The sequence below is a fragment of the Hyperoodon ampullatus genome, assembly GCF_949752795.1.
Source record: "Hyperoodon ampullatus genome assembly, chromosome: 11".
NCBI lineage: Eukaryota > Metazoa > Chordata > Mammalia > Artiodactyla > Ziphiidae > Hyperoodon > Hyperoodon ampullatus.
The window spans coordinates 50359496-51512928 of NC_136924.1; the positions used below are offsets into that span (position 1 = coordinate 50359496).

At 37.6% G+C, this 1153433-nt stretch overlaps 3 protein-coding genes and 1 long non-coding RNA gene across 7 annotated transcripts; 1 reads left to right on the forward strand and 3 right to left on the reverse strand.

The window, feature by feature from the left end:
* Positions 1 to 14603: 14603 nt before the first annotated feature.
* On the reverse strand, positions 14604 to 17576 carry LOC307060901. Its single transcript, XR_013811164.1, has 3 exons — positions 16844 to 17576; positions 14978 to 15080; positions 14604 to 14827 (listed from the first exon to the last, which is right to left on the reverse strand). It is a non-coding gene; the product is annotated as an uncharacterized lncRNA (long non-coding RNA).
* Positions 17577 to 18717: 1141 nt separating this feature from the next.
* TWF1 (twinfilin actin binding protein 1) lies at positions 18718 to 29375 on the reverse strand (the record flags this gene model as incomplete). 3 transcript variants are annotated; one of them, XM_079715173.1, is made up of 10 exons in its annotated part: positions 18718 to 18888; positions 20251 to 20372; positions 20545 to 20695; positions 20961 to 21086; positions 21882 to 21902; positions 22767 to 22871; positions 24023 to 24118; positions 25289 to 25467; positions 27510 to 27587; positions 29249 to 29375. In XM_079715173.1, the coding sequence occupies 10 exons, from the start codon at positions 29373 to 29375 to the stop codon at positions 18718 to 18720; spliced, it is 1176 nt and encodes a 391-aa protein (XP_079571299.1). The 3 variants fall into 3 exon arrangements, with proteins under 3 accessions (XP_079571299.1, XP_079571300.1, XP_079571301.1); XM_079715174.1 differs by lacking the exon at positions 21882 to 21902; XM_079715175.1 differs by lacking the exons at positions 21882 to 21902; positions 27510 to 27587 and having other exon boundaries at positions 29249 to 29273.
* Positions 29376 to 67983: 38608 nt separating this feature from the next.
* TMEM117 (transmembrane protein 117) lies at positions 67984 to 596615 on the forward strand (the record flags this gene model as incomplete). 2 transcript variants are annotated; one of them, XM_079715373.1, is made up of 8 exons in its annotated part: positions 67984 to 68077; positions 77292 to 77596; positions 162731 to 162863; positions 357426 to 357525; positions 411872 to 411969; positions 500988 to 501147; positions 584203 to 584332; positions 595969 to 596615. In XM_079715373.1, the coding sequence occupies 7 exons, from the start codon at positions 77320 to 77322 to the stop codon at positions 596613 to 596615; spliced, it is 1545 nt and encodes a 514-aa protein (XP_079571499.1). The 2 variants fall into 2 exon arrangements, with proteins under 2 accessions (XP_079571499.1, XP_079571500.1); XM_079715374.1 differs by lacking the exons at positions 67984 to 68077; positions 357426 to 357525 and having other exon boundaries at positions 77532 to 77596.
* Positions 596616 to 709033: 112418 nt separating this feature from the next.
* On the reverse strand, positions 709034 to 1081616 carry NELL2 (neural EGFL like 2; the record flags this gene model as incomplete). Its single annotated transcript, XM_079715910.1, has 21 exons — positions 1081512 to 1081616; positions 1080727 to 1080812; positions 1080160 to 1080288; positions 1030584 to 1030734; positions 992570 to 992743; positions 992387 to 992483; positions 989934 to 990006; positions 989681 to 989763; positions 988319 to 988447; positions 986727 to 986829; positions 937567 to 937658; positions 934323 to 934425; positions 927373 to 927501; positions 882175 to 882300; positions 825513 to 825635; positions 822650 to 822745; positions 745190 to 745330; positions 729291 to 729484; positions 727668 to 727844; positions 725926 to 726150; positions 709034 to 709084 (listed from the first exon to the last, which is right to left on the reverse strand). The coding sequence occupies exons 2-21, from the start codon at positions 1080779 to 1080781 to the stop codon at positions 709034 to 709036; spliced, it is 2451 nt and encodes an 816-aa protein (XP_079572036.1). The 5' UTR covers positions 1080782 to 1080812; positions 1081512 to 1081616.
* Positions 1081617 to 1153433: the final 71817 nt, after the last annotated feature.

Below are 1153433 nucleotides of genomic sequence, written 5' to 3' on the forward strand. Positions count from 1 at the left end.
AAGATCTATGGGTGGCCTTTAGGAGATGAGAGCTACCTTCCAGCTATCAGCCAGCAAGAAAAATTTGGAAACTTCATTGTACAGCCTCAAGAAACTGAATTCTTCCAACAACCTAAATTAGCTTAAAAGAGTGCTCCCAAACTTCAGATGATACCATAACCCCCGCTGACACCTAAATTTCGGCCTTTTGAGACCCTCAGTAGCAAACATGGACTTCTGTGCCTGGACTTGCAGAATTGTGAGGTAATAAATAAGTTGCTATAAGCCACCAAGTTTGTGGTAATTTTTTATGCAGCAATAGAAAATGAATACAGATATTCTCATGATGATTCTCCCACAGGGATACCCCATCATGTTCACAGGTTCTGTCCACAATACCAAGTATCTGCAATTATTCATTCATTCAATAATCTTGGTATCATTAGTTTTTTCATTAACACACTCAAAACAAGAGTATGTAGAGTGAGCTATAGTAGAAGATGATCATCCTCTATATTGTACTGTTTAGACCTTCCTAAATGCTTTCTTGGGAAACAGATAGTTCTGTTTTCAAATCACCTTTATAAACTAAGCATTTAAGCAAAAAACATTTGCTAGTTGAAAAGCAAAATAAATAAAATGACTTGGTCACATTAATCTCAACAGGAACTCATATAATTTGAGGTTCAGTATGGCTTATAACCCTGAAAATAATAATGTTATTTTAAAATATAATGAGGGACTTCCCTGGTGTTCCAGTGGTTAAGGCTCCATGCTCCCAATGCAGGGGACACAGGTTCGATCCCTGGTTGGGGAACTAAGATCCCTCATGCCCCGTGGCATGGCCAAATAAAATAAAATTATATAAAAAAATTTTTTTAATAAAATATAATGAGTTAACTATTACTTGAAATAAAAACATATATGTAAAATGCCATGGATGTAGCTGTGGTTATGGGCTGTGACCAAACCATATTAAAAATTTTTTAATGAGTAACCTGTTTCATTGATTTTAAAAATTTCACAGTATAATTTGGTAGATGTTTCCATTCCATCAAATGGAATTGATATCAGACTTTCCAAAATTAGGCATGGCTTTTCTCTCAGGATAAGACTGTACCTTAACTCTTTTGAGAGCCACAATACAGTCAATCCAAGATTCCAAAGCAAGATTCCACACGGTTTCATGCCTGATGGTGTGTGATGCATCGTGGACCCTTGAACTTGTGTGACTCACTTAACTCTAGGAATGAACAGCAGGGGGGTTGCCCTCAGCTTGCAGCTGAGCAGGACTTGACTAAAGTTCTGAGGAGAATAATGTACAGGCTCTTTTCACTGTTTCCTCAAGGCAGAATTTAATGGCCTGTGGTGACATCTAGTTGAAGCATTTTCTTAACTGTATTTGGAATATACTTCCCCCTAATCTTTTATAGAAACAGAAAAAAAATAGATTTTTGAAAAAAATGTTTGACAGAGGTTTTGATGTGAACTTTTAACGTTGCCTCCAACCAATAAGTAATGAGACCACAATAGAGAACCACTGGCCTATCCCATTTCCAGAAAGAACAACTGCCTTTTCCCCCATATTTCTGACCCATTGATTTGCGAGCTAGCCAACTATAAGTTTTTAATTCTGAATTTCTCTCAATATGTCCTATGAGGAACAAGCAGATAATAGGAACAATTAGTCAATGTTTTGCTTTACTTTTCTGACATATAATTAAGACAAATTTAAGACATTCTAAAGCATTTATTGCACTGGTCACTTTTTCTTCTATAGCTATATAAAATGGCTATAGATCCCAGCTATCTATGATCCCATTTTTCACTTTCAAAACAAGCATATATTTTATTTTTTCCAACTTTATGGCAGTATAATTGACAAATAAAAATTGTATATACTTAAGGTGTTCAAAGTGATAGTTTGATATATATCCCTCAGTATCCCCAGGGCATTGGTTCCGGAACCCCTGTGGATACAAAAGTCTATAGATTCTCAAGTCCCTAATATAAAATGATATAGTATTTGCATATAACCTACGCACATCCTCCTGTATACTTTAAATCGTCTTTAGATTACTAATAACATCCAGTACAATGTAAATAGTTGTAAATAAAATGTAAATATTTAAATAGTTGCCAATGTGGCAAATTCATTTTGCTTTTTTGAACTTACTGGAATGTTTTTCAAATATTTTCAATCCACAGTTGGCTGAATCCACAGACACAGAACCCATGGATACAGGGGGCCGACTGTACATTGTGAAATGATTACCACAATCAAGCTAACTAACACATCCACCACCTACCATAGTTACCTTTTTAGTTATTTTGATGTGGTGAGGCTACTTAACATCTACTGTCTTAGCAAATTTCAAGTATACAATGCAGTGTTACTAACTATAGTCACCATGCTCTACTTTAGATCCCCAAAACTTACTTATTTTGTAACCAAAAGTTTAACCCTTTGACCAACCTCTCCCCATACTCCTTTAAAGTTTGTACTATTCAACTATATGAATGGACACAGATAGGACTGGCTTTTTTTTTTTTTTTTTTTTTTTTTTTTTTTTTTTTGCTGTACGTGGGCCTCTCACTGTTGTGGCCTCTCCCATTGCGGAGCACAGGCTCCGGACGCCAGGCTCAACGGCCATGGCTCACGGGCCCAACCGCTCCGCGGCATGTGGGATCTTCCCAGACCGGGGCATGAACCCGTGTCCCCTGCATCGGCAGGCGGACTCTCAACCACTGCGCCACCAGGGAAGCCCAGGACTGGCTTTTTAATCATTCAAATTGTAGTCTCAAAAATAGTATGGAGGCAACAACAGTGAATCTCCAAAATTAATGCTAAGATTTCATTTCTCGGATGAAATTAGGAAAAATCATTTTATGAAATATTCTCACCTAAAACAAAAATCAGCAAATTAATTCATCAAATATTTATTGATTGTTTTCTGTGGTCCAGACACTTGTAAAAGTAATGTTCATATCCAAAGTCCCTGTTCTCCAGGAGCTTGTTCTCAAGAGAAAGTCTCTGTTCAGATGGAGATGATAATATACAAGTAAATAAGTAAGACAACATCAGGTAGTGAGAAGTGTTAAGGAAACGTTAGAACTATGTATTGTGATAGATTCCCTTGGCTAAGAAGGTTTAACAACACCCAAGCTAAAAAAAAAAAAAAAAAAAGGAAAGAAAAGAAAAGAAGGAAGGGAAGGGAAGGAGGGAAGGGAGGAAGAAGGAGAGAAGAAAGAAAGAAAGAAAGAAAGAAAGGAAAGAGAAAAGGAAAGAAAGAAAAGAAAGAAAAAGAAATTTAGGGCCCACCCAGATAATCTCCTCATCTCAAAATCTTTAATTTAGTCATATTTCCAAAGATCCATTTTTCAAATAAGCCAACATTTACAGGTTCCAGAAAATAGAACAAATCTCAGTGAATTTCAAAATATTTAAATCGTACAAAGCATGTATTCCAACCACAGGAGAATGAAATTAGAAATTAATAACAAGGAAATTTGGGGAATTCACCAATATGTGTAAATTAAACAAAACACTCTTTAATAGCCAATGAGTAAAGAAGAAATCATGAGGCAAATTATAAAATACTTTGAGAGGAATGAAAAACACACAACAAAACTCATGCAGCAAAAGTAGTGCCCAAAGTAGACACAAAAATTTCCCCCCAAAATTGTAGCAAGCTGAATCCAGCAACATATAAATAGGATTACATACAAAAACCACGTAGAATTTATCCCAGAAATGCAAAGTTGGTTCAGCATACAAAAATCAGGGACTATAAAACACCATTTAAATAGAATAAAAGACAAAACCCACATGATTATATCAATAGAGAAAGCATTTGACAAAATCCAACACTCACCGATTAAGAATAGAAGGTAACTTCCTCAATCTGATAAAGGCCATCTAAAACAAAATAAAACAAACACCCCCTCCCCCCCAGTTAATATCATATAGAATAGCCAAGAATAGCCAAAATATTATTTAAAAAAGAAGTACAAAGTTGAGGACTCACATTTCCCAGTTATGAAAATACAGTAATCAAAACAGTGTGATGCTGGCATAAGGACAAACATATAGATCAATGACATAGAATTGAAAGTCCAGAGCTAAACTCTTACATATATGGTCAATCGTTTGCCAAGACCATTCCATGGAGGAAAGAATGGTTTTTTCAATAGATGGTGCTGGGACAATTGGATATCTACCTGGAAAAGAATGAGTAGGACCCTTACCTCACATCATATACAAAAATTAACTCAAAATGGATGGAATACCTAAAGGTAAGAGCTAAAATTACACAACTCTTAAAAGAAAACAGGTGTAAATATTTGTGACCCTGGATTAGGCAACTATTTCTTAAATCTGACACCAAGAGTACAGAAAAAACAGAAAAAAAAAGGATAAATTGGACTTCACCAAAATTCTAAACTTTTGTGTATCAAAGGACATCACCCAAGAAAGTGAAAAGACAATAGAATGGCATATGTGAAAATAATATGTGATTAGAATCTACGATCCAGAATATACAAAACACTCTTACAAGGCAATAATAAAAATAAAAATAATTTCAAAATAGGCGAAGGATCTGAATAGAAATTTCTCCAAGGAAGATATACAAATGGCCAATAAGCACATGAAAAGGTGCTCAGCAGCATTAGTCATTAGGGAAATGCAAATCAAAACCACAAAGAGATACCCCTATAGCTTTTACAAATATTGGTGAGGATGTGGGGAAATTGGGAACTTTGTACATTGCTGATGGGAATGTAAATGGTGCAGCCATTGTGGAAAACAGATTGGTAGCTCTTCACAAAGTTAAACATAGAATTACCAATGACACAGCAATTTCACTGCTGGGTGTGTATCCAAAAGAACTGAACACAGGTACTAAAAAAATACATGTACACATCTGTTCATAGCTTCTCCCAGAACTGGCAAATGGCCCCAAGGAAGTAGTAGCCCTACATACTGGGTTCATCTCTTTGGATTTATGTTTTCTCCCATGTCTTGGCTCTATATTTCATCACTACCTTAGTAGCACACTGATGCCTTTGAGCAGAATTTTTCCCCTAGTTTTCCTCAGGGAAAGGTTTGATCTGAGTTACCCGATATTTTCCTAGTTTAAGTAGAATAATATTGATTCTATCCTGGATACTCTTCTTTCTAGACCTTTGTATCTTATCTACTTATGGAGTTTCAAATATCATCCATATGCATTTGGATAGATTCTTGTAGTTCTCATCTTTAGCCAACCAGTCTGAAATATATTATACTTTTCTCCCAAACAACTGCACTTCCTGGAATTTCTTGAACATGACATATGTGTATTTGGGCATATGGTCGTCCATCTTTCTATTCTGCTTCGAATGCTCTTCCCTCTGCTGTCCACCTGGCAAACTCATAACAGTTTTTTAAAATTCAATGCTGGTATCCACTCCACAGTCTTTTCTGATTCCCCGTGCAGAAGTAGGTGCCTCTCCTCTGTGTTCCCATAGTATCCCAAGAATAATTAATAATGATAATGTTATGTACATTAATTTATAAACTTATAATTAAAAAAAATTATATGTTGCACTGTTTTTATTAAATAATTATAAGGACTATTCAAAATGCTTCCCCTATATTAACTTATCTCTCATAATAATCCTATGAATCTGATAATATTATTATTCACATTTTATAAATGAGGAAATTGAAGTGAAGTAACTTGTCCAAGATTATGCAGCTATTAAACTGCAGAGCTGGAATTTTAACTCAGGCATCTGACATCAGTCTGTAACCTTTACTATGCCCTCTGTCATCATATTGATCATAATCATCTTCTCTGTCATTTGCTGAGCTAACTGTTAATGCCAAGCATTATGTTAAGGGCATGATCACATTTTAGAGCTCTATAATGTAGGTCCCATTTTTTTCTTATTGAGGAAATTGATGCCCCCAAATTTAAGTAACTTCTCCCTTATGTTCATTGTGTTAGATTGCAATTCTCCACTCTTCCCTAGATCCATGCCCTTTGCAATATGGTTTTGTAATTCTTCCCATCAAGAGGTAAATTTCATTTCCCTAGTCCTTATATCCAGAATGGCCTTGTAACTTGCTGTGGTCAATAGACTGCAGGAAAAGTGACGTTTCAGTTCCAAGCCTGGGCCTCCAGAGCCCCTGTGCACCACCTTTCTCTTTCTCTGTCATGGAACGCTGCCACTGCCATGAGAACAAGCCAGGGCTAACATGCTGCTGCTGAAACCATGCTCAGCAGAGACAAGTCATCTCACATGAGGTCATCCCAGACCAGCCAACCTGTCAGCAGACCACAGATGTGAGAGAGGTCAGCCAACAGGAGACTTATAGAAAATAATTGCTATTTTTTTTTTTTAATTTTTATTTATTTATTTATGGCTGTGTTGGGTCTTCGTTTCTGTGCGAGGGCTTTCTCCAGTTATGGCAAGTGGGGGCCACTCCTCATCGCGGTGCGCGGGCCTCTCGCTATCGCGGCCTCCCTTGTTGTGGAGCACAGGCTCCAGACGCACAGGCTCAGTAATTGTGGCTCACGGGGCCAGCTGCTCCCTGGCATGTGGGATCTTCCCAGACCAGGGCTCGAACCCGTGTATCCTGCATTGGCAGGCGGATTCTCAACCACTGCGCCACCAGGGAAGCCCCTAATCAGTATACTTTTTTTTTTTTTTTTTTTTTTTTTGCGGTACGCAGGCCTCTCACCATTGTGGCCTCTCCCGTTGTGGAGCACAGGCTCCGGATGCGCAGGCTCAGCAGCCATGGCTCACGGGCCCAGCCACTCCACGGCATGTGGGATCTTCCCGGACCGGGGCACGAACCCGCATTCCCTGCATCGGCAGGCGGACTCCCAACCACTGCGCCACCAGGGAAGCCCTAATTGCTATTTTAAACCCCTACATCTGGGGGTAATTGGTCATGCATTAGTATGGTAGCAATACACAACTGATTCAGTCATATAGCCAGGAAGTGACAGCGTCTCTCTCTCTCTCACACCCACACACACACACACACACACACGTGTGCAAAAATATGACCCGTGTGCTTTTATCCATACAGCTTGATAATAGGAGACTAAGAAATTAACTTAACCCCCATTCACGAAGGCATGAATGTGGAGGGGGCACAGGGAAACCAGCACAGGAGGTAACGTAGGAAGGAAGAGGAGGGGAGGGGCCTCGGAGAACTTTCCAACCCCTTCTAACTGACTTGCCCCCTCTCTGTCCCTTTCTTTTTTTTTTTTTTTTTAATGGACACAATTTTTATTTAAAATCATGCAAATACATTTTTTTTATATTTTAGTAAAGTTTTTTTTATTAGTTTCTGCTTTATAACAAAGTGAATCAGTCATACATATACATCTGTTCCCACATCCCCTCCCTCATGCATCTCCCTCCCTCCCACCCTCCCCATCCCACCCCTCCAGGCGGTCACAAAGCACCGAGCTGATCTCCCTGTGCTCTGCGGCTGCTTCCCACTATCTATCTACCTTATGTTTGGTAGTGTATATATGTCCATGCCTCTATTTCGCTTTGTCACAGCTTACCCTTCCCCCTCCCCATATTCTCAAGTCCATTCTCAAGTAGGTCTGTGTCTTTATTCCCGTTTTACCCCTAGGTTCTTCATGACTTTTTTTTTTTTTTAATTCCATATATATGTGTTAGCATACGGTATTTGTCTTTCTCTTTCTGACTTACTTCACTCTGTATGACAGACTCTAGGTCTATCCACCTCATTACAAATAGCTCAGTTTCGTTTCTTTTTATGGCTGAGTAATATTCCATTGTATATATGTGCCACATCTTCTTTATCCATTCATCCGATGATGGACACTTAGGTTGTTTCCAGCTCCGGGCTATTGTGAATAGAGCTGCAATGAACATTTTGGTACATGTCTCTTTTTGAATTATGGCTTTCTCAGGGTATATGCCTAGTAGTGGGATTGCTGGGTCATATGGTAGTTCTATTTTTAGTTTTTTAAGGAACCTCCATACTGTTCTCCATAGTGGCTGTACCAATTCACATTCCCACCAGAAGTGCAAGAGTGTTCCCTTTTCTCCACACCCTCTCCAGCATTTATTGTTTCTAGATTTCTTGATGATGGCCATTCTGACTGGTGTGAGATGATATCTCATTGTGGTTTTGATTTGCATTTCTCTAATGATTAATGATGTTGAGCATTCTTTCATGTGTTTGTTGTCAGTCTGTTTATCTTCTGTGGAGAAATGCCTATTTAAGTCTTCTGCCCATTTTTGGATTGGGTTGTTTGTTTTTTTGCTATTGAGCTGCATGAGCTGTTTATAAATTTTGGAGATTAATCCTTTGTCAGTTGCTTCATTTGCAAATATTTTCTCCCATTCTGAGGGTTGTCTTTTGGTCTTGTTTATGGTTTCCTTTGCTGTGCAAAAGCTTTGAAGTTTCATTAGGTCCCATTTGTTTATCTTTGTTTTTAGTTCCATTTCTCTAGGAGGTGGGTCCAAAAGGATCTTGCTGTGATTTATGTCATAGAGTGTTCTACCTATGTTTTCCTCTAAGAGTTTGATAGTTTCTGGCCTTACATTTAGGTCTTTAATCCATTTTGAGCTTATTTTTGTGTATGGTGTTAGGGAATGATCTAATCTCATACTTTTACATGTCCCTGTCCAGTTTTCCCAGCACCACTTATTGAAAAGGCTGTCCTTTCTCCACTGTACATTCCTGCCTCCTTTATCAAAGATAAGTTGGCCATATGTGCGTGGGTTTATCTCTGGGCTTTCTATCCTGATCCACTGATCTATCTTTCTGTTTTTATGCCAGTACCACACTGTCTTAATTACTGTAGCTTTGTAGTATAGTCTGAAGTCAGGGAGCCTGATTCCTCCAGCTCCGTTTTTCGTTCTCAAGATTGCTTTGGCTATTCGGGGTCTTTTGTTTTTCCAAACAAATTTTGAAATTTTTTGTTCTACTTCTGTGAAAAATGCCAGTGGTAGTTTGATAGGGATTGCATTGAATCTGTAGATTGCTTTGGGTAGTAGAGTCATTTTCACAATATTGATTCTTCCAATCCAGGAGCATGGTATATCTCTCCATCTATTTATATCATCTTTAATTTCTTTCATCAGTGTCTTATAATTTTCTGCATACAGGTCTTTTGTCTCCTTAGGTAGGTTTATTCCTAGATATTTTATTCTTTTTGTTGCAATGGTAAATGGGAGGGTTTTCTTGATTTCATTTTCAGATTTTTCATCATTACTGTACAGGAATGCCAGAGATTTCTGTGCGTTAATTTTGTATCCTGCTACTTTACCAAATTCATTGATTAGCTCTAGTAGTTTTTCGGTAGCATCTTTAGGATTCTCTATGTATAGTATCATGTCATCTGCAAACAGTGACAGCTTTACTTCTTCTTTTCCGATTTGGATTCCTTTTATTTCCTTTTCTTCTCTGATTGCTGTGGCTAAAACTTCCAAAACTATGTTGAATAAGAGTGGTGAGAGTGGGCAGCCTTGTCTTGTTCCTGATCTTAGTGGAAATGGTTTCAGTTTTTCACCATTGAGGACAATGTTGGCTGTGGGTTTGTCATATATGGCCTTTATTATGTTGAGGAAAGTTCCCTCTATGCCTACTTTCTGCAGGGTTTTTATCATAAATGGGTGTTGAATTTTGTCGAAAGCTTTCTCTGCATCTATCGAGATGATCATGTGGTTTTTCTCCTTCAACTTGTTAATATGGTGTATCACATTGATTGATTTGCGTATACTGAAGAATCCTTGCATTCCTGGAATAAACCCCACTTGATCATGGTGTATGATCCTTTTAATGTGCTGTTGGATTCTGTTTGCTAGTATTTTGTTGAGGATTTTTGCATCTATGTTCATCAGTGATATTGGCCTGTAGTTTTCTTTCTTTGTGACATCCTTGCCTGGTTTTGGTATCAAGGTGATGGTGGCCTCGTAGAATGAGTTTGGGAGTGTTCCTTCCTCTGATATTGTTTGGAAGAGTTTGAGAAGGATGGGTGTTAGCTCTTCTCTAAATGTTTGATAGAATTCGCCTGTGAAGCCATCTGGTCCTGGGCTTTTGTTTGTTGGAAGATTTTTAATCACAGTTTCAATTTCAGTGCTTGTGGTTGGTCTATTCATATTTTCTATTTCTTCCTGAGTCAGTCTTGGCAGGTTGTGCATTTCTAAGAATTTGTCCATTTCTTCCAGGTTGTCCATTTTATTGGCATAGAGTTGCTTGTAGTAATCTCTCATGATCTTTTGTATTTCTGCAGTGTCAGTTGTTACTTCTCCTTTTTCATTTCTAATTCTATTGATTTGAGTCTTCTCCCTTCTTTTCTTGATGAGTCTGGCTAATGGTTTGTCAATTTTGTTTATCTTCTCAAAGAACCAGCTTTTAGTTTGGTTGATCTTTGCTATCGTTTCCTTCATTTCTTTTTCATTTATTTCTGATCTGATCTTTATGATTTGTTTCCTTCTGCTAACTTTGGGGGTTTTTTGTTCTTCTTTCTCTAATTGCTTTAGGTGCAGGGTCAGGTTGTTTACTCGAGATGTTTCCTGTTTCTTAAGGTGGGATTGTATTGCTATAAACTTCCCCCTTAGAACTGCTTTTGCTGCATCCCATAGGTTTTGGGGCGTCGTGTCTCCATTGTCATTTGTTTCTAGGTATTTTTTAATTTCCTCTTTGATTTCTTCAGTGATCACTTCGTTACTGAGTAGTGTATTGTTTAGCCTCCATGTGTTTGTATTTTTTACAGATCTTTTCCTGTAATTGATGTCTAGTCTCATAGCATTGTGGTCAGAAAAGATACTTGATACAATTTCAATTTTCTTAAATTTACCAAGGCTTGACTTGTGACCCAAGATATGATCTATCCTGGAGAATGTTCCATGAGCACTTGAGAAAAATGTGTATTCTGTTGTTTTTGGATGGAATGTCCTATAAATATCAACTAAGTCCATCTTGTTTAATGTATCATTTAAAGCTTGTGTTTCCTTATTTATTTTCATTTTGGATGATCTGTCCATTGGTGAAAGTGGGGTGTTAAAGTCTCCTACTATGATTGTGTTACTGTCGATTTCCCCTTTTATGGCTGTTAGTATTTGCCTTATGTATTGAGGTGCTCCTATGTTGGGTGCATAAATATTTACAATTGTTATATCTTCTTCTTGGATCGATCCCTTTATCGTTATGTAGTGTCCTTCTTTGTCTCTTCTAATAGTCTTTATTTTAAAGTCTATTTTGTCTGATATGAGAATTGCTACTCCAGCTTTCTTTTGATTTCCATTTGCATGGAATATCTTTTTCCATCCCCTTACTTTCAGTCTGTATGTGTCTCTAGGTCTGAAGTGGGTCTCTTGTAGACAGCATATATATGGGTCTTGTTTTCGTATCCATTCAGCCACTCTGTGTCTTTTCGTGGGAGCATTTAGTCCATTTACATTTAAGGTAATTATTGATATGTATGTTCCTATTCCCATTTCCTTAATTGCTTTGGGTTCGTTATTGTAGGTATATTCCTCCTGCTGTGTTTCTTGCCTAGAGAAGTTCCTTTAGCATTTGTTGTAAAGCTGGTTTGTTGGTGCTGAACTCTCTCGGCTTTTGCTTATCTGTAAAGGTTTTAATTTCTCCATCAAATCTGAATGAGATCCTTGCTGGGTAGAGTAATCTTGGTTGCAGGTTTCTCTCCTTCATCACTTTAATTATGTCCTGCCACTCCCTTCTGGCTTGTAGAGTTTCTGCTGAGAGATCAGCTGTTAACCTAATGGGGATTCCCTTGTGTGTTATTTGTTGTTTTTCCCTTGCTGCTTTTAATATGATTTCTTTGTGTTTAATTTTTGACAGTTTGATTAATATGTGTCTTGGCGTATTTCTCCTTGGATTTATTCTGTATGGGACTCTCTGTGCCTCCTGGACTTGATTAACTATTTCCTTTCCTATATTAGGGAAGTTTTCAACTATAATCTCTTCAAATATTTTCTCAGTCCCTTTCTTTTTCTCTTCTTCTTCTGGAAACCCTATAATTCAAATGTTGGTGCGTTTAATGTTGTCCCAGAGGTCTCTGAGACTGTCCTCTGTTCTTTTCATTCTTTTTTCTTTATTTTGCTCTGCATCAGTTATTTCCACTATTTTATCTTCCACCTCACTTATCCGTTCTTCTGCCTCAGTTATTCTGCTATTGATCCCATCTAGAGTATTTTTCATTTCATTTATTGTGTTTTTAATTGATGCTTGATTCATCTTTAGTTCTTCTAGGTCATTGTTAACTGTTTCTTGCATATTGTCTATTCTATTTCCAAGATTTTGGATCTGGGAAATAGAATCTTGGATCAGCTTTACTATCATTATTCTGAATTCTTTTTCAGGTAGACTGCCTATTACCTCTTCATTTGTTAGGTCTGGTAGGTTTTTATCTTGCTCCTTCACCTGCTGTGTGTTTTTCTGCCTTCTCATTTTTCTTATGTTACTGTGTTTGGGGTCTCCTTTTTGCAGGCTGCAGATTCGTAGTTCCCGTTGTTTTTGGTGTCTGTCCCCAGTGGCTAAGGTTGTTTCAGTAGGTTGTGTAGGCTTCCTGGTGGGGGGGACTAATGCCTGTGTTCTGGTGGTTGAGGCTCGATCTTGTCTTTCTGGTGGACAGGTCCACGTCTGGTGGTGTGTTTTGGGGTGCCTATGGCCTTATTATGTTTTTAGGTAGCCTCTCTGCTAATGGGTGGGGTTGTGTTCCTGCCTTGCTAGTTGCTTGGCATAGGGTGACCAGCACTGTAGCTTGCTGGTCGTTGACTGAAGCTGGTGCTGGTGTTGAGATGGAGATCTCTGGGAGATTTTCGCTGCTTGATATTATGTGGAGCTGGGAGGTCTCTTGTGGACCCGTGTCCTGAAGTTGGCTCTCCCACTTCAGAGGCACAGCACTGACTCCTGGCTGTAGCACCAAGAGCCTTTCATCCACCCGGCTAAGATTAACAGGGAGAAAAAGTAGAAAGAAAGAATTAGTAGAAGAAAGAAAGAGAGAGGGAAAGAAAGGAAGAAGGGAAGGAAGGAAGGAAGGAAGAAAGAAAGAAAGGAGGGAGGGAGGGAGGAAGGATGGAAAGAAAGAAGGAGAGAAAGGAGGGAGGGAGGGAGGAATGAAGGCAAAAGGAAGAGTGAATGGAAGAAGGGAGGGAGGGAGGAAGGAAAGATAGAAAGAAAGACAGGAGGGAGGGAGGGAGGAAGGAAAGAAAAAGAAAGTGGAAAGAAGAAGGGTAGGAGGGAGGGAGGGAGGAAAGAAAAAGAAAGAAGGAAAGGAGGAGCGGAGGGAGGGAGGGAGGAAGGGAAGGTAGGAAAAAAAGAAAGAGCAGGTAAAGTAAAATAGAATAAAGTGTGAAATATAGTAGCATTATTAAAATTAAAAAGTAATTATTGAAAAAAACACGGACCGATAGAACCCTGGGACATATGGTGGAAGCAAAGCTATACAGAGAGAATCTTACACAGAAGATTACACATACACATTCACAAAAAGAGAGCAGGGGGAAAAATAAAAAATCTTGCTCTCCAAGTCCACCTCCTCAATTTGGGATAATTCGTTGTAAAAAGAGGAAAAGGGCGAGAAGTCTGAAATCTTGCTAAGTCCACCTCCTTAATTTGGGATAATTCGTTGTAAAAAGAGGAAAAAGGGGGGAAAGTCTTAAATCTTGTCCTCAAAGTCCACTTCCTCAATTTGGGATGATTCGCTGTCCATTCATGCACTCCACAGACGCAGGGCACATCAAATGGACCGTGGAGCTTTAATCCGCTGCCTCCGAGGCTGCACAGAGAGATTTCCCTGTCTCTGCTCTCACAACTCCCGGGTCTCAGCCTTGGACCTGGCCCCGCCTCTGCGCGTAGGTCGCCGGAGGGCGTCCGTTCTTCGCTCAGACAGGACGGGTTTAAAGGAGCCGCTGATTGGGGGGCTCTGGCTCACTCAGGCAGAGGGGAGGGAGGGGCGCGCAGTGTGGGGCGGGCCTGCGGCGGCAGAGGCCGGCGTGACGTTGCAGCAGCCCGTGGCGCTCCGTGCGCTTTCCCGGGAAAGCCGTCCCTGGGTCCCGGGACTCCGGCAGTGGCGGGGTGCACAGGCCCCCCGGAAGGCGGGGCGGACAGTGACCCGCGCTCGCACACAGGCCCCGCGGCGGCGGCGGCGGCAGTCCCAGCGTCCCACGCCCGTCTCCGAGGTCCGCGCCTTACCCGCGGCTCGCGCCTGTCTCCGGCGCTTCCCCAAGCAGCCCTCTTAATGCCCTCTCCTCGCGCACCAGGAAACAAAAGGGAAAAAAGTCTCTTGCCTCTTCGGTTGCTCCAGACCCTTTCCCCGGACTCCCTCCGGGCTAGCCGTGGTGCACTAACCCCTTCAGGCTCTCTTCCTGCCGCCAGCCCCAGTCCTCTCCCTGCGCTCCGACTGAAAGCCGATACCCGAGCCTCAGCTCCCAGCCCCGCCCGCCCCGGCGGCCGAGCAGACAAGCCTCTCGGGCTGGTGTGTGCCTGAGGGCACCGATCCTCTGTGCCGGAATCTCTCCGCTTTGCCCTCCGCACCCCTCCTCCGCACAGAGAGTTGCTGTGCTCTCCTCCGCTACTCCGAAGCTTTCCCCCTCCGCCACCTGCAGTCTCCGCCCTCGAAGGGGCTTGTAGTGTGTAGAAACCTTCCCTCCTTCACGGCTCCCTCCCACTGGTGCAGGTCCCGTCCCTATCCTATTGTCTCTGTTTATTCTTTTTTTCTTTTGCCCTACCCAGGTATGTGGGGAGTTTCTTGCCTTTTGGGGGGTCTGAGGTCTTCTGTCAGCGTTCAGTAGGTGTTCTGTAGGAGTTGTTCCACGTGTAGATGAATTTCTGATGTATCTGTGGAGAGGAAGGTGATCTCTGCGTCTTACTCTTCCGCCATCTTCCTCCGGGGTCCCTATCCCTTTCTTAAGAGACCCATCCCTCGACCCCTCCCTCTTCCCTCCCCCTCCCCCAGACCTGGAGGATCCTTCAGAGGGAGGTTCAGACCTCTTTCTCTTCCTTTGCTGGTGTAAGCCATGGTGGGTGCGTGCTTCTATGTGCGAAGTAGGTCTTTGAAGTTCCTGTTCTTTCCGTTCCCAAGTCTCTGGGGCTGAAAAAGAGGAAGAGATATTAGTTATCAGATTTTTTAAATGTAAATAAAAAATACTCCCCCCCACCTCAGAAAAACACCTCTTCCTGTTAAGCATCCGGAGGTTTATAAGGCACTACTGCCTGACTGAATTCTAGCAAATGCAGATGGTGGTGGATCAGCAGTAGCCATTGAGTAGAACTTAGTCTTTGGTCTTTCCAGAACAGTCAGCTGAATGAGGATCCCCACGGGAAGACACTTGCTGCTCAGGAATGAGTCAGTACTGGAGTCTCCTGGGGTAGAAACTATAATCTTCCGAGGGCAAGAAGTTGTGTCAGTGCTAGTGATGTTTGCTCTGCCCAGAAATACAGCAGCGGAGGCCAGAGCCTCTGTGCTGAACCTAGCACTGCTTCAATGTGCTCCCTTCCCCACTGTCCAAGGAAAGGTAAAATCTCATTCTTTTATTTATTCAACAAATAAAATATCCACTATGTCCTAGACACTGTTCCAGGTGCTGAGGATGCATCAGTGAATAAAACCAAGTCTCTTTCCTCCATCAAACTTGTATTTTAGTGGAGGAGACAACCAATATATACATAGATATATAATTCCTAAGTGCTTTGAGGAAAAATAAAGCAGGATTAAGGTGAGAGGACAGGGAGTACAATCAGACTGGGAGGTCAGGGGCCTTTCTGGGGAGATGACACTTGAGCAGAGACCTGCATTAAGTGAGGGAGGAAGACATGTAGATATTGGGATAGAGTAAGCCAGTGTGAGGAACAGCACACTTAGCATTCCTGAGGCAGCAATGTGCCTGGTCCTTCAGAGGTCCAGCCAGCAGCTGAGCTGAAGCAGACTCATCAAGGGAGGTGGAGATACCCATGGGCCAAGTCATGCAGAAGTTAGTGGGCAAGAGTGAGGGCTACATTTTATTCTATATGAGATGTTACCTTTCATCGTAACCACTATAGGCCAATATACAGGAATACTTAGAAAGTTTGTTGACTGAATGGGGGGAAACCCTCACTTTATATCATTTAAGACAAACTGTGCCCAGTCATGGCTACACATGAATCATCTGTGTAACTTATGTGACTCCTGGGCCCACTTACTCATCAAAATCTCTGGAGATGAAGCCCCAGAATCAGTACTTAAAGTAAAACTCCAATCCTCATAACATATGGTTGTATATGCAAAGAAAACGTGTGAAAGGATATATACCAAACTATAATATGGACCTCAGGCACATGATTTTAGTTCTGAGTAGAAATGCCATAAAGAATTTTTTTTAAAATAGTTCTCAAAATCAGCCCTTTTAAGGACAGTTCTGTCTTCGTGAAACTGCTACCAAAGACATCCATCTTGTAATATAGCCCTAATAAAAAGGATCAATTTGATACTGAATTGCAAACTGGAATGCACTCAGTATTTGCTGGGTGAATGTCTTTTAACAGCTTACTGTCAAGTATGTTGGTCACCCTATTGTACTGGGTTGCTGCTATCACAGTAGGAACTAACTCATGACGTTTCCATTATTGCTGCAGTAGTGGAAAAGTTCTAATCTACTAAAGCACTCTATTGACACAACTTGCTTAGGTTTCAAACTATTTAAAATCCTTTTTGATTTAGATAGGTTAATTAACAAATAGATGAATGGGATTTCTAATCTGTCACCAGGTATTGCATTATGCAGACTTATCCAAACAAACAAAAAAAGGTTACACTAGAAAACCAACTTAGTACACAATTTAGAGAAAAAAATTTTATTGCAATATAAAACGCACTTATAAAATGTCCACAGAAGGCATGTAATTCTTCACTGCTATATAAACTCACTGGGAATACTTTATTCACCTTCTATTGTTATGATGACATCACCTAAAACATAAACGATGAGTTATACTCTACAACAAATGCATCATTGATTTTCAACAATCATTGGTTTAATAATAATTAAAGATAATATAATCACATCTATATTCTGGAATGTCCACTTATTTTCATGTAGTGTAATAGAGTTTAAGAGCATAATTGCACATGGATGGTAGAGAAAAACATTCACTACTAAATTATTTTATACCTTCATGACAGGTTAACTTTCTTCCTGACCGAAAATAACAGCTTCAGCAGCTTGGCCTATGGTCGACAACACAGCTCCAGAATTCTCAATGCAGTAGTTTGTGTGTATGTGTGTCTATGTGTGCACCCACGGAAAAACTTAAAGTATATCTTTCATAAACAAGTGCAACATTACTGTCAATTATTTTGCATTATAGTCTGATTATTTGTAAACAAACAAAACCCCACACAAATACTCTTAATTCTAGAAAAAAAAATCTGTCAACTCATAATTATTCTAACATGCTTTTAGTTGAACACACATTGAACTTCTGAAAGGTGCATATATTACCTTAGATAATAAAGTGTAAAAATGAGTGTTTCATATTTTGTACTATGAAATGTACATTTCTGGTATTTGTTTTATGCAGCACAAAGTTTAGATCAAGAAATTCTAAATCCCGGATCCCCACAGTTCGTTTAGAAAAGTCCTCTAAAGTATGGCTCTTGCAGCAGGTTTATCAGATTAAACACGATGAAGTTTTCTAGCTCCCTCTATTTCAAGTATCAAAGAAAACGAGGCTCAAAATCTTTGTAGGTTGTAATTGAAAATGCAAAGCTTTAGAAAACAGTTAACTGTGTTTTGAAATAAGATATAAATTGAAACAAGATTCGTTTATCTGTGTTAGGCTGATGAGTACTAGGACTTTAAAATAATTTTGTTAAATCTGAATATTTGCCTATAAATATATGGCTTTAGAGAGAAATCAATCGATGTTTAAAACTTTTTCAATATTGTTGACTTTAGTTTTGCTTTTGAATGATATTAATTTAATATTCAATTGGACATAAATATTTGGCCTCACACTACATATAATGAAATGACTTACTTTTGAAATGGAAAATTTTTAAAGCACTAGAAAGAGCATTTACTAAAGCAGTTTCAACATGTCTTTCAACATCATCAGAAATCCTGCAGTATATATCTGGTACCCTTAATGTTTCAGAGTGAGTTGATTTTCTGAAATTTTAATGCCATTTAAAAAACGAAAAAGTCAAATAGAAAAGACTGCTGCAATAAAGCACTGTTTCTAAAAGTTGTAGACATGATCTCACAGTCTGAGTGAGCACTGCTCTTCAGAGCACCTCTTCCTAGGCACATGAAGTTTTCAGCTTAGAAAATAATCTAATCTGGTCCTTAACATATTCATTAAGTGGAATGAATATTTTAAGGTCTTTCTCTCTCCCTTAAAGAAAAAAAAGTGATGTATCACCGAAGAGTAATAAGAATTGTATCTTACTTTAGATTTTCTGGAATTGGCCCAACTCTATAAAATTTTAAGAACTATGTGAAAGTGTGGAATCATCACTCTATGAAAACTGTGATGAAATTAAACATTATGTCGAACCCTTTTCTAGCTTTAACTCAAAAATAGAAATCATGAGTCTTCTATGACATTAAGTTTAAAAACACACAGAAGTGAAAAGTGCTGATTTTCAAAAAGTACAATTTTTTCCCCTACTATACATCAATGTGGAATGATTTCAGTTCTCCTGTACTAAAAGCTGGACTTTAAAAAAAACTAGTATTGTAATAATTTTAATCAGTAGTGGCTTCAGTTTCAGCTGGACCCCTAATTAGTCTTCGAATTCCTCTCTTTCCTGAAGGACCTTTTGGTTTTGCAAAACTTTGTTTATGTGCATGCTGCTTGGGGTGTACTTCTTCATAAAGGAAGTCTGCAGTCAACTCATCCCCATCGTCTATCTCGATCTGTAAGAGAATAAAATTAGCAAAGTGTGATGCAATGTGAGAAAACACAACCATGAAAACCTAATACAAGTAATGAGCCAGTTTTCAGGTGTGAACGCTCACCAATAAGTGCATAATACTCATTCCAGCAAGAGAGAACCAAGGACCATATGAAAATTGTCCACCTTCATCTTATTTGGGGGGAGGAGGAGGGAGCTAAATGGGTTGCTTGAATATATAATTAGCTATACTCATTTTCTATTTGGTTCTCTCTTTCTACTCCAATTTAACTAATGTTTAAAAGTAGTATAGTAGGAATCACCACTATATTCTTAAGTTGTTCTGCTTTGGTACACTACATATTTTCAAGAAACATTACTCATGGCCCTTTCATCACTTGGGTCACTTGAAATCACGCTATAACACGGGTTGACGAACTATGGCCTGCAGGCCAAATCTGCTCAAGTTAAGAGCGTGTTTTACATTTTTAAAGGGTTGTAAAAACAAACAAAATAATAAAACGAAGAATATGTGACAAAGACCATATGTGGCCTGGCAAAGCCTAAAATATTTACTATCTGGTCTTCTGGTAGAAAAAGTCAGCCAGCCCCTGCTATAGAAAGTGATTCTTAAGAACTTAAAAAGCTCTTAAAGGGCTCAGTACCTACAACACTGGTAACTTGTAAGGACCTGTGTTTTAAGAGTTGAAGGGCTCAAGAATAAACATATCTTTTCCCATGCCTCACCTGCATTTAAGAAAATAAATTTAAGAAAACTTGTAACTTAGCTCCCGAAATGCATGTTTATGCCCATTCTCTCCTTTCCCAACAACTGGAAAGATTTTCAACCATCCCATGGTTCAGTTATAAATAGAGACTGTAGTTCCTTATTAATAAAGTCTTGAGACAATCACAAGTATGCAGCTTTAGTAGCACCGTCCAGCAAAACTTTCTGCAATATGGAAATGTTCTCTAAATTCTGCACCATCCAATACAGTGCCATTGGCCACATGTGGCTAAAATGAGCACTTGAAATGTGGCTGGTGCTTTTAAGGAACTGAATTTTTAATTTCGTTTAATTTTTATGTATATTTAAATTTAAATAGCCACATGTAGCTTGTGGCTACATATTGGAGAATACAGATCTACAGGGAGACTGGGGTCATGATAGGCCATCCTCAAGCACTTAGAGGAGTTCCTAAGGATTTATGATGAGAATAAGAAAAAAAAAACGTTCATTTATAAACCATAACACATCACGAACTACACAAAAGACAATAAAAATGTGACAAAAACTAAAAAATTTAAAATAAATAGGTATTAAATATATTAATAACATAAATTAGATAAAATAAATTAGATAAATAAATAGATAGGTAATTACCTTTCTAATGACATCCATTTGTAGTTGTCTTTCTACAATCTCTAGCAGAGGGCTCTTGCAGCTAGAATACAGCATCCGTTCTCTTATACTGCATGTGTATCCAGGCATTGAATAAATAAAAACTGTAAATTAAAATAATAATAAATCCAATTAGCAGCATATCAATTAAAGCACATACTAAACCTCATAGAGCTACAACTAAGCCCTCTGGCCAAGAAATAAGAAAGAATACAGTGATGAAATATCAATCAGCAAACTTAAAGTATTATGTTAAAAAAAAAAAGTATCATATACCTATAGACTCCAAATAGTCTCCTTCATGGGAATGTTTATACAGAAAGAAATGATAACGTGCTGAATCTCTGGGAATCCTCTTTGGCAAATCTTTTAGTTCTGTATTTATTGTGTTGGCCAAAATTATAATTTCATTTTTTATATCTATTTCCTGTCAATAAGAAACAAAATACATTTATTAAGACAGATACACAGAAATTTAAAATTTATAAATTAAAAAACAAGGAGACAAGGGGAAACTTACACAATTTCACTTTTTCCACACTGAATATATATTGCTTTTGTAGTTTAAAAAAAAATGAATAAAAAATAAAAAGGAAGCAAATAAAGATTTAAAATCCATTAAAAACAAACGTTATGTAAGCCATAGATACCAAAAAGTGAAGCCATTTCATAATAATCATTATATCTCTTACCAATTGCACATAGTTGAGCTGTCTGTTATTCAATTTTTCCAAAGCCTGAAAAGCTTCTCGAGAGATAGGAAATGCTACTCCTTGTAGTGTTTGATGCTTAGTGTCCACACTCACGTCAGTTTGTACCTAGTATGACAGATTCAATTTACTGATGAAGTTTAGCATTTAGCAGTGTCAGATGGCAAAGTGAAGAAAACCCAACCTCTACAGAGTGAGGGTCATTCTACCCTTGCCCATTTTAATATAATTAAAATTAACACTTAAAACACTATGAACTTAAAAAGCAAATAATTTTCACATTTGTTTCAGGTTCTGCTAGCACTTCGTCAACATGCAGAGTGTATGCCACATTTTGATGAAAATGCCGGAAGTGAACATCTGAGTTGAGTGTGCAATGTTAGTGGGGCTTTGCTTATATGTTTGGTTTGGCACAATTGCCACGAGCTACGTAAGCTCTCTGAAGTGTCTTCAGATTACACTTTTAATTACAAAATTTTACTTGATAAAATTTATGAGCAGTGTGATATAAATACAATATGCATAGAACTTTACTTTGTTCTGCTAGATATAAAATGCAACACAAACACCATGCACTGAGTTGAAAGGAATACAAACAATATACAAAGACACAACACAGCTCAACAAATTATACTACTGCAGAAGTTCCAGACTTAGAGCTTTCATTACTAAGAACATGGGTGTGCATGTATCAGAAGAAGAGAAGAGTACGTCAAGAAAGCTTTCAATGCACATATTTAAGACTTTTATACTCAGTAAATGACAGCATAGTATAGGGTCTCATTTGCAGTGTTGCAACAAAGTCAAATAGAAATTTTAGTTAAAAAAAAAAATGAATGGAGATTCTACAGCATAAATGGTACTGGATAATGAAAACATCATAGAACATATGCAAATGCATACCCCAATAAGATCCTCTGGGTTCTGATTGCAAGGAATAAAACAAACTATCAAACTTGTAAAAAAAAAAAAAAAAAACCATGTAAAAATCCATACTCAAATAACTTGAGTTAAAATAATATAAAGATAGATCCTTGCTATCAGGTCAATATTAAATAATATTCAATCACTTTTCAGACTGATTCTTATTAGTCTGTTACTCAGACAAGTGAATAGTAGTTTCTGCTACTTGTTCTTTTCTATAAAATTCCGGTAGAAATACAGTAGCTATTCTAACTTAGAATTGCTGCAGTAAACACATTAGAAATATGATAAACTATAATATGGATGAAATTTATTGACTCTAATATGCTAAACAAGTACTCAAATAACCATCTCCCATATATATATATATATATGCACACATCCATCCAAGTAATGTCCATAGAAGTTAATTTATAGAGCCTCTAGAAATCCTAAACACACTACAGCATTTACGTTTTACTCTCTTTAGTCGTCAGTACTCTCTGAAATAACAAAACAAACCTTCTTCAGGCAACCTCATTAGATATAATATCCCTCACACTAAATGGGTAACATACTTTTCCCATTTATCAATATTTAGTATTCAAAGTACAAAGTTAAAAACAGTTGTACTTATCACAGGAAGATTACTAATCTATAACCTACATTATAGACAGGAGAAAGCTATTTATGAAACTGACATGAAGTTTAATATTCACTTTTAACTTTTTCCTGAAGACACATTGAGCACAGTCTTGTCTCTAAACTGAACAGAATGTAAGCTATCTAACTTATTTATTCTCTAGTTACCTCTCATCAATTAATTAAAAATGCAATATTTTTAAGCACTTAGAGTCTTGCAAGGTTTCAAAATGGTAATAATACCTCATTAATTTTAATCTGTCGTAATTCTTCTTCAGCTGCAGTCAGTGGGGCAGGAGAAGACTGTGACAGCAAATATTTCTTATATCCATGTAATGACACATCTTCCTGTGAGCACAGAAACTGACTGTTACTAGTTGTGAGGCTACTTTAGGAAAACAAAGTCATTAATTTAACAGAAAATATTTTAACTAAAAATAAATAGTAACAATAATTTTATTACTTCTTTTTTTTTTTAATATTCTATTCTACAGGTTTCAAAGTGTTTTAAGGGGATTAGCTACACTTCATTTCCTAAAGCTTTATAATTACTAGATCTTTTGTGTGAGTGTGATGGTGGTAACGCCAGCCACATGACGAACCTGATCATGCTTCAAGTCTATAGGACAATTATAATTAACCTGTGGAAGCCTGCCCCATAGTTATTCAATAATCAACATATTCAGATTCTGAATTCTGTACTGTAATGAATTATATATTTTCTCTATAATTATTCATAGAAAATAATTACAGTTCTTATTTAAAATAAAAAGTATTCCAAAGAAGTTTACTTCTCATCAAAATTTTGTGGTTTGGAAGACTGAGAATAGAATTAAGAAACCAGGCCACTTCACAACTGATGTGAATAAGCAAAGGATACCCATCTAGTCTCGTGCTCTATCCACCAGAATATATTACTCCCTGAATCACAATAAAAGCTCTAAAAAACAAAAAACGGGTTGAAAAAATATACTGTAATTTTCTTAATTTTGGGGTATATCTACATACATGTATTTACCTATAAATTTTATAATAAATTCTTAATCATAACTTAACTAAATTTATTAATTAATCAACAATTACCCCAATTAATTATGAATCAATTTACCTGCCTCAATGTCCTAGTTCAATTAATACAGCTATTGCTTCCACAGCATAAGTGTAAACGTCCAAAATATCTAAAACCTACTATCTCTTTTAAGTAGTCTCTCATTTTTCTGAGCCTATCTCCCCATCCTTAAAATGAAAAGGTTGAACTAAATGAGGGGTTGAACTAAATGATCTCCAAGGGATATTCTAGTGTTTGAAGACTAACAGACGAGATTCCAACGTATTTTTAAAAGTGTAAGTATGAGGTCTCAGTTAACTTGCATATCATCTGAAACATAATATTTTCTCTTATTCTTTATGTTTACCGATTCACCAGTCATAATTCACATTAACTATCCCACTACCTCGGTGCGACATGCAGAATCTACATAAAAGTATAAGTTTTGTACCTTTACTGTTCCAAACACTTCATCTTTAATGTGGCCACCTCCAAACTCCTTTTTCAGAGTTGCTCTTGTTGCTGCATACAACATTTTTTGACGAACCTAGTAATTGTGAAAGTTTACTTATAAGTTTATAGGTGAAAACTATCATTACAAAAGAAAGCACTTTATAAATGTATGAAAATCTTCAAGCACATTAAAAAGAAAATAAACTGTGACAAAGCTGAAGTCCGTTGACTGTAACATGCTAAAATATGTGTATACAAATAACCATCATAACATCAGCATCTAAAATATCAACAGCTACTTAGGAGGACTTCAATTTATAAGTCATATTTTTTGAAAAGTAGAAAAAAACTAAATTTTAGAAAATCATTCATTTTTTTCAAAGTATAAAATGAATTCAGGATTTAAAAAAACTACTTAAAACACTATTTTAAAATCACTGAAATGAAGTAAACTTGATAATGACATTTTACTCAAAGCAAGTCTAGGTCAGACACTACTTATTAAGTTGTTTAAGAATCAAATATTCATGGCATAACTATGGCATAAACCATTCTGTGAGGGACAAAGTAGAAAAGAACTACAATATATACTATTATTAAAGAGTCTGATAGCATCTATGGAAAACTACTAAAGATAACTGCCAACCAATAGAAATCATTTCATAATTTTGCAGTCAAATCCAGTATTTCTTTCAGACAGCATATACAGAATTAAATAGGAAGTGATGACTTTTGAGAACGATATCTACATAACTTTTAAAATTATTATTTTTCTACAATAAACAAGAGAATTAATTTTTAAAATATTGGGCAGTATCCATATACTAGTTTTTTATTTTATTCTATTAATCAGTGTACTAACTCTCCTAAGAGAAATACGTGTTTGTGTGTATGCCCATCACTTGAATGGTAGCTATTGAGAATATTTAATAAAATGTTCAGTTAGTTCTATAAAAATTATTTCAATTATTACTCTCAAAGTAGTAACCTTCATTCTTCAGAGGTCCACAGAGTCATTTATAATTGCCACAAATTTTTACATTTAAAATCAATAATAATTCTACTGATTTCAATCAAGGTCAAGATTTCTGAATCTAAGTACATTACCCCTGATTCTACATTACCAATCACAAGGATTTTTTCCATGATCATTCCCATCTATGAGATATGACTGTTGCTTCTTAACTTTCTCTTGGCCTAGGAATATTTCAGAAAAAATTTTTCTAGCTTTTAATGTTAAATAAGTAACCAAAAAATTACTTACATGAGAATGGTCTGGAGACCACGCAATGAATATCCATTCATATCCCTGGGCATTCTGAGAATCTAACCTGAATAATACGTAGCACGGTTGTTTGTCCTCCAACAGGGGTAAAACAAAGGAATCATAATCCTTATCCCAGGAATCTAAAGGCTGCCTACACGCTCCAACCACAAGTTTCTCTATGAAGAACAATTTTTAAAAGATATATAAATGGTTTAAAATGCCAAATGGTAGAATAATGAAGAATAGAAGAATAAATTAATAGTTAGTTCTTACTTGCTATTATTCACATCAAAATATAGAAAGGGCAAAGGTTGTAACACAGAAAATAAATATAATATAAAGCAATATTAAAAACAGATATAAAAATTATAACCAGCATAGTTAAAATAATGTTATAAACACAAGAAAGGAACATACAAAAATGATTATAAATAGTTGAGTTGCATGGTTGAAGAGAGGGTGATTATATTCTATTGTCCAAATATTTATGCTATAAATTATCAACAAAATATATTTAACTAAGTGTCCTACCGCTCAAAGGTATAATTTCTGAAATTAAACACTGAATTGTACAGTTAAGAAATACTAAATAAAGACAGGTTTAGCTCCTATTTGGCCATAATGCTACAAATTTTAATATTTGTCCAGAAACATAAATTGGTACAGCCACTTTGAGGCATCATTGGGCGAATCAAGTGAAACTGCTAATGTACTCTGCATAGAGAATCTCTTGCACATATATACCAAGGTGTTCAATGCAGCACTATAAAATAACAGTGGAAACTGAAAATAGCCTAAATATTCATCAATAAGAGAATGGACATATAATATGTGGCATGGTCATATTTATACAATTCTATTCATATTTTAAAAGAATTAGTGAGCCTCTATCAAAACTAATTATAAAAGCAATGTTTACAGGAAAAGGAATGATGCAGAAAAAGATGTCAGTTTATGTGAACTTAAAAACTCAAAACAGCACTATATATTATTTAGGGATACATATAAAAAACAGATTGAATAAAAATAAGGTTCCTAATATAGTTGCCTCAGGAGAAGGTCAGGAAGTAAAACTGTTTAAAGCGAATGTTCTTATATCACAACAACATTAAATTACAAAAGGCTTGAAGCAAATATGATAAAAATGTTAGCAGTTATTAATTTAAGAAGAGATGGAAGTATTTGTTATATTATTTATTATTCATAATTTCCTTATTTAAAAAATTTTCTCAAAACAAAAATAAAACCAGAAAATAGTGATAGAGGAAATATTGTCATTTTCCTGCTGTAGAGATGTTATATAAACTTTTCCATTTTACTTACTTAACTAGTCAGTTAGGAAGTGATGACATTTAAAATTTTAGTTCAATAGTTCTAAAATATGCTGCTTTCCAGTATATGTTTATTCTTGTTGAGTGTGTTAATATATGTAGAACTGCCTATTTTTCAAACTATTTTGGTATTTTTAATATATAAGAGAAAATGGAAAGCAAATTAGATTTACTTCCAGTTTATAAAAGAACAAGATATTTTCCCAAAGCAAAATATTTAAGTTATTTAAGAAATTAGGCCAATGGACTATTTTAACATATTCATTTGAAATTAAGTAGTTACAATATTAATTATTCACACTCAAACCAGCTGAATTAAAAGACTCTCCCACCCAGTGAATTTCCTTACGTACAGCTTTATTTTGAAAGGATCAATTTATAGTTTGTTACACTCAGAACTTTTTCCCATAACAAGAAAGGGGAATCATTTCTGCAGCACACACTGCAATCAAGTTGAGAAAATGGGAGAGTTTAAAATCCTTCCTTTCTACCTCAAAACTAACTTTACTGAATAACAATTCACAAGTAACTTTTCTTTTGTGTGGGATAATCACCTGTTACTGATTTTCATTCCAGAGATGCAAGCACTGATATTAGATACAAATTGTGGTACAGAAACTGAGACACAAAAAGTGTAAGAGGAAGATGTCACACCAAAAACAACATCTTTTTGTTTCCGTGAGAGTCAACTACAGAATGCACAAAGTAAGGTAAGCAGGGGCCCGTAGGACATGTCCAAAATGTAGAGGAGCCAAGTTAACTAAAGGCGAGCTCTGAACCTGCTTCACATTTATTAATAGTCCAAATCACTGACAATGATTTAGAAGTTTAAAAATACAACAGCCAATAATCCAAGGACAAACAACATTTTAAAATGCTTAACTAACCATTTTCAATCGATATCTTCAGAAGTCTATATTTTCCATTTCTTGCTCTGGCAAAAATATCTTTAACATCCTCACTTGCTGTGGAAAAAGATACAGAAAAGTAAACCTATTTTTAATACTTATGTATTAATACTTTCTGATGCTACTTGAATACGGAAAAAATGAAATGTAATACAAAGAAAACATCTTGAAGATGCAGTATTCTCTTATCAGTAATTTAAATTACAAAAATTAAAAGGTGTAACAGTAGACATTGTATACAGCTAAGAAACATAAATATTAACATATTTTAAAAGTATATTAATTCTAACCTGTTTTACCTAGATAATTCCATAGCAGAAATTTACACTTGGAATGAATATATTAAAGTTTCTCAAACTCAATAATCACAAATCACAATTTTGAAAAACACCTTTATTGCTTGTTTGAAAAATGCTGAAAACCTGCTTTCACTCTCTTCTGGCCCAATTTCAAGCTTATAATAAACAAACACACCTCCTTCATCAATTCATTTTTTACATTTTCACCTTTAAAAACAATTAATGTCAAATACCCTATCCTGATTAAAGAAAAAGACAACACAATTCATTCAAGCTCGTACTTCTGGTCATACTTCTCTAATTCATATTTCTTAAAAACCTGGAGTAATCTCACTGAGCAAATATATATTTAATAACCTAGCCCTTGGGCTCCTATTAAAGCTTCAATTTCGTTCTAATTTTATTCTTGAGTTGTATATTGAGAGCAAGAACCACTGTTTAGTAGTGCTTGCTATAACGCTCAAGCATGAAAGTCAATAATTATATATATCAAAACTAACGCAGACAAAACAATGCTTTTAGATTTGCGACTGTTTTGCTTGTGTTTGTGCGTGCAGGAGGAGGTGTGGGGTGGTGTCAAAGACCCTTAAGAACAAAACACAATTAGACGTTCATCTGGGGGAAAGATTCGTTGCCCATTAACAGGAGCTTGTGTTTACATTACATTTCGTTAAGTGATCGCGAGTAACCCGGGACGTATTATTTGATTCTGATGAGGTGAGCGCTTTCAGACCGCCCATTTTCAAACCAGGAAACAACACAGGTCAATTATAATTGCACATTCAACTGTCTGCCCGGGACGATTAAACGCAACCACACAGATCAAACTTTTCAGTTCCCTGGGTAGTATCTAAGAACAACCAAGACGCCTCATACTCAGGATACAGACAACGGTGTTGATGTTCCAATTTTGGAAGAAAATGCGGAAGAGTTTGGGAAGCACCCTTACTGGAAATGAAAAAGATTCCCGCATCTTTCTTTTGATAATCCAAATCTTGTAACAACTCTAAAGTTGGACCGTGAAAAAGAAAATTCGCCCGTCTCGCGACAGCAAAAGAGCCCCATTCGCCTCCACGGTTCCAGGTCTTCCCAGTCCGATAAAAAAGGGGAAAGTTGGGCTAACGGCGGCGGCGGCAGGCACGCCCCCTTCACCCCGGCCGCCGCGGAAAGCCATTTCCTTCGCTCCGGCGAATTTTGGGTCCATCGGCAACGTGGCGGCGGCCGGCCCGGGCTGGGAGGGTGGCAGGCCGGGAGCGCCCGAGACACGAGAGCGCGGAGAGGCGCAGAGGCCCGGTTCGTCCCCGAGACCGACTCCCTGTGTTCCGGGACCGACTCCGGCCCTGCCCATCCCACCGCCCGCCCGCCTCGCCGGGGGCCTCCCAGGAGTCCCTTCCCCGCAGGCAGCACCAGCGCCGTTACCTTGGATGCCGGTCTGATGGGACATGGCGGCGGCCGCGGGCTCCCGGCTCCGGCGCTGAGTGCAGCGAGCGGCCCCGGCCGGCGGCTCCAGGAAGTGGCGGCTACTCCACCAGCCCTGTCGCGTCATCAGCCTGCGACCCGCCCCGCCCCCGCCCCCGCCCCGCGAAGCCCGCTGCGTCCTCGCGCGCCCCCGTCGCTCTCGCCACCTGCCTTCTGACACCCGCGCAGTCTCCGCGCAGCCGGACTGCTGGTCCAGGCCCCCGGCCCTCAACTTCAGCTCACTGAGGGGGGTCACAGTCCACGGTATTTGCCGCCGTTTCTCCCCCTCCACCCCGGTGAAACACTGCTGGCCCAGCAGGATGAGTTTGCCCTCTGGGGTCTGCCCTCCAGTGACCCTGCCGACACCGCCTTTCACTGGTTCAGCAAAAACGTTGCTCAAAAGCAGAAATGAACGTTTTACTGAACACACGTTTTCAGCTTTAAAAAGATGTGCATGATATCCTTCTTGGTTTACTCTTCCTGCAGTCTATACAATTTGATGTAAGTGGTCACTCCCCGCCCCTTTTTTATAGAAAGAATTAATAGATAGGCAGTCTCCCATGAAAATCCCCCACGCTTTTAAATTAAGTTAATCTCAGACTGTTAACTATCCTTTCTTTAGTTGGGCACATTTAGACACCAGGTTTTCCTTTCTCTTCATTCCAAAAAGAGACAGCCACTGAGAGTGAGATTAGCTGACTTGAGTACTCCTCTGTGGTCAGTTCTATCCTTGCAAACTATAGTACTGCTCTGCTTCAGGTTGGCGGTTTATTCTTTAATCAGGTAATTACTCAAGTTTCATTCGTAAGGATGAATTTGTAAGGTAACAGCAGATATTATTAAAAATTATTTTTAATTTTCTGCTTTTATGAGCATGTATTTCCCTTTCTAAGGATAATTTTAGTAGTTATTTTTGTTCTACTTTTCTAGGACTCCTAGATTATAGTTTCCTAGGTAGCAAGCTGGGTCTTTTGTTTTTAGGGCCTTGAACTGACAAGTATACAAAAGTACAATCTGATTATCAACAAATGCTCTGAACAGGCCAATAATATAAATGCATGTTAACAAAATCACTCTTCAAATGCAATGTATTTTTAATTAGTTAACTAGCCGCTGGGTAATTGATTTCTTTACGAGGGTCACAGCAAACAACGTTGCTATGCCCTGTTTCTTGTTACTTAAGCCTTATTTCTCAAACACTTCCTCATATTCTGGAATAAGCAAAATGTAATCTGAGTTTTATAACTTGTTTGAATTTAAGAAATGTAGGGAGGTGTTTCATGCTAACCAAATTCTTCCTGACACAACAGTTCACCCTGATTTACCAGTTTTGATAGCATTGTTGAGCACAGAGGGTTCATCTACAATTTTTTGACTGATTGATGTTATGGTGACTACGGAAAATTGCTTAAGGAGGTTGGCACTACTCAAAAGTACTGATGAGAAAAAAATAATTCTCCCATATTTATGCTTAGAAAAGACCCCGGTATGTTCATCCCTGGAGACGAGGAAAGTCCAGGTGGGTTGGATAAGACCACCTCGGCATCCACCAGAAAATGCTTATTTTCTGCCACTACAGTAGTTTGACTTAAAACTGCAAGGGGCTTGGGTGCATTGTTTATGCAGCAGCAAAGTTCCTCTAGCAAAACAGGAAATCTGAGAAGGGAAAATGTTTGCTAAGAGGTGAACAGCATGGCCAAAATGATCTTTTTTACTGTCCGTCAACATTTCTACATATAGTTAGATAATTTCCTCTATTTTACTGTATTTTCGTATGTGCAACAAATGGGTTCTTGATGCTTTCATAGGATATCGTTTTATGAAATGTTTCTGGTTGATATTGACCATACACTTAAATCTCACTAATTTATTATGCCTGATGTTCATTTCAGATTAGATCATTGTACTAACTTTAGAGAAATGGTTTATTGAGTATAAATAGTGCTAGTGGTGCATATATTTTACCTATCTAAGAGAACAGATTGTGATAGAAATCCTGTTTATTTGGTTAATCTCTTATGCTTACATCTTTAATTTGATCCCAGTCATATGACTGCTCACCTTATCTTTTTAAAACATTGTGTTAAAATACACATAACAAAAAATTTACCATCTTAACCATTTTTAAGTGTTCAATTCAGTAGCGTTAAATACATTCACCTGTTGTGAAACCACTCTCCAAAACTCTTTGCCTCTTGCAAAATTAAAACTTTATATTAACATTAAATAACTTTCCATTCCAACCCAACCTCCAGGTCCTGGCAAACAACATTCTATATCTGTTTCTATGAATCTGACTACTCTTAGTACCTCATGTAAGTGGAATCATACAGTATTTGTCTTTTTCTGACTGGCTCATTTCACTTAGCATAATGTTCTCAAGTTTCATCCATCTGTAGCATGTAGAATTTCCTTCCTTTTAAAGGCTAGATAATATTCCAGTGTATGTATGTACCACATTTTATTTATCCGTTCATCCATCATGGGCACTCAGGTTGCTTCCACTTTTTTGGCTATTCTGAATAATACTGCTATGAACATGGGTGTACAATTATCTGAGTCACTGCTTTCAGTTCTTTTGGGCATATGCCTGGAAGTGGAATTGCTAGATCGTATGGTAATTCTGTTTTAATGTTTTTGAGGAAACTCCATACTGTTTTCCATAGTAGCTGCACCATTTTACAATCCCACCAACAGTGCACAAGGTTCCAGTTTCTCCACATCCTTGCCAACGCTTGTTATTTTCTTTTTGGTTTGTTTTTATAATGGTCATCCTAATGGATGTGAGGTGGTATCTCATTGTGGGTTTTATTTACATTTCCCTAATGATAAGTGATGTTGACCATCTTTTTATATATTTGTTGGCCTTTTGTATATCTTCTTTGGAGAAATGTCTATTCAATTCATTTTTAAATTGGGTTGTTTGTTTTTTTTGACGTTAAGTTGTAGGAGTACTTTATATATTCTGGATATTGACCAGATATATGACTTGCAAGTATTTTCTCTCATTTTGTAGGTTTCCCTTTCATTCTGTTGATTGTGTCTTTTGATGCACAGAAATATTTAATTTTGTCCAATATATTTTATTTTTGTTGTTTCTCTCCTTAACTTTAGAATATCTTTCCTAATCTTTTGAATATCTTCTAGCTTTCCTTCCCTAAGTTTCTACTAAATGTCTTGTAAATATCATCTACACTTTCTCACCTCTTACTCCTTCAATCCATGGTTTCCAAACTGTGTGCAGAGATGCCCCAGGCACAGTGAACTCATGGGAGCACCTGGGGGATATTACACAATTCTGAGGGAGACACAGTAGTACTTGATGTCTTTCTGATAGCACACAAAATATTAGCTTGAGATATTTTACAGTTTCAACATTAGATCACTCTATGTTCCTTTTCATAATGTCATATCTTTTTTTTTTTGCGGTACGCGGGCCTCTCACTGTTGTGGCCTCTCCCGTTGCGGAGCACAGGCTCCGGACGCGCAGGCTCAGCAGCCATGGCTCGCGGGCCCAGCTGCTCCACGGCATGTGGGATCTTCCCAGCCCGGGGCACGAACCCGTGTCCCCTGCATCGGCAGGCGGACTCTCAACCACTGCGCCACCAGGGAAGCCCTATAATGTCATATCTTTGAAAAGCTGGATATTCAGTGGTTGCTGTGATAAAAGCAATTACAGGGCAAAAATCAGTGTTGAACAGGAAATGACAGTGGCTAGCATCTTATAATTCCAAAATTTAGGAAGTTCTGTAGTGTGTAACAGGTGCATGCATCCCATTAGTAAGTAACTGTGATTATTTTAAAATAAAATCAAATATTTTTTCTTTCCATTTTTATGTATTACTTTTCAAACAGCATCTAAGTTGCTAGTACATAAATACTGATTAAGTTGTTTGGAACTGACTACTTAATAAACTGAACTATTAAGTATTTCTTTTGACTTAGGAATACTATGAAAAAATCACTGAGTTATGAAAGACCCCATGAACTGAGAAAGTTTGTGAACCTCTGTCTTAGAACCTTTGCATATGGCTTTCTCCATACCACTCTGTTGAAAGCATTTTCTTGAATATGACCAATGTCTTCCTTCTTGATAGCAAAATCGATTATATTATTCTCAGATGTTTTTATTAGTTTCCTGTAGCTGCTAATTAACAAATTAGCACAAAGTGGGTGGCCTAAGACAACAGAAATTTATTCTCTCACAATTCTAAAGGCCAGAAGTCCAAAATCATAGCTGCCATCCCTCTGAAGGCTCTAGGGGAGAATCTTTCCTTACTTCTTCCAGCTTCTAGGGGCTGTTGGCATTTCTTGATTTGTGGCCATACCACTACAATCTCTGCCTCTACAGTCCCATTGCTTCTTCCTCGTCTGGGGATCTCAAATCTTCCCCTGCCTTACTTTCATAAGGGCGCTTGTCATTGGATTTAAGACCCACTCAGATAATCCAGGATGATCTCTTCATTTCAGTATCCTTAACTTAATTGCATCCGCAAAGATCCTTTTTCCAAATAAAGTAACATTCACAGGTTCCAAAATTAGGATGTGGACATATCTTCTGGAGTGTCACCATTCAACCATCAACCTGCTACAGATGTTTGAGGCTTTTGATACTGTTGATCGTTGCTTCTTTTTGACATACTCCTTTTTCTCTTCTTTGACACTGCACTAAACTGATCCCCCTCTTAACTTGGCTGGGCCACAGTGTCCAGAGTATTATTGTTGTACATTACTCTGGATGTTACTGTGAGGGTGTTTTGGGGATGAGATTAAAGTTTAAGATGGTAGACTTTGAGTAAAACTGATTGTCCTCCACAATGTGGATGGGCCTCTTCCAATTAGCTGAAGACCTTATTAGAACAAAGACTGAACTCTCTAGAGCAAGAACGAATTCTGCCAGCAGACTGCCTTTTGAATTGAATTGAAACTCTTCCCTGAGTCTCCAGTCTGCAGAATTACCCCATCAGATTTTGGACTCATCAAGTCTCCACAATTGCCTAAGCCATTTGCTTAAAATACATCTCTCTTTCTGAATATACACACATCTCGTTGATTCTGTTTCTCTGGAGAACCCTGACTAATACCCTTTAACTCCTTCTCTGTCTTCTTTACCTCATTCGTCGACATATGTGAAAAATGAATTCATTATATCTTCATCCAACTAGCCCTACTCTAGACTTCAGTGTTTCTCAATGTGATATCATCACTTAAAAACAGGTCCTTCTAACCTGCTACACAGCTGACTCCAGACCTAGGAGGCCTTGCTTATATTAACCACATTGCATGTATCAGATACAAAATTAACATAGATCGTAATTAAATTGCTCAAATTTGGAACTGTGAGGCTGAACTCTTCCATATCCAATCTATATTCAGTGAATCACTCTTGTCAATTACCTAGCAAAGTTCAATGAAGTAGGCAATTAATGTTAAAAAAAAAAAAGAAAAAGAAGACAGAGTAGGCAATTAATGTTAAAAAAAATAAAGTATCCCATTTACCCAGTCCCTCACTTATACCTCTTTCAAATCCTCACATCTGATTATTTTCCAAATCTTATAGATTCAACCATTTTACTTTCAGAAGCAAAACATCTTTGGGTTCCCTTTTTTGTGTCTTGTTGCTCTACTCTTCTTACCTTACCTTATATTATTTTCTATATTGGCCCCATATGAACAAATCCATACTCAGGTGTCAAGTTCATTTCCTGAAATGCTCTTTGACTGGTCAATCCCCCACATGCTGACTCTCAATGCCTCCCACTACCTACAGAATATGGTCCAAGCTTGTCAGCCTGGCACCCAAGGCCCTCTGCCATGTCTTTTCTAACTGTGCCCTATGCCCCAGTCAAACTACACTGCACTGTCTTATGCTGTTTTACTGATCTGGCAGACAACTCCTCACTCCCTAGTTACACACCCAGCACTTTTCTGCTGTCTCTGCCTTTTAATAGTTAACCCATCCTTTGGAGCCATATCAACTTCCATGAAACCTTTTTTCAGTGTCAAATATGTAAGAAGTCTTGTTTCTTTAAATGCCTTTAGCATTTTGTGTGTCTGTTCTAGCACCTCTCTTAATCTTTTCTGTAGTCATAGATGTACTTGAACTTACTGCAGTCTTCCTATTAGACTGTGTAATCCTTGATATCAAGGACTTCATCTTGCTCCTTTTTGCATCTCACATGTATTTATTACTTATTTATTCATTTGTTCTTCCGTTCAATACACTCTTTCTCAAATTGGGGATATAATCATGAGCACAGTGCTCTGTAAACATTTCTGGAATTTAAAAGATCTTGATGACTTTTATTATACATGTGGAAATGAATGTTGATAAGTCACTTATCCTCAGTGGAACTGCAAAATAAGGATGCTGAACAGTTTTCCAAGAATGCTTTTTTAAGCTATCAAACTGTATGATTCTTTGGTAATTTAAATGATTGTATATCCACTCAGTAAAACAACTGTTTGGAAATAGTTCCAATTAGTTTATGCAAGTCAACCAAATTTCTTTTGAAAAATCTGTATTGCAAGATTTTTCTTTAAAAAACCTTTATTTTTATGGTAACTATTTTTACGTTTTTAGCAGTGACTACTCAGACAGTTATAAAAATTGCCTCCTCTCACCCTACCTCTTTCTTTAAAAACTGATGTAAAACAGTGGCACTTTATTGTCGGCCCTATCAAATTATGTATTCTTATTCCTATAATTTATATATATGAATCCTCTGCTCTAAGCATGAATATTTTCCCACTTTTCCTCATCTATTATGTCTCCAGATGTTAAACATTTGTCAGAACTGTCATAATAATACTACCTTCGATTTGTATAACGGTTTAAAATTTTGAAAGAACACAGGTAGACTTACTTGAGCACCAATATAATCCCATCTGACAGGCTGAATGATGTATTATCAGGTTTTATTTTTTAACTTTCAGATATTTGAAAATCTGAGGGATAGAGAGAGGAAGTCAGCAGCTTTTAAGGCTAGGGCAAGTGTTTACAAGAGACAGAAACCATTTAAGCCAATGTATGCAAATAACAGGATTTATTATAAGGATACAGGAGAATCTCATGTATCCCAAGAGCCTGGCTTCATTTCTGCTTCTCTCTTTTTCTCTCTCTCTCCTAACAGGATCTCTCTACTTGTGCACTCAAAATGACAGAATATGGCCACCTTACCCTTCCCAATTGACAGTCACAGTTCTAGCCATATGCAGAGATTGAATAGTTGTTTCTAAGTTCCACATTCCTAGGAGAGCATATGATTGATCCTGCTTGGCTCAGGTATCAAATCATCCTTGGCCAAGTTGGCTGGTTTACCCAGTGCACACTGCTCCATGAATGAAAGGCAATTACTGTAGGAGGGGAGATGGATCTTGGATCTGAAAAATAGTCTTAGAATTTATACTTTTTACAATTTGGTGGAGCTGGTGCTTAGAACCTCAGAAGCCACAAATCAAATGCATCCCAAGGGCAGTTAAATAACATAAATGAATAAAGGTGACAGATGGAGGCTGCAGTACCCGGATGGACCACAGGCTCAATCTAAAGGGAGCTGCTACTACTCAACTCCAACTCCATGGGAGTCTGGGCCTGGGCAACCAATCCTCTGATTTTCAAATAAACTCAGAAATTGGGATTTTATGTAAAATCTCTGTTTAAATTTTTTAAAATCCCAATGAGTGAGAAAAGAAAAAAAAAGCCATGACTGCAGGTCATATCTGAACTATCAACTTGTAGTTTAGTACTTCTGACCTAGATCTGTCTGGTCAATTGTCAAATAATGACATTTAAAAACTCACATCCAAGGCAGCTTCAAGATGGTGGAGGAGTGAGATGTGGATATCGCCTTCCTCCCAACAAATACATCAGAAATACGTCTACCTGTGGAACAACTCCTACAAAACACCTACTGAACGCTGGTAGAAGACCTCAGACTTCCCAAAAGGTAAGAAACTCCCCACGTACCCGGGTAGTGCAAAAGAAAAAAGAAAAAACAGAGACAAAAGAATAGGGACGGGACCTGCACCAGTGGGAGGGAGCTGTGAAGGAGGAAAAGTTTCCACACACTAGGAAGCCCCTTCACTGATGGAGACGGGGGCGTGGCGGGGAAGAAGCTTCAGAGCCACGGAAGAGAGTGCAGCAACAGGGGTGCAGAGGGCAAAGCAGAGATTCCTGCACAGAGAATCACTGCCGACCAGCACTCACCAGCCCGACAGGCTTGTCTGCTCACCCGCCGGGGCGGGCGGGGGCTGGGAGCTGAGGCTCGGGCTTCAGAGGTCAGATCCCAGGGAGAGGACTGGGGTTGGCGGCGTGAATACAACCTGAAGGGGGCTAGTGCGCCACAGCTAGCTGGCAGGGAGTCTGGGAAAGAGTCTGGACCTGCCGAAGAGGCAAGAGACCATTGTTTCGGGGTGCGCGAGGAGAGGGGATTCAGAGCACCGCCTAAACGAGCTCCAGAGACGGGCGCGAGCCACGGCTATCAGCGCAGACCCCAGAGACGGGCATGAGACGCTAAGGCTGCTGCTGCAGCCGCCAAGAAGCCTGTGAGCAAGCACAGGTCACCATCCACACCTCCCCTCCCGGGAACCTGTGCAGCCGGCCACTGCCAGGGTCCTGTGATCCAGGGACAACTTCCACAGGAGAACACATGGTGCACCTCAGGCTGCTGCAACGTCATGCCGGCCTCTGCCGGCGCAGGCTCGCCCCTCATCCGTACCCCTCCCTGCCCCTGGCCTGAGCGAGCCAGAGCCCCCTAATCAGCTGCTCCTTTAACCCCATACTGTCTGGGCCAGAAATGATGCCCTCAGGTGACCTACACGCAGAGGCAGGGCCAAATCCAAAGCTGAACCCAGGAGCTGTGCGAACAAAGAAGAGAAAGGGAAATTTCTCCCAGCAGCTTCAGGAGCAGCAGATTAAATCTTCACAATCAACTTAATGTACTACCCTGCATCTGTGGAATATGTGAATAGACAACGAATTATCCCAAAATTGAGGTGGGGGACTTTGGGAGCAATGAAACACATATTTTTTTGCCTTTTGCCCTTTTTGTGAGTGTGAATGTGTATGTTTCTTTGTGTGATTTTGTCTGTATAGCTTTGCTTTTACCATTTTCCTAGGGTTCTCTCTGGGTTTTTTTTTTTTTTTTTTAGTACACTTTTTAGCACTTGTTATCATTGATGGATTTAGTTTTTGGTTTGGTTGTTCTTTCTCTTCTTTATTAATTTTTAATTTTTTAAATTTTAAATAATTACTTTTTATTTTTTATATTAATAACTTTATTTTATTTGTTTATTTATTTTCTTTCTGATTTTCTCCCTCTGCTTCTGAGCTGTGTGGCTGACAGGGTCTTGGTCTTCCAGCCGGATATCAGGCCTGTGCCTCTGAGGTAGGAGAGTCGAGTTCAGCACATTGGTCGACTAGAGACCTCCTGGCTCAACGTAACATCAAATGACAAAAGCTCTCCCAGAGGTCTCCATCTGAACGCTAAGACCTAGCTCCACTCAACGACCAGCAAGCTACAGTGCTGGACACCCTATGCCAAACAACAAGCAAGACAGGAACACAGCCCCACCCATTAGCTGAGAGTCTGCCTAAAATCATAATAAGGTCACAGAAACCCCAAAACACACAACCAGACATGGTCCTGCCCAACAGAAAGATAAGATCCAGCCTCATCCACCAGAATACAGGCACCAGTCCCCTCCACCAGGAAGCCTACACAACCCACTGAACCGACGTTAGCCACTGGGGGCAGACACCAAAAATAACGGGAACTACGAACCTGCAGTCTGCGAAAAGGAGACCCCCAAATACAATAAGTAAAGTGAGAACATAGAGAAATACACAGCAGATGAAGGAGCAAGGTAAAAACCCACCAGACCGAAAAAATGAAGAGGAAATAGTCTACCTGAAAAAGAATTCAGAGTAATGATAGTAAAGATGATCCAAAATCTTGATAATAGAATGCAGAAAGTACAAAAAACGTTTAACAAAGACCTAGAAAAACTAAAGAGCAAACAAACAATGATGAACAACACAATAAATGAAATTAAAAATTCTCTAGAAGTAATCAATAGCAGAATAACTGAGGCAGAAGAATGGATAAGTGACCTGGAAGATAAAATAGTGGAAATAACTACCGCAGAGTAGAATAAAGAAAAAAGAATGAAAAGAATTGAGGACAGTCTCAGAGACCTCTGGGACAACATTAAACACACCAACATTCGAATTATAGGGGTCCCAGAAGAAGAGAAAAAGAAAGGGACTGAGAAAATATTTGAAGAGATTATAGTTGAAAACCTCCCTAATATGGGAAAGGAAATAGTTAACAAGTCTAGGAAGTGCAGAGGGTCCCATACAGGATAAATCCAAGGAGAAACACACCAAGACACATATTAATCAAACTATCAAAAATTAAATACAAAGAAAAAATATTAAAAGCGGAAAAGGAAAGACAACAAATAACACATAAGGTTAACAGCTGATCTTTCAGCAGAAACTCTGCAAGCCAGAAGGGACTGGCAGGACATATTTAAAGTGATGAAAGGGAAAAACCTACAACCAAGATTATTCTACCCAGCAAGGATCTCATTCAGATTCAATGGAGAAATTAAAACCTTTACAGACAAGCAAGAGCTAAGAGAATTCAGCACCATCCAACCAGCTCTACAGGAAATGCTAAGGGAACTTCTCTAGGCAGAAAACACAAGGAAGGAAAAGACCTACAATAACAAACCCTAAACAATTAAGAAAATGGTAATAGGAACATACATATCGATAACTACCTTAAATGTAAATGGATTAAATGCTCCAACCAAAAGGCATAGACTGGCTGAATGGATACAAAAGCAAGACCCGTATATATGCTGTCTACAAGAGACCCACTTCAGACCTAGGGACACATATAGACTGAAAGTGAGGGGATGGAAAAAGATATTGCATGCAAATGGAAATCAAAAGAAAGCTGGAGTAGCAATTCTCCTATCAGACAAAGTAGACTTTAAAATAAAGACCATTACAAGAGACAAAGAAGGACACTGCATAATGATCAAGGGATCAATCCAAGAAGTGGATATAACAATTGTAAATATTTATGCACGCAACATAGGAGCACCTCAATATATAAGGCAATTGCTAACAGCCATAAAAGGGGAAATCGACAGTAACACAATCATAGTGGGGACTTTAACACCCCACTTTCACCAATGGACAGATCATCCAAAATGAAAATAAAAAAGGAAACACAAGCTTTAAATGAAACATTAAACAAGATGGACTTAATTGATATTTATAGGACATTCCATCCAAAAACAACAGAATACACTTTGTTCTCAAGTGCTCATGGAACCTTCTCCAGGATAGATCATATCTTGGGTCACAAATCAAGACTTGGTAAATTTAAGAAAATTGAAATCATATCAAGTATCTTTTCTGACCACAACGCTATAGGACTAAATATCAATTAAAGGAAAAAATTTGTAAGAAATACAATACATGGAGGCTAAACAATACACTACTTAATAACAAGAGATCACTGGAGAACTCAAAGAGGAAGTCAAAAATACCTAGAAACAAATGACAATCAAAACACGATGACCCAAAACCTATGGGATGCAGCAAAAGCAGTTCTAAGAGGGAAGTTTATAGCAATACAATCCTACCTTAAGAAAGAAGAAACATCTCAAATAAGCAACCTAACCTTATACCTAGGGCAATTAGAGAACAAAGAACAACAACAACAAAAAAAAACCCAGTAATACCAGAAGGAAAGAAATCATAAAGATCAGATCAGAAATAAATGAAAAAGAAATGAAAGAAACAGTAGTCGATAAAACTAAAGATCAATATTGATCAAAGATCAATAAAACTAAAAGATGGTCCTTTAAGAAGATAAACAAAATTGATAAACCATTAGCCAGACTCATCAAGAAAAAAAGGGACAAGACTCAAGTCAATAGAATTAGAAATGAAAAAGGAGAAGTAACAACTGACATTGCAGAAATACAAAGGCTCATGAGAGATTACTACAAACAACTATATGCCAATAAAATGGACAACCTGGAAGACGTGGACAAATTCTTAGAAAAGCACAACCTTCCAAGACTGAACCAGGAAGAAATAGAAAATATAAATAGACCAATCATAAGCACTGAAATTGAAACTGTGATTAAAAATTTTCCAACAAACAAAAGCCTAGGGCCAGATAGCTTCACAGGCGAATTCTATCAAACATTTAGAGAAGAGCTAACACTTCTCCTTCTCAAACTCTTTCAAAAGACAGCAGAAGGAGGAACACTCCCAAACTCATTCTACGAGGTTACCATTGCCCTGATACTAAAACCAGAAAAGGATGTCACAAAGAAAGAAATCTACAGGCCAATATCACTGATGAGCATAGATGCAAAAGTCCTCAACAAAATACTAGCAAACAGAATCCAACAGCACGTTAAAAGGATCATACACCATGATCAAAGTGGTTTATCCCAGGAATGCAAGGATTCTTCCATATACACAAATCAATCAATGTGATACACCATATTAACAAATTGAAAGAGAAAAACCATATGATCATCTCAGTAGATGCAGAGAAGGCTTTCAACAAAATTTAACACCGATTTATGAAGAAAACCCTCCAGAAAGTAGGCAGAGAGGAAACATACCTCAACTTAATAAAGACCATATATGACAAACCCACAGCCAACATCGTTCTCAATGGTGAAAAACTGAAACCATTTCCACTAAGATCAGGAACAAGACAAGGCTGCCCACACTCACCACTATTATTCAACATAGTTTTGGAAGTTTTAGCCACAGCAATCAGAGAAGAAAAAGAAATAAAAGGAATCCAAATTGGAAAAGAAGAATTAAAGTTGTCACTGTTTGCAGATGACATGATATTATACATAGAGAATCTTATGGATGCTACCAGAAAACTACTAGAGCTAATCAATGAATTTGGTAAAGTAACAGGGTACAAAATTAATGCACAGAAATCTCTTGGATTCTTATACACTAATGATGAAAAATCTGAAAGGAAACACTCCCATTTACCATTGCAACAAAAAGAATAAAATACCTAGGAATAAAACTACCTAAAGAGACAAAAGACAAAAGTATGCAGAAAACTATAAAACACCAATGAAAGAAATTAAAGATGATACAAACAGATGGAGAGATATACCATGTTCTTGGTTTGGAAGACTCAACATTGTGAAAATGACTCTACTACCCAAAGCAATCTACAGATTCAATGCAATCCCTATCAAACTACCACTGGCATTTTTCACAGAACTAGAACAAAAAATTTCACAATTTGTATGGAAACACAAAAGACCCTGAATAGCCAAAGCAATCTTGAGAAAGAAAAACGGAGCTGGAGGAATCAGGCTCCCTGAGTTCAGACTATACTACAAAGCTACAGTAATCAAGACAGTATGGTACTGGCACAAAAACAGAAATATAGATCAATGGAATAGGATAGAAAGCCCAGAGATAAACCCACTCTCATATGGTCACATTTTTGATAAAGGAGGCAAGAATATACAATGGAGAAAAGACAGCCTCTTCAATAAGTGGTGCTTGGAAAACTGGACAGCTACATGTAAAAAAAATGAAATTAGAGCACTCCCTAACACCATACACAAAAATAAACTCAAAATGGATTAAAGACCTAAATGTAAAGCCAGACACTATCAAACTCTTAGAGGAAAACGTAGGCAGAACACTCTATGACATAAATCACAGCAAGATCCTTTTTGACCGACCTCCTAGAGCAATGGAAATAAAAACAAAATAAGCAAATAGGACCTAATGAAACTTAAAAGCTTTTACAAAGCAAAGGAAAACATAAACAAGATGAAAGGACAACCCTCAGAATGGGAGAAAATATTGTCAAATGAAGCAACTGACAAAGGCTTAATCTCCAAAATTTACAAGTAGCTCAATATCAAAAAAACAACCCAATCCAAAAATGGCAGAAGACCTAAATAGACATTTCTCCAAAGAAGATATACAGATCACCAACAAACACATGAAAGAATGCTCAACATCACTAATCATTAGAGAAATGCAAATCAAAACTACAGTGAGGTATCACCTCACACCAGTAGAATGGCCATCATCAAAAAATCTACAAACAATAAATGCTGGAGAGCATGTGGAGAAAAGGGAACCCTCTTGCACTGTTAGTGGGAATGTAAGTTGATACAGCCTCTATGGAGAACAGTAAGGAGGGTCCTCAAAAAATTAAAAATAGAACTATGAGTAATCCTGCTACTGGGCATATACCCTGAGATAACCATAATTCAAGAAGAGTCATGTACCACAATGTTCATTGCAGTTCTATTTACAATAGCCAGGCCATGAATGCAACGTTAAGTGTCCATTGACAGATGAATGGGTAAAGAAGATGTGGCACATATATATAGTGGAATATTACTCAGCTATAAAAAGAAACGAAATTGAGTTATTTGTAGTGAGGTGGATGGACCTAGAGTCTGTCATACAGAGTGAAGTAAGTCAGAAAGAGATAAACAAATACCATATGCTAACACATATATATGGAATCTAAAAAAAGAAAAAAAAATGGTTCTGAAGAATCTAGGGACAGGACAGGAATAAAGACGCAGATGTAGAGAATGGACTTGAGGACACGGGGAAGGGGAAGGGTAAGCTGGGACGAAGTGAGAGTGGCATGGACATATATATACTACCAAATGTAAAATAGATAGCTAGTGGGAAGCAGCTGCATAGCACAGGGAGATCAGCTTGGTGCTTTGTGACCACCTAGAGGGGTGGCATAGGGAGGGTGGGAGGGAGACGCAAAAGGGAGGAGATATAGGGATATATGTATACGTATAGCTGATTCACTTTGTTATAAAGCAGAAACTAACACACAATTGTGGAGCAATTATACTCCAATAAAGATGTTAAAAAATAATGAAAAATAAAAACTCACATCCTCCATAAAGTTTTTATACAGTGGAAGAGAATACAGTGTGTACAGCATTAACATAAGTAGTACACGTTTGTATATAATGGGTATACACATAAAACATAAAGAATCATTCATCCACCTTGTCTCTGAATGAGAAACTTGATGGAAGCAATAATTTCTTCTTTACTTTGTGAGATAATTTATTGTAAAGAGCTGAACTGTTTGCTTTAGGCTTTCCTAAAGAACAAACCGTGTTACAGGATAAAAAGCCATGTAGAAGCTATATGTCCCTGAACAAAAATTTTTAACCTGAGTCTCAGTTTTCTCTTATGTCAATACTGATGTCTCATGATTGTCATGGACATCAAGTAAGATACGATTTTATAAAGCTTTTGACATGTATTAGGTGCTCAGTGTGTGTTAGGCTTCATATCTGCTAGTTGGAATTAAGTTCAACACAATACTGTACTTTTGAAGCATACAGTATGAAACATACAGTATGTTTCAAAATAATGTCATTAAAAACAGAGCAAGTAAAGTTAGATTGAATTTCCAAACATCAAAAGCAATGATCCAATGTTGGTTTCTTATATAGGTTCATAAAACTACAATATCACTGTTAACTGCTTTGTCTCATTTACATTTCCTTAGAGTTATAAAGCATCAAATAAGAAAAATAACCCTTGGTCATAAAAAAAAAAAAGATCAAGCATTAAGCAACTTTTTATATGCATGTAATTATAACCCCCAACAACCTGTAATAAACACCTGGCAATATTGCTGAAACTTTTAACACAATAGAGTATACCACAGAAGATTCTTCCATTTCAGTGGGGCTCTGTGTGTTTGAATGAATCACCAAGGAAACAGAGCAGTTTGGGTTAAAGATCAGTTCAAGCAAATAATATTGCTTTGTTACTCTACCTGAGTGAAATCTGGGCTGAAGTAATCTTAAGTGATATGTACTTTCTAATGAAACAGTGAATGCTTTGGTTCAAAAGAGCTGTTTATAATGACAAGGATGCATATTGGAATCAAAGTGCAGGAAAGCACAAAGCAACCAGCTTTTTAATGCATTATTTAAAGTGGGATTTTTTCACCCTGCTTTGGAGAAGTGCCTTGGCAACAGGATCTTGAACCTCAATCTCATTATCTCTAATGTCTTCATGTGAGTAGGATGGTTTAAATGGCTAATGGGGGTATTTGCAAACTACTTGGAAAATACAGTGCTCTTTCCTTCCCTGTTTCTTTGTCTTTTCTAGGGATTCTAACTCACACCTAAAAGCTCACCTAACATTTTAAGAGCACGCATGAGAAAGCCTCTCTAATACTAAGTCCAAAATGGGGGACAACCTTCTATGTCCTTTAAGTATTTTCATAGTCACAACAGAGGCAACTTCAGCATTTCCATATTAGAGGAATTTGGGGCTGGAATCTGCAGTCTAATTTGAAAGCAGTACAAGGGATTGTGAAGCTCAGCTAACCTAGCAGGGGGGTTTGTGCTTGTGTATGTGTATCTGTGTGTGAGATAAACTTGAGAAAACCATTCATATCAAATAATTGAGGGGGGGTGTGGAGTTAGAGCTGAGCAAGATTATGGGAGGGTTAAGGCCCCTTCACTCTCATCCTAAACTACCCTTTGGAGATGTCTGAAAACCATAATTTCATTGTTGGAATCCAAAACGGATTAACATTTTACTAAGTACAGCTCCTTAACAAAGACTATACTAAAGCTTCAGTGTATCTTATTCTGTTTTTTAGGGGTAGACTAGATTCATGTGGTGACTTTTATTTAGGGATGTGCCAGTAAAGGAGTTAACTTACATTTTATATGTTAATGATGGGCACAGTAGTACAATGAATTCCAGGAAAGGGAATGTTTAAAAGTCATTGAATAATATATTGGATCATATGTATTTTTAATAACTTTCGGTGAGACTGGTGGGTACTACACAATATTCTTCTTTCTTAACAAGAAAGCTCAGATTTTATTTGGTATGCAAGGTACCCAGATAAAAGTTTGCATTTCTACCTCACTTGCAGCTTGATGTGACCTTGTGATTAAATTCTGGCCAATGAGATGGAAAAGCTGTTGGGTGAGTCTTGAAGGCTTCTTAAAACAAGGCTAAATAGCTGGTGAGAACCCTTTTTAATTTCCCACTTCCTCCTGTTTCTTACTAGAATGAGGATGTGAGGGCTGAAGTTTTAGCTGCTGTCTTGGACCTGAGGCAACCTTGATGAGAAAAGCCACAAATCTGGAGAGTGGAAAAGAAAGACAGAGGGGAATCTCTCTCTCGTATCAGACCTGGCACGCCTACCTTCAGACTTCCTTTACATGTAAGAAAAACATCTTCTGGGACTTCCGTGGTAGCGCAGTGGATAAGATTCCACGCTCCCAATGCAGGGTGCCTGGGTTCGCTCCCTGGTCAGGGAACTAGATCCCACATTCATGTCACAACTAAGAGTTCGCATGCCACACTAAGGAGCCCGTGTGCTGCAACAAAGGAGGCCGTGAGCCACAACTAAGGAATCCTGGGGCCGCAACTAAGATCCGGTGCAACCAAATAAATAAATAAATATTTAAATATTAAAAAAAAAAAGAAAAACATCTTCCATGCTATTTAAGCCACTATTATTTCCAGTCTCCGTTATTAGCAGCCACGTATATTTCAAAAGTGAGAGATTTTGTTTCACCAAAACTGTTCCGTTTAGTTCATAGAGACCCAGGATAGCAGGTTTGTAAAATGAGAGATGTTATTATCCAAATCCCTTTGGTTTCTGAATTTTGGATAACAATGAGCAAGAATTTGGTTAGCAAGGGATACATGTAGTTTTAAAGGTGAATCACAGCTAGTTGGTATTCTACATTCCCTGTAATCACAAGATAGAAAGTGTCAAAGTTTTCCTTTAACTTTGCTAAATAAGAGAAGCAAATCCTCCTAGACCTAAAAATATTCCTTTGTACAAAAGCAGATAAATATGCATTCTTTATCAGATTTAGAAATACTGTAGACCTTACAAAATATATAAATGTTTCTCTATTCTTTAAAAGACATTTTTAAACTTTAGCAAGGCTCACTTCTATAATAACTGAAACATTTGGCATATAGTTTTTGAATTTCAACATTTTCCTAAATATTGACTCAGTGTTATTTAGGAATTCAAAGAGTCTTCACTGTCTTGAAAAAATATTTAGGAGCCTGTTTGTTGCCTCGCTTTGCCAAATAACATTGTAAACAGGTATCAATATTCCCTCTCTGAATTTATGATGTCATCTTACAATCCTGGTTTGTACCTCCTTCTTTGTTACCTACCGCCTTAGATTGGACATTATTTTATCTGTTCTCTCTTAAATGAGTTCTCAGAGACTGCTCCTAAAAGAGAAAACTCTTAGGAACAATTTCTCTCTGGTGTTTCATGTCAGTTATGTCTGACCTGTTGTCAGTAGAGAGTCAAGCTTGTTGGAGAATTGAGTGGAATGTGACCAAGGACTCCTCAGGAGCATGGAGACTCATCTCACCTTTTCTTTCTCTTTACTCACTGCAGTGCAGCACATTTTAATACAAGTCATGTGCACCTTGGATTTACTACAGTAAAAGGAAAGTGAAGGATATATTGATATACCAGAGAAAGAAATGGCAAATTCTTACTTTTGTGCTTGCTATTCAGTTATCAGGTTGGCAAAGTTTTCACTAGGTAACGGATTCTTCCATGTACTTCTCATTTCTACCTCCCAGTTCATTCATCACTAGCCTTTTCACCTGGCAATTCTGATCAATCCTTTTTTTTTTCTGGCCACACCACACGGCTTGTGGGATCTTAGTTCCCCAACCAGGGATTGAACCCGGGCCCTCAGCAGTGAGAGTGCCATGTCCTAACCACTGGACTGCCAGGGAATTCCCTGATCAATCTTATTAAACCAGTTTACTTCGATCCTAGGACTAGGCTGGTCTCTCTCATTAAGAGCAAGCTGAATCTGCCACTCAGCTCCCAGGTCAAGTTCCATTTGGCCTCACTATTAGAACTGTGCTGCTTGGAGTCACGTGACTCACTGGCTCAGTGGGTCCATCCCACCTACACTCATAATAATACCTTTACCAGTCTTCCCGATGATGCTGGGTGCTGGGTTTCATTCAAGTTTTCTGAACTGTTTTTCCTTTTCACTTTTCACGTCCTGAAATCTTCTTTTTTTTCCTTCCTCAGAAATAAAGCACAGCTTATTTCTTTATGCAGTAGCCCTCTGCTGTGGCAGCCCACATCAGCCCACATCAGTCCATTTCTCTTGCCAGGGTTCATTAGGCTCCCTCTCAAAGAAACTCATTTCACAGCCCTTACTCATTGGCTGTTGTTTCTTCCTGAACCGTTCTTTCACAGGACAACAGCACCAGTTAAACAGGTCCAGTTAAATCACAGTTCACTTTCCCTGGCTCTGGACACGATAACCTCCAATCCACTTTAACTTTGATCCTGTTTGTTTTTAAAGATTGTTTTTCTTCCCTCCCTCCCTCTATCCCTTCCATCCCATCTTTCCTCCCTCCTTCCTTCCTTCGCCCCACAGCCATTGTCAGTGCCCTGGTGTTTTCCATGTCACTATCCTAGCTCGTTAACAGTGAAGTGGAGCAGAGGGAGAGACTCCCCAGGGGATCCTCAGGTATATTCTCATTGTTGCGGCACATCTTAGATGTCTATAATGGGGCTAGAATAAGTGTTGTGGGCTGCACCCCACAGCACTGCAAGCCCTGTACTTGCCCAGCCTCAAGACTGCAGAGCCTAGAGTCAACGACTGAGCCATCTATGGTTTAACGGATGGTGGGGAGGGGGGCTTACGTGTCTGAGGCGAGGTCCTGTAGCAACACCGCACCACCGATGGCAGGCAGGACATGGCAGCCGTCTTCGCTACTGGGGAGGGGGCGAAGTTATAGGGAGAACTGACGTCAAGTTGGCTCTTCGGTTACCAGGGAAACCAGCAGAGGAGCAGGCCCCTCACCTCCCCTTTGATAAGCTATCACAGAGGAGTTGTTCTGATCTAAAGATTAGAACAATCACTAGCTGGAGCCAGGGCAAGTATGTAGGCATTTACTGATTAGGCTCTATGATTAAGAGAGAAGGTCAGTCATGTGAGTAGGGTGTAGGTGAGGCAGGGACTGGTGGAGCAGGGATGTACAGAGAGCAAGAGAACAGCCATCTTGGGTGGCCTGATCATACAGTGTTCAAAAGGATGTAGATCTTTCTGTTCTACAGTTCAAGTCTGGATAGAAATACATTTGAGAGAATGGGTAATGTGCCTGAGAAAAATACAGCTCAAAGTGAGGTAAATTGCACCTCCAAGAATTTAAAGTCTGAATGTGCAGATGGGAGGCTGTATTTCCCAGTGGGAGAAGCTCTGGGTTCTACTCTCACATCCATGACTGCCTAGCTGGGTGATGTTGTATGTGAGATGTTAAAGCGGGTAAAGAAGGGATGAGAGCAGCATAGTCATCTTTGAGCAACAATAGATCCCCGAGTTGTTTTGGTACTTTCTTATCTTGCTGGGTTTTTTCTTTCCATTCTCCTCACTGCTGTCCTTCTAACATTACAGTAATTTTGTGATTCTTCCCTGGTTTCTCTGGGTGGTGTCTCACCCCAGCCTGCTGGTGCTGGGCCCTCTGCTCTAGACTGTTCCTTTCCTTCCTCCTACCACAGCGAACTTGTCCAGGCTCTCACTTGCTCAGAATACCTGCCAGGTAACCGGAAGCCAGTCTGGTAAACTAATTCACAGCAAGGTGCTCATTCACAGATTCATCAAACATTTACGGAGCATCCCAGCTCCTGTGCTCAGTGTGAATGATTGACCAAGGCCATTCCTCTGCATTATCAACATACACTGTGGCAGCCTTGAGCTTTGGGGTCAGACAGTCCTGGATTTGAATCTCACCCTGTCACTTGCTAGAAAATCTTCCATCCTGAAAAAGTTACGTAGTCCTTCTGGAATCTCACTTTCTTCATTTGTATAATGGATACAAGACAGTAATAACTCCTTGCAGGAGTTTTTGGGTTTTAAGGACAATTACATACAGTGGCTAGCTCAGAGTAGATGTTAAAGATATAGTGACTATTATGGTATTATTGGTTATTGTTTCCGTATATCATTTATGGGGACCTTTCACATTTTAACTGTGGATGTAAATTGACAGTGCCTTAACAATAATAAGAATTACAAGTCATATGACAGGTTGTGAGAGACATTTAGTGAGTCAGAAGTCTTTCCCCGCCTCTCACCCACACCAGTTGTCTCAGTTCTGACACTAGAATACGCAAGTATCAGCTGTCTGAGGAACTGAAGCAGAGCGAATTGCTGAAGACACAGGAGAGGTGTTAAAAGGATACACAGAGGTATGTTTTCAAATGAGGCAGCCTGGCTCTAAAATGCCAGGAAACAGCAACAGCAGATCATGAAGTGAAAAGTAGGTCACTTGTTTGGAGTCAAGGTGTCAGGTAGCATGCAAGGTGAAGAGCCCAAAGCCATAAACAGTAACACGCTGTGGAGATTGCTGCAACAGCCGTAAACCAAATGGCTGCCTTCCTGCATATGCCTTATGGATAGAACTGCTGGTCACTGCAGCCATCTTTTTGCCACACTTTCACACATGTAAAACAACACCATCAGCCATCAGCAATATCATTTTGAACATAGAGGACAGTGATAAATCAAGAGACCAGATAGCTGGTTATGCACATGGGCAGGAGGGCAACACAAGAGAAAGTGGAAATAAAGCTCTCCATTTATTTAGTTTGCCACCTAAATGTGTGTTGTACTTTTCAACTGTTTATGGCTTCAGATTTTAGGGTGTCAAATTTCAGAGTGCCTAAATGAAACACCTGCTTGTTTGCGTATTCTTGTATGTTGAGTAGGCCTCCTACTATTGTAGGATGTTTCTGTGTTGTGAAATTTTTTAAAAAAATACTGGTTTTGTGTGCAGGTTATAAAGGATTTTAAACTCAAAGCCTGGGGCTACCACTTCAAATGGCATTTGAGCAGTCATATGGGACTGTCAGCTTGGGGGGAAGGGAGGAGGGAGACAAAGTGCTGTTTGGATGGTGAGGGACACTAGTGGGCCGTACATTCTGCTCCATTACACGCATTGTCATCCCACAGTTCTCTCTTCTTACATTTGTCTCCTGCGCACGACAGTCTAAAACTCTGGAGAGATGATTGAGATAAAAGAGTAGCTGAGGGAACAGGGATTTTGGTGAACCCCGGATTTAGGAACTCGATGCAAAGAAAGAAAGGACTTAGCTATCATATGCCAGTGAGTCATTTTGGCCATTTGATTCAAGCAGAATCCTCCACATTTCTTAGGCTCCTGATATTAACTGCATTATGATTATTACTTTCTAAAAATGACTTATCTATCATGAACTAAAGAGTTCTTTACAGTGATATATTAATATTGTTGAAGTTACTGAAAATAAACTGCTTGAGACCCAAACTATGATGCTAGCATTATTTTCTCTGACATCTGATACATATTAATTTTATTGCAAAAGGGTGTAACTAAAATTTCACACAACCTGAAGTCCATGAAGAGTTTAAAATAAATTGAAGTTACTTGGACACTAGCAGCTGTGAAAGAATACAGAAATATCCTAGCTTCCCTAACCCTTTCAGTTGTCAAGGAGCACACAGGATTCTGGAGCATTCGAGCAGATAAAGGGCCTTCGAAAAGTCAACAAGTAAATGAATACAAATATTGGTTCAAGTATGCTCTTTAAAAATAAGAATAAATGATGGAATTGAATAAAACTTCATATAATTTAAATTGCTAAGAAAAGCAATTTGTGTAGAAAGTGTGACTGTTAATCTACTCTCAGAAAGTAATTTTTATGGATCTCTGTCAAAGGCATTGGCCTCACCTGAAAGGATAACAGGCTGATAAGGGAAATATATTCCTGTTAGTAAGAGTTATGTTTAAAACTTAGTTATTGAATAAAAATTCCTCTTGGGGGAAGAATTGAGGGTGATTTAGGAGATATTCCCTTTGTTGTATAATTGAGAAGAATACGTACATTTGTTTATTTTTTATTTTTTTTTTGGAGTCCTGACTTGACAAGAGCAAAATTTGAATTTATGGCCTTAAATGACTGGAATGGGTTTAGGATTTTCATAAATCTAGACAGCAACTAAGGAATGCTTCCACTCTTCCTAAAGGCTGTGGAAACTATTTAAATATTTTAGAGTCAACTGACGAGGACCTACACCATTCTTTGGAGTTTTTTAAAAAAACGAACTTTTATTTTTCAGATTATAAATTATGTTAGTATATGAACATCATTGTCCTGGAGTATTTTGGATGGAACACTCATTAAATTGGTTGATTCCACTTAGCATCGATGCAGAATATATAAAAGCACAGTTTTTTATAAGCTCAGGCTTACCCTGAATTATTTCTTTATTTCCCACTAGCATAAAATTTACTTATATCAGCTATATTAATGCAAACATAAGAGCTTTATTCTTTTTTTTTTTTTTTTTTTTTTTTTTTTTTTTTTTTTTTTTTTTTTTTTTTTGGCATTACGTGGGCTTCTCACTGCTGTGGCCTCTCCCGTTGTGGAGCACAGGCTCTGGACGCGCAGGCCCAGCAGCCATGGCTCACGGGCCTAGCCGCTCCGCGGCATGTGGGATCTTCCCGGACCGGGGCACGAACCCGTGTCCCCTGCATCGGCAGGCGGACTCTCAACCACTGCGCCACCAGGGAAGCCCGAGCTTTATTCTTCAGAGAGGTTCGTTTCATGATCTAAATTTAGAGCTGCTTCTCAGTTTATCTCATGAGTGATTATGCTATTTAAAAAAAATAATAGAAGCAAAGAAACTTTATGGCCACTTTTGACTTATCTTCTTGAAAATGTGTTCTTAGTGGTAGAGCAGGTATATGCTTGCACTTACTTAGCAGCTCAAAAAAATGGGGGAAGAAGGTCTCGCTTTTCAAAGATGCCTCTCTCGTGAGTTTGTAGAATCTTAAGCACACCTTCAGAGTGTTATTTTTAAAAAGGACTTTGGTTCTTTTCCTATGTGCACTTTAAAACTTGCAAATAAGTTTATACAAATAGATTCTCACTTCTACCCATTTATGTATGATTAGTTCTAGGTGTCTGAGTGAATCAAGTTTCTTGTGGAGAATAGAAAGTACATAAAAGTAACTGCTGACATTTTTTTAACATTCCGTTTACTGGAAAATAAAATGAACTTTTCAACAAATGTTTTTCTAATTTATAAGGAATCTGCACTCCCCCCTCCCCATCTTAGCCTTCTCTTACTTTTTAATTTTGTATCAGTTCTCTTAATCTTAACATTTTAATATCACCCTTATGGGCTCAGTTCAGATTTTGATATATTTTTTGACGGAGTGAGAAAAAGCGATTAGAGGGATGTATATGTCCATAATATGTTAAAGAACTAAATATCTTCATAATACCTCTCCACTCTTGATTTCTTTTCATCACTTTCCTTTTCCTTCCTTGTTCTTTCAACTTGAGATACCTCTCAGTATCACATCACTCTAGTGAAACTGATGGGGTTTCCATAATTCTCCACGACGGACTGCATAAATTGAGAACACGGGGTTAACATGAAGCCAAAGATTCTGAATTGTAGAGGAAGAGGCAGCATTAGTTCACAGCTACTGATTAAGTCACTAAATAAGTGGGGGGGAGGAGGCCTTGTTGAACCAGTTGTTTGTTGACCTAATCATTCACTTCCTATGACGTGGTATAGATACAGTCTATGCCAAGCTTTTACTTGTTTCCTTGCTTCTTAACTATGGTCAAGGAAGAAAAGAATAGGGGCCTCTACCTGTCTCGGAGTCTTTCTATTTATTGCAGGTTTTTCTGATTTTCAATTCTAAAGCTTGATTGGTGGCAGACTCCACTGTAAGATGAACTTCCCTATCTTGTTTCTCGGAATAGTATTGCATTTCCCCTTATGATATTTCAGAAGGGATGTTTGACCCAACAGCATTGATTTTCTCTATCATCCTAGTTGTGATGGGGTGGTTAAATTGCAATATGCATAATTACAGCACAAAACTCTGTAGGCTGATGCTGAATTCTAGAAAGAGTTGTATCGCCATTCTAATCATTTTGTGGTCCTTTTCTGTATGGAAAAGATCTAAGCTTATATTACCCAGATAAAGGCAGTTGCATAAATATGGTAAGATAAAATTAGAAAAAGAAAAAAAAAAGCCTGTGTTTTTCAGATATTCCAGCTCTCTAGTCCTTACCAGTATGTAATTAAAGGAATCAATGCAGAGGCAATGCATTGCTATAGAAAAATAAGCAACAAGCATTCTTTATTCTGCAGATGTGCAGAATCTGCATCTTGCCCATGTTATTGTCCTCATAATCAAAAGACATCGGGAGGAAGAGCACAGTTCTCTCATAAGTATAAGACAATTACTCTCAAACATACAGAGACAAATAAGTGATTTAAATCTTTACCAAACCTGTCAATCTATCTATGTGCAGTTTTAAGATGCAAAATGAATAAAATTTGCATTTATTACCATTCGGTATAAATTATTTATAACTAGAATCTTAGGGATTAAATAGCTTTAATTATCTGTGTCCAGTACCCTTATTGTTCACATGAAGAAATCTTGTGTATGTGTATTGGTAAAAATACACGTAAGTACATGGAGTATAAACCTTGGGTGCATTAGGCCTTGAAGGCACAGAGATTAATGAATTATCCAAGGTGGTACAGATTGGCAGTGGCAGAGCTGACTAAAACCCACCTTTCCTGACTCCCCTTTTAATTCTCCTTTTGTTATATTTCAAATGTGATTATTTGCAAGAGTACTGAATTATTAAATCATTGTGTTTCTTTAGTGGGGAAGGGCAGGGATTTGGACCTCCTCAAGGAAGATACATTTTTATAGTAATTTATTTTATTTTGTGTATTTCTTGAGTGTCAGCCATGAGAGTATAGAAGAAGACCACTCAGGGTGAACAAGCCAGAGGTGTGCCCATGTGAGTGTGGGCCTACCATGATCCTGTTTGTGTTTTTCATGGAGACAACTACAAAGAAGTAAAAGATGATGGGTCTCAAAGTCTTTCCATAAACTTTAGGAGATCTGGGCATTTGTGGATATGGAACTGATATTCAAGATTTCAAGACTTTTCTATGGGCACCCAAGGTTCAACCTACATGCGTATGTGTATCTTTACTAAGGCACAAGTGTGAGTTGACTTCTGTGAGACCAGTTTCAGAAAGATAGTCACTGAGCTATTGTGTGAACCCTGATAACCACCCCCACATTAAAACAAGATGTTTATTTTCTTGCTGTTAAATCCTGCAGAGGAACTCATATGAAGTATTAGAAACTTTGGTTTTGCAGATTCAAGGAAATTCATGATTACTGCTTGTTCAGTAATGATAATATTGTAACATAGGTCAGTTACATGACAAAACTAACTTTAATAATTTTAAAAATGGCTATAACTTAGTATTTATAACATCATTAAAGGTCTAAAGAGCTCTTTAACATTTTTATTATGTTTTACAAATATTTTATGAAAAAGTTATATGATATAATGATATTTTGGAAATGAGGGAATCTTTTTTATAAGTCCCCTGGATTTCTCTCTCTTAAATGCAGGAGATCGGTCTGCCCTAGTGGCGCAGTGGTTGAGAGTCCGCCTGCCGATGCAGGGGACACGGGTTCGTGCCCCAGTCTGGGAAGATCCCACATGCCACGGAGCGGCTGGGCCCGTGAGCCATGGCCGCTGAGCCTGCGCGTCCGGAGCCTGTGCTCAGCAACGGGAGAGGCCACAACAGTGAGAGGCCCGCGTACTGCAAAAAAAAAAAAAAAATGCAGTAAATCTATTTGGGGACAAGGCATTCATACACAAAGCAACCTATGCATTCACAGAGAAGAACGCAAATTAACATAAAAGAATGTACAAGTAAAATGCCATTAAAACATGCTCTATTTGTAATGATAAAATTATTTTCATAGTAATCTTATACTATCGCCTGTTACTACTTCTGTGGATCCTACTATGTCTCTAGGCAAAGCTGGTGGTTCATAGGATACTAGTTCCTCAGTTTCCATGTTGTAATAGAATGATATGTATACTGGTCTTTTTCTCTATAAGGTAAGCAGGATAATGCTATCTTAGTTGTTCCTACAGTACACAGTAAATACTTGCTAAAAGAATGAATTAAATATTGTTTGAAGTGACGATCCATTGAAATTTGAAAATCTTTTTCTCTACAGAGAATTCTATTGTACAAATTGAACATATAACATGCATAAGAGGTACTGAGTAAAAGTCATGGACCCAAAGGGGTTCATGAGTTTCTCCATTAAAAGTTTGGTGAAACATTCATATAGGAATTTTTTGGTAAAAATGTGAGGCCTTTCACTAAAGCTATTACCCATGGAAATGAAACTTAAAAAGAAGGAATAGAAAATGTACACGGATATACCAGATGTTTTACTATTTTGTTTAATCCTTCCTGTGTTCCATAACTTACATATTATTAGCCAGATATTTTAGACAAGGATATCTGTTGTAGATAGAGTATGTAGCAAAATACTATTTGAACCCAGGCCTGTCTATCCAACTCCAAAAAATCTACTATGTTTTCCTTATACTACACGTTTACTCAAGGTAAGAGATGAGATGGTCAAGAATATTCTTTTGAGTGAGGCTGAAAACTATCTCAGACAAAATTGTATGAGTGAGTTTTATTTTTAATTTTTGTGTGCTAACAATAAGTTAACTGAAACACTTTCTGCATCAGTTCAAATGCTGATTTTCAAGTTTTCCCCTGTTACTGTAGAGAGAAAACACTTTGTGCCAGCTTAGCAGTTTTAAGTGACAAATTGCTTACATTAATATATATATTCTCCCAGCACTAAAACACTAAAAATTACACGCAAAGGTCTAACATTGCTATTTTCAAAAATAACGACCAACCCATTAGCTAATATCTGTGGATATAAGGGAAACAAGAGGTTTGAGAAAGTTCATTATTACAGGGAGGAACATGCTTCTCAAATTCCTCTCACCAAACCCAGCCCTCCACAGACCTAAGGAAGCTCTCTGGTTAAACAAACCAGCGCTGCTCCCTCCCAAAGAAGAGTGATTTCACTGCGGTAAGGGACTTGCCAGGGTTCATTCCGGGGAGCCCAGGTGTCCAGCTGATTTGTGGTAGCAGGGAGCCTAGCCCTGCTGGTAGAATGCAATAGTATCCATATCGGTGTCGGGCTTCACCTTGGCCTGAGGTGAGTGCTGCTTCCAGGGCAACTGCCCCAGTTCTCGCCATGTGACCTGAGATGCTGGCAAATACGTCTCCAAGAAGTGCGCTTTGAATCAGAGGATAAAACCAGCAGATGAGGTAGGGCCTGTTTCACATGATTTCCCCATCTATGTGCCATGCTCAGGGGGACTTTGAAATCTGTGACAAGAGGCTAGGGAGATTGGGATGCAGGGGGTGGGGGAAGCTGAGAGGATAGAGCCCCTTGATAGAGTGCATTATAGGCCTCAAATGTCTTCAGAGGTCAGGGGTCCAGGCATGTAACTCAAATGACTGCAGAGGGCCATTTTGGGGCAGCTGTTTTGCCAATCAAGAATGTAGGTCCAGCAAAGCCAGTTCTTCAAGTTTTCATGAGAAGCTAGAAATTCTTTTTTTTTTTAAATGTGAAATCTGTTGGTTTTTAAATATTGCAACTAAGTTAGAGTTTTTTGTTTGTTTGTTTTGTTTTGCTTTTTTGGTTTTGCCGCGCGGCATGTGAGATTTTAGTTCCCCAACCAGGGATGAACCTGCACTCCCTACAGTGGAAGCTCAGAGTCCTAACCACTGGACCTCCAGGGAAGTCCCCAAGTTAGAGCTTTAAAGTAGTGTGAGGTCAAAGAAAATAATTCCACAGGCCAAATTGCCACCAGTTTGTAAGCTTTGGTATAGGGCATCTATCTGGGACTCTGGAGGGAAAGGACCTGCCTCATTCCCTCTAAGAGAGATGGATTTCATTGGTCTGGGATGCGTCCCAAGCATCAGATTACCCTAATGTGAAGTTGATGTTGAGCCCTACTCACTTAATAGGTGGCATGAAGTGATGGAATTCCAAGAGCTGCAGGGCCGTATCAACAAGGCTTCCCTGGCTGCCTTTTCTCCTACATTCTCCTATGCAACTTTATCAACAGAGCCATAACTTCAATAATTCCTCTACCTGTGTTTCTCCAACTTAAATGTGCATAAGAATAACTCAGGAGCTTATTAAAATAGAAATTACTAAACACACTGCAGGAGATTCTGATTCAGTAGATGGGTTCTAGAATTTGCTCTTAACATCCACCTTAGTTTACTGTAACACAGATGGTCTGGAGACCACACTTTAGAAACACTGACTCATGATGGATACTGATGGCTGGCACATCTGTTATTTCAGCCCTAGTTTCTTGCCTAAGTTATAGATCTGTATACACAACTGCCTGCTGGAAATCTCCACCATCTTTACCTGGATATCTCAAACTTACTGTCTGAGTCCAAGTGTATTATTTTCTTCCAAAGCCTGCATACAGACATATTTTTTATTTTATTGAAATACATCATCATCAACTTAGTTTCCCAAGCCAGAAATCTGCATTTGCACCTTTGATGGGTGGGGACTAGCATTCAGGGTGTAAGGGGTATACGGTGGGCACCAGCATGCCCACCAAGCAGCTGCTTTCCTATCCAAGCTTTGCCGCGTCTGCTCAGTTACTCTACCTTGGCTTTCTAAGTGTAATCCAGTTCTTCTGGGACAAGACAATAATAGTAACAGCTTTATTTATTGAGGTTTACTCTGTACCAGGCACCCTTCTAAGTGTTTCACATGTATTAATTCAATATTTTCTTGAAGCCACTGAATTCTCTGTCTAGTTTTTGCCAGCTCCATACCCCCTGAAGCTAAATCTGCTCCCCATCTTTCAATTTGCTGGCTGCGACCTCTGCTTCAAAATAGATAATGTCATCTTTTCCCCACAATCATACCACCCACTTAACTACAGACCCTGGGATCTAGGATCCCTGCTATTATTTTCTACTCATGGTTCCAGGGATATTGATGCCTTCCTGAATTGAAATCATATTTAACCATGGTATGATAAATCAGGTTGCCGCTTACTCTAAAACAATGGAGTGCTAGAGTCAGAAGGGCATTCAGACATTGTCTAGTCCAATTTCTTTACATTACACACTTGGAAACTGAGGCTTCGAACCACAAAGTGATTTTCTAAGAGTAAGAGAGAAGTAAGAGAGCTGGGGATCAAACCTCAGTTTTCTGTTTTCAAGTCTAATGCTGGAATGCAAACCCTATTCTAGGGGAGCTACCTGATACTGGGGATTTTTGTTGTGTATTTTCTGTATCTGCCTGCATATAGAATAGTGCCTGGAATAGTGCAGTGATTGTGAATATATACACCACAGATGCATCGATCTATGCTTGGTTGGCAATACAATGACAAGAAAACCCCTCTGACATGAAGAACTGTGATTATATTGCAGGAATTTTATTATGTTTAATGTAGTATGTGGACTATTTAGCATCTCTAGTAAAAATGCAATGAAGGAAATAGATATAAGATTGTGGCAGCAAGGAGCTAGCTTAATTATTCTGCACAAGTGTCCCTCAAGAGAACCTGCCCTGGCCACCCTTTCTAAAATTTCCATATCTTTCTCCATGCTCTGATTCTACCTACTTTTATTTATTTATTTATTTATCCTTTTTTTTTTATTGAAGTATAGTGGACTTACAATATTATATTAGTTTCAGGTATACAGCATAGTGATTCAGTGTTTTTCTTATTATACTCCATTAAAAGTTATTACAAGATAATTGTTATAATTCCCTGTGCTATACAATATATTCTTGTTGCTTATCTATTTTATACATAGTAGTTTGTATCTCTTAATCCCATACCCCTAATTTGCCCCTCCCACCTCTACCTACTTTTCTTAATGGCATGTCTCACTACCAGAAATTGTATCATTATGCATTTTGTGTTTACTATCTATGCAGTCACTAAAATAAACTATATGAGAGCATGGGCTTTGTTTTTTTCAACACCACATCGTTGGAAGTGTCTGACACAGTACAGCTTCCTGAAAATGATGGTTTTAAGTTTTGGAATGGAAGCTTAAATAACATGCAACACTTCTGCATTCAGAGGGCTAATATACCTCTGCAAATAGAAGCAAAATAAAGACCCAGGGCTGTACAGTGCTGGAGTCATAATGTGAGAGATTTGGATAACATTATTCAGAGGGATATTTACAAAAAAACACTTTATCATTAAGTAAATGACTTCTCCCATGTGTTTTTTACCCAGTATTGGAGGAGTAACCCAGCACTGTAAGTAAAATCATGACATTTGGACGGGGGATACTTGCTTATTGGTGAATGCAAATGTAATAAGTTGAAGTAGTGTCCCCCCAAGATTCAAGTTCCCTTGGTAACTCAGAACATGATTGTATTTGAAAATAAGTTCTTTATAGATGTAATTTGTTAAGTAAGGATCTTGAGATGAAATCATGCTGGATTTGTGGTGGTTCCTAAATCCAATGACTGTATCTTTATAAGAAAAAGGAGAGGGAGATTTGGACACAGAGACAGAAGAGAAGGTGACGTGAAGACTGGGGTGATGCACATATCTAGCTGAGGGACACCAGGAGCCTCCAGAAGCTGGAAGGGGCAGGAGAGGGCTCTCTCCTATACTCTTTGCAGGGAGAAGGCCCTGATGTCACCTTGATTTCAGAATTCTGGCCCCCAGAACTGTGAGCAAATCAGTGTCTGTTTTAAGCCACCATTTGTGGTGATTTGTCATAGCAGCCTAGGAAACGAACACAGTGAAGACAGGAGATATTTGCTTACTTGTGGATAGGAGGATGTGGATTGTGCCATAGATAAATTAGTCTACAATATTTTGAAGTTAAGTATTATAATACCTAACTCACTATAAGAAGATAATGCTCTCTGTGAGACTCATCCTTTTTTTAAAATTAATTAATTTTTATTGAAGTATAGTTGATTTACAGTATTATATTAGTTTCACATGCACTACATAGTGATTCAGCACTTTTGCAGATTATACTCCATTATAGGTTATTACAAGATAATGATTGTAATTCCCTGTGCTATAAAGACTATCCTTGTTGCTTATCTATTTTATGTATAGTAGTTTTTATGTTAATCCCATACCCCTAATTTCTCCTTTCCCCTCCCCTCTCCCCTTTGGTAGCCACAAGTTTGTTTTCTATGTCTGTGAGTCTGTTTCTGTTTTGCATATATATTCATTTGTATTTTTTTTGATTCCACATGTAAGTGATATCATACAGTATTTGTCTTTCTCTGTCTGACTTATTTCACTACGTATAATATCTTCTAGTTCCATCCACGTTGCTGCAAATGGTAGAATGAAATTCTTTTTTTATGGCTAATATTCCACTGTGTACGTATACCACATCTTCTTAGTCCAATCATCTGATGGTGAACACTAAGTTTGTATCCAAGTCTTGGCTACTATAAATAATGCTGCTATGAACATTGGGGTGCATGTATCTTTTTGAGTTAATGTTTTCATTTTCTTCAGATGTATAACCAGGAGTGGAATTACTGGATCATGTGGTAGTAGTTCTATTTTCAGTTTTTTGAGGAACCTCCATACTGTTTTCCATAGTGGCTGCACCAACGGTGTACAAGGGTTACTTTTTCTTTGCATCCTCTCCAACAGGTGTTATTTGTAGACTTTTTGATAATAGCCATTCTTACAGGCGTGAGGTGATGTCTCTTTGTGGTTTTGATTTGCATTTCTCTAACAGTTAGCGATACTGAACATCTTTTCACGTGCCTGTTAGCAATCTGTATGTCTTCTTTAGAAAATGTCTATTCAGCTCTTCTGCTCATTTTTTGCTTGGGTGGTTTATTTTTTGGATATTGAATTGTGTGAGCTGTCTATATATTTTAGATATTAACCCCTTGTCAGCCACATCATTTGCAAACATTTTCTCCCATTCTGTAGGTTGTCTTTTCATTTTGTCAATGGTTTCCTTTGCTGTGCGAAAGCTTTTAAGTTTAATTAGGTCCCATTTGTTTATTTTTGCTTTTGTTTCCCTTGCCTTAGGAGACTGATTCAAAAAATGTTGCTACAATCTATGACAAAGAATGTTCTGTCTATGTTCTCTCCTAGGAGTTTTATGGTTTTCATTCTTACATTTAGGTCTTTAAACCATTTTGAGTTTATTTTTGTACATGGTGTGAGGGAGTGTTCTAATCTCATTGTTTTATGTGTCTCTCCAGTTTTTCCAGCACCACTTGAAGAGACTGTCTTTTTTCCATTGTATATTCTCACCTCCTTTGTCATAGATAAATTGACATAGGTGTGTGGGTTTATTTCTGGGCTCTCTATTCTGTTTCCTTGATCTACATGCTGTGTTTGTTTGTCTTTGAAACCTCAGCACCTTGCAGTGCTTTGATGGACTAGCTGCTTTGGATATGTTTATAGATTGGGTGGTATATTTGGTACTTTATATGAAATCAAGAGTTTTGAAGGCTCTCAAATCAAGCTTTTCGCCCTTGGGCTAGGTCTCTGAAACCTGTCAAAATGGTTCTGTTGGAAGCAGTCTGAAGAATTTTTAAAAAGACCATTTGTTTTAGGAGAAATCAAGCAGGAAGAAAGCTAAGGTCAGCTCAAAACTGCCCAAAGGCAAATTTGCCATTTAAAACCAGCAGTTGCATTCCTGTGGATGAAGTCATCCCCTATCTCAGTCACCTGCTGCTTCTTGGGAGTGAGGCACTGGTCAGTTCTTAGGGTCTCTTGTATTTGCAAGAGTGGGTGAGAGGCAGAGGAGAGAGCAACAAGAGGCAGTAAAAAGAACTGAAGGGAGTGGCCAGTGAAACAATTGCCCCTCTGTGTTATCATAACTGAAATGGTTTTTTTGAAGGAACTGTTGCATTTATGCAGATTCTTCAGGACATGTGTGAGTCAGGGCTGATGCTGGCCACCAAGTAGGTGGCGGATCTACTTTTGCTATGACTGCTAGTCCACCCTTTGTTTGCATGACTCCTTTGTTTAAAAACTGTACAGAAAAATCCCTTTGCCCGGCCATTTATAGGCTGAAATGGAGGCTAGGTGAATCAGTCATTTGGTAGAAGAAACTCTGTGGGAATATAAGCAGGGCAGGGATGAGATAAATAATTATGATAATAAAAAGAACATTTATGGAGAACTTAATATGAACGAGGCCAAATGTTAAAAGTAAAACATTATTTAATCCCTCTAACAACCTGTGAGGCAAATTTTGAAATGTATATTGAGCTTGTCTTTTCCTTTTTTTAAAATACAGAGGATAACTGTATTATTAATCTACTGGGATAGATGAGGCCAACAGAAGAACATCATCTCATGTGGTTACTTCTAATTTCTGCCCTCTTGGGTCAGACTGTACAAAGGAATTATATGTAAACAAGACATATTTTAATTCTGTCTGTCTGCAGGGTTGACTCTGTATGTGGAAGTAGAGTAGGCAGAAGACTAGATAGTGGCATTTGAGAGTTTCCTACTTAAACTATTTATATCATTGCCCTGACATTGTCTGAAACTGTGGCCAGTTTACTGCCTATAAAGAAAAGAAACAGAGCTGTCTGGGTTAAAATATGGATGGGATGAGTGCGAGATATGCAGCTCTGCCATCTTGGTTTCTTCTTCGGGCTTCTATCTATAATACCATTTTCAAACACTGCTGGCCAACCCTAGAGAAATGGTTAATTTCTGTGAGTAAACAGTCACCATCTGTGCACTGGATCAAAAGATTTTGGTCTGGAGGAAAGTTTTCATAGAACATTAAGGTTTGATGGGAAGGAAGAATGGCCTTTATTGAGAGCCTCTCATGTACCTGGCATTCTATAGGTGTCTTACACATATTAAGGCATTTGAAACTCCCAGTAGGTCTGTGTGGTAGGTGGCAACTGGGATGAAAAGAGACTGGAGAATAGCGAGAACAGTAGCCTAAATCCTGAATAGGATCTGTCCTTGAACAGGCCAAAAGACTTACCTTGAGCCCATAAGTCCATGTCCAGATGTAACATATCACCACTTTAATGGTGAAGAAAAGAAGACCTAGGGATTCTTACGGTAATCTTATAGCAGCAGTTTGCTCAGGATTGCAGCTAGGGTTGTGATGGAACCAGAATTCACACCCATATTCCTTATTCCAGGCCTCCTAACTGTAATACCCACATCCCTTTTGAGGTACACAGGGAGGAAGTATAAGATGAGAGGCTAAAATGTGGGCTGGCAAGACACACTGCCTGGTTTCTGATCCTTACTCCACCACTCTGGCTAGTCGTGAGATCCTGCTTGAACTGCTCAGTCTCTGCTTGTATCTTTCCTCAAAGGCAAACATAGAAGTGAAACTAACTGCAGTATCTCACAGGTCTGTTGCAGAGATTAAACATTTTAATACATGAAATGGGCCTGGTGCACAATAAGTCTTCAGTAAATCAAGCTTTTATCACTACATGTTATTGTGACAAAGATCAAGTGTAAAGGCTATTCTCCTGTCTAGTTCTTAGATAGGGGTGAACTGGAGATCGTGGATGGCTATCAAAGCAAAGGGCACAAGCTTCTTGGTCAGTGGTAAAAAGGGAGCATTGATATTGAAGAGAATCCTGCTCATTTCAATATTTTGCCTTGAAGTGGTCCTGGAGAACTGTAATCTTTAAAACTTGAGATCTCTCAATTAAGAACAAATAGTAAGCATTGGTTAAGTTTATTCTTAAAATTATTATTAAAGGAAGCCAGACCATAAGTTAAGAAGGCAGGGATCTAAAGGTAAGGTAATGAGCACCATGTAACCGAGGCCAGACATTTCAGTTCTGATTAACTGAAATTCACTCTAGTAGATACCAGAGTAATTCAACCAATCATGGAGTGGAGTGAGTTCTATCTTTCAAGCAGACAGAAGAGAAGCTGCTCAATGATTTTTACCCCAATATCCTTTGAAATACAACGTGTTGTACACACTGTCTTTCAGGGACAGGAAAAGTGTCTTTTGTTTTGCTTTGTTTTGTTTTTTTGGGGGAGGGGGTGATAGTTAAGAACCCACAGGCCTCAGTATTATGCTGCACAATTTTTGAAGCTTTAATATTTTCCAGTTTCAACTGATTGAAGATTCTTTGCTTTAAATGCAGATATAAGGAAAATATAGCACGTGGTGAAGAGGTGGAGAAAAGGAAACCCTAGTACACTGTCAATGGGAATGTAAATTGGTGCAGCCACTATGGTAAACATTATGGAGGTTCCTCAGAAAACAAAAAATAAAACTACCATATGATCCAGTAATCCCACTCCTGGGTGTATATCTGAAGAAAACAAAAACACAAATTTGAAAAGATACATGCACCTCAATGTTCATTGCAGTATTATTTACAATAGCCAAGATATGGAAGCAACCTAAGTGTCCATCCAGGTAAAGAAGATGTAGTATGTGTGTGTGTGTGTGTGTGTGTGTGTGTGTGTGTGTGTGTGTGTGTATATAATGGAATACTACTCAGCTATAAAAAAGAATAAAATTCTGCCATTTGCAACAACATGGGTGGACCTGGAAGGGTATTATGTTTAGTGAAATAAGTCAGACAAAGACAAATATTGTATGTTATCACTTATACATGGAATTTAAAAAATAAAGCAAATGGATGAATATAACAAAGACTCACAGATATAGAGAAAAAACTACTGGTTACCAGTGGGGAGAGGGGTGGGGGGAGGGGCAACATTAGGTAGGGAATTAAGAGCTACAAACTACTATGTATAAAATAAATAAGCTACAAATATATACTGTACAGCACAGGGAAATATAGCCATTATCTTATAATAACTTTGACTGGAATATAATCTATAAAAATACTGAGACACTATGCTGCACATCTGAAAATAATATAATATTGTAAATCTACAGTTAAAAAAAATACATAGATAGCATATGGAGCTCATGTTAATTAGTTACATGGTTTAATAATTTTTTGTAAAATAATCCTGATTATAGTCACAAAAGCACAGTAGACTCTAATAGTTAAACTGTGGAATTAATCTGCTATTTATTGAGCCATTACTATAACTCATTATGTTAGGTATTGAGGATGCAATGGTGAGTAAGATTTAGTCTCTGCCCTCAAAGAGTTTATTGTTCAGTGGGGGAGAAAAAGACGTTGTAAAAAAGTACAGCAAATGTAAGAAATGTCACAGTAAAATGTACAAAGTCCTAGCATAGGAAACAACTTTCTGGGAAAACTTGTGAAAGCGTCACTATGCTGAGAGTTCCATAAGATGATCACAAACTGTGACTACAATGTAGATATATGTGGTCATTCTTAGAAGTAGAACAAATGTCAAACTAGTGAGAAGTATGGCAGTGGACTCCCAACGATCCCTGTGTACACTAGCTACACTGCAGGACTTGGGAATGGCTCTCTCTATACCATCTCAAAATCTGCTGACATCTCAGCTCTCCCCGTTGCTACCCAGTTTATTCCTGAATCATGCTGCCAGTCCAGGAGAGAGGCTATTCTCCTCCTAAGTTTGCTACTGTTAAGTAGATATGAATTATCCCATTTTCCATTTGACTATACAAACTAGTGGTCACTTCTGTTTGCATGGAATATCAGGATGCTGGATAGCAGTTTTTAATACATTACAAGCAACCTGTAAATTGAGGTAGCAGTTGTTATTGGGTGTGGATGGAAACAAGGCCACACACATATATGATGGAAAAGACGCTACAACAGGAAGAAAGGAACCTGTTAAATGTGGTCAGAGGGTCTTCCTCCTGCATGCTTCAAAGGAATCACTTAAGCACTACAGAATGATAGTTTATTGAGAGCTTCAGGCTGCAAAAAGGTTAAAAATTGTGCTCCTGTGTGCTTCCGTATATATGTGTGCATAAATGCATGTATGCATTTATATATGTGTGTATACATATGCAGCTCACTTCTAAGTGTGTATGAATGTGTTTGTGCTTATAAAAGTGTGTACATGTGTGAATATATTAGCATATGTTTTGTGTAAGCTAGACAGGCTGGAAAGTAAGTTTCAGACTTCTCAGATCGTCGCGGGCTCTGTCTCTTCCCACCCCCAGCCCTCCACGGCACCAATAGACAAAAGCAGGAAGGATGCCCTGTGACCCGACCGCGTTAGAAAGTTTGCAGCTCTTAGAGGACATTCCACCTGGGAACCTCATTGGTTGCCCGCAGGATGGTGGGTTTTATAAGAAGTCGGCCGATTCCCCCCGGCAAGAAGGGGCTGCTGTTGACAAGCTAGGCTGAAGCCCTGCCGCCCCCGGCCGCTACCCGCTACCCCTCCGGGTACCGAAGTCGGCCCCCGCCCGCCGCCGCCGCCACCGGCTTTGCAGAGGAGGGCCCGGCCCGGGCACCTCCGCTGCGGCGCACGACCCGCGGGCTGGAGTCGGGCCGCGGCGCGGGCCCGAGGGCAGGGGCGGGGGCGGGGGCGGCGGGAGGCCATGCCTCCAGCTGCGGAAGCTGCCGCACAGCTGGAGCCGGCGCAGTCTGCGCGGTGCTGCCGCCCTCGCGCTCCCGCTGCCCGGCCCGCGGCCGGCGGACTTTGCGGAGGGCCCCCGGCGTAGGCGGCGACGGGTGTGGGCCGAGCCGGTATTTATAGCTCGGTGACAGCTGCGGTGGCAGCGACGCCGCCAGCCCGTCTCGCCGCGCTTCCCAGCGAGGCCGCGGGCGCGGCGGAGGGCTGCGCTCCACCGGGTCTCCCGAGCGCGGACGCCCCGAGCCCGCGCGGCCCCCTTGGTGAGTGCGCGGCCCCCTTGGTGAGTACGCGGCCCGGGAGCCCGGCGCGCCTCCCGCGCCGCTCGGTCCCGCTGCGGCGGAACCCTCCCGGTCCGGCCGCCCGCAGCCGCGCCGCCTCCTCGTCCTGCCCGCGACTGCGGCCCCGGCCGCGTCCCCCGGCCCGCTGCCCAGCGACTCCTCTCCTCCCTTACGGGGGTCGGCGCGCCGAGGGGCTGTGCAGTGCCCGTGAGGGGGGCGCGCACCTGCCCTCCAGCAAAAGGAGGAGGAGGAGGGCTAGGGGAGGGCTCGGGGCTCGGGGCGGCGGGGGGGCGGGGGGGCCCTCAAACTACCGGGATCCGAGGGTGAGGGTCGTCGCCAGGACGGATGGTGAACTTTCCTCCCTTCAGGGTTTCCTAGGATGCGAACAGAGTAAAAGCCCCAGTATTGTTCGTTAATTAAATTAACAGGTTGTAGTTCAGGAGTGTTCGCCTTAAAAAACAACCCCCTCCAAACCCCACAAAACTTCAGTGTTTGGGTGTTTACTGTCTTCATCGTGATTAATAAAGCTATTTGTCGAGTCCTATTTTTGAAAATGCCAGAGGCCCACAAGTGTGTTTGACTCATGTGGGTCCACTTTGGCTGCCCTTATCCATTCTACTCGCTGTGGAACAATAAACGAGTGTGTGTGTGTATGAGAGAGAGATGCTAGTAAACATCACATGCTTATTTTAGTATTTATGTGTCGCTAAAAGTCTCATGATTAACATTTTTTTTCGAGTAAAAGTATGTTGAATAAATGTATTTGAATAAATGTATTTTCCCCCTAGTTATAAATGATATGTTGTTTGAAATCCAGAGAAAGACTTCCAGGAAGATTTCAGGGTTTTGTTTTGTCTTCAGAAAAAAAGTTCTTCCAATTTATTGAATGTAAAGTGTAGTAGAATCCCTGTAAAAGCAATTTTTGTTGTAAAGTATTGAATTTTTGCCATGCTTATACTTTCTAAGTCTATTCCTTCTCCCCCAATCTTTGTACTTTAAAGGTAATTATGGATTTTGACATTTTGACTCAGATGTTTATTCCCAACCCATCCCACCTTCACCTGATCCTTGTGATCAGAAACCAGTACTTGTTTGTTGTATTTAATTTGCTTCTTAAAACTGTCAGTCAATTAAAAGCAATTTCAGATATGAATGAATTTTATTTTATTCATTAACTGTTACTTTATTTGGTGTTGTGTTTAGAATATGATCATGGCAATTAATTTTTTATCATCAACACATGTAATGAAAAGGAAGTCTAAATATTTTTAAAGAATTCATTGGTGATTATTTTTCAACTTTAGGACATGAAAAGGACATTTTGATCAAAATTTTGCCATTTTGATGGAAAGTTGGCTAATGTGTTAGTACAGAGAGACCCCCAGAGCTGCTTTGCTTTCATGTTTTCTATTTTAAACACTTGCATTGGTTGAGTGCTTTGTTATCCCAAAGACTGAAGGACAATAACAAGGGAAGAACATAATTTAAAGGTTGAAACTATGTGAAGAGAAAGTCTAGGAAGTGATTTATGGATGCGATCCTCTAAATTAGCTAGGGTACCACAAATACAATCCTGGTATTTGTACAGAGCCACTTATGGTGGTTTCATTGATTGACTTAAAAGGTTGACTTTTATTTAAAAGGCTGTGTGGTCTCTTGCATTGGACTAAAAGTAAGAAGTTCCAATTTTACTTCTGTTATTACCGCTGTTTGTATTTTTAAAACCTGTATTAAGCACTTGCATTACATAAAAATACTGTGTGTCATCCCCTCATGCCTGCCTGCCTTTTCATCTAACAATTCAAGATAGTAAACTAAGACCTATCCTTACCTCAGGACTGGTCCAGGCAAATATATATTTGGTTTTCTCACCTTCTGACATTTCTCATTTTACAGACTTGGATATTCCATTATCCAGAGTCTGTTCTGTCTGGAATGGAATATTCAGTGCTTTTTTCTCACTCAGGGCTGATCTGTTATCCAACCGTCATCATACAGTTTTTCATTTACTCATCCATCAGCAAAGATTTATTGGGTGCCTACTAGGTGCACATCATCACCTAATCCTTACCCTTGCTCCCTCCCCATTGGAAGTTTATTAGGTGTTATACTTTTCAGGGTAGGGAATACACAGTAATTAAGAGTATTGACTTTGGGGTAATAAAGAGGTAGTTCTCTCTGCTTCTGCCAGTTGGTAGCTGTATGACCTTGGGCAAATTATAACCTTTTAAAATCTCTATTTCTTCGCTGGTGAATCCGAAGGTTTGGTCTAAATGTTAATTGAAGTAATGTGTGAAAAATGCTTGCCAAGAGCCCAACACATAAAAAGCATTACAAAATGTTAGTTGTTATCATGTTGCCTGTCTGCTCCAACAGTGTTCATCTCAAGAAATGCATTCCCATCTCAGGAAATGGCAAATCCATTCTGGGGTTTGCCAGGCAATGTCCACATCCAGTCTATCAGTACATCTTGTCATCGCTTCTTTTTAAATGTATCTAGAATCTGATAAATTTCCAAGCATCAGGCAGAGTGGTCAGATTGCATCACTCTCTGCTTCCCGTCTCCCACAGGGTGAAGCCCACATGGTAGGATGGCCTCAAGGCCTGATGGTGATGCTGCCTCCCAGACCTCTAGTCCTTTCATACTCCTCTGTACCCACACCCTGTCCAGTCACACTAGGCTCCTGGCTGTTCCTTAAATGCACTAATCATGCACCCAGCACAGGCCTTTACAATTGGGAGTTCCCTCTGTCTGGGTCATTCTTTCCCCAGATATCTGCTTGCCTCGCTTCCTTCTTTCACGCCTGGGCAATTATCACCTTATAGTGAGGGCTTCTTCAACTTCCCTCACTCCTGACACCCCCTATTAACTTTCTCCTGTTTTAATTTTCTCCAGCAACTTATAACTTTCTAAAATACTGTGTGTTTCATTTTTCTCTGTTTAATGTCTGTTTCCCTCAAGTGAGACTCTAAGATGCAAGGCAACAGGGGTGTTGTCTGTTAGTAACCTCCCCACATAGGCCAGTGCCTGGCACAAATAGGCAATTGGTAAATAGTGAACAAATGAATGAAGAAATTATGGAATTAGTATGGAATTAACAAAAAGTGGACTTCACCACTTTCTGTATATGATTTTAGACAAGTAGCTTGACCTCTCTGAGCCTCATTTTCAATATTTGTAAAATAAGGATGATATTCATCCTTTATGTTGTTATATTAAAATCCTTTGAAACTGAGAATAGCATGTGAAAAAGCACTCAGTAAATGTAATATAGAGTTGATATTATTTTCATGCTCATGTTTAATGGGAATGACCAAGAGACACTTGTATTTTAATAGTGGTCCTCCTCAGGGGAGGAAGATCCTGAAAGTGACCAGGCACTTAACAAATGAAATCTCCTTTAGTCTTCACTACAACCCTACGAGGAAAGTACTTGCATTAGGATTCTGCTGGTGAAGAAATGGAATCTCAGGGCGGTTAGGGATTCCCTCAAGGTCGCGGAGCTAGTGAGTAACAGGGTCAGGTAGAACTGGACCATATTCCTCTCACCGCTCTTTGTTTTGCCTTCCTGATTCCTTTGATCATTTCTATAAAGTCATTCTAAAGGTGTGATTTCACCCATTAAGAACACTAAGAGGTAAAATGTGATATAAACATAGGCTATCACTATTTATCTGTTAAGGAAACAGTATTAAATAATTTAAAGTTCTGTCTGCCCTTTTGATAGGCAATTTTAAAAGCGATGATTTCCTAGGGATTAAGTGAAATGATTGTAAAAAGTGTTCTGTTAACTGCAAAGAACTTTACATACATTAGCATAATACTGTAGCTAGGTAACTGAAGAAAATAGCCTTTAACTTTGTCTTGTACTAATACAGCCAAGAAGTGTCCAAAACACAGCTGTCTGCTGCACAAAGTGCATACTGCAAAAAATAAAGCACAATAAGTCTTTTAAAACATTATGTTTTAGGAAATTAGACTCAAGGTGCTGGAATAAATTTCACACTCTTGGGAGAGTACAGGCGCAGTCATCTTTAATAAGCCCTTTGACAAGAGCTAAGAAGGGTTACAGGTGAATTTTCAGACATAAATACCAAGGAACTTCAAAAAATTTGGAGAAATACTTTTTTTTATCCTAGAATAGTGCTCCACAATGAAAATCATGTTATTACCTGGTTAGGTATCACTAGATGCTAAGACCTACGTTAGCAGAGCTGGGCTTTGAGGGAATTTTACTTGGCTAGTAACAATGTATTTTGTATAGCATATTTTATTAGTTCTTCAAGGACTTTGCCATATGCATTCATAAATTTTTTAAAATAGAAGTGATATGCTCTATCTTGATGATACTTGTCATTATGCAAAAAGTATCACCTGAGCCAGGGTTCCTTCTGAGGAAACTTGAAATTCATACTCCTGAAGTCCTTGAGTATTTTCACTTATTTGTAAAAATCCTAATAAGTAAGGAAGGCAGGGTACTCTTGGTGTAATCAAACAAATTATTACAACAATTATTAGGGCATCGATGTTGCCCAGGTCCAGGACCTGCTTATCTTTCACATAAACTGTTGGAGGTGCCTCCAAACTAGTCTCACCATTTTCATCATGCCTCATACCAGCGGATCATTTTCCAAGCTGGCAGAGAAATCTTTTTAAAACCTTGCTCCAAACAACTGTACTGCTCTTTGGATCTGAAAACTTTGAATCCGTAGTGTCTACTCAGTAAAATACAGAACAGTACTTCTGTATAATCTTCCTTGAACTGGCCCCAAATTATCCTTAACTCTCCCAGGATACTCCCGAGTGCTCTATGTTCCAGCCACACAGAACTACTGATACATCTCTGTGCCTGCCCCAGATAGCCTTTCCTGTGCCTTTGCTCAGCTGATCTTCCCAACTTGAGGGTAATTACCCTACCTTCCATTTTTCCATTCTTAACCTTTAGTACCAGGTGAAATACTGGCTTGTAGTAAAATGCATGACGTTTCTAATATCTACTCTAAATATTAGTCCCTCTAGAGTTGGAAACCATGACTGAAGGCCTGTGGATTATCAGACAGTATATAAAGTTTCAGCCTGTAGTTAACCGTCATCTTTGTCATTGCTATTATGTGAAAAAGCAGAGGCTTCCAAGGTATTGATGGTGGCATCTACCTAACGATGATATCATCAGGAGAGAGAATTGAATGGTGTGAATTAGTCTAGTTCTCAAAGGTTCAGTGTTCTCCCTAAGCAGAGTTGGAAAATCACAGAATGAATATCAGTGATGCATTGCAAAAGGACAATCAGATCGACTCAACTACGTATACTGATGCTCAGAGGAGAAGGAAAAAATTCGAGGAATCCCAGTTCTTTCTGATCATGCTACCAAATCAGTTTGAATAGTAATAGTAGACTCATTTATGCTACAAGTACTTTGAATCTTTTATATCAGTGGGCTTTATTATTAGGAACTTTCTGAACAACATGAAAAGGGCAAGATTTTGGAATTTATGTCTTCGCGTGGGGAAGTTGTAGCATAGAATGTTGAAGCCACGTAGCTTGGATTTGAATGCTGGCTGTGGCATAGGCTTGTTTTGTTCTGTTATGCAAGTTACTAAACTCAGTTTCAACATTGCTTACAATAGATTATCTCTTCATTGGACTGCTATGAAATTTAAATGAGATGTCTGTAAAGCTCATTAGCATAGTGTCGGCTATTTGGTAAGTCCTGAATAAATGTTAGCCTTAGTAATAATGAAAACAGTGCAGAACCTGGGCTGAAATGAGATAGTAACTGTAGGGGTGGGCATGGGGTGTGTCAGTGCTTGTTCCTGGCTGAGTCATCCTTGCAGTCTTTGGACTCAGCTGTTCTTCTCTTCCCTTAGTGGAAGGAATGGCAGATTGCTCTGCCTTCTCATCTCACCTAAATGAGGGGACTGATCTCCGCTCAGCTTATCCACGAGGTGCTTACTGATTACCCACTATGAGCTCAGCACTTTGCTTGCTCTGCAAGTAAACAGCCCCTTCTCTGGGGACTTTGTGTTCTAGTGAGAGAGACAAACACATAAAAAAGAGATCATTTCACTATGATCTGCTAAGAGCTATGATAAAAGCACATTTATTTACGATAAAAGCTCAACTGTGGTAGCAGAATTGAATTTTAAAAAATTAAAAAAAAATTTTTAGCCTATGTACACAGTGGAGCGTTGTCAATTTGAACAACCTCAATCCTGGATTATGAACATTAGAGTCACCAAATGGTTGTACTGATCATCAGGATGCTTTATGGGAGCTACAGAGAGGAAAGCAGTTTTGGTGCTCTGGGTAACAGGCCGAGATCACTTGGCAAACTTTTGGCAACCTTGTGTATGAAGTCAGGAAGTGGAGATAAGCACAGGTGTTGTTTAAGTTACGATGTAGGTTTGGAAATGTGGGACCCTCCAGAAGACATCGCTTCCCCTTTAGAGTATGAGGCAAGGATAAATAACCACGTTTAGCATAAAATAAAAAGACCAAATGATCCTGTTCACTAAGCTAGTGTCTAAGTCACTGATCTAGTTAGGGGAGATGAAGACTAAGCTGTAAACACGATGGGAACTATTTATTGGAACAAACACTTCCGGCTTTGTTGTGGTATATTAGATCAAGGGCTAGGAATGGATTGTGATTGAAGTGCTGGCTCTTCCACTCGCTAGATATGCAAATTAAGTAAGCAGCACCTGCTCTGCTCCTTTGTTTTCTTACCTGTAACATGGGAATGATAGTAGCATTCATAGCATGCTGTGGGCATTAGGATCTCGAATAGGGCAGGACTCTTGTTCAGTACCATAGTTCTCTCTCTTGAAACAATATAAATATTGGAGAGGAACAGCCGTCTCCAAATGTTTTGAATGTTGTAATTCAGTTTGGACATGTGGACATTACATAGCCCACAAAGCAAGGCTCTGAAGTTAACAACAACAACAATAAAATAAGTATATGCCAACTCTCCACAAAGCATTTATTTAAAAAACTATCAAGGTTATATGTAGTCAGTGTTCTAAATCCTGCTGCCTTGCTTGTGTGTGGGTGGGGAAGGGAGGTGGTGAGACAATTACACCAGAATTCCTCACTGGTAGGAGAAGCAATGTAGAAACCTGTTAACTTGTTGACTGACACCCCTGTCCAGTTCTGATGGGCATGTAGGAACTATTCCTGCTTCAAGACTCATTGGCCTTGAGGTGTTTCTATGTATTCTCTTCTAATAGTGGTCTTTCGACATTTCCAAAGATGTTGCATAAAATCAAATTGACAGCTGACCCATTCTGGCCTTCTAGCATATTGAATACTGTGAAAATGCATGATGTGTTTTTTCTTCATCACTTTCTCTGCTCTCTTTGGTGTGAGAACCACACAGGTCTTTGGGTGATGAACCTCACATAAAAAAAAAAAAATCATTCCTTAGTGATCTGGGCTACAGATGCTGGGAACAGATATTTTGGAGTATTCATGAAGATCACAAAGGACTTGAAATTGCTTAGAAGGTTTATGAATCCAAGGCACAGTAACTATTTGTTGTGCTAACTTTTACTGCCAGTTGTTTTGTGTGTTTACATAGCTTTTCTAAAATAGCTAAGCCAAGTCTTCATTAGCTTAGATTGTGGGTTTACTTGACATTCATCAGCCCAGAATGCTGGACCGGAACTTGGGAGCCAGCCTTGGAGCCTATTCTCAGATCTTCCATTGACTTCAAGTTACTTCAGGTTTGTGACTTGCTCTTTGTGTTTTTAGCCACGTGTAAAATGAGAATTTTATTATTATTATTATTACCCCAGATTTAATCCGCTTTCTTGCTGGGAGAAAAAGAGCTATAGCTTAGTCTGAGCACCAAATGGGCTCACCACAACTGAACCCCAGAATTAGATAGACTTAATCACCCAGTCCCAGACCTGATGGACCTACACAGGCTTGTGTTCCTGTGGGCAGGCTGGCTCCCAAAGAGGAAAGAGAGAGGAGCTGAACAAGACTTAGAAGGTGGGGCCTGGACATCAGCATTTTAAGAAAGCTTCCGTACTCGAAGTGTACCTCCACGTTAGGGCCTAGCCCTTTAGGCCTATCACATATTTTGCAATGCCTCCGTGCCTTTGCACATGGCCTAGATTGAGCATCCTTGCCTTCTTCACTGGGGAAAAAATCCTACTGATCTCCCAACCTCCGATTTGGGTATGTCCTCCTCTGTGAAATCTTCCCCCTCTTCTTCACTTCCCACAAGCAGAGTTGCCCAAGCTCTCCTACATGCAACTACTCTGCCATAGACTTAGCTATTTCATGAACCTTATTCTGTGTTGAAATTATTTGGCAAGTAGACTGTGAACATTTTTGTAAAAGCCCACACATACACACATTTTTGTCAATGTGAAAAAAAAAAAGAAAAGATCTGAAAGTATATCCATCAAATTATTAAGGGACCTTAACTCTGAGGAGAGGGGTTTGGTCAGAGGAGGATTTTTTGTTTTTAATAAATAAATCAATACATTTATTTATTTTTGGCTGCGTTGGATCTTCATTGCTGCCCACGGGCTTTATTCTTGTTGTGGGCACGGTGCGCAGGCTTCTCACTGCGGTGGCTTCTCTTGTTGCAGAGCACGGGCTCTAGGGCTCACGGGCTTAGTTGCTCCACGGCACATGGGTTCTTCCCAGACCAGGGCTCAAACCCATGTCTCCAGAATTGGCAGGTGGATTCTTAACCATTGCGCCACCAGGGAAGCCCAGGAGGATGCTTATATTTTGTTAATATGTCCTCAGTTTACCTCTACATTGCTTTAATTTTTAAATGATACGTATTATGATTGTAACATAAAATGATAATCTAAAAGAGGAAGAGTGTTGCATTTTTTTTTTTTTTGGCTGTATATTGCCTCCTGAGATGATTTTTACATATCATTTCAGTCATCATCCCAATTTTGGACCATGATCTGCCCTCTCATGTCCCTCCCTCGCCCCCTACTCTTTCCAATACTCTCCGTCTTTCCTAAATCCCCGTAGATTAGAGGTATGATGAGATTATGGGGAAGGGACAATCCTCAATCTCACTATTTTACTATCCTCAATCTCAGGCTTGTCTTGGTGCCGTAAATAGGAATAAGTCTTTTCCAAATACCTCTCTATTGAGCTGTTATAAATCTGAACAGGTAACAGGAAGAGAGAGACTACTTGTTTTTCTGCTCTAACCCTGTGTATCTTTTCTTATGCAGGTAAACTACGGAATTGAAGTTTTGAAGGATGGGTAAAGACTTTCGTTATTATTTCCAGCATCCCTGGTCTCGGTTGATTGTGGCCTACTTGGTGATCTTCTTTAACTTCTTAATATTTGCGGAGGACCCAGTTTCTCATAGCCAAACAGAAGCCAACGTTATTGTTGTTGGAAACTGTTTTTCATTTGTAACAAATAAATACCCTAGAGAAGTTGGCTGGAGGCTTTTGAAGGTGCTTCTATGGCTACTTGCCATTCTCATAGGACTAATAGCTGGCAAATTTCTGTTCCATCAGCGTTTGTTTGGTAAGTACCCATGAAATGTAATGTAGATAATTATTTAATTCTATACTCCAAGATAGAGCTTTGTTATTTCTAAATGCCAGTTTAGAATGCATTTCAGTTTGCCTTCCAGCCTTAATTAGTTATGTGCTGTTGTAGCTCTGGTTCTTCAACTGTTCTGTGTTTAATGGTTTACATTTCTATGGCCTAAGGAATATTAACATGAGGTAAAATTAGTTCTAAACTTAATTTTAAAAAATGGTGTTATATCTAAAGTGATTGTGTGTGTAATCTTATTTAAAGAAGACATGTAAATAGCTCTTTTCCTATAAGTAGTACCTAAGTATGATATCATAAAGGGTTTGTAAATCATAAAGAGAATGCTTCCATATCACACCACATTCTCATTAAGGTAAGTTAACCATTGCCCATATATTTACACATATTGTTCATTCGGGGAATTAGGACAGGAACTCTTAACTTTTTCCCCTCATTTCTTTCTTTCCTTTTGTTTTTTTTTTTGTTTGTTTGTTTTTGAACATTGGCTTTAGAATGTTTATTTTGAGCCTGATCAACCACAGAACAGTATTATAGTAAGGAATCTCTTGGTAGTAAGCAACAGAAAAAGAGACTAAATTTGTTTAAGTTTCAAAGGTAACTTACTATATGGGTATTGGGATATTTCACAGAGACTAAGAGTAGAATTTGTTTTGATAATTGGGATAATGGAAACAGGGGCTTGAATTCTACCAGGATGTTTTTTGTCTCGACTTCTCTCTCATATCTGCTTTATTCTCCTTTCACACTGAAGATCAGTTTACATCCACTTAGAGAGACTGGTTTGACTCTTGGTGCCAAGTTTAAACTCTTAGATTTAAACGAAGTTGACCCAGGTTGGGTGTGGTTCCTACCTCTGGCCCAGTCGATTTTGGCCAGGAGGTGGGTGCAATTTATTCAACAAATTCATTGGTTACTTATTATGCCAGGCACTATTCTAGACATCGAATCAAAAAAGCAGGGTATCTGCCCTCATAAACACATCCTACAGGAGGGAGAAAATTCTAAACAAATAAATGTATAAAATGAAAAGAGGTGATAAATGCTATGGGGAAAAAGAAAGTTTTAAATGCTACTGGGTCAATTAGGGAGAGAACTTAGCAATGAAACTTTGAATTTAGCAATTATAAGATCATAGGTGACCTAGTGTGGGTATTTTCAGTGTAGAAGTTTGGTTAGAAACAGATGGCAATAGTTTAGGGAATAAACAACAAATATATATGCATACATACACATAATATTATATATATATATTCTTCTCAATCTCTACTCCTCAAACTGTTGCCATCTGTTTCTATTGCATAAACATATAAAATGTACATATTTTATATTATAAAATATGTAGTTTCAAGAAATTTGATGAGGAAATGGAAGAAGGAAATGGGAAGTAGCTATACATGGAAAAAAGGCTAAGGGGAGATTTTGTTTTTCTTGTTATTTTTGATGATGGTGATTTTATTGTAGGAGTGAGATTAATTGATCCACTTGTCATGGGGGAAGAAGCTAGACTGAAGTGCAGGTAAAGGTATAGAAGGAAGACAGCATCTCTGAAGGTTGCTTTGGTCTGTGACTTAGGACACAGGCCACAAACATTGGCCTTAGAGGGGACAGGAGGAGAGACCCCGGTTCCTCAGAAATAGTCATGAGTGAGATCAAGGTTGGTACTCTATAGGTGCATTTGAGGTGGAGGAGTAGAGAGGTGAGTGTGCTCCCATCTGGTGATTTCTATTTCACTACGAGGAAGGAAGAGCTAAAGATAAAGATGGAGGGATTGATGAGCAAGGGGCTTAAGAAAGTGGTCCAACTTCGGAAGAGCTACTCTAGGGAATATAGATGTGAACTGACTAGGACAAATGAAAGGGTTACTGATGATCACCCAGGGCTGAGGTGGTTAGTCAAGATAAATTTGAATGATACCAATCTGAATAGTTGAGCAGCTTTCTCTGTGAGAGCTCAGTCACCTGGAACAGAATTTGAGTGATTCACCTGGTCGGGGAATACTCAGGCTTGCTGTACCGGAAACAAAGGATGGAAAATCAATGGAGAGTTCTAGTAAAAGAGGTATTGATTTGATTAGCAGGGGGCTCTGGCTGGGTGTGGAAAGGAGGTGAGGAAAACAGTGGTTTCGGAGGAGTGGGCAAGGGCCTGAAGATTCGGATGAAACGGAACAGGTGAAACGGGAGTAAGAGAAGGGAACGAACCGATAGGTGTGGTTAGATGGCATGTTGGAACAGAAGTATAGCCATTCTTTAGTGGTGATTCCCAACTAAGGTGTGTTCTTTAGAGAGTGGGTGCTAAAGTTAAATGGAGAGATGGGGGTCATTGACACAGAGGATAACTGGGAACTGGGTGTGAGCTGGGCCATCCACCGAACATTGAACAAGCATGGTGTTGTTTATAGTAATCATATGAATAGAAGAGGTCAAGGGGAGGGGGTAAGCAAGAGACGGTCAGTTTTCAAAAGTGGTTGAAGGGTGCTGAGCAGGCAAAACAATAGATGTCCATTAAAAGCAATGGCTGGATGCATCTGTAATCCATTCCATAAACTTGCTCAGGGTAGAAAGCTAAGGCAAGCTTAGACCAAAATATACAGTTTGGAGAAAAGTTATCAGCCTATGTTATAAAAGACTGAATGAAAATCATATGGTGGAGGTAATGATATTAATAATAAGGACAGATCATTTGGTTTTGTAATTACTACATTTCATTAAGTTATTCTATTGCCGTCCTATCTCTTATACTAAAATCACATTTAGTCATGGCTTACTTTTTTTTTCTTTTTTTTGCGGTACGCGGGCCTCTCACTGTTGTGGCCTCTCCCGTTGTGGAGCACAGGCTCCGGACGCGCAGGCTCAGCGGCCATGGCTCACGGGCCCAGCCGCTCCGCGGCATGTGGGATCTTCCTGGACCGGGGCACGAACCCGTGTCCCCTTCATCGGCAGGCGGACTCTCAACCACTGCGCCACCAGGGAAGCCCATGGCTTACTTTTTAGTTCTCTTATTGGTATAAATAATTCAGCCCTGAAAAAAAATCATTCTAGATTTCAAGTAGTTTATTGACTACAAATTATTTGAAAGCAATGCAAAAGTGTGTCCTTTCTTTTTTTTTGCTTACGATAGGTAAGATTTTATAATATAGTCAGCTTTATCACTTCTATTTGGTAAGTTACTTTTTTCTTTTTTTCCTGTTATTGAAAGTCTATGAAATTATATGGGGTATTAGAGAAGGGATGATAATCTGCAAATCTTGGTGATAACTGGCTAAGATAACTGGACTCCCGATGGAATTTTCTAATGAACTCCAAACTGGTCTTCTCCTTCTTTCTTCCTTCATGGCCATTGTTTCTTCCTTCACTCGCAAACTGTTATTAGTCGTTGGCTCCTAATAATTCTCTCCTTCTTCAATTCATTCTAGATTTTGCTACTGGAATAATTTTTTTACATGGCTAAATGGCTCCTATCACCTACAGAATAAAATCTAAACTCCAAAGCACGTTATGATCTGCTCCTGCTAGCCTTTTAACCTGATCTCTTAACATTCCATACTCTACAGAATTAGTTGCTGGCTCAAACCTGCTGTCTTCTCTTATGCCTCTGTGCCTTTGCATAAGTGCCTTTCTAGGCCCATCATGCTTGTCCTCTTCTTAACTTGGCCAATTTCTCTTTTTCCTTCATATCCAAGTTCAAGTATTATCTCCTCTGTGGTATTTTCTCTGTCTCCCTCCTGTCAGACTGAAGTTGACTTTTCTTCAGTTCCCACTTGTGTCCACTTGCACCAAAGCATGTACAGCAGGGTGCTCTGGAACTGACAGCCAAGCAACCTTAGGGAAAAGAACCCCAAATTTAATGCAAGCACACACATTGTCCTCACTGGCTTGGGATGTGATAAATGATTCCACCCTTGTCCCCCACAAGGTAGTATTTGTACATAATTCACTTTTTTAAAAGGCCTTATTTAAACCTTTAACAATTTGTAGATGCAAGCTTGTGGTAGGTGGTGGTAATGGTAATGATGGTGTATGTGTGTTGAGAGGAGTGGGATTGTTCACTACAAGCACAAAAATTTTTGTTACAGAAATTGGAATGGTTTACAAAATAATCAGAATCATTTTGTGTGATCAAGTAAACAGTTTCTTTTTTTTTTGTACTTCTCCAATGAAATGCCAAATAAAAATATTAAATAGAGTGCCACTACCGCTTTCATTTCATTAACTTGAGTCTTCCCTCACTTATTTTATTATGGAAAGTCTCTTCTTTGTAGATTCCAAAAAGACGACACAATATTGACATTTTAAAGCATGCGTGAGGAAGAGTGAATGATTCTGTGATCACTTGATTTAATCCAGTTCATTGGTTATACATTTTATTTTTTATGAGACATGAATAGTACAATGCTGTGGCTATTTAGTTAACAACGTGATACCCTCTCATGATTTATAATTTGTAGTGGGATTTGTCACAAATAAAAATGCTGACTCTTGCAAATTGGAAATTGCTTTTTATCAGAGACAGAAACGATTAAATGCATTTAAAACTATTCCCCTCTCACCTGTGTGGTATGATTGGAATAAAATGGGAGAGTTGGTTTTCCTACATAGTAGCACTAAACTTGTAAGACTTCAGGCTGGTCACAAATCCCAAATTTCCCAAATGCAGAATATAATTTAAGAGCATGTGTGAAGTGAGAATTAATACATTTCAAAAAAATTTCTTTAGGTTTAACACTGAATCTTGTTGAGGTAAGTATTATATCAGGATTTATGAAATTTAGATTCCATTGGAATATCAGTTTATACTTTTCCAGTGCCTCTCTTTTCAATATTTTTGGATGATTCCATTGTTTAAAAAAATAAGCATGTGTTCAAATAATGCATCCTACCCTTTTGGAGGATTATACATTTGGAATATCCATGAATAGAGAAATCTAAAATTATTATGCTGATAAGGCTTACATAGAAAGGGGAACTTAATTTTTTGAGCTTATTGAAGAAATCATTTTTATTCCAAAAAAAGAGTTGAAATGACTTACAAAAACATTTATGTTTAATACAACAGGAATAGTAAATGAGTACCACAGAATCAAATATGTTTTAACTTCATGAGTTTTGCTACCTTGTTGGTTTTGAGCTTCCTTGGAGGCTGGGCAAAAGGGGAAATTTGATACATTACATAGCTTTGGATATCAGAAATGATGAAAATTGCAAGTTTCACAGGGGAATTTTTCTTTGCACTAAATTCTGGAATTTTTTGCCCTAAACTCTGGTAAGGAAATTTTTTTTTTTTTTTTTTTTTTTGGTATAAGACACACTGCATGGTGAGGTGGCAAGTGCAGAAATGGATTTCGTATTCTTGTGTTTTAAAGCAAACTTTCATAAAAGTTTAGAGTATAACTTTTAAGCATAAAAGAAATTTGTGATATTGTATTCACTGAAAGTAACTCTATGAAGGGCAAAGTGATCAGGGTCTAAATAATGCCTTCTGATTGAATAGCTTTATCTAGGGATGGATATTAGAACATCAAGATTATGACAAATGTATTTCTCAAACAAACTGCTCTTGCTATTTGTATTCCTTCATTTCTTTTTGTTTTCTAACATGTGCAGAAAGCCTCTATTAGTTGCACTTTTCTTTTTAACATGGATGAAGGGCAGGCCGACTCAGAATGCTCTGACAGGTATAGTGTATAGAAATGATGCTGGACCTGTTAATATTGCATAGTTCCTTTTTTGAAACGTATATATTCATGTATATAGTTATTTGCCTAATTATTTCATTAATGTTTCATGTCTCAGCCATACCATAGCCTCACAAGGGCAGGGATTGTGCTGTGTTGCTTATCATTTAATCCTCAGTGCCTAAAACAATGCCTGGAATGTAGTATTATTTGACAAATTTGAATGAATAAATAAATTAATATTCCTTTGTCTTTTACATGTTATCTTTGCCAGTGTTGCCTTTTTATTGTAAGCTATAGAAGAGTATTCGTTTGTTCATTTATAAAATATCAGACATGGTCTCTGTTCTCAAGGAATTTAAAATCTGGTTAAAGAGATAAGATGCATATGCATGAAAAATTAATTACTCTGACAATACAAGGAAATGCACATCAAGTATCAAATGTACAGACTGTGAGAGTTGTGGGAATTCAAGAAGGGAGGTCACGGTGGTCCAGGAAGGGGAAAGCAAACTTTGCTGCCAACGTGGGATGTAAGGGAGTCTGAAGCATGAGTGGGATTAAAATAGTCAAATATGATGCAAAGAATTCATTACAAATTTTAGGTCATGAGGTAGATGGTGTGAGCAAAAGAGATGAGAAGAGTTTAGATTTTTTTTAGAGTGCGGGAAAACTGAGGAGGTCATGCTCATTTTGACTGGAGTGAAAGGTTTGTGTTAGGAAAGAGCAGGAGATGCAATAGCAAGGTAGGCTGAGTCTGAATTCTTTGTCTTTTTATGCCAGTCTTGTACTTTGGTCTTTCTCCCTTCTACTGCAATATTTGGATCAAGGAAAGTATTTGAACAAGATGGGAGATGATGGCAGGATTAATCTTGAAGCAGGATCTACAGGGAATTGGAGAGGGAGAGGTTAAGGGAGTAGAAAAGAGTAGGAAAGTATTTTTGGAGCCTTGTGCAGTCATGCAGGCCTGAGATAGTTCAGGCCAATCGGGAATAGGGGTGGTACAGTGGGCATCAGGGTGGGGATTCTCGGAACCTTGTGAAGCTTCAACAGCTGATGAGATGTGAGGAGGTGAGAGTAAAGGTGAAATTATGGGTGACTAGGAATATTGGGATGAGTGACTAAGGGAGTGATTATCTTATTAAAAAAGAAAGACTCATTAGGAGAATCCAGTTAGAGAAGATAATGAGTTCAGTAAATGATGGGCTGAGGTAATAAGAACATAGGCAATGGCCCATTTACCTTGAATAGTGCTCAGTACAGCACAGTATGGATTTATTTACCTTAATCCAAGCCCACCATTTTTTATCCAAACCTTGAGACCAAACATGTTTCAGACGTCAGTGCATGTGCTTACATTTAGTAGCTTGCCCTATGGGACTGAGGAAATACTCCATCATCAAACACATCGATATATCTGTAGCTGAATGTATATGTATATGTATGTGTATATGTATATGTATATGTATATGTATATGTATATGTATATGTATATGTATATGTATTCACATGAAGTGGTGTAAAGGCTATAAACAGCCTCAAATCAGTTCAGGTTAGGTCTTGCTGCTAAATGAATTCAGGTTTGGTCAGGTCTTACCAACACATCAGTTACAAATATAGAGTCTTTTGGATTTCAGAATTATAATAATTGGATAGTGGACCTGTACTTGACTATAAGCAACATTTCATATAAATCTTTGGTCCCCCCAAGATATCCACCTGCATAGAAATCACAATTCTTTTTTAGAAGGCTGTGATTTTTTAAAAATTATGGTTTGACTGATAACTAGACATCTACAAAAGAAAAATACATGTTGAAGGTTTTTTTCTTGTGTTTATATTATGCAAAATATTAAAGAGTTTGCTATTTTCTGTGTACCTATGTCTGTTTTAGTTTTAAACAGGAAATTCTAAATAAAGCCTTCTCAATACATCTAGAAATCTGAGGAAACAAATTCTAGGGGTTTTTTCTTTCATTTTATTTAAACAAAAAGCTGTTGCCCATAAAATACCAAGTAACTCAACAATGTTTTCTCATTTAATGGATCTAATAAAGGTAAATGCTTGTTTGTTTTCTATTGTCTTAGCTTTAAGTCTAGTTTGAATTTTTTTCTTTGTGTTTGAGCTACACGTGATTTTATCATTTCAGAATAGAAAAGTTTCAGACATTCTGGAAAGTGTGGGTAAGATAGTCTTGGGCATACAGGAAGATCAACACATGAAGAAACAGATTTCATCAGATATTTAGGAAGGAAAAACTATTATTTTAATGCAATGATGTGGGTATGATCTGACCTCTTTTGTGTTAATTTAAGATTTGAATACCTGAGTAGTGTAAATGACTCTGATAGTTGATAGTAACTATCCTGATAGTTTATAGTACATTAAAAATAGTATATTTATTATTACCCAGTGTGATTGTCAACAACTGATTATTTTAAGTATTGCATTCTCAAGATGATAAGTACTTCCTTTTGGAGGAATTACTTGAACAAATGCTATATATGTGGTCAAATGATACTTAGATAGAATATCTACAGTTTTAAGCTTTGTCTTCTCAAGATACAGTGTTTGATACTCATGATAGATATGATTTAAATGTTTATTACCATCTTCATTCTCAACCAATGTATACACAGTGCTAGAATCTTAATTTTTCTGCACGCTTGAATTGTCAACACATAATTCCTTTTTGTGGAGTAAAATAATTTTGAGCTCAGAGTGACCACAGAATTCATGTTAGAGAAAATGTTATACCATTGCTTGGAGTGGCCTTTATCATGGGAGAAAAAAAGCAAGGTTTTTGATATGAGAGGTTAGGAAAGGTAAGCTGGGAAAATGATATTTAGCATTAAAATAATCCCCAAGGAACACCCCTCTTCAAAGGGGAATTTGATGTCTGTCTAATAGTTACTGAACTTGGTAGCCCTTTACAAAAAACTTATCCTGTTACTTTAATGTTCTGTCTCATTGAGCAGGAAAGGAAGGTGAAGCTGGAAACTCCAACTGTACAGCCGCTTCCTCCCATACCTATTTATTAGGTGCCTTCATTAGTTTGCAGTGCAGTCAGCTGCATATCCATTAACACTAAAGGGCCACCAGCTGCAGCTTCCAGTGTGCTGGGATTGTCTGGCTGCTCTAGTTCCCATAGGACAGAGGATACAAACGCTGTAAAAAGATACCTCGAGGACTTAATAAAACTAACTCAGGTTAGAGCATTGTAATTAAGCAATTATTAGCCAAGTACCTTTCTCGGTACGTTTTACTGTACTTGGTAGAGATGAGTAATTCAGGGGCCAAGGGACTCTTTCCTTTCCAGGTCCAATCCTGGCCTCTACTTCCTCTTCTCATTTCCCACCTATGGGGGGTAACGGCAGAAATTTCTTACGAAAGCAGCTATCAAATGGAATTGCCGCAACTAGACCCTCACACATGGTGCTAAGAGAAACCGCTTCACTGATGAGTGAAATATAACTTGCCAGGGTGGAACTAGCCAGCTGGTTAAACAATACATAGTAAAATTGGAAGCGAAGAGTGCTTGATCACTTGTTCATTTAAAACCACATGGATAGAAGTTTTGTTTGTTTTTCAAATAATAGGGTAAATAGTCCTGGGTGGGAGAGGAGTGTGATTTGAAAGGACACTGACAAATAAAAGTTTTCCTTGGTTTGTTTTCTTTTCTCTTTTATTAATGCTCATACCTAGAATCATTTCTTGAAGGTATTTTCACTGGCTTGAAGTCTGCGCTACTTGGGAGGGTGATGAACTAACAAGGATGTTAGCAGTTGGCATCATCAGGAGATCTATTTTGAAGGGTGAGTGTTGGGATACGGGAGAACACAGGAGAACATTCTGATGTGGTAGCTGTGTTGCTGTGCAGGATTCCAGATAGAAGGGGGAAAAAAGGCCATTAGAAGACCTGGGGGTGCACAGGGAGTCAGGCTGGAATACGGGGTGCACAGCCTTGCCAAAGACAAAGTCTAGTTGCTTTCTGGGGGTGGACCTGAAGCTGCATATTTGATTTTGAGTATCAGTGGTAGTCGAAGCAGTTCTCTTGTTTTTGATTTGTACTTTTATTGTGGCTGTGACTCAGACTTATTATTGATGGGTAACTAGAAATGTACAGGGTTGATTTGCCTGGCTGCAAGGTCACAACAATAGCCAGCAGTAAAATTGGAACATAAACTGAAGCCTCCTGGTTCCCAGACAGGTGCCTTTTCAGGCATCCCAGATGGGGAACAGGCAGCCGGCGAGCCTCAGGACTGGGTTGTGCAAGGCCACTCCCCACGGCTTCGCCCCACTTTGCCTGCGTGCAGGGATCTTTTCTGGCACCACCTCCTGCCTGACCAGCCCTCTGTTTTGGACAGAGAAAGTCATTTAGTTGACCCCGCAAGAAGTTGTACAGTTCCCGGACAGAGCCTGTCATTGGTGCTGACCCAGAAGATCTCAGCACGGTGCTCTCTGCCCTGGCAGCCATCAGTAATCTCACAGCCTGTGCTGGACTTTACTTCTTCCCTGGATTCCAGAGGAATGTGATTACGCATTTCCCTAGGCTTGTCCGTGCTTGTGATGATTCTTTCTGTGTCCTTGAGGACACGCCCATCGAAACGGATAGACCCGCTAAGAGTTAGGTGAGTGTGTACACACGGAAACCTGGGAGAGCGAGTTTGAACTTACCTTCCAGCAGCCCGGGGAAGTTAACATTTGTACTGCAAATTTTAAACTCCATATTTTCCTGCTGCTTCCACATCTCTATGAACAGGCTGTGAGCACCTGACCCAGGTGACCAGGTGCACCAGTGTGAGGAGACTGGCCTTTGCCACAAGTTCCCCTTCTTGCCCTCCCCTGACTGTGACCTAGTGACATTCAAACACACCAGTCAAATCCGTCACACCTTTTGCTTATGTGGCCCTGACACCCTGTAAAGGCACTTGCCTGCAGGTCCTTAATTTCTTGCACCCCGCCTGGCTGATGGAGCTTGCTCCCTTGGCCTTCCAAGCCTCTGACCCTGTGTGGCCTCCCTGTGGCATGTCTCTCTAGGACCTGTGAGTATAATAAATATTTTCCTTTGTCTCTCTTTGTGTTTCCTCTTGTGACTGTACCTGACTGACCATCTCATGAGAGAATATAAAACAGTTCCTTGCTGCTTCATGACCTATCTCCCTCTTTCTTTTATGTCCTTCCCAACTGATTCCTGTTTGAACTGTACCATTTTTCAGCATCATCACTGACAAACATCAAGTACCTCTCATTTGCAAGGGACAGTGCTAGGTGCCATGAGACACTGCCTTTCAGGAGGTTGCAGTGAGCTAAGAGATCAGACACATACATGAAAATACAGCTGTACTATAACTGCAATGCCAGCATATGATAATTGCCATGTAAGCAGGATGGGCCATCTGTTCTGAAGGGGCAAGAGGTCATTCCCAATAGAAATGGTTAAATGTCTTCTTAATAGGAGTAGGAATTCATGGGAACCATGTCATCTCAGTGTGAATGGAGTTGGTGAGAGCATCCTTGTTATATTTTCAGCCAGTATTTGAGCACCTCTAATAATGGTGAACTCACCATCTCCCAAGTACTGTGTATCTGACCACTGTTTCTACAACAGTTCTGGAGTCTGAATCTGAGCCTTGCCTTGCACTTCCAGTAGAATTCTGTTGGATAGAGAAGGAGAGCATTCCAAGCTGGAGAAATGGCAAGCACAAAGTTGTGGGGAGGAAAAGGACAAATGGTTCTGGGGTATAGTGTGAATCTGCATCAGCAGATTTGAGGCAGGAAAGGGAAGCTGCAAGGCAAATTGTGGAGAGTATTGAATTTCAGGTTCAGGAGCTTAAAATTTATTTTGGAAACAATAGCAAGCCATGGAGCATGTCTGTCCCTTTCAAATTTTAAATTTCAAAAGTAGTACAAGCTTGTTGTGGGAAAAAACCCAAACCCTAAAATATGTGAAATCAAAGAAGAAAATCAAAAGCTTCGACCACAGGATGACAAGATCAAGGTACTGTTGTAGGAAGATGAACGCAGGATGAGCTGACCTTGAGGCAGGAGGTGTGCTTCCGTGGCTGGGGTGCACCTGCCCTCAGGTGATCAAGGCTCGATTTAGCAGAGGCAATGAGGGTGGGGTAGCAGGGAAGGAAGGAAGAGAGGGTGTGAAGGAAGTTCAGGCACACCCACTATTCTTCTCCTTTTATTGATAAAAATAAGATCTTGATTTCAAGTACTGCAGTTTCCTGAGTCCATGCCCATCATTTACCAAACATAAGATATATCAATCCATTTCTAAGATTGGAACTTAAATTATCATTAGATCATCCTACCTTCTTTTCATTTACCAAACATAAGATATATCAATCCATTTCTAAGATTGGAACTTAAATTATCATTAGATCATCCTACCTTCTTTTCTAAGTTTGCTGAAAGAAATGAATGTATTATTCTGGTTACTTGTAACACTAGAAGACACTTTAGGAAAAAGCAGATTTATGCTCACAGATATAAATAAAGCTGTGAAGACACTGATGGCACTGAATTTCTGTTTTGAAGCTTAGTGTCTGCTTGCCCTTGCCCGCTCTTTTGAATCATGCTCTTTGATTTGTCTCAATTCACTTGCAAAGTATAGGGACCTTGATTATATAAGGCTTTATTTTGTTCATTCAGTAAATATTTACTGAGCATTTTCTAGGCCCTGGGGATCCAGCATTGAACAATACAAAGCCCCTACCCTGATGGAGCTTATGTTTTAGTGGGAAAAGATGGACAATAAACAAATAAGTCATTACATGTTATGTCAGAGGGCAATAAATTCTGTCATGACAATAAAGCAGGAAAACTCTAGGGAGGGGTCTGGGAAGTTGCTGGAATTCCCTCTCTGAAAAGATGACATTTGAGCAAAGGCCTGAAGGAGATGAAGGAGCAATCCAAGTAGCTTTTTGGGGAGGAAAACTACAGAAGAGAGCAGGGCAAGCCCCAAGGCACTCGTGTATTTTGAGTGTTTGATGAACAGCAAAGAGGCCAGTGGCTGAGCAGAGTGAGCGGAAAAGAAAATGGAAGCGGGGTTGAGATGTCTGGCAAGATCACAGGCATTTCATTGTAAACAGTCCTTTTACCTTAAGTGCAAAAAGGGGAACACCAATGAACAAATACATCAGCGTGACTTTAAGAATGTAGTTTCTAATATAGATATACTGTATTTAAAATTGGTGTTTTAGTGAAGCCCTTGAGCCCTGCTTCTTGGTTTACTCTGAAATAGTGCACAATCAATGATTTTTATTCTGGCAATTTCTTTACTCTTCTGAACTCCCCATTATGGCTCTTTTATGGGGGTTCTCACCTCACCTCCCTCCCTCTAGTGGGATATAGAAGGGAAGAAAGCTGCGTTTTTAATGGTGGGTGAGTTTTTAAGTGATTTTAAATAATTTTAAAGGCACTCAACTCTGTGCCTGTTCCCATCCCTGCCGCTAGCCGTATTAACTCTGTAGTGGTATTTTCAGCAGTGGAGGTGGGGAAGACGTTCCTGGGGGCAGCCCCAATTGTCTGTCCTGACTCTCACATTTCCCCCATAGAGTTTTAAGCATCTTTTCTTTCTCTAGGGATGAATAGATGTTCTGTCCATATAAGGGGGTGGGGTGTTGTAGAGATGGAAGTTCACAGCCCTTCCCAGCTTTTCCCCCCATTATAACCCCAGCCATGAATCTGTTAGTTTAGCCTCAGGAAAAATGACCCTATTCATTTATTTCTAGGTTGCTTTCCTGCTTCTATTTAGAGCCTAAATAGATTACTAGACTGTCCCCTTCATTAAATTTTGTAAACACAAGCACTTGACAATCCTTGTTTAAACCAGGACAGAGAATTTGTTTAACAGCTGAATTTTAGATGGCAGATCAAATTGAAAATGAAAGAAGAGTATTCTTACTCTTTCTCAGAAAACTATCAGCAGTGGGTGGAGGAAGATTTTCAGACAAAATACTTTGAGCAAGTCTAGATTTTCTAGCCCTAGATTTACAAGAAAGATTAATGAAAGAGATTCATTCAAGAGGTATTTCTAGAGTGCCTGTTTTATGGGAGACCCAATTCCAGGCACTGGGTATACAACAGTGAATAATAATAAAAACAAGACACTCAGGATTCTTTTTCTCATATGTTGTATGCTCTGGTGGGGATATATAAGCAATAGTGGTCATTCATGCAGTTCATCAAATATTTCTGTCTCACACATCTCTGGAACATGGTGGGATTGTACTTTGTGGTCTTGTAATTAATTCTGACTGGTTAGTTGTGAGCAGGAGTGGTGTGTAGCACTTCTGAGCTAGAGCATTTGATTGCACATGCAAGACCCTCTGGTCTTGTTTCCTCGTTTCCTCAGCAACCAGCAATGCTCCAAATGGTTGTTTCTCTATTGACCTGAGACCCAGAGTGAAGGCAGTGTGGAGTAGAGCTCTTAGCTGACCCTTAATGGACGTGTAGTAGGAGAAAGGAATAAACTTCTGTGCTTTAAAGTCATTGAGATTTTGGAGTTGTTTGTTGTCGTGGCATAACCTGGCTTATCCTGACTGATATAGTAAGTTAAAAATAAACACAATTAAAAAAAGATAACTTCAAATAATGCTATATTCTATAAAGAAAACAAGACAGGGAACTGTGATAGAAAGTGCCTGGAGTACGGTATACAGGCTCCTCTAAATAGGGTGAGGAGGTTAGATTGGAGCTAAGACTTGAATGATGAGAGAGAGCTAGCTGAGGGAAAATCTGGAAGAAGTGCACTGCAAATTGAAGGAAGAGCAAATCAAATATCAAAAAGAAAACCCTTTTGGTATGATTGAGAAACATCAAGGATGTTCATGGAGACTAGAGAGGGATGAGGAAGAAGAAGTAGGTAAGAGCTAGTGTTGTAGGATTTGGCAGGTCATGGTCAAGAAATTTTGTTTCATTTTAAGACTAAGCTATCATAGAGCTTTGAGCAGAGAAATGACATGATCTTATTTTTATAGTAGTTATTTGGGTTTCTCTGAAAAAAATGGCTGTATGGGGGAAATAATGAAAACAGGGAGACTAACTTCTAACTGGTAGTTAGGAGATTGCTGTATTGGTCCTTATCAAAGAGTATGACGGTTTGATTCAGGATGGTAGTATGGAGATGGGGAGAAGTGGATGGAATTAGGATGCATTTTGGAGGTTGATCCTATAGGATTTGATGATGGATTGGATGTGGGTGATACACATAAGATTTAAGGATGGATCGTGTGTGTGTGTGTGTGTGTGTGTGTGTGTGTGTGTGTGTTTGAGCAACTGGGTGGATTGTGTTGCTATTCAATAGAGAGATTGGGGGAATAAAAGATTTAGGTATGAAAAATCAAGTTTCTGTTTTGGACACATTGAGTTTGAAATGCCTATCTACACTCATACTTATTCAATACATGTTGGGTATGTTTGAGATTCCAGTTCTAATAATATGAAGTAGCTTATATCAGAGTAACCTTCCTACAGATAGAAATTCTAACTTTTTATCCTTCCTCTTCCCCCAGTACTACTATTTTAAGGCATTGGAGAATGACCAAAATAAGGCAGAAACAGGAGGGGATTCAATCTTGTTAAAAGGGTGCCACACTTGTGAGATCCATATAGCTTTAACCCTGAAGGTACTTCCCAGCCCATTAAGCATAGTAACGGCTAGAACTCCAGTAGAAAGCCACAGTTCTTTTGATTTGAGGACTCAGAATATGCAGTTCAGGGCTGATGGAGCAGTTGGAAAGTAATGAGGGAAATCCTGGAAAAGTCATATCCACAGAGTGGAGTGCTCCAAATTTTATGTATAAACTCTGCTTGAATTCTTGACTGGCCCTGGGCTGTACATTCTTGGTGGAATCTTCAAGAATCCCAACAAAAGCACTAACTAGAAGGTTGAAGGAGCTGAACAGAGATTTCACTGGCTGTCTACCACAGGAGAGACAGTTTGGAGTTTGACTCAAACTAAGTTAGAAGGATTGGTAAACACCTTGGGCTTTCCATTGAAACTCCAGAAGGGCTGTCCCTTAGAAATAAAGGTTATATCCTAGGGCTATGGGATTTGCCCCAGGCCTGAGGAGGAAACCAGCACAGACCCAGCCTAACCAAGTATAAAATCAAGCCTACACAAGTTCCAGGTGATTAGCCAATAATTTAAGTGCACGGTAGAACAAGAAATCAACACTCTTTAGGGGAAGATAACAGAATGCAGAGTCTCTACAATGTGTCATTCATAATGTCCAGCATAAAATAAAAATTGATAGTATTTGCAAAAACAAAACAAAAACAAAACCCCAGGACCATTTGACCCATAGTCCAAAGAAAAAGTAGTTAATAGAAACAGACACCTAGATTACACAGAAGTCAATTAGCAGACAAAGACTTTAAAGTAGTGTTTATACATTGTTCTTAGGCAAGTAGGATAATGCAAAGAAGACCACTAACAATTTCATAATCAAACTGCTGAAAATCAAAGATAAAATGATAATGTTGAAAGCAACTAGAGAATAAAGTCACATTTTATATGGGGGAATAATGGTATGAATGATGGCTAACTTCTTGTTGCAAATAGAAATCATAAATATGGGGATAAGTTAGAAGACTATTTTTTCCTTAATTTCTTTAAAAGACAACTGGATGTATAAAGGAAAATTTATAATATTGTATTGTGGAGCTTTATAAAACATGATGATATAAAATATATGACAATAATAACACAAAGGATGGAGGTAAATGGAATTATACTGTGGCAAGATTCTCGTATTTACGTGAAGTGGCACAATGTTAATCTTAAACTATGATAAGTTAAGGAGTAATGTTGCAATCTTTAGAACAATCACTGAAAAATAATACAAAGAGGATAGATCAGAAATCTAATAGGAAGGAAATTAAAATTAACTAAAAAAATATTTGATTATGCCAAGAGAAGACAGGAAAGAAATAGCAGAGTAGCAGTATACAGATGGGATAAGGATAAATCAAACAACAGAGTGGTAGACCTAAACCCAAACATATCTATAATTAGATTGTATGCACAAAACCTAGACATTACAATTAAGAGGCAGAGATTGTCAGACAACTTAAAAAGCTTAATCCAAGCATATGCTTACTGTTTGTAAGACATAAACTTTATGAAGACAGAGCAATTGAAGTTGACAGGATGGAAAATGAATATATCACATAAACAGTTAGTATAAGAAAACTGGTGTGAATATGTTAACGTCAGACAAAGTAACCAAGGTAGACATATCAAAATGATGAATGGCTCAATTCATCCAGAATATATAGCAGTCATAAATATATATGTACCTGATTACAGAGGTTCAAAACATCTGAAAGTAAAACGGATAGAATTAAAGAGAGGAAAATCAAATCCATAAACATAGTTGTATAATTTAACTGTTTTCCTTTTAGTAATTGATAGAATTAAATTAGACAGAAAAATTAATAAAAATATAGGTTATTTTAAAACTAATATCAAACAAAAAACATCATAATACACATTCTTTTCAAGTAAAATGGAATATTCCCCAAGGTTTATTCTTCTCTAAGCAAAAGGGAGAATCAAGGATTTATATATTTATTTAATTTACTTACTATGGAACATACAACAAGTCTAAATGAATTTCAGAAGATACTCATACAGAGTATGTTTTCTGATCACAGCGGAATTAAATTAGAAATAATAAACAAATACACACAACACAGAACACATATACACAGAGAGAGGAAATCCCCAAATATTTGGAAATTTAAAAACACAATTCTAAATACCTATGGTTAAGGAAGAATTTACAAGAGAAATTAGCAAATATTTCTAACTGAATGATGATGAAGATATAACATCAAAATTTATGGGATGTAACAAAAGCAATGCTTAGAGGTAAATTTATATTTTAAATGCTTGTATTAGAAAAGAAGAAAGGTTTTAAATCATTGCTCTAAGTTTCCATCTTCAGAGGTTAGGAAAAGAAAAGCAAATTGAACCAAAAGTAAGTAGAAAGGAGAAAAAATAATGAAGATAAGAGGAGAAAGGAAAGAGAAAAAGGAAAAACAATGGAGAAAATTCACAAAACCAAAGGTTGATTATTTTGAAAAAATTAATAAGACTAGAAATTATACTAAGATTGACCAAGAAGCAAAGATAGAAAAATAATTACCAGTACCAAGAATTAAAGAGGGGGTGTCATTGCAGATTCTAAACAGATCAAAAGTGTAGGGAATGCCAATTTATTTATGCCAATAAATTCCCTCAAACCCCACAAGAGAAATAGATAAATTTCTTGATAGACATAGTTTAATAAAACCAACATAAGAAATAATCTGGATAGCTTTATATGTATATAATAAATTGAATTCATTATCAAAAATCTATCCACAAAGAAATTTCCTGGCTTAAATGATTCCATTTCTTGTGGCCTTGAGGACTTATAGGTGTTATTTTCTAAGCAAAAGAGAGAATCAAGGATTCATTCATTTAATTTATTTAATACTTGTATAGTAGTTATGTGCCTGACATTGTTCTAAGCACTTTAGAAATGATAACGTATTTGTCGGATGTTTACGGTGGTAAGGACATGGAGAGATGAAGAAAAATTTCAGGAATGATTACCTCCTACAATATATGCTATATACTTAACAGAACTGAACACTTCTGGCTGTTTTCTGCCCACAGATGACAGAAATTTGTGGGAAAACTGGAACATGCTTTCAAATGTGTACTCTGATGTTGTGATCAATCAATCGATGTCATATTCTCATTTTCTTTCTGCATGCAGAGTAGAATGCAATTGTTAACATCCGGAATATGAGGCCTAATTGTGTTGCCTTCTGTTCCCTGTTCTTGCCTCATCATTTTCCGCCTTTCACATTCATGCCGTCTGTTCCCTTGCATCTCTACATGTCAAATCTTATCTATTCATCACAATTTATTCCAAATATTGCCCCCTGATTTGTCTTTGTATAAACCCTTTTCATATTGCATATTGTAGGGGTTTAATAAGCATTTTTTGAATTGCATGAATAGATGAATGAATGAAGGCAGGTGTCTATTATGTTAGATGATGCAAAGAAGTAACCTCCTCTTTGCAGCTTCATCCTCACTGGTATCGTGCTTTTATGACTAGAAATTAACTCTGATTAAAATGTCTAGTTTAGCTGCACAACAATGACTAGCATTTAATACAATTGCTATTACAGAGCAATTTTGCAGCACTTGAGAATGGATTGCCTTATTGATTTGATTTTGTAATTGATGTATGCCAACAAGAAGTTAATGTTTCTTAAAAGATTAATTGGAGGTATTTTTCTAAGCCTTTATGAGAGATCTTTTTTTCTTGTGTTTGGAACACAGTACTAGGCCTTACTGGGTCTTCAACAATTCATCCAGGTATTGTTCTGATAGAAAAAAAAAAAAGCATGCTATCAGTTGATAAGCTTTCTGGGTCTTATCTTAATTCCTTCATCCCTTAGACAACATATTTGTTAATTATTAAATATGTAATTGTGCTAAATCATAAATGGTATTGCTCAAAGGCTACTGATGTAAATGAGTGTAGTAGTCTCTGCTGTTTCATGGGGTGAGCTGTGACTAAGGCTTTTCAAAGTCCCCTATCTTCAGAACCACCTGCTACCTATACAAACCGCAGGCTCATCATTTTCCATTTTTGACTTATATCCTGTAGTAATCAAGGATTGGCTTGGAAACAGTACAGGCACAGACCATCATCATGAGCACAGATACTATTCTAAAAATAAATGAAAAACTTGTAGAAAACCTATGACTAAGGCATTGTATCTATTTGGCCAATGTAGAATGCAGTGACACAGCAGGTATTAAGAAGCAGGAAAATTTTTTTTTTGCAAGATACTTTCTTTTAGGCATCTAATTTGTTAACTTTTAGTTGAGAATTTCTGATTATCTACCTTGAGTGTGTGTTTTCAATGTCTTTTTTGACAATGATCCTGACTTTTTTAATATTTATATTTATTCATTCATTTATTCATTTATTTATTTATTTATTTTGGCTGTGTTGGGTCTTCGCTGTGGCATGCAGGATCTTTGTTGTGGCATGCGGGAACTTTTTGTTGAGGTACGTGGGCTTCTCTCTAGTTGTGGCGTGTGGTTTTTCTCTCTCTAGTTGTGGCGCGCAGGCTCCAGAGCATGTGGGCTCTGTAGTTCGCAGCACGTGGGCTCTCTAGTTGAGGCCCGTGGGCTCAGTAGTTGTGGCTCATGGGCTTAGTTGCCCTGTGGCATGTGGGATCTTAGTTCCAGGGATCTACAAACAGGGATCGAAACCATGTCCCCTGCATTGGAAGGAGGATTCTTTACCACTGGACCAGCAGGGAAGTCCCTGTGTGTGTGTTTAAGTGTTACCAGAGAACTAGCTTACTCAAGAATGAAAAATTACAAATCATTATATGACCTACTTGAAGAGGTTAAGCACGATTTGTTGACAATCCCCCGATTGCAAAGGTAATTTTGAATCTTTCCATCTTTAAATAATGGCATATTACTACAGTCAAGTAGTATATGACTTGCTCCATCGTGCAAAGAAATAATGTCATGAAGTAGAATTTAGCCATCTTTGAATTCTTAATACCCTTACAAGCATTATGCAATTTCTATAATATCCATAGATTATAGCCTACTTTTCTTCTTGCGATTCTTTTCTGGCAAAGAGAGAAAGAAAAATGATGATACAAATGAGGCATTTTACTGCAATGGAAAATATATTGAAATAGAATATTATAAAGTCAGAGTCTGAAATGTAGGGGCAGTAGTCAAAGAGGATGGAGGAAGACCAGAAGGGAATTCTTCAAAGATGCCGTGGGAAACAAAATTTTAAGAAGTGGGTGCTCAGTAGAGATGAATGCTTTAAGAAAGAAAGAAAGATGCTGCAAATAGAGAAAGAGTCATTAAATGTTGTGATAGTTAAAATAGCAACAACAGTTTATGATAGAAAACTGCTTCCATTTTATCCTTTTTTATGGAATGATAATGCTTTATAGATTTAAATTCTTAGAGTGTTATCCCTCAATTTGAAAAGGAATGAAAATCTTACTTTTCTTTCTTTTAAAAAAGCTTAGTACAGTATAAGATGGCACATTTAACAAGTGCTGTGCAGCATAGGAATTATTTACAAAGTTAATTATCTGTTTAAGAATCTACTTTAATCAAAACCTTTAGTATATGAGAGTATATTTACATATATCTGAAACCTTTTAACTCTAATGTATGATATAAAGGAATCAAGCTCATCCAGCACATTCACATGTTCACAGCTCTGATGAAGCTCTAATTTATCAGTTATTTTTTGTATCAAATGTAATAAAAAGATTGAATCTGCTATTGTTTTTGCTTGTCATGGATATTAATCAAAATCTGTGACATATACTGAAGCAGGAAAACATTTTTGTTAATTTTATCTCATTAAAAAAGAAATAAGCTGCTCACTTTCATTTTAATCTTTTAAAGTTTTTTTCTTTCCTTACTGTTTCTACCCATTTTTACTGTTTCTCTTTTTGTTAGCTTTTATTTCTTACCTTTTGTTGTCATTTCCTGTTTCATTCTGAGAGTTTGTCTCTTGCCTTTTCCCAACATCAGTACTTGAGTTTTTGCTATTTTGTTTCTTGCATTCTTTTTATTCTAGCTTAAAGTTATCTGCATATACTTGTTTCCTTTTTTATTTCTTTTTATTCTTTCAATCATCTTTTACTTATTTATTGTTACAGGCCCTGAGTTATAATTGTTATTTTGTAATAGCTTACTATTAATCTGAACTGAAAAATCCATATATATCTTCACTCACTTTCCTCTAATCTATTTTGACTTCCTTCTTTTCATTTCTTTATTTTACTCTTCTTTTCCTATCCTAGTTTCTCCCACTTTGTAATTGTTGGTGTTTTTTTCTTTGGACTAGTAGAAATAAACTTTCTTACTTTATAACTTTATAGGCGGCAATGAAAATAGTGAAGAGAAGAGAACATTCTGCTTTTTCATAACAATAAATAGGAAGGTATTATGGAACTTTAATTTGTCTCTTCTTTTCGGGGTGAGAGCTTCAAAAAGATGTATAAGCAGTATTAAATCCTAGAAGATAGCGTCATCTAGTCTGTCTGTTTTCCCCAATTCCTATTCCCTCTTTTTGTTTTAATCTAAACAGGTTCTTGGATAGTTGATCCCACATTCTTAGTGTTCTTTTTAATTTGACTTGTTCTTCAGTTAAAGTCCTTTGTTAGTACTTGGCACTCATATAACACGCCGTACATATCAGTTGAGTTAATTTGAGCTACTATCTAATGTACCAGCTTCATCACCATCTAAATACACACCCAAACCTCTAATTTCTGGAAGGGTAATGGTGATACCAAGTTGGATCTTGTGGGATGGAGTAAAGCCAGGGTAGCCTAAAACCCTCTGGGGGTGCAGGTGGGAATTATGTTTTCTCGCTTGTAAATAACATTTGATATTTAATAAGTTTTCTCTCCTAGTTTCTCAAGTAATAGGAGATCCCCAAGGGAACTGAACTGGTTAATACAGACTGTATTAATTCTCCTCTGTGAAATACAAGTTAGCCTCAATCATTTAATAGATACAAGTTACCCCAAAGTATTTTATAAATGATGCATTTTTAAAAAGTGAAATACAAATAGTTTCTTTGTATCATTAAGATTTGCTAAAACCCAGGACAAGGGGTTGAAAAGAACGGTGGGGAACAATGTGTATATGTGTGTGGGGGGGGGGTACATGTATGTGCGTGTATATATGTGTGTGTGTGTGGTGTGGTAATGAGGTGTGTATAAACAGAGTCAGAGTCTGGTAGGTCAAAAGGATAAGCAGAAAGGGCTAAGCCTAAGCTGAGTTTTACAGGAGGCCCAGTAGCTGCACGTCTCCTACTATCCATAGTCCTGGGTGCTCAGACCCCTGGACCAGATGTGACTGAGTTTTTTTTTTTTAATTGGATTAAAATTTCTTTACAATGTTGTGTTAGTTTCTGCTGTACAAGGAAGTGAATCAGCTATATGCATACCTATATCTCCTCCCTCTTAGACCTCCCTTCCACATCTGAGCTTCTGAGATATGTTACTGCTTTATGCTTCAGTAGTTCAAGCACTTCAATTTGGCTTCTATGTTTCTCATTTCCATTCTAAAAGTCGTGCACGATCATGTCTAACGGAGTTTCTTTCATAAATTCATTTCTCAATCTCTTTATTTCCTTTTTCCCCTGACTATGACTTTGGCTGGATTGAGCCTCTATCTGCTTAAAATTCAAAAAATCTAATTTGGGACAGAACCTAGAACAAAAACATGTTGGGCTGCTTTATTTATTGTTGAAAGGAAGAGTGACAAATTATCACACCGTTATTGAGTTTGACGACCAACGAGCAAGGGAAAAAAATGTGAGGCGATTTTGCCTTGTCTTTGTATCTCACCCTTTTCTCTTTCCTATTATGTATTACATTTTCAGAATGATGTGGGTCCACAGGCCCAATCCACTGTGTAGCTGGAGCCTCTGCCTTTAGTTCCATTTGGTAAATGTACTCATGTGGAATAATTTGAACAGCTTAAAATTTTAGTCTGTTCAAACACCAATACCTTGCTGGGGTAGTTTTGATTGACTTAGTCGCTTTGGGTAAATTACTCATTATTTCAGATTTCCTCTCCAAAATGTCATCTTGAGGTATGGTAGAAGAGTGTGCCTTTCATGATCTGCATGGTGCCCAATGGCTCATCCTGTCTCCATGGCTTTGTCCCTTTCATTCTGGCTCTTGTTTGTCTTACTGGCATTTATGGTAAAGATTGGCAGCTGATAAACCTCCTGATTTGGTTTCTCTTAGATTGTTCAGGTGTGGTGGTAATCCCTGGCTGACTGGGCTCTCTGGGTCTTGACTGGTTCATCTGTTGGCCCTGCCCTAGGTGTTCCACCTCTTCTTTGCCATGGCTGGCCTCAGCCAGGTGTGGGCTCTCCACTCAGTTTCCTTCGGTGGTGTTCTGTCATCTCTAGGGTCATTCAGGAACTTAGGCTGGTCTTCAAGATGTGGTTTTCAAGGGCACCCCTCTCATTAATATCCAGCTGCCAGACAGAGGACAAGAGGATGGAAAAGGCATACCTGCTTCTAACTACCTCTGCTTGGAAGTAGCACACATTATTTCTGGTTATATTCTATTGGTGAGAATGTTGGAATCTTAAGATCTGAGTCTTAATATTCTACCGCTTACTTGCTCAGTAACGCTCACTGGGCATGGTAATAGATTAAATTATACAATTTCAAGTGTTTTTTTGAACCTTTGACCTGCCCTCTCCACCTCCTAAAGACTCTCTCTTTACCCTTTCTGAGTGCGCCTTTTCTCTTTCTGCTTTCACAGACACACAGTAATTTTCATTAAGTTACTGCTTTTATCAACACTGTGCTTAGCATAATGCCTGATATATAGATACACAATAACTATTTTATGAATAGATGTTAGACAAACAAAAACATGAAGTGAAAAATTATACGTAATCTTACCCCAGAGAAATAACTATTTTTGGCATATCTTTTTCCTCAGTATCCCTCTCTTTGAAATTATTTTACAAAAGTGAAATTCAATTAAGTATTTTCTTTCTTATTGAGCAGTAATTTTATAAACATCTATCCTTGTCAAGAAATATGTATTTTCAAATTTTTTAATGCATAGTATACACTCAATTTTAGTGTATGCTTAGTGTTCCACTGGGTGTGTCCAACATAATTTAATAGTTTCCTTAAATTTTGGGATATTTCCCATTTTCCTCTTTCATAAAGTTTCGAATAATATTCATGTACATGCATTTTGAAAAAAATCTATGCTCCTTTGCTCAATTATTTCTTTCCTAGAATTGGAATTTGTGAGTTAAAAAATATGCACATTTTTTGGGCTTCCTTGGTGGCGCAGTGGTTGAGAGTCCGCCTGCTGATGTAGGGGACATGGGTTCGTGCCCCGGCCCGGGAAGATCCCACATGCTGCGGAGCGGCTGGGCCTGTGAGCCATGGCCGCTGAGCCTGTGCATCCGGAGCCTGTGCTCCGCAATGGGAGAGGCCACAACAGTGAGAGGCCTGCGTACCACAAAAAAAAAATATATATATATATATATATATATATATATATGCAAATTTTTGAGTTGTTATTTATTGCCAATTTGTCCTATGAACTTTGATTTTTCAACTTGAAGAAATACCTCTTTATTAAAAAGCAGCTATAATGTTTGACCCATTAATTGGGAGAATCTATCCTATAGAAATAAAAGTGGTTTTATGTAAACGTATGTGTAAATATTTATGGGACTTGTAGCAGCAAATAGCTGGAATCAATGTGAATGACCACAAATAAAAAAAGGCTGAATAAAATGTGGACCATCCATGCCACATAGTATTATGTAGCCATTAAAATTTTCTATGTCTATTGACCCATGGTGATGTCCATGATGCTAAGGGAGAAGTACATGTTCCAGAGTAATGTGCCTGGTATAATTTTGTATTTGTAAAGCCAAAAAGCAAAACACATGCACACATATATACATATAATCACACTTTATATGTGTATATACTTTTTAAGTTTGTTTGAACACAGAGAAAGTTGTGAAAATCCTTTCACTCAGATTTTTAAAACTATATCTTAGGCAGTGTGTGTGAATACATCTTTTTATTGTTTCACATGTTACAATAGGGAAGTTTTACTTTTGTAATAAAAAGTTAAAAACAAAAATCAAGAAAAACATCACAGCCCTAACAAACCACTCTAACTTTTCTGCAAACTGCTTTCTGGACTAGAGAGCTTCCTGCAGTCCCCGGAGGAATTTCAGAGCTTTGAAGCATGTGCCCTGAAGTTGGGATGACTTTTATAGTTAACTTAATTGGTATATTATTTTACACAAGGTAACAGCTAAACTATTAGGATTTCTCCAGTTATTGATGTTCTCAGAGGTGATCATCCTCAGAAAGACCGCTGGAAATAATGGTCTGCTTACATCCTGGCCTGGTTCATGTCAAACAACCAATTTTTCAGAAGAGGAAATAGTGAATGAAATAGCAAAAGTGTATCAATTTAGGAAATTATTTTTAGAACTAATCTATAACTTTCAGTAGATAAGAGGAAGGAACAAATTTTGCAGCAGCTAAAAATATAGAATCAAATAGGGTGAAACAATAAGTTGTACTAAATTTTGCTTTTGGCAAGTCATCAGATTTATGAAGATTTTGATTGAAATTTCATCTTTGTAAGGGAGAGCAGTAAGTGTTAAAAAGAAAAAACTTTTGTATGTTTTAGAAATTTTAAAGTGTGGTACTATAGAAAAATCATTTTAAAATGAGACATTTTAGTAATTTAAAGAACAAACGTAAAATGAGTACCTTATTTAGAAAGTAAAATTGGTTATTGCTCATGGATAAGAGTTTGATAATTGAAAGCCTCTGAACAGACAACACAGTTACTTAAATATAATTGTTGATCAGTTTATAAATGTGTACCAAGGATATTTTGAAAATATCTATTGAAGTGAGTTCCTGGAAAGCTGTACTTATACTTGATTAGCCAATAAACAAAATATATTTGAGTTAAATTATAAATGATAATCATAAATGCTAGTATACATGCTGATTTGTGAATAAGTTTGTTAAATATTACTAGATTAGGGGTCTGAACACTACAATGTTAATATTATTTTAATATGGTGATATTTCAGCTGCACATATAAATAGTTTTATCCACGGCATATGTTGAAATTATTCTACTCCTGTAAGAGTTTCAGAATTTAAACTCTGCTATAAATTCAACATAGGTCATAAATCAGTGGTAACATAAGTTAATGAATAAGGCAGATTTTATCTTATATTTTCTAAAACTTTAAAATCAATAAAATTTAAAGCATTTTTTATTCAAAAAATTTAAAGCATTTATACAACTTCATAAGCAAAGATCTTTAAAGTACTCAATGAAATTGGATGGCGAAATAGAAATGAAAAACTTCTATGGTGGTTATTGGTGACCACCATATATATCAGTATGTAATTCTTTCTATAATCCCATTGCTCCCCATTGGTAACGTCAGTGGGAGTACCACATCTCTCTGAAGCAAGCTTTTTTTTTTTTTTAACATCTTTATTGGAGTATATTGCTTTACAATGGTGTGTTAGTTTCTGCTTTATAACAAAGTGAATCAGCTATACATATACATATATCCCCATATCTCCTCCCTCTTGCATTTCCATCCCACCCTCCCTATCCCAACCCTCTAGGTGGTCACAAAGCACCGAGTTAATATCCCTGTGCTATGCGGCTGCTTCCCACTAGCTATCTATTTTACATTTGGTAGTGTATATATGTCCATGCCACTCTCTCACTTCATCCTAGCTTACCCTTCCCCCTCCCCGTGTCCTCAAGTCCATTTTCTATGTCTGTGTCTTTATTCCTATCCTGCCCCTAGGTTCTTCATAACTTTTTTTTTTTTTTTACATTCCATATATATGTGTTAGCATATGGTATTTGTTTTCGCTTTCTGACTTACTTCACTCTGTATGACAGACTCTATGTCCATCCACCTCACTACAAATAATTCAATTTCATTTCTTTTTATGGCTGAGTAATAGTCCATTGTATATATGTGACACATCTTCTTTATCCATTCATCATGTGATGGACACTTAGGTTGTTTCCATGTCCTGGCTATTGTAAATAGAGCTGCAGTGAACATTGTGGTACATGACTCTTTTTGAATTATGGTTTTCTCAGGGTATATGTCCAGTAGTGTAATTGCTGGGTCGTATGGTAGTTCTAATTTTCGTTTTTTAAGGAAACTCCATACTGTTCTCCATAGTGGCTGTTTCAATTTACATTCCCACCAACAGTGCAAGAGGGTTCCCTTTTCTCCACAGCCTCTCCAGCATTTATTGTTTGTAGATTTTTTGATGATGGCCATTCTGACTGGTGTGAGGTGATACCTCACTGTAGTTTTGATTTGCATTTCTCTAATGATTAGAGATGTTGAGCATTCTTTCATGTGTTTGTTGGCAATCTGTATATCTTCTTTGGTGAAATGTCTATTTAAGTCTTCTGTCCATTTCTGGATTGGGTTGTTTGTTTTTTTGATATTGAGCTGCATGAGCTGCTTTTAAATTTTGGAGATTAATCCTTTGTCAGTTGCTTCATTTGCAAATATTTTCTCCCATTCTAGGGTTGTTTTTTCGTCATGTTTATGGTTTCCTTTGCAGTGCAAAAGACTTTAAGTTTCATTACGTCCCATTTGTTTATTTTTGTTTGTATTTCCATTTCTCTAGGAGGTGGGTCAGAAAGGATCTTGTTGTGATTTATGTTATGGAGTGTTCTGCCTATGTTTTCCTCTAAGAGTTTTATAGTTTCCGGCCTTACATTTAGGTCTTTAATCCATTTTGAGTTTATTTTTGTGTATGGTGTTAGGGAGTGTTCTAATTCCATTCTTTTACATGTAGCTGCCCAGTTTTCCCAGCACCACTTATTGAAGAGGCTGTCTTTTCCCCATTGTACATTTTTGCCTCCTTTATCAAAAATAAGGTGACTATATGTGCGTGGGTTTATCTCTGGGCTTTCTATCCTGTTGCATTGATCTATATTTCTGTTTTTGTGCCAGTACCATACTGTCTTGATTACTGTAGATTGGTAGTATAGTCTGAAGTCAGGGAGCCTGATTCCCCCAGCTCCGTTTTTCTTTCTCAAGATTGCTTTGGCTATTTGGGGTCTTTTGTGTTTCCATACAAATTGTGAAATTTTTTGTTCTAGTTCTGTGAAAAATGCCAGTGGTAGTTTGATAAGGATTGCATTGAATCTGTAGATTGCTTTTGGTAGTATATATAGTAGGATTAATTTGCTATCAACTTCTTTCTTAGGACTGCTTTGGGTGCATCCCATAGGTTTTGGGTCATGTGTTCTCGTTGTCATTTTTTTCTATGTATTTCTTTATTTCATCTTAGATTTCTTTAGTGATCTCTTGGTTATTTAGTAGCATATTGTTTAGCCTCCATGTTTTTGTGTTTTTTACAGTATTTTTCCTGTAATTGCTTTCTAAAATCATAGCGTTGTGGCCAGAAAAGATGCTTGATACAATTTCAATTTTCTTAAATTTACCAAGGCGTGATTTGTGACCCAAGATATGATCTATCCTGGAGAATGTTCCATGAGCATTTGAGAAGAAAGTGCATTCTGTTGTTTTTGGATGGAATGTCCTACAAATATCAGTTAAGTCCATCTTGTTTAATGTATCATTTAAAGCTTGTGTTTCCTAATTTATTTTCATTTTGGATGATCTGTCCATTGGTGAAAGTGTGGTGTTAAAGCCCCCTACTATGATTGTGTTACTGTCGACTTCCCTTTTATGTCTGTTAGCATTTGCCTTATGTATTGAGGTGCGCCTCTGTTGGGTGCATAAATATTTACAATTATTATATCTTCTTCTTGGATTGATCCATTGATCACTATGTAGTGTCCTTCTTTGTCTCTTGTAATAGTCATTATTTTAAAGTTTATTTTGTCTGATATGAGAAGTGCTACTCCAGCTTTCTTTTGATTTCCAATTGCATGCAATATCTTTTTCCATCCCCTCACTTTCAGTCTGTGTATGTCCTTAAGTCTGAAGTGCGTCTCTTGTAGATAGCATATACATGGGTTTTGTTTTTATATCCATTCAGCCAGTCTGTGTCTTGTGGTTGGAGCATTTAATCCATTTACATTTAAGGTAGTTATTGATATGTATGTTCCCATTACTATTTTCTTAATTGTTTTGCGTTTGTTATTGTAGGTCTTTTCCTTCTTTTGTGTTCCCTGCCTAGAGAAGTTCTTTTAGCATATGTTGTAAAGCTGGTTTTGTGGTGCTGAATTCTGTTAGCTTTTGTTTGTCTGTAAAGGTTTTAATTTTTCTGTCGAATCTAAATGAGATCCTTGCTGAATAGAGTAATCTTGGTTGTAGGTTTTTCCCTTTCATCTCTTTAAATATGTCCTACCACTCCCTTCTGGCTTGCAGAGTTTCTGCTGAAAGATCAGCTGTTAACTTTATGGGGATTCCCTTGTATGTTATTTGTGTTTTTCCCTTGATGCTTTTAATATTTTTTCTTTGTATTTAATTTTTGATAGTTTGATTAATATGTGTCTTGGCAGTTTCTCCTTGGATTTATCCTGTATGGGACTCTCTGAAGTTCCTGGACTTGATTAACTATTTCCTTTCCCATATTAGGGAAGTTTTCAATTATAATCTCTTCAAATATTTTCTCAGTCCTTTTCTTTTTCTCTTCTTCTTCTGGGACCCCTATAATTCGAATGTTGGTTTGTTTATTGTTGTCCCAGAGGGCTCTGAAACTGTCCTCAGTTCTTTTCATTCTTTTTTCTTTAATCTGCTCTGTGGTAGTTATTTCCACTATTTTATCTTCCAGGTCACTTATCTGTTCTTCTGCCTCAGTTAATCTGCTATTGATTCCTTCTAGAGAATTTTTAATTTCATTTATTGTGTTGTTCATCATTGTTTGTTTGCTCTTTAGTTCTTCTAGGTCCTTGTTAAATGTTTCTTGGATTTTCTCCATTCTATTACCAAGATTTTGGATCATTTTTACTATCATTACTCTGAATTCTTTTTCAGGTAGGCTGTCTATTTCCTCTCCATTTGTTTGGTCTGGTGGGTTTTTGCCTTGCTCCTTCATCTGCTGTGTGTTTCTGTGTCTTCTCATTTTGCTTAACTTACTATGTTTGGGGTCTCCTTTTCACAGGCTGCAGGTTCATAGTTCCTTTTGTTTTTCGTGTCTGCCCCCAGTGGCTAAGGTTGGTTCAGTGGGTTGTGTAGGCTTCCTCGTGGAGGGGTCTGGTGCCTTTGTTCTGGTGGATGAGGCTGGATCTTGTCTTTCTGGTGGGCAGGACCGCGTCTGGTGGTGTGTTTTGGGGTGTCTGTGATCTTATGATTTTAGGCAGGCTCTCTGCTAATGGGTGGGGTTGTGTTCCTGTCTTGCTAGTTGTTTGGCGTAGGGTGTCCAGCAGTGTAGCTTGCTGCTCGTTGAGTGGAGCTGGGTCTTAGGGTTGAGATGGAGTTCTCTGGGAGAGCTTTCGCTGTTTGATATTATGTGGAGCCGGGAGGTTTCTGGTGGACCAATGTCCTGAACTTGGCTCTCCCACCTCAGAGGCACAGGCCTGACACCCGGCCGGAGCACCAAGACCCTGTCTGCAACATGGCTCAGAAGAAAAGGGAGAAAAAAAGAAAGAAAGAAAGAAAAAAATAAAGTTATTAAAATAAAAAAATAATTATTAAAAATAAAAAAATTAAAAAGTAATAAAAAAAGAAAAGAAAGAAGAGAGCAACCAAACCAAAAAACAAATCCAACAATGATAACAAGCGCTAACAACTATACTAAAAACAAGAAAAAAACCAACAAAAAAAAAACACAGAGAGAACCCTAAGATAAATGTAAAAGCAAAGCTATACAGAAAAAAATCACACAAAGAAGCATACACATACACACTCACAAAAAGAGAAAAAAGAAAATAATATATATATTGTTGCTCCCAAAGTCCACCTCCTCAATTTGGGATGGTTCGTTGCCTATTCAGGTATTCCACAGATGCAGGGAACATCAAGTTGATTGTGGAGATTTAATCCACTACTCCTGAGGCTGCTGGGAGAGATTTCCCTTTCTCTTCTTTGTTCGCACAGCTTTCCGGGTTCAGCTCTGGATTTGGCCCCACCTCTGCATGTAGGTGGCCCCACCTCTGCATGTAGGTCGCCTGAGGGCGTCTGTTCTTCGCTCAGACAGGACGGGCTTAAAGTAGCAGCTGATTAGGGGGCTCTGGCTCACTCAGGCCAGGGGGAGGGAGGGTTACAGAGTGTGGGTAGAGCCTGCGGCGGCAGAGGCCGGCATGACGTTGCAACAGCCTGAGGTGCGTCGTGTGTTCTCCCGTGGAAGTTGTCCCTGGATCACGGGACCCTGGCAGTGGCGGGCTACACAGGCTCCCGGGAGGGGAGGTGGGGATATGACCTGTGCTCGCACACAGGCTTCTTGGTGGCGGCAGCAGCAGCCTTAGCGTCTCATGCCCACCTCTGGGGTCCGCGCTGTTAGCCGTGGCTCGCGCCCGTCTCTGGAGCTCGTTTAGGCGGTGCTCTGAATCCCCTCTCCTCGCGCACCCCGAAACAGTGTTCTCTTGCCTTTTCGGCAGGTCCAGAGTTTTTCCTGGACTCCCTCCCGGCTAGCCATGGTGCACTAGCCCCCTTCAGGCTGTGTTCACGCCACCAACCCCAGTCCTCTCCCTGCGATCCGACCGAAGCCGGAGGCTCAGCTCCCAGCCCCGCCCACCCCGGCGGGTGAGCAGACAAGCCTCTCAGGCTGGTGAGTGCCGGTCGGCGCCGATCCTCTGTGCGGGAATCTCTCTGCCCTGCCCTCCGCACCCCTGTTGCTGCGCTCTCCTCCGCGGCTCCGAAGCTTCCCCCCTCTGCCACCCGCAGTCTCTGCGCGCGAAGGGGCTTCCTAGTGTGTGGAAACCTTTCCTCCTTCACAGCTCCCTCCCACTGGTGCAGGTCCGTCCCTATTCTTTTGTCTCTGTTTTTTCTTTTTTCTTTTGCCCTACCCAGGTACGTGGGGAGTTTCTTGACTTTTGGGAGGCCTGAGTTCTCCTGCCAGTGTTAAGTAGGTGTTTTGTAGGCATTGTTCCACATGTACATGTATTTCTGATGTATTTGTTGGAGGAAGGTGATCTCCACGTATTACTCTTCCGCCATCTTGAAAGTCTCTCTCCTGAAGCAAACTTTTACAAGCTGTCCTGATGCAGGACCCAAAGCTGTAAATAAATATAGTTCTGCTATTGGGTGAGGCAAGTGTATCAGTAGTTAACATGCAGAGAAGTGCAGTTCCTGCCTACTCATTATGGGTCTGATGTGGGCTATGGCTTTTCCATAGAGACTTTGGATTCTAAATGATCTTTTAGCTACTTGCTGTATTTTAAGGAGAGCCTGCCTCCTCTCTGCAGATTTCATCAATGTATACTTTATCAGAATGCACAGTTTAAAACATTCACTTATTCAAGTTTATCTAACACAGATAACTGCTAATTTGTTTCTGCTGCATTTGGGATAATCTATCCCCAGGCCTTTCTGTGTTATCTTGAATAATTGAGAGCCTGCTGGTACACAGAGCCACAGTGCTATAGAAGCTGCTGCTGAGCTTCCAGGAGGCTCCCTTTACTGGAGGAAGATTGAGAGTGATTCTGGCTGGCTAGAAAAAATGTCCATGAAGGCTGTAATAGACCTTGAGAAAGGAAATCTGTTTCACCAAGACAGAATAATGATTCATATGTAAGGAAGGTAAATATTTTTCAAGTATCATTTTATTTTTTAACGTTCCTTAGTTTATCAACTTTCAGTAGGAGACTTTCTGAGTCTTAGTTTTCTCATTTATAAAATGAAATAGTAATAACTGCCTTCAATTCTACAGTTTTGTGAAGATCAAGTAGTTAGGGGGATGCAAAAGCTCCTATAAATTATAAATTTGCACACCATTCTAAGGCATTATTTTCTTTCTCGGTGTTTTGGGTTTTTTTTTGCCTTTTTATTACTTTGATAACTTTCTGAACTAAATACTACTACTTGAATACAACATATACCTAACTATGTTACATAGTTAGAGGACTTTTTAAAAATTTAATTTCTCATTAACTTGAATTTTTATCTTTTTTTTTTCTGTGCAGAAAGGAAATCAGCCTTCAGTCACTCATGTCCAGTTTCAAAATTATCTTGTAGAATTAAGTAGTTGAGGCTTTGCAGAAGCTTGGGGAACATGAGGAATGGCAGGTGAGTGCCCATTCCTTCTAGATGTGCAATTCCTAAGGAAAAAGTTATATCACCCACTTCCAGTTAGTTGTGCTTTGGAACCAGGTGCAGGGGTCCCTGAAGACGCACCTGCAGTCCCAGAGGCAGTGCTTTCCTTTAGCCACTTTTCCATTGAGCCAGAGTGTGTGACCTCTTTCTGCTGCAGGTTCTCAAAGTGATTGTATTTCACTGCTCTCATGAACACATCTTGTAAAAGAAACAAGGTTGTCTTTTAAACTTGTGCTCCTGTTGACAAGAAAAATAAAACCCAGTCTACTTTCAGGACCTTAAGTCCTGAAAAGGATTCTTAACAAAAATGAAAACGATTGACTTCTCTTATGTCCTAATGAGAAGTCAATCCTTTTCATTTTTGTTAAGAATGCTTTTGTATCAACTTCCCATTTTTCATGTAGAAGTACAGCATATTATGAAGAAAGAGAATCGGTATTGATAAATAGGCCATTTATGCTTTTTCTATCTGGGACTAGAAAGTTCTAACTAGCAGGGCTGGTTAAATAGAGAATTCTAAAACGCATAATGAGAAGATGCTTGTTAAATCCACTTTTTAATGCTTGTTCTTTGTTTTCATTATTATTATTATCATGACATGCAATAACCATCTTATGTATGTGACAGCTTGCAACTTTTTGGTCTGCTATACCTTCCTATATATTTTATGCCTGGCTATGTCAGTAACACAGGTATTATTAAATAAGGCCAAGATTTATTTTACTTTCCATCTATAGGTTATGCTCCAGTTCAAAGCTTATAGAGATGAAGGGAATTTAGACCAATTATTTTCATATGATTTATAACAAAAAAGCACTTGTGAATTCTTTTGTGTCAGTAGTGAGGGTAAGAAATCTATTTGCATTTTTTGCTTATATATATATTATTTGACCAAATAAATATAGGCTGAATGTTTAGTTTTTTAATCAGAAATTAAGTGTGGTGCTAAATGAAGTAGGTTAGATTCTCTAGATTCTCTCTCTCTCTTTTGTTTTTGTTTTTGTTTTTGTTTTTGGAGCAGAGAAAGTTTTATTGCAGGGCCAAGCGAGGAGAATGGGCAGCTCATGGCTCATGTCAAAAAACTTCAACTCCCCGATGGTTTTCAAGGAGTAGTTTTTATAGAAAAGATTTGGGGTGAGGGCTACAAGGTATGTGACTTTCTTCTGATTGGTTGGTGGGACGGTAACAGGGCGGTGCTACACGAAACTTGTGCTCAGCCTGCAGTTACCATCCTTCACCTGGGTGAGAGCCTTAGTAGCCATTGGCCACATGTGACTATTGAGCACTTGATGTGAGGCTGGTACAAATTGACGTGTGTTGGACAAGTAAAATGCACACCAGGATGAGTACAAAAAAAGAAGTAAAATATTTTACTAATAATTTTTACATTGATTACATGTTGAAATGATATTTTGGATATATTGATTAAATAAGATATATTATTAAAATCAATTTCACTTTTTTTTCTTTGATTTTTGACTGTGGTTACTAGAATATTTAAAACTGCATATGAATCTCATTATATTTCCATTGCACAGTACTGCTCTAAACAGTCTTGGTATAGATGTATTGTTTAGATCCTCCTCTTCATCAAGTTCCCTCATTTAACCCCTGACTTTGAGGGCAATTTAGGGAGATGTGCACTTTCTGGAAGCATTAATTTTCATTGTTTCACATCAAAAATTTCATTAGAATTATTTCAAAAGTTTGCTCATTTCTTAGAGGTTTCATTTATAGAAAGTCGATTTTAAACTCACTTTGGGTCAGTGAGCATGAACATTGTGCAGTTTAGCTGTGTATATAAAGGAGGCTCTTCTTAGGGAGAGGGCACCGTCTTGTGGAATGTACTGACTATAGCAGTTTATTTCAACGATCAGTTGTAGTTTTTAAGATCCTGGAATAGGCAAGTAATTTATTTCAGACATTTGGAGAAAGAAACTAAGACTAATGATAAAGATATCCACTTTTCTGTAGCATCTTCTTTCACAACTAGGTCTCATTTCAGTTCTGGGACTTATTTTTCCTAGTTATGCAATGCTTAGTTTGAGACAGTGTAATAACATGCTGATTTGGTGTGCTTTTTAAAAATAATGAAGCTCCCATTCAAGTTCTTGACCTATTTTTTTCCCTCCCCAAATTTCGAACTGAGACTTTGGTATTTCATTATAAAAAGAGTTCTATATTTTTGTCTTTTTTCTTTGCAAGACATGGGGGTGTTTAAATTATTTGATCCAAACAAGTAAGCTTCATTGGATAAATGAGGGAGAAAAGATATACAAACAAGTCATTAAATTCTCAAGAATGGGCTTTCCTGGTGGCGCAGTGGTTGAGAGTCTGCCTGCTGATGCAGGGGACACGGGTCCGTGCCCCGGTCCGGGAAGATCCCACATGCCGCGGAGCGGCTGGGCCCATGAGCCATGGCCGCTGGGCCTGTGCGCCCAGAGCCTGTGCTCCTCAACGGGAGAGGCCACAACAGTGAGAGGCCCGCATACCACAAAAAAAAAAAAAAAAAAAAAAAAAAAAAAAATTCTCAAGAACTAATTTTAGTTATTTTGTAGACACAAATTTTAAAAAGGGAAACTGTTGAAAGAGTCTGGTTCATGTATGTCTTGTTTTTTTTTTTTTATGTTTCTTCTTGATGTATTATGTGTACATATAAAGACTAATTATTCAATTTATATCTTTTCATCATCACATTTCATATTCAAAGCCTGTCAAAAGTAACTGCCAAATCATTGAGATCTTAATACTGAGAACAGAATAGCTTTCTCATGATTTGGAATTACAAACAAGTCCAGCAAAACAATTAGGATATGAGGCAACATCCAGCCAATCAGTTAACCAAAATTCTCCAAAGCATTTGTTGCCTTTTTAAGCTGATGTAAAAGAGACGAAATATAAAGAATGGCTATGAGGGAATGGGTCAGTTGGATTTTCCTTTCATTTGGAGTCCCTGGCAGCCCATTTCTAAAATTGTGGTTCTTTTATACATATTACCTTCTTTGGAATCCAACAATAATATGAAAAACTATGAAAACATAACACAGATACCAGGACAAGACAAAACCAAGGAACTAGCCGAGCAAATCTGTCCTAAGAAGGAAACATGAGTTTGGCCTACTGCATTAGAGAAAGGAGCCAAAAGTTACCCATATTGACAGCAAGGAGCTGAAATAATTGTTCATTCTTAGGAAAATATTATTGCTTTCTATTGCTTTTTTAATTAAAAAGCTTTCATGCAGGGGGTTTCCCTGGTGGCGCAGTGGTTGAGAGTCTGCCTGCCGATGCAGGGGACGCGGGTTGGTGCCCCGGTCCGGGAAGATCCCACATGCCGCGGAGTGGCTGGGCCCGTGAGCTGTGACCGCTGGGCCTGCGCGTCAAAAAAGCTTTCATGAATTTCAATGTGGGAACAGGCTTTAAAATCACTATTTAATATTACATAGTATTTTATTTATTTATTAGATAAATAAATTCTCGATGAAATAAAAAATTCATTCAAACTCACTTTACCAAAAAGTCAGTTTTTAAATTTACAATATTAGTTTTAGTCATAACTGTTGTTCAGTTCTATTTCCAGAAATATATGCTTGTTTCACAGCCTCCAGTAAAGGCTTCTGTTGTTGAGAGACCTTGACCCATGTCCTTTCAAGAGGACACATTTTTTTTGCAGGGATTATCCATTTAAGTGGAGCCTTCCAAGCAACTGTCTCCACCGTCTCCCTTTGTTCTTGCTCCACTCCTACTGTTTTTCTGTCCCATCCCATTTGTGAAAGCGAGGCAGTGAGCCAAAAAACACCTCATGGATTAGTAGCAACCACAGTCACTTGAGAGCAGGGTGGCCACCTGGCCTCTTTTGGTGTGAACAATTCAGCTCTGTGTGTATTGGTCCTAGTCAGGGCGGGCTCTGTAAGGACACCGTTTGAGAACAAGGTACCCCATGCCCAGGTAGGCTTGTTGTCAACACGTGAGTGCTTCAAAGAGAACAGGATGCAGCTTTCCCCTTTGCTGTTCTCTTGCTCTTGATAGAGATGGAAGGGCCTCACCTATTTTCAATGAGGTGTTCAATAGTCGCACCAGCTGCCATTCTTTCCCAAAGTAGGAATCAGGACTACTGCTTGGAACAAAGCTAGAATCCAGTTCTCAGGAGGAGATTTCCTAGGAGAAAATGTTATTTGGTATCTTGTAAATAGCTGTTCTCTAGGGAGAGTAATGATTAATGCAGGCTAAGAATACAGAATGTACTTTTCTTCCTGCTATTTCCTGCAATGTACACAAAACTGATTGAAACAAGTCGTTGCAGGTTGTTGAAACAGCATCATGCAAAATTAAATAGTTGGAAGGCAACCTTTGGTGGCAAATATAGGGGCTTTTACAGGAAGCTAAACTAAATACGCTTTTTAAAAAGGTGCAGCTGGAGTCTGCTTAGGGTTCGGTCTGCTTTGTGACCAGGACTTTGAGCCAGTGTAGACATGAGAGCTCAGAACAGGGGCCCCAACTGCAGCAGAGACAAACACTCAGACTCCAGCAGATCTAATGTGCTGCTTCTCACTGCCAGGCCTGGAGGACGGGAAGGGCTAGCAGAAATTGTACTCATTTGGAATCAGAGTGAGGGCTGGTGTAGCCTCAATACCCAGGAAAAAGTCAGTCTACTCAAGGATGACAGGGGTGAGAAGACAGATTCCATGGACTAGGCGTGGAAGCAAAGGGAATGTGGTATTGAAGAGTAGATTGAAGATCAAATCAGGGATTACAGCTTCCTTCTTTCTGCTATGCTCTGCAGGCGGTGGTCTCTTACATGGCTCTGTGTGTCTTTGTATTGCTGGTATGCCAGAGGTAGCCTCTCTATGGGGCAAACCTGTAGAAGAGAGGTGAAGCAAAAGAGATCTTATAGAACAATACAAAATATCTATATGCAGAAAAACTAAGTTAAATATTGGTTCTACCACTTAACAGATGGGTAGCTTTGAACAAATTGCTTTCTCTGAGCATCACCAGTTTCCTATCTGCAAAAGGGCATAATACCTACCTCATAGTGTTTTTTTGAGGATTAAATGTAATATAGTATATAAAACACACCACATTGTACCTGGCATATTGTAATTGCTCAGTAAGTGCTAAGTTACTATTATTTATCAGATTCTATATGAGTACTGCTTTCTCATACCTTATTGATCAGATATATCATCCGTTTACCACACACATGTTTCATATTGCATGCTCTTCATTATTAGGAGTTTGCATCATCAGTGCAATTGCATGGCTGTTATGAGAAAGCAACTCTAAACTCCTGCCCCATTGCTAATGAGTGGAGAGAAGAGAAGGGATATTTGTTGGGCTGTTACTGTATGCTTTTGTGTACATCACCTTAGTTTACCTTTACAACAGCTTTATGAGATAGGTGCTATTATCTTTCTGTTAATAAGAAGAAACTGGGAATCAAAGAGCTTAAGTTGTCCAAGCTCACACGGATTAATGGTGGAACTGGAATAGTTTTTTTGAAAGCAGGATGTATGCTTTTTCACTTTTATCACATTTCACTTTTTTTAAATAAAATAAATTTTGCAGGGAATATACTGTAATAACCACTTTGCTGAAATTGTAAAAAAAACAAAACAAACAGTAACACATAGATTCTATTTACATTTCATTCTTAGAACAGCGGGTGAATCATTCACCTCCCAGGCAACCATTGGATGCCAGCTGGGAAGGGAGCATGACCCTGGTTATGGGTGAGGCAGCTCTCTTCAGCAAAGGGTCATTCTTGGAGAGGGCTGAAAGCTGAGAGCTGTCAGCTGACAGCATTCCCAGCTGACGAGAAAGCATTTTGCAGTACGCAGGCCTCTCACTGTTGTGGCCTCTCCCGTTGCCAGGCTCCGGACGCGCAGGCTCAGCAGCCATGGCTCACGGGCCCAGCCGCTCCGCGGCATGTGGGATCTTCCCGGACGGGAGCACGAACCCGTGTCCCTTGCATCGGCAGGCGGACTCTCAACCACTGCGCCACCAGGGAAGCCCGAGAAAGCAGTTTTGAAGGGGGACTTGGTAGGTGTAGCCCAGCGTCCATGACACCTTTGGTGATACGTAATTTAGAAAAAGGAGGAAAGTCACATTTAATATAGGAATACAGATTTATTTTCAGTGTTCTGTTTTCGAAGCAGTTATAAACAGTTTGAAGCTTAATTTTCTGTTTTTTCCTTTCAAATGTTAACAATTCCCTTTGCAACTTCTATACTAGGTTAACTGTTTCCACACGTTGGTTTTGCCTCTAAGACCGCTATTGAAAATCTGTCAATAAATCTCACTACAAGCAGTGTAAAATAGTGTAAAAATACTTTTTCTCTCCAGTTCACATGAAGATCATTTGTATGTACAGCCATTCTGGATGGGTTTAAGATAAAACTAGTGTCTTTTTCTTTTTTCATCAGGTTTTAGGCCTAGAGATAAGGACTTTATCTAAGGATTATTTTCATATGAGTATTATTAAAGAAGGCACTGATTCAGTTCAATTCAATTAGGTATCATGTTATATATATTCTAAAAGTATTTTAGAAATTCATATTACTTTTTTATCTAAAGAAGAAATCTGTGTAGAAAGACAGTGCTTTTTGTTACTCTTATTGTTTCCTTAATGACTTTTTTCCAGAGAGGTGATCATGGACCTTGCCTCTTTTCTTCCAGGACCTCCTCCTCTGCCCCTCGTAGCCTCTTACTTTACTGAGAGGTATGAGATAATGATATTTGACATCTCTCCATTTCCTTCTTCCATACTTCAAGCTCTGTGTGTTTTTTATATGACCTTTCTTCTTTCCTTACCATTTGTCTAGTACATACGATGTGTTAGGTTCTCTTCTAGGTGCTTAGAATATGCCAAAGAACAAAACACACTGAAGTCCCTGCCCTCACTGAGCTCACAGAATAACGTACATTTATATTAAATAGGTCCTTATTTCCATTCTTAAGTCCATCTCTGAAATGTTTCCTTTGGGAAATTCCTCTTGAATCTATAAACTTTCTAAAAGTATACTCATATTCACTTACTTTAATATATATATATTTTTATAATCAGGCTACCCTAAAACCACCACACTCTCTTATTTTTCTCCTCCATTATCTGAGTAGTCTGCATCTAGTGTCTCATCTTCTTTAGTTCTCCTTCATTCCTTGTAATCTTGTAATCCAATGTCTTACCTTGAAAGTTTGCAAAATTTTTTCTGGGAAACTATACTCACACATTTACCTCTTTTAGCTTCCACTGCTGCCATCCTGCCTCTCTCGGACCATTGCGACAGACTCTTTCCTTATGGGCCTCTTTAGCAATAACTACTTCAGTCTTCAAGTCTACCTTATAAGCTGCTGGCAGAATATGCTTTGTGATGGGAAATCCCCAACACCAACCCCAGTTTTGATGACTCACCAGGACTCACAGGCCACAGTATATATTAGTACTCAATGGCTGTGATTATGTCAAAAGGATACAAAGCAAAATCCATGAGGGGAAAAGCTACATGAGGCAGAACCCTGGGGAAGCCAGGCACAAGCTTCCAGAGTCCTTTCCCAGTGAAGGCACACAGAACACATGCAATTCTTCCAGAAAGGAGTTGTAACACCATGTGTGGAATGTTGCCAGCCAAGGAGACACATTAGAGACTGAGTGTGCAGAGTTTTTATTGAGGGCTGGTCACATAGGCACCCTCTGCCTCTGGCACATATCCAAATTCCAGACTCCCAAAAGGGAAGCATGTTTTAATTTTTAATTTTTAAAATTCACAATGAAAGCAAATTTTATTTACTATCTTTTGTATTTAGTTTCATTTACCATAGCACTAGAGTTTAAATTATATCAATTTGACTCATTTGGCTTAATTTCACACTTAAGAGACAGTGCAAATTTGGAAATCACACTTACACATAGCATAGAGTTTAAATGTTTTTAGCATGGTCATATTATTTATACAAACAGTTTAGGTACAATGAGACAGCCTTATTAGTTATAGAATGGTGAGAATTTCCAAATCCAAATTCCCGCATGCCAGCCAAGGACCAACTTTGCAAGCAGGCCTTTCTAAGGATGGCAGTTTAGGCCCTCTATGTTAACTCTGGTCTGCACACTCCTCTTAAAGAGTAGCTCTGATATTCATTCATTCACGAAATATTTATTAAATATCTGCAGTGTATTGAATACAGTGTTAGGTACTAGAGATGCAGTAGTGAGCAAAATAGATAAAATCCCTATCTTGGATAATACAATTTCAGGTAGTAATCAAGGTTATGAAATAAAATAAAGCAATTTAATGAGATAAAGCAGTTTAATGAGATGGGGTGGACACTGTTTTAGATGGAGTCACAAGTGAAGGCCTGTCTGAAGAGGTGAAATTTTAGTAGAGACTAAAAAGAGGATTTTTGCAGAGGGAATAGCAAGTGAAATGCCCAGAGATGAAAACAGCAAGAAGATTACTACAGCTAAAGTGGAATGTGGAAGATTACTACAGCTAAGAGAGTGGAAGGAGATAAGTTTGGAGAAATTGTCAGAAACTGCACTATTTCTCAAAGCTTTTGGAACAGTGAGTGACATAATCTAACATATTTTTAAATGTTCGTATTAGTTGCTGTCAAAAACTAGGGCAAGCATGGAAGAACACTCTGTTCTAGAAGTCTTAAGATGTCATGGAGGGTTGGACTAGAGTGGGAGCAGTGGAATAATGAGAAGGTATTATGACACTTTACTGCTTAAGAACTCCATTCACCCAATGGCTACAGTATGTAGTTCTTGATACCTTACTCTGACCTTCAGTGCATTTTTGATCTTGAACCAATCTCCTAACCACCCAAAATTTCTCAAAATTTCCTCTTATATACTCAATATTTAAATCAACCTAAGCTTCTAGCCTTTAATTAAATGTGATATATTTTCCTCACCTCCATAATTCATTTTATATTCAAGTCTTCTTGTGAAAAATTATGATCCCCTTTAGCTAGTCTGTTGCATCCAGATATTACTTATTCTTCAAAACTCCTTTTCTATGCATCCTTCCCGATTTTCCACTTTGGAATTAATTTCTCTTCCCATGCATTTCACTTCTCTACTGCCACCTAAAACTCTAACTTAAACTTTGTGGCTTAAAATACCAGTTTTACTTTGCTCATGATTTGTGGGTCAGAAATGCAGGAAGGGCTCAGCTACATCGTTCACCTGATGTGTCGTCAGCTAGAGTAGCTGAGACTGGAGGATCCATTTCCAAGATGGCTACTTCACTCACCTCAGTGCTTCTTGGCATTTCTCCATCTCCACCTGGTGCTTCACCCTTCAGGGCTTTGGTTTCTCACAGCATGGCAGCCTCTCACATGGAGGCTGAGTCCTCTAAGAGACCAAGATGGAAGCTGCCAGTTTTCCTAAAGGTTAGGTGTGGAACTGACATACCATCACTTTTATCATACTGTACTTCTCCCTGCAGTCACAGGCCAGCCCAGATTCAAGGGAACGGGGGAAAGGCTTTATTCCTTGTCAAGAGAATTACATGTATATACAGGGAGGAAAGGAATTAATAGCAGCCATTTTGGAGAACCTATCACACGATAGTACTTTACTCAAGTATCTATTTCATAGTGTTCCCTGGTATTATATGTATTTGTATAGATGTCTCATATCTCTTATTAGATTGAAAACTCTTTGAGGGAGGAAATAATGGCTGGTTCATCTTTGCATTGCTAGTGTCTAATCTGTTGTCTGATTTTCAGTGCTCATTTCTTGAACAGGACTTACATGGCAATATTCTTAGAAAATACATACTGAAATGAAAACATAATTCAGTTCAACAAATAACTATTGAATATCTACTAAATTCAGTAGGTAGATTAATTGTGGGGTTTGAACATTTCTTATATTTGAATAGTTTTACAGTTTACAGGTGAATTAAAGTCTTTAAACATTTACTGGGTAAACTTCTGTGATGAGTGCTATGGGGGATATGAAGATTAATAACACCTTATTTAACATCCATTTTTAAATTTGATTCTCACAACCATGTTTGAGGTGTGTGGAAAGAATTTGCCAGCCTCATATTACAGATGAGAAACAGTCAAGGGAACTTTTGGCAGATCTGGGCCTATAATTTAAGTTATTCTCTTTATTTCCAGGGCAATGATATTTCCTACACCATGTGGAGGTCTAAAGCTCAGGCATTAGAGGCCCTGCATAATATGGCCATAAACCTACCCTTCCATTTATACCGGTCACTACTCTTTAAGTACTGGGTATTCTTGTCCTGTGAACAGACCCAAAACATTCTCATAATTTTGCTGATGTTTCCATCTAGTTTCCCCTACTTATTTATACTTATTAACATTTAATATTAAAATATTAATAATGATTGAGATGCTACTTGGTGAGATACTGTACAGGGCACTAGAGATACAAAGGTGAGAGGAAAATGTTCCTTACCCTCAAGAGGTTCTCAGCCAGTGTTAGAGACAGTGTCTCCTAGATAGGGCCTTATCCCTCTTCTGCTTCCTTTTCCCATCTCTTGTTGAAATCCTACTCATTTTTCAGATGTCAGAAAAAAATGTCACCTCCTCCATGAAGTCACTTTTGTTTCTCTGGTCATCTTATCACTTTTATATAGTAGTTATTGTATTGTTCACAGTTTGTAATTGTATGGTTGTCTTCAATTTCTTTGAGTCTCCGACTCTGCTGACATTGAGGAAGAAGCAAAATTTGGGTTCAGTTTATAGGACCTAGTATGATATATGTACCCCCACAACTTGGAACACTGATTGAATTATAACAGCTACTCCCAGGTTGCCTTATGTACCCGTGAATTATAACAGCTACTCCCAGGTTGCCTCCCTCACCTGACATCTCCTTCTGTGCTTGCCTTTCTTTTTATACTACAAAATATAGGAATTCCCTGTGGTTTTTCTCTTGGCTTTTGATTCCTTTGCACATACTTCTCTCTTGTTCTTATCTATTCCCATGGTATTAGCTGTCATCTCTATGAAGGTGACTATTAAATATACTTCACACACACGCACACACACACTTCATAACCTTGACTTCTCTTCTAAATTCCACTGTTTGCTTATTGACATCTGAAACTCAACAAGTCAAAGCGGAATTCTTTATCTTTCCCTCCAGATGAGTTCATATAGCTACTGTATACTTTTAAAATTAATCCTATGAATCTGAGTCCTCATGACTTTTTTATTTTCTTTTAATGGTGTTATTTTTCTCTTAGTAATATAGCTAGAATTTTATTGATACCCTTCTGGGTACTTTCAGTGTCAATCTAGACTTTCAGGATATATTATGATTAATAATGATTGATAATAGACCCTACCTGAGTCATGATTAATAATAGTGAACCCTACTTGAAGTACACATTTCTAGACCTGGCCTAGATCTGTCTATGGGGTAGGAGGTTGTTTTCATCTCATCTGTAATTCATTTTAGATATCTAAGATGTAGGAAAATAGTGACTCCAGAGTCCAAGCAGTGTGTTGATCTTGACCTAATACGGTGTTCCCTAAACAGTTCTGCATGGGTGAGAGCACCTTGTGATGTTGGTATTGAATAACTTAGTTCACAATGGCCAGCACAGTAGTTATTTGTGCTCTAACAGACTGCTTCTCTTATACAACACTTCTCTTGAAATTCAACTCCTGAACTGATTTGTTAACATTTGCAATAGAACCAGAGAGTCTGAGACCTACAGAAGGTAGGATTGGCTTTAAGATGCAAGTGGCCTTACAGGTAGTGGGAAAAGCAACCTATCTGACTAATTCAAGAACTTTCAGACTCTTAGTCCAGCCAAAGAAGACAGTAATCATCTTCCACTTGGCGTGGAGCAGCTGCCAGTCAATGGGTATATATCAGGTATACGTGATAACCAAGCATTATGGCAAGATCAAAAAGATCTTGAGAATGAAGCCTCTGCCCCCATACAGGTACTTTTCAGACTAATGAGAATTCAATACAAGGCCTAATTCAACCATGTGAGAGCAGCTGATTATTATGCTGTTTTGTTTAAACTCATATTGCTTGAAGTCTGGTCCTGAACATGTTTAATAAAGAAACCTAAAATATTTCCTTTGGCTCTAATTGAAGGCATCGTAATAGCAAAGAATTTTGTAAGGCATGAAGTAAACATCGAATTATCTAGAGCACAGTTTCCTGAATATCTTTACTGATGGGTCCTCCGTCTAGACCACAGTGGCAATTTATATCCATGATTTGTGAAAGATTCCAAACTGTCTCCTGGACTGTCAAAAGACCAACTTATTTTCAGTATATGTTAGAGGATTTTATTGTGTAAAACACTGGTAATCCATATATGCATTTTGAAGTAGCAATGTTAAACAGCCTTATTTCTTTTTTAAAAAAATATTTATTTATTTATTTATTTATTTATGGCTGTGTTGGGTCTTCGTTTCTATACGTGGGCTTTTTCTAGTTGCGGCGAGCAGGGGCCACTCTTCATTGCGGTGTGTGGGCCTCTCACTGTCGCGGCCTCTCTTGTTGTGGAGCACAGGCTCCAGACGCGCAGGCTCAGTAGTTGTGGCTCACGGGCCTGGTTGCTCCACGGCATGTGGGATCTTCCCAGACAAGGGCTCGAACCCGTGTCCCCTGCATTGGCAGGCAGATTCTCAACCACTGAGCCACCAGGGAAGCCCCAGCCTTATTTCTTGATCATTCTGAATAAACAGAAATGTACTACATAGTAAATTCAGCGTATTGGACTCACGTAGGAAATTGTGCTTTGTTTTCTTAATGAGCAAATTCAATGAACGGAAAGCCTTTGAAATTCATTTTAGGTGCATTTTCCCCACATTTTAATTCTTTTTGAAGTGAGAATGTACAAAAATCACTAACTTTCAGCAATTGTAAAAATAACTGTCATTATTGAGCACTTGCTCAGTGCCTAGCAAGGTACTTTATATACATAATTCTCTTTAGTTGTCCTGTCTTGAATTAGCAGAATCATTAGCCCTAAGTAGTGTATTAGAAAGAAAATGAGCTTCGGAGGCCATCAGATCTGGATTTGCCACCACGTAGATTTGAGACCTGTACAAACTACTTTTCTTATCTCTGAAGAGGTTTGTCATAAGGATTCATGTGTACTTGTTTTATCCTCATATGTATATTAATATAAAGCTGGTCAAAATCAGTAGCACTCAGTAAGAGTTTACACTAATCCCTTGGATGAGAATTGAAAGTGAGTTTTTATTTTGAAACTTGGAGCCCGCCTACCGTTTTCTCAATCTTTCTCAAACTGTCTGTTTCTCCTAACAGCAGTAAAAATCTACTGGTGGGATTAGACAGCTGGAGCTTGCTACCTTGTATTGCATTTGAATAAGATATTTATGTACAGTGTTTTTGGTGTATTTGCTTGCATGCGTTTTTCTTAAGATCAGCCTTAGAGATCTGCTGGACCATGTTCTGAGGATAGGAGCAGCCACCACACAGAGGTAGATTAAGAAGTTGTAGCACTGAGTGCAACTCTTTTGGTAAACCATCCCTGTTAATTTATTAACTATTTAAAAAGGGAAACCAATTCGATCCTTTATTATACTTGAAGATACTCTCATGCTTTTAAAGTATTTTATATTCTTTATATTTTTTTCCAGGTTAAGAGCAATGCATACTTAGTATAGAGCATTTGAAAACTATAGAACCAAATGCTCATGCAAGAGAGAAAGAGGAAAGAAGATTAAAATCATCTGCCATTCCACCACTCTTGACTAACCAGATTACAGTTTTGATTCTGGATTTTGCCCATTTTATTAAGTATTATAAGGTAACATAATTTAAAAAGACTATATGGTTTCCCAACATGTATCTATCCTGTAATTTATTAAAACGAATCTCATTGATTACTTAGGTCATTTTTTTTTCTGTTAATATAAATGAAACATTTTTGTGTATAAATATTTGTCTCAATGTCTGAATTTTTTAAGGGAAGACCACTAGAAAGGGAATTATTGGGTCAAAATAAATTGAATTTTTAAAAAATTCTGGAAACAAATTGTGTAATAACTTTCTGAAAAGAATGGAACAAGTTACATTTCCACCAGTAGCATATAAGAGTTCCTTTTATTCCAGATGCCTTCTTTTTCAACAGTAGAGCATTCATTTGGCCTTCTTTAACTTATTTGCATTTACCATTTTCCTCACCAAGAAAATTAAAGTTAAATTTGTATTAGTGTACAAAATAAGAGAGCAAAGGAATTTCAGAACTACTAACTTTTTAGAAGGATTTATGAGGAATAAGTGAAGCATCTGAAGGCATACTTAAGATTTGTTTCAAAAAGAAAAAGGTGTACATATTCCATGAAATTATTATTAATCCTTTTGCCTAATCATTTTTTGGGGGGAGCCTAGGAGAGAGTGGGATTCAATTTTCAGCAAATATTGTACCATTTCTTATGTCATTGTCTAAAATTTGTACTTCTTTTTCTGTTATGTGGTTATAATGATGTCATATATAGAGAAAATGATAATGTTAACATTTCATGGCTTTGGTAAGACTATTGATTATTCAACCTACATAAGTTTAGAAATCTATCAAAAATCCTTTTTGATCAATTGTGCATTCCGTTGGTATTGGTGAATTTCCAGTTGGTTGTTGTATATCTTGAGACAGAGTCAGGAGAGACAGTGTTCACTCCATTGGAACAGAGGAAGTTTAGGGGATCTGGAAGTTGGAACTAGACGTGCCCTTGAGTGGAGGAGGTTGAGGATTGGATAGGATGTGGGACCAGGACATAACTACAGACACTGGGGAGGAATCCATTCAGGAAAGTACTTTGGGGTACACAGAGAACAGATGTAATGGTTTTATCAAAACAGAGAACCAGGCACAGAGAGAAGTGAGCAAGAGACCCAGTTACCACAGATAGAGGATCAATTGGGACTTGGTTTCAGGAACAAGCCAGAAGCCTAGTTGTTAAAACGTTGCCAAAGGATCAGTTATCAGAGTTGGACTAAGTAAGTTTGACCTGATATCTAGTGCCCTATATTGAGCCAAAGTTCCCGTCTCATGAGGATGCTATTGATCCAAAGCCTGAGATAAGACTGAACATCCAGGAGAGATTAAATGGCTCCCACTGTGGAGAAAGGAGACATGGGGGTAAGAGGGTATTGGAACCAGACAGAACACAATAGTTTCACTGAAAAGTGACTATCAGTGTTTTAGAAGAAGTTAGATGGATATATGGTGACCCAGAGGAGACAGGCCTCGAGTTAGTGCTATTTAACACTTACATTAAATTGATAAATTAGAGAAAAAAGCCATTAATTACTCAAATGACATTAAATAAAAATAGTAGCTTGTAATGTGGGAAATAAGATTTCAATATTATCTTGAAAAACTGGATAAATGATTAAAACCCAACAGTAGCTTAGCAAGGAAAAATACCCAACAGTAATTTAAATAGAAAAGTGCTACCAATAAATTATTTCTACTAAATTACAGACTAAAGGATTGAAGACCCTTATTTTATGGTTGACCTTTTCTGGAAAACTAATGAGCTATTAATAGAATTTTAAAATTATGACATTAGTAATTTTATTCTTACCAGTTTTAATGTCTCTTGAATTTACTTGATTTTGTAGTGTCCAGTTACATTTAGAACAAGAGTAAAATATATATCAGACCTCTCTTGGTGCTACTTGGCAAGTGCTTTTCAGAATAAGTATTGTGTTTTTTTGGCTCCAAGTTAAAGAAAGTGGATACCATGAAATTATGAAAAGGAAAATCTGATTTCTCTAGTGCTGGTTGGGAAAAGGTCACTAAGCACTACTGATTACTGCTTCTTCTGGTATTTTAATAAGAACTTTTATAAGATATTGAGTTTTGAGGACATGAGGCCAATTGAATACAAAAGGGAGCTGTTGGGGGCTTCCCTGGTGGCGCAGTGGTTGAGAATCCGCCTGCCGATGCAGGGGACACGGGTTCGTGCCCCGGTCTGGGAAGATCCCACATGCCGCGGAGCAGCTGGGCCCGTGAGCCATGGCCGCTGAGCCTGTGCGTCCGGAGCCTGTCCTCTGCAACGGGAGAGGCCACAGCAGTGAGAAGCCCGCGTTCCGCAAAAAAAAAAAAAAAAAAAAAAGGGAGCTGTTGAATATAGAACAGAGAAAAATACAAATTAGCTGAGAAGACATCGGAATGAGTCATCCCACTTTTCTTAAATGGAAATATCAGTGCAGCAGAAAAGTTTATTTGAATGATTTTCATGTGTTGCACTAATAATCTGCCTTCAATTTCATTTAATTGTTATAATACTTGAAAAAATATAACCCATTGAAGTGGATTTTTAGATGAAGCCAAGATGAAGAGGTTAGTGATAAGGGAACATTTATAGCCTAAGATGTGGGCTTTTCAGGAGCTCTGACATTACAGAAAATGTAAAAATGTCTGATACAACTGCACTTTTTAAGAAACGTTTCTGCCAGTGGTCTCTTTTTCTTGGAGATGATTCAACCCAAGCAACACTTTATCTGGCGGCTCAGCTCTGCCTGGGCCATTTATATGCCTAGCCATGGCTATCTGATTATCTGACCTTTTGGAACAGGAACCCTGTCCTTTATAATCTTCCTACCACCAAAAGTGGGTGAGTGAGTGTTTACTTCTGCCTCAATGTCTCCTTTATGTACTCAAGTACCATTCTTCTGATGTCTTAACTTTTTCTTCCACAAAATGAAACAAAGCTCAGCTCTTTAACTTTATCACTATCATATTTAAAGATCGTGCATCCACAGAGTATTGCGTTTTATCTAAGTCAAAGCACGATCATCTTGTCAGGTGGTATAATTTAAGAAAAGAAACATTTTGATTTTTCTAAAATTGGTTTGCCTGAGAAACCTTAGCACTGTCACAGATTAAAAAGGATGATTAAAAAAATCTTTTCAAAATCATAGGATAAACCAGATTCTTTAAATAATTCACTAAAAGAAATTTTATTTACTTAAAAAACAACTGTTTACTTTTAAAATCCTTTATGATATTAGTGTTTTAAATGATAGCTTCATCTTTTAAATGGGAATTTCTCAGTATACCTGGAATTGCTGGCAACCATTTTATAATGTAGACAGTTGGTTTTTAAAAGATTCAGAAACTATTCCTTTCATTTGTGAGTGAAACAAGCATTGAAATTGGTGGAAAAATTCATGGCTAGACAGATAAGGCATTTTCTGTTTCTAAATCCAAATAGCAGAATGTGTTTGAATCAGAGATCTGTTGACAATGATTTGATTTTTGAGTTGCCACTGAATCTCCGTGGCCTGGAGAAAAATCTTCACCCAGTCCAGGGAAATGTTTACATTTCAGTTCAACATGCATATATTAAAATACACTTAACTTCAGTCCTAAAATTACATGAGTGCATTAGTTGGCCTATAGCATAAATGTTAAAATTGATTTTGATACTACCAGCCCTAGAGTCCTCACCATGCCCTTTCACAGGGGAGTCTTCCTCCCGAGGTCTGGCCAGCTCTTTTGTACCAGTTGACCATTTATCACTCCCAGGTGAATGCCTTGGCTTCCATATCTCTGGTCCTCTACCCATCTGAAGAAGGAAAAACAATCATACAGCTAATACTCTCTGTATCCAAGAAACACAACTCCTCTATGTCATTATACCAAGCAATTTAGTCCCTTATTGTTCCAGTTTCTTCATTCCAAATAGCATTTGCTTCAATATTTGCATACCAAAAGGTCTGTTTTTTGAGCTCAAGGGTGTGTGTGTGTGTGTCCAGTCTCAAGATTTCTAGTTCCCTAAATTTTGCAGAGAAAGCTATGAAATGGTGGCTTCGGTTGAAAGGCATCAGATGAGTTTCTTAGTACTTAAGCTAGAACACTTGAAGATTTCTTGTTCTTTCTCTTATCCTCAACATGTACCCAAATGAGTTTTTGAGGCACACAATGGGAGGGTTGGTGGGCAATGCTGATGGGGAGTGGGGAGCAGAGGATAATTTTGCTTCTCTTCCTGACCGACCCCATGGATCCAGACTTTTCTCCCATTACATTTCTCTCATCAACTGTTATATCAATTCACATATACTTTTTAAACCATTTGTAATTTTTTATTCTATTTTATTTGTGTGTGTGTGAAAGAATAATGCCAGAAAAATATCATGTCTGGGCTTTTTATCTGTAGTTTAAGTGTGTTAGAAATAACCTGATGTGTTCAGATTAGAGAAGGATGAAGACTAACTTGTTCATTTAATTTAGGACAGTTATTTTGGCTTGGAGCAAGAACTTTCTTTTTCCATGAACTCCTGGATCTGGCTCTGACATCTCCTTATACTTTATAGAGAAGGGAGTAAACTCTGCCCCCAGCCTATTCTGTTGACAACCCTATTTTTCATTCCCTACATGTTATCTTATGATCCTGTACTCCCAAATCCCTAAAATTTTTCTGTTGCTTTTGTTTAGATCAGGTGACTGAATATAGTCAAGAAGATATATTTTCTTAGAATTATCAAGCATATAATATCCTTTATTTCTTTATTTCTATACAATATGTTGTGGTTACCATGATTCTGTTCATTTTTACTGAATATCTTTACCAGCATGTTAAGCATTACATTGTATTTTGCCACTAACAGTTTTCTACCCAAACATTATTTTCTCTATAACATATTTTCTTTTTATTTCTATTTTACTTTTTCTATTTTATTTCTATTCATACTTATTCATAGTTGACCAATGTATGTTAGATGAATTATTAAACAAAGATGGTAGAATGGAAGCTCCATGAAGGCAGGGATTTTTGTCTGTATTTTCAACACTTACAAGAATGCCCAGTATATGGTAGACACTCAATAAATATTTGTTCAATGAATGAAGAAAATGTGATTCCCCCCCCACCCTTGGTTAATATTGTCCTTAAGGTGCTGATGTTTTTATTGGTGCTTTTCCATGTGATTTTCAATTAACATGTAGCCTTTAATCCCTTTTATGTCCTTCAAGAAAATTAGTCTCATTACTTTATATTTTCATTTCAACCAGAAATAAACCTCACAGTTTAAGCATTTACCTATCATATTTTTACACTGTGATTTTGGATGACTTTAAAAACCAGAGCCCACTCAAAGGAAGACTTGGCATCATTGAGATTTTTCACAGAAGATGTCCTAGGCTTTGAAACATTCCAAAGGAAAAGTTCAAAAAATGTTTTGAGCAACTGGAAATATTTTGAGAGATGCAATACTTTTTATAAGCCCCAAGTCAGTGGTTCTTAACCTCATTGGGGCCACCAATCCTTTTGAAAATTTGGCATCTATCAAACATCTGACCCTGCCAAATGGACTTACCAATGTATAACACAGTGCATTTGCTTTAAGAGTTTTATAAGCTTCTGAAAGCTTATTCATGAACTGTCTATGTGTTCTTGGACTCCGGTTAGATAACCTGACTTTAAGGACATAAATACCAAACTTTAAATCCTTGAGCTGGATGTCTGATTCTGATTCATCCTCCACCACGGGAAAGTGCCTTATGCTTGATAAATATTAAATGAAACGATGTCTAGTAATAAAAAAGTCATAGTTTTATGATCATATTTTAAACTTTTTACTGCCCACATATTCACATAGGTTAATAAAATTTGTCTTAGGTATCTGTCCTGTCATGTTGCGATATAAAGGACCTAATTATATCCAAGGGGACAGGAGCTACCTGAGAAGGACTTTTCTTTATAGAAGGCTGGGACTATTTGAATGGCATTTGCACAGGAACTGGACACAGGGGAAGGAGCAGAAGCTATTAGAGGTATATTTGACTGTGTGCAACTGTCACTCTATTTAATCCTAACACCCAGTTCTCTTAAGTTTATGAGTCATTTCCATTTTTGCCACTGTGTGACAAGTTGCCATTACTGCTAGACTGTATTATCTCCAGAAAATCAATATAAATCGGATTTATGCAAGGCACAGTGTCACACAATATACTTTAATACAAGAATAAAGGATAACTTGATGTCTCCTTTTCATTAAGCACTTTGTTCACTTCCATCTTGGCAAAAAGAAAAATAATTTTTTATTTGTTTACAGAAATACAGTTGAGCAGCAATATTACAAGTGAGAGAATATTAAATATATCTTGTCAAATAGGATAAAAGGTATCATGGGGACTTCCATTTATATTGATGCATTTCAATAGACTTAATTCTCCCATATGTTTTTGGGACGTTAGGTATAAATATCCAGATGTGAAAGGTAGAAATGCTTTATCCTTTCCACTGTTTCTCTGGTGCATCCTGAGGTAAACAAAGGATCCCAGGAGAAGGCTTGTGATAAATTCAATTAAGTGCAAGCCCAGATCCTGCAGCCTGATGTATAATCGATGTGTGGATAGCGGGGGACAGGAAGCGGGGTAGGGAAAGGATACGTGTGGAGGGCTTGGTGCTAGCAACAGTTGTCTATGGAGAAAAAATGGAGTTAGTAAACTTGTTCTGATTCTGCTTTGGTTTTTACTCCTCTTCCTCTCTGTCAGTCCTATTCCCCTCCTCATACCTGAAGGTGTCTTAAGAATGAACACACTCCTCATTCTTCCTCGAGATTGTGATCACTTCTTATTCTTCCTTATCTTTGCTGCAAGTCTGATGTGGTGATTGAATGAACTAATTCATTCATTTCTCAAGTGATTGTGGAGCTCCTACTACGTTCCAAGCACTGTGCTAAGTATTCAGTAGAGAACAGAAGAGACACAGTTCCGGCCATTGGAGCTCTCAGCCTCTGGTTAAATGCATGATAGAGAAAGATATGGGGAACAGTGGGTTACTCTTACAGTCTCGGACTGATAAATCTCCATATGGAAGGGTGCCAGGATTGATGAAATTGGGCAATAGCAGTGGCTCATCTTTCTTCTTCTCTCTCTCATTGATGAAATCAATTCAATTTTAAATCGAGGCTCTGTCTAAAATGCATTTGAGTATATGGAAACTTTGGGATCAAAGGGAGAGGAAGCAGGAAGCTTCAGAGGGTAGAGATTTGATCATATTTGACTTTGTTCATAGTGTAACGGTTATGGATCACTTGATAATACTCAGTGGTGTAAATTCACCACCACCACCTCCCCAAGCCTGCAAATTTGAATTAAAACCAATTATAGATCTGCGTATCAGAAAGTATGCAGTATCTCCTTGGGGATTTCCTTCTCCTCTTGATTTGCCCAAGAACCCCAGCAGCTTATACTCTAAAGGGACACTCTGGGTGCCTTCATCCCCAAAGCAAAGCTCCGATGTTCGAACCGTATTATTGCCGTTTCTTTTTCTGCTTCTACACCCTGTCAGCATTAAGTGATGGTCCCTCTCAGGCCTACAGGTATCCCTGTTCTGCACTGCCCTCAAGGCACAGGTCCTACCCATTGTTCTATGAAGGAGGTTTGGCCCACCCTTCAGTGACATTTACCAAAGGAACTTCACACTTAGGTTTCCCCTTCAGTTAATATTCCTGTGACCAGCCATTGCCCCCTAGGGTCCAGGCACTGTGACAGGTGGCTGGAAATGGAGGACAGACCAAATTCACCCCTCTACTGTGGACCCTGGACATCTTGCTTTGAGTCTGGTTCATTAGCCATAGCTCTCAAGGTAATTTTACCTTGCCTCAAGGTAATTTTGTTTCTAGACCTTTATTACTCTTCTTTGCCCCGGACCAATAAATCTCCCTAACTTCAAATCTTAGTGGCTCCATATGCTAATTGATCTACATCCCCTTCAATGATAACTTTGCATAGCCAAACACTCTTGCTTGATCACAAAAGGCTTTATTGCACCTTAGTCCTGGGATAATGGCTGTCTACTAACCCTAGAATTGCCTAATTTAGATGACTGCTCAGGTAAAGGAGGATAGAGAATGTTTGCTTCCATTATTGAAAGAAAGAAAAAGAAAGAAAGGGGGAAGGAGGGAAAAATTCAGTAATGTTTATTGAGTATATATTATCCTCACGTAGAGGAGGAGGTGAGGGTAAGGCAAGACTTTTTTTTTTTTTTAATGGGAGGATATGACCACATTTCTCTGTTGCTACTATAGACATTGCCAGTTCCTGCCCCTAACACTAACAATTCTCCTATTTGATCTAGAAGAAGAACTGCCATGGCCATTATGGTGAATAGTGGCAGGGAAAGGGTGAGGACTGGGTAAGGAAAAAGGGGAGGATAGAGTCATAGCAACTACTAACTCATTCTCCTCTCCCCAGCTGTATTTTTGGGCCACCTGATTGTACTGGTCTCTTTGGCCAGCAGAAGAGGGAAAGCATGGAGGGAGACAGGTACAAGGGGAAATGGAATGGAGAGAGGGGAGGGATTCCCTGTCCCAGCTGTTTGCTCTTCACTGCCAAACATTTTCAGTGACTTAATGCAAACCATGTTAACCATTGTTTTTTCCTAAAAAACATCGCTTATGTTATTAAGCTAAAATAAGAATATTGTATAGAATTTAGAAAATGCAGGAAGATTCAAAGAAGAAAAATTCTCTTGTAATCCTTTCATCTAGAGACTACTACTATTAATATTTGACGTGTGTTCTTGGGAATATGTATTTATAAAATATGAACTTAGACCGTGTATTCAATATTTATTATAATTCCATCCCTTCCAGGTCATTAACTATCATTTATAAATGCATCTTAATGGCTGCATGATTTTATCACTTTATTGCACCCTGATATTTGGTTGGACATTTAGGATGTTCATAGGATGCTGCCTTTTTTACTAGTTACAACACTCCAATGTGAACATCTTAGTCCATAAATTTTTCTACATTGTCAGAAAGACGAACACAATGAAGTGCTGTTACATTACTGCTGCTGGAATATGTAACTGCTAGGTCCTGATGGGGCTCCCTCTGCAGCTCCTGGGACTGAAAAATCAAAGATTATCTATTGCAGCTTTCCTACTCCATCCCAGGACTCATCTATTTCCCAGGGTTGAAGGGGTTAAACCATAAGCCAGGTAGATATACTGGGCAGAGCCTCGCTTCCTTCTGATTTCTTGTTGTCCTGAAGTAGATGTAGGCTTCTTCTGGCTGATACAATTTCAGTATTACATTCAATGCCTACACTCCCCTCTGCTATTCCTCCGTGGTCAATCCTTCTTTCCTGCTACAGTTAGATCCAGGTTAGGGTTGCAACCTCCTAGAGCATATTCAGATTATCTGACACCACTTAGGTAAGACCCTTCTGTGCCCAGGTATAGATGTGATGAGTTGCATGCAGAGATCAAATGTGATTTACTGATGCAGAGATAAAACAATAATAACAACTCACCTTGAGGGCATGCTTTGTGTCAGGCTCTTGAGTAAGTGATGTATAAATTGCAATACAACCCTAAGAAAAATCCTAAGATGTGGTTAATATTAGTACCCTCACTTGGCATATGAAGAACCAGAGGTGGGGAGGGTAACATAGCTGGCTCTAGGTCATCCCAGTGGGCAATGGCTAAACCATGATTCGAGCCTTGGTGGTCTGTTTCCCAAGCCCTCACCCTTACTCATTATGTATAGCATAAACATAGGTGTATTGTTTAGCTTAATTTATTTTTTTTAAGTTCCTGGGCTAAAATAAAACCAGGAAGGTTCATAATTCTTATGTGAATTTTCAAACCAATTATTTTATTTATTTCTAACATTAGGTTTCTTTTAGACTTTTATCAGGCAAAAAGCAAGACATTTTATAAGGATTTATAAACTCACAGAATGTTGCAGCTGGAGTGAGGGATCTCAGCGATGCACTTTTCCTATGGTCTGGTTGTATAGACTTAGGCTGTGATTTTTAGACTTTGGCTGGTTGAGGTTGATTTAGATTTCTGTTCTGATTTCTATTCCAGTCTCTCGGTCTGTGACATTGAGTCATCCTTACTGGTTTGTTAGATTGATATCTTAGTGTTCTTCTCTAGTGGGTAGGGGAATCCTTCCGTTTCTATTTCCACTGCCTCAGAATACACTTATCATCAAGGACACAGCCTGTGATAGAACATAACTGCCAGACACACTCACAGTATTTGACAAAAATATCGCATACATGGTGCTGTAAGACTCCCGGCAGAGGGCTGTGATCACGGCTTTTACCAGAGGCCTCAGTCTCTCCTCGCCCAGACATTTCTTTTTTAGTTTTATAGTTAGTGACTGTGCACTTCTAGTGTATGCAGGCTCCATCTGGTGTAGTCCGATGAAAGTTGATGGTTATTTTTATGTCATCAGCAATCATATTTTTTGGTTCCATTTTTAGAACATGTCTTGCAGGAATTTTGAATACCTTTTTAAAAAAATTTCTCTTTTTTAACTTGTCACCAAATTCCAGCAAAGTTTTTCAGTGCCAACCTCACCCGAGAATTAATCACTGCCTAAACGAAAGGTTATTTCACCATACTATCCTTTTGGATGGCTTTGTATAACTGAGTAGTTAGTTAGAAGCTACTTCTGATTCTGTATTTCAAGATAAATGCTTTCTGGACTCTAGGCCTTTGAACTTTCCCCCCCGCCCTCTCCTTTTCTTTCTTTCTTTTTTTTTTTTTTTTTAAACTAATCTGATACTTGCTTGGTACAATGCTTGAAGTGGGTCTGGGTTGCTCTTGGCTCTATGCCTGCCTCCTGTACACAATTTTTTTTTTTTTTTTTTGGCTACACGTCATGGCTTGCGGGGTCTTAGTTCCCCAACCAGGGATTAAACCCATGCCCTTGGCAGTGAAAGCACGGAGTCCTAACCACTCGACCACCAGAGAATTCCCTCTATGATTGCCTCCTTAACACAGGGAATTACCCTGTGTGCTACTGAGTTCCACAGCTGTCTGCCTTAGCCACCACTCAAAGCCACTTTAACATTCTCACCATGCTTCTGGAAATGCTTTCTTCAGTCTCAAATGACCTGTCTTCATTCTTTTAATCTCTGTAAAATTTGATACTCTTAACTGTGCTCTCCTTGACGTTTTCTTATTTGATTTCCATAGTAAACATTATCTACTATATTACTCTGCTTTTTGTTGTTGTTGTTCTCCTTTTTTGGTTTCTTAACTTCCAGTTTCCTACAAGTACTAAGTGAACCACATGACATAGCTGCTTCTATGATTCAAAAGCTCAAACTTCTATGATTCAAACACTAGAGATAGTGTTGTATCTCTAGTCTTCCTCTCCATTCTTTTCTTCCTCAATGGATGCTGTCTCTTTTGGTGACTTTATTTACTCTAAAGAATTCACTGATTAGCTCTGGGTTCATGCAGTCCAAGTTCATATGTCTAGGTCCAACATCACTCATGATATTTCCATCTCTTTTAGGACCTCTCCATTTTGAGATTTTACTAGAACTCCAGATTCAGATTCGATCTCTGATTCCTTCCTTCCACAGCACCCCTACCCTGGCTGTCCTTCTCTGTATCTTTCCCTTCTCTGTTACCACCATTACTATTTCCCAGTTTCCTGAGTTTGAAACACTGAAGCCATTCTCTGACCTCTCTTTCCTTTATACTCAAGAGGGTATCAGTTACCAAATTTTATGGATTTTATCCCTTAAATGTCTTTGTACCTCTTCCTACCCCTCTCCTTTTTTCATTCTTTTTGCCATCATACCACTTCAAACCTGTACTATTTCAATAGCATTTTAAAGTCTATTCTTTACAATGTGGATAACTTTGTATAAATTTATCTTCTGAAGCATAACTCAGAGAATGCCTCTTCTCTGCTTGGAAACCTAATTATTCATTGTGTTCACAGTTAAACATAATACTTAGCCAGATATTTGAAGTCTTCCACAATCTGACCCCAATTTACCTTTTTGCTTTCCCTCCTGCAGTCTGCTTCCTGTATCTTATACTTCATTTACACTATTGCTTTTTGTTAGTCCTTGATCTATATTTGCTTTGTATATCTTTTACTCATGCCGTCCTCCATAACCGGAGTCTTTGGCTCCAGTTATAATAAACTTGCCCACCTTTCTATCTTTTATTATGCCTTTATTGATTCTCTTAAAATAATGTGATCTATCCTCATTTGAACCCTATAGCCTTTTCTGGCTTTTCTGTTGTGCTTTTCCTACTTAGCTCTGTATTATTTGCATTTGTTGATCTGCCATCTGTCTATCTATCTCTGCCTAACTACCTATCTCTAGCCTAGAAGCTTGAAAAATGTAGACACATGATTTTCTTTCTGATCATTTCCCTCCAGCACATGCATGTACTCAGAGAAGGTATTCAGTAAATATTTGGTGGATGCATAGATGAATCAATGTGTTTTGCTCCTTTTCCAGCACTTGGTTTCCCTTACATACAGTTTCTTAAAAAATTATTGTTTGGTGGAAAGAGAAAAAGATTTGGAATCTGATAGAGCTAGATTTAGATCCTAGACTTACTAGTTATGTGATCTTGGACAAATTATGTAATGTCACTGAGCCTTTACTTTCTCATCTGTAAATTGGGGGCAATCATACCTAGTGCTTACTGTGACATTTGAATGAGGTATTATGTGAAAGACCTTGGCAAAGAGGAAGAGTGATAAAAGTTTTATTTTTTCTACTCTCTCTTTCTTCCATTCTTTCTTCCTTTTTTCCCTATTATCATATATTAAATAACAATGCAAGTGTTATTTAATCATATTTTGTTATTTACATTTTGTTACTGTGTCTCTTCTCCCCAACTAAATGTCAAGCTCCTTGAGGGAAGTAACAGTTTTCACATGCACAACAGAAGTTAACATTAGGCTCTACACAGAGAGTCGCTCAACACATATTCATGGAATAAATGAGTTTCACCTCTTTACTCAGTTGACATTCTTTCCATTCAATGACTTTCTTATATTGGCTGCTTTTCCATCTTTTCCTGTTTGGTTGCTTTCCTCTTGTTCTTCACACATCTTCCAAATGCCCGCTCTTATGCTCTTAAGGTGACCTTTCTTCCTGAACTCTACTGTACATAGTCTTAAATCTTTCTTTCTCCAAATTACCTGCACTAGAGCACCTCTTGTCAGCAGGGCCAGAAAAAAGCACAATAGGGAGTCTTTTTGTTGGATTTAACACTGAGTCAAATATATCTCACAAACTGGTTTCTCTCAACACTAGCCTAGTCATTCCTTTTCTTTCATGTTAGAAGATAGCATGCTTACGATGGATTCTCTTAATAGGAAGGGCTGTACATTTAGGGATTGGAGCAGTAACTTCATTGTCTGTAAAGGTTGATTTTGAATCTAATTATTTCTAATTTTTTGTTTGCACTTAAGGACATTTTAGAAAATAAGACATCCTTGATGACATCCTGATAGTGATGGAAAATAGAGAATGCTACTGAAATTAACAACCAGGCAAATCTAGCCTTATTTGTGCTTCTGGTTTAATTATACTTAGTGATTTAAATGTCTGTGTGTGTGTGTTTTTTTTTAAAGCAAAGTCATTACACTAAGATGATGAATTTGGTGAATTTATGTTAGCATGACATCACCTTAATATTATGTTTCAGTTGGTCTGAAAATCATCTTTGCTTTGAGGTTTTCTTGGTTAATTTATTAACCTTACCTTTGCCTAAATTCTTTGAATCTCCTTATTGTGACTTCAAACAACTTAGGTAGTTTATATAAGTATAAAAGTTGGAATTCATGAAAATACTGGTTATTGTCTGGGTGGTTGCATTTTGTCTTTTTGTAGAGTATTTGGTTGTTCTAATCACTGATGTTTTTAAGTCCTTTAGGAGACCCGAGTAGAAGCACCCCTCTTCTCTGCCCAAGTTCTAATTAAATTAAGAAGTAAGACAGAAATAAATATTATGGTGACCAAGATATTACCTCTATTCTGACAATGTACTGGAGAATGTAGCTTGTATCTGCAGACAAGAGGACTTGTTAACACTCACCTCCAGAATTAAGTAGGCTTCCCAGTCCCCGGCAACACTGCATGGACACACCTCCCCTGGAGGAGCAGAGCAGAATTTGTCAGGCTCTCTTGGAGAAACTGGGTCTCTAGAGAAAAGATGCTAAGCTATACATGCCAGTTTTCTTCTTCCAGACTGATCAGTCAGATAAGTCACTTCCCCTCTGAAGTGGAGAGAGGTGAGAAGTAATGTACCTGGTAGAGTATTTTCTACCTAGAAAGAAACAACCTGGGGTAGGGAATAGACATTCCCCAATAGTGTTAATCATCCTGTGATAATTTGGTGGTTAGAAAAAATGGTATGAACAGTTATAATGGATTTATCTTGACATATTTAATAAAAGAAATAGCCGAGATTTCAGGTAATACTTTGCATTTAAAAGCTACCTAAAATTTTTTTTTCATGTATTTGATGTGCAAATTACGGTGACATCTGGTCACACATTGGCAGTTACACAAATGATTCCCAATGTGGTCCTACAATAAGTATCACTGTTTTATCTTATGTCTTAATGATAAACCACTGTAGCATCTAGCCTGTTACAATATCAATATTCATCACCACCAACACATCATAAGTTATTACTTCCCCCAGGCACTGACAAGTAACTATTTCTAAGACTGTACAAGAGACTAATTCAAATGAGATTATATTTGGAAAGATTTTCCTACTGATCTCTCTGAAGCTGCTGGTTTGCATACTTGATTGAATAAAAACAAAATTTTTCTGTCATAACTTCAAGTTGGTGTACTTCAGAAATAGTCAATTCCATTTTGTATAGTCATGGAACTGCACTGAGGACAAATAGTTCTTTGAATTGAAAGTATTGAAATATACCAATATTCTAACCACAGATTTTTCATGCTCTCTCATACAGAAAATAAACGTCAGTAATATTCAACAGTGATTAAGTCATAGAAGAGAAACAGTTGTGATGTTCAGGATGGGAAAGCAATTTACACTATACAAATATTAAATATTAAATTATAGCCATCAAAGCTTAGAATAAAGCTACATAAGTAACTCTTTAATAAAATACCTATAACACAGCCTAGAAGATCATAACACTACATAAGTGTCTATTATATAAGAACTAAATAAAATAATGGATTCTGTAGGAGTAGGATTTCAAGCAAAAGTGATACAGTAGATTCTAATGGGTTGTATACATTTATCTCTTTTATGTAAATACAATTTGTAAATGCAGAATATGGTGTGATTCTTTGTTTTGCTTGTTTATTCTTTTTATATCTGAGATACATTATAAATATTAGTAGATTAAAACTTGGAAGTACTGTTGCCTGCATGCTCAAAGACGAAAAAAAACCCCTAACATCTAAATTATAATGCACTGTTACTCATTCAATTTGCATAGACACTGATCATCTAAAGTAACTCCTATATTTTTTACTTTATTGGTAATATGTGCATCAAGACTCTAGCTAATAGTGTATAAAATATAGTAAGAAATATGACACATTATGTGTATTATAGAAGAGATCCAAAGAAAATATCATTAGTGACATTTTCTCCACAAAGGTTGCCCTTTGAAATTACTCAATTATTTCAAGGCTTTTATGTTATGATGGTTATTCCCACAGAGGTTCTGTCACCATAATGTCAAACACTTTATTAAGGTAAAGTAAGCATTTATACTATGAATATTGTACTTTTATTTTCTATTTTGTGATCTCAGGTCTTTCATCATAAAAATCGTATATCATATTAGGTTTTGGTATTTCCATGCTTCACATTCTGAAGTAGCTCCTATTAGCTTTCGGAATAATTACAGAGCCTAGAGTTATGTATTGCTGTGTAACAAATTATCGCAAAATTTAGAGGCTTAAGCAACAATAAATATTTGTGATCTCACACAGTTTCTCTGGGTGAGGAATTTGGGAACAGTTTGGTTGGTTCTGCCTTGAGAATCTCTCATGAAGTTGCTGTGAATATATCAGCCAGGGCTACAGGCATGTGAAGACTTGACTGGAGAGTTCTCTACCAAGATGGCTCTCTCAAGTAGATGGCGAGTTGGTGCTAGCTGTTGGCTGGACCCCTCAGTTCCTTACCACGTGGATTGTTTTTCATAGGGTGACTTGATTGTCCCCAAGACATGACAGCTGATTCCCCCCGAGTGAGAAATTCAAGAGAGAAACCAAGGTGGAAACTGCAGTGTCTTTCAAACTTTGTCTTGGAAGTCACTCATTGTCACTTCAACCATATTTTATTGGTCACAGGTCAATAGTTCAGTGTGGAACTATCATAGTTCAGTGTGGGAACATTCTACACAAGGAGTGACTAGCAAGAGGTGAAACTCAGTAGGAACCACCTTGGAGTTTGGCTATCACAATTTACAAATGTATGTTTTGGTTAAAAGTATTGAATTGGGTTAGAGGATCATATTTATGTGCATAACCATTTCACTGACTCTTTGCAACCTCTAATTTCTAGCCTTCTTTAAAATCTCAAACACTTATTTCTTGTAGTCCCCAGGGGCATATCATATGGGCTGATGAAGCTATATTCTGTTCTAGTGCCTTCTGTTGATGTCTACTGCCTGGAGGTGGAGTGGGGTTGAAGCTGGTTGAGGCTGGTACCTCCATTGCTATGGCTTCATGTTTTAACCTACTCAGTTTGAGATCCATGCCTATGCTCTGGTTTCCAAGCGCTCCCAAAATTATAAGCTCTCAAGCTGCTAAAATAAAGATGAACTCCATGAAATCCTTCTTATTTTAAATTTGTACCAGTTTCCACCCAAGAGTGGAAAAAAGTTTCTATTTGCATCTCTGGATTATATACTTTATTCCTAAGTACCCAAAGAGTATGCTTTTATGTCTCACAGGGCTCAGACCTTGATCCACAGGCTGAGCTTTACCATAATATGTACCACTGTGCTTTAGAAACAGTGTTGTCTTGCCTGTTTCATTTTATACTCAGCTAGAATATCTCAAGAAAATAAAGTATTTAAATTATTAGGAATTTTTCCTTTCAGTTCATCAGGCCTGTCTGAATCCCAGCTTTAGGCTCAGACCAGCCATCTGCCACAATCTGCACAACATGGCATGTGTTAAACATATGTATCCCCAGTACTTTTAGTAGCTGTGTAAATAATATTTGTTGGAAAAATACTGAACTTAGAAGACTGTTAACCTATATGCTCATTAAATATATGTTGAGAAAAATCCAGATTCGGTTCTGTATGTCTTGGAATTATTCATTGCAAACATCTGTCAAGGTATCTTTGGTACTTTAATGGAATAATTAAACTCAAAATGGGCAGTGTGAAACTCAGGAGAAGCACCCTGGCATATCCTTCCCAAATACGGAAAATTGATTTTCCTACATTTTATGTAAAGTGCTATGTTACTGTAGATTCAACACTCTTCTTCCCTCTTCCAACCAGCTGCATCTACTAAGCTCCTATCCTGTAGAATTTCAGGAACTGTAGTGCTTAAATTCTTCTGAGAAGTTTTTTTTCATAAACTGTGGAATATGTCTGAGAAAACAAATAACAACATCTGAATTTCAGATTTAAATTAACATTAGCCATCATAGTCAATATCTACTCTTTTAAATAGACATTTTAATGAATTATAAAATCCTAGAGGAAAGAGTTTTTGAAAGATTGAAATTATGTGTTACTTAAATGTTTAAAAGAACTCCATTATCAAACCATCTAGGCATGATATTCTCTTTATAAAAAGATGCTTGAACTACTGAAGAACTTTTTAGTAGTTTTAGAATAATTCAAGTTTTATGCTTCTTTAATCAGTTTTGGCAAGTTAAATAATTTTCAAGAAATTTGTTCATTTTGGATCCCTGTTGTGTTTGTGGTTATGTATCTTTTTCATTTCTAGTACTTTTTATTGCCTTCTCCCTTTTTTCTTCATCAATCTAGTAAGACAGCTGTGTGTTTTATTAAACTTAATTTTTTTTGGCTTTGTTGATTCTTTGTATTTTATTTTTACCTTCAATTTAATTAATAATTGTTCTTGTCTTTAACATCACCTTACAAGTTTATTCTTTTTTCCTTAAGTTGGATATTTAGTTTATAGATATTCAGGCTTTTTTTTTTTTTTTTTTTTTTTTTGCGGTATGCGGGCCTCTCACTGTTGTGGCCTCTCCCATTGCGGAGCACAGGCTCCGGACGTGCAGGCCCAGCGGCCATGGCTCACGGGCCCAGCCACTCCACGGCACGTGGGATCCTCCCAGACCGGGGCACGAACCCGCGTCCCCTGCATCGGCAGGCGGACTCCCAACCACTGCGCCACCAGGGAAGCCCCAGGCTTTCTTTTTTAATATAAGCAATAGATGACTAAATTTCCCATTTTGTAATGCTTTCTTTTTTATTCTATATATTTGATATGGAATACTTTAAAAATTGTTCAATTCTATAGATTTCTTCATTTCCGTTAAAATTTTTGTTTTATGCATGAATTATTTTGAAATATGTTTTAAAATTTTCTGAACCGTGAGATTTAAAAATCATTAACTTTTTGTTACTGATTGCTAACTGTATTTTGTCTGGAAATGTGGTCTGTGTGATATCTGATCTTTGAATTTTGCTGAGATTTCTTTCATAACATAATACATGGTTAATTTGTAAAATTTTTAATGCATGTTTGAAGAGAATATGTATTCTCTAATTGCTATAGGGAGGGTTCAATATAAGTCCATTAAATCACGTTTTAATTTTATTATTCAACTATTCTATTTCTTTGTTAATATTTGTTGTCTGCATGACCTATCAATAAATAGCAGAGGGATGTTAAAACCTCACACTATGTTAATGGGTTTCTTAATTTCTCCCTCTAGTTCTATCAGACTTTATTTATATATTTTGAATCTATCTCATTTGATGCATTGTGCCAACTTGAAGATCATTGTATCTACCTGGAGAATTTAATGTTTGTCATTATGTAGTTATTCTCTTTGTTCCTAATATTATTTTCTCACTTAAAATCTATTTGTCTAGAATTCATACCCATTCTAGCTTTCTTTTGGTTAGTTTTGTCTGATATATACTTTTACACCCTATTACTTCCAGCCTTACTGTATTCTTGCACATTTCTCTCACAAACACACATCTTTGATTTTATTTTCCTATCAGTTTTCTATCTTCTAACAATTATTGTACTATGTAATATCAACATATTACATTTATATTACGATCTGATTCTCCCACTTTTTTGTGTGTTTTCTATTACATAGTTTTTCCTTCTTTTTCTTCTTTCTTTACTTTTTTGGGAAAGGGGGATGAGGGTGATTGTATTTTGTTCATTTGTTTGTTTCTTTCACTTTTCTATCCCTCCTCTACCTCTCCATTTGGTTTATAATTCATGCTTTCAATACCTATTTTTAGTGGCTATCCTTGAAGTATCACTGTTTCAAGTAAAATTTAAAAACCTAGCAGCTGTACAGCTAATCAATGTCTTAGTCCTCTCCCGTATGATAAAAATTCTCAAAACATTTTAAATAAAGTCAGTGTTTTCTTAGTTACATGGGATTGTTGTTGAGTATTCTGGGTTTTTTTTTAATAAATTTATTTATTTTTGGCTATATTGGGTCTTCATTGCTGCACGGGCTTTCTCTAGTTGTGGTGAGCAGGGGTTACTCTTCATTGTGGTGCACGGGCTTCTCATTGCTGTGGCTTCTCTTGTTGCGGAGCAGGGGCTCTAGGCATGCGGGCTTCAGTAGTTGTGGCACGCAGGTTCAGTAGTTGTGGCTCGCAGGCTCTAGAGCGCAGGCTCAGTAGTTGTGGCACATGGGCTTAGTTGCTCCACGGCATGTGGGATCTTCCTGGTCCAGGGCTCCAACCCGTGCCCCCTGTATTGGCAGGTGGATTCTTAACCACTGTACCACCAGGGAAGTCCTCTGGTTCTCTTTTTAACCCCATAAAGTAGACAATATTTTTATTATTTTATACAAACAATGTTTGTTTAGATTTGATGCGTGTTGATCAGTTTCTTTTTTCACCATTCTTTCTTGTCTCAGATATTTCTTTTGAGGTCATTTCTGGAGTCAGGTTCATTTTCCTTGAAGTACAACCTTTAGAAGTTTGTTGAAGGTATATAGAAGATATACTCTCTCAATTTTTATTTTTCCTTAAGTTTTTTAATCCTTGTAACAATTGTCTTTCAATTACAATTTTTAGTCCATTTGTACTTATGTAATTATGAATGTATGCATGTTTAAATCTATCATTTTGCTACAAACTAGCTTTTGATTTGTCTAATATTTTCTAAGTTCTTTTTTTCCTCCTCTTTGCTTTCCTTTGGATAAATAAAATATCTTTGTATTTTATTTTGACCCACTCTATTTCTTTGTTGGTTATACATAGTTTTATTCTTTCAGTGATCACCCTAGAGCAGTGGTCCCCAACCTTTTTGGCACAAGGGACCGGTTTTATGGAAGACAGTTTTTCCATGGACTTGGGGGTGGGAGATGGTTCAGGATGATTTAAGCACATTACATTTATTGTGCACTTTATTTCTATTATTATTACATTGTAATATATAATGAAACAATTATACAACTCACCATAATGCAGAATCAGTGGGAGCCCTGAGCTTGTTTTCCTGCAACTAGATGGTCCCATCTGGGGGTGATGGGAGACAGTGACACCCGACGTGTGTTGCTTATATCCAGTCTACTCCGTAAGATGCAGCTTAATTGTCACTTGCCACTCACTGATAGGGTTTTGATATGAGTCTGCAACCTATTGATTTATTATGGTCTCTGTGCAGTCAAACCTCTCTGCTAATGATAATCTGTATTTGCAGCCACTCCCCAGTGCCAGCATCACCACCTCAGCTCCACCTCAGATGATCAGGTGTTAGATTCTCATATGGAGCACGCAACCTAGATCCCTCACATGCGCAGTTCACAGTTGGGTTCGAGCTCCTATGAGAATCTAATGCCGCTGCTCATCTGACAGGAGGCAGAGCTCAGGCGGTAATGTGAGTGATGGAGAGCGGATGTAAATACAGATGAAGCTTCACTCGCTTGCCCACCTCTGACCTCCTGCTGTGCGGCCCAATTCCTAACGGGTCACGGACCAGTACCGGTCCATCGCCTGGGGGTTGAGGACCCCTGCCCTAGAGAGTAAAGCACATCACTGACTTATCAGAGTCTACCTTTAATTAATATTGCCAACACTTTACAAGAACTTTATAGCTTTTAACTCCATTTACTCCCTATTTTTGTCATAACTTAAATTCCACATATGCGTTAAACCAAAAAGATAATATAATTATTGTTTTATTTTAAAACAACTTTATCAAGGTATAATTGGCATACAATAAAGTACACATATTTAAGTATAATTGGCATACAATAAAGTACATATATTTAAATGTATAGTTTTGACATATGTATAAATTTGTGAAACCATCACCACAATCAAGATTAAAGTTTCTCCATGAGCTTTTGTAATCCCTTTCTCTTATCCCTTCAAACCTCTGTGCAACCACTGTTCTGATTAGTTTGCATTTTCTAGAAATTTATGTAAGTGAAATCATATAGTATGTACATATGTAATTGCTGTTAAATGTATCTATTGGTTATTAATTTCAGTTATTATTTTTTAGTTTAGACCATCCAGTTGATTTCAAAAAATAGATTCTGGTTCTTTGATAAAATTCATAATCTTTTAATCTATTTCTTGAACATATTAATTATAGTTATTTTGACTTCTATGTGCATCATTAATGAGTTTATAGTATCTATTTTTTTCTATTGGGTTTTCAGTAATTTTTCTTGTCTTGTTGTCCTGTGTGCTTATTATTATTTTTTTTAATTGAACATCAAGGATAATATGTGAAGAATTACAGAGGTTCATGATGATATAATCTTTCCCAGGGAAAATTTAATTTTCTTCTGGAATGCAGATAGAAAATGAGCTTCAGGCTTTGTTTGGGCTAGTCTGTTTCTGGTTTGCCCTCACTGTTGTGTTATAGCCCTTAATGTAGCACATCTGAAATCCTAGACTTTATTCAGAGTTCTTGGTGTATCCTGAATTCCAATTTTTGTTTCCTCAACATCATGAGACTGCTAAAACCTATGCTTAGGGTTTTTCTCTTAGTTATTCTTCGCTTGGTATTACCTCTCACCTACATAGTTTAGGTGTCAGCAAATACTCTATAGGAAATTGTGTTAGAATTTTGGGCTTACTTTCGGAGTTTCCCTTTTGCTGGTAGATCGTCCCTTCTGTCCTTGTGGCATTGGTAGCCCAGAATTTCAATTTCTGTCTCTCTCACCCAGTGAGACTGCCTCAAATTATAAGCCATAGTTTTCCATACGGTCTCTGAAAATCAGCAAATCTCCCAAGGGGAAAAAGCAGCAATAAATGAGAACTTATCTAAATGCATTTTTCTTTCAGGGGTCTTGGCCTTCAATTTTGGCTGCCTTATTTGCTCTTTGGTGCCTTCAAATAGCTGCCTTTGTTACAATAGACGCTTTTGCTAGGTTGACAGTTATTTCCTCTCAGCATTTTGAAACACTGTTTATGACTTCCATTGTTACTGTTAGGATATCTTCTATGGGTATGGTTGTTGTTACTTTGAAGAAATCTGCCTTTACTGACTGATTTTAAGGTCTTCTCTTTGTCTTTTTACATAAGTGAGCCCTCCAGTTACTCCAGTTTACTTCTTGGAGAGAATTTCCTGGCTTCAATGCAGGAAGAGGGAAATCAGGCAGAGCCTGGTGTCTCCTTGAATTGAAGAGACGGAGTTTGGTGTGTGGGGAGGCCAAGACAGCTAGATTTCACAGGGCAGAATACTGGACAGGAGAGAGGAACACAGCGAAATAACTCCAAAGATTTTTCAGATCTCCCTTGAGTCTTCAATTGAGTCATGATCAGCACATGCATGTGAGGAAACCACCCAAGGTGGGGAAGGAACTACTCAAAAGGAGCAGGGGTAAAGTCCTTGGCTCTCACACAGGGCCAGGAATAGTTTGTGTCCCCACAAGTCAGAGAGGAAAAATCTGGAATTTATGGTGCATCAGGTAGAGTACTCAGAACGATGGTAGTGGGACAAAATTAGCCCTAGATTAAAGGCTTCTTTGATCCTACCTAACAGAGTCTAAAAGCAAGACTTAATAGGATCAAACTGTTTACAAGTAACTTAAATGCATCTCAGAACAAAACTCAAAAGTACTAATAGGAATACAAAAATATCTAGCACCCAAGAAGATGAAAATTCATAATGTCTGGAATTCATTAAAAACTTATCAGGCATGCAAAGATGCAGGAATATATGACTCATGATGGAAGAAAAATTAAGCAATAGAACAAAGCCAGAAATGACACTGTTGACATAATTAGTAGACAAAGATATCAGAAATTATTACTGTAATTCATATGTTTAAGAAGGTAGAGAAATGCTGACATGTGTTGAGACAGCAGATTTTAAATACTTCTTATTTGGTAATTCCAATATCTGAAGTCCTTGTATGGTCTAAATATTGTATTTGCTGTTTTTGTCAACTCTCACTCATAGTAACATTTCTTTTTGTGTTTGGTGAGTATTAATTTTGAAGTAATACTTTAATAATATAATCTATGGGAATTCTGAGGATTTAAATTAGGCTTGTTTTCTTCTAGAATGTATTTGGGTTTGCCAAGTTTGGAATCCAGGAGACACTATTCTTTTAGGACAACTTTAGACTCTTTGGAGGATCGTGATTTACTGTGGAGACTCAGGTTCAGTTCCTAATATGCAGTATCTCCAGGTTTATTTTTATTTCATTTTCTTAGTGCTCTTATGGGCCTTTGGCTCTAAAGTAACCCTAAATTTTAAATTTGCTCACTAGTACCCTTTAAATTTTAGCTTACTATACTTCTTGCTTCCTGCTCCTTTGCAATACGTGAAAATGTACATTTGTTGTATTTTCACAATTATATTTATATTATATTTACATTATATTATATTTATAGTATATAACACTTGCCAGACACATAGTGGTGTTCAATAAATGTGTAAAATGAATATTTTTATTGTGAAAATATTACCAACAAAATTAAGAATTTTCCATATAAGCTACTATCATAAATATCAAAATCAGTTTTTGCTTTCGAGTATGCCTTGTAATTTTTTTCTTGATAACTGGACATGATGTACCAGGTATACATAGGTCTTTAGTAATATGGTGGTAAGATGTGGGGGAAGAGGAGGCATTCTATAGTCCTATGATTAGGCCTCAGTGTTTTAGTGAGCCTGTGCCTTTGGACTGTGAACTTACACGTGCTTCTTAGTTCCCCCACGGTTCTCTAAGGTGGGAGAGGATAGCTAGAGAGGGCTAGAGTTGGGTATTTCTTTTCCTCCAGATCACTTAGGTTCTGATTGAAATTCAACAAGTTAGGTCTGGTGAAGTAGCTTCTCCTGAGGGCAGTCCTTGTTAAGAAGAATAGATTCCATATAGGGGCAGGACAGGAATAAGGACGCAGACGTAGAGAATGGACTTGAGGACACAGGGAAGGGGAAGGGTAAGCTGGGACGAAGTGAGAGAGTAGTATTGACATATATACACTACCAAATGTAAAATAGATAGCTAGTGGGAAGCAGCTGCATAGCACAGGGAGATCAGCTCGGTACTTTGTGTCCCCCTAGAGGGGTGGGATAGGGAGGATGGGAGAGAGATGCAAGAGGGAGGGGATATGGGGATATATGTATACATATAACTGACTCATTTTGTTATACAGAAGAAATAACACACCACTGTAAAGCAATAATTTAAAAAAGAAGAAGAATAGAGTGTTCAGGCACATTTTAAAATGAGCCCCCCCTCCTACCCCTCCTATGGCTAGGTTTCTCTGGAGTTTTTAACTTTAAGTCTTGTACACACTAAACCCTCCAGCAATTTGTTAATTACAGTTCAAGTCTTCCTATGCCAGCACTGGTTCCCAAGGCAGTTTTTTTTCATGAGTTTCTGCTGCGGTCAGCTGTGACTCCCTGTATTTGCCTGTCTGCCTCTCTAATCGTGGGGGCAATGGTTTGACCTCACCTCTGTTACAGAAAAGTTATTGATTTATTAGAAAAGTTATTGATTTTCAGTCTGTTCAGATATATGCGGAACTGGGAACCTGTTATGAATTTTTAATATCTTTATTTAATAAATCTATAAATGGAATGGGTAGAGAAAACAACAAGTTTGCAAATACAAGGAACCAGTCTGAGTTAGAGGACTTGTGGAAAGCTGTGAATGAAAGCCAAGTTCAGGATAGCAGGAAGGAGTCATGTATACATGCATACAGATGATAGGATACTGGAAATGTGGGTGACATGACAGTATTTTGGCCTGGTTTTGCCTTCCCAGTATTTATGGTTGTGGTAAGACCAGTCCCTCCTGTCCCATCTCCACCTGTAATCAGGGAACCAGTGTCCAAGCCTTGTGATTGATCAGGATTGCTTGAAACCATGGATCAGCCTTCAAGGGATTTGTTTTGACAACTTAACCTTTCTTTTTCAGTTGGATCAGTAGAATGCCCAACACTAAATAAAAACCTATTTTAAAAGTGTAAGTATTATTATTTTTCAAAGCCGGTATCCATATAATAATGATGATGTAAAAATTTAATAATAATAGTGATGATATTAATGTTTAAAAACAGGAAGCTATACTTTCTATCCCATCACTCATTTCAAAATACAAAATTGTGATAATAACAACCTGTATCATTTCCAAAAATATTTTATTTTTTTACTTTTTTTGATGGGTTTTGACTCCAAAAATGCTGTTAAATATGATTCCACTTAGTAGATACCTAGAAAAAAAGAACAAATTGATTTCATCAAAATTATAGACTATTATAATATTATAAGTGTGCATGAATTAAGTGTGCTGCTAAATCTTATCTTACAATCTTATCTTAGGCTACAAGCTAAGATGTAATGTTAATTTAATATTCATTTTATTCAATAGCTCCTTTCTCCTTAAAAGGAAAAGTAACAGATAATAATAAGTGAATGCCTTTTATTTCCTTTTGGAGTTATGTTTTTTCATCTTGAGCAATAATAAGCAATTTAAATCAATTAATTCTAAGAATGACCTAATGGAAAGAGCCATATTATAATAGTAAAATATAATATTTGGACTTTCTCAATGAAATGGAAAATTTATTCCTGTTTTTCCTGTGAAGAATAATTTACGTCAATATTTGTTTATTTAGTGGATGCATATTTTAATAAAAATTATTGTAATACATACATTTAAAAAAATTGACATTAAACCCTAGATCTGAAAATACTGTAATTTTTGCTGTTTCTAACTGTGGTCTTATTTTCCTTTCTTTCTAGAACCTTTTGAAATACATATTGTAATGCATATTTTTAGTATCATATGCAATTATATTTCATTTCTCCATATTTGATTTTCTGTCGAACTCAGTGAATCACAAACATTTTCTGTGTAAGCACCTACTTCTAATAAGGGATGATAACCATCTGTTCAATGTTTTTAAATTCTCTTTGTACACTGAAATAACAAGATTTGATCTGAATATTAATGAAATGGTGCCCTTATGGTACAAAAGTTTCATCATTTTATACTTATTATATAAAGCCATGTTTGTCTAACTAGAATATCCTTCATCCCTAATGATATTCTGGTGTGTTTTGTTAGATAATTTTTTTGTTGGTGTCCCATTCATGGAATAATTCTCTTATTTTAGTTACTTTTATTTTATTGACATTTTAAAATCAGTAAATCTTAAAAAATATCATGTTCTTATAAACTATAAATTTATACAAATCAGTCATGAATTCTTCATATATTTATTTTAGTCTGATTGGAAGTAAAGTTCAATTAATTTTCAAGTGCTCTGATCCAATTTCACTTTACACTTTACTATTCTAGATATAAGAAATAGGACATATCAATTGTCACATATTCTAATATTTAAAATGTTAAATATTAACTTTAAAGAATCTTGTCAGTGTGTTACTTTGGGTTCATTTTATATATTAGGCATATGATGACAGATAAGACATAAGAAAGAATACTGTTTCTCTTAACAGGTAAGACTAATTTCTTTTTTTTAAAACTAAAAGTCTTTTGAGCTAGCAGACTTTGAGCTAGTCTCTCACCAATACAACAAACCCTACAATCCTCAAATTTGACTGTATCATAAAAATCATGTAATCCAACCCATTACACTTGGCTTCAGTAGCATCCATTCCTCCTTGTTTGCCCTGAAGGGAACTTACTACCTCCTGAGAGAATCGATCCTATAAGCTCTTCTGACGATTACTCCAATATATGAAATATTTAACAGTGAGGATGATTTCCTAGAGGAGATCATCTCTGACTTACATTTTAAGGCCCACAGGAAATATACGCGTTAGTTGAATGATGGGAGAACAAGAGTACCCCAGGCAGAGGGTCAGCATGAACATAGGAAACTGCAACCTGTTTAGTGTTTATGCAACTAGAGTGAAAGGTAGGGAGTGGTGAGAGAGGAAAGGTAAGTGTGGATCAAGTCAAGCAATGCCTTGTATACCATGATAAGGAGCTTGAATTTTATACTGTAGGAGAAGAGTGATCATTGAAAGATTTAAAGTGAAGGGACGATGTGACCATATTTATATCTTAGTTAGATTTATTGGGGGTGGATTGAGATGGGAAAAGAGGCTGGAGTAAGGAAGACCAGTTAGGTTGTTGGAACAGTCCCATTTAAGAGACAATGGGAATCCAAATTATGGAACAAGAGCATGCATGGAAGTTTATAAAATAATAAGACTGTTGATTGAAATGGAAGGTGTGTAGGAATCAAGAATCAAGAATGAATCCAACCTTTAGTTATTTTGAAATTGATAAGATGGTAAAGTCAGAAGTAGGGGTGGATTTAGGAACGGAAAAGGTCAGATTGGAGATGTGGGTATACTGTGTGTTGGGATGAGAGGTGGAAATTTTGAATTCTTTTTTGTATACTGAGTTTGAATTGGCAGTAGGACATTGAGGAGGACAGTGGGTAGGTGGTTCTTCCAGTCTGAAAATCAGGAGGAAAAGTCTATGCTAGAGATATGGGATGTTAAACCCACAGAGTGAGTGAGACTGTTACAGAACCCAGGTCTGGCTGGTCGCCACTTGAAAGCCAGTTCTTGAGAGACAAGTGTTGGTAGGAAAGGAAAGGTTGCTTTATTTTGGAGGGTGGCAACCAGGGGGTAGGGCAGATGCCTGTCCAAAGGCCGACTCCCCCATTGACAATCAGGGGGCAAGAGCTTTTATAGACAGAGGGAGGGGGCTACATGCAGAAACAATATAGTCAGCTCTGACAGTCATCTTGAAATTGGTCACCAGTGGTCTGACCCGCATCATCTTGGTTGTTTTAAGTACAGTTAATCTTTAGTTCCAGGGTTTGTTCCCATTTCTTTGAGGCCAGTTCTCGGAATTGTGGCAGCTTATGTCATGGCTTAAATTTCGTGGCTTCAGTTTGGTCATCATGTAGTTATCCTCCTCCACTTGGTGGGGGCTTCAGTATCTGCAAAACAGCTCATAGTATATGGCTCAGAATACTATCTAGAGACCTTAAGGAGGAACTAAAGGTCCTTGACTATGCTTAATGATTACACTATTATTATTTGGTCTCTCTTGACTGTTTTCCTTTGTTTCTGCATTTTCTCACTTCTCTGATTAACTTTTTTTAAAAAAATTTTTGGCTGTGTTGGGTCTTCATTGCTTCATGTGGACTTTCTCTAGTTGTGGCGAGCGGGTCTATTCTTTGTTGCGGTGTGCAGGCTTCTCATTGCGGTGGCTTCTCTTTGTTGTGGAGCATGGGCTCTAGGCGCGTGGGCTTCAGTAGTTGCAGCACGTGGGTTCAGTAGTTGTGGCTCGCAGGTTCTAGAGCGCAGGCTCAGTAGTTGTGGCACGTGGGCTTAGTTGCTCCGTGGCATGTGGGATCTTCCTGGACCAGTGCTCGAACCCGTGTGCCCTGTGTTGGCAGGCAGATTCTTAACCACTGCGCCACCAGGGAAGCCCTCTCTGATTAAACTTATTCTCTGGCTAAAGTTTTTCCACAGACAAAAGGCAGGCTGAGGACATGGTGGGGGGCAAGGACCATAGGGTCCTGCTCCATTTCAAGACCATGTAGTGGTATGACAAGGAGAAAAACTGAGGGCAGACCATGGGGAACATTACTGTTTATGGGACAAGCAGAAGAGATACCCCCCAAAGTGATAACAATAAACAAAGTGGAAAAAGCACAAGGAGTATTTGGTGTTAGGGAAGCCAAAGAAGTAGAGTGTCAAAAAGGACAGAGTGGATACTGCAGTGTCAGATGCAGCTGAAATGTCCTGTAAGTTAAAGGCCAGTATATTTCTATTGCGTTTGGCAATGGTGGGGGCCATTAACATTTGCCAGAACAATTTCAATAGCGTGTTTGCATTGCAAGTGAGATCTCAGTGAGTGGGGCTGATGAAGATTACTCTCTCTTGAAGTCTGGATGAGAAGGGAAGTTGAATGGATGGTAGTTCAAGGATATGAGGTCAAGAAAGCCTTGTTTATAGGATGGACTTAAGAGGCTTTAGAGGCAGAGGGAAGAGAACCTGGAGAGTGGGAGAGATTGGAAACACAAAGGAGAGAAAGAATGGATGATGAAGCAAGGCACCAAGAGAGAGGAGGGTATGTTTTTAAAAAGGCACACATGGTCTCTTTTGGGGGAGGAGTACAAAGAAAAACAGAAGAAGAAAATAAGAATAACAGAGAAAGTAGATAAATGAATGAATGTGAGTGGGAAGAAGGTTGAAGGAAATCATATTTAGTAGTAGCAATATTTTCTTGAGGTTGAGACGAACGTCATATTCTGAGAGTGAAAGAGGCTTTGTAGGAGTTTTGAGATGAAATTTGAAATGGATGTATTAATGTGCAGTGCTGTGGTAGCAGCTGAAGTTGGGGATCATGATTATGTAGTAGCTTGTCAACCCATTTGTGTAGCTTTTTCCACAGAAGTTTACTGAAATTGGAGAAAACAAATTGTAGCTCTGAATCAGAGTTGGGGTTTTAAAGGGCAAGTATAAAATAAACCTGGGGTGCACAAGAAACAAGGGTGCTGTGGAAAAGAAAGCCTGCTAAGGAAACAGGAGCTTCATGCTGAGTAGGAGGGAATAGATCTCAGGAGGTAGTTAATTTATGGGGAGAAAATGAGGAGGAGGCAAAGCTTGAAGAACTGCAGGGCTCCACAGGGCTCACAGGGCGAGTGCGGTAGGCACCAGATTTACAAAGACAGAGGGCTTTTAGTCATACAGTGGAATATTGTTTGTTCATTTGTTTGTGTGTTCCTTCCTTTTTAATCTATTGGGCAAATATTTATTTATTTAAGACATTCTATGTGTCAGTGCCATGGGGACACCAGTGGTGAGGAAGACAAATATGGCCTCACTGTGTTGCACCTTGTAGACAGGTGTGGTGCACGCACAGTAGACAACAAACTAGACAGTCTTGGGCATTAGGTCTTTGAGATTGAGTGGTCTGAGTGATGACTACATCATTGCCAACAAGATGTGTTTTCCTGCATATTTTACTTGTAGAATTTTTCTTTTGGAGGACTTGAAGACAGGTCTTAATTTTCCTTCTAGAATCTGCCCATCAGTATTTCATCCAATATAAATATTTTACCATGTGTTTTGCTGAGTACTATAGACATAAAAAAGAAAAAGAAGTAAAGATTCCACTTGGGCCATTTTTAACCCCATTTTTTCTTACCTTCTCAGGGCCTTTTATTTACTGGTCATCTTGTATCTGGTAAGACAATGCTAACTGCAGTAATAAAACCCTACAAAACATGGAACTGACTACATCTCAATTGAATTTCTCATTCACTTAAGCCCAAAACATGGCAGGCACCTCTGTTCCAAGCAGTGATTCAAGGACCCAGGGACCTTTCATCTTAGGGCTCTACATTTTTCAACTTGTTTGCCAAACTTGCCTTTCATTTGTGGATCAGTGTAGCACTAGGGAACTAATTTCATCTGGCTCTAGGAGTGGAGCATGTGACATAGACTTAGTTAATCATTGCTTTTCATAACTCTGGCTATGGTGATTGGTTCAGGACCCAAACAAGCCCAAGTGGAGTTAATCACATGACTTCTCAAGAAATGCCAGGGTAAAAGCAGTATGCTTTCCTCCCCAGACAAAAATGAAGTCACATTCGTCAGGATTGCTACAGTCATTTTAGGGTTACAAAGAGTATGTATGAATGTGCTGGAGGAGCTGGCTGAGGTGGGACCCCACCCTGAAGGAACAGAGCTGGGAAATGCAGATAAATCAAACCTTGGTCATATTGGCTGAGTGCTGGATGCAGCCTTTCTTTTTTTTTTTTTTTTTTTTTTGCTGTACGTGGGCCTCTCACTGTTGTGGCCTCTCCCGTTGCGGAGCACAGGCTCTGGACGCGTAGGTTGAGTAGCCATGGCTCACGGGCCCAGCCGCTCCGTGGCATGTGGGATCTTCCCGGACCGGGGCACGAACCCATGTCCCCTGCATTGGCAGGCAGACTCTCAACCACTGTGCCACCAGGGAAGCCCCAGCCTTTCTTGAAGTCATATTATTTAGTTAAACTAAATCTACATTAGTTTCTAAACATTTATAGTAAGGAGAAAACTATTTTTTGTTCAGGAAACAAATATCCTTGTTAGGAAATATGAGAAGCTTATAGACTTATAGTTTAAGCTGCTATTAGTTTTTTGTTTGTTTTATTTTTCATTTTTGTTTTTTAATTTAAAAATGATATTTATTTAACTTATATCTTTTGTAACACCATTTTCAGAGCACATCTGAAGTCCAAGTGTTCCATAGTGATTAAAAGCAAGGGTTTGGAACCATTGTTTTTGTTATTTGCAACAGAAGATATTCTTACTGGTATGTTAAATGCCTGCTATGCTGATTTTGACTGCTTTTTGACCCCAACGAATTAAATATATTCCTTTAAATAACTGCAGATTACATTTGTTTCTTATGTATATCTATGTATACATTAAGTAGTTGCATGTACACATTATGTATATATTATAATTGGCTACATCATATGTAGGATACTTTGCAGCAGAAGACTTAATGGATAGTAGTGTTAACTTCAGTTTAGCGTCCTCTTGAGGAAAATGCCTGCTTTCATATTTCCTGGTCAGGGTAGTATGTGTAATGCCATACTTTTCCCTCTAAATTAATTAAATCTTGCTTGGACTTCCCACTTACCAAGGTGAACAGAGAGTACAAAATTGGTAAATTTTTAGATCATCTTTTTTATATCTAAAGTTTAAAGCAGTCCCAGGGCTTATAGGGGCCCTGGAAACAAATCCTTGAGTCTGCATTTACCTGTCTTCCCCTCTCCCATTGCTGCTTGGGTGATGGTCTTCTGCCTGTTCTTTAGCACAATGGTGCCATCTAAGAGAGTGTAGGTTTGCAACCTCAGGAACTTCCTGGGTGAAATCTGAAACTGGCCCTGTTCTTGGAGGGAAAGGACAGACCAAAGAATGAGTTGGACTGCTCCAGATTGGTAGGTTTAGCAAGCAAAGGAACGTATGTACGAGGCTTGTCTTGAGCGGCCGCAAGACAAGTAGATCTCTATACCTGCCCACCAGGGTCAAAAGTTTATACAGAGGCCTTAACTGGGTTCGTCACATATTCTGTGCAGATGGTCTCAACAACACATTGCTCTCACAAGACTGTGTTCTTGAACATGGTCCCACTGTGGGTATGGTAGGCAGAATGTACATTCCAAGGCCAGGGGAGGGGATGAGGAACCTCTGATTGCCCAGGTCCAGCTCCTGGGTCAGCCAGCTGTCACGTCCTCTCGATGACCTCCACCATCCTAACCAGGTCACTGTGTTCCTAACGAAGGTGGGTGGCTGCTCTGTTGGCTCCTTCCTTTGGGGCCAGCTCAGTCTCCTTACCTGAATCCCAAGGCCATGACCCTTGATACTTTGGCCTTCACCAGCATCCATGGAATCAAACCCAAAGGAGGTTCTGTCACCTTGGAGGCCAAAATCTTTGTATCCTCAGTGAATCTAGACATCCTCACTCTATTTAATCTTGCCTTAACAACTTTCCAGGGGCACCTTAATCTCTTCCCTGGAAGCACAAACACTTCTACTCCTTCTCCTCTGAGATTGTCTAATTTATTTCTTTGTTCAAGGCCTCTTTGTGAAAATTACTCCTGAAGAAAAGGAACCCAGAACTTAGCATAAAAGTCTGGCTGTGAGGTACAAAGGAAATGTTCCTTTCTATTCTTTTGCTGATGAGAACACAGCAGCAAAAAAGCCAAGAAACCAAGTAGTCTCTTCATAATTCTCTTACACTCATCTACCTCTATCTTCCACAGTATATGTGAGCTCATCATATATTTTAAAATATGCTTTTAGGTCATTATCCTTGTTAGAATCTTATGACCTCTTAGTGGTTCTAAACCTACTGTATCTCCAGGAAAGATTCTGAGGTTCTAGGCTTATTTCAGTTTACTTTAATCAACATTCGTAACAATTAATCCCTGTGCCCTCCAACCCTAACCTCCAACACAGATATAGGCTTGTGTACCACCTTGATGCTTCGGATTGTTTTAGGATTTGTTTTCCAGTTACCTTGACCATACCAAAGGTTATAGTCCATACAGTGCAAGACAGATGTTATTAGTAACATAAACATACACTCAGATTTACAAATATATCTATGATTAAAATAAAACTCATTATCACCTTGTCAGAAATATACCCCTCCTAGTGATGTCTTTTACCTCTGTTGACCTATGAAGACTGTTTTCACTCAGTTATCTCCTGAAACTCCTCTAAAGTGTTAAAAAAAACTCTGAATTCTGTGACCTATAGGAAAGGTGGCATATAACTTATTGTCCAAACCAGTGCACTTCAGAAAGGAAGGGGACACTATTAATAAATATTCTAGGACAACAGTTATAAGCCACTGATGTCCCAGGGAAACCAAATATATGGTCACACTGCAGGGGGGGAGATAGTGCATTTTCATGTGACATCCTGGGGTAACTCTGAGGTTCCTGGTTTGATTAGATTGCATGGGGAGTCAGCTGATGGCCGTCTGTGTATACAGCTTTCTATCATTAGGATGGACACTCAATGAGTTAAGTTGAAGTAGCTTATGGGAAATTTTTTTAATGTGATTTGACTCAACATTTGGGTCACACCAGTTCTGGCCTTAATGTATTGCAGCACTTTTATTGTGTGTTTCAAGTGAATTGCAAGCCGTGTTAACCTGCCATTTTGTTCTAATGACTCTAATGACTGAAATTAGTGCCAGGCAATGAATTTGGCAATGACAGCATAAATGGTACTGTCCTATTTCTCATTTTACTAACTCTGTATTATTTCAGCCATGTACAGTTAACCCACTGTATTTTATTTGCAAAGCACCCTTAAGTCGCCAGCATTATTATTTGACTTTTAAAGTACATCCATTAGTGAATTTTTTGACATATGCATATGTTAAGAAAGAAATTCACATTTAAATTTTCCAAGAACTCTAATTGCTGGTCTTAGCAGTTCTTCAATATCAACTGCTGAATTAAATAAATAGGTCAAGGCTGAAGGACTTGCAGCAAAGGGAACATTGAGTCAAATCAGTCTAAAATAAGATCACATTTTCATTAAATATCCAAATGATGGTCGACTTTGAACACTTTCTACCCTGCTCACAGCTGTATCTCCAGCACCTAGAACCACAGCTGGCTTGTAAGCACACATTTAATATTTGTTCAATAAGCACACATAAAATATTTGTTCAAAGAATAAATAATATTCTGTACAGCTTGCTTTAAGATATTCGTGGCATGGGTTTTTTACTCTCAAGCATTCTGTGTTAAATATCTATTTATAATATTCCTGTTAATGTGTTGTGTGGAGACTTGCAAATCCCTGGCTTTCTATAATTATTGATTCAGTTAATCAACAAGTTCTGTAAGGCTGTAATTTGCAGCATTAGTATCCTTTGCTTCAGTAGAACATTTTCCACATTCTTCTTTCAGTTATAATTCACATTCCCCCTGACTTTCAGATTTGTCCTTTGCTTCTCTTGTGCAGGCCAAGAAACCAGATAATGTAACCAAATCTCCCTTTTTTGCTCCATTTAAAGTTTTAACTAGGGTAGTGTTTCTGTGAGTCTGGTTTCCAAATGAAATCTGAAGTGCTATTTTAATAAAAGAAAGGGACAAGGGAAAATTAGTAGTTAAATCTTAAAAGATGGTTTCTTCCTATGCTCAGTAGCCTACATGAGAGCTACTATCTGTCCCTAGAGAGACCATTTACAGATGGAAATATACATATTTTCCCCATACCTTTAACATATCGTCAAAAAAAAGGGAATATTTTCTCTAGTGAGAAATTTTATTGTTAAGGTTTCAGGCCTACTCTATTTGAATTGTAGTTCCTATATGTGAATCATCTCCTTTATCATTGTTTAGATAAACTTTCTCTTAGGAGAAGCAGGGTCACCTATGTTTATTTTTTTCTTAATCCTGTTTTTTTTTTTTTAATCTTTCTCACCTTTCAGGATACTAGTGCTCTCAGTTCTCTTTATCATAAATCAAAATATTTATCTGGACTAATTATGATACTAGTAATTTTTACTTTAGTGTTCATCTTAATACATTTTCCTCTTTGAAGTATTTTCATTTTAACATTCTTTTTTTCTTTTTTTATTAAAGTATAGTTGATGTACAATATTATATGTTACAATATTATACATTGTTTCACAATGTTTAAAAGTTATACTCCACTTATAGTTATTATAAAATATTGGCCCTATTCCCTGTGGTTTACAATATATCCTTGTAGCTTATTTTATACATAATAGTTTGTACCTCTTAATCCCATAGCCCTATATTTCCCCTCCTCTTTCCTTCTCCTCATTGGTAACCACTAGTTTGTTCTCTATATCTGAGTCTGCTTTTTTTTTTGTTATATTCACTAGGTTGTTTTAGTTTTTAGATTCCACATATAAGTGACATCATACAGTATTTCTCTTTCTGTCTGATTTATTTCACTTAGCATAATACCCTCTGAGTCCATCCATGTTGTTGCAAATGGCAAAATTTCATTCTTTTTTGTGGCTGAGTAGTATTCCATTGTGTATATACACCACATCTTCTTTATCCATTCATCTGTTGATGGACACTTGCTTCAGTATCTTGGCAATTGTAAGTAATGCTGCTATGAATATTCAGGTAACTGTATCATTTTGAATTAGGGTTTTTGTGGGGATTTTTTTTTTTGATATATACCCAGGAGTGGAATTGCTGGGTCATATGGTAGTTCTGTTTTTAGTTTTTTGAGGAACCTCCATACTATTTTCCACAGTGGCTGCACCAATTTACATTCCCACCAATAGTGTACAGGGGTTCCCTTTTCTCTGCATCCTCACCAACATTTGTTATTTGTGTTCTTTTTGATGATAGCCATTGTGACAGATGTGAGATGATATCTCATTGTGGTTTTGATTTGCATTTTCCTGATGATTAGTGATGTTGAGTATCTTTTCATGTTCCTGTTGGCCATCTGCATGTCCTCTTTGGAAAAATGTTTATTCAGGCCTTCCACCCACTTTTTAATCATGTTGTTTGTGTTTTTTGATGTTGGGTTGTATGAGCTGTTTATATATTTTGGATGTTAACTCATTGTCAGTCATATCATTTGCAAATATTTTCTCCCATTCAGTAGGTTGTCTTTTCATTTTGTTGATGGTTACCTTTGCTGTGCAAAAGCTTTTAAGCTCAATTAGGTCCCATTTGTTTATTTTTGCTTTTATTTCCTTTGCTTTAGGAGACAGATCCAAAAAAATATTGCTACAATTTTATGTCAAAGAGTATTCTGCCTGTGTTTTCCTCTATGAGTTTTAGGGTTTCCAGTTCTACATTTTGAACTTTAATCCATTTTGAGTTTATTTTTATATATGGTGTTAGAGACTGTTCTAGTTTCATTCTTTTACATGTAGCTGTCCAGTTTTCCCAGCATCACTTATTGAAGAGACTGTCTTTTCTCCATTGTACATTCTTGCCTCCTTTGTCATAGATTAATTGACCATCCTTTCCAATTTTAGCCATTGTTTTTATAAATGGAATTTTAGGTATCAGGGTAGAAATTATGTTTTGCTAGGAGCCATACCAACTCTATAACACATGCACACGCCACCAGGCCCCACACACCCCACAGACTTGGGCACCAGCCTGATGTGGTTATGGATATTTTAGCTAAGAGTAAGGCTAAGCCTTCTGTCTCTTACGACAGAGACTTTATTTTTACTGTTCATGTTTTCATGTATCTTTAACAACTGGATCTTCTTATAAGCGAAGTATGACTTGGTTTTATCATCTGGCCAGTATTGGGAATGGGTCTATGGAAGCAAAAGGGAATTATATGGAATTTATGCAACATCGTTACCATTTGCCTTACTTAAGTAGTTTCAGTAAATGAACCAAAAACATATTTGTGAAATAAAAAGTAGCAGGTAATAGTGTTCTACTTAATTTGTTTTCATGCCAGCCTAGTGAGTGATCTCTGTATGCCAGATTCTCATACTAGTATTGTTTGCTCTAGGATGATGATATGGGGGTTGTCTTGGACTTCATCATTTATGTACAAAAGAGGAAAAAGGACATTAGATAGTGGCTTCACCCGTAAGACAAGTGCTAAGGCAAAGGCTTCAGAATATTTGTGAGATAATAGAGATTCACTAAAATAAAGCAAAGCTGTATGGATTTTGAGTTACAGTGTACACTGATTTCCAATAATATTTATATTGCAGGTCAGTTGCTTCGGTTGAAAATGTTTCGAGAGGATCATGGATCGTGGATGACAATGTTCTTCAGCACAATTCTCTTCCTCTTCATATTTTCTCACATATACAACACGATTCTTCTAATGGATGGGAACATGGGGTAGGTTGTCTTTCTGCTTTCTACTGTGGTGAGTGTTATATTTGAAACTTGTAAGATTCAATAATTTTTTAGTTTGTAGTAATCTAAATCTTCGTTACAAATATTCTACCCTAATAGGGATAACCTGTGCATTTTTCTTAAGACATTTAGAGTCTTTTATCCAAGAAGCTTATCACACTTTGCAATACTTATATAGTGCTCCTTATTCCTTAGGTCTTCTCTGTGGAGTAGTTTGAGAGCAGGTAGTAATTTCATTATAGTGACAGAGAGTATGAGAATCAGGAACTCTTCTTGACTTGTTTATAATCACACAATCAGTAGAACTGTCCTAAGATGTAGCTCTCCAGGTTTGCAATTACATTGCTCTACAATGTGTGGCTAAATAAAAGTGTTTGATACTTGTGGCATTTTTTTTTTAAACTCTCTTGGCAGTTCCAACAGAGAGACCTTTGTTATAAATGGGCCTTTTTAAAAGTGGGCCACCCTGTATTAAGTCCAAGGTTGTAATCTATACTTATCAAATCACTAATCAAATCACCATGGCATGAAGATGTGCTAACAAGTAGATTGTAGATTTTTTTTTAACTTTCTCCAGTTCTTGGTTTGCTCTTTACAAGTTTTAAGGGAAGAATATAAGGAGAATGTCTTAACTTACAGCTTTAAGAATTAGATTAGTGACAATAAGAAACCACTTTAGATACTTGTTGTACACTGAAGTAGTTCCTCTAGAAGGTTTTGATCTATCCTCCCCAATAGATTGGAAAGCTAGCTCATATCCTTTTCTTTTAAATGTAGGCCAGGCAAGACTGCCAGCCAGTTCTACAGTGCAATTATTTTGATGTTATGTACAGATTTTATCCACCACTGTTCAGTGCTGAGAGGGATAACTCAATTAAAATTTTATTGTTTTTTTCCCACCATTAAAGAGATGAATAGTAAAAGAAAAGCAGGTACTTCACAAGGTTTATACTTTAGTCCATACTAACAAGTGGTAAATTCAAGAATGTGATTGCAGATCAAATGTTCAGGCTTTAGGAAGTTATTAAAATACTTTGTCTGTAATTATTTCTTGGGCTTCAAATGATGCCATTCCTACTGGGTCTATTTTTAAATGGTGGAGTTACAGATTCTAACCCATGGCTAGTCAGAATAAGCCTCAGCCTTAGAACAGTGCCTGTATAATGGAACTGGGTAATGGTGTTCTTGGATTTATCTAACACAATCAAAAGTCTCTCTTAGAGGAACTGTGCATTCTCAGCCCTGGGACCAGAAGAGGAAGTGATCCATGTAAAACTTACTCTTTTTAAGCTGTTGCTGGAAAGAAAATGTTAAATAGTATATGTACATAAAATATATCTTTTGCTCTGAAGTTGACTTTTCATCTAATTCTACTTTTTTTTTTTAAAAAAAAATATGGAGCTAATGAGGTCTGTGCTAACCAGAAGTGTTTATTCTGAGGAAAGAAGCAGAATTAAAAATAATAAATTAAATGCAATAATAGATATTCCCTGGCACATTGTAAAACAATCAGCAGCTAATAACAAAGCTAACCTTAGTGAGAGCTAACAGTTATTGACCACTCAGTAAGAGACACGAATTGTTTCAAACCTCACAATGACCTCTGCAATAGGTATTTTTATTATCTCCATTTTACAGATCAAGAAACTGAGGACCAGAGAGGTTTTGTCACTTGCCCAAAGTTACATTATAATTAAATCTCTATTTTAAGCAGTAATAGAGAAGGGGTTGAGCTATTAGGTAGTTAATTCTAGTAATACAGCCTGCTCTTAAGCTAGCACACATTTGATGGATGGTTGATCCTGTTGCTCAATCACCATATGCCTATTAGCCTTTCTTTGTATTTTTATCATTCAAGCTGAATTTGAAAATTGAAAGAAGTAGGAGATATGTGCAGGAAATAAGAGAAGAGTTGTCTAGAATTTATGTATATCTGTCTTAAGAAAAATTGAAGGTGATTGTCTTTTATTCTCAGACTACATAAATTCCATATTCTTATGTAACTCTTGAACTCTTCACCAATATGCCTCATCTTTGTTGAAAAGGATCTTTGCTTGAGAGGACATCTTTAATGGTGCTACTTTTTAAAGAAAAATCCAAAGCAAGGGGAAAATGGTTTAGTTCTACAGATTAAAAAATTAAATCTCCAGTTATAAAAGATGGATTATCAACAGTTACAACACATGCCATTTGAACTAGTGAGTGCTTTAATGCAGGAATGCAAACCTGGAGGAAAATCAGTTCTTAGAGCAGGTGGATACCACTGTGCCTTTGAGGTAGAAGCACCATGTTACCTGAGGCATTGCCCTATCCTGTTTAGGGCAGGGAATGATGGAGCCAGAGGGTACAGAAAGGACAACAGGCTCACCGATGTCATGATTGACTGGTTTTATATCAGAGGATTGCTGGTGGTAGAGAGGAATTCTGGATTCTTTACACTGAATCTGATTTGCATTGGGGATTTCAACTTGTGCTGGTCTGTGGATCTTTCTAGGAATATTGGTCTAGAACCATTCTGAAAAGGATTTCAAGGATTTTCTATGATGGCTAGACTTGTGTTTATGTATTTTAGAACTCCTTTCCAAAACAGAAGCCGTTAGGCCTACAGAGAGTGGATTTAGGATTTAAGAAAGGAAAAAAAAGAAGTTTCCCTAGAATGATTGGCTTTTTTCCCTCCCTTTTTCCCCCCAATTTTATAATTGTTTGTAAATTTAGTCTCAACCAGAGTCCCTTGATCCCTTGTTACTGAGAACAAAGTCCCTAGGTTTATCTGATCAGAACTGATAGTTTTAGCCAGAGCTCGCTTGATAAGAGTCAAGTTGCGTGCTCCTGGAGCTCTCATTACAGTGAGTGCCCTGAAGTGTACACTCACTCATGGCTTCAGCGATCTGTGGGGAGCCAGGCTGAGAGGTAGTGAGATGGAGAGGGAAAGAGGGGAGTTAGAGATGTGCTGAAGGGACGAAGACAACCCCTATTTCCTACACTCAGGGGAAAGTCTCCCCTCACCTTTGATTCTCCCTCCACACCTCCTGCCACCAAAGTGCTGCTTTATTCTTTAAGTCACCAAGATGAATTCAATTCATCTTCCATAAATGTGTGAGGTCGTAGGTGAGGGTTCTGCTGCAGAGAAGGCTCTCATCCTGGGCAGAGTTTTACATCTAGACATTTTATGAACAACTTCCTTTTTACAAGGTGGCAGACTAGCTAACCTGAAGCCTCTCCTCCTACAAAACCTTCAGGAGTGCTGAAAAATACAATGCAGCCTTAGACTTCTTTTCCCTCTTCATTTAATATTATTTGCTTATTTTTATTTTTTAGATGTGATTAACATTCATTGATTGAAATATAGTTGATTGACAATATTATGTCAGTTTCAGGTGTACTGTGTAGGAATTTGACATTTGCATACATTATGAAATGATCACTATGATAAGTCTAGTAGCCATCTGTCCCCATACAAAGTTATAACAATATTGTTGACCATATTCCTTATGCTTAATATTACATACCTGTGGCTTATTTATTTTATAACTGGAAGTTTATACCTCTTAATCTCCTTCACCTGTTTCGCCCCCATCACTTCCCTCCCCTTTGGCAACAACCTGTTTGTTCTCTGTATCTATAACTCTTTTCATTTTGATTTGTTTGTGTCTTTGTTTTGTTTTTTAGATTGCACATAAAAGTGAGATCATACGGTGTTTGTCTTTCTCTGTCTGACTTATTTCACTTCGTGTAATACCCTCTAGATCCATCCATGTTGTTGCAATAGCAACGTTTCATTTCTTTTATTTAATGACTAATTGTATATGTAATACCACATCTTCTTTATCCATTCATATATGGATGGACACAGGTTATTTCCATATATTGGCTATTGTAAATAATGCTGCAGTGAACATAAGGATGCATATATCTTTTCAAATTAGTGTTTTTATTTTAGGGGGGTAAACACCCAGAAGTAAAATTGCTAGATCATATGGTAGTTCTATTTTTCTTTTCTTGAGGAGCCTCCATACTGTTTTCTATAGTGGCACCAATTTACATTCCCAGCAACAGTGCACGAGGGTTCCCTTTTCTCCACATCCTCACCAATGCTTGTTATTTGTTGTCTTTTTGATGATAACCATTCTGACAGGTGTAAGATGACATCTCATTGTGGTTTTGATTTGTATTTCCCTGATGATTAGTGATGTTGAACATCCTTTTATGTGCCTGTTAGTCATCTGTATGTCTTTGGAGAAATGTGTATTCAGGTCCTCTGCCCACTTTTAAATCTGGTTGTTCTTTTGATGTTGAGCTGTATGAGTTCTTTGTATATTTTGAATATTGACCCCTTATCCAATATATTGTTTGCAAATATCTTCTATTCAGTAGGTGGCCTTTTCATTTTGTTGATAGTTTCCTTCGCTGTGCAAAAGCTTTTCAGTTTGATGTAGTCCCATTTGTTCATTTTCACTTTCGTTTCCCTTGCCTGTGGAGACAGACCCAAAAAAATATTGCTAAGACTTATGTAAAGAGCATATACTGCCTATGTTTTCTTCCGGGAGTTTTATGGTCTCAGGTCTTACACTTAAGTCTTTAATCCATTTTGAGTTTATTTTTCTATGTGGTGTGAGAAAGTAGTCCAGTTTGATTTTTCTGCTTGTAGCTGTCCAGTTTTCCCCAAACCCTGATAGACTTTTTATAAATGCACAGCTGAGCTTACCCAAAGATAAGGAAAAACCCTGAGGCCAAAAATGAAGAGGGATCTGAACACCAAGGCAGTGAGCCTGTGAAGTGACACTCAGGCAGTGACTCAGGAACTTGAGTTTTAACTTTCACATTTGCATCAGAAACAAGGATCTGGGCTTGTATAAGTGAGAAATTGAAACAGAAGCCTCCACATTAGATGGTCCTGCAAACTGCTACTGAGAAAGGATAGACTGGAAAACATATAACCACTAGCACAGGGAACATCAAGAAGCTTGTCTGACTTAGATTGGGCTTTGGGTAGAACACAAAAATCTTCCAAGAACTCACAGCCACAGGTGTGGTTTTATGGTTTTCATATACATTTTCCTTTGGACTTTAGAACCCTCCACCCCCTGCCCAAGTCTCCCTGGCTGTTCTCTTCTCCCAGTTTCAAGTTTTTACTTCTCTCTGGAGTACCTCCCCACCCCTAAATAACTTGCAGAATTCCTCTGTTTCCTTATACAGAGCAATTTAGTTCCCTCCAACTTTTGTCCACTTTGATTTATCTGGGGCTTTTCCTTTCATAACCAAAATCATATTAATGCATGTTCCAGTCAAAAGGACCAATACTTTAAGATGAATGCTGTTGACTTCTCAGAATATGAAGGGGCTGCTGCCATGGCATTTTTCATATTTTAAAAACAACAATTGTCCTTTCTCCTTTCATTCAGCTGTGTATTTAATTAACTGTCTCTTGGGAGAGAAAAACGAAGATACTCAAAGAAAAAGGGGCAAAGCAAGCAACCAAGTTATGTAGTAATCACGGTTCAACAATACGGTGCCTTGTTTACATACAGGACTGAAGCTTCAAGGCAGTGAGACATAAATAGGAAAGAAACAAAACCATTTTTTCCTACAGTTACAGGACTTGATTAAAATTGATTCTAAATGAATCTCTCTCCAATTTTTAAAATTTCCTCTGTGTTCACTAGGTGCCTTAAAGCCAATCTATTAGAAGTTCTTTATGGATAGAAATGGAGAGCTCTGCTCCCAAGTCCAGATTGAGGACTTTACTGACAGAAACTGAGTGAGACACATAGGGCTGGGAAGGGTTTTCAGTGTTTGGACACTTCAAACCCCTTTTGACGTTGTCTTTCTGAAGAACTTCTTAGTCATGGAACATCTTAGCATCCATAATATTACGCCCTAATTTAGGAGACGCCTGCCTGGTCTTTTCAAAGGATAACACGTGTGTAATGTGTGAGAAATGAAACGGTGGGAAAGAAAAGCATTTGCACCGTGATTGAGGCTTATAAAAAGATTCTGAAAGCAGCCACTTGATGGCAGCAAAGGGCATGTTTTCATCACTGTTTCAATGTTATCACTGGCTGGTTTTCTCTCCTTTGAAAAGAAGACTCTTCCCCCTTCTGAATTTCTGAAACTTGATGTTGAAATATTTGCTCTCTTAGTGTTTAATGGCAATTTTTAAGAAATCCACATAGTGAGCTCTCTAATAAGCACCTATTTCGTGATGTGCTTGGCCCCCTTTTATGTTCTAAAACAGGTTTAAATAATAGCGCATATAAACATCTGTATGCACACATACACATCTATATGTTTATAGACTGATTCCAGTGTTACAAGGATAAATATCGTGTTTCTCACTGAGGAAATTACACACGGCTCACTGATAAAAATTCCTCTATGAACTAGAATAAGTGTCCAAAGATGCATACTCTTTAGCGTAGGATATGAAGAAGCTGATGTTTTCTAGTGTCAATCACAAAGAAAAGTTTTATTTTTTCCTGATACAAAGCCTTTTCCAGAGGAGTTTTACAAATATTAATTAATATATCAATATGTGTTAAGTATTGTAGCAGGGACAGAATTTGAGAAATTAAGACAAAGTGACTCAGGCAATTTCAAAAATAAATATTAGTATTCATACTCAGGACCTGAAAAAAATGGAGGTAAGAATTAGGTGATGAGTGTAATGAAAATGGAGTAAATTGTGTCTCTTCTGTTTTCTTTCTGATAAGTTTTAGTAAGAACTTGTACGGAGCACTCACTGAATGAGCGCCGTGAGCACAGTGAGTGGGATGTGATAAGGGTGCATGGTTGAGGAGAGGAGACAGGAGGGAATATTTGAAATGGACACTCTCTTAACATCTAAAATGCATGGCTTTTAAGTACAGAGGCGGCAGCAAAAGCAAGCAAGGAAAAATGAGAAAAACAAGTGAGAGACTGGCCTAGACTACTTGTCTATAGGTTGCATGAAATTGTTCAAGATCTAATGATGCTTTGTAAAGTCCATGTGTACAGCTGACCTAGGCCTTAGCCTGTCACTCTCTTACCCTCATTTTTTTTTTTTTTTTTAAAGAATGACCATACTCTGGTCCAACAGTGTGTCCATACACTGTATCAGAAAAGACTCTGATTTATAGCTTCAGTTTCTCTTGTCAGGGATGTATGTTTCAGCAGGTTTATTTTGCCCAAAGCTGAATTAGCCTTTAATGGAAAAAAATCAGGTGAAATTTTACTCCAGGCAGTACCTTTTTCTTTACTAATTTCACTACTTTTAAAACCTTCACTAATGCTTTCAGATTCCTTAATCAAACTTTTCCTCTTTCTAGTCACCACTGGTCTAGAAATAGGAGCCCTGGTACATGTTTTTATTGTTAAGAACTGTGATTTTCATTTGCTTTTGCTCTTCAGTACAAAGTTGGTTGACCTGCTACCACCGTTTATTCTGGTAGCTTCATTCTAAGGAAGGAATGTTTGTTAATTTGTTTTGAAAGATGCTAAATTTATTTTGGGAAATGAGAAGAAAAAATTTAAATTGTCTTTAATAATGTTAAACTATACAGTTTTTGTATGACCTAAACTGACAAAATAACTGAAGTACCAATGTATCCATTTAAATTGTAGTAAATGAAAAAAGGGATCAGATGTTACTTTCAGTGGTATGTAATAAAACACTGAATTTAGGGATGGGTAAAGGATGGAGGCCTGGGTCAGGGTTCAGGAGCTGGGGTGGGGAGAAAGCCTAGCTGTAAGTGTTACTGAAGCCTGGAAGTACTTGAGTCAATGGCTGAAAAGCTTGATTGGCTGCTAATACAAGGCTGAATGCAAATTTTGCTAGAGTGGTGCTTTAAATAATTTGTTGGCTTCACTCTTAATTAGGCTAAACATTGACTTGCTTGTACATTTAATTCACAATAATAGCACAATTAATTACTAAGGCTGGGAGGAAGCGGCAGAGCTGGTTGCCCAGAATGGGCTCGTGAGAAGAAAAGCTGGAAATGAATGGCTGAGTCTGGTCAAGAGGGCTGACCCAGTGTGGTACTGGGGAGAGGGAGGGAAGGAGGGAGGCTGGTGAGAAAGAAAGGAAGGGAGGCGGGGAGAGAGACAGACAGACAAACTTATTTAGCCAAAGGCAGTATAGCACCAGGGCTCAGGTGGCTGCTTTTAATACTATTGGTTGCACGTTACTTGGTTTTGATAGTACAAGGGTAAAATAGCGCAGTGTGCCCAGATAGTCACAGGTTTACTGTTAGTGTTGTCTGCGTTGACGGAATTTTAAAACATTAATGAAAAACACAATCAATGTTGCATCCTTATTACTCTATGGCGTACATTATCATCTGTCCAGAATCGACATTGATTTGACACACTTAGGAGGTATTCTGTGATCACTGTTGCTTATTTCAACTCTCTTATTAAATAGCTTATCAGCTTGTTACTGGGGAAGAATTCTGATCCAGGAATGAGATACCTGGGTTGGAGCCCCATCTTAGCTATTTACTGGCAAAAATAACTCAGAAAAGTTAAACAGTTTCCTTTTTTTTTTTTTTAGAAATTGGTTGTTGTGATAGGGTTCTTATTCGTGTTATCAGCACCATCATTATTATTATTAATCTGGGGGAAATGCGTGCTTCTAAAGTGGAGAAACAAACTAAATTAAAGATTGCAAAAAATCTTGGTTGCCTTTAATTTTGCTTGGTATGGAAGGCAATGTGGTGTAGTAGAAACAGCATGGACTTTTGTCCTGACACCCTGTATCTGTGTGACCCTAGGGAAACTTTACTTCCTGAGCCTGAGTTCCTCCAGCATACAATGGGGATACTGGTACCTACCTTCTTGTTGTGACAATCAGAGATAACAATGTATGCAAAGCAGTTGATGGGGTTCCTGCCATGCCATGAGCTCCTGATAAATGCTAGTTGCTGTTATAGTAAGATAACATTTTAGCTTCTCAAATCTTTAGCTCTCATTAAATATCAGTTGTTATAGTAACAAGTACTTTGGTTAATGTAATTAAATGACATAATTTATGGTGATGATCTTATTACATTATAATCAATTATAATAATTACTATCAATTTCATAAAAAATGCCCAAATCAATGCCTGGCACCAGTAGGTCTTCAATAAGTATTAATTTCCTATGCCATAAAACATCATACATAATCTTAAATTTACTTGATTTAGGAGTGAAATTAGTACATGGAATACATAGCACCTGGCTCAAATGCTATTGGAACACATCTTTATGAGTGCGCATAAGCTATTCTTTCTTTTGTTTTTCATCAGTGAAAAGTAAATACAGAAAATGAATATTTCATTAGGATTCAGAAAAGCAAATCAAACACATATTGTTACTAAATGATTATTTGCTAATTTTGACCTTTTTGAAAGGAAAGGGAAAATTTGGTGGAATTATGGCTGACATCATGTAAATTAATGACATAGTGGTCTCTGTGTGTGTGCATGTGTGTTGTGTGTGTATCCATTATCTAGAGACTATATAATAATAAACATCTTTAGGTTCCTTCTCAATTCCTTTTCCTCAGTGGTGAACATGCAGGAAATAAATACTTTCCAGACATGAAAAACTGATGTATATGATAACCCAAGGTTCAAGGTTTACCAAAAGTTGTATAGTTAAATAAATTAATGAGATGACTCAGCACTAGCTTAGAAGTGACATTTCTGTGACAAGTTATCCCATTTGTAATCTATTAACCCCGTAGTTATTCTTGAGGGATTGATGAAAAGCAGTAAACAGAGTTCTATTGATAAAATATTTCGTCATTCAAAAAGTTCCTTGTTCTAGTAATGTCAATGGCAGAATAATTATATACACTGCTCTGGCAGCTTGGTTCAGAATGTCTACAACCTCTTTTGCACCAGAGCAAGAGGATAATGACTTTTTCATGGTGGAGAAGAGGAAGCCTGCCTGAGCTCTTCTCAAGGGGAGAATCACATTGGAACTGGTTAACTTCTCTCTATTTCAGTTTCCTTTAGGCTATCATGAGGGTACCCTGACACTCTACATTTTTTTTTCTAGAGAAGCAAATGTGCATGATACACTGGATTAAGTTACTGTCAAAAGACACAGAAGAGCATAATAATAATTGCAATATTGAAATTCCTTAGAAATGGGATACCCAAAGACAGATCCTGATTAAAGCAACATATTAAATGAATATTCTTACCTAATTAAAAAAAAACTATATTACATCCTTTATAATAAAAGATCAATAATATAAAAAAATTTAAAGAAAGTAAAGGGGTATTAGATTTTGACTTATATTGTGTAGCCTACATATTTTAATTCTCTCTCCTTAAAATACGTATTTTAAAAGGTTAGGAGGATGGTTCTCAGGTATGTTGAAAAGTGTAAAATATTCAACATCATGTGCAGTTAACAGGAAAAAATATGTATTACATCTAAAATGATTATATTCTTTTAGCAAAAAAATTAATGGATTTGTTTGCTTCAAGACTGTCCATATACTATATTTAATGTGTATTCTGTTATTTTGATATATTATAAAATATACATTATATATAATAGTATATATTATTCAGTATACTGTTATACACATATATGTATAAAATGTTAATTATTAGGTAATCAAATCTATTTATTAATTAAGTCATTTACTTTTATTAGAGAGTTTGATGTGTAAACTTAAAGCTAAGCACCCAAAATAATTCACCGATGATAAAGTTATGAGTAACTACCCAGGGAGAAGAAATTGCAGCAGTATGTATGTACCGAACCTTACAGAGTCATCTTAATTGAATATGTGGATATTCATAAAACTGAGAAATAAGTAAGATTTTGTAGCTGTTAAACGAGTAACAGATGTGATATTTATGTTGGGATTATGTCAAGTTATGCATACATAGGGTTCAGAAAAAGGAGAAAGCTAAGTCAGCTTCTTAAACAATTTAAGTGTCTGGAAAAGATGGTGTTAATCATCATTTCACTACATCATCTACAGTGGAGTCAGTTTAGGGTAAGTTTATGAAAATTCAATGACCTAAACTAGTGAAGAAGCTAGATTTGTGCACCCATTTGGTGAATTGCTTCCAGGGAACTAACCTATTACTTAGACCCGCAGGCTATGGAACAGTTCTTAATTAAAATTCACAATAGCGTGACTTCCTGATGGTCCAGTGGTTAAGACTCCATGCTTTCATTGCAGGGGGCATGGGTTCGATACCTAGTCAGGGAAATAAGATCCCACATAATGCATGGCACGGCCAAAAAATAAGTAAATAAAATAAAATAAAATTCACAATAGCCATTTCTCCTTATGTTTCTTAGGAACAGGGTCTCAGAAAAAATCAGGCTATTGACACTGTTAATTTCTCTGAGCTTGGCCTCATTGATTAAAATTACACTTTTTGAGTACTTCCTTTGGGTACCAATCACCAGTTATAGTTTAGAGACTCATCTCCCTGAGATCAAAGAAGTATCCAGAGCTGGTTCAGGAAGCAGGTTACGGACACATTTAATCATAGCCAGACAATGAGTGATGTTGAATTACAAAGATAAGGTAAGAATCTAGGACTAGGAGATCCAAGTCAAGGTTGGCAACAAGAGACTATCTGTCATGGTTATAGACTAAATGTATAGATTACTTAAGAGTCAACAACAGTTAAAAAAAAAAAGAATCAGCAACAAGGTAGAGATAACATCAGGAGTTTTGGAGTGTCTAATGATCACTGTGTACCCTCTTCCCCAGCTTCCCAATTTTTGTGTACAATATGAGGTTTATAGACTTCATGTTGAGAGCCACTGAAGTAGGTATCTCAGAATTAGGACACTAAATAGGAGGCTCCAATGAAAAGATCTTAAAACTAAGATATATCAATCAAGAGAGGTTAATGTCTGTCTCTACTTCTACTTCTCAGTAACAAATATATTGTACTTCTCCTTTCTATGTACATTGCCTTTAATAGCCTTCTCTACCTTCTAACACACAATGTCTTTCTTCCTATGAAGGGAATAGATATATAAACATATTTTTTAAAAAAATCATCATCCTGTGATTTGACATAAAAGGCAAAGATGAATTTTTCATCAAAATCTAATACTTATTCAATTGTATATGGTGATAATATTAGATGGCCGATCAGGATATTAAGTGTGCCATGACTGATCAGAGGAGAAATCTGTTTGATAGCAGGAAGGAAAGATATCAAGGTTAGTTAGATTGGTGATTAGTATGCCCTTGGTTTGGTTCTTGTCTATAGCTAGTATACATTCTGATTTGGTGAATACATCCATTCTGATAGGTACTTCTCATGCCAAGTCTGTTCTAAAGACTTTCAATAGCATCCCTGGTTAATAGAAATAAATGAGTTAATTTAGTGAATTCAGGAGAAAAGACACAGGTCAGTGAGATCTTAGGAAGATATGGATAAAATGTATAATAAGTCAGAAGAATTATGAAGTGTCTTACCTTATTATGACTACAAAAATGAGATGAGTCAAGAACACAGAATTTGATCAATTAGAATAAAGGAGCCAGGGCTTCCCTGGTGGTGCAGTGGTTGAGAGTCCACCTGCCAATGCAGGGGACACGGGTTCGTGCCCTGGTCCGGGAAGATCCCACATGCCGCGGAGCGGCTGGGCCCGTGAGCCATGGCCGCTGGGCCTGCGCATCCGGAGCCTGTGCTCCGCAACGGGAGAGGCCACAACGGTGAGAGGCCCACGTAACACACACACACACACACACACACACACACACACAAAAAGAATAAAGGAGCCAACTGAGGCTGAACTTATGCAGTCCTTCTGGTTTCCCTGGCAACAGGGCCCCCTTCCCAAGCAAGTAATGTTATAATATGAGTGAAGTAATAACTGGAGGTAGAAGAATATGTGTTCAAGTCAACTCCTACTTCTGGGAAAGTTAAGGGAGGAGTTTGCTAAAGGCAAAGGATGAGGTCATGAGAAGGGAAGAATTTAAATTAAAAAAGAAAAATAAAAGAATTAAATTAAGGCTGAGCTTGAAAGCTTCTGGGCATAGAACTGCGCATAGCAATGTTTCTTCCCTGATTTTGGTTGAAGCCAGGGTAGATAGTAAATCGCATGGCTGAATATCTACATTATCTTTTCCATCATAGCCCAGAAATGGCACTGAGAAATGGTGATCTGTGTAAATTGGCTTGGAGTGGAGCCATATGCTGTGTGGCTAGCTCTGCCTGCTTTTACAGTTACCCAGGAAGTTCTCATTTGCCCAGAAGGATCAAGAGGCAGTCAAAACAGGCTTGCCCATATATTTCTGTGAATTTAGTTTACTTTGTTTTTAATGTTTCTGTATGTTTTATTTTTCCTTGCTAAATACATCTTTTCAAAATCTGCCCAATGGTCTGTGCCTTTTCCACTTTTATTAAATGTATGTCATATGTGCACCACTGCTTGGAGAACTGAGAGGCTGGGAAGAGTCAACAATGGGACAATGAGAGCCTCACTCTTTCAATTCTATTTTTCCTTCTCTGAACCTTTCTCACTGGAAAAAGAAGAGGAAAAGGGGTATTCCCTTCATTCCACTCTCTATAGCTCCCTAAACAAATCCCTACAAAAAACAGAATAGAAATAAGGGGAAAAAATCCACACAGTATTACCTAAAAATAGGATGATTTTATAATTTATTATCCAAACCAGGACACTATTGGAAATGAAGGGGAGTGCTATTAATAGTAACATGAGAGAAAAGGCATAAACTGTCATGTTCAAGGCTAATTGAAATGTATGGTTACCCTACCTAAAATCAGCCGGTGATAACAGAGAGATCAGGAGGGAAAGAAGATCATCCAGGGATGTTCTAGAAGAAAGTCTTGGCCTTGATGCACACTGAGTATTTGAGTTCCTGGACAGTTGTAACTAATTTGCAGTCAAGTTCTATTCTATTTTTATTTTTTTTTTTATTTTTATTTTTTTTATTAGTTTCTGCTTTATAACAAAGTGAATCAGTCATACATATACATCTGTTCCCACATCCCCTCCCTCATGCATCTCCCTCCCTCCCACCCTCCCCATCCCACCCCTCCAGGCGGTCACAAAGCACCGAGCTGATCTCCCTGTGCTCTGCGGCTGCTTCCCACTATCTATCTACCTTACGTTTGGTAGTGTATATATGTCCATGCCTCTCTTTCCCTTTGTCACAGCTTCCCCTTCCCCTTCCCCATATCCTCAAGTCCATTCTCAAGTAGGTCTGTGTCTTTATTCCCGTTTTACCCCTAGGTTCTTCATGACATTTTTTTTTTTTTTTTAATTCCATATATATGTGTTAGCATACGGTATTTTTCTTTCTCTTTCTGACTTACTTCACTCTGTATGACAGACTCTAGGTCTATCCACCTCATTACAAATAGCTCAGTTTCGTTTCTTTTTATGGCTGAGTAATATTCCATTGTATATATGTGCCACATCTTCTTTATCCATTCATCCGATGATGGACACTTAGGTTGTTTCCAGCTCCGGGCTATTGTGAATAGAGCTGCAATGAACATTTTGGTACATGTCTCTTTTTGAATTATGGTTTTCTCAGGGTATATGCCTAGTAGTGGGATTGCTGGGTCATATGGTAGTTCTATTTTTAGTTTTTTAAGGAACCTCCATACTGTTCTCCATAGTGGCTGTACCAATTCACATTCCCACCAGAAGTGCAAGAGTGTTCCCTTTTCTCCACACCCTCTCCAGCATTTATTGTTTCTAGATTTCTTGATGATGGCCATTCTGACTGGTGTGAGATGATATCTCATTGTGGTTTTGATTTGCATTTCTCTAATGATTAATGATGTTGAGCATTCTTTCATGTGTTTGTTGTCAGTCTGTATATCTTCTGTGGAGAAATGCCTATTTAAGTCTTCTGCCCATTTTTGGATTGGGTTGTTTGTTTTTTTGCTATTGAGCTGCATGAGCTGTTTATAAATTTTGGAGATTAATCCTTTGTCAGTTGCTTCATTTGCAAATATTTTCTCCCATTCTGAGGGCTGTCTTTTGGTCTTGTTTATGGTTTCCTTTGCTGTGCAAAAGCTTTGAAGTTTCATTAGGTCCCATTTGTTTATCTTTGTTTTTATTTCCATTTCTCTAGGAGGTGGGTCCAAAAGGATCTTGCTGTGATTTATGTCATAGAGTGTTCTACCTATGTTTTCCTCTAAGAGTTTGATAGTTTCTGGCCTTACATTTAGGTCTTTAATCCATTTTGAGCTTATTTTTGTGTATGGTGTTAGGGAATGATCTAATCTCATACTTTTACATGTCCCTGTCCAGTTTTCCCAGCACCACTTATTGAAGAGGCTGTCCTTTCTCCACTGTACATTCCTGCCTCCTTTATCAAAGATAAGTTGGCCATATGTGCGTGGGTTTATCTCTGGGCTTTCTATCCTGATCCACTGATCTATCTTTCTGTTTTTATGCCAGTACCACACTGTCTTAATTACTGTAGCTTTGTAGTATAGTCTGAAGTCAGGGAGCCTGATTCCTCCAGCTCCATTTTTCGTTCTCAAGATTGCTTTGGCTATTCGGGGTCTTTTGTTTTTCCAAACAAATTTTGAAATTTTTTGTTCTACTTCTGTGAAAAATGCCAGTGGTAGTTTGATAGGGATTGCATTGAATCTGTAGATTGCTTTGGGTAGTAGAGTCATTTTCACAATATTGATTCTTCCAATCCAGGAGCATGGTATATCTCTCCATCTATTTATATCATCTTTAATTTCTTTCATCAGTGTCTTATAATTTTCTGCATACAGGTCTTTTGTCTCCTTAGGTAGGTTTATTCCTAGATATTTTATTCTTTTTGTTGCAATGGTAAATGGGAGTGTTTTCTTGATTTCATTTTCAGATTTTTCATCATTAGTGTACAGGAATGCCAGAGATTTCTGTGCATTAATTTTGTATCCTGCTACTTTACCAAATTCATTGATTAGCTCTAGTAGTTTTTCGGTAGCATCTTTAGGATTCTCTATGTATAGTATCATGTCATCTGCAAACAGTGACAGCTTTACTTCTTCTTTTCCAATTTGGATTCCTTTTATTTCCTTTTCTTCTCTGATTGCTGTGGCTAAAACTTCCAAAACTATGTTGAATAAGAGTGGTGAGAGTGGGCAGCCTTGTCTTGTTCCTGATCTTAGTGGAAATGGTTTCAGTTTTTCACCATTGAGAACAATGTTGGCTGTGGGTTTGTCATATATGGCCTTTATTATGTTGAGGAAAGTTCCCTCTATGCCTACTTTCTGCAGGGTTTTTATCATAAATGGGTGTTGAATTTTGTCGAAAGCTTTCTCTGCATCTATTGAGATGATCATATGGTTTTTCTCCTTCAACTTGTTAATATGGTGTATCACATTGATTGATTTGCGTATATTGAAGAATCCTTGCATTCCTGGAATAAACCCCACTTGATCATGGTGTATGATCCTTTTAATGTGCTGTTGGATTCTGTTTGCTAGTATTTTGTTGAGGATTTTTGCATCTATGTTCATCAGTGATATTGGCCTGTAGTTTTCTTTCTTTGTGACATCCTTGCCTGGTTTTGGTATCAAGGTGATGGTGGCCTCGTAGAATGAGTTTGGGAGTGTTCCTTCCTCTGATATTGTTTGGAAGAGTTTGAGAAGGATGGGTGTTAGCTCTTCTCTAAATGTTTGATAGAATTCGCCTGTGAAGCCATCTGGTCCTGGGCTTTTGTTTGATGGAAGATTTTTAATCACAGTTTCAATTTCAGTGCTTGTGATTGGTCTATTCATATTTTCTATTTCTTCCTGAGTCAGTCTTGGTAGGTTGTGCATTTCTAAGAATTTGTCCATTTCTTCCAGGTTGTCCATTTTATTGGCATAGAGTTGCTTATAGTAATCTCTCATGATCTTTTGTATTTCTGCAGTGTCAGTTGTTACTTCTCCTTTTTCATTTCTAATTCTATTGATTTGAGTCTTCTCCCTTCTTTTCTTGATGAGTCTGGCTAATGGTTTGTCAATTTTGTTTATCTTCTCAAAGAACCAGCTTTTAGTTTGGTTGATCCTTGCTATCGTTTCCTTCATTTCTTTTTCATTTATTTCTGATCTGATCTTTATGATTTCTTTCCTTCTGCTAACTTTGGGGGTTTTTTGTTCTTCTTTCTCTAATTGCTTTAGGTGCAGGGTCAGGTTGTTTACTCGAGATGTTTCCTGTTTCTTAAGGTGGGATTGTATTGTTATAAACTTCCCCCTTAGAACTGCTTTTGCTGCGTCCCATAGGTTTTGGGTCGTCGTGTCTCCATTGTCATTTGTTTCTAAGTATTTCTTAATTTCCTCTTTGATTTCTTCAGTGATCACTTCATTATTGAGTAGTGTATTGTTTAGCCTCCATGTGTTTGTATTTTTTACAGATCTTTTCCTGTAATTGATGTCTAGTCTCATAGCATTGTGGTCGGAAAAGATACTTGATACAATTTCAATTTTCTTAAATTTACCAAGGCTTGATTTGTGACCCAAGATATGATCTATCCTGGAGAATGTTCCATGAGCACTTGAGAAAAATGTGTATTCTGTTGTTTTTGGGTGGAATGTCCTATAAATATCAATTAAGTCCATCTTGTTTAATGTATCATTTAAAGCTTGTGTTTCCTTATTTATTTTCATTTTGGATGATCTGTCCATTGGTGAAAGTGGGGTGTTAAAGTCCCCTACTATGATTGTGTTACTGTCGATTTCCCCTTTTATGGCTGTTAGTATTTGCCTTATGTATTGAGGTGCTCCTATGTTGGGTGCATAAATATTTACAATTGTTATATCTTCTTCTTGGATCGATCCCTTTATCGTTATGTAGTGTCCTTCTTTGTCTCTTCTAATAGTCTTTATTTTAAAGTCTATTTTGTCTGATATAAGAATTGCTACTCCAGCTTTCTTTTGATTTCCATTTGCATGGAATATCTTTTTCCATCCCCTTACTTTCAATCTGTATGTGTCTCTAGGTCTGAAGTGGGTCTCTTGTAGACAGCATATATATGGGTCTTGTTTTTGTATCCATTCAGCCACTCTGTGTCTTTTGGTGGGAGCATTTAGTCCATTTACATTTAAGGTAATTATTGATATGTATGTTCCTATTCCCATTTCCTTAATGGCTTTGGGTTCGTTATTGTAGGTATAGTCCTTCTGTTGTGTTTCTTGCCTAGAGAAGATCCTTTAGCATTTGTTGTAAAGCTGGTTTGGTGGTGCTGAACTCTCTCAGCTTTTGCTTGTCTGTAAAGGTTTTAATTTCTCCATCAAATCTGAATGAGATCCTTGCTGGGTAGAGTAATCTTGGTTGCAGGTTTCTCTCCTTCATCACTTTAATTATGTCCTGCCACTCCCTTCTGGCTTGTAGAGTTTCTGCTGAGAGATCAGCTGTTAACCTGATGGGGATTCCCTTGTGTGTTATTTGTTGTTTTTCCCTTGCTGCTTTTAATATGATTTCTTTGTGTTTAATTTTTGACAGTTTGATTAATATGTGTCTTGGCGTATTTCTTCTTGGATTTATTCTGTATGGGACTCTCTGTGCCTCCTGGACTTGATTAACTATTTCCTTTCCCATATTAGGGAAGTTTTCAACTATAATCTCTTCAAATATTTTCTCAGTCCCTTTCTTTTTCTCTTCTTCTTCTGGAACCCCTATAATTCGAATGTTGGTGCGTTTAATGTTGTCCCAGAGGTCTCTGAGACTGTCCTCTGTTCTTTTCATTCTTTTTTCTTTATTTTTCTCTGCATCAGTTATTTCCACTATTTTATCTTCCACCTCACTTATCCGTTCTTCTGCCTCAGTTATTCTGCTATTGATCCCATCTAGAGTATTTTTCATTTCATTTATTGTGTTTTTAATCGATGCTTGATTCATCTTTAGTTCTTCTAGGTCCTTGTTAACTGTTTCTTGCATATTGTCTATTCTATTTCCAAGATTTTGGATCTGGGAAATAGAATCTTGGATCAGCTTTACTATCATTATTCTGAATTCTTTTTCAGGTAGACTGCCTATTACCTCTTCATTTGTTAGGTCTGGTAGGTTTTTATCTTGCTCCTTCACCTGCTGTGTGTTTTTCTGCTTTCTCATTTTGCTTATGTTACTGTGTTTGGGGTCTCCTTTTTGCAGGCTGCAGATTCGTAGTTCCCGTTGTTTTTGGTGTCTGTCCCCCGTGGCTAAGGTTGTTTCAGTAGGTTGTGTAGGCTTCCTGGTGGGGGGGACTAATGCCTGTGTTCTGGTGGTTGAAGCTCGATCTTGTCTTTCTGGTGGACAGGTCCACGTCTGGTGGTGTGTTTTGGGGTGCCTGTGGCCTTATTATGTTTTTAGGTATCCTCTCTGCTAATGGGTGGGGTTGTGTTCCTGCCTTGCTAGTTGCTTGGCATAGGGTGACCAGCACTGTAGCTTGCTGGTCGTTGACTGAAGCTGGGTGCTGGTGTTGAGATGGAGATCCCTGGGAGATTTTCGCTGCTTGATATTATGTGGAGCTGGGAGGTCTCTTGTGGACCCGTGTCCTGAAGTTGGCTCTCCCACTTCAGAGGCACAGCACTAACTCCTGGCTGCAGCACCAAGAGCCTTTCATCCACCCGGCTCAGAATAACAGTGAGAAAAAGTAGAAAGAAATAATTAGTAGAAGAAAGAAAGAGAGATTGAAAGAAAGGAAGAAGGGAAGTAAGGAAGGAAGGAAGGAAGAAAGAAAGAAAGGAGGGAGGGAGGAAGGATGGAAAGAAAGGAAAGAAAGGAGGGAGGGAGGGAGGAATGAAAGCAAAAGGAAGAGTGAATGGAAGAAGAGAGGGAGGGAGGGAGGAAGGAAAGAAAGAAAGAAAGACAGGAGGGAGGGAGGGAGGGAGGAAGGAAAGAAAAAGAAAGTGGAAAGAAGAAGGGTGGGAGGGAGGGAGAGATGGAGGAAAGAAAAAGAAAGAAGGAAAGGAGGAGCGGAGGGAGGGAGGGAGGAAGGGAAGGGAGGAAAAAAAGAAAGAGCAGGTAAAGTAAAATAGAATAAAGTATGAAATATAGTAGCGTTATTAAAATTAAAAAGTAATTATTGAAAAAAAACACGGACCGAAAGAACCCTGGGACATATGGTGGAAGCAAAGCTATACAGAGAGAATCTTACACAGAAGATTACACATACACATTCACAAAAAGAGAGCAGGGGGAAAAATCAAAAATCTTTCTCTCCAAGTCCACCTCCTCGATTTGGGATAATTCGTTGTAAAAAGAGGAAAAGGGCGAAAAGTCTGAAATCTTGCTAAGTCCACCTCCTTAATTTGAGATAATTCGTTGTAAAAAGAGGGGGAAAAAAAGGGGGGAAAGTCTTAAATCTTGCCCTCAAGGTCCACTTCCTCAATTTGGGATGATTCGCTGTCCATTCATGCACTCCACAGACGCAGGGCACATCAAATGGACCGTGGAGCTTTAATCCGCTGCCTCGGAGGCTGCACAGAGAGATTTCCCTGTCTCTGCTCTCACAGCTCCCGGGTCTCAGCCTTGGACCTGGCCCCGCCTCTGCGCGTAGGTCGCCGGAGGGCGTCCGTTCTTCGCTCAGACAGGACGGGTTTAAAGGAGCCGCTGATTCGGGGGCTCTGGCTCACTCAGGCAGAGGGGAGGGAGGGGAATGCCCTCTCCTCGCGCACCAGGCAACAAAAGGGAAAAAAGTCTCTTGCCTCTCCGGTAGCTCCAGACCCTTTCCCCGGACTCCCTCCGGGCTAGCACTAACCCCTTCAGGCTCTCTTCCTGCCGCCAGCCCCAGTCCTCTCCCTGCGCTCCGACTGAAAGCCGATACCCGAGCCTCAGCTCCCAGCCCCGCCCGCCCTGGCGGCCGAGCAGACAAGTCTCTCTGGCTGGTGTGTGCCTGAGGGCACCGATCCTCTGTGCCAAAATCTCTCTGCTTTGCCCTCCACACCCCTGTTGCTGTGCTCTCCTCCGCTACTCCGAAGCTTTCCCCCTCCGCCACCTGCAGTCTCCGCCCTCGAAGGGGCTTGTAGTGTGTAGAAACCTTCCCTCCTTCACGGCTCCCTCCCACTGGTGCAGGTCCCGTCCATATCCTATTGTCTCAGTTTATTCTTTTTTTCTTTTGACCTACCCAGGTATGTGGGGAGTTTCTTGCCTTTTGGGGGGTCTGAGGTCTTCTGTCAGCGTTCAGTAGGTGTTCTGTTGGAGTTGTTCCACGTGTAGATGAATTTCTGATGTATCTGTTCACAACGGCTGAAACCTCAGGCCAAGCTTTTCATTCCGTCTCTGAGGTACAGGAGACTGTGTCCCAGGAAAAGCTTCAGTAAACTTCAATCCATACTGAGGGATAACTACCGGATGTCGGATGTTGGGCACATTCCTCAAAACAAGGTTAGGTGGTAGGAGAAAGGAGAGACCTGGGGCCATGTGGTTACATGAGGTGCCTGAGGTGAGAGGCGTGGCGGTCACTGCCAAGTTCTATTCTAATAAGGACCATGAGATTCTTCTTTTTAGCTACATTGTGTTTTATTGTTTGGGATTGGTGCCCACTTTTCATTATTTTATCTTTGCAGTATTTTCTAGAATAGCGTGAGGTATAAAAATTACATACAATAAATTGCACATACTTAAAGCCTTCAATTTGATACCACCCTCCTGCCTTTCCCTACCCTGACCTTCATCCCTGGGCACCACTTGTCTTTCTATCATTATAGTTTAGCTTTCTTTTACTAGAATTTTATAAATTGAATCATATAGTATGTGCATTTTTTTGGTCAGGATTCTTTCACTCAGTAAGATTGAGATTCATCCATGTTGTTGCATGCACTGACGGATCTTTCCTTTGAATTTCTGAGTAGTATTTCTTTGTATGAGTATACCACAATTTGTTTATCCATTTGCTTGTTGATGGCTATGTGGGTTGTTCACAATTCTGGGCTATTTGAGATTATTTTAAGATTAAAGATCTCTTTGATCTTTTCCAGAAATAACCTGTATCAGGTTAAAATGTAGGAAGAATGAGTTATTAGGCAAAAAACGAAGTGATAGGGATCCATATTCATAGTGAAGCCTCAGAAAGGGCCTTAGTGATTGACCAAAGAATGACCAAGGTTAAGGGCTGATTTCTGCACCCATGGCTATAGTTTAGGAAAATTAAAATCAGTTCCCTTTTGCTTAGGGCAAAGCAATGAAGCACCATTTTCTCATCTTAGATCCCAATAGGAGTGAAGAAGAGTCCCTGTAATGTGAGAAAATGACTGTAACTGTGGCAGTGTCTGAGACGGTCCCAATGATCCCCACTCCTGGTGTTCAAGCCCTTGTGTTCCCCTCCCCTTGAGTGTAGGTTGAACCTAGTGACTCACTTCTAATGAACTGAATATGGTAAAAGTGATGGGATGTTAATTCCAAGATTAGACTGCTGTCTTGCTTTCCCTCCTGTTCCCTTCCCTTCCCTCCCATCCCCTTACCCGACCCCTGACACCCTTACTCTGGGGAACACACTGCCCCATTGGAAGTTGTCTTATGGAGAGGCCCACTTGGCAAAGAACTGTCTGCCAACAACAGCCAGCAAGGACCCGAGGCCTGCCAATAACCAATAGCAAGCCAAGTGAACTTGCAACCAGATCTTCCCCAAATCAAGCCTGGAGAAGACTATAGCCTCAGCGAACATGGTGATTATAGCCTGTAAGAGGCCATCAGCCAGAGGACCCAGTTAAACTGTGCTCATATTCCTGATCCACAGAAACTATGAGATAATAATTGTTTGCTATTTTAATTTCATTTTGGGGTAATTTGTTTTCCAGCAGCAGATACACTGTGCTTAAAATAGTGAGTTCTATGTGATGAAAATATTCCGAAAGAAGAGCAATATATACATATTTAGACACACACACATCCAGAATGGCCACAAAATCCCTGTGTATGCTGGATGGGAGTTTTTCCTATGTTCTCCTCCACTCTCTGCACTAATTTTTTTTTTTTTTTTTTTTTTTTTGAGGTATGCGGGCCTCTCACTGTTGTGGCCTCTCCCGTTGCGGAGCACAGGCTCCGGATGCGCAGGCTCAGAGGCCATGGCTCACGGGCCCAGCCGCTTCGCGGCATGTGGGATCTTTCCGGACCGGGCCACGAACCCGTGTCCCCTGCATCGGCAGGCGGACTCTCAACCACTGCACCACCAGGGAAGCCCTGCACTAATTTTTATTTTCAGCTCTGTTTTTCTGGCTGTCTTCTTTCATGTTGCTGGTGGAGAGACTTTAGAGCAGTCGCATAGAATATTAGCAAATAATCAACAGATAATATCAGGCACAGAGACCATATATTGTATCATATGGTGGATATTTAGGAGAAGCACTATTGATCTTATGGAAACGGTAGAGGAAATTTTCCAATGAGTTTTCACAGAGAAGACCCTCTAAAAATATAGAGAATGGCATCCTCAATGACATTTCTAGCAATTTCCTTACAGCAACTAGAACATTAGTGAATTTTAGTGAGTTGGTTCTTTTCAAGTGTGTTAATATGGTCTTTATTTCCAGTCTTAAGGACTAACCTAATTGTAGGTATGCACCCAAGTAGAACTCATTAGTTTCCCAGGAGAGCATCTTACATATTGAGCTTTTTCAACAATATCAAGCATCACAGCAAAGGCGGTTGTCAAATTTTTTCTGCAGATGGATGGTTTCTTTTAGACATAAAGTTCTACTTGTGAGCAAGGAAAAAGTAGTTGGTAGGTAACATCTTAAATTTTTTCTAGTTATATAATTCCATGATTTGTTGTCTAAAACCTATTTTTCTTTCTTTTTTAGTATTTGTTACAAAAAAGGTATATGCTCAGCTTGAAAACCTGCTGAAGGAAGGTTAAATCCAGGTGACTTCTCATCCTATTCTGACTATAGGGGTAGCTAAAACTCTGCAGGATTTTTCTATTTCTCTCTTTAGAGCAGTGCAAATTCTTCGAGTCATCAGATTAGAGCTGCCATATACCACTTTAATTTAGGAATAATTGTGCAATGTTCTTTCCGTTAGGCCTGAGAAAGTACCTGTATTTAAAACTATTTCCAGACTTGGCAGCTTTTTTACTGCAGCCTGCACAAGAGCAAATAATTCTTACTAAAATCACTTAACACTTCCTCGTGAGCTTTGTGTGACACACTGATTTATATGTATATCCTTTTAGCAGGAAATGAGTTTGAATTTTACTTCAGGAAGTAAGAATGATATTACAAGCAGAAATATAAAAAGATATGCTAAAACACTTTCAACTAGTAATGTCATAGCATCCCTTATCAAAGAAAGCACAACAGAGCCATGGGAATATCCTTTTACTTCGCGAATGAAGCAGAAAATTCTCTGTAATAGTTTTAAGAAAAGATAGGAGCAATATACTCATTGTGATAGATGTCTGTTAGTGTGCTGCAGATTTATTATCATCCCTTAAAAAATCAATTTAAAATTATACCCTACTCTCATATAAAAACCCTTGGAGGCTTCTGGCATTCACTTTGTAATTCTTCCATCCTGTCATCTGGCAACTTGCTGATTATTCTCTCTCACTCACTAAAAGGCTTTAGCACCTGTCTCATAGTCTTGCTCTTTGCTGTAAATCTTGCCATTGTTCTGGGTGTATCCAAAATCCACACGGTCACTTACCATCTCCTTGTAAAACCATCTAATGTATTCTTCTCAGTCTTTATTTTACTTGACCTCTCCTTCTCGCACTTGGCACTTACGATCATTCCTGCCTTCTTGGCTCTATATTCTTGGTTTCTATGTCCTCCTCTGTTCCATACAGTGAATGGCACTATTATCTAACTCGTTTCTAAGGCCAGACACTTAAGTACTGTTCATTCTTTCTTGTCTTTGCTTATTTCATACATGTGATAAATCACAAAGGGTCTTTGATTCTACCTGTTAACTATCTCTCAAATCCATCTACTTAGGTCTGTCCTTATGGCTACTCCCCTATTGTTTCTTCCTTGGATTTCTGCAACAGCTGCCCCTTCCCATTCATTCTCCACACTATGGTGATTCCTCTAAAACATGGATATCCCTGCTTACAACTCTTCAGTCGATTTTCATTGTTTTCATAATAAAGTCCAAGTTCTTCCATGGCTTAAAGGCTCAAAATAATATGGCCCCAGCTTACCTCATTATTTTGCTGTTTTGTTACTTTGGCCCAAAGACTAAGTTCCATCCAAAGGGAGCTTTTAGTTCTATGAATAGAACGTTCTCTTTCTCACCTCTGACTAACTCTATTCAGATCTCTGCTTAGACATCACTTCCTTTGAGAAAATCTTCCTAACACTTAAAGGTCAGGTAAAATGTTCCTTCTTTATATTCCCATAATTTTATGCATCATCCACATCATAACATTTCCCACACTGTGTTTTAATTTCCTTTTTACCTGTACATATTTCCAATCAAATTATGGGTTTTATGAAGGCAGTAATTTTAAAATTTTTGTTTTGTTTTGTTTTTAGGCCAAAATGCACTTTATTGACATTTGTGTACATTATGAAATGGTCACCATGATAAGTCTAGTAACCATATGTCCCCATACAAAATTATTACAATATTATTGATCATATGCCTTATGCTATATATTGCATCCCCATGACTATTAACATTTTATAACTAGAGATTTGTACCTCTTAATCCTCTTTAGCTATATCCACCCCTCCTTCTCCTCTGGCAACAAACTGTTTGAGTCTGTTTTCATTTTGTTCTGTTTGTTTGTTTTGTTTTTTAGATTCCACATATAAGAGAGATCATATGGCATTTGTCTTTCTCTGTCTGACTTATTTCACTTGGCATAGTACCCTCTTGATCCATTCATGCTATGACAAATGGAAATACTTCATCTTTTTATGGCTAATATTCCATTGTGTATATAGATACCATATCATTTTTATCCATTCATCTCTGGACAGACACTTGGGTTGCTTCCCAGAAGTGAAATTGCTGGATCATATGGAAGTTCTATTTTTCATTTTTTGAGGAACCTCCATACTGTTTTCCATAGCAGCTGCACCAATTTACATTCCCATCAATGAGGGTCCATTTTTCTCTACATTTTCACCAACACTTGTTACTTGTTGCCTTTTAGATAATAGCCATCCTGACACATGTGAGGTGGTATCTCATTATGGTTTTGATTTGCATTTTCCAGATGATTACTGATTCCTGAGTGAGCATCTTTTCATGTGACTGTTGGCCATCTGTGTCTTCTTAGGGAAGAGAATCTTTCAGGTCCTCTGCCCAATTTCTAATCAGATTTTTAAAAAAATGTTGAGTTGTATGTGTTCTTTGTATATTTTGGACATTAATCCCGTATTGAACATATCATTTGGAAATACCATTTTCCATTCAGTATGTTGTCTTTTGGTTTTGCTGACAGTCTCCTTCGCTGTGCAAATTTTTTTGTTCAGTGTAGTCCCATTTGTTTATTTTTGCTTCTGTTTCCCTTGCCTGAGGAGATGGATCACCAAAAATATTACTAAGAGTTTACTGCATAGGTTTTCTTCTGGGAGTTTTATGGTTGTATGTCTTACATTTAAATCTTTAATCCATTTTCAGTTTATCTTTGTATATGGTGTGAGAAAGTAGTCCAGTTTGATTTTTTGCACAAAGCTGTTCAGTTTTACTAGCACATTTATTTAAGAGGCTGTCTTTTTCCCATTATGCATTCCTGTCTCCTTTGTTGTAGATTAACTGACCATGTAAGTGTGGATTTATTTCTGGGTTCTCTATTCTGTCCCATTGATCTGTTTTTTGTGCCAGTACCATACAGTATAGGTGAAATCAGGGAGTGTGATACCTCTGTTTTTTCTTTCTCAAGATTGCTTTGGCTATTTGGAGTCCTTTGTGGTTCCATACAAATTTTAGAATCCTTTGTTGTAGTTCTGTGAAAAATGTCTCTGGTATTATGATAGGGATTGCATTAAATCTGTAGATTGCCTTGGGTAGTATTGTCATTTTATCAATATTAATTCTTCCAATCTATGAGCACAGTATATCTTACCATTTGTATGTGTTGTCTTCAGTATTTTTCATCAATGTCTTATAATTTTCAGAGTTCAGAACTTTAACCTATTTCATTATATTTGTTTCTAGGTAAGGTATTTTATTCTTTTTGAAGCAATTGTAAATGGGATTGTTTTCTTATTTTTCTCTTTCTGAGAGTTTTTTATTAGTGTATAGAACTGCAACATATTTTTGTGTATTAATTTTGTATTCTGCAATTTTACTGAATTCATTTGTTAGTTCTAATAGTTTTTTGGTGGTATCTTTAGGATTTTCTATGTATAGCATCATGTCATCTACAAGCAGTGACAATTTTACTTCATCCTTTCCAATTTGGATTTCTTTTATTTCATTTTCTTGTCTGATTGCTGTGGCTAGGACTTCCTATACTGTGTTGAATCAAAGTGGCCATAGTGGGCACTTTTGTCTTGTTCCTGATGTTAGAATAAATGTTTTAGCTGGCTCTGTCATATATAGCCTTTATTATGTCATGTTCCCACTATACCCACTTTATTGAGTGTTTTTATAATAAATGAATATTAAATTTTATCACAAGCTCTTTTTCTGCATCCATTGAGATGATCATATGATATTTATTCTTTATTTTAAAATTTGGTGTATCATATTGATTGATTTGCAGATACTGAACCATCCTTGCATCCCTGGGATAAATCCCACTTGATTATGGTATATGATCCTTTTAACGTATTGTTGGATTTGGTTTGCTAATATTTTGTTGAAGATTTTTACATCTATGTTCATCAGTGATATTGGTTGTAAGTGTGTGCATGTGTGTGTGTGTGTGTGTGTGTGTGTGTGTGTGTAGTGTCTTTGTCTTTAGTATTAGGCTGATGCTACCCTTGAAGAATGAGTTAAGAAGCATTCTGTCCGCTTTAACTTTTTTGAATTGTTTGAGAAAGATAGGTGTTAAGTCTTCTTTAAATGTTTTGTAGAATTGTCCTGTGGGAAAAAAAAAGTCCTGGACTTTTTGGGAGTTTTTTGATTACTGGTTCAATTTCATTACTGGTAAATGGTCTGTTCATATTTTCTATTTCTTTCTGATTCAGTCTTGGAAAATTGTACATTTCTAGAAACTACTCATTTTTTTCTAAGTTGACTATTTTATTGGAGTATAATTGTAGTGACCTCTTATGATACTTTGTATTTTTCTTGTTTTGGTTGTCATGTCTCCCATTTCATTTCTGATTTTATTTCTTTGGGCTCTCTCTCTTGTTTCCTTGATAACTCTGGCTAAAGGTTTATAAATTTTGTTTGTCTCTTCAAAGAACAAGCTCTTAGTTTCATTGATCTCTTCTGTTTTTTTAAAAACTTCTCTATTTCATTTATTTCCTCTTTGATCTTTATTGTTTCTTTCCTTCTAACTTTGGGTTTTGTTTGTACATCTTTTTCCACTTCCTTTAGATGTAAGCTTAGTTTGTTTATTCAAGATTTTTCTTGTTCAGAGGTAGGCTTATATTGCTATAACCTTCCCTCTTAGAACTTCCTTTAATGTGTCCCATAGATTTTAGAGTGTTGTATTTTCATTTTCATTTGTCTCCAGGCATGTTTTGACTTCCTCTTTGATTTCTTTTTTTTTTTTTTTTCTTTTTTTGCCGTACGCGGGCCTCTCACTGTTGTGGCCTCTACCGTTGCGGAGCACAGGCTCCGGACGCGCAGGCTTAGTGGCCATGGCTCACGGGCCTAGCCACTCCGTGGCACGTGGGATCTTCCCGGACCGGGGCACGAACCCGTGTCCCCTGCATCGGCAGGCAGACTCTCAACCACTGCGCCACCAGGGAAGCCCCCTCTTTGATTTCTTGAGTGACCCATTGGTTGTTTATTAGCATGTTTTTTAGACTCGATGTTTTTGTGTTTTTTTGCAGTTTTTTCCTGTAGTTGATTTCTAGTCTTATACCATTGTGGTCAGAAAAGTTGCTTGATATGAAATTTTTTTTTTTTGCGTTACGCGGGCCTCTCACCGCTGTGGTCTCTCCCATTGCAGAGCATAGGCTCTGGATGCGCAGGCTCAGCGGCAATGGCCCACGGGCCCAGCCACTATGCGGCATGTGGGATCCTCCCGGACCGGGGCACAAACCCATGTCCCCTGCATTGGCAGGCGGACTCCCAACCACTGCACCACCAGGGAAGCCCTTGATCTGATTTTAATTTTCTTAAATTTATTGAGAATTTTTTTGACAAAACATGTGATCTATCCTAGAGAATGTTCTATGTATACTTGAAAAGAATATGTGGTCTGTTGTTTTAGAATGGAATGTTCTGTATGTACCTATTAATTCAATCAGACCTAATGTGTCATTTAAGGCCAATGTTCTTCTGACTGTTTTCTTTGCTGCAGTAATAATGGCCCCTACTGCAGTGTCTACCTGGCACATACTAAATAAATATTTGTTGATTGAGTGGACTTATTGGATTTTCTTTCCAAAAGTTGTATTATTTAGCAGCCTATAAAGGTGACATTTTAAATGATACTACAGTGAACTGAAAGAATTAACATAATTATCAATTACCTAAATTGTTACCAGAGAATAAATGTCCAACACATATAGGAAAATCTTATAAATGTGTCAGTGGTATAGTACCATGGCACTAAATTACCAATCAAAAAATAATAAGCTGATAACATGTTAATGAGATATGTGGTTTGAATGATTTTTCTAGGACTGATGTGTCTATAGAACTACTGTGTTTACTACTGGCATTTTACTTATTTAGTTCTTTAACTTCAGTGAGCCTTTCAAAATTTTCAGCTCACTCATCATATTTTGTCAGCATTCCTCCATGACATGGAGTTTGCAGATAGGGCAAAAATATAAAGCTGCTTTACAACCAAAAGTTTTTACCCTAAATTAAGTGATGGATGCATCCTTTTTTACAACATTGAAAGATTTTTTAACATCAGTACTTTGATATCTGTCTGAAGGTGCCAAATTGCAGACTTAAGACCCCGAATAGCCAAAGCAATGTTGAGAAAGAAAAACAGGGCTGGAGGAATCAGGCTCCCTGACTTCAGACTATACTACAAAGCTACAGTCATCAAGCCAGTATGGTACTGGCACAAAAACAGAAATATAGATCAATGGAACAGGATAGAAAGCCCAGAGATAAACCCACGCACATATGGTCACCTTATCTTTGATAAAGGAAGCAAGAATATACAATGGAGAAAAGACAGCCTCTTCAATAAATGGTGCTGGGAAAACTGGACAGCTACATGTAAAAGAATGAAATTAGGGCTTCCCTGGTGACGCAGTGGTTGAGAGCCTGCCTGCCGATGCAGGAGACATGGATTCGTGCCCCGGTCCGGGAAGATCCCACGTGCCATGGAGCGACTACGCCTGTGAGCCATGGCCACTGAGCCTGCATGTCCAGAGTCTGTGCTCCACAACAACAGAGGCCACAACAGTGAGAGGCCCGAGTACCGCAAAAAAAAAAAAAAAAAAAAAAGAATGAAATTCGAACACTCCCTAACACCATACACAAAAATAAACTCAAAATGGATTAAAGACCTAAATGTAAGGCCAGACACTATAAAACTCTTAGAGGAAAACATAGGCAGAACACTCCTTGACATAACTCACAGCAAAATCCTTTTTGACCCACCTCCTAGAGAAATGGAAATAAAAGCAAAAATAAACAAATGGGGCTTAATGAAACTTAAAAGCTTTTTTACAGCAAAGGAAACCATAAACAAGACCAAAAGACAACCCTCAGAATGGGAGAAAATATTTGCAAATGAAGCAACTGACAAAGGATTAATCTCCAAATTTTGCAAGCAGCTCATGCAGCTCAATAACAAAAAAACAAACAACCCAATCCAAAAATGGGCAGAAGACCCAAATAGACATTTCTCCAAAGAAGATATACAGATTGCCAACAAACACATGAAAGAATGCTCAACATCATTAACCATTAGAGAAATGCAAATCAAAACTACAATGAGATATCATCTCACACCAGTTAGAATGGCCATCATCAAAAAATCTAGAAACAGTAAATGCTGGAGAGGGTGTGGGGATAAGGGAACTCTCTTGCATTGTTGGTGGGAATGTAAATTGATACAGCCATTATGGAGAACAGTATGGAGGTTCCTTAAAAATCTAAAAACAGAACTACCATATGACCCAGCAATCCCAGTACTGGGCATATACCCTGAGAAAACAATAATTCAAAAAGAGTCATGTACCACAATGTTCATTGAAGCTCTATTTACAATAGCCAGGACATGGAAGCAACCTAAGTGTCCATCATCAGATGAATGGATAAAGAAGATGTGGCACATATATACAATGGAATATTACTCAGCCATAAAAAGCTTTTCATTTTGATTTTTGTGTGGCTTTAGCTTGCTTGATCAGGGATGGTGTTAATGTGTGCACAGCAAAGGTTCAAATGCTGTATGTGTCAAATAACCACAGCTGGCACTCCTCACTGCAGCAGTTCAAAAGAATGGTTGTCTGTGGCCATTTTGATCACCATGAGCATGAATATGGCATTTGCTTTGAGATATTTTCTGTGGTGATTCAAGATTTAAGACAATCTTCCTGGGCTCTCTTGCATTTTTTTCTTCATGGATAAATATAAATATATTTGTTATAAATTAACATGTCTGGAAAGTGTTACATTTTCCTCCATATATTTCTTGCTCTTCTTAAAAAAGGGAAAGCATACATAGAGGAACCAAGAGGGTAAGACTTTGGATTTGGAATAATGGATGGCCCTTGCTGGTTTAGGTGATTTGGAGACAGTTAATTGGGCAAATGTAAGTTTTTCAGTAAGATGGTGGAGGTTTGAGTCTTGGCTCTGTTTATTAGATGTCAGATCTTAGGCAAACTGTTTATGTCTTTGAGCTTCAATTTCCATATCTATAGATTGACAAAATAGCTTTTAGACTTGTTTTGAGGAGCATTTGAGATGAGGATGGTGGACTTGAAAGTGTTCATGCAGTGTAAAGTGATGTAACCCTTTCAATGATGATGTTTTGTTGTTGATTTGTTTTTCTCCACATTAAAAACCAGTTACTACTTTAGCGTGTATTTAGTGGAAAAATCTGAAACAAGACTGGCTTCCCTGTGCAATGGTATGTACTTTGGGACTGTCATATGCTTACTGCTGCAGAGCTTGGCATTCAAGCCTACTCAGGCAACCTTGGTTCCTTGGTTTGGGATTAGTTTCCAAGATGGTATAATTCTTACTGAGATACTTCTTTGGATGCCTGCTATTTAAAGGAAGCTACAAGTGATCTTCTTTGACTATTTCTAAGTCAAGATTAGGACCCATTTTTATATGCCAAATTTTAGTGACTTTCTTATTTTTAAAGTAGTGAAGTTTGCTTGAGTACTGAGACATCTGAGAAGCTAAAGTAGACAGTGTTGCATAGTTTTGTCAGCTTAGGTATATTAAACAAGAATTCTTATGGATTGTAGTAGAACTGTATGTGACCTAGTCTTTTCCACAGAACTATTCTAGTTGTCAGGCAAGAGAAAGAAGGGCTTAATTGGAATAAATAACTTTTTCTAAACCCTTCAGTCATTTGAGTTTAAGCCAGAATTGGAAGAGTTTCCTGCCTTTGTTATGCTCTGGAAAGATCTGTCTGTGTCATCCTACCTGGCTTTTCACCTGACACAGAACTGTGACATTTCACTATCTTTTGTCATTAATCTCAGTGTCTAGAGAAGCCCTGTTTGTACACCTCTGATTGAGTCCTAATATTAGAGACTTTAAGTAAACTTTAGCATTTTAAAATTTGATTTTATTCAGAAAACTTTTTATTTTATAGGAGAATATTTATGTTACTGTTTGTTTAGAATGAAAGAATATGTAACTGGGAATTATTCTTTGAAAAGTAAGTTTTATGAAGGACTTACTCTATTTCTGAGTTCTTGATTCTTTAACATATTTTTAAAAGAGTGCTTAGTGCTTAAATACACGTTACACCGACTGATACCTGATAGTGGAAGAATGCTCTTTTCTGTTCTCTCAGAAGAACAAAGTTTCTGTCTTTAATTCTCCTTATCTTCTTAATCTGATAACTAAGATAAGCAAAATTTGTGATCTGTCCCTCTGTCTTACCTTACCTTGTTCCAGATGTACATTTTTTGTTGTCTTTCATCCCAGTTACCATGTATTTAATACATCCGCCTCAATTTTTTTTTTTTTTTTTTTTTTTTTTTTTTTTTTTTTTTTTTTTTGCGGTACGCGGGCCTCTCACTGTTGTGGCCTCTCCCGTTGTGGAGCACAGGCTCCAGACGCGCAGGCTCAGTGGCCAAGGCTCACGGGCCCAGCCGCTCCGTGGCATGTGGGATCTTCCCAGACTGGGGCACGGACCCGCGTCCCCTGCATCGGCAGGCAGACTCTCAACCATTGCGCCACCAGGGAAGCCCATCCTCCTCAATTTTGTTACAACATGGAGATAGATTTTTTTACTAGAAAAGCATAAAGTAGACAATTATGTATTTTTGTATCTTTACATTCTTCCCAGCTTTACTGACTTATAATTGACAAAAGTTGTTCATATTTAAGGTGTACAATGTGATGGTTTGATATATGTAAACATTGTGAAATGATCCCTAAGATCAAGCTAATTAACATATCCATCCTCTCACATAGTTACCTTTTTTCTGTGGTGAGAACATTTAAGACATACTCTTTTAGAATATTTCAAATATATAATACAGTATTATTGATTTTAGTCACCATGCTACACATTAGATCTCTAGACCTTATTCATCTTGCATAACTGAAACTTTGTGCTCTTGGACCAACATGTCATTGAGGTAATATCTCATTGTGATTTTGATTTGCATTTTCCTGATGATTAGTGATGTTGAACGTTTTAAAAATATATCTGTTCAACATGTGTATGTCTTCTTTTGAGATTTATATCCTTAGAAATATTGATGTGTCTGTTAACAAAATATAATGCTAATTAATAATTTAGCCTCCTGAGTGTAAATTTAGGGGCAATCTAAAGCCCAGGAAGTTCAGGGAGGTATTAAAGACCAGAACAGTTTATATAACCCATCAAAGTCAAAATGCCATTCAGCATTGCCCTCAAATACTTAGCAACAAAGGAATTTGTTGCTACCTCATGAATGTCCTGCCTTGAGGTACCGCTTGTCTATCTTGTAACTAATCTTGATCCTGTGACCTAGTTCTTAGCCTGGTTTTTGTCCTTAAGTTGTCACTATAAAATCTCTAACTGGCCTATGTCTTTGGTTCCATTTTTCCTTTTATTAGTCTCAAAATCTTATTTCTATTTTTTATTGCACCAAAAGATATGATCAGGAAGACTAATTGTATTTGCTAATAAGAAAAAGTTAGTTCTATATGTCCTTGACAATGCATATTTGTAATAGATTTGGGGTCAAACTCTGCTGCAAATCCTGCCTCTGCCACTTTTCTAACTCTCTTGTCTTTGGCTATAATAATTATAGATAATACTTATCAAAACCTTACTGTTTTCCAGGGGCTGTGTTACATGATTTATGTGTATCATTTTATTTAATGCTCATGAAAATCTTAGGAGGAGAGTCCACTAACAAAGGTTAAGTAGCTGATACTGTATTGGACAGAGTCAGAATTCAAATGCAGGCTGTCTGACTCCAGAGAACCTGCAGTTTTTGCCACATTGAGTTTTCCTAGATATAAAGTAAAAATAGTAATACCTACATTATAAGATTCATTTGTTGATTAGTAATATAATGGGTGAATATGATTCTTTTCTTTTTAAAATCAACCTTTAAACACCAAACATTAGCAGACTCTCAGGGTACATTGCATTCTCCACTAAACAAAAATGATTTTTGCCGGAAACCCAAATGCCTTTGTGATAACGATTCATTATCTTATAGTGAAAAATTATATATAGAGTGTTTTGGTTTTAAGATGACATGGAGAAGCACATGTTAAAAAGACCAATAGCCAGATGACCGTCAGCATCTCTAATGGTGTGCCACTGGGCTCTGGATCTGCCCCTGGTCTGTCAGCCTATCAGTAGCGTGGGTGATGGTAAAGAGGCTGAGGAACTTGGCTAAAGGAATGCAGAATCCTTTCTCCATTGACTAGAGTGATGGGTTGAAAGTAACAGGAGAATTAGAGGCAACTTTAGATCCTACTCTTGGATTCTACCAGAAAAATACAGGTTATACTCTTAATGGAAGTTTGTTTAGTAAAGCTCTTAAAGTTTTAGCTGACTGGAGGCTGAATGGGAATCACTAGTGTGTCATGACTATTAACAGAGCTGATACCATAATACATAGAGTTGTTTTCCAAAATAAGGAAAAGATTTGTACTCTGCAGCATCAGACCATGTCTCACACATTTTGATCAGGTCTTGGTTCATATGCCCAAAGGTTTATGGGCCATCTGCTTGTATTTGGAGACCAGACCACACTAATAAAGGATTTTCTGACTATTTGATTTGAGGAAATGTTAAATCTGGGTTTTAGTCCCAGGAATGTTATCTCTATTTCAAATACTTGAAGAGCTGTCATGTACAATTGGGAAGAGTCTTAATCTTTTAAGTGCCAGAGGGACAGAAAAGAAAGATGAATGAATCACAGTTACAGAGAATCAGTTTGGGCTTAATATAAGCAAGAGCTTTTTAACTATTAAAGCCATCTGAAACTAAAGTGACTGTTCTGTTGGTAGAGCAATGAGTTAGTTCCCTGCCAGGATTCAAACAGCTACTAGATTAACCACTTGTCAGGGAGAATACAGAAAAGATTTTTGCTTTGAGTGACTTTTTGTTTTGTTTTTTTTTTTTTTTTGCGGTACGCGGGCTTCTCACTGTTGTGGCCTCTCCCGTTGCGGAGCACAGGCTCCGGACGCGCAGGCTCAGCGGCCATGGCTCACGGGCCCAGCCGCTGCGCGGCATGTGGGATCTTCCCAGACCGGGGCACGAACCCGCGTCCCCTGCATCGGCAGGCGGACTCGCAACCACTGCGCCACCAGGGAAGCCCTGAGTGACTTTTTAAATCTGGTGAACTCTAGTGTCTTTTCCAAGTCCAAAATCCTTGAATGTTAAGAAAAAAAGGAGACATTAATGTTTGCAACAGAGCAAAATATTGCCTCATAAAATGAAGTCTAAATGAGGAGAAAAATGGGTTCTACTATGAAAAGTAATATCTACTTTTCAAGAGATAGTAACTCTTAGTTTTTTTAATTTGTACAATTTTAAAATTTATTTTATATGTATTTAGTTTTACTTGTACAAGTAAATAACACTTTCTTTTTATCTATAAGTAGGAATGTGAATTTATTACTTTAGGACAAAACTCCAAATGTCAGGAAAACTGGGTCAGCTTAAATAGTTTCCTTGAAGAATGCAATATTGGAAGTCAGATTGTCAAAGGGATCCAGGGTGAGTCTGAATCTGAACAAAGGGGAGTATGTGCATAACTGAATGTTTACTCACATCAGGTTCTAATGTCTCCATCTCCATGAAAGGGAGAGGTCTGCTAGACAGACTCAATGGACCCATTGACTTGACAACTACCCTCTTTACTAAGTATAGGAAAGGATAGGTCCAACCAAGAAACCCACACACTCTTGTTTTCTGGCCATTTCCCTTCTAATTAAACACATTAAAAGATAGTACCTTGGATCAAGTTATAGTTAAATCCATAGTCTTGCAGTTAGTTAGTTGTTTTAAGGTACTTTTATTTTTGCTTGGACCCTATATTTGTGTTTTATTGCCCAAATTTCTCATGAAGTACTTTATTATGACCCATTTTTAAAATTTTTATTTTTTTAATTAATTTTTAAAACTGAATTATAACTTCAATGTTGTGTTAGTTTCTGGTGTATAGCCAAGTGATTCAGTTATACATATATGTGTATATTCTTTTTCAGATTCTTTTCCATTATAGTTTATTACAAGGTATTGAATGTAGTTCCCTGTGCTATACAGTAGAACCTTGTTGTTTATCTGTTTTATATGTAGTAGTTTATATCTGCTAATCCCAAACTCCTAATTTATCCCTCCCCCATCCCCTTTCCCCTTTGGTAACCCTAAATTTGTTTTCTATGTCTGTGAGTCTGTTTCTCTTTGGCAAATAAGTTCATTTGTATCATTTTTTAGATTGCACATGTGTGTGACCCATATTTTAAAATTGCCTATTTTGATCAGGTTTCTATAAAGTATCTAAGAAGCCCAGTGATGGTCTCTTTTTAAATTGATGGTGAATTTATTATGATTTAATTTTTTATATTACTATAATTATTTTTTCCATGCATATACTTGACAAGTTTTTGAAATGTCATCATAATATATTTCACTTTGCTCATACTAGGGAAATGTCTCTATTTTCTTTCAAAAGTTATTTTGTCTGCCTATTTTCTTCAGGAAAAATCACACCCCAAATTACTCAGTTGCAATCTCTCCTGGGAGCAACCTGGGAATAAAATATTCTCTCTTTTACTTCTCTTGTGATATCACCAATCAGAAAATAGAGAGTATTTATGTATTATATATTTTGTTTAGAAGCTCAGCCATCAAAGGCTTGAGCTACATGAATTTTTGGAAAAAAAGTCTTTTGACTGCATTTCCCCTAGTTAAGGATTTTCTTAATATGTGTCTTTTTAAGCAAATTCTTATTTTAAAAATCTTACTACAAAGATGAAAATAACTATGCAATTGAAAAAGCTGCACAATAAACCACCTCAAAATTGAGTGGCTTAAAGCCAACTTATTTAGTGGCTTAAATGAAATAGCCATTTTATTTGTTCATGTTATCTGTGGATCAGCAATTCAGGTTGGGTTAGCAGGTGTTCTTTTGCCCATCTCATGCAGCTGTAGTCTGACATGTTTTAGGATGACCTTACGTGTTTGTCTGTTGGTTTCTGCTGTCGGCTGCACCACAAGTCCCCAGCAGGGTTGTATAGACTTATTCACATGGTGGCAGCATTTCAAAAGTTGCAAGAGAGAGTTCCCAATAGCAGGAAGACAAGCCCAATGAACAAACAATTTTTAAGCCTTTGTTTGTGTCACATTTGCTTATATCTCATTGGTCAAAGAAAGTCACATGCTGGTGAGGAAGCGGACGGTGCAAGGTTGTGGATGCAACGAGATGTGACCAATTAAGTTGTTACTATAGCCATCTATCGTATTTGTGTGTACATTTATTTTAATTTTTTTGATGCATTTTAACTTTTGGTTTTGGTCAACATAAGATGAGCATAGACTCTAAAGAAAGTAAAAGTGGTGTGGACAGGAGGGAATAAAATACATTGAGAGCTCATGGTGCCAAGAACTTCACATAAGTTACCTCATTTAATTTTGTGAATCAGAGTGAAAAAACTGAGTTTAAGAGAGGGTAAATAACATGTCTAAGGTCACAGTTAACAAGTCTAATGGTCTCAAAATCAGTTTAAAAAAGAAAGAATAGAGTAGAAAATATTAGTAATGATACATATGAATGATATCAACTGTTTTAGAAACTGTCTTTATTTTTATATGTTGGTTCACAATGCATAATAAAATTCTTACAATGGATAGCTTTTCAAAAAGCTTTCAAGCCACTCTATTAGCCTGTATGGTCTCCCATGAGCATGTGAAACCAGAATGCTCATAACAAGGGGAGATTAAAAATATACCACTATTTCCCATTCCTGATTTATCTGAAAGGTGTACCTTGACTACTGTATTACATTGACATAGTGTTTTAATCAGGTGATGAGAACCTGACCTTTTCCACTGCAGCTAATCTCTTTTTATCAGCATCTACTAACATTTCTTTGAGACTTAAAGAAAATCATGACCTTAGGAAAGATTTGATATTCTGGAGTGGAAGAGATTAGAACATACATTTCCCTTATTGATAGACCCTTTTAGAAACCAATAAAGAGCAAAGTAGGCATTGAAATAGTTTGGATGCAACACTGGTTTGAACTGAAACATTTGTTACTCAGATTTGGTGTCTGAAAGAGGTGAGGGGAAAGCATTCTATCACAATCTATTACTATTTCTTTTTAATCTCATTTTTCTTCAGTCATGCAAAATGGAACGTTCATTTTAAAATCAGCCCACATACTGAAATGTCTTCTTTTCTTTGCAAAGTGGAACCTTTCTATTAAATGTTGGAGGAGAAAGAGACTTTTAAAGAAATATCAACAAAATAGGAGCATTTCCAATGGAAGTTTCTTTGAACTGAAATAAGTTTCTGCTTGATGGGTTTATTTGAAGCTTCTCCCTTTGAGATTATTTTTTCATATTCACCCAACATGAATAAAGATTGCAAATTAATAAACCAGAAATCACTTGGTAGAAAACAATAGCAAGAAAATGTCCATAAATTCCTACAAATCTCTGTATGCAAAGAATTCAAACAGTAGCTTGAAATTCACAAGAGTGCTTTATAGATTGATTAAAGATTTTTTAAAGCTGTCATCTTCTGTGCTCACCAAGTAAAGTGTGGGCTGGAAAGTTATTTTAAAGTTATTTTATTACAAGGAAAACAGCAGGATTCTGCCAGAGCCCAAATGCTAGTAAAATTGCAATGAAACATTGAAAATTACAAGGTCAAATCTTCATATGAAAGTAATATTCAGACAAAAATGAAACATTGAAAATTACAAGGTCAAATCTTTATATGAAAGTAATATTCAGACAAAAAAAGGTGATGATATTTCTAAAATGTGGCATATTCCAAAGAAGCACTGAGAAACAAATGGCCTGCTTATTTGTCATGATATATTTTGATAATTACCCCCAATTTAAGAAATTGTAGTGAAGAGCATAACTTTAAAGACATGACAGTTTTTCGTTTTAAAAGTGCTTGTGAAATGTAATTGTAGTGTGATTATTTCTTATTGATTTTATTTTCAAATATTGTTTTGTATTTGGAGTATTGTTTTGGAAGCAAAGTTTCAGCAACAACAATCAGCTTGTAATTAGTGCCAGATACGTTAAATTAAAAAAAAAAAGATGTTAGTAGGGCTTCCCTGGTGGCGCAGTTGTTGTGAGTCTGCCTGCTGATGCAGGGGACACGGGTTCATGCCCCGGTCCGAGAAGATCCCACATGCCACGGAGCAACTGGACCCGTGAGCCATGGCTGCTGAGCCTGTGTGTCCGGAGCCTGTGCTCTGCAACGGGACAGGCCACAACAGTGAGAGGCCCGTGTACCACAAAAAAAAAAAAAAAAAAAGAAAAAGATGTTAGTAAACAAATGATAGAAACTGAAAATGAAGGTGATTAAAAGAAGGTAATTTCCCAAACAAAATAAGATTAACTGAGTATGGAACCCCATCAGGATTCCTACTTTGGCTCATTAGGCTATACTTTTGACTGCTGACATAAGAGGCTCATCCATGCTGGAAGAACAAACCATTAGGAGAGACCCAGAGTGGCCACCTTGAATAGAAAGTTCTATAATTTGTTGGTTCAATAATATTTTGTTAGTACAATGTTATAATTCCATTACACTCGAATTCCAAGTCACCCTCCCACTTCTTGTCTTAAATTGTCATTTTGGGGTCACAAATTTTATTGGAAAAGAATAAAAGCCTTTGAATGAATATTTAAATATTTATTTAGGTTTTTGTTTTTTCACTTTGTGAAATTATACTTTTATTAGAAGTACTTTTACTACTTACAGTCAAAGTTATACCAAACAGTAAACAACCCAATACAAAGAACCCCCTTCACTATACATCATTTAAACATGAATGATCAATTCAGTTTTCTATTAAATCCACTTAACATTTTTAAATTGAAGTATAGTTGACGTACAATATTATGCTAGTTTCAGGTGTACAACATAGTGATTTGACATTTAAATACACTATGATATGATCACCACAATGCCTTGTCACTGTCTGTCACTATACAAAATCATTAGAGTATTATTGACTATATTCCTTATGCTGTATATTACATCTCTGTGGCTTATTTATTTTATAACTGGAAGTTTGTACCTCTTAATCCCCTTCACCTATTTCACCCAACCCCCAAACTCCCTCTGTTCTGGTGACTACCAGTTTGTTTACCATATCTATGAGTCTGTTTTGTTTTGTTTGTTCATTTGTTTTATTTTTTAGATTCCACATAAAAGTGAAATCTTATGGTATTTGTTTTTCTTTGTGTGACTTATTTCACTTAGCATAATACCCACTATATTCATCAGTGTTGCCACAAATGGTAAGATTTCATTTTTAATGGCTAAATAATATTCCAGTGTGTGTGTGTGTGTGTGTGTGTGTGTGTGTGTACACCACATCTTCTTTATCCATTCATCTGTGAATGCACACCTAGGTTGTTCCATATTTTGGCTATTGTAAATAATGCTGCAGTGAACATAGTGGTGCATATATCTTTTCAAATTAGTGTTTTCATTTTTTTTGGGTAAATACCCAGATGTGGAATTTCTGGATCCTATGGCAATTCTATTTTTCATTTTTTGAGGAACCTCTATACTGTTATCCATAGTGGCTGTACCAATTTACATTCCCACCAACAGTGCATGAGGGTTCCCTTTTCTCCAGATCCTTGCCAACAATCGTTATTTGTTGTTTTTTTGATGATAGCTATTCTGACAGGTGTAAGGTGATATCTCATTGTTATTTTAATTTGCATTTCCCTGATAATTAGTGACATTGAGCATCTTTTCATGTGTCTGTTGGCCATCTGTATGTCTTTTCTGGAAAAATGTCTATTAAGGTCCTCTGCCCATTTTTAAATCAAACTGTCTCTTTTATATTAAATTTTATGAGTTCTTTGTATATTTTGGATATTAACCTATTAACATACATACCATTTTCAAATATCTTCTCCCATTCAGTGGGTGGTCTTTTTATTTTTTAATGGTTTCCTTACCTACGCAAAAGGTTTTTAGTTTGATGTAGTCCCATTTGTTTATTTTTTTCATTTGTTTCCCTTACCTGAGGAGTCAGATCACCAAAAAATATTACTGAGATTGATATCAAAGAGCTTACTGTCTATGTTTTCTTCTAGCAGTTATATGGTTCTAGGTCTTACATTTAAGTCTTTAATCCATTTTGAGCTTACTTTTGTATATGGTGTAAGAAAGTGGTCCAATTTAATTCTTTTGCATATAGCTTTACAGTTTTCCCAGCACCATTTACTGAAGAGGTTGTCTTTCTCCCATTGTATATTCTTGCCTCCTTTGCTGTAGATTAATTGACCATATGAATGTGGGTCTATTTCTGGATTTTCTATTCTGTTCCATTGATCTTTGTGACCATTTTTGTGCCAGTACCATATTGTTTTTTATTACTAAGGCTTGGTAATATACTTTGAAATCAGGGGTGTGATGCTTCCAGATTTGTTCTTCTTTCTCAAGATTGCTTTAGCTATTCAAGGTTTTTTGTTCTATACAAATTTTAGAATTATTTATTCTAGCTCAGTGACAAATGCCATTGGTATTTTGATAGGGATTGCATTGAATCTGTAGGTTGCCTTGTTTAGCATGGTCATTTTAACAATATTATTTCTTCCAAACCATGAACATGGGATATCTTTCCATTTATTTGTGTTGTCTTCATTTGCTTTCATCATTGTCTGATAGTTTTCAGAGTACAGGTCTTTTACCTCCTTAGTTACATGTATTCCTAGGTATTTTATGGTTTTGATGCAATTGTAAATTGACTGTTTTCTTAATTTCTCTTTATGATGGATTGTTATTAGAGTATAGAAGTGCAATGGATTTCTGCATATTAATTTTGTGTCCTGCAACTTTACTGAATTCACTGATGAATTCTAGTAGTTTTTTGGTGGCATCTGTAAGATTTTCTATATATAGTATCATGTCATCTGTAAGCAGTGACAGTTTTACTCCTTCCTTTCCAATTTTGATCCTTTTTGGGTTTTTCTTGTCTGATTGCTGTGGCTAGGGCTTCCAATACTATGTTGAATAAAAATGGCAAGAGTGGTCAACCTTGTCTTGTTTCTTATGCTAGAGGAAACACTTGCAGCTTTTCACTGTTGAGTATTATGTTAGCCCTAAGTTTGTCATAAATGCCTTTTATTATGTTGAGCTATGTTCCCTCTATACCCATTTTGTTGAGAGTTTTTAACATAAATGTATATTTAATTTTGTCAAAAGCTTTTTCTGCATCTGTTGAGAGGAACAAATGATTTTTGTTCTTCGTTTTGTTAATATGGTGTATCACATTGATTGATTGACAGATATTGAACCATCCTTGCATCTGGGATAAATCCCACTTGATCATCATGCACGATCCTTTTAATGTATTGTTGAATTTGGCTTGCTAATATTTTTTTGAAGATTTTTGCATCTATGTTCATCAGTGATATTGGCCTGTAACTTTCTTTCTTTTCTTTTCTTTTTTTTTGTGGTGTCTGTCTGATTTTGTTATCAGACTGATGCTGGCCTTTTAGAATGAGTTTGGAAGCATTACTTCCTCATCAGTTTTTTTCTGATAGTTTGAGAAGGATAATTTTAAACTCTTATTTAAATGTTTGGTAGAAGTCATCTATGAATCTGTCTGGTCCTGGGTTTTTTGAGAGTTTTTGAATACTGATTCAATTTCTTTATTAGTTATCAGTCTATTCAAATTTTCTATTTCTTCCAGATTCAGTCTTAGAAGATTGTATGCTTTTTGGAATTTATCCATTTCTTGTAGGTTGTCCAATTAGTTGGCATATAATTGTTCATAGTAATCTCTTATTATCCTTTATATTTCTGTGGTGTCAGTTGCCACTTCTCTTTCATTTCTGATTTTATTTTGTCTCTATTTCTTGTATTTCTGTTCTGACCTTTATTATTTCCTTCTTTCTACTAACTTTGGATTTTGATTGTTCTTCTTTTTCTAGTTCCTTTAGATGTAAGCTTAGATTGTTTATTTGAGATTTTTCTAGTTTCCTGAGGTAGGTCTGTATTGCTATAAACTTCCCTCTTAGAATTGCCTTTGCTGCCTCCCATAGATTTTGGAATGTTGTGTTTTCATTTTCATTTGTCTCTAGGTACTTTCTGATTTTCTTTTTGATTTCCTCAGTGATCCATTGGTTGTTTCCTAGTATGTTGTTTAGAGTCCATGTGTTTGTATTTTTTTGCCATTTTTTTCTTGTAGTTGACTTCAAGTTTCATTGCATAGTGGTTGGAAAAGCTGTTTGATATAATTTCAGTCTTCTTAAGTTTATTGAGACTTTTTTGTGGCCTTGCGTGTTATTCATCCTAAAGAATGTTCTATGTGCACTTGAAAAGAATGTGTATTCTGCTACTTTTGGTTGTAATATTCTGTATATATCTAATAAGTCCAACTAATGTGTCATTTAAGGCTAATGTTTTATTATTGATTTTCTGTCTGGATGATCTGTCCATTGATTTAAGTAGATATTAAAGTCCCCTACTACTATTGTATTACTGTCAATTTCTCCTTTTATGTCAAGTAAATATTTGCATTATGTATTTAGGTATCTCTCTCTTATCCTTCTGGGACCCCTATAATGCGAACATGAGCATGCTTGATGTTGTCCCAGAGGTCTCTTAAACTGTCCTCATTTCTTTTCATTCTTTCTTCTTTTTTCTGTTCAGTTATAGTGATTTCCACTACTCTGTCTTCCAGCTCACTGATCCATTCTTCTGCCTTATTTAGTGTACTATTGATTCCTTCTAGTGTATTTTTCATTTAGTTATTGTATTCTTCAATTGTGTTTGCTTGCTCTTTATATTTTCCAATTCTTTGTTAAAAACTACTAATTTCTCACTCTGTTCATCCATTCTCCTCCTGAGTCCTTTGACCATCTGCCTATCTCCATGGCACTTAGGTTTTCTTCTGGGGTTTTATCTTATTCCTTCATCTGAAACATATTTCTCTGTTGCCTCATTTACTCTAAATTGCTCTTTGTATTTTTATGTATGTGGTAGATTAGCTATGTTTCTTGACCTTGTAGAAGTGGCCTTCTGTAGGAGACATCCTACAGAAGTGCTGTCCCCTCTTGTCACCCAAGGGCCAGGGACCAGCTGGTCCCAACGTAGTGTTTGGCCTACGTTTGCAGACTTGGTCTGTAGGCTGTGGGACTCTAGTTTTCTTGCTTCTGGTGTCTTCCTCCTGGTGGGTGAGGCTGGGTCTTGGCCCTCTGATGGGCAGTACTCTGTCTAGGAGTATGTCTAGAGGCAGCTGTGGGTTCAGAAAGTCTTTAGGCCATCTATCTACTGATGGGTGTGGCTGTGTCCCCACCCAGTTTTTTGTTTGGCCTGAGGCATCCCAGCATGGGAGCCTACAGGCTGTTGGGTGGGACCAGATCTTGGTGCCAAAATGTCAGCCTCCAGGAGGACTCATGCAGATGAACGCTCCCTGATATGTTCACCACCAGTGTGTGTGTCCCCAGGGTGAATCACAGCTGTCCCAGCCCCTGCCTCCCCAGGAGACTCTCTAACACCAGCAGGTAGGTCTGGCCCAAGCTCCTATCAAATTACTGTTTTCTTGTGGGTCCTGGTGCATGTGAGATTTTGTGTGCACCCTTTAAGAGTGAAGTCTCTATTTCCCCCAATCATGTGGTGCTCCTACAATCAAGTCCCACTGGCCTTCAAAGACAAATGCTCTGGGGATTCCCCTTCCTAGTGCTGCATCCCTGGGCTGGCAGGCCTGACATGGGGCTCAGAACTTACACTCCTGTGGGAGAACCTCTGTAATATAATTATTCTCCAGTTTGTGGGCCTCCTACCCAGGGTGTATGAGATTTGATTATATCTTGAATCCACCCTTCTTACCCATCTTGTTGTAGCTCCTTCTTTATGTTTTTAGTTGTAGAAGATACTTTCTGGTATGTTCCAGTCTTTTTCATCAGTAGTTCTGCAGTTACTTGTGATTTTGGTGTGCTCATGAGAGGAGGTGACCTTAGGGTCCTTCTACCCCATCATCTTGGCTGCTTCTGTTTAATGTTAATTGTTAATGTTAAAATATTAGATGTTAAAAGCAACATTGGTTCACTGTAGAAGTTTTTAAAACACAAAAAGTATAAAGAAGAAACGAAAATCACCTATAATTCATGTACTTAGAAGTAATTATAATTAACTTTTTGGTATAAATTCATGTACTTTTTTGTTTGTTTGCCTTCCTTTTTTGAATGAAGGTGTAGCTGGATATGGAATTACAAATGACTGTTATTTTCCTTTGGCACTTTGAAGATATTATTCTATTGTCCTATCACATCTATTGTTGTTGACATCTGTATAATTTTTATTCTTTTCTAGATAATAATTGTTCTACTTCCATTACTGCTTTTATGATCATTTTGTGTTTGAAGTTCTGCATTTCCCTGCAATATGTCTAAGTGTGGATTTCTTTTCATTTATCTTGCTTAGAATTTTTTTTGATTCCCAAATTTTAGAATTAACATCTTTTGTTATTTTTGGAAAATTCTCAGCTATTATCACTGTAGATATTGCCTCTTCCTCATTTCCATAATGTCCTTTCTGGCATTTCAATAAGACATAAATTGTACCATTTCGTCTTATTCTCTTTCCTTCTTAATTATTTCTCCTTAAGAATAAGATCTTCTTTTTCTATCTATCTCTCTGTGCCATATTATATATTGTCCACAGATGTTTTCCAGTTCACTAATTACATCTCAAAACTTTGAACTAAACTTCTGCTGTTTAACCTACCACTTGGAGTTTAAATTTTAGATTGTGTTTTTCATTTCCATAAGTTTTATTTTATTTTAAAATCAGTCTTTTTCTTCCTTCCATACTCTTATGGGCTTAATTTTGTCCCCCCACTGAAAGATTTTCATCATGAATTTTGTCAAATGTTTTTTCTCATCTGTTGGGACAATCATGTGATTTTTATTCTTTACATTTCTTGTTGGCAGTTTTTCTTTCGGCACTTTGAATAGGTTATTCCACTACTGGCCTGCAGTATTTCTGTTGAAAAATTCACTTATAGTGTTATGGTGGTTCCCTTGTATGTGACAAAGTCACTTTCCTGTTGCTGCTTTCAAAATTCTCTCTTTGTGTTTAACTTTTGACAATTTGATTAAATTATGTCTTAGTATGTATATCTTTGGGTTTATCTTTTTCTTCCCCAGACTTGGGACATTTTCAACCATTATTACTTTGAATAAGCTTTCTTGTCCTTTCTCTCTTCTCATTACGGGACTCTAATAATGTGTATAAGAGTTCACCTGTTGGTGTCCCATAAATCCCTTAAGCTTTCTTCACTCTTTTTCCTTCTTTTTTTTTTCTTTTTGCTCCTTTGACTTAATTATTTCCAATGATATATCTTTGAGTTCACTAATTCTTTCTTCTGCTTACTCTAGTCTGCTGTTGGATCCTTCTGGTGAATTTTTTTTTTTTTTTTTTTTTTTTTTTTTTTTGCGTTACACAGGCCTCTCACTCTTGTGGCATCTCCCATTGCGGAGCACAGGCTCCGGATGTGCAGGCTCAGTGGCCATGGCTCACGGGCCTAGTCGCTCCATGGCACATGGGATCTTCCCGGACTGGGGCATCTGCAGGTGGACTGTCAACCACTGCGCCACCAGGGAAGCCCTGGTGAATTTTTTAGTTCAATTATTGTGTCCTTCAGCTCTATGATTTCTGTTTGGTTACTTTAAAATATATTTTCCATCTCTTTGTTAAAATTCTCCCTTTGTTCCTGCATTGTTCTCTTGACCTCAGTGTTTACTTTTATGACAGTTATTTTGAATTATCTGTCAGGTAAATCATATATATTTTTTGTTCTCTATGGTCAGTTTCTGAAGCTGTACCTTATTCCTTTGCTTGTGATATTTTTGCCTGATTCCTCATTTTTCTTGACTCTGTGTGTTGGTGTCTGTGCACTGGACAAAGCAGACACCTATTTCAGTCTTCACAGAGCAGCCTTGTACAGAAAAAGACACCCATCAAGCATCCTTGCCAGCAGTTCTGGAGGCCTCTATGATCTCTTTCCATCTTGAGGGTGAAGTAGGCAGCTTTTGTTTTAGTCTACTTTTTCTGTGGTGAGCTGGGGAGGAGGGAAGAGCCACAGCAACTATCAGTGCAAACTGCTGTCTCTGTTCTCCCTCAGGTAGCTAGACGATGCTTGACCTGTCAGAACTTCAAAACTGGTGAGACAAATGATAATTATTTAAGCGTCCCTGGAAAAGTTAGGGCACTGGATGTATGGATCAACTTTCCCTCCCCAAGGGGAATTTGACAGTTGGGATTTTTCATCTGCTTTTGGTATGTTGAGCAAGGGGGAGGATCTGTGGTGTCTATTAGCCCAAGGTGTCACCTTCATTCTCCCCCAAGCTGCTAGACTGTGTCAGACCCCATTGGAGCTCCAAGATTGGCAAGACAGATGCTAGTTCTTTAGGTGGTCCCAGAGAAGTTAGGTCAATAGACATACAGATCACCTCTTTCCCTCCCCAGGGGGAAATAGAGATGGGATTTTTTCATCCACTCACTTGTGCTTAGCAGGGGGAAGATCTATGGTGTCTACCAGCCCAAGATAGCATCTCTGTTTTCCCCTGGGTAGCTAGTTTGTGCTGAATCAGAGCTCTAACAGTCAAGACAGAAGCCATTTTTCTCGGGAGGCCCTGCTCGACACATGAACCGACCCCTTTCCTTTCCTGAATGAAGCTGGCTGTTAGAGGGTTTCTTCCTGATCATATGGCACTATACCAGGGACAGGACTCTGACAAGAGGATATCCAGAATCTCCCAACTGGCTTCATTAAGTCTGGTTTTGCATTCTCCAATGTGTAGGAGCCTTCCAATGAGTTTCGTGATTTCTCACAAAGGTAATTTTTCTGGGAATTATTGCTGAATTAGTGTGTTTGGTGGTGATGAAGGGAGGAAGAAGGGTTCAGGGCTTCCTACTCCACTGTCTTACTGATATCACTCCATTTTTCTAGTTAGTTTGTTTCTTGGGAGTCTTGTGTGCCCTAGGTCAGTTTATAGAATAATAATCCAATGGACAAAAATCGAATCTCATTTTAATTTGTTTTACTTTAGGTACTAATGAGTTAGAACGTTTAATATGCTTACTGACTACATGCATTTCCTCTTTTGTAAAGTTAGGGTGAGTATACATATTCATCTTCTGGAAACAAAAATGAGTTCATTTATCAGCCTACATTCTGTTCTGATGATTCAGTGTTATCCATTTCTGGGTTCTGTCATATCTGCAAGTTACAAGTCTTTCTTGGCCTCCTCCAGGAAGTTGAAAATTAATATTCATTTCTATATTTGACAGAAAAACACATGAGTGTTTGCAGATGGGGTGGAATCTTGTTTTTAACTCTATTTAATACCTGCCATAATCATAGAAAACCACCAATTTCAATCTGTCGAGATATTGTTACCATGTTCTAATTTTGTAACAACAAAAATAATACCCTCTTTTTAGGTTAAAACCCTTTTAGAATCTTAGCCTTAGGAAAAGACATTAGTGCTTTGGAAAACATGAACAACTGAAACATTGTAATAGAAAAATTTCAGTTAAATATTTTCTTATAAAAGAATAAAATAAGATACTGTGTGGCAATATATCTCCACAAAAAGGGCACATAAGACTCACCTGTTGATTAAAAAAATATATCAGATGCCTAGCAGCTTTTGCAAAAGTGAGGTCTAGATATATATCTTTGTGTTATTTAGCCCTTGGTTTAGAATTACTTTTCACAAGAGATAGAAGAGTGTGAGTTACAAGGTTTAACTTTTATAAATTACATATATGTCACATATTTTTCAATTTTTAATGACGGAAACTTGGCAGTGTTATAATTTATGATTATACTACGTTAATATGGTAGTGTTTCATTTGCTGTTGTTGTTTTTCTTTAGGAAAGCTATTGTTAAATTGTTGTAAATTAGAATGAAAACATTTAGACTTGAGGAAATATGAGAGATTATAATACCTTAGGAAATTCTGTAAAGAATTGCACTAAATATTTAACAGTGGTTACCAGTGGGAATTGCATGGGGGATAGGTTGGGAGGTCAATTAGAGGTTGCTCTGGATGATAACTAGCATTTTTCAAAACTATTGTATGTATTTTAGTGTTTGTTAAGTGTTAACACATAAACGAAACACCACTACTTTTTATTTATAAGCAACTTTTTTTTCCCATTGAATTTTTAAGTTGGGCATGGGGAAATAGATGTCACCTCAGAACCAACTTCAGTTGATAGGTAGTGACTATGTGGGGCCAGTGTTTTAAAGAGGATTCAAAAACCCTCTCTGAGCAAAGGTGCTCAGTGGGAAGTACCATTTTCCAATAAACAGTGTTTATGGTGCAAGAGGAAAGGGAGGGATGGTATCAGTGTGGGGTGTTTACTGACACTTCTACAAGTGCTAATAAGATAGAAAATGTAGCATCCAATTTTTTATTATTTGGTCCTCATAAAATATTTTAACAATAGATTTACAAATGGCACAACTTTATTCCTTCCAACTTCTTTTTCATATTTCTGGGACAGGTTTTTGGAATTTGTTATTCTTGGGCATATGTTTATTTTATTCATTGCTTTCCAGTCACTGCTCTTGATTCAGACCTTACTGGAATTGGAATTAGGCTGACTGGCAGTTTTGCAGTTACAGTTTCCTGATAACTCATTTGTATTTGAAATTGAGTTCTGGTTTTACAAATGTGAGGCCTAGAATCTCTCTGCTGCTACATTTTCTTTAACTGCAGTATTATTCCACATTCTACTGTTTATTCTACCCATGGCTGGTTTCTCTATCCTTTTTCAAAAAATGGTTGATAGCTGTGAATGTAGCTTAACATTTGGGTATTGGAGATTTCAGCTCTGACTTACAAGATTCCAATCAGATTAATGACCTCTTTTCATCTAAATATATATATTTTTCTGGACGGTTGTCCTCTCTGTTAGGGGATTCTGCAGTTAGCTGCTTAAGCCTTCTAAAATGTTAAAGCTCTTTTTAGCAAATTCTGGCTCCATAGAACCTGCTCCTCTATTTCTCAAGTAGGAGTAGGAGTAGTAATAATAACGATAATAATAATAATGACAGTTATTATTATTACTTGGTTTCTGCCCAAGATTTCATCCTCAAATGACAACATGGAATGATTTACTTACATTTGTGAGCTTAGATCTTAAAATCTCTTTTATTTTCAGGATCAGTGGCATTTCCTGTCTCCTAAAGAAAGATTTTAATTTCTGTATTATATCTGAATACCTTAAAGGCAATACATTTGAATGAAACAATGACTATATTATATACTTGCTCTCAGATAACATTTTAGGCTGTATCTCCAAAATGGGAAACATGCCCTTTGGTAAGATTTAACCTAGTACATAAATCAAGCCAGCATTTCCTAAAGTAGAAGTTGATCTGCCTTAGGAAATATTAATTGTAAGAAAATTGATTTTAAAAAAGCTCTTAAAGGCAGTTCTTGGAATGGAGGGTATTAGAGCAATGGATCATCACCCCTCAGTCTAGAACTCTAGCATTCCTGGCAGCTGTTAACCCTCTGCCTGCTTTAAACCCACATTAGAAATGTAGACAAATGTAGGTATTGAGGCTCAAGCAAATATGAGGTCTTTTCTCTTGCAGTTTCAGAAATTAGACTTTAAACCATTTTATCATTCAAAAATGACTTCAAGATAACCGCACTTCCTTTTAAATGCTATCATGAGATATTTCACTATCCTCTGGAATTTTAGAAGAAGATGAAATTTAGCACTACTGGCTTTTAATCTAAATGGCGTGAGCATTTAGAAAATGATCTTGTATTTAAATGTTTTTATACTTCACACTGTAGAAGTTTTTGTAAAGTTTATAATATCGCAGTCCATTCCTCTGAAGTGTATACATTAATAGGATTTGTATACATCTTTAGTTCATTTAAATTAATTAGGATTTAATGTGTTGGATCTTTGATCCAGAGATCTCAAAGCCTCTTGCCTGTCTATATGAGCTCATTATTTTTTCACTGTATCCCTGTGAGGTAGTTGTTAAGCATTATTCCTTATTTTACAAATGAGGTACAAATGAAGCTGAGAGAGGCTTAAGGGACTTGCTTAAAGTCCCAGAGCAAGTTAATAGCAGAAAAGCAATAAAGGCATAGTCCCCGGACTTCAGAGATTTTCAATCTTTCCTCAAAATATATTTCTAATTCCACTCTAAAATGCTACATTGTCCATGAAAATTAGCATATTATTTTATTACATGCCCAGTGCTTTAGGAAATTAAAATGGACCTAAGAGGAATTTAATAAAATATCTCTTTCTCTCTATTACAATTGATAGGGTTTCCAAAGAGCTATGTGTGATTGAAGTGTCCTTATTGCACATAAGTAGGTATTTTCTTTTGTCCAGTCATATAGGGAGCCCTGAAAGATGGCATCAGAAATAGCCAGAAGAGAGCATGGTGACTGTAAGTGTGGTTGAGATTAGTGGTAATTTTCTTACTAATGGAGATTCTTACAAGCTCAGGGATTTTTCTATTAATTAGCAGGTATTCGTCCTTTAAACTCACTGAATCATATAGTCATTGAACTGTTAGTGTTATTATGGGCTTTAGAATTTTTCTGGAAACTTACACAAAATGCAGGATTTTGTTCCAAAGCATTCTTGACAAGTCAGCACACAGTCTCTGCTTGAGCACTTTGGGAGATGGAAACATCTCTTTCCAAGAGACTTTGTTCCACTGATGAATAATTGTAGTAACCAATGCACAAATATTTATTGGGCACCATATATATTTATATATATATTTCTTTTATATATATTATATAATGAAAGAAATATAAGGTCATGTCTCTGATCTTGAGAACCTTGGCCAAGTTAATTTCTGAACCTCAAATTCCTCATCTATATAATGATGAATTGTTTTGAGGACAAAATTAGTCAAACATAAAACTTTTAGGAGAGAACCTGCTACATAGTAAGTGTTCAATAAATGTCAGTTCTTATTATTCTCTATGGATGAGATGAGAGAGAGAGAGAAAGTTACTTATTTGTTTATTTGTTCCCCGTCCCATTGCCTTAGATCAGCCCATTATCACTTCTTACTTGAATTACTGCAGTAGCCTCCACACTGGTCTCCCTGTTTCCAGCCTCTACCTTTACAGTCCATTTTCCCACATTGAAAGAAAAGAGAATTTAAAATACAAATCTGAGCATATTAATCAACATCTTAAAAGTCATTGCTCTGCATGTACTTCAGTATGAACTGGTTTATATGACTGATAATGCCCTTGTTGATCCAGCCCCTGACTGCTTCTTCAGGCTTATTTATACTACACCTGTCCTCTAATTTATAATTCCACATTCTGAAATTTAGACAATGGGGCAGGTCTGCATGCTGTCTCAGGTCTGCAGGTCTCCAGGTCTGCCCTGAGCTCCCATTCCACTCCTTGCCTGAGCTGTGGTACACTTCCCATCGTCTGACCCTATTTTACTTCCTTTACTAAGGCATTGTTCTACTCTTCTGTCAAATTCAGTTTATACACCTTCACCAAGAAGTAATTTGATCCCTAAGGTGCTCTCAAAGACGTTTATTCCTACATTCCTATCTACTTACCACATGGGGTTACAATAACATTTTTTCACTCTCCACCTCTGAATTCAAGAGCCTTGAGATCGGGGACCATGCCTTATTTGCTGGTCTTTCCCCAGAGTCCAATTCTTGGCACATGGTAGATACTCAGTAAATGCATGTTGAATGAATAATAATAGACAGCTGTGTGTGGAACTGTTAAATAATTGTTTCAGAAAAATAGTGTGATAGAAGTTACAGAAATGGGAGACTGTCCCTGACTATGAAGGCAGAGAAAGGAGCACAGAGATGGAAGTACTTGAGCTAAAATATTTTTCTTTCTGGAGTAAAAGGCATTCAAATAAAACTCTAGGGCATCAGTTACTCAAACTGTAGCCTTTGTGCCAGAATGTAATCCCAATTTAGCTACTTCCTAGCTATAAGACATTATACATCTATACAATGGATATTATAATGATATCTATTACTATTATATACCTCAGCTCAATTAAACCTATTCTTAACTCTTTTGAGAGATAGACTAAGGAGATGTAAGCTGTCTTCCTAAGCCTGATGATGGGGAACACATATACACTTGGTATATACACTAAAACTTATGTTAAAGATTTGGGATTGAGCAGAGAGCCCTGAAGAAGATGGAAGGGGTGAAAGGTCTGAGGAGAAAATGGAAGGGAAATGAAAACATAAATTACTACATATATGTATATATTTATGTCTCAGAACAGTTATAGAATTATGCATGTGAAATTCTTTTCAAAATACCTATAGTTAAGAAAATTTTTTCTTTTAAAACTCTAGTTTTATCATGAGAATGTTTGATTTGTTGTATTTTTTTCATGACAATGGAGATGTTAATGTAGAATATTTAGATATTCTTAATCTAAGCCAGGGATGAACCCGAGTCTATTGGGACTCCTATGAATAGGAGTTCTGGATGGGGTTACTCCTGGAAATTAAAAAAGGGCAAAAGTTTGTTAATGCATTTCTCTTTCTCTGAGGAGAGAGACCATTTTATTCTCATAAGGTCCCATGGTGTTACAAAAGTCAAGAATCACTGGTATTTCTGTAATTTCTCTAGTCAGAGTCAGGTAATGAGCTGTATCTCTGAGGAACAGAGGTGTGTTTATTAATAATAGACCCCTCAAAATATTTAGTTACAGTGGAATATCATGATTCAACAGACTTGATATATCTTTATCTTCTAATATTCCTATTTCTCATTATAACAAAAGACAGCTTACTAGGTCATTTTAAATTTAGCATTTAATGATGTATAAAAATTCTTTTCATAAAGTAACTTTTGTATAATCATTAAGTTTTGTTATTTTTCAGGATCAGAGCTTGGAAAGCAAGCAGGCAGACAAACATACACATAAACAACAGCAACAAAACAGTAGTAAAGTCCAGGATTTTGGAGATTAGGAATAGCTACATGGTCTTGGCATTTTGTATTTTTCTTTCTTTTTTATCTAGTAGTACATTTCAGTGCTCCTTTTCCTTTTCAGTAATTGAAAGACTTCTATTATCCCCTTGTTAGAGTGAATATATATGTTCAAGGGAAATCACATTTTGTGTTTACTTACCTGGCACATGATTGTTAGAAAGTGGCCTTTGTTGGGATTGGGAGAGGAGAGAAGGAGAGTGGTTAGGATGGGGGTTGAAGGAGATAAATGGACTTTTGATTCATGCCTAGTGTGTGCTAGGCCCATCATGCGTATACTGCAAGTGTTAGCTCATTTAATCCATACAGCAATCCTGTTGTATGTTAGAAGTAGCATCTCTGTTATAGGTGAGAAATTTGAGGCTTCAGAAATTAAGGAATTTGCTGAAGGTCACACAGCTTGCAAAATTGGCCTTTAACCTCAACTTTGACTCTGAAGCCTATAAGGTTCCCTCCGCCTCCCCCCAACCCCCAACTAGATACCTTTTGCAAAAACTGGTATCTTCCAAAGGCCTTTTTAGATGCCTTAGTGTTTACACAGGAAATGACATTACTGTTACCAGATAAATTGGAACTATTTTCCCATACTCTTTGGAGAGCTAGAATAGCCCTCAAAGATGAAAGCATCCCCAGTAGATAGTTGTCTTCTCATTAGCTAGTCTAGCTAGTGATCTAGACTTTGTATGATCTGTAGAATACTGAATGATCCGGTCCTCCACTGCCTGCATGGTTGCTGTAGAAGCAACCACGTTCTCATTTAACCATATTCCATTGGCTATATTTGCTTGGATTGGAGGTGGGCACTTGGCCAAACTTAGCTAATTGGAGTGCTTCCCCAGGAAATTTTTAAACATGGGATTTCTCTGGTAGCTGAAACCCTGGGAGCTTTCATTGGCTATATTTGTTGGTCCTAGTAAGAAAAAAATTAAATTGACAATGCAGAGAGCAGATACAAGAGTTAGAAAAAAGCACCCTGCCAGTGTCTTTAGTTCCAGTTGTTCTTGAAACTCAGCTTCCTCTCTGGCTTCCCATGACTCAAGTTCAAACTTTCTTTCGATACCTTGAGCCAGTAAATTCTCTTCTGTTGAAGCTCGTTTGAGCTGGATTTCTGTTGCTTTCTACAAAATATTTTGACTAGCACGTTAACAGAGGTTGTAGAGGAGAAAACTGAGGCTGAGAGAAATTAGGTAAGCTGTAAAATGGTAGAACTGGGATAAAACTCAGATATATTTGGCTCCAAAATCTGCACACTCAACCATTAAGATACATACTCCTGGAGAAGAGATTTTCTGGGACTTCTATTTCTACGTGGTTCTCTCCACCAAAAATAGCAGCAAGAACGGGAGAAATGATGCATAGGCACTTGTTAATTTTAGTTTAGTTTTAATTTTTTATTTTCTTCTTTTCTTTTTTTCTGGTACAGGGACAGAGAACTGAATATATAACAGTGAAGAGATTCTCTTTCTGCCTTTGTGTTTCTGTGTTTCCCACCTACTACCCTCAATGTATACCCTGTCCATAAAGTCCAGACTGCTTCTCATACAGTTGGGACTAGTTATCAACTCTTTTGTTAAAGATACCTGGTTTCTTGTTTCTTCCTTTGACCTCCCCATTTCTCCCATTACCCTCAAGGTTTAAAAATAAGAACATCCAGGGCTTCCCTGGTGGCGCAGTGGTTGAGAGTCTGCCTGCCGATGCAGGGGACACGGGTTCATGCCCTGGTCTGGGAAGATTCCACATGCCATGGAGCAGCTAGGCCCGTGAGCCATGGCCGCTGGGCCTGTGCATCCGGAGCCTGTGCTCCACAACGGGAGAGGCCACAGCAGTGAGAGGCCTGCATACGACAAAAAAAAAAAAAAAAAAAAAAAAAAAAAAAATAAGAACATCCACATGGAACCTGTGATATTTCATCATCATCATCATTACTATCATCACTGACATTAATATTTATTGAGTGATTGTCATGGGCCTGGAGTGATTTAGGAACTTGATGTGTATTTTCTCATTTAATTTATACTAATGAGACTTTCTAGGTACTTCTACTATTACTCTTCTTATTGATGCCATTGGTTTTGTTTTCTCCATTTTACATATGAGGAAACTCTAAAGAGATACCTTTTCCAAGGTTGGATACATAATAAGTGATGGAGCCCAGATTTAAATCCAACTCTGTCTTCTCCCAAAGCCCATGCTCATACCCACTCTAATGTTACTGGTTACAACAAATTCAGTGGTAGACATGGTTCCCTCAACTGCACAGGGCAAGGGAGGTAGATCAGGAGACTGTATTCTTTTTAGTAGTGGGACTGGCTGCTGGGCCAAATGGGTCAGTGTTTAAAGGGTTGTGGAATCGAGTAGACAAGATAAGATCAACACAAAAATCCATCTCAACTTGTGCAATATGCAGATCACTTTGCAAGGAGGATTGTGGTTCTGCCTCTAAGTGTAGGATGTAAATTACTGCTTAAGAATTACAGAGACAAAGTAATCTAGACATTGGCAGAGGGAAAGGCAAGGACTGGAAATGTTGTCAGAGCTCCAGCCAAGAGTATAGCTGTCAATGGAGATCTCTAGATTCAGCCAAAGAATTGAAATGCATTAGAAAACAAAGGCAAAGTCTGGTTGTGGAAACTAGCTGATCACAAGCAAGGTTGAATGGGAAGGTTGAAGAAGCATGTCTATGGGAGCCATGGTGTTATTGCAGATGTGTTAGCATGTGGGTGTGCTATATTAGTAGGGGTTCTTCAAAGAAACAGAACCAATAGGAAATATATATATGAAAAATATATAAACACTATATATAATATATATGAGAAAAATTATATATATGGAGAAAATGAGATTTATTCTAAGGAATTGGATCATGTAATTAGGAGACTGGGACGTTTTATGATCTACCATCTATAAGCTGTAAAGCCTTCCATGTAAATTCTAGTCCTAGTCCAAAGACCTGAGAACCAGGAGGGCTGATGGCACAAGTCTCAGTCCAAGGGCAGCAGCCTGATATCCCAGCTGGAGTAGTTAGGCTGAGAGAACAAATTCTCCCTTCTCCTGCCTTTTTTTGTTCTATTCAGGCCCTCGACAGATTGGATGATGTCCACCCACATTGGGGAGGGCCATTTGCTGTACTCAGTTCACCAATTCAGATACTAGTCTCATCTGGAAACAACCCCACAGACATATCCAGAAATAATGTTTAATCTGAGCACCCCATGATCCAGTCAAGTTGATAGATAAAATTATGCCAAGTAACAGCCTTTAGAAAGACTAATTTTAGAGTGTATCAATGAATGGGTAAGACCAATGATATGGAGATTAGCCAGCACCTGCTTAACCACTTGCTTGCTGACTCTCCTTTAGCAAATTATTTCACCTCTCTAAGCCTGCATTCCCTTATCTGCAAAATGAAGATAAAAGTCTCTATCCCATACAGTGGTTAGGAGAACTGAATCAACTTATAATTTATATGTAATGGGATGCTGTTTTGAAATATTAAAATAGAAATTCTTTGGTTTAAAGAAGGGAGAGTAGGAGGAGAAATATATTAGTCAGGGTTCTCCATAGAGACAGAACCAGTAGGAGATGGAATGAATACACACACACACACACACACACACACACACACAGAGTGATCCAAGGAATTGGCTCATGTGATTGTGAGGGCTGGCAAGTATGACATCTGTACAGTAGGTCAGCAGGCTGGAAACTCTTAGGCAAGCGCTGATGCTGCTGTCATGAAGTAGAATTTATTCTTCTTCAGCAAAATCTCAGTTTTGCATTTAAGGCCTTTCAGTGGATTAGATCAGGCCACCATACATTACTGAGACTAATCTCCTTTACTTAAAGTCAACTGATGGTAGACGCTAACCACACTTACAAAATACCTTCACAGCAATGCCTAGAATAGTGTGTGAATAACTGGGTTATTCAGGTGACTCATAAAACTAACCATCAGTGGAAGTAAGAGAGTAAGATACCTGCTGCTGATGGCTACTGAGAATACCCAGCAAGCTTTGCAGGGAAGTGACACAGGGAGAAAAACTGTTTCCTCAGACACATTTGGGGACCTTAGGGAAGGGAAGCTCTGTGTCTTGATCATTGTGTACAGCCCGGGAGGTGAGATGCCATGCTCAGTAGCTTCTTCATTCCTAGAGCACAGCGGCCATAGAGCAGAAAATGTTGCAGGTTGATAGGCCAAGGCAGGTGGAAGGGCAAGGCAACCTTACAGAGTTCCAGTGGGAACTCTGATGCAGAGAATAACAAAATCCTTTCCGTCCTTGCCTCTGACAGTGGTATGGACATGTTCCGTCCACAAGTCAGGTGAGATGGGAAGGATGAAAGGATGAGAAAATAAGAAAGGTGGACAGAAGACCTTAGACCCGGGCCATTGAGGACCTGCATTTATTATAACTAACATGAACTTTCTGCTTCCAGGCAGAATATGAACTAGAGGTGGGAATTTCTATTACAGAGAAAATAAAGTGATATTTTTGCACATATGGGATGATAGACTAAAACATTGTAAGCACAATACTTGGCACAGTGCCTGTCATATAATAAGCACTCAACCAAACAACACTAGCAATAGGAGTAATAGTAGTAGAGTGAGCAGTGGTAATAGCAGAAGTGGGCTGCTGGAGATGGTGATGGTGGTAGTAATATTGGTACATTGACTACCAGTCTCAGGGTGGGCTCAGAGACTAGATGGACCTGAGGCTATGGCTAGAAGGTTCTGAGTGTCTACAGCTGTGGTGTTGAAAAATGGCAATAATGTTATAGCTCATCTTGGCCTCTAGGATATATCAGTTTTCTGTGGGAATTTTTCAAAAAGACATTCTACCCTTAACCTCCACCTGCAGCCTCATACAATGTTCTAGTGAATCTCTGATACTGATGGAAGTGTGTCCCTTCCCTCAGGTGTGTAGATGTCAGCAGGAAGTCTGAGAACTACACAGACTGTCCCTTATTTATTTACCTAATTTATAGTTGAGGAAACTGGCCCTAAGGGCTCAGGGTAAATTAATTACTAAAATTGAATTCAGGTCCTCTGCTAACCAGTAGTATTTCTACCATACCACCTTACATCTCCTCAGGAGAAACACACAGCCACTTACATCTTGTAAAGGACATATCAGTGTATCCATTGTAGGAAATCAAAATAATGAAAGCAAATCTAGAAATATACCATTGGAAGAATATAAGGCCCAGTTTCTAAAGCTGAACTCCATGAGACGTAAATATAAAATACAAACTTTCATACTGATATCTACATTTGGTTAACAATATTCTTCAGGAAGTCTTGAATATTTAAAAAGAGAAACTTTGTAGGAAAGTTTGTTTTTAGGAAAGGTAGGTAATGCGGAGGTGACTATAAGCTGTATTCCAGGAAATCAGACTAATGACTAGCAAAGTAGTCATGGTAAAAAAGACTCCAACATTTCTGTTTTTGTTTCACAGACTATGATATTGATATTTTGATGTCCTGGGGAAATATATGTTGCGTTTAGCGATCCTTGTTTCTCAGACTTTTAGGAAATTGGTAGGAGTGACTTTCAACATAAATCTCCAGCTTTTCTTGAAAGAAGAGCCTGGGAAAAAATAGCTGGGAGCACTGGCCCTTGGTTATTGAGCCTCATCCCCTATGTAGATTCACTCTGCATAGTACACAGAAGAGAGCTGGATAGGAGAAAGGGTAATGATGAATCTTAGGCTCCAAGTGGACATAGAAAATCATCTACTGATGCTTGAGTCTCTTCTGTGACATCTCTACTAAGACTTCTTCAAGTCTTTGCTCACATGCCACCTGCCCACTGAGGCCTGCTCTGGCCTTATTTAAATTCTATCCCAACTCAACTCCAGTACTCCCAAACCCAAATATCCTACCTAATTTTTTTTCCTTAGCATTATTTATCATCTAACTTACTAATAATTTCCTCATTTAATGTGTGTTATGGGTTGCATTATGTCCCCCCCAAAAAAGATATGTTAGAGTCCTAATAGCCAGTAGGATTAAGACCTCAGAATATGACCTTATTTGGAGATGGGGTCTTTATAAAAGTAATTGAGTTAAATGAGATCATTGGGCTGGCACAATCCAATACAACTGGCATCCGTGCAAAAAGGGGAAACAGAGACACAGAGACAGACACACACGGAAAGAAGATGATTTGAAGAGACACAGGGAGAAGGCAGCAATCTACAGGCCAAGGAGAGAGGCCTGGAACAGACTTCTCCCTCACGGCTCTCAGAAGGAACCCACCATGCTGACATCTTGGTTTCGGACCTCTAACCTCTGGAACTGTGGGAAAATACATTTCTGTTGTGTAAGCCGTCTAGTTTGTGGTACTTTGTGATAGCAGCCCTAGGAAACATACAATATGTTTACTATTTAAGGTGTGTTTTATTCCACTGGAACTATAAGCTCCAGGAAAGCAGGGATTTTTCCATCTTTTGTTCGCTGATAGATCCCAAGCATCTAGAGCAGTTCTTGGTAGGTGCTCAATAAATATTTTAAAAAATATGAATGAATGAATAATTAGGCCTAAGCACTAGTGATCTCAAGGAGCTGGCTCCCTGTATCAGGTGGGTATTACGGTCTTCTTTTCAAAGATGAGGAAACTGATGCCTAAGATCAGGCCGCTCAGAATCATCACAGAACTTGAACACAGGTTTTCTGAATTCTGCTTCCAATTAAGGTCAATATTTGATCCATCACAATGGATCTCAAACTGTAGTGTGCAGCAGAATTACCTGCAAGACATGTGAAGACCTAGATGTTCAGATTCAGAAGGTCTAGGGTGGGGCCTGAGAATTTCTAGCAAGTTCCCAGGTGATGCTGATGCTGGTTCTGGGAGAGTACTCTGGAAACCGCTATACTATGTTATAGCCAACTTCCTAACCTTATATGATTTGGTAGGTATAAGTAGCTCAATGCATGATCAAAAGCTATGATACACTACTCATTACCATGGGTTGTGTATCTTTTGAAACTTTATGATTAATCACCTAGATGTTGCAAAGGAAATGGGCACTCGTATTTCCATTTCTTGTTTACTACTACTTTTTCTTTCTTTAATGTTGTGCTTTTATGTTGGCTCTTTTCTTTCTTTCTTCATTTTCTTTGTTCTCCTGTGATCTTTCTTCAGAAACTGTGTTTGTTGTATTGTGTTTTTCCCCCATGTTTTGTAAAATACTGTGATAAGTATGTGGCAATAATATAATTAAGCTTAAGGTGAATTATCTTGCGTTTAGCCTGAGAACAGCACAAAGCCTGCCATAATTTCTATTATTAACTTCACTTTGGAGGTTTTATTTGTTGAGGGGCATCTGAAAAACCTTAGAAACTTAGTTCAGAAAAAAGCAAATTGGATGACTGCAGTAATAATGTATAAATCAAAGATTTGAGATTTCAGACACAGATGATGAAGTTACCATGGAAAACACTATTTTCCCCGCCTGGCTGTTATCACTCGGTTACTAGCCATAAGATCTGTCCAGGAATAGTGCATCGTCTGGAAGAGGGGAAGCTGGACTTCAAAAAAACAAAAAAGAAGGGCTTCCCTGATGGCGCAGTGGTTGGGGGTCTGCCTGCCGGTGCAGGGGACACGGGTTCGTGCCCTGGTCCGGGAAGATCCCACATGCCGCAGAGCAGCTGGGCCCGTGAGCCATGGCCACTGGGCCTGCACGTCCGGCGCCTGTGCTCCACAGTGGGAGAGGCCACAACAGTGAGAGACCCGCGTACCATAAAAAAAAAAAAAAAATTAAAAAATTAAAACAAAACAAACAAAAAAAAGAAAATAGAAAATTCAAATCAGAAAAAAGGCTGTCTTAAATTGCTCATTATTGTGTCCATACAGATGTCCTTAATTAGAAAGAACAAAACCAAGGGAGGCCTAGATTGATTCCTCAAATAACATATTTTTGTGTCATGACCAAGTGAGCAGTGATTAAATTTTGACTGTATAATAAACTCAATGATATTTACTAGTATTTCCCAGATATGAAATTCTTAGATTGTATAGTTCTGAGACTTTTAAATATACACAGTCATTTCAAATATGGAACTTTGTTCTCAGAGCATTTGCTCAGAGACTCTTGTTTTTTGTTTTTTGTTTTTTTGGTTTATCTGTGTTGAAATGACAATCAAAGCCGCTAGAGGGCACTATGGATAAACACTTGCGCCAAAGATATCTATTCAGGAGATCTAACTTGCCTGAATTTAGTTGTACAGGAAGTTTTCAATTACCCATATGTACTGTTCCAAAATTTTGTTTTTAAATTACTACTTTGGAACTCAGAATGCAATTTTCTCACAGAACCAATAAAGTAAGTAGTGATATATTCCTAAGTTAACCTCCAAGAGTCTGTTCAATACACATTGTAGCTGAGGTTTATTTGCTATATCAAAGTAAAAATAACAAAACAACAGAAAAGCCCCAATAAAATTATACAACTCATTTATATATAATGGGGTTTAAAAAACGGAATGTAGAGGTTTTTTGAGGGGTGAGGGGACCAGTTTAATTATAGAAGCCCCCTTGGCTTAGAAATACTGCAAAGCTGCAATCTCTACTTGAAAAATGATAGAACAAAAATAGTCATGAGCTGCTAATCCGTGGGTGCCCCCACTAGCTAGATTGCTAGCACTAGCGCCCCCCTCCCTTCTGTTGTTGATGGGCCGGGTTGACTGCATTCTGCCTCCCTAGATCCTGATTAAGCTACTTTGCTTTCTGATGACCACTACTTCTGGCCACCTGTGCTTCCCTACCTGGTACTCTTCAGGAGCTTTTGTTGCTTTTTTTCCTGTACCTTAAAGGGCAGCCAGCTGTCCAGCCAGCAGTATGTGTGCAGTTATTTCCTCCTGGCCTCAAGCTAGCAAGGGTGATTTCCTTTAGCAAATATCTCCTCCAGATCTAGTTTCAGGAATTCCACTCAGCTCACTTCCCAGGAGGGAGGAGGACCACCCCGACAGACACAGCAGTCTCCCCTCTTTCCCTCTGTTGCTCTGCCCCAGGAATGGTTCCCTCTTCGACTTTTGTCCTCTTAACTTAATGACTATTTTTGGAATATCCAATCTTTTTTTCTCTAGGGCTTTCACTCCATTAGTCTACATTTCAATCAATGACTATTTTGACCTAGATGGGAAACAACACCATGCTTCCCTTTGCTCTTTAGCCAGAGTTGAAAATCAGTTTTCTTTCTTCTCCTCAGAGCTCATGGGGGTGAAGATGGAGGTGAATGGTGAGCAACATGTCTGAAGGTGTGTGGATGAGAGGAATGTCCAGAAGGGCTCTTCCTCTCTGGATGGTAAACACCACAACCGCCCTCATAATTTAGGTTGTATCAGTATCTCCTGGGAGTGCTCGTCAAAAATGCAGGTTCCCAGAGGTGTGGAGTGAGACCCAGGAAGCATCCATTCCGAGGAGGGTGGTATTCAGGCCACACACTGATAAATTATGCAATAGGCCTTCCATCCTCAAGCCTCTTTCAGGCGAATGTGTTGTGATTTTAGAGTGCAATCTTTTGTTTATGGGTTTTTGTTTTAAGGCAGCACATGTGTCACTATCACCAAGGAGACAGGAAAGGTATTTAGTTGGTTTGTTTGGTGAGGTTATGAAAAAATAACCTTTAGTAAAGATGGGCATCGATCTCATCTGCCCATGTAAGTATTTCCACCTACACTTTTCACAAAAGGGGAAAGCATTATTCATGAAACCTTCTGCGTGTGTGTTCTTTTTAGATGATAAATAATTGAAAGTAAAGGTTGGCATCAGTATGCCATGTCAAGCTTTTCTTTTCCTTTCTTTCTCTTTTTTTTTTAAGGATAATGAGGAGACAGATGGTATTTTTTCTACAGACGCCAAAAAAAAAAAAAAAAAACCAACTCCCAAATCTCACAGTTGTGGAAGCAAGTCTTACACAATTTCTAAAAGCAGCTCTCAAATGCTACCGGCCCCTCCTTAGCCCACTAGGACAGTGAATTTTATGAACAGTAGATTCGCATACTCTGACTGCCTAAATAGAGGGGTTTTGGTTGAAACCAGAGCTTTCTAAATATACAGAAAATAAACATGTAAGAAGTGAGAACCAACTGTGTCCAGCTGATTAGTAGTGGCTAGATTTCACATATGCTGGGGTTTAAATGAATAATAAGAACTGCACTAACCCCCTATACACACTTCAAAATATTGTTTCATTTTAGTATTTATAGCCCTTCACAATATCAGAAGTAACATTATTACTTAAATAGAAGGAGGAAATCAGTTTTAGAAAGAGAAAAGTTTTTCAGTGTGTTTTGGCTAGACAGGTGATGGCAAAAAACCCCAACTTTCTGAGGCATCATTTTTATAGATCACTGAAATGACAGAACTTTGATCTTTTTCAGTGTTCTTTTTTAACATTTGACAAGTCTAAGTGCTTCTATCTACATAAGTCACATACTAATTAGCAATTAATCACTGTTATTTAATTAGGCTATCTAGTTGGTGGATCATGCATTAATCACTCTCAATTTGGTGTGTGCCGGCTGCTTGTGATGACTAGACCACTCTGCTGGGCTTCATTTCATGCTGTGTGATATGCAGCCACAACTTTTTGCTGCCTTTGTCTTGAATTTAGAGAGGAAACATCAAAATGGGTGGAACTGTGTTAACCCTAGCTAGTCAACTAGACTTCCAAAATGGTTACAAAAGACAAAAAGGAGTCTTTGCTGATTGAATGAGGAAAGGACTCTTTCATTTAAGAGATTCATTACATTTTCTTCTTTCTTAAGCTTTGGATTTGCTCTCAGATCATTTGAAAATATGTATGCTTTAAGGAAAGGTCAAAATTGTATCTTAGACCTACTGAATTTGCAGGAACTGTAAGTATGCAATAAAAACTCAAATTTTCAACACTTTTCTAAAGTTTTTGGTAAATAGGTTATATTAGATGAAATATATTTGAAATAACTTTAATTAGAAATGGCCACGGTAATTTGGAGCCAGTTATTTTAATAAAAATGTTAACGATTCTTAGAATTTTGAAATTAATTCTTATTTTTATTAGTTTATTTTTATTAGTACTTTTTATTCTATTAGGTGTTAACATAAATGGAGACTACTGCTACTATGAATTCTTCTAACTGCATATAGAATGTCTTGAACAACAACTCCAAGGACCTTATCAATTATTTTATCCAGAAGGTACTCCTGATAATTAACTCTCCACTCTTGTAGCTGCACTTAACCATAAGTAGACTTCATCTAAGTCAGTGGTTCCCAGCTCTGGGCAGAGGTCAGGGAAGAAAGTGATTCATGTATCCTAATTGCCTGTGGAGGTTTTTTGCTTGCTTCATTGTATTTCTGTGTAGAAGACTGTTGTTTCCATGGGGCTTTATGATGAAAGGCAGCCATTTTTTTCCAGATCTCGGGGCAAGCTCATCTGGTGTGACCAGACTCATCATTCCTCCACAATGTGAAACATGCAAAAACCAGAGGTAAAGATCATTTCAGGTAAATCTGTACAGCAGTCAGACTTCCCTCAGTGATCGCATACATGCAGTTCTCTCTGCTGGAAGATCCATTATATTTCCCAAGCATGCTCACCTACAGCACCCCAGAGAGAGAGGCAGCCTAGAAACCGAGGCTCTGAGAGGATATTGACTCATTCACATTTGCACTGTTAATAAGCCCTGGAATCAGGACCAGGACCCAGATCTTTCGATAGCCGGTCTGCATTTCTCTGCAGTGTACATTTCTCCACCTCCTCCTTATCTTCCTCTTTTTTTTTTTTTTTTTTTTTGCGGTATGCGGGCCTCCCACTGCCGCGGCACCTCCCGCAGCGGAGCACAGGCTCCGGACACGCAGGCTCAGCGGCCATGGCTCACGGGCCCAGCCGCTCCACGGCATGTGGGATCTTCCCGGACTGAGACACGAACCCGTGTCCCCTGCATCAGCAGGCGGACTCTCAACCACTGCACCACCAGGGAAGCCCTATCTTCTTCTTTTATCTTCTTCTGAATAAAGGCATTTAGACAGAGAAGTTCAAGTTTAATGTGGTCATTATTTTAAGTTTTATGTAATGATTTAGTCTGTAAACATAATTTTGGATTAATTTTTATTTCTCTAAAATGGCAGGTTCATCAATCAGCATAAATATTTACGGATTACCAACTAGTCAAGCGATGCCTTATATACTGCATACATTCCTAATTATTGAAAGATGGAATTATATCTCTGGAAGTGTTTTAATAAAGGTTCTGTGAACATGAATAATGAATCCCCCTAAGCTGCTTTGACTTTCCTCATTCCATGTATGATAACCCCTAGCTTCTTTGAACAGAATGAAGGTTCTGTTCTTTGAACAGAATGATTGTTGTCACATTGTGATAGAATCTGATGGTGATAATACTGAGCAAATAGAAATCCTTCGTCCCTCTACCACTCTAGCATAGGAAATGTTTTAGTCAGTAATAGCATTTCCTTATAAATTTGCAGTTATTAACTATGCTTATTAAAAATGAATTAAGAACAAACTGGGAGACTTCCCTGGTGGCACAGTGGTTAAGAACCCACCTGCCAATGCAGGGAACACGGGTTCGAGCCCTGGTCTGGGAAGATCCCACATGCCACGGAACAACGAAGCACATGCGCCACAACTACTGAGCCTGTGCTCTAGAGCCCGCGAGCCACAACTACTGAGCCCACGTGCCAGAACTACTGAAGCCCATGTGCTTAGAGCCCTTGCTCCGCAACAAGAGAAGCCACCTCAATGAGAAGTCTGTGGCACTGCAACGAAGAGTAACCCCCGCTCGCCGCAACTAGAGGAAGCCCGCACACAGCAATGAAGACCCAACCCAGCCATAAATAAATAAATAAATTTATATATAATATAAAAAAAGAAAAAGCTGGGATTAAAGAATTCCAGGTCTTTTGGACAAATCCAATGATCAGATCTATGGTATCTTTGATAAGAGAAACAGCTTACCTTTTTAAAAAAATTTTTAATACAATTTTTAAAGGTTACACTCCATTTACAGTTATTACAAAATATTAGTTACATTCTCCATGTTGTACAATACATCCTCGAGCCTATGTTACACCCAGTAGTTTATATCTCCCACTCCCCAACCCCTATATTGCCCTCCCCCCCACCACTGGTAACCACTAGTTTATTCTCTATATCTGTGAGTCTGCTAGAGAAACAGCTTAACTCTTTCAATGAAAATATTAAGTTTCTCTGTTAGCAGTATTCAGATATCACAATCAGTGAATCAGAGTTATTTTATGTCTTTAAATTACATGGAGCCCTATCTGACAAGAATCAACGTTCTAAAAGAACACATGGTGTTATGCTTCATACTACCTTCTGTATATTCTTCCTCTGGTCAAAGATCAACTGTGAAAGATTTATCAAGTGGTAGCATGGCACAGTAGAACTCAATAACTCATTTTGAATTCAAGACTCCTGACTTCTATCATTGGCTGCCATCTACCATTGTGATCTTGGGACATCATTAACTCCCATCTATAAATTGAGGGAATTGGCCTAACATTATCGTTTATGCCTTTTAATCCTAAAGTTTTGTGTGAATATTTAAGTAAATATGCTTCAAATTCTGGGCAAACTCTCAGGCTATGAATGCTGATTGAAACCTGGGACGAGGGAGTTTTCATTTAAACTCCAGTGATTTTACAAACATTCTTTAGTTCTCAATAGTCAGGGTATTTTATGGATATTTTTAAGAGGTTGGCAGTTTGCTAAAGTTAGCTAGCAGCTAGAACTTAGTCCACAATCTCTACTCCGTCTAGGAGAATGCTGAAAACACAATGGAGACTATAATACATAGAAATGACAACATCCAAAATTGTTCTTCAGTTTACTCCTCAGTTTGTTAAACCAAAAATGTATGCCATGATTTCTAGTGCTATTGAGGTTGGTGATAGAAATTACAAAGCTTGCAAAACCCAGGTATTTATTTCTTTCTATTCGAAGTCTGAAATCAGAGCAGAACATATGAGCTTGTTTGTTAAAAATATAAACAGGAGTAAAACTCATGTGTTTAACTATTATTCTTTTCCACGGCACAAATTAACATTCAGTCTTTAGAGTGGAGATTTGTATATTATTATGTAAATGACACAAAGATGGCGTCTGTGTACAAATTAGTCTAACAAGGGCTTCTATGTTCACTTCATAGCAGGCTAGGATAGTTAGCTGGCATCAAACAAATTCTCATACATTCAGTTGCTTTTCTATGTGTCTGGTGTGTTCTCCCTTGGGTTTATCCTGCCTGGGACTCTCTGCTTGGTGACTTGGGTGACTGTTTCCTTTCCCATGTTAGGGAAGTTTTCAGCTATTATCTCTTCAAATATTTTCTCAGGTCCTTTCTCTCTTTCTCCTTCTGGGACCTCTATAATGCTAATGTTGGTGCGTTTAATGTGGTCCCAGAGGTCTCTTAGACTGTCTTCACTTGTTTTCATTCTTTTTCCTTTATTCCATTCTGTGGCAGTGATTTCCACCATTCTGTCTTCCAGATCACTTACTTGTTCTTCTGCCTCAGTTATTCTGCTCTTGATTCCTTCCAGTGTATTTTTCATTTCAGTTAAGTATTGTTCATCTCTGTTTGTTTGTTCTTTAGTTCTTCTAGGTCTTTGTTAAACAATTCTTGCATCCTCTTGATCCTTTTCTCCATTCTTTTTCAGAGATCTTGGATCATCTTCACTATCATTATTCTGAGTTCTTTTTCTGGTAGGTTGCCTATCTACACTTCACTTAGTTGTTCTTCTGGGGTTTCATCTTGTTCCTTCCTCTGGGATTTATTCCTCTGCCATTTCATTTTGTCTAACTTTCTGTGATTGTGGTTTTAGTTCCACAGGTTGCAGGGTTGTAATTCTTCTTGCTTCTGCTGTCTGCCCTCCGGTGGGTAAGGCTGTCTAAGAGGCTTCTGCAGGCTTCCTGCTGGGAGGGACTCCACTGGTGGGTGGAGGTGGGTCTTGTCTGATCCACTGATGGGCAGGGCCATGGTCAAGAAAACTTTAAGCAGACTGTCTGCTGGTGGGTGGGGCTGTGTTCCCTCCCTGTTGGTTGTTTGGCCTGAGGTGTCCTAGCACTGGAGCCTACAGGCTGTTGGGTGGGGCTAATGGTAGCCTCTGGGAAGGCTCATGCCAATGAATACTCCCCAGAAATGCTGCTGCCAGTGTCTTTGTCCCCACAGTGAGCCACAGCCACCCACTGCCTCTGCAGGAGACCCTCCAATGCTAGCAGGTAGGTCTAGCCCAGTCTCTTATGGGGTCACTGCTTTTCTTCCCCCTGGGTTTTGGTGCACACAGGACCTTGTGTGCGCCCTCCAAGAGTAGAGTCTCTGTCTCCATGGGACTGGTCCCGTGGATTTCCTGTGATCAAACCCTGCTGGCTTTCAAAGCCAGATTCTCTGGGGGCTCCTCCTCCCATTACTAAATACCCAGAATGGGAAGCCTGACTTGGGGCTCAGGACTTTCTCTCCTGTGGGAGGGCCTCTGTGGTACAATTGCTCTCCAGTCTGTGGGTTGCCCACCCAGTGGGTATAGGATTTGCTCTTATCGTGATTACGCCCCTCCTACCATCTCCTTGTGGCTTCTTCTTTGTCTTTGGATGTAGGGTATCTTTTTTGGTAGGTTCCAGTGTTGTTCTGTTGATGGTTCTTTAGTTGTGGTTTTGGCATTTCTGTAAGAAGGGATGTGCCCAGGTCCTTCTACTCTGCCATCTTGAGCTCCTCCTGACCAGTACTCTTCCAAAATGTCAAGATCTTCAAAAACAAGGAAAGCCTGAGAAACTGTCACAGCCAAGAGACTCCCAAGAAGACAGGACAGTCAACTGTAATGTGGCATCCTGGAAGGGATCCTGAGGATAAATATATTGGAACAGGGGAGCCTTGTAGGTGATCCTCAAACCATACCAGCGCCACACAATCCTTTCTCACCTCAGGGGGCTCAGTGCTCAGTGCTACAGCAAGTTATGAAGGCTGAGAAGTCCCACAATCTACTCGGCAGGTTGGAGACCCAGGAGAGCTGATATTTCAGTTCAAGTCCAAAGGAAGGAAAAAAAACTGATGTCCCATTCTGGAGGCTGGAAGGTCCAAGATCAAGGCACTGGCAGATTCAGTGTCTGGTAAGGAGAACCAGCTTCCTGGTTCAGAGGTGGTATCTTCTTGTTTTCATCACATGATGGAAGCTCAGTTGCTTTAAATATATCCCCAATAAGCATATTTTTAGCCGTTTAGAGCCTGCCTACTTTACATACCCATGAAACTGCACCTAACATCTACTAACTATAGGTAAGACAGACTTTAGGTATGAAAGACCCCCAACTCTCTTGCCCTTTGGAGTTCTCTGACCCAGAGACTCTGCCCCTTGGTGCTGAGCAACATCATCTAGACACATAAATCCCCTCTCCAGTTTCTCCTGCCCCATGAGGTCCCTTGCCCTGTTCCCCTTCTGAGTGGTGGCCGGTGCTGCTGTCTCTGGAAGGTCTGTAGTTGGCAGGAACTTCCCCTCTTAAGCAGCTCTCATGCTGTCCAATAAAGCACGTTGTGTGTTACTGCCTTTCATGGCTCTGCCTCTTCCTTGATCAACCCCCAAGTCCTCAAACTTACCACATATGCTCTGATGTATATCTATGAGTATATTTTTTAAAAACAATAAAACAGATAGGCTTGCTTTAGTCTGGGCATGGAGAAAAATGAATCTATATAAATGATGTGCTAATAATTGTTATTCCTTCATGGTGGGAAATAGTAATTTGATTGATTTATGTGAACAATAAAGGCAGCATGATATAGTGAAAGGAGTTAAAGTCAGAAGCCTTGAGTTTGAACCTTGACTATTTATTACTGTGTGACCTTGGACAAGACACATATCCTCTCTGAGGTTCAGTTTCAGAGCTATAAAATAATGATGATACTACTTACAATCCTTTTTATTGACCTCATGACAATACAGAGGTGACAAAAAAGGCATAAAATAAGTTGGTAAACTCTAAAGCACTGTGTAATTAAGAGTATAGACTCTATCTTCAGATCTTGGCCGTACAACTTAGGTGACCTAGGGGAACTTCCCTGAACCTCATTTTCTTTATTGCCAAATAAGGGTAACAATACTACTTCCTTCATAGGGTTGCCCTGAGGATCAAAAGAATTCTCATTCAAATATTTCTAGTGAGCAGACGTAAATGTGTATTATGTATGTGTTTCAATGGTAAAAAGAAGTGAAGTACAAGTATCATATAAGACATCTACAGGTGTCATGAGGCATGTGAGCATATTACAGAAGCAAGATGTGTCAGAGTATGTGATACTCAGTTCTAAAAAGCCATTAAGACTTTGGGCAATAATTCTGCATTTATGTGAAAGACAACTCTGAAATGTGAATAGTGTGAAATATTAAAAGGAAATAATATTTAAGAATAAAAATGCCCTCAAATGATCAAAATAATTCTCATATGTCCCTTTCTCATGGTTCATATATATGTAGTCTTCACATATATTATACTTAAACCACAAAAATATTACCCAAGTACAGAGATGGATTAAAAAAAAACAAGTAAGCTTCCTGTTTTAATTTAATTTCCAGACAGTGAATTACATCAATGAGTTCTGGCATCTAATAAAATACTACAAAAAAAGAAACAGATTAATTATCAGACTACAGTTCAGTGGCTGCAATGTGATGCTGAGTGCCTTTTGTCATGTTGGATTGATGAAGCCCGTCCTCTTAACAGAAAAAAGCAGAGACTGTGCTTGAACAGCAACAGTAAGGTTACTTAGTCTTCCTAAAACTATCCACATGAGGATGGGAAGCCCTTTCCAGAAGACTAGCGTGGTAAAGTGGGATCAGAATACACAATGAACTTTTGCTCTTTGTGAGCCAATGCACAATATTGCTAAGTGCAGCTATTAGGAGGTGTGTACACTTGGTCTGGTGCACTGCATTAAGGGGGTTACAGCAAAGACAATGTAGCTAAAATGAAGTTAATTCATACATCTACTTAGACTACATGCTGAGCAACAGAAATGCCTTTGATGGAAAATGAAGAAATAAAAATAAGGTGACCTGGACAATGTATACGATAAAAATATTATTGCTGGATAGGCAGATGTGAAAGGGAGCAGTCCTTAACCTTACAGTGTTTATTTCTGTGATGAATCGTTTAGAGCAGGGGTCCCCAACCCCTGGACCATGGATCAGTACCGGTCCTTGGCCTGTTAGGAAGTCGGCTGCATAGCAGGAGGTGAGTGGCAGGCAAGCACACGAAGCTTCATCTGTATTTACAGCTGCTCCCCATCACTGGCATTACTGCCTGAGCTCCACCTTCTGTCAGATCAGTAGCGGCATTAGATTCTCATAGGAGCATGAACCGTACTGTGAACTGCACATGTGAGGGATCTAGGTTGCTGCTCTTTATGAGAATCTAATGCCTGATGATCTGAGGTGGAGCTGAGGCGGTGATGCTAGCGCTGGGGAGCGGCTGCAAATACAGATCGTCATTAGCAGAGAGGTTTGACTGCACAGAGACCATAATAAATCAATTGCTTGCAGACTCACAAAACCCTATCAGTGAGTGGCAAGTGAAAACAAGCTCAGGTCTCCCACTGATTGTGTATTATGGTGACTTGTATAATTATTTTATTATGTATTACAATGTAATAATAATAGAAATAAAGTGCACAATAAATGTAATGCACTTGAATCATCCCGAACACCCCCACACACACACCAAGTCCATGGAAAAATTGTCTCCCACGAAACCAGTCCCTGGGGCCTAAAGGGTGGGGACCACTGGTTTAGAGAGCATAGATTGACCACATGCACTGATGAAAACAAGTTATTAAGAAACAAAAGCAAGGAGTTTATTTAATGTCTGTTATATGACAGATAGCTATGCTATAAATCTTTTGGGGAAGAAAGCAGGATACAGCTGAATAAATGCAAGGAAGGAAGGGAGGGAGAGAAGGGTAGAGGGAGGGAGGAAGCAAAGGAGGGAGGGAAAACAAATAGCAGATGAAAAGAAGTCAAGGATTATGGTGATTGAGGGACAAATTTACCCAAATATTTCCTACTTGATTTTTCTTAACATATGGATAATTACTTTAACCATTAGTCAGTATAGGTATAAAATATTGTATCTTTGAATATATATATACACACACACATATATACCTTTGAATATGTATGTATATATACATATATATATGTGTGTATATATATATATATATATACACACACATACATACCTTTGAATATGTATGTATATATACATATATATATGTGTGTATATATATATATATATATACCCATATTCTTTATCCATTCCTAAATATAGACTGATTAGATTAGTTAGATTTCCAGTTACAACTAAAAGGTGAATAAGTTGTCCCACCACTTATATGATAGGGCTCACTACATAGTAACTAAATGAGTGAATGACCTTAGACAAATAACTTGATTTTGCTAGGCTTTAGTTTCCTATTGTATAGGATGGAGATTGTAATGCTCAAATGGTTGTAAGGAGTAGATGAAGAAATGCATGTAAAATATTGACATACATTAAAGACTTAATTTTTCATCATCTTCATCATCAGCATCATCAAACAATAAGGGAGAAGGCAAGTTGAACAGATAAAGCCTAGGAGCATTTGACCATCATAAGCAAGGAGTATGCAACTGTAGATTCATGCAATACTGATTTTCACTTAAGAAGGAACTAGGTAAAGTTGATATTTGTTTAACTTTTCATAAATATACATCCTTGTCAGCCTTCTCCTTCTGCTAATATAGAAAAAGGCAGAGTTGAGACTTTAACTCATGTGGAAATTTAGGAAAATAGACAATGAGGGTAAATGAAAGATATGGAGAAATGAGTAAATGTTAGAATTGAATTCACTTATTTAAAGGTAAAAAACAAGAATGCAGAGAGAAATTCCTTTTTTCATTGCTCTATTGTTTGGTGTTGAAAGGACTTTTCATGAGTTTAGGAACATTTAGTAATGAAATGCTGGGACAATTTGCGAATTCAGATGTTGTATTTTAGGAAAAAAAATGATGCTGGCAGCCTGTTGGAACACCTCATATTTTATTCTACTAAATTTGTATTAAAGAATCTTCTTTCCTTGAGAAAAGGAACATTTCTAGAGAAGATTTCTGAAGTTTAAATATAACAGATGGTATTTCAAATCTTCTGTCAATTACATATGTGATATAATTCCAAATTTAGATTCATTGCACAGCTGCAGTTCTTAACTGAAATATTATGAAATTCAGGTACCGTCAAAGGGATATCCATCTCCTCATGGACCACTTACATATCCGTTTGGAGGAAATTTCAGATTGCCCAGGTCACCTGTCCTTCCCTTTCAAAGATGACTCTGAGAGTGATTACTCTTTAGTTGTCAACACATATCAGTGTGGGACCAAAAAGCTTTTCCACCTTTTTCATGGTAAAGCATATTGACTAGTGTGAGGCTGCAGCAAGTGACCCTGTTAGTCTGTAACTTATTACTCCTTGGCCTTGTGATTATTCTAAATCTTTCACTCAGATGAGAAGTATGGGCTTTTTCCTCACTGTGGCTATTTTCTAGATGTCTACAGTGGTATTATCAATACTTTGTTTGACTCATGTCCATATGTCCAAGATAATATCATAGGCTATTCTGATTTTGTACTCCAGCTGCTTTGGCTCCCTGCTGCCATACTTTTTTTTTTCCCCTGTATTTCCTTGTAAATTTAGACACTGATTAAAAACCTGAGACCCACTTCACGACCTTAACAAATACTATCCCATATGCCTTTGTTGCTTTCCCTGAGGTTTTCATGTGTCTGTGTTTGTATGTCACTTTCTCAGAAAGACATTCCCTGACATTTTAATTTTTTTAAATTTTTTATTAATTTTTATTGTTTACATCTTTATTGGAGTATAACTGCTTTACAATGGTGTGTTAGTTTCTGCTTTATAACAAAATGACTCAGTTATACATATACATATGTTCCCATATCTCTTCCCTATTGCATCTCCCTCCCTCCCACCCTCCCTATCCCACCCCTCTAGGTGGTCACAAAGCACCGAGCTGATCTCTCTGTGCTATGAGGCTGCTTCCCACTAGCTATCTATTTTACATTTGGTAGTGTGTATATGTCCATGCCACTCTCTCACTTTGTCACAGCTTACCCTTACCCCTCCCCATATCCTCAAGTCCATTCTCTAGTAGGTCTGTGTCTTTATTCCCATCTTACCCCTAGGTTCTTCATGACATTTTTTTTCTTAGATTCCATATATATGTGTTAGCATATGGTATTTGTCTTTCTCTTTCTGACTTACTTCACTCTGTATGACAGACTCTAGGTCCATCCAACTCACTACAAATAACTCAATTTCGTTTCCTTTTATGGCTGAGTAATATTCCATTGTATATATGTACCACATCTTCTTTATCCATTCATCTGATGATGGACACTTAGGTTGCTTCCATCTCCTGGCTATTGTAAATAGAGCTGCAATGAACATTTTGGTACATGACTCTTTTTGAATTATGGTTTTCTCAGGGTATGTGCCCAGTAGTGGGACTCCTGGGTCATATGGTAGTTCTATTTGTAGTTTTTTAAGGAAACTCCATACTGTTCTCCATAGTGGCTATACCAATTCATATTCCCACCAACAGAACCAGAGTGTTCCCTTATCCCCACATCCTCTCCAGCATTTATTGTTTCTAGATTTTTTGATGATGGCCATTCTGACTGGTGTGAGATGATATCTCATTGTAGTTTTGATTTGCATTTCTCTAATGATTAATGATGTTGAGCATTCTTTCATGTGTTTGTTGGCGATCTGTATATCTTCTTTGGAGAAATGTCTATTTAGGTCTTCTGCCCATTTTTGGAATGGGTTTTTTGTTTTTTTGTTATTGAGCTACATGAGCTGCTTGTAAATTTCGGAGATTAATCCTTTGTCAGTTGCTTCATTTGCAAATATTTTCTCCCATTCTGAGGGTGTCTTTTGGTCTTGTATATGGTTTCCTTTGCTGTGCAAAAGCTTTTAAGTTTCATTAGGTCCCATTTCTTTATTTTTGTTTTTACTTCCATTCCTCTAGGAGGTGGGTCAAAAAGGATCTTGCTGTGATTTATGTCATAGAGTGTTCTGCCTATGTTTTTCTCTAAGAGTTTGTTTCTGGCCTTACATTTAGGTCTTTAATCCATTTTGAGCTTATTGTTGTGTATGGTGTTAGGGAGTGTTCTAATTTTATTCTTTTCCATGTACCTTTCCAGTTTTCCCAGCACCACTTACTGAAGAGGCTGTCCTTTCTACACTGTACATTCCTGCCTCCTTTATCAAAGATAAGGTGACCATATGTGTGTGGGTTTATCTCTGGGCTTTCTATCCTGTTCAATTGATCTATCTTTCTGTTTTTATGCCAGTACTATACTGTCTTGATTACTGTAGCTTTGTAGTATAGTCTGAAGTCAGGGAGCCTGATTCCTCCAGCTCCGTTTTTTGTTCTCAAGATTTCTTTGGCTATTCGGGTCTTTTGTGTTTCCAAACAAATTGTGAAATTTTTTGTTCTAGTTCTGTGAAAAATGCCAGTGGTAGTTTGATAGGGATTGCATTGAATCTGTAGATTGCTTTGGGTAGTAGAGTCATTTTCACAATGTAGGTTCTTCTAATTCAAGAACATGGTATATCTCTCCATCTATTTGTATCATCTTTAATTTCTTTCATCAGTGTCTTATAATTTTCTGCATACAGGTCTTTTGTCTCCTTAGGTAGGTTTATTCCTAGATATTTTATTCTTTTTGTTGCAATGGTAAATGGGAGTGTTTTCTTAATTTCACTTTCAGATTTTTTCATCATTAGTGTGTAGGAATGCCAGAGATTTCTGTGCATTAATTTTGTATCCTGCTACTTTACCAATTTCATTGATTAGCTCTAGTAGTTTTCTGGTAGCATCTTTAGGATTCTCTATGTATAGTATCATGTCATCTGCAAACAGTGACAGCTTTACTTCTTCTTTTCCGATTTGGATTCCTTTTATTTCCTTTTCTTCTCTGATTGCTGTGGCTAAAACTTCCAAAGCTATGTTGAATAAGAGTGGTGAGAGTGGGCAACCTTGTCTTGTTCCTGATCTTAGTGGAAATGGTTTCAGTTTTTCACCATTGAGGACGATGCTGGCTGTGGGTTTGTCATATATGGCCTTTATTATGTTGAGGAAAGTTCCCTCTATGCCTACTTTCTGCAGGGTTTTTATCATAAATGGGTGTTGAATTTTGTTGAAAGCTTTCTCTGCATCTATTGAGATGATCATATGGTTTTTCTCCTTCAATTTGTTAATATGGTGTATCACGTTGATTGATTTGCGTATATTGAAGAATCCTTGCATTCCTGGAATAAACCCCACTTGATCATGGTGTATGATCCTTTTAATGTGCTCTTGGATTCTGTTTGCTAGTATTTTGTTGAGGATTTTTGCATCTATGTTCATCAGTGATATTGGCCTGTAGTTTTCTTTCTTTGTGACATCCTTGTCTGGTTTTGGTATCAAGGTGATGGTTGCCTCGTAGAATGAGTTTGGGTGTGTTCCTCCCTCTGCTATATTTTGGAAGAGTTTGAGAAGGATAGGTGTTAGCTTTTCTCTAAATGCTTGATAGAATTCGCCTGTGAAGCCATCTGGTCCTGGGCTTTTGTTTGTTGGAAGATTTTTTATCACAGTTTCAATTTCAGTGCTTGTGATTGGTCTGTTCATATTTTCTATTTCTTCCTGATTCAGTCTTGGCAGGTTGTGCATTTCTAAGAATTTGTCCATTTCTTCCAGGTTGTCCATTTTATTGGCATAGAGTTGCTTGTAGTAATCTCTCATGATCTTTTGTATTTCTGCAGTGTCGGTTGTTACTTCTCCTTTTTCATTTCTAATTCTATTGATTTGAGTCTTCTCCCTTTTTTTCTTGATGAGTCTGGCTAATGGTTTATCAATTTTGTTTATCTTCTCAAAGAACCAGCTTTTAGTTTTATTGATCTTTGCTATCGTTTCCTTCATTTCTTTTTCATTTATTTCTGATCTGATTTTTATGATTTCTTTCCTTCTGCTAACTTTGGGATGTTTTTGTTCTTCTTTCTCTAATTGCTTTAGGTGCAAGGTTAGGTTGTTTATTCGAGATGTTTCCTGTTTCTTAAGGTGGGATTGTATTGCTATAAACTTCCCTCTTAGAACTGCTTTTGCTGCATCCCATAGGTTTTGGGTCGTCGTGTCTCCATTGTCATTTGTTTCTAGGTATTTTTTAATTTCCTCTTTGATTTCTTCAGTGATCACTTCGTTATTAAGTAGTGTATTGTTTAGCCTCCATGTGTTTGTATTTTTTACAGCTCTTTTCCTGTAATTGATATCTAGTCTCATAGCATTGTGGTCGGAAAAGATACTTGATACAATTTCAATTTTCTTAAATTTACCAAGGCTTGATTTGTGACCCAAGATATGATCTATCCTGGAGAATGTTCCATGAGCACTTGAGAAAAATGTGTATTCTGTTGTTTTTGGATGGAATGTCCTATAAATATCAATTAAGTCCATCTTGTTTAATGTATCATTTAAAGCTTGTGTTTCCTTATTTATTTTCATTTTGGATGATCTGTCCATTGGTGAAAGTGGGGTGTTAGAGTCCCCTACTATGATTGTGTTACTGTCGATTTCCCCTTTTATGGCTGTTAGTATTTGCCTTATGTATTGAGGTGCTCCTATGTTGGGTGCATAAATATTTGCAATTGTTATATCTCCTCTTGGATCGATCCCTTGATCATTATGTAGTGTCCTTCTTTGTCTCTTCTAATAGTCTGTATTTTAAAGTCTATTTTGTCTGATATAAGAATTGCTACTCCAGCTTTCTTTTGGTTTCCATTTGCATGGAATATCTTTTTCCATCCCCTTACTTTCAGTCTGTATGTGTCTCTAGGTCTGAAGTGGGTCTCCTGTAGACAGCATATATATGGGTCTTGTTTTTGTATCCATTCAGCCAGTCTATGTCTTTTGGTGGGAGCATTTAATCCATTTACATTTAAGGTAATTTTTGATATGTATGTTCCTATTCCCATTTCCTTAATTGCTTTGGGTTCATTATTGTAGATATATTCCTTCTGTTGTGTTTCTTGCCTAGAGAAGTTCCTTTAGCATTTGTTGTAAAGCTGGTTTGGTGGTGCTGAACTCTCTCAGCTTTTGCTTGTCTGTAAACATTTTAATTTCTCCATCAAATCTGAATGAGATCCTTTCTGGGTAGAGTAATCTTGGTTGCAGTTTTCTGTCCTTCATCACTTTAAGTATGTCCTGCCACTCCCTTCTGGCTTGTAGAGTTTCTGCTGAGAGATCAGCTGTTAACCTGATGGGGATTCCCTTGTGTGTTATTTGTTTTTTTTCCCTTGCTGCTTTTAATATGATTTCTTTGTGTTTAATTTTTGACAGTTTGATTAATGTGTGTCTTGGCATATTTCTCCTTGGATTTATTCTGTATGGGACTCTCTGTGCCTCCTGGACTTGATTAACTATTTCCTTTCCCATATTAGGGAAGTTTTCAACTATAATCTCTTCAAATATTTTCTCAGTCCCTTTCTTTTTCTCTTCTTCTTCTGGAACCCCTATAATTCGAATGTTGGTGCGTTTAATGTTGTCCCAGAGGTCTCTGAGACTGTCCTCTGTTCTTTTCATTCTTTTTTCTTTATTTTGCTCTGCAGCAGTTATTTCCACTATTTTATCTTCCACCTCACTTATCCGTTCTTCTGCCTCAGTTATTCTGCTATTGATCCCATCTAGAATATTTTATATTTCATTTATTGTGTTTTTAATTGATGCTTGATTCATCTTTAGTTCTTCTAGGTCCTTGTTAACTGTTTCTTGCATTTTGTCTATTCTATTTCCAAGATTTTGGATCTTGGAAATAGAATCTTGGATCATCTTTACCATCATTATTCTGAATTCTTTTTCAGGTAGACTGCCTATTACCTCTTCATTTGTTAGGTCTGGTGGGTTTTTATCTTGCTCCTTCTCCTGCTGTGTGTTTTTTTGTCTTCTCATTTTGCTTATGTTACTGTGTTTGGGGTCTCCTTTTTGCAGGCTGCAGGTTCGTAGTTCCCATTGTTTTTGGTGTCTATCCCCAGTGGCTAAGGTTGGTTTAGTGGGTTGTGTAGGCTTCCTGGTTGAGGGGACTAGTGCCTGTGTTCTGGTGGATGAGGCTGGATCTTGTCTTTCTGGTGGGCAGGTCCACGTCTGGTGGTGTGTTTTGGGGTGTCTGCAGACTTTTTATGATTTTAGGCCACCTCTCTGCTAATGGGTGGCGTTGTGTTCCTGTCTTGCTAGTTGTTTGGCATAGGGTGTCCAGCACTGTAGCTTGCTGGTCGTTGAGTGAAGCTAGGTGCTGGTGTTGAGATGGAGATCTCTGGAAGATTTTCGCCGTTTGATATTATGTGGAGCTGGGAGGTCTCTTGTGGACCAGTGTCCTGAAGTTGGCTCTCCCACCTCAGAGGCACAGCACTGACTCCTGGCTCCTCAATTTGGGATCATTTGTTGTCTATTCATGTATTCCACAGATGCAGGGTACATCAAGTTGATTGTGGAGCTTTAATCCGCTGCTTCTGAGGCTGCTGGGAGAGGTTTCCCTTTCTCTTCTTTGTTCTCACAGCTCCTGGGTCTCAGCTTTGGATTTGGCCCCGCCTCTGCGTGTAGGTCGCCGGAGGGCGTCTGTTCTTCGCTCAGACAGGACAGGGTTAAAGGAGCAGCCTCTTCGGGGACTCTGGCTCACTCAGACCGGGCGGGAGGGAGGGGCACGGAGTGCGGGGTGAGCCTGCAGCGGCAGAGGCCGGCGTGACGTTGCACCAGCCCAAGGCGTGCCGTGCGGTCTCCCAGGGAAGCCGCCCCTGGATCCCGGGACCCCGGCAGTGGCGGGCTGCACAGGCTCCCGGAAGGGCGGTGTGGACAGTGACCTGCGCTCGCACACAGGCTTCTTGGCGGCGGCAGCAGCAGCCCCAGCGTCCCACGCCCGTCACTGGGCTCCGCGCTTTCAGCCGCGACTTGCGCCCGTCTGTGGAGCTCCTTTAAGCGGCGCTCTTAATCCCCTCTCCTCACGCACCAGGAAACCAAGAGGGAAGAAAAAGTCTCTTGCCTCTTCGGCAGCTCCAGAGTTTTCCCGGACTCCCTCCCGGCTAGCTGTGGCACATTAGCCCCCTTCAGGCTGAGTTCTCGCCGCCAGCCCCAGTCCTCTCCCTGCGCTCTGACCGAAGCCCGAGCCTCAGCTTCCAGTGCCGCCCGCCCCGGCGGGCGAGCAGACAAGCAAGCCTCTCGGGCTGGTGAGTGCCGCTCGGCACCGATCCTCTGTGCGGGAATCTCTCCGCTTTGCCCTACCCAGGTATGTGGGGAGTTTCTTGCCTTTTGGGAGGTCTGGGGTCTTCTGCCAGCGTTCAGTAGGTGTTCTGTAGGAGTTGTTCCTCGTGTAGCTGTATTTCTGGTGTATCCGTTGGGAGGAAGGTGACCTCCGCGTCTTTCCTTTTTCATTTCTGATTCTATTGATTTGAGTCTTCTCCCTTTTTTTCTTGATGAGTCTGGCTAATGGTTTATCAATTTTGTTTATCTTCTCAAAGAACCAGCTTTTAGTTTTATTGATCTTTGCTATTGTTTCCTTCTTTTTCATTTATTTCTGATCTGATCTTTATGATTTCTTTCCTTCTGCTAACTCTGGATTTTTTTTGTTCTTCTTTCTCCAATTGCTTTAGGGGCAAGGTTAGGTTGTTTAATTGAGATGTTTCCTATTTCTTAAGGTAGAATTGTATTGCTATAAACTTCCCTCTTAGAACTGCTTTTGCTGAATCCCATAGGTTTTTGGTCATCGTGTCTGCATTGTCATTTGTTTCTAGGTATTTTTAAATTTCCTCTTTGATTTCTTCAGTGATCACTTCGTTATTAAGTAGTTTATTGTTTAGCCTCCATGTGTTTGTATTTTTTACAGCTCTTTTCCTGTAATTGATATCTAGTCTCATAGCATTGTGGTCAGAAAAGATAGTTGATACAATTTCAATTTTGTTAAATTTACCAAGGCTTGACTTGTGACCCAAGATATGATCTATCCTGGAGAATGTTCCATGAGCACTTGAGAAAAATGTGTCTTCTGCTGTTTTTGGATGGAATGTCCTATAAATATCAATTAAGTCCATCTTGTTTAATGTATCATTTAAAGCTTGTGTTTCCTTATTCATTTTCATTTTGGATGATCTGTCCATTGGTGAAACTGTGGTGTTAAAGTCCCCTACTATGAATGTGTTACTATCGATTTCCCCTTTTATGGCTGTTAGTATTTGCCTTATGTATTGAGGTGCTCCTATGTTGGGTGCATAAATATTTACAATTGTTATATCTTCTTCTTGGATTGATCCCTTGATCATTATGTAGTGTCCTTCTTTTTCTCTTCTAATAGTCTTTATTTTAAAGTCTATTTTGTCTGATATGAGAATTGCTACTCCAGCTTTCTTTTGGTTTCCATTTGCATGTAATATCTTTTTCCATCCCCTCACTTTCATTCTGTACGTGTCCCTAGGTCTGAAGTGGGTCTCTTGTAGACAGCATGTATATGGGTCTTGCTTTTGTATCCATTCAGCCCCTCTGTGTCTTTTGGTTGGAGCATTTAATCTATTTATATTTAAGGCAATTATTGATATGTATGTTCCTATTCCCATTTTCTAGATTGTTTTGGGTTTGTTATTGTAGGTCTTTTCCTTCTCTTGTGTTTCTTGCCTAGAGAAGTTCCTTTAGCATTTGTTGTAAAGCTGCTTTGGTGGTGCTGAACTCTCTCAGCTTTTGCTTGTCTGTAAAGGTTTTATTTTCTCCATCAAATCTGAAAGAGATCCTTGCTGGGTAGAGTAATCTTGCTTGTAGGTTTTTCTCCTTCATCACTTTAAATATGTCTTGCCAGTACCTCTGGCTTGCAGAGTTTCTGCTGAAGGATCAGCTGCTAACCTTATGGGGATTCCCTTGTGTATTATTTGTTGTTTTTCCCTTGCTGCTTTTAATATGTTTTCTTGGTATTTAATTTTTGACAGTTTGATTAATATGTGTCTTGGCGTGTTTCTCCTTGGATTCATTTTTTATGGGACTTTCTATGCTTCTTGGACTTGATTAACTCTTTCTTTTCCCATATTAGAGAAGTTTTCAACTATAGTCTCTTCAAATATTTTCTCAGTCCCTTTCTTTTTCTCTTCTTCTTCTGGGACCCCTATAATTCAAATGTTGGTGCATCTAATGTTGTCCCAGAGGTCTCTGAGACTGTCCTCAGTTCTTTTCCTTCTTTTTTCTTTATTCTGCTCTGCAGTAGTTATTTCCACTATTTTATCTTCCAGGTCACTTATCCGTTGTTTTGCATCAGTTATTCTGCTATTGATCCCTTCTAGAGTATTTTTAATTTCATTTATTGTGTTGTTCATCATTGCTTATTTCCTCTTTAGTTCTTCTAGGTCCTTGTTAAATGTTTCTTGCATTTTCTCTATTTTATTTCCAGGATTTTGGATCATCTTTACTATCATTATTCGGAATTCTTTTTCATGTAGACTGCCTATTTCCTCTTCATTTGTTAGGTCTGGTGGGTTTTTATCTTGCTCCTTCATCTGCTGTGTGTTTTTCTGTCTTCTCCTTTTGCTTTTCTTACTGTGTTTGGGGTCTTCTTTTTGCAGCCTGCAGGTTCGTAGTTCCCATTGTTTTTGATATCTGTCCCCAGTGGCTAAAGTTGGTTCAGTGGGTTGTGTAGGCTTCCTGGTGGAGGGGACTAGTGCCTGTATTCTGGTGGATGAGGCTGGATCTTGTCTTTCTTGTGGGCAGGTCCACATCTGGTGGTGTGTTTTGGGGTGTCTGTGGCCTTATTATGATTTTAGGCAGGCTCTCTGCTAATGGGTGGGATTGTGTTCCTGTCTTGCTAGTTGTTTGGCATAGGGTATCCAGCACTATAGCTTGCTGGTCGTTGAGTGAAGCTGGGTGTTGATGTTGAGGTGGAGATCTCTGGGAGATTTTCACCTCCCTGACCTTTATATCATTTGTTCCCACTTGTTCTAACCTTCCACCTACTTGTATTATTTCTTGTCTAAGTACTGTGGGTTTTCTTCATAGCACCTACCACAATTTATAATTATAGTATATTTTACTTTTTAATAAATCTGTTTCTCCTCTACAGTCATGAAGTTGGGCACCATGTCTGCCTGAAACATTTTTATACTCCCAGATCCTTGACTGGTTAATAGACATTCAGTTATTTTCTTAGCCATTTATTTGACATAATTTAAAACTTGTAAAGAAGTTGCTGTAATAGTAGAAGAACTCCCAGATATCTAGATTCACTATTATCATGATTGCCATATTCTCCCACTCATTTTCTCTTTATATATACCTCTTCTTATTATGTATAATCCCCTAAATACTTCATTTTTACTTTCTAAAAATGTCCCTTTGAGGACATTTTTTGTTGTTGTTGCTTATAAACACAGGCCAATTGTAAAGATCCGGACACTTAACACTGATATGATATTAATGGTTAACCCACAGTCCACATACAAATTTTGACAACAGTTCCATCAATGTCTATCATACAAATTGTTTAACCAGTCCAAGAACCAAGCCAAGATCACACATTGCATTTAGATATCACATCTCTTTATTCTCCTTTAACATCAAATGAATCCTTAGCTTTTTATATACTTGACCTTTTAAGAGAGGATAGTTCAATAATGTTGTAGAGTATCTGTAAATTTGGTTTATCTGATATTTCCACATGATTGGATTCAGGCAGTGCATTTTTGTCAGGAATATTACCTGAGAGAAGTTTCCTTCTCACAGCATCAGATTCGGAGGCACGTGATGTCAACCTGCCACATTTTAATCAAATTTCTTTTTTTGAAAACATTTAAGTTCTATTCTCTTAGCAAATTTCAGTTATACAATACAGTGTTATCAACTATAGTCCCCCAAATTGTACATTAGATCTTCAGACCTTATTCATCTTATAGTTGAAAGTTTGTGCCCTTTTACCAACCTACTTCCTTCACTTTCTAGCCCCTGGCAACCACCTTTCTACTTTCTGTTTCTGTGAGTTTGACTTTCTTTCTTTTTTTTTTTTTTTAAGATTCCATATATAAGAGATACCATGCAGTATTTGTCTTTATCTCTCTGGTTTATTACTAAGGAATTTATTACTGAGGAATTTGTTAGTCAAATTCCTTAACAGTGACTGACTGAGTGAATGGTAGAGGGTTACATTCTAGAACTTCAAACATACTGTTAGTCAGTATGCCTTACAAATGGGTTTAATGAAACTATTCAAATATAGAGATGACTTGTGTGTGAATCCAGGCCTCTAGGGTCCTTCTGTCAGGTCTAGAGTTAGATGTTAATGCACTCTTAGGTTTTCTATATGTATTTGAAGTATATACCTGTTATTTACTGTCAATAAGCAGTTTGACAAGGTATAAGTTATTGTTATTTTTAAAAATATTATATATTTCCATGCATGCCTGTATGGCTAGAACATAGGCATGAGGTGAATGAATCAATCAGTGTTCATGTTTAGTTTTATTCCATGAAAACATGCTGTTTCTGAAAATTGATCCTTTGATTGTCTCCATAATATGTCCTTGATAGAACCATACTAAATCATAGCTGTAGGGCATTTCCCTATTTCCCTCAGCCATTTTCCTCAGCTAACAGATGAAATAACTGAGGTCTTAAAATTATGGAGTGGTTTGCCAAAGGTCATGCAGTGGTGTGATTGGGATCCAAATATTTCCTTAACAGTGGTCTCCAGATTTTAGGGTAATTCTCTTAATCTCTTCACCAGAAAGGATTTTCTAAGTGTAGAAGCATATTTTGACATCAGCTTCCAGGTTTCTTCTTTCTCATTCAAGGATGACAAGAAAATCTAATAAAAATGCTTTTACTGTAACTCTCCTTGATTGGAGAAGGGTAATGGACTGGACGGGGCTCTGCCAAATGGGTGTTCTCAACTCGCCTCAGCTTAAGGATGCTGGTGATTGTCTCAAGACAGAATCAAAGGCCATTAATAGAGCTTGATGTTTTCTTCAGTTCGATGGAGAAAGAAATGTACTGATTTTGTTTTTTGTGATTCTCGTCTACCTTGTCAACAGCAAAGATCATTTGTGTCATTATGGTATTATCCATTCATTCTCTGATGCTGTTAATCTTAGAGCACTGTGTGCGTTTTTAAATACCTCAGCAAAAGAAAGATGAGAAAATAATGGGATGGAAAATTCATTCCTTCTTAGGAAAGAGGTTACACAGCCATTTCCTGCTTTTCAAAGGTTTCCTTTACACCACTTCACTTTAATGAAAGACTGACATTGGTACCTGTTTTCACTAACCAAAAAAATCTTGCTTTTATGAGGAAGGTGAAAGTGAAAATAGGGTTTAGCGTTTGTTTTGTTGCAGTGAGTCATTATGGAGACAGCACACACCCCAAGGATCAAGAGAGCCACTACCAAACTCCTTTCCTGGGAACTGCAGGTAGCATCTCAGCATCAAGCCACCATAGCTTTGAAATGTGTCTGTGAGCATCAGTGCTTTTTCTTGATTTATTTTGTGCATCCGTTAGCAGGTTGCGTCCTAAGGTAACTGCTTCTTCACTTCGCATTTTTGCAGCTTTCGTAAGGTTTCACAGGAACGCTCTACTTTTGGATAGTGGGGGAAACCTGTACTTCCACTTACTATATTATGACAGATTTTACATTGGAGAAAACCTCCTGCTGCAAATGTCTAGAAATGCTGGATAAGAAACAGCAAACATACTCTTACGTTAGTAGCTGAGACCATAAGAAAGTAAAAGAAATTCACAGTGCCAAACATTGAGAATGATGAAAACAGGATTTCTGTCCTGGGTTTTAGCGGCCTCACAGGTAAATCAGTAACATTTGGTTTTGCATGCTATTGTATTAGTATTCGAGTTAAATAATAGATATAAATAATAAAATAATAGATATAATCAATATAAATAATCGTTGTTAAATTATTCCAAATAAATTAAAACATATGTGTGGCTTTAAGTGCAGTTAGGTTTATGGTGATTGTTCCTAAAGTCATGTTAGAATTCTGCAGATGCGGGATTCCCTGGTGGTGCAGTAGTTGAGAGTCCACCTGCCGATGCAGGGGACACGGGTTCGTGCCCCAGTCCGGGAAGTTCCCACATGCCACGGAGCAGCTGGGCCCGTGAGCCATGGCCACTGAGCCTGCGTGTCTGGAGCCCGTGTTCTGCAACGGGAGAGGCCACAACAGTGAGAGGCCCGCGTACCGCAAAAAAAAAAAAAAAAAAAGAATTCTGCAGATGCATAATTTTGTTTTTGGTAGCTATGGTAGTCTTAGGCTCAGAAACATTGCTAAGAGAGAGGGCTCACATAACATTTTAGTGGTTGAAAACCTACCAGAGCTATTCATTCAACAAATCAAAATAAAATAAAATCAAAATTCAGAAAATTAAAATGAATGATTATTTTACATTTTGAAAAATGTGAACTTTGTAAGAAGGTACTATATTATATATATTTAAAAAAATAAAGATTCAAACAAAACAACTCTCTAGGTATTTGAGAAGTCTTCATGGTCTCAATTTTCTCACCTGTGAAAACAGAGGAGTTGAGGATATGAATGTTTATGTATTGTGATTAGGATTTTGTTCATTTTGTATTTATTAACTGTTTACTATATGCCTGATGCTGGCATTTGAAGATGAATAAAGTATCGCTCCAGCACTCAAGAAACATGGTCTAGTGAGGGAAACAATCATATGCTGATCATTAAGACACAGTATTATATTTACCCAGAAATATACATAGAATGGACTGATTAAAGAAACTTGAAGCAGGGAGACTGGACAGAAGACAACTGCATTAGTCCAGAGTTAATACTGAACTGATTGTTCTCATTCACTGCTGTTACCTTAACCTAGCATTTTAAACTGAAATATGCTCCTTCTTTAAAGTCCATGGTCTTTATCATTATTCTCAATCTGGGTTAGATTTAGATGACTTTCACCTTCTGGCAGTGCTACAGTGTTGAGGCCTTGGAATGAACTAAACCTGCTATGCCTGGTAAAACCTTCGGTGGGTGAGAATGGGATCACTCATTCCCTCTGTGTGAATGTCGTTTGATAACAGATGAAAACAACTAGAATCACACTAGAAAGGTAAAGCTGGCAAGAGTAGAGACTGTTGAGGGTCTCTTGAGTTTTCTTTCTTTTTTTTTTTTTTTTTTGCGGTACGCAGGCCTCTCACTGTTGTGGCCTCTCCCGTTGCGGAGCACAGGCTCTGGAAGCACAGGCTTAGCGGCCATGGCTCACGGGCCCAGCTGCTCCGTGGCATGTGGGATTTTCCCAGACCGGGGCATGAACCCACGTCCCCTGCATCTGCAGGTGGACTCTCAACCACTGCGCCACCAGGGAAGCCCTATATAATTTAATTTTTAACAATGGCTTTGCTTAACAATTGGCTTGCACAATTTTTGAAAATTTAACAATGAGTTTTTGCAAGCTGTATATACCAACTCCAGAATACCACTGTCTAGGTTCTTTCTGTTTTGTGTGACTATTCTAAATATCTTTTCTCGCTTTATGAAATTAAGTTTTCTAACACTTTTTTTTTTTTGTTGGTGTATAGGAATGCATTTAAGTTTTACATATTGTCCTTATATCTGGCAAACTGGGTAAAATCTGTTCGTAATTTGAATAATTTATATGTACATTCTTCTAGGCTTCTTTGTAGACAATCCTATGATCTGTAAATAATGACAGTTTTATTTCTTCACTTGCAATCCTTACATATTTTATATCTTATTGCTCTGTTATTGCATTGACATGAACCTCCAATACGGTATTAAATTTTAGTGGTAAGGGGAAATGCCTTGCTTCTAATTTTCAATGAGTGATTTAAGATTTTGTTTCTTTTTGATATCTTCTTAGTTAGACAAAAAGTTTTCTTTTATTCATAGTTAGATAAGAATTTGTTTCCTTTTTTCCATGAGTGGGTATTAAATTTTATGATATGATTATTCTGTATCTATTGAGATGATCATATACTATGTAGCAAAAAATGTTAAACTTGCCAGGAGTATTTTGTCACATACCTAATAACATAGCATCAAAATACAGAGAACAATGATTAACAGAAGTAAAAGGAGACATGGAAAAATAAGTACACCAAAAAAATAAATGTATGTGAACAACATAATTAGATACTTGATCTACTGGAAGAAAACAGATCACTCCATTGAATAATGTAAGAATATATAGTATTCTCAAATCACATGGAATATTTTAAAAAATTGGCCATTTAATAGGTCAGCTATAAACCAAGTCTCAGAAAACTTCACAGAAACTATATCATGCAAGCAGTGTTCTCTGACCACATTAAGTTTCTTTTCTACCTCTGAGTAACATCTTCATATTTATATTCCATTTCACTAATTCTCCTTTCAGCTACATATAATTTTCCTTTTAGCTTATTCATTTTTCTTCACATTTATAATTATAGCTTTTGTTTCCTAAAATTCTATTAGTTTTTTGAGAGGAAATCTGCTGTGGTTTATTCACTTATTTTTAATAATCTCTTAAAATCTTTGCAAAAAATTTCTTCAAATATCATTAAACATAGTTATTTTATATTAGATTACATACTGAATATAATTTCAACAATTTTTGCCTGATTTTGTTGTTGTTTCTTGCTATTTCCGTATTCTGGTTGTTTATTTCCTCATGTTAGTATAATATATACACTTGAACTTAGAATCCATGGAATTTTTTGAGCTTTGCATTTAAAGTGCTCTACTGCTGAGAGAATTTGAGTTTGCTTCATACATAACTATAGCCTCTAGCAACCTTGGATTACTTGATATCAGTATCTCGGCTTGAGTTTTTTTTTGACCACACAAATATTGTGAATTCAGTCTCCAAATCCCTCACCTCCATCCAAATTCAAGACAAGTACACTTTTTTCCTCTCATTCCCTTTAGTAGGGTGTATTTTATTTTCTAGTTCATTATTTTGTAGAGGGTATTACTTTTTCAAAATTCTTACTTTGTTCAGGAGTCTATAGTTTTACTAGCTAATTTTCATAGTCCATAGGCTTTGTCTCCAATCCCTTACATGATTATTGACAATAAAACTCAAAGTGCTAGGCCTTCAGGGAAAAATCCCAAATTGATCAGTGTTCCATTCATTATATGTATTACTGGATATGGTTGGCTGATATTTTGTTTAAGATATTTGTGTTTATGTCCACAGGTGAAACTGCCTTCTAATTTTCCTTTTGCATCAATTTCTTATCAGAATTTAGTACCGGGGTTATGCTGACCCAAAATAAGTTGAGAAAATTTCCCTTTTTACCTATTCTCTGGAAGTTTGTATAAAGATGGCTTTATTTTTTTTCTCTCTAAATGCTAGTGGTATTTCCCAATGAAAGTATCTAGGCTTGAAATTTTGTTGGGAAGAAAATTTTAATTACAGATTTAATTTCTTTAGTAGTTATAAGACTGTTGAAAATTTTTTTCCTTATTCCGGTTTTGTTGTACTGTCTAGAAGTGTATTAATTTTATTTACATTTTCAAATTCATTATCATAAATGTTCTAATAGTCTTACAATGTTAATATTTATAGATTTTTATAATGATGTCCCTTTTTATTCCTAACATTATTACCTTTGCTTTTTCTCTTTTAATCTTGATTGGTCTTTCCAAGGGATTATCAGTTTTATAGTCATTCCAAAGACCCAACATTTGGCTGTGTTGATCCTCTCTAATTTTTCTTTGTTTTCTATTTCTTTAATTTCTTCTCTAACATATGTTAATTTTCTTTTTCCATTTTATTCATATTTATTTTACTGTTTTATAACTTGTTGAGAGGATATTTAGGTCATTAATTTACAGCTTTTTTCTTTTATATATATTAAAGGATATACACATTCTTATACATTTCTACAACAGTATTAGCAGAATCTGACAAATTTTGGTGTGTAATGTCACTTGCAAATCTTTTTTTTTTTTTCAGCTCTTATGGATTAAAACTGCTTCCATTGCACACAAATACAGGGCAAAACAGTTAAATGAGCAATAAATATTTCAAAGCATGTTCAACTCCTAACAAGGTAGTATGCACATTGGTTAAGAAAATTTTTAGCTTGGTAGAGTAATACCAATTGACTAAAACCATGTAAAGTGTATTTGTCACACTAGCTGTCAATGGCTGTGAGCATATTAACATTCAAAGCATAGGAGATATAAACACACATTATTTGGGGTGTTTCTTTCTGGAAAAAAATAACACTTTCAGAAACAATATTACAACAAATCAGTATTTCTTAGGAGTGGCATTTAATGATGTAATGATGTTTTTCTTTATATTCTTTACAGCTCTTGGCACAGTACTGATATTTGAATGGACAGTATTAGAAAATATATATTAAACAATGAATAATTCCATCCTAATTTTAATGGTGGTTGAGGAATCCCTGGGTTAGCTCCTATCCATGTGTTTATTTCTTTGCAGGTGATGTTATGTGTGAGTACCAATAGACACGTTTATATGTATTCATAAATAAAATAATGACTTTTTTATTACTCTACAAAATCATTAATCTAAAATTTCAAATTGCCTGTAAAAATGATTTTTACCCATGACACATATTCAGAGTATAATTTGAAGAATTAAATAAAAATAAATGATTATAGTTTTACAAATTATTATTGTGGGATTCAGATTAGGAAATACCTAATTTTTTAATATTTTTAAGGATTAATCAAAACATTGTGTTCAAAATTTATAAAATATTTTTAAGACTATTGAAAACAAAGAAAACTGAAACAAAATTTAAATATAGTCAAACCATTTAAGAAACGTGACATCAAACATAATCATTTGTGCCCTCCTTTGAAATGAAAGCCTGGGTTAATGGGCTTTTCAGTTGGAAAGAAAGGCCAAAGAATTAACTTAAGATTTTGCCACCTTGCAAATAAAAAAATTTCCAGAGCAAATAATGACCAACACTCAGTGAATAATAAAGCTTTGTTTTATTTGGCAAATGTTACAGAAAAGTTAACTACCGTCAATATTTGGTTAACCAGGGGGGTGGAGGGTTAGGTAAGGCACAGCAATCATTAATTCACAGTTCTACTGCAGAATGAAGGGAAGTGAGGTGTGGTGGCACCACTGGAAAGCTAGGAGCCCTTCAGGGAAACAAGCTTCTGGGTAGTTGGGGAACCCAGACCACAGTCTTTGTTTGCTGGGTGGGACTTTCCAAATGGCAGCTACAGCAGGTCAGAATGTAAAACAGGTCAGACTACCTAGCAGACTCTAGGTACTGAAAAGTTGATTTGTAGATGAATCTCTTTCCTGGTTGTCTCTCCCAGCCCTTTGTCCCTGTCTCTCTGAATCTAAAGTTTCTGTCTCTCCTTTAAAATCTTTTACAAATCTAATATTGATGGCACAAGCATATTTTGAGGCATCGTGCTTGCTAGGTACATGATCTCAAGGAACTCTCAATCTGGTAAGAGAACCATTCAGAGATCTGTTGCTAATAATATAGTTCTAAAGAGTGATTTCTTAAACCATTTTTAATCTGTCACCTTTTGTTTCACAAAGAATGTCTTATATTCCCTTGAGTTAAGAATTTACATCAGTAAAGAGTGAAGATTTAATCTTACTGAGAGCCCTGAGGACATTCAAGGGCAATATCACCCATGTTCTGGGAAGTTTAGGAGTGAGAGTGATGGCATGTATTAAGGATATTCAGATTGCTACTTCTTCTAAATGAAAATTTATTATTTCATTATTACTGAGCCTTCATTTATTACGATCCTTGGGACTTGAGATAATTGAAGACAACAATAATAATCCCTTTATATGTTATATACTGTGGAGTCATTCATTTTGAAGGGTTCCCATGTGTGTCGCAGACTGTATATAAAGTTCAGGGTGGGGAGCTCTGGAATGGTGAAAAAATGTACATAGACATACACACGGATGCCCTTGATATCCTGAGGGGAACTTGCAGTCTCAAAATATGATAAATCCTGTGGAATGTCAGAGGTGTTGCAAACCCTCCCCCCTAATTCACAGTAGCTATGGCAATTTGATGCTGGAGGGAGGATAATAATAATGATGATGATGATGATAATAGATAATATCTACATTTGTTCTAATGAACAACAGTAGCAAAAACTATGCTATATATATATGCAAGAAATGTCAAACCTCTTTTCATTTCTCAAGAAGAAATGAATAATAAAATATACTGGAAGCCTGGGGGAATATAATTAAAAATTATTATAAAACTAGGCTCTGGCAGGGCTAATGTTGTAAGAGGAAAATTGATCATTATGTATTCTTTCACTACATATTTCCCCTCCTGTCAAGTGGTAAATCAGGTAACCATTTAGGGGCATTATTTAGATTTTCCATGATCAAGTTGTTTGACATGCAAATCATACCATCCTGGTAAAGAAGTTGAGATGCATAAAATGGTAACTAACAACTGTGTGATTGGGAGCAATGGTGAGACAGAGATGGGGACAATATGGGGGCATTAGTCCCTGAATGGCCGTGTCCCACATGCACCCCATTTATTATTCAAGTTAATGGAGAAACAGTTGAACCTGAGTATGTAGTAGCAAATATAAAAGAAATCATGTGGACTTACTCAGCATTATCCATTTTTTCAATATGTTTTTAAAAACCTACATTCAGTTGGCAAGCTAACATGATACATTAATTAATGACACCATCACTGATGTCAAAACGATCTGGATTCAGATACCAGCTCTACCCCTAAGTAGATGTGGAATATTGGTAAGTTACTTCATTTTCACAAGTTTCAGTTTCCTTATCAAATATAAAGATGAAAATAATAGTAACCATAGTTCTCAGAGTGATCATGTAGATTAAATGTGTGTGGCACATAATAAAACTCAGTAAATATTAACAATGCTGGTAAAGTTATAGGAAGATATTTATCTCATTGAATGATTTGTTTTCTTCAAAATGTTCGAGGCATTTTTTTTTGCAGCAGTTCTGTGGGACTTGTTCACCCTTTCCAATCCCCTTTGATAAAATAAAGGCCATATCACATGACTTCTCTGGCATCTTTTATGTAAAAATAAATTCATTTGGCTACTTCTAGTCTCCCTTGAAGTAGACTCAGTACAGTCAGGGGCAGTAATCAAACTTCCCAATGTGCTTAGGGAAAGCCCCTTTCCTTCTGACTCAGGCTGCTTCAGGCTGACTGCATGCAATGGTTGGCCTCTTTATTTCATCATCTGGTGCCTGATTTCTTTTCCCAATTTTCTAGGCTGCCTCTGGCTCCTCCAGCAAAGGAAGGGCCAAGAGGTAAGGGGTAGAAAAAGTCATAACTGACTGTAATTCTCATGGTCAGCTTTGCTGGCACTCTCCAGGCAGTCATGGGTGCTTTTATGAGTTCTTTGGAGATCCTCATGCAGCATAGCTGGGAATTTCTCCCTCCTAGTTCCCTTGATGTGGATCTCTTTGACTATCAATTCTGGTTCCACCCTCATTTCCCAGAATGGCCTCTCCATTGGCCCATCTTGGGCCCCCAGAGGGCCCAAGAAAACTCTTGTTGGCCCTCTGAAATGTGGCCCATCCCTGACCCAGGGCAAAGAGTCACAAACACTTTAGCTCAACTCATTCTGCAACTGTGGCCTGTCCCCAGTGCAGGGACCACTCTGGTCAAGGGTGTCAGGTCAGGTAGCCAGCCAGAGTCTCTTCCTTGTTAGATTTCTCAGGTGTAGACCACATACCAGCTGAGTGTATCATCTTAGTTCTAGAGACACATATGAATCTCTCTGATATTGCTTTCCCAGGGCTTATTGTTCGAGAACATCACTCTTTAACTGTCAGGAATACCAAGAGCTCTTATAATTTCCAGCCTCTCCTATCAGCCTCTCCAGCCTCAGATGTGAGTATTCAGGTCAGGGTTGTAGAAGAGGTTCTTGATCACCTCCTTTGTAAGGTTTCTTTAGAGGTCTCTGACACCAACTGGGCACCCTACAATTCAATTCAATTCAATTCAATTCCTAACTACCCTAGTTAGCACAAACCCTACAGGTTAAGGGTCTGAGTTCCACATGACTGTTCTCATTTCAGATGCTAGCTGCAAGTCCTCCATTCTAATGCTGCCTGCACTTCCGTCCAACTTGGCTACAAGTTCAGGAGTTTCCACAATCCCCATTCAGGTCTGAAAATATACTAGGATGACACAGAACTCAGGAAAGTACTATACTTACAAAGACTATTTTATTATAAAAGATACAAATGAGCAGCCAGATAGATTGATACTTAGAGTAGCAAGTTCTAGAAGAGTCCTGAGCACAGAGCTTCCATGCACCCTCCAGGCACATCACCTACCCAGCACATCAGTATGTTCTCCAACCAGGAAGATCTCCAAGCCTCAGTGTTAAGAGTTATTCTCTAGGTTTTATTTCACAGGCATGATTGAGTAATTCATTGGCAGCGTTATTGAACTCAATTTCTAGAAACCCTCTCTGGAGTTTGGGGAGTGGAGCTGAAAGTTGTAACCCTCTAATCCTGTGGTTGGTTTCTCTGGCAACCAGCCTTTCCTTCCAGAAGCTACCTGGCCATACCCCACCCCTCCCTCTCACCACCATGCATCACTTCACAAGTGTAAACTTTGGTATCGTCCAGAGTGGCTTGTATGGAAAAAAAAGAGACTTAGGAAACCCAAGAATTTCTGAAGCTTTTTGTCTGGAACCTAGGACAAAGATCAATATATTTTTTTTTTATTACAGCACCACCTTGAAATTTGGGAGTGATTGGTACCTACTGTTTAAGGTCCCAGCCAAAAGTGAGACAGGAAGAATCCCATTTAATATCCTGTTAACAGTGAAAGTGGAACATAACTATTCTGATGTAAATGTTAGTTCATATAGGACAAGTATGACCTTTAAATTTGGGTGAGATAATTTTAAATGTTCTCGGAATTTTGTAATCATAAGTGAAAGGAAATGAGGCAAATCAAAGCACTTGTTGAAAAATGGCATCCCTGATAACTAGTGACATATTTTTAATGTTTGCTGTAAACACCATGAAGGTCTTACCTTTGGTGGACCAATTTGAATGGAGATCCCCTGGGTACCAAAGCATATATTTAGAATGATATTTTCCTATTTTGAAAGGTTTGTATTTAGAAGGAATCTTTGTGCCTGTAAATCTTAATCAAGGATTAGAGAGGGATAATTTATCTGGTAATTTGTAAATTTTCAAAGATGTCTGAGGAAACTAAAATGCTTTGACTCTGAAGAACGCCTTGGGGTCATATTGAGACTTCTCGAAAGGCTGCTCTTTTCCATCACCTGGAAACTGATTTTCTTGCAAATCTCCCTGAATATATGAACAATCAGTTTTGAAATTCAACTGAACTGTGTCAAAGCATTGGTTATGATAATTGTGAAAAGCTGCATGGAGAGGTTATCTTAAAAACCATATGTCATATTTCACAAAAGATGTCATAAATAGAATTAGGAAACTTTGGAATTCTTTGCAAAATATGTATTAAAGATCAGAAGTATCTGATATCACTTGGAGCACAATTTTCCATTAGCTTTCAAGCTTATGAGTTAGGTTGTGTGATGAATGATATTTTAGATAACAATAAGACTGTTGAGGTAGACTTGCCCTGTTCTCCAAAAGATGTCCACGCCCCCAAATACGATCGTAGTCTGCAGACCAGGCACACCATAAGCTAACCTGTGTTAACTCTACTCAGATATTTAGCAGAGAGCTTCATATGAAATCAAGGGTGATCATTAAACAAATCCATTTCATCTGCCATCACTAATCAAGGTTGTTTTAATTGTTGCTACAAAAGAATTGCATGTCCTCAAAAGGGCATATCACCTACATAATAAGATGTTTGCCTGAGTTGTTTTCCAGGAACTTGGAGTCAGCTATGTCTAATTTGAACTGAGCTGGTTAAGACTGGATAGGACCTCTGACCCTCCAGCTGGGCATGCACAGGAGTCCGCTCAGTGACCTTTTGAAGTCAGGGGGTTGAAAACTCCGCCCTGAGGTCTTGCTAAGTGCCTTTATTTTTGGACATGTAGAGGCCTGTAGCTTAGTTACACCTCCACAGAATGACAATTACCACACCTTTTCCCCACACTCCCCACATTCCCCACACTTTAGACCACCCCACTTCTTTATTCTTTATCCCATAAATACCCCTAGCCCCTCGCTTCCAGGGAGGCAGAGCTGAGACTCGTTCTCCTATCTCCTGGCTTGGCTGCCTTGCGAATAAACCCTTCTTAGCTGCAAATTTAGGCATCTCAGCGGTTTGGCTTGCTATACATCAGGCAAATCAAACCTGGTTCAGTAACACATTTATTACTTTACTTATAATAGGTAGACGATTGTATGATTCAAATTCATACTGTTCACATAGAAAGCAACTTAGAATAAGGCAAGCATAAATTTTTAGTACAAATTTTAAAAAGTTAGCAGGAAGCTTTTAATTTTGTTAAGTAGAGACAGGAAAATTCAAATTAGACAAACCTGTATTAAATAAAAACTTTTTATATCTCTACTGATTATTTTTACCTATGCCTTTTTTTCATGAAAATAAATACACACTTTGGTGAAGAATAAACATTTAGCTGTTGGGAACAGTTTTCCTAAAAATAATACAAATTCACTGTAGAAAAATTTAAAATACAGATAGTCAAAAATCAATCTTAGGAAAAAAATTTAGTGAATAAGAGCATGGACTCTGGAGCAGAACCCTTGAGTTCAAATCCTGGCATGTCCACTTCCTAAGTGTGTGACATCAGGAGGATTTGCTTCCCTCCCTGTGCTCGATATTCCTCATCTGTAAAGTGGTAACAATAATAACACCTTTCTTATAGAGTAGATATGAATATTAAATTAGTTAATGTTTGTAAAGTGTTTAGAACAGTGTCTGAAACATATTGAGTGCTATATAAATTTACTTTAAATAAGGTATATACACATGCTCTTTGAGCAAAAATTTTATCCTACTGTACTTGTTCCTGTTTTTTCATGTATGTTATAATCATTTCCACATCTTTAATATCTTATACAATTTAATTATTAAACTCTTAGAGCAATTTATCACATGTTTAATCCAAAAATTGTATATCCTATTATTATGCTTTTGGCTTTGTTGGCTGAAAGAAAACACACGATGTAAAAGCTGTGAGACGAGTTTGTTCAGTGTCTTAGTGAGGACTGTAGCCCGAGAGACAGCCTGTCAGGTAGCTCTCAGAAACTGTTCTGAAGAGGTAAGGGGGGAGGTCAGTATAAATGTGATTTTGCTGAAGGGGGTCCATGCAACCATGCACACATGCCAGTAGAAGGTCGCTGCTAGTCATGAGAAGTAGATATCTTAGTTAATGATTTTAGTGCTTTTTTAAGTATGGGAAGATGCAAGAATCAGGTTCATAAAAATTTTCTCCTGAAAATATCTATCTGAAGTACTGTTCTGCCAGTTTTCCCAGAGCACAGAGTGCCTCATTCCTGATCTCCACCGTGAACTCTTTCAGGGTGTGTTGAGGGTCAGCAACTGCAGTGGCTCATGACTTGATTTGTGTAGAACCACGTAGCGAGTGACATTCATTAGTTAGCAGCTTGTTTCCAGCTTTTTATTCTTTAAAACAAAGTCATAATGTGATTCATACATCTAAATTTGTAGCAGTCAGGATTTTAGGATAAACTGTAAGAAGTGGAATTACAAGATACATACATATATACACATTCATAAGCATTTTTAAATAAATTAAACATTTGTTTTTTTAAATGTCCCACTATTTTTTTTCCCAGGATCAGGGAATTAGGATATTGCCACCCCTTTTAAACCTCAGTTCTCAAACTACCTGTTTATACCATATTGGGAAATGTGTTTCCAATAATAAAAACTTTCTCATTTGTCAAACCAACATTTTAGCTTATATTTTAATCTTTTTTCCTAGAGATTAAGTATTTTAAAGTCTTAATTACACTTACTTGCACAGAGAGTTGGAAGGAATTTTGGAATGTTAATAGCAGTTGTGGGTGTTAGAATACAGCTTTGAAGAAGTGTGTGGCAACTTTAGCAGATAGCAGGGACTTGAGCTTGACTGCCTCTTTTGTATTTTAACATAGATTTATACTCAGATGACATCTGTGGAAAAGCGCATGACACAGGTGGGAAAATGAACAACAGGTCGTCCATTCAGCCTGATAACAACAACTAACACTATGTGCCGGGCACTGTGCTGAGTGATGTGTGTGTGAATAAGTATAAATATAAATATATATAGCACATGCATTTCACACGATTTCAAGTCTTCATAATACCTTTATGGGACAGGCTGTATTCTTATCCCAGTTTTGAAGACCAAGAAACTGAGATACAGATAGGTTTTATAACTTGCTCACGTTTCCTTAGCTATAAGTGGTGGATCCTCACAATTTAAACTGGGCAGTCTGGTTCAGACTCTGTGCATGACACATATTACCTTTCCAGATTGCTTAATCCAGGAATCAAAGGCAAGAAGGAAGCCACAAATTTGACGTTTGGGGAAAACTGCCTTCAGAAAGTGGAGCTATAAGTGGAGCCTACATCATGGTTTCAAGATAGAGAAATAGCAGCCTCGTTTAGATCACCTGAAGGTTTAATGAGCCGAGCGTGAAATGAGGCTTGGGTTGCACTTAAGGCCGGCACAAGCTGTTATATACAGAGCAGACATGAGCAGGTGCCTATGTGCAGGGTGGAGGAAAGGATGCCAGAGCTTGATCAAAGAAAGTCTCATGCCTATGAGTTATCTCGGACTCTCTGGGAGAAAGCCAGAGACCTCGACCTATTTGTGCCTAGGAGTTTTGAAGGAAATTACTTTATATGATGGTTCTCTTCCATTTCTGTAGCTTAAAAATTTGTATTTTACTTTGAAGTGTTAAACCTAAGGCGGTGGCTGTGTGGTGTGATTCCCTGACCCCATTAGAAAAGTAAGCTGTGTGTCCAAATTACCAAGGTGGTAAGAGTGTCCTCTGAATGAATCACTGATTCAATAAAAAATTTCTTGGTCACTTACTATGTGCCAGTTATGGTCCTGAAGTTCTGGAGTTTCATGCCTAAATAAGACAGAGATATAAACCTTGTTCTTAAGGAACTTCTAGTGGGAGGCAAATAATCTGCAAATACACAAGATAATGACAGACCAGAGGGGGAATAAGTGGTCTCAGGAGAAAACAAGGGATATCATCGAATAACTGCTTTGTGAACTCCCCAAACACAAACTGCTTTGTGTATACACCACTCGTATCTCTGAAAGAGTGGCAGATAATGTCACAGAAGTTCTGAGAGAAAATTTGCTGTAAAAAGTCAGTGCTATGATTATGTGTTTTGGATAAAAGGCTAGAAACTGTATGGCCAGCTGACAGTTTAGAAAACTGAAGATTTGTCCAAAAATATGTCAATTGCATTTAAATTATTGAGGACAAACTGAAGAACACTATTCAAAGTATTTAGAGATCTAGGCTCTGGGCCTAATTCTGCCATTGATAAGCTGTGTGACTGTGGGGGGAACCATATATTTCTCTGTTCCTTGGTTTATTTATCTAAAAATAAAAATATAAAATATATGTCAGGATAAAATTGGATAACAAAGCTTGCATGAAGCTGACTTGTTTCGCATTAAATGGTGTCGGTGTTTTAAGCACTGGTGACTGAATCTGGTCTATCCAGCACCTATATAGGCTGCAGTTCACAATATCAGGATTTCACCGTTTTTTCCAATTTTATTTAACCAAGGTTATTCTACGTAAAAATAAGTCATCGCTGAAACCTTTCTTTCATTCCAGTTATGTTGATAAGAAGCCATTTGAGAGTCGCTGTGTTTCATTATTTATTTTTATTCAATGTTTAATTTGGAGAAAACCAACAATATAGAGATGTAGGAAATAGAGGTGCTCTTTTCTGGAACAATCATAATACTTGTTATTGACATCAGATATTGGATAATTTCACTTGCTCAAAATAATATATTTGCTAAGAATCTCAGCAGCCTCTAGTCAAAAAATGAAAGCTCACTTATACAACAAGAGATAGTCAAATCAGTATGACAAAATCTGAAACCTGTATTTTCTCACTTAACATGATCTTATATAATCACAATAGAAAGCTATTTCACCAGGTGTTACCCAGGAAGGCATTGGTAGGTGATATTACCTGGATTAGTTTTGCTATGCTGTGAATACCAATGTAATCAATTTCTTGGGTTTTTGTATTTTTCTCCACTATCCATTTAAAGATGAACTGAACACTGGATCTTATTTTCGGGATACTTCTTCCTTTACATTGTTTCAAGCAGTTAAATTCATATACTGAAGGAGTAAAAGTTGTCATGGTGATTTTCAAAAAAATCCACATAGATACATTCATTCTAAAAACTGTTTCTTCTTTAGCAGGGAAGTGGTTTCTGTAACGTACAGACAGTTATTGCAGTAAACTGCGGTTGTGGATATGAAGCTGTTGTAGACTCATAAGGATTCTGCTTTTAAACCTTTTCTTCAGCTTTTTTCTGGTTCACCGTATTGTCAATGTATTTTGTATATTTTCCTCTGCCAACTTTGCAGATCAGAGGAATCAGTTGTATGAACTAAAGAAGGAAAGAATGTATTTTAGTTTATTCAGAGCATCTACAGTTTAGAAAGAAATTAGAATAACAGATACATTTATAAACAAATGGCTTATTGACACCCACCTTCTTGTCACTGTATCAAAATCTCTTTAAGATAAAGCCAAAATGTATAAATAAATAAATGTGAAAGAATTATATATCACATTTTTTTCAGAGTCCCCACTGTTATAAGGAGAGAAGCTCATCTTCTGAGACAATTCTGCCTACCTTTGTGCTAGCAAATGTATTGCAGTAGTTCAAAAACACATGATAATCGGACTCTTTCTGTTTGGGGAGGTCCGTACTTTAAAAAAAAATAGTGTAAATGGGTTATGGCATCATTTTGTAAGTCATTTACAAAAGTTTGCACCATTTTACCTCTTGTCACATTGAAGAAATAAGGCATAATTTTCATTTTGTCAGCAAATCACTCTGTGACAGGCAAGTACCTACATAGTGTATACAGCAACCTTCTCTGATGGATTGCAGGTCCCACATGAGAACTTGCACTGTGCTCATTAAAATTACAGCAACAGAAAAAGCAGAAAAAATTGCCACCAAGTATTTGACTATGACATTTATATGTACTTCTTCTTAACATGCCTATGGGCATGTCACTGTAAATTGTCCATGAGGATCATAGTGACAGCTTTATGGACTAAAGTTAGAGACCCATCCTCTCACCCTGCTAAATGGTGACAGCCTCAGTAGGAAGAACATAGTGAAAATAGCTTATATGTAGCTGTATAATTCTGTTATGACACATTTTAGGCATAGACTATCCCAAGTACCTTGGGAATTTGAAACAAAAAATGAGAAAGTGAGTACCATCAAATGATTTCCAAATACGACAAATAGAGAGGCTCCTAGCTCTGGAACAATTACACATGCAACAATAGTATCTACCTCTTAGGAGTATTGAGAGGATTAGTGAAAGCTTCTAGCCCAGTGACTAGAATATCTGAGAGACTTCATATATATTTCATTTTTCTTCTCTTGTAGTATTACCCATCTTTTCCTTTACCAAACTATGTAAGGAAACTCATGTGAGGTGCAAAAGGTGTGGTATCAACAACAACCAGTGCAGCCATTCAGGGGGAAAGTTGGAACAACTGAAGGAGAATCAAGGGAGAGGCAGAACATAGTCTAGTCTTTGAAGGGACTTGGAATGTAAGTTAAAGTTGGGGGAAATGCAGAGATTATTCTAGACAAGAGGACCTGCAAGAGCAAAGGCTGAGCAGCAGGGGTTCACTTGGTATTCCTGAGGGTCAGTGAAGGAACAGCTGAGGTTGGAGGCTGATGGCAGAGGGCTTCAGCATGATATGCCCAGAAGACTGTGGACTTTGTCTTCTAGGCACTGGGAAGTTGTTGAGCAATTTTACTTGCTAGAACAGTGGCAACATTTAGAGAGAAAAGTTTGTCTGCAGAAGAGCTGTTTTCAGAGATAAGAAGATGATTCATTTTTAGACATAGGAGATTTTAAGAGAAGAAGGAGTAACAGGAGAAAGTTTAGGGCTGTATATGTCAAAGCCATAGAGTTGGTGAGTTTTCAGAGATATACACAGAGACAAACACATAGAGACATACAGAGAGGGAGGGATGAATGGATGGAGGGAGGGGGAGAGAGAAAAAGAGAGAGGCTAACAAGAAGATGAAGAAGAGGAGGACAGGACCAAGAGGGGAAAGTACAAGGTCTTAACTAACTTTGGCATATGCTAACATGTAGCAGATCAGAGGAGGCAAAACCAGTACAAGATAAAATAATGGTCACTGAGTGAAAAGGAGAAGGGAGAACAGAGAAGATTGTCAAGTGTGCTGGGCAGCGGGGGGAGGGGATGACTTAGCTCCTACTAGGTTCGGTCACTGTATGGTGACTTTAACTCACTTTATTTTTATAACAACCCAACAGTTGCCAAATTCCAGAACAGAAGAGGAGGTTTTGGTTATTAAATCAGATAAGCCATGCAGTTTTTAAGTGGCAAAGTTGGATTTACACCAAGGATTATCTGACTTCAAGCTCTGCTTTTATGATTACATCCCCAAGGCAAGAGTTAGAAAAGGAAGGTTTTAAGTGGTTCTGCGAAGATACACAAAAAAGAAAATTAGACAAACCCATTGGCTTCGGTAGTTAAGAGATCTTTGGTGAAGGTCAAGAAAATAGTTTCACTTGATAGTTGAAAAGTTTCATTGCGTGGGAATTAAGGAGGAGTTCATGGTTAAAAATCAGAAGCAGAGGTCCTATATTCTTTGGGAAAATTGGGCAGTGCAAAAGAGAAATATGATAGTAGGCCTTTGGTGTCTGGGCTCAGAGGAGGGTTTTGGGTAATGATATGGAGAGCATTTTATCCTCTTAGCAACTCTTATGAGAATATCTTTGCAAGATGGGAAGAACTTTTCTGAGAAGATGATTAAGAGGAAGCTGCTGGAGCTTGGCTGGGCTATGTTTTATACTGAAGCAAAAAAGTTTTACTCTGAAAGATAAATGAGGGAGAAAGAGGAAGGGTTGGTCTCAGCTCTTTCTAGTGGGAGGATTTCCAGGCAAGATATAGTGGCTGGGGTCAAGGAAAGAGACTGAGGTAGAGATGTGTTTAATGGAGTTTTTTTAGTGAAAATTTATATATTGTACGACATGACACCTTCTGTTATCCTCACACATTTCAGTAAAGTGACAAAATTCAACATATAGCTGGTACTATTGTTTTTTCTTGTAAGATTTATATCAGTGTTGGTGAATTACTGAGATAGTCACTTCATAAGGAGGAAGGCTCATGGTCATAAGCATTTAATTTGTTATGGCTGTTCTATATCACTTTAAGATTAGAATAGTTGAATGAATAAATTTATGGGGTAGATGAAGGAAGTAGTAGAGGGCAAGAGATCAAAGGTACAGTGAGATTAGATGGACTCAAAAATAGGTGTGAGGAAGCACGGTTGAATGTTGGGCTTGAGGAAGGCAAGTGTTTTGGCCCATCTGAATGAACAAATGAATAAAATGATTGCCAATCAGCAGAGACAGATAGTTTTCAATGCCATTGCATTCGTTTTATAAATTTTTCTAGCAATGTTGCTATTCGGAGTAGAAATGAATAAAGTCTAGGGATATATTTAAGTAAGAAGGTCTATATGCTTGCTTCAGATTGTATCAGGAGGGAGTATGTCAGTTTTCTTCAAAGAGAAAGTCCCACTAACTAAATGTATATGTCTTAGGGCATCTAATTAAAGTGTCTATATAGGTGTCCATATCATCTATGAATTATCTCCATTTTTTTGTCTCTGAGACTCTACCCTTTGTGGAATAATCCAAATGTGGTTAAGCCCCCCATTAACTACTTCAGTATTTTGCTCTTATGGGCTATTTTAAATGTTTCATGGCATTTTCTCTACCCATTGTCCCTTCTGAGTGGAACGTTCATGTTTAAAGTTCCCACCGAAGGGATGGACCTGGGAGCCATGGTTTTAGCCAAATTGTCTGAATCTGCCCTGGACCACAGCTGATTGGAATGTGGGAGTCCCCTGACATGCGACAGCTAAGCAGTACTTACTTAGTGACTTATGGTCCATGGCTGAGCAAGAAAAGATGAGCTGGGCCAATATGTTTCTCCCTCTAGAGAATCTTATTTGATAAATGCTGTGACAAAAAACTGCAAGTGGTTATTGAAATTGAAAGGATGTCCCGAAGTTTACTTGTGGCCGTAATGGTGAGATAATCGTGATTCTAGATCCAGTTTCTAAAAGGACCTTAAGATGTAATCCAAAAAATATAATTTTAGCACTTTGTTTTTAAAAAGCATTAACTCTCCACCTCATGGATAAAAGGGTGCAGTGCCCCTGCTGTCGGAGCTGTGTGATGTCTTCTCACTCGAACAATCGGAATATTTAGCTGAAACTGAAACAATGCGGTCCCACCTCCAACAGAAAGTGAACGCTCTCAGAACCTGTAAAGAGACTCAGACTACAAATACTGTCTCCAAGAGTCTTATATCATTTTCTTTACTAAAATATGAGGACTGTACATTAGTATTTCTTCAATATAGAATTATTTCTATTTTGAAGCAAGAAGAAATTTTTAGGAGTATGAAAGAATGCTGAAAATCCATTAAATCCCTCACTGACAGTTTTTAGTCTCTGCATAACCTTGAATATTTTATTAGCAATGCCAGTTTGCTTTTCAATATGCAATCTTGCTGCTCAAAGGAACCTCCAATAGACTTGCCAGTTGAAAATATAAAGTTTCTATGCTGTTAAAGAGGATAAAAACTTGTCACTCCTGGTTTTATTTCTTCACTCTGTACATGGTTCTTACTCCATTTCATCCTTGGGAGATGTAATAAGGCCAATTAAAATTATATGCAATTTTCTGATGTTGTAAAGGATGCATGACTCTGAGGGAAGAAAGTGGTTGCCAGGGGCAACCAACAAAGAGGCTGTAAATTAATAGCCTTGCTTCTTTCAAATATGGCATTAATCAGATGGAAGGAGGGAAGTTTAAAATTGTTTCTTAGGGGAAAAACTTCATGCGTTAGGGGGGTTCTTAGATTCTTAATATGTTTGCATGCCAAGTTGAATTTATGGGCCTCTTGGGGATCTCCTTGAAGAGATTACTGAGAAGCAATTCTGAAGAGAGACCTACGGTTTGCTGGATCAAAAAAGAAAACCACAGAGCATGAGGTGATTCACTAAAAAGAGATGATGACAAACTTCGGGAGTCAAGCCAAAATGATATAGTTTGGATGGGGGTTTTTCCTTAAAGCCAAGGAGACAGTGTCAGTCAGTTGATGTTATTTCTGTTTTGCTTTAGAAAAGTTTAAAGAGCATCTGCTTAAATATTGATGCTTATTTTAAGTTAATTTAAACTTTAGCTATTTGCATAATATATGTGCTTTTAATTGCAAAAGGATTTGGAAGCTCACGCTAATTTGTTATTTCAATAAAGTTTAGGGCTTGCAATTTAGACCAAAAACAAATGCATGATTCTGCCACTAATTGGTGCTAAAGTTATTTAAATTGCAAGGGTATTTTGTCAAGTGGCTCCTTGAGGAAGGTGTGTGCATGTTCTGTAAGTCTGTTGGTGAAGACTTTTATGAAATGTTTTGCAGTGTCATATGCATAATGACTCAGGTGATGAATCCATTTTTTAAACAGAATTTTCTCTTCTGAATGGTATGATTCTCAATGTGATATGATAAACTACTGTTTCTCTCTTCAGTTTTAAGCAGTAGGAGGCTTATGCTTAATTTAGTGCACAATTGCAAAGTTCCTATTAGGTTACTTTTAGTAATAGGACCTGATAAAATAAAGATTAAAATTAATAATAATAGTAAACTATAAACTCCATGAAGCAGAGGCTTTGGTTATTTTCACCATTATTCTCAGTGCCTAGAATAGTTTCTGGACATATTTGGAGTTCAATAAATATTTATTTATTTATTTGAAGTATAATTGACCTACAACACTATGTTAGTTCCCGGTGTACAATACAGTGATTCCATATTTCTATACATTACAAAATGATCACGGTAAGTGTAGTTACCATCTGTCACCATACAAAGTCATTACAATATTACTGATTGTGTTCCTCATGTTGTACATTTCATCCCTGTAATTCATTTGTTTTGTAACTGGAAGCTTGGCCTCTTAATCTCTCTCACCTATTTCACTCAAGCCCCAACCCCCCCTCCGCTCTGGCAACCACCTGTTTGTTCTCTGTATCTTTGACTCTGTTTCTGTTCTGTTCACTTATTTTGTTTTTAGAATCCACATATAAGTGAAATCATAAGGTATTTGTCTTTCTCCATCTTACTTATTTCATTTAATATAAAACCCTCTAGGTCCATTCATGTTGTCCCAAATGGCAATATTGCATTCTTTTTATGGCAGAGTAATATTTCATTGTGTATATATATACACACCATGTCTTCTTTGACCATTCATCTATGGATGGACACTTAGGTTGCTTCCATATCTTGGCTATTGTAAATAATGCTACAATGAACATAGGGGTGTATGTATCTTTTCAAATTAGTGTTTTTATTTTCTTCAAAAGATGCCCAGAAATGGAATTATTTTTAATTTTTTGAGGAACCTCTGTACTGTTTTCTATAGTGGCTGTACCAAGTTACAATCCCAGAGGCAGTGCACAAGGGTTCCCTTTTCTCCACATCCTTGCCAACAGTTGTTAATTGTTGTCTTTTTGATAATAGCCCTCTGACAGGTGTGAAGTGGTATTTCATTGTGATTTTGATTACATTTACCTGATGATTAGTGATGTTGAGCATGTTTTCATGTGTCTGTGGGCCATCTGTATGTCTTTGAAAAAATGTCCATTCAGGTCCTCTTTAACTCTGGTAGTTTTTTTCATGTTGAGTTGTATGAGTTCTCTGTATATTTTAGATATTAACCCCTTATCAGATAAATTGTTTGCAGATATCTTCTTCCATTCAGTAGGCTGCCTTTTTGTTTTGTTGATAGTTTCCTCAGCTGTGAAAAAGCTTTTTAGTTTGATGTAGCCCCATTTGTTTATTTTCAGTTTTGTTTCCCTTGCCTGAGGAGACAGATCCAAAAAAATATTGCTATGACAGATGTCAAAGAGTGAACTCCCTATGTTTTCTTTTAGGAATATTATGGTTTCAAGACTTACATTTAAATCTTTAATCCATTTTGAGTTTATTTTCATATATGCTGTGAGAAAGTGGTCCAGTTTTATTCTTTTGTGTGTAGCTGTCCAGTTTTCCCAACACCGTTTATTGAAGAGGTTGTCTTATTTTCATTGTATATTCTTGGCCGTTTTGTAGATTAGTTGATCATATAACTGTAGGTTTATTTCTGAAATTTCTATTCTGTTTCCTTGATCTACCTGGCTGTTTTTGTGCCAGTACTATACTTTTTTGATTACTTTAGCTTTGTAGTATACTTTGAGGTCAGGGATCATGATACCTCCTGCTTTGTTCTTCTTCCTCAATGTTGTTTTGGTTATTTGGGATCTTTTGTGTTACCATACAAATTTTAGAATCATTTGTTCTAGTTCTATGAAAAATTCTATTGGTGTTTTGATAGTGATTGCACTGTATCTGTAGATTGCCATGTGGAGTATAGTTATCTTAGCAATATTAATTCTTCCAATCCATGAGCATGATCTATCTTTCCATTTTTTTGTGTTGTCTTCAATTTCTTTCATCCATGTCTTATAGTTTTCCCAGTACAGGTATTTACCTCCTTGGTTAGATTTATTCTTAGGTATTTTATTCTTTTAGATGCAATTGTAAATGAGATTATTTTAATTTTCATTTCTGATAGTTTGCTGTTAGTGTACAGATTATGTATATTAATTTTGTATCTGGCAACTTTATTTATTAGTTCTAATTTTTTTGGCATTGTCTTTAGGATTTTCTATATACAGTATCATGCCATCTGCAAACTGACACCAATTTGGATTCCTTTTATTTATTCATTTTCTTGTCTGATTGCTGTGGCTAGGACTTCCAAAACTGTGTTACAAAAAGTGGTGAGATTGGGCATCCTTTCTTGTTCCTTATGTTAGAGGAAATGCTTTCATCTTTTCACTATTGAGTATAATGTTGGCTGTATGTTTGTCATATTTAGCTTTTATTGTATTATGTTCCCTCTATACCCACTTTGTTGAGTGTTTTAACATAGATAAATGTTTAATTTTGTCAAAAGCTTTTTCTGCATCTATTGAGATGATCATACAATTTTTATTTTTCAATTTGTTAATGTGGTGTATCACATTGATTGATTTGCAGATATTGAACCATCCTTGTGTCCCTGAAATAAATCCCACCGGATCATGATGTTAAGACCCTTTTTATAATTGTTGAATTTGGTTTCTTAATATTTTGTTGAAGATTTTTGTGTCTATCTTCATCAGTGATATTGATCTATAATTTTTCTTTTGTGGTATGTTTGTCTGATTTTGGTGTCAGGGTGATGCTGGCCTCATAAAGTGAATTTGGAAGCATTCCTTCCTCTTCAATTTTTTTGGAATAGTTTGAGAAGCATAAGTGTTAACTCTTCTTTAAATGTTTGATAGAGTTCACCTGTGAAACTCTCTCATCCTGGACTTTTATTTTTGAAAAGTTTTTTTTTTTTTTTGCGTTACACGGGCCTCTCACTGCTGTGGCCTCTCCTGTGCGGAGCACAGGCTCCGGATGTGCAGGCTCAGCGGCCAAGGCTCATGGGCCCAGCTGCTCCACAGCATGTGGGATCTTCCCAGACCGGGGCACGAACCCGTGTCCCCCGCATCGGCAGGCGGACTCTCAACCACTGCGCCACCAGGGAAGCCCTTGAAAAGTTTTTTGATTACTGATCCAATTTCATTACTGGTAACTGGTCTGTTCTTTTTATTCTATTTCTTCATGCTTCAGTCTTAGAGATTGTACATTTCTAGGAATTTATCCATTTCTCTAGGTTGTCCATTTTGTTGTCATATAATTGTTCATAGTAATCTCTTACTATCCTTTATATTTATGTGGTGTCAGTTGTAACTTCCCTTTCATTCTGATTTTATTTATTTAGGCCCTCTTTTTTTCTTGAGTCTGGCTAAAGGTTTATCAAATTTGTTTATCTTTTTAAAGAACAAGACCTTTGTTCCATTGATCTTTTCTATTTTTTTAGTCTCTGTTTCATTTATTCCGACTCTGATCTTTATTACTTCCTTCCTTTTACTAACTTTCAGTTTTGTAATGTTTTGACATCATATTTTACATATTTTTATCTTGTGTATCCCTTAACTACTTATTGTGTACATAGATGACTTTACTACTTTTGTCTTTTAACATTCCTACTAGCTTTATATGTGGTTGATCTACTACCTTTCCTGTATGTTTGCCTTTACCAGTGAGATGTTTCCTTTCATAATTTTCACATTTCTTGTTGGTTTTTTTTTCTGCTTAGAGAAGTCACTTGTAAAGCTTGTTTAGTAGTGCTAAGCTCATTTAACTTTTGTTTCTTTGTAAAACTCTTTATCTCTCCTTCAAATCTGAATACCCTTGCCTGGTATAGTGTTCTTGGTTATAGGTTTTTTTCCTTTCATCATTTAAAATATATCATGCCACTTCCTTCTGGCTTGCAGAATTTCTGCTGAAAAGTCAACTGGTGGTCTTACGGGAGTTCCCTTGTATGAAACTAGCTGCTTTCTCCTGCTTCTTTCAAGTTTCAGTTTTTATCTTGAATGTTTGCCATTTTAATCACAATGAGTCTTGGCGTGGATCTCTGTGGGTTCTTCTCAATTGGGACACTGTGCTTCCTGGACCTGGATGTCTGTCTCCTTTACCAGGTTAGAGAAATTTTTAGAGAACTTCAAAATTTCTCTGCTCTTTTCTCTCTCTCTCTTCTCGTTCTGGGATCCCTATAATGCAAATGTTTTTATGCTTGATGTTGTGCCAAAGGTCCCTTAAACTTTCCTCCTTTTAAAAAACTCTTTCTTTTTTTTTCTGTTCTGTTTGGGTGACTTCCACTACTCTATCTTCCAGATTGCTGATCTGTTCCTCTGTATTATCTAATCTGCTATTGATTCCTTCTAGTGTACTTTTTATTTTGGTTATTGTATTCTTCAGCTCTGTGTGGTTCTTCTTTATGTTTTCTAACTCTTTGTTAAGCTTCTCACTGTATTCATCCATTTTCTCCTAAGTTTGTTGAGCATTTTTATTATCATTACTTTGAAGTCTTTACCAGGTAGATAGCTTATTTTCACTTAACTTTGTTCTTCTTCTGGTGTTTTAGCTTGTTTCTTTGGAACATATTCTTCTGTCACCTCATTTAGCCTAATTTTCTGTTTTCATTTCTATGTATTAGGTAGATTGGTTACCTTTCCTGATCTTGTAGAAGGGGCCTCATGTAGGAGACATCTTTTGGGGTCCAGCAGTACATTCACCTCTGGTCACTAGAGCTACATGCTCTTGGGATGCCCCCTATGTGTACTGTGTGGGCCTCCTGTTGTGGTGAGAATGACTACTATGGGCACGCTGCCCTGCCTGGTTGGCTGTCAGACCCTGTCTCGTGTGGTAGCTCCTGGCCCTCTGGTGGGTGGGTCTGGGTCCTAATGCAGCTGACTGTAGGACCTGGGGGGCCCAGGACTGGAAGTTAGCTGGCTGCTGAGCAGAGCTGACTCCCAGTTTGATGGCTGCATGGGCCAGGGTGTCCTGGGACTGGTGCTGGCCCACTGGTGGGGGGGACCAGGTCCTGCAGCAGCTGGCAGCAGTTCCCAGGGGGCCCAGAGATGTTGACAGCCTGCTGGTGGACAGAGCTGAGTGCCTGCAGGGCTGGCTGCTCAGCCTGGGGGAGTCCCATGACTGGTGCCAACTGGCTGGTGGGTGGGTAAGCCCCCACACTAATAAGCTAGAGGGAAGATTCCTAAATAGTGCTTACTAGCACCAGTGTCCTCGTGGTAGAAGGAGTTCCCCAAAAGGGCTCTCACCAATGTCTGTGTCCCCATGGGGAGTCCCAGTTGCCTCCTGCCTCTCTGGGAGGCTCTCCAAGATCAGCAATTGGGTCTCACCCAAACTCCTTTAAGATTACTGCATATGCACTGGGTCTCAGAGTGTGTGAGATTTTCCATGTGCCCTCTAAGAGCAGAGTCTCTGTTTCCTTTAGCCCTCTGGCTCTCCTGTACACAAGTCCCTGCTGTCCTGTGCAGGACCACTAGGCTGGGGAGCCCAATGCAGTGCTCAGACAATTTGTACCTTGGGGAGAACCTCAGCAATTGTGACTTTCCTCATGTTCATGGGTTGCCTACCTAGGGGTGTGGGTCTTGATTATACTGGGTCTCTGCCCCTGCTGCCAGCTTATTGTGTTTCTTTTTTTTAATCTTTGGTTGTAGAAGACCTTTTCTGCTAAAATTCAGGTCATGCTCATCAGTAGTTATTCTGTAAATAGCAGTAATTTGGTGAGTCTGTGGGAGGAGTTAAACTTAGGGTCTTCCTACTATATATACCATCTCGGCCACCCAGTCATTATTATTTCTTGAAAAAATTGGATAAATAATTCATAGAGAAATATATATATGATTATAGGATCATATTTTTTATTTGGAAAAGATAAAACTCCAGAAAATTACAAATTTTATTTTGTAAAAATCCATGTAAATCATTCAGGGTAAGGGGCTTCATAACAAGTGTTGAACTGAAATTTTCCTTGTAATCAAGAAAGAGTTCATATGGTAAGCAACAGAAAAGAGATGAAGAAGAAGTCCCACTCTTGTGCAGATAAACAAATGTAGCTGAAATTCAGTAAAGTTGTTACTGAGTTCAAGTTTGTACTGCTTGCCACATTATAGACCAGTAAAGTGATAAACGAGTTGTTGGGGCAAGGAATAGTGACTTTATCTGGAAAGCCAGCAGACTGAGAAGATGGTGGACTAGTGTCCTAAAGAACCATCTTACCTGGTTAGAATTCAGGCTTCTTTTATACTAAAAGGGGAAGGGGGTGGTTGGTTGTTGCAGACTTCTTGGTGTCAGGATCCTTTATTCTTGCATCTGTCCAGGTACGTCAGGTCATTATGTTCCTGTAAACTTGCAAGAGGACAAATGTTGTTGACGACAAATGTTGTTGACGACAAGTGTTATTCTCTGTTCTGCAACTTTTTATCTCCATGTGAATGGGAAAGTTTTATACCTTTAAAGTCAGAGCCTTGAGAATGGACTATCCTGTATATTTCACGCTAGAGGCAGCATTCTTAACTTGTAGCAAAAGCAATAGAATACAGAGGTTAAAGTAAAAGAAGTGGACCCAATATGGAGTCAGATTTGTTCTTCCCTATTAAAAAGTGGGGCAGCGATTTACATTGTTACCTTTGTAATGTGGTCCCTCTCTCCATGTTAATGATGTTATAAGGAGAACGTCACATACAAATGAAGTAAACACTAAATTAGTTTTGAGATCCGATTAGGATCTTTAAGAATGGTCAGGTGAGGCATCTGGCAAGGGTTTGAGGGATATGTAAATGAGATTATGGCTATGGGCCTTAGCTTTAGAAGCAAAAGATGGTGTTCTAAGCATTCTCTGGAATTGTTTGTAGAGTTGTTTATCTTCCTGTGACTTGGTGAGTCAGACTAAACAAGCTAAATGTTTTGAGTTACCTGTGTCACCTGTTCTGATTTGAAACCATTGCTTAATTTGAGGAAACCCCAGGCCTTGAAAAATGTGGACTGTATTTATTTGGTGTAGGCAGTTTTGTAAATTGGCATGGGTATCTAGAAGTGATGAGAGCTGGTTGTCACAATTAATTATTTTTCTTGATTCTTACAGAGGAGTTTGAGCCCACCCAAAGAGTTTAGAATAAGTAGAATGGGGAATCGCATTTAAATCTCTACTCCTTATGACTTTTAATTATGTTTATTTATGTAATGGTTTACTATGTGTGTGGCTTGTTATAAAATACCTCAAATCTTTGTTTTGGATGTTGTCATGGCATAAATAATAATTTTTAAAAATGGTGTTAATCTGTTTACAGCTCAGAAAAGCATAAGCCCTCAGGTATTAACTCAGCTTTTTGAATGAAACCTATAGTTTTCAGGAAATATAAGGATCTGTATTAATTTTAAAAGTTATGTGGATAAGTAAAACAGGGCTAGGCAGGGGGACTTTTTGTAATTTGATATTGGGTAGCAGAAAGGCCTCACTGAAAGGTAACTTTTTAGCAAAGACCTGGCAAAAGAAAGGGAGTGAGCCTGGCAGATATCGATGAAAGGAACATTCCAGGCTGAGAAAACAGTAAAGAAAATTTAAGAAGGCTTGAGGTAGGAGTGTACCTGGTGTGTTGAGTCAAGACCAAGGAGTAGACCTAGTCAGGGGAAGATGGCAGGTGATGAGGTCCAGGCGTGCACAAGAGGCAGAGTGTGTAGGGCCTTTTTGGGCCTTGGGAAGAGTGCCTATACTAAGTGAGGTAGGAAGTTATTGGGGGCGTTTAGAAGCAAAGGAGTGACATGACCCCACTCAAGTTTTAAAAAGATTATTCTAGCTTCTATCATTGTCTCAGTTAGGAACACATGTGGCTGCAAGACACAGAATATCTAATAGTAGTTTAAATGAATAGGGGATTCATTTTCTTATATTTGTTTTTAATACAGGAGATTTCTGGAATTGGTCCAACATTTCCATTTTGCCATCATAGACTCAGGCTCTTTTTATCTTTCTTTTCCACCATCCCCCACCTACTGGCTTTCCTCTTGTGCTCTTTGCCTCGTGGTTATAGCGTGGCTGTATAGTATATCATAGAACAAAGTCATCACATCTTTGTTCAGGGAAAAAAGGAGGAAGGAAAGGCTACACTAGCCACCTCTACCTGGAAATTTTTACCTTTGTGTAACAGGCTATGCTTTCTGTAAGAGAGGATGAAAAATTATAATATTTGTTTTCTTCGCCTCTACGGAGAGGCAGGAAAGGGAGTTGGGGATGGGTGCTAGGTCAGTTAACCTACAGTGTCTGACAATCGTGAACCATTTTATCTGTGTTGCTTTATCAATTTACCAGGCTCTTTGATGTACATTTTCTCATTTGGGTCATACAGTAATCCTTTGGGGGAAGGCAAGGAAGGGGTGTTAAGCTCCATTGGAAAGATTACAAAGTCAAGACCCAGAAGTGCCTGCCTCACTGGGAGTTTAGTGACAGATCAGGGACAAGAAAAGATGTCACTGACTCTCATTCATTATTTCCTGGCACCTAACTTTAGAATCATATGAAAAGCCTGGCTTCTCTCCCTAGCTGATGCATTACCATATGCACCCAGCCTCCTCCAGTAAATGAGAGGCTACTAGAAGGCTCCTGCTCTCTCGGAGGGCTTGGGGACTACAATCACTCTGTGGCTTGTTTTCTGGTTACCTGAGGTCTGAGCTCCTTGAAGCAACACAGAAAGCCAAGGAGTAAAATAAAGTTTATTCTGGGGATGAAAGAGGCAGAGTCATCCATCTGGCCTGTGACCCGTGGAAGAGTTGCTGAAAATTCATGGATTGAATGTTTTTCTGGCAGAAACGTTTAAAATGCACCAGAAGAGCTCTCTCTGTAAAGGAAATATCTTTTAATTAATATTATGAATTGTATAATTATTTTATAAAGGTAACAATTGCCCTTTGTCTCTTGACTAAATCTGTGGTTACTATTTCTATAAGATGTGCTTCAGCTGGGTTTCCAAGTGGCTCTGAGAAGCAGAATAGCTGCGCTCTGTGTCAGACGAGATTTTTCCTCCTGTCTCAGAGTGGATGCGGCTAAGGGGGACTGGTGTAGCTCTTCAGCTTTAGATCCATCTTCTGTCCAGGTGTGCATTCACCTTTCCCTTTCACAAGACTGATGTTTTATCCAAGTGAGCTTGGGACCAAAATAATTAATGCCCTAAGGCTCCAACTTGGCTATGAAAAAACACAGCAAGGCCCTAAGTTTAGGAATAAAAATGTAAAAAATTATAAGGAATGGAAATTTTAACTTATATATGATACTGAGAATGCAAACTGCATTTAATCCTTTCAAGAAAGCATGAAATGTTACTATTTTTATTACTACTTCTGTTGTACAGGTAAAGAAACTGATATCTAATTAAATTACTTAAAGTTACAACCAATAAGCAATTGAAAACCAGGTTTTAGATCCAAGCATGTTTTACTCAGTTAAATACTAACAGCTTTCTGTGTCCTAAACACTCTAGCAAAAAACAAACACACACACAAACAAAAGATCTCTAGGGAAAAATTAGGAAAGGTGCTAAAATTCTAGGGAGTCTCAAGGGTTGAATTCAGAAACAGGTAATACCAGAGGTATACTATAAAGGGATTTGTTATGGCCTGGTTCAAGATCAGTGTGGTTGGTTCTCAAATATCTATGTGCTTGAAAATTGTTGAAGGAGTTTCTTTTAAAATGTACGTTCCTGGGCTCCAATCCAGAGGTTCTGGTTAAGTAGGGGTGAGACAGAGTCTGGGAATCTGCACCTGGTAAGTATCCAGATGACTTTAATGCAGGTTCTCTGCAAAAGACATTTAGAGAAATATTGCTCAAAATTGAAATTCAGTAGTCAGAACTGCACCAAGAATTCAGGAGCCTTCTGGCTTCACATCCAGGAGTTGGGAGAAAACAGATTGATGCACTGCTCACCAATGAAGATAAACAGATTTTCTCCAATAGAGACTTTTCCCATTTATTCCAAGACTTTGAGAACTTAGAGAAGGTATAGAAGAAGCAGAGAAACCCCTTTCTAGGTAAGATTACAGAAATTAAATATATATATATATATATATATATATATATATATATATATATATATATATATAGAGGGAAATGTACACCATGTGTATTATTTTTCCCCCTTACTTTGATTCTATAATTTTTTTTTATTTCCCTCACACAGCCAGACACACTAGAAGAGTCTCAGAGGAAGCTAAAAATACTGCTTTTGTCACTAACAGACTTCACATCCCCATTGCTTCTTTCTTTCTGAATCCTTAGTAGAGAAGGTATCTTTTGTCTCTTGCCTTTTTCTGATAAGAATTAGGTTCCTGAGCTCTGAGTTACTTTTGTGATAGGTTCTCACCTCTCTGGCCAAATTCACCAGATCTGCAATGAGGCCAAGAATTCAGTTCCCCTGGATGTCACTCAGACCTGACGTTGGGCTCAGGCTGAGCAGGGGCTTTATTTTAAATAGAGAGCTCAGCCTGGCAACACAAAGAATAAAACAGAACAAAAGTCCCAAGGCTGTAGCCTTGAATATAAGTTTGTTCCTTCATTCAACAAATGTTTATTGAGTGTCTATTTTTTGTCAGGTATGTGCCAGGTGCTAGGCTGAGAAATAATTTGTGGTTAAAAGAACTGATTTAGAAAACCACATTGTCTTTGGTTTCCTGTTGGAAACCTTTAAAATTTGCTTACGTATTCTGTATTATAAGCTTATTTAAACATATGAATAAATAAATTACTCTTGAGAATTTATTACTATGCCTGTTGCCCAGAAAACTCTGTGTATTTTGAGATCATGTAAAGAAGAACAGTGCCAACAGCATAGACTTAAGAGTCAAACTGATTCTGGGTCACATCTGGCTTTTGATTCCTGTTAGTGGGGTGAACCCAGGCAAGAGTTACTTCTCTCCTTTGAGCCTCATTTTTTAGAAATCTATAAAGTATACTATAGAGGCTCTTTCTGAAGAGTAAATAACTAAAGCATTTGGCACATATTGAATATTTAATAAATTTCAGTTACTGTTATTGTTGAGATTTTTCAAACGCCCCCGAGGAGCTTATAGTATAGGTGGGGACACAGATATGTCTTTATATTTAAAGGTGAAAAGCAAGGCAGTGCGATGGGCACCAGATCCGTCAGAGCAGCACCAAGAGCTGTTGGAGATGGAAGCAAGGAGAGTTGTTGGAAGGGGCCTCCCGGGGAGCCACTCCTGACCATGACCATGTGGTGTAGACACAGCCTGACACCACCCTTGATGCCACCCTCTGACTCTATTTGCAAATCGATCTTCAGTGTGCAGTTCTCTATTTTGAGCTACACAAATCGAGAAATATCAAAAATGTAAGCAATAGAAGAAAAAGAACAATTATTTCTGTAAGGGAAAATGAAAGGATGAGTGATTATTTTAATGTAGGAACATGGTTCTTAATTAAGTTTCTGGTCCATGAGCCATTTTGGAAAGGCAAGAAAAGAAAATACAAGATGAGAAAAAATTAATGATAGAGATTTTGTTTTTCATTTTTATTGCCTTCTTATGCCTAACAGGGGTTATAGGAAGCAAGTGCCAATTAAACATGTGTTGAGGAATGAGTGTGATTTCTCTATTTTCTGACCGATTTTACATTCTGAGTCATAAACAAAAACGATTTTTGTTAAAAACAACATATGTGGAATGGGAGGACTGGTAACTTTTGAAGTTATACCAGTTGCATTAGAGCCAGGATGATCATAAAATCTATCATCCAAAGGGGGACACTTTTGAGAATAAAAAGGGGATTTTTATTAATAACTAAGCTGAGATGAGTGTCAACTTGGGTTGGGTAAATTGGAATATATGGGCAGCATAATGATAGTTTTTATTTATTAAATATACATCATTAGTCATTTCTTAGTTAATATCAGAAATAAATTCATAGATCCTATAAAAACAAGCTTACAAAAGCTCAGTCATACAAATCGATGAGAAAAGTTAAGTGTTTAACATAAAAGAAAGAAATGAAAATAAATAGTTATTGAATGCTTATTTGTTAGCCATCGTCTCACTCAGTCATAGATATAAAGCTCAGAGAGCTGTAAATTCCTCAAGGCTTCATTGCTAGTAAGTAATAGATATAAATGAGGCTTTAATTTTAGATCCGTCTGACTTGGGATTTTATCAGAATATACGTTGACAGTCTGGTATTAAAGCAGAAAGATATATAATAACCACATTTAAGTAAAAATTGTGATTCTTAAAATAATTCACAGTGTCTCAGAAACAGCAAGAGAATTTCAGAGGAAGAGGTAAACTGAACCTCTCCGTGAAGGTTGAAGTCTCTCTTCCTGGAAGCCTTCAGAACATGGGAGCATCCCTTACTCTGAGTTAATTTAGAACAAAAAATGGAAAGGAATGCAAGCTATTATCCATGTACACTCATGCATTATTTTTTCTTAGTCCATTTCCTCTTTACTCCAAAGGTCCATTCAATTTTCTCAGAAATTGAGTGTTTTCAATTTACCCTTGCCTTATGCTTTTTCCATGGTGATAAATGCTGATTTCTCTTTTTTAATGTGCTAGACCTATTTCTTTTTCTTTTTTTTTTATTGGAGTATAATTGCTTTACAGTGTGTGTTAGTTTCTGCTGTACAACGAAGTGAATCAGCTATATGTATACCTAGAGTCTTTCATACTGAGTGAAGTAAGTCAGAAAGAGAAAAATATCGTATATTAATGCATATATGTGGAATCTAGAAATATGGTACAGGTGAACCTATTTGCAGGGCAGGAATAGAGATGCAGACGTAGAGAACAGACATGTGGAGACAGTGGGGGGAAGGGAGGGTGGGATAAATTGGGAGATTAGGTTTGACATAAATACACTACCATGTGTAAAATAGATAGCTAGTGGGAACCTGTGGTATAGCACAGGGAGCTCAGCTCGGTGCTCTATGATGACCTAGATGGGTGGGATTGGGGGTGGGTAGGAGGAAGGTCCAAGCTGGAGGGGATATATATATATGTAATGCTGATTACTTAAAGTGGCTCACTGGTAAGCTTGCCTCTATGTAAGAAACTAGACTAGGGTTACTTTGTGATTCCCATCTTGAACCTGAGCTATGCTCTCCCATTAGGTTTTGGTCAAGACTGGGCACATCTGAAGAATGATGGTGATGTTGCATGAGGAATAGGGGAGCTGGTGACCTTGAATCTGGGAACATAGTGCTGGCTATAGTCAGACCTCTGTTTTCAAATCCCTATCCAGGCAAGCAGTAGCTGTGTGGCTTTGGGCAAGTTACTTCATTTCTCTGTGCAGGGCTGGCTTCAAGGATGTGTGGTCTCTGCAGTTACACACGGCCTGGTGCTCAGGAGGACTCTGCCCTTGGTTTAATGCTCTACTATCCCTATCTTGAAATTTGTAGTACTTTTTGAACAAGAAGCCTTACATTTTCATTTTTCACTAGGCCTCAAATTATGTAACAGGTCTTGTTTCTAATTTGTTTTATTCATTTATAAGACAGGGATAGTGACATTTTTCTTCATCTTAGGGTGCATAGGATCCTCTAGGAAAGGATATGCCAGCAGGAAGGTGGAGTCAGGCAATGAGCTTAACCCAAACTGTTTAATTCATTAAAAAGGAAGGTTGAACTTGGCTATCATGTGGTATTCACTCTTCTCCATGTCTGTTGGTTTAACTAGCTGTGGGCATGTGCCATGGGTGGGAAGTGGGCAAATAAAAGTGCTCTTTTATTTATTTATTTATTTATTTTTGCGGTATGCAGGCCTCTCACTGTTGTGGCCTCTCCCATTGCGGAGCACAGGCTCCGGACGCGCAGGCTCAGCGGCCATGGCTCACGGGCCCAGCCGCTCCGCGGCATGTGGGATCTTCCCGGACCGGGGCACGAACCCGTGTCCCCTGCATCAGCAGGCGGACTCTCAACCACTGCGCCACCAGGGAAGCCCAAAAGTGCTCTTTTAAATGAGGATATCTAGGAGACATTAGAAGCACAAGGCAAACGTGTATGGAAACACCATCACGTAGTATGACATGAAGATTAGGGAATATTCTCTTTACTTCAGCAAAGCTGGGCTGTGGTCCCACCATGTTGGTGCTGGCATCATGGTGTCGGCACCATAGCTTGGTGGACTGGCATTGGCCGAGTGCCAGTGGCAGTGCCGGCAGTGCTGGTAAAGTTCCCTCTGAGGTTTTAAAGGGCCTCAGAGAGCCAAGCAGCAGATACACCCACCACCACTACCACCACCACAAAAATGAACTGACATCATCATGGGAGGAAGAGGGAGAGAATGGCAGACGTCAGGTGGTTCCTTAGGCACTGTATTAAAAACACAGGTGAGAAATTTTCTGAACACTCCAAGAAATAATTGGAATGGATTTTGTAAAGGGCTAGAGGTACTTTAAAAGCTAGTGATGGGGCTTCCCTGGTGGCGCAGTGGTTGAGAGTCCTCCTGCCGATGCAGGGGACGCAGGTTCGTGCCCCGGTCTGGGAAGATCTCACATGCCGCGGAGCGGCTGGGCCTGTGAGCCATGGCCGCTGGGCCTGCGCGTCCGGAGCCTGTGCTCCGCAACGGGAGAGGCCATAACAGTGAGAGGCCCGCATACCGCAAAAAAAAAAAAAAAAAAAAAAAAAGCTAGTGAGGAAGTGGCATCGGAGAAAGGTGGGTTGTTGATAAAATTAAGACCTGCGTTGTATTCTGAGTTAGTGTGCTCTGTGACATATAGGTTACCTCGACAAATGAGCCTCCTTTATTACTATTAATTAATGTTGGGAATAATTGTATTTCAATTATATATTAGGCAATATAACTTTCTAGCAAATCATAATCTGAACACCAAAAGCAAGTAAAAAAAACAACTCAATAAAAATGTTACTAATTCATCCCTTCTTTATAAAAAATAATAATGGCTTATTCCTGTGGTGTTTAGGAAGGTTTTTTTTTTTTTTTTTTTTTTTTGCGGTATGTGGGCTTCTCACTGCTGTGGCCTCTCCCGTTGTGGAGCACAGGCTCCAGACGCGCAGGCTCAGTGGCCATGGCTCACGGGCCCAGCCACTCCGCGGCATGTGGGATCCTCCCGGACCGGGGCACGAACCCGTGTCCCCTGCATCAGCAGACGGACTCCCAACCACTGCGCCACCAGGGAAGCCCCTAGGAAGGTTTCTATTTCTTGCTCTCACCTCATGGCTCATGAAGTTGAAGGCCATTTAGTATGCAAGTGAAGGATTCTGTTCACGAGCCTACATTTATACGGTAGAATTAAATATGGAGAGCAAATAAGCACATATTCCCAATTAGCCAATACTCAATGTATTTGAGTAGTCAGTGTCCACAAAAATATGTTTATTTTTGGTAATGCATGGTTAAAAAGAGTTGTCTTCTTAGCAGTTGAACTTTGTTATTGAGATCAGTGATGGATAAAGAGCTGACCGTGGATTCAATGTAGCAAGTTGTAAAATGGTTAGCCCAACGGATGAGACAATGACAACAAAAATAAAATCCACCACCCACTTCTAGGAACCAAAGTAAAGACGGGACTTAAACTATTGGTTTGACACTTTGTACAATGTATTTTTTAAAACGCCGTACTAAGAAGTAGATTTCTCAGTCTGCAGTGCCTGCCATGGAGAAGAAATATGCCATTTAACAAGTACCTTGCCCAGGTGTTTTTGCTTCTACCAGCTGGCAACTACAGAAGGTAGCACTGTCTTATACTCACTAGGAGACATTACAACAAGTTCCCAGGGAGTTAAATAGAAGATATCCAGGCATGCTCAGCAGGAATGAAGCTTTAATATTCTTAACCTGCTGAAGGCAGTGGAAAGTGTTCATTAGAATAGTTGCTCAAGTGAGTCACACTTATATCTCCCTCCTAACCTGTTTCTTTACTAGGCTACTCTGAAGCTGGCATTTCCACAGGTACAACTTGCTGCAAACAGGTCAAGAACTCTGCTCTGAATTTTTGCGAAACTTAGAAAGCTTTGTTTTCATTTAATGTTTGAACCATTTTGGTTTATAGCCTATGTGAGAATATTTACCAAAAGACTTTTTGGGGGGCTTACTTTGAAATGGTCTGAGCTAAATTTATTACTTAGAAACGTAAACAATGGCTTGAACTATACACTTTCTAGCCCTTTAAGTGACCAAATACAATGTCACACTTCAGCCCTGAGCTTGGTTAATTCACTGCACCTTTATGTTGATTCGAAGGGAATGACTCCTTCAGGATTTTGCTCTCATTTTGAAATACCATCTGCTAAATTACCAAATTATGTTCTAAGCATTTTTTTTATAAATTAAGGGTTACCTTCTGAGAACAATTTAGAAACATTAAGATAATTTCACTTGCAGTCGTACCCTGAAAAAGAGGCAAAATGTTACTGCTTCATGATTTTGGCAGAGTATTTCAAACTAAACAAACAGCACTATTTCATTTTTATTTTATTTTATTTCATTTTTTCTAACATCTTTATTGGAGTATAATTGCTTTACAATGGTGTGTTAATTTCTGCTGTATAACAAAGTGAATCAGCTATATGTATACATATATCCCCATATCCCCTCCCTCTTGCGTCTCCCTTCCACCCTCCCTATCCCCCCCTCTAGGTGGTCACAAAACACTGAGCTGATCTCCTGTGTTATGCGGAAACAGCACTATTTTATTATTCCATTTGCTGACAATTCCAGGTTCCTGGTAGATATCTTAAATTTTATTAGTCATAAAAAATATATTCTTCTCAAAGACATAGCTTCAGAAATTCCCTTATACTGAAATATGTTGTTATACTTACAGTACACAAATCCAAAGAAACTTGAGGGACAAAAACCCCAATAATTCCTTGGCATTTCCTATAAACAAGTAATTCAAAAGAAATGTAAATTCAAGGGACAAAATTCAGAAAGGAAAATTATAGGAAGTAAATAATCATAAGTTATGTGTTGATAAAAACTCATAAAAAGGAAATGTAATTATTAGAAATGTTTAATTTTTAATAAAGGAAACACCATTTGTTTAAAAGACATTTTAATACTATTAGCCCTTTTTTTTTTTTTTTATTCAGCTAATGTTTTGCAGGAGCATTCCTCTGGAGCAGAGAGATCTGCCAACTATCCATAAGCATTTAAGATCCCACAGAATTATCTGATTTCTTGTAGAAGTTACTAAAACCATATCAAGTAATAGAAAGTGGATGAGCTGGCTGAGAATAGATGACATGCAACACATATGAAAGAGCTCTTTTTTTTTAACATCTTTATTGGAGTATAATTGCTTTAAAATGCCGTGTTAGTTTCTGCTTTAAAACAAAGTGAATCAGCTATACATATACATATATCCCCATATCTCTTCCCTCTTGCATCTCCCTCCCTCCCACCCTCGCTATCCCACGCCTCTAAATGGTCACAAAGCACCAAGCTGATCTCCCTGTGCTATGTGGCTGCTTCCCACTAGCTATCTATTTTACATTTGGTAGTGTATATATGTCCATGCCACTCTCTCACTTCATCCCAGCTTACCCTCCCCCCTCCCTGTGTCCACAAGTCCATTCTCTACGACTGCATCTTTATTCCTGTCCTGGCGCTAGGTTCTTCAGAACCATTTTTTGTTTTTTCTTTTTGATTCCGTATGTATGTGTTAGCATACAGTATTTATTTTCCTCTTTGTGATGTACTTTACTCTGTTTGACAGACTCTAGGTCCATCCACCTCACTACAAGTAACTCAATTTCATTTCTTTTTATGGCTGAGTAGTATTCCATTGAATTTATGTCCCACATTTTCTTTATCCATTCATCTGTCGATGGACACTTAGGTTGCTTCCATGTTTTGGCTATTGTAAATAGAGCTGCAATGAGAATGTGGTGCATGACTCTTTTTGAATTATGGTGTTCTCAGGGTATATGCCCAGTAGTGGGATTGCTGGGTCGTATGGTAGTTCTATTTTTAGTCTTTTAAGGAACCTCCATACTGTTCTCCATAGTGGCTGTATCAATTTACATTCCCACTAACAGTGAAAGAGGCTTCCCTTTTCTCCACACCCTCTCCAGCACTTATTGTATGTAGATATTTTGATGATGGCCATTCTGACTCATTGTACTTTTGATTTGCATTTCTCTAATGATTAGTGCTGTTGAGCATCCTTTCATGTATTTGTTGGCAATCTGTATATCTTCTTTGGAGAAATGTCTATTTAGGTCTTCTGCCCAATTCTGGATTGGGTTGGTTGTTTTTTGATATTGAGCTGCATGAGCTGCTTGTAAATTTTGGAGATTAATCCTTTGTCAGTTGCTTCATTTGCAAATATTTTCTCCCATTCTGAGGGTTTTCTTTTTGTCTTTTTATGTTTTCCTTTGCTGTGCAAAAGCTTTTAAGTTTCATTAGGTCCCATTCATTTATTTTGTTTTTATTTCCATTTCTCTAGGAGGTGGGTCAAAAAGGATCTTGCTGTGATTTATGTCATGGAGTGTTCTGCCTATGTATTCCCCTAAGAGTTTTTAGAGTCTGGCCTTGCATTTAGGTCTTTAATCCATTTTGAGTTTATTTTTGTGTACGGTGTTAGGAAGTGTTCTAATTTCATTCTTTTATATGTAGCTGTCCAGTTTTCCAAGCAACACTTATTGAAGAGGCTGTCTTTTCTCCATTGTATATTCTTGCATCCTTTATCAAAAATAAGGTGACCCTATGTGCCTGGGTTTATCTCTATGCTTTCTATCCTGTTCCACTGATCTATATTTCTGTTTTTGTGCCATTACCATACTGTCTTGATTACTGTAGCTTTGTAGTATAGTCTGAAGTCAGGGAGCTTGATTCCTCCAGCTCTGTTTTTCTTTCTCAAGATTGCTTTGGCTATTCTGGGTCTTTTATGTTTCCATACAGATTGTGAAGTTTTTTGTTCTAGTTCTGTGAAAAATGCCAGTGGTAGTTGATAGGGATTGCACTGAATCTGTAGATTGCTTTGGGTAGTATAGTCATTTTCACAATGTTGATTCTTCCAATCCAAGAACATGGTATATCATCTCTCCATCTGTTTGTATCATCTTTAATTTTTTTCCTCAGTGTCTTAATAGTTTTCTGCATGCAGGTCTTTTGTCTCCTTAGGGAGGTTTATTCCTAGGTATTTGATTCTTTTTGTTTCAGTGGTAAATGGGAGTGTTTCCTTAATTTCTCTTTCAGATTTTTCATCATTAGTGTATAGGAATGCAAGAGATTTCTGTGCATTAATTTTGTGTCCTGCTACTTTACCCAATTCATTGATTAGCTCTAGTCATTTTTTGGTAGCATCTTTAGGATTCTCTATGTATAGTATCATGTCATCTGCAAACAGTGACAGCTTCTTCTTTTCTGATTTGTATTCCTTTTATTTCTTTTTCTTCTCTGATTGCTGTGGCTAAAACTTCCAAAACTATTTTGAATAATAGTGGACCACCTTGTCTTGCTCCTGATCTTAGAGGAAATGGTTTCAGTGTTTCACCATTGAGAACAATGTTGGCTGTGGATTTGTCATATATGGCCTTTATTATGTTGAGGTAGGTTCCCTCTATGCCTACTTTCTAGAGAGTTTTTATCATATATGGGTGTTGAATTTTGTCAAGCTTTTTCTGCATCTATTGAGATGATCATATGGTTTTTCTCCTTCATTTTGTTATCACATTGATTCATTTGTGTATATGGAAGAATCCTTGCATTCCTGGGATAAACCCCACTTGATCATGGAGTATGACCCTTTTAATGTGCTGTTGGATTCTGTTTGCTAGTATTTTGTTGAGGATTTTTGCATCTATATTCATCAGTGATATTAGCCTGTGGTTTTCTTTCTTTGTGACATCTTTGTCTGGTTTTGGTATCAGGGTGTTGGTGGCCTCGTAGAATGAGTTTGGGTGTGTTCCTCCCTCTGATATGTTGTGAAAGAATTTGAGAAGGATAGGTGCTAGCTCAGCTCTAAATGTTTGATAGAATTTGCCTGTGAAGCCATCTGGTCCTGGGCAATTGTTTGTTGGAAAGTTTTTAATCACAGTCTCAATTTCCATGCTTCTGATTGGTCTGTTTACATTTTCTATTTCTTCCTGGTTCAGTCTCAGAAGGTTGTGCTTTTCTAAGAATTTGTCCATTTCTTCCAGGTTTTCCATTTTATTGGCATATAGTTTCTTGTAGCAATCCTTCATGATCCTTTGTATTTCTGCAGTGTCAGTTTTTATTTGTGCTTTTTCATTTCTAATTCTACTGATTTGAGTCTTCTCCCTTTTTTTCTGATGAGTCTGGCTAATGGTTTATCAATTTTGTTTCTCTTCTCAAAGAACCATCTTTTAGTTTTATTGATGTTTGCTATTGTGTCCTTCCTTTCTTTTTCATTTATTTCTGATCTGATCTTTATGATTTCTTTCCTTCTGCTAAATTTGGGAGGTTTTTCTTCTTTCTCTAATTGCTTTAGGTGTACAGTTAAGTTCTTTATTTGAGATGTTTCTTGTTTCTTGAGGTAGGATTGTATTGCTATAAACTTCCCTCTTAGAACTGCTTTTGCTGCATCCTATAGGTTTTGGGTTATCATGTTTTGATTGTCATTTGTTTCTAGGTGTTTTTTTTTTATTTCCTCTTTGATATCTGCAGTGACCTCTGTGTTATTAAGTAGTGTATTGTTTAGCCTCCATGTGTTTGTATTTTAAAATGTTTTTCCTGCATTGATATCTAGTCTCATAGCATTGTGGTTGGAAAAGATACTTGATATGATTTCAATTTTCTTTAATTTACCAAGGCTTGATTTGTGACCCACAATATGATCTATCCTGGAGAATGTTCCATGAGCACTTGAGAAGAAAATGTATTCTGTTGTTTTTGGATGGAATGTGCTATAAATATCAATTAATTTCATCTTGTTTAATGTATCATTTAAACCTTGTGTTTCTTTATTTATTTTCATTTTGGTTGATCTGTCCACTAGTGAAAGTGGGGTCTTAAAGTCCCCTAATATTATTGCGTTACTGTTAATTTCCCCTTTTATGGCCGTTAGCATTTACCTTATGTATTGAGGTGCTCCTTTGTTGGGTGCATAAATATTTAAAATCGTTATATCTTCTTCTTGCAGTGATCACTTGATCACTATGTAGTGTCCTTCTTTGTCTCTTGTAATAGTGTTTATTTTAAAGTCTATTTTGTCTGATATGAGAATTGCTACTCCAGCTTTCTTTTGATTTCCATTTGCATGGAATATCTTTTCCATCCCCTCACTTTCAGTCTGTATGTGTCCCTAGGTCTGAAGTGGGTCTCTTGTAGACAGCATATATACAGGTCTTATTTTTGTATCCATTCAGTCAGTCTATGTCTTTTGGCAGGAGTATTTAATCCATTTAATTTTAAGGTAATTATCGATATGAATGTTCTTAATACCATTTTCTTAATTGTTTTGGGTTTGTTATTGTAGGTCTTTTCCTTCTCTTGTGTTTCCTGCCTAGAGAAGTTCCTTTAGCATTTGTTGTAAAGCTGGTTTGGTGGTGCTGAATTCTCTTACCCAGAGGTCTCTGGCACTGTCCTCAATTCCTTTCATTCTTTTTTCTTTATTCTGCTCTGTGGTAGTTATTTTAACTATTTTATCTTCCAGGTCACTTATCCGTTCTTCTGCCTCAGTTATTCTGCTGTTGATTCCTTCTAGAGAATTTTTAATTTCATTTATTGTGTTGTTCATCATTGTTTGTTTGCTCTTTAGTTCTTCTAGGTCCTTGTTCAACATTTCTTGTATTTTCTCCATTCTGTTTCCAAGATTTGGGATCAACTTTACTATCATTACTCTGAATTCTTTTTCAGGTAGACTGCCTATTTCCTCTCGATTTTTTTGGTTTGGTGGGTTTTTACCTTGCTCCTTCATCTGCTGTGTGTTTTTCTGTCTTCTCATTTTGCTTATCTTACTGTGTTTGGGTTCCCCTTTTCACAGGCTGCTGGTTCATAGTTCCCATTGTTTTCGGTGTCTGTCCCCAGTGGCTAAGGTTGGTTCAGTGGGTTGTGTAGGCTTCCTGGTGGAGGGTACTAGTTCCTGTGTTCTGGTGGATGAGGCTGGATCTTGTCTTTCTGGTGGGCAGGACCACGTCTGGTGGTGTGTTTTGGGGTGTCTGTGACCTTATTATGATTTTAGGCAGGCTGTCTGCTAATGGGTGGCGTTGTGTTCCTGTCTTGCTAGTCGTTTGGCATAGGGTGTCCAGCACTGTAGCTTGCTGGTTGTTGAGTGGAGCTGTGTCTTAGAGTTGAGATGGAGGTCTCTGGGAGAGCTTTTGCTCTTCGATATTATGTGCAGCCAGGGGGTCTCTGGTGGACCAATGGCCTGAACTCAGCTCTCCCATCTCAGAGGCACAGGCCTGACACCCGGCCAGAGCACCAAGACCCTCTCAGCCACACGGCTCAGAAGAAAAGGGAAAATAAATAAATAAAATAAAATAAAATAAAATAACGTTATTAAATTTAAAAATTATTAGAAATCAAATAATTAAAAAGTAATAAACAAAGAAAAAAGAGAGCACCAAAACCAAAAAAAAAAAAAAAAAAAATCCACCAATGAGAACAAGTGCTAAAATCTGTACTAAAAATAAAGAACAGAACAGAGAGAACCCTAGGAGAAATGGTAAAAGCCAAGCTATACAGGCAAAATCACAGAAAGAAGCATACACATACACACTCACAAAAAGAGAAAAACGAAAAAATATACATATATTTATATATATATTAAAAAAGGAAGAGAGCAACCAAATCAGTAAACAAATCTACCAGTTATAATGCACTCTAAATATTAAACTAAAATAAACATAAAACCAGAAACAAATTAGATGCAGGAAGCAAACCTCAATATACAGTTGCTCCCAAATTCCACCCCCTCAATTTCGGGATGATTCGTTGTCTATTCAGGTATTCCACAGATGCAGGTTCATCAAGTTGGTTGTAGAGATCTAATCTGCTGCTCCTGAGGCTGATGGGAGAAATTTCCCTTTTCCTTCTTTGTTTAGCTCCCGGGGTTCAGCTTTGGATTTGGCCCCGCCTCTGCGTGTAGGTCACCTGAGGGTTCTGTTCCTTGCTCAGACAGGACGGGGTTAAAGGAGCAGCTGATTCGGGGGCTCTGGCTCACTCAGGCCGGGGGGAGGGAGGGATACGGAGTGCGGGGTGAGCCTGCGGCGGCAGAGGCCGGCGTGACGTTGCACCAGCCTGAGGCGCGCCGTGCGTTCTCCCGGTGAAGTTGTCCCTGGATCCCGGGACACTGGCAGTGGCGGGCTGCACAGGCACCCCAGAAGGGGGGTGTGAATAGTGACCTGTACTCACACACAGGCTTCTTGGTGGTGGCAGCAGCAGCCTTAGCGTCTCATGCCCGTCTCTGGGGTCTGCACTGATAGCCCCACTTGCTCCCGCCTCTGGAGCTCATTTAGGTAGTTCTCTGAATTCCCTCATCTCATGCACCCTGAGACAATGGTCTCTTGACTCTTAGGCCAGTCCAGACTTTTTCCCGGACTCCCTCCCGGCCAGCTGTGGCGCTCTAGCCCCCTTCAGGCTGTGTTCACACCGCCAACCCCAGTCCTCTCCCTGTGATCCAACCAAAGCGCGATCCTCAGCTCCCAGCCCCGCCCTCCCCGGCGGGTGAGCAGACAAGCCTCTTGGGCTGGTGAGTGCTGGTTGGCCCTGATCCTCTGTGCGGGAATCTCTCCGCTTTGCCCTCTGCACCCCTGTTGCTGCGCTCTCCTCCGTGGCTCTAAAGCTTCCCCCCCCCCCGCCACCCCCTGTCTCCACCAGTGAAGGGTCTTCCTAGTGTGTGGAAACTTTTCCTCCTTCACAGCTCCCTCCCAGAGGTGCAGGTCCCGTCCCTATTCTTTTGCCTGTGTTTTTTCTTTTTTCTTTTGCCCTACCCAGATACGTGGAGAGTTTCTTGCCTTTTCGGAAGTCTGAGGTCTTCTGCCAGTGTTCAGTAGGTGTTCGGTAGGAGTTGTTCCACTTGTAGATGTATTTCTGATGTATTTGTGGGAAGGAAGGTCCTACTCTTCTTCTATCTTGAAGCTCCCCCCCTCAAAGAGCTCTTTACCATTGTAGGAAAAGCGACTCTCCTCAGCTGGATGTTCCATTTCAACACCATTTATCACGCACAGCTGGTTCATCGGTGGTCAGTCATTTGTGGCAGAGGATGTACTCTGTGGGCAACTCAAGAATGTATGAGTGATTGGATGAACCACAGGGAAGGCACTTCCGACTCAACTTACAATATCTTTGCTTTTACATGTTTCAATTCCAATGTTTAAAGATATATCAATATATTTTAAATAAGACAGATCTGATGAACTCAACATAAGATTTTATAAGACCAAGGGGAGACACTACAATATTCTTCATCCTCAGGGAGGTACTTTTAAAAATGAATTCAAATTAAATGCAATAAAGGAGTTCTTCTGTAAGTATATGCTAGTTTGGTAATTCTGTCCCAGGTACCAGTTTAGAACTTTTAAAGCCATATGAGAAACACAATAAATTTTTTGAATGTCATGCATAAAGATGATAATTTTTAGAAAGAGACTTCTCTGAAAGAGAAGAACTTTATATCTAAGCCAGGTTCAGTAAACTATGGCTCATGGGCCAAATCCCACCTGTTTTGGTATGACCCATCAACTATGAATGGTTTTCTCATTTTTTTTAAAGTTAACATTTATTGAATATGTATTCCACACCAGGTGCTACATGTCTTAACTTACTTAATCTTCACTGTACTCTTATTAGTTTAGCATTATCATAATCTCCATTTTTCAATGAGGAAACTGAAACAGAGAGAGCCAGAGTTGCCCAGCTAGTAAGTGACAGAGCCAGGAGATGGGCAGTTTGACTCCAGAATCTGTGATTTCAACCAGCATACTATACCACCTCTGAAACCTAAACTCCCTAGTGTGCTCTCTATGTTCTTTTACTGCTTGCTTTATCCTTATTCTTCAATAGCTCTCTCTGTATATCTTTGGCTCTAGACAAGTGAAACTCTTTTCCATTGCCAGTGTGTCTTCTAATCTGTGCAGGCTGTGGATTGCCCCCGACGTTTGTCCCCCTCACTGGAATGCTCTTAACCCATCTCTATCTTTTCAAGTCCTGACTGCCCTTCAAGCACTAGCTGTTGCTAGTGATAACCAACTAGAAGATGCTCTTCATATTAACACCAAAACTTTTAGCAACCAACTAAACAAAGAAGATATTTACAGAATCTTAGGAGAAAATTTGAATAACTGGAATGGTATTCACATTTTTAAATGGCTGAAAAAAAAATAAAAATAATATTTCATGACACACAAAGTATATATGAATGAAATTTCAACATCCATAAATAAAGTGTTATTGGACTACAGCTATGCTTATTCATTTACGCATTGTCTGTTATATATTGTCTGTTGTGTGTGGCTGCTTTTATGCTGAAATAGTGGAGTAGAGATGCTGCATCAGGGACAATCTGTACAAAACCTAAAGTATTTACTATCTGGCCCTTTACAGAAAAAGTTTGCCAACTCCTGTTCTAAATTACTTAGTTTCTCATCTTGAGCTGCAATTGTATAATGAAAAGGTAAGTAGTTTTTAATAGTTAAACTGGACTTTATGTCATAATTATTTATGGGCTAACATTATGAATGCATAATTGTAACATGTTTGATTGTGTTGGCATTTTCATGTTATCTAGTAGGTTCCCAGTAAATATATAGTTTTGAAGACTTGTTTAATTTAGTCATATTTGTCATTTCCCTGAAGCAATTAATGGCCATAAATTTGAAAACAATACATTTGTGACATCACAAACCATATTTGTGCCTGATTTAACCCAGCTAAATGTAATCCTAATTAGATGCATGGTGTTCTAGCATTTCTTGTCCCCAATTCATTTTTTATGGTTGTTCTATGCCATGCAGTATTAAAAATATGTGCAAATCTCTATGATAATTCTCACTGAGAGACGGAAGCTTCTGTGATCTGTAATCATCCATTAATACATAAAGACATTGATTTGTAAAAATCAATAGTTAGATGGCCTTGGAATATAAATCTTAACTTTCTGCTGTAGAATGGCTTTCTTCTGTTGACACCTCTCTAGGTTCTAAGTCTGAGGCTTCCATGATTATTGATTATAATTATTTTTAAAGTTAATGACTCCCTTGTGACTTCTTTTGAGGCTGGAGTAAGTCCAAAATGCAAAACTTCTGACTGAGTTAGTAAACAAATAAATCTCTAATCTTATCAAGCAGGTTCTTTACTGGAAGCTGTGTAAATTAGAAGCACAGTGTCTCACAACTCCATTAATAAAATCACATCAGCATAAAATAATAAGTCACATATATAACAGTGAGGTTTTGGAGCCAGCGCCACCATTACTGTGAAAGGGAGTTAGTTGTATAAATCTTAATCTGAGAAACTATTAAAACCTTTTCAAGCAGACAGGGATATGAGAAGAACTTTCCTAGGTAAAGACTATTAAAATATTATTTAATTTCTCTTTATGAAATCTTAAGCTATATATTTGAGATATAAGATCATTTGAACAAAAATGACTATTTGCTTATATGTAAAATAAATAGAATAATTCTCTTAGAATGACATTGATACCATATTAATCTTTATTTACGCTGTTTCATATAAAATCAAAACTGTATGCATGCTATTTATGGGGTCTCTGGTAATGTAGAAAATTTGAGTAAGTGTTAGAAAAGGATTTAAGAATTAACATTTTTAAGGGTCTCTTAGTCTAAATTCAGTTTTTTCACTAGGAATATGTGAAACTTAATTGACACTTCTGACCACTTTAAATGACCTCTAAGTGTGTATGAAGTATTTTCTATAGGTTTTATAGCTACTGTTTTCTATAGGTTTTCTGTTTCAAGTCAATCTTTCTATAGAGCTATAGACATAGATATTATAAAATATTTTTCTTACAAATAAAATAGTAAATATCACATTACCTGTTCTTATGTTTTTTTCACAGCATTTATAGATGATTAATCAATAAAATATAGTTGGGGAAAATGAGTTATGTAAAAGTACTTGTAGGAAGTAAAGGAGGAAAGTTAGAAATAATTACAACTATGAAATAATAATTATGTAACATGGTGTTACATGTAAATCTTTAAAGACATTTAAATATACCAATTTACAAATACAGAATAACACATTCAACGTGCAGGCATGTTATACAGCACAACGATATAGTGAGTACTACCGCCCACATCAAGAAGCAGAACACTAGTATCCTGGATCCCTTCAGACATTATTTTGAATTTTGTTTTTATTATTCCCATGCTTTTATTTAAAAATAGTTTTATGGGGAATTCCCTGGGGGTCCCTTGTTAGGATTCAGTGCTTTCACTGCTGAGGGCCAGGGTTTGATCACTGGTTGGGGAACTAAGATCTCACAAGTTGCACAGCTTGGCCAAAAAAAAAAACCCCAAAGGTTTTGTGTATCATAACCCCCTCCCCCATTGCCAGTATTGCTTATCTTTGAACTTCTTTTGTAATTTGTTTTTTCTATCCCTGATACTGTATCTGGTGTTATTTCATTCATTTTCTCTGCAGTAAAATATTCCATTGTGTGAATATACCACAAACTATTTATCCATTATCCTATCATTGGACATTTGGGCAAGTTTGTTTTTTCCCCCTATTTTATACTGTGCTGCTATGAATATTAGTATAAGCATCTTTGACATTTGCAAAAGTTTCTCTAGGGCATATAATGAAGAAGAGTAGTTTAAGCTATGGAAGATCATAGTTTACCCAAATAATGACTTTACCATATAATGATACATTATTTTTAAAAATACTTATGCAAATTTATCACCAGCAACATTCCATTTGATCCACATCCTCACCAGCACTTGGTATTGTCAGAATTCTTAATTTGTGCCAATCTATTGGGTGTAAAATGATCCCATTATAGTCTTAATTTTCATTTCCCTAATTACTAATGAGAGTGAACATCTTTATATTTTTATTACTTTTACATATTTCTTCGTTCATGAAATATCTTGTGTCTAGTCATGTCTTTTGTCTATTTTTTCCCTCCCTTTTGGGTTATTGTCTTTTTCATATTGATTTGTATTAAAATACATTTTCCTAAATAAAATTACCCTTAAGTACAACAAAAGACACCAGCAAAATATTTTGGAATCCAACAGGGCTTCAAAAAATTATGTGGATTCTGTAAAGCAGTGATAATTTTTATTTATTTAACATGGTCTCCAACAAGAGGATGCTCATCTCTGATTAAATGTTATATTCAAGGGTAGATGATAGACTAAACCATATATATATATTAGTTAGAAATATGTTTATGTTTTTTAAACCCAGAGCTAAGAGTGATCTCTTATTCTAAAGCCTTTTAATTCTAATATATATATATTATTGGGACAAGCTGAGTACTAAACTTGGCTTGACACTTTTATTTTATGTTAATTAATTATCATTTTTACTTTGTATTTTGAAAAGTCTTCCAATATCCATTGAATTAAAAAGTTCAGCATGATAACTACTTAGGACATAACTATCATATCTTTAGGTCTTTTTTATTTTTAATGCTATTGCCAGTAGTATATCATCATGCCATTGTCAATGGTAACATAGTATCAATATAAAAGCTACTTAAACACTATTATATTAATTATTGTAATTACTTAAAATACAACTTTAAAATCCAATTGTGCTCTAAAGTGATATTTCAACTGTAAGAGGAGAGTGTATTCTTTGAAGCATGAGCTTTCCCTGTTAGGTGTTTTTCATTCTTTCCTTCATCTGTATCAGAAAAGGTCACTATCTGGGGATAATTATTCACTTCACCTTTTCTACCTGGTGAGATGGCTTGAATTCCCAAGACCTTTTCTTTTCAGTGCTTCTCACTGGATCTCAGGCCCCCATGCTAAGTCTAATTTATTCGTTGACTTCATATGTTTACAGTAGCATAACAAGGACTGTGCTGGATTCGGTGCCGAAAATATTCTCCATGCTGTTGCTTCCTATATAAAAGAGCACTCTGCTTTGCTGGTATCATCAGACATTTAAACCAGTGCTCCCCAGATGGGGTGAGAGTTCATCTTAAATCCAGTTTCTGAGGAGTAGGGAAACTTTATATGGGAGAAATTTTCTGAGACTTTTGCTTCTCTGTACCATCTAATATTAGCAGAATTTCTGAAAATTACATTCAGCGGTTGCTGTGTCTAAGGTGACTGTGAAAATTAAATGATGTCAGTGCCTGACATGGAGTTAGTGTTCATTAAGTGTTACCAATGAAGAAAATGATATTGCTTCTATATTATTTACAAATTTGATGTATACCATGTTTTTCTATTAATTCATAAGCCTGCCTTACTAAACCTCTATTTTAAATATGAGCAGCTCTTATTTTATAGTTTTTGGGGGGCTACCTTTGTACTTGTATTATTACCCGTAATCAGCTGAAAACTAATTTGACAGAGACTTTGTCTCATTTCACAGATAATAAATGCTTGATAAATATTGTTTTGGTTAAATAGTAAAGGATCCATGTGTATTTATGTCATAACCACAAATTTAAGAAATGTAGTTAGCCAGTAGAAATATAGCATGTATTCACTTGAAGTTTTAAATAAAAATCGTATTTATAAAGCCATTATCATGTCAAAGCGGCTAGTGGTTCTGGGGGCTCTGTTATAACCACATTCTCTGGTTCACTATCACTAAATTATCCATGGGAAGCTTGATCTGAGTATACTTTCAAAAGTGGATCACCTCCAGCTTTCTCTTGCAGGAATTCAAGAGTCCATTTTCAACAACACAGAAAATAGATGGAGAAAGATATATTAGGGGAAAGCAAAATGATGCTTTCTAACCTGTGAAAGATAGTTGCTAATAGTAAATTTTAGCCCATGTATATTACCTCACTGAATCTGGACTACTTCAAAATTATATAAGTTCTCTTTTCACTGGAAGAGAGAAGTGATCTTTTTTATCCCCATGCCTAAGTACTTCTGAATATAACAATTTTAAAGCGTGTAAACATATTTTTGTCCCCTTCCTGTGGCTACCTTTTCCAGAGAGAAGAAAGAGAAGAAATAAAGTAGAGGTTATTTTAAAATTGTAACTTCTTCCGGAGTCACAGTTTTTGGAGCGAAAGAAAGAGAGAAAGAGATATTAAATTTTCCCTAAAGCCATTATGGCATGCCCTAATTCTAGCCTGTCTTTTTATTGATCTCATCTTTGTCAGACCTAATTTTGCTAAAATAATCTTTATTATAGTCTTTTCTATGGATTTCAAGGTAATCTCTCAGGTTACTCTGCAATATGAAGTTCTACATTGCATGAATTCTTCTCCTTTACCAAATTTCTCTTCTATAAGTCATCTAAAGAACAATTTACTCCCAAGTATTAGTTTTAACAAAGAAGAGTGATACAGAAAGCTAACAGCAGGAGAAAATGGAGCTAGTCTCTGCCATACTTTTATTTCAGTAGGATACTGAATGTTTAAAATGCTTTGGCTTGGGGTATCCTGGATGTTGCTTCCAACTCTTGACTTCTGCTTACATCCTACTTTGGTCCTGTTTTCCATTCCAAAGCTAGGTTTGTTCTCCATTCTGGCTTCATATTCAGATTCTATTTAGATTCAGACTTGCTTGAATTTCTCTGCTTCTGGCTCAAATCCCAAACAAAAATCTATCTGGATAGATCAGAGGTTCAGATGTTTGAGGGCCATTTGTAGGCAGCTATGTTGTGTAATTGAGATTTTGGTGATTCTTACAATATCAAACAAAATAATGAAGCCCACTTTTCCCCCCAGTTTTATTGAGAAACAATTGACATACATCACTGTGTAAATTTAAGGCATACAACATGATGGTTTGATTTACATATATTGTAAAATGATTACCACAATAAGTTCAGCTATTACCTTATCATCTCATCTCATACAGGTACAGTAAAAAGAGAAGAAGAAAAAAAAAAAAGAAAAAAAATTCTCCTTGTAATGAGAACTCAAGATTTATTCTCTTAACAACTTACCTATATATCATACAGCAGTGTTAACTATAGTCATCATGTTGTACATTACATCCCTAATACTTACTTATTTTATGACTTGGAGTTTGTACCTTTTGACCACCTTTCTCCAGTCCCCTCACTCCCCACTGGTAACCACAAATCTGATCTCTTTTTCTATGAGTTTTTTTTTTAATTCCACATATAAGTGAGATCATGCAGTATTTGTCTTTCTCTGTCTGACTTATTTCACTTAGCATAACGCCTTCAAGATCCATCTTTGTTGTCACAAATGGTAGGATTTCCTCATTTTTTATGGCTCAATAATATTCCATTGTGCATATATATGTATATATATATAAACCCCACAGTTTCTTTATCCATTCATCCATCAATGGACACTTAGTTGTTTCCATGTCTTGTCTATTGTTAATAATTGAAGGACAATTTTTAAAAATAGTTTTCAGTTTTGTCATTGTAATGCATGAACACAGTATATGAGGCCAAACAATACTTTTGGGTTATTATTACAACAACCAAGATCAATTCTTGAGTCTTGTTTTCCAAGGCCAGCAACTTTTGTCTCATTTTAATTAAATTAACATGTATTATTTATATTATTATGACTTTATAAATAATATTGATTGTTTATATATATATCTCTTCCTATTCTAACTCTTTTTACTTTTGTCTGTGCCATACATACCTTTAGTTCCAAATTATGTCTGATTATGTTACTAATTTTACTAACAAAAAGTAACTCAAATTTTTAGTTAACATATTATATTTATCTATAAAATACTCTTTTGTTCACTAATTGTCTCAAGGTTTTTGAGCAGGAAGTGTGTTGGACTTTTCTTGTGTGTGCCTTAGAGCAATCTGCTAAATAGTAAAAAGTACTCAGTAAGCACCTTAGTTGATATAACAGAACTTGCAATGTTTTTATTTTCAGTCTTATTATTTTTAAACTGATAAGCTTATAAGCGTGTAACATTTTTTTTTAATTTATTTATTTAATTTATATAGTTTTGGATCTGTTGGGACTGCGTTGCTGTGCGTGGGCTTTCTCTAGTTGCAGCAAGCGGGGGCTACTCTTCATTGCGGTGTGCAGGCTTCTTATTGCGGTGGTTTCTCTTGTTGCTGAGCACGGACTCTAGGCACGTGGGCTTCAGTAGTTGCAGCACACAGGCTCAGTAGTTGTGGCTCATGGGCTCTAGAGCCAGGCTCAGTAGTTGTGGTGCATGGGCTTTGCTGCTCCACGGCATGTGTGATCTTCCTGGAGCAGGGATCGAACCCGTGTCCCCTGCATTGGCAGGTAGATTCTTAACCACTGCACCACCAGGAAAGCCCTAAGTGTATAACATTTAAAGATATTTCTTTCTTCCTCTTTAATCTGCACATATATTTAGCAAAGGAGCAGTGTATGTTTTATTTGCTTATAAAGTCCATTTAAGCACCTCTAAACCTATATTATAAAACAGTAGTTCTCAAACATTTTAATATCAGAACCCCTTTACATTCTTAACAATTATTGAGGACCCCAAAAGTTTATTTTAGAAAATTCTGGAAAACATAAATGTGCACAAGGACACCATTCCATCAGCTGATAGAGTGATGATGTCACCATATACCACTGAGCCTCAGGAAAACTCCCTGGTACACTTGAGTTAATCAGAATGAAAAGTCAAATAATAGCTTATTTTAGTTATAAAAATAGTTTTATTGCAGAGCTAAAAGGGTCTTGGTGTTTCCAGGTACCCCTGGACAATATTTTAGAAACTGCTTGTATAAAATGTGAAGTGGTAGTAACAAGAAATATTTGTAGATTAGCTTGAAGTTTGCAATGTGATTTAACAAATGTTTTCTATTTGACTCCCCCCAGTAGCACTGTGAGATTATGATTATGTCATTTTACATGTAAGAAAAATTATATTCAGGGAAATTAAGTGATTGGCTCAAGGGAGCTCAACGAGTAAAATTAAACTCAGTTCTTCCAACTGCAGAGCCTGTGATTTTTCCATTATAACATATTTCCCCCAAACTTGTGTAACCTGAAAATCCTCCATGAAACTAGGTTAGTTGAGTTATATCTGGTTCCAGCACAGCCTCTGGAGCATGAGACTGATTAGAATCAGAGCTGAAGTCTCCATTAAACTTTTGAGAGATCCTGTGATGTCTCATCTATCTGGTGCTGGGTGACACCTGAAAGGCAGATTTTGTTCATGGGTAACCCACAGATTTGGGGGTCTTCGTTAGTTGGATCCTGGGATTATATCTATCTCGAGCCCAAATTTTTGCCTTAGAATGTACCTGTACTTTTCAGAGAGTCCTGATAGGCACAAATGGTTTGTAATTGGGCTACCACTCAGGGTCACTGGATACGTGGAGAGACTTGTTAAGATTTTCCTAGGCCCCAGCACTAGACTCAAATGGCTGATGGCCAGGAGCAAAAATATCAGATACTGTTTGCCTGGGAGATGGCCCTGATGTATTTATCTCTTTGGAGGACTGCACTTTCTGTACTGTCTTTAAGCTTTAACCTTTGGGCAAATCAAAATGACAGCACCATACACCCTGTAAATCAAAAAAGGACAGGATCAAAGACCACTCTTTATCTCTGTTGCTGCTCAGGGCTTTGATTCTTCAAGTAATAAACATGAAGAAAATATGGATCACAGGTGTAAGGAACACAAGTATGTGCTGGGTAAGCAACTATAAATAACAATGTTAAATTTTCTTTGAAATGAATGAAAAGGAAAGATGGATTTATAGAGATGGTGTAAAAAGCTATTTGACTATTTTCTTTGCTCTGCAGTAAACTGATCTAGTTAGATGAAATAAAATGCCTGCTTTACTGAGAGAAAAATGGTAATATTTTCTAGATTATATCTTTTGTTTGTTTTACTTATCTGCTAAATCAAAGCAAAACACACAAAACAGTAACCATCATAACAAAGCTCTCCTCTGCTGACTGTGAAGAGAAAGTCCCATTTCTTCACTTGGCCTTTAGGTACTTTGTCATTCTTGTGCCCAACTCAAAACCACCATTTCCATGTGGTCACCACTTCTGCGAACAATCACCCCACCACTGTAGGCCAGGTGGGTCTCTGTATTGCTCCAGGCCACAGATTCCCACCTCTGCACTTTTGCTTGTTTGGTTCCTTCGGCTCAGAGTACTCCTCCCTCATTTCCTTCTTCCACTGATTTCTACCCATTCTTTGACCCCTTCTTTATCAGTCCAGCGCACAACAATCTCTTCTAGAACAGGGGTTGGCAAACTTGTTCGGTAAAGACAGTAAATATTTTGGTTTGGTGGGCCATAAGGTCTCTGGTGCAACCAGTCAATTCTGCTGTTGTAGCACAAAAGCAGTCTTAGATAATATTTTGAAAAGTGAGTGTGGCTGTGTTCCAATAAAATCACCTACAAATAACTTGTCATAATTATTTATAAAGGAGCCATAGTGTTCCAACTCTTGTCCTTGAGCATCTATTGTGATTAGTGGTCATTTGTCATATACTTTCTTCTTTTCTTACTGTTTTCATGTATTTATCTGATACTTACTCAACTAGACCATAAGCTCCATGAAGACAACCTTATTCTTTGTATTCCATACATCTTTCCTGGTACCTTAAACATGACATATATTTAGATATTTGTGATTTACTTAAATACCTTTTTAAATCAAGAAAAAACCCTTGATCCCTCTTTACTTCCATACTGTTGCCTTTTTGTTTGTGTACTAATTCTTAATGTTGCATTTATGTGTTGGTTCTTTGCTGAGTGCAGGCACCAGCCCATGCTGAGTTGTAGTGTATTGCTCTCTATGTTAAGACATATATTAAAGATCAGGATAAATGCTTTGACATGTATCCTAAGAAAAGATTTTATGACTTATTTGCTGACAGAATGGTTATGATGAAACCTCTTGCTTAGCCTGCCAACATAGCACTCATTTCTTAGGAGAACAAAGTACCATAGGTTGGCCTCCTGAGAGAAAGCCTGCTGAGTTTCACCATTTAATGAAATAGAGTACACAGTGTAATTTGTACAATGTCAAACTTCAAAGAACAATTTATAACAAGAATGTTTCTATTTACAGCATGCCACTAAGGAAGGGATAATAAAATGTCAAGTTTGACAATGTCCACTGATTGATATTAAGGTCAGAAAGGAAAATATTTCTATTCTCAGCATCGCAGAGTCAGTTGGCACAACGGAGGGCAGAATACAATCAACTTTGTATTCTTTTCATAATTCAAGCCTTTGGAATGGGCAGCAGCCTAGATGTTATATTTACCCAAGAGAAGCTTGAGTAGAAAAACAGAAACAATTGAAAATTGCATGTTGCCAGGTTTTTTCCCCTCTCTGTTAGCCTGGAAAAAATTCTGATAAATGTAGTCCAGTCATATGTTTTTATTCATTATGTATTATAACAGTCTATTTGGATATGTTAGCTGTTCCTTGCAAATACTACACCCACATTCTCTGGCAAAAAAGTTGGGGTCTGAGGAGATTAATTATAAGCCATTAGATTTGTAGAACTGATGAGGGGGCAAATATAGATGCCCCAGGTACACAGGAGATACTGAGCTCAGATGCCTCATCTTGGAATATGAATTAGCATGATTCACTGGTAGCAAAGAAAGGTTACTCCAATCACAGTGAAGCATATGATATATGGCAGATACTTCTCTTTATAATAAAATAACACAGAGCTAGGAATAGAAATAAGTCATTCTCATATCAGTGTGTGGGATTAAGTGCTCAACTTTGTGAGGCCCTTATTGCATTCTGGATTCTTCACATGTTGAAAAAATCATAGAATTTCTGGATGTATATTTCTCACTCACACCTTCTATCAAGATGTTGCTGTCTCAGAGCAAAACAGTGAGCAGCTAAGCTCAGCCCCATGGCCCAGGTATGAGGCAGGGCTTGAAACCTAGAACTGGGGGCTTTCCTGAGTGACGTATGATGAGATTAACTCACCTAGGAGGAGAATTAAAGCTGGCTTATGTAGATGACATTACTTTATCACCACCTAGGGAACACCCAGAGGCATTGAACACCCAGAGGCATTGAAATTGTATCACTTTTCACCCCACACGTAGGAGTGTGGTATTGCCAATAGAATAACCATTGTGGAAGCCAATTCACAGAAACAAAAATGTTGAAATCATTCAAAAGTAGCCACACACAATAGAAAACCAGAGAATTCAAGTTGTGTGGAAGAGTTTCAGCACTTTCCACGTAGAGACTGAGAGGCTGAGTATTAGTTTCTCACTTTTTTTTTCTGCTAAAGTTATTGAACTTGAATGCTAAGCCAGGGGACAGACATGAACAGAATAAGATAACCCCTGTGCACATGGAGCATACATTACAACCAAATAACTTTGTGGTTATGATGTTTTTAGGTGCTGCAAAGGAGGAGTAAAAGTGCTTTGAAAGTCTATAATAAGGAGAATTGACCTGACCTAGTTTGGAGTAGGGTTGGGGGCAGGAAAGTTCTACTGAAGCAGTGACATTTAAATTGCAGTCTGAAAGATGACCAGATATTAGACTGAGATGGGGATAAGAAGAGAGAGCAAGTGTTCCAGGGAGAGGGAGAGAGCCTTTGAAAATTCAAAATGAGCATGATAAAGTTCTGGATCTACAAGAATGTTGGTATGGCTTCAAGCTGGATTAGGCTACATTGTTTTATTCTGAAGAAAGAATAACACGATAGATTTTTTCATATTATTTGAATTAAATTATTTATCCCCAACTCCCTATAGTATAAATCCAAAAAACTCTTTTCTTTCTCATTTTGGTATTTCTAATTATTACCACTTTCATCAATCCCATTTTTATCATTACTCCTATAATTGTAAAATTTTCTTAAGTATATGAAGTGTTTTTACATATTTTTACATGTATCATTCAATCCTCACAATTAATATGAATAAGAATCATAGAGAGCAGAAGCAAGAAGAACTACAATCCTGCAGCCTGTGGAACAAAAACCACATTCACAGAAAGATAGACAAGATGAAAAGGCAGAGGGCTATGTACCAGATGAAGGAACAAGACAAAAACCTTGAAAAACAACTAAATGAAATGGAAATAGGCAATTTCCAGAAAAATAATTCAGAATAATGATGGTGAAGATGATCCAGGATCTCGGAAAAAGAATGGAGGCAAAGATCGAGAAGATGCAAGGAATGTTTAACAAAGACCTAGAAGAATTAAAGAACAAACAAACAGAGATGAACAATACAATAACTGAAGTTAAAAATACACTAGAAGGAATCAATAGCAGAATAACTGAGGCAGAAGAACGGGTAAGTGACCTGGAAGACAGAACGGTGGAATTCACTGCTGAGGAAGAGAATAACGAAAAAAGAATGAAAAGACATGAAGACAGCCTAAGAAACCTCTGGGATAACATTAAGCAGAACATCATTCACATTATAGGGGTCCCAGAAGGAGAAGAGAGAGGGAGAGTGAGGACCCGAGAAAATGTTTGAAGAGATTATAGTCAAAAACTTCCCTAACATAGGAAAGGAAATAGCCACCCAAGTCCAGGAAGCACAGAGAGTCCCATACAGGTTAAACCCAAGGGAAAACATGCTGAGACACATAGTAATCAAATTGGTAAAAATTAAAGACAAAGAAAAATTATTGAAAGCAGCAAGGGGAAAATGACAAATAACATACAAGGGAACTCCCATAAGGTTAACAGCTGATTTCTCAGCAGAAACTCTACAAGCCAGAAGCCATTGGCATGATATACTTAAAGTGATGAAAGGGAAGAATCTACAACCAAGATTACTCTACCCAGCAAGGATGTCATTCAGATTCGATGGAGAAATCAAAAGCTTTACAGGCAAGCAAAAGTTAAGAGAATTCAGCACCACCAAACCAGCCCTACAACAAATGCTAAAGGAACTTCCCTAAGTGGGAAACACAAGAGAACAAAAGGACCTACAAAAAGAAACCCAAAACAATTAAGAAAATGGGCATAGGAACATACATATTGATAATTACCTTAAATGTGAATGGATTAAATGCTCCAGCCAAAAGACACAGGCTTGCTTAATGGATACAAAAACAAGACCCCTATATATGCAGTCTACAAAAGACCCACTTCAGACCTAGGGACACATACAGACTGAAAGTGAGGGGATGGAAAGTGATATTCCATGCAAATGGAAATCAAAAGGAAGCTGGAGTAGCAGTGCTCATATCAGATAAAATAGACTTTAAAATAAAGAATGTGGGCTTCCCTGGTGGCGCAGTGGTTGAGAGTCCGCCTGCCAATGCAGGGGACGCGGGTTCGTGCCCCGGTCCGGGAGGATCCCACATGCCGCGGAGCGGCTGGGCCCGTGAGCCATGGCCGCTGAGCCTGCGCATCCGGAGCCTGTGCTCCGCAACGGGAGAGGCCACAGCAGTGAGAGGCCCACGTACCGCAAAAAAAAAAAATAAATAAAAAAATAATAAAATAAAATAAAATAAAGAATGTTACAAGAGACAAGGAAGGGCACTATGTAATGATCAAGGGATCAATCCAAGAAGAAGATATAACAATTACACATATATATGCACCCAACATAGGAGCACCTCAATACATAAGGCAACAGCTAACAGCTCTAAAACAGGAAATCAACAGTAAAACATTAATAGTGGGGGACTTTAACACCTCACTTACACCAATGGACAAGTCATCGAAACAGAAAATTAATAAGGAAACACAAGCTTTAAATGACACAATAGACCAGATAGATTTAATTGATATATATAGGACATTCCATCCCAAAACAGCAGGTTACACTTTCTTCTCAAGTACACATGGAACATTCTCCAGGATAAATCACATCTTGGGTCACAAATCAAGCCTCAGTAAATTTGAGAAAATTGAAATCATGTCAAGCATCTTTTCTGACCACAATGCTATGAGATTAGAAATCAATTACCGGGGAAAAAACATAAAAAACAAAAACACATGGAGACTAAACAATACGTTACTAAATAACCAAGAGATCACTGAAGAAATCAAAGAGGAAATCAAAAAATACGTAGAGACAAATGACAATGAGGACCCAAGACCCCAAACCTATGGGATGCAACAAAAGCAGTTCTAAGACGGAAGTTATAGCTATACAAGCCTACCTCAAGGAACAAAAAAAAATCTCAAATAAACAGTCTATCCTTACACCTGAAGGAACTAGAGAAAGAAGAACAAAAAACCCCCAAAGTTAGCAGAAGGAAAGAAATCATAAAGATCAGAGCAGAAATAAATGAAATAGAAACAAAGAAAACAATACAAAGATCAATAAAACTGAAAGCTGGTTCTTTGAGAAGATAAAGAAAATTGATAAACCATTAGCCAGACTTATCAAGAAAAAGAGGGAGAGGACTCAAATCAATAAAATTAAAAACGAAAAAGGAGAAGTTACAACAGACACTGCAGAAATACAAAGCATCCTAAGAGACTACTACAATCAACTCTATGCCAATAAAATGCACAACCTGGAAGAAATGGAAAAATGCTTAGAAAGGTATAACCTTCCATGACTGAACCAGGAAGAAATAGAAAATGTAAACACATAAATCACAAGTAATGAAGTTGAAACTATGATTAAAAATCTTCCGACAAACAAAAGTCCAGGACCAGATGGCTTCACAGGTGAATTCTATCAAACATTTAGAGAAGAGCTAACACCCATCCTTCTCAAACTCTTCCAAAAAATTGCAGAGGAAGAAACACTCCCAAAATCATTCTATGAGGCAGCCATCACCCTGATACCAAAAACAAAGATACTACAAAAAAAGAAAAATACAGACCAATATCACTGATGAATATAGATGCAAAAATCCTCAACAGAATACTAGCAAACAGAATCCAACAACACATTAAAAGGGTCATATACCATGATCAAGTGGGATTTATCCCAGAGATGCAAGGATTCTTCAATATATGCAAATCAATCAGTGTGATACACCATATTAACAAATTGAAGTATAAAAACCATATGATCATCTCAATAGATGCAGAAAAAGCTTTTGACAAAAATCAACACCGATTTATGATAAAAACTCACCAGAAAGTGGGCATAGAGGGAATCTACCTCAACCTAATAAAGGCCGTATATGACAAACCCACAGCAAATATCATTCTTAATGGTGAAAAACTGAAAGCATTTCCTCTAAGATCAGGAACGAGACAAGGATGTCCACTCTCACCACTATTATTCAACATAGTTTTGGAAGTCCTAGCCACAGCAATCAGAGAAGAAAAGGAAATAAAAGGAATACAAATTGGAAAAAAAGAAGTAAAACTGTCACTGTTTGCAGATGATATGATACTATACATAGGGGATCCTAAAGATGCCATCAGAAAACTACTAGAGCTAATCAATGAATTTGGTAAAGTTGCAGGATACAAAATTAACGCACAGAAATCTCTTGCATTCCTATACAGTAATGATGAAAAATCTAAAAGAGAAATTAAGGAAGCACTCCTATTTACCACTGCAACAAAAAGAATACAATTCCTAGGAATAAACCTACCTAGGGAGACAAAACACCTGCATGTAGAAAACGATAAAGACACTGATGAAAGAAATTAAAGATGATACCAACATATGGGGAGATATAACATGTTCTTGGATTGGAAGAACCAATATTGTGCAAATGACTATAATACCCAAAGCAATCTACAGATGCAATGCAATCCCTATCAAATTACCAATGGCATTTTTTAAAGAACCAGAACAAAAAATCTTAAAATTTGTATGGAGACAAAAAACACCCCAAACAGCCAAAGCAGTCTTGAGGGAAAAAAACGGAGCTGGAGGAATCAGTCCCTGACTTCAGACTATACTACAAAGGTACAGTAATCAAGACAATATGGTACTGGCACAAAACCAGAAATATAGATCAATGGAACAGGACAGAAAGCCCAGAGATAAACCCATGCACCTGTGGTCAACTAATCTATGACAAAGAAGGCAAGGATATACAATGGAGAAAAGAGAGTCTCTTCAAAAAGTGGTGCTGAGGAAACTGGACAGCTACATGTAAAAGCATGAAATTAGAACACTCCCTAACACCATACACAAAAATAAACTCAAAATGGATTAGAGACCTAAATGTAAGACCAGACACTATAAAATTCTTAGAGGAAAACATAAGAGGAACACTCTTTGACATAACTCACAGCAATATCTTTTTTGGTCCACCTCCTAGAGTAATGGAAATAAAAACAAAAATAAACAAATGAGACCTAATGAAACTTAAAAGCTTTTCCACAGCAAAGGAAACCATAAACAAGAGGAAAAGGCAACCCTCATAATGGGAGAAAATATTTGCAAATGAATCATCAGACAAAGGATTAATCCCGAATATATAAACAGTTCATGCAGCTCAATATTAAAAAAACAAACAACCCAATCCTACAATGGGCAGAAGACCTAAATAGGCATTCCTTCAAAGAAGGCATACAGATGGCCAAGAGGCACATGAAAAGCTGCTCAACATCACTAATTATTAGAGAAATGCAAATCAAAACTACAATGAGGTATCACCTCTCACCAGTTAGAATGGGCATCATTAGAAAATCTACAAACAACAAAAGCTGGAGAGGGTGTGAGAAAAGGGAACACTCTTGCACTGTTGGTGGGAGTGTAAATTGATACAGCCACTATGGAGAACAGTATGGAGGTTCCTTAAAGAACTAAAAATAGAATTACCATATGACCCAGCAATCCCACTACTGGGCATATACCCTGAGAAAACCATAATTCAAAAAGACACATGCACCCCAATGTTCACTGCAGCACTATTTACAATAGCCAGGTCATGGAAGCAACGTAAATGCCCATTGACAGACGAATGTATAAAGAAGATGTGGTACATATATACAATGGAATATTACTCAGCCAAAAAAGGAACGAAATTAGGTCATTTGTAGAGATGTGGATGTATCTATAGAGACTGTCATACAGAGTGAAGTTAGTCAGAAAGAGAAAAACAAATATCATATATTAACCCATATAAGTGGAACCTAGAAAATGGTACAGATGGACCTGTTTGCAGAGGAGAAATTGAGACACAGAAGTAGAGAAGAAACGTATGGACACCAAGGGGTGTAAGCAGCAAAGGGTGGGGGTTTTGGTGTGATGAATTGGGAGATTGGTATTGACATGTATACTCTGATGTGCATAAAATGGATAACTCTTAAGAAAAATAAATAAGTAAATAAAGAAATAAAAGAATCATAGGGGCCAGGATACTTCTCAAGGGAAATGGAAGGTGTCAGCACAGGCTTCACAGTTTTGTTTTAGGTCAGTTCTAATGTTTACAGTGAAAGTCAGACAGATATAAATAAAAATCATTTTTTATTTTCAACTCAACTATAAGAGGTTCCTATTTTTTGCTGGGAAGTTATAAATCAACCACATCACTGAGAATCATTTTTTTTCATTGAATATGATCTTTTAAAAAAATATCATTTCTGTGATGATTAGTGATATTGAACGGTTTTTTTTTTTGTATACCTGTTGGCTATTTTTATGTCTTCTTTAGATATATATTTGTTCAAGTCCTTTGACCATTTTTTTCTCCAGCTTTATTGAGATATAATTGATATATAACATTGGGTAAGTTTAAGGTGTACAACATATTGATTTAATACACATATATATTTTTTTAATATTTATTTATTTATTTGTTTTGGCTGTGCCTGGTCTTAGTTGCGGAATGCAGGATCTTTATTTGCGGCATGTGGACTCAGTTGTGGCATGCATGCAAGATCTAGTTCCCCGACCAGAGATGGAACCTGGGCCTCCTGCATTGGGAGCTCAGAGTCTCACCCACTGGGCCACCAGTGAAGTCCCAATACTATTATATGTTGACAAATGATTACCACCATAGCATTAGCCTTTGCCCATTTTTTTTTTTTATTAGTTTCTGCTTTATAACAAAGTGAATCAGTCATACATACACATCTGTTCCCACATCCCTTCCCTATTGCGTCTCCCTCCCTCCCACCCTCCCTATCCCACCCCTCCAGGCGGTCACAAAGCATCGAGCTGATCTCCCTGTGCTCTGCGGCTGCTTCCCACTATCTATCTACCTTACGTTTGGTAGTGTATATATGTCCATGCCTCTCTTTCGCTTTGTCACAGCTTACCCTTCACCCTCCCCATATCCTCAAGTCCGTTCTCAAGTAGGTCTGTGTCTTTATTCCCGTTTTACCCCTAGGTTCTTCATGACATTTTTTTTTTTAATTCCATATATATGTGTTAGCATACAGTATTTGTCTTTCTCTTTCTGACTTACTTCACTCTGTATGACAGACTCTAGGTCTATCCACCTCATTACAAATAGATCAGTTTCGTTCCTTTTTATGGCTGAGTAATATTCCATTGTATATATGTGCCACATCTTCTTTATCCATTCATCCGATGATGGACACTTAGGTTGTTTCCAGCTCCGGGCTATTGTGAATAGAGCTGCAATGAACATTTTGGTACATGCCTCTTTTTGAATTATGGTTTTCTCAGGGTATATGCCTAGTAGTGGTATTGCTGGGTCATATGGTAGTTCTATTTTTAGTTTTTTAAGGAACCTCCATACTGTTCTCCATAGTGGCTGTACCAATTCACATTCCCACCAGCAGTGCAAGAGTGTTCCCTTTTCTCCACACCCTCTCCAGCATTTATTGTTTCTAGATTTCTTGATGATGGCCATTCTGACTGGTGTGAGATGATATCTCATTGTAGTTTTGATTTGCATTTCTCTAATGATTAATGATGTTGAGCATTCTTTCATGTGTTTGTTGGCAGTCTGTATATCTTCTTTGGAGAAATGCCTATTTAAGTCTTCTGCCCATTTTTGGATTTGGTTGTTTGTTTTTTTGCTATTGAGCTGCCTGAGCTGTTTATAAATTTTGGAGATTAATCCTTTGTCAGTTGCTTCATTTGCAAATATTTTCTCCCATTCTGAGGGTTGTCTTTTGGTCTTGTTTATGGTTTCCTTTGCTGTGCAAAAGCTTTGAAGTTTCATTAGGTCCCATTTGTTTATCTTTGTTTTTATTTCCATTTCTCTAGGAGGTGGGTTCAAAAGGATCTTGCTGTGATTTATGTCATAGAGTGTTCTACCTATGTTTTCCTCTAAGAGTTTGATAGTTTCTGGCCTTACATTTAGGTCTTTAATCCATTTTGAGCTCATTTTTGTGTATGGTGTTAGGGAATGATCTAATCTCATACTTTTACATGTCCCTGTCCAGTTTTCCCAGCACCACTTATTGAAGAGGCTGTCCTTTCTCCACTGTACATTCCTGCCTCCTTTATCAAAGATAAGTTGGCCATATGTGCGTGGGTTTATCTCTGGGCTTTCTATCCTGATCCACTGATCTATCTTTCTGTTTTTATGCCAGTACCACACTGTCTTAATTACTGTAGCTTTGTAGTATAGTCTGAAGTCAGGGAGCCTGATTCCTCCAGCTCTGTTTTTCGTTCTCAAGATTGCTTTGGCTATTTGGGGTCTTTTGTTTTTCCAAACAAATTTTGAAATTTTTTGTTCTAGTTCTGTGAAAAATGCCAGTGGTAGTTTGATAGGGATTGCATTGAATCTGTAGATTGCTTTGGGTAGTAGAGTCATTTTCACAATATCGATTCTTCCAATCCAGGAGCATGGTATATCTCTCCATCTATTTGTATCCTCTTTAATTTCTTTCATCAGTGTCTTATAATTTTCTGCATACAGGTCTTTTGTCTCCTTAGGTAGGTTTATTCCTAGATATTTTATTCTTTTTGTTGCAATGGTAAATGGGAGTGTTTTCTTGATTTCATTTTCAGATTTTTCATCATTAGTGTACAGGAATGCCAGAGATTTCTGTGCATTAATTTTGTATCCTGCTACTTTACCAAATTCATTGATTAGCTCTAGTAGTTTTTCGGTAGCATCTTTAGGATTCTCTATGTATAGTATCATGTCATCTGCAAACAGTGACAGCTTTACTTCTTCTTTTCCAATTTGGATTCCTTTTATTTCCTTTTCTTCTCTGATTGCTGTGGCTAAAACTTCCAAAACTATGTTGAATAAGAGTGGTGAGAGTGGGCAGCCTTGTCTTGTTCCTGATCTTAGTGGAAATGGTTTCAGTTTTTCACCATTGAGAACAATGTTGGCTGTGGGTTTGTCATATATGGCCTTTATTATGTTGAGGAAAGTTCCCTCTATGCCTACTTTCTGCAGGGTTTTTATCATAAATGGGTGTTGAATTTTGTCGAAAGCTTTCTCTGCATCTATTGAGATGATCATATGGTTTTTCTCCTGCAACTTGTTAATATGGTGTATCACATTGATTGATTTGCGTATATTGAAGAATCCTTGCATTCCTGGAATAAACCCCACTTGATCATGGTGTATGATCCTTTTAATGTGCTGTTGGATTCTGTTTGCTAGTATTTTGTTGAGGATTTTTGCATCTATGTTCATCAGTGATATTGGCCTGTAGTTTTCTTTCTTTGTGACATCCTTGCCTGGTTTTGGTATCAAGGTGATGGTGGCCTCGTAGAATGAGTTTGGGAGTGTTCCTTCCTCTGATATTGTTTGGAAGAGTTTGAGAAGGATGGGTGTTAGCTCTTCTCTAAATGTTTGATAGAATTCGCCTGTGAAGCCATCTGGTCCTGGGCTTTTGTTTGTTGGAAGATTTTTAATCACAGTTTCAATTTCAGTGCTTGTGATTGGTCTGTTCATATTTTCTATTTCTTCCTGAGTCAGTCTTGGTAGGTTGTGCATTTCTAAGAACTTGTCCATTTCTTCCAGATTGTCCATTTTATTGGCATAGAGTTGCTTATAGTAATCTCTCATGATCTTTTGTATTTCTGCAGTGTCAGTTGTTACTTCTCCTTTTTCATTTCTAATTCTACTGATTTGAGTCTTCTCCCTTCTTTTCTTGATGAGTCTGGCTAATGGTTTGTCAATTTTGTTTATCTTCTCAAAGAACCAGCTTTTAGTTTGGTTGATCTTTGCTATCGTTTCCTTCATTTCTTTTTCATTTATTTCTGATCTGATCTTTATGATTTCTTTCCTTCTGCTAACTTTGGGGGTTTTTTGTTCTTCTTTCTCTAATTGCTTTAGGTGCAGGGTCAGGTTGTTTACTCGAAATGTTTCCTGTTTCTTAAGGTGGGATTGTATTGCTATAAACTTCCCCCTTAGAACTGCTTTTGCTGCGTCCCATAGGTTTTGGGTCGTCGTGTCTCCATTGTCATTTGTTTCTAGGTATTTTTTAATTTCCTCTTTGATTTCTTCAGTGATCACTTCGTTATTGAGTAGTGTATTGTTTAGCCTCCATGTGTTTGTATTTTTTACAGATCTTTTCCTGTAATTCATGTCTAGTCTCATAGCATTGTGGTCGGAAAAGATACGTGATACAATTTCAATTTTCTTAAATTTACCAAGGCTTGATTTGTGACCCAAGATATGATCTATCCTGGAGAATGTTCCATGAGCACTTGAGAAAAATGTGTATTCTGTTGTTTTTGGATGGAATGTCCTATAAATATCAATTAAGTCCATCTTGTTTAATGTATCATTTAAAGCTTGTGTTTCCTTATTTATTTTCATTTTGGATGATCTGTCCATTGGTGAAAGTGGGGTGTTAAAGTCCCCTACTATGATTGTGTTACTGTCGATTTCCCCTTTTATGGCTGTTAGTATTTGCCTTATGCATTGAGGTGCTCCTATGTTGGATGCATAAATATTTACAATTGTTATATCTTCTTCTTGGATCGATCCCTTTATCGTTATGTAGTGTCCTTCTTTGTCTCTTCTAATAGTCTTTATTTTAAAGTCTATTTTGTCTGATATAAGAATTGCTACTCCAGCTTTCTTTTGATTTCCATTTGCATGGAATATCTTTTTCCATCCCCTTACTTTCAATCTGTATGTGTCTCTAGGTCTGAAGTGGGTCTCTTGTAGACAGCATATATATGGGTCTTGTTTTTGTATCCATTCAGCCACTCTGTGTCTTTTGCTGGGAGCATTTAGTCTATTTACATTTAAGGTAATTATTGATATGTATGTTTCTATTCCCATTTCCTTAATTGCTTTGGGTTCGTTATTGTAGGTATAGTCCTTCTGTTGTGTTTCTTGCCTAGAGAAGTTCCTTTAGCATTTGTTGTAAAGCTGGTTTGGTGGTGCTGAACTCTCTCAGCTTTTGCTTGTCTGTAAACGTCTTAATTCCTCCATCAAATCTGAATGAGATCCTTGCTGGGTAGAGTAATCTTGGTTGCAGGTTTCTCTCCTTCATCACTTTAATTATGTCCTGCCACTCCCTTCTGGCTTGTAGAGTTTCTGCTGAGAGATCAGCTTTTAACCTGATGGGGATTCCCTTGTGTGTTATTTGTTGTTTTTCCCTTGCTGCTTTTAATATGATTTCTTTGTGTTTAATTTTTGACAGTTTGATTAATATGTGTCTTGGCGTATTTCTCCTTGGATTTATTCTGTATGGGACTCTCTGTGCCTCCTGGACTTGATTAACTATTTCCTTTCCCATATTAGGGAAGTTTTCAACTATAATCTCTTCAAATATTTTCTCAGTCCCTTTCTTTTTCTCTTCTTCTTCTGGAACCCCTATAATTCGAATGTTGGTGCGTTTAATGTTGTCCCAGAGGTCTCTGAGACTGTCCTCTATTCTTTTCATTCTTTTTTCTTTATTTTGCTCTGCATCAGTTATTTCCACTATTTTATCTTCCACCTCACTTATCCGTTCTTCTGCCTCAGTTATTCTGCTATTGATCCCATCTAGAGTATTTTTCATTTCATTTATTGTGTTTTTAATCGATGCTTGATTCATCTTTAGTTCTTCTAGGTCCTTGTTAACTGTTTCTTGCATTTTGTCTATCCTATTTCCAAGATTTTGGATCATCTTTACTATCATTATTCTGAATTCTTTTTCAGGTAGACTGCCTATTACCTCTTCATTTGTTAGGTCTGGTAGGTTTTTATCTTGCTCCTTCACCTGCTGTGTGTTTTTCTGCTTTCTCATTTTGCTTATGTTACTGTGTTTGGGGTCTCCTTTTTGCAGGCTGCAGATTCGTAGTTCCCGTTGTTTTTGGTGTCTCTCCCCCGTGGCTAAGGTTGTTTCAGTAGGTTGTGTAGACTTCCTGGTGGGGGGGACTAATGCCTGTGCTCTGGTGGTTGAGGCTCGATCTTGTCTTTCTGGTGGACAGGTCCACGTCTGGTGGTGTGTTTTGGGGTGCCTGTGGCCTTATTATGTTTTTAGGTATCCTCTCTGCTAATGGGTGGGGTTGTGTTCCTGCCTTGCTAGTTGCTTGGCATAGGGTGACCAGCACTGTAGCTTGCTGGTCGTTGAGTGAAGCTGGGTGCTGGTGTTGAGATGGAGATCCCTGGGAGATTTTCGCTGCTTGATATTATGTGGAGCTGGGAGGTCTCTTGTGGACCCGTGTCCTGAGGTTGGCTCTCCCACTTCAGAGGCACAGCACTGACTCCTGGCTGCAGCACCACGAGCCTTTCATCCACCCGGCTCAGAATAACAGTGAGAAAAAGTAGAAAGAAAGAATTAGTAGAAGAAAGAAAGAGAGAGGGAAAGAAAGGAAGAAGGGAAGAAAGGAAGGAAGGAAGGAAGAAAGAAAGAAAGGAGGGAGGGAGGGAGGGAGGATGGAAAGAAAGAAGGAAAGAAAGGAGGGAGGGAGGGAGGAATGAAAGCAAAAGGAAGAGTGAATGGAAGAAGGGAGGGAGGGAGGAAGGAAAGAAAGAAAGAAAGACAGGAGGGAGGGAGGGAGGAAGGAAATAAAAAGAAAGTGGAAAGAAGAAGAGTGGGAGGGAGGGAGGGAGGAAAGAAAAAGAAAGAAGGAAAGGAGGAGCGGAGGGAGGGAGGGAGGAAGGGAAGGTAGGAAAAAAAGAAAGAGCAGGTAAAGTAAAATAGAATAAAGTATGAAATATAGTAGCGTTATTAAAATTAAAAAGTAATTATTGAAAAAAAAAACACGGACCGATAGAACCCTGCGACATATGGTGGAAGCAAAGCTATACAGAGAGAATCTTACACAGAAGATTACACACACACATTCACAAAAAGAGAGCAGGGGGAAAAATCAAAAATCTTGCTCTCCAAGTCCACCTCCTCGATTTGGGATAATTCGTTGTAAAAAGGGGAAAAGGGCGAGAAGTCTGAAATCTTGCTAAGTCCACCTCCTTAATTTGGGATAATTCGTTGTAAAAAGGGGGGAAAGTCTTAAATCTTGTCCTCAAAGTCCACTTCCTCAATTTGGGATGATTCGCTGTCCATTCATACACTCCACAGACGCAGGGCACATCAAATGGACCGTGGAGCTTTAATCCACTGCCTCCGAGGCTGCACAGAGAGATTTCCCTGTCTCTGCTCTCACAACTCCCGGGTCTCAGCCTTGGACCTGGCCCCGCCTCTGCGCGTAGGTCGCCGGAGGGCGTCCGTTCTTCGCTCAGACAGGACGGGTTTAAAGGAGCCGCTGATTCCGGGGCTCTGGCTCACTCAGGCAGAGGGGAGGGAGGGGAATGCCCTCTCCTCGCGTACCAGGCAACAAAAGGGAAAAAAGTCTCTTGCCTCTCCAGTAGCTCCAGACCCTTTCCCCGGACTCCCTCCGGGCTAGCACTAACCCCTTCAGGCTCTCTTCCTGCCGCCAGCCCCAGTCCTCTCCCTGCGCTCCGACTGAAAGCCGATACCCGAGCCTCAGCTCCCAGCCCCGCCCGCCCCGGTGGCCGAGCAGACAAGCCTCTCGGGCTGGTGTGTGCCTGAGGGCACCGATCCTCTGTGCCAAAATCTCTCCGCTTTGCCCTCCGCACCCCTGTTGCTGTGCTCTCCTCCGCTACTCCGAAGCTTTCCCCCTCCGCCACCTGCAGTCTCCGCCCACGAAGGGGCTTGTAGTGTGTAGAAACCTTCCCTCCTTCACGGCTCCCTCCCACTGGTGTAGGTCCCGTCCATATCTTATTGTCTCTGTTTATTCTTTTTTTCTTTTGACCTACCCAGGTATGTGGGGAGTTTCTTGCCTTTTGGGGGGTCTGAGGTCTTCTGTCAGCGTTCAGTAGGTGTTCTGTTGGAGTTGTTCCACGTGTAGATGAATTTCTGATGTATCTGTGGGGAGGAAGGTGATCTCCGCGTCTTACTCTTCCGCCATCTTCCTCCGGCTCCGATATAGACTCTTTATGATTATGATTGTGGAGGCCTGGTGAATCCAAAATCTGATGTAGTGGCTAGCAGGCCGGAGACGCTGGGAAGAGCTGCAGCCCCAACGAAAGCTGCCGGCAGAATCCCTGCCCATTTTTAAATTAGGATTTTTTTCTATTTAGCTGTAAGAGTTTCTTATATATTTTGGAAATTAACCCATTATCAAATATGTGGGTTGTGAATTTTTTCCCCCATTCCTTAGGTTGCCTTTTCACTCTGTTGATTGTTTCCTTTATTGTGCAGAAGCTTTTTAGTTTGATGTAGTCTCATTTGTCTATTTTTGTTTTTGTTGCCTGTGCTTTTGGTATCATATCCAAGACACCATTGCCAAGATCAATGTCATGAAGATTTTCCCTTATGTTTTCTTCTAGCATTTTTAGTTTCAGGTCTTCAGTTTCCATTTTAATTTATTTTGAGTTGATTTTTGTGTATGGTATAAGATATGGGTCAAATATCTTTTTTCTTTCTTTCTTTCTTTCTTTCTTTCTCTTTCTTTTCTTTCTCTTTTTCTCTCTTTCTCTCCTTCCTTCCTTCCTCACGTAGAAATCCAGTTTTCCCAACACGATTTATTGAAGGGACTGTCCTTTTCCCGATGTGTATTCTTGGTGACCTTGTTGAAGATCAGCTGACCACATATGTGTGGATTTATACCTGGGCTCTCTATTCTGTTCCATTTGTCTCTATATCTGTTTTTATGACAGTCCCATTCTGTAAAACCATAGTGAGATATCACCTCATCATAGTTAGGATGACCATTATCATAAAACAAGAAAAAACAAGTGTTGGTGAGGATGTGAAGAAATTGGAAACCTGTGCACTGTTGATGGAATGTAAAATAGTGGAGCTACTAGGAAACAGTATGGAGGTTTCTCAAAAAATTAAAAATACAACTTACCATATTTTCCAGCATTTCTACTTCTGGGTATATATCCAAAAGAAAATCAGGATCGTGAAGAGATATTTGCACTCTCATGTTCGTTGTATCATTATTCATAGTAGCTAAAATGTGGAAGTAATGTAAATGGTCATTGAGATATATATATATATATATATATATATATATATATATATATATACACACACACACACGCAAATACAGACATATATATATATATATATATATATATATATACAGATATATATATATTTGTATAATGGAATATTATTCAACCTTTAAAAAAGGAAATCCTATCATGCAGCAACATGGATGTATCTTGAAGGAATTATGCCATGTGAAATAAGCTAGTCACAGAAGGAAAAAATACTGCATGACTCCAGTTATATGAGGTATATAAAGTAGTCAAACCCATAGAAGCAGGAAGTAGAATGGTGATTGCTGGAGACTAGGGGTAGGGGGAAAATGGGTGTTGGTGTTCAATGGGTATAAAGTTTCAGTTGTGCAAGATGAAAATATTCTAGATATGTTCTGTACAACATTGTGCTTATAGTTAATGATACTGTATTATACAATGAAGAATTTGTTAAGAGGATAGTTCTCATATTATGTGTTTTTTTACTAAAACATTTTTAAAAAGAAATATCACTAACTCATTACTTTATCTTGGATGCTAGTAAGAGAGAACCATCTGAGGGACAAAGAGGCTTAATACCTGTGAGAAAATGAATTCTTCTTAAAAGAAGGCATATAGACTGGATGACCACCTAAGATTCCTTTAGCTATGGGTTTCTATGATATAAGAACACCTCTGTTTGAAGAAATATGAAGTGGTTTGCATATCATTAGGAATGCTATTTCTAGTATAGGGGTAATTTAGTAATACTAATTTACTAACAGAGTATATTAATATACTAATGGTGGCATTTAAAGCACTTGTGGATAAAAAATCAAGGATAACGAAAGGCAAAGCATAAAAGGATCTACTTTAGCTATGTCATTTATGATGTATTATGGTCCTTATTTGACACATGACTGTAATAAAGCATTGCCATTCAATTAGAGTAAGTTAACTTTAAAATTAATATTGTACCTATGCTTGATTCCATTTAAAGGGCTGGAGAAAGGGAAGAGGATTTTGAACCATTCACTATGCATTAGCTTCAATGACAGAATATAAATCATAGTAAGTCATGGGCCTCTGCCCGGTTCTGATCTCTGTGTGGTGCATGTCAATGTCAAACTTTAAAAATGTGTACCTCGGTTAAAACGGCATGCATTTGGTAATTGGACAGAAGTGAGTCGAATGAATAGGAGGTTAAAATATGGCCCTTTGGAAATGTTTTGACACTTTACCAGGGAGCCTGCATTTATTAATAGTAATGGTTCCTAAATTTTTATTTTGGCCAGCTTGCTGATTAGATAGAAAGCCCCAGAAGGAGTGATGAAGGAAATACATTAGCGAAAAGTATTAAAAAATTATGTTTGACATCTCTAGCACAAAGAGCAAGATCAGATAGTTGATAAGAGAGCATAATTCAATCGATAGGAACATCCATTTTAATTTTTCTTTCTTGTGAGATATTTAATTTGTCCCATTCTTGTTATGAAGATACATCAAGAATTCCATTATTACTGAGAAAATCCATCCTGTGGGCATACATTTTGATCTTTGAATTTTGATCTTTCTCAAAATTCACTCATTATCAATTAATGAACAGAACGAATCAGGGAAATAAAATGCACACATGTGTAAGTGTACATATATAGTGTATACTCAGTTGAAGAGAAAAAGAGGGAACGAATTAAAATTTCAAAAATTCCAACTGTGCCAGGGACTCTGTTAGACACTTTAACTAGTTTATAAATAAGTAATAAATATTATTTGTCTGAAAATATGTGACATTCTTTAATATCTACATACCATCACATTTTTACAGCAGTTGTGTGATCTTATCAAGAATAGTTAATTAATTAATTATTATATTACCATGATGATCAACTTTGTTTTGGTGGGGGCTGGTAAGGCAAAAAATATATTCCTCAGGCACTGAAGAGATTCACTACATCTCTACAACCTGTTCTTTCTGCTTCTGTAATGTGGTAAGCAGTGTAAAGGAAGAACATTTGTCTATTATATGTTTATCTATTTATTTAACATTTACCTATTGCATGTATATAGGTATATATACATACCTGTCCCACTAAAATAAATACTGCACAAACACATACCAGCATTTTAATGAGAGTCTGATCCTGAAGCATCAACATTTTTACTTGCTTTATTCAGTTTAATTTTTTTTTCTGTTATTTTATGTATGGACATTTCAAGACAGACAATTCCTTGGCAATAACATTGAGAAAAAATAAGGAAACTCATTCAATGACTAGGATTGGGAAGTCATCTTGCATGAAGTTCATGCCGAAGATGGTTTTGAATGAAGGGGTGGGTGGTTTGCAGATAGAAATTTGGTGGGACCACATGGAAATAACTAGGAAAGTGAGATGAGAAATAGAAATTATTTCTTAGATGCAGAATGGAATGGAGGTTGGACAGTGAGTATATGTCAGGACAGGAGTAGAAATGAGAAATGAAAGTGGGCTCTTAGATTCAAAGGAAAGCTGAGGAGAAGAAGCACTAGGGCTAAAGAAGAAAGAGAGAAGAAAAGACTCAGCTCACAGTTTCCATTTACTTCCCAGTAGGTGTTAATTCCCATGACTTAAAGATGGCTTCTCGATCTTCACCAGTGGCCATATTGGAATTATGTCAAACAGAAATAATCTGGACTAGGTCAGAGTGTTTATGGTGCTTGAGGACAGTTCACATGTGCATCCATAATGAATTCTGAAATAAGGAATATAGGCTGTCCCTCCTGAGAGTTCATATTTAGTCAGAGCAGATGTAGGCCACCAGGTTCTATGGTAACCTGATTGAATATTAACGAATTTGAAACAGAATATGCATTGGTTAGCCTTGAAAAGATAGAAAAAGTTGAATTGAGTTTGTTCAGCCCACCAATCTACACTGAATGCCTACCAGGTACCAGACATGGGACATGGTGATGAATGAACAAGAAGACAATGTTCTTGACCCTCTCACAGGACTTAGAATCATTGAGGTATGACCATTAGCATTCTGTGTGTTATACTGGGGTACTGTGAGTCCATCCCTAAGGGATGGAGCCCTTCTTAGAATGCTACCAAAATCAGGTTGTTGAGTCTTGAGGGCTGGGGCCCAAACCCTATGCTATCATCAGTCTCTCAGGCTCTTGAGAAGTAGCCAGCTTGGCCACTTGGTGATATCCAATATTTCTGATTAGCTGTTCTTGTTCTCTCCTAATACTTCTGGAAGGAATAAGTCTTATTCATTTCCTCCAAATAATATAGAGCATGGACCTGAGAGATACTACTTTTTTTTTTAACATCTTTATTGGAGTATAATTTCTTTACAATGGTGTGTTATTTTCTGCTTTATAACAAAGCGAATCAGTTATACATATACATATGTTCCCATATCTCTTCCCTCTTGTGTCTCCCTCCCTCCCACCCTCCCTATCCCATGCCTCTAGGTGGTCACAAAGCACCGAGCTGATCTCCCTATGCTTTGCAGCTACTTCCCACTAGCTATCTATTTTACATTTTGTAGTGTATATGTGTCCATGCCACTCTTTCACTTTGTCACAGCTTACCCTTCCCCCTCTCCATATCCTCAAGTCCATTCTCTAGTAGGTCTGTGTCTTTATTCCCATCTTACCCCTAGGTTCTTCATGACCTTTTTTTGTTGTTGTTGTTATTTTTCTTAGATTCCATATATATGTGTTAGCATATGGTATAAACCCACACACATATGGTCACCTTATCTTTGATAAAGGAGGCAAGAATATACAGTGGAGAAAAGACAGCCTCTTCAATAAGTGGTGCTGGGAAAACTGGACAGGTACATGTAAAAGTATGAAATTAGAACACTCCCTAACACCACACACAAAAATAAACTAAAAATGGATTAAAGACCTAAATGTAAGGCCAGACACTATCAAACTCTTAGAGGAAACATAGGCAAAACATTCTATGACATGAATCACAGCAAGATTCTTTTTGACCCACCTCCTAGAGAAATGGAAATTAAAAAAAAATAAACACATGGGACCTAATGAAACTTCAAAGCTTTTGCACAGCAAAGGAAACCATAAACAAGACCAAAAGACAACCCTCAGAATGGGAGAAAATATTTGCCAATGAAACAACTGACAAAGGATTGATCTCCAAAATTTATAAGCAGTTCATGCAGCTCAATTACAAAAAGCAAACAACCCAATCCAAAAATGGGCAGAAGACCTAAGTAGACATTTCTCCAAAGAAGATATACAGATTGCCAACAAACACATGAAAGAATGCTCAACATCATTAATCATTAGAGAAATGCAAATCAAAACTACAATGAGATATCATCTCACACCGGTCAGAATGGCCATTATCAAAAAATCTAGAAACAATAAATGCTGGAGAGGGTGTGGAGAAAAGGGAACCCTCTTGCACTGCTGGTGGGAATGTAAATTGATACAGCCACTATGGGGAACAGTATGGAGGTTCCTTAGAAAACTACAAATAGAACTACCATACGACCCAGCAATCCCACTACTGGGCATATACCCTGAGAACACCATAATTCAAAAAGAGTCATGTACCAAAATGTTCATTGCAGCTCTGTTTACAATAGCCAGGACATGGAAGCAACCTAAGTGTCCATCAACAAATGAATGGATAAAGAAGATGTGGCACATATATACAATGGAATATTACTCAGCCATAAAAAGAAACGAAATTGAGTTATTTGTAGTGAGATGGATAGACCTAGAGTCTGTCATACAGAGTGAGGTAAGTCAGAATGAGAGATACTACTTTTAAGTCAGTGACAGAATGGGTAAGCTCTTCTTTCTTGCTTCCTTGTAGTGGTTCTCTTGTGTCATTCCTTGATCTCATCTTATCCCAGACATCTCCTGCCTCAAGTATGGCTGGCAAAGGGCCAGCCCATCATCTTATGAGATGTCTATCTACTGTTCAGGGGTCAGAGTCATCTCATGATGTGTTAATTTGCTTTTGACATTTGTTTCCAGTCCATCTGCTTAGAAGTCTGCTGTTATTTGGTTATTGGCAAAGCCAACCTCAGGCTATATCGAAAAAAAAAGAAAATCTGAAGTTACCTGCGGTTTTCTAAAGAGATCATTAAGTAGAGCAGCAACTAATTATCCTTTCACAAAATGTCTTTTCTTGGTATCAGCATTTTTCTTTTTTTCTTATTTTTTAGAGCTTGTGAGCACAAAATACTTAAATAGATTTGTGCCTGATGACTAATATCTATTTTCACCATTGTCCTATGCAGATCTCAGTGGTGTTTTGCTTTTCATGCACCAAATGGTATTATAATTCACAGTGGACTTGGTTGAAGAGATTAGTATTAGCACTGTACTTTTTTCATCCAAATTTGAAATGTGAATGTGAACACTTTTCTTTAGGGTGCTATAAGTACTGGCGTATATGTTTGTTTAATTATTTCACCATTCCTTAGGTTTGTAAAAAAGCAATAACACAAGAGGATGTTTAAAATTTTAAGAAACAGGGTTTTGATTTTGTTTTGTTTTCAAACTAGCAGTAAACCCTGTTTCCATAAAATATGGTGAACCTGATAACATTAGAGAGACTCTAGCTAAAGCCTGATGGGCAGGTGAATTTGGTGGAATCCTGGCTTAGAACTCTATACAACACTTAAAATCTGGAGGTTAGAACTGCAATGTTAAATGCTATTGGTGGAGAGAAAGAAACGGAATATTACTTTGCCATATGTATATGGAAGAGCACTTTGAAAAAGTCCACCAAGACAAACTGGTATCAGTCGAAAGGCTAAAATGGACCTAGAAGCCATAGCGAATTGGGAGCAGAGCAAACATATGGCCACGGGAATGCTAAGGGCGATGACCTGACACTGAGTTAAGGGGAACGCTAGTTACAGATTGCAGAGGAACATCGGAATCAGACCTCAAAAGCTTTCAGGAAGTGTTTAAAATTGTATTAAAATTTGAATGATTCTTTTTGAGCAAAGGAATCAGGACTCCAAAGGTAGTGACAGAGTTTAGCTTAATCCATTTATCCTCTATAATGGGCTGGACTCAGTGCTAGGTACTTGCATATTTTGTGGTGTACTGAAAATAATGCTGAAGCTAAAAACTAAAAACATGGGTTATTTCATGCCTCATAAACATACCAGATGGGAATCACTAGCATTCTATTACCTACTAATATGTGGGGCAATGATATATAATGACCAATAGTGTTAGAATTGGGATTTATTCTTTGTATTTGCAACACTGGTTATTTTTTTTCCGTATGGGCAATGCTAGTAAGAGAGTTTGGAATATATAAAAATATCTATACATGCAGAGACCAATACATTCCATTTAAATATCCTAAACATCTCAGATTTAATGTACATATTAATGCTTAGATACTGCATATTGCAGGAGTGTTTAGTGTCAGATTCATTCTATTTTTAGCTAAGGCTCACTCATTGCCAAGTACTGATGTGTTTTCATCCATAAAAATATAATGCTTGATGATACTTTGCTCAGATTCTGCTTACTCTCTTCTGTCTGTGACTTTTCCCAAAGCAAAACTTCTCTGCCCCTTCAGTTTCCCTCACATTTATCTTATTCCTTGCCACCACCATAAAGCTCCCAGACAGCACAGTTTTTATCTCTGAGTATTTCCTTCTCAGCCCACTACAGTTTGTCTCCTGCTCTCAGTGCTCAGAACAAGCAGCCCCTCAGGTCACTGTGCCGACCCACCAAGTGCCGGTTCTGGAGCTTCTCGGCAGCCTCTGTGCCACTCTTCCTATCGCTCCTCCGGCTTCTTTGACTGCTTACTCTCAGTCTCTTTCATGGGCTCTCCTGCTTCTGTTCTTTAATGGCCCCTGAATGTGGGCCCACATCTTCCGTTTTTGTAGCGTTTGCCTTAGTTTGGGACTCATCACTTCTCACCTGGTCTGTTTCAAGAGACTCTCATAATCCTCACCGATTATTGGGCACAAGCCTCTCCCACCAGCTCTAGATCACACTACAAATTGTGGTCAGAGTACTCACCCCTTAAAACAAGCCTGATTCTCCACTCGATTGCTCAAAACATCCATTGCCCAGTGGGTAAAACAAAAGTCCTTACCATGGCACACAGGCCCCCTGAGTCTGATGGACCCTGCCTCGTGTCCCTTCTCTCTCCTCCCTAACAGGGGCTGATACCTCTGAACTGCTCCTGCCCGTGTGTCTGTCCCCCTCCCGGTCTGGGAGTCTCCAACGTCTTTAACCTCTTTATGCCTTTCCTCATCGATAACAATAAGGGTAACTGCAATGTCTGTATTAAGAAGAGATTGTGATGGTTGAAGGAAATGCTGCCTGTGTAACTGGTGAATTTCCTACAAGCACTGTATGATGATCTATACATGTTCATTGTGGCTCCTGTTATTAGATCACTCTGAGGTGGGCTCTGGAGGGTTTGTAGAGGAAGCTCAGGAAACCAATAAAGATAATTAAATGTTTGGAAAATTAGAACCATGGAAAACAGGTAAACGAGTAATTATTCAGCCAAGGGAAGAAAAAGCCCAAGGGGAAATAGAAGAGTGAAAAATTATTTCCTAGAGGATAAACTCAGACCATCCTCTATTAATATAGAGAAGAAAACACAACAAAGTATGTAGGATTTATATTTGCCATAAGAAATTTATATTTCCCAGATAAGGGATTGGCTATCTAGAATTGTTTATTCATGAAACTCCAAAAATTTGTTTATCTATAGACCTAAAAAGATATATTTTCTTCTGTCTAACCAGTTTAGGTATGAAGTGGCCTGAATGCAGAGAATTGGATTAGGACAGAAGTCCCCAACCCCTTTGGCACCAGGGACCGTGGAAGACAATTTTTCCACAGACCTGGGGGGGGTGGGTGCGGGATGGTTTCGGGATGATTCAAGCACGTTACATTTACTGTGCACTTTATTTCTATTATTATTACAGTGTAATATATAATGAAATAACTATACAACTCACCATAATGCTGACAGGAAGCGGAGCTCAGGTGGTAATGTGAGCAATGGGGAGTGGCTGTAAATACAGATGAAGCTTTGCTCGCTTGCCTGCCGCTCGCCTCCTGCTGTGTAGCCCAGTTCCTAACAGGCCCAGGAGTTGGGGATCCCTGAATCAGGGGATCTCATGAAGTCCTTTTTCCCTCAGTAAGTCTCTCTTTTTGCCCCTATCCAAACCCTCTGAATGTCTCTCTCTGGCTTTCTGTCTCTATGCCTTTCTATTTCTGTTTCTTTCTCTGCTTTTCTTTCTCTTTGTTCTCTCCTCTTTCTCCCTCCACCCCCCCAATATTTCTACTGCATCCTCCAGCCCCAGTATGCAGTATAAGCAAAAGTTTTTCAGAAATGGTCCAAACACTGCTATTCTCCTCTTTTTATCTCAAGTTTATTGTATTTTTTGGTTGGCATTACAAATACTTTGGGTTAAAGGAAAATTTCTATTTCTGTAATGAGTTGAGGACAGAAAAGTTTTTATGATCACTTTCTTTGACAGTGTTCTTTTCTGAGATCTTCTTCCTCCTGCCATATACTTGCCTCAGCAAAACTCCCTGCCTCTTCCTTTTGAGAAGATTTTTTCCTATAACTTCTAGACAGTGCATTTGACCAGAAAAGTGTAAAGTTCCTTCATTGCCTGATGTTAGAAGTCCAAGGGAAGGGACATTAATCGTAGCACTGCTCTGAGGAACACAGAGCCCTGCTCACCTTTGAGCAATATCTTTGAAGGTCCCATTTCTAACCCTGGGATTTTGTAGATTGTAGCTGTTGTATCTTTCTACTTATGTGTGGACTTCCCTTCTTTCTTTTGTTGATGCTGGTGACATTCTTCTTTGTCTTTCTCTCATTAACATTGCCTCATATTTCTTCTCTATGATTTTTTCCTATTCTTTTCATTCCTTTTTAATTTTCAGCCTTTGGGGCAGATTTCCCCTTATCTTTTTGTGAGATTGGCTCTTCATGGACGTAACCTATGCTAGAATCCTATCAATCGGCCTACTGATGGATCAGCACCTGCTACTGGAACTCACATGGCAGTGAGGTGACAGATATTAAAGCTCATGTTATATGTGAGAAAGTCATATGGCTGAATTGATACAACCATTTTTCTTTTCTCTGAGCAGGGACAATATCTCATTCTTGACTTTTTTATTAAGTGTTTACTAGATTTTCCCCTTAAGCACTTTAGAAGTTAAAAGGTAATTTAATTTTGTTCCTTTTTTTCTTTTTCTTTTCTGTTTTTACTAACTCTCATGTCATAGTTGAAGAGAGCAATCTAGTGTCCATTATCACAGGTTCATTGTGACCCAGCAAACCCCAGAGCTAAAGCTTCACAATACAAACTCTAGGGAGAAGAGTGAAATTGACACAGCTCTTAAAGTGTAGAAGAGAGGAAATTAAGATAAGAGAAAGGATCAGTGGTCACTGTAAGCAGTGTAAGTTTCCAGGGTATGAATGAGCACTCTGGACTACCATTACAACAGGTGCCTCCAAACATAAGCTGCCCTGGAACAGTTATTGGGAACTGAGTGTAAATAATGCTGCTGTAAAGTAGAATTATTTGTCAATATATTAACTGTAACAGCAAAATCAAGTCACTTAAATTATAGCTTTGTGTTCCCTCCCTCTATCCTTTTATTCATTTTTTAAAATTATTTTGAGCACACACAATCAATTCCATCAAAATTATATCATTTAAATGTTTTCAGTTAAGTAGGGTTTAGGTTGTATTTTTCATGTGTGTGTCACAAATATTTATTGAGCCAGTACCATTTGCTAAGTGTTACTAAATTATCTTATTTATTAATTCATTTAAGCCCCACAAAGAGCCTATGATTTGTATTATTATCTTCATTTTAAATATATGAAAGCAGACACAGTTTTCTAAGAGGGTTAATAACTTGCTTGAGGTCAAACATGACTATAAGTGACAGAGCCTAAGATTTTTAGAAATTGAACTCCAATTTTCTTTCTATTATACCTTAGCTGTTCCAGTGGGTCTGCTGCTTGGAATGACAATTATATATTGTTATTATGGTGAATAACAATTATGTATCTGGGAAAGTACAATTGAAGTATGGAAAATTTCTTCTACAGGTTATTCAAAACAAATTAATACTGACACCAAATTAATAATTGACAAATAATAGATATTGAGTATTTTGTTTTTGGAATAAAAGATGTGTTCTAATTATAGATTGAATATTTCCTATGTCAGATTTTGAGATTGCTTAGTCCCATTCAAAGAAATGTAGACTTTCTTTTGTAAAACAGAACTTATATGGTAAAAATTTTCTTGTTACTCATATCTCTTTTCTCTTTATTAAGCTACTTTACTACTAACACTGCACTCATAATTTAAGGTATCTTCCTTAGATGGCAGTCGGGATGAATGATGACTTGTCTACCTCTCAGTAAAGTTGATGATGGTATAATAAAACAATAACAACAACAAACAGACATTTATTGAGTAAATTTTAGGAGTCAGAGAAGAAATGTTAAATTTACTTAACATTCCCCTATTCCCCAGGGCTGGTAAACTGTAGGGTGAGGATTTGAACCTGGGTTTCAGTGATTCCAGAGCTCAGAGTATCAACAGCTACAAAAATTCAAAAAATAAAAGAAACTCAAGAAATACAATAATTTTTTTAAATTAATTCAAAAAATACTAGAAATTCAAAAACTCTTCGAACATCTGCCCAATTCACATAGTCCCTTTGAAAAAATATTAATATTAAAATTAAAATGAATTTTATAAAACAGTCTTGTTTTCTTTGTGGACAGATGGCCAGAATTGTATCTATGTATCTTCATATTTTGGAGACAGGGTATGCAATCATTGTAGGATAGAGCTTCTAAAAGTTGCTCATTTCCTACACTGAACCAATTTAATAACATGGCAAAAAATAACATGGCCATTAGTGTCTGACCTGGCTTCTAGGGGCCAAATAGGCCCTTGCAGTATTTGTTTATTTGCATCTATAACTTTGTTTATTTTTCATTCTGACACTTTCTAGTAAAATAAGTAAAATCTTCACAACATTTTAAAACAGACTAAATTTTCGTTCATAGATGTGTTGAACAATGATCAATGCATCCACCAGATAGAATTTAAAAGGAATAGTTCATCTTCTCATTCTCCTTACTTGTCCCACTAATCACTTGTGCCAAAGGGAACATATTATTTAGTTAAGTTTCTATTTTAAAGAAAAATGGCAACTTTCACTTCCGTATTTTCTTCTTATGTCTCTGCTTAATGGCAGGCAGGAATGAGGTAGCTGCTGGTGCTTGCAAATGAGCGGCTATGGAAATTATACTACTTTGTGGCAAGATAGAAACAAAAGTAGTGGACTCACCTCTGCATTTAAGACTGTTTTTTAGTATAGTATTGGGTGAATGTTATAACTCAGGGGTACTGAGTCCAAACCTCAAGGGGACCTTTCTCTGTACAGCTCTCGAATACTTAAGCATATGCCTAAATCAGGTCTTAGATCTGCTTGACCAAAGAAACCATTCTTACATCCACTTCTGGTTTGCTCAGTAGCCTGTGAAAAGTAGTTTATCCTCTCTGTGCTTTGTTTCCCCATCTGGTCAGTGAGACTAATCATACTTACTGCTAACCTCCGTCACAGCAGTCTGCTGAGATTAATAAAAGAATATCCACTGAGCATCATGAGCTACTCCCAGATTCCAATATGGAGATTCAATAATCTAACCATGCGGGCCTCCCTGGTGGCGCAGTGGTTGAGAGTCCGCCTGCCGATGCAGGGGATACGGGTTCGTGCCCCGGTCTGGGAGGATCCCATATGCCGCGGAGCGGCTGGGCCCGTGAGCCATGGCTGCTGAGCCTGCGCATCCGGAGCCTGTGCTCCGCAACGGGAGAGGCCACAACAGTGAGAGGCCCGCATACCACAAAAAAAAAAAAAAAATAATAATCTAACCATGCTAGTTTGGTTTTTATAAAAAAGAATCTGAAACAAGCCATGGGTAAAACATCTCTCCAGTCTTCAATTCACTGTAGGATTTTCTTTTTAAAACTTTATTCTGAATGAATTTTCAGAAAAAGACCATACACCACATATCTTTCTTACCTTTCAGAGCTGGATACATGAACTATTTTAGGGTTGGGCAATAATGTAGCACTTATGTTACCCACTCCTCTTTCTGTACCCATAACAGACATTGCTGATCCCTTAAAACCCTCCACTCCCTTGAGTAAAAACAGAACCTTAGACTTCATAACATTGTGCCAGGCAGTTAGGACCAATCCATCAGACTCGGGATGAATTAAAGCTTCTGTCATTCCTGATCAACTTTCTAATTTACAGAAAAAGTATCTGAAGTCCAAATATTATGTACTTTTTTACTGAAGTCACGCAACTTTTTATTTTTGGTGTCATATGAACTAAAACTCAGATGTACATGATCCCCTCCAGTTTTATTCTGTGATACTGGGTTGTTTCTATAATTTTTAAGTCTGGTTGCATTTATAATATTCCTTATGTTCTTCATATTTTTCTGATTGATTGCCGCATTCATTTACTCCCAGATTAAGTAACATTTATTGAGCCACTACTATGCCTGAGTTAGTGTTTTTGCAGTCAAACAACTTAGAGTTAAGTAGAGAAAACGAGTCATGTACAAAAATAGCCATGATGCATGATAACGTGCATTCTGATTCAGTTCCCTCTGTTAGAAACACAATTGTGTCTCTCTCTTTCCTTAAGCCTATGTGGCCTAATTATCGGTGTGTCTTTCTGTCCCTTTACAGGCAAGCTTTTTGAATTAAAATAAATGCCTGTACTCATTGTCTCCATTTCCTTTCTTCGTAAATATGATCAGACCCCCTGCACTCTAATATTTACCTCTACTCAACTCCTGGCATGTTCTTGCTGAGACCAACAGTGATCTAAATGTTAAATTTAACAGATATATTTCAATTCTTAATTTTTCACCTCAATTAAACATTTCATACTGTCAATCATTTTCACTTTAAAAAATTTCTTATTATATTCCATTTTCTTGAATTTCTTATTGTATTTCATTCCGACGATACTCCTAATTTTTTCTGTCTCTAGACAGATCCTGTTCCTGGACCAGCCCTCTCTTTAAATAGTGTGGATTCATTTTCTCCTTACAATTCCTTTGAGGTTGTTGTTCTTGAGATTCTGATCTTAGTTCCTTTCTTCTCTTTATGGAATTTTACCCACTTTTAAAACTGCGAAGTGCAAACTCCACCTCTTACCTAAGCGCTCTTAAATCCTTCTCTGCATTCCAGTACAGACTCGTATATTCAGCTACCTATTGAGCATGTCTCTAGTGTTCCACAAGCAGATAAATCTCAGCTTTTCCAAAACTGAATGTATTCTTCACATTTGCTTCTTTCCCTGTATTTTCTGATTTGATGAATGGCCCACTCAGTTGCTGAAGCAGAAATACAGAAGTTACTCTTAACTCCATCCTTTCTCTTACCATCTTCATCCTGCAAATCAAGAAATTCTGTCCCTTATTAGCTTTGACTGTGTCTCCACCTCCTCCTCTCTGCTGCTGGTTCCTTAGGCCCCTATCTTTCACCTGACTCATTGCAGCAGCCTCCTAACTGGTCAAATTTAATCTCATTGGGGCCCTATCAATCAAGCCTCCATGCTGCTATCAGCTTAGTATCAATAGAACACAAATTGAATCATTTGACATATAAACCTATGATCATTGAAAGCCCTCTTTACATTCAGGATTAAATTTAAACAGTTCCTTCTTCCAGATCTGTTCCTGCCTGCATTTTCAGCTTTGTCGCTCATCACTCTGATCCTCTTCATCAATTAACCCTTAGTTTGGAATTCAGTTTCTGAGTACTTTGAGCTCCTTGAATGCATCATGTTTTCTCTTGCCTAGTTATTCTTGCATAGATTGTTTCTTCCACCTGAAATCCCACTACCCCTCTTGCCTTCCCAAAATTGACTCATTCACTAAATTCTAGTTCTGATGCCATTTCTACATTGAACCTTTCCTTGAACCATAGTGTATTTTTTGTTGTTTTTAATTATAGCACTTTCTGCATAGCATTGCAATTGTCCTTTTTGATCTTTAGCTGTCTATCCCAATGCCTTTTACTATTCATAACCCATTAGTTGAATCAAACGCACCATAACTGGTTCTTTCCCCAAAGTCTACCCACTCTGTCCTGGGGCTTCTGGACATACTCTTGACAGAGTTCCTCTGCTGGGGTTTGCCAGTGCATTGGCTAATGGTGAACAATACGCAATATCTGATCCTGAAGTCATCAGGGTTTGAGATAAAACCAGGCTATGTCTTGCTTTTGACTAGTGAGGGAGAGAAAAACAAGAGAATTATGGAATAACCTCCCACTTAACTTAGAGCATCATTTTAATATCATCTATATCAGGCATGCAAACTGTGTTTTTATCTTTTATCTTTGTGGTCAGTCATTACTGTTCACTTCACCATATATATGTCAGAATGATACTATTTGACTCTTTCAAGTACCTCCTGCTTCTTCGAGTCAAAAGATCTTATCAGTAAAATGTCTTACTATATGTTTGTGTTATAGATTTATTGGGATGTATTGATTATCAGTTGTCTTGTTTATAATCATTTTATAATTTATTTTTATAAATTATTATCTATCTAGTTATCATCTCTCTAATCTTCTGCCACATTTTGTCCTTACTCACACCTTGATTCTTTTATTTAGAAAATATGTAGAAAATATATTGGAGGAAATTGTAGTAGTTGTTCTGACAGATGGAATGTCAGATGACATCTTCCCTTCAATTTTTAATACTTTTTCTATTTTAATTGTGAACTTTTTTTACCTTTATGATTAGGAAAACTTTTTAAAAGAAGAAAAGCAACAAAATAAAGGGGACATATATTCATGAAAAATAATAACATTTTATATTCAAACCAGTTCCTTTCTCATTGAATAATGACCCAAGTTTCTTTTTAAGAATTATTCAACCAGCAAAAGTTTATTAAGTGCCTAGATTAACCGGGGGGAAAAATACTGTGATTTAGAAGACAGAAAAACCTAACTCAGCTTTAGAAGGTAGGGGAAGAGGACAAGGAAGAGAAAGTGATACTGGAGCTTTATTTCAAAAGATAAGCAAGGGTTGACTGCTGAAAAAGATAAAGGAAGATATTTCAGGCATAGGAAACAGCAATGTACAAAATCTCACAGACATAGAAAAGCAAGGGGGACTCAGTATGGGTGGAGATTACTATGCGTATGAGAAGGAGAGGAGTAGAAATATTGTTCGCCATGTTATTTTGTTCATCCATAAATTTTGGTAGGAATTGGTGAAAGGAAGTACTTTTTCTTTTTTTCTTAGCTCTTCAAGTATTATGCAGTATATCATCTTATTAAAATTAATATACATTGCATTTTTTCTTCAGCCTCCATTTTCCAGGTATCAGTACTTTTTCACTTCTTTAAATGTCACAGTTTATTCATATAACACCCTTTGGACAAAACTCGCTATATTTTAATTTTGTCATAAGTAGTTTCATTTTCATCTATGGTTTTAAAACACAATTCTTGCATTTTATTTTTCCTGTTCTCAGGCATCATTGGGGAATATAACTCAGCCATTAGCAAAGAGACTTTCCCCAAATTTCTAAAGAAACTAAAGTAATATTAAACTGCCCATCTTTACTCATAATTCATGACCCATAGGTTTTTTTGGGGGGAAAACTGACTCCAAAGTGAACAAGAGCAGTTAAGGTGGGGTTATAGTACTTCTGATGCTCCACTTTGAATGCAGTGTGTGCCAGGCACATCCCTTCATGATTGAAGCTCATTTCGACCAGAAGGTCTCTAATTTAAGTAAATTCTGGTTTTGTTAATCATCAAAGATATAATTATGCCATCATATGCTATGTGCTTTTAAATCAATGATTCTAAAGCAGATTGTTCTTTGATATTTCCATCATTTTTTCATGAGCTGGCATTGGGAATTTGGGCAGCTAAAAGAATTTGAGCACGTTGAGCAGAGTTTAGATGTCTCCTGATGGCTGGATGGTCACGGTTTTTCTGAACGAGATTGACTATTAATCTGGTGAACAGTGTCTAATGAATAAATGAGGGTCCTTTGTTGGAAGTAAGGAGGCTGTAAATGTTTCCTTTTCATAAGTCCCAGCTTTGATCATTCCTGACCTACCCAAATGTACTTAAATGTGTCATTTTGGTGCTTATCATTCTTAGGATACTTATGATTCATAGAATATATTCTGCTTCTTATGGCATATTCTGCTTTACAAAGGTCCTTTGTAATGACTCCCGAGACCCTTTGTGGCTCAATGTGGCCATGATGCTCACTCCAAATTGCCTTCCAGACCATCAGGAGCAGTGTAAAGAAGCCTTAGCTACAGCAGTGGTTCTCAAGTCAGGCTGTGTGTTAGCATCACCAGGAGATTTAAAAAAAATACTGATGTCTGAAGCCCACACCAGCTTAAGTTAGGGTTTTTTGGGAAGGGGCCCAGGCAATGATGTTCTTCAAAGTTCCTCAGGTGAATCTAGATGTAACCAGGACTGAGAATGAGCTGAGCATGGATCAAGACTGAGGGATGGGCAGGGCAAGCTCATCTGCAGACCATGGTGAAGGGAGCTGAGAAGTCTGGGAAGTGATGTCTTGGAAAGAGAAATGAAATCCAGATAGACTCTTTAAGGTAGCAGTAGTCTGGGTGGAGAGGAAGAGTCAGGCTTAAAGTCAACAGAATGATGATTGGAAGGCTTGAAGAGGGAAAACTCAAAGCAGAGGGTAGAAGATGGGGCCGGAACAGCTGCCATGCATTACCTGATGCCCTTGAAGGTGTGTGCCCAGATCAGGTAAAGCCATATTGTGAAGAGACAAGTTCAGGGAAAAAGAGACAGTTAGTTAAATAGACGACAAATGCTTCAAATTAGTAGAACTTCAAATTAGTAGAAGTAATAATTTTCCTCGTTGCTGTCTTCTGTTCTCAATTTTGAGGGCAGCTGATTTTCATGTGGATTGTTAGACAAACTAAAGCCACTGATTACTTTATCAAGGCAATGTTAAGTAAAAGGTGCCATCTTCCTGGTTTTCCTTACATGTGGGCGTTTATGCATGGCCTATAAAAATCAGGTAAGTTTCACCAGACTCTGATACTAATATTCATCTGGAGGCATCCCTTGGGCCTGATCTTCTGCTCATTTGGTAGGTAGCACTCCGAACCATGCCCTTGCTCCAGCTCCAGGAGCTGGATAAAAAGCTAACCATGTGGAGATCAGCTCAGTGCTCTGTGACCACCTAGAGGGGTGGGATAGGGAGGGTGGGAGGGAGATGCAAGAGGGAGGGGAGGGCTTCCCTGGTGGCGCAGTGGTCGAGAGTCCTCCTGCCGATGCAGGGGACACGGGTTCATGCTCCAGTCTGGGAAGATCCCACATGCCGCGGAGCAGCTGGGCCCGTGAGCCATGGCCGCTGAGCCTGCGCGTCCGGAGCCTGTGCTCCGCAACGGGTGAGGCCACAACGGTGAGAGGCCTGCGTAATGCAACAAAAAAAAAAAAAAGAGGGAGGGGATATGTGGATATATGTATACATATAGCTGATTCACTTTGTTATACAGCAGCAACTAACACACCATTATAAAGCAATTATCCTCCAATAAAAGATGTTAAAAAAAAAAAAAGCTAACCATGTGTATAACCAGAGGGCCTACTTTTAAGCTCAGTAGTTGCTACTAGCTTCCCTTGTGCCTGCCTACGGACATGGTCCGATTTTGTACTTTGGTGCCCATGTTTCCATTAAATCACCTCCCTGGAGCTGGTGATTTGGTTTTTTCAATTGTCTGAGCATCTTTAAATAGGCCTTAGTTATCTGCTAAGCCTAGATTTGGGATCCCAGTTCAGACTCCGATCGCTCAGGCTCCGTCCTGGTTTCTGGTAGTTGGGACACATACATGGCAACCATTGTTAAGAGGTTGAGAGGTGTGTGTCCCCATACCCTCTTCTGCCTTGTAACCCACAATTTCACAGGGAATGAGTCACTTAAGAACTCTATAAAGATGTCTAAAAGTATATTTTTGAGTATGAGTGATCCTCAAATTTATAATGAATATATGCTTTTCTCTCAATAACTGAGCATAAATGTATACAATACTCAGTTTGGTTTGATATCAACTTCCAGGCCTTCCTCACCTATCAGAGGTTGTGTTTCTTCAGAAGATGAAGTTTCTCTCCCTTTCTCTTCAGATTTAACATACACTCACTAAACACCCGCAGCATTGGATACTATGTTAGATACTTCTACTTGTGCAACTCTCAGGATTCCAAAAATAGTTTCTGATCTTCAGGGTTCTGGCTGCCAGTGATTTCATATGGTGTTAAACATTCTATGGTGTTTCTCACAGGCTGATGACTGCTTACTAGAAAGTGCTACTTGTATTATATATGAGGGATAGTGTGTTCAAAGGATAGTCTATTTTTGATGAACAAAATAGGCCATAGTAAAAATGACTAATATAACCACAAACTCTATGTTCAAGAGGAACTAAAAGTGAATACCGTGGGGTTTCAAAAGAATGCTTTTTATGTTGGACATGAATGTACATAATTTACCTGTTGCCATGTAGCTGCAAACAGAAGAGTAAAAAGGTGATGCTTGAAGCAAAAATAATTTTAGTGTAAGAACCTCAGAAAGGGACTAGAAGGAAAAGAGCTTACAGAGTCTCGTGCTGAAACAACAAAACATAACTCATTACAGATTAAGATGCAGGTATGCGTTCATGGAAATTGAATTACAATTTCAGAAATAGTGTGAAATTTCACAGTTTGAATGATAAAATATTAAGGTGTGACTAAATGAGTATGGACTTCTCAGAGTATTGGTGAGAAACATCATCTCTATTTGATGAGGTACTATTTGTGTATTTTGTGTGTATGTGTAATGGGGAAAGTGGAGGCAACGTTACAGGATTTCTGTGTTAAATTCCAAAATTTCAATCATAGGGATTTAAAAATGTTGTAGCAGGTGTTGATGGGAGTTGTAGTTTTTGGATGTAAAAACAAGTGTATCTTTAAATGTAAATTGGGACTATGACTTCTGTGCTGGTTTGTTTTATGTGTCAACTTAGCTAAGCTCTAGTACCCAGCTGTTGAATCCAACACTAATCTCGGTGTTGCTGTAAAGGTCTTTTGTAGATATGGTGAACATCTGCAATCAGTTGAGTTGAAGTAAAGGAGCTTACTCTCCATAACGTGGGGGGCCTCATGCAGTCAGTAGAAGTGCCTTAAGAGCAAAAACAGGATTCCCAGAGAAAAAAGAAATTCTTCCTGATGATTGCAGCATCAGCTCCTGCCCAAGAAGTTCCAACCTGCTGGCCTGCCCTGCAGATCTCAGGCTTGCCAGGCTCCACGACTGCATAAGCTAATTCCTTGAGAGAAATCATTTTGCTTTTGTGAATGTATGTGCGTGTGTATGTACTTGTGCCCATCTTTCTATATCTATCTGTGTATCTACCTATCTACCTATCTATCTATCTATCTCCTACTGGTCTGTTTCTCTGGAGTACCCCGACTGATAACAGTTTCCTAAATGGAAAGCATTTATTATTATTTTATTTATTTTTTTTTTTTTTTTTGCGGTACGTGGGCCTCTCACTGCTGTGGCCTCTCCTGTTGCGGAGCACAGGCTCCAGACGCGCAGGCTCAGCGGCCATGGCTCACGGGCCCAGCCGCTCCGCGGCATGTGGGATCTTCCCGGACCGGGGCACGAACCCGTGTCCCCTGCATCGGCAGGCGGACTCTCAACCACTGCGCCACCAGGGAAGCCCGGAAAGCATTTTAAAGACATGAAGTCGATAATATTGAGGTAGAGGTTGGGATAGTTGAGTGGGGCTTATTGTTCTAATGTTCCCATATCAGTGAGTATTTAAAAAGACAGACTTTGTGAAGGCTCTGCAAAGCCTTCAGTGATGCAGCCCTGGCTCCCTGACCTCCCTTCCTGTCTCACTGTGCATCTGGACAGCAGCCCTGAACTGCCCCTGCTGCTCCCTTTAACATGCTCGCTGCTTTCAACCTTCTCTACGATTGTATGTCTGTTTCGTTCTACTTCAAACACATTTTCCTTCCTCTGTCCCTCCTCTTGAAGCCTGCTCTTCCCTGGCCCCCTCTCCTTCACGTCAAAAGAATTGGGAATCTCTCATCTCTACCTCTCCCCTGGTGTACAGCATTTTCCACATAGGGCACTGTTGGTTTATTTGCATGTCTCTTTTCATTTGCTAAATGGTAATGACTACATCTTGTTCATCTTTGTATTCCCAGCACCTCGTACAGTTCTAGCCATATGGGAGGTGTTCAGTCAATATTGTTGAAAGCGTGAATAAATAGGTGACCCTCTCAAGTTAAATTGCAGGCTGGGAGGCGTCTTAAGTGGCTATTCTTTTAGGGTTGGATATGCCCCTTGTATCTGAGGTGCCTGAAGAGAAATCTCCAGGCAAACAAACCTTTAATTCCTACCCAAGGCCTCTGCTTTCAGTGTTTGTGGAGGATGATATATACACCAAGCAGATTTAAGCTGATTGTGCAGAAATATCTGGCATCATATGTTGGTGGCCTGATTTATTGTAGTCTATCTAATTGATGACTTGAGACTCTGCCTGCATTCATTAACAAGGAGTCCAGTCTCCCTTTTGAAGTTTTACCTACTCAATTGACCTTAAATTCGGTGCCTTACCTAGTCCAGTGTGGGATCACTGGGGTCTTTTTCAACTATGAGCCATAGAGGAAGCTATTGATTATTCTCCTACTGTCCATGTGTCTCACTGCCATATAGTGTGACTTTTGAAGCTTGCACCTGCATAGTTAACACGCACTCCTGTCCACTCAGCCTTGGTGCCCTCCCTGGCCCAGACCCAACCTTGACCATGAGCGTATCCCTCTCCTCAGAATGACTGGGTTCAGAAGAGCTCCCATCAGTCACACGGTTGCTGAAAACAGCTCTCCCATCCCTGCCCCTGAGTCAGCAGCTTGGCTACCACTTTGCTTATGGCTTTTGTTTGAGGAGGCCTCATGATTCTTTCCTGCCACTGGGCTGCAGCCACGTCCTCCACAAGCCTCTGTACCTCCCCTCTTGAGGAGTAGATGGACCCATTTTCTCCCCTGTGACTGTCTCTGCATGTCAGGGATCTTGAGAGCGTTGCCAGAGTCTCAGAGGTTGAATACACCCTTGCCTATTCCACTTCCCCAGCATGGAGCTCCTGGGAAATTACCCAAGTGATTCTTCCAGGAACCGAGGGAACAAGTGCTTCTAGGTAACTTTCTGCTTCACCCCTTGAAATCAATGAAGCAGATATACATTTTTATGGGTCTTTCGAAAGGCACTTGATTTAATCTCTACCTTATCAGGTGTTAGGGATGTCAAACTGGTAGTTCTTGCATTTGATAAGGCGATGTCACCTCTTTTCCATTAAGAGATACCAAGAAGCATGGTTAGTTAAAAAGCAGAAAGATGTTTAAAATGCAGTGCCTTATGGAAGAAACTCAAGCAATCTAAATTCCAAATGTGAATTGTCCACAGGCTCTGAAACAGGAGCTAAATTACCTTGTGGGTACTCAAGTAACCTTCCCTACATAATTAGTTTTCAGCTTCATCTTTCATTTTTCTTTTAGACTGTGCTTGCTTCAGCCAGGATGCTTCACTAATTGTACTGGTCCCGCACAGCAGGCTTGCTCACCCTTCAGGAAGCCCTCTCTCTCCTCTACGTCCCTTTGTGGTACTCTCCAATCCAACCTAAAAATAATTTTCTCCCAAAAGCTGTGTTGGTCTTTTGCGACCCCAGTGTTTCTCCTCTTAGGTGACAGTAATAGCTACCATTTCTTAATATTTTCTATAATAATAAGTACTTTCTTTTTGGTAAACTTTTTGAAAATATGGAAATAACATACCTATACAAAAGCACATAGAACACGTATATACAGCTTAATTATTGCAAAATGAATTATTATCAAATATTTTTAAGTGAACACCCATGTTACCCGTGTTATTACCATTTGTATTAAACAAACAAACGAACAAAACATTGCCGACACCCCAGAAACCCTCTGGCTGTCTTTCCTTATAATAAAGCTCTCTTTCTCCAAAGTAACTCCTATCTCACTTTTATGCTCTATGCTTTCTTGCTCTTTTTTGTAGTTTTACCACTTACAATACTTTCCTAATCACTATAGTTTAGTTTTGCCTGTTTCTGAGCTTTATATACTTATAATCATACAATATGTTCTCTTTTATTTTTGTCTGGCTTCTTTTATGTAAGTCTCTGAGCTCCATACAGGCTTTGTATAGTAGTAATTTGTTCACTTTCGTTGTTGAATCGTCTCCATTGTATGGCTGTGCCGTGATATATCTATCCATTCTTCTGTTGCTAGACATTCTGGCTGTTTCCACTTTCAGGCTATTACAAATAATGATGCTATAAACATTCCTGCACATTTCTCTTTGGCCCATGTCTGGGCCTGGAACTCTCCTGTGGAGAAGTTTCTAATTATAAATTCAAGTTTGTGAATAGATCTATGTTTTAAATTCTTTTTTGGTTCCTATGTACATTTTGGTAATTTGTAAATGTTTTTCTAGATATGTGTTGATTTCATCTAAATTTCATCAAATGCACGCTTATTATTTGTTTAACCTCTGCAGGGTCTGCAACGATTCCCCTTTTTCATTTCTGACATGGTCATTTGTCAGAAATTACTTGTACCTTCTCTCTTTATATTTTGAGCAGTCTTGCTAGAGAATGATCAATTTTATGTCTTCACAGAGCCAACTTTGTTCATCCTCTCTATTGTATAGTTCCATTTTTTCTTCCTACTTGTTTAATTAAATTTTATTTTTTAAACTTTTTATTATTTTTATCTTTTTGGGTGTATTTTGCTACTTCTTTAATTTCTTGAGAAAGATTCTTAATTCATTAATTTTTAGTGTTTGTTCTTTTTAAAATATATTTGTTTAAAATTGAAAGTTTAAGCATGATTTTAGGTATATCTAACAATATTTGTTTAAATTTGAAAGTTTAAGCATGATTTTAGGTATATCTAACAATATTTGTATTACTATCCAGTTCAAAATATTTTCTCTGTCCCACTGAGATTTCAATTTTGACTCACATGTTACTTGAAGTGTATTTCTTCGTTTCCAAAGATCTGGGGGGATTGTCAAGTTATCTTTTTATTATTGATTTATAGTCTAGTTACATTATGGTCAAAGAATATCCTTTATATAAATCAGTCATTTAAAAAATTTGAGACTTGCTTTATAGCCTTGTTTATTTTCAAGATGTCTAAATGTTCTCTGTTGCATGAAAAGAATGTGTATTCTGTACATATGGGGTGATATACACACACATTAGAGAGTTTGCTAATCATCTTATTCAAATCCTTTAGGTCCTCACATATTTTTGTCTGCTTGTTTCATTGGTTATTGAGGGAAATATGTTGATATCTTAAACATTTTCTATGTGAATTTGTCTATTTTTTCTTACCACTTTATAAATTTACTTTAATTCCTGTATTTTGGTGGTACCTTATATCTTCCTGATGGGTTGAATCTTTTGTCATTAGTAAGGTTCTCTCACTTTATAATAATATGTTTTGCCTTGATTGATATTATTATAGCTATTCCACATTTCTTCTTGTTATTGTTTGCATGTTATCTTTTAAACCTTTCTTACTATTCTATTTTCAACCCTCATGTAGTGTTAGTTTTAGTTGTATTTTTTTATAGACAGCATATAATTGAATTCTGAATTTGCATGTCTGAAAAATATCTTTATTCTCTCTGGACACTTTTTTCTCTGCTGTCTGTATTGTCTATTTCCTCTGAGTGAGTACCTCATTTTTGTTTAGTTTTGAGCTTTTTTTTCTTGTTAGAAATTTACCTCAAATACATGTTAGTGAGTTTATTTTCAATAGTGGGCTGTAAAAGATGGTTGGAAAGTCTCTGTGCATAACAAGGCTTGTAACCAGTAAGACTTGTATGGAGGGGGATTGTGGTCAATGGGAATTTGCTTATTTCACTGGGTGCTCTTCAATTGTTAATGATTTTTTTGGCGAGGGCAGAGCTGGTCAGTTTTCTTTGAGATGAAACTTCTGTCTTCAACCCATATAAACAGTATTTAGGTAATGGGACTCGTTTAATATAAAAGGTGTATTTTTATAGCTTTTCTTCTCATTAAGGTGTCTAACTCTCTGCTTGAATTTCTCCAGGTAGCAAATGCTCATCTTAGCTCATGGGCCAAAAGTCATTTTCTGGTTTTATTGGCTGGAAGAGAGTACATAAACTACTCATCATGCAGGATTTCCAACTCCTGTTTTCAGTTCCATCCTTCCTCTCCCTCACAACCAGAAATACTGAGCCTTCAGTCCCTGAGTATTGTTGAGGTTCAGAAGCAGAATTTAGTTCCTTCCTTAATATCCCCAGAAGGATTTCATACAACAGAAGAAGTTGAAACCGTCACTATTTCTCAATCTACTTTGCAAAAAAATTTACACTGCTTTGGGTAGTATAGTCATTTTCACAATATTGATTCTTCCAATCTAAGAACATGGTATATCTCTCTATTTGTTGGTATCATCTTTAATTTCTTTCATCAGTGTCTTATAGTTTTCTGCATATGGGTCTCTTGTCTCCCTAGGTAGGTTTATTCCTAGGTATTTTACTCTTTTTGTTGCAGTGGTAAATGGGGTTGTTTCCTTAATTTCTCTTTCAGATTTTTCATCATCAGTGTATAGGAATGCAAGAGATTTCTGTGTGTTAATTTTGTATCCTGCAACTTTACCAATTCATTGATTAGCTCTAGTAGTTTTCTGGTGGCGTTTTTAGGATTTTCTATGTACAGTATCATGTCCTCTGCAAACAGTGGCAGTTTTACTTCTTCCTTTCCAATCTATAATCGTTTTATTCTTTTTCCTTCTCTGGTTGCCTTCCAAAACTATTTTGAATAAGAGTGGCGAGAGTGGACATCCTTGTCTTGTCTGTTCCTGATCTTAGAGGAAATGCTTTCAGTTTTTCACCATTAAGAATGATGTTTGCTGTGGGTTTGTCTTATATGGCCTTTATTATGTTGAGGTAGGTTTCCTTTATGCCTACTTTCTGGAGAGTTTTGATCATAAACTGGTGTGGAATTTTGTCAAAATCTCTTTCTGCATCTGTTGAGATGATCATATGGTGTTTGTTCTTCAATTTGTTAATATGGTGAATCATGTTGATTGATTTGCATATGTTGAAGAATCCTTGCATCCCTGGGATAAATCCCACTTGATTATGGTGTGTGATCCTTTCAATGTGTTGTTGGATTCTGTATGCTAGTATTTTGTTGAGGATTTTTGTGTATACGTTCATCAGTGATACTGGTCTGTAATTTTCTTTTTCTGTGACATCTTTGTCTGGTTTTGGTATCAGGGTGATGGTGGCCTCATAGGATGAGTTTGGGAGTATTCCTCCCTCTGCAATTTTTTTGGAAGAGTTTGAGAATGATAGGTGTTAGCTCTTCTCTAAACGTTTGATAGAATTTGCCTGTGAAGCCATCTGGTCCTGGACTTTTGTTTGTTGGAAGGTTTTTAATTACAGTTTCAATTTCACTACTTGTGATTTGTCTGTTTATATTTTATATTTTTTCCTGGTTCAGTCTTGGAAAGTTGTACCTTTCCAAGAATTTGTCCATTTCTTCCAGATTGTCCATTTTATTGGCATATAGTTTCTTGTAGTAGTCTCTTATGATACTTTGTATTTCTGCAGTGTTCATTGTAACTTCTCTTTTTTCATTTCTAATTTTATTGACTTGAGTCCTCTCCCTCTGTTTCTTGATGAGACAGGCTAAAAGTTTATCAACTTTGTTTATCTTCTCAAAGAACCAGTCTTTAATTTTATTGCTCTTTGCTATTGTTTCCTTTGTTTCTATTTTGTTTATTTCTGCTCTGATCTTTATGATTTCTTTCCTTCGGCTAATGTTAGGTTTTGTTTGTTCTTCTTTCTCTAGTTCCTTTAGGTGTAAGGATAGATTGTTTCTTTGAGATTTTTCTTGTTTCTTGAGGTAGGATTGTATTGCTATAAAATTACCTCTTTTTCGTGTTTTCATTGTCATTTGTCTCTAGGTATTTTTTGACTTTCTCTTTGATTTCTTCAGTGATCTCTTGGTTATTTAGTAACATATTGTTTAGCCTCCATGTGTTTGTGTTTTTTACTTTTTTCTCCTGTAATTTATTTCTAATCTCATAGCGCTGTGGTCGGAAAAGATGCTTGATATGATTTCAATTTTCTTAAATTTACCAAGGCTTGATTTGTGACCCAAGATGTGACCTATCCTGGAGAATGTTGTGAGCTATCCTGGAGAATGTTCTGTGTACACTTGAGAAGAAAGTGTAATCTGCTGTTTTAAAATGGAATGTCCTATAAATATCAATTAAATCTATCTGGTCTGTTGTGTCATTTAAAGCTTGTGTTTCCTTATTAATTTACTGTCTGGATGATCCGTCCATTGGTGTGAGGTGTAAAGTCCCCCACTATTATTGTGTTACTGTTGATTTCCCCTTTCATGGCTGTTAACATTTGCCTTATGTATTGAGGTGCTCCTATGTTGGGTGCATAAATATTTACAATTGTTATATCTTCTTCTTGGATTGATCCCTTGATCATTATGTAGTGTCCTTCCTTTTCTCTTGTAACAGTCTTTATTTTAAAGTCTATTTCATCTGATATGAGTTTTGCTACTCCAGCTTTCTTTTGGTTTCCATTTGCATGAAATATCTTTTTCCATCCCCTCACTTTCAGTCTGTATGTGTCCCTAGGTCTGAAGTGGGTCTCTTATAGACAGCATATATACAGGTCATGTTTTCGGACCCATTCAGCCAGTTTGTGTCTTTTGGTTGGAACATTTAATCTATTCACATTTAAGGTAATTATCGATACGTATGTTCCTATTACCATTTTCTTAATTGTTTTGGGTTTGTTTTTGTGGATATTTTTCTTCTCTTGTGTTTCCAGCCTAGAGAAGTTCCTTTAGTATTTGTTGTAAAGCTGGTTTGGTGGTGCTGAATTCTCTTAGTTTTTGCTTATCTGTAAAGCTTTTGATTTCTCTGTTGAATCTGAATGAGATCCTTCCTGGGTAGAATAACCTTGGTTGTAGTTTTTTCCCTTTCATCACTTTAAATATATCCTGCCACTCCCTTCTGGCCTGCTGAGTTTCTGCTGAGAAATCAGCTGATAACCTAATGGGGATTCCCTTTTATGTTATTTGTTGCTTTTCCCTTGCTGCTTTTAATATTTTTTGTCTGAATTTAATTTTTGTTGGTTTGATTAATATCTGTCTTAATGTGCTTCTCCTAGGGTTTATCCTGTATGGGATTCTCTGTGCTTCTTGGACTTGGGTGGATATTTCCTTTCCCATGTTAGGGAAGTTAGGGAAGTTTTCAACTATGATCTCTTCAAATATTTTCTCAAATCCTTTCTCTTTCTCTTCTTCTTCTGGGACCCCTAAATTCGAATGTTGATGTATTTCATGTTGTCCCAGAGGTCTCTGAGACTGTCCTCAATTCTTTTCATTCTTTTTTCTTTATCCTGCTCCTTGGCAGTTATCTTCACCATTGACTTTATAGGACAAACAACGAATGTAATTTGGCAGTATACATTTGAAGGGTGATGAAATAAATTTTCTTTCTTTTTTCACATGGATAAAATAAATGTATTTTGCTATATAGCTCTTTCACTGTTTGTGCCAGCAAATTGGTACACGAAGTTATAGATTGCTATCTAGCCTCATTTTTTTTTTTTTTTTTTTTGCGGTACGCGGGCCTCTCACTGTTGTGGCCTCTCCCGTTGCAGAGCACAGACTCCGGATGCGCAGGCTCAGCAGCCATGGCTTACGGGCCCAGCCGCTCCATGGCATGTGGGATCCTTCCGGACCGGGGCACGAACCCGTGTCCCCTGCATCGGCAGGCGGACTCTCAACCACTGCGCCACCAGGGAAGCCCCTAGCCTCATTTAAAAGGATTGTTTTAAAACAATAAGATTCAGTAGATACCATGCAGAGATTTTACAATATTTCACTTTTTTCATTATTAGCCAACTAACTTATATTCAAATTAAATAAATTTCCAGTGTGTGATTGCAGAAAGTCAAAGATGGGTTCTTTATTTTGATTTGATTATATCCTACCCTCTAGTTTTTTTTATTCTAGAAGAGGTATAAAAATTATAGAGTGATATTCTATTCTAACTTTGTTAGAACATCATAGTTAATTACATGGCCCACAATTTATCTGTGGTTTTCTTTTAGTTTTTCTTATATTGTGAATCCTTGTTTTTATCTTTAGCCTTTTATTCTCTTCCTAGTTGGCCCTGGTGTCAGATGATCTAAATAATCTTTTTATATTAATTCATTAATTCATTGCTTCATTCATTTAAGTATTTTTGTATTCCTAAATCATACTATACACCGAACAAAAATTTTCAACTGCCTAGATGAAAGAAATATTTTCTTTACACTTGATGAACTAAGTCTTGTGGTAGAAAGGGGCAATGTGAGACAATCATTAGAAGACTTTGGGAAATTTGTTTAACAGAAGTATATTCAAAGTGTTACAGTAACACCAGGGAAGGGGTGACTTATAGGAATAATAGCAGTTGATTTCTCAGTGGACAGGCTTAGTTAGTAATCTTAGGCCAGAAGAAAGGTATGGCATTCCAGACAATGGGAGCATTGCATGCAAAGATGCTAAGGTACATCATAGGATGGTGGGATAGTTGGTGAGATTGGTTTCATGGTGGGGAAGAGGGCCTGAAAAAAGGAGACTGTGAGATGAAATATGAATCTGAAAAATAAGATAGCTTGGAGAGAGTGAAGGATCTTCTTATCCATGCTTTGCTTTTTGGGAACCACTACATTATTTTGGAAATGTGAGCCTGTATGTCAGAGATCTAACATTTTTTTTCACACCTATTATGAAATAGTTGTGCTAGAAGCTCTATATTCTTTATTTCATGTAATCCTCAAGAAACCCTGTGAAGGGAAGTTATTTTTATCCCCATTCTACAGATAAGGGAATGGATGATTATCAACTTAATCATTTGTCCCAGGTCATAAAGTGGGGAGGTGGTTTGCAAACCTAATACTTTCTGGTTCCAGGACTCTTGCTCTTCTAGTACACCATATTAATTCTCCAGAAGTTACCATAGTGGCAATAAAGAATCTATAGTGAAGTGAAGATAATCACAGGGAAATAGGAGGTTATTGTATAATTCAGATTAGAGATGGTTATGAACAGAGCTAAGACATTGGTAGTAGTGATAACAGAAAAACAGCATAGATTTGAGGCCCTTTCAGAAGTACCCTCAGTGGTTAACCAAATGTTGAGGGTAAAAGACAGGGAGGAATTGATGTTATAGTAAGGTTTCTGTATCTACGACAAACGAATTTCACTGAATGGGCTTAAGCAAGACAAAAATGAAAGGAAGAGTTAATGTGTGTATGTGTTAGCAATCAGGATGGATTTGTCCAATGAAAACTCCATCTATAGTCTTATATATGTCTTCTTTATAGAAGTTAGAGGGAATGAATGACTAAAGTTGGGGAATTTGTGTTGGTATTTTATCTGTAAGCATTTTTGGGTCCAAATGCAATTTTGATCACTCCAGCCTCCTTCTAACAATTGTCTGAGACATATGTCACCTTCCAATGGATCTTGCTCTGTACTTCATACCCTAGGTCTTGCCTGGAATGTCCATACACATGTATTGAGCTCTATCAAAGTCTTTCAATAGTCAATAACTAGCTATTTTGGGCAGAAATACTAAAATGTGGTTATTTGTATAACAGTTGAACAAGTGACTGGATTAAAGCCTATTAATCATTTCATTACAAGTGAAAAGATTGAGAAAGGTTAATACAATAAATGTAGGTTTAATTTCTGGCATTTTATAGTGACAGATTTTCACCTCAAGCCTTAAGAACATTTAGAGTTTTTGCTTGAGTTTCATTGTGTTTAATGCAGGTAAGTCAACTTCCTCTCCACGATTTACTTGTGTATGAAGCCCCCAATCTTGTTTATGTCGCCCGAACATGGCTGAGAGAGACAGCTGTGACGTTATGAATCCAGCTGGCCACAGATGGGTCTTCAGTGAAGCATGAATCAATACTGGTTTGGTGATCTATGTTTACTGCCTCTTGTTAAACTTTTAGAGATTCAGCTCCTAAATCACCTGGCATTAACTGCATCTACTTACATATAAGTAATAGACTGAAGTAAACTGGAGCCTCTGTTGCTAGTGCTCAAGACTCTCACCTGTAAGGCCAATTCATTATATTATCATTTCATTGACTATTTAGCCCATGTTAGAGTCTGTTTAGTTTATGGCCATTTAGCACATAGGTTTCACTAGGTACAGTAGGCTTAGTAGCTCATGTTTTCAGGTTGTTATGATAATTATGAACATTTCCAAGATCCTGTTGACGTTTACACACATATGTTATGGATTTAACAGTTAAGCTTGAAATCTCAAGGAAAAAAAAACTGAAGTTGTAGCTTGAAAACAAATTCATTTAGAATCTTGAAAGAAAATATCAACAATAAATACTTACCTGGAAGGCTAGTAAGACTGCAAGCTTTTCTAGATCTAAGCATAGAAAGCCAGCTAAAGCTCAAAGCAAAACAAACAAAAGATGTATGAATAGTTGAAATAATTAGCTAAAACTCTGAATGAAACTAAAACTTTAATGGTACCTCCTAGCAAATAAAATTTAAACTGTTGTGTATATAAACTCCACAACTTCACATTTTCAGAGTCCAATGTGATATTCAAACTGGCCAGAATTGCTGATATAAATATATGCACACTCTATCCTTTACACCCTGAGCAGGAAGTATTGTTAAATGTTAATGAATGTGCAAATCAGTGAACTAGTGGTTGAAAGTGTTTATGGCAGGTCTGCATATTTGTAATTCTTCTTTACGTTTGTCCAAAACAGAAAAATTAAGAATAACTACTAAAATTTTTTGGTACAATATATCTTTTTAAAAAACATTTTTATTTTATGTGGGACTGTAGTTGATTTACAATATTGTGTTAGTTTCAGGTGTACAGCAAAGTGATTCACTTATACATTTATCTTTTCCTTTTCAAATTATTTTCCCATTTAAGTTATTACAGATTATTGAGCAGAGTTCCCTGTGCTATACAGTAGGTCCTGTTGGCTATCTAATTTAAATATAGTAGTGTAGGGCTTCCCTGGTGGCGCAGTGGTTGAGAGTCTGCCTGCCGATGCAGGGGACACGGGTTCGTGCCCCGGTCCAGGAAGATCCCACATGCCGCAGAGCGGCTGGGTCCGTGAGCCATGGCTGCTGAGCCTGCGCGTCCGGAGCCTGTGCTCCGCAACAGGAGAGGCCACAACAGTGAGAGGCCCGCGTACCACAAAAAATAAATAAAAAAAATACATATATATATATAGTAGTGTGTATATGTTAATCCCAAACTCCCAATTTATCCCTCCCCCCCACCTTTCCCCTTTGGTAACCATAAGTTTGTTTTCTATGTCTGTGAGTCTCTTTCTGTTTTGTAAATAAGTTCATTTGTATCAATTTTTTTAGATTCTGCATATAAGCGGTGTCCTATTATATTTGTCTTTCTCTGACTTACTTAGCATGATTATCTCCAGGTCCATCCATGTTGCTGCAAATAGCATTGTTTCATTCTCTTTAATGGTTGAGTAGTATTCAACTGTGTGTGTGTATATATGTGTGTGTGTGTATATATATATATATATATATATATATATATATATATATATATACACATACACATCTTTATCCATTTAGGACATTAAGTTGCTTCCATGTCTTGGCTATTGTAAATAGCGCTGCAGTGAACATTGGGGTGTATGTATCCTTTCGAACCATGTTTTTCTCTGGATATATGCCCAGGAGTGGGATTGCTGCATTATATGGTAGCTCTATTTGTAAATTTTTAAGGAAGCTCCATACTGTTCTCCATAGTGGCTGTACCAATTTACATTCCCACCAACAGTGTAGGAGGGTTCCCTCTTTTCCACACCCCCTCCAACATTTATTATTTGTACACTTTTTGATGATGGCCATTCTGACTGGTGTGAGCTGATACCTCATTGTAGTTTTGATTTGCATTTCTCTAATAATTAGCAATGTTGAGCATCTTTTCATGTGCCTGTTGGTCATCTGTATGTCTTCTTTGGAGAAATGTCTAGAATAACTACTAAATTTTATATATATCACTCTTCACTTTTAAATATATTAATTAATTCAAAAATTCTCTGTGCCATTTCCTCTGCATTATCATGGCCAGTACTCACCATGTGCCCACAGCCACAGAGGAGGGACATTCCCCTATTTTGTGCTGACATATCTTTCTAGATGAATACAGGACAGTTATTCTGCAATCAAGGAAATACAAATGTAGTTGGAGAAGTGAAAACACAAAACAATTAAAAAACATATTTAATGGTTTTCTCTGTGGTAAAATTCTTCATAATTAAATCTTATTTTATTGCTGTTTCTAGGGTTTAATATACATAGGTTTACCTATGTAATATATCAATAAATATGAATAACTTGGGTCACTTTGTTAATTCATACATTAAGCAGGTGTTTATTGATCACTTACTGTTTTCAGGCAGTGCTCTAGGTTCTGGGGAATTAACAGTGAAAAAATTAGCTAAAATAACTCCCAGTCCTCCTGGAGCTTATTATCTAGTTTTAGCTATTGTCTTCTCTCATGGTTTTCAGTGATGGGAACCTGTTTCTTAACATCCTAGTGATTTTTAAATGAGTGATGGATTTTATACATAAAAATGTATAGAGGATCTAGATGATACTTTATTCTTCCTGAAAAGGTTCACTCTTTCCTCTGTTAGTTGGAAAGAATAGAAGCTGATCACTTTAACTCAATCATGGAATGGACTGGGTAAGGACTGATTTACAGCTTCATCAAGGACCCATCCATCTCTGGTTTTCTCTAGCCTGCCATATCCCTGTATATCTTGGGCCATTCTCTCTAGCAGGCTCTGAACTATAATAGATTCCTCAGCATGGTGAAGTTGCCAAACCTCTGCTATACTTTACAGAGACTTTCTCCTTAGTCTCTCAGCATCCCCAGTGTTCAAATTCATAATTTGGTAAATGTCTTGAAAGGACAACCAACTGTGTATCATGCTCTCTTCTGGGCCTCTCTTTTTCTCACAAGAATCTTGGCTCCTTAAATTTCAAATGTTGCCCCTCTAACCCACTGAGACTGCCCTCTGCCCAGGAAAACCCCAGATCCTCCTCCTCTTGTCTTGCACACAGAATCAGTTAATGTCTCCAGAGAAAATATAGTATAGCTAACCTTTCCACAATTCTCTCCAATCTGGTGTCTTGGTTTTTCTTGTCCTCATTGCTTCATCAGCTCTCAGATGCCTTTAAGCAGATTTTGGGAGTGACTTTTACATTTTGTTTAGATCTTTTAGTTGTTCTTGGCTGGATCATTGGTCTGTTGCATGCTTACCATCTCATCCCTATTTTTAGATACTGAAAAAGAAGAATGATGCCTTCTCTTACACACATCTATACAACCACAAAGAATGTAGCCAGAAATTTCTACCCTAGCCCAATTATTCTAGAATTAATTGGCAGAGTGGACAGGTAGAGATGTATCATTGAACAAAATCTTCAAAATAGGTGTCATTGAAAAAGCTGGACAATTAACAGAGCTAATACTCCATAGTACACTGAGCTCACTGCCCAAGAACTGCTTAGATGGATGAACTCAGTATAAGTGGGAGTCCAAAACCTAATGGTAGCTCTGGGGAGTTGTAGCTTCTGGATGTGACTCTTGACTTCTTATTATGAATTATCTTCACAGGAAGAAATTCTTGATTGTCATTGTCTTACTAAAATACTGGGGAACAGAGATATTCTCTGTGTTTTTTATATCTCTACTAACACTTGTAGGAAGAAGGTATAGCACAGTGGTTAAGTGCCTGGATTTGGGAGTCAATCAAATTTAGATTCAAATCTTGTCCATTTACTAGATGCTTGACCTTGAGAAAGTTGCAAAAACTCTCTAAAGCCTTAATTCCATATCTGTGAAACAGGAATAATAATACATTTCACTTTTCTGATATGAAAGTTGATGGAGATTCAGTTTTCAAAGTGCTAATAACAATCTCTAGAACATTGCTAGCATGCAATTTATGGTAGCTAAAAATTTTTTGGCTATTATGGAAGCACATGGAATTAGAGACCCAGAATTTTGAGATGAGACCTTAAGATATTTACATAGCCCTTCCATAGATTTTAAGATATTTACATAGCCCCTCCAAAGAATGAAGCATGTGGAAAAAGAATTGTTTTAAGAATTCATAAGTTTGTTTTTGTTGTTAAAAAACTATGTAAATATCTGTTTATGTTATGGATAAAAAACTATCTGAAATAACTCTGGAAAAAAATAACTGAATTGCAAATGGTTTAACTCTCAGCGACTTCAAAAGTGTGCTTCTTCATAGTTTCAATAGATAACTAACAAACATATCATTCTCTACTGCATATTGTTTTAAAGTTAATACTCCAATATGAAATAAAAAGTTAAAAAATGAATTTAATCTAAGAAGAGTCATGTTTAACTGACGCTCTAAGTTGTACAGGTATTATCATGTTTAAGAAAAGGAACAAAATTTAAAGGAAAAGAAACCTAGCAACAAACCCCAATAAATTAAAAATAAAAATAAAGTAAAAGAAATCTGAGTGAAAAACTTATATTTAAAAATATAGAGAGAGACAAGTTTGGTTCCTAGCTACCATTCATTTGTTATGTGGTATTGATTGAGCAGATTAACTGATCTCTTTGAGTCCCATTTTTCTCAGAGAAATTACAAGATGGTAAAAATGATACTTAGAATTTTCTTGACTATCAAACAAGAAAATGAAAATGCTTAATAAACAATAAGCATGGTCAGATTACTTGTATTTAATGATTGGGTGTACCTTTGAATCTCTCTTTGAGCTGTGAGACATATGAGTTGGTGGTATATAGCAAGCAAACAAGAATTAGCTATGTAAAAAGAGTGATGAAATGAAGTCTTCTGGTTATTGCCATTTAAGTAATAATTTAAACCACGTATATTTGAGTCAATTTTTACATCACTTCACTGTGTGGAAAATTTTCTCTAATCTTGATATTCTTCTGAACATTATTCAGATATATTATACCTAAAGCCTATTCCCAGCACCTTTTCAATAGTTCTGACTCGACAAAAGTGAAGGAAAGTGAGCTCTTCTCTTCCTTTCAAGTTACTCTAATTAAGGAATTGTTTCTGCGCTCCTCATACTTGAGTGAGTGTGAAATGATGCCTTTGCTGAGTATTTCTGTTTGATTTTCCAAAAGCTATTGTCAGTCCTATGGCTCAAAAACAAAAGGCACGTGGTAATTGATATAGTCACAGTCAGTCTTCAAATCTAATTGGAACTGACCCAGACACCCTCAGAGCTCCTCCTAGCCTTTCAGATTTGTAAGCATAGATGATGAGACGAAAGCAAGAAAGCTTGTGGAAAGGGGAAGAAGCCCCTTTGCGTGTTGCTGAACCAGAAAGTTTTGACTGTATGACTCTCTGAGTCTGGACAATGTCTTGTGTGTTTGTTTCCACAGAGCGTATATCATTACAGACTATATGGGCATCCGAAATGAAAGTTTCATGAAATTAGCTGCAGTAGGGACCTGGATGGGGGACTTTGTCACAGCTTGGATGGTAAGAAATTTTAACTTCACCCATTTCAAACGTCAGATGGAAGACATGTTCATAATGTTGGATACACACTACTTTTTTTTTTTAACAAATAACTTCATGAATTATTTTATTTCATGTTACATGTCAAATAACATTCCAAAGTAAAAAAAAAAAAAGAACCTTGTTTTCATGGTTAGCATTATTACATTTGTGCAAAGCCCTCAAACATCAGAAAGTCTCATTTATTTCACAAAATTTGAACGTACAGTAATTTCAGTAACTGGTTTGTTAGATAATCCAAGTCCATTTATCCCCAGTTTTTCAAGCAACAAGTCACAGGAAATGCTGAGCTCTAACTGTTTGTGTGCCTGTCAGCCCAGCATCCTGATCTCCAGCCCCTTTTTGACACAGCCGTACTCTTTGTTTTGTTATATAATTCCTCTGTCCTCCCAAGGATTAGAGATATAGTTTCATTTTCTCAACTAATGTGAATTGGATTTTATTGGATACACACTGCTTTTCATGGTTTAGAGCAAAATAGTTACCTTTGTTTCAAGGGGAACAAATTCATAAATATGGACAAATCTAGAGATTATATGCAATATCTGTTTACCTCAGGAAAAAACGTCAATACAATTTTAATACAAATGACTGTCCACCAGTATATATTTATTTATAAAATGCATATATATGTGTATGTACAAAAACATATACATATGCACATATGTGTGGCATACAAACATATATACATTCATAAAATTAGTGGAAAATTCTTTCCTGTGAAATTCTAAATAATTTTGTGAAGATTGTCTGTTTGTTGTTTTCTGATATGTATACTTTTCAGGTAAGAAATGCTGTATGGCCTGTCTCAGAAGACCATATGAAACATTCTTTAAGGACTTTAAAAATAGTTTTCTACATTTGTTTTCCTCACTGAACCTACTAACTTAATGGTAACTAAGGAGTTCTGAGAGTTGTCTGTTTAATCTCTTTTGTGCATTATCAGTCTTTATTACTATACGTCTGCAACAATTAGACAAACCATGTTTCATGCTGAGTTCATCTGCCAGGAGAGTAACTTCTCTTTCTAACCATTGAGTTAATTAAAGACAGTATGTAGCTTAAAGGCCCTAGGTCCTGTAAGTTTACAGGAGTGTCTCAGAGTGCAAAGAGCGTAACTCTCATAAAAAAGGAACACTCTAACCTTCATTGACACCTTTCATAAGTGTAGTTAATCCTAATTAGCTTTATTCAAATTCATTCACTTGAAAATGAGAGGTCTTATAAAAAGAAAGATGATGCCCAAACTAAACACGATTTGGCAGGGATATGCAACTACAAATGTGTTCCTGATACTGCAGGGAGATTCTCACAACAGTTACTGCCACTTCTATTGATAGTTTGCTTCTTACCTAGAACAGGTGTTTTCAGGGCACAGGAAGCAGTTATATCTTAACTGCTACTACTGTCATCATCCTGCAAGAGTATCAAGTAACCATAAAAGAGTTTGTCTAGCCTGTTTTTGAGCTCCCTCCCACCTCTGTTCAATTTTAGAATGTTACCAGAACAAATTACCAGATGAATTCCATTTTGTTAGCTTTAAAATCGAAATTTGAAGATGTTATTTATTTGTAATCATTAGAAATAGCAATGAGAATAAGCCAGACATTAAGACCAGGCTGCCTCATCTATTTCCATTGGGAAAAACTATTTAAAAGGAAATATATGAACTTTAAGCTTGTAATTTCCTTAAAATTTGAGGTAATGCCTTTTGGAAATTTCTGCATTAATTGTGGATTATGATTTTGACTCCATTTTATGATGGCTCTACTTACTAAAATGGAAAAGAGAACTGGAACAAGAGTTCATAAATTTGGATTCTCTGACTTGCCACCTATGGTTTGACCTTCCACAAATAATGTACAATCCTTTGAGCCTTAGTCTGCACATTTCTTAAAAGGGATTAATAGTTCCTACTGGTGCTACAGGTTTTTTTGTGGCAATTAAACGTGTGGTCCTACAGCAGGACTTAAAATGCTGACATGTAAGGGAGGTATAAGTGCTTTATTGTTATTGTTCATGTTTTTGGACCCCCATCCTCTTGACCGGGCCCAGTTCCTTGAAGTAATGGCAAAGGCAGGTCACTGATCCAAACCTTAGGCTTCCCAGACTTCCTGTCTCTTCTGTGAAGCTCCAGGAGTATGAGAATCCCACCTTATCCCAGGCCTGGGGTTCAGAGCATCTGGAGTTTCCTTCCTATTGCCCATGCTAGAGCAGACTAAACCAATATAGTACATTGCTTCCTTACTTCTGCCTGATACTGATCCTGATCAAAGTCAGGGGAGAAGCAACAGACCAACAAAACCTAAGAGCTGCTCTGGAGTTTTCAGGCTGAAGTCAGCCATTTGATACATAAATCATTTTCTTTCCCATGATGACATCATTATTTATTTGTAACCCAATTCCACCCAACTTCTCCCCAGACTTTCCCACAAAACAGTGTTTCCTAGGCCATATATAGCTCTGCCCCTATTTATTGGTTATATTATTATTTTTTTAAATTAGGCTATTTTTCTTTTGAACCATAAAGTGGGGTCCAATGCCTAGGCAGCATTGAGAGGCAAATGCATAGTACAGCTTTGACCAAAGACCTTTAACCCTTCCTGGTTGGATTTTTGCCATGCACTCTTCTGCCCTACTCTTATGGTTTAGGGGAATACCAATAATTCCACAGTTCAATCTGTAGTCTTTCTCTCCATCATCTGTCTTACCTTCAGAGTTTCTCCTAAATTTACTACTTTATTGCCTTCTATTTCTACTAACTAACCTGATAACTTTTTACCTTTTCCTATACTATAGATTACTGCTCCAATCAATACTTCCAATACCACAGAAGTAGGACTAGATTGAGGGTCAAGAAAACTATGTTATAGCTTTAACCCAGCAAACCTTTTGGGCCCTCTCGTCTGTTCCTTTCCGCAAACTGAGGAAGAATCAAAATCCCTTTCTTCTTATGTGATCTGAAAAACTGACCTTTCCCCATTAGCCACAGGGATAGAAATGGCAAAAGAAACAGTTCTCTCCTGATTTGAAAGTACAGTCACACAGGGAGGATTCCCAGAGCACATCATTTCTATTCCCATTTCTATTCACTGACTAGGCGGTATGTTTCCATATAAATATTTATCTGTCTACATATGTGTCATTGATAACATTTTAAAAATATAATAGTTTTCCTCATGAGAGGAGTCTAAGGAAGCTTTGACCTTCATTTCTCCATAGAATTCTCATCATGAAATGAATATCAATGATGGTGACCATTGTGGAAAACCAACGGACTATTTACATTTCCAATAAAAGCGTGCCTTTCAATACAGTTCAGAAATAGAGGCTTTTTCTTTGGTGGAAATAATTCAGAACTTTTCCTTGGTTTTAAAAGGCACATCAGGACTGATGTGATCCACAGGCAAGGCTGATATCAACCAATCTGACAAAAATCTTTGACCCTCACACTACCAAGTGTCAAGCTCTGCTAGGTTCAGTTCCCTGGCGGTCCTGACTTTTTCAGGCTCTGTGGTATGCCTTGTACAGAAGGCTATAAGTATATGTCAGGGTTCAAGTTACTAATTTTTTTGTCAAATAGACTTTTTAAAAATTAGTATAAAAGAAATACATAAAATGACTAGTGAGGTAATTCATCATTGAGCTGGCCCTTTATGTTAAGAGTTGCAGAGACGAGCTCTATCACAAGGACACACAGAAAGCAAAAACGCTGGGTGTCTCATGCGACACCATTGCCACGTAACCCCATGTTTGCCCATGCTCTGTGCCATTAAGTAAAGAGCCAAGGAGGGTCAGCTGTTCCACAGCACATGGCTCCAACTTGACCACCTCCCCCGTTTGGAAGACACAGGTCACGGCCTCTGCTGAGGTTTAAGGTGGCAGGGGATCCTGAGGACATCATGATGGCCCTTGCTTCTGCCCCTCACTTAATACCAGAGGGAAAAATCACTTCCTGTATATGTATACCTAATCATCATCCCCTTTCTCCAGTTCCTGATTCCTCCTGCTCTGATGGCTTTCTCTTACAGCAGTAAGTGGTACATGGCTCATGTTGGTGACAGGGACATCAGACTCCAGGTTTGACGTTCGTGGCTGTGGGGAGGTGAAGGAGGTTACAAATAAAGTGAAGACAGTTCTGATGGTAAACACTAAAGTCATCATAAAACTTATAATACACCCTACATCTAAAAACCACATACTGTATTGTAACTTCCAATAATCATGGGACCTTGGTTGTCCTTGACATGCCATTCCGAGAATTGTGTGTGGACCTTTGTGTATATATGCCACGACTGGCAAAGCTTCCACCATGGAGTCATGTCATACACTCATAAAACAATTCAGATTTTTGTCAATAGCCTTTGCCTTTATTTCAGGTTATTACAGTTGTTACTGAACCAAACCTGGGTCTGCCTGCCCACGCACAGTAAAACCAAGCTACTGACACTGGCTTGTGGTGAAGGAAAGTACAACGTTTATTGCAGGGCGCCAAGCGAGGAGTCCAAACAGCTAGTATTTATAAGGCCCAAACTCCCCGAAGCTTTTCAGGGAAAAGTTTTCAAAGACAGGGTAAGGGAGGGGGGTTATGGGGTGTGTGAACATCTCATGGACATTATTCTGATTTGTTGGTGGTGAGATAATCAGGAGTCAACATCATCAACCTTCTGGTTCCAACTCTTCTGGGGGTCCACATGCTTGTGGGTGGAAGAGTTAAGAAGTTAACTCCTTCCACCTGGTGGGGGTTTCGGGATCTGCAAAGCAGCTCAAAGGACATGGCTCAGAATATTTTCTATAGCAGTTGAGGAGGAACTAAAGGTCCTTGACTTTGTTTAATGACTAAACAGATTATTTTGTCTTTTTGCCTGTTTTCCTTTCTTTCTGCATTTTCTCGCTTCTTTGATTAAATATACTCTTTGGAACTCAGGGAAGCCTATGAGACTACAGTTTTTTGACAAACAAGAGGCAAGCAGAGGTCATGGTGGGGTTCTGTTCCTGGAAGGCCTCATAGGATCCTGCTCGGTTACATAGTGATCATTTGTTTTTAAAATTATGCGTGATTTTAACAGGTTTTTTCTTCTTCTTGAAATTGGAGATGTATTAGAACCAGACAAGCTCAGTCAACGCCTTCATGTGGAAATGCATTTGGATTGATAAAACACAGCCTTTGTAGTTGTATTAGAACAATAAATAAACTTTTAAAATTTGCTTAATTGTTTCTTTCTTTTGAAGTTCTAGTTAGAATATGATTTTAGAAAAAAATAAGTTTTTAAAAGTATATTTTACCCTTATATTTTATTTATTTATTATTATTATTTTTTAAATTATTTATTTATTTATTTTCTGCTCCGGGTGTCAGTTTCGGCACGTGGAATCTTCATTGCCACGTGCAGCATCTTCGTTGTGGCGTGGGGATCTTTTTTTTTTTTTTTTTTTTTTTTTTGCAGTACGCTGGCCTCTCACTGTTGTGGCCTCTCCCGTTGCGGAGCACAGGCTCCGGACGCACAGGCTCAGCAGCCATGGCTCACGGGCCCAGCCACTCTGCGGCATGTGGGATCTTCCCAGACCGGGGCACGAACCCGTGTCCCCTGCATCGGCAGGCGGACTCTCAACCACTGCACCACCAGGGAAGCCCTGGTGTGGGGATCTTTAGTCACAGCATGCAAGATCTAGTTACCTGGCCAGGAACCGAACCCTGGGCCCCCTGCATTGGGAGCACGGGGTCTTAACCACTGGACCACCAGGGAAGTCCCTTGCCTCTCTGTTTTAATCCTGCCTCTTTTATGTGTAAATACTACATTATCCCTCTAAATATTTGAGTGAAAAATTTTGTCTTCTTATTTTTCACACATTTTTCATTTCTTCAGAGAGATTTTTTTGATTCATATTTATGTTGCTAATATCTTTGTTTCAAAAGGTTGTGTTTATTTAACAGGCAAAGCTGTAAACTCTTTCTACCTTACTTGACTATAAACTTCTTGAGTGGAGTTACAATGTCAATTGTGTTCACAATTGTATTCCTAGCACACAACACAGTACCAGGCATAAAAAAGTAAAAGGTGCTCAAGAAATATTTATTGAAAGAATAAATATATATATCATAAGAGGACATAAGCAGTAAGTTCTATTTCTTCTTTTCTCATTCAATTTTGTGACTTAGTGTTACAAAATGGGCATTCTAGAATATTGAAAATGTGGAGGGATGAGACCTGTACTGTTCCAGGTGCCTCGATATCAACTCCCTTCCTGCCTCCCCCCAGTAAAGCTCTTCATTTGCTCTTGCTTAGCTTGTTTCCATAACCAGGAGGATATGTGCTAGGAACCACCCTTGAATAGACATAATAGATTGTATTTTTAATTTTTATTGAAATATAGTTGATTTACAATGTTGTGTTAGTTTCAGGTGTACAACAAAGTGATTCAGATATATATATATATATATATATATATATATATATATATATATATATATATATATATATATATATACATATCCACTCTTTTTTAGATTCTTTCCCATATAAGCCATTACAGAGTATTCAGTAGAGTTCTCTGTGCTATACAGAAAGTCCTTATTAATTATCTATTTTATATATAGTAGTGTGCATATGTCAATCCCAGTTTATTCCTCCCCCTGCCCCTTATGCCCTTGGTAACCACAAGTTTGTTTTCTAAATCTGTAACTCTATTTCTGTTTTGTAGATAAGTTCATTGGTACCCTTTTTTTAGATTCCACATATAAGTGATATCATGATATTTGTATTTCTCTGTCTGACTGACTTAGTATGACATATATATTCTTTTTTTAGAATCTTTTCCATTATAAGTTATTATAAGATATTGAATATAATTCCCTGTGCTATACAGTAGGGCCTTGTTGGTTATCTTTTTTATGTATAGGAGTGTGTGTATGTTAATCCAAAACTCCTAATTTATCCGTCCCCGTCCTTTCCCCTTTGGTAACCATAAAAGTTTGTTTTCTATATCTGTGAGTCTGTTTCTGTCTTGTAAATACATTCATTTGTATCATTTTTGTTGATGTAATTCTCCTAAATGGTGATGTAACCTTTTGTACAATTTTGCATTCTTTGGCAAAATAAAGATTGAGACTCTCAGATCCCCCCAGATGATTCCTTGAGTGGTCATTGTTGCTTTCAGGAGCATAGTTCTGCTCCTGGGCGCAACAGAAGGAAACTAGGTTGAGATATATCCATTTAGCCACTTAAGCAGAGAGCTTTTACTGTACTATGTAAGACAGAAAATTGGTTAAACTTCAGTGGACAGAGGCAGAGAGGATTAAAGAATGGTGTATACTTGAGAATAATTTATACTTCTGGGTTAGTATTTATTTACAAATCTAGAACAGAATAGAGAGAGGAACTATTTCTGCACCATTCAAAAGTATTGAATGTATATATATTGAAGTATATAAGCATTCCTTCTAGCTTAAATATAGAAAATATGAAATACATTTTGTAATTATAAATACATACCTAAAATTTGGTGAGTTTTTTGGTTGTCCCATGTTTATTTCACACTTACTAAGGAAGGAGTGTGATTATCTGTGCTATTTTCATTTCACCAAATTAGTAATAGTTTATTTAGTTAAAAGTTTTCTGTTATACATGTCACCATTTTGTGGACTGTTCTGCACATGCTAAGTTTGTCAGTGAACAATAACCTGGAATATAACTGACATCATATCTAGTTTGTTATTCTGTCTGGAACTGAGTTTTTCAATTCATATTATGATCAATGCCAGTTTTCTAATTATTTCTTTTCCACTGATATTTCAAAATGACAGAATAAAGAGCATAATTGAATTGATTTAATATCTGAAATAAAGTAACAATAATATCTTTACTGAAGTTCATAATAAAAGAGCATTTAAACTGTGAAATGTTGAATAGAAGGATCATAGTTAGAAAACACATCGAACAAGTATATATGACAAGTGGAAGGGGCAAATCAGATATTAAACCATGGGATCTGGACCCAAGAGCCCAGCATTACTTTGAGATGTTCTCTTTTGCTCTCTTTCTCTGCCTGTTCATTGAAGCTATTTCATGGTTGCAGTCTACTTTTTGATTAGTAACCCCATGTTTGGTAAATTTATGTTGTGTTTCCCTATTTTATACAGTGAAGTTGGAAACTGGATCAAGCATTTAAATAAGTAATAAACTATTTTTCTATAAAGATTCTCTCTTAAGTGAGATACCATAGAAAAAGAGCATGTCTCAGAGATTTGGGGGCACATGGCTTATTGAGGAAATGCTCTTCAGGGAAATCTGTAAGGAGAGGAGAGAAACAAGAGAGAGATGGGGAAGGAAGAGAGCAAAGATGTAGTCATATGGTCTCAGGTAGTCTATCCTTGGCTTGACCCACTGGGCAGGTGTTATGTTCTTGGGGAGTGGAGTGTACCAGTAAGTGAAGGGGATCTGGGTGGGACACCAGCATCACCAACATTGATTACCACACTGAGAAAACCCAAGGACATTAGATTGAGTGGCATCCATAATTGCCAGAAAACATTGTCAGTTCGTTTGATTATTTGATTGAAACAGAGAACGTAAGAGAGGAAATTTTTTTACATTTCTTTTTTATGCATTAGAAAATTTGAGGGAACCAAATGTGGTCATTTTGCTTCTGTGTGTATAAATATTTTAATGTTTCTATAAATATTTTAGCATTGTGTTTCATGTTCCTTCAAAATAATAAGTTCTTACTAAAAAATTAATAAGACAGGAGAGTCTAACCTCCTGTTTACTGATAGCATCACAAATGGTGATCAGGAGTCTTTTAATTTTTAGGAATCTTGGAGTTTTAGAGTCCTAACAGAATATGATATGAAAAAAAAAAGGATTTCTGAGTAAAATAGATTATAGTGTAGAATATAGATATTTAGGAATAGAAGCACAAATTCTGTCTCTGCTGTAACTCTCCTAAACTCAATCTCTATCAGAAATTCCATAGTATGTTATAGGTATATTGTATGTAATTTATATTCATTTATTAAAAATTTATGCAATATATTACTCTAAGTGTATAAAAGGCACCAGGGAAGTGTATTGGATTGAACTATTTATTGGATTGAACTACATTAAGATGTGAAAGACACTAAGCACATCTCTTATAGAAAGACAGCCCTACTAGAGGCAGGAGATGCTCATTTTTCATCTTTTCCATCCCCAGCTTAGTTTTAGCATTTTTCAATTCCATTACACTTTATTCTATTACCTAGTTTATACTTCCTCAAGGCAGATTTCCTTTTTGTCCACACATTTGTTATGATTTTTCTAACATGATGTTCCACACCTTTTAAAGCACCATTTATCAGTCATTTGCCTGAAATTTAAATAAAAGCAGGGAGACATTGATATTTTTTCCTCTGAAAGTCAATAATATAATGAAATGAGTGCCCGTTGTTAATATTAGCTCAGAACCTCAAAAAAGAAGCTATGTGCTTCTTTTTGTAGTCATTTTAGAAGTAGTTGGATTATTCCCCTTATACATTTTTTTAATGTTTTATTTAGTGCCTATTCCTGTGGGCCAAGCATTATTTTATGTTTGTGTGTGTGTTGTGTGTGTGTGTTGTGTGTGAATGTGTGGTGTGTGAATGTGTGGTGTGTGTGGTGTGTGTTGTGTGTGTTGTGTGTATGTGGTGTGTGTGGTGTGTGTATTGTGTGTGTGCTGCGTGTTGTGTGTGTGTTGTGTGTGTGTGTGTAAAATTTTAATTAGTTTTCAGAGTTTTCAGTGCTTTCAACTACTGTGCTATCTTGCCAAGCTAAATAATTTTCTTGGGAATATTTAATCATAGATATCAACAAGACATGGAATATAGCGTAGAAGTTGGTTTGATACTTTTTTTCTGCCAGTGTGTCAATAAAATTTGTCCAATTTTGTCATTAGTTGGGAGAGGGGAGTTGCATATCTTTTTAGGTACTAAATGATAGTACATCACATCTTTGCCAAACTATTATTTTTAAAGTTTAGAAAACTCATATATTTTTTACTGTTCCCTTTTGACAAATATAGGTGGTTGAAATCCTCTTATTTCTGGGACTGGAAGAATGTAAAAAATAGCTTTATATAATCTTTTTAAGATAGATACTTCAATTCCTGATTTTTTAAGTGCTAAGTGTTTTGTTTATATAAAATTGCTATCCTTTAGCAGTTGTTTGCCCCAAAAAAGATTTTTATGTTCACAGTGTATGTTGCATTTGTAGTTAAATGTTCTATAAACATCAAAATGAAATTTATAACATGAAGTGCTAGTACTTATGTTTTATTTTTGTTGCTTTATTAAAACTGTTACATCATATTTCAAGAGACAAATATTTGAGTGAACAGAAGGAATATTTTGATAATGAATGATTAAGTAAAACTATGTTTGGCATATATTCTTCTCTGTTCTTACATATCTGAAGGCTGATTTGTAAATAAAGAACTTCTGTTTGCCTTGACTGACAAAATATGCTAAGGTTTATCCCAGACCTGAGCTTGACTCCAGTATCCTTCACTAGTCTACCAAGTTGCTCAGTGAAACATCTTATGTAGCTTTGTGAACATACTATTGCACAAGGAAAGGAGTAAATTGTGCATACAGTACTCATGGAACTTATTAATTAAGTATAATATCAAATAAATGACCTTTGACATTTCTGAAGATACCAAATAGAACAGATGATTAAGTTCACATCAGTAGTTTCTTTAATACAACAGACGAGGGCTCACAGAAAGAAAGTTAGGACACCACATGTGCCAACTTAAAAATTCCAAATTGTTCTTGACTGCTAAGCAGAGAATATATTTGAGAAGTATTGCCTAAATGAGTCAAGTGCTTGAGACGAAACAGGAAACCTGGAGAGATGCCATCTGTTTTCACTGAAAAGAATAGCACCTCTCATAAAGGTTTTAAAATATATCACGAAAGATACTGTGAACCTGTAGCTTTGGAAGAAATATGAAAGCTAATAATTTTCAAGATCTGAGTACTTTTTCCCTTGACTCATCTTATAATTATCCTAATTTCTATTTGACATTTTCAATTTCAACTAGAGGTGACAGAATCAATGAAAGATTTTTGACAAATCCAAGTGAAGAAAAAAAAAAAGTAATGCATCTTATTTCACTTCAATAAAAAATTAGCAAAATGAATCAACTTTCTGTGTAACCATATGCTAGATATCTAAACTCATTTATTCATTAAATGAGTATTTATTTATATAGTAACCTTATACTTTACAACCTTATTATACAATGCTTTTCAGTATTAAAGGGGACTAAGTATAATTAAAATTATAAAATTGTTGAAATATTTATTGACCAACAAATTGGATTTACTATATTGGTAGAGATATAAAATGTCTTTTCAAAGACCATTTAAAAATTCGTTTTTTTTCTAAAGTACAAAAATAACATATACCCATGTGTAGTAAAGCAAATATATATTTTACAAATCCTTTATTTTGATTATATGAACACAAATAAACAAGCAGAATAATTATTCTTGGCACCAGTTCATGTACTTTACTTTCCTAGTCCTAAAAGTCTCTATGGTAGTGTCATTGGTATCTTTCTGAAGTTGTTGACACCTCCAAATGATGATATAGACCATAATATTTTTGAGAAAATATGTTCTCTAGTGTCGAAAGCCCTGTGAAACTCAGTGTATTCTATTAAATGGACGATTGTACAAATTTATTTTTAGTAGAATTTTAGCCCTAATATTTCTGTGGATATCATATTTTTGCTTCCATTCAAACTACCTTTTTTTCACAAATATTTTTACATGATACAACTCATCAAATAAGTTTTCTCTGTCATTTTAAAATATTTTACCAAATTTTGATGCTGCAAAGTTACAGACCTTTAGCAGCCCAAGACAATTCTGAGGGTCTCCTTCCCTTATTCATTAATCTATTCACTTAATAAATACACACTAAACACCTACAGGATAATAACAAATGAGTGATGGAGTAAACATTAGAATATATTAAATATGGTAAACATGAAGTTCTAATATCATTGCGTTTAATGTTAATTTCCTCTTTTTAAAGGAGTCTCCTAAGTGCCTTGCCCTAGCCAGCCCTTCACAAGACTTGCTGGGTTGGCGAGTGTTCAGGCTGTGTGGGAATTGTTGTCCTACACCATCTTTTGGTCTATTCAGATCTTCCCTACCTTCTTTGAGTATCCTCAGTCATCAATTTGTGATGAGGTTTTAATGAGTGACGGTGGCTTTCTGTGTTAAACTTGGATGAATAATAAATGCTGAAGTTGCAAATTCGAATGCCCTGAGGGCCAGGCCACTCTAGTACATTGTGAGACATCGGTATGAGATAAAACGGTGTGCAGTCGGGGGTAGCTGTGTTGAACCAGAGAGCATATTCCCACAAAGAGGTGACGAAAATTCAGTTTTGTGCAAAAATACCAGGAATGAGATGTAGGCTATAATTTCAACACAGATTCTTCCCACTGTCCACCTGCTTCATGCTTTCATTAAGCTGAAGACTGACACAGGACATGAACGTGGAGAGATGGGTGTGATGAGTGAACTTTGGGCAGGTGCCATTTCGGAACATCTCAATCACACCTCTTAAACGTATCCATCCTCTAAGAGTTGGTTCTCCCTTTTTGGTTATGGCCACTGACATGCAGGGGAGACAAGAACTCCCTGTGCTCTAATCACAGCTGATGAGAACACCCCGAGTCCTTGTACCACTTAGTGCTCATCTCACCCAAACAGTGAAGGCACAAGTGGGCAAAAATCATTTTCACAATAACACTTTCTGAAGTGTTAATGAAATGCTTGTTATTGAGGTCAAGCTAGCCATTACTAGCATGGGTGCAGAGAGACCTAGAGCTCATGCCGAATTTGTTGACTGACTAGCTTTGGTTCATCATAGGGAAATGGTGTGCAGGTGGGTACCTAATGACTATGCATTGTGCAGTTCTTAAAGTGAATGCAACTATCATTAAGTTTTTAACATTTATAAAACTCTGAGGCAGTTTCTAAATAGGTACAATGAACTAAGCTTATTGTTTAGTTGGTAGCCCCAATCAATTTTTTTATCTGCATTCCATAAGGCAGTCATTTGCAAATTTGTCTTTACATTAGAATCTCCTGGGGAGCTTCAAAGACCACTGATGCCTATGTCCCATTCCCAGGGATAGGGACTTAAATTGTCTGGACTGTAACCTGGGTGTTGGAATTTTTTAAAGGTTTCCAGAGTTCTAATATGCAGACAAGTTTGGGGCCATTTCTCTTAGGTGATTCCAGGAAGTTTGGTGTGAGAGTATTTTGACATATGCTATGGGGTCATAGCCATCTGATATTAAGGCTGATGGGAAATCAAAGGAAGGAATCTTGTGTTGCTGGGAGACTATACAACAGAGAAGCAGGCATGAAGGCAAAATGTGTGAGAAGAGGGCTGGTCTCACACACCTTGCCACAGGGGGATGTAAGTGCTCCGTAAATTTTCCCTGGCCTCCAGTGGTATGTCTAGAACTTGATTTGGGCTTCTTACAGAGCAGCTTTGGCCTTGGCTTCCTTCTGATACTCACAACAGACTCCTCTGAATATATACCAGCCTTGCTGAAAAGCTGACCAATGTCATCTGCCTTGGCTTTGGCTCAAATTATTCAAGAAGTCTGCCTCTCCAGAGAGCAGGACAGGCACCCCCCACCTCCTTCCAGCTCATAAGATGGAGAAGAATAGTCATGCCATCATTTTGCCTATTCTAATAGAGTATCATCTATGTAAACTTCCTTTCAATCCACCCCTACCAGCAAATGACCCACTCCCTCAATTCTCCATGTGCTTTAATTTGATTCTTTACTTCTCATTAAATGTTACTAAGTATTGGTGCCATTCACTCAGAGAGTGGGTTACTTTTAATAATTATTACTTAGAGAATATGGCTGTGAACTGCTGTGAGATAAAGCATGTGGAATTATGACTGTTACTATTGTTAGTGTTACTTAATTTAAAAAATTATAGTGTTTCATAAATGAGAACATCTTAAAATACAGTCTGCAATTTGCATTTTCTGTATGAAGACTTTTTACGTATTTTAACATCTTTTAATTTTTACTATACTGTCCTTCCCATAGCTCAGCCAAACTGAGCTAACATAAAGATTGTATAGTCACCATTTTACATGTTTTTTTAAAATGAAGTCAGCTTTAAGTAGTTGACTCTAAATTATAAATATACATGATGTTAATGTTATGTCATTTGCCAGAATCTCCTCTGTTTATAGGAATTAAGATATGAATTATATGGATTATGTTTAGTGATGAAAACTCCCAATGAAAAGTTTATATTCTTCAACAAATGCTTATATCTCAGCTATGCTTTCCAAAGGTTGACAAGACAATCTTGAGTAAATAAATCATAGTTCCCATTTACTAAAATAAGTGATTAAAAACTAGCATTGAAAAATGCTGAATTTTAAAATATAATCTCGACACAAAGTAGATAATTTAAACTTTTAACTGCCATGAAACTTTATCTCATAATTTTCTCTCCTGATGAGCTCTGAGTTCCAAATAGTATTGGAATTCCTCTACTAAGATTAGAGGCAAAAAAATACATTCATTTAAAAAGGTTTCTTGGCATTTATTTTTAGTCCTGTTTATTTTAGTAGGGTCCAAGTTACAGGTTTTATTAAAATACTAATTTTATAGTTTCTAAAATGGATTATATGCAGAAAAATATGAAGGGAGGGGGTTTGGGCCAAATATGACATTCAAGAAGCAAACTTGAGAAGCAGATGCGTAAAGATGACATTTTCCCAGTCAATGACAATTATCAGGAGCCTCTCATCTGATTTCCTGCCGCGTTATGTTTCCACAACAGTTCATTGACTTGTCTATAAAAGTAAAGCTTGGTGTCAATTAAGGTGTGACAACAAAGGAATTCAATAGAAAACCCAGGGGATTGTAAAATAAGTGTAGATTTTAATGCAGAACTTTTGAGAAAACAGCTGCGCAAGAACAACAATTTTTGATGCACAGTGGATCTTGACAGAAGCTCAGATCCCTGATATTTCAGTCCTGTTCATTTGTCAACATAAAGGCGAGATAGAGTCTTATGGGATTAAGCAAACTCCACGTCTAAAAATATAGTTTGACATTTCTTGAATGCACTTGACAAGACTCCACATAAAATTATATGAGCATTCTTTCCAGCTAAGAGAAGAACTTTAAGGGAGGCTGAGTTGTTTTATTCAAATTCAGATTTCATCTTTGGTTGCCATGGCATCTTAAAAATTTAATTTTATATTGTTGAGTTTTAAATGTTAGGTATAGGGTGTTTGAGTATAGCTGGAAAATAACAAACTTTAAAAATGTTATTGTAAAAATTAAATTGCATTTGGACACACACAAAAAATGAGCAAGGCCTGAAAAAAGTCAGTTACAGAGATTCTACGCAATAGGAAAAGTGATTATTGACTGTGTTGTCAATACCTGTCCGTGACCGCCCTGCTCTCTGGCTTCCTTGCTGTGGTACAGCTGGCTGACAGATTGTGGCTAATGGGCAAGCGGAGAAAAAAGGTGGTGAGGAGGAGTGAGGGTTGCAGGATTCAAGATGCCAGCGGCCTGAGAGACTGGGCTGATGCATGTGTGATGGCCAGCGCTGGTGAGGGGCGGGGATCTGCAGGAAAATTCTGTGGTGATTGGGATGATTGGGAGTCGGGGGTGTTAAATGAAAACTATTTCATGGAGAGAGAAGTGGAGGGAATTGTGTAGGTCTTGGAATAACCTTTCAGCAGTGGGGGCGGTGAGCGGCAATGATTGCTAATCATCAAATACTACAGCTATGGGAAGTGGAAGGCTGGTACATGTAGCGCCTCAAAATGCTAAGTGCTCCTCTTAGATATAATGTCTGTTACCACCTTAAAACCTCTGCCTCTTTGCTTTTCCTTCCCTTTGAGAAACATTTGCCAGCTTGTTGGACTTGAGCTCTTATTCTCTTTTCCTGCAGGAACAACAGACTGCAGCGTCCATCCACATTACAAACTCTTTAAAAACCTTTCTTTTTTTTTTTAAAGAAACAAAACTAAAGTCAGATGGTTTAGTTTTCTAAAACGAATGCAAAGGTGTGAATGGTTAATGAAGCTGAAACAATTGCAGAGCTGTGCTTTTGCAAGCTTGCCGAATGCCAGCCCCACTTTTGATGTTAGCATTTTTTTTTCCCTAAACAGTGGGCCCATAATTTTTAATGGGCTTTGCCCATTCATCCTTGAAATTCATGAGTATAATATGCAGTCAGATAATCACAAGATTTGGTGTCAAACTGTGAGGCATATAATTTCTGCATGCCTATGAATTAGCACTTGATACCCTCAAATGTATTTCCTGTTCTCCCTAAACATACCATTAAAAGTAAAAACGCTGACAAAATTATTATTAATTACTTTGTGACTTTGTTGAAATCATAAACAGAATAAACTTAAGTGGGATAGTTCTTGAGGTACTAAAAGTGACTTAGAAAATGAATCCAAGCTACCAGATTACCTGGTGAGAAACAAAGTGCTGATGTGGAAATGACAGAGAAGGCAAAGAAACAAATGTAGGCAGTTTACAGTACTGTGCCTCTCCACTCAGGCTCCGAGTTTCAAATCAGAGAGTGGATGAAAGTACAAAAACCCTGGCCAAACGAAGGCTGAGAGAGAAGCGGCAGATTGTAAATTAGCAGGACCCCGTCACTAACCTGGAAACCAACATGACATTTCCCCAGCTGTTCTGAGGATCAAGATAAAGACTGAGAATGTGTAAATATACAAGCTACTCCCTGGAATAAGGCTCATGAATTTGTAATCAGCGGTAACCCTTTTAAATCACCATATCTGTTGTCATTTTAGTGAGCATCTAAATTACTTTAGTCATGTACTTTTTCCTCATATATATGTGTGTATATATATATATCCATATACAGATACATATATACATATATATATATATATGATTCATCTGGAGGAAAGTCAATATATTAAAAAATCTGTTTCTCCATTCTTCCTTACCTTTTAAAACTTTTATTTTAGAAAATAAATGATGAAAGGAATGATTGGTTACAGTTCAAAATAATCCATCAATGAAGCTTATTTTAAGAAAAAAATGCCATTTATTTTTTAAAAGATGAATTGTACATAATTTTTCAGGAATACTACTATTGAATAGTATTGGATTTCATTTTACTGTTTAAAAAGCTATTCTGGGGCTTCCCTGGTGGCGCAGTGGTTGAGAGTCCGCCCGCCGATGCAGGGGACACGGGTTCGTGCCCCGGTCCGGGAAGATCCCACATGCCGCGGAGCGGCTGGGCCCGTGAGCCATGGCCGCTGAGCCTGCGCGTCCGGAGCCTGTGCTCCGCAATGGGAGAGGCCACAACAGTGAGAGGCCCGCGCACCGCAAAAAAAAAAAAAAAAAAAAAAAAAAAAAAGCTATTCTGTCCGTGCCCTGTTTCAGATTGGTGATTCTAAAGGAATTATTGTAGTTGCCATAGTAACAACAATCACATATAAAATTCATTGAGCCCATGTGCCAGGAACCCTTCTAAATGTTTTAAATCTATTGAATTATTTAGGCACAGTCCTATTAGATATATTTATTATTACTCCCATTTTACAGTTGAAGAAATGGAGGCATTGTACGCCAAAGATCACACAATTATTAACTGATTATAATGAAGAGGTTTCATGAGCCTCGGGCAATGGAGTTATTAACGGATACTGAGTAACATCTCATTTATGTGACACCAAAAATGTTTTTTTTTTTTCCCACTTAATATTTAATATAAATGCAACTTAATCCCTGGAGGTTTGTGATGGTAATTGTGTTTTGATGAAAATGTTGCTGAAGTTTGTTGTATGTATCCCTATCTTAATAAACAAAAAATGATAAAGATAAGTTAACCCTTTTTATTTATAGTGGAAGAATGTTGAATTTGCCTAGGTCTGGGTTCAAATCTCAATCCTATTTCTTAGGTGTTACATAACCTGGGCCTTAGTTTCAGTATTAGTGAAATGTACTGATACCTACATCCTTGTAAATCATTTAGTGTGGAACTTGGGTCTCAGTAGGCTGTCATAAATGCTAGCTGTTATTTTTATTACTTCCATTTCCTTCAAAGGAAAGTGAATATAATGCTCACTTTACAGGGGTTTTGTGAAGTAAATCAGTAGAATTGTATATGCTGTCATTTCTAAATGTGTATGTGTGTGTGATATACCCTAGCACAATGCTTAGTAGTTAAAATTCAATAACATATAGATTAAATGGGTTAATGCAGATGGAGCACTTAGAAAAATGCCTGGCACATAGGAAGACTGATTGCATGTTAGTTATTGTTATTACTATGGTATCATTTAGTTTCCATCATTCAGTTTGTTGTCCTGTTATATTTATTCCCTATTCTTGTTGATTTATGGTTATGGTAAGTTAGTTAATTCACTAATTTTTATGGAATGCCTAGTGGTGCCAGGTGATTTGTTAGGTCCTCATCACCAAGGTCCATAATTCAGGAAGGTGAGAATTATGTAGTGAGGAAGGTGGTGAGATCAGCTATACGTGTTGGTTTGAGGCGTCTATGGGACATCTGGGTACAGGAGCAGAGTCAGCAACTGGATATAGAAATTAAATCGGGCTCTAGACAGTCATTTGGCAATCATCAAAATTTTTCTATTATTTGAAACCATGAAAGAGAATTTAAAGAATAAGAAAGGGAGTTATGCTGTATTGGAGCTCCAGAGAACATAGACATTCTAGACAACAATTGATACATATAAAAATAACTAAAAATAAAACAGAGTGAATAGTCAGAGACATAAGAAGAGAACCATAGCAACTTTGGGCACTGTATGTGAGCAGAGCATTCGCAATCCACCCTGGACTTCAAATGCCTATCCAATTCTTCTACGACGGTTGACATAGTGTCGCTTGTTTAGGCCTTCATACAAACTTTGGGGTGGCTGCTACTGCCTGGTCCCACTCTCCCCACTTCCTAAGTGTCCTCTGCATGAAGCAATCTGATATCTCTCCAGGAATGGCAGTTGACACTCTGTCCTCACAGTGCATTTTTTCTCCCTCCCCAGAGCTGAATGGTGTTGGACAAAAGTTTACATTTTCTTCTTGGGAAGAAAGAGAACAATTTAGCAAATCCATAACGTCTACATTTAAACAGAAGTCTAGATACCAGCACACTTAAGAAATAAGATTAAAATTCTTCAGCAGTATGTTCATCATTTTTAAAATGCTCACCAAAGCTTTTCAAACATTCTTAATAACTTCTGTCCACAAGATGATTCCATGACATAACATCTAGGGATATGGGGAGCTTAAAAATGCTCTAAAACCAATTTTTTTCAGGATGAGCTCTATATTTATCTAGCAATAGTATAGAATTTCTATCTTTAGCTAAGTCTGCATTTCCGAAATGATCTTTCACTGAAGTTACACGAAGATAAGAGAATCAGTCAGTAAATAAATTCTTACCTTTGCATGCTTTGCCTTAGAAGCAATAGGTAAATGTGTGACACTTTTGAAAGCACGGTGATAAAGATTTTTGATAGTCAATCAGTTTTATTTGTGAGAATTTATAGCATTGAGCATGAAAAGAGAAAAACTGGATTTATTTTACTTAAGCTAGAATGATGATTGGAAAAACTATTTCGCTGACTCCTCTGAGAAGGAAATGGTGAGCATCACCAAACCCTACTAATTTCAAGCATTGTTGGATTGCCATTGATTTGCTAGTATTCAGAAATGGGAGCTCTAAAATGTAACATTCTAGGTAGTATCCTGATTACCTTTTATGTTTTAAGACAAGCATATCTAATCTTTTAATGGCATTTAGGATTATTGAAGCCACTCATCATAATATGCCAGGTCAACTGGATTTTTTCTGAAGTATTTTCTTGTTTTCATTTAGCATTGAAGCCCTAGATTGGAGCAACCTGTTGTTTTCTTTCTTCCCAAATATGAGGGATCCCAAGTTAATTGAACTGGCTCCCAAGACTCCTGGGGGCATGGGCAGGAGTTAGGGTGGTTTTGGGCATAATGTCTTCTCCATCGCCCATGGAATACACAGTGGAATGAGGGAGACCAGAGACACAGCACCAAGGAGTCAAAATGTAAACCAAAGCCACAGAACCATACCACTCTGAGGGGCTGGACAAAAACCCTGGTCAAAGACAACAGGATGGGAATATAGAGCAAGAGTTTTGAAATGGAGAGAATAACCAAGGAAGATTCCTTAAGTTCTAGAACCTAATAAGGGGATTTCTGTATTAAGGGGCTAGCAATCTTAGCTGTGGTCGGGTGGGCAGTTGGAGCAGCAGATATGAATACAGTGACCCTGTCAATATTCTGAGAATTGCTTAAACTAAGGTCTGGATGGTTCATTTTAACCACATTCATGGTTAGTAGCACTAAGTCCTTCAGTTGGACTTTCTTTTCAAGTGAATCTATAAAAATGAACATTTTGGGGAGGTATTACCAGTAATTTTGTGGAAGAAATGAAGTTTCATGTTGTGTTTGGACCAGAGTCAACTTGAATCTTCTTACTAAGAAGGGTCTTCCAGGGAGAGCCAGCCTAAGCATTGAAAATGCTTGCATTTAGGGGAGATGTCTTTATGGGGTGAATTACACAAGACTGCTCTGTTTCTAAATGGACAAATCAAATGTTCTAAAATAAACATGTTTTACTACTTAAGTGGTCATGCTTCTACAAGCCTTGCAGTTAAAAGATTATATTTATTAGCCCTCTAGTCAGACTGTTATGTTCACTGATATTTAAGCATTCTGCAAAATCTTCCTTATTGAATGGTTAAGAACAACTTCTGTACAGAATTCTCCAAGTACTCTGTCTTTCAAATTAGCCTCCTTACCCAGATTTACAAAGCTTCTTATCAAACACAGAAATAGCTTAAAATATTGCCAGAGCCTGTCAAGTCTTAAAGCCTATAATTTTTCATTCCATACTAGTATTGTGTCTAGCCCCTGTAGTTGATTGATAAATGTGTGTTGAATGAACACTCTTCTTATAAAAATTGCCACATCTCTTGTAGGATTTTTACATCTTTCTTCCACTTGAGTTTCCCAGAAGTTTGGGATACACTAGGATAGCTCCTAGAGTATTTTTTTCCTTAATGGATTTTTATCTAAAATCATATGCAGTAAAATGTACCTTGTTATACTAAATATGAATTTGTATACCACAGGAAATATCTCCATGGATGATTCTACTGTCAAATCATGCAGCATAACAATACTGAATGCACTGTAGTCTTGTTGGATTATACAGTTTGTCTTATATTAAATTCTCCTCCCCCCCAGAGACTAATACAGTTTTTTTGGATGCCTAGGCACACTCTTCTTGCCCTTATTGTATTTGAGATTTATAGTGTAGAAAAAATAGAAACTGTGGGATCAGATGATTGGGGTTCTGGCTTCAGTTCTGCCACTTCCAATCTGTGGGACACTGAGTAAGTTACATAGACTTGTTGAATCCTAGTTTCTTTCCCAGGAGAGTAAAGAAAGTGATGTGTACAGATACACAGTTCTGAGGTTGCATTACATAATATAGGTCATAGTATGCATAATACAGGTGAGTAGTTCAGAGCCCTGCACAGTCAGAGCTAAAAGAAAAGCTATTTAGTCTCCTCTTGAAAATTCCAAACTGTCCTTTTATTTTCTAAGTTCCTATATTTTTAGGTCAGGTAAAAAAATCTTGGATCTGTAGGATTGATAGGCCACCTTGTAGAACCTGCTGCTGTGATGATTATCCTCCCAAGACATTTTATTTGTACAAGAAATATATGGGTGTTACTGAAGCAATGGAAAAGAAAAAAGAAAAAAATAATCACTCATTCCAACCACCTGAGAAAACCATGGTTAATATTTTATTTTCTTTAAAAATGTTTATGCTTTTGTAAATTATTATAATTACATTTCAATGTTATATTCTAAATTCTATCATTTAGCACACTAACATGGGCATTTACTCAGTGTTATCAAAATCTTTGCAATGACTGCATCATAACTCTGTATGATTGTAACCTAGTTTGATAAGGATTTTTCATTGTTACATATTTAGGCTTTTTCTAGTGTTGTGCTATTCTAAATAATGATGCATGTTGTGCATGAAGCTTTTTCAGTTTTGTCTTGTTATTTTCTTGATAGAGATTCCCCAGATTAGAACTTTTGAACCCCCAAATATGTACATAATTTTTTATTGTGGTAATATAAGCATAACGTAAAATTTACCATTTTAACCTTTTTTTTTTCAGTGACATACCATCAGACTGCCACAAGGGCAAAGAGTCATAAAATCTAAGGTTGGCAAAGACATGTGGAAATGGTCATTTTCATACATTGTTGGGCATTGTTCAGCATTTCTACAAGCTTTTAAGAAAGAAATTATCCCACACCAAAATTTTAAGTGAACTATCTTTTCATTCAGCAATTCCACTCCTAGGAATCTAGCCAACAGAAAATACTTGCACATTGCAAAACTAGTGTATATACCAAGAATTTCACTACTATGTTGATTATAAGGGCAAAAAGTGGTAAATAACCCAAGTGTATCTCAGTGGTCAAAGAGTTAAATTATGATATGCTCAGATTTTAGAATATAATTCAATCATTAAAAAGAATGAATTAAGGATACATATGCCTTCACGGAAAGTTTTCCATGATGGAAAATGTCTGGAAGCATATATGCTAAACTATTAAAAGTTAACTTTAATTATACAGTTCAGTGGCATTAATTCTCATTCCTGTGGAACCATCATCACCATTAATCTCCACCACTTTTCATCTTTCCAAACTGAAACTCTATATCCATTAAATGATAACTTCCATTCTCTCCTTCACCCAGCCCCTGGCAAGAAACATTCTACCTGCTGTATCTATGAATTTGACTACTCTGGGTACCTTATATAAGTGGGATCATATAATATTTGTCTTTTTGTGACTAGCTTATTTTACCTAGCATAATGTCCTCAAGATTCATCCATGTTGTAGCATCTACCAGAATTTCCTTCATTTTTAAGGCTGAATACTATTCCACTGCATACATATACTACCTTTTGTGTGTTCATTCATCCAGTGAAGGATACTTGGGTTGTTTCCACCTTTTGGCTAATATCTGGCTATGAATATTGGTGTACAGATATCTCCTGAAGTCCCTGCTTTCAGTTGTCTCTCCAGAAGTGGAATTGCTGTATCATATTGTAATTCTGTGTTAAATTTTTTGAAGAACCACCATACTGTTTTCCGCAGCAGCGGCCGTACTATTTCAGATTCCCACCAGCAATGCACAAGGGTTCCATTCTCACCAACAGCTATTATTTTCTGTTTTGCTTTGTTTTGTTTTGTTTTTTTAGTAATAGCCATCCTATTGAATGTGAAGAGGTATTTTATTGTAGTTTTTATTGGCATTTCCCTAATGATTGGTGATGTTGAGCATCTTTTCATCTGTTTATTGGCTATATGTATATCTTCTTTGGAGAAATGTCTACTTAAGTCCTTTGACCATTTTTAATCATATTGTTTGTTTTCTGTTATTTAGTTGTAGGAGTTGTTTATATATTCCAGATATTAACCCCCTATCAGATATATGATTTGCAAATATTTTCTCCCATTCCATGAGTTTCCTTTTCACTGTTGATACTGTCCTTTGATGTGCAAAAGTTTTTAATTTAGTTGGATGAAGTCCAGTTTATCTGTTTCTTGGTTTGTTGTGTGTGCTTTAGGTGTCACATCCAAGAAATCATTGCCAAATCCAATGTCATGAAGATTTTCCCTTATTTTTTCCTCTAAAAATTTAATAATTTTAGCTCTTATATGTTTAGGTCTTTGATTTATTTTGAGTTAATTATTGTATGTGGTATAAGGAAAGGATCTGACTTCATTCTTCTGCATGTGGATATCCAGTTTTATCAACAGTATTTTGTTGAAAAGACTGTCCTTTTACTGTTGAGTGGTCTTGGCTCCCTTGTCAAAAATCACTTGGCCATATATGCAAGGGTTTATTTCTGAACTCTCTATTCTATTCCATTGTTCTGTATGTCTCTCTTTATGCCAGTACCATATTGTTTTAATTACTATAGTTTTGTAGTAATTTTTGAAATCAGGAAATGTAAGACCTCCAACTCTATTTTTCTTTTTAAGATGAACTTTTTATAAAACTGAATTTTCTATGTAGAAATAAGCACGTTCATTTTAGGCCAAAGAACCGAGCAAGTTTCTTTCTACCTTCTGGAGGGAGAACCAGTAAATTTTACATCCTGATAGATCGATACACTCTTTTCCCTGTGACTTAATTTTTTTTATTTTAAACTTTTTTGGGGGAAATAATTTTAGACTGACAAAACCTTTGCAAAAATACAGAGTGTAACTTTGTATCCTCCAACCTACTTCCCCTAATATTAATGTCTTATATAACCATAATTTAACTATATGAAAGAGAAAATTGGCATTGGTACAGCGCTATTAACTAAATACAGATCTTATTTGAATTTAATCAGTTTCTCTGCCAATGTCTTTTTCTGTTCCAGGATCTGATCCAGAATTCCACATTTTCTCTTTGTAATTGACAAAAAAACCTTTGGAGATATACCTTTGAGATGACACAAATGTTCTATTTCTCCTCAGACTTTTGCCACTAACTTTAGCATCCATTAGTGAATTTTTCCTGAAACAATTATTACTGTGGTGTTTGCCTAGTGGTGATTTTATATTTCCTTCATTCCTTCTACATTCATTGATTGGACTTCTTTTGAAAGGAAGAACTATCCCTTCTTCCCCATTTATTTATTTAGAGCATATTTTTAAGCCTCTTAATACAGTTAGCCAAATTGATTCCTAAGAGATTTCTTCCAAGTTATGCTTCTTAGCAATAGTATTTAATATTATAATAAAAATGCTTTGCTCAGTCAGTGGGTCAACATATCACCTTCTCAAAGGCTCTCTCTGACTAGCCTATCTATATTAGACTCCCCCCAACTCTAATATTCTCTATTTTATAAACTGAGCACCATGAGAGAGAATATCAGGGGACAGTAACTTAAAGGGGATGGTCAGAGACAGTAAGATTTTTGCTGAGACCATAAGTATGAGAAGGAGTCAGCCAGAGAGAAAATGGAGGTAAGAGTGTTCCAAGCAGAAGAAACAGTGTGTGTACAGCCCTGAGACAGCTAAGTCATTGTTGTACTCAGGAAACTCAAGGAAGGCTAGTGTGGCTGGAGCATAGTGGGCAAGGCAGAGATGCTTAGGAGATGAAGTTGGGTGGTAAGCAGTGGCCACATCCAGCAGAGTCTTGAAGACTTTGTTAAGAAGGATGGCTTTTATGGTAGGGACAGTGGAAGCCACTGGAGGACAATTTTCATAGGTAGTTTCAACGTTGTCAGTTCTGTTATTTACGTCTGAATTTGTTTCCTAGGGCTGCTATAACAAAGTACTACAAAACAGCAGGATTAAAAAAAAAGATATTTATTCTCCCACAAGTTTGGAGACTAAAGGGCCGAAATCAAGGTTTTAGCAGTACCATGCTTCTTTTGAAGACCCTAGGAGAGAATCTTTTCTTGACTCTTCCCCACTTCTGGTGACTCCAGGCATTCTTTGGCTTGTGGCAACATCTGTGCCTCCATCTCCACATGGCTGACTTCCCCCCGTGCATCTCTGTATCTTTATATAGTGGCCCTTCTCTGTCTCCCTGTGTCTCTCTCCTCTTCTAATGAAAGACACCAGTCATATTGGATTAAGAGCCCACGCTATTCCAGTCGGACATCTTAACCAATTACATCTGCAAAGACCCTATTTCCATATAAGGTCGCATTCTAAATAAGGTACTAGGGGGAAGGATTTCAATATACCTTTTAGGGAGACACAATTCAATCCATAACACTGCCTGTATTTTTTTCTTTTACTTTTGCACACCCACCTGTATGGTAGGTTTTGGTAATTTTCAAAATCTTCCCTGTTGTCAAATTGTCCCCCTTTTAAGTAGCCTGTTCTTCTTTTACTAATGTAATAAGTTCATATATTTTGCTTAGGCTATAAATTAGAATTGTTTTTGCATTGGAATTTTATAGTTGGGAGCCATTTTCCCTGATGTCTAGTTGATTGCCTTCTTTTGAGTTAGAATGTTCATTTTTCCATATATCTGCAGGATATGTGTAATTTCATGAATTGTCTGTTTTGACATTTATCCTTTGATCACTTAGAACACTAGAATTTTTCTTGCTATCATCTATAAGTACTTGATATGGAAATTATATTAATGTTTCATCTGTTAAATTTCTGCACAAAACATCTCAATTTGTTTTTGGTACTTTAAATATTTATTTTTATAAAATGTTTAGTTTGGATTTTTTTATGTTTCAGTTTTTTTCTTTGAAATTTCTTTTATACATTTTGAGCACAGAAAATTTATTAAGAAGTCAGATAAATATTCTCCCCATTTGATCTTCTAGTTTTTATGGGTGAATTTTCTTTACATTTAAAGATCTTTAATGCTTCTTTTTCCTAATTATTAAAATGATGCACTTCATATCTATTTATAAATGTAAAATAAGTGGTTAATGTTTAAGAAAATTCAGAAAGGTTTGAAGGGAAAACAGTTTTCCATACCTCTATGATTCACCGGTAACTGCTTTTAACATTTGGTTTATTTATTTTCAGGCTTTTTTCCATGCAAATATTTTAACCATATTAATTAAATCTTTGTATACAATCTGCAGAGTCTCAATTTTCTTGACATTATGATCACAGCATGTTATTGAACATACTTTTTAAATATTTTTAAAGATTGCCAAATGTACCATCATACAAATACTTTAATAAAGGGGTCAGAGAACTATGGCCCATGGGCCAAATCCAACCTACTGTTGGTTTTTGTAAATAAAGTTTTATTGGAATGCAGCCACACTCGTTTGTTTACATATTGTGTGTGACTGCTTTTATGCTACATTGGCAGAGTTGAGGAGTTGTGACAGAGACTATATAGACCAAAAATCCTAAATATTTCCTATCCAACCCTCTACAGAAAAAGTTTGTAAACTCTGCTCTAATATACTTTATTATTCTTTGAGTTTTGTAATTTAAGTAGTTTACTTCTTTTGACTTAATGTATAACCTGGCAATGAAATTTTGCCTATTATATTTTTCTTTACCTTGAGTTTTCTTAGGCCAGAATTTTTAATACCTTTAATATAGTTATTCATTTATCCTTTCGTTCATTCAACAAAATGTATTAAATATGTATTTTATAACTAATGCTGTATTCATTTCTGGGGATACACTTACAAACAAGATACACATGATCTGTTCCTTCACAGAGTTTATAATTTAACAAAAACATATATATTAAAACATGTTGAGCATTTAGACAAGCATTTTGATAAGCATTATACAGAACTTATTTAATGAGATTATCACACATCAGAAAATCCTGGCTTAAACTAAAGAGGTCAGGCCACTTTTTTTTTTTTTTTAAGTGGTGGCATGTAAAGAATGAAAATCAGTCTTCAGGTGGAAGAGTGGCATTGGCAGCAGGAATATGGAATCTCAGGGAGAAGCAACACAATGAAAAAATCCAAAGAGAGATTCAGAGAAGTACAAGGACCTCAAAGTCTCAGGATTCTGGCTGAAGCAGCAGGAGTAAGGGGGGGATAGAGCTGGAGAGATTGAAGGAGCAGGTTTCAAAGGCTTTTTTAAGGCCGTGGTAATTACCTCGGATTGTAAGTGTTTAAGAAACTACTAAAGCAGATTTGCTCACTACGTTAGCTGGAAAATGGAGACTGTTTTGGAGAAAATGAAGAGTCAATGCAGAAATATCAGTTAGGAGTTCAGGCCAGAGAAGATGGTGATTATGGTGAAGACAGAAAGAAGGGAACATTATTTGAGGGATATTTTGGAGGTTGGGTTGACAAGATTTTGTGGTAACTAGTGGTAGGAATTGAGAATAGGGAGAAACCATGGATGACCCTGGTTTCTGGCTTATGAAACTGGGAAGACTTTCATGTCGTTCAGTGAGACAAAGAGCACTGGAGAAAGAGGAGTTTCTTGGGAGCGGGGATGGGGATTATGATGATGAGTTTGAGATGGCTGAAAGACTCCTGAAGGCCCATTACTCAGGAAGAGTATAACATTGGAGATACATATTCTGACATCTGTGGCTGACAGGTGATTATAGATGTCATGGGAGTTGGTGGGATTACCTGAGTATAAAGTGAGGTGAACATAATAGCCTAGGATAAAGGCCCAAGGAACATCACCATTTTTGGTTAGATAAAGGAGGTAGAGCTATAAAAGGTAGAATAATAAAGGCTGACAACACAGATGGGTATAAATCAGAAGAATGATGTCATAAATCAAAGGACAGAGAGTTTTTAAAGAAAGGAGTGACCAACAGTGACAAATTTTGCTGAGAATCATGCCAGCAAAACACTGGAAAAGGGATTACTGGTTTTATTGAAGTGGATGGTCTTTAGTGATATGTATGAAATTAGTTCAGTCGAGTTGTGATGTAGAAATGACTTGGAGATTGTTGGGTTAAGTGTGAGGTGAAAGTAAGGAAGAGCAAGTGTAAATGATTTATTAAGAAGTTTGTGAAAGAAAAGACATAACATAGAAGCTCAAGGGTGAGGTAGAGCTAAGGAAGGATTTTTGTCTATTTGTTTGATTTTTAAGAAAGAAGCTTAATCTTATACATATTTCCAGAGTTCTTCTTGAACATTATTACTAATTTGTGCTTCCACCATTGACATGTAAAAGTGCTTGACTCACTTAGGGCTAACTAGAATAGTAGAATTTAAGCTCTGCTAGAGCAGGGATTTTTTTTTTTTAACAACTTTATTGGAGTATAATTGCTTTACAATGTTGTGTTAGCTTCTGCTGTAAAACAAAGTGAGTCAGCTATACGTATACATATATCCCCATATCCTCTCCATCTTGCGTCTCCCTCCCACCCTCCCTATCCCACCCCTCTAGCTGGTCACAAAGCACCGAGCTGATCTCCCTGTGTTATGCAGCTGCTTCCCACTAGCTATCTATTTTATGTTTGGTAGTGTATATATGTCCATGCCACTCTCTCACTTTGTCCCAACTTCCCCTTCCCCTTCCCTGTGTCCTCAAGTCCATTCTCTACGTCTGCATCTTTATTCCTGTCCTGCCCCTAGGTTGTTCAGAACCTTTTTTTTTTTTTTTTTTTTTTTTTTAGATTCCATGTATATGTGTTAGCATACGGTATTTGTTTTTCTCTTTCTGACTTACTTCACTCTGTATGACAGACTCTAGGTCCATCCACCTCACTACAAATAACTCAATTTCATTTCTTTTTATGTCTGAGTAATATTCCATTGTATATATGTGCCACATCTTCTTTACCCATTCATCTGTCGATGGACACTTAGGTTGCTTCCATGTCTTGGCTATTGTAAATAGAGCTGCAATGAACATTGTGGTACATGTCTCTTTTTGAATTATGGTTTTCTCAGGGTATATGCCCAGTAGTGGGATTGCTGGGTCTTATGTTAGTTCTATTCATAGTTTTTTAAGGAACCTCCATACTGTTCTCCATAGTGGCTGTATCAATTTACATTCCCCCCAACAGTGCAAGAAGGTTCCTGTTTCTCCACACCTAGAGCAGGGATTTTTTTTAAAAAGATCTTTTTTATTCTTTGCTGTATACCTAGCACCTAGAACACTGTTGTCATATAGCAGATGCTCAATAAATTCACCTGTGGAATGAATGAATGAGTGAACCATATATCCTTTTTAAATTGAGATGTGTAAGTGGTATCTTATTAGTGCTTAAGTGTGTAAGTCTTTGTTAACCAGTAATCGCATGCATAGAGATCCCTGTTAAACTGTGAACTCCTCGGTGGAAAGAGCTATGATTTGTTAATCTATGGATCTCCTCATCTTGTACATATTTTAGCACCTAACAGGCCTTAAACATGTTTGTTCAGAATGACTAAATTTCTGCCTTACATATGTGGGGGAAGGAAGAGAGTTCGATTAACAACCTAGACTCCAAGGGATATTGAACAGAGAACTTGTTTTCAACTTTTTAAGCTTTGGTTTACTAAACCAAAAGCAAGTATTTTCCCTTTTAAAATATTCTGTAGGAAGATTAAAATCGGGTGGTCTTCGCTTGACTATGGCCATTTCACTTTCTGCATTGCCCCAGTGCTGGAACTCCAGCTGGTGATGGAGAGAATGTTATGTAATTGTCTTAACATAATTAAAAACCTGCCCTCAAAGAATTTTATAAAACAACACAGGAAGAGCGTGACCAAGTTAAGAATATATAAAAAAAAAGCTACTGATGACTGGTACAGTATAACGGAGGACCAACTCAGAAAGGAAAGGGGTAAAGTTATATGTGACTAAGGCCCATATGTAACGCATGTTGGCAACCTGTTATCGCAGCTGCATTTCTCAGATTTAAAAAAATTGAGTTACAAACCATTAAAGAGATACAAGTAGCGTTTCCAGAAACAAAACCCATTCCTTGCTGGGTTTTTGTAGGAAAGAACATTCTGTTTACAATGCAGTACAGACCATTTCAGGGGGGAAATAATGCTTTAGAACAGAAAGATACACAACTATTTTGGGCAAAAATATACTGGGCAAAATGTTGAATGTCTGTCTTCCTTTCCCTCTTTTCACAGAAGATTTACTGTTATAGCTCATTTAAAGCTGAATGCCAAATGAACACTCTCTTGGCCATCCCATCACCTAAATCTTAAAGCAATCTACTCTTTCCACATGTATAATCACAAACCTGGACAGTAATTGAAGTATTTATTTATTTATAACTTATTTGTATTCTACATTTGCCTGTGGCTATGATTCTGCAGGTACTGTGAAACGGATTGTTGCAAATTTCATTAAAGGTCGTGAGCTGGGTATACTCAGGCTGAAACCCCTCACACTTCTTTTTCTTATATCTTTGCCTCACCTGATTCACCATGCCTCAGGAAAGTTATTAATAATTCAGTATTCAGAACTTCTAAAGTGAGGACTGATTGGGGTATGAGTTGATTAAAATTTACAGTTACAAATTATCCATTTAATTATAGTTTTCCAGTTTTGAAAGAGAATGTAATGATTATTTTATTAATGTCAATTATCACTGGATTGTAATCTACAACTTTGCCAATGAATTGTCTAGAATAGACTTGGATGCCTCCACTGACAAAGATCTCATTACCTCATGGGAAACCTCTTCTAGCTCTTGACAAGTCTGACTATTTGAAAGCTTTTCCTTACAGTGACCTGAAATCACTTCTCTTGAGCTTATATTTTGGGACTGTTGTTCCAACTATTGCAGACATACCAAAATTTCCTATTATATATTTAAAGATACATGACATAATTCACCTACATATTTTCTTCTCAGGGCAAGCATCTACAACTTAAGTCATTTCTCAATTGACTTGAGACTCAAGATGCCTCAATATCCCAGTCACTACTTTATCAATATTTCTCTTAAAATGTGGATTATGCAATATAATTCATTACTCCAGCTATGGCCCAGCCAACTCAGAAAAGAACTATACTATCATCTCTAATGTTTTAGATATACTAGTAATTTAGCCCAAGATTACATTTGTTTTTGATAATCCCATCAATTTATTCATTCATATTGAATGTACTGACAACTATACTTTGTCACATAGGCTACTGCTAAGCCATGCCTCTCCCATTCTGTCATTTATTTATTGGCTATGATGATAGAAATGCCTTTTTTTTTTTTTTTTTTTTTTGTGGTACGCGGGCCTCTCACTGTTGTGGCCTCTCCCGCTGTGGAGCACAGGCTCCGGACGTGCAGGCTCAGTGGCCATGGCTCACGGGCCCAGCTGCTCCGTGGCATGTGGGATCTTCCCGGACCGAGGCACGAACCCGTGTCCCCCGCATCGGCAGGCAGACTCTCAACCACTGCACCACCAGGGAAGCCCATTGTTATTTTTTTATATATAGGATTGTAGGATTTAGTATACTCAGAAATACATAATGAAAAAACAAAACATTGCCAATAATCCTCAGCTAGAGATAGTAACAGTTTAAATTTTGGTGTATTTATAATATTTTCCCCACTCATATAAGAGAATTGTTGTTAATTGTTATATTACATTATTTGGTTAGTATAAGTATTTCATTGTTCATTCAGGCATCCCCTATTATTGGATGCATGTCTATATAGCTGTTGTTGCATGTGCCACTGTATTGCACTCTAGTCCGTGAATCAGGTAGAGGGTGTCTGCTCTATGAAACAATGGTTTTGGGGTCATTTATTTAATGGTTTTCCCACTTCTGTGTAACATGATGCACAGGAAAAAAGAATCTGGTTGGTGTTTGAGATTAAGCAGTTTATTAGATCTCTTGTTCATTCTCAGAGCTACCTAATATATACATATAAACTCCTAATTTCTTACAGTGTTATTATTAGTGTCTTTTTTTTTTACATGCCACCTACCACCCGTTCTAACACAAAGCAGCAATTTAAAAACAGGTCACCAGAATGTTCTGTAGCAATATGAGCAGAACATGATATATATCCAGTAGGAACTTCTAAGGGCATTTCGGCAGGAGGAATGCAGAGCGATCAGCAGATGATTTGCCTAGAATCTCTGCCAAAACCCCCACTGCGTGAAAAGGGCCTTTGGGAGTTGTGATGATGAGGTGTGGTTAGGATTCTGACATCTGCTCTTTCAGATATCATGGGAAGCCCTAGCCCTTCCAATACCACCATTGACAGCTGAGTCAAGCAACCCCTGTTGACTTGCCTTCCCACTGAACCTTACGCCTCAATGAGAATAATCAGAACATTTTCTCCTACAGAGACCTAGGGTTGGCAAACCAAGAAAAGTTGGTCCAGCGAGAGCAGTATCCTTCACTTTACAACTTGTTTGTTTAATTGATAGCCAACTTAGCAAATTCTCTCTGAGCTGTTAAAGGCACATGAAAAGATGCAGAGAGAGAGGCGTGCATGTGTGAATTGCTTACCGTCAAACCTCCCCATATGTTGTGTCATACTTACCCAGTTTTCCTGTGGAACAGGGTAGGTGACAAGGAGAATGATTTACTATCATAATAGCCTATAAAAAACTTATGTTTTAAAAACCTAGTAATATTCAGAACTCTGTTCAGTTTAACATAATTTCGAGTAGCCACATTGTATATCTAGGAAGATTAATTTTACTGTCCCTAATAGAAGGACTACCTTAGCATCCCCCATCTTATAACAACTTTGTGGTAGAAAACTAAAAGGAAAAGGGTTATGAATTTGTAAAAAAAAAAAAAAAAAAAAGATAATTTTAACACTAGGCAAGCAAAAGTAATTTCATCTCCAACCTCCCAAATCACTGCTACTCTGTGCTCAGTTCTTTGGAACACATTAAAATTTCAATTCATGAGAGTAAGTCTCAGTAGTGGTTCTCTGGTGGGCTGAAGGAATTATTACCCTATCTTTATTTTATTTATTTATTTATTTAACATCTTTGTTGGAGTATAATTGCTTTACAATGGTGTGTCAGTTTCTGCTTTAGAACAAAGTGAATCAGCTATACATATACATATATCCCCATATCCCCTCCTTCTTGCGTCTCCCTCCCACCCTCCCTATCCCACCCCTCTAGGTGGTCACAAAGCACTGAGCTGATCTCCCTGTGCTATGTGGCTGCTTCCCACTAGCTATTTATTTTACATTTGGTAGTGTATATATGTCCATGCCACTGTCTCACTTCATCCCAGCTTACCTTCCCACTCCCTGTGTACTCTGTCTTTAAACATGGCTAACGTTGTCTTCAGGAGCGATTTGAATGGAGAGAACCTGGGCATATGTAGAAAAGAATCTTACATTAAACCAGCAGTAATTTTATATTTAAACATCCTCCTTAGTTAATTCTGAAGGCAGTCAAGTTTTCTAGTACATATTAGTTTCTTGCACAGATGGACTCTCACTAGGGAAGCTTCTTAAAGCTATTTAATGCATATGTGTTTTTTAATTGTATCCAGACTTTTATATTTGTGTATTTATTTTCCCCATATCAGTTTAATCCAGATGGACAGAAGTAAATAGGAAAAAATATCAAGGTCATTATGATCTTGAATATTTTCTCTGATTCCTATGATTTGTATGTTTGTCAAAGCAAACTTCTCATTTTTCTATTTTTCAGAAGTATATTATTTTGTGTTATATGCTATAAGAGGAATTTTGACTATGTGTAGTTTCTCCTATTATGCCCTTTAGAGAGAATACTGTTAACCTAATATTTCTTTTTAAATTAATCATTTATCAAATATTTGAAAGTCCCTGAAGAGCAAGGGCCATATATTTTTAATGTTTGGCCCTCAGTAATGTTTTTTGAAATAATATAATGTGCCAAAGGAAGTGTGGGGCATTCAGGTTGAATACATTGGGATCTGTAACCTAGACGTGCTCACAATCTAATGGGGGAAATGGGTATATTGTATTTGTGCTGGGTCTTGAGTCATAAATAGAATTAAACCAAAGAAGTGGGTAGCTTCTCAGGCAAAGTATTATGTCCTAATGTTTGAAGATCAATCATCTACTGCCCTTAACTAATCCCATTTGACCATCAGTATTTGCTTTTTGAGAGAGCTGCTTTACGTAAGGGGTGCAAGTATACACATATTGAGCAGAGAGACGCTTTTTAAGATCCTAACTGACTCATATGGAGCTCTAACCAATGATTTACTTAGTATTGATCTATCCACTAGGTCTAAGGAAGAATCAATATAGCCAGCTTTCTATTTCAACAGGCAGCTGATGAAATTAAATCCTTGCTTTTAGGTGGCTCTGAGAATGGTTTAAGAAATGAAGTAAAAGAATCCAACCTGGTGTTTGGGGGAGGAACTTGCACATAGTGCCTCTTTTGGAACAAATTTGAAAGAGGGATGTAAAATACAGTAAAATAGTTAGGGGCACCTCATGAAGCAGGAAGGCATACATCCAGCCCTCAAAGATCACATTAAATTACTTGGACAATGTGAGCTACTTACATCTCCATATCTGATTTTACTTCTTCCTGATTTGGGCTCCTCTTTTAAGCCCGTGGTTCTGTTTTCTCTTTCAGTAACTTTAGTCATCTTCCATTTGAGCATCTAATAAACGACTTTGGCTTTACTTTTCTGCTGACCCTTTGCTCTTAATCCTGATTCATTTTTCCTTATTGTTTTTCTGGTACTGGTTTTTCATCTTACTACATCTTAATTCATAACCCCTTCAAGGACCCCTTAACTTGGTAAAGAGAATCTGAGAGTAATGGCAGATTATCATGGTTTCTAGAGCAACTCAGCCCTAATTGTGCCATTCCTAGTGGCCAGAGGGCCAAAGAACTCATCAGGTACCAGTTAATTCTTGACTCTTGTCTTCAGAGGTCATTGGATGAAGAAAGGAGGCCAGCAGACTTGAATGATGAGCCTCCTTGCTCCTGCTTCTCTGTGGTTAGCATCTTCCACCTGCTCTCCATTTTGCTCAAATGCCACCTTCTCAACGAAGCCCAAGTACAATTGCAATCATCCCCATCTTCTGCTACTGCTTCCCCCTGGCATGCCCATCTGTCTTACCATGCTCATGTTTTTCTCTTTTCCATGTCACTTATTGCCTTATAATATACTATGTAACGTATTTATGTTTATTGTTTAAATTTAGTTTCTCCTTCTACAATGTTAATACCATAATTTTTGTTTGTTTTCATTGATGTAGCCCAAGAATCTAAAATAGTGCTTTAGCACATTGATAATTCTTAATGAATTAAGAATTCATAACAGAATAAGTGAGTGAGTGATTCCCATGTCCAATTCGTTGCCATAATTAGGAATGGATTTATTTTGCATTCTTAATACTTATTTCAAATATCTATTTGCTGGGAATCTTTCTTTCAGTCAAGTGCTATTGCAGAAAATGGTATTTTTCTGTATTGTATGAAAGGATTACTTATCGCTGTGAAAAATATATAAAGGTTTGTGAGAATGGTTTTGATAAGCTAGAGACGCTAAAAGAATGTTAGATTTTCTTCTGTACAATAGTATATTCTGAGACATAAAGGTATTTACCTTAGGTTCATGTTATCATAAGCATGAATTTATTAACTTGTTTGTAATATACAAAAGGATATGACAGCATGATATACCTGAAAGAAAAAATAATATATTGTCTTGTTACTCCTTAGAAAAACAAAAAAAATCTCAGCAACCTGCACTGCTTAAACATCTCTTTTGTAAAAGGGAAAGGGAAAAAGTTTCAGAAACTTTAAATAGGCAAAGAAAAGCAGTAATGTGTTGCTCTTCTTCAAACTTAAAGGAAACAACTTAGAAGTGGTATCAAAATTAACTTCTCTGCATCACTATAAGGGGATGTAGAAGTGATTTTAGAAAAAATAGATTTATTTTATGAATAAAAATCCAGAGTTTAAATCATTTCTTCTAAATTCTTGGAGCTATGTGCTAGATGAGATGGCTGAAAATGTGTGAAATTCTGGGGTTACCTGCAACCGAGCATGATTTTCTGACAGAGCTTCATAGACCTATGCCAAAATAAGCTTCATAGACCTATGCCTATACCTGATTAAATTGCTCAATTAAAGGAATAGAGATGACAAACAGGACCAGCTCTACACCAAGCATTGATCCATACCAGCTGTGCACACAGTGTAAACTGTAGAAGTGTCCAGCTAGGGAAAGTAATAATAATGAAAATGGCTGCTCAAAATACAGAATTTAATGAAATAGGCAACCCACTTTCATGATATTCTAATATCATGAAATTTAATTTAACTTAACGTGAAACATTCTTGTTTGTTGATTTTCTTGAGCTATTAAACCAGATATAGAGCAAAGATATTGTCTCTTAAAATCGTGGTTCTCAAAAAAAGGATGTATAGAAAATCATTTGTAGGACTTTGGAAAAAATACTGAGATCTGGATTCAAGCAAATGGGGTCCAATTGCCCTGGGGTAAGACTCAGCAACTAAGTTATAGGAATGTTACTTAGGTGATTCTGATGCCTGTTGTGGCTTCTACCAGAAAGAGAATTCATTTACTAGATAAATCTGTGGATAAATGAAAGAAACAGATTGAGTAAGAAACCGATGATAAATAATTGTTTCAGTTACATATGCCTGAGATTTATAACACTTTATCCACAATTCCAAAATCTCAAAAGCTTTGAAAGCCAAAAAAAAAAAAAAAAAAAAAAAAAAAGATTTTACAACTCACTTCATGGCAAAACCTACCCTGCCTTCATTTTTGGCAAAACCAGATCTGAACTGACACAAGGCTCTTTGTGCTCTTTATTTACCCTGACACTTGTGAAGACTCACGTGTTTTGTTACAGAAATATGAATATGTTTTATTGTGGAAGTGTTACCTCCTAAACCTATGTCTACTATGTCCCCCTTCTAGAATCTGAAGAATTCTAAATCCTAAAATGTATCTGGCCCCAGTAAATTTTAGATAAGTGTTGGTAGACTTGTAATGGCTTCAACTGACATTTTGTTTTGTCCTGTATCGAACTGATTTGAGATTTTCTACTGACTGGTTATAAACTCCTTGAAGGCAGGGACTCTGATATGCTTGCTTTGTTCAATAATGACCTTACATATTGGATCATTTAATAGTATTTTCTGCTCCAGGCCTATATTAGTCAAGGCTCACCAGAAAAACAGAACCAATAAGAGATATAGATAGATATAAATATAGATTTAGGTATAGATACAGATTAGGTATAGATATATGTATATATATGAGGATATTTATTATAGGAATTGGTTCCTGGGATTTTGGAGGCCAAGAAATCCCATGATCTGCCATCTGCGAGCTGGAGAGCCAGGAAAGCCAGTATAATTCAGTCTGAGTCCAAGGGCCTAAGAGTAGAGGTTCGTTGATATAAGTCCAAGTCCAAAGGACTTTGAGAACATGGAGTCCAATGGTATAAGTCCCAGTCCGAGTCCTGAAGGCCCAAGAACCAGGAGCACTGATGTCCAAGGACAGGGGAAGATGGATGTCCCAGCAGGAGCAAAAAGAACAAATTCACCTTTCCTCCACTTTTTGGTCTATTCAGGGTCTCCATGGATTGGATGATGCCCCTAAGTCCAAGGGCTATCTTCTTTACTTAGTCTACCAATTCAAATATTAATCTCTTCTGGAAGCACTCTCACAGACACACTCATAAATAATGTTTCATCAGGTATCTGGGCATCCCTTAGCCCAATCAAGGTAACACATAAAATTAACCACCACAAGGCCCACAGCAATCTTGTGAGGGACACAGGGCTTATCATCCCCATTATAAGGATGAACAACCTGAAACAAGTCAATGAACTATCATAGTGCTTAGTGGAGGTCACGAGGTTAGTGGTCAGTGAGTATTTAGTAAATTGACCATTGCTTTAAATTGAGTTGAAGTAGCAACTCATTTTTTTCCCATAAGTAAAGAAGTACTTTAGTGTGTGGTGGTTCAAAAACCTTTAAAAGAAAAATATTTAATAAATGCTTATAAAATATGTAAACATTTTCCAAATCGTGTGATAAAATATAGAGTCAATGGATGCACATTTTATTTGTGTATTTATGATCAGAATAAGCTTTACACATAAAGAGCAATGTATAAGGGTAAGATTGACACTAAATTGTGGCTCTAAGATGTTTCTTTCTAATTTTTCAGATTTAATGCAGTAATCACACCCCTTTGTATACCATTGCCTCAAATAATAATTTCAATCTTAGCGGAGTAGACCAGTAGTAGGGGAATTGGGTTTGGGATAAAACTGTAAAGGATAATCTCATGTCAACCTCATTCCCACTCCCGCAGTAGAGTCTTCAGTAGCAGAGCCAGGGGGCCACGCATAGCATCCAAGGTCCTCTGCATCTGAAACTTGGCCCTTGGTTTCCTGCTCTGACTGTCTCTTAGGACATACTGGATGCTCAGTGTTTTCAGTCTTTTCTAAAGGGGGTTGTCATATTCCAAATGTAAATGTCAGTGAGGGAAGAGGATTAAGAGCAAGATGGCCTACTTTGGCTGTAAATGCTAAATTGCTCTATGCATGTCATGAAACTCCTCTGTGCCTGCTCCACCATTTGTTAAATGAAGATTTTCAATTGGTGATAAATTATTTGTTGGAATGAAATATCGATAATATTAATGAAGTAGACACAGAGCACACTGGCTCATAGCTTGGACTTTGGAATCGGGCATACTGGCATTTATTCTGCATCTTGGTTCTGTCACACTCTGACCTTGGACCAGTTATCAAGCCTCCTCTGCTCCCAAAACTGGGAACACAGTAATGCCTAGATCATGGAGAAAATGCATGTGAATTTGCTATCAATAAACATGTGTTAAACTCCCAAAGATATAAAGTGAAATCTTGATTAGCATCTACTCTGCTTCAGATTAAGGTAGAAATGAGTTATGTGTGGGGAGGGGAGGCATTTCTCAAGTGCACCCAGCTTTGTACTTGTAGACTGGAAAACAAAACAGAGGACCTATGAGTTTATTTGGCTATGCACCTTTGAAAAGTATTGAATATCTTTATTCATTCTAGAATTAATTATTTCTAGACATTAATCTAGCCTTTCTAGGATTAATGATGAAAACTTGGTATCTTTGTTAAAACATCATGTTCTGTACACTGTTAAAGTGAGCGTGATAGAAAGGGTGTGGAAAAATTGGACTGTTACTGGGATTATGGTGAACTAGATAACTGGGGAAAAGCAAAAACAATAACAAAATCAACCACCTTCCAATAACAAACACCTTGACTATATTCATATTTTTAAATCAAACAAATAGAAAATAAAAATAGCAATCTTTTCAAAACCATGGTCTTTTTCTTTTGGGAAAATAAAGGATATCCTTACAGACCAAAAGTAAAATATGAATCAAACCCAGATAGTTAAGGAGAGGGACAGTGACTGGCCTGAGGGCATCTGCCCATTGTAGTGACTTAGAGCTCACTTTTTTTTTTTTTTTTTTTTTTTTGTGGTATGCGGGTTTCTCACTGTTGTGGCCTCTCCCGTTGCGGAGCACAGGCTCCGGACACGCAGGCTCAGTGGCCATGGCTCACGGGCCCAGCCGCTCCGCGGCATGTGGGATCCTCCCGGACCGGAGCACAGAGCCATGTCCCATGCATCGGCAGGCGGACTCTCAACCACTGCGCCACCAGGGAAACCCTAGAGCTCTTTTTTTTATACTCATGTGAGGAAAAGAAGACAAAACTGAGGGTCCAGACGAGATGTACTGTCAAATTAGAAAGAGTCAACAAAAAGTCAGGAACCTGGAAAAACTTCATTCTCAGTGAGAAAGTTGACTGGTAAAAATTTGCCCTAAATAAGGAAGCACCTTAGAAACTTGGCTGCCTTGTCATGGGTTCTGAAGAGAGGAGAAAATGAAGTCTCCCCTGAGAATTTATAACCATAAACTGTCCCCCAAGTGGGTGGATGGCCAAAATTCTCACTCCCTGTGGGTTCATAAATTTTACACTAAGAATTTATTTTAAAGTGATCCCAGGTTGGAAGTTTTCTTTGCCCCTTCACAGAACCAAGCATGAATTCTCTCTGAGGGAACATGTTAACAAACCTGTCCTTAAAATATCTCCATAAATAAAATGCCAATAAACATGACTGTATAATCAAAAATTACAAAAGACACAATAAGTATCATGAGTAACAGCAGTAAATACAACTAGCAGAAACAGACCCACACAGATTTTAGTTTTTATAGAATGTTCTATATAGCACATAAAAATGTATTTTCAAATAATATATTCAAATGAATAAAGAAGGAATTGAAAAAATAACTAAGGAATGAAAGACTGGGTAAATTGAAAATGACCCAAACAGAACTTTTAGGAATAAAAATACATAATGATTGAAATGAAAAATTATTTGTTGGGTTAAAGAGCATATTAGACAAAGATAGATAATTATTAAAGTATGAAATACATCTGAAATATAGTTTTCTATAGTGATGTACAGAGAAATAGAAAATATTTAAAAGAAAGTAAGAGACATGAAGTGACAAGTTCTTATGTGCATCTAATCAAAATTCCAGAAGGTGGAAATAGGATGGGGTGAAGCAATATTTGAAGGAAAAAAAAAAAGCTTAGATTTTACAAATTTTCAGCTTCCAGAATCACAACAAATTCAAATAGGAAAAAAATTCCATCCCTAGACAGTGAGTGTGAAACTACATATCATCAAAGGAAAAATAACCTTAAAAGTAACAAGAAAACAGGGGCTTCCCTGGTGGCGCAGTGGTTGAGAGTCTGACTGCCGATGCAGGGGACGCGGGTTCGTGCCCCGGTCCGGGAGGATCCCACATGCCGCTGGGAGGCTGGGCCCGTGAGCCATGGCCGCTGAGCCTGCGCGTCCGGAGCCTGTGTTCCGCAACAGAAGAGGCCACAACAGTGAGAGGCCCGCGTACCACACACACACAAAAAAAGGTAACAAGAAAACAAAACAAGTTACCTATAAGGAAATGAAAGATTGACGATTTCTACCCAGCAACAAAAGAGGCCAGGAGAATATCTTCCATATGTTAAAAGAAAATTTTCTTAGAACAGTAAAGCCCATAAAAACTCTTGTGTAACAATAACAGCCAAGTAGAAATTTTCAGAAAAAAGTAAAACAAACTTTATCTTTACAAACTCACTAAAGAAACTTCTCAAGGCAACATTACAATGAAGATATAAGAATAATGATTCTAAAAAGGCACTCTGAGATGCTAGAAGAGATTTGTGGACAAAAAATGTTTAAGACGCTTTTAAATATAAGCAAAAAAATGACTGTGAAAAGTTAACCATAATGACTTATTTGTTAAAAATAAGCAGGTGGTAATAAAAGCCAGATGGAACTAAAATTCTAGACAAATTTGCATGTAAGTTGGGAAGGGGTGATCAGAATTCAATCACTGTAAGTTCTTTGAATTGTTTGGGAGTAGAGTAGTGATACTGATTAACTAGATTTTACTAATTTATGTATTCCGAGTAAAATTTCTAGGACAAATTCCTAGTAAATAGAAATAAATACTATAGCATCGAAATCAATACAAAAGAAAGAAAGAAATGAAGTGCAAATAAAAACTCAATCAATCTGAAAGAAGGCAAAAATGAAGGGAAAAAAGAAAAGTTGAAGCAATAGAGGTAAAAAATGAAGTGGTAGAAATAAATTATATTAGTAAGCACAGCTGATGTAACTTTCTTCTTAAAAGACAGAGGTGGACAGATTAGCTTAAAGCAATTTTAAACTACATGCTGTATATTAGTTTTCTGTTGCTACATAACAAGTTATCACAAATTTAGCAGCTCAACACAAAACCCATTCATTAGCTTACAGTTCTGTAGGTCAGAAGTCTGCATGAGCTCCACTGGGCTCTCTGTTTCAGATCTCACAAGTCTGAAATCAAAGTTTTGACCATCCTGGGCTCTTACCTGGAGAGTCTGGGGAAGAATCCCCTTCCAAACTCATTCAGCTTGTTGGCAGAATTCACTGGATCAATTAGGCAAGGGTCATTTGAGATCATTCTTCGAATTCTGCCTGCCACATGCTGTTTTCAAGACTCATGCCCCAAATATAAAGAAAAAGAAATTTTGAAAGTAAAGGAATGGAAAATAGGTACTAGAGGAACACTATCCAAAATAAAATTGATGTAGTTACATTGATAGCAAGCAAAATAGATCTTTGGGAGAGAAAATAAAGCATTTTTAGGGTTAAAGAGAGTTAACCACTGGTTAAAATGAATTCACCAGGAAGGTGTAACAATTTTAAACTAATATTATATACTCTTTGATATAGATACAGTTTTAATCATTTTAATTAAAACTTTTTTTTTTTTTTTTTTTTTTTTTTTTTTTGCGGTATGTGGGCCTCTCACTGTTGTGGCCTCTCCCGTTGCGGAGCACAGGCTCCGGACGTGCAGGCTCAGCGGCCATGGCTCATGGGCCCAGCCGCTCCGCGGCATGTGGGACCTTCCCGGACCAGTGCACAAACCCATGTCCCCTGCATCGGCAGGCGGACTCTCAACCACTGCGCCACCAGGGAAGCCCAAAACTTCTTGAATATGTAGATGTCTGTGATATATTAACAAAACGACAGAAAACATATTGATTAAAGCAACTTCCTAGGTTTAATTTTTAAAATATGCTCTAAAACCAATATTTTACTTGTATTTGAAATGAAAGTATTTAGCTTTACTTTTAGACACTGAATGCTGAAATAATAATCCCACTGCGAAGATACATATTTAGGATACTGCTTTTGAATTCTGAGCTTGCTATTATGTCACCCAAACATTTAGTCCATAGTGTTATAATTATATCAGACACCAATATAACATAGAAATAACGCTTAAATTTATATGGTATGTTACTTGGTGGTTGCCTTACTTAATAATCTCTCAAATTTTGAAAATAGAACAAAGGTGGTTATGTCAGATGGTTGATTTATCAGCCTTTTCTTGAAATTGCTATTTACTAGCAGTAGGAATGTCAAGCCAATTCTTTTCAACCCACTGGCCTATAGATTTGGATTTGTCACCTTTCAGAGTTGACTGAAACATTTTAATAAATATGCAAGCAATATGGCAGGTTACATAGTGGTGCTGGGTCTGGGAGACTGAGCCAACTCCATTGGTTCTGTCATTAAAGCTAGCATGTTTTAGGCATTTCACTCAGAAACTGGAATGCTGAGATCTTTAAAATGAGATTTATTTTCCCTTTAAGGAGATGTTTGCCCTTTCTGTGTTCTAAGGCTGCTTGGTGAATAATGGTTCTTATAATCACATTTCTGAAAGCATCTTCTATATGTCTTTCTATTGGCCCTCCATTCATATGTACAGTCACAAAGCTACCATATTATGGCCTATTTTGTATAATTAATTTCTCTAGTAGCAATCTCTTATCTATGTTAACAAAATAAGGAAAGTATAGATGCTGAAAACTGCTTATTCCTTCAAGCCACAAAACAAAAATAAATGCTTAACCATGTAATATTAAGCTACTATCATTTGATAATTTAGCCACTCATAGGGAATAACATGGCAGAAGATATTCTAAATACTTTTCTGCTGGCTTCTTGTTCAGCAAAATCAGTAATAATTCTAGCTCTTTTCATTTATTCTATACTATAATTCAAAGTGCTAGACAGCAAATTGTACTGGGGCACATTGTATTTATTCTGCATCTGTTAAAACACTATTTGAAATTCTGCAGACCTTGCCTGGGAAGATACTTTTAGATTGTGTATATTTCTGTATTCAGGTAAGTCAGGTATCTTCTTCTAAATGCTTCTATATACTGAAACATGCCCAATCATCTCCTTACTTAATAATAAAACAGTCCATGACTCTTTGTAAATCAGTAGGGATCCAGCAATAAGGTGCAATATATCACAAAAGCAGTGTAGGCTATCAATGGAGATAATAAGCAGTTGCATTAATATTCATGCCTTATGAAATCCTGGTTATGCTTCTAAAAAGCTGTACAATACATCCCAGGTTTAATGTTCACCAGTAGATGTTTGCCAGTGATTTTCAGATATTTCTTGTAGCAATTCATTCAAGGTATTCCTAGGTAATTTAGGAAAATTTCATCCGTATTTTCCATTTACTTAATTGTATACTCAGCTAATGTACCTCAGTGAGTATGCATAATCCTTTCTGGTTGGCCATTGGCTCTTTCTTTGACTCAGCTGGAAGTGCTGTTCTGTAAGACTGACTGTATGTGTGTGTCCGTGTATGTGGTATGGTGTGTGTAGTGGGGGTCAGGTGGCAGTGATAGGAGAAAAACTACATGCGTTGTCCTGTACAGTACAGTATTTCCATAGTGTCAAAGAAGTGCATTTAGACTTTGTTTCCGTATAGAGTGACCTAAGAGGGAGGATAAGAAAATAATGCTATGCTACAAGGAATGCAAAGATACCAATAAAACAGGACCACTACATAAAGATGCACAGGCTGGGTACTGTCCAAGTCCAGAGGCCACCACACACTACCCCTGAGAGTTATACAATGTATCAACACCACAAAAAGGGCATATGAAAGTGTACTACTGTTCAGTCTTTAAAATAGGGGATTGCTATGTGTCCTTATTTAGTTCATCTATAAATAAATTCATAATAAAGCAAATATATTATGCACATGGATAATGTGAGTAGCACGCATCTTAGACTTCATATCCTTGTTTGAAATTGTATTTGATTTCTTTATTTTTCCAGACATTGATAAAGACCACTTCTACCTCTTTTGGAATCTTAACTGTATATCTCCTGTGTCTTCCTACCTTTCCAAGAGGTGAAGGGGCGAGGTTGGGAGGAAAAGGAATAGTCTACCATCCATGTACTACACTCCTACCACCACTACTGCTACTGCCATTATTAGCACCATCTTCACCACTAATTACTGGAGAGGCTTTAAGCAGAGAATTCTGAAAGAGTTCTTTGGACTAATACTATTTATCCTAGCCTTCCCCACTGGTCTGTTCTGCATTCCATGCTCCTCTTGATTCCCTTTGTTTACTCATTCATCCAGTTATCCTTTTATTCATTCATTCAATAAATGTTTACTGAGACCCTATAGTATACTAGATAGAATGCTAGAGGATGGGGACAGAGTGTGAACAAAATATACAAAATCTCTGCAATCATGGAGCTTATATCCTGATAATGAATACGTTTTCAGGGTTAATTCAACCACTTTAAATCTTTTGCATTTTACAGAGTCTCCCTTTACATTCAGGATATTGTTGCTAGAGCTGGGAGCTTTTACTTCCTCCCTATTTTGTATGAAGGGTTTATACCGCATCAGCTTTTTTAAAAAAAATTCAATTAACACTTTTATTTTGAGATAACTGAGTCATGTGCTATTGTAAGAAATACTACAGAGAAATCCCATACATGCATTATCCAGATTCCCCCACTGTTACTTCATAGTACGGTATCACAGCTAGGATATTGACATTGGCACAATCCACCAGTCTTATACAGATTTCTCAAGTTTTACTAGTACTTATTTGTATGTGTGTATGTGTGTGTGTGTTTAGTTTTATACCATTTTATCACATATTTATGTTTGTGTATCCATCACCACAGTTAGGATACAGAACAATTCCATCACCACAGGGATCCCTCATGCTGCCTTATACAACCATATTCACCCCCCGACCTTTGTCACACCTTATTTCCTAACCCCTGGCAACCTCTAATCTGTTCTCCAGTTCAAAAATTTTCTTTTCAAAATGTAATCTAAATAGATTTTAAAAGTACATGACCTTTTGGATTGACTTTTTTTACACTCACCATAATTCTCTGGCAATTCATACAAATTGTTGTATGTGTCAGTACTTTGCTCTTTTTCATTGCTAAGTACTATTCCATGACACAGATGTATAACCATGTATTTATCCACCAACTGAAGAATATCTAGATTGTTTCCAGTTTGGGGCTATTTTTAATAAAGATGACATGAACATTTGTGTACAGATGTTGGTGTTATCATACATTTATTTTTGTCTAGGAAAAATGCCCAAGGGTGCACCTGTTGGACTGTGTTGAAATTGATGTATAGTTTCATAACAAACTGCCAAACTGTTTTCCAGAGTTTCTGTAACATTTCACTTTCCTAGAATATATGGGAGATATTCTCCCACAATTTCTCCGCACCCTCATCTTCATTTGGTGTTGTTACTGTTTTTCATTTTAGTCACTTAGGTAGGTTTTGTCTTTATATAATATTAGCCTTTGATCGATGGAACTAGTTTCAAGAATACATTGACGTTTCCTTGACAATCTCTTAGGAGTATCTCAGTTCATTTGAAGACTTTTGCACTGCCGTTTGGTGATGAGGATATGTTTGTATCAGAAGATGCCAAGATTCCATAACAAAAAAGTTAGGATCTCAAAGTAGACCTGAGAAAAAAATCACAAAGAACTCTCTATTTGTCATGTTGATGTCAAGTTTGCTATTGTTGTGACCATTCCGTAGAAGTAGGATGGACCCCATCTCAAATTTGTTCAAGTGTTGACAGTGATGATGCCACACTTGCACTAACAGAGTATGAAAAGGTTTATTCCTCCCATAATGAAGGTTTTCAGAGAGCATGGTGGCTCCCAAACAGGGCAAAAAATGGCTTGAAGGAGTCAGAAAAAGAGACTGACATGGGGTTTTTATGGTGGATTTGGGGTGGCTCTGGAGTGAGAATTCCTGCTCGTGGTTTGGACTTCCTGCTGATGCCAAGGGAAGGAGTACTAAGGTTTTCTCATCAACTTACCCAGATGTGGGGCAAAAGGAGAAGAGTGGATGGTGAAGCTTAAAAGTAGTCAGCAGTCAAATATCAAAAAAAAAAAAAAAAATGGAGTCAGACTTCTTACTATAATTTTGATGACATTGGGAAGAATTTGGGGATATATGGCTGCAGCATGAACAAGGACTTTCCATCAATCTGCTTAGAAGCATAGAAGTAAAATGAACAATTTAAAGAAATACTGGAGCCCTGCTCACCATCTTTTCTTCCTCTCCAGCTTAAGTGCTGACATTTCCTGGTTTGTGACCAATGACTTATTACTCACTGTCATGCTCATGTTATTCATAATGATAAGCAATCTCTCCTCTTGGCCTGGGTATGTGAAGATTCACTCATTTTGATATTGGCTTTGGCTATTGGTAAATCAGTGTGCCCTGAACCATAATTCTTTGGGCAGCTAAAGCCCTCAAAAGTAAAGTTTGCTATTACAAATTAAAGGAACTTTGTAACTTCCCATCCTGTTCCTGAATGAACACTATAGGGAATTTCAAAACACCTCCCAAAATATGGGTTTGCTTGGTATTGAAAATTCGGCATTAATTGCCTATTCATGCTTTGTAAGTGCCAATTACTGGCTTATAATTCCATCTAAAGAATTTTGTACAATTAATGTGTACCTATGATAGGCCTCAATGAAATCTAAATAAAAGTGGCATCAATAAAGTCAGGAAAAGAATATTGCAGCCGTGGGACCGTACATTACTAATAATCTCAATTTACTTTCTTAACTAGACAAGGAACTAAAAACAAACAAACAAAACAAATCTTGGTCATAGTAACAATTATATAAGGACCTTTATCCAAGTGTTTAAAAAGTAATTGTAGAAATCCATGAAAATCATCCATTGCTGTTGGCATATTTTGATCTAATCTTCATGAGATGGAAGACACTATTAAATTGGGAAGCTATTAGCACTATTATCTTTAAGAGATGAAAATTATAAATGCTCTTACAGAATACTTATCATTCCATTAACTAAACACTTTTTCAAAATTCACTTATATAATAAATATAGGTAGCCAGATAACCTAATTAAATTTTTATATTACACATATGCTGAATATGAAGCAAAGCTTTTCTTCAGAATAATCTCTCAGAAAATCTGAAATTACCTTATGTTCAAATACCTACATAATCTCATATTATGTTTCATTATTTTATTTTGAATAAAGTTGTATTTGGGGAAAGCATTAATCTAAAACAGCGTTAAATAAAAACTAGCTTTGAATGCTATTTAGGTCATCTGATGAATACCATTAAAACAAGGAGACAAGTATATCACAGATGTAGTAATTATTTTTGATGGTATGGCCTCAAAATTGCCCAGAATACCTGTCCTCATGAATAAGGCTTTTAATTATTATTTTAAGTAACAATACAGAATTTCCATTTTAAAATAGGAAGATTTGGGCAATGAACTAAAATGGTGTGGAATATAAGTGTCAGAGATTCTAACTTTATCTGATTCTAACTAAATCACATCTCTAAATCAGAAGCATAATCTATGATGGATGGTTGCCAAATGTAGTAACTGTCAACTATGTTTCATGACAATGCTAAGAGGACATATGGTGACTACAGATTTCAGGCCAAGTTGGCAAAGAACAGTTCTCCAAAGTAGGTGGCCCTCCCTGAAAGGCCTGGAATAATGGGGATGGGGTGTTCTGATTGGGAGTGGGCCCGGTCACCCCTCAACATGAGCCTCTTGCAGAATGCTAGTCCAGGGAAAACCTCACATCATTCAGAAGGTGATCCATTCCAAAGGAACCAGTATGAGAATTTTGTCATTAAGAATAGAAGAGAGGAAGAAAATAACAAGAAAATCCAATAACAAGTGAAGAACCCTCCACCAGAAAAAGGATACCACAAGCCAGAGGAAAATTTTGATAAAAATATCCCAGTGAATTAAAAAAAATAGTGAAATCATTGTCTTTATAAAATAAGATTTCAAAGCAAAGATAAAAGAATTTAGAGAGGATGGTGTGAGACAGTAGAAGATGAAACAAGAGATGGTAGGCTCAGGAAAGGAATGCAGAAGAGAAAAATGTAGAGAAAAAAAGGTCAAATTGGAATCTCCACAAACATTAGTCAACACACCCAAAATCATAGTAAGGGATATGATATGACTGAGTGAGTGAAATTAAAAGTTAAAAAGAGGTGTAGACATAGAAGACAGAAAAAAACCCAGAATCTGCGTAATTGTGTCTCTAAAAAATAGAACTAAAAAAATGGATAAGTAATGGTTAAGTATTCCCAAAAGACTTAATAGAATAAAGAAACATGTGAATCTTTAGACTTAAAGGGCAAATTGTGCCTAGAAAAGTGACAGACAACAATCAATAAACTTAGCAAAATTATTACACTAAAAAAAAAAAAAAAGAGAGAGAGAATACTGTGGGCATCCAAGCAATTAAAAAATCAATTCACCTGTAAAGATGGAAAAAAATTTTTCTGGTTCCAGTTTTCTGATACTGCTCCTTGGCATCACTCAACAGTGTTAAGAAAGTAAAATAATGCCTTCAATTCTAAGGAAAACAATTGTGATTCAGTAACTTTATACTCAGCCTAATTATTGGTCAGGTGTAAAGAAAATAAACAATTTGGTTGTAGGCTGCATTGTTTTCACAACTCTTCCAGAAGAATGTGTTATAGAGAAAAGTTCAGGCATTGGAAGTAGTGGAAAAACTCCAGCAGTAGTACTGGAAAAGATTGTTGAGGCAATTTGAACTAATGTCAAAAGAAATGCATGGCTTCTGATTATAGACCAGAATATAGAGGTATTCTCAAACCATAACAACATAGAAATGATATGTGGTGTAAAAAAGTATAATATTCTGAAGTTCACATCTTTTATAGATGAGGGGAAAAGGTATCATTTAAAGATGATAAATAAAATAGGGACTTAATATATTCAGAGAGTCAAAAAGTTAATAGGAAAAATAATATAATAAGTACAATAGGGTGATGGAGGGGGAGAAGAAGCAGAAAAATAATTTTGTCAATGCTCATACTAGGGAATAAATAAAATCAAAAGAAATAATAAAATACATCTATTAAATGAAGTTTAATTATAAAGATAATAATCAGGAATAATAGAAACCTTTTATATTAAGTAAAATGCACATAAGAATGTAGGATAGAAGACAAAAAAAGGAGAAACTATTTAAATAGTTTTACAGGTACTGATGTAAATATAATAATGTTCAAGATATATTGTTAAAGAGAGAAAAGTTGTAAAAGAGCATTGCAAAATTGTATGTGTATGTTTGTTCATTAATATCCTTAATGTATATGCTCATGTATTAATGGCATAGCACTTATTTCTCTTAAATGATACTCTACTGCATAATAGCTACCTCAAGAGAGGCACTATGTAGCTACTGTTATTGTTATTATGTTATGACCTTGTATCCTAATAAATCAGTATTTTTTATTAATATCACATGCTTAACATAAAACTATATGTAGTACCTACATGTGAGTACCTACATGTACAGTCGGGCTAAGAAAATAAGACTGGAAAAATTGGAGAATGGTACAAGATGCAAATTAATTCTCAGTTATGTTACACAAATCTATGAAACCTTCTTAGATTATTGCAACCTTTGGTTGCTGACCTCCCTTCCCTTTGATTTTTCACAACAATTTAATCTGTAATGTATTTTAACATTGTACTGTATCTTTGTCATTTTCTAATGGTTCAATATATGATAGTTTTGTCTTTATGGAAGAGATGAGACTGATTGTCAATCCCTTTGACTCCAAATCCAGTTATTCAACACAGTCACAGGAAGCAGAATGATAGACATCAACAATAAACATCTATAATTATTATAACACCTGCTAACATGTATTGTGTGCCCATAGATGATGAATAAGAAACTGAGACACAGAGTGGTTGATTACTTTGCCCCAAATCAAAAAATAGTAAGAGACAAAACTTGGATTAGAAGCCAGGGAGGCTGGCCCCAGAACTGGTGCACATAACAGTACATTAGAAGTGTGACCCTGCTCACTAACTTCTCTTTCTCCATGGGCGAAAGGCAGGATATAATGACTTATTTTATAAAGTTGTTACAACAATTATTAAGAAGAGTACATCTAAGAGCTTTGTAATCCATGAAGCTCTCTAGCAAATGCAAGATATTACCGATGCCATTGTATCTTCTTGCTGCTCTTGTTACCACCATGTCATATAGGCTCAACTCACAGAGGAGCAAAGTTTTCACTTAGATTTCTGTAGAGATCACTTGCTTTTACGATCATTTACTGACTTTTAAATCTCAACATGCATGTTCTTGCTCAGATTATACTATACTGAAGCCCCCAAATAAGCTTATATTCTACTGAGAAAGACTACCAACAAGGCATAATGTGATAAGGGGCATAATGGAGTTCTGAGTTTTGTGCAAAGACCTAGTAGAGAGGAAAGGAGAAGGGAAGGACTGTGAGACTCAAAGAGTTAGACAAATGTCTCCCAGCTTAGAAAGAAAGACCAGCAATTTCAAATTCTAATAATCTTCCCTGGAGTGAAGCATCAACAAGTTTCACATTGTATTTATGCTACACAGCAATATTTTTGCACTGTGCTCAGTCCCCCCTTTCCTGCATCTATTCCCACAAAGACTGTCCTTGACCAACACCAGAAATGAATTTGATTTCTCTAATGCAGAAGGTAATTGGATTTTTCTTTATTGAATGCATCCCTTTAATGACTGTCTCTGCTCCTGCCAATTTAGCTGCAAGTGACCTGACATTGATCTGATGATATAACTTAAAGAGATGGAGCTGGGAGTGAAAAAGACCAGCTGTCTGGCATCAGAAAAAATGTTTTTTGCCTCATCTTGCTATTTTCCTGAGAAAATCCTTTGTCCTTGAATGTCATTTTTACAAAACATGATGCTGTGATAATCGGTCATATAGCAGCAGATTGCTTCCTTCTAGAAAATATGATAAGTATTTCCCAGAAATTCAAAGGATCGTGAGAGATTACTACAAACAACTATATGCCAATAAAATGGACAACTTGGAAGAAATGGACAAATTCTTAGAAAAGCACAACATTCCAAGACTGAACCAGGAAGAAATCGAAAATATAAACAGACTAATCACAAGCACTGAAATTGAAACTGTGATTAAAAATCTTCCAACAAACAAAAGCCCAGGCTTCTCAGGCAAATTCTATCAAACATTTAGAAGAGCTAACACCCATCCTTCTCAAACTCTTCCAAATTATAGCAGAGGGAGGAAGACTTCCAAACTCATTCTACGAGGCCACCATCACCCTGATACCAAAACCAGACAAAGATGCCACACACACACACACAAAAAAAACTACAGGCCAATATCACTGATGAACATAGATGCAAAAATCCTCAACAAGATACTAGCAAACAGAATCCAACAGCACATTAAAACGATCATACACTGTGATCAAGTGGGGTTTATCCCAGGAATGCAAGGATTCTTCCATATATGCAACACAATCAATGTGATACACCATATTAACAAACTGAAGGAGAAAAACCATATGATCATCTCAATAGATGGAGAAAAAACTTTTGACAAAATTTAACACCCATTTATGATAAAAGCCCTCCAGAAAGTAAGCATAGAGGGAACTTACCTCAACATAATAAATGACAAACCCACATCCAACATTATTCTCAATGGTGAAAAAATGAAACCATTTCCACTAAGATCAGGAACAAGACAAGGTTGCCCACTCTCACCACTATTATTCAACATAGTTTTAGAAGTTTTAGCCACAGCAATCAGAGGAAAAAAAGAAATAAAAAGAATCCAAATTGGAAAAGAAGAAGTAAAGCTGTCACTGTTTGCAGATGACATGATACTATACATAGAGAATCCTGAAGATGCTACCAGAAAACTACCAGAGCCAATGAATGAATTTGGTAAAGTTGCAGGATACAAAATTAATGCACAGAAATCTCTTGCATTCCTATACACCAATGATGAAAAATCGGAAAGAGAAATTAAGGAAACACTCCCATTTACCATTGCAACAAAAAGAGTCAAATACCTAGGAATAAACCTTCCTAAGGAGACAAAAGACCTGTATGTAGAAAACTATAAGAAACTGATGAAAGAAATTAAAGATGATACAAACAGATGGAGAGATATACCATGTTCTTGCATTGGAAGAATCAACATTGTGAAAATGACTGTACTACCCAAAGCAATCTACAGATTAAATGCAATCCCTATCAAACTACCAATGGCATTTTTCACAGAACTAGAACAAAACATTTCACAGTTTATATGGAAACACAAAAGACCCTGAATAGCCAAAGCAATCTTGAGAAAGAAAAACGGAGCTGGAAGAATCAGGCTCCCACTGTTGGAGGGAATGGTGAAAACATCACAGTGGTTATGTGACTTTACCCAAGACGGACAGGATTTGTGCACCTGAGAAAAAGAGGTGGAACATTTTTGGAACAATACTGGATAATTAGAATAATATGCCATAAAAAGAGTTCATGTCTTATATCTCACACATCATTGAAGGGAAAAAGGGAGAGAAAGGAAGGTAATATTTTGACTAGTGACATAGGTAAAAATCTAGACACATCAGGAAATGTTTGAATTTTGGAGTTTCTGATTCAGACAAACTTAAAAAGAATATGACATTTTATTTATTATGTTTTTGTTTCTATGGAGAAGTTAATAATATCTTAAAGATGCCTCCTTGGATAAACTAATCTTGATTTTTTTTAAAAAATATCACTACTTGATACGTTGAACAGCCTTAAATATGCCCATTCATTATGTGAAGTCAAATGAACTGTTAAAACTTTTAACTGAAGTATATTCTTCTAATTTTATCTCTGCATATATTCTAATGTTAAAATACATACATATTTTATTCTTAGCAAAATGTGAATTATATACATATTTAAACCTGAATGGAAGATTTCTGAAAGTGCTAAATAAGTTTCTTCCATTGCTTCAGGTCACTGATATGATGCTTCAGGACAAGCCCTATCCTGATTGGGGAAAATCTGCAAGAGCTTTCTGGAAGAAAGGAAACGTTAGGATTATTTTATTCTGGTAAGAGATTGTTTCATTTATTGACATGCGTCTTGCCTCATTCACAAGGACTTGAGGTGGATTTAGTTTTCTTTAGATATATAAAATTCTATCTAGAGAGGCACTTCTAGTGGACACTGTGCTCCTTTAAAATGATGAAAACCTTTATCCTATTTATCAATTAATATCTGCTTACACAGTGTTGCATATACACATTTACAAGAGATACATTTACTAATATAGTAAAGCAAATAAGATTTTACCAGAGGTAAGTAGGTTTTTGAGTCAGCAAAAATAAGCTATAAGTTTCATCAATGGAATCGGGTATAAAAATGTCCCCAGTAAGTACTGAATTTCCAGTGTATTTGACAGGATATAATTTTGCTTTGAAGAAATCATACAGTGAAGGAACCTCTTTACAGACCACATCTGGCTCATTGGCACTTCTTTTTGTACCAATAATTTCCTTTAGCTCTCCAGCCCAATCATTGCAATTAAAAAACAATCCATGTCTTATGGAACTTTGTTTTTTGTGGAGTCAACATTATATATGTATATTTGAAGAAGCTTAGACAGAAATGGTAGGAATATAGAGACAGCAAGAAGGGCACTTCCACCAGGCCGTGTGACAGTGATTCAACCCGATGTATGAAAAGTTATCTACATTAACACCCAGAAGCCTTGTAATTGATGATGACTTGTACTTCATAAATTGCATTCTGTTCACCTGCCTTTCAAAATGAAAAAAAAAAAAGTCTGTTTATTCTTGGATCTAACTCTGAGGGTTGATTTTTTTTCATGTACAAGCTACAAAAATCATGGTCACTAAGTACTTGGGGGAAAATATACACTCTAAGCTGTCTTTGTGCTTTAGCATTATTACTAAATGTTGCTTCAGATATATGACATTTTGAACTAAATTAACAGCAAGTAAACAAAAAGTAGATTTTTCAATAACGATGTAAAAATGAATATGATTTTGTAGATGTTTATTCACAACTTGCTTCTGAGTCAAGTGTGGCCTATTTTATGGCACATTTAACCTTCATATTGTTTCCTGTTTGTAAGCTCCTCATGTAGCTTGACTAAATAATATGTAATATAATAATTTTAGCAAGTATTCTTTGAAGATATGTTTTGCTCCAGGCACTATGCTAAGAACTTACTCATTTAATCCTGATAACCCTGTAAGTAAGTGCTATTATTATAAGCATAGGTCTCTGACTTCAGGGCCCCAGTTATTAAGCATTACATTAGACTGTCTCTAGAAAAACAAAGTATACATCGGTGTGCAAATTCCAAATGATTATACTTAATCCTTGTTTAGATAATAGTGCTAAATAAGAACATGAGATTCTGGGAAATCATTCTACCCTATAGAATTCTGTACAGGGGTTTTAAGAATCATAATTTAAAAGGAGATAAACTCTAATATTAAAAGTCTTTATGGACTATCTCTCTTTTAAAATATCTACTTACTATGTTTGCAGATATTTTGTATTATTTAATGTATCTTCAAAAGAAGCCCATTGATTATTTTTCAATGTGGCCAGTTACCAAGGTCACACGTATATCATTTGCAAAAATGAGCCATGCATATCTGAATGCCTCTATTATTGTTGTCATTAGCTATTCTTAGTTGCAATTGTTGTTTCAGAGGAGAGGAATCCATACTAGATTTCTCCTTAATCATCTTAGTACATTTTCCTTGAATGTTATTACTCAAATCTATGTATTACCAATCTCTTTTTATACAAGTGTGTTTATTTTTGACATATGTGATAACACAGTCCCAATGGATAATCTAAAGCATATTTTGAGTCTTGTAAAATAATTTAATTAGTCACTGACAAATAGATAATATTCTCAAATGGAGAGCAAAACTAAAATTCACACTTATTCTTGTAGTAATTGTTTCTGTAAAATTATTGATTATTAGGTAATATATTTGAGAGATGATTTTTATTGTTATATTTCAGAAGTAATATTTCAAATCATGGAGAGCATAAAACAACTGGAGGAAAATTTAAATGCTGCTTTGAACATATTTTTTCCTATTTTATCCATTACATACTGTTAGATTATCTTGACAACAGAATTCATGGTTTTAAAAAAGAAAAATCTGATGCAAAATGTTGAATATGGAAATTATGTGGGAAGCAAAAAATCTCCCTTTTTGTTCATACTTTTCAGATAAAAAGGATTTAGCAAGTGTAAAGGGCATTTGCTTTTTAGCTCTAGGAGATAAAAATACAGAAATCATTGGCAAGGTTTTAAATGAAATAAATGATAGTATTTACATACTATGTGTCACCCACTCAAAAAGAGGTATTTTCTTTTGGTTTTACCCTAGTTAAGGAGAGACATATTCGTGTAATAAATCTGTGGTGAAGAAATTTTGCAAAGGAAAGCTTTTATACGTTGCAATGTGATTATGAGTTTAAACAGTACAACATGCAATTTTGTTGTGGTAAACTTACCTTTACCTAAGTGTAGCTGCTTTAACTCACAAATGCCTGTCAGAAACTATTTCATTTGCAATTGTGTGGCTAGGTTCTTTCTGATTCTTAGCGATAGATGTCTCTACATTGGAAAGAATGGTTCCTATTTCTTTCTGTAATTGTGCAAAGATGAGTCTGCTATAACACATGGGCATCTATGTCTGGGAGGAGACTAAATTGTGGTTGATTTGAAAATACTAAATGGGAAAGGGCAGACTATTTATAGAACTTCCCTTCCAAAGCCCCATTCTTTTGTTAATTAAAAAGAATACGGGCTTCCCTGGTGGCGCAGTGGTTGAGAGCCCGCCTGCCGATGCAGGGGACGCGGGTTCGTGCCCCGGTCCGGGAGGATCCCACATGCCGCGAAGCAGCTAGACCCGTGAGCCATGGCCGCTGAGCCTGTGCGTCCGGAGCCTGTGCGTCCGGAGCCTGTGCTCCGCAACGGGAGAGGCCACAACAGTGAGAGGCCCACGTACCGCAAAAAAAAAAAAAAAAAAAAAAAAAAAGAATAAAAATTTAAAATCAAAATCCTAGGTTAATGCCACATACTGTTCTATTTTCCAGAGGGGCTACCAGTACCCATTTTCACTCACCTGTGTCTGAAGTAAATGTATACATAAACATAGACATAAAAAAAATAAGTAGTATGATATTTATATTAGCTTCTATCTTCCCGCTTTATTTACTCTCTAGAGACACAAATTATATGCTTTTGAGGGGAAGCATCTTGGGATATTTCCCAAAGGCTCAACTTTTTAAAAAATAAGGAAGACACTCTTCTGTGATTAGTCGGGGAATTGGTGGAGGAAGGAGTTTGTAGAGCTCGTGGTCATTAGGGCTTCCCGGATACTTCAATTCCTTGCCTTGGAGACACACGACAGGTTTGCACCTTTCTGCCCCCTCTGATCACATGACTTGCTTAGACCAGTTAAAATGTGAGTGAAAGAGGCTTGTGTCACCTCTAGGTAGAAGCATTTAATTGCCAGTGAGAAGCGCTGAAAGGGGCTCCTTTCTAGGTAGCCACTGTGGAAGTTTGTGTCTAGCTGGAGCACTTGTCATTCAGGTTCCCTGAATGACCTGGATAAGCCCAGCATCCTTTACAACACATGTAGTGTGAGCGAGGAATATACCTCTGCAAATGGTAAGCCATTGAAGGCTGGAAAGATAGTAATACAGGTATTATAGTGGCAAATCATTTGGTAAAAACTGTGGTCTGTGATTACTTAGATGCCTGGAAATTGGAAAACATAGTGCATTGCTGTGTGCATCTGTGTACAATTGTCCACTTCCATTCCACTCTGTTGCACAGAGAAAGTTATGTGGAGTTTTTTTTGATGATTAGTATATTTATATTTATTTTTAAAAAGTGCTTTATCTAGTGCTTTCATGGTTTGGTTGGGCATCTTTTGATCATGATTAGCTTTATTCTTTAGTGAGAAACAAATGAGCTGCTGCTGGTTTTCCTGCTTTGAGTATCATGGTTACTATTCAAGTCTAACAAGGTTGTTTAACTTTGACCATTCAAGAGCTAATCAAGAAACAATTACTGTCTTTTTTTTTAAATGGGGAAACTTTTTTTATTTTTGTTTTTTTAACATCTTTATTGGAGTATAATTGCTTTACAATGGTGTGTTAGTTTCTGCTTTAGAACAAAGTGAACCAGCTATACATATACATATATCTCCATATCTCTTCCCTCTCGCAACTCCCTCCCTCCCACCCTCCCTATCCCACCCTTCTAGTGGTCGCAAAGCACCAAGCTGATCTCCCTGTGCTATGTGGCTTCTTCCCACTAGCTACCTATTTTACATTTGGTGGTGTATATATGTCCATGCCACTCCTTCACTTTGTCCCAGGTTACCCTTCCCCCTCCCCATGTCCTCAAGTACATTCTCTAGTAGGTCTGAGTCTTTATTCCCATCCTGCCCCTAGGTTCTTCATGACCATTTCTTTTTTAGATTCCATATATATGTGTTAGCATACGGTATTTGTTTTTCTCTTTCTGACTTACTTCACTCTGTATGACAGACTCTAAGTCCATCCACCTCACTACAAATAACTCAATTTCATTTCTTTTTATGGCCGAGTAATATTCCATTGTATATATGTGCCACATCTTCTTTATCCATTCATCTGTTGATGGACACTTAGGTTGCTTCCATGTCCTGGCTATTGTAAATAGAGCTGCAATGAACATTGTGGTACATGACTCTTTTTGAATTATGGTTTTCTCAGGGTATATGCCCAGTAGTGGGATTGCTGGGTCATATGGTAGTTCTATTCATAGTTTTTTAAGGAACCTCCATACTGTTCTCCACAGTGGCTATATCAATTTACATTCCCACCAACAGTGCAAGAGTGTTCCCTTTTCTCCACACCCTCTCCAGCATTTATTGTTTGTAGATTTTTTGATGATGGCCATTCAGACTGGTGTGAGGTGATATCTCATTGTACTTTTGATTTGCCTTTCTCTAGTGATTAGTGATGTTGAGCATTCTTTCATGTGTTTGTTGGCAATCTGTATATCTTCTTTGGAGAAATGTCTATTTAGGTCTTCTGCCCATTTTGGGATTGGGTTGTTTGTTTTTTTGATATTGAGCTGCTTGAGCTGCTTGTAAATTTTGAAGATTAATCCTTTGTCAGTTGCTTCATTTGCAAATATTTTCTCCCATTCTGAGGGTTGTCTTTTCATCTTGTTTATGGTTTCCTTTGCTGTGCAAAAGCTTTTAAGTTTCTTTAGGTCCCATTTGTTTATTTTTATTTTTATTTCCATTTCTCTAGGAGGTGGGTCAAAAAGGATCTTGCTGTGATTTATGTCATAGAGTGTTCTGCCTATGTTTTCCTCTAAGAGTTTTATAGTGTCTGGCCTTACATTTAGGTATTTAATCTATTTTGAGCTTATTTTTGTGTATGGTGTTAGGGAGTGTTCTAATTTTATTCTTTTCCATGTAGCTGTCCAGTTTTCCCAGCACCACTTATTGAAGAGGCTGTCTTTTCTCCATTGTATATTCTTGCCTCCTTTATCAAAAATAAGGTGACCCTATGTGCATGGGTTTATCTCTGGGCTTTCTAGCCTGTTCCTTTGATCTATATTTCTGTTTTTGTGCCAGGACCATACTGTCTTGATTACTGTAGCTTTGTAGTATAGTCTGAACTCAGGGGGACTGATTCCTCCAGCTCTGTTTTTCTTTCTCAAGATTGCTTTGGCTATTCGGGATCTTTTGTGTTTGTATACAAATTGTGAAATTTTTTGTTCTAGTCCTGTGAAAAATGCCATTGGTAGTTTGATAGGGATTGCATTGAATATGTAGATTGCTTTGTGTAGTATAGTCATTTTCACAATGTTGATTTTTCCAATGCAAGAACGTGATATATCTCTCCATCTGTTTGTATCATCTTTAATTTCTTTCATCAGTGTCTTATAGTTTTCTGCATACAGGCATTTTGTCTCCTTAGGTAGGTTTATTCCTAGGTATTCGATTCTTTTTGTTGCAGTGGTAAATGGGAGTGTTTCCTTAATTTCACTTTAAGAAACAATTATTGTCTTAACATACATGTGTGGAAGAGTGACATGATAATAATAATAATAAATGGAATAAAGTAATAAAAAGGACCTGAGAATCAGGGGAAATGTCAGTTAGAAGGGTTTCAGTAATAGATCTACTAATATCCAACTGTGTGACCTGTCTGACTACTTTGAGTTTCCATTTTCTTTTCTGTAAAAGGGATGTTTTGTTATTTTTTGTGGTCCTTTTCAGCTCTACAGTGCTATTTTCTACTGTAAGATTAAGGTGTGGGAGAGTGAGTAATTCTGTCTGCTTTGCTCCAGAGGCCAGAATATGGACTGCTATAGTCTGAATATTTGTTTCCCTCCAAAATTCCTGTGTTGAAATCCTAATGCCCTATGTGATGGTTTTAGGCAGTGGGGCCTTTGGAAGGTGCTTAGGTCATGATGGTGGAGCCCTCAGAAATGGGATAAGTGAGTTTATGGAAAAGGCCTCACAGAGACCCCTAGCCCTTTCCACCATGTGAGGACACAGCGAGAAGGTGCCAGCTATGAATTAAGAAGGAGGCACTTACCAAACATAACCATGCTGGTGCCTTTATCTTGGACTTCCAGCCTCCAGAATTGTGAGAAATAAATTTCTGTTGTATATAAGCCACCCAGTGTGTGACACTTTGTCATAAAAGCCCAAATGGACTAAGATATGAGTCAATGAGTGTTAAGTCATGTGGAAGCAGCTTTGGATACATGTATGAAATAATTCCCTAATAATGCGAGCATCTGAGTGCTGAATGAACCTGCCTGATGAACTGCTGAATTCCCCTTCAGTGGAAGTATTCCTGCCAAAGCTACATAGTCTTTCAGGGATGCTATACAGGATTTTCACAATGAATGAGAAAAAAGTAAATCACTTTAAATTTTCATCAAACTTGAAGTTTCTGTGACTCGACATTTTTAACTAGAAAAGTACTGCATATTGATTTTTAATAGAGAGGATGCTAATTATATTTTAATATGCTCTGTATAATTCCATCATGATTATGAACAGAATTTTTACATTAGACAATGATTCATGAAAGTTTCCAGGGGCAACTAGATTATGCACAGCTTTTTGCCTCACTTTTCAAATAATAAATTAGCCCATATCTTCTCTCTGGATGGATTTTGTCTTTTTGCCTTCAGCCTTCCTTCTATCTCAACATGTCTCTTTACACAGTTGTCTGTCTTTAATTAAAAGCTGCCTCTGTGAGGAAAAGCAGAACATTTTTAGCCCAAAGCATGTAACAGTACCTACTGAATCAGTCACCTGAACTTTAAACATTGCACTAAGTTAACAAGCTCCATTTAAATCTGGCTACTTCTCAGCAGAAGAATCCAAGGATATGCGTCACCTGGTTTTCTTGCTAGGTGTTGTTTCCTACTTCCGGCTAAAAACATGATTGATGTTGCATTACTGTTTTGTTGAATTAATGTGTTGTCATATTATTTAGAGATTTTCATTTAAAAAGTAAATTCTATATTTATGCCTGAGGAATTTAACTCTCAGGTGTATATTTATGCCTGGGCATTAACACAATCCCATGCCCTTCGAGACTTAATTTTGCTGAATTAAGAACAAGTCTTGTTTGCATTTAACTTATTTAAGTAAATACTTAAGCACTGAGTACAATATGAAATAGTGGTTAGAAGCAGACTCTGAAGCCAGTTGCCTGGCTTTCGGTCCTGGTTTTACTACTTACTATTGTGTGTTAGTTGTTTTAACTGGTATTATGATATGTTATGACTGGCATTATGAGCACCAGGTGCTCTCCATGTTGCTGAGAATACAACTTTGAGAGAGAAAATAAGGACTCTGACAGCATAATTTTCTGTCCAGTGAGAAATATGGGGGCAGGAGGTAATACCCACCAAGGTGTAGGTTCAAGGTGAGCTCTTGGGATGGTTTGGCTAGGGCTGAAGTGTCATCCCAGGATAAGTAGGAGCCAGAAACATGGTGATTGGTTAGGTATGTGGAGTGAGGCAGAGGGAGAAGTTCAGGGTATCGCTGAGTAGTTAGGCTTGAGAAGCTGAACAGGAGCTTATGTTACTCACTGAGACAGGAAATCCTGGTGGAGAACTGAGTCTTAAATGGAGGCATAATGAATTCAGACTTGAGCATGCTGAACTTGATGTACTAATTGAGATACCTAGTAAGCAGGTCCTTATATGGGATCTGAAGCTGAGGAGTGAGGGAGTGAGGTCTGAGACAGAAATATAACTAACATTTATTTCTTGGTTTACATTTTTATACTTTTGTAGATGGCATTATCTACATGTATGGGGTGTTTGAGTGGGTGTACAGTGCAAATAAAAGATCTACTAGAGTAAACCTACGGAGCTCTTTTATTTGGGAGCAGGCAGAAGAGGCATCTGGAGAGAAGACAGAGAAAGAGGGGACAAAAAGAATGAAAAGTCCGAAAAGGGTGTGTCATAGATGCCAAGAGAAGAGAGAATATCAAGAGACATAACAATGTCAATTGTCAAATGCTAGTGATATATCAAATAAGATCAAAATGCAAAGTGTCTATGGGATCTCACTCTAAGAGGACCATCAGTAATGAGCTTGGCAAGAATGGTTTTCCGGAATGTTGCTGATAGATGCTAGACTAGTACTGGGTCTAGTACTAGTCCACGATTAGGACAGGAGGAAATAGGAGCAGGAAGGATATTCAGAAGGTGAGAGAGAAGGCTGGAGGGATATCTATATTTAAAAATGAATATTCCCCAGGAAAAATTTAAATGTATTTACTGATTTGGCTATTAATTGATTTGTCTTGTCCAGAGCATATTCATTTTTCTCCCAAGAAATAGAGGTCATTTCGAATTACTTGTTGGCCAGGTACTGAATAAAAGGCTCTTAAATTAAATTCTGTGGTGAAAATTTACTGTTTGTTATTCTCATTTTTTAGTAGAAAGAGAATAAATAGTTCATAGGGTTTTAAATTTAAAAACCTTTAAAAATTTAAAGAAATGCATTAAAATCAAAATGGTGGCTAAGTTCTCTACATATTTCTGCTCAGATCACATTACTTGAGAGCAGGATAGCATCTCACGTATCGTGTCCCTAGGACTTAGCATGATGCCTGACACACAGTAAGCGTTAAATACACTCTTGCTGAATTAACTACTTTGGTGAGGACTTTCAAATATATAACACTCTAGGACAGTTTTGAAAATTTCTTTAGATAGAGGACTTCACTGAAAATGATAATTAAAAGTATTTTGACTTTGTGATTAACTGATTCTTTATAAGAAGATTTATAATCCTTATGAATTTTTTTCTGAAAAATTTTTAGAAATATTTATTTTCAGTACTTAAAAAAAATTGTCTTGGTTGCAAATTATGTGCTTTACCTACAGCTAGAAGGTGCATTTAAAAATCGTAGGATATGTTTCTACAGTGATGCAATGTCAGCCCCACACTGACCATGAGGGTTTTTAACTTAGGATCTTTTCCTCATCTCTTAAAGGTGAATAAGGTTTAAGGAAAAAGGATTAATTAAACAGTGTTAAATTAGTTACTAGTAACCTCCCTATTATAGGCCTTCATTCTAATTGCTAAAGCCTGGAATAGCAACTCTGAGAACAATCCTCCAATTTATGAATCTTTGAAAGAAAATGCCCTTTAATAAAGGCTTGGAAATACTGCATATTTCTTCTGTATAACAGCTGTTGGTAGAACATAGTTATTCCTCTTCAAGCTTAAATTTACTGATTGAATGGAATACTCCCCTGAGCTGGAAGACCTAATTCATACTTATTAAATTTCTAAAGTATAGGTCATGTTTTCAAAGGTCCCTGAGTTCGCATATAATAATATATGCATGAAATTAAAATAGAAACAATAAATTCTAGAAGAATAGAAAGCAACATTTAACCAAGTTTAGTGACTCGAACCATTTCAGCAGTGTGGGAACCCCTGCCTGTCTTTTCCTTCTTTGTCATGAGTGTGTGCCCCCTGTCACACCATCTCTAATAGACGAAAAATGCAAATCTTTCATATTAACAAAACTCCAAGTATTTCTATGACTCCATCTGTTAGAAAGCCCAGATATTATTTTCACTTTTGCTATTTCCCCACATCTCCCAGTAACCATTGGTAGAATTCTTTGAGGTATTTATCTTCATCCTGCAAATATTTACAAATTGGCCACAATACAAATGTCTTAGAGTAAAATGTCTTTGCTAGCATAAAAGTCCTCCTTAAAAACGTGTTTGTTTTTATGTGCTTTGGTCAAATCTGCCTATTAGGATTAAGGTTTCCTATTCAGGAGACAATTATCATATCAGAAGAGCTGTCATTCTTTATTTAAATACCTCCTATCAGCTTTTTGTAGATTGAATGGGCTGAGAAAAACATCTCAGTGTCACCAAGGTACAACTGGTTGTTTAGTGCCCATGATTCACTATGGTTCACATCCAGTGCTGAGATCTGCAAGCCACCAATTCAGTTTTTGTGGTACGTTAGTCACTGTTGGAAACTCACAACTGATCGATTTTCAAACCAGAATTGCTTGTAACTAATACTCTGATGTTCTCTGCAAGGCAACTCTTTTACCATTATCAACTGGAAGTGAATCATTGTTTATTTCGTGAACCACTGATCAAAATTAAAGGAGATGAAGAGTGCAGGCAGGGTTCATCCAAAACAAGCTGAGGCCTCTGACAGTCCCCACCAATGTGCACTTTCTTTCTGGTGACTGCTGCTGTCACCCAGATCTAATATGAATTCCCCCATTAGTGCTGGTCCCAAAATGCCAGCTCTTGTTTTCAGAGTATCCTGTGCCTACATTCCCCCCACCCCTGCTGGCCAGAGCTCCCTGTGCCTTCTCTCTTTAGAAGAAGGGATGGATACATTAACCATATTAAAGGCTGAAATGCTTTGATGTTTGCTGTGGCACCTAGGAAGCTTTCTGATGAACTAGAGGTAAAATGTATAGGCAGGTGTCAAATCAGATGAGGCACTCTGAGTTTGTCCTCACATGTATATTTATTAGCCTAAAGGTTAAATATAGCCTGATTATAATGGCTGGGCATATGAGTAACCCACATTCTGGAAACCAAACAAGAACCAACGTCCCCATATGTAAGCTGGACGAAGCTTTGCTATTGAGTGAAAAACAAAAATTCAAGCTTGTCTCATACATTCATTCAATCATTCATATTTGTTGACTGTGTTAGGTATTCTACTGGGAATGCAGCAGTGAATAGGAAACATACCTAGTTCTTGCCCTCATGTAAGACTTACTGTATATCTTACCAACTAGCTTGTTGGTAGGATAGAAAAAAGAAATAATTTTAAAAAATTATAAATAACAGTAAGTTCTAGGAAGGAAACAAATATCAGGGACTGTACCCCTTTCCAGTTCTCTCCCTCTTCAGGTCACATTTATTGAAAGACTTGCCCACACTCACTCTCCACCTTGTTATTTGCCAATTACACTGTCATCTCTTCTCCTCTTCTACTCCATGGTGGATTCTTGCCATCAGTTCTCCTGAATTTCAGCTTGTGTCACACTTCCACTGCACAAACCAGCACTGTTTTGGAGGTTAATCAAGCATTGGTGACTTTGATGGGCCATCTTTTATTTAAAGTGGGCAGGTATGGAAGGACATAGTTGAAAAGTAATACTTTGACTTTTTTTTCCATCATTTTCAAAACTCAGCTTTATTGAGATATAATTTACTTAAAATAAAATTTTATTTACAAAATTTTAAGTGTACATGGGAGTTTGGGATTAGCATAACATTGTGCTAATTAACACAACATTGTAAATCAACTATACTTGAATTAAAAAAAACACACACACACATGGAGAGGGACTTCCCTGGTGGCACAGTGGCCAAGAATCTGCCTGCCAATGCATGGGACACGGGTTCGATCCCTGGTCCGGGAGGATGCCACATGCCACGAAGCAACTAAGCCCGTGCTCCACAACTACTGAGCCTGCGCTCCAGAGCCCAGGAGCCACAACTACTGAAGCCCACGTACCACAACTACTGAAGCCTGCGCACGTAGAGCCCGTGCTCTGCAGCAACAGAAGCCACCGCAATGAGAAACCCATGCACTGCAATGAAGAGCAACCCCTGCTCACCACAATGAAGGCCCAACACAGCCAAAAACAAAATGTAAACAAATAAATAATATCCTGTGATAAACCACAATGGAAAAGAACAGGAAAAATAATGCATATTTATGTATAACCAAATCACCCCTGCACAGCAGAAACCAACACAACACTCCATATCAACTATCCCTCAATAAAATAAATTTTTTTTAAAGTGGTATACCTGATGAAAGGCAAGTACAGTAAACCATGGGCATAGCAGGTGGACTTAACCCAATCTCGGGAATCAGAAATTTGCTCAAGCATTCCAGGAGAGGAAAGAACATGTGCCAAGCTCTGAGGGGGCAAGCAGGGTGACCTTGATGAAACGAGTGAAGTCTGATAAGGCTAGAGTCTCATAAGCAGCACAGGGGACCAAGCTCATTACAGTAGGGGAGGGCCTGGGACTTTGTGTTTTTGCCAAGTTCTCCAAGCTCTCCTGACGCCCTGAGAACCACGGCCTTAGAAGGGTACTACATGAGGCTCCGTTTCCCACACCAGGCCTCACCAGATGGAACTTGCCTCCTAACAGATCTTGTGTCAAGTCTCCACATTGTGCAATCCTCTATGACTTCTTCAATTTTTTTGCGGACTGTGGGTTTTTTTTTTTCATTATTATATGCCTTCATTTATTATTATTGTTTTTTAAATTGATGTATAGTTGACTTACGATGCTGTGCCAGCCTCAGGTGCTCAGCAGTGATTCAGTTATACATATACATATATATATACATATATATTCTTTTTCATGCTCTTTTCCATCATGATCCATCATAGGACATTGAACACAGCTCCCCATGCCATCCAGCAGGACCCCGTTATCTGCTTTATATATAGTAGTTTTATGCCTTTATTTTAAAAATCAGCTTTCTTCAGGTGCAATTTATATACAACAAATTTTACCAATTTTAAGTAAGAAATTTCAATGAATTTTGACAAATGTATACAGTTGTAAAACCACCATCACCCAAAAAATTTATTTTGTGCCCTTTGCAGTCAATCCTCTTCCCCATTCCCAGCCCTGGGAAACCACTAATCAGTTTTCTGAAAGAATAGTTTTGCCTTTCCTATAATTTCATATAAATGAAATTATACAGTATGTGGTCTTCCATGTCTAAGTTCTTTCATTTGTATAATGCTTTTGAGATTCATCATTTTGATGTGCATATCAGTAGTTCATTCCTTTTAGTTGCTAATTCGTATTCCATTGTGTGGATGACCATGGTTGTTCACCAGTGGATGGACGTGTGGGTTGTTTCCAGTGTTTGTCAATTACAGATAAAAATTCTATTAAAAAAATAGTATGAGTTTTTGTAAGAATGTGTTTTCATTTGTCTTCAGTAAATACCCAGGAGAGGGATCGCCGGGTCACATGGTAAATGTATGTTTAACTTTGTAAGAAACGGCCCAACTCCTTTCCAAAGTGGTCATTTTGTGTCCCACCTAAAGTGTGTGAGCGTTCCAGTTCCTCCACATCCATGTCAACTTTTGGTCTGTCAATCTTTTTTTTTTTTTTTTTTTTGCGGTACGCGGGCCTCTCACTGTTGTGGCCTCTCCCGTTGCGGAGCACAGGCTCCGGATGCGCAGGCTCAGCGGCCATGGCTCACGGGCCTAGCCGCTCCGCGGCATGTGGGATCTTCCCGGACCGGGGCACGAACCCGTGTCCCCTGCATCGGCAGGCGGACTCTCAAACACTGCGCCACCAGAGAAGCCCTGTCAGTCATTCAAAAAAAAAAAATTTATTGAAGTATAGTTGATTTGCAATGTTTTGCTGTTTCAAATGCACAGTGAAGTGAGTCAGTTATACTTTTTCAGATTCTTTTCCATTATAAGTTATTACAAGATGTTGAATATAGTTCCCTGTGCTACACAGCAGGTCCCTGTTGGTTATCCATTCCACATACAGTAGTGTGTATGTTAATTCCAAACTCCCAATCCATCCCTCCCCACCCTTGCTATCCCCATGGGTAACCGTAAGTTTGTTCTCTATGTCTGTTGGTCTGTTTCTGTTTTGTGGTTAAGTTCATTTGTATCATATTTTCGATTCCACATGTAAGTGATATCATATGATATTTGTCTTCTCTGACATCAGTCTTTTTCATTTTACCCATTTCAGATTGTGTTTTAATAAAATCAGTCTTCCTGCAGGAAGGAAAATGAGTTGAAGGGACAAAAGACCCACTGGGTGGCTCTTGCAGGAGCCTAGGTGGGAGGCTCTGAGAGAATTAGAAAACCTACGGTCTACTTTCTCATCAGCAGACAGAGAGGCTGCAGGAAAGGAATTGTAAAAAAGAAGAATTTACCTTTGAATGTACCAGGCACACTGATTTCACAGAGGAAACGTGGACCTGACCAGCAATGAACAGGGAGCAAGTGGCAGGGCCAGCAGGAAATGACTGTCCTGTGGATACCTGCTCCTGACCCTGCTCTGGGGACTGGGGACCCCAGCGGTAGAAGGGCAGGGGCAAGGTAAAGACGTAGTTCTTTTGTCCTTGGCTGAGATGATGAAGTAAATCCTCACAGGAAGGGAGTTATAAGTAGTGGTTAGTTGTCTTTAGAAAGAATTCCAACAGCGCTCGATTCATCCAATATTCATTTTCAAAGGGGCTGAACTTGACGGGCACTGCGTCCTGTCTGGGAGCACAGACCTTCTGTCAAGTTGCTCACAGGTAGAGGAATTCCCTGGCAGTCCAGCGGCCAGGACTCGGCACTCCCACCGCCAGCGCCCCAGGCCCGATCCCTGGCCAGGGAACCGAGATCCCGCAAGACGCTTGGTGTGGCCAAAGAGAAAAAAACTTGCTTGCACACAGGTTAGTGAGTGAGTGAAGGAAGCTGACCATCATTTCTAACAGTGTTTCCTCAGGTCTCTCATCTATATATTTGTAACCCCTTGCTGAGTGGGCCCAGACATGCCCAAGGACAACCCTGGAGTGAACATCCCTGCAACATCCCTGTTGCACAAGGTGAAGTTCACTGCACTAACTTTGCAAGGATGAATTAACATAGTTTCTATCCTCTAGGATTCCAGCCCTGAGTGGGTACATCCTCAGCTCTGGTTCCCAGAAGCCACCCAAGCACCTGTTTCACACCCCACCCCCCCACCCCCCACAACCTGAGCAAGCTGAGATGGGGGTCGCCCCCAGAGAAACACTAGGAAGACAGAGGTTATAGAAGTATACCAATGCCAATCAATGGCACAGCTCACAGCTCACCAGATTTATCATGAGGCCAATCAGCACTCAGCGTTCCCCGGGGAGAAAAATGCTTATTCCTTGGGAGAACAGAAAGTGGAGCTTTGGCTGAAACCACTTTGCCTTCCAGAGCAATTTTTTAATCCCTTTGTCTGGTGCCTGAAATCAGTTCCCAGAACACAGGGGTTATTAATAACTGTGGGACCTTTTCCCAGTCTCCAGATCAATTGGCAGAAGCCTCTGGTTCCTTCCTTCTGGATGCTTCTATTATTTAGAGCTGGGAAGTGGCCTCCTCCTTGAAATGCGTATAGTTTTTAACGTGACTTGGGAATTGCATAGCGCCCCCCCCAGCCCCCAGCCCAACAAACCCAGTCCACCAGGAGGCCTCACCCTCTAGTCCATCTTCCCGAGCTGGCTCAGCCTGCTGGGGTCTTTGCTTCCCCTGAGATGACCTGCTCTCTGCAGAGCAGTGCAGCCTGTACCTCTCCTCCAGGCTGACTCTTCACGGCCAAGTGCAGGCCCGAGTGTTGACGGGGATCCAACTGCCAGCAGTAGAGCCGGCCTGATTTAGAATAAGGTCACTTTGAGCCGGCTCCTCTCCTGCAGCTGGTGGAGGCCCCAAGGCAGCTGTTGGGTAGGTGCTAAGCGCCGCCCAGATCTCAACCTGGGGACATGGGGGATGCTATGCCAGCAGTTTCCGTGCAGGGGGAGTGTCGTAACATAGGTCTTCCTCCAGAGCTGCCTCTGTCCTCCTCCTCCTCTTCCCACCCCTCCTGGGGGCCTAGCCATGCCCGTGGCTTTCCCAGGCTCTCAGCTCAGGAAATTTGGATCCTCTGTCTTGCATCCCCCAAGCTCCACATCACCCCCCTGTCTGTTTGCCATCTCCCCAGAGGTGGCTCGCTGGCACCCTAACCCCAGCACAGCACGGGGGAGGGGCAGGCCTGGGGTCACCTCCTGGCCCCAGGCCTGTTAGCTCCCTGTGAAGAAGCTAACACAAGAACACCCACCTTGTGAGGGTGGGTGACAGCCAGCGCAAAGCCCTGCCCACACGTGCACACAGCGGGCACATCCTAAGGGATGCTCAGAGCTGACGGCATCTTCCCACAAACCTGCTCCTTCCCCCCCCCACTTCCTGTCTCAGTCAACAGCATCATTGTTCTCTTAGTCACTCAGGCAGAATGACAAAGCAGTTGTCTCGTCCATCTTTCATTAGTCCATGTTTTCCTTTTGTGGCAAAATATACGTAACATGAAATTTACCATTTTAACCACTATTAAATGTACAGTTCAGTGGCATTGAGTCCATTCACATTGTGGTGCTATGATGGTCCATCTCCAGAACTTCCTGTCTTCTCCAGCTGAAACCCTGTCCCCATTAAACACTAACTCCCCCTTCCCCTCCTCCCAGCCACAGCACCCACCCTTATACTTTCTGTCTCTATGAATGTGACTATTCTAGGTGCCTCATACAGGTGGAATCACACAGTACTTGTCATTTTGTGACTGGTTTATTCCACTGAGCATAATGTCCTCAAAGTTCATCCAGGTTGTAGCCTGTGTCAGGATTTCCCTCCCTTTTTAAGGCTGAATAATATTTCATGGTATGGATATACCACACTGAAAAAAATCCAATCATTGGTCTTTTTTTCTCTTTTTTTTTCTCTTTTGGCCACACAGCGCGGCCCATGGACTCCCAGCTTCCCTACCAGGGACTGAACCCGGCCCCCCACACTGAAAGCACCAAGCTCCAACCACCAGACGGCCAGGGAATTCCTTCCTTGGTCTATTTTTTTAAAGGGTTTTTGGAAAGGAAATTAACACACAGATTTTTTTTTTTTTTTTTTTGGCTGCGTTGGGTCTTCATTTCTGTGCGAGGTCTTTCTCTAGTTGCGGCGAGCCGGGGCCACTCTTCATCGCGGTGCGTGGGCCTCTCACTGTCGCGGCCTCTCTTGCTGCGGAGCACAGGCTCCAGATGTGCAGGCTTAGTAGTTGTGGCTCACTGGCCTAGTTGCTCTGTGGCATGTGGGATCTTCCCAGACCAGGGCTCGAACCCGTGTCCCCTGCATTGGCAGGCAGATTCTCAACCACTGTGCCACCAGGGAAGGCCCAACACACAGAATTTTTTTTTTAAGTTTTCCAAAGTGTTTTTTTTTTAATCACCCATTTTATTTATTTATTTGTTTGTTTGTTTGTTTGTTTGTTTATATTTATTTATTGGCTGCACACCTCGGCATGCAGGACCTTAATTCCCCAACCAGGGATCAAACCCGGACCCCCTGCACTGGGAGCATGGAATCTCAACCACTGGACCCCCAGGGAAGCCCCTAACACACAGAGTTTTAAAACCGACTCAATACAGAGTACTGTATAGTGAGAACGTGTCTCCTCCCAGCTCAAGGGCAGGGCCGTCCCCTCAGCACCAGTCCTCTGACCCTCCCCCAGCAGTGACCGTCCCACTGCCCGTCCCTGGTTGCTGCCCAATATTTTCCAGTTCTCACTGGTTTCTCCAACCCAGACTCTGCCTTCTGGGAGCTGTCCTGCCGGGCTGCCAGCGGGGCAGTCTTCAGGCGGGCCCTGGCCGTGGCCCTCACCCACAAGGCATTAAATCTGTGGATCAATTCAGAAAGCTTCTTAAAAGTATGAAGCCTTTTGGTCCTTGAACACGCGATGTCCTTCCATTTATTTAGGTCTTCCTTAATTTCTTTCAACAATGTTCATTGTACAAATTTTCTACTTCTTTTGTTAGATCTAATCCTAAGTATTTTATTCTTCTTGATGCTATTAGAAGTGGAAATGTTTTCTTCCTTTTCAGAGCAAATGTCTTTTTGCTTCACTGGGATCCATTGGAATTCTCTCCGGGCTGCTGCTGTTTTACTTAGTGACGTTGAGTGATGACAGAGGCCTTGTGTAGGCAGGCGTCCAAGGCCTGGATCTCTCGTGGGCCACATGTGTGAGCTCTCTGAAGAAGCTGCAGGTCTCCACAGAGCACAGTTCCCTGCTGTGGGATACTGATGTCCAGTTTCAGGATTCCAACCTTGCCACTCAGCTCCGGCCCTAATGGCATCCCCTGTAGCCACTTTCTGGGTTTCCCTCCCTGCCGTGTGCATCCTCTTGGGTAGAATTCAAAAGCAATAGCTCAAATGCGTTAGCTCCCATTCTGTTCACCTGACAGGTAGAAGCTGACTTTCCAGATCTTATAACTTATCAGACTGTTGTAAGGGAGCCCAAAGCACAGACAGGAATTCTGGAGGTTCAGGTCTCAGTGGCAGCCTTGGTCCCAATCAGCCATGTGATGTTGGGGAAATCATTTTTCCTTTGTGGTCCTCTATTTACTCATCTGAGTTTTGCCGCAACTCCTCACGGGGGGCCTGACTCCATTCTTCTGACTTTTTTTTGATGTTCTTTAAGTCAAACAATGAGGTGGAACTTTCTCATATGTGTATTAGACATTATGCTATTTTCTTAAATATAAAATGTCATTTTGATAAAATTAATACTAGTATATGAACATCCTTTTGATTGTTTATTTAGAATCAGAATGATACTCTAGAAAAGCACTTTCTCTTCATTTTTTAATTAACACATATGTGTTACATGATCACTCACTTTGTACAGGCCCTTGTAGTTCAGTATTTGCAAGCTTCTGAGTTTTGGAAATGGAATGAGAGGAAGCATGGTTGGGAGGAAGGGTCTGGCATGCCTGAACTACACATCAAAATTTGGAACGAAACATGCCTCAAGAGGTAAAATAGGAATGTTAACTGACTTGAGAGGTAGGAGACATGTATTACATGAGCGTAAACTGTAGACTGAATGTTTGTGTCCCTCCAAAATTCATAGGTTGAAACCTAATCCCCAATGTGACAGTATTTGGAGGTGAGGCCTCTGAGAGGAGATTAGGTCATGAGAGTGGAGGAGTGGAGCCCTCGTGAATGGGGTTAGTGCCCTCATGAAAGAGGCCCCAGGTTGCTCCCTCACCTCTTCCACCAAGTAAGGACACAGCAAGAAGATGGCTGGCAGTGAGCCAGGAAGCAGGCTCTCACCAGACACTGAATCTGCTGGTGTCTTGATCTTGTGTGTTCTGGACTCCAGAATTGTGAGAAATACATTTCTGTTGTTTGTAAGCCTGTTGATGGTATTTTGTTATAGCAGTCCAAACAGACTAAAACAGCATGTCCAGCATAAATAATACTTTAAATATTTTACTGGTTTGAATGACAAATCTAATGTTCTTATTTTGAAATATTTCCAGCTTACAAAGTTGTAAGAATAGTACAAAGAATTCCTGTATACCTTTCATCCATATTCCCCAGCTGACAGATTTTTAAGACATTTGCTTTATCATTCTTTTTCACTTGCTATATAATTAGGTAAATGCAATGTTTCAATATTAATTTCCTGATTTTGATAATTAGACTGCAGTCATGTGAGATAATGTCCTTCTTTCAGGAAAGGATACATATTTCACTGTACTTCCTAAAACTCTTTTCTTTTAGTAAAGAGTAAATACTTTGTTTTATTTCCTAAAACAAGGATATTTTCTCACACAGTCTAGTTGTCAAAATCAGAATATTAACATCACTACATTATTTTATTCACAGACCTTATTCAAAGTTCACCAATTGTCTCAATAATGTCCTTTAGATGAAGAGAGAGAGAAATAATAAAAATTAAAACATTGTTTTGTTTTCATCTAGTTTGGTATTCAATACAGAAACATGCAACACATTTATTTGTCAAGCCTCTTTAGAATTTTTAGATGCATTTTCTTTTATGGGTGCTGAAATAAAATATTTTGATCAATTGATGAAGATATATTAGAGGTCCTTCAAGATTTGATGAGCTTTAGACAACACATCATATACTATGAATATTTTTTTATAATACATGCATTTAGGAATTGAATATATTCTTAGTATAACACATATTCAATTTGGCTCAGTGAACTTCTGAAAAATAAATGTTGCTCTCTGCCATTCTTCTTTAAACCTGTCCTTATATTTGTCTTATGTAGTTCAGAATCAGTGGTACTTTAAGCAAGCGTTCAATAAGCTGCTAAAATAGACTCCATTTTGGGCTCAAATTGTGGAAGAGAGAGAAAACTTGCATCATGATCTCAGCTCCCAAGATCCATGCAAATGATTTGGGCAAATCAAAACACACATAAATACAACGGGTGGCAGGTAACATGAGATGGTTCGTGAAAAATTATCTCATGCTGATTATGAGTTCCATTTGGAAATGGAACATTACCAAGGAGGATTAAGGTTGTCATGGAAATAATCATAGAGGAAGTTGGATCTAATTAGACCCTTGAAGAAAGCAAAGGTTAAGAAGAAGCACAGAAAAATAGAACCTTCAGATAAAGCAAGAAGTAACAAGAGCACTCATATAGGAAGATTGGAACAGTCAGTATTCTAGGGTCCAAATGGGTACCAGGCAAAAAGAAAGATTTTTTTTTTTACATTAAAAATCTTGTCACAGGGCTGGGGTTTCAGAGCAGGAATTGCCCACAGTTCTCGGAGGCACTGGAGTACTGAGAGGTGGGTTACACACATGGACTTACCTGAAAAGATAAGACTGCCTCTTAGGAACTGCCAAAAGCCTATTGACCATAACTAAGCTCCAAACTCAGAGCTAGACAAGCAACAGTGTTGGCCCAATGTTGTGTTTCCACTGGGTTTGAGTCAAAGATGCTTAGAGTCCTCTAATCTCCAATGAAAAACTAAGATTTACAGTTTAGGCTTTATTCCCAATTATGCTAAGAAAGTCTACATTTTTGTGGTTTTCTTACCATGACCTTCCAACTGTGAGTTCAGGGAAGGAACCATGTTTTGTTTTGCTCAGTATTCCCAGGGCCTACTAACCATTTAATTAGTATTTGTTCAACTTCTGATGCCAGAATAAATGAGTACAATCTTCCTTGGTGAACAAAACTAGAACCTTCTGATATATATATATTTTTTTTTAGTAGAGAGTTGTTCTGGAATGAGGACATCCTTGTGGGGAGGGCTCATCAGTACAAGTAGCCCCAGTTTCGTCCCTTGGGGTCTTGCCCTTCCTTTGGGGTTGTCTCATTTGCATTCCTGCCACCATCACCAAAACCTGGGCCAAGCATGATAAGACACACATTCTTCATTTCTCATTATCATAGTTAATAGAGTCCAAAATGTCCCAGAAGACCAGCACTAAACAATAAAAAAAAAACAAAAAGAAGTATTTTCAGAATGTGAAGATGTCATAAACACAGTCTGGTATCCTACATACAGGTCTGTGATCCTCTGCCATCTCCTCACTTCAGACATTTGAACAATTTCAGGGACCTTTTACCTTTTTCCACTTGCTGCTCTGACTGATTCTTTGGGGTTAGGGCCACCATATTTCTGGCTGAAATGGAGTCCTTTCTGAGTGAGTTTGGCACAGTGCTACAATTACCTTTCCAGTTGTGAGTCTGAGTTATTGACAGACTGTGGTGATCAATCCACCACCGTCTGATCTTGCCCTCCGAATAGGTATTACTCTACCCAGAGTATTATATGTGAACCATACAGGAGCCCAAACCTCCACAGAAGAATTAGCAGTAGCTTCAAGTCCCATTTATGAGATTCTCAACCATATTACTTTTTCAGTCATTGCCTCACTATTGAAATATCCTTATAAGTATATTCCAAAATGACTGTCATTTGCTGAGTGCTTCCTGCATGCCCAGGACTGGGCTGTTCACAGTCATCCTTTCATTTAATCCACATCACCACTCTGCAAGGTGATTATCATCATTATCTGCAGTTTAAAGAAAACCTGTGGCTTACAGAGGTCACATAGCTGGTGAATAACAAAGCTGGGATTCGAGTGAGGGCAGGCTGATTTCAGAATCTGCACAATACTGCACTGAGCAGCCTCACTTATTCCAAGATTTTAAGGCATTTGGCACAGCTAACAATGATTAGCCACATTTTTCACAAATAAATTGCTATAACACTTTCTTTCTTCTTGCAAATGAATTTGGGTTGACTAAATAAAGTCCAAGAATCCTTTGAGTTTATCTACTTATGTTCTAATACCCTCATATGATTGACAAGGAAATTGAAACAAAAGTCAGTCCAGTGACATATTCAAGGTCACAAAATTAATTAATGTCTCTATGGCAACGAACACTCAGGGCTATTGGTTCCTAGTTTAATATACTTTTTTTTTCTGTATCATATTGCTTCCCTATATTATTTTTTTTAATCGATATAATTTGACTAAAAGAACTTGCTGATGATTGGATATGTTAAGGTAACAGGCCTTATAAGCCAATAGTAATAATCAGAACATTCTGTGTAGTTTAAATTAATGTAATTGTATATCATTTTTTTCTCAATTACAAGAATTAGGTAAGAAGAAGTTGCACAATATGTAGTTTAATATGCCAATAAAGCATGATGTATTAATAGAACCTTCACTTAAGTGCTCATATAAAAAGCCAATTGCTGTTTTTCTTATTTTATCTTCAGGAGTTTCAAGGACTTGATTTCTTTAAAGCATATTTGCAAGGTTGAAAATAAAGATTACAGTTGATGTCCTAAAAGCTGGTACTAACAACCACAACAAAAACACAACATTTTACTAGGGGACGCTAGAAGTGAGAAGATATTAAATATTACAGCTAGTCAAAGGAGGGCCCTTTCTCCTTGGAAAACAGTGAGTTTAACATTCTTGCAGAAAATATCTGCCAGAAAGAGAATATTTCAGCCTTGATTGCAAGAATAGACTAGGTGATAACCAAAGTTTTTTGTATTCTAAAGTTCTATGATTCTGGGTAGACAATTTTCTTATCTAAGTTTATCTATGTGTTTGGACAGACATGAAGTGCTCAGAATAATAATTAAAGCAACTCAAAGTAACATTGTAAGGAAATGTTCATTTTAGCTTACTTATTTTATGGAACACTATCCAGCCATTAGAAGCTACGCTTTGGTAGGATATTTAATGACATGAAAGGTGGAGATTAAAGAGATGCCGATCTAAGTAACTTTGGGAAACTGTTTTGACTGGGAACTGAAAGTCCAAGAAAAAGGGAACTAGACATAAAGAACTGTATTTATTTGGTAAAGTTATTTCTCAGGGGGACAGGGGTTAATTGTCAGAATTAACAATTCTGAGCCTGCTTCACATGTATACTGGGATTGATCAATGAATAAATGAATAGTGCATAGTTTTAAGCAGATTTCTCACTGTGGAAGAGGAAAGTTAGAAATAAGCAAGGCGGGTTGGGGGAAAGCCACCATGAATAATGTGATACTAGATTAGAGTCAGAAACATCAGTATAAACTCATGTTTAGCTTAATATAGAGACAGATGGATACTTACAGAAATAATTTTAGGTACATTTGTATATATGGGTTAGAATATATACATATATTTCCTGTTCTGTGCCCTGAGAGGGCTTAGTCAGAATGACACTCTGGTAGCAAAGAACATACCTGGGGCCCAAATCTTGGTTTCTAATGTTGTTCTTCAATAAAAGGAACCAGGGCACATGGGAGAAATGACTGATTCTAGGTCTGGGTCAGAGAATATATAAAATGATCCTGGAGTATCTTGTTGTACCAGAAGTTAAGGAAGTGTTCAAAACCAAAATGAGAGAGGCATGTCAAGTATCAAATAAATATTCATGAGTTCATACTAATAGAAATAAATGACTGAATAAATAAATGGAGAAGAAGATAGAAGTCTCCCATATAGAAGAACTCTAAATAATTTATGGAGAAACTCCTCCCTTAAAGAGAGTGAAGCCTAACTCCTCACCCATTGAGCATAGGCTGAAGTTTGTGTCTTGCTTCCAAAGAGTAGAGTAGGGAAAGGGGGAAAAGTAACTTTACAGTGGAGAAATCTGGAAAACATTACCACAGCTCTGTGTTCAAGCTTAATATCATCAGTGATGAATCATGTTGGTAGTATATAGATTAAGACTCCATACATCTCTAAAATGCTGTCCTATTATAAACATTTTATATTTACTTGGGCTCAATTTTTGAACTTCTATATCTTCATTAGATCAGAAGGAGAGAAGGAAAGGCTGTTTATCCCCTTTTCTATCAATTTGAGGGGCCTTCTCCCAAACTGTTAAGTAAACTTTAGTTGTTTATAGGAGGAGATGTCTACTTCTGGATAGACCTCAAGGCGGTAGCAGCCACAGGCTTCATACGGCCAGTGATCTAGTCTTTGAATAAGATTCTAATTATGGGCTTTTTTGTTTTATTTACTGATATCATTCCCATCTCAGTATAGAGATATCTCAAGCATATATGTGTTGTAGGTATGCAAAGAAGTTTGAATCTATTGTGATCTCTAACTGATCATGCCTTCCTTATGAGCTGTCACGTAGCTACTAGGATTTGGAGATATGGGAGATTATCACAAAAATTTAAATTACTAGTTAGTGATACCTCGGAGGCTTTGGGTCTAAATGGTCACTTGTGGAAGACTCAGTCTTATTAAGTCTGTCTATTTTGGGTTAATGTTCAGTTTTTCAGATCTCCTTCCCCCACCCACCCTCTTGACTTTCTTGCCTTACTTGATGACAGAGGAAAGGAAAGTCTCTGTATCCTTGCTGATCTCCACAGTGGAGTTGTTGGTTTAGCCTTATCTGTGGACAGTGATGGCTGAGGTACAAATGATTCTGTCTGACCTTTTAAGTCCTTTTCTAGTTAGAAATTCCATTTGCTTCCCCTGGCTTAAGTCTCAGCAGTCCTTTTGTCTTGACTGCAGGCCTCTGCTGTCCTCTCCAGGAGGTATCTGGAATGGGTTTAATCTTTTGTACCTAGCCCCATCCCTCTACAAATGCCCTAAAGCTGTGATATCATTCTTTTGTGGGAAAGACCTGCCACCTTCCTTGGGCTACAGCCAGAGAAGCCCTGACGTGCTTGAGTCCTTTCTTATTCATCTGGGCATTTCTACATGTCACTACTTCCTCCTTAAAGTGAACCCTGGTGGTGTAGGGGAAAAAGATACTTGCAGTCTGGTCTTCTCATCCTTCTTCTCTCCCTCTTTTATTTCCAATACTCCATGGCTGGAAGAGCAGATTTCTCCTATTTCCATGGACAGGAATTTCTCTTATATTAAACATCCTGTATCCAGTCCTCTTGACAGAAGAACCCTGAGATATTAGAAACTAGGAATCACCAAGGATATCAAAGATTAAAATATATTGGCTTAATAGTTTCAGAATATAATCCCCATTGCATCTCTGCCCTGGTCTTGCATGCAAGCAGTAATATAATGCCCTATATTACACTTTCTAGGAATTTAAATCTTTTCAGAATACTTCATTCTGTAAACCACATATGGTGGTTGTAGACCCAGGAAGATGTTGAAACTATGAACTTTGGGGAAAAGTTGTAAACTGAGAATTTGAAAAATCTCCTTGAACTTTCATTTAGTCCCCGGTCCCTGGGCCACTCCATATGAATTTCTTTGCACTGTTTCCCTTATTCCAGCATTATAGTGCCAGTGTTCCTATAGAGGACTTGGGCCCTTCACCTGTGTCAAAGTCCCCTCAACCTTCACCCCAGACCTTCTCTCCTCGTGGGGGCTTCTACCTAGACCACCATTTGGAGCTCAATCCTTCAGTTTACGCATATTTGAGAGAGTCTTTCTTACCACCAAAATTAAAATTCACTTATGTTTCATACATGTTTCCAAACAAAGCCTATTAAAAAATATTCTAATTTTCCCCAAATTGGCACTTCCTTAGCTGCTAAGAATATAACACTCACTTTTTAAATCCAAAGCACTCCCTTCTTCATAAACCATGAATTTTCTACAAGTTTCAGGGTTTTGCCTCTTACTGCCCAAACCAGAGTTTCACTGTAATTAACTAGCTCAGCAAAGTATAGGTTGTATAGGCTGACTTGGGAGGTCCTATAACAAACTGAGGCAAAGCTAGAAATTTAGGTCAATAATAAACAAAAATACCAAAAATGCCAAGAGAAGCTTCTGAGAAGTATGATTGTCTGCCTCACTCTGCCAGTTGGCTGGGCCTTTTCAGAAGATGAGGACTTCCTGGGATGTGATCCATCACCCTGGCTATCAACGCACCTCCCCCATACCTTGATAACTTTGTACTATTTACAAAGTTTAGTGTCCTCTCATCTTTTTTGGTAAATATTCCTTCCCCTATGCCCTAACCCTTATAGACTCCCTTCCTACTCAAGGAAAATACTGTAACTTCATTCCAATTTTATCACCTGTCTTTGCCTTGACCCCCTTACACATACACACACGGGTACAATACACCTGCATGTGCATACACATTCACACACAAATGCACATAAGCCCAGACATATATACACTCAGACGTGCAGGCACACACGAACATATAGTGAACCGATCGCAATCCTTGGTCCATGACAGTTATTTTATTGACCCAGGTAAGACCGTCTTTTTTCTGTACATCTAGATAAAGTCAATCTTGGACTTTATGGATTTCAATCATTGTCAATCTGCCTAAGAACCCACAAAGTACAGTACTTTAAATTGGACTCTTTTGTTCCATCCACCTCAAATCTACCTACTCTTCGATGACCTTTCTCTACCCCCTTCACCTGTGCGAAGTCCAGAACAAAGGGGAGCCAGGAATGAGTAATTATTTTTTAAGTACTTTTTTTTTAATGAAGTCTTAATCTAAAAGGAAATTACCTTTGGCAAAATTTCAAATATTAGAAAGCATGTGAAGGAGGATTTGGAAGTCATTGGGAACTTCATTTTTGCCTCTGAAATCCTACTGTATAAGTATGATTCCCAGTCCCTTTGTTTGTGAAGCTGGCCTTGCTTCTGAATATTCTTTTAGTAACCAAACCACGCCAGAGGCAATTGGATTCACTATGATAACTCAATGAGTGCAGCTGTCATTGTAGGAAAAATGGAGAATTTCACCATAGCTTTGTTCTCTGTAGGCCCACTGCATTTCAGTCTTCCTCAGCCCTCCTCTTCTTACATCTCCCCAGAGCTTTCTGGAAGCTTAGGGCAGAGCAGTCACCTGTCCCACCAGGCTTCCACCCTTCCCTCCATCCATAAGGGATGGGAATGCTGAGCTCAGTGTCCCAACATATGCATGTTTTATTCATATCTGCAGCTTTGGTAAAGTAGAATCACCACATGCTATGCTTTCCCAGTGCAGCATTTTCATGTGTCTTGGTGTGGAGTGGTAAATTTGGGATAGGGAAGGGAACAAAGACTATATGTTGAAAGAAACACTTTGTTTTACTCAAATGAGAAAGAACACACCACTTTTAGGTTTTTCCTCACACTTGTAAAATACTGGCTGGGATTCTCTTGTAATGTATCATGAAGCAACTTAGTACTTACTGAAATGAAATTTGAGTACCACGATAAGGAAATGACAGGCTTAAAAACTGCCATGAAACTACATTAAAATATATTTGACGTCCATTTGAATTATCCCAGTCACATTGCAAAAATAGTGCCAATTTGCCCTTAGGCACTTACTGCAGTCTGTTCAGGTACCATGGCCATCTTCTCTGTGTCAGTGGGCACTGGGCTGAGACGTGGGCTCTGTTTCTGGATAAGAACGGGATGGAGGGCAGAGATAAAGGTCATTGAAATGCCCTTAAAATGGCATTAATAAAATGTTTTTTTTCTAAATAAGATATAATATGCCACCAGCAGACCCCCTGGGTTTAGTATCATAGATTTTCTTCTACCCTGAAGTGGGGAGAGTTTACCTCACTTAAACTCCAGTGAAATCAATAAATGTATTGAACTCAAAACATCTTTATATGGGTATATATGCATATATTTAATATAAAATAGATAATACATGTTTAATATATGTATATATACACAAATATCATATACATGTTTTATGGCCTGAATATGTCTCCCCCAAATTCATATTTGAAGTCCTAACCCCCAATACCTCAAAGTGTGACTGTAATGAAGTAATTAAGTAATTAATAGTAATAAGTTAAAATTAGGTCATTAGGGTGGGCCATATTCCAACATGACTTATGTCCCTATAAGAGGAAATTAAGTCACAGGTACAAATAGGGAAGATCATGTGAAGACACGGGGAGAAGACAAAGGAGAGAGGCCTCAGAAGAAACCAGCTCCACTGGCACCTTGGTCTTGGACTTCTAGGCTCCAGATTTGAGAGAAAATAAATTTCTGATATTTATGCCACCTGGTCTGTAGTGCTTTGTTATGGCAGCCCTAGCAAACTTATACACATGTATAATATAAATATAATAAAACTCAGCCTAACTGATCCCAGTCCCCAATGAATTTTTTAAAAAGTAATAAAGAGTTAAATAATGCAAAAATAACCTAATATCATGGATTTTTGCAAAGGCAATTTCTCAGGCCTGGATGCCATTGGCTCATTACATGTTATGTCCAGTCTTCCACATATTCAATATTTGCACTACAGAGTCACAGCAGTGGTTGATTTGCAGAAACAGGACCCTGGGACACTTTAATATTTGCAGTCATGAAAGAAAAGATTCAATCATGTTTAGTCTATTATACTTTTGAAAGCAAGCAATGGACTATTTGATTTTTGAAATATTTGCAAGTTGGAACAAAATGGGCTTTCAAGTTAGCTAGAAATTCAGTTCACTCAAACAGCTTTTTCTGCCTAAACATGTGTTAAGGCAGAGCAGACTTTACTGAAAACAAACCTTATACTTAACTTCTGTATTTGAACAATAATACGAACTTACACACTTTGCATTTCTAGTGTGCTTTACAATCGATAAAGGACCTTTCAAGACTTGTCTTCTCTTCTGTGAAGCCTTCCCAGGCTCTGCCAATAGATTCAGCACCATTTGATCTCATGTCACCCAGCTTTCCCTCTGTTATAGCTTCCACTGCACCATAATGTGGTCTGTTTACTGCCATGTTGATCTCCTCAAAGGCAGTGACTAAGGCTGTTCACATTTCTGTTCCCAGGGCCCAGCAGAGTTCCTGGCACAGAGCAGATGTCCAGTAAATATTTGTGGAGCTCCTTATGCCTTCCCAGAAATACTATTTTTACAGCTGAAGAACCCAACATCCAGAAAGTTTAATTGACAAGTCGAGTTAGGGAGAGACACAAAAACCAGAAGTTGGGATAGGTGAGGTAGTGATATGGGAGCACTGGTAGGCAGTCAGAGGCTGGATCACCTTAGGTGTTAAGATTTTATTCTAAGGGAGATGGAAAGCCATGGACAGTTTTAAACAGATGCACAATATGATTTCATTTACATTTTTAAAGATTGCTCTGGCTGCTGAGGGAAGTAAGGAGATCAATTAAGAGGACATTTCAGGCACCCTTGAGAGAGACATTGGTGGCTTCTCAAGAAGCAGCTGAGATGAAAAGATATAACTTGATTCTAGATATATTTCGGGAGGAGAACTGAAAGGATTTGCTTACATATTAGGCAGGAGGGGGTTATTTATTAATTTGGCAAATATTTATTACCTGTTGTGTGTTAAGTCACTGTTTTAGAAACTGAACAGATATGGGAAAGATCAGATAAGATACCTGGTATCAGGACATGCAGTTTACATTCTGGTGGAGTTATACAGGCAAAACCAAACAAACAAGCACATAATTAAATAAAAAACCCATAAGGGTTTTTGCCATAAAGAAGAGAAAACAGGGTGGTGACCCAAAGAGGCTACTTTAAATTATATGGTCAGGGAAATTCCCATGGACACTTAATTAGAGAACTGAATGACAAGAAGGAATCAACCGTATGAAGATCCAGGAGAAAGTACTCCATGCAGAGGAAATGGTTCATGCAAAAACCCTGAGATAGGAACAAGCTTGGCATGTTCCAAGAATAGAAAAAAGGCCATTGTGGCTTACAGGGAGTGAAAAAGTTGGAGAGTCCTTCGAGATTAGGTAGTTCCAAAAGGCAGTAAAGGGCAAGATGTGGTATGGAGCCTGTGGGTCACCCTAAAGAGTAGAGCAGAAAGCCATTGTGAAATTTTAGTCAGTTTTGAAAAATAGTTACTCTAGTTACTGTGTACAGAACAGATTGTAGGAAGGCAATATGAAAAAGTGACCTGGGCAAGACATGATGTTGGCTTGCACCAAAATGATAGTGGTGGAGATGGAGGGGTGTACATTGATTCAGAATACATCTTAGAGGAAAAATAGACATGAGGAGTAATAGAAAGAGATGATCCGAAGATGACTTGTAACTTGTGGCCTTGAGCACCTGGGCAGATGATGGTGCCATTTAGAGATGGAAAATTGGCAGAGGAGCAGATTTGGAGATGAGAATCAAGATTTCTCCTTGCATATGTGTCTACTAAACACAAGTTATTATGTCAACATACTGATTATCAGAGAGAGAAAAGGAAAAGAGATGTTACTTCCGAAGTTTCTGGTTTGAGCAATAAAATATTAAATGTTAAGTTGAGAGACCTATTAAACATCATGTTGGAGATACTAATGAAACAACCTAGATTATGTAGACCATTCTAGCTTAAATGAATCAATACCAAACAAAACAAAAAACCCAAACTCTGTATATATGAGTGAGTGGAGCCACACCACCATGACCTCCCATAGGTTGAGACAAGGTCACAATTCCTAGTACATAGTTGCCAGAGAGGGACATGTGCTTACTGAACCCAGATGGATGTACCATGCTCGAGGAAAGGGCACACCACACAGCTCATGCACATTGCACAGGGAATCTGAAGCAACTCGCTTCTGGATTACCGCATCCCCCATTTTTCACATTTTAGACACCATCTTTTGACTCCCTTTAATCCCCGGGAGCCTTTCCCGCACATTTGCCTCCTTGCTTTGTAAAGCTGGTGGAGACCATAGATATGCTTCTATTTTCACCAGCACCACTGTTTATAAGACATCCTTTGGGAACTATAATTACTGTTTTAACACCTAACAAGTGTTCACTACATTGGAAGAAATTTTATTGTAGATTACACTTGTAAGTGTTGGGGGGAAATGTTACTCTTTATTCCAATGCTTTTAATATGGAGTCACATTCAACACACAAATCAATGGAAATATTTACTTATAAAATCAACACAAATCAGACTATGTTTACATTTTTGAAATCCTGCTTTGTTCAATTTTGTGAGCTACTTAACTCTTCAGTCACGTGCACGTGCTTAATGATGTGTTTTTCCATACAACATCTAAAAGCACCCTATTATCCTCATTCCAGATTCAGTGTCAAGCCATTCTTCTGATCTGAGCAAGGTGCTTTTATACTACCTAATTTAATCAGCACATCAACTCTGTGTAATAGTAATATTACCCGGTTTTGTACATGAGGAAACAAGAGTGGCCCATGACTTGCTTGATATCATGTAGTTAGTAAGTAGAGGATCTGACACCCATACCCTTCTTTTGAATCATGATCAAGTTAACTTGGTTTAAAAATTAATCATGCCACCTTGCCCTACTATAATTATTCTTTCAGCTTGCTCTTTAGCCAACTTATTGAAACACATGCTATGGTTTTATAGAAATATTTACTTTCATTCACTAAATTTTCATATTCCAGAAATACAATGTGTAAAGCAAATGGTGGCTCTCAATTCTCTTTCTCCACCTGGCTTTTACCTGAGCTTCAGATTTATGAAAGTTTCATAAGAGCAGGGCCTCTGTTGTTTCACCCTTATATTCTCAGTGTCTAGAACAGCAGACATCCAATAAATATATACCAAATGGTTGGTTAACCCTATTGTTTACTGAATATCTCATCTTGAATGTCCCAGAGACTCCCAAAGGGAACTAACTGTTTTCTGCTCTGTTCTGCTCTTTTCTCCTCTCTCCCACCCCACCTCCCATCTCCCTCTCCCTCTCTCCCCCCCATCTCTCTGTCTCTGTTTCACTCTCTCTCATTCTCTCTCTTTCTGTATCAGAATGCCACTATCATCAATTTACTTTTATTTTCTATTCATCACTGCTACATCCAATAATTCAGCAAGTCCTGAAAATTCTTACTTTGCATAGCTGTGGAATCTGTCCAGTATTTGCTATCCTTTCTGCCATTTACCCAGTTCAGATTATCACCCTTTTTCTTCTGAAATACCACAACAGCTACCTAACTCATTTTCCTGCCTACATCGTTGTCCTTTCTTAACCCATTCTTCACTCAAAAGGCAGAATAAAATGTCTGTCTCATTTAAAGCCTTTCAATGGTCCCCCTTAAGATGGCTCTTATGATAACTTCCAAAATTTTTAATAGGATTTCAAAGCAAATCCAACAATACATTAAAAGGATCATACACCATGATCAAATGAGATTTATCCCAGGGATGCAAGGATTCTTCAGTATATGCAAGTCAATCAGTGTGATACACCATATTAACAAACTAAAGAATAAACACCATATGATCATCTCAATAATGGAGAAAAAGCTTTTGATAAAATCCAACACCCATTTATGATTAAAAAAAAAACTCTTCAGAAAGTAGGCATAGAGGGAACCTACCTCAACATAATAAATGCCATATATGACAAACCCACAGCAAACATCATTCTCAATGGTGAAAAACTGAAAGGATTTCCTCTAAGATCAGGAACAAGACAAGGATGTCCATTCTTACCACTATTATTCAACATAGTTTTGGAAGTCCTAGCCACGGCAATCAGAGAAGAAAAAGAAATAAAAGAAATCCAAATTGGAAAAGAAGAAGTAAAACTGTCACTGCTTGCAGATGACATGATATTATACATAGAAAATACTAAAGAGGCTACCAGAAGACAATTAGAGCTCATCAATAAATTTGGTAAAGTTGCAGGATACAAAATTAATACACAATCTTTTGCATTCCTATGCACTAACAATGAAAGATCAGAAAAAGACATCAAGGAAACAATCCGACTTACCATTGCATCAAAAAGAATAAAATACCTAGGAATAAACCTTCTTAAGGGACAAAAGACCTCTACTCTGAAAACTATAAGACAGTGATGAAAGAAATCGGAAATGACACAAACAGGTGGAAAGATATACCATGTTCTTGGATTGGAAGAATCAATATTGTCAAAATGAATATACTACCCAAGGCAATCTACAGATTTAATGCAATCCCTATCAAATTACCAATGGCATTTTTCACAGAACTAGAACAAAAAATTCTAAAATTTATATGGAAACACAAAAGACCCTGAATAGCCAAAGCCATCCTGATAAAGAAAAACAGAGCTGGAGGAATCAGGCTCCCTGACTTCAGACTATACTAGGATTTCAAAGTCGATTTTATGAAATTGTGTTTGACTCTTTAGCTTCATCCCTTGTCACTTTCCACCTGCAACTCCCTTGGCACTCTTCCCTCTAGCCATAATGAATGTTTTTGATTTCTACATGGCTTGACACTTTCACTTGCCTTTGTATCTTTACACATTTTTTGCCCACTGCCTGGAGCACTTAAAACTTTTTTTTTTATGTGAAATAAAATGCACACAGAGAAAAAGACTTAAACATAAGGTACTATATAACGAGTAATTATAAAGTGAAAACCTGTGTATCCTCTGCTAAGTCAAAAAAAAAAAAAAATCACCAACATCCCAGAGGCTCTCCAATAGCTCTTTTATATTAAAACCTCCTTATCGCCTTCCCTCCACAGCCAAGTTAGCCACTATTTGGACTTCATTTCCTTGCTTTTTTTGGTTTTTTTTTAAATAAATTTATTTGTTTATTTATTTTGGCTGCGGTGGGTCTTCTTTGCTGCGTGCGAGCCCTCTCTAGTTGCGGTGAGTGGGGGCCACCCTCCGCTGCAGTGCGCGGGCCTCTCATTGCGGTGGCCTCTGTCGCTGTGGAGCATGGGTTCCAGGCAGGCAGGCCTCAGCAGTCGTGGCTTGTGGACTCCAGAGCGCAGGACCAGCAGCTGCGGCACATGGGCCTAGCTGCTTCGCGGCATGTGGGACCCTCCCAGACCAGGGCCTGAACCTGGGTCCCCTGTACCGGCAGGCAGACTCCCAACCACTGCGCCACCAGGGAAGCCCCTCCTTGCTTTAAAAAAAAAATAGTTTACCAATCACACGTGAATCCCTAAACAGTATGGATTAGTTCTTTACCTTTTAAAAATTTATATTATCTTGCTCTATATTTTCCTTCTTTCATGCATAATTATGTTTGTAAGCCTTATACATGCTTTAGTATCTCTAGTTACATCAGCATGTCAATTTCCCCAAGAAAACTGGAATTTGGACTACAACTTCACTGAAATTATAGATCAACTTGTGAAGAATTCCCATTTTAACAATTTTGAATTCCAATTCTTGAACAGGGATACATTTTCCTTTATTTGAGTCTTTAAAAATGTTTCTCAGTAAATTATATAATTTTGATATGTTACAAAGCACCTGGTATTTTTGGATACTGTTGTAAATTATAGTATTTTTATAGTTTCATTTGACAGCTTTTGCTGGTACATGGAATAAAACTAGATTTTATATATTGATCTTGTATCATCGAGGTTACTAAGTCCTTTTAGTACATTTTAATGATTTACATTCAATTTATTTGGATTTTTGTGAATAATGATAGTTTTGTTTTTACTTTTTTCAGTCCTTGCACTTTTTATATCTTTTTCTTGCCTTACTGTGATGGCTAAAGCCACCAATACAACACTTGAGTAGAAGTGGGAAGAGTTGAGTTGTTCTTGATTTTGATAATGTCTTTATTAAGGATGATATTTGCAGTGTGCTTATTTGTAGTTTGCCTTTATTAGATTAATAAATTTTCTTTCCATTCTTAGTTTTCTCAGAATTGTATTATGTATGGATGTTGAATTTCATAAAATGATTTTCTGCACCTGTGGAGATAATCATATGATTATATATTTTTCATTTAATGTGGTGCGTTACATTAATTTTCTTATATTCTTTTTCTTAAAAGTTTTTCTTTGAACCTCAGGTACATGGAATTAGATTAATCATAATTTTTGAGTCAGGACATTATCTCATCTCTGGCTCATTCATGTTCACATTATGTATTCACGTAATTATTGTAGTTAACTGCGTTTAATAATACATTAAATATGTGTAGCACTACCATGCAAAGCAATACTATATCACTCAGAATAATTGACATTTACTTACATGACCTGCTTCCATCTCATCCCCTGCCTACCCAAGAAAAAGTAATTCTGAAATCTTTTATTTTCTTTTAAAACATTTTATTATATCTTTTTTATTTGTTTGTATGAAAAAAGATATCATGATGGCACTTTTTCACATATTTTATTGCTTAAGTTTACCCATATATTGCATGTATATATAATTCTTTTTTTTGACTACTGAATGAAATTCTATTGTGTGAATATAACACAATTTGTTTATTCGCACTTGGAAAAACATTTGGGGGTGCTTCCAAGTTTTTTACACTATTAACAGTGCTTTCATGAACATTCTTGTATGTTGATTAATTTTCTAATATTAAAATAACCTGCATGATCTGGTATAAATACAATTTAGTAACAATATATACAATATATGTATAACAGTATGTCCTTGTAGCTTATTTTATACCTAATAGTTTGTACCTCTTAATCCCTTACCCCTATATTGTCTTTCCCCCTTCGCTCTCCCTGTTGAAACCACTAATTTGTTCTCTGTATTGGTGAGTCTGCTTCTTTTTAAAAAAAAAAATTCACTAGTTTGTTGTATTTTTTTAGATTCCACATATAAGTGATATCATACAGTATTTGTTGTTTTCTATCTGACTTATTTCACTTAGCATAATGCCCTCCAGGTCCATCTATGTTGTTGCAAAATTTCATTCTTTTTAATGGCTGAATAGTATTTCATTGTACATATATACCACATCTTCTTTATCCACTCATCTGTTGATGGATACTTAGGTTGCTTCCATATCTTGGCAATTGTAAAGAATGCTGCTATGAACATTGGAGTGCATGTATCTTTTCAAATTATTGTTTTTGTTTTTTTGGATATATACCCAGGGGTGGAATTGCTGGGTCACATGGTAGTTCTATTTTTAGTTTTTCAACAACACTCCATACTGTTTTCCATAGTAGCTGCAACAATTTACAATCCCACCAACAGTGTACAAGAGTCCCCTTTTCTCCACATCCTCTCCAACATTTGTTATTTGTGTTCTTTTTGATGATGGCCATTCTGATAGGTGTGAGATAATATATCATTGAATTCAGTTGCTAGTACTTCTTTAGGGTTTCTGCATCTAGGTTCATATATATTATTGGCCTGTATTTTTCTTTTCTTACCCTGCCCTTGTGTATATTTCCAGGTTATGCTAGCATAGTAGAATAAGTTGGGGATTATACACTATTTTTCTGTTTTGGGGAAGCATTTGTGTAAAACTGGAATTATTTATTTCTTGAACAGAACTCAGTGAAGGCATTTGAGTCTAGAGACTTTTCTGCAAGAATATTTTCTTTGTAGATAATTCATTTTCTTTAATTGTTATAGGCTGATTTATAGTCACATGTTAATTTTTGTCTTAAGTTTGTTATGATAAATTACACCTATCTCAGCATTTATCCAGTTTGGTCTACATTTTCAAATTTTTCCATAAACTTGTTCTTAATCTTCTACAGGGTTTGTAGCCATGGATTTTTTTTGTTTTGTTTTTTTTTTTGTTTTTTTGCAGTACGCGGGCCTCTTACTGTCGTGGCCTCTCCCGTTGCAGAGCACAGGCACCGGACGCGCAGGCTCAGCGGCCATAGCTCACGGGCCCAGCTGCTCCGCGGCATGTGGGATCTTCCCGGACCAGGGCACGAACCCGTGTCCCCTGCATCGGCAGGCGGATTCTCAACCACTGCGCCACCAGGGAAGCCCCATGGATTTTTTTTATTCCTGATACTAGTTGTGTGTATCTATTTTTTCTTTATCATTCTTTACAGTTTCTCAATATTAGTCTTTTCAAAGAACTAACCTTGTCTTTGTTGATCCTCTATTTTTACTGCAGTATAGTTGACATACAGTATTATGTTTCAGGAGTACAGCATAGTGATTTGACAATCAAATACATTATGAAATAATCACTGTGATAAGTCTAGTAATTATCTGTCACCATACAAAATTATTATAATATATTGACTATATTACTTATGCTGTATATTATATCCTCCTGACTTATTTTATAACTGGAAGTTTGTATCTCTTAAGCCTCTTCACCTTTTTCACCCTCCTCTCTTGTAACCACCCGTTTGGTCTCTGTATCTATGTCTGTTTCTGTTTTGTTTTGGTTTTTGTTTGTTTTGTTTTTTAGATTCCATGTAAGAGTGAGATCATACAGTATTTCTCTTTCTCTGTGTGACTTATTTCACTAAACATAATACCCTCTAGGTCCATCCATGTTGTCACAAATGGCAAAATTTCATTCTTCCTTATAGCTTAGTAATACTCTTACATATATATATGTATATGTACATATACATATATATATATATGTAGTCCTGTGTGTGTGTGTATATATATATATATATATATATATATATATATATAACATCTTCTTTAATCATTCATCTATGGAAGGGCATTTAGGTTGCTCCCATATCTTGGCTATTGTAAATAATGCTGCAATAAGCATAGGGGTGAATATGTCTTTTCAAATTAGTGTTTTTGGTTTTTTTAAATACCCAGACACAGAATTGCTGGATTGTATGGTAGTTTTGTTTTTCATTCTTTCAGGAATCTCCATAATGTTTTCCATAATGGCTGCATCAATTTGCATTCCCACCAACAGCATTCAAGAGTTCTCTTTTCTCCACATCCTCACCAATATTTGTTATTTGTAGTCTTTTTGATGATAGCCATTCTGACAGGTGTGAGGTTATATCTCATTGTGGTTTTAATTTGCACTTTCCTGATGAATGGTGATGTTGAGCATCTTTTCCTGTTTCTATTGGCTATTTGTATGTCTTCTTTGGAGAAATGTCAATTCATGACCTCTGTCCATTTTTGTCAGTTTTATTTGAAATTGAGTTCTATACTTTCTTTATATAATTTGGATATTAACTCCTTATCAGATATATCATTTGCAAATATCTTCTCCCATTCAGTAGGTTGCCTTTTTGTTTTGTTGATAGTTTTCTTCACTGTGTAAAGGATTTTTGGTTTGATGTAGTTTCATTGGTTTACTTTTGCTTTGTTTCCCTTGCCTGAGGAAACAGAATCAAAAACATATTGCTAAGACCAATGTCAAAGAGCATACCACCTATGTTTTCTTCTAGAAGTTTTATGGTTTCAGGTCTTACATTCAAATCTTGTTTTTTTTCCACAGCTTTATTGGAGTATAAATGCTTTACAGTGTTGTGTTAGTTTCTGCTGTCAAACAAAGTGAATCAGCTATATGTATACATATATCCCCATTCCTATATCCCCTCCCTCTTGAGCTTCCCTCCCACCCTCCGTATCTAGTCCCTCTAGGTTGTCACAAAGCATTGAGTTGATCTCCTTGTGCAATGCAGTGGCTTCCCACTAGCCATCCATTTTACATTTGCTAGTGTATATTTGTCAGTGCTACTCTCTCACTTCATCCCAGCTTCCCCTTCCCTGCCATGCCCTCATGTCTGTTCTCTATGTCTGCATCTTTATTTCTGCCCTGCCACTAAGTTCATCAGTACCACTTTTTTAAATTCCATATATATGCATTAGCAAACGGTATTTGTTTTTCTCTTTCTGACTTACTTCACTATGTATGACAGATTCTATGTCCATCCACCTCACTACAAATAACTCAATTTCATTCCTTTTTATGGCTAATATTCCATTGTATACATGTGCCACATCTTCTTTATCCATTCATCTGTCAATGGACATTTAGGTTTGTTCCATGTCCTGGCTATTGTAAACAGAGCTGCAATGAACACTGTAGTACATGTCTCTTTTTGAATTATGGTTTTCTCTGGGTATATGCCCAGTAGTGGGATTGCTGGGTCGTATGGTAGTTCTATTTGTAGTTTTTTAAGGAACCTCCATACTGTTCTCCATAGTGGCTGTATCAATTTACATTCCCACCAACAGTGCAAGAGGGTTCCCTTTTCTCCACACCCCCTCCAGCATTTATTGTTTGTAGATTTTTTGATGATGGCCATTCTAAGCAGTGTGAGGTGATACCTCATTGTGGTTTTGATTTGCATTTCTCTAATAATTAGTGATGTTTTGTATCTTTTCATGTATTTGTTGTCCATCTGTATATCTTCTTTGGAGAAATGTCTATTTAGATCTTCTGCCCATTTTTGGATTGGGTTGTTTGTTTTTGTGATATTGAGCAGCAGATGCTGCTTGTATATTTTGGAGATTAATCATTTGTCAGTTGCTTCATTTGTAAATATTTTTGCACCCCACATAGGAGCACCTCAATATATAAGGCAAATGCTAACAGCCACAGAAGGAGAAATCGACAGTAACAATAATAGTGAGGGACTTTAACACCCCACTTATACCAATAGACAGATCATCAAGATAGAAAATTAGTAAGGAAACACAAGCGTTAAATGACACAGTAGACCAGATAGACTTAATTGATATTTTTAGGACATTCCACCCACTGAATTCCATGTCCTTCTAGTCTGCCATCTTGACTCCACCCCCTCACATTCAAATCTTTAATCCGTTTTGAGTTTATTTTTGTGTATGGTGTGAGACAGTAGTCTAGTTTCATTCTTTTGGATGTGGCAATTCAGTTTTCCCAACACCACTGTTTGAAGAGACTGTGTTTTCTGCAGAGTATGTTCTTTCCTCTTTTGTTGTAAATTAATTTTCCATATATGGGTGGGCTTATTCCTGTGCTCTCAGTTCTGTTCCATTGGTCTATGTGGCTGTTTTTCTGCCAATACCATACTGTTTTGATTACTACAGCTTGAGATAAAATAATTTGAAGTCAGGAAGCATGATACCTCCAGCTTTGTTCTTTTTTCTCAGGATTGCTTTGGTATTCTGGGTCTTTTGTGGTCCATACAAATTTTAGGATCTTTTGTTTTATTTCTGTAAAAAGTTTCATTGGGATTTTGATAGGGATTGCATTGAATCTGTAGATTGCTATTGGTAATATGGACATTTTAACAATGTTAGTTCTTCCAATACATGAGCTCGGTATATCTTTCCATTTGTGCCTTCTTCAATTTCTTTCAACAATGTCTTTCAGTTTTCACAGTACACGTCTTTCACCTCTGTAGTTAAATTTATTTCTATGTATTTTATTCTTTTTGATGCAATTATAAATAAGATTGTTTTCTTAATTTCTTTTTTTGATAGATCATTATTAGTGTTTAAAAATACTATATACTTTTGTATATTAATTTTTTTATCCTTCAACTTCATTTATGAGTACTAATAGTTTTTTGATAGAGTCTACAGGGTTTTCTATATACAGCATCATGTAATCTGCAGACAGTGACACTTTGACTTCTTCCCTTCCAATTTCAATGGTTTTTATTTCATTTTCTTTTCTGATTGCTGTGGTTAGGACTTTCAATACTATGTTAATAAAAATGGCAATAGTGGGCATCCTTGTTTTGTTCATAATCTTAGAGGAAATGCTTTTAGTTTTTCACCATTGAGTGTGATGTTAGCTGTAGATTTGTCATATATAGCCTTTATTTTGCTAAGGTATCTTTCCTCTATAGCTACTTTGTTGAGAGTTTTTATTATAAATGGATGTTGAATTTTGTCAAAAGCTTTTTCTGCATCTATTGAGTGATTATGTGATTTCTATTCTGCATTTTGCTAATGTGCTGAATCACGTTAATTGATCTGCAGATATTCAACCATCTTTGCATCCCTGGTATGAATCCAACTTGATCATGGTGCATAAACCTTTTAATGTATTGTTGAATTCAGTTTGCTCATATGTTGTTGAGGATTTTTACATCTATGTTCATCAGGGATATTGGCCTATAACTTCATTTTTTTTGTATTGTCTTTGTCTGGTTTCAGTATCAGGGTAGTGGTGAACTCAGAGAATGAATTTCCCCTGCTTTATTTTTTTGGGATAGTTTGAGAAGGATAAATATTAATTTTATTTTAAATATTTGATAGAATTCACCTGTGAAGCCATCTGGTCCTGGACCTTTGTTTGTTGGGAGTTTTTTGATTACTGATTCAATTTCATTACTGTAATTGGTCTGTTCAAATTTTCTATTTCTTCCAGATTCAGTCTTGGAAGATTGTATGTTTCTAGGTATCTATCGATTTCTTCTAGTTTGTCCAATTTGTTAGGGTACACTTTTTCATAGTAATCTCTTATGGTATTTTGTATATCTGTGGTGTCAGTTGTAATTTCTTCTCTTTCCTTCTGTTTTTACTTATCTGGGCCCTCTCTCTTTTTTTCTTGATGAGTCTGACTAAAGGTTTATCAATTTTGTTTGTCTCTTCAATGAACAAGTTCTTAATTTCATCCATCTCTTCTATTGTCTTTTTGGTCTCTATTTCATTTATTTCTGCTCTGATATTTATGATTTTTTTTCATTCTACTATCTTTGAGTTTTATTTGTTCTTATTTTTCTAGTTCGTATGGTTGGATTGTTTATTTGAGATTTTCCTTATTTCATAAGGTAGGCTCATGATGCTATAACCATCCCTCTCAGAGTTGCATTTGCTGCATTCCATAGATTTTGGAACATTGTGTTTCCACCTTTATTTGTCTCCAGGTATCTTTTGATTTCCTGTTTGATTTTCTACCGGGACACATTGGTTGCTTAGTAGCATGATGTTCGACTCAATGTGTTTGTGTTTTTTGCAGTTTTTTCCTTTTTGGTGACTTCTAGTTTCATAGCCTTGTGGTTGGAAAAAATGTTTGACATAATTCAGTGTTCTTAAATTTATTGCAACTTATTTTGTGCCCTAACATATCATTTATTCTGGAAAAAGTTCCATGTGCACTTGAAAATAATGTGTATATTACTGGTTTAGGTGAAATGTCCTGTTTATATCTATTAAGTTCATTTGATCTACTGTGTCATTTAATGCCAATATTTCTTTATTGATTTTTCTGTTTGGTTGGTCTATTTATTGATAAGTGGGATGTTAAAGTCCCCTACTATTATTGTATTACTGTCAGTTAATATTTGCTTTATGTATTTAGATGCTCCTTAGTTAATCTTCTTGGTTGTATTTTTTCATTAATTTCTGCTCTTATTTTGTACATTTTTTACTGTTTTTTTTCTAACATTTTGAGATGAATACTTAGTTCATTACTTCACAGGCAAACTTTTCTAATATATGCACTTAGTTATATATAAAGTATTACTTTAGTTACATATGAATATTTTTAAATTATCTATTTATTGATTTTTAGCACCTTTGAATTTTGGTCAGAGTATGTACTTTGTGTAATATCAACATTTTGAAATATGCCATTTGTTTACAGTCACTTATTGAAAATCTTCTGATGTGTTTAAAAATTTGTATTCTGTATTTTGGAAGTACATAGTTATCTCTATGTCCTTTAGGGCAAGTTTATTCATTGTATTCAATTCTTCTATATTTTTACTGATTTTTTTTTTTGTCTGCTTGTTTCAGTTACTAAGAGCTATATGTAGGTATTAAAGCTACCCCCAAAAATTATGGGGTCTGTTTCTTTACACTGTGCTAATAATTTATTTTAAATTTTGAGACCATCTTAATGATGCATACAATTTAAAAATTCTTATATCTGTTGTTATTTTCTAGTGATTCTCTTTATATCTGAAAATGCTTTTTGCCTTTAAAGTCTTCTTTTTCTGATATTAATATAGAAAACCTGCTCTCTTCTTTTTTCCATTTGTTTACTTTCAGCATTTTGGATCTTTAGATGTCTCTTAGTGCACATACGTTTTTAAAGTATCATCTATAATTATTTCCTTTTGACTGGAATATTTGGCCCATGAATTTTTCAGTAAATGCTGATATATTTGAGTTTAAATGTATCATCTAAATTTGTGCTTTAATTTTTACCCTTTTGCCCTTTTTTGGTTGGATCAGTATTTTACTTATTTTCCCATCAATATGAAAGTTATAAACTCAGATTTAAATCTATTAGAATTACTGTAAGAATTTTAAGAAATTAATCCTTATCAAAATATAATGTTAACATCTTTACACTTTTCTCAATTTGTTTTCTTTTTCCTTTTTTTAAATTTTTATTAGAGTCTAGCTGATTTACAATGCTGTGTTAGTTTCAGGTGTACAGCAAAGTGAATCAGTTATACATTTATCAATACATATATCCATTTTTTTCAGATTATTTTCCACATAGGTCACCACAGAATATTGAGTAGAGTTCCCTGGGATATACAGTAGGTCCTTATTAGTTATCTATCTTATATATAGTAGTATGTATATTGTCGATCCCAATCTCCCAATTTATCACTTCCCCCCCCCATGTTTCCCCTTCGGTATCCATAAGTTTGATTTTGAGATCTGTGAGTCTGTTTCTGTTTTATAAGTGAGTTCATTGTATCATTTTTAATTAGATTCCACATATAAGGGATATCATATGATATTCGGATACCAACATCCAGCTCATCCTCGCTACAGAGCATCGAAAGGAGCAGGTGTGGTATCATCATGATCCTTTTCTGGATGTCCCAAGTATTCTTGTCCCTGAAGCCTGGTTTGTCCTGCACAATGATTCTTCTGGAAGCACATTTCAGATGTGCACCAACTCAGAAATGAGTCAATGTTCTCCCACCATCAGTTAATAAAAATCCTTCTTCTGGCATCCCTGTGGGTCTCACTCTCCACTACCCCACTCCACATAGCTTTCACGCCAGCTGTGTGGAGAGCCATGGCTTTCCCCAGTGTCTTGAACTTTTCCACCTTCATGCTTCTCTCATGCACTTCCTCAGCCTGGGGTGTCCTTTTCCCAACTTCCATTCCCTGGGTTGAAATCAATCCATCTATCCCAGATCTCAGGTTCCTCCCTGGGCTACTGCTACCTCCAACTGGCTAGATCCCATGATCAGAAGTGCTATACCAGCAAATGTTCTGCACACCTGACCTTTGGGTCAGATGATCATACTCAATCCAATGCCATTTAGTTTGGAAGACATTTGGCAGTTGTATAACACACTCAGGAAGAGGCACTGATCATATGAGCAAACTGCCAAGATGAGAGAAAAAGAGAGAACTCACTTCTCCAATGATCTAGAAGTGACGACTTAGGGACAGGTTCCATGAAACACAACTCTGCACTAAAACTTTAAAAATCTTCTACTAGATGGAAGGATGTGACCACAGAGGGAAAGCACAGGGAGTTTCTAGCAGTGAGGAAACTGTTCTGTAACCTGATGGTGGGGGTGTTAACACAAAAACCTCTAAATGTGGCAAATTCGTGGAACAGAACACCAGGAGAAAGAAAAGTCAACTTTCCTCTATGATCTTTTTTTAAATTTTAAGTGTTCCACCAGAGAAATGAACTATGCGTTAATAATCAGTCATTACTTTTTCTGAAAATAGCTGTCAAGCAGGGTGGAATTAATGACTTTTGGTGTGAGTCCAGCTCCAAGGTGATAAACAGCATTGGCTTTGTGTTTGGGAATGAGGGGAAGCAGTTGAGGAAAGAGAATATTTTGTGCCAAACAATACTGTACAGTTTGAAAACTTTGGCCTTGGTCTATGTAGCACTAGACTTAATTTGCATTTTCCTTTCCCTCAATTTGTTTTCTTTTTTCTTTATTCTTTTCTTCATCTATTATCTTCCACCTGGGATCATTTTCCATCATTACTTCTGCCTGAAGTAAATTCTTTATTATTCCTTTAAATGTAGGTCTATTATTAGGTTATAATATTCCCCAGTCATTTTTTGAAAATGTCTTAATTTCACCATAACCTTGAAGAACATTCTGCTGACCATGGTCTAGGTTGGAATACTTTTTTGCGTTTAATATACTGAATCTATCTTTCAAATATATCATTTAACTGCTTTTTGGTTTCCATTGTTTCTATTAAGAACATGGGTGCTGGTCTTAGTATTTTCTCTATAGGTAATCTGTCCTTTCTCTGTAGCTGCCTTTGAGATTTGCTCTTTGGTTTTATTCTCTTTCTCTTTTTGAAAAGTGATATGCCTATGCCTTGATGTGGATTTAAATATCTATATATAAAATGATGTGTATATCTTGCTTGGAATTCTTGTCATTATTGAATCAGTAGACTGGTTTCATTCCTAAGTTTTCATAATTTCTTAATTTCTATTTTTCTCACATATTGCCACTATGCTATTATCTTCCACTTCTCTCTCTGTGTTGCCAATTAAATGCATATTAAACGTTCTCACTATATCCTCTATTATCTTACACTTACCCCTGTTTTTTCATCACCACTTTGTCTCTCCATGCTATGTTCTTAATAGGTTCTTCTAGCCTGTGTCTAACTAATTAGTTCTCTCTTTAATATTCTGTTAATTCTGTTCTTAATTTCAGTCCTTATTTTTATATAGAGAGTTTGGGGTTTTTTCCCAAATTTGTCATGTTATTTTACTAGTTTTTACTTCACTCTTGAAATTTTAAGCCTCAAGTTTTATTTTTTGATTTTTATCTCTCGGGACTTAGTAAGCATAGTTGTTTAATGGTCTATGTCTGATACTTCTACTATCTGAATATTTTGAGTGAATGCTTATGTTGTTTCTGTTTGTTTTCACTCTTGGTAACTTGTTTCCTTTCATCCCTAGGCACTACTGACTCTATACTGACATTTTGTATCTTAAGAAAAAAAACAAAAAATGCTTTATAGGCATAATTTGAAGCTTAAAAAGATGGTTTCTTTCTTCAGAGTAATTTTTTTGTTTCTTACACAAGGTACTTCAGATCTTCCTCAATACAAGTTCAAGGCTTGAAGTATCCTGAGTTACCCATAATGAAGTAATAAAGCTGGGATGAGAGTCCATGCAAGGGCTATGTTATTAACAGTTTACCCTGTCTTTAGGGTGTAGCCTTTCATGTTACTAACTTAAAGCCAGGGATGATTTATCAGAGTGCCCACCCTCGTGAATAACTAAGCTTTCATTTTGAATTACAAACTGCTCAATGTTGTCAAGTCAGAATTGATTGGAAGACATCTTCCAAGCAAAACCAACTTTGACTGACAAGAGATTACCTCTCTGGTATATCCTTTTTTTACATTTTATCCCAGTAACTTCTCACTACCTTGTTAGCTCTTTGATACTTTTAAAGAATATGGTTTTTATATCTTATCCAGCCTTTTTAGTTTCTTTCTTTTTTTTTTCTTTTTTTAGCCAGTGTTTGATCTGAATTTCCTAGTTCCCTATTTCCTGATGCTGTACTCTCAAATTTTATCTACCTAGAACACTCACTCTTCATCTGCTTAATTTTTTGTATTCTTTAGGACATATATGGACATCATTTTTTTAGTAAAGCCTTCCCAGGCCCTCAAATATTGTTTAAATTGCCTTCCTTGCTTTCATAGAATATCTGTCTTCTCTATTACAGCATATATTCTATTTTGTAATTTACAGTTTTTAATATACTCCCGCTAGTCAGTAAGCTCCTTGAAGACAGTGAGTATAGCTATTTTTTAGTCATTTATTCATCATTATCGAGTATAATTCATGACATACAATAGATATTAAGTAGACATCTGTTGAATAAATGAATGAATGTTCATGTTCAGGGCACAGATGAAACACTATAATTTGGAAATAACTTTGTGTATTTTAAATACACACATACAAAAATATTATTTCTGTATTCACTGAAACCATTCTAAAAAACAATTATATCTGCAGATATTTATTGAACACTGTTGTATGCAAAATGCTGTACCATAATAGGGCACTCAAACTCATTTATAGACTCAAGAGAAAAAACAGCTGTGAAAGTAATTCTTTATATATGGTCATGGGTTTGAGTTCATCAGTGAACCATGCTTAAACTTCACATTGCTTTAAAAATAAATGTGAAGAAATTATAGATAGGAAGAGATATGTATATTTTGCAACATAGCATTTATAAGAAAAGTTGAAAGTGAAGCATAGGCAAGAGGGCGAAGCATTACTTAATTAAGCAGTTCCTTGTGGAGTCTATTTGCAAAGATTATAAGTACATGATGGGGTTTAAAACTGAGTTTTGTGTCTCAAATGCCAATATAGTTGTACATAATAGTAACAGTAAACATCTGAGGAAGGGAGGATGAAAAGGAAGGTGGGAAGTAGGAAGCAGGCAAGCAGTGGTTTCCAATTTTACTGGATCTAGGCCTTTTATACATATAAGGCTATAAAGACTCAAGCCAATTGCAACTCTATTCTCAACAGTAATTCTCATCATAGCTAAAGACAAAGATGTGTTTTCCTTATCATCTGTGAAGTCATAGCATTTGTTCCATCCCAAATCCTACTAACATATTCAACTGGCTTCAATTTGATTAGGGTATATTTTAATACAAATACACTCAACTGATCATCATGCACCACATGTGATCTTATCATTTGGATCACTCTTATCTTAGATATTATACTTTTAGTTCTGCCTGAAGTTACTTTAGACTATTTTGATAATCATGACCCACTGTGTTCAAATAGAGCTTAAAGTCAAACATATCTACATTAATATAGGCCTCCCCTTTTTTATTTTATTTTATTTTTACATCTTTATTGGAGTATAATTGCTTTACAATGCTGTGTTAGTTTCTGCTTTATAACAAAGTGAATCAGTTATACTTATACATATGTTTCCATATCTCCTACATCTTGCATCTCCCTCCCTACCACGCTCCCTATCCCACCAATCCAAGTGGTCACAAAGCACCGAGATATTCTCCCTCTGCTATGTGGCTGCTTCCCACTAGCTATCTATTTGGTAGTGTATATATGTCCATGCCACTCTCTCACTTTGTCACAGCTTCCCCTTCCCCTTCCCCATATCCTCAAGTCCATTCTCTAGTAGGTCTGTGTCTTTATTCCCATCTTACCCCTACGTTCTTCATGACATTTTTTTTTCTTAGATTCCATATATATGTGTCAGCATACGGTATTTGTCTTTCTCCTTCTGACTTACTTCATTCTGTATGACAGACTCTAAGTCCATCCACCTCACTACAAATAACTCAATTTCGTTTCTTTTTATGGCTGAGTAATATTCCATTGTATATATGTGCCACATCTTCTTTATCCATTTATCTGATGATGGAAACTTAGGTTGTTTCCATCTCCTGGCTATTGTAAATAGAGCTGCAATGAACATTTTGGTACATGACTCTTTTTGAATTATGGTTTTCTCAGGGTATATGCCCAGTAGTTGGATTGCTGGGTCATATGGTAGTTCTATTTATAGATTTTTAAGGAACCTCCATACTGTTCTCCATAGTGGCTGTACCAACTCACATTCCCACCAGCAGTGCAAGAGGGTTCCCTTTCCTCCACAACCTCTCCAGCATTTATTGTTTCTAGATTTTTTATGATGGCCATTCTGACCGGTTTGAGATGATATCTCATTGTAGTTTTGATTTGCATTTCTCTAATGATTAATGATGTTGAGCATTCTTTCATGTGTTTGTTGGCAATCTGTATATCTTCTTTGGAGAAATGTCTATTTAGGTCTTCTGCCCATTTTTGGATTGGGTTGTATGATTTTTTATTATTGAGCTGCATGAACTGCTTGTAAATTTTGGAGATTAATCCTTTGTCAGTTGCTTCATTTGCAAATATTTTCTCCCATTCTGAGGGTTGTCTTTTCATCTTGTTTATGGTTTCCTTTGAGGTGCAAAAGCTTTTAAGTTTCATTAGGTCCCATTTGTTTATTTTTCTTTTTATTTTCATTTCTCTAGGAGGTGGGTCAAAAAGGATCTTGCTGTGATTTATGTCATAGAGTGTTCTGCCTATGTTTTCCTCTAAGAGTTTGATAGTTTCTGGCCTTACATCTAGGTCTTTAATCCATTTTGAGCTTATTTTTTTGTATGGTGTTAGGGAGTGTTCTAATCTCATACTTTTACATGTACCTGTCCAGTTTTCCCAGCACCACTTATTGAAGAGGCTGTCCTTTCTCCACTGTATATTCCTGCCTCCTTTATCAAAGATAAGGTGACCATATGTGCATGAGTTTATCTCTGGGCTTTCTATCCTGTTCCATTGATCTATCTTTCTGTTTTTGTGCCAGTACCATACTGTCTTGATTACTGTAGCTTTGTAGTATAGTCTGAAGTCAGGGAGCCTGATTCCTCCAGCTCCGTTTTTTGTTCTCAAGATTGCTTTGGCTATTCGGTGTCTTTTGTGTTTCCATACAAATTGTGAAATTTTCTGTTCTAGTTCTGTGAAAAATGCAAGTGGTTGTTTGATAGGGATTGCATTGAATCTGTAGATTGCTTTGGGTAGTAGGGTCATTTTCACAATGTTGATTCTTCCAATCCAAGAACATGGTATATCTCTCCATCTATTTGTATCATCTTTAATTTCTTTCATCAGTGTCTTATAATTTTCTGCATACAGGTCTTTTGTCTCCTTGGGTAGATTTAGTCCTATATATTTTATTCTTTTTGTTACAATGGTAAAGGGAGTGTTTTCTTGATTTCACTTTCAGATTTTTCGTCATTAGTGTATAGGAATGTCAGAGATTTCTGTGCATTAATTTTGTATCCTGCTACCTTACCAAATTCAGTGATTAGCACTAGTAGTTTTCTGGTAACATCATTAAGGTTCTCTGTGTATAGTATCATGTCATCTGCAAAAAGTGACAGCGTTACGTCTTCTTTTCCGATTTGGATTCCTTTTATTTCCTTTTCTTCTCTGATTGCTGTGGCTAAAACTTCCAAAACTATGTTGAATAAAAGTGGTGAGGGCTTCCCTGGTGGTGCAGTGGTTGAGAGTCCGCCTGTGAATGCAGGGGATATGGGTTCGTGCCCTGGTCCAGGAAGATCCCACATGCCGCAGAGTGGCTAGGACCGTGAGCCATGGCCACTGAGCCAGCACGTCCAGAGCCTGTGCTCCACAATGGGAGAGGCCACAACTGTGAGACGCCCGTGTACTCCAAAAAAAAAAAGAGTGGTGAGAGTGGGCAACCTTGTCTTGTTCCTGATCTTAGTGGAAATGGTTTCAGTTTTTCACCATTGAGGATGATGTTGGCTGTGGGTATGTCATATATGGCCTTTATTATGTTGAGGAAGTTTCCCTCTATGCCTACTTTCTGCAGGGTTTTTTTCATAAATTGGTGTTGAATTTTGTCGAAAGATTTCTCTGCATCTATTGAGATGATCATATGGTTTTTGTCCTTCAATTTGTTAATATGGTGTATCACGTTGATTGATTTGCGTATATTGAAGAATCCTTGCCTTCCTTGAATAAACCCCACTTGATCCTGGTGTATGATCCTTTTAATGTGGTGTTGGATTCTGTTTGCTAGTATTTTGTTGAGGATTTTTGCATCTATGTTCGTCAGTGATATTGGCCTGTAGTTTTCTTTCTTTGTGACATCCTTGTCTGGTTTTGGTATCAGAGTGATGGTGGCCTTGTAGAATGAGATTGGCAGTGTTCCTCCCTCTGCTATGTTTTGGAAGAGTTTGAGAAGGATAGGTATTAGCTCTTCTCTAAATGCTTGATAGAATTCGCCTGTGAAGCCATCTGGTCCTGGGCTTTTGTTTGTTGGAAGATTTTTAATCACAGTTTCAAGTTCAGTGCTTGTGATTGGTCGGTTCATATTTTCTATTTCTTCCTGATTCAGTCTTGGCAGGTTGTGCATTTCTATGAATTTGTCCATTTCTTCCACGTTGTCCATTTTATTGGCATAGAGTTGCTTAAAGTAATCTCTCATGATCTTTTGTATTTCTGCGGTGTCAGTTGTTACTTCTCCTTTTTCATTTCTAATTCTATTGATTTGAGCCTTCTCCCTTTTTTTCTTGATGAGTCTGGCTAATGGTTTATCAATTTTGTTTATTTCTCAAAGAACCAGCTTTTAGTTTTATTGATCTTTGCTATCATTTCCTTCATTTCTTTTTCATTTATTTCTGATCTGATCTTTATGATTTCATTCCTTCTGCTACCATTGGGGTTTTTTGTTCTTCTTTCTCTAATTGCTTTAGATGCAGGGTCAGGTTGTTTACTCGAGATGTTTCCTGTTTCTTAAGGTAGGATTGTATTGCTATAAACTTCCCTCTTAGAACTGCTTTTGCTGCATTCCATAGGTTTTGGGTCGTCGTATCTCCATTTTCATTTGTTTCTAGGTATTTTTTGATTTCCTCTTTGATTTCTTCAGTGATCACTTCGTTATTAAGTAGTGTATTGTTTACCCTCCATGTGTTTGTTTTTTTTTATAGATCTTTTCCTGTAATTGATATCTAGTCTCATAGCGTTGTGGTCGGAAAAGATACTTGATACAATTTCAATTTTCTTAAATCTACCAAGGCTTCATTTGTGACCCAAGATATGATTTGTCTTGGAGAATGTTCCATGAGCACTTGAGAAGAAAGTGTATTCTGTTGTTTCTGCATGGAATGTTTATAAACATCAACTAACTCCATCTTGTTTTTGTATCATTTAAAGCTTGTGTTTCCTTATTTATTTTCATTTTGGATGATCTTTCCATTGGTGAAAGTGAGGTGTGAAAGGCCCCTAATATTACTGAGTTACTGTTGATTTCCCCTTTTATGGCTGTTAGCATTTGCCTTATATATTGAGGTGCTCCTATGTTGGGTGCATAAATATTTACAATTGTTATATCTTCTCCTTGGATTGACCCCTTGACCATTTTGTAGTGCCCTTCTTTGTAACATTCTTTATTTTCAAGTATTTTGTCTGATATGAGAATTGCTACTCCAGCTTTCTTTTGATTTCCATTTGCATAGAATATCGGTTTCCATCCCCTCATTTTCAGTCTGTATGTGTCCTTACGTCTGAAGTTGTTCTCTTGTAGACAGCATATATACAGGTCTTGTTTTTTTATCCATTCAGCAGTCTATGTCTTTTAGTTGGAGAATTTAATCCATTTACATTTAAGGTAATTATCAATATGTATGTTCCTATTTCCATTTTCTTAATTGTTTTCTGTTTGTTATTGTAGGTCTTTTTGTTCTCTTGTGTTTCCTGCCTAGAGTATTTCCTTTAGCCTTTGTTGTAAAGCTGATTTGGTGGTGCTGAATTCTGTTAGCTTTTACTTGTCTCTAAATGTTTTAATTTCTCCTTCAAATCTGAATGAGATCCTTGATAGGTAGAGTAATCTTGGTTGTAGTTTTTTTCCTTTCATCACTTTAAATATGTCCTGCCACTCCTTTCTGGCTTGCAGAGTTTCTGCTGAAAGATCAGCTGTTAACCTTATGGGGATATGCTTGTATGTTATTTATTGTTTTTCCCTTGCTGCTTTTAATATTTTTTCTTTGTATTTAATTTTTGATAGTTTGATTAACATGTGCCTTGGCATGTTTCTCCTTCTATTTATTCTGTATGGAACTCTCTGCATTTCCTGGACTTGACTATTTCCTTTCCCATATTAAGGTAGTTTTCAACTATAATCTCTTCAAATATTTTCTCAGTCCCTTTCTTTTTCTCTTTTTCTTCTGGGACCCCTGTAATTCAAATGTTGGTGTGTTTAATGTTGTCCCCAATGTCTCTAAGACTGTCTTCAGTTCTTTTCATTCTTTTTTCTTTATTCTGCTCTGCAGTAGTTATTTCCACTATTTTATCTTCCAGGTCATTTATCTGTTCTTCTGCCTCAGTTATTCTGCTACTGATTCCTTCTAGAGAATTTTTAATTTCATTTATTGTGTTGTTCATCATTGTTTGTTTGCTGTTTAATTCTTCCAGGTCTTTGTTAAACGTTTCTTGTATTTTCTCCATTGTATTTCCAAGATTTTGGATCATCTTTACTATCATTATTCTGAACTTTTTTTCAGGTAGACTCTATTTCCTCTTCATTTATTAGGTCTGGTGGGTTTTTACCTTGCTCCTTTATCTGCTGTGTGTTTCTCTGTCTTCTCATTTTGCTTCACTTACTGTGTTTGTGGTCTCCTTTTTGAAGGCTGCAGGTTTGTCATTCCTGTTGTTTTTGGTTTCTGCCCCTAGTGTCTAATGTTGTTTCACTGGGTTTTGTCAGCTTCCTGGTGGAGGGGACTGGTGTTTGTGTCCTGGTGGATGAGGCTGGATCTTGTCTTTCTGGTGGGCAGGACCGTGTCCAGTGGTATGTTTTGGGATGTTTGTGACCTTATTATGATTTTAGGTAGCCTTTCTGCTAATGGGTGGGGTTGTGTTCTTGTCTTGCTTGTTGTTTGGCATAGGATGTCCAGCACTGTAACTTGCTGCTCCTTGAGTGGAGCTTGGTGTCAGCGTGGAGATGGAGATCCCTGGGAGCACTTTTGCTGTTTGATATTACGTGGAGCCAGGAGGTCTCTGGTGGACAAGTGTTCTGAACTCAGCTCTCCCACCTCAGAGGCACAGGCGTGACACCTGTCCGGAGCACCCAAGACCCTGTCAGCCACACAGGTCTGAAGAAAAGGAAGAAAAAAACAAAGATAGAAACAAAAAAATAAAAGTTATTGAAATTAAAAATTATTATTAAAAATAAAAATCTTTAAAAGGTAATTAAAAAAAGAAAGAAAGAAAGAAGAGAGCAACAAAACAAAAAAGCAAGTCCACCAATTACACCAAGTGCTAAAAACTTTACTAAAAAAAGAAAAATGGACAGACAGAACCCTAGGACAAATGGTTAAAGCAAAGCTATCCAGACAAATCACACAAAGAAGCATACATATACACAGTCACAAAAAGAGAAAAAGGAGAAAAAATATATATATATGTAAAAAAAAAAAAGAAAAAAGGAGGAAGAGAGCAACCAAATGAATAAAGAAATCTACGAATGATAATAAAGTATAAATATTAAACTAAGCTAAACATAAAACCAGAAACAAGTTTGATGCAGAAAGGAAACCTCCAGTCTACAGTTGCTCCCAACGTCCACCGCTGCAATTTTGGGATGATTCGTTGCCTATTCAGGTATTCCACAAATGCAGGGTACATCGAGTTGATTGTGGAGATTTAATCCACTGCTCCTGAGGCTGCTGGGAGAGATTTCCCTTTCTCTTCTTTGATCGCACAGCTCCTGGGGTTCAGCTTTGACTTGGCCTTGCCTCTGCGTGTAGGTCGCCTGAGGGCGTCTGTTCTTCGCTCAGACAGGACGGGCTTAAAGTAGCAGCTGATTAGGGGGCTCTGGCTCACTCAGGCCGGAGGGAGGGAGGGGCATGGAATGTGGGGCGAGCCTGCAGCGGCAGAGGCCAGCTTGATGTTGCAACAGCCTGAAGCGCACCGTGTGATCTTCCGGGAAAATTGTCCCTGGATCACAGGACCCTGGCAGTGGCGGGCTGCACAGGCTCCCAGGAGGGGAGGTGTGGATAGTGACCTGTGCTCGCACACAGGCTTCTTGGTGGCGGCAGCAGCAGCCTTAGCATCTCACGCCCGTCTCTGGAGCTCGTTTAGGTGGCGCTCTGAATCCCCTCTCCTCGCGCAACCTGAAACAATGGTCTCCTGCCTCTTCGGCAGGTCCAAACTTTTTCCTGGACTCCCTCTCGGCTAGCTGTGGCACAGTAACCCCCTTCAGGCTGTGTTCACGCCGCCAACCCCAGTCCTCTCCCTGGGATCTGACCTCTGAAGACCGAGCCTCAGCTCCCAGCCCCGCCTGCCCCGGCGTGTGAGCAGACAAGCCTCTCGGGCTGGTGAGTGCCGGTCCGCACCAATCCTCTGTGCGGGAATCTCTCCGCTTTGCCCTCCGCACCCCTGTTGCTGTGCTCTCCTCCACGGCTCCGAAGCTTCCCCCCTCCACCACCCGCAGTCTCCGCCAGTGAAGGGGCTTCTAGTATGTGGAAACCTTTCCTCCTTCACGGCTCCCTCCCACTGGTGCAGGTCCTATCCCTATTCTTCTGTCACTGTTTTTTCTTTTTTCTTTTGCCCTACCCAGGTACATGGGGAGTTTCTTTCCTTTTGGGACGTCTGAGGTTTTCTGCCAGCGTTCAGTAGGTGTTCTGTAGGAGTTGTTCCACATTTAGATGTATTTGTGGGGAGGAAGGTGATCTCCGCATCTTACTCTTCCACCATCTTGAAGGTCTCCTCCGTCCGTTAGCTTTTGATAAAAAATTGTCCCTTGGTATCTACAGGCGATTGGTTCCAGAATTTACATTACCTTTTCAATGCTGGCATTATCAGATTTAGATCAGATTAGAGCTAATGTCTTCACAGAACATACAGAAATAGTTCTCTAGGTTAATATCTTGTATGATTTAAGGCCAAGATCAATTAATTAGAAGGCTATGCCTGAGAAACCCTGGAGGCGACTCTATTTGTTATTACAATCTAAGAGTTTACCTATTTCTCAGGTGAAAAAAATCCAATTAAATACTAAGTATGAATGAGTTCAAACAATTTATTCTTTAAATTTAATTATTTAAGGAAAAAATTGGGAGGGGGAACCAAGAAAGTACTACTGAGATCTCTGGATTGGATAGTTAAGAGGGCTAAAAGGAGCACTTTTGGTGGACATTAGAATGATTATTAGGGAAAAAAAAAGGTAGTAGGATCAGGAAAACAGGACTCTCTATAATCTCATTTTAGCTTACATTTTTAGATGGAAATGACCATTTAAAAGAAATGTATTACAGATACAGTGGTACATAGCATTCCTATAACTTCATATGTGCAAGGTCAAAACAATTATTAATGCATCATTTTGTAGAAACTGCTTTCACTCATTCTATATTAGGCTAGAGGTTTAAGAATTTTAATTTGACCACAGACTGTAGCATAACAAAGGGGTGAATAAATATAAAAATTATGAGGTCAGTTTCTCAAGCTGAACCACATTACATTAAAATTAATTAGTTATATTTTATCTTTAATGACCCATGTATGAAGGTAGAAATTTTACTTTGTTGGTAGAGTAATGTACACTTCACCATTTTAAGTTTGCTTGTAAAAGAATATTAAGAAACATTTAGCTTTCTCTCTAGAGTAGAACTAAATAATAAGGTATTCTGGGTTTTAGCTTTCTGTTTCTGAGTACAAGATTTATGTTTTCTTACTATAAATACATTTACCACATGAAGGAGAGCTAGAAGTTGGCAGAATAAGTTATTAATGTATCCACAATGTTTCTTCTCCTTTTAAAGAAGACAGTGTGCTTTTGCCTTCAAAAATCTGTTTCAGCTTCTTTTTCTTTTCTCCAGCTTCTGTAACTTAGTTTGCTGCACATCATGTTTTAAAAAGCCAATTCAGATAAGATGTTTAGTGTCATCATTTAGACATGCCGTTTTCTCCTGCTACAAGGAATTTAAATGACAACAATATATTTTGAACAATTCCTGAAAACACACTTTTTATTTTAATCTATACACAAACTCAATTAGCATTTAGGTCAGTAAGTAGGAAGGCATTTATAGAATCAATCATTTTGGGTTAAGGAGTAGACACCCTGAAAGCTTATTAATTAATGGAATGGAAATAATGCCTGGAACCTCTCCAAACAATAACAGTCTCAATGGAGCAATTAAATATGTATGAAGGATGTTTGCTGAGAAGTTCAAACACATCAACCTGGGGTTTATATTTTTGGTTTAATTTATTCAGCACCTTCCAGTGAGCTGATGCTTAATGGTCTAAAGACATTTCTGGAACCTGTGTACACTGCATCCTGCACAGAGCTTTGACTGACAATCACTCAGAAACCATGGTTATTTTTAATCATCTCAAGAAGTGCAGGAGAGGAGGGAGAATAAGAGTTTGGGATTAGCATTCAGGTACCCAGCACTGCCTCGTGAATAAATTTGGCACTGTTAAGCCTATGCCAGACAGTCTTCAACCCATTTAATTGAAAGTATCAGCATTATCAAAACTCCTGTTTCTGCTCAAAGCAGTGGCATTTGGCCTTCAAATTACAGTTCACTTATGTTATTGCTGTAATCTGCATCTTCAGATCATTACTTTTCCCTCTCACAAAGAGAAGTCTGTGTGGTAGTGACTAACTGCACTTTACACCATTAGTGAATAATGGAGCTGTTGTAATATTACTGATTAAATCAACTATAGAAAAGGTTTTGTGAAAAGAACGCAACAGAGTGATAAGGCAATATTTTCTTCTATGTGCTAGTCTTTTTTTATTTACAAAGAACATGAAGATATTTAATAGAGAAAGGTTGTTTTGTTTCTTTTTCTGGGGGTTTATATTCAAATGTATGTGGGGCACTACTAATGATGCTCATTATTCTAGGCTGAAGTCTGCAGTAAATGAAATTATCAAACAACTAGAATCCATATAATGGGCAGGATATCCCCCAAAGGTCAGGGTTTTGAGAGGGTTCTCAGTGGAATGATCACTCTGGTAGGTGTCCCTACCCTTTCCCTGTTACATATAATGTCATCCTGGGAAACTGGCATTACAGGGATGAGAGCCATGCAGCAGAGTGAGTGACAACTCTGAGGGATGCACCACAAAGCCCAGGCATTCATCTTTGAAATAGATTTACAACATTATTAAAGGAAAAGGCTGAAGCACCACCATAATTTAACTGGATATAAAATGAAAACAGGCCTTCTAAAATGGAAACCTAAAATCCGAGGGAGGCATTTAAAAGGTGGTTACTGACAGATGTGTCATGGCCAATTTATGACCTGTGAAAGCTCCCTGCTTTCAAAGCTTCTTTTAGGACCCCGACATTTAGAGCACATAGGCCATTGGTTGGATGCTTTTCTTACCCTGAGGAAATCCTAAAGGTGCTTATAAGGTAATTGATTCAGCTCCCCTGAGACCTGGCATTTAATGGTCTGTGATGGCAACATATGGCCAAGTGTAGTTTGACCACTGTCCCAGATCACCAAGGAAATGTTTCACAGCTCCTTCACACATCTGTAAGGTAGTTTTTAAAAATGGTGTAATTAACTTATAACCTTGGCCACTGAATATTTAGAAATATTGAATAATCTTATTAGTTGACACTGAATCTACCAGCAGTCCTAACTAATCTTTTCATTAGTGACTCTTGTACCCTAGGTGGTTAAAGAAAATGATGTTAAAGTCCTTCACCTGTATGTAAGTCAAGCACACATTTCTGAGATCACAGACTAGTAGATAACAAAGTAAAACAGGCAGCACTAGCTTCTGAAAATGCTAATTGGGCTGGACCACTTTCAGAAATCTCTCCTATCTCAGTGGTAAGAACCCAGCCAAAGATCATCCCTATCACACCCTCACCGCCCCCTGCCTCCAGCTTCATTACTAACAAAAAGATAGCTTCTTACCATAGTGTTCAAGGCTTTACGTCATCTGGTCCAACCCCATTTGCTGTTTCCATCCTTTGACTTCCCGTACATCAGCTTGCCTGCCATCTACTCACAAGCCCACAAGCTCTCCATGTGAATCTTTGGGGAGATATGGACCATGCTCCACCCTTGCCTAGAAGGCCTTCCTCCCTTTTCCATTTATTTAACTTTATCCATATCCCAAGATTCAGCTTAAATGCCATTTTTTATGGAGTCCTCCTCCATCTCTATTACATATTCAGGGCTCCTTCTCTTCATTTTTACTTCCCTTGGTTCATCCTTACATTATAGAATTGCTTCCTAGTATTTGAGTTGGGTGTTGACACGGGCTTGATTTACACTGGGATGGAACACCTTTCTCAGCTGAGTGACCTGGAACACCTCATTTAACCTCTGAGCCTCAGTTTTTCCACAGGGTTGTAGAAAGCACCTAATGGTGTTTGATGCAGAGTAAGCATTAAAGGCATTTAAGGAATGTCAGACCCACCTACCCCTGTCCAGGAAAGAACAATACTTATTGTTCTCCAGCAGAATGAGAACAATAAAGATTATCAACTAGTTGTTGTTGTTGTTGTTGTTGTTATAGTAATTACTTAGCAAAGAGAAGACAAAAACAATGATTAAGAAAGAAGAGAGAGAGAGAGAAAAGACAGAGAGAAAGATAAGAAAAAATGCAATCCTCTCTATATTGAGCCTCTAATTTAAAAAAAATCAATGCTTGAAACACAAATGTCTAAGAACCAATGCATTTTTGATCTATGGTTTTAAACAGTATGTCTAAGATTACCTTCCTACTTCTTAGAAAAGTTACCCATCAAAACACAGGAAAGAAATGAATGAGAATTTTTTAAATTATTTTTTATTGAGATAATTATGGCATGTAATATTGTGTAAGTTCAAAGCGTAAAATGTGTTGGTTTGATACATTTGTATATTTCAATATGGTTACTTTTTCAAATTGGTAACCAAACATTAATGAATAGGGTGAGTATCTGTGAGTTGGGGAGGACATATTTGACCTGATTTATTATATTTTTTAATTATACAATTAAAAATTAAAGCATTCTGATATTGGCCCCAGAATCAAAAAGCAGATCAAAGTATGAGGGTAGACATTGCTGAAATTTTCACCATATTTGAAAAGGATACTCAGGAGGATCAACTTAAAATGTGGACTCCTATGATTTATGCACAGCTCAATCTGCCTTAAGGAGGCAACTTAAGGCAAGAAGCAGCCATCCACTCAACACACTGAAGCTAGGAAACTGGAGCATAACCACGTCAAGAGATGGAGAATAGGCTGGAAATGGGGAATGAACCAGGTGCTGTTGTAAATGCTATGCTAAGAAGGCTGCAATTATTTTCTCCTACAAATAATGAGGCAGGGGGTGGTGAAGGTGGGGTGACAGTAGACCTACATGAACTTCCCCAAATTGAAAGCACAAGGGCAGAATTGCTGAATTTCAAGTGTTGGTTGTAAAGAGCTCCTTTTCCCAAAGACAAATCTAAGTAATGGACTCCAGGAGATTAGAAACCGGATTGTTTGATGGCTTGATTGATTCATCTGGTAAGTCAGTATTCTCTAGGTGCTTCATATGCTGACTTCATGCCATTCTCACAGCATCTGTATGAGGCTGACATTGTTACCCACACTTTGCACTTAGACCATTTGGGCAGAGAGAGATTAGGTAATTTGTTTAAAGCCACACACTAGTAAGTGGAAGAGCCACACACATCCACTGTGACTTCAGAATGTGCATAAAAGCCATGATGCTATACTGACACCCCTGCACACCCTGACAACACACACAAACACACACAGACACAATCGAAGGCAAACATTACAAAAACATGAGGAAAGGTCTTGTTGTCAGTAGAGAAGCTTAGAAAATGATCTTTTGGGAAAAAAATTGTTTGATCCTCATTTCTTTCCCTTTACCCCATTTGACAAAAAAAATAAATAAATAAAATAAAAAGGCAGACTAAACAACAATTCAAGCAAAGTAATAATAACCACTATGAAACAAAAAATAAAAAGAAATATTGATTAGAATGGCTTATGTGTGAATAGTTAAGTAAACTCATAACAAATTTATAACCATCAAAACAAAAAATCACAAATGAAAAGATTGTTATATTGACTACATAATATATATGTATGTATATTTGCTTACATATATTTTGGATAGAAAATAGTTATAAAAATTTTTAAATGATTGGCACACTGGAAAACTATTTTCAGAGGAGATGATTAATATTCTTACTAGGTAAAGAATCAATCAATTTGGAAAACACTGTGAAAATAGACAAAGTTTATAGAAAATGCATAATTATGACTACTAAAAATATAAAATTAACAACTTATTATTAGTCACAGAAATTCAAAGGAAAACTGCAGGATACCATCTTCACCCATCAAACTGGCCTAGATATTTTTTAAGTTTCTACTGAGTAAGATAAAAATAGACACTCTCTTACACTGCTGGTGGAGAGTGTAATTTGAATCAAGTTTCCAAGAAACAAATTTTACAATATGCAAAGTACTCATAAAATAATCATACCCTTTGATTCAGTAATTATTCTGCTTGTAATAGTATAATTTAAGAAAATACTAGATATTGACTAAGATCTATAATACTGACATATTAGAAACAAATAACAAGTCTAAATAAGTTAAATAAGTTTGTGTTTTGGAATATTGTTTAATATTAGCTGTTTAGCTAAGTTAATGTTTTTGAAGTATATTAAAGTTTTCTGATAAAAAATATCCAATGTAAAAAGTTTAGTGTAAAATCAGGAGACAAACTTGGAAATGGCAGGATCACAGTTTTGTAGCACACACGGGCCTGTGTACATGCACGCACATGGGCATGCACACATAGCTATAGAGAAAATACTGGAACGAAATGCAACCAAAGAATTACAAAGCACTGGCAGGAAATCATCCATCAAATTACTGTAAGAGTAATTTTATTTTCTATTATGTACTTTTCTATAACTTTCACAAGTATTAGAACATTAAAATGGAAAATAAGTTTTGAAAAACAATCTTTTCATATTTTAAAATTGTCATTCTAAACATTGTTGGATATTGATGATAACTACAGGATTGTTGTTCAGTGAAGTGAACTATTGATCACCTGACTTAGAGAGACAATCCAGACAATGCCTCAGATCCCCAAGGTCACTTTATATTAAATTATTCATATCAGTCACTTATGACTCCAGTTACAGTACTGGAAGCACTAGTTAGGGACATCATTTGTGGTCAGTAGTTTTGAAAAAACTTTGTTTTCAAATATATACATTCACACTATATGCACATATATATATACACACATATAAAGATGTATATATAATTTATATATACCTAAGTTTATATATAAATTTTATATATCATGTATGTACATATATAACAAACTACATGTATATTTTAAAAGGAATAGCATAACTTTTTCTGATTTTTTATTTCATTTCTGCATTTTTAAAAATTGCAGCCACATCTGACCTATAGTATTTAATGCTCTGTTGGTCAGATATATAGAATCTCATTATTATACTTAAAGCAGTTAGTATTGAATGTGGACCCAAAATGTCATGTTTTAACCTTTTAAATATGAAAAATGGAAGAAATATGCAATCATATATTTCACTAAAACTAACTTTCATTTCAGCCTCATCTCATTATTTATGATTTGATCAGAATCACAAGATGAAATTACTCTTATAAATAATACATGGGAGTTTCATGTGGATTTTGATGTAGATTTATACAATGTGGAATTTTACTGCCTTATATTACTATGCATTCTTGGATTTTATACTAAAAGTTATGGCCAGTAGTAATAAAATGCATTAGAATTTAGTATGATGTCACAAACCCCAAAAAGAATTTACAGATACAATTATAAAGTGTAAAATAACATGGGCTTTTATTTTATTTGAATTCTGCTTCTGAAAATAGCATTATTTAGGATAATAAAAGAAATGTTTGTGTTTTAAATAATCAGTGCCTTTAAAGCATTTTCATTATCTTTAAAAAAATGCACAATTTTTTTCTACAGGCTATTGATTTTTACCAATCCCATTATGTGATGATAATTTGTTTGGTTTTAAGTCTTTTTCAAAAGGGTTTGTAACTTGGACATTATTTAGATAAACAGCCCAGTTTTATGCTTAGTCTCTTCCATTTTTCCAGGTCTGTGACTGGCTCCTGCTGCCCTTAACAAATGACCTCTACCCATCCTATTAAGCCTTCCTCACATAGAGGAAAAAGGATTTATAAAATGTCTATTATATACCAGATGCTTATACACATGCTACCTCATTGACCCCTCAAATAGCCCCCGTATTAGGTCACTGGAAGAGAGGGGAAGGAGATGTTGCACACCCATGAGACTCTCCTCTTTCTTAAACCAGCCACTCCAATCTGGACAACACTCGACTCCCAGTCCATTCGTTCTACTCAGTGAAATAAAGCACATCATGCAGAAGAAACCTTTTGTTTTGCATTTTCTTCTCAGAACAAAGAGATATAATATGCAATAAGAAGGAAATCCAGGAGAAAAATATGGTGTTTCTATTTTAAATAAAGTATATGTTGTGCACATGTTTTTCAGTTGAGCCAAAATTATTTCTGCTATAACATTTCTTAACTCATTGCTGTTCAGTCATAACTTTGGTAGTTTTCATCCTCTTCTTTAGAATAATTTGTATCCCATATCTTTAAAATAAGCAGATTCAGAAAACCTGGAGATTATTTATATTTATTACCATTATAGAGAAAAAAACATAATTTGAAATGGAGAGACATTGGTTTTGTCAAAGGGTACAAAGTTTCACTTAGGCAGAATGAATAAGTTCTGGACCACTAATATACAGCATGGTGACTATAGTTAATTATATTGTATTGTATACTAGAAATTTGCTAAGAGAGTAGATCTTAAATGTTCTCACCATGAAAAAAGATAACTATGTGAGGTCACGGATTTGTTAATTAGCTTGATTGTGGTAATCATTTCACAATTATGTGTTTATCAAAACATCACATTGTACACCACAAATATATACAGTTTTTGTCAATTATACCTCAATAAAATAAAAAAAGAAAATAAATAAGTTGTATTAAAAATAGTTTGAATATTACTTTTTTTCATGATGAAACTTAATTACCTTTTTACTAGGAATTTTCTTATCTTGGCTTAGCTTTGATTTCAACTCAGTAGGTACTAAAGCGTTAGGTAGAAATTTGTGAACAAAATGCATCTGTGCCATCATGTTTGATGTTAGACAGTAGTACAAACCCTTCCAAAGCATAAAAGAACCTCTCTATTCATTCCATTAAGTTTTTTAAGGTATGTGTTTATATTTTTGCTTTGACATTAGCTCTTGTAGCCTTAGGCAATTACTGTCTATAATGTATGAACAGGTATGGCCTCATTGAATAATGGCTGTTCTATTTCTTTCAATAGTTTGAAAGACTTGTTGCTCATATGACTGATTATGAAGTTTCATTCACTTATGAAAAAAATTTTTTTCTTCTTCCCTGATGACATATGGTGTGTATTCTAGGGAAATATTTTTAACATTAAAGCATCACCAGGGAAAAAAAGATTAGAGTGTTTTGACATTTCTTTTATTTAAACTCTTAGAGGAGAAAAATCAAGCTTGTTAGATGAAAGAATCTATATTTATTCAAACTCTTTTGAAGAAACATTAAAGATGGGTTCAAAACATTTGCAATTGCATTTTACCTTGGAAAGCTTTCCACAATTCAATAGTCAATGTTTATTTTAAGGCATCTCGATGGAGAAGATAGATTTCCTTGAGAATCACATGTAAAACTCAGAATTAGCAAATGTGCAGTAGTGGCTGTGCTCACAGGCTGCTGGAACATTGAGATTAGTATTGATCAGTTCAGTCCCTCATCCAGGTGTTGCATCAGTCTGCATTTTTCAACAGGGGGCCACCAGCAACAGGTGGCTACTGAGTGTGTGAAATATGGCAGTCTGACCTGAGATGTGCATTAAGTGTAAAGTACACCATGGATATCAAGGATTTAGTAAGAGAAAAAAGAATGTAAAATATCAAATCCCTAAGTTTACATTGATTATATGTTGTAATGATAATATTTAGATACATTGGGCTAAATACATTATTAAAATAAATGTCACCATTTCTTTTCACTTTTTTTTAATGTGGCTACTAGAAAATTAAATGTTATGTATGTGGTTCACATATGTGGCCTGTGTTATATTTCTGTCTTTGTGTACAAAACATTTGAATGAAAATATGCTTCTCTATTCATGTCCAAGTCACTGTTGCTTACTACATCACATGTGAGCAGGAACTGCTCTCCTAATGGCCTGAGCTGAGTCCTTCTATGAGGTGGCAAGCCTTATACTCAATGTTCTAGTTATGCAATATGGCAGCCTACAGTATGAATCCCTACAATATACTGGGTGAGTTACATAAATCCACTCATTTACTCTTCTCAATATGCAGTGATGTAGTTATTAACTAACCCCAGGTTCAAAAGGAGGAAACTGAATCTGAGATGGCTTAAAAACTTGTCTGATATTACAGAGTGACTAAGTATCTGAGTCAGGATTCAAAACTAAGTTAGAGTCTTTACAGCCCATGCTTCTTTTTTTTTTTTTTTTTTTTTTTTTACTGTGAACTGCTTTTCTTTCTTCTATTTCAAGGCTTTCCAGGAAATCTATTAAGATATTGACTTCTATCAAGGAGTGATGTCAAAGATCAATAGATCTTTGGGGACAATGATCATGATTAGGATGATTATGGGCAACAGTTATACAAGATTTCTCCAGCCTTAGCTGCTCTACAATTAGTATGCAATTAAATATGTAACTTGAGGGACAATAAATCATGGCATTCACTGAAATGGGCACTTTGATATTTCTGTGCACATTTATCAATACAATGATTAAATAATAACAGTGCATACTAAACATATTAAAAATAACATTAGCATCTTGGAACTAAAATGATTTCTTAGAGAAAAAGGCATTGGAAACCAAATATATACTATAAAAACTCATTTTTAAATCGTTTATACTCTTGCCCATACTTAGTACTACTAATATTTGATGAGTTGAATAATGAAACCCATTTGTTTATGAAACCATTTTCTTCTTTAAAAAACTAACATGAAAATGATTATGGAGGTACATGATACTTGAGAACATTTAGAATATTGTGTTGATACCTGCTTCAACTAGGTTATTCTGGTTCACTTCACTGCTCAAAATTGGCTGTGGGGCATCTTCCCTATCAGCTTAATAGACCAAGGTAGGGACTGGTGTTAGCTGAGGTATTTTTCCAGGGCACATAGTTCTTCTGTCCAGAAGACCTGACTTGGCCACCAAAATAATCCCACAAGTATCCATAGGTTAGAGAAAGGTAAGAAAGCATGTTCTTAAGCAATTTGTAGTCACCACTGTGTTTACAAGGGGAATTCCTATGAAATTGTGCATTATAGATCCACTTGTGATTTTCTGACTTCTTTCCTGGCTAAGAGGGGTCTAAACCTTTCCTCAGATCCTGCCTTGACAATCAGGTGCACAGATGTAAAAACTCCTTTAATGTTAGATGAGAAGCCATGTGATATCAAAAGAAATTGTACCTAAAGGATGCTATAATTGTGACTTATCAAAAAGAGGTCTTTAGTTAGAAAGAACTTTCCATTCTGTAGGCTTTATCTGATATCCTCTATTTTCAATCCATTGGTCATACCATCCATTATTGTCTCCTACAATAAATACAAAACCCCAAAATTTGTACATTATTTCTTACTTGATATTTGGGGAAAATACTATTAAGAGTGAATTCATTTTAAAGCTGGCTACGCCAGTGATCGTTATTTGCCATGACAATATGTACTTCAGGCTATGCAAGTTTAGGAGGAAAAAACGACAAATATCAATTCATGGATAGAGTTTAGTTTCGTTTTTTAAAACTATCTTCCGTATTTCCTTACTCCCCACTAGTTTTACAGTGAGAAACCATATGTAAATTATAGATCCTGGCAGCTGGAGAAGAGGCAGATGGGCATAAATCTTGAGGTTAAGCATCTTAATCAGACTCCACAAGTAAAAAAGAGGGAGAAAAAAATTTAACAAGCTGCTTTAAAAATATTCAGGTTTGTATTTATGAGTGGTATATTAGAATTTATATAGCATACACTTTAATCTACTAGTATCCTTATTAATTGAATAAATTGAGTTCTTCACCATTTGTCTTGGGATTTTTATATATTTTTCAACAGTAAGTATATACAGGTTATAAAAATATACTGTATACTGTCCTTCTTAAAATATAAATTTAAAAAAATATAAATTAAAAATGCAAAAAAATAAATGAAACACATTTATATTATTTAGTAAGGTTGATCCCCAGCATTTACTATATATTTGCCTTTACTAGTGGGATTTTTTCTTTCCTATAGATACTGACTTCTTCTTGTAGCCTTTTCTCTTCCGTTAGAGAAGACCCTTTAACATTTCTTTTATGGTAGGTTTAATAGTGGTGAACTCTTTTAGATTTCACTGGCCTAAAAAATTCTTTCTCTCTCCTTCAGTTCTTGGTGATAATCTTGCTGGGTAGGGTATCCTAGGTTACAGACTTTTCCCTTTCAGTACTTTAAATATAACATGCCCCTCTTAGGTGTGCAGTTCCCACCTGATTGCTTCTCTTGTCTTCCTACCTGATTCTGTGTGATCTTTCTTACAGCCTTGAGTATTATTTACAAGTTTCCCTGCCAGTCTCAAGTCAGTTTTCAGCGAAAATTGCTTCACATGTAGGTGTATTTTTGATCTGTTCTTGTGGGCACATAAGCTCCACATCCTTCTACTCCACCATCTTGTTCTCTCCCCATCCCCCCTGGAAATCAGGGTAGGTATTATATTTTTCTCACAGGTGAAGACATTAGGGCTCGAAGAGGGTAAATAACTTACTCATTATCACATAATTAGTAAGTAACCGAGTTGTGATTCAGACATAAGTTTGCCTAACTCAAAAACTAATTTTCCATACCATTTGATCAAAATATCAAAATTAATATGGAAAGTGCTAAAAATCTGAAGTTTTTGGTCCCTATATCACCAAAATTATGGATTTTTAGTATCTTAGTTAGAAAGCATTTTGATATCATTAAAGATTTGGCCTATTTTCATTTACTTAAAAGTTTATATTAAAAAAAGTTGATGCTGCAGATATTTGTGAGTATTATTGTTATATGAAAAAGTCATATTAAAAAATAAAGCTTAAGGAAGCAGTCCAATTTAATAATAGGAACATAGATGGAAGATACTGTGATGTTCAGTTACTCCTGCTGTTGACATTATGCCATTTAACTGGTAAAGAAAATCGCTGTAATTTTCCCAGTTGAGTGGTAAATTGAAAAGTAGGAGTGTTTGAAAAACCTTTACATGTGCCAGCATTTTGAATGGAGTTTGGAACGACGCATTATAGTAAAGCTCAATTAAAAGCAAGTCAGGAAGCCCATCTGAAAGAAGTTCTGGAGTAGCTTTTTTTTTACTTTGCACCCTGTAAAATCACCTTATGGTAATTCTCTATTGATTTGAGTATAAATTTCACGATAGTGACCTTTGTTCAAAGTTGGAAAATTACCTTGTTTAATGAACTTGTATGTAAATAGCCAATGTTTTTGCAATGAAAAGAAAATCCATATGGACTTTACATAAAAGAGATACCTGTAAGGATTAATATAGGTGTGTGCCAACTTCTTCAGGGTTTTCCCTGAACATTTTTGATACTAAAGACAAGTTCTCTCTTAAAAGTAAGAAAAAAGTATTATACAGAATATATTCAACATTCTAAAATTTGAATTGTACCACAAATATTTCAGTTTATCACACATACACATATTAAGTAATGTGTATGTATGTGTGTGTCCCAATTTCTATAAATTTGAAAATATGTTTGTAACTGTAATACTATAGAAATAAAAAGAAAACCCACTTTTCCTTTGGCTGAATGTCAATGGCAGGGATCCTTTATTCACTCAGTGAAGAACAGGGAATTCTGTTCATTCCTGTTGCTTCCACAAATGCACATGTTTGAGGGAGATGAAGGAGGTAGCTTGTCTGAGGTACAAAAGTAATAGATATGAATACCTTCATACTCAGCCACCTGAGTAAAGTTTCATGTGGTTTTGTCCAATTTTGTATAATTTTATAGCAGTTAACTTAATATGATATACCACTATTTTCATGGAATGTGATTCAGTTTTAATATTACTATCTTCCTAAATGAAGCAGTTACCTTTAAGAATGGAAGCTAGGGGGCTTCCCTGGTGGCGCAGTGGTTGAGAGTCTGCCTGCCGATGCAGGGGACACAGGTTCGTACCCCGGTCTGGGAAGATCCCACATGCCGCCGAGCGGTTGGGCCTGTGAGCCATGGCTGCTGAGCCTGCGCGTCCAGAGCCTGTGCTCCGCAACGGGAGAGGCCACAACAGTGAGAGGCCCGCGTACCACAAAAAAAAAAAAAAAAAAAAAAAGAATGGAAGCTAGGTAAGAAAAATCTCTTGACCAGAATTTGTGTTAATCCCTGCTCTCTATTTTTTATGTAATATTATTAATTGAAATTGTGCTTTGTATAAACCTCTGATTTTTGCTCTATCACAGAGAGGTAGTGGCATTTATAAGTTAACACTTTAATTTAAATAGGCCAGTGTCATGCTTAAGTGGCATTTATCCCAGGAATGCAAGGATTCTTCAATATATGCAAATCAATCAATGTGATACACCATATTAATAAATTGAAGGAGAAAAACCATATGATAATCTCAATAGTTGCAGAAAAAGCTTTCAACAAAATTCAACACCCATTTATGATAAAAACTCTCCAGAAACTAGGCACAGAGGGAAACTACCTCAACATAATAAAAGCCATATATGACAAACCCACAGCCAACATCGTTCTCAGTGGTGAAAACTGAAACCATTCCATCTAAGATCAGGAACAAGACAAGGTTCCCCACTCTCACCACTATTACTCACCATAGCTTTGGAAGGTTTAGCCACGGCAATCAGAGAAGAAAAAGAAATAAAAGGAAGCCAAATCAGAAAAGAAAAAGTAAAACTGTCACTGTTTGCAGATGACATGATACTGTATAGAGAGAATCCTAAAGATGCTACCAGAACTACTGGAGCTAATCAATGAATTTGGTAAAGTAGCAGGATACAAAATACACAGAAATCTCTTGCATTCCTATACACTAACAATGAAAACTCAGAAAGAGAAATTAAGGAAACACCTCCATTTACCACTGCAACAAAAAGAATAAAATACCTAGGAATAAACCTACCTAAGGAGGCAAAAGACCTGTACGCAAAAACTATGACACTGATGAAAGAAATCAAAGATGATACAAACAAATGGAAAGATATATCATGTTCTTGGATTGGAAGAATCAACATTGTGAAAATGACTATACTACCCAAAGCAATCTAAAGATTCAGTGCAATCCCTATCAAACTACCAATGGGGGGGGGGGGCTTCCCTGGTGGCGCAGTGGTTGAGAGTACACCTGCCAATGCAGGGGATGCGGGTTCGTGCCCCGTTCCGGGAAGATCCCACATGCCGCGGAGCGGCTAGGCCCATGAGCCATGGCTGCTGAGCCTGCATGTCCAGAGCCTGTGCTCCACAACGGGAGAGGCCACAACAGTGAGAGGCCTGCGTACCGCAAAAAAAACAAAAAAAACAAAAAACAAAAAACTACCAATGGCATTCTTCACAGAACTAGAACAAAAATTTTCACAACTTATATGGAAACACAAGGGACCTCGGATGTCCAGAGCAGTCTTGAGAAAGAAAAATGGAGCCGGAGGAATCAGGCTCCCTGACTTCAGACTATACTACAAGCCTACAGTGATCAAGACAGTATGGTACCAGCACAGAGACAGAAATATAGATCAATGGAACAGGATAGAAAGCCAAGAGATAAACCCACACACATATGGTCACCTTATCTTTGATAGAAGATGCAGGAATGTACAATGGAGACAAGATAGCTTCTTCAATAAGTGGTGCTGGGAGAACTGGACAGCTACATGTAAAAGAATGAAAGTATAACACTCCCTAACACCATACACAAAGATAAACTCAAAATGGATTAGAGACCTAAAGTAAGGCCAGACACTATCAAACTCTTAGAGGAAAACATAGGCAGAACACTCTATAACATAAATCACAGCAAGATCCTTTTTGGCCCACCTCCTAGAGAAATAGAAATGAAAACAAAAATAAACAAATGAGACCTAATGAAACTTAAAAGCTTTTGCACAGCAAAGGAAACCATAAACAAGATGAAAAGACAACCCTCAGAATGGGAGAAAATATTTGCAAACAAAGAAACTGACAAATGATTAATCTCCAAAATTTACAGCAGCTCATGAAGCTCAATATCAAAAAACAAACAACCCAATCCAAAAATGGGCAGAAGACCTAAATAGATATTTCTCCAAAGAAGATATACAGATTGCCAACAAACACATGAAAGGGTGCTCAACATCACTAATCATTAGAGAAATGCAAATCAAAACCACAATGAGGTATCACCTCACACTGGTCAGAATGGCCATCCTCAAAAACTCTACCAACAGTAAATGCCTGAGAGGGTGTGGAGAAAAGGGAAACCTCTTGCACTGTTGGGAATGTAAATTGATACAGTCACTATGGAGAACAGTATGGAGGTTCCTAAAAAAACTAAAAACAGAGCTACAATATGACCCAGTAATCCCACTACTGGGCATATACTCCAAGAAAACCATAATTGAAAAAGATTCAGGTACCACAATATTCATTGCAGCACTATTTACAGTAGCCAGGACATGGAAGCAACCTAAGTGTCCATCAAGAGATGAATGGATAAAGAAGATGTGGTACATGTATACAATGGAATATTACTCGGCCATAAAAAGGAACATAATTGAGTTATTTTTAGTGAGGTGGATGGACCAAGGGTCTGTCATACAGAGTGAAGTAAGTCAGAAAGAGAAAAACAAATACCATATGCTAACACATATATATATGGAATTTTTTAAAAAAATGGTTCTGAAGAACCTAGGGGCAGGACAGGAATAAAGACACAGACATAGAGAATGGACTTGAGGACATGGGGAGGGAGAAGGATAAGCTGGGATGAAGTGAGAGAGTAGCACTGACATATGTACACTACCAAATGTAAAATAGATAGCTAATGGAAAGCAGCTGCATAGCACAGGGAGATCAGCTCGGTGCTTGTGACCACCTAGAGGGGTGGGATACAGAGGGTGGGAGGGAGACGTGGTGGGGGGGATATGTGGATATATGTTTACATATAGCTGATTCACTTTGTTATAAAGCAGAAACTGACACAACACTGTAAAGCAATTATACTCCAATAAAGTGTTATTAAAATAAAATAAAGTAAAATAAAATAAAATAAGTAGGCTGGTGTTGAAGTAGATAATACTTTCAATTTGGGAAGTTAATGATATGGTAAAGTAAATTCAGAGTTGCTTTTAACTATAACATTAAGTTTTTTTAGAATTCTAATGCTTCTCTGTATGTTTGTTTAATATGATTTCTCATGCCATTGAGAAAAATATGAGATCAGTTTTGCATTTATTATTTTAAGCATTTCTTGGATGATATGGCACCTTTAAGGCAAGATATTGCCATCTAGATAAGAGGGCTATCCCTGGAGATAATTGGTCTTTTGATTGAGCTGCCATCAATGATGCTATACCTTTTTTTGGAATTATTGGAATTATTTGTCATTATGCTTCTTGTAAGGAAAAATAATTGAAAAATTATTTACTGTACATGAAAAACACAAATAGAAAATGCACATATTCTTTCACCAGCTAAAATACAATAGAGTAATCAAGCCATATTCTTATAGTTCATAATTTATTTCATTGAAGGAGGATTCCATTAACATTTTCAAAGTAATAAAATTGTTTAATGTTTTACAACATTTCAACTTAATAATTAGAATCTCTGTATTAGGCTCTAAAATGTTACTTACTCAGTTTCATGTCTTTCTAAAGATTTCTCGGTATAGTTACAAACAAGCCAACATTGACTATCTATATATATGAGGTACAGTTAATATGATAGAACTATCAGTTTAATGGGTGATTAGGCGATAACATATTGTTTTCTGAATAGGTTATTTTTCCTCTGTTTCTTATTCATTATTTCTATCTCTGTTTTCTGCCTAAAAGATTTCCCACTAGCTGGAAATTCTGAATCCATTCTCAGTGTTCTCTCTCACCTCCTTGATTTTACAACTATTAATTAAGCTTCACCCTATGGCATTTGTTTTCTTCACCGAGCACAAATGTGAACATTGACCTTCAGCATGACCCAGTAGCAGTGCTATTCCCCTGAATATCTGTTATCTTAACTCTGTGGCTCTGGGGACATAGGACAGTGTTTCTGAGAGGAGGGTATGTGTGTGTGTTGGTGGGGGGTGGAGTGGAGAAGTCTACTCAGAGATCCCTCAGATGAGGATGACATCGATGAGAAAATGTAAGGGGAGGCAAAGGAGAGGGGAGAAGTCTCACCTAACTGAGGCAAGGGAAGTAAATGATAGGATGGGCAACCTTTGTTATTTAGTGCATATGTGTATGTGTGTCAGGTGGACTAAACTACTCAGAGAACCACAGAAATCTGACAAAACAGATGCTTTTCTAGATACCATAAAACCAACAAAAGGAGAAAATATAAAGATGTGGTTTTACTACATATATTATAATATAATATATATTACATTATATTATATATTATAATATGTATATTACATATAATACTGAATTTCACCATGTATATGGTTGTTCACTGAAAGAGCCACAATAAATAATAGTAACTACCATATATTAAAGCTAGCAACATTTTTTAACATTCTATAAACATTACCTTGTTTAATCCTCACAACAACAACTTGATGAGTTATGTACAGATAATGTAAGTGGTTCCCAAGGTGACAGAGCTGGAATTAGAAACCAGGCAGTATGATTGCAGAAAATGTGTTGTAGGCATAGTGGATTGATAAACAAACAAATGAAAAACCAGCAAGAGAAAATATATCAGCTTTGTGAAGATTGCTTGTTGAGAAGTAAAATAAGATGACATGAAAAAGAATGCTTAGGTGACTAGTTTTGATTGGGAGTTCAGAGAACACTTATCTGAGGTTTAAGCTGAATACTGTATAAGAAACCAGGAAAGCAAAGATGAGGACAGGAATTCAAAGGCTGCAAAGCAGGAAGGAACATGGTGTGATCCAGGAACACAGGACAGGCCAGAGTGAAAGTGGTACCAGATGACATTGGAGATGGGAAAAAGGTGAGATCATGTAGGTCTAAGGTAGAGTTTTTGGATTTCATTCCCAGTACAATTGAGACACCATTGGAGGGAGCGAGTGATACAATCTGGATTATGTTTAACAGGTTACTTTTGTTGCTCTGTGCAGCATATATCATAGGGAATCAAAAACTACAAACAGTATACCAAGTACCCACTACTTAGGTCAAGAAATAAACAAATATAGGGACACACCACCCACCAGACTCCTAGATTACAGTTCTTTACTCTGTGAGGTAAACAGATTAAGGTAACCAGAATTCATGTTTTATAATAATAATTTATTTAATTTTCTTTATAGTTTTACAAACTTACACATACATCCCTAAATAATATATTATGGATTACCCATTTTTGAATTTTATGTGATTGTATATATTCTTTTACATCTTGCTTTTTTTACTCAACATTACATCTGTGAGTTTCCTCTGTGTTGTTGGTGTACCTGTGGGTTATTCATCTTCATCACTGTGAATGTTTCTTTGCATTAATACAAGACAATTTACTTATCCATTGAATTAATGTTGCTTCCAGTTATCTTTTTGTTAGTCATTATGATCAGCAATGCTAGAAATATTCTAGTGTGCATTTCAAGAACTTCTTTAGAGTATATACCCAGAAGTGGCTTGTATAGTATGTGCATTTTCAATTATATTACATAACACTAAATGGTTTTCCAAAGTGGTTGTAACAGTTTAAACACTATAATTTAGTTCACACTGTTCCATATCCTCATCACTACTTGGTATTGTCAGACTTACATTTTTGTCACACTAGCAGATGTGTGGAAGTATTTCTTCGTGGTTTAAATTTTAATTTCCTTGAACTTTAATTAGTAAGAGCACCATTTCATATTAAGATTGACCCATAGTTTTCATTTTGTTACTTTGTCAGACATTAAATGAATTGGGAAGCTTTCTCCTATGCTTTATAATAATATTAACTTTATGGAGGTCTGATACCTAAGACAAGTTTTCTTCTGTCTCTGCTGTCTAACATTTAAACTAGAATGGCTTTGTGGTTTGTTATGTGATGTTATTACCCTGTAACTAATACATGTATTATGGTAAAGACAAAAATTCAAGTGGCACCAAAAGACATAAAATTAAAAGCAAACCATTACCACCTCTAGGCCCACTCCCAAGACTGGCCACTTAAAACTTTTCCTGTATTTGGTTCTTCTGGTTTTTCTAATCTTAAATAATCCTAAACAATTTTTAATTGTATCAAGTTTAAACAGTAATAACAACAAACTATCAAAAATAGGAAATTTACTCTCCTATACCACCTTCTAATGCCCCTCCAGCCCAGTCTTTGCAGCGTTTCTTATTTATTTTCTTAGTGTTGGTTCTTCTATTTCTTGCCTTTAAATAATGGCTCCATGTTTCTCTGTGCCTTTTTTGCCCTTCCACACCCTCCAAGCTTCTATCAGCTATATTTTTTTTACACTGTTGAGGTTAATTACACACTTACTGTTGGAACTGTAATTGCCTTCCATGTTTTGTCTATTGATTCAGCCCAACATTTGTAAACCCACTAATGGTTTTTAAATTATATGCTATATTTTTAAGTTTGATTCACTGAAGAATCAAATAATATGACTGATTATGTAATTAAGGTGATGACATTAAATCTGACATTCAGAGAAGACCACGTAACCGGTACCAAAGTCAGATCCTCTCTTTTCATATTCAAACAGCTGCCCCAAATCATGGATAGTAAGAGAAGAGAATAGAGAGAATTCTACCATGGCACTTCTCTTCCTGCTTTTCATACCTGCCATCTCCTTGCTTTGAGCTCCCCAGAATCTTACTGAAATGAAGACCTCTCTACTAAGCCTTTGTGTGTACCTATGCTCCTGCTTCCTTCATTCTGTGTCACATATATCTAAATCCAATTATCCCCTTCTTCTGGAAATTCAAAATCTTTCTCACTCATGTTCTCCTTGCTACTATGGGTTTACTTCCTTTTATAGATCATCACTAAAACATCAATGGGATTTGGAGTGGTTAACAAAAGAACTCAGTTTATCATCTTGATGTAAAAGATGTTTATCTTAGCTAATTGTTGTTTAACATTTGCTAAAAGTCCATAACTGCACCATGACAAAAAAGGCTATTGGTAGAAAAGGAAAAATTACTTTCCCTAACAAGTATAAACAAGTAAGAATTTGAGGCTTGGCACAAGCAGGCATAGGAGTCTAGTCAAGGCTTATCTGGAAAAGCAAAGCATAGATTAAGACAATTTGATAAGATAGGTTCAGAAAGCTCTTTCAGGATCAAAAGTCATACATTTAAGTACTAGAAAGAAGGGATTTTAAGAGACTAATTTTCTTTGTTTTTCTTTTCACATGTTTTTCTCTTTTCTAAAATTTTTTTATTGAATTATAGTTGATTTACAATGTTGTGTTAGTTTCTGTTGTACAGCAAAGTGATTCAGTTATATATAAATATATGATATATATAGACACATTTTTTCAAATTCTTTTCCTTTATGGTTTATTTATAAGATATTGAATATCATTCCCTGTGCTATGTAGTAGGACCTTGTTGTTTACCTATTTTATATATAGTAGTTTGCATCTGCTAATCTCAAACTACTAATTTATCCCTCCCCCACCCTTTTTCCCCTTTGGTAACCATAAATTTGTTTTCTATAGCTGTGAGTTTGTTTCTGTTTTGTAAATAAGTTCATTTGTATCATATTTTAGATTCCACATAGAAGTGATATCATATGGTATTTGTCTTTCTCTTTCAGACTTACTTCACTTAGTATGATAATCTCTAGGTCCATCCATGCTGCTGCAGATGGCATTATTTCATTCTATTTTATGGCTGAGTTTTTTTCTCTATATATATTGTATTGTTCTGTAGTTAAGCTTCAACTCTATGGCAGCATTCCCCACTTCCCCCTCCTATACACATCTCACTTCTCCTTGAGGGTGGCCCATCTGGGGTCTGGAAGGGGAAGAATGTAGGAAGAAAGAGTCCCCACCAGCTAGTACCAACATTTTAGACTCCTGTATCCAACAATGAACAGTTCGAACTATTATCACAGGCATAAGAGTAAATGTTTGGCATTTCTTTTGAAGGTTCCCATCCAGTATGCTGTAATAGTGCTTATTGGGCTCATGCAGTCCCAACATCTTGTTACCAAACACGCAGTGAAATTCATGTGGCATCACCAGTGTCAAAAGATCTATGAACCAGGAAAGAGTATAAACATCTTACAGTGGAAATGAGGAAAAAAGGATGACCTTCTAAAATCCCTCAACTGGAAAGGAAGGCAGAATGGCATTAGAGCCCTTCATTCTTAGATGAGGAATGGATGGTGTAGCTAAACTGTAGCTCTCGGGAATGGGGCCAGTAGACTAAGTATAATAAAAATGTACAAGTTTGAACTGGATGAGTTAATTCATCCAAATTTTATTTATTTCAGAAAAAAAACCCTCCCTTTGAAAACTACCTATCAGAGAGTCACACACCTTAGATCCTTTAAATGTTCTTGAAATTAATCATCATATGATGATAATTTTTGAAAATCACCTAATTTCATTAAGTTAATGGATGATACTTTCCAAGTCTGCATTGGGCCAAATCAGATATTTCTGTCTGTGCAAGCACATAACCAGCTCCAGAGTGGGTAGTCCTTTTTTAACTTAATGCTACCAAACAAAGTAGAGCAAATTATTACCAATGAGAAATAAGGGTTTGTGTATTAAACACATCACCTCTAATTTAAAAAAAAAAAACACACGAGTCTTATAATTCAAAAGAAAATTTCCTTAACTAATTGAGAGTGAGATAATTTGTAGTAGCTTTATCCTTGAACACCTGCTGAATAATTTGGAGAAATAAGACTAAACAATGATTGGATTATTACATTTAAATTATAAAAACAATATTTAAAATCTTCAGTTATCTCACATACATTCCTCACAACATCATAAATAGGTAAGTCAGAATAGCACAGTGGCTAAGAGCTTTGCATTGAAGTCAGAGACACGTGGGTTTAAAATCTAAGCTCCATATTTAATAGATTTGTGTTCTTGGATTACTTAATCGCTCAAAGTCCAGTGTTCCTTATGCAAAACGAGGTGATTAATTGTACTTACCTCATACGATTGGTTTGAGAATTGAGTATATGGGTGCAGTAATATAACTATCTAAAACTTTATAACTGCTAACATCATCATTTACTTCTTCTTCATAATTATTATCACCAGTTCAGAGATAAGAAATTAATCCTGGGAGGGTAACTGACTTTTCTGAGTGCACATAAATAAGTACTATAAGCCATGACCAGAAGCCTGTTCTTCTCTTTCCCTTGACGAGGTTTTCTTTTTAAATATATGAAGAGTTTTTCTCATGGAGTAGATTCTGACTAACAACCTTTTAGTGCAAGGATAGTTAAATTTAACTAGGAGAAATTGCATTTAGGTATTAGGTGGCATTTTAATATGCTTGGATGCACTTTGAAAGCATCGTTTTTTCTTGTTACGTTTTAAGGAAGGACATCAATAGAGCCTTCCCTGTACAATTATTTATGCACTTGAAGACAAGAAGCTGGACCAAAACTTTTTTTAAGGCTAATTTTGGTTTTTTAATTCAGTGAGCATTTTCCTGTGATTAGATGTTTCACAGAAGCCTGGGTTTATTTTCCAGATTGGATAGGTAATGATTTTAATTGATCTTAATTATCTCAGATTTCAAGAGCTAAGCATTTCTATATGTGGCTTGGAAATATGTCCAATAAGCAATTATTTTAGGATCCCAAGAATCCTAAATTTCTAGAGCTATATTCGTTTTCTATTGCTGTATAATAAATCACCACAAACTTAGTATTTAAAAAAAAAAACACTCATTTATTTTCTTATAGTCTGTAGGTCAGGGCTGGCAAGATGTGTCTGGATTCTCCGGTCAGGCTTTAGTCAAGTTGTCAGCTGGCTTCTCATCTGGAGCACAGGGTCCTTTCCAAGCTCCTTCCTGTTGTTGGCAGATTTCAGTTCCTTGTAGTTAGAGGACTGACATCCCCATTTTCATGCTGTCTACCAGGGTTGCTTTCAGCTCCTAGAGGGTCTCTCATATTCTTGTCCCATGACCCCCTCCATCTCAACAACAGAGAACCTCCCTCTCACACTGAAAATCTCTTCAACTGCCTCTACTGCTACCAGCCAGAGAAAACTCTCTGTTTTTAAAGAGCTCATGTGATTAGGTTAGGCCCACCCAGATAATCTCCCATTTGATTAACCCAAGGCCAACTGATTAGTAATCTTAATTAAGTCTGCAAATATCCCTTCTGACATATAAAGTAACATAATCACAGGAATGCTATCTCACAGTATTCATAGGTTCTGCCCAGACTCAAGGCGAGGAGATTATACAAGGTCACGGATCATTGAAGTTCATCTTAGAATTTTGCCCGCTTGCAGGGCCCAGGGTACTACCAGGGCAAATATAGGTTTCTGCAGCTCTCTGAATAGCCATCTCATAGTCTGTTCTCAAACCAACTTTCTTTCCAACTTCCCTATTTCAATAAGTATTATCCGAGTTTAGCATAAGTTCTATTAATTTTTCTTTCAAATATATTTTTTATTTAGCCTCTGTATCATTATAACCATATCATTCATGCATTACTGCAATTGTCTACATTCTACTCTTTGTCAATCTGTGCTTTAACTTCCCTCCAGGACTGAAGCCATCCTGCAAAACAATGATTTTGCTTGTGATATTTGCGTAAACTCTAATAAAATTGTCAATTACTTGGCTAATTGCAACCAAATGGTTTTAAATTGATTACCCAAATAATTTCCTCAGTTGTCTCTTCCTCTTTATTAGTAGAGATCCTGGGAGAAAAACACAAATTAGGCCCATATCTGAGTTTACAGAGAAAATATCTGAAACTATATTTACATCCAAGTTTGCAATTTTCAAAGGAGTCGTGTTAAAGAAAGAAGTGTGCTCAACAGTGATCCATCTTCAGTCTATATCCCATAAAACCTCTATGTAGTATTTGGGGGTTTTGACCACAAATTCATTCCTGAAATTATCTTTCTCTGTGGCTTCTATAATATTGTTTTATTTTGGATTTCTTCATATATCATGTCATATGTCTATGGCCTTGTCATCCTCCAGCCTTCTCTGGATATACCATAAAAAGAGGTGATCTTCAAGATTCTGTCCTTGATTTTCTCTGTTCTTTTTATTCCTTTTTCTTTTTATATCTGAAAAATCTTATTAATCTTCATGTCTTTAACAATTACTTGTATTTGAATGAATCAAAATTCAGGGCCTGATCTTTCCTTGACCCAGATTCCTATCTCCAGTTGACTATTATTCATTCCTGTATAGATGTCCTACCAGCTCCTTAAACTCAACAAGGTGTTCAAAACAGGATTCGTAATATTTCATACCTGGTTTCTTTCATATTTCTCACTTCAATTAGTGATGTCACAATCATTTTAGTCACACAGTCTAGAAACTTTGGAAACATCTGGCACTCTTCCCTAATACTTCACTACCACCCACTGCCATTTCCATATTTTCTTTCAAATTTGTCTTTTGCCTGCAATATCCATTCCACTATTGCAATCTACTCATTTTTCAGGTCTAATTTCATTAAATGTCCTAGCTACTTTTCATACCTGAATAAAAATAAATCAGATATTCCTGAAAACTTCCATAGCATCATGGTTTTTGCTTAACTTCGGGTTTGATTGTTTTGTATATATTGCCATCCTTTAACTGGTGACAAGTTCCTTAAGAGCAGAGATCATTCCTATGTCCCTTCAATATATGTCTGTGCCTTATATGCTCAATAAAAGTTTCCTGAATTCTCTGTGCCCTTGCATACATTACAATATGACTTTCTCTTTCAAAAAGCAACACTGTTTTTCAATCTTGTACATTACCTGAAATTGCTTTTTCTACCAAGGAGCTATCTAAATTCTTGATAAAATTACACTTTTACGTAGCTTAAAAATTCTCCACTGGTTGACCAGACAAGGTGGATGATCTGCTTTTAAATTGCCAACAATCTATTCTTAATTAAATCAAATTTATAAGTTGGTCCTCTGATCACTAGTGCCAACATGCTCTTTCCCTATTTTTGAGTGAGGTATTTTTTCTAGCTGGTCCTGAATTATTTATAAATAAATCAAAGATTCTTCACAGGTTCCCAAGAGAAAATAAATATGTATCTGCGGTCATAAAGCTTTAGATGTTTTAAAAAATCTTTTCCATTAGAATTCAAGAATGAATCATGTCCCTTATGAAACTTAATATTAATTTTTTGATCTTCCATTGTGACATGACATTATTGCCTTTAAATATTTTTGCATAACTTTAGGGAATTTTTCTGTTCCTGGGGTCTACTTTGTAGTCTTCTTTCATAAAAGAAAAGTATTTTATGTTCATAATCTCTACTTTCCTAGCCATTATATCATGTCCCCAATGTCTTTGAAAAGATTCTTTCTTCCAGGGATACTTGTGGAGAGTTCTGAAAGCATTCTTCCCAATGGACAGTCTCCTGATGATACATCTTCTTCAAGAGATATTTGAAATGATACTGAAAATATACTTTTGGTCTTGGTTTGACTTATGTAAACATCTTGGCTGGCTTCAACAAAGTCACAAAATTTTACCTGAACCTTTATTTTTAACCCAGTATGTAAATTCATCCTATTTCTTAAATCAAATAAAGCATACTTTCGCCCTGCTCACCCCAGAAGATCCTGGTTTTTCTTTTCTTTTTTTTTTTTTTAAACATTTTGCTCTTTTTATTATTTATTTATTTTTTTGGCGGTACGCGGGCCTCCCACTGTTGTGGCCTCTCCTGTTGCGGAGCACAGGCTCCGGACTCTCAGGCTCCGCTACCATGGCTCACGGGCCTAGCCGCTCCGCGGCACGTGGGATCTTCCCGGACAGGGGCACGAACCCGTGTCCCCTGCAACGGCAGGCGGACTCTCAACCACTGCACCACCAGGGAAGCCCCTTTTCTTAGAGAGAGCTGCGTACAGCAACAAAGAACCAAAGTAGCAAAAAATAAATAAATAAATTTAAAAAAAATAAAAATAAAAATAAAAAATAAAAAGCAAATTTAACAGGAAAAAAATGCAACATGGTATGTTTAACTTAAATTTTCTACTTTGCATTTTGAAAAGTCAAAAGTATGGAGAATCATAGCTGTCATTTTATTTTCATTAAATAAACAATAATGGGTATAGTTCTTGCTGGCATTATCTGTAGTTAATGAGCATTTATTTATACGCTTATCTTTATTACCACTTTCATTACTGAACTTGTGGTAATATTTTATACCTGGGGTAACAATTAGTAGAGTATATCTCGTATGCTTCATTCTACTGAATTGGTGAAGTATTTAGTAATTACAAGGTAATTCACTAGGAAGAAAAATTAGGCTGGTGAGTTTGCTAAGAGACACAGAGGATTAACATGCCCATTAAGTCCATGCAACCTAATTTTGCATTGCACAGGCCTCTTTGCTCTGTAAATACTGGAGGAAGTACCATGAGTTGCAGAAGTATCTGAACTTGGTGAAGGTTAAGGGAAAAGTATTTCCTACATCAGGTTAAATAGATTGTTTTATTCATACTGTTTTTTAAATATCAACAGTGTGCTGGTCATTGATAATCAGTAATGAATGACACAGCCCAAATCCTAAGGACTTTGCAGTCTACTAAGTACTTTTTCCTAGAAAGTGTGTTTTATTCCACGCCTAAAACTATGAAACACAAAGAAACTAAAATGATTTCTCCTGACCAAGACTATCTCTGCTCTGTATCAATAAGCTACTTTTAAGAACCTCTGAGTAAACTAACATCACTCAAACATAGGTAGAAGAATTCAAGCCACTAAAAGAAATGTGGTCATTTCATTTCCACCTCTTATATCAAGATTGCCAATGGCCAGGGCTCCACATAAAGTTGCAATGGTTGGACACTGCAGAACTCCAAGGGACATTGTTTACATAGATTAGGATGCCAGGACACTGTCCACATAAATTACAATCTGTGTGGCCAAATGGCCCAACCCAGAGGTGCCTTTTTCAGCCATCTCTTTCATGCCCTTTCAGGAACAAAAGTTACCAAGTTCCTTCTTCATTCCAATTTGCTCAGTGTTTTTTGAGCTCCTGCTGTGTTCAGAGTACTTTCCTTCATGGAATAATACACAGATATAAAGATAAATAACACATAAATGTATAGTTTAATGGACAACATTAGAGTCTAATAATTTCCTTTATAGACTCCAGATCCCAATGCAGCCACAAATAAGACAAGTTAATAACTGCATCTTCTTTCTCAGGGATCCTATCTTAACAAGTGTGTTCAGGTTGGCCAAGAACTGACTGTGGCATTTACTTAATGAAAGTCACATGGAGAAGCTGTGCTCCCTCCCTAGGTCACTTAGCAAACATCACCTTTGTGTTTCCTTGGTGCTTCCTGATCCCACGAGTGGGAAACTGGAAGGACACTAAAACCATTTCCTTACAGACTTCTAAGGAGCACTCTTGGCTTCATCAGCTAGGCTACAATGTTGAGTAAACTCATGAATTTCAGGATGAACTGGCTTGAGGACCCAAGTGGTGATTGTTTTACTAACAGAGTTGCAATGGCAACATTGATCATTAAAACAAGCAAAACGGAAAGTGTAAGCATTCTCTCATGGCCATCTGTGACTTCTGTGTGCTGGTAGTTTGTATTCAGAATGGAACTGGATGCTTGAACTGGCTCTCAGTTTTGCAATGAAAAGTGAAGGAAAGCATTCTTCTGTTTACGCCTGCTTGTTGTATTTTCCCCTCTAAACCACATGGTGAGAAATTATGATATTAAATCATTTAAAATTCTATTGCCATGCCACATTTCATGTATTTCGTACTTTGAAATATGAGACTATATCTAACTTAATTGTGAGATTAAATTTGCTATCTTGATCCGGGCATTCATTCTTTTTTGTAGTGATAACATTAAACCTTTCATTTTTAATAAGATTTGCAGATTTTTATATTGCTATGAGAAATCATGAAACATGATCTGACTTGTTTTGATTGAGTTCCAACATTTTAACACAAGTATTATAGAAAGAAATTAAAGTGATTTTTTTCTTCCTGTAACCATCACAGTAATTGTGCAGCAAGATCAGAAAGGAATATGATATTCATGAGTAGAATCAAAGATTATAAACATTTTAGAACATGAATAATGGCTAATATATTAAAACACATAAAAGCATATTTATTATGTTGAATCACATGAAATTGCTATTTTTAGTAGGATAAAACATGATCAAATTTTGGCAATTTTGTTTGGTTCAACATATATTCTTTTAGTTAGGAGATTCTGTACATTCCTGCTGCCTGGTTTAATCAAAATGAAATTGTGTGAAAATTAACACTGAGTTAGCCCTCTTTGGATAATCGAAACCTAATGCCAGTTCTTCTCTCTCTTGATTTAATCCCTGGTTTCAGGCTATTTAACTATACAATAAGTCTATCTTAAAGTGGTTATGATTGGAATAAGAAAAGCAATATTAACTAATTTAGTTACTTAAAATAGAAGTTCAGTATTTTTTAAAATCCAGAAATTAGTGTGAAAGAGTGGTTTAGACTATGAATTAAACCAAACTGTGGGATTATCTTGATTCATTTATATGTACTACTCTGTTTCTGTCAACATACACAATAGATATTTGAGTAGGCTATAAAGTATGTTTCCAGATGAGATCCAGATGATATTAAAATTTTTAGCATATCTGAAGATTTTTAGCAAAAGAGAGAAAGTGGTTTACTACAGGGCAAGTCCTTGCTCAGAGTCAGTTCTCATGGTAGTTCTGTCCCTGGCAGTCTGTGTGACATGAGTGAGTCCCCTAACCTCTCTGGAAACATTTCATTTTATCACTTTACAGACAACTCATAGTGCACATAAAAATTCACACTTCTTAACAACTCTGTGGTTCCCAGGAGCCCAGCCCAGAGATTGGGAAGCAGTGAATTAAAAAAGCTCTGTTAACCTTTCTTGGTCTCACATTCTAATTCCTATTAATCTAAGAGGAATTAGCAACAATTGAGGAAAAGCAAACAAACTGGAAATATGAAAACAGGGAAGTGAGACTAACCACTCGAGCTGATAATTATGTATGAGTTCTTTCCCTTTGACTGGTGGCCAGAAACCAGAGACAGTAGAATTGATGAGCCAGGATGTCCTGCTGGTGCTGGCTGCATATTGAAAGGAAATAATCCAGATAATTGTTTAATTGGATGCTATTTAAAAAGAGAAACTGAAACTCCCAAGAATCGTGATCCAGAGTAAACATCTTTTCAACCATACTGGTTCAATAAAAACCCAAGGGTATTGCATTGATGGTTAGCATCCCTGAAGTTCCATTTTCACTGCCATGAAAATATCCCTTTTAACTGTTTCCTGTCAGTCCTTGTCAGAGTCTCTGAGTTTTACTTTTCAATATTAAGTACACCTGGATGATAGTTTTCCAACATTATACTTATAATAAAAAGGAAAATAAGTGAAATCTTAGCTACAGACCTAGTAACAAGAGTGTAAAATCAAGTGCTTCCTATGAGAGACAATACGTAAAATGGTTGTGACACATATTGTCATGAGTCAGCCTAGGTTTGAATCATCTTATATCTTATATAACGTATAAAGTTTTTAACTCAGGTCCAGTTATTTGAACTTTCTGTGACTCAGTTTCTGCACTTGTAAATTGGAGGTAGTGACAGTAGGCTTGTAGTAAGCATTATACTATTTTGTGTAAAGCTCTTATACCAGACCCTGACACATTACAAGTGGCATATGACTGTAACAGTAATTTGTAATTGAGTCATGGTTCTTTTAAACTGGTGTTTTAACTGAATTATCATAGCATGGTAAAGTCTATCAATTTTACAAGATGTGGCTCAGAAAAACAAACCACAAGCAATACATTTACTTCCATACCTATATCTAGATAAGGCACTGAATATAATTTTGGAGGTGGAATGACCAATTAATATATTTTGGCCCCCCTTTTCCTTTTCTTTTTTCCATTCTCTTGACTTATTTTTACAGCCCTTTCTCTGAGCTATATGCATTCATATTTAATGATTGCCATTTTTATTCTTTTTGTAGTATTAACTATAAAATATAGGGCTGAATACCTCCTTTAATTTCCCCTTAGAGTAATAAAATATTACCAGTAACTTTTTCTTAAGATCTGTAGCAATACTCTTTGTCAAAACAGAAGTACTTAATAAAGCCAGGAAAACACCTATGAATAGGTCTTAGGAAGAGTATTATTATATATTGGATAAATGAAATGTATCAAATAAAGCAAACATCTAAGACATGAATTGGTGCAAATTTGATCTCAGGAAGCTCTTATACAACAGGCTTTATGATAAATTCTAATTACCAAAGAGTTTTAATGATTAATTTTAATGACTTTATGCACAATGAAATTGTTAGCATGAATAAGAATAACTCCTTTGAACAGATATGTGGTTGCCAAGGGAGAGGGGGTAAGGCAGGGATGAATTGGGAGCTTGGGATTAGCAGATGCAAACAGTTATATATAGAATGGATAAACAACAAGGTCCTACTGTATAGCACAGGGAACTATATTCAATACCCTGTGATAAACCATAATGGAAAAGGATATGAAAAAGAATGTATATATATGTGTAACTAAGTCACTTTGCTGTACAGCAGAAATTAATGCAACATTGTAAAGCAACTATTCTTCAATAAAATAAATTTTGAAAAAAGAATAACTACTTTATAAATCTTGCAACAGATGAGGTTTGTGATTGCTCAACAAACGCTTATTCCAAAATCTCAGATTTTGTCACCTAAAAATATTCCTCTGCATTAGTATTTAATTTTACAGTATCAGTTTACATATTTAGACCAACAAAGTAACATTAGAGTATGAATTCCAATGTAATCATCTGTCTTCACAAAAAGAAGTTTCCAGGTAGCTCTTGGGGAAAATGCAAGGATGGTATTAAAAATACTAACCTGTCAGGACTTCCCTGATGTTCCAGTGGTTAAGACTTTGCCTTCCAACGCAGGGGGCATGGGTTCATTTTCTCCTGGTTGGGGAACTAAGATTCCACATGCCTCGGGGCCAAAAAAACAAAACATAAAAAAAAAAAAACAGCAACAGTATTGTAACAAATTTAATAAAGACTTTAAAAATGGTCCACATCAAAAAAAAAAAAAAAACCCAAAAAAATACTAACCTGTCAACCACAGGCTTGAACCAATAGGATGGATGCCGGCCATAGAGTTGGAGTGAGGTGCTGGAGTACCCATGTTTCACCAAGACTTCACCCTGTAGTGCTGGATAACAGGAAGGTGTGGGGCCTTGTGAAGGAAGCTGGGGAGGAAAAGAAGGGGGAGCTTGAGAGAATTGGGATCCCAACCATTTACCAACCTGTACGGTCATACAGTACATCCTGAAGAATTATATATATTCATAGCATCCTTGTGAAACACACATACGAAAAGCCAAGAGTGATGAGGAAGTACCCTTATTACCAAAAGGAGATTCAAAGAATAGTCAATATTTATCTGTTCTTCATGGAAGTTGTTATATTCCTTGTTGACAAAAGAAATTGTGGTAATTGCATTCAAATTTCCTTGAAGTTTCTCAAACTCAAAAACACAAAAACAAATGAATCAACTTAACCTGGAGAAAATTTTTTTTAAAATTCCAATATTCTTATGTTTGACTATATAATATTTGCAATTTCTTTCTATTGTATTTTAATAATTATTTCGGATTTCTCCCATGCTCATTTAATCCATTTGAATTTCTGGAAATGCTCAAAGATATTCTAAACAGTAGCAAAGATAATTTTTAATTTATGTTTTGGAGATCATGAGTCAAATTCTTTTGAGAGTCTGCAATTTTAATAAAATAAGTAAATTTTAAAAAATTTTTATTTTCCAAAATTTAAAAAAATGTATCTTTTCTATTCATGGGGGAAAAATCTAAAGAGGAGTTCATTATACTTATTTTATCAGAGTATAACTTGTTCCAAATAAAAAGTTGTGAAAAGGAAAGCCAAAATTTCAGTTTAGAAATTTGTATTCTGTTTAATTGTTAAGAGAATTCCAGGATGATTCATATTATTCCATTTTTCTTTTCTCTTATTTATTTATTCCTTTACATTAAAATTATTTTCAAAATATTTGTTGTTCTTTATTTTCCTTTTTATAATTCAAAACAATCTCTATATACAAATATAGCTCTGAAAGCAGAGGCTTTACAACATTATGGACAATTCTCTGGCAGATTGAATTTTCACTGCCCGGATTTCAGATTTACTTTGAATGTCAATATTAAAGACTAATTTAAATATTTTTTGATTTCTATAAAAAGCTTAATTGATAATTGTTACAGTTTCAACAAACATTCTTTGAACTCCATCTGCATATAATTATGTAAGATTTTACAGGAGCTACAAAAATAAGTAAGAGAAAAATCTCAGGCCCGTAGTATCTTATAACGATGGATGGAGGATTAGACATGGTGTGACCTGGACAGGTCACTAGGCCACAAGATATCTATTATATGAGTACCATGAGGAGAAGAGGCTATGCAGTTGGCACGTAGAGGTCATTCCTCTACAGAGCTCATCAGGCTAGGGAATAATGAAGGGACCAGTCTATCTTCCCTCTCTTCTGTAGAATAACCATGGAATCCAAAGACTTCCTTACCCATCTGCCTTATGTTCCTATATATGTTTTGTTCACCACCCTCAGTAAAACAATGTACGTGTAATGAGAGTTACAACCAATGCTCTCTTTGGGACATATATTGCACTAACCAAGATTATTTGTAATATTTTATTGTTAACTATTTTTTCTATAACCATTACCTTATTGCCATTTAGGGAAAATCTTGGAAGAGATGCTGTCAAACCTTTTTCTAATTGCTTTTGAAAGAAAGCTCTTAATTTGCTTCTTTTTTCATCTTCCTTTGGTGACTATGCCTTAGGATAGGTACTTGGCAAGGGGTAGACTTTTAATACAACAGACCACATGCATTCTGCACTGTTTATATTATTACGTCTAATGTTTTTTACTGAGTGTCTTGTTCCTTTCAGGACGGTTCTTTTCACTCTGACATCTGTGGTTGTACTTGTCATTACAACTGACTGGATCAGCTGGGACAAGCTGAATCGGGGATTTTTGCCCAGTGATGAAGTTTCCAGAGCCTTCCTGGCTTCTTTCATCTTGGTCTTTGACCTCCTTATTGTAATGCAGGTAAGTGGCTTTGTATTTTCCTCCTCTCACTGAAGCCACTCCATGCTTTGTTCTCAGTAAACAAACACTATACAGTGAAAGGCTCCATAAAGCTAAAGAAATGCATAGTTTACAGTTGCTATAAATGGAGCCTTCTCTGATCATATTTTCAGCAATTTTACTGAGAGGATAAACCAACTGGGCTTTTGTGAGAAGGGCACCAAAAAGTCATTGTATGACCATTGAAAGGTGGCCCCTGGAAACCATACAGAATTGTTGTGGTATTTTTGCCAAAGCTTCAGGGAAAAAAACAAAACAAAGCAAAACAAAAAAACGCCTGTCATTTAGTAAATGGAAAGCTGCAGAGATGAGGATGATATAAGCCAACAAAACAGGGATAAGCAATTGCCAAAGCAACTTAGGGTTTTAGAGCAGTTGAAATGGAATAATATAAAAATGCTTTTTCTGGTTATGGAAATTATCACTTTCTTTCAGTATTAACGAGAGATCATTCCATTTTCATGTAAACAATATTTCTGCCCTGCTTAGCAACAATGGCATCGTGCTCATCAGTGCTACTCGTGTAATCTTCTGGTGTGAATGCTTTGGGGTCTTAGGGGTGTTCCTTTGAATCGAGCGGAAAGAGACATTAACTATTACTTGGCACTTTATCTTGTTCATTAAATACCCATCCATTTGCTAGACATTTTCTTATTGCTTTCATAAGGCAATTTTGTGTTTTCCTCTCAGAGGCATTGTAAGTGACCAGAACAAAGGCTCCATTGCTGAAGGGAAAGTAAACTTCATTGTGTTCTGAATTTATGTGAGATTTCACAGGATAGCAGATTGGTTTTCTCATTGCTACAGGCAAAGAGAGGCCTTTATAAGAGATTAAGTGTTTTAGTGTTAGTGTTTTAAAAGAGAATAACAATCTGGCGTGTTTTTGTTTTGTTTTGGTTTTTGGATTTTTTTGGCATATAACATAGCCGAGGTGTGAGAGGCTCAAGATGGTTCCTAGAGTATATTATTATTTTAATAGATGATGATTTAAAATACATATTGTTTTTAAAAATTAAATGAAATTGAATTCTTTGTCTCATCTAAAAATTGATGTATTTCTTTTTTATTTCCCATGGGATAGTTTAGCATAGTGAAGAAAGCCCTGGACTTTGAGTAAGGAAGCATTGGCAAGGTTCCATATCTGTCTCTCGCTTGCTATAGGACCTCCTCTGGATATTTATAAAATTGAATTTATAGCACTTATGCAATAATGTCATGCATTACTTTTTAAAGGCTATTTTATCTTTTTTCATCTAATACTCCTCCTAACTAACATACTATTATATGTAAAGTATCTGCTTTGGCCAAGTGGCCTACTGGTACCTCTTTGAACCCATCTTAAAGTCAAAGGTATTAGTAGCCAAGTAGACCATTATCTTTTAAGTTGTTTAAATTTGTATATGTGAGAGCATAAATTTCCTGATTTCCTACTACCATCCACCGTCTTTTACCCTCTTTATATAGTTTTAATTATTCTTGCAATGGGTTCACTAAAATCAGGGACTTGAAGTGGGAAAATGTAACATTAAAATTTGCAGATATTATGGACTCACTCAAAAAGTATTTCATAAAGAGAGATGGAAGGAAGAAGGATAGTCAGGATTTATGCAGGCAGAGTCAGCAGGATTTAGAAGGGAAAGGCATTCTAGATGAAGGAAATGGCATGAAAATGTGGAGTCAGTAAAGTACTGAAGTGTTTACAGAGTGGCCAGAGCAGCACTTGACTGAAGATGGAGGGCCCCTGCTGAGGAATATATCAGTTTGGACCATTTTGGCTACAATAAAGCGGGAAATGTATTACTGCATTATAAGGATGCCCTGCAGAATTAAAGAGGAGGGATGCAGTAGCATTTTAGGGACACATGAAAACAGAGACTAAAGTGTAACAGGGAACCCTGTCCTAGCTCTTATTCTCCATCTCTCATCTTTTTTTCTTTCACTTCTGCTTTCTTTTCCTCTCTTACTGTAAAGCAGCTTTTTCAGCTTTCCAGTTCATGTAGAAGAAAATGGCCACAGCCAACACCTCAGAGGGAGACCACTCTTGGCTGTCGGGTCTAATTCTGGATTCCAGGGAAGGAATAGCCAGGACTGGATTGTCCTGCATCCATCTGTGAACTGACTGGGGGTGAAGCAGTCCCAGAGAAAAAGGGGGAGGGTTTGGGCCTCAAAAACCAAATTAATACAAGGAGGAGTTGAAAATGGGACCCCCAAAGTAGGTCTGTTAACTCCTTTTCTCTCTCCCCCAACACCTGGTCAGCCAGTCCGGCCTATCGATTCATCGTTTGTTACGTCTCTTGTAGCCATACCTTTCCTGCTCATTTCTCTGCCACCATTCCAGTCCTGGCTCTCCTCTATACTACTGTAAAATAATTTCCAGTGAAACCTTCTGCCTCCAGATGTCCCCTTGCCCCACACGCCCTACGCAGCTCACCTTCCTAAGCTTCCAAGCTGAAATGTCATGCTGTTTATGTCACTTTTCAACCAAAAATATTGTCAGTGACTCCCATTGTCCGAGAATGAAGTCCAGACTCCAGGAGCTCTCTCTCAGGGCTCTCCGCGGTCTGCCCTTGGCTGTGTTTTCTCCCGTATCTTCTGTGCTCTGGCTCTACCCAGCCCTGAGGGCTGTTGCTTGGCCCCAACCACAGCATGCTTATTTCAGGATGTCTGTGAGCCTCTGTTTCCTCCTCAGGTTGTGTCTCTCTCCTGCTTTGCTCATTTAGACTTTACCATTGAAGACCATTCCAATGCCCTCAGTAAAGCCAGGGGATGAATTCCTCCTTGCAAGTCCTGCAGCACATTTTACCTGAACTGCAGATCAGCATTTCACCTTTTCCTGCTCTATAGAGCAGAAACCATAGCTTATAATGATATATCCCTGGAGCCTCTCTAGCACAGAGCCTTACATGGGTGGCAATAGGCCCAGAGTAATAACTGCTTGATGAGGATAAAGAAGTGGCATTTCAACACTGAGTCACATGCAACTGCTGTCCCCCTCTGGGAGCATCATGTTGAAGTGCAAGGAACTAGTGCATGTGGTGAGAGAGTGAATTTTTTTTTTTTTTTTTTTTTTTTGCGGTACGCGGGCCTCTCACTGTTGTGGCCTCTCCCGTTGCGGAGCACAGGCTCCGGACACGCAGGCTCAGCGGCCATGGCTCATGGGCCCAGCCGCTCCACGGCGTGTGGGATCTTCCCGGACCAGGGCACGAACCCGTGTCCCCTGCATCGGCAGGCGGACTCTCAACCACTGCACCACCAGGGAAGCCCAAGAGAGTGAATTTAAGGAAACAGCTCCAGAAGCCATATATAGTCAAGCTTTTTACAAATATCTAATACAAATGTCCTAACAAATCCATAACCAGCTAAACTCTGATCTAATCCACTTTATATTCACATATTTTAGACAAAAGAACAATAGAAAAGTAGCAAAATTGGTGGAAATGGAGGCAGTAGTTTTACTGAAAGGTTTTCCCTCAGAATTAAGTGATTTAAAAGCAATAGACCCTAGGCTTTTCTAATGGTAGGAAAATTCAACTTATATGATTGAAAGAGATGTTAATGTTTGGTTAAAAAAAAAAGAAAAGAAACCATTAGAATATGATACTACTGCTGTAAAGATTTTATTTTAACAAAATTAGTAGGCCAATTCTGAATACTTTTAGAGAAAGTGCAATTATTTATTTTTATGAATATTTTAAATAGAATTTTTGTATGTTTATTGTGAAAACTATTTGTTGTATCACATATTTCTATAGTTTTAGGAAATTCACTAGAACTAAGGCATAAACAGTTGTCAGTAAAGTATAACATGACTCATATACATCACACATTACTACAGAACATAAGAAGTAAATTGTAAAGAACACTTCCCTCTGAGGAAATCTTATCTCAAATTCGTTTAATATTTATAATTATGTCACTTAACTTTTATATACTCCTTTAATTCCTTGCATAAGTATTTAATTTCAGTTCTATCCCACCTACTCATCTTTTCTGCTAGATTGAAGAAAAGATATACCTAAGACATATAAGAATTAAAAATACAACATGTTGGGCTTCCCTGGTGGCGCAGTGGTTGGGGATCCGCCTGCTGATGCAGGGGACGCGGGTTCGTGCCCCGGTCCAGGAGGATCCCGCGTGCCGCGGAGCGGCTGGGCCTGTGACCCGTGGCTGCTGGGCCTGCGCGTCCGGAGCCTGTGCTCCGCGACGGGGAAGGCCACGGTAGTGAGAGGCCCACGTACCGCAAAACAAAAACAAAAACAAAAAAAACATGTTATAGAGTAAGCAAAGAACAAAAATATGTCTTAGGAGTTCACCAAAAAAAAAAAAGAGAGAGAGAGAGCAGTGTAGACGTGTAGCCACCGTAGTAAGGGAAAGCTTCAGAGAAGAGATTAGATTAGAAGGACAGGCAGCTAGAATTTGAAAAGGCAGAGCAATGAACAAGAAAAATTTTCTAGCTGGGAGTAGTATCATAATCATCAAGGTAAGAATCAGTTTTGTTCCATTAAGTTCAGAAAATGTTGACAGATTCATTTCTAGTGTGCACTGCACCCGGTGCTGGAGACGGGGGACAGGGGGAAGGGAGATCAAAGATCAGTGACACACCGCACAGGAGTTTGTAGCTGCAGAGAGGAAGTCACAGTTTAATAGAATAAATAGGAGTAGAAAAGTAGAGACATTTGAGAAAGACTATCTTTATTTAGATGAATGGTTCAGGTAGAAAGTAAAAATTCCTACCTCGCACTTTTAAATTCAACTAACCCACGCTGCCAGGATCTATTTGCTGATATGAAGGCTTCAGAAGAAGGAAGTTTCTCTTCATAATCTAAAGAACATTCTGGGCTTTTTACTAGACAAGAAGAGAGAAAGTGAGAGAGGGAAGAGAGAGGAGGACATGGAGGAGGAGAGGTGAGAAGCCAGAAAGATGGAAACAGGCAGGAACTAGTGCAGGAGCCAGGCAGTGGTGATGACCACGGAGGCTGATGAAGTTATATCTATGGTCAAGTTTCTCATAAATGCTTTACATAACTGAACTCTGGCAGACTGGTGTAAGGAGATTAAAAAATTCTTCAGTTTCACAACTGGACCAGTGTAGCCTAGCATCAAGATAGCATCTGCTGAACAAAGTGCCCAGGAGGTGGACACAGTTGTGAGCTAAATTGCTAGAGTTTATAGGTAACTATGGGAAGGTTTTGTACATATATATGAATCCTTGAACCTTTCTTTTCCTTAACAGCCTCTCCCCTAGAAAGCTTCTCGCATCATCTTGTGTGTGTGCGTGTATGTATATCTTAGATTTATGTATATAAATAGATACATAATATAGATAAAATACGCATCATATATGTAATAGCTTTATGTGCTTCAAGGTGATGAGAGAAATCTTTTAGAAGAGAGGCTTTTAAAGAGAAGAAAAAAGATTCAAGGATCATATTTTGGTGAATATATGTGTGAAAACACTGTTGATACATCTTTTCAATACTTCTCTTTCTTGTAATTTATCTATATACCTGCCTATTATCTTTGTACCTACATACCTACCTTCCCCCTGTAACATGTGAGCTCAAGGAGAGGAAATGTATTTTTTCATTCCCACAGCTAACTCATGTTCAGTACATTGCAGCTTTGCCATAAATATTTTGCTGAATGAAAGAATAAAGGAACGAACATAACATTATTTCAGGAAAGCGAAAGCCAAAGAACATGAGATTTTTCAAGAAGTAAAATGTTTACCAAGAGCAAGAGAATGAACCATCAATACTATTAGATTAGGTCATATCCACTGAAGTATGATCCCATAGTAATTAAATCTCCAAATAAAAATTTGAATAAAATGCTCAGTTAAGTGTTAAAAAGGACTCTTTGGACTAGTTGGAAAGCATGTAGAGAGAGGTGATATTTCCTGAAAAGTCCTGAAAATATTTCAGTGCATTAAGAATTAATTCACTGAAAAAATAATTATGAAAATTACATTCAACAAACATCTCACTGTGTAACATCTAAAAATCGAAAATTTTTTTTCTGTTTAATGCATCATTCTTAGAAGCAGATTGACTAGTTTTTTAAAAAAATAGACATTATGCCTCTTGGTAGACTTTAAAACGCTGTTGACCCGACTTTAGTAGGGCACTTCTTTTGAGGTCATAATTTTTGAAAGTGGAATCAGTTCCTTTAGAACATAGGGCAGAGCAACAAGTGTGAAACTATTTTAATTAAAGAGCCATAGTGTATTGAAAAGTGGTCATATATTTTTAGGATAAGTTATTTCAACTCTTTTGCTTACAGGTTACTTAGAAAGGGTTGTCTAAATGTCTGTCCACCAGTTTTAACATGTTCTTCAGCTTTGGGATTACTTTATATAGCTTTCTTCAAAGTATTTAAAGTTCCTCTTCACATTTATTTTTCATCTTTTCTTATGCAAGGTCTACACTCCTATTTGAAAACGTAGTAATGGTACTTTCTGTTATGGGTCCCACGTGATGACATGGAATAAGGGTTAATCCTTTAAATAGTTCCTAGATTAACCATAAATGCCTGTTCTCTTCATGATATGTGTCTAAGAGGTTGAATCGCAACTTTACTTACTGTCACCGTTTTGTGCTCCTGACATCATTGTTGGTCCAGTGGGTAGACAGACTGTTATATATTTTTATATATACACATATAAATCAATATATTTATTAGTGGTCCCAGAAACTGGTCTCCACGTAGCAGACAGACTTATCACAGTAAGTCGTGTTCATGCAGCCTGACGGAGGCCAGCCAAGTGGGCAGGAGATGCCAGAGAACAGACCTTGGCAGGTGACCCAAGGTATCAGGAACATTTGGCAGAAGGTAGTGAGTGAGCTGGAAGCATTGGGGTTATCAGGCAAAACAAAATTTAGCATCCAATCATGGGTACTGATGTGACAAATACACTCACTCGAAAATGAAACTAATAGTCTGCTTAGCATATGAAATAGATCACAATTTTGAAACAGGCAGTAAGTTCTATGAGGGATTATTGTGAGCAGGAAAGATCACGCAAGTCTTTATGGATAATGTGGGGAGAATGTAGCTTGAAGGAATTATAAGATTGGTTAAGCGAGCGGAAAATAGAGACATTCAAATTTTAGCCCCATTTAAATCCTTCAAACCCTGAGGTATTTTTTTTTTAAAGAGCTAGAACATGTTTAAAAAACTGTGAAGATATAAATTCTATACTATTGCACATGAGCAGTAATTTTGTCAAAGCCATGCTGAGGCAGCAAAATAGATCTCCCATAAATTAGTATTTTTCCAGTGGATGCATTGTTTCCAGGTGCTGTGGAATGATCAGTGCTTGATCATCATCCTGGAAGAGTTTTCCAGCCCTGGCCTCCATCCCATCTTTGTGTGTGTGTATCATGGTTCTCCCTGGATGTCTTGTGTAGTGTTGCCACTTATTGCATCAAGTGTACATGACAAAAAGAGTGCAATATTGAAGACTGACATGGTCGGTCATTTCCTCAGGCCCTCAGCTTCACTGGGGCAGGTTTCAAACAGAGTATTATACTTCAGGTCAGGGCTTTATAGGTTTGTTGGAGGAGGTAATGAAGAGTATGTGACCCCACCAGTTGACCCACAAGCAGGACCTGATACTTGAAGACTTCTCCCTGCTCCCCTGTGTTTGGTATACCTGCTGTCCACACTCTTCCCGTAGTGGGAGTTGTTTTCAAGGGTGCAGCCTTGAGAGATCAAAATCTAGTGGAGACCATCTGACAGGTAGTTTCTAAGTCAAAGGTCCATTAACTCTGGATTTGAACATGCAAGAAATACTGTGCAGCAAGTGGTTCAAACTCCAGTCTAGTCTAGTTAGACTAGAGATTGGATCTAATACTAGGAGACCATAGTGAGAACCTTTCATAGTGGAAATGAGGAACAAGCTTTGAAGAGGGGCAGACTGTGCAATGGAAACATAACTGGACTAAAAAGAAAACAGGGATGGAGGGAGACAAGGAAGCAGGGAGGCAGAAAGAAATGTAAAAGGCTAGCATTCACTGAGCACTTACTATGACCTGGATGCCTAGACACACTATATCTTTTTTAATCTTCTCAAACCCCCCTACAGGATTCATATTGTTATTATCTATAATTTTACAAATGAAGACGGGAATTGCCCAAGGTACACAGATAGAGTCTGGTTTCAGCAGAATGGGGATTAAAAAACAGAACTGTATGACTCCAAAGCCCATACATTTTTCGGACCTTGTAATATTGTGCATATCAAATTAAGTAATATACACAAGTAATGTCCAAAGCAAAGCCCTTGACATGTGGCAGGAAGCTTGGTGAATGAAGGTAACACTTCTGCAATAGACTAGAGCCAGGACTCTATTTCTTTTCTCTTTTTTAAAAAAAATTTTTATTGGAGTATAATTGCTTTACAATGTTATGTTAGTTTTTACTGTACAGCAAAGTGAATCAGCTATATGTATACAGATATCCCCTCTTTTTTGGATTTCCTTCCCATTTAGGTCACCACAGAGGACTGAGTAGAGTTCCCTATGTTATACAGTAGGTTCTCATTAGTCATCTATTTTATATATAGTATCAATAGTGTATATATGTCAATCCCAATTTCCCAATTCATCCCACCACCCCCCTTCCCCCTTGGTATCTATATGTTTTTCTCTACACCTGTGTCTCTATTTCTGCTTTGTAAATAAGATCATCTATACCAATTTTTTCAGATTCCACATATATGCATTAATATACGATATTTGTTTTTCTCTTTCTGTCTTACTTCACTCTGTCTGACAGTCTCTAGGTCCATCCATGTCTCTACAGATGACCCAATTTTGTTCCTTTTTATGGCTGAGTAATATTCCATTGTATATATATGCCACATCTTCTTTATCCATTCCTCTGTTGATGGACATTTAGGTTGCTTCCATGTCCTGGCTATTGCAAATAGTTCTGCAGTGAACATTGTGGTACATTACTCTTTTTGAATTATGGTTTTCTCTGGGTATATGCCCAGTAATGGGATTGCTGGGTCATATGGTAATTCTATTTTTAGTTTTTTGAGGAATCTCCATACTGTTCTCTGTAGTGGCTGTATCAATTTACATTCCCACCAACAATGCATGAGGGTTCCCTTTTCTCCACACCCTCTCCAGCATGTATCATTTGTAGATTTTGTGATGATGGCCATTCTGACCGATGTGAGGTGATATCTCATTGTAGTTTTGATTTGCCTTTCTCTAATGATTAGTGATGTTAAGCATCTTTTCATGTGTTTGTTGGCAATCTGTATATCTTCTTTGGAGAAATGTCTATTTAGGTTTTCAGCCTATTTTCTGATTGGGTTGTTTTTGTTGTTGTTATTGAGCTGCATGAGCTTTTTGTGTATTTTGGAGATTAATCCTTTATCAGTTGCTTCATTTGCAACTATTTTCTCTCATCCTGAGGTTTGTCTTTTCGTCTTGCTTATGATTTCCTTTGCTCTATTTCTTAGAGTGTGATCTTGGTTAAGTCACTTCATGTCTAGGAATCCATTTTCTCATCTCTGGCATGACAATTTTTTCCTGACCCATGTTATTTTTATGATAGTCTTAAAAAGGCCCTTGAAGTGAGATATTTTTGCATATTGAAATTACATAGTCTGGATAGAAGAAAACAATTTGGTTGGAAAAGAGTTTCAGCATTATGCTTTGCATTACAATTAATCATTCAGGCTTCTTTTGATCTTAGCTAAAGAAAACTATAATAATGTGATGGTATATAAAGATGTTGAAGTCTCAGTGCATTGCAGCCATAATATGCTAAAAGAGATGTATGCTAAGGGGATGATTCAAACCCTTACCTGATCATAAAAATCACCAAAATTCTTACAAAAAATGTGAATTATCTGGCTATAGGAAGATTGCCAGAAGTTTCTGGCTTCGTATGTGTGCAGTGGTGTCAGGGGATTAAGCATTACAGATGATTCTTGTGACCATGGTCACCTAGAAACTGGTTAAAAATGCAGATTCTTGGGTCTTCTTCTTACAGCTAGTGGCATCAGAAGTATTAGAGGATTTGGCCTGTGAATATGCATTTTTATTTAGCCTAAATATGATTTCTCTGAAGCTCACTGCTCTAAGGTAATGCCCTAGAAATAAGTGAACGTCTATAGTTACTACGATTCAGATGGGTATACATAAAAGAAACCCAAGAAAATTCCAAATTTCCAGATGGTACTTCGAATTTATTGCATTTGATGAATTGTACAGAATTTTATATTTCTCCTATAAAAATGCATCATTCCTGTGGTGCATATTGTGAAAAGCTGAACAGTTAACATCAAATATGTATGTGGTGCATTTTTCTCTAATTTTTGATGAAAATATATTTTATAAATATCCCTTTGCTGAAAATATATTTATGTCTGAGATGCTTACCATTTATTTAATCTTTGCTTGATTTCAATAGCTGCATACATTTATTTGGCAAGTTGGGTAAGATCTAAAGTATAGGAATAGCATGAAACCAAAGAGGTATATATTTCTTAGTTTTATAACAATATTAATTTCTACACAAAAGTATGTCTGGGAAAAAAAAGAAAATTAGTAAATTAGTTGTTTATAATTCTTTTCATTCCTTCTAAAGTGAATAGGTACCAAGGAATATCCTTTGTTTTAATGAATAGATTGATAGGTATGGATGCAAAATTAGGAAACTCAAGGACATAGAGGCGGTTCTTGCTTATGCAGTAAGACAGTAGGAGCCAGAAGACTGGAAGGAGTTGTTGTGGGGAAAGAAAGAGAGAATACATAGAGGTGGCAGCTGCTACAGCTAATAGAACTTGGGAGAGGGAGGATTTTCTGAAAAGTTTTGTTCTATCATATGCAATGTTATACCCAGATTCCCAAGAAAAATTCAGTTAAAATATATATTCTCCAATTCTTTTGGCATTATTTTCCTCCAGCCCCATCCTGCTTTTCCAATTCAAGGTGGGCTTCTGGACAAGATTCAGGGGAAGGACAAGGTTGTAGAGTCCAAGTTACGTTTTGATTACACATGTATGAAAATTAGTGGATCTTCACATGTAATGAGTAAGTGTAGAAATAAGATCTCAAGGGGGCATTGGCTTTATCTTACGACTGCCTCAATTATTAAACATTTGAAATTTTTTCATTTTTTGATTTCCATGGAACTACCTCTGTACTGGCTCAAAGCCAAACTATAGGTCTCTTTCTTTTCAATCCCATTTGTCAAATCCCCTTCCTCTTACTACCTTTAAACATCAGTATACTCTGAGGTTCTGTCCTAGCCTCTTTATCTTTTCTTCCCAGCTATTTTTCCAAGGCAGTTTCATCCACCACCATGACTTCAAGTCCTTATAGACTGATCTCTCTCTAATATTTCCCAATTCCAGATGCCTCTGCTGAATTTCAGACCTGGATATCTAACTGCCCACTGGCTATATCTGCCTAGATGTTCCATGGGCTTCTCTGGTTTATCATGTTTAAAACCAACCAATCATGAATCCCTCAGACTGCTATCAACTCAGTCACTCAAATAAAAAAAGTTGGGAAATATAAAATATGTCTCTCTCTCTCACATATCTTCCAGCCAACAGTCAAGCTTATGTGTTCTTCTTGCTAAACATCTCTTAAATTTGTTTCTTCTTTTGACCCTTGAATAAACCTCTTCCTCAGTTCAGGGTACCATCAACTTTCACTTACATGAGTACAAAAGTATTTTGCTTCTTTTAGGCTAACCTCATTTCTCCAAAATAATCTTTTTAACTTAAAAATTTGATCCTCAAAATTCTTCAAATAGAAATTCATTTCCATGCTATACTGAGCCTTTTATCATCTAGTCCATACATTGCTGCTCACCTACTCCTGGCTGACACCTTCCCTTTCCTCCCTGATCCCCACCCTTTACATTTTATATTCCATTAATTCTTAAATATCTATTGATTACCAAATTGGTAAAGTCTTTCCTCATGGCACAGGCCTTTGCACATGCCATGCAAGAGCCTCTCCTCAATGCACATGCTTGGTTGCCCTCTGCCATCTTTCAACCCTCAGCTTAAATGCTATCTTCTCTGTGAAGCCTCATCTGCCTCTCTCAGATAAACTAAGTGCTTCTTTTCTTATATGTCCATGGAAATTTTTATAAATTTCCATTACAGTTAGTCCCCTATTGAATTACATTTATTCATTTGTATGTATATAACTATTTCACTGAAAAGTTGTGAGAACTGTGTGGAATAGTTAGGTCAAACAGAGAATATTCAACAGATGTTGGTTAAAATTAGACCAGTACCTAGACCAGTACCTGACAGGTTGCTGGGACTCAATAAACATGTTTTAAATGAAAATTTTTATAATATTTGCAAATAAAAGTAATTTTTTTTTTAGGCTTTGGGGTCAGTGTACTTGTGTGAACTACTTATAAGTTTTCTAGTGAGAATTGTATTTGTATTGATCAGAAATTGAAACCTTTGTTTTTACAGGGCTTATTTAAGGTTTTGTTGCTATTAGACAACTTATACATTAAATTTGGTGTAGGTTCTAGAAATACTTATCATCTAATTCAATTTTCTTTATATTTTGCAAGACACAACCATCATAGACCCAGAGTAGAGTCTTTGTTCTGACTATACTGTGTATTTCCCTGAGCCCAGTTTTTGCTCAGGTAGACTCTCCTAGTTGAAACTGGTGTCCTCCATGACTGCTATTAGTGTACCACTTACAGACAGGTACAAAAGAGGCTAAAAGAGTAAGAAATTTTGGTGCTATGATTGCTCCTCCCTGTAATATGAAACAGGCTAGAAAAGTCCTGATTGAAAAGTCATCAGAAAGAGATTCTGAGCATGACAGACCTGCTATATTTTTCCTAATCCCTGAAAGAAGGAAAGAGGTAAGAATATTATGACTGAGCCTTGACTTACCCTGTCACTGTTGTTTGGAGAGACATGGTGACTCCCCCAGAAGGGCTTCCTTATGGACGGGGTGATGGAGGACTACAACTGACTTTCACATTAGGAGTAAAACCGTCTGTTATTATGGGTGAGAAAACTACACCAAATATATTAACACTTTAAAACTTTAAAAGCTCATAATCCTAAATTCAGTCATAGAGAGTCCATGATACTTTATTAATTTATAAAAATAGCAACCATCTATTTTCAACTCAGAACTATGTAATATTAATAAGAACATCAGTCTGTTTTGTATCTTAGTATAGAATCACTCGAGGGTTCAAACTTAGTGACAGTGACAGTTCCTAATTACTACTTACTACCAGAACAAAGTTGAATAGGACAGCAGTTAAACTTTTCATCCAGGACACAGTGTACCTGGTGAGCCATCTCCCTTGCTCCCAACCCAAAGCTTTACAAAAGAAAGGGAGGCTACTTACTGACACCCGAGTTGACAAGCACCAAAACTTCCTGCATCTGAGCATACACTTCCAGAGAAGAGAGCTCCACACCAGACCCAAGCTAACAGATATACATTTAAATATACATTTACTAAATTTTTATAATAAAATTAAAAGTTATGATTTATTTTGATGAAGAGAGGAAAAAATTGTAGATTTTAACAAGGTAAAGTGGGAGAACTTGAAAAAGGGATTCTAATCAAATGAGATGTTGTAACTGGAAAAATCTCTAGCTGTATGATCTGGAGGACAATGAACTATAAAAAGGACATAATTTGATTAGAATAAAATGAGTTGATGATGTTTATCAGACAAGCCTTGTCATGGAGAAGACACTAAACCTATCATCCTCAGCATGGTCCAGGTGTTAGTTCTTTCTGCGTTTGCATGGTTAGCAGCTCAAGAACATTTTCTGTTTGACCTCTAGAGTTCTCTTGATAATACAGTGTGTATTTTCTGAGATGGTCCCAATGAGATAAATACTTAAATGAATAATGGAACTTCTTTTTTAAATTATTGATTCTCAAAGATCTAGAGGGTTTAGCAGTCTCACTCTTTCTGTTCAAATTCATGAGACACTTCATCTCACCACTAAAATGGCTTTCTGACTTCCTCATCTCTCAGTAAGAATAAGTCTGATGTGTTTTTGAATGTTTTAGACAATTATTTCCATCTCTGAATGATTGTAACTTGCTTATGAAGTCAGAAAGGGTAGATCATCAGCCACCAAGCTTGATGGAGGTGGGCCAGTGTAAATATTTTCAATATTTCTTTTGAGATCTGTTTTAAAGCTGTGCTATAAAAAAGGGAATTTGCAAATTGAATTAATATACAACCATACTCCCATGATGCACAGTAACCTTCAGGGATGTTTTAAAGCCAATCTGCCAGAAAGATTATGACAATATATACACCACCAACAGTGACTAAAAATACCTGGCATGGTAGGCAGAATAATGCCCTCCCACCACTACACACACACACACACACATGCACATGCACACACACACACACAAAGATATTCACATCCTAATCCCTGGAACCTCCAAATATGCTAAAGTATATGGAAAAGGGAAGTTAAGTTTGCACTGGAATTAACGTTTCCAGTCAGGTGACCTTAAAATAAGGAGATTTTCCTAGAACACCCAGGAGGGCCCAATGTAATTATAAAGGTCCTTAAAAGAGGAAAAGGAGGCAGAACCAGAGACATGGTAGCATGAAAAAGACTTGGTCCAACACTGCTGGCTTTGCAGATAAAGGAAGAGGGCCAATTAGCCAAGCAATGCAGGCAGCATCTAGAATCAGAAAAGGGCAAGGAAATGGATTTTTTCTAGAGCTTCCAGAAAAAAGACAGCCTTTCCAACACATTGATTTTAGCTCCATGCGAACCATTTTGAACTTTTGACCTCCAAAACTATAAGATAACAAATTTGTGTGTTTTAAGGCACCAAGTTTGTAGTAATTTTTTATAGCAGTAATAGGAAACTAATATATCTTTCTCCACATCTTTGCTAATATTGGGTATTATTGATCTTTTAAACCTTTTGCTAGTTCAAAGGTCAAAAATATCTTACTGTGTTTCAATTTTTTCATTGTTAGTTAGAGCTTATTTCCTTCCCCTAGATATTTGATGGATATTAAAATTGCTTTATGAACATCCAGCTCATGAGCTGATCCTATTTTATTTATTTATCTATTTATTTATTTTTTAACATCTTTATTGGAGTATAATTGCTTTACAATGGTGTGTTAGTTTCTGCTTTATAACAAAGTGAATCAGCTATACATATACATATATCCCCATATCTCCTCCCTCTTGCATCTCCCTCCCACCCTCCCTATCCCACCCCTCTAGGTGGTCACAAAGCACCAAGCTGATCTCCCTGTGTTATGTGGCTGCTTCCTACTAGCTATCTATTTTGCATTTGGTAGTGTATGTATGTCCATGCCATTCTTTCACCCAGCAATCCCACTACTGGGCATATACCCTGAGAAAACCATAATTCAAAAAGGGTCATGTACCACAGTGTTCATTGCAGCTCTATTTACAATAGCCAGGACATGGAAGCAACCTAAGTGTCCATCATTGGATGAATGGATAAAGAAGATGTGGCACATATATACAATGGAATATTACTCAGCCATAAAAAGAAATGAAATTGAGTTATTTGTAGTGAGGTGGATGGACCTAGAGACTGTCATACAGAGTGAAGTAAGTCAGAAAGAGAAAAACAAATACCGTATGCTAACACATATATATGGAATCTAAAAATAAACAAACAAAAAGTTCTGAAGAACCTAGGGGCAGGACAAGTATAAAGATGCAGCTGTAGAGAATGTACTTGAGGACACATGGAGGGGGAAGGGTAAGCTGGGACAAAGTGATCCTATTTTATTATTGAGGTTCTAGATTTTTTTCCTTACACATTCATTTGACCATTAAGTTTCATTTTTGCTGTTGGTGTCTAACACATTAAGAAAAGTGTTTTCTAAGTTTTATCAGGAATTTATGGTGAATTTTTATAAAATAAAGCAGCTTTTCAATATCATGGGAGATTATCACAGATATGTTTTCTTTTAGTATGTTTTACACTTTGAACTTTTAATATAAAAAACTGTGAGAATAGATTTCTTACTTTGACCCATCCTTATATCACTAGAGTATATCCCACTTTGTGACAGTGCATTATTTATAATAAACAGCTGAATCAATTTTGCAAATGTACTTCTAAGTGAGATGTGTGTCACCTTTTTTCCTGTTAATTTTTATCATCTTTACTTTAGTCCTATAAATGAATTGAAAGCCTCTGACTTTTGCTGTACTCTGGAACCATACAGGAGCTATTTGTGTTACACTCTATTATTCCATGCCTTGCTGCACATCCTCTTTCTCTACCCCTTTTTTATGTAAAGTCAGTAATCCTAAAGATGTTTAGAGAGAAAAGGAAAATACCCATATTATCTCGAACTGCTATTTTGAGTACCTCCTTACCCACATCTTTTAAAATTAGAGTTTTATTTTTTCACATCCTTCAGCCATTCCTGTCATTATGGAAGAAAAAGGAGATGAGACATAAGAAAGGACCTCCGTGGAGAAGTGTTTTGGGCAACATAGCTTCTCGTTGCCTGTAACGTCATTAGATTTCTTTCCCTATGATGTTTTATTGTTATTACTATGACTGTCTTTATCACTATCATGATTATGCCTTATATGAAAGCCTGTTTGTAGTATACCAAATTATAAATATATTGTTAATTCATCTTTTATTATGTCAGCTTGGACTGTACTAATAGAAGTATCCAGGGTAAAAGAGGTAATAGCCCCATGTTATTTTATCATGGTCAGAACATTTCAGCAGAATTGTGTTGAGTTTGGAGTACTATATTAAAAATGTATTGACTTTCTTTAAATTGAAGTATAGTTAATTTCCAATATTGTGTTAGTGGCAGAAAGGCTTTCAGCTTTTCACTGAGTATGCTGGCTGTGGGTTTGTCACAAATGGCTTTTATTATGTTGAGATACGTTCTCTCTATACCCACTTTGGTGAGACTTTTTATCATGAATAGATGTTTTTTCTGCATCTATTGAGATGATGTGGGTTTTGTCTTTCCTTTTGTTAATGTGCTGTATCACATTGGTTGATTTGCATATGTGGAACCATCCTTGCAACCCTGGAATGAATCCCACTTGATCGTGGTGTATGATCCTTTTTATGTATTGTTGAATTCAGCCTGCTAATATTTTGTTGAGGATTTTTGCATTTATATTCACCAAAGATATTGGCTTGTAATTTTGCTTTTTTGTAGTGTGTTTATTTGGTTTTGGTATCAGGGTGATGGTGGCTTCATAGAATGACTTTGGGAGTGTCCCCTCCTCTTCAGTCTTTTGGAGTACTTTGAGAAGGATAGGTATAAGTTCTTCTTTGTATGTTTGGTAGAATTTCCCAGTGAAGCCATCTGGTTCTGGACTTTTGTATGCAAGGAGCTTTTTTTTTTTTAATTACAGATTCTATTTCACTTCCAGCTATCAGTATGTTCAAATTATCTGTTTCTTCTTGACTCAGTCTTGGCAAGCTCTATGTTTCTAGAAACTTGTCCTTTTCTTCTAGGTTGTCCAATTTGTTGCCATATAGTGTTCATAGTATTCTCTTATGATTTTTTATATTTCTCTGGTATTGATTGTTATTTCTCCTCTTTCATTTTTTAGTTTGTTTATTTGGGTCCTCTCTGTTTTCTTCTCGGTGAGCCTAGCTAGACATTTGTTGATTTGTTTTTCTTTCAAAATATCAGCTCTTGGTTTTCTTGATCTTTTCTACTGTTTTTTGATCTCTATTTTATTTATTTCCCTTCTGATCTTTATTATAGACTTCCTTCTGCTTGGGCATTTTTGTTCCTCTTTTTCTAATTATTTTTGGTGGTAGGGTAGGTTGTTTATTTGAAATTTTTCTTGTTTCTTGAGGAAATCCTGTTATCACTATGAACTTCCCTCTAAAAACTGTTTTTGTTGCATCCCATAGATTTTGTATGGTTGTGTTTTCATTGCCATTTGTCTCAAGGTGTTTTCTGATTTCCTCTTTGATTTCATCAATGACCCATTGGATTTTTAGTAGCATGTTGTTTAGTCTCCATGTAATCATTTTTTTTCTTGTTTTTCTTTCTGCAGTTGATTTCTAGTTTCACACTGTTGTGTTCACAAAAGATGCTTGAAATAATTTCTATCCTCTTACATTTGTTGGGGCTTGTTTTGTGCCCTAGTATGTGGTCAATGCTAGAGAATGTTCCATGCCCACTTGAAAAAAATCTGTATTCCTGGGTTTTTTTGGATGTAGTGGCATATAGATATCAAGTCCGACTGTTCCTCTGCGTCATTTAGGATCTCTGCCGCCTTATTGATTTTCTGTCTGGAAGATCTGTCCATTGATGTCAGTGGAGTGTTAAAGTCGCTTACTATCATTGTATTCCTGTCAATTTTTCCTTTGAGTCTTTTAGTATTTGTTTTATATATTTGGGTGCTCCTATATTGGGTACATATATGTTAACAAGTGTAATACTCTCTTCTTGTGTCATTATATAGTGTCCTTCTTTGCCTTTCTTTGTGAACTTTATTTTAAAGTCTATTTTGTCTGATATGAATATTGCTACCCCCATTTTTTTAGTCATTTCCATTTGCATGAAAAACCTTTTTCATCCCCTCACTTTCAATCTATGCGTGTCTTTTGCTCTAAGGTGAGTCTCTAATAGGCAGCATATTGCAGGGTCTTGCTTTTTTAATCCAATCTGCCACTCTGTGTCTTTTTATTGAAGCATTTTGTCCATTGACATTTAAAGTAATTATTGATAAGTATGTATTACTTGCCATTTTAAACATTGTTTTCCAGTTGATTTTGTAGTTGTTCTTTGTTTTTTTCTTCTTTTTTTTCCTTTTGTGGTTTGATGGTTTTATTTTGTATTATGCTTAAGTTCCTTTCTTTTGCGTTTTTGTGAATCTACTGTACATTTATGATTTGTGGTTACCCTGATTTTCAAGTATGTTAACCCATAACTGTATCTACTTGCTTTAGACTGATAGTCACGTGAGTTTAAACACATTCTAAAGGATCTATATTTTTTACTCCTTGCCCCTACATTTTGTGATTTTGATGTCCTATTTTACATCTTCATGTTTATCCTTTTGCTGTTAATTATAGTTATAATTGCTTTTACACAATTTTTTGATTGTTTTAATCTATGTATGATATTTAAGTGATCTTCAATCCGGTTTTTTTGTTTTGTTTTTTTTTAAATTTTTGGCTGTGTTGGGTCTTCATTGCTGTGTGCAGGCTTTCTCTAGTTGCAGCAAGCCAGGGCTACTCTTCGTTGTGGTGTGCAGGCTTCTCGCTGCAGTGGCTTCTCTTGTTGCAGAGCATGGGCTCAAGGTGTGTGGGCTTCAGTAGTTGTGGCAAGCAGGTTCAGTAGTTGTGGCTTGTGAGCTCTAGCACACAGGCTCAGTAGTTATGGTGTGCGGGCTTAGTTGCTCTGCCATATGTGGGATCTTCCTGGACCAGGGCTCGAACCATGTCCCCTGCATTGGCAGGCAGATTCTTAACCACTGCACCACCAGGGAAGTCCCTCAATCCTTTTATATATTTGCCTTTCCTATTGTCTTCTTACCTTTCCTATAGATTCTTGCTTATTTTCTATTTCGAGAAGACCTTTCAATATTTCTTTTAGGGTAGGTTTAGTATTGCTGTGTTCTTTTAGTTTTTGCTTGTTTGAGAAATTCTTAGTTTCTCTTTATATTCTAAATAATATTATTGCTGGGTAGAGTATCCTGGGTTACAGGTTTTTCCCTTTCAGGACTTTGAATATATCCTGCCACTCCTTTCTGGTCTGCAAAGTTTCTGTATAGAAATCAACAAATAGCCTCATGGGGGCTCCCTTGTAACTGACTTTTTGTTTTCTCTTGCTGCCTTTAGAATCCTTTCTCTTTTTTGCTTGTTTTTATTTATTTATTTTTTAACTTTTATTTTATACTAGAGTATAGTTGATTTACAATGTTGTGTTAGTTTCAGGTGTACAGCAAAGTGATTAAGTTATACATATACATATATCTATCCTTTTTCAGATTCTTTTCCCATATAGGTTATTACAGAGTATTGAGTAGTGTTCCCTGTGCTATACTGTGGGTTCTTGTTGTAGAATCCTCTGTGTTTTTTTTTAAATTAATTAATTTATTTCTTTATTTTGTCTGTGTCGGGTCTTCATTGTGGCATGTGGGCTCCTCTAGTTGCGGCACATGGGCTTAGTTGCAGTATGTGGGATCTTAGTTCCTGGACCAGGGATAGAACCCAAGCCCCCTGCATTGGGAGCATGGAGTCTTAACAACTGGACCACCAGGGAAGTCCCTTTTCTTTATCTTTTAGTTTTGCCATTTTAATTATGATATGTCTTGGTGTGGGTCTGTGTGGGTTCATCTTGTTTGGGACACTATGTGCTTCTTGTACCTGGAAGGAAGGAATTTTGGTAAGTTTTTAACCATAATTTCTTCAAATACATTTTTGATCCTCCTTTCTCTTTCTTCTCCTTCTGGAGCCCCTATTATGCATAGATTGGCATGATTTATATTGTCCCATAGCTGTCATATGTTGCTTTCTTTTTTTTCTAATTTGTCTTTCTGTCTGCTGTTCTGATTGGGTGATTTCCATTATTCTATCTTCCAGATCACTTATTCATCCTTCTGCATTATTTAGTCTGCTAGTCATTGATTTTAGCTCAATTTTTATATTGGCAATTGAGTTGTCTAATTTTTATTCATTCCTCTTTATAGTTTCTAGTTCCTTGTTACAGTGATCTGCATTTATCCATAATCTTCCTTAATTTCTTTAGCATTTTTATTACCTCCTTTTTAAACCTGGGGTCTAGTAGACTGGTGAGGTCTGTTTCACTCTTTGTTCTCTCAGGGAATTTCTCTTGTTCTTTTGATTGGTAATAGTTCCTCTGGTTTTTTCATTTTACATAAGTTTCTCTGTCTCTGTGAGTTTAGAAGAAACAGTCATCTACTGTGGTCTTGCAGGACTGTTTTTATGTGGGAGTATCCCTATGTAGACTGTGCAAGTCCCATATTTTTGCTGTGAGGAGTGTTTTTGGTATGGATGCCAGCCATGTCTTTCCTCAGTGTGTGCTGGCTGTTATCCCCTTGATAGGGGGTGTGACTGGTGTTGCGGTGACCAGAGCCTGCACTGGATGTTGGGCATTCTTTGTTCTGTGGCTGTCATAGCTCTGTTGGGGGTAGGATCAGCTCTCCACTTGGAGTAGAAGCTCCCAGATCTGGCTCCAAGCTTCAATGTGAGGTAGGTAAGACTGGAGTGCTCCTGTAGGGAAAGGAATGGCTGAGTACTCTTCCACAGGGTCTGTGTGTGGAACGTGGAATTCTGATTCTGCCCATCGCTTGGTGTGCAAACCAACAAAGTCTGCTGCTGCTGGACCTGCCCACTGACCCGTCCCTACTGTGGGAGAGCTGATGATAGGCTCAGGTGTCAGCCCTGCTCCATCCCGTGTGACATCACAAAGCCTACTGCCACTGGAGCCATGCCCTGTTGAGCACTCTGACAATGGGGTTCTAATGACAGACCCATGCCCTGTCCTGTGTTCAGTGATACTGGGGCTCCTATGGTGGAACCACACCCCACCCTGTGCACATTAACAGTGGCAGCTGGGGACCACACTCTAGGCCCTTCTGGCTGTCTCTGCGCAGCTAGAGTCTTCTCCCAGGGACTGTCACTGGAGCCTGGGTTTCAGCGATTAGATACTGTGCATACCAGCAGCCCCATCTGGCTTTGGTTTCCAGCTGGGAAATACAGCAACTGACAGCCATCAGTGCCCGTCTCTCTCTGTTCTGATTGTGAGCAAGCCAGCACCTGCACACTCCTGTGAGCAGAATACAGTCCTCTCTAGCTCCCTATCTGTCCCGGGAGACCTCTCAGCTGGCAATGGGGGTTCCCAGAGCAAGGGAACATTTCTTCTTCTTTCACAGATCCCTCCCAGGGGTACAGGTCCTGTCCTGATTTTTTTTTTTTTTCTTTTTGTGGTCCTACCCAATTGTAAGGGAATCTTTCTTGCAGCTTTTGTTGTGTAAGAGATCTGCCAGTTTTCAGTTACTTTTCTGTGAGAATTGTTCCACATGTAGATGTACTTTCAATGTGTTTGTGGAGGAAAGTGAGCTCCATGTCCTTCTACTCCACCCTCTTGATCTCCACTCCTCATGTATTGACTTTTAAATTACAGAAACCTTACAAGTTTTTGAAAAAAAATTGGAAAGCATAGAGCAGAATAAAGAAGAAATAAAATTATTTATAATATAATATTCCAGATAAATTCATCATTATTTGTAGACTTAGGTTATGATAATAATTACATATTTTTTTCTGAAAACAGAATCATCCTCTACATTATTATTGTTTTATAACCTGATTTTTCACTTCACAATGTTATTAAAATTTTCCATGTTATTACATGTTCTTTCACAAAATTATTTTAATCAATGTATTATAATTTGATCAGTGATGGTATTGACAGATTCTCTATTGTTAAACATTTGTTTCCATTTTATTACTATTTGTGGTGCTTCAATGAACATGACACAGTGAATATTTTCTTGAGATAAATTCCTACAAGTTGAATTGCTAGGTAAAAAGGGTTGCATGTTATAATGACTTCTAATATGCTTGGCTTAATTTCCCTCTAGAGGTTGTTTTATTTATAATTCCACAATTAGTGCTGGAAGGTGACCATCCCCCTCAACAGCAAAGAATATTGGATTTGTATTAATAGTTTCCAACTTGACTGGCAAAAAAAGGAGTATTTCATTTTGATATACATTTCCTTAATTATACTTCTCCATGATCGGTTTAATTCAACTCTTTTAAAATTTGGATTTCTTTTTGAGTTTTAGCAAGATAATACAGATCTGTACATTTTCCAGCCACCTCAGGGGGCCTGGGGTAGCATAGCCAACTATAAACAAACAAAACCTTCTGCATCCCTCTGCAGTGAAACATGACTATCCACACTAAGTATGACATACAGAGACTATCAATACCTTCTCTTCTTGACGGGTTTTACCACCAAATGAGCTCAAGTCAGATTAAATTTTACTGCTGTATGAATGCTGGAGATATCTTTATTTTCAGAGCTTTTCTACTTCGAAATTGAGTATAAGGGATGGTAGACATGTAGTGAAGATGGTCATTTTTTCCTTCTCTATTGTCTATTTATATATATATATATATATTTTTTTTTTTTTTTTTTTTTTTTTTTTTTGCGGTGCACGGGCCTCTCACTGTTGTGGCCTCTCCCATTGTGGAGCACAGGCTCTGGACGTGCAGGCTCAGCGGCCATGGCTCACGGGCCCAGCCACTCCGCGGCATGTGGGATCTTCCCAGACTGGGACACAAACCCGTGTCCCCTGCATTGGCAGGCGGACTCTCAACCACTGCACCACCAGGGAAGCCCTATATTTATTCTTTTTATAAATTGGTGGTTCAGCTTTTTATTAGGATGCTTACTATTTTCCTCATTGGCTTGTAATTGCTGTTTGCACATTGAAGATCTTACTTCTTTTCCTGTTACATGTATCATAAATATTTGTCCTGAGTTTTGTTTTTAAGATTGTTTGCAACAGCTGTTGTCAAGCTTGAGTATACCCAAGAATCACCTAGCATATCTGTGTGTGGTGAGAAGTAGCTGTGTATGTGTGCATGCATGTGTGTGTATGTGTATGCACATAAATGTTTGATGCAAATTCCTAAACACTGCTCATAGAAAATATTGTATAAAAGGTTAGGGTAGAATTCTGGAGTCTGAATCTTAGAAGGCCCAAATGTGATTCTGATACAGGTAATCAAAAACTCACATTTCGTTTGTGGCTAAGTTTGTTCAATATGTAGCTGTTTTCAGTTTAGGTCTGGTGAAATTTATCAATCTTTTCCTCTGTGATTTCTGCCTTTTATATTAAGCTGTGGGCACTGTGTTTCAAAAGAGACATAGGCAAACTAGAGAACATGCCCAAAGGCCAACAACCAGATGTTGAGAGAACCAGAATGACAAAGGAATGATGGAAGGAATGCGATATTTAGCTTGAAGCATAGATTTTGGGAAGGAACATGCTAGCTATCTTCCACTGTCAAGTGGAACAGAGCATGTAACTATTTTCTGCTGTACCAGAAGGCTGTACTAAGAGCAGTGTGTTGAAGTCTAAGGCATCAAATCCATCTTCCATTGTGAATTTCCATTTACAAAATGTCTTTCATCATGTCACTTCTCTGGAATCCTTTATGGATTTTGTTGTCTCTCAGAGAATACTCAGTGTCCTATGAGAGCCCTCACAATCCCAGCCTCATCTGCCAGCTTCACCTCTTCCACACTCACCCAATGTGCTGCCCAAATGAGGGCTTGATGTTTCCCAAAATTTCAACAGGTTCATGAGTCTTTCCTCCTTCTCAAATATGAGTTTCACAAGCTATCTGATCTGCTAACCCCCCTTCCCTCTGCCCTGAGCCAGATGTTGAGCTCTGGTCAGGCCAGAATCCTTGGGAGTTCGTTTCTCATATGATCCTGTTTCTGGAGTCTCACCACTGTGACCTTACCCAGAAAAGAAGTCATTGAAAAGCCCAAAGTTGTATTTATATGCATTTACATATATTAATATGTAGTTAATATTTTATAGGCTAGGTATTAGGGCTACGAAGATGAATAAAATACATATCCTTTTTTCTAAGATTCTCAACATCTCAGAAAAGAAGAATTAAGGAAAATTAAGTGGGAAAGTTTAGTGAATATTTAAAAATTGGAGAGGGCATCACGACTATGTAATTCACATTTCAGCAGTTATCGAAATTCAAGTGATTTATAATGCATTCAGACATAAAACTATGTTTAAGAGAATAAATAAGAAAGAAAAGCATTAAATTTGCCTTATTTATATAGAGGACTAGCAGCATTGCGTTCTGAGCCAAATGCATAATTTTTGCCGAGATGATTAAATGGAAGATGTTTATGCTTCTGTTGAAAATTTGATTGGCATTATACAGCATGTTAACCGAAAGACATGCTCATTTTTACTTGCTTAGGAATCTCTATAATGTTCAATAAAGTGGCTGCATGTTTTTGCATAACAAAAGGGAAAGTGCCTAGTTAATCACTGGATGTCTTGGGATAATGAGCTTGTTACACATTTTAGCATCTGTTACATTTATATTTTATTGTGACAATTAATGGATATTTTTCCTTTCCACTGTATAGTAGAAATGTCTTTTTCTTATTGTCACACAGCAATTTGAAGTAGGAGTTGTAGTTTTTCTAGAAGCAAATTATTCAAGTATATTATTGTATTTGGAGTCACTCCTTTCAGATATGTGTGGTGTGCCGCTGAATTTCTGAGTCAGTAAGAACCCCACAATTGCTAGGTCAGAAGCTCTCAATATTTTAATCTCATATCTCCACACTTCCAGAGTTGGCTAGTAAGCTGTCATGGAATGTCCATTAAGGAAAGTATTCCTCAACATTACACACAGTGACTTAAATAGCCAGACCCAAACTCGAACTTCTGTGACAGATTACAAATGTGTTTTACTCTGTAGAGCAGTGAGCCAGCTAAGTAATTTCTAAATAGTAGACTTGTCATCCAAATGCAGTTTGACATTATCTCTAGTTGATCAAAAACCTGAGCTTTTTCTCAAGGAATTAATAGCACTTTTATTCTTTGACTAGAGAACATCTTGAGATTTGATACTAATTGTGTTAGCTAAGGGTGATTTTCTTTGCAAGTTCCAAAGCAATGCAGCATGCACTATATTGTGAGCTCCTTGAAAGCATGAGACATCATATTTATCTTAGCATCACCACCATTTGGCCAGTGTGATGAAATCAGAGTTTCCATAAATATGTATTGAGTTGAATTAACTTCATTTGCCATGGATTATAAAAACTATGAAGAATTTCAACACTATTAACACTCTCAGTTCTACTTAAGAGTTTGAAGCTTTAAGGAACAGTGCATTTTATTCTTCCAGTAAGTCAATGACTCCATGAGAGAACTATTAGCTCTTATAGTTCATTCATTCAGCTACTTTTGGAAAACTATCATCCCAGACCAGATACAGCAGCAAATTCTAGCCAAGGCAAAGCAAATGTTATAATCGATGTTATAATTTATAACTAAAAGATATCTTTGTTGGGATTTGGACCAATTTTTCCCAATCTTCACCTAAATTTTATCTACCATTTCAACACATTTGTTTCTAGAGAATACTAGAATCTTCCTGTAGCAGAAAGATCTTCTCTTTACCAGGGAGTTCAGAGACCATTAAAAAGCCTAGTGATGTGAGGTACAGGGAAAGTCAGAAATAGTTTTTAAAAGATACAGTATATAAACAAAGTCTCCTGCTGCATCAATAATGTCTTCTCTCAATGACTCTTGAAATCAGGGTGAGTTGCTTAAGGAATTTAGGGAGCTGATATGATGTCAGAAATAAGAAAATCTTGGTATCTCAAGACACAATTGTATTTCCAGAACCCTAGATTCTGCAGATATGACACAGGGGCCATTGAGGGGGAGTCAAAGGCCATAAAAGTGGTAGTGAATGGAAAAGGGATTATCCACCTTCAGAACACCTTCAGTTTTATTGCAGATTCCTATACAATGTCTCTCAGAGTTTCACTGTTCAAAATATTTCAGACACCACCCCTCTAAAACACTGGACAAAAGTAATTTAAAATTACTTATGAAGAAGTGTAAGCATTTTGAAAAATCAAGCTGCCAACATACAGAATACAAGCTTAGTAACAACAGGCATGAAAACATTGCTGAGTATGAACCTACACCATGCTGTGGCTGCCAAATCAAAAAAAGAAAAAAAAAAAAACCAAAAAACGTAATAGGAACTAAGGCTGTATTAAAAGAAATATGGAATTTAAAACATTGAAGGTGATAAATTCAGTTCTAGTCTGAACTGATCAGCCCAACTTATCCAGAACTGTGTTCAGAAAGATCACATAGAGATTGGTTCAAGATGGTGGAGTAGAAGGACATGCGCTCACTCCCTCTTGCAAGAACACAAGAATCACAACTAACTGCTGAACGATCATCAACAGTAAGACACCAGAACTCATCAACAGGAAGACACTGGAATGATAAAGGGATCAATGAAAGAAGAGGATATAACAATTATAAATATTTATGCACCCAACATATGAGCACCTCAATACATAAGGCAAATGCTAACAGCTATAAAAGAGGAAATCAACAGTAACACAATAATACTGGGAGATTTTAACACCTCACTTACACCAATGGACAGATCATCCAGACAGAAAATTAATAAGGAAACACAAGCTTTAAATGACACAATAGTCCAGATAGATTTTATTAATATTAATAGGACATTCCATCTGAAAACAGCAGATTACACTTTCTTCGCACACGGAACATTCTCTAGGATAGATCACATCTTGGGTCACAAATCAAGCCTCAGTAAATTTAAGAAAATTGAAAACATATCAAGCGTCTTTTCCGACTACAATGCTATGAGATTAGAAATCAATTACAGGGCTTCCCTGGTGGCGCAGTGGTTGAGAGTCCGCCTGCCGATGCAGGGGATGTGGGTTCGTGCCCCTGTCTGGGAAGATCCCACATGCCGCGGAGCGGCTGAGCCCGTGAGCCATAGCCGCTGAGCCTGCGCGTCCGGAGCCTGTGCTCCGCAACGGGAGAGGCCACAACAGTGAGAGGCCCGCGTATCGCAAAAAAAAAAAAAAAAAAATCAATTACAGGGAAAAAAACGTAAAAAACACAAACACATGGAGGCTAATCAATATGTTACTAAATAACCAAGAGATCACTGGAGAAATCAAAGAGAAAATCGAATATACCTAGAGACAAATGAGAACAAAAATACGATGATCCAAAACCTCTGGGATGCAGCAAAAGCAGTTCTAAGAAGGAAGTTTATAGCAATAGAATCCTACCTCAAGAAACAAGAAAAGTTGCAAATAAACAATTTAACCTTACACCTAAAGGAGCTAGAGAAAGAAAAACAAACAAAACACAAAGTTAGTAGAAGGAAAGAAATCATAAAGATCAGAGCAGAAATAAATTAAATAGAAACAAAGACAACAATAGCAAAGATCAATAAAACTAAAAGCTGGTTCTTTGAGAAGATAGACAAAATTGATAAACCTTTAGCCAGACTCATCATAAAAAAGAGGGAGAGGACTCAAATCAATAAAATTAGAAATGAAAAAAGTTACAACAGACACTGCAGAAATACAAAGCATCCTAATAGACTACTACAAGCAACTCTATGCCAATAAAATGGACAACCTGGAAGAAATGGACAAATTCTTAGAAATGTATAACCTTCCAAGACTGAACCAGGAAGAAATAGAAAAGATGAACAGACCAATCACAAGCAATGAAATTGAAACTGTGATTAAAAATCTTCCAACAAACAAAACTCCAGGACCAGATGGCTTCACAGGTGAATTCTCTCAAACATTTAAAGAAGAGCTAACACCCATCCTTGTCAAACCCTTCCAAAAACTTGCAGAGGAAGGATGACTCCCAAACTGATTTTATGAGGCCACCATCACCCTGATACCAAAACCCGACAAAGATACAACAAAAAAAAGAAAATTACAGACCAGTATCGCTGATGAATATAGATGCAAAAATCCTCAACAAAATACTAGGAAACAGAATCCAACAACATATTAAAAGGATCATACACTATGATCAAGTGAGATTTATCACAGGGATGCAAGGATTCTTCAATATATGCAAATCAATCAATGTGATGCAACATATTAACAAATTGAAGAAGAAAAACCATATGATCATCTCAATAGATGCAGAAAAAGCTTTTGAAAAAATTCAACACCCATTTATGATAAAAACTCTCTAGAAAGTGGGCATAGAGGGAACCTATCTCAACATAAGAAAGGCCATATATGACAAACCCACAGAAAACATCATTCTCAATGGTGAAATACTGAAAGCATTTCCTCTCAGATCAGGAACAAGATAGGGATGTCCACTCTCACCACTATTATTCAACATAGTTTTCGAAGTCCTAGCCATGGCAATCAGAGAAGAAAAAGAAATAAAAGAAATCCAAATTGGAAAAGAAGTAAAACTGTCACTGTTTGCAGATGACATGACACTATACATAGATAATCCTAAAGATGCCACCAGAAAACTACTAGAACTAATCAATGAATTTGGTAAAATAGCAGGATACAAAATTAAGGCACAGAAATCCCTTGCATCCCTATACACTAAAAATGAAAGATCAGAAAGAGATATTAAGGAAACAATCCCATTCACCATTGCAACAAGAAGTATAAAATACCTAGGAATAAAGCTACCCACGGAGGTTAAAGACCTGTAGTCAGAAAAATATTAGACACTGATGAAAGAAATCAAAGATGACACAAACAGATGGAAAGATATACTATATTCTTGGATTGGAAAAATCAATATTATGAAAATGACTATATTACCCAAAGCAATCTACAGATGCAATGCAATCCCTATCAAATTACTAATGGCATTTTTTACAGAACTAGAACAAAAAACTCTTGAATTTTGTATGGAGATACAAAAGACCCTGAATAGCCAAAGCAATCTGAGGGAAAAAACGGAACTGGAGGAATCAGACTCCCTGACTTCAAACTATACTACATAGCTACAGTAATCAAGACAATATGGCACTGGCACAAAAGCAGAAATATAGATCAATGGAACAGGATAGAAAGCCCAGAGATAAACCCATGCACCTATGGTCAACTAATCTATGATGAAGGAAGCAAGGATATACAATGGAGAAAAGACAGTCTCTTCAATAAGTGGTGCTGGGAAAACTGGACGGCTACATGTAAAAGAATGAAATTAGAACACTCCCTAATACCATTCACAAAAATAAACTCAAAATGGGTTAGAGTCCTAAATGTAAAACCATGACACTATAAAACTCTTAGAGGAAAACATAGGAAGAAGACTTTTTGACATAAATCACAGCAAGATCTTTTTTGACCCACCTCCTAGAGTAATGCTAATAAAAACAAAAATAAACAAATGGGACCTAGTGAAACTTAAAAGCTTTTGCACAGCAAAGGAAACTATAAACAAGACAAAAAGGCAACACTCAGAATGGGAGAAAATATTTGCAAACAAATCAATGGGCAAAGGAGTAATCTCCAAAATATATAAACAGCTCATGCAGCTCAATATTAAAAAAACAAACAACCCAATCAAAAAATGGGCAGAAGACCTAAAAAGACATTTTTCAGAAGAAGACATTCAGATGGCCAAGAAGCACATGAAAAGATGCTCAACATCACTAATTATTAGAGAAATGCAAATCAAAACTACAATGAGGTATCACCTCATGTCAGTTAGAATGGGCATCATCAGAAAATCTACAAAAACAACAAATGCTGGAGAGGGTGTGGAGAAAAGGGAACGCTCATGCACTGTTGGTGGGAGTGTAAATTGATACAGCCACTATGGAGAACAGCATGGATGTTCCTTAAAAAACTAAAAATAGGGCTTCCCTGGTGGCGCAGTGGTTGAGAGTCCGCTTGCCGATGCAGGGGACACGGGTTCGTGCCCCGGTCCGGGAAGATCCCACATGCAGCGGAGCGGCTGGGCCCGTGAGCCATGGCCGCTGAGCCTGCGCGTCTGGAGCCTGTGCTCCGCAACGGGAGAGGCCACAACAGTGAGAGGCCCACATACCGCAAAAAAAAAAAAAAAAGAAAAAAAAAACTAAAAATAGAATTACCATATGAGCCCACTAATGGGCATATACCCAGAGAAAATCATAATTCAAAAAGATACATGTTCATTGCAGCACTACTTACAATAGCCAGGTCATGGAAGCAACCCAAATGCCCATCAACAGACAAATGGATAAAGAAGATGTGGTACATATATACAATGGAATATTACTCAGCCATAAAAAGGAATGAAATTGGGTCATTTGTAGAGATGTGGATGGGCCTAGAGACTGTCATACAGAGTAAAGTCAGAAAGGGAAAAACAAATATCGTATATTAATGCATATATGTGGAATCTAGAAAAATGGTGCAGATGAACCAGTTTGCAAGGCAGAAACAGAGGCACAGATGTAGAGAACAAATGTATGAACACCAAGGAGGGAAAGCAGGGAGGTAGCGGGTGGGATGACTTGGGAGATTGTGATTGACATATATACACTAATATGTATAAAATAGATAACTAATAACAACCTGCTGTATAAAAAATTAAGTAAAATAAAATTCAAAACAAAAGAGAAAGATCCATGTAAAACTGGACCATTTTCAGAAGAAATTGTCCAGGATAGTGAAGATTACTAAAAAATTTGGAAGAGAAAGTTTTCAATAGAAATAAGATAATTTTCTTAAAATACTAAGATGTTGATATAAGACAGACACCTTATCCTAAGGATAAAGTCCTTAATCTTATTAGGTGATGGAAATGAAGTTTTCAAAATTTAGATTGTGAGGAAAAGAGAAGTATGAAAGCTATGAGCCATAGCTTGGGGTTTTTTGTTTTTGGGTTTTTTTTTTGTTATTTTTTATTGTGGTAAAATAATGATAACCTAAAATTGACCAACTTAACCATTTTTAAGTGTACAGCTCTGTGACATGAAGTACATTCACATTGTTGTGCTTTTGACAAAGGCCCTCTCCTTGACCAGAGTCTAGTCAGGCTCCTCTGAGTGCTCTTCTCCACTAGGCCTCCTCCTTGGGCCTTGTCCTCGAGCCTACCTATCCCAGTTCCAGCAAATATCATAAAAAATCAGCTTAGAGTGACTGCCCAGCCTTGGATATCTGATCACCTGGCATGCCTTCAGCAAGAATCCTGTTAAGGTGGTTTAGTAATAATCCCCTACCCTTGATGTGTCCTTTTAGTAATTTTCCACCCAGGGGCACCACCGCCCCACCCCCCTTCCCCAGCCACTCTGCTCCTTAGATGTAAATTCCCAGCTGTCTATACTGTGTTTAGAGTTGAGCCCAATCTCTCTCCCTGATTACAGTGGTCTTGACACCTACTGCAATAGTCCTGAATAAAGACTATTTTAACAGTGTCTGAATGATTAACAGTGTCAGAATGATTTTTTATCATTTTAACAGTGTCAAATGATTTTTTTCTAAACAAAATCATCACCACCATCCATCTCCAGAATTTTTTCGTGTTGAAAAACTGAAACTCTGTACTCATTAAACAGTAACTCCTCATTCTCTCCTCCCCTAGGCCTTGGCAACCACGGTGCTACATTCTGTCTCTATGAACTTGACTACTCCACGTATCTCATATAAGTAGAATCACATGGTATTATACCTTTTGTGACTGGCCATTTCACTTAACACAGTATCTTTAAGATTTATTCATGTTGTAGCATGTGTCAGAATTTCCTTCCATTTTAAGACTGAATGGCGGGGCGGGGGGGGGGGCGGGTGGTGGGATAAATTGGGAAATTGGGATTGACATATATACACTAATATGTATAAAATGGATAACTAATAAGAACCTGCTGTATAAAAAAATAAATTAATTTAATTTAATTTTTAAAAAAAGACTGAACAATATTCCATTGCTTGGATATACCACATTTCGTTCATGCATTCATCCATCATGGACACTTGGGTTGCTTCTACCTTTTGGTTATTGTGAATAGTGCTGCTGTGAACATGGGTGTACAAATATCTACTTGCATCCCAGCTTTCAATATTTTGTGTATATACTCACAAATAGAATTGCCATATCATATTGTAATTCTAATTTAAATTTAATTCTAATCTTTTAAGGAATTGCCATACCATTTTCCATAGCAACTGTACCATTTTCCATTCCCACCAATAGAGCACAAGGGTTCCAATTTCCCACATCCTCTCAAACACTTGCTATTTTCTTTTTTATTAAATAATACCCATCTTAATGAATGTAAAGTGCTACCTCATTGTAGTTTTCATTTGCATTCCCTAATGATGAGCCATTCTTGTTTTTCTTTAAAATTATAAACTTTTTTGTATTTCTGAGTTATTTGGAGCCCTCTAACCTCCTAAGCTCCTATGTTGTAAGATAGCTCCATCCAATAGAAATACCATGTGAACTATCTATGTAATTTTAAGCTTTCTAGTAGCTACATTTTAAAAAAGAAATGTATAAACTTAATTTTAATAATATATTTTAATAAATATATCTAGAAAACAATCATTTTAACATGTAATCAGTATAAAAATTATTGGGATATTTTACATTCCTTTTTCATACTAAGTCGTTAGTGTGTGGTTTCTGCTTATAGCATATCTCACTCAATTCTAACTGTCCCCATTTCAAATGCTCAGTAGCCACATGTGGCCAGTGGCTACCATGTTGCACAGGTCTAAGCTCTTGATTCTAATTAAATACTCATTAAAGCTATGAAAAATTATAAGGCAAGAAAAACCAGTTATCACTACATGATGTACAGAAATCCTTTGTACACGGGCAGCTTGTGGGTGGATGAGAACACATTGCTGCCTCGCCACTATCCATATGTTGAATACACGTGTACACAGACTCACATATGGAAGGAAATCTCCCTCTGGACAGCAGCAGCCAGAGGGTCTCTCCATTTTGCTATATTACTGTTAGGTGATAGTATTGTTTTCTACTATTTTACATTTTTTAAAAATTCACAGTATTTCAACTAAACTCTAAGTTGTAAAACATGGTTCAGCTAGTCTGAACCACAAATGCTTTTTGATTGCCCAGGAACCAATATATAAACAAAGTTTGGAATCACATCATTTATGAATTGGTCAGTTTCTGTATAGAGGTGACTTCTTCAATATTTGATTTGTGGATCAAATAAAGGCCTTTTTAATCAGCTCTAATATTTCCCCTATTGGCATGCTGATTTTAAGTTTTTCGTTTTCATTTTCTTTGTTCCAGCAGCCCATGAGTCACATAAATGGTGCCATACAAACCCCTTGATTATCTAAGTGCCTTTCTAATCTCTGCAGAAGCTAAGGCACTATCCTGTAAATAAGGCACCATGGGTGCCAAATCAGAAATTGTCACATGAGACATTAGATTTTCCGAGATCATTGTTGGTTTTAATAACAGTGACGTTTCATAAGCCAAGAGTCCCCTTTGGGGCCAACCCGTCACTAATAGCCATTAAGTTCTAGCCCATTTCAGTGCTCCTCAGGGTTTCATATTTGTTTCATCTATGTACAGCCTGCATGCCAAAAAGTTAAAGAGCTTTTAAACAATTAAGAAGGAACCTCTTGTCAATTTAAGCTTAACTGTTGACAGTTTGGATCACAGGGTAATTGTTCATGAATTAGTGATACAGTGAGGTTCATTGAAATTTAATGGACAGTATTGACTACCTTTCTAAGCTTCCTATAGAATTCAACATTTTTTACTACTCAGAGTATTGGATACCCCTTCTTGTACACTGGCTTGCTCCCTCCCTTCTAGAGAGTAGCTGCGTGGGGACTGAATCCCTTCCTGCTGCCACTCTTCTGTCCCTCAGGGCACCCAGCTCCACCATAATGCTCAGTGACACGTACCCATGGACTGGCTGGACTGGCAAGGAAAATTTTCATTCTTACACCTTGGGCACAGTGGTTTTACCTATGCTTCCAAAAATAAATTTAGCTCATTCAAGTAATATTTATTCACTAATTATGTGAGTGCCTACCAAGTGCCCTCTCTGTGCTGGAGGCATCACACTTATTAATTTATCACATAAATCAAGCACTGATTATTTTTCTGTTATGTGTGTGTAAACTGAGGCCCAGAGGAGACACACCCTGCATGGGTCACTTACCAGCCCTGGTGCACTGGATACGTTATGGAACTTCTCTGGGCTTCAGCTTCCCTTATTTATGCAATGGGATCAGTAATACTGCCACTAAGTGTTGCTGTAAGAAATAAATTATGTAATGCTTTATTTTATCCCTTTTCTTCTTTTCTTCACTTTGCAGAAATGGAATAAGTTTGTACAGAGCATTTCACTTCTTATCAGAAGTGGAAAAAATATCTCCTCATTTAGACTAATGAAGCCAGTCTTTCACTGCATTATACCAGATTGTTCTGTATCAGACAAAGAACTGGGCCAAATGAAACAAAAACTAAATCTGCTTATTTAAGGCTACCTTTGAATCTTTTGTAATAATATGACCACTGGTGAAACTGTTCTGTAGATCCCTGTTGTAGTCTGAGTTAAAAATTATGACCCCAGGGTTTCCCTGGTGGCGCAGTGGTTGAGAGTCCGCCTGCCGATGCAGGGGATACGGGTTCGTGCCCTGGTCCGGGAAGATCCCACATGCCGCGGAGTGGCTGGGCCCGTGAGCCATGGCCGTTGGGCCTGCGCGTCCGGAGCCTGTGCTCCGCAACGGGAGAGACCACAACAGTGAGAGGCCCGCGTACAGCAAAAAAAAAAAAAAAAATTATGACCCCAGCATAATTAATATGTAAGTTCTCTAGCACTAATATAATCCTAAGACTTTTTTTAGGCAGTATCAGCTTACATCTGGAGGCTTATAAAAACAAAATCAAACTACACACACACACACACACACACACACACACACATACATACACATGCAAATGTAGAATTATATCACTATGGATGATATTCAATTTATATTAAATACTGATATTTCTAGTCAAGCATCTGAGTGTGTGTCTACACAGTTTTAACTAATACCAGAGGATTTTAAATATCTGTAACTTTAAAATACCTTTAAAATAATTTTATATAAAGCTATACCTATTCAGTTGAAACTTATACTAATAGATTTAAAATAGGTCTTCGTATGTTGACAGTTTTTTATCACGTTATATATTTTTATTACAATTGATGAGTGATAGATTACTAGAGTGTTTCTTAACATTTTCAAACCAATAAACAACAATTGTGTTGTCAAAAACAACTCAGACAATTTGCACATCTCTCACCTCTCTGAGACTGTGTTGTTCTTACTGGAAGTGTCTTTGATCAACCACTTCCAAGTTTCTTGCTTCAGACTGCAGGGTATAAATGTCATTTGTTTGATAAGCACTTATTAAATGCCAACAATATTCCATGCCCTGGGCATAAAATGTAGTGGATAAAAATGGTATTGACCTTTTGGAACCTGGAATCTAGTGGCAGAAGCAGATATTATTAATCAATGAAGTATAGAAATAAATACAAAAATACAAGCTGTGGTGATTTTTCTTATGGAAAAGTACAAGGAGATATGAGAATATTGAAAAGGGGGGACGTGGCATGGTCTGGAGAGCTTGATTACAGATCACTTCTCTGACCAATCAACTAGGTAAAGAAGGTGATGTAGGGAAAGACATTGGACTTTGGATGGATATAAGCTTGAGTTTCAAATATGTCTTCTTTGTCGTGAGGTAATTTGCTTAAACTATTTGAAATCTCAGTTTTCTCATTTATAAAAGGACTTTATTGTATTTACCACAACACAGTTCTTAAAGACTGTAAAACAGATTTGTTAGTGGCTGGCACATAATGTGCATTTAGTAAATGATAGTGTCCTATCTCTCCATTGCTCCTTTAATGACAAACTTTTTCTTAATGCCTAATAAGGTAGCATTCTTCTTCTTAAGTATTATTACAGATTCTATCCAAGTCAAAGACAAGTAATTACACAATAACATTGTACCTGCAGTAAATACTGGAATTCAATATAGGGCATTTTATTTCAAGTCAAATGTTTGACCAGGAGTGTAATTAAGGGAATGGATTCATCGACTTTAGGAAAATAGCATGCATTATGCATATCATTAACTTGACTGTGTAAAACCATGTGTCTTAATGGAAAACCCACCAAACTAAGAGTTAGGAAAACATGATTGTAAATGAGATGCTTGAAAAGTCAGGGTGCAGCTCTGGGTCTCAGACCAATTTCAAATCCCTTTTAGCTCAATCATCTTGGGAAGCTGAAAAATTAAATTAGTGTCCATTTCACATGGTTGATTCTTATTCTTTCTGCGATTCTTAGCTTGAGGATCACCCCCTGAGAAACCTGCTCTGACTACCTAAGGTTTGGGCTATTGTCACTCCCCTAGGCTCCCTTAAAAGAAGAATCTGGCTACTATTTTCTGAATGTGTGTGCATAGGACTGAATCTTCCCCACACTATGCTCTCCATGAGGAGGTGAACAGTGCCCACCTCACGCCTCAGCTCTTGGTACAGTGCTCAACATTTAATAGGCACCATGCTGCTGAGACAATATTTGGTGCATCATCTAAGTCAGAAAAAAGATCACCAGTTGTGTGCTCAGCACCATAAAAATGTTCTAAAAAACCATATAGGCTGAACTTTCACCTTAAGGAGATTATAGTTAAGTGAGCAGTGCAAGACTAAAGCACATCACAGATGTAGAGAATAAACTTATGCTTACCAAGGGGTAAGGGGGGTGGTGAATGGGGAGATTGGGCTTGACATATATACACTACTATGTATAAAATAGGTAACTAATGAGAAACTACTGTATAGCACAGGGAACTCTACTCAATAATCTGTGGTGACCAAAATGGGAAGGAAATCTAAAAAAAGAGTGGATATAGGTATACATATAACTGATTCACTTTGCTGTATTGCAGAAACTAACACAACATTGTAAAGCAACTATACTCCAATTTTAAAAAAAAGATTAAAACACAAACAAACAAAAATCAGACAATATAAGAATGGCATCACTGGACTTCCCTAGTGGTGCAGTGGCTAAGAATCCACCTGCCAATGCAGGGGACACTGGTTCAATCCCTGGTCTGGGAAGACCCCACATGCTGCGGAGCAACTAAGCCTGTGCACCACAACTACTGAGCTGGCACTCTAGAGCCTGAGAGCCACAACTACTGAGCCCGCGTGCCAAAACTACTGAAGCCCACGCACCTACAACCTGTGCTCTGCAACAAGAGAAGCCACCCAATGAGAAGCCCGCACACCACAACGAAGAGTATCCCCTGCTCACCGCAACTAGGGAAAGCCCATGCACAGCAACGAAGACCCAACACAGCCACAAATAAATAAATAAATAAATTTATTTTAAAAAAAAGAAAGGCATCATAAAATGAGGTATGCATCATAAATTCTTCACGGGGTCCAATGATGGTCATGGAAAAGATTTTGAAGACTGGAAGAGAATTCACTAAGTAGAAAAGGAATGGACAGGCCATGACTGAAATATGAAACAGTGTGTCAGTCAGGGCTGAAAAGAGCAGCGGGATCCATGGTAGTTAGTGGTGGGAACTGAAGCCAGAAGTCAGGCTGTCGAGGGTCTTGTACATCAAGAGGAGCCATTTACAATTTTCAGAAGTTTCACACACATGATTTCATATAACCCCGTAATAACCCTTGCTTTTAATCCTCTACTTTTACATTGCTCCTCCCTCCTTCCCTCTCCCCACTGGTAACCACTAGTTTGTTCTCTATGCCTGTGAGTCTGCTTCTTTTTTGCTTTATTCACTAGTTTGTTGTATTCTTTAGATGCGACATACAGTATTTGTCTTTCTCTGTCTGACTTATTTCACTTAGCACAATGCCCTCCAAGTCCATCCGTGTTGCTGCAAATGGCAAAATTTCCTTCTTCTTTATGGCTGAGTAGTATTCCATTGTGCGTGTATACACACATACACACACACACACACACACACACACACCCCATATCTTCTTTATCCATTCATCTGTTGATGAACACTTAGGGGCTTCCATACTTTAGCAATTATAAATAACCCTGCTATAAACATTGAGGTGCATGTATCTTTTCCAATTAGTGTTTCTGGTTTTTTCAGATATAAACCCAGCAATGGAATTGCTGGGTCATATGGAAATTCTATTTTTAGTTTTTTGAGGAACCTCCCTACTGTTTTCCACAGTGGCTGAACCAATTTACATTCCCACCAACAGTGCAAGAGGGTTCCCTTTTCTCCACATCCTTGCCAATATTTGTTATTTGTGTTCTTTTGATGATAGCCATTCTGATGGGTGTGAAGTGATACCTTGTTGTGGTTTTGATTTGCATTTCCCTGATGATTAGTGATGTTGAGCGTCTTTTCATGTGCGGAGAATTTAAAGAATCTTTTGTTTAAAAAAATGTTAATAAAGGCAAGTTAGGAGAAGGTTGAGAAAGAAAGTAATCATGCAAATAGTAAGACTGAGTCAATTGTATTTAAGAAATACAACTTATATTTCTTATTTAGAAAAGATTTTGGCCTAGAATTAAATAGGTGAGCATTTCCTCTTTAAAGTAGAGCATGGGAATAAAAGAAGAAAATGATTAGGAATGCAAAGAGTTAAGGGATAGAAGGAAAGAAAAAGAAAACACCCAACTAATTCAGAATTTATACCACCTTTGGCACAGACTCCGTCTTTTTTTTTTTTTTAAACTTTACATTTAGCTGTGTTTAAACATTTTAATAATGAAAAAAAAATCAAGAGGAGTGTGCACTTGATGGGTTTGGAAATGTGGGCCCCGGATGGCATTGAACATGAAACTAATATGCTCATAATAAAGTTTCTAGAAATTTAGGATAGATTTATAGGATAGAAATAAGTCTAAAAGAAGGAAGGCTCTGAACAAAGTCATTTTAAAATAATATTTTATATTTAAATAATGTCCTGAACATCTAACTCATGCCCATTTCTTTTATCTCATTGATCATCATAGCAGTTCAACCAGGTAGGGCAACATTTACAGAGCAAGAACAGATGCTCAGAGAGGTTAAATAACATGTTCAGGGTCATCTAGTTAACTAATGGCAGAGTCAGGATTAAAAGGCAGAATTCCTGAATTTCAAATCCATATCATTAAAGTTATAACTAAAATTTCTCTGGTAGCAATGCTATAGTTCCGTTTTTTAGTATATATTGTCTAAAGACATTTTTACCATAATCTTGGTGAAAACGTGTAGAGATTTTTGTTGGTGAGGCTTTTTTTGCTTTTAGTTTAAAAACATACGCATGTTTGTAAACCCACAAAACAGCATTGAAGAACATTAGTCAGATTTTGCTGGATAAACCCAAATTTATAATACTTACATGTAATAATACACAAATAGTAATAAATGTTACTTTAGCTTACATACAAAAAGCCAGAAACAATTCTTGCCATTAAAACCACATAGACTAGGGCTTCCCTGGTGGCGCAGTGGTTGAGAGTCCGCCTGCCGATGCAGGGGACACGGGTTCGTGCCCCAGTCCGGGAAGATCCCACATGCCGTGGAGCGGCTGGGCCCGTGAGCCATGGCCGCTGAGCCTGCACGTACAGAGCCTGTGCTCCACAACGGGAGAGACCACAACAGTGAGAGCCCGCGTATCACACACACACAAAACAACACATAGTTTACACTGCAGTTTTAAAGGGAAAAATATTTTAAGTATAAGAAATAAAACAAGAAATTAGTATTTACTACAGAGGCTGCTTTTTCCTGTAGAAGAGAAATGATATGTGTTTTGTAAATAGAGCGAATTTAGGACATGGCAATCAACACGTTTAACTTAATTTCTTGAGTTCTGTTAGCTGATTCATACCCTTTGGCCAGAGAACAATGCATGTGACCATTTACTGCTGAATGCTTTAGGGGAGTCCGTGTAGTATTTGTGCTAAAGAAGACAAATTCTAGAGTCAGATTTGCTGTGGTACAAACCCTGATCCCTCATTTACTAATCTGTTATTTTATGCAAGTTTCTTAACCTCTGTAAGTCTTATTGTCTTTGTTTATAAAATGTGGATAATAGTAATAGTAAATTTTACCTATGAGTCCTTTAAAATAGGATAGGAATAAATAAATGAATTGATGGTAAGGAATAAAAAGTTCTCATGCAAGCAAAACCACTGCTATGCATATATTTTATACATAGGTACAGCCATACATATATTTCCTATTTGCCATGAACTACTAATTTGTATTCTAGGACATGTCTATTCCATTCAATTTTCTAACCATTTACTCCAGAAGTGTCAGCGTTAGGTTTGCAGGAAAATGGAATGGAAGCTTTTATGACATTTTACTGATTTTTAGTGATCTGTGGTGATTAATGAAGCTTTATTGGATACCAGAAAAAAATAATTCCTGTATTCCTGGTTTTATGTTTTAAAGCAATCCATTAGGCATTGGAAAAGTGCCTGAAAGTTACATTTTAAAGGCTTTTCTTTTTAAACCAAAGCTTTTTCTTTTTCCCAATAAGGTCTATATGTAAAACATGATATCAGTAATAGGGTAAGTACTTGTAGGTAAGAGTACTTACTCTATGACTGTGTTTTATAAATGTTTAAATCTAGATTTTTCTTCCTTGCTCTTCCTCCCCTCTCATGCTGCACTCTACATCTGTTACAAAATTATTCATTCAAAACAACTTGAGTAAACTTCATCAACAAGACCTGCTGTTGGCTAGAGTAGTTCTTGCACACCCAGAAATTGAAGCTGCTGACAGGGCTAGTGCTATGAATTTAAACATGTGAAAAGCAAGACTGATATTTTAAATATTATTTGAAACTCAATGCTTTCAGTAACTGATATTTCTTTCTGCTGTGTGTGATAGCCTTTGTGGTTGTGGAAGCTTGTAGAAAATATTGGTGGCATCTAATAAGGTAAGAATGTAGCAGAGCTGCTGTGAGGGGATAAAGAGGTCCAAGAAGATGGAGGGGTGATCCCAATTCTGGTCAGTCATGCCTTCCATCCTTCAGAGACATCATCTGCTATGGACTGAAAACCCAACTCCAAAGGAGTTCCAAAGGACCAAATCATATATTTATCTGAAAAGAAAAATAATGTATCTTCTGACAGAGATGAAGATAACCAGCCTTGCAAGAGATCCTTAGGAGTCAGAGTCACAGCATGCAAGCCATTCTAACATGCACATTTTCACATCTAAATGCATCTCAAAAGTCAGTGAATACATTTAATGCATTAATTCTATATTCTTTTCATTCAAAAAATTGTTATTAAATTAATTGTTAGTGTATCTTATAATAGACTATATTCACTATATATGTAAATATATTTATTTCATTTATTATATATATACACACACATATACATTCAAAACATTTTGGCATTAATGAATTAAGAAATGCAAAATATTTACTTTGTGAAAAATTGTATAAATCAAATGTTGATGAAAATGTGTACTGTCTAACAATATTTCATTCCTTTGCAAACCACAGAACAGAGAAAGTAGCACTGAATGATTAAGAACCACTAATCTATGGTGGGGAAATACTGATAATATTTAAAGTAGAAGGAAAAGCACTGTTGATTTTTGATTTTTTTTTCCATTACTCTAGGGGGTGGATCAAAAAAGATCTTTCTGTGATTTATGTCAAAGAGTGTTCTTCCTATGCTTTCCTCTAAGAGTTTTATAGTGTCTGTTCTTACATTTAGGTCTCTAATCCATTTTGTGTTTATTTTTGTGTGTGGTGTTAGGGAGTGTTCTAATTTCATTCTCTTACATGTAGCTGTCCAGTATTTCCAGCAACACTTATTGAAGAGACTGTCTTTTCTCCATTGTATATCCTTGCCTCCTTTGTCATAGATTAGTTGACCATAGGTGTGTGGGTTTATCTCTGGGCTTTCTATCCTGTTCCATTGATCCATATTTCTTTTTTTGTGCCACTACCATACTGTCTTGATTACTGCAACTTTGTAGTATAGTCTGAAGTCAAGGAGTCTGATTCCTCCAGCTCCGTTTTTTTTCCCTCAAGACTGATTTGGCTATTCGGGGTCTTTTGCGTCTCCATACAAATTTTAAGATTTTTTTGTTCTAGTTGTGTAAAAAATGTCATTGGTAATTTGATAGGGATTGCACTGAATTTGTAGATTGCTTTGGGTAGTATAGCCATTTTCACAATATTGATTCTTCCAATCCAAGAACATGGTATATCTCTCCATCTGTTTGTATCATCTATAATTTCTTTCATCAGTGTCTTATAGTTTTCTGCATACAGGTTTTTTGCCTCCCTAGGTAGGTTTATTCCTAGGTATTTTATTCTTTTTGTTGCAATGGTAAATGGGAGTGTTTCCTTAATTTCTCTTTCAGATTTTTCATCATTAGTGTATAGGAATGCAAGAGATTTCTGTGCATTAATTTTGTATCCTGCAACTTTACCAAATTCATTGATTAGCTCTAGTATTTTTGTGGTGGCATCTTTAGGGTTCTCTAAGTATAGTATCATGTCATCTGCAAACAGTGACAGTTTTACTTCTTCTTTTCCAATTTGTGTTCCTTTTGTTTCTTTTTCTTCTCTGATTGCCGTGGCTAGCACTTCCAAAACTATGTTGAATAATAGTGGTAAGAGTGGACATCCTTGTCTTTTCCTGATCTGAGAGGAAATGCTTTCAGTTTTTCACCATTGAGAATGATGTTTGCTGTGGGTTTGTCATATATGGCCTTTATTATGTTGAGGTAGGTTCCTTCTATGCCCACTTTGTGGAGAGTTTTTTTTATCATAAATGGGTGTTGAATTTTGTCAAAAGCTTTTTCTGCATATATTGAGATGAACATATGGTTTTTATTCTTCAGTTTGTTAATATGGTATATCACATTGATTGATTTGTGTATAGTGAAGAATCCTTGCATCCCTGTGATAAATCTCACTTGATCATAGTGTATGATGCTTTTAATGTGTCATTGGATTCTATTTGCTAGTAGTTTGTTGAGGATTTTTGCATGTATATTCATCAGTGATATTGGTCTGTACTTTTCTTTTTTTGTAATATCTTTGTCTGGTTTTGGTATCAGGGTGATGGTGGCCTTGTAGAATGAGTTTGGGAGTGTTCCTTTCTCTGCAATTTTTTGGAAGAGTTTGAGAAGCCTGGGTGTTAGCTCCTTTCTAAATGTTTGATAGAATTCACCTGTGAAACCATCTGGTCCTGGGCTATTGTTTGTTGGAAGATTTTTAATCACAGTTTCAATTTCATTGCTTGTGATTGGTCTGGTCATATTTTTTATTTCTTCCTGGTTCAGTCTTGGAAAGTTATATCTTTCTAAGTGATTTTTGATTTTTAAGGGCTATTATAAGTGTTACATTAGAACTAAAGTTTGCAGAAATTTTTATTAAAATATTTTTATATGAAATATTTTTTTAATTTATTGAAATAATTATTTCTTAAAAACAGATCTTGACCTTCTAGGAAATTGATGAATTATTTGAGAAATTTAACATAATGTCCTGATCTAAATTAAGGTGAAGAAATGTGGGATAAGTGTGAGCATAATCTGTTGGATTCAGAACTGATTGAAGATTGGACTTAACAATATATTAATTTAAAAAATCAGCATCAGTCTTTATTGTGACTTCTAAAGGTTTGCAGCAGGCTTTTATTTTTAGGCCTCTCCTATTTAAATTCTTTCTTTTTAAGTACATTATATAAATTGTATTCTTCTCAAATTTACAGATGAAACAAAAATGACACATATAGATAATATATTGGATTATAAAACTCTAGGCCAAATCTAAGAAGATGCAGTTTAGCAGAAATAAAGTGTGACTTCTATCCTTTAAACACACACATATGCACACACACGCACACATACACAGATGAAAAAGATGGTGGAAAATAGTCTTTAAAGTAACATGTATAAAGTATTTTTTAAAACAGTGGTTGAAAAGTGGATGTTTATTGACTGTAAATTGGCTTTCAAAGCCAGAAACTAAAGGAACCAAGGAGGAAAAAAAACTCATAAAATTATAAATGAGAAGAGTAAATAACCATGAATATAGAGGAAATTAAAGGAATAATTTCAAAAGTATTTCAAAAGCATTATGCAAATATATTTGTACCTGTGTACACAGGCACACACACTTTCAAAAGCCAGCAACATACTTAATGGTTAAGTATTAGAACTCTCAATACATTTCCTTTCAACTTAGGAACAAGATAAGGATGTTCTCTCATTAGAGTTGGTTGGCAGATGACAGAAGGCATTCTAGCTAGTTTAAGTAAATATGGCCACATGGCAGAACTGATTATGAAATTGTTGGAAGAGTTTGTGGAGCAGGCTCTAGGATTAGCTTCCAAGTGTATCTCCCAAAATGCCAGTCTAGAACGGGCCTGCCAGGAGAGCTGCTCTTACTGTCGTGATTATGAAGTGGGGAAATCTGGCAGCCACTACCCCAATGGCTGGCTTCGTGACCACACCATCTCAGGTATGACCTATGGCAGCAAAATGAATGCCCTGCCTACTACCTCTCAATACCTACAAAAGTAGCCATTAGACAAGGATCTCTGTATGGTTGAGAAAACCTCAAAACCTCTATGATTGTGCTCCTGGTTTGCAGAATCAGCAGACCAGAAGCACAGCCCAGTTTGCCTTACTTCCACCATCCATATCCCATGAGGAGACATCTTCTCCTTCTCAGTGTGAGATAGATTACAGGTAGAATCCAAGCTTGAAGTGACCCTGGGAAATATTGTCTTAGTTTCCTAGCCTTTAGCAAGCAATAAGTCATTTTAAAAGGAAAATGAAACAGCCATGATTGAAATGATCTAAACATCTGCCACATTACTATGCCATTGCTCTGGAAGTAGTAGCCAATGAAATTTAAAAAAAGAAAGAAAGCAGAAGTATAAAGTAGGAAGCAGAATTATCATGTTTTTAGTTAATATGGACATATACTCAGAAAACCAAGAGAATCAGCACAAGCACTACTAGAAAGTTTTCAGAAAGATATTTGTTGTTTTTTTTTTTTTTTTTTTTTGCGATACGCGGGCTTCTCACCGCTGTGGCCTCTCCCGCTGCGGAGCACAGGCTCCGGACGCGCAGGCTCAGCGGCCATGGCTCACGGGCCCAGCCGCTCCACGGCATGTGGGATCCTCCCGGACCGGGGCACGAACCCGTGTCCCCTGCATCGGCAGGCGGACTCTCAACCACCGCGCCACCAGGGAAGCCCAAGATATTTGGTTTTAAAATTAATATATAGAGATCAAATAGCTTTTCTGTAATCAGTAACCACTTAGACAATACAATGAAAGAAGTTATCCCATTTATAAGCACAACCACCACAACAAAACATATACCAGCTCCCATAAAGTTAATAAAAATGTGTAAGTTTTATGTGAAGAAGGCCTTGAAAATTCCTGCAAGGCCTTGAAAATTCCTGCTAGAGTATATAAGAAAAAACACATGTAAAAACATGCTTTGCTTTGAATAGCAAGATTCAATATTACCAGTATTTTAATTTTCCTTAATCATATGTAAGATATATATATGTATAATATATGTATTATAATATATATTCCCAAGTCAACAAGACTTTTTTTGAACCTGACAGTTCCACATTTAAAATGAAAAAAATACATATGCAAAATTAGCCATGAATATCTGAGCCAGATATTAAAATATGTCATGAAGCCATAACTAAAATCATTTCTGCATTAGAAAAGAAATAAACAGAAGTTCATTGGATTAGGGTAGAGATTTAGAACACATCTAAAATACATATAGAAATAATTTAATGTAAAATGAAGGTGATATTTCATATCAGTGGGGAAAAGATAGATTATTAAATAACTCCTGAGGCAACGGGCTAGGTATTTGGAAAGAAATAAAGTTGGATCTCAACCTAAATCATTAACAGCAAAATCACTTCTAGATGAAACAAGTATATTAAGGTGAAAAATTAGTAAAAAAATATGAAGAGATAGTTGATAAATATAAATGGGTAATAACCATTAAATTAAAGGAGGTTCAACCTCACACATAACTTAAGAAAAGCCAATCAAAGTAAAGATGTATCATTTTTTAGCTATCAGATCTAAAGGCCATAGGATTGCATTTATAAACACTGTGATCTGGCTGTGCTTTCTACTTTTCTGGAAAGGTTAGCCAGCATTACCACAGTTCAGTTTTAGAATGTCTGGGGAAGCTGCCTGCTCACTTTTTAGCCGGTTTCCAGCTATAAGAGGTCCTTTCCTGTTAAAAATATATGAAACTTGGGGAAGAAACAGCTCATCCTCTCATCTCTAACCATCTAACTACTTAGCTGTGCATGTAAAGAATTTGTTTTCTCAAGAGATACCACATAGTTGCCTTTGGTGGGGAGGTGGGGAGACATGGGCTAGAGGCCTTGGAGGAGGGGGAGACTGGTTTTGAATTAGAGGCATCTATATGCCTATAGGCATGTTGGAATTTCTGACCACATGAACATTTTCATATTTTAAAAGTGCCATAGCATCTAGACCAGGGTTGGTGTTTGTCATGCTCTGTCCTGAGGAGGTGAACTGGGCTGGGATTGGGTTCAGATGTAGACACTACCCTCTAAGATTGGTCTGTGAACCAGCCAGAACATTTTAGGAAAAGCAACCGTGACTTAAGGGAATTTGCAGTCATGCCAGAACAAGAATCCGGATGTGTCATGTAGTTGGATGAGGAGCTGGGATAGAAATTAGAGTAGTGTTCATGAAAGAGAGTCTGGAAAAGCCATGAAAACATGTTGGCTGTGGGCTCAAGGGATCTGATGGCATCAGGGAGGATATTAAAGGAAACAATTTTGGATTGATGAAAGAAGAGAATGCTAAGCAGTGAGGCTCTCCAAGGAGGCTGCCATGTTCGGTAGTGAGTTCTCCCATTGTGAGAGCTGTTCAGAACTGTGCCTCTTGTCAATCAGGTAAGGGGAGCAAAAGGGATAGAGATCAAACTCGGGATGCTACAGACTCACAGACGTAGAGAACAGACTCATGGCTGCCAAGGGAGAGAGGGGGTTGCGGAGGGATGGATTGGGAGTTTGGGAATAGCAGATGCAAACTATTATATACAGAATGGATAAACAGCAAGGTCCTACTGTATAGCCTAGGGAACTAACTATATTCAGTGTCCTGTGATAAACCATAATGGAAAAGAATATGAAAAAGAATGTGTGTGTGTGTATATATATATATATATATATATATATATGTATGAATCACTTTGCTGTACAGCAGACATTAACACAACATTGTAAATCAACTACACTTCAATAAAATAAATAAAACAAACTCAGAGTTCTTAGAGGCTGTCATAATCCATCTTGTACTCACTGTTAGTAAGAGTCCCCAGATATTTTAAAAGACAAGAAAGGAATAATTCTATATAAGAAAACAAACGTAAAGTAAGTTTTAAAGCTAGGAGTCAGCCAGCTAGTCTCTCAAGAGCTATTCTGGGGAACCAGCTCTTTAAAGCAGAACCACAGCAGAATGTTTGTCCTGTCTAAAGGCCACAGGACCACTTTTTATTACCTTTTCGATTTTGCTTTTGCTTTGCTCTCTGATTTTTTCTGAAGATTAGCCAGCTTTACCACATCTCAGCTTCCTGGAAAATCGAGGGAATCAACCCTGTTCTTTTCAGCCAGCTTCCAGCTGATGGATTCCAGACAGCTGCTTGTAGGCAGCAAGAGGAAGTGTGACCTTGGGGCAAAGGTGGTAAAGCAACTTTGGTCTGACCTTCCCTTCATCACAGACCACCAAGCCCTGAAAGTGAATGCTTAATACCCTTGGGAAGATTTCTGGCCTTTGTTCCAAACAATTACTGAACTAATCTAAATTACACAAACACAGACCATTTATCAAGGCCAGCCTGCAATGAGTTGCATATCTAGGCAAAGTGTTCCCAGTACAAAGGGTGAACTCAGGATAAGGAAAGCAGAAACGAGGTGCTGATTAGTCAAAAAAAAAAAAAAAAGACTCATTAAATATCTAACAATGGAGGAGTTTGCAGGCTGTTTACCTGAATGATTTTGTTTTATTAGTATGTAGACAAAAGATGTTTTTCTTCTTTTATAATAACCCAAGAAACAAAACCCTTTGCAAGTTTAGATTGAGACATTTGAATTCAAAGGATTTTAACATTTTTGACAAATAAGGAAGACATGAAGGAAAAGAGACAGCCAGCTTGAGGGAATTGGTGATAGAGACAATATTTCCAACCCAGAGACCAGATCCAACTCTCCTTTTCAGGCCTTATTTCCTACAGCGATGAGCAAATTCTCTAAAAGTTAGTGGCTGTCTATTAATTGCCCCTATTTAGAACTGGGACTCTCCTTCAGTTCTACACACTCACCTGAAAAATTTACGTCAAAAGTTAATATCAAATAAGCCAGTCCCCAAAAGACAAGTGTTGTATTGTTCCACTTATGTGAGATGACTGGAGTAGTCAAATTCATAGAAGCAGAAAGTAGAATGGTGGTTGCCAGGGGCTAGGGGGAGGGGAGAATGGGGAGTTATTGTTTAATGGGTACAGAGTTGCAGTTCGGGCAGATGAAAAAAGTTCTGGAGATGGATGATTATGAGGTTACACAACAGAGTAAATGTACTTAACACTACTGAACTTAAAAATGCTTAAGATGGGGGTTTCCCTGGTGGTGCAGTGGTTGAGAGTCTGCCTGCAGATGCAGGGGACATGGGTTCATGCCCAGGTCCGGGAAGATCCCACATGCCATGGAGCGGCTGCGTCTGTGAGCCATGGCCGCTGAGCCTGCGCGTCCGGAGCCTGTGCTCCGCAACGGGAGAGGCCACAACAGTGAGAAGCCCGCGTACCGCAAAAAAAAAAAAAAAAAAAAAAAAAAGAAAGAAAGAAAAAAAAAGGTTAAGATGGTCAATTTTATGTTATTTAACCACAATTTAAAATAAACAAAAAAGTTAAAGATCAGTAAATGATATCCATAGACAAGAATATTATAGTGACTGGCTTAAAAAGTCCACAGTTTTGCATCTGCTGTGTCACAGTCTCTCTGGAATGATATTTTTAGTGGGAAGAGCTTGGCACTAAGCTGATCATCCTTGAGTGTGTTGGGCAGACACTGAAGTGGACCATGAGTCGGGACCAGTCCCATGGTCCTGGCAGGGAGTTTGGAAGCCTGATAGGGTCAGACAGGGAGGGCAGCTCAGACTGGTAGGTTGCCTGGCTTGGTTGATGCTGAGCTCAAGGGTGATGGGGAGTAAATATTAAAGCAGGTCTTATAATAGTTGAGAAGTAAGTAGGGAGAAGCAGGCTTACATTCAAAACCACAACTACAATGTCACAGAACTATAGGTAACTAATTAATGCCACCTGAGAACCAATAGTTATGATAAAAAGCACATGTCTGCTGCTCTACATATTTTTAATAATAGAGGTATCGTATTGTTTTCATATCCTCAGAGGAAAGCCAGCTGGGAGTATGATTTTCACCAAGTAAAGACTGAACAGGCATCCTGAGTCAGCTTCGTAGGCGTGCAGCCTGTGCAGTCACATGGGTCCCATGCTCAGAGGACCTGCACTTGGTTTAAGGCTCTGCTTCAGGGGTCTCGAAATTTTTAATACTTTTTGAACAAGGGACCTGACATTTCACTTTGTGCCAAGCTCCACAAATTATGTAGCCAGTCCTGCTGGCAATAATCAGAACATCAAACGGCTACCTAGGTTAAAATATCATGGTAATGCAAAGAGGTGGATGCACAAGCCGAATTTGGGCAGATAAGGTGTATTACCAAAAGGACTGAGGTTGGTACAGAATCTGGTGGAGTCAAAAAAGGATCACAGACAGGGAAATATGTACTGCCGTATACATATGTGACTCTAAACATGCCTGTCGGTCCACTGCTGGGGACAGAGCCCTGTGGGTGGGCAGTGTCATTATGCAGTTACACGGTTGCAAACCCACATTGTTCCTGCCTTTCTACTCACACCATGAAGGAGATCCTGGATGGGAAAAGGCCAAGGTTCTGTCTCTGGTTCTCCAAGTGACTTGACCTAGGATTGCAGGGTCCCCCACACATCCCACCGGGACATCTTCTTGCTTACATTGCTCTTACAGCTTTTGCTGTTATTTTTCATCTTTAGCCCCCAGCAGGATGGGCCTGCACAGATTGGGGCACCTTAAACCAGTAATCGGGTTTTAGACCAGAGATTTCAACCAGCTGGGAACAGGGAGGGGAATGGGATTTCCAAGCTGCAAGCTGGGACTTGAGGGCTGGGTGAAGGAGAGAAGGGAGGGCGGGGGGCTCCTTTGGCACCTGGCGTGATGGAAAGGAGATGGATCCATGCCCAGGGCTCTCACCAAAGGAGGACTATTGTCTGGGTGGAGTCACCTGAGCTGAGTCGTCTGGAGGGAATTGTATTAGCTCTGGATTTCAATTCATTTCGCGGCTCCCTTTCCTTCAGGGCACGTTCCCCTCAGTTCCTTTGTCACGTGGAAAAGCGGAGAGCGAGCGCGGCACCTTGTATTCAGTCTGACCTGAACTCATTTCCTGGAATTGTCACAGAGCAGATGGGAGGGACACTTTGAAGAGGTTATTTTACCTCTCAGAGCTGAGTTTACATATTCTTAATTTTATAAAACAGATGAAACACACTTTCATAATATTACTGTGAAGATTAAATAACATAAAACATGTCAAGTGTAAGAGCACAAAACAGATCCTAAATGACTTGTATCTATTATTAATATTATGGGCATTATAATATCACGCAGATAGTAAAGGGCTGAAAACATATCAGACAGACTAGTACAAAAGTCTATAGGGATTAAGGTGAACAGAGAGCTAACTGCGATTCATTTACATAGTCAACATATCATGATTATTACTTTATTTTCTGATTGTTAATGCTATTTTGTAGGTATAGATTTAATTAATTCTACATTTTAAAATTGAAAATATACTGAATAGTGAGCCTGGTACTGTTAGAGTCTCTCTTTTTATGGTTCTGCAAATAAAATGACAATTAGTGACAGTAGATAGCTGTCCCTACTGTTAGGGATAGCTTCTTATCCTCTACGAAGATTATTTATTTCGTGTGTAGAAAAACAGGATATTTTCAAGGTAAACGGGACCTTACAGATCATCTACTAAGGTTTCCTCTTTTAACAAATGAAGAAATTGAGGTCTGTGAAACTGTGTCTTTTACAGTATTGAATTACTTTCCTCTAAAATTCTATCTGTTCAATAAAAATAAAATCATTTTATTTGTTTAATTCGGTTATCTTTAAATACGTTAACTTACATCACTTCAGTCTAGGTCCGAGCTGGGAAACAGGACTTCTATTATTTGGTCCCATCGCTCTCCTTATTTAACATAAAGACGTCTCAGAAATTACCAAGGCATACTTTAAGGTAGAACACACCAGATAAAAAGTTTAGTGCCTAGTAGGTCATGGCATTAATTACTGTAGTTTCAGAAACTGTATATATAGTTATATATAGAAACTATATATATATATATATATATATATATATAAATTATTTTTGTATTTTTTATGTTTGTATCTCAATTTTTTTCTTAAATTTTCTTTGGATGTTAATACTACACCTAGTTACATTTAAAAGAGCTAAAGGAAAAGCATTTTGTTTCAGTTGTGGTTTTTGTTTTTGGATTAAGAAAAGGGGACTTTTTTATCTTTGGGGCAATGTGTACTGATGGCAGCAAGGACCAAACTAAAAAGCCTCAAGACATAGAATGAAGCTTGAGGGTAAAGCATTGAGATTATTACTATGGACCTCTTCTTCCACCAGAGTTTATTTTTCTCTACAAAGCTCACTTTTTTCTCATCCTTAAAGAGTGCTGCTTTTGTTTAAGAGCTGATTCCTTTACATCCTAGCCTGTATTTCCAGGTTTAAAGTCCTGTGCCAGTGAGATAATTAAACAAAATTTTTGGTTGAAAGCCTTTCCCAATCACAGTGAGTACTGAAATTATATTATTATTATTAATCAAGTATACATTTTTAACACAGATCCACTGGTACAGGAATTCAAACAAACTGTATGTTTGCCCCTCTTAAAATACTATAGGCTGATATCAATGATATGTTTCCTTATCACTTTCAAAGGCTTAGATCATAAAGTATAATGGAATATCTTCAAGCTTTTGCAAATCTATGTTTAATTTTTTTCTGTGAAAATTAATAGATAATAGATCAATTTAACTCATTCTTCAGGGCCTCTGTTATACGAAGTTTCTGTTGTTTAAACAAACAATAAGTAAATTTCTTTATTACAAACACATGTTAAAAGAAAGCCACCTTTCAGTAAAATGTGAATGAGGTAGTTATTTTAACAGCTATGAAAACTGGAATCAGGTTGTCTGGGTGCTTTGGCAGAATTTGTAATGGAGGAAATTAGGCTCTATTTCGTGTGTGTTGGTTTAAGCAGTGTAAGCTGCTTCTTTCTAAGCTCTTGTAGTATCTCTCCATTATTAATCACAGCATGGCAATTGACATTCCTGTCAGATCAACTTCAGAGTGCTGGGTGCTGGTCTATGTCACTCCATGTGAGAATACATTCTGGAATCTACTCTTTAGGTTCCCAGACAAATGCTGAGCACTCTTTTGGAAGTAGTATCCTTCTCCCCCTGAGGGCTTAATCTGTCATTTTTTTCCTAATTTAGTAAAATGCAGCTGCCTTATGGAATAGATGCATTCAGCCACTCACTCACTCACCCATTCTTTCGATTTTTTTATTTTTCCATCCTCTTACTCTGTTCTCAAAACTGTATCAGGTGCTAAGGACATAAAAGATGAATAAGACAAAGTCCTTGCCTTCAAGTTATTACAATGTAGCAGAGGAGAAAGACAAAGTCAGCCAACTTGCCATATGCAGGGTACTCCTCATTCAGCCAGGAAAATCAAAGGTGGCATCCAAAGAAGGTCATGAGGATCCTGGCTTCAAATGTCAATGAAAGGAAATGAAATACAGAATGGAGAGAAGTAGCCAACCAATGGGTTATGTTTTCAACTGACTCAGTTTTTTTCCAAAGCATATGCTCATATCATTGATATTTTCTTAAAAATCCTCAATATTATTTTCTATTTCTTCTAAAAATAGTTCATTTCTGGGGCATGGCCTATCTTTCCTGGGAAAGACTTGCCTGACATACTTTTTGATTCATTCAAGTCCTACAAATAAATTTTGATTCTGGTACAGAAATCTAATTTGTCACACAGGGAAAATAATAATTACATTTTTCTTGTGTATTTTTAATAAAAATTATCTAAAAATTCAAATCAAATTATTGCATTTGTCAAAATTCAAGTGAGTTTACAGCAATTAGAATATATTTTAGAGTATTTTTGACACCTCATCCCAAGTGATTTCTGAAAACAGAACTGCTTTTAGAATGACGTTCCTGTTCTCCACACAGCACTGAAATTGGTAGATATATCACCATGGCATAAAAAAAGCTGAAATTGAATTTCACAGCAATCACCCTCAGTAAAGTCTTTTCTGCATTGGGGTCATATAGGAGGCTAGTGAACAGCTTTATCTTCCTTCATTTTTATTTACTTTTCTTTCCTTTTCCCCTTTCATTTCTTAAAACAGACATATATGCATGATAACTAAATGCTGTAAAAAGAACATTTTACTGAAAAGAAACTTAACTGCTTTTAATTTGAGAATTTTTAGTAGTATTAAGCTGTAAAGAGAATGTCATAGGAAGAAATTTTATGTCTTCTAGTTCTTTTGAAAATTCTGTGCAGCACCATAATCACTGGAAAAAGCATGAAATTATAATTAATCTGACCAGCATACTTATAATATATAACTTTTTATTAGTATTAAAAATAATAAAATCAGCAGACCCAAAGTAAATGGATATACAGTGCTGTTTTTATTATTATTTCCAAAGGCTGAGGTAACTAAAGTTTCATGCATGATGTTCTAAAAATTAAATGATGCAGAATAATTTGAAAAATGAGTTTTTCTTATACAAGTTGGCCTTTTCAGCTCTCTGTTTTTGTTTAGAAGTCTATATCTTTTGGTTGATATTGCTTTAGAATGTTCAAGTTTCTGTTTGAATATAGTAATGAGATAGTGTTTTGAGCTTCTCAAAATGAAAGTCTAAGACATAAAGAGATTTAGTTCTGTTTGATTTGACACTTTCTTTCCATTGGCTATTTGGAAATTACATAGACTCTACCTGGTTACCCATTTGAGACATGTGGCATTACCCAGTATCACCCAATCTGTATTTACCTTGAATCAGACATGATCACATATGTATGGAGAGACCTAGGGGACTGGCTTGCCAAGAGTTCATTTGCATGATGGATTGAGGAGGATTTGGGGAAATAATCCATCCTATAGGAATAGAGAAGCTTGATAGAGTAGGCTATATATAGCACCAGAAGAATGGAGTTCATAGAACAGAAAGAATGACTGCAACAGGAGGCTGCATCAGCCTGATTGATACCTGACCCCAAGAAGAAGCAGAACTGGAAACATCTTCAACAGTCATTGGTTGGAGGCAAAACCAGTAGTTCTAGCAGTGGAGGCAGACAGTTTCACAAAGGCTACTCAGAATCCTCAGTGTCTTTCCAGTATTTTCCTAGCAAGTTCATGAATAATATCTTTTGTGGTCAATATCTGTTGTGAGTCAGAAAAAAAAATGGAAAAGGCAGATGCTACTTGGTAAAAGCAAGAACCAAGTTCATGTGCAATTGTGAGACCCATTGGTCAACTTCCCAGTACTAGTGTATGTGTGGCAGTGTTGGGGGAGGTGATGAGGCAATTTTTTAAGAATAAGTGGTCTTGAAATGCCTTAACTTCCTTTTCCTCTGGAGGTGTCTTGGGGAAGACAAATGAGTAAGATATGATAAGAAAAAGAAGGACAGATTACAAGATTACGTGTAAAGCAGATAAAGGAAAAGAACTGCACTTGTCAAAAAACAACAAAATGAAACCCAAATTAAAATTATAAAGATGCAAAGTGTAGTTAAATTAAGCTCCTTTCATCCATTTCACATTTATAGTATTGTCTTCCGAATGAGTCTGTGGAGTCAGCAGAATATTAGGAAGAAATAACAGAATTAACAAGATAAGGGGGATCACAATAGTGCCTCACTAGGTATCCAACTGAATTCCTATAAACTATTTTCTTCTGTTTATTATATTTGGAATATTTTTTCCAGTTTCTTTCCAGCTTTGACTTCTTCCCCAAGCTGCAGACCCACATTCCACTTGTCTTCTGGACACTGCCACTTTAATATCCCACAGGAGTCTCATACTTAACAGTCAGAACTTGTTTTATGACCTTACCATTCTCCCCCAAATTGCTCTGCCTCCTATATTTTGTGGTTGTTGTTAATTATGTCACCATCTATTCAGTCTCTCAAGTAAGGAAAATAGATTTGCCTTTTGCTTCTCCCACACCTTTGGTTCTCATATCCAATGTATTGACATCAGTGCCATTATTAATTTCTCAAACCTCACTCCTGACTTCCTAGCACTGGCCTCATCAAGTCTTCCATAGACTTTTACAGTAAATTCTTATCACAAGACGCTCCCCACTCTAGTCGTTAATCTACCTGCATTATTACTATAGTCATCTTCCTAAGGACATTCTGATCATGTCATTCACCAGCTCCAGAATCTCTTGTTGGCCCCATTGCATGTTGCATAAAGTCCAATCATGGAAGCATTGGAAATAAAACCCTCAGGTACTGGCCTCTCAGTCTCATTCCTACCACTCAGATTCAACCATACTGAACTTCTCACCCTTCCCTGCACAAACCTGGCCCATTCACAACTATTTTATGCTCTTTTGCTTCAGCTGGCAAAATCTTAGCCATCTTAGTCATCTTTTCAACAGAAGGACAAAAATCACCTTCTCTGGGGAGGCTTTTTGAATGCTTTTGGGCAGGATGACTTTATTCCCCCTTCTCTGTCCTTTGACACTTTACTTCCTACCTGCAACATAGCACTTACCATGTTTATGATGATTTCCTTATCTTAGTGTCTGCGTCCCATTAGACTGTGAGATCCTGTAGGACAGAGAAGTATCAAATATTCTCTGTGTCCCCAGAGCCTCACAGGGAGCCTACACAATGGCTACAGAGTAAGTGTTGACTATATGAATGAATAAAAAAGCATAGTGAAGTGACTAAGTCAGAGGATGGACACTTAATGTGGCTTCAGAAAGCAGAACAATAGGAGGGCAGGATCTGGCTAAATGCAGAGCAGAACATTCTAAGTGTCAGAGTTCTTTTTAGGAAGTAAAAGTGTCCCTTCTGTAGAAATGCTCAGAAGTGGTTGACCACTTATGAGTGGTTGGCTAGGGGATTTGTGCATAAAGTATGGGGTGGCCGTACTGTATGCCTCTAATTCAGTTCAGAAGTTGTATTATTCTTCATTAGTACACAGTCCTCAGATCATCTGATGATTTTGAGTAATCAGTAATAGCTGAATTTTAACCCTAGCTCTGGAAGCTTATTCCCCATAAATAACTGGGAATGTATTCAGTTGGAACTCAGCAGACACAGGGAGAGTGGTATATCAAGCAAACACAAATGACACACTGTAATTTTTAGAGGATTGTACATAAAAACGAAAGTATCCTGTTTTTAACCTTGAGAGGAAGTGGGCATTTGCCTTTTGGTACTCTCAGCGCAGGGAGCAACTTCCTCCCACTCCTGCCTTCTAGTTTGGCATTAAGGGACATTGCCCAGCCTGAACTTGGATTGAGTCCAACCCTGTCTCCTTGTGCTAAATTGTAGGTCTAATATCTCTGTGGTTTTATAATAACATAAATAATTATAATGCATTTTTTTATATAGCACCTTTCTCTAAGGAACATAAAGTGCTGCATGGATGTTATCTCATTAAATCTCACAGCACACTGGGGACAGTGAGAAAATGCAGGTGATATTGTATCCCCTTTGAACCCAGAGTTGAAAAGGAATTGCTTCAACCAAAATGAAATAAAAGCAAGATTGAATAACAGCAAGATTTATAAGACAATATAAGGTTAGAGTTTAAAGAAAGAAATTGTTGGAATTAAAGAGAGATAAAAAAAAGGAATTGCTCTGAAAAATGTGAAAGTGTCTAGAGTGTGTTTATAAATATCTGTAGCTAAAAAATTAAAATAATATATGAACACTTTAGAAATTTGAAAAGCAAGGACTTTTTAAACCATTGGTAATTTTACTGCAATACAGAACAAATTTGGTATATTATCTTCATATCTTTTGCTAGCTTTTTGTTTGGTTTGTTTTTTAATACTGTGTATACACAAGATTACTCTTAGAATTATAGTGTATATTCAATTTTATATTATGTATTTTTAACTTAACAATATAGCATAAAGTTTGCATAGTTTTAATTCTGAGAAGCTTGTATAATTTTCCATGGAATGATATACCATAATTTGTTTCACTCTTCTATCATAAGATTGTTTCCACTTTTTCACTTTATTGAGTAACAGTAAATTGAAACTCTATCTTTATGCATAAGGATTTTTATATTTTAAATTATTTCCTTAGCAGAAATATTTCCACATGTAGAATTATCAGATTAATATGGATGTATAAGTATGTTAAAACAAGTCTACATAAACATACTCCAAAATTAACAAATAAGTCAGAAAAAGAAATAGTAAGAAAATAAATCTATCTAAAGACTTACTATGTTTATAAGTTGGCAAAGCAGCCACTTTAAAAGTGGAAAAGTAAGCAATATTTGTCTATGCACAAATAAGTGTTTTGATTTTATTTTCCACCATGTCTATATTTAATTACTTTGATAGTGTGAAACCAGATAGAAAAGAGAAGGTTGACACTCATAGAAAACACAGATTTGTACCAGATGTAGGAAAGTAGATTTACTTGGATAGAACAGATAATTTCTCTGCCATTTTAATTTACATAGACAAATGTTCTCTGAAAATAATTAGGTATGTGTGTGTATACCAATATACGAAGTCCCATTTCAAGGAGGTAAATAAGATTGTAGTTTTCTTATTAATTATAGAAGATTTGGGGGAAATGGTATGCACATAGCTGTTTTCAGTGGTGAGTTGTTATATGGTTATCTGATTTATGCCATAGTCATTTACCAAAGTAATTACCTCATGACTGAATCAGGAGGGAATAGAAAATATGAACAGACCAATTGCCAATAATGAAATTGAATCATTAATTAAAAAAAAAAAAACTCCCAACAAACAGAAGTCCAGGACCAGACATTTACAGGTTAGTTCTTCCAAACATTTAGAGAAGAGTCAAACTATTCCAAAAAATTGTAGAGGAAAGAACACCTCTGAACTCTTTCTACAAGGCCAACATCACTCTGATAATAAAACCAGACAAAGATATCACAAAAAAAGAAAATTATGGGCCAATATCACTGATGAACATAGATACAGAAATCCTCAACAAAATATTAGCAAACCAAATCCAACAATACATTAAAAGGATCATACATTGTGATCAAGTGGGATTTATGCCAGGGATGCAAGGATTTTTCAATATCAACAAATTAATCAATGTGATACACTACCTTAACAAATTAAAGAATAAAAATCATATGATCATCTCAATAGATGCAGAAAAGCATTTGACAAAATTCAACATTTATTTGTGATAAATCCTCTAAACAAAGTGGGTATAGAGGGAACATACCTTAGCATAATAAAATCCATATATGCCAACGTTACAGCTAACATCATAGTCAATGGTGAAAAGATGAAAGCAGTTCCTGAAGATCAGGAACAAGCTAAAAATGCCCACCCTTGCCAGTTTTTATCCAACATAGTATTGGAAGTCCTAGCCACAGCAATGAGACAAGAAAAATAAATAAAAGTAATCAAAATTGGAAAAGAAGTGAAAGTGTCACTGTTTGCAGATGACATGATACTATACATAGAAAATCCTAAAGACACCAGTAAAAAACTATTAGAACTCACCAATGAATTTGGTGAAATTGCAGGATATAAAATTAATATACAAAAATTTGTTGCATTTCTATACACTAAAAATGGACTATCAGAAAGAGAAATTAAGAAAGTCCCATTCACAATTGCATCAAAAGGAATAAAATTCCTGGGAATAAATCTAATTAAAGAGGTAAAGGATCTGTACTTGGAAAACTGATGAAAGATATTGAAAGTGACACGAACAGATGGAAAGATACACTGTGCTTATGGATTGGGAGAATTAATATTGTTAAAATTACCATACTACCCAAGACAATCCACAGAGTAAATGCAATCTCTATCAATCAAAATACCAAGGAACTTTTCACAGAACTAGAACAAATTAGTTTAAGACCTCAAATAGCCAAAACAAGCTTGAGAAAGAAGAACAAAGCTGGAAGAAGAGCAAAGAGTATTCCCTGATTTCAAACTATAGTACAAAGCTACAGTAGTGAAAACAGTATGTTACTGGCAGGAAAACAGACATATAGATCAATGCAATAGAATAGACAACCCAGAAATGAATTCACACTTATATGGGCAATTAGTCTATGACAAAGTATGATTTCACTTATATGCGGAAACTAAAAACAAAACAAATGAACAAACATAACTTACAGAAGCAGAGTCATAGATACAGAGAACACATGGGATGATGACTAGACTTATGGTGATCATTTTGAAATGTATAGAAATATGGACTCACTATATTGTCTGCCAGGAGCTAACATAGTTTTGTAGGTCAACTACACTTCAAAAGCAAACAAACAAACAAACATAGAAAAAGAGATCAGATTTGTGGCTACCAAAGGTAGGGGGTGAGGAGGAATTAGATGAAGGCAGTTAAAAGGTACAAACTCCAGTTACAAGATAAATACATACTAGGGATGCAGTGTACAACATGATAAAGATAATTAATACTGCTGTACATTATATATGAAATTTGTTAAGAGAGTAAATCCTAGAGTTCTCTTCACAACGAAAAAGATTTTCTATTTCTTTAGTGTTGAATCTATATGAGGTGTTGGATGTTCACTAAATTTGTGGTAATCAAATCATGACATATGTAAGTCAAATCATTAGGTTGTATACCTTAAACTTACGCAGTGCTATATGTCAATTATATCTTAATAAAACTGAGGGAAAAGGAGGACTTGTGAATGATGATCATTAGACAACCTAAAGTTAGATAAACCAAAATTATTCACTGGGAAAAGTTCATTTGGTCTATGTTTAAAACCAGTAACTCCTCAAATTATATAGCAAAGGTGAGCAATTTATATGGCTCCATCTTATTCCTACAGCATGGTGATGATCTACACACTCTCAATAGCCTGTGGTTACTGTGAAAATGGAAGATAGGAAATGATTGGTTAATTCACTTGTTCTCTCAAAGTTTAAGTAGAAACTCCTACTGGGGACCTGTTTAATGCCTCTGTTATTATGCTTCCATATTTTCCTGCAAGTACTGTTTAACTTGTTTACTTCCCCTGTAGAGAATGAGTTTCTTGAATTCTGATTTATATCTTTGGTATCCCACAGCCTTGTACAGTTTCTGGCACACTGTAAGCACCTTGTAAATATTGATGAATAATTAAACAATGAATGGTTTTTACTTCCTACTATGTATTTAGCATTATGCTGAGGACTGAGAGAAACATAAAGAAGTGTACCTTCAAGGAGCATATAAGCAACACATAAATATGAAAAGTTAATGAACACCATGCAGTAGTATATCATGTAGCTATAACAGAAGATTCTTTGGTGCCAGCACTGAAGAAAATAGCCAAGAAGAGTTACATATACCAAAGACTGTGACATTGCGATGGTTAAGTGAGTGATGGATGGGCATGGCCATGCAAGTTAACCCAGAAGTATCAAGGTCTATTTCCATCATTATGTGATTCATGTCTAAATTACCCACTAGACTATAAGAGCCAAGAAATCATAGTGCACATAGGCTTTTGTTCACCATTGTATCGCTAGGACCAAGCAGAGTACCTGGCATAAAGTAGAGAATTGAGCACTTGCTTTGCACAATATTTTCTGTTTTTTGTGTGGCTGGATCAGTCCCATCCTCAGCTCTCAGATCAGGTATCATCTCTTCCAATATGCCTTCCTGAGTGGCCTCTTTGTTATTCTCTTTCTCAGTCTTCAGTTTATTTCCTTCAAAGCACTTATTACTTCTTATTTCATTTAATTGACACTATGTCTTTCATCTTTTGCTTCCTCTAGACTTAAGCTACTTGAGAGTAGGGACTCTGTTGGTTTGTTTTGGTCCCTGTTGAATCCATAGCATATATCACAGTACCTGGTACCTTTCACTGGAGAGGTTTTATCCACCAAAAGATCTTCTCTAACCTTATCTAAAGTAGCTTCTGCTAATCAATCATCTTGACTTATTTTCTCTTTAGCACTAATCATTTTCTGAAATTATTCTGTTTGTGTGTTTATGCTACATTCAAACTGTAAATCCCATGAAGGCAGAGCCTAGAACCAGATCTACCTGGTTCCTTACTGTATTGCCAGTGTGGAGAAAAGGGGCTGACACAACCAACTGCCGTGTGTACAAATATTTAGTAAATAAAATATGTGGCATGAAAGGAAAAGACAAGATACATTTCTTTTTAAAAAGGCAAAAGAAACAAAGAGGGGGATTAGCTTTCAGCCAGGATAGCAAAACAAGTGTTAGCTTAGAAATGGTGGTGGCGGAAGCGAGGTCTACTTTTAATGGAAAATAACGACTGTAGAAATCACAGAGTGGGGAGAAGGGAAAAGAAACAAACAATTGTGGCCAACTCATTGGCTCCCTTAGGGCTCAATGAGGGAGACAATAAAACAACAACGAAAAACCAATGGTTAAACTAAGACAGTAATAGGTCATTTAGAGGCAGGACATGCTAAATTCCTACTCACCTTCCTGAGTGTGGTATAAAGAACACCGGGTATGAGGCTGGGAAGACCTGGGTTTGGCTCCTACTCTTCCACTCATTACCTGTATGATAGTGGGTAAGTCTGGTACCTTCTCTGAAGCTGGGTTTCCATAACTGCAAAATGGGAAAAAGAAAACCTACTTCATCCCATTGTTTTAAAGATAAAATAAGGAAATGTATGTAAATAGCTATGCTGGTGCGGAGCCTGTTTCATTTAGCTCATTGAATAGTGGCCGTTGTCATAACAGTTCACCACTTACAGTGCCCAGCTGGAAGTGTGGCAAGCAGAATTTTTGATAATATTAGTAAAAAGAAATCCATTTCCTCACATTTAAATCACTTTAGAGGGCATATCTTTATTTTGGACCATAGCATGAGTAAACTATTGATCATGCTATATAATTGTCAGTGAAGGAATGCTAAATCATAAACCACTGACTTGAAAAAGAAAAATAAGACTGTTAATTATGCTCATATTTATTCTTTCCCATTGTACGTAATTGAGCCTCAGAAAGTACAATTGAAGTCTTTCACTGATTCTGAGTTAATTAGCAACTCTTGCAGGTGCTTACATTAAAACACCCAAACATTCTTCCTCTGTATTTTTTCCAAAGAAGAGATATGAAGAAGTCTGCATTTCTGGCTAAGGCAATCATGTATCTGTATTGAAAAGCAAATGATACATGATTAGTTGAAGTTTTTAATATGGGTGTGTAGATGTTAAAGGGTGGATTTATTATTTAAAAGAGAAACACAATGTTAAAAGTCCTGGTATCTCTGAATTGGGAGTGGGGGCGGGGATCTGTCAGCAAGTCATAACTTTGTAAAACAATTTGGAACCGCTTTCAGAAAACTAATTTCTGAAGATAGTCTATTGCCTGAACAGTTTCATAATGATGTTGATTTTCCAACTTCTCCTCTAGTGAGAGGTAATGAATCAAGTGCACCTGGGTTTATACAGGAAAAATAGCATATTAATTGATCTATGTCTATGTGTTGCAGATATCCATAAAGCAAAGCCTTTGGCAACTGGCAAATGTAATAATTTCACATTTACCTATGACTCACCAGTACAATCCAGTGCTTGAAGGCAAAATTTTGTGTTTTATGTTTAGTTTTTATGATTGCTTTCATGTAGCTTCTCTGTGCATTAAAAGTCAATTTTCAGAACCATAGGCTTACCAATTTTTACAAATAAAAATGTTAGGAGATATTATCCTGAGGTACCATAAAATTATTTTCTGATAATTTTTACCACCTTCCCAAAGTTCACTGTTACTTTGTTTCCACATATGCTTAAGGATATTGTTTGTAATATTTCTAAATATGATGCATTTCATTAGAAATTTGATATATTACACAGAGATGTTATATGGAGCTTCATCCTCATAACATTACCAATGTATTTTTCAATGTTGTTTACACTGATAATTCTGTTTAAAATCAAATATCAAGATGGGCTTTGAATAGATTATTAATAATGTTACATTTATGGAAATTGTGTCATCTTCTACCTGTCATAATTATGAGCAAGAAGAATTAACCCTTGAAGTAAGGGGTGCCCAGTAACATAGTAACTTAGTCCACTGATACACAGAACATGGAAGACCTGAGATAAAATAAAATAGTTTTTTAGATAACTATGCAGAATATATATATTTTATATATACATTACATAAAATTATACTATACATACGTATATAGATAAACATAAGAAAGAAAACTATAAGGATAATGTATGTTATATTTGTTATATTGTCCTTATAGTTCTCTTTCTAATGTTTCTGCACTGCCTCGAGTCACCTACATAATATAAAATTTTATCACTTAATGATATGTCCAGCCACAGTGTGTTAACAGCACAAATCTCACTGTCATATAACTTCCAAAGAAACATAAAAGTTTTGTCTTTTTAGGAAGTTGCAAAGTTTGATAGCCAACACTAGTGGGCACTAAATCATCCCCAAATCCATCCTGCTTTCCATTGCAGTGATAAAGGAGTCTGCCATCAGAGTGCCTATGTATGATGAAAAATTTCCTCAGGTGAGAAAACCGAAGTGCAAAGAAGTTAGGGAGATAGTATTCATTACTAGAAATATTCTAAGTTTAGAGACAAATCTATGCATTGGCAGTAAAAATTCTAAGATGGTCATAAACCATCTAGAATTAAATGTGCACCTCAACCTGCATATTTTGCAGGCTTTGTCAATGACTCGCAGGATAAACATAGACCCGCTGCCATTATTTCACTTTGCAGTGGAAGTGAGACAGGATTCCTTCTTCGTGTGCTGCAGGTACCAACATTATTTCAAGATGAGCTACAACATACCACTTAAAGGAAAGTTTTCATTACAGATAAGTTAGCATCCAAAGAAAACACATATTGGCATGACAGTTGGCTTTTAGGTGGGAAGATAATTGCCACATTAGAGCTTAATGAAAAAAAGCCATGAACAAGCTTGGTATGGTATAAAAAATATCTTTGGAGTCAGAGTGACCTGGTAACCAATCCTTTTGGTACCCATTGTGCAGCATTGGACAAGCTACTTGGCTGTTCTCTTAGCCTCAGTTTACTTCCTTATAAAATGAGAAAAAGCTTACTTGCCATACATATTTGCATGTGGTTTACAGTGGATCAAATGCTTGACACAGAGCAAGTTTATGATAAGTGTTGGTTTGCTTCGTCTGAATAGCATATGAAAATAAAGTCAATCTCCTAAACAGGGTTTGCTTTCTCCTAAATAGGATTCTCAATAAGGGGGACGCAGTGAAATACAGTTCAAGGTGTACTGATTGAATTTCATCTAATCTTTTCTCTACCAGTTGTCTGTTGGGTAATATGGGAAGAATATAGTGACCTCACTGACCGTCACTGTCTATATCTGCGAAAGGAAGAGTGTAATTTCTTTCTTTATTAATGCCATTAGATATTCTTTGAGAATAAATGCTTTGCCTATAGTCAGCATTCAATAAGTATTGAATTAGTTGAATAATAGTGTGATACTATCCAATGCGGAAGTTGCGTGAGTTACTGGAAACTTCTGCAAGAAATATAGACTTCACATTCACTCTAAAAGTGCTATGTGGACTCTATAAACCAAGCCCACTGTATTCACCTCGGGCTTTTCTGAATGCATCGTGTCAGTATAAGGATAGGCAACTGCTAACATGCGTGTAAGGCTTCTTTACCCCAGCTTGGAAATTTGTTTTCCAAAAGGACCCTGAGGGTGGTAGAATCTCTCTCACATAGGTTCCCAACAAGGAAAACAATGTATTTTAGGTTTCCCTTGGCCATTGACCTCTGGACTAAAAATAGGTTCAGAAAACTTTTCAGTTCCCTGAGGGTATAATTCTCCAACAACAAAATGTATTTTATTGTTTCCATCCCTCCACCCTGCCTCTATATATCTTGTTTTCCTAGTCTATCCTCTCTTACTTGAGGGTTGATAATTTTTCTCAAGAGCTCAGAGGATGAACACTCTTGACCCAAAACACACTGAAGAAAGGCGTGGGATGTCTGCCCGTTCAAATCCATTGCTCTAAAGGTTTTACTTTCTGTTCGTGTTATCACTGGGTGGTCCGTGGGGGTCAGAGGGAGACATTCTGTGATTGTCTTTACTGAGAAAGATGAAACAGAAGGAAATCACCTTGGTAGAGCAACAAGGATCCAGCCTATTGTTTCTAAAAGTCGGCTACATTCCAGATACAATTAACTTAGCCTAGTGTTGTTTTGTTTTTTCAGGAAAACAGCCATTTTGACTTCACAGACAGTGATAGTCAAAATATTTAACTACTGATACAGTGGAGGTATTCATCAACCAGAATGGACACCAGCTGTAAACAATCAGCTCATCCACCCTGGTGCACACCAGCTTTTAACTTTAGCCATTGCAGAAACTACTTAAAATATAAAAAGGAAATTTCAGGTCCCACTCAGAGTCCCTTATCCTGCCAAAATTGACTTTATTTGACACTAACAAATTTATTTGAAATTAACAGAATCATAGACTCTCTCCAGTTACTGCCTCTTTACTCTGTTCCCACTCACAGCAAAGCTCCTCATAAGAGTTCTGTAATTATTGTATCTACTTCTCACTTCCCATTTTCTCTTGAACCAACTGCAGTCAGGCCTTTGTCTCCAACATCAGCTTCCTCTGGAGCTTGGAGGTCTTATCGAGATCAACAACTCCTGGGACTTCCCTGGCGGTCCGGTCCAGGAGTTAGGACTCCATGTGTGGGGCGCATGTTCCATCCCTGGTAAGGGAACAAAGATGCCGCACAGTGCAGCCAAAAAAAAAAAACCCCACAACCCCTCTCCTACAGTACTGAATCCTATGGTTAACTTTCAGTCTTCTTTCTTTCAGCTGCATTCAACAAAGTTGACCGCTTCTGCCTTCCTGAGACACTTTTCACCTAGCTTCTAGGATGCACTTTCTCCTGTTCTTATACACCATTCTTGCTTTGTTTTCCTTACTGGCTTCTCCTCTTGCAACTTCCAAATGTCAGAGTACCTCAGTACTCAGTCCCCAGCCCTCTTCTCTTGGCTTTCTGTACTCCCTTTCTAGATGATTTCATCCAGCTGAGTGGTTTTAGATCAGTAGGTGCATGGGTGACTTCCACACGACATCTCCAGTCTTGAGCCCTCCCCTACACTTCCCACCTGCCTGTGCAATACCTCCACTTGATATATAGTGTGTTCTAAATAGACCTCTGGATTTCTTACCCACCTCCTTATCTGCTACAAGTTTATTGGTTCCCCAAATTCTCCCTTCTCAGTAAATGATGCTGTCATTTACCAGTTGCCGGAGCAACTTGTAAATTCAGAAACTCAGCTGGCGACACTTCAAAATACATCTTGATCTGGACACCTGACCACCATTGTTTAACCACCATCATCTCACACCTAAATTACTACAGTTGTCTTTAAACTGGACTTTATTCCACCTACAGCCAACCTCCCACTCTCCACATCACTCACACTCCTATAGCCACTCTATCCTTGCTGTTTCTTGGACATTCCCAGCTCATTTCCTGCTCAGGGCCTTTGCATTTGCTCTTCCTTCTAGCTGATCAGCTCCTCCTCCAGAGATTTACAGAGCTTGTTCTTTCATACCAGTCATCACCTCATACAAAGGTCATCCTCAAAGAGGCTTTCTTTTGACTAACTAAACTAGCACCCACCCCTAACTCACCACTTTCCATCCCCTTACCCTGTTTTATTTCCTTTAAAGCATTTATCTCTATTTGACTACTTGCTGATTGACTGGTCTCTCTTCTATTAGAATATATACTCCATGAGACATTCTTGACAAAAAATTATGAAAATAGAAAGGGACTTATTGCAAGAAACACTAGAGGCCCTTTACCTCAACCACCCATCTGATATTTAGATCAACTTCATACCCTCTCTATTGTTTGTGAAGTGAATATTTTTATATTGAATCACATTTATCCACTGATCTCCACTATTATTAATTTTTTACAGAGAAAAATGACTTCAATATTAAATAAAAATTTTACCAAGGACAATATCTACTCTTTTGACAGTATGCAATTTATTTAACTCTATAGCCTATAGAAGAAATTAGTCATTCAGACAATTGAATGTGACCATTCCTGGCAGCATGCATAGAGCCAGAACAGATACTGGAGCAATGACATTTTATACCAAATGTCCAAATACAATAAAGCACAGAATAAGCAAGGGCTGTATGACATTGAACCGCAGCCAGTGTCTGAAAAATAACATGAAAATATGCTGTCTAAAAATTTCCTTCCACTAGATTTCACTCTTTCCTCTTTAGGAAAAGGGGAGTTATCAGGAGTTCTCATTTAATTAAAAAAATATCAATTTATTATGTAGCTAATATTCACTCTTCTTAAGAAGTGCAAAGTAGGTCAAGTTGTTGTTTGATGATGGATGGAAGACTTTATCCAAAAGGATCTATCATTGAGTTATGACACTGTGTTTCTTTAGACTTTGCACTAGCTTTAGCTGTCAGCAACTTGTCCTAGTCAATGGTTTGTCTACACACCTCCACACACATATACACATAGGAGTCTCTAAAATGTCAAGCACTCTTTCCTTGCATATTGGTGAACTCTATTGCCCTAGTGAGGGATATTGATTTCCTATTATTCCTAGATGCCACATGATGCATTTCTATTAGTTGTAAACACTTACAAGACTGACTTTTATTTTCTACTCCATCACATCAGTCTGCCAGGGCAGGACATCTGTAAATGAGGCCCAGTCCATTTCATCAGACACTCTTCCACCTTGGTGCTTAAAATAATGATGCTTTCAAGCTGTCTAAATATAAAAAACTTGTCTTTAACAACCTACTACTATCTTGCCAGAGCCTCACAGTAAAGTCTCTTAAAAGTAACAAACTACACTCACTTCTCAAATCTACTCTGGGCTTGACTTATTTGCTTTTTCTACAGGCACTAAACTGTTACTTATATCTCATTGATGTATGTTGGCTTCAGAATTAGACAGGAAAATTCCTATTAGCCTTTGCAAGTAAGAAAGATTACTGATGAAGAAAATACATTAAACCACACTACAAAATAGGCCTTCAGGATGAATTAGATTGTTTGGACAATGACAATTTTGAGAGTTTATCGGTATCTTAGAATGCATTAAAAAGCACGTGCCAACTTCTTTAAACATTTTAAGTAAGGATTTACAGTTTGACTTGGATTTGTTTTAATGTTGAATGAGATCTGCCGTCTCTTCTACTTGTTGAAAAAAGCCTACTTCAACCAGAAAACCAAGATTTTTCCCCAAAGGTTTTAAATCTTTTAAATAGCATATGCAACTCCTGAGAGAGAACTCCAAAAGGTTATGGAATTCATTTGTCATTGAGGGAAAAAAAAAAAACAATAGTGAATATTAGGAGAAAATAAGAGTATAACTTATAAGAAAAGAATATTTGTCAAAAGACATCTAAGAAGTAAGCTGCTGGTCTTTCTCTTTAGTACATCCTTCACATTTACTGCAGGGTGTCTCTGATATTCAACATTGCCTTGACCACCTTCCTGGCATCATCCACTGTGGGAAATGATCCTCCATATTTTTTTAATCACATGTTGGTTTACATTCTCTTTTCATGTTCTCTGACTTGGTTGGACGTGTCTCATGAGCTTCTTTACATTTATATGATAACTAAAAGTATGTCTTGGATCATCCCAATGAGCATTTTTACTAATTTTCCAAACATTAACTGCCTCATCTCACAACATTTACATTTGACCACTTTCTTCCTCCCATTATCCACTCTCTCTTCTCTTCTGTGATCTTTGGCAAATGGCTTTATCTTTAGGTTACTCTCTGTGTAATTCCAGTATACTTTGTTTATAGGGAAAAAATAAAGCAACAATTTTCTTTCATAATAATGAGTCTCAGTTTGACATGTAATATTATTTATAAAAACAAGTATTTTTTTGTCTCTGTTTACCTAAATTCCATTTACATGAAACCAAAAAGAGATGGTTGTATATCTTTAACTTTCAGAGAGCTCCATTCATCAATTCAACAAATATTTGAGTTCTTGCTGAGTACTACTTCAGATATGGGGAATGTAACAGTGAACAAAACAGGAAAAATTTCTGTACGCTCCTTGGAGTTTACATTCCAATGGGAGAGGCAGGTAATAAACAAACAAATGAGCAACATGTACTATATGTCAAGATTTCCAAGGATTTATTCAGTTAAGTGACACCATGGCAGTTTTGCTAATTAGGAGAAGCATAGGATTACTGAAAGAAATCAGGCACTCGAGATTCTTAATAAGAAACAAAAATATCACCTAAAGCTTGAGTACAATTCTTCAGGCCACCACTGCTCACTGTCATCTAAAATCTTGTTGCTAGGACATGGTAAGCATAGAAAAGCTAAGGACACTTTACAAGCTGGGGACATTTTTGGTAGAATGATGTTCTGATATTCATGGATCTAAATTCAGTTCTGAATAGGAGAAATAGAAATTAACAGAGAAAGAAGCATATCTGTAAAGTTGGTTTTTGAAATTATTTAAAGCTTTATAATCTAATGCCTATAAAGAGGAGATATACAAATTATTACATTGAAAAATGTTGATATTTTATTGGTATTTAGGAATCTATTGTTATTTTATTCTAAGTGGTTATCAATACTTTTTGTTCAACTATAATCTAATTTGCATCTTAAATTTCTCAAAAACCAGGTGGCCAGTCTTTAGCCTCCAAAATAAGACTTTTGTTCTGATACCATGGTTTCATTTTTGCAGGGTAGTGTACTCAGCGTTATTACATTTTTATCCTTTAACGCTTCTCTAAATAGAAATGGGGTCCCTTCATTTGATTTGGGAAATTGAATGCCAGTTGGGGAATTCAAAACCATGTTGGTTTCAAGCTTGAGTTCCTCTGAACAGTACCAAGTTCTTTTCCTTGGCCCCAAGGCATGTGTCTCAATGAGAAAATGTGGGGAAATGATGAATTGAGGATATCCTGAGACCATCTTGCCTATATACTTAACATTGTCCTGAAATTCTGTCTAGATGTGGCCCATGATTAATAGGGCCACACTTGGATGTAATCACATTTGGACACATCCATCCAAATTACATGTTCAATGCAATTTGCACATCAGTGTTCAAATGTGATTTTTATAGCTATAGGCAAAAGTAAACCATTGTACGTAAGAAATAGGAGTAGATACATACCATGGTGCTGCTCATTTATTTTTATATGGGATATATACCCTTCTGAATAAAAATTAACTTTTTCTCCTATATTAAGCAAGATACAAAGTTGGAACTCTGTTCATCACCATAAACTGATGAGAACTACAATAGTGTGTGTGACACAATGTACCTAAATCATTCTCACATCACTGAGTCACAAATGGGACAGACAGCTGAAGACATTGTTAGATTTGATAGCAGACTGTAATAAGGAAGCTTTGAATTATTGAATACTGAGAACATTTCTTAAAGAACAGAGTAAATGAACATTTTATAATATACAATCACAGGATCAGCCTGTCTGTACCCTGGTCTTAGTAGCCAAACACATCTTGCCTTGTAATTCTCTTAATTCAACACTTTCATCTGGTTTTCAAAATATAATTTTTAAAACGTATGCAGAGGGGAGACCTTCAAGATGGCAGAGGAGTAAGATGTTCAGATCACCTTCCTCCCCACAGGTACATCAGAAATACATCTACACGTGGAACAACTCCTACAGAACACCTACTGAACGCTGGCAGAAGACCTCAGACTTCCCAAAAGGCAAGAAACTCCCCATGTACCTGGGTAGGGCAAAAGAAAAAATAGAGACAAAAGAATAGGGACGGGACCTGCACCAGTGGGAGGGAGCTGTGAAGGAGGAAAAGTTTCCATACACTAGGAAGCCCCTTCACTGGTGGCGATGAAGGAGTGACGGGGAGAAGCTTCAGAGCCACGGAGGAGAGCGCAGCAACAGGGGTGCAGAGGGCAAAGCGGAGAGATTCCTGCATGGAGGATCGGTGCCGACCAACACTCACCAGCCCGAGAGGCTTGTCTGCTCACCCGCCGGGGCAGGTGGGGGCTGGGAGCTGAGGCTATGGCTTCGGAGGTCAGATCCCAGGGAGAGGACTGGGGTTCGCTGCTTGAACACAGCCTGAAGGGGACTAGTGCACCACAGCTAACCAGGAGGGAGTCCAGGAAAAAGTCTGGACCTGCCTAAGAGGCTGGACCTGCCTAAGAGGCAAGAGAACACTGCTTTGGGGTGCGCGAGGAGAGAGGATTCAGAGCACCGCTTAAATGAGGTCCAGAGACGGGCACGAGCCACGGGTATCAGCGCGGACACCAGAGACGGGCATGAGATGCTAGGTCTGCTGCTGCAGCCAACAAGAAGCCTGTGTGCGAGCATCCACTCCTCCCCTCCCGGGAGCCTGTGCAGCCCGCCACTGCCAGGGTCGCGTGATCCAGGGACAACTTCCCTGGGAGAACACACGGCACGCCTCAGGCTGTTGCAACGTCATGCTGGCCTCTGCCGCTGCAGGCTCGCCCCGCATTCCGTACCCCTCCCTCCCCCCGGCCTGAGTGAGCCAGAGCCCCCGAATCAGCTGCTCCTTCAACCCTGTCCTGTCTGAGCGAAGAACAGATGCCCTCCGGCGACCTACATGCAGAGGCGGGGCCAAATCCAAAGCTGAACCCCGGGAGCTGTGAGAACAAAGACGACAAAGGGAAATCTCTCCCAGCAGCCTCAGGAGCAGCGGATTAAATCTCCACAATCAACTTGATGTACCCTGCATCTCTGGAATACCTGAATAGACAATGAACCATCCCAAAACTGATACCGTGGACTTTGGAAGCAACTGTAGACTTGGGGTTTGCTTTCTGCATCTAATTTTTTCTGGTTTTATGTTTATCGTAGTTTAGTATTTAGAGTTTATCATCATTGGTATATTTGTTTATTAATTTGGTTGCTCTCTTCCTTTTATATATATAGATATAGATATACCTATTTTTTTTTCTTTTTCTCTTTTTGTGAGTGTGTATATGTATGCTTCTTTGTATGATTTTGTCTTTATAGCATTGCTTTTACCATTTGTCCTAGGGTTCTGTCTGTCCATTTTTTTCTTTTTCTTAAATATAGCTTTTAGCACTTGTTATCACTGGTGGATTTGTTTTTTGGATTGAGTGCTCTATTCTATCTCTCTTTCTTTCTTTTTATTATTTTTAATTTTTTTATTTTCAATAAATTTTTATTCTAATAACTATTTTATTTTATTTTTTTCTTTCTTTCCTTCTCTCTTTTCTTCTGAACCATGGGTCTTGGTGCTCCGGCCAGGTGTCAGGCCTGTGCCTCTGAGATGGGAGAGTCAAGTTCAGGACATTGGTCCACCAGAGACCTCCTGGCTCCATGTAATATCAAATGGTGAAAGCTCTCCCAGAAATCTCCATCTCAAAGCTAAGACCCAGCTCCACTAAACAACCAACAAGCTACAATGCTGCACACCCTATGCCAAACAACTAGCAAGAGAGGAACACAGCTGCACCCATTAGCAGAGAGGCTACCTAAAATCATAAGATCACAGACACCCCCAAAACACACTACCGAATGTGGTCCTGCCCACCAGAAAGACAAGATCCAGTTTCATCCACCAGAACACAGGCACCAGTCCCCTCTACCAAGAAGCCTACACAACCCACTGAACCAAACTTACCCACTGGGGGCAGACACCGAAAACAACAGGAACTATGAACATGCAGCCTGTGAAAAGGAGACCCCAAACACAGTAAGTGAAGCAAAATGAGAAGACATAGAAACACACAGCAGATGAAGGAGCAAAGTAAAAACCCACCAGACCAAACAAATGAAGAGGAAATAGGCATTCTACCTGAAAAAGAATTCACAGTAATGATAGTAAAGATGATCCAAAATCTTAGAAATAGAATGGAGAAAATAAAAGAAATGATTAACAAGGACCATAAGAACTAAAGAGCAAACAAACAATAATGACCAACACAATAAATGAAATTAAAAATTCTCTAGAAGGGATCAATAGCAGAATAACTGAAGCACAAAAACAGATAAGTGACCTAGAATATAAAGTAGTGGAAATAACTACCACAGAGCAGAATAAAGAAAAAAGAATTAAAAGAACTGAGGACAGTCTTAGAGACCTCTAGGACAACATTAAAATCACCAACATTCGAATTATAAGGGTCCAGAAGAAGAAGACAAAAAGAAAGGGACTGAGAAAATATTTGAAGACATTATAGTTGAAAACTGCCCTAATATGGGAAAGGAAATAGTCAAGTCCAGGAAGCGTAGAGAGTCCCATACAGGATAAATCCAAGGAGAAACATGACAAGACTCATATTAATCAAACTATCAAAAACTAAATACAAGGAAAAAATATTAAAAGCAGCAAGGGAAAAACAACAAATAATATACAAGGGAATTCCCATAAGGTTAACAGCTGATCTTTCAGCAGAAACTCTGCAAGCCAGAAGGGAGTGGCAGGATATATTTAAAGTGATGAAAGGGAAAAACCTACAACCAAAATTACTCTACCCATCAAGGATCTCATTCAGATTTGATGGAGAAATTAAAACCTTTACAGACAAGCAAAAGCTAAGAGAATTAAACACCACCAAACCAGCTTTACAACAAATGTAAAGGAACTTCTCTAGGCAGAAAACACAAGAGAAGGAAAAGACCTACAATAACAAACCCAACACAATTAAGAAAATGGTAATAGGAACATACATATCAATAACTACCTTAAATGTAAATGGATTCAATGCTCCAACCAAAAGACATAGACTGGCTGAATGGATACAAAAACAAGACCGGTATATATGCTGTCTACAAGAGGCCTACTTCAGACCTAGGGACACATACAGACTGAAAGTGAGGGGAAGGAAAAAGATAATCCATGCAAATGAAAACCAAAAGAAAGCTGCAGTAGCTATTCTCATATCAGATAAAATAGACTTTAAAATAAAGACTATTACAAGAGACAGAGAAGGACACTACATAATGATCAAGGGATCAATCCAAGAGGAAGATATAACACTTGTAAATATTTATGCACCCAACATAAGAGTACCACAATACATAAGGAAAATGCTAACAGCCATAAAAGGGGAAATCAACAGCAACACTATGATAGTAGAGGACTTTAACACCCCACTTTGACCAATGGACAGATCATCCACAATGAAAATAAATATGGAAACACAAGCTTTAAATGATACATTAAACAAGATGGACTTAATTGATATTTATAGGACATCCCACCCAAAAACAACAGAATACACTTTCTTCTCAAGTGCTCATGGAACAGTCTCCAGGATAGATCGTATCTTGGGTCACAAATCAAGCCTTGGTAAATTTAAGAAAATTGAAATCATACCAAGTATCTATTCTGACCACAATGCTATAGGACTAGATAACAATTACAGGAAAAAATCTGTAAAAAATACAAACACATGGAGGCTAAACAATACACTACTAAATAACCAAGAGATCACTGAAGAAATCAAAGAGGAAATCAAAAAATACCTAGAAACAAATGACAATGAACACACGATGATCCAAAACCTATGGGATGCAACAAAAGCAGTTCTAAGGGGGGAGCTTATAGCAATACAATCCTGCCTCAAGAAACAAGAAACATCTCAAATAAACAACCTAACCTTACACCTAAAGCAATTAGAGAAAGAAGAAAAAAAAAAAACCCAAAGTTAGCAGAAGGAAAGAAATAATAAAGATCAGATTAGAAATACATGAAAAAGCAATGAAGGAAATGATAGCAAAGATCAATAAATTAAAAGCTTGTTCTTTCAGAAGATAAACAAAATTGATAAACCATTAGCCAGACTCATCAAGAAAAAAAGGGAGAAAACTCAAATCAATAGAATTAGAAATGAAAAAGGAAAAGTAACAACTGACACTGCAGAAATACAAAGGATCATGAGAGATTACTACAAGCAACTACATGCCAATAAAATGGACAACCTGGAAGAAATGGAGAAATTCTTAGAAAATCACAACCTACTGAGACTGAGCCAGGAAGACATAGAAAATACAAACAGACCAATCACAAGCACTGAAATTGAGATGGTGATTAAAAATCTTCCAACAAACAAAAGCCCAGGACCAGATGTCTTCACAGGTTAATTCTATCAAACATTTAGAGAAGAGTTAACACCTATCCTTCTCAAACTCTTCCAAAATATAGCAGAGAGAGGAACACCCCCAAACTCATTCTATGAGGTCATTATCACCCTGATACCAAAGCCAGACAAGGATGTCCCAAAGAAAGAAAACTACAGGCCAATATCACTGATGAACATACATGCAATAATCCTCAACAAAATACTAACAGACTCCAACAGCACATTAAATGGATGATGCACCATGATCAAGTGGGGTTTATCCCAGGTATACAAGGGTTCTTCAATATACGCAAATCAATCAATGTGATTCACCATACTAACAAACTGAAGGAAAAAAACCATATGATCATCTTAATAGATGTAAAAAAATCTTTTGGCAAAGTTCAACACCCATTTATGATAAAAACCCTCCAGAAAGTAGGCATACAGGGAACTTACCTCAACATAATAAAGGCCATATATGCCAAACCTACAGCCAACATTGTTCTCAATGGTGAAAAACTGAAACCATTTCTTCTAAGATCAGGAGCAAGACAAGGTTGTCCATTCTCATCACTATTATTCAACATAAATTTGGAAGTTTTTGCCACGGCAATCAGAGAAGAAAAAGAAATAAAAGGAATCCAAATCGGAAAAGAAGAAGTAAAGCTGTCACTGTTTGCTGATGACATGATATTCTACATAGAGAATCCTAAAGATGCTACCAGAAAACTACTAGAGCTAATCAATGAATTTGGTAAAGTAGCAGGATACAAAATTAGTGCACAGAAATCTCTTGCATTCCTATGCACTAATGATGAAAAATCTGCAAGAGAGATTAAGGAAACACTCCCATTTACCATTGCAACAAAAAGAATCAAATACCTAGGAATAAACCAACCTAAGGAGACAAAAGACCTGCATGGAGAAAACTATAATACATTAATGAAAGAAATTAAAGATAGTACAAACAGATGGAGAGATATACCATGTTCTTGGATTGGAAGAATCAACACTGTGAAAATGACTATACTATCCAAAGCAGTCTGCAGATTCAATACAATCCCTATCAAACTACCACTGGCATTTTTCACAGAACTGGAGCAAAAAATTTCACAATTTCTATGGAAACACAAGAGACCCTGAATAACCAAAGCAATCTTGAGAAAGAAAAATGGATCTGGAGGAATCAGGCTCCCAGACTTCAGACTACAGTACAAATGCTAAAGTAACCAAGACAGTATGGTACTGGCACAAAAACAGAAATATAGATCAATGGAACAGGATAGAAAGCCCAGAGATAACCCCATGCACATACTGTCACCTTATTTTTGATAAAGGAGACAAGAATATACAATGGGGAAAAGACAGCCTCTTCAATAACCGGTGCTGGGAAAACTGGACAGCTACATTTAAAAGAATGACAATAGAACACTGCCTAACACCATACACAAGAGTAAATTCAAAACGGATTAAAGAGCTAAATATAAGACCAGACACTCTAAAACTCTTAAAGGAAAACATAGGCAGAACACTCTATGACATAAATCACAGCAAGATCCTTTTTGACCCCCCTCCTAGAGAAATGGAAATAAAAACAAAAATAAACAAATGGGACCTAATGAAACTTAAAAGCTTTTGCATAGCAAAGGAAACCATAAACAAGATGAAAAGACAACCCTCAGAATGGGAGAAAGTATTTGCAAATGAAGCAACTGACAAAGGATTAATCTCCAAAATATACAAGCAGCATCTGCTGCTCAATATCACAAAAACAAACAACCCAATCCAAAAATGGGCAGAAGACCTAAACAGACTTTTCTCCAAAGAGGATATACAGATTGCCAACAAACACATGAAAGAATGCTCAACATCACTAATTATTCAAGAAATGCAAATCAAAACTTCAATGAGGTGTCACCTCACACCAGTCAGAATGGCCATCATCAAAAAATCTAGAAACAATAAATGCTGGAGTGGGTGTGGAGAAAAGGGAACCCTCTTGCACTCCTGGTGGGAATGTAAATTGATACAGCCACTATGGAGAACAGTATGGAGGTTCCTTAAAATATTAAAAATAGAATTACCATATGACCCATCAATCCTGCTACTGGGCATATACCCTGAGAAAACCATAATTCAAAAAGAGTCATGTACCACCATTTTTTTTGCAGGTCTATTTACAATAGTCAAGACATGGAAGCCACCTAAGTGTCCATCAACGACTGAATGGGTAAAGAAGATGTGGCACATATATACAATGGAATATTATTCAGCCATAAAAAGAAACGAAATTGATTTATTTGTAGTGAGGTGGATGGACCTAGAGTCTGTCATGCTGAGTGAAATAAGTCAGAAAGAGAAAAACAAATACTGTATACTAACACATATATATGGAATCTAAAAAAATTTTTTTAATGGTTTTGAAGGACCTAGGGGCAGGAATAAAGATGCAGACGTAGAGAATGGACTTGAGGACATGGAGCAGGGGAAGTGTAAGCTGGGACCAAATGAGAGTGGCATGGACATATATACACTACCGAATGTAAAATAGATAGCTAGTGGGAAGCAGCCGCATAGCACAGGGAGATCAGCTCGGTGCTTTGTGACCACCTAGAGGGGTGGGATAGGGAGGGTGGGAGGGAGACGCAAGAGGGAGGAAATATGGGGATATATGTATACGTATAGCTGATTCACTTTGTTATAAAGCAGAAACTAACACACTGTTATAAAGCAATTATACTCCAGTAAAAATGTTAAAAAAAAAAAAACGTATGCAGAAGGAAAGGAAGCCATGGCTGTCATAACATGTACGTACAATCTGTGCATGAAACTACTATACATACATAGATTTCATGCCAAGAGAATCTCAGTAGTTACTAGTAATCTCCCATTTGTCAAATCTCCCTACTCAACAGTCTGATTGGAAACCAAGTATCCCGAGACAGTTGCTTAGTGGAGAAAAATTTATAGTTGGTCTTCTTGTTCAAATTAGGGTCAGATAAAATATGAGAACCTTCTGTGGTGGCAGGGAGGGATAGTTTAAAGCCCCTCATGGACCTGACTTTGTGTGAGACATGAGCAGGTGATGAGTGTCATCAGTGATTCTCTATTAGAACAGGTACAGCAGGTACAAATAACTCCAGTACTGAGTCAAAAACAAAAAAGGGTTGTCACTTCATGGTTAGAGGCTGCGTGACCCAGCAGAAAGTATGTATTCTTTGGCCCGGGCTCTGCCACATGACAGCTACATCGTTTTGTGACAATTCAACCTTTGTGAGGCAAATTCTTCTCATCTGTAAAATGGGTTAATAATAGCAACATTTGGGGATGATTTTGTATGTAATGTAACTCTGTAGCTTAGGATGATGCTAGAACACTGCCAGTGCTTGATACTTTATACCGCAAGCATCCGCAGGTTTCCTTTAGCCTCTCATGTTGCTGGCTTACCAGCTCCCACCTACACAGTAGCAGTGCCAGCCCCACCACACTGCAAGTCCCCCACTGTTATTTGTGTGTCGCCACAGTGTGACCCACAATTTGCTCCTATTCTTCTATCCTTCTTTGAAGCCACCTCATACATCTCTTTGAGAGAGGTGCCCTTCTCTATGGTCCCACTCCTGGTGCCCTCTGGGAGGACTCGGTTCTGACCCAAGTCCCATCAGAAACCTCAGGAGGCCAGTGCTGTGCCATGGATGAGGGCAGAAAGGAGAAGATGGCTGTTTTCCTTTTTCACCTGGACCTTGAGGCAGCCCTGGATGCAATCCTCCTGAAAACAGACCTATCTGCTTCCTCTGCTTCACTCTCAGGATAACCCTGACCTTGGAATCATGCTCGGAAATCAACCTTGCTTGCTGGCCTGTCTCTGTCTCTTCCATCTGTCTCCAGCAGTGTGCCAATTGCTGTCCAGGCATTGTCTCATCCTTGCAAGAAGCCTGTAAGATTGACAGATGAAGATGGGGGTTCAGAATATCATCCTCTCTCCTCTTCTATCTCATATAAATAAATACTTGGGGTATCACCACCCTCAGATGCCCCCATTAAGACGAGTCTAAAACATGTTGCAAGTGGTAACAATGGTTATTATTTTTTAAAGACTTTTTTGATGTGAACCATTTTTAAAGTCTTTATTGAATTTGTTACAATATTGCTTCTGTTTTATGTGTTGGTTTTTTGGCGGCGAGGCATGTGGGACCTTAGCTCCCTAACCAGGGATTGAACTCACATCCCCTGCACTGGAAGGTGAAGTTTTAACCACTGGCCCGCCAGGGAAGTCACAACAATAATTATTATTATTATTCCATTCTAAGTCAAGGTCAAAGTTTATGCTGATTCAACAGTCTGAAGAAATATGCAGAGTAGGAACTGAACTACAGAAATCAGAGTACCAGGGAGAGAATGGGGGTAGGGAGTTAGAAGACTAAGGAAGACAGTTTTGAAAACCGAAATCTGGTCATTATAAAAAATAATGTATAAGGGGGGAATCTAAGAGAATTTACGTATCATCTCTTTTATTAGTTCTCTTTGTTTTTAATTTATTAGATGGCATAAGATACTTCTCTCACACTTTCCCCCAAAATCCCTGTCTTGATCCCTTCTTTAAAAAATAAAAGGACAAGTAATGCCATCTTCTAGATGAAGAGCAAGACTTTCTCTTCTCTTTCCCCTACATTCCATTTCCTTAATTCATCTTTCTATCTCCAAGTACAGGTGGGAAATAATTGAGGAACAATTTTGGGGGGAATGAAATTTTGATCCCTGTCTACAAGAAATCTCTAGAGATTACTTTCAAACTAAAATCAATTTCATACCCAGTAGAAAGCTTTCATTTCATGAAATGAAAAGCTAAATGATAACAGTCTAAGAACATCTTTCCAAAAGAAGGCACCCTAAGTACACTTGCCCAATTACCACCAAGAAATATTCTCCTTTTTTTTTTTAACTTTTTTTTAAAAAATTGAAGTGTAGTTGATTTACAAAGTTGTGTCAGTTTCAGGTGTACAGAAAAGTGATTCAGATATATATATATAGAGAGATACAGATATAGGTGTTCTTTTTCAGGTTCTTTTCCATCATAGGTTATTACAAGGTAATGAATATAGGTCCCTGTGCTATACAGTAGGTCATTATTGTGTATCTATTTTATATAGATAATAGTATCTGTTAATCCTAAACTCCTCCTTAAACCAAGAAATAAGAGAGAGAATTTCTCTATTGATCATGCTCTGTGTTTTTTATCCAGGGCTAGTGAAAGATTCTCTGGTTACCATTGCCAAGCATAATTTTTTTGTGGCAGATGTCAGTTATATTTTAGTAAAAGACTAAATTCATTTACAATTCTCTTGCAAGAGTCTTTCAAGTAACATAGAAAGAACAAGATATTATCAGTGGGGGGAAAAAACAAAAACAAATGCACTTTAATAAAATGCAATTGTTCACAAGTATTCATACCGATCCATTTCCTACTAATATTTTAGATCAAAATGTTCCAAATTCATTCGGCTCCAATGCTTTGGGTTTTCTGAATTTCCAAAATTACATGTCTATTTGCTGCTGAAATCTGAAAAACCAGGAGAGGCAAGACCAACAAGAACTTTGCATACACACCAATAGAAAGGGATGATATTGCATCATTTTCTTCTTATATATTTATTTCTTATTAGTGGTTTAAAGTGATCCATAGATCAAGAAATTAATAGACATTGAAAACTTTCCTGGTTACCACCACTCACATACTCGCCTTTCCTTTAAGGTCTATTCTGCCTTAATCAGAATTTTTAGCAAAGAGGGGAGTGGAATGGACATGGAAACTCCTAAAGTGTTCATGCACACTATTATCAGCACAACTCTATTAGCTGCCTATATAGAAATCTTGGAAAAAATTAAGTTTTTTATATTGAGATAGCAGATTGAAATCTTAAATTAATATTTTGTTTATTATTTTTTCATATCCAAGTTTTAAAAAAAATATTCTTTAAGTATAGGACTGTTAATTAGTGATCATTTCATTACTAGAAATAAAAATATGGATTCAGCTCAAAGGCTTCTTCATTATTTAGTGTATTTCTTCTTCACGTGCTACTTATGAACTTTAATTTGGTACCTCTATCCAAAAGCCAAGAGCAGATGAGACACCTAAAAATATCTTCATTTGCATCTGTTTTCCTTCTTTATGAGAAGGAGTCATCCCACCTGATTTTGCCTTGACAACAAGGAAATAACTAATGACAATTTGGGAATTAATTCACTGTTCATCTCACAAGCTAGTATGTCAGGCCCTCCATCATTTGGTTCAAATTGATGCTAAATTGCAAGAGGGCAGGACAGGAGTCTTTGGCATTTTTCCATTCCATATAGTTGCTAGCAGAGATGATTAATAAAGTTCCCTTGATGTGAATTAAGGAACTCGGTTAAGTGAATTAGATCCTATTTACTTTGTCTTCTTACACAAATATGCTGTTATAAGGTTCTTATTTTTTTTTAAGTAGTGGAACAAAATATAACTAAATTATCCCATATTTATAAAATATGGATCACTTCCTTCCTCTAAAAATTTAAGACCAGGTCTCCAGAAAGAAAGACAGAAACATGTATTGATGCACATCAAATCTACATTGGTTTCTTATTATCACATTAAAGGGACAATCTAAGGATATAAGTTATGACTTAATTTTTATTTTGTTTGCATACCACTACCTAATGTACATAAAACAACCATCACAGAACAAAACGGATACACCCAACAGCTGGCTGCATTTAAATGATTTTAAAATAAGTGCTTATGAAAAGTCAATTTTTGGTGTTTAGCTGCTTAGGAATGAAACAAATCACAGATATGTTTTCATGTTGATTTTCTCTGGCAGGACTGGGAATTCCCACATTTCATGGGAGACGTCGATGTAAATCTTCCCGGTTTGCACACACCTCACATGCAGTTCAAGATTCCTTTCTTCCAGAAGATCTTCAAGGAGGAATATCGTATTCACATAACAGGTATAATTTTGAACACAATTTGCTTGTCTCCTAGTTAGAGTCATGCTAGCTGCTATAAAAGGCAAAGCAAATGGTAACATTTTAGAGGCATACAGGAATATGGTTTTATTTTACTCACGTAACAGTGCAAGGCAGTTTCAGATCAGCAGGGGGCTGTGGACCATCATTCTGGGACTTAGATTCCTGGTGACTTTAACAATTTCAACTTCAACATCCAGTGGGCAAATGGGAATAATGAGAATGGGGAAAATGACTAAGAGGGTTTGCCTGTTTCTTAACCTCCTGGCCTGGAAATAAAACATGTCACCTCCACGCACATTCCATGGGGAATAACTAGTGAGATAGCCCCATGCAGAGTTGAGGAGAGCAGAGAGATATGGTCCCCCATTGGGCAGCCACTTGTGATGTCAGGTCTCATGTTCTAACCTAGGAGTATCAGAGATGAGTCATATCTTTGTTATGGATTTTTTGCTATCTCTGCCACACTCCATAGACCACTACACCTTGGTTTTGTTCATTAGGTGGGTTTCTTTTTCACAATATACAGCTCAGTATATTTTTTCATTGTGAATACTCTTTATGCTTTGTTCTTCATTTGCTTCTGAGATCAAAACAGTGGTACCCTAGGGCTTCCCTGGTGGCGCAGTGGTTGAGAGTCCGCCTGCCGATGTCGGGAACACAGGTTCGTGCCCCGGTCCGGGAGGATCCCATGTGCCGCGGAGCAGCTGGGCCCATGAGCCATGGCCACTGAGCCTGCGCATCCGGAGCCTGTGCTCCGCAACGGGAGAGGCCACAACAGTGAGAGGCCCATGTACCTCAAAAAACAAAAACAAAAACAAAAGCAAAAAAAACAGTGGTACCCTAGAGCTCCAATCAGACCATGTGCCTTTAGGGAGTTGGGCCACTTCTCATTTGACTGAGTAAAACTTATTGCTGTGGCAGGGCTCATGTTTGTCTCAGGCGATTCTCTTGTGGATCCTCAGATTATTCCATTTTCAGATGTGTCCTGCTCTTGAAATAGCTCGAATATGACTTATTATAATTTTGTTTCATGACAACTCAGTCATTCTCATCTAAACAAGGCTTCCCAGAGCTTCGTTTTATACCTCTTTTTCTCTTTATAACAAGAAGCTGTCAGCTGAATGTTCACAAAGAGAGAATGGCATTAGTTCTCAAGCTGTTCAAATGCAGGTAATGAATGTGTGTGTGTTTTAAGGACAATGGCCTAAGATCCCACACCTGCTATAATAAAAACTGCCGAAGAAATCTGTGCTTACACGACCGTCTGTGCTGCCGAATAAAAATAGCCTGAGCACAGAAAACGTGAACATCTGAGTACTGCAAAAAAACCTTTGCTCAACTTGAAGCCTGTTTTTTGCTTTGAGCATGAGGCAACCTTCCTAAATTGGAGAATGAGCTCATGAATAGGGAAGATGCAGCAGGTTTCTTTTCCTATTCAAAATGAATGAGGCTCTTCCATTAAATTCACTGGGTAAATCAATCAATTTGAGTTCAGGTCACATAGTGTGGTTTCAGAGTCCCCACTTAATCTCGGCAGCATGCTACCCTCTCGGACTTCTAAAACAGCTATGACACACGTGGTATCATCATATCCCTTTGGGTGGGCTTTTGACGGGACCATCTGTTCTTGCTATCAGCTCTTGTCTCAGACCATCATGGCACTAATATTGTCTCTGACTGAATATCAGAAGCCCTATCAAAAATATACTGTTTGAGTGCAGAATATCAGGTTTAAAAAAGGGGGTAATGGAGGAAGATTCAGAAAATCCACTGGCCAGAAAGAAAAATTAAGGCTGTTAAAATATATTTAATTTCGGGCACTTTTGCATAGCTTTGTCATATATGCTGTCATTTATAGACAGGGGCAGGGGTAGGTTTTGTGGTTCCCAAAGCTTACACAATTTGGAATGCTTTACTTAAGAATATGAATACAAAATTACAACTAAAACTTGTATTCAGTGTCTGGGAAGGGAGCCAGGCATACAGGAATCTCTGATGATTCAGCATCATTACTTTCAAGGTAAAGCCTCCTGTGCCTTTGAACTAAAACATTCATCCCACCAAGTATTATTTTCTAAAAATGTAAAAGGAGGAAAGGCTAGCTAAGTTTTTGCAATAGAGACTTCACATTAATAAAGTTTTCCAGAAGATGGAAATATATTATAATTAAGGCTTTGTGGTAGTATTTGCCAAATTATGCTGATTATCATATCATCCAGGAATTTTATAAATATACAGATTGTTGGGCCCCATTCCTAGTGGTCCCAACCCAGTAGGTCTGGGCAAAGGCCAAGGAATGGGACTTTTGTAAAGCTGCCCTGGGTGATGCTGACCATTGAGAACTGCTCCTTTCTGATTGAGAAGACACAGGTGAGGTCAGACTGTCTCCCTGAGAAGAGCCATGCAAATAATTGGGTATCTGGACCTACTAGGAAGGCTTTCGAGGATTCCAGGGCTTAAAGTCAAAATAAGATTTTTTTTTGCGGTACATGGGCCTCTCACCGCTGTGGCCTCTCCCGTTGCGGAGCACAGGCTCCGGACGTGCAGGCTCAGCGGCCATAGCTCGCTGGCCCAGTCACTCCGCGACATGTGGGATCTTCCCGGACCGGGGCAAGAACCCGTGTCCCCTGCATCGGCAGGTGGACGCCCAACCACTGCGCCACCAGGGAAGCCCCACCATTAACTATTTAAATCCAGTTTGTGGTAAGATGGTCATGTGCTTCCCCAGATCCAAGATAAAAATTTCTAGGAAAAGGGTGACAGGTTTAGAGGCTGAAAAAAGAAATTTCCCCTCTTGTTTTGTTCTGTTGCTCTCTTTGTTCTGTGAGTTGGTGAAGAGGCTGCTGAAGCCACTCTGGAGTATCACCCATCTCCCCTGAAAGGTCTTTGACTTTATCTGATGTTATAAGATAGTTGTTTCTGGGCAAACCCAGGTAAAACCCCCAAAACACAGTGCTACATGTTGTATTTTAACATGCTCAATAGTTAGTAGCCCACAAATTTCCAAGTGAACCACAAACGCTAGCTTGATAAGTTCCTTCAAGTTCTGCTTCTTTTGGTAAAGAGACCCTAATGCTTTCCTTGTTCAGCAAATCACCCCTGGGAGTATTAAGCGTGAAACCCTCTATATCAGTCTATGTTTCTCAAACTTTATGTGTATGAGAATCACCTGGAGAGCTTGTATAAAAGATCTATCAGCCACACACCCAGAGTCAGATGCCTGAGGTAGGAGGTGGAGCCCAGAATCTGCCATCCTCTTAAGCACCACCACTGATGCCTATGCAGGCAGTCAGAGAACCACACTTTGAGAAACACTGCTACTGAGAAACATTTTCTATAGTTAGAATTCCCCTCATCTCAGCTTTTATTTTCTATGCACTTCTTAAAACAAAAGCCAAGGGGCAGAATGCAAATTCAATAGAAATGGGGTAGCCAATGAGAAAGGCACATGGTAGCAGCCTGGCAGGAGCTAGAAAGTTCAGAGCTGGGGCCAACAGAGGAGGTCCCAAAGCAGAGCATGACCGGGGAAAGGTCCAGAAGAAGCTGGAGCCAGGGCTAGGAAGGAATCCTTCAGACCTTCAGATAGCTCTGTCTATTGCTTTCTCTGTCTGTGTTTGTTTTGCACCAGAAGAGCCTAGACAAGGATGGCTGGAGTTCTCCCAGGGTCAAGGATGGCTTGATGGCCTCAGCTATTATTTCTCTGTGATCTAGAAAAGATGTTCAGTGCATGCTGAGGCAATGGAATGTAAAGACTTGGTGCATAGGTTCCAGCCCTGCTACTAACTGGTGGCAGGGCCCTTGTCAAGCTCTTTAACCTCTTAGAGGTTCAGTTTTCTCATCTGTTAAATGGGGACAGTAATGGTACTTATCCCATAGGATTGCAGTGAGAATGAAATTAATTAATATGTACAAGGCACTTAAAACACTGCCTGCCATGAAGTAAGCACTCAATAAGCTCTCAGTATTTTTACCTAAAGCTTTTCCTTTCATCCCTCCAGAATCTGGCTTTCCTATTTAATTCACAAACATTAGGTAGCCTGAGAGAGGGCTCTCAAATTATTTTTCCACTATTCTGAGTTCTTTCCTGTTATTTACTGTTCTGAGTCCTCAAGAAACAGAAATCTAAGAATGAAAAAAAAAAATCTCTCTCCCGATGATATGCTCTGTATGTAGAGGGTTATCTGACACTGATGAGTTCCCATTGACATTTTAAAAGCCTTTAGGATTTGAGTATTTTTTAATCCTGATTCCTGGCTAGTTTTATTTATGCATGTCAGAAATAACTTGAATTGTTGCATCTGTTTAGCTCATCCGGATCCCCCTTGACAGATGGTTTGCTGCAGTATGTATGAGCTTTCAGTTTATAAGCTGGGCTACAGCTTATAAAAAATAAATCATCTCTATCCAAGGGTGTGTTAAAATATTTTTTTCTGGGAATTTTGACTTCAGTAATAAAGGGGATAAATGGTTAGTGATTCGGTCATGGTGCTTTTAGCCCAAGTCCATTGTTCTTCTCCTAAAAGTAAGTGCTAAATGCAACTGTGTAATTATCTCTTTTGCCCTCTTCCCTTTTACCTATAAGGTGAGTGCAAAGATGGATTCAAAATGTGGTGTACTAAGTCTCAAGAGAGGAATGGCCTCTCAATTTAGTCTTGGAAGCTCCTATGAGTCCTATTAATGCCAATCCCGGTGGAAGCTCTGCCATCTGTCATCCCAGCCAGACAAAGGAAGTGTCCCATTGGTGGCCATCATCTGAGTAAATTAGGAGAGGGTTGGGGGAAAGGCCAGAAGGAAGGCCTGTGCATCTGTGAGGAGAGAATTCACACTGCTGGCACGATGATACCCATGGGAAGCCTTTCGGCAAAAATGGAAAATGTAGAAGTAAACAAGCCTCTGTAGGTCTGTGTTCTATTTCAGTTTCCTGAGATGCGTGAGGGCACAGGTGCTTTACAATGGTGAGAATGTGGAAAATAATGCTGAAACCCCCTTCATTTTATTTCCATAGGTGCCTGATTTCTGGCAAATGAGCTCCCAAAGATTGTTTTTTAAAAGAGCTCTCCTGTGTCAAATAGATCATGGAAAGTGCTGGCGAGGACAGGCCAGTGGTCCATCCAGAAGAATATTCTGTCTGGCAAAATTAGCAAGGGACTTGTTGTAGGGAAATACAATTCATCCCCTTCACCATGACAGTCCCCAGTGATCGTGAATTTATCCAAAGTACACAAGGATCTCTTGCTATTCTCTCAGTTATGAATTTTTCTAAATCTTTCCTGCAGCAATTTCCATTTTCAACACATTTGTGAAGCTCTAGGAGTTTACTATGTAAGTAAACTACGTTTACTTCTACATAAAGCAGCAATCCCTTTTATTTGTCCCAAACTCATCTTCTTCAAGGCCATGGTTGCTTTACCCACTGCCTGTCAGTCCTTGCTGTCCCTAAGCTGGTCTGTCCTGTCCAGGCTGAGGTGTTCTGGGCTCACTTATGCATAGATGAGGATTTTTGTAATAAAACTCAAGTGATTTTCAGGAATTTGTCTTTACATCCAGAAGAAAGACTTGAAATATATAATTAATCATAATCTTTGAGACAAATATTTTGTTTTTCCCAATTTTCCAGATTTTATCTTATTTTTATCTTAATTTTATTTTATTTTAGCAGTATCCTGGAATTCATCAGATCATGGCGACACGTGTATTTGACTTGAAAGACTAGAACTTCACTCCTCGAAATTTTTCTGGACACAGTATCTCAGACATTTACCTAATGATTAGTGGACATTTTCTGAGTTAACCTGTGTCTAAAACTAAGCTAAGATCTAGGGAATACGGAAATGAGTGGCACAGTTCCCAATCTCAAGAAAGTCAGAGTTTGAGGGTCATCTAATTCAGTATAACTGCATGGCCTTTTCTTTCACATTTTATCACCACAAGTTTCTACCTCTATTCATCATATTGTATTATGTCCTAAAGGAGTAGTCTCCCACTTACTGAAATGACAATGACAAGAGAGGTACTTTGAGAAGCTGTATTCATTTGCTTTTAAGTCTTAAGGAGATAATTTTTTTTTTTTTTTTTTTTTTTTTTTTTTTTTTTTTTTTTTTTTTTTGCGGTACGCAGGCCTCTCACTGTTGTGGCCTCTCCCTTTGTGGAGCACAGGCTCCGGACACGCAGACTCAGCAGCCATGGCTCACAGCCCCAGCCGCTCCGCGGCATGTGGGATCTTCCCAGACCGGGGCACGAACCCGTGTCCCCTGCATCGGCAGGCGGACTCTCAACCACTGCGCCACCAGGGAAGCCCTTAAGGAGATAATTTATTAACTCAAGTAACTCTCATTAGTTCATCAATTATTTAGTAATTATCTTCAATTTGCTAAATGGTCTCCTCATGGCCCAAGCACTTAATGTGGTTTCTAGATATCCCTAAAATACCTAGGGGGACTTAAAGAGATGCTAACTCAGTGAACACTGTTTTCACTGATCATGTCTGGAATGAGAAGACATTGAATACGGCCAAGAAGCCTGTTACACTAAACTGTTATTTATTTAATTATCCGAACGTCGTCTTCTTCAAGGCCATGGTTTCCTGCTATCCCATAATGGATACTAAATGGCTCTGTGGAGTATGACCACTGGACACAGGAGTCTGGCTTAGTGGTGACACCCACTTGGTATGGAGGGTGCTCACAGCACAGCTCAACCTCAATGCTGACTGGCAACCCTACTGAGTAAAAGATTTTTCAAAATACTATAATTGCATATTTGAATCATGAAAGGTTCATTATATGGTGGAAATATCATCACTTATAGCTTTTTTCCTTAGTTGAAAAAATAGCACTTTCCCCCAGACTGTTGTCATTTCCTATGCTGAGTGAGGGTGATATTTAATGAAGAATTCTTTTAAAATTAACTAGCCCAGGATTCTATAAACTCCCACAAAGTAAAATGATAAAACTACCACCGTAATATCATTTTTGACAATCAGTAAGATTCATTAAAAGCACAAAACACAAAAAAGAGGTAATGCCACCAACACCATGCAGGGATTTCTCATTAAAAGAGACAGTGAGGTATTTCGAGAAGGAGATTAATAGAAATAATGTATGGATTATTACCCTTCCTCCTTGCTGATTTACATTATGCTATGTAGTTGAAACCACAGGGGAAAATGCAAAATCTCTCATGCGATAAATGCCGAAATACCAAACCTCTTGTTATGGTTGATTGTCAGTTTACAACAACACACATGGAAAAATGACAGTAGAAGCACTTCTAGTCTTTTCTTTTTTGTGTCTTATATCTTGTCATGTGTGTCATTTCAGGGACTCAAATTTATCTTTTTATGGTAAACTGCGTTTCTCAGAATATACAATATTTTTTTAAGGAAAGCTTTCTCCATCTGAAAATTGTGTATTGCATCTTTTTTGCTCTAATGGTGAGAATTTTCTGGCCCATCATAAAACACTGAGGTTTAGGTGATGTTTATTTCACAGAATCATCAAAGAGACTTTCAGGACAGGGAAGAAATCTTAAGGATCATATAGCTCAACTCCTTCACTTTATAGACAAGAACACTAAGGTTGACTTGTCCTGCCTGATTTTGCTTTCTAGTTTGCTGCACCTCATAAAACTGGTTTTTGTAAAGAGGAGAGAGTATTACCAAAGTAATAAAACACTGTATAGGAAAATGGAAGAATGGATGATAGAGAAAGATGAACATCCTTCCTTGTACAAATGGATAAATGGACCAGAAGTTATGTCAGGTGGGCAGGAAACAAACAAAAAGTAAAAAGAGCCATTTCTTCTATATTTTCAGCTGTTCCAAGTTTCGACTGAGTGGCTACAGCAGTGGGGGGAAGGACAATGCTACCTTCACAGAGGAGAAAAGGAAATAAATCAATAGGGATCCTACTTCAGTTGATTCTCTCCTCTCTGCACTTCCCCACCCCCCAACACGATCTGTCTGCAGGGGAGGGAAGAATCTATCTGCTTCCAAATTTGTGTGTATAAAAGACCTTGTCTCTGGACTAATACTACTGCAAGCTGTAGACAAATTACAATTGCTAAGGATTTTTAACAAGTTAAATATGGTGATTCACAAAGCATATTTACATATAGCTATACACTGGATCCTCTTGGATAATTAGTCCAGTGATATCTACCCAGTAATGTCAGTGCTCAGTAATTTATTCTGTTTTATCCAAACTGAAACATTTAGGATATATCTTTGTTACAAATCCTTACACACTCTTCTCTCTCTCTTTTCCATCACTAAGATCTCGTATGAACTGGATGGAAGAAGTAGAAGGAAGAAATGGCAGAAATAACGCTACCCTACGTTTTTGGCAAACAATACATTTCAGAGAACTTTTAAATATAACCTCTCATTTTATCCTCACAATGATCCTTTGAAGTGGTTATGTTGGTATTATTCTCCATTTCATAGAACAAAAAATTGAATAGTTAATAAGTAGAAGGATTTGGGGGAAGAGGACAGAATCATAGAACTGGGAGGCATCTAGTTCTGTTTCCTCAATTTGAAAATAAAATTGCTGAGATCTGGAGAGGTTAAACAAGTTACCCAAGGTTGCATTATTTAAGATGAGTATTAGATCTCCATTTGCTGGTGTCCAGCCTGCAGTTTTTGTCACTATGGTACTCTCTCTCACAAATCAGTAAAGATGTGTTAGAGCAGGGTGATGGTATCCATGTCAGGCAACACATTCTTAATGTGTGTCTCCTTCATCCTATCTAAATATTCAGACACCAGGTCATGTGAGAAACAACATAACGTGACCCTTTTGTGTGACAGTTTAGTGGTCAAACTGACCCAGCACCATTCAACTTGGGTAGAGAAAATAATTTGAAAAAATGGAAAAAAACTCCTTCTATCCTCAGGGTTCTTTCAGTTTGATCGCTGTACATTCACTACTACTTTTATTCTCTGATTTTATTTTTTTTCCTTTAACTATTAAACATTCCCTGAGCATCTTCTCCCCACCAGGAAAACACCCTTCTCCAAGCTCCATGAGCATTCTTCTTTTTCCTCGCTGATTCCGTGATGCTGCTTATGTTCAGTTTCTGACTTCATTACCCTGGAAACAGGACCCTTTATGAAGGACTGCTCTGTTCATGAGTTTATAAAAGTGACCAAGAGAGGTTACATATTTTTACAAGGGACCTTTATGAGTCAAGAAGGTGATGGTCAGTCACACAAGTCCAAGGACCTCTTCCCCTCACCATCCAGTCTGGCTTCATAACCCATGTAGTTTACAACAAGGGGATAAGTATGGATCTTCTACAACAAAGAAGCATCCAAAACCCCTCTCCCAACTGCTTGTATCACAGAAGCTACAAATTAGTGCCTCCGAGATACTGAATGATAATCCCTGAACTTTTATATATCACCTGTCTCTCATTCTGGTTGGCCTTTTTTTCCTATGATATTCACCATTCTTCCCCTTTTCTCTCCCCTCGGGCCCTCTCTTCCACGTTACCTGATCTTTTTCTGTATGTTATTCTATCTGCAGCATAATAAAAGCATATACTAGAAAGAAACATAACATTTTCCAAACTGTTCCCTGTCTTGCTTTTCTTTCTGGGACCACATGAATTGCTATTTCCTTCAAAATCTTTCCTGCAGAAATTAGCCCTCAGTTTTTATTCCATTTTCTCAACATCTGCAGCATTAATGGTTTGTATCACTCCTTTGGCACCTCTTAAATGTGGCCTCTTATTATTTATCTGTTGATGTCTCTATCCTATTTCCCCCATAAGATGATAAGTTCCTTCCTAGAAGGCAGTAGCATATGTCTTCAGCATCTACTAAGGTACCCTCCACAGAGTCTATTCTGAGCACAATAAATGTTTGGTAATGATGCTTACCTTTGTATTTGAATTTCTCTGGCTTGAGCTTTCTTAATTTGTTTTATGGTTGATTCTGTTTTCATTTAGAAGATTCAAGAGGGCAGGAGTGGTTTGAACTTAACAGTACCAGATGTTATAAACATTTTATCATATCTGGAAACGTTTCCAATGTTCTATCTTACTTTGCAGTTTGGGTGTGCCAAATTAATCATTCAGGCAAGAGCTTCCATTACAAATATTATAAACCCTATATAGTTGAATGATTTCAGGACAGGCGGAGTTATAATTTCCCTTCATATGATTTATATAAATTCTCTTCATAGAGAAGAAGTTGCACCTTCCCATGCAAATGAAGACATTATCATGACTTAGGCAAGGCTTTAATGATAATAATAGTAACAATTACTGAGTTCCTATTATGTACCAGGCATTGTGCTTAGTATCTAATAATCTCATGAAATGCTAACAGCTTAATAAGTACTGTTATTTTCTGCTTGTAAAGAAATTGGAGTTTAGAGAATTTAAACAACTAACCCAAGGTCACATAGCTAGTAGGTTTGGGAGCTAGCCCCGGATTAAAGTTCTTCAACCTTGCATATAATAGGAGATTGAAAATGTGTAATGATGATGATAAAATAATTTCTTAAACTCCTTACAAAGTTATATTTTTATAGAGCTATGTGTTCTTTTGGAGTACATATTAAAAAATACATTTTTACCAAACTTAGTTTAAGAAGTTTGCCCAAGATCCTATCTCTCATGTGAAGCAGTAACTTAATAATATTCACTATCACTATTTTTAAATACAAAATAAAATAATTTTGACATAACACATATAATTATAACTAAAACTTTTAGAACCTGTTATATATATCACCTAATTTTGAAAAATATGAGCTGAGTATTACTATATTATTATGATACACTAAAACTTGGAATAAATCATAATAAAAATTATAATGGAAACTAGTATCCCTTGAAATTTTTTCAACATTCTTTCCATTTAAAGATGCAGAGATTTCACTAGGGAGTATGTCTCTAAATAATACCTTATTTATGTAAGAGTTTTAAATACTACAAAGAAGTCATAATAATTACAGTCTCTCCAAATCATGTCTTCTACAACTTTGGTTATATTTATATGTCTGATAAATGGATTCTGTTCAATGAGAGTTTGATGCAATTAATTTTAAAGTCTTGAAATGAATGCTCAAGGATTATTGATCTGAATCACATCAACTAATGGTTTAATCAACAGGTCACCTACAAAGAGCAATGTGAATTCAATTGTTATACTGCTGTGCTTGCACTGCAAAATGATTTATTTCTTTCCCTGGCTTAATTATAAAACTATAAGAGATAGTCAATCATACATTGGACTTTTCTTAAGAATTTCATCAGAACTTTGTTTTTAAACCTTAATTAAATTGTTCTATAGAATAACCTACATGGAACCAAATTTGAGTATAACTGTGGTGCCTTATAAACCAGGAGACTTAATCTAGAAAGTGTAAATATCATAAATTACTGGCTCTTGGATCTATAGTTACATTTTCACATGCCTAGAATCCATTTAGGATATTCCCATTGCCAATTCACTTAATGGTAGCATAACACTCTCAAAAAATTTTAGCAGGTCTAAAATATTAACAATTTATGCTATAATACCAGTATCTCCATTTGGTAGGAGAAAACTCTACTGCAGTTTTATAGGTCTTTGACTAATATGCAGTATTTCTTTTTTAATGCAGGTAAATGGTTTAACTATGGGATTATCTTTCTCGTCTTGATTTTGGATCTTAATATGTGGAAGAATCAGATATTTTATAAGCCTCATGAATATGGACAGTATATTGGCCCAGGGCAGAAGATATATACAGTGAAAGACTCAGAGAGTCTAAAGGATTTGAACAGAACCAAGCTATCCTGGGAATGGAGGTCCAATCACACCAACCCTCAGACTAATAAAACCTATGTTGAGGGAGACATGTTCCTACACAGCAGGTTCATAGGGGCAAGACTTGATGTCAAGTGTCTGGCTTTTGTGCCAAGTCTGATAGCTTTTGTGTGGTTTGGATTCTTCATTTGGTTCTTTGGACGGTTTTTGAAAAATGAGCAAGGCATGGAGAATCAAGACAATACTTACACACGCATGAAAAGAAAATCCCCATCAGAACAAAGCAAGGACATGGGAATCACGCGAGAAAACACCCAGGCCTCAGTGGAAGACCCGTTGAATGACCCCCCTTTGGTGTGCATCAGATCTGACTTCAATGAGATCGTCTACAAGTCTTCCCACCTAACGTCGGAGAACTTGAGCTCGCACTTAAATGAATCGACCAGCGCCACAGGGGGCGACCCAGATCCAACGACTTCTAAAAGTACACCGATGAACTAGACCGCTTATTGGGGGATAGCACAAAGAGCAACCCTGGGTGTAACTTTCAAAATTTAGTTTTTCCTTTTGTAAATGTTAAGGTTTACGTAGCGTTAGGTAAAGAAATACAAACGATGCCACAACGGTGCTCAACCTGCTTTTTCTAGGACTCATTGTTTTCTATTTGTATTATGATACCTGTGCCTACAGTATATCTAACAGTCCTCTAGAGATTGCTTTTTCACAGTTGCGCAAGCTACTTACTGACTTTACAGCCTAGTAGATTAGCTGGTTACCCATGTATCTGATGTTCAACCATAGTGGTGCCTTGAGACATTAAACTTTTTAACTGTACCAGAAATGAAGTGTGGAACAGTTCTCTAACCTTCTTCACATGGGGTTTTTTTTTATGCAATTATTTTGATCTCCACTTGATGTCTGAGCAGGAAACAGATATAGCCGAGATGTGGCTCAGGAAGTATGTCTCGGTTTCTTATTCAGCAGCGGAGTTGGTGACTTTGACAGCTGGACTGCAGAGAAGCATTGTGATTACCTTTGAATTTTTATTGGCTGTCTGCCAAACACAAATACAGATGCAGAATTCAGTAATAGGAGAGTGATAATCCATCATGGGTCACTACTTGTGAAATGTGACTTTCTCCAACCAGTAATTGCAATTAGATAATAATACCTAATTATGTTTTCCCAATTAAGGTAAATTGCTACTTGATTAAAAATCCTGCCCTTCACCTTTGGGAACAAAGGTTAAGATGCACAGTTAGGTGAACTCTCAAATATATTGGCATTTACACAAAGCCCTAGAAAACCAAGAAACTGAAGTTTTAATCATGTGAGGGTTGCACAGCCTACCATTCACAATATTTGTACATCTTTCTGTAAATATGGTTGTTGACAGTGAAAAATGAAAAACATATGCCAACCCTGAGCAAGGGAGCTCCTCTAAAAAATCATGCTGTGGAACTTTGTAAGGTAGAAAAAAGGATGTGCATGAAAGAGTCTGTTTACTGGCTTGTTTTGTGTGTGTGTGTGTGTTGTTTTTGTTTTGTTTTTTTAAGAACTAAACGTCGCACATTAATAAATCAGAATTATACATCAGTAATGATGTGATGTAGTTTTTTGTTTATAGTAGAAGAGATCAATTGTATCTTAGTTTAACAACAGCTCATTTTTTTTTTTAACTCAAAGCCAAGCAGGCTAAGAAATGGAATGCTCCCAACTTGCTTTAATTTTGTTCCATGAATTGTGGTTACATGTTCCTTGAGGGGGTTGGGGAAGATCACTTTTAAGGCAAAATTATTTTCCTGTCACATACTGACATAGCTGTATTTTGTCTCTATGATTTTTTTAAAACCTCTCTTGTTTTGATCTATCTGTTTTTAAGCTTGCAGCATGTTAAATTTAGCATACATAATAGAACTGTGCATTTATCTGTCACTTGAGAGTCAGCTTTAATAAACATCTTTCTATGATTGTTTACTAAGCAATTGGAACCATACCCCTGCTGTTTATTTTACCTTTAATAGCCACACATGGGGTACTTAGAATCATAAGTATCTCTGACACTAAAATTGCAGAGATCAAACTCACTATAGTAACCCACTGACTGTTCTGTCCAAAGAAACTTACGATGTTATCCCTGACATGTAGGAACATTGGCGATGACCAAATTTGCATAGTGGACCATTCAACTTTTGGCTCTGGGACAAGTAAATTATGCCACTTAGGACTATATTTTTATTTATTCTGAAAGTCATTGTCTTGTAGAATGAAGAAGAAAGTTGATTTAGAAAATGGGTGTTATTATCAGTATGTAGTCCTTATGAAAATATTATTTGAGAATCTTTATGTGGCTTTTAAGGAAAAAGTGCTTCAATGAAAGAATCTAGTCAGCAGAAGTAAGATAGAAAACAAACCAACCAACCAATCTTAGAGCACTACACTTATACATTTCAAAGGATTGACTAGAGAAACTGGCTATTAGCTGATATGAATATTTGTCTTTAAAGTTTCCATGAGTTTAGTATCAAATAGAATAATATCCAAGGATGATACTTTAATAGTCAAACAAGATTCGATCCTTCAAAGGCTTCCAATATTCAATTGTATAGACCAATCTTGACCTTTTTATCTGCGTGTGGGTCTCCCTCCTTCTTTTGCTACCTCTTTTGTGTATTGCACATTCCACTTGCACCTATTCCAACTAAAGATTAGAAAATGAAATAAAATCTAAGTCAAAATCTCACCCATCCATGTTTAGTCTCAGATCCTGAGTCATATGTCACTGGACTATGACTCTGCAGAGCTTTATGAATACCAAAACTTTTGGACTATGGAGGACACTTAAATAATGTGTAGCAAATTCAGAAACATTTTAAAAATTCAGAAAAATGGTGAGTTTAAAAGGAGGATTAAAAAATTACTAACCAAAATTCTAAAGAAAGCATAGCAAATATGATGCCTTAATTGAAGTGATGCTTAAAGACTATAAACAATTATATATCTACTGTTCAGTAATTGTTGTATTTTCTTTCATGCAGTTCAGAATTTGTACTTATTTGACACAATTTTAGTATCCAGCATCATAGAGAACTTCATTAGTAGTATAAATTGAAAATTAAATAAACCCTATGACTTTATGCCTGATAATATATGCCTAGACATAAATCTTATCACCATGTGCCCATTTAAATTATATAACCACAGTTATCCCATCTCCCCATGGTGGCTCCTTATCCTGTTCACTTATCTTCTAGCACATCTAAAATCATCAGTGAATCCTATTAGAAATGCTAAGAATTATTTCTTCTTCATTTGTCCTAAGAGTCAGCCAGGCATAAAATCTCCTGTCACTTTTAAACCATCGGAGTTCACAAGTAGTGACCAATAGCACTACGAGTTGACAGTACAAGGAAAGAAGTTGTTCAACACAGACACTCAGATTTGAAGGTGCGAGTAGCACTGTCGTGTTTCACCACTGGGCTCTGGAGCAATTCTGTTACATTCTTTGGCTGTCCTGTGAGTCCCAACACAAGCCAAAAGAAAACATGAGAAAGGTAATGCTGACAAGCCTCTTATATAGCCTCTTCCATCAGAGGGCAGACAGCAGAAGCAAGAAGAACTACAATCCTGCAGCCTGTGGAACAAAAACCACATTCATATAAAGATAGACAAGATGAAAAGGCAGGGGGCTATGTACCAGATGAAGGAGCAAGATAAAACCCCAGAAAAACAACTAAATGAAGTGGAGACAGGCAACCTTCCAGAAAAATAATTCAGAATAATGATAGTGAAGATGATCCAGGACCTCGGAAATAGAATGAAGGCAAAGATCAAGAAGATGCAAGAAATGTCTAACAAAGACCTAGAAGAATTAAAGAAAAAACAAACAGAGATGAACAATACAATAACAGAAATTAAAACTACACCAGAAGGAATCAATAGCAGAATAACTGAGGCAGAAGAACAGATAAGTGACCTGGAAGACAGAATGGTGGAATTCACTGCTGTGGAACAGAATTAAAAAAGAGAATGTAAAGAAAGGAAGACAGCCTTAGAGACCTCTGGGACAACATTAAACGCAACAACATTCACATTATAGGGGTCCCAGAAGGAGAAGAGAGAGAGAAAGGACCCGAGAAAGTATTTGAAGGGATTATAGTCAAAAACGTCCCTAATATGGGAAGGGAAATAGCCACCCAAGTCCAGGAAGCACAGAGAGTCCCATACAGGATAAACCCAAGGAGAAACACACAGAGGCACAGGGTAATCAAATTGGCAAAAATTAAAGACAAAGAAAAATTATGGAAAGCAACAAGGGAAAAATGAGAAATAACATACAAGAGAACTCCCATAAGGTTAACAGCTGATTTCTCAGCAGAAACACTACAAGCCAGAAGGGAGTGGTATGACATATTTAAAGTGATGAAAGCGAAGAACCTACAACCAAGATTCCTCTACCCGGAAAGGATCTCATTCAGATTTGATGGAGAAATCAAAAGCTTTACAGACAACCAAAAGCTAAGAAAATTCAGCACCACCAAACCAGCTCTATAACAAATGCTAAAGGAACTTCTCTAAGTGGGAAACACAAGAGAAGAAAAGGACCTACAAAAACAAACCAAAAACAATTAAGAAAATGGTAATAGGAACATACATCTTGATAATTACCTTAAACATGAATAGATTAAATGCTCTAACCAAAAGACACAGGCTCACTGAAGAGATACAAAAACAAGCCCCATGCATATGCTGTCTACAAGAGACCTACTTCAGACCAAGGGACACATACAAACTGAAAGTTAGGGGATGGAAAAAGATATTCCATGCAAATGGAAATCAAAAGAAAGCTGGTGTAGCAATACTCATATCAGATAAAATAGACTTTAAAATAAAGAATGTTACAAGAGACAGGGAAGGAGACTACATAATGATCAAGGGATCAATCCAGGAAGAAGATATAACAATTATAAATATATATGCACCCAACATAGGAGCACCACAATACATAAAGCAACTGCTAACAGCTATAAAGAGGAAATTGACAGTAACACAATAATAGTGGGGAACTTTAATACCTAACTTACACCAATGCACAGATCATCCAAACAAAAAATTAATACAGAAGCACAAGCTTTAAATGACACAATAGACCAGATACATTTAATTGATATTTATAGAACATTCCATCCAAAAACAGCAGATTACACTTTCTTCTCAAGTACTCACAGAACATTCTCCAGGAGAGATCATATCTTGGGTCACAAATCAAGCCTCAGTAAATTGAAATCATATCAAGCATCTTTTCTGACCACAAGGCTATGAGATTAGAAATCAATTACAGGGGGAAAAAAACGTAAAAAACACAAAGACATGGAGGCTAAACAATATGTTACTAAATAACCAAGAGATCACTGAAGAAATCAAAGAGGAAATCAAAAAATACCTAGAGACAAATGACAATGAAAACACGACGATACAAAACCTATGGGATGCAGCAAAAGCAGTTCTAAGAGGGAAGTTTATAGCTATACAAGCCAACCTCAAGAAACAACAAACATCCCAAATAAACAATCTAAACTTACACCTAAAGGAACTAGAGAAAGAAGAACAAATAAAACCCAAAGTTAGTAGAAAGAAAGAAATCACAAAGATCAGAGCAGAAATAAATGAAATAGAAACAAAGAAAACAATAGCAGAGATCAATAAAACTGAAGTTGGTTCTTTGAGAAGATAAACAAAATTGATAAACCATTAGCCATTCTCATCAAGAAAAAGAGGGAGAGGACTCAAATCAATAAAATTAGAAACAAAAATGGAGAAGTTACAACCGCAGAAATACAAAGCACCCGAAGAGACTACTACAAGTAACACTATGCCAATAAAATGGACAACCTGGAAGAAATGGAAAAATTCTTAGAAAGGTATAACCTTCCACAACTGAGCCAGGAAGAAATAGAAAATATGAACAGACCAATCACAAGTAATGAAGTTGAAACTGTGATTAAAAATCTTCCAACAAACAAAACTCCAGGACCAGATGGCTTCACAGGTGAATTCTATCAAACATTTGTAGAAGAGCTAACACCCATCCTTCTCAAACTCTTCCAAAAAATTGCAAAGGAAGGAACACTCTCACACTCATTCTATGAGGCCACCATCACCCTGATACCAAGACCAGACAAAGATACTACAAAAAAAGAAAATTACAGGCCAATATCACTGATGAATATAGATGCAAAAATCCTGAACAAAATGCTAGCATACAGAATCCAAAAGTACATTAAAAGTATCATAAACCATGATCAAGTGGGATTTATCCCAGGGATGCAAGGATTCTTCAATATACACAAATCAATCAATGTGATACACCATATTAACAAATTGAAGAAGAAAAACCATATGATCATCTCAATAGATGTAGAAAAAGCTTTTGACAAAATTCAGCACACATTTATGATAAAAACTCTCCAGAAAGAGGACATAGAGGAAATATACCTCAACATAATAAAGGACATATATGACAAAACCACAGCAAACATCATTCTCAATGGTGAAAACCTGAAAGCATTTCCTCTAAGATCAAGAACAAGACAAGGATGTCCACTCTTAGCACTAGTATTCAACATAGTTTTGGAAGTCCTAGCCATGGCAATCAGAGAAGAAAAAGAAATAAAAGGAATCCAAATTGGAAAAAAAAAGAAGTGAAACTGTCACTGTTCACAGATGACATGATACTCTACATACAGAATCCTAAAGATGCCTCCAGAAAACTATTAGAGCTAATCAATGAATTTGGTAAAGTTGCAGGATACAAAATTAATGCACAGAAATCTCTTGCATTCCTATACACTAATGATGAAAAATCTGAAAAAGAGGGCCTCCCTGGTGGCGCAGTGGTTGAGAGTCCGCCTGCCGATGCAGGGGATATGGGTTCGTGCCCCGGTCTGGGAGGATCCCATATGCCGCGGAGCGGCTGGGCCCGTGAGCCATGGCTGCTGAGCCTGCGCATCCGGAGCCTGTGCTCCGCAACGGGAGAGGCCACAACAGTGAGAGGCCCGCATACCACAAAAAAAAAAAAAAAAAAAAATCTGAAAAAGAGATTAAGGAAACACTCCCATTTACCACTGTGACAAAAAGAATAAAAGACCTAGGAATAAACCTACCTAGGGAGACAAAAGACCTGTATGCAGAAAACTATAACACACTGATGAAAGAAATTAAAGATGATACAAACAGATGGGGAGATATACCATGTTCTTGGATTGGAAGAATCAATATTGTGAAAATGACTGTACTACCCAAAGCAGTCTACAGATTCAATGCAATCCTTATCAAATTACCAATGGCATTTTTTATAGAACTAGAACAAAAAGTCTTAAAACTTGTATGGAAACACAATAGATCCTGAATAGCCAAAGCAGTCCTGAGGGAAAAAACAGAGCTGGAGGAATCAGACTCTCTGACTTCAGACCATACTACAAAACTACAGTAATCAAGACAATATGGTACTGGCACAAAACCAGAAATATAGATCAATGGAACAGGATAGAAACTTCAGAGATAAATCCATGCACCTATGGTTAACTAATCTATGACAAAGGAGGCAAGGATGTACAATGGGGAAAAGACAGTCTCTTCAGTAAGTGGTGCTGGGAAAACTGGACAGCTACATGTAAAGGAATGAAATTAGAACACTCCCTAACACCAAACACAAAGATAAACTCAAAATGGATTAGAGACCTAAATGTAAGACCAGACACTGTAAAACTCTTAGAGGAAATCATAGGAAGAACACTCTTTGACATGAATCACAGCAAGATCTTTTTTGATCCACCTCCTAGAGTAATGGAAATAAAAACAAAAATAAACAAACGGGACCTAATGAAACTTCAAAACTTTTGCACAACAAAGGAAACTATAAACTAGATGAAAAGACAACCCTCAGAATGGGAGAACATATTTGCAAATGCATCAATGGACAAAGCATTAATCTCCAAAATATATAAACAGCTCATGCAGCTCAATATTTTAAAAAAAAAATCCTAATCCAAAAATGGGCAGAAGACCTAAATAGACATTTCTCCAAAGAAGACATATGGATGGCCGAGAAGCACATGAAAAGCTGCTCAACATCAATAATTATTAGAGAAATGCAAATCAAAACTACAATGAGGTGTCACCTCACACCAGTTAGAATGGGCATCATCAGAAAATCTACAAACAACAAAAGCTGGAGAGGGAACCCTCTTGCACTGTTGGGGGGAATGTAAATTGATATAGCCACTATGGGGAACAGTATGGACGTTCCTTAAAAAACTAAAACTGGAATTACCATATGACCCAGCAATCCCACGACTGAGCATATACCCAGAGAGAACCATAATTCAAAAAGACACATGCACCCCAATATTCATTGCAGCACTGTTTACAATAGCCAGGTCAGGGACACAATCTAAATGCCCATTGACAGACAAATGGATAAAGAAGATGTGGTACATGTATACAACGGAATATTACTCAGCCAGAAAAAGGCATGAAATTGGGTTATTTGTAGAGATGTGGATGGATGTAGAGACTGTCATACAGAGTGAAGTAAGTCAGAAAGAGAGAAACAAATATTGTATATTAATGCATATATTTGGAACCTAGAAAAATGGTACAGATGAACCAGTTTGCAGGGCAGAAATTGAGACACAGATGTAGAGAACAAACGTATGGACACCAAGGGGGGAAAGTGGTGGGAGGTGGGGGTGTGATGAATTGGGAGATTGGGATTGACATGTATACACTGATGTGGATAAAATTGATGACTAATATGAACATGCTGTATAAGAATATAAATAAAATTTAAAAAATTTTAAAAAGGTCATTCTAATAAACCACTCTTAGCTGCCCCTATAACTAATGGTTTATGATGCCACTGTATTATCTAACATTCACCCAAAATCTCAGCGCCCCACCATTGCTTGTCACCTATCTGTCCTCACTGTGAACTGACCCTTATTTTAAATTAACACTCTCGGATACGCAACCCCAGTCTGGGTCTTGTGCTTTTATTGTTTTTTTTTCCCTCAGACAATGACATGGTTTCTTACTCTCGCTGGCCTGATTTCCTCTAGCTTTTTCTTTCAGGACACAACTCTAACCTATTAGCCAGCCCTGCCCTTAAGAGGGGGAGAGCAATTGAATTCGTTTTGCAACAGATAAACTGGCACTTTTCTCCTTGATCCCTATTTTTATTTTTAAAGATGTTTGTGTGCATGGGGTTGTGATTAATTAGAACAAAATTAGGTAAAAGACTCGAGGTCATACATGTTTGGCTTACTACCATTTCGGCTGGACCAGAACTGTACTATAATTTGAACAATTAGAGAAGTTGAGATGTAGTATTTGTAGCTCACACGTTACTCTTGTTGAAGATAATTGGAAAAAGCTGTGGATATTTATAATGGAAAGAGAAGGTAAGGCAAGTGGTGAAGCATGGATGGAAGCAGCAGCAAGGAAGACTTGGAAACGAAAAATGACAGCTGTAGTGCAAATGCGCTTTAAAACTTCAGGGAGGGCTTCCCTGGTGGCGCGGTGGTTGGGAGCCTGCCTGCCGATGCAGGGGACACGGGTTCATGCCCCGGTCCGGGAAGGTCCCACATGCCGCGGAGCGACTGGGCCCATGAGCCGTGGCCGCTGAGCCTGCGCGTCCGGAGCCTGTGGTCCACAACGGGAGAGGCCACAAGAATGAGAGGCCCGCATACCGCCAAAAAAAAAAAAAAAAACTTCAGGGAGAGGATGGAGGCGTTGTCAAAGAAACTTCAACATAAAGTTATCATGAGTGCAGTACTCCTACGTGTTAGGCAGGAGACTCAAAAACATATGTTCAACACAACTGAGGGGGTTACACAAAAGGTTGGTTGGTTGCTTTCTTAAGCATCCTTGCTTGCCCTCGAGTTATGCCACTTCTGCCCCAGGGAGTGTGGTGAGGCCGGGGAGAGGAAGTGTGGGACCTGGGAAACAAACTACAGAAGTAGGTGTGGGGAGGGTGGGCAACACGAGAAGAGAAGGACAAAATCAACACAACATTTCAGAGAGACTGCAACATCCTTAACGGGAGAACTAGCACGAGGGCAGAGTCTGTCTGTTAATATATTATCAGCAAATAAAAGCCGACATCTTGTAAATAAAAATATCTTGCAGATACTTTGCAATAGACATTCTGAAAAATTTTAGTGAGAAACAAAATGAGATAGTATTATTACTAATTTAACACGTGTAAAATACCACCGATATTATTTTAATTGTGTGTGAAATATCAGTTATTTTACTTCAGAGAATATAAAACACATAGAATGTATTTCATAGGTTTATTCTAAAGCTCTGTCCTTTAACACAATTTTTCATAAGGTCTTAAGTTTTTTAACACCAAATAATTGTGCTATTGGGCATTTTGAGGACTTAACCTGCATGATTGAGAAGGACCAGTATAATTTATAACTGAGAATTACAGGAATAAAACAAATTTATAGATGTTCCTCATCTTAATAAATATCTTGCTCTATCTAGATCTTTGTTCAACCTTCATATTAATATTATACCATTTTGAGTATCTTCTATGTGCAAACAAATTATCCCACTTAATCCTCATATTAACTATTAAAGGTAAGTATGCTTAATTTCACCTTATAGATCATGAAACTGAGATTCAGAGAGGTTTCTTAACTTGCTCAAGGTCACGAAGCTGGCAAATGCAGAGTTAAGATTTGAACGCAAGTTTGTCTGACTCCAAAGCCCCATTATTTTCCATGACAATCCTTCATAAAGATCCATCCAAACTAGAGTGTCCGTTTCAAACAGGATCTTTGCTGAGAATAACCTGAGGAGCAGTTGTAAAACCTTAAGATGCTTGATTTCTAGCAATTTTTATCTCTCAAGAATCTAAGTTAAATAATTTCTAACAGCTGTCTGGAAGCAATTTACAAGTTAAATCATATGATCGAAAAGATAAGTCAATTAAATGGCAGAAGAATTCCGTTCATTGCCAGGTGTTCTGATTTAAGCTACATTTATAAAACCGCAGCACAGATTTGTCCTAATACAATTTCCAGCATTGGAATTGGTTTCTCTCATGGTTTCACTTTCCTGGGAGGAGGGGAAAGAATGGACCTCTGCACGTTTTGAATACATCCCCAGGCAGATGTCAGGAGAGTAATAGGTAGGTATGAATATTTAAACTAGGGAAAAAAATGATTAGAGATTGGCCAGTTTTAGAAAGCATAATTTGAATATGGGCTCTGGAAACAACTATATTTTGAAATAATCATCCATAATTTATCTTTTAAAATCTTTACCAAGGTGAGCAAGCTATACTGTGGTATAAAGAAGCACTGATATTGAAAACATGTCCCTCGAACACTATGAGTTTAGTTTCTCATCCCCAAAATGGGAATAGTGCACAGAGTTTTTTAAGAGAATCAGCTTAGACTGTACGTGCACGCATTCTGTGAACTTCAGTGAGCTGTGCAGTTGGAGGGTAATATCACAGACATGAGCTCCAGTTCCCTCCAGTGCCCCCCTTTCCAGGGAGCCCACTGGGCTTGCCTTCACAAACAGCTCCAGACACCATTGAACATGGTTAGGCAGTTTGTTCCCAATTTTCTCTCTCTCTGTAGTTGTTTTGAACTCTACAAACTGCAGTGTAATCCCTTTTCACTTTTAACGGAAGTTAAGATGCCTTAGTTTAAAGCAAGTGACTAAATTGTCTGAAATCAATGGCCATAATCCCTTGGAGCTGCTGGGCCAAACTTATTCCTCAAGGTTTCCTCTGCTCTACAGTTCTTCAATTATTTCCTTCCTTTTATGATTGCTTTACCAGCTTCTCTTATGGGGACTTTCTCATCATGCCCGTAATCCATCACCTTTCATAAATCCTGAAGTGAAAGTGCTTGTGTCTTCGCATTTAAATGAGAGCCAACACACACACCTGAGCCCCTGCCCTTCAGCATCTTCCGGATGTATTTGGATGCAGTTGAGGTAGCCATTTCTGAATCAGGGTGTCACCCCAGCCTTGCCTTTTAGGAAGACCCCACCTCCATATCCCATGGCATCAAGCTGACACCTCAGCCAAGCCATGGTGCTTTATAGAATTATATTTTCAAACAGGATGGTGGTTTTCCATTCAGCTTATAGGCTTATTTGCCTTGAATTCATTATTTTATCTGGATAGTCCTGTTGACTTCAATCTAACCAACACCAAAAAAGATCTGCAGTTTAAAATAGTCACTCTTGACTGAAACAAAATGTGTAAGGTCGGAGAAAGAGCAATGGTCAAACCAGGACCTCTAACAAGTACTATTCAGATTTGATAATGATGAAATTACTATAAAATTATCCTTGAATGAATTATAATGTTTCTTAATTTTAAGAGCAGTATTTAGAGCTTGAAATATGCCAGAAAGCTGGGAGATCCTGCCGTTTCCATATCCAGATGGCTTCCAGTGGGAATAGATTGTATTTACTTTGTGTCTCGCAGGTCTTCTCTCCTACTGTCTGTCATCATCTCTTAGTGCCATGCAGAGATCTCATCGTCTCTCCCCAGGATAGCTGCAGTGTTGTCTTAACTGGTCTTCCCAATGCTCCCCTTATCCAGTGTAATCCATTTTCCACACATTTACCAGAACAATCTTTCTAGAGTCTGATCATATTACTTTGCCTTTTCAGTTACCACTGATTGCTCAGTAGTGGTTTTTAATATTATTGTGCACAATTCCACATTCCCAATGCCTTCACACAGTAAGATTTCATTTCTTGCTCATGTTGCCATTGAACTGGGTGTCCACTGGCTGGCCTTCCATTCAGCCATTTAGGGATCCAACCTATTCCAACCAGCAGTTCCTTGACTCTAAGTTTTCTGTGTATCTAGTTAGCTGGTGAGGAAAGAGAGAGGGTGAGGAAAATCTTACAGAAAGTTTTAGGAAGAGACCTGGAAATGACATACATCACTTTCTGCATGCCATTGGCCAGAACTCTGTTGCAGGGTCTGCCTAACTGCACGGGATGCTAGGAAATGCCTTCAGCTCTCTGCCCACAAAGGACAGGGACAATTGGGGTAATTTCTAGTCAGAGAAGCATTTACAAAATATAAACTCAGCCAGGTCTCACATCTGCAAGTTCAAACTCTGTGGCTTTAGGATAGAACAGCAGCTGAGCTGAGTTTTAAAAGTTCCATAGGTGACTGTCTCACAAACATCAATTTGGGGATCATTCATAAAATGCAGAATCCTCTCTGGCACTAAGGACTCTCTCTGACTCTTCCATGCCCACAGGGTTCTGATCATCCATCCATGTTGAACTACCTACTACTTTCCTAATGAACCGCCATACCACTCAACTCTGCTATTGTCACAGTGTCTCCTGTTTGGAATCCCCTTTTCCACCATGACCCCTAGGATTAACTCAAGTATCATCTCTTTTAAGTCTTTCTTCATCTTCCAAATTGAAAATTACTGCCCGTCCGTTGTGTTCCTACATGACCTACCTTTTATCTATCAAAGCATCTTTAACATTCTCTTCCTTTATAGGTTTGCATGTCTGTACCTCCTGTTCAATTATAAACTCCTTGATCTTGCATATAATGATGATGTGAGGTAAAATTTGATTGAATAACTATGTAGTGAAGCAATGTACTTAGAACTGTCTCATTTGTGTAGCATAATATTCTCAAATTCTCTGTTCCCCTTGATGATAAATATTGTAGGGGAATGGACTCTGCCAAACAAACCCTTTCAGTTAGGTAAGAGACAGGGTCATTATTTACATTTGATCTGGGGAGTGAGGGGTGTACTAGTGAGGATTCTCTAGAGAAACAGAACCAATAGAATATATAGATATAGATGTAAGAGCTACAGATATGTACATACAGATATGAAGATTTATCATGAGGAATTGGTTCAAAAGATAATAGAGGCAAAGAAGTCCCACAGCTGCTCTCTGCAAGCTGGAGACCCAGGAAAGTGGTGATGTAATTCAGTGTGAGCCTGAAGGCCTGAGAACCAATGGAGCTGATGCTACAAATCTCAGTCTGAGGACAGGAGAAGATGAAATGAGACATTCCAGCTCAATCAGTAAACAAGGAAGGAGGGACAGATTCCTCCTTCCTCTGCCCTTCCATTCTCTTCAGGCCCTCAGTGGATTGGATGATACCAAACCACACTGGGGAAGGCAATCTACTGAGTCCACCAATTCAAGGGCTTATACCCTCTGGAGACACTCCTACAGACACACCCAGTTACAATATTTAACCTGAGCACCCCAGGCCCCCTCAACTTGACACATAAAGTTAACCAAAATCTAATCAAAAGGGAGCATCACAGTTGAGCCAAAAAAATGTGTACAAACTCTTCCTCAAGTTAAAGGAGGCTCAAGATAGGAGCTAAGAACCAAACCAGAACAAAGCATGAGTGAAGAGAAACAAATCAGAGTGGCAACTGGAAGTCTATGTTCTAATCCTGAGACAGAGGTTCTAGATCCTCACCTGACTGATCAGCTGCTTCTACTACAGATTAGCATGGGTGAGTTTACTGTGATTGATTGGGTAGGCAGTGACATGATGACTGACTGTGTATCCTGAGATGCTGTCTCTTAGAAGAAAGGAAATACATCACTTCATTCTATGTAACTTTGTGAGCAGTTCATAGCTCTCTGAAGACCCAAAGCACTCAGGGAATCCAGGGGCAGGGCACCACAGAGTGAAGAGAGATGATGAAACAGGTTTGCGGGATTTTACGTGTTGTTCTCTGGAAGTCAAAATTGGAAAATAAACACAAGTCAGGAGCTCTGAAACTCAGAAGAAGTGTGATTATAGCAGTACTCCTATAACTTGTATCTCAGAATTCCTCAGAAGCCATTTACATGTTGAAAACATCAATTATTCCTCCCATTTGAAATACGTAGTCCTTGTAATCAACTGCTTTGAGTCAGTGTTCAGAATTATTCATGAAAGAGTTATATTTTAATGGCCTTTGATGAGAACCAGCAGCGGCATCCATTAATTTGATTAGTTCTGTATGGGCTGGAAGAGAAAACTGGCACGCAGCCCTAACTGAATCAATAGGGTGGGGTCTAAGTGTGAGTATCCCAGCCAGCCTCACCAGCCTGAGATCCAGCAGAATGATGGCTGTGGTGGAGAGCGAAATGTCAGGGAGGAGATGCCTCATGTCCTCTCCTTCTGCCTCCTTGGCATTTTATCATCAGTCACCTCTTAGTTCCAGGCAGTGGATGTATGCTCTATCCTACTCCACTCCACCACCAGCCTCACTCCTTGTTGTCCTTTCTAAAGGACAGAGCAGAGAAGTGTTTTTCTAAAACCCAAGGGCTTACATATGTGTCACAGCCCAACCTGAAAAAACAGGGTAATGAGTCTGCACGTTGAGGAAAACAAGAGTCAGGGCCAAGGGTTTCATTTCCCTGCATGGTTCATCCATTTGAAAAGGCCGAGGAGCAGCTGTGCAAAAAGGCAGAAAATGCTCTGTATCCAAGGGATCCAGTGAGGGGGAAGGGTGGCAGCAGACACTGCTGAAGCTGTCAAGGTGTTGTCATGGTTCCAGAGTAATCTGTCCAGCTTGAAGCAGGAAGCATTCCTGGGAGAGGTCCAAGGAGGGGCACAGGGATGGCCCAGAGCTGGGACATTGACCAGTTTGCAATTTCTGGGGCGCTTGGCCTATATTTAAGTGGTGTGGGATTCAGGGAAGGATACCAGTAGAGCTGGAAGGCAGACAAGAGACCAGGCTGTGTTTTAGCCCTGCCCACCAGACACACGGAGTAGGAGGGGGAAAAGAAATATCTTAATGCCCACCGCACTCCAAACAGGAGCTGGCTTATGAGAACAGACTTCACTGCTAAGGATGGCTCTTCCGGGACACTGAGAAATGTTGGTAGGAGTCACAGAGTGACTGAACAAAGCTGAATCCACAGATATAAGGACGTTCTTGTGAAATCAAAAACAAAAAACAAAAGCCAGAGAATAATGCCAGGCTGAGGCAGAAAAGATTGCAGTAGCTTTTACAGCAGGCTACCTTCAAAAGAAACCCAGAAGTAATGGTAGTGCTTCTCGTTAAGTCTGATTAAGTTATTATTTGTGTAATCATGTACTTACCATATATTTCTCTCTCTCTCTCTCTCTCTAGTTGTTTTTAAGGCTCACTCCTGTATCTCTAGCTCCTCTCTCAGGTGAGAGAGGTGGGTGGGGCAGATCATGCTTAGGCCTTCTTGACCAAGTTGAGGACTTTGCATGTTTTTCTCAAGATAATGGGAAACCTCTAAAGAATTTTACATAGGAGATAATATCATTAGATATAGCATATTTTAAAAGATCACTCTGACAAAGAATGGATGTCAAGACCCCATCAGTACAATAAGATAATTAAATCAACCTAGCTTTGACTTTGCTGTCTTTAGGTCCCTTCTCCACAATTGGACAAATTATTCATCTCCTGCTTGTGTGAGGATGACACACCAACCAGGCCTTGTTTTAACTAGGATTCTTAGTTTGTGAGTTCACTGTCTGCAACAGGGAAATGGTAACAAATGTGGGTTGGAGTATCCAGTTTAAGACCCCAGAAGAGGCTCTTGTAACTTAGATCTTCATAAGGACTGAAAGGTTACCTGCAAAGATTTCAGCTCATACAATGAAGTGAAATATATACTGTTCTTCAAAAAGTTAACCTAAGCCTAGAGATAGGAAAATAAAGAGGTAGATGTGTCTGGGTTTACATACACAGATAACATGAAAGTAGAAATGTAATCATGTATCTCAGTTCTAGCTCTGGTCCACTCCTTAAAAAAAAAAAAAAAAAAAAAAGCAACAGCAGCAAAAACACCTCGATTCTGCAAATAGTTTTCAAAAACACCAACAATGCCAATAAAAAGCCTCTTGATGACTTGTGGTGAACATGGAGATGTGCTGCCCTACAAAGGACTTGCTGCCCAGCTGCAAGGGATGCCGTCAGCGGACACCTCTAACTGTCAGCTCCTCTGGTCAGCCTCAGCTGCAGAGCCACCTTGCCCAGGGCCATGCCCTTCCTACAGCAACATAAATACATTATTTTCTATCTCAGTCAGAAAGGAGTATCAGAAGCCATTTGCATTCACATGGATCAAACAAAATATTTACTTACAGTGCTACCCACGGAGAACTCACCTGCCCTTAATAAAAACATCATCCAAAGAAATCTGGATCATCTAGACATCCTACAGAACTTCACGCTGACTAATTTTATCAATGATATTATATTTATAGGGCCAAATGAGCAAAAGATGGCTAGCATACAGAAGGTCTTGGTAAGAGATATGATGGGACCTAAGAAAATTCAGGGGCCTGATGCATTCATAAAATTTTCAGGGGTCCAGTGGTTGATAACATACGGAGACTTCCCCCTCAAAATTAGTGTATCTTGCATCTCCTACCACAAAAAAAGAAGGAGAAGAGAATTGAAGAAGAGGAAGAAGGAGAAGAACGCGGTGATGGAGGAGAAGGAAGAGAAGGAGAAGGAGAAGAAGAAGAGGAACACTGCCTAATGATGAGCTACATTTCACATATAGAAATATAGCCCCAGTCCACATACCAGGCAACGAGAAAGGCTTCTAGATTTAAGTGGATTTAAGCCTTGATCAGGAAAGGACTGCAGCAGGTTTAAGATGAGGGGCAAGCAACTCTGCCACCACTTGGACCATAAGATCTGCAGACCCTACAGTGTTGGTGGCATCAGTGATGAATAAAGAGGCTGAGTGGAGTTTGTGCCATGCCCCACTGAAAGAATCACAACACAGACTCCTCGGGTTTCTGGAGCAAGGCCATGCCATCTGCAGCAGAGAATTATATGTGTAAAACAACTCCTGACATGGTATTAGGCCCTGGTAGAGATGGGACACCATCTGATCATACAGCTCCATTGCTTATGGGCCAGTGATAGGTTGGGTAGGCCCAGCAACAGTTCGTTGTAAGATGAAAGTGATACATCTGGTATCAAGCACAAGCAGGACCACAGAGCACAAGTAAGGGGCGTAAGAAGGTAGGCCAGGCCCCGCCCCTCCCCACCATGGCATCTGCATATGAATTCCTCAAACTCATATATTGAAGCTTAATCCCCAACATGATGGCATTTGGAGGTGGGGACTCTGGGAGGCTATCAGATTTGGATGAGGTTCTGGGAGTAGAGACCCCATGGTGGGATATGTGCCTTTATAAGGAGATAAAGAGCCCAGAGTGGAATCTCTCTGCCACGTGAGGATCTTACAAGAAAACAGCTGTCTATGAACCTGGAAGCCGGTCCTTACCAGACACCAAATCTGCTGGTACCTTGATCTCGGACTTCTCAGCCTCCAGAAATGTAAGAAATAAATGTCTGTTGTTTAAGCCATTCAATCTATGATATTTTTGTTATAGCAGCCTGAACTGACTAAGACAGCATCCACATCTATCATAATAGCATACTTCCCTCATCTCTTGTATAGACATATGACAGATCCCAAATGACCAACTAATAGGAAAAAACCCAAGCTTGGTTTTGGATGGCTTGACTTGGTATATGAGAGTCAGCTAAATATGAACAGCAAATCTAATATGGCTCATTCAGGGGTGACCTTGAAAGACATGGGAAAGAGAAATTCTTCCCAATGGGCAGTGCTGTGGTTGGTTTATCTGGTCACATACTTTGTGTGGAAGAAAAAAGTAACCCAAGGTTGGAATATATATGGACTTACAGGTTGTGGCATGAGGGCTGGCAGGCTAGTCAGGGGTTGTGGAGGCATATGAAAAGACATAAGGAGAGGTATCACAAAGTGTGAAGGTCTTTGTATCATATGTTAATGCTCACAAGGAAGCATTCACCATGAAAGAGGAATTAAACTACAAAATAGAAAAAATGACTCAACAGTTGATGTCAGCCTTTACCACTGGACACTCCAGGTGAAAAAAATATATATGATGTATTCTGCCTTTGCTTTCTAATCTTGCATTTGTGCATTTTGGGGAATTGCTGGGGCTGAGTCATCATGGCAAAAAAATTAACAAGGGATAAACTAGAACAGGCAAGCTGGGTGGGCAGCTTCTACAGGAAGAAACCAGAGCTGCCCACTGAAAACCTATCATGTTGTGAGAGATGTTTTGCCTGTCATAATCCAGAGAGATTTTTCAGTAAAATCAGTTACTTTGTGCTCATTAAAACAGCAAAACAACATGTCAGCCTGACCCTCTCCACCATCTTTCTGTGAGCCTTGGGGCTGTCCAGAAGCGATGGGGAGACCTGCCTGTCCTGACAGCTGATTAGAATACTTCAGCGAGATGCTGCTATGAATAGGAATTCTTAAATAAGTGCAGTAAGCTCTTTCCTCATTCTGCCTGGGTACTCAAAGACTTTCTAAGGATATTGAGATGCTTTTTAAGAGAGTACGTTAATTAGGGAATATTGGATCAGATGTCTTCTTGCATCCAAAGAACATGTTCATTGCAGCATCTTGAGATCGAAAAGCAAACTATAGAAGACTAGCAAAGAAACAAAGACAGATACACAGATGCAGTCCTGTTTTTACTGCACTAAAATAATATCACCCTTATTGAACAGATGCAGAAATATCCGATAATCCATAACAGGTGGGAATTCACTTATTCTAGAACCATAAAGGCTGATGTGGTAGGGGATGGATATTCATTACCAGGTGATTAGGCAAGCTGTCTCTGTAAGTACGTCTTCCAGTGTGGGCATCAGAAGAAAAGACAAGCAGTGCTCCCATGGGAGCCAAATCTGATATTGAATTGTCTCCCTAGGTAGAAGAGGGAGACCCCAACATGGCATGCTTTCTGAGGTTTTCTTCTCCAAGTAATGTGTTATGGAACTTTAATTTTGTTTTGCAAAACAAAGTTCTACACCAAAATAGTGGTCACTACACTAAAAACAAGTAGATTAGCATGAGTATTTTGTACACACCCCAAATCTCTAAACACAAAGCTTGTGTAAGCATGCATGTCTGTGCATGCACACACACACACACATATACACTTACAAAGTGAACCATTTCAGCACCTGTGATGAGGTGATGATTTGGATTTTCTGAGTATGCAATGTTTCATTGGAAAGATAGTAACAAATTGAATGTAATGATATTCCTTCATGAGCTGCTCCATGAAACCTGTCTGGTTGATGGGATTATTGGCCCCTTCATAGCAAAAAGCATGTCTTATAAAGCTTTCTATCTTAAATAGCATCTTCAATAAATATATATTGAGTGGATGAATAAATAAAGGAATGAATGAATGAATAAATGAATAGATGAATGGATGAATGGAAGGATGGATGAATACAATGTAAGTGGTGTGAGAGCTTTATATAATATATGATTTTATCCCTTTCATTTTCATAACTAATCTCTTAAAACTTGTTTGCCCAAATTATCCAGAATCCGGTAACACCTCCCTGAAATGTTCTCATTTCAATTGTTAACCTCAGGTCACTCAGCCCATCTGCATTTGAGAGATATGCCAAGTTGCTAGTCCATTATCATTACTGATCCTCGTTGCCATATGTGGTTGCTGTTGGAAATTGGTCCCTTTTAGTCACAGGGGTTGATTCACACTGCTGAGATGACTCCCTTAAGAATTTATACCCTTTAAAAGGGATAGGATCAAGAGGAATTCCCCCCCACACCCCCGTTTTAAATTCCCAAAATGAAGCTCTTTCGTTTATTTATCCTCAGAGTAGGGCCATTTTTTTATACAGAGCACAATGCAATGGACAGGATGCTGGGTCCTGAGAGTCCTTTGGCTTTGGTATCATGATGCATTGAAAGCAGCCCTGCCCACAGAGCATTTTTAAACTTGGTGTTGAGCCTAGACCCTCCCTTCTTATATGGTGCACGCTCCTTTGGGGCCCTTGATGTTCCTTCTTGCCAGATAACTAACTGAAAGCATGGGAATCCGTTATAGAGTTGCTGATAATATTGAACCTCAAAGAGGTGATGCAGGTCTCTCTTCCTCCCAGAAGGCTTCTGGGCCCCATATTTACTCTCCTCTACCTACCAAGAGGGAACCCCCTTGTCCATGACCAATGCCCTGCTCCTTCTTCCTCAAGGGAAATCAGCCTTACCTTTACGTAGCTAAGAACTACTCAACAGCCTATGACCTAAACACAGAAGAGCTGCCACAAGGTAAATTGATGGGTCTCCTCAACAAAGGAAAAAACAACAGGGCCATGGCAAAGGACCACAGCTGCTACAACAGTTTTGAGTTCAGTCTCACCCAACACTGCACTGCAGTGAAGATAGTAACATGTGTTGAATCCCTTTCTGTGAGCCAGGCCTTTTGTTAAGCACTTCACACTCATTAGCTCACTTGATCCCCACATAATCTCTGTGATAGACACAATCATTATCTCCTTTTTTACAGATTAAGAAACTGAGGCTAAGAGAAGTTCAGAAACATAGATAATGTTGCAGAACTAGTATAGCCAGATTCAAATTTATAGACATATAAGTAATCTATAGATATATAGTTATGGTAGGGGAGCAATGCTTGCTACCCTAAATTATCTCTTTGGCTTGCAGATTATTTTGAGATGAAAACACCAGGTAGGCCCAAAAGACTCAGGGAAGAAACTTTGGCCTTACCCTTAACTGCCTGAAAGAATTTAGATAGAGGGCCTGGTCCCAGAATAGAGCTATATCCAGAAATATCTGTAAAGAATATAGGCTAGCTTTGGTGGAGGAAACTCTAGGCAAGGCCTAGAGATCAGAGTCTACTCTGTGTCCCATTGTCTCTGTCTGACCCAGCAAATGTTTGCTTTTCCATCTCCTTGTGAATTGCCTCCCCCGACTTTGAGGTCTCAAACCACTACCCCTAACAAACATCCTCTTTTGTCTTTAGCTGAAGGTGGTATTTAAGGTGAGGGCTTTGGCCATTTTGGTGAGTTACTCAATTTTACTGGGTCTCTCCCATGTACATATGTTATTAAACTTCTGTTTGATTTTTTCCTGTTAACCGGTCTCATGTCAATTTCATTCTATGATCAGCCGGAAGAACCTAGAAGGGTAGAGGAAAATTCCTTCCTCCCCAACAATATGTATAGCCCTGCTCTGTGCTTACACCCAGACTTCATACAAGTAGTATGATGGGAAGACAGCAGGAGGCATGGAGGGAGAGATGAAAGAGATTCTTCCAGTAGAGGTCAGCTCATTTTGTCTTTTTGCCTGTGCCATTGTGGTCCCTTGCCACGGACCTACAAACAGAATTTATTTTTCATGCCCTCCCTGTAACATCTTTTAGAATTAAGGTGGGGAAGTCTCAGTATCACTGAATCAAATTGGATTACAAACATATTGTATGCTTCATTTTCTGCAGCATTCTGTGAGAATTAACACACAAAATTCCTACATGTTGGAATGTGTCATTTCTTTGTCCAGTTTTTGCTCTGATATGATCTTTCTTTTTTACTCTTTTGGAAAACTAGTTTTCTCAAATGCAGATCCCAAGAAAAAATGCTAGTGGAAAACTGCTTTTAGCTTTTTCTATATACTTCTATTAGCAGAGGATTTTACATGGTGCCAAAGAAAAGCAAAGAATAAGTAAATTTGAAAAGAGATTGTTTTTAATGATCAAACATCCACCTATTTTGCACAGCTATATATTTTTGTAAAATGTCAGGATTTACATAAGCAAATTATTTTTCCTTCCTTAAAATCATTCCTCTTCTTGTATTCCAGATCTTGCTGTTATAATATGTAAAATTTACTTCAAAGTTCTTCAACATAGGGTGATACAAATGTGTGCATATTTGTGTAAACTATGTTCTAGGCAGAAAGTGGTCTTGAAGGAAATCTCATTTCTAGGGGGGTTAGTATGATGAATGCCAGAAATGAGCTCTCATTGGTGAAATTAATATTTAAGTGCTGAGGATATTTTAATGATACTTCTCATTTTTGGATGAACGCAGAATAAGAAGCTGGCAAATCTGGTGAATTGTACTCTTAGTTCACTCAAGACTTAATCCCTAGAGGACCCTTGGGGGTCCAGCCACTGGATCAGAAAATCCTTGTTTCCTGATGATTACTAGAAAAGTGACCATATTCTGCCTCTAAAGTATTGTTCAATCTGTCTCAGGTGAAACTTTCGTGCAAGTTGCATTGTCACCTAAGAGCACAGAGAGATGGAATGTCAATAAGATTACAAGACAGCTTGTATGCATTGTTTCATGCCTATTTAGAAAATAATAAATGTCTAAGGGGGAGGCAGAATTTTGTCTAAGAACCTGCTTTCATTATGAAATGCTACCCTTAACGCTTAATGGGTAATCTTCATCATCTCAAATTTTAGAGACTGTATTCATCTATGAAAGCATCTAAGAGGGGTGCATCATCCAATCAATTTAAGACTGTTGGCATTTGGTTATTGTTATCATTCATCTACTTACACAAGCCAGAAAGCTCAGCATCAACTTTGATATTACTCAATTTTTTAAAAAATAAATTGAAACTAGCAGCAAATCTAAACCTTTCCAATATACTTCAGATACTTTCTCTACCTCCACGGCTACCATCCAGACTACCTTTTTATCATCTATCACATGAATTACTGCCACCTGTCTTTCTTCTTCTTTTTTTTTTTTTTTTTGCGGTACGCGGGCCTCTCACTGCTGTGGCCTCTCCCGTCGCAGAGCACAGGCTCCGGACGCGCAGGCTCAGCGGCCATGACTCACGGGCCCAGTCTCTCCGCGGCATGTGGGATCTTCCCGGACCGGGGCACAAACCTGTGTCCCCTGCATCGGCAGGCGGACTCTCAACCACTGCGCCACCAGGGAAGCCCTGTCTTTCTTCTTGATCTGCCTTTTCATATTTCTGCCATAATATTTCAGTGTCACCCACTCTTCAGAAACCTTCAATAATTCCCCTCCCTCTTTTCCTTTTATAAGAATAAAACAGAATTTCTTACATTGGAATTTAAGGCCTGTCACCAGTTTACTTTCTGGTTTCATCTCCTCCTCCCAATTCTCGCACAGTTGCCACACACCCGCCGGTCATTGCCAAGGTCCTTGCTATTGCTCCTGGGGCTCCCTCTGCCTAGAACACACACTTTTCCTTCTTTACCTTTCAAAGCTTAAACGTAAATTTCACCTCCTCCACTAATCTTTCCTGATCCCCTTACTCAGAAGTAATCTTTCCTGCTTCTATTACTACATGTATCTAAGTTTGATAAGCATCATAATTAGTCATTTTATTCTGACCCCCTACTAAATCTGAGTGTTTTAAAGACATGGATCACGTCTTCATGTTCTTTATAGCACAGTAATAGTATATACCCACTTGATACCTTTGAATTGTATGCAGTGTATTCAAACTCACTTTAACTTAGTGGTTTCTTAAACGTTTAACCTAAGAGCAGTGGCATTCAAATTTAAGTGAATATAAAAACTATGGTGGTGATGGTGGAACAGGAGAACGAGGGAATTATATTTTCAGGTTCTACAGCCCAAACCCCAAGATCCTGACTCAGGATCTAGAACACGCACTTTTAAACTCATAGCCCAAGTAATTCTGAAGCAGATGGTTCCAGGATCACATCCTGGTATATGAGTGGGTGGCAGGGCATGAACTATGAAATACTAATGTGAGTCCAGGGAGGACTCACTGGCACTGAGAAAGGAAGCCTGGAGAGCTAGTTGGCAGAATGCCATTCTCTCTGGGTTCTGTGTCTCCATATTGCACCAATAAACCCAAATTGATGTTGTAGGGTTTCACTGAAGAGTAAAGTGATCTGTGGCAACATTCTTTGTTTTGAATTACTCTTAAAGGTCACCTGCAGGAATACATCAATGTTGACTATTTCCTTATTTTGAACAGAGCATACCAGAAGTTGTTTAACAGACTTTGGTATTTAAGTCAGGAAGTGGAGTGGGGGCTAGGGGGTGGGTTTGGTAGAAGGAAAGTCTAATAGAATCCCATCATTGTAGGCTGAAACAATTTGTAACCAATCAGTAGTAGTTCTTCTGCAATCATTAATCCAAGTGCTTAAGCTCAATGTATTATAATAAATAAATGAAAAAAATTAGCAGTTGATCATTTAAAAGGATAAGTAAAACAGTTCTGGTCTCAGCTGCAACATGTAAAGAACTTGGAGGCTCCCATCTTTACACCATGAAAAAGCTGAACTAACTGAAAATCAATGTTTCTTAGACTCGTCAGAGAAATTGAGGTCACAGGGGCGAACTGCTACCCTGAAAGTTGGAAAGACAGGTGAACACAGAGAATCACAGCCAAACACAGCTGACATCAGCTTATCTGGATTAGAAGCTACTGGAGCCCAAAACTGGTAAGAACACTTAAATGATAATTTTGATGAGTGTCTAGAGTCTGAGTGCAGACTAGCTTGAGAGTAAGAACTGTTGGGGGCCCAGTCTTTTGGGGGCCCCCACACTTCCTTGTAATCCCCAGGTTCTCATGCTGAACAGCCAAGAAAAAAATTCACCAATTTCTTGCAGGGAGAAGGCAAAATACATCATTTTGAGAAATATTCATTCTTTATAACAAAAGCCCAATCTCTAAGAGAAACAATTTTGCCAGACCCTTATCCACCTGAGGGAAGAGCAATTATCCAACTCCAGTTCCTTCTAGCTCTCCCGTCTCACTTATGGAGAGATAAAAGCAAGTTTAGAACCTCTGTAAAAGTCACAGCACAGGGACACAGACCCACTAAAAGACTGAGATTCAATCATAAAATTGTAGAACATTTCTCATCGCCCCCAAAACCCTACCGTCACATCAACAGGGCTTCACTATAATAATAGTGGATTACAGCTGAAAGAGCTACAAGATAGAAATTCTATTTAAGAAGCAGTTCTTTGGGAAACCCAAGATGAGAGGATATATAAACAAGGACATTAAAGGAAACTGAAGCCTCTGTCACCTACAACTACAATAAATATTAAACATGGCCCAAGTCCCAGTCAGATTAACATAAAACCTCACACTAGCTCCTATTATCCTACGCATATCCAGCTTTCAACAAAATATTACAAGGCATGTTATGAGGCAAGAATAAAACACAGTCTAAGGAGAAAAAAACAAGCATAATAACCAGACTCAGAGGTGGCATAGATTTTAGAATTATCAGTTAAGGAATATACACACTATGATTAATATATCAAGGTCTCTAATGAAAAAGTAGACAACATAGAAGAACAGATATGTACTGTAAACAGAGAGATGAAAAATATAATAAAATAAACAGAAAATGCTAAAGGTTAAAAACTGTAATTAAAATGAAGAATGCCTTGGTGGGCTCATCAATAGACTAAACACAGCCAAGAAAAGAGTAAGTGGACTTGAAGATATGTTGCTAGAAACTTTCTAACTGAAATGCAAAGAGAAAAAAAAAAGAATAAAAATTCAAGAACTAGAACATCTAGAACTGTGGGATAATTTCAAAAGGTATAACATTTCTGTAATTGAAATACCAGAAGGATAAGAAAGAGAAAACAACACAGAAGAAATATTAAAATTTATAATGTCCGAGAATTTTCCAAAATCAGTAACAGACACTAAACTACAGGTAAAGGAAGTTTAGAGAATACCAAGCATGATTAATACTAAGTAATCAATACATAGGCATGTCACATTCAAACAGCCGAAAAACCAAAGAAAAAGAGAAAACTGTAAAAAGAAGGCAGAGAAAAAAATTATGTCTTACCCAAAAAGGAATAAGGATAGAAGTTACTTTGGACTTCTTGTCAGAAACCATGCAAGCACGAAATGAGTGAAATATTTAAGAGCTGAAAGAAAAAAATCAACTTAGAATTCTCTACTCAGCAAAATTATCATTCAAAAAAGGAAACATAAAGACTATTGTAAACAAAAACTGAAGGAATTCATTGCTGTTACACCTGCCCTATAAGAAATGTTAGAAGTTCTTCAGAGAGCAGAAAAATTATATAGGTCAGAATTTTAATCTACGTAAAGAAGGAAGAGAGTTGGAGAAGGAATAAAAGAAGATAAAATAAAATCTTTTACTTTTCTTCTTCTTAAATGATCTGATACACAAATATTTGTTCAAATTAACAATATTATCATAACAAACAATAATATTTGGGGTGATTATGGCTTATGGATGAGTGAAATACAAGGTTATAAGGGGATGGGAGGTATTGGTAACACTCTACTGGAAGGTCACTGCACTACATGTGAAGCAGCACAGCATTATTTGAAAGTGAACTTAAATTCGTTGGTAGATTGCAAACCTGAGGGCAACCACTAAAAAGAACTTTAAATGAAGTATAATTGATTTGCTGAAAAAGGAGAGAAAAATAGAATCATATTAAATGACTCAATCCAAACAAGCCAGAGAAGGCAGAAAAAGAGTAAGATTTTAAAAAAAAGAAAAATAAAAGAATGAGTACAACAAATAGAAAACAGTTACAAACATGGTAGAGAAATCACCTATAACACAGGCTACCATAACAAAATTCCATAGAGTGGGAGGCTTAAACAACAGAAGTTTATTCAGAAGTTGATTTTCTCACAGTTCTGGAAGTTAAACATTCAAGATGGAGGTACTAACTGATTCAGTTTCTGGTGAAGGTTGTTTTCATGGCTCAGAGACAGATACTTCCTTACTATGTGTTCCTATGTTCTTCCCTCAGGGCATTCTGAGAGAGGAAGAGAGAGAAAGGGGAGAGAGAGAGAAAGAGCAAGCAAGCGAGCTCAGTGTCTCTTCTTATAAGCCCACTAATCTTGTTAGATCAGGCCCCACCCTTATTACTTCTTTTAACCTTGATTGCTTCCTTAGAGACCACATCTCCAAATACAGCCACCCTGCGGGTCATGTCCAAAAAGTTTGCCTTATATTTCTGAAACAAAATGCTTCAAATAGAAAAATATACATATACAATACATGCTGCAATATAGTTGTCCTGTTTATCAGATAGTAATGGGATTTCTAAAATATATTAATTAATAGTGTATTATAGACAGTTGAATCACAAGGTAAAGTTATATGATGAATGCCTTAGCCCATCCTTCTCAGTTTTGCTCTCTGACTGCATATAATAATTATAGTAGCAGTTAACACTTACTGAGCACTTACTATGTTCTATCGCAGGACTATTAAAATCTTCTATTGACTATTAAAGTTGATAGTATTGGGGCTTCCCTGGCTGCACAGTGGTTGAGAGTCCGCCTGCCGATGCAGGAAACTCGGGTTCGAGCCCTGGTCTGGGAGGATTCCACATGCCGCGGAGCAACTGGGCCCGTGAGCCACAACTACTGAGCCTGCGCGTCTGGAGCCTGTGCCCCGCAACAAGAGAGGCCGCGACAGTGAAAGGCCCGCGCACCGCGATGAAGAGTGGCCCCCGCTTGCCGCAACTAGAGAAATCACCTGCACAGAAACGAAGACCCAACACAGCCAAAAATAAATTAATTAATTTAAAAAAAAAAGAAAAAAGCTTCATTAAGCTCTGAGACAGGCCTGGGCCTTCCAGGAACAGAGTATTTAAACAGCTTTTATTTAGAGAGAGTAACTTGATTTTCTGTTTTAGAAATAAACAAATAAAAGAAAATCTCTATATTTCAGTCACCTAGTAAAACCACCTCCCTTGTCTCCGTTGCTAAAATGACATTAATTTTTATTTTAGTAACAAAGGGCACAGGCATCATATTGCTTTTTTTGTAGTTATGTGATGTTGGGCAAGTAAGTTAACTTATCTGTGGCTTGGTTCCCTCATCTACAATAGGTACAATGATAACACCTACCTTACAGGGACTTTTGAGGATTTATAAGTCAATATAAGTAATTAGTGCAACCATTCTGATTATTATCCATGAAGAATGGAAATCAATCAATCTACTCAGGGTTGATTATGCAAACGAATTTTTTTTTTTTTTTTTTTTTTTTTTTAGTTTCTGCTTTATAACAAACTGAATCAGTCATACATATACATCTGTTCCCACATCCCCTCCCTCATGCATCTCCCTCCCTCCCACCCTCCCCATCCCACCCCTCCAGGCGGTCACAAAGCACCAAGCTGATCTCCCTGTGCTCTGCGGCTGCTTCCCACTATCTATCTACCTTACGGCAAACGAATTTTTAACTTATATGTATACTACTCAGGCCAATTCATTTTGTCCTTCTTTTTCATCAATTCTCTTTGTATTAATGATGCCTAATTCTACATTTCTAAGATCTCTCTCCTTAACTTTAGATTTAGATATGCAAATACCTGCCAAATGTATACACTTAGTCACCAAAGGCATTGTACATTTAGTGTATCTAAGACTTTCCCACAGGCTTTCCTATTATATTGATAATTTACTTTAAAAATTTACATTAAAAATTTACTTCATAAAGAGTGTGGAGTATTTTTAAGTTTTAAACAATTATACAAGTTAATTTCATGCTACACCCCCGGGGGGGGGTTAGTTAATATTACAAGTACCCCAACAGAAATCAAGCTCCAAGGGTTTTTACTAAATATTTGAATTACCATTATCAAAATCTAAGACCCTCGAGTAAGTAATTAGCCTAAGTGTTATTAGAACTTTTTAAAAAATAATTACTAAAGATATGAATGTGTTCAAGAAAAATGACTGGCTATGTTCTACAGTCTTCATTTGCACAAACATGGAGTAAGAACCCGACAAGAGCCTGAGGCTAACATGCCAGTGGTGGGGCAACCCCCCACTCCACACAGAACTTTGTAACCCAACCAGGCCAGAAGGCTGGCTGCCCCTTTTCTCAGAAAGTTCCGAAATCACTTCTCCTAAGCCTTTTCTGCAAGGTGCTAGTCAGGTGGCCGGTGCAGAGTGTGGCACTGTTCTTGTGACTTTTGGCTAAGCACATTTGGGCTTTTAGTAGAACTTGGCCTAAGACTGGCTTTCACAGTGGCACACCATCTAGTAGCAAGGTTGTGGGGAAGAGAAAGCTTAGACCCCACCTACCTCTGCTCCACCAGAGGCTACCATATTTACCAAATAAGCTGATGTCTTCTGATCTTCTAAATTGGCTTTAGAACAGTTTGCATCTTTTATTTGATAAGTGGCCCTACACCTCTGCTCCACCAGAGGCTACCATATTTACCAAATAAGCTGATGTCTTCTGATCTTCTAAATTGGCTTTAGAACAGTTTGCATCTTTTATTTGATAAGTGGCCCTACAGTTCACCCAGATGCTCAAGTCTTGAAGGTAGAAGTTATTCTAGATTATTTGTTTTCCCTAAATTCACCCATTCAATCAGTCCGCATACCTAGTCTTTACATCCATACGTTTCTTCAACTACATCCTTGATAAATGTGCCGTAATTTAGACCCTCCCTCTTATTCCTGGAACTCTAGAAACATTTTTTAACTTTTCCTCCCTCTCATCTTGCCATACCTTCTAACACACTCCCCATTGCAGCCACTCCAACATACTCAAAGTCTAACCGTTTTCCTTATTCCACTGCCTTATAACATCAGCTTTCCTGGTTGGCCTCTATAATCACCTGAGCCAATCCCAGTAATAAACATGTATTGCAATATATTGCAACTACTTTGTTACATGGTCTTCTGTCCCCTAGACTGAGGGTTTCAGGGTTTGGGGGTTTTTTTGAAGGTAGGGGCAGTGTCCCCCTTGTAGCGTAAGCCCTGAACACAGTATCCACCATACTCTAGTTGCTCTTTGAAGTCTCATTTTCATCTACCAACCCCTTCTACCTCCCGTCTAAATGACATCTCCTTTCTTTTTCAAAGAGCATTCAGAGAAAAAAAAAAAGGAAGATATTTATCAGCCTGAACATTTTCTGACATCAAACTGATATCACTTTAACCAAAAATAACTAGACATTTGTCACCTTTTCTAGTTGCCTTGATGATGCTGGGGTGAAAGAGGCACAGCTCCTCAGACCTTGCCCTGGACTGCTGGTAGGAGGAAATTGCTTACCAAGGCACAACAACTCAAGCTTATGTTAACATCTTCAGCTAATGCCGTTCAGGAAGAAAAGGTTTCTGATGAATTTCTGCTGCCCAATTCATGCGCAGAGAAATAAAGAACAGCAGCCAGTGTAATTAGCAAGCAGATCTTCCAGCAACAGGATTTACACCTGGACATAAACATGTTCACTGAGGTCGGGATGAACATTTGCTAAGGTAAACGCTTTTTGAAAAATTGTAAAGCTAATGATCTTGCACTGACAGCATAACCTTGAGCTTATTGCCAAATAGAATGCCAAGTGTAAACACTTAATGAAAGAAAACAAGGAATGATAATGGTCCTTCTTATGACCCCCAGATAAGTGACTCTTTGAGTGCTTTTGAGGTCAGTGGAAACACTTTCCTACTTGCTGGTAATTTTTTTTGCAGTTTTATGTACTTTTTGATCTGACTTGATATGGGTGAGAAGCACTTCCTCAGTCAGTGCAAGATACAATAATTGCTTTTCTTCCTCTGATATCTTATCCCCAGAAGTAGAAATAATCAGCCCTGAACTGCAGTAGAGGCCAGTTATTATTTTGAAATATTGGTGAAGGCCATAGGTAAAATCATTAAGGCTCATTCTGTGGATTAGGGACATTTCTGGATTTTATCATGTGTGAGGGTCAGGAACGGGAACCACGTGAAGGTAGTAGAACACACAATAAACTTCCTATCATTGGAGGTTCCAATAATCAAACCTCTCTTAACCAGAAGAATAACATAATGAAAGAAGCACAGGGTATAGAATGAAAGGACTTGGGAAGTAATTCTGTTGTCCAACCTCAAATAAGCTAGACAACTACTCTGAACTCCCAGTTGCCTTATCTCAAGAAAAGGTGGATAGTAATTTAGACATTACAAGATAGTTATGAGAATAAAATGAAATAATAATATATGTGAAGCTGACTTGTATGGTACCTGGAACGAAGAGGTCAATAAATATTACTGGGTAAGTGTGAAATAATAATAAGTATTCATCCATTCTTTAAATTAAACGATATCCATATTATAATATTTTTCTTTCTTTTTGCCTCTCCAACATCCCATTTCTTCCCCACATTGGGAACTGCCCATCTGCATATATGTGATGAAGTGCCCATTTTGATTATTACAGAAGCTGAAATAGGAGATATGCCCTCTACTTACTTCCAGAAAACCAGTAACAGACACATCGTCTTACTATATATTTGTTTATTTATCATATTTATTGTTACTGTCTGCACTTTCTTCAATACCATAAGCTTCATAAGGGAGAGCACTTTTATATATTTTGTTTGTGAGTATATTCCCAGCACATGGAATGCAACTTGACACAAACAAAACCTCAGTGGATTTGATGCTTCTGTCTATAATATTGAGTTATGAACAAATAATGCAGAAATTAAGGGAGTTAACATTTATTCCAGCTGGTGGACCATAGAAGTCAAGGTGTTTGGTGGAGGTACTCAACAGAGATGATGTCCGCAGAACCACTGCACTAGCAGAGGAAGAGCCATGCTAGAATCCACCTGCCTTTCAGCTTCCAAAGACCTCTGGGTTCCTGCCTGTTTTCAAATCCTGCTTTAGCAGACTCTCCCAAATCTTGTGAGCTACTCAGTATCCTTTCTATAAATCCATTTTTTCTTCAAGCAGATCTGGTTCCTCTTTCTTGAAGCTATGTGACTGATACAGAATTTATGCTTCTTTGGTGCCTATAGAAGAGTAGCTGCTAAGATCACAGTCACTGGAAACATTATGACAGATGCAATCCCATTTTGATGGTGTCACATGACTTGAACTGACCACTCATATGTTTAATCATCAACTAAACAACTGGGATGACAATTAGCTTCATTAGATTCATGCTCTTCCAGCTCTAATAATCTTGAATTCAACAATCACATAAACATCACTGAATACCTGCAAACAGTGCCTTGAATTAGAAATAATTCTTGACTTTAAAATGGTGACATAGGTAGGCAAAGCTTTTTTTTAGGCCATAAATAATACTAAGAAAAAAATATATTTAAACTTCTGCTCTTTAAAATATAATTTTAAGAAAATCAAAAGGTAAGCAACAATGGGAGAAAATATTTGCAATTTCTAATAAATGACTTCTATCCAGAATATATAAATACATATGAAAATAAATTGATATAAGTATAAATAATATAGAAAGGACTCTTAGAACTCAACAATAAGAAGACAAACAAACCAATTTTTTAAATGAGCAAAAGACTTGAATAGGCATTTTTCAAAAGAAGATATAGGAACAGCAGTAAGCACATGAAAAGATGTTCAACATCTTTAGTCATCAGGGAAATGAAAAATAACTCTCATACATTGGTGGGGGGAGTATAAATTATAAAACCACTTTCAAAAGCATGTTATCTGTTTTACATAGATAAACAATGCTTATCATAAAATCCACCTCTTCTACCCTGAGGTATTTACACAAAATAAATAAAAACTGTTGTCCACAAAAGACATCCACATAAATCTTCACTGGAGCTGTATTCAAAATAGCCCAAACTGGGGGCTTCCCTGGTGGCGCAGTGGTTGAGAGTCCGCCTGCCGATGCAGGGGACACGGGTTCATGCCCCGGTCCGGGAAGATCCCACATGCCGCGGAGCGGCTGGGCCCCTGAGCCATGGCCGCTGAGCCTGCGCTTCTGGAGCCTGTGCTCCGCGACGGGAGAGGACACAACAGTGAAAGGCCCGTGTACCACAAAAAAAAAAAAAAAAAAATAGCCCAAACTGGAAGTGACCAAATGGTCTATCAGTGGGTGAATGAATAAACAAATTATAATATATCTATATGACTGAATACTACTCAGCAATAAAAAAGGAGAAACAACTGATACACACAACAACACGAATGAATTTCAAATATTATGCTGAGTGAAATCAACCAAATTCTAAAGAGTTTGTACCGTATGATTTATTCTAGCCCTAGAATTGGCAAAATAAGCTCTAATGATACAAATTTGATTAGTCATTGCTTGATGCAGGAATCAGTGGGACAAGGGGGACTGACTGCAAAAGGCATGACAAATATCTCTGTGGTGATGGAAATAGTCTATATCTTGACTGAGTTAGTGGTTACATGGGGTATACATTTGTCAAGCTCCTCAAACTATAAACTTACAATGTGTGTATTTTATTATATGTAATTTTTTTACCTCAATAAAGCTAATAAAAAACGATGGCTGATATTTTGAATATACAAAGCATGAGGCAGGATGTGGTAGGTGCTACCATAACAATAGAAAGTTAAATATCAAAAGAAGAAAGAAAAATTACTTTCACCTGGAGAAGTTAGACAAGGCCTAATGGAAGACACAGTGTTTGAGTGGAGGTTTTGGGTCTGGATGGCATTTCAGTAGAAGAAGATGGAGGAAGAAGCACCAATAGAGTGTACAGGTGATGGCAAAGAATCAGGTATGACTGGGTTGCATGTTGCATTTATTCATTAATTCAGCAATATTTTATTGATGGCCCACTAGAACCAGACACTCTCACAGCAGACAATATGAAGTTCCTGCTTTCATGGATCTTACATTCTAACGTGGAGAGACATATGAAAAACAAACAAATTTATAATACATCAGATGTGCAATATATAGCTGAGAAAAGGGAAAAGAGAATTTAGGGGTGGGGGATTGGGTTGCTTTGTTAGATGAGGTAGTCAGCAAGGGCCTCTCTGAAAGGGTGACATTTGAGCAGAATCATGAATAAAGATCACTGCATATATCTGGAAGAAGCACATTTCAGAACAAAGGAAGAGTTAACGCAAAGACCTTGAAGATGGAGCATGACAGGTGCATTTAGAGAACAGCAATGAACAAGGAAGGATGTATTGACTCCAGGAGGAGATCAAGGGGGAGCTTGGCAAAAAATCTGGAAAGTGATGGGGATGGTAGGAGAGGGGTAGAACTCACAGGGCTGTGCTTCTCATTAGTGTGCAATATGAACCACCTGAAGATCACATTAAATCTTCAGATTTTGATTCAGTTGGTCTAGGGATAGGGCCTGAGATTTTGCATTTCCAACAAGCTCACAGGTGATGTGAGATTACTTTTAAATAAAAAGTATTAGGACCTTGGAGGATATTTTAAGGAGTAGTATCATCTGCCAGTTGCATCTCGGGGGTCAAAGGCAGATTCAGGGAAAACAGGAGGCATTTGAAATACACTCAAGAGATAATGGTGATTTGGACTAAGATAGCTATGGAGGAGTAACAAGAAATAGTTGAATTTTTGATATGTTTTTCAAATAGCTGAAAGGACTTTTACCAACAAATTAAATTTGTCATGTGAGAGTAAGAGAGAGGTCAAGGATGACTCTAAGGATTTGGTCCTAGCAAATGAAATAGTATATAAATCTGTAGTTCAGGGAAAAGGGCCCAGGTTGAGATATAAATTTAGAAGCGGTGAGGGTAGAGATGTTACTTCATGCCATGAGATGAGATGAGATCACCAAGTGAGTGTAGAGAGATATCCTAGCACTGAGCCTGGGCATGCTCTAAAATTTAGAAGTCAGGAGATTATGTACAATTAGTAAAGGAAACTGAGGGTAAATGATACTGACCAGGGTTCTTGGCCTTCCCCAATCAATAGAAATTGACTAGAGGCCAGACAAGAAATTCAGGCAAGGCTTTATTGGGGCCGGCTGCAGGAGGGAGAGAAGACAAGTAACAGGTTCCCTTGCTCACTCTCTGAGGGGAGGCGAGCTGGTTCCTTATGAGGTTAGGGGTGTGCCCAGGGGTCGGGCCAGAGGGGTGGCTTAGGTGTTCTGCCCACCCCTTTGTGGTGATGAGTGCAGGGGGCTTGTGCAATACCCTGCTTTTGCTCCCGAGACCCAGTTTTTGCTCCCGGCTCTTCAGAAATGGCAGTTGGGTTTGTCTTTTTGTATCTTTTGGTCCAGAATTTGACCCAACTGCACATGCATGCAGTTATTTTTAGTCCCATGCAGTTTCTTTGTCTTCTGTTCCTCGAGGAGAGGTGTGTCCAAGTGCAAGCACTGCAGCTCTGCAGCAAAGCATCCCAGTCTGCAGGCCTGTCTCATAAATGGTCAGTGAGGTATGAGAATCAAGAGGGTGGTGTCCCAGAAGCTAAATCATGAGAATTTTTCAAGAAACATTGATCAGTGTGTTGAATCTGCCAATTAGTTGGGTAAGATGGAGACTGAGAATGGTCATTGGGTTTAGCAAGGTAGGGGCCATGAATGACCTTGACAAGAGCTATTTTGTTGGAATGATGAGTTATAAAAGCCTGATTAAAGTGGGTTTTAGAAAGAATGAGAAAGGAGGAAGTGGAAACACTGAGTTTCTGTGGTTCTTTAGTGAAGCTCTGGTATAAGGGAGAACAGAAAAATGAGACATAACTGGAAGAGAAATGAGGGTCATGAGAAGAATTGTTATGATGGGAATTATTACTTTATGCTGTATGTTGATAGGCATGACTTAGTAGAGAAAGAAAGATAAAGGATAATTGCTGGATGAAGTTCCTGAAGAGATGAGAGAGTGAGGTATTTAGAGCACAGTTGGAAAGAGTGACCTCAGAGCCATGGTAAAAGGTGGGAGGGCAGAGTATATGGGCTTAGATCTAGTGAAGTAGGTAGGTATAGTAGGAGCTAGTGGAAGGCCTCATTGGTTCAGTGCTTTTTCTTTTTTCAATGAAGAAGAAAACAGCATCAAGTAAGAGGGGACAAAATGTGCTAGACTTCTGAAGAGAGAGGGTAAGTTGTGACATAGTTGTCTGAGAGGATGGGAGAAAGGCTAGGGAAATGTTATCAGATTGGCAGACAACAAAATTCAGTTTGAATTTAAGCAGAAAAAGTCAACATATTGACTTCTGTAAGACGTTATGGAAACGTCTTACGGAAAAACCCGAACAAAGTTTTTGGCCAACCCAATGGTTTGTCTTTCTCCAACCATGACATAAACCATGAGTATAGATTGGGACTAGGCAGAGAGTTGGAGTTAAACAGACTTCTGCCAGACAGATATGTTGCAGGGAGAAAAAGGCACAAAAGATAAGAGTATACAAAAAGAAAAATTAAAGTGATGGAATATGGGATGTAAGCATATAAGGAAATATAGGATATAAAAAATTGAGAAATACTGTAAAGGTGATCATTTGATTATATGTCTCTGTGAATAGAGTCACAGAAGTTTTGAAATTTAGATAATAGAGTAAGCCAGTTAATATAATCAGAGAGAAAAAGTGTTGAAATTTATATTATCAAGGTTGTGCAGGTTTCAGCACTAACATGTCCTAGGATTTCCTGTGAAAGGGGAATGTAGCATAAGTACTGACAAGATGAGAATATTGAAGAAGAGATAAAGGTGCCCAGGGGCCAAGACATTGGAAGGATCATCCATATGATCACTGAAATCACCAAGATTTAGGACTAGGTGGAGGAAACTCTTCCCAGTTTCAACAGTTGGTCATATATTTATGGCAAAGGCATCCTTGGAGATAATACAGGGAGCCAAGTGCTAAAATAGTCAAGAAATGAGGAAGAATGGGGTATAGAGGACTCCAAAAAAAAAAATGTTGCAGGATGTCACCTGGGGTTTTTACAGATGTACAGAAGAAGAAGAAATGGTCTAGAAATAACAGTAAAGAGCAAGAAGGACAAGAATTTCTCTTGTCTGAGAGGGAAATGATGATTTAAGAGGAAACCTTAGTTCAATCAGAACACGAAGGCCAAGAGAACATTCAAAGAAGAGGATGATGTGGAAGGGGTTGGTAATTTGCTGAGGATTAGCCGTAAGCATGAAGCAGACTAATACAAGATGCGACTGAAAATGTAGTTAAGGACCAATCATGGAGAAACAGAAATAAGGGGGGTTTAAAAGAACTGTAAAGGAATACTAAATAAAATTCAGAGACAATTATAGAAAACTATCCTAGTAAAATACAAATTTCCCAAGTTTTTTTCCTTTTTTGTTTTTTTTAAATTTTTATTGGAGTATAGTTGATTTACAGTGTTGTATTATTTTCTGTTGGTTAGAAGTCTAACATGGATTTCAAAGGCTTACAATCAAGGTATAAGCAGGGCTGTGTTCCTTTCTGGTGGCTCTGGGGAAGAATATACTTCCTTACTTTTTCCAGTTTCTAGAGGACTCCCACATTCCTTGGCTTATGGGCCTTTACTCCTTCTTCAAAGCCAGTGAAGTTGAATATTTCTGACCATTCATCTGTAGTGAAACTTCCTACTGCCCATATCTTGGGAAGTTTCTACGGAAACGACTCATATTCTTAGATTGAGCCCACTCAGACAATCTAGAATAATTTTCCTATCTCAAGGTTCATAACTTAATCACACTTGCAAAGTCCCTCTTGCCATGTAACACAGCATATTCATAGGGATCAGGACATGGACATCTTTGGGGGGCCATTATTCTCTCCATCACACACCATGGAGGTGCTCTGGGCCACCCAGCCTCTTAGGGATTGTCCTGATTGCAGGGTGTTCCTTCTTTTTACTTATCTTTATTTAGTATTCCTTTTGTGTGTTTCCAATCACTCTATTGTTAACTATTTAGATTTAACTATGCAAATGCAGAACTATTTGCTCGTAAACAATGCCTCTCCTCTTACACTTCCCCTATCTTGAAGTTTCTATTCTGATTCATTTATAATGTCTATTATTCTTGAGTGGTTTTTCTCCAACAGGGTGTGGTGTCATGACATTTTCTTTGAATTGTACATCCTCAAATTTTTCATCATAACTAGTGGAGAATATCATGCTCAGATATGTGATTCCTAGGCTGGAGTCCTCTCTTCTCATCAGCCTGTAAGGTTTTTTTCCCACTGTGTCTAGATTTATTGCTGCTACTGAGAAGTCTGATACAAAATTGTTTTCCTTTTTAAGTGTTTTCATTGTTATTGGAAACTTGTAAGTTTTCCTTTTATTCTTAGAGTTCAGAAATTTTACCAGAATATGCCTAGGTATATGTTATTTTTTTTTCAGCCATTCCTTCCTAGATCTCAGCAAGCCCTTCTAGTCTCTAGATTCAAGTCATTCTTTAACTCAGATGAAATTAATTCCCTCTCCTCTTCCTCTTCCTTCTTCTTCTCTTCTTCTTTAAATTATAACCTATCTTCCATATATTCCATTACCTTCTTCTGGAACTCCCATATGTCTATGTTATGTTTATTAAATCTGTCCTCCAAGTCTTTTACATCTTCCTTGATGGTTTGCATACCTTTGTATTTTTTTTCTGTATTTTGAAATATTTCTTCTACTTAGTTTCTCAAGCTTCAATTTTGGTTCTCAATAATGACAATTCTTTTTAAAAATTCATTTATTAAATATTTAAGTTGAAAATCAGTCCTTAGAGAGGCTATAATTGAATGTCTTTAAGGACACTTAGTTTTCCTTAGAGGAGTTGCCACACATAGATATGTTTACAATAGGGGCTTAGGAAGAGCTTCTAGTCCTCCTTGAGCAGCAGCATTCCCTTGTGTGCTGGTGAGAGTATAGCAGTTTTGTTGCTGTGGGCTAATTTGGAAAGTTGTCAATCCTGTATTGGGGTTCCAAGAAGAACATTGTGCTCTGTTGCCTCCCAAGCTATGAAACCTACTAGTCTCTAATTTCAGGAGTAGAGAGGGTTCAGCCCACTGTGAAACTCTTCTGGCTTAGAAGGTGAGGTTACCAGCACATCCTTACAAGAACAATCAAGAAGAATGGTACCACTGCTGTTTTGTTTTATTCTTTTTGAAAGTCTATGGATCTCTAAAGACCAAGATCAATCAGGATCCAAGAGCCACTTTTCTCTCTCTAAAATGGGAATAATATTCTTGAGAGAAAGAAAACTATATGTATAAAATGCAAAAATAAAATTAAATGCAATGTGAAAAATATATGTAGTTGATAGACGAATATATTTTTGTATCTTCCTCTTCCTCCCAGATTAAATTTAAGAAACTCTTAATTATCTTCTAGTTTAAGCCAGGCAATCTTATATACATTTTCATATATATTTATTTTACTTCCACAAAAAGACCCATGAACAAACAATATTCTTTAGAGATAAGAAAAATATTGCTCAGAGCTTCTATAAAGTTTTTACAGAATTCAAACTCAGATCTTTGATTCCAGGTCCACAGTGCTTTCCACTATTCCACAGAATTGCCCTTACAATGTAATATTATGTGCTCTGGCTTTAAAGAATGTCAATTCAAGGTCTGTCCATTCTGAAAGCATTTATACATTTTTGCAAGTCATAGCACCTCTTATTTAATGACATGCAATAAATTTATGCTTGAGTTTAGTTTATGAAAAAAGTTCCTCTGTTGACAAATTTAAATATTTTCTTCTGCCAGAACGTCAATGCTTAACTCCCCCATCTTCTCTCTCCCCCTTTTTCCCCCCTCAATGTCAGGAAATTTAATTCAGCCAAATTAAGACCTAATTATGGTAATCAAATCATCTTGAGTAACTAATAACACTGGATCCCTTTACTTCCTAAATTTAAGGGATCTTCTCTTTCTAACATTTTTTCTTGAAATCATCATCAAATAATTTTGAATAAATAAATTTTTAAAATCCACAATAAATAAAAATGATTTGTAACTTTCTGCAATTTTGACAGATATTTTAAGTGGTTCTGGGTCCAAAACATTAGAGAACAGGTGAGCTAACTAAATAATTTTGGGGGCAATTTGGAGCATAAATGAGGAGTAAGACAAAGAGAAAACTGAACTGCTCTCCTGAAGAAATTAAGGAAAATTTATTAGGGTTGGAAGAAAGTGATTTCGGGAGGAAAGACAAGGGAGAGGAGACTGAATCAGAGAGAAAGGAGTATAATAAACACTGGGAGTGTAGAGCTCAGATACAAGAGATGACTAATGAAGATCCCTCAGGAGATCTCATGCATGTCTAGTCCAATAACCCTTGATGTAGAGCTCAGTAACTGACATGGGGGGGTGCACTGGCCAGCTGACCTCCTTTACCTCTCCCTCAGCTCCTGTTGCTAGACTTATATCACTTGGCCTTTCACTAATGAAGTCACATCAAGACAGCTATAGCACAGCTACCAGCCACAGCATCCCCCTGGAATATGGAAACCCACACCTTGCCACTGTGACATGTTACTTCTCTTTTCTCCCTGAAAATACAGGCTGTTTTAACTTCCTGCCTGTTTTGTGCTGGTCTCAGCCTATCAATAACCAATGTCATGATTGGACCAGTCCTTATGCTCTTTATTTTGATTATAACACATCTTTAGTAACAACCATCAGGAAACTATGAAAAAATAAAAGTTTATTACTTACAGAATCTGGAAATTATAATAGCACACCTGGGACCACACAGTGAGGTAACAGGCAGGCCTGGGGTTCTGTTTTTATTGGGGGTGAGGATATAGGCCTAAGATTTCAAGGACTCAATCTTTATTGGTGAATTTTAAACATAAGAGCAGGAATTTAATGTTTAGGAAGAGAATTTTTAAAAGTGGCCCAAATGGATAAGCTATCAAAATCAACCAAGATCTCTAAAACAAAAGAACCTCAGTTGGGGAGGTAACCTGGCTCTTCATACAGTTGGATGGTTGGCAATGTGTTTATTTGAGATCGCTGTCTTTGAAATGGCTGCCTATTTTGAAATGGATACCTGGACAATCAAAGCTTACGTCAAGAACTTGCATTACAAAAAAGAAAAACAACAACTGTCAGGGCTTACACAACGCTGCTTAGCTTAAGCTTCTCCAAACCTAGAGGAAGCAGCATGTTAGCATATGGCCTCAACTTTAGATGATGGCTTGTTCAGCTCTCCCAAGAACTCTCTTATGGTGTTCTGTTGGGACCAAGTTATCCTCATCACCCAGGATTCTGCAGTTCTGGTAATTTCCAACTAGGGAATAAAATGTCTCTGTGTAGGCAGCCCCAAACTCACTTGAAAACTCTTCTAGGCCCCCTCATTTGACTTGGAGTAAAAAGCAGGTGTAGTCCACAGGAAAGGAAAGCAAAAGTTCAATTATTCCCTCTGTAGGTTTATATCATTCTCCAATTCTTGTTTCAAATAGACTGGAATGTTTGATAAGAGTTCATGGTCACAGACTAGTTCTGCTCCCTTTAACTATATTCAGCATGGATGTCTCAGCACCTCTTATTAGACTTTGGGAGAAGTTATCACTGATTGTCTTCAAAAAGCCTAGATGTACAATTAGTTCTCTGAGAATAGACTCTGAGACTCCGAGATTTGCATGCAGGCGGTATATGGGGAATGTACTCCAGACCTACACCTATGAGGGGTGAGTGAAGTGGAATGGGGCACAGGAAGAAATTAAACTGTGAAGAAGTTGCATCAAAAATTTCAGCTAACCCTACATGAAGCACTGGAGCTGGGAGAGCCCTTCAGAGTCGCCCCAGATTGGAACAAGGAATTGAACCCTGCATGAAGGGGACATAACTTTGGGGGATGGAGGAGAAGGAAGTGATAGAAGAATGAGTCAATTATTGAATCAATTCAATAATGTCCACAATCTTTTTGGTCTTTTATCTTTGACTCGCCTTTTTCAATGGCAATATGCCATGTCATTCCACCCAATTTTAACGGCAAAAAATAAAATATACCATCCTAGGTGAATGCCAAGCTGATTTCCTTAAGCCTTAGTGCCACAAATGGAAAAGTGCTCAAAAGAGACACCAAAATCAGAGAAGAGGAGATTGGTTCAAGATGGCAGAGTAGAAGGTGGTGCACTCACCTCTTCTTCTGAGAGCACTGAAATCACAACTAACTGCTGAATAACCATTGACAGAAACATGCTGGAACTCACCAAAAAGATATCCCACATCCAAAGACAAAGGAGAAGCCATGGGGCTTCCCTGGTGGCGCAGTGGTTGAGAGTCTGCCTGCGGATGCAGGGGACATGGGTTCGTGCCCTGGTCTGGGAAGATCCCACATGCCGCGGAGCGCCTGGGCCCGTGAGCCATGGCCGCTGAGCCTGTGCGTCCGGAGCCTGTGCTCCGCAACGGGAGAGGCCACAACAGCGAGAGGCCCGCATACCACAAAAAAAAAAAAAAAAAAAAAAAGGAGAAGCCACAATAAGATGGTACAAGGGGTGCAATCACGATAAAATCAAATCCCATAACTGCCGATGGGTGACCCACAAACTGGAGAACAGTTATACCACAGAAGTCCACCCACTGGAGTGAAGGTTCTGAGCCCCACGTCAGGCTTCCCAGCCTGGGGGCCCAAAAACAGGAGTAGAAATCCCCAGGGAATTTGACTTTGAAGGCCAGCGGGATTGGATTGCAGGACTTCCCCATGGGACTGGGGGAAACAGAGACTCCATTCTTAGAGGGCACACACAAAGTCTTGTGTGCACCAGGACCTGCGGGAAAGGAGCAGTGACCCCATAGGAGACTGAACCAGACCTACCTGCTAGTGTTGGAGGGTCTCCTGCAGAGACGGGCAGTGGCTGTGGCTCAATGAAGGGAAAAAGGTACTGGCAGCGGCAGTTCTGGGACATACTCACTGGCATGAGCCCTCCCAGAGGCTGCCATTAGCCCCACTATACAGCCTGTATGGGCTAGGCCACCTCAGACCAAACAACTAACAGGGAAGGAACACAGCCCCACCCATCAGCAGACAAGCAGATTAAAGTTTTACTGAGCACTGCCTTGCCCACCAGAGCAAGACCCAGTTCTACCTATCACCATTCCCTCCCATCAGGAAGCTTGTGCAAGGCTCTTAGACAGCCTCATCCACCAGAGGGCAGAGAACAGAGGCAAGAAGAACTACAGTCCTGCAGTCTGCAGAACAAAAACCACAATCACAGAAATTTAGACAAAGTGAAAATGCAGAGGATTACGTCCCAGTTGAAGGAACAAGATAAAACCCCAGGAAAACAACTAAATGAAGTGGAGATAGGCAACCTTCCAGAAAAAGGATTCAGAATAATGATAGTGAAGATGATCCAGGATCTTGGAAAAAGAATGGAGGCAAAGATTGAGAAAAAGCAAGAAATGTTTAACAAAGACTTAGAAGAATTAAGAACAAACAAACAGAGATGAACAATACAATAACTGAAATGAAAAATATACTAAAAGGAATCAATAGCAGAATAACTGAGGCAGAAGAATGGAAGTTACCTGGAAGACAGAATGGTGGAATTCACTGCTGTGGAACAGAATAAAGAAAAAAAAATGAAAAGAAATGAAGACAGACTAAGAGACCTCTGGGACAACATTAAATGCTCCAACATTTGCATTATATGGGTCCCAGAAGGAGAAGAGAGAGAGAGAAAGGACTCAAGAAAATATTTGAAGAGATAATATCTGAAAAATTCTCTAACATAGGAAAGGCAACAATCAACCAAGTCCAGGAATCACAGAGAGTCCCAGGCAGGATAAACCCAAGCAGGAACATGCCAAGACACATAGTAATCAAACTGACAAAAATTAAAGACAAAGAAAAAATATTAAAAGCGACATAGGTAATATGGCAAATAACATACAAGGGAACTCCCATAAGGTTAGCAGCTGATTTCTCAGCAGAAACTCTTCAAGCCAGAAAGGAGTGACATGATATATTTAAAGTGATAAAAGGGAAGAAGCTACAACCAAGAATACTCTACCCAGCAAGGCTCTCATTCAGATTTGACAGAGAAATCAAAAGCTTTACAGACAAGCAAAAGCTAAGAGAATTCAGCACCACTAGGCCAGCTTTGCAACGAATGCTAAAGGAACTCCTCTAGACGGGAAAGAGACTAGCAATTTAAAAAAAACCTTGTACATATATAGACTGCTATATCAAAACCTCATGGGAACAGCAAACCCCAAAATTACAATAGATACACAAACAAAAAGGAAAAAGCAAGCCAGACACAACACTAAAGACGGTCATCAAACCACAAGAGAAGAGAACAAAAGAGGAAGGGAAGAAAAAAGACCTACAAAAACAAACCTAAAACAATTAAGAAAATGGCAAATGAATGTACATATCAATAGTTACCTTAAATGTAAATGGATTAAATGTGTCAACAAAAGAGATAGACTGGCTGAATGGATACAGAAACAAGACCTGTATATATGCTGTCTACAAGAGATGCACTTCAGATCTAGGGACACATACAGACCGAAAGCGAGGGGATGGAAGAAGATATTCCATGCAAATGGGAATTAAAAGAAAGCTGGAGTAGCAATACTCATACCAGATAAAATAGACTTTAAAATAAAGGATGTTACAAGAGACAAGGAAGGACACTACATAATGATCAAGGGATCAATCCAAGAAGAAGATGTAACAATTATAAATATCTATGCACCTAATATAGGAGCACCTCAACATATAAGTCAAATACTAACAGCCATAAAGTAAGAAATCGACAGTAACACAATAATAGTGGGGGATTTTAACACCCCACTTTCATCAATGGACAGATCATCCATACAGAAAATCAATAAGGAAACACAGGCCTTCAATGACACACTAGGTCAGATAGATTTAATTGATATTTATAGAGCATTCCATACCAAAGCAGCAGAATACACATTCTTCCCAAGTGCATGCAGAACATTCTCCAGGATTGACTACATGCTGGACCACAAGGCAAGCCCTGCTAAATTTAAGAAAACTGAAATCATATCAAGCATCTTTTCCAATCACAGTGCTATGAGATTAGAAATAAACTACAAGAAAAAACTATAAAAAACACAAACACGTGGAGCCTAAACAACCAATGGATCACTGAAGAAATCAAAGAGGAAATTAAAAAATACCTAAAGACAAATAAAATGAAAGCACAATGATCCACAACCTATGGGATGCAGCAAAAGCAGTTCTAAGAGGGAAGTTTATAGCAATAAAATATTACCTCAGGAAACAAGAAATAAATAAACAACCTAACCTTACACCTAAAGCAACTAGAGAAAGAAGAATAAACAAAACCTAAAGTTAGTAGAAGGAAAGAAATCATAAAGATCACAGCAGAAATAAATGAAATAGAAACAAAGAAAACAATAGCAAATATGAATGAAACTAAAAGCTAGTTCTTTTAAAAGATAAACAAGACTCATCAAGAAAAAAAGGCAGACTCATCAAGAAAAAAAGGGAGAGGACTCAAATCAATAAAATTATAAATGAAAAAAGAGAAGTTACAACAGACACCACAGAAATACAAAGGATCATAAGAGACCATGACAAACAACTGTATGCCAATAAAATGGACAACGTGGAAGAAATGGACAAATTTTTAGAGAGGTACAGTCTCCCAAGACTGAACAAGGAAGAAATAGAAAACATGAACAGGCCAATCACAAGCAGTGAAATTGAAACTGTGATTTAAAAACTGCCAGCAAACAAAAGTCCAGGACCTGATGGCTTCACGGGTGAATTCTATCAAACGTTTAGAGAAGAGCTAACACCTATCCTTCTCAAACTGTTCCAAAAAATGGCAGAGAAAGGAAAACTCCCGAACTTATTCTATGAGGCCACCATCACCCTGATACCAAAACCAGACAAAGATACCACAAGGAAAGAAACTACAGGCCAATATCACTGATGAACATAGATGCAAAAATCCTCAACAAAATACTAATGATCCAAACCAAACAATACCTTAAAAGGATCACACACCATGATCAAGTGGGATTTATCCCAGGGATGCAAGGATTTTTCAATATCTGCAAACCAGTGTGATACACCACATCAACAAATTGAAGAATAAAAACCATATGATCATCTCAAAAGATGCAGAAAAAGCTTTTCACAAAATTCAACACCCATTTATGATAAAAACTCTCCAGAAAGTGAGCATAGAGGGAATATACCTTAACATAATAAAGGTCATATATGACAAACCTACAGTTAACATCATACTCAATGGTGAAAAATCTGAAAACATTTCCTCTAAGATCAGAAACAAGACAAGGATTTCCACTCTTGCCACTTTTATTCAACATAGTTTTGGAAGTCCTTATCTTGGCAATCAGAGAAGAAAAAGAAATAAAAGGAATCCAAATTGGAAAAGAAGTTAAACTGCCACTGTTTGCAGATGACATGATATATTACATAGAAAATCTTAAAGACGCTACCGGAAAACTGTTAGAGCTCATCAATGAATTTTGTAAAGTTGCAGGTTACAAAATTAATACGCAGAAATCTGTTGCATTTCTATACACTAACAATGAAAGGGCAGAAAGAGAAATTCAAGAAACAATCCCATTTACCGTCACATCAAAAAGAATAAAATACCTAGGAATAAACCTACTTAAGGAGACAAAGAACTGTACTCTGAAAATTATAAGACACTGATGAAAGAAATCAAAGAAGACACAAACAGATGGAAAGATATACCATGTTCGTGGACTGGAAGAATCAATATTGTCAAAATGACTATACTACACAAGGCAATCTACAGATTCAGTACAATCCCTATCAAATTACCAATGGCATTTTTCACAGAACTAGAACAAAATTCTTAAAATTTGTATGGAGACACAAAAGAGCCCAAATAGCCAAAACAACCTTGAGAAAGAAAAACTGCTCTGGAGGAATCAGGCTCCCTGACTTCAAACTATACTCTAAAGCTATAGTCATCTAAACACTATGGTACTGGCCTAAAAATAGAAATATTGATCAATGGAACAGGATACAAAACCCAGAAATAAACCCACTCACCTATGTTCAATTTATCTACAACAAAGGAGGCAAGACCACACAATGGTGGAAAGACAGTCTCTTCAACAAATGGTGCTTGGAAAACTGGACAGCTACATGTAAAGAAAATGAAATTAGATCATTCTTTAACATCATACACAAAAATAAGCTCAAAAATGGATTAAAGACCTAAATGTGAGACTGGACATTATAAAAAACTCATAGAGGAAAACATAGGAAGAACACTCTCTAACATAAATTCCAGCAATATCTTTTTTGATCTCTCTCCCAGAATAATGGAAATAAAAACAAAAATACACAAAAGTGACTCAATTAAACTCAAAAGCTTTTGCACAGCAAAGGAAACCATAAACAAAACAAAAAGACAATCCATAGATTGGGAGAAAATATTTGCAAATGATGTGACCAACAAGGGATTAGTCTCCAAAATTTACATACAGCTCATGAGGCTTAATATCATCAAAACAAACAATCCAATCCAAAAAATGGGCAGAAGTCCTAGATAGATATTTCTCATAAATAGACACCTAAATAGACATTTCTCCAAACAAGACATGCAGATGGCCAAGAAGCACATGAAAAGAAGTTCAACATCACTAATTATTAGAGACATGTAAATCAAAACTACAGGGAGGTATCACCTCACACCAGTCAGAATGGCTATCAACAAAAATCCACAAACAATAAATGCTGAAGAGGGTGTGGAGAGAAAGGAACCCTCCTACGCTGTTGGTGGGAATGTAAACTGACACAGCCACTATGGAGAACAGTAAAAGTTCCTTAAAAAACTAAAAACAGAACTACCATATGACCTTTCAATCCCACTCCTGGGTATATACCCAGAGAAAACACAATTCAAAAAGACACATACACAAAAAGGTTCATTGCAGCACTATTTACAGTCACCAGGACATGGAAGCAACCTATATGTCCATCAACAGAGGAATGGAGAAAGAAGATGTGGTACATATATACAATGGAATATAACTCAGCCATTAAAACGAATGAAATAATGCCATTTGCAGCAACATGGATGGACCAAGAGATTGTCATACTGAGTGAAGTCAGACAGAGAAAGAGAAACATTGTATGATATCCCTTATATGCAGAATCTAAAAAGAAATGATACAAATGAACTTATTTACAAACCAGAAACAGACTCACAGACTTAGAAAATGAGCTTATGGTTACCCAGGGGGAAGGGTGGGGAGAAGGGATAGTTAGGGAGTTTGGGATCAACATGATGTACACACTGCTATATTTAAAATGGATAACCAACAAGGGGAGTTTGGGGGAGAATGGAGACATGTATATATATGGCTGAGTCACTTTGCTGTGTATCTGAAACTATCACAACAGTGTTAATCAGCTATACTTCAATATAAAATGAAAAGTTTAAAAAAATAAAGCCTTTCATGATCCAAAAAAAAAAAAAAAAAAAAGCCAGAGAAGACCATTAGTCAATGACCATGTCTTCCATATTAGTAGAAACATCATTCAATCTAACAGTCACAACCAAAGGGTACATTCCTATTGATCCATTGCAGAGGCTTTGAATTTATTACCTCTGCTTTCTCTAATTAGACCTTTGGAGACCTAAACAAATAATATAATCAATTAGAACTTAGAGTAGAAAGTCGCTCTCAAAGGGCAGTGTTGCATTTTTTGTCAAGATTTGCTCAGTGCTCCTAATTTAAAAAGCTACACTCCATTTTCAGTGTCTGCATGAGCATAGACTACACCACAGAAATGAGCATTACTGAAACGTAAGTATTTTCCTCCATAGCACATCTAACATAGATTCACATTAAAAGTCAGTCTTACTCAAATGATTTCTGGTAATGGCACTTTATATTTAAATTGCATAAATGCTTTTAAATCTGGGACTTGCTGTGTGGCTTTGGGCAAATCACTTTCCCCCTTGTCTCAGTTTATCTTAAAAGACATTAGGGGAAAGAGAGAGGTGGGAAAATTAATACCTGTTCTGTGCAACAACCAGATTTGTTCTGAGGATGAAATGTGTGAAAGCAAACAAAACAAACAAGCAAACAAACAAATAAACATAAAACCATTCAACAGTCTTATGTAGATGATTTGCTCAATGATACTATAGTATGATATAGGGGTTCTTAAACTGCATATACATTGCATTGTAATTACTTATAGTACTTATTTCAAATGAGATTCAACGGGCGCTATTGCAAGAGATTCTGATCCTGTAGTTCTGGGATGGAGCCCATAAATCACCATTTATAACAACTACCCAGACAATTCAGATACCAGTGGTTCAGATCCACATGTGCAGAAATACTCAGAGTAGCATAATTATAACACCCATATTTCCTTTCCCACTCTGCTGGTTATTGGTATGTGGCCATGGACAATGGCACTCAATGGTCCTGAGCCTCAGTTTCATCACATGAACATCTGGAATTAAATGGATCTTACTTGAAAGAACTGCATTAAGAAATGAAAAGGATATTCTTTGTAAGATGCAAACCACTCTGTAACGATTATTAATAGAATTTTATGTCCTTATTCCTGGAAAAAGGGAGTTTAGCAGGAATGGGTAGAGATGTGGTTAAAGTGATATAGCTCTGGAAAGGTTAGGTGAGAAAAAGGCAGAAAAAGAACATAGGTGACATTCTTCTTGGAAAGGTAAGAGTGAGTAATGAAACAAAGAACTAAAATGTGGTTCTTCTCAAATCTGCTTACTTACAGCACTATTCATTTTAATGACATTCCAGACCAGGACTACTATTACTACTTCTGTGTAGGAGTCATGATTTTTAATAAAAATGCATCCTACCATGATAAGCAGTATAAAATACAGTTTTTGCTCCAAGGCAATTTTCCACTAGTATGTTTTGCCTTAAGTTTAAAAGTAGCAATAGCCATATACTCACCAGAATGTACATATGAATTCATTATGCTCAAGTGCACAAAAATAACTTCCAGCTCTGATTCAACCAACTCTCCATTATTCCTTTCTCTAACAATCAGCAAAATTAAGTAGGTTAAAATTACTACTACATTTGACAGGTATTTAAAATCAATAACACTATCATACTAACCTTGCACTTTTTGACATGTGGAAAGTGTTCAGATTTCTTTTTGTTCAATCACTACCACACAGCTTTGCAGGTGATGAATAACTTTCTTCCAGTTACTCAGACAGCCTTAACATTTATTGAGCACATTCAAGGATAGAAAGCTCTATGGAATTGAATTTGGCAGGAAAGGGTGGTTATTGGTACACTCATAACATCCTCAGTAAGACCTTAAAGAACCATAAGATCTAACCTTGAGAAGTTCTGCAAAACTGTAAATTACTCCTTGTAAACTGTGCATCTAAATAGGAAAAACGTGTATTTCACTGTCAGGAGGATGCAGAGCTTGACTGAATCTTTTCCTGGGCTTATTCATCTCACTGAGGTTAAAAATGGGCTGTTGACTTTTCTCACTCCATACAGTCTGTTGAGGAAAACTAGCAGAGGTACCTGCCCAATAAAAAGCAGGCTAAGGTTATTATGCTATAAAAATGAGATGCTGGAAAAGTTTTGAAACATGTAGCACTAATTAGTGAGCACCACTCAGAATACAAAGCAAGTTACCATTATATGAAACATTTAAAAGTTTGTGTCCCAAATCTCATCTCAGGTTATTCTGTCATTAAGTGTAATGCTGGACTAGCACGCTATTAATAGTACCTCCTTCTCTGCAAATAAATGACATCTTTGAAAACATATTCTTTCAGAAAAATCACTGAAGACAGTTGGATCATTTTAGGGGCACTGATGTATTACTCATTAGCAGAAAACAGTATCATGATGCAGAGAAAAAAATGAATTGGTTATAAAGCAACTTTTGGTTCTAAAATTGTCATATTAAAATTCAGTCATTATCTTTCTCTATACCCCAATCTGGAAACTAAGCCTTGTGTTTATTAAGGAGCAATTAAAACTGTAAGAGGACCCAATGCTTAGTGCAGTAAGTGGCACAGGGTAGGAAATCAATAAATAGTTCTGTACTGAAGAAATAAATTATTTTTTGCTTTCGATTTGTCAGATTGCAATATTTATAGTAATAGATCTGCTGACAGCTTGCACAAACAGGTAAATATTATTAATTGATGTTAATTTAACAGTTCATAGTCAGTAGAATGGATCAAACAACTTCTAGAGGACAATGATGACCAGTGTTCAAACTCCAGGAGAGAAATTACAGTGCAGAGTCAGTTTTTCTCATGACCAGTTCATTGGATTGCTCTCAAAATGTTCTTATCATGTTATAAAGACCTTAAAACACTTGGAAGGGTGCTTTATTGGGGCCTACGTGGTACATAAAAGTATCTTTACAAATGCTTTTTTCCAAAATCATTAGTTCTGCAAACAAGTGTATTTAACCCATTAATTGTCCCACCCTCTTTAGCCTTCTTAATCATGAATGAGACACTACAGTGAGGCAGGGTCTGGTTTCAGATTCCTGTGTTTAATCCTGGCTCTGCCCACTCATTAGCTGTGACACCTTATGATGTTCATTTCAGCTAACTGTGCCTCAATTCCACCATCTGTAAAGTGGGCCTAATGAAAGCACTGTTGTAAGGATCAATTAATTGCACTAGTTAATAATAACATGCGAAGTCCCTAAAAAGTAGAACAAAGTATGCACTTCATAAATATTCGTTATTATGGTTATTCATGGTTTATTTTAATACGGAAATAATTTGTTTCTCACATGGATAGATATCACAAAAATGAAATAAATATGCGAAAGGCAAATCAAAATGTAATATGTGAATTCATGATCCATGACTTGATTTTGATCCATTCCATCTTTTGGTTTTCATTTTACCAGCCTCAAAGTCTCTGAGACTTATTTTGGATAAGAACTTATTTTGATGATACCTTTATTATATTTCAGAATGATCAACCCATAGCTATATGGGCATCTTTGTGGGATCATTTGCATTAACTCTTTACCAATTTTCTGAGTTTATAAATAGTTGCTTTTGCTCTCCTGGGTCATAAGCTCGGAATTCCCTTCTGAGTTAATGTACAGCCAAGAGCTCAGGAATCACCTTGATTCCTCCTCTCCCTTATCTTCCACATCTAATCCATAAATCCTGATAGTTCTGTATTACTGATTCATCCACTTCCTTCTCTCTCCAGAGTCTCCATCCTATTCCAAGCCAAGATCCTCTCTTCCTCCTTTGTCTCCAGTCACATCTGCCTTCTATATTTTTTAGATATTCAGGGCTTTTGCATTTGCTATTCTATGTCCGGAATAACTTCTACTTGAACATCTTATAAGGTTGTCAATTTTTCTGCTTTGCTATGGGCTGAATTTTTTCTCCCTAAAATTCATATGTTGAAGCCCTAGTCCCCAGTGTGATGATATTTGGAGACAAGGCCTTTGGGAGGTAATTAGGTTTACATGAGGTCATGAGGGTGGGTCCCTTATGATTGGATTAGTGCCCTTATTAAGAAGATACACCAGAGAGTTTGCAAGCTCTCTCTCTCTCTCCCTCTCCCCCTCCCCCCTCTCCCCCTCCCCCTCCCCCTCTCCCCCTCTCCCCCTCTCCCCCTCTCCCCCTCTCCCCCTCTCCCTTTCTTCCCCTCTCCCCCCACCATGTGAGGCCATAGCAAAACATCAGCCATCTGCAAGCCAAGAAGAGAGCCCAAACTTGAACCTGACCATGCTGGCACTCTGATCTCAGACTTCCAGACTCCAGAACTGTGAGGAAATAAATTTCTCTTGTTTAAGCCATCCAGTCTATGATATTTTGTCATGACAGCCCAAGATGACTGAAACAATTTCCTATATAGTATATATCACAATCTGGATTTATCTTGTTTATTTGTTTAGCTCCACAAAGGCCAGAGCTTTATCATCTTATTCACTGCTCTACCCAGCAGCTAGAACATTGACTGATACACACATAGTAGATACTGAACAACAATCTTTGAATAAATGAGCAATGATGCACTGATGAGACACTTCTTCCAGATGTGATACTTTTCCTTCAAGGAGTATTATATGAGAGGTGAAATACCAAAGTTTTAGTGAAAATCCAGTTTATAGTTCGCCGATTGAGTCACAGATTCTACTCCATTCCATTTCTAGGCAAAGAGAAATAAACCTCCGGCAACTAGTTGCATACGCTTTTGTTAAAAATGTCCTAAAGTGTAGAATCTACATGTGACTCTCAATACTTTATGGCTAGGATACTATGCTTATAGCAGGGAGGCCCAGTTTGCCAGTGTAAGTCTTTTTTATTTTTCTCCAGAATCCATATTTGACTAAATACTTCTGAAAGACTAATGAGAATGGGTATGACATCAGTTTATTTGCTTTGGGAACTGAGAGTAACGTCCTTGGGGGGGAAATGTTAACCTAAGGGAATAGAGGACTGAGGTTCATAAATCTGGACAAAGGGAAATGGGCCATTATTGAAAACAAAAGCTAACGACAAAAGGGAAGAGCCATTTTGAGTTGGACATAAAGTTTCTAACCCCACTTCTAAGGGCAAAGGAAAGGAGAACATATCAAAATTCCAAAGACGCCTTAAAGAGCTGTTTCACTAATATGGAGACAGTGGAGGCACAAGGCAGCTCTTCTCTGTAGCCTATGATGAGTGCAGTTTGCAGGACAGTGAAGGGTGGACTTCCCGTTTGTAATTTTTGTTGTAGCACAGTGGGAACCTAGCAGCTCCAACAGCAAAACAGAACAATGAACATCTGGAAAGGAGACACCACAGAGGAGGACATTCTGTCTTGGTGATTTCATTCATCTCTGGCCTCTACGGCAGCAATCACTGTGTCAATGCCAAACAGGACAGACAGCTGAGAAATAATCCCCACAGGCTCTTGGATCATTACGGGTTTAATTAAGGTGACCTGTTAAGAATGGAGAATTGATTCTATTGTTGGAATTCTAATTTTTAGCTCCAGGCTATTGTACTAGATATTGCATTTCTGGTGCATAACATCAATCTTCACTGGGACTTCGGTCCTCAGTCTTGGAAATAAATGGCTGCTTAATAAATCAGCTCTGATATTCTATCTCACGTGATGACTGCTCTAAAAATGTTCATATAGTGCTTTATAGTGTACAAAGCCAATCTGCCCAGCAACTCAATAATGAGAGTAAAGTTTGGGTTTTAGGGAAAGAATTCAGTGAATTCAAAGGGAAGAGCCATGAACTTCATTTTAATCCCTGGTTCTTCTTAATCAGACTGAGAAATTCAGTGCTTAAAGGCAAAACTTCTCACAGTGCTCAGCAAATGCAAATAACTTCACTCTCAGTTGTTTCTCCCACTGTCCCAGGGCACCATTCAGGACCTCAAGGGAACAGAGAGAATTCAATGAGATACACTAGCATCAATGGGACCCCCTTCCCCCCACTTCATTCAGGCCTGGACCCTGAGCAACCTTAAACAGGTCATTCTGAAGAACTAGCAGAAGAAAGCTGCTATTAGGTACAGAGGACTTCTATGAAAAGGAATCTATGTTCAGGCTCAGGCTGTCTTATCCTGGCTTTGTAGAAGTGACGTATTTGTAAAATATTAAAACAACCTGCCCTTGATGTTCATACATTACAAAATTGTACAAAATATTTTTTAAATTCTCACGCTAAAAAAAATTTTAAAATACACATTTTCACTAATTGAAAGGAGAGAAAATTATATATATATATAATTTATATAATATATATATTTATAATATATAAATATATATATTATATATATAATATATATATATTTATAATATATAAATATATATATATTATATATATAATATATATATACACATATATATTTTGTCCAAGGAGGAGAAGTGTAGCATCTAAGTCCATAGTTTTCTCCTTATTCTATTAGGATCTTCCATTTTACAGATGAGAAAATTAAAGGTAAAAGAGATTTTATAACCAATAAGTGATAAAACCAGATCTTTATCTCCAGAATTATCCTCAGTTTGGGAGAGGGTCCATTTTGGAACTCCAAGATAACTCCCAGTTATGTAGTTTTCCCTCACACTCTTCCCCAAAGGAATATGACTATTTGGCATTGAGTTGCTCTCTTCTGAAATTGCCATTAATCTTTTTTTTTTTTTGAGCTAAATATCAGAGCACCAACTGGCCTTTCAGTTCTACTAGTCCATCAATGTGTTCTTATTTCTATAGCAAGGATTTCATCTTTAGTCCAATCTATGTGTAGCTGACATTCTGGTAAGTCTAGAACACTTTGGCATGGCACTGACTGAAGTCTCTTTTCACAGGGTCTGAGAGGCCTCCTGGAAATGTGTTCGAATAAAGGGAAGAAGGAAGCAGGCATGACACACTTGTAACAAAGCCTTTGTCATTGAAAGAGAATGAGCATTTTGAGTACATAATGACTGTCACTCAGATCCATCTCTAGCCCGGATGCATGTCTAGAGAGAGAGAATATGATAACTAAAAACTGAAAGAGCAACTTCACATAAAAGCTCTGAAAATGTTGGTGTACAGGCAGTGCTGCTTGGGGACCCCTCTGACAAATTATAACACAAGGGAAGAGAGGCGTTCCACCTCCTGCCCATTTATCTACTGTGGACCTGAGTGCATTGGCAATGATGCCTGGGGGAGCAATGGCAGCGTTTTCTAGAAGATTATGGTGCCCAGAGGAATCTTTGGAACCTAATGGAGCAATAGCAGAGTCCCAAGGGGGCTTAATTGCATGTGAGAACACATTAGATCGCCCTTTGGATTTCTTAGAACTACTTGGGAGTGAATATTGCAGGAGCTGAATCAACAAGTGGGTGCAAGAGCCAATGAAATTTATTTATAATAATTATATGTTTTAATTATTATAAATAAGAAAGTATAACTTTATAAAGATTAACCTCATTCTCTACTCACAAGTTGGGGATGCCTTGGAAACAGAGATTAAGTTTTTCTCTATTTTAACTTCTGTCAACTGAGCATGTAGGACTATGGAGGGTGGAATGGGGGAAGTGCCTTGCCAGCTAAAGAATGTTACTTGCCATCCAGCTCTACAAGGATTGAGTCATTAACCACTGCAGTCATTGACCTTCAACACCCGCTGAAAGGAGTTCAGGGTAGAGATCAAGAATGAGGCACTCTGTGCTCTGGGAAAACTGGCAGAACACGTCTTCAGATAGATATTTTCAGAAGAAATTTTTTTATGAACCTGGATTCTTGCATCTTCCCATACTTAGAAAAACATTAAAACCATTAACTAAGATGCCTGTTCCTCATGACTAGCAAAAACCTTCTCCTGAAATTTGAGTTTGGTTGCATGTACCCTCTTCACCAAAATCACCTATATACTGACATCCCCCCTTACCTCTTCTGAAGTTTCGCAGAGCGGTCTGAGAGGTTGTCTCCCAGGCTATAGTCCTCAGTAATCACTGAATAAACTTGACTCACACCTTTTTTTTTTTTTTTTTTTATGGTACACAGGCCTCTCACTGTTGTGGCCTCTCCCGTTGCGGAGCACAGGCTCCAGACACACAGGCTCAGTGGCCATGTCTCAAGGGCCCAGCCACTCCATGGCATGTGGGATCTTCCTGGACCAGGACACAAATCCGTGTCCCCTGCATCGGCAGGTGGCCTCTCAACCACTGCGCCACCAGGGAAGACCAACTCACACCTTTTATGTTGTGTTTTTTTGCTTTTCTTTAGTCAACAACCTTTAATTAGGCAACACATTCCCAAGTCAAGACCTTGGGACCTTCCCAGATAAAATCTGAAACCGGTCCCCATATATGGCAGGCAAGGGGAGTCCCAAGGAAAAGGCAGACCATTCCAGATTGGTAGGTGGCAAGTTTAATAATCAAAGGAATTTACATACAAGACTTGTCCTGGGCAGACACAAGATGAGTAGATCTCCACCCTCACCTGCCAGAATTTTAAAAGTTTATATAGAGGTCTTAATTGGGTTCAGTCTCATATACCATCCAGATGGTTTCAACAACACCTTACTCTCTCAGAGCTGTGCCCTTGAAAGCAGCTCCCACTGTGGGAATGGTGGACAGAATGTACATTCCAACACCAAGGGAAGTGGTGAGGATCCTGATTGCCCTGCCCAGGTCCAGCTCTTGGGTCAACTGGTAGTCATGTCCTCTTGAGGACCTCCTTCTGCAGCCACAGTTTTCTAAGGTTTTTAATAAGAAAATAATTGTAATATATGCAGTTGCTTACATCCACTGCTTGTCCATGCAATTCCAGGGTTCTATGACACCTGCCAGTTCCTGAGGCCATTTCTTCTACTAACGTTTTAGCCAGTTGTAAAAATGAGAATTAAATGTAAATATAATAGTAAAGCAATAAGTAGGAGCCTGAGACTCAAAACATTCCATCTTCTAATCTATTACCAAGGAATCAGCCAACATATTCCCCTTATGTAAGGGGAAATGAGTACTTCTGGCATATTTATATATGTTATGTGATTGTGCTATATATATTTTAGCCTGCATGAACATGTTTAAACGTATTTTTACTTCATGTACGTGCACATATATTTTAATGTATTTTTAAAATCATATCCCCATTTTCTGTATCAGCTCTTCAACAGTGACTGTATTTGCCTCTTCAGAAATATTTCCATGGAATGTTATTGTCAGGTTTGGGGGACTTTGTTTTTAATGGATAAACCATTTTTGTCCTAGGTTAATGGAGGACATGCTATCCCACTGATTATTTTTTAAATTCATAAATCTATCAAGTTAGGAAAGTTTAACATTGTCAGAAAGGTTAGAAGAAGAGGTGTAGAGATCATGTGCTTGTTAAAGAAAATAGCTTTAGATATTTTTTAAAAGAAAAAAATGCTTAGTTCTGGGCATTTATACAAGTACAAATATGAAATTATAATGGGCAAGGTGATGTGGTTCAACATAGATGCATTCACCAAATCACAAGTCAAAGTTACATTTAGATGGTGTCACCCTTTTGTCTAGTTTCAGGGAAGAAGCATTTTAAGGATCCAGGTCTTCTTATAGGAGACAAAAAAAGTAGTTTTGACCTAGGGATGAAAATGTACATTAGAACAAATATGTTCTAATTTTACAGGCAAAATTAGAGGGTGAAAACCATTTAAAATATTCTGATTGGGTTTCAGGGGATTCTGTGTTTGGAGACTGGAATTGGTGGAGGGTCTAAGTTTAACTAACGTGGAGAGATGCTGGTGTTCTCTTAGTCTCTGAAGATAGAAGAAAGAGCAATGAACTGAAAGAGAAAGAGAATATTTGCAGGCCGACCAGACTCTGCCATATGTGCAGGTGGCATAATCATGAAACATTTAATAGATATTTTACTCTGTAATTTTATGGCACATGAAGTTGGTTAATATTGGCAAGCATGTTGTAATAGTAGCATTTCCATTACTTAGTAACCATTGATCTTGAGTTGGATCCTTTGCTTTTCTGAAACTTATGTTCCCATCTGTAAAATGAAAAAAATCATTATCTCTAAGTATCATTAAATTGTGGGGATTAGGGGCTTCCCTGGTGGCGCAGTGGTTGAGAGTTCGCCTGCCGATGCAAGGGACACGGGTTCGTGCCCTGGTCCGGGAAGATCCCACATGCCGCGGAGCGGCTGGGCCCGTGAGCCATGGCCGCTGAGCCTGCGCGTCTGGAGCCTGTGCTCCGCAACGGGAGAGGCCACGGCAGTGAGAGGCCCACGTACTGAAAAAAAAAAAAATTGTGGGGATTAAAGGAGAATATGTGCAAGTTTTATATGAGTATAAAATATCTTTGATGAAAACTACGTTTAATAAACACTTGATCAGTGTGTCCCCACACACAGACAAACAGAAAGGCTCAGGACCTTCCTACAAAGTAGCAGTGAGGAAGGGAAGTAGAGAGAAAGAGAGGAAGGAAGGAAGAGCCCAGAGACAGTGACAGAGACATCAATGATTTTTGGACAGGGGATCTTACACATTGGAAGCAAAAGAGTCCTGGAGCAACACCCCACCATGTATGGGAGGTGGCAGGCAGGACATGGCAGCAGCTTTTGCTACCAGGGGAAGAGAGAGGTTACCAGTTATAGGGGAAATTGATGTCAGGTTGGCTCACTGGTTACCAGCGAAACCAGCAGAGGAGCATGCACCTTACTACCCCCTTGATAAACTATCATAGTGGAGACATTCTGATCTAAAGATTAGAACAATCACTAGCTGGGTGGGGGACAAGTAGGCATTTACTGGTTACGCTCTATGATTAAGATATGGAATCTAGAAAAATGGTACAGATGAACCTATTTACAGGGCAGGAATAGAAACGCAGACATGGAGAATGGACGTGTGGACATGGCGTGGGGTAGGGGAGAAGGGGGAGATGAATTGGGAGATTGGGATTGACATATATACACTACCATGTGTAAAACAGATAGCTAGTGGAAACCTGCTGTATAGCGCAGGGGTCTCAGCTTGGTGCTCCATGGTGACCTGGATGAGTGGGATGGGGAGGGCGTGGGAGGGAAATCCAAGAGGGAGGGGATATATGTATACGTATAGCTGATTCACTTCATTGTACGGCAGAAACTAACACAACACTGTAAAGCAACTATACCCCAATTAAAAAAAAAAAGATGGAAAGTCTGTCATGTGAGTAGGGTATAGGTGAGGCAGGGGCTTTTTGAGCAGAGGATATATGGAGAGCAAGAAAACAGCTATCTTGGGTGGCCTGATCATAGTGGAAGGAAGGGAGAAAAAAAAGGAAGGGAAGGGAAAGAAGAAATCAGCCAATCTAGTTGATGACATATTTCCTCTTAAAAAAGAAAAAGAGAACCAGATTTAAGCTGAATTTAGTCAAACTGGTTCTTGTAAATAGACACAATGCCATCCATTGATGAGCTCCTATTTGAAAGACTAAACTAAATAAAACATAAGAAAATTCTATTAATTACTCACCATAAGTTTAGAATTTTTTCAAACAAGCAGAGAAAAAAGCTAGTTTATTCTCTGTGAATATATCTTTCTATGAAAATTAATAATAAATATAAATAAGGTTACAGGTGGAAAGGAGTTTAAGCCTCTTCAGAATAAACTTTTTGAGATGTCCTCAGGCCCTTTAGCAATATAAATTATTGACACCTAATTATAAATCATTTTGATCTGTTCAAAAATAGGTCCCAAAGGGCTGCTGGTAAGCAATGCTTTTTTGACTACTTCCAATTATTGTATTAATTAAAATTTAATTGGACAACCAAGTTTAATTTCAACTACTTAATTAATTAATTAACTACCTAGTATAATAGCAAACCAATTGCATTAATTTTACAATGAATCAGATTAGCTTCCTCAGGAAACATGAATTACTGTGGTGTTAATGGTGTTAACACAGCTGCATTTACTTTCACATTTTAGGCCTTTAATTCTCAAATCTTTCACACTTGTAATCCTCCCACTTCTTATTTTCTAACTCTGTCAAATCACAACACTGGCGTTTTTCTTTAGTTTCCACATCCAAGTTCAAAGCAGGTTTGTTCAACCAGCTTATTTATAAATATTTGAACTTCACAAAGATGTGTCATTTTGGTTGAATTATTTACAATAGAGAGAGAGACAAGACACATTGTGACTTCTAGGTCATAGTCCTGGTTTTAAGACACAAGAAGAACTAATAGGAGGAGCTTCTTTAATTTCCATGGCATTTTGCTAGTCTATTTAACTTTCTAATTCTCTTTCATACTTAGGAAATGTGCTTGGCCTAACAGTTGCTTTCTTCCCAGGAATTCCTGGAAAATGTCTAAGGTGTAAGCAAAAGTAGTGAAGTTGAACAATTTCAGTTCTCTCTTGGCTTTAATTGAAGCTTCTGATCTATTAAAACGTCAGGAACGGGGCTTCCCTGGTGGCGCAGTGGATGCAGGGGACACGGGTTCGTGCCCTGGTCTGGGAAGATCCCACATGCCGCGGAGCGGCTGGGCCCGTGAGCCATGGCTGCTGAGCCTGCACGTCCGGAGCCTGTGCTCTGCAACAGGAGAGGCCACAACAGTGAGAGGCCAGTGTACCGCAAAAAATAAATAAATAAATAAATAAAAATGTCAGGAACGGTGCTATGTCTTATCTGTGGCCTCATTACAGACATCCACTCACCCGTCAGAGCAGAAGTCACACAATGATATTTTGCTTTGTTCACAGTGAAAAGAGAGATGAAGTAGGAAAAAGGGATTCTCATCCAGGGAGTAGTCCCTCAACACAAAGAAAAAACAGTGGAGTGGAAGCTGGGGCTCAGAGTGACCTTGTAGATTAGTTTCCTTGCCCATCCCCATCCCAAACAGCACAGCAGGAAACTCTCCCCCTCCTCCAACTGCCAACTCTTTCTCGCTCCCTCCCCCTAGTCACTGCTCCCAGCACATGGTCACCTCTTGTTGCCATGAGGTGCTAATTACAGGACCCACTGCAAATGTGTTTGGGCAGTAGAACAAAGAAAACACTCTTGAATGAGTGTTGGAAAGTTTTGGAATGTTCTTAGAGTAATAGTACATTAAGTGGTTGCTGGGAGGACAGGAACCATGGCTTTCTTTTTCAATTTTTCTTCCCATTCTCAGAATCCTTATCACACCTGACACACTTTGGAGTTCTGATAAATGCTGGATAAATTAATGGACAAATAATCTTAAAGTCACCACAGAAAGAAGCCATGTCCATGGAGTCTGGCCATAATTCTTCCATTTCTTTTCACCTGTTCACATATCCTGTTGTTTTGATAAGTGGATTCTATGTGGAAACCAAGTTATCACAATGTTCATTCTTACTCACATTTTATCATACCCAAGATGAAAACAGATTCATAGGGAATTAAGACGGACTTGCATAGAAGTTTAAATCTATTGTTTCACTCTGAAGTTGAGGAGGCACTTGGCTGAACTCTGGAAGCATAGAATCTGATATTTCATTAACGTTTCCTGGTAACTTCCAAAATGTTACCCAGTAGTCAGGCAACAATCCAAGATTCCTGCTATGACTAATTTAAAATCTGCCAAAGCCAATGGTCATTCTTTTAAAGTTAGAAAAAAGCACTGAGTCAGTTCAACATTGTGGTTTTCAAGATTCAGCATCCAGTAAAGATGGACTAAGTAATCTGGATCAGCTCTGAGGACTGTCACTGAGAACAACTAGGAAAGATGGACACAAGATAAAAATCAGCTGCTTAAAGGTTCAGAGAGATAAAATACAGTGAGGAACATCAGGCCAGCACTGGCAAGAGAAAGAGACTCCTCCTGAATGGCTGGTTCTGCCCTGGGGACATTTGCTGATCCTGGTGAGACAGCTGAAGACTAAACAAAATTTTCACAACCTTAAAGGTCCACAGCTGGAGTTTGCTAAACCAACTGTATCTTGGATTGGGACCCCAAAATGCTATACCTCAGGAGAAAAGGGGACCCAGAAGTACACTAACCTTTCTCTGACTGAAGCCTGGTTTCAAAATGAAACCAAGCAGGATACTGTGGGACTCTCCTGGGCACAAAATTCTTTCTGTGTCTCTCATTTCTTGTTTGTAGAAAATAGGCTTCATTCGGCCTCCTTGCCTCTCCCTGATTTCCAAAGGGCAGATTCAAACAGTTGTTAATCAAGGAAGGGAGGGAACGCAGAAACAAGGGAGGAGAAGTCAAAGAACAATAGTTCAGCCTTGGGGCAGTGTCCTGGTTCCTCCTCAGGGAATATCTTTGAGTTCTTCTGCAGGAACATTGGTCCCACCCAGGTGGAGGATGGTAATTTCAGGCTGAGCAGAAGATTCCTGGAAAACGTGACCTGTTACTTCACCACCAACCAATCAGAAGAAAGTTACACACCTTGCAGCCCTCACCCCAAATTTTGCCTATAAAAACTTCTCCCTGCAAACCACCAAGGAGTTCACAGTTTTTGAGCATGAGCCACCTGTTCTTGCTTGGCCTTGCAAGAAACCTTTCTTTGCTCCAAAGTCCAATGTTTCAGTTTATTTGGCTTCACTGTGCATTAGGCACACGAACTTTTGTTCGGTAACAAAACCATCTATATCATTCAGAAAATCTCATTCTGAAATTGAAGTAAAAGGATCCTTGAATATTAATGCCTCCAGGTACCTGTAGAAGCAAATAAAAATTCTCCTGGAGGAATACATCGTTTTATACCTCAAAGTATTTCTGGAAGTATTTTTTCAAACCAAAGTCACACAGAGAATCAATGATATAACAAAACCCATGAGGAGATAAGACAACGTGACTGAGACCAGCAAAAGAGAATAAACAAAGGAGCACCCTGAAATTCCAGATAGTAAGTGGGAATTATCAGATACCTTGGAATTCAAAATCATTAAAGGTAATTTAAAATTAATTTAATTGCAAAAAAGAGTTGTTGAGTACTCCTCTAGATAAAATCAGTAATGTAAATACCAATAAGGCATTGTTCCCACTTTCAGGGAATTTACAGTGTAGTCATAGAAAATATGTACAGGCAGACCTTGGAGATATTGCACGTCCTGTTTCTGACCACTGCAACAAAGCAAACATCTAAATAAAGCCAGCCACATGACTTTTTGGTTTCCCAATATATATAAAAGTTATGTTTACACGATACTGTAGCCTATTGTGTACAATAGAATTATGCCTTAAAAATTCCATAACTTCATTTTAAAATATTTTATTGCTAAAAATAGCTAATTATCATCTTAAAATGTAGGATTGCCATAGACCTGAAATTTGTTAAAAATGCAATATCTGTGAAGCAGTGCAATCATAGATTTTTTGATGATGGCGATTCTGACTAGTGTGAGGTGATACCTCATTGCAGTTTTGATTTGCATATCTCTAATGATTGGTGACGTAGAGCATTCTTTCATGTGTTTGTTGGCAATCTGTATATCTTCCTTGGAGAAATGTCTATTTAGGTCTTCTGCCCATTTTTGGATTGGGTTCATTGTTTTTTTGATATTGAGCTGCATGAGCTGCTTGTAAATTTTGGAGATTAATCCATTGTCACTTGCTTCATTTGCAAACATTTTCTCCCATTCTGAGGGCTGTCTTTTCGTCTTGTTTATGGTTTCCTTTGCTGTGCAAAAGCTTTTAAGTTTCATTAGGTCCCATATTTTATTTATTTATTTATTTATTTATTTATTTATTTATTTATTCTCTAGGAGGGGGGTCAAAAAGGATCTTGCTCTGATTTATGTCATAGAATGTTCTGCCTAAGTTTTCCTCCAAGAGTTTTACAGTGTCTGGCCCTACCTTTAGGTCTTTAATCCATTTTGAGTTTGTTTTTATGTACGGTGTTAGGGAGTATTGCAATTGCATTATTTTACATGTAGCTGTCCAGTTTTCCCACCACCAATTATTGAAGAGGCTATCTTTCCTCCATTGTATATTCTTGCTTCCTTTATCAAAGATAAGGTGACCATATGTGTGTGGATTTATCTCTGGGCTTTCTATCCTGTTCCATTGATCTATATTTCTGTTTCTGTGCCAGTACCATACTGTCTTGATTACTGTAGATTTGTAGTATAGTCTGAAGTCTGGGAGTCTGATGCCTCCAGCTCCGTTTTTTTTTTCTTTTCTCAAGATTGCTTTGGCTATTCAGGATCTTTTGTGTTTCCATAAAACTTGTGAAATTTTTTGTTCTATTTCTGTGAAAAATGCCATTGGTAGTTTGATAGGGATTGCATTGAATCTGTAGATTGCTTTGGGTAGCAGAGTCATTTTCACAATGTTGATTCTTCCAATCTAAGAACATGGTATATCTCTCTGTTTGTATAGTATCTAATTTCTTTCATCAGTGTCCTACAGTTTTCTGCATACAGGTCTTTTGCCTCCTTAGGTAGGTTTATTCCTAGGTATTTGATTCTTTTTGTTGCAACAGTAAATGGGAGTGTTTCCTTAATTTCTCTTTCAGATTTTTCATCATTACTGTATAGGAATGGAAGAGATTTCTGTGCATTAATTTTGTATCCTGCTACTTTACCAAATTCATTGATTAACCCTACTAGTTTTCTGGTAGCATTTTAAGGATTCTCTATGTATATTATCATGTCATCTGCAAACAGTGACCAGCTTTACTTCTTGTTTTCTGACTTGGATTCCTTTTATTTCTGTTTCTTCTCTGATTGCTGGGGCTGAAATTTCCAAAACTATGTTGAATAATAGTGGCAGGAGTGGGCAACCTTATCATCTTCCTTATCCTAGTGAAAACGGTTTCATTTTTTCACTGTGGAGGACTATGTTGGCTATGGTTTGTCATATATGACCTGTATTATGTTGAGGCAAGTTCGCTCTATGCCTACTCTCTGGAGGGATTTTATCATTAATGGGTGTTGAATTTTGTCAAAAGCTTTCTCTGCATCGATTGAGATGTTCCTATGGTTTTTCATCCTTCAGTTTGTTAATATGGTGTATCACACTGATTGATTTGCATATACTGAAGAATCCTTGCATTACTGGGATAAACCTCACTTGTTCATGGTGTATGATCCTTTTAATGTGCTGTTGGATTCTGTTTGCTAGTATTTTGTTGAGGATTTTTGCATCTAAGTTCATCAGTGATATTGGCCTGTAGTTTTCTTTCTTTGTGACATTTTTGTCTCATTTTGGTATAAGAGTGATGGTGGCCTCATACAATGAGTTTGTGAGTGTTCCTCCCTCTGCTATATTTTGGAAGAATTTGAGAAGGATAGGTGTTAGCTCTTCTCTAAATGTTTGATAGAATTCACCTGTGAAGCCAGCTGGTCCCGGGCTTTTGTTTGTTGGAAGATTTTTAATCACAGTTTCAATTTCAGTGCTTGTGAGTGGTCTGTTTATATTTTCTATTTCTTACTGGTTCAGTCTTGGAAGGTTGTACTTTTCGAAGAATTTACCCATTTGTTCCAGGTTGTCCATTTTATTGGCATAGAGTTGCTTGTGGTAGTCATTTAGGATGCTTTGTATTTCTGCAGTGTCAGTTGTTACTTCTCCTTTTTCATTTGTAATTCCATTGATTTGAGTCTTCTCCCTTTTTTTCTTGATGAGTCTGGCTAATGGTTTATCAATTTTGTTTATCTTCTCAAAGAACAAGCTTTTAGTTTTATTGATCTTTGCTATTGTTTCCTTCATTTAGTTTTCCATTTATTTCTGATCTAATTTTTATGATTTCTTTCCTTGTGCTACTTTTGGTGGTTTTTTGTTCTTCTTTCTCTAATTGCTTTAGGTGTAAGGTTATGCTGTTTATTTGAGATGTTTCTTATTTTTTGAGGTAGGATTGTATTACTATAAACTTCCCTCTTAGAACTTCTTTTGCTGCAACCCATATGTTTTGGGTGATCGTGTTTTCATTGTCATTTGTTTCTAGGTATATTTTGATTTCTTCAGTGATCTCTTGGTTATTAAGTAGTGTATTGTTTAACCTCCATGTGTTTGTATTTTTACAGATTTCCCCCTGTAATTGATATCTCATCTCATAGCGTTGTGGTCAAAAAAGATACGTGACACAATTTCAATTTTCTTAAATCTACCAAGGCTTGATTTGTGGCCCAAGATATGATCTATCCTGGAGAATGTTCCAAGAACACTTGAGAAGAAAGTGTATTCTGTCGTTTTTGGATGGATGGTCCTATAAATATCAATTAAGTCCATCTTGTTTAATGTATCATTTACAGCTTGTGATTCCTTATTTATTTTACTTTGGATGATCCGTCCATTGGTGAAAGTGGGGTATTAACGTCCCCTACTATGACTGTGTTATTGTCAATTTCCCCTTTTATGACTCTTAGCATTTCTCTTATGCATTGAGGTGTTGCTATGTTGGGTGCATAAATATTTACAATGTCATATCTTCTTCTTGGATTGATCCCTTGATCATTATGTAGTGTCCTTCTTTGTCTCTTGTAAAAGTCTTTATTTTAAAACTATTTTGTCTGCTATGAGAATTGCTACTCCAGCCTTCCTTTGAATTCCATTTACATGGTATATCTTTCTCTATTCCCTCACTTTCACTCTGTATGTGTCCCTAGGTCTGAAGTGGGTCTCTTGTAGACAGCATATATATGGTTCTTGTTTTTGTATCCATTCATCCATTCTATGCCTTTTCGTTGGAGCACTGAATCCATTTACATTTAAGGTAAGTATCAGTATGTATGTTCCTATTACCATTTTATTAATTGTTTTGTGTTTGTTATTGTAGGTCTTTTCCTTCTCTTGTGTTTCCTGCCTAGAGAAGTTCCTTTAGCATTTGTTGTAAAGCTGGTTTGGTGGTGTTTAATTCTCTTAGCTTTTGCTTGTCTGTGAATTTTTAATTTCTCCATTGAATCTGAATGAGATCCTTGTTGGTAGAGTAATATTGGTTGTAGGTTTTCCCTTTCATCACTTTAAATATGTCCTGCCACTCCCTTCTGGCTTGCAGAGTTTCTGCTGAAAGATCAGCTTTTAACCTTATGGGGATTCCCTTGTATGTTATTTTTTATTTTTCTCTTGCTGCTTTTAATATTTTTTCTTTGTATTTAATTTTTGATAGTTTGATTAATATGTGTCTTGGTGTGTTTCCCCTTGGATTTATCCTGTATGGAACTCTCTGCACTTCCTGGACTTGATTAACTATTTCGTTTCCCATATTAGGCAAGTTTTCAACTATAATCTCTTCAAATATTTTCTCAGTCCCTTTCTTTTTCTCTTCTTCTTCTGGGACCTCTATAATTCAAATGTTGGTGCATTTAATGTTGTCCCAGAGGCCTCTGAGACTGTCCTAAATTCTTTTCATTCTTTTTTCTTTATTCTGCTCTGCAGTATTTATTTCCTTTATTTTATCTTCCAGGTCACTTATCCATTCTTTTCCCTCAGTTATTCTGCTATTCATTCTGTCTATAGAATTTTTAATTTCATTTATTGTGTTGTTCATCATTGATTTTTTGCTCTTTAGTTCTTCTAGGTCCTTGTTAATCATTTATTTTATTTTCTCCATTCTATTTCCAAGATTTTAGATCATCTTTACTATCATTACTGTGAATTCTTTTTTAGGTAGACTGCCTGTTTTCTCTTCATTTGTTTGGCCCTGTGGGTGCTTACCTTGCTTCTTCATATGCTCTGTGTTTCTCTGTCTTCTCATTTTGCTTAACTTATTCTGTTTGGGTTCTCCTTTTCGCAGGCTGTAGGTTCATAGTTCCCATTGTTTTTGGTGTCTGCCCCCAGGGGCTAAGGTTGCTTCAGTGGGTTGTGTAGGCTTCCTGGTTGAGGGGACTAGTGTCTGTGTTCTAGTGGTTGATGCTGTATCTTGTCTTTCTGTTGGACAGTACCACGTCTGGTGGTGCTCTTTGGGGTGTCTGTGAGCTTATTATGATTTTAGTCAGACTTTCTGCTAACTAGTGGTGTTGTGTTCCTGTCTTGCTAGTTGTTTGGCATAGTGTGTACAACACTGTAGCTTGCTTGTTGTTGAGTGGAGCTGGGTCTTATCATTGAGATGGAGATCTCTGGGAGAGCTTTCACCGTTTGATATTATGTAGAGCTGGGAGGTCTCTGGTGGTCCAATGTCCTAACTCGGCTCTCCCACCTCAGAGGCACAGGCCTGACACCCGGCCAGAGCAAGAAGACTCTGTCAGCCACACAGCATATATGAAAAGGGAGAAAAAAAGAAAGAAAGAAAGAAAGAAAGGAAAAAATAAAATAAAATTTTTAAATAAAAAATAATTATTAAAAATAAAAAACTTTAAAAGTAATTTTTTAAAAAATTATGAAGGATAGAAGAGAGCAACCAAACCAAAAGACAAATCCACCAATGATAACAAGTGCTAGAAAGTATAATAAAAAACAAACAAACAAAAAAGGACATACAGAACCCTAGAACAAATGGTAAAAGCAAAGCTATACAGACAAAATCACACAAAGAAGCATACACATACACACTCAGAAAAAGAGAAAAAGGAAAAAAAATGTATATATCGCTGCTTACAAAATCCAGCACCTCAATTTTGGGATGATTCATTGTCTATTCAGGTATTCCACAGATGCAGGGTACATCAAGTTGATTGTAATCTGCTGCTCCTGAGGCTGCTGGGAGCAATTTCCCTTTCTCTTCTTTGTTCGCACAGCTCCTATGCTTCTCTGAAAGAGAGGCAAATACTGCCACATGGGTAAATATTAGAAGCAGAGAGAAGTGACTGAGGTGATGGAGGAGGAGGCTTACCTGAGTCAGTAATAACTGGGCTGTGGAAAAAGTGTAGAATTTTACTGGCATTATCTTTCAGAATGACAACTTGAGTACACATGTCCTTGACTAAAAACATTTAGCATTTTTGCATCCACTGTAAGATAAGGTCTGTTAACAGGCTTATCCAATGGACTGAATCAGATGATACAACCGATTTGCAGCTCAGATGGAGAAACACATCCAGCCCAGTCTGAATTAAAATTTCAGTTTAGCACCCAATTCCAAGCTAGGGGATCCTGTAGCAGGGAAGGGGTGGGGAAGCATTGTCTCTTCTTATTTATCTCTAATTCCTCCTCTCATTCTGTTGCTTCTAGCTCTAGGATCTGGGCTGGTGAAAAGACTGAGCAAAACAAGGGGTGAAAGTTTTTTAATCACATAGGGATGTATGTAATTCTCTCTTCACCAACAATGCCCTCCCAGTAGCAGCATCCAGATGCTGGCTGTCTTGTGGAACATTTTTGTGGGTTTCTCAGACGGATCTCCACACTGCATAATTCACACAGTGGGTAAAGCATTCTCTCAGAAACCTCTTTTGGACCCTTCCATGCCCCTCACCCACCTGCCTGACAGCACTTGCCCTGGAAACTCGACACATGGTGTCTTAGCCCTGAGGCACCCTCACCCTGGGAAGCAGCTCTCCCTTGGGTGAGCATCTATGAGGCACCTTTGAAACTGGGCACCCCAGATTGGGACTTAAACCCATGTGCCAGTACTCTAACCAACCAAAACCCTGACTGGGACTTGAACCCACACAGCTGGGACTCGAACCCAGCCAAAACCCATGGTCTTCCAAGTAAGATCCCACACCTGGTTTCAGGACTTAATGAAGCTCAAGTTCTTCATGTCTCATCACAGAAAGGATTCTGTGAGAGACAAAGTGATAGGTAAGAAGTGGATTTATTTAGAGAGAAACACATTCCACAGACAGAGTGTGGGCCATCTCAGAAGGTGAGAGCGGCACCAGGGTATGGTGTTGTCAGTTTTTATAGGGGTGGGTAATTTCATAGGCTAATGAGTGGGAGGAATATTCTAGCTATTTCAGGAAGGGGCAGGGATTTCCAGGAATTGGGCCACCGCCCACCTTTTGATCCTTATGGTTGGCCTTGGAGCTGTCATGGTACCTGTGAGTGTGTCATTTAGCTTGCTGATGTGTTACAATGAGCAACTTGAGTATACCAAGTTTCAATGTCTAGTGGAAGTTGAGTTGTCTGCCATCTTGGGCCCATGTGGTTCTAATCAGTTTATGGCATGTCATTCTTTCAAAGGTTGTGCCCTGCCTGTTGCCCTCCTGTTTCACCTTTGGCCACCCTGAAGCCAGGTGAGAAAAGAGCCCTGACGTTCTCCTTATTCCCAGCCTTGCTGCCTGAATGTGGACCTCTGCCCGACTTCTCATCCTCAGGGTTCTCTGGTCAGGAAATATATACATCCTCCAGGTCTATGTATGTTTCTCAAGAATTCTCTCCCCTCTGGCAGCCCCAATGAGAAGAGCCTAAAAGTTTCTGTAGTTGAACAAGCATCAGCATAGGGGTAAAATGCTGGCTTCTTTTTGCTGGCACCCTCAGCTTCTCTGAATGTCTCTCTCTCATTCATTCTCTCTGTCTCTCTCTCTCTCTCTATCTCTCTCCATTTCTCCTAGTTTGGGGAGATGAAGAGAAGAAAGAAATGCAAAATACTTTTCCTCTAAGCATAAGATTCACTGCCTCTATCAATCCTCTTTTCAACAAACTGAATTCTTATATAACCTGGAAGGAGGGGTGGGGAAAAGAGGAGGAAGAGTGATTTGGACTCATCTTAATAAGATGTAATAAGGTGTCAGTTGCTCCTCTTCACAATGGCCCTCAATTTGGGGGCTTTAGACAAATTTGGAGAGAACAAGAATTGTATTCAACATTCAGTCACTTCTGATTTCCTAATTATGACTCAGAAGACACTCAAGATCTGATCCTCTGACTTCTACACTGCCAATGTCCTTGATTTCTGGTAACATCCCAAACATGATTTGTTCTTTCATGCCTCCCCCAAATTACTGCCACTTCTCGTGGAAATCTCTGTTGTTTCCCACTGGGTCAGCAAAATTTCTATTGACCTTTCCAGAGAAAAGCAAGGGTCCCTTCTGTGAAAACAGCCTCTTTTGTTATACCATTGCCTCTTTATATATATCCATTCATGGCAATATTAAATCAAAGAGTAATTATTGAAATCAACTAAAGTTTACCAAGAGGTTAAAATCTCTGTCCTTCTGGAGTTTAGAATCTCATTTTCATTAGTCTAAGAGCTCCAAGAGGGCAGAAGGCATATTTCAGTTACTGCATGTTCCCAGAGACAAACTAAACACCCTTAAGAATTGAATGGTAAGTGAATGAGTTAGTGAAATAGGTATTGTCAAAGGAAGAATACCGATATAAAGAAAACATAATGGGAACACAGAAGGGAGAGGGACTCCCACTACAAGAATCAGGGAAGCATTTTAGAGGAAGTGATATTTGTTCTAGACTTTGAAGGAAGGTACTATGGGTTGAACTGTATCCCCTAAAAATACATATGTTGAAGCCCTAACCCCCAATACCTCAGAATGTGTCCTTATATGGATATAAGTTACTGCAGATGTAATTAGTTAAGATGAGGTCATACTGGAGTATGCAAACTAACACAGAAGGAAACAATTTAATCAGGCAAATAGGGAGATGAAAACTACACTTGGAAAAAAATCCAGAGTGAGAAGAATGCTGAGTGTATCCTGTGACCAGCTGATATTCCTCAGGAATGGAACAAATGTTGCATGAGCCAGAAGACAAATATACAGTGGAAGTTAAGATTATATCAGGATTTGGGAGCCCAACTGCTGAAAACCTGGAATGTTATGCTGAAAATCTTGGGGGCATGGAATTTTATGGGGGATGTTTTTGGTGGATTTTTGTTTTGTTGGGTTTTTTTTTTGTTTTTGTTTGTTTTAGGTAATAGGAACAATTCACACATTGTTAAGTTGAAGAGAATCTTATCAATCATAATTCAATCACTCATTTAATCAACAAGCACTTATTGAATGAATGCTACATTGTTCTAGGCACTGAGGACACAGTAGAAGGAGAGAGAAAAAAATACATAAAACAAACAATAGTTTTCTGAGGAACCTCCATACGGTTTTCCACAGTGGCTGCACGAACTTATATTCGAGAGAAAGACAAAGACCATATGACATCACTTATATGTGGAATCTGAAATATGACACGAATGAACCTACCTATGAAACAGAATCACAGACATAGAGAACAGACTGGTGGTTGCCAAGGGGAGGGGGTTGGGGGAGGGGTGGAGTGAGAGGTTGGGGTCAGCAGATGTAAGCTTTTATATATAGAATGGACAGACAACAAGGTCCTCCTGTATAGCACAGAACTATATTCAATATCCTATGATAAACCATAAGAGAAAAGAATATTTAAAAAAAGAATGTATATATGTATGACTGAATCACTTTGCTGTACAGCGGTAATTAATACAACATTGTAAATCAACAATACTTCAATAAAAAATAAATGTCATATTGAGAACACTATTGTGGAAGGAAAAGTCAGGATAATAAGTTGGGAAAGATAGATAAATATATGTCAAATAATGTTATCCACTGAAGAAAAATAAACCAGGTTGGGGAGATAATGAGTTTGAGACAAAGGAAGGGGTGGGGGGAGTGGGATTATTGAGGAAGATGGTCAGGGAAGATGTCTCTGATAAGTGGCATTTGAGATCAGCAGGAAGTGGGGTCCCAGCTGGGCTGTATTTGGAAGGTTAGCAGCCCTGGCCCCAAGGGTGGGGGTGGGAGTGGGTGGCATGTGCCTTACGGTGTCTGGGGGAACAAGGAAGCCAGTGTAGCTGCCATGCGATGAGCAGAGGGGAAAGTTTTAAGAGATGGAAGTCAGAAGGTTTGGGAGGAAGTGACTGATAACAGGATGTAATGATGAGAAGTAATTAGAGCTTGCTAACTCTTGGTCCTTTTCTCTTGGGATTGCACATGAAAAGGTATGGCCATTCCAAACTGACCACTGTGAATTCAGTCAAGACTGGGTGTACACTTCCTTCCCTGGAATGGCCAAGGAAATATGCTGATACATTATATGCCACCACACGATTGTTACACCCCCAAAGACACAGAGGGTCTGATGACACCTCCAGCTCTTCCAGTGAACAAAAGCAATTTCAACATTGTTGGATGTATGGATAGCACTTCTGAATGTAAGTGTCGGATTTTCACCCCAGAAGAATGGTGAATTGTTGAAAAGCACTCAGCTTGATTCTTTTTTCCCTGCAACACATGCTTTCTCATAGCATTTAAAGCATAGGAGCCAGGAAACTTTGCCAAATGTTATGTATAGGAAATGTTCTCAACATCTTAAGAGTTGAGTCACCAATAGAGGTGACTGAATATTTACATAATTAGAAAGCATGGTCAGAATTTAAATAGATCATTATAGGCACTGTCTCCACCAAAAGCCCTAAAGCTCCCACCCAGCTCCAAATTAATGCAAAGGGAAGAATGGCACTGAATACACACCAAACCCCAGCTGTAATCATTACTCAGACCTCAGTCAATAATCTGGCCAATTTTAAATTGGACAGAAACCATACTTTGCAGGTATCCATGCCTATCATTTGATTAACATTTACAAACAAGAATGAGTATTCACAGCTCTCTGGTGCGGCATGAAATATTTTGTTTTCCTCTCTTTAGAGGCAGAGAAATTTGCAAGAATAGCTTTAAAGATTTTTTTTTCATGATTACCCAAAAATCTTGGATAAAGCAGAAAATTGAACTTGGTCTTATGCTCTAGTTGAGAGGACAATACTCATTTCCAACTTCCCGGAGGTTTGAAATCTATCCATGGTGGTAAGACTGACAAATCTTATCTAAATTGCCATTTTTCAAAAGCTTGCTGCCAATGTGGTAGGGGAAAGCTGTTCCCCTCCCTACTCTCATCCATATATAAATAGAACGTACTCTCATTAGGATTTCATTTTAGATTCATTGGAAAAGACATGAGTTTCACTTCTGAAGTTTCTATCTTATCAGGTATAAAGAATATCCATGGGAAATTAGAAAACATTTTTGTAAAAAAATGAAACTAAATACTGCTTCAGTCTAGGTGTCATTAACATCAGCTTCTCTTTTTCTTTTCATGTATTCTCTTGAATAGGTAAAGCAAACTATCTAAAACTCTTTATGACCACCATTCTCTCTTCTATGTAGAAGGTAGGATTCATCTGTTTGAAAGAGAAAGATGGCACCACTGGAAAGAATCTTAGAGGTTATCTAGTTTAACCTCTTCACTGTAAGAACAATTGTCCAAGGGGCTAAATAACTTGCCATAAGTGACATGATAAAAAGAATTGCCCTGATATTAAATACAATTCTGAGATACGGATTTGAAGTCTTCTGTTCAAAATGAAATATTTAAGCTCTTAGGGACTGAACTAAATTTCAAAACTCCCAATCCTGACTAGCTACAGCATCAGGGTTTCAATGAAGTAGAATAATGATGCCTCCAAGAGATCATGTCTGAAATGTTTTGGTATGTAAGTATTTAATAAAAGTTAGCTATTATTATCAAGAAATAGTTTTTGGCTGCCCACACATATTAGACAGCTCTTATATGTCTCTATGCTTATGATATAAAGATCCTCCAAAGCAAAGTGCCAGGGCAAGAACAATTTCTTAGCTATAAAGCCACATGGAGATTTAAGGACACATAAAATATAAGGTAAGAACACAAACCCATCATCTTCTACGGACATTAAAACAAGAGCATCTGCCATCTTAGACATCCTTTGTTTGCCTGTTTTAAGGATACCTGAGATTCTGGCTCAGAGTATGTTGCCAGGAGCTTCCCGGGGACAGAGGTAACTGAAAGTGGCTGACCATGTGCCCGCTCCCTAAGGACACTGGGTGGAACTCAAGGCTTTGGTATGAGTCTGAGCTGGAGGCAAGGCACAACCTGATTTATGTAAACCGACAGTACTATATCCTATTCTTCCATTCCTGCTCAATTATTTCAGGTGTGGGATCCCTGGCTAAAGAAGGAGGAAGAAAGAAGAAAAGGAGGACTATTTCTAGGTCTGGATATCCTTCCTTTCCACTCCTTGGATTCCGGGTGGTTGTCCCTTTTATCTTCATATCACACATCATGAAGGATGTTTAGTAATCATTGATTTAAACTTTACGGCTGTCCAAGGCTATGAGTTCCACAAGAATAAGAACCATGTCTGTTTGGTTTATTGCTTTTTCTCAGTGTCTAGCATGGTCCCTGCCATATAGCAGCGCCCCAGGAATTGCTGTTGAGTGAGTGATGCATGCATGCATTCCCTCTGCTGGTAACGTATGGGGTGGCTTCAGGTCCTCTCCTTGCAAACAAGGAATGAAGGAAGAAAGTGGGTTGGAGGAGGAAAGTGAACTAATATTTATTGATTATCCCTTATGTTCTATGCATTTTCATATGTTGCTTCAGGAAAGCCCTACCTTGAAAACGGTAGGCAAGAAAATGCAGACCAGTTGCTCGTCTAACAGCCACGTGCATTCCACTTCAGGTGCATTAAATGTGTTTCCTGCTTACTTTTCCTACTGTTCATGTGGGAGCACTCAAATTTGGAGTCATTTTAGTGAAGCACTAATTAACCAATTAGCAACTGTCAACTTTATTTTCTTTCTTTCTTTCTTTCTTCTTTCTTTCTTTTTCTTTCTTTCTTTCTTTCTTCTTCTTTCTTTCTCTCTTTCTCTCTCCAGGATTCATGGGTTCTTTTCTATGTTAAGTCTCTAAGAATTGGTTTATGTACTTGGAAACCCTATCTCTATAAGTACAATGTAAGTGGAAAATTCTTCCTATTTCCTCCTGTTCCCTGAAAACATATTTCCCAACTGTGTCCCGAAGTCCTTTGTCCTCTTGTAGGTGATAGTATCTGCTCCCTTCAAAACCCTCCCAACCTCACCAAGAGGAAAAAGAAAGGTCTGGGTAGACTGTATAATAAAATAGATACAGGTGAACAGGAAGAAAAAATTTCTAGTGTCTCTTCTGCTCTCTTCTATGATACATTTATATTGAATAATAATAAAACTTATCCCAAAGATGATTGAGCTGAAATTAAACTGGCAGTAGTCATTTCTTGGGAGTACAGAGCAGAACACACATTTGAGAAAGTATCCCATTACTCGGCTCACTCTAGATAGACCAGGCTTCTGGGGACTCTGCCACATATTAGGTCTACAACACTGAACAAGTCACTTAACCTCAATACATTTGTTGCCTCATTTGTAAAATAAGGATAATAATAGTGGCAATTAAATTAGATAATGCATATAAATTGCTTTCTACAGTGGCTGGTATGTAGCTAAATGCCAAATAAAAGGTAGCTCTTATAAGTATGCATTCAACAAACATTTATCTGGCATTGTTATATAGAAGGCATAATATTCAATTCTGGGTATATAAACACATTTTTCCTCTAGACTTTGCCATTTAGGCATAGAATTATTTTGAGAAGGAAGTACCCTAATTATTGAGATGATGTCCTGTATGTGTATTTCCGATAGGAAGGGCCTCCATCACCACTTTGGCCAGGACTCACAGACAAATCAGACTGTCATCATTTATCCAGCTAATGTAGGAGTGTAGAAAGTCTGATGGATTCATCAGGATAATGTTCAATTAAGCCAGAATAATTATCTAAGTGAACTGGGAAATTTTTGACTGTCCAAAATGGATTCTTTGGCTACCAAATATTTGAATATCCTTCTGATTATGGGGACTCTATCTCTGTGTATAAGTGCAGGATCTCCCACTGGAGAAAAGGAAGGAGTCAGATATCTCTACTCACCCTCCAGCAATGAACATATGATGTGAACAATCAGCTGCTCTCAACTTGGACTTTGAATCTTGAGAGAATTGGGCAAAAAGGCAGAGATAATTGATACCATATTTCCAGATGGAAGGTTGTGAGTGTAACGATGATTGTCTAGAAGGTCCAGTAGTGGTGGTGGCTGCGCAGAAGCTCTAACTGAACTGACTGATGGCACCACCAGGCTGTGTTTCTTGATACCAAGTCTTCTTGATTCTGGTCTGTTTTCCAACACTGGTTCTCCATATTTTCCAAGGATTCTATGAGCTCCCAAAATCCTTCTAATAACCTTTTCTGCTTAAGTTAGCTAAAGTTGATTTCTGTTGCTTGCAACCAAAAATTCTAACTGAAATACTCTTGTTTTCTTTGACTAATAGTTCTTGGTGCTCTGCTCTGATCTAAAGCTAAGGAGAATTGCATTTTCTCCTGCCTCAGGAGTATCCACATATGCCTGGAGGTGAGACATTTGACTGGCTGCAGAAGACGCTTCTGATGAATGCAAGAAGAAAGAAAAAGGAAAAAACCCCAAAAGACTAGGAATACTAGATGTTTCTTAAAAAGACTGAGGTTGATTTCTTTTAGGGCTTGAGTCCAGAGGAGTAATTTTATTTTCATGTCAGCTCTGATGACTTTGGGGCATAAACATGAATCTGCTTAAAAATACATATTCACATTCCAGGAAAGGGCTCCAGGAAAGATTCTAGTTAGTTGTTAATACATTTAAATTTTAAAGCACAAATGAATAAAGATGAAAACATAATTATATCAATTAATAGTCAGTAACAGCCATTAGTAGGCCTGCAGACACCACATTTAATTTTTACAGTCTTCATCTTTGCTGTGTCTATTCTACTCTATATAATGGAGACATACCAGAATATGGTTTCATTTCCTCAAGGCACAGGTTAGACCCCTTTAAGAGTGATAAGATGAGCAAGGCGAGGGGCCCTTTAGACAGCCTTTTCAGCCTGCTGTTTGTGAGGCATTCCATCTTCAGGAAATTTCCTTAAGTACCCTTGAGAGAGAACATACCTTAAGCCCTATGAGCTACCCCATCTTGTCTTAACGAGGTAGCATGTTGTGTGGGGGAACAGAGCTATGAGTCAGGGGCCTCACCCCAGTCAGCCCCATAGTCTCTTGAGGCCTCAGTTACTGCCCCAACTTCTGCCAGACAAAGAGGTTTGCTCACTTCTGTCTAAAGTATCCTGCAGCTTTCATTTTGCTAGAGATCACGTGCTACTTTAGCAGTTGAAATTAAGAATGGGGCTCAGAAGAGGAGCTAGGAAACAGAGAAAGGAAGAAAAATGGGGACATTGACAAGGAGGAAAAGAGCTTTAACATTCCACATGGCACAGCAGAGAGACACAGGAAGTGCTGAAGAACAGAACGAAGCCCAAACCGAGAAGTTGAGAAAGTCTTCTAGTTCTCACCTACTTCCCATCCTCACTGTCACGGCTCCCTGAGCTTCATTGCTCAGGTGGAAGCATGGATGGGGCTGGAACTATACCACTTAAATCCTCCCCTTCCCTAGAGAGGCTCTGAGGAAACCGACGGCTTCTCTGAGCCCAGCTTGAGCACCTGAGATGCAGTGGGAGGAAGGACAGGCAGACCAAGGTGATCTGCACCCAGGTTCTTCCACTGAAAAGCTGAATGAATGTGAGCAAGTCATTTAAGCTCTCTGAAGCCCTGGTTTCTTCATCTGTAGTAAGAGAATAATTGCACTGCCCTGTAAAGTTGTAAAGATTAACAATATTTTTTAAAGCTTCTTGGTGTGGCAAAATAAGCAATCAGTAATTGGTAACCAAAATTATTATAGTTATTGCTGTTACTATAGTTATCATTGTCATATCTGTCCTGAACAACCATGGCATGCTTTGGGTTGGCAAGTCTCTAGAACTGATATGTGGATGTGGACCTAGGTGACCCAGAGAGATTACACAGAAAGGACTTCCAACTAATCTAATCTTAGTATTATTTGGAATAGAGACATTTCCAGAAAGGAATGAATAGACTCCAGATTGTACCCAGGGAGTGCATCTTGAAAAAATAATATGAAACCAATGCTTCAGCTCAGCTCCAAAGACAGGTGTGTGCTACTATTTGCTGTTACATGGGTTATCTCTTCTAATGCAGACATCATGGAAATGAATACATTCTGTGAAAATGCTCTGTAGGAGGATTAAATGAGATAGTGTATGAGAGGCAGTTGGGATTCTAGAAACAGGGTTACCTGAAAGCAGCCTCCTTCCTCTTCTGAGCAACTGCAAGCTGTGTAGCTCCAGATTCAAGCAGCTGCTATAAGTTACTGGCAAGTGGGTATAAAGAAAGTCTTGAGTTCTGTTGTGGTCCTAGGAAAAGAAAAAAAACCCGAGGGGCTTCCTCTCCTGTGGTCTGGGTAAGCAATTGCTTAATGGCATTGAGTCTGAGGGTTAGAACTTCAGCCTATGAATACAGATAAGATCTGTGTATGGATCTCTAGGGTAAGGTCAGTGCCAATCTTACATTACTGGAAAACTACAATGGAACTTCCAAATAAACAGGGAGCAAAAGATGGAACGTATAGCAAATTAAATAAAACAGCAATAATTTTAAGAAAGGAAAAAAGCAAATTATGAGATAAAAGAACCAATAAACTTAAAAGAAGAAATAAAATCAAGTATATTAGTTATTATACTACATGTCAGTGAAAGATTTGAAAGACAGAAATTGTTAGACTTTTATATACTTTATATTACTTATATATTATATTACTTATTATTTATAAGTAACCTACATAAAATAAATAATAATGAAATTATGTTATAAAAAAAGACACAGATGGATAAAGAAATACCAGTCAAATGCAAACAAAAAGAAAGCAGGAGCAGCAATATTAATATCACTCAAAATGGAATTTAAGGTCAAAGGTACTACACAGATTAAAGAAAATAATTATGTTACAGAGTTTCAGTATGAAAGGACCAAGGGAATGGACAAGGAGCAATATTTAAATAGATGATAGACAAGGATTTTCCAAAATTAATAAAAGACATTTAGCCACTTTTCCAAGAATCTCTATGAACACCCATCAGAATAAATAGGAGACCATATACAAGTGCATCACAATAAAACTGCTTAAAAACAAAGACAAGAGAACAGCATTTAGACAGCCAGGGCCATATTTTGGATGTTTTAATATAGCATAGAAATGATATGGAGTGATATTTTTCACATAAAAAGAGTAACACAAAAAATGGGAAGGGAGGGGTAATGGAGACTAAAAGATCTAATGTTGTAATATTACAACTAGCTAGGGGAGTGGGGAAAAGTAATCATTTTTATTATACTGTAATAAGTCTTCTCACTGGTTATAAAAGGAAAAAGCAAGTATATGCTGCTTACTAGAAATATGCATTAGACATAAGATTGAAAACAAATGGTAGGAAATGATCTATAATACAAACACTTAAATCACAGTGATGGGGTCACCATCAGATGATGTTAAGACTAAAAAAAAAAGGAGCATTATTAGAGATGAAGAAAAACATGCCATAAAAACAAAATATTAATTCACAGGAATATATGAATCCGATAATATGGTGAGAACAGCCACTGCCCCTCCTGATAGAGAACTTGGCTGGACCCCACTAACTAGGAACTGCTGATGGAACCAGATTAAGTATGGGGTGTGGAATCTTACTGCTAGAAGTCTTGCCCCTCTCTACCCCTAATATGAGTTACTTTGACATGTGGGGGTTGGCTAAAGCTTATTATGTTTATGGTGACTATTTCTCAAAACCCTGGGTGCTGACTTATACCAGGTAGAGAGTTTTTAGATTGATGAATGATATGGCCCAACGTTAAGGAGATGACACAAAAATATCTTCCTTGACTTCAAGCAACTTCCACTCTGGGGAAGACCAGCTTATAAAAAAACTGCAATACAAGACATAGCATGATAAATGTGATAAGAATGGTAGAAGCAAAAGTATACAAGGCATAGGATACTAAGTGTCACAAAGAGAGTTACAAATAAAGGCAAAGCTAAAGTATGAAAAAATGAATTAAAAGTCACTAATTCAAATGCAGGGTGGGTGATAGAAACCCAGGTTTTTACCTCACATCCAGTGCCAGAATTGCCACAAGTTTAAAGTGCAATAGTATCATATCTCCATGGGGGCTGTTAGTCAGGGCATCACACATCCTTGATTCTTGCATCTAAGAGTAGCTTTAAATCTATTTCTTAAATTATGGGGATTTTTTTTTTTTTTTTTTTTTTTTTTTTTTTTTTTTGCAGTACGCGGGCATCTCACTATTGTGGCCTCTCCCATTGTGGAGCACAGGTTCCGGACGCACAGGCTCAGCGGCCATGGCTCATGGGCCCAGCCGCTCCATGGCCTGTGGGATCCTCCCAGACTGGGGCACGAACCCGTGTCCCCTGCATCAGCAGGCGGACTCTCAACCACTGCGCCACCAGGGAAGCCCCTTAAATTATGATTTAACAAAAGAAACATGTGGAAGATTAAACTGTAAAAACCTGGAAGTTCCTGTGAGACCCTTACTTCATGCAGCTTTCTGTGGAAACCATCTTGGTTGGAGGAGGAGTCTGATTTCTACATTCTCTCCTGAGCCTTCAGTAAGAGTGCATCTCTTTGGAAGGGATGCAGACACAGGGCTCTCACTGCCTTCAAAGGACTGCCATGCTGAGCCAACTCAATAGGATAAAAAGAAAATAGTTGAGATAAGCTGTAGCTTCCCAGATAGTATCCATAGCGCTTCCATGTAAAAATTGCAGGGCGGAAGTCAAAGGCAAACATAGGGGCATTTGGAAAACAGATGGTAGAATAATCATTCTATTTAATCACCACAGTGCCTGATGTAAACTAGAACCAACTGATTCCAGCATCCTCCTTTTTCCATTTCCCTCCTTTATATTCCCATCTGAATATAAACCCACCTCATGGCTCTCACTTGAAGATGTAGCCACACATTCCCTGGAGAAGTGACTGGCCAATTGAAATTCTTGGATAGCAAAAGTTATGTCCAGAATAAGACAAGGAAACAAAACTAAGTGTTTTTTTAAATTAATTAATTTATTTATTTTTGGCTGCATTGGGTTTTCATTGCTGTGCACGGACTTTCTCTAGTGGCGGCGAGCAGGGGCTACTCTTTGTTGTGGTGCATGGCCTTCTCATTGTGGTGGCTTCTCTTGTTGTGGAGCACCGGCTCCAGGCGCACGTGCTTCTGTAGTTGTGGTGTGTGGGGCTCAGTAGTTGTGGCTCGTGGGCTCTAGAGTGCAGGCTGAGTACTTGTGGCACACGGGCTTAGTTGTTCCGTGCCATGTAGGATCTTCCCCGACCAGGGCTCGAACCCATGTCCCCTGCATTGGCAGACGGATTCTTAAGCACTGTGCCACCAGGGAAGTCCCAAAACTAAGTTATTTTTAGTGTAACTTTTTAATTGTGCATATTATTCCTTATCTACTTGCCCAGAGAGAATAGAGATTTGGACTAGTCAACAAATGCTGTTGATGTTCATTGTATATTTATGTGTCTATAGGAGAATGAGGGATTAAATAATTACTTAGTTATCCAAGCAGTGTATTCTTAAAACCATGTATTCTGGGGTGTGTGTGTGTGGGGGGGGGGGGTTATGGGTGTGTGCACACGCACACACGCATGCTCTGACAAATATTGAGGACATACTTTATGACAGGAACTAAGTACTGGGGATATAGCAGTGAACAAATCATAGTCCCTGACTTCAGGGGGCTTAACTTCTAGTTAAAAACAGACAATAATTATATATTATAATATATAATGCGTTGGGGGAATGATCAAGGCTATAAAGAAAGAATAAAGTAAGGTAATAGAGATTGGGAATATAAGAGAGTGAGGGAATTTCTATTTTTTATGCAGATGGTCAGAGAAGACCACAGTGATAAGGTGATATTTGAGCAGAGATATGAAGAATATGAAGGAACTAGCCACCAGGCTATGAGGAGGAATAGGAGAGAACTGAAGTCGAGCAGAGGGAACAGTACATGAAAATAAGGTAGGCCATGCTTAGCGTGTCTGAGAAACAACAGGGAGACCACCATGGCGAGCCAGAGTGGAATGATAAAGGGGGGAATGGTAAGAGGGTAAGAGAGTATGTCATAAAAGCAGTAGAGAAGGAAAGATCACAAAAAGTCTTATTGTCTATGGTCAGGAGTCTGACTCTTATTCCAAGTGATTCCATTAGAGGATTTGGAATGGAAGAGTGACAAGATATGACTTACATGTTTAAGTTATTACCCTGGTTACCCTATGGAAAATAGACAAAAATGGGACAAGACCTGAAGTTGGGAGACCAAAAATGTAGGTTATTGTGATACTCTAGGCAAGGGGCAGAGGTAGTTTAAATCAGGGTTATAATGTGTTGTGCCCTCTCTACGGGATGCACCCTTGTCCATAAATGAGCTCAGATGTCAGACATTATTACCACGCCATCCCCCAACCCCACGAACATGCATTAAGAGGGAGCATGGAAAGGTTTATTATTTATATAACAAGGATTTGTGGAGAGAACTGGGCAGACCTCCCAAGATGGTCCAAAAATGACTGAGAGAGCAGGAAAAGGACACTGCCTGGGGGTTGAGGGTGGTCAGGGAGTGGGGCTGGAGTGAGGGTTCCCATGAGTGGTTTGACTCTCCCCTGGTGCCAAAGGAGGGAGAGCACCTGGGGCAGAAAGGGAAGAGGGAGGGGTAAGCAGTCAAACATCCAAAAATTGAGTCAGATTCTTTATTATATAATGGAAGAGATGATAAGAGGTGATCAGGAAACATCTCGAATAAACAACCTAACCTTGAACCTAAAGCAATTAGAGAAAGAAGGACAAAAAAACCCAAAAGTTAGCAGAAGGAAAGAAATCATAAAAATCAGATCAGAAATAAATGAAAAAGAATGCTTTGTGACCGCCTGGAGGGGTTGGATGGGGAGGGTGGGAGGGAGGGAGACGCAGGAGGGAAGGGATGTGGGAACAGATGTATATGTATGACTGATTAACTTTGTTATAAAGCAGAAACTAAAAAAAAAAAAAAATTAAAAACAAAAGAAATGAAGAAAATGATAGCAAAGATAAATAAAACTAAAAGCTGGTTCTTTGAGAAGATAAACAAAATTGATAAACCATTAGCCAGACTCATCAAGAAAAAAAGGGAGAAGACTCAAATCAATAGAATTAGAAATGAAAAAGAAGTAACAACTGACATTGCAGAAATACAAAAGATCATGAGAGATTACTACAAGCAACTCTATGCCAATAAAATGGACAACCTGGAAGAAATGGACAAATTCTTAGAAGTGCACAACCTGCCAAGACTGAATCAGGAAGAAGTAGAAAATATGAACAGACCAATCACAAGCACTGAAATTGAAACTGTCATTAAAAATTTTCCAAAAAACAAAAGCCCAGGACCCAATGGCTTCACAGGTGAATTCTATCAAACATTTAGAGAAGAGCTAACACCTATCCTTCTCAAACTCTTCCAAAATATAGCAGAGGGAGGAACACTCCCAAACTCATTCTACGAGGCGACCATCACCCTAATACCAAAACCAGACAAGGATGTCACAAAGAAAGAAAACTACAGGCCAATATCACTGATGAACATAGATGCAAAAATCCTCAAAAAATACTAGCAAACAGAATCCAACAGCACATTAAAAGGATCATACACTATGATCAAGTGGAGTTTATCCCAGGAATGCAAGGATTCTTCAATATACACAAATCAATCAACGTGGTACACCATATTAACAAATTGAAGGACAAAAACCATATGATCATCTCAATAGATGTAGAGAAAGCTTTAGACAAAATTCAACACCCATTTATGATAAAAACCCTGCAGAAAGTAGGCACAGAGGGAACTTTCCTCAACATAATAAAGGCCATATATGACAAACCCACAGCCAACATTGTCCCCAATGGTGAAAAACTGAAAGCATTTCCACTAAGATCAGGAACAAGACAAGGTTGTCCACTCTCACCACTCTTATTCAACATAGTTTTAGCCACAGCAATCAGAGAAGAAAAGGAAATAAAAGGAATCCAGATCAGAAAAGAAGAAGTAAAGCTGTCACTGTTTGCAGATGACATGATACTATACATAGAGACTCCTAAAGATGCTACCAGAAAACTACTAGAGCTAATCAATGAATTTGGTAAAGAAGCAGGATACAAAATTAATGCACAGAAATCTCTGGCATTCCTGTACACTAATGATGAAAAATCTGAAAGTGAAATCAAGAAAACACTCCCATTTACCATTGCAACAAAAAGAATAAAATATCAAGGAATAAACCTACCTAAGGAGACAAAAGACCTGTATGCAGAAAATTATAAGACACTGATGAAAGAAATTAAAGATGATACAAATAGATGGAGAGGTATACCATGCTCCTGGATTGGAAGAATCAATATTGTGAAAATGACTCTACTACCCAAAGCGATCTACAGATTCAGTGCAATCCCTATCAAACTACCACTGGCATTTTTCACAGAACTAGAACAAAAATTTTCAAAATTTGTTTGGAAACACAAAAGACCCCGAATAGCCAAAGCAATCTTGAGAATGAAAAACAGAGCTGGAGGAATCAGGCTCCCTGACTTCAGACTATACTACAAAGCTACAGTAATCAAGACAGTGTGGTACTGGCACAAAAACAGAAAGATAGATCAATGGAACAGGATAGAAAGCCCAGAGATAAACCCATGCACATATGGTCAACTTATCTTTGATAAAGGAGGCAGGAATGTACAGTGGAGAAATGACAGCCTCTTCAATAAGTGGTGCTGGGAAAACTGGACAGGGACATGTAAAAGTATGAGATTAGATCACTCCCTAACACCATACACAACAATAAGCTCAAAATGGATTAAAGACCTAAATGTAAGGCCAGAAACTATCAAACTCTTAGAGGAAAACATAGGCAGAACACTCTATGACATAAATCATAGCAAGATCCTTTTGGATCCACCTCCTAGAGAAATGGAAATAAAAACAAAAATAAACGAATGGGACCTCATGAAACTTCAAAGCTTTTGCACAGCAAAGGAAACCATAAACAAGACCAAAAGACAACCCTCAGAATGGGAGAAAATATTTGCAAATGAAGCAACTGACAAAGGATTAATCTCCAAAATTTACAAGCAGCTCATGCAGCTCAATAGCAGAAAAACAAACAACCCAATCCAAAAATGGGCAGAAGACCTAAATAGACATTTCTCCAAAAAAGATATACAGACTGCCAACAAACACATGAAAGAATGCTCAATATCATTAATCATTAGAGAAATGCAAATCAAAACTACAATGAGATATCATGTCACACCAGTCAGAATGGCCATCATCAAAAAATCTAGAAGCAATAAATGCTGGAGAGGGTGTGGAGAAAAGGGAACACTCTTGCACTGCTGGTGGGAATGTGAATTGGTACAGCCACTATGGAGAACAGTATGGAGGTTCCTTAGAAACCTACAAATAGAACTACCATATGACCCAGCAATTCCACTACTAGGCATATGCCCTGAGAAAACCCTATTTCAAAAAGAGTCATGTACCAAAATGTTCATTGCAGCTCTATTCACAATAGCCTGGAGATGGAAACAACCTAAGTGTCCATCATCAGATGAATGGATAAAGAAGATGGGGCACATATATACAATGGAATATTACTCAGCCATAAAAAGAAATGAAATTGAGCTATTTGTAATGAGGTGGATAGACCTAGAGTCTGTCATACAGAGTGAAGTAAGTCAGAAAGAGAAAGACAAATATCGTATGCTAACACATATATATGGAATTTAAGGGAAAAAAATGTCATGAGGAACCTAGGGGTAAAACAGGAATAAAGACACAGACCTAGTTGAGAATGGACTTGAGGATATGGGGAAGGGGAAGGGTAGGCTGTGACAAAGCGAGAGAGAGGCATGGACATATATACACTACCAAACGTAAGCTAGATAGATAGTGGGAAGCAGCCGCAGAGCACAGGGAGATCAGCTCGGTGCTTTGTGACCGCCTGGAGGGGTGGGATAGGGAGGGTGGGAGGGAGGGAGATGCAAGAGGGAAGGGATATGGGAACAGATGTAGATGTATGACTGATTCACTTTGTTATAAAGCAGAAACTAATAAAAAATATATATATTTAAAAAACAAAAAAAACCAAAATTAATGCACAGAAATCTCTGGCATTCCTATACACTAATGATGAAAAATCTGAAAGTGAAATCAAGAAAACACTACCATTTACCATTGCAACAAAAAGAATAAAATATCTAGGAATAAACCTACCTAAGCAGATTCTGGAACTCTTTTAAAGACAGAGGTATAATATTTATACTTGGAATGGAAATTGAAATGCAAGGGAAAGGGAGAAGTTAAGGATGATTCCTTCCCTCACTATATCTTGGCAAATAAAAAATTTTAAAGACCAAAAAAATTGGTAAGAAAGTTCTTTTGTTTAATCTTGGTTTTTTCCTCCACTTCTATTATTACATTGAAGGTTTTATTAAAAAAAAAGAAAAAAGATACATGATGTCCTTTACTTTTCTTTAATCCTCTCCAACCTCCTCAACCATTTTCCCTGAAAACTAGGACAGTGCTTTGCAAGTAGGCATGTTCAAAGAATACTTATGAATTGAAAATATTTACTGCAATTTATTATTAGTGTATTATGTTGACTTAAAACTACATGCTACCTTGCTTATCATTCAAGTCAAACACTGATGCTAAGTGAAAATTTCTTAAATATCCTAAATTATAAAACTGGGATTTTGTATCATTATTTATCACAGATCTATTTAAGTATCTGGGGTATAAAGAACTTTTTACTTACAACTTTTATGTTAAAAGTGACCTTTTATTACTTTATAGTTAATTAAGAAGACAGCTGTGTTATAATAAAAGTGTCCTAAAATAGAAACCTAAATTTCTGTGTTATATTCCTATTTTTGTCATAAACTAAGAAAGTATGTGATCTTATCTGTGTACATCAGTTCTCTTTTCTGAGTCTCAGCAGGAGACTGAGGAAGCAGGATTCAATAATTCCCATGATTCTTCAGTGATGTTATGTAAGTGCTGATATCAAGTTTAAAAGTTTCAAGAACATCTGAACAATTGTATGGATTCTCACAACTACTTGTAACAAAACCCTTTACCATTGTCTTGTCAAATACAAGTGAAATGGTTTTATGGTTAGACAAACTGAGAGAAACTATGTAGCTCCCATGTGAGGAAAATTTGTAAGAATTATTTTAAAATAAGTTTTTTTAATGAAAAAATGTCTATTGTTGAAAATAAGAAAAATACTAAACAGTGTAGAGAATATTTAATGAAAATTCACAGAATTGACTGTATACTGCATTCCTGATCTCTAGAGATTTAGAAAGAATAAGGTCAGTAGAACCCATTTGTTATTAAAATTTAACTTTCAAATACTTTGTATACCTATAGTCCAGCGTTTTATTGATAGGTCGCTCATTTGAAATTAAAGAGATTGTAAAACTTAAAACAAATGCAAATTATCTAAAATCACCTTGACCCTGGATTATTAATATTAAATATAAAAATATTGATATAACACTGTCAAAATTATAACTATATGTTATGTATCCCCTGTCAAAAGAAAAGAAATTTTTGTATGTAATTTAAAAAAATAAATAAAGTTAAAAAGAAGGCTAAAAGGAATATAAACGTATAACTCAATTCCTTTTTTTTTGACAACTAAAGAACCACTTTCATAATTGATATAATCTGATTTCGAAAAAAGATCTATCTCACAAATAGTACAGCCCAGTCCCACTGTAATTTAAATGTTGCCAGTCGCTTTTTGCTGTTTCCGGTGCTCTGTTCTATGAGAAGAATCTCAACCTTCATTTTGCTCAAAACCTGCCATATTTGGTAATTATTCTGATAATTCAGTTTCCAATTCAAGTCATATCATGACTTGCATTTTAGTTGTTTTTTGTGACTCTGTCCATGGTACCACAGACAGCTTTTTGATGGGAAAGGCAGTGGCCACTCATCTTTGTATGCCTAGAACTTTGTATAATGCTTGGTCCATGAAAGGATTCTAACAAATATTTGCTATATTAAACCAATGGATAAGTTCAAACAGTGATTGGAAGCTGAATCATAAAAGTAAAATCTAATCTTTTGTTCTGATGTGGGCTAAGTGATTTAGAAAGGCTAATTGAGTTGTACAAGAGCAAATTCAATATTCACTGGAACAGAAGATATTTTTGCCAAAGAGAAAAGAGTCGGAAATTTACCAGCATATCTGAGGACAGAGATGCATTCTGTCTCATGGAAATAAGAAAGAATCAAAGATGGCTGGAAGCCAAGTTAGACAGGTGAAAATGTATCAGGCCTTTACAAAGGCTAGAAGGGAGTTTGTTCTTAGGGAATTAGAGAGTTTATATTTTCCTCTTGTTTAATTTTATCTATCTTAGAATCATAGGTAATTTTTTAAATGCCAATATAGCTCAGCTGTGCAGAAAGTTATTACGTTTTTTTGTTTTCTGTTTTTTTTTTCCATTGGTGGATCATGGTTTTAAAGAGTGAATACGGCATGATAATGGGAGTGAGGGAACCCTAGCAGAAGGATACAAGTCATGGATCTAGATGAAATATTATTTGGGGATTCTTGTCCCAAAGCTCCCCTCTATTCAAACCTTGGGAATTCCATGTTTGATGATAAAGATCAGCAAGTGGGACTGATATAAATGAATAAAATAAAATTTTCCTCAGCAGAGTTTATATCAACTTGTATAACCTACTTCTCATAGTTCTTACATTTCAATGTCCACCACCAATCATTAGCCATACCATTTCTTAGAGCAATCTTGACCTTAGGCAAGAGGGATGTATGTACTAGTCCAGTGTTCTGGGGCTTAATTTTAAGCCACTTAATGGCAACTTGACTCTAAATGTGAGTGCTGATTTTGATAACTTAGATTTTGTTCCTATTACTAAGACCAAGCTATCACGTCAACATCCACTTAATTGTAAGGGGTTTAGAAAACCAAAACCATGCAAAGGTAGGCTTGGCATTCCAACAGAAGGTAGCAGAGTCATTTCCAGGACATATCTTGATGGACTGACAGTGACCAATACTAGCTCAGAGCAACATTTGAAACACGACATAGGGTTACAGAGTGGCCAGCCAGTGAGCAAGGCAAAGAGGTGAAAATCAGAATATTCAGAGATTTAGGTTGGTAAGTAAAACTCCAGACTATGTAGGTCCAATGCTTGTTTCTAGACCCTGCATATATATATATATATTTTTTAGCCCTAATATACCATTCAAGCCTTGAGGCAAGACAAGCTTCTGGAAGTTTTACCTTGATAAGAAGTAGTAACTCCTTTAGACAGTGCTATATTAATTCATTATTCAACAAATATTTACTGACTATTCATCAGTTCATAAAATTCTTTATGTAATTATTATGTAACAGTGCTGTCAGGCACTGTTCTAGGTGTTAGGATTGTAACATTGAACAAAAAAAAAAGCAGAAATTTCTGCTCTTATGAAGTTTATATTCAGATGGTCTTCTTCCCTCATCTATCACATTTGCTGCTATTCTAGAAAGGGTCTGTGGTCTCAGCCTAAGGGTGGTCCCCACCTGGAGAAGCAGTGGTAAAAAGGCTTACTATGATCCTTGATCCTCTGTGTTGGGAAGGGAGGTGGAGTAGGGAATCAGTGGGCAATCATACTTGCTGTCCAAATATCAATCCAGGATCTCAATGGCATTTTGATGCCATTAATGAATCTTCTCACAAACACATTCCTGTACAATGAGAAAAGAATAGGTTTCTAAGAGACAGAAACAATGGTACTGGTCTAGAACCCACTACGGTATAATGTTGACATTGATGCCATATTCTTTATTAGTCACAGTTTAGTTGAAGAAACAGAAACAACTCTGGGTATTTTAAGCAGAAACTGACATGATGCAGAGAATTAGATGCTTACAGAATAGTTAGAAGTTATATAAAAAGGTACTTTCCTGTTTGGGTCTCCAGGAACATTCTAGAACAATAGGTCATCACTGGAACTATGCCAGGAAAAAGGGACACTGCTACTACCTCTGAAACCGCCACTGTTCAACATACAGAAACCTGGACAACAGGTACTGAAATATCACCTGAGAAAACTCATGACCACAACAAGGCCTGAGAGCAGAAATAGCCAAAAAGAGGCAGAAAGGTAGCTTCCACCTTGCTTTCACCTTCCAAATTTTCTGCAAGTGCACTCTAACTAGTGGAATTAATTTGCAGCCAGAACTCTAGCTGCAAGAGAGTCTAAGAAGGCAGAATGGAGGCTGAGTGAGCCCCATTCAAAATATGCGGCATCCACTTTAACCTCCAAGGTGAATTTGTGAAAGTACAGAGTCTTAGGCCTTCATTTGACCTAATGAATCAGTTTCTGGGTACAAAAACGGACATGTTAACAAAGACTTACCCCAAGGGATTCTCATGCTTAGTAACATCTGGGGAAAAATTACTTAGAATGATTAGGATGAGATCTGGGATACACAGTCATATTAAACACAACCAGAAATATGGGATTTTAAAAGAAATATTAAACCATGCTTATATAATTTAATTTTATGGACCTGATTCTACTCTGAATCAGAAAGTGAAATGCTTATCATCTCAGGTAGTTTTTCACTTCACAATGCGAAATGGGAAAAAAATTTTTTTCTCTCCTCAGTGTTTTGCTCTCTCTAGTTCTTCATGCACCTGGGACAAATACTGACAATTTCGTGGCTGCATTTTATTACAGAAGTTTGCCTAGTGTTCTCTCTGGGGGTATTTCAAAGTAATGTCCTAGTCAGACCTCAAAATTTACTCTTTTCTAGTTTGCAAGCAAGGAACAGTTTAGCATTATTCCAAGGAATGAGAAATTGCTCATTTAGGAAAGCAAAAACGCATGTTCTTTCTTCATCTAGGGGAAGATTTCCATTGAATAAATGATTGCATCTGCCTTCTAAAGATTTATTGATTTAAATGCATTAAATTGCTCAACCCCAAAATAAGTGGGAATTTATAATTCAAAGAGAAACATCAAATCAACCTTGCATATAACCTTCCTCACAGTGCCTTGAGCAATATTGGCTGAATTAATGAAAGATGAATTCCCTGTGCTGATTTACTTTGCTAAGATAATGCACCTGTAGCTTTTTCCCAAAGTGACTTAGTACTTCCTGGAAATTCTCATGGTTTTTGAGGTTTCCTTAAATGTGAATTTCAATCATGTAATTAAAAGGTTGTTTTAGTCATGGTAAGTAACACTGGCTGTTGTAACAAACAACCCACAAGTCTTGGTGGCTTAAGACAATGAAGGTTAATTTCTTACTCAGTGATCCAGCTGACTGTTGAGTGATCAGCCCTCCATCTAGTGATTAGTATTGTAGTCTGCTGGTATCTAATAGCTCTACCTCTCCTAAATCAGAGTCAAAAAACATTTTGTGTAAAGGGCCAGATAGTAAGTATTTTCGGCTTTGCCAGTCAAGAGGCAAAACCAAAGATATTATGTAGGTACTTACTGAACAAGAGAGAAAACAAATTTCAGCAAATATTATTTTGATGAAATTCAAAATATGATGACTAAGTATAGTTATTTGTAATACAAGCCTACTAATGAGAAAAATTGAATTATTTTGTTGAGGGATACAATTTTGCTTGATTGAGGTTTAAATTACTTTCACTATGGTCAAAATGACTACAAATGTTCATCAGTTAATACTAGGCTGTATTGAATTTTTTTTCTTATTTCATGTTTTCACATGGATAAGTTCTGCCAATACTGATATCAATCCATGAGTGTATGATTTTAATTGACTATATTCATCTCTTGAAAGGTAGTTTCAAGATTCTGTAAGATTCTTCTCTTGCCTTTTAACCTATCATTACATTGTAGACTAATCACTTCTGATTGAAGATTAGAAGGAGCTCCTCAATTGAACAATTATATGGATTATGAAATATGAAAATTTTTGTACTTGCATTGACATACCAAAAACACTGCTGTTACAGTAGTCTGAGCTGGGAAAGCATATCACTGCAAATTTGTGTGGGAATGGAGATTTGGGTTTTTATTTTAAATGTACAGTACAGAAAGTGTATAAAGCAGCTTGAGGTTACCTGTGGCTCAAACAAAATTAGGTTGTTATGGAAATGACTACAGTGTATGTGTTTCACATGTAAGTGCTATTTTGCCTTGAAATTCTAGGTTGAATTCAGTATGCATTATCAATTCTGTGGAAAAAGATGATTTCCAAAGTCATTCAGTATTTGATGATAGTGGCTGAGCACAGCTTTCCTTGTTCAGAAAAATTTTAATTTTGAGTCTGTTTATTTTGACAATAAATTAACACTGCTAAACCATCAAAGTACTGTGTAGTTGGGCAGGGTAAGAAATCCAGCTTCTATTTCTGACAAAAATTCATGGAACTGGAGATGGATAAATCCATGAAAGCAAATGAAATATACTGTTGACACTTCTGTTTCAATAACACATGATAGATTCAAATATTTTCTGCAGAGTCTTTGCTCATAACTAAGACAATTAAAAACTATAGGCTTTAAATACCTTATTTTTTCACAAACTTTGTGAATTTGTCCAACAGAACCTTTTTCTGTTCCACACATATTTTTACCATCATCGGTTGTAATACATCTTAGCAGATTCCACTTTAGGTTGTACTGAATTAATGTTTTTTTCAACTTCTCTGAAAAGGTACTCACCTGTAGTTGTTCCACTCAGATGATTAAGTAACTTAAAACTTGGCCTCCAGGGCTTCCCTGGTGGCGCAGTGGTTGAGAGTCTGCCTGCCGATGCAGGGGACACGGGTTCATGCCCCAGTCCGGGAGGATCCCACATGCTGCGGAGCGGCTGGGCCCGTGAGCCATGGCCGCTGAGCCTGCACGTCCGGAGCCTGTGCTCCACAACGGGAGTGGCCACAACAGTGAGAGGCCCGCGTACCATAAGAAAAAAAAAAAAAAAAAAAAACCTTGGCAGCCAATAAACAACTGAGTGGTATAGGTAAATTTACTCATCAAGAACCAAAACCACTCAAAATCATCTACGTTATGATTAATGTTTTTGTCAACTCTCCATGTTGTTTCCAATATCCTTAACTTTTTGAGCAACTGTTCTCATCTAAAGGGTAATAGTTTTGAATTATTTTTTTCTGGATGCATTTCTTCAGCTGCAATCAAACACAATTTAATTAAGTCACAATAAGTAAAGAGCTTTCTTGCTTGGCTAACAAATGAGCCACTGGAAAATGTATTTAGGTTGCAGCCTTATTTTTTTCTTTACTTCTGTGAAGAAATTCTACTGTGATAAGATATTTTGTTTTAAATTTCCTGATTTTTCTGGACATTGTTTTCCTGTCAGTTGGGAATATTTCAATATGTGCTCTGTTTGGTAATATCAAGACTTATTGTATTAGTTTCTTATTGCTGTTATAACACCACAAACTTAGTGACTTAACACAACACAAATTTATTATCTTACAGTTCTGGAGGTTAAAAATCCAAAGGGAGTCTAACTGGCTAAAATCAAAATATTGGGGAGTCTGTGATGTTTCTGGAGGATCTATGGGACAATCCAATTCTTGCTTTTTCACTGTCTCTAGAAGATTCCTAAATTCCTTGGCTCATGGCCCCAGCCAGCAATTACATCACTCCAACATCTGCTTCCATCATCCCATTTCCTCCTTTGACTGACTGTCCCGCTTCTCCCTTTGTAAAAACAATGTTCATTGTGATTACATTAGAACCACTAGGGTAATAATGGTCTCAATGCCTTTCTGGAATGATGAGATTCTGAACCAGACAGCCAGAACTGCTGTTAAGGGATTTTAAATTGTGTGTTTTTAACACTGCAGTGAAATAACTTAAGGTATTCTTTGTGTTCTTAGTATGAGGGGCTATTATATGTCATGTTGGCATAAATTGTTTTGTTAAAGGGAAGGTGTTTCTAATGGTGTTTCAGTGTTTGTACTGATACAAAGTAAGTTATTACTTTGTTCTGGGTGTTTTGGCCACTGAGAAAATACTGTATTGTAAAGGAAACAATCTTATTTCTTAAGACAAAAAGCTTATATTTTAACAAGTTCTTCACTTCTGTTCATTGATTTCTAATTGACTTCATGCTTTACGCTGGGAATTGAGAAGTTGTTTGCAGTAGGATAGGTAAACCTCAGCATATAATATAAAATTCATTCAGGTCAGCTGCAGTGTTTAAATTACACATTTTAAATCCCTTTTACAGACACTAAAGTAAAAATTATGTCTTTCTGGGTTGTAAACATGTGGTAATAACAATATTATACAGTCAATGTTAAATAAAACCCAAAAGTGGAATGTGCAGAAAATAGGATTTGGTTAATTTGTGGTAACATTTTTATGTTTGCCTTTAACCTTTTTAAAAACAAGATTCCTAGAATAGGTTGGTATATTCTGATAAAGACTTATAGCATTCCATTTTGCTTATAGTGTTGTATCACAAGGGACTCCCTCAGGGACCATGACTTGCTGGTGTGTGTATATATTTACAAAAACAGAAGAAAAAGTTACCCATTAGGATACAAGGTAGCCGTCACAACTAAAAACTGTGGCTTTTTGAGGTGCAATTCCCTGATTTACAAAATTATTTACAATGGGTCTTATTGTTTTTGGGACAGGATTTATTCAGACTGCTGTGCTCTTCATTTGATGTGCCAAAATGTTATTAATATAAATATTTGTAAATAAAGTCTTGTATCTAGATTAAATTTTAAAATCTCTATCTCAAGATCCCTTAAATTAGTTGCACCTGCAAAGTTCCTTTTTTTCCTTAATATTTTTACTTTATGTATGCCTAGTTCCTTTTGACATGTAAAATAACATATTTGGAGGTTCCAGGAATTAGGATATGGACATCTGGGGGTGGGATGGTGGTATTATTTTGCCTACCACAGCTAAAAGTTCATTGTATAAAAAACACAATGCTTTGCCACCTAATTTGTTAACAAAATAATCCACACTCCAGTATGCCTCAAACATGCACCATATGAAGTCCACGTTTTTCTTCCTTTCTTGTTTTCACCTGATGAATATGCACTGATAGTAAAAGGATAAAATAAAATAAAATGTTACAGTACAGTGATATGGATGGCAGTCAAAATGTGGTCAAGTTATAACTGTATCATTGCAATGTAGAATGCACTGAGTCAGCAGGGGGCAGCAGTGAGGGCACCACACATGGTCTCTGTTGTAGCTATTCAACCCTGCCACTTAATGCGAAAGCGGGCATAAACAATATAGAAATGAATGTGAATGTGGATGTGTTCCAATAAAACTTTATGACACTGCAAATTAAATTTTATATAATTTATATATATATATATTATATATATATAATTTTGAATGTTGTGGAATATTATTATTCTTATTTTTAAAGGTAATTTAAAAATGTAAAGCCATTTTAGCTCATGGTTGTACAAGAATAGGCAGTGAGGAACCACAGGGGGTGTGTTTCCAAAATGGCAGCAGTGATGGATATGGATACCCCAAGTGGCACCAACAACAGCATGGGAAAGAAGCACACTGAAGTGAAAAAATGAAATGCAGTAGCCCTCTGGGCCTGGGATATTGTGGCTCATAACTGTGCCATCTGCAGGAACCACATTATGTATCTTTCCATAGGTTGTTGAGCTAACCAGGCAACTGCTACTTCTGAAGAGTGCACCGTTTCATGGGGAGTCTGTGACCATGCTTTTCACTTCCACTGCTTCTCCTGCTGGCTCAAAACATGGCAGGTGTGTCTGTTGGACAACAGATAGTGGGAATTCCAAAAGTATGTGCACTAGAAAAAAAGAATTCTTCCATCAAGCTCAGCTGTTCTGTTATTCATTTAATGACTTGCCGTCTTGTTCCTTAATTATAAATTAGATAGATCCATGTCTTTTATGCTCTGTCTTTCCAGTTTGCTATTCATGCAGCCATATCGTATTGATATTCTGTGTCAAATGAAATCCAGGTGGATTCTAGAACAGATGCTGTCTGTTGTATATATGTGGAAAAAGTGAACATAAATAGAGTCCCCTCTTCCCATGTTGGAAAGCCAGCTTCTGCAAGAGAGATATTTGTTCATTAGAGACAGAGCAGAATTGTCCTGTGAGCACATCGCTTGGTCACGAGGAAGCCTGCTTACTGATGGCAATCTCGGGAAAGTTGCCTCTCTGCTCTAAGCTTTCCTCCTCTATCAAGTGGCTTCTAAGGATTAAATGGCATCAGGTGGACACAGAAAGTCTTTGTAAACTGTAAAGACACTGTACAAATGTGAACTTTCTGTATGACATGTTGCTTTCTCAGTTTGGAAAAGTAAACTTGAAAAAAACTAATATGTAATCTTGTCTGGCTAAGAGCAATTTTTGAACTTAAATTGAAAATTGATATTTAAAATTGAGTTAATGGGAGAATTCAAGTTTCCTTCCCTACTACCACCCTTTACAATTTAAAATGTTTAGAATGTCTTTTATTTTTAGGCAGTGCATGCGCCATGTGGGATCTGAGTTCCCTGACCAGGGATTGAACCTGTGCCCCCTGCGTTGGTAGTGCTGAGTCTTAACCACTGGACCACCAGTGAAGTCCTTGTTTAAAATATCTTGGTCTAATACTGATTCAATAGCCATATAGTCTCTAACTGAGAAACAGTATAGTTTACTGCAGTGGTTCTCAAAGTATGGTCTGAGGACTCCTGGGGGTACCTGAAACCCTTTCAGAAATTTCATGAATTTCCTTTTCCAACTGCATGACCATGAGGCCAGCTTTTCTTTATACGCTTCAATTAAAGCGACATGTTGAATGAAGAAGCTGACATGAGAATCCAGCTGTCTTCTATTGTCAGATATAAAAGAGATTTGCAAAAATGCTGCTCTTCTAATGATTTTTTTTGTTTTGAAAAAGTTACTTTTAATAAAAATATGCAAAAAAAATAGGCAGTGAGCCAGATTTGGCCTATGGGCTATAGTTTTCTACCTACTTCTAGGGCCTTGGAGCCCTCCACTGCAGGGGGCTGTGTGGACTATGCCTAGAGTTAGACTACTTCACTTCTGCCCACCTTCCATTACTTAGAACTCAATTACCTGATCATACCTAACTGCAAAGGAGGCTGGGAAATGTAGTTTTTCTATGTGTCCAAGAAAAGGGAATATGTGTATTGCGGAACATGAGCATTTTCACCATTGCCTGCTCTTTCTGGTAACCAAATTTTCATTCTCTTCCCTTTTCCCACATATAGATTACACTCATTTCCAGGATCTCAGATAATGCATGTCCTCTACAATCTATCAGATACAGTTTCTCATAGTCCTGTGACTATGCACTTAGTATCCATCCCTGATATCCACCATAAAGAATAGTTCCATTTGGAAAGGGTAAAACAGGGAGACACAGCCATTACTGGTCAGAGGTAATCCAGTTGGACAAACCCAGAGAGCAGGGGGAGATCTTTGACTCTTCTCTGAATCAGCTCTCTGGAAGGAACTCTTTTGCACATTGTGCTCTGTGGCCCCCTGACTCTATCCTTTGGGAGCTTCCTCCTTATCTCTTATCCTCCTTGCACATCTGAAGTGGGCTGTGCCTTCCTGGGGCTGCAGAGCTTTGTCGGCCCACTGTTTGCCCGATGATTATTTTATGCTCTTTAATTACAAGCTCCTTGAGACCACCCATGTGGTTTTATGTGATATGCAATTTCTTCATGAACAAAGCTTCAGGTCTATTTGCTTGCAGTCAGTACCATGTGCCTGTAACCATACCCAAAGATGCTTCCCAGACGTTGGTCTCTAATCAGCTTGATTTTATTGCCTGATCCCTCCAATTGTTTTTTCTTAATTTAATGGTGGCTAAAAATGGTTATTAATGTGTGTGATCTTTGCTGCAAGACTTAAGTCACTTTGAGCAGCAGAAGTTTTTTGGTTGCTCCAAGTCTTTCTCAATCACATCGCTTACAGTTTAAGATCTAGAAACAAAGATATTTCTAACACTTTGATGGCCCACATTTTTAGACTTTTTTCTATTCCCTTTCATTTCTGCTTATAAAGTGACCAACTTTTCCGGAGCTCATTTCATTTCTTTCTTGTGCCAGATGCAGACCACACTAGTTTGTATGCACCAACATTGTTTTCTAACCTCTTTCCCTAGAGCTACAATTCAGTAAGCAGAAGATCTGCCTACCAAATTGTTGCTGGCAGCAGATTTTTGCAAACGTCTTTCCCATAACACAATGCTTTCCTGATTTTCAATCTGCTAACTACCTTCTTACTGGTAAACCATAGTCTCCAATTTCCACTGGAAAATTTAAGTATTATTTAGGCTAAGTGCAGTAGCAAACAACATTAAAATCTCAATAGCTTAAAGCAATGCAATTTTTTTTCTCATTCATATCATAAAACAATTTGGTGTTCATTGGGCAGCTTTCTATGCAGTCATTCGGACTCTAGTCCTTGGGAGGGGATTTGAAAGAGCTATATAAGGTTTCAAACCTAATGAAATTGGAGTTTAGGTATAAGAGAGGAACTTGTACATCTTAGGAAAAAGTAAACCAAAACTTAGGTCCAGATAAGGAGCAAGACTCATAAGCTGCCAAGTGCCAGATAATTGGGCTAAAGCTCTTAAAATATTTCCTCGGATTCTCCTAGGATTGATCAAGAAATTCCAATCAGCAGGGAGGCATATATTGGCCTGAGCTGTAGGATCTAGAAGGAGACAGGAAAGGAAACCAGAGAGCTGTTACATCTCCCTCCAAAGAGCACCCTAGCATGGCTTGTGAGTTGACCAGGACCTGGGCAGAGCTCCTGCTTTTAAAGTGGGAGTCGTCGCTCTTTCCTTGTATTGCTCATCATTTGCATTGTAACCGTGGAAGTTGGTTTAAAGCTTAGGAGTACCTTTCAATTTCTTTTGTTTTGTTTGGGAACTCACAAAGTTATTTATATCAGGATTAGCTGTGTATTCAGTCCTATGGTGAACCTTCTTTGATTTTCTTTCTTTTCCCAGTTAAAGCCACTAATCTCAGTGACTATATAACTATAACATATAAATAAGTAAAAGAATGTAATCTTCTTGACAACTTTGTACGTTAGGTATTATTGTCGATAGGACAATAACGTTAGGATAGATATCCATTTTTTAGAAAGAGAGCTTCACCATGATTAAGTTAGGAAATGACAGGGCAGGGATATGAACTCAGGTCCAACACATTCTTGGTTTTTAACGACTTTCAGAATATTTAAGGGAATTTTGGATAACTAGTCTTTCTGCTCCTCCAGTAACCCCAAGATGCAGATATCTTTGAGGACATAGACTAAAAAAGATGTGCCTGTAAATGCTGGCACGTCCTTGAGTTCCGGTAATGGCTCAGGATCCTGTATTGATCCTGCCAGATAGTAAATGGACCACTTCAGAGGGCAGTGGGTAGGACTTGCCCTGAGTAGGCAATATTTTCTTAGAGCTTATGTTAAGGATGTTTAGCCTTCGTTTGCTTCAAATGGAGGAACATTCTGATGCTATTTCTAGGGATCTCAAGAAATCTAAATCTATCTGTCTTACAGTTTTGGTAGTTAGAAATCAGCCTGCTCTGCAATCTTTCCCAAACTTTTCTGAACTGAGGAACTGAAGCCTTTCTCTGCAGGGCTTTGGCTAAATTAGAAGCCCTCATGGGACAGACCTCTGATACCTCTGCCTCATATCCAGAGGAGCCAGGACAAGACTGGGCTTCCCAGAGCCCTGGTAAGCTAGATTTTGCAGCTGCCTCTAGGCTCTAAAAGAAAAATTCTGTGTTTGAATAACGGGCTCAGGAAGAGAAATGTAGAAAGTATGACTTATATTTGCTAACAGGGAAAGATGGACTCATTTGAGGATCTGAATAAATGAATATCTCTTGGGAAGAAAATTTAACAGAATAATTGGTAGCAAACTAGTGGCTTTAGGTTGCTGTTAGTGGCTTTTTGTAAAGGAGTTAAGAGTGAGATTCTTCTACCAGCCTCTTTGGCACCTGAGAATAATAATAAGTATTAAGAAAAATATACTTACTGCATACTTATATTAAGTACTGGGCTAGATACTTATGAATATTCATTAAATCCTCACAAAAGCCCTACAATGTAGGCAGTATTGTTAACTCCATTTTGTAGGTGAGCATACTTAGGCTGTCAGGCCTAGGGAAGATATCTGAGTCTGCCTCCCTGGGTTCCAAAGTGGTAACTCCACTTAGCCCAAAATTAGGGAAAATAAACTCACTTGCCTCTACATGTCAAATAGGGAAAGAAAATCCTGGGTGCTGGGTTTGGTTGGCTCTGTCTCTTAATGCCTGATGAATCCTGAGAATCAGTTTCTAGAGCCCTGAGGTCTTCACATGTGCAGCAGTAAGACATTTATAGATCTTTGGAAAGGCAGAAGCCCTTCTGTGGACATAGATCCTCAGCTTTAATTGATTTAGGGTGAAAAGGTAGAGAGTTTGGGGCTAAGGGAAGAGGGAGGCAAGTTTCATTGAGGTGGGTTATGTGTGGATTCAGCAAATGTGATCCCTTCACTTTGGCTTTACTAAAATGCTTTTGGGATTTTTTTTTTTTTTTGCGGTACGTGGGCCTCTCACTATTGTGGCCTCTCCCGTTGCGGAGCACAGGCTCCAGACGCGCAGGCTCAGCGGCCATGGCTCACGGGCCCAGCCGCTCCGCGGCATGTGGGGTCTTCCTGGACCGGGGCACGAACCCGTGTGCCCTGCATCAGCAGGCAGACTCTCAACAACTGGGCCACCAGGGAAGCCCCTGTTTTTGGGATTTTGATCATGAATTTTCTCTATGTTTACATATAAGAAAGAGAACAACTGTTTGGGGCAACAAATTTCTGAATACCCAATGGGCTACGTATATTGCTGTTGAAGTTTCCCCTGGTTCATATAGCATAGGGTAGAGGTTGACAAACTATGGGCTATTGGCCAAAAATGGCCACTCATTCACTTATATATTATGTTCTCCAACACATGCTTTACCTTGATATATTAGCTCTACAATAGCAGAGTTGAGCAGTTGCAACAGAGAATGTGTACCTCAAGTATTTACTCTCTGGCCCTTAAATGAGGCTTTGGCCTCAAACTCACTTTTAGTCAACTCTCTGGACTCCATGTGAGCTGGAACTTCTTTCATTCTTCCTTAGTCTAAGACCTGATGCTATAGGCAGAATCTGGTCCAAGATGGAGTTAAGAGCCTCCCGAATTCACATTCTCCCATGGATATACTAAATCTATGGCATAATAGTAGACACATAGATCAATGGAAACAAAATAGAGAGCCTACAAAGAAACCCACGAAGTATGGTCAATTGATACGACAATGCAGCCAAGAATGTACCATGGGGAAATGATAGTGTCTTTAATAAATGATTTTGGAAAACCTGACAGCCACATGCAAAAGAATGAAACAGGACCACCATCTTATATCATACACAAAAAGCAACTCAAAATGGACTAAAGTCTTATATTTAAGACCTGAAACTGTAAAACTCCTAGAAAAACAAAACTGTAAAACTCCTGAAACTGTAAAACTCCTAGAAAAACAAAAGGGGATAAGCTATGACCTTGGTTTTGGCAATGATTTTTTTGGACTTGAAATCAACAGCAAAGACAGTAAAAGGAAAAATAAATAAGTAAGACTACATCAAGCTAAAAAGTATCTGCACAGCAAAGAAACTAATCAACATAATGAAAAGGCAACCTGTGGAATGGGAGGAAATATTTGCACATCATATATATAATAAGGGGTTCATATCCAAAATATATGAACTCACACAACTCAGCAAAAAACAGAAACATTCTGATTTAGGAAATGAGCAGATGATCTGTATAGACATTTTTCCAAAGAAGATATACAGATGTCCAACAGGTATACTAAAATGTGCTCAATATCACTAATAATCAGGGAATTGTAAATCAATTTTACAATGAGATATTACCTCACACCCGTTAGAATAGCTATCATCAGAAAGACAAGAGATAACACGTTCGGGCAAGAGTGTGGAGAAAATGAAACTCTTGTGCACTGTTGGGAATGTAAATAGGTGCCATCACTATGGAAAATAGTATACAGTTTCCTCAAAAAAATTAAAAATAGAACAACCATATGGTCCTGAAATCTGACTTCTGGGTATATAGCTGAAGGAAATGAAATCAGGATCTTAAAGAGATATCTACATTCCCATGTTCATTGCAGCATTATTCACAATAGCCAAGATATAGAAACAATCTTCATGTCTGTCAACAGATGAATGAATAGAGATCTTGTGTGTGTGTGTGTGTAATATTCCACTATATATTGGAATATTATTCAGCCATGAAAAAGAAGGAAATCCTGCAGTTTGTGACAACAAGGATGGACTTAGAGGGCAGTATGCTAAGTGAAACAAGCCAGACAGAGAAAAACATGTACTGCATCATATCAATTATTTATGAAATCTAAAATAAAAAATCAAACTCGTCAAAACATAGAGTAGAAAAGTGGTTGCCAAGGGTTAGGGACAGAGGAATAGGGAGAGGCTGGTAAAAAGGTAAAAACTTTCAGCTATAAAATGAATAAGGTCTGAGTATCTAATGTAGAACATGATGACTATAGTTGATAACACTGTACTGTATAATTGAAATTTGCTAACAGAGTAGAACTTAAATGTACTCTCTCTCTCTCTCTCTCTCTATATATATATATATATGTAAAGAATGTAATGTGTTAATTAACTAGATGGTAGAAATCCTTTCACAATGTATACAAATTGCAATTCATCATGATATACTCTTTAAATATATTACAATTTTTTTGTGGATTATACCTCAATAAAGCTGAAAAAAAATCTAGACCATAAAAGTATTGATAGTCTATTCTGTGCTAGCCATGGGCCAAATATGCCAATGCAATAACTATCTTTATTGTTAATCATCATTTAATGAAGTGTTTTACTGGTGTCCCACTCTATGTAGAGTGAGAATTTCACCAAGGTGATACGACTCTGTTTCTATTGGCTTTGCTTCACAGTTAAAATGATTCAAATTACTAAAATAAAATCAAGTTGTTTTCTTCATAACAAGGCAAAGCTATCTTCCTTTGGAATATATTTTAGAGATGATGAAATGATGCACGAAGACCTGCACTGAGAAATGTATCTACTATAGACGAAAAGCCCAAATTACTAGGAAAATTCAATTTGAAGTAGAAAATACATGCTACTAGATTCTTTGTGGAATAGTGAAATACCACCGAATAGAACACGATTTTATACAGCACTGAATATGCTCTAAGAAAGAAGATTTCATAAACACACTTGGGAGAATATAATTTGAATATAATTGTTCTCTTATTTAGCATTTTAAAGTTTTTATGAATTTCAAATATATCAGAAGAGCTCAGTTGGTGAATTGGGAGAAAAAAATTATTTTCTTCTCTGTAAAATAAAGCTCAGTAAAGGAGTCCTTATTTATAGTCTCAGGTCCTAAACCAAGTGTGTCCCTGGCTGGAGATATTTCTCTTGGAATATGGTGTTTAGTTCTAGGCATGACACATACACGGGCACATGAACAACAGGAAAACATCTAGAAGAGAACAACTGAGTTTTTTTTCTCAAGACAGATTAGAGGAATTAGAGGAATTTAATAGTGGAAGAAGAGGGTTCCAGAAGAATATTTGAAGATGAGTTAACATGTCCCAGCGAATAGAACTAGGACCAACATGACATACATTAAGTTGAAATTTAAGAAAACCAATTTCAGTTGATGTTCAGAAGAACTCAAAATAGTTCTTGGATGTTTTCTAGAGGAGGTGACCTTCCCATTTATGGAATATATGTAGGGAACTATTTGGAGATGTAATAATATGAATTTTGAACAAATATAAGAGGTTATAAAAGTAACCATCAGTGATACATATTAAAATTCCTTATACTAAAAATGAAAAGAAATAAATTATAAAAAGTAACAATATTTTGAGAAAAACATTGGCAAAAATTTGTGGAAGGATGTCCAACAATTATACATAAATATTTTTTTTACTGTTTATCTCATGTATAATTGATCAAAGGACTAGAGATATATGAGCAAAGGACATATGTAGAAAATGGCAATGCCTACATAAGTTTAACCTCACAGTTATTTAAAGACATTAAAATTAAAACAATAATGTGCCATTTTACACCTATAAAAAACTACAATGGAGAGCAAAAATTAAATTGATAATATCCAATGGCTACAAGGTTGTTTTAAAAGTAATTGCAGGGCTTCCCTGGTGGCGCAGTGGTTAAGAATCCACCTGCCAATGTAGGGGACATGGGTTTGAGCCCTGGTCTGGGAAGATCCCACACGCTGCAGAGCAACTAAGCCCGTGCACCACAACTACTGAAGCCTGCACGCCTGGAGCCTGTGCTCCGCAACAAGAGAAGCCACCGCAATGAGAAGCCCTTGGCAACTAGAGAAAGCCTGTGCACAGCCACAGAAGACCCAACACAGCCAATAAATAAATAAAATAAATCTATCAAAAAAAAAAGTAATTGCATACATCGCCAGTGGAATGTTCTTTGATACAGCCTTTGGACAAGCAATAAAACACGCTAAATCAAGATAAGGGTAGGGGATTAAGAGCTGCAAACTACTATGTATAAAATAAATAAACTACAAGTATATATTGTACAACACAGGGAATATAGCCAATATGTATAATAACAATAAATGTAATATAACCTTTAAAAATTATGACTCGCTATGTTGTATACCTGAAACAGATAATATTGTACATCAACTATACCTCAGCTAAACTACATTATTCGAACAGTTCACAACTTGCTTCATTAAATCTACTGTTGATAATATAGTCTAAAAAATAGCTTACACCATATGAATTGCAGCAGCACCTATAATAGTGAAAAAGTTAGAAGGAAATAAACTATATTTCTAACAGATCAATGAAATATTTACTAGTCCTTAAAATTTTATAAACTTATAATAATATAAACATTGTTTACAATAAAATATTATGCAAAATGTAGAAATAAAAAATGATACTATGATTGCAACAATGTAAAATATGTAAGCATTTGACAAAGAGCAAAGAAAAATAAAACCAGTACCAAAGGTGGTGAGATCACGTGATCATTTTTTTTCTTTTATTACCTGTCTTTAACTAGTATTGTATTTATTTAAAAACATAATTAGGAATGGAAACCTTGCGGGCGTTACGGTGTACATTTGTTTAAAGCCTTGCTTCCACAAATCTAGGTACTTCCATATGTGCATGTAAAAACTAACTGGCTTAGTTTTGGGTATAGAAATATAAATGAAAACACATTTAGTCGGGACTTCCCTGCAGTCCAGTGGTTAAGACTCCTAGATTCCACTGTAGGGGGCACAGGTTCCATCCCTGGTCAGGAACTAAGATCCCACATGCCATGCAGCATGGACAAAAGAAACCCCCAAAACAAAACAAAAAACCCACATTTAGTCAATTTGTAAATTCATTTACCTGAATGTCAGCAACAGATAGCATTATTTTGAAATATCTGAAATATACAGAATAAAACGATAAACAGATATAACCAACACAGTTACACACCCTGTGTGCCTGGCACCCCTCTTCCACCTCTCAGAGACAGCCACTATCCTAATTTGATATTTGTCATTCCCATGCATTTTGATATGCATTTTATGCATATTTGTACTTGCATAAATATAACACAAAGTTTTGCACATTTAAAAATTTTATGTAAATACTGTAAAAAATGTTCCTTTTTTGCATCTTGTTTTTTACTCAACATGTTTCTGAGATTCATCCATGTTGCTATATGTATTCATTTGCATCCTCTAGACTAGTCTGTAATATAAACATACCACATTTTGTTTATTGCTGATCCCACTGATTGACATTTCCATGGTTTCTAGAATTTTATTACAAATAACGCTATTATGAATATCTCTTGCATGTCTTCTTATACACATTTATGAGCATTCCTATAGATCAGTGCTATCCATTAGAACTTTCTAGGATGATAGAAATATCATTGTGCTGTCTGTAAAGTAGCCACTAGCCACTAGTCAGAGTAGCCATTGAGCCCCTGAAATATACTCATGCAACTGAGGAACTGAATTTTAATTAAATTAAATTAATTTAAATTTAAATAGACACAAATGACCAGTGTCAACTGTATTGGACAGTGCAGCTCTAGATCATAAATGTAGGAGTATGTGCTGGATCATGACAAGTGCATATCCTCGACTTTAGATATTACAGAACTGCCCCCCAAAGTGGCGTGGAGGTAAGTGTGATGTATATCCCACTACTGGTGTGCAAGACTTCCTGCTGTTCCACATCTTCACCAACAATTGGTGCTATCCTTTTTAATTTTTTTGATTTTTAAAAATATTTTTTCATTATGGTTTTAATATAAACTTACCCGATGACTAGGGAGCCCAACCAAATGTTCATGTTTATTCGCCATTTTGGGATTTCCTTTCTTGTGAAACAGCTATGTATGTCTTCTGACCATTTTTCTATTGGGTATTTTGTATTTTTTTCCTTTCTAGGAGTTTTACATACATATATTCTGGTTACCAATGCTTTGTGAATATATATACTCCAATATCTTTTCCAGTCCATGGCCTGTCTTTTCATCTATTCCATATAGTAGAATTTAACTATGATTTTATGATATATGCCTTTTGTGTCTATTTTAAACTATCCCCAGGTCAGAAAGCATTCTCCTAAAATGTCTTCATAAATTTATTTTGCTTTTTATATTTAGGTCCTTTATCTATGTGGAATTGATTTGTGTGAAATAAGGACATAATTTTATATCTTTGCTTTTCCATAAGCAATTTCCACATGCCCAATTCTTCAGTATAACGTCTGTCACATATCAAGTATCCATTTGTGCATGGGGTGCTTTCTGAGGTCTTGATGCTATTGTAGATTGATCTGTCATCTATTTTATTTACTCCCATAACAAAGACTCTTAATTCCTATAGCTTTATACCCTCTTGATATATGATAGAATAAGTCTCCCCTGTCCCCAGATATAACTCTTCAAAATATTCTTGGCCATTTGCTCTTCTATAATAGTTCAGGATTTTTTCCTTATTAGCACTAGTGGGGAGATGTGACAGTTTTATGACATTTAGTCTTCCTACCCATTTTTTCACGTAAGCAGGCCTTTTTTTTTTTTTTTGCGGTACATGGGCCTCTCACTGTTGTGGCCTCTCCCGCTGCGGAGCACAGACTCCGGACGCGCAGGCTCAGCGGCCATGGCTCACGGGCCCAGCCGCTCCGCGGCATGTGGGATCTTCCCAGACCGGGGCACGAACCCGTGTCCCCTACATCGGCAGGTGGACTCTCAACCACTGCACCACTAGGGAAGCCCCAGCGGATCTTCTTTAATGTTAAATGGTCCTCATTTCTCACCCTCAATGTTGCCATCCTAGTCCAAATTCATTATCATCTTGTTGGAAATTCTGTGGTATAAATGTACCTCCTGTATCCAAGCTCAGCACACACCCCACCTGACCCCAATCCCGGGTCTATACTCCATAAAGGGCATAGAGGGATCCTTTAATTGTCATCAGACTATGTCAGAGCTATGCTCAAATCTCTCTTAACAACTTCCAAATCACTAAGAATAAAAATGCTAATCTTTAATGATGGCCTAGGAAAACCTATGTGATTTGGTCCCCAGCCGCTCCTGTGACCACATCCTCTGTAAGGCTCAGCTTGCTCAGTCCACTCAGGCCACACCTCAGACCTATTCATGCACAGTTCTCTCTGCTTGTTATTCTCTCCCCAGGTGTGTGGATGCCTCACTCTCTCACTTTATTAAATATCTGCTCCAATGTCACTTTATCTTAGAAAGGACTTCACCCCCGCCCTATCTAAACTAGCACCCTGGTCCATATCACTACTTCACTCAGCTTAATTTTTCTTCATAACACCTGGCATAGCATTTATTTATTTGTTAATTTCCTTTTCCCTAAATTAGGATGTGAGCTGCATGAGGAAACAATGTGTGGGTGCTTCCCCTCTGTACGCACTTTATTCACTGCAGTATCTGGACTGTTGCAGTGAAATTGGCTCATTGTATAAACTCTCCACACAGTGCCTAGGTATATTCTAGGACTTCAAAAAAAAATTTGTTCAAGGTGGTTTTATATTTTCTCCATAAGACCATGCATCTCTTTTGATAAACTTATTCCTGGATCCCTTATATATATTCCTGGATATATATATATATATATATATATATATATATATATATATATATATATATATATATATATATATATATATACATATTCCTGGATCCGGAAATATTCAATCTGAACACATTCATTGGTTCAAAGGTCCTTGGAAGAACATAATCTTATTTTTTCCCTCTTTTTCTTCTCACTGTTATGAGTTTTCTTTCTTTCAGAAGTCTATGGGGGCTTCCCTGGTGGCGCAGTGGTTGAGAGTCCGCCTGCCAATGCAGGGGACACGGGTTCGTGCCCCGGTCTGGGAAGATCCCACATGCCGCGGAGCGGCTAGGCCCGTGAGCCATGGCTGCTGGGCCTGCGCGTCCACAGCCTGTGCTCCGCAACGGGAGAGGCCACAGCAGTGAGAAGCCCGTGTAATGCAAAAAAAAAAAAAAAAAAAAAAAAAAAAAAAAAGAAGTCTATGGAAACCAGACTCTGAAAACCCCCAGTATGCTCAGAGCCTTACAAAGACAACAGATTGGGAGTATGCAATTACAGCCTTGCTTCTTCTTCCAGAAGGCATAAAATATCTAAATGATGAATATATACAAATATATGGATGTAGATTGTGAGTATGTGTGTGTATACACACACGCACAGGCACATACTATTTCTCACTCTCCTCATAAAAGCAAATAAAATATATTTTAGGGAGATTTAATATGAAATCCCAAATCTATATATGGGAGAAATATGTAGAAAAAACTTCAAATTAATACCCTCTTGGAGACTAAATTGCTAGTTACCATAGTAAATAATGCCCAATAAAAATAAACTTAGGACTTTCCTGGTGGCACAGTGGTTAAGAATCTGCCTGCCAATACAGGTGACACAGGTTCGATCCCTGGTATGGGAAGATCCCACATGCCACTGAGCAGCTAAGCCCATGCGCCACAACTACGCAGCCTGTGTTTTAGAGCCTGCGAACCACAAATACTGAGTCTGTGCGCCACAACTACTGAAGCCCATGCACCTAGAGCCCATGCTCTGCAACAAGAAAGGTCACTGCAATGAGAAGCCCGCACACCACAACAAAGAGTAGCCCCTGCTCGCAGCAACTAGAGAAAGCCCGCAAGCAGCAATGAAGACCCAACACAGGCAAAAAAAAAAAAATTTTTTTTAAGTAAAATAAACTTTATGCTCTGCTGAAAATTTAAATTAAATATAAAAAAGGCTGCAGAAAAAATCATTTATGATAAAACCAGGGAATATTGAGAGATACTTGAATTCACACATTCAATAAATATTACACATGCCAAAGTATTAAGACATTTATAAATTATCCTTTAGCTCAGCTCCTGTTAGGTTGTTCCCATAACAATGGGGAAGGGGTAGTTAAAATGCCACTTTACCATTTCTGTAGCTTGTGGGAGTCTTATTCTGTTCACTTTCTTTTTTTTTTCTTTAAAGAAGTCTCTAAACTAAAAGTGAATTTAATAATATCTTTATTTCCTTTTTCACCCTAGCACAAAACATATGACTAGGGCAATATTGGATTAACTCCTCTATTGGGCATCAGTAAGTTAATTTTTTCCTCCTGAGATTCTAGTGTATCAAAAATTTTAACATGTAATATCATAATGCCTCCTAAGACTGGGATTCTTTAAATTTTTATATCAAATTGTGAAGGACCAATTCTTGAAGATATTCCCAACCCTCACATACTCCCCTCCTTATGTATATCAGTCAAAGTCCTGGCAGGGAACAGATGGCACACTCGAGCTGGCTAATTAAAGACTGTTTAACAAAGGGATGATTTATAAAGATGCAACAGGAAATAGGGAAAACAATAAGAAATCGATCAGGTACCTGAAAGGACAAAGCAGCCAGAGTTGTTATTATCTCTAAGCCAGAAGAAGCAAATAGAAGTTAGTTATCAAAAAATGGAGGGGGTAGCTGAACAGAGAGGGTCACCTGTCAGGAGATGTCACCTTCAGTAAGTGACACAGCTAATCATGGTAGTAACCTGGCAGGAAAGGAGCCAGCAGAATAAATATCCAAACGTCCTCTTTCTGATATCCTGCCGGGGGTCGCCACCGGTCAAACTGAATCAGAATCCAGAGGAGAAGAGAACCTATTAATACAACGTATATAGGTCAGCCCCCAGGATATGAGGCAGGGTAAAAGGTGACTGAGAGGATACAGAGAGGCAGAACAAAGGTACCCATCACCCACCTCCCAGCCACTTCGGCATGTAATGTGCTGAAAATCACCTTTCAGTTTGGGAATAGCATGGTGGGAGTTTCTTATCAGTGGAACTAGAAAGCAGTTTGTATACTGAGGCATCTGTGGGGGAAAAGGAACACATTATGCAGACACTCGGACATGTTATAAGGTAAGAGAAATATTTATTTAATTTTACACAAGAACGAGCTTATACTGAACAAATTCAACCAAATAATATTAAGTGCAGTAAAACAAGGGAATAAGGATGACATCTCTTGTTAGAAAATATTAAGTAACCATGCCTGTGCATTATTTTTATCATGACAATAACTCGTTGCAGATTTCTTCTCAGAGTGTATACTGTACATATAACATGTTATAGCTTCTTTGCTTTGCTTCAGAAAACAGAATTTGTTCACTGCCTTACATTTTATTTTTTGCAGTGAAGAACTGAACTGATTTGTGAAGATTCTGACCTAGAGGAAAATTTTCTGCACCAGTGAAGCTAGAGGCTTCCAAAGCTCCCGTAAGCTCAGGCTTTACATCCAGAGGTCGTGATGTCATGGTGTGTATTTCACACCCATTCTTCTACATGCTGACGTCAGATGCAGTTGAGGTGGAATTCTGGTCTAGTGTTGCCCCAAGAAGTTTCCTTTTGTGATTTTCTCAAGCTCCACAGATTTCATAACTGAAAGTTTACTCAGCTATTAACAATGCTGCACTTAGCTGCCCACAAATCATCCACTTCAACTTTTTTTTTTTTTTGGTCTTTTTAATGAAAGAACATTCTTTAAACAGAAATTTCTAGTGAGACAGTTAACTTCACAGTTCCTGAAGGCACTGTGGATCCACTGAGCAACAGATGTGGCCATTCTAGAGAAAAGAGGGGGGAAAAAAAGCATGGTATTACTTTTTAAGCCATTAGTCAATACTCATCGATTGGTACACATAACATAACTGAATGGTTTATTTGTTATTTATGTGCCCCTGAAAGTTCAATGGCTCAATCACTTTTCATGTCTCTACTGTTGCACAACAAACTATGGCCAGTTATTTGTGACAAATCATAAGCTAGCTTTATTTACCCCATGGCACTCTCTTAGCTCACATTTGTTGTTTTATTTACTCATTCACAAAATAAGCATTGAGTAAATTGAGCCTGAGATATGCTGATGAATGAATAAAGCAGATATGGTCACTATCCTCATAGGACAGTGCTTATAGTTTTGGGGGGGAAAGTTAATAAGCAAATGTACAATCAAAAATTGTGAAAAGTGCTAGAAAAGAAACAAACTAGGTGATGTCATGAGATGAGTAAATGTCTGGCTACTTAGATTGGGTGGCCAGAGTAGACTTCTCTGTAGAAGTGATGTTTAAACCAAGACCTCAAGACAGATTTGTGAAAAGGTAGGCCAAGAGGACAGGGAACAGAATGAGTAGAAGGCTTTAAAGTGGAAAGGGTTTTGCGTAGGTAAGAAACCTAGAAAGGTTTGGTCTGGGTGAGAATTTTAAGTTGGTGAAGAAAACAGTGTAGAGATGAGGCAGGAAAAAGTCAAGGAAGAGCCAGATATGCATAATTAGTTTTTATAACAAAGTACCAAAAGAGTATGGTGTATTACAGAGAGAAAAAAATTTGTATCTTGTTCTTTTGAATCCTTGCACTCTTACTTTCTTCCACTGGCTAGCTAATAATAATGAAAATGTTAGTATTGTTACCACAATCATAAGATGATAATACCCTTCTACTTTTTGAGTGTGTACTCTGTGTCAGATACTTTGTCAGGCACTTTAAATACATTATCTAATTTCAACCTCAGAGCATTCCCAGTAGGATCACTATTAATAGTCATTTTTTTTAGGTTCAGAAACTGAAGATCAGAAAGCTTAAATATCATGGCCCAAATCACAAAGCTAATATAATGGTACAGCTGGGATTAAAATTCAGGTTAGTCTGACTCTAAAACTCATCTTCTATTTGATATATTCTCTCAGATAATTGACTTTAGATGATTGAAAATGTATCAGACCTTAATATGATAAAACCAAAAGGGTCTGTTCATGTAAGATAAAACTTAAGAAAGGACTTTGGTACTTTAGCCTTTGTTGAAGCTTACCAAATGAAGGAAAAGCCGGTCTATATCCAAGAAGAGTATTATCAGTTTAACTTAATCTTCTTTCTTTTTAAATTGTTATTAAGCAGAGTTCTTATTCTGACAGCAAAAGAGGGTGACATCCATCTCTTAGATCTCTAGCTGCATTTTAAAGTTTTGTCATTATGCTCAGAGGCAGAGGTTTTCTGGCTATAACCTGGTCACATGATCTTTCCCAATCCATTGACCCAATGAAGGAAGGGGTGTACCAGTTCCTGAGAATATCAGTTTCTCAAATTGTATGGATTTTGAGCAGAAAGAGAGTTAGGGAATGCTTGGAGCATGAGTATGTTTTAGGAAAAGAAGGTATATTTTCAAAGTCTTCCAGTAGTGTTTTTCATATTCCATATCAATTCTGCTATAGCAACATAAATGCTCTACAGACCATGTCATTGGAAGCTCCCCAATTAGGGAAACATAGCTCATACAAGAAAGATTGATAAAATATTCCACTGGGGTTCCTGTTTCAGTAATGGCAGAGTTACTTATTTAAGACTATCTACTATCCCTCCTATGGATAACTATAAAGTTTGGACAAAATATAAAAACTATTTAAAGCAATGGAGAGTTATTAAAAGCAGGAAGACAATGGAGTAGTTTCAATCTTTAAAAGAAGGAAGATGTACTGTTTGAGATTCATTTTTTTACTTGTCATTTTCCCTTAGGGCACTCCCTAGTCTGTGATGCTTAGGATAACTATAACTCAAGCAGAAAGCCACAACCTGCTAGGGCCCACATGTCAGAGGACAACATTTAGGGCTCTGTTGGGCTGCCAGAGTGGCTGGAAATTCAGGAGGAAACGTCTAGAAAGGAGGGAGTGAATCAACATGTCAACTCCCCTCAAATCTGTGGCGGGTCTTTGAATTGCAGAGGAGACTCTAAAGAGACAATCAGAGAGTCACAGCTTGAAGTTTGAAAGATTTGAGCAGATATTTCAGATGCTGCTCACTGTGGGTTTAAAATCTATGTCCTGCCAAGTTAGAAGGGACTGATAAAAAATTCAGGCTTTCCACTGAAAGGCCAAAAGGGCCATGATTAGGAAGAAAATGATGTCTCAAGATTAAGAGATTCACTCTAAAACTAAGGGTACACCTGGAATAGACCCACCTAACCAATGTAAAGCCCAGTCTTTCCAACTGCAAGATGACTGGCCAGTAATTTGCAATCTGCTAGAACAAAAATAGTCTTCAGAAGAAGCTAATAGAATGTAGGGTCTATACTATGTATTATCCACAATATCCAATAAACCATAAACATTACTAGACATGTGAAGAAAAACAGAAAAAAGTGACTCCTCACCAAGAGAAAAACTAGTGAATAGAAATGACTCAAAGTTAATCCAGATGGTAAAAACTAGAAAGTAGCTATTACTAATACGTACAAAGATAAAAGATGGTCATAATGAATGATAAACATGGTAAGTTACAGCAGAGAAATGAAACTATAAATAGAATTAAATAAAAATTCTGGAACTGAAAAGTGCAATATTCAAAATGAAAAATTCGTTGGATGGGTTTAACAGCAGATTAGAGATGGCAAAAGAAATAGTCAATAAATTAAAAAAAATAGAAATTATCCAATCTTTAAAAAAAAAGAGAAAAAGATTGAAATAAAAATAGAAACTTAGTGACCTTCAGGATAACATTAAACCATATAACACATGTGTAATTGGAGTCCCAGAAGAATAGGAGGGAAATAATGTGGCAGACCAAATATCCGAAGAAACAATGGCCAAATTTTTCTCAAATTTGGTGAAAAAAATCTACTTAGATACTCAAAAAAGTCCAGCAAATACCAAAGAGAACAGAAAAAAAAAATCATACTTAAGTGCATAATAGTCAAAATTCTAAAAACCAAAGATAAAGAAAGAATCATGAAAGGAGACAGAGGAGAAAAAAAAAAGACATATTACATATAAGGGAACAAAAGTACAAATGATAACTGAATCCTCATCAGAAATAATAGAAACTAGAAAACAGTAGAGTACCACCTTTAAAGTGCTGGGACAAATCTGTCAATCCTGAATTCTATATTTAGTTAAATATCCTTCAAAAATAAAGACATTTTCAAATAAATGTAAGTTGAGAGAATTTGTGGCCAGTATACCTGCAATATGGAAAATGCTAAAGGAAGTTATTCAAGATAAAGGGAAATAACACTAGATGGAGATTAAAATGTGTGAGAAGAACTGAAGAGCACAAGAAATGGTAAATATGTGGATAAATATAAATATAAAATAAATATAAAATTAAAATATAGCATTTTTTCTTCTATTAATTTGCTTCAAAGATATTTGACTTATTAAAGCAAAAATATTGATAGTAATACAGATTTTTAGAGTTTATAGTATATATAGTTATAAATATGATTATTATAGTGCAAAGGTTAGGGGAATGGGATTATATTATTCCAAAGTTCTTACATTTTATATGAATTAGTATAATATTAAATCTTATTATACTGTAATAAATGAATGATATATGTCACAACTCCTATACCAACAACTAAAACAATCATAAAAAGAGTTATAGTTAAGAATTCAAAAGAACAAGTAAAATTGAATAATATAGAAAATATTAACAAACAAAAAGAAGGAAGGAATAGATGATTAAGAATACAAAAAATAGATGGAACAAGTAGAAAACAAATGGCAAAATGGTGGCCCAAAATCCACCAACGTCAAAAACAATATTAAATGTAAATAGACTAACACTTCAATTAAAAGACAGAGATTGTCACACTGGATAAAAAAGAAAGAACTATTTATACATTATCTATAAAAAATTCACTTTAAATATAAAACCATAGATAGGTTGAAAGTGGATGAATCAAAACAATATACTGTGTGGCTACAAAAGTACCAGACAATGGACTTCCCTGGTGGTGCAGTGGATAAGGCTCCATGATCCCAATGCAGGGGACCTGGGTTTGATCCCTGGTGAAGGAACTAGATCTCACATGCATGCTGCAACTAAGAGTTTGCATGCCACAACTAAGGGGCCCACCTGCCACAACTAAGGAGCCCACGTGCTGCAATTAAGGAGCTGGCAAGTCACAATTAAGGAGCCCACCGGCTGCAACTAAGACCCAGTGCAACTAAATAAATGAATGAATATTTAAAAAAAGAAAGTACCAGTCAAAATTGACTTCAAGTCTAGAAGCCTTGCTGGAGATAAGGAGGGACATTACATAATGATAAACTGGTCAATTCACCATTAGATATAAAAGAATACATACTGTGTGATCCATTTATAGGAAATTTTTAAATAGGAAAATAAATTTACTATAATGAAATAAGGTTTCCTATGAGAAGTAGGTATTGTCTGGGAGGGGACAACAAGGTACTTGCTAGATTGTTGGAAATATTCTATATTTTGATTCATCAAGCTTATAAAATTATATACAAAATAACTATGCATTTCACCTTAACAAACATTACCTTGATAAAAACTAGAATAAAAGGTGACCCACTGAAACTTAGGTTGCTAGAAATAGTAACCACCTACTGTCATAACTAATCATAAAACCTATTTTTATGTAGTAACACAGTAAGTTTCCTTAACACCTTGTTATTTCTGGCTATATTTATTGGTAAAGAAGTCATCATCACTCTTTGCATGGTAAACTCTATAACGTTAAGATTAGAAGACAGCTGACTTTCAGCTTTCAGAGAAATGTTTATATATGATATATATAATGTATAATATATTTTACTCTTATATTTAATATATTTATTATTTACTTATCAATCACTATATGGTATTAATATATTAATTAATATGTTTATAAATTATACATACTATAGATATAATAAATATATGTAATTCTATATTCATATATATGTGGCTATAAATAATATACATAAAAATTAATAATTTAAAATCCAACTATTATCAATATATTAGTATGTCCTAATAGAATTCACTTCATATTCCTTTATTTTCAACCTTCTTGTAATCAAAGTGCAGATGTAATCACAAATAGTATTTTTATCTTAATTTTTATTATAAGCATTGTTAGTACATGAATAATTGAATAATGCAATCATATAATTACATATTATATAATTATGATATAATGTTATATGTTACAGAGTTACCATAATTTATTTAACCCATTTTTCCTTTGTTGGATATTTTGACTTCTTCCTTGATTCTGCGTGCCAATTAATGTTGAGGTTAAAATTACGATGCATACACTTTGCTCCATATTTTAGATTATTTCTTTAGGTTGGATTCTCAGACTCAGGATTAGTAGGATCTTCTGGATATTTCTGTGGGGATGGGGAGTGGGCAAGGAGATGTATGTGTGGTTCTTGACATGTATTTTTCAATGTCACTAACATTGCATAAGAATTACAATTCCAGTACACCTCTGTCAGCATTGGAAATTATGGTGAAATATTTTTTTACTATAGTATGTGAAAATAATAATTCATTATGTTAGTTTATATTTAAGTGTCAATTATTTAAAACACTGATTTCCTCTTTTTTTGCAGTATTACATGACACAGTCTATGTTTATTATTTTTATTTTAATTTTTTTAACATCTTTATTGGAGTATAACTGCTTTACAATGGTGTGCTAGTTTCTGCTTTATAACAAAGTGAATCAGTTATACATATACATATGTTCCCATATCTCTTCCCTCTTGCATCTCCCTCCCTCCCACCCCTCTAGGTGATAACAAACCACCTAGCTAATCTCCCTGTGCTATGCGGCTACTTCCCACTAGCTATCTATTTTACATTTGGTAGTGTATATATGTCCATGCCACTCTCTCACAGCTTATCCTTCCCCCTCCCCATATCCTCACGACCATGCTCTAGTAGGACTGTGTCTTTATTCCCGTCTTACCCTTAGGTTCTTCATGACCTTTTTTTGTTTGTTAGATTCCATATATACGTGGTAGCATATGGTATTTGTTTTTCCCTTTCTGACTTACTTCACTCTATATGACAGACTCTAGGTCCATCCACCTCACTACAAATAACTCAATTTCCTTTCTTTTTATGGCTGAGTAATATTCCATTATATATATATGTGCCACATCTTCTTTAACCATTCATCTGTTGATGGACACTTAGGTTGCTTCCATGTCCTGGCTATTGTAAATAGAGCTGCAATGAACATTTTGGTACATGACTCTTTTTGAATTATGGTTTTCTCAGGGTATATGCCCAGTAGTTGGATTGCTGGGTCATATGGTAGTTCTATTTGTAGTTTTTTAAGGAACCTCCATACTGTTCTCCATAGTGGCTGTATGAATTTACATTCCGGCCAATAGTGCAAGACTGTTCCTTTTCCTCCAAACCCTCTCCAACATTTATTGTTTCTAGATTTTTTTGATGATGGCAATTCTGACCAGTGTGAGATGATATCTCATTGTAGTTTTGATTTGCATTTCTCTAATGATTAATGATGTTGAGCATACTTTCATGTGTTTGTTTGCAATCTGTATATCTTCTTTGGAGAAATGTCTATTTAGGTCTTCTGCCCATTTCTGGCTTGGGTTCTTTGTTTTTTTGTTATTGAGCTGCATGAGCTGCTTATAAATTATGGAGATTAATCCTTTGTCAGTTGCTTCACTTGCAAATATTTTCTCCCATTCTGAGGGTGGCCTTTTGGTCTTGTTTATGGTTTCCTTTGCTGTGCAAAAGCTTTTAAGTTTCATTAGGTCCCATTTGTTTATTTTTGTTTTTATTTCCATTTCTCTAGGAGGTGGGTCAAAAAGGATCTTGCTGTGATTTATGTCAGATTGTTCTGCCTATGTTTTCCTCTAAGAGTTTGACAGTGTCTGGCCTTACATTTAGGTCTTTAATCCATTTTGAGTTTATTTTTGTGTATGGTGTTAGAGAGTGTTCTAATCTCATACTTTTACATGTACCTGTCCAGTTTTCCCACCACCACTTATTGAAGAGGTTGTCTTTTCTCCACTGTATATTCTTGACTCCTTTATCAAAGATAAGGTGACCATATGTGCATGGGTTTACCTCTGGGCTTTCTATCCTGTTCCATTGATTTATATTTCTGTTTTTGTGCCAGTACCATATTGTCTTGATTACTGTAGCTTTGTAGTATAGCCTGAAGTCAGGGAGCCTGAATGCTCCAGGTCCATTTTTTGTTCTCAAGATTGCTTTGGCTATACAGGGTCTTTTTTGCTTCCATACAAATTGTGAAATATTTTGTTCTAGTTCTGTGAAAAATGCCAGTGGTAGTTTGATAGGGATTGTATTGAATCTGTAGATTGCTTTGGGTAGTATAGTCATTTTCACAATGTTGAGTCTTCCAATTCAAGAACATGGTATATCTCTCCATCTGTTGGTATCATCTTTAATTTCTTTTATCAGTGTCATAGTTTTCTGCATACAGGTCTTTTTTCTCCCTAGGTAGGTTTATTCCTATGTATTTTATTCTTTTTGTTGCAATGGTCAATGGGAGTGTTTCCTTAATTTCTCTTTCAGATTTTTCATCATTAGTGTATAAGAATGCCAGAGATTCCTGTGCATTAATTTTGTATCCTGCTACTTTACCAGATTCGTTGATTAGTTCTAGTAGTTTTCTGGTAGCATCTTTAGGATTCTCTATGCATAGTATCATGTCATCTGCAAACAGTGACAGCTTTACTTTTTCTTTTCCGATTTGCATTCCTTTTATTTCTTTTTCTTCTCTGATTGCTGTGGCTAAAACTTCCAAAACTATGTTGAATAAGAGTGGTAAGGGGGCTTCCCTGGTGGCACAGTGGTTGAGATTCCACCTGCTGATGCAGGGGACACGGGTTCGTGCCCCGGTACGGGAAGATCCCACATGCCTCAGAGCGGCTAGGACCATGAGCCATGGCTGCTGAGCCTGTGCGTCCGGACCCCGTGCTCTGCAATGGGAGAGGCCACAATAGTGAGAGGCCCACGTACCACAAAAAAAAAAAAAAAAAAGAGTGGTGACAGTGGGCAAACTTGTCTTGTTCCTGATCTTAGTGGAAAGGGTTTCAGTTTTTCATCATTGAGGACAATGTTGGCCGTGGGTTTATCATATATGGCCTTTATTATGTTGAGGAAAGTTCCTTCTATGCCTACTTTCTGCAGGGTTTTTATCATTAATGGGTGTTGAATTTTGTCGAAAGCTTTCTCTGCATCTATTGAGATGATCATATGGTTTTTCTCCTTCAATTTGTTAATATGGTGTATCACGTTGATTGATTTGTGTATATTGAAGAATCCTTGCATTCCTGGGATAAACCCCACGTGATCATGGTGTATGATCCTTTTAATGTGCTGTTGGATTCTGTTTGCTAGTATTTTTTGAGGATTTTTGCATCTATGTTCATCAGTGATATTGGCCTATAGTTTTCTTTCTTTGTGACATCCTTGTCTGGTTTTGGTATTAGGGTGATGGTGGCCTCGTAGAATGAGTTTGGGAGTGTTCCTCCCTCTGCTATATTTTGGAAGAGTTTGAGAAGGGTAGGTGTTAGCTCTTCTCTAAATGTTTGATAGAATTCGCCTGTAAAGCCATCTGGTCCTGGGCTTTTGTTTGTTGGAAGATTTTTAATGACAGTTTCAATTTCAGTGCTTGTGATTGGTCTGTTCATATTTTCTATTTCTTCCTGGTTAAGTCTCGGCATGTGGTGCATTTCTAAGAACTTGTCCATTTCTTCCAGGTTGTCCATTTTATTGGCATAGAGCTGCTTGTAGTAATCTCTCATGCTCCTTTTATTTCTGCAGTGTCAGTTGTTACTTCTCCTTTTTCATTTCTAATTCTATTGATTTGAGTCTTCTCCCTTTTTTTCTTGATGAGTCTGGCTAATGGTTTATCAATTTTGTTTATCTTCTCAAAGAACCAGCTTTACGTTTTATTGATCTTTGCTATCTTTTCCTTTATTTCGTTTTCATTTATTCCTGATCTGATCTTTATGATTTCTTTCCTTCTGCTAACTTTGGGGTTTTTTTGTTCTTCTTTCTCTAATTGCTTTAGGTGCAAGGTTAGGTTGTTTATTTGAGATGTTCCCTGTTTCTCAATGTAGGATTGTGTTGCTATAAACTTCCCTCTTAGAACTGCTTTTGCTGCATCCCATAGGTTTTGGATTGTCGTGTCTCCATTGTTATTTGTTTCTAGGTATTTTTTGATTTCCTCTTTGATTTCTTCAGTGATCACTTCGTTATTAAGTAGTGTATTGTTTAGCCTCCATGTGATTGTATTTTTTTACAGATATTTGCCTGTAATTGATATCTAGTCTCAGAGCATTGTGGTCAGAAAAAATACTTGATACGATTTCAATTTTCTTAACAAGGCTAGATTTGTGACCCAAGATATGATCTATCCTGGAGAATGTTCCATGAGCACTTGAGAAAATTGTGTATTCTGTTGTTTTTGGATGGAATGTCCTCTAAATATCAATTAAGTACATCTTGTTTTATGTATCATTTAAAGCTTGTGTTTCCTTATTTATTTTCATTTTGGATTATCTGTCCATTGGTGAAAGTGGGGGGTTAAAGTCCCCTACTATGATTGTGTTACTGTCGATTTCCCCTTTCATGGCTCTTAGTATTTGCCTTATGTATTAAGGTGCTCCTATATTGGGTGCATAAATATTTACAATTGTTATATCTTCTTCTTGGATCGATCCTTTGATCATTATATAGTGTCCTTCTTTGTCTCTTGTAATAGTCTTTATTTTAAGGTCTATTTTGTCTGATATGAGAATTGTTACTTCAGCTTTCTTCTGATTTCCATTTGCATGGAATATCTCTTTCTATCCCCTCACCTTGTCTGTATGTGTCCCTAGGTCTGAAGTGGGTCTCTTGTAGACAGCATATATATGGTTCTTGTTTTTGTATCCATTCATCCAGTCTATGTCTTTTGTTTGGAGCATTTAATCCATTTACATTTAAGGTAATTATCAATATATATATTCCTATTCCCATTTTCTTAACTGTTTTGGGTTATTGTAGGTCTTTTCCTTCTCTTGTGTTTCTTGCTTAGAGAAGTTCCTTTAGCATTTTTCATAAAGCTGGTTTGGTGGTGCTGAACTCTCTCAGCTTTTACTTGTCTGTAAAGGTTTTAATTTCTCCATCAAATCTGAATGAGATCCTTGCTGTGTAGAGTAATCTTGGTTGTAGGCCTTTCTCCTTCATCATTTTAAATAGGTCCTGCCACTCTCTTCTGGCTTGCAGAGCTTCTGTTGAAAGATCAGCTGTCAACTTTATGGGGATTCCCTTGTGTGTTATTTTTCCCTTGTTGCTTTTAATATGTTTTCTTTGTATTTAATTTTTGATAGTTTTATTAATATGTGTCTTGGCATGTTTCTCCTTGGATTTATCCTGTATGGGACTCTCTGTGCTTTCTGGACTTGATTAACTATTTTCTTTCCCATATTAGGGAAGTTTTCAACTATAATCTCTTCAAATATTTTCTCAGTCCCTTTCTTTTTCTCTTCTTCTTCTGGGACTCCTATAATTCAAATGTTGGTGCATTTAATGTTTTCCCAGAGGTCTCTGAGACTGTCCTTAGTTCTTTTCATTGTTTTTTGTTTATTCTGCTCTGCAGTAGTTATTTCCACTATTTTGTCTTCCAGGTCACTTATCTGTTCTTCTGCCTCAGTTACTCTGAGGCATTTTTAATGAGTATTTTTAATTTCATTTATTGTGTTGTTCATCATTGCTTGTTTCCACTTTAGTTCTTCTAGGTCCTTGTTAAATGTTTCTTGCATTTTCTCTATTCTATTTCCCAGATTCTGGATCATCTTTACTACCATTATTCTGAATTCTTTTTCAGGTAGACTGCCTATTTCCTCTTCATTTGTTAGGTCTGGTGGGTTTTTACCTTTCTCCTTCATCTGCTGTGTGTTTTTCTGTCTTTTCATTTTGCTTATCTTACTGTTTTTGGGCTCTCCTTTTCACAGGCTGCAGGTTCGTAGTTCCCATTGTTTTTGGTGTCTGTCCCCAGTGGGTAAGGTTGGTTCAGTGGGTTATGTAGGTTTCCTGGTCGAGGGGACTACTATCTGTGTTCTGGTGGATGAAGTTGGATCTTGTCTTTCTGGTGGGCAGGTCCACATCTGGTGGTGTGTTTTAGGGTGTCTGTTGCCTTATTATGATTTTAGGCAGCCTCTCTGCTAATGGATGGCGCTGTGTTCCTGTCTTGCTATTTGTTTGGCATAGTGTGTCCAGCACTGTAGCTTGCTGGTCGTTGAGTGGAGCTGGGTCTTGGCATTAAGGTGGAGATCTCTGGGAGATTTTTGACATCTGATATTACATGGAGCTGGGAGGTCTCTTGTGGACCAGTGTCCTGAAGTTGGCTCTCCCACCTCAGTGGCACAGCCCTGATGCCTGGCTGGAGCACCAAGAGGCTGTCCTCCACATAGCTCAGAATAAAAGGGAGAAAAAATAGAAAGAAAGGGTAAAAAATAAAATAAAGTAAGATAAAATAAAGTTATTAAAATAAAAATTAAGAAAATAATTTTAAAAAGAAAAAAAACAACGGACGGACAGAACCCTAGGAGAAATGGTGAAAGCAAAGCTATACAGACAAAATCTCACACAGAAGCATACACATACACACTCACAAAAAGAGGAAAAGGGGAAAAAATAATCTATCTTGCTCCCAAAGTCCACCTCCTCAATTTGGGATGATTTGTTATCTATTCTGGTATTCCACAGATGCAGGGTACATCAAGTTGATTGTGGAGATTTAATCCGCTGCTCCTGAGGCTGCTGGGAGAGATTTCCCTTTCTCTCCTCTGTTTGCTCAGCTCCCGGGGTTCAGCTTTGGATTTGGCCCCGTCTCTGCGTGTAGGTCCCCTGAGGGCGTCTGCTCTTTGCTCAAACAGGACGGGGCTAAAGGAGCAGCTGATTCGGGGGCTCTGGCTCACTCAGGCCGGTCCGGAGGGAGGGGCATGGAGTGCGGGGCGAGCCTGCAGCGGCAGAAGCCAGCATGATGTTGCACCAGCCTGCACGCCGTGCGTTCTCCCGGGGAAGTTATCCCTGGATCACGGACCTTGGCAGTGGCGGGCTGCACAGGCCCCAGGAGAGGAGGTGTGGATAGTGACCTGTGCTCGCACACAGGCTTCTTGGTGGCAGCAGCAGCAGCAGCCTTTGCATCTCATGCTCGTCTCTGGGGTCCACGCTGATAGCCGCGGCTCGCGCCCGTCTCTGGAGCTCCTTTAATCAGCACTCTTAATTCCTCTTCTCGCGCACCAGGAAACAAAGAGGCAAGAAAAAGTCTCTTGTCTCTTCGGCACCTCCAGACTTTTTCCTGGACTCCCTCCCAGCTAGCCGTGGTGCACTAACCCCTTCAGGCTGTGTTCACGCCGCCAACCCCAGTCCTCTCCCTGCGCTCAGACCGAAGCCCGAGCCTCAGCTCCCAGCCCCGCCCACCCCGGCGGGTGAGCAGACGAGCCTCTTGGGCTGGTGAGTGCTGGTCGACACCGATCCTCTGTGCGGGAATCTCTCCGCTTTGCCCTCCGCACCCCTGTGACTGCGCTCTCCTTTGCGGCTCCGAAGCTTCCCCCCTCCGCCACCCGCAGTGTCCACCCGCGAAGGGGCTTCCTAGTGTGTGGAAACCTTTACTCCTTCATAGCTCCCTCCCAATGGTGCAGGTCCCATCCCTATCCTTTTGTCTCTGTTTTTTCTTTTTTCTTTTGCCCTAACCAGGTACGTGGGGGGGTTTCTTGCCTTTTGGGAGGTCTGAGGTCTCCTGTCAGTGTTCAGTAGGTGTTCTGTAGGGGTTGTTCCACATGCAGATGTATTTCTGGTGTATCTGTCGGGAGGAAGGTGATCTCTGAGCCTTACTCTTCCGCTATCTTCTCAAATCCTATTGAGTTCCTCTTTTCTGATAGCTGTATTCTTTAGTGAATTGTTTATTTATCCTTTGTTGATTTATTTATGGGGAAATAAGTATTTTAAAATTAATTTTCATATATATTTAATCTAATAAAGAAATCATATCTGTTGAAAATTTTTTCTAGTTTCTAGTTGTGATCTTATATTTTGCTAATTTTATCTATAGAAGCTCTAAATTTTCTTTGAGGTAGATTTTATCACTTTTAAATTACAGAAGGCATCTTCCTTCAAGAATTTTGATAAATATTTGATTACTTATCTTTGCTTTGATTTATTTTTAATATCTAGCACTTTTTCCACATGGAATTTGTTTTGATACATAATATACTAGTATATACAACTTACATCCTTCAAACTGCTGTCCAGTCATTCCAGTATTTATAGAATAATCCTTTCTTCCTCTTTTGATTTGCGAAGCTCTCCTGATCATATATTAAAGTATTCATTATAATAATGTTCATTTATGGGGTATTTCTTTCCATAGATAGACTTAGTTATCTATTCTAATTTTAGCACAGATGTCCACTTTCCAAACTTGAAGTTTATGGTTTCTAATAGATGAAGGCAACATTTAGAAAGTTAGGAGCTTCATCCTCTTAAAACTATTTTTTTCCATACCTCAATTATCTCAGTATTATATCTAGAGTCTCCCCAGGAGTTAAAAGTGGCCCTCTGGTTTCCAATTTCCCAAGTGTCCCACTCAGTGATAATTTATTAAAGGGAATGACCCTCTAATACCTCCTCCCTCTTTATTTCTCAGCTGGGTACATCCCTCTTTATTGTCTGGAGCTCAAAACATAATTGCCTGAAAGCTCTCTGACCCATCATAAGGGTGTGTAGTCTCTATTAGATTTAGGAAAGACAAAATTAGTAATTCTTTTTTGATGTAAGAATTCAACTTCTGAGTGGAGGAAACATTTTTTTTTAACCTAAGCAAATTACATTTGAAGACATCTTTAAAAAGGGAAGGGAAACTCTTAACTCTATTTCTCCCAGCTAACTCTTAATTCCTCAGGAAGTAAAACTGGTTCATGCATTGTACAGCCTCTTAGCACAGTGCAACTTTCCTTTAGAGCATCCATCAGAGTTTGTAATGTTGTCTTTATCTGTTTCATGACTTAATGTTTCTATACTCCACTACCTACAATAATAATAGTCAACATTTATTGAGCACTTACTCTGAATGCATGTGAAATGTGTAGGAAACTTTGTATGGATCTTCTCACTTAATTCTTATAGCAACTTTCTCAAGTAGGTTCTATAATTATTCCTAGGTAAGTATTATTATTATTCCCATTTTTAGATGAGAAAAATGGAGCCACAGGGAGATTAATAAATATCCCTTGAGGTGACATTGCTAGTGAGGTTGACCAGGCTTTCAATCCAGGTAGCCTGATTCCAGATGCCATGATTCCAGATGCCACGTTCTTCACCTCTAGGCCAGCGCTTTCCAATACAATACTCTGTGATGATAGAAAGGTTCTCTATATGTGCTATCTAATACGATAGCCACTAGCACGTGTGAGCATTTGAAATGTAGCTTGTGTGACTGAGGATTGGATTTTTAACTTAATTTCAATGAATTTAAATAGCCATGTGTGGTTACTGGCTACTGTATTGGACAGCAGAGCTCTAGAAGCTGCTGGGCAAAAATTTCCAGGAACAATTATACCCATTTTTGCTTATCATTCTACCCTAGTTCTGGCACAATACCCCACATAATTTGTATTTATTGACTAAAACAAATAACTCAGAAGTGGTAGGATGGGGAGATGATAAGCGAAAACGGTGCTCTGAAAGTACCAAATTGTAAAGGATGCTCACCTCTAATGAAATCTCTCAAGCCTGTTTGGTATAAGTTTCATTTTTAAAATAGCACAAAATAAACATAATAAGATGAGTATTAGGGACTCATTTGGTAACACTGAGGATATTCTTATAACTCATACTTAATAAGAAGGGAAGAGGGAAACAGCATCAAATAGTAACCTCTGAGAATCGACACTTATCTGACAAGAAATGAATTCAATGTCAAAATACACTTTCTGGACTATATTTCTACCATGAGCCAAAAAATCCTAGTAGTTGTTTGTAAGGTGGTGAATGACAAGCTCATTCACACTCTTTTCCCCAGAAAACACTCTGTTTTTCTGCCTATTACTGAATGCATCTTTCTTGTTGGAAGTATCTGTCTGAGCTATATCTGGTGTTTTACATTCTATCACCCAGTATATGTATTTGTTGTCATTGCTCAGAACAATCATCTAACAGATTATGAGTGTAAAGAGACTCAACTCTATTTGGTAATTAAATGTCAGAAAGTATTTCCCTATTGGTCATGAATGCTGAAGTTTCTAGAAAATGCACCATTAAATGTACTCAAATGTACTCATATCAAATGTATATAGGGAGGATGGGAGGGAGGCTCAAGAGGGAGGGGATATGGGGACATATGTATGCATGTGGCTGATTCACTTTGGTGTACAACAGAAACTAACACAGTATTGTGAAGCAATTATACTCCAATAAAGATCTATTTTAAAAAATGTAAATTAAAGCAGCACTGCATATACATTATTAGTAACTTTTAGTAGTAAAAGTAACTTCCAAATGTGCTAATGCACGTTTAAAAAACTGCATTAAATGTTCCCCCAAAAAGCTATGCTTGATTGACAAATTGCATTAATTGAAAGAGCTAGAAATTTTGGCTTGAAATAGATAATAATAGCATCTCAAAACTTAAAGCATTTCACATTTCTTTGTCCTGTTACATCAAGCCACTCTAGTAAGAAATTTGTACTACATGAATCTGAATGAAATTGCTCTATTGAAAAAAAATTTTTTTAATGGAAATGCTCACTTAAAGAACCGGAGCAGTTATAGATATTTGGCTGTGCTATGGTGGGAAAAATCTGACATCTTTGCTTTCTTGCTGTTGTTAAGCTTTCCAGATTATTTACTTAGTTCTAGTGTTGATTCTAAAATTTTGACTATGAAGTACAATGACCATGAAATCAAATGTTTGTAGGAACAATAATCAAAGTAGAATGCTTTCAACTTTGTCACCATCTGTGAATTCTATATACTCTGTCTACATTACCAGTATTTCTATTCTCAGTGAAGTAAAAGGCACAATGCTCTATTTTCCTATGAGAATAAAAAGAAAAATCTTTATAATGATTTTTCTCCAGCCGTAGGAATAAAATATGGTAAACAACAGATCTTAAATTTTTCAACTCAGTGTAACTCACCACCACAAACCAAGAAATATGCCCATTTTTGCCATATTGATTTTTACTTTGGAAAACATAATATGTTCACTTTGTTGATATATCTTATCTCATAAAAGGACTAGATAAAAATCAATAAAATAATATTGTCTTCTATCATGAAATAAACATGAAGTTTGGAGGTGTACTATTTTTTTTTAAGATGTGTACAGTTAGATGCTTTAGGGCAATTTACGTAGGTTCTTTCTGTTCTGGTGATATTAGTAACCCATCATTCTGGTTTCTGACCAAGCACCTCCTTCTCCCTGAATATGCATTACAGGATGCACAGAACAGTCAGCCTTGGCACTAATAAAGCTAAGTGGCCCTCCTCCCATATCTGTTTGAACAGTAAATAGGAAAGAAGATGCTTCCCATTGGCCAGGTTAAGCACATTAGTATCTGTGAATCCTGGGTGCAGCTGGCCAAGTGCTCCCTACTTGAATATAATGAATGGGCTTTACCTTGCACTGGCAGAGAGTACACTCAGTGCCATGTTTGATCCAAGAGGACCCAGTGAAGCGAACCACATTCATTTCATCCAGGCAAGTTTTGGTGATGTCATTACGGATGGTGTCAGCCTGGCAAGGGTCGGTGACACAGCGCGGGCAGCACTCATTCTCTGGGAGGACACTGAATTCACACTCCACCTCTGGGCAAGGCAGGGGCCAACAGTCAACTTCCCCTTGCTATAAGGAAAGCAGATGAACAAGGGCAAAGGGAGGGGGAGGGAGGGCGTGGAGGGAGGTGAGGAGGGAGGGAGCACAGTGTTTACCGAATACTCAATTTATTTGATGGACATTTATACTCAGACCTTCACAGCTATGAATCTTGTAGGGAATCCACAAAAGCCCTATCAGAGAGATGAGAGCTATACTGCAGATGGATTATAAAACAGTCTTCAGGGGTTAAACAAGAACAACAATAAAGGAAAGCAAAAACTCTTTCTCTTAAAACAAATTTGCATGCCCTTCTCTTTCCCATGACAAAGGAGAATTGTTTACTACAGAAGAGGTTTTTACTTAGTTTCTGCCTATGAGATGTTTTTTTCGTTTTTACGAACTTTTCCCCCTACCTTCTCATTTATTCCCTTCTGCAAAAACAAAGTTTTGTCCACTGACAAGAAAGTAGACTGAAATATGAAGGAAATTTGACAGTATTCTTTGTTCATTTATACGTTTCTCAGTGTAGGGACTTTGGAAAAAACAAAACAAAACTAGGAGCTGATTTCAGTCTTTTTTATTCCACATGAGAAAATTGTGTGAATTGGATCTTTTTAAAATTTAGTTCCCACCTGTTTCCTATTTTCTTCATAATTCTGAGTCTCAGGATCTTGGAGATGAAAGCGGCCTTCAGGCACAGAAACTGACCTTGCTCTTTCAACTGATTTTTGGGTTGAAAGTATAAAAAGGAAGCAACAAAAAAGCATTGCCTTAAAAATATCTTCACACAAATAGAAAGGAAACTAGTCCTAACTTTAAAAGTAGCATCTGTGAAACTTTCTTCTATAAAGACATATAGATGAATTTTCCTTTTTATTTATACCACTAGAAAGAAACAAGAAATTTGGTTAAATGAAAAAATGATTGGTATTTTCCTTATCAAGTCTTCATTTTCTTTATCAAGTCTTCATTTTCTTTTTAACCTATTGTTTCCAGTAGAAGTTTCATAAATATATACATTCCATTCTAAGATTCTAGTAAGTATTTATTGCATATCCATATTATGTGTAAAACAGGGTGCCCACCAGAACAGCACTGACAGTAATAATCTTTAGAAAGAAAAAAAAGTGTGTTTTTTTTGTTTTTGTTTGCTTACATCTAAGCATAATTGATAGAAATGGATTAACAAAAGGTGTATTGGAAAAAGTGATTTTTTTTAATGCCATTATTCTGTTCATAACTGTCTCTAAGTAAACCTAAGCTGAGTGGGATTGGGGAAGCCAGGAGAGCCTTTTCTTCTTTTGAGCTCTGGAGATAGTCCTGAAAGACTGACATGACATGGTGTACCACATCTACCCCCAGATATTCCTTCTCAGACCCTAAATGCATAACCATCACCTTATCATCCTAACCAGGTTCACTTTTTATAACTCCCGACACTATGGCCAGGTACTGAATATCGGTGCAGGGGGCAGGGCAAGGTTGTTTTACAATTTCAATTCTGGGTTTAAACGTTTCCCTGAACTTCACGTAGCTGAACTTACCAAGCAGCGGCACTGTTGGCAGTTCTGGACCCAGGTGTCACCACTGTTGTACAAGGTTTCCCCATTTTGATGGAGGCACTGACTGCTCAGCCTTGGGTCACATTCGGGGCAGCAGAAAAGATCAACTGTGGGATTCTCACAGTCACAGACCATCCGTCGACACATTACAAATCCATTCTGTATGACAAGGGAAAAAAAGCAGTTACCAAAAACCTCCATTTCTCAATATACTAACATCATATGTATGTGTGTATCTGTGTGTGTGTACATGTGTATATACACACACATATATACACTTTATATATATTACATACTATATCTATAATCTCAGATGTTGATTTGGAAGTTGAGTTAACTCACACTGTTTACCCAATATAACTGATTTTCTTTAAAATTCCATTTTGTAGCTAATACCCAGAAATTACTTAAGCTGGAGAACTTCTAATTTTCTTTCCACACATTACTCTTTAAATGACTTGACTGGAAAGAAAATTTTCAGAAATAACCAGTTAAAATGATAACCACTGCATGGCTCTTATGTGTAAATAAATTGTGTATGTATATATAAATATACTTTTTTTGTGTGAGGGCTTGTATGTTTATATTTGGTAGCTAGTCAACAAGTTTTACATATTATTAAGTTTCTAGAATATTTCAACCTTATGATTTGTACAAGCTGTTATCAATTTCTTTAATAATAGTTGAGTCCTTGGTAGTATTCATTTAACTATAATTTAAATGTCTATTATCAACTGGGTACACATAATAGAACACCTCTCTAAAACTGAAATATAACCCAAATAGATATTTTTCACTTACAGGCCATAGCATATTCATTATGGTTTCATTTATGCATTCATTCAAATATGATATTGTGACTATAGAAACATTAGCATAGTTAGAAACAAAATTTTACTATATGAATAAATAAACACATTGTGGTATTTCCATACAATGGAATACTATTCAGTAATAAAAAGGAATGGGTTACTCATATGTGTAATGAATATAAATGAATATCAAAACATAATGCTGAGAGAAAGAAGTTCGACACAAAAGAGTATGGACAGTCTTCCCTTGGTATCGTGGACACCAAAATCCATGGATGCTCAAGTCCCTTAAATTAAATGGCATAGTATTTGCACATAACCTATGCACACTCTCCCGTTTACTTTAAATTATCTCTAGATCACTTATAACACCTAATACAATGTAAATATTATGTAAACAGTTGCCGGTGTGCGGGAAATTAAAGTTTTGCTTTTTTGGAACTTTCTGGAATTTTTTTTCCCAAATATTTTTAATCCACAGTTGGTTGAATCCATGGATGGGGACCCTGCAGATACAGAAGGCCAACTGTGTTATATGATTCCATTTATATGAGGCTCTAGAAAATACAAATCTAATCTATAGAAACTGGAAGCAGTGTTTGCTTGAGGCTAGGGCTATGGGACTAAGAAAGGACAGAGGCAACATTTTGGGTAGGTAAAAATGATCTGTTATATTAATTGAGTGATGGTTAAATGGACGTATGCATTTGTCTAAGTTCATCAAGCTGTACACTTGAAATATATGCAAATTACACCTTGATAAAAATGTTTACAATGCTTTGTTTATACTAACCTGACAGGAGCACACAGAGCACCGGTCATTTTCCAACACCCAAATCTGACCATTGTGCTTAACTTTTCCATCATGGATGCAGTCCCCTGTGCAATTCTTTCCATGAGGACATCGGCAATCATATCCACCATCCAAGTTAAAGCAAATGGTATCATTGGCACAGCTGTGCCTCCCGGTCCCACACTCGTCAATATCTACAGCCAAGAAAAGGCAGCAGGCAATGTGCTTAGAATATGCTCTGTTTCAAACAACTGCAATCAGGCAAGTTGTCTCCTGACATAAAGCATTCAACTGGAAATTAATTTTCATCTTATTGGCATGCATTTCCTATTAATGCTGACTAAAGCAATGTTAATGATCTAGGGATTTTACACAAAAATATTATCATGCTTGGTTTCAAACACCAAATAACCTTGGCTAGATTTTTAAATTTTATATCTCTGTAAATACCATTAGGCTTTATGAAACATTTATATTTTTTGCAAGTTAAGAATAGGACTCAATGTTTCAAACAGAAACAGTTTGGCAGTGGAAATTCTAAAAGTACCTATTTTTTTTTTAATTGGGGAAATCATCCTCAGTGTTAAAATGGTGCTTACAAAAAATCCTTTCTTAGTGGGAAATGAAATGTCATGGAAGACCTGAGGCATTTTTATTCAGTTTCAAGCCCTGTTCTCACAGCTATGTCACCCATATATAAGCTCTTTCCAGTGTACTGCCCAGGTGTTCTTCCCTTAACAGTCCAGGCATTTTCACACTGCCCTTACACCCTGCCTCTCACCCATGGAAGGGCAAGTGACCATAAGCAATTATCATCTCTCACACAAAGAATCCCCTAGTTCTTAACTTCTCCATTTCAGATCGTTTCATCTCCTGCCTCACTTGGCAGCTTCCCATTCTTTACCTGACCTCACCTATTCCATGGCAATCACAACCAAAGCATTTTCATACAGATGAAAAGCAAACATATGTTGACCCACAGATCAGGTCCATATGAAGATATGAGATTCATTTTACTTATCCACATCATTTAAAGGTCACAAGCCAAAATACATTTCAGGGATATTGTATGAGTGGCAGTAAGGAGTTATTTCCTTTTTCATCTGAGTAAAGGTCAAGGAAGAAAGAATTAAATCACAGCAGGAAAAGTGGGTTAGAAAGAAGATGGAATATATAGCTTTTAACTAGGGGAACTGTACACTGATTTCCTTTCAAAATTATAGAGTTTAGTAACTATCTTCCTTAAATGGTTTGATTTCAACATTGTTGGGGACATGCACTGGCCAAGATTATACTTTAGCCACATTTAAATTCTTAAATACTTAAATTTTGTCATATATGTTTTCCTGAAAATAAGTTACAAGATTACTTCTCTCTACGTACTTTGATTTTTATTAGTTCCCATATCAATAAAACCAATGAACTGAGTTGACAGCTGAAAAGGTTTCTATTATAACTACAGTAAACTTTATTATAGCTTGATTTGTTAAGGATAATACTGCTTATAATTAAAAACTATGATCAAAAAAATAACTCTTAGCCAGCATGAGGATATAATAAAATTTTAAAAAATACATTGATATATATATGTATACATACATACATGTATATCAGATCAGAAAAAAATTTTCTCTTGGTAATAGAAATGAATTTTGTAAAACACGTCTATATTTGATCTAATCTAAATAATAAGGTATCTTTGATGAGTTGATATTTGTCTCCCATTAAGTATTTTTGTAATTAGCAATTATGGTAAGCAAGAAAAACATTAACCATAGTTGTTTGGTCTCTTTGACCACAATCTTTACAAATACCTCTTACTACCCTTTTAATACCCACTATATTTATATATATATTTTATATATTTAACCCTTTAAATATCCACTAATATAAGGAAACTATTCTGTTAATGGCAATGGCTGGATTTTTACAATCATTTCATATTGCCTTACATTTAAAATAAAAGCTCTGCTAACAGGTTTGTTTGTTTGCTTGGTTAAAGTCAGAGAGTGTCCTTGGATTTGATGCAGAAGACAAAGAAAGAAGATACATAGGTACAAAGAAAATATGTACCCTTAAATAAAGTACATTAACAATGAAGAAATAGAATAAAAAGTTGCTTATGACAATGGTTGGCATGTACTTGTCATGCCTGGAGAAATATAAAGGCAAAAATATCAAAATGGACTATTACCTTTTGCTATCCTATGAGATTTGAATTAATTTGAACTTAAGTGTCCTGCTTGTTATGTATACTGGGTTTCCCAGTGCAGAAACTATTCTCAATTGAATGATAGTATACAATTTTGGAATTCATTTTTACATATAGTTTTATCATAATATAAGATTCCTATATTATATACATAATATATACATAAACAGTATATATTCTGCTTTGAAAAACCTACTATAGCATACAGAAATTCCAACTTTAAAAATACTGAGACAGCAGAAGCAAGAAGAACTAAAATCCTGCAGCCTGTGGAACAAAAACCACATTCACAGAAAGATAGGCAAGCTGAAAAGGCAGAAGGATATGTACCAGATGAAGGAACAAGATAAAAACCAAGAAAAACAACTAAATGAAGTGGAGATATGCAACCTTCCAGAAAAAGAATTCAGAATAATGATAGGGAAGATGATCCAGGACCTCGGAAAAAGAAAGGACGCAAATATAGAGAAGATGCAAGAAATGTCTAACAAACACCTACAAGAATTAAAGAACGAACAAACAGAGATAAACAATACAATAACTGAAAAGAAAAATACACTAGAAGGAATCAATAGCAGAATAACTGAGTCAAAAGAACGGATAAGTGACCTGGAAGACAGAATGGTGGAATTCACTTCTGTGGAACAAAATAAAGAAAAAAGAATGAAAAGAAATGGAGACAGCCTAAGAGACCTCTGGGACAACATTAAACACAACAACATTCGCATTATAGGGGTCCCAGAAGGAGAAGACACAGAGAAAGGACCAGAGAAAATATTTGAAGAGATTATACTCAAAAACTTCCCTAACATGGGAAAGGAAACAACCACCCAAGTCCAGGAAGCGTGGAGAGTCCCATACAGGATAAACCCAAGGAGAAACATGCTGAGACACATAGTAATCAAATTGGCAAAAATTAAAGACAAAAGAAAATTATTGAAAGCAGCAAGGGAAAAACGACAAATAACATACAAGGGAACTCCCATAAGGTTAACAGCTGATTTCTCAGCAGAAACTCTACAAGCCAGAAGGGAGTGGCATGACATATTTAAAGTGATAAAAGGGAAGAACCTACAACCAAGATTACTCTACCCAGCAAGGATCTCATTCAGATTCGATGGAGAAATCAAAAGCTTTACAGACAAGCAAAACTGAAGAGAATTCAGCACCACCAAACCAGCTCTACAACAAATGCTAAAGGAACTTCTCTAAGTGGGAAACACAAGAGAAGAAAAGGACCTACAAAAACAAACCCAAAACAATTAAGAAAATGGTAATAGGAACATACATATCGATAATTACCTTAAATGTAGGCCAGATAGATTTAGTAGTTATTTATAGGACATTCCATCCAAAAACAACAGAATACACATTCTTCTCAAGTGCTCATGGAACATTCCCCAGGATAGATCATATCTGGGGTCACAAATCAAGCCTTGGTAAATTTAAGAAATATGAAATTGTATCAACTATCTTTTCTGACCACAACGCCATGCGACTAGATATCACTCACAAGAAAAAAATCTGTAAAAAATACAAACACATGGAGGCTAAACAATACACTACTTAATAACCAAGACATAACTGAAGAAATCAAAGAGGAAATAAAAAATACCTAGAAACAAATGACAATGAAATCACGATGACCCGAAACCTATGGGATGCAGCCAAAGCAGTTCAAAGGGGGAAGTTTATAGCAATATAATCCTACCTGAAAAAACAGGAAACATCTCAAATAAACAACCTAACCTTACACCTAAAGCAATTAAAGAAAGAAGAACAAAAAAACCAAAAGTTACCAGAGAAATAAATCATAAAGATCAGATCAGAAATAAATGAAAAAGACATGAAAGAAACAATAGCAAAGATCAATAAAACTAAAAGCTGGTTCCTTGAGAAGAGAAACAACATTGATAAACAATTAGCCAGACTCATCAAGAAAAAAAGGGAGAAGACTCAAATCAATAAAATTGAAATGAAAAAGGAGAAGTAACAACTGACACTGCAGAAATACAAACGATCATGAGAGATTACTACAAGCAACTCTATGCCAATAAAATGGACAACCTGGAAGAAATGGACAAATTCTTAGAAATGCAGCATATGCCGAGACTTAACCAGGAAGAAATAGAAAATATGAACAGACCAATCATAAGCACTGAAATTGAAACTGTGATTAAAATTCTTCCAACAAACAAAAGCCCAGGATCAGACGGCTTCAGAGGCGAATTGTATCAAACATTTAGAAAAGAGCTCACACCTATCCTTCTCAAATTCTTCCAAAATATAGCAGAGGGAGGAACACTCCCGAATGCATTCTATGAGGCCACCATCACCCTGATACCAAAACCAGACAAAGATGTCACAAAGAAAGAAAACTACAGGCCAATATCACTGATGAACATAGATGCAAAAATCCTCAACAAACTATTAGCAAACAGAATGCATCAGCACATTAAAAGGATCATACACCATGATCATGTGGGGTTTATCCCAGTAATGCAAGGATTCTTCAGTATATGCAAATCAACCAATATGATACACCATATTAACAAATTGAAGGAGAAAAACCATATGATCATCTCAATCGATGCAGAGAAAGCTTTCAACAAAATTGAACACCCATTTATGATAAAAACCCTGCAGAAAGTAGGCATAGAGGGAACTTTCCCCAACATAATAAAGGCCATATATGACAAACCCACAGCCAAGATCATTGTCAATGGTGAAAAACAAACCATATCCACTAAGATCAGGAACAAGACAAGGTTGCTCACTCTCACCACTATTATTCAACAGAGTTTTGGAAGTTTTTGCCATGGCAATCAGAGAAGAAAAAGAAATAAAAGGAATCCAAATCAGAAAAGAAGAAGTAAAGCTGTCACTGTTTGCAGATGACATGATACTATGCATAGAGAATCCTAAAGATGCTACCAGAAAACTACTAGAGCTAAACAATGAATTGGGTAAAGTTGCAGGATACAAAATTAATGCACAGAAATCTCTAGCATTCCTATACACTAATGATGAAAAATCTGAAAGTGAAATTAAGAAAACACTCCCATCTACCACTGCAACAAAAAGAATAAAATATCTAGGAATAAACCTACCTAAGGAGACAAAAGACCTGTATGCAGAAAATTATAAGACACTGATGCAAGAAATTAAAGATGATACAAATAGATGGAGAGATATACCGTGTTCTTGGATTGGATGAATCAACATTGTGAAAATGACTCTACTACACAAAGCAATCTACAGATTCAATGCAATCCCTATCAAACTATCAATGGCATTTTTCACAGAACTAGAACAAAAAATTTCACAATGTGTATGGAAACGCAAAAAGACCCCAAATAGCCAAAGCAATCTTGAGAAAGAAAAACGGAGCTGGAGGAATTAGGCTCCCTGAATTCAGACTACACTACAAAGCTACAGTAATCAAGACAGTATGGTACTGGCACAAAGCCAGAACAGGATAGAATGCCCAGAGATAAACCCAAGCACATATGATCACCTTATCTTTGATAAAGGAGGCAAGAATATACAGTGGAGAAAAGACAGCCTCTTCAATAAGTGGTGCTGGGAGAACTGGACAGCTACATGTAAAAGAATGAAAGTATAACACTCCCTAACACCATACACAAAAATAAGCTCAAAATGGATTAGAGACCTAAAGTAAGGCCAGACACTATCAAACTGTTAGAGGAAAACATAGGCAGAACACTCTATGACATAAATCACAGAAAGATCCTTTTATACCCACCTCCTAGAGAAATGGAAATAAAAACAAAAATAAACGAATGGGACCTAATGAAACTTAAAAGCTTTTGCATAGCAAAGGAAACCATAAAGAAGACCAAAATACAACCTTCAGAAGGGGAGAAAATATTTGCAAATGAAGCAACTGACAAAGCATTAATCTCAAAAATTTACAAGCAGCTTATGCAGCTCAATATCAAAAGGACAAACAACCCAATCCAAAAAATGGGCAGAAGACTTAAATAGATATTTCTCCAAAGAAGATATACAGATTACCAGAAAACAAATGAAAGAATGCTCAACATCTTTAATGATTAGAGTAATGCAAATGAAAACTACAATGAGATATCATCTCACACTGGTCAGAATGGCCATCATCAAAAAATCTACAAACAGTAAATGCTGGAGAGGGTGTCGAGAAAAGGGTACCCCCTTCCACTGTTGGCAGAATGTAAATTGATACAGCCACTGTGGAAAAAAGTATGGAGGTTCCTTAAAAAAATAAAAATAGAAGTACCATACCACCCAGCAATCTCACTACTGGGCATATACCCTGAGAAAACCATAATTCAAAAAGAGTAATATACCAAAATGTTCATTGAAGCTCTATTTACAATAGCCAGGACATGGAAGCAAACCAAGTTTCCATCGACAGATGAATGGATAAAGAAGATGTGGCACATATATACAATAGAATATTACTCAGCCTTAAAAAGAAACAAAATTGAGTTATTTGTAGTGAGGTGGGTGGACCTAGAGTCTGTCATACAGAGTGAAGTAAGTCAGAAAGAGAAAAACAAATAACGTATGCTAACACATATATATTGAGTCTTAAAAAAAAAAAGTCATGAAGAACCTAAGGGTAAGACGGGAATAAAGACACAGACCTCTCGCGCTTGGACGTGAGGATATGGGGAGGGGGAAGGGTAAGCTGTGACAAAGTGAGAGAGTGGCATGGACATATATACACTACCAAACGTAAAATAGATAGCTAGTGGGAAGCAACCGCATAACACAGGGAGATCAGCTTGGTGCTTTGCGACCACCTAGAGGGGTCGGATAGGGAGAGTGGGAGGGAGGGAGATGAAGAGGGAAGAGATATGGGGACATATGTATATGTATAACTGATTAACTTTTTTATAAAGCAGAAACTGACATACCATTGTAAAGCAATTATATTCCAATAAAGCTGATAAAAAGGAAAAAAAAGGAACGAAATTGGGTCATTTGTATAGACATGGATGCATGTAGAGACTGTCATACAGAGTTAAGTATGTCAGAAAGAGAAAAACAGATATCGCATAGTAACACATATGTTTGGAGCCTAGAAAATTGTACAGATGAACCTGTTTGCAGGGTGTAAATTGAGACACAGAAGTAGAGAAAAAACGTATAGACACCAAGGTGGGAAAGCAGAGGTGGGGGGTGGTGGTGGTGTGATGAATTGGGAGATTGTGATTGACATGTATACACTGACGGGTATAAAATGGATGACTAATAAGAAACTGCTGTATGAAAAAATAAATTAAACAAAGAAAAAAACAGGAAAGCAGAAGTACCGAGAGACAAATGACAATGAGAACACGACGATCCAAAACCTATGGTATGCCGCAAAAGCAGTTCTAATAGGGAAGTTTATAGCAATACAATCCTACCTGAAGAAATAAAAAACATCTCAAATAAACAATCTATACTTACATGTAAAGGAACTAGAGAAAGAAGAACAAATAAAACACAAACTTAGTAGAAGGAAAGAAATCATGAAGATCAGACAAGAAATAAATGAAATAGAAAGAAACAATAGCAAAGATCAATAAAACTAAAAGTTGGTTCTTTGAGAAGATAAACAAAATTGATAAACCATTAGCCAGACTCATCAAGCAAAAGAGGGAGAGGACTCAAATAAGTAAAATTAGAAATGAAAAAGGAGAAGTTACAACAGATACTGCAGAAATACAAAGCATCCTAAGAGGCTACTACAAGCAACTCTATGCCAATAAAATGGAAAACCTGGAAGAAATGGACAAATTCTTAGAAAGGTATAACCTTCCAAGACTGAACCAGGAAGAAATAGAAAATATGAACGGACCAATCACAATAATGAAATTAAAACTGTGATTAAAAAACTTCCAACAAACAAAAGCCCAGTACCAGATGGCTTCACAGGTGAATTCGATCAAACATTTAGAGAAGAGCTAACACCTATCCTTCTCAAACTCTTCCAAAATATAGCAGAGGGAGGAACACTCCCAAACTCATTCTACCAGGCCACCATCACCCTGATACCAAAACCAAACAAGGATGTCACAAAGAAAGAAAACTACAGGCCAATATCACTGATGAACATAGATGCAAAAATCCTCAACAAAATACTAGCAAATAGAATCCAACAACACATTAAAAGCATCATACACCATGATAAGTGGGATTTATCCCAGGGATGCAAGGATCCTCAAAATACACAAATCAACCAATGTGATATACCATATTAACAAACTGAAGAATAAAAACCATATGATCATTTCAATACATGCAGGAAAAGCTTTTGACAAAATTCAACACCCATTTATGATAAAAACTCTCCAGAAAGTGGGCATAGAGGGAACCTACCTCAACCTAATAAAGGCCATATACTACAAACCCACAGCAAACATTTTTCTCAATGGTGAAAAACTGAAAGCATTTCCTCTAAGATGAGGAACAAGACAAGGATATCCACTCACACCACTATTATTCAACCTAGTTTTGGAAATCCTAGCCACGGCAATCAGGGAAGAAAAAGAAATAAAAGGAATACAAATTGGAAAAGAAGAAGTAAAAGTGTCACTGTTTGCAGATGACATGATACTATACAGAGAGAATCCTAAAGATGCCACCAGAAAACTACTAGAGCTAATCAATGAGTCTGGTAAAGTTGCAGGATACAAAATTAATGCACAGAAATCTCTTGCGTTCCTATACACTAATGATGAAAAATCTGAAAGAGAAATTAAGGAAACACTCCCATTTACCACTGGGACAAAAATAATAAAATACCTAGGAATAAACCTACCTAGGGAGACAAAAGGCCTGTATGCATAAAATTATAAGAAACTGATGAAAGAAATTAAAGATGATATAAACAGATGGAGAGATATACCATGTTCTTGGATTGGAGGAATCAATATTGTGAAAATGACCATACTACTGAAAGCAATCTACAGATTCAATGCAATCCCTATCAAATTACCAATGGCATTTTTTACGGAACTAGAACAAAAAATCTTAAAATTTGTATGGAGACACAAAAGACCCTGAATAGCCAAAGTAGTCTTGAGGGAAAAAAACGGAGCTGGAGTAATCAGACTCCCTGACTTCAGACTACACTACAAAGCTACAGTAATCAAGACAATATGGTACTGGCACAAAAACAGAAATATAGATCAATGGAACAGGATAGAAAGCCCAGAGATAAACCCACGCACCTATGGTCAACTAATCTATGACAAAGAGGCAAGGATATACAATGGAGAAAAGACAGTCTCTTCAATAAGTGGTGCTGGGATAACTGGACAGCTACATGTAAAAGAATGAAATTAGAACACTCCCTAACACCATATGCAAAAGTAAACTCAAAATGGATTAGAGGACTAAATGTAAGACCAGACACTATAAAACTCTTAGAGGATAACATAGGAAGAACACTCTTCGACATAAATCACAGCAGGATCTTTTTTGATCCACCTCCTAGAGTAATGGAAATAAAAACAAAAATAGACAAATGGGACCTGATGAAACTTAAAATCTTTTGCAAAGCAAAGGAAACTACAAACAAGATGAAAAGACAACCCTCAGAATGGGAGAACATATTTGCAAATGAATCAACGGACAAAGGATTAATCTCCAAAATATATAAACAGCTCATGCAGCTCAATGTTAAAAAAAAACAAACAACCCAATCAAAAAATGGGCAGAAGACCTAAATAGACATTTCTCCAGGAAGACGTACAGATGGCCAAGAAGCCCATGAAAAGCTACTCAACATCACTAATTATTAGAGAAATGCAAATCAAAACTACCATGAGGTATCACCTCACACCAGTTAGAATGGGCATCATCAGAAAATCTACAAACAACAAATGCTGGAGAGGGTGTGGAGAAAAGGGAACCCTCTTGCACTGTTGGTGGGAATGTAAATTGATACAGCCACTATGGAGAACAGTATGGAGGTTCCTTAAAAAACTAAAAATAGAATTACCATATGACCCAGCATCCCACTATTGGGCATATACCGAGAGAAAACCATAATTCAAAAAGACACATGCACCTCCCCAGTGTTCATTGCAGCTCTATTTACAATAGCCAGGACATGGAAGCAACCTAAATGCCCATCTACAGACAAATGGACAAAGAAGTTGTGGTACATATATACCATGGAATATTACTTAGCCATAAAAAGGAACAAAATTGGGTCATTTGTAGAGACGTGGATGGATCTAGAGACTGTCATACAGAGTGAAGTAAGTCAGAAAGAGAAAAACAAATATCGTACATTAACGCATATAGGTGGAAGCTAGAAAAATGGTACAGATGAACCAGTGTGCAGGGTAGACACAGATATAGAGAAGAAACGTACGGATACCATGGAGCAAAGTGGCGGGTGGGGGGTGACGGGTTGAATTGGGAGACTGGGATTGATATATATACACTAATATGTATAAAATGGATAACTAATAACCTTCTGTATAAAAAAATAAGTAAAATGAAATTCAAAAAAAATATTGGTAAGTGCTTTAGTGAGTGATTGGAAAAATAATGTTGCTGAAGCCAGTGGTCAAGTCTCAGTTCCCACTGAACTTGAGCTAGCAGCAGCTTTTGACACAGGTCCTTCCCTCTCTGTGATAAATTTCCCTTCACTTGCTTCCTATCACACTGGTAGCTCTTTTTGGATCTTTCTTCTGCCCGCATACACATTCTCCAGGTGTGGCAGTTACATTATGAATAAGATTTAGCCAAGCAAAGAGGAGGTAAAGACTGGTCTACTCAGAGGTAAAGGTGTGCTTGAGTCCCAATGTTCAGAGCCATCAAGATGTGTTAGAGGATCAGAAGTATCGGTATGACTTGAATGTCTAGGGAGAGCAGAGTGGGTAGACAGGCAGCTGAAGAGGTTCTTAGGGATCAGTTAAAAGTCATGTTGTAAGAAATTTGAACCTATCTTAAAGACAATAAAATGTCATTTTAGGGAATTTCAAAAAAAATCATAATCAGATATCCATTTTTGAAAGGGTCCTTTGGCTTCACTGTGGAAAAGGGATTTAAATGGATTAGAAATTGAAGCTAGGAGACTGATTAATAGACTGTTCAGTATTCCAGGAAAGAGATGGTCATATAATAAAAGGAAACACTTATATAGTGGTTGGTATGTATCAAATTCTAAGTACTTTCATATAATGACTCATTTCATATAATGACTCACAACAACCATGAAAGGTACCATCATTATCTCTATTGTATAGCTCAGGAAATTGAGGCTTAGACAGGTTGAATAACTTTCTCAGGGTCACACAGCTAGTAAGGTATACAGCCCAGATGGGAACCCAAGCTGTCAGGCTCCAAGTCTGTGCTCTTAGGCATAATGCCGTATTGAATAGTAGCAGTGGGGATGCATAGAAAGAAACAACAAAGCTAAAATCTTCCAACATAGAAACAACAAAGATAAAGCAACTCCTTAGTGATTTGTTGGCTTCAAAGACTAGGGAGAGAGAAGGGTCATGAATGATTAGATTTCCCACTTGGAAAATTTGGTTGATGCTATTTATACAAAGAAGAGCAAGATTTTGCTGGGGAGTGGAAGTAGGTGGCAGGGATGAGCAAAGACATGAGTTAGTTTGACATGTTGAAATACACTTTCCTCTGGGCTTCCGGGTAGAGCTGTCCAGCTGGATATGTGGGTCTGGAATTCAGAAAATAGGACTGGGCCAAAATATAGATTTGGTGGAGATACACTTTCATCATTCTCTTTCTCAAAAATAGACTTTCAGACTCAAGTTCAAACTTATTAGAAATGCATTTAAAGCTACTTCCTTTGCTGGAACTCTCTTTCCCTATCTCAATGAGCCAATAATCACATCATACTTAAGTCCTGAAACAATGCTAGATATTCAATCCTTTCTTGATCCCAACAGGAAATAATTTCTCTCTTTGTTTCATTATGGCTCTGAATTCATACTTTTCTTATGTATTCATCATTTTCAACTTTGCAGCTTTCTCCTCTATTGAAAAACTTACTACATTCTATCTTGTATGACAGTTGTTACTGCACATATTTTATCTCGACTACAAGCTGAGAGCAGTGATCATACCTCCTTTATATTTTTTCACAGCAGGTACCTGGTAAAGTACCTCAAGGTACCTGTGCATAGATTCAGTAACCACTTCCTGAGTTGAAATAGATTCATTTCATTTTCATACTTTTCCTTGATTTAAGTTTAGAATTTATAGTATTTGGCTTGGACATAATACTCAAAAGATGTTACCCTATAAACATTTTTTTTAGGTCATACAAGTTCAAAAATTCCTCACCAAGCATAAAGATAATCCAGAAATAAAAGCTTTAAATGAAGGGAAATGTGGGCATGAAAATACAATATTCTTACCTGGAAAAAAAATACTGGGCTTTATTCTCAGAGAAAGACAAATTTTCAGGCACATTAGGAATGATGATATGGACAAGGAAAGTGGTACCCTTGTACATTATCTGGCGATTAAATGTCTACACCTCTGAGGTAAATGGATGAGCAAAACAGTTTACGCTTTGTATGAATGCAGTTTATAAGCATGTATTTGTAGATTATACAGCCTAAAAAGTAGTGAAACAGTGAAAAGTTATTTATTCATATTTTCAAATATGAATATGATACTTCAGCATAATTGTAAACCCACTGCTGTGGCTTTGTCCATGTTGAAATGCTTCTTTTCTTTTCCCCCAGCACAGAAAAATGGAACCTGCTCAGATATAATCACACTCTTAAAATTGCATCCTTCTAAATACTAATATTACAATTCTACAAATCACTGAATTTGCAGTAAATAGATAGTTGTTAAAAAGAAGCACTTTAGTTATCTCTTGTTTTATACAACATAGGTGGGTTCTTTTAAAAGTATTCTTCAGAGCACACTGTCTTCTGAAAGAGTAGTAGATTTTTATGATAATCATTATAAATTATACTGGAAGATAATAATACAATCATCTTTCTAGAATTGTGGTTCTTTTTAAAAAATAAGATTTCCCATTCCTTCTGTATTTACGGAATTTCCTCAAAAAGCCTTTTCTGTGTAGGCATTTCATAGAATCCTTTACTTCCCTATATTCATCTTTATCACGTGTTATTTTAATGGCTAGTTTCATATTCCTTGTTACTTTTGGACACTAATGAATGCACTAATTATGTTTTGTCATTTTTTCCTGACCGTTACATCTTTATTGTATATCATACCATATGTCTGGTGGAAAAGTGAAGTACTTCTTTTTTCTCAGTTAAATAAGAAGAGTTATTGACAGAGAAAGAAGAGAAAGAAAGTGGTATTTAAGATTTGAGGAGACGGAAGAAGGTATGCAGGGGAAAGTAACTAAGGAAATAAAGTAGGAATACTGGGTGATGTCGATGGTCCTCAGAGAAGGTAGCTTACAAGATGGCCCCCAACGATCCTCACCATTTAATATTCACACGCTTGTGTAATCCTTTCCCCTTGGACTTACTGACTGGCTTCTAACAAATAGACTATGGGAGAAGTGATGAAATGTCACATCTGAGATTCAGTTATGGAAAGACTGTGGCTGCCATCTTGGGCACCTGCTTATTCTAGGGGAAGCCAGCCCCCAGCCCTGTGGAGTAGCTTATGTGTTAAGGAAACAAGGCCTGCCAATAGCCACATGAGTGACCTTCATTCTCTCCACTCCCATCCCAGACAAGTCTTCAAGATGAGACCACATCCCTGGGCAACAACTTGATTGGTAGTAACCTCTTTAGAAACCTTGAACCAGAGGCATTCAGTTAAGCTGTGTATAGATTCCTTACCCACAGAAGTTGTGAGATAACTTTTGTTGTTTTCAGTTTCTAAGTTTTGGGGGTAACTTTTAACACATCAATAGATAACTAATACAGCCCTCTTGAGACATGTGGTTATAAATTTAAAAGATAGTGAAAGCAGTTGCAAATATAAAGTAAGATAGTCAGCAGAGGTATGTATTTTTTCTAGTTACATTCTGATGCACAGAAAAGGATACCAAGCAGAATTAAACACAGGTTACCCCTAGAGCAGAAGAGGAAGGGATGGGGAAAAGGGGGAGATGAAATAAAGATGCATTTTCAGCTTCGCTCTATATATTTCTGTATGATTTGAATTATTTATAATCAGCTTGTATCCATTCTTTATGTATGTAACTTAAAAGAAAAGACAATCTTAAAAAGGTAGCACTGAAGACTTCTTCCTCATTATATACTATAGAAAACAGGCAAAATATTTTATCAGGGAAGGGCAAAATCACACGGTTTAATCGGCTTCTTGAATGGCATTCTCTACAGGGCTGGAAGTACGCATTCTGGAACATTCACAAGTGCCAGGTAGAGTCTTCAGACCACAGCTAAGTGGTTATTTGCAAACGCCAGGTTTTAGCCCCTGGTAAGGCAGTAGTGTTCCCATTCCGCATAAAACTCCAGATGAACGTTCCGCTCAAGGTCCAGAGCTCTGCAGCTGCTGGCAAAGCACGCTGGGAGCCTTGGCATCTATCACCCAAGTCTGTTTCACTTCTCTCTGTGTGAAAACCTCTTGAGGCCCAAGGATAAAAGACATTTCATCATTTAAGGGTCAAGCACTGCTAAGTTAGATTCTCCAAGGCTTTCATCGACTGTGTCATTTTAGCCGCATCATTCTCTTAGGCTGTTACTCTATGAAGGTGTAAACACCAATGGAGAAAATAATGACTTCTTGAGGTTTGTTTCGTTTTCCAATCCTATGCCAAATCCTTTTAGTATGGGTGGTTTCCCTGACCATTATTCACTGTGCTTTGCTTACTCTGCCTGCCTCCTAAATATTGTGCCCCTTAATAGAGGATATAAGGGAACAGAGTTGTCAATTCACTGAAAATAAGTCAAAATTAATGGTAAATAATTGAATATAATCTTTTCAAATTTCCACTCTTATTAGATTGACATCTTCTGTGAAGTAGGGACCATATCTTCTGTACCCAACATTCACTAAATATCTCTGACTTTGCCAGGTAAGTGATACGTTAGGAACAGCCCAGAGTAGCACGCATTATGTTTCCCTTGGCCATATCATCATTGTATTTCCACTACCCTCATTTTCCCTCTATCCTGCTTTCCTCAGCTATTTTTTTTCTAGCTCTTTTTTGGGTCAGGTTTTTACATGCTGCCATTTAAAAAATTTATCTGACATTATGAGTTTATTCATTCTAAAACATCCTTCAACAGTTAAAAGTGTCCACAGAAAATTGGTTTACTATTGCAAGTTTTATTTTATTTTATTTATTTTTTTTGCAGTATGCGGCCCTCTCACTGCTGTGGCCTCTCCCGTTGCGGAGCACAGGCTCCGGACGCACAGGCTCAGTGGCCATGGCTCATGGGCCCAGCCGCTCCACGGCATGTGGGATCTTCTGGACTGGGGCACGAACCCATGTCCCCTGCATCAGCAGGCGGAGTCCCAACCACTGCGCCACCAGGGAAGCCCTGCAAGTTTTAATTATCTAAAAATCAGTTATCATAATTAGCAAGCAAAAGTTAGATTTTAACATGTTTCTAATCACTGTTGTATAAACACACAGCAAAAATCACCAATACCTTAAATATTAGATCAGTGTCTACTATTGACATCTTACTGCATTTTCCTCAATTTTAAGACTTTAAACTCTTCTCCTTGCACTGACCTTCACATGACTCTCCACTTGGTGAAAACATCCCATTGTCATGGTAGCCATCTCTGCACTCACAGTGGTACCATCCAGGCAGGTTGATGCAGTTAGCACGGCTGTCACACTGAACAAAGCCATCAGAGCACTCATCAATGTCTATTTGGGAAAGAAAACAGAAATGGGATGTTATACAATTGCTGCTTTTCTCTCAAAGAAACTAAAATATTCTGTTAGATGGCTACTAAAATATTTAGTGCCAGCAAATCCTTAAAACTGAGAAAATATAACATCAAGAAAGTCTACTTGGTTGTTGAAAGCTATACAGAAAGAATGTAGTGGTATTAGCAATAGGAGAAACATCTAGACAGCTTCTCTGTTGCAAAAGTTATCCAAGTGTAGAAACTGGAAAGAAACCATCTTTGATAGTCATTAGTGCTGCTCACCAAATATTTCCAGCTCTTCTTCTGGACGCAGCTAGGATTGCCGTGTGACTTCCTGAAGTCAATTAGGGAATGACATGTGTCACTTCCAGAGAGAGCCTTAAAGATGCGGCGTGTGATTCACACATACCCTTCCCCCATCACAATGACCAGTGATTTCCAGAAGCTCTGAAGATCAGCCTGAGTCCTGAGTGAAGACGATATGGGGCACGTTCCTCCTCTAGTTGGGGTGGACATACAGTATGAGCAAGAAACCAACCTTTTTGCTTTAAGCCACTGAAATTTTAGGGTCTCTTATTACTATCAACATAATCTCCAGTATATGGCAATAGCATGCATGCATCAACATGCTTCAGATTTTTGAGAATATATCCCATCTATGTCACCTTTTAATGTGTTTCACATATATCATTACTTCATTCAACCCTCAAAAAAAACTTGCAATTTAGACAGCATATTGAACATATAAAAAAAAATGAGGCAAAAGGAAATTATGGGATTTAACCAAGGTCACCTAAGAGTTCATATATGCCTAACTTTCTGGTGTGTGTTCCTTCATACAAGTAGACACAGGCTGAAATTGGCAAAATTGTCTAAACAAACAGAGCATGTATCTTGAGTTTCATATATTTCTTCCAGTGGCTTATTACTATTCCCAAATCTTGTGAGCCTTTTATTCTTCTTATTCAGTCTGTTGATTAATGGGAACATCTGATGTCCATCCAAGGCTCTTTAATCAGTCATAGAGGAAAAAGTAATTCCTAGAGTTGCTTTACAGAGTGTCCCCTTCTTCTTAATACCTTCTGGGTTTCTGGGTGCTTTGGGGTTGCCTCAGACCTTGCTAAGTGATCTGCTGGCACCGTACCATCACAGCTGCCAAAAATATCCATCTTGACAACCCTTTGCCATGACTGCAGATTCCACTCGTCAAGGTAGAATAGCCTTTTCTTATATGTTTTCCGCACCTGCATCATATTCTCTGCTGCAGTGACCAGCATGACAAGTCCCTCCTATTGAAGGGAAGACCAGATACTTTTTAGAGTCCTTTCCTCCCAGACAATCCACTCCAGCTCAGCAGTATCTACTGCCTTCTTAGTCTCATCTAACTTCAAATTCTTGGAAGTATATATTTCTTTCGTTTTCTTTTAAAATTTCCTCTTTTACTATGTTCAATTTTTAAAGAGACAAATTTTTGAATAAGTAAGATTTTTAAAAGAAAAAAAAGTCATCACTCATATACTTCTTGATAAGCCCAGAGTTCCTTCAGTAAAACAAGGCACAAACCATTCTCTTAGATTAGGTTGTAAGCCAAAATAAATATTTTATATGATTGCAAAATTTTAACATTATTTCTGAACTATGAGTGATTTGCCTCTGTGGTTTCTCTTCTGAAGAGTCAGTGTCTTACCATTAGTAATTCCTATTGTCAAAATAATTGTTAGTGGCCAAATCAGCTAACCATTGACTTCCTGACACATAGCTGATGTGGATTGCTTCCATTTACTAAGGCCTCATACGTTTTATGAAGCAGCCTATCTGTACTTCAGGGGCCTCCCTAACTGATGATTTATAAATGGGACTAAAATGCTATGCTCATTTCAGCTTTATATGGTCTTTTCTTCTAACCCAAAAGATGCAGGAAATTGGTTATGTCATTTCTTAAGTGCATGGACAAAAGAAAATAGGTTGGAATTTAAGCTTTAGAAATGAGTTTATTGGAAGAGGGTCAGGAGGGGGATGTTTAGAGTACCTCATTTTAGAATAATTTGGTCATTAGCGCTGGTGATTTGGAAGTAAATATTAATAGAACAGAGCCTTATCCACTGAAGCAACTTTCACATCTCTTATTTACCCTTTAATTTAGTTATTTTTTCTTGCTGCAACACAAGGACTACCTCAGGTCACATGACACAGATGTATCTTTCAATATTTACTCCTCACTCATTTTCTCTTGTCACTCTTTCTAATCAGCAGCCCACTCCTATACTGCTTCATCTCCACTTCTCTTTGTTTATATTATAGCAACCTTCCTTGATCTATATCCATTAAAGTTTAATAGAAATGTTACACAGTATATTAGTGCATATTCCCTGAAGACTGGGGATTGAAACATGTGCTGGCCATAATGTATTTTCCTATACAATCTGAGTATCATTATTTGACTATTAATACTAAGTAGCATTTTAGAGGATAGATATGCAAATATATATGTCACTCATTAATTTATCATTCAATACTTATTGAATACCTGTTATATGCCAAGTATTAAGTGCTGGGGAAATAAGGATACATAAAGCAGAAGTAATTTCTGCCCTTGCTGGGTTTACTATCTATCTAAAGTGTGTTTTGTTTTAAGAAAATTAAATTTATGAAAATCTGAATTTACAATCATGCAGGACAGTGTTTCCCAGCATGTTATATATCTGCCGCCACTGGTATGGTATTTAGGTGATAACAGGCAAATACTTTATTTTAATAGCTACATTTGTATATTTCTGAATTATTTCTATTTTAGCAAGTGATACTAATAGTACAGTAGTGAAATTGTATTTAAATTTAAAAAGTGAGAGGGATTACAGAAACAACAGTAAGTAGATATTGGTATAAACAGTATATGAATATGACAAAACCTATTAAGGTGGCATATGAATGACTGGAGTTTTGAAAACACTAAGATACAGTATGGAGCAATTATTCATGTCTCAGAAGGATTTACTGAGTAGTTCATTAGGTAGTGAAATTTCTTAATTCATTTAAAATATGACTCAACTTATAAAACATAGTATAAGTATACATATGTCATGGCTCAAATTATATACTTGCTACCATTTAGGATAGCAAAGTAAAACTACCCAGATAATATACATTGCGTTATTTTACACTTTCATGTTCCTGCTAATTTTGATTTGTTTATGAAAACTTTTCTACTTTGGTGAAAGTCGGTAGAAAATGAGAGTGTGCTTGAATTGCCAAAGTATGCATTTTCCACCAGAAGGTATGTTTGTTTGGCTCATGGTTCTAATTAAAGTGAAAGGTGAGGGGCTTCCCTGGTGGTGCAGTGGTTGAGAGTCCGCCTGCCGATGCAGGGGACACGGGTTCGTGCCCCAGTCCGGGAAGATCCCACATGCCGCGGAGCGGCTGGGCCCGTGAGCCATGGCCGCTGAGCCTGCGCGTCCGGAGCCTGTGCTCCGCAGTGGGAGAGGCCAAAGCAGTGAGAGGCCCTCATAACGCAAAAAAAAAAAAAAAAAAAAAAAAAAGTGAAAGATGAAACAAGCAGCCTTATCTGTAAGCTATCTGATGGTATCTTTAGTTACTCAGTAATCATTAATAAGAATTGAAATCTGTTCCACAATTTAAGAATTAAGTATATTTTATCTATACAGAAATGTAGATATTACTATGAGTTAGAACATATAAATGCACACATATTGTGTGCAATTTCAGATATGCACATATTGTGCTTTACATATCATATAATAACAGAAAGTAGTAAAAAAAAATCAAATGACTTATTTCTTTGGTACTTTCTTTAGGTCAGTTAAAACCAAACTTTATATTATCTAATTGAGTTAGAAACACAGAGAACAGTAGACCTAGGAGGGGGAAATGTTATTATTTTATTCCATATAAGAACTACCAAGTTTGAACAAATTACTTTCCAAACCAAATTACAGTATTCAAAAAGGTTAGTACAGGATGTATAAGCTCATATGATTTAGTCTTAATTATAAGGACCTTAATTTTATACTCTGTAGGTACATTATATAAAAAGCTAAAAATAAATTTTATGAAAAACTGTGATTTCATTATATATTCTGTCTTAGAAAGGAACTAGTTCCTTAGGGACAATTAGAACTTTTTCACTAGCTACATTTAGAACAGTCAGCTAGTGATGATATTGAGATGCTGTCCCAGAGCACAGAGAATCTAAAATCCAAAAGATATTTAGCCATCCAACAGCAGTCACGAATAGCAGTCATACTCTAGAGATCAAAATCAACTTAGAAAATGGAAGTGGAAGGCACTGTGGTGATAGATTTTCTAGAAAGTACATATGTTTTGAGGTAATCATTAAAAACAAACCAACAAGCAGAAAACAAGAAAGGAAAATGTATGAATAAAAAAAAGCTCACATATGTCAGTATCTTGTTTACTTTGCCTCCCTCAGGTGTGGTGACACAAGACTGCATACCTCCTACAATGTCACTGGCTTCAGAGGAGGCCAAACAAAAATGGCTTTTGACATCAGCATTTAATGGATCACTTTGGAAAATGACAAATTATTTCTTTGTAAAATTAAGTGTAGTTATGAAATGAGACACTTGAATGATAAACCCTTTCTCATGCATAGTAACAGTTATTTCTATCATAACAACATAACTAAGAATAATAAAAAGTGTGTAAATATCTAGAACCATCCATACCTAAAACAGACCCTAATCATTAGTTTAACCTGCTACCCTATTCAAAAGAAAAGAAAATACAATTTTTTTTAAAATGAGCATGGTACTTTTAATGGCAAAGTCAAATCATGAGAGTACTGTGTTTCAAAGTGTTTATTATTAATAAAAACCTGACAATTTCTCATAAAAAAATAGTACTTGGACTATTTATATCACTATCCTAGGCACTGGTAGTTAAATTATATTGATAAACAGTAGGAAATTAAACATCCTCAAAACAATTAATCAACTCTTGATTACCCACATGTGGATTATTTGCTTTCTAGATTATCCACAGCATTTTTTTTTAAATCACAAGGTCATTTCCCTCTGTCTTTTGTTGAGCTTCTGGGGAGTCTGCTTTCAACATTTAGATGTGAGTGCTTAATGAAAGCAAACTCTTTTGAGCATTACATTGTTTTTTACAACTATTCCAGACTTGGGTATAAAATATCCAAAATTTCATAAAAAGACTGATTTTCTCATGTGAACTTTTTGAAAGTAAAATGACAATATATGTAAATAAATTTTGAAAATCCTAAAATCCTCTTCACAAGTTGGATAATAACATTGGAGATTTAGTGAAAATTATTTTCACTACTTTATAGTTCATAATTAGGAAGTTAATGACAACTCTTTAAAAAAGCATAATATAATTTCTTCAGCATGTCATTTAGTCCTCACAACAGCTGTGTGAGTTATTCTTATCCCTATGTCACAGACAAAGAAGAGGTGAGAGCAAAGGAATTGCTCAAGGTCACACCATGGACCAGAACTCTTCCAACTCCAAGTCCAGTGCTCTTTCTCTCACCACAGGCTGCCTCTGAAGACCAACACTTGGCCAACCAGAAACAGCCTATACTTTGAGATGTCTCAGTATATATCTTTTTTTTTTAACATCTTTATTGGAGTATAATTGCTTTACAATGGTTTGTTAGTTTCTGCTTTATAACTAATCAGTATATATCTTAATGTGAGTGAATTCCAGCTCTGTCGCTTGTCAGCTGTGTAACTTTGAGTTATTTTACTAAACTTCACTGGGTTTTCTGTTTTTGAAATAGAAGTAATACTCTCTATTTCTTAATAGTTCGCTCTTAACTACTGCCATTAACTATACGTGGCATCACAGGAGAAGCAGTGCCTGGCTCAGAATAGCTACTCCTCATCTTTTTGCCCACCTTTCAAAAGTATCTTGATTCTTTGGGTTTTCTATCAGTTTGAAATTTCTCACAAAAACCCCCAAACAAAACCAAAAACAGGGGGAGGGGAAGTCTGAATTGATTCTATAGATTGATTTGGGGAGAAGTGACATCTTTACATTATTGAATCTTTTCATCCACACACATGATGTATTTCCTCTTTCTCTAATAATTTTTATAGCTTTTATGGTCTTTATAGATTTCTGAAAGGACACCTTCTATATAGTTTGCCTGGGCTTATTCTTATTTGTCTTCCTTTTTATTGAAACCAACATTATTTTTCTCCAGCTTTATTAAGGTATAATTGACAAATAAAATTGTAAGATATTTAAAGACTACAATATGATGATTTGATATATGTATAAATTGTGAAAGGATTCCCCCATTGCCCCATTGAGTTAATTAACACATCCATCACCTCACAGATTTACCTTTTTTTTTTTCTTTTGGTAAGAACATTGAAGTTCTACTCTTTTAATAAATTTCTATTATACAATACAGTATAATCAACTACAGTCATCATGTTATACATATTATCTCCTCAGACCTGAAACCAACTGTACTAAGGTAAAATTTATATGCAAAAAACATCACCAACAATTTCATGAATTTTGACACATAAACGCTACCACAATCAAGCTATAAAACATTGCTTTCACCCCCAATTTTCCTTAATATCAAAACAGTTTACAAATAATTTGTATAAGTATGGGCAGTGACTATGCCTGTGTGTTTTTCTTTTTTTGTCTAACATCTAGCAAAGAACCAGACACATGGTTAGAGAGTCATAAACACTTACTGAGTGAATGAATGATCTGTTTGTAATAGCAGGTAACTAAGTGGCAAGCTCAGCATGCCACCTTTTGAGTCCTGCTAGGTCAGGGGGAATTAAGGCAGGGGTGGCAGCTTGAAAGCATTCACTAAGATGCAATAACAAGATGATAAGGTGACCCTTTCTTATCCTACTTCAAATATTTATGTCAAAAACTTGACTATAATATTAAATGGAGTAGAATTGGTACAGAAGATGTGTACATTATATATATATATACCTGAAATACAACATAAATGTAATTATATATTTAATATATATAACATATATTATTAATTTTTTAACAAAAAGATTACATCCAAACTTCTGATTAAAGATGAAAGATTAAAAACTTTGTTAAATCTCTTCTTCCTCCCATCTTATAAGCATTACATTAAAGGGACAAAGAAAAGTGTAAACAAAGATAAAAGGTAAAACACCACCAGTGGAGAAGAAAATTCAATGAATTTCTGGGTTAGTTAAAGGTCTACTGATGAACAATCAACCCAACCACCTCCTCCCACCTTGAGCAGACAGCTGAAAGAAAGCAATTATCCCCAAAGCTAGAATGGATGGTTCTTCTGTAAAGAAAATAAATAAATAAAATATCTGAAGGAAACTAAGTAGCTAATGTAGGAGCTATGCTTTGTAACAAAGTCCCCTGCATTTCAGCGTTTAGAGTTCAAAGTGTAAAAAGTGGCACCTTTTTAGCTCACCCAATGTTATTCTGCCAGTCAACAAACCTTACCTTCATATCAAAGGTCAATGTTTAATTCACTCTTAAACATTAATGTGAGATCAAGGAGAAACAAATACTTGAGAAAAGACTATAACATTTAACAGAATAACCAAGATATACCATCATAAAAACTGACCCTGAAGGAAATAGAGATAATGCACAGGCTTAAAATATTTCTAATTAATACCTTCTAATAGATTTGAAAGAATATTTCATTCATAAGAAAAGCACACAGTGCTATAAAAAGGAATATTCAGAGAATAAGAAGGAGATCTTAGAAATTAAAAATATGATAGCTGAAATTTTTCAAAAATGCAATATAATACTTGGAAGATCAAGTTGAAGTAGTCTTTCTAAAAGAGTAAAATATAGGAAATAGAAGAAAAATATGATAGGAAAAAAATCAAACAGCTTTTGTACCAACCAACAATCAAAATGTACCAACTCAAATGGTACATACAGCTTATGACTAAAGACAAATTTCATACCAAGAAAAGAGAAAAATCAAAGTGAAGAAACTATCTTAAATAATAACAATAATAATTGAAGAACTCTTCACAGGACTTTAGTCTTCAGATTAAAAGGCCCCATCAAGTTCTCCAAATAATGAATAATGAAATGATAGCCAATACTTACTGATGACTGACTATATGGCAGCCACTGTTCTTTGCAATTTACCTGTATTTACTCATATAGTGCAGACAGCAGTCCCATGAGGTAGGAAATTTTATCACTCTCTCAATTTAATTTTTTAAATTTTTTTATATTTTTTTGCGGTATGCGGGCCTCTCACTGTTGTGGCCTCTCCCGTTGCGGAGCACAGGCTCCGGACGCGCAGGCTCAGTGGCCATGGTTCACGGGCCTAGCCACTCCGCGGCATGTGGGATCTTCCTGGACCGGGGCACGAACCCGTGTCCCCTGCATCGGCAGGCGGACTCTCAACCACTGCGCCACCAGGGAAGCCCCACTCTCTCAATTTTAAAGAGAAAGAAACTTAGATACTGGGAGTTAAAGTAATTTTCTCAAGATTATTGCGGGGCAAAACTAGGATTTGAATCCAGATACTCTAGCTATAGAGGTCAAACCCTTACCCCATATACAACACTACCTCAGATGAATGAAACAGATTCACATCTAAATGCACATTGTGAAATTTCACAGGAAGTGCAACATACAAATCTTCCAGAGGGAAAAAACCCTTATGTGCAACCTAAAGGTTACACATAAAGGGATAAGAATCCGTCTAGCATCACATTTCTCACTGTTTGTTGTAAGACAGCAAAGCAATGATTTTGACCCTAGATTTCTATACTTGACAAAACTGTCAAATACCTGCAAAAGCTGAATAAAGATATTTTAAGATATATAATTTCTTAGAAAGTTTTTGTGCCATTTACTATTTTTAAAAGATTTTACTGATGATGTAGTGCAATAAAATAAAGGACTAAATCCATGTAACAAAACACCTACCAGTAGTTCACCACTCTCTCCTAAAACTCTCCACATTGCAAGGATATACCACTGTCTTAGTTCTTTCACCTCATTGCCCCTATATCTTGGTCTTCTTCTCAGGTCTTATCTTCTGAATCTCCAAAAGTTTGAGTTCCCTAGGGATCTATATTCAGATATTTTCTTTTCCATCTACTAACTTCTTAATGATTTCATCTAACACTAGGGCTTTAAATACTCAAACTCCATCAATACACTGAAAACTACCTGTAGTGGGTCGAATACTGTTCCCCAAAACTTCATGTCCACTAAGAACTCAGAACATAACTCTATTTGGAAATAGGGAAGCAAGGAAAACTATGTATAGTAGATAAAACAAGAAATGAAGGTGAACACATATACTGGTGAAGGCTAAAAAGGTAACTTACATTAGAAAAGGGAATATGGAAGGGTGGTGGTATAAGGAAGGTAATTCATCATCTATCATAGAAAAAGTCTACTGGTAACGTCTAAAATTGACCAGTTAAAGACAGCATGGTATAAAAATATTAGAATGGGAAAGTGGTCCCCCCGGAAAGTGGTCCCCTCTAGCACCTTGTCTCAACTGGACTTTCACAAGAGAAATAAGTTCTAATGCCCTAAGGCATCCTGAGTAAATCATGAATGAACTTCTCTCCTGTGTATCTGGTATGGTACTAGTCATGTACCATCCTTGGGAGATCTGAGAAATAAGTTGCTCGGGTCATTTTCTGGTTTGTAGTTCAGGTGAGGAACTCCTTTTAGAAAAGCTGATAGAAGGTAAGCAGGAAGTGAGTCAGAGGACTATTGCTTTTCATTCCAAGTTCTTCTGTTTTTGATTTTTAAAATGTGTCTAATTTCTTTCATATACATAAAAATATTTTTAGAAAACATTCAGAAGCCTCATTTTTAAAGTGTTGAGTACAATATGATAGCAACTGGCTAGTAGTGATATCTAGATGAAAAGAAAGATGAGCCAGAAGCTCTGGAAAAAGATATCAGAACCAGAAACATGCGGATAATATAATCAGAACTGATACTACAAGATGCTTCTGAAATTGGAACAGGGGGATGAAACTACTAAAGTTGAGATAACAAAGAGACAGGAAAGAGCCAAGGACAGTCCTTGGGGAAAAATGGAGGGAAAGAAAAGGCAGAGGAACTGTAGGAGGAATTGTTAGCAGCAAGGTGGGAAGATCACAAGTGTAACCACAGGAACCAAGGGAGAAGAGAACCTCGAGGGAGAAGAAAGGACTGTCAAAAATGTCAAGGACTTTTTCCAATGGCCTCTTGTTGTAAATTTAAGAATAAATACTTCTGGTTTAACAGAGAATTGAAACTCCTTCTGATGTATGAGCAACAAGTTGAACAAAGCGTTTAATAAAATGGAATTCTGGAAACTCCTTAAAACCTAAAAATCTTTGCCATTACAATATCCCTTTTACAAGGTAGACTAGCTTAATGTGTAGGATATGAGACTTAGAATACTTTTATTCATTCATTCAAGTACATATCAAATGTCTCACATAGAAAACACACTAGTCATTATGGTGGTGTATTCAAGAGTTCACCGTCTAATAAAAAATGTAGCATCAGCACAAGTACCTCAGATGCAAGGTAGATATGAGGCCTGTAGGAATAGTACAGGTGAAGAAATATGTGAATTCAGGAAAGAGACATGACCTCACTCTGAAACTCTGATCACTGAAAACTAGGCCACTGGAGTAAAACATGGCTGAACAAAACCTTCCAGATTTATTCCTGCAAATACTAGAAAATCACTTAAAACAATTATTCATTTATTACATTGTAATCAAGTACCTACTTTTAAAATCGGCATGCTTTTTTTGTACATTAGATGGTATTATGGTTAGGCTCCCAAGATAATATGATGTGAAGCACCTGCTGGCTCTGTAATAATAAGTAGACTGGTTTTAATCAGGGTAAAACCAGGAAACTCTTAATTCCTATGCTTCCCTGAGCCACTTTCTAATAGCAAGGATTAGATTGCCTACTTGATATTGAGATTATTTCCGTAAGGAGAAAAAAGAAGCTGATTTCCTCAAATTATCCAGCAAGAATAAGATGGCTAAAGTGCCTGTGTGTAATAATTTAATGCAAGCTTTCTAGATTAATATAGCACTATAAAAGGCTTTTTGCATTTTGATGAGCTCACTTACTGGTTATTCAGGAAAACAAGCTTTGAATGGCAGGCCAGGAATGGTAAGATGACAGTCAAAATAGCTACTCTGTATTTATTTGTGAGCTAACTCACAAACTTATATCAGGAGAAATACTGCTTTGAGCAAAATGAGCTCACTGATGACAATAAAAAACAGAAATGGAATACTACAGTTTCCATACATATCTGAATGAGAAGTCATCAGATAGAGCTTTCAGTGGGTGCCAAGCAAGAAATGTACCAATGAATGGCCTCTGTTGGCTTTGAGTAAGTGTCAGATCTCTGACAGACTATCTACTTTCAGACCATTTTATTATAACCACTGCTTCCATCTCTGCTAAAACACCCATTAGCTTGATACAGGCTTCTCAGCCAGTAATGAAACAACACAGCTCTCCCACTTAGTTAACTGAAGGGGAAAAATACCAAAAAGAAAGCAATTGAGCAAACCAGTAACTCCTTCTAATTACAATTAAGTGAAACAGCCTATGGGTTTCTTAAAGACAGGTTTGCTCTTTTATGGTGCTCCCAAACCTCTTAACCACACAGGCTGATGGTCACTGCTTGGTCCTGTCAATATGAGGTCACTTAATCAAACTTCTTCCAGAATGATCATATTTTTTGTTCACTTTAACAACCTATTTCTTCATGATCAATCAGATCTGTTGTGCAATTAGATTTGATCACTAAGGCAACACCAAATCATACATCAAAGGGTTTCTAATCTTGAGTGCTTGAGCTAACAGATTTGGCCTAATTCTGTACTTGAGTAATGTATTGTAAAAAGGAAAAAAATCCTTTAGACAACATTTTTCTGATTATCTGATATAAAGAAGGGACTAGGAGAGGGAAGATAACCGACAGTTGTCCGGCTAAGTGTCAGATATTTTATCTGGAAATAAAATACCATTACACTACTGTTTACATACACACACACCCAAACTTTTAAAAAATATTCAAATAGTGACTGGAGAAATGATATGAAGGGACCCAAAGGAAAAACAATCCCTATATGAGCAAAGCTGTCACAACTACTTGTAGTTTTCTATGGAAGCACATGTGTGTTTCCCAGGAGTTCATCCTGCTGCTCAGAGGCAAGATCCATCCAAAGTGGTCTGGCAAGGTTTGTCCTTCTAGTGGTTTCAGTGCATCAGTCAACAACAGAAGCAACGGGAAGTCTAGTTTTATCTACACTATCTCAGCATTAAGCTGCTAGAGCAAAGATAAGGATCTAAATGTACAGTGATGAGGGAGTGATTAAATAAACTATGGCACATGCATAAAATGGAATGCCATACAGCTTACTAAAATGATGTTTCTTTTTTTGTTGTTAGTGGGGAATAGTTGCTTTACAATGTTGTGTTAAGTTTCTGCTGTACAGTGAAGTGAATCAACTATATGTATACATATATCCCCTCTTTTTTAGATTTCCTTCCCATTTAGGTCACCACAGAGCACTGAGTAGAGTTCCCTGTGCTATACAGTGGGTTCTCATTAGTTATCTATTTTATACATAGTAGTGTATATTCTTCTGAAAATTATTAATGACATGTAAAAGCACTTATTATAAATGTCATGTAAAAAAGCAAGATTAAAATTATGAAGAAAGTATTACTCCAGTATGTAAACATGTATTTCATTTTGAAGAAGCAGTCATCTTCAGCTGGTGATATTACAGATTATTTTTATTTTGTGTATTTGTTCATTTTATAAATCTTGTCAGATTAATATACATTGCTTTTATAATTTAAAAAGATTGTTATCTTATATAATATTGTATCTTATATAATTTTATACAGCAACTATACTTCAATACAAATTTAAGAAATTAAATATACATTGCTTTTATAATTTAAAAAGATTTACAGAAAGGATATGGAGTTTATAAATAAAACCAGGATGGATTAGAAGAGTAGCTCCTATGCACCGTTGTAAATTAATGTCTCAAGAAGATGGTCAAGGCCATCTATTCTCATCTCCCATGTTACCCTTCCACAGATCCCGTGGTCCAAGACTCATACTGGCCCTCCCCTTCCTTGTACATGAACTGGACTCTTCCATCTCCATGCGTTTGCCTACAAGGTTCCTTTTTCCTAGAATACACATTCTCTTCCTTGGACTCATCAAAATCATATTTGCAAGGCTCTTCTCAGGTCTTATGTATACAGGACACCACTGCAAAGTCTCTGGGTTCTAGTTCTCCTGCTGCGCTTGTTGTTGAGTTTACCACAGTTGGCTTAGAGCCATTAGACTTTTTTCCCTCCAGGTTTATAGAAATATAATTCGCATATAATACTGTGTAAGTTTAAGGTATACACCATGTAGATTTGGTACACTTATATGCTGCAAAATGATTACCACCATTGCTCAGCTAACATCTCCATCATGTCACATAATTACCATTTATTTTTTTGTGGTGAGAACATGTGAGATTTACTCTCTTAGCAACTTTCAAGTATATAACACAGTACTGTTAACTATAATCAAAACTCTGTGCATTAGATCCCCAGAACTTATTCATCTTCTAGCTGGAAGTTTGTACTCTTTGACCAACATGTCCCCATTTCTCCCAACCCTCAGGCCCACCTGGGTAACCACCATTCTACTCTCTGCCTCTGTGAGTTTGGCTTTTTTAGATTCTACATGTAAGTGACATCATACAGTACTGTCCTTTTCTGTCTGACTTATTTCACTTAGCATAATGCTCTCAAGGTCCATCCATTGTCACCAACGGCAGGATTTCCTTCTTTCTTATGACTGAATAATATTCCACTGTATATATACCACATCTTCTTTATCGATTCATCCATTGATGGACACAGGTTGTTTCTAAATGAGAGCTCTCGGAGGGTCTGAATTTTACATTATTCATCTTTGAGTCTTCTGTTTCTAAGGTACGTCTGGTGTACCTTGGGTCTCAGTAAATATCTGTTGAATTCTGATGGATTCATCCTTAACAAACAGGACTGAGTCCTGAGTAGGAGGCACCTGGATTGACATATGAGTGTTTGAAAGCATTTGAAAGACAATTAATGAAATGAACTTATTTAAGCAATTATATTTCTTCAAAGGAAATAATTCTGTAGTGAATTTAAGAGCACAACTTAAGTGCTGCTCTTTTAAACTTTGGCTCACAGTGAGTAAACCAAAACAAGAAGGATTTGGGACTTTAAAATCAAAGAAAAGGGCTTCCCTGGTGGCGCAGTGGTTGAGAGTCCGCCTGCGATTCAGGGGACACGGGTTCATGACCCGGTCTGGGAAGATCCCACATGCCGCGGAGTGGCTGGGCCCGTGAGCCATGGCCGCTGAGCCTGCGTGTCCGGAGCCTGTGCTCCGCAATGGGAGAGGCCACAACAGTGAGAGGCCCGCATGCCGCAAACAAACAAACAAACAAAAAAAAAAAAACAAAAAAAAAAATCAAGGAAAAAAAAATATCAGTGAGGCTGACTTAAAAGATTAAGCTGCCCAAGTTTTTTTAACATGGTTTAAAGAATATCATATATACTGAGAACTGTCATTTTATTTTCAATTAACCAACACTTTATTTAAGAACTACACTAACAATAACCGCTCTGAAATTTAAATTTGGGACTGTAAAGCCAAATAATAAATAGTAAATTTGTTTACATTTTAACTGGAACTATTTCAAACATGACGAATAAAAAATAGCTGTAATTGCAAACTATAAAACTCAGCAGTCTATGCTTCTAATTTCCTACGGCAGATCATTAAAAAAACAGGAAAACCCTCTGTTAATTCACCTTCATTTATGCTCTGGTGGCATGTTCGCCCTGAACTATGAAGATAGCCTCTGGAATTCTTTCCACTCTAATATCTCTTGTGCCTAGAGAACAAAAGAAACTCACTTAACTAAAAAAGTGAAATTTATTAGACAGGCAGGGAAAATAAATTGATGAATTCTACCTCATAGGCTGTAAATTTTTCTACCCACATATTTAATCTCTTGTTATCTTGAAGAACATAGAGTCATAGTACCTACTAATAAGAGAAATTCCTGGGAAGAAGTAGTTATAGTATGCTTACTGTGGCAGATTGCTAGCAGATCTCAGAAATCTGTTTCTTCTTCTTCCTTGGCACACAGCTAGACTACCTGAGTTTCAGCCAATGGAAGAGGAGTAGCCAAGGCTTTTAGGAAAGAGATGTGCCGCCCTCTATCCTCTTTCTTTCCCTTCTGCTGGCTGGATACAGTTAACGAGGTCCCCAGAAACAGGAAAGGAGGGGTAGGAGAGGAAGCAAAAGAGAGAAGGAGTCTGGTTCCCTAAACTTCCTACCAATAAGAAACACTTACTTTGGACAGTTACTTGAGAAATAAACTTCTATTATGATTAAGCCATAATGTATTTGGACTCTTATTTGTTATTGCTAATAGCCCCCTAATTCAATACTATACCCTATATAAACTATCTGAAATCTATCTTTCTAGCTCACATGCATAGGAAATCTAAGTAATGTTTGTCATGTGCCCTGCTTTATGATTTATTTTTCCTTGAATATAGATATTATTTTTTCTAGAAGCATATGTAATATACATAAGACTTGTATGTCCACATTTATATTAATTTTATTCATTCATGTAACAGATTTGCCTGAGAACCTACTATTTAGCAGACCTTGAGGATACAGGAGTAAAAAGAATATGGGACTTGACTTTGAGAAGCTCCTAAGGTAGTAAGAAAGACAGATCTGTGCAGCAGGAGTATCACCTGATGTACTAATAGGTGTGCTTCCTGTTTACTCAGCTTTCCCTCTGTGCTATGAATGGCCTTCTCTCCTAAGGGTCCTTCCTCCCTCCTCCAGGACCCATCCCCAGCTCATACAGAGGACCCTGAGCTACCTACTTTGTAAACAGCAGCAAAGGCTGGAAAATTCAAAGGTGGAAAGATTAGTTAAGGGTGTTTGGAAAAATAGGAAAGGATTTAATGAGGAGATGATGCTAGGTCTGGGGAAGGATCCAGAAGACCATCTGAGGGTAGCATAGATAGGACCTGGTGCCCAACTTGGAGTGGAGAACCTCACAGTGACTGTGAGGTAAGTTTTGATTATTCATAAGACAAAGCACCCCTCTGTAACACTGTCTACAGGAATTCCTTCAAAATCAGTGAAATTACCCTGGACACACAAACTGGAGGTGCCCAGGGAAACACGGGTCATACATGTAAGCATCTCCAGGTATAATCTGAAGAGAATGATCCCAGAAAATGACTGGTCTGATTGCCAATAATAGGGATTCACAGTGCACAGCCTCGGGATATTACTGCTAATACAGTATAGGCGGTGACATCTGGAATGCAGTTATGCAATTTAAAAAAAATTACCTTGAGATCACTTAGTTAGATTATCTAGGTGCTTTTCTCACTGCATGTAATTTTGACAGCATTTTTAGATACAGTAAACACAAAATTTTCCAAAAGATTAATGTTAACAAAGGATTAATTGGTAACTTTGACTTGCTTTCCATGTCTCTTACTGATTCAATATTATGAAGTAGATGAATTATACCCCTTACAGCTTGTCCTCTTTAAAGATGATCCAGAAATTAAAGTCCTATAATTATATCCTAGAGGGGTTTCTAAAAAGTCTCTACATATTTTCTTCAAAATAATAACTTTTTTTCTGACTGATTGACCCAAACTCTCTCTCTACTCAGCTTGACTGTGTTTCTGGCATTTCAAAGAAAACTTCGATTATAGGGTCTCTTACAGTGAAGCTAATTATTCTAAAATTTTACATGTGATTATTGCCTTTTCCTAGTTAAAAAAAAAGACTTCTACCAATAGTTATTATTATTACTACAACTAGCTCTCTTCAGATTATACAGAATTCTCCACAAGGAAGACATTTACAAATTGATTTTTGGCATATGATGTTAAGACTATATGAAAACATGAAAAAAGAAAAAAAAATGAGCCATCTACATTGTACTTACATTGTGAAGAAACCATCCCAAATCCTTGAATTAGTAATAGTGCTCTTATCTCAGTGTCTTAAAGTTATTGCTGTGACTTTAAAATTTTGTCATAGGAAAAGGATCCCAAATGTGTCATACGATATGACATAATTTGAGATTCTCATTGTTGAGCCTTCATTTGGTCAGCTTCTATTATCTACTCTATTTATCTCCCTATTTCAATTGGGCCATGGAGGGATAGTTAAAGGTGAACATTTCCTATAAATGAGTCTCTTCACCTCTATCTATTTCCCAGGTTGATTCAAGACCTAACATATCCTTTGACCCTAAGAAGGCAGATTTCTAAGAGAATGACTGCTAGTTTTAGACTGTTGTTTGGCTTCATATCCACAGCCAGGGAACCCTATTAAATACACTTGAGAATTGCTCCCTCAGCAAATATATAAAATGTTTTTCCTTCTTCTCAAAAAAAAAATCTTTAAAAAATGAAGCGACAATTCAACTAAGTGTAAAGGATAAAAAATCCAAATATATAGTGATTTACATACACATTGGGAATACTTAAAGTAAGTAGCTTGTTTTAGTCGGTAAATCATAAAGTGCAGGACAATGAATTGAACACTGTGAAAAAAAAAGTGGTTAAGTGTTCCAAACTAATGAGAAGGCTGATTTCTATACACATACTAATGTACACACTCACACATTATTACACACACACACACCCCAGAGCTGTTTTCTTCTGGAACCTAATGCCTATCTTAGCTAATTTACATATACCTCCACCCAAATATGATTTGGCCATGTGCAAAATATTTTATGGCTTAATTAGACTCTAATATGGTAGAGGTACTAATGTAACAGGACAGACTTCAGATTACAGATATCATGTACTACATGTAGGAAATTACCTTATGTGGTAGTTGCTAAAGGCATGTTACTATATTATCATAGATAATTTTCAGGAAGGACGCCATACTTAAGCTATAAAATAATGTAACATTCTGATGATAGAAATTTTAGAAGAATTGCACATTTGAAAATTCTGAATTGAGCGATAGTATGTTAAAGTATCACTCTTCATATGCCTCTCTCACCAGCCTGGATGCCCTGTCAACTAATAATAAAGATGAATAAATCAAATATAGAATAAAGAAATGGTATAGCACACACTGTAGAATTCCATTTCCATAAAATTCTAGGAAATGTAAAGTAACATACAGTGATAGAAAGAAAATCAGTAGCTCCCTGGGGAAGGGGGAGGCGTTACAAAGGGGCACATTTTTTGCAAAGGAAAATCTGGGGGGTGATGGATATGTTGACAATTCTGATTGGGGTGATGGTTTCACAGGTGTATGCTATATATCAAAACATCACCTTTCTATATGTGTAGTTTATCATCTGTTGATTTTAACTCAATAAAACTATTAAAATATGTAATAAAAAGGAATATGTGTTCTCAGCTTGATGCACATATATGATAACAATAATCAGAAATTGGTTTTTAATTTTTTACTGGTGCTTAACTGTTGATGACTAAACAACTTCCAAGTACTCAAGTGAACAAACTGTCCTTAGAAAAGGAGCCAAAATTAGCAATAAAAATAAGAAAATCAACTACAGAAACTGGGGGAGATAGAGAGGGGGTGTTGGTGTAAAGGGACACTGTGTGAGTTTGGGAACTCAAGTGTAGCAGTAATTAACAGGAACGCAGTATTTTAGCCTCACATTAAGAAAGAGAAATTTTGCAAAGGCACACAGGAACACAGGCTGGGAAGCTTCCTTTGCAGAATGGGGAAACCAGGTGACAGAGGAAGGAGCACTACAACCCTGAATACTCACTGAACTCAGCAGGTCTGTCTGCCTGGAAGTTTCTCCCAGATGGTGCTGAGAGCAATGATAACTGCATGGGGTAGACTAGGGCAGCCCAATCAGCACTGGTTGGGGTTCCTGGGAAGGGTTGGTGGGCAGCAGGCTGCTCACCCTGTTTGGAAATCAATAAATCTCATTGTGGGAAATAGAATCTTGAAAGGGCTAGAAGGGCAGGCCCAGTCTGAGATGGAATCTGTTTTCCCCCTGAGTACTTACAGCACTTGCTGGTTCATCATATGTCTCCTAACATAACTGACTTGTTTTATAGCTATTTTGATGTGTGTCTTACCACCAACCACCCTCTATTTAAGCTCATATTCCTACAGTGGAAAGCATTGTTTATGAATCTTTGATCCCTTACATTACTAACAATAAAATTGATTGAAGGAATAAAATTAATGTTAGTAGGCTTTCCTAAGGCTCATTAGCACTGTTTCTCAGCCGACACCATCATCGGCTTCAAAGACACTGTGCTACAAATAGAATCAGCTGCCTAGTTCACCTAAGTAAAGGATGGACATCAGAATCCCAGAATTAACGAATGATAAATCTCGGACTTGGTTTATTAATGGTTGCAGAGGCTGCTGTGAAAGGAGGCCAAGAAATATGAACTCAATTCCCCAATTCAGAGAGTTCCTTGGGCTTGCCTGCTGTGTGATTCAACTTGATTGGGGTTTTGAGCAGTCTATCTAAGCAGGAGACAAGTTCAACAGCAAATCTGCCTGGGGGTGGATAACATACTATTTATCTGTCATTGCCACTTCCCTTACTTTATCAGTGGGGGACTGATTGAGGAGAGGATGGCCAGGTGCTAGACACTGGGAATCTGGGGAGGTTAAGCCGTCAAGGCACACATACTTGAGATGCACACGTCCAAATGTGCATACTGCCGTCAGGTCCACTCTGTCGAGCATAGCAGTCAGAAAGCACCGGTCTGCATTATTGAGAACTTACCAAAATAAGCTCTTGAGCTGCTTTGGTCTCCCTGATACATGGAGGGGGAAGGTCACAGTCTCTAATTTGATGATGCTAATCCAGTGTAGCTGGCATGATACAAGGGGGAATACGGTTTCTGTAGTTTCCTTTAGGGCTTTTATATCCAATTCAATCAGACAGATATTATGAGTCTAAGTTCCAAACACCATGTTGGGCACTGTGGATGCAGCAACAAAGAAGCTAGTCATCCCCATTCCAGGCAAGTAAGTGCCTTCCCAGAGGGCCTGGTCTGAAAGCCTAACCAGGACAGAAGGATGGGCAGAGCTTGCCCTTGGAGGTGGTGGGAGTGTATGAGACCAAAAATTATGAGAAACAGGTAGCAATGAAACAAACACTAAACTTGGCAGACGGTATTACCAGTCATCAGCCCAAAAGGGTTAGGAGTAGGGGGTGAAGCCAGATGCCAGATCATTGAAACAGAGGAAGCAGAGGAAGTGGGAATCAACCTGGAGGAATTCTTCTACCTAAAGAAACAGATATTGGCTCTTTTATAGCAAGCTGGGGCCTCTTTCAGGATATGAGGAGATTTGTTAAGAGCCCTAACCCAGGCCAGATCCAGTTCTGCAGAAGCTAGATTATGGGTACAAATATGTTAAGAAATCACTACACATGAATTTGCAAAGGCTATACTAGAGGTATGTGCTCCACCAGAAAGGCTAGGCAAAGCAAGTGACTTTCAAACTAACTAGAAAGACAAGGTGATGAAGGAATTCCAAACAGAGAGATCAGCCTACTTATAGACATAGGAGGATGAAAGAGTTCAGAGAAGAGAGAGTGGCTCAGTGTGGCAGGGGCATATTCATGTGAGGGGAAGTGGCAAGTGACAAGGTAGAAGATACAGGTTGGGGTCAGATGGTGAAGGGACTTGTTTGTTGGAGCTGCAATTTTAGATACTATCCTGAAAGCAACGTGGAGGCAAAGGAGCTTTTGAGTAGAGGGTGTTCACTCCTGATTTGTCTCTTGAAGCTTTCTCAGTAGGCTTATGGTGACAAAAAGCAGATAATGAGCTCCCACAAATCCTCACCCATTATCCTAGGCAATGTCTTGGTTACAGCTTTGAACCTGAGTACCTACTCACTCTCTGCTTTGGGGAGCTTATCCCTTGACTATCCTCTCTGCCTTGCCCCTTTTGGATTACAGATTATTTACCAAACAAAAATCTGATTTTCACCCCAAGGGGCCACTGCTCCCACTAACTACTAAAACAGTATGGCAAAAAGGAAACAAAAAGTACCAATATTCTTTGCCTGGTCCTAGCCTCTGGAATGCTATTAATCAAGGGTAGAGACAGGGCAGTCACATGGCCAGATCTGTTTGGAGGTAGATTAGAAGGGGAATATGGTAGGAAGAAAGCTAAACTAGAGGAAGGAAGACCAGTAGGGACAACAAATAGAGATAATGACAGTAGCAGCAGAGAGGATCAATGCAGAGATACTGAAGAGATGTAATCTATAAGACCAGGTGTCTCATTGCCTGTTGAGGGAAAGAGGGAGAGAATAACAGAAGATCACTTCGCTGTTGGCCTTTAGGTGCTTATGAGACATCTAGGGAAAGATGTCTAGCTGACCACTGAAAACACATATCTAGAGTTCAAGAGAAGTTAGAAACAAAGCACAGATTTGGTATTGTTTGCTAAATACTGTTGTAAATGAAGCCATAAAAATGAATGAGAAAAAGGGGTTGCTAAAGGAGAGTATTTAAGATAGGAAATAAGACTGAGGAAGAGGAATCAAAGGCAGAAGAACAGCCTCAAGCAGTAAGAGGTAGAAAGGATTTCAAGAAAGAGAATTTTCAACAGTGTCAAATTGGTTAAATAGAATGAAAATGGAAGAGAGGTCTCTGGGTACAGCAATTCATAAGGGAGCAAGGGGGATACAAATAGAAATCAGTTGAAAAGTAAATGGAAGATCAGTAAAATAAAGAGTGTGTATACACATTTCATTTTAAAACAGTTTGACTGTGAAAGAAAGGAAAAGGATATGTTGGCATTTTGAAAGGAAAGGAAAAGCAAGAATTCAAGGAGAATTTTAAGATAATGAAACGAGTATATTTATAGGCTGAGGATATGAGACCAGCAAAAAAGGAAAGACTGACCAGAGAGCAGAGAGCAGAAGCAAGAAGAACTACAATCCTGTAGCCTGTGGAACAAAAACCACATTCACAGAAAGATAGACAAGATAAAAAGGCAGAGGGCTATGTACCAGATGAAGGAACAAGATAAAACCCCAGAAAAGCAACTAAATGAAGTGGAGATAGGCAAACTTCTAGAAAAAGAATTCAGAATAATGATAGTGAAGATGATCCAGGACCTCGGAAAAAAAATGGAGGCAAAGATTGAGAAGATGCAAGAAATGTTTAAAGAAGACCTAGAAGAATTAAAGAACAAACAAACAGAGATGAACAATACAATAATTGAAATGAAAACGACACTAGAAGGAATCAATAGCAGAATAACTGAGGCAGAAGAACGGATAAGTGACCTGGAAGACAGAATGGTGGAATTCACTGCTGCGGAAGAGAATAACGAAAAAAGAATGAAAAGAAATGAAGACAGCCTAAGAAACCTCTGGGACAACATTAAGCACAACATCATTCACATTATAGGGGTCCCAGAAGGAGAAGAGAGAGAGAAAGGACCAGAGAAAATATCTGAAGAGATTATAGTCGAAAACTTCCCTAACATGGGAAAGGAAATAGCCACCCAAGTCCAGGAAGCGCAGAGTTCCATACAGGATAAACCCAAGGAGAAACATACTGAGACAAATAGTAATCAAATTGGCAAAAATTAAAGACAAAGAGAAATTATTGAAAGCAGCAAGGGAAAGATGATAAGTAACATACAAGGGAACTCCCAAAGGTTAACAGCTGATTTCTCAGCAGAAACACTACAAGCCAGAAGGGAAAGGCATGATATACCTAACGTGATGAAAGGGAGAAACCTACAACCAAGATTACCCAGCAAGGATCTCATTCAGATTCGATGGAGAAATCAAAAGCTTTACAGACAAGCAAAAGTGAAGAGAATTCAGCACTACCAAACCAGCTCTACAACAAATGCTAAAGGAACTTCTCTAAGTGGGAAACACAAGAGAAGAAAAGGATCTACAAAAACAAACACAAAACAATTAAGAAAATGGTCATAGGAACATACATATCGATAATTACCTTAAACGTGAATGGATTAAATGCTCCAAACAAAAGACACAGGCTTGCTGAATGGACACAAAAACCAGACCCATATATGCTGTCTACAAGAGACGCACTTCAGACCTAGGGACACATACAGACTGAAAGTGAGGGGAAGGAAAAAGACATTCCATTCAAATGGAAATTAAAAGAAGGCTGGAGTAGCAATACTCATATCAGATAAAATAGACTTTAAAATAAAGAATGTTACAAGAGACAAGGAAGGACACTACATAATGATCAAGGGATCAATCCAAGAAGAAGATATAACAATTATAAATATATATATACCCAACGTAGCAGCACCTCAATACATAAGGCAACTGCTAACAGCTATCAAAGAGGAAATAGACAGTAACACAATAATAGTGGGGCAATTTAACACCTCACTTACAACAATGAACAGATAATCCAAAATGAAAATATACAAGGAACAGAAGCTTTAAATAACACAATAGACCAGATAGATTTAATTGATATTTATAGGACATTCCATCCAAAAACAGCAGATTACACTTTATTCTCAAGTGCACATGGAATATTCTCCAGGATAGATCACACCCTGGGTCACAAATCAAGCTTCAGTAAATTTAAGAAAATTGAATCATATCAAGCATTTTCTGACCACAACGCTATGAGATTAGAAATGAATTACAGGGCAAAAAATGTAAAAAACAAAAACACATGGAGGCTAAACAATATGTTACTACATAACCAAGAGATCACTGGAGAAATCAAAGAGAAAACCAAAAAATACCTAGAGACAAATGACAATGAAAACACGATGATCCAAAACCTATGGGATGCAGCAAAAGCAGTTCTAAGAGGGAAGTTTACACCTATACAAGCTTACCTCAAGAAACAAGAAAAATCTCAGATAAACAATCTAACCTTCCACCTAAAGGAACTAGAGAAAGAAGAACAAACAAAACACAAAGTTAGCAGAAGAAAAGAAATCATAAAGATCAGAGCAGAAATAAATGAAACAGAAACAAAGAAAACAATAGCAAAGATCAATAAAACTAACAGCTCGTTCTTTGAAAAGATAAACAAAATCAATAAACCATTAGCCAGACTCATCCAGAAAAAGAGGGAGAGGACTCAAATCAAATTAGAAATGAAAAAGAAGAAGTTACAATGGACACCGCAGAAATACTAAGAGACTACTACATCCTAAGAGACTAATACAAGCAACTCTATGCCAATAAAATGGAAAATCTGGAAGTAGTGGACAAATTCTTAGAAAGGTATAACCTTCCAAGACTGAACCAGGGAGAAATAGAAAATATGAACAGACCAATCACAAGTAATGAAATTGAAACTGTGATTAAAAATCTTCCAACAAACAATAGTTCTTCACAGGTGAATTCTATCAAACATTTAGAGAAGAGTTAAGACCCATCATTCTCAAACTCTTCCAAAAAACTGCAGAGGAAGGAACACTCCCAAACTCATTCTATGAGGCCACCATCACCCTGATACCAAGAACAGACAAAGATACTACAAAAAAAGAAAATTACAGAGCAATATCACTCATGAATATATATGCAAAAATCCTCAACAAAATATTAGCAAACAGAATCCAGCAACACAGTAAAAGGATCATACACCATAATCAACTGGGATTTATCCCAGGGATGCAAGTATTCTTCAATATACCCAAATCAATCAATGTGATACACCATATTAACAAATTGAAGAATAAAAACCATATGATCATCTCAATAGATGCAGAAAAACTTCTGACAAAATTCAACACCAATTTATGATAAAAACTCTCCAGAAAGTGGTAATAGAGGGAACTACCTCAACATAATAAAGGCCATATACGACAAACTGACAGCAAACATCATTCTCAATGCTGAAAAACTCAAAGCATTTCCTCTAAGATCAGGAACAAGACAAGGATGTCCACTCTCACCACTATTACTCAACATAGTTTTGGAAGTCCGTGCCATGGCAATCAGAGAAGAAAAAGAATTAAAAGGAATGCATATTGGAAAAGAAGGAGTAAAAGTGTCACTGTTTGCAGATGACATGATACTATACATAGAGAGTCCTAAATATGTGACCAGAAAACTACTAGAGCTAATCAATGAATTTGGTAAAGTTGCAGGATACAAAATTAATGCACAGAAATCTCTTGCATTCCTATACACTAATGATGAAAAATCTGAAAGTGAAATTAAGGAAACACTCCCATTTACCATTGCAACAAAAAGAATAAAATACCTAGGAATAAACCTACCTAGGGAGAAAAAAGACCTGTATGCAGAAAACTATAAGACACTGATGAAAGAAATTAAAGATGATACCAACAGATGGAGAGATATACCATGTTCTTGGATTGGAAGAATCAATATTGTGAAAATGACTCTACTACCCAAAGCAATCTATAGATTCAATGCAATCTCCATCAAATTACCAATGGCATTTTTTAGAGAACTAGAACAAAAAATCTTAAAATTTGTATGGAGACACAAAAGATCACACATAGCCAAAGCAGTCTTGAGGGAAAAAAACAGAGCTGGAGAAATCAGACTCCCTGACTTCAGACTATACTGCAAAGCTACAGTAATCAAGACAATATGGTACTAGCACAAAAACAGAAACATAGATCAATGGAACAAGATAGAAAGCCCAGAAATAAACCCATGCACCTATGGTCAACTAATCTATGACAAAGGAGACAAGGATATACAATGGAAATAAGACAGTCTCTTCAATAAGTGGTGCTGGGAAAACTGGACAGCTACATGTAAGAGCATGAAATTAGAACACTCTCTAATACCATACACAAAAATAAACTCAAAATGGATTAGAGAGCTAAATGTGAGACCAGACACTATAAAACTCTTAGAGGAAAACATAGGAAGAACACTCTTCGACATAAATCACAGCAAGATCTTTTTTGATCCACCTCCTAGAGTAATGGAAATAAAAACAAAAATAAACGAATGGGACCTAATGAAACTTAAAAGCTTTTGCAGAGCAAAGGAAACCATAAACAAGATGAAAAGACAACCGTCAGAATGGGAGAAAATATCTGCAAACGAATCAATGGACAAAGGATTAATCTCCAAAATATATAAACAGCTCATGCAGCTCAATATTAAAAAAACAAACAACCTAATTCAAAAATGGGCAGAAGACCTAAATAGACATTTCTTCAAAGAAGACATACAGATGGCCAAGAAGCACATGAAAAGCTGCTCAACATCACTAATTATTAGAGAAATGCAAATCAAATCTACAATGAGGTATCACCTCACACCAGTTAGAATGGGCATCATTGGAAAATCTACAAACAACAAATGCTGGAGGGGGTGTGGAGAAAATGGAACCCTCTTGCACTGTTGGTGGGAATGTAAATTGATATAGCCACTATGAGGAACAGTATGGAGGTTCCTTAAAAAACTAAAAATAGAATTATCTTATGATCCAGCAATCCCACTACTGGGCATATACCCAGAGAAAACCATAATTCAAAAAGACACATGCACCCCAATATTCATTGCAGCACTATTTACAATAGCCAGGTCATGGAAGCAACCTAAATGCCCATCGACAGATGAATGGATAAAGAAGATGTGGTACATATATAAAATGGAATATTACTCAGCCATAAAAATGAACGAAATTGGGTCTTTTGTTGAGACGTGGATGGGTGTAGAGACTGTCATACAGGGTGAAGTAAGTCAGAAAGAGAACAAATATCGTATATTAATGCATGTATGTGGAACCTAGAAAAATGGTACCGATGAACTGGTTTGCAGGGTAGAAGTTGAGACACAGATGTAGAGAACAAACAAACAAACAAATGGACACCAAGGGGAGATAGCTGCGGCGGGGTGGGGATGGTGGTATGATGAATTGGGCAATTGGGATTGACAAGTATACACTGATGTGTATAAAATTGATGACTAATAAAAACCTGCTGTATAAAAAAATAAGTAAAATAAAATTTAAAAAAAAAGGGAAGACTGATGATACAGAACACAGAACGGATAACTGAGCTTTAATCCCACTTCACTACTTCTGCATGCATGAAAAATAGTTCATAAAACAAATTATTTTATTCTTCTCTGATGTTCATGATAGAAGGTAAGAAATGGATCTTTAGGAGATGGAAGTTATAGGTGGAATTTTTTTCTTTCTGCTTCTGCTACCAGTAAAATTCTGAGTACTGAATTTGAAGCAGAGAACATCATTTTAAAGGTGTTTTATTATTTAAATATGCATAAATATACTAATACTAATCTTAGTAAGTCATCATTCATCTTCAATTTTGGGAAAGGGTGACCCTGCTTAACTTGAAGGGTGAGTCTAATTAAGTAGTCTAATCATATATAGCGTTCAAGGATATATTTCCAAATCATTACAAGATAAGAAAACCCATTAGCTATTAAAAGTATGCTGACATAACTCAATCTTTCTTACTGGTTTAGAAGGAACTTACAGTGCCCCAGGGCCATCATTATAAATATTAATTATCATTGAATATATAGAACTGTCAGTTCTACTGATACTTTCTAGTAGAAATGGCCTTTTCTATTTTCAGACTTGCTAAATACATTGATAGATAGGTTGGAAGAAATAAAAGGTTTATGTCACAGATATTACAAATGTAGAAAACTGCCAGTTTGCTTCTGGTCCCTAAGATGCTATAATTATTTCCTGCTGAAAACTTCCTACCATGGTTGTCAGTAATCCGATTTTAATAAATTTACTATAGGTCAAGAATAGAGCACATATTGCTGTATATTCCTAGGACAACTGTTTTGGGAAAAGTACATAAATGAGATGATAACACATTTCCGTGGTTTAATGAACTACTCTGTGATATCACATGATGGAACATTTCTGTTTTCATACTCATCCAGCTGGATCATTTCAGTAATAAAAAGATATGATACTTGACTTACTAATTCCAACTAAAAATCATCCCTAAAGTTGTTAGTATGTTAAGAAATACTGAAGTCAGAAGGCGAATGTTATTAATATATAGGAGTGAGGTGCACCTGCAGAAGAAGTATTAGAAAGCAAAAATATATGTTTGTGGCAAAAGGGCAGCAAAACAAGCTACATTCAGGAATTTCTTTATTGATGAAAAAGAACAGAGATATAATTTCCATTATCAAAGGAAAAGCTGAATGATCTAAATATTTGAACAGTTTTCGGGGCTGTTTCAGCTCCCAGTATTTATATAATGTTCTCAAGGAGTTGCAGCATTTTATTATGAAATCATGTGTGTGGCAGCACTTTGTTGGGTTGGGTCTCCACGTATGCCAGGCACTGAGCTAGGCCTTGAGGGCATAAATACAGCCTGTGCCCTATTAGACTCACACTTTAATAAACACACGTACATGTATATGAGTACATATAAACATACATATGAAATGCATATATGCATACGTATATAAATTATCTGTGAGGACTGTCAGAAGAACACACAACTTGTTAGTAATCTATTCATTATTTTAGATACAAGTGGAACATTTAAGCTGTATTATTTTGGTTTTCCCCAAAACTACACTGAGATATCTTTTCAGAGTATGCTCTCACTTTTTCTTTCATCAGATGCCACAGTCTGCAAATAATACTCCTGGGCATTGTCCAATGGATTTCAACAAAGGGACTATGGGGCATTATCAGTATTATCATCTATCTCAATCCATACTCATTCTGAAGTTCCATTCGAGAATGAAATACTAAAAACAGCTTTGCATCCCTTAAAGCAGTGGTTCTCAAAGTGTGGACCACTTGAGTCAGAATCCTCTAAGGATACCAGAAAAAATGCAAGATTTCTGATCTCTTCCCTAGACCTATGAAGTCAGAATCCCAGGTAATGGAGTCTGGTGATCCAAATTTTCCATTCAGTGCCCAGGTAATCTACGTATGCCTCAAAGTTAGAAATCCACCCACCCATGGAGCCAGGAATGTTCTCCCCTCCAGCATTCAGATCTGTGAAAGTACTCACTTCCATTTGTTTTAGCCTTCAAGAGACTTAGTATCAAAATTGATCTTGAACTCTAAAAATAACCAGATTTTTTATCAACTCCAGTTAATTCATTAATCAAAAGTTGCACATTATCTTATGTATCACTCAGAGAAAAATGCTGCCAATTAAACAATGATATACCATCAGTTATAAGATGCCTCCTGATTTTGTATATGTTAAAATAGGAAATATGTGTAACTAAGAATTGATGAAAGACTGTTATCCCTAAATAACAGTGAGAGGGCTGTCAAAATTTGAAGTTTTGAGGGATGAGTGTAAGTTTGCTAGGAAGCTCTGTGTTGGAGAAGTGTACTTTCAGACAATAGGAAGAGCAGGTGCACAGATACAGGGACATGACATTCACAAGCCTGGTGTAGAGAGGGTTCTCAAATCAGTCTGCTTAAGTTCTAATATCTGCCTTGATATTTAGCCGTTGAGTGATACTGGAGCAACCTAATTTTGAATGTTTCATACTTCTGTTTTCTTATTTGTAAAAAAGAATTTTAATCTGCTTCATAGGGGTGTAAGGCTTAATTATAGAATACAAATGGAGTGTTGAACACATTGTCCAATACATAGAACACATTCTCAATTACAGTGTATTATTATTATTATTATTATTATTATTATTATTATTATTGCTATAGGGAATGGTCTAGTGGAGTAGGAATGGGAAGTGGGAAAAGCTGAAGCCAATGTGGTAAATGGGGATAGTATTTTGATGACTGCACATTCCTAGGGAGTTTAGAATCCTGGAGTCACTGGAAGCAGGAGAGTGGCTGGTCTGATATGCATTTCAGAAGAATCACTCTGTCAGTTTGGACAATGCATTTCAACAGAAGAACCACAGAAACAGGGAGAGCACTTAGGAGGCTCTGGCCATAGCTCAGGCAAGAGCTGATTACAGTGATGGCAATGGGGATGGAGGTTGGGAAAGACTTCCTAGACAGACTCAGAAGCTATTTAAAAGGTAAAATTACATGACTTCTTGACTAATTTGATGTAGTGAGTGAGTGATTAGTGAGGCTATTTCCCAGGTTTTTTTTAGTTTACGGAATCATTTATTTATAGACAATAGATGCATATCTTAGAGATTTACAACAGCCTTTGTCCTTATGAAAATTAAAAATACAAATGGAAAACCTTAGATGTCAACATATAATTAGTATTCACAGATACAACTAAATAAAGAGAAGATAATGTCAGGGAAAAGAAATGGCATGGATGGTAGGTTAATATTATCAGGAATGGATGAAGTTGATTAGGAAAGAAAACAACACATCAATCACAGAGTTCATATGCCCTTTTTGGCATGTAGCTTAGTAGAGACTTCATGTACACACACAAAAATCTCATGAATAACAATAAGGACTATAATAACGTGATATCTATCCACAGCTGGGGTGGGGGCTGGCCTGTACCTGGAATCAGAAAATCTGAGTTCAAATCTTAGCATTGATCATTAATATTTTGTGCTCTAAGGCAAATTAGATAATTTTGCTGATCCAGCTTCATAATCTGCTAAAACAGGGACAATTACACCTATTTTGTAGAATTTTTATAAAAGCTTTTTGAAAATTGTGAAGTGCTGTATTTACTATACTATATACATTTTGTCTGATAGGGAGTTTTACACTTTCAATGAGACATACAACTCTCTGTTTTAATGAGTTAGGTTAAAAAGTACTTAAATTATTTTTAGTTTTAAAAAAATTAACTCAATCTTCATTTCCCAATGCCATTTACTCTTTAGGGACTGTAATATCTTTCTACTCAGTTTTCAGATACATCAGCCAATGAGATGTAATGCTAATGGAATTCTTTTGTGAAAAAAAATATGAGCTAATAGAAAGGGAATGCAAATACTTAACCTATTTTAGGGCAGATTCTGATTTTCAGTTGTCAGGATATAAAAAAATTTGTTCTTGAAATAAGAATCAGAGTTGAATGACCTCTGCACATACAGTTGATTCAGAATTTTTCTAAATAACCCTGGGGTAATGAGAAAGTGAAGAAGAGAGGAAACAGTATTAGAAGAAAGACCAAAATAAGGGAGCAAGGAAATGATGATCTTGGCTAGTACCTGAACATAGACTAGAAATATAAAAAGAAAAAACAGGCATTTTAAAAAAATTAAAGGCATTTTAAATGCCTTTTTAAAATTAAAAAGCATTTTAATTTACTTAAAGGCATTAAATGCAGGCATTTTAATTATGTGACATTATTCATATTGCATTTATCCTTAGGTTTTCTTTTTCTTGATTTCCACATCATTACCTTAGGTACAGGAATATCTTTCCTGGGTCTAAATGGGCCTACCTAAGCTACACAGAGTGGCCCATTTGCTCTGATCTAGGCCCATCTTGATAGTGTATGAAATGTCTAGTGCCTGTTCCAGCCCTTTTTTAAAACAGGTAAAAATGTGTTTTTTAAGAGAGAAAAAAAAGTTATTTGGTGCCTGTTCTGTGCTCAGCCTTATACTGAGTATTGGAAATACAACTGTGAATTATATAGACATGGTCCTCATGAAGTTTATCAGTTTAATAGAGTGAAGGATTATCAAATAGGTACTTACAATGCTGGGTATTATGTGCTATGGTGTAAGAATCTTAGGATATGTGGAGACACTTAAAAATAGTTCCCAGTTTGAACACTGGGGCCCCAGAAGGCTTCCCAGAGGAAGACATATCTAGGTTGAAGTAAAAAATACAAAGGAGTTAGACAGGAGAAGACAGATGGCAAAAGACAGAAACATATTAAGGCCAAGAAGCTAGAGAAAAACCTGGCTTCTGTGAGGACCACTTGGCTGGTGTTTGTGTTTGTGCTCATGAGCACATGTATGTGTCTTGGGGGTAGAATGAGGGAAACAGCAAGACACAAGGCTGAAGAAGCAAGCGGAGGTCAGAGCATGAAGGTGCTAAAAGGCCACACCAAACAGCATGATCTTTATTGTAACATTATTCGAAACCATTGAAAAGTTTTAGGCCAGGATCCAACATCATCAATAATGCTTTAGAAAGAGCATTCTGACAGCAGTGTGGAAAAGAGATTGGAGGGGCAGCAGGGGGCAGACAGGCACACATGTGAATCAGGCACAGACACCAATTAGCCACTGTCTCAATATTCCAGGAGAGAGTCTGACTCAATGAAGTAGTCACAGGAATGGGGGGGGGGAGGGGAAGAGAGTCAAGCAATACATCATCCTGAAGTGAAATCATATCAAGGCCCTTCAGGTGGCTAAAAGTGGACTATAGGATGAATTAGAACACGGAGCAAGAAAGAAAAGGACAAAGGCCATAGAAATGAGAAGGATGCCTAAATATGCCTACTATGTGCTCAGCACTACGCTCTGTGTATAATATCAGTTATCTAATTTAATTTTCACAATTATCTTGTAAGGTACCTGTCACTTTCCTTCACAGTTGAGGATTTTCCCACAATTTTACAGCCATTTAACAAGGAAAGTTGGCCAAGCTAGCAAAATGTATTTGAGAATTTTTAAATTTGAAAGGGACATCCAAGTACACAGATAATGCACATAAATAAACCTATAAAATCACACTAAACAAAAAAATAAAGATTTGAATACTAAATACTTACAGAAGTAAACAGGAAAAGTATTTATATCGGGCATAGTTGGCCCGAATGGCAAGACGGGAGTCATTAAAAGCTTTATGGATGAAAGGAAGGTTGAAAAGGAAAGGGATTTGATTTGATGTATGATTGTAAACTAAGTGATTTGGTGGCAGGAAATGTAACTCAGTCTGTGTACTGAGCTACATTTGCTTTGATAAATGCTTGGTAAAAGTGAAAGGCTCATACCTATTACAATTTCATGAAAGACTACATAATCATATAATTAGGAACCAATCTTAAATAATTTGATTCTACATTGTGGATTACTTTATAACAAAAACTACATCTTAGTTTTCATGTAATTGTGTTATTCCCATATTTTCAATGCTTTAGTTCTATTCAGACTGAATTTTGATTTGAGATTTGATATCATGGAAATGAAGCACAATAGTGAGAGCATGGAAGCATAAAAGCCTTTGGTGCCAATTCATCTAGAATAAGGTATTACATTCTATACTTCCACAGTTCATCATATCATTGCTGTAATACTTAAAAGAGAATCACCTAGAAAGGAAATATAAACTGATTCTTAAAAGCTAGAACTTGAGGGATGCGTACATAATAATAGCAACATTACTAGAAATTAATGTAATTGTTTTTGACACATAAACCCGGATAGAATTCGCTTTTACAAGGTTAGACTGCCACAAGGTCATTTGTGATTCTGAACTATAGTGCGTGCACGTGCATGGTTGTGTGTATGTGTGTGTGTACGTAAAGCACACTGTAATATAGCTAGCCTGTTAATTAGAAAGCAGTATCTACAAAATGCCTACCATGATGAACTCCTTTCTTTAGCTAAACTAATCACTGCCACATACACTGAAAATAATCTTAATTTGAATTTATAAATGGCTCTGTTTTAGACCTGGTTAAAGATTTTTCACATTATGTTTAGATTTCAGTTTGATATAATTTGAACATTATGTCCAAAGGCTTTTATGACTTGGGATCCAGAAATAATATGAAGCTACTGATATACTTATTAAGATATTAAAATTTTGATTTATGAAAATTTTTATGAGAAGACATTCATTGTACTCAGAGAAGGCTTTGATTATCACTCTACTAGGTAGCACTATATAACTCAGAAACATTTTTCTCCTTAAAAAGAACAAGGACTAAGAAATGAGTCACAGTTTCCAGCCAGGGATTTAAAGATGAATTTCAAGGCACTACAACAGGTTGAGTCAACACAGCAGATAAGTTCTTCCCTGTAAATTTCCTACTGATAAGTTTCATGATAGAACAAGCCTCATCCGCAAAGCAGGTGGCATTTTTTTATCTGAGCAAAAGCATGATTGCATTTTTTAAAAGTACCCTGTCTATGGAAAACCAATTTAGTTCTATTAATGAAAAGGAAGCACAATGTGATTGAGAACGTAATATGGAATTAATAGTTCATTAATTCTTCGAGTATGTAATTTTCCAGGCTCCTGATCCCCCAATGATTTCTGCACACCCCCATAGGTCCCACTAAATGTGAGCAAAAGGAAATTTAACTGTGTTGCTATATCATGCGTGGCAATGGTGATGCTCACAATTAAGTAGAAACATTGTGAAAGGGATTTTTCCAGTGACTGCTTCACCATATAGCCCTGTTAACATTTCTTTGTTGTCAAAAATTGATCAATCACAGGCCCACAGACAACTGGGATGGTAACAGTCTCCTATTAGGCGGCCAATACTACCAAAGGAGATGACACTTGTGACAATCGAAGCTGATAATTCAGAACACTTAATTAGGCATGAGAATTAGTTGTATGTTTCAATCTTTTTTTTTTAAAACTTGTATGCAATGTATTTTCCTATTGGTATCATTGCCATGAAGTATGTCAATGCCCATTAAAATTTAAACTAAAAAAATATGTATAGTGAATGATAGAACACAATTTTAATTTTGAGGGCTGGCCCCAAAAGTTACATCCTGATTCTCTATCTTTTATAAGGACTGTCTCTTTAAAATGGTAATGCTCTATTTATCTCCCTGCCAAATTGTCCTTGGAACTTAAATTGCTTCCTTCTCCCACATCTCAGACATTTCAAAATTGTTACCTGTAGCCCGTGAATATGGTGTCAATTAGTGAATGTCACTATATGCCATCTGAAGAACTGGATAGAAATATATTTTGTCCAAACCAAATGTAGCAAAATGTGTAGTACTGCCTTCTTGCCTTGTAAGGACAGCTAACATTTCAAGCTAGCTGTGGAAGCTGCACTGAAAATCCCACTGGGGTTCTTCACCCCTAAGGAATCAAGGTCACAACAACCCTATTGTGCTTTATTAATAGGCTCGAAGCACAGCATATACTTTATATATTAAGAGAAAAAAGCCAGGTGGAATCTTACAAAGAGTATTCTGAAAACAGCTGTGTGAACAAAGGCAATTTTAGCAGCAAGAGGAAAATCCACCATCATGGAGGTCAGCCTTTAAATAGTCCTTACAATCATTTCCCCTTTTTAGATAGTAGAGTAGTAAATGGGGCAATCTTTAAAGAGTTTCAGCTATTCATTCTCCCCTCTTTATATATTTTCATGCATAGTGGTGCCTTTTTGGCTTAGCCCAGGGTATATAGGTCTGTCACTCAGAATACACAATTCAGGCACAAGCAAACAATTAGCCTGCACTGATATATTGATATACTGTCTCTGATCTCAGATCAGCAATGGCTGAGTTTGAAGGGTAAATGGTTAAATTTGAGAATGCTTATTAAGAACACAATCAGGTAATTATTTATTTTTTCACAGATGGTCCATTTCCTTCATTCTGAAGTAAAGCTATATAAGGGGAGGGATTTTATCTTGTTCATCAGAGGATCTCCAGTCTTCAGAAGAGTTCCTGCCACATGGTAAGCATTCAATAAATATTTAACAGGTAATTGAATAAGTTAATTTTCCATATTTGATAAATATCTTTATTAAGATACCAAAATGAGTTTTGAAGCATTTCAACACAATACATGGAATAGGAGTTCTTACCCTCAGATTTACAAATATTTTGGGGGGCCGCATGACTATAAGACAAATAAACTGCACAAAAAGTTGATTACACAATGTCTTTTCTCTTGGCTCAGGTCTAAAACAGCTTCCAAGTTTTCAACTGTATTTTAGTAGGAACTTATGGCTCAGTATCAACCAAAAAAATTTCATAGTCGGAGTATGTAGATTACAGACACCCACATGAACAATAAACATAATAAGAAAAAGAGAAAGATGGGACTTCCCTGGTTGGCGCAGTGGTTAAGTATTCCCCTGCCAATGCAGGGGACACAGGTTCGAGCTCCGGTCTGGGAAAATCCCACAAGTCATGGGGCCCATGCTCCACAACTACTGAGCCTGCACTCTAGAGCGCACAAGCTACAACTTCTGAGCCCGCATGCCACAACTACTGAAGCCCACATGCCTAGAGCCCGTGCTCCGCAACAAAAGAAGCCACTGCAATGAGAAGCCTGTGCGCTGCAACAAAGAGTAGTCCCTGCTCACTGCAACTAGGGAGAGCCCGCATGCAGCAATGAAGACCCAACACAGCCAAAAATAAATAAATAGCTTTATTTTTTAAAAAGGGAGAGAAAGAAAGGGAGACCATAACAAAAGTGTTATGGACTTTTTAATATTACTAGTAAAACAGCACACAGCTCAAAACCGAAATAACTCTGGATGGGTCATGATTGCCATTTCGTATTTTCTTCCTCTCTTTAAAGAAATTTTATTATTCCAAGCCCATCATTACATGTTTTATTTATATCTAATACTTTTAAGATCAAATGACTCAAATGTTTGCTATTTTTGATAATAATAATCTGATTTTCTTAAGAAATATAACAAACACAAAGCTCAGCTAATTAGAAAACACTAGGAATTTTTTTTTACCAAATATAGAAAGCTTTAATAGTCATCTGTTTTAATATATCTTTTGGACAACTATGTTTCAGTGTTGTTTTGTTTTGAGTCTGTTTATATACAGGTAAATGAAAGAGCTAGGGTAATATAAGGGTGATGGGAGATTTACTGTTTAGATGGTAGAATGGACAACAGCACAGATTTTAGCAACAACCACAACAAAAATCACCACAAATAACTAACCAAGCAAAAGGGCACAGTGCAATGGCTTACCTAAAGAAACATAAGTTTCTGCAGCCGACTGCAGCCATTGTGACATGACCAAATTCCTTTTCCCATCCCACTTCCAAGAAGCCATGTAGGAGAATAGACCAGATTCTGAGATTCTCAATAATACTCTCAGATCTGGCAAGAGGAAAACTAAGTGGCTTCTCTCTTCTGTTTAGGGAGTGGGAGAAACAGCAGCAGGGGAAAACCAGGTTGAAATAGATGTGCAGGACAGGACTGATTCTCGAAGAGGAAAGTACCAAAGTGACGCATAGAATCAGGGGCTGACCCGAAGCCTGAGGGTGAATCTCTATAGAAATGGGACAGTTCTCTGACTTCATGGATTGAACTCTGACACCAAACATTTTATGAAATCCTAGAAGTGAAGGTGAAGCTCAGATATCACTCCCTGGGCCGAGCTCTCCCCTCAGCCTAACAGGCCCTCAAAGCCAGAGAAAATTATGGATAGAACTCAAAATACTGAGTCCTTAAACCATAACTGAGGAAGGCACAGCAAACAGTTCTCAGATGGCGTGGAAAGAAGTCAAATAGAAAATCTGGACCAAACTGTCCAAGTGTGAGTAAAATATGAGGAAAGGGAATTGAATCCAATGCACAAAAACTATGGAAAACACTCAAAACCATATAGCACAGAAAGACAGAAAATATTCAGCCTAGGAAAAAGCATAACCCTAAAAGAGAAGGAAATTTTCCACAGCACTTAATAGGAATATATTGATTTAAAAAAAGCTTTATAAAATGAGACAGTAGAAAAACAAAATAGAAAAGGAAAATTGCAAGCCTAAAGGAAATAAAATTGAAGACCAAAACAACATCTCTACCGAAGTAATGCATATTAGAAACAGAAAGAATGAAACATACATGGCTTAAAATAAAGTTTCCAACTTAAAAGAAAGCTTGTCATAATCAGAGAAAATATAGTTGGAAGGAAAAAGAAGATTTAAGTCATTAGGATGAAGCTAATAGATATGGAAGACTGGCAAACATAATTCAGCTAAGGGTAACTGGGGTCTCTGAAATAGAGACCCTAATACATGCAAGAGGAAACCTGTTTAAAAATATTTAATATAGTTCTGCGCAATGAAGAAAGATTTTAATTATACACAGGAAGACCACACCATTTTCTAGGAAATATGATACAGAATGTTCACACAGACACACTCTCCACTCAGATCTTTGCTTGGCCGCCATCTTGGGAGCCTTCCAGTCTTGGTGCAAGCACTACCCACTAAGAGAGTTCTCCCCTAAACATGCAGTCCCTAGTACTTTACTTTTATGTAACCAGAGTTTTGTTTCCTCATACTTTCACCATCTGAAAAATCTGTGCAAGTTATGGTTACAAAAAAACTTAAATTTCACAAACTTTGAAAATGTATAGGAGGACCTTCAAGATGACGGAGGAGTAAGATGTGGAGATTACCTTGCTCCCCACAAATACATCAAAAATACATCTACATGTAGAACAATTGCTACAGAACACCTACTGAATGCTGGCAGAATACCTCAGATTTCCCAAAAGGCAAGAAACTCCCCACGTACCTGAGAAGGGCAAAAGAAAAAAAACAGACACAAAAGAACAGGGATGGGACCTGCACCTCTGGGAGGGAGCTGTGAAGGAGGAAAAGTTTCCATACAATAGGAAGCCCCTTCACTGATGGAAACGGGGGTGGGGGTGGGGAAGCTTAGGAGCCACGGAGGAGAGCACAGCAACAGGGGTGTGGAGGGCAAAGCAGAGAGATTCCCGCACAGAGGATCGGTGCCAACCAGAACTCACCAGCCCGAGAGGCTTGTCTGCTCATCCGCTGGGGTGGGTGGGGGCTGGGAGCTGAGGCTCGGGCTTCGGAGGTCAGACCCCAGGGAGAAGACTGGGGTTGGCTGCGTGTGAACACAGCCTGAAGGGGGCTACTGGGCCACAGCTAGCCGGGAGGGAGTCCGGGAAAAAGTCTGGACCTGCCTAAGAGGCAAGAGACAATTGTTTCGGGGTGCGTGAGGAGAGGGGATTCAGAGCACCACCAAAACGAGCTCGAGAGATGGGTGTGAGCTGTGGCTATCAGCGCAGACATGAGAGGACGGCATGAGATGCTAAGGTTGCTGCTGCAGCCACCAAGAAGCCTGTGTGCAAGCACAGGTCACTATCCACACCTCTCCTCCTGGGAACCTGTGCAGCCCGCCACTACCAGGGTCCCATGATCCAGGGACAACTTCCCGGGGAGAACACACAGCTGTTGCAATGTCACACCGGCCTCTGCCACTGCAGGCTCGCCCCGCATCCATACCCTTCCCTCCCCCTGGCCTGAGTGAGCCAGAGCTCCCTAATCAGGTGCTATTTTAACCCTGTCCTGTCTGAGTGGGGAACAGACACCCTCAGGCAACCTACACGCAGAGGCAGGGACAAATCCAAAGCTGAACCCCAGAGCTGTGCAAACAAAGAAGAGAAAGGGAAACCTCTCCCAGCAGCCTCAGGAGCAGCAGATTAAATCTCCACAATCAACTTGAGGTACCCTGCATCTGTAAAATACCTGAATAGACAACAAATCATCCCAAAATTGAGGCGGTGGACTTTGGGAGCAACTGTAGACTTGAGGTTTGCTTTCTGTATCTAATTTGTTTCTGGTTTTATGTTTACCTTAGTTTAGTATTTAGTTTATTATCATTGGTACATTTGTTTATTGATTTGGTGGCTCTTTTCCTTTTTTTTAAATATATATATATTTTTTCCTTTTTCTCTTTTTGTGACTGTGTATGTGCATGCTTCTTTGTGTGATTTTGTCTGTAAGCTTTGCTTTTCCATTTGTCCTAAGGTTCTGTCAGTTGTTTTTTTTTTTTTAGTATACTTTATAGTGCTTGTTCTCATTGGTAGATTTGTTTATTGGTTTTGTGCTCTCTTCTTTCTTTCTTTCTTTTTATTTTACTACTTATTTTTTTTATTTTTAATAATATATATTTTTATTTTTTATTTTAATTATTTTATTTTATTTTTTCATTCTTTTTTTTCTTAATCTCCCTTTTCTTCTGAGCCTTGTGGCTGACAGGGTCTTGGTGCTCCAGCTGGGTGTCAGGCCTGTGTCTCTGAAGTGAGAAAGCCAACTTCAGGACATTGGTCCACAGGAGCCCTCCTGGCCCCACATAATATCAAATGGGTAACACTCTCCCAGAGATCTCCATATCAACGATAAGACCCGGCTCCACTCAACGACCAGCAAGGTACAGTGCTGGACACCCTATGCCAAACAACTAGCAAGATAGGAACACACCTCCACTCATTAGCAGAGAGGTTGCCTAAAATCATAATAAGTTCACAGACACCCCAAAACACACCACCAGACACGGTACTGCCCACCAGAAAGACAAGATCCAGCCTCATCCACCAGAACACAGACACTAGTGCCCTCTACCAGGAAGCCTACACAACCCATTGAACCAACCTTACCCACTGGGGGCAAACACGAAAAACAATGGGAACTATGAATCTGCAGCCTGCAAAAAGGAGACCCCAAACACAGTAAGTTAAGCAAAATAAGAAGACAGAGAAATACACAGCAGATGAAGGAGCAAAGTAAGAACCCACAACACCAAACAAATGAAGAGGAGATAGGCAGTCTACCTGAAAAAGAATTCAGAGTAATGATAGCAAAGATGATACAAAATCTTGGAAGTAGAATGGAGAAAATGACAGAAACATTTAAAAAGGACCTAAAGAACTAAAGAGCAAACAAAAAATGATGAACAACACAATAAATTAAATTAAAAATTATATAGAAGGAATGAATAGCAGAATAACTGAGGTGACCTGGAAGATAAAATAGTGGAAATAACCACCACAGAGCAGAGTAAAGAAAAGAGAATGAAAAGAATTGCGGACAGTCTCAGAGACCTCTGGGGAAACATTAAACACACCAACATTCAAATTATAGGGGTCCCAGAAAAAGAAGAGAAAAAGAAAGGGACTAAGAAAACATTTGAAGAGATTATAGTTGAAAATTTCCGTAATATGGGAAAGGAAATAGTCAATCAAGTCCAGGAAGTGCAGAGAGTCCCATACAGAATAAATCCAAGGAGAAACACTCCAAGACACATAATGATCAAACTATCAAAAATTAAACACAAAGAAAAAATAGTAAAAGCTGCAAGGGAAAAGCAACAAATAACATACAAGGGAATCCCCATAAGGTTAACAGCTGATTTCTCATCAGAAACTCTGCAAGCCAGAAGGGTGTGGTAGGACATATTTAAAGTGATGAAAGGGAAAAACCTACGGCCAAGATTACTCTACCAAGCAAGGATCTCATTCAGACTTGAAGGAGAAATTAAAACCTTTACAGAAAAGCAAAAGCTAAGAGATTTCAGCACCACCAAACCAGCTTTACAACAAATGCGAAAGGAACTTCTCTAGGCAGGAAACACAAGAGAAGGAAAAGACTTACAATAACAAACCCAAAACAATTAAGAAAATGGCAATAGGAACATACACATCGATAACTACCTTAAATGTAAATGGATTAAATGCTCCAAACAAAAGACACAGACTGGCTGAATGGATACAAAAACAACATCCAGGGCTTCCCTGGTGGCGCAGTGGTTGAGAGTCTGCCTGCCGATGCAGGGGACGCGGGTTCGTGTCCCGGTCCGGGAAGATCCCACATGCCGCAGAGCGGCTGGGCCCGTGAGCCATGGCAACTGAGCCTGCGCGTCTGGAGCCTGTGCTCCACAACGGCAGAGGCCACAACAGTGAGAGGCCCGCGTACCGCAAAAAAAAAAAAAAAGAAGTATGCACCTTTGGGCTTCCCTGGTGGCGCAGTGGTTGAGAGTCCGCCTGCCGATGCAGGGGACACGGGTTCGTGCCCCGGTCCGGGAAGATCCCACATGCCGCGGAGCGGCTGGGCCCGTGAGCCATGGCCGCTGAGACTGCGCGTCCGTAGCCTGTGCTCCGCAACGGGAGAGGCCACAACAGTGAGAGGCCCGCGTACTGGAAAAAAAAAAAAAAAAAAAAAAAAACAACATCCATATGTATGTTGTCTACTAGAGACCCACTTCAGACCTAGGGACACATACAGATTGAAAGTGAGGGGATGGAAAAAGATATTCCATGCAAATGGAAATCAAAAGAAGCTGGAGTCGCAATTCTCATATCAGACAAAATAGACTTTAAAATCAAGAATGTTATAAGAGACAAAGAAGGACACTACACAATGATTACGGGGTATCATCCAAGAAGAAGATATAACAATTGTAAATATTTATGCACCCAACACAGGAGTACCTCAAAACGTAAGGCAAATTTTAACAGCCATAAAAGGGGAAATCAACAGTAACACAATAATAATAGGGGACTTTAACACCCCACTTTCACCAATGGACAGATCATCCGAAATGAAAATAAGTAAGGAAATACAAGCTTTAAATGATACATTAAACAAGATGGACTTAATTGATATACATAGGACTTTACACCCAACAACAGAGTACACTTTCTTCTCAAGTGCTCACAGAACATTCTCCAGAAAGACCACATATTGGGTCACAAATAAAGCCTTGGTAAATTTAAGAAAATTGAAATCGTATCAATTATCTTTTTCGACCCCAATGCTATGAGAGTATATATCAATTACAGGAAAAAAATCTGTAAAAACTATAAACACATGGAGGCTAAACAATACACTACTAAATAACCAACAGATCACTGAAGAAATCAAACAGGAAATTAAAAATACCTAGAAACAAATGACAATGAAAACACGACGACCCAAAAACTCTGGGCTGCAGCAAAAGCCGTCATAAGAGGGAAGTTTATAACAATACCATCCTACCTTAAGAAACAAGACACATTTCAAATAAACAGCCTAACCTTACACCTAAAGCAATTAGAGAGGGAAGAACAAAAAACCCCCAAAGTTAGCAGAAGGAAAGAAATCATAAAAATCAGATCAGAAATAAATGGAAAAGAAATGAATAAAACGATAGCAAAGAAGAAAAAACCTAAAAGTTGTTTTTTTGAGGAGATAAACAAAATTGAAAAACCATTAGCCAGACTCATCAAGAAAAAAAAGGAGAAGACTCAAATCAATAGACTTAGAAATGAAAAAGAAGTAACAACTGACACTGCAAAAATACAAAGCATCCTAAGAGACTACTACAAGCAACTATATGCCAATAAAATGGACAACCTGGAATAAATAGACAAATCGTTAGAAAAGCACAACCTTCCAAGACTGAACCAGGAAGAAATAGAAAATATAAACAGACCAATCACAACCACTGAAAATGAAACTGTGATTTAAAATCTTCCAGCAAACAAAAGCCCAGGACCAGATGGCTTCACAGATGTATTCTATCAAACATTCAGAGAAGAGCTAACACCTATCCATCTCAAACTCTTCCAAAACAAAGCAGAAGGAGGAGCACTCCCAAACTCATTCTACGAGGCCACCATCACCCGGGTACCAAAACCAGACAAAGATGTAACAAAAAAAGAAAACTACAGGCCAATATCACTGATGAATACAGATGAAAAAATCCTCAATAAAATACTAGAAAACAGAATCCAACAGCACATTAAAAGGATCATACACCATGATCAAGTGGGATTATCCCAGGAATGCAAGGATTCTTCAATATATGCAAATCAATCAATGTGATAAACCATATTAACAAGTTGAAGGAGAAAAACCATATAATCATCTCAATAGATGCAGAAAAAGCTTCTGACAAAATTCAACACTCATTTATGATAAAAATCCTCCAGAAGGTAGGCATAGAGGGAACTTACCTCAACTTAATAAAGGCTATATGTGACAAACCCACAGGCAACATCATTCTCAATAGTGAAAAACTGAAACTGTTTCCACTAAGATCATGAACAAAACAAGGTTGCCCACTCTCACCACTCTTATTCAACATAGTTTTGGAAGTTTTAGCCACAGCAATCAGAGAAGAAAAAGAAATAAAAGGAATCCAAATTGGAAAAGAAAGAGTAAAACTGTCACTGTCTGCAGATGCCATGATACTATACATAGAGAATCCTAAAGACGCCAACAGAAAACTACTAGATCTAATCAATGAATTTGGTAAAGTAGCAGGATACAAAATTAATGCACAGAAATCTCTTGTGTTCCTATACACTAATGATGAAAAATCTGAAAGAGAAATTAAGGAAACACTCCCATTTACCATTGCAACCAAAAGAATAAAATACCTAGGAATAAACCTCCCTAAGGAGACAAAAGACCTGTATGCAAAATTATAAGACACTGATGAAAGAAATTAAAGATGATACAAACAGATGGAGAGATATACCATGTTCTTGGATTGGAAGAATCAACACTGTGAAAATACAGTAGTAGAGAAGACTCTACTACCAAAAGCAATCTACAGATTAAATGTAATCCCTATAAAACTACCCAAGGCATTTTTTATAGAACTAGAACAAGAAATTTCACAATTTGTATGGAAACACAAAAGACCCCGAATAGCCAAAGCAACCTTGAGAAAGAAAAACAGAGCTGGAGGAATCAGGCTCTTGGACTTCAGACTATACTACAAAGCTACAATTATCAATACAGCATGGTACTGGCAGAAAATCAGAACTATAGATCAATGGAACAGGATAGAAAGCCCAGAGATAAACCCATGCACTTTTGGTCACCTTATCTTTGATAAAGGAGGCAAGAATATACAATGGAGAAAAGACAGTCTCTTCAATACGTGGTGCTGGGAAAACTGGACAGCTACATGTAAAAGAATGAAATTAGAACACTCTGCAACACCATACACAAAAATAAGCTCAAAATGGATTAAAGACCTAAACGTGGGACCAGACACTATCAAACTCTTAGAGGAAAACATAGGCAGAACACTCTATGACATAAATCACAGCAAGATCCTTTTTGACCCACCGCCTAGAGAAATGGAAATAAAATCAAAAATAACAAATGGGACCTAATGAAACTTAAAAGCTTCTGCACAGCAAAGGAAACTATAATCAAGATGAAAAGACAACCCTCAGAATGGGAAAAAATATTTGCAAATGAAGCAGCTGACAAAGGATTAATCTCCAAAACATACAAGCAACTCATGCAGCTCAACATCAAAAAAACAAACAACCTAATCCAAAAATAGGCAGAGGACATTTAGTAGACATTTCTCCAGAGAAGATATACAGATTGCCAACAAACACATTAAAGGATGCTCAATATCACTAGTCATTAAAAAAATGAAGATCGGGCTTCCCTGGTGGCGCTGTGGTTCAGAGGCCGCCTGCCGATGCAGGGGACATGGGTTCATGCCCCGGTCCGGGAAGATCCCACATGCCGCGGAGCGGCTGGGCCCGTGAGCCACGGCTGCTGAGCCTGCGCGTCCAGAGCCTGTGCTCCACGACGGGAGAGGCCACAACAAGGAGAGGCCCGCATACCGCAAAAAAAAAAAAAAAAAGATCAAAACCTCAATGAGGTATCACCTCATACCGGTCAGAATGGCCATCATCAAAAAATCTACAAACAATAAATGCTGGAGAAGATGTGGAGAAAGGGAACCCTCCTGCACTGTTGGTGGGAATGTAAATTGATACAGCCACTATGGAAAACAGTATGGAGATTCTTTAAGAACTAAAAATAAAACTACTGTATGACCCAGCAATCCCACTACTGGGCATATTTCCTGAGAAAACCATAATTCAAAAACAGTCATGTACGAAAATGTTCATTGCAGCTCTATTTACAATAGCCAGGATATGGAAGCAACCTCAGTGTCCATCGACAGATGAATGGATAAAGAAGATGTGGCACATATATACAATGGAATATTACTCCACCATAAAAAGACACTAAACTGAGTTATTTGTAGTGAGGTGGATGGACCTAGAGACTGCCATACAGAGTGAAGTAAGTCAGAAAGAGAAAAACAAATACCATATGTTAACACATAGATATGGAATCTAAAAAGGAAAAAAATGGTTCTGAAGAACCTAGGGGCAGGACAGGAATAAAGACGCAGACGTAGAGAATGTACTTGAGGGCACGGGGAGGGGGAAGGGTAAGTTGGGATAGCTAGTGGGAAGCAGCCACATAGCACAGGGAGATCAGCTCGGTGCTTTGTGACCACCTAGAGGGGTGGGATAGGGAGCGTGGGAGGGAGAGGCAAGAGGGAGGAGATATGGGGATACGTGTATACACACGGCTAATTCACTTTGTTATACAGAAGAAACTAACACAACATTGTAAAGCAATTATACTCCAATAAAGACGTTAAAAATAAATAAATATATAAATATTCAAAGCTGCTGCTGAGATCACTTATTGTATCTCCAAATTATGGAATTATGCTAGTGAATTAAGTGGGCCCTTCATAACTGAGGCAAAAGTGAAGCCTGTTAACTGGCTTGAAGGAAAAAAATATGAAATCTTCACCAACTCCTCAAAACCTCAGAAAATATGATTGTTTTATTCCACTCAGGAACCCGCACTTAGTCAAGTGTAGGACTAGTTCTGCTCCCTTGGGATTATCATTTTAAAATTCTTCAGATGAACAGGTGCAAAGTCATTCATCCACCTTGGCTCACTTCCAAATGGCAAAAGCCTCATCTAGACTTTGAATATCTTCAGTGGCCATTTGCTGACCTTTCTGCTCATTTCCACACGAGCAAGGGTGGAATACCAAGCCCACGTCCCAAGTTCACTCCTCACGTCGGTCACATGACTGACTGCCGCTACAGTGGAAAGTCATCAAATTGTCATGGCTTGACTGGCTCACAGAAGCTCCTGACACCCCAGATGTCACCCTCCAATACTCCCAAGACAATAGCTAGACTAGACTAGCAGAGTAATAGGGTATCATGTAAATGCTTCCTTTCCCGTTGCAGGGAAGTTTGCTGAGGCCCAGAGAAGGGGGAAAAGACATCATCCCATCCAGCAGCGGGAGCCAGCCACCTCCCCATAGGGTTGATGGAGAAGCACCAATTCAAGAACCAGCAACTCTGCCCCCCAAACCACCCATGGAAGAGCCACATGAGAAATGGTTTTTGAAAGTGTTCTTTGGAAATCTCTATCATGTTATGGTCTAGTCAGCTTTTTAAATGGAATCATAAATCCCTAGCCACCTCCACGTCACCTGTGCCCTGAGAGTGACTCTGCAGAGGCCGGAAAAGGGACAGCTGAGCGTGCGGTGAGGTTAGCAGCTATGTGTGGAATGAGGGCTAGAGGGCTTGGTCACGCTGAACTGTAGCTGGGCAGTACAGACGCCAGCAGGCCAGGCTGGCAGCAGAAGGAGGACTGACTTGAACTCAATTACTTTAGCATTTCTACCCCTTAGAGAGAAGCACATGGCTCCTTGTAAGACAAATATATCTCCAGCAAAACAATTTTGGCAAAAGGAAGGTATTTATTCATTTAAAAAGTACACCCAGTCAATTATGCTGTGTGATTACATATGTAGAAGAAGCTGTGCAAATATATCTTGTCACACTTTTTTAAAATTTGTAAAGATTTTTGTTGAAATATAGTTGATTTACAATGTTTCAGGTGTACAGCAAGGTGATTCAGTTGTACATGTACATATCTATTCTTTTTCAGATTCTTTTCCATTGCTGGTTGTTATAAGATATTGAATACAGTTCCTCTTGTCATAACTTTGTATGGTGACAGAGGGTAACGAGACTCAAAGTGGTGATCATATGTAAAAATATTGAGTCACTATGCTGTACACCTGAAACGAATATAATACTGTAAGTCTACAATACTTCAATTTAAAAAAGATTTTAATAAAGGAATGAAAACTAATACAAGTAAAGAAAAAAAGAAAGTGTATAAAATAAAAATAAACAAAAATCTGGAGGCGGGGTAATAAGTTTATCTTTAACATCAAGGACTTTATCAATATTGTTTTACATTGAAAAATACAGTTTAAATATCTACAACAAACACTTATTTTTACAATCTTCCTCTTTTTTAACCTTAGAGGAAACTTTTAAAACATAACATATCTTGTAACAAAACCCAGTAAATATCTTGTATGCCACATTAAATGGAATTTGAAAAGATAAAGCAAAAAAGCCACTTAATCTTATTCAGTGACAATATAACTTTTATGAAATATTACAAATTTGATTGTCAGCATTTGTAAATGGGTGGGAAAATACCATTTGAATCAACAGATGCTAATACTTCAGAGATTTTGCACTGATGTTCCTTCTGCCAAGAATATTCTTGCCCCATATACTTGCATGGCTGGCTCCCTCATCTCCTTTAGGTATTTATGATGATGCCACCGACTCAGTGAAGCCTTCCTCAGACATCTAAAATCGCAACCTCCAAATGGACCTATACTTGACACTCCTGCCAATCTGCTTTATTTTCTCACTATGAAATATATATTATAGGATTCAAACTATACCATAGTCTAAATACAGGATAAGTTATAAGGCATATCTTGTTTGCTATGTAGTCTCATCTAACATACTACATGCATTATTTACATATCTTGTTCATGGTTTGTGTTCCCTCCCTACAACGTAAGCTCCACACAGGCAGGAATTGTCACCTATTTTTTTCGCTATTGTATCCTCAGTGTTGATACAGTGCCTTGTACATAGTAGTCGCTAAAGCAAATATTTTCTAAACAAATAACTCAAGAAAATAAATAGAAATTAATGAGCACAACTGAGTATCATCTTATTAGCTAACATTCTAAATAACTTTTTACCTTACTTAAAACTTACGAGTTTTAAGTAAATAGGGATAGCTGAATAATTGAAGTTCTTCTTCCTTTTTTAAAAAATAAATTTTATGTATTTATTTATTTTTGGCTATGTTGGGTCTTCGTTGCTGCGCACGGGCTTTCTTTAGTTGTGGCGAGCAGGGGCTACTCTTCATTGCGGTGCACGGGCTTCTCATTGCGGTGGCTTCTCTTGCTGCGGAGCACGGGCTCTAATTGCATGGGCTTCAGTAGTTGTGGCTCTCGGGCTCTAGAGCGCAGGCTCAGTAGTTGTGGCGCACAGGCTTAGTGACTCTGTGGCATGTGGGATCTTCCCAGACCAGGGCTCGAACCCATGTCCCCTGCATTGGCAGGTGGACTCTTAACCACTGCGCCACCAGGGAAACCTGAGGATTCACTTTCAGTCATGTATTTACAGGCTGATAATTCTACAAACTCCTAGCAGCTTTGGTTCTTAGAGCCTTGGAAGCATCTGGACTTCCTGATTAGCTGTATCTTTGTTACAAAGCACTGACATCTGCCTACACATGGCATCAGAGAGATAGGAAGTACAAGAGTAATTTATAAGGAAATGTCATGAGATAAAGTCTCGGTCTCTGGGCCTGCCTTTTGGTCATCCCTTTGGCTCCAGTATCTTGGCTAACATCTTAGTAGAACTGCATTGTGCTTGCTTAATGTGCTGGGACTGAAGAGGATATGGAAACATGAACTTACTTTGACAGAGCACCACAATTATCCAGGCAAGTTCTCGATAATGCACATAAGGCACTCAGCATAGTGTCTGCTACACAGTTAGAGCCCAATACATTTTCATTTTCTCCATTATTATCACATCTCTCTTGAGTAGCTGCCTAACTCTTCTTTGCACTCTTCCTTCCTTCCAATTTCTTCTCTGAGTAATTAAAACTCTGACCTCACTTAAAACATTGAATAGTTTTTCTTTGGTTGGAGGATAAAGACCAAAATATTAAGGACCCACAGCCCTCATACTTTGGCCTCTTCCTTCCTCAAAAGCCTCACCTCACAGCAGGCTCTCCCCGGCCTCTGTGTTCCAGGCACGTTGACCTCCTTTCCAGTCTTCAAATATGCCTCATTGCCCCCATCACAGGCTTTCTGTACATTCTGTTTCCTCTGCATGGAACACTCTTCTCCCCACTTCACTTACTGAACTTTTACCCTTTCTTCAGAGCTCAGTTCAGCCCACTCGCCTCAGTGAAGCATTTCTGGTATCCCTGAGTAAGCCATATCCTCCCGCCTCCCCCAGACACGATGTGGAAGTGGTCTGTGCAGCTGCGCAGTGCGGCAGCCTACACCCTCTGTAGGACTAAGTAGAGTTAGACCTCTGAATTATCAGAGGGTTGTTTGGTTAGACCTCTGTGCTCCTTAAACCAAGCACTCCTTGAGGGCAGGCAGTGAGTCTTTTCCATCATTACATCACAGTGCCTATCCTAATAGCAAGTGTGGGTTGAATGATTACATCCTCACTGTCTCTCTCCCCATCATTATCATCATCATTTCTGGTAGATGCTTTTCTTCTGGTTACCCTGAGAACCTGCCTTCTCTGAAAACCAGCTCCAGCTGAACAGGTGCACCTTTGATCATGGCATTTATATGAGTTACCCTATTTCCCTTGACCCTTAACATAGAAACTGACCTAATCTAACATGCATTTTTTAATTCGGCCCAGATCTCACCAACTGGAGGAAATTACTATTTTTTGAATCTTTTGATTTCTCCATGTGCTATAGTAATTTGTGTATTTTCAGTTCCCTCCACTGAATTTTAAACTCCTTAGGGACAAGAGCTGGGCTGCACTTATTTTGAATACACTGCAGTACCAAATATTTTCCCTTAAGTATAGATGTGTGAATTAAAGTATTATTTTAAGCCATAATTCTCTTTGATTCTACTACTTTATCTTGTTCTTAGTCCCTCTTCTCTAAACCGCTACTTTACCAGTATTTTTTTCTTTACTAACTTCCTTCAAGGAGCCACACCTTTCCTTTTATAAACATTGTGAGCATAACATAGCAATCTAATTTTAAATATATAAAAAAACAATATATATTTAAATATATAAAAACAGCAACAACAACAACAACAACAAAAAACCCATCTTCTCATACAGTATTTCAGGTATAGGTAAAAGAAAACAATATAAAGTTTCAATTTTGAAAATAAATTTAAAGTAAAAAAATTGATCAAGGTAGAAAAAGGCCTAAGGATATGAAAAGACCCATTAAGAGAAATAAGAAAATTCCTTAAAAGCAATGACAGTACTGCATAAAAAGGCTATTCTACTTTCTTCTAGATCTTGGTTTGATTCTATTCAAAATTTAGATATATGTATCTATTTAATTAATATCTTGCTTACTTCCCAAAGGGTATATAACTAATTTAAAATGAAGGCAGCAAAAATCTCCCAAGAGAGAGTAAGAGGCACCAGGGGTCGACAAGTGAGCCTCCTGGCAACAAAGTCGCAAATGGAAAGATGGAGAGTTTTTAACATCCAGCAAAATGGTACATACAAGTTTTCCTAAAGAAACAAACTTTTCCCCTGGTTTGAATTCTAAGAGTAATTTATAAGCCAAATGTCTTAAGGTGATGGTCAATGATTTATTATTGATTTGCAAAGAAACAGAAAAAGTTTTCAAGGGCCTACTTTCTCTCTTTCCCAAGTTCAACTGTAACTTAGTAAAGACCTTTCTCAGACGCGTTGCTTTGTTTGTTTGTTCAAAGATGGGGCTCAGAAAACCCAGAGGAATGGATTTTGAGATTTCATTGTGATTATCATGCTCTAAAGATATCAGAGGTTTTAAACCAGCTTTTGTCAAGTGTTAGATCAAAATCACTCCCAATTTTAATTTACTGATTAGTCCCTGAAATGCTATTATTTTGTTTAGTGATTAAAGAGAGAACACATTGCTTTAGATTCAAGTAAATGGATGACCAACTTGACAAGTTTTAGTAAAAAATCAGAAGTTTGAATTAGCTCACAGAGTTTACTTACTCTTGCAAGTGTACAATGGGGCTACTCACAGCTAAGACTTTTTTTGTTTTCAAAAATTAATTTTGAATCTGCTAAAGTGCATGGGAAAGCATTCACCAGAGACCCTCAGTTACTGTGCCAAAAGGCATAAAAGTAACCATTTTATTCTGAAACAAGTGTAATACTTAGCACCCTGGCTTCATACCTGTTCATCAAGCACTTTCTAACAGCTGAAGTAAACTGATTTTGAGTGGAACCATATTCTGTTAGGTCCTATAAGATGTTAACTTGAAATTTTATATCCCCAGCAATTTAGATGCCTTACTACATAATATGGAATTCTTTAGTACTGCCCCCTTTAAATATGAGTTTAGTTTTAACACTGTTTAGTTTAACACAGTTAAATTGTTCTTTCTCACAGTATTAAATAAACAGAGTAAGTTGTTTTTTAAGGCACATTTAGACTCAGAGGACAATAATTTCTGGTCCTGCCAATTTCTGGTTGTGGAAGACCAGAAAAAAAAATCCATTAACTCTTTAAGCCTAAATTACTTCACCTTTCTAGAATGGGGAATCTCTGTCATAAAGATAGGGCTTTCTGAGAGAGTTAAAAGACATAATGTATTCCTTAGCTCTATGAAACTGTTAAGCCATATTCAAATATTTATAACAACTTCATTTTTATGGAATAATTTTATAGGATTATTTAAGCTATCTGGAAGGCTTCTTGGAACCAAGTAATGAGTTCTTGGGATGGTTCTTGGAATGGTAACGATTGGTTTTAAAATGTGCTACAATGCTATGTGTTTAGAGAGGGAACCTGACTAAAAGTCATTTTGAATGAATTCTGTACCCACTTCAAATTAAGGTTAAATTTGAATTAGACATAACCTTCTGACATAACCTTCTTAACTGCATAATGTCATTCTTCTGTTATGGGTTCATCAGAATAGAGGATAGTTTTGTGAAGATCCACATTGATTTCAGGGAAAAACAGAGGACGTATCTGTTGAGACTGAGTTGGGAGTAAGGGGCAGCCAACTCCCCTCACAGTCTTGCTTCACAGATGGGCAGCTCGGACAGAAATGCACCACAGAGATGGCACAAAGTCCTCTAACGGGGCAGAGGTAGGACAGATGCCATTCCATGGACCTCAGATGCTCTCCTCCACATCTCCCTCTCCTCACATAACATGCACCTACCCTTCAAAGTAAAGTGACCTCTGGTGTATCTTCTGAAGTTCCACAGAAACTGGTTCATCTTGAGAATGCAAAGTAGGGTCAACCTCATGCATTGTCTGCCAATACTCACAAACCATTCCAGGCTCAACTTTTAATATCTACAGTAATGAGATATGGATACTATGTATAATTAAACCTATAAATGTTTTAAAAATCTACTGTCCAATTACTGATACCATAGTGATCTGAGTGTATGAATTTATTATTATTCTCCATAAATCACAAGAAAAACTAATTCACTCTTGAGCCAAAAGCAAATTTACTTCTCTAGACCATTTTAGACCACTTCCTATTTTTAAGATATAAATTCTTATCTAGACATATCCATACACTAATATTGGAAACAAAAATTAGAAGCCCTAGATTGGCTGAATTTCTGGAAAGTTGCTTTAAATTCCAAAAATCATTATAGGGAAACCTCAGGATGTTTTACTGTTTGTGACCTATATGTTTCATCTCATCTCATCTAACAAATGCCCTATAAGTAAAAAGAGTTTGAGTTTGAATTTTAAATTACTGCAATGTTTCTTAAGTCAGTATAGAAAACAGTATTATTGCAAAAATGGTCAATATGGCAAAACATTTATAGGTAAACCGCATTTTGAGACAAATTTTTTAAAAGATTTAAACATTTGCATAGGACAATTTATATTTCAACTTCTGAGGGCTTTAGCCAATTATGTAAGTAATTCCATTTCTATTTTAGGTGATTTCCATATGCATACAATTTCAGGTTTCTCAGTGAATAAATAAAAATTTCTAGTAGTTCTAGACTAAAACCTATACTTAAAGCCACCAGTCTCTACTCGCCAATGTATCACTAATGGACAGCTACTCTTGTGTTCGTAGGTTATAATTAGAAGGAAAGTAGTTAGAACTCTTCATCTTATGCCAATTTAATTTAAAAGCAAAAAGGCATTTCCACTTTACAATCTACATCGCCCACTTGATATACTGAAGGCAGAATAAACTAATGAAGGGTTTTAACTTGAGTCATAACTGAGAAGTCATCTGTTCATTAAAGATATTATTGTAAGACACTCTTCTAAATATCTGGAACAATGTCTTTATAGTTGTTTAAACACTGACAATCAACCCACAGATTGAGGGAGATAATACCATGGAATGAGTCTTAGCAAGTTACAAAGTAAGTTTTAATACTTAAAAAAAAGTATGTGTAAAACCTTTAATTGGTTCATTTTAACTACATGTTTTTTTTGGTTTTTTTGCAGTATGCGGGCCTCTCACTGTTGTGGCCTCTCCCATTGCGGAGCACAGGCTCCGGATGCACAGGCTCAGCGACCATGGCTCACGGGCCCAGCCGCTCTGCGGCATGTGAGATCTTCCCAGACCGGGGCATGAACCCGTGTCCCCTGCATCGGCAGGCGGACTCCCAACCACTGCGCCACCAGGGAAGCCCTAAGTACATGTTTTTTTATAGACTGGTTAAAAGAATAAAATACACATTTTAAAAAAAAATTCAGAGTTCTTTTTGAAGTGAAAGTTAGGATTCCTAAATGCCTTGGAGCCATTTTCCCTGTGAGATTGTAACAAGGTAATAAAAGTCAATTGAAAAATATGATTGCAAATATGATTTAACTTGAACATAGAGGTCTTAGAAATATGTTGGAAGTTTTGAATTTGGGTGAAAGAAGAAGCAAGGTCAAATGAGGGCCTAAACATGTAAGTATTGAAAAGAAAAGTATCCAATTATGGCTGGAACTTTAAAAATTCAATTCAACAAAAAATTTTAAGCTCGTGCTACATAAACACAATGCTAAAGCAGCCACTTTTGAGAAAGGGTGTGAAGAAAGACTTACAAAACAATTGTATGCTACCATTTTTTCCAAATCTTTTCAAGGCTAATTCCTCCTTTTCATTTTGGTATCAAGGAAGTTAAAGGTAAGGTCATCACTAGTAGGGGATAGGTGAAGTTTGATGAGACAGAAATGGGCATGAAGCAGTTATTCTGGAGGGTGGAAAAGGAACATTCTAGGGAATGGTAGCACTGCATTCCCTTTGGTCATTTGTGCTCATGAATGTAGAGTGGCCGGTCTGAACAGCTGTGTTTTTCTCCAGTACACCTGTGCTTTTCTGAAGCAGAGTGGAGCAAGCCAGGGGTTGTATGTGACAAGGGCTGGGGTTTTGCTGGATAATACAATGCAGAGAGAAAGACTAAGAAAGTTAATGAGTATTCATAAAGGAGTGTTTAGACTGATGAACCACAGAATCAAGCTGAGTAGTAATAGAAAAGTATTCAGATAAAATGATTAATGCATATACATTAATGTTCTCAATAAAGTTAAACAATTAAAGGAGTAAAGGTATTAGAGTATGTGAGATGGAAGGATAGGGGGTAGTGGCCTAAGAGAAAGGTGCTTGAAAGTGAGATTTTGGGGATGATGTAGTTATAAGTGAGGATAAGTTCAGGTTAGGGCCATGGGAGTGGGTGGCTGAGGAGATGAGACGATCAAAGAACTGAAAAGCCAGGGTTTTGGTTGGGTCATCCACATGCATACTGAGAGCCAAGGAAGGCATGGGGGAAGAATATAATCATCCAGATGTAGGAGTCTGCAATGAATGAGAGGAGGTGAACAATCGGGAAGCCTGGGGTAAGGGGAGGGGCTGTACAGTTTGATGGCATAAATTCAAAACTTAAATCCCCTTTCTTTAAAAAAGATTTTTCTAACCACTAATACTCAAATTCTACCACGTTAGTCTATTTATTTTCTTTACAGTATATCACATTACATATCATTTATTTATACGTATGTTTGTCTGGATCCCCACCAAAATGGAAACCTTGGGAGAGCATGACCTTGTCACCCTGGTCACTACTATCTCCTGGGGGCCTAGGATAGTAACGAGCACATCTTAGGCATTGCTCACTGAGTAAAACAAATGAATAAACAAATGAAACTACTGATTAGGCTTTTTCAGTGTGTCGTGAACTATGCTAGCTAATTGTTAATGAAAAGACAAAGATTTACAATATTATTAGTTTTCTTTAGGAAGTTCATTCTATAGGAGGGTTTAGTTCTTGAAATGGATGAAAACACTAGGAAATATATGACATGTACCCTAAGTGAGATACAAACTGTTATAAGTGTTCAAAGTACAAGTAGGGTGGTTTCTCTGTTTTGGCTCAGATGCCACTTGAAGGATGCCTTCCGTACTCACCCCCTAGACTAGGTCAGGTGCCCTGTTATATCTTTTCATAGCACCTTCAACTCTTATTACAAAGATACTTAAATAACTATATAATTGACTTTTAAATGTGTGTTTCCCCTCTGAAAATGTAAGCTCCATGAGGAGAGGAAGTCTCTACTTCTTCTAACACTGTCACCTCAGAGCCTATTCCCAGATGACCAGTCAGAGTGGCCGTCTTACAGGACAAATAGCCTAATGACAGAGCAACATGCGACAAATGTCATACAAATGACAGAGATTTCATTAAGATTTGCTGATAAAGCAGGCACGCAATTCCAGATCCCGTGTTACACAACACTCTTTCAGCCAACAAATCTATCATGCTCTATAACCAACTCTTTCAGTTGCATATGAAAAGTAGTGGCTTGAGGGTTTCCCTGGTGGCACAGTGGTTGAGAGTCTGCCTGCTGATGCAGGGGACACGGGTTCGTGCCCCGGTCTGGGAAGATCCCACATGCCGCGGAGTGGCTGCACCTGTGAGCCATGGTCGCTGAGCCTGCGCGTCCGGAGCCTGTGCTCCGCAATGGGAGAGGCCACAACAGTGAGAGGCCTGCGTACTGCAAAAAAAAAAAAAAAAAAAAAAAAAAAAAAAAAAAAAGTAGTGGCTTGAGTATTATTCCTGTATTATATATCCGGGCCTTATTTATACAGTTGTTTTGTTTGGGAAAGGTTAGGGGAAGAGATTATTTAATTCAGGTTTTACCTCTTCTATTTTTAGCCAACATCTCGTTCTCAGAATTCATTTATTCATGGTTCCTTTTCTAATGATCTCAGTGGATGACATCTTTTCTGGTTTATTTTTCCTCTGCCTTACTGAAAAGCTAAGTAGCTATAAATCCTGTGGACAATTACTGTTCCTCCTGCTACCAGGCAGTTAGTTAGGTGAAGGCAGATGACACAGTGGATCATATTAACAAGGCAGCCAGAATCCATTAGCTCTTTGGTAAATTTTCCAGCACAATGTGGACAGTGGATACACCTGCTATGGGGCTTAGTCCTCTCACTGTTATTGCTTGTGTAACAGTGATTTCTGTGATCATCACAGTCTACCTTCTAGTGACCATTATTATGTCTTTGATACAGCTTATTGGGCTTTTGTGGCTTCATCTGTCCACACATTCTTGAAATCAAGCACAATTTTGTTTGCTTATGTTATATTCCTTTTTAGTAAACACGGTCGCCAAGTTGAAAATATTCCTGTCATTCTCATAGAAAATCGGTGGGAATATAACTTGGGCACATCCTTTCTGGAGGGGTTGGTGATACCTACCAAATTTTTCAGTGTTCATACAATTTGACTTTGCAATCTTACTTCGAGGAAATAGTCCTAGAAAAATGCTGTCATGTTTGTACAAAAATGTGCATATGAAGATGTTCACTGCAACCATTTGAAATAGCAAAAAAAAAAAAAAAAGAAAGAAAGAAAACAACCTAAATGTCTATTCATATGAGAAGAGTTAATTAAGTTATGATACATTTACACATACATAGTAAATGCTATGCAGTCTTCCGGAATGAGACAGAACTAAATGTACTAACTGAAAGACCTCCAACTTGTAGTAAGTAGAAATAACAAATCACGGGATAATAAGTACAATATTATCCCATTTGCACACCATGAGAGTGTGTATGTTCAGGTGTGTATAAACACACCAAACAGCTAATAGTTGTTACCTCTAATGTAGGGTTTTTAACCTTAAGTCCAGTGCCGCTTTGCTATGGGGCTCTGTCCTGTGCAGTGTAGCATGGTAGCAACATCCTTGGCCTTTACTCACACGATACCAGTGGCATCCCCACCTCCCCAATTATCACTATGAAAAATGTCTTCAGACATTGCCATACATTCTGTAGGGGACAAAATCACCTCTGATTGAAACTACTGCTGTAGTGAGTGGGGTAGAAGCAACGGACTTTGAAGAGAGACTAGATAGATAGATATACAGACATATTTATGTGTCATATACGTAAACTTTCTTAAAATGAGGATTTATTTTATTGCTGTTAATTTTTATAATGAATTATCATTCTCATAGGCTCTGCTAAGGCTAGGATTACCTAGGTACCCATCTAATTCTAAAATTTCTCCCCCGTTTTGCAAAGATATTTAAAGTAATTATATAGAATTTACCAAATAATCTGATAAGAAATGCTACAGTTTAACTTGTCTTGCAAGTGTCTTAAGGCAATTTCTTCTCTTCTAAAATAGGGATAATGAAAATTATTTCACAGGGTTTCTATGTCATGTACAATACCAGACACATTGAAGTAGCTAAATTTCCCCCATTTTGTTCTATAGCATATTAGCAACTAAATTATTTAGATATAAGGGTTATGTTTTGAGGAGGTTGAAACAGGCTTTATGAGAGCAAGGATGTTGCCCAGTTTCTTTCCCCACCATATTCCCAGCACGTAGACCAGTGCCCTGCACAAAGCAGGAGCTCAGTACATATATGTTAAGGGAATAAAAGTGTATCCACCTCACATGCAATACAAATAACAACTATCTCTAATCAGTACATATATGTTAAAGGACTAAAAGTGTATCCACCTCACATGCAATACAAATAACAGCTATCTCTAATCTAAAACACTAGCTGTTGAGTGATGTATGAACATTTTAAAATTACATACACAGTTACCTCTAATCAGAATGAAATGAAACTAAAATAATTACCATAATTATTACTGACAAACAATAGCAGCTTAAAAATAACAAGTTTAATAATCATTTAAACTCAGTAAGTGCATATTACATTACAAAATTATCACATGTATTATTTCATATACATTTGCATAGCTTGGTAAAGGAAACGATTTGAAATAGCACTTTTCTTTTCATGACTAGTTATGCTGGGTGGGTACGAGTCATAAAATCAGAGTCAAAAAGAACTTCTGACGTCATGTAATCTAACCCCATGTGTCAAGTAAGTATCAGATTTTATTTTTAAGTAATTTCAATGTAGCAAAAGAGATGTGTTTATGTAATAACACTAGATTCTCTAAAATCCATCAATTAGTTGGAAGAAATCTCAAGGAACAATGTCTTGTCTGGGTCTAGTGTTTCTTGATTTTTATGGACCCTATAATAAGCCCCCTTGGTGGTCACCAGTCTACTGCTAAACTAGTAAAACCTTCTGTTTCTAAAATGACGAACAATGTTTATGATTCTGTAAGAGTTGGTTTAAATTTGGAATCCATGTGTTTGATTGCTTGACCTAGATGAAGTGGAAAGGAAAATAGCTGGCCCAACTGGTGGTGACTGATAAGCACCATAACCGAGTTAGTCTCTTTAGGCCTTGTCACTCCTCGTGAGGCATCAGGAAAAAGCCCCCAAACCATGCTCCACTGCTGAAGCTGTGGGGATCTGTTAGTGCAAGTGTTTCTCTCCTGACCCTGTGCCCTAGGGGCCCCAAGACTGCCGAGATGAGCTCCTAGCCCCCTTAGGGGACCTCTCGGAAGGCACACTACCTTGGGGATCTTCTCTTTTAGATCACAGAACACCAGAGGTGGCAATGAAAGAGTCAGTATGTTAGACCTGAAATTATATAAAATGTGTTTCCTGGAATTAGTCAGAACCAGAAGAAAAGAATCTGAGCCTAAGTGACAGTCATCATTCATAAGCTTTCTTTTTTGTTTGTTTTATTGTATAGATGTTATATGATACAAAATTTTCAATTTTAACCATTTTTAAGTCTACATCTCAGTGGCATGAATTAAGTCCAAAATGTTGTGCCATTATCACCACTATCTATTTCCAGAATGATTCATCACCCCAAACACAAACTCTGTACCCCTTAGGCAATAACTCCCTATTTCCCCCTCCCCTCACTCCCTGATAGCATCGAATCAAGCTTCTGTCTCTATGCTTTCATTCAGTTAATTTCAATAGAATTAACTCACTTAATACTCATAACCACCATAAGGGTACGTGGTTAACTCTTTCTTACAAAGGAGGAAGCTCAGATTAAGAAGGATGCAGTCACTCACTCAACTAGCACACAGCCTTAAGTGGTGGACCTGGGAGAGTGAACTCCAGCATCCTGACTCCAAAGCTTACACTTTTGAGCGTGATGTTAGGCTGCCTACATTTTGGAATCTCTGAGTTTGTGCTCATTCCTCTCAGTCAGTTCAGTGAAAAACGAACCACTGGACACCAAAATACTCCTTTTATGGCATTTAAATTCAAAGAGGAAGATGAACAAGTTTGCTCCAGGCAGTCTTTCCAAGTCCAAACAAGCTCTACTTTTAAGCAATACTTGCTAAAAAAGTACTTCCATTAAGGTTCCTCTTAAGTACTATTCTTGATTTTGTTTGTAACAACAAAAGCAAACCCAAATTTCTTCAGAATGCCTGCTGATGTCCTCCTCACAGAAACTTTGCACAGACCCGTTCTTTTTCTGGAAATTGCCAACTGGCTCCAACCCACTACATACGTACCTTACCTGTTGCTCAAATGATTGGTGTCCACTTTCAGTCTCACCTTCTTATACCCATTCCATCTGAGAAAATATCCCTGCCTCCCTCTCTTCCTACTCCCCTCGTTGAGTCACATTAATGCCCACTCAACTCATAACTCATAGTTTAAAATATACTCGCCCCAATCCAATCTGTAAGTACTGATTTATCCTTTTTGTGCATATGTCAGTAGCCAAGTTCTTCAGAATCAGGTGACAGCTATTATTAGTAAGTCATTGATTAGCACAGGCTCCGGACGCGCAGGCGCAGTGGCCATGGCTCACGGGCCCAGCCGCTCTGCGGCATGTGGGACCTTCCCAGACCAGGGCACGAACCTGTGTCCCCTGCCATCATCAGGCAGACTCTCAACCACTGCGCCACCAGGGAAGCCCCAACTGCTTTCTTTTAACAGACACCCCCAACTCCTTGTTACAGCCAACATCACCCGTTAGGAAAGATGACACACTGCATTTTCAAGTCCCTGAATGACACAAGTATACATTTTCTATAATGCAGCCCAGCTTCATCACTTAAGGGACGTAAGCCATATAAGTAATATTCTGCTTAAGGTATTAAATGATTTCCCTTTTCAATAGAATTTTTTAAAGTAGCATACTTATGAATTTCATAATAGTCATCTCCTTTATCTAGATAAAACAGAAATGTTTTTTAGTCATAAAAGCCAATCCATAAATTACTGGGTTGATTTCCATGAATCATTGAAACTCCCTAAAATTTAAGATAATGTTCTTGTGCTTTAAGACTAATAACAGTACGAGGGAATTTGAGGGAAGTAAAATAAAATTGGCACAAACATGGTTGTTGAGAGGAGGACAAGAATTCTTCTGGTTGGACAAATCAAGGAGAGTTTCACAAAATAGTGATACTTGGATGGTAAAATGAAGAAGAGGTGATGAGTGCATGTCTGGGGCCAGGTGTAACTAATTAGATCGAGAGCCTACCATATGCCTGCTATGGTGACCTTGGAAGCATTATTTAACCTCATTAAGCATTGGTTTTTAAAATGATCATGGAAATAATTACACATACCTCAGAGTATTATTTTTATGATTAAATAGAGTTAATAAATGTAAAGCAATTAGCACAATGTTTGACATATGGTAAGTTTTCAATAATGACTAGCTGATGTGTCAGGAAATTTTAAAAGGCAGTTCAAAATAATAATTGAAATAGTTTTTACACCATAGGACAGTGGCACATGTCATAACAGAGGAAAAACTCTTGCTTTAGGAAAATATGCTGATGACCCCTTTGGGTATGAAAGGTGCTGCTCCCTTCTCCCAGAGCATGGGGAGATGAAAGGGTGTGGGGGGGAGAGAGGGAGAGAGAGAGAGAGGGATTTAAAGGTTTAAATTGAGAGCTACAAAGAGAGGATAAGGGTCTCAGGAAAAAGAAGGATCTAGAGAGAATAGAAGTATGATGCCAGGGCTTTAGAGTAGGAGATATCCTGCCTGGAAAGAATTACTCTGTAGGAATGAATCTGGGGACCAGAAGCCTTTATAATTCTGAGGGTCCCTTCAGAAAAAAGAGATTACCAAGATAACTATTGCTAATTTTACAGAACTATATGACCAGGTGAGCACTTTGCTAGGGCTCTTCCTAAGACCTTGAAAGAAGGAAGCACGGTCAGATAAGTCGAGCTTAAGCTTTATTGGCTTAACAGAAATCTGCCTCTGACTCAGGCAAGAAACAGTCAAAGCATTTTCAGAAAAATGGGATCTCTATTTGATTTTGGTTTCTGGCCTTTGCTTTGTTCCTATTTAGACCTCAGCCTTTATGCTCAAAACTTTGGTTAAAATTCTACTACAGGGCTTCCCTGCTGGCGCAGTGGTTGAGAGTCCGCCTGCCGATGCAGGGGACGCGTATTCGTGCCCCGGTCCGGGAGGATCCCACATGCCGCGGAGCGGCTGGGCCCGTGAGCCATGGCCACTGAGCCTGTGCGTCCGGAGCCTGTGCTCCGCAACGGGAGAGGCCACAACAGTGAGAGGCCCGCGTACCACACACACACACAAAAAATAATAAATAAATAAAATTCTACTACAGATTATTGGTGTTGTTTTAGGGGAATGAAGGAAATGAAAGGAGATGGGTGGTTTTTCAGGCCAAGGTGATTCCAATACAGAGGAAGGAAAGCATTCAGGATCCAGGCAACACAAGGGAAGCGAGCTGCTGTGTAGTGCAAAATGTCCAAGTAGAAAGAGATAGCAGCCCCTTGAGGTGTGGGAGTTAAGCTGTGGAGGTGTCTGGACAGGATGATTCCTTTTGAAGACATGAGGGTAGACGAGCTCCACAAAGGAGACAGTGTTAAGAAGGAGATCAAGTGTGTAATTTAATCTCCACATTCAGGAGATGAGAAGAAGAAGGAAAAAAACTGCAAACAAAGGCAGTCAGGCAGGAAAGGAAGAGCAGTGAGAGCTCACGTGTGTGAGGGCTGTCAAGTGGCGGTACAGTGCGGTATTTGCTGATGGCCTTTAGATTTAGGTCATCCTGTGTTTAACTCCAAGCTCTTCAACTGAATAGCTATGTCACCTTGGGCAATTCACTTACTTCTCTATCTTTTCCCCCAAAATGTGAGTCAGAATACCTACAACATAAGGTTGTAGGTGTTACAACAGTCTGGAGGTGTACAGCAGGTGTACGACAGTCTGGAGAATATGTCATGTCAAGGAAACCAATAAAAGGGGTTGCCTGAAAGAACTTGGTGCAGGAAGGTAAAGAAAGTTGAATACTTTAGAGATAGTGATTAAGAAGTTATATTCGATTTCCAAAAGAGTCATTCCAGTAGTGGGGCAAAGTCTAAGGTAAATGAGCACAGCAAGTGTACAACAAACATCTCCCTTCTATTTGCCTTTAGGAATGTAAACTTGAAGGTAAAGATTTGATCTTAGATAATATGGTCTTAATATTTATTAATAATTTCAACAAATTCTGATAATTCTCCTCATTCTGCTCCTACATAAGCTAAAATTAGTTGATTGACTCTAATCTAATTGATTTTAGACACTTACTAAATATTACCTCTCATTCAGTGTGGGGTGCAAAATTATCTGTGTAACAGAGATTGAGCACCCTTTGGTTTGTAATTAAGTTGTGTGACTTATGGAAAGAGTCCCCTTCCCAACATTCACTGAGTAAAGGTTTTGACATCCTGTAATATGAAACTTTTTTTTTCAACATCTTTATTGGAGCATAATTGCTTTACAATTGTTAGTTTCTGCTTTATAAAAAAGTGAATCAGCTATACATATACATTTATCTCCATATCTCCTCCCTCTTGCATCTCCCTCCCACACTCCCTATCCCACCCCTCTAGGAGGTCACAAAGCACCGAGATGATCTCCCTGTGCTATGTGGCTGCTTCCCACTAGCTATTTTACATTTGGCAGTATATATATGTCCATGCCACTCTCTCACTTCGTCCCAGCTTACCCTTCCCCCTCCCCGTGCCCTCAAGTCCATTCTCTACGTCTGCATCTTTATTCCTATCCTGCCCCTAGGTTCTTCACAACCATTTTTTTTTTTCTTTTTTAGATTCCATATCTATGTGTTAGCATATGGTATTTGTATTTCTCTTTCTGACTTACTTCACTCTGTATGACAGTCTCTAGGTCCATCCACCTCACTACAAATAACTCTGTTTCGTTTCTTTTTATGGCTGTGTAATATTTCATTGTATATATGTGCCACATCTTCTTTATCCATTCATCTGTCGATGGACACTGAGGTTGCTTCCATGTCCTGGCTATTGTAAATAGAGCTGCAATGAACATTGTGGTACATGACTCTTTTTGAATTATGGTTTTCTCAGGGTACATGCCCACTAGTGGGATTGCTGGGTCGTATGGTAAACTGATACAGCCACTGTGGAGAACAGTATGGAGTTTCCTTAAAAAACTAAAAATAGAACTACCATATGAAACTTACTTTTGATTCTTGGCTATTCAGGACTGTTTATAGGTCTCTGTGTTTTAATTAATTTCTTTTTGTTATAAATGGTCAAAACCTGGAAGATAGTAATGAATAAGTTGTCATGTTTACAGAATCCATTGGGCTGACTGACTTTCAAGCAAAAAGAAATACAGTTGCAATTAACTGATTTTATTTGCCTTGAATTAAACGTTTTAAACAAGAATAATAAGTAGTAAAAATATTCTTGGCTCTATATAAAAAAGGAAAAAAGTAAGGTTCATTTTAAGACTGGGGTTGGGCCTTTTAAAATCTGAAGAGAAAAAAACATACTTGAGTGAGTGATTTATATTTTGAAGGTTTCTCAAGGCAAATGGAAACATCCCATCTAAGAAGGAGTGGAAAGAGTTCCACATCTTAAAAGACTATCAGAGAATTCCTTTAACTTGTTTTGTTAAGGCTTTTGATTAAACAAGGGGTGGAAGTTCACTCTTTTTTAACCTTATAATTACCTTCAGACTGAATATTGAGAAAATTGGAAATAAAAAGCCTGTCTAACAGTTTAGATTGCACTTTTCACACATTTAATCAGCTGTTTGCTTGCCTTCTAGGCCCACCAGTAGGTGTTTATCATGAAGCTTTCCCCTGTAAATTACAACTGCCAGGTTACAACTCCAGAATTCACTCTTCTTGAGAGCAATTTCTTCTGGGGTTACCATATCAGACAAGATTAGTAGTTAGCAATCACGTAAAAGGTACACTTTTATTGTTGTTTCCACCTGTTCTTTCCCTGTCTTTTAGGTAAAATGCTCCCCTGTGCATTAGACAGAGATATAAACTCCCAAGAGCAAAAAAAACCCCTGACTTTTACTTTCTGTATCTTCATATGTGTGCCCAGGAACTTAATAAATGTTTAATTTAGATAATTTGGCACCTGTATTCCACAAAGTTGGTTGCCATTTTCAAAGGCATTTAATCATCTTTAAGGTGCAGTAGAGGTCAAATATCAGAACAGAAAGATCACAGATTATTTTAATTTGATCAGCCCTGGGCATGATTCCTTATTTCCCCACTTTACTGGCTACATAGCCCAGAAAAAAATTACTTAATCTTTCTGAATCTTACTTTCCTCATCTGGTAATATTAACTTCTCTAGAGGGTTACTGTAGGGATTAGGTGTAAGGTCATAATAATAACTAACATGTACCGAGTCAATGCTGTAACTGTTTGTATGTATTCACTACTGTAGCCTTCTCAACAATACAATAAAATAAGGATTATTATTATCATTCAATTTTAAAACAAGGAAACAGAAACATATAAAAATTCAGTAACTTGTCCCAGTCCACACAGTTAGTTAGTGGCAGAGCCTGGATTTGTACCCAGAGAGCTATCTTCCAAACCCACTCTTAACTCTTAATCATCAGGCTACATTGCCTTTTTGTTATTTCAGGAAGTACCCTGAGACACGCAGTTTGAAGTAACTACTGTCATGAAAAATTGTAACAAGAAGAGTCCTAGATCATTCCAATAAACCAAGGGCAACTAGACCCATGTGAAGATCCTCTAGGCCTTAAGTGCTTCTAACATTTGGTCATCTAGACTCTACCGGAACATGGAGGCTGGGCCATCCCACTTTCATATGATTCTTGAGATCAGCCTAGTTCTTATTTGGAGCTCAAACTTGTCTTCTGGTAAATTTACTAGTTTTTCACATTACAGCTACACATAAAATCCTAAATTCACATACTAGTTTAGCTCTCCATGTATTTAAGGATAGTTTGTATGCTATCTTTCAAGTTCCTTATTTTTTTTCATCTCTTGGTTAAACACCTAGGGTTTATTCAACAATCCTCTTATATCTGCCAAGGCTTTCACCTCTCAGGTAACTTTTCCCTAATCACACTCCCATTTGCCAATAACCTCTTAAGATCTGTTGGCCAAAGTGAATATAATATTCCACCATGGAATAAGTAATACTGAATTCAGGGAGACTATTATTTATATTATTTTGTGTACTCTGTTTCTCTTAACGCAGACTAAGTATATATTTTCTTTCAGAGCTAGAGCATTATACTTTTGCTCATACTTAACTTGGATCAGCAGTCAAGTAAACCATGAAACTGTTAAAGTCGGTTTCCTCTATCCTGTGCAACTGTTTTTTCTAACCCAAATTCAAGAGTGTATTTATATTTTATTAACATTCATTGAATGCCTACTATATGCAAAACATGATGTTGAGCCCTATGAGAAACACAAAATTGTAGGTTTCCTTTCTATTCTCAAGGAACCCATACACCAGTAGGAGGGAATAGGGAAAAGGGGGAGGAGAGAAAGGACAACTAAAGAAAAGAAGACAGTCGAAGGGTAGGGCAAAGGGTACAATGAATGTGGGCCCAAGATGTAAGAGCTCAGAATTAAGAATCTAAAAATGAAACTCTGGTAGAAGCAGTGTGTCCTTATTTGAAAGCTGAAAGTAGGACAACTACAGGAAGTGTTTTTAAATGTTTGTTAAGTATCATAGGGTTATTTCGATCCTCTTGTTCCTACAATCTGAATAAATTTGAATCTTGGTCCTGTTTTTTGCCATATTAGCTACCTTCCCCAATCTGTGTCATTTGCAAATTGGATTCATCTTCTTTAACTTGAGTGTATACCCATATACTTGATATTAAACTGTCCCTGTGTACCACATTTTAGTTTAAATCTAAAAATAAATTACCTAGAATATACTTTGTTCTCTCAAAAACCAGGAGAGTTCTTAAGGAAAAGTCACTTATCAGCTGGATAAAGCTGATTGTTGTGGGTTTGTTGTACCTAAGTGCCAGCGGCTTCTTCCAGAAAGCTTACATGAAGAAAGAAACAGAAACTAGCCATGGATATGAACCCTCTAAAAAGAAGTACAGACTCTCTTTGGGAGCATCAGGAATTGAGGGAAAAGAAAGAAGTAGTTGCATCCACAGCTCTGTTCCTAGTATATTCTATTAAGCTGTTCATATTACAATTGTTTCTTCCTGTGTTCCACCCCAGTTTCATTCTGCCACCATGAGTGTCACCTCACAGTCTGCAGATTTATTAGCAACCAGAGTTCAGAACTTGCAGGAGTCACTAAGCATCAATAAAATCACACTTATGTTTAAAATGAGTGATTTTTTTTCCAATTTCAGTCATACTGAAAACTGCATCACTTAAAACCTTCTTTCTACAAACACATGGCTTAAAAATAATTTTAAATTCATAAGTGAGCTCATTTTTAAAAATGGAAATTCCTATATGGCACAAGAAGAAGCTAAACACCAGATCTGGATTTTATGGCCCACAGGGTGACAGCAGGATCCTTGAAGGGCGGCCCTTCAGCTTAAGTGTAGGATAGAAACACACATACACACAAATAAAACATTCACCAGCACAGGAGATTAGGAGAAGACACCATTTTGCCTGTACTTCAGTGGGGAGGAAGAAATGTTTGCTCTTACAGAGTTCTGAGCTTTAAAATTATACCATCTCTGTGGTATACCACTTGGCAAAGAAATTAACTCAAATATTGATTGCAATACTCCTGGTATACCTGCAGAAGCAAATGCAAAATTCCTCTGGAGAGAAAAGACCTCAGGTTTCACAGGTAAATCTTCAATGAAGATAAGATGAGACATTAAAAAGAAAACAAACAAACAAACAAACACATAAGGCAACATTGTATCATGGGCAAGAGTCAGCAAACACAACAAAAGGCAGATTTAGATCCCCTTAACTTCAGATGATTTAGACCCCCCTGAACTTCAGACAATACAGCAACGTGATAAAGATTATAATGTAATATAAGTGCTTTAAAGACATAAAAGAAGGAATCAAAACCACAAGAAATGAATAAGAACTAAGGGGAAAAAGACAAAAGAACTAAATGATTTGAAAAAAATAACTCCTAGGAATAAAAAAGATAGTTATTTAAAAAAAATTCAGCAGATAAGCTAACACAGGATTAGACAAAGCTGAGGAGAGGAGATAACTGATAGACTGGGTGACAGATATGAAGAAATCACAAAGGTCACAGCATGAGAGATAAAGAGATGGAAAATACTAAAGAAAGTTGAAAAAACACAGAAAGATAATGGCCAACATACATCCAATAGGAAGTCCAAAAGGAAAGAATAGAGAATGAGAGAGAAGCAATATTCAAGGACATAAAGATGGAGTGTTTTCCAAAACAGGTGAAGGAGATGACTCCTCAGATTCAATCATCTAAATGAGCCCCAAACAAGATAAATAAAAATACAGATATAATGCACCGAAACCACAAACCCCAAGGAAAGGAGGATCTTCAAAGAAAAGATGTATTTTCAAATGAATTATTGATACAATTGGACTGACAGCAGACTTCTAAACACAAATCTCAGAGGCCGGGAAGGCAGTGGAATACTTCCCTCACAGTGCTTAGAGAAAACACCTGGAATTCTAAACCTAACTCACCTAAGACTGAAAATGGCATAAAGCCCATATTAGAGAAAGAGAGTTTGCCATTAATAGACTCACTCTAAGAGAGTACTAAGGTAGGTCCTTCAGGAAGAAAGAAATGGAATGCAAGAAGCAAAGATAATTTGACTATAAATAAAATGTGTCCTAGATATATTTTGAATTAGAGAAGACTAAGTTCCAGATAGCTATTTGTATCTTTACCACTTTCTAAAGTCTCTCCAAGATATCAAGTTTGTACCTCCCCCATCATATTTCTAATGAATAGAAATTCATCAGCTTATGTCTGGAAAAAAAATTTAGACTACATGAAGGAGAAAGTGGTAGAACATTCCCAACCAAAGTATGGGGGTGCCCAAAGGAAAAGAAAGATCTTGTACCCAAGATGTGCATTCTTATTAGCAACCCCAGAGTTACAAATTAAAAGTCTATTATTTGAGTGGTAGCATGCTCCTATAACACTGACTTTCCTATTTGAATCATTCTGTCTAATGAGAATATATCAATAGTATGATTTCCAAGGCATACTCTTAAGGGGAAAAAACAAATGTTTAGGAAAGAGATAAAAAGGAAATTTACTTTTCCTTATATGTTCTTTGTCCTTTTAAATTTTATACCATGTACATAAATTGCTTTTTCAAATATTAAGTATTCAGTTAATTAATTTTAGAATAATATCAAAGAAAAATCTAAAAAGTGACTTTATTTGGTTTGCTTTGAATAAAAAAAAGAATAGGGGATATGAATACTAGGAACTCAAGGGTATAATACGATATAAGTTATATTCAAGGGTGATCCCTCGAAAAGATTAGCAATACTTTCAAAGCAAAAGTGAAGATCTTTTCCAAATTCCCAAATAATCCATTTGGCTTTTTTTTTTTTTTTCTTTTTTGGAGACCTGCCTTCTAACAGTTTGAAACCTACATTTTTTTTCCTTTACATTAACTCCATGACATGTCATCATTTCCAGTGCTAATTAGGTAGGCCTTAAAATAAAAGAGCCTGAAAAATTTCCCCATCAGAGTTGTTATCTATTATACATGACTGATACATGGAAAGAGTAAGATCTTTTTCCAATTAACCTGAAGGACTTGGAAGAATGACTTTGAGATATAACACTGAGAACTTTTAACTACTTTTCGAATAGTACAAAGACAAATTTCCATAAAACATAAATTTTTAAAGATTTGCATTAGGACTAAAATACAGCAATTATAAGTAAATGTAAAGAATGCAAATTCCTAAATTAAACATTTTAAACCGTTACAGTGTAGTAAAGTTATACTTAAAGCAGATTTATAAATAAGTCAAGAAAACTAGAATTAATTCTAATTCCTAACCCTTATTTTATAACATTTCAGGGTACATACCGCTAATTTAAGGACATCTAAAAGCTTCAAACAGCTCTGTATGAACATGTTACTTAAAATGTATAATATAATCACATCAAATATCATTTATTGAGTGCTTACCACATCAAAGACATGATGCTGTGCACCTTGCTTACATTACTTCTTTTAATCTCCAGAACACCCCATGAGGTAGATATTATTATCTACATTTTATACACATAAAAATTAAGGCATAAAAAAATGAAGTAACATAGAAAAGATCACACAGCTGGTCAACAGTAGAGCTAGGACTCATGCTGATGTCACTCTGACTTCCATTTTTGTGTTCTTGACCACTCTGTTAAATGCTTCAAGGAGAACCAAGGTTTGGCATAACATTAAGCAATTAAAGGGTTATTTAAAAGAGGTCAAGGATCACCAACATAAAGAGAAGACATGTCTTAAGTACCTAAGTTAACTCATATGTAGGTATGGTCAAAAAGCTTTTGGTGAGAGTTTTGGTTTTTTATTTTTTGCGGTACGCGGGCCTCTCACTGTTGTGGCCTCTCCCGTTGTGGAGCACAGGCTCTGGACGCGCAGGCTCAGCGGCCATGGCTCACGGGCCCAGCTGCTCCGTGGCATGTGGGATCTTCCCGGACTAGGGCATGAACCCGCGTCCCCTGCATCGGCAGGCGGACTCTCAACCACTGCGCCACCAGGGAAGCCCAGAGTTTTTGTTTTAAATTTGGTAACAGGAAAAAGTAACACTGGGATCTAAACACCTAATTCTTCCAAAGTTCATTATTATGCATTCATTCATCAAATGTAATTTATTCACTTTTATAACTAGAGACCAAGTCTGAAGATCAGCAAGTATGACTGGAGTCTCCATCTTAGGCAGAAAATGGCTTTTGTATGTGAAGTTTGTATTTGTTTAGCTAGAGCAAAATGAATTCAAAATACTATTTAAAAAAGATCACCGCTGTTGGTAAAGCGAAGGAATTTAAAGATTTTCTTTCTGTTTAAACTATGTTAGCTCAACATTTTTACTCAAATTCTCCTCATCTCCCACAAAAAGATATACATTTTGGTAATGGAATTTCACTGTGAGTCATTTTGGTTAAAAAAAAGGTATGTATGCTATGGAAGAAATGTTTTGAAATTTTTCTTTTGTTTCTGAATTTTTTCAGTCTATGTGAAATGATATAAAATGATGTAAGCGTCTAAAAATACGCCTTTTAGAAAAAGTTACATGATCATGAAATTAAATCAATATGTTCCTTTAATGATGAAAAATGCTAGTTAAACAATATCAGGAAATGTAATACAGTTTGACATTAATAATATATGCTAACTATGCATACTACTAGCAAAATAACTTTGTTACTATTAACGAATTGAAGGATTTTTACTACCTATACTGTAACAGTAATAATTCAAATTTTAAAATATCAATCAACCTCAACCAATTTGAAGTTATCTTGGACGTAAAGCAACATTCACATATGCCTCATGCTTCATTTTATCATCTTGAAACTACAGATATTAAAAAGCTACAAAAACACTTGGGAATGCAACTTAAATTTATATTCATTTAATTACTCACTGTAAATAATTAAAATCTCATCTCATGTTTTGATCTGTGGTCAAGAAAGCCATTATTTTACACACACACATACACATACACACAAAGCCATTTATCACTAAAATGTTTGATTTCCTTTTCTTTGATATTGCAGCATATTTTTTAGCTTTGCCATTTGATATCAACTTTTTCCCAGTTATAAGCATCTTAATTTGATTTAAGTCAGCAGTTACTTATAGGGGACTGTCAAATCTTTTAGAGTTATGCTGTAAATCATGACTGAAAGATTTACTTTCAGTATAATAAGACAGCTTTGCATATTAATTAGATCAGCAGACACATGTTTGCGGAGGTTTAGCAATTGTGCAATAAATACAGCATGGCAGTGACAGAGCTGTTAAACCTCAGCACATAGATTTCTAATACATTTTATTGAGTTTATCCAAGAAATAATCACCCTGCTAAACCCAAGTTAACCACATGATGGAATATTAGGATGTTTAATTAAAAATGAATTTATGCTGTACAAGTGGGTAAACTTACACAGCAGCTAAAAAAGAAAAGGCCATGAAAAATTAATTTTACTCAATAAAAACATACACATAGCCCTTTTGTGACGTTGGTAAATGGATTCAACCATTTCACTAAGATACACATGATGCAGAAATAGACTAAATAAATTTGGGGGAGGGGGTTCAGAGGAGACTTTTTCAACTAAAGTAACAAGGGTTGGTAAATGTCATGCACATTAGGATTGTCTTTCAAAAAATCAGTAAATCCTTTTACGTGATCCTCAGAGATCCATTGTGAAGGCTCAACAGATGACCACTGGGGCCAGGAATTAATCTCCTCTGTAAGCTATCAGGCAGTATCCAACTCCAGTAGGCCACACTTATGCCATTCCTATACATGGGCAATCTAGGCAATCCTGATATTTTCCCTACCTTGGGAGAGAAAAACTGCCACAGAAGTCACTGTTAAAGACAACAGGATTATCTGGTAGCTGAAGGGGTGGGCATAACAAAAACACAGACTTCATGAGTGATGACAGTAGGATGAATTCCTCTGAGCATATACCATGGCATAGGCAGAAAGGCAAGAAGGAAGGAAGGAAGGGAGAGAGGGAGGGAGGGAGGAAAGGAGGGAAAAAGGAAACACTGGAATAAGAATCAGAAGATGAGTTCTAAATTGCAGATCTGTATCTATAATTAAACACCATATATAAGTAACTTCACCTCTCTGTACCATAATTACCTCATCTGCCATGTGAAAGTCTAAGACCAGATGACCCTGAAGCCCTCTTTAAACTAATATTTTAAAAGATCCAGCAAATATGGAAGCAACCACATCATCTCTTTCTTCCTCATTTACACTTTTTATTTATTTAACAAATATTTGTGGAGCACCTAATAAAGTATAGGCCTTATACTATGTCTCAAAGATTCAAAAGTGAACAAGTTATACCCTTCACCCCCATAAAACTCCATGCCTGGTGTGGAAGTGAAGAGAGGAGACAGATGGACAAGAAAGCGAAAGCTGGGTAGATTAGCAGGGGTCAAATCTTGAAGGTCTTGGTAAGACATGTGACCTTTATCCCGAGGGCAATGGGAGGCACTGACTTTTTTTCTGTCTGGGGTGATATGATGAGATGTGGGCTTCTATAGTCTGTGGAGATTGCACTGGAGAGAGATGCCTGAGAGGCCTGAAGTACTCTAGTTGCAGCCAGACTTGAAAGAAAGGGACCCTAGTACCGAGAACAAAAAGGACTTGACTGGATGTGGAAGGGGTGTGAGGGGGATGATTCCTTGAGTCCTGGTGGGAGGGAGGGAGAGGGGGAGGAAGGGAGGTGGGGGAGGGCAGGAAGAAGGGATAAAACTTGGTGGATACGGCTGCTGCTCACTGAAACAGGAAATAGAAGTGAAGAACCGGGTTTTGGAAACAGAAGAGGAAGAGGACATGGGGCAAGAGTCATGGAGGCGATGAGGAGCTCAGTTTGGGGGTCTCTGGATTTAAGGTTCCCAAAGAAACACTGGACATTTGGGTTTGGATCACGTGCCACAGAATGAAATAGCAGTTAGTTCTCTTTATGAATCATTGAAGATTCTCTCTCTAGAGGTTCTTAACTATTTGGAAATCATATAACACATATGAAATCTTTAAGAGCCCGGGTTCTCCCTGCAGAAAAATGAACACGTGCACAGATACTCAGGGAATTCATGGACCCCAAAGCCCATTCATAGACCTACAGGGGTCCAGGAATTCCAAGGTGAGAATCCCTACCAGAGGGATGAGGATAAATATGGCAGTGATCGAAAAAGGAAGTAACTCAGAGCTCCTTGTCCTGACGACATCAGAGAAATGCAGAAAATGTTTTGATTGCTTTGAGTAAATTGCACTAGCAATGACAGACAGCAGATATGGCAAAAGACTGGCCTGATGCTCACCAAACCAGTTTCATCTTCCTGGACACTCCGCTCAGCTACATTTTCTTAACCCCTTGAAGCCATGTGGTTAGATCTTACCAATGGTATGTGAGGGGAAGGGACACTTCTGACCTGAGGCAGTAACACTGGGTGTGCATTTTGCATGCTTTCTCTGTGGTCCTCTAGCAGTTTTAGAGGTCATGTACTGGGCATGGCTTCTTCACTAAATGGCAATAGCCAGGGTCCCTAGTTGGAGGAATCCCAATCCCAATCCCCTTCAACTCTCTCCTCAATACCGCATTCAACATATCAAACTGAGATTTGAATGAGCAATACACCTTTTATACTAACCACTGAAATTTTGGGACTTGATACAGAAGCTGAGGGTAGTTACCTTTATTAATAAAGTAAATATCAATAATAATAATAATACTCATCATATGTAAGGTCCAGAGGTTAATAATATAATTTTATACTATCTGCTTTAGTTATCTTTACAGTACCTATTGTTGGGTTTTTTTGTTGTTTTTTTTTTGAGGTACGCGGGCCTCTCACTGTTGTGGCCTCTCCCGTTGCGGAGCACAGGCTCCGGACGCGCAGGCTCAGCGGCCATGGCTCACGGGCCCAGCCACTCCGCGGCGTGTGGGATCTTCCCGGACTGGGGCACGAACCCGTGTCCCCTGCATCGGCAGGTGGACTCACAACCATTGTGCCACCAGGGAAGCCCTACAGTACCTATTGTTACCTGACATTTATTTTCCTGTTTATAGTCCCTCTATTCCACTACACCATAATTTCCATGCAGACAGGGCCTCAGTTTTGTTCACTGCTATATCCTGTCTCTAGATCAGTGCTCAGCATATAACAGATCCTAATTAAACATCTGTTGAATAAATGGGTGAATAAATTATTTCAAATGGGTCTCTTCTCATCTGAAGGTATTTTTTTAAAGGGCACACCTTCTATTTATAACTACATCAACAAAAATGGTGGTGTTGGGAGGTGAGGAATTGGGAACTAACCTGGAGAAATAATTGGGACAGATGCCTTAAGGCAAGCATCGGTATTACATTTTCCCAGATAGGAGGCATTCTCTCTCCTCTGTCATTAGAGTGACTTCAGAAGAAACTTTGAAAAGCAATTATATAGATAAAAACCTGGATTTGGGAGTAGAAAGACCTTAGTATTCAGCTGCTAGCTCTCTGATGTTAGAAAAATTAAATCAGGATGAACCCAAAATTTTTGTTTGTAAATGGATAATACCTCCAAGATAATACCTATCTTCGAGGAGACCTGTGAAGAGTAAGGTGACGTACAGAGGGTAAAAGACACAGAAGTTATGCACCTTGCCCAAGGCCACAAAACAAGGAAAGAGTAAAACTAGATTTTAAACGTACATCTTTCTCAAAGCCCTTGGCTTTTTGTGTTTGTCCTCTTAGAGACTGAAAGATCAAGGGTAACTACCCAGAGAAAGCTAAATATTCTGTTGGGTTACTTTTAACGCCAGTTTTAAATTTTACATTGCTCGGATTAATCTTATGCCATTCCACACTTTCACAATCTCTCCATGTAATTTTTTTTTAGTAGGGAAAAGATACGCAGGATTGAGCATGACCATTATTCATCCCAGATTTTCTGGGACAGCCTCTATTTCAAACTTGCACACCACTGAAACTCCCTGAAAAAGCCACTATTTCAGTATCCAGACTTTGTACCAGAAACAGCATAAAATACTGTATTCAGGAAACATAGTTACCATAGGTCTGAATGTACACCTTGTTAGTGTACCTTGATGCATGTGCGGATACTACTGGAGATCATGGGATAGAAACACTGTAGAACCACTGCACTGGAAGTACCTGATTTTGATCTACTAAATCCTATGATAGTTAATTATCAAATATCTGTATTTTTTTAGCAAGTTAAAAAGCTCTATGGGTGATTCACATGCACTATGAGTTTTGGAACTCTTGATTTTGGAAATGATCTCCTTAAGAAAGAGGCCCACATATCAAAGATAACCACTAGGCATTTTCTGTTAGAGACCTTTGTAACCAGTTAGTCACCGAAGTTTGAAAAGCACCACTTAGAGGTACTTGCAGAAAGAAAGGATGTAGTGATCCTTTTGTGAGCATCCTTCTGTGCTCGGTGGCAGTACTTATTCAGTAAACTTTGCACTTCTCAAATGGACCAGAGCATTTTCTGTCTCACATTCTGATCAGTGTATTTATTAAACCCAATGACTGCAGGTGGGATGGAGACAGGACATTCACTGCATCTACTGCACTGAGATTTACGGAAAGCAAGAGGAGGTGGTAACCACTAATCACTGGTGGCAGCAGCTTTCTCTTAGGGAGAATAATCAGACTTTGTGAGGTCATCTGCTGTGAGAACCCACTTAACCGTCAACAAAGAAACCAAAACTACTATTGTTATGATTTTAATTAGGGGTTAATACTCAAGGCACTTTTTAAATTCTCAAGGTGTGTTTTCAATGGACAAAACATCTTACTTTGAGACATAAGCTATATACAGACTACACATAGATATATTTTTTAATATTTTTAAAAGTTTCTAGTATTAGTATCTATCAGAAAGAGTAAGTTCGGAACAGACTTGGATGAGGAATAATGAAGGGGTAGAAAACTTTAAGCACTTTGTAAACAGACAACAATGAAAAAATATTAAATAGACCAGGTAAAAATTTATTAAAAATTCTCAAATGTGGATGCAGGGAGTAGTGTGTCCCAGGAAGTGAGTTCGCCATAAGCTTGAACTCTATGTTTTAATGTGGGCATATAGATTCCAGGAAAACTGGGCTCCAAATGAGTAAAGTGAATTATGAAGTCATAAAATCCTGGGTAATCCAACATATTTTTCTGAAAAAGTTCAATATACTTCTAGTTATAATAGCTGCAAAACCTCCTTAGAGTGACTTTGGGCAAATGCCCAGTGACTACGCCTCACTGAAACTTCCCACCTCCTGCCTCCTAAGCTTCTGTGTTAATAGCAAGTGCCATGTTTTGAGAGCCCACTTGAAACATTATTTTCCTCATGAGTTACTTTATACATGGGCGTAAAAATTCATCTTCTGGAAGATGGTATGATATTCTTACCCGTTTCACAGCTGGGCCCGGTGAAGCCTTGTGGGCAGGCACACACATTAGCGGCAATACAAGCTCCTCCGTTCCTACAGCCATCTTTGCAAAATGCTAAAATAATTCAGATAAATAATTTTAGCACTTTAGAAGGAAGTAGTTCAAGATACTCCAAACTAGCTTTTCTTTATTGCCTTTGATATAAATGTTATTATAATTTCATATTCAAATAATACTTTCCATATAGGTAAGAAACTTCAACACAATTTGTAGAATAGTACTCTTTCCAATGTTAAGTATTTCACCTGTAAAAGAAAATACTGAGCTTTCTTTTAACAAAAAACAGTAGCCTTACAAAACAGGAATTAGAAGTAGTATTGCACCTCATTGTAGCAATCCAGCTTGAAATTAAATCTAAAAAAAATGGCAGCTATCCTAGGCATCTTCTTAAGGAAGAAACCACCACCTAAAGAGTAAGATACAGAAATAAGAAATAATTGAATCCTATACGGCTCTGATCATTCTACACACTGTCCAAACTGTCAAAATATTAGAGAAGTGCCCCATCCTTCAAAAAGTTCTAAATTAGTCCTGGTGATGAATTAGCCAATAATGAGAATTTGATAAAGGAGTCTTCAAGAAGGGTCTTGAACCCCTCTGCCAAGGATAGGTCAGGATCCAGGATCAAGGGCAAAGACACTGCATAGCCTGTTGCGTTAGAGTGTGTGTGTGAGTGAGGGGATTTCTTCTGTGAGTAGAAAAAGAAGCCAAGCTCTGAGCCACTACAAGCGTGATCTTTTGAGATGTGCTGCCCTCAGAAAAGGTGAGAAAAACAAGATGGGCAGGATGGAGTACCCTTAGAAACTTCTGTTTCCACTTCAGCTTTTCTTTGACTGTGTAAGGCAAAGGCTGTTCCCTCAGCCTGGCAAGGCCTGTCGTGGATGAACTGGATCAGCCTGTTCCATGCCTGGGGCAAAAGCTTTTGCTCTAGTTTTCTGGCATGTGCTTCCTCTAATTAGTTAGGATGTACTTTCTCAGAGTGGGAAACTGTAGAAATCTGAGATTCTGCTACTGAGTTAAAGGAAGGGGCACGAAGAGGCCATTTGGCTTCTTTGGTTCTAGGTCTTAATCTGTCTTCATCCTAGGCAAAAACAATACCTAGTCACCAAGAACTTGCAAAGAGATTAGGAATTGAAGCCTCATGAAAAGAAAGGCTACACCCACCAGACCATGTGTATATCCTCCTTGGAGTAATTTGCAAGGTTGCAGCCTGTTGATAGAGAATAGGACTCAATGATTCAGATCCTACAGCTAAACTACTTCTCTCTCAGCTTTTGACGTTCCCAGCAGAGACACACACAGGAACGGAGAGTCTTTACTCAGGCAACCTATACTCCTAATTCCCATAAGAAATTTATAGACGCTGGAAAGTTCTCCTTCCTTCAAAGATAAGAATTATCTGTCTGCATCTTCTCATGGCTTCAAGAATTCTTTACGCTATAAACTTTATTTTTCACATTAATAAGGAGTGAGGGTCAAATGCAAATAAGAGTGAGAAGCTGTTGGGCTCCCAGATGAAATCCTAACTCTCTGAACATCCAGATGCTTTGGGGAAGTCCTAAGGGTGCATTTATACCATGCTATGGACTCGAAAGTCTAGCTTTCCTCAGGATCCATCCAGTTTCTGAGGAAATCTTTGTGGGATTTAGACTCCCAAATGCGTAGGCCTTTACAATGCTCTAAACTACAGATTTCCATAGACTTAGACAGAGTAATCCTCTGGCCCATCCCTATCTGCATCCACTGTGATTGTAGACCAGGTCTGAAAGTCATGACCAAAGGACATGGCATTAGTAACAATTCCTTGTTATCTCCTGTCTCCCATATACATGTAACAAAGAAAATTAATTTTGGTAAACTCCAGGATAATGAACACAGTACATTTGAAGAATGGACCAGTTCTGAAGCTTAAAATGCCTGAATTAGACAAATGATAAATAAATCTATATGACGTAATAAGGAATATGGGCTTTATCCTATGGAAGTTGGCGGAGTTTCCAGAATAGAACCTCCGTTTTCCTTGTGAAGTGGGAGGTAAGCTCCTCTGACGAAGGAAAATGAGGGCATGGATAAAAGAGTGAATTAATGGATGGTGGTGGACTACAGCTGGAATATCCGCTGATGGAAATGAAAACCTGAGAGTTATTGATGGGTAATGACAAACCAGGTAAAATGGGAAATGATAACACATAGAAACCTAAAATTCCCAGTTAATTAGTAGTACTTAGCTCAAGAGAGAGAGAGTAGAGAAGAAAAGCTCTCAGACCAACCCCAAATAGATATTTCACAGTGGATCATGGTAGTAAAACAAATGGGTTGATAGGGCTGCCAAAAAAAATATAGCTGTAATGTTTGGACTCAAAAAGAAATATCGGAACCTAGGAGGAGACTGGTAATCTGGAAGAAAAGGACAGGTCAGAGAGATTAAAGATGAAAAACTGTGGAAAGAACAGAGTGGGCAAACTGCAAGCAGAAGGACGTGGGGTTAGATAATAAAAAGCTAAAGTTTAGATTTCTAGAGTGGAGTAGTTCTGTACAAAAATGCCCAGGATGTGATTATGGCTATGATTCCACTAGAGAGGAATAGAGGTGGAAACCACTGTGGTTGAGGTCATGGAGCATTAAATCAGAGTTGTTGAACAGTTAGGCCATTTAAACACAGACGTAATCCAAGAGGAAGCCCATGAGCTACACTTCAAAGTTCTCAATGGCTGTGGGAAGTACCCAGAAGGCAAGTAACAGTGATGAGAAAGGGTGGAGGGAGGGAGAGATGGATTGCATTATCCCTAATGGAAGAGGTGCCAGCACTTAAATCTTTTACCTTTGCATGTAGTTCCATTCCCGGTATAGCCTGGCTTGCAAACACAGTTGTGTCCTCCGACAGTATTGAAGCATAAAGCATTTTCATCACAGTTGTGCTGATTTGTGACACACTCATCATGTTCTGAAATGAGAATACGTTTTTGTTACTCAAAGACAGATTTTCAAAACCACTGTGCTTTAAATTGCACCTTCATCTTTGTTATTGTATGCTATTTCTTTCCAACACAGACATACACAAATTACCTATTAAACAAGAGCTTGTATTTTGAAGTACTGTATACTCCTTTTGAAGTACATACATAGTGTACACATCCACAAACCTTAAACACAAAAGGATTTGGATACAAGGCCCACCAATAGTAGCAAGGAATAGAAGGAGAGGAGAGGGAAGGATGGGGATTAATTCTCAGAAGTAGATCCCAGAGCCAGCTGTTTACAGTCTCAGTGGTTAATATTTGGGGAATTATCTCATGATATAAGTCTGCTACCTAACTTTTTCCTGTAGCATGGAAAGGGTGATAGGAAAGGATGTGTAACTGTATTGCTCCATGAATCCTGAACTGCAGGATAATGGACATGAAGCCCTGTGGAATTAGATGCAGTTAACATCTACATCCACACTTGCAGGCATAAAGATACACATTCAAACTGCTGGGGGAATATCTGAGTTTCTTAGTAAGTTCCCTCTTTCTGCAAAGAAAGTATCACACTTTTATTAAATAAGACTAAAACTTGCCTTTATAATATGTGCCAGTGCAAACTCTGAGATATACAATCAATATGATACCTCCTTTAACTGTGTGTAACTTGACACTTTCAAAAGCACTGAATCATTTGATTCTCACAGCCCCGCTGTGAGAGAGGCAGAACCAATGTCATTATCACCACTTTAAAGATGAGTCTGTGGTGGCTCAGAGTGCTTCAGTAGCCTGCCCAAGTTCACGGAAATATTAGGCAACTTCAGAATGCTAGCTCAGTGTTCAGCAAAAATGTAAGTGTGAGGAATAAATACAGTAAATATGAGAAAGAAAACAGATCTAACATCGAAATCAAGATGAGTAGGAAATGAAATACAAGTGAGGAAATGCATACAAGTTAGTTCAGCCATCTGAAATCCCTACAGCCTCACTACTTACTACCCAGTCTCTTACATAAATAGTATTTAGGTCTAAAATTAAATATATATTTTAATACACTTACACTGATCAAGCCATTCATTCACTATGATATAAATAATCAAAGCAAAAAGAAATATTGCTTTTTCACTTTAGAACTTTTTGCATTCCAAACAATATGTATCTCTCTATATATTATTCTAGACAACATAATAGTACTGTACCTGTAATTTTGAAAAAAAATTGCCTTTGACATGTAGTTGAGATTAGACTAAAATCATTTATTTTAACTATAATACTAAAATAGAATGCTCTTTATTTTATTTTTAAAAAATAAAGATTAACATTTCATGATTCTATGTCCTGTGTTACACAAGCACAAAGTTATGATAGTTTTAGCTATAGGCCTATAATAAAATCTATAAAGATTATTCCCAATAACCTTTCAGACAGATTTCAATCACTAAGGTTTTGGAATTACACAAATAGATATTCTCCAAATTCCTGGCTGAACTTCCCCAAATTATATAAAATTCCACCTTTATTATCTAGCATCAGAATATTTCAGAGTTTTTAATAAATTCATGCATATTGATGATAGCTTAGAAAATGGCTGGATTACACACGGGTGTCCTAATTGGGGATACCCTTGGACACTATTAAATATCGGAGGGACCAGAATGGGCAGCCCACCTACTTCTGCGTTCAGCTGCCTGAAGCAGAATAAAACCACACTGTGAAGTTTGCAGCTGCTGCCAATTTTCTTCCCACTGCAATTCAAAGTGCTGCAGTTAATCTATAAATCTCTATACAGACAGCCATGGGGCCCTTTAAAGGCAGCTGCTGATTGATCTGATGTTGTTTTCCTCCCTGCCTTGACTGTCCTCTTAATTAGACGGTACTCACTGGGTGGAGGAAGGGCCTAACAAGATTCAGTTTAGCAACCAGTACGATAATGTTCAACAAATGTTAACTAATTACACAACCTGGAATCTGGTTTGTCCTTTACTCTCGGCGGCCACTGAAACGAATAAGTGGCTTCTAAGCAACTCAAGGGTGAAGACAATTTTCAGGTTTTTAAATGCAATGCACTGGCGTGCACCTGTACATATATTGTTCCCTCTGCCTGCAGTGCCTGCCCCATGGATTCTCCTGGAAAACTCTTACTACTTTTAAAGATTACACTAAAATGGTATGTCTTCTGTGAAAATACCTTTCTCTCCCCCTCCCACAGAGCTGGGGCTTCTGTCTGTTTTCCCTAGCACCAGATACAAGGCTGTTTTACTATATTTTATCATAAGTGTCTACTTCTCCTTGGTTCTCTATTTTCATGCCCCACCTGGGAGTGTGAATTTTTGGAGAAGAATTTTATATTTTTCTTTGTATTTCATGTCAACATTCAAAGAAAGTGTCTTGAATAAATGATTGAAAGAATGAGTGACCAGGGACTTCCCTGGTGGTGCAGTGGTTAAGAATCTGCCTGCCAATGCAGGGGACACGAGTTCGAGCCCCGGTCTGGGAAGATCCCACATGCCGCAGAGCAACTAAGCCCGTGCACCACAACTACTGAGCCTGCACTCTAGAGCCTTTGAGCCACAACTACTGAGGCCCATGTGCCTAGAGCCCATGCTCCACAACAAGAGAAGCCACCGCAATGAGAAGCCCACGTACTGCAACGAAGAGTGGCCCCTGCTTGCCGCAACTAGAGAAAGCCCGAGCGCAGCAAAGAAGACCCAACGCAGCCAAAGGACATACTTCCTATACCGTTATCATTCAAGTCAATCCCAATTTGTTCAATTGGAGACTAGACACCAAATGGAAAGCTACCGAAACCTAAGCTGTTTCTTACTGATTTTACTATGGTGGTGTTTTATTTGGTTTGGGATATTTCAAATATTAATTAAGATAGCAGGACATATTTTGAAAACAGAAAGTATTAATTCTTTTATATTGTCACTTTAATTTTTTTCAAACTACTTAAAATAAAGTTGGTTATACTCACAATTATCAACTAAACTGTGATCTTAAGAAACGCCTTTTAAAATGCCTGTACTGTAATCTCACAGAAGAATTAACTTTAATTTGACAGCCCTTTAAAAAAGAGAATGTGAATGAAGCAAGGAGCAAATATTCTATAAGGTCATCTCAATAAATAGTTAATTATTGCTGCTCCATATCGACTTTTGGTCAAATGTCAACTTCTTACTGTTTCCCTGACTGACATACCCTTAAGGACTCCACCACCAACCCACCAGTCAGCCTATCCATTTTTAATACTTCCTTCAACATTTTTAACATATAATACATACAATTAAATAAAATAAGGAGGAAAATATTAAGACAGAATTTAAATCCATTTTACATTCCAGTGTTTGAGAAGAGCATGTCAGGATATAATTGTGAATGACTTCTAAGTTTTATTTCACATATATTGAAAAGCAGACACATCAGATCTGATGTTCAGAATATCCAATCCATAAGATCCAGTGCTATCATATCCTCAGATAAAATGTCACTGTTCATGTGACATGACAGTCCAAACAATAGCTGGGATTGAAACTGAATGCACCCCTTTCTTTTTCTTTTCTTTAAAAATATTAGCACATAATAATTTTAATCAAAATTTAATCACTTTTGTACCTATGAATTTTAAATTTAAATAAAATGGAAAAAAAGGAAAAAAATTATAGAAAGAAAACATTACCCCTCAACAGTTCTAAACAAAAGTAGTATGGGTGTCAATTATTACAGTACCTTATATACAGAATAGATAATGTTACAGTGATAGCTAGCAAAGATTTGTCCTGAGTGCCATATTTTGTATGCTCTGCATCTTTACATACTATGTAAAACTGATTTCATACCAGTGACAAGGGTCAGTATAGTAAAATTCCTCTATGAAAATAAAGTAATAATATACACATTTGAATTTATCTAAATGCAGATGTTACATATAACAATAATACTTCAGTTTCACTGATTAACTCCTAACCTGTTTAAGTTAATGTATCTAAAATCATTTTAAGACTCAACACCCAACAGATCATCAGTCAGAATGACATAGAGTTGGATTCAAATTGGATTTTAAAATTGGTATTCATATTGAGCTGTTTCCAGAATGAATGTACTATCTAGAGACAAGACAGCCATTCTAAAATTCATATAGCTTTTCTCACTATGATTTCAGCACAGACATGCAATACACAGAGCACATGTTCTATTCAAGAATTTCACTATGATACAAAAGGCAAATACTACAGAAAATAGGAGTGAAAAGTAATTTAAATATATCTACATTTCAATTCAATTAAATACAATTTTCTTCAATGTCTATTTTGTTTTAGGATCTTTTCGGGATTATAAGTATGATTATAAATAGAAGCTATCCTCACAAAGCTTATAGTTTAGTTGGGGAGATACAAAAACACAAGTGCCTTTAGTGCATGGCTTCATTATGAGAAATGCTGAAGCAAGGAAGTAATCTCTGTTTTAAAAGGTCATAGAGATCAAGGGAGGAAGTCATTTCTAGTTGGGTCAGGTGGGAATGCAAGAATGACTTCATGGAGAGCAGAGCATTTGGCATGGATAATTTTTATGCTTGTGTGGGGAAGAGGCAGGCTCCAAGCTGAAACAGCATTTACATACTTTGCTTCTTTTGTTTTTGGAATCTTGAGTCTCTTACAAATTTGACTGAACCTGAATGACTTGTAATAATCCTAGTTCTATTTCAGTGCTTGCATACCACATACTTTGTAATATACACTATCTCATTTAATCCTGTTAATTAGGAAACCTTATTATTTTTCAGAAAATTAAACTTGGCTTATAGAAGCTAAGTATCTCGCCTGAGATCACACAGCTGGTAGGTGGTAGAGCTGTGAATCACAACATCTGACTCCAAAAGCTAGCTTATTGATTGCTATGCAATAGGGCCTCCTGACATTTAATGCGTAGGTTTTCCCTGATCTATTTTTTTATCCTAGTGTTCTTTTTTGTAATTATCCAGAGGTTTTGAATGTTTACACATTACAAGTCTTCTAATGTTTCACAATTAGGAAGTTATCATCTCTTTACTGTATTTTCTAGTATTTTTTAACCCTATAGGAGCCTTATTAAAAATTATAGAACTCCTAGGGCAAAGCACTGAGGTAATTTCTGTTCATACTAAAATCCACATTTTCACACAGTTGAGAGACGTTTTCAAAAGAAAAGGAAGATATCAATATGGTCAAGTACAAACGCCTGAAAAACAAAGTAACCAGCTCACAGAACTTGGACTCCAGCACTATTCCTCCAGCTTAAAAATCTCTGGAAACTCAACCATAATGTAGTTTGGCAACCAGATAATTCCAATGTCCAAGAGTCCTCTCCTCTGATACCAGTGGTCAGGCCCTAGTAACACTGTCCATTGCTTCTCGAGAATTCTGTTTTATATCCCCCAGCAATATACTAGATCCTTGGGTTGACACTTTTACACAGCAAATTCCACTCTTCTGGTAACAGAATGTAATATAGCTTCATAGCTGGCCCAATACCCTCAGAGAATCTTTCTTTTCCTTTGATAGATTTCTCTAGTCACAAGAATTATATTGTCTATGTTGCATCTTCTACTTTCCTTTCCAAATCTAGAAATGTTGGGAAAACAGCAGCTACCACAACATACAAGGGTAAGTCCCACAAAGAAAACTGTTTCACTTTCCCTGACCCAAGTGTTTCCTGGAATATAAATTTACAGTGAGCAAATTCTCTCTTAGAATGTAGCAGGATATGGCTCTCAACCTAGTGACAACCTACCTCGGGTCTTAACCTGGGAACAAGCTCCCTCAGGCTTAAGACTGAATAAGTCTTGGAGCAAGGAAGCCAATGGAAGTGCAATAATCCTAGTTTATTGATAACACCATCAAACTGGATGCTTAGATGGGTGGTTTATCTCCAAAGTGAAGAGGTGCTTGGTTATTTTCCTCTTATATTTCCAGAGACCAGATTGCTTGCCTTAAGATATCAATGAGGTTTGCAGCAGTTCATCCATGAGTTTCACTCATATGTGTCCCCACCAAAGTCAGTGTGTAGTTATGTGTACTGGCCTGTGAAGAGCTTCAGAACAAGATAGCCCATGGGTCTGCAAATGAGACCTCTTAATTTACTCTGAAAAGAATGATGACAATGGTGAGTCCCCAGATAATATATGCCATCTCTATTTCTCAAATGAAACAACCCTTTGGACTTAACCACAGTTCCTTAGTACATTCACAAGATAATTATTCTATGGCAGGTCTTTTCAAAGTGAGTACAAACTGAAAATAAAGAATGTTCTCTATTACAACTCAACAATTACTAGACAGTTTGGGGGTTTATTGGAAAGAACTGGAATTCCTTCCTTCCTTCTTATCCCTCCTTCCTTCCCCTCCACAGATACTTAGTGTTCTGGTACGTGAAGACCAATATTGTGCTCACTGCCACCAGCAAGACACATCCCTGAAATCAAAACATTTGTCCTAATGATTACTGCTTCGTAAGGATGATTGTTACAATTCATTAGATTAAAATATCCTCCATCAACTGTTCTGTACTAGGACCCTAAGTAAATATGAAGACAAAGTAGAAATATGAGAAAATTATGTACTATTTTAATAAGCAATAGCAGGGAGGCAGTGTGATACATATGCTTTCCAGACAGGCTTGGTTTGAGATGCTATTTTATCCTAAGTTCTCAGTGGCCGTGTGAAAGTTAGCTAATCTTTCTAAGTTTAAAATGAAAAAAATTAAGACCTATGTTAGAGAACTGTTACAAAGAATAAACTTCAATGATGAATGTAAGCACCCTGGCAAATCATAGACACTCAACAACTATTAGTTACCTTCTCATCTTATTATCTACTTCAGTGGGAAAATTCATTTTGTCATTATTAGCTAGATGATGTCCTCTATTTCAATTTGCAAAACCTAAATGTCTCACAGAATTTGCTCTCTTCATAATCTTCTCTGAAATCAAATACATTTTGGACATTTTTCTGGTTTCCAAAATTCCACTGAAATAACTTTCAATGGTTATATTAAGGAAAAAGAAACCTCTATCATGCTCACCCAAAGCTATTCATTTTGTTTCTTATGGTTACCTTATTTACTCACTCTATATTACAGAGAAAAATCTATTTAGTACAACGTCATTTTAACAGACATTTACTTTTAACACTATTCAAGTAACTATCAGAAATTATACTTTAAACTTGCTCAATGCCTACAACAGCAGCAAACCCACTAAAACTCATTTTTAACACCCAAGCATTTCTTGTTCACTACTCAAGTTTCCTGTTCATTGACCACACCAATTCAATACTGACTTCTTGTTATTCTTCAGTTTGTTCAGCAACTCGGAATTTGTTCAGATTTCCTCCTCCGACATGCTTGGTTTATTTTCTTCTAGTCTTTTCACTGTATGTTCAGCCTCCTTGCCTAATCCCTATTTGATCAAGAATCTTAACAACCAAAGCACACTCAAATTTCCTCTCTACCCTTACAGTAATTTCACAAAGTAATTCAAATTCTATTTTTATGGCAAAATCTTGTTTTGTCCTATTTGGTGTTTCAGGAAATAAGCTTTGTCTGAACACATTGTAGGGCAACAAAATACTTTTAACCATCAGTCAGATAGTTTTCATTTGTTCTTTCAACACACATTTATGAAACTTCTGCTGTGTGATTCTAGTGCTCCGGAAGAGGCAAAGATGCATCAAAATGGGATTTGTGACTTCAAGAAACTTTTGAACTATTACAGGATGGGTGATGTGAATAGATAATAACTGTGATATACTGCAGCCATTGTTTAGTGCTGTAAGAGAGAAAATAATAGTAATAATGACAATAGCTAATTTTTAAGTGCTTACTAAATGCTATAAAGAACTGTACTAAGTGTTTTATATGCATTATCCCCTTCAGCCTTCACAAAAACCTTTTCAGGTCAGTACTATTATTACTCTTATTTTACAAATAGGAATAGAGAGCTTTCCCAGAGCAAGGACGCATCTTGCCCAACATCACACAGCTAGGAAGTGAAAAGGCCAAGAGCCTTCAATGTTTGAAAAAACTATAACCTATAAACAGAGGTTTCAAAAGGCTTAAAGAGGAAGAGAGGAAGATCGACTGAGTGGTATTCCCATAATTCTGGGAAAGTGTCATATAACAAATAGGCCAAAAAAGTGAGTCTTAAAAGATAGGAAGGGTTTTAACAGGAAAAGGGTAAAGATGGGAAGGAGTATTCCATATGGAGAGAGCATGGGCGCAAAAGACAAAAGCATGGGGTATGATAGGGCTGTTCAGCGGTCGAGCTGGCATAGGTGATGACTGACAGGGAACAGTAACGAACAATGTGAAACAGGTCAGGAATACAGCGTGATTTTATCTGGTGGGAAATAAATAGCCACTTCCCCCTGTACAATAAAAGGTGGAATGATAAAGTTGATTTTTAGGGAAATTAACTGTAATATGCAGATGAGGGGAGGCTAACTTTCCTTGACAAAGTAGGAGTCCCGTGTTAGCAAGCCAGCCTCCCTCTCTCTCCTTAATCCTTCTTCCTTCCTTTTATTCTTCTCCTTTTGAATCAGAGTTAGGTTATTACTGAGAGTTGAGAAAAGAGTCTGTGCAACACTGAGAGGTGAAACAAAGGGATAAGGAAGAGGAAGGGGAGGAGGAGGGGAAGTGGAAATGGAAGAAAGCAAAGAGACAGAAACTGAGAGCTTATTACCTGCCCAGCACTGTGTTGGGTAATGTACCTGTACAGCATAAGGAAGTACTACAAGGACATAGGAAGAAGAGCTGAGAAGCTATCCTCCCAAATCATAAGATTCAAATCCCTTTAAGGCAGCACTCACGTCTTGCTCATTTTATACAGCCCAGTTCCTATGTTTTTTGGAATGAAACTGTGTTGAAAAGAGAGCCTGCAATAGAATGGACCACAGTGATGGAGAAAGACAGACAGATTTAAACACAGAGCTAATGCACCCCACAGTGAAGCCATTTTTGAGTCAAAAGAAAGAAAGGTATTAAAAATAGCTCAGGTTTCAAATCTGGGTGACTGGGGAGATGGTGGTGAGGTGAATAGAAATAAGAGGGCTTCTTTAGGGATTCTGTTGTTCTTGTTTTAGTTTGGTTTGATTTGGTTTTTATGGAAAAGAAGAAAATAGAATTAAGAAGTTAGAATATAAAAGCAAAGATCATATTAGGAAATTGAATTTACTCTACTGATGGTGACAAGAAACCAAGCAAAAATTCCCCACCCAAAATCTGTCAGATAACCACCTAGATGCTAAAGCCTTGGGTCTATTTCATCAATCGCCCCCAGCATCCAACACAATGACTGGCACAAAATTGATCTCCAGTGACTATTTGTTAATGAGTGAATCAATCACCATAAAGTATGTCTCTAACATGTAAAACATTCAGAGATCTGCTAATGCAAACTATTCAAGGTATGTATCCTGTAGTGACAATTCTGGACATCCCCTGCTTTCTCTTCCATTCCCCTCAGCAGCTTTGCTGCTTTCTCTTAAAATGCCTGCCTCATCCTCACTCCCTCACTCTTGGCTCATAACCTCCCAACCACTTCACAGAAAACCACCAGGTCATCAGGAAAGAACATCCTCAGGTTTCCCACCCACAGATGAATCTGTAGCTACGTGTACCAATAAGCCTTTCTTCCTCCCAAACCAGGAATCTGGGAGTCACCACAGACCTCTCTGCACTTCCTCCCACTCACTGCATCCAGGGACCAATTCATCCGGATTCTACTTCCTTGGAAATTCTCATCCCCATCCCCCATCTCCATACCCACTGCTCTTCAGTTGCCCATATTTGGGCACGAGATATCTCCTTTGGATTATTGCACTAGTCTCATTATGACAACACTGCCCCCAGTTTTGTACGTTTCCAAAGCATTACCAGAATGACTTTTCAAATAAAAATTGATATTGTCTATCTCTCCCCCACTCTCTTCTCAAGTTTTCTAGTGACATACCACTGTTTTAACTAGCCATCATGGCACCGCCTACTCATTAAGACTTTCATTATGACATTTTGCTCTCACCATACTGCATCATTTATAACTCCCCCATGGCATCTATTTATTAATGATGACATTAATTGAGATTCTACTAAAGGCCAAGGATCACACCAGCCAATCCCTGTATATTTCACACATGCATCCTTGCTTTTTGCCCCAAAGGCCCTTCCCCACTATCTTTGTCTACCTCTCCTACTCACCTCCCACTCAGATCAAACAATGATTCCTTCTTCAGAAAACCTTCCTTAAAACTCCATAAGGCTAATTTAGCTGAGCCCCTTAGGACCCATGGAGCCTTGTGCTAAACTCCATCACAGCATTTAAAAGCCACAATAGTAGTATTAAGGGTAAGGACTTTGGAGTCAGCGGACCTCAGTTCAGATCCCAGCTCTGCCTTTTGCTAGCTGTCAAATCTTACAGTAATTACTATTTTTTTAACATCTTTATTAGAGTATAATTGCTTTACAATGTTGTGTTTGTTTCTGCTTTATAACAAAGTGAATCTGCTACACATATACAATTATCCCCATATGTCCTCCCTCTTGCATCTCCCTCCCACCTTCCTTATCCCACCCCTCTAGGTGGTTACAAAGCACTGAGCAAATCTCCCTGTGCTATGTGGCTGCTTCCCAGTAGCTATCTATTTTACATTTGGTAGTGTATATATGTCCATGCCACGCTCTTACTTCGTCCCAGCTTACCCTTCCCCCTCCCCGTGTCCTCAAATCCATTCTCTACGTCTGCATCTTTATTCCTGTCCTACCCATAGGTTCTTCAGAACCTTTTTTTTTTTTTTTAGATTCCATGTATATGTGTTAGTACACAGTATTTGTTTTTCTCTTTCTGACTTAACTTCACTCTGTATGACAGTCTCTAGGTCCATCCACCTCACTACAAATAACTCAGTTTCATTTCTTTTTATGGCTGAGTAATATTCTGTTGTATATATGTGCCATATCTTCTTTATCCATTCATCTGTCGATGGACACTTAGGTTGCTTCCATGTCTTGGCTGTTGTAAATAGTGCTGCAATGAACATTGCGGTACATGACTCTTCCTGAATTATGGTTTTCTCAGGGTATATGCTCAGTAGTGGGATTGCTGTGTCATATGGTAGTTCTATTTGTAGTTTTTTAAGGAACCTCCATACTGTTCTCCATAGTGGCTGTATCAATTTACATTCATACCAACAGTGCAAGAGGGTTCCCTTTTCTCCACACCCTCTCCAGCATTTATTGTTTGTAGATTTTTTGATGATGGCCATTCTGACTGGTGTGAGGTGATACTTCATTGTAGTTTTGATTTGCATTTCTCTAATGATTAGTGATGTTGACTATCCTTTCATGTGTTTGTTGGTAATCTGTATATCTTCTTTGGAGAAATGTCTATTTAGGTCTTCTGCCTATTTTTGGATTGTGCTGCTTGTTTTTTTGATATTGAGCTCCATGAGTTGCTTGTAATTTTGGAGATTAATCCTTTGTCAGCTGCTTCATTTGCAAATATTTTCTCCCATTCTGAGAGTTGTATTTTCATCTTGTTTATGGTTTCCTTTGCTGTGCAAAGCTTTTAAGTTTCATTAGGTCCCATTCATTTATTTTTATTTCCATTTCTCTAGGAGGTGGGTCAAAAAGGATCTTGCTGTGATTTATGTCATAGAGTGTTCTGCCTATGTTTTCCTCTAAGAGTTTGATAGTGTCTGGCCTTACATTTAGGTCTTTAATCCATTTTGAGCTTATTTTTCTGTATGGTGTTAGGGAATGTTCTAATTTCATTCTTTTACATGTAGCTGTCCAGTTATCCCAGCACCACTTATTGAAGAGGCTGTGTTTTCTCCATTGTACATTCTTGCCTCCTTTATCGAAAATAAAGTGACCATGTGTGCATTGGTTTATCTCTGGGCTTTCTATCCTTTTCCATTGATCTATATTTCTGTTTTTGTGCCAGTACCAGTCCAGAAGCCTGATTCCTCCACCTCTGTTTTTGTTTCTCAAGATTGCTTTGGCTATTCGGGATCTTCTGTGTTTCCATACAAATTGTGAAATTTTTTGTTCTAGTTCTGTGAAAAATGCCATTGGTAGTTTGATAGGGATTGCATTGAATCTGTAGCTTGCTTTGGGTAGTAGAGTCATTTTCACAATGTTGGTTCTTCCAATCCAAGAACATGGCATATCTCTCTGTTTGTAACATCTTTAATTTCTTTCATGAGTGTCTTATAGTTTTGTGCATACAGGTCTTTTGACTCTTTAGGTAGGTTTATTCCTAGGTATTTTATTCTTTTTGTTGCAGTAGTAACTGGCAGTGTTTCCTTAATTTCTCTTTCATATTTTTCAACATTAGTGTATAGGAATGCAAAAGATTTCTGTGCATTAATTTTGTATCCTGCTACTTTACCAAATTCCTTGATTAGCTCTAGTAGTTTTCTGGAAGCATCTTTAGGATTCTCTATGTATAGTATCATGTCATCTGCCAACAGTGACATCTTTACTTCTTCTTTTCCGATTCGGATTTATTTCTAATTCTGCTCTGATTTCTGTGCCTAAACCTTCCAAATCTATGTTGAATAATACTGGTGAGAGTGGACAACCATGTCTTGTTCCTGATCTTAGAGAAATGGTTTCAGTTTTTCACCATTGAGAATGATGTTGGCTGCAGGTTTGTCATATATGGCCTTTATTATATTAAGGTAAGTTCCCACTATGCCTGCTTTCTGGAGGGATTTTATCATAAATGGGTGTTGAATTTCGTCAAAAGCTTTTTCTGCATCTACTGAGATGATCATATGGTTTTTCTCCTTCAATTTGTTAATATGGTGTATCACATTGATTGATTTGCTTATATTGAAGAATCCTTGCATTCCTGGGATAAACCACACTTGATCATGGTATATGATCCTTTTAATTTGTTGGGTTCTGTTCTCTAGTATTTTGTTCAGGGTTTTTGCATCTATGTTTATCAGTGATATTGGCCTGTAGTTTCCTTTCTTTGTGACACCTTTGTCTGGTTTTCGTATCAGAGTGATGGTGGCCTCGTAGAATGAGTTCCGGAGTGTTCCTCCCTCTGCTATACTTTGGAAGAGTTTGAGATGGATAGGTGTTACCTCTTCTCTAAATGTTTGATAGAATTAGCCTGTGAAGCCATCTGGTTGTGGGCTTTGGTTGTTGGAAGATTTTAAATCACAGTCTCAATTTCAGTGCTTGTGATTGGTCTGTTTATATTTTCTATTTCTTCCTGGTTCAGTCTTAGAAGTTTGTGCTTTTCTAAGAATTTGTCCATTTATTCCAGGTTGTCCATTTTACTGGCATATAGTTGCTTGTAGTAATCTCTCATTATCCTTTGTATTTCTGCAGTGTCAGCTGTTACTTCTCCTTTTTCATTTCTAATTCTATTGATTTGAGTCTTCTCCATTTTTTCTTGATAAGTCTGGTTAATGGTTTATCAATTTTATCTTCTCAAAGATCCAGCTTTTAGTTTTTTTTATCTTTGCTATTGTTTTCTTCATTTATTTTGGATCTGATCTTTATGATCTTTCCTTCTGCTAACTTTGGGATTTTTTTTTGTTCTTCTTTCTCGAATTGCTTTACGTGTAAGATTAGGTTGTTTATTTGAGATGTTTCTTGTTTCTTGAGGTAGGATTGTATTGCTTTAAGCTTCCGTCTTAGAACTGCTTTTGCTGCATCCTGTAGGTTTTGGGTTGTCGTGTTTTCATTGTCATTTGTTTCTAAGTACTTTTTGATTTCCTGTTTGATTTCTTCAGTGATCTGTTTGTTATTTACTAGTGTATTGTTTAGCCTCCATGTGTTTGTATTTTTAACAGACTTTTTCCAATAATTGATATGTAGTCTCATAGCCTTGTGGTCTGAAAAGATACTTGATACAATTTAAATTTTCTTAAATTTACCGAGGCTTGATTTGTGACCCAATATACAATCCACCCTGTAGAATGTTCCATGAGCTCCTGCGAAGAAAGTGTATTCTGTTGTTTTTGGATGGAATGTCCTATAAATATCAATTAAGTCCATCTTGTTTAATGTATCATTTAAAGCTTGTGTTTCCTTATTTATTTTCATTTTGGATTATCTGTCCATTGGTGAAAGTGGGGTGTTAAAGTCCTCTACTATGATTGTGTTACTGTTGATTTCCCCTTATATGGATGTTAGTATATTCCTTATGTATTGAGGTGCTCCTATGCTGGGTGCATAAACACCTACAATTGTAATATCTTCTTCTTGGATTGATCCCTTGATCACTATGTAGTGTCCTTCTTTGTCTCTTGTAACATTCTTTATTTTAAAGTCTATTTAGTCTGCTATGAGAAGTGCTACTCCAGCTTTCTTTCGATTTCCATTTGCATGGAATATCTTTTTCCATCCCCTCACTTTCAGTCTGTATGTGTCACTAGGTCTGAAGTGGGTCTCTTGTAGACAGCATATATATGGCTCTTGTTTTTGTATCCATTCAGCCAGTCTATGTCTTTTGGTTGGAGCTTTTAATCCATTTACGTTTAAGGTAGTTATCGATATGTATGTTCCTATTATGATTTTCTTAATTGTTTTGCATTTGTTATTGTAGGTCTTTTCCTTCTCTTGTGTTTCCTGTCTCGAGAAGTTCCTTTAGCATTTGTTGTAAAGCTGGTTTGGTGGTGCTGAATTCTTTTAGCTTTTTTTGTCTGTAAAGGTTTTAATTTCTCCATTGAATCTGAATGAGATCCTTACTGGGTAGAATAATCTTGGTTGTAGATTTTTCCCTTTCATCACTTTAAATATGTCCTGCCTCTCCCTTCTGGTTTGCAAGGTTTCTGCTGAGAGATCAGCTGTTAACCTTATGGGGATTCCCTTGTATATTATTTGTTGTTTTACCCTTGCTGCTTTTAATACTTTTTCTCTGTATTTAATTTTTGATAGTTTGATTAGCATGTGTCTTGGCATGTTTCTCCTTGGATTTACCCTGTATGGGACTCTCTGTGCTTTCTGGACTTGACTATTTCATTTCCCATATTAGGGAAGTTTTCAACTATAATCTCTTCAAATATTTTCTCAGTCCCTTTCTTTTTCTCTTCTTCTTCTGGGACCCCTATAATTCAAATGTTGGAGCATTTAATGTTTTCCCAGAGGTCTCTAAGTCTGTCCTCTATTCTTTTCATTCTTTTTTCTTTATTCTGCTCTGCAGTAGTTATTTCCACTATTTTATCTTCCAGGTCACTTATCCGTTCTTCTGCCTCAGTCATTCTGCTATTGATTACTTGTAGAGAATTCTTAATTTCATTAATTGTGTTGTTCATCATTGTTTGTTTGCTCTTTAATTCTTTTAGGGCCTTGTTAATTGTTTCTTTTATTTTCTCCATTCTATTTCCAAGATTTTGGATCATCTCTACTATCATTGCTCTGAATTCTTTTTCAGGTAGACTGCCTATTTCCTCTTCATTTGTTAGGTCTGGTGGGGTTTTACCTTGCTCCTTCATCTGCTGTGTGTTTCTCTGTCTTCTCATTTAGCTTCACTTACTGCATTTGTGGTCTCCTTTTCACAGGCTGCACGTTCGTAGTTCCCTTTGTTTTTGGTGTCTGCTCCCCGTGGCTAAGTTTGGTACAGTGGGTTGTGTAGGCTTTCTGGTGGAGGGGACTGGTGCCTGTGTTCTGGTGGATGAGGCTGGATCTTGTCTTTCTGGTGGGCAGGACCGCATCTGGTGGTGTGTTTTGGGGTGTCTGTGACCTTATTATTTTAGGCAGTCCCTCTCCTAATGGGTGGGGTTGTGTTCCTGTTTTGCTATTTGTTTGGCATAGGGTGTCCAACACTGTCACTTATTGGTCATTGAGTAGAACTGGGTCTTAGTATTGAGATGGAAACCTCTGGGAGAGATTTCGCTGTTTGATATTACGTGGAGCCAAGAGGTGTCTGGTGGACCAATATCCTGAACTCGACTCTCCCACCTCAGAGGCACAGGCCTGACACCTGGCCGGAGCACAAAGACCCTGTCAGCCACACGGCTCAGAAGAAAAGGGAGGAAAAAAGGAAGAAAAGGGAGGAAAAATTAAAGAAAGAAGAAAATAAATAAAACAAAATAAAGTTATTAAATAAAAATTTTAAATAGAAAAAATTTTAAATAATAAAAAAAGGAAAGAAAGAAAGAAAAGAGCAAGCAACCCAAAAAACAAATCCACCAATGATAATAAGCATTAAAAACTATAGTAGAAAAATAAAAAAGGATAGACAAAACCCTAGGACAAATGGTTAAAGCAAAGTTATACAGACAAAATCACACAAAGAAGCTTACACATACATACTCACAAAAAGAGAAAAAGGAAAAATATATATATATATATATATTTTTTTTTTAAAAAAAGGAAGAGAGCAATCAAATCAATAAACAAATCTACCGGTGATAATAAATTGTAAATACTAAACTAAGATAAACATAAAACCAGAAACAGATTAGATGCAGAAAGCAAACCCCAAGTCTACAGTTGCTCCCAAAGTCCACCGCCTTAATTTTTGGATGAATCATTATATATTCAGGTATTCCACAGATGCAGGGTAGATCAAGTTGATTGTGGAGATTTAATCCTCTGCTCTTGAGGCTGCTGGGAGAGATTTCCCTTTCTCTTCTTTGTTCTCACAACTCCTGGGGTTCAGCTTTGGATTTGGCCCCGCCTCTGCGTGTAGGTTGCCTGAGGGCATTTGTTCCCACTCAGACAGGACAAAGGAGCAGCTGATTAGGGGGCTCTGGCTCTCTCAGGCCAGGGGAGGGAGGGGTGCGGAATGCAGGGCGAGCCTGCAGTGGCAGAGGCTAACATGTCGTTGCAACAGCCTGAGGCACACTGTGTGCTCTCCCGAGGAACTTGTCCCTGGATCATGGACCCTGGCAGTGGTGGCTGCACAGGCTCCCAGGAGGGGAGGTGTGGATAGTGACCTGTGCTTGCACACAGGGTTCTTGGTGGCGGCAGCAGCAGCCTTAGCGTCTCATGCCCATCTCTGGTGTTAGTGCTGATAGCCGTGGCCCACACCCTTCTCTGGAGCCTGTTTAAGTGGTGCTCTGAATCCCCTCTCCTTGCGCACCCCAAAACAATGGTCTCTTGCCTCTTAGGCAGCTCCAGACATTTTCCTGGACTCCCTTCCAGATAGCTGTGGCGTACTAGCCCCCTTCAGGCTGTGTTCAGACAGCCAACCCCAGTACTCTCTTTGGGATCTGACCTCCGAAGCCTGAGCCTCAGCTCCCAGTCCCCACCAGTCCCGACAGGTGAGCAGACAAGCCTCTTGGGCTGGTGAGTGCTGGTCAGCACTGATCCTCTGTGCGGGAATCTCTCTGTTTTGCCCTCTGCACCCCTGTTGCTGTGCTCTCCTCCGTGGCTCTGAAGCTTCCCCACACCGCCCATCCCCATCTCTGCCAGTGAAGGGGCTTCCTATTGTGTGGAAACTTTTCCTCCTTCACAGCTCCCTCCCAGAGGTGCAGGTCCCGTCCCTATCCTTTTGTCTCTGTTTTTTCTATTTTCTTTTGCCCTTCTCAGGTACGTGGGGAGTTTCTTTCCTTTCGGGAAGTCTGAGGTCTTCTGCTAGCGTTCAGTAGGTGTTCTGTAGGAGTTGTTCCACATGTAGATGAATTTCTGATGTATTTGTGAGGAGGAAGGTGATCTCCACGTCTTACTCCTCCACCATCTTGAAGGTCTCTCCTTACATAAATTACTGAATCTCTTTACATCAGTTTTCTCCTCTGTTAAATGGACCTAATAATAGTATAGGAGTAAAATCTCCAGGAGGATCTGGGGCAGTACTTGGCAATCAAACAAATATTTCTGTGGTAAAAGTGTGACTATTCATACCAAACTGGATAAATAAAGATGAGAAATAACATGGCATCAGATCAAATTTTGCTGCTAAATGAATTAAAAAAATAAAAACATCCACTGTCCAGAGCTGTCTGGGACTTTTTGGAGTTCAGAACTATAGAGAAGGGATTGTGCATCTGTATTTTCTTCACAAAGTTGCAAGAATTAACTGAGGTAATGTATAAAAGGCACTTAGAACAATCCAGTGCAGGTAAATGTTTCCTAAGTTAGCATCACACTGTCAGGGATTGTTAATTCTTTTACCCATCTCCCATTAATCAGTATACATCCTGAGATAGCAAATTTTTATTATAGATCTTTGAATCCTCAGTTCTTGCCAAAACACCTGACATGTTTTAAGCGCTTGGTAAATGTGGATGAATAAATATTCGGCTTCAATCTATACAAAAATCAGTGTTTCCAATTTCTCAGAGTATTTCACATCTGATACTTTACATTTTACATTGTACTCATTCAAAATCCATGTAACATGCTTGGGATTTATCATTTAGTTCAGTACCTATATGTTGCTTAAGAGATCATGGGATGCTTAACTTCACCAAGGCAAAGGTTCAAGCTTGATACTCCTATGTTTTCATGTCGGTGCTGCCTCTAAGTGTGGATGGAGGCATGTTTTTTTCCATTTATTAAGATTTATTTGAAAGAAAGGAAAGGTGTTCACTAAGCTAGTGAAAACTTCTACTGCAGGAAAAAATCATCCCCAACTAACACCATGTGATCTACTCTTTCATTTAAAGCTCTCAGCCCTGCTCTGCTTTAATGCCTACAAAAAATAATAAGAATAGAGAGTGTATTCAACAGACTGCATCAGAAAATGTATCTCAAAAAATGCAACATAAAAGGGAATTTTTGAAATACAAAATTATCTAAGAAAAGCAACCACAGTATTCCAACCTAGACAAGTCTTTTCAATGCATTTTAAGATGATCTTAGATTTCCATACTTAGATCAGACATCATATTCTGACCCTTTATCTTCCAACTTACAGAAAATAAAATGATTCCTCAAATATTAAAGGGTTGGGACTATGGGGCAAAGGAGAATCATTGACCTTTTCACTCGGAAACTTAAGTTTTAAAATGAGCTTCATTACAAAATTCATCTCTTAGAGAAAGTTATTTGAGTCTTTACCACAGCAAAATACAAGATATAAGACTCTTTTCGATTCCAAAGGATTATATATATATATATATATATATATATATATATATATATATATATATATATATATATTTCTTTAGTATCCTTAATAAAACGTAAGATATATGTGAAAGTATTTTTGATACACTTTTATTTCATGCTTCTCTGTGTACTCTGTGCTTCACAGCATTTAACTATCTCTGATATGTTAGAGCTGGTATCTTTTGATATCTTTTAGTATTTCTAAGTTCAATAATGTTTATTGATATTACAAATATGTAAGTTCTACTATGCTTAAGAGTCGTAATTGTTATAAGACGAATAAGGCAGAATACGTGTCCTCAAAATATTTATAGCTGTTGTTTTCCCATAAAATAATACACACAAATGTATCTCTTTATGTGTGTGCAGTATGTGTGTGAATATATTTTGTATGAGTGTGTGTGTATATATATGTATATGTATGAATGCATATAATTTGTATGCACTAGACATAGAGAGAAGATAGACAGCAAGTTGACAACTAATTTACACCTGTGTTTTTTTAGTTCTTAGAGGCAGGAATCAACTTAGTAGTATAGTAAAATCTTTTTTTCTGTCATTTAGAATCGATTTCTTAAAATCCAAAAATAATTTTCTCTCCTGATAATATGGTTAGTGTCTCTTCTTTTTATTTTATATTCTTTTCAAGAATTTGAAATGGCTTTTACTCTAAACCTCATTCTGAATCACTCACTTTTACTTGATAAGTTTCCTTCAAATGCAGTAATTCTTTTCTCACTGTTTCTCACAGAGGGGAGCTCTTGCCCTCAGGAATCTCTGAAGTTGTTCAGAGGAGTTGAAGAAAGACTTTAACCTGCCATCCCATCATTCACGTTCCCTGAATAGCATACACCCCACCTTAACAAGCTGACAATTCTTCCCTTCTTATGCCCCTCATGGGTCCTCACACCTTTTGGCCTCTGGGATCCCAATCAGATTGCTGTGTGAATGTGAATAGAAACTTGACCTCAAAACCAGAAGATGTGTAGCATAGGAACAGCTGAATGGCAAGTGGGGCTCTATCTGATCCTAACTTTCTTTTCTTGCCTTCTTACCTCTTGGTTTCTTGCCCTTGTTTCCCAGTGCAAGCTTTATTTACATTCCTCCCCAATTTACTCATCCCGCTTTCTTTTATTCTTCCACAGTATCAGTTAAAAAAATTTTTTTAACTGTACCTTGTAATCTTCTCCCTGACTGCAAGTATGTTTTAATTACAATCAGCAATGTCCTGCTCTGGGGAAAACACGTGCTCTTTGTATTCACAGATCTTACTCTCCCCTCCTCTAATTACACCCAGCACCCCCCTCATCACTACCTGCTCTCCTCCCCTCCTTTCTCTGGCGGCCCTGATCTAGTACAACCAGCAAGTAAGTGTATTTAAAGCCTCCCTCTTTTAGTTCCACATATCTTGGCACGAATGATAAAATCCATTCATTCACTCAGAACGTCCCTTTAAGATAAAGTAGGACAAAAGGAAAAAGGCTAGAAGGCAAAATGGGAAATATTTGCAAGTTACCAAAGAATAGCTGGCTCAAGTAGCCTCCTGGGCCTCTATGGCAGACTGACCAAGTAGACTGTGATTTACTTCTCTGTTGGCCAGTTCTGCTTCTGTCTTCTAATCTGGCCTCTGAATTATCCATCTTCCATCCTCAACCCATTGGACCCCCAGACGAAATGATAAACTAAGCATTATGTACTGGATATTTATGTCTCCCCGAAACTCTTTTGTTGAAACCTGATCCCCAATGTGATGGTATTTGGAGGTGGGGCCTTAGGGAGGTGATTAGATCATGAGAATGGAGCCCTCATGAATAGGATTAGTGCCTTTACAAAAGAGACCTCAGAAATCTCTCATGCCCTTTCTGGCATCTGAGGACACAAGGAGAAGACTTTCATCTATAAACCAGGAAGCATGCTGACACCAAACAATCAACCTGCCAGCACCCTGATCTTGATCTTCCCAGCCTCCAGAACTGTAATAAATAAATGTTTGCTGTTTAAGCCACCCAGTGTGTTATAGCAGCCTGAACGGACCAAGACATTAAATCAAAATGATTATTTTGAAAGTAGGATATGGCCATTCTTAAAAGTCCCAGAGCTAGGAAAAATAAAACGATGGGATCATGGTTGGAAACCTTTGAGAAATAGAATTCTCTAGAAGAGAAGACAGAAATCATTCAGCTATACATATTTCTGAAAAACTGAATGTTGGGAAAAGTACAACATGGTGTTAATTATAGTTTTGGGAACAGGAAGGTAGAAGTGCAGAGATTTATTTGTTCTCTCTCTTTAAATTGCCACTACCTCATCACTTTCATGGCTCAGCATCTTTGCTTAACCTGTTTCCTTAGCTTGCTGTGCTTCCTTCTATTATAGGACTGAAATGCAGTTGTCTATGTACTTACCAATTTTCACTTCTAGGTTATGCTCTCCTAATGACAAGGAAGACGTGTTTTGTTTTTATACCCAACTGACATTAAAAAGATCGATTGGAAGGGACGTTAGTCCTGCCATAATAGGCAGCAACCAACTTCTAGCCACCATTGGACATCTAAGTAAAGATAGAATGTAAGTTTGAAGTGTAAACACAGCTTTAAGAGATTCCTAGCTCCCTAGTCAAACATATTTCACCAGCAAACTTTCTGTAGGTACCCTACTAAATCTCAAGTGTTTGGCAGAGTGTTTGACTAGAACTTAATGTTCCACCTACGTTTGTTGATTAAATGTTTTTATGCATTAAAAAATCAGTTTTTCATGATACACCAACAGAAGGAAAAAACCCATCAAGAATGTTATAAGAAGCTACTGGCCTGTATACTGAATATGTGCAGGCTTTTCTTCATGTCTAATTGGCTCTCTCTGTCCCAATTCAACTATTCTAGAGAAAGATACCTAGAAAAGTGTTCATTATTCTGTGTTTAATCACATCTACTAATACACTATCATATCCCCAAATCTTTCCTGAATTAGGTTGAAAACTAAACATGCCAGCACAAATGAAGTTAATATTTTTCTTCCTTTATGAGTATTCCTACCAAGTCTACATTATCTAAGGTAAAATGAAACGCAAAGGTAATTTCGAAAAAATCAAAAGATATCAAAAGAACCTCAACTGTAATCATTAGGCTTCTCTGACATCTCTACAAAAATTTTTCCCTATAAATTTGAAATCACGTGATTTTTTTAAAGTGGCCATTTATATACCAATATGTTTGAGTATATTCTGTTAAAATGCAAATATTCCCACTGGTAGCCTTATTTCATAAGGCAGGCAGAAAGATTCTTTCAAAATTTAAGATGTCCACAACATCCTTCTGCTCTTAACCCTTCCCTGGATTCTCTTCACTCACATTTCGAATAAAATCCAAAGTCCTTGCCATGGCCACAGTGTGCCCCAGTGAAGTCATCTTCTACCTCTCTCCTCCTCCCAGCCACACTGGCCTCTCTGTGTTCCTTGAACAGACAAAGCATCTTGCAGTTTCTTCCTCTTGAGATGCTTTTAACCCACACGGTTTCATGGCTCAGTTACTCACTTATTTCAGGCCTCTGCTTAGAGGGCACCTCCTCAGAGAGTCTCTGTCTCACACTCTGCTTACCTGGATTCCTTCTTTGCAACACCTGCTTTTATCTGATGTTAAACTATATAAAAGTGTTTGCTTATGTGTTTATGGTCTGTCTTCCTCATTCCTCATTAGAATAAAAGTTTCATAAGGGCAGCAACCCTAATTTGTTCACTGGCATATCTACAACACCTAAAAGAGGATTTATTCCCAGTAGAAACACAGAGAATTTTAAAAGGGAAATTGGAACTTAGCGGGTGTATCTTTCACCAGATTTTTTATCGACCACATGAAGAAACTGAGGCTCTAAACTGAAACTGAGGATTAAATCACTTATCCAAGGTTAATGGTTAATAAGCAGCAGAATTGGCTCTGAGTTATATTTATTTCCAGCACAACAGCCTTTGACTATATGAAACAAAAATGAAGAAGAGGAATGCCTAGGTCGACTATCAACTTTAGAGAAATTTACACTTTTTGTTTGCTAGAAATTCCCTCTATAAAAGCTGCAGTAGTTTTTAATCTCACTTTATTTTTGTTTCCCTTTCATTCACCAAGAGTGAGTCCTAGTGTGACTTTGCAAATCCCAGAACATGAAAGCTAGCAGGGTGTGACAGCTGGTATGTCCCATGCTCGTCACATTCAGTGGTCTGTAACAGGGTAAATGACACAATTACCTGCTGTAATTACTGCTGCTGACAATACAGTCTCCCTGGTGAATGCTTTATGAAATTCAGAACTGCTTTCCCCGTCAATACAATAAAAATCTTTGCCTACAGATTTCAGGCAGTATTTTGCTAAATAAACGTTTAAAAATTAAAACCCAAATCTAAATGGACATTTATTACTTAGCATAATTCAAATATTGTGTATTCATTCTGCTTTAATCTAATTTTTGCATTGGAATGCCAATTTTGTAACAGAGTTTTGCTTTAAATCAAGAAGGTGTTCTCAATGGTTATAAAGATGCACGGAATACTTCACAGAAAAGCAGATGCACCAAAAAAGTCAGGAGAACTGAATAAATTAAGCTTCCGCCAAAATATTTGTCTAGAGTGGTCTAATGTACACCAAACATGTTACTTATTTCATTTCAACTATAAAGACACTTGAGAATACATACAGAAACAAATAATTTTAATAGTTGACTGCTCTGAGTTTGGCTGCCAGCCAAAATCCTTCACAAATTACAGCTAGGCTGTCAGAATAAAAAATAAAAATGCACAGGTACATACTTGTTTCCCTTTTCTTTAAAAAAAAAAGGTACTATTACTAAATTCCCATTCTAAGACTGGGATTAGCAGATTGAATAGCTTATACATAGTATTAAAAACCAGCACACTTAGGAGAAAGTTGTACAAACTCTTTTTGCAAATACGTTCAACGAACTTACTTTTTTCTCCCTGTGGATAACACCCAATATGTTAACACAAGTATAGGAGTAACCAGATGATTTTGATTTTGCCAATAAGTGGTTCCTGCTTTAATCATGCAATATAGTCCTGGAAACCATACCAGAAGACCAATTATCATTAAGTGGAACTAACTGTGTCCTTATTGGGTTCACATGTTCTAACATAGTTTGGCATCATCAGCAGAAACCGATGCATAAATGGGGGAGGAGGTCAAGAGTAAAGGACTTGTACTTGATAATCAGTGTTGAATGTACCCAGCAGTGAAACACAAAGATGAGAAGAGAGGGCTGATATGGAATTCAAGTACACAGTGACCTGAAACAAATAGAGATCCTCATTCCATAGTGACACAAAAGAATTGGACCCATCTTAACTTTTAAATTTAATATTCTTTGTTTTCTGTAACAAAATGAGGGTTAATAAGTGCTATCCAAATTTCAAGATGGAAATGCTATATGAATATCAAGAAGGAAGAATTAAGATAAGGATACAAATCTCCACATATACCTTATATCTTAATGCACTAAGAGCAGAAAAATTGTACATTTTACGACATAACAACATGCAATGTTAGCTAATAGTACAATGGGTATTATAGTGTCACTTTTGAAAGTGGAAGCAATGGTAATTCAGTAAATCCTCTCAACTTTTCAGACTTTGCAGTTTTCCAGTGATTGCTGAAGAATTGCAGCACACTCACCCACTTATATGGTAGGAAGTGGTAAACCACTTAGCTACTTGCAGTATGGCACAATCCAAGTCAAAATGTGGTCTCATGCAGCTGAGACTAAAGGTGAGTAAATCTGTTATTCCAATGTCCAAGCCCACTGGGTTCTGTATAACTCTCCCCCCTTGAGACCTACCCTCTGTTATTGGTCAGCATTTTGTTTAACGGTATTTGGACTTGCTGATTTCTCCACCTGTAATATTCTTCCCCAGGCTCTTCCTCTCTCATGAGCCCAGTGAGGCTTTGTCTGCTCATATAATCTAAGTAGGTACTCAATGCTGATCTCTATAGCATTTCTTCATAGCAAATATTTGATAATATTCATCCATTTGCTTGTTTACTAGTCTTCTACCTACTCCTACCAACCCCCCAGATGATGATGAAGGCAACCAGAGCAGGAATCGTGTGATTAGCATTGCACCCAGCCCAGAGCAGACTCTCAAAAATTATGAATTGGATCCATGTATCCTTCAGATTAAAGGGCTTCTTTCCCTCTGTATGCCTTTTATTACACTTCAGAACTCTAAATTTGAAGACTAGTAAAATATGCATTGAGGGATAAGACTAACAGCTTCTCTATTCAATGTAGAATAATTGTATACTATCAGGCTTTTATTTGAATGCAGTTACATTTCAAGACATATGGTATTATATAAAGTGTATCTAAATTTGGGTAAAAAGGAGTCCAACAATATAATTTTATTCTACTGTACTAATTTTACTTATGAATGAGAACTATTACTATACAAATGGCCTAAATAGTGACTTTGAAATTGAAGCATGAAAGGGTATAGCTTCAGTTCCAGCATATTAACAGAGTCCACTACAAAAGCAAAATATTGGTTTAGTAGAGTTTAATGTAGCTGCAAAAACAACAAACAAAAACAAACAAAAAAACAAACCCACTTGGAAATCACCTAAGGAGAATTTTTTTTTAAGTGTACTGAAAATATTTTTTCCTATTTATAAGATTATCTAGTCGATAGAAGTATCTAAAACCAGGTTTTAGATATTTTTTAGTTTTTAGAGGATTTAGATACTTTTTGGTTTTTAGAGGATTAAACCATGAAGACCCCGCTAAAGAAATACTGTGTTTAGCAATAGAATACAGGGTTGTGTTGCCCCTAAGCATCACAAAGATATTAGAGGCAAGTTGGTTTGGAAACATCCAGGATGTCACCTTCATACTCACATATTAATACAAGAAGGCCTTCATTGATGGACTCCACATTTCAGAGGTAAATTGGGAAAATGCAATGAAATAATATTATACATTGGCAACTCTCTCTGGCACTTCTGGGTTAAAATGTTACTTTCCTCATTCATTTTTTTGAATATCATGGTAATTGAATCAAAATGCAGAAAATACTTATTAGCAAATCGCTTTCCCCAGACTCCACCGTCAACCACCAAAGCTGGCTTACATTGTTATTTTTGCCGACTCTGTCATAAATTTTCAACTACACTGCAATTGTTATTTCCTAGCCTAGATAAGTACATGGAGGGTTTCAGAATATAAGTTTACCCTAGAAATGTCTTTTCTAATCTGCCTTTGTCCTCTGAAAAGATTCCCATAAATAGTACTGTCTTGACTAAAACCAGCATCATTTAAAGCATAACCTTTTGGTTACATGTTATAATAAATAGTGAAGCACTCACTATTACTTGTTCCTATGTACTAATAGCCCCATTAATTATTGTTCATTATCCATACAGAAGCAAGACCTATATGCATATTTTGCATATTTAACACTCTACCACTTTGGGGATATAAAATTTATACTGGTATAATCGAGTAGAGTTGACGTGAACAGGAAAATGCCTCATTATTTGGCTGAAATTTATACCCAGGCTTATATTTAGCTACTACTTGTTGAACATTTACAATGTGCCAAGTACTACACCATGTGATTTACTTTGTTCTTTGATTTAATTTTCATACCAACCCTATGAAATAGGTATTGTTATTCTCATTTTATAGCTGAGGAAAATGAGGCATAAAGAGGTCAAATAAATTCATCCAAGGTCATAGAATTTTAAGTGGAGCAGCTAGAATTCAAAGTCAGATCTGTTGAATTCCAAGTCTGAACTCTTAAACTTTACAATAAGTTAAGAAGACCTAATCAATCTAACTGATCTTCTTCATTTAGAGTCTTACATCTTATGAAAAGTAAATGAGTTACTCCTTAACTGTCCCAGTCACATGGCCACACTGTGGATTTGACTACTACAAGGCATTATTCCATATTCAAGATTTCACAGTTGGTGTTTTCTTGTGGGTTTCATCCTGGGAACTACCCTTTAAGAAGTCATGGATCATGTCCTGTTATAAGGGTCCCATTTAAGAAGGATTAAGTTTAACTAACATATCAATAAGCAGTCAAAATGAAGAGACTCATTAGGAATAATAACTGAGGGAAGAGTTAGTTAATTCAGAAAGGATACTCACAGGGCTCCCCTGGTGGCGCAGTGGTTGAGAATCTGCCTGCCAATGCAGGGGACACGGGTTCAAGCCCTGGTCTGGGAAGATCCCACATGCCGCGGAGCAACTAGGCCCGTGTGCCACAACTACTGAACCTGCGTGTATGGAGCCTGTGCTCCGCAACAGGAGAGGCCGCGATAGTGAGAGGCCCGCACACTGCGATGAAGAGTGGCCCCCGCTTGCCACAACTAGAGAAAGCCCTCGCACAGAAACGAAGACCCAACACAGCCAAAAATAAATAAAATACTGAATACATAACTACTTAAAAAAAAAAAAAAGGATACTTGCGGAGACTTAGTAGTTTTATGAACGTTATTTTGAGTGCTGTTATATGCAACCAAGATTAGACTTATTTCCTGTGCTCCAAGGGGCAAAATATGGATGGCCTAGTCATTGACCAAAGAACACAGTATTTTTTCCATGATAACTTCATTTGTGTTGGCCTCCTTACTTGAAATCCCCTTCCTTTACACAAGTCACCCAAATTCTGTCCTCCCCATAAGACCTAATGCACATTCCACCATTTTCATGAAAATGTTTCTGATTGAGACAATACCCATCGAATTTCTCATCCTTAGAGCTCCTAGACATTGTTATAATGTTTTCTTTTGACCTTATTTGTTATAAGTTTCTAACTGACTAAACTCTTTGAGAATAGGATCCATATCTTTTATTTATAGCATATGAAAAAGATGTATAGAAACAATGCTGTGCTACCCTTCTCATTTTCTTAAGAATTACAGCAATAAAATTCAAAACATAATGAATAAAACTAGATGCTTATACTACAAAGCTACAGTAATCAAGACACTGTGGTACTGGCACAGAAACAGAAAGATAGATCAATGGAACAGGATAGAAAGCCCAGAGATAAACCCACGCACATATGGTCACCTTATCTTTGATAAAGGAGGCAGGAATGTACAGTGGAGAAAGGACAGCCTCTTGAATAAGTGGTGCTGGGAAAACTGGACAGGGACAAGTAAGAGTATGAGATTAGATCATTCCCTAACACCATACACAAAAATAAGCTCAAAATGGATTAAAGACCTAAATGTAAGGCCAGAAACTATCAAACTCTTAGAGGAAAACATAGGCAGAACACTCTATGACATAAATCACAGCAAGATCCTTTTGGACCCACCTCCTAGAGAAATGGAAATAAAAACAAAAATAAACAAATGGGACCTAATGAAACTTCAAAGCTTTTGCACAGCAAAGGAAACCATAAAGACCAAAGGACAACCCTCAGAATGGGAGAAAATATTTGCAAATGAAGCAACTGACAAAGGATTAATCTCCAAAATTTATAAGCAGCTCATGCAGCTCAATAGCAAAAAACCAAACAACCCAATCCAAAAATGGGCAGAAGACCTAAATAGACATTTCTCCAAAGAAGATATACAGACTTCCAACAAACACATGAAAGAATGCTCAACATCATTAATCATTAGAGAAATGCAAATCAAAACTACAATGAGATATCATCTCACACCAGTCAGAATGGCCATCACCAAAAAATCTAGAAACAATAAATGCTGGAGAGGGTGTGGAGAAAAGGGAACAAACACTCTTGCACTGCTGGTGGGAATGTGAATTGGTACAGCCTCTATGGAGAACAGTATGGAGGTTCCTTAAAAAACTACAAATAGAACTACCATATGACCCAGCAATCCCACTACTAGGCATATACCCTGAGAAAACCATAATTCAAAAAGAGACATGTACCAAAATGTTCATTGCAGCTCTATTCACAATAGCCAGGAGATGGAAACAACCTAAGTGTCCATCACCGGATGAATGGATAAAGAAGATGTGGCACATATATACAATGGAATATTACTCAGCCATAAAAAGAAACAAAATTGAGCTATTTGTAATGAGGTGGATAGACCTAGAGTCTGTCATACAGAGTGAAGTAAGTCAGAAAGAGAAAGACAAATACCATATGCTAACACATATATATGGAATTTAAGAAAAAAAAATGTCACGAAGAACCTAGGGGTAAAACAGGAATAAAGACACAGATCTACTTGAGAATGGACTTGAGGATATGGGGAGGGGGAAGGGTAAGCTGTGACAAAGCGAGAGAGAGGCATGGACATATATACACTACCAAACATAAGGTAGATAAATAGTGGGAAGCAGCCGCATAGCACAGGGAGATCAGCTCGGTGCTTTGTGACCGCCTGGAGGGGTGGGATAGGGAGGGTGGGAGGAAGGGAGACGCAAGAGGGAAGGGATATGGGAACAGATGTAGATGTATGACTGATTCACTTTGTTATAAAGCAGAAACTAAAAAAAAAAAAAAAAAAAAAACCTAGATGCTTATACCTATGCACCCCAACATTCATAGCAACACTACTTACAATAGCCAAATATGGAAGCAACCTAAATGTCCATCAACAGATGAATGGATAAAGAAGGTGTGTGATCTATATACACAATGGAATATTAGGCAGCCATAAAAATAAGGAAATCTTATGTGCAACAACATGGATGGACCTGGAGGGTATCATGCTTAGTGAAGTAAGTCAGATAGAGAAAGACAAATACGATGTTTTCAATTATATGTGGAATCTAAAAAATAAAACAAATGAATAAATATAACAAAACAGAAACAGATTCACAGATACAGAGAATAAACTAGTGGTTACCAGTGAAGAGAGGGGTAGGGGTAGGGGCAAGATAGGGGAAGGGGATTAAGAGGTATGAACTACTAGGCATAAAATAAATAACATACAAGGATATAATGTGCAGCACAGGGAATATAGCCAATATTTTATATTTTATATTAAATGGAGTATAATCTATAAAAATATCGAATCACTATGTTATACACCTGAAATGAATATGACATTGTAAATAAACTATATTTTAACTAAAAATAGATATCTATAAAAGTTACTTTGGGTAAGTAATTTAATAAAGTAGTAAGCAAAGGTTCCATATGTTGTAGGAAAAACACATCTAAATATTCCAAGTGTTAAAGAGGAATCACAATGGAAATTAAGAAATCTTTAGATCTAAATGATACAGAGAATACTGCATATTAAAATCTGTGGGATGTAGCTTAAGTAAAGATTAGATAGGAATGTATAGAGTTAAACGTATTCATTAAAAAACATGGCTTTCAAAACGAGTAGACCTGGGCACCAGTATTTATTAGTAGTGTGATTTTAGGCAAGTTATTGAAAATTCCAATGCCTCATACTCCTCACTTATGCAAAGGGGCTAATAATACCAAATGTATGTATGGTATTGTTTCGAAATTTAAAGCATCTAGAACTATGCCTGACACATTGGAAGAAATCTTTGCTTAATATTATCTTCATATCCACTTAAAAAGCTGAAAGAACAAAGTGAAAAAGAGATGTTGACCAACATGTAATCAATGGCATTAACATATTTAAAAGAAGAAGAAGACTGTCTACATAAAGCCTGGAAGTGGGAAACTGAAGGAGGTAGAATTTGATATATTCTTTCTTCATTATCTGGGGAAGGGGTACACTGACAAAATACACCAATATCCCAATTTTCTTAGAAGCATCTCATTAATTCCTTTTGCTCTAATCATGATTCAATTATCCCTATGGTTTTTATACCACAGGAGAGTGCTGTAACTAGCCCACAGAGAGCAACAGTCTTCTTGACAACTATGCTCCAATATAAAATTTTAATGAAGAACAAATAGTGAATGGGACTATCAGTGAAAATAGTATGAAGAAAAAAATCAAAAGTTTAAGAAAAGGAAACAGGGTAAGAAAAAAGGAAGAAGAAATATAAGCCCATAAAGGAGTAGGAGGAAAAATAAGCATGAAGATAGGAAAAAGAAAAGTCCAAATAGTCTGGTTAATATAAGCCAAGAGGAAGACAGGTTTAAGAGGCAAAGGCAACAGTATAAAAGGCTAGAGAGACATAGCAAAGGTGTTTACGAGGTCACTGGTCACTGGTCCATGTAAGCCAATTCAGAGGAGGAGAAAAAGAAGCCAGTGTATAAGATGTGAACAAGTGGTAAAGAAGAGCTGGTGAATCAGAGTATTAAACCATACTCTTCACATATGTTGTGGTAAATGGTAGCTAGACTGAGGTCCTCTCCATGCTATAAAATGTCAAATCCATAGGAAATCTTTTGCCCAGTGTGATTAGAAGTCTGGTGATAGAGGAAGACAGAAATCACAAAAGGTAATGCATACATATTTTAAACACTTTACTTAAAATATACAAATGAGGGGCTTCCCTGGTGGCGCAGTGGTGGAGAGTCCGCCTGCTGATGCAGGGGACATGGGTTCGTGCCCCGGTCCGGGAGGATCCCACATGCCGTGGAGCGGCTGGGCCCGTGAGCCATGGCCGCTGAGTCTGCGCGTCTGGAGCCTGTGCTCCGCAATGGGAGAGGCCACAACAGTGAGAGGCCCACGTACCACACACACAAAAAAATTATTTGTCAGTCTCTAATGGAGGCCAAGTCTTTTACCTTGAGTTCCTCAAAGTCTTTCTTTCATAAATCATACTGATTATGCATTCTGTGGGAGTTCCAAGTTCAATTTATTTAAAGTGAAGTGAGAAATTAAAGACACTTGCAGAGCAATTTGAATGAAGAATAATAGATTTCTCCAATTTTTCCAAATATTTTACAATTTTCTTACCCATACCTAATTTGATAACACATTTTTCAGTGACTTGACCTGAATCAAGTTTTTCATACATATTCAACTTATTTTTTTGTGTGTGAAACAACACTATTTTTGGAAAATATCAATATATCTGGTGGGTAGGTTAAGTTGTGGTTGGTTAAAAGAGCTTCTACTATGTAGGAAAAAATGCTACCTTTCTTCCTGCACTTATACCATCCCTGTAAAATTCTTTACCCTAAGGGAAAATATATTCAGACATAAAAAAAGGTTGCCAGGTGAAAAGCTCAGCCTTAAATTAAACCTTTATAATTGACCACATATCCTAAATATAACTAACACTGATCCATTTCCATCCAATAATAAACAAGCCTCACAAGTTCAGAAAGAAGTGGGTATAAAACTGAAATACATCTTCATGAGAAAAAAAGAAGTATGTATATAAAAGTGCTCAATATATTTGCATTTTCTATGATGGTTAACCTCAGGAAACCACCTGGTCAATGGCAATGAAGTGCACAACATGTAATTCTGAGTGGGAAGAATTGATTAGAGAAAATTCACAGGAAAAGTCTATCAAACAAATCTTGAGGAGAAAGAGCTAAATCTTCTATGGAGGGCAGCAAACTATGAGAAGAGAAATCAGCAGAGCTTTGGAATGTTTTGCAGATATCCTGTATTGTGAGTTGTAGAGGGTTAACACTCTGCTGCAGGTAAAGCTGATCTGTAGCTTCACCCAAGGACCCTGGTTAAGTGTTTATTGATAATACATCTTGGAATGACTCATTCACACTATCTCACTTGCTCTACACATCAGGATCACCGCTTTAAAGAAACTATAGACTGGCAATACGGAAACTCACTCTTCAGGTGGCCCACGTAGGTTGGCATGAGTTAGAACCACTCTAGATCAGCATGGTCCAACAGAAACGTAATGTGAGGTGCATGCATAATTTTTCTAATAGAAAAATTTTAAATTTTAATGAAAATTTTAATAATATATTTTATTCAACCCAATCATTTCAAAATATTATTTCAACATATCAATAACAAATTGTGAGATATTTAAAATCCTTTCTCTTCATATTAAGTCTTCAAAATCTAGTGTATATTTTACACTTGATCACGTTAATTCAGTCAAGCCACATTTCCAGGGCTGAACAGCCACATGTGGCCAGCGGTTACCCTAGTGCACAGCCAGCTGTTCTTTGTGTTTTTCTCCCTGTCCTCATCACCCTCCATGAGGATCAGGCCTGCCCATAGGGGAAAGCAGAAAAGAAAGTCTACAGAGAGTAGGCCTGATTGTAAATAAAGACACAAATGGATCAACGACACACATCCACATATATTTGCTTGACATCTGTGAACCTGTGCCAGCTAACCCCTTTCCAACTTTATCTTGTTCACCCCACCCCATCCCATCCCTGACACACATGTGAATGATCCTGAGCTGAACTGGGCCACCTGCTATTTCCTAACAAGACCTTGAGTTCCTTCATTGCCAATTCCCTTACTTAAAAAGCTAATTCCTCTTCCTTGCTCATCTTGACATTTTACTCATTCTTCACTATCACTAATGTACCCAGCTGCTCAATCTAGAAAGGTAAATCATGCTTGACTCCTCTCTTGACCTCCTTCTGTACAACCCATAGATCACAGGTCCTGATGATTCTCTCTCAAAGTGTTTTGAATCTGCTAGCTTTTCTCCATTTCCAGGGCCATCACCCTAGCCTGGGTCACTCTCATCTTTTTTTTTTTTTTTGGCTGCGTTGGGTCTTCGTTGTTGTGCATGGGCTTTCTCTAGTTGTGGCGAGCGGGGGCTACTCTTTGTTGCGGTGCACAGGCTTCTCATGGCAGTGGCTTCTCTTGTTGTGGAGCATAGGCTCTAGGTGTGCAGGCTTCAGTAGTTGTGGCACACGGGCTCAGTGGTTGTGGCTCATAGGCTCTAGAGGGCAGGCTCAGTAGCTGTGGCGCACGGGCTTAGCTGCTCCGCGGCATGTGGGATCTTCCCGGACCAGGGCTCGAACCTGTGTCCCCTGCATTGGCAGGCAGATTCTTAACCACTGCACCACCAGGGAAGCCCCGCACTGTCATCTTTAACCTAGACAAGCCTCCTAACTGGTCCTTCCAAGTTCACTCTTACCTCCAACCAAACTGTTCTCCAAACAGTGTCTTTAAAATATAAATCAAATCACATCTCTCCCTTGCTAAAAGCACTTCAAAGGTTTACTATGATACCTAGACTAAAATCCAGTGAATGATTTAACTCCATCCCACCCCTTCATTCTCACCTCATGCCACCTTCCCCCTTTGCTCACTATGCTCCAAACTCTAGGTCACTTTTTAGCCCCTCGAACACATTAACTTTTTCTCCTAGCTCAGGGCCTTTGCATATGCTGGGCAGTCATTATCTTTTCTCTTGTGTATATATGTATCTCCCAAATTAAACTGTAAATGCTTTTGGGGGCAAGCACTTATTTGTGTAGCTTATTACTCAAGGCTCATGCTCAAGAAGTATTTGTTGATTGCTTCAAAAATATGAAAGGGTTAAAAAATGGTTAGCATGATCTTTTGAATTATCATCATCATCATGATCATCATACTATTAATTTATTGAACACTTCCTGTGCACCAGGAACTATGTGAAACATTTTTCACTGAATCTTCACAACAACCCCACAGGGTACATGTTATTGTCACTACTGTAAATAATGACGATAAAACTGAAGCTGAAGGGGTAAATATTTTGCCCACTGTTTCCGGGATTATTTAAATATTAGAGCTGGGATTTGAATCCTGATCTGTCTGCCTCTACAAACAATCTGCCTCCTTGAATTTCCAAAAGCTTTAAATTGAGCACTTACTTTTTCTCTAGCTTTGATTAAAAACATATTAACAAACTCAAAATTTGTAAAAATCAGTACATGTGTGATCAGTTTCTATGTTCTACATTGTTCAGATAGCTTAGCTGACATTGCACTGCTTCAGCTGCTATTTTGGGAACATGGTTGCCTAGCAACGAGCATTATTAGACTGAATGAACTTCCATATTATGTTTGTTATAATATAGTTAACATGCGATTCATATAGAAATATCTGAGAAACAAGGTGGGCAAATTGAGTGCAGCATATTATAAAGCAGAAACGCTGCAATAAAGCATAACCAGTAAGGTGGATGATTTTCTGTTTGGGATGCTTTAGTTTCCAAATACTTCTCTCAGTCATCATATGTATTCAGAATTCATAAGAGTTTGGGGTGATAACATGGAACTGAGGATGTTAAAACTTTAGAATTAAACCAGTTAAGAGGAGTACTGTTGGAGAGAATTATGTTTACTTTATAATGAGGAAAAAAATGTTCCACAAATATCAGATCCTATCCAGGATTCTCACAGCTACTTTCTTTTGGAACCAGACGTAACTAAGGACCATATGGCTAGCTCCATACAAAGCCATCACCACTAACAAAAACAAAACAAAACAAAGCACGTATCAGAAAAATGGTGACTAATACTATCATCTTATATGAAAGATAAATTAGTGGGGAAAATAAGTAAGCACAAAATACATAGCCAAAGCATGAAGCAGAAACAATGCAAAGAGGGTCTTAATTCTTTGTCAGCTAAATCATATCTCTTTTCCTTCAGCCTATTTATTAAAATATTTTCTTTCCAGAAATAAGTAATAAAATTAACTGCAAAATTCAATCAAATTTAGTTCATGATAAAAAGAGATTTGGACAAGATGAACGATAATGAAATGATTCACGTTTTGCAAGGCATCTAGGAATGCCAGTGTGTGACATAAAACCAGTCTCCCCTGAGGACTTGAGAGGCAACCTAAAACCACATTGAGGAAAATTATTTGCCCCTTTTAGTGCTGATGTGTTGTTAAAAAAAATAGTGAGGAAAAATAAATTATAATAAAGAGGAAAGGAAAAAGAGGATATCATAAGCACAAGAAAGGTGATGTAGCAGATTTGGCACCTAAAATCCTAGTCAGGACCCTGGTATTTAAAAATTGTGATGCCTTGTATCAATTTCTCAGTTTTCAGAAGTACAATTTTCTCCTCTGTGAAATGGGGATGATATTTCCTTCCTTGCGATATTCACAGGATTTTTTTGAAGCTAGAAAATATTGATCAATGAGGTCACTATTGCACTTTCCTGCTACTCAGTTTTTGAGTCTCCTGGGATGGGTATGGGCTGGTAGAAGAAACTGGTAACTAGATTATCTTCTAGGCAAGAATTTCTAAATGATTCTTAACCAGATAATTGTTCTTTCCAACCTGAAGAAGATTCTGAAAACCCATATAATTTTTAGAAATCAATAAGAAAAACATCAACAACCAAAATAGATAAAAGGGTCAAAGGATAGGAACACACAACTCACAAAAGGAAAAAAAAAATACACACATGATAAAACAATGTTCATATTCATTGGTAATAAAAAACATCAAAAACGCCAAGATATATATATATACTTAAATCTTAAAATTGATAGATAAAAGGGATAAAGTACCAGTGCAAAAGAGAGTTCAGGGAACCTTCTTGTATACTGCTGAGTGGGAATACAATTGGTGCAGACTTTCGAAGGACAATTTGATAATATACATCTGAAGTATTAAAATGCACAAAACTTAGGCCTAATGATTCCTTTTATAGAAATGTATCTTAAAGAAATTATTAAAGAGGCTTTCAAAAATTCCCACACCACATATTATCGGTAACAATGAAACTTTGGTAAGCACTTAAAATTTCAAACATATATGACTGACTAAATAAATTAGAGTTTATCTATTTTGTAGAATGTTAAACAACCATTATAAATAATGCTGTGAAATATTATTGATATGAGAAAATATTCATACCAAATTGATCATTTTAAAAGATTAAAAAACAATATTATAGTATGATTCCAATCTAATTTTAAAAGGTATACTTGCATTGCATGCATAGCTAAAGGACAATTTCTAAAATATTAACAGCAGTCTCCCTAGGAGATGGGATAGTGGAGGATTTTTATTTCCTTCCTCCTTTTGGGGGCTTTTCTGTATTTATTTTACTGGGCACATCTAATACTTCTTTATCAGAAAGAAAATAAAACATATATAAAAGAAAACATGTAGCAATATGAAAGCAGCAAAATTTAGGGTTTCATGTAAATGTGGTATATTTAAATTCACCAATGTTGAGCTTTTAAAAACATGTGTGTTTGTTTTCTCTTGAATTTCAATAGGGTTTCTATTGATAGATATTATCCTAATTCATTTGGTGGACTGGTTCTGTTATGTGCATATGAGATTTTACAAAATTAAAAAGAAAATACCATACTTTAACAAATACAAGACTTTAAAAAAAGACTAGAAACATGGCTAAGAGTTTCTACTTGGAACAATATAAATGTAAAAAAAGACTAGAAACATGGGTAAGATTTTCTACTTGGAACAATATCAATGAAATCACCAGGGAAAATCTAATCTAATCTAATCAGGGAAATGTTTGATAGGATAAGACAAACTAGAAAGGAATAATAATAGAAGAACATTTGGGTTGAAAGTGCCTCAAATTTACATTTACTACTGTTAACAAAAAGATTCAGCTATTGATAGACTGTGAACACAGAAACCAGTGCAAGGAGACTAACAATGTCATTCTATTCCTCTGCTGGGATAATCTTGGGATAACATATTCAGGTCATTATGTTGCAGTAAAAGAAAAAACACAGACAAAATAGGCTTGGCTTAGCAATAAACATGAGGGGCTAGTAGGACTGAGAGAGATGAGCTCATTGTGTGGCATGTAACTCAGTTTAATTTTGTATAATAATCTGAGATAAATTCTATGCAATGTAACTTAGAAGTGAAAAAGTCATGGCAACCACCTACTAGTACTTTAGAAGGTATACCCCAAACTTTTCCTCAGATAGAATCAGACAAGTATGGCAACTGGATATGACAAAGGAGAAAAGTATTAATTTAATTCAGTCTCAGCTTCCTGGTGATGTATTTGTCAATCTTTCAAAGGCACTAATAAACTCTGCAGATACGCTATACCAGACAAAGTATATACATATACAACATTTCACATTCCCTAATATATTAATTTTTTATTCTGTAAAGCTCTGATGTGATGTGCTTTGATGCTCATGGTAGCTAGTCAACAAATATGTGTTGAATCAATTAATGGACCCCAATGTCTACTAATAGTCATTCATCAAGTACCTCCCAGGAACCGTTCTGGGTATCCAGTGATGAACAAAGCAGAAGTAGTAGACATTTTCCCTGCCTTTGTGGAGCTTACAGGAGCTGGAGAACAATAGGCAATAAGTAAGAAAAGCACATGGGAGGGTTTGTGTGTATTAAATTTTGAAGGAAACATAGGTGACATGATTGAGAACAACAGGGGACGGGGAAGAGGCTAATTAGATAAAGTGGACAAGGAAGGTAATATTTAAGTTAAAACCTAAAGGACAGGGAAAGCAACTCTGCAAAAGGAAAAGGAGGAAGAGTGTTCCAAATAAAAGGGACAGAATATAGGAAATCTTTGAAGAAGAGATAGGTCTGGGATTTCTTCCAGGAAATAAGAAGAGGCCAATGAGACCAAACATGAGAAGCAAGGCAGAGTGGAATAAGACAAGGGAGGAGAGGTCAGGAGAAGCTGTATCATAGGTTTGTAAAGGGAGCCACTGAATGGCAATAAGCAATGGCATAACATAGTTCAATTTTTGCTTTTAAATTATTGCTCTGACTGCTGTATGCAAAACAGATTGGAGATAGTAAGAGCAAACATGAAAAACCAATATGGTGGTGACAATAGGGTGACTTAGACTTGTATAATGGGAGGGAGATGGACACAAGGGTGTGGATTTGAGCTCTTATTTTGAAAACTAAAACAAAGAACATGTAAATGAACTGGATGTGGAGAGTGGGTGAGGAATCAGGGCAGCTTAGTTGCCCACGGCTTTAGCAAATGGGTGTTGGCGGAAGCAAAAATGGGTTAGACTGGGAAAGAAATGTTTTCTTATTCTGAATTCCAAATTTCTCCTTGAGTACAATAGTCTCTCTTATAGTTAAATAATAGAATAAAATTTCATATTGTCTGGTTAACCATTATGTTATTTTACAGTCGTCCCTTTTTAAAAAATTTTTATTGGAGTATAGTTGCTTTACAGTATATTATGTTAGTTTATACTGTACAGCAAAGTGAATCAGCTATACGTATACATATACCCTCTCTTTTTTGGATTTCCTCCCCATTTAGGTCACCACAGAGGACTGAGTAGAGTTCCCTGTGCTATACAGTAGGTTCTCATTAGTTATCTATTTTATACATAGTACCAATAGTGTATATATGTCAATCCCAATCTCCCAATTCATCTCCCCCACCCTTTGGTATCCATATGTTTGTTCTCTACTTCTGTGTCTCTATTTCTGCTTTGTAAGTAAGATCGTCTATACCAATTTTTGAGATTCTACATATATGTGTTAATATATGACATTACAGTCATCCTTATAATATGTTTATAAGGTGTGTATAATTTCTCTATTTTACCAAGAGAGAAAGAGTCTCAGGGAGGTATAGTAACTGTTGAGTTTTCCAGCTAATAAGTGATAAGTCCTTTCATACACCCCTCATTTCCTAATTTCTAGCCAATGTTTTTCCCCTCATTTCTTTTTTCCCTCATTTTGCATCCATTCTTATAATTTTGTACAAGCAAATGGCCACAGTACATTGTCTGTAACTCTGTTCAGCAATTAATTTGTCTTTTATTAATTTTAGTTAACTGGCTAAATGAATATATTTCTATCTTATCTCATAGACTATAAAGTCCCCAAGGGATAGGTATAGGTATTATTTATATTTTTATCATCCAAAGCAACAAGCACATGTCTTCCAAATTGCAGTTAATGCATATTAAAAAAAAACTTAAGCCAAGCACTGCAGTATATATATATATATATATATATATATATATATATATAGTCTCTAATCCTCACATCAAGTGTGTAAGGTAAGTATTATTCTTTTCATTCCCATTTTATAGAAGAGGAAACAGAGGCACTGAGAGTTAAGTACTTGCTAAAGGTCATACATATAAGCTGCATAGAGAGAACTCAAACCCAGGTGATCTGGCTCCAGAGTGATGCTTGTGTATAGTACTATACTGTCTGCTGAATATGAAGTGAAGAATTCAATTAAGAAAAGAAGTCAGAGAAAAACTTGAATGAATGGAACTTAAAATCACTCTTGATCCACGCAGCCATTTTGATTGCTAAATCAAAATACTACTGGGGCACAATTTTTGCCCCGCCGAGTGGCCCTATCACTTAAAAGCTTACAAGTTTGGGATGGTACATAAACTTCTTTGGCTTCAGTTCCTTCATATGTAAAATGGGGCCGACAACAGTGCTGATCTAAAAGATGGCTAATAAGATTAAATGAAAAAATGCATATAAAGGGTTTAGCACTGTATCCAGCATATAGTAAGCACAAATAAATGTTAGGGCTTATTATTAGCACAATGTCCTATGTCTAAGTGCTCAATAATTAGTTGTCTAATGAATGCCTGGCTTTATGAGTTCTGCTGGAGAGGACGTAATGAATTGTGACAGTGCACATCCATTCTAATCCTCTAGAAGGAATCTGAGCCTACTAGAAACCAAAGGCATTGAGGAAGATGCCAAGGAGTGGGTAGTAGGTACCTTATACAATGCTACCTGGGACTAGCTCTGATACAAAACCTAATGGCCATGAACTTGAGAATGGTGAGACTCAGAGACAAAAGTCACAAATGCATGTTTGGCTCACATAGTTATACTCTGGGGACAGTTTTGCTTTCCTTAAAATGAAAGAAGAGACTAGCCAAATGTGCTTTCCTCTCCTTATTTGAATAGGATTCCTCCACTTAGAATAAATGAGAACTTGAGCAAGTTACTCAACTTCTCTTCTCATCTATGAACAGGGATATCTCCTGCATGAGATTAAGTTAATTAAAATGTGGAAAGCGTTCACAAGATGATAGCTATACATTCCATAGAAATGCTATCTAGCTCTAAGACCTATTCTTGAATTCTGTTGATAAAACTACTTCTGAAAACACCAAAATGCACTGATTGTGTGAATGCTTTAGCCAATCACTTGCTTGCTCTCATTCTAATGGAGATAGGATACCAACTTTAATTAATTGATTCAAGAAGTATTTATTAAATTCACCAAATTTTACTGTGGGTGTGGAGATGAAAAAGACATAAAAGCCTGTTTTCAAATAGCATGTATAGTTTAATGGGGGAAGACAGATGTGTAAACAACTAATTACAGAAGTAAACAGATATAATTAAGAGCTATAGAAATGCAGATGAAGAAATCTATTAAAATATCATACTGTGACTAAGAAGGCGAATACTAAATCCACTTGAACTTCATGCCATTAGCTGCTAAATTAACTCACACTTTCTAATGAAGACTCAAAGAAACTTCATTCAGGTGAGACCATGTTCACTGACTCACAGAAGGTTAGTAGCACTTCAGTAAGAAAAAGGGAAAGAAAGCTATTTTGGCCAGTAAAAACTACATCAGCAAAGACATTCTTCGAGAATGGTACAATAAAATCTGCCACAATGGGATAAGTGGGGTCTAAAAATTTAATCGAGTCAGACAAAGGTAGCAATGAGGTTGATGGAAATACTACTTTTATTTGGTTGCCCAATTACTGTGTGATACACTGCGTGGCTGGAAGGGGAGCAGACAGGTGCTGCTGCTCTTGGTTCTCGGCAATTTAGCGGGTCAGTTTTCTTGGCTGAGACTAGAAGGGAGCAGGGGAGTCTGCTGTGCAGGTCACCATGTTTGGGTGCAACCCTATTGTGCGGGAGAGGTGTGCAGAAGCAGACAGGGATGGTTATAGGGCTAGACTCTGAGATTGACACATGTTGGGAGCATTGAAGCCTTCTCCTGCTGGAAGGCTCTGGAGCACACTCTCTGCCGAATCCTTACAAAGTTAAATATGCTTTGAATTGAACTGCTGAAGCCTCAGATGATCATAAATCAGTAACTTCCTACTTCCTTTCTTCCTCCCAGTACCCTAAAAAGCTAAGACCTTTGGTTCATCCAGGTGGAGAACGGGACTGGAGCCAATTACACCACAATTTGTATTATAGTGTAGTACCTTATCAAGTTTTGCATTACAGTGTGGTACCTTATCAAGTTCTATAGTCGTTTTGCAAAGCCTTAGAAGCCTGTGGCTTGTAGAAGGATATAGTTGGACATGAAGCTGGGAAGACAGACTGCTTTGCTAAGCTGTGTCAGTGTTACTCTCTGAACAATGAGAAGTCACTGAAGTTTCTAGAGAAGGAAATGACTGCGCAGGATAGGAAGACAAAGCTGTTGACAAAGTTGAGGTAATAGTGGAGAGGCAAAATATTACAGACAGTGAGATAGCCAGTAGTACATCTAAAACGTCCAGGTGAAAAGCAATGAGGGTTTGAACTGAGATAGTGACAGTGGGAATAATAACAATAACCATACCATGTTATGTTTTTATCATGCTTTGAAAAGTTTTCAGCCTTCTTTTACTTATAGTCTTATCAGAGAACCCACATCAGCTGAGAAGTAAGGACGATATAGACTTCTCTCTCTGTCTCTCTGTCTGTCTCTCCTGTCCTCTCCACCCCTGCCCCACTCTTTGCCCTTCCAGCACCTCAACTGCTTGCCTGTTTTGAAAACATCTTCCTCTGTGTGAGTCTAGGTAGGAGGCAGAGCACCTCTCCCACCATGGAAGCCAAAAGAAGGCAAGACATTTATCCCAGCCAACCTCCTGTCACTTGGCAAATACACGGCCATGTGACATAAACTGAAACAACTACATGCTTCTGCCCAGGAAGTCTGAATGTAGAGTGGGTGGCTGGAAAGCAATGGGATAGTTAGCTTTCACGTTCAGTGCTGTGTGTCCCCAGCAGCAGGGGTGACAACATCTTATAATTGCCCCTTCCTGAGAAAACTGTTAGAGCTTCAAAGCCTCCAGAGGTGCCCTGGTCTCTGAACATTTTCCAGACTGCTTCTCAAGCTTTATATGTTTTCTCTGAGCCACTTACACTTTTCCAGGAAATCCCTTTAAGCTTAAGATAACCAGGGCTCCCCTGGTGGCGCAGTGGGCTCCCCTGGTGGCGCAGTGGTTGAGAGTCCGCCTGCCGATGCAGGAGACACGGGTTCGTGCCCCGGTCTGGGAAGATCCCACATGCCGCGGAGCGGCTGGGCCCGTAAGCCATGGCCGCTGAGCCTGTGCGTCCGGAGCCTGTGCTCCGCAATGGGAGAGGCCACAACAGTGAGAGGCCCGCATACCGCAAAAAAAAAAAAAAAAAAAAGATAACCAGAGTTTTTCCTATGACTTGCGCCTAAGGGCGGTGACTACATACAAACAAATCATATTTTCCCTGTTTGTTGACAGGAAACTGAGATGCAGAAAGGCTGAGAGCTGCCTGTGGTCACAAGGACAGTTGGTAGGTAGGTAGGCACACAGGGCTCTCTGCCCCTCTGCTCTCTTAGCTATTTATCACGGGACTCGTCAGATTCTACATAGAAATGTGGAGAGCTTTACTGTCAAAGGAGGGATAATATCACCAATTGTTATGTGTATAAAGAGAAGCCAAACAAAATCAAAAGTATAATTAATATCAACCAAGCTAAAGCCAACAGCCCCTGGCCCAGCTCTTCCAGTATAGGACTTGCAAATGGTAACAGCCTCTTTCACTGATGAACTCACAGTGAAATCCTGCAAACTGAATCTAGGTGTTATACTCCCTTAGATAATTACATTCATCTCCTTACAAGCCATTGACTGCTACCCCCTTTTGTAAAATATTACCTCTATCAAAGAATAGACTGGCCATTAGAAAACAAAACAACATTTATTATTCAGAACAGTTTCACTTCCATGGACCTTTTCTAGCTTATCAATAAACTTTTTGTGCTTTTTAGTTCTAAACAATTTTGTTCTATATAAACTTTGCAATGAACTCAATTTTTAGGAGTTTTAAAAGTTGGCCAGCACTATACTAGAATGGCATATATATTCTGCTTGTGATATTACTATTTAAGGTTATTTAATTTCACAAGGAAAACCAATACAGATGAATTCAAAATTTACTGAAGTGTCTGAGGGTTCTCCTGGGGTTTATTTCAATGTGACTTATGGATTTGGTAGGAACATGACTTATAAAAAAGCCAAACCTCTGACATTATTTCTGTATTAAAATCTCCATGGCTTAAGATGACCATATTTATTATCACTTTAATACTATAAATCATAGGTTGCAAACTGAAAATACTCTAAATCATGAGTCAGAGAGATAAGGTAAATGGACGAGGCAGACTGGCTATAGGAATTCTGAAAGTCAAACATCAGTTTTCTTACTGGAACTGCTGAGTCTCAGGGACTGGGAGATGAGGACTTGTGATGAACTGGGGAGACCCTCTTCCCCTAAGAGGGTTGCTGCTGTTCAGCTGCATTTGATAGCTGAGGTGCAGTGATGCAGACCGAGAATTAATGGGGAACAATCTGGAAATCTGGCTGGAATTCCAGATTTTCATAATGAATCTTTGACTGTTTAAATGTTCAATCATTAAGATGTCCCCAAAGCCAAATATATTGCCTCTGAGAGCCAATTTTGGTCCCTCTCAAATATAGTCTTGCTGGCATGGAGGCTTCCTGAATGAAAGGTCATTCTCGACATCCCTGCATTCCATCCCGAAGACCTATGGTAGCAGCATTCCCCCAACAACTAAGTCTACACATGCATTTTAAAAAGAGTGTTTTCAAAGTTACTGTCTGCCTACTTTCTTCATATTATGAAGTTCAGAACCTTTTTAAAAGTAGGCAGATGAGAAATGTATTATGTCATCATTGGATTTACTGTGTTTGGGTAAATGTATAGTCTATTTCTGCATAATTGTGTGTGTTTGTATCAATACATGTGTTTGTGTTCATTAGAAGCAGACTAGGAAAATGTTTTTAAAATAACGAGCACCCTAAACTTTTACATCAAAAACCAAATATGAAAAAAGCAACTCAATCATTAAAGTGAGGAATTTGGACATAAATATGAACTGGATCCCCTCTCTACTTAATAGACTATCTTTCTAACTCTCCCCACAAACATCAGACTTGCTCCAGTATTACTGGAACTGAATTGTTGCTCCTCAACAATTAGAAAAGAGATGGGAACTGAGAATCATTTTTTAAATATAGTTTTGGACAATTCAACAGTGTTAGCTAATAATAATAGTATATTAGCTTTCTATTATCACCATAACAAATTACTCTCAACTCAATGGCCTGAAATGACATAAATTCATTATCTTATAGTTCTATAGGTCAGAAGTCCAACCAAGCTAAAATCAAGATGTCCAGAGGGCTGCATTCTTTTCTGGAGGCTCTGTTTGTTGATTTTTCCAGCTTCTTCAGGTTGTTCCTCTAGAGGCTATTCCAGTCCAGGGCCCCCCCTTCATGTTCAAAGCCAATAATGTTGCAACTCTCTGACCATTCTTCCATAGTCACACTTCCCTCTGACAACAGCCAGGAAAAGTTCTTCTCTTTAATGAACTCATGTGATTAGACTGAGCCCACCCAGATGATCCAGGATAATCTCCTCATTTCAAGGTCTTTAACCTTAATCAGATATGCAAAGTCCCTTTTGCCATGTAAGGAAACATATTTAAAGGTTCTGGGGATGAGGATGCGGACATCTTTGGAGGAACATTATGCTGTTTACCACAACCGGTAACGATAATAACTATCACTTCTAAATGCTTACTATGTCTCAGCTGTCATGCTGATGACTTTGCATGCTTTGTCTCACAAGATGGAGGAGATATGGGGACATATGTATACATATAGCTGATTCACTTTGTTATACAGCAGCAACTAACACAACATTGTAAAGCAATTATACTCCAATAAAGATGTTAAAAATAAATAAATAAAAATAAAAACAATGTATAAAGTATGTAATATTATTGCATTTTAAAGAAACTGAGGCTAAGAGGTTAGATAAATTGCTCAAGATCACAGCTAGTAGACAGCAGAACAAACATTCAAATCCAAGAAGTCTGAATGAGCTAGTGTCTGTACACTAAAATGCCACAAAATATTCATGGAGAAGAGGGTCCCAGAGAGGAGATTAAGATTTGATTTGGACCAACTAAAGAGAGAAGCTCTATGGAACTCTTAGCCATCTCCTGTCTTTTTTGTTGTTGTTTGCTGTTGTTGCATTTCCTAACATTTAACGGATATGTATGTGCAAATCTATTGTATAAAAATGCCTCAGGTAGTGACTTAATGGTTATGATTTTGTTCTAGAAAAACTCTAAATTCAGTTCTCATTAGGACACACTGAAATTATTCTTTCATGGGGTTCCAAGAACACCGACAAAGCATTCTGTCTTCTTTGAAATGAAATATCCTATCACCTTGATTCTTGCTCTGCATTGATTGTTAGAAGTATCATCAGTTTAATAATCAACTTTTCAGCAAAAAAGAAAAGTAACCAAAAACAAAGCAAAACATGGACACTTCAACATGCACATCTCAGTTAGAAGGTGCACAGACTGAGTGAAATGTTTTAGAAACCATAAAATGTATCTTAGAATTTCCACAGGGTTTTCTGGCTTTATCTCTAACAATTCCATTCACACTAAACTTGCTATTATACAACAACCCATACTTTGCTACCTACTCTTCCTTCTTCCTGAAATGCCTTCTCTCACTTCTTCCTCTCCTGAAATGTCTGTTCATCCTTAAAAACCTCAATTTAAATGTCACTTAGTGATTCCTGCCCAAAATTGGGCTTAAACCAGATTACTCACTGCCTCTTCTGGGGTGGCCACAGCTCTCTGCACATTCTTTTGTTACAGAATGTACCACAATGTACAGTAATGATTTATTTATACCATCTCCATGTATTAAATTGGACAATAACCCTACTATGCACCCAGATCAAAGCTCTGGTGTCAAGAAAAGTGAAGGAAATGTGTGACCTATCATGAATTTTTCACAATCACTCACACACAGTTCTTACACAATGAATTTTTACTACTCTTTCATTACTCTTTTTTTTTTTTTTTTTTTTTTTTTGCGGTAACACGGGCCTCTCACTGTTGTGGCCTCTCCCGTTGTGGAGCACAGGCTCCGGACGCGCAGGCTCAGCGGCCATGGCTCACAGGCCCAGCCGCTCTGCGGCATGTGGGATCCTCCTGGACCGGGGCACGAACCTGTGTCCCCTGCGTCGGCAGGCAGACTCTCAACCAGTGCACCATCAGGGAAGCCCTCTTTCATTACTCTTAACCTGGTGCTCTTTATCAGTACTTAGCTGAAGCAGGTTAGTTAACTATTGATAATATTTAATGTCTGTAGTAGGCAGCCTTTAAGATGGTTCCCAGTGATCTCCACCTCATGATAGACATGCCTGTGTGTAATCCCCCTCTTTAGTATGGGCTGGACCTAAGTGATTTTCTTCTAACCAATATACTACAGCAAAGGCAATAGGATGTCATTTCTGTGGTTAGGTTACAAAAGATGTTGGTTCCGTCCTGCCATCAGGCTCTCTCTGACTGGCTTTGATGAAGCGAGCTGCCATGTTGGAAAGGCCCACATGGCAAGGAGCTGAGGGCAATCAACAGTCAACAGCCAGTAAGGAACTGAATCCCCCAACAACTACAAAGGTAAGATTAAAGAAAAACCCTTCCCCAGCCCTGGTGGACACCTTGATTGTAGCCTTCTGAGAGACCCTGAAGGAGAGGACCCAGCTATTCTATGCCCAGACACCTGACCCACAGGCTGTGAGACAATAAATGCATGTTGTTTTAAGCTGTTAAATTTGGGGGCTATTTGTTATGCAGTAGTAGATAACTAATACAATGTTATTCCCTCAGATAAAAGGACTTAGTTTAAGCAACCTCTTATGTGGTATCAGAAGTTATCTGAAGAAAGTACCAGTCACTGAAATATGTGGCAACAGATAGACTAGTGAAAACACTATCCAAACAACGAGTGAGGCTCTGCCATTCCCCAGCAGAGGCACACAGGAGAGAGGAGGCTCTGGATTTGAGAGAAGAAACTCACCCTCTGAGCCCAAACCCATGACCTGAATGTGACACTGCAAAGGCACCTTGGGCTGGGGAGAAAAGGGGAACACCAAGACAGGGCAATGTCACCAGGTAGATACACATCCACTGCAAGATTAGATCAGCAGTAGAGCCAGATGATGAACTCTGTTTCATGGAGCACACAGTGAAGAGGCACAAGGAAAGCCAAACTTCCATTCCGGCTAACATGTCAAAGCCAACAATAAAGGAGGAACGTGAAAGGCATCTATTAAACCTCAACTTCAATAATCCTGTCCTCCACAGGTGTCTGTTGCTAAGACACCACTATTATTACACTCCTGGCATGTATAATCTTTTTATTCCCCTATGTGTGTTTTCAGCTCTGTGCTCTTCACATAAAAATCTCATAATAAAACTCAAACAATAATCCATTTGGGACAAAGGTGAATTAGAGTTTACCAACCAAGTCAAAGCAAGTGAGGCTGCCTAATGAGGCGGCGCCCATCATCTCAGTGCTCAGATGAGCTTGCACAGAGGCAAGCTTGTGTGGACACACACCACCGGGTGCTTGGATCAAACCACGGCCGGGCTGGAGGTCAGACATGGATACGAGGGCTGCCCTGAGATGCTGAATAAAGGCTTTGATAAGCCTGGAAACTGCTACGTGGGTGTTGGTGTGTGACCCCCACTCACTGACAGATTCAGATAGCACAGGCTCTTTTCCAAGCTTTTCATCTTGAAAAAGGCAATTCAGCTCCCTGAGCCTTTGAGCCTCTTCCATTTTGAGCTGACTGCTAATTGTATGCGCGCATATATGTGTTTCAGAAAAGAGATAAGCACATTGCCTTGGCCTCCACACTCTGTTCAGACGAGTCTCATTTCTGTTCTCTGCAAGTTTTCCAAACATGGTCTGAAGTTTTCTAAACATTAACCCTTCCTGGTAACCACAGTACACATTCTTCTAGAGAGGTTTTCTTGTTTATGTTTGTTTAAAAACTGCTTTTCATTATTAATTCTTTGAGTCCTAAGCCTTGGTATTTTAATTTGCTTTTGTGATCATGTTTAGATGTTCAAGTTACTCAATAATAACTACACAGCAGAATAACATATAGCAAACTACAGGAGATGAATGATGCAGCTTTTAGCATTAGAGGCTGTATTTAAAACCCCAAATCTGACTTTTTATATTTTGTGAAATATGCCACAATTGTATGATATTTTGTAATGCTGATTCCAGAAAAAGAAAATTTGGAGTGATTGCTCATAAAAATGCAAAAGTCTTTCCCAACTGTCATGGCAACTAGTGGCCAGATGGTAGGATTGTCTGATTGCTGATTGTGATTCTTTAGAAAAGAAATCCACATAGAAGCAGCCAGGCTCATAAAATCTGCCCTGCTTGAGAATGACCAGACTCACTAATTCTTTAGAGGCCATAGACTCTACTCTGGGTAGATTAGTGTCCACAGTAGGGCCTGGATGCAGATATCTAGCTCCAAGCCTCCCCATCTAACACTCATTCTCAAGAACAGGAGGAACCTCCCTGATCCCAGGAAGTACAACAAATCCTCCTATGGAAGGATCTTTTTCTAACTTCCACAGAGAGTGCTATTCAGTTACACCGAGGTTTCTCTTTCTTTTTTAAGCCCCTATTCACAGGTACATAATAACTCTTTTGACTAAATAAAAACACATTGAATCCACTGCTCCAGCAAGGCTATCTATTTATAATAATAATAAAAATAAGTCCATTGAAAAGTAACCAGAGAGAAGTGCCCAGTTGAAAAAATCCTAGGGAAAGAAGACATTTCCTCAAGAGGATCACTTCTCTAATCACAATAGAAACAACAATAATAATTGTAGCTAATGTTTATTAAAGATTTCTTCTGTGCTAGGCATTTTACTAAAGATAGAGCCAAGGCTTTTTATAACTAAAATGATGTTTATTTAGGAGTTCTGTGAGTGCTGATATGCATATTTTCACTTCCTCTTCTTTACCATTGTTCTCTCTGATCTGTGCCTCTCCTGGCCCCCTATCCTCTCTGCCATTGTCCACAATATTCTTACTTCCTTCACTATTTATATATCAGTAATTATCATGGTACACACACAATGAATTATCTACCTTCTTCCATACTTGTGACTTTGATAAACCCACCGAGAGCTATTTTTAAACAGTTGATAATAAAGTTATTATACATCCATACAATAAATTATCAGCTTCAATTTCAATTCTTTTTGGAAGACTGCAGAATGAAAAAGAATAATGTCACGCTGTCTTTCCAAAATATCATCTCTTTAAGCACTTTAAGCAAATTACCTTTTCTAGCATTAATTAATAGGGAACTTCAAAGAAACACACAAAAAGGAGACAGCTATTTGAGAAAAGGCCACGCATGGGTTACAACGGACTTAAAATCTTTGCTCTGGTTGCCCAGTAGTAAATCCTCTGCAACCTTCTGTGCATGTCAATAGCATCTAAAACTCTTGAAAATGCTAGAAAACCAACAGTAATAAAGCCCAACAAATAGGATGGTAATGATGACTTTTTTAAAAAAAAGTCAGTAGTGACCTTGTTAGAGAAAAAGAAGTAACTACAACGAGATCATAAAATGTAAGTGCTAGGAGTATTCAATGCTGTAAAAAGTTAAGTACTTTAAGAAGTAAAACTCCTTGGGGAACACCAGAGGAGGCTCTTTGTTTAACAACAAAAATCAAGTATCCAGAAGAATTTCTTGTGCTCAGATACTTTATGGACCTTCTGTGATATGTGACATGGACCAAAGCCTGCATTAGAAGCTCTGGAAAAACAGAAGCAGTCAGGGTCAGTGGAAAGCATACTGGGGAGGCATCAGGATAGCGTAATTTGAGAGGCCCTAAGAAATCCCCTCTGCCACCTCTGTGAGGTCTGCGATTTTTCCACCTGTTAAGCTAAGAACGGGTTTTTGGGTTTTTTTAAATTTATTTTATTGAAGTATAGTTGACTTACAATGTTGTGTTAATTTCTGCTGTACAGCAAAGTTATTCAGTTATCTATCTATCTACCTATACATTCTTTTTCATATTCTTTTCCATCCTGGTTTATTGCAGGATATTGAATATAGTTCCCTGTGCTATACAGTAGGACCATGTTGCTTATCCGTTCTCTATATAATAGTTCACATCTGCTAACCCCAAACTCCCAATCCATCCCTCCCCCACCTCCTTTTCCCGTTGGCAACCACAAGTCTGTTCTCTATGTCTGTGAGTCTTAAGAACAGGTTTTTGATAAGAGAAAGGCGAGGAAAGAACTTGGGGGAGAGTGGGCCGTACTGAGAAGGGGTCCCTTTTGTGGCCAAAGGCCAATAGAAGGACACTGGGTACCTCAAGAACTGAGAAGACATCACTATACAAGGCCTAAAAGAAACCTGGAGAGGAAAAGGGAAATTAAAAAGAAAGTGTACATCCCACAGTTTTGAGTGGGTGACCCTAACTTCTCAACCTTGGCACCACTGACATTTTGGGTCATATAATTCTTTATTATGGGGGGCTGTCTTATACTGGATGTCCCATGCAGGATAAAGATTAATGACTCAGTTAGAAAGGAACCAGAGAAAAGCTCCCAGTTGAAAGGGTTCCAGAAAAATAAGACATTTCCTCAAGAGGATAGCTAGTCTAACAATATTATAGGATGTTTAGCATGTCTCTGGCTTCTACCTATCAAATGCCAGTAGCAACCCCCTTTCCCCACAGTTGTGATAACCAACAGTGTGTCCAGACATTGTCAAATAACCTCTGGCAGGCAGGAAGACAAAATCGCCCCTGTTGGACAACCACTGCCCTAAAGGAATTTTCTCCCTAAGTTAGACAAGACCTTTTCCATTCCTTGGTGGTAGACTGGTCCACCCTTCCCATTCTCCTGTTCCCACTCTAAAAAACTACACAAGAGTGGGAAGATTACAAGCTCATCAACACAAAAAAAGAATGAGAACTCTGTTTTTTAGTTATAATACTCAAAGCAGAGAGATATATCGGGAAGATCTGAAATGAATGCCTTTTCCTTCAGAATATTTTTATCCTTTGATAATTCCAAAATTCTTGATCCCATCTTTATTTCCAGAGCTATCTTATTCTTTGTCCATTACACAAGACTAGTTTCAAGATGAGCTGTCTAGTAAGACTCAGAAAGATTTGCCCAATTTAATCAGTGCTTATGTGAGTAAACCAAGAACGGCATTAGTCTAGATAAATAATAAAGACACTTCGTTATTAATGAAAATTAAGTTATTTTTGTAATCAGAGAGATGGAAGAATGGGCTTCTAACATCTTGGCTCATATAAACCCAACCCTTTTCCTTCCATTCCCTCTGTCTTTTCTATCCTTTCTTTCCTCCCTTCCTTCCTCCTTCCCTCCCTCTCTGCCTCCCTCCCTTCCTTCCTTTCTCTTTTCTTGTAGGTATAACCATGCTTTCCTCTAGAATAGGACAGCATATGAGAAGGACAGAGATTATGAAGTATTAACTAGAAAAAAAACACCATCACTGGGAGGAAAATTATATTAATGAGTTCAGAAGAATATAAAGTGCTGCATCAACACTTTATCAAGAGTATAAACTATGCAAATGGTACAACTGAGTCATCAGTGAAACTGCATAATAGAGTCAGAGGCCCAGAAAATGGCAATTTCTATTTTTTCTACTGACTTCTGATTTAGGATTATTACTAAATGATCTGTAGGGGAAAAATTCCTCTTGGAGTTGAAGCTAATGAAGTGAAACTATAGAAACGCAGTTTAACTATTGAATATTATAAATTGAATAATGCAGTGCTAGATAAAGTATGAATCTTTTCCTCTTACTTATTTTTGTGTGGCTGCAAATTAAACCAATGGTGACTAATGTAAGAGCTAAGAATAAAAAGTCTTATCCTCTGGCCCCCTTTTGCTTCTCACTAACTGTATGACCATAGGTAAGGCAATTAATCTCTCTGAGTCTCAATTTCCTCATTTGGAGAAGTTAGGAAATTGGATTAGATTATCTGTAAGAATTCTTCCATCTCCAAAATTTTCTCATCATGGGAAAAATATAACTCAAATTATCTGAAAGTGAAAGAAAAAAAAAAACCTGCAATTCTACCAGCTGTGGAAGGTGATTACTCTATAGCATACATGATTTCTATGCCAGACTACAGGGTTATAAAAGCAAACAAAGGCTTCTTTTATTGATCAAAGCTCTTGACTATAAAGTAACATGTATTGCCTTGGATTCTTCCTTAAATTAGAATGTCCATGATTAATTTTCAGATGGGGTAAGCATATTTGAGAGTCTGCTGGGTACAGTGTTGACAATGTCACTTGTTACGCTATAGCAGGATGTTCTTCAATAGCAAAGAGGGGCAGGATGTTCTTCAATAGTAAAGAGGGGCAGGGTTACAGAAGCAAAACAAATTCAGAACTTCAAGAGCTCAGTCACAAACATCAGAGAATGGCTCTGCAGTGGTGTTTTTTTGTTTGTTTGTTTGTTTTGTTTTGTTTTGTTTTGTTTTTTGGGCGGTACGCGGGCCTCTCACCGCTATGGCCTCCCCCGCTGCGGAGCACAGGTTCCGGACGCGCAGGCTCAGCGGCCATGGCTCACAGGCCCAGCTGCTCCGCAGCATGTGGGATCTTCCCGGACCGGGGCACGAACCCGTGTCCCCTGCATCGGCAGGCGGACTCTCAACCACTGCGGCACCAGGGAAGCCCTGCAGTGGTGTTTTGACATTTATTCTGGAAAGCCTACTCCTGCAAGTATGTGAATGTCTGTTTCTAAACTTCAGAGAAAATAAATCCCAATCTTTATCAGAGATATAAAGTCCTACTCTGGTCTTATGAAAGCTCTTGAAAAGGTACTGCCTAGATGCCTTCAGCCATAAGGCAAACCCACATCATAGAGGAGTCAAGCCTTCTTCAAGCCTTCTGTTCAGATGCTAATGCTAAAGGGTAGAGGAAAAGATTCAAAGAGGAAAAATTTAAACATTCATTGCCTTTACAGGAACCCTAAATATGTGCTGGCCCTGCATGGTTTAGCATAAAATGTTGTGTCAAAGATCACCTGACTCTGGAGGACAAAGTAAAATCCACTCATATTCCCAAGAAAATCCAACTTTTATGTACGGATGGAAATTCTCAAATTTGCAGCCCTACTCATAGTAGGTAGAAAATTTCAGGGCAAGAAAGTCTCTCTTCTTTAAATGGAAGCATAGAAATAGTGGTGTTAGTTGAAAACGCTGGTGCATCATTAAGGAAACACATTCCATCATCTGCCAGATCATGAAATTCCTGGCTATGGCTCCTTAGGCAAAAAATCATGGCCTGAGCAGCTTTTCCTAAGATGATTTTGGCCTTCCTTGGTATTCCTACAAAGGGACACTTCATTTTTATCATTAGATACTTTGAAATCTTAAGGGGAAATTCTCCGTAAGTAGTCCAAAAAAAAACACTCCAGCAATTTGTGGGATTTTATTTGGAAAGAAAATACACTGGGAGAGGTAAAGCCAAAGCAGAAGACGCTCTGTAAGGGATGACAGCTGAACTAGTCCTGTATTTACAGCCAACAGATAGGCTCAGGATGGAAATGAACCTCTTGAAAATACCCTCCCCCAAGAAACACTCCTCATTCAACACTAGGTCAAATCTTGTGTTGTGTACTCTTCCTTACTTGTCTCTAACACTTTTTAAGATTGTAAGAAAAACAAAAAGAATCGCTAGGAAGTACAAAAATATACAAAGCTTTTTTAAGTCTCTAATGCCAAAGAATTAGCAGACTCCTTGAAAATTGCTAGCACTCTTTTTTATTTTTAATGAGTGCATCTCGAAATATCACTCAAGTAGTTTTATCTTAGTTATTTTGTTTTGTTCTGTTAACCATTACATTGGAATGCAGATTTATTGATATTACCAATATTACAGCAAACTTTATTTTATTCTTCATGTATTCATTAAGACTTGTTCTTTTATATTCCTTTTTTATGTTGAAAAATATGTCCATAGTGCTCCGTCAGGATACTTTGCCACTCAGTGTGATTATATTTTTTCTAAAGAAAAAGTGCAGAATTGTTCCCATAATGTGGAAATGTTTAGGATGAACTGACAAAAAAAAAAAAAAAAAAAGCAAGAATCTGTAAATCCACTGGCAACTCTATGTTAAATGTATTTTCTACCTTCAGAATATCTTTGGTTATTCTCCATAGACTGAGAAGGCAATTCTCATTACATTTTATTTTCATCATTCTGTTTTTATATAAATGCTACACTTGAATTTAGAGGAAGGACGGTCCCTTTGCTCTAACTAATAAACAGGATATCACGTATAGACAGTCCCCACTTAGAATGGTTCGACATGACTTTTCAGCTTCATGATGGTACCAAAGTGATAAACATTCTGTAGTAAATGTACTTCGAATTCTGAATTTTGCTCTTTTTCCAGGCTAGTGATATGCTGTATGATACCTTCTTGTGATGCTGGGCAGCGGCAGCGAACCAAGTGTAAACAACCGATACACTTAGAACCATTCTGGTTTTCACTTTCACTACAGTATTCAATAAATTACATGAGGTATTCAACACATTATTATAAAATAGGCTTTGTGTTAGTTGATTTTTCCAACTGTAGGCTAATGTGAGTGTCCTGATCATGTTTAAGGTAGGTTAGGCTAAGCTATGATGTTTGGTAGGCTAGGTGCATTAAATGCATTTCCAACTTATGATATTTTCAACTTATGATGGGAACATAAGAGTAAAAATGACAAGATAACACTTTAAGTGCTCTCCAGTTTTATGATTTTACATGTTTTTCTAAAATATGCTATGAACATGTTTCTTCTATTTAAAAGAAAAGCCAAAAGAATGTTGTATTTCACACCCACATTTCTTCAATCCCCATAGGCTGCAAGCTACTCTGTTAGCACCACTTTCTTTCATATTCTATAGAATATGAAGTGAATAGGTTGTCTTATCCTAGGACCAACTTCAGACATTACTAACACTCGAGATATCCCTGAGGAGGACTCTGGATGCTACTGATGGGAGTGATATTTCATAGCACAACATAGGCAAAACTTCTTTGATGTAGATACTCCACTGTACTCCCCAGAGGCATGAAGAAGCTTTTCCCATTTCCTAGCACTCCACGGATCTATTTCTGAAAACATTACACTATTTATGTCATTATTACTCTATTCAAAAGTCAACTGTCATGTAAAGAAAATATTATTTAAGGATGTTTCTCAGATTTGCCATAGAATTCACACAAGTTTTGAGTATAAATACTATTAAAGTATAAAATTAGTAAAATATTGATTGTGTTCCTCAGTTTATCTGTACATTTCTAATAGGAATTTCTTATCCAGAGCAAGGAGCTAGCCCTTTCCTTAGAACAGATTCAGAATTAACTACCAAATCCAGAAGATATGCTTTTACTTATAACTTGTTTTGTTGTAAGGGGGTATTTATGGCACACTTCTCCAAACACTTAGAGTTAAAAGGAACTTCTAAAAGTAAATTTAAGGCATAGAAAGATTTTATTTCACAAATAGTCACTGTTTACCTGTGCATGAGTAGTCATCAATTCTGATGTATCCAGTTTTGCAGATGCACATGAAGGAACCTGGGGTGTTGACACACATCGTGTTCTCACGGCAGTAATGGCGCCCTTCAGCACACTCATCAACGTCTGTGAAGAAAGTAGGGCAAAGAGGTCAACAGTGGCCAGTATTCTAGAGTTTCTCTATAATTTTCTTTGGTGGGGAGAGGGCAAAAGTTACTAATTGAAAAGCACTTTTTAAATGTATTCAAAGTATCTCCATTAGTAGAAACCTTTGATGTTCAAATGACAAAAATTACAACATTTTTTCCTAAAAGCTCTTGCTGGAGTTTCAAAGATGTCTTTATATTTCAACTTGCATCATTCTAAAATACATCTGAAAATATTCAGTCCATTCATCTATCTTAGATAGAATGTTTGATAAAATGAGTCAGAAAGTAGAGACCAGGCTGCCTTAGAGTCTTGGACGTTTCAATCACTGAGCCAACCACATATTATTTTTTGATTCACTGGCTATTCTGTACACTTGGGGAGACCCTGCAAGAGGTAAATAGAATATTCAATATACACCAGAACTTGAAAAACTTCACTTAAAGATATGAAACCAATAACATGTAGTTTATTAGAGATACGAGTAGAGATATAGCTATACCAGTAAGTGTTGAACAGAGATGAAATTACAATCTAGAGCCTGATAGAAATGAGAAGCTGTAAAATAGCAAAACAAGATATCATATTGAAGAGCTTCCACAGTAATTCTCACACCAAGTTTTGAGTGTAGAGACTTGCAAATGCTAAGCCGTAATAAGCACTAGTACTAATTGGGAAGAATGTGAATTTTAACAATAAAACTGTCCCCATGTTATAGCCCCTCTCTTCCTGAAACATAAAGTATCTTACAGGTATTTTATCATTATGTTATACTCTTTATTCAGGGCCTTAATGCATTGACCAAGCAAGGTGTTTCTGCTCCAGAAGTCTGCTTTCTCAAATCCTTGTGGTAAATCCACAAAGTAGCATTGACCTCATTTGTACTATTAAAATAAAGGGATCAATTACAGGAGATAGCCAGGTGACCCAATACTACAAAAGTCATGCCATTCATATAAACTCATCTATGTTCTCAGTCCCGAGAGTGTCAAAAGAAATAGCTGACACAGTCTCTCGGGGGGCTATACTTTAGAGCTAGAGGGCTCTTGGCAATTATGCGGCTAACTACTTATTTTACGGATGAAAATACTGAGATTTAGAGAGACTCAGTCTTCCATTCAACTTCTAAATGAAAGTGAACACAGTAAATTACCAACATCTTAGCATACAAAGCCCCTCCCAGTTTAACCATTACTTTCTGGCTTTATATTCTATGATCTCACTCCCTCTTCCCTCTCAGTGTTCTGGCCACACTGAGCTTCTGGTCATTTCTTGAATGGGCCACACTCTTTCTTATTTATGTGCTTTTGCATATGCTGTTCTCTCTTCTCCTTCTCTCCCTGTCACCACCCGCAGTGGATCTTGTCTACCAGTAGATTCACCCTTCAAGAATCTGTTTAAATGTCTCTCTGAGAAAACTTCCCAATGAAGTAAAACGCTCCCTATGCTGTGCTCCCTTGGAACTTTGTAAATGTTTCCATTATAGATATATCCATTGTACCTTTATTAATTTTTGTAAGTTTCTTTTTCCAGTAAGTCAAATATACCCTTGAAGGGTAGGGATCATCTATTTGTGTTTCTTAATTCTGGCTACACATTATATTCATGTGAGATGCTTTTAAAAAACATTAGTTTTTGTGCCAACTCCCCAAATCCCACTCCAAATTCTTATTTAATTATCTGTGGTGCAACACAGACATAATATTATTTTTAATCTTCTCTGTGAAGAGTCTAATTCAGGAGTCAGCAAAAATTTTCAGTAAAGAGCCAGATAGTAAATATTTTAGGCTTTGGGGGCCATAAGTTCTCCACTGCAACTACTTAACTCTTGTTGTAGCATGAAGGCAACCATAGACAATATGTAAATGAATGAGCCTGACGATATTCCAATAAAGCTTTATTTACAAAATAAGAAGATGAATCAGATTTAGCCTACAGGCCATAGTTTGATGACCCCTTGTCTAATGCATAATCAGAGTTAAGAATCACTCAGAAGGACCGAAATGGAGGAGTAGGAGGATGTGAGGCTCACCTTCCCCCAACATCAAAGATACATCTACATGTGAGACAATTCTCATAGAAAATCAACTGGAAGCTGTAGAAGATCTCTTATACAACCAAAGCTGCAAGAAAGATCTCCACATAAGCAGGTTGGAAATTAAAAAAAAAAAAGAAAGAAAGAAAAAGGCATCAGGATGGAACCAGCACCGCTGAGAAGGATCTGTGAAAGAGAGAAAGTCCACACATAGACCCTTGTCCTGGGGAGCCTCTTCTCCTGCTAAGAGGTCAGCTGGGACGGGTGGGGCCTGGACTTTGCTCAAGAGGAGTATGTGCATGTTGGCTTGCTAGTAATCATGGAGGAGAGAGAGGGGAGCTGACGGCTGCTACCTCACCACACTCCCAAAAGTCTGAAATGCGTGCTGGGCAGGGCCGCTAGTGCTCGGTGGCTAGGCGCTAAGTCTCGGGCAGAAGGGCCCTCGGAGGGGACTCGTTCTAGCTGTGTGGAGACAGCCCAGAAGGCCTGGGGAGTGATCCATGCCAAATCTCAAAGCCCACTGTCAGCACAGCACACACATGGCAGCCGTGGGTCTGGCACTGGAGCCATGATCAGTGCTCGCACAGGCAGAGGTGGGTCCAGACGTGGCAGACATTGTGGGCTCACACATGAAGGTGGCGGGTCTGGCCTCGAAGCCCATTTTCAGAGCTCACAGGGTAGGGGAGGTCTTTGTCAAGTGGCACCACAGAAATGCACGTCTTGGGCAGACAGTCCCTGGGGAGGAGTATACAGCAGTTCATTTCCAGAGGGAGCCCTCTGGTTCCACCCACCCCACACCACAGCTTGGAGCCAGATCTGGGGCACACAGGTCCTGGGAGAGGACTGCCACAGAGGCAGCCCGGGCCCCAGGAAGCAGCATAACTATCTTGATTCCTGCAGCCACAGCACTTCAGCCTCCAGCACCAGCCCACTCCACACTGCAGCCCAGCACTAGGTCTGGGACAAACACAGTGGAGAAAGGGATGCACACAACCTTGGCCTGCTTCTGGGCAAAACCACGGATGCCTGCATGGACAGCACATAGGTCCCCTGGGCCTCACTTGCTTCACTGGTCACATCCTTTGGGACAGAGCAGGCATTCAAGGGCAACAGAGCCTTATAGAACCTGGATCTCAGGGCTTCTAGTCCAAGAACTGGGGAGCAGACCCGCCCCTGACAGGGCTGTGACAGCCACAGAGTAAAGAGGAGGCCCTGTCCAACACTGCTGTGCAGTCTCTGGACACCACAGTGCCAGTCACACTCTCTATCAAGGGGCTAAGAGCCAGCATTCTCTGAGGAAAGACGTGGCTGGCATCCAGATCAAAAACAGCCCTTGCAACAAAAATACTGGACTCATACAGTCTACACAGGGATGCTCCCACATGAAAACAGCCCTTTTAGATCACAGTAGATAACGGTTTCTCCTAAATTCATAGAGACAGAGAAAGTTAAGTAAAATGAAACAGCAAAGAAACTACTGCCAGTTGAAAGAAGAGAAATCCTCTGAAAGAACAAATAATGAAGTAGACCTCACCAGTCTACTAGACCCTGAGTTCAAAAAGGAGGTAATAAAAATGCTAAAGGAATTAAAAAAGATTATCAATAGAAATACAGATCACTGTAACAAGGAACTAGAAACTATAAAGAGGAACCAATAAAAATTAGACAATTACTGAGCTAAAGACCAATCTAGAAGCAATGAATAGCTGACTAAATAACACAGAAGAATGAATAAGTGATCTGGAAGATAGAATAATGGAAATCACTGAATCAGAACAACAGACAGAAAGACAAAGAAAAAAAAAAGCAACATACGAGATCTATGGGATAATAAAAACTGTGGCAATGTACGCATAACAGGGGTTCCAGAAAGAGAAGAGAGAGAAAAGGAGATCGAAAATTTGAAGAAATTATGGCTGAATACTTCCCAAATCTAAAGAAGAAGACGGATTTCAAGGAATAGGAAGCACAGAGGGTCCCAAACAAGATGAACCCAAACAGACCCACACTAAGACATATCTTAATTAAAATGGAAAGAGCTAAAGATAAAGAGAGGATTCTAAAGGTGGCAAGAGAAAAACAAAGAGTCATTTACAAAGGTACCCCTATAAGGCTTTCAGCTGATTTCTCTGCAGAAACTTTGCAGGCCAGAAGGGAGTGGCATGATACATTCAAAGTCCTGAAAGGAAAAAACCTGCAACCTAGGATACTCTACCCAACAAGATTATCATTTCAAATAAAAGGAGAGATAAATAATTTCTCAGACCTGCAAAAATTAAAAGAATACAGCAATACCATACCTACCCTAAATAAATATTGAAAGGTCTTCTCTAAATAGAAAAGATGCAAGAATCTACAGGAAAGGAAAAATCACAATAGGAAAGACAAATATATAAAAGGATTGAAGGTCACTTAAATAAGCCATTATATAAAGAAAAAACAATTTTGTAAAAGCAATTATAACTACAATTAACTGTAAAAGGATAAACATGAAGATGTAAAATAGGACATCAAAACACTGGAGAAGGGAGTAAAAAAAGGTAGGTCTTTTAGAATGTGTTTGAACTTATATGACTATCAGTCTAAAGCAAGTAGATATGGATCAACATACTTGAAAACCAGGGTAACCACAAATCAAAAACGTATAATAGATTGACAAAAATCAAACAGAAAAGAACTCAAGCATAATACAAAAGAAAACCACAAGAGCAAAAACAAAAACAAGAAGAACTATAAAATCAACTGGAAAACCAGGTTTAAAATGGAAATAAGTACATTACTTTAAATGTCAATGGACTAAATTCTCTAATCAAAAGACACAGAGTGGCAGATTGGATAAAAAGCAAGAACCTACAACATGCTGCCTACAAGAGACTCACTTCAGGGCAAAAGACACACACAGATTGAAAGTGAGGGGATGGAAAAAGATATTTCATGCAAATGGAAATGACAAAAAATCAGGGATAGCAATACTCATACCAGACAAAATAGACTTTATAACAAATTCCATAAAGAAAGGTAAAGAAGGACATTATACAATGATAAGAGGATCAATACAAAAAGAAGATATTACACTCATTAACACATATGCACCCAATATAGGAGCACCTAAATACATAAAACAAATACCAACAGACATAAAGGGAGAAACAGAGGAATACAATAATAGTAGGAGACTTTATTTAACATATCACTATATCAATGGACAGATCTTCCAGACAGAAAATTAATAAGGCAAGAGAGGTCCTAAATGACACAACAGACCAGTAGGACTTAATTCATATTTACAGGACACTACACCCAAAAAAACCCAGAATATACATTCTTCTCAAGCACCCATGGAGCGTTATCTACTCCTGCTACTTCTGTATGTTTGCACTGGTCTGTAAGGAAAGTACCACAATCGATTACAGCCTAAAAAAAGTCAAACTACAAGCACCCTGGTGGAATATGATGAAAACTCATTTGCTTCCAGAGTCTTAAGATCATAATAAGAATCATATGGGATTATTAAGGTGTTCAGCTGGATCAAAGGACTTTAATCCTGCCCTTCTGAGAGGGTAATGAGGAGAAGTCAATGTTACTGAAAACCACTGTAGAAGCCGCCTGGGCTTAAGCTGTGAGCTGGAGGGATGGCCACAAAGAAGTCCATGTGCACAAAAGCATGAAGAATTTACCTTTGGAGATGAAAGAGCCAAGAACAATGAACATAACCCAGGGACAGCATCTTGCTTATCAAAAGGAAAAACCACTGAGTACACTGTGACATCACCTCAAAACAAGAGTAGTTCCTAGTGAGAGATCATAGTTCCTGGTAGAGTCAAGGAAGTAGCTTCAGTGCCTGGAGCAGGACTGAGTCCAGGTGAAACAAGCATTAAGTACAGAAGACACTGTGCTTCTCTCCAAACACTACCCTAGAGAAGAAAGCCTACCACAGCAGGAATAGCTACCAAACCTGGCAAATCAAACTCGTAAGTATGTATGAAGCAACCCAGATCACTCCTAAGAACACTTAAGGAATGGGAACTTTGAGAATACTAAAGTCCTATGGGACGGGATGGAGAAAAGAGACAGTAAATTGGGGTAATTTCTGTTAATGTGGCTCTATTTACAGCTACAAGCTATGGAATATTTTGACTTGTAAGATGAATAAAGGATAATTTGTGAAAGAGTAAGTTGGCCTTCTAAATACTGTCTCTAACAATTGCTCATTGTTAGGTCTATATCCCAGACTGTTGGGGGACATCAGCCTGTCCAATTTTCTTTTGCAGATGTTTCCTTTTTAAGCTGTCATATAGTCAGAGAAAATATATTCCGTAACATCTTACGGAAAAACCCAAGGGAACTTTTTGGCCAACCCAGTTCAACATAGGGTTGTAAAGCAAAAATGAGGAACCTATTTAATATGAAGACTTTTAGCAATTTGAGTGATTTGGATCACACAGGAATACAGGATTCATAACAAAGAGATATGAAGTGTCAGACCTATTTACTGGAGCAGTGTTGTGAGGGGAAAAGAAGTAAAATGCCAAAAAAAAAAATCATCCCAATACTGTATACCTAATTGCCAATTGCCTTTTTAAATTTCTCATGTCCCATCTTCAGGAAAGGAACTCTCCAAAGAGTCACATTTACATACTAGAACTACAAAGCTACATAAACATCATTTCCATTTACATGTGCAGATACAGGCACAAAAATGGCATAGCTAAAAAGTAATCTGGTGAAAAACATATTCAATCTTAATCCAAGGTATGTTTTAGTTCCAAATCCCAATTCAAAAACTCAGTGAGTCAAATGCTTACAATTCAGTTCAATTCTCTATATACTTATTGAATGTTTTCTATGTCCAAGTCACTTTACTGGAGTTTCAGTCATACTGATGACCCTAAGGGGTAAAACAACAACCATAGGTGGATAGTACCACGGACAGATTATGTTTCAATAGAATTCTCTATTAAGTGGGGAGAACAGCACAATATTGGAAAGGGCTACTAGAAGGTAGTTTCCTGCCAGGTGGAAGAATTCAAACATGGCTGAACACACTGTAGAGATTCAGGCAAAGGGTACATGCTGAACCATGGGGGTTTTAACATCCCTTCCAAAATTCAGTACAAAGGGAGTTAAAGCATAAACCCTGCCTTAAAAGGACTTACAATCCAGGAAATAGTAATATCATCATCATTATCCTCATTATCCATTTAGGTGCCTTCTATGTTTTAAGCCTACATTTTAGAGAGTACTATCTCTAAGAGATTCATGGTTGCTTGAAAAGACAGTATTGCATGGTCAAATAATTTCAGAACCATTATATTACTATCCTGTCCCCATTCCCCTCCTTAAAAGTCACAATGTAGGGCTTCCCTGGTGGCGCAGTGGTTGGGAGTCCGCCTGCGATGCGGGGGACGCGGGTTCGTGCCCCGGTCCGGGGGGATCCCGCGTGCCGCGGAGCGGCTGGGCCCGTGGGCCATGGCCGCTGGGCCTGCGCGTCCGGAGCCTGTGCTCCGCGGCGGGAGAGGCCACGGCAGTGAGAGGCCCACGTGCAGCAAAAAAAAAAAAAAAAAAAAAAAAAAAAAAAAAAAGTCACAATGTACATGATCAAAGTACAGACTTTGAAATATCTAGTTGTTTTTAAAAAATCTTCATTCATTTATTCAACAAGTATATAATGAACATGAAACATGTCTATTTACTGCATGAGGCAAAAAAGACAAACTCTAGCTGAAGAAATAATACTTAAAAGATAATGTTATGAAGTGACACATACTGTCTATCTGAAACATACACCATGTGCATTAAATAGGGAGCAACCAACTTTTTTTTCTTAACACAGTGCTTATTTCTTCTGAGCACCATTTAATTCAGAACACATTAGGGAATTTATATTTGGTGATACAAATGATTTTATAACTCCTCCCTCCTCCAACTTGGGGAGCCGATAATGAAATTAAGAAGCCAGGACATACTTACATGAATAACAACATGAGGTCCTATATGCTAAGTGCCAAAAGAAAAAAAAGAAGAGGAAGGTTGATGACTAAGGACAGAGGCAACCAAGGAATATGTGATGCTGTGGCCGGACTGGAAGTGGCTTTTGAAGAAGTAGGCTTAAAATGACTGACTTGCACAAAGTTGGGAGGGGCTGCCAAAGAAGAGAGTTTCCTGTCAAACAGAGGTGTTCAAAAAACAGTACTGTAGGGGCTTCCCTGGTGGCGCAGTGGTTGAGAGTCCGCCTGCCGATGCAGGGGACACGGGTTCGTGCCCCGGTCCGGGAAGATCCCACGTGCTGCGGAGTGGCTGGGCCCGTGAGCCATGGCCGAGCCTGCATGTCCGGAGCCTGTGCTCTGCAACGGGAGAGGCCACAACAGTGAGAGGTCCGCGTACCGCAAAAAAAAAAAAACAGTACTGTAAAGATTCAAGTCTGGTGTAGGCAGCAGAGATGGCAAAAATATGAAATATTGAGGAATGATGAACACTCCATTTGAATTAAGTTTGTGCAGGAAAAAAACAGAAACACTGTTATGGGATAGAAGACACATGCAAATGCACTTAAATGCCCAACAAATATAAGAAAGGTATCTTCTTTGTTGTGATATGAAGACATTAAAGCATTTGGAAGGAGGAGGTTGGGGGAGCAGCATAGAAAAATACATCTCACAAGAGTTGGTAAGGTGCAATTGTGGAATTAATTTAAAAAGGTACAATCAAGGTTAGGAGAATGTTCATGAATTAATAAAAGTCGGAGTCTTAGGTAGTTACTAAATCTAAAGTAACCTTCCCAGCCCCAGTTGCTCCACGTTACTTATCAATGTCTGAAAGCATCTTATTAAGTTATTTGTTAGTATGTCTGTTGTCTACTTCTATTGGAATATAAGATTCTGGAGGGTAGAGACCTTGTTCTAGAATAATGGCTGGCCCTCACTAAATATCTGCTGAAGGAATCAATGGACCCTTTCATGGCTTTTCATCTGGAAGGAGAAAAGATAAGTATCCTCATTCACACTGGCCTGACCTGGAGCTCAACTTGGCAGAGTGAATCCTTTGTCTTCTCAGGATACTGCCCAGGCATTCACTTAGACGTGGGCTTTTTTGTATGAACAGTGAACATAAGCCATGGTGGTGAAATTGTCTTGTGTCATGGAAAAACACTGCAGTGGGAATAAAGAAGGCTGGAGTCTAGTCTTTGGCTCTATTATAAACCTGACAGGCTTTTCATCTCTCTGGACCTTAATTTAATCATCTGTAAAGACAAAGGCTAGTGGTTTCCAAGTCGTTACCAGCCCTCATAATTTACAGCTCTAACAAAGAGAACATGATCTATATGATTGCACTGAAGAATCTGATTCTCTAGGATTTTGTAGGACACACAATCCTACTCTACCAAACTTAAAAAGCAGAAGTAAACTGTGTTTCTTATACTTGAACAACTTCTCTTGCCCCAGGATAATTCAAGCTGATCTATTTTAGAAACAGGAATTTATAAATTCCCTTTTACCCTATCTGAAAGCTGAGGCCGACTTTGTAACTATTTAGAATCATAGATTTTTTAGACCTGAAAGGAACTTTAGAAATCATCTAAACTAATCCCAGTCATTTACTATCAAAGAAATGGAGGCACAGGGATGCCAGAGACAAATTAAAAAGGTGGCAGGGATCAGTCAGATCATGAAACTTTTGCGAGCCACATTAAAAAATTTGGACTTCATCCTATACAAAATGGGAAAGGTTTTAGGAGAGGGTTAATTGAATCCGATCTGTGTTTTTGGAAGATCCCTCTAATACAAGTTTACACGGTTAATGAGTGACAATCAAAATGAGAACACTGTTTCCAAACCCCAGGTCCCAAGTTAATGTTCCTTTTGGCCATAGACTGGTCTCCACACTAACCTTGGAGGCAGTGGGCACCCAGGCATGCTGCCCCCTCACCTATGTGCTTCTGCCACGCAACCCAGCTACCCCCATCCTATGCCTTGCATGTCACTGGTGCCATTTTTTTTTAAAGCATGGTGTATTTCTAAGGCGACAGCATTTTCAATACTGTCCTGTAAAAAGATTATATTAGCATGGTAATGAACACTAATGCCTTCTTGCTCAACCAATAAGATCTTAAGTCATACAGCTCAACAGCAAGGACTCCTCATATGGAAGAATGATACAGATCAGTAGGGTTATTACTAAATCTTGGCTCACCAGCTGTGAAAAACTGGCTTGGGAAAGTTGGCAAAGAGATCAAAAACTTAATTCATAAATCAAGAAAAAGACGAAGTTCTGAGAAATGTAATTCTGGAAAGAGATTTGAGAGTAACATTTGGGAAGATACGAGTATTTTTAAGAATAAAAAATTTGCAAGTAAAAGTAGGCTGCTCAGTGAAAAATCAGTAAAGAATAAATTAAAATGTCATTTACAAATAAGCTAGCATTTAAGGAATTGCCAGCAATCATGTTTTAAAGTCAGTGGCATTAATGAGTTTGTTTACCAAATATTAATTTTTATGTATTAAAAACTGTATCTATCATATGCTACTTAAACATATGATTTTGTTGACATCTCAAAACAGTAGCCACATATTTCCTTCATTTATTTTTTAAAATTCATTCATTGTAAATTGTACGGTACATTCTTCAAGCAGAGTGAAACCACTAGCATTATATCAGTTTCTTGCTACTCTTAACAAACTATATTACTCCTAGCTTTAGGATTCCTGACTTAAATATATATATATATATATATATATATATATATATAATATATATATATATAAAGAGACAAAGACAGAGAGACAGAGACAGAAAGAGAGAGACAGAGAGAGACAGAGAGAGAGAGAAAGACATGCAGTAGGGAAATTTGAGACAGGGTTGAGAGTGGATCATCAACTAATACCTATGGGGCAAGGTGAGATAATTTGAAATATTAAGGGGCAGAGGAAACAAACACATGAGTAGTTTATCCATATGTAAGTAATATTTATTGAATTCTTACTATGTCCAAAGTGTTAACATGGAAACCAACGGCATAGCCTTGAATAAGCCAGAAGTATCTGTCCTTGCAGAGCTTCTGGTCTTTCTGACAAGAGACACAATTAATAATAATGATAATAATAATAATAATAATAATGATGATGATGATGATGATGTTATAAGAGTTTGATAAGGATAGTACTACCTAGAAAAAAAGTGTGGGCTCAAAATCTAGTCAAACAGGCTTCCCAGAAGCTGTGACATCTGAGCAGAGGACTAAAGGAGATGGGAAAGAAGAGAGCATTTCAAACAAGGGAACTATGTGCAAATGCTGGAAAGTGAGAGAATTTTACATATTCAAAGAATAGCAAGACATTCAATGTGGCTCACGAAGCAAGCAGGAGTGGTTTTGTGTTGAGGTCTTGCAAACCACATGAAACAGTTTGACGTTATCTTGCGATCAATGGGAATCTACTGGTTTTTTCAGTCAATTTTCGAATACATCATATGTGCACATGGTATAAATATTTTAAAGATGCAATAGAGTGCACAGTAAAAGTAAGTCTGACCTTCAGCCACTCAGTTCTCCCATCCAAATCCCCAAGACAGCCACGGTTACTAATTTCTGGTGCAACCTTCCAGAGATACCCTAGGTCCACATAATAACATGCAAGGGGTGGGGGAGGGGTGGGGGGGCGGTGTGTGCTTCTCAGAAGGGCATTAAGCAGGGGAATGAGATGACATGAGTTGCTCAGCAAGATCTTTTTAACTGCAAGGTAGAGGCTGGATTAGAGAAGAGCAAAACTGGAAGCTAGGAGGAAGCTCTCCTAGTACTTTGGGTTCCTGTGACTGTGACAGTCTATTCCAGTTGAATATGGAGAGAGTGTGGCAGATTCAAAACGATATATATGGGATCTAAAAGTGACTGCACTCTGGGACTGACTGGATACCTTCAGATGAGAGAGGGAAGCTCTCAAGGATAACATCTTCCTTCTCAGCAACTAAATGGACCTGTACTGTGGGGAACTGCAGGAAGGCATTTGGGTTACAGAGGAGTATGGCTTTAGACATGTTGATTTTGAGGTGCTTAAGACATATCCAAGTAGAAATGTCCAAAAGGCAGTCAGATATGTGGCCCTAGAGCTCAAAACTGGAGGTCAAGATTTGGGGGTCCTAAGCACAGAGAAGGTAATTAAAGCCACGCTGTTAGACATCACCACCCAGGGAGAGGGTTCAGAATGAGGAAAGAAAAATTAAAATGGAGCCCTGGGGAACTTCAACATTCCAGGGGCAAGTAAAGAAAGGGGACTGAGAAAGACTGCTCAGGGATGTAGCAGAGAAATTAGAAGCACATTGGAGGTAGATGAATGTTGAAATAGTGGTAGCTACCATCTCTTCAATGCACCTTCTCTATTTGGGGAATCTCCATCTCCCCAAGAGAGAAGTCACAACTCTAGTTTTCAGTGTACTTGGCAGCTAGAATATAGACCTATGGCCTAGGATGGCCAATCAGGGGCACTCATGCCAAACTTCAATTCAGAAGAGAACTCCTGACTAAGCAGGTTAGGAGATCTTCTAGCAAGCATGGTGGAGAATGCAGTGGTACAACTTCCGGAGTCCAGTCCTGGGTGCCAGCAGTGAAAAGTGTGCAGTATTTGTGTGAGTTGCAGTGCTGACACCAAGATGCGGAGAGAGTGGGATCTGTACCCAGATGTGATAGATGTTGTCGTGGCTTAACATCATCTAAAGCTGTCCTCCCACATCTATTGTGAGCCACCTAACATCCTTCACTATATTCTCCTTCTGTTTAAACTGTCAGAGTGGATTTTGTCGTTTGCAACTCTGACACCCGATCAATACAATGTGCTTTCATGAAGACAAGGTAAATAAGTGTTTGAAGTCGGGAGTGATCAATAGAATTAATTGCTGCCTAGAGGTCAAGCAAGGGACGGACTGAAAGATGTCTGATTTAACAACATAGAAGTCATCAGTGACCCTGGTGAGAGCAGTTTGGAGGGAATCTGGGATGAAAAATCTCGACTGAAGTGGTTTAAGGAGAGCACCTGACATGAAGAAATGAAGACAGTGAAATCAGATCACGTCTTTAAGAAATCTGCCTCTAAAGAAGAAGGGGGGCAATAACACAAAAGCTAGAAGGGGAGGTGGGGTTAATGGAGACATTGAAGGATATTTAAATGCTGATGGGAAGGAGCAACTAGAAAGAAGTTGAAAACTGCGTTGGAGAGCACTGGATGGAGCAAGTTTCCTCTGAAGACAGGAAGAGATGAGACTCCACACTGAGATGAACCCATGACTCCTGGGAGGAAGGGTGTCTACTCCACTGAGACTAAGGAAAGGCAGAAAGGGTGGGTGTGAAGCATGTGGGTTTATGTAATGGGAGCAGGAGGATGAGGAATTACGTTTCCATTTTCTGTTTTGTTGGTAAAGAAGTTATCTGCTGAGAATAAGAGAATGGGTCGAGTCAAAGGTTTGTAGGGAATGGTGAAGGTCTGAAATAATCATTATAAGAAATGAGAGGAAACTGAGCTGGGGTGCAGAGTAAAATCACCAAGCAGAGCACAGCACACAGCTAGGGCTGGTAACCTCACACACACAGTTGTAAAGATCGACCGCCTGACATTTTTGTAACACCTTGATTCTTACAGTTCACATTCATAGGCATTATATGTTCATTCTCACAATAACCCTGTGACCTATGGAGAGCAAACAGAGGTACCCACTTTTCACAGCCAAGGAACATGTTTGAAGTTGAGAAGTTCCTCAGATGTTTGCTCTAAGTCAGTGGTTGGCAAATCTAGAGCAGAATCACTCCATGTAACCCACTGTTCCTCCACAATCTGGTCTCTATCTTTACCGTGTAACCTGCTAACACACCTGGACATAAGCCTCCTGGTGCAAAAAATTTTGAGACATGTCTTGCTCTTTCTCTTTACTTACTTCTCTCTACCAAACTAAATTGCATTCACCCTTCAGGGCCCAGATGAAGCACCAATTCCTCCACAGTGTCTCCCAAACCTCTTTGGCCACAGGGAGTCCATCTGTTTCTACTTCTGCACTTTTTATCTGTGCGTATGCATGGCTAGTTAGTAGCTGTTTTGGCTGAATCCAATTTGATTGAAACTAAGGAACAGGCAGGCTCATTTGAAAGATTGCCTTGCCATGTTGGATGTGAAAATTCATCAAGTTGAACCGCATTAATTCCAAGAAGGCAGATTAGTATTTTTAATATTAAAAATTAACTTAACACATATATATTTATTTTACCCAAAACAAGTCATTACAATATCCAAATTGCTGCCCATTCAGAGTTTTTAGATTAATCTAAACATTACCACGGTGCTTTCATGAAAGATATGAAGCCACTCCAATTTCCAACTGTTTGTTTACACATAAATCACTGACTAAATTGCGTTGCTAAATTTGACAGTTTTAATCAATGTTTAATGCTGATTAGGAAGCATGACCTCACAACAACTCAGTATAAACAAATGTATATGTTCTACAATTTCAGTCCCATTTCTTTACCATCACTTTCTTATTTAAGGATATGAACAATTTGTAAAAATCTGTTTAAAAGCACATTCTTCATATTAAAGTAAAATTACTTGGAGGAAATTTAAAATGAAATTAAAAGTAAAAGTGAAAATATTTTTATGTATTATCAAGATCCTAGGAATCTATTTTTATACCACACCAATGAATATGAGATCCAAATTAGAACCATGTCTTTGCCTTTTTACCAATATTTCACATTCATTAACGGTAGCACCAATTTCCTAACTATCCTTTCTGTCCAAACACATACAGCTATTTTAGATCTGGAATTGTCATTTGCCCAAACAAGCCAAGTCCTTCTCCACATAATTCAAATTTCTCACTCTTCGCTGACATTTAATTTGTGCTTCTCACAATCTACAGATACTGTCTCCTTAAAACTTATTCCTATTTCTATTCATAATATTAATAATGAGACTAATATTTATTCCAATGTCTGTTGCTTTGACCATGCCATTTCATTTTTCTTCACTGCATCATATGTTGTCACAACTGATCCCAAACATAATTTTACATCATTGAATCAAAGTTAGATTTATTCCATTTGTGCAATCCTTAGGTATTTGTAGCTATACTGTTTTGCTGCCATTAACCATGCTCAAACTTCCATCTCCTATCTCCAAGCCTTTTTTTCCCGATGTCCTTTCTGCTCATGATGATCTTATTTTATATTGGAGTTGTTCTTCTTTTTGAAGCTAATGAATATATGAGAGGAAGAGAATTGTAAGAGGAATGCTAATAGTTGTGTTTCACATCAAGCAAGCATTTGCTAACTGTCTTCGACACTTTTAACCAATATAACTAGAACATATGACTTGGATTTCTTGAAAGGCAAGAGAGAGCTGTTATTTGTAATTTAATCTCTGAGTTATATCTGACCTTAAACTTAATGAAGTTGCAAAAAAGACTTTTTCCATCAATTTAAATTTTAACCCTCCTACACTGTTGATGGGAATGTAAATTGGTACAGACACTAGGCAGAACAGTATGGAGGTTCCTTAAAAAGCTGAAAATAGAGATACTATATGATCCAGCAATCCCACTCCTGGGCGTATATCTGGAGAAAACCATAATTCAAAATGATACATGCACCCCAGTGTTCATTGCGACACTATTTACAATAGCCAGGACATGGAAGCAACCTAAATGTCCATCAATAGAGGAATGGATAAATAAGATGTGGTACACATATACAATGGAATATTACTCAGCCATAAAAAAAGAATGAAATAATGCCATCTGCAGCAACATCGATGGACCTAGAGATTGTCATACTGAGTGAAGTAAGTCAGACAGAGAAAGACAAATATCATATGATATTGCTTATATGTGAAATATAAAAAAAGAGTACAAATGAACTTATCTACAAAATAGAAACAGAGTTACAGATGTAGAAAAAAAACTTACGGTTACCAGGGGATAAGGGGGTGGGGAGGGATAAATTGGGAGAATGGGATTGACATATACACACTACTATATATAAAATAGATAAAACTGATAAAACCTATTGTATAGCACAGGGAACTCTATTCAATACTCTGTAATGGCCTATATAGGAAAAGAATCTAAAAGAAAGTGAATATATGTATGGCTGATTCAATTTGCTGTACACATGAAACTGACACAACATTGTAAAGGGACGATACTCCAATAAAAATTATAAAAAAATAAATTAGAGGCCTGAATCAAGACAGCAGAGTAGAAGGACATGCTCTCACTCCCTCTTGTAAGAACACCAGAATCACAACTAGCTGCTGCACAATCATTGACAGGAAGACACTGGAACTCACCAAAAAAGATACCCCACATCCAAAGACAAAGGAGAAGCCACATTGAGACGGTAGTAGGGGCGCAATCACAGTAAATCAAATCCCACCAAAGAAAACAATACCAAAGATCAATAAAACTAAAAGCTGGTTCTTTGAGAAGATAAACAAAATTGATAAAACACTAGCCAGACTCATCAAGAAAAAGAGGGAGAGGACTCAAATCAATAAAATTAGAAATGAAAAAGGAGAAGTTACAACAGACACCACAGAAATACAAAGCATCCTGAGAGACTACAAAAACCAACTCTCTGCCAATAAAATGGACAACTTGGGAGAAATGGACAAATTCTTAGAAAGGTATAACCTTCCAAGACTGAATCAGGAAGAAATAGAAAATATGAACAGACCAATCACAACTAATGAAATTGAAACTATGATTAAAAATCTTCCAACAAACAAAAGCCCAGGACCAGATGGCTTCACAGGTGAATGCTATCAAATATTTAGAGAAGATCTAAGACCCATCCTTCTCAAACTCTTCCAAAAAATGGAAGAGGAAGGAACACTCCCAAACTCATTCTATGAGGCCACCATCACCCTGATACCAACACCCAACAAAGATACTACAAAAAAAGAAAATTACAGATCAATAACACTGATGATTATAGATGCAAAAATCCTCAACAAAATACTAGCAAACAGAATCCAACAACACATTAAAAGGATCATACACCATGATCAAGTGGGATTTATCCCAGGGATGCAAGGATTTTCCAATATATGCAAATCAATCAATGTGATACACCATATTAACAAACTGAAGAAGAAAAACCATATGATCATTTCAATACATGCAGGAAAAGCTTTTGACAAAATTCAACACCCATTTATGATAAAAACTCTCCAGGAAGTGGGCATAGAGGGAAGCTACCTCAACATAATAAAGGCCATATACGACAAACCCACAGCAAACATCATTCTCATTGGTGAAAAACTGAAAACATTTCCTCTAAGATCAAGAACAAGACAAGGATGTCCACTCTTGCCACTATTATTCAACATAGTTTTGGAAGTCCGTGCCACGGCAATCAGAGAAGAAAAAGAAATAAAAGGAATACAAATTGGAAAAGAAGAAGTAAAAGCGTCACTGTTTGCAGATGACATGATACTATACATAGAGAATCCTAAAGATGCCACCAGAAAACTACTAGAGCTAATCAATGAATTTGGTAAAGTTGCAGGATACAAAATTAATGCACAGAAATCTCTTGCATTACCGTACACTAACAATGAAAAATCTGAAAGAGAAATTAAGGAAACACTCCCATTTACCATTGCAACAGAAAGTATAAAATACCTAAGGAGACAAAAGACCTGTATGCAGAAAACTATGAGACACTGTGAAAGAAATTAATGATGATACCAACAGATGGAGAGATATACCATGTTCTTGGACTGGAAGAATCAATATTGTGAAAATGACTCTGCTACCCAAAGCAATCTACAGATTCAATGGAATCCCTATCAAATTACCAATGGCATTTTTTACCCAATTAGAAAAAAAAATCTTAAAATTTTATGGAGATACAAAAGACCCCAAATAGCCAAAGCAGTCTTGAGGGAAAAAAACAGAGCTGGAGGAATCAGACTCCCTGACTTCAGACTATACTACAAATTACAGTAATCAATACAATATGGTACTGGCACAAAAACAGAAACATAGATCAATGGAACAAGATAGAAAGCCCAGAGATAAACCCATACACCTATGGTCAACTAATCTATGACAAAGGAGGCAAGGATATACAGTGGAGAAAAGACAGTCTCTTCAATAAGTGGTGCTGGGAAAACTGGACAGCTACATGGAAAAGATTGAAATTAGAACACTCCCTAACACCATACACAAAAATAAACTCAAAATGGATTAGAGACCTAAATGTAAGACTGGACACTATAAAACTCTTAGAGGAAAACATAGGAAGAACACTCTTTGACATAAATCACAGCAAGATCTTTTTTGATCCACCTCCCAGAGTAATGGAAATAAAAACAAAAATAAACAAATGGGACCTAATGAAACTTCAAAGCTTTTGCACAGCAAAGGAAACCATAAACAAGATGAAAAGGCAACCCTCAGAATGGGAGAAAATATTTGCAAATGAACTAACGGACAAAGGATTAATTTCCAAAATATATAAACAGCTCATGCAGCTCAATATTTAAAAAAGAAACAACCGAATCCAAGAATGGGCAGAAGATTTAAATAGACATTTCTTCAAAGAAGACATAAAGATGGCCAAGAAGCACATGAAAAGCTGCTCAACATCACTAATTACTAGAGAAATGCAAATTAAATCTACAATGAGGTATCACCTCACACCAGTTAGAATGGGCATCATTGGAAAATCTACAAACAACAAATGCTGGAGAGGCTGTGGAGAAAAGGGAACCCTCTTGCACTGTTGATGGTAATGTAAATTGATACAGCCACTATTGAGCACACTATGTAGGTGACTTTTAAAACTAAAAATAGAATTACCATATGATCCAGCAATCCCACTACTGGGCATATACCCAGAGAAAACCATAATTCAAAAAGGTACATGCACCCCAATGTTCACTACAGCACTATTTATACTAGCCAGGTCATGGAAGCAAACTAAATGCCCATCAACAGACAAATGGATAAAGAAGATGTGGTACATATATACAATGGGATATTACTCAGCCATAAAAAGGAATGAAACTGGGTCATTTATTGAGACGTGGGTGGATCTACTGACTGTCATACAGAGTGAAGTAAGTCAGAAAGAGAAAAACAAATATCGTATATTAACGCATATACGTGGAACCTAGAAAAATGGTACAGATGAACCAGTTTGCAGAGCAGAAATTGAGACACAGATGTAGAGAACAAACGTATGGACACCAAGGGGTGAAAAGCGGTGTGTGTGTGTGGGGGTGATGAATTGGGTGATTGGGATTGACATGTATACACTGATGTGGATAAAACTGATGACTAATAAGAACCTGCTGTATAAAAGAATAAATAAAATACAATTTAAATTTTTAAATTAATTAATTAATTAAAAAATTATTAATCATGTGATGCTTCACATATCACTTCAAATGGATACTGTTCCAGGGTGGTGGCTTTTTCAAAAAATGAATTTTTTTTATCTAATAAAAAACTGATAGAGATCCAATGCTTCACATAAGACACCTGCAGCTGATTTTGCTTAATTCAATGCAGATGTTTTCTCCCTAACATTAATAAACAAGTACATATACATGTAATTATCAAGTACTTTATCCTGCTACTCACTTATAGAAAAATAACACGAATTCCCATAGTTACATTTAAAGTTTTATCATATAATTTACAAAATGAGGACAAATTGTACATACTCTATATCCAAGAACTGGTTAGAATATTATTCATGTGGCATAAAGTGGTTTGGTTCTAGAAATAATGCATGTTAAGTTAGTTACTGAAGTAGCTAAAGATCTCATTATAAGTGGCTTAAAATATGACATTATCATATTGACTCTGAGTATTACTTCCTCAAGTTTCCAATAAATAGTATCTTAGTTCCCAAAATAAATTCATGTTGCATGAATTGACTGACATACTGGTGGTAATAAATATATGTGTAAAACACAAGTTCAATGGCACACTCTTACCAAAGACTTATTTTTCTGGGAGACATTTTCACCTACTTAATCTTGTTTAACCTCCCCTCCCACAGCCACCTCATGAAACAATTTCTCCCTGTTTAATAGGTGAGGAGAATGAGGCTCAGATATATTAAGTGATTTGTACAAGTTCCCACAGTTAGTAAATGGAAAGATTTTGATTTGATTATATAGACATTTTATATTCATTTGTCTATTAAATCCCCAAATTTCTTCTGACATATATTTAAAAAAAATAATTACAGGTAGATGTACATCTAAATCTGCAACGTATCCATCTGGGTACCAGAATACCTCCTTATGCACAAGGAGTTGTACAAAATAAGTATTTGTTCTAACTGACTTTTCAGCATCAACTAGTAAAAGGGTAATGGTTATAAATGCTTGTTTAACACTGGCAGGTAGTAAATGTCTCCATCATATTACAAAGAAATGCAAAGATAAGCATTCTGTTGAGAATAGCAGGTCAAACAAAACCCAAAACCATACCTACCAGAAGGTCAGTAATGTTATAGGCTATGGATACAAACTTTCTTGGTTGCTGACGAATCTGAGTCCTCCCTTGAAAGTCTCTCCAGTTACCCTGAGTGTTTCTATGGACTCTAGAATAAATCAGCGCATACCATCACTGCCCAATACCCTGCCCCTGGGCATCCTCTAGGCCTTTCCCTGTCCTCTGAGTCTCTGCCAAAGCTAGTACATATCCCTGTGTCCCTAATTTTGCCCCTTTAAAAAAAGCTCCCATCCCCAAACTACAAAACTCTTGAGATACCACATACCGTCTTTTTCAGTCTTCACAGCATGAAAAAAAAAAAAGAAGGTTCTTTTACCTAACTTTGCTTTGTTCTTTGGAACCTAGGCCCTACAGTAGCCTTGTTTATGTCCTACATATGAGAGTTTATCCCCTTTCCCATCATCACATTATGTCTCTCCCACCATTCAGTGTTAAACCAGCCCAAAGGTCCAGGCAGCCCTCACAAGCTTGTACATAAACCCCTCTTCACCTTTGGCATAAATCCAAAAGCCCTCAAGAAAATCCAATACTATAAACAGACACTGGGGGTAGGCATCATGCTCACATATAGCCATGTTCCTATTCTTTACTTAATTCAAACCAATGGTTCTCAACTGGGAACAACTTTGCCCTCCCAGGAAAATTTTGCAATGTCTGGAGAAATTTTTTGTTATCACAGCTGGAAGTGGGGAGATGGACATAGGTGTGCTACTGGCATCTAATGGGTAGAGGCCAGGGATGCTGCTAAACATCCTACAATGCACAGGACAGCACCCACAACAAAGAATTATCCAGTCCAAAATGTCAATAGTACCAACGTTGAGAAATACTGGTTTAAACTAACACCACTGTGATACACAGGGATATATGACCACACAGGCTCAACAATTCATCTTTCTAGAGAGGAACAGATTAATTAAAGGCTCAAAAGTAATCACAATTTTGAATCCATCCTGAGAAGGACGTCAATATAGAACTAGTTTAGAATAATCCTTTTCAAACTTGAACGTGCATGAGAATCACCCGTGAAGCTTGTAAAAATGCAGATTTTTGAGACCCAACCCAGGATAAAGACTGCATCCAAGAACATGTATTTTTAACAAGCTCTTTGGGTGAATTTGATGCAGCTTGAACCTCTACACTCTGAGCACTCTAAGAAACTAAGCTGAGGAAGTGAAACTGTATACTGATGAAAATAAACTGAGTTTGTGAACACTAAACTTTTCCTCCAGTTGAACATATGGCTAAAAAACACTGGATAGCTGCCAAATCATTGAGATGATAATAATAACTAATAATTAACTAATAATTAATAATAAACTCTATGCCTTAAACCAGTGCTCTTCAAATTTTCATATGCATAGGAATCACCTGGAGATCTTGTTAACATGCTGATCTGATTCAGTAGGTCTTAGATACAGTATGAGATTCTGCATTTTTAACCAGCTCCCAAGTAATGGCCTATATTTTTAGTCCTTGGACCAGCATGTTGAATAATAAGGTCTTAAAAAACAACTGCCAAAAGAATACGAAGACAGGACTACTTATTTCAGAAGCGCAAAACCATCAATCACAATTTTCATCTCCATCTGCATCTGGAAAATGGACATAGACTTTAGATGTTACCTCCACTACAAAGTCAGCTCCACGAGAGCAGAAGTGTAATTGGTTTTACCCATGACTTTATGGCCAGCACCCATTCAAGACCGGCACATAGCTTGTACTCAACAAATACTGAGAATAAATGAGTGCTAACAGAGAATCTCTATATGAAGTCTAGTGATAAAAGCCAATTGTAAATCAAAATGCCAAAAAAGCCTAGAGATCCACCTCAGAAAGAAGAAAATACTTGTTCTTAATCCTATTTAATACATAGATATGTCATTAATTGATAACTGATTTATGATTTCTCCTCTATATAGTATCCAAAGTGATCAGGAACTCAGACTTAACTATGAGTGTTTTCTAGAGATGTGCATTCTTTGGGGGAAAAAATCAGTTGACCATAAAAATCACATAAGTATGGTATTTTGTTTGAAAAGAATAGTATATAGGTAGCATTGACAGCTTGTTCAACTTCCTTTGCATGAGAAACTATGCCAAAGAAGAAATTCAGAGAAGTTTTACCTTTATTAGGTTTGATTTAAAAAATTTAAAGTCCTCCCTTCATATCAGAGGAGGCGCTGGTTTCAAAGAAAAAAATGCCCTTTTCCTCTGATTTGAGTATCTTAATGTAAACTTAATCAAGTTTACAAGTGAACAGAAATTGAGTTAGAGAAAGCTGAAGTTAAGCATCACAGAGAGTAAATGATGAATGAGGCCAGAAAAACCACTAATGCAAGTTCAAATTTTGTTATGTCACTTGACAGGGATTTTCAAAAGTTTTGCACCAAAACTCCTTAATTGGAGAAGGGATGATTTTCATGAAAACACAAAACAAAACAATACAAAACAGTATTTCCTCAGCACTGTAGACATGTTAAATAGATATTCCTCAATGCCTAAAAACACTTTAATACTTCCATATATCATATTAATTCTAAAATCTCTTTTATGTGGCAACTTTTTCACTTGATTAGATGGATAGATGATGCTATTAAAAAGTTAATTCATATTTGGAGACATCAGAAATACTTTTTCTCATCTCTGTTTTTTGTTGTTGTTAATTTGTAACTGTGTTGGTTAAGTTTATTCGTCAACATGACTAGGCCATGGGGTGACCAGGCATTTGATCAAACATTATTCTGGGTGTATACATCTGTGATGGTGCTTCTGGATGAGGTTTACATATGACTTGGAATAAAGCAGATTTCCCTCCCTAACGTGGGTGGGCCTCATCCAATCAATTGAAGACTTGAATAGAACAAAAAGGCTGAGTAGGAGGGAAACTTTGCCTGCCTGACTGATGAGCTAGGACACTGGTCTTCTCCCGCCCTTGGAATTGAACTTACACCATTGGCTCTCCTGGTTCTCAGGTCTTTAGACTTGGACTAAAACTACACTATCAACTCTGCTAGGTATCCAGCTTGCTGACTGTAGATCTTGAGACTCTTCAGCCTCCATAATCACATGAGTCAATTCCTTATACTTTCTCTCCTTCTCTTTCTCTCTCTCTCCTCTCTTATCTATTGACATATATGTCCTATTGGTTCTGTTTTTCTGAAGAATGCTGACTAACACAGTAACCTTGGACATTTTTATTTAAGAAACTCTACTGTAATACTCAATAGGACATGCATCATTAACCATAGTTTTGAAAGCTAAAATCTGCTAGAATTTCCTAATTAATCCCATAGGGCTTGGTCCTCTGGTTATTTATCCCTACTCTGTTAGCAGGCCTCCCATTAGCTCCAGTGGAGAGTTGTGTGCTAGTTTACAGTCAGAGAATTGAGCTCATTCTGTATCTTTTCCTTCATATCTCTTGGAGCAACTCTGTGAGGCTATCACTCATCTTACTGTTAAAGAAATCGTCTCAGATTGGCTCTATATTCCATAATTAATGAATGCAGATACTGACTGCGTCAGGAATTCATTACTAAATGAATTAGATGTGAAGCTGAGAAAGAAAAAAAGGAAGGAAGGAAGGGAGGGAAGGAGGGAGGGAGGAAGAAAGGAGGGACAGAGTAAGGGAAGGGAGGGAAGGAAAGGGCAAGTAAGAATGAGAGAGAGTTTGTTTGCCCATTGTCTTCCAGTGTGGATTATTCACCATGGTCCCATCTCATTACAGTTTCTCTAATGCCAAGAAGCTGCTTTTCAGATGGATTACAGTTTTTTTATTCCTTTTCAGAAACATTCAATTGTTAAAGCCAGTTAACTGCTTTTAAAAGAAAAGTCTTTCTGAAGAAAAATCTATATGGTACTCTTACCCATAAAAATAAGAATTAGATTAGGTATCTAATAAGTAAATTAAAAGTAGTAAAAGTTTAAAAACACCAAATTTGAAGATAGGTGACATGAATTTGAACCCTCGGTTTACTGTTTGCTATGTAAATAAGTGATTTTGGGGAAAATCATTTTATTTCCAAGCTCTTCAGTTTCCTCAACTATGAAACAGGAGATTATAATAATGCCTGCATCATAGGACTGCTGGATGAAATAAACTGTTGTATGTGGAAAGCTTTCTAAATGTCTCTAAAGAGCAATATGGTTATTATGTTGGTTTTGTTTTTTAATATTAGCCTTAGTGGCAAACAGTATAATAAGAAAAAAGAATACAACATGAAAAAACTGAGAAATTACTTGTTTTCTTTAAGATTTATGCTTACATTACTTTGTACATGGGCCAGAATTTACTGAAATGCACAACAAAAAAGAAAGTAGAAAAGGTATCATTAGCCAAAGGAATGAATTAAAAAGACAGGAATGGGGTGAGAGGAGACAGTGTTTCTTTTGGTGTGACTGGTGAAAAAAAACAAACAGGTATTTGAACTGGATATCTATATATAGTGGTTTATAGTTTATGTTGGAAGGTGTGCCATGCCTGGCGCATAGCAAGTGCTAACGAAATGTTTATTAAGATTCCAATCTTCACATTCAACTAGCATTTAGTTAAGCAACTTCTACATACCAAACATTTGATGTTCAAGTCAGTTGGTTTGCAAATTGTAGCTAGAATTCAAATCTTAGGTGAAAACTTAAGAGTGTTCAATAAAAGCAATGGTGGATATGGGAAAATTTCTGGGATTTGTAGTCCTTTAAGTATACATGCCATTTTTCAGTACAATGAGTGAGATAAACGAATAAATTCCTTTCCTTGCACTACTCAAAATATTTTTCAAAGGAAAATGCATATCAATCTAAAACAATTGAATCCATTTTTAGCTATAAAAATCTATATGACAATTAGACTTTCTTATATAATATAAGCACAATTTAATAAGTTCAATACTTATCCTGAATAATTCTTTAGTGATGAGGTAGCCTAAAGGTGACCATCTGTTCAGCATATCTAAGCATTTCAAACAATCAATAAACAAATATTTCTTAAACTCTAAATTGTCTATCTCTATTTTAGAAGTTTTGGAAAATTCAAGGAAAGTAAATAGCCTGTGACCACGAAACGCTTATATTATAGGTGGTAGAAATATACACAAATGCACATGTATGAATCCCTTAATAAATAATATAATAGCTAATAAAGTATATTACAACCGGACAATTGGATATAAATTTGTACAGAACAAGGTATTAATTCTTCAGTCAGATAAAATAAAAAAATAGATTTTAGAAATTAAATTTATGTGCACCTAATTCATCAAGAAAATCTTTTTAAAAAATTAAGCAGTCTAGAACAATAATTAAATCATAGGTAGTTATAACAAAAAGCAGAAGGTATACCTGTCAGACTGTATTAGTTTTCTAGGGCTACTATGATAAAGCATCACAAACTGGTGGCTTAAGCAACAGAGATTTATTGTCATACGGTTTTATAGCCTAACAGTCCAAAATCAAGGTATCAGCCTTTCTAAGGGCTGAGAAGGACAATTTGCTCCATGCTCCTCACCTTGGTTCTGGTACTTTGCTGGAAATCTTTGGTGTTCCTTGGCTTGTAGGTGCATCACCCCAATCTCTGCCTGCATGTTCACGTGACATTCTTCCCGTGTGTCCGTGTCAAAATTTCTCCACTTTATAAGGACAACAGTCATACTGGAGTAGGGTCCCAGCATTTTCCAGTATGACTTCATCTAAACTAACTACACTTGCAACAGCCCTATTTCCAAATAAGTTCTCATTCTGAGGTAACAGGTTAGGACTTTAACATATGACTTCTTGAGAGGCACAACTCAACCCATAACACAGACGAACCATCATGAGCAAAGAAAACAATGAAAATACTGGAAGAGACTTGCTATGGATTAATGGATAAATAGCTATGTAGGGCCAGGCAACAGAAAGGCTTGGAACCTTGACAAAGGAGTTTGAGCTTGATGTGTTGAGCAACAAAGAGGCACCATGGGCTCTCAAGCAGAAGAAATGAGTTTTGTAAACAATAATCCAGAGAATGGGTCCTGGTTGGGTAGGAGAGAGTGAGACACTAGAGACAGAATGACTGAACAGAAGGTGACATGAAGTAAAAAAAATGATATCTGGCCGCAGCAGTCAGAATGAAAGAGATAAGATGAATCCAGGAAAAACTGGTCCATCAGCAAGGGGTTATTCTTTTAGGGGGTTCAGATTTTCTATATTCTCATTAATTTGATGAAATGCCTCATTAACTTCCTCTCATTAATAAGGCATCCATTACCAATTTTGGTAAACAAATGTGATATGCAACTATATAAATGACTCACCTATGCAGAATTATTTTCCAGTTTTTAGTGTACTGCCAAAAGCTTGGATAGCAACAATGCCAGCAATTTTAAGGTGTTTGGGAAACAGGAACAAGCTTCTTCATCATAATGCACTATTGGACTGACACAGCTGTAATCCCTGGCACCTATTATTATGCATTGAAGAGAGAAACTTTCCAAATAAATGACTTCTGAAGACACTATCTAAAATGGAATGCCAAGATGGTCCTAAAATAGTACTCAATAGTGTAAGGAAGTGTCAAGAGGATGTATAGTCAAAACATCAAAAGCTCCTACCATTTTCAGTTTAAAGTCAAGACATGTAGCAAAGAATCATTCTGAAAAACACAATGTCCAACGTAATTTTTGACAATCTTTATAGACTGTTATGTATTGCAAGAGACCAAATGAAGGGGAAAGTACTAAAAAATTTGGTAACACTGTAGGGAATGCGGAACATTGAATGGATGGAGATGGACAAATGATTTTTAAAAGAGAAATATGATAACATATAGTTCATAAGAAACATAAAGTAGGGCAATATACTCTCAGATATTTTAGAACTTTAATATCTAAAAGCTGGACAAGTCATCTAGTTATAAAATCCTAATTTAAGTCATGTTTATAAATATCTAAGGAGTCACAAAACTCTTTCAAAAACAAGAAGCTATCATCTGCATGGCTGAGTCACTGGGGTGAGGCCAGACAGAACCGAAAAGGAAAAAACAGGTGGGAAAGAAACACCCTTCCTTAGACTCACTGCCCCTTAAGCTACTGCTTTCTCTTTCTCCTTCCCTTCATAAGCAAACATCTGGAAGGAGTTCTCTTCCTTCATCAGACCATTTTTCCCATTATGCAATACTGAATGTACTCCAAACTGGCTTTTGTCATCACCTTTGCAACAAAATCGCCATGGCTGGCCCTCAGTGTCATCCATAACGTTCAACACAAAGGATGTTTTTCAGTCTTTATCATTCTCGATCTCTCAGAAGCATTGTACTTTTTTTGAAATCCTCTCTTTTCCTTGGTTTCTGTGACACCACCTCCTCTTCTCTTCCTAATTGTCAGCCATGACTTTCCTCTCTCCATCACCAAATCATCTTCTTTATAAAACACACAAACACCAGAGTTTTTCAAAACTCTCTAGGTAATTTCTTCCATTTTCTCAACTACCATTTATATGCCAAAGAATCCCAAATGTTATGTAAAACTTAAACTTCTCTGAACCCCACACTGAAGTATATTCAACTGGCTACTCAACTGGCTACTCACCTGTCCCTCAAGCACTACAACCCACCAGAATGATTTTCCCACCAAATCTGTTTCCGAAGTGAGCAGCACTAACACCTGCCTGTTTCTCAGGACAGAAACCTGACTATCACCCTTGAAACCTCTCTACTCATCATCTACTAGCACCAATTAATCCTCAGGATTGGTTTTACCTCACTAATGCTCTCAAATACACCCACATCTCCATTCCCCTTTCTTCTGCAGGCCACTGCTGTCTCCCATCCACTGGTTTCCCACACCCAGTCTTCCCTTCATTCAGCCTGAAGCAGAAGTGATTATTTAAAACACCAATGTGATCAGGGCATTCCTCTGCAAAACTTTTCATCAGCTCTCCCTTGTTCTTACCACAAAACCCTTAGTCTTTACTGTGCCCTTCAAGGCCCTGGTTCCCATCATTAATCTCATTGGGCACCTCTCCCCTGTTCTCTGCCTTCCTTCAGTTATTACAAAGTGCTTCTTTTCACCTTAAGGCCTTTAGACATGGTGATTCCTCCAAAGGAAATTCCCTTCTTTCTCACACTTATTTCTATGCATAGCTGATTTTTACTTAATCTTCAGATTACAGAGAAAAACTCTTTTATTCAAGCACTACCACCCACACAGATCAGAACCCCTGTTAACCTATTTCTCTTTTAGCCACTTGCCAAATGTGCAATTAAATGCTCTTTGGTGCAATGATCTTCCTTGCCTGAGAGAACATCAGTCATGTACACCTTATTTACTGCTTCACCTCTAGCCTAGCCTGGAACAAAACAAGCATTCAATAAATATTTGTCAAATGAATAAATAAACTCCAAATTTTACCAGTGTTATTTTAACTCTGATCAAGAAAGTTATAGTAAAAATAATCTCAATTATAGTTATATCATTAAAACAACCCCACAGATTTAGTAAATAAAATTTATTTTATATCACTTGCTTACTTTTGTATATAATGACAAGTCTAATTTCTTAGAGGACCAGAACTCTATAAGACCAGCTGATAGACAACATGTACAACTGCATAAAAAATTTTAAATGCTGCTTCTAGTGAGTCAAACTATCCTTAATGGGATAGCCCTGGCCTCAGAGGCAGCTACAATGGGAGTCGGCCCACACAGCATCAGGCTGGAACCAGTCCCAAGATACCCCAGCTCCTGTAGCCAGCCATGCCAGGACTCAGCCTCACCCACCAGTGGGAAGCAGCCATGGCACAGGCAGGAACTGACTGGGCAAGGGGCCAGGCTTGCCTAACAGTGTGCCAACAGTTGTTGCATTGTCACAACAGAATGGCCAATACAATCCACATAGGGGACACACCTAGAACAGATAGCTCTGGAGACCAGAGGGTAGTGTGCTGCTGGGACCCATAGGATGTATCCTACATAAGGCCACTTCTACTAGATCAGGAAGCATAACTGACCTACCTAATACTTAGAAATAAACAAAGGGAATTTGGCAGAATGAGGAGACAAATGAATATATTCCAAAGGAACAAGACAAAACCCCAGAAGAACTAAATGAAGTGGAGATAAGTCATCTGCCCAAAAAAGAGTTCAAGGTAATGATTATAAAGATGATCAGTGAACTGAGGTGAAGAATGAATGAACACAGTGAAAAGGTTAACAAAGAGTTAGAAAATATGAAGAAGAACCAAACAGAACTGAAGAATACAATAGCTGAAATAAAAAATACACTAGAAGGAATCTAGGAATACACAGTATATTATATGATACAGGAATAGATCAGTGAACTGGAAGACAGAGCAGAGGAAATTACACAAACTGAAGAGAAAAAAAGAAAGAAGAATTTATTTTTTTAAATGAGGATAGTTGAAGAGACTTCTAGGACAACATCCAGTGTACTAACATTTGCATTACAGGGGTTGTAGAAGGTGAAGAGAGAAAGAAAGGGACAGAGAATTTTTTGAGGAAATAACAGTTGAAAACTTCCCTAACCTTAAAAAGGATACAGATATCCAGGTCCAAGGAGCAAAGAGAGTCCCAAATAAGATGAACCCAAAGAGGTCCACACAAATATACATTATAATTAAAATGGCAAAAATTAAAGATAAAGAGAGAATCTTGATAGCAGTAAAGGAAAAGCTACTAGTTAGCTTTTCCTAACTAGTAGCTTTCCATACCATAAGAGTATGTGCTGACTTTCCAGCAGAAATTTTGCAGGCCACAAGGTGAGTGGCACAATATATTCAAAGTGATAAAAAGAAGAAATCTACAACCAAGAACACTCTACCCAGCAAGGCTACCAAGCAAAAGCTAAAATACTTCAACACCACTAAACTGGCCTTACAAGAAATGTTAAAGGGACTACCCTAAGCAGAAAAGAAGATTATACAACTAGAAATATGTAAATTATTTTAAAAATAGTCTCATTAGTAAAGGCAAATGTACAATAAAGGTAGTGCATCATCCACTTATAAAGCTAATGTAAAGGTTAAAAGACAAAAGTAGTAAAATCATCTGTAGGCCCCAAAGTAGTTAAGGGATACACAAAACAAAAAGATGGGAAATATAATGTCAAAAACATTAAACAGAAAAAAAAAAAAAAACATTAAACAGGGTGCAAAGAGTAAAAATGCAGGGTTGTTAGAATGTGTTCATACTTAAGAGATCAACTTAAAACAATCAATATATATACATACATGTTATTTATGAACCTCATGATAACCACAAATTAAAAATCTATACTAGATACACACATTCAAAAAAGAAAGAATCCAAACATAACTAAAGACAGTCATCAAATCACAAGGGAAGAGAGAAAAAGTAGAAGAAAGAACAAAAAAGAACTACAATAACAGCAAGAAAACAATTAACAATGTCAGTAAGTACATACCTATTAATAATTACATCAAATGTAAATGGACTAAGTGCTCCAATCAAAAGTCATAAAGTGACTGAATGCATAAAATAGCAAGACTCATATATACGCTACCTATTTCAGATCTAAAGTCACACACAGACTGAAAATGAAGGGATAGAAAAAGGTATTCCATGCAAATGGAAACAAAAAGAAAGGGGGTTAGTAGTACTTATATAAGGCAAAACAGACTTTAAAACAAAGCCTGTAACAAGAGACAAAGAAGGACATTACTTAATGATAATGGGATTGATTCAACAAGAAGATATAACATGTATAGCTGATTCACTTTGTTGTAGAGCAGAAACTAACACACCATTGTGGAGCAATTATACTCTAATAAAAATGTTTTTTTTAAAAAAAGAAGATACAACAATTATAAATATTTATAGACCCAGCACAGGAACATCTAGATAAAGCAAATGTTAACGAACATAAAAGGAGAAATTAACAGTAACACAATAACTGTAGCAGAATTTCACACTGCAATTAAATCAATGGACACATCATCTAGACAGAAAATCAATAAGGAAACACTGGCCTTCAAGGACACATTATACCAGATGAACTTTATATATATATATATATATATATATATATAGAACATTCCATCCAAAGCAGCAGAATACACATTCTTTTCAAGTGCACATGGAACATTTTCCTGGAGAGAGCACATACTAGGCCACTAAACAATTCTCAAATAAATTTAAGAAGACTAAAATCACATCAAGCAACTTTTCCAACCGAAGGGTTTGAGACTAGAAATCGACAAGAAAAAAACTGCAAAACACAAGCACATGAATGCTAAAAGATTTGTTACCAAAAAAACCAATGGGTCACACACACACAAAAAAAAATCAACAAGGAAATCAAAAAATACCTGGAGACAAATGAAAGTGCAAACACAACAATCTGAAATCTATGGAACCCAGCAAAACCAGTTCTAAGAGGGAAGTTTATGACAATACAAGCTTATCTCAGAAAACAAGAAAAATCTCAAATAAACAACCTAACATTATACCTAAAGGAACTAGAGAAACAAGAACAAACAAAACCCCAGATTAGTAGAAGGAGAGAAATCAAAGATCAGAGCAGAAATAAATGAAATAGAAACTAAAATAAAATAATAGAAAAGATCAATGAAACTAGAGATGGTTCTTTGAAAAGATAAACAAAATCAATAAAAAAAATCAAGAGAGAGGGCCCAAATCAATAAAAGGAGAAATGTAACAGAAGTTACAACTAACACCACAGAAAAATAGGATCACAAGTGATAACTACAACAACTATATGCCAACAAAATGGACAACACAGAAGAAATGAAAAAATTCCTAGAAACTTATAATCTTCCAAGACTGAATTAGGAAGAAATAGAAAATATGAACAGACCAATTACCAGTAATGAAATTGAATCAGTAGTAAAAATAACTCCCAGAAAACAAAAGTCCAAGACCAGATAGCTTCACAGGTGAATTCTACCAACCACTTAAAGAAGAGTTAATGCCTAGACTCCTCAAACCATTCCAAAAAACTGAAGAGAAAGGAACACTTCCACACTTGTTCTATGAAGCCAGCATCATCCTCATACCAAAATGAGACAAAGACACCACAGAAAGAAAATTACAGGCCGATATCACTGATGAACATAGATGCAAAAATCCTCAGCAAAATACTAGCAAACCAAATTCAACAATACATTAAAAGGATCATATGTTATGATCAAATGGGATTTATCATCAGGATGAAAGGATGGCTCCATATCAACAAATCAATCAATGTGATAAATCATATTAACAAATTGAAGAATAAAAATTATATGATCATCTCAATAGATTCAGAAAAATCTTATGACAAAATTCAACATGCATTTATGATAAAAACTCTCAAAAAAGTCAGTATAGAGGGAATATACGTCAACATAATGGAGGCCGTATATGACAACACACAGCAAATATAACACTCAATGGTGAAAAGCTGAAAGCTTTTCCTCTAAGATCAAGAATAAGACAAGGGAGCTCACTATTGTCACTTTTATTCAACATAGTATTGAATGTCCTAGCCCTAGCAAACAGGTAAGATAAAGAGATAAAAGACATCCAAATTGGAAAGGAAAAAATAAAACTTTTAATATTTTCAGATGACATGATACTATATATAGAAAATACTAAAGATTCAACAAAAAAAATCAAAACTAATAAATGAATTCCATAAAGTTGCAGGATACAAACTTAATATACAGAAATTTGATGTGTTTCTATACACTAGAAATTATAAGAAAGAGAAATCAATAAAAAATCCCATTTAATGTTGCATCAGAAAGAACAAACTACCTAGGAATAAATCTAGCCAAGGAAGTAAAAGACCTGTATTCAGAAAACTATACAACATGATGAAAAGTTGAAGATGACACAAACAAATGGAAAAACGTGCTGTGCTGATGGATTGGAAGAATTAATGTTGTTAAAATGACCATACTCCCCAAGGCAGTACACAAATTCAATGCAATCCCTACCAAAACAACAATGATATTTTTCACAGACCTAGAACAAATAATTCTAAAATTTGTATGTAAACAAAGAAGTCCCCAAATATCCAAGGGAATCTTGAAAAAGCTGGAGGTATCATGCTCTCTGATTTCAAACAATACTACAAGCTACAGTCATCAAAACAATATGATACTGGCACAAAAACAGACACACAGATCAATGGAACAAAAGAGAAAACACAGGAGGAGTTTCAAGATGGCAGAAGAGTAACACATGGAGATCACTTTGCTCCCCACAAATACATCAGAAATACATCTACATGTGGAACAGCTCCTACAGAACACCTACTGAACACTGGCAGAAGACCTCAGACCTCCCAAAACGCAAGAAACTCCCCACATACCTGGGTAGGGCAAAAGAAAAAACAGAGACAAAAGAATAGGGACCGGACCTGCACCAGTGGGAGGGAGCTGTGAAGGAGGAAAGGTTTCCACACACGATGAAGCCACTTCGCGGGCGGAGACAGCAGGTGGCAGAGGGGGAAGCTTTGGAGCCACGGAGGACAGCACAGCCACGGGGGCACAGAGGGCAAAGCGGAGAGATTCCCGCCCAGATTATCGGTGCCGACCAGCACTCACCAGCCCGAGAGGCTTGTCTGCTCACCCGCCGGGATGGGCAGGGGCTGGGAGCTGAGGCTCTGGCTTCGGTGGGATCCCAGGGAGAGGACTGCATGAACACAGCCTGAAGGGGGCTAGTGTGCCACAGCTAGGCGGGAGGGAGTCTGGGAAAAAGTCTGGAGGTGCCAAAGAGACAAGAGACTTTTTCTTGCCTCTTTGTTTCCTGGTGCGCGAGGAAAGGGGAATAAGAGCACTGCTTAAAGGGGTTCCACAGACGGGCGCGAGTCGCAGCTGAAAGCGCGGAGCCCAGTGACGGGCGTGAGACGCTGGGGCTGCTGCTGCCGCCGCCAAGAAGCCTGTGTGCAAGCACAGGTAACTATACACACCTTCCCTCCTGGGAGCCTGTGCAGCCCGCCACTGCCAAGGTCCCATGATCCAGGGACAACTTCCCCGGGAAAACACATGGCGTGCCTCAGGCTGTGGCAACGTCACGCCGGCCTGTGCCGCCACAGGCTGGACCCGCATCCGTACCCCTCCATCCGCCTGGCCTGAGCAAGCCAGAGCCCCCGAATCAGCTGCTCCTTTAACCCTGTCCTGTCTGAGCGAAGAACAGATGCCCTCAGGCAACCTACATGCAGAGGCTGGGCCAAATCCAAAGCTGAACCCCAGGAGCTGTGCGATCAAAGAAGACAAAGGGAAATTTCCTGCAGCAGCCTCAGGAGCAGGGGATTAAAATTTCACAATCAACTTGATGTACCCTGCATCTGTGGAATATCTGAATAGACAACGAATCATCCCAAATTGAGAAGGTGGACTTTGGGAGCAATGAAATATATATATTTTTTTCCCTTCTTCTCTTTTTGTGACTGTGTATATCATTTGTCCTAGGGTCTGTCTGTTCATTTTTTTGTTGTTTATTTTGTTTTTGTATAGTTTTTAGAACTAGTTATCATTGGTGGATTTGTTTTTTGGTTTGGTTGCTCTCTTATTTCTCTCTTTATTTTTTTTGTTTTTTAATTAGTTTAAAAAAGTTTTTTTAATACTTATTTTTATTTTTTATTTTAATAACTTTATTTTATTTTACTTTATTTTATTGTATTTTATCTTCTTCTTTCTTCCTTTCCTATCTCCCATTAATTCTCAGCCGTGTGGATGACAGGCTCTTGCTGCTCCAGCCCGGCATCAGGGCTGTGCTTCTCAGTTGGGAGAGCAAAGTTCAGGACACTGGTCCACAGGAGACCTCCCAGCTCCATGTAGTAACAAACAGCGAAAATCTCCCAGAGATGTCTATCTCAACGCCAAGACCCTGCTCTACTCAACAAGAAGCAAGCTACAGTGCTGGACACCCTATGCCAGACAACTAGCAAGACAGGAACACAGCCCCATCCATTAGCAGAGAGGCTGCCTAAAATCTTAATAAGGCCAGAGACACCCCAAAACACACCACCAGACGTGGACCTGCCCACCAGAAAGACAAGATCCAGCCTCATCCACCAGAACACAGGCACCAGTCCCCTCCACCAGGAAGCCTACACAACCCACTGAACCAACCTTAGCCACTGGGGGCAGACAACAAAAACAATAGGAACTAGGAACCTGCAGCCTGAGAAAAGGAGACCACAAACACAGTAACATAAGCAAACTGAGAACATAGAGAAACACACAGCAGATGAAGGAGCAAGGCAAAAACCCACCAGACCTAACAAATGAAGAGGAAATAGGCAGTCTACCTGAAAAGGAGATCATACTAATGATAGTAAAGATGATCCAAAATCTTGGAAAGAGAATGGAGAAAATACAAGAAACATTTAACAAGGACCTAGAAGAACTAAAGAGCAAACAAACAGTACTAAAGAACAGAATAAATGAAATTAAAAATTCTCTAGAAGGGATCAATAGCAGAATAACTGAGGCAGAAGAACGGATAAGTGACCTGGAAGATAAAATACTGGAAATAACTACTGCAGAGTAGAATAAAGAAAAAAGAATGAAAAGAACTGAAGACAGTCTCAGAGACCACTGGGACAACATTAAACGCACCAACATTCAAATTATAGGGGTCCCAGAAGAAGAAGAGAAAAGGAAAGGGACTGAGAAAATATTTGAGGAGATTATAGTTGAAAACTTCCCTAATATGGGAAAGGAAATAGTTAATCAAGTCCAGGAAGCACAGACAGGCCCATACAGGATAAATCCAAGGAGAAACACACCAAGACACATATTAATCAAACTATCAAAAATTAAATACCAAGAAAAAATATTAAAAGCAGCAACAGAAAAAAAACAGATGACACACAAGGGAATCCCCATAAGGTTAACAGCTGATCTTTCAGCAGGAACTCTGCAAGTCAGAAGGGAGTGGTAGGACCTATTTAAAGTGATGAAGGAGAAAAACCTACAACCAAGATTACTCTACAGAGCAAGGATCTCATTCAGATTTGATGGAGAAATTAAAATCTTTACAGACAAGCAAAAGCTAAGAGAATTCAGCACCACCAAACCAGCTCTACAACAAATGCTAAAGGAACTTCTCGAGGCAGGAAACACAAGAGAAGGAAAAGACCTACAATAACAAACCCAATAAAATTAAGAAAATGATAATAGGAACATACATATCGATAATTACCTTAAATGTAAATGGATTAAATGTTCAAAGCAAAAGACACAGACTGGCTGAATGACTACAAAAACAAGACCTGTGTATATGCTGTCTACAAGAGACCCACTTCAGACCTAGGGACATATACAGACTAAAAGTGAGGGGATAGAAAAAGATATTCCATGCAAATGGAAATCAAAAGAAAGCTGGAGTCGCAATTCTCATATCAGACAAAATAAACTTTAAAATAAAGAATGTTACAAGAAACAAAGAAGGACACTACATAATGATTATGGGGTATCAATCCAAGAAGAAGATATAAGAATTGTAAATATTTATGCACCCAACACAGGAGTACCTCAAAACATAAGGCAAATTTTAACAGCCATAAAAGGGTAAATCAACAGTAACACAATAATAATAGGGGACGTTAACATCACACTTTCACCAATGGACAGATCATACAAAATGAAAATAAATAAGGAAACACAAGCTTTAAATGATACATTAAACAAGATGGACTTAACTGATATACATAGGACATTCCATCCAAAAGCAACAGAATACACATTCTTCTCAAGTGCTCATGGAACATTCTGCAGGATAGGTCATATCTTGGGTCACAAATCAAGCCTCAGTAAATTTACAAAAATTGAAATCGCATCAAGTATCTGTAAAGACCACAATGCTATGAGACCAGATATCAATTACAGGAAAAAATGTGTAAAAAATACAAACACATGGAGGCTAAACAATACACTACTTAATAACCAAGAGATCACTGAAGAAATCAAAGAGGAAATCAAAAACTACCTAGAAACAAATCACAATGAAAACACAATGACCCAACACCTATGGGATGCAGCAAAAACAGTTACAAGAGGGAAGTTTACAGCAATACAATCCTACGTTAAGAAACAAGAAACATCTCAAATAAACCACCTAAACTTACACCTAAAGCAATTAGAGAAATAAGAACAAAAAACTCCAAAGTTAACAGAAGGAAAGAAATCATAAAGATCTGAGCAGAAATAAATGAAAAAGAAATGAAGGAAATGAGAGCAAAGATAAATAAAACTAAAAGCTGGTTCTTTGAGAAGATAAACAAAATCGATTAACCATTAGCCAGACTCATCAAGAAAAAAAGGGAGAAGATTCATATCAATAGAATTAGAAATGGAAAAGGAGAAGTAATAACTGACACTGCAGAAATTAAAGGAGCATGAGAGATTACTACATGACAATAAAATGGAAAATATGGAAGAAATGGACAAATTCTTAGTAATACACAAGCTTCCAAGACTGAAACAGGAAGAAAGAGAAAATATGAACAGAACAATCACAAACACTGAAATTGAAACTGTGATTAAAAATCTTCCAACAAACAAAAGCCCAGGACCAGATGGCTTCACAGGTGGATTCTATCAAACATTTAGAGAAGAGCTAACACCTATCCTTCTCAAACTCTTCCAAAATATAGCAGAGGGAGGAACACTCCCAAACTCATTCTACAAGGCCGCCATCATCCTGATACCAAAACCAGACAAAGATTTCACAAAGAAAGAAAACTACAGGCCAATATCACTGATGAGCATAGATGCAAAACTCCTCAACAAAATACTAGCAAACAGAATCCAAAGGCACATTAAAAGGATCATACACCATGATCAAGTAGGTTTTGTCTCAGGAATGCAAGGATTCTTCAGTATACACAAATCAACCAACGTGATACACCATATTAACAATTTGAAGGAGAAAAACCATATGATCATCTCAAGTGATGCAGAGAAAGCTCTCAAGAAAATTCAGCACCCATTTATGATAAAAATCCTCCAGAAAGTAGGCATAGAAGGAACTTTCCTCAACATAATAAAGGCCATATATGACAAACCCACAGCCAACATCATCCTAAATGGTGAAAAACTGAAACCATTTCCACTAACATCAGGAACAAGACAAGGTTGCCCACTCTCACCACTATTATTCAACATAGTTTTGGAAGTTTTAGCCATAGCAATCAGAGAAGACAAAGAAATAACAGGAATCCAAATCAGAAAAGAAGCAGTAAAGATGTCAGTTTGAAGATGACATGATACTATACATAGAGAATCCTAAAGATGCTACCAAAAAATGACTAGAGCTAATCAATGAATTTGGTAAAGTAGCAGGATACAAAATTAATGAACAGAAATCTCCAGCATTCCTATACACTAATGATGAAAAACCTGAAAGAGAAATTAAGAAAACACTCCCATTTACCATTGCAACAAAAAGAATAAAATATCTAGGAATAAACCTACCTAAGGACACAGAAGACCAGTGTGCAGAAAATTATAAGACACTGATGAAAGAAATTAAAGATGATACAAATAGATGGAGAGGTATACCATGTCTTGGATTGGAAGAATCAACATTGTGAAAATGACTCTGCTACCCAAAGCAATCTACAGATTCAATGCAATCCCTATCAAACTACCACTGGCATTTTTCACAGAACTAGAACAAAAATTTCACAATTTGTATGGAAACATAAAAGACCATGAATAGTCAAAGCAATCTTGAGAAAGAAAAATGGAGCTGGAGGAATCAGGCTCCCTGACTTCAGACTATACTACAAAGTGACAGTAATCAAGACAGTATGGTAGTGGCACAAAAATAGAAATATAGATCAGTGGAACAAGATAGAAAGCCCAGAAATGACCCACGCACATATGGTCACATTATCTTTGATAAAGGAGGCAAGAATATACAGTGGAGAAAAGACAACCTCTTCAATAAGTGGTGCTGGGAAAACTGGACAGCTACATGGAAAAGAATGAAATTAGAACACTCCCTAACACCATACACAATAATGAACTCAAAATGGATTAAAGACCTAAATGTAAGGCCAGACACTATCAAACTCTTAGAGGAAAACATGGGCAGAACACTCTATGACATAAATCACAGCAAGATCCTTTTTGACACACCTCCTAGAGAAATGGAAATAAAAACAAAAATATACAAATGGGATCTAATGAAACTTCAAAGCTTTTGCACAGCAAAGGAAACCATAAACAAGATGAAAAGACAACCCTCAGAATGGGAGCAAATATTTGCAAATGAAGCAACTGACAAAGGATTAATCTCCAAAATTTACAAGCAGCTCATGCAGCTCAATACCAAAAAAACAAACAACCCAATCCAAAAATGGGCAGAACACCTAAATAGACATTTCTCCAAAGAAGATATACAGATTGCCAACAAACACAGGGAAGAATGCTCAACATCATTAATCACTAGAGAAATGCAAATCAAAACTACAATGAGATATCATCTCACAGCGGTCAGAATGGCTATCATCAAAAAATCCACAAACAATAAATGCTGGAGAGGGTGTGGAGAAAAAGGAACCCTCTTGCACTATTGGAGGGAATGTAAATTGATACAGCCAGTATGAAGAACAATATGGAGGTTCCATAAAAAACTAAAAATAGGGCTTCCCTGGTGGCGCAGTGGTTGAGAGTCCGCCTGCCGATGCAGGGGACGTGCGTTCGTGCCCCGGTCTGGGAAGATCCCACATGCCGCGGAGCGGCTGGGCCCGTAAGCCATGGCCGCTGAGCCTGCGCGTCCGGAGCCTGTGCTCCGCAACGGGAGACGCCACAACAGTGAGAGGCCCACGTACAGCAACAAAAAAAAAAAAAAAAAAAAAAAAAAAAAAACTAAAAATAGAACTACCATACAACCGAACAATCCCACTACTGGGCATATACCCAGAGAAAACCATAATTCAAAAACAGTCATGTATGACAATGTTCATTGCAGCTCTATTTACAATAGCCAGGACATGGAAGCAACCTAAGTGTCCATCAACAGATAAATGGGTAAACATGTGGCACATATATACAATGGAATATTACTCAGACATAAAAGGAAACAAAATTGAGTTATTTGTAGTGAGGTGGATGGACTCAGAGTGTGTCATACAGAGTGAAGTAAGTCAGAAAGAGAAAAACAAATATCGCATGCTTACACATATATATGGAATGTAAAAAAACAAAAAAGGTCATGAAGAACCTAGGGGCAAGACAGGTATAAAGACACAGACCTACTAGAGAATGGACTTGAGGATATGGGGAGGGGGAAGGGTAAGGGACAAAGTGAGAGAGTGGCACGGACATATATACACACCAAACGTAAAATAAATAGCTAGTGCGAAGCAGCTGCATAGCACAGGGAGATCAGTTCGGTGCTTTGTGACCACCTAGAGGGGTGGGATAGGGAGGGTGGGAGGGAGAGAGATGCAAGAGGGAAGAGATATGGGGACATATGTATATGTATAACTGATTCACTTTGTTATAAAGCAGAAACTAACACACCATTGTAAAGCAATTTTACTCCAATAAAGATGTTAAAAAAAAAAAAGAGAAAGACCAGAATTAAAACCAAACTTATGTGGTCAATTAATCTATGAAAAGGGAGGCAAGAATATACAAAGGGGAAGGATAGCCTCTTCAATACGTGGTGTTGGGAAAATTGGACAGCTACATGCAAAAGAATCAAACTGACTACTTTCTCACACCATATAAAAATAAACTCAAAATGGAATAAAGATTTAAATGTAATGCGTGAAATCATAAAACTCCTAGAAGAAAACATAGGCTGTACACTCTTTGACATCAGTGTTTGAAATAATTTTTTGGATCTGTCTTCTTAGGCAAGAGAAAGAAAAGCAAAAACATACAAATGGGACTGCATCAAACTAAAAAGCTTTTGCAGAGCAAAGGAAACTATCAACAAAACAAAAGGCAGCCTACTTATGGGAGAAGATATTTTCAAATGATATATCTAATGAGAGGTTAATATCCAAAATATACGAAGAACTTATAACGACATCAAGAAAACTAACAACCTGATTAAAAAATGGGCAAAGGGTCTGAATAGACATTTTTCTAAAGAAGACATACATATGACCAAGACGCACAAGAAAAGATGCTCAACATCACTAGTCATCAGGGAAATGCAAATCAAAACTAAAATGAAATATCACCTCACACCTGTTAGAATGGCTATCATCAAAAAGACAACATATAACAAGTATTGGCAAGGGTGTGGATAAAAGGGAATGCTTGTGCACTGTTGGTGGGAATCTAAATTGATATAGTCATTATGGATGACAGTATGGAGGCTCCTCAAAAAATTAAAAATAGAACTACCATAAGATCCATCAATTCCACTTCTGGGTATTTTTCTAAAGAAAACAAAAACACTAATTCAAAAAGATATATGCACCCCTATGTTCATTGCAGTATTATTCAAAATAGCTGAGATATGAAAGCACCCTAAGGGCCCATCAATAGATGAAAGGATATATAAGATGTGGTATATATATACAATGGAATATTACTCTGACATAAAAAGAATGAAATCTTGCGTTTGTGAGAACATGGATGGACCAAGAGGGTACTTTGCTAATTGAAACAAGTCAGACAAAGAAACAGAAATGCCATATGATTTCACTTATATGTCAAATCTAAAAAACAAAACAAATGAACAAATATAATGAAAGAGAAACAGACTCATATAAACAGAGAACAAACTGGTGGGTGCCATAGGGGAAGGGGGTTGGTGGATTAGTGAAATAGGTGAGGGATATTTAGAGGTACAAACCTCAAGTTATAAAATAAATAAGTCTTGGGATGTAACATAAAGCATAGGTAATATAGTCAATAATATTGTAATAACTTTATATTGTGACAGATGGTAACTAGACTTATCATGCTGATCATTTTGTAATGTATCCAAATATCAAATTACTATGTTGTACATCTGAAACTAATATAGTATGTAAGTCAATTACATTTCAATAAAAAATTCTTAGCAACAATAAAACAAAATGAAAAAGAAAATCAAATTTGATCAGAATACTGCAGAATCTGTTAACATGAATAACAAAAGATACACTAGAAGTACTCATGTATAAAAAATTCAAGATCCCTATAATAAACCAACAAGTTTTTCCATTATCTTAACTTTTGAAGATTACTTCCTTAAATGAAAAATAAATAACATGAGGAAATTTAAAAACCATTTTCCAGTATGATCCATTCAGAATAGAAAGCAGCTGCCAATTTGCACTACAGATAAATGTGTAGATAAAAACAGAGATCTAGTCTTTACAATTAAATCAATTTTCAACAGATTGTGTTGATAAATAATCTATATTTCTGGCCTCTTGCCTTGAACTCTTTCCTGTCTCAATAAATGGCAACATCATCCATGTGCTGCTCAAAATCAAAACCCTTACTCCCATTTATCACTCTTTAATTCTCCTCTACAGTAAATTATCTGCAAGCATTGTTGGCTCTACTTCCAAAACATATGTAAATATCCTCCTTCTCTTTCTCTCTCTTACCACTCTCTTAATTCAGGCCATCAACAGCTTTGCTTAGGCTTCTGCAATAGCCTTCCAACTGATCTTCCTGTTTACACTTCTGTTCTTCTGACCACATCCAACCCCAGAGTTCATCTAACACCTTGCAGCCAGAGCTACCTTTTTTGATACAAGTCTGTACATATCACTCCCCTACTAGATGAATCTAAAATACTTACAGTCTCCCTACATTACCTGCCCCTACCTAATTCTCCAATTGCATCTTAACTGACTCATCTGCTCCATCACATTATCCTTCTTTCTGTTTTTAGAACATCCAAGCTAGTTACCACTAAGGGTCTATCTACTTGCTATTCCTTCTAGTTGGAATGTTCTGTTGCAGATCTTTCCATGTTACTTCCTTATCATCAAGTCTCAATTCAACTGTCAATCCCCTTCGAAACCCCAAGCCCAGAGGCTTTCCTTGACCGTCTCATCTAAATTAATCCCCAATCAATTTCTATCACATCATCCTGCTTAACTTTCTTCCTCCTATTTATTACTACCTTAAATTGCCTTCTCTACTCGAAGTTACCCACTTATTCTCTGTCTTCTCCCTTGAATATTAGCTCCTGAGCACTGGAACCTTATCAGTCTTATTCACCATTTACTACCCAGTGCCTAGAAAAGTGCTTGGTACACAGTAGGTGCTCACTAAATATTTATTACAAGAGTGAATATACTTAACAACAACAAAAAGAAGCAGCTCAAAATATGAATAATTATCATAAGATTAAGATTCAAAAAGAGGTATTGTATGAATTTATATCATGTGATTTCATGTTACACACATTAACAGTATCAGTGGAACTTATTACATATTAGAGATCCCAAATATTAATGAAAAATACATTATTTTACTTTAAATTTAAGTTACTTTAAATTCATTTCTAATATAAAACCTTTCAAAATGAGGAATTTTAAATCTACTTATGAATGGGGAAGGGAAGCTATATGTCTTTCTTTTGGCAAAAATAGAATGGTCTCTTTAGGACTGCATCAGAAGCATTTAAAGGAATATGCTGAGGGAAAAAAAGGTCAATTTAAAAAGTGAATACCAATTTTTAAGGCAGAGAAAATCTATTGAAACCTGAGGGAAACAAAAGAAATTGGTTTCCCAAGGGCCAGTAAATCATTATGTAGCTAAACACAATCTCTAAGGACTGATGGTACATTCTTGACATCTGGAAAGGGTAAGTCCAAAACTGTCCAAGTGCCCAAATACCACCATATCAGTGTTCTTACTTGAAAGACCCACTAGCTAGTCACACAATTAATGAGAATGATTCAAATGTGTGCCTTGGGGAAATTATAAATTACTACATCTCATGGACTTCTAGGGTCTTCCCGAACAGTCAAAGCCACAGAATTTGTGAATGCCAGGGGCCTCATCACTGTATTTGGACTGTTTCAATGAGACAATAAACTACCTGGGATATTAGTTAAGATTTTTAAAATAATTAGGAAATTATTTTCTCCACTGGAGCTATTTACTAAATACCACAGAGCATGAATAAAACCACTGAGATTACAGACAGTAGAAAACAAAAATGGTGCTGGGCACTTTATGTTCCTGTTAATTGACTGTCTTTGTTATACAACACTGTCGGAAAAAATTTGACTACAATTATAACTGCAAGCCACAGTAATCATGTCAATGTATGAACTACCTGAATATCTAATTATGAAAAAAAGAAGGCAATTTCACAGTGGAAGCATTGTCCTAATTCAAGAAACCCAGCCATATTAACTGGTTAGTCTGACATGTAGCAGATAGCTGAAAAACTTTAATTTGAAAGATAATTATTTTTAGCTGATTAATATGCTTCAGATTAAATTCACTGCTTTTAATGGGCCCATCAACTTGACGACCTGGGAAATTAATAAATTTTGCATGCAGTAATCCTAGGAAATTTATACAGCCAAGCTACACATCATTACAAGGATTACCTTCACAGTAGGCATTGTCCTCTCGAAGAGCCCTAAAACCATCTCGACAGCTACAAACGGCCCTGTCATTCAGATTTCTGCAGACAGAATTCTCCATGCAGTTATGCCTTTCAGAACAAAAGTCATAACCTACAAGAAAAAAGAAACTTATTAGGGTAAATAAAAGCATAACAAAGCAAATAAACTTTGTCTCCTTAAATTCTTTCTTTGATTTAGAAGCTATATTTCTCCAAACGATTAAGTTGATATCTTCATCCAATGTTTATAGGACCATATGCTATGTGTACTAAAAAGTTTTTGAGTGTGTTTAACTCAATTAATTCCTTCTTGAAGTCTCCTCTATTTCTGAATTTATAAATGCTATCTCCCGTCCCTAATATTCCAATTACAGTCCTCCAAATATTGGAAACAAAGAAAGATTCTTGGAGTACAAAATGAAGATTTACAATATAGAAGACAACACAGTGAGGAAGGAAAGTGATCTGAGAATTAGTGATTGAACACTGTCAATAACTATGAGTAATACAGACCAAGCCAGATGAGATGTGCACATTATGTATTTAAGAAATGAAACAGACAACTTGGCATCCTTAAAAAACCCCACAAAACTCTAAACGTGTAAAAAAAAATCACATCACTTTAATCTAATTTTCTCAGGAAATCTTCAAGACAAAGTATGTCCACTCAAAAGAAAAATAAAGTTTTTATGAATTATAAAGATTTCACAGATTCCAGAGTCTTTATGTAGAGGAAAGAAAAATGGAACATTTCATAAACAGTGACACCAATCATGTGTAATTTCTCAAATCTCTTTTTCCTGTGTGAATCCCTGTTCAAAGATCATCTAAGATGCTGAAATAAAAAGCTGGAACACTGGAATCCACATTTAATGGAAATTATATGATTATACATCATTCAAACAATTTTCAAATTGCTTGATGCATAAATTTTCTGTCTAGTTTTACATTATCTAATGAATTACTTTTTCACCATGTATAAAAGAAAAGAGGTCCAGAAGAATACATTTCATGTAGCTCAGAATAAACTCATCTGCTTACATGCTAGAAAAGACTTTTACTTGAGCAAATCATGAAGATGTAAGTTCTACACTCATCTTATTCGTTATCAAATTACCATACAGTGCTGTGATTCAGTGAAAGGGGGAACTAAGCTATACCACAGCCAAAAGGTATACTCTGGTTCAGCACAATGGTTGATGTCCATTCCAATTGGTTTGTGCCCATAATGACTATGTTGAATATTGACCCAGAGTTAAAACAAATCTCCCATGAAATGCAACTACAATGTATAGTAAAATAGTGTTTGTACAATTTAATAAGCCTTAGGAAGGGTAAGGCTCTCAAAATACAGTGATGCATTTAAAAAGGATAGGAAAAATCAAAAGAATTAGTGATTTCTACAGAAATAAAATAAAATAGAACAGAGTGTATGAAGATTGGAAAAATATATAGTCAATAACAGCACTGAAATCACTTGACAACTTTTCTTGACAAGATTCTTCACAATCTAAATTCTCATGATTAAGGCTGAAAATTTAGAAGTAAAAGGTTCACTCTTAAGGAAAGGAAAAGTTAAAAATGTTTTCTCCTTGGGTCTTTTTATTTCTTTCTTTAAGTAGCTAAATTGAGACCATATTTCTTAAAATGTATTCCAGTGTCTTTTTACAATGCCTGACGAGGCATAATTTCAGCTAAAAAGTCATCCTCATTCTCTATACCAATAGCTCAGCACATCATCAACCTAAAATGAAAATGTTCAAAAAAATCACTTTACATTTATTCTAAATTAAAACAATGTTACTAAAAAAAACCTGGCCCACTCCTTAAGATACACAGAGAATTAAGAGACCATGTTTTAACACAACGCTAAATCTGCAGAAGTTTACCTGTAATGCTTCAAACAACTTTTAGAGAACAGTGACTAAGAACAGGAACTGTTCCTGACGCAATTTTACTTTTCTTTCATAAGTTTATATTTTTCAAAACTATCTTTCAACACTTCATTTTGATGCCATAAGCATCATTATGTCTATGCCATAAGCCTCCTCTATTACAATCCATTTCCCGTCTGTATAAATAATGGTAAGACCCCCTCATCTCAGCATCAAATATCATGCACACGCTCACCATGCAGTGTTTAATTGCTGCAATAATTTTCTAACTATAAGATAACAGTATGATTCTACTTTTCATTGTTTTAGGTTCAGTTAGGGAGTACTTCACTTTTCATCAGATGAGATTTTTAAGTTAACCTGGAGACTTGAAAACTGAAAATTTTGTCAAATACTAATTTACTCTAAACAATGTCAGATAGCTATTTTGACTTAGTCTCTCAACAAATAAGTTGATTGAATCTATTGGTTGTTTTACTGCTTAGATTCAAAAATGCCAAGGTTAAAATGTTAACTACTGATGGTTAGAAAATTCAGACTCAGTTAAAGGGGCTTGTTTCCAATCTATAGGGAAGAACTTCAAAAAAAATCAGAGTATGGGTTGGCAATAAACCATAGTCCTACCACCATTATAGCCACATTCCTACTCATCTGTGCTTGGTTTTTGGAGTTGAAAGACCTGGATTTACATCTGATCTCTACCACTTACTGGCTGTGTAAATTACTAGCTGTGTAAGTTAATTAACCTTTCTAAACCTTCAGCTTTTCTCACCTGTAAAATTAGGATAATATCTACCTTGCAAAAGGTTCAAATGAGATCATCTATGTAAAAATGCAACAGTATAGCATTTTTTAATAATTAAAGCAGTTAGAGTATTACTAACAAGCCATAAACCAAATGTGTTGAGATACCTATCATAGGAGAAAATTCAAATATTTGCTATAAATGGATAGATTAATGACCTAATACAATCAGGTCTTTCTTTAATTTCCTCCTTTGGGTTTTAACCTCAAGGATACCAAGTTTTCTATTCCTTTTAAGCTTTCCAAATTTACATGAGATTCTTTCATTAAGTGTACTAGATCTTTCTATAATATTAAGCATTTCTCTATGACTGAGGATACAAAAGGGTAAGGAAGGGTCGGATACAAAAGATTATGCATAAGAACAATATAAATAAATGTTATTCATAATAACCAGGAGAAAGAGAATGCAATAGTTTTGAGGTGAATATTTGTTGGTTTTGCCTTACAGGTGTCTATTCCTCCTTTTTGTGGAAAAAAACAGAACAAAACAAAAACCTAGTCATACCTGGGATGAACTCTTCACCTCTACTGTTAGCCTAGGTGCTTACAGGAAAATGGACTACACTGACCACTGGTTAAGGCCACACCAATCAATGCATCCCACTGGCTTGGACATAGTAATTTCTTCAGGTCTGAGCAAATGATGCAGTTCAGGTTAATGCAGATAATTGAAACTCAATTCTGGGACCTTTGTTCAACTCATGAGGATATTGAACTTTCTCTTCCACCTACTTGAGTATCATAATAGCATGAGCATAAGAATGTCAGGGAACACACAGAGTCTGAAAATAAGGCCACCTCAGAGGAGACAAACAGAAAGATGCATCTAAGCAAAGGGGCGAGATTTGAGAACTGAGTCAAGCCACTAACTGGGGCCGTGTATTCCACTGTTTGCTTAAGTCAGTTGGATTGGGTGTTCTATCACTTGTACCTGAAATAATACTAACTGATATCAGTATCGTCTGCAAGATGATGGATAATTCTGATTTTTCCCAAAAGGTAGTTCACGTGCATGGATGAACATTAAAAAAAACAGTACTGATAGCAATGGAATTATTTAAATGTGATAAAAAATACATGAATCTAACAAATAATCCCATTATTTCATGGATACTACTGCTTAGGAATAAAACTAAATTTTCACAAAATGAGTTGACTAACAGTAGACATTAAAACATTAACTAAATAATGTTATTTGTGGTACACAGATAACAAGAATCATGAAGATGTAATTGAATGATGTGGGAAACTATGAATTGTCCAGAAGTTGGGTGCAAACAAACCCACTCAGCCATATGCACACGGTGCCTCTATCACTTCTAACTGTAAGGCACGACAAAGTCAATGCTAAATTAAAGTTGGGCATACAGTGAATAGGACTTGTGGTCTGTAAGCAGAGAAAGGGGTGGCCAAGGGAGGAGAAGAAGAATGGGAAGGGCTGAGATACGAAAACATATAGTTTCATGTTATTTCTGCACCTTTCTAAGTCAGAGTCCTCACTGTATCATGAAGTCTCTGTCGTATTGTAATTTGTCATAAGCTTCCTTGAAAGAGCTCTCAAATATGAGAAAAGTGAAAAGAACATTCCTGCTACACTGTTCCTGAGCTGCTACAACGGAAGACAGCAGGGTACCTAGAAAACAGCCCTGGCGGATTTGACTTGGTGCCTAGAAATTTGGAGCCTTATTTCGGTGCACAGCTTGGTTTCCAACCACTGGCCGAGCCTCCAGTGGAAAGGTCAACAATTTAATCTCATGCTCTGCCCTCAGGGAATATTTACTAACTGTTGTTGAACAACTTAGTTTTTCAGATGTGAACATGGCATCTTTAGCACTAGGCAGACAGGCCTGGAAACTGGAGCCAACCTTACTACAGATGAATTTGTCACAATATGTGTGTAGGAGTTGACTCAAAATTTAATCCTTCAAAACTTGACTTTTTTAGTTTAAAAGTCAGAGAATACCAGGAGGACTCATTTGTTTATTCTATTTATTTGAAGTCAGAAATGGAAGTAACCTTTATTTTAAATGGTGCTAAATGTTTCAAGAAAGGCCAACTTGTCCAATTTCAGTTGCAGTTCTAAACCAGAGGTTCTCAATCCAGGCTGAGTAAAATAATTTATTGAAGAGTGTTTTTTAAGGTGATACCAAGGCTCCATCCCATATATCTGAAATCTGGCTCTGAAACACTTATTCAGGAATTAGGAAAGGGGATTTGAGCTTCTGCCTTAGCGAAGGCAACTCCATATTGGAAGCCCCAGTTCCATTTTGAGAAAAACCTATGACCTAGGCCTGAATAAGCTATAATATGATTAAATGCTTAAAGAATAACCTTCTGCATGCTTGAGAAATTCCAGGAACTACAGGACATTTCAAGCCTGCAGCTACAGATGAACTGCTCTCCCTACACAATCAAGGTGACTCGGACCAGACCACTGCACCATCAATTTCAAGGTAATTATTGAAGCAGACTGTGCTGCTCCATACATAGCCTCCTACTGCACACCTCTGAACTTTTCCTTTACAAATTCTTGTCTCCTAACTGGCAACTCGGAGATGGTTTTGTGGACACTAGTCCATCTTCCCAGGTTGCCGGCTTCCTGAATAATACATCTTTCTTTTTCCACCAATCCTTGTCTCTAGAACATTGACTTTTGAGCAATAAGAAGCCAAACCTGAGTTTGGTTCTGGCTCTGACTGGTCATATATCAATGATATCAGGATCTCAGGTGGAGGGGGTGTAGGTCACAGTATATTTTGTCATTGTATTGATATTTTGAGTGGGCTGTGTAAACATATTAATTTTTAAAACTATAGACAATTTAAATGTAACCAGTTTTGTAGCTAGCTTTTCCATTCTTAAGTTGCTTTTGGTAATGTATTAAGGCTCTTTAAAAAGAAATGGATGCAATCAGGCCATCTTAATTGAATGGATGGAAGAAGTAGCTAAAAAGAAAATGAAAAAACTGTACCACCCTCCTAAAAATGGGAGAGAGGGATCTTATGTTTCCTTTTTAATAGATGAGATTAAAAGGAAACAAAATAGTATATGTTTTATAAAGTTTATTTTTCTTACCTTTTTCCATTTAAGTTTTATTTTGCACCAATAAAGGCTATTATTAAAACAAGTGCTAGTAGCTCATTTAAGGCACTGTTATACAGTACCAACTACATAAGTTATGAGTCTCAACTACATCCCAGGTGTCATACTAGGTAGTAAGAATATAGAGATGGGGCTTCCCTGGTGGCGCAGTGGTTGCGAGTCCGCCTGCCGATGCAGGGGACACGGGTTTGTGCCCCGGTCCGGGAGGATCCCACATGCCGCAGAGCGGCTGGGCCCGTGAGCCATGGCCGCTGAGCCTGCGCGTCCAGAGCCCGTGCTCCGCAACGGGAGAGGCCACAACAGTGAGAGGCCCGTGTAATGCAAAAAAAAAAAAAAAAAAAGAATATAGAGATGAATATAAAGACCCAGCCCTGCCCTCAAGGTGCAAAATCCAATGAAGGAGACAGATTCACAAACACATGATTTCAGGATAACACAAGAAGGCACATATAATTTCATGATTGGTAGGGAACATAAAAATTCCATATAATTAATCCTTTAGTTTAATACTTAAATCTATAACAAAATACCAAGTTTAAGAATCTTTAGTGATGGGCAACTCACTGCCTCCTGGGCAGCCCACTGCATTTCTGAATACCTCAAGTTTTACTGTTTTCTTATACTGAACTAAAAATCTAAGTTCCTTCTACTTATTGGTCATAGGCTTATCATCACAGAGGCAACACAGAACAAGCAATGTATGTCTGATGGCCTCTCTCTTCTTGGTAGTGTAGAAGCCTATCAGTGAAGGAGAGTGGAATTGTGAAGAGACGGATTTGAACAACATGGGAATTATGCTCAGACAATTATAAAAACAGACTGAAGAGAAAAGAAAGGAAATCTCCCCCACCCCCGGCAACAAAAAGAAACAATAAAATAACTCAGCACTGTTGTGTAAATGTTTTCAACAATGCCATGCTGACTCAGAACAAGTACACAGAGAGAAGTATAGAAACCCAGAGCTTGAGACAGGTACAATACACCCTGCAGAAATGCATGGGAGCATCTCGATTTTAATCCGATAGTCTTTGGAAATAACTTGATTATAAAAAGTTCTATTTCCTGTCAGTTGAAGTAGCCTCTTAGAATGACTCATGCACATAAATTTTATTTTACAGAAAAGCCTTACCTTTACAAACTTTGCAACAGCTATGAGACAAGGTAATCTGATGAGACTCTGGACAATCCAGAGCTGGACAGCCTGAACTCTCAACCAGCTTCATGGTCTGGTCCTGTCAGACAACAGAAAATACAAGCTTCAAACCTCTTAATTAGGAATAACTCAGAAGTTTCCAGATCCAGCATCCAAGAGATTTCTTTGAACATGAAAGTAAAATTTTCACCCTGAGAACCTCTGCACAGGTCACACACTCACTTGCAAAATGACATTAAATGACAACTGGAAAGCCTTTCAAATGGACAAGCAGCTCTGGGAATGGAAGCATGCCACACTGCAGCCATGCCTTCAATTTCCAAACATCAGGGTAATCCTGAAAGATTCTGTTAGTTTACAACATATTTGCACATCCAGATGACAACTGTGTCAAAGATACAGCTTGAGTTCTATTCATAGCTCACTTTGGAAAAAACAATAAATAAAACCCAGGCTTTTTAAACATTCTCATGTCAAAGTTTCCTAAACTGTTATAGATTATCCCAAGTGAGTGTGATGAGGCACATTGGCGATCTCTCACAAAACTGTAAGGAAAATGAGGGCAGGGTTTATGTCTCTTGAGCATGAATGTCTTGCATTTTTTCTGGCATATAATAAGCAATCGAAAAATTTTCCTGAATGAATGAATAAATCAATGTAAAACGATTATAGTTCTAGCCACCAAAGTAGATAAAACCCTTCTCAAAGAGAAACCAAAATACAGAACAGAATACTTTTCTGATAAATGTAACAGCACTGCCCTTGAAGCAAACATTTTGCTTCTATACTGTCAACCTCCAGTCTCTTTAAGAGCGAGGGTCATTAACTGTTATACTATGCTTACCAATACATAAGTAATAAAATAACCGTTGGAACTTGAAGGCTTCCATCTTAATACTGCTCAATAGCTTAGCTTTTTAGATATCATTTCTATAAGTACTGCTTTTATTGAAGAAATCGTAATTTCAATATCTCCCTCTTCCTGGCTTATCAGTGGAAAGGACCTTCTCCAAGTCACCATAATAGCAGGAAAAAAAAGAAAGAAAGTGTCAGAAGACATGTATACAGTGGAGTCAAACGCTATTCTTCCTTTGGTTTGACGGTAATTTCCATTCTGATAATCTTATTTTCAGGACCACAGTGTTTTTCTGTGTTACTATGAAACTCACAGACCCCCCCAGGACACATTTTCAAGGCCACAAAACTGACAATAAAGGAACAAAGAAGGACTAGAATTGACAGCCCAGAAAATGGAAGCCTGAGAGAGATGACAATTATGTAAAATAGCTCAGGGGCCTGAAGGGAGAAAAAACAATGGGAGTCCTTAATGTCAAGAATTTAGTGAAGAATACAAAAGCTTATGAAATTCTGGTAGAGCTGTGCTGTAGAATCCATAGCCACTAGCTACAAGATTCTGATGACTTCATATGATAAAATAATGTAAAATATTTCATTAAGAATTTTATATTGATTACATTAGAAATGATAATATTTTGGATATATGGGGTTGAATACATAAAATTAGCGCAAATAAAAATCACATATGTGGCTTGCATCATATTTCTACTGGACAGCACAGCATTAGAGGGTAGGAAGTGATTTCTTTTGTTTGAGCAAATAAATGGTAACATTTATTCATTCACCCAATATTTATTAAGCACCTGCAGAGTTGCCTATACACAGACTTCTCACAAATTGAATTTAAAATAAAATCACTTTATAGGTATTTTAAAATCAAATAGGAAACTATCTCAGTAAATTTTAGATCATAATTATCAGTATTATGGAATACACTTATCAAATGAAAAGAACACACACACACACACAAAGTGGAGAATCTTCAAATGCCCTCACAACTTTCAGATTTAGGGCTGATATTTCAAAGTTAGAGTTTACTTAGAAACCAGCTGATAAAAGTTTTCCACCTTCCTTGAAGTAAAATTTCTCTGATTTCCTTGGTGTTGCTAGATCTCACTCCAAGTCTTCCAATCCTTATATCTACAGTGGGACCTGCTCCACTCAAAACAGCATTGGTGAAGGGAGGCTGACAGAGAAAAATCCATGTTGAAATATAGCTTCAGCAATTGTGTTAGTGTTCCTATGCCCCAGCTCCCTTAACTTTAAGATGGTAACCTACATCATGGGAGAGCTTATTTAAAGCCAAAAGAAGCAGCTAGAATACCTTATAATGGACATGAACAAATCAGAGCTTTCACGTTTTAGAAACCAAATCTGTCACAGTTTTGCATCTTTATGTCTCTGCCTTGCTTATCCCAAATGTCTTCCAACTTAAGATGCATGAGGTATACGGCTGGATTTTTCAGATTCAACTTATCTTGGCAAAATTCTGAGGATTTTCCTTTCCCCAACACTTAATCATATGAATGCTCACAGTTTATTGCCAGCAGAGTAAATCACTTATCTTAATTTTCTAAATAATCTATACATACTAAAGCATCCCCACAAACCATGTACAAGAGGCATTTGAAGAAGAAAATTAAGGATCAAATGTAAAGCAGAAACTTTATATGTAGACAGTTTCCTTTAGATAGAATATGGCTTGAAATATAACATTATGGTCAAGGAATATAAAATCATAGTTTATAAAAGGTAAATGTGAAAAGTGTTATGAAACATATTTAGTTTTTCAATTAGTAGGTCAAGAAGCAGACTTAAAGTGAATCACATTTGCTTCAGAGCATACATCAAGAGCACATTTATAAAACATTCCCCTTAAAATTATTTAAAAGATTCCTCCCAAAGGAATTAAGATCAATATCAGCCTCATCTCCATCCAACACCTAATTTTTATGAGGTAAATTTTGTTCTGATTTTAATTGGACTGAGTGATATTTATCACAAGTCAAAAGCAAGAGTGAGAACAGGCTGAGTCTAATTTTATCTAATACATTTTCTTCAAAACAGCAAACAAGGAGTTGATTTGTATTTGGAAAATATAAGACAACTTCATAAAACTTTAATTTGACAAAAGGGTATTTTTATTTATTGGGAAAATTAGTTTACAACCACTAATTTACATGACTGCAAAAACAATGAGAATTTCTATATATTTGAGCTATAATTATCATCTTAAATTTCTTAAATTTTCTCTTTGCCTCAGAAGTTTTAAAGGTATTACAAGGGTGAGATTTTTAAAGGAACATTTACCGTGTTCATGTAACTGAAAGAAATTTGAAACACACATGAAGAGCTTCCTTACCTTGCACTCATAGAGAACACATACTCCAGAAGAGGAATAGACTGTATTTCTTTCTCCTTCAAAGTAGGCTCGTCCATGAAATTGGCATATAGCTTTGGAGTAAAAAAAAAACATATATTTTTTAAATGTTTCATTAAGAAAAATAGCTTACAGGTGTTCAGATCATTTTGCCACAATATTTCACATGTCCTTGTGACTTTTCAAGGTGTTTAAGTAACTGTAAACCTAAACTCAACCCAATATAGGCACATGTAGGCTCAAGTTATTTTCATGCCCATTAAGTTCAGAGAGTAAAATAAGGTACAAAAAGGATAAGGGGCAATGGCAAGTCAGAATTAAACTCTGAAAAAGGAGTGCTGATAAGCAGACTCAAAGCCAATTACTTGTCTGTTAGATTATGTCCCACTTCAGGGCACATTAAGCAGGTGCTCAAAGCAGTTACAAATCAGGGGCAATACAAGTATGAGAAAAGTTCATTTTTATATACCATTACAGAATTTTAAAACAGAAAATTAGAAAGAAACTATTTTAATTCCAGTACATACATGTAAATGTTATGTTCTATGGGTTAGTATCATTTTATTTGTAAGTACATGTGGGTTAAGGCACCCTATTTAAAATGTTGAAAGGTCTTAATCTGGGCCTGCCTTGCTTCCATCACAATTAAATAAAATTTTAAGATAGAACTTCAGACTCAGTGGTGAAAACATTTTTAATGAGTGAAAATGCATACAAAGTATCAAAGAATTTTTTTTGAGACTTTCAAAATATTTACAATTCACAGCAAACATTTAGCCAATGGAAACTGATTGCTTGTTTTGAAATGAATGTTTCACACTACCCATGTTGACTCATCACCTAAACAGAGACAGATTTACCCTGAAGCTAATTAAGCTTAACTTTCAGTATCCTTCTCGGGCTTAGCCCTCCATTCTAAGACTCTGAACGAACTTTTGTTTTCACAGATTTGCACTGTTTTCCTATCAAAGGACACTCAATATTGTAGATGCTTTGGAGCTCCACAACATCTAGATCAACCCAAGCTAATCACTTCAAAAGACCAGAGGAAGCAGTCATCTGATAGGAAAAAAACTCAAGCAGTTTGTTAGCCCTATTTACTAAATCCAACTTTTAATTTTAACTACATGGATTTTACAAAAGGGGTGTGTATATTTCCTTTTAATTCCATTGTGTGAGTTAGAATAAAGTCCCTCTTCAGAATTTATATATCCCATTATCCTTAAAAGTATCACATTGCCTAAAAACATTTATAACAAAGAAATTAGACATACTTCTATTAAATATTGAATATATATATGGTTGTACAAACATTAATATTTAAGCCAACTTTCATCTTTGTGCAAAAGTTAACTGATTATTTAAAAGGTGCACATTTAAATAATTCAAAGCATGCACATTTAAAAAATGCCATCCTTCAACTGATCTCCTTACTCAGCTTTTATTAACAAATTTCACTACATAATATATATTACTGGCAAATTGATTTTAAAGTTTTGGAGGTTGTTGGAAGGGAATACAACTTACTTGCATAAATTATATGACTTAAAAGCTGGCTGAAGCTTGCTCACTCATGAATATTCAAAATGAAACTAGGGAGTTGTCAGTTACATACTATCTATCATATATGAATTACAATAGCATGTGCATTTACTTAATGAACCTGATTGATTGTAAAATGTCTATCTCCAATGTGTAATTTGTAAGATTGTGCTTTGTTTTTTCTTATGAGGTTCAATAACCTCAAAGTACCAAGATCTGGCTTATGGCATGTTCAATTATACTTAAGTACCACATTTTATAAGATAAGGAGAATAAATAAAACCTTCCTCTATTCAGCACCTGCCAGTCAAAGGTTCCTAAGCCTATTATACAACTCGATAACTGCAGTCTATTCAAGTCCAAGGGTATGTTGAAGAAAAAAACCTGATGTTCCAAGTCTTTCTTAGAGCAGAGGGAAGAGGAAACACTGTACAAACACAAGGGTAAATTCTCCTTATACAAAGTCTTATGATAATTTAATATTCATGCAGAGCAGATGGACCTTCTGCTCTAAACTCTTAATTCAAAAGACTCAAATAGGCAACTTGTGAGACAATAGGGCACCAAATGGAGCTTGGCAGAGCGAGAAGCACAAAACGAATGAGATCACAATTGCTTCATTTCCTTTCAAGCTATCAGCACAAACAGGGTGAATTTGGCTTAGAGAGAACCCAAAGTGAGTAATTTTTGTCTCGTTTCTTTTTTGATCATTTGCTGTGATTCTCCATAATTCTGAGGTTTACTCTAAATACCTAGTAATGCCATCAGGGTATGCCTTCCCTAGGTTCTTTAGGGGAAAAATGTTAAGAAACTCAGAAATATATACATATATACATACATATATACATATAAATGTATATATTCCTAATCATTCCTAACAAACACTACACGGAATCTTGAAAATCCATAAGGATGGCTCTGGGATGTAGGAGTAGACTGCAGGAGTAAAAGTCGTATTCATTTGTTGATACATTTAACAAATATGTACTGAGCTTCTGCTAACATGCCAGGTAGTCTGCTAGGTACTAGGATTCAAGATGAAAGAGACATGTTTCGACACCTCACTACTGAGTTGGGAAGACAGACTCGTACACAACTAACTATAATAAAAGCCAAGCTCAAGTGCTATAACTGAGAAATTCATAAGTGACATGTAAACACAGGAGACCAAGTGGTAAACTGGTGGGGGGCGCCACTAGATCAAAGGTGAGGAAACAAGGGCTGGAGAAGGACCCAGACTCTGGCAATAGTGACAAGTCATCATCACCCTAGGGTTAAGGAACAGGGAGAGGAAATGGTTTTATTGGAACCCACAGTGAGCCAGAGTTATGAAGGAGAGGCAGCCCAGTGGGAGCCGAAATCATGAGAGACACAGGTACCACCAGAAACCCAGCCTGGTGCAGGGAAGGAGCAGGGAAAAAACACGGCCAACTCTCTCCTCTGGCCTTCCTGTTTCCTGCCAGTGCATCTCATTGGCAAACCCTACCCAAAGCCAGCTGGCAAGGAGACCAGGGTGATACAGTCTGCAGAAATCCAGCTCCTGGGGTACAGAGTAGGGCAGAGAAGGACAGGTGGGGTGCGTGGGGTGCCCAGGAGAAAGAAGAACCAACCCCCAGCACTGGTGGCTATCACAGTAATTCAATTTAGACCATGAAGAGAAACAGTTTACAAGGATAGGCTGCTTACAAGAGCATGAGAGAGTGGAACACAGTACAAATAAATTTTGAAGAGGGAAAATTGAGACATTTAAAAAAGACAGCTCTATTTTAAAGAAAAACCCAGATAGCTTATCAAAATGAGATCCATAAGCAAGGAGAAGGCAAAATGAAAGAACTGGGCAGATCAAGTGTTAAAACAGAGGAGAGGAAGCAGATTAGGTGTTGCCTTGATTTTAACCAAGGCTAACCCTGCAGGTATCAGGGACGAAGCCTCAGGGATAATAATGATCACTGTGGCTACCACACTGACTGCAAGAAAGTCTCTAGAATTCCCTAATTGAATGGCACCTCCCTGCTTACCCTTCCCCAGCACAGTATAAGAAATCACATCCTCAACAAAACAACAAAGGAATAATCATTTTGCTGTACTGATTTCTTCTTCAATTCAATTGCATTCACATGTTCATAGACAGAGGCTTCACTTCTTTCCTAGTTTTCGGGTGTGTGTGTGTGTTTGCTGGTGTGTGTATATATATAGCAATAAGTTTCTTGTGACATAACTCTGGATTCCTATGTCCAAATCATTTACCAGCTTAAAGCAGAATTATGCCAACTAGGCTGCATTTTCAAAGATCTACGCTAAGTGATTTATTGAGTATATTATATGTACATATTCGAAGGTAATGAAGCCTCTAGGGCGAAGGGTATTAATTCATTGATACAGTCTTATCCCCTTGCAGACTAAGAAGCTAAGCCCCCATGCAGTCACACTAACCCACAGCACTACCGCTACTCAAGTTATTGATATTAGCCAATGTCAAATGCATATTCACTGTGACTCTCATACATACATATACACACACACACACACACACTCCCATACACACACACCAGGGGGTACCGTTCACATCGTGTGAATTATGTCACTCAGAGCTGTCCAATGAACAGCCTATTAAGCCATAGGGAGAGAAATTAACTAGAACTTGGAGAAATTCAATAGGATGCTATAACAATTGGTATACATGTTTTACCAAGGCTATATTAAATATCACTAATTACATAGTTAATAGCACCGTAATTATGAGAAAATCCGCAAAAACAATTAATGTGAATCATTTTCACTTAATCTCTCCTCTATTTTAACAATTAACAAGAAATAAGAAGACAGGAAATGCTACAGATGTCAATTTGAGAGTCTTCAGTCATAAAAAAGTGAAAAGGAATTTATAGAACAGATTGAGAAATGGATAAGTGAAAGAAGCCAGTAAAACTCTAAAAGCTGTAAGTTACACATTAAAATCATGATTTATTGATCATTAATGCAAAGATAGAAAATGCAGATCCCTCTAATGAGATCTAAATCAATTTCTGCAAACGTTTGTAGAAAGAATTATCCAAATCTATCTAACAATATTTTAGAATATAAAAGCAAAAAGACATATATTTCACTTCTAAACATTTCCTCAGTCACTACATATTTAGATTCTTTTTATTACTGGATTGAAAAAACATGAGTCTACACTAAATTTCCCTATTGGTACCATCACCTTTAAAAATGATACAACACAGAGGGAAGACAGCAGAGCAAGAAGAACTACAATCCTGCAGCCTGTGGAACAAAAACCACATTCACAGAAAGATAGAAAAGACGAAAAGGCAGACAGCTATGTACCAGATGAAGGAATAAGATAAAACCTCACAAAAACAAGTAAATAAAGTGGAGATAGGCAACCTTCCAGAAAAAGAATTCAGAATAATGATAGTGAAGATGATCCAGGGCCTCAGAAAAAGAATGGCACAAAGGTCGAGAAGATGCAAGAAATGTTTAACAAAAACCTAGAAGAATTAAAGAACAAACAAACAGAGATGAACAATACAATAACTGAATTGAAAAATACACTAGAAGGAATCAATAGCAGAATAACTGAGGCAGAAGAATGTATGAGTGACCTGGAAGACAGAATGGTGGAATTCACTGCTGTGGGACAGAACAAAGAAAAAAGAATGAAAACAAATGAAGACAGCCTAAGAGACCACTGGGGCAACATTAAACGCAACAACATTCGCATTATAGGGGTCCCAGAAGGAGAAGAGAGAAAGAACCAGAGAAAATATTTGAAGAGATTATAGTCAAAAATTTCCCTAACGTGGAAAAAGAAATAGCCACCCAAGTCCAGAAAGTGCAGAGAGCCCCATGCAGGATAAACCAAAGGAGAAACATGCCGAGACACATAGTAATCAAATTTGGAAAAAATTAAAGACAAAGAAAAATTATTAAAAGCAGCAAGGGAAAAATGACAAATAACATACAACGGAACACCCATAAGGTTAAGAGCTGATTTCTCAGCAGAAACTCTACAAGCCAAAAGGGAGTGCCATGATATATTTAAAGTGATGAAAGGGAAGAAACTACAACCAAGATTATTCTACCTGGCAAGGATCTAATTCAGATTAGACAGAGAAATCAAAAGCTCCACAGATAAGCAAAAACTAAGAAAATTCCACACCACCAAACCAGCTCTACAACAAATGCTAAAGGAACTTCTCTAACTGGGAAAAACAAGAGAAGAAAAGGACCTAGAAAAACAAACCCAAAACAATTAAGAAAATGGTAATAGGAACATACATATCAATAATTACCCTAAATGTGAATGGGTTAAATGCTCCAACCAAAAGACACAGGCTTGCTGAATGGATACAAAAACAAGACACATATATATGCTGTCTACAAGAGACCCACCTCAGACCTAGGGACACATTCAGACTGAAAGTGAGGGGATGGAAAAAGATATTCCATGCAAATGGAAATCAAAAGAAAGCTGGAGTAGCAAATCTTATATCAGAAAAAATAGACTTTAAAATAAAGAATGTTACAAGAGACAAGAAGAACACTACATAATGATCAAGGGATCAATCCAAGAAGAAGATATAACAATTATAAATATAGATGCACCCAACATAGGAGCACATCAATACATAAGGCAACTGCTAACAGCTGTAAAAGAGGAAATTGACAGTAACACAATAATAGTGGGGGACTTTAATACCTCACGTAAACCAATGGACAGATCATCCAAAATGAAAATAAATAAGGAAACAGAAGCTTTAAATGACACAATAGACCAGATAGATTTAATTGATATTTATAGGACATTCCATCCAAAAACAGCAGATTATACATTCTTCTCAAGTGTGCATGGAACATTCTCCAGGATAGATCACATCTTGGGTCACAAATCAAGCCTCAGTAAATTTAAGAAAACTGAAATCACATCAACCATCTTTGCTGATCACAGCGCTATGAGATTAGAAATGAATTACAGGCAAATAAATGCAAAAAAACCCACAAATACATGGAGGCTAAACACTACATTACTAAATAACCAAGAGATCACTGAAGAAATCAAAGAGGAAAACAAAAAATACCTAGAGACAAATGACAATGAAAACACAATGATCCAAAACCTCTACGATGCAGCAAAAGCAGCTCTAAGAGGGAAGTTTAGAGCTATGCAAGCCTACCTCAAGAAAGAAGAAAAATCTCAAATAAACTGTCTAACTATACAACTAAAGGAACTAGTGAAAGAAGAACAAACAAAACTCAAAGTTAGCAGAAGGAAAGAAATCATAGAGATCAGCGCAGAAATAAATGAAATAGAAATAAAGAAAACAATACCAAAGATCAATAAAACTAAAAGTTATTCAGTGAGAAGATAAACAAAATTGATAAACCATTAGCCAGACTCATCAAGAAAAAGAGGGAGAGGACTCAAATCAATAAAATTAGAGATGAAAAAGGAGAAGTTACAACAGACACCACAGAAATACAAAGCATCCTAAGAGAGTACTACAAACAACTCTATGCCAATAAAATGGACAACCTGGAAGAAATGGAAAAATTCTTAGAAAGGTATAACCTTCCAAGACTGAACCAGGAAGAAATAGAAAATATGAACAGACCAATCACAAGTAATGAAATTGAAACTGTGATTAAAAATCTTCCAACAAACAAAAGTCCAGGACCAGATGGCTTCACAGGTGAATTCTATCAAACATTTAGAGAAGAGCTAACACCCATCCTTCTCAATCTCTTCCAAAAAACGGCAGAGGAAGGAACACTCCCAAACTCATTCTATGAGGCCACCATCATCATGATACCAAAACCAGGCAAGGATGTCACAAAGAAAGAAAACTACAGGCCAATATCACTGATGAACATAGATGCAAAAATCCTCAACAAAATACTAGCAAACAGAATCCAACAACACAGTAAAAGGATCATACACCATGAACAAGTGGGATTTATCCCAGGGATGCAAGGATTCTTAAATATATTCAAATCAATCACTGTGATATACCATATTAACAAATAGAAGAAGAAAAACCATATGATCATCTCAATAGATGCAGAAAAAGCTTTTGACAAAATTCAACGCCTATTTATGATAAAAACTCTCCAGAAACTAGGCATAGAGGGAAGCTACCTCAACATAATAAAGGCCATATACAACAAACCCACAGGAAACATCATTCTCAATAGTGAAAAACTGAAAACATTTCCTCTAAGATCAGGCACAAGACAAGGATGTCCACTCTTGCCACTATTATTCAACATAGTTTTGGAAGTCCGTGCCACGGCAATCAGAGAAGAAAAAGAAATAAAAGGAAAACATATTGGAAAAGAAGAGGTAAAACTGTCACTGTTTGCAGATGACATGATACTATACATAGAGAATCCTAAAGATGCCACCAGAAAACTACTAGAGCTAATCAATGAATTTGGTAAAGTTGCAGGATACAAAATTAATGCACAGAAATCTCTAGCATTCCTATACACTAATGATGAAAAATCTGACAGAGAAATTAAGGAAACACTCCCATTTACCACTGCAACAAAAAGAATAAAATACCTAGGAATAAACCTACCGATAGAGGCAAAAAAAAACCTGTATGCAGAAAACTACAAGACACTGATGAAAGAAATTAAAGATGATACAAACAGATGGAGAGATATACCATGTTCTTGGATTGGAAGAATCAATATTGTGAAAATGACTCTACTACCCAAAGCAATCTACAAATTCAGTGCAATCCCTATCAAATTACCAATGGTATTTTTTACAGAACTAGAACAAAAAATCTTAAAATCTGTATGGAGACACAAAAGACCCCGAATAGTCAAAGCAGTCTTGAGGGAAAAAAACGGACCTGGAGGAATCAGACTCCCTGACTTCAGACTACACTATAAAGCTACAGTAATCAAGACAATATGGTACTGGCACAAAAACAGAAACATAGATCAATGGAACAAGACAGAAAGCCCAGAGATAAACCCAGGTACCTATTGTTAACTAATCTATGACAATGGAGGGAAGGATATACAATGGAGAAAAGACAATCTCTTCAATACATGGTGCTGGGAAAACCGGACAGCTACATGTAAAAGAATGAAATTAGAACACTCCCTAACACCATACACAAAAATAAACTCAAAATGGATTAGAGACCTAAATGTAAGACCAGACACTATAAAACTCTTAGAGGAAAACATAGGAAGAACACTCTTTGACATAAATCACAGCAAGATCTTTTTTGATCCACCTCCTAGAGTAATGGAATTAAAAAGAAAAATAAACAAATGGGACCTAATGAAACTTCAAAGCTTTTGCACAGCAAAGGAAACCATAAACAAGATGAAAAGACAACCCTCAGAATGGGAGAAAATATTTGCAAACGAATCAATGGACAAAGGATTAATCTCCAAAATATATAAACAGCTCATGCAGCTCAATATTAAAAAAACAAACAACCCAATCAGAAAATGGGCAGAAGACCTAAATAGACATTTCTCCAAGAAGACATACAGATGGCCAAGAAGCCCATGAAAAGCTACTCAACATCACTAATAATTAGAGAAATGCAAATCAAAACTACAATGAGGTATCACCTCACACCACTTAGAATGGGCATCATCGGAAAATCTGCAAACAACAATTGCTTGAGAGGGTGTGGAGAAAAGGGAAACCTCTTGCACTGTTGGTGGGAATGCAAATTGATACAGCCACTATGGAGCACAGTACGGAGGTTCCCTAAAAAACTAAAAATAGAATTACCATATGATCCAGCAATCCCACTACTGGGCATATATGCAAACCATAATTGAAAAGACACATGCACCCCAATGTTCATTGCAGCACTATTTACAATAGCCAGGTCATGGAAGCAACCTAAATGCTCATTGACATACGAATGGATAAAGAAGATATGATACGTATATACAATGGAATATTACTCAGCCATAAAAAGGATCGAAATTGGGTCATTTGTTGAGACGTGGATCGATCTAGAGACTGTCATACAGAGTGAAGTAAGTCAGAAAGAGAAAAACAAATATTGTATATTAACACATATATGTGGAACCTAGAAAAATGGTACAGATGAACTGGTTTGCAGGGCAGAAATAGAGACACAGATATAGAGAACAAACGTATGGACACCAAGTGGGGAAAGCTGCAGGGGTGGGGATGGTGGTGTGGTGAATTTGGCGATTGGGATTGACATGTATACACTGATGTGGATAAAATTGATGAGTAATAAGAACCTGCTGTGTAAAAAAAAATAAATAAAATTAAATTAAAAAATTTAAAAAAATTTTATTGAAATAAATTCATTTTAAAATAATAATAATGCATTTGGGAAAATAAATAAATAAATTTAAATGATACAACACAAAATTAAAGGTTATAGATACCAAGAAGAAAATCAATATAATTCACTTAGTGAGAAATGGGATTTATAATTTCTTTAAAATTCTCTTTGAAAACACCATGTATCAGTGATCTTTAAATTGTTTAAGCTGTCTGTTAAGGGCAGAGTTGTATAAAGTAGTGGCTTTTACATAGTGTTCTTTCTAATATTGATTTCCACTTGAAGGGCTCTTAAAAACCCCATGTACAATGGCAATTATTTCATTTTGAGTCAACATGATACTTATTTGTTAGTGATATACACATCAAAACTGTTGGATGAGAAAATATCTCATTAAATGTAATTATGTATAAGTATATTTTTATTATAGCTTTTAAAAAGGAATGAGCAATAAATGTATTCATGAAACAGGCTAAGATTCTGTGGAGTCAAACAAAAAAATCTGAAAGTGTTTCAATATTCTTAAAAGACTCCAATCAGCCATGCTGCATTTATCCAGCCCACAATCTTTTTTGAAATCTGGACTCACATGGAGTCAATTCTTAACAATATGGTTGTAATAAAAGTTTTGAGCACTAAGTGCTATAAATTAATTTTCCCTCTTTCTACAGTGCTTAAGTTTCTATTAGAGCACTGAACCCATTTTTCCTTTCCTCTAGTTAGCTGTACACTTTTTTTATCTTTCCTACATGAGATGGGGGCAGTGTCTTAATCTGTCTTTGGATCTTGTACTCAGCACCCAGCACTGGCCATAAATAATAAATTTTAAAGGTTTGTTGAATTTTTTTTGTAAGTTCTCTTCCAGTTTCCTATTTGATGAAAAGCCTGAAAACAAGAAAATTGGCCTCTCTGATCTTCATGTGTCCCTTTATATTTGGCCCTATCCTTTGATTTTGCCTCTTATAATAAAGGTCCTATAAATTGGGTCTCACAGAAATATTTTGCCTTTTCTGTTAAATGGCAGCTTATTCTCCACTGAAGGAGGGCTGGAGCACTTGAAATGGGAGCAGATCTATCAGTTACTGAAAAAGTAGCTGGCTACTGTCAGAGCAGTATGAATAATACAAGACAACACATACAACGGAAGTCTGCTTGGACAATGTGATGACAAAACTTTCTCCTTTCTCTACATAAAACCAATTTTTATGAGTCAATGCTGTTTAAATGATCAAAATTTCAGAGTGTTTAAATAATTCACAAATTAATTAATTATACATGATTGCTTCCTTTAACTAAATCTCATTAATTATTTGGGAATTTAGTTGTTTGCAAAACTAATATCAGAGTTTAGGAAATGAGAGCATGAGAGTAGATGTACAAACCTCCTTTCTCTTCCTATATATATCATGTCCTTGCACTTCTAAAGGACCAAAGAGTGCTTCTCCTAGGGGGCCTTAATTTAGGTCAGTAGCCTATTCTTCCAAAACAAGAACAGGCCCTGAAACACCATAAATCTAGCAGTAGTGAGGGGTTAGGAGGCAAAGGAGGATAAAAATAACTTCCAGAATACAACAAAAGCATAAATTCTAACACCCTATCCAGATCAGCCTTTGGTTAGAAGGGTAGATACTGGGAAAGCAAGAATTGGATATTTAGAAGATCACAGCAAGAAGGCCAAGTCTATAGCTGGAAGGAGGAATTCAGTAGTTTTGCCCCTAATTTGATTCTACCCATTTAAATTGTAACTAAGATAAATCCTGAAATTCTTTTCATTTAGCTACCTTTCTACCACTGGCCCTATTCTGGATCCTACCTCATATACCATAGGATGGATTCTTTAAAAAAAGACAATGTAAACAATTCATTTAGTCTTCTGGGGATAAGAAAAATAAATATAATGAGTGAAGGTAAAGATTTGGAGAAAAACATAATATTCATGTCAATACAGGAACACGTTTAAAGTGACAACATGAACATACATGAGGTGACAGCTTTTACAAAGATAACGTACCATATAATATAATATGGAAACTGCCACACACTGCTAGTTTCAAAGCCAGAACTAGAACTCCTCTGAAAAAAACTTCTGCGTACATTTTCTTACCACTAAGAATCCAGTGACCTCAGTCAAAATTTAAACACCTAATCTTTAGTTTAACTTTGAGGAACATATTTCCAAAATGACTGGCACCTTTTAGACATATGCTGTTTCATTATTATATTGACAAAGATATTGAATGTTTTGTGAATTGTAAAGCATGATCCCTTTCATTATAAACCACACATTAGTGCTCAACTAAGAGATTACAAGTAAAGCCCCTGAAAGAGTGAATGTGCAATTTTAAAATAGCATCTGTGTACAGGCAAAACAAAGAAGAAAGTATGGTAGGGGGTGGGGCCTGGGGAAGGTAGCTGTCTTAGGAGGACATATTTTAAATGTAGTTGTCTGAGTGGTATATTAATAACGCCTTCTATTATGCAAAGCGTATGAACCAAGGGAAGAGAAGAAGCCAAAGGTTAAGGGGAGCCAGCTCCGTGTAGAATAAGACATGCAGATGGACAGCACACTGAGGAGGGAGGAGAGAGCAGAGGAAGCAACAGAGGACAAAAAAATTATAAAGCATAAATTGAGATGGAGCAGGAGAAAGGAAAGCAGAAAGCAACGGAAGTTTAAACAAAAGGAGCAAAATTATCTCAGAGAAACTTGCAGCAAGAGTGGCAACACCTGGTGGAAATAAGAAGCATTTCTGATAACCTCCTGTCCTCCAGGCACTGTCCTAGGAGGGCGCCTTTCTGCCTTCAAGGAGCATTCAGTCTAGTGTAGAAAACAGAGGAGCACACGTACGAGGAACTCCACACAACTCAGAGGAAGAAAAACGTCTTACGAGAGTGAACTGGAAATGCTTTCCAGAGGAGGGACATTTAAAAATGACCACTGAAGGAGAACTGCTTTAATGTGATTTAAATCAGAGACACTTTGATAACTGATTCACTTTGTTATAAAGCAGAAACTAACACACCATTATAAAGCAATTATACTCCAATAAAGATGTAAAAAAAAAAAAAAAAAAAAGAGAGAGACAGGCTTCCCTGGTGGCGCAGTGGTTGAGAATCTGCCTGCTAATGCAGGGGACACGGGTTCGAGCCCTGGTCCGGGAGGATCCCATATGCCGCGGAGCAACCAGGTCCGTGAGCCACAACTACTGAGCCTGCGTGTCTGGAGCCTGTGCTCCGCAACAAGAGAGGCCACGATAGTGAGAGGCCCGCGCACCGCGATGAAGAGTGGCCCCCGCTTGCCACAACTAGAGAAAGCCCTCGCACAGAAACGAAGACCCAACAGCAAAAATAAATTAATTAATAAGCTCCTACCCCCAACATCTAAAAAAAAAAAAAAGAGAGACAGAGTACTCACAATACAGTCAGAGACCAGAATAGAATAATAATCATAATAATAGACTTCGGACCCAGATCCTAAAGAACATCTCATCAGGATACCTTTATAAGCTGGAATTCATTTATGATCAGTTGATTTTATAACCAATTTATATACTCCCAATCTACTGGGCCAACAGTTCTCAACTGTGGATGCATATTAAAATCACTTGAAGAACATTTAAAACTCTATGCCCAGCTGCATAATAATAAGAATCTCAGAGGGTAGGACTTGGGCTTCTTTATTTTGTAAAGCTGCCCACGTATACAGCTAAGCTTGAAAACTATATTACTATGCAGAGGAAAAAGAACTAGGAAAAGAGAACATTAGAATTAACATTTAAATAAGGGCAGTCACATAGATATTCAGTAGAAGACTCTTTATTCCATGTTATCTGGATAGGTATTTGGTCCATTGTTTGAAAAAAATCAGTTAACGTGAGAAATCATAGACAACAATAAATATGTACCCTAAACATTTTAATTAAAAACACATCCTCACACATTCAACGTTTTGAAGTAGACCACTTTTCTTCAGTATGGATTCTTTGTGCTTCATTGTAATCTTGATTATATAAATAAAATTTATAATGTGTTGCTCATAATTTCTAACTTTTTGTTTGTTTGTTTTAAGGGAAACAAGATAGATACTCATGAAGCAATCTGAAGAGATATCATTCTTATCTTATGTTTTCTTTCATGTTTTACAACTGTCTTACTGACACCTAGTTCAAGAGGATATTTTTTAGCCCTATGAGTTTATCATCTTTTTTCCAAAGCACTCAACTTTAATTAAAAGAAAATTTATTTCTTTTCACATTCATATTTCATTGGCTTGCATATTATGTTATGAATATGTATTTATAGCATTTCAATAGTATTAGAATTACAATACAAATACAGTTGCCATAAACAGGTTTGGGAACAAACATCTACCTCTTGGTTAGCATGCAAATCTAACTTATGCTGTCATGGCAGCGTAAGTGTAAAGGTTTAGCCTCAAGTTCAGGTGATACTTTTTTAACAGCACCAATGGAATCACAGAGGAGTGTTTCTCAGATCATCTGGAGATCTTATTTAAATGAAGATCCTCGTTAGGTAGATCTGGAATGGGGCCTGAGATTCTGCATGTCTCACCAGCCCCCCAGTGATACTGATGCTACCGGTCCAGTGATCACATTTTGGGTAGCAAAGTTGTAGACCATTGATTATTAACCCAGCTTGCACATAAGAAATCACCCAGGGAGTTTGTTGAAACTACCAATTTGTGGCACCCAGACCAATTAAATCAGAATCTCCGGGGGAGGGGCCTGGGCATCAGTATTTTGTAAGAGCATTCAGGTGATTCCAGTGTATGGCCCGTGTTGAGAATCACCTGTGTAGATTAATTCATCTAGTCAATTCAGTGATCTTTTAATATACATCTCCATCCTGGATAATATCAGAGAGTAACTGATAGGATGTTACTAAAAGAATTTGGTCAAAATTATTTTAGTGTTATGTTATAGTTAAGGATAACATCATAAACCTAAAGTTCTATTTCCAGTGGGATCTTAACTTCTAAATCATTTTCTTATGTTTATAACTACAAAAAAGTAATAGGAGTAATGGAAGTGGAAGACAAGGGAGAGGGTGAAGGAGAGGGAGGGGATGCCAGGGAGAGACAGAGAGAGAATTCATACACCCTGTAAGACTAAAGATTAAGCCTTGTTAAATACAGCTGTACTTGTATTTTGGGACAAAATATTTGTTAAAATACATCACTTTTTTCCTATTTTCAGGCAATTTTCTCCCTCAGGGGGCCAATTAAGCAAAATTTTCTACAGCTGTGCTAAATGAAACATTGGGGTTAAAATGTTAAACACATTAAGTCTGGAAATTAAGAATTAAATTACCCCCAAATTTAACACTTCTCATAATAATACGTCAAAATGTGATACATTCCCCCAAAGCCTCTGGAATTAAGAAGTGAAAGGGCTTCCCACAAGTTTTTATGCCTTTGAAGATACTATCACATGTATTGCTGCATTTCTCCTCACCTCCATTTATTAAGAAAATTATGGAAACGTTCGTTCTCATCCTCTCGATAAATACTTCTTGAATGGCCACTATACACCACACACTGTGCTCAGCACTGGGGACACAGACGTGAACAGAAAGAATGAACTTTGCCCTCACAGAATCTGCAACATAGAGGAGGATTCAAAGACAACTAACCAGGCAGAAGATATGCAATAACTGAAGGTTAACACTAAGAAAACAAACAAGAATCAGGCACTGAATAACTAGGAGGGTATTTTAGATTTGATCAGGGAATACTACTTTGGGTTGATCAGGGAATACCTCTCTGAGGAGATGAAATTTTAGCCGAGACTGAAGGCTGAGAGGACCTAATGTGGGGAAAATGACAGGAAAAATATTCCAGGCAGAGGGGGAAATTAGCTTGGCTTATTTGAGAAACAATGAGTTCCAGCACAGAATTTTTTATTTACCTATTGTTACTGATTTCTAGCTTATTTGCATGTGGTCAGATAGTATACCCTATATAATTTAATTCTTTGAAATTTGTTGAGATGAGCTTCATCATCCAGTACATAATCAAATTTGTGAATGTTCCATGGGTGCTTAAAGGAACACATAAAGTGCACTTTGGGAGCATAATGGACTATATAGGTTCTTTAGGTGTGGATGGTTAATCACATTCAAGTGCTCTGTATTCTTAATGATTTTTTTTGTGCGCTTGTATTCTGTCAATTTCTGCAACTTCATTCTGACTGTGAATTCATCTATTGCTCCATGTAGTTCTGTCAATTTTGTTTCATATACATTGAGGCTATATTATTAGGTGTATACAAATTTAAATTGCTATGTCTTATGTATGGAATCTAAAAAAAATGGTTATGAAGAACCTAGGGGCAGGACAGGAATAAAGACGCAGACATAGAGAATGGACTTGAGGATATGGGGAGGGGGAAGGGTAAGCTGGGACAAAGTGAGAGAGTGGCATGGACTTATATATACTACTATATGTAAAATAGATAGCTAGTGGGAAGCAGCCGCATAGCACAGGGAGATCAGTTCGGTGCTTTGTGACCACCTAGAGGAGTGGGATAGAGAGGGTGGGAGGGAGACGCAAGAGGGAGGAGATACGGGGATATATGTATATGTATAGATTATTCACTCTTTTATAAAGCAGAAACTAACACACCATTGTAAAGCAATTATACTCCAATAAAGATGTTCAAAATTTTTTTTAATTAAAAAAATTGTTATGTCTTCCCTGTGGTTTGAAATGTTATCATTATGAAGTAACTGGTAATACTTTTTGCCTTAATGTCTACATTGTCTGATATTAATTGGGAGAAACTAGCTTTCTTTTCCATGGGCTTTTACTATTCTTTCACTTTAAAATTTTCTGTATCCTTATGTTTTAGATGTGTATATTTTAAACAGTAGAGTTGGATTTCATTAATTCAGTTTCAAAATATTTATTTTTTAAATGGGATCATTTAGCCCATTTACATTTAATGTAATTAATTTTTAAATCTACTATCTTGTGTTTTTTCCCTCTGCCTATGCTGTTTCTTTTTCTCCCTGTTTTATAACTTATTTTCTATTGGTTTTTTTTCATTCTATTTTCCCTTACACTCAATAACACATTTTAACACATTTTACTCCCTGCTATACTATAATGTTATTGTATTTTAAAATTAATTCTATATATTCTTAAATAAGATCTTATGAGAATGATGATAATTGTCTTATTCTATCAATATTCATTTAGGTTTACTCACATGAACTTCATTTTTTCAGCTTTTTATATTTCTGAAACATTTTTACTTCATCTATGAAATTATTCTTATTAAAAACAGAATTCCAGTCAGGAACTCTTTTCCTTCCGTATATTGAAGATACCATTTCACTCCCTTTTGGCTTCAACTGTTGTTATTGAGAAGTCAGTGGACACAATTTGGAAGCAGAATAAAGTTAGAGGACTGATTCTACCCAACTTCAAGACTTACTATTAAGCTACAGTAATCAAGAGAATGTGATACCAGCAGAAAGAATAGACAAATAGATCAATGCAACAGAATAGAGAGCCCAGAAATAGACTCCCCATAAATCTAGTCACCTGATCTTTGAAAAAGGAGCAAAGGAAATACAATGAATCAAAGGCAGTCTCTTCAACAAATTCTGCTGGAACAACTGGATGTGCAAAAAAATAAATCTCGATCCATCACAAAAATTAATTCAAAATGGATCATAGAGCTAAACGTAAAACACAAAACTATAAAACTCCTAGAAAATAACAGAGGAGAAAACCTAGATGACCTTGGGTATGGTGATGCCTTTTTAGATACAACACCAAAGGCAAGATTCATGAAAGAAATAATTGATAGCTAAACTTCATTAAAATTTAAAACTTCTGCTCTGCAAAAGACAATGTCAAGAGAATTAGAAGATAAGCCACGGATTGGGAGAAAATATTTGCAAAATATACATCTTTCGGTACACGGGCTTCTCACTGTTGTGGCCTCTCCCGTTGCGGAGCACAGGCTCCGGACACGCAAGCTCAGCGGCCATGGCTCATGGGCCTAGCCGCTCCGCGGCATGTGGGATCCTCCCGGACCGGGGCATGAACCCGTGTCCCCTGCATCGGCAGGCGGACTCTCCACCACTGCGCCACCAGGGAAGCCCAAAAGATACATCTTGATAAAGGACTGTTATCCAAAATATACAAATAACTATTAAAACTCAACAACAAGAAAACAATCCGATTTAAAAATGGACCAAAGACCCTAACATATACTTTGCTGAAGAAGATTCTCAGGTGTCAAATAAACGTCTGAAAAGATGCTCCACATCATATGTCATGAGGGAAATTCAAATTAAAACAATGAGATACCACTACACACCTATTAGAATGGCCAAGATCCAGAGCACTGATAATACCAAATGCTGGAGAGGATGTAGAACAACAGGAACTCTCATATATTGATGATGGGAATGAAAAATGCTAGAGTCACTTTGGAAGACAGTGCAGCAGTTTCTTATAAAACTAAACAAACTCTTACTATGGGATCCAGCAACTGCTCTCCTTGATATTTATCCAAAGTAGTTGAAAACTAATATCCACACAAAAACCTGCACACAGATGAATGTTACAGCTTTATTCAAAACGTCCAAAACTTGGAAGCAACCAAGATGTCCTTCCATAAGTGAATGGATAAATAAACTGTGGTACAGCCAGATAATGAAATATTATTCAGTGCTAAATTGAAATAAGCTATAAAACTATGAAAAGACATAGAAGAACCTTAAATGCCTATTACTAAGTGAAAGGAGCCATCTGAAAGGCTACATACTGTATGATTCCAAATATATGACATTCTGGAAAAAACAAAACTAAAGAGACAATAAAAAGATCAGTGGTTGCCATCAGCTTGGGGAAAAGGGATGAATAGGCAGAGCACAGAAGATTTTTAGGGCAGTGAAAATACTCTGTACGATATCATAATAACAGATATATGTCATTACACATTTATCCAAACCCATAGAATGTATAAGCCAAGAGTAAACACTAAGATAAATTATGGACTTTGGGTGATTATGATGTTCAGTTGGTTCATCCTTGGTAACAAATGTACCATTCTGGTGAGAGATGTTGATAATGGAGGAAGCTATGCATATGTGGGGTGACAGAGTATATGAGAAATCTCTGCATCTTCCTCTCAATTTGGTTGTGAGCATAAAATTCCTCTAAAAATTGTCTCTAAAAAAGTCAGTGTGATCAGTCTATTCATTACTGCTTTGAAAGTAATATTGTTATTGACTCCTTTTTAGAATTTTTCTTTGTCTTCAATTTTCTGAAGTTTCACCATATTGTGTCTAGATGAGGATTTACGTTTATTTATCTTTTATGGGATTCACTGGGGTATTTGAATCTGTAGATTGGTGTCTTTTATCAATTCCAGAAAATCCTCAGACATTTCCCCTCCCTTCTCCTTTTGGGACTCAGAGGAAACGTATATTAAACATTCTCCTGCATCTTCCCTTTCTTCCTTCTCTTTAGTATATTCCATCTTTTAAAAATATCTTTGTTCTGACCTCCGGATGATTTCTTATGACCTATTTTTTAGTTCTTTAATTCTCTATGTATCTCTGTCTACTCTGCTGTTAAGTCCATCTGTTGAGGTTGTACTTTTTCCCAGTTATTGCATTTTTCATTTCTAGAGTTTGTTTCTTTTTTTCAAATTAGTTGTTTTCCTGTTCCCCGAAAATAAATCCAGACTTACCTTGTTATTTCTTTAAACATATGAGCATGCTTGTATTACATTAAATGTTGGTTAATTCTAATCTGACCTCTCTGAAGTCTGTTTCTGTTGTCTGCTGTTTCTGCCAGTTCTCATTCTCAGTGTTTTGTTTCCTTAGGTGTCTAGTAGTACTTGAAAAAAATATTTCTAAGAATCACTTGAAGTCTAAGATGAAGGCAGATTGCTCCAGAAAGGAGGTTCATTTTCTTTCACCAAGTGCATTATAAACGACTTTAAACTAAATCCAAGGCCTGAGGCACCCTGAACAACCAAGATGACTGCAACTCGGGCTTCATGTCTGAAGGTGCAGTCTTTAGGATGCCAGCTTATTGTGATGAGGGTATCCTGTGTACTCCCACCTTATACATCTATTGGGTTTTTATTTCTGTCCCCTTTGTCTCATAAGGCTATAGGGAGGAAAGCTCAAAATAAATAAATATCAAGATTACAATTTCTTTGGTCAAAATAGCTTGTAGTGGTCCTGAGGGTTGACTCAGTGTTGACAAAGTATGACCCATAGCTCAAATACATCTGCCATTCATTTTTTTTTCCTGTATCGTCATTTTTCATTATTTTTTAAATTGAATATAGTTGATATACAATATTACATAAATTATAGGTGTACAATATTGTACAGCCTGGGAGCTAATACTAGTTTTCACATCTTTAAATGGCTGGGGGGGAAAAAGAAGAATATTTTATGACGTGAAAATTATATGAAATTCAAGTTTCAATGTCAATAAGCATGGTTGTACTGGAATATAGCCATGCTGGTTCATTTACATGTTGTTTATATGTAGAGAGAGAGTTTAGTAGCTGCAAAAGAGAACATGTGACCTGCAAAACAGAAATACTTACTGTCTGGTCCTTTACAGAAAACAATTTTCCATCCTCTATTCCACCCAAATTGTTATTCTAGGCCAAACATGGTAATCCAATTGCCTTTGCTAATGATAAGTTGAATTATGAGATGTGACACAATTCTGGCCAATGAGAAATGGGGAAACCTGTGAGGAGACTTCTGGGAAAGATTTTCTTGCTCTTAAGAATGCTATACAGATACAGAACAGCTGATGTTTCCTTTATTTCTCTGGATGCACTTTGTCTGGATGTAATGCCTGGAATTGTTATAATCATCTTGCTATGATCTTGAAGATCAAGCCAATACACAAAGGAGGGCAGAAAAAAGAGATGAGAAACAGAGAGAAACAGAGATGAGACTGTGGCATACCTTTCCCTAAGTTGCCCTGTCTGTGAAGTGCTTTTTGCATGATACGATAAATTTTCTCTTTTATTTTCAGTCCACTTGCATCAGAGTTTTCTGTAACTTGCATTCAAAGACATACAAAGCTAAACCCAAAACTGTATGGCATGGTATTGGACTGTGAACAAGTGAAAAAAAGAAAACTTGCTACAGCATTTAGTATAGGAAAGGACATCTATACAGTTTAAAATGCAAGATAAAAAGCTAAGAAATAGAGCCTAGAATGGGGGATGGTGTGAGGTTTAACAAAGGGGCAAAATGAGGAAAAAATAGTGTGTGTATATAGATAGATAGATAGATAGAATATATAAATTCTAATGAATGGGAACTAAATATTCTTTAGTTTTGGACTTGGTTTCTTCTGTACCAGTTACCAGTTGACATGCAGGTAACCTCTGTGCTGTACCAAGGAAAGGTCTAAAATTCACATATGCCCATTTTTCGGCATGTGGTCTTTGAATTTCAGATAGAGGCAAGATACAGTACAACACAGCATACTAGGAGGGCAGCAAGTGTCACGGCAATAGCATATGGACAAGAGATAAAAACTCTGACCCAGGACCTATATGGACAATCAATGTGGTCACACAGTAATAAAAATGATAGTAGCAATAATAGCTAACACTTTTTGGAGCATGTTATATACCAGGTAATGTTTCAAAGTTCTCTCTCTCTCACTGTATACATATATGTATATGTGTGTGTGTATATATGTATCTCAACTCTAACTCTACCAGTAAATCCACTTGACTAACCAAAGTCACTCACATGGTAATTAGCAATGTCAGGATTTGAAACCAGGTGGTCTTGCTCCAAAGTCCAGGCTTTTAATCACTATGTTACACCATCCTTTGTCTGACTCTTAATTTTCTCATCTATAAAATGAGGATTCTTCATCAGAGCAGCAATATACTCTATAAAATGTGGGCAGGGCAAATTAACCAGCACTTAGTGACAGCAGAAGATTAGAAGTCACAAAAGCGTTTTTCAGAAATTTCAAACTGATGGACACATTTGTCAATATTGTCATCTTAGAATACAAATAACATTAACATTCATACAGGCTAACAGATAATATGTAAATAAAAGTGTCCCTTTATACTTCTTTGTGTCTTAAATGTAGTCAACAACAACAAAAAAACCCCGGCTGTTTCACAGTACATACGCTTTCATAAATGATGGGTAAGAGTATTATTTGCTCTATCCCTTAATCTCTATAGACAAAGAATCACTCCTTATTTTGCATTTCCTCATCATCCTATGTTTTATAGAAATAATTAAATATTACCAAGTGTATACAACAGACTTTTTCTCTTCTTTAATACTTAAAATACTAAATATTACTCATGCCAAGGAACCAAACGTAAATACATCAGTATTGTTATTATTATCCTCACTATACCTATACTGTGGCTTGAAAGGGATCATATAATAGACTGAACATTGACAAATACTTAGTTTCCATGGCACTGTAATTAAATAGAGCATACTTCGTTTACTGAATAGGACTGGAAACCCAGCAGCTTTGGCTTACACAAACCAAATTCTTCAAATTTGGACCATGTGAAAGCAATGAAAAGGTCTATCCATTTAGCAAATTAAAATGGTCAGAATTTAAGTTCAGCTTTCCAAATTAAGTATTCAAGCAATAAAATCAAATGCCAAAGAGGGAATATTAAAGACTACCAAAGAGAGAGGAAGAGACCCAAAAAAAAAAAAAAAACCAAAACCAAAAAACAAAGTTAATATTACTCCACTTTATAGGATTTGTATTATGGTAAATTTGCACACACATAAATAATTTAGAGACTGTGAGAGGCAAAATGGTTCTGACAGAAGCAGAGATCTCAGCATTAACTTAATATCACTCATGCCACATCAACCTTGCACGACGAAATCAGTCCTCTAAACAAAAAGACGACTCAAAAGGACCGAATGATATTTTGCTAGCATTGACAAGGGTTTAAATCAAAGATTAACAGGTAATGAACCTCCTGAAGCTCCCAGTTACTTTAGTTCAGTCTCTCCCAACAGGTTTAGCTAAAGGCAAACTGTAAAAGAAATTTCCCTGGAGGATTCAGGATAGCAGGAGCTACTATAAAGGTGAGAAGATGAGTAATGCATTATAAGCTCTTTTAAAAAATTATTTATTACACATATTTAATGTTTTTCAATGCTATCTCAATTTCCCTCTATATCTCCTTGCTCTTTTTCTCAAGTATACTGACATATGGGGAAAAAAGAATATAAATTTTTGTCATCATCCTACTATATTTCCTGATTCTATTTTAATATACTTTCAGCCACTTTTCTTTCCTTCTGGCTTTCCCCAGCTAGGACATATGTAGCCCACATCAAAAATTACTGCAGTGCTGAACATTTCCATCCCTTAGAGAAGAAACTATTTAGTCACCTCTTTAGAAAACAGAGTAAGAAGAATTTATGGCATCTGAGGATTATTGCATGTATTTCCAAGATGCCATTATGCTTAGCTAACGAGGGAGGTGATGGATGCCTCATAGGAGTAGAAAAGGAGAGGAGAAAATGAGGGCATTCTTAGAACAGCTGCAGATTGTGGTTGGAGAAGAGGAGAGGTGATGCCATCATTCAGAATGTAGTTATGCAGAAAGGCAAACTGATGCCAGAGCCAAGAAACGGCCATAGTATGAGAAGCACTATCTTGCACATTCTATCACTTGGGGAGTATACATGGCACTGAAATGGCGGGACAGATTCTCAAGCAACAACATTATTACCACAAAAGGGGCACAGAAAGTATGTGAACCATAAAAACCAGCCTAGGAAACTAGAGAAAATTAGAAATTACAGAGGGGATTCCAAGTACATATATCCGCCTCTATGTAATGTGCATTGCAAGAAAAGACCTCTCCTCCACAAGGGGTTGGAACTAGAAAGGTGTCCTTTTTCAAAGGGAAAGAAAGTCACTCAAAGGAGATTATTTTTTCCTTTTCTACATTTTTTCAAAAACAAAATAGAGTTAACAAGTGCATATTGCTAAACATCAATTGAAAAGGGGAGGTATGTTTCTTTACAGCCTGCAGAGCAGATGGTGTTCGGAGAAGCCCATAATTGCCTAGCAGAGCTAAACGGATAAGAAGGGAAATTTTATTAAAATTTTACGTTAGGACAAATTATTTTGAGGCCTTTATGAGAAGGTAGATATTTCCTAATACATTTATGCTAGAGGGTTCACTGACAGGAAACAAGAAGTTTTAGGGGGGTTATAAGCTTGCATTCTTTTATGTGACTATATTGTATGATGCAAGCAAAATCAAGCAACTCGAAAAATCCATTTATTCTATTAACAGTTCTGGATTACCAAGGCTAAACATCACTAATAGAAAATAGAGTAATCAGAAACTTGCATTACTAGAAAATTCACTGTATTCAGGTGAATATTACCCATGGTAAAGCCTCCTTCTCATTCTTTTCTCAGATGCCCCTCTCCCAGGCGCCATGATAACAGCCAAAGCAACATGGCTGACTAAAGCTTTCAGGCCAGCCTACTTCTTTCTATTATGTTTCTATACATCCAGGCTTGGATAAATCACACACATCCAGAGAGATAAGGCTAGAAAACAAGCACTAAAATATTTTAAATGGAAAAATGAAGATTAACAGGTTATGAATGCAGTTAATCAGATGATTTAATTGGAATTCTGTGTTTCTAAAAGTGATCCAATATCAAAAGAAAGTTATAATAAGAGTAATTATAAAAGCAGAGTGGACAATATTTGAGTTATCTTTAAAATACTACTAACAGGAGGAAAAATAAAAATCATGACCTGGCAACAGCCTTTCACTCCTAAAGGTAGAGAACAGAAACAAAGCTCCCAAAAGGGCCTTGCAAGAGCAGATTAAATGACCACAGAATTTCATAAAGAACTCAATGAATGCTTAAGCAGGCTTCTGTGTAGGTCAAAGAGGACCAGTCAGAAAATTGAGGTCATTAAGGCATGAGAGACAGGGAAATAGAAAATAAAATACAATTACAAAGTAAGTGAAAAGGGGAAGGAAGGAATAGCAAAGGTATTATTACTGTTTTGCTTTCAGATGAATCATTTTTTCTTGAATACATTCAAAGACAAATTTAGATTTTTTTCCATTCAAGTATATTTTATTCTTTATATTCTATTTTAGATAGAGATCCTAATGGTCTCAAGGGGGTGGCTCAGGTGCTGGGAACAGCTGAGCCTCTGAGATAACTATATTTCACTTATATCTCATTGCAAATGTGAAGCACATTTTATCTTCCTTTTAAAAATAATCATTAAAATTAACTATTAGCTACACATATTTAATTTTAAGTTTGTTTTCAAGAAACAAATCTGTGAAGGATAAAACCAGAAACTATTGGTAAGATTCAATACCTACTTCTTTGGCCAAGACTTCATTTCATATTTTTCCTACGTTTACTTTTGACTCCCTGATTCCAAAGCTACATACATTATAAAAACATTATTACTTCAACTTTTAAGCAAGTCTTCCTTAATTTGCTGAAATTTATGGGCAAAATAATGAGGTCATCAAAATTTTCAATATGTGAACTTGTAATTTTACTATAAAACTACAAAATTACATTATTCTGAGCTTCAATTAACTATCTAAGCCTGCAATTTGAACATTTTTGCAAAAAGGTAATACCACCATTTTGCTTTACATACATTTCTATAAAACACGGACTACTCTACGATCGTCTAAGGTTATAAAATTAGTACACGAGTTACTACAGTTAGAAAGCAGTACAGAAAAGACCAAGAACTTAGTTTTATCGACATCATTAATACCTCATACCTAGTTTCTTTCATCTCATAAAGTTACTTCATATACATATGTAAAATAATCACCCAGTATTGGTTAGTTATCATAACAGCACCATTTAATAAGGGTTTATTTTGTTCCAGCAGTATAGCTGACATACAGTGTCTCATTTAAGCTCACAACAAACATAGAAATAAATAAACAAACAAATTAAACTTAAATGACTTAGCCAGGTTCACAATGTTTATACGTGACAGAGACTGGACTCTAATCCAGATCTGACTTCAGCTGCAGTTAATGACGACCACACCATAGCTTTTGGTTCCCAGCAAAGGTAGTGTTTTATTAGAAGACCACTAAATCTCCATTCAGAAAGTCCTGGAAACTGCCCTGTGACTCAGCGCAGGGGACTGAGCGCTACCTCAGTTTCCTTCCTATGTCTCTAATCCTTCCTGGCCCATTTGCCATTCCCTAAATGTATACGTTCCCAACTTCCTACCTTCAGACTGTTAGCCTCTTCTCCTGAAAATCATCTTCTCCTCTCTACACAGCACCATCATTCTCAGTCACTTCAACTGTGCCTCATCAGGCCTCAAAATATTGGTGTCATTGACCCCTCTGCCAACCACATTCAGTCAACTGCCGAGTCATGCCCTGCCACAGGGGCTCCCCACTCACTGCCACCACCCAGGCTTGAGTCCTCATTACTAGCCCCCAAATCACTGGGCCGGCTGAGAATAACATCCCAGGTCCTTACCACAGTTTGCAAGGTCCGGTGGGATCTTGTAAGCCAGGCCTCCTTTCCCACCATGCCTCTCAGGCTTCCCCACGCCAGCCCTGGGCTTTTCACAGTTCACTGAACACATGGGGCCGAGCACACGCCTGGCCTAGAGCCTCTGCACATCCTGCATCCCAAATAACCACATGGCTGGCTCCTTTGCTTATGTCAGGTCCCCGCTCCAATGCCACGTCCTCGACAGGCCACAGCACCCTGCCCCATACGCTTATCCTGACTGTTCTTTCATGGTACCCTGAGTCTCACATCACTATTTATTTTGTGTGTATTGCTTCTCTCCCCCACTCCACGAACAGTAAGTTCTACTCATGCCAGAGAGAGATTTGTCTCTGTAATTCCTTCTTCGAAGGTCCCCTGCCCTTCGACCTCTGCCTGAAAGATGAAAACACTGAGTTATTCAATCAGTTGAAGGAATGACTGGATGAATTTCTACTCTTTTCCCTCTTTGACTTTACCATTAACAGTGCAGTCAATGTGCCTCAAATCACATCAAAATAAAACACGGAGTTGTAGAATATATGGTATTTTTAGGGAAGAGTGAGTAGGTTGGTAGAACGTAGCCTAGGACTTGGCTGTGTGACCTGTATACACTACTTAACCTTTTAACAATCTGTTTCCTCAGGAAATAATAATAATGCTTACCACATAGGACCATTGCAGGGATTTAATGAGGTAATGTATATAATAAGCGTATATAAAATGGTAGATGCAACAAGGGCTGGTACACAATAAGCATTCAGTAAATATTAGCTAGTATTATAACGGCTTGCTTGCTGCCAGTTTTCCACTGCTGGTTTAAGGCTTTAAACACCATGTGGAGGAGGTTGCACCTAATGTATTACTAATTAATATTTTTGTTAAATTTATTCCTAATAAATTAATTTTTCTAATAAATAAGTTTTGGTTTAATGCTATTCCCTTCATATGGAGTTCCCAGGCAACATTTCCCTCTTTCAAAATGGTATCCATCTGGAGTTATGAAAACTAGGTCACTCTTTGGAGGAAAAGAATCATATCTCTACCTCACACCATGTACAAAGATAAACCCCAAATGTATTTAAATATTAAAATCATACCAGTAGGGCTTCCCTGGTGGCACAGTGGTTGAGAATCTGCCTGCTAATGCAGGGGACACGGGTTCGAGCCCTAGTCTGGGAAGATCCCACATGCCGCGGAGCAACTAGACCCGTGAGCCACAACTACTGAGCCTGCGCATCTGGAGCCTGTGCTCCGCAACAAGAGAGGCCGCTATAGTGAGAGGCCCGCGCACCGCAATGAAGAGTGGCCCCCGCTTGCCACAACTGGAGAAAGCCCTCACACAGAAACGAAGACACAACACAGCCAAAAATAAATAAATTAATTAATTTTTTTTTTTTTTTTGCGGTACGCGGGCCTCTCACTGTTGTGGCCTCTCCCGTTGCAGAGCACAGGCTCCGGACGCGCAGGCTCAGCGGCCATGGCTCACGGGCCCAGCTGCTCCGCGGCATGTGGGATCTTCCCAGACCGGGGCACGAACCCGTGTCCCCTGCATTGGCAGGCGGACTCTCAACCACTGTGCCACCAGGGAAGCCCTAAATTAATTAATTAAAAAAAAATCATACCAGTAGAAAAACTAACATAATATTTGTCAGACCTCAAATTAAGGAAGGCCATTTTAAGAATTCATAAAGGAACAATGAGATACCACATTCCTCCTTTGGATCTAACAACAAAATTCTAAATGATGACAATGGTATTGGTGAAGGAGTATGTTAACATAGCTGGTATCCAGTCTGGTAGTTTGTGGCTAAAAGTATTAAAATGATAAATAGTCTTTAGCCCAGTTATTACCCTTCCAAACACTTACCATAAGGAAATAATCCTATACTTAATAGTGAAACACAAGAGGCATGCTCCTTGTGTTTCTCTGTTATCTAAGTGGAACTGTTGAAATCATCTTTACCTCTCTTCTTCCAGACTCTATATTCAGTCAAAAGCTAAGTATCATATTACGAAAACTATTCCTTTTCCTTCAAGTTCACTGCCACCCACTCTGGCTTAAATTCCACTAACTTGTAACTAGACTATTGCATACATTTTCTACAAATAAAATCCAGTCCTTACCATAGGCCAATATCTGATAAGGATTTCCAGAGCCACCACTACTATCAGAATTAATGTGATTAGAAGTATATTGGGAAAGGGACAAAATGATCCCTATTTATGAAAGATATGAATGATTACCTAGAAAAAAAAAGAGAATCCTTGAGAAACTATTTGAAACAATAACTGAGTTATAAAATAAGTAGACCAAAATCAATAGCTTTCCTTTATAGAAATAATAAAGTATAAAATAAAAAAAAGAAAATCTATTCACTTAGCAGCAGCAAATAATGTAAAATACTGCAAAAAGCACTGCAAACCCACTATTTTTCCAATAGGATATAATATTGACAACACTATGAGACAACTAATTCAACAAAAAGTCAAATGTCTCCTTTTTTTTTTCCCCTTTGTGAACCAACCAGGTGAACTCTATTCATTCACTCTTCCTGAATACCAATCTTTATACAGCATATGATTCTTCTTTTATCCCCAAAAAATCTCACTGCCAAACTCACCTAGTCCTCTGGAATTCTAATTCTATCCCTTTTGTAGCTTCACCCCCTTGGCTTTTGGCCTTAACTGAATTCTGGTTTCCCCACAAGATTACCACTTGCCTAATGGACCTCTCAAGGGATAACTGTATGCTCTTTTACCACCACAGATACTTCACTGTTATGAGCTGATCTGAGTCCCCCTAAAATTCAGATGTTGAAATTCTAACCTCCAGTACCTCACAATGTATCCATAGATGGAGGTAAGGCCTTTGAAGAGGTGATAAAGTTAAAATGAGGTCATTAGCATGGGCCCTAATCCAACTTGGCTAGCGTCCTTATAAAAAGAGGAAGTTTGGACACAACAGGAATGTGCAGGCACAGAGGAGAGGCCGTGTGAGAACACAGTGAGAAGGCAGTCGTCCAGAAGCCAAGGAGAAGGGCTCAAGAGAAATCAAATGTTCCAACACCTTGATCTTGGACTTCTAGCCTCCAGAACTCTGAGAAAATAAATTTCTGTTGCTTAAGCCACCTAGTCTGTGGTATTTTGTTATGGAGCCCCAGTAAAATAATACATTCATGTACACTGTGAAGTTCACATTCCATACCTCAGAGTAAGAAGATATATTTGGTGTCACTTCTCTACCCTCACAAAAAAATATCTGCTCTTTGAGGCTCACGTCACCAACTTTCCTACCATTTTATACACGTGCACACATACACACACAATACTGGACACTCCCCATCTCTCACTACTGACTTTGAAACCTGGGTCTCCATCCAATCTTTCTCCATCCAAATGTCTGCAACATTCTGGAAGAGTTTGGCATCCATGTGATTGACCCATCCAGCACCCCACGTCGCGGCTCCTTTGACACCACCCTCACCTCTACCTCGCCTGCACGTTCGTATTCTGCCCTTGTCTCCTCAAAATGGCTCTGCCTCCAAAATCTCTAAACCGGACGTTCTACTTACTCTCCAACTGAAACGCTTCACGCTTCCAAGTTGCTTCCTCAACTGCTCTCGCTGCATTTACTCTTCAACTGTATGAGTTCTTCCTGTTCAATATGAACCCACTTTCTCCCTATTGACTAGCCCTCAATTGTCCTTACCTTCTTTTCTATCTATCTTAAATCTTGTGAGTCTCTAGTTCTGATCCATTTTTGGCCAACATCATAACCTTCTTTATGGGATTTTTGTCCAGAAAGCAAAATCCCAACCGTGGATAAATCAATCTACTTTGCTCATGCCTACGTCTCGGTTGTCAAACGGTTAAGGGAAGATCTTATCAACTGATGTGGAGGAATAGCAGCCTCCAGTTAGCAACTCTAACATTTCTTAGCCAAATATCTTTCAACTCTTCTCTACTCAACCTGTGACTCTGCTTCTTCTCCCCAATAATTCACCTTGGGTCTCACTTCATGGAGAAAATAAAAGCTGTCAGATGCCATTCCTTCAACTTCCTTTCCACCAAATCAATACATTTAGCTGTATCTGTATCCACCCACTCCCCTTCACCTCTTGCTCTACATACTGAGTATCTCTCCACCCAGCAAAGGCAAAACCATCTAATTATGCTCTGAACCCTATCCTTTCTGCTCAGTTTATACCATCAATTAATTCCCTCTTTCTATTTTCAATCCTTCTCTCTCTCTTTCTCTCATGCCACCAATATTTAAATATTATCTATTCCTATTCCCTGCCATCTTAAAAAAAAATCCCTGGGCCCTACCATGTGCTCCCAGTAAATTCTCCATATCTCTTCCCATCCACACACAAATTTATTATTACAAAAAGCATCACCACTTTTCCTCCTATCCATTCCCCACAGCCCACTGTAATCTGTCTTCCTTTCTGGTCCACCAAAATGCTCTCACAATGTCAGTCACCTCCAGATTTTGAATTTGATGAAAAAATGTTGTTTATCATTGTTCCTGTCCTCTCAGCATATTCTGCTGTTGTATACCACTCCCTCCTTCCAGAAACATTCTTCCCTTAGCTTCCCTGGTACAAAAGTGCTTCTGATCTTCCATGTAAATCTCTGGCAACAATTTCTCAGACTATTTTACAGGCTCATCCACCTCTTATAAATTTTAAATGTTAGAATACCTGGAGGATTGGTCCCTGTCCTCATTTTCTCTCACTATAGTCTCTTCCTACGTAACTCTAACCATTCCCATGGCTTCAATTATCATCTGTGTATAGATGACTTCCATATTTGTGTCTCCTGTTCAGGTTTTTCTTCTAAGTTAAAAATTTATACATCAAACTTTAATATTTTCTCTTAAATATCCATGGGCATCTCAAACTCAATATGATCAAACTAAACTCATAATCTCCCCAAACCTGCTTCTACTCCAGTGCTCTCTACTTCAGTAAGTAGCATAATCATACACCTACTTGCATCAATCTGAAATATAAAATTTATTTGTAATACATCTCTCTCCTTCATTCTCTGAAATCCAATCAGTGTAAACAATCTGTCTACTTCCTACATATTCAAATCCATTCACTTCTTTCCAATTCCACAGCCATTATCCTACCCCAGACTGCAACGTCTCTCAGTTGGACTAGTGTTTATGTTTCCTAATGTCCCACATCCCCTCCTGCTCCTCTAAATCCAGTTTTCGTACTGCTGCAGGGCAATCTATCTAAAATGTAATACTTTATCACACTTTACTATTTTAAACCCTTCAAATGCTTCCTAGTGCTTTAGAGTTAAATATCAAGATCTTTCAAAGGACTAGAATGAATAAATCTGTGCCTACAAATTTGATGACTTAGATGAAATGAATCATATATGGATAGTAGCAGATTTAAATGGATGTATAAATTTGTCAAAACTCATTAAAATTTATACTTAAAATGTGTACATTTCATTGCATGTAAATTGTACCTAAAGTAGATTTTTTTAGAAGACTAAATAAATATCAAGATCTTTCAGGGCTTCCCTGGTGGCGCAGTGGTTGGGAGTCCGCCTGCTGATGCAGGGGACACGGGTTCGTGCCCCAGTACGGGAGGATCCCGCATGCCGCGGAGCGGCTGGGCCCGTGAGCCATGGCCGCCGGGCCTGCGCGTCCGGAGCCCGTGCTCCGCGACGGGAGAGGCCACAACAGTGAGAGGCCTGCGTACCGCAAAAAAAAAAAAAAAAAAAAAAAAAAGATCTTTCACATCACCTGAAAGACCCTGTATCATCTGCCATTGCATCTTTCTCCACCTTCATCGCAAAATACTCAACTTACACTGTCACACCATTCACTATACTTAAGTCACACTGGATGAAATGCCATATACTATACATCAAATTAGAAAATATTTTCTTTCTAATACAATGATGACAATATCTTGTGCTGGAGTGGCATATAGAAACAGGCAGTCATATATTACTGAAGTGTAAATTAATAAAACCTTTGAGAACAGTTCAACAACCTGTGTCAAAATTCTACAAATTTTGTACAATGTTTGACCTATAAATTCCTGTTCTTTTAGATTCAACCTGATATAATAACTATGGCAATATTTTTACAATAGTGAAACCTGGAAACAAAATGAACATCAAGCTTTGTTTATCTGGTATAACGTATTTTCTCTTATGTATGGGAAAGGTCTCTTTTGATACAGGAGATATGTTGACCCAACATTAATACTGCATATATGCAAACTTATCACTGTTTTTAGCATAATCTAAAGAGACTATTCCAGATAAATGTTTTTAGTTTTCTGATATGTTATCTGTGATCACTGAATTATTGGGGAATTTTTTCTTATCCTCAAAGCATTCAAAATCAGGAAATGGTTTTAACTTGCCCTGAGTGAAAGTCTGCAACATTCATTCATGACGAAGTAAAGAATTTAGAAAAGACAATTCCTTCTATTCTTTTCTTTAAGTATTTATTTATTTGGCTGCACCGGGTCTTAGTTGCAGCACACGGGATCTTAGTTGAGGCACACGGGATCTTCACTGCGGCACGCGGGCTCTTATTTGTGGCACATGGGATCTAGTTCTTTGACCAGGGATCAAACCTGGACCCCCCGCATTGGGAGTGTGGAGTCTTAACAACTGGACAGCCAGGGAAGTCCCATCCTTCTATTCTTTTCAGGATGAATGTTTTTCTAAAGGCTATTAGCTTTGTCAATTGCTGCCACACATAACCCCTGGCTACTCTGCTTTATTAAAGCCCCACTTCAAAATATAGAAAGAATAAAACTTGACCCAGTGAAGGAAAGTACAATCAATTATTCTTTTTGCAGAAGATGCACAAATATAATCATCTAAACCTACTGTTAATATGTATAGAAGAGCTAGAGTACAATAAAAAAGTCTCAGAAAAGGGGCCAAAATATGGAATACCTTATTCAATAAATGATGCAAAAACATTTATTGAGCATTTACTGTGCATTAGATACTGTGTCAAGTGATGGAGATAGAGAGATAAATGACAAATAAACCCTGCCTTGTGTGAAACAGAATAACAATTCATTCTATATAAACTTGTGTTAGAATTTCTTCAGAAGCCTCACTCCTTATTTGCCTCACCCACTGTTATTTCTACCTTGAAACTGAACTCCTGGGAGTTACCTACTTCTGATCCTCGCCTTTCTGGGACAGTATTCTTTAAAAGCACCATACTACATTTCTCTTCTCTTCTATTTGAATCACTACCCAAAAAGTAAAACGTCATGCCTCTAATATACCATCTGTTACTTCAATCAGGAATGTCCTCAGCCATGGTGGTTGACAACTAGATTCACCAAGTTCCTGTTACCACTGAGAATTCAGGCTGCACCAGTGTTGAAAGTTAGCCCCAGGGTAAGAATCGAGTTTTTGAGGTCAGTGAAGCCCACCATACTTCATATCCCGTCATTCTTGACCACAACTCCACAGTCTGAAAGCAACAACCAGATACATCTCTCCTGCTTTCATATTCATATCTCTCTGGATTTCCTTCCCCCTGAGTCATCCTCCCAAGGTACTGAAGATTGTGGAAATGGCTACCGCTTTCTACTCCCTGTTTCTATGCCCCCTTCAAAGTGACTTTACAGGTCCTCCATCATCGCACTGGCCTTGTGACTTGACTTGGCCAAAAGAACATGGTGGAAGTAACAATGTTTGACTGAGTTCCTAGCCTAGGTCTCAAGAAACTTTGCAAGCTTGGACTTTCTTAGAAATCTGTAGCTGTCAGATAAACAAGCCTGGACTAACCTGCTAGTCTGAAAGAAGACATGGAAAGAGACTCTCATTATCCCAGCCACAAAATGTGAGGCTGTCCTAAAACAACCGAGTTAACTCACCAGCTAACTACAGATGCATGCACAAGTCCTGCCAAGACTAGACCAACCAAATCAAGAATGAAAAACAAATTCCCAGGTGCTCAATCCAAATTTCCAACCTGCCAAACTACTGTTTTAGGCTACTGAGTTTTGGGATGTTTTGCTACAAAGCAAAAGCCAACTGATCCACAGGGCTTCCAACCCTCCATCACAGCCATTGTCCATATATATCCTCCACAATCTAACACCTTACAGAGTGCTTCCTTCACTTCCTCCCTTTGATTGAAACTTAGATTTTCAGTGAGGATAATGTTTCTTTCTCTGAAACCATGCCGTTTAGATTTTTCATTTTCCCATACCACATTTATGTCTGCGATAGGAGGGAAGTGTCACTTCCAAAACACCACTCTTTCATCCTTATGGAAGAATCCATCCTCCTTTGATTTCCACCCCTTCCTCACTACTACCTCTCCTTATTAATATCATCTATCTATGACCGAGTCACTGGAACCTAAAAAACAATCTTCCTTTCCACTTTGTCTTGGGAAACTTCGAAAGGTCTTTGGAAATTTTGTTCAACACCTAGAATCTAAGTTTCCTTGCCTCCTGGTATACAGCGAATTTCATTCCTTCACCACTTAAGCAACCTATTTCCATAGCCATACCCTTGACCTTGTCAGCACCCAGAATTACTCCACCCTGAAATACTGTAAATCTTAAACCATGAAGCTGCTTTCAGTAATACATACAAAATAACAAATAAAAATAACCACAGAAACACTTTCTGTGTTATCCATCAAAGAATTATCACAAAAAAAGGTACCTGAATCAGACACACATATGACTGAGCTTTGAAAACCATTTAGGAACAGATAATTCTCATGATATGTAAAAGTCATTGGGAAGCATAAATGAGAGAAAATAACCCAAGGAAGTTTTTAGAAAGAAAAATGATGGTTTTCCCAGATAATAACTCATACTAAAAAGCTAAAATAATTCAAATATTGTAGAATCAGTACCATAAGAGACAAATAGATTAATAGAAAATCAGAGAAATCTGGGACTTCCTGGTGGTGCAGTGGTAAAGAATCCACCTTCCAATGCAGGGGACATGGGTCCGATCCCTTATCGGGGAACTAAGATCTCACATGCTGGGGCAACTAAACCCACACACTGCAATTTCTGAGCCCGTGTGCCTCTACTAGAGAGCCCACGTCCCGCAAACTACAGAGCCCATGCGCTCTGGAGCCTGTGTGCCACAACTAGAGAGAGAAAACCCATACGCCACAACTAGAGAGAAGTCCATGTGCCACAATGAAGAGCCCATGCGCTGCAATGAAGATAACACGTGCCCCACCTAAGACCAAAGCAACCAAAAAAATATATTTAAAAAAGAAGTCTTGTGGTTGAACCGTGTTTCCTAAACACTATCTTACAGACTGAGCAAATAGAATAAAATAAAAATATTACAGTAAAATCTTTTAAAAAAATGAAAAAAGAAGAGAAATCCTAGAAATAAACCTAAATACATGTAAATATGTAAATATTTAATATAAGATAAAGTGGCATGTTAATCAGTGAAGAAAAGAGTTAGTCAACAAATGATACTGGAATTATTGGTAACTTGTTTGGCAAAGAAAAACAGTTAGCTAGAATTATTATCTCAGGTATGCAAAATAAATCCCAGATTGTTTAAACTTAAAATGAAGAGGGGCCATTCAGAAATTAGAAGGTAATATTTTTATGAATAAAAAGAGGAAAAGGTCTTTTTTAGCATGATCAAAGACTCCATTACATAAAATTTTGAATCTTCTTTATGTTGGAAAATACTAAATAGAAGGAGTAACATTACGAAAATATATTTGCAACATACATAACAGATGAGTTTTAGTATAAAAAGAGCTCTTATGAATCAAAAAGCAAAAATACAAAGAATTAAATTTTAAAGTGGACAATGTAGATGAAAAATTAAATCAAAAAATAAATACAAACTTCCAAGAAACACAGGAAAAAATGCCACAATTCAGACCCTTAGCTCTACTTTTGACCTCTGTCCCAGACTCCAGACTCAAATATATAACTACTTGTCTACATTTCCATTTAAGTGGCTAATACACCTGTCAAACAGAACATATCTAAACTGAACTCTTGATCTTAGCCACCCTCCCAAATCCGGCTCAGTTATCCGTTTTCTCATCTTAGTAGCAACTCCATCCTTCTAATTCTTCAATCCAAAAACTTTGGAGTCATCCTGACTCTTCTCTTTTAACTCATACCCATATCAAGCCATCAGAAAATCCTGTTGGCTCTACCTTAAATATATATCACTCCTACTTAGTGAAGCTACCATCATCTTTTCTCTGGATAACTGCAAAAAAAAAAGACCTGCCTTGCTTAAAATGTGCAACTTGCATCCCATTGCCCTTAGGATGAAAATAAAACTCCTTAATCTGAGCCCTTCTTATCTCTCCAGCTGCATCCTACATTGTGCCCTTGAGTCTCTGCACATCAACCACGTCAGCTTCCTTTCACAACATCATACCTCCCTACACAAAACCTTTGTATATTAAATTCTCTCAGCCTGAACATTTCTTCCTTCTTCTTTTTACTAGTGTAATGCTATTTATTTATCAGATCTCAACTCAACATCATTTTCTAAAGGATGCCTTCTCTGATCTCCACGCTAGATGAATTTCACTTACTACAGGTGCTTTATCAACATCTTACTGCTGCAACATTCCACTGCATACTTGATTATAATATGATCAATGTCTGTCTCCCTGACTTGATTATTAGGGGTTCATGAGGGCAGAGAAAAATCTTATTTTGTTCACCACTGTATCCCCAGTGTGTAGCAGAGAATAATTCACAGGAGGTGCTTAATAACTATTTTTCAAATTAATGAAAATTATAGGAAAGAGACACAGTGGCAAGATACATGATTTCACCTTTATTTCCCTCAATTTCCATATGCGTAGGACAATCATCCCCCTACTACTATTTCCAGTATTATTCCAAGCTCTCCAGCTCCTAAGCTCATTCCTAGGCCTATGGCAAACTCAGCCAGGAGAGTTCATCCGATTCCATTTCACATTCAGCTGATTGTCTCCCCCAGCTCCAAGTCCTACAGCATTTAGAAATCCTGGTCTGAAGGGACATTAATAGATGAAATAAACCAGTGAACAAGTACAATGTTCATCTTGTTCTATACAAGCCCACCCCCTCCCTCCTTCCCGACTAACAAAAGTGACCTTTCTGAGATTCAGGGCCTGAGAAATGCTGGGGGTAAACCATAGGCATAAACACAAATGAGAAATTCTTAACACTGCTTGCTGTGAGATAAACTCATTTGTGCTCAGAAAAGCGCAAATTTTTGTTGGTTTAAGGACATGATACTTACCCACAAAATAGTGTGAGAAGAATGTGTTACCCACTGCTCTTTTATTCTCTTCCTCCAAATGTAATAAAGAATTAGTTTCCCAAATCTAACAATAACAACTCAGGAAAAAAAAAGTTCCTCTTTCATGTCTTCTTATAAATGATGCCACAATAAACTATGAGGAATAGGTTGAATAAAAACTTGAATAGGGGGCTTCCCTGGTGGCGCAGTGGTTGAGAGTCCGCCTGCCGATGCAGGGGATACGGGTTCGTGCCCCGGTCCGCGAGGATCCCACATGCCATGGAGCGGCTGGGCCCGTGAGCCATGGCCGCTGAGCCTGCGCGTCCGGAGCCTGTGCTCCGCAACAGGAGAGGCCACAGCAGTGAGAGGCCCACGTACCGCAAACAAAAAAAAAACTTGAATATGTTGAATAGCTAACTCTTTTCTAATCAAAGTGTGTTCAGTGTGTTCCACAAAACAGCACCACCCAGGAGCTGGTTAGAAATGCAAACTCTCAGGCCCCACCCCAGAACCACGGAATCATAATTTTCATTTTAACAAGATCCCCAGGTGATTCATATTCCCATTAAAATTTGCGAAGCATTGAGCTAAGTGCTGTGCTCCTGAGTACAGGCCTCACAGCTTGTTGAATGAAAATTCAGGTCTCAGGAAACTTACGAATATATGTATCATGGATCATTGGGGTCACTTGCCAATGGTTAAAATCATAAATATTATCTCTGTATATGATCTATTATGCTCTGGAGACTTAAAATTCTCTCCTAAGTTTCTGAGTTTGTTGCACAAGTGTTTGTGAGACATGCCTTTACAATCTGAATTAATATTTATAAGTGAGGGCCACTCTGAAGTCAGCCAGCTCAGAAATGTTTTTATACCAACAATGTAATTAAAGTGTAAAACAAACAATAAGACCAAGATCTGAACATCAAATCCTAAAAACCCGGTCCAGAGATCATACAGACAGTTCCCCAATAGAGGCAATGTTCCAGCAACTGGGGTGAAGAGTGTGTAAATAGCAGCTGTTGTGATTTAGAAGCAAAATCTAGGCAAAGGTTCTAGTATGTAATGTGGATAGAATATTCTAGTAGTAGGAAATGGGATTATAGCAGCCATTCCAAAGAAGAGATATTTTACAAGTTATCATTCCTGAGTTGGATGCAGCTCCATTCTTACCACCACCAACTCCAGTAATGACTTTCAAAGCAATTTCATGTGATTTCATTTTTTTTATAGTTAAATAGTTCTGAATTGGAGGCCAGCTTTTGTATAAAAAGAAATGTGCCTGAATTGTACTCTATCACAAGCATCTCTAAACTGAAAAAGAGAATTCTTTTCTGACCCTTCCTCACACTGAACTCCTATATCATTATGTTTTCTTCATCTAATTTTTAATCTATACTAATTTTACACAATCTGCAAATAGGTACCAGAGAGCACAGGCCACACACAGGCATCCAGAGGGGAGGCTGGTGATGCTGAGTTGCTATTTCATCCTTCCTGTTGGGGATGGTGGGAACCATGGCTTTATTCTCCAATAGGCACTATGACATCCATTTACCTTTACTATGCAGTTGGTCTTCCTGACTTACTACTTTCTACAAAATTGCCAAAATCAACTTGTAAGATGATTTAAATTGCATATGTCTATTTTTCCCTATTCCCAATTTCAAAATGCCATTTTGTCTGATCTCTATTGAGAAGAAAATAAGCTCATTTTTAAAACAATTACCTAACAACATGGCAAATAAGAAGCTGCATTTTCTGTCTAAGATAAGTGTTTCTTCTTCTCTCAAATTGTGTCTCCCATGAATTATCACTCTTTTGCTTTGGTATAAATCTCAAATCCTCTCACTCGTTTCAAAGCCTTACACTACTAAGAAGGACTAGCCTTCTGATCACCTAAAGAGTCCCATTTTTAATCTCCTAGAACTGTGCTAGACAGTTTGATTTAATTATTATTAAAGACAAATTTGCATAAAGCTTTCTTCTGAAGAGTTTGAGGCCATGTAAGCAATGTCATTAGATGGGCAGAGACAGTCTTTTGAGAAAATGTAATGGGGCATGAAAAATAATAAAATCCACAAAATACATTTATTCAAGGATCTTAATAATGAAGAGAAATTACAATTCAGGGTAAAGAACTAGAGGCTGAGGACTCTCTACTATTTTAAAATAAAACATGATTAAATAGGCACAGCAGAATGCATCAAAATCAGAGGGCAGTACCCGTGTTATGTTTTCTGGAAAACCACTTTCATTTCAGAAAAAAATAAATGCAATATATTCTCATGCCATCTATGGAATTTACCAAAGATGCAGAACAGCAATTAATTTTAATAATTATTTCCTATGAGCTCACCAGACAATACTGTTTGAGGTAAAACAAGAAAGTTCAGGCTTCCATATACTTATCTTTCATGGAGGGATCTCCCATGAATTGATATTACCTTGTCAAAGTTGCTTGGGAAAAAGAAAAATGCCCCTGGTGCTCTTTTTAAAGACCTCGTGAGACTGAGAGAAAAGTGGTGTTTCAGTTTTCCCTCAGCGCTGCCACCAAGTGCTCCTCACTAGAAGGGGAAAACACCCAGCTTTTTGTAGTTTAGAGCAAGAAAATAATTGTAGAGCAAAAGCTGACAATATTTAACAGTGTCACAGTCTCTGACCCAGCAATTCCACCCTCAGCAATTTACTGTATAAAACCATATAAAAGTGCACCAGGATTATGCAGGAATGACATCCCACAATATTGATTTTCATAAGAAAAACCACCACAACAAATTAGAAACAACAAAAATATCCTTTGAGGGGGAAGAAATAACATTATGATAAATTATACAGTGGAGTGCTATGCAGCCATTTTTAAAAGTTTGTTGATATGGAAACATCTCCAAGATAAAAGTATAGGAAGATGTATGACATCATTTACTGTACATGAAAAGCCTACACACGCATATGTGCGTGGACGCATTGAAAATCACCTGCAAGGATACACAAGAACTAGAAGTTCAGGGGATTTCATGGTAGGAAAAAAAAAAAAAAAAAAAAGAAGTTCAGGGGAGGGAGGAGAAGGGAGATTTTTTACTTTTTATTTTATATCTTTTTGGATGGATGAATGTTTAATGTATGCAGGCATTATTTTTAGTTAAAACATTAAAAATGCTGGTTGCCAAGGGTGGGTGGGAGGGATGGATTGGGAGTTTGGGATTAGCAGATGCAAACTATTATATATAAGATGGGTAAACAACAAGGTCCTACTGTATAGCACAGGGAACTATATTCAATATCCTGTGATAAACCATAATGGAAAAGAATATGAAAGAGAATGTTTTATATATATATATATATATATATATATATATATATATATATATATATATAACTGAATTACTTTGCTGTACAGTAGAAATTAACACATTGTAAATCTACTATACTTGAGTAAAATAAAATTTTTTAAATGCTATAGTAGGATTAGGAAAAAAGAATGATAGAGTCAAACATCTCAGAACTGTGGAGTACAGGACACAGCAGCAAATCATTGTGACATTGGAATCATCGGGTAATTCTGCCCTGCCTTTTCCTGGTACCTCAGCTCTGCTACAAGCTGACAAATTAACAATAGATTTTTTATTTTGCTAAAAGATCATTAAAATGTATCATGCAGTGTCTCATACAGTCATTAATCTGAAGGCTATATTGTTAATTATTCTTGCTTATTAATATATTGCCAGTTCAGTGTTTTTTCCTCTGATTTGACATTTATCAGTTTTTATAATGCTTAAAAGATAGCAGTATGCCAAATGCGTGTTGGAAGAGTTTATGAAAAAAATCAGCACAAAATTAATGATAGTGTTCAGGAAGCCTACAGTATTATCTTGATGAAACCTCTCTTTAATAAAACTTAGCTATTTGTCTTTAGTGAAAATACTCCCTATCATAAGTTCAATGACCTTAACTAAGACACACGTGAACTATTTTCTTGTCCATTTCTTCATACTTATCTATAGAATTAGAAAAGTGTCATAATTCTATGATTTATCCAGTATTATTTTAAATACTAAATTAAGGTAATTTTGGTGAGAAAAGACAATCCAAGCCAAGGCCATGCACTTGATTTACACCAACACCATGAGTACTCAGCTCATTCAACTGTTTGCTGACATAATATTCCTTAATAACCACAGACATTCAGGAAACTTCCCAAACATATTCTGTTTGATATGTAACACAACGCACCTTCCTTTTGATTGCTATTTCTACCTTTTTCATTATTGCATAGATCCCCCTGAGTCAGCATTAGCATTCTAGTCATGTAGCCCCTTGTATTTCTATAAAGCCCAATAATTTATAACCGTGTTCATTCATGAGAACCTCCAATGCATACTGCATATTTCCCATGCTTCCATAATTACTGTAGAGACAGCTAAGTTTATTGGTTATGTTGCTCCGAAATTATTTTCTTTTTTAACGTAGCCTATATAAATTATGTGTTTCTTTTTTTTAAGAACAAAGAGATTCTTGGTGAACTATATACCATTGCTTTTTCTTCCTCCTCCCTATATTCACGTTTAAAAGTCTCTGAGTCAGTTTCATTACTGCCATTCCTTTCTTTAAAAAAAATCCCCAAATTACTTGAGTGACTGTCATTTAATCTCTGTCCCTACTTTGCTATGCATTTTAAGTGACAGGGCTAGATCATCCATATTTGTATGCTAACATGAAAATAAAAGAATCAAACCTCCAAAACTACCATCTTCTACCCAAAAAACCAAGAAAAATGCTCTTTGGGGAAATGTTTGCATTTAAAAATCTACTCTTATTTTCTATTATTTAAAATTAGGGAAATGGTCCATAAATGTATGAAAAAGTGCTCATCTTCATTAGTCATCAGGGGAATGCAAATTTGAACTACAGTACAATATGATGTACCAGTATAATTTATCATAATGCCTAAAATTAAAAAGACCAAAAATGCCAAGTGTGGGTGAGATTGTGGAGCAACTGGAATGTTCATACACCATTGGTGGGAGGCCAAACTGGAATAAGCACTTTGGAAAACTGCTTTGCTGTAGAATAAAACAGTTTTTACCCTGTGGCCAAACAATTCTAAGGTATATACCCATCAGGTATGCATAACACCAAAAAAGATGTAAAGAACATTTATAGAAGGACTATTTATAGAGTCAAAAACTGGAAACCACCTAACTCACTCTTCAATAATAGATTGGATTGTGATACATTAACACAAATGGAACATATACAGCAATAAGTATGAATAAACGACATCTACATGCAAAAATATGGATGAATCTCACAAACATGATTTTGAATGAAAGAAGCCAGACTCAAAAGAATATATAAAGCATGATAAATTGGTTCCACGTGTAAACGTTGGTCAAGACCTATCCAAAATATTGAGGTCAGAATGGCCTTAAAAAATAGTACTGTGTATCAGAACAGAATTTGAAAAAAAAATTACCTTGCATTACAAACTAACTGTTTGATCTTAGAAAAGCAATTTAACCTCCCTGGCTTCATTATTCCTATGTAAAATAGGGATACTGAAGCTTTACCTCCTCAAAAGCAAATTGCTATTCTGAAGATCTCTAGGTCCTATGTAGCTTTAAGATCTATGACCAAATGAGTTTCACTAGTTTGTATTTTCATCAATAAAAACATAAATGATTCTTATTTTTTTACATCTTTATTGCAATATAATTGCTTTACAATGGTGTGCTAGCCTCTGCTTTACAACAAAGTGAATCAGTTATACATACACATATGTTCCCATATCTCCTCCCTCTTGCATCTCCCTCCCTCCCACCCTCCCTATCCCACCCCTCTAGGTGGCCACAAAACACCGAGCCGATCCCCCTGTGCTATGTGGCTGCTTCCCACTAGCTATCTATTTTACGTTTGGTAGTGTATATATGTCCATGCCTCTCTCTAGCTTTGTCACAGCTTACCCTTCCCCCTCCCCATATCCTCATAAAAATAGTAATAATAGGTAACTTTGTTCTAAGCACTTTACATGCATTACTCATTCAGTCCTCACACCAACCCTTACATATAATATCACGGATGAGGAAACTGAGACTATGAGAGGTTAAGTAACTTGACCCAAGTTGCACAGCTAATAAGCTAATAAGCAGTAGAACCAGAATTCAAACCCAGAAAATCTAACTCTATAACCCACATGCTTAACCACTCAATATGCAAAGATATCAAAAGTCCATTTTATCTAAGCTAAGAGGGTTTTTAATTTAAGTTTAAAACAATATGATGTCTAATCAGCACAAAAGATATTAAAATGTAATCTATATTACATATTAAAAACCCTGATTTTGTTCAGCCAAAATAATGATTTTAATTTATTCATATAAATCTGGCCTCTTTGAGAAAATACCAATTAAAATAACTATGGCTACTAGGCAAGCACCAACCAATTCTGATGGTCACATTTACATTTCCTGTATTTGATGCCTTTCTAGAAATAGTTAGGAAATCTGCCTTCCTTGTTGCTGTTTATTAAAACATAGCCTTTTCTGCAAGTCATTACAGCATTAGTTCAGATTTGCTTCAGATTCCCTATTTTCATGAATCACTTTTTCTGTGAAGCAGAGGTCTGTGTTCAAACTTGAATCTACAGTCCACTGAAAGAAAATAAATGAATTCACTAAATACTTTTAAAATGTTTTCTAAGTTCAGTGATTTTAGTAACTTTCTATTTCCTAGAACTTTAGTTGATTATTTTCTGACAGTTTTTTCAACTGGGTTGAGATTTTATGTACTTTAGTTAGTTTGACTTCATCCTACTTCAGATTTAATGTCACCCAAAATATTTATACTTTACATTTTCTAGAGCTGCCTTGAATTTGAGTCAGTCAATCTTGCTGTTGGCTAGCTGAGAGCCTGTGACTGGAATAAAGGGTATGGCAGTGGTGGCTGAAAAGTAAGCAGAGTGGTACTCTGCTTACCTTGTAATTTCACCTAGACTTAGCCAGAACCCCAAATGGCTTTGTATAGTAAGCTTAGTTACCAATCGATGAAAGTAGATCACTGAGATTAATTATAGCAGGTGGTTTTGAAGAGGGAAGTAGGCTGGCAAAGCACAGCACTTTCAGACAGAATTTCTCTGGCACATCTAACTAAATGTGTGTTCTTGGGCAAGTCACATAATCCCTCTAATGAGGAAGATGGAGACAATGCCTACCTTATACAGTTACTGTGAAGTTCACCTGAGGAGCCAAGTATGTGCCTTCTAATCTGAGGAAGGGATATGACTTCATTAGCGTTGTGACTATTATTACCTTAGTGATTTGGCACTGGTGCATTCCTGCCTTTGGATTTCATCCTCTGTTTAACTCCACCACAGTGGCTCAATGGTAGAGGCATAAAAGGTTTAGCCCCTCCTCCCAACACTTTGCTTATGTCGAGTCAAATAAAGAAAAGTGACAGGCTTGGTTCTCTCTGACTTCTTTCCCAGAACAACAACCTTCTTACTATTCAACACTATTTATGTTTGGATAAAGGGCTAGAGCTGAAGTTACAGGGGGAAAATATAAAGCAGGCTGCAAAATAGGGCTGCTCAGAGTTGCACAAACAGCTCTGACGCAGCAAGGCTGAAAGCAGTAAATAAAGAACACCAGAAAGGACTGGCCGCGAGCACGTGCTTCGTTCCTTTCAGCCTTGGCAGAGTAACAGTTCAGCGGTTAGGTTACATGTTTTCCCTTCCGAGGGCTTTAGAAACAATAAATGATTACTCTCTTTAAATAGTTCTCACTAAAGAATATACTTTGTTAATTTTATGTCATTAAAAAGGCTATCGAGCCAAAGAGTTTCAAAGATCAAATGAGTGCAGTGTGTAAGAGGAAGGCTGTGATGAAATGTCTATTTAGGTCTTCCGCCCATTTTTTATGCTGGAGAGGGTGTGGAGAAAAGGGAACCCTCCTGCACTGTTGGTGGGAATGTAAATTGATACAGCCACTATGGAGAACAGTATGAAGGGTCCTTAAAAAACTAAAAATAGAGCTACCGTATGACCTAGCAACCCCACTACTGGGCATATACCCTGAGAAAATCATAATTCAAAAAGAGTCATGTACCACAGTGTTCACTGCAGCACTATTTACAATAGCCAGGACATGGGAGCAACCTAAATGTCCAACGATAGATGAATGGATAAAGAAGATGTGGTACATATATACAATGGAATATTACTCAGCCATAAAAAGGAACAAAACTGGGTCACTTGTAGAGATGTGGATGGACCTAGAGTATGTCATACAGAGTGAAGCAAGCCAGAAAGAGAAAAACAAATATCATATATTAACGTATATATGTGGAATCTAGAAAAATGGTACAAATGAACCTACTTATAGGGCAGGAATAGAGACGCAGATGTAGAGAACAGACATGTGGACACAGAGGGGGAAGGGGAGGGTGGGATGAATTGGGAGATTAGGTTTGACATAAATACACTACTGTGTGTAAAACAGATAGCTAGTGGAAACCTGCTGTATAGCACAGGGAGCTCCGTTCCGTGCTCTGTGACGACCTAGATGGGTGGGGTGGGGGGTGGGAGGTAGGTCCAAGAGAGGGGATATAGGTATACATATAGCTGATTCACTTCATTGTATAGCAGAAACTAATACAACATTGTAAAGCAATTTTACTCCAATAAAAATAATAATAATAATAATAAAGAGGAAGGCTTATGTTTGTGTTTTAAAAAGTAAAACACATAGAAATTATATTCCACTGAAATTAAGTTCTCGTAAATTATAACACTGATGCTACTGGGGAAATTTACATAGGAAAATGATACTGTTTCCTTCCCCTCATATGTAACAGTGAAACACACACATACACACACACACAGAACATCATGGATCTGTATAACTATTAGCTTTTCCCACTTTCAGCACATATGAAAATCTGAACTATCTAAACAAGTCAGCTGATGATTATTAAATTTATTGTAAATATTATTTATCCTTTATAAAATATTTTCTGCAAAACTTTTCAGAAGCACATTTCCTGAAATATTTCTAGTGACTGTTTTTAAATTTATGCATGTGGATATTATATACTGCATTTATATGAAATGCCCAGAATAAGCAAATACATAGGAACAGATGGTAGATTAGCGGTTGCCAGGGGTTGGCAGGAGAGGGGAGGGCAGAATGATTCTTAACGGTTATGGGGTATCTTTCTGGCATAAGGAAAATGTCCTGGAATTAGGTAGTGATGATGGTTGAACAACCTTACAAATATACTAAAATATACTGAATTGTACACTTTTTTAATGGGTAAATTACATAGTATATATATGTATATACTATACACATATATATAGTATATAGTATAAAAATTATACTCAATAAAAAGTTATATCATTTCTTTTCTGCATAAAAAAATTTGTGCATGAGACACATTCCCAAATAATCTCTAATAATATTTACCATATGAACTAAATACTTATTTCTCGCAGGAAAAAAAAAATCTACAGATGTTTACTGAAAATATCATGCTAGCCCTCGTAAAATGTTGAATTCATCAGAACCAGAGGTTCAAATACTCGAAATACAACCAACTATAGGACACATATACTTTATATTCCACGACACCCATATCACTGAATATGACCAGAAAGACAAAGTCACTTAATCCTTATTATTTTTTAACCATATGAAATGAAAGACTCAAATGAATTATTTTGACACTTCTCCAGTGATGTTATGGTCCCCTCATTGATCACTTATTTGCAGCTTTCACTATTTTATGTATGAGATACAGTTGATTTCCAATCATTAACACCAAAGTCTGCCAGAAGCACTTGTATTAATGAATTTCAAAATATTTTACCATTTCATTAAGTCTAACTACATGCTTTCTGGGAAGATTTCAAGCACAGTCTGATTGAATAGGCAGCTTACTGTTGGTAACAGAGACAAATGGTAAAAGCAGAACTGAAATGCACAACTTCTGACTAATCCATCTATCATGATGGTCCATTATTCCAATCAGCCTGTCTCTAATAAAATCAACATCACTTAATGTAAATGTGAATGTAAATATTCACAGGTAACCATGTAGAAGTATCAGTGGAAAGGATGAAAGAAATAAAAGCCAAAAGTATGATTCCTGCTACTGTTGTGTTATGAATATAAAGTCCTAGAGAGGGCCCTGCTTCCTCCTACCTCCAAGCATCTACAAAGAAAACTACAGAATATCATCATAAGCTTTTCATTATTAATACAAGTTCAAGGAAGAACTCAGATTACCCCTCACCAAGGAAATTAGCTGGTGACATGCGTGAGAACGACTGCGTTCAACCTTTCCTGGTTCAGCCAAATCTACTTGACTAGGCGAATACACTCTCATGAAATGGATTGGCTTCAAGGTAAAGTCTAACAAAATTAAATATACATGAGCTCCTGAGGGAAGTAAATCAATGGACTACAAAGCGACTTCCTGATTTTTCTCTGATAACTTGTCACTCTCGCCAGAAGGAGCACCCTGCACACTGAGTAGGCGAGAGTAAGGTATGGCAGTGGTAACAGAGACCAGTGAGCATAAAAACCCTAGAAAAAGCAGCTGTTACTTTCGTTTCCCTCTCCTTCCCTCTCCCTTGCCCTCTCCCCTTTCTGTCTGTGTGCGTGCGCGTGCATGTGTGTGTATGCTGATACTGCACTTACACAGCCCTATATAGTCTGCAAACTTTATAACAACCCAGTTTTCATATATGTTACTATTGCATGGTAAAAAATAATAATAATAGCTAAATTTTAAATGCTACTTTTAACATGGACTTAAGGCAATCTTTTAAAGTGTAAGCAATAGAGATGCGATGATTTATGTCATTAAATAAATGATTTAGAACCCATCTGGGGATAGCTATCGATTCAAAGAGCATTTGCAGACATCAGAAGTGAACTGCATACAACAGTTGCTAAAAGGCAGATGGCTTCCTCATTCAGTGGCATGAGCCTCTTTTATGAATTAAGATCATGGCCCTGCCCTGTCCACACTGGACAATCCTATAACAATGTGCACTTCTGTGGTTTGGACTAATAGAGTTTTGCATCTTCTGCTGTTGAAGGTCACTTGTATCTTGGATTTTCTTGTTTATCTTGACTGAGTGTGGACTATTCTCAACCTAGTTGAGAGGTATTTGTATCAAGCAGTGTTAATGAGAGAAATGCCTTCCACTAAGTTTCTTACATATCTTTGCTACTACTGTCACTATACAGAATAGATTCCTCCAAGAAAAATGTTCTTGCTAAAATACAAGTATAGCACTTTTAAGTGGAAAAGAACTGCTCAACCAAAATAGAGAAGGTATTTCCATCATTTCTAAAAGCTATTTAGCTTACCCAGATTAAACCAATGATGGGTGAATATTTATTAATACAAAGCTTTATTTTTGCCAAAAACGTATTCATAAAAGTTATGCTCACATTTGCATTCCTTACAGCACTTGCCATCCACGTATGCAAGAGCCGACTTGAGGGGGCAGTCAGGATTTGGGCAAATCAGAGTTTCACACTGGATGGTTCCATTCTGAGAAGAAAACAGTATTTTAAAGAATTTCCAAGTTGCAGCTTGGTAGCTTTCAAGTATTGTTTAATATATTTCTTAAATTTCAAACTCTTCATGTAAAATGTCATAAATACCACTATTCTCTTTGGTTATTATAGAGCAAAACCCATAATACAGTAAAACCCACAGTAATACAATTTGGGTGATAACACAGATGGTGATTGGCTCCATCTTCTGTCCAGCAACTGAGCTAGAGTTCTTACCTCCTGTTGTGAAGTGGATGAGGACAGGTGTGGAGGGAAGGGCACCTGCTGACAGGGAAAGAGCAGGCTGAGGGTCAGCCTGGGGCACTCTGTGTCTCCCCAGATGACTCACAAAATGAGCATCAACACATGAGGAGATTTTTGGAATAGCTGCTGCCGTGCTGGAGACCCAGTCTCAGGATGCAGAAATCTTCCCAAGGATATTTAAGCTTGGACAGGCCACCACCACGAATTGATGCTGACAAGCATCACAAGAGGTGCCAAACTGCAAAAGGGACCTCAAGGAATTTGATTCCCCAAGGTCACCCAGAGCTCCCAGGTAGGTTAGCTGCTTTTCTAGTCGTTTTATTTACTTCACATACCACATCTTGTATTTTACTCAATTTGATTTTTGGCACCCATTTAACAAGTTGGGAAGGTTTTACTGTATTTGTAAAATGCTATGACTTTAATAGGAATATATGTTCCTGAATAGAAATCATACAAAGCAGGCACACACATACACACATGTACGGTTATTTCACAGCTAACTTTGACCTTCTTACATCATGATGTTCCACTTTTGAATAAACTGGATGAACTTGGGAAAAAAATTTTTTAGACCTCTGACTTCTTTCCAGTCAACCAGTTTTAACAGATAATTCATGTGGAATTTAAAAGTTCAAAACTAAACTCATTTTGAACTTTTCTTTGAAAATGAACTTACATGTTTGAAATAATAATGCACTAAATATTCTACTTAATTAGTGAGCAATTAGAGAACTCAAACTTATTTATACTCTATAATTTGTATTCCACTGTATGAGTAAACTTTTAAAGATTATTTAAACTCCATTATTTGTTTGTACAGCCCAATCTGGACACAGTATTTCCTGTTGCACTTAATTTAGTTTTATCAAAATGCATTAATAAAACATGAGGGGAAAATCCCTGGAAAAGTTAAGGACAACAGGATAGAATCCTTTGGGAATCCCTTTACTGACCCAAGTTAAATTGTTAACTTCATGTGTGGACCAGTAAACTTAAAACTTTATAGCATTCTTAAACCGTAATCATCTTTATAGGCTAGAAAATGTCTTTAATAATGCAACACACAGTCCTTTAGATTTGACCGGGTTTGCTGGCACTTTAGTGTTGTGTCTTGAGGAAATGGGTCTTGAAGTTTTCATGATGACATTGTTTTAATAACTTTTTAAAGCGTGGGGACATCTGAGTTCCCTTAGTCTGAACTCCAGCAAAAGCCATACCAGGCATGTGCAGTTCTTACAGCCGTCTGTCCACGACTCAAGTTCTCTGTAGGTGGTTCCCTTCATGGTGCAAGTCCTTTCACAATAGCACTGGTCCAATCTATTCATTCGCTGTTCGGCTCGAGACAGCTGTGGCACAAAGGAAGGGGTTCATATTGTTCACCATTCCAGCAATGCAGAAAGGCAAAACACTCCAACAGGCATCTGACTGTTTTTCAGGTGAATAGCTGTAATGATGGCTGTGCCCATGAACTATTTATTATAAATATACATAAGCCTTTATTTTTTTCATTTTATTCTTTTCCATTGTGATTTATCACAGGATATTGAATATAGTTCCCTGTGCTATACCGTAGGCCCTTATTGTTTATCCATTCTATATATAATGGTTTGCATCTGCTAATCCCGAACTCTCAATCCATCCCTCCCTCACCCACCTCCCCCTTGGCAACCACAAGTCTGTTTTCTATGTCTGTGAGTCTTTTTCTGTTTCATAGGTAAGTTCATTTGTGTCATATTTTAGATTCTACATATAAGTGATATCGTATGGTAATTGTCTTTCTCTTTCTGACTTACTTAATTAGTATGATAATCTCTAGGCCCGCCCATGTTGCTGCAAATGACTTAAGCCTTTCATTTAAAAGAAAGGATTTTTTCCCCTCTTCTTTTTGTAGTAAACTTGCCCCCTGCCTTTGGGGGAAAAAAGCAGGATTTATATGATGGAAAAGAAGGCTAAGTCAAAATAGGATCATCCACAATGCAGAGAAGCATTTTCCATTTTTAAAAATGTTTCATTTCATGACTATGTTTGCTCGAGTGCAAACATAAATTTTAGAATATATATTGGGTCAGAAACAAATCATTGATATACAACACAACTTCCAGGTCATAAGTAACTGCTATGCAACACGACAACAGCCTGGTGAAACTATAGGTAAACTTGATACAGGCTTAAGACAGCCAATATTCCTACAACTGTAACATAGTGGTAGAAAGATTTTGTGGGACCATTTCCTTGACATAATTCAAGTGCTCACATTCTTTACAATGTCCTCTTGCCTCCCTCCTTGCAAAGAAAAACTAAATAACAATAAAAACTAAATTAAACAATAAATCCTATTGTCGTAATAAGCAGTGTAGTAATCTTCCTCATTCTTGATTTACTGAATCATTTGTTATACAGATGGCTAGGGTTTGAATATTTATAAGCCCCTTTCTTGAGCAGGGATTTCGGTTCAGTCCTGGTACACAGTAGGGTATAAGAAAAGTCTCAAAGGTGAACAACTGTGGTTATAAAAGGAATTGTAAGGAACCTCAAGGATTTTTTAGCTCCCCCAGCCTCTATTTCTAAGGAGCTTTTACCTTGGCTGATGTTTTGGCTAAAATGTCCTGCAGCTCCATGATTTTCTGCACGAGTCCATGAAAGTCATTGCAAGTTGGACAGGCTAGAATTACAAACACCACATTGGTCAAGTTATATTTATAAGGAGTTCAATCTGGTTAAGTCTATGCTGACAACTAATATATGAGAACTCCAATTTCAAACTGACATTTTGGACAAAACTAAGCAAGAAGCATACTTTTCATTACACGGTGCGAGAACTAATGGACTTACTGCGATTAAGATCTGGGCACTGAGCAATAAATCCTTGGGGCATGACAAGTAATTGCACGTCTTGCATTATACCCTGTGTGAGAAAAATTTTGAAAAAGACGTGTTACTTTCATCTACCCAAATTATGTTCAACAGTCAAGTTCATGAAGGGAAACATTACAGGATAGACTCACCAACATCCCTGAATAAAATCTTTTTGAATACATTGCTTTGACTTCAAACCAAAGGGAAAGAAAAACATCAGGCAGGCAAAATAGATGATTACCCACATACTTTCTTATTGATAATATTTTTAAAGCCTTAAGATTAAATGTCAAGATATAATTAAGAGGCAATAGTATGTGTTTGGGGAAGTTATTTTTAGTTAGCCACTGAAGAAAGGCTTGAAAATGACCTTTAAAAATCAACCTGAAAATCACTTTGGGTTTCAACAACAGTGAAACTGATACCCGTTTTAAGTTAACTGCAATCATCAAAAAGAAAACAAGAGAAAAGCTAAGTCATAAGAGCAATGCTTACTTGAGCATTTCTTGTTTCTCAGTTGGATATTTTAAAGTGAATTTCTCAATTTAAAAAGGACAAGAGATTTATTAAACAGCTACAGCAAGACTCAGTGATGAGTCCTTAGGAGTACAGAAAGTGTAGCCTAAAATTTTTTAAAATGCCAACTGGAAATGACCCATTTTACACCAAAGGTCACATCACATGTTTACATGTGAAATTTACATGCATACTTTGTCATTAAGATATAATTAGCTTCCAGCTTACAAGGCTCTTAAAGCAATGGCCAAGCAGTAGCTCAGAAACGACCTCATCAGACACACTCCAGCTGTCCCTTTCATTCACCACCCCTCTCTCTTCCTTTAACATCTTTATATATTTTCTTTAAGTAATATTTCACTTTATCCCTTTTGAAAAATGGAAATAGAACGTTTAATGACAGAGGTGACATACCATAATATCATTAAGACAATTTTGAATGTACCTACAAAGATTTACCAGTCAAGTCCTGGCCTATATATCTTCTACACATTTAATCTGATTAATAGCATGGTACAAAAACAGTGTCAGTGTGAATGATAAATATTTAAGTATACTATGTGGCAATTGCTGGATCTGCTGTTTGCTTGGCATTTGGATCAGGGAAGCAACTTGTATACAACAAAATCCTATCACTTGGTAGCAGCAACATGAAAGCAAAGCCACCAGGTAGAGTTCTATAGTTTGCGCACTACCCAAATCTAGAGAGCACCATTTACAGTTTACAGTAAAAATTATGGCCCCTAGAGCAGTACACATAACTGACGTGTGAGAAGGTTTCTGATGCCACATCTGGGCTCCATGGGGAAGAGTGCCATGATTAAACAGAGGAGAGACTCGGCACCTATAGTAAAAACTTGCTATCCCTTATGTGGGGAAAGAGCACCGATTTTTCAGGACTCACAAGCATGGGATCAATTCCCCATGACTGGCTTTGGATAAGTTGTTTAACCTCTCTGAACAAGTTTATGCATATGTAAAAGAGATTTTAAAAAATTTAAGAGGCCCTGCACCAAGGCTAGCAAGACTAGGATTCGATGAAATAACATATTCAAAGCATCTGGTTTCCAGGTAGCAGTTTAAGTAAGTTTTAAAAATACCTTTCTGGGAATACAAACCTATCTTAGAACACAATTTTAAAGTTACTGGTACCTACTCTAGCTAGAAATCCGTGAGTTAGACACATCACCTATCATTCTTTCATTTAACAACCATTTGCCTATCCTCTTCTGTATAACAGGCAGTGTCAGAGTCATTGGAGAGGAAATGATTACACTATGGGCTTGCAATCGAGCAATTTTCTGAACTTTATTTCCTCAACCTTAAAATACTGAAAGTTAAATGGTATGTCTTTTAGATCCTGTGAGGCAATTTCATGGAGTGTGTCTCTAAATAGACAATAAGAAAAAGATATAAATTATAACTGCTTTCTAGCTTTGATAGATTTGTGTATATATATATGTACTCCTTTCTCACTTTCAGAAGTATGAAGAGACCATGAATAATGAATATTGAAAAGTTTTAAACCTCTATTATTAACACCCCAATAAAACTATCATCAAAGGTTATTTTTCAAAGGTAGAGAGTTTATTTGTATATTAACATTTTAGATTTTTATTACTTTGAATGCCTGATTTCAAGAAGATGTTAACTGCCCTGATTGAGCCTTGTGATCATCTCTGTTATGTTTAAAGTTCAAACTCATTCAGGAAAAAAAGAGAAAATAGTGCTAACCAGCTAAATTAAACACCAGTGTAAAAATAAAAACTAAAACAGAAATAGACACAAATAGAAAAAAACTATACACATCTAATTATTTTGCTTTACACCATAAAAAGCAAAACGTACTTTTCCAAATTCATTAAAAAGCATTTATATTTACACTTTATGCTCAGACCTTAGTCAGAAGATACCTTAAAATATCCGTGTGCATTATTTCTCTGTCCCAGCCAAAATGATGTGCCCACAGGCAAGTCTGTGGAAGGCTTTTCCACGACTCTTTCATATATTCTGCAAAGAAGCATCAGGTAAGTAATGTGCATTAACCGTCATTTCTTAGAATCTTCCATTACCTGAACTGAGAACATTTCACTTACTTATTGCAGTCGACGTGTAAAATCAAGTGGGAGGCACTGATGGCTAAGGAGAGCTTGTGCCACTTATCATCAGCCAAAATGTAAGGAAACACTTCTGTGTGAGGATGGTGGCTGCCGGAGTGGTAGTGCAGTCTGACTTCATTCCGATGGCCGCTGCTTTCCAGTTCCAGGTACCTGCACAGAGAAGAAGAATCACACGAGGCCCATTGAAAATAAAGCTCAAAAATGATGTACATGACCTCTGTCTCCACAAAGATGGAATAGACATACTTATCCTATTCCTCCCAATAAGTACAACTAAACAGTATATTATAAAACAAACAATAAGAAGAGTCTGAAAGATGGAGAAAATTTTTTTTAAATGCAAGGGCACTCAGGGCCCGAGTAACAACAGAATGGTGAGTGAAGTGGGTTTTCTTTTTGCCTTATATATGCCAGTCTTGGAGCTGGAGGAGCCAGCAACGTGGAAATACCAATGGATGCAGACAAAACAATTCCCCTCAAAAGCCTGCTCACTCTAGCTAAATTACCAAAAAAGGAGAATCCCAGAAAGACAAAAACTTTTAGAGACCAACCACTCTATTCCAGCCAAGCACCACAGGAAAAACATCCCCAAACATGTCAGCAAAGGCTAAGTGGGGAGCCTAGATTTCCACTCTCTTGAGGCAGAAATCAGGTACCCAACACCTCTGCCAGGGTGGTGCCAGCAAAGGCCAAGTAGAGAGCCAAGAATTGTAACCCTGTCAGCCAGTAATGAGGTGAACCATGGCATCAGTGGAGACCATGTTCCATCCCTAGTAACAAAGCACACTGCCTTCTCAGAGGAGGCCTAGTGGAGAGTCAGAACTTTCACCATCACCCTGCAGTAATGACACCATCCCTACCAGAATGTCTGGTAGAGACCATGTGGGCAGTTGGAACTTCCACCCCCTCACCCAGAAATAATAAAAGCTCTCATTTAATTGTCAACTGAAAGCCTAGTAGGGAACCTGGATTTCTAGTTCCACCTGGAAATAACAGGATGACACCCCCTCATCCTATGCCAGTGCATTGTCACAGAAACTCACATAAAATATGGAGTTTAAATGAGATCCAAGTCTCAGAACATCATACAAATATATCCATGTTTCAATCCAAGTCTCAAAACATTATACAAAAATATCCAGGTTTCAACCCCAAATCAAACACCATACCAAGAATCAGAAAGATCTCAAATATAATGAAAAAAGACAATCAATAGATATCAATATCACAAGATGACAGAGACGTAAAAATTACCTGACAAAGATTTTAAAGAAGCATTGATTAAAACGAGCAATTACAAACATATTTGAACAACATGAAACAAATGAAAAAAAGTTAGAGGCTGAGATTGGTTCAAGATGGCGGAGTACAAGGATGTGCTCTCCCTCTTGCGAGAGCACTGGAATCACAACTAACTGCTAAACAATCATTGACAGGAAGACACTGAAACTCACCAAAAAAGATACCCCACATCCAAAGACAAATGAGAAGCCACAATGAGATGGTAGGAGGGGCGCAAGCACAATAAAATCAAATCCCATAACGGCCAGATGGGTGACTCACAAACTGGAGAACACATACCACAGAAGTCCACCCATTGGAGTGAAGATTCTGAGCCCCACATCAGGCTTCCCAACCTGGGGGTCCAGCAACGGGAGAAGAAATTCGGAAAGAAACAGACTTTGAAGGATAGCAGGATTTGATGGCAGGACTACGACAGGACTGGAGGAAACACAGACTCCACTCTTGGAGGGCACACACAAAGTAGTGTGCACATCAGGACCCAGGGTAAGGAGCAGTGACCCCACAGGAGACTGAACCAGACCTACCTGCTAGTGTTGGAGGGTCTCCTGCAGAGGCGGGGGGTGGCTGTGGCTCACCACGAGGACAAGGACACTGGCAGCAGAAGTTCTGGGAAGTACTCCTTGGCGTGAACCCTCCCAGAGTCTGCCATTACCCCCACCAAAGAGCCCGGGTAGGCTCCAGTGTTGGGTTGCCTCAGGCCAAACAACCAACAGGGAGGAAACCCAGCCCCACCCATCAGCAGACATGCGGATTACAGTTTTACTGAACTCTGCCACCAGAGCAACACCAAACTCTACCTACCACCAGTCCCTCCCATCAGGAAGCTTGCACAAGCCGCTTAGGTAGCCTAATCCACCAGAGGGCAGACAGCAGAATCAAGAAGGACTATAATCCTACAGCCTGTAGAACAAAACCCACATTCACAGAATGATAGACAAGATGAAAAGGCAGAGGGCTATGTACCAGATGAAGGAACAAGATAAAACCACAGGAAAACAACTAAATGAAGTGGAGATAGGCAACCTTCCAGAAAAAGAATTCAGAATAATGATAGTGAAGATGATCCAGGGCCTCAGAAAAAGAATGGCACAAAGGTCGAGAAGATGCAAGAAATGTTTAACAAAGACCTAGAAGAATTAAAGAACAAACAAACAGAGATGAACAATACAGTAACTGAAATGAAAAACACACTAGAAGGAATCAATAGCAGAATAACTGAGGCAGAAGAACGGATAAGTGACCTGGAAGACAGAATGGTGGAATTCACTGCTGCAGAAGAGAATAAAGAAAAAAGAATGAAAAGAAATGAAGACAGCCTAAGAGACCCCTGAAACACCATTAAATGCAACAACATTCGCATTACAGGGGTCTCAGGGGAGAAGAGAGAGAGAAAGGACCAGAGAAAATATTTGAAGTGATTATAGTCAAAAACTTCCCTAACATGGAAAAGGAAATAGTCACCCAAGTCCAGGAAACACAGAGAGTCCCAGGCAGGATAAACCCAAGGAGAAACACGGCGAGACACATAGTAATCAAACTGACAAAAATTAAAGAAAAATAAAAATTATTGACAGCAACAAGGGAAAACGACAAATATCATACTAGAGAATGCCCATAAGGTTAACACGTGATTTCTCAGCAGAAGCTCTACAAGCCACAAGGGAGTGGCATGATATATTTAAAGTGATGAAAGGGAAAAACGTACAACCAAAATTACTCTACACAACAAGTATCTCATTTAGAGATGATAGAGAAATCAAAAGCTTTACACACAAGCAAAAGCAAAGAGAATTCAGCACCAACAAACCAGCTCTACAACAAAAGCTGAAGGAACTTCTCTAAGTGAGAAACACAAGAGAAGAAAGGACCTACAAAAACAAACCCATAACAATTAAGAAAATGGTAATGGGAGCATACATATCGATAATTACCTTAAACGTGAATGGATTAAATGCTCCAAACAAAAGACACAGGCTCGCTAAATGGATACAAAAACAAGACCCACATATATGCTGTCTACAAGAGACCCACTTCTGACCTAGAGACACATACAGACTGAAAGTGAGGGGATGGAAAAAGATATTCCATGCAAATACAAATCAAAATAAAGCTGGAGTAGCAGTACTCATATCAGATAAAGTAGACTTTAAAATAAAGAATGCTACAAGAGACAAGGGAGGACACTACATAATGATAAAGGGATCAATCCAAAAAGAAGATATAACAATTATAAATATATATACACCCAACATAGGAGCACCTCAACACATAAGGCAACTGCTAACAGCTACAAAGAGGAAGTCGAAAGTAACACAGTAATAGTGAGGGACTATAACACCTCACTTACATCAATGGACAGATCATCCAAACAGAAAATTAATAAGGAAACACAGGCTTTAAATGACAGTGTCATTTAATTGATATTTATAGGACATTCCATCCAAAAACAGCAGATTACACTTTCCTCTCAAGTGCGCATGGAACATTCTCCAGGATAGATCACATCTTGGGTCACAAATCAAGACGTAGTAAATTTAAGAAGATTGAAATCATATCAAGCATCTTTTCTGACCACAGTGCTATCAGATTAGAAATCAGGTACAGGGAAAAAAACATAAAAAACACAGACACATGGAGGTTATTTTATATGTTACTAAATAACTAAAAGATCACTGAAGAAATCAAAGAGGAAATTAAAAAATACCTAGAGTAAAATGACAATGAAGACAAGACAATCCAAAACCTATGGGATGCAGCAAAAGCACTTCTAAGAGGGAAGTTTATAGCTATACAAGCCTACCTCAAGAAAGAAGAAAAATCTCAAATAAACAATCTAACCTTACACCTAAAGGAATGAGAGAAAGAAGAACAAATAAAACCCAAAGTTAGTAGAAGGAAAGAAATCATAAAGATCAGAGCAGAAATAAATGAAATAGAAACACAGAAAACAATAGCAAAGATCAATAAAACTAAAAGCTGGTTCTTTGAGAAGATAAGCAAAATTGATAAACCATTAGCCAGACTCATCAAGAAAAAGAGGGAGCGGACTCCAATCAATAAAACTAGAAATAAAAAAGGAGAAGTTACAACAGACACCACAGAAACACAAAGCATCCTAAGAGACTACTACAAACAACTCTATGCCAATAGAATGGACAACCCGGAAGAATGGACAAATTCTTAGAAAGGTATAAACTTCCAAGACTGAACCAGGAAGAAATAAAAAATATGAACAGACTGATCACAACTAATGAAATTGAAACTGTGATTAAAAATCTTCCAACAAACAAAAGTGCAGGACTAGATGGCTTCACAGGTGAATTCTATCAAACATTTAGAGAAGAGCTAACACCCATCCTTCTCAAACTCTTCCAAAAAATGGAAGAGGAAGGAACACTCCCAAACTCATTCTATGAGGCCACCATCACCCTGATACCAAAACCAGACAAAGATACTACAAAAAAAGAAAATTACAGACCAATATCACTGATGATTATAGATGCAAAAATCCTCAACAAAATACTAGCAAACAGAATCCAACAACACACTGAAAGGATCATACACCATGATCAAGTGGGATTTATCCCAGGGATGCAAGGATTCTTCGGTATATGCAAATCAATCAATGTGATACACCATATTAACAAACTGAAGAATAAAAACCATATGATCATCTCAACAGATGCAGAAAAAGCTTTTGACAAAATTCAATGCCCATTTATGATCAAAATTCTCCAGAAAGTGGGCATAGAGGGAACTTACGTGAATATACTAAAGGCTGTATATGACAAACCCACAGCAAACATCATTCTCAATGGTGAAAAACTGAAAGCATTTCCTCTAAGATCAGGAACAAGACATGACGTTTACTCTCACCACTATTATTCAACATAGTTTTAGAAGTCCTAGCCATGGCAGTCAGAGAAGAAAAAGAAATAAAAGGAACAGAAATTGGAAAAGAAGAAGTAAAACTGTCACTGTTTGCAGATGACATGATACTGTACATAGAGAAACCTAAAGATGCCACGAGAAAAGTACTAGAGCTAAGGAATGAATTTGGTAAAGATGCAGGATACAAAATTAATGCACAGTAATCTCTTGCTTTCCAATACACTAACAACAAAAGATCAGAAAGGGAAATTAAGGAAACACTCCCAATTACCATTGCAACAAAAAGAATAAAATACCTAGGAATAAACCTACCTAGGGAGACAAAAGACCTGTATGAAGAAAACTATAAGACACTGATGAAAGAAATCAAAGATGACACAAACAGATGGAGAGATATACCATGTTCTTGGTTTGGAAGAATCAATAATGTAAAGATGACTATACTACCCAAAGCAATCTACAGATTCAATGCAATCCCTATCAAATTACCAATGGCATTTTTTTACAAAACTAGAACAAAAAATCTTAAAATTGTATGGAAACACAAAGGACCCTAAATAGCCAAAGCAGTCTTGAAGGTAAAAAAGGGAATCAGACCCCCTGACTTCAGACTATACTACAAAGCTACAGTAGTCAAGACAATATGATACTGGCACAAAAACAGAAATATAGGGCTTCCCTGGTGGTGCGGTGGTTGAGAGTCCACCTGCCGATGCAGCAGACACAGGTTTGTGCCCCGGTCCGGGAAGATCCCACATGCCACGGAGCGGCTGGGCCCATGAGCCATGGCCGCTGAGCCTGTGCGTCCAGAGCCTGTGCTCCGCAACAGGAGAGGCCATGACAGTGAGAGGCCCACGTACAGCAAAAAACAAACAAACAAAAAAAAAAAAAAACAGAAATATAGAACAATGGAACAGGATAGAAAGCCCAGAAATAAACCCACACACCTATGGTCAACTAATCTATGACAAAGGAGGCAAGGATATACAATGGAGGAAAGACAGTCTCTTCAGTAAGTGGTGCTGGGAAAACTGGACAGCTACATGGAAAAGAATGAAATTAAAACACTCCCTAACACCATACACAAAAATAAACTCAAAATGGATTCAAGACCTAAATGTAAGACCGGACACTATAAAACTCTTAGAGGAAAACATAGGAAGAACACTCTTTGACATAAATCACAGCAAGATCTTCTTTGATCCACCTCCTAGAGTAATGGAAATAAAAACAAAAATAAACAAATGGGACCTAATTAAACTTAAAACCTTTTGCACAGCAAAGGAAACCATAAACAAGATGAAAGGACCACCCTCAGAATGGGAGAAAATATTTGCAAACAAATAAACGGACAAAGGATTAATCTCCAAAATATATAAACAGCCCATGCAGCTCAATATTAAAAAAAGAAACAACCCAATCAGAAAATGGGCAGAAGACCTAAATAGACATTCTCCAAAGAAGACATACAGATGGCCAAGAAGCACATGAAAAGCTGCTCAACATTACTAATTATTAGAGAAATGCAAATCAAAACTACAATGAGGTATCACCTCACACCAGTTAGAATGGGCATCATCAGAAAATCTGCAAACAACAAATGCTGGAGAGGGTGTGGAGAAAAGGGAACCCTCTTGCACTCTAGGTGGGAAGGTAACTGATACAGCCACTCTGGAGGACGGTATGGAGGTTCCTTAAAAAACTAAAAATAGATTTACCATATGATCCAGCAATCCCACTACTGGACACATACCCAGAGAAAACCATAATTCAAAAAGACACATGCACCCCAATGTTCACTGCAGCACTATTTACAATAACCAGGTCATGGAAGCAACCTAAATGCCCACTGACAGACCAATGGATAAAGAAGATGTGGTACATATATAGAATGGAATATTACTCAGTCATGAAAAGGAATGAAATTGGGTCATTTGTAGAGACTAGGATGGATCTAGAGACTGTCATACAGAGTGAAGTAAGTCAGAAAGAGAAAAACAAATACCGTATATTAATGCATATATGTGGAACCTAGAACAATGGTACAGATGAACAGGTTTGCAGGGTAGAAATAGAGACACAGAGGTAGAGAACAAATGTATGGACACCAAGGGGAGAAAGTGGCCGGGGGGGGCGGTGATGAATTGGGAGATTGGGATGGACATATATACACTAATATGTATTAAATGGATAACTAATAAGAACCTGCTGTATAAAAAAATAAATAAAATAAAATTCAAAAATTAAAAAGTTAGAAAGCCTCAGCAAAGAAATAGAAGGACCAAATAAATAAAGAAGAACCAAATGGAAATTTTAAAACTGAAAAATACAATAACTGAAATAAAAAGCTCAACAGCAAAATGGAGGGGACCAAAAACGAGTCAGTTAACTAGAAGACAGAACAAAAATTATCCAATCTGAACATTAGAGACAAAACAGACTGAAAAAAAATGAAAAGTCTCAGAGCCCTGGGAGATTATAACAAAAGTTCTAACATTTTTAGAATCAGAGCCCATAAAAGAGGAGAAAGAGGGTGAACTAAAAAAGTACTTGAAGAAATAATGGCTGTAAACTCCCCAAATCTAGTCAGAGACATAAACTCACAGATTCAAGAATCTGTGCAAACCCCAAACAAGATAAACTCAAAGAAATACTGATCATAACGAAACTTCTGAAAACTAAGAATAAAGAAAAAAATATTGAAAGCAGTGAGAAAAAAAATTGACACATTATGTATAGGAAAAAACAATTAGAATGGTAGTGAATTCCCCAGAAGAAGCAATGAAATCCAGAAGGAAGCAGAAAAATATTTTTGATGTCACAAAAGAAAAAGCTATCAGGCCAGAATCCTATACCCAGCAAAAATATCCTTCAGAGATGAAATCAAGGCATTCTCAAATTAAGAAAAACAAGGATAATTTCAATCAAGTTTTAAACTTAGATATGTTATGTTTAAAGTACCTAATGAGCATTCAAGAGGACATGTAGGGAGGCCAGCTAGATCTACCAGTCTGAGATGGAGAGAGGTCCATTATGGAAATAGGACTTGGGAGTCACAGACATAGAGATTGTATTGAAAGCCATGAAGGCATAGGGATTACCCAGGGAATTATTATAGATGAAATGACACATTAACATTTTGAGGAGGAACTAGCAAATCAAACCAAAGGCCAATGAGAGTAGAGGAGAAAAAAAGTGATAGTGGTGTCACTGTCACTAAAAAAAAAATCGATAAAATACCAACTATCCACTCACAGGGGAATTATACATCCATATTCTGGAACACTATGCCACTCTCTGAAAGCATGAGGTTCTGACGTGAAATAATGCCATAGTTAATTATCAATATTAATTAAACTAAAAAAAGCTCTATAGAATCCCATTTAGTTTGAGAAAACTGTGTGTGTGTGTGTGTGTGTGTGTGTTTAGAGAAAAAAAGATCAAGAACGATATATGCCAAAATGTTAACAGTAGTTACCTCAGGGGAGTACAGTTTTGGGGAAAGGATGCAAGAACCTTCTCAAATATTTTTATAACCTTGGATTTTCTCCATTAATTATGTATTACTTCTTTAATATAATACATACATACACACATATATAGTAAAATTCTATTTTAAGATAAAAAATAAACTAAGTAATCCAGAATATAAATCATGTGTAAACTTATTAAGCATAAATAAAACACCAAGTTGTTTGGTCTTTGATCCAGAAGATACCAATCAGAGAGTCCCTTCTACCTTATTATTTGATAACAAGTATTCATTATTTAATCAACTAGTGAGTTCTATAATGATAGAGAGACATTTGCATTTAAAAAAATAACATCGGCAAACACATCACCCCATTGCTATATACCTTCAGTTCTTTTATCACATGGAGGCAAGAACCCTACCACTGCTGTCAGTCTGGTCTCTTCCTCTAGATATTACTGTCACCTGTATTGAATTCCTAAATTTGAGGCACCAGAATTATCCTTAATAGCACGGAGGCTGACACTATGCTGCACAAACAAGAACAACCCTTCAGTAGTTAAATATTTTACCCAAAATTACATTTTTATCAGCTTCATTTGCTCATTTTTTAAAAATGAAATAGATATGTAATACACAAAAAACATCTAGTGAAAAGAAAAATAAATAATGATGTAAAACACTTAGAAGTGTGCCTGGCATGTGGTGAGTATTCAATAAGTATTATTCATTTCCAGAACTCCACCTGTCCCCCATTGGGTGGCATCTAAGTGGGAGGTGGCCTCCCCTCACTTATCCCCCCACCCCAAGGCTCAGCAGATCAGTGTGGTTAAACACCCAAGCCCTAAAGCCTGACCTCCACTTCACATCCTCGTAGCCCTCCTGGTAGCAGTAAGCTACTTCATCTCTCTCTGCCTCATCTGGTTACCCAACTATAAAACAAAGATACAAATTGCGCTTGCCTCAAAGGACTTCCATGAGGATTGGAATGAGTTAATTTAAGAAAGCACTCAGAACACTGTTGGGCACGCCCAAAGCACGTTAGATATTTTTTTCATTTCAAAAAGCAGAAGTCAAATCCTCTATCTTCCTCCCTGTAGTACAGCCAGGGACAGGTCCATGACACGTCTTAGCAATCTGACACTCTTCCTTTGGACTGGGTATCTGGATGAAGCACAGCAAGGAAGAGAGGGAGGAGGGACCCCTACATTGTGATAGGGCAGCAGCATCCCAGTCAGCTATATTAAGGTCACTCTGCATCTTGCTTCCTGTTTGCTGACCTGCCAGGGCACTTTTGATTATTGCCTCCTCCAAATTCTGGTGCCTCAGCCTCCCATCAGTACTGTAAGCTACCCTGCCTGTCCACCACCCCCAAAGTCACCTTACAAGCAAGAACACTAACTAATACATTACAGTTGTGACCATGGGGAAAATATATAATTGGAATAAAAGGTATCAACATTTTTAAAAGCAACTGAGTGATACAACTATGTATGAAGTTTAACCTTCTTTGTATTGTCCTTTATTTTCCCTTTTATGTTTAATGAGCATTTACTACCTTAAATTGAAATCACATTTTAAATCCCAAGAAGATAATTTGTCACACTTCAACACATCGTGTCTCCCTGATTTGTTATTCATAATCTTGAGAAGTAACTAAAATCAGAAATAGAGTTCACCCTTTATAATAATTTATGCCCTTGTTAATCAAATATCCTTTGCAATGGCAGAAATATAAACTAAGACTAGGCTTTGAAGAAATAGGCAACAGTGGTAGGACATCATTCATTTTAACAACCTCCTTCATAACTCAAGATCAAAGGATAAAAATAAGGTCATGTCTCATCTGACAAAAAGGTTGCACACAACATGAAATGAGAATTTTTCTGCCGCCTTAAATTAAACCTAAATAGAAAAATGATCAGATCACCTCAGAACATTAAGCTACAACCCAGTTGTAAATCAGTCACTTGAAGAAAAGCCACAGGCACTTCTAGTGCCAACTACATCATTAGTGTGGTTCATGGATGGTACAGCTGCAAAGGAGTTATGTGTACAGGCTTTGGAATTGAAAACCAGCTCTGCCTCTCACTACCATCTATGACCTGACCTCTCACTGCCTCAGTTTCCTCATCTGTAAAATAAGGATTCAATGGGATAAGCCATATAAAGCCTGGCATCTGAAACACAGGAAGCACTCAATAAATGGTAACTATTTTAATTATTTGTCAATGGTCCCAATTAGGCATCATTTATAAAGTCCAGCTTTTTATAGCCAATTCTGTGAATAACAAGCAATTTGAACACATTTTTTTGAAATTTTTTTGAGACAAAATTCTCATAACAGAAAACTTACTGTTTTAAAGCATACAATTCCGTGTGCTGAATACATTTTTAATTGAAATAATGCAGAAACCAGGAGGCATAACTTGCAGATAAAAACAGAAGATTAATCCACTCTCATAGAAACTAAGTGGACAGCACTGGTATTATGGGGGCTCTAGTATAACCAGTAAAATATGAAACATGAAGTCCAGTGGTAGGGCCAAATTTACTGTAAGTTAGGCTGCTGCATTCACTTATTACAAAGAAAACGGCTGTTTCACCTGGCCTCTTCCAATGATTCCCTCAAGTATTGAGGGAGATGGGAGAGTGGGGAGTAAAAGGTGTAGTTTTTGGCATCCTTCATTAGAATCATATTGATTCTATTTTTATTAGTTTTTAACAGTATTTGGTCATCAGCAAGGCAGTATAATGCGGCAATTTAAAAGACCTCAGTCTTAATCCTGTCTCCATAGTTCACAACTGGACAAGTTAAAAATCTTCTCCAAGCCTCAGTTTCCTTCCCTATCAAATAAGGGTAATAAGAGTTGTGAACTTATATTGTTGTTTTGTAAATGAAATAAGTTATAAGGACTTACTTTAAACAGTTCCTGATAAAGAGTAAGCACTCCATACACAACATGATTATGATTTATATTTCCTATGACATATTTATGCATGTTATTTAAACATCAGCAAATTTTCAGGGCTGATTTTAACTTAAACATGAATATCAGACGGAAAGTAATTTAGTGAGAATCTACCCAAATAATGATGTTTGCATCTCATCTATGATATTCCCATCAAATGGTCATCCAGTTTGTTTGAATTCATCTGGTGACCAATAATTCATGACTTCCTAAGGCCCATCATTTCATTTTTATAAAACAAAGACCTTGCTTATATTAAAACATACAGGGAAGATGGTTTTTTAAACTATGATTTATTTGTTCATTTATTCCAGCAAATATTTACTATGGGAACTGAGAATATGGCAATGAATAAGGCCAAACAACGGTGAAGCTTGGAGATCCTCAATTATAAACTCATTATTAACTGAAAAATGTTTAGCCATTTCAAAACTAATAATAATACTACTATAAAAATCTTGCTGCAAGAAGAGGAATGTAGCTAGATCAGTGAGGGTAACAAAGCTGCTTCATGAATAATATAGCTAGGAAGCAAAATTATATCGCCAAAGGGAAAGAGCAGTAGCAAATGGAACTGTTTCATGATTGAAGGCTTGGCATCATCCATGACGGCTTGAATAACAATCTCTCCATCTTATTACCCCACATAACTGAGTTTACAATAAAATAAAAGGGAAAGTGGCCATTCATGAAATGGAGGTAATTTATTACTAGCATGACACAAAAAAATCTAAGAAACAACACTTTGAGCTATGATCCTGGAGGGGAGGAGAATTTAGTGGCATCATGAGTACTTTTTAAATATCACTTTGAGAACGGTCTTATACAAGGATGGAGAAAGAACAGATATGACAAAGCATTGGTAATAAGTGGGTACTCACTCCACAGCACAGGGTATGCACGAAAGTCGAGTTGAAATGTTGTTGGATAAAGGGTAGTACCTACTGAATGCTATGCCCTCTCATAACCTCCATTCACTTAGTTGTGACGGAGACCAAGCAAGTGGAAATTAGTGAAAGACTGAAGAGAAAGGGCTCAAAGAAGAGGCAGACTCAGAGAAGATGAGTCTTCCCTACTTTATCAAGAATGAACCCAGGAACACACTGTTGTAAGGTTGAGGAAGATCAACTAGGGAATACGGATTGCTGTGATGATCTGAAAATGCACATATGCAAGTTCGTAGAAAATCTGGCTTACAGATTTGACAAGGGGTTCACAGATCCCATGAGGTCCATTCATGGACTCCAAGCTAAGCATTCCTGCCTTGTGGGAAGACCAAGCAGAATATGGCTACTTGTGAAAGATTTGACAACTTGGTTTTATATATGTATATAATTTTTCTGATATAAAATAACTGGTTATAATAATACAAAAATTCAGAAAATACACAAAACATGAAGAAGATAAGTAAGATCACTAATGGTCCTGCTATCAAGAGATGATCAATATAATATTTTTGCATGTATCCTTTGCAGTCTTCTTCACTTAACCATACACTGTGAACATCTTTCCAAGTCAATAAAAGTAAACCCACATCCTTTTTAATGGAAGTATGGTATTTCATGGTATAGCTGTGCCATGATCTAGTTAATATCCAATTTCCTATTACTGTTTCTGATTTTTCTTTTTTTTTTTTTTTGGCCATGCCATGTGGCTTGCGGGATTTCAGTTCCCTGACCAGGGATCGAACCCAGGCCACGGCAGTGAAAGCACTGAGTCCTAACCACTGGAGCACCAGGGAATTCCCCAGTTTTTCATTCTTAATAAAAATATTTCAATACATGTTTCTTTGTGCACCTGCACAATTTCCTTCTTGGAATAAATTATTATAACTAAATTGCTGATTCAAATGGCATACACATTTCAAAGGGATTTCTTATATTCATTCACTACTCATTTATTCATTCAGCAAATATTTTCTGAATGTCTATTTGTCCTAGACTCTGTTCTAGGTTCTAGGGATACAGAAGAGACCCAAAGAGATAAAAATACCAGTTCTCCTTGAATTTATATTAAAATAAAGTAAATTAATAAAATATATCAAACAAACAGGTTACATGGTGATAAAATCTATGAAGAAAATTAAAGTGGGGAAGGAAGCTAAGGAGTATGGTAAGATGATATCTAAAACAGGATGTTCAAAGAAAGCCTTATTGAAGAAGTGACATGCAGTGAAACCCTGAAGAAGAGCAATGACCCTGAGGCAAGAGCCTGCCTGGCAAATTCAAGGAATATCACTGAAGCCTGTGTGGCTAGAGTGGAATGAGGAAGGGTCAGAATAGGAGGAAATTAGGTCAAAAAAGCATCAGAAAGCACAGAGGCAGACCATTTAGGGGCTAATGGTCTAAAAAATAACGTTGGCTGCTGTAGGTAGAAAGCCATGGGAGGGTTTTTTGAACAGAGTTTTAATATAATCATTTTGGCTGCAGTGTCGGAAATAAACTGTATGAAGGGTGGGAGATTACAGGGGCTAGATCAAGGAGATGAGTTTGAACATTATTGCTAGGGGTACCTTGGACCAGGGAAGGTGGTGAAAAGGGTGAAAAGATTTTCTTAGGATTAAATGTGCAGTGTGAGAGAAATCAAGAAACACTTCAGGGTTTTTAGCCTGCACAACTAGAAGAAAGCAGTTACCATTTACTGAGATGGGGAACACTGAATGAAGAGCAAGTTTAAGGAAGAGGATGATGAGTTTGACTTCTGACATGCACAGTTTGATATTCCAAATTATGCAAGTGAAGATGCAGGTGAGCTATTGAGAGAAAAAATTAATAATCCATTGTTTCATAGGGATGGGATTAAAGCCCTTAGACAGTATGAGATCACTTAGGAATTAAGTGAACATGGGAAGGAAGTCTGGGCATCAAGCCTTAGAACAGTCCTATGTCCAGATGTCAGGGGTGTGAGGAGGAAGGAGCCAGGAGACTGAGGAATAAAACCAGAAAAGTGGGAGCTCAAGAGAAGAGTTTGGAAGAATGGAATAATCAAAGTCCAATAGGATGAGGACTCAGAATTTGAGAATGGACTTTGCAAGATGGACATAAGTGGTAGCCCTGACAAGTACATTTTAAGTGAAGCTGAGAGAGTAGGGTCCAAGAAAGAGTGAGAGGAGGGGAAATGGAGACAACCAAAGGGAAACAGAGGAACAGCAGTTGAATAGGTAAGGTCAATAGAGGGTTTTACATTTGGCTTGCTTTTCAGACTATAAATATTATAGCATATTTATATGCTTATGGAAATATCTAATAGAGAAAGTACAAAGCAATAGTGCAAAAGAAGAAGTGAATTATTGAAGCAATGCCCTGAGAGGAAATGAAATTTAATACGCAGTTTGGAGTGCTGGCCTTTGTTAGGGTTATGGACACTAAACCTCGAAAAAAGGATAATTGTAATTAAAATCATCCCACAAACATTACTCCAGTCTCAGATGACTAGATCAGTGAATTCTTTTGAATACTTTAGGGAGAAAGTAACAGCAATCTTTCACAAATTCTACCAGATTACCAAAAAGGGAACACATCCTAACATATTCTATGAGGCAGAAACCTGACAAAGACATTATAAGAAAGGGAAACTACAAACTAATGTATTTCATAAGAATAGACATAAAAGCCCTGAACAAACATTAGCAAATATAATCTAGTAATACAAAACAAGAATAATACATCATAACTAAGTGGGACTTATATCAGAAATTTAATGTTGGTTTAACATTTTAGAAATCAATCAAAGTAATTCAATACATATTAACAAAATAAAGGGAGGAGGAACCAAGTTGGCGGAGTAGAAGGACATGCTCTCACTCCCTCTTGCAAGAACACCAGAATCACAACTAGCTGCTGGACAATCATCGAAAGGAAGACACTGGAACTCACCAAAAAAGATACCCCACAAGAAAAGACAAAGGAGAAGCCACAATGAGACAGTAGGAGGGGCGAAATCACAGTAAAATCAAATCCCATAACTGGTGGGTGGGTGACTCACAGACTGGAGAATACATATACCACAAAAGTCCACCCACTGGAGTGAAGGTTCTGAGCCCCACGTCAGGCGTCCCAACCAGGGGGTCCGGCAACAGGAGGAGGAATTCCTAGAGAATCAGACTTTGAAGCCAGTGGGAATTGATTGCAGGACTTTGACAGGACTGGGAGAAACAGAGATTCCACTCACGGAGGGCACACACAAAGTAGTGTGCACATCAGGACCCAGGGAAAGGGCAGTGACCCCACAGAGACTGAAGCAGACCTACCTGCTAGTGTTGGAGGGTCTCCTGCAGGGGCAGGTGGTGGCTATGGCTCACCATGAGGACAAGGACACTGGCATCAGAAGTTCGGGGAAGTACTCCTAGGTGTGAGCCCTCCCAGAGTCTGCCATTAGCCGAAGCAAAGAGCCCAGGTAGGCTCCAGTGTTGGGTTGCCTCAAGCCAAACAAAAAACAGGGAGGGAACCAAGCCCCACCCATCAGCAGTCAAGTGGATTAAAGTTTTCCTGAGCTCTGCCCACCACAGCAACAGTCAGCTCTACCCACCACGAGTCCCTTCCATCAAGCCTCTTACATAGCCTCAACCACCAGAGGGTAGACAGCAGAAGCAAGAAGAACTACAATCCTGCAGCCTGTGGAACAAAAGCCACATCCACAGAAAGAGAGACAAGATGAAAAGGCAGAGGGCTATCTACCAGATGAAGGAAAATGACAAAACCCCAGAAAAACAACTAAATGAAGTGGAGATAGGCAACCTTCCAGAAAAAGAATTCAGAATGATGATAGTGAAGATGATCCAGGACCTCGGAAAAAGAAAGGACGCAAATATAGAGAAGATGCAAGAAATGTCTAACAAACACCTACAAGAATTAAAGAACGAACAAACAGAGATAAACAATACAATAACTGAAAAGAAAAATACACTAGAAGGAATCAATAGCAGAATAACTGAGTCAAAAGAACGGATAAGTGACCTGGAAGACAGAATGGTGGAATTCACTGCTGCAGAACAGAATAAAGAAAAAAGAATGAAAAGAAATGAAGACAGCCTAAGAGACCTCTGGACAACATTAAACGCAACAACATTCGCATTATAGGGGTCCCAGAAGGAGAAGAGAGGGAGAAAGGACCATAGAAAATATTTGAAGAGATTATAGTCAAAAACTTCCCTAACATAGGAAAGGAAATAGCCACCAAGCCCAGGAAGCATAGAGAGTCCAATAGAGGATAAACCCAAGGAGAAATACACCAAGACACATAGTAATCAAATTGGCTAAAATTAAAGACAAAGGAAAATTATTGAAAGCAAAAAGGGAAAAACGACAAATAACATACAAGGGAACTCCCATAAGGTTAACAGCTGATTTCTCAGCAGAAACTCTACAAGCCAGAAGGGAGTGGCATGACATATTTAAACTGATGAAAGGGAAGAACCTACAACCAAGACTACTCTACCCAGCAAGGATCTCATTCAGATTCGATGGAGATATCAAAAGCTTTACAGACAAGCAAAAGCTAAGAGAATTCAGAACCACCAAACCAGCTCTACAACAAATGCTAAAGGAACTTCTCTAAGTGGGAAACACAAGAGAGGCAAAGGACCTAAAAAATCAAACCCAAAACAATTAAGAAAATGGTCACAGGAACAGACATATCGATAATTACCTTAAACGTGAATGGATTAAATGCTCCAAACAAAAGACACAGGCTTGCTGAATGTATACAAAAACAAAACCCATATATATGCTGTGTACAAGAGACCCACTTCAGACCTAGGGACACATTCAGACTGAAAGTGAGGGGACGGAAAAAGATATTCCATGCAAATGGAAATCAAAAGAAAGCTGGAGTAGCTATACTCATATCAGGTAAAATAGACATTAAAATAAAGAATGTTACAAGAGACAAGGAAGGACACTACATAATGATCAAGGGATCAATCCAAGAAGAAGATATAACAATTATAAATATATATGCACCCAACATAGGAGCACCTCAATACAAAAGGCACCTGCTAACAGCTATAAAAGAGGAAATAGACAATAACACAATCATAGTGGGGGACTTTAACTCCTCACTTACACCAATGGACAGATCATCCAAAGTGAAAATAAATAAGGAAACAGAAGCTTTAAATGACACAATAGACAAGAGAGATTTAATTGATATTTATAGGATATTCGATCCAAAAACAGCAGATTACACTTTCTTCTCAAGTATGCATGGAACATTCTCCAGGATATATCACATCTTGGGTCATAAATCAAGCCTCAGTAAATTTAAGAAAATTGAAATCATATCAAGCATCTTTTGTGACCACAATGCTATTAGATTAGATATGAACTACAGGGAAAAAAACGTAAAGAACACAAACACTTGGAGGCTAAATGATACATTACTAAATAACCAAGAGATCACTGAAGAAATCAAAGAGGAAATCAAAAAATTCCTAGGGACAAATGACAATGAAAACACGACAATCCAAAACCTATGGGATGCAGCAAAAGCAGTTCTAAGAGGGCAGTTTATAGCTATAAAAGCCGACCTCAAGAAACAAGAAAAATCTCAAGTAAACAATCTAACCGTACCCATAAAGGAACTAGAGAAAGAAGAACAAACAAAACCCAAAGCTAGCAGAAGGAAAGAAATCATAAAGATCAGAGCAGAAATAAATGAAATAGAAACACAGAAAACAATAGCAAAGATCAATAAAACTAAAAGCTGGTTCTTTGAGAAGATAAACAAAATTGATAAACCATTAGCCAGACTCATCAAGAAAAAGAGGGAGAGGACTCAAACCAATCAAATTAGAAATGAAAAAGGAGAAGTTACAACAGACACCACAGAAATACAAAGCATCCTAAGAGACTACTACAAACAACTCTATGCCAATAGAAGGGACAACATGGAAGAATGGACAAATTCTTAGAAAGGTATAACCTTCCAAGACTGAACCAGAAATAAACAGAAAATATGAACAGACCAATCACAAGTAATGAAATTGAAACTGTGATTAAAAATCTTGCAACAAACAAGTGTCCAGTACCTGATGGCTTCACAGGTGAATTCTATCACACATTTAGAGAGGAGCTAACACCCATAATTCTCAAACTCTTCTAAAAAACTGCAGATGAAGGAACACTCCCTATCTCATTCTATGAGGCCACCATCACCATGATACCAAAACCAGACAAAGATACTACAAAAAAAAAGAAATTACAGACCAATATCACTGATGAATATAGATGCAAAAATCCTCAACAAAATATTAGCAAACAGAATCCAACAACACATTAAAAGGATCATACACCATGATCAAGTGGAATTTATCCCAGGGATGCAAGGATTCTTCAAAATACACAAATCAATCAATGTGATACACCATAGTAACAAATTGAAGATAAAAACCATATGATCATCTCAATAGATGCAGTAAAAGCTTTTGACAAAATTCAACACCTATTTATGATAAAAACTCTCCAGAAAGTGGGCATAGAGGGACCATACCTCAACATAATAAAGGCCATGTATGACAAACCCACAGCAAACATCATTCTCAATGCTGAAAAACTGAAAGCATTTCCTCTAAGATCAGGAACAAGACAAGGATGTCCACTCTCTCCACTATTATTCAACATAGTTTTAGAAGTCCTAGCCATGGCAATCAGAGAAGAAAAAGAAATTAAAGGAATAGATTGGAAAAGAAGAAGTAAAACTGTCACCGTTTGCAGATGACATGATACTATACCTAGAGAATCCTAAAAATGCCACCAGAAAACTATGAGAGTTAATCAATGAATTTGGTAAAGTTGCAGGATACAAAATTAATGCACAGAAATCTCTAGCATTCCTATACACTAATGATGAAAAATCTGAAAGAGAAATTAAGGAAACACTCCCATTTACCACTGCAACAAAAAGAATTAAATACCTAGTAATAAACCTACCTAGGGAGACCAAAGACCTGTAAGCAGAAAACTATAAAACACTGATGAAAAAATTAAAGATGATACCAACAGATGGAGAGATATACCATGTTCTAGGATTCGAAGAATCAATTTTGTGAAAATGACTCTACTACCCAAAGCAATCTACAGATTCAGTGCAATCCTTATCAAACTACCAAGGCATTTTTCACAGAACTAGAACAAAAAATTATACAATTTGTATGGAAACACAAAAGACCCCGAATAGCCAAAGCAATCTTGAGAAAGAAAAATGGAGCTGGAGGAATCAGGCTCCTGGACTTCAGACTATACGGCAAAGCTACTGTAATCAAGACAATATGGTACTGGCACAAAACCAGAAACGCAGATCAATGGAACAAGACAGAAAGCCCAGAGATAAATACACGCACCTATGGTTAACTAATCTATGACAAAGGAGGCAAGGATATGCAATGGAGAAAAGACAGTATCTTCAATAAGTGGTGCTGGGAAAACTGGACAGCTACATGGAAAAGAATGAAATTAGAATACTCCCTAACAACATACACAAAAATAATCTCCAAATGGATTAGAGACCTAAATGTAAGACCAGACACTATAGAACTCTTAAACGAAAACACAGGAAGAACACTCTTTGACATAAATCACGGCAAGATCTTCTTTGATCCACCTCCTAGAGTAATGGAAATAAAAACAAAAATAAACAAATGGGACCTAATTAAACTTCAAAGCTTTTGCACAGCAAAGGAAACCATAAACAAGACGAAAAGATAACCCTCAGAATGGGAGAAAATATTTGCAAACGAATCATCAAAGAATTAATCTCCAAAATATATGAACAGCTCATGCAGCTCAATATTAAAGAAACAAACAACCCAATCCAAAAATGGGCAGAAGACCTAAATAGACATTTCTCTAAAGAAGACATACAGATGGCCAAGAAGCACATGAAAAGCTGCTCAACATCAATAATTATTAGAGAAATGCAAATCAAAACTACAGTTAGGTATCACCTCACACCAGTTAGAATGGGCATCATCAGAAAATCTACAAACAACAAATGCTGGAGAGGGTGTGGAGAAAAGGGAAACCTCCTGCACTGTTGGTGGGAATGTAAATTGATACAGCCACTACGGAGAACAGTACAGAAGTTCCTTATTTTAAAAACTAAAAATAGAATTACCATATGATCCAGCAATCCCACTGCTGGGCATATACCCAGAGAAAACCATAATTCAAAAAGACACATGCACCCCAATGTTCACTGCAGCACTATTTACAATAGCCAGGTCATGGAAACAACCTATATGCCCATCGTGAGACAAATGGATAAAGAAGATGTGGTACATATATACAATGGAATATTACTCAGCCATAAAAAGGAACGAAATTGGGTCATTTGTTGAGACATGGATGGATCTAGAGACTGTCATACAGAGTGAAGTAAGTCAGAAAGAGAAAAACAAATATCGTATATTAACGCATGTATGTGGAACCTAGAAAAATGGTACAGATGAACCGGTTTACAGGGCAGAAGTTGCGACACAGATGTAGAGAACAAACGTATGGACACCAAGGGGGGAGACCGCAGTGTGGTGGGGATGGTGGTGTGCTGAATTGGGCTATTGGGATTGACATGTATACTCTGATGTGTAATAAGATGACTAATAAGAACCTGCAGTATAAAAAAACAAACATACAAACAAAAACAACTAATACTAACTTTCTTTGGGTTATTTGTATGGAAATATGTTAATATAAATGTTTATGACATTACATGAAATTTCTAAAAATCTATATGTTCTGGTATAATGTTATGTCATAATTCTAGCTATTACTTTAAAATGTATATCTCAGATATAACTAAATTTCCTTGTCAATTGCATTATTATGGACGTTCATCAAATCTTTAACTGTGGTCATTTTTAAGTCTTCTGTCATTTACAGACAGTTCTGGGTGTACTCTGATGCTTTTGCAAAAATGTTCTTATAAAAGCGTTTCATCTTCAAGGAATTCATGGAAAAGACTCTGACAGGTACAGGTTTCTGGTAACTAACTATACTGCTGAACTGAATGAATAAGCATTTTCAGAACTCTAATTGAAAACTGATGAATTCATAAAAGTGCTAACAAAAGATCAAGCTGAAAAAAAAATTAATTACATGGGACTGAGTGAACTGATGAGGATGAGTATAATTTTTGCAACTTTCTGTTAGAATAAAAAAAAATCCTCCCCAAAAAATAAATAAAGGAGAAAAATTAAATATTTAGAAGTTGTAGAAAATGCATTCGAGAAAATTTAACATCCATTCTTTTTCTCTATTCTGAGGAATAAAACTGAATTTGCTTTATATAAGATGAAGAATCTACAAATAAACAAAAATAACAATAATAACTATGAAAAACATCATACTTCATAATGGAATATCAAAAGTTTTCCCCATGAGATTGGGAAGATAAAAAATCAGCCAGCATTCCCTGGTGGCGCAGTGGTTGAGAGTCCACCTGCCGATGCAGGGGACACGGGTTCACGCCTCGGTCCGGGAAGATCCCACTTGACGCGGAGCGGCTGGGCCCGTGAGCCATGACCGCTGAGCCTGTGCGTCTGGAGCCTGTGCTCCGCAATGGGAGAGGCCACAGCAGTGAGAGGCCCGCATACCGGGAAAAAAAAAGAAAAAAAATCAGCCAGCACACTTTTATTCTGTATTTATTCCATATTGAATAGCCAATGTAATAAGATAGAAAAATGTATTAAAGGTATGAGAATTGAAAAGAAAGAAATATCACTGTTATTGGTGGTCAATATTATAATGAATAGCAAATAAATTAATGAATAAATGAGTAATAATAAATTATAAATTAATGTAACAAAGGTCACTGGAAGATCAATGTACAAAACTCACTTGTATTGCTAACAAATATAAAACAAAATTGTAAATGTGCCAATTAAATTAACATCAAAACATCACATATCCCAGAATTTAACAGAAAATGTGCAATAACCTTACAAAACAAATGAAATAAAATGTTATATAAAAATGTTACTGAGAAAAGTTTTTTAATCTCTAATGCAAATACGTAAATCATCGGTCAAATTTACGTACAGATTTAATGAGATCCCAACAAAAAATTAAGCTGATTCTAAAACTAAAAGGAAATGTGAAAAAGACAAGTATACCCAAAATAATCTTGAAGAAGAACAACAAAATTTGGAAGGTTTACACTACAATATCTAAAATTATTATGAAACCACAGTAGCTAAAACTATGCAATGTTGGCACAGGAATAGAAATATAGACTAATGGAACCATACAGATAGTTTAAAAACAGGCCCATACATATCAGGTTCAGCTGATTATAGCAAAGGTGACTACAATTCTAAAAGAAAATAATCGTTCTTTCAAAAAACTGGGGAGCATCAATTAGACATTCATATAAGGAAAAAGAAGATTTCTGCAATGATTCCCAACTTATATTTATCACCTACGAGCACAGGCCATGTACAATAAGATCCCCACTTGCTGAAAACTCAAGGAATCTATTTGGAGACTGGATTCATCCCATCTCACTCCTGACGGCATCACCAAAGCTATTCTGCCTCTAGTCCTTACTCCAATGAAGAGATGCTAATGATATATGAAAGGAAGTTACAAGTATAACCCTTCACTAATTCCCCAAGAGGGCTTACACTGAAGAGTGGTAGATTGAGAAAGGGTCAGTGCATTCTTTCCTTTTTTCTAAAATTTTTCCAGCTCACTATCCCTTTATGATATATAGCATCGTTCTAATTTCAGAAATGGTCATACTTTTTTCTACACAACTCAGATTAACATATTAGAGAGGAAAATTTAAAGATTTGGTCATTAAAAATAAGCACTAGCTGTTCTGTTCTGAAAGACTCTGAGGTGCGAGTATTTGTGTGTGTGTGCACACACATGCGCATGCACAAGGGTATATTTAATATAGTTAAGTAATAAAATACATATGGTTCCAAGGGATTTACTGACGTATCACTTCATTTGAATTTAAAGATGAAACTCCTATTGAAAAGTTATTTTATAGTTATCTCTTTTTTTAACATCTTTATTGGAGTATAATTGCTTTACAATGGTGTGTTAGTTTCTGCTTTACAACAAAGTGAATCAGCTATACATATACACATATCCCCATATCTCCTCCCTCTTGTGTCTACCTCCCTGAAAATTTATTTTAAAAGACCTATATAAAACATGAATTTCTTTTTTCCACTGAGTATATGTAATTCTATTTCTGCAGAAAGGAAGTGGAGTAAATTATCCCTGGATCTGTGAAACCATCTGTGATGTGTGTTAATGGTCAAGCAGGGTTCAAAAACTATAGAAATGATATTTTATACATCAAATTCTCATAACATCCACTTTGATATGAAAGGATCTAAAAATATACATACATAGAAAAGTAGAGCACAGTCAGGGAGGGAATAACATATTCATTGAGGAATCATTAGTTACTTGATCCTTTAGTATATAAGATACTATGTACTTAATTTTACATTAAAAAATCCATAATACATCATTTTTTAATTTCTGAATTTGGTTACTTAAGTCAATCTCTTTTGTGAAAAAAATTCACACAACAAAACATCACAAAACAAAACATCTTTTCTGGATGTAGTTTTACCTGTTAGAATGATTTAAGTCAGCTCTGCCTGAAGGAAAGAACTTGGTGATCTCTTAAAATCCATATACATTTATAAACATAATTTAAACATTATTGTAGTTTTGGATGAATTGGAATTTGTGTGTATGTGCATGTGTAATTCCAAGAGAATACAGCAATGGTCTCTTCAATTTCCAGATACTTAAGTGGCTTTACAAGTGTATTAAAATGTACATGCAATCATGCTATCTCAAAGTATAAACAACAAACAATATTTCTGGAAGAAAATTATGTTCTCAAGATGGTAACTTTTCATCATCACCTTCACCTAAAACAATGATTCATGATGCTTTTAGGAATACAACCATATGGAGTGACTAAGTGACTCCCAAAGACCCTCGATGCCCTTTGATTCCAGAAGTATTTTATCTGGTTTCAAATCTTCCTCTTAAGTTAACATTTAGCTTTACTAAGGTCCTAAAAAATCGATAGGACTTCCTTAGGCCAATAGAGGTTGGTCTGTGCAGGAATTTCTGGCAGCTTTACACATAACACATTCTGAAACTACGGGCAGACAATAAAGGAAAAGCATTGATGCATGTAAGGCAGCTAGAAGTTCTAGGGAGGCTGTATTTGAAAGAAAGGAATCAGTCACTGGGGAGAGTAAGCTGTCAACACTGCAGCATGTTTTCTGACATGCTTCATGGGTCATGATGTCTCCTCTATTGTTCAGAATAGATAAAAGCCAAGGAAGAAGGCAGCAGGATTCATGGGTCATCCACTGAGGTGACATTTTGCACTTAGTGAGCCTATTACTTCAAGCGTTCTCAATCGAAATGGCTACTGGACCCCCCTAACTAAAGACAATAGATCCACTGGGCCCCAAATTCTAGTAGGGAAATGCCAAAAATGTAGGAATCTTCTTTTTAAGTTTTAGCACAAACTTTTTATGGAGAGGCAATTTTAAAAAATGAAAAGACAAAATATTTTCCCAGTCATGCAGACCACGACAGCTTTATTTATACTGTTTATCAATTTCAACAGGCCATGGTGATGCTATTGAAATAAATAAATAAATTGCAAGAAAGAAAACTTCCAGATAAAATTTTTTACTATAACAAAAAAGCTTAAAAGAAGAAAAATATATGATTGTTGTCTTCAAAAGCAATAGAAAGCAAGAGTATTAACCCTGTCAATAAAGTTCTTGGGTTTTGAGGAAGCAGAAAGGCCATGGTGCTGCTCTAAAACAGGTAGAGAGAGAAGTTGTCAGGATGGTGGTTACAGGAGAATGGGCTCTGGTGTCAGGTAGCCTGGTTCAAATGTTGATTCTGCCACTTACTGTAACCTTGGACTTGAGACGTAACCTTTCAAGGCCCCATTTTCTTAACTGGAAAATAAGGGTAAGAATGGTATCTACCTCCAAGACTGTGATGCACATTTAATGAGATTAATCCATGTAAGGTGTTTAGAAGACTACACAATAAAGTGTTAATCCTTATAATGCAGAGACAACATTTCAATGAACCTAAGAAATCAGCCAACTACCATACACTGGATATCAGCAGATTCTCTGCACTTCTCATTCAGTCATTCCTCAAACATCTACCAGCCATCTTTACAGCAGGCACTATACCAGGCACAGAGAATACTGGGAAAAAGAGACAAAAGTCCAGGTCCTCAAAGAGTTCCCATTTCATCATTTTCCTAAATTGACACTCTCCAAGATGATGATTTGCTATAAATGTAGGCCTTCCTTTTTCGTGCCCAGAATTTTTATATTTCTGCCAGATCTTTATTTTACATGACCAGACATTTTTATACTGTCTTATTACTCTACATTCTCAAATCTAGTTAGAAATGGAGAGATTAAAAATAAGCACAACTTTTCTTAATGTGATTGAACAAAACTCCTGCAATAGATCCTGAATTCTGACAAACTAAAGGATAGAAAGATTTTGTCATATATTTATTTCAGTTACTGGCTGATGAATAACAATCAGAATTATTTTTTTAAATGTAGAAAACATGCATTTTTAACCTATTAGAAATGTCAAAAAATGAAAATCCAGTAACTAGATGTCATAGAAGGCTAAATGTATTTCCAGCAAAATTCGCCTGGAAATATATCTTATATACACTCTGATCTTGTTTTCACAAAGGTCTTTGAGTTTAGTTCAATGAATGTAATACTGTATATAAACCTATCAAGAAAAAGGTAGAAAAGTTGGGCAAATCAACTTTATGGAAATAACATATTATTTTCTCTGAATTTCATTCAGTATAAATGAATACTTTTCATTAAAGAAAAATACAGTAGTTAATTTAAAGATACCTTGCATAGTGAAGGGAGATATACACTTAAAATGAGATACAAAAGTCTGAATTACCATTTTTTAGGAATATATTTTTACATGACACATATTCCTTAAGTTTTTGACAGTATAAAAAATGAATTTGAGTTAGAATGAGTTCAATTTTCCATTTTATCATTTTATTTGTGTCACTAAGAAGCAATCGTATCTTATATAGGTGGGAACAGTCAATGGATGTTAAGGCAGGTGGGTGAAGGTCTGATGAGGAACAGGATATTGGAATGAAATTGAATTATCTCCCCATAAAATACTGATCAAAATCAAAGGGAAAAAACAGTGCAGAACCTGGCAGATCACTAACTTGACCAGGTGATCAAGGTTAATATCATCAGCAGTAGAAGAGACTGACACAGTGTACCTCCAGATGTGGTCAGCCTCATTTCTGTGGTATTCCTAACAAGAATGCATAGCCTGAGTGTGATGAGGAAACATCAGATGGACCCAGGTTGACGGTGATAATATGGAATGAAATGCCTATACTTCTGAGACTCTAAAGGATACCCAAAACAGGGAATGGAACTGCTCCAGATTGAAGGAAATTTTAAGATATGACAACCAAATGCTACATGTGTTCTAGAATGGAATTATGGCCCAAGAAGGAAAAAGAGACATTGTTTAGATAGTTGGTGAAATTTAAGTGGGGTCTGAGATCGGATGGTATTGTGCTGTCAGTGTTGATTTCTTGATTGTATTGTGTATGTTGGTTATACAGAGAGTGTCCTTGTTTTAATAAAATATATACTAGAGTATTTAAGAGTGATGGAGTATATTGTCAGTAAAAGGCATACTGGACTGAGATAGAGGGTGATGGAGCAAATGAGCTAAAAATATTACCAATTAGGAATCTGGTGAGAGAAGAGGTAGGAGTTCTTTGTACTGTCTTCGTAACTTTTCTGTAGGTTTGAAATGATTTCAAAAAACATTTTTAAATTAAAAGCAATCATTAACCTGGGAACTCTCCTGCATATATAACTGACAGTGAGTTGACATTCTTAACATATAAAGAATTTTACAAATAAACAAGAAAAATGACAAGACTCTGGTGTAAAAATGGCAAAGGATATTTAGAAACTATTCATCTAATCAGAGACACCAACAACTTACTAATAAATATATGAAAATGTACAAATTCACTAATATTCAAAGAACAGTAAACTTTAGAAATAACAGTCATTTCTCAGATATCATATTAGCAAAAAGTATTTTAAATATAGTGCTCAGTGCTTCAAAGCGTATAGTTCAAGTCATCTGCAAAGTAAATTGTTTCCTCAAAACACACATCTTACTTTCTTTTTGGTGCTGTTCAGGGTATTTTTACTGGCTAAGTTAAATGGATTTAAGCTGAAGTATTCACTGATTCATGTATTCTCTAATGCACTCACATCCTCAATAATAATCAAACATAATTTTTACACCACCTAGAGTTCTGAATAACCAAAGGTTAAAATACAAAGGAAAGATGACAGCATGCTAATCATCTCCTTCTTTAAATGCTCAATGGGTAAAATCACTGAAAAGAAGAGGCAAAATGTGAATGACTTTCATTCAACTATTATGAAATACATCAATATATGGTTTCAAAAATATGACACCTTGCCAAGATCAATAGAATGCAAGTGTACACAACAGCTAGGGAAATAAGATTTTTTAAGTAATGGAGATAACATAAACTCCATGTCAATAAGGACACCAAAACAATTTTTTTTTTTTTTTTTGCGGTATGCGGGCCTCTCACTGTTGTGGCTTCTCCCGTTGCAGAACACAGGCTCCAGACGCGCAGGCTCAGCGGCCATGGCTCATGGGCCTAGCCGCTCCACGGCATGTGGGATCTTCCCGGACCGGGGCACGAACCCGTGTCCCCTGAATCGGCAGGCGGACTCTCAACCACTGCGCCACCAGGGAAGCCCCAAAACAATATTTTGCATGGACATTTTTAAAAGGTACATGCTTCACCACAATACAGGAGATAACAAAACAAGTTACAAATAAGCTCAATTCTATTTCCTGTCACTTCATAATAAACTGCAGGAAGATCATTTTAATTTGTTAAATGAGTCTTTTGAAAAATGATTTTAAGTGATTGACCAAAGGCCTAAACAGCATTTGGGAAGTTTCACAACGACATCGTAAAACTAAAAGGAGAAGAGTATTAATATCAAAGAATTAAAATATATTACAACAATCCCTCAACATTCAGCTTGGAAAAGATCATTGAAATGTCAGCACATATCAATGTATGGCAGATTAAGAAAAGAGAATTAAATGAACTTTGATGGCACCTTGAAAATTTTCTTATTATACTTGAGTTGCATCCAAATAATCCAACTTTCCTCCAGAGACAAAAGAGAAAGCAAGTTACATACTATAGAAGATGTTACTTTTGATACAAATCAGAATCCATTTTTTCTGGTAATATAGTAAGTTAAGTCTTTTACAAATTAGAAAATATAATGGAAAAATAAAGATCCTACTTGAGTAACAGAATAGCCTATAAGGTTCCTAGGAAAAAATCTAACAAAATATGTGTATGCCCGTTATAGAGATAATTATAAAGAAGAAATGAAAGAAAATGGAGAGATAAGTCATATCCCTGGATTTTAAAAAATGAATATCAGAAAAATGTTAAGACATTAATCTATAAATGTGATATAATTCCAATATAAATCCCAATGGCATTTTTTTCATAAAATTTATCAAACTGATTCTAAAGTTTATACCAAAGAATAAAGTTTCAAGCATAGCAAAAAAATCTGAACAGGAAGAACAGAGACCTGAACTATGAGTTAGCAAGTCTTATAAAACTACAGTAATCAGAGTAGTGTGGTCTTCCTGCATGAGCCACAAGCAATCAGTAGAGCAGAATACAAGGCCCAGAAACAGACCTCTGAATTGATAGAGATTTGGTACTACATTTGACATTATAAATATGTGAGAAAAGAATGGGCTTTTGGGGACTTCCATGGTGGTGCAGTGGTTGAGAGTCCACCTGCCGATGCAGGGGACACAGGTTCGTGCCCCGGTCCGGGAAGATCCCAGATGCCGCGGAGCGGCTGGGCCCATGAGCATGCACGTCCGGAGCCTGTGCTCCACAATGGGAGAGGCCACAACAGTGAGGGGCCCAAGTACCGCAAAAAAAAAAAAAAAAAAAAAAAAAGAATGGGCTTTTGGGTAACTGGCATTGGGACCACCAGCTTCACCTATTAGATATTACACTAGATAAGTATACCTAGATCTAAGTTCAAGATGTCCATTTCTTTTCTTTGTTAGGCAGGACAAAATGATCATTCATTGAACACAGCGGGGCAGATTAAGGTGGAACGTTAAATACGGATGTACCATTGTCCCCTTTCCAGATCTCCAATTAAAAGATCAATAGTAAACTAATCAACAGTATTTGCATTAATGCCTATGTATCAGTATTCATTGCAGAGTCAAATATTGTACTGAGATAATCTCTCCTTCATTGTCACAAATTCTCCAACATCCAAAGAAGAAAGTTAGGTAGCATCAAGGACAGATGAATTTTTTTCTTACTTCCCCCAAATTGCCCAAAATCATGCCAAATTTTCTATTCTATAGAGTAGACCATAAATTTCTCATAAAGGAAATTTTAAACCACAGAATATAATCTAGGGGACTGTACCAAAACTACACCAAGGGACAGCAAAAGGATTTTATTTATCGTGAAGAAAATGCAGTTTTGCAAAACATGGAAAAAGAGAACAGAGTCCTTTTGGAATTCGGGGAAATTTTCTCATTCATTTTTACTTACAAATATACTTTCACTTTTCAATTAGCCTTTACTGTTTTCATATTTCTCTTCTATATTTCTGTACAAATAGATAAGTGAATAATATCTTAGAATTACTTCTCTAGTCTTTGTTTTTTTCCTTTCAAAACACAATAGCCAGAAAACTGTAATGATGAGAAAACTCCTTTGATCTGCCTAAGTGTCTTAATTCTTTCATACATAAAGTACCATATATTATTGTCTGTTGTTTTTAGGTAATACTGATGTTGGCTAAACATACACAGAAATGCCAAAAGAGCCAACAATCTTTTTACACTGTGCTCACGTGAAGTTTGTGATCCAATTTTTAACAGCAGCCCCTACTTGAAAAACATCACTGGAAACCAGCATCTCAGGTTGGGAGGCCAAATGAGCCTGTTCATGGCGCACCAGGGCACTGCTTATAAGGTTCCCAGTAGCTTCATAATGATGTCACTTTGTTTGAAGCTGTGTTTCAGTACCAAGATGTGACTTAAGCACACTTTCAGTCCCAAGATACTGTGATGTCTGCCTTTCCCACTTCCATCTTGCTCTTAGCTCACTTCAGACACCCCAAGACCCAGAGCGCGTCCATTAGTCTCATATGTCCAAACCAACAAAGTTGTGTGATTAGGTTTCCAGCTTTCACACAGTGGCTGAGATGTTGCTACATAGCTCATTACAGGTGTCGTTATTCTCTAAGAACTTGACTTACAGTCATTTGGAAGCAGTGTCTGCCAGTTAGTGAAATCCTCACACCTAGAGCTAATGGCATTTCAGGATAGATAAGGTACTCTGAATCAATAGAGCAATTTGAACATTCTCCAGATCCTTTACCCTAGCCTGGAGAAAACTTTGTGATGTCATTTGTGATTCCTGGTGTACTCATGATGATCTTTCACTCGATCTTCCACTCATTTTTTCATCCACCAAGTATTTATTTAGAATCTAACTTTGTATGACAGCATGGCAGGTAAAATGGAGTAGGCAAGTTTAATGCATAATCCTTTACAGCAAAAGAAAAAATCTAATCAAAAATTGTTCTCAGCTACATAAAATTTCAGGCAAACACACAAGTACTCCTGGGAAAAGGATTAGAAAGCTACATCCTGGAGTCTTATGGTGGTTGTCTACAACCACTGCAGGCATGGTGCTGATAAATGGTTAACATTTGGCTCTCTGTTCGCTAAAGAAATAATTCTAAGATATTGGTTCATTTATCCATTTGTTCAGAGAAGATAGAAGAAAAGAAATATGAAAAAAGTAGACTCATAAAAAAAGAATATTTATCAACAAAAATACATTTTTAAAAAATAGCTTTACTCTGTAGCACTTGCTTATTTCCATAGTCTACTTCAAGCTCCAACAGTAACCTCAGCCAGCTCACAAAGTTTCAATTATTATCAGCCAGTATGAGCCCGCTCCAGCACACCACTGACTGGCTGAGAAACATTTTCTTCTTTTAACTTTTCTTATTTTCAAAATGTCTTTAATGATAATAGTGGTTGCCCCCAGGGACAGAAATCAGGTGGCCGGGGAGGGATGAAGGTAGACTTTTTCTCTATATCTTATTGTGCCTTTTAAATTTTGAACCATGGGATGTATTACCAATTTTTTTTAATTACAATTACAATTTTAAAATCTTCAGTAAATATTTGTTACCAAATAGATTTAGATTTTTAAAATTTAAATTGTGATCAAAGGCAGTAAATGATACTTTTACCATCTCATATACAATTAATACATATGTATATATGTGAAACATTGAAACAACAAGATGTTATATGTTAGAATGCCAAAAGGAGTGGCCCAGATTTAAAACCTGGAGAAAGAAATTAATGTAAACTGGGAAGGTCAGTAAAAGCTTCACGGAGCTGTGAGTGAAGTTCTGAAGTGTGAACAGGACTTGGATGAGCAGAAAGGGATCTACACAGTGATGATGAGCAGACTGGCCACTGTGCCTGGTATTTATATTCCTACTGAATAAACCACTTTTCTCCATCACTGCCAGTGCCGGAGCTGACATTCCCCGCAGCCTCTATTTCTCACTGACCCCTCCCTACTTCATTTGGAGTCAGAGCAAGATGCACAATAGCCAGATATCTCAGGATAGCTCACTGCCATCAATGCGCATGGAGATAAGAGTGAAGTCAGGGACTGACACAAGAAGCAGGGAAGCCGCTTCACATCATCTCTAGTAATAACATTAATGTTTATTTAGTGTTTGCTCTGCAGCAGGCACTCTATGGTCAAACTCACAAAGCCTAACTTACGGGGGAATAACTCCTTGCCTTCTACCAAGCAGACAAGAACCTGTGGTCAGTGGAGCACCACGACCTCACCCCACCCACTCCCAAAAGCAACTAGGAAATGAGCTTCTTTCCTCATGAGGAAGAGCTCTTCTGTGAACTAAGACAGACCTGATGGAAGGCTGGATCCACATCTAATCACTGCGAGTTAAAGGATGACAGATCACCTGTTTATTCTGATGAGCATTTTTCAACATTTAACTGGTTTACAGCTAACCATCCTTTGAAGCACATAAATGTATTCACTTATCCAGGACCATATTTTGCAAGCTAGTCATCTTAATGGATACCTCAGATAGTTCTACTGATCAAAATTTGACATTTTTTGGATAGTTTGGCTTTTTTAATGACAAAATTAAAATTTTGTGAGAATTTGATTTCCCTGATTTAATTTGCACCCAGTAATGGAATACTCTTTGGTCATTAATGAACAGATTATAAATGAATATTTATTGGCATAGGAAAATCCTCAAAAAATTTTGCTAAATTATAAAAAGTTATAAAATATTATGTACAGTGTGATTTAATTTTTTTAAAAAATAGTATATCTATACATTTTAAGTAGACATTTATAACTGAAAATATTAGTAGACACTATCCCAATTTTATCCAGGGGGATAAAATTACAAATGATTTTTTCTTCCTTCTTTGTGATTTTCCTAATTTGTAAAATTCACTATAAGCATTAATCTTATATGTAATGTTTGAAATTTGTAGCATAGTTAAAATTTCCACATTCTAGAGGATCCATCCATCAGTACGCGAGAGTAGAATCCACACTACTTACCCAGAAAAAGCCTGGCCCTGCCCTTGGGAACTGCCTACTTCAGCCACCACAGGAGGATGTGGGTACCTTCTGTTCAGGCACGGTCTTATTTGGCTCCTCAATTTTTATAATAAAATGTCAGTATTTCCTCCAACTCAATTGCTGCTGAGGCTCAACACACCTTTCATTTAACTGTCAACAAAGAATAGCTGCAATTTGGGTATTTATCAGAGAAGTCTAACTTGAATTCAGTATTATTCTCAAGACACTGGGAAAAGCAATTGATATGGAATATTGCCTAGAAGACATGGTCTTTTATCAGGATTTCATATAGGAGGTGCTATTGGCATTCTGAGCAGTAAAACTTGGTTGCACAGAACTTTTGTGCACACTACCAAGGGCCTCGAAGACAGTACAACTTCAAACACCTTTACACCTAGATGCACGTTACTGGCATCGTTATAGATTTGCTTTTTCTGAAGCGCGCTGTGGCTTGATGCCACCAGCTGACACGAGGTCCTCTGAACTTGTTCCTCTTAAGGCACTCACTATATTTTACCATAAAAGGTCATAGAAGAAATAAGTCTCTGGTCTCAGAACCAAGAATAGTTGCATTCCCTTATCATCTAAGTGGTTGTCTATTTCTTCTTTGCCTTGGTTTGCATATTTCATTTTATTTTTGTCTTATTGTCCTGTAGATATCTCTATAAGCCTCCTTAATTTTTTGTGAAAATAAGCAGAGAATAAATAAGTGTTCAGGAAATGATGACACTAAAGAGATGGGTGAGAATAAGACTAAGGAAAGAAAGATACCTTCAGCAACAACAACAGGAAAAAAAAAACAATACAAACCAAAGCACAAGGTCTGTGAGGGTGATGGGAGGTTAGGAGATAACACAGTGGATGTGTAAAAATACTGGACTCAGGAATCAGAATTATGCTGAGTGTAAAATAAGTCAGACAGAAAAAGACAAATACTGTATGATTTCACTCATATGTGGAACCTAAAAACCAAAACAAGTGAACAAACGTAACAAAACAGAAAGAGAGTTATAGATACAGAGACAAACAGGTGATGGCCACAGGAGAGAGGGTTTGGGGCGAGGAGAGAAATAAGTGAGGGAGACTCAGAGGTTCAAACTTCCAGTTATAAAATAAACGAGTCACAGGTATGAAATGTACAGTGTGGGGAAGATAGTCAATAACTACGTATGTGTGTATGTATGGTGCCATCTTAACTTATTGTGGTGATCATTTTGAAATATATAGAAATACGCTGCATAACAGGAACTAATAGTGTTGTAGGTCAATTATGCTTCAAAAACAAACAAACAAACTCACAGAAAAAAAATCGGATTTGTGGTTCCCAGAGGCAGGTGATGGAGGAAGAGGGCATTGGATGAAGGCAGTCAAAAGGTACAAACTTCCAGTTATAAGATAAATAAGTACTAGAGATGTAATGTACAACCTGGTAAATATAATTAACTCTGCTGTGTGTTATACATGAAAGTTGTTAAGAGAGTAAGTCCTAAGAGTTCTCAGAAGAAGGAAAATTATTTTTCTATTTCTTTGATGTTGTATCTATATGTGATGATGGGTGTTCACTAAACTTACTGTGATAACCTTCATGATGTGTGTAAGTCAAATTATTATGCTGTACACCTTAAACTTATACAGTGCTGCATGTCAATTATTGATATATCTCAATAAAACTGGAATAAAAAAATCAGAAGAAGTGGGTTTGGGTGCCGACTCTGTCATCATCTAGATAAGTGACACTGTGAAAAAACAAGCAGAAGAGAAGCTAGTCTAACAACTTCAGACACTGAGAGAAGGCACAGCACAGAGGTACAGGAGACCAGCTCTATAATCATACTACCTGAGTTTAAACCCTACCTGCATTTACTCTTGGGAGCCTTTAACAACTCAACCTCTCTAAGACTTGTTTTTCTTATCTGTAAAATGAGAATGAGAATAATGACCTTGCAATACGATGGGACTTTAGTGGATTTTTTTCTCTAGTATCATCAAGCACTTTATACGGATTTACAGATGAGGAACCTGAGGTTCAGAAGAGGTAAGTGATTTACCCAAGGTCACAAAGCCAGTAAGTCTTTGAGCTATGACTGGAATGCACGCAGTCCTTCTCCAGATCTGCACTCTGAACCACTATCTAATATTGACGTAAAAGGAACTAACCCATGGAATGCACTGAGCACTGTGCCTAGCACACGGTAAGCCTTTAATAATTGTTGGCTTCCCAAGCAAATAAAAAGTGCCTTCCAAATAGATAGGATTTTAAATATCATAGAAAAATATCCTATATCTCAAATATGGTATTTGTTTAGGTAAATGTTATCAAATTTACAGATGATACGAAGGAAGAATGAAGAATTAATAATCAATTTAACAAGAATAATTGGAAAGCATGAGAGCTGAGCACAAAGATTTATGTATAAATATGTTCATCACGGTGTTATTTATTAAAGTTAAAAAAGGAAATGAGTTCAGTATCCAAAAGTAAGAACACACACCAACACAGACAAAAAACTGGATTAAAATATGACAGAATTTCAACATCAGTCTTCTTCTGGTGATATGATTTGTATGAGTTTTCCTATTTCTTTATTACACTTGTCAGTTGTCCACATTTTCTACAATGAAAATATATTGCTATGCTAATTTGAAAAAAACAAATATCATTTTTAATTGAAATAAATCAATATAAAGCCCTACACATAACTTTAACAAATCTACTTCATAGGACTAGTAAGATAGGATCTGTCTGATAGCAAATCTTCCTTCAAGGACCTACCTGATAAAAGTTGGGTATTTCGGTGGTCCATATCCTTACTATGTCTAAGGTGCTAAAAAAAAATTTCCAACTATTTTAATACGTTATCAGTTGGAAAGTGCATAGATTATAAGAAATCCATGCTGGTCAAACATTTGTAGAGTTAATGTATTCAACTCTAGGGACCAACAAAACATTGACCACCTGGATGGGATGGTCGTGAGGGATGTCATCTGGAAGAAGGTTAGGCGAGTTCCATGTCTCTACAAATGCGGTAGTAAGAAGCCATAGGGCTTAGAAAAGTCTCATGCCCAAAATACAGGGGAAATTTTCTTAGCAAACAGAAATAATCAGCAATAAATCAGGCTGCTCTGTGAAGGAACAATATATTTCGCTCTATGTGAATCATGTTGCCTAAAGCCCACTGGAGGAGGGCAGGGTCGCAGTGTTACAAATGAGAAGCTCCCCTGATATCAATCACCTGAAGACGAGGACCAGGAACATACCAAGGCCAAGAGCCCTGGTGAACCCTTGGAGATGGACCTCTCCCTTTCTTGCTCAGTCTTAAGGAGCCCAAGCCAATTACCTGGTGAATGTTAGGATGGCACCCTCCTTTCAAAAACAGGCCAAAACCTGGGAGGAAAGAAATCCAAGTGAGGGGCCTGGGAAGTTATGCGAATCCTTTGGGCCTAAAGATAGAATTAGATGGGGCCTTAAATCCCTGAGAGTCATCCAGGTAGAATGTGATCAGGAACCCTGCTCTCTGTGTCAATTTTCTATATATTTTTCTCCACATATGTTTGCTTCTGTTTGCCCTTTAGTATTGAGCAAAGATTTGCCAAGTCCCAGGCTGCCCCATCTCTCATAAGAGAAACCAAGAAAAGAGGTTTCTGCCCACATCTGAACAGGATTATTAAATCCATTATATATGTAAAACACTTTACATATATAAACTCTTTGATCCTCACAACTACCTATGAAGGAGGTACTATTTCTATCCTCATATTACAGATGAGGAAATTGAGGCACAGAGAGGTTATATGACTTGCCCAATGTCCCCAGATAGTCATGAAGTGGGCATTCAAAATATGAACACAAAAGAACTTTCATTATCAGAACTGTGGTTATTCTTTCAGGAAGGAATCACTTTAAGCTGTCTGATATTATTTAGTAGCAATTTATGTATATGCTAAGTGTCATGAATGAATTTCTTCTTACCCCTCTCCCCTCTGCCTCACTACTCCCACCAGCTCTCCTAATCATGCTTCTATGCATGTGAGAAGCTAGGAAATACTAGACAGCATTTTGATTCAACACACATCCAAAAATACAGCTGTAACTGCCACAGTCTAAGAAGTGCGCTGAAAAAGAATTTATCTGTCTGTGATTAAAATTATAAGACTATTAAACTCTAAACCCAGGCAATATCCTAAGGAAACAGAATATGGTATTTTTGCGGCTAACGGTTCACCAATTAAGAGGAAGTATGTTTGACTTTAACATTGAGGAAGATAACTCATGAGGAAGTTAGTGATTAATAAATGGGTTTTAGGAATGGTGACTTCCGTGCGCTCTTAGCAACATCAAAAGCAATAGCTCCTCTGCTTTTAGGCTGATCTCAATTACTTGTGCTTCTGATTTTGCATAATGTAGCAAAATTATTCTTGCTTTTTTAAACCAATCATGAATATCTTGCTTTTGTTTACTTCTCTTTAATGTGTTAATTTCACCATATATAATGAAAACACAGGAAACTCTAGCAGCCGCACATACCTGTGATCCAAGTGGTGAACGGAGAGAATCACTCCGGAATTTAAATGGGTCTGTTTTAGGGTCACCAGAACAGTAAATTCATGTTTATTTCTCAGCTTCTGAAAAAACTGTTCAGCTGTAGCAGTGGATGCTTTTATGCTTCTGGGAGTATCTAAAAAAAGAAACATACAGTAAATAGACTAGAACTTGGCTTTATAAAGCATCCTTTACAGGCAACATCTTTCAGAAAACATTATCAAGAATACCAAGCTCCAGACTCTCCTGGTAAATTGGTTCAAAAAGACTTTTTGCTACACATAACACAGGACAGTAAACCACATGAATGACTGAGCTTGTGTTTCAGAGATCTTTTTTCAAAAATGTCTTTGAGGTGAAGAATCAAAGAGCCCTGTTTGAAGAACTGAGCTCCCAAGTTTTCTCCTCACACTCTTCCTAAATCCTGGATACCACAGCCACGTCAGTGTCAACATTGAACAAAAGGATGCCCTTCCGAGAAAAGGACCTAAAAAACCATGATAGAGCCGTTTAGCTTTTCTGACACCTCGTGACAGAAAACTGGATTTAAATCAATGTGCCACCTTCCACATTGATATCTGTAGCCAGAAGGCTTGCTATAAATAGATTTTTTAAAAGATCATTGAAATTAGTCACTCTCAGCCTTCTGTGCAGTGGGTGAAACATTAAGATCATATTATCGTGCCGTATTTTTGAAAGAAATGCACAGAACTCAATTCCCACGTCCCTCTCCCCAGGCTTAGAGAACACCTAGACAAGAGAGATTTGAGTGGGAGAGCAGATTTTTATCCTGCACTTTCCTGTGGTTTAGTCATGCACTCCAACCTCAGGACCCAGAGGACATGGGAGAAACAGCCAGGGGTAGAAATAGATTTAGTGGACAGGAAAAACCTATCATTCAAGCCGTCCGCTCACAGAGCATAATGCTCTCCTATTCACAGTGTGTGCAGAGGGTTTTTGGGAGCCAGAAACACAGTTTCTGTAGCTATCAAATCGTTCTCCTCTTTTCTGTGCTTTAGACTAGATGGACTAGATAAGGAGTTCTCAATGGGGAAGCTACTGGCATTTAGAGAGAATAACCCTTCCTGTGGAAGACTATCCTATGCACTACAGAACGTTTAGCACCCCTGGTCCTGGCCCAATGAATGCCAGTGGCACTCAGTCCTAGTCATTGTGACAACCCAAAGTTCGCCCACACATTTCCAAGCACTCCCTTTGGAACAGTGCAGCAGAAATCAGGTTGAGAACCACAACCTTGATGAAACAGAGATTATGAGATTAATCTAAAGTTCCCCACCTTTCCAGCCACACAAATTTATGGAATAAAATTGTAATCACCTGGTCTGTGTCCATCACTGGGGATCCATAGACATGGAGAAGCCCTCAAGATACCCATAAACTGGAGGAGGGGACAAATAATCCCAATAAAATAAAAGAAACGCTGTCATACAGGTAAGTACAAAGTGGTGTTGGACCACAGAGTGAAAGGAGCCAACATCATCTCGAGGGCAGGATCTCAAAACAGAAGGCATTTGGTCAGGAGTTCACCAGGTAGAGAAGAGAGGGAAAAGCATTCCAGTCATAGAAATAGCTTATGAAAAAGCAAAGAGATGTGATAGGGCATGACATGGCTGAAACAGCAAGTAGCAGCCATTGCAGGGTGGGGCTGGGTAGGAAAGCTGAAGAGGAGAGGCAGGGCTTTGTGTGTCAATGTAATAAACACTTGTTTCTGTCACCATCCTCAATTTACTCTCTAGGTAAAAAATAAAAAATAAATAATAATAACTCTTATCTACCACTGAAAAACGATCCCTCCCCACTCTTAACCCATGGCTTCCTCTGTGCTAAAAGTACCCAGTCAGAGTGTCGCCTATTCCTGTCCACAGTAATTGATTCAGAAACAGGTACCTAATCCAGGGCAATGAAGTCAGGCCCAGGATATTGGTTCCAGGTTTTAGGAAAAAGAAACTTCCTAGTTTCCAAAAACAAACTTCCTCAGTTCCAGTCAACAGTCACAGTTCAAAAGCGTAACAATAATCCGCAATTTCAGCCATGGTAAATGTAATCATTTCTCCCTAGATTCCACTAGAGAGAAGACAGGCTTTGCAGAGATGCCATCCAATTCCTCTGAGATCCAAAACCGTCTGCTTCCCAAAGAGGCACAGAAAGTGAGACTCTGTGAGAAGGATTTATCTAGTGTTAACTTTTAATCCACTCCAATTTATATACAAGTGAATCATTCACAAACTTCATGACTTCATTTCAATTTGCTAGATAAAAACAAATTAAAATTGAATTACAAATATTACACTTCCCCTCCCGGCCCTGCCTCACTCCGACCCTTTTCAGGCAGGTAGAGCTGGAGCAGCATCCTTTGTCTTGCTGAACAGGGTGATAGATAGGGACATAAATGAAGGAAACTGAGGAAGGACTACATTAAATACGGGAATGATGATCAGAGCCACAGAGAGATGGGAAGGTGTAGCCCAGGAAGCTTGAGCTCTTATAGTGAGAGAAAAGAAATTGAGAAAAGTGTGCCAGCTGCCTGACAAGGTGGAACTTTAAAGAAGAGATGCTTGAAGAGGATTTTTAGAAAGCTTTGTCATTTGATATGCAAAGAAAACCTTCACTGAATCTCTATATTATTCTCCACTGCTTTTGGAGTCAGATTTGTGAGAAGGGTTGAGAGGCTATATTATTTGTGTGGGTTTTTATCTGTTTTGTTTTCAGATGAAATTACATGTGAAGACTGACCTTGTGATGAAAGGAAGAAGGACCTAAAAAATGGATTACATTTGAGTATTGCTGGTAAAAATGTAAACCACCACGGTTGAAAACATGAGGAAGGCAAGTGTAGTTGAAGGGAAACCATTTTTTTTAAAGATCTGTCAATCTGCATTTTGGAAAAATTTCTCTGGTAGCCATGTGGAATATTTGAAGAAAGAAAAAAAGTTGAACATTGGGAAAACTCTTGAGAAACTGACAATTCAGGTGATTACTGACTTTTTGTTAAATTTCACATATTTCAAATATCACATTTTGACATCCCTAAACCACCTTTTCTAAATCAAATTCATGTTTTTGGCTTTCACCAGGAATCGTGATACAGAACTACTTACTGGTTCTTTCACTGCCTGTCAGGCACGTTGATGTGAGAAGGGCCAAGTGAACCCCAGATGGATATCTGCATTGAGATGCTTAAGGAAGTGCTTAAGGAGACCTGCAGGGCAGAACCATCCTCTATCCCGCCAGGGTGGTAAGTGTGGTCCCAGAGGGTCTCCATCCAGCTTAGACTTAAGCCTATTCACTTACGCAGGGTCACAATTCAGCACACGCTCTCTCACCCTGTCCAGGCTCTCCTCCCAGCCCGTTACCTTCCTGTTTTGCTCCCTCTGTGGCGGTTAGAGTGACTTGCAGGAAGAAGGGACCCTCCAATACCAAACATGTCCTGCAGAAGCTCCATTCAGCCTATGCTTTAGGGACAGGAAAAATGAAATTCTTTTTTTTCCATCCTGATTAACCAAGTTCACTTGTATAGCAGTTTAAAAACTGGGTCTTGCATGAATCTATAATCCCCAGGTGAAGACAAATTACTGAATGAGGCAGAGAGAGCAGCTCTAGGGAGTATATTAATTTTCAGCTTTCTGTCAACAGAACACCATCTCCCACCAATCCTTACCTCACCTTAATGATATTTAAATCTATTGTTCCCCCTTAAAAACATGTTTTTCAAAAATTTATTATGCCTGTGTCCGGGAAGGATTTGATGGGAGCCTGAACTCTGTGAGTAGCTCAAAAAATTAGGGAGTATAATAATTTTATTATTATAGAATTCAAGAGATTTTTAGAAAGCAGAATCTAAAGAATTTGGTCACTGATAAAACACATGCAAAAGGCAAAAGAACAGGAGAAAATTGAATCCAACTGAATCCAAAGTTTCCAGCTTGAGAGACAGAATGAAAGGAAAATGCAGTAGGAGCATGATGGTACCCAAATGGGATTTCAGTTTTAGAAACGGTCGTTCTGAGGTGTTCTGGAACATGCATGTGGACATGTCCAGTAGGAGGCTGGCACTACAGAATTTGATCTCAAGAAAGAGGTCAAGGTCAGCAGTATAAATGTAGAGGTCATCAGAATACAGTATCTAAAGTCATAGGCATGCCTGAGTAAATCATAGGAATCAGGAATGAGAACAGGATAAAAGGATGGACCATAAAAACACTAAATCTGTAGCACAGCAGGGACAACATATATAACTTTATACCTGTACTATACAATGCTGCACGTCTAGCACCATACAACATTTGTCCTTCAAAAATGCATAAATAATATATTTTCCCCTTTGAACCCACATTCCATTTTATTCTCACAACGCTTAACAAGGACAACTATTACAATTCTGTGATTCACCCAAAGGCACCAGGCATGCTAGAGGTGAAATGGGGATGACAATTTCTGGTCCAGTATTCCTTCCACTAAATTGCCCTGCCTCCTGAATGTGGCATTCTTACCCATGCTTAACTGCCACAAACAGAAAGGCAAATTCGGGAGCATCAACATAGAAAATAATCCAGAAAGAAGTAATTATATAACATGATATTTTTAGTTCCTTAAGTGACTCGCTTAGTAGTGATTTTAAGAAAGGTCACTTTCCCCGTTTGCATTTCTGTTTCCCAATTTGAAAAATCAGCATTCCTGCCTTCTATTTTCATCTCAAAGATTATACACCATTCAGAGAGACTTCTGAGTTCCTATGATTATTACTCTAAGATCCAACTCTAGTCCTCACCAGAAAGTCAAGTCAAAGAAACCACCACGGAAGAATAATTTTACTTTATTTTTGTTATCATTTCAGTTTTCAGAATTCATAATTAAATTCAGGTATGTATTAAGCAATTTCTCAACAAGGTCTCCTGTTAGGAACCACACATAAAAAATAGATGGTTATGAGAACAAATTCTCAACCCAGAAAAATAAGTTTCCAATGCCAGCTATGCAGATGACTAGCTGTTCCTGGCATGTAGCAACACCACGTGTTGGCTTTTAGAATTATGATACATATTATTATTACTCTCACAAGCAATGAGACTGTGGAACCCACTAAAACTACCAAGAGCCATTATACCCTTGTGGTGATTTTCTAAGCTTACTTTCATTCTAAGTGTCTCAAACTCAGCCACAAAATACCAGTTCTCACATATGAAAATTAACATAAAAGTTTCTGGCAATGAAATTATTCTTAAGATAAATCCTGCCTACCACCCCCTGTTTCTACAGAACTGTGAATGATCATTCTTTTATGGACAAAAATCAAAGTAAGCTGAATTTCTTTTCAAAGAAGGGCTGACGACCATCATTTGAACTGCCTCTTCAGAGAAAAACAGGCTGAGAAAAGGGGCCTTTAAATGCTACTAGGAAGCCTTACAGAAGAACTTACCAGCACACCCATGCTGTATTAGGTCTTTTTAATTGGAGAACTGCTTGAGTTTAAAACAAAACTTTTTTGCCAAGTTTTCCATTTTTATTGCGTGCAGAAACCTAAAAATCCCACTAAGAACACAACGGGTGGCATTTTCAAGCAGTTATTAATAAATAATGAAGCAGGTCAGAAGCAATTACATAAAAATATTCATTTTTAGTCATGGGACAACCAGGATGGAGTGATGAGTTCATGTTTGGATGCAGTGTATCCTCCACACACATAGCGGGAGAGAGGAGAGTGAGGGCGAGATGGAGAGACAGAAACTGGTTTCTTTCTATATAAAATAGACTGTAGCTTAATGCAAGTGTATCTGTGGTAGCAAATATGGATGTTTACTGAAAAAGAATCAGACTAGAGCTTCTTTAAGTATGTTTAGTGCATTAGTAGTAAAAGTAAAGAGAAGGGGTCTGTCCATCTCCCAATAACAAAGCAATCAGTAAGAATTCTTCTTTTGCACTTAAACTGCATCACTACAATTGCCATCATGAATCAAATGAGTCTCTGGACCCTGACAGGTGTCTATCCTGTCTGCAGTGTGTAGAAACCTAAATTGATTTCCCGCCACATAAGCAGACTAATAAAAATACCATGTGCAGATTCAATTATAAAAACGGTCTAATCTCAGGCATAGAGTGGTTGACTTAGAATATTCCAAAACTCACCAAATTACCCTTTTGTTCAGTCTCTAACTATGAAAGGTTGTTGTCTTCTAAATTCAGGTTAGAAATATATGAAATTAGAACTATTATTATATCAATAGTTGTTGTTCATTGCTCTTACTCTCCTTTCAATATATCCATGCCTTTACAGTGCAAAACTTTAAAGGCAAAATAATAACAATTTTAAAAGCCATTAAAATTTGATTAACACAATATATGCAGTTTGCAAAGTCCTTAAACATCAACAAGCTCATTTAAGTCTACAGCAACTTTGAATAAATGAGATTATCAGCTCCACAGTAATAGAAATTACAGATGAGGAAAGAGAGGCACAGAGAAACCAAGACACTTGTGATTTTCTCTTATCTCTGTAAGTGGCTCGAAATCAGAGCTGATTTCCATTAACTTACTCTTTTAGGAACTTGTTGGTTCAACAGGAGCTTCCTGAGTGAAATCTGAAACTGAGCACGTACACGAAGGGCAAGGAGAGACCACAGGAAGAGGCAGATTGCTCCGGATTGGTAGGTGGCAGGTTTAACAAACAAAGGAACTTACACACCAGGCTTGTCTTGGGCGGTCGCAAGTACAGCTCTGCACTCGCCTACCAGAATTTTAAAAGTTTATATAGAAGCCTTAACTGGGTTCTGTCACCTATGCCATCCAGATGGTCTCAACAACACATTGCTTTCTCAAGGCAGTTGCTTCCTTGAAAAGTGCTCCCACTGTGGGAACAGTGGAATGTACATTTCAAGGATGGGAGGGGGTGAGGAGCCTCTGATTGCCCTCCTCCGGCTTGTGGGTCAACTGGCGGTCATGTCCTCTCAATGACCTCCTCCAATAGCACTACTCAAGGCAATTATAAGAGGATATAGGAATGAACCTACCAAATTCAAGTGGCAGAGCCTGGATCCCAACCCAGGCCAAGGTGCTTCCTATTATTACAGGAGCACGATGCATACTCTAGACAGTAGATAAACCCTCATTTTTAGTTAACTTTTATAAAAAATATATTCTGAAGATAAATAAATAGATTTTTCTTGATCTTTGGATCAATTTAGGTTTTTCAGATCTACAAAACTATTCATATCACATAATCTCTCAGCTGCTACTTGAAACTATTGAGATGTAAACAATACTAAATTTTAAAACCAAAAGCTTTTTAAAAAGACAATTTTAAATAATTCTCCTCAAAAAGTTACTGGGCAAAATGTATGAGTAATCCACAACTTTTTTTCGTCAGCAAACTCACATCTAAGGATGTCACATCCTCACCCTTTAGACATCTATATGTCCTTTACATTCCTAGGTTCAGGGAGTTCAAGGACATACTCTTGGGATGTCAACTTGGAAATATCCCTTCATTTAACCTCAAAACAATCTCAAAAGTTTCTTTCAAATCTACAGATAATTATAATTTGATTCAATGCATAATAAACATATGTACCTTCATATATTATTTACAAAAATGTTTGTTGGCTTAATGTTGTAAATATTTAACAACATAAAAATATATATACATAAGTGAATATAATCAGAAATCAGAAACAAAAGCATCCACTAACTAGTCAAAGAAACAAAAACAAATAGCAGATTCTACTCCTGGATTTAGCAACTAACTAATTGACTTTAAATAAATCACTGGAATTTTCACTAGTAAAGTAGAACAAAATGTAGTCAGGGTGCAGGGGGGACTACAAATAATAAAACACCTCTATACTTTGAAGCTTAAAATTAAAGTATTAAAATTATATACACAACAGACATAAGACAAGATATTAAAGTTATTCCACTTTGTTTTTATTCCATGGTAACAAACAACTTTCTGATAATAATTGGCTCCCAAGGTACATTTTCCTTCAGACACAGCAGTAGTGATCAAACAGTATGAGTATTCTGATTTCATTCATTATTATAATCCTCATTGTAGATTAAAATTAAAATTGGTACTTGAGTTTATAATCAGATTAATGCTTTTAGCTAGTGTTTAGCTGTCCCTCAGAAATTCACCAGTGAAATTAGCAGCTCTTTTGTTACCAGCAAAATTAAGGTAAACAAGCTGAAACAGTATTCCTCTTTATCATCTCTTCTCTCAACTGCAATACTGCTCAAGAAGATCAAATAGGCAGAAATACTAAGCAAGTAAAAGGGAATATGATGATCGATGATTGATGACAATGACAATGCCAATAATGATGATGATGATAATGACGACCTCATTCACAACTTCAATAGACTGGCTGCGTTCCTCTGTGGATCCTGCCTCACTACTTGTGGAGAGCAGTCTCAACAACCTCATTTGAACATATGTAGCAGATTTGAGAATTAGTAATTTGCTAGACCTTTATTTAAAGTAGTCCAAAATATTATATCCAATTGAACCTAAACTGTATACAATGTGTTGGCTAATATCATGAGCCAATGTCTTAAATACATAAGGAAAACTAAATTCATGGACTGCCATAATTTACAAAACATGCTTTTGCCTTGACTAAAGCCATTGAAAACTTGAATAAATGTTTGAATTTCTTTAAAAAAAAGAAAAAACTTGAGGTTTTTCTGGTCCTACCATTAATAGTAGATGAAAAGTCTCAACTGTATCTTCCTATACTGATACAGTTATGATGGATGAGGTATTGCTTAAATTAACAAACTACTCATCTTAATAGTGAAGTGTACAAATTCATCAATTACGTAATCTTTTTTTTCTTGTAAACTATCCCATATACAGTACCTAGCTATACCTTAAATACACATATAATTACTCTTTGTAAAATGTTCATCTATTAAGAGAGTAACTAGAAATTCAAAAGAAATATATATAAATTAGTTTTTTAAGTGAAAAGTGAATCATAAGTCACTCCTTTATTTTCTTTGAAGTCTGATCAAATATTCATACAGTCCCTGAGAAGGATAAGAGAGAAAAAATATATGTGCATTCACAAAGCTGGCTATCATTTTATCCACATGCATGTTACTGTTTGGCTTAGCTTAGTAGATTTATTAGTGTAAAAAGAAGGAAGAAAACATACAGGATCAAGGTGAGATTTTCATTATATATCTTCAACATTCAATTGAACCTATTAATTGACAAGAATAAAGAATAGGTATCTCTAAGATAGTTTTACACATCTATAAAATTATGAAGGTTATAAATTGTGCAACCTCAAATTACACAAGCAGATTCTAACAGAATCTCTGCTGAAGAGCCAAAGAGATAGTAAGTAGTGCCCCATCAATTATGCAGAGCTGAAGTGCTGAAATACACGATTTCATCTTCTACCTAACAGGCCAATTTGACCTGAGAAATCAATTTTGGGAGTTCTGCTTTTATCCTTCTTTAATTACAATAATCAGATTATTTTAGAATAACAAGACACCAAAATATCCATTATCATGATTTATCACCCTATTGAAATTGTGCTATATTTTACGATTATTCTTTTCACTGCAAGAAAGAAAATAGCATTATAAAGTACCAAAGGACACGGGGCATAGTCTAATCAGTTTCTCAGTCCAGAGTCTCAGACACCAGCCCTTATGTCAGTTAACCTCTGCCCTTGTTCCCCAGGCCCCGTATCCGTCTCCCCTCCATTTCTGAACCAGTTATGATAAAGATGCCAGAAAATAAGAAATGATGCTCAGAATTAAGTCTTACTGCTCAGATATTCAACAAAAAAACTAGCTCTGAGAATTTGTGCAGCTTCTAAAATGAATCATTTCCCAGACCTGCTATGTTGGCCCAATATACAAAGTTGAGCTGCTGCTTCAGTTTCCCAGCCTAGAACTCAAAACCCTGCCCTGTCCCCCCATCTGCTTGGTTGAGGCTCTAACGCCCAGTCAGGATCTTGCCAATTCTCTCTGCTGATCCTCAGGAATGGATGAATCCTGCTAAAAAGTGTCAGAATGCTAGATCCATCAAATGATGCCTGCCTTTGAACTGTGGAGGCTACTGGACTTTCCCCATTAGCAGACTGGATATTACCCCAACTCCCACTCATCTTCATACTCTCCCCTCACCCCATCGTACCATCCTTGTGGAGTTTTTCCTGCTCCTATGAGTTTTTCTAAATTATATTCTCTATTTAAGTGAGGGCACTATCCCTGGATAAAGCACAGAAGATTCACTTACTGTCTAAGCTCATCTCTGGACTTCACTTTACTAGAAGCTATATAATCTCCACTACTGATTCATCCATTCCCAGGAGGCTTATATCTAACCCTACCAAGCTTATGTCTCTCCCATTTCAAGACTTGGATTTCTCTTTAAGTGCTCATTCCTGGCCTAAGGATTGGCTCTAGTTTCCTGCTCACTTTCATTAATTCAATAAATATATATTGAGCACTTGCTACGTGCTGAGCATTCAGCAATGAAGATCAGGAATTATTCAATACAATGAACTGTCTGCTGTGGCAGAGACTGCTTGTTGTCCTCCAGTAGCAATAATTACCTTCTTTTTAGTAATAAAACTCCCTACTTTCATCTGGGCACATGGCTGTCCAGCTAGAAACTATATTCCAGCTAAAGAGGCCGGGTGATTTCAGTTCTGGCAAAAAGGATGTGAGTAGAAGTGATATGTGCTATGATCCAGATTTTATTATGGAAAAGGAAACTGACTGCTCTCCACTCTCCTTTCCCTCAGGCTGGAATCAGGATATTGTGGTAGCAAGCCAAGTTCTTCCATGAGGACAAGGGCATTGTGGGACCTTGAATAATCTCACGTGGCAGAACTACCCATCAGCCGTGGAACACCTGCCTACCTTTTTAGATTGTTAGGTTAGAGAGAAATAAACTCCTTTCTTTTTTTTAATTTTTATTGGAGTATAGTCTATTTACAATGTTGTGTTAGTTTCTTCTGTACAGCACAGTGAATCAGTTATACATATACATATATCCACTCTTTTTTAGATTCTCTTCCCATATAGGTCATTAGAGAGTATTGTGTAGAGTTCCCTGTGCTATACAGTAGATGCTTATTAGTTATCTATTTTATATATAGTCGTGTGCATATGTCAATCCCAATCTCCCAATTTATCCCTCCCCCCTCCCCCCCATTACCATAAGATTGCTTTCTACACCTGAAAGTCTATTTCTGTTTTGTAAATAAGTTCATTTGTACCATTTATTTTAGATTCCACATTTGAACGATATCATATATTTGTCCTTCTCTGTCTGACCTACTTTACTCAGTATGACAATCTCTAGGACCATCCATGTTGCTGCAAATGGCATTATTTCATTCTTTTTATGGCTGTAAACTCATTTATTAATTAAACACTGCATTTGGGGGTCTTTTTGTCACAGGAGCTTAGCCTATTCCCTAGGTAATATGTCTCCCCAACTCTCCTATGACTCACTCGGATGGTCCCTGAGGTATAATTCTTTAAAACAAGTATCAGCAGATGTGAGGTGGTAGCTCATTTTGGTTTTGGTTTGCATGTCCCTTATGATTAGTGATGCTGAGCACCTTTCCATTTGCCTGTTGGCCATCTGTATGTCTTCTTTCAAAAACTGTCTATTGAGGTCCTCTGCCCATTTTTTTTTTTTTTTTTTTTTTTTTGCAGTACGTGGGCCTCTCACTGTTGTGGCCTCTCCCGTTGTGGAGCACAGGCTCCGGATGCACAGGCTCAGTGGCCATGGCTCACGGGCCCAGCCGCTCCGCGGCATGTGGGATCTTCCCGGACCGGGGCACGAACCCGTGTCCACTGCATCGGCAGGCAGACTCTCAACCACTGCGCCACCAGGGAAGCCCCCTCTGCCCATTTTTTAACTGGGTTATTTGCTTTTTTGATTTTGAGTTTTATGGGTTCTTTATATATTTTGGATATCAACCCCTTACCGAATATATTGTATACAAATATCCTCTCCCATTCAGTAGATTGCCTTTCATTTTGTTCATGGTTTCTTTTGTTGTGCAAAAGCTTTTTGGTTTGATGTAGTCCCACCTCACATCTGTCGGAATGGCTATTATCAAAAAAACAAGGAACAGGGCTTCCCTGGTGGCGCAGTGGTTGAGAGTCTGCCTGCCGATGCAGGGGACACGGGTTCGTGCCCCGGTCGGGGAGGATCTCACATGCCGTGGAGCGGCTGGGCCCGTGAGCCATGGCCACTGAGCCTGCACGTCCAGAGCCTGTGCTCCGCAACGGGAGAGGCCACAACAGTGAGAGGCCCGCGTACCACAAAAAAAAAAAAAAAAAAAAAAAAAAAAAAAAACAAGGAACAGTCTACTGACCCCTGGAAGCAACAAATATAGATATAATTTCCCTTAGATAAAAAGCAATACTTTTAGAATAAAATTCTTTTAGAGTAAAATAATACCACTTGCAGCAAAATGGATGGACCTTGAGATTATCATACTAAGTGAAGTTGTCAGAAAGAGAAAGACAAATACCATATGATATCACTTATATGTGGAATCTAAAATATGACACAAATGAACTTATCTACAAATCAGAAACAGACTCACAGACATAGAAAACAGACTTGTGGTTGCCAAAGGAGAGGGAGGATGGGGGAGGGATGGATTGGGAGTTTGGGATTAGTAGATGCAAACTATTATATACAGAACGGATAAACAACAAGGTCCTACTGTATAGCACAGGGAACTATATTCAGTATCCTGTGATAAACCACAATGGAAAAAAATATGAAAAAGATATATGTATAACTGAATCACCTTGCTGTACAGCAGAAATTAACACAACATTGTAAATCAACTACACTTCAATAAAATAATTTTTTTTAAAAAAAGCAATTCTTTTATATCTTTAGCTATGTTTATGCCTAGAAAGTAAGACCAAAACAATGTGATGATCTGCTTAGTTAGGGCAAGTCTAGATGCTATAGAATCAAAAAAGAGAAAAATAATTCCTGTTACCTTGCCTTCATCACTGCTGTTGATATGTATATTGGGGGCATATCCTATCTTCTCTCATTCTGTGATAGGCTTTCCAAGTGCAGGGATCAATTTTGTAATTCTCCTTCTTGGCACAGTCCATGTAGAAAATCAATATGCGGCCAACTGTCCTGTTCATTGATGACTTCCCACCTACTTCTATGCCTTTTCATAACAGTGTTTGTTGTTTGCTCAAATAACTAAGTAAAGGCTAGAGATTTATTTTGCCTTCCAATACTCCTTTACATTGCCACCCAGTTTAAAATTTATGATTTAAAAGGTAGAATAGATGATAACCCCAATGAACTAAACTAGAATATGTACAAAAAATTTTACAATAATGTTTTATATTGTTATCTATTAAGACCAAAGGCTCTCTCCTTTCCCCTTGCAATACAAACTGGCAAGTCTGCAGAGGGACTCTAGATTTACGAAAAGAACTTAATCCTTTGTAGTACTCTGAGATGAGCATGTTCCTAGAAAAAGGAATAATAGAGGTCTCAGTTAATGACAGGTTCAAAACATTCCCCTCAGATGATTACACTGCAGGTTGAGTAGTTTCTTAGAAATGTTACAAATTTCCAGAATGTCAGAGAAAATAATTTCTAATTGAATGGCAAGAAACACCTTCCAGAACCAAATGAAAGCACTGGACTTGTCTTCTCTCAGCTCCACTATCAGTTTTGGGATAGTTGTGAGTTGACCTACATAGAATATTCAGAACACTTAACAAATTAATGTTCTTGGTTTTTTTTCTTTTGAAAAAACTATTCAGGCAAAAAGTCTACACAGTGGTCTACAGATAGTTTTCCTCACTATATTTTACACCCTTTAAAACAGCAGAGAACCCAGGCATGAAAATAATCCTGGAATTATACTGCAATCAGGATTTAACATGTCACATCCCACCTTCTTGACAATTCTTTTTCTCTTATGATGGTCTATAGCTCTGATTGTTTATTATGCACTTTCATTATTTTTCAGTGTAGCACTTTGTGCTGTCTTATGTCTTTCTCTGTTTCTTATGTAATTGCTTTATATGCCAATCTTAAATCCTCAGAAAGACTGATTTTAATGTCCTTGAAGGCAACGAGTGTACATTTTCGTTCTCTTCTATTCCTAACTACCAGCAATTATGGTCCAAAACAGAGAGAAGGAGTTTGATAAATATTTGTTGAATAGAGTTGAATTAATTTTCCTTTTTAATCTCTGGAAGATAAAACAACATACCCACCTTGACTGTGTAAGGATGTCATTCCCCTCCCCTCTTAATTCTCCACTGAAGCAAGGTTTACAACCCTGAACTCGCTGTACAGCTATAGGCAATGCCTGGTAATCTCATAGACAAACACAACTGACCCTGAACGCGGGTTTATGCAGAGGTCCTGGGAGGCATGGCCCATACTAAGTACCAGTCCCAACTATCTTATTAGTCCAGACTAGGAAAATTGCTAGAGTTTAAAATTCTTTTGAAACCATCACGTCTGAGTGTATCTTAAAACAAGCTGCTTCCTTTCATCCCAGAATTTCCTGTTTGAATGCTATCCCAAGTCATATATTTCTTCCTCTTTAGTTCATATTCCAATTCCACAAAATTGTTTTCTTTCTAGCATTTGGAAGATAAAATGGGTATTTCCACCTTAATGCCATATTTAGATATGGCTCTGAATTACATACAGATATGTGAAAGATATATTTCCATTTCTAATTTAGGAAATTAGGACCAAACATCAACAATAACATTCCCTATTTAAATACCAACATCTAACGATTCATTAACATATTTCCTCATTTGCATAGCTTCTCTCCCTTATCTGCACAACCTCACATTCACTCACTAGAAATATACTCTAATTTTGTTTTTCTTCTGAATTCTTATTTTCAGTATTCTTATTCATTCTTCCCTCGTTTCATAAAGTATGAGCATAAATGCAGAAGATATAGTATATGTTAATACGTGTGTGTGTATATACGTGTGTGTGCACACATACATACATACACTCACACACATTTTTGCTGTGGTCAATCTACAATTTATAAATGTGGCTGTTTCTAAACCATCATTGATTGATCAGTTTTTAGGACTTTGGCCTGCATTTTTACACAGAAGCAACACTTGATGATGGTTAGGTCCTGAGAAGACTCAATCTACTACAATATGCTGTGGCTGACTTAAATCCAATAGATTCTGGTTTCATAAATCCAGGATGATGACCTCAGAACACCTGAAACCTCGATGGGCAAGGGAGAAATCTGGACGCCAAGATGAGGTAAAGGGATGGGATAACTGAACAAGCTGCAGACTAGATCCTGAAGAAGGGAGCCGGCAGTTCAATATCTAACAGTCAAAGAAGTAAACGTGAACCCTGGCTTGGTTCAAGTTGGGAAATTCAGGCAGAGGAAGCAATCTGTGCAAAGCACGTGGTATGCAGAAGCACAGTACCTTCATGGACCCACCAGTATTCTATACCGTTTATACTGCTGGAGCATAAGGCGTGTAGGAGGGAGGGAGGTGGGAAATGGAAGGAGTTTAGACGGGTGGTCAGGAACAGACCATGGTTCTGTGATCAGGCTTTGCAGAGACACTGTGTTACTCAGAGAATGGTAGGGCTAAGACAAAACCAAAGCAGAAGCCCAGTTATCTGAACTGGACCAGCAGAGTGAGGCGGAAGGAGAAGGGATGGCTTAGCAGGCATATAACAGCACAGCACCAGGCACCAGTCATTAGCACAGTGAATTTTAATGAGTTGTACGCCCACACTAGTGGGGTGAGGTCCCAATAAACTCCCTGTCCTGGTCAGAACTGGCTCAGGAACTGGGAATGTTTGGCATACAAGGTCTCGTTACACAAGCCTAAAAGTGCTGAAACAGACCACCCTTTACAGCTTGGCCTCTAGGTGAAACCACATTCAAACTTCACACTTAGGACCCTAAGAATGTCTTCTCCCTAAATAGCACCGTAAAGGGAATGGCGATTCTCCATCCCTGAGCCACATTAGGCTACAGGAGCAACAGCAGGAGCCTGAGATGCTCCTGGCGGCTCCGAGGGAATAAGGGAAGGAGGGGAGAGAAGAAACTAAGGGATCCCAGCACTGATGGAGAACGACTAAGATACCCAAAGCCAGTAAAGAAGGAAGAGAAGCAGTCCTGGGGTGAAGAGCATTCTCTAACTGGAGCACCACTGGCATGAAAGAGACCTCCCCCCTCACAAAGGATGCTTGGAGATACTGGCAATGTCTGCACATGGATCAGGTGAGAGGTTTGTGATGCTCAAATTCAGATGAGTGTGATGGGGAAGCTAGGACTAATATTTTTCTTCTTTTTGTGGATTCTTCTAAGTCTAAAAAAGAGATTTTTACAAAGAGATGAGGAAGGAGCTTGTACTTTAAGAGGAGGGAGGGGGATTCCCTGGTGGCGCAGTGGTTAAGAATCCGCCTGCTAATGCAGGGGACACGGGTTCGAGCTCTGGTCTGGGAGGATCCCACATGCCGCAGAGCAACTAGGCCCGTGTGCCACAACTACTGAGCCTGCGCATCTGGAGCCTGTGCTCCGCAACAAGAGAGGCCGCGATAGTGAGAGGCCCACGAACTGCGATGAAGAGTGGCCCCTGCTCGACGCAACTAGAGAAAGCCCTCGCACAGAAACGAAGACCCAACACAGCAAAAATTAATTAATAAACTCCTACCCACAACATCTTCTTAAAAAAAAAAAAAAAAGAGAAGAGAGGCACAGAGAGCATGAGGTGTTCCCAACAGTGATCGATGCTGCTGCCCCTAAGAAGTGGTGGTCACCTCTGCAGTGACCCCTGCAGCCAGAAACAGCAAGCTCTGCGACGGTAGAGACCGGGCCTATTTCCCTTCCACTTCCACTGTATACATAGCACCTAAGCTAGTGCCTGGCACATAGTGAGCCTCCTACAAATAATTGTTTAAAGAATAACAAGAGGGCTTCCCTGGTGGCGCAGTGGTTGAGAGTCTGCCTGCCGATGCAGGGGACGCGGGTTCGTGCCCCGGTCCGGGAAGATCCCACATGCCGCGGAGCGGCTGGGCCCGTGAGCCATGGCCGCTGAGCCTGCGCGTCCGGAGCCTGTGCTCCACAACGGGAGAGGCCACAACAGTGAGAGGCCCGCGTACCGCAAAAAATAATAATAAAAAAATAAAAACTTATGTCGAAACTGAAGTCCAAGGGGTTTAATTTCAAATCCTTCTACCTGTCTTTAGTATTTAGAATATGTAGGATGAAAATACCTTTATTAAAGGTAATAAAACCCACTGAGAAATACAGTATCAGAATTTGGTATCATGGTGCTTCCCAGAGCACAAAAAGGATGTCTGAAATTATGTCGACAGAGGATACCTTGAAAGGTCAGTAAGAACTCTTATGTCATTGACTATAGTGAAAACCCAACAGCTACCACTCATCTGGAACAAGTGTGAAAAACATTTTTTGTAAGTAATGTCAATATGAGTTACGTAGGTAATTTACAAATTGTGAGCACCAGTCTTTCACTGCAAAAATGGACCTACACTTTGAATAATCATTTTTGAATATGTGCGTGCATTCTGGACTAAGTGTACATTGAATGTCTATGCTATTCCCATCATGTTTTAGCTTAATCAAGCTATTTAACCTCTCTGGGCCTCAGTTACTTTGGCTCCCATCTGTAAAATGGGAATAATAATAGTACATAGGGTCATTGTCAGGATTTATATACATATATATACCACTTAGAACAGTGCTTGGCTATTAATAAGTGATATTAATAAGTGCCCAATTAATATCACACACAGTTTGATATTCAAAGAATTCAAACTGATGTGTGTAAATGGATAAATAAATAAATAAAACACTTCTCTAACAGTTGCAGATATGAACAGTCATTTCAACATGCACATCAACAGCTTTTAGCAGCCACAACTGTAAATGAGTTCATCAACTAAATGGGAATATGTTGAACTATAAAATTTTCTTCTGCTGGTCTGGGAGCACAGCTTCAACATCTGAGAAGGAGGAAGACCTGAGGACTGTAAGATGGCAATTTTCAGAGTGTGATGAGGGGATTTAATTTTGTGCAGCTCCCACACCTCCCCACGCATGCTTCAATCTGTGCCACATGAGTGAATTTATGTTACACTACTTCCTATTCTCATTATGATCTTTGTAAAATTTTTCTCTTATTCCTTTATACCATCTGTGAAGGATTATTCTGTACCATTGTACTAATTACACTTCTGCAGAATATTTATGTGCCCCTTTGGTAACCTTGGTAACTCCGAACAAACATTTTAAAGACAGCTAAGACACTTTAATCATTTTCAGAAAAAAAGTCTATGTTTTCATGTTACTTATATATAACAATGGTATTAAAGAAAAAGAAAATTGTACTACAAGAAAACAGAGATGATCAATTATATATAAATTAAATGCAACATGTCATAAAAACAGAATTATTTGCAACAATCACCCAGATCAATGCTTTAAGCATCCATAAGATTTCTCTTCGTAAATATCGATTAAGAACATGAGCACTAGTAACTAAACCAAAAAAAATCCTGCATTACCTTAAGAATAATATCAACATTTGAATACTGAATAATATCACAACAAAAATGCTTTCCAAAAGGCCCTTCAGTTCTATGCAGAGATACCAATATGAAATGTGTACTGGTAATAAAATCTACTTTAAGTTCCTCCCATTAGTGGAATTTTTTTTCAAACTTCTAACACAACTTACTCAATGAAGTTTTCACTTGAAAACTATCATTCCCTCAGTGTGCTGTCAGGACTCTGATGATGGTGAAAAGTTTTCCTAATGACTCCACTGAAAAGGACCATAATAATTCTGCTCTTCTCACCCAGGATGACACGATTTGCCTGCCATCTGGGGACACAGCTTTGGATTGCTTTTCTGGCAGCTGGGCTTGGTGGCACTGCTTAAGTCAGGCTTTCTCAGTTCCTCCCATAACCAATGGCACACACTTGCAAGAAAGATGTCACAGGTCAGGTTCCCAGTCTGATTCTCAGAATTCAACACTGCCTTACTGTCACCACCTTTCCAACCGCATCCCAGCCCATGCTCCCACATGCGTGTTACATTCCATCCACACCGAACTACGTGCATGCCTCCAAGCGCACAGGCTCTTGAACTCTCCGTATCTTTGCAAATGCTATGCCTCTGCCTGGAATGTCCTTCCTTACCTCTTGGTCTATCAAACAAGCACCTAAATGCTTTCCAAGTTCCAGCTTAATCAAGCACCCTGCTCCAGCATGCAGTCCTGAAGACCCAGCTACAGTTGGTAGAGGAGGTGATTTATTCCTCAGAATGCCAGTCCACTGAGTGCTGGAGAGTTTACCACTTTGGCAGAGCTTACCAGTTTGGCAGAGCTTGCCAAACTACAATGTCCTTCACTACACTGTGAATGCCTTGAAACCAAAACTCAGGCCTTATCTATCCCAATTTAGTCTACTTCCTGACATAATTTAAAACTCAATAAATGTGAATGGATTAATAATAACCCTCATTTATCAAGAACTTATGTTCCAAGATCTTACATTTTTTAATCTCACTCAACAATCCCATGAGGAAATGACAGATGACAAAATAAAGGTTTTTAGTCATCATAGAAGACAGTCTCTCCAGTGATGAATGCCCAAATGAAGAAATGAATGACTGAATGAATAAATAAATCTTTCAAATAAACTAGAATATTGGGGCTAGTGATCATCACCACCCACTGACTCTCTTCCATTTCCATCACTTCCACTCGAGGTCAAGCTCTTGTTATCCCACTTCTGGACTGCTGCAATAGTCTTCTAGTCTCCCTGCATCTAATCTTTGCCTCTTTAAATCCATTCTACCAGATGGTTTATTAAACTGTATGTGCATGGATGCCTTCCTAACAGTCCGTAGGTTACCTATAAGAATTACATCATTTTGTGGGACTTCCCTGGCGGTCCAGTGGTTAAGACTTTGCCTTCCAATGCAGGGAGTACAGGTTCTATCCCTGGTCGAGGAGCTAAGATCCCACATGCTTCGCGGCCAAAAAACCAAAACATAAAACAGGAGCAATATTGTAACAAATTCAATAAAGACTTTAAAAAAATGGTCCACATCAAAAAAAAATCTTTAAAAAAAAAGAATTGCATCATTTTGTGACTTGTTTTGATACTAAAATTTAGCATTTGTATTAATATACTCTTGAACATCTGGAAAATCACCCTCTGGAGCACTCTCATGAAATTTCGGTGACTGCCTTAGTATTTTTGTTATAACTGCATTGACCCAAGCAGTACTATTATAATTCACAGAGACAACTATGAAAAGATACACGTAAGTAACATGACGGCTTTCAGGCCAAGAGATGGCCAAGTTACAATACTGAATAAATACTAAGAAAGGTTTTACAGTATTCAGAGCAAAATGATGAGAGAATTGAGTCATCCCACAGTACAAGAATCGGGCTTAAAAGAACCTGCATCCTAGCAGTCATATTTATGTTGTAAATAACAAACATATTTGGTATCATATTTACGTTGTAAACAGCAAAATATTACCTATCATGTTAAACTAATGTTGTTAATTTGTATTTACAGCTTTGTTTGTATTTAAATTGTAAATGTGTTTTGATTAAAGTATAGTGTTATTAATATAAATGTTATTAGCACAAGGAATTTATACTCTGTTTTACATTTACATAAACTTAAGGAACAATACAAATAATTTAGGTACATCATGGGAGTCAGAAAGAATTAACTTTTCCTTTGGAAAAGGTTTATACAATACCCGTGGTTGAGAAATATTGACTAAATCATCCCAGTCATTCTATATAGTGGCCTTTTTTTTTTTTTTTTTTTTTTTTGCGGTACGCGGGCCTCTCACTGTTGTGGCCTCTCCCGTTGTGGAGCAGCCATGGCTTACGGGTCCAGCCGCTCTGCGGTATGTGGGATCTTCCCAGACCGGGGCACGAACCCGTGTCTCCTGTATCGGCAGGTGGACTCTCAACCACTGCGCCACCAGGGAAGCCCCTATAGTGGCCTTTTTTTTAAGTAATGTCTCTCCATAACCCAAAAGTCAAAATCCAAACTGGCCCAGTAGGTTCAAAATGCATACCTATTGCTTTGATGTTGAAATATACTTTCCTAAACAAGGCTCTTTACTTTTCTTTCTAAATGGCATAATATATATTGCATCTGCTCTTAACAAACAGTAACTAAACAATGTGTAATAAAGGTTCCCTGACCAACAGAAATTTCTACCACTTTTTTATAGATCTCTAGCTTAAAACAAATTGTACTATGTATAAGTCAAAGGTGCTACAGTAAATGTAGCAATTCATTTTCTCTCCTTTTTTCCAAGGCAGGAATAGGTCAAATACATGGGAAAGAGATATCTTTTAAAATGCTAAAAATGTCTTTCTAAGGCAATTGTTTATGTGTCTGAATTGAGGAGATAACAAGTAGTTTTGCAAAACACTACAAGCAGGCAGACCCCTAGGCTTGATATTTTTAATATTCTGAAAGTAGTGTTTTGTTGTTGGCATAACTACCTATTGGGGGGAAACCATAATAATTTTATTAAAATTCAACAGTTTAAAACAAATAGCCCAGTGAACACTTGTGCACTGGGCAATGCCTCAGAAATCTATTAGCAGAAAGTACAATGGATAGAAGAGAACAGAAATTGGCAAGCTTTATGGTATGACATTTCAAAATGATTGCAATCCCCCTGACTGCCCAGAGTAACTGAACTTCTTTAAGTGTACCCCGTGGTCTTTTTCATGTCCCTTACTTCTATATCATGTACCTTGCCTCAATTTTCTATAGATCAAACCTTTAAAATTAGATATCATCAAGAATCGAACTGGCTGGTAATAATATTTACATTTCTCTTTCTGAAAGGATAGCACATGCTTCTTGTCTCGGCCATAATGCAGGAATGGCTATAAGACTTACCCACTACTATCTAAAACTATAATATTAGACAAAATGTAGAAAGCAACTATTTTTAGTCACTGGACAACAGATACCACAGGGTTGTGATCCTTGCGAGAACCTTGGCTTTCTGCCTAGGTGTACCCTCCTAACTGAGGCAAAGGCACAGGGAAACAGATGGAGCTCAAAGAGATAGCCACAGTCTTCGCTGCACAGAGGCAGAAGACAGATGTGCAGAGGAAGAGCTCCAGGAATCTGCATGGGGTTCCCAAGAACCAGCTTTAGCCAATTATTAAGCTGTGCACGCACTGAGAGAAACTCCAAAAGATTGGCAGAGAACAGCTCCTGGGGAGAAGGAGCCAGACTGAGATTCCAGAGGTCACACACAAGACACTGGATTGTGACCATCCAGAGTAGAGAGATCTCTTCAAGCACCAAGAGCATTCAAGCCAGAACGGCCATGCCTTAGGAAGTGGATCCATTCTAGCTATAGAGTAATGGCTACTCTAGAGCCACCTTAACAAATTTTAAAACTAAGCTTTAACAGAATAATGATAATCCTCCAGTATCTGCCTGATTAAAACAAAACAAAACAAAAAAACACGCAAAAAAACTCAGCATTCTTTAAAAGAAGACAACAAAATCCAACAAAATGCAAAAAGCCTGCAATAGTCAAAACAATCCTGAAAAAGAGGAAGGGAGGGAGGAAGATGGAAGACTTATACTACCTGATTTCAACATTTACCATAAGTCACAGTAATCAGAACAGTGTGTATAAGAATAGCTCAGACAGTCTAGAAAAAGAGGTCTGTTCAATAAATTTTGATAAAAGCACCAAAGAAATTCAAAGGGGAAAAGGTAATATTTCAATAAATCATGCTGAAAAAATTGGATGTCCATATGGAAAAGAAAATCATCTTTGAATTCCATCTCATGCTATAAAAACAAAAATTCAAAAGACATTATAGACCTCAATGTAAAAGGTAAAAACTACAAAACTTCTGGAAGAAAGCACAAGAGGATATCTCTGAGAACTTGAGTTGGCAGAGATTTATTATACAGAGGACAGAAAGCATCAGCCATTAAATAAAAAATAAATAAGCTGGATTTCATCAAAGTGAAAAACTTCTGTTTACCAAAAGACTTCATTAAGAAAATAAATAGGCAAGTCTACTGTTTTGAATAGTGTCTCCCCAAAATTCATGTTCACTGGAACTTCAGAATGTGACCTTATTTGGAATTAGTTAAGATAAGATCATACTTTAGGGTTTAGGGTGGGCCTAAATCCAATGACCGATATCCTTATAAAAAGGCCGTGTAACACATGGAGACACGGAAACACAGACACACACATAGAAGGAAAAACACCATGTGAAGACAGAGACAGAAATTGGAATAATGCAGGTACAAGCCAAGGAACATCTAGGATTGCTGGGAGCTACCAGAAGGTAGGAAGAGGCAAGAAAGGATTCTTCAGAGGGAGCTTTGCTAACATCATGATTTCTTCTGGCCTTCAGGGCTGTGACAGAATAAATTTCCATTGTTTTAAGCCCCCAAATTGTCAAATCGTGGTAATTTGTTACAGCTACCCTAGGAAACTGAAACTTCTCCTCATCGAAAGACTTCATTAAAAAAACAGGCAAGGGCTTCCCTGGTGGCGCAGTGGTTGAGAGTCTGCCTGCCGATGCAGGGCACACGGATTTGTGCCCCGGTCCGGGAAGATCCCACATGCCGCGGAGCGGCTGGGCCCGTGAGCCATGGCCGCTGAGCCTGCGCGTCTGGAGCCTGTGCTCCACAACGGGAGAGGCCACAGCAGTGAGAGGCCCGTGTACCGCAAAAAAACAAAACAAAACAAACAAAAAAAAAAACAGGCAAGCTACAGATGAAAGAAATGACTATAAATATATACAAACTATATATATATAAACAATAAAAAATCAGTAAAAGAATTGAACAGAAACTTCATTAAAGAAGATATATGAATGACCAATAAGCACATGAAAAAGTGCTCAGCACTATTCGTCATTAGGGAATGTAAATTCAAGCCAGAGATACTACTATATACTCATTAGAACGGCTAAAATTAACAACACCCTTACAAAACCAAATGTAAGAGAAAACATGGAGCAACTGGGATGCTCAGACATTGCTGGAGGGAATATAAAATGGTACAAGTGCTTAGAAAAACAGTTTAATAGCTTCTTATTAAGTTAAACATACACCAACCCTATGAGCCAGCAATTCCACTCCTCCATATTTACCAACTAAAATGGAATCATATGTACAAAAAAGGCTTGTACAGGAATTTTCACAGCAGCTTCCATAATAGCTAAAAATGGGAAACAACCCAAATATCTGTCAACAAAAGAATGTAAAAACAAGTTGTGATACATGTATGTAATGACAATAAAAAAAGACAAATTTCAGATGTACAACATGAATGAATCTCAAAAACATTATGCTGAACAAAGAAATCTAGACACAGGAAATAAAACAAGCAAAACCGAGCTATGGTTATGGAAATCAGAGTTTCCTCAGAAGTGGGGGTGGCAGAAAGGGAATGGCAGAGATCACCTGGAAAGAGACACAAGGATGCTTGAATTTGTTTTACATGAGAAATGTTGGAGTACCTGGAATCATGAGATACAGGATACATAGGTACATGTATCTGTCAGACTCACTGAGCTGTACACTTAGTGTCTGTGCATTTCACTGTATAAAAATTAGCATCTGAAAAATATTTTTAAAGATGAGCAGAAGTCTACTCAATTTTAAAATTCAGTCCATAACTTAAATAAATCATTATGGTAGTAGGCAGTATTCACTTCTGATGATCTGGTCACAGCAAACCTCTATTTTCCATATCTCGTATTAGTAAAGACAAACGCCTTAGAGAGTGTTTATGAAGGTGCACAAGTGATATAAAAGGAATCTAATTTTTAAAAATTACAATTGGTACGCATTCTATTATTTTAATTCTAGCAAGCCATAAACTGCCAGATAATTCCAACCCGTCCTTTGCTGAATATTTTGGACATAGCCTCTTAATCAGCTATATTTTCCATTCAAAAATGGGAATAATGAGAGTCCCAAAGTTCCAGTAAATTTCCTAAATATAAGGTGAGCCGCCTTTTCTATACAAACTAGAAAAATTCAAAGAATTTGATCACTTTCTAACTTGAGAAAATGAGATTAAATAACACAGACTCTAAATTGTATTCTAAAAAGCCAGCTGTCCTATTAATTGTTGTACATGTCAAACAAAAGACCTTCCCATCACAAATGAGTGATAAAGGAATAAAGACTATTAATTTAGTAAAAAAACTTTCTTTTTTTAAACATCTTTATTGGAATATAATTGCTTTACAATGGTGTCTTAGCTTTTGCTTTATAACAAAGTGAATCAGCTATACATATACATATATCCCCATATCTCTTCCCTCTTGCATCTCCCTCCCTCCCACCCTCCCTATCCCACCCCTCTAGGTGGTCACAAAGCACCGAGCTGATCTCCCTGTGCTATGCGGCTGCTTCCCACTAGCTATCTATTTTGCATTTGGTAGTGTATATATGTCCATGCCACTCTCTCACTTTCTCCCAGCTTATCCTTCCCCCTCCCTGTGTCCTCAAGTCCATTCTCTAGTAGGTCTGTGTCTTTATTCCTGTCTTGCCCCTATGTTCTTCATGACCATTTTTTGTTGTTTGTTTGTTTGTTTGTTTAGATTCCATATATATGTGTTAGCACATGGTATTTTTTTTTCTCTTTCTGACTTACTTCACTCTGTATGACAGATTCTAGGTCCACCCACCTCACTACAAATAACTCAATTTTGTTTCTTTTTATGGCTGAGTAATATTCCATTGTATATGTGTACCACATCTTCTTTATCCATTCTTCTGTTGATGGACACTTAGGTTGCTTCCATCTCCTGGCTATTGTAAATAGTGCTGCAATGACCATTGGGGTGCACGTATCTTTTTGAATTATGGTTTTCTCTGGGTATATGCCCAGGAGTGGGATTGCTGGGTCATATGGTACTCTATTTTTAGTTTTTTAAGGAACCTCCACACTGTTCTCCATAGTGGCTGTATCAAGTTACACTTCCACCAACAGTGTAAGAGGGTTCACTTTTCCCCACACCCTCTCCAGCATTTATTGTTTGTGGATTTTTTGATGATGGCCATTCTGACTAGTGTGAGGTGATACCTCACTGTAGTTTTGATTTGCATTTCTCTAATAATTAGTGATGTTGAGCATCTTTTCATGTGTTTGTTGGCCATCTGTATGTCTTCTTTGGAGAAATGTCTATTTAGGTACGGAAACACAAAAGACCCCGAATAGCCACAGCAATCTTGAGAAAGAAAAATGGAGCTGGAGAAATCAGGCTCCCTGACCTCAAACTATACTACAAAGTTACAGTCATCAAGACAGTATGGTACTGGCACAAAAACAGAAATATAGATCAATGGAACAGGATAGAAAGCCCAGAGAGAAACCCACGCACCTATGGTCACCTAATCTATGACAAAGGAGGCAAGAATATACAATGGAGCAAAGACAGCCTCTTCAATAAGTGGTGCTGGGAAAACTGGACAGTTACATGGAAAAGAATGAAATTAGAACACTCCCTAACACCATACACAAAAATAAACTCAAAATGTATTAAAGACCTAAATGTAAGGCCAGACACTATAAAATTCTTAGAGGAAAACATAGGGAGAACACTCTTTGACATAAATCACAGCAAGATCTTTTTTGACCCATGTCCTAGAGTAATGAAAATAAAAACAAAAATAAACAAATGGGACCTAATTAAACTTAAAACCTTTTGAACAGCAAAGGAAACCATAAATAAGATGGAAAGACTGTTCCTCATTCACACTAGCCGCATTTCAAGTGTGCAATACCACACATAACTAATGGTTACCATATTGGACATTTCCACACATTACACCTTTCTATTGGACAACTCCAATTTAGAAAGCAAGCTGGGGACAAGAAACAGTCCTTAAGGTAAAAGCTACATTTTAAATTCAATGGAAACTTGGTATTCTGAGGCAAAGGCAATGGCCCAATACTAAGGATTAAGATTTGGAACCTTGTGAACCAGAGATTTTTCATACACACACACACACACACACACACACACACGTACACAACGCTAAAGCAAAAACTAGAGGTCAATCAGTCTTAGTTCACATGAGAGTCACCCCAAAGATCTTATAACAGCAAATTCACTTTGCCTCCATTTCCAAGGAACATTTTTGAGCCAAGGTGTATTTTTCTTTGCCTGGTTATTCTCTATTTATGTCAAGGATTTAATCCTGAAGACTTTTAAAATTCAAGACCTTAGATTAGAAAATGACTTGAGCTCCATGCTAAGGCAGTGCTGATTCTGGACCTACAAAAATTCTAATATAATAAAAATGGAGTTGGAACATTTACACCAAGAGCACTAATAACCATATGGACTAATGATTGGAGTGGATCCACTGAAGTCACTGACTTGGCCATGTACATGGTTTAAGGCCATTTAAGAGACAACTTATAGGCCACATGTCTATAAAAGTGCTCTCATAGTATCTGTGGTTTGTTATACAAGTATATATTTAGAGATTATTGACCCCCAAAGACCACAAAAGTTCCTTTGGAGCCATCACAGTTAACGATGCATTTATCTTAAGGGAAAATTCCAGCACTGCCAGGCAGTCTATGGTGTCAGCATCAACATGGACAGTCTGCTTTTATGAAGATTCTTAATGCCACAGATGGGGATGGTTTCTTTAGTGCCACTGTGGTCTAATCATACCAAACCCCGCTAAGAGAGTCCTCAGTTTACGGATCACTAGCAATATTGATCAGCACAGCTCCTCTGGAAGAATTATCATTTATCATGTTGATATTACTCCTGCTGCCATCTATTGTATTTTAAGTTGCCACAATAGTAGAATAGCCTGGGTTCCAGGTGAAAAAATAATCTAATTTTTCTTACATACTCTCCCCTTTCAGAAAATGTGCCAAAGCATTATGACAATTTATTGTAAGCAATGGAATCCATCTAAGATGATCAATGCAAAATAAATCCTAAAACATATTTTTCTGGTTTTTCTCAGGCCAAAAACTTTTAAATTCTCTAAATGATCTTTCCATTTCCATTTGAACTCTATATGTATGATATATACAGATGTTACTTGGGATATTTCAGTTACACCACTTTCCAGAATTAAAAACAATCCATCTCTCTCTCATGGCATTCTGACATCTCACAAACAATAATGTTCTGAAGCCAGTATCAGCCACAGGTCTTTGAAAAGTGGCTTTTTAATCTCAGGATATCTTGTAGGGACATAGAGAGAGCAGCTGATTATCACCAGGCAAAGTTTTCCCCCATACTACATAATGCCAGATACCAGAACTCAGAATATTATGTAACATTCTATGCTTCTAATAGCTTCAGGCAAGCCAGAACAGAAAAAAAAAACCACAGTAATGGCTAGAGACTCAGCTGTACAGTCACCACCATCACCAATATTACTATTGGCAGGGCAGTTAGTGACCCCATGCCAAGCTCACTGGTACAGTAAGGATGCAAACAGGGTTAAGAATGGAATATGTAAATCGTCATTCTTATAAGGTAAGTGCATTGGATTATTATCTTACTCATATATGTATTTTACTTCTATTAATCCTCTTCCAAACTAAGGTGCATGTTCCTGAAGCACTATAATCACATATCCTACTACTATTCACTGTTTAACTCCACTGAGACTAATATAGTAGATTTAAAACAGTGGACTTATTTCTATTTCTTATGTGTAACAGGGATAATATTTTATAAATTATTAATATGCCTCTGCATGCATTCACCTTAGCTAGCCTAAGCATCCTTCTGCCTAGGAGGAAAATTTTGGCTCAGTACAGACGGAATGCAAAGAAAAAAAAGCCTAAGTAATATTCAACTTCTGCAATTCAAAAATAGGATTTTGCAGAAAGACTACAGCCTTGCAAGCCTGCTACTATCTCCAGAGAGGGTTTTATAAATTTCTCAAGTCCTTCCTTGTATATACCAAGAGCCAAGCTTCTAGAACACAGCTCTTAGAGATGGCTAGTAGTGTACTAACGATACCCCTTCCACCAGAGTAAATTCAGAAGTGCAATGGGCTAAGGAAGAGGGATGTCTTGAGATTTACCTTTCCCAAGGTCTGGTTCGGGACCTTGCCAGAGAAAAGACCAGAGAAACAGTGAGGTGGCTTTAACAAAGAGCGATGCAGAGGATACCACTGGCTCTGACCGAGTGCACAAGTACGAAAGCCAGGGTACAAGTAACAACAGCCATAGACTTGAGCCACAACTGCCAACACAAGTAGCAACAGGTGGGCATGGGACATCACCCCAGAGAGCAGCAGAGAGATGGACATCAACACACACACACACACAAACAGCCTGCAGATGGTGGAACCAGAGGATAAGCCTCCCAAAGATCTCAAGTCTTTCCTTTGGGTATGAGGTCACCAAAGCCATATCCTCCTTATGAACCATCATCATTGTAGAAAAAAGCAGAAGGCACAAACTATCTGAGACTGGGGTTTTTTAATCAACAGACTGATCACTCCTTCCCACCTGAAAAGAGCTCAGGTTTTGATTTGACAAAAATCATTTAATAAGAATCTATTTCAATAGTTCTTTAAGGCAGGGATTACAAACCCTCCAACTGGCCCATCCATTTCCAGACACATAAATTTGAATTTGAATAGCTTTAAGTGAAACTTGAACTTCCCATTTAGCTATTGACGTCACTACTTATAATCTCATAGCTGGTTCAGTGAGTTTATTTATGTTACTTACCCTGACCATGTAAGCAATAATTTTGTGATAGTCTGCTTTAAAAATTTTAAGATGATATAGGTCTGTTTCTTTCTGCTGAATTTACATGTTGGTAAGAAGGAACTCACTAATTAAGAAGTTTTTAAAATTAGATGAACATCAGATTTCTTGGACAGGACACAAAATGCACAAACCATAGAAGAAAAAAAGGATATATTGGACTTCATCAAAAGTAAATGTCCCTGCCGCGGAGCGGCTGGGCCCGTGAGCCATGGCCGCTGGGCCTGCGCGTCCGGAGCCTGTGCTCCGCAGCGGGAGAGGCCACAGCGGTGAGAGGCCCGCGTACGGCAAAAAAAAAAAAAAAAGTAAATATCCCTGTTCATCAAAGGACTCCATTAAGAAAATGAATAAACAAGCCACAACTGGGAGAAAATATTCACGAGGTATATATCTGATAAATAACTCATATCTACAATATACTGGGTTGGCCGAAAAGTTTGTTCGGGTTTTTACAGACGATCTTACGGAAAAACCCGAACGAACTTTTTGGCCAACCCAATACGAAGAAATTCTGTGAGAACCAACAATAAAAAGATTTTTATTTTAAATGGACAAAACAATTGAGCAGATATTTCACAAAAAGAAATAACTGAATAGTATATTATGCTATAGCAGGAAATGCAAATTAAATCCAAAATGAGATACCTGTTCATACCCACAAAACTGGCTAAAATCAAAAAGACTACAAAAACAAATGTTGGTAAGGATGTGGAGCATTTCTATAGGAGCACAGAGTGATACAAAACAGTACAACCGGGCTTCCCTGGTGGCGCAGTGGTTGAGAGTCCGCCTGCCGATGCAAGGGACGTGGGTTCGTGCCCCGGACCGGGAAGATCCCACATGCCGCGGAGCGGTTGGGCCCGTGAGCCGTGGCCGCTGAGCCTGCGCGTCTGGAGGCTGTGCTCCAAAAAAAACAGTACAACCACTTTGAAGAACTGATTGGCAGTTTCTTAAGAAGTTAAATATACATCTACACAGCAACTTCTAACCTAGATATTTACCCAAGAGAAATAAAGCATATTATTCACATAGCCAAAAACTAGAAAAATACCAAATGTTTATCAACAGGAAAATAATCAAATTGTGGTACATTCATACAATGGAATAAACTCAGCAATGAAAAGAAACGCATTACTGGTACATACAACATGGAGAAAACTCAAAAACACTGTGTTAAGTGAAAGAAGCTAGACACAAAAGAATACTTACTGCATTATTCCAAAATATAACAGGGAGATCAGCTCGGTGCTTTGTGTCCACCTAGAGGGGTAGGATAGGGAGGGTGGGAGGGAGATGCAAGAGGGAGGAGATATGGGGATATATGTATATGTATAGCTGATTCACTTTGTTATAAAGCAGAAACTAACACACCATTGTAAAGCAATTATACTCCAATAAAGATGTTAAAATTAAAAAAAAAAAAAATATATATATATATAGGCAAACTTCATCTATCACATAAGAAATCAGAGCATAGTTGTGGGGGACGGAGTGGAAGACAGACTGCAAAGGAGCCCAGGGAACTTTATGGGGGAATGGCAATGTTCTATACCTTGTTCTGGATGGTACACACACAACTGTATACAATTATCAAAACATATCAAACTAAGTACTCAAGATTTATACATTCAACTGCATGTTAATTGTGTCTCCATGAAAATATATATTTATAGACCAACACAGTTCCATAGGGAATAATGATCATATTGAGAAACAGAACTACTAACTTAGTAGTCCTGAAAAAGAATTTTTAATTATTATTTTTCATGACGATTAAAAAAAACGCAGACATAAATAACTCCAACAACATAAAAAAGGAACTAAGTAGGAAGGGAAGTCTCTGCGCAAGTGGAAAAGTGTTAAGAGATTGAGTGACAAGGATGTCTATTCTGTGCACTTGGTCATTTTTTTAATGCTATCAGGAGAGTCATTTCAAAAATATTTTGATTTGCTCTAAAGCCATAATATATTCATGGTTTTGTTAATAAATTGTTATTAAAGATTATTTTTTATAATGGCATTTTTGAAGATTACATTTAATTAGAGCGTGAGGCCTCTCTCATCAAAGAAAGAGGGTATCGATACAAAATAATAATTTTTTCTTCTGTAAAAAATTAATATCGGAGGTGTACACGAAAACAATGGAGTACAGCTCATTGAGTAAAGCAAATTTACGAAACAAGTTTCTCACAGTTGTTGCAAAAGTTACCAACTTGAAGTATAGGATAAACAGTAATAAAATGAATAATTTGAAATGATAGGAACTTGCAACATAGCCCTGGCAACACTGTTTAGTGGAGCCCATAGGGACTGTATAAGCCTTTGGCAACAAGGACAACAATGTAGATGTTAAGGAGAGAGACAGTCAAAGAGATCAGGAAGGAGAAAGTGCAATTCAGGAAGAATGTGGTGAATCCAGATGAAGGGATTAGATGAAACAGACAAATACGATTTTGCTCTTGGGGGTTATCCGGAGGCTCTGGGAGCCTAATAATCTTACATACAGTATGCTTAAAATACCTATATTGTAGGTACATATTTATATAATTATGAATAAAATTTGGCTAGAATGCTATCCATATTGTATTAATCAAGTAATTCATCATTCCCTTTTTTGTTCAAAGAATTAGCAAGAGAACCCTAAACAGTTATTGTTTATAATAGAAATACCTTAATCCATCTGGTCAGCACACTACTGTCTTGGAAGGATCTGACTGGGTTAGTCTGACAAACTCACACACCCACCACCATAAATCAAGAGGAGTAAAGAATCCACATTCATAAATAAATATTAATGGTAAACTTCAGGAAAAATTTGATAAGGGATTTCGTAAAGTCATTTCTATGCATTTTCTACAAGAAAAATACTGAAACATTAAATGGACTAAAACTCCAGACAAGTCCAAATTTGGGTTTTTTTGCTTATGATTGCATGTCAACAACAATATATGTACATATTAAAAATAGATAACCAACCACTGTTAGTTCATGGTAATACTAACGAGAATGATATAAAGTCAAGTAGTATCTATCTTTTTTTCAGTCTTTTTTAGCATCCTGCTAAATCTTCACCAGCCATTTGTTTATTTACTGCTATAGCTACAGACAGAATTAAACTATAGCTCCAAAGATACAGTGTTTTCAAAATCAAAATTCAAAAAAGCTTCACGGGTCTATCTGGAGGACAGAATAGTGGCTAACACTTGTTATAAACCCCATTCCTCCTACAGAGGGAGGATGCGCCATGTGAAAAATGGCCTATTTCAGTTCCAAATGTTGGCAGCAATCTGTACCAGTGAGACCCAATTCCAGAGCCAGCAGCACCCAAGTCTTTTCATGCATCACATACTGACAGCTGAATCTGCTTGTGGTATCTTATGCCATACCATGTTCTTCCTCAATACCTATAATGCCACAAAGACGGATTTTGTCCTTCAAAAACATTTGATCTTTTCTTTGAAAGTGCACTCCGTTCTACTTTCTCTAATTAAAAATAAGTCTCTCTGCAGCAAGAATGTAGAACATTCATTCTACACTCCCATCGTCCTCTCTCATATTTTTATAGATTTATTTTACGAGTTCTCTCCATTTAATCCACTAAAATCTAAATGTATTCACTGTCCAATGGTCATCAATATCAACAGAGCATTTGATTTACTGTTTTTCCTTGAATAGAGAGCTTGTACCTGAAATTCTACATCTCAGTTTAATGATTTGAACATTTCCTTCTGTGGAGTCATATCCCAACATACACTGTTGGAAAAAAAAATAACAAATTATATTTTCCTTACCTACTTCTACTAAGATAGTGTGGAAGGAAAACGAAGCCTCCAGGACTTCCCTGGTGGCGCAGTGGTTAAGAACCCACCTGCCAATGCAGGGGACACAGGTTCGAGCCCTGGTCCAGAAAGATTCCACATGCCGCGGAGCAACTAAGCCCGTGAGCCACAACTACTGAGCCTGTGCTCTAGGGCCCGCGAGCCACAACTACTGAAGCCCGTGTGCCTAGAGGCTGTGCTCCACAACAAGAGAAGCCACCACAATGAGAAGCCCGTGCACCACAACGAAGAGTAGTCCCCACTTACTGCAACTAGAGAAAAGCCCGGGCGCAGTAATGAAGACCCAATGCAAAGAAAAATAAATAAATAAATTTATTTATTTTTTTAAAAAAAGAAAACGAAGCCTCCGATATCTCCCAGTAGTACATATTTGTTGCATGGTTATATAATAACTTCAGAAAGTCTAAAAAGAGGTAGTTCTGCATTTGCACCTCTATTCTGTTTTCTTCCCATGAGAGAAAAGCTTTGTTACACACAGATGGCTACAGTTTAAACATTCCCTCTAGTTTCTTCACCACAGCTAGGATAGTGTTTACTTAAAAGCAGGCCTTTTCTAGTCTGATGCCTGTGTAATTAACATCAGTCCCGGAAAGTTTCAGAAATAAGACTGAGCCTGCAACTTTCCACAGCCTATCTGGTCTTTCCCCAACTTCACCCTCTGACTTTACTAATTTGCTGACCAAAATAACAAAAAGTAATCATCCATTAAATAGGTGGGTTCTCCCCACTGGACAATTTCCTGCCTGGTCCATGATTCACAGAGTGAACACTCATTTTTTTTCCATTAGTCTCTGAAACATGTTCTAATTTGGAAGTGTGTTATCAAAGAACAATTTAAATTACACTATTGTCATTGGAAATGCAACTCAATTATTAAAAAGTAGACCCACAGCAGCAAAAGGATGAAATGTACTATGAGATACTTTGTTATAGTGAGGCATCTATGATAAGGCTAATGAAATTTTTGCAGCAACTTGAAAAAAATTGACCTCTGCATCAGAGTCAGTGTTTCAAGGTGAGTAGCAGTAAATACACATTTATTCTGAGTTCTTTTCTTTCCCTTTATAGGCCTGATTTCTTGCAAATTCCCATACTGCAACTTAACATTCCAACTCAAGTGCTTATATCCAATTCATTTCAACCTCAAAGAATTCTTAATTTTAACCCATAATAGCCTACGAAAAGTATAATTTAAAACAATGTCCTGTCTCTTCAGGATTACTGTTTATCACAGAAATTAGTGATGAACTTCAGGAGGGTTATGAGAGTTTGAAATGTTAAAAGTCCAATTAAAATGAGTTCCAACTTCTGACCCTTGAGTTTTAAGTTAAAGAAATTTGGTAAAGTCATGTCCACATGTTTTCTTTCAGAATAGTAATGAAACATGAAGTGTCCTAAAACCCCAGACAAGCCCAAGTTTGGATTCTTTGGTCTCAAATTTGGATGCAACAATCTCACCTTTGATACATCTTAAAGCAAATCTTCCCTTTACTTGGGGTATGATGTTTCCTCTCCTGTAGTGAAAAATCTCCTTGTTTTCATTTGAAAGGCAAAAACAGAAAGCCTAGAGTCACAGTGCTTTTCTAAGATGTTTGAATTAAATTATCTATTAAGTAGCCTATAAAAATTCAGTCTGAACATCAGGGGACAGGAAGTATTACCAGAAGCAAAGTATTTACATTTCAACTGAACTTTTGAAAATGTCTCAGAAGGAAGAACAAACATAAATAATGGTAACATAAAATAAGCTGCCTCTCAGGAGTACTCAAACACTTTAAACAAATCTGTATTTATAGTATAATTAGCAATTTGATGAAATGTAGTAAGAATACACCAAAGTATATAAGTGAACATGTCCTCCTCCAAAATCGACAGGCTCTCAGGAAGCATCCAGGTTCAACATTCAGTTACTAGGAGCACTGCCTCTCATTGGTAGCACACAGCAACCGTTTTTATGTGTCTTTTTTTTTTTTAACAATCTGTTAGTCTCCAGGAAGAACTCTACTCAGTTACAAGTATATGTCAACACACACAACTCATAGTGAGGATGTTCAGCTACCAATTACTGCCGGAAATTTAAATGAGTTCTAAAAATATAGGTTATATATTCTGCTCTAAAATACTTAATCTATTTGGCACTTTTTCTGGGACATTTAATGGTCCATCAGTACAATGTGTTAGACTATAAGAACATAGAATTAGACATACTGCTTGCCTAGGGGATTCTCCATTTAAATAGACAAGCAAAATAGATTAAACACTAAAACACCAGTGAATGGAAGAAATAAAGTGGATCACTACCATAAGAAGGAATATTCATATGACACAAATGAACCTATCTACGAAACAGAAACAGACTCACAGGCATAGAGAACAGACCTGTGGTTGCCGGGAGGCATGGGGGTGGAGGGAGGGATGGATTGGGAGTTTGGGGTTAGCACACACAAACTATTATATATAGAATGGATAAACCACAAGGTCCTACTGTGTAACACAGGGAACTATATTCAATATCCTGTGATAAACCGTAATGGAAAAGAATATAAAAAAGAATGTTCATATATATATAACTGAATCAACTTTGGTGTACAACAGAATTAATACAGCATTGTAAATCAATTATATTTCAATTTTAAAAAAGAAGGAAGGGCTTCCCTGGTGGCGCAGTGGTTGAGAATCTGCCTGCTAATGCAGGGGACACGGGTTCGAGCCCTGGTCTGGGAGGATCCCACATGCCGCGGAGCAACTAGGCCCGTGAGCCACAACTACTGAGCCTGCACATCTGGAGCCTGTGCTCCACAATAAGAGAGGCCGCGATAGTGAGAGGCCCGCGCACCGTGATGAAGAGTGGCCCCCGCTTGCCACAACTAGAGAAAGCCCTCACACAGAAACGAAGACCCAATACAGCAATAATTAATTAATTAATTAATTAACTCCTACCCCCAACATCTTCTTTAAAAAAATAAATAAATAAATAAATAAAAGAAGGAATATTTATAAATCAGATACAAAATGCACAGCACAGTAGTAAATGACAGGAGACCTCTCAGGAGCAAACTTCAGAGTACTAGAACTTCAAGATGCTTTTTAAAAGGGAACTGTTTTGAAGAGAGAGTCAAGGATTGTCAGACAGATGAAAAAGAAGATGTCTTGGACACCCGTGGTTACAATAAAAAGTTAATTAAAAGGGAAAAGATAGTAATTTACTTTTAGCTGGAACTAAAGTAATCTTAGAAATCATTTGGTCTAATCCCCACCCCACACCCATTGAAACATCTTCCCTGAAATAGGTCATTTAATTTCTATTTGAGTATTATTAGAAGCATGTTTATTGGATGGATGGATGGATGGATGGACGGATGGATGGACAAATATTGCTTAAAATAAGCCTCTTAATTTTTGAATTTATTTGTTGAAAATGCTTTTCTTACATGGACTCAAAAATTTCCTCTTCCTGACTTTCTTTGCAGATTCTAGTTTTGCCCTCTATAACAGTTCTGCCCAGTAGAAGAAGTATGAGACCCACAAATGTGAGTCACATGAATAATTTTAAGTTTCTATTAGCCACATTTTGAAATAAAGGAACAGGTGATTTTAATTTTAATAATGTATCTATTTGACCAAATATATCCAAAATATTATCATAACATATAATCAACATTAAAATATTGAGATTTTACCTTCTTTTTTTAGACTGTCTTCAGAACCCCATGTGTATTTTGATACTTACACTGCATCTCAGTCTGTACGAGGCACATTTCAAGTGCTCAAGAGCCACATGTGGCCAGTGGCTGCTATATTGGACAGTTTAGTTCTAGACAATGGTGCACAAATTTGGCTGAACATCAAAATCACAGGAAGATTTTTCAAAATATAGATTCCTAGGATTCACCCCCAGAAATACAAACTTAGTTAGTTTAGGAAGGCCAGAGAGTATTTTTAACAAGGCAGTCAATTAACCACTGATCATCAGGCTGACATTTGGGCATTACTGCTCTAGAACAACACAAAATAAACCTAAGCCCTCCCGTACATGACTGTCCTTCAAATATCTAAAATCTAGGGTCCTATCTCCAGTGTCTTTTATTCTCCAGGCTAAAAATTCCAAACTCTTTCAACTGTTCCTCATCTGACATGGTTTCCAAACCTTTCAATTCTCCGGTTGCTGTCCTCTGGATACATTCCAGTTTGTTTGCTTGATTTGCAACAGTGGAAAAGTACCATAGCATAGATAATCCAAATCAATCCTACCTGCCTTGGAAATCTTTCTTAGTATGTTCATATGAATATGAGTGTCTCTGCTAAATGGTGAATTCACAATACTTCAAACTAAAATTTTAAACTCTCATTGTCAACAAGTGTTCACGACGTCCAGGTTCTTCACCATGCTGCTGTTTCCTCTGTGGCACACTTCATCTTGGGATACAGAAGAGCTCTCTCAGAATAATTCAGAGACTAAGTTAAGCAGAGCTACCCTTTTTCAATGCCTCTCAACCCTCTTACCTTTCCTTATGACTGGAGAAGAACGTAGGTGTTTTGATTTAGTACAAGAGTCCTTCAGCCTTCTTTAAAGTTACAAAAATATAAAATATAATAATGTCACCAAAAAAAATCAGATTTGTCGTGACTAAATGGACTCAATTCAACTTTACAAATATTCACTTACTGATGGTTTACTGAGCATATTATGTGTGCCACCACAATAGGCCAGGAGGCCACAAGGAACAAGGCAGAGTCCCAAGCCTCAAGGAGATCACAATCTAGTTAGCAAGACAAGTAGATTCATGTGACAAATATTTATGGAGTTCTTACTATATGCTAGACACTTGGGTGATATATTAGTTAATAAAACATCTAAGAAGCCCTGCTCTTATGGAGCTTACTCTCCAGAGAGAAGAAAGAGAATAAACGATTCAAATGATAAATAAGTGTATTGCATAGCATGTTAGATGGTAAATGTTATGGAAATTAACAGATCAGAATAAAGGGTATCAAGAATACTTGTGGGGTAAAAGACAAGTTGAAATTTTACTCAGTGGTCAGGGTAAGCCTCATTAACAAACTGATATTTGAGAAAACATCTGAAGGAAGTTAGTGGGAAAACATGTAGATATCTGGGAGAGTAGGATTCCAGGCAGAACAAATAGCCAGTGCAAAGGCCCTGAGTCAAGAGAGTGCCAGGCCTATTTAAGGAACAGGAAGAAGGCCAGTAGAGTTAAAGCCAAGAGCAAGGCAGAGAGCAGCAAATTAGGCCAGAAAGTAATGCAGTGGGGTGGGAGTGTTCATGTAGGTCTTTGTAGGGCATAATAAGAACTTTATTTTTGACTTTGAGTGAAATGGGGTACCACTGAATGTTTGGGGCAAAGCAGTGACATGATGTGAATTATGTTTTGCAAAGATCACTCTGACAAGTATGTTGAGAACAGACTGCAGGGGAGCAAGAGGGTAAACAGGAAGACTGCTTAGGAGGCTATTGCAATAATCCAGGCAAAAGATGACGATGGTGTGGATCGGGGAAGTAGCAGCAAGGAAAATAAAAGTGGTCAGAGTTTTTATGTTACAAAGAAAACCCTAGCTATAATACAGTGAGGTGGTTGTTTCAGTAAAGAAAGCTTAGAGAACACAGAAGAAGAAACAATTCTACCAAGGAAAGATTAGTATCTTAGGTGAGTCCTGAATAATATGTAAAAGTTCACCAGGAAAAAGAAAGAGGAAAAACAATGCAGAGAAGAACTGGCACAGAGTTATTAGTGGCCAGGAAAAGTATATGGCATGATCCTTTCCCTGGGGAACTTATAGTCTCAATAGAGAGACAAGACAGTAAATCACTTAAGACCAGAGTCCCAGGTGCCACTGGAATGAAAATTGGCAGAGGGACTATAGAGAGAAACAATCATGCCAGCAAGATATTCAAGAAAAGCCAAAGATGTAGCAGGAAATGTAGGGAAAGTGACTCTGATTCATAAAGGACCGAAAGGACCACCCCCAAAGGTTCTGTCAACATTACCCTGGCCCCTAAACCACCATTCAAGGTTCCCTGGAATCTTATCCTCTACCACCAGCTCCCACCAACAGACCAAGCTGGTACCTTGTCAAGGAAAGCCAAGGTGACCCAGACAGAGCCAGGGAAAACAACTGTGTTGTTTTTCAGAACTTCTAACGCTTCTCCCCACAATACATGACTCAAAATCTAAGCTAAACCTTTAATACACTTAAAAAGTAATGTGTGTTGGGGTGACTGTAGAGGAACTATGTTCTGAATCTTCTTTTGCTGGTTTTCTCTATGCCCCCCCCCCCACTTCTGAACAGTGGTACAACAGGGCAGATTTTACCCCTTCCTCTCCAAACAGACCATTTGTTCTCATTTCTCTCTACCCAAAACCGCATGTCCTCTTCTCCCAAGCAAAGCCCAAACAACAAAAATAGAACAGGAGATGCTTCAGGGCCAGTTTCTCCCCCACTCCACTCTACCTTCACCTTCATCCGCATCACATGAAAGTCACCTTAGGTTAGCTCCTCCACAAAATCCAGCATTTCTACCAGATGGCCCATAAAACAATCCAAGGGAGCTTGATCTGCTGCTAAGCTAATTCCAAATAAAAACAACATTTAACGTGTACTCAATGTTTAGTAAATGCCATACACAGTTTTATTCATATAATCTACACATCAACTCTAAGAAATAGTACTGTCATTATCTCAATTGAAGCAGAGATACGTTAAATAACAAGTTCAAGTTCGCACTAGTGAACAAAGGAACCAAAATTTGAACCCAAGATACCTAGCTCTGGAGTCCATGTTCCTAATTACTACTGCACATCAATTTGAACTTGGAATTGTCTCCATCACTTCTTCCCTTTGTCTAGACAGGTAGAGTGTGACCTTCCAAGCACTGGTTTGTTGTCCTCATTCTAAATCTTCTCTTTGAAGGGAGAGACACCTGGTTGTCTGGGTTCCCCATCTCTTCCCCAGAATGAAGACTGTCAGGAGGGTTGCCATCAAGAACAACTCAGCAAATACTTGTCCAAGGGCCCATGTCCAGTTCCTGGCAGCAGCCCTAATGGGAAAGGGAAGAGCTGTGCTCCACTTTTCTTCCCATCTAATTCTCTCCCTAATTCTTCCTAATTATAGTGGTTTATATCTGAGTTTCAACAAATGTGAAGCACAAGTTACCATAAGAAAAATTATCCCCTACAAAATGAGTTTCCACATGACTGGCATCTCTCTTCAATGTCAATTCTAAACTAAAACTAGCAAAAGATGAAAAGTTTCAAAAAATTGATAAAAACAATGTAAGAGGAATGCTCAAATGACACACAAAGACACTAACTTATGATGATCTGATATAGGTAGATAAATTTTTAACATGAAAAATAAAAATTTGACCAAAATGATAAATACCTCAAAATAAATGATTTCTTATTAAAAGGTTAAGAGACAGTCCTCAGATATTTTTGCAAAAATAAGCAAACAGAAAACCCCAACACTTGATTTTATTTACTTGTTCTTATAACTGACTAATAGTTAAATGATTACCTATATTTTGTCAAATGTAGACTAGGACAAATTATTTTCATAGTTTCTACCTTCTTTAAGATAAAGTCCCCAATTTACTTTTTCACTATTTACAATTAAATTTTGGTTCCTGCTTTACCTCCTGTAATAACTTATGTAGACATTTTCTTTCCTCCATTATACTGTATGTCCTATCCTTATACATAATAGCAGTGCAATAAATATTTGTTGAATTGAATTAAAGTAAAATCAACAGGAGACATCACACCATAAGGCCTTAATATCTAATACCAAAGTTACCAGTTAGCATATGGACAATAATTATCTGAATTATGGGCAGATAATAACAAGAACTCAAAAAAGGATAGGTGTCTGCAAGAATGGGGTCTGGGACCAGCATGAGGTGAATGAGCTAGTGGGAGATGGAATAAAGCCACAGAAAGGCCCTTCACTTCAGTTATTATCCAGGGTGCATTTTAGCCATGACATTCGAGATCATTCACCAGTCAGAGCCTGTCAAGACTGCTCCAGCTCCTCCCAAATCAAACCTAGTTGCATCCTACAGATACCCCTGGCAGTTTTGATAGAGAACTCTAGTAATCCTTGCCCCTGTCCATAGTTCTGACTACCATACTGACTGGGTGCCAAACACCATGCTAAGTGCTATCCATTCTACTTCCAAAATATGCATGCTTTCTAATTTTCCCCCTCAACCTCTGGATGAACCTTTTGGGGGAAGAAGGGGTGCATTTTTGAAAAAGAAGCACAATTGAAAAAACCCACAACTTGGTTTTACGCAGAATGTTCTCAGAATGATGGAGAGAATCCCTTAAAGACTCATCATTTAGTATGAAGACTCTGAATTTACACTTAAAAAACTTTTAAGTCCCAAATGACTAAGATAACTTTAACTGGCTAGTTGAAGTTTCCAACCACTGAACAAATTTATTCTCATGCATAGTAGAAGGTGGGCTCAAAAGAAAGTTTAATTCAGTTACAAAATAAATGAACATTAACGTTTAACATATACATCAGTTTCCTATCGCTGCTGTAGCAAATCACCACAAACTTAATGGCTAAATCAATGCAAATTTATTATCTCGCAGTTCTAGAGGTTCAGAAGTCCAAAATGAATCCCACTGGGCTAAAATCAAGGTGTCTGTGAGGCTGAGCTCCTCCTGGAGATTCTAGGGGAAAATCCATTTCCTCACTTTTTACAGCTTCTAGAAGCTGCCCACATTCCTTGGCTCAAGACCACCTTCCAAGTGCAAAGTCAGCAAGGACCAATCAAGTCTTTCTCATGTTACATTACATTGACACTGACTCTTCTATCTCCCTCCTCCATATTTAAAGGAGTGCCATGGCCCTGGGTACATGGCCCTGTGGGCACCCCCCGAGTGATTCCATGAAGTCCACCCAAATAATCCCAAATAATCTCCATATTTTATTTTATTTTTTATTGTTTTATTTATTTATTTATTTATTTATTTTGGTACATGGGCCTCTTACTGCTGCGGCCTCTCCCGTTGCAGAGCACGGGCTCCAGACACACAGGCTCAGAGGCCATGGCTCAAGGGCCCAGATGCTCCGCAGCACGTGGGATCTTCCCGGACCGGGGCACGAACCCGCGTCCCCTGCAGCAGCAGGCAGACTCTCAACCACTGCGCCACCAGGGAAGCCCATATTTTAAAGTCCACTGATTAGCAACCTTAATTCCTTCAGCAACTTTAATCCCCCCTTACCCCGTAACATAACATATTTACAGGTTTTTAGGATTTAGTATGTGGACAGTTGGAAGACCGTTATCCAGCCTGCCAAAATCTGTCCTTCAGCAAGATTTATAACCATCCCACAGGCAAAACACATTTACTCTGTCCCAGAGTCCCCCAAAGTCCCAACCCATTAGAATATCAACCCAAAGTTTAAAATCTGGTCTAAATCTTATCAATTCAAAAGCCCTAAATCTCATCATCTAAATCAGGTATAAATGAGACTCTGGGTATTATCCATCCTAGGACACAATTTCTCTCATATGTGAACCTGTAAAACTCAAGAAACAAGTTAACTGCTCCCCAAATAAAATGGTGGGATAGAAATAGGATAACAGTTATAGACATCCACATTCAAAAAGGGAGAAAATGGAAGTTAAAAAAATTAGACACCAGATCCATGCAATTTTGAGATCCAGCCAGATAAACTGCATTTGGTTTTAAGATCTGCGAATAATCCTCTGTGATTCTTGGCTCCACCCTCTAGGCTCTAAGCTCTGTCTTCTGGGCTCTCAGTTCTGCCCGTGAAAGGTGGCACATGTTTGCAGCTGAGTAGTTTAACCAGCCTATTTCTTGCTTGTAGAATTTTGGGGACCCAACAACCTTCTTTCATTACATTTTCTCACTTGCCCTTTCAGGTTAAGGCAGGAGTGTTATTGCTGTTATGGTCTTCTCAAGAACCTTGTGGGTCTCCCACATGCATCATAGAGATTTACTCCATTAAACAACAGGTTCCTTCACAAATATTTCCTGGATAAATCCATCTCTATTACAGGTTTCCACTGAGATGTCTGAGGGAATACATGAGTCACACGTTCAATTTCTTCAAAGTGCCCTCTATGTGACTAAATACTCTGACCTTACTTCTAAGGCACTAGCAAAAGGGTTTTAGGCCACACTATTGGCTTACTCTCCTGAGTAGGCTTTCCTGCCAGTGAATCTCCTAATTTTAGCATATTTTGCAATCTGGATATGTTAAGAATTTCTCAAATATCAAGTTCTGGTTCCTTTTTTGCCTAACAGTTCTCTCAATCTATCTTTCTCCTTTCACATTTTACTATAAGCAGCAAGAAAAAGCCAGGCTACACCTTTAAAACTTTGCATACATATCACCTTAGCTACATATCTAAACTCATGTTTACAAGTTTTGCTTTCTACACAACTGCAGGACAGAATTCAGCTAAGCTTTCTGCCACTATATAACAAGGATATCCTTTCCTCTAGTTTCCAATAACATGTTCCTGATTTCTATCTGAGCCCTCACTAGCACTGCCTTTAATGTCTATACTTCTACAAATAGTCTGTTCATGACAGTTTAGGTATTCTCAAAGGTGATTTGGGTTTTGTTTACCATGTTCCATCTTCTTCTGAATCTTCACTAGTAGAATCGCCAATGTCCGTATTTCTACTAACAGTCTATTCAAGGCAATCTAGCCTTTTTTATCATGTTCCTCAAAATTCTTCCAGCTTATGCCTATTGCCCAATTTCAAAGCCACTTCCACAGTTTTAGGTATTTCTTACAGCATCCCCACTTCCATGAATCAAAATCTGTATTAGTTTCCTATTGCTGCTGTAACAAATCACCACACACATAGTGGCTTAAATCAACACAAATTTATTCTCTCACATCTCTGGAGGTCAGAAGTTCAAATTGTATCTCACTGGGCTAAAATCAAGGTGTCAGCTATGCTGTGTTCCTTCTGGACACACTAAATGAAAATCTGTTTTCTTGCTTTTCTAAATTCTGGAGACTGCCCACATTCTTTGGCCATGGCCCACTTTTATCTTCAAAGCCAGCAATGGCAGGTCTAGCCATTCTTCTTTGCATCACTCTGACACTGACTCTTCTCTATCCCTCTTCCAGATTTAAAGGACCTTTGTGATTACATGAGGCCTACCCAGATCATCCAAGATTTGCAACCTTAATTCGCCCTTGACATGTTACACAACATATTCTCCGTTCCTAGGCTTAGGACGTGAACATCTTTGAGGGATTATTATTCTGCCCACCACAGTATATCTTGTATAATGATAAATTTTCAATTCTTCTGTATAAATATGATCTACTGTGTAAACTGATCCATGCTTTCTTTGTTTGCTTCATTTCATATCATAACACTTACATTTCCACTACTCTGGATTTCTTCCATTTTCTCAAGTGCACCATGCTCATTTCAGGTCAGGATCTTTGCTCATGCTATTTCCTTTGCCTGTGTTACTCTTCCTTTCTGAATCCCCACAGCTCCTCTTCCCCAGACTACTCTTATTTATCCTTTGGCGATCAGCTTAAATGACTCTCCTTCAAAGACAGTTTCCTTGATCCTGTGACTCCCTAAACAAGAATGTAGATTCCCATTACATCCTTAGTTTCTCTTCATATCATTTATCTTAATAGTGATTAAATTATTATCTGTGTAATTGTTTGTTTAATGACTATTTTTAAGGCACTATGAAAGTAAAGTTCTAACTTCATTTGTTATAGGCCTAACACCTAGCAGAATAAGTGCACAAAAAAATTCTTCATAACATTAATTTTATAATTTAGGGCACTGAAGCTCATAGAAATTAAGTAACTTCACCATAGAAACACAACTAATAAAATTCCACTTGGGTCTAACTGGTTTCAAAGCCCATCTCTTCAAAGCCCACAGTCATTGTGTTATTCTATTCTAATGCGGCATCAAAATGACCATTGTCTCTAAGTCCACAGGTACTCTGATCTTCATACTGAAGAAAAGTACTCACTGCCACCTCACTTTCCTTAATGCAGTTACCATTGTAACTAGTCAAGCCAATGACTCACCACCAAATGCCCAATTTCATTCCTGTTCTCAAATACTGGCATAAGGTAGACTTGTGAACATTTTTTTTCCTTTAAAATCTTAAAGTTCTTTAAAAATAATTACTAAATATTTATTTCCCAATGACCAAAAAAAATATGCTTTGATTTTATCTACTTCTCTCGTGGGGATTAGTGACATTATAAAATCTGTGATCACCCTAGAAGAAACTTTATTAAACCAACAGAGGAAACTATCTAGTTTGGGAACCTGGCCAGACAAAATGTTAAAACCAAAGATCTAAAAATCATGTTAGAAAGTCCTAGAACTATGCTTCTGTATTCTCTCATTCTTGGTGTCTCATGTACAAAGAGGAAAGATTATTATAATCATTATCTTGAAGAATATTCCCTAGACTTTAAACAAGGTTGGTAGAATTCTATTTATAATTGCACTAGCCCTTAACATTTCAGAATTCTTTACCACCTTTCATAGGTTTTTTTTTTTTTTTTTTTTTTGTGGTACGCGGGCCTCTCACTGTTGTGGCCTCTCCCGTTGCGGAGCACAGGCTCCGGACGCACAGGCTCAGCGGCCATGGCTCACAGGCCTAGCCACTCCGCGGCATGTGGGACCTTCCCGGACCGGGGCACGAACCCGTGTCCCCTGCATCGGCAGGTGGACTCTCAACCACTGCACCACCAGGGAAGCCCTCATAGGTCTTTTGACTGTCAGAACCTGGTCCTCTATTTTTTAAAACCGTAAGTGTATTTTTGTGGCTATCAGTCAGATTGTAGCTAGAAATACATGGAAGATCTTGATATAGATTCCAAACTGTTGCCTGATCACTTTTTTCTTTTGAAAAGTATAATTGGCACAGATCAAAAGCCACATGTATCAAAACAGGATCTAATTTAGCATCTTATTACTTCAATTTCCAAAGCAACTGCAAACCAAATTTCAACAACAAAACAATTTTAGTGATGCTATATATGACAAAAATCAGGTATGACTTTGAAATACATTTCTACTTGCTTTTATTATACATATGTAATAAATATAATAGTTATTAAGTAATAGTAGATTCTTAGTGCACAATAATTTACAAAAACTATTTAGTTTCTAAAAGTACTGAATTATAAGCATATTAAAAAATAATAAAGAGAAGAATGAACTAGCCAAATGGAGAAGCAATATTAAATGAGCAAAAATCATTGGGAAATTGTATGTTGAGATTTCTTTAATTTAAAGATGAGACAAAAGAAGATAGTTATAGAGATTTGAGGGTTCAAAAAGCTCTTCCATCTATTTGGAACATATCTGATAGCACAAAGTAGCTTATCTGATAGGTTTATGTGAAATCTGAGAGCACCTCACAGGTTTGTAATGTGTTACTATTCCTGCTATGCCATTTTGAAGACTATACAAAAATATCCGCAGCACCCTCAATTCACTATAAAGCGAATCCATAAAATCTTCAGAGGCTGAAAGCTTTTGTCTCTCTAAAATCCATGTAATCCCAGTGAAGCCCAGAACTGACTTCTTAAAAACAGTTTCCACATTCTAACAGCAGAGAAAAGACCTTTCCAAGGTAATGCAAAACTATCAAGCAGGGCCAAAGGTCTACATGTTGTCAATTTTATAATCTAAATCTGAGAATAAGAGAAATCATTAGAGCATAATAAACACATCAGTAATACATGCCTACTGAGAACACAGCAGGTAGCAAATACTTGCTGATTGATTGGCTATATGAAATAAGGTGCATAATTTGGCAAGAAATAAAACTTTACACCTCCAAATCTCATAAACTATATTTGTCAGGCATTTACCCTGTTTAAATATTGTGCTTAGTACAAACAAGGAAACAAAACAATTCATCAGTGTGAATATGTAGTAAGTATGTACTGATATGTAGTAAGTATGGCCAATTCATTCACAACACAATGCCTACCTTGAAGAACTGGCAATTTAAATAAAAATGAATACTAGGCATTTCTTATAAAAATTTAACCAGGAAGAGATATTGGTGCCTTGAGACTATTTCCTAGAAATTGTCTAGCATCAGAACATAAAATGCACAGTCCTGAAGGTTTCTATTTGTGACAGCTCAGACGGTCTTCAGAGAAAGGCAAGAAGAACACCAATATAATTTAAAGGACCTTTGGAAATTTTAATGGCACTTCAATGCCATTTGTTTATCAGGAGCTTTAGCTTCTGTAAAGTTTTCCAGTTAATCAAATTGGCAGCCCTGAAGTAATTTTGTTTCCAGCTCACAGGGATTGAAAACTCAGAGATTGAAAAAAAAAAAAGGAGAAGAAGAAAAAGAGAAAAACAGAAGCTTAACTCTAATGACACTTTTATTCTGCTCTGTGAATTTTGCTGACAGTCTAAGTCTTATTTCCTTTATTAGGTTTGGTCATTATTTTTAAAGGAGTCAATATCCAAATCACACCCCCACTCCCCACCAAAAAAAAAGAACTTTAAGTAAATAAAATATTATCACGAATATGCCTCACAATAAAAGCATTTAGTGGGCTCACCATAATTAAAACAGAAAATTGCATTTAATTTATTGTAAGAGTAAACTTGCTTTAAATAAATGCAACACATGTCAATTTCCTCCTTTTCCAACTGTAAGCTTTGGTGTTACTGTCCATGGTGACACATACTGGCTATACCACGCAACAACACCACTACAGAAACACTCAAGTTTTATTTTATGCCTATTTCTTGGTGGCAAATTTGCTGAAGTGGTTTTATTTTGCATATCCAACTCTTTAGTAATCATGAGTTCCAGTTTTTTTGAAGCCACAGCACCGAAATCACAAAAGAAAAACTGGGTGGGGTGGGGAGAAGATGCTTTGGTCAGTCCATCAAATATGTTAAACCAAATTCCATTTCTCTTTTGCCTTCATCTGTACTTTACCATATGTGAAACTAGTCTTTCTGTATGTGTTTAGCTACCTTTTAGAAGCTCATGTTGCAGCACCTTCCCACAAACCAAGCAATCTTCAAAAAGGTTGGTAAATCAAAGCTGAAGGATCGATGCACTGGAATTTGCTTTGACTACATAACACACCTAAATATAAATTTAAATGTAGACACTTGTGCATAGCCAAAGTCCACTGACTTCAAAAACAAAGTCTTAAAATCCTAAGTACACGATTAATGGTGAGACAAAGTATACTTTTGAATTAACATTTATTTGAAATATTTTCAAAATAATTTTTAAGAGAATATTATTTCCTTTCTCCTGTCATTGATGGAGAAGAATCATTATCTTTCAATGAGGAATCTTGTCTCAAATATAGTGTGTTTGTGACATACAGTAGTTAAAACTATTGAAAGATATTAATTTTTCCACAAAGCTACCCACATAAAGAAATTCCTCTGCAACTGGTCACCACTGTACTTGAAACTTTCAGAGAGCAGTGTCTTAACTAAGATTAAGCTACCCTATTCCCTACCTAAATCAATTTCACCCAAATGAGGCGTTTGTGTTATAAAATTCATTGTTACCCAGACTCCAAAATCAACCATCTGCCATCGGAGTTTCTGTACAGTAATTAAGGGACTATCCATTAGAACTGGCAAGAGTACAAAGTAAGAAAGGAGGGGGCGGGGGAAGAGAGAAACCAAGCCACTTAAAAAGAATGGAAGGTGTATGTATTTCACACTGACCCCTCCACATCTCAGCTCAGAGGTCATCCATGAGGCAAAACAGAAGTTAGGAAGAGCGGTCAGGCCAGCTCCTCCAGGGGTTATCCGAACTGAAACCACACTGGGGACTGAGCACGCGCCTCTTACCTTGAAAAAGAAAGGCTTTCGTCCCATTATGTAGACCGGGCACCTGGCGCACTCCGGTCGTGGACTCCCCAAGTCCTAACTCCGTTAAGACGTCAATCTGTTGGGAGGGGTCCACACCAAGCCCCCAGACTGGTGGGAGTGGGGGAGGGAGGAGGAAAGAAAGAAAAACCTCCATCAAAATATGTCTCTTCCTCCAAGACAGCAAAGAACCGCGTCTTAGAGACAATATTGGAAACTGACGAGAGGCGACTCCCTCCGCTGCCTTACCTGAGATCAGCAATCAAGCTTTAAAGAGCACAGCACCCAGTCCCATTTCCGTGACCTACTTTAAACCCCTCTCGGTGCAAAGTTCCCCTTGGCCCTCAGACCGTGGACTAGGGGTGTGACCCGCCCTGGTGTCTCCAAGACAAGCACAGAAAAAAATCCAAATCCAAACCCACACCCTAATCCAAGCTTCCCACTCCAGACCTACTTCAGGTGGAGGAAGAGCAAGGCGTCCCCAGGCAGCTCGGGCTGCCCCGAGGCGGGGGCCATCCCTTCTCCCGCCCCAGCTCTGAGGCCACTCACCTGCTCCGAGACCGAAGAGCAAAGAGAATGTTCTCAGTAAGACCCGAGACTCCATGGTGTGGATCTGCTCAGTCCATCGTCTCCCTCTTTAAAAATAAAAATCGAAGAGGTTCTTGGAATCAAGCGGGAAAAATAGCGTTTGTCTTTCCTGCCGCTGCCTTGGATTTAATGATTAGTAAGAGGAGTACGATTTGGTTGCCTAAGAAAAAAAAGGGAGGACCCCCCAGGCGCGTGAAGAACTTAGACCCTCCAGCGCGCACATCATTCCCACACGCAGAACCCAGGCGGCGGGGCGCGGGCTGGGAGGCGGCCCTGAGGGAGGGGTCGGACTCGCCGGGGGCTGCTCCGCCGGGGAATTAGCTCCGGAGCCGAATCAAAGCAGCCGAAGGCACGCACACCCGGAGGAAGGGAGGCCGCCCCAAGAAAGCCGGGGCTGGGGCGGCCCCGCACCCGCCTGTCTTCACCCCCGCCCGAACCTGTTGTAAAGGCAGAGACAATGGAGAGAGCGCTCGGAGACACGCGGAGGAGAGACGGTTCCTCGGAGAGGGAGGGGCGAGCCGGGAGGCGGGGAGAGGAGAAGGGAGGGAGCCCGAGGGCGAGGCCCCGCGCCCCGTGTCCCTCTCCCGCACGGGCTCCTCGGTTTCCAAGCCCCGTCTAGCGAGCCCCGGAGCCGTTGCAGCCTCCGCCCTCCTCCCTCTCTCGCCGACCCTGGCAACGCCAACCTCCTTCGGGATCGAAAGATTCTATTTCAAGGTGCTAAGTTGATGGGCGGTCTTTGCTCTCACCCCGAGATTTCGGGCGCCTGTCTAGAAAGACGGAGAAAGGACCACCCAATCGCAGAAGGCGAGGCTAGAAGGAGACGCACTCGCCCGCCCTTTAGGCAAAGGAGGAAAGCCCGCATACAGTCGCGCAACCTCGGGGACTAGAGAGGGGACTCCCTCTCCGGGGGTTGCGGAGGAAGACTGCTAAGGCAAGCTAGACTCCCGTGGTGGGGCTGGAAGTAGAGAGAAACTGACGGAGACGGGTGGCGAGCCTGGGAAGCCCTGGGAGCTCTGCGGGAGACGTTCCCTAGCCGGGGCGGGGCGCTGGAGAGCTTCCCCCGCGCGTAGAGCGCAGGGGAGAACTTAGCCAGGAACTGCTGGACAGCTCCGGGACCTCGCGCGCCCCCTGCCAAACACAGCGCCCAGGCCCGGGCTCTGGTTCTCCAGGACAGCAGGAGGCAAGGCCAACAGAGTCAGCGTGCCTGCCCATCCCGAAAAGAAGAGATAAAAGATTATTAATAGATAGATAGATAGATAGATAATCGATAGATAATGACACACACGGGCGATGGGGTCGAGGGGCGGAGAAAGGAGCAGAAGACGACTACGGGGCCTGGGCAAGAGAGAAGAGCCACCCCATCGTTGACAACACTCATGCAGGCTCTACCCATCACCATATGCACTGAAACCATAACAGTAAGGTCATTTGAGATCTAATTCTCAGCAGGCAAAAGTATAATTGAGGTTAACAGCATATAGTATTCTATAGCCCTTAAATTTCGTGGTAAATTTTGAATAATGACATTAAACTCCCATACTGAAAAAGTAAGTTTCAAAAGCGATTAAATTGTTAATCTGTACAAAGATCAACTGAGTTTCTTAACTTTCCATCCAAACAAGTAGATTCTGAATTCTCCAAAAGGATCCTACACAGCTAGTTACCAAAATACCTACTGGGTAGAGTCTGAGGTTCCAGTAGAGCAATATGTACTATATTATACTATAATGGGATGAGGGGAACATACTTAGCTCTGTCCTTGGAATGTTTAAGGGAAAAAAATCAGAATCTGGAAGCTTTTCCAAATTAAGTTTTGTTTGTTTGTTTTTTTGTGGTACGCTGGCCTCTCACTGTCGTGGCCTCTCCCATTGCGGAGCACAGGCTCCGGACGCACAGGCTCAGTGGCCATGGCTCACGGGCCTAGCCGCTCCGCGGCATGTGGGATCTTCCCGGACCGGGGCACAAACCCGTGTCCCCTGCATCAGCAGGCGGACTCTCAACCACTGCACCATCAGGGAAGCCCCCAAATTAAGTTTTAATGATCTCTCCTTGTCAGTTTTTCCATTTGATTCTATCTGTAATTTTGTAAACTTTGAGAAATATTCTAGTACATATATGTGATGAAATATTGTTTTATGTAACTTTGTATTTGCAAAACTACACAAAATGAAATTAATGTAATTGAATTGAATTAATTCAAAGGAAATTATTCACCATGAAATTAAAAATCTTTCTACAGCAGTACAACCAAAATAATGAATTGTAATAGGTATCTACAAAAGTTACATTAAAAATTGAAACATAAAATGAGAGGGAAAAGTAAATACACATATGCACACATATTTACATTTAGAAGTTCTCCTAACCTACTTGCACTCAACCAAATCATAGAATCAGGGGTACTCGCCAATCTCTGACTCTCACCTATGACATGCTGAAAGCTGGGGGTTAGTAAACTTGTCACATGTGCTTATGCTCCCTCCAGAAGAGTGGTATTTTGTATCCAGAAGTAATCCACTTGAACCTGCTATGGTAAATATGTGACCTAATTAAATTTATGGAAACCATTAAAATATGAGTACAGAGAAGAGCTGTTTCCATAAAATGGAAATGCAAAGCTTTAGAAAACCATAATAAAGGTGAATCATTGTATTATTTAGGGCAGAGCTTCTCAACCTTAGAGCTATTGACATTTTAAGGGTGGATAGCTCTTTGTTAGGATTGTCCTGTGCCTTGTAGGATGATTAAAAGCATCCCTGGTCTTTACCCACTAAATGCCAGTATTTTTAATATTCCATTTTATTTATATGTCTTATAACTATATCATTTTGTGTAGCTTTTTAAATTGCTGTTGTAGGGAATACAATATACATACTTTTCACCATCTACTCTAAAGTCCATGTGTTACTTCTTGAATTGGAATGTAGAAATTTTACCACCATATTGGTCCTTTATCCTCACCCCTTTAAGTTGTGATTGTCTTATGTATTAAACAGATACTTTATACAACGTTAAAATTTTTGCTTTCAATCATTGTGATAGGCATAATAATGCTCTCTCCCCCAACACACACACACACACACACACACACACACACACACACACAAAGGAACACAACCTTACCAATACCTTGATTTTAGCCCAGTGAAATCTGTTTTAGACTTCTGAACTACAGAACTGTAAGATAATAAATTTCTGTTGTTTTAATCACTTAATTTGTAGTAATTTGTTTCAGCATTCACAGAAAACTAATATAAATACTAACCACATAAAGTTCAGTCAAAATGATAGACTCTACTGACCCTGAAAGAATCCTCTTGTATTCATAAATACATCACAAAGCTAAATAAAATTTTCAAGATTTTTTTATTCATAGATGAACTTTAAATAAAAAATGAAAGAAAAAAATTTCCAGATGCTAGGGGAAAACAGAAATAGCTGAAAATTGGCAGAAAAAGGAGTGCAATGATTGGAAGAGGGTAGGACACAGGGTTTCGGACACAGTAGGGGCCTTAAGACAATGGGGTAGGATTTTAACATCCACACAAGAACTGGAAACAATGAATTATGGCCAAAAGCCAGAAGATGTGAAGATGTTACTGATCCCTCCAATAAAAATAGGGAGATATGAATGATTATATTACAAATACATACACATATATTTTGCACAAATCGGCCCAAGAATTGACAAGAATGCTTGCCAGCTGCTCGTGACCATAGGTGGAAAACAAAGTCACCTGTAATAAATGTCAAATCTCAAGCCTTGGCACTTATAAGCACATGGTCCAAAATTACATCTGCACTGGTATAAGAAATTATAAAATCAGAAATTAGAATAAAACCCCTGGAGTCTGCTAAAGAAGCAAATGTAAAAATCCATTAAGGGAGCTTCCACAACTTCTGGCATATAAGAGAAAAAAATGTGATGAAGATATAATCACAATTAAATAATAGCAATAATAAATTGCATTGAAGTAAAATACCATGAAAACGAGTCAGGAGAAAGAGAAAGAGAAAAACAACTACCGTATGCTAACGCATATATATGGAATCTAAAAAAAAAAAGAAAGGGGGCTTCCCTGGTGGCGCAGTGGTTAAGAGTCCGCCTGCCAATGCACGGGACATGGGTTCGTGCCCCGGTCCAGGAAGATCCCACATGCCGTGGAGCGGCTAGGCTCGTGAGCCATGGCCACTGAGCCTGCACATCCGGAGCCTGTGCTCCGCCACGGGAGAGGCCACAACAGTGAGAGGCCCGTGTACCGCAAAAAAAAAAAAAAAAAAGGTACTGATGAAGCTAGTTGCAGGGCAAGAATAAAGAGGTAGACATAGAGAATGGACTTGAGGACACAGGGTGGGAGGGCACAGCTGGGGTGAAGTGAGAGTAGCATCGACATATATACACTACCAAATGTAAAAGAGTTGGCTGGTGGGAAACAACCGCATAGCACAGGGAGATTGGCTCGGTGCTTTGCAATGACCTAGAGTGGTGGGATAGGGAGGATGGGAGGGAGGCTCAAGAGGGAGGGGATATGGGGACACGTGTATGCATATGGTTGATTCGCTTTGTTGTGAAGCAGAAACTAACACAGTATTGTGAAGCAATTATACTCCTATAAAAATTGATTTAAAAATATATATATACATTAATAAAAAGAAATAATGGCCTTAGACTTCCTTAATCTGGAGAAAGACATAAACTTAGCAGATTCAAGGAGCTCAGTGAATTCCAAATAGGATAAATGCAAAGGAATCCATGGCCAACCATATCATAATCAAACTGCTGAAAACAATAGAAAAACAAAACTATCACAAAGAAAAAATTTTGAAAGCAACCAGAGAAAAATTACACATTACTTATAGGGAAGCAACACTTTAAATGAATGCAAGTTTCTCACCAGAAGCCATGCAGGCCAGAAGGAAGGGAACAACATTTTTTAAAGTGTGCAAAAGAATTCTGCCATCACAGAATTCAATATCTGGTGAAAATATCCTTTGGGAATAAAGATAAAGGGAAAGTACTCTCAGATTAAGAAAAGCTATAAGAACTGGTTGCCAAAAAACCTGTTCTAAAAGAATTGCTAAAGAAAATCCTTCAGACAGAAGGGAAATGATAATAGAAAGGCAACCAGCATATCAGTAATGAAGAAATAGCAATAGAAATGGTAAATATCTGGGTAAACACAATAGATTATTCTTCTCTTGAGTCTTATAAAATGTTTGATGGTTTTATTAGTTGTCTATTGATGCTATAACAAATTACCACAAACTTAGTGACTTAAAATAACACAAATTTATGATCTTACAGTATTGTAGGTCATAAATCTGACACTAGTCAATAGGCTAAGCTCAAAGCATGGACAAGGCTATATTCCTTTCTGCAGGAGAATCCATTTCCATATGTTTTGCAACTTTTAGAGAGTGTCTGTGTTCCTTGGCTCATTTCCCCCTTCTCCTATCCTCAAAGCCAGCAACAGCAGGCTAAGTCCTTCGCATAGTGCATTCTCTCTGATTCTCTGACTACAGTTCAGAAAGGTAGTCAGAGACTTCTAGGGATGTATATGATGACATTGGGGCTACCTCATAATCCAGGATAATTTCTCAATCTGAAGGCTTTTAACCTTAATCACCTGTGCAAGATTCCTTTGCCATAGTCGTAGGTTCTGGGGATTAGAGTATGGACATCTTTGGGGAGCCACTCTTCTGGCAACCATAATGATTGAAAGAAAATATTTTAAAGTACTCCAAAAAGGTTTCAATGTTTGTAGATTTAATACATAAGACAACTACAACATAAAGAGATGAGGTTAAAGGTACCAATATGGTAGAAAAGTTTCTATATTCCAACTGAAGTGGTAACATATGGACTCTAAGTAGACAGTGAAAAGTTAAGTATGTATATTGTATTCTCCAGAACACTAATTTTAAAACCTATACAAAGAGATATAGTTAAAAGACAGAATAGATAAAATAAAATGGAATATTAAAAAAATGTTCAGATAACTTGAAAGAAGGCAGGAAAAGGATTGAGAGGAACAAACAAAAGAAGAAACAAAGAGAAAAGAAATAATAACATGGAAAACCAAAATCCAAACATATCCCTATTGCATTAAATGTAAATGGATTAAAAAACCAACAATTAAAATTAAAAGACCAAGACTGTCAGAATGGACTTGAAAAATGTACCCCAACTATAGGCTGTTAAAAGATACTCATTTCAAATATAATGTGGTAAATTTAAGGTAAAAGTATTAAGAAAAGATATACAATGTAAAGATGAATCAAAAGAAAGTTGGAATGACTGTATTAATAACATAAAAAGTAAATCTAGAGCAAAGAAAATTACCAGGAGAAAGGGATACATTATCTAAAAATAAAATGGTCAATTCACAAAGAAGACATAACTATCCTACATGTATGCTCCTAATAGCAAAACTTCAAAATACTTGAAGCCCTAGAGAAATGGTGAACAGAACTGTAGGAAGAAATAAGAAAATCCACAATTATATTTAGAAACTCCCCACATTCCTCTCTCATAATCAATGGAAATCTCCAGTACCAGATAGTTTCAATGCCAAATGCCACCAAACATTTAAAGAAAAAATAATATCACATAAACCTTCCAGAAAATAGAAGAGGAGGTAATGTTTCCCAACTCTTTTTATGAGACTAGCATTACTCATACCAAAACCAGACAAAGACAATACAAAACAAAAAAAGGAAACTAGAACATAGATACAAAATATACCTTTTGAACATGGATACTAAATATATCTTTTGAACATAGATACAAAATATACCTTTTGAACATGGATACTAAATATATCTTTTGAACATACATGTAAAATCCTCTATAAAATATTAATAAATCAAATCTGCCAAAATATAAAAAAGAGTAATAAACTGCAATGAAGTAGGGTTCATCCCAGGAATGCAAGGTTGAGTCAATATTTTAATCAGTCAATGTAATCCATCACATTTACAATCTAAAGAGGATAAATTATGTGATCATATCAATTGATGCAAGAAAAGTATTTGACAAAATTCAACAACTATTGATGATAAAATAAATAACTCACTGCAAAGTAAAAGTAGGAGGAAACCTCCTCAGTATAATAAAGTATATTTTAAAAGATTCTACATTAACAAGACAAAAATATGTTGAAGTTTCTAATCAATGCAATGAGCCAAGAAATAAAAGCCATTCAGATTGGAAAGGAAGAAATAATTTTTTCCCTAGATGATTTGGTCATCTACATTTAAAAATTCCCAAAGCATCTATGAAAAAAAGCTACTAGAATTAGTAAGAGAGTTTAGCAATGTTACAATGCCAACATACAGAAACCAATTATGTTTCTATATGCAAGCAAGGAATAACTGAAAATATAAATAAAAAGCAATACTATTTTATAATAGCATTAAAATGGATAAATCTAAATATAGACAAGATTTTACACTGAAGACTACAAAATATTGCTGAGTGAAATTAAAGAAGACCTAAATGGATGAAAAGATTTACCATGCTCATTAATAAGAAGATTTAATATTTTTAAGGTATCAATTATACTCACATTTATCTACAGATTCAAGACAATCAAAATCTCAGTAGGCTTTTTGGCAGCAATTGACAAGCCAATTATAAAATTTATATGGAATATACAATGGAATACTACTCAGCCATAAAAAAGAACAAAATAATGCCATTTGTAGCAACATGTATGCAACTAGAGATTATCATATTAAGTGAAGTAAATCAGAAAGAGAAGGACAAATACCATATGATATCACTTATATGTAAAGTCTAAAATATGACACAAATGAACTTATCTATGAAACAGAAACAGACTCACAAACATAGAGAACAGACTTGTGGTTGCCAAGGGGGAGGGGTTGGGGGAGGGACAAAGTGAGAGGTTGGGGTTAGCAGGTGTAAGCTTTTATATATATAATAGATAAACAAAACGTCCTACTGTATAGCACATAGAACTATATTCAATATCCTATGATAAACCATAATGGAAAAGAATATAAAAAAAGAAAGTGTATTATATATATATATATATAACTGAGTCACTTTGCTGTACATCAGTAATTACCACAACATTGTAAATCAACTATACTTCAATAAAAAATAAATTTAAAAAATTAAATTTAAATGTAAAAGCAAGGAAAATTAAAAAGCCTGAAAAAGCACAAAATTGGAGTATTTATACTATCTCATTTCAAACTTGCAGGACATTTTGTCCTGTCTAAGACATTTGGTCCATGCCAAAAGGTTCTTGATATTTGGTCATATTTGGTCCTGTCCAAAACGACCACGGAGGCATTTGGTTCATGCCAAAAGGAAAGTTTCTCGATATTTGGTGCTATTCCAAAACCATCTGACATGAACCAAATATGCTCATGGATATTTTGGATAGGACCAAATATCAAGGACCCTTTGGCATGGAACAAATTTCTTATGGATGTTTTGGACAGGACCAAATGTCTGCTAACTGACTTCAAGATTATACTATAAAGCTACAGTAATCAAGATGGCGTGGTATTGGGATAAGGATAGACATATCTACCAAAGGAATAAAATAAAGAGTACAGGAATAGACTCACATATATGTGATTAATTGATTTTTTACAAAGGCACCTAGATATTTCTATTGATAAAGGATAATTTCTTTAACAATGACTCAAACAACTGGACATCCATATGGGAAGGAAGGAAAGAAGGAAGGAAGGAAGGAAGGAAGGAAGAAGGAAGGAAGGAAGGAAGGAGGGGAGGGAGGAGGGGAGGGAGGAAGGAAGGAAGGAGGGAGGGAAGGAAGGAAGGAAGGAAGGAGGGAAGGAAGGAAGGAAGGAGGGAAGGAGAGAGGGAGGGAAGAAGGGAGGAGAGAAGGAAGGAGGAAGGGAGATAATTCTTATTTGTAACCTTTATCTTGCACCATATACAATAATTTTTCTGAAGTGGATCACAAGCTTAAGTATAAAAGCTAAAACTTTAAAACTTTTAGAAGAAAACATAGGTAAAAATCTTGTGACTTGGGTTAGGCAAAGATTTCTCAAGCAGGGCATGAAATTCACATAAATTAAAAGAAAAAATTGATAAATAGTACTTAAAAACTAGGTTTTTGGAAGGCACCATTAAGAAAATTAAGACAGGTACTTCCCTGGTGGCGCAGTGGTTAAGAATCCGCCTGCCAATGCAGGGCACATGGGTTTGATCCCTGGTCCTGGAAGATCCCACATGCTGTGGAGCAACTAAGCCCATGCATCACAACTACTGAGCCCACGTGCCACAGCTACTGAAACCTGCGCACCTAGAGCCCATGCTCTGCAACAAGAGAAGCCACTGCAATGAGAAGCCCTCGCACCACAACAAAGAGTAGCCCCCATTTGCCGCAACTAGAGAAAGCCCGTGCACAGCAACGAAGACCCAACACAGCCAAAAATAAATTAAAAAAAAAAAAGAAAATTAAGACAAAAAACAGAATAGGAGAAAATATCTACAAAACATGTATCTAATAAAGGACTTGTTTCCTATTGTATAAAGAAGTCATACTTCAGTAAGACAAAAGGTTTTTAATTTAAAAAGAAAACAGACAAAATATTTAAATAGACTCTTAACAAAAGAAGATATAAAGATGGCAAAAATGTTCATGAAAATTGCAACATCAGCAGTCATTAAAGAAACCCAAATTAAAACCACAATGAGATGCACACATATTAGAATGGTTAAAATCTTAAAAACTGACAATTCCAAGTGCCAGTAAGATACAAAATGACATGAACTCTTATTCTTTGCTGGAGGGAAAGAAAATGTACAGGCCCTTCAGAAAACCGTTTGGAAGCTTCTTATAAAGTAAAATATTCACTCCTAGGTATTTATTTACCTTAGAGGAATGAAAACAGATTTCTTCACAAAGACTCATAGTAGCTTTATGCATTTTAACCAAACGTAGAAATAACCCAAATGTCCACAGACTGATAAATGGAAAAAAAAATTGTGGTAAATTCATACAATGGAACACTATTCAGCAATGAAAAGCAATGAACTACTACTAATACATGCAGCAATACACTGCTTTCACATGTTGTTGACTGTGACAAAACCTGGGATGATGAGAGGGTGATTCCTGACTCATTTTGTCGTTTCCTTCATTTTATACTAACAATCATCAGAGTACCTTGGTTTCTGTCCCAGGGCTCAAGGCAGAGTGGCTCAGATTTATTTAACCAACCACAGAGTCGAACACCTCCCTTACCCCACATGTCGTTTGAAAGAGCCCAACACTCCAATAACATTAAAATACCAAAAAGAAAAAGTATAAAAGAAAAAAGATTAGAAGAAGCAGTATCTCAAAATGAAAATGATTATGTACAATATGAAAAAAAAGAATGGTAAATGGGAGAAGAGAAGTTATTTAACAAAGATGCCTTTCCTTCCAAAGCACACTCACTCGTGACAGTAGAAAGTAAAAGAGATGCCCGTTTGGAACAAGGAAGAAGGTTAGGTTTCAGTCAACATTCTTTATATTCTCCCCATACTTTGAACTACTCACACAAATCAACTGAAACGCTCTAAGAAAAATAAGGGAAGTAGTGCTTCAAACCCAGTACTAGGAGCAGTCTGAAAAAAGGAACAAGCTTGGAACATGGTCAGGAACTCGGGGTCAAGGCCCTGGCCCACCTCCTCTTTCCTGAGCCAAACACAACCTCCCTGCACCTGTGATCAGGATAGCATAATAACGAACGCCTAGATATCCCAGGGCTGTGGAGGGTCAAGTCTACTTTGAAAATTGCCAGGCAGTATATAAATGCTAGTTCTTCCTGTTGTTGTCACATTAAACTGTGCCACATCGAGGGTGGCCTGTTTCTGTCATTCCCCTTTGTGATTCAATTACCGTAATGCAAAATATTGGTAATTAAAATCAGTTCATGAGAATAGGAAAGGAAAAGAGAACTGAAATATGTAAACAGTTAACTAAATAGCACTGTTAGCTAGTGAGCCTTGTTGGTTGAAAAATATATTTTTAAATTATATATACATAACTATATATATAACTATATAACTATATATATAACTATATATATTACTATATATTACTATATATAACTATATATATATATATAGTTTTATATATATATATAGTTCTGAGGATAGGACTGACTTACTGTCTTATCAAATGTCACCAGTCTGCAAGAGCCACGAGTCATCGGTTTAAAAATGTATCCCACCATGCAGCCCTTATTTTTAACTGCCAATAGACAAGCAGATTGAGCATTGGCTGCTTTTGCCAATACACTGCAGGACTTAGTGTTCATATGAATAGAATAAAGCATCCATGTGGACCCAGCTGGTCTGCTAGCTTCTGGCCTTGCTCAAGGTTTTCTATTAAGGGATGGGGTTTTGCCTAGCATTAAGAGACAAAGTAACCCTCCCCAGAAGGGCTAAAGGTCAGAATATTCTTAATGATATCCAGAAGCCAGCTTTACTTATATCAGATTTCCCCCTTTATCTTGTAAACTTAACTCCAGAAATGGTAAATATGGAAGTTATTAAAAATTCCATTTTAAGAGGAAGATTTTTATTTGATTCTGCCTCTGTTATCATCAAAAGTCATTCTCTTTTTTTAAGGCTATTCATAGCCCACATCGTAAAGGAAATTGATTAAGTTCAGGCCTCAAGACACAATAATTCATAATCTTTCCTGACTCATTACATAATTCTTAGTGCTTAGCTACTGACATTAGAATCTTCTTTTTGATGAACATGTAGTTACTAGATGGGAAGTCCAGACTGGTTTTCCCAAATTAACGGCTTGAGAACAAGGATAAATTTATGTTAGTATCTTAAAGAGGCTGGCAGGGTCCCAGATTCAGCATGAGCCTGGCCAAAGTATCCATTCACACATATCATCAAATCCTCTGACAGAAAGAAAAGCCTCAAGAGTTATGTCATCCTGCCAGAGCCAGACTCTATCTCCAGCTTTACTGTCTTGGCCAAAGGCTGGAGCTGAGAAGGCAAACAGACGACATAGCTGCTGAGTGAGCAGGTAAATAAATGTGTTAGTGGTGCAGGGGGTCTTCAGGTCATCCTCATCCTTTCCCTGAGCTGACTCTTACATTCACAGAGTTAAGTCAGGGACTTGCTGGGAAGACTGGCCATCACTCACGATCACTTAATAGGAAAGCTTGAAAAGTTCTCATTTTGCAAGCTAAGACTCAGACAAGTCAAGCAATTTGTTCAAAATCACACAACTAATTAATTTCAGAGCTAGCTCATCAGCCTTGTTTGCCTAATTTAGTCATTTATACAACAGATATTTGTGGAGGTCCAACTATCAGCACCATGCTCCAAGCCTCAAATCAGCAAATCTCAACTAGGGCCCAGGCACCACTTTGGACAAAGGGACCTTATAAAGAGTGACAGATTAATCTAAAAATATAACTGCTAATTCTTGATGTTCCAAGAAAATCAAGATGCACCACCCACATGGACTTTCATGAACAGCTACATGAAATCCCACCCATATCTCTCTGACCAAATCTCTCATTAACTACCCCTGAACTAACTCTGCCCTAGCACTTCTTGGGTGTTCCTTGAACCATCCAAGCACACTCTTGACCCAGGAACTTTGCACATCCAGTTTGCTCTGTCTGGAACATTCTTCTGCCACACAGCTGCTTCACTTCTTTCAAGTGTCATCTTCTCAGTGAAGTCATTCCCAAATGGCTCTATTCAAAATTGCACCCCCTATACATTTCTAGTACTTCCTACCCCCCTTATTTGCTTAATTTTACTTATTTATACATTTATTATTTACTTGCTTATTTGTTTACTGTCTATTTTCCCCCACCCAAGGATGTAATCTCCATTTTCCACAGGTTTTTTTCACTGATTTATTTTTATTTTTTAATTTTTATTGGAGTATAGTTGATTTACAATGTTGTGTTAGCTTCTGCTATACAACAAGGTGAATCAGTTATACATATACATATATCCACTCCTTTTTAGATTCTTTTCCCATATAGGCCATTACAGAGAATTGAGTAGAGTTCCCTGTGCTATACAGTGGTCCTTATTAGTTATCTATTTTATATACAGTAGTGTGTATATGTCAACCCAAAACCCCCAATTTATCCCTCCCCTCTTTTTCCCTGCTGGTAACCATAAGTTTCTTTTCTACATCTGTGAGTCTATTTCTGTTTTGTAAATAAGTTCATTTGTACTATTTTTTAGGATTTCACATATGAGCGATATCATATGATATTTGTCTTTCTCTGTCTGACTTACTTCGCTCAATATGACAATCTCTAGATCCATCCAGGTTGCTGCAAATGGCATTATTTTGTTCTTTTTTATGGCTGAGTAATATTCCATTATATATATGTACCACATCTTCTTTATCCATTCATCCATTGATGGACATTTAGGATGCTTCCATGTCTTGGCTATTGTAAATAGTGCTGCAGTGAACATTGGGGTACATGTACCTTTTCGAAGTATGGTTTTCTCCAGATATATGCCCAGGAGTGGGATTGCTGGGTCATATGGTAGCTCTATTTTTAGATTTTAAGGAACCTCCATACTATTCTCTATAGTGGATGTGCCAATTTACATTCCCACAAACAGTGTAGGAGGAATCCCTTTTCTCCACACCCTCTCCGGCGTTTATTGTTTGTAGATTTTTTTTGATGATTGCCATTCTGACCTGGGTGAGGTGATACCTCATTGTAGTTTTGATTTGCATTTCTCTAATGATTAGTGATGTTGATCATCTTTTCATGTGTTTTTTGGCCATCTGTATGTCTTCTTTGGAGAAATGTCTATAAAGATCTTCTGCACTTTTTTTTTTTTTTTTTTTGCGGTATGTGGGCCTCTCACTGTTGTGGCCTCTCCCATTGCGGAGCACGGGCTCTGGAGTGCAGGCTCAGTGGCCATGGCTCACGGACCTAGCCGCTCCGCAGCATGTGGGATCTTCCCGGACCAGGATACGAACCCGTGTGCCCTGCATCGGCAGGCGGACTCTCAACCACGGCAGGCGGACTCTCAACCACTGCGCCACCAGGGAAGCCCTGCCCATTTTTTGATTGGGTTATTTGTTTTTTTGATATTGAGCTGCATGAGCTGTTTGTATATTCTGGAACTTAATCCCTTGTCAGTTGCTTCTTTTGCAATTATTTTCTCCATTCTGAGGGTTGTCTTTTAGTCTTGTTTATGGTTTCCTTTGTTGTGCAAAGGTTTCAAGTTTAATTAGGTCCCAATTTTTATTTTTATTTTCATTAATCTAGGAGGTGGATTGAAAAAGATCTTGTTGCGATTTATGTCAGAGTGTTGTGCTTATGTTTTCCTGTAAGAGTTTTATAGTATCTGGCCTTACATTTAGGTCTTTAATCCATTTTGAGTTTAGTTTTGTGTATGATGTTAGGGAGTGTTCTAATTTCATTCTTTGACATGTAGCTGCCCAGTTTTCCCAGCACCACTTATTGAAGAGACTGTCTTTTCTCCATTGTATATTCTTGCCTCCTTTGTCATAGACTAGGTGACCATAGGTAAGTGGGTTTCTCTCTGGACATTCTATCCTGTTCCACTGATCTATATTTCTGTTTTTGTGCCAGTACCATACTGTTTTGATGACTGTAGCTTTGTAGCATAGTTTGAAGTCAGGGAGCCTGATTCCTCAAGCTCTATTTTTCTTTCTCAAGATTGCTTTGGCTATTTGGGGTCCTTTGAGTTTACATACAAATTGTAAAATTTTTGTTCCTGTGAAAAATGCCATTGGTAATTTGATAGGGATTGCACTGAATCTGTAGATTGCCTTGGATAGTATAGTCATTTTTATAATATTGATTCTTCCAATCCAAGAACATGGTATATCTTTCCATCTGTTTGTGTCATCTTCGATTTCTTTCATCAGGGTCTTATAGTTTTCAGAGTACAGGTATTTTGCCTCCTTAGGTAAGTTTACTTCTAGGTATTTTATTCTTTTTGATGCAATGGTAAGTGGGCTTGTTTCCTTAATTTCTCTTTCTGACCTTTTGTTGTTAGTTTATAGAAATGTAACAGATTTCTGTGTATTTATTTTGTATCCAGCAACTTTACCAAATTCACTGATGAGCTCTAGTAGTTTTCTGGTGGCGTCTTTAGGATTTTCTATGTACAGTATCATGTTATCTGCAAACAGTGACAGTTTTAACTTCTTTTCCAATTTGGATTCCTTTTATTTCTTTTTCTTCTCTGATTGACATGGCTAGGACTTCCAAAACTATGTTGAAAAAAATTGGCAAGAGTGACATCCTTGTCTTGTTCCTGATCTTAGAGGAAATGCTTTTCACCATTGTTAGCTATGGGTTTGTCATACAATACATGGACTTTATTATGTTGGCCATGTATGTAGCCATAAATGTAGATTCCCTCCATGCCAACTTTCTGGAGAGTTTTTAATCATAAATTGGTGTTAAATTTTCTCAAAAGCTTTTCCTGCATATATGGATGTGATCATATGGTTTTTCTTTTTCAGTTTGTTAATCTGCTGTATCACATTGATTGATTTGCGTATATTGAAGAATCCTTGCATCCCTGGGATAAATACCACTTGACCGTGGTGTATGATCCTTTTAATGCGTTGTTGGGTTCGGTTTGCTAATATTTTGTTGAGGATTTTTGCATTTATGTTCATCAGTGATGTTGGCCTGTAATTTTCTTTTTTTTGTGGTATCTTTGTCTGGTTTTGGTATCAGGGTGATGGTGGCCTCAGAATGATCTTGGGAGTGTTCTTCCCTTGGTAATTTTTTGGAAGAGTTTCAGAAGAGTAGGTGTTAACTCTTCCCTAAATGTTTGATAGAATTCACCTGTGAAGCCATCTGGTCCTGGATTTTTCTTTGTTAGGGTTTTTTTTAATCACAGTTTCAATACTTGTGATTGGTCTGTGCATATTTTCCACTTCTTCCAGGTTCAGTCTTGGGAGATTGTACCTTTTTAAGAATTTGTCCGTTTCTTCCAGGTTGTCTATTTGATTGGCATATAATTGCTCATAGTAGTATCTTATGATCCTTTGTATTTCTGTGGTGTCAGTTGTAACATCTCCTTTTTCATTTCTAATTTTATTGATTTGAGCCCTCTCCCTTTTTTTCTTGATGAGTCTCGCTAAAGGTTTTTCAATTTTGTTTATCTTCTCAAAGAACCAGCTTTTAGTTTCATTGGTCTTTGCTATTGTTTTCTTCATCTCTATTTCATTTATTTCTTCTCTGATCTTTATGATTTCTTTCCTTCTACTAACTTTGGGTTTTGTTTATTCTTCTTTCTCTAGTTGCTTTAGGTGTAATGTTAGGTTGTTTGAGATTTTTTTTGTTTCCTGAGCTAAGACTGAATTGCTATAAACTTCCCTCTTAGAACTCCTTTTGCTGTGTCCCATAGGTTTTCAATCACCATGTTTTCATTGTCATTTGTCTCTAGGTTTCTTTTAAATTTCTTCTTTGATTTCATCAGTAATCCATTGGTTGTTTAGTAAAATATTGTTTAGCCTCCATATGTTTGTGTTTGTTACAGGTTTTTTTCCTATAATTGATTTCTAATATCATAGCATTGTGGTCTGCTCTCCAAACCCCACGTTCCAGCATCCAGCCCCCATGCGTACTGGTGGACACCCACCTCAGGCTGGGGCAAACAGGGCTGTGGTATGGAATATCTGTGTAGGTCTCACTCTGTCCTGCCTGCCACAGACCAGTTGCTGTGCCCTCCTCTGAGCCCCTGAAGTTCCCCTCCTGTCCCAGCTGATCTCCCTGCTGGTGAGGGGGCTTCCTGAGATGTGGGACCTCTCCTCACCTTCAGTTCCCCCTAGGGGCAAAGGTCCCATCCTGCTTCCTCTCCTCTTCCTTTTCTCTTCTTCTTTCTTCCATCCGACCCAGTTACCTGGGGATCTTTCTTGTTCTTTTAGGTGTCCGAGGTCCTCTGCTAGTGTTCAGCACGTGCTCTGTGAGAATTGTTCCATTTGTAGATGTACTCTTGATGCATTTGTGGGGAGAAATGAACTCGTCCCCCTACTCCTCTGCCATCTTCCGAGACCTCTCACTGATTTATTCTTAATACCTACAACAGTGCCTGGGACATTGTAAATATGTTGAATACAAGAATAATGTATATAAACACACCTAGTATGTGTCGAGCCTATAGTAGGCATTAAATAAATGGTAGCTATTACTACTTAGAATTTACTAGACTATGTTAACTTTTGATCAACAGGACATAATCCTCTAGGGCATGTGAAACCTCCTCATTAACCTTTACAGATCGTTCTACATCCTTGCTGAGATATAATAAAAGCCCATCTTGTTCATGTCTAGATCACTACTATACATTCAAAATGGGTTCAACAAGTGATTTTTTTTTTTTTTTTTTTTTTTTTTTTTGCGGTACGCGGGCCTCTCACTGTTGTGGCCTCTCCCGTTGCGGAGCTCACGGGCCCAGCTGCTCCGCGGCATGTGGGATCTTCCCAGACCGGGGCACGAACCCGCGTCCCCTGCATCGGCAGGCGGGCTCTCAACCACTGCGCCACCAGGGAAGCCCCCAACAAGTGATTTTTGATGGAGGTCTAAGTTTCTAAGCAAAACCTCTTGTGTAAAATTAGGTGCAGTTTTGTAACATAAATTTTTTTACCAACAAAAAGAAACTGACAACTTATTTTCACTTGTTATTTATCTCAGTACTTCAGACTCTTATTGTTTATACACAAGAATGTGCCTCAAAATGCCTCCAACTTAGGATGAAGCACAGATACTCGTTTCATTTCCTTTAGTTTCCTCCCTCTCCCCCAGCAAATTGCATCAATGTGACTTGACAACTATTTTTCCAACATTACAGGCATATTTTTCACCTTATTGCCTGTCTACTCTCTTTATCCACACATGAAATTATCTTTTTCCTTTGGCTTAACTATTGTAGCATCTTGTTTCCTCCTATAAGGTAAATACTACTACTACTGCTACTATTATTATCATTATTAGTATTACCAAACTATTACAGACGAAGAAACCAAAGCATAAAGAAATTAAGTAAACTACCTAAGGTCAATGTTAAGTAAGGGGCACAGTTGGGATATGAATCATAACTATTTGATTCCACACTCAAACTCTTTTTATAAAACATTGTAATTCTAGAGGGGATGTTAGTTTAAGTCTTTGGAAATTCATGTACCAAAAATCTGTTATTCATGACACTTTATCAGCACATGTACTAGTTTGCTAGGGCTGCCATAACAAATTTCCATAAACTGGGTGGCTTAAGACACAGAAATTTCTTCCTTCACAGGTCTGGAAGGTAGAAGTCTGAAATCAAGGTGACGGTCTGAAGCCTCTAGAGGAGGATCCTTTCTTGCCTTTTCTAGCTTCTGGTAGCCTCAGGTCTTCCTTAGTTTGTGGCTGCATAACTCCAATCTCTGCATCTGAGACCAAACTCTTAATCAGTCCTCTCTATAGAACTTCTCTGAGCCTAAGTTAAATACATCAAATCCTTTTCAGCTCCAAAATTCTATTATTCTAAATAAAAAATAGCTAAATTAACCCTTCACATACTTAGTAATTGTACCTAATCATATAATCATGATTTTGCTAATAATAATTTAGCAGCAAAGGTCATCTATCACTTAAATGACAATTGTTAACATTATTTTAATGCAATTAAATCAAGTATTTCTGGGATCTAATTGGTAACTCTTCCTGAGCAGAGTGGGTAGAAGTTGCACGTCAGGAGTGATTGCAGAGTGGTACTTGTACTATCTTAAATCGAGTTGGCAAATGTTTGAGACTAGCTGTGTTCTTGTTCTGAGCACCTGTGCAAGCCCGACAGCTGGGGTCTCCCAAGCCTCCTAATTGTGAATATCCAGATAGCATCCTAAATAATGGGAATAGCAGCTATCCTTGAACCTTCAAAGGCTTCTTTCTGCCCTTGGGACAGTGTCCAAAATCCTAAACCTGCCTACAGAAGTGTTTCTCAAACTATCTGTAGTGACAGACTATTTTTTTCCCCAGTTTTATTGAAGTGATGAACAAATTTTTAATCTCTAAGCCATCGTGAATCAACAGATTAGAGATTCAAAGTTTTATGTTTGTAAAGTATAATAAAATGAACTTCCAGAAAAATAAAGTTTAAAAGACATAGAAACTCAACAGACCTAAAATTACATTTCAATAAATCTAATCAGAACAAACATAACAGGAAAAAATTATAGAAACTATATACATTGCTTATTGAAAACTTGCATGTAGGAGAATAAAATGGAGACTTGCTGATTGTGCTCATATCTTTTGTCATTCACAATCACAAAGAAAAAAGTTATAAAGAAAATAGAAATCCCCTGTATTAAATTTCTTTACACACACTTTGAGTGAACACCATGTATATCAACAGTTGAGCTTGTTTCCTGCTTGTTAACTTATCTGAGTTGGATTGATGACAATGCTGCTCTCAGGGGATAATATACATCTATGTCCTGTTTTATTAACACTCATCATAGAGAAATCAGTCTCACAAGGTATATTGTCAGGAATGGAAGAAAATGAATTACTGTAAGCTCAGGGTATTTGTTCTTAATTTTTATCTAAAGTGAAGCAAACGATGCCATATTTTCAAAGTCCATTTTTAATCCTTATCAGTAAATAGTTACAATAATTTATCATGTAAAGTCATGGTTAAATCTACATTATCTTTCAAAAATTAAGAGGAATGCTGGATCCACTATTTTTTATGCATAGATCTTCTTTTGATACAAAGTAAAATTCCAAAACTTCTATCAAATTTGTAAGGTACTCACAGATGTCAAAATCTAAGATCATCAATTATCCCATTGATATTTTTCATTAAATTACAGAACATGTCATAACAATCCATAGAAACTGTTCTTCCAAGTTTCTAACTCTCAATTTTACCCTTCAGTGTTGTCTATTAATGAAATATAGTTTGCGTTCCTTCCTTGAATGAATGTATTTAGATAATTTAAAATACCAAAGATGTCAAATATATAAACAAATCTATGCTGTCCAATTCACAACTTTAAAATGTTGAGATAAAACTGACTTCTTATCTTGCAGAAAGACTGTTTCTTTTGTGGTTCATATGTTCTCAACTGAACATTTTCCCTCTACAATCATCATAACTCAGCCTGCAAAAACAGCTGCTTATGACCAGTTTTCATGTCCTTCACACCATCACAAAGAGAATAAGGTAGTAGATTTAACACATTAGCCTTACCATACCTCACAATTTTTCTTACATCACTAAACACGCTGTCTGTTCAGCTAACTTTTTTTCTCATAATAAGACTTTCTTGATAAAGAAAGTAGTGTGTTACAGGGAACTATATTCAATATCCTGTAATAAACCATAATGGAGGGCTGCCCTGGTGGCGCAGTGGTTGAGAGTCCGCCTGCCGATGCAGGGGACATGGGTTCGTGCCCCGGTCCAGGAAGATCCCACATGCCACAGTGCGGGGGGGCCTGTGAGCCATGGCCGCTGAGCCTGCGCGTCCGGAGCCTGTGCTCCACAACGGGAGAGGCCACAACAGTGGGAGGCCCGCGTACCACAAAAAAAATGAAACAAAAAAAAAAAGCCCATAATGGAAAGAATATGAAAGAGAATATATATATAATAGGTATAACTATCACTTTGCTGTACAGCAGAAATTAACACAACATTGTAAATCAAGTAGACTTCAATAAAATAAATTTTTTTAAAAAGTAGTGTGTTAAATTATAAGCTTCTTAATCTGGGTATTTATTCCAGAATGCTTTTCTGTTATTACAGTTGCACCATGGGAGGACACTTCTACATAAAACTTAAACTGCAAACCACCTGCTTAGATATTGTGGTAATGTCAAAATGCAATCAGAGTTTCTAAACATTTCCTCTTCAGTTATCTCATGTGGACCCATTATAAACAGTTTAAAACTAGCATCATGGTTTGAGTAACTCTGGTCTACAAGACTCTACATAATTCATCCTCACTCAGATCTCCAGCTTCATCTCCTGCCACTTTGCCTCTCACTCTCTATACTCTGGTCATATATCATACCCCATGCTCTCGCCCACTTCACATTCCATACTTCCCCTAGTATAGATGCATAGTATAGACAAGATGAGCCTGTCATTTTTATAACCATTTTTTAAATATCTGTGCTCCCTTCTAGAATGTAACCACCATAGGGACAGAGATTATGTCTACCTTCTTTTATCATCAAATCCCAAATCCAGGAAAATTACAGGTGTACAATAAATATACCCTGAACAGAATTTTTCTACAGCAGTTTACAGGGTGCAGCAACAAAAATGTCTCATATCTTTAGAAAAAAATATAAAATACCATTTTCAGACTCATTGGGTAGCAAACGTGAAAAATGATTCCTCACCTTGATAGTACAACTGCATCCTTCTAGGAACTATTTAGCCCCTGAGCCTTCTGGAGGCAGAAAAAGAAAAGGAATTAAGGGGAGGTGGGGTAAGAAGGAATAGGAGGGAGGGAAGAAAAAAATTCAGAAGAGGGCCAAGTACGAAAGCAGCTAAGTTTTCTGTATTATGCCGTTTGCTCTATCTGGAATAGCCTTCCATGTCTCACTTTGCATCCCCAGTCTCATCCCACACCCTACCTGATGAACTTCCATCCAGCCACAAGACTCACGTGATTATCACCTTACTCACACACTCACACACACACACACACACAAACACACACACACACACACACACAGTAGGGGTTTGATGCTCCCGGTTCTCTACTGTATTCTTCAAATCCATAACACTCAGCATTCACCTCTGTTGTAACAAATATTGCATCATTTTTACAAAGTCGTTTACTTATCTATCTTCCATCTACCTAGAATAGATCTTCCTTGAGGGCAAGAATTCCTGTTCACCTTTGAGGTGCCAGAACCTAGTTTAGTGCCTGACCCAGCGTAGATTTCAATATGTTTGCTGATATAATGAGTGAATAAGGTTTATGTCCATAAGAAGTCAGAAGGATGGGGATAAGGGGTGGGGAACAGGGGAGTAGGGAAAGGGGAAAAAAGGAATTAGGTATGGAGTGGGGGATGGAAATTAGGCCAAATGACAATAAAAGTAATTCTTAAGGATAAAGTAAATGAAGATAGATAGGTGGGAGAAAAATTAGATAAGAACAAAAAGGCACAACAGACTATTTTGAGTTATTACAAAAATGCCCTAATAGTCTACGAAATTTTATCTTTTTATTTGCCTTTTTTCTCTTTACTTGAGTATATTTGTTCTTTTGTTTATTCGTTGTTTTTTTTTTTTTTCCAACAGTGATTTACTGAGAATCTACTTTAAAGAAAGCATTGTGCTAGGTTCTAGGATATGAAGATAGAGACTGAGCTGGTAAGCATGATAAGCGCAAGGACAGAGATCTTCATAGACTAGAATAAGGTCAGGGAAGAAGGACATCTCACCACCAGACCCTGCATATTTCCCATATGGATGCTTTCAGCCCTTCAGTCGAAGAATGGACTCATAATGTATTAGTCTTTTTGAGATGAGTTCCCAGTGCTTTGCCCAGATGACAAAACATTCTGACCTAGAATTTCTTTTCTTATTTCTCAGTGTCCAAACTTAGAATTTGGCCTTTAATCACTATTAATAACAAAAAAATATACAAGGCTTCTCTACTTTAAGGTATCTTCTTAAGCTAACCAAATAAATAAATGATTTTTCATATTTTATGGATTATTTTTTCATTCCCACTTTTCTGCGGCAAAGAGATCAATTTTGCCCTAATTTATCTCTAATGTAATAGGGAAGGTCCTGATTTTCTGAATTTGTTAATTTCACTTTGGTGACATTTTGCCTTGAATTTATGACACAGATTCATAATAGCCTAATGGAATATATCCATTTTGACCTGGTTTAGTAGCATCAATATTTGCATTACTGCCATTTCTGTAAAACCTCAAAATTGATATCTGACGTCTGTAGCTATGTCTGGGATTTTTAAATTGGTAATCTGATGATAATATATGATAATTATAATTTATGAACCCTATTCACTTAAAATCCTTTAGTGCATGCCAGGCAATAAATATTTATTTAAGTAAATAAGTAAATGTGAAAATAAATAAAATAAATATTTATCTAAGTTTATCTTTATACAAGTAAAATAAATGTTTATCAAGTTCACCTTTATACAAAAAGTTTTGATTAAAAATTTAAACTTCAATTACATTCTGGTTTCTAAATAGCATGGTAATATGGTGTAGAAGTAGAAACTGAGTGTAACGCATACTGAATTTTCAATTAGCAATTGATACTGCTTGCTACGTTTTCATAAATCAAAGAGAATGTGAGAAGGGTTGGTAAACTCCCTTTCCATAAGAAATTCTAGCTAGGATGCAGTCTAGAAGCTGTGATGACATACATAAAAAGAGACAAGGAGACGGGATCTAAAAGATATAATGAGCAGTAAACACATGGGTGAGAGGTATGAATCACAAGGGAGGTGATAGGAAAAAAGGTGATATTTGTTTTCACATTTGACTGGTTGGAGTTGGCCAGGAGAAAAGACAGGAAGTAGAGAAAGTAGAAAGGAAGTCTCCTCCTGCGGTCTTTCCCCTTGGCACTTAGAGAACAGTAGCAGATTGGGTCCTTGCTTTGGTGCTAGAAGAGCATCTATTTATCAGGATGAGTGAGTGTCAACTCTGCTTAAAGTATGATATGATAACATGACAGCAATTTAGTAAGGAGCCATAAGTTTAGTTAGAAGAAACAAAGCGGAACAGTTGAAATGTAAAGAGGAATTCCAAATTTGTTTCTAAGATTCCTATTTAACTTAGCCGTGCTTAATTGATTAGTATTCATACTGATGATTAAATAAAAATATATTGTTGCAGATACATGCAAAATCACAGTTTGGTCTAAATCTCCATTACAAATAAATAAAGGAAAAGTTTGTCTTGCAACTGCCTCCATCCCCATGTAGTTGAGTGAGAAGTCCTAAAACCATAATTTTCTAACTCTCTCCTTTTTTTTTAAACACCTTTATTGGAGTATAATTGCTTTACAATGGTGTGTTAGTTTCTGCTGTATAACAAACGGAATCAGCTATACATATACATATATCCCCATATCTCCTCCCTCTTGAGTCTCCCTCCCACCCTCCCTATCCCACCCCTCTAGCTGGTCATAAAGCACTGAGCTGATCTCCCTGTGCTATGCTGCTGCTTCCCACTAGCTATCTATTTTACATTTGATAGTGTATATATGTCCATGCCACTCTCCCACTTCATCCCAGCTTACCTTCCCCCTCCCCGTGTCCTCAAGTCCATTCTCTATGTCTGTGTCTTTATTCCTGTCCTGCCCCTACATTCTTCAGAACCATTTTTTTTTTAGATTCCATATATATGTGTTAGCATACGGTATTTGTTTTTCTCTTTCTAACTTACTTCACTCTGTATGACAGACTCTAGGTCCATCAACCTCACTACAAATAACTCAATTTCATTTCTTTTTATGGCTGAGTAATATTCCATTATATATATTGCCACATCTTCTTTATCCATTCATCTGTTGATGGACACTTCGGTTGCTTCCATGTCCTGGCTATTGTAAATAGAGCTGCAATGAATATTGTGGTACATGACTCTTTTTGAATTATGGTTTTCTCAGGGTATATGCCCAGTAGTGGGATAGCTGGGTCGTACAGTAGTTCTATTTTTAGTTTTTTAAGGAACCTCCATACTGTTCTCCATAGTGGCTGTATCAATTTACATTCCCACCAACAGTGCAAGAGGGTTCCCTTTTCTCCACACCCTCTCCAGCATTTATCATTTGTAGATTTTTTGATGATGGCCATTCTGACTGATGTGAGGTGATACCTCATTGTAGTTTTTTTTTTTTTTTTTTTTTTTTGCGGTATGCGGGCCTCTCACTGTTGTGGCCTCTCCCGTTGCGGAGCACAGGCTCCGGACGCACAGGTTCAGTGGCCATGGCTCACGGGCCCAGCTGCTCCGCGGCATGTGGGATCTTCCCAGACCGGGGCACGAACCCGTGTCCCCTGCATCAGCAGGCGGACTCTCAACCACTGTGCCACCAGGGAAGCCCCCTCACTGTAGTTTTGATTTGCATTTCTCTAATGATTAGTGATGTCGAGCATCCTCAAACTCTTTTAAACTCATGTTCCCTTTATAAACATAACCCCAGGGGATTCTGATGTGTATCCATACCACTCAATAAAATTTTTGTTGATTTTTAAAAAATTTTTATTTTATATTGGAGTGTAGTTGATTAACAATGTTGTGTAATTGAGTTTTATTTTCTACAGTTTATGTTATGAAATAATATAGCACTCCCCTACCTTTGATACCAACACCACCACCCTACAGCATATCCTTCCCCCTTGAGATCCACAGCCTTAAAAGAATCACTCAACCTTTCTTTGGTGGCATTATACTGCCAACATAAATAGAGATGGAATAGACAACTGGGTTACATTATCATCTAACATGTCTACACTGGTAACCACTGGATTTGACAATTAATAAAACATAATACATAGATCTATAAATAGAAAATATTTTGCTATATTTGGTTTTACAAAGTGCTATAGCCTGATTACAAAACCTATCTTCTATTCATTGCTACTTCTCTGATTAGGCTACAGAAAATAAATCATTCAATGTGCTATGAAGAAATAAAAAAACAAGAGTCTGAGATTTCCATTTAGGTCAAAGTAGTTAGAAGAGTAATTACTATTCAGTAAGACAGGGAGAGGGGCTATCAGGGCAGGTCTTAGTTTGGCTAAATCAGAAAGCAAGATGTCATGTTTTAAAGGCTAAAACTTGTGCCACTTCACAAAAATCATCCAACTAAGCAATCCTTGTTGGTTGCTAAATATATTTGCTAGTGTAAGCTAATATGAAACACACAGCAAAGTTTAAAAAAAGAAGAAAATGTTTATTTTAGTTCAGGATATCCAGCTGAGGTTAGCTCTACAGGCTTCCTTAAAAAAGCTGTCAGAAGATTTCTAACATCTCCATCTCTTAGTTAACTGTCCTTTGTTAATAAATGACAGAAATTAACATAATTTCACAATTTTAATCAAAATCAACTAACATTCCTTAAAGGAATTACATGGCTAAGGTATACACAGGAGTGGTTAAAAACTACAATGTAGTCTATTTCTAAGGGCCTGTGCCCTTAAGGAATGTATAGTTTAGCCTCAGGGATATAGATGTATACACATGAAAACTGCTGGGCAAAATAAAATGTAATTGGTTTTATGAGAGAGAAATTACTTAGAGTATTAGAGGAACACAGAGGACAAAGGCAATAGATTAATTGGTAGACCAGTGGAGTTTTCTTGAAGAACGGAGAGTTTGATCTGGGATTCAAAAACTTGGTTTTTAAAGGGTAGAAGAGAGAATGAGGGACACTCCAGACAGATGGTACATCATAGGCAAATGTTTCCTCCCTGTCTGAAAAATAAAAATCTAGTTTAGATGCATAAAGTGGATAAGTAGGAGATAAGGATAGAAGGTAAGTGAAGCCCACAGCTTTGAAAGCCATAATGAGTCTGGATTTTATTTTGAAGACAATAGGAAACTGCTGAAGGTTTTTAAGCACCAGAGTGACTCAATCAGAGAACTTTAAAATGTCCTTTGTTCTTTTGGACAAATGAATACTAAATACGTTACTGACATGCTTTTATAAAAAGGCCCATCTATACAGTACTGGTGAAATCAGAATCTTAAAAAGAAGCTGTGAATCCTCTCAAATTTGACAAGATAATATGAGTAATAATTACCTACCAAGGTTGTTCAAATACCTGTCAGGATTGCCAGATTACAGAACACAGTGCAGAAATTGATCGTAACATTCTCAGAAACAACAGAAGACCAATGAAGGTTCACACTTACAAAATATGATGTGGAAAAGAGGAGTGTTTTCCAGTGTTAAAACTTAGCATCTGGGCTTCCCTGGTGGCGCAGTGGTTGAGGGTCTGCCTGCCGATGCAGGGGACACGGGTTCGTGCCCCGGTCCAGGAGGATCCCACATGCCGCGGAGCGGCTGGGCCCGTGAGCCATAGCCGCTGAGCCTGCGCGTCCGGAGCCTGTGCTCCGCAACGGGAGAGGCCACAACAGTGAGAGGCCCGCGTACCGCAATGGTCAGGAGCACCCAAAACAAAGCTATCAAATGTCTAGGACTCTTCTGGACTCTTTTGCTTATAAAGATAGCAAATTTAAAAACTAAATGTTACTTTAGAAAGACTATCCTTTATTTCACTGCATGAAATATCTCAAATATGGGGGGAAATGGGAAAAAGCTAAATCAGACACTATGATAGAAATAATGCTGTATGTTCAAACTCTATTTTCTTTTAGTCTAAAGACACAGCAAGAATAGATTTCCCAAGCTCCCTTGTTTAGCACATGCTCTTGACTGAGCTGCGGCCAATAGAATATGGATAGAAGGGATATTCAACACTCCCAAGACTGGCTCCTAAAACTTCCATACTCTCTCTTTCCTTGCATGCTGGCCAGGTGCAAAAATATACAGTGCAATGCTCTGAGACTCTTGAAGATTTAAAAAGACAAAATACAACAAAACCACATAATGGAAGGAGATTAAATCTATGAATGTGTGGAAGAGGAGCCCTCCTCCTACTTCCCAACGACCCTCACTGGATTGTGATATGAACTAGAATAAAAGCTACTGAGATTGGGGATTGTTTGTTATAGTCAGCTCATCCTGACTAATACAGATTCCCAAAACTTTATTCCTGTTTAAAAATCAGAAGAATGATACAATATACATTCTAATTCTCCTCAAATCACTTCAAAGTATTTCAAAGCAATAAATACACCAAATCATTATGTTATAAATATAATCAAATATTGAGAATACTAAAAAGTAAAATTGAAGAGAAAGGATTTAAGGGAAAGAGATAGAACCACTAATCATTATATTTTGAAGTGAGGTAGTCTGATATTCATTAGGGATTTACTTATTTCTTGGTGATTCTCCAGTGGGCATGTCCAGTGAGGATCAGACACAGTTTGGGGAGGAGACAAAAGAATGCTGAACACTAAATTACTAAACCAAATTTTCTTCAGCTTTATGTGTTTAAAAAGAAAATTCTTATATAAGAGTTCTGATGATGTAGATTTTTTTCTTGTATGTTTATTTTTTATTTTTCTAGGATATTCTTTATTCTTTCTTCTAATGTAGTTGTATTTGTCAGCTGGAATTTCTCGTTATCTATTTTTAATATATTTTTCATTTTTTGGCAATTTAGTATTTTATGTGGCATTTTTATACTTAAAATTTTTCCCTTTTGGTAATATTCTAAGCATAAATTCTCATGACTGTTTATAAATCTTATCTAAGATGACTTTAATTTCCAAGCATGTTCCTTCTGTAAGATATGCTTTCTTTCAGGAGCATAGGTTTTTAAAGTGAGATTTCAGTGAGACCAGACTGACCAAGCAAAACATAGTGATCAGAAAATGGGTAAGAAATCGATTAATATAAATTCCTTCTTTGATATCTGGTCATTTGAGCACTGACAGATCCTTAATGTCTCTTCCCAAATCATTTTTTAAAATAAACTGAATTATTTGATATCATCTTCTGGCCAATATCATCATCAAAGTATCCTGTAATCCTCAGGTAGACCATGCATTACCTGACTGGCACTCATAGCCCCAGAGGGGCCCGTTTGGTTTGAATCCTCACAAATAGACATCCCTTTGGTACGACTATCATACATATATTCATTTATCAAACGTTTAATGAAGGTCTACTATGTACCAGAAATTGGTGATACATTAATGAACAAAACAGACAAAAATTGCTACCCTCTCAGAGGCTTATTCTGAGGAAAAGAAGAGATACAAATAATAAACTAAATTAACTACAATTAATTATACAGTATGTTGGATGGTCATAAGCACTATGGAAATAATAAAGTAAGAAAGTGAGGGCTTCCCTGGTGGCGCAGTGGTTGAGAGTCCTCCTACCGATGCAGGGGACACGGGTTCGTGCCCCGGTCTGGGAAGATCCCACATGCCGCGGAGCGGCTGGGCCCGTGAGCCATGGCCGTTGAGCCTGCGCGTCCAGAGCCTGTGCTCCGCAACGGGGAGAGGCCACAACAGTGAGAGGCCCGCGTACCGCAAAAAAAAAAAAAAAGAAAGAAAGAAAGTGAAATAGGCAGTTTATAGAGAGGTTAAGATTTTAAATAGGGTGTTTAGTAAAGGTCTCACAAAGATGGTGAAATGAATACTCAGAATTACCTAAGAAATTTACACAAAGTAAAGACTTGAGGCAATTGTCACAGTGATTAAATAAAACCAAAGCAGAACCCCCAAAATATTTTCTTCTATAAAAACTAGAGTTGAAACAACTTTTTGCTTTAATAATGTAGATATTTTGAAAAAATTGGGAGGAAAAACCATTAGTATTTATTTTTTAGATAATTATCTCAAATATCTCCATTACTTCACATATGTAACTAAATGTAACAAGAAAAACAATGAAAGTTGAACATCTGTCCTCCTTCTTCATTCACTCATTCAATATCAAGAAGTCTGCAAGATTCTCTGCTGGGCACTTTAGAAACTACAATAATGAGTCATACAGGATCCTAGCTTACTAATGTGATTTTTGAAGAATATACTCAATTCTAATGTATACTAAATTAAATAAAAAGTGGAGCAATAATGTAAAAAAAAAAAGGGCATTGGGGTCAAGGTGGTGAGCTGTGACAGTATCTTAGGGAAGAGGGTTTCTTAACAGAGGGAACAGCAAATGCCTTGAGGCAGGAATGTTCTAGGCATACTTGAGGAACAGAAGGAGAATAGTGTGCCTGGAGCAGCAGCTGTATGGCTGGGATTAGGGGGACAGTAAGAGGAGAGGAGGTCAAAGATGTAACAGGGCGCCAAGTCACCTGAGCCTGTGAATCACTATAAGAATGCTGGCTGTTTCTTTAAGTGAAATGGAAAATCACTGAAGGATTTTGAACAGAGAATGATATTAAATGACTTATATTTAAAATGTTTAATTCTGGATGCTCTGACAATGACTGGAGGAGAAAATGGTAGAGGAGCTAGGAGACTACAGCAATAATCCAGTGGAGAATGATAAGGCTCAAACCAGGGAAATAGTGACTAAGTACAGTGAGAAGTGGTGAGACTGTGAATATATACTGAATTCAGAGCAGATAGAACTTACCAACAGACTAGATGTGGAGTATGAGGAAAAGAGAGGAATCAAGAAGAACACTAAGATCTTTTATACGAACAACTAAGAGAGATAAAATTGGCATTTACTGAGATGGAAAATCTAGAAGAACTGGTTAGGGGAAAAGAAGCAAGAATCAGAAGGTAAGTCTGGAACACATTAAACTTGAGATGACTATTAGACGTCCAAATGGAGATACTAAGCTGGCAGCTGGAGTTTCATGATGCAGATTCAGAGGAAAGCACACATAGGAAATATAAATCTGGGCATCATTGGCATGTAGATGACTTCTAAAGCCATAAGACCAAATGAGATTGCAAAAACTGTGAGAAAAGACAGACGGAAAACAATAAGAGTTCTGGGGCACTCCAACATTAAGAGTTCTGAAAGAACAGAAAGACATAGCAAAGGACTGAGAACAATAAGCCAGCGAATTAGGAGTAAAACTAAAAGAAGGCAGTGTCATGGAAGTGTCAAGTGTTGCTTGTAGGTCAAGAGAAATGAAGATTGATATTTGATCTTTGGATTTAGCAACATGGAGGTCATTAGTAACCTTGGCCAGAGCTATTTCAGTTGAATGATGGAGGCAGAGCCAGTCTGGAATGCTTCAAGAGAAAAATGAGAAAAATGAAATTAGAGACAGTGAGGATAGACAACTTTTTGGAACAATTTTGCTATAAAAGGGAGAAGAAAAATGCAATGGTAAGCAGGAGAGAAAGAAGAGTAGGATCAAAGGAGGTTGTCTTTGTTCTTGTTTTAAGATAGAAGATGTAACAATATGTTTATAAGATGGTGAGAAAGAACCACTAGGGAGGAGAAAGCTGATGACTGAGAGAAAAAAGGGAGAATCACTGGAATGATGTTCTTGAGTACATTCTAGAAATGGAATCAAATACAAAAGTAGAGGGCTGGGCTTCCCTGGTGGTGCAGTGGTTGAGAGTCCACCTGCTGATGCAGGGGACACGGGTTCATGCCCCGGTCTGGGAAGATCCCACATGCCGCGGAGCAGCTAGGCCCGTGAGCCATGGCCGCTGAGCCTGCGCATCTGGAGCCTGTGCTCCGCAATGGGAGAGGCCACAACAGTGAGAGGCCCGCGTACCACAAAAGAAAAAAAAAAAAAAGTAGAGGGTTGGCATTTGCTGAAAACTTGGATAGTTCTTCATCCATACTAACAAGAGAAGATGGAGCTGAGGCACACAAAGGCAGAGGTGGTTAAATGTGATGGTACAAGCTTAAGGATGGTCTCTTCTGGTTGCTTCTATTTTCTCAGTGGAAGTTACAATGGGGCAGAGATGTTGAAGGTTTGGGGAAAGAGGGGAAGGTGTGGGGAAAGAGGGGAAGGTGTGAAATAGACATGTAGAAGTATAGAAGTATGAGTGGCATGGGGAAGTATGATTGCAAGGCAGCATAATAAGTCTACTTGAGTTCAGTGATCAAAACTCTTGCCAGTCTAATGATGGCAAAAAATTAGAGGGTATGTACAAGAGAATTATATAGTGATTAATTATGAAACTTAAGCTAGGTTAAAACGGTGGTAAAATATGAAGAAATGAGAGATAGTAAATAAGTAGGGGTCAAATGATTGTTCAATCAGGGTATTAGGAAACAAACTGTAGATAAATAGTCAGGGAAGGATGCTTGGAATCAAGATTATGGCAAGGCTGCAGTTATTAGTTAGGATATGGTCTTCAATGAACATAGGTTGTATCTGAGGAATAATGGAGGGCAAGATCTCTGAAGGAGAGGATGTCAAGGAACCAAGTGTCTAGAGTAGTAGAAGCATGATTCACATGGATATTAAAATCTTTAAGAATTGTGGCAAGCGAAATGTTGGGAGAAGTAAAGTAAGCCAGGAGCTAAAATATTCAATTAATAACGTTATATTCAACAAGGAATCTAAAGTAAATCAATTGAAGAAACTTTGTGCTGCTAAAGATGGGTATTCATCATAAGGAATGGGAACCTGCTTTTGCCTTCTACAGAATATTAATGACCACACTAGAAAGACAGATAATTGAAACCTATTTCAACAATCAAGACTAAAAAGGAATCTATTATGTATTGGATAAATCATCTGGACATCTTTAAGGTTGGCTCATGCCTTTCCATTCTATAGGAGGAGTCCTTCAGAAAAGATCCCATATGACTAATGTACTTCAACTTTCACTGAAAGAAGAGTCAGCTGACATAATTTATTTAGATTTACTTTTAAAGCCTTTAAAAAATACCTATACACAGAGCATGTAAGAACAGAGAAATTATGAAATCAATACAATGCTCTACTAAGTTTAAAAAGAAAAAAGTAGTTACATTTAAAAATAAAGTACTATTTTTCAAATATGGGGGCAGGAGGAATGCTAAGGAAGGACACGTTTGAACCATTTAACATGAGATTATCTCCTCCCTGAGTATTCTAACTACTGTACATCAACATGGAAAGCTGCAGGTTTCAGACGAGTGTTGCAATCACTCTGACCATTGATTACATTTCTTCAAACTTAAGGAGACTTTAAGAAATAACATATATTTCTAGTGGTGACCATTTAGCTATATGATGGCATTGTGATTCAGCAGCAGTTAAACACTAAGTATTCCCAGTTAGATTTTATTTTATTTTTTTTTATTCCTTATTTTTTTTTTTTTTTTGCAGTACGCGGGCCTCTCACTGTTGTGGCCTCTCCCATTGCGGAGCACAGGCTCCGGACGCGCAGGCTCAGCGGCCATGGCTCACGGGCCCAGCCGCTCCGCAGCATGTGGGATCTTCCCGGACCAGGGCACGAACCCGTGTCCCCTGTATCGGCAGGTGGACTCTCAACCACTGCGCCACCAGGGAAGCCCCTCCTAGTTAGATTTTAAATTATACTCACATAGTATAATCTTTCACAAAGATAAATAGATGAAACATCATCAAAAAGTAAATGTATCTCTTTAAACTTTGCCACTCCCAACAGGAAATCTACAAAGCTCTTATGGGCAACCCGGTTTGGGTGAATCTATCAAAATCAAAAGCACAGTTTACCCTTGAAATATACCCTGAGAAAACCATAATTCAAAAAGAGTCATGTACCACAATGCTCACTGCAGCTCTATTTACAATAGCCAGGACATGGAAGCAACCTAAGTGTCCATAAACAGATGAATGGGTAAAGAAAATGTGGCACATATATACAATGGAATATTACTCAGCCATAAAAGGAAATGAAATTGAGTTATTTGTAGTGAGGTGGATGGACCTAGAGTCTGTCATACAGAGTGAAGGAAGTCAGAAAGAGAAAAACAAATACCGTATGCTAACACATATATATGGAATCTAAGGGGAAAAAAATGGTTCTGAAGAACCTAGGGGGAGCCGGAGGAAGATGGCGGAAGAGTAAGACGCGGAGATCACCTTCCTCCCCACAGATACATCAGAAATTCATCTACACGTGGAACAACTCCAACAGAACACCTACTGAACGCTGACAGAAGACCTCAGACCCCCCAAAAGGCAAGAAACTCCCCACATACCTGGGTAGGTCAAAAGAAAAAAAGAATAAACAGAGACAATAGGTTATGGACGGGACCTGCACCAGTGGGAGGGAGCCGTGAAGGAGGGAAGGTTTCTACACACTACAAGCCCCTTCGAGGGCGGAGACTGCAGGTGGCGGAGGGGGAAAGCTTCGGAGTAGCGGAGGAGAGCACAGCAACAGGGGTGTGGAGGGCAAAGCAGAGAGATTTTGGCACAGAGGATCGGTGCCCTCAGGCACACACCAGCCCGAGAGACTTGTCTGCTCGGCCGCCAGAGCGGGCGGGGCTGGGAGCTGAGGCTCGGGTATCGGCTTTCAGTCGGAGCGCAGGGAGAGGTCTGGGGCTGGCGGCAGGAAGAGACCCTGAAGGGGTTAGTGCTAGCCCGGAGGGAGTCCGGGGAAAGGGTCTGGAGCTACCGGAGAGGCAAGAGACTTTTTTCCCTTTTGTTGCCTGGTGCGCGAGGAGAGGGCATTCCCCTCCCTCCCCTCTGCCTGAGTGAGCCAGAGCCCCCGAATCAGCGGCTCCTTTAAACCCGTCCTGTCTGAGCGAAGAACGGACGCCCTCCGGCGACCTACGCGCAGAGGCGGGGCCAGGTCCAAGGCTGAGACCCGGGAGCTGTGAGAGCAGAGACAGGGAAATCTCTCTGTGCAGCCTCCGAGGCAGCGGATTAAAGCTCCACAGTCCATTTGATGTGCCCTGCGTCTGTGGAGTGTATGAATGGACAGCGAATCATCCCAAATTGAGGAAGTGGACTTTGAGGACAAGATTTAAGACTTTCCCCCCCTTTTTTTTCCTCTTTTTACAACGAATTATCTCAAATTAAGGAGGTGGACTTAGCAAGATTTCAGACTTTTCGCCCTTTTCCTCTTTTTACAACGAATTATCCCAAATCGAGGAGGTGGACTTGGAGAGCAAGATTTTTGATTTTTCCCCCTGCTCTCTTTTTGTGAATGTGTATGTGTAATCTTCTGTGTAAGATTCTCTCTGTATAGCTTTGCTTCCACCATATGTCCCAGGGTTCTTTCGGTCCGTGTTTTTTTTCAATAATTACTTTTTAATTTTAATAACGCTACTATATTTCATACTTTATTCTATTTTACTTTACCTGCTCTTTCTTTTTTTCCTCCCTTCCCTTCCTCCCTCCCTCTCTCCGCTCCTCCTTTCCTTCTTTCTTTTTCTTTCCTCCATCCCTCCCTCCCTCCCACCCTTCTTCTTTCCACTTTCTTTTTCTTTCCTTCCTCCCTCCCTCCCTCCCTCCTGTCATTCTTTCTTTCTTTCTTTCCTTCCTCCCTCCCTCCCTCTCTTCTTCCATTCACTCTTCCTTTTGCTTTCATTCCTCCCTCCCTCCCTCCTTTCTTTCCTTTCTTTCCATCCTTCCTCCCTCCCTCCTTTCTTTCTTCCTTCCTTCCTTCCTTCCTTACTTCCCTTCTTCCTTTCTTTCAATCTCTCTTTCTTTCTTCTACTAATTATTTCTTTCTACTTTTTCTCACTGTTATTCTGAGCCGGGTGGATGAAAGGCTCTTGGTGCTGCAGCCAGGAGTTAGTGCTGTGCCTCTGAAGTGGGAGAGCCAACTTCAGGACACGGGTCCACAAGAGACCTCCCAGCTCCACATAATATCAAGCAGCGAAAATCTCCCAGGGATCTCCATCTCAACACCAGCACCCAGCTTCAGTCAACGACCAGCAAGCTACAGTGCTGGTCACCCTATGCCAAGCAAATAGCAAGGCAGGAACACAACCCCACCCATTAGCAGAGAGGATACCTAAAAACATAATAAGGCCACAGGCACCCCAAAACACACCACCAGACGTGGACCTGTCCACCAGAAAGACAAGATCGAGCTTCAACCACCAGAACACAGGCATTAGTCCCCCCCACCAGGAAGCCTACACAACTTACTGAAACAACCTTAGCCACGGGGGACAGACACCAAAAACAACGGGAACTACGAATCTGCAGCCTGCAAAAAGGAGACCCCAAACACAGTAACATAAGCAAAATGAGAAAGCAGAAAAACACACAGCAGGTGAAGGAGCAAGATAAAAACCTACCAGACCTAACAAATGAAGAGGTAATAGGCAGTCTACCTGAAAAAGAATTCAGAATAATGATAGTAAAGCTGATCCAAGATTCTATTTCCCAGATCCAAAATCTTGGAAATAGAATAGACAATATGCAAGAAACAGTTAACAAGGACCTAGAAGAACTAAAGATGAATCAAGCATCGATTAAAAACACAATAAATGAAATGAAAAATACTCTAGATGGGATCAATAGCAGAATAACTGAGGCAGAAGAACGGATAAGTGAGGTGGAAGATAAAAGAGTGGAAATAACTGATGCAGAGAAAAATAAAGAAAAAAGAATGAAAAGAACAGAGGACAGTCTCAGAGACCTCTGGGACAACATTAAACGCACCAACATTCGAATTATAGGGGTTCCAGAAGAAGAAGAGAAAAAGAAAGGGACTGAGAAAATATTTGAAGAGATTATAGTTGAAAACTTCCCTAATATGGGAAAGGAAATAGTTAATCAAGTCCAGGAGGCACAGAGAGTCCCATACAGAATAAATCCAAGAAGAAATATGCCAAGACACATATTAATCAAACTGTCAAAAATTAAACACAAAGAAATCATATTAAAAGCAGCAAGGGAAAAACAACAAATAACACACAAGGGAATCCCCATCAGGTTAACAGCTGATCTCTCAGCAGAAACTCTACAAGCCAGAAGGGAGTGGCAGGACATAATTAAAGTGATGAAGGAGAGAAACCTGCAACCAAGATTACTCTACCCAGCAAGGATCTCATTCAGATTTGATGGAGAAATTAAAACGTTTACAGACAAGCAAAAGCTGAGAGAGTTCAGCACCACCAAACCAGCTTTACAACAAATGCTAAAGGAACTTCTCTAGGCAAGAAACACAACAGAAGGAAAATACCTACAATAACGAACCCAAAGCCATTAAGGAAATGGGAATAGGAACATACATATCAATAATTACCTTAAATGTAAATGGACTAAATGCTCCCACCAAAAGACACAGAGTGGCTGAATGGATACAAAAACAAGACCCATATATATGCTGTCTACAAGAGACCCACTTCAGACCTAGAGACACATACAGATTGAAAGTAAGGGGATGGAAAAAGATATTCCATGCAAATGGAAATCAAAAGAAAGCTGGAGTAGCAATTCTTATATCAGACAAAATAGACTTTAAAATAAAGACTATTAGAAGAGACAAAGAAGGACACTACATAATGATAAAGGGATCGATCCAAGAAGAAGACATAACAATTGTAAATATTTATGCACCCAACATAGGAGCACCTCAATACATAAGGCAAATACTAACAGCCATAAAAGGGGAAATCGACAGTAACACACTCATAGTAGGGGACTTTAACACCCCACTTTCACCAATGGACAGATCATCCAAAATGAAAATAAATAAGGAAACACAAGCTTTAAATGATACATTAAACAAGATGGACTTAATTGATATTTATAGGACATTCCACCCAAAAACAACAGAATACACATTTTTCTCAAGTGCTCATGGAACATTCTTCAGGATAGATCATATCTTGGGTCACAAATCAAGCCTTGGTAAATTTAAGAAAATTGAAATTGTATCAAGTATCTTTTCTGACCACAATGCTATGAGACTAGACATCAATTACAGGAAAAGATCTGTAAAAAATACAAACACATGGAGGCTAAACAATACACTACTCAATAACGAAGTGATCACTGAAGAAATCAAAGAGGAAATTAAAAAATACCTAGAAACAAATGACAATGGAGACACGACGACCCAAAACCTATGGGACGCAGCAAAAGCAGTTCTAAGGGGGAAGTTTATAGCAATACAATCCCACCTTAAGAAACAGGAAACATTTCGAGTAAACAACCTGACCCTGCACCTAAAGCAATTAGAGAAAGAAGAACAAAAAACCCCCAAAGTTAGCAGAAGGAAAGAAATCATAAAGATCAGATCAGAAATAAATGAAAAAGAAATGAAGGAAACGATAGCAAAGATCAACCAAACTAAAAGCTGGTTCTTTGAGAAGATAAACAAAATTGACAAACCATTAGCCAGACTCATCAAGAAAAGAAGGGAGAAGACTCAAATCAATAGAATTAGAAATGAAAAAGGAGAAGTAACAACTGACACTGCAGAAATACAAAAGATCATGAGAGATTACTATAAGCAACTCTATGCCAATAAAATGGACAACCTGGAAGAAATGGACAAATTCTTAGAAATGCACAACCTACCAAGACTGACTCAGGAAGAAATAGAAAATATGAATAGACCAATCACAAGCACTGAAATTGAAACTGTGATTAAAAATCTTCCATCAAACAAAAGCCCAGGACCAGATGGCTTCACAGGCGAATTCTATCAAACATTTAGAGAAGAGCTAACACCCATCCTTCTCAAACTCTTCCAAACAATATCAGAGGAAGGAACACTCCCAAACTCATTCTACGAGGCCACCATCACCTTGATACCAAAACCAGGCAAGGATGTCACAAAGAAAGAAAACTACAGGCCAATATCACTGATGAACATAGATGCAAAAATCCTCAACAAAATACTAGCAAACAGAATCCAACAGCACATTAAAAGGATCATACACCATGATCAAGTGGGGTTTATTCCAGGAATGCAAGGATTCTTCAATATACGCAAATCAATCAATGTGATACACCATATTAACAAGTTGAAGGAGAAAAACCATATGATCATCTCAATAGATGCAGAGAAAGCTTTCGACAAAATTCAACACCCATTTATGATAAAAACCCTGCAGAAAGTAGGCATAGAGGGAACTTTCCTCAACATAATAAAGGCCATATATGACAAACCCACAGCCAACATTGTCCTCAATGGTGAAAAACTGAAACCATTTCCACTAAGATCAGGAACAAGACAAGGCTGCCCACTCTCACCACTCTTATTCAACCTAGTTTTGGAAGTTTTAGCCACAGCAATCAGAGAAGAAAAGGAAATAAAAGGAATCCAAATTGGAAAAGAAGAAGTAAAGCTGTCACTGTTTGCAGATGACATGATACTATACATAGAGAATCCTAAAGATGCTACCGAAAAACTACTAGAGCTAATCAATGAATTTGGTAAAGTAGCAGGATACAAAATTAATGCACAGAAATCTCTGGCATTCCTGTACACTAATGATGAAAAATCTGAAAATGAAATCAAGAAAACACTCCCATTTACCATTGCAACAAAAAGAATAAAATATCTAGGAATAAACCTACCTAAGGAGACAAAAGACCTGTATGCAGAAAATTATAAGACACTGATGAAAGAAATTAAAGATGATATAAATAGATGGAGAGATATACCATGCTCCTGGATTGGAAGAATCAATATTGTGAAAATGACTCTACTACCCAAAGCAATCTACAGATTCAATGCAATCCCTATCAAACTACCACTGGCATTTTTCACAGAAGTAGAACAAAAAATTTCAAAATTTGTTTGGAAAAACAAAAGACCCCGAATAGCCAAAGCAATCTTGAGAACGAAAAACGGAGCTGGAGGAATCAGGCTGCCTGACTTCAGACTATACTACAAAGCTACAGTAATTAAGACAGTGTGGTACTGGCATAAAAACAGAAAGATAGATCAGTGGATCAGGATAGAAAGCCCAGAGATAAACCCACGCACATATGGCCAACTTATCTTTGATAAAGGAGGCAGGAATGTACAGTGGAGAAAGGACAGCCTTTTCAATAAGTGGTGCTGGGAAAACTGGACAGGGACATGTAAAAGTATGAGATTAGATCATTCCCTAACACCATACACAAAAATAAGCTCAAAATGGATTAAAGACCTAAATGTAAGGCCAGAAACTATCAAACTCTTAGAGGAAAACATAGGTAGAACACTCTATGACATAAATCACAGCAAGATCCTTTTGGACCCACCTCCTAGAGAAATGGAAATAAAAACAAAGATAAACAAATGGGACCTAATGAAACTTCAAAGCTTTTGCACAGCAAAGGAAACCATAAACAAGACCAAAAGACAACCCTCAGAGTGGGAGAAAATATTTGCAAATGAAGCAACTGACAAAGGATTAATCTCCAAAATTTATAAACAGCTCATGCAGCTCAATAGCAAAAAAACAAACAACCCAATCCAAAAATGGGCAGAAGACTTAAATAGGCATTTCTCCAAAGAAGATATACAGACTGCCAACAAACACATGAAAGAATGCTCAACATCATTAATCATTAGAGAAATGCAAATCAAAACTACAATGAGATATCATCTCACACCAGTCAGAATGGCCATCATCAAGAAATCTAGAGACAATAAATGCTGGAGAGGGTGTGGAGAAAAGGGAACACTCTTGCACTGCTGGTGGGAATGTGAATTGGTACAGCCACTATGGAGAACAGTATGGAGGTTCCTTAAAAAACTAAAAATAGAACTACCATATGACCCAGCAATCCCACTACTAGGCATATACCCTGAGAAAACCATAATTCAAAAAGAGACATGTACCAAAATGTTCATTGCAGCTCTATTCACAATAGCCCGGAGCTGGAAACAACCTAAGTGTCCATCATCGGATGAATGGATAAAGAAGATGCGGCACATATATACAATGGAATATTACTCAGCCATAAAAAGAAACGAAACTGAGCTATTTGTAATGAGGTGGATAGACCTAGAGTCTGTCATACAGAGTGAAGTAAGTCAGAAAGAGAAAGACAAATACCGTATGCTAACACATATATATGGAATTAAAAAAAAAAAAATGTCATGAAGAACCTAGGGGTAAAACGGGAATAAAGACACAGACCTACTTGAGAATGGACTTGAGGATATGGGGAAGGGGAAGGGTAAGCTGTGACAAAGGGAAAGAGAGGCATGGACATATATACACTACCAAACGTAAGGTAGATAGATAGTGGGAAGCAGCCGCAGAGCACAGGGAGATCAGCTCGGTGCTTTGTGACCGCCTGGAGGGGTGGGATGGGGAGGGTGGGAGGGAGGGAGATGCATGAGGGAAGGGATGTGGGAACAGATGTATATGTATGACTGATTCACTTTGTTATAAAGCAGAAACTAATAAAAAAAAAAAAAAAAAAAGAACCTAGGGGCAGGACAGGAATAAAGACGCAGACATAGAGAATGGACTTGAGGACACGGGGAGGGGGAAGTGTAAGCTGGGACGAAGTGAGAGAGTGGCATGGACTTATATACACTACCAAATGTAAAATAGATAGCTAGTGGGAAGCAGCCGCATAGCACAGGGAGATCAGCTCGGTGTTTTGTGATCACCTAGAGGGGTGGGATAGGGAGGGTAGGAGGGAGGCGCAAGAGGGAGGAGATATGGGGATATATGTATATGTATATGTATAACTGATTCACTTTGTTATAAAGCCAAAACTAACACACCATTGTAAAGCAATTATACTCCATTAAAGACGTTAAAAAAAAAAAAGAAAAAGAAAAAAATCCCAGGTATAACTCATAGTCAGCCCTCCATACCCACAGTTCCTCTGTATCTGTGGTTCCACATCTGTGAGTTCGACCAATGGCAGATGGTGTACTACGGTAGTATTTATTATTGAAAAAAAAATCATGTATAAGTGGACCTGTATAGTTTGAACCCATGTTGTTCAAGGGTCAACTGAAAATGAAAACTAAAGAAGCTTTTCAAGATAGTTCTCTGTCATGACAATATTTACTATGTGATAAGCAAACAGAAACTAGTACAAGACACATCCCTGCCTTCAAGTCATCCATAAACTAGAGAGAAAGACACACACATAAGAAAACTATATAGGTACAATATACATTTGCATACCAAATGCTAAGGGACCAAAAAGGAAGGGAGATTAAGTCTTTCTGAGTCAAAAGAGGGCCACAGATGGTATCTGAACTGGGCCTGGAGAACTGAGTTAAGGCTCAGATTGAAGGAGGTTTATGAAGGTCTGTGTTCTGGAAGAAGGTGGTATTGGGAAGCAAGAAGGTCATGCAGAAGGAAAAGCATCAGCAAAATGTAGAGGAATAAATGCAAAGGACATTTACATTAATTGTGAAGAGAGGTGTGGTTCATGAGGAGAAACAATGGAAATGTTTTGTAAAATGAAATTAGAAATGTAGCCTTGTAAGTAATTTATTTTTAGATAGTTAAGTAGTCTGTTAAACTAAGCAGTCTGTTTTTACTCCTGTTAAGTAGTTATTTGCCAAAGTGTGTTCCATAAATATTAGTTCTATGGAATGTTGTCAGATATGACATAAAAAATGGCTCTCTGATCAAATAAGGTTAAACAAAATTTAAAGGATTGTTTTACTTTAGACTTTTCTGCACTTCTGAATACACATTGTGAATCTCAAAAAGAAAATATATAATTTTACAAATTAATTTGACCACAGGAACCCCACCCCCACTTTTTTAAGGAGCATATTAGAAGGCTAATGTTTTGTGGGAATGTATTCTGCAAAATGCTACTGGGCCAGTGAGGACATCACTACAATATAAACTGGCTTCCTACCACATGACATCATACATATCTATTCCTCACCCAATAAAATTTTTTAGTACCTTCTACATGCCAAGCCTAATCATGCATAAAAATACATGAGCCTTACAAATTCAAATTATGGTCATAGGAATAAAAATATTAGATTCTTACTGAGTTCATCTGAACTAAACAAAAATGAACTTGGATTCTTATTATAAAGGACACAAAATCATCAGGGTATAGTGGCAGTTAGAACAGAGATTCAGTACCTGAACTGTCTAAATTTAAATCCTAGCTATTCCACTTACTAACTGTGTGAGCTCAGGCAAACGACTTGACCAATCTGCACGGATTTTCTCCTGTGTAAAATGGGAACTGTAATGGTACGTAACTCAGGGGTTGTTCTGATGATTAGATAAATTTAAAAAGTTAATATTTATAAAGTGCTTGGAACAGCGCTAGGTATATAATAAGCACAATGTGTTTTTCTGTTATGTAAATAAAATAGATATGCTAGGGTCAGAGGGAGTGTTTTCCTTTCACAAAGTATTTTATTGCACATTTATTCTGGGAAATTTTCGTAATAAATCCTTAGCCTGTTTAGAGATTGGTGAAAATGAGATAAAACAAGGCCATTTGGGCTCTTCCCTTAAGTAGGAAACTTTGCTGAGACATGAATCTTTACCCTAGGTAGTGAGCCACAGTCTCCTAGCTCTCATTATTTTCTCCCCACACCTGGTTGAAAAAGTTAGGATATAAAAATGTAACAGAAGGATGAAGGAATAAAGTCGACTGCTAGTTTCTTTATAGTACTTCTTCCTATTTTTCAAACTGTCCAAAATCAGTATGCATTATTTTTATATTCAGAAAAAAAAGTTACTTTAAAAAGTTAGCTTTCAAACTAGAGTTAGAAACAAAGATGAACGCAATATAGTAATTTTTCTCCTTTTCAATCCAAAAAATAGTGGCCAGCAATAATTGGGAGCTCAAGGTAGGAGTAAGCATTATGTTTCAAATTAGAAATAGTTGTGAATTTACCAAAGAAATCCCAAAACTCTTAATCTAATTTTAAAATTCATGAACATTAATATATTTTAAAGAAAACAATATGATTCACATTGAATTCTTAGCTGCTTAGAAATTCAGGTCACTGTACCTCTCTACAAAAAAAAGTGTTCAGAATTATCTTAAAAGTAAAAGTGTAAGAAAGAGTTTAAGAACTCAAATTCTGAGGATTAAAACTAAGAAGTCTTCTTATAGACATTTCATAATAACAAGGTCTAAAAGGTTTCTTTTTCTTCCAGATTGAATAAAAGAATATTCCCCATTTCAGCAAGTGTTGGATGGATCATCCTGATTACTCAGGTCAAAAATCTTGGAACCATTGCTCTCATGTTCCACACCCAATCGTCCAATGTATCCTTTCTGCTTCTCTTCAATATATATCCTGAGTCTGGCCACATACCCCCTCTACCCACAACCGTCTTGGTTCAAGCCAGCATCCTAATTGCTCTCCCTGCTACCATCCTTCCCCTTAGTCTGTGCTCCAAACAGCATGCAAAGCAATGATCCCATTACAACACAAGTCAGATGGCGTCACTCCTTGGCCCAAAACCCTCAGTGCTTTTCCATCTTGCTTGAAGTAAAAGCAAAAGTCCTTGCTGAGTCTTCCATGATCTGATCCATGTTACCTCTCTGATCACACTCTTCCTCCCCTGTTCCATTTCAGTCTCCTCAGCCTCCTTACTGTTTCCATAACAAGCCAGTCAGACTGTTACTGACCAGGGTTCTTGGCCTCCTTAATCAATAGAAATTGATCAGAGGCCAGACAACAAATTCAGGCAAGGCTTTATTGGGGCCCCTGCTGCAGCAGTGGGGATGGAGAACAAACAACAGGTTCCCTTGCTCGCTTGCTCCCCAAGGTGGGGGACAAGCTTGTTCCTTATATGGGGTGAGGGTAGAGGTGTGTCCAGGGGTCAGGCCGGAGGGGTGGCTTAGTTGTTTTGCCCACCCCTTAGGTGGTGTTGTGTGCAGAGGGCATGCTCAGTACCCTGCTTTTGCTCCCAACCCCTTGCTTTTGCTCCAGGCTCTTCAAATGTGGCAGTTGGGTTTCTTGGTCTCTGTATCTTTTGTCCAGAATTTGCCCTAACTGCACATGCATGCAGTTATTTTTAGTCCCTTACGGTTTCTTAGTATTTTATTGCTCTAGGAGAGGTGTGTCCAGGTGCAAGCCCTGTAGCACTGCAGCAAAGGGGCCCAGGTCCCAGCCTGTCTCAAGTCCTGTGCCCATACTGTTCTTTCTGCCGGAAATGCTCTTCCTGCAGTTATTCATGTGGCTCAAATGTCACCATATCAATAAGGTTTTCCTGGACCACCTCTTTTTTTTTTTTTATAAGAAAGCTGTTTTTATTCAAGTATAGTTAATTTACAATGTTGTAAATGTACAGCAAAGTGGTTTCAGTTATACGTAATATATATATATTTTTTTTAAGATTATTTTCCATTATAGGTTATTACAAGATACTTAGTATAGCTCCCTGTGCTATACAGTAGGTCCCTGTTGTTTACCTATTTTGTATATACTAGTGTGTATATTTTAATCCCAAACTCCTAATTTATCTCTCCCCTCCCCATCCCCTTTGGTAACCATAAATTTGTTTTCTATGTCTGAGTCTATTTCTGTTTTGTAAATAAATTCATTTGTATCATATTTAGATTCCACATATAAGTGATGTCATATAATATTTGTCTTTGTCTGCCTTAATTCACTTAGTATGATAATCTCTAGGACCATCCATGTTACTGCAAATGGCATTATTTCATTCTTTTTGGTGACTGAGTAATATTCCATTTTATATATATCCATTCACCTGTCACTGGATATTTAAGTTGCTTCCACGTCTTGGCTATTGTAAATAGTTCTGCTATGAACATTGGGGTGCGTGCATCTTTTTTAATTAGAGCTTTCTTCTTTTCTGGATATATGCCCAGGAGTGGGATTGCAGGATCATATGGTAACTCTATTTTTAGTTTTTTAAGGAACCTCCATACTGTTCTCCATAGTGGCTGCACCAATTTACATTCCTACCAACAGTGTAGGAGGGCTCCCTTTTCTCCACATCCTCTCCAGCATTTATTTATAGACTTTTTAATGATGGCTGTTCTGACTCATGTGAGGTGATACCTCACTGTAGTTTTGATTTGCACTTCTCTAATAATTGGCAGTACTGAACATCTTTTCATGTGCTTGTTGGCCATCTGGATGTTTTCTTTGGAGACCTGACCACCTCTTTTAAAATTGCAGACCACCCCATACACATATTTTCTATCGTTCTTCCCAGAATTTTCTCTACATAGCACTTAACACCATCTAACATCCTATATATTTTCCTTATTTATTTCATTGTCTCTCCTTAATAGAATGAAAGCTTCATGAAGGCAGGATTTTTCTGGTTTGTTCCCTGGGGTATTATTCCCAGAGGCTAGAACCGGTGCTTAGCACATAAATAAGTGCTCAATAAATATCTGGTGAATGTTAACTGAAAGTGGAGTTATTAGGTAGGCAATTGAATATACACTCCTGGAATTTGGAGAGATGCCTGAGCTGGAGATATAATTTTAGGAGTCATCAGTGAAGATGGCATCGAAGATAAAGCCTGGATAGACTCAGAAAAAAGGAAACTTTCAAGAGAACTTATTTTCATATCAGTTGGAAAAGTATAAAGATAAAATATAATGCACTTTTTGCAAATTTCAAATTAGCAAAATGTATAAAACTGGAGGCAATTAGGATGATACAAAATATGCAACTAATTGCAGGAGTCTGAGTCAATTTTTAATTGCTTTCTAATTGCATTTTGCTTTATTTCATATTCAAGGTTATCTTACCTTCTCAGTAAATGAAAAACATGGATGTCTTCTCATCCCTCTGTTTACCATCTGATCTTAAACAACAACCATGGAACACTAATAAGGAAATGAAACACATGTAATGTGTTCCTAAAGAATTCGCATTCTAGTCTGCATCTTCTGTGACCTTTTAATTGTACTGGTGACTGACAGGACATGTGGGAATTGAAAGTAATATGCTTGGAAGTAAATGGAGATTGCAATTCTCTTTCCAATAATTTGAAACTTACACTGAAGCTTCTTCAAAATATAAATGCAGAGTCCAAGGTCAGACAACACTTTACTGAGAATCAGCCATTAGAATCCCAAATGGTCCCCTCAAAGACTCTGCTGTCTGCATGTAGTGGAAACAGATGCGTAAAGTGGGAAAGTATTATAAAATAACCACCACCACTGCTTGGTAATTTGTGTTAATTAAATGTATGAAGTTGTCAGCCCACTGTACTTCTTAAATGTTATCACTCATCGGTCCTTGCAATTTGTTTCAACATGATGCAAATACAGTCGGAAGTTGCCTAGCTGCAGAATAATCTAAAAGCTTTTCCAAACACCTTTAATGAATATTCACAACCACCACTTTCCAAAATGCAATATTTCATCACCTACTATATTTAAATTTCTAAAATCTGCATTATATATTTCAAGTATGTTTAAATCAAAGTTAAAGTATTGGAAAAGCCTACATAATTTAACAAGTAACATGTATTAGAGGGTGCTGACTCAGCAGATGATAGGCAATCAATGGGCCAACCTTACCTGCATAAAAACTGCAAATAACTGCAGGCTTAAAGTTATGAAGATGAAGAAGCTGAGAAAGAAATTAAAATTTTATAAAAGATATAGACAAGGGAAATCAAATGAAAAGAAAATGTACAAAGGCAAGAGAGTTGAAAATATAAAAACAACCTGAACAGTTGGTAAAATAGAAATCAAGTAAATGAAATGGGTTCAGGATCTGAGCTAAAAAGAAATTGGTATTACTCAACCATCAAATAAAACTCACATTTTAAAAAACAGAAATTATTATAACCAAGGTGGGAGTAAAAGAAGCAAGAGAATCCTGGAATGCTGTGGAAACTGATATGAAATAGGTCATGGCTGTGACTTTTTCTTAGTCTCCTTTCCAACAGAATCTCTAGAGCCTTCTCTTCTCTACCACATCTCTCTAGCGCTCCTCACCGCATCCAGCATTACACTACCTTCCTGACCACAGCACACCCATTTTTCAAAAGAGATTTATATGGAGTATGGAAGTCAAGAAAATGACAAAATTTGAGATCCTTCTGGTTGACTCATTATAAGTCATATTTAACACTTATTAAATGCCAGTGTCCTAGAATCATAGACTCTCAGAGTCAAAAGAGATTTTAAAGGTCTTCCAGTCCAACCAAGTATCCATTCTCAAATTCCCTCTGTAACATTCCTGCCACACAGCTGTATTATTTTTACTGAAACATGTTGATTGATAGAGAATCCACCATCTTCCAAAATGGTCCATTTCACCTTCAGCCTGTTATTCATTCCATTCTTATGTCACCTAAACTAAATACTTTACCTGGGACATTTATTTGATAAGAAAACATAAAAAAATCACAGTGACTGGGGCCTACCTCAGAGAGACTCTGATTTAGAGTCAGTATATTGTCAAAGCTCCCGAAGTGATTCTAATATGCAGCCAGGACTGAGAAACATTGCACTAGACTAGTTCATGCCACAACAGGATGATTATAAAGATTGATATACAGATGATGATACACTCCTTGCTGATTATACAGAAGAATTAGGCCACATGATAGCATGGAAAGAGTACAAGGTTTGAATTCAGACAGGCCCGGCCCAACCACTTCCTAAGTGAGTGACCTCAGCCAAGCTGCCTAGCTGTCCTGAGTCTCAGTTTCCACATCTGCAAATAGAGGATAATAGTAACTACTGGGGAGTTTGAGGAGATACTATACTCCACATGACCAGTTCGGTGCTATCATGTCCACCTGAGCCTTCTCCAGGTAAACATGGTGGACAGACCGCAGGGTGGTCCCACTCCTCGGTGGTCATACCCTGTAAAATGCTCTCCCCTTGAGTGTATGTGGGACCTGTGACTTCCTTCTAACCAATAGAATATTCAGAGATGAGGTGATTTTGCAGATAATTAAGGTTCCAAATCAGTTGATTGTGAGTTAATCAAAGGGATGAGTCTCCTGGGTGGGCCTGACTTAATCAGGTGAATGCCCTTTAAAAGAGAGACTGGGTCCACCCTGAAGGCACAGACAAGCAGGAGATACTCTCTCTTACAAGGCAAGGAACTGTGGATGGGCCACTAGAAACTGCAGGTGCCTCTAGAGCCTGAGGGCAGCCTCCAGTCAACAGCCAGTAAAAAAAATCAGAGTTCTCAGCCATATAGCTTCAAATGAATTCTGCCCACAACCTGAGTGAACTCAGAAGCAGATCCTCTCTCAGTCAAGCCTCTAAATAAAGATGCAGCCTGTGAGACCCTGGACAGAGGACCCAGTTAAGCTGTGCCCAGACTACTAAGCCATGGAAACTTTGAGATAATTAATAGCGTGTTGTTTTGAGCCACTAAGTTTGTGGTAGTTTGGTCTGCAGGATAAAACGAATACCATTTTGTTTGAATGTTTTCAGTCTTTTCATGGCTCTGGTAACTCTACCCCAAACATCTCCACTTTAGCTAAATTTCCTTTGAAGTGTGGCTTGCAAAAGTGGATGCAACCATCACAGAAAAAATTTATTCAGGCAGAAAGCATTAATGGATGCGAAATCTGGGGTTGTGGCAGTGGCCTAAATTTAATGAGAAACATGATATTTATAATTAAATTTGATTATGCCCTGTTTTTATATTTATATATAATAATTTATATTAATCTATTCTAGTTTGTATTAATCACTTGAGTTGCATAACGACCTCACTAGCTTTACGTTATTTTGGGATACAGCCATGTACATGCATGTGCACACACACCTGTGTAGATTCTCCGGCCAATCAGGAAAAATCTCAGAACCTTAGTATTCCTCTTTTCATATTTGCACAGGCAAAGTACATTTAGAAGTACCTCTAGGGCTTCCCTGGTGGCGCAGTGGTTGAGAGTCCGCCTGCCGATGCAGGGGACACGGGTTCGTGCCCCGGTCTGGGAAGATCCCACATGCCGCGGAGCGGCTAGGCCCGTGAGCCATGGCCGCTGAGCCTGCGCGTCCGGAGGCTGTGCTCCGCAACGGGAGAGGCTGCGCTCCACAACGGGAGAGGCTGCAACAGTGAGAGGCCCGCGTACTGCAAAAAAAAAAAAAAAAAAAAAAAGAAGTACCTCTAGGGCTTCCCTGGTGGCGCAGTGGTTGAGAGTCCGCCTGCCGATGCAGGGGGACACGGGTTCGTGCCCCGGTCCGGGAGGATCCCACAGGCCATGGAGCAGCTGGGCCCGTGAGCCATGGCCACTGAGCCTGTGCGTTCGGAGCCTGTGCTCCGCAACGGGAGAGGCCAAAACAGTGAGAGGCCCGCGTACCGCAAAAAAAAAAAAAAGTCCCTCTAGCCACTGCATATCCAAACACATCATGAAGCCTCATTCTTCCACCCTTGCTCACTAATGATTTTATGTTGGGCTATATGAAATTATCTATCTTTAACTTCCAAAAGGAGCCTTCCCATTAATTGCCTTCATAAGGGGGCATGCAGAAGAAATTAACAGCATCTCTCCTATGACAGACACTACCCAACAGTCATTCACTGCTTCCCTTTCCCCCTACAGGCAGTCCTTAATTCCCAATGTAGATGTGGTCCCAATAAGACCACATATGCAGTTTTCCACCTTCCTTATTGAGGTCATGAACACATGACCCTAAAGAGACCTGACAAAGACAGTCAACGTGCTGAGAATGACAAAGTGAAAAGAGAGAAAGAGCTTGAGCTTCAGCACTGCTCAGCCAATGAATTAACTAGACCTTCAACCACCCTGCTGGTTCAGATCTCTTCAAACATGAAAAAATGTATGCTGTGTGTAAGCCACTTTCTGGGAATTCAGTTCCTTGTAGCTACAAACATCCTAAATGATACAGCTGCCTATCTCTAACAAGTTTTTTTTTTTTGCGGTACGCGGGCCTCTCACTGTTGTAGCCTCTCCCGTTGCAGAGCACAGGCTCCGGACGTGCAGGGCCAGCGGCCATGGCTCACGGGCCCAGCCGCTCTGCGGCATGTGGGATCTTCCCGGACCGGGGCACGAACCCGTGTCCCCTGCATCGGCAGGCGGACTCTCAACCACTGCGCCACCAGGGAAGCCCCTCTAACAAATTTATAACCTCTCTAATCCTCAGTTTTCTCGGCAATGGAAAAAGAAAACATGGAAATACAGTCTTTGAAGATGATCAAGTTAAAATGAAGTACACAGATGCTGATACCAATTCCAATACGTGGAGGGTTGGGCAGGGAGAAGCTGTTCCCCACATTAGTGAGCAACTCTTGGGACACCAGGTGTGTGTCCTACAATTCAAATCAATTCTTACACTATCTACCCAGAGACAGCACCAGATTCCACAGGTTAAGGGATCAGTCCTACAAGACTCCACCACCACTTCAGATGCCAGTCACAAGCCCAGGCTACCTGTGCTTCCAACCAACTGGCTATAAATCAAAGGATCATAAGACCCCCTACATTTTCACTTACTAGATTACCTGTTTATTATAAAAGGATACAACTCAGGAAGGGCCAGACTGAAGCGATGTAGAGGGCAAGGCAGGGGAATAGGGGTGGAGTTTCCATGCCCTCTCCAGGAGAACTGCTTTCCTGGCACCCCCATGTGTTCACCAACCTGAAGCTCTCCAAGCCCTGTGCACTTTGGGGTTTTATAGAGGCTTATTCCATAGGCATGACTGATTCACTCATTGGTCACTGGTGATTGATTCAACCTGGAAGTTGAGGGGTGGGACTGAAAGTTCCAACCCTCTAATCACCTGTTTGGCTCCACTGGCAACCAGTCCCCATCCTTAGGTGCTTTCCAAAAGTCACATCGTTAACATAACAAAAGACGCCTTTATTACACTTAGGAAATTCCAAGGTTTTTAGGAGATCTATGCTGGAAATGGGGATAAAGAACAAATATATGCTGGAGGACGGAGGAAGATGGCGGAAGAGTAAGACGCGGAGATCACCTTCCTCCCCACAGATACATCAGAAATTCATCTACACGTGGAACAACTCCTACAGAACACCTCCTGAACGCTGACAGAAGACCTCAGACCTCCCAAAAGGCAAGAAACTCCCCACATACCTGGGTAGGGCAAAAGAAAAAAGAATAAACAGAGACAAAAGGATAGGGACAGGACCTGCACCAGTGGGAGGGAGCCGTGAAGGAGGAAAGGTTTCCACACACTAGAAGCCCCTTCGCGGGCGGAGACTGCGGGTGGCGGAGGGGGAAAGCTTCGGAGTAGCCGAGGAGAGCACAGCAACAGGGGTGCGGAGGGCAAAGCGGAGAGATTCCGGCACAGAGGATCGGTGCCCTCAGACACTCACCAGCCCGAGAGGCTTGTCTGCTCGGCCGCCGGGGCGGGCGGGGCCGGGAGCTGAGGCTCGGGTATCGGGTTTCAGTCGGAGTGCAGGAAGAGGACTGGGGCTGGCGGCAGGAAGAGAGCCTGAAGGGGTTAGTGCACCACGGCTAGCCCGGAGGGAGTCCAGGGAAAAAGTCTGGAGCTGCCGAAGAGGCAAGAGACTTTTTCTTCCCTTTTGTTTCCTGGTGCGCGAGGAGAGGGCATTAAGAGCGCTGCTTAAAGAAGCTCCAGAGACGGCGCGAGCCGCGGCTAAAGGCGCGGACCCCGGAGACGGGCGTGGGACGCTGGGGCTGCTGCTGCCGCCGCCACAAGGCCTGTGTGCGAGCGCAGGTCACTGTCCACCCCCACTTCCGGGGAGCCTGTGCAGCCCGCCACGGCCGAGGTCCCGGGACCCAGGGACGGCTTCCCCGGGAAAGCGCACGGAGCGCCTCGGGCTGGTGCAACGTCACGCCGGCCTCTGCCGCCGCAGGCCCGCCCCGCACTGCGTGCCCCTCCCTCCCCTCGGCCTGAGTGAACCAGAGCCCCCGAATCAGCGGCTCCTTTAAACCCGTCCTGTCTGAGCGAAGAACGGACGCCCTCCGGCGACCTACGCGCAGAGGCGGGGCCAGGTCCAAGGCTGAGACCCGGGAGTTGTGAGAGCAGAGAAGAGACAGGGAAATCTCTCTGTGTAGCCTCGGAGGCAGCGGATTAAAGCTCCACGGTCCGCGTGATGTGCCCTGCGTCTGTGGAGTGCATGAATGGACAGTGAATCATCCCAAATTGAGGAGGTGGACTTTGAGGACAAGATTTGATTTTTTCCCCTTTTCCTCTTTTTACAACGAATAAGCCCAAATTAAGGAGGTGGACTTTGAGAGCAAGATTTCAGACTTTTTCCCCTTTTCCTCTTTTTAAAAAGAATTATCCCAAATTGAGGAGGTGGACTTTGAGAGCAAGATTTTCGATGTTTTTCCCCCTGTTCTCTTTTTGTGAATGTGTATGTGTATGCTTCTGTGTGAGATTTTCTCTGTATAGCTTTGCTTCCACCATATGTCCCAGGGTTCTATCTGTCCATTTTTTTTCAATAATTACTTTTTTATTTTAACAATGCTACTATATTTTATACTTTATTCTATTTTACTTTATCATCTCTCTTTCTTTTTTCCTACCTTCCCTTCCTCCCTCCCTCCCTCCCTTCTTCCTTTCACTCTTTCTTTTTCTTTCCTTGCTCCCTCCCTCCCTCCTTTCTTTCTTTCTTTCTTTCCATCCTTCCTCCCTCCTTTCTTTCTTTCTTCCTTCCTTCCTTCCTTTCCTTCTTCCTTTCTTTCTTTCTCTCTTTCTTTCTTTTACTAATTCTTTCTTTCTACTTTTTCTCCCTTTTATTCTGAGCCGGGTAGATGAAAGGCTCTTGGTGCTGCAGCCAGGAGTCAGTGCTGAGCCTCTGAAGTGGGAGAACCAACTTCAGGACACAGGTCCACAAGAGACCCCCCAGCTCCACATAATATCAAGCAGCGAAAATCTCCCAGAGATCTCCATCTCAACACCAGCACCCAGCTTCAGTCAACGACCAGCAAGCTACAGTGCTGGACACCCTATGCCAAGCAACTAGCAAGACAGGAACACAACCCCACCCATTAGCAGAGAGGCTGCCTAAAAACATAATAAGGCCACAGGCACCCCAAAACACACCACCAGACGTGGACCTGTCCACCAGAAAGACAAGATCGAGCCTCAACCACCAGAACACAGGCACTAGTCCCCCCCACCAGGAAGCCTACACAACCTACTGAAACAACCTTAGCCACTGGGGACAGACACCAAAAACAACGGGAACTACGAATCTGCAGCCTGCAAAAAGGAGACCCCAAACACAGTAAGATAAGAAAAATGAGAAGACAGAAAAACACACAGCAGGAGAAGAAGCAAGATAAAAACCTACCAGACCTAACAAATGAAGAGGTAATAGGCAGTCTACCTGAAAAAGAATTCAGAATAATGATAGTAAAGCTGATCCAAGATTCTATTTCCAAGATCCAAAATCCTGGAAATAGAATAGACAAAATGCAAGAAACAGTTAAAAAGGACCTAGAAGAACTAAAGATGAATCAAGCATCGATTAAAAACACAATAAATGAAATAAAAAATACTCTAGATGGGATCAATAGCAGAATAACTGAGGCAGAAGAATGGATAAGTGAGGTGGAAGATAAAATAGTGGAAATAACTGATGCAGAGAAAAATAAAGAAAAAAGAATGAAAAGAACAGAGGACAGTCTCAGAGACCTCTGGGACAACATTAAACGCACCAACATTCGAATTATAGGGGTTCCAGAAGAAGAAGAGAAAAAGAAAGGGACTGAGAAAATATTTGAAGAGATTATAGTTGAAAACTTCCCTAATATGGGAAAGGAAATAGTTAATCAAGTCCAGGAGGCACAGAGAGTCCCATACAGAATAAATCCAAGGAGAAATACGCCAAGACACATATTAATCAAACTGTCAAAAATTAAACACAAAGAAATCATATTAAAAGCAGCAAGGGAAAAACAACAAATAACACACAAGGGAATCCCCATCAGGTTAACAGCTGATCTCTCAGCAGAAACTCTACAAGCCAGAAGGGAGTGGCAGGACATAATTAAAGTGATGAAGGAGAGAAACCTGCAACCAAGATTACTCTACCCAGCAAGGATCTCATTCAGATTTGATGGAGAAATTAAAACCTTTACAGACAAGCAAAAGCTGAGAGAGTTCAGCACCACCAAACCAGCTTTACAACAAATGCTAAAGGGACTTCTCTAGGCAAGAAACACAACAGAAGGAAAATACCTACAATAACGAACCCAAAACAATTAAGGAAATGGGAATAGGAACATACATATCAATAATTACCTTAAATGTAAATGGACTAACTGCTCCCACCAAAAGACACAGAGTGGCTGAATGGATACAAAAACAAGACCCATATATATGCTGTCTACAAGAGACCCACTTCAGACCTAGAGACACATATAGATTGAAAGTAAGGGGATGGAAAAAGATATTCCATGCAAATGGAAATCAAAAGAAAGCTGGAGTAGCAATTCTTATATCAGACAAAATAGACTTTAAAATAAAGACTATTAGAAGAGACAAAGAAGGACACTACATAATGATCAAGGGATCGATCCAAGAAGAAGATATAACAATTGTAAATATTTATGCACCCAACATAGGAGCACCTCAATACATAAGGCAAATACTAACAGCCATAAAAGGGGAAATCGACAGTAACACACTCATAGTAGGGGACTTTAACACCCCACTTTCACCAATGGACAGATCATCCAAAATGAAAATAAATAAGGAAACACAAGCTTTAAATGATACATTAAACAACATGGACTTAATTGATATTTATAGGACATTCCATCCAAAAACAACAGAATACACATTTTTCTCAAGTGCTCATGGAACATTCTCCAGGATAGATCATATCTTGGGTCACAAATCAAGCCTTGGTAAATTTAAGAAAATTGAAATTGTATCAAGTATCTTTTCCGACCACAATGCTATGAGACTAGACATCAATTACAGGAAAAGATCTGTAAAAAATACAAACACATGGAGGCTAAACAATACACTACTCAATAACGAAGTGATCACTGAAGAAATCAAAGAGGAAATTAAAAAATACCTAGAAACAAATGACAATGGAGACACGACGACCCAAAACCTATGGGACGCAGCAAAAGCAGTTCTAAGGGGAAGTTTATAGCAATACAATCCCACCTTAAGAAACAGGAAACATCTCGAATAAACAACCTGACCCTGCACCTAAAGCAATTAGAGAAAGAAGAACAAAAAAAACCCCAAAGTGAGCAGAAGAAAAGAAATCATAAAAATCAGATCAGAAATAAATGAAAAAGAAATGAAGGAAATGATACCAAAGATCAATAAAACTAAAAGCTGGTTCTTTGAGAAAATAAACAAAATTGATAAACCATTAGCCAGTCTCATCAAGAAAAAAAGGGAAAAGACTCAAATTAATAGAAATAGAAATGAAAAAGGAGAAGTAACAACTGACACTGAAGAAATACAAAAGATCATGAGAGATTACTACAAGCAAATCTATGCCAATAAAATGGACAACCTGGAAGAAATGGACAAATTCTTAGAAATGCACAACCTGCCAAGACTGAATCAGGAAGAAATAGAAAATATGAATAGACCAATCACAAGCACTGAAATTGAAACTGTGATTAAAAATCTTGCAACAAACAAAAGCCCAGGACCAGATGGCTTCACAGGCGAATTCTATCAAATATTTAGAGAAGAGCTAACACCTATCCTTCTCAAACTCTTCCAAAATATAGCAGAGGGAGGAACACTCCCAAACTCATTCTACGAGGCCACCATCACCTGGATACCAAAACCAGGCAAGGATGTCACAAAGAAAGAAAACTACAGGACAATATCACTGATGAACATAGATGCAACAATCGTCAGCAAAATACTAGCAAACAGAATCCAACAGCACATTAAAAGGATCATACACCATGAGCAAGTGGGGTTTATTCCAGGAATGCAAGGATTCTTCAATATATGCAAATCAATCAATGTGATACACCATATCAACAAATTGAAGAAGAAAAACCATATGATCATCTCAATAGATGCAGAGAAAGCTTTCGACAAAATTCAACACACATTTATGATAAAAAACCCTGCAGAAAGTAGGCATAGAGGGAACTTTCCTCAACATAACAAAGGTCATATATGACAAACCCACAGCCAACATCATCCTCAATGGTGAAAAACTGAAACCATTTCCACTAAGATCAGGAACAAGACAAGGCTGCTCACTCTCACCACTCTTATTCAACTTAGTTTTGGAAGTTTTAGCCACAGCAATCAGAGAAGAAAAGGAAATAAAAGGAATCCAAATTGGAAAAGAAGAAGTAAAGCTGTCACTGTTTGCAGATGACATGATACTATACATAGAGAATCCTAAAGATGCTACCAGAAAACTACTAGAGCTAATCAATGAATTTGGTAAAGTAGCAGGATACAAAATTAATGCACAGAAATCTCTGGCATTCCTGTACACTAATGATGAAAAATCTGAAAGTGAAATCAAGGAAACACTCCCATTTACCATTGCAACAAAAAGAATAAAATATCTAGGAATAAACCTACCTAAGGAGACAAAAGACCTGTATACAGAAAATTATAAGACACTGATGAAAGAAATTAAAGATGATACAAATAGATGGAGAGATATACCATGCTCCTGGATTGGAAGAATCAATATTGTGAAAATGACTCTATTACCCAAAGCAATCTACATATTCAGTGCAATCCCTATCAAACTACCACTGGCATTTTTCACAGAACTAGAAGAAAAATTTTCAAAATTTGTTTGGAAAAACAAAAGACCCCAAATAGCCAAAGCAATCTTGAGAACGAAAAATGGAGCTGGAGGAATCAGGCTACCTGACTTCAAGCTATACTACAAAGCTACAGTAATCAAGACAGTGTGGTACTGGCACAAAAACAGAAAGATAGATCAATGGAACAGGATAGAAAGCCCAGAGATAAACCCACGGACATATGGTCACCTTATCTTTGATAAAGGAGGCAGGAATGTACAGTGGAGAAAGGACAGCCTCTTCAATAAGTGGTGCTGGGAAAACTGGACAGGGACATGTAAAAGTATGAGATTAGATCATTCCCTAACACCATACACAAAAATAAGCTCAAAATGGATTAAAGACCTAAATGTAAGGCCAGAAACTATCAAACTCTTAGAGGAAAACATAGGCAGAACACTCTATGATATAAATCACAGCAAGATCCTTTTGGATCCACCTCCTAGAGAAATGGAACTAAAAACAAAGATAAACAAATGGGACCTAATGAAACTTCAAAGCTTTTGCACAGCAAAGGAAACCATAAACAAGACCAAAAGACAACCCTCAGAATGGGAGAAAATATTTGCAAATGAAGCAACTGACAAAGGATTAATCTCCAAAATTTATAAGCAGCTCATGCAGCTCAATAGCAAAAAAACAACCCAATCCAAAAATGGGCAGAAGACTTCAATAGGCATTTCTCCAAAGAAGATATACAGACTGCCAACAAACACATGAAAGAATGCTCAACATCATTAATCATTAGAGAAATGCAAATCAAAACTACAATGAGATATCATCTCACACCAGTCAGAATGGCCATCATCAAGAAATCTAGAGACAATAAATGCTGGAGAGGGTGTGGAGAAAAGGGAACACTCTTGCACTGCTGGTGCACAGCCACTATGGAGAACAGTATGGAGGTTCCTTAAAAAACTAAAAATAGAACTACCATATGACCCAGCAATACCACTACTAGGCATATACCCTGAGAAAACCATAATTCAAAAAGAGACATGTACCAAAATGTTCATTGCAGCTCTATTCACAATAGCCCGGAGCTGGAAACAACCTAAGTGTCCATCATCGGATGAATGGATAAAGAAGATGTGGCACATATATACAATGGAATATTACTCAACCATAAAAAGAAACGAAAGTGAGCTATTTGTAATGAGGTGGATAGACCTAGAGTCTGTCATACAGAGTGAAGTAAGTCAAAAAGAGAAAGACAAATACCGTATGCTAACACATATATATGGAATTTAAGAACAAAAAATGTCATGAAGAACTAGGGGTAAAACAGGAATAAAGACACAGACCTACTTGAGAATGGACTTGAGGATATGGGGAGGGGGAATGGTAAGCTGTGACAAAGCGAAAGTGGGGCATGGACATATGTACAGTACCTAATGTAAGGTAGATAGATAGTGGGAAGCAGCCGCATAGCACAGGGAGATCAGCTCGGTGCTTTGTGACCACCTGGAGGGGTGGGATAGGGAAGGTGGGAGGGAGGGAGGGAAGGGAAGGTGGGAGGGAGGGAGGGAGACGCAAGAGGGAAGGGATGTGGGAACAGATGTTTATGTATGACTGATTCACTTTGTTATAAAGCAGAAACTAATTAAAAAAATGGTTCTAAAGAAAAAAGAACAAGTATATATTTCTTATTATACATCACAATATCACATGCAGTCTGTAGGTTGAGCCCCAATCCAATATGACTCTATCCTTAAAAAAAGGTGAAATTTGGACACAGAGCCACGCACAGAGAAAAAAATGCCATGTGTACATGAAGGTAAGATAGGCTGGGACCTGGGATCCTTTACTGCAGTGTTTGCACCTGGACAAATGTCTCATTGAGCAACAAAACACAAACGAACTATAAGGGACTAAAAATAACTGCACGCATGCGCAGCTGGGTCAAATTGTGAACAATAAGATACGAAGAGGCCAAAAAACAACTGCCACTTCTGAGGTGCTGGTAGCAAAAGCAGGGTACTGTGCAAGGTCCCTGCACACAACATCACCAAGGGGGTGGGCAGACTGCCTAAGCCGCCCCTCCGCCCAACCCACCGATCCGCTCCTACCATCAACCCATTTAAAGAACGAGCTAGCCACCCCCCTCAGAGATTGACCAAGGGACACCTGTTACTTGTTTTCACTCCCTTGTGCTACAGCATGGGTCTCAATAAAGCCTTGCCTGAATTTCTCCTCTGGCCTCTTATCAATTTCTTTTTTTTTTTTAATATTTTATTTGACCCCTTTGCTCCAAAGCAACTTAATTATGTTTTTCCATTAAATTTATTTATTTTTTTTTATTATTTTTGGTTGCATTGGGTCTTCGTTGCTGCACATGGGCTTTCCCCAGTTGCAGAGAGCGGGGGCTACTCTTCGTTGCGGTGCACGGGCCTCTCATTTTGGTGGTCTCTCCCGTTGTGGGACACGGGCCCCAGGCACATGGGCTTCAGCAGTTGTGGCTCGCGGGCTCTGGAGCGCAGGCTCAGTAGTTGTGGCACAGGGGCCTAGCCGCTCCGAGGCATGTGGGATCTTCCTGGACCAGGGCTCAAACCCATGTCCCCTGCATTGGCAGGCAGACTCCCAACCACTGCGCCACCAGGGAAGTCCCTCTTATCAATTTCTATTGATTAAAGAATCCAAGAACAGGTAGGTAACAGGTAGAGATTGAGGTGATGCGTATACAAGACAAGGAACACCAAAGATGGCCAGAAAACCATCAGAAGCTAGGTGAGAGGCTTGAAACAGCTCTCAGAGGAAACCAATTCTGCCATTGCCTTGGTTTTGGACTTGTAGCCTCCAGAACTGTGAGACAATAAATTCCTATTGTACAAACATCCAGCGTGTGGTACTTTGTTACAGCCACCTGTTTAAAAAAAAGAGACAACAGGCCTAAAATGGGGAAACTTGTGCTAAGCCCCAAGTCAGCAAACCTAGACTTAAAACCTAATCTAACTGCAGTTTCAGCCTCTCCTAGGAATGTAATCTTAACCAGTCATCCTGGAACTTCCTGGCCAGCACTAGTGAGAGAATCTGCCTTCCTCCAAAAGGAAGTTGATCTTGTCAGAAATAATCCTTTCTTTTATTTATGATTTCCTATCCCACTCATTTCTGACTTTAAAAGCCATTCCTTCTTTGCAACTCTTTGGAGTTTCTTTCTATTTGCTAGATGAGATGTTGCCTCATTCATGAGTCATTGAATAAAGCCAATTAGATCTTCAAATTTACTCAGCTGAATTTTGTTTTTTAACAAGCCCTAGCAAACTAATACATAATTCAATGTTAAAAATAAACCCAAATTCCAAAGGAAACCCCAAAAAACCCCACAGAAAATGAGTGTTCACTTTTTTGATAGTCATACATTCAAAATGTGATGTTTATTTTCATAGATAATGATAGTACAAAAAAATGATTCTCAAAGTAAAGTCTTTACACATGGATTAAACTTAAGTCGGAAACTGAAGAGATTCTTAAAAGAAAGGAATATTCTACAGAGAAAGAAAAAGGAATCATTTAGAGTGCATGTATTTTAATAGAAACTAAGGAAGAATTTTCAAATATACAAATGGAACAGAACAATAAAGAGGGTTAGGAGACAAGCGCACTTTCTTAATAAAATGATGAAATCACAAATGCTAGAATAGATTAAGAAGATAATAATGAGTTGTCGAAGAGAATCCATTTGGACATATCTTTTAAATTTTAATTCTTTACAAAGAACTATAAATTGTTATATTTGCAATTTAATCATTACTTTTTAAGTCTTTCAGTTCCTTGAAACTTCTTACTAAAGAATTGTCAGTAAAAAGATGTGGAAAAAGATGTTTTTTGTTGAATTTGAATATATTATTCATTTAATTACAACCTTCATGTAACAAAGGTTTCTTAATGTAGTCTCATTTAAAATTAATAGACAAATACTCAGTGAATCCAAATGTTTAATGAGCTACAAGGTTTATTAACATTCCCATTTTATTTATTTTTAGCTTTATTAAAGCTCGTCTATTGCCCACAGGCTTGTGATGCACATATCACATAATAAAAAGGCAAAATTAAATTTAAATTCTTAAGTAGCAGAATGAACACGAACATGACTACATTATTTCAGAACTGCCGAATTTAAAATTGAAGATTAAAGTTTTTATTTGCTATTAATTAATATTATATTTATACATGAAGAGAGTGCAAATAAGTGCAAAAGTTACCAACAGACTTATAAAATGATATTTTACATGAAAATTGATATAATTTGTAGCTTAGGAGTAGCACTACTGCTCAAATAAATACCTCCCTCATCTATTGATGATGGCAGAAATTATTACAGTGATTGATTCCTGAGTAATATAAATATTTTTAAAGAGGGCAACATTTTAAACTATCCTCAGTGAAAACACTTGAGATCTCAACCTAAGTGCACATTTTTATAGCTGGCAGGTGGGGGCTTAGGGAGGGAGTGAAGGAAAGAAGCATCTGGAGGCTGGAAGCACCAAAACCGGCATTTGTCAGTGTCCTTATTTTATTTATATCTACCTATTCAGGATTCTATTTTTCCAAATGAACGTCTTCATGTTTTGGAAGTCATAGCCCCAGACACTGGATAGACTTGTGCAAACCATGGTCTAACTTCAATTTATTTGCAAACATTTATTGAGTATCTATTATGCCCAAGATACTGAGCTAGGTTTTATGGCAGATACAAACATAAGAAAGATATAGTGACCAAGTCTTCAGAAGCTTATAATCTGCAGGGGTATAAAATAAGTTTAAAATTTACTAACAACACAAGCAGTATAGTATGATGGGTAAGATCAAAGACCCAAGAATTACACTGGGTTGAATTGTGGCTCCAACCTAATGAGTCATGTAACTTCTCTGTGCGTCAGTTCCTCAGCCGTGCAATGGGAATAGGTTGTTATGAAGACTAACTGAGTTAATAAATGCAAAGCACCTAGAGCAGTGTAAGCAATAAGTATGAGGTAAGGGTCATTTGAGAAAACTAAAAACAAAGTGCTAATGGAATTCAAGGGAGGGCAAGATGGCATTTGGTGGGAAAATCAGGAATACTTTCCTAAGATAGAGAGCATAAGGCAGCAATATTAGTCATTCCCCCTCCCGCCTTCATATGCAAAAGAACTTCTCCACCTTTGTAGAAAGTACCTCTGCCATTCTGTTGCCTGACAGGTTCACTTCATGTGTGGGTAGTACTGTAACATATTCTTTTTCTTTAGTTTTCTCTTTCTCCTTGGTCACAGTGAGAATAACTTGTGCTAAAACTGTCATTTTATAACAAAAATATGTCAACATTCCACACACAGTCTTTGCAAGAATGTCAGGATGAATTTTTATGATGTGAGTGTCATGAATATCCTTCCACATTCATTTATTTTTAATATATGAAGAAGTAAGTGCTTGTCTGTTAAGGGAATAGAGAACATGAGATGAATTTGGTTCACATCATGGTATTGATTTTTTAGGATGGCACAGATATTGGTGTGGTTAGGAGTCAACCAATAGTCTAGAACAAATCGAAAGTAATTTATCATGCTTATCCGAAGTAAAATAGTAATGCCTTTTCAAATATTTGTACATGATATACAACTTCCTTAAAAATAAGTGTTAAAAACTATATAAACTTTTAAAATGTTAACTTTTTCGATTTTCCTTTAACTTAGGGATATAGGTATTGTGGGCTGAATTATGTCCCCCCAAAAGATATACTGTAGTCCTAATCCCCACTCACATATCTATAAATATTACCTTACTTAGAAATAGGGTCTTTGCAGATGATATCAAGTGATGAAATCATCATAGATTACAGTGGACCCTGATCAAATTATAGTATCCTTATAAGAAGAGGTAAATTTGGACACAGAGATAGAGCACATAGACCCAAAGAGAATAAGATCATGTAATGAAGAAGGAAGATTGGAGTGATGCACCTTTAAACCAAGGAATGCCAAGGACTGTAGGCAAACACCAGAAACTAGGAAGAGGTGAGGAAGGATTCTTTCCCAGAGACTTCAGAGGGAGCAAGGCCCTGCTGACACCTTGATTTTAGGCTTCTAGTCTCCAGAACTGTGATAGAATAAACATCTGCTGTTTTAAGCCACCCCACCTATATACTTTGTTATGGCAACCACAAGAAACGAATACAGTAGGTTAGTTCATTTACTCAGCAATACTTATTGCGTCTGTCATGTGTTGAGCACTGTACCAAGTGCTGCAGATACTGTGAACAAGGGCAACAAAGTCCCAGTTCTTGGGCACTTGTGTTCTTGCAGAGAAGACAAACGTTAAACAAACTAACATTCATGAAACTGAATGCAAACATTCTACCCAAAGCACCTCTCTCAAGTCGTTCTCTAACATATTAGTTTGTTTAATTTTCTTTATAATCTTCATCAAGATAATGAAATTATCTCGCTTGTTTTGTCCTATGCCTGTGGTCAGTCTTCTCTCATTCTATCTCCGGTTTTTAGAAGAGTACATGAGATTGCAGACACCCAATAATTGCTGAAAGAAAGAATGAATGAGGGACTTCCCTGGTGGTCCAGTGGGTAAGACTTCACACTCCCAACGCAGGGGCCCAGGGTTCGATCCTTGGTTGGGGAACTAGATCCCGCAAGATCCCATGTGCTGCAACTAAGACACGGCACAGCCAAAAAAAAAAAAAAGGAATGAATGAAAGAGAAAAGGTATAGAATAAGAGTATTTATTAAGGAGATGTGGCCTCTTCTAAAAGATCAAAACAGCCTTCCTTGTAGAAGTGATATTTGGGCAGAGTTATAAATAGAAGTTAACCACTCACCAGGGACTAATGTGAGTTAATTTGAAGAATAGGCAGGAAAGAATGTTTCAAGCAAAGAAAATAGCACTTATGAAGGCCCTGAGGCTTTAGAGAAAAGAATACAATACATTTTAGAAATTCAAAGGTCAAGGTGACTAGGACCCAAAAAGTGAAGTTGAGGCTCCATCAAGGTGAGTCTGGTGAAGCAGGCAGTGGCCAGATCATTGAGGCCAGGTTAAGCATTTTGACCTTCTCCTAGTAGAGAGTGGGAAATCTTCACAGGGTTTTCAGAAGGAGAGTGAATAATCATGTTTGTCTTTCAAAAATTTCTCTCTGGCTCCAGACTAGGTATTGAAAGCTGACAAGAGTGGACATGGAGGGGGGTGACTCAGGGGCTGTTACAGTAGTCTGGATGAGAGATAAGACTAGCTCAGAGCAGAAAACTAGCTACAGAGAAACAGATTCAAAGATTGTATAACTATCAAAAAAAAAAAAAAAACGAGCAGAAGATTGTAGTTGATTAGATGTGAAGGAGCAAAGGATGAAAACAAGGGTTCTGGCTTGTGCTGCTGGGTCAATGGGGTATCATTTTTTTCTGATAAGGAACTAGAAAAGAATCAGATAGCAAAGGATGGGTAAGAGTTTAGTTTTGACCATGTTGAATTGAGGTTCTAATGACACATCCACATGCAGATGCTGAGTAGGCAGGGTCACAGATGAGTCTAGATCTTGGCAGAGAGGCCTGGGCCAGAGACATCAGTGAAAGGAATCACAGACCTAGAGATGGTAATTGATCAAAATAATTAAAGAGAAGAGAAGAATGTTTTGGATTATGTCTTGAGAAACCAAAGCACTTGGATATATCCTTAATTTCTTTACAATCAAGAGTAAATCATTTTTATTTTCTTGAATACAAGCTCTCCATTGCTTAATTTGTTTTAAAAAATTAAACACGTACTGAAAAACAACAAATTCTTGTGAATTCTATTCTTAACATTGAGATCTTAAGTTTTACTAAATGGTGATGATAAAATTTAATTTGCTTCAAATATCTATCAATGATAAACCTATAGCAATTAAACCACTTGCATTTTACTTTGTACATCTGTCAACCCCAAGTAAATTTTGGATAAATATTCTTCATATAAGACATTAACTTGCCTTGCAATATTCAAGCTTCCTGTATAAACATCTACATACAAACACAAACCCAAGATAAGTATTGTCATCGGACTGAATTCTCATTTCCTTCTCAACTTTGAACTACTCTTCCATTTTCAATATGCCTTTGGATTATTGAGAACTTGATGACCAGAAGAGAGGCAAGAAACAGAGCAATGACGTAATACCATGACTAATTCACAAAACTAACTTTGGGTTATAAGATTGTGAAAACACATGCAGGAAGCAATAACACATACAGAGTTTTCTTTCCAGAAACTGCTTTTGAAATGGGCAACATTAGAGAATGTTTATAGAATTCAATTTCCACTTAATTCAGAGGGAAAAATGCAAATTTTAAGATGCCTTCCTATTATTTACAAAACAAAGCTTATTTATAACCAACCCATCCTTGAAGAGCTTTTCATGTTAAAATTTATCTATTCTGTCCCTTTTCATCATCCTTGACTCAAAACTTGATTATAAAGTCATAAACACTCTCTCCTCTTCTCCCCTTAATTATTTACATAATTAACTTATCAGTGTCGATTGCATAGAATCCTGTTTAGAAATCATTTGGTTCAATTTTATTTTCATAGGTGAGGAAACAGAAGCTCAAAGACATTAATCAACTTCTCCCAAAATACACACTACTTTTACTTTTCTTTGGTTCAAACCTGTACATTACCATTTATATGTAATAAGTCGCCTTTCCATATTTTGGAGGGAAACACTGTGCTGAACTAGACACTGTCTATCATTATACCCAAGTTTTACCCCACTATAAGTAAACTTCACTCTAACAGTAGATGAACCAACTTCCCAATTATCTTTTTTTTGTTTTGTTTTTGTTTTTGTTTTTGTTTTTTTTTTGCGGTACGCGGCCCTCTCATTGTTGCGGCCTCTCCCGCTGCGGGGCACAGGCTCCGCACGCGCAGGCCCAGCAGCCATGGCTCACGGGCCCAGCCGCTCCGCGGCATATGGGATCCTCCCGAACCGGGGCACGAACCCGTGTCCCCTGCGTCGGCAGGCGGACTCTCAACCACTGCGCCACCAGGGAAGCCCCCCCAATTATCTTTTAATGGTTACTGGCATCCCATATTATATTGAATAAAACTCTTATGAAAGAATATCAGTGTACTTCAGTTTAAGCTGTCCTTCTCTCTATTGCATTATGAGGTATTTATAATGCTCCTTTACCCCAGTATAAAGTAAAGTCTGTATTTCCATGATGAGTATATTTGTACTGTACTTTACTTCATAATATGAAGGGGAATCTTAAGGGGAAATCACAAACCTTCACTCCTTATCACAAAAATAGGAATTTGACTCCTACTGTTGCAGAAATCTCACAAAATAAAAAGGGTTTGTAAATGCTGAATTTTCTTTAAAAAATAGATTACAAATATATTTTTATCTCCTCTTGAAGTTTACCCCATTTGCTTCTCATTTCTCAAAGTGGCCTTTGGAAACATTTCAATCTTCAATTCATGAGCAGGGAAAAACATTCATTCCTGATTTAATGAAGTAATTTTAGAAACGAGTTTCTAAAGACAGTAAGAGGTTCACTATGGACACAAAGGAGGAAAAGGAAATTTTTGGCCAAGTATGACTCAACATCCACAATCTCAGAATATACATTTATGTAATGGGAGAATTAGGTATACACTTAAGACTTTCTCATGTTCTCACTGCAACTGAATAAAATCCAAGGTCCTTACTAAGTCCTAGAAGACACGTCACCATCTTGATATTGCCTAACTCCAGCCTCATCTCAGAACACTTCCTCACTCTTTACCTATCCACCACGTGTCCCTTGAAGATGACAACCTACATCTGACTTCAAGACCCTTGCTTTAGATTTTCCCAATGCCTGGAATATTCTTACTCTTGATCTTTACATAGCATAATGGCCTTCCCTGACCATGCTGTCTATACACACCTGCCCACCTCAGGTCTTCCCCCATTATCCTGCAGGGCATTTGTTACTATCTGAAATCATTGCTATTTTAAGGTTTATTATCCATTTTTCCCCACTAGATTGTAAATTAAATGAGAAAAGGGAATTTAATCCTAATTTACTGCTTGGTTCTTAGGCATGTAGATCAGCACATAGCTGATGCTCAGTTAATAGGTATTAAATAAATGTAACATTGATATTGGTCTAATGCTATCTTTTATTCACTCAAGTGCATTTATTGTCTACTATGTGTAAGACAACTTGCTAGGCATTACCTAAGAGTAAAATAAAAATAAAAAATTCTTCAAATTTCTAAAATCAATGCTAAAGGGGATGGTGGGGGAGGGATAAATTAGGAGTTTGGGATTAACATATACATGCTACTATGTGTGAAACAAGTAAACGGTACAGACCTTCTGTCTAGTACAGGGAATTATACTTGGTATCTTGTAATAACGTATAATGGAAAAGAATCTGAAAATCAATACATATGTATATATATGTGTATGTGTGTGTGTATGTGTGTGTATAGCGAATCACTTTGCTGTATATCTGAAACTAACACAACATTGTAAATTAACTATACTTCAATTTTAAAAAGCAAACAAAAAACAAAAACAAAACAAACAAAAAAAACAGGTGCCAAGAAAAAAATTCCTGAAATCAGAAGGAAAATCACAACACACAAGGGATTAATCTCCAAAATATACAAACAGGTCATTCAGCTCTATATCAAAAAAACAAACAACCCAGTCAAAAAATGAGTGGAAAATCTAAATAGACATTTCTCCAAAGAAGACATGCAGATGGCTAAAAAGCACATGAAAAGATGCTCATCATCACTAATTATTATAGAAATGCAAATCAAAACTGCAATGAGGTATAACTTCCTCTATCAGAATGGCCATCATCAAAAAATCTACAAAGAAAAAATGCTGGAGAGGGTGTGGAGAAAAGGGATCGCTCCTACGCTGTTGGTGGGAGAGTAAATTGATACAGCCACTATGGAGAACAGTATGGAGGTTCCTTAAAAAAACTAAAAATAGAGTTACTATGTGATCCAGCAATCCCGTTCCTGGGCATATATGTGGAGAAAACAATAATTCGAGAAGATACATGCACCCCAATGTTAATTGAAGCACTATTTACAATAGTCAGGACACGGAAGCAACCTAAATGTCCACTGACAGAGGAATGGGTAAAGAAGACATGGTACACATATACAATGGAATATTACTCAGCCATATAAAAGAACAAAATAATGCCATGTGCAGCAACATGGATGGATCTAGAGACTGTCATACTGAGTGAAGTAAGTCAGACATAGGGAGACAAATATCATATGATATCACTTATATGTGGAATCTAAAAAAAGGGTACAAATGAACTTATCTACAAAACAGAAACAGAGTTACAGATGTAGAAAAACTTATGATTACCAGGGGTAAGATGGGGGAGGGATAAAGTGAGAGTTTGGGATTGACATATACACAGTACTCTATATAAAATAGATAACTAATAAGGACCTACTGTATAGCACAGGAAACTCTACTCAATACTCTGTAATGGCCTATATGGGAAAAGAATCTAAAAAAGATTGGATATATGTATATGTAGAACTGATTCACTTTGTTATACACCTGAAACTAACACAACATTGTAAATCAACTGCACTCCAATAAAAATTTTTTAAAAAAAGAAGGAAAATCAAATCCTAAAATTATAAAACTATAGTATTGAACTTTAACTTAGAGATCACCTAGTACAGCTTCTTTATCCTACAAAGGAGGGAACTAAGGGATGGAGATAATAGTGTCTTGCCCAAGATGACACATGTTTTCTCTATGTTTCTTGAAATGAAGTTGCTAAGTCAGATCCTCCAAAGAATATTTATAGTGCAAACATATGAAGTTGCTTCCCACCAATGAAGTAAAATTTACTATTATAAACATTATTACTATGATTCTTACTACTACTTCTACTAAACTATGGTGTAGACGTGACATAGGAGTTTATTTCCTAAACATGTGAATGACTATGTCAATAACACATGCCAAATCCTTTAAACACCAAATAATTAGATCAATTCAGTCACCCAAATACATAAATTCCATCAACTCTTTATCAATGAACAGACTATCTCCTGCTTAAACAAGCTGACAATAAAAATCAAGCCCCCAAACAGTTGAATCAGCAGCCCTGTAAAAGATACAATCACATACTGAGACAAACATATTGAACTGATGATTTAATTCTGTGAGTAAGTTAAGGCTTGCAGTGCCTCACACAGCGCCTGTAACAGCGGGGTCAGTAACTACAGAATTGAATATGTTACAAATACTAAGTAACCATCAAATGGCGGCCAGACAGATGGATGAAGGGAAGAATGATTTGATTCCTGAAACCTTCCATCACCAGGTGTGTGCTATCTGCTTCATACCTGTCATTGTGCTTGGAGCAGTTGATCTTTCTGGCATCATTTAGGGAAGCAAAGAAATCTTAGGGTTGGGGTTAATTTAGGGTTAAAATAAGCTTTTTTAAAGTTTATTTTATTTCTCTATGAAGACTTCAATTTATCCATCTCATCTAAATGACCATTTAGCTACTTTTTAGAGATATTCACAGCTGTGCTTCCTTTAATAAATTTTACATACTTTGCAACAGAATATGTAGAAAATCTGGTCCAATAACTAACACAAAAAGCCCTTCAACTGTCATTTTAGTTTACCAAGTATTTTTTTAAACTCATATCTTTTCTTTTAAGAAGATAACATTTTGAAATAGAAACATTTCATCTTTTCACTCTGTTGGAAGGTAATGAATTTGGTGGGTTTTAAGTAATTTTTAAATTAATACAATCAGGTCTGCCCATTAGAGCCATGATAGCTTGTATTGTACATTGACAAAGTGACATGGGGGATAGTTAAGGGGAGAGAGGAAGGAGGAAAACGGAGCTTCTTTTTCACCCCAGAGATGCTCCGCTTGCTCCCTCTATCATAATAACTTAACAAATCCCCTTTGCAAAAGCCCTTATTGTGCCCTAAATAGCATAGAAAGCCTAAGTTATTCCTTACACATTAAGAACATAGTATTTCACATTAAATTTGTAGACTTCACCAAGAGCTACACAACATGGTAATTACATACACAATATAAGTAAGCGGTTGAAATGGTTAACAGGCTCTGGAGTCATAGAAACTTGCATTCAGATCCTGGCCTCCACTCACCAGCTGCCTGACCCTTGGAACATTATCTAATTTCTCTAAGCCTCAGTGTCTTCATCTGTGAAATCAGAATAACGGTACCTGTTCCAAACCATTATTGTGAGTTAAATAAATGCTTGATGTCCCTGACACACAGTAGACCTCCCGGAAAAGTAATTAGTAATAGTAATAATGAGAGTATAAATGGCTTAAATACTTCAATCACCAACTAAAAGCACAAACATATCTGTTAATGTGAATTCAGCGGTTTTAAACTTAACCATAGTGTTTCCACCCACTCATCACTACAAGATCCAAATGGGAGTAAATGGACAGAAGTGAGCCACACAACCTGTATTCTCTTTTATGAGAGTTTTCTAATTAGCACATTAACGAATTCACTCCTTAACAAATGTGCAATTTGTAAACACAAACTGTTGTCTCAGACATTGATAACTTAAGTGATTTTATAAATGGAAATGCATTACAAACTCGCAATTAGACATAATTAAGAACTGCACACAGTAATTTGTTTTCTCTTCATGGTGGACTTTTTAAATTTAATAAATTTATGATTCTAACAAGGAGACTATATCAGGCATTAATTAAAATCTTTAGTATTGGGGGTCAATATGTAACTTTCAGTAAATGGATCCAGCATTGTCAAAATAAATCTCAAAAATAATTCACTCCCAAACAGTATGGAGGTTACTTAAAAAACTAAAAATAGAACTACCATACGACCCAGCAATCCCACTACTGGGCATATACCCTGCGAAAACCATAATTCAAAAAGAGTCATGTACCAAAATGTTCATTGCAGCTCTATTTACAATAGCCTGGACATGGAAGCAACCTAAATGTCCATCAACAGATGAATGGATAAAGAAGATATGGCACATATATACAATGGAATATTACTCACCCATAAAAAGAAACGAAATTGAGTTGTTTGTAGTGAGGTGGATGGACCTAGAGACTGTCATACAGAGTGAAGTAAGTCAGAAAGAGAAAAACAAATACCGTATGCTAACACATATATATGGAATCTAAGAAAAAAAAAGGGGGGGGGTCATGAAGAACCTATGGGCAAGATGGGAATAAAGACACAGACCTACTAGAGAATGGACTTGAGGATATGGGGAGGGGGAAGGGTAAGCTGGGACAAAGTGAGAGAGTGGCATGGACATATATACACTATCAAATGTAAAATAGATAGCTAGTGGGAGGCAGCCGCAGAGCACAGGGAGATCAGCTCCGTGCTTTGTGACCACTTAGAGGGGTGGGATAGGGAGGGTGGGAGGGAGGGAGACGCAAGAGGGAAGAGATATGGGAACATATGTATATGTATAACTGATTCACTTTGTTATAAAGCAGAAACTAACACACTATTGTAAAGCAATTATACTCTAATAAAGATGTTAAAAATAATAATAATAATAATTCACTCCCAAAATGTTAATATTTTAAATTTAAGCCTTCTGCATTGACATATATACACTACCAAATGTAAAATAGATAGCTAGTGGGAAGCAGCTGCATAGAACAGGGAGATCAGCTCGGTGCTTTGTGACCACCTAGAGGGGTGGGATAGGGAGGGTGGGAGGGAGGCGCAAGAGGGAGGGGATATGGGGTTACATGTATACGTATGGCTGATTCACTTTGTTATAAAGCAGAAACTAACACACCACTCTAATAAAGATGTTAAAAAATTTTTTAATAAAATAAAATAAATCTAAGCCTTCTGAACATATTTTTAGCAGTAATCTTTTTTCTTTTACTTTTCAGATTGAATGGATTATATGAAAGTAGCAGTGAAGTTTTGTTTTCCTGCTTAGATCCTATCTAAAACTGTGCTTTGCACATAAAAGGGCCTCAACATCACTATTATAAATGGGATTCACCTGCAAATTTGTATGCAAACTTGGGGAAGACTTAACTTCAAAACAATCAAAAAATATTTAGAACAAACCTGAGAATGCGATTAGCACCAAAATATTTAGTAAAAAAAATGAGTCCCCTATATAAGATGTTTTTCTACATGAGGACAAACAAAAAAAATTGCCCAGTGAATTCAACAACTCATTCTGAACACCCAAACTACAAGTAGTACTAAAGAACATAAAAAATTTACCCATAATGCTTTAAAAATTAAATTCCTAATTCATATTTGAGTTACACTACGTTTAACAATTTTCCTTTCTCTTGATAAACAATTGTTTAAAGAAAAAATAGTGCAAAAAAACACCCTATTAAATCAGGTCTAGTAATTATTCATCTTGTACTAATGCCTGTTATTAGCTATTCTATGGTTATTCCTATGGACCTCTTTAAAATCAGATAGTAAATCTGGCCTTTTATGAGTGACAATCTTCCATTCTTTCTTATATGTCACTTTTATATATAAAGAATTAGAGGGAGGGGGAGTTACTTTAAAAAATAAAATAAAACCCTGGGCTCATAGACTCCAA